Consider the following 1,153,433-nt stretch of genomic DNA (forward strand, 5'->3'; position numbering starts at 1 on the left):
CAGTTGACAAAATACTAACCTAGACACTTGGTTCTTGATCTTAAGCCAGAGCACTTATTATATACAAAGACACCATGATTAAGCAGTTTTACCTCAGTGCTAAAATTAATATCAGGAAAGCAGATACCAGGGAAATTAGTTACAAACACATTATCTCTAGCCGACACTTTTGCTGATTTAGGAGAATTCATACCTTTTGCCCTTTGAATGATGAGCAAATCTCAAGATATTTCCTTGAAATCTGCTTTTGTCACCTATAAAGAGAAAAAAGATAGTTCTGTCTGTAAAGTGTCTGCCCACGGACGTGAGGGCTTGGGTTCCATCCCCAGCACCCCAGTAAAATGCTATCAGTTTGTCATTATAATCCAAAAACTGAATGCAGATACAGCTGCAACCCTGAGGCTCACTGGCCAGTGAGACTAGCAGATTTAGTGAGCCTCTGGACCCAATGACAGACCCTGACTCAAGAAAATGAAAGATAGACAGTTCCTGAGGAATAATGCCAGCAGTTGACCTCTGGCTTCCACATGCCTATGCTCACATGCGTACATACAACCACACCTATGATCACCGTCCTGATTCCATCATTTGGCTTTCATCGAACAAGTCATGGAAAGACATCTCTGTCTTTCTGTCTTTGACTACGAGTTTCCATCTGTCTGAAACATCTCCACTATTACACTAAAGTGACTTCCATGGTTCATTTCCTCCAAAGAAATTCTCAAACGCAAGAACTCTACATGGTGTCTCACAGAACAGGTAGATAAACATTACTAGAAAACATACAGCTTTAATGTGTTTTCTTTGGCTTACACAAAGTTACCCAAGGAAGATAAAGAGAAACTAATCATTCATTGAAGAGAGTGAGAGCTATGTCGTTCAACAGAGAGAACGGGAGTTAAATCATTGATGAGGGTGGAAAGCTAGTTGTTGGATGAATAAAGAGGGAGGCTAACCATATAATGAAATGAGAGGGAGGATAATCATTCAGTGAAGCGAAGGGGAGGCTAACCATCAGTGAAGAGAGAAGGAAGCTAATCATTTGGGGAAGAATAACTGTTTAATGAAGATAGAAAGAGGATAATCACTCAATGAAGTAAATGAGAGGTTAGCCATTCATTAAAGAGAGTAGGGAGTTAACCACTCAATGGAGAGAAGGGAGACAACCATTAAATACAGAGAGAGTCTAACTATTCAATGATGAGAAGGGGAGGCCAACCAATCAATGAAGAGAAGGAGAATAACCATTGAGTGAAGAAAGAGGGATGTTAACCATTCAGTGAAGAAATGGGAGGCTAACTATTCAATGAAGACTAAGAGAAAGGCTAAGCATTCAATGAAAAGATGGGGAAGTAACCATTCAACTAACAGAGAGGATTTGTAACCAGTCAATAAAGAGAGAGGGAGAGAGCAACCAATCAATGAGAGAGAGGGGAGGCCAACCAATCAAAGTAAGGGGGTTGTTGTGGGGGGGAGCCAATCAATGAATCAAGAGGAAGGCCAAGAATCCAATGAAGAAAAGGGAAAGCTAACCATTAAATGAAAAGAGAGTAAAACTACCATTTGATGAAGAGAGGGAGACTACCTGTGATGATATAGACAGGCCTACTATTCGTTCAGTGAAGAAATTGGGAAGCTAACCATTCATTGAAAATAGGAAAATTAAGTGTTCTATTTTAATCGTTAGATTCTATCCATTAGATTTTAAGTTAGTTACAAGGCACTGGGGGTGTGGCTCAGTAGAAGAGTTCATGCTTAGTGCTTGAGACACATGGAGTTCAGTCACTAGCAATCCCTTCCCACCTTTAAAACCAGTTTTTTTTCATATGCTTATGGGAATTTACATAAACTCATACAAATACATCTTCTCTTGCTTCTAGTCTTCCTTTATTATTGTTCTGGCTTCTCTCTGGGTCTCAATGGTCTAGATAATTCCATAGGTACAACATTAAAGTTTCCATAGTTCTTTTATTCTTATCTTTATTCTGTCTTTCTCTGTTTCCATTTTAAAATATTTACATATACAAAACAGACATGTGACACCCACAGAACATAGAACTTCATGCCAGCAGCAACAGAATTCATGCCTGAGAGAACCTCATGCAGGGGGATGATCGTCACTTAACAGATACACATCATGTAGTCTTTATGTAAGGCATGCCATAATTTCCTTATTGTAGAACTCGATGGTATTAGGACCATCTGAAATCTCTAAACCAGTAGGAATACAGCAGTATGAAAGGCTCAGCCTTGCACTAGAAAGATTTTAGGAGTGATCAAAATCATCTGTAAGCAGTAGTATTTGAGAAAAAGAAATTATCCTGAAGTGAGTGAACCTCCCCAGTCTCTAAGATAAGGGTCCTCAGAGAACAAATTCTCCCTAAGACTATGGTGACAGTTATTGTCTGCATTCTGTCAGTTTACCCTAAAAATCAGAGACCTGCCTGTCTCCATGTCAACAAACAACAGTACACATATGTACACATATATGTGTCTTTACTGTTCATTTCCTCTGGCAGACACAGACTCTAGTGTCCCACTGTCCCCTATAGCAGTGGTGAAGGGAATGGAACAAACTCCAGGAATTCAGGAAATCTGGACTTTCCTGTCACCTGTGTCTACTTATTAGAGTTGCCATCAGCAATGTGTTTGGCCTGACCATTTCCCACAGATCATTCCTGCTTTAAGATTCTCAGGCCCAGAAAACCGATCCCAGGGCCTTCCCTTCCAGACCATTGTTCATGCCCTCTCATTAGAATCTAATAGCTGGAGTGAGCATCACAGATTATATTATCCAAGCTTATTGTTTATATTTTAAGTGCAAATAAAAACTCTCAGTTCATATTCCATTTCTTCTTCCTAAACCAGGCATGTACATCTGTGGGATTTGGTGAGTATGTCAGCAGACTCTCAGAGCCCTTGGAAAGCTCTGCCAAGAACAGCTTCAACAACACAAAACTGGGGTAGGGTGGGAGGGGCTGGGGAATTTGTCCAAAGCCTTGAAATGCTAGCAGAAAATTGATCAAAGCCAAGATGAGTTTCACCCAGCTCTTTTAACGAGCTGCTAATATCGTAGTGGCATTCTTGTCAGGATAATTTGTCACGCATGTCCCTGTGTGGGCTCAAGTCCTTTCATAGTCATCATCCCTAACTAGTGACACAGGCAACTTGTCTGAAACAAACCTCTGAGGATGGGGAAGGCAAGTGTGGGAGGTGAGAGTGAAGCTCAGCCAATGGCTGCTGACAGTCATCTGAGCCCCATCCACCCCCAGATCACACAAACACAACCTCCACCAGCTCTACCTTTGTTCAACACACTACAACATCACTTACATTTGTGTGATTGCCACAGCCACGCCCACTGCCTCAAAGACACTGCCTAGCAGAAAAAATGTCACCTCTTGAAAAATAATATGTTGTCAACACCAGCTCCAGACCAATAAAACACCATGAAAAGTAGGATTCCTCATTAAAAGAGCAGAATGGTGACCCCTCAACCAGGGCAGAGTGCACTTGGGCACAGTGACAGCTTGTGACCCAAGAGGGCCTAGAGCCCCAGCACTAGCCACAGGCTGTGTGGTTCTCATTAGGAGTTCATCCATCACACCAGGACTCATTCAAGTGGCATTCAGACTATGCCATCTCCTGTCACTAGTGTGCTACAAAGGCTCCTTTCTTTCCCTCTACTTTTAACATAAGGATACCAACAAAACATCGGTTGTGGGTAAAGAAGACAAAAGATGAGACAGAATTCTAGGTGCTGTGGGCATCAAAGATAGAGACAATGGCCATGCCCTGGACTAGACACTAGGTCTCTTCTGTGTGAGCTACCCAACCTGAGGAGAGCAAGCATAACCAACTTATATACTATATTATGACAATATACTATACATTATGAAGAAGTTTTACTGGGTTTTTAAGAAACACTCAGTTATTGGGGCTGGTGGTTGGCTCAGTTGCTAAAGTATTTCCTTCATAAGCATAAATGACTGAGTTCAATTCCCAGAACCCACAGAAAAACAAAAACATGTATGGCGTGTGCACTTTTAATCCCACTCTATTTCTCTGGGGCTCACTGGTCAGCCTGCCTGTCCTACTTTGGTGATCTCCAAGTCAAAAGGAGACCATGTCTCAACCCCTAAACAATAGCAGACAAGGCTAACCTCTGGCCTTCAAATCACCCACACACAGGAACAAGCACCCACAGATACATACATAAGCACACACATACAGCTTGAAATTTGGAATTATCTTAGGTACAGTGAATGTACTGCCCCAAGCAATACTCACTATGCTCATCTGGGAGATAGAGGCAGAAATAATACAAATCCAATGCCATTCTTGACTACACAGCTGGTTTTAGGCTAGTGTAGACTACCAGAGTCCCTGTCTTTAATGGTAAATGCTTTCACTTGAATATAAACACCTCCAATGGAGCCACAACAGTAGAGCCAATTATGAGTAGCAGGAGAGAAGCAAGAGCCCTTATCATGGCTGAGGTGCATTCTGGGGGTAGTGTCAGGCAGAGCATGTCTTCCCAGTGTTACTTTCCAGAGCAGCTCCATCTTAATTATTTAGACAATGTGCCTGATGGACTCCAGAGACAGAAAGCAGAGCATCCTGTGCTGTGGTCCTCCCATGTCCTCCATTAGGAATGTCTGCTTATCAACCTGCTGTCCCTTCTGCTACTCTTTTGCTTTCTCCTAGTTCAAGCAAGAAAGTTTGCTGTCTGAGAGTTTGCAGCGTCAAAGATCTGTGTATCCCCCACGGTGTACTGAGCAGCAGAGAAAGCAAGTTGAAATTAAGATTGCAAAAAACAAACTGGGAAGCAGAAACTGTCCTCATAGCCTCTCCTGGCTGTGATCCAGAGGTGCCCATTTTGCATATTTTCACAGTAAACTCCCTGAAGTGTACTCTAGCACCACTGGCTTTGTTAGGAAATGACCCCATTTTTCCTTTGAGTTCCGGAGAAGAGAGCCTGAAATGACCCAAGGGAGAATATAACGGTCCCAGGAAGAACATTCAGAGGAATGAGGTTGCTCTGAGCTTATTTAAATTTCATCTCTTTCATAAAAATTTCGCATTACCTATTACTACCTGAGAATGCCTTTCCAGTTCTCTGAATTCCTCAGACCCTTACCATATATTACCTGTTCTGATTTTGAACACATATCCCTTCACAGCTGCTGCATGTTTAAGCGTCTGCTTCCTCTGCTAAAGGTTCACCTTTATATAATGTGGTTAATGGCCTGCAGTTCTTATACTTTTGGGGACACTGCAGAGCACCCAGAATACTGGGTACAGAACAAGCCAGAAACCCATAGATACTGGTTTAATTATTCTAAGGGAACGAATGATCCAATTATTATCCTCAAGCCAACAATGTTTTACCTAAATAAAAGGGATGAACACTGGACATTAAACAAAGGGAATTTGGGATGAATTCAACCAGGAGAAATTGTTTTAGTCAGATCCAAAGAATTGCAAGAGATGTCTATAGATGTACAGCACACAAACAAGAAAGCATAGCTCAGCAGGGTGCTGCTGATGGTGGATGTTAAGTAGAAGACTCCTAGGTGAGTGGGAGGCTGTGTTGTGATATAGACCTACCTGAATCACTGAGGCATGACAGGAGGTAGGCATTTAAACGTTGAAAAATAAGCCCATGCAGGCAAGTGGTTTTATAAAGCAACTCAATCCACATTGATCAAAATGAAACTGACAAATGGTGAAATATAACTATGCCTGCAAGAGTCGTAGAGCTAGCTTAGTCAGTAAAGTACTTACCATCCAAGCATGAGGTTCTGAGTTCATCCCTGGAATCCATGTTACAAAAACCAGTCATGGTAATGGAGCTTGAGATAAGATCCCTGGGGCTCAACAGATAACCAGTCTAGCCTAGTCAGCAAGCTCCAGATCAGGGAGACTGACCTTGTTTCGAAGGACTTGAATGGTGTTCCTGAGAATGGTACCCAGGGCTGTCCTCTTGCCTCAGTATGCATATGCATACATGCACACACACATATGCTGACATAGTTTGAATATGCTTGGCCCAGAGAGTGGCACTATTTGGAGGTGTGGCCTTGTTGGAGTAGGTGTATCACTGTGGGCATGGGCTTTAAGACCCTAGTCCTAGTTGCATGGAAGCCAGTATTCTGCTAGCAGCCTTCAGATGAAGATGTAGAACTCTAAGCTCCTCCTGTGCCATGCCTGCCTGAATGCTGCTATCCTCCCACCTTGATGATAATGGACTGAACATCTGAACCTGTAAGTCAGCCTCAATTAAATGTTGTCCTTTATAAGAGTTGTCTTGGTCATGGTGTCTGTTCACAGCAGTTAGGGTTGTCTGTTCACAACCCTAACTAAGGCATATGCATACATTAATAACAATATTGTTCCATTAGTCATATATATATATATATATATATATATCAAATACCCCAGTGAAAACATAGATCTTTGCTGTTCTTGTGAAATTAGTCTCAGAATGCTTGGATCCACTTCTAGGCAATAACTGATGAGCTTTCTCTGTAGACTATTCCAGCTTTTCTAGTATACAGTGAGACTTGAATCATATGACATATGGAGTTGTATACATGCATGTATGTGTGGACGTCTGTTCAGCTTTGGCTTACTAGTGTTTCTGAAATTGATCCACATTGCCTGGGCATTATCAGTAGTTTGTTTCTTTGTGTAGGTGAATAGGACTTGCTGAAAGATGGCCCTTTCCCCCCAAGCACAGCATGATAATCCCACTGCTATTTTGAAATAGATTACCTTAGCTTGGAAATCATGGTGAGTGAACAAAACAGCACAGAAGGAGCCGGGGCAATGGTGATGGCAACAGAGTTATTATTGACATTATGTCCTTGAAGGAGGATCACAGGACCCCCAACTTGGAATTCCAGACATTGCCACCTCCTGTCTTCTTCCATCAGCAAGGGTTGTGGAAGATTCTAGAGTATACAGGAAAAGTAAGTTAACAGAAAGTTTCGACTCCACAATGCAGCTTTGGTGAGGTTGTAACCCATGATGGCTTGAAACTTTATGGTGATGCAGCTGGTTTGGGGTAACCTTTGCTCCAGTAATCTCTTACCTTCTCTGTAAGCAAGCCCAATAATCACATTGGTTTACTAGGTTGAACTTTGGTTTGTCCTTGGTGTTCCAACTGAGGTGAAGGCATGGTTGTTCACACCTTCCAGGAAAAGTTGACAGCCCCAATGTATGATTAGACCCTAAACAGAAGCAACCTAAGGAAGTAAAAGGTTATTTTTCTAATGGTCTCAGAGGGACTTCAGTGCCTTACCATTGGCAGGACATAGAAACCTTGCACCTTTGTGATGGGTGGCCTGTCAGGAAGCAGAGAAATCAGGCCAGAATTAAGACGGGTAGAAACTTTAAAGGCTACTTCAAAGCAATGGTGGATTTTCAGCAGCCAGCCCTCACCCCTTAAAAGCTCCAGAACCTTCACAAGCTAGAACAAAGCCTTCAAAGCACTGACCTGTGAGCAATATTCCAGGTGCAAACTGTCATACTCTCTATATGAATGGACTGGGTTTTGTTCATTCACAAATGATAAGCAGTTGAGTATTTTATTTTTGTTTGTTTTATTTGTTGAGTGTTTTATTTATTTTCTACATGCCTAGAAATACAGAGAGTTGGTGCCATACTTGTAACTTTTATGAGTAATTGTTGCTCCTACTCCAAAATCATTAACGCATTTTAGAAGCCAACTATCTAAGCATGACTCCTCCCATTGCTAGGTTTAACCAACACTAACAATCATTGACCTTTTTTACTTTAGCACTTTTAAGTGGGCACCTGGTAGTTTCTCCTTCTGTTTTTAGTTTTTGATTAGTAGAGCGGCTCTCAACCTTCTTAATGCCGTGACTCTTTAAACATTCCTCATGTGGTGATGACCTCCCCCTCAACTATAAAATTATTTTTGTTGATACTTCATAACATAATTTTGTTTGTTCATTTTTGTTTGGTTGTTTTTAGTTTTTCGTTTTTGTTCTGCTTTGTTCTCATTTACTGGTACCTTCTCTAACCATTATATTTTTATTTCTCCTATTTGTTATAGACTTAATAATTATTTGCATGCTCTACCATGTTATATGATATTATATATTTCTCACTTTGAAAGTGGATTTCTTATAGAGACTGTGACTTTGGGCCTTGCTGGTTTGTTTTTTTTTTTTATCCAGATCAATGATCTCTTCTGATTAATGTAAATAATTTATATAACTTGTATTTAGTATAAGCTTAACTCAACCCAGATTGGGATCTACTATATTGCTACTTCTTTCCTTTATATTGAAATTGTTTTTTCTTCTTTTTCCTCTTGCCTTTCTGATGTTCCATTTTATTTCCATCCTTTGCTTTTTCCTCCTTATAAGAGAATATCAATAGCAAAGTTCACTCCAGGAGCATCACCAGTAATAATAAGAAAAATGAGACACAGTGTAAGGCCCATCAATGTGAACATTAAAGAAAACCTGTGGTGAAGTCCCACTACTTGGCAATAAAGAGGAATGAACCCATGTGGCACCACAGTTCAGTCATAGCAACAGTCTGAGTGACAGAGCATAATACATACCCGAGAGCAGTGCTCAGTTAACTCTATTTATGTGAGGATCTAGAGAAATGAACTCATGGTGACAAAAAGCTGGCTGTTCTATGAAGGAACCCTAAGAAGGATGTAGAAGTTTTCTTGAATACTGAAGGTGTAGAATATATAGAGAAGAGAGCTGAATTTCTTGGGTGTATGTGTTTGTTAAAACCGATTTTTAGCATTTTGTCTAGGCTCCACCCCACAGTTACCGGGCAACAGCCAGGTGTGCCTGACTCACTATAAAAGGGGCTGCTTGCCCCCTCTGCTCTCTCTTGCCTTCTTGCTCTCCCTGCTCTGTCCTCTTACCCTTTACCACTCTCTCCCCATTCCCCTCCCCCCTCACGTGCTCATGGCTGGCCCCTACTCCTCTTCTCTCCCCCCCCCCCGCAACTCCCCTCCCTATGCCCTGAATAAACTCTATTCTATACTATACCTTCTGTGGTTGGTCCCTTGGGGGGTGGGGGGACTGTAGAGGCACCTCCTTCCCCCACACCTGACTACATGTCCACCAAACATATTCCTTCTCTCCTTATCTTTTTATTAAACACAACACTGATCAATTTAGTCACCTAAGATCCTTCTCAGCATTAGTTATGAGGAAACATTAGTTATGAGGAAATTCTGGCTTCTTGGCTGATGGAATAAATGCATCAATTAGACTCCAGAGATAGGGGTTCCTTTCCTCTCCTATGTCCCTAACATTTCCCTGTGTCTCTGCCTTACCTCAATTGTGGGTTGACTTTTCCCATGTTGATTTCTGGCCAAGGCCTGAACCACAGAGCATGCTCAGTATCAAGAGCAAAGCAAGCCCCTCCTTTTCCGGCCTGAATTTCTGAATTGTGGTTTTCATTGTAGTGGATAAGGGATTATGACAGGCTTCTGATCTCTCCTGGGATAGTTCTACTATTTGTAAGCTCCTCCCAATCCCAACGTCATCTCTAGTCTGGAAGCACATTAGTCTGGACCATTCTGGATGCTCACATCCTACCAAACACAGCTGTTTCAGGCTGAAGTCAGTGTTGATAATGAGCATACATGAGCTGGAAGTATTGCCTGGCTGATGGTCACAGCACACAGCTCAGCCATACCACTGAAGAGAGGCACTGGGAAATCTGAGAAGGCCACTTCACTCATGGCTTTCCCTGGATTTTATGTTCCTATTGTGAGACAAGTTTAGCTTATCCATTCACTAGACTATTTTTCTATTTCTGCTAGTTAGAAAATTGCTGAGCAGCATTGTTGAATCTAACTTCTTGAGTCTTCTGTGAGGCTGTAGTTTGGGTGTTATTTCTTCCCAGAGGATTATCCTCACCTCATACAGGCATACTTGATATTCTTTTCCATACTCTGATTATACTCATACTTAGTTTCTATTGGTATTTTAGCTTATAGTTATTTTAGAAAGTTAATCTAACAAAATGTGGGACATAAGGTGTGATGGGTTAGTGCTAATTGTCAGCTTGACTGCATCTAGAGTAACCTTGGAGATGGGTTTTTAGGCATGCCTCTGGAGGATTATCTTCATTGGGTTAATTAATGTGGAATACTCAACTACTGTGGGTGGCACCATTCCCTAGCCAGAATCTTTGACTGTATAAATGAGGAAATAAGCTGAGCAGCAGCAGGCATTAGCCTCTCTTTGCTTCTTAACTGTAGATTCCATATGACTAGCTGCTTCAAGCTCCTACCACCTCAATTTCCCTGAAATGATGGACTGTATACTTATATTGTAGACCTGAATAAACCCTTTCTTCCTTAAGTTGCTATTATTATAGCAATTTAAAAAAACAAAAAAACAAAAAACACATAACTAAGTCACATGGTGTACTAGAACCAGGTGGAGTTTATGCCAGGATTGCATAGTTGATCTACCACTCAAAAGGATAATTATCCAGTTAAAGCAAAAATAATAAAAAACATACAAAAAGGGAATTTATAACATGTGTAAGCAAAATGTACAAAATCAATAAAAATCTAATTCATTGTGGGCTTCATGATAAAGATAGAAATGAAATGCATGGTTACAAAAGCATGGGGCTGGGGCAGGAAATGGAACAGCAAGATTACTATAGACTATGTGAGTGGCGTGACGAATTACAAAAATAAGATAAAATATAGTATGCTTCTCTCTCCCCTAACCCTGCTGGTGTTTCCTACGTGGAAGTTGCCACATCCTGTCATCTTATAAAAGGACCCTGCTTTTTCTTGCTTCACCTTGAACTAGTCATTCACTTTAAAACATCCCAGATTGGAATTTTAAAACGGAATTGCCCAAAGGAAATTTAAAAGCAAATTAAAAACATTAAAAGCAAGGATTTGATAGAAGAAAAAGATCCTTTCCTGAGCCAACCTCAAGATTCTTACTCTGGTTTTCCCACTCTTCTTGCCCTATGAAAAGACACTATGAGTCTAGGCCCAGCACACTGTCTGATCTCTTGTCTTCCCCCTGTGTGTAGCTGCTGTATGTAGCAAAGCTGTTCAGGGCTCCTGACTTTATTCCTACTGTCTCAGCATCATTATCATTTCATGTGTCTATAATTTGGCCATGAAAACATGATGTTGACTATAAACATGCCTTCAGAAAACAGTGTTCCCTGGACATCCCCTCTCCCACCCCAGCATGGATCCACAGCCTTTTCTCCCTGCCTAAGCTTTTCAATTGCTCAATTAAGAAGATATTTATTAAAGAGGTCTGCAGTGTCTAGATTCACGGCTCCCACCCAAGCAGCTGTGCTTGCTTGGACCTGATTGCTCCACACATTTCCTATTCTATTCATTAAGGGGTAAATCATGTGTTTATTAGTTGGAGCACACCCCCTGATGAGCATTCATATTATCAGTTCCATCAGAGAGGAAAGGAAGCGGGTGGCACCAGTACAAAGATGTCACAAGGATGTCTCCTGTTTGCCCCATGCATTTACACTTAGGTCTTGGTCTCTTGGCTTTACCCAGAGACTCTTCTTGCTACCAGGGCACTTGCTGTTATCTCTTCTGCAGAAAAAAGGAGACAGGTCAGGACTTAGAGCTAAGCAAGACACCTATCCACAATACCACTAAAGACCAGCCAATAGACAGAAATCAAAATTCTGGCTTCCTATTCCCTGGCATGGTTTTCTCTCACCACTCCCCCAGCTTTTAAATACATTGTCAGTGATTTAAAAGATGGTAGCATGGGAACAGACTTTGGACAGAAGACAAGAAGGCATTGACATCAGCACAGTGGAAAGAAGCCAGGCTGAGAACACATCCTGGCTGCATAGAATAGGGTGAGTGAAGACAATAGGACCCTGCTCACCAAAGACTATTTCTTCTCAACCATGAGTCTCTCTGGCCTGGGAGCCCACTCTGACAGCCTAGAAGCTTCCCCTAGGTCAAGTTTCTCCCCTAGCTGCACCTGATCTCTCAATTCCCTGTGGAGTCCACCCAGTGAGCTCTTAGTGAGGACTCATTGAAGTGCAAAATGGCTTCCCTCCTTCCCTCATTAAAATGGCTTCTGTGAGTTAAAATGGCTTCTGCAACTTGCTCACTTTGGAAAAGGAGTTCTTTTTCTGACTTGGGTTTTCAGCCTGTGCCTAGTGCCCTCTGCTCAAGAAAAAAAAAGAAAAAGAAAAAAAAGAAGAAGAAGAAGAAGTACATAGCTGTCTTTTATCTCCCTGATGCATTTTTCAAGCACTTGGAACTCCTCTTCTAGAGGGAAAGGAGAGCTCATAAATGGGAAGAAAGAGGTAACAGGCACAAGTCCAGACATGTCCTCCAGGAGCCAGCCTCTTATTCCCTTATTTGTTCCATTGTAAAGAAAATGCCAAAGGTGATTGCAAGGTCAGTGTCTGCTGGTCTCTCCTCCTCTGCCTTGAATGAGATTCCTGCTGGTCTGTGTGGATTTTGGATCATAGCAAAAGGGAAATTGTCATTTAAAACCAACATGAAAGGAATCACTTTTTGGGAAAGGCCCAATTGATATTACAGTTTCAGGAACTGGTTTAAAAACAGTAAGGAGGATATTGTCCAAATAAAGTGACAGTGTAATAAGGGTCCTGTTCTTATTAATGTTAACAAGGGTAATCATTATTAAAGGAACTATTGCATACTAGGTACTCTGCCATGCAGCATATATGTCTGCCATACACATACACATTTTATACAACTTATAAAGGCATAGATTGCAAGCATAAAATTTCCCCCTTTACACTTTAAACAAACAACAAAAGCAACTCTTTAAGCTCAACATGGATTCTCCTGGCTTGCATCTTATGAGTAGAGGAAGTAGATCTAGGGATTAACTCTGACTCCTCAGATTATAGTGCTCAGAAAATGCCCATATTCTGATTTGCTAAGTGCTTATTACTCTGATATTAAAGTATTCAGGAAATGCTACTCTATTATTACAATATCTGGGGAATGGTGTCCTGGTCAGAGGCTCATACTGCCATCTTCAAATGGGGTCACCATAAATCACACAATAAGGGTCCAGAAACCTGGCTTCATCTGTCCCTCCAGGGTGACAAAGCTCTGGTGAGCTGACCTCCACGATCCCCTTTTCAAGAGCTGTTTGTATACCAGGATTCTGACCGCTTGCTTAGTTTTTGAAGGGTGACGCCCCTTCTGCTCACATTTAGATCAATTTCGTAGAAAGATGAATGTAGCAGCTGGAGGAAGGCAGGGCTGAAGCAAACACAAGGGAGATTAGAGAGAACAGTGTGGTTAGAAACCGTGAGGGTGGGACTTAAGATAGTTCAGTAGAAAAGAAGAAAGGGATTTTTATTCTGGGCAGACCCTGCAGATGGACGATCCACTTGACTCAGCAGCTACCTTGACCTCATGATGAGAGAGAAAGAAGAAACAAAGATTTGAGGTTTCAGGCTGGTGATAGAGAGACAGGTGGCTGCATTTTAGCAAAGTAACCAATTGCTAGATGGGGGTGAATTTGATTTGAATGTGGGGCTTTGGTTTTTCAAGTCCCAAAACAGATGCCAGTTTTGAACATAAAATATTTAGGGTTGCTTAGGATAAAATTGTCTTTTCTAGCTGTCAAGGAACATTGCAACTACGCAGGGTCCCAGGGCTGAAAATTTATTATGGGTTGATATTGCCAATTTTTATGTTATTATATCCCCCTGCTGAAACCCTACCCAGTATTTTCTAGTTCCTGCATCCCAAGTTCCCCTGTAATTTCATGTTTAGGGTCCTTAATACCTAAAGGCATCTTTATCCTCATATCTTTCTTCTGAGCACTTGAGGAATGTTACCACTTCAGGGATAGCACTTTTCCTCAGGCAAGGATCCTTCCCTGTATAATTTGCACATTGGGTTTAGCTACAAAGCCCCCCAATAGGTTTCCTTGAACCCTCGTATGACCAGAAAAAGAAACCTAAAAATGGTGATGAGGATGTAGTTTGTACCCCATAAATAGCCTTAAGGAGAAACCACTTTCTAAATTCTGTGGGCCACTTCCAAACTACAGTGCCCACACAACCCAGCAAGGTCCTGGGCCATGCATTGTGCTGTAAACAGCTTGCTTTAAGGAGTCCCAGGAACACAAAGCATGTGGGCCCTTCTCTTCTCTAAGTCCCAGCGAGCCCTAAAAGCAAAATCTAACCATAGAGGAAGAGAGGACTGACATATTAGTTATGTGTGTGTGTATGTGCGCGCACACACACACATTCCCGTGCATATGCAGGTGTTCATGCACGGGGAGGAAGAGATCATGTATCTTTCTCTGCTTTATTCTCTTGAGACAGTTCACCATTTCACCTAATCTGGCTGTCATGGAGCTCCCAGGATCCACTCATCCCTGTCCTTAAAGGCTGGGATAACAGGCACACCTGGTCTTTTATATGGGTAGAGAGGATTCAGATTTATGCTCTCCCACTCACACATTAAGTGCTCTTGCCCACTGAGCCATCTTCCAATCTCCCAATTAGGTATTTTGGGGTTTTGTTTTGTTGTTGTTGTTTGTTTGGTTTGGTTTGGTTCTAGACAGCTAGGAACTCACTATCTCACTATGCAGACCAGGCTGCCCTCTAATTCACAGAGGTCCACGTGTCTCTGTCTCCCAAGTGTTGGGATTACAGGTATGTGCCCCATGCTCAGCTCTAATCAGGTATTTTTAGATCCCCCATTTTGTTTACTGCTTCAGAATTTTATGTGCTCCGAAGGAAATGGAAGTTGTTTTAGTCTGTTTTTCTATTGTTGTGATAAACACCATGATCAAAAGCAACCTGGGGAGAAAAGGGTTTAGTTTGCTTTACAGGAAGTCAAGGGAGGAACCCAAGGCAAGAACTGAAGCAGTGGCCACTTAATGTCTTGTTCTCCAAAATTGTGGAGACTGAACTTGTTTTTGTTTTTTTGGTTTTTTGTTTTGTTTTGTTTTGTTTTGTTTTTATACACCTCTGGATCGCTTGCCAGGGGTTGCCCCACCCACAGTAGGTGGGACCCTTTAGCATCAGTCATTAATCAAGAAAATGTCCCACACAGTGCTAACAGGCCAATTTGATTGGAGTCACTTGCTCATTGGACTTCCTTCTTCTTAGATGACTCCAGCTTGTGTTGAGAGAAACTAACCAGCACAGAAGTCATCCATACTAGGCTCAGTCATGAAATTGGCTGTCCACAAAATGTAAGGACAGACCTGTCTGGTCTACACTTTCTCAAGCCTCTTCAATGTCCATCTATACATACCTGGCATGGGCGTATACATGTAAGTGCTGCTGTGCCCTACATGTGAAGGCAAGAAGACAGCCTCAATGTTCCTCAGGATGTGTCTACCTGCTTCTTGAGACAGGGTTTCTCACTAACTTGGGGCTTATCAACTGGACAGGCAGTGTAGCAAACCCCAGGGACAACCTGGATTCACTTCACCAGTGATACAAACCAACAACCAGTGTTGTGTGTGTGTTCTTAAGATTAAAGTCAGATCCCCATGCTTATGTAGCAAGCTTTTAAACAAATAAGCCACTTCCAAACCCCTGGGAGTCCTTTTGTCCATGCAGAAATGAGTACTTTTGGGTTTTGGCTCATGTCATACTCCTAGCTTTTTGAAGGTAGAGGCAGGAGGATTAGTAGTTCTAGGTCATCCTCAGCTCCTCAGTCTGAGGCCAGCTGGGGCTACAAGTGACCCTGTCTCAAAAACATCAGCAAGGATGAAACAAACACATGTATCCCATATCTATTTTGTAGAGAATCAAACCACTTTTTTATTCTGTAGCAACCCTATGTGGCTACACAGCACGAAGATGCATCATTTCTCTCTTACTTAGAAAATCACTGAGTTCTTAGACAGAGCACTTTCTATACATCTTATCCAAAGTGTGAGTACTAATGTAGCCATTCAACAGATGGGAGCACAGAAAACAATCCCCTGCATAGGTCTTCACATTTAGATTCAGAATCTCCCCCAGTATTAAAGTAGATCATTGGATAGCACAAGAACCGCAATACAGATTCACGTCACAAACATCAGTACAAGGCTGGAAACTTTAGCTTGAAAGTTTATGTTTGTCTTCGTCAGGGTTTGTATTCCTACACAAAACATGACCAAGAAGCAAGTTGGGGAAGAAAGGGTTTATTCACCTTACACTTCCACATTGCTGTTCCTCACCAAAGGAAGTCAGGATTGGAACTTACACAGAGCAGGAACTTGGAGGCAGGGGCTGATGCAGAGGCCATGGTGGGGTGTTGGTTACTGGATTGCTTCCCATGGCTTGCTCAGATTGTTTTCTTATAGAACCCAGGACTACCAGCCCAGGGATGGCACCACCCACAATGAGCTCTCCTCCCCACCTTGATCACTAATTGAGAAAATGCCTTACAGTTGGATTGCATGGAGGCATTTCCTCAAAGATGGCTTCTTTCTCTGTGATAACTCCAGTTTATGTCAAGTTTATACACAAAACCACTCAGTACAATGTGGCACAGGTAAACTCTATCCTCAACTGCCAGTGACTGTGTTGGTTACTTTTCCTATCTCTGTGATAAAACACTATCACCTAGGCAACTCATAGAAGAAAGAGTTAGTTTATTTGGGCTTTATGGTCCCAGATGGACAAGAGTCATCGATGTTAGAACAGAGGCATTGTGACTGGAGCTGAAAGCTGAGAGTTCTCATCTTGAACTGTGAACAAGAAGTAGAGAGCAAACTTAAATGACCCAGGTCTTTGAATTCTCAAAGCCCACCTCCAGAGACATACCCTCTCCAAAAAGGCCACAACTCTATATTTTCCCAGCTGGGACCAAGTATTCAAATTCCAATAACTGGTTGACATTCTCATTCAACCCACTCAGTGACCAACTGCTATGACCTCCTTCATCCACAGTGGATACCACTGTGAAAACATGAAAAAGAAGAAAGTGACATGGTGCATGGTAAGTGCTATGCGTTAGTTTCTACAGTTTCTATTTGTTGAAGGCTTAGTCAGTAGTTGGTGACACTGACTGGATAAGGTGGGTGTTAACCTCCTAAGTCTATGAATGAGGTTGCAGTTGAATGGACTATGAGGATTTGAGGCCTATTATAGGATATATGCCGCACGTTGGTTATTTTCCCTGTTGCTCTGGCAGCATACCTAATAAAAGCATCTTCAGAAAGAGCCAATTTTGGTTCGCAGTTGAGTACAGCCCTTTGTGATGGGGAAGGCAAGGTGCTGAGCGTGAGGCAACTGGTAGACTTTCCTCTGTAATCGGATGCAGAGGGAAGGCCCTCAGTTATCTCCCCCAAGCCGTGTAGAATAGTTCCTCTCATATTTAGAGTGGGTCTTCCCATTGCAACTCCGTCTACAAAGTTTTCCTCAGACATTCCAAGAGTTCTGTCTCCTAAACAACTCTAGATCCTGTCAAATTGATAATCAATATATTAAAGGGCCTTTCTTACCCAAGGAGATGAGGAGGTTTTCAGCCCCATAGGAGGAACAACAATATGAACTAACCAGTATCCCCAGAGCTCCCAGGGACTAAACCACCAACCAAAGAGTACATATGGAGGGACCCATGGCTCCAGCTGCATATGTAGCAGAGGATGGCCTATTCAGTCATCAATGGGAGGAGAGGCCCTTAGTCCTGTGAGGGCTCGATACCCCAGTGTAGGAGAATGCCAGGACCAGGAAGTGTGAGTGGGTGGTGGGTTGGTAAGCAGGGGAGGGGGCAGGGGAGGGGGATTTTCAGAGGGGAAACCAGGAAAGGGGATAACATTTGAAATGTAAATAAAGAAAATATCTAATAAAAAATCCTTTAAAAAATTAAAGAAAGGAAGGAAGGAAGGAAGCCTTTCTTGTGTCTTCCTCCACTACTACCTGACCACCACAAGACAGACAACCTAATCGGCTATACATACCCTGTATCCTATTGAACCTTAGACTTGAAGCAATGGAACCAGCCTACCATTAAGAGAACCCTCAGAAGCCCTGAGCTAAAATCAATCCTATATCCTGGTAACTTAATTTCCTCAGAGGTTTTCCCATAGCATTGGAAAAATGTCTTACAAGCTGACGCATGATTTTGTTCTTTTGTACTTCATAAACTGCAAGCTTACAGAAACAAAAGAGAGAGAGGGAGAGAGAGAGAGAGAGAGAGAGAGAGAGAGAGAGAGAGAGAGAGAGAGAGAGAGAGAAATATGCCTGTCTCTGCCTCTCAAGTGCTGGGATTAAAGGCACATGCTGCCACACCTAGCAGGGGAGTTTCCATTTCCTGAGAGCCAAAATCAGAGAATCTCCTAGGCATTCCTTTTGCCTCCCAAATCCCTTGCTACTGTCATCCCATTGAAAACCACTGTTCCATGCAGTATTAGGTCTTCTTTTTTCCAAGATTACTGGAATTTGTGGCAGAAATAGCTAATGGTTACTGTGACTAATTTTGTGATGGGCTCTGGTGTCTTTAATTGAAGAAATATGAAGTCCCATTACAGAGTCTCTGTCATATTCTCCACTCCAAAGCCAGGGAGGAGTGAACTCATGCAAGTCACAATTGATAACTTCTGTGTGCTGAAGTCCTGCAGAAAAAATGGCCACTCCCTAGGTCTAACCCTGCCTGCCCATCAGAGACCATGATGGGTAGGGGACACTGAAGTATTTACCTTCCTAAGAACACTATTCCTGTGTTGAGAGATCTCTCCCAGCTTAGATTATTTACATCTGAATAATTTTTTTTCAAGAACATCAAGCCACTTTTAAGGGAATTATTCAAATAGTTTTCAATCTATGGTGGTTTCTCTGTGTTTTTCATCTCCACTTTGCCCATTATTTTCCACTGCAGAACAAAAGCAGACTTGAAGGAAGACAGATGGGCAAACATGAGGAAGGTGGGGGCTGCTCTCAGTGACAGCTCTGATGAAGGACAAAAATGAACTCTCCTCATTATGTTCACGGAACACCAACTACAAAGAAATTAAGCTGTTTGAGGACCCAGACTCTTAGGGTAGTTTAAATTGTATTAGGAAAAAAATGTTAGCATTAATAGGTTACATGAGTGAAGTGTCCAAGATCAACATGTTCAAGACCATTGTAAACACTAGTGCATACGTTCAGATATGCAATTACCCCATCGGCGTGAACACACAGGAAGGGATTTGCAATTTGCATGGCTGTGAGGTTCCTGTTGGATGCCCGCTACCTCAAGAGTATATATGGAAATTTTCAAATTAACTAGGGACATTTCACTCAATTTTATCTCTCAGTGCTTTGTGTCACTTTCTCTTCAAGGTCTGTGCCTTTTCCTGATTGAAGTGCTCAGACATCAACTCATTTATTCATTTCAAAGGAGTGGATCACCACTATGACTTTTTCCTTCTTTTTTTAGAAAAAGTGATGTAAGAATTTTCTAATGTTCTTTTCTATGTCTTTTCTATACCTACCTTCCCTCTTCAAAACCCATCACCATTATCTCGGCACCCTTTGCTCTAGACATCTCCCAGTACTTCCTTCTATGCACTATGCTCTCAATGTCCAATCTTTTTTTTTAAAAAGCCCCTCTTTAATCCCAAGTGTCTATGGAGAATGAGCATGAAGTTCTCTACAAACATCTGGGGCTGAAATGGGTATAGGAAAAGAGGAGACAGGAGCATACAACAGAATCTTAAGATTCAAATGCTGTTCTGTAGTGCTGAACCATCTGAATGAGCTGCAAACGGTAAATAAACCCAGCTTGGAACTTAATGAACCTTGCGTTTGTGTGTCTGTGAATACATTAAGGGCTTTCAAAGAAAAAAAAATTGTGTCATCATAAATAAAAGATAGCAGTACATTCCAGGCATAGTCCTAGAAGCAAGGAGCAGTTCTCACATCCGTCAGGACCTGTATGTTTAGATCTGTACCCATTCTGATTTGTGTGGCAGCAGGAAACCAACCCTCATCTCCAACAGACTCAGAGAGGTCTAAGAAGCTTGTCTGCATTCCGTGTGCCCAGCAAAACTCATCTGCTTTACTTGAATCTGACTGTAAAACCAGACTCATGTGGTGCCTGCTATACCACAATAAACAAATAAATTAGCTGCTGTGATATGGAAATTTACATGATTCAGTGTACTTAAAAACTGTTAACTGTGAACTTATTAATTGAAAACCACAGGACAATAATCAGCATGTCCTTCAGTGGAAATACCAGTCTCCCGTTGATCTGAATTTGAAAAGCAATAGAGATGCATTCTCACACCAACACCTGCCTGCAACTGCAAGATGGATGTGGCACTTTTAACTTCATCTTTTGGTGGTGTCCATATTGATTTTAGTGTAACTCTATGCTGCCCCACATGGGTCTCTGCCTGCCTCTGTACGCAGGTTAGTCTCATCTCAGGCAATCTTGTTTTCTGCCTCCTGTTTAGAAAACTTTAATTAAAAGACTCTGTGAAAGCTCAAGTCTCTTAGACTTCAACATTTTTTCTCATAGAATACCAGGCACATATGATTTCCTCCTAAACATATGTCCCAAGGGGATTGTTTGTCTAGAATCTTCTAGGTTGTTGTGAGGGATGGAGCTTAACTGAGAGAAAACGAAAATGGGTTTTTACATGCCAGAAATGTAACTGGGGTAAGCAGGCACACTCCATAGCCTCTTGGAGCTTACTGTCTGTCCCTCTCACTTGCTATTGTTCGATGGTCAGGTAGGGTTCAGTCTCTCTTGGGAACAAGAGAGCAGCCATGTCATTCTTTCTATTGGTTGGATTGTTTATGTTCAAGATGGGATTTCTTTCTATAACCAAGTTGGGCTCAAATTCCAGGACCTCCTGCCTCAGCATCCCAAGTGCTGGGATTCCAGAATATGGTACCACATCAGACAGAAGTATGATGATAAAAATCTATATCAAAGACGAAGGTAACATTAAAGCAGTGTTTGTTTTTTTTTCCTGAGACAGAATATCTTCTATTCTAGGATGGCATCCATCTCCCTGTGTATCTAAGGATAATATTGAGCTCCTGAACTGGATTCTTGCATACAACAAGTCTATGCAATGCTAGGGTCCAAGCCATGGCCTTGTGAATGCTAGGCAAATGCTCTGCCAAGCTGAGCAGCAGCTCCAGTCCTCCAGCATGTCTGGTTTGTTGTTGTTGTTTGTTTGTTTGTTTTGTTTTGTTTGTTTTTTTTTGAGTTGCTGTATGCTACTCTTTCCTTAAAATATTATAAGGAAATAGCACCCCTCACCCTCCACATACCTTTTCCTACATTCTCCTCTCTGAGCATGTTCACTGCCTGCAGTCCTTGTTGTTTGACTTTCCACAAGCCAAACTAGAAAGCTGTGATGACTTAAGAGAGGCCCTGGAGGCACATACCTACCCTGTGTCCACCCCCTGGGGCCGCAGTACATCTCCTCTACCTGTTAGCAGGAGTTCTAGCAGGGACTGGGCATGGGGATGCACCAGTGGATGAGCTAAGTAGGGAATTCAGGGTTGAGAATGAAGCCACCGTTGAGGCACTAATGAGGCGTGGGAATTCTCTTCATGGTTCATTAGGGCTTTGAACATCATATGGCATTACCATATACCCAACCTATCAAGCATAGCCCTCCTTAAAATTTTCTACACGTCTTTAGATGTGCCTCCCAAACCAAGCTATTGAATGCAAAAAGAGAAAGACATGTACAGGTGGAACACTACAAATATACAACTCTTGTGTGTGTTTTCACCCTAGGAGAGAGACTTTAACAAAAATGTGTTTTTATATTTTAAGATTGAAGTCATTTGGAAACCTGCCAATCACACGTCAATCAGATGAGCCTTGCAGAAAACGTTCCCAAATTCTTGGACACTGTTTCCTTCAGGAAGGGAGTTTGGGGGGGGGGGGTAGGTTCCCCATTCATTGCTGAGCAAATTTGTATCTACCTTAATTTCTAGACAAGTCCAGGTCAGAAAAGGCTATGTGGCTTCTTTCTTGACTTTCTTGGAACATTCAGGATCTGTGTGAGCTCGTACCGTGCTGTGAGAAGCATGAGCTCCCCAGAGAAGCCACATGTCAGCAGCGCTCAGCCTGACAACCCCAGCTGAGCTCAGCCTGGGAGGGATCCCAGTCCAGGACCCCCAGATGATAACTGCTTGAGTTCCCCTTGGCTAGTCATGCCTTCCCAGCTGCGGCCCTAGACATCACAGAGCAGAGAGACAAGCCACCCTGCTGTGCTCTGTCCCAATTCCTGACCCATCACCAACAGAGCCCGAGTAAAATGGTTGTTGTTTTAGGTCAGGACGTTTATAGATCATTGCAATGTGAGAAATAATATCGAAGATGAAGGATGAGCTGTAAAAGTGAACATGGCTTTGAACATTCTGCCCAAATAATTGTGTGTGTACACACATACTTGCCCATATGTGTGTGTATATGTGTGTGAGTGTGGATGCATATATGTGTGTGGGATGTGTATATACATGCATGTGGAGACTTCATGTATATACTACATGTATATACACATCCCACACACATACATGCATGTGGAGACTTCATGCATGTGTAAAGATCAGATGTCAACCTCTGTGTCATTCCTCAGAATGTTTGTCCACCTTGATTTTTTGTGTGTAACAGTTCCATGGCCTTGGGTTCACAAGTTCTGCTCAGCTGGCTGGACAGTGAGCCTGAGGTCTCTATCTCCATAGTGCTAGTATTACAGGTATATGCCAACAGAGCCTTTTTTTTTTTTAATGTGAGTTCTGAAGACAAGATTAAGGTCTTCATTCTTAAAAGGCAAATCGTCACTGACAGACATCACTGACTCTAGTCCCTATCCAAGTGAATTGAAAGGAAAAAGAAAAATAAAAAGAAAGAAAGAAACTCAAAGTCCATCACTAAATCCTAGACCTTCTCAAGTCAGCAGTGTGGACTTCAGAGTTAAAGGCAGAGAAGTTTGCTTTACCTCTCACGCAAGGTTAGAAGATGAGATATAGGATGATGGGGCCATTTCAGTAAGTTCTTAACAGAATCACACAATGTGTAGGAACAAATGTAAAATCTCCCATCTGCATTAAAACAAAAGTCTGAACAGTGTGGGAGAGAGATAGATGTGTTCCTAGTACCGGTAAATGAGATGAAGGGTTTGTATGTTGACAATAAAGCTGCTTTCAACCCAAGAGGAAGAGGCTTACTGCAGCATGCATCATACTTGAAAGCCACTTTACAGAAGGCCTTGGAGGGACACTGTGCAGTTGCCTTTGGAATTACAAGACTGACCCTTATCATTCTAAACATTTCTCTTAGACACCAGCCAGAGCTTGCACCATGGTTTAATGAGGGCATTATGAACATAGGGCATAAGAGGAAGCTGGGAACTTTATCATAAGAAAAGATGCCTGGGTTTCATGGTAGTTATCTCTAATTGTATGGGGTTAGGGAAATGGCAGAGGAAAAGGATGGAGAGAAAGCGTATCACTGAGTGTGGGCTTTGATGTATCAGAAACCCAAGCCAGCTCGTTTTCTCTTCCTGCTGCCTGCCAGTTCAGATGTGGAACTCTCGGCTACCTCTCCAGCACCGTGTCTGCCTGCGTGCTCCCGTGCTTCCCTCCATGATGAGAATAATAATCTCCTGAGCTACCAGCCAGCTCCAGTTACTGTTTTCATGATGTCTCTTCGCAACAATTAAACACTAACAAAGACAATGAGAGTCCTGCACAGCCCTGAGGATAGGACTATGACCACAGTGCATGGACAGTCCAGAGCTCTAGATTAAGTGAGTGCAAGATAAAAATTGTCATACTAATATTATCCAAGGCTGGCAGCAAGTCTGCAGGGCGATAGTAGATTTCTCAAAACATAAAAGGTTCAGCAGAGATGGTGCAGAGGGGTGTTTGGGACCCTAACAACACTGATGCACTAGGAATACACATATAAATGCCTGAGCTGACCCCCACTGGTATGAGGCCATTAAAAAATAAAGCTTCTTGGGGCTGGAGAGATGTCTCAGTAGTTAAGATAAGAGCACTTGCTGCTCTTTCAAAAAGTCGGGCTTGGTGCCCTGCACCTATACGGCAGATCACAATAATTCTGTAATTCTAGCTTCAGAAACTCCAGTCCCCTTTCCTGGCTTCCATTGGCACTAGGCATGCACACAGAGCACATACATCCGTACATGCAGGTAAAACACTCATACTCATGAAACTAAATAGATTGCTAAAACTAAAAAAGTAAAAGTCCAGCTGACTAGCTTCAGCAGTCGTGAGCTATGGAGCATCTTGGAGGCTTTTGGAGAGGATCTGAAGTTCAATTGTTTGAAAGGACATTATTTATCAACCACTTGCTCGTTTGCTGAACAAACACCGAGTGCTTTGAGGAGCTTCCATGCAGCAAATGTGGTGGTGTACCCAAATACCGTTATTCAAATCATCTAGGCGATGGCGGCAGTGCTCCTCCCGACCCTCCCTAATGTTCTGGGGCCTCTTGAGCCATGTTCCCCAGCACCTACATACATGATGGCTATGTTCTCTGTCTCCTGCCTCTCAGGAGTGGCATCTATGCCTTTCCTGGCATGGCTATCTCCCTTTCCACAGCTTCCTCATTCCCTTGCCTGGGAATCCTAAAGTCTCACATCTGTCTCCCTGTCCAGCCATTGGACAACAGCAACATTATTTACCAATCAAAACCAACTGGGGGCAGGGTCCCTCAGTGTCTTATATGAGGAAATGGGGATTCCCATGCAGTTTTGGGGACCAAATCCACAACAGACATGGGGACTAAAAGCATAACTAAAAACCCAACTGACCTCTCCAGCGTCCAGTGGCTTACTAAGTAGCTTACAGGCAAACAGAAGGGTGGAGAGTAAGAGAGGAGAACTGAGAACTTTAAACACAGGGTAACCAGACTGAACTCTACACTCCTGAACACTAATGACCCTCTCAGATAGATGCGGATGGCCAAACTGATGTGAATGTCCCTTCATGAGCTCACTCATATCATCTTTAAGCCCAATGTTTGGGTTCCGTTTGAAAAATATATGAAATCTAGGCTGACATTTTACTTTAGAACTACTTGCCTGGTTTCCTAATTCCCATGTTATCTGATTTTAACACCTACAATAAGAGATCCTAGCAACCAGAGGCTGGAAGGAATTGCAATGGTTGTTTACTATACTTAAGGAAAAATGAATGGGGATAGTAAGGCAGCCCTCAGGGTGTGTAAATCAATCAAAAAAATGACAATATTTATAGCTACACACTAATAACGTGGCATTAATTGTGACAATCAACTTAATGATGATTACCCTGGCTTGCCCAAAAGAATTCTCAACCTCAGATAAATTTGAGGAACTTATTTAAGTGCGTGTTAATTTCGAACATATTGTCTGCCATCTTCCTGCTACAATGAAACTTCATTTCCCCTGCTGGAAAGTGCTGACTACTGGGTGTGTTGACAGTTGACATCAGGGCTGTCTCTTCCCAGGCCAGCTGTCAGCAGTGTCTCTCCCCTGGAGGTGCCATGCATTATGGAAGTGACACGTGCGTGCAGCTCTACCCAGAGAGGCAACCGAGGCAGGCAGAGCTGTGAGGTTGCGACGCGGCCCTGGCTTTCCCTGTCACCAGCTGCACACTTAGCACCTTGGTTCTTCACCAGAAAGGGAAACTGACAGAAGAATCTGGGAGCATCTTGAGATTTTTATAAGTTACTTAGTTCCTCTTCCTTTTGAAAAAAGAAAAAAAAACTTAATTGTAATAAATTCACAGAAAAAGAAATCATGCTGCTAGATTAAGGAAGCCACTCAAACACTTGTCCAGTCCCAAACTGTATATATCTTAGTGAACTTCTATACAGTTACAACTACTATTCTGAAGCCATGGAGCTTCTGTTAGGGCTTTACACTTTCACTATCAGTTACATTTTTATGTGCTAATCTACCACAAAAAAAGAAAGAAAGAAAGAAAGAGAGAGAGAGAGAGAGAGAGAGAGAGAGAGAGAGAGAGAAAGAAAGAAAGAAAGAAAGAAAGAAAGAAAGAAAGAAAGAAAGAAAGAAAGAGAGGAAAAGGAAAGAAAAGAAAAGAGAAAGAAAAGAAAAAGAGAAAGAAAAGAGAAAGAAACTATTAATGACAGTTAAAACTAGAAACACAATTAAGTTTATATCTTCTTTAGTGTCTGATGTGTCCTTTTACCTGCATTTCATCCTTCATCACCTAATATCCTTTCTTGGTCTCCATCCTAAATGCTAGAGAAGGATCTGGAGAGATGGTTATGTGGTTAAGGGCACAAATTTGGATCCAGAGGCCACATTTTGCAGTCCACAATGGCCTGTGACTCCAGCTTCTGGTGTTCCAATGCCTTCTTCTGGACAGTATAAACACCTACAATCACACCTACATACTCACATACAGACAGACAGACATAAACACAGAATTAAACAATAACAACAATAAATATGTAAATGTTATCTTGATACCCATACTTATAACTATTTACATATAAACTTGTAAACTTGGTCTCAATAGACTCCAGCTTCTGGTGTTCCAATGCCTTCTTCTGGACAGTATAAACACCTACAATCACACCTACATACTCACATACAGACAGACATACATAAACACAGAATTAAACAATAACAACAATAAATATGTAAATGTTATCTTGATACCCATACTTATAACTATTTACATATAAACTTGTAAACTTGGTCTCAATAGAACATAATTAGCCCCGCCCCACCCCATCCCCGCTAGTAACAGATGGGACCACATGAGGCTGAAAAGTTTTTACATAGCAAAAGAAACAGTCAGCAAAGCAAACAGGCAACCCACAGAACTATTCTTCAAATAGGGTCTAATATCTAGACTTTACAAAGAACTGCAGAAATTAAATGTCAAGGCAAAAAAAAAAAGGCTAAAAAGAAATGGATTCATGAAATGAACAGACTGTTTTTAAAAGAAGAAACACAAGTGGCCAAAATGATTTAAATCCATTTCTCTTCATATACATAGTTGAAAACAACTAGTAGACATAGATAGGTAACCATTCAATTTAGAAGGGTCATTTCTTTTAGGAGGTCTGGTTCTCTCAGTCTACATGCACTGTGCATACTGAAATGTTACTATACCCATAATGGCACATCTGGCACAGTCCTGCCCTCAAGAGCTTGTTCTGAACAGACAGCAGAGGGAAAGGACCATAATGTCCACCCTCAGACTCTTCCCTCCATTCTCCACCTTATCCATAGCTGTTATCTGTGTGGTACTTGGTGTTCATGGACAACTTGACTGGGTTTAGGATCACATAGATATAGCAATGACGGTATTTTTAGGGATGATTCAATGAGAGAAAGCTCACCCTGAATGTGGATAGCACCATCTCATGGACTAGGGTTCTGATTGAACAGGAAGGGTAACCAGAAGAAGCCAATTGAATCCCAGCATCTCTCTCTCTCTCTCTCTCTCTCTCTCTCTCTCTCTCTCTCTCCTTCCTAATTGAGATGCAAAGGGACTAACTAGACTTTTCACATTCTTGCAGCCATGCCTTCCCATTATGACAGACCACAATACCCTCAAACTGTGAGTCTACATAGGTCTTCCATTCTAGAGCATCCACTGATGTTAGCATAGCTGTGCTTCCTTAAGAACACAGCTCCCTGTAAAACCACTTTACAGTCCTCTACTGTGACATCATTTATGGTACTTCCTTGGATGGGTGATCTGTATTACAAGGATGGCAAATTACTTCTTTCTCTTACCTACATCTTGCTATTCTTTTCTGTGATTCCATCCTCGGGGTAGAGAAATAAAAATGCTTTTTATTTAAATGGAATATTGTGTGTATAATCTATTTATTTCAGATAAAGTGAAATCTTTCCTTCTTTGATACAACCATAAAACTCACATTATCAAATATAATATTTTACTTTGGAATAAAATCCGGAACCCTTGGCTAAAATTTTAAGCAGTTTTACTCTGACTTATAAACAATGCTTCAGCTTCAGGTCTGGAATATTCATGCAGAGCAAAGTGTTTGAAGTTAAATTGGCAGATTCCTCCCTTGGGGACCCTGTTAGAAGAGATTCAGAGGGCTGGATTGGGCTGGGTTGGGGCCAGAGTAGAATCCAGGTGGACCAAGGTAGAGGCCTGTGGGTGGTCCTGGGTGGGGATTTGATGGACTGTGGGTGGGGGCCTAGGGTGGGCTGGGGAGTCAGCAGAGAAGGGCCAGCAAGTTTGCATGACCAATAGGTTCTCAGTAATGGATGCTGAGGCCACCCATAAAGAGGCTCTAAAGTTTTAGAAAATGATTCTTTCTTGAACTAGTTGGTTGCATTTCATTTGACTCTTGCCTCACTGGAAGAGGAACCTAGAAAAAGAAAAGCAAGCTGTTTGACAAGGAAGAGAAATTAGCAGGCTCTTGAGAGCTTTGACCGGGGGGGGGGGGGGGGGACGCAGAAAAGGGAACTCAGTTCTCAAAAGATGCATGGAGACACCATCTCATGGCCTTTTTATGCAGCATATAAGGAGATGAGAAAGTAAAGGAAAAAAAATATCTTCTATTAGTGCTGCATTCCTGAAACCATCAAACTTAATGTGTGCCAGTGTTACTGTAAATCTTATTAAAACATGAATACTGGTTCTCTGGTGTGGGGCAGCCCAACTGTTTGCATATTCTTTCTCTCTCCTTTGTTTCATTTTCTTTTTAGGGCGTGCTCATTAAACAAAGTGATGTGTTTCATAACGATATTGTTTGTGTTCATTGTGCACTTTCACCAAGTTCGTTCCCACCACCCTCTCTAGGGCCTCTCCCTTCTCCTAGCCATCCCTTCCCAGATGTTGTTCCCAGGACCACACTCTGAGAAGCACTGCATTATGAGGGTGAGGAAGTTGCTGAGAGGTGACACCCTAAAGTTAGTCAATTCTACTTCAATCTGTAGAAGAGAGGGGCAGGGGAGACCCCAGAACAAAACAAAGACATTGAGACAAAAATAAAAGAAACAGTTAAAATCCTTCCCAGGTCTGAACAACTTGAACTGTAAACACTCAGACAATATCCATAGCAATCTCCGTATCATCAGTGATCATTCTGAAAAGGTTGTGAAGGATGAATGGCTTGTCCAAAGCAGAAATAGAACAGTTGGAGTTTGTTTTTGTTTTTTGTTTTTTTGGTTTTTTTGTTTTGTTTTGTTTTCTCAATGAAAAAAGGCATGGCCTTGAAAAATCCTGCACTCCTAAGTTTAACTTCATTACACAGGAAGTTAGAAAAGAAGAGCTCAGAAAACAACCTCGAGCTCTATTCCCAAGCACCTTAAAAAGAAGAGGACATCCAATCATCACAGAGTACTCCCCACCCCAAACAAAAATACCCTTGAGTACTCATTTAGACTGGGGAAGGATTTAAGAATCCCAAGAGATAAGAAAACCTGTGTGGAGCTTAGAAAAAGACTTAGTTAAGTGTTTGCTTTGCAAGCACCAGGACCTGAGTTCAAACCACAGAAGCTACATAAAGACAAATATCCTGAGCTTGCTGAGGGCACCTGTGAAATTAGCCCTGTGGGGCAGAGATGCTCAGAAGCAGACCCTGGAAGTCTCTGGCCAGTCAGTCTATCCTGAATGGAGAATTCCAGGCCACTGAGGAAAAGCTGTTTAAAATAAAACAACAGAAAACAAACAAAACAAGATGAATAGCACCTGAGGAAAAACCTGTAAAGATGTATACACACCCATGTACATGCACATAAAATAATACAAAAAGAAAACTGATACATAGAATTTTGTATACAAAATCAAACTGCTAGATGGTGTCCAACCAAGCAGAGGCTTCTGTCCATTGTGCCACCTTGTCCTCGATGCCCACAGGCAGCAGTGAGTTCTACTCCCTCAGCTCTTTGGCTCAGCTGCACCCAGATTCTGAGCAAAAGTAAGGAGGGAGAGGACTGGGAACCCTGCCTGCTTCAGGAGCAACTCCACTGAGGCACAGCATTGGGAGACTTCACCCTGATGTTCAAAGCATATGCCACTGAGCCTCTCAGATGCTTCTCATTAATGGGACAGGGGTGGCAAGAGAGGCAGCTGCTCTCTCAGACATGCCCTGCATTGATCTGGCCTGATGTTAACAAGACTGCTCATTCTGTCCATGTAATTAGCTCACCAGTGCTCCGTGGAAGCCTGTAAGAAGTGCCACTCACTCACCCAGCTAGAGTAAGCACCTGCTATGCACAGAGGTATGGTATGCCATTGGGGGAAGAAGGATTCCTTATCCCTAACCCTTTATGATGTACAGCTCACAGATCAATCACGTGTAGCTATGTCATCAAAGCATCCCTCTGGGCTTACAGGACAGAACACACAAAGCTTGTGCTTCCAGACTGCCGGTGAGATAACATATGCACACCACACGCGCACGCGCACACACACACACACACACACACACACACACACACATACACGCTCATGTGCTCTCAGGAAGCCCTCTGTAGCATCTACAATTTCTACACCTGAATGAGCATGAGATTGGCTTGTAGTGAATACCCAACACTGCAAATGTGTCAAGAATTCACCCCAAATGTGTATTCAATTAAACTGGGATATGTCTGAACATGAGGCTTTAGGAAATTCCAAGTGATTCTAATGTACAAGCAAAGTCAGAAGCATTCTGCTATGGAAACTATCCAGTTCTCCTTTAGGCTTAGTAGAGGCAGCCTTGACTGTCAGCAACAGAAGCAGAAAAGCAACACAGACCAGCAAAGCCACTAGCAGCCTGGAAAGCTTCCTACATACGTAGTGGCCTCTGCCCAGGTGAAGCTGCGTTCTCATCTATGCCCCAGAAAAGAATGAGGCAGAGTGGTGTAAAATTTTTTGAGTTTATTAAGTATGAAGACAGAAACTCATGTAGGAAAGAACACACAGTCTCAAGCATGGGACAAGCTTCTTGAGAGACATGTTTATTTGTCTTTATCATATTAGTGCATGGATCCTGAGGCTTTCTGAGTTACACCACTCAAAGGATGTAATTTATAGCAAGGTCTAGAACAGTGGTTCTCAACCTTCCTAATGCTACAACCCTTTAATACAGTTCCTTGTGTTGTGGTAACCTACAACCATAAAATTATTTTTGCTGCGGGGCTGGTGAGATGGCTCAGCGGTTAAGAGCACCGACTGCTCTTCCAAAGGTCCTGAGTTCAAATCCCAGCAACCACATGGTGGCTCACAACCATCCATAACGAAATCTGATGCTCTCTTCTGGGGTGTCTGAAGACAGCTACAGTGTACTTACATATAATAAATAAATAAATATTTTTAAAAATTTATTTTTGCTGCTGCTTCATACCTGGAATATTGCTACTGTTATGAATTGTTATGCTAATAATTGTGTTTTATAATGATCTTAGGTGACCCCTGTGAAAGGTCTGACCTTTCAAAGGGGTTGCAACCCATGTCTTAAGAACCAATAGTTTAAAGATTCAGCAAAGCTTAAAATTTAAGTAAAATTAAAAAAAAATAAGTGAAAATATGCAAACTGCTTTATCTCTTTTTATCTTAAAGAATTATATTTTTAGGTGAAATTCTAGGCTGTTTCTCTGAGGTGCACACAATGGATTCCAGGATGAGAAGAGGGCTGAAATGGTAAAACTCGTGGCTACCTGAGATTCTGGCCCTAAAAAAAACCATGACATTACCAAACAGTCTTGTTTGAGATACCGTCTGGAAAGCATGCATTATCTCCTAGGCAATTGTTTCTCTTTTCCGTTTCTTGACTCTTAGCAAGAAAGGTAAACTGGATCTCAGGGTGAGGGGCTTCGTTCCTCTCGCATGTCTTCTTAAAGTCCCCATCTCTGTCATTGTTTAATCTAGAGTTAAGCAATGGTTTCCTGTGAGGGTGACTCAGGTTCCATAGCAGAATGAAATCCAGATCTGTGGCTCCTCTTTTGACAAATTTCTAGGCAAGTGGAAAAAGTAAGCCAGTGAGGATCCTCTGTTCCCTCCCATGGATAAAGGCTGCCCAGTCTCCTGTTTCTGCTATGATCACTAAATGCTTAGACCCAATAGCAATGCTATTCCTTCTTGAAAGGCAATTAAGAGCTCTAGCTTTCAAACAGACTGAAAATACTACTGGAGAGCTAGTGGGTCTCAGCACAAATTGCTTCTGATATGTAAATGTTCTAGCTTCCAAAATACCATATCCCTTGCTCCCTGAGACTTACGGTCACCATTCCATCAATCCAAGAGCCCAGGAAAGAGCCCTTGTCATCAAACAAAACACAGCTTTTGCCTCCAAGGAGATGAGAGTTTATTATGGAGGCAAATATGCTTGACCATGGATTCAAGTTGCCCCAAATTTCGTATTTCAATGCAGAAATGGGTTTATGAAAAAAATTACAGTTACAGAACAATAGAAAGTCTTAATGGGAACATCAAGTAGACAAAGTCGGTGTGTCTCTGTTCCAGGTCTCAGATGCCATCTGATATGGGTCTTAAGTTTTGGGTTGGTGGAGAATGGGTGGTCTAGTTGTACATTACAAAAGAATTTCCTTAGTACTCACAAGGATGTTAGGTCACACACAGAAGTGGCTAATGACTGGCTATTTAGGGGTCTAAGATAACGCAAGATAATTTGGGTCTAGACCTGTAACATTTCAACTCTCTGCAATCAGTCAGTCAGCCTTATAGAATGTTTAACACAAGTACAGTTTTTTCAGTTCACAGTATCTTCTGGGGAGCTGTTGGGCCCAATGAGCTCTTTATCAGGCATCTTGTCATGATATAACTATCCCATCAGCCTGGCTGGAAAGGTATACTTCTCCCCAGTTACTCAGAATGCTGTAGCAGGAGCATTAAAAGTTCAAGGTCTGCCTAGAACTGGCGCTTTGTCTTAAAGTAAAATTTAAAAGGAGCTGGAAGTATAGCTTAGCTTGGTGGTAGAACATTTGTCTAGTAGGACTGGCGCCTGTGTTGAACATTTAGTTCTTAAAAAAGAAAGAAAGAAAGAAAGAAAGAAAGAAAGAAAGAAAGAAAGAAAGAAGAAAGAAAGAAAGAAAGAAAGAAAGAAAGAAAGAAAGAAAGAAAGAAAGGAAGGAAGGAAGGAGAGAAGAGAAGAGAAGAGAAGAGAAGAGAAGAGAAGAGAAGAGAAGAGAAGAGAAGAGAAGAGAAGAGAAGAGAAGAGAAAGGAAAATTAAACAAATTAAAATAAATTTTCCATAAATCATCATCAACCCCCTGTGGTTCTTAAGCACAGGAAACAAGGCTGGTACAATGGATGCCTTAATTTTTATTGTATTATTTCTTTTTAAGTAGTCATATGTAGGTAGTGAGCAATGTGCACTACAAAGCATGAGTCTATTTTCTAAGACATATTCAGTTTTACAGTACCTTGTATGTGTGTGCATGCATGTGTGTATGTGTGAGTGTGTGTATGTATGTGCATGTGTATGTGTGTATATGTGTGTATGTGTGTGCACATGTGTATATGTGTGCATGTGTGCATGTATGTGTGTATGCTGTGTATGTGTGTATGTATGTGCATGTATATATATGTATATGTATATATGTATATGTGTGTGCATGTGTATATGCGTGCACACGTGTTTGCATGTATGTATTTATGTGTGTGTGTTGTATACATGTTTATATGCATGCACACATGTGTGCATGTGTGTGTATGTATGTGTGTATGTTGTGTATGTGTGTATGCATGGGTATGTGTGTGTGTATGTGTATATATGTGTGTGTATGTGTGTGTGTATATATGTTTGTGCATGTGTGTGAGTATGTGTGGTACATGTGTGTGTGCATGTGTATGTGCATGTGCGTGTGTGTATGTCTGTGTGTGTCTGTGTATAGACTGGAGCTTGACACCCAAATATTTTTCTCATTCATTTCTCACCTTAATTTTTGAAACAGAGTTTCTCATTGAACCTGGACCTCACAAATTAAGCTATACAGTTAGCCAGCAAAGCTCCAGGAATCAGCCTGTCTCCATATGCCTTCCCAGAGCTAGGATTACAGCTGTGTACCACAGTACCCAAAGGAGTTTTTACATTGGTGTTGGGGGCTAAACTCAGTTAGGTCCTTGTGCTTGTGGGGCAAGCACTTTGCCCATCTGGCAATATACTGAAACCCTCAGGTCTGCAATATGGTATAGGAGAATTCAGGGGGAAATAAGTTCACAGCACACAGATACGAAAAGAGAATCCCCCCTTCTGAAACTGTGTCCAAAAGAAAAAGAAAGAAAGAAAGAAAGAAAGAAAGAAAGAAAGAAAGAAAGAAAGAAAGAAAGAAAGAAGTTAAGAAAGAAAGAAGTTAAGAAAGAAAGAAAGAAAGAAAGAAAGAAAGAAAGAAAGAAAGAAAGAAAGAAAGAAAGAAAGAAAGAAAGAAAGAAAGATTGATTCTGATGGTGTCATCCCAGCCAGAAACAGTGTGGCCTGGGCAAGAGTTAAGAGTTAATGCCTGTTTCTTCTGCAAACATTCCTCCTAGCCAGATCCCCTGTCTCGCAGTTGCCTGGGATTCCCAGTTTCTTTTGTATCGAATTACTCTGACCATCACATTCCTGTGATATTAGCACTCTCTGGTTCCATAAATACTGGAAACAGACTTTTGGGATCCACAAACCAAACAGAATAAAGCACAAGGTTACGTTTTTAGTAACTCGGCCTTTTGAACCTCATGGAAGGCTCATTCAAATGTCAGGGGTGGGGGGTGGAGGTGTGTGTGGGGGGGGGAGTTGGGAGTGAGGGTGGGGATGGGGCATAGATTTAAACTGGAAAATTATCTGAGTAGGATTGACTTTATGATCTAAAAGTAAAGGAGGGGGTAGATCTGAACCTATTCGGCCACCAGGAATTGCCTTGGACCACTGGGAATCTAGCAGGTTCCACTCTTCTTCTCTAAGCCTACCTGTGCTGTGTGTGACTACTAGATAGAGCAGCCTTCCCTTGCCTGAATCTGGACCCATGCCAGCTGGAGTCAGAAGCTCACTCCTCCAGTGGCTGTGTGACCTCCAGAAAATTAGTTAACATCTCTGACCACATATTCCTCACATACTAATGAGGTTATTCATAATCCCAAGATTGTTTAAGAAACAAATAAATAGATGCTTTTATAACATGTGTGGTGCTGACTCATTTATTAAACCACCTAAATTACTGTTACTAGTGACATTTGAGGTGAGTTAGAAGGACTGACCGCAGATCATCCTGTCTTCTCTGAACCACAGTTTATGTTTACAGCAAACTGAGAATGCAGTAGTCATCTTTTTAAAAAAGATTTATTTATTAATTTTATGTATACAAGTATACTGTAGCTACACCACCAGAAGGGGGCATCAGATCCCATTACAGATGGTTATAAGCCACCATGTTGTTGCTGGGAATTGAACTCAGGACCTCTGGAAGAGCAGCCAGTGCTCTTCACAGCTGAGCCATCTCTCCAGCCCAATGCAGTAATCATCTTTAAAGAGCATGGGGATGAAATGAAGTTTTTTGTAATATTGGGGAGAAAGTAGAAGAATGTTTTCTATGGAAAGAGGTGGCATCGGAGTTCTCAAAGACCTTCAGGGGCACCACAGCCTATAGCACTATCACTACATTGGCAGGAATAAAGCTACCTAAAGAGACATCTGTGCCCCCTACTTTTGGCTATTAGGAGATTAAGTCAGCAGACCTTAAAGAAATGAAAATTTCTAAGAATATCATGTTGAGGAAAGACTGAAGCCTTTTACAAGAGGAGAGCTTATCTCCTGGGAAGAGATTTCACATAGTTCTGACTGTTTGTCACATTGCCCTGTAGGAGAGACTGAGATGGTCAGGGATGGGTAGGGCCACATCTTAACTAGGTTCATATTTATCTATCTAACTTCATGCTTCCGCCCCAGAGTTGGAGGTAGGAAGTCATTAGGCCTCTTTGTTCTCTTCCCTCACATGCCTATGTCAAATATCATCTATTCTTTATCCTTTCACAGGAATACATATGGATGTACAATGGTTGGGGATGTGTCTCAGATGGGATGATTCTTGCCTACCATGCAGGAAGCCCAGCACTGCATAAAGCCGCTGTGGTGGTGTGTTCCTGCAATACCAGAAATTAAGAATGAAGTCAATTGCTTCCAGAATTAAAGGTTGCCCTCTGATCTACAGGGAATTGTAGGCTAGCCTGAGGTTTAAGCTCTTGTCTCAAATAAACAAACAACATTAGAAATAATAGCATTAAAGTAAGCATGGATCTGCACAGCCATCTCTGTGACAGGACTTAGAGAAGAAATTCATTAACTGGGTCCCTTTTGTCTAATCTGTTTCCACTCCTAAGATCTGGATGTCACTGCTTGGGGCCTTTTCCCCTTCGTACCTAGGGAAGGCTTACAGAGTTTATTCAATAGAAGGTTAAACAAAGCTGCAGCAGTAATCTGAGATTTAAGGTTGTAGCTAACCAAGGAACACTGCTACACCCTTGTTCACTGTGATGTTTTCTCTTTGAGCCTTTGAGCTCTTCCTGTGCTTTTCCCCACCTTTCTTCCTGCCTCACAGGTGGACAGTGTGAGATCTGCCCATGGATCCTCTAGGAAGAGACTTAGCAAAAGCTGGGAGAGCCAGAGTCTGTTCAGGGTATGTACTGCTGATGATTCCCTTCTGAGAGCCACTGTAAATAGTTGTGTTGTTGAGACATCAATGCTACACTCTGGATGGACTCCCCAGCATAATCCATGGGGGCTCTTCCTGCCAGATGCCACTTCCTGCCTCCTCAGCCCTGGCCTTGGAAACTCCTCCACCACTGTTAACTGGGGTCACATCCAGGTCCCCTTCGCTCTCTCATCTTTGTAGAGTCTTTGTAACCTTCCTGCAGGCTGGCAAGGTGGTTCAGCTGTTAAAGGCTCTTTCTGTATAAGCTTAGAAACCTGAGTTTGGTCCCCAGGACATAATACAGATGGAAAGAGAGAACTGATCCCACAAAATTGTCCTCTGACTTTCAGGTGCATGCTCTCTCTCTCTCTCTCTCTCTCTCACACACACACACACACACACACACACACACACACACACACACACACACTTATTAAAAGATTTAAAAGTTATCCTTGAAATTGCATACACATACAAATAATAATTTTTTAAAATTTAGTTATCCTTGAAATCACACCCCTACACACAGAGACACACACTGATAAATAATAATTAAAAATTTCAAGTTATACTTGAAAAATCCTAATATCAGACAGCCATCTACTCCTCAATTTCATGAACAATGCATTTTATTCTGGTTTTAATGTTTAATCTTTTCTCTGTAGATTTTAAGGCCTATCAGCTCAGGACAAAAAGACATCAAAGGCAGGGGAGGCAAGAACCAGATGACATCACCACCACCCAGAATCCAACAGAGCCTGGGATCTCCCAGCATGTACTGACAACAGAGGAGTGAAGAGACACAAACAGGTTCATTCCCATAGGCGGCACTCCCACTCTCTAGAAAGAACCAGCTGAGTCCACGAAGCAGTGGCAAATGTGCTGTTCACATCTACAATATTTTCACAAACACTTGGATCACTGTTTTATAGTTTCTGGGTTCCTTGAGTCCCCCACCTTACCCTGGCCTTTGTTTGGCTTTTTATTTTGTTTTTGTTTGTTTGTTTGTTCTGTTTTTTTTTTTTCACGACAGCATTTCTTTACATAACCCTGGCTGTCCTAGAACCTGTACAGAAGACAAGTGCTGCCCTGGAACTCAAGTTCTGCCTGACTCTGCTTTCCTAGTGCTGGGATTAAAGGCATGCACCACCACCACCCAGCTCCTCCTTACCTTCATTCAGAGTGTGAAAAGCAAGCATACGCTATGAATTTATTAGCCAAGGCATTCAGAGGGCTAAGCTGGACCAGCTCTCTGCCCAGCCAGTAGTTTCTGGAGAAGGGAAGTTTAAAGGAGCAAGACATCCTCCAGGGATTCAAAGACTTAAAACATGTTATTGTATTAATACAGATTCACTTCCCACTCTAATTTTCTTTATTATACATAAAAATGCATGGACATTAAATTATTAACTTGTATCTATTATATAGAAGCATATTTGTGTCATACACACACACACACACACACATATATATATATATATATATATATATATATATATATATATATATACTCTTTCCCTCATTGCTGTGACCAAATACCTGACAAAAGAAACCTAGGAAGGAAAGGTTTACTTCAACACACAGTTTGACAACACAGTTCTCATGGGGAAGGTGTGGGCAAACACTTGGGGTGGCCATTCACATTGCCCACAGTCAAGATGCAAAGAGAGCTGAGTTCTGGTACTCAGATACCTCCCTTCCTCCTTGTGATTCAGTCCCAGGACCCTAGGCCATAGTGTCAGGCCACCCACATTCAGAGTCTTTCTTATCTGGAAATGCCTTCCTAAACAAAACCCCAGAAGTACATCCTCTAGGTAACTGTAAATCTAAATCAAGAAGACATTGAAGATTGACCATGACCAATGTGTGTGTGTGTGTGTGTGTGTGTGTGTGTGTGTGTGTTGATATGTATGCAAGTGCACATAGAGCTCCTCATAAGCTTGATCTCACTGGTCCCCTCCTTTGCTCATCCCTGAGCACATGCCTCTCTTTCTGTCTGGTTTAGCAGTAACATTTCTGCCATGGTGATTGTCTTTCAAAGCATGGGAACAGAGCTAGATAGCGAAGAGAAAACAGTCCATTGAAGGACATTGTCTCTGGTGGTCATTAACTTACAAGAAACTAAGAAAAGCTATTTCTTACATTTGCTCTCTGAGGGAAGAACTCAAGACGATGCCAGCATGTTGAAGTTCAGGCAAAATAACGAAGTTGGAGTTCACTGAAGCTTTGACTTTTTATTATTCAAATCAATATGGAGTGATTTTTGTACCTTTGAAGTTTTCCTTCTTGTCACTTGAGAATGTAAAAAGCCAGCATTTTCAATATTGATATAACTTTTTTTACTTAGAGAGAATAAAGTTTAAAAGGACGGGTTTCTTTACAAAATAATTTGTATTTAAAAATCTGCAATCTTCCATGGGAGTGGGAGGGAAGCAAGAGACAGTAAAGAGGCTAGGGAGTGAATATGATAAAAATGCACTGTACACATGTTGGCCTAGAGAGTTAAAGGCACATACAGCTCTTGCAAAGAACATGAGTTACCAGTACCCATGCAGGGTGGCTCACAACTGCCTATAACTCCAATTCCAAGAGGACCCAACACTTCTGGCCTCCACAAGAAGCTGCATTCACATGGACCTACACACACAGACACACAATCACACTCATACATATAATTAAAATAATTTAAAAATATATATCTGTGTGATATGTAATCAATACATCCTAATAGAAATTATGTTTGTTTGTTTGTTTGTTTGTTTGTTTTTAGATCTATGATGGTAGATGAATCCTGTCATGTGACAACTCATTTCCAGGTTTGGGGGTAGGAAAGCCACTTTTTCCTCCCAGAGGTTGGGAGGCATAGCACTTCCTGAAAGGGTGAAGGCACTGACGAGTTTTGATTCAACTACAGAAAAAGTTGAATCTTGGAGAAAAAATATCGACAGAAATGAGAGAAACTTCGTGGACAGAGGCTGGAGGCTACTTAGTGGAGGGACTGGGGAAACTTATAGAATGGTGGAACCCAAAGTGTTCGAGGAGGCCCAAGAGGTGCCTGTCAGGAGAAGCAGTCTGAGAGCTGTAGTTGCAAGACAATCACATAGACCTGAGCTCAACACACAAAGCCTGTGTGAAAACTTGCTATGTGTCATGTGCTTGTAATCCCAGAACTGGAGAGGTAGAGACAGGGAGATTCCTGGGGTTCCAACCAGCCTAATCTATGAAACAGTCCAAGACCAGTGTGAAATTCTGTCTTGAAAAATCAGGTGGTCAGTGCATGAGGATCAATGCACAAGATGATTGTTAGGCTTCCACACTCATGTACACACGTGTATACACACACACACACACCAAGAAGGAAGCAGAGGGAGAGGAAGAGGGAGCTGGAGGGAGGCAGTTTGGGAAGCTGCCATCTACAGGATATCTTCCAATCAAAGTTGTTCAGAGCCACCCTTTGCCTGTGACCTTAGCTCTCCTTCAAGCTCTTAGGCAGCATATCCTAACAGCCAGACCAAGACACATGCTCAAAGCTTGGATTTCAGGGACAGAAAGAGGAAAGGGTCTACCACTTTCTTTTAGCTTCCTAGAGTGGGGAGAAAGTTTATATGCCTCAGCCCATGAAAGCTCATGCAATAGAGGACATCCTCATCTACACAGGGTGATTGCATACTGACCTAAAACCTAAAAACAAACCACACCAAGTACCGTCTCTACTTCCTATGTGTGGGTTCACTGCTCCCCCGTGGTTACAGAGCTCTGTGCTCATGGGTTGTTTTTAAACACAGGCGAGGCCTCTATGCAGAGTTAGAATTGAAATCTGAAGTAGATTCCCAACCTAGGTAGGAGTCGGTGCTGGAAGTAGGGGTGCAGAGGCAAAGAGGACATGGTCAGTGTGTGACTATACCAAATTCCATATTCTGAATCAGCTCACTTCTCTGTATCCAGGTTTCCTCCTCTGGGTTCACAACATCACTTCCTTGACTTGTTCGTTTAAAAAAAATACTGGGAGGATTAAAGACATGGCTCAGTGGTAAAATACTCACTTAATGTGCACAAGATCTGGGTTCAATGTCCAGAGTAATGAGATCCCATGTTTCACTCTATGTAATATATTTTGTCTGAATTGACTTGAAACTAACATTTAAAATGGCATCGAATTGTGTATGGTAGATGTTTGAACTGGTCCCTCAGTTCTACAAAGGTTCTCCCATTTGGACAGCATGTCCATATTGATCTATAGTCTGCAAGGACCATTGGAGATATTTTCATTGCTCTCTGCTATTGGCAAAGTGCTGGTTGTGTGCAGTGAGAAAAACTCAGCATCCAGCTGAATGAGATACAGCAGAACCAGGAGAGGGAGAAAAATCAAAAGGTTGCCCAGCAACAGGGGATGGCCAATGAACTCAGGAGGGATGGGCAGAGGCCACGGAAGCCAGACCATTCCTTTATTACAATTCCCTGTGCCTTACCAGCAATTCTAGGGTGGCTTCTAGCAGCTCTTCCTGTGATAAGTGCTGTCTTATTTGTGTAAGAAAAATAACCAGTGGAAGTGTATGATATATGCAGGCTGCAAACATCCTGATGAAATCCATGACTCTGTACCATTAGTGAGCTCATTGGGGATGATCATCCGAGCCATGGAGATGCAGTGCCAGAGTATAAGGACCGGGTTCATAGGGTGTTGAGTTGCCTCAGAGACACAGAGGGTTCTGCTTAACATAGCAGCTTTTCCTCATCTGGCCATGGGTTCTCGCTTGCATATCCGCTTAGAAAGCAATCAAAACAAAAACAACAAAAACCACAAAGAAAAGTACTAGCTTAAAATGTGTCCTGATGGGTAGAGTAACTTTAACTCAGCTTCATTGTGGCATATTGGGGTGTCCTCAGCTTGTCTTATAGAGTTCATTCTCACAGAATATTCCTGTGCCTTCTTTCATGGCCCAGGGAAGTCTTGACTTAAGCACGGTGGCCAAAAAGCTCTACTAAGACTTAGCAGCTCTGTTTTTGTCTCTGCATTTCTTTTAGACAGGAATAATCTGGAGTTGAAAACTTTGAAGGTGGGTTGGTGTCTCCATCTCTCCCCTGGAGGCCCTTTTTAAAAACTGGAGGTGGTCTCTTCAGCTTCTATATCCCCTCTGTTGGGCGTTTAGGCTAAAGTCATTCACACTGAGTCCTGGGAGCCTCCCTCATCCAAGGTCTCTGGGACTTTATAAAGGTTCTCCCCACCCTGTCACCTCTGGCAGCTGCATATTTCCATTCATTCTCCTGGCCCTCTGGGCTTCTCTCCTGTCTCCCCCCTACCTGATCCTGCCCCTCGTTCCTCTCCTCCTTCCCTCTCTCCCACCCCAGTTGCCTCCCTCCCTCTGCCTCCCATGATTACTTTGTTCCCCCTTCTAAATGGGATTCAAGCATTCTCCTTGGGCCTCACTTGTTTAGGGTCTGTGAGTTGTATCATAGGTATTCTGTACTTTTAGACTAATATCCACATATCTGAGCATGCATACCATGCCAATAACTGGTCCAACTTAGCATCTATCCAATGGGCAGGCATCAAACCCTGAGGCTATTACAGATGCTATGTTGTGCTTGCAGACAGGAACCTAGGATAGCTGTCCTCTGAGAGATGCAGATACTCACAGCCAAGCACTGGTCTAAGGTTGAGGACCCCTATGGAAGAGTTAGGGGAAGGGTTGAAGGGACTGAAGGGGATGGCCAGCCCATAGGGAGACCAACAGTGTCAACTAACCTGGATCTCTGAGAGCTCTCAGAGACTAAGCTACCAACCAAAGAGCATAAATGGGATGGTTTGAGGCCCCTTCTACCTCCCTCCCCTGACACATATTTATCAGAGAACTGCTTTGTCAGGCCTCAGTGGGAGTGGATGTACCTAATCCTATAGAGACTTGATGCCCCAAGGAAGGGGATCCTTAGAGGGTACCCTCTCAGAGGCAGAGGGGAGAAGGGATAGGGGAAGAACTCTGCAAGGGGGGACTTGGAGGGGGGGTCAACACAACAACAACAACAAAAGACTTAGTAGCATGATTTACAGTTTTACAGTTCTTCACCCAGGCTGTACATCTTTGTATTTGGAGCTTTATCAAATCCTGGAGGAATTAGTCACATTTTCCAGGAGCGTTAGAGCTCAGAGCCTGACACTCACATACAACCTTCTTTATGCATTCCTGTCCTAACACCACTGCCCGACCTTTATGTACTCCTTGTCAGTTGCACCCCAGTGTGGAATACTCAACAGGTTAGGCTTTGCTGGTCCTGTACCGTACTTGGCATGGTTTATTCAGGCACTGTGTTCTTTATTTGTTTGTTGTTGTTTGAGTTATGTTTGTTGTTTGTTTTAGATAGGGTCTCACATCATCCAGGCTGGCTTTAAGTTTGCCGTGTAGTTAAGGATAACCTGCACACGTGATTCTACCTCTGCCTCATAAGAACGTGCTCAACGCAGGCATCTATCTATTCTTGAAGGTTGACTACAGCCTACCGTCTTCCCTTTCTGTGTGAGTTTGTTACAGAGTTGCCATAGCTATTTACAGCACAGTCCAACAAAGCTCCATTGCTGAGAAAATACAGCTGTTTTCCCTCTGAAATCTTAGAGGAAGATAAGTACAAATAAGGATAAATCAAGTATAGATGAGCACCCCAGAGGGTATGACCTGGATATGCTGAGCCATGCCTGGGCACTTGTCCCTGCTCTAAGTTCTATGGTGTTGAGAGTTTCTAGTGGAGGGACTCTGGCCAGCCTGAGTGTGGCGAACATGGCAAACTTGGCAAACATGGCACTAACAGGCCTTGCCCTTCTTCTCTATTCCCTCTGTCCTACTAAAAGCCAACTGATTACATTCTTAAAGCTAGCCATGAAGGATTATACCTTTATTTGACCATTTCCTCCTGCTGAGGCTGACTACTCAGGTTCAGCTATCAAAGTATTGAAGTCCAACAATAAATGCCTCCATTGGCTGCCCTAATTAACATGCCTAATCAAAATTTAAAACCTTATTGTAACATGGGATTTCCTGTTGTACCTTTATAAGCCATCATTTGCTTACAGGCCAGGTCTGCCTCCTCTCTATCCAGAAGTCGTCCTTTGTTCTGACTCCAGGACAAATATCTCTGCCTCCTCTCCTTTGTCCCCTTTCCTTCTTCCCCATCCTTTACCTCCTGTCTTTGTCTCTTATTCCCTGCTTTTTGTCCTTCTGGGTCAAATAAATCCTCTTTGTGCTGAGAACTTGGTATGGGGGTTCCTGAGCCTATACCAAGCTTTACACCAAGAGACAAAACTGAACAGACAGAGCACATAGAGCACACCTCTCCTACAGACCAAGCAGGTTCTCATGATGTAAACAGAGCTTGAGACGTGGCTTTACAGGAGCTTAGCAAGCTAAAACCTAGCACTGGTCATCTTAAGGACTCAAGGATTAAGCACTCCACTCAGTTTCTAGGGACTCCTCAAATATTAACACCTCCTTCTCACTTCCCTTGAAGGATGAACCCCACTCTGGAAAGACCTGACACTAATCATTGAGGATTGTTCCAGGATCCAGTGTTTATTAATATACCTTCCTCTTCAGTTCAAAATGTTTTTAATCTTGTAAATCAGTAACTAACCAAAGTGATTGCTGCTGATTTTAAATACTTCGTGTTGTTTTTAATGGGTTTTCCAGAGCTGGGATCTGATGAGCATACATGTAATAAAAACACATCCTCCTATCATTTTTTTCCCTTAAATACATTTTCCGTGTACAATTTGGCAAAAAGACAGATACTCATAGAGTGAGTCCTTTTGCTGTTTATATCCCTCTTGGCAGAGCTCCAGTGAGCATTTAGTAATGTATTAATCTGTCCGAAGAGAGCTCTGCAGGCCACGGAGTTTCCCTGGTGCACCTGAAAACTCAACTGAATGCTTATAACCCTAGCTGAACCAGAAAGTGTATTTTCAGTGTAAAGTGCGTTCACGGATCTGTATGGTTCCCTTCCACTTACTTACCAGTAAAGCTGAGGGTTTTTGTTTGGTTTGTTTGTTTGTTTGTTTTGATGTTGTTTTGTTTTTTTTTTTTGGTTTTGTTTTGTTTTCAGGGATTTTGAATTTCTCAGGCCTGGATAGATGTTCAGGGAGCCACTTGTCCTCTACACACTACTGTAAATTCTCCTTTACTCACAATACATCTTAGCCACACCGGTCAGATTCACCCATGTATTTGTAAAATGAGCAAGGAAATGAAAATGGCCGGTGTGACAGTTATCTCTTCATGGGTGATGACTTCTAATAGAGGTGACAGGGACAATCTAGACTAAAATTTCATAAGCTGAATGGGTTAGGCAAAACAAAAGAAAGAAATGAAATGAAAAGATGATAGGTTCTGGATATTTTTTAACAAGCAAATAAAAAACAATCATTTTATCTCTCTCTATTAGATTTGATGCAAGTCTAGGAAATGCTGCATGCTGTGTCTTGAATGTGAAGTATCCTCTAAAGGCTCATACGTTTGAATGCTTGGTCCCCAGCTTGAAGCACTGTTTTAGAAGGTCCTAGAAGCTTTAGGAGATAGAGCCTGGTTGGAGGAAGTGAGTCATTTGGGGGAGGGCTTGAGATCTTATCACCGAGCCCCACTTCCTGTCTGCTCTTTGTCTCCAGACCACAAACACAATCCAACTCAGTGAATTCACATCTTAGTGAGTTCAAAGCCAAAATAAACACAACCAAGATAAAGATGCATGGAGAAAGATTTCTTACCTACAGAGGCAAGGAATACTGAGAGTTCTTTCCAAAGCAATATTATAAACTGAGTAAGCATGGCAATTTTCCTGGGGGTGTTGGTGTTGGTGGGCGTGGTGGGGGTGGTGGGGATGGTAGGGGTAGTGGGGGTGGTGGGAGTGGTGGGGATGGAAGTGTGGGAGTGGTTGTATAGACATATTCATATAGAGATAGGCCATTTCCTAAGCATGCCCAGTTTATAAGCTTGTGCCTGGGTATGCCCAGTTTTATCTATAAAGTTTTATCTAAAATAAAGGTACAAAGGAGGCTACCTATGAAAAGTACCTGCCCTGCTTAGTAACTGACATGAACACAAAATGACCAACTAACTCAAATGCCTGGCTCCATCCCTTCCTTACCATGAGGGAATGCATTATTACACCCAAGCCCAAAAAATTATCCTCTCCCTTGACAGCTATTGGGCCACAACAAGAAAAGTGCCTAAGACATTATATGTTTAAAGTAACCTAATGGCTTTTCTCAGCATATGTATGTGTCATCCTCAGGTCTTCCAAGGAGAAGGGTCCTTCCTGCCTTGCTTGTTCTTGTGTCATAAGCTAACTATGTGAGGTGCTAGGTGTCAGTTACACAAAGGAAAAGGTGCTGGTGTCAGGCCTAGAGTGGAGCAATTGCTTCAAGGAGTTTGAAGATAACACTGTTGCCTTCCATGTACTCTTGCAGAACAGCCTGAATGTGCTCTGCTCAAGCAGACATAATTCCAAAAGCAATATCTACCCTTTGATGGCCTTGACATAGCAGCAAAATTAAACCTATGAATGTAAGCATTTTAAATTAGATTTATGTGCATGTGAGCACATGCATGTTATGTGTGTGTGTATGCACATGTGTGGGCATGCTCGAGTATGTGTAAAGAATTTGCATACAAGCACAGTTATGTAATAAAGACCTGGTTTGGTTCACAAAAATATCTCCAAAGAAACCCCTGTGGATAGGATTTCCTTAAGGTGCACGTTGCCTGTAAGAAAGTCTGTGCATCTGTATTGGCTTCCTCCCCATTGGCTTTGTTTTATTCTTAGAAACCAAAGGTGTTTATCCTCAATGATCTGCAATGAAGCCTGAGGTTCAGCCCCTGTCTCCCCTCATTGCCTCTTCCTGAAGCACAGAAGCAATTTCTCAGAGCACACCAGGTGCCATTTTCATATTCTCAGACATACTTGAATGCATTAACACAAATGCTAAATCAAAACAAGGCAAATTCCTGATTGTTGCTGGGGATCCAGACCCAGACCTGACTCCTTCTGATTGCTCAGAAGTTATTCTCCCAGTCCCTGAGGAGGGACTGCCAATACGAGGGTGACTTATTCTCACTGTCCCTGAGGTGGGATAGCCAATGCTATTCTTGCCACCCCTGAGGCAGGAAAGCCAATGCTAAGGATACTTGTTCTTGCCACTCTTGAGGTAGGACAGCCAATGCAAGGGTTGCCTGCCATTTTAGCTATTGGTTGATGTTCATTACACCATCATTTCCTCTGGCTTGTTAGATAATGACATATCCAATCACCAAATTCATTCCAGTTCTACCAGATATCACTCCAGCCAGGCCAGAGCCCCTCGGATCCCTGTGGACAGTGGTATTCAGATCTATAGATAGATAGATAGATAGATAGATAGATAGATAGATAGATAGATAGATAGATAGATAGCACCTGAGGAATTACACCCAAAATTGACCTCTGGCCTCCATATACACATATTTATCCATATACATCCCCCCTCCCCACCCTACATGCCTGCTCCATAACACAGAATAAGAAAATGCACATGCTCACAACAAGTGCATGATCCAGCTCCTTCCACCACCCTCAGCATTTGGAGGGTAACATAGACAGTACCAGGGCTCTTTGCTATCACAGGGAAAACAAAAACTTACTATCCAGGTACTGGAAGATTAAGGCTCACATCAAGGTATGTTGGGGTTGTTTCTGGGTGTGACCTTCTCCTCACAGCTCAGCCTTCTCATTGTATCCTCCCAAGGGCTCTCCTCTATGTTCATGCATCCCTATTGCTGTCCCCTCTTTTTACAGAGATACCACTCTTAATAGGACTAAAACCCCACCTCATCAACTCCCTTAACCTTAATATCTCTCATGGAAGGTTAATCGTAATTGTCAACTCAATTGGATTTACAGACATCTCTCTGGGCATATCTATGAGGAGGTTCTCTTATTTGAAAAAGAAAGATGCACACTAAATTATGGCAGAACCATCTCACTGGATAGGTTTTGAAGTGGACAAAGTGTACTGAACACTGGTGTTCATCTTTTCCTGATTCGTGACTGTGGATGCCATGTGACCAGCTGCCTCATGCTTCTTCTGCCATGCCCTAGTCATCCATGGTGAACTGTACCCTCAAACACTGTCTTAGTCAGGGTTTTACTGCTGTGAACAGAAACCATGATCAAGGCAACTATTTTAAAGAAATTTAACTGGGACTGGTTTACAGCTTCAGAGGTTCAGTCCATTATTGTCAAGGCAAGAGCATGGCAGTATCCAGGCAGGCATGGTGTAAGCAGAGGTGAGAGTTCAGCATCTTCATCTGAAGGCTGCTAGCGGAAGACTGACTTCCAGGCAGCTAGGATGAGGGTCTTAAAGCCCATGCCCACAGTGACACACCTACTCCAACAAGACCACACCTCCTAATAGTGCCACTCTCTGGGACAAACATATACAAACCATAACAAATGCTAAGCCAAAATAGACCCTCCCTTCTGTAAGTGGCTTAGATTGGGGTATTTTGTGGCAGCAAGAAGGACTAACCACCTCCTTTTCAGATGATACTGAAACCCTCGGTGTGATCACTCCAGCAAATGAGTTTTAGAGGGTCACAGGCCTAACAAATACCCACAGGCAGCTATGAGCTTGCTGTGTCTCCTTCACACAGTCCAGGGACCCTGTCATGTAGGATCTGCTGTGGTTTGTAAGAGTCCTAGAATTCCCAGGCTAGAATTCTGTTGTTTCTGGAGCTGGGAGGCAGACAAGCAATTCAGCTATGTATTTACATAACTGAATATGCAGGAGGGAGCTGTACTTTTCCATGGAGAGAGGACTTTGCTGTTGTCATTGTCTTTTCCTTGTATGTATACAGAGCCATTTAAAAACTTTCTGGATGAATTTTGCCCCCAGATTCAAGTACATAGGGAAAGGCAGGAGCTAAGGCAGCCTCAGAGAACCCACTCCCAACCCCTACCCCAGTCCCTGAGACTAGCAGCATCAAGGAAATCAGAGTGCAAAGTGGGGAAGAAGATTTAGTGAGGTCAAGTTCCCCAGGGTAACCAGGAATTAACCTGCCTATCAGTAGAGAAGGATTTAACTGACTCCTGGTGTCATATATCCTGGGACAGGATGGCCTGGTACATCTACTCCAAGACAAGGGAACCAGATAACTCAAAACTGGAGGCCAGAAGAACTCCCCAGTGCTGTCCTCTCACCTTCTCAGCAAGAATATGGCCAGAATACTGCTCTAATGTTAGCCTTCTCATCTGACCACATATCTAAAGGAGAGCTGCTTGCCCAAGGCCCAGATAGAGCCCACAGTGAAAGGGCACCCTTGAACTTCGCTAATGCTTCGATGAGGGCAGCCGTTTCCTAGGAGCACCCACCTGTCCAGGTGAGTACCAGATGACTAAAGTTCACAGGCTCAAGACAGGGCGATTGTCAGGAGCAAGGTAGTCAAGATGCCAGAGACAGGCCTGAGGACCTTCACTTGTCAAGGTCACAGCTGTCTCCCTAGGAGAGGCACTGACAAACAAAGGACACAGCCTGAATATAAAGTAGTTTATTCTGAGTGTAACATGGTGGTCAGTGGGTAGGAAGGAAGCCTATTGGGAAGCTAACCTAAGGAAATGCCAGGCTGCATCAGCCTGCAGCCACCCTTGTTTGCTAGAGTATCCCCAGTAAGCAATGGGGAAATTAGGCCAGGAAGGATGCTCTATATCTCCTCAGAAAAGAGCCTTCCTTATGCTGTGGGCTTCCAGTCTCTGAATGAGTTCCGATTTCTTACAAGCACATGGTTTTTCCCCAGCCCTGAAATAAGTGTGAATTGAAGTGTGAAAAACAGACGTCGACCACATTGTTGTCACAGTGAATTCACAGCAACAGTCCTCAGCTTTGAATTAGCAGCCCTCTAGTTCTTACCCACTCTCATTCCCCCCCCCCCACACACTGCACTGAAAGATTGAGAGACGTTAAAAAAAAGTCTCGAGTCAAGATGATTCAAAAGATTTTCCTGTTTGAAGTCTCCATCCTTCCAGCCTATAGCTCTGGAGAGGGGGCCCCTCCCATGTTGCTCTCTGGGACACGCCTAATGACAGGGTGTCATCCCCTGGGTTTGTAGTGAGGGCTGTGCCACATGACTGTGCCCTCCATAATGAGAGAGAACCACCTGGAGAATTCTAGTCCTAAGAAAGCCCCAAGTACAAACCAAGCCTGTGCTTTTCCATCGGGTTCTGAGCCAGTGTGAATGCATTACGAACCGCAGAGCGGCAAATTGTATTTGATTATTTATAACCATAAAATAAATGGAATAATGTAGGTCTTGTGAGTTTTTTTTTTCAATGATGGATAAAGCAAAGAACAGAAAATTCCCTAGTGGGGCTAAATGATTAATGTATGATGAATTCATAACACTCTTGTACTTGACAACTTTCCCTGAAGGAGTTGCAGCCAGTTTCCAGGATGCAGTACCTTTAGTTTTCCCAAACTTTAAAGTTTTTTTTAGCCCTCAGCTCTTATATAAACCACTGGAGTTCAGAAAATTCAAAGAGTTTGAAGAATATATATTTCCTTTCTCTGGGCAAGTCATTTTCTCATAGCAAAGGCTACAAAATAGCTTTCGTTCACCTGCTTCTCATTTGGTCTAAAGGCATATAATCTGCCTAGGTATTTACTTCTACAATCGTGCTGTAAGACTACTTGGAGATGAAAGGGAGTCTGGTAGGGTGCTATCTGTCATTGGCTTTCCATGATTAAAGGTAGGCTACCTATGCAACCTGCAAGATCTACATCAAAGACTTCATTAGGCAAGCAGGTACAGCACCATGTCTGACCACATGATGCTCTGAAGTTAATACACTCTGGTCTGATTAAAGTCCACAATCCCAGCAGAGCAGGCACGTGGAGGGAGAGCATGATGCTGTCTGTGGTGCTTCCCTTTCCTTGACATTGCTTTCCTTCATGAGGCCACTTTCGTTCTGTGGTTGTGTTATAGGTGAGGATAAGAGTTCAGATGGTACGTGCTGACATTTCCAGGTTCTTGTGTCATAGAACAAAATAATGGGATGAATGATATGTCCTGGGGGAGGGGATAGAGAATACTTGTTATGGAAAAGAAAAGCATCCTCAAGAATAGATGTAGCCTGAAAGTTGGTGCAGGTCTGAGACTTAAGGGCCTTTGATTCTACATGGGTGATTTTCATGGCACCTGCCTTTTCCATCTTCAGAGGTATTGGGGTGCCTTTTGCCCATGCTATTGTGTTACATGTAGCTCAAGTCAAAGGGCTTCTAGTCTTCCTCTGCTATTGGGATGTTCATATGTCAATATCTATGCCTCTAGAACCTCCCTCTATGCCCCTTTTCCTATCTCAATAACAGTTGATATCAAAGGCCAGTCTTCTATCATTCTGTGTTCAGTATTTTTCAATACCTCTGCATATATTACCTCATTTATTGGTCACAGCATGACTACAGGTTACTATGGATGAGCTATCACAGTAAGGAAGTTGTCAATTGTCCCACAAAAGTCAGGCAGTGTTGGGACACACAGAAGGTAAAAGGCTCAGGCAGTCATGCAAAGCCTGTATTTCGGATCTAATTCCCAATAGAACACATGTCTCTGTGATTTCATTCAAATCACAGCCTCAAGGATGCTCTTAGGTGAGAAGACATATAAAAGGTATGTTGACCTGAGGAACAGTGGCTCCTAGTGAGGGAAAACCTAAGCAAGGATGGTTGCCTCTTTCTGATCCCAGACCTCAGAATTTTCCCCCAAAGCAATGGGAATGAGCTTCAGCCCTTACTCCCCACCCCAAAGAATTCAAAACCTTATGCTATTCCCCTAAGGAGAACCAGTCAATACAAAAGCATACAATCCCACAGCGTGGGACTTTAGCACCTGCATTTCCATGGGTGCACATGGGAGCTGTAAGCTGCTGTGTGACAGTTAGAGAGGCTGTGATCTCTGTTAGCATTTCTATTTCACATGGAAATGGGCTACAAATCAGTCATTAAAGAACATGAGGACCTGAGTTTGATTCCCCAGAACCCACATGAAATAACCTAGGTGTGGTGATGCTTGTTTGCATTCATAGTGATTCAAAAGGTGGACATAGGAAAACCCCAGGGCTTGCTGGCCAGCTGGTCCATTCTACTTGATGAACTACAGGTCTCAGAGAGATTCCCATAGCAAGAAAAAACAAGAGCAGCGCATATCACTCTGGGGGTGATATCCTAGGTTGTCCTCTGGCCTCCATGGGCACATGTTCTCACGTAAGCACACTCTCATGGACACACACACACACACACACACACACACACACACACACACACACTCTTCTATCCAGAAAAATCTGTCCTATCAGCCATCTCGGTACTTCCATGCAGGAAAATGGCAGCCAGTACCCTCATCTTGAAAAGAGAATGTGTTAGCAACCTGTGCCTTCTATTGTGCTCCATTGCATTAGGGATACGATACCCAGTGGGGCCACTCAAACAGCTATGGAATCAAAAGTCAGATAGTGTTCTGACCTGGAGCTACTGCTGCAGCAGAGCTATTTATCACTGAGCACCACAGTGCTCACCAAGCTCTCTCTGAGCCACAGCAGTACTCCAAGACATGAGACGATACTCCATTAGAGGCCATCTGCCCCATTGTATTTTTGTGGCTAACTGACACCAGGCCATATCTGGATTATTTTCCAGAGTTGAGACTGGACAAGTCACTTTTGCATAACAAGAAATCAAATGGTAAAGTTTGGAAACCCAGAGGCCTTTCCTCTTGGCCAGCATTCAGAACAGAAAGAAGGCAGAGGAGGTATGCACAGTACTACCAGGCAGCCAGTATGGTAGTGTCTCGGAAATCTGAACTTTTTCTTCTTTTTTATTGCTAACTTTCAGAAGTAATTAGGGCACTCATTTCTAAGCTAATGCCTTCTAATGGTCACTTAATTCTGGACAAACTGCAGAGTAGAATGCTTTCGAAACAAGAATTAATTGTTTAAAAGACATTATCGGGATTGGTCTGGTAAATGTAGAGAGAAGAAAGATCTTTTACTGGGACATTAAAAATAATGAAGTCCCCTCCACTTACAGACCTAATACATGCTGTGGACTTCTTTCTGTTTTCTTTCTTTTCTCTTTCTTTCTTTCTTTCTTTCTTTCTTTCTTTCTTTCTTTCTTTCTTTCTTTCTTTCTTTCTTTCTTTCTCTCTTTCTTTCTTTCTTTCTTTCTTTTTCTCTTTCTTTCTTTCTTTCTTTCTTTCTTTCTTTCTTTCTTTCTTTCTTTCTTTCTTTCTTTTTCTTTTTCTTTTGAAACTAATTGTTCCAGGAATGCAGCAAGAGCAGAGACCTTTCCGTCTATGTATGGGAGAGCAGGGGTGTTCCCTACCATGATCTACAGCTCAGACCAGTGGAGAAAGGTAAAGCAGAGGACTTGCATGTGTCTTTCTCCCCTGTGTCATACTTCAAGAGCTCCTCTTGAGAATCTCAGGAGAAGACATATTTTCTCTGTCTGGCATAGATTCAGCCATCTTGGCCAGGGCAAATCCAATCTCTCTTCTTTCTCATCTCTTACTTGTTACTAAGTGTCTGCCTTCTCCTCTCTTTAAAGTCATACAATGTTTAAGTATGAAGACAAAATCGAGTCACCAGGCTGGACTTCTGTCCTGAGACTTCTGTGGGGAGCCAAGAGTGGCTGTGTATGGAGAGGATAAGACCCTGATCAGAGCGTATGGTTGACTTGAGCACAGCCATATCACGAGCTACGTTCTCAGACCCATGCTGGCAAAGCTTTCCTCTGGTCCAAATATGAGTGTTTGTGAATTGTTGACCAGTGTGTGTAAAAACTAGCAACTATAGTTTCCTCCTCTGGGATGTTTGTCTCATGACACTGCTTGTCCAAAGGTACCTCCTACTAAGACTAGCTAATTCCTCCCCTCTGTGTGTACCTAATAAATGCACTGAGGTTTCCAGGCTTTTGTGTTAGTAGATGGGGCTCCATCACAGTGTCCACACACAGCCCTCCTGACCACAACTTTTCTGTGAGCATGCCTTTCTGTCTGTCTTATCCCTTGACAACCATAGTCATGTTTCTAGACCAAGCCACATAAGTCATGGAAGATTTCATCCCAATATTCTGCTGCTTGACATATGAAAATGCATGTGCTGCTAGCACAGCCTACACAGCCCTGTTGAGTTTCTTTTCCACTTGATACCTCCTTTACTTTGTAGTCATCATGTGACAGTCTCTCCACCTTCTACATCATCCACACTAGGACTGGAACTGCCAAAGCTGTGGTTCTCTCTAACCAATGACATACACTGTACCCCACAATATCCTGCTCTGTGTTCCTTCACCTTCACTTTGGCTCTTCTGGGTAGATTCATTCCAAGCCCATATGTGCTTCATTTGCCCCTGGACTATCAGAGCAATCTCCTAGTTGGCTTTCTTGAATGTACACAATGTAAGTCACATTCACTAATGTGATATCTAAGATCTCTCTCTGTCTCTCTCTGTCTCAGTCTGTATGTCTCTCTCTCTCTTTCTCGTGTGTGTGTGTGTGTGTGTGTGTGTGTGTGTGTGTAAAACAGTGCCTGCATGTGTATCCCCTCCCATGAGATTTGTTATGATGGCTTACAGAATCATGGACAACTTACCAATGGCTACAGCAGCAAAGAAGCTAGCTTTTCCTCTCCCATCAACTTTAACTCCTATAAATCCTCAGGGAGACGTGCAGCTCACTTTACTTTCATGAGGAGATATTGGCAGACCCAGTCTCCTTTGGGTTTTCTGTATGTAATCATGGCCACTGAGATTTCAACTGTTACAGCCACACCGTGCCTGCAAATTAGCCTTTCATGACTTCCCTGACTTCAGGATCTAACTTTCTTCTGGCTCCCCCTTTCCAGACAGGGCCTTTCATTTATCCTTTTTCAAAACAGCTCTTGCTCTTGCCAGTAACATATTTGTTTGCTTATTTATTTACTGCCTCTATAAATGTTATGAAAAGTCTCTCTTGGTCATTATTTTATGCTCTGCATTTAGACAGTGTTTGTCACATAGGAGTTGGTCAACAACTGATCAAGTATCTGTATCTGTTGAGTGAATTATTCACTGGTTATGATTCTGGGCTTTCCTCTAGGGACTTTGTCCTTATTTTAGGCACCAGAAACGATGTCTGCTCAATCTAAGGTCTTATGACCCATGGAATGCTGGGTGCTTCTTTTGCCTTACTATACACTCACTCTAAAAGTGGCATGCTTCTTCCAGGAAAGCTAGAAGAAAATTTTGTTGTCCCTGATTGTGATTTCATAGCACACATCCCGAGGATGCTCTCTCTCTCCCCTTCACTGAAGACCGAAGAACTGGCAGAGCTCTGAGAAAGAGGTGGGGACTCTCCATTTTACTCTTTCCATTCTATGCTCCCTTCAGGACTTCTGAAGGGGGCTTTCTGTCAAAAATGATTAGTTTTTTAATATAAAGTAAAGCCTCAACTCTCTCTCTCTCTCTCTCTCTCTCTCTCTCTCTGTGTGTGTGTGTGTGTGTGTGTGTGTGTGTGTGTGTGTGTGTGTGTGTGTATGTATGTGTGTGTTTGTCTGTAAATGTCTGTTTTTGTCCCCTCCATCTCCTCTTACCCAGTCTTAGGTTCCATCAACAATTCATTAGTGTCTCATATCCCTGCAAACAGCTCCTACAGGCTACCACATTCCCCTCCCCACTATGCAGTCTGCTCATCATTTCTCCATCTCTGCCATCTCAGTCTTCTCCTAGGTACACTGAAGTGAGAGGGTGTGAAGTCACTGACAAACTCACTGGAAACAGGGACTGGCCTGCTTTTCAAAGATGCTGATGCCCTATTGGCAATATGTTTCTCAAAAATCTTAATGAAGAAGGTCCATAGCCAACTTGCATTCTGTATGCATCATAAGGTAACTATACAGGCAGCTCAACACATTTGTAGATAAGAATATTGTATCTCATAATCAGAAGATTAGCTGATGACCTGCTGAGCAGGATGGGATAAGACCAATGACATGAATAAACTCCTTCCAGCATTGCTAGTGTTGAATTTGAGCTCCTTACATTGTGTGTGCTCTGTGTGTAGACATGTAAGGGAGGGTGCCAATTGTTTTGTTTCTTTTTTATTTATTTGTCAGGGTCCCTCACTGCCTGGGAACTTATTAATAGCCTACACTGGCTAGGCAGAGAACCCTGGGTGACAGCCTGTCTCTACTTTGACAGCACTGGGATTGCAAGTTCATACCACCATGATCAGCGTTTTTAAAAAAAAAAAATGGGAGGAAGGTAATGGGTTCTGGGGATCAAACTTAGGTCCTCAAGCACTTTGCCAACTTCTCCCATTTTACATTTTATCTTACCGAAGTTTATCCTATCTCTATATCACTTAAGGTGGCTGACTGTACAGTAGAGTTTCAATCATCTAATCAATAAAGTGGTTAAGCTCCTATCTCCCACTAATACTCATGAATAAAAGGATTGCTCACTCAAGTAGAAAGGGGACTCTCTTAGTTGAAACACCTAAAAAAATGCCTGATATGAATTATTCAGCTTTGGTGTTTTATGCTAATTAAGATGGGAGCTATTGGTATATTTTAAACAGGGATGGAGGAAGAAGCTACATGCTGTGAGGAAAGAAAGAATAAAAGCCAGAAGCCAGCCTGGGGGTAGATGCAGCCGCCACCACCAAGATGACAAAGGAGGGTGACCTGATCGGGGGTCATTACTGCTAAAATGGTACATACAGGTTGGGCCATAAATCACATGGGAGCTGGAACAGACTGGATTCTTCTTGAATAAGAAGGTAATAAGAGAGAGGCCATGGAAAAATGCCTAGGCATTTGAGTTGATGCTAGTCTCCAAGATGCAACACCTTTATATGTAATGGGACATGAGATTCAGACTCTGCCTCGACACTTTCAGTCAATTCTTGGCTCTTGGTAGATTTCTTATAAACTGTCAAAAGCTGGGCAATTTCGGGGCACTCTGGCTATGCACGAAGAGGTGTGGCTGGATCTGTTAGGAGGGCTTCACAGAGGTTAGGACTTAAGTTCAAGAGGCAAGAGAAGACTGGGGATGAGGCATGCCTAGCACTGAGGGGAGGGAATACATATCATGACTGAGAATATCTAGCTATGCACCACTCTGTTCTATGGAGAACTCTCCTGTTGTCTGTGCACAGGCTTGACTTGGATATGGGGAGATGCCAGGCACAGCTATTACTTTGGACAAGCCAGGGAAGCTTCAACAAGGTGAGGAAGATGAATGTTCCCAGGATGCAGCCATTGTGAGATTCATTTTTCAGGCATCTTGGAAAATCCTAGCTCCACAGGGTAAAATGTTCCCAGCTAACTAATCATTGAATATTAGCTCATTCGATCTCTGGTGTCAGAGGAGCCACAAGCTTTTTATGGGGCTTTCTTCTACTCGTTAAAATGAGGCAATCGAGTCCTAGAGTCCTTGTTCCAAGAAGCACTTCCACTGCTGAGACCAGACTCACTTTTATCAATAAATGAGCTGTTAAAATTGACTTTCCCTCATTGAAAGGCACTTCATTCACAAATATAGTCTGCCACATGGAGACAATTCAGTCCACAGGCTGGGCTGCTTCAGTGGAATATTCTCGTCACAAGCAAACCTCTATAACCCCTGTGGGTTCAGTCACTGTAAAACCTCAGCTTTCCACATATTCCCTGTCCTTGGGAGTCAGTCAGTGTCCTGGGCTCTTCCATACTTTGGAACAATCTTGTGTACATGAAAAGCACATTATTACTGTTACAGTCCCTAGCGAACTATTAGTGGGGGGGAGGGGGAGTTAAGAAAAAATTCCATTGTAAAATAATTATAGTTATGGATAGTGTTCTGAAACTCTCTCTGGCTAGGAATGGGTGCTTCACTACATCAAACATATACTATATCAGCAGGGCAGATGATAGATTTAGTGAACTCCCTACAACTCCACCCCATGATGGCTAATGTTCCCTGACAGTCAGAGGTAGATAGATGTGTCTGCCCTCTGCTGTGTTTACATGCCCAGCCATCTTTGTTTACAGCAAAATGGACCTTGTTTTTGCTATAGAATCTTCAGTGTTTCCACTTGAATTTTTTTTAATACTGTTTCGATTTCCAGTTTATATCTGTTCTTGTTGGAGACATCAGCCATTTTGTCATGCCCTGTCTTCAGAACTGACAGTATTATTTTATTAGTATGTGCAGACTATTTTCCCCTAATGTTTCTTAGAAGAACTGTTTGAAGATGTTCAAAAAAATATGCCAGCCACAGTGCCAGAATAGGGGTTACACACAATGCAATGATTTCCTTTCCACCTTTCCTTTTCCTTTCTTTTCTTTTCTCTTCTTTTCTGTTCCTTTCTTTTATCCTTTTCTTTCCCTCCTCCTTCCTCCCTATATCCTTCTTCTTCCTTCCTTCTTTCTGTTTTTATTTTCTCTTTACTGGGACTATGTGATCAAGATGACCCTGGATTTCTCATTCCTCTGCCTCCATTTCCAGGTTCTGGAATCACAGGCATTCACAGCCACTCCCAGTTTATGCCATGGCTTCATGCATGCTAGATAATCACTCCACTAACCCAGCTACATCCCCAGCCTTCACTGTTTACTTTTGTCTCAAAAGGAAAATAATACTTTGCAACAACTACATAAAAACAGGACATCTATACGAAAGACCTGAACTCTCTCATCAGCCCAGCTGCTCTACTTAAGAGGTTAACTGTGACACTGAAGCTGATCAGAGTGGCTTCTCTTCACAAAAGACAACTCCATTTAGAATGTTCTTATAACCAAAGTGAGTATCACTATTAGGGAGTTGGCTTTTCAATAGTCTTGAGGTCAGAAGACTCTGTTATCAATTAGAACCAAGTTTTCATATTAATCTTAGACATATATCTTCAGAATATGAGGTTTGAGACAACTAAAAAGAAGCAGGAGAGATGGTTTAGTTGATAAAGTGTTTGCAGTGCAAGCATGAAGGACTGAAGGCAATATCTTGAACCCATGTAAAAAGCCAAAAATGGTGGCACACATTTGTAACACCAGTGCTAGAGAGGTAGAAACCAAAGGATCCCCAGAGATTGCTGCCAGTCAATCATAATTGATAAGCCTCATGTTGATGAGATAATAATAATCTCAAATGATGAAGTAGACTGCTCCCAAGGACAATACCTGAAGGTGATCTGTGACTTCTGCATGTATGTGTGTACCTGTATGTGCACCAACACACACACAGATATGCACACACACACACACACACAGAGACATGCACACACACACACATTAGATGAAATCCAAAAGGAAAATATGTTTGTGTGCATTTGTGTATGTGCTCTACATGTGAAGTCTGTCTATCTATCTATCTATCTATCTATCTATCTATCTATCTATCTATCATATATATATATATATATATATATATATATATATATCTGATAGTTACAGAGACTGAATTTGCACTTGTGAGAACCTGCCCTCTTTAACACCGAAATGTCTTATATCCTTAAGCTCATGTGTACCTGTGTTTCTACATGTTTTGTGTATCTTATATGACCAAGGTCACATGTGTGTCCTTACTCTCCTATGTCTTATATGATTACCACATGTTTTTATTCATGTGTCTAAATTCTCAGGTCCCATATGATTGAGATCATGTGTATATGTATATGCCCATACCTTTTCCCGGTCCTATATGTTCAATTTCATGGGAGCATGTGTGTGTATATACGCCTCTCCATTTACTATTTTTATTTTTTCTTTCAGAATTAAAAAATAAACATTTCATTAAGTATATATTTGACATAGCATATTATATAATAAATATTTTATTAAGTAGATTTAAACACACACACACACACACACATAATTTGACCCAAATTCAAAGCATTTTGTTTTCTCATACATTGAGAGATTCATCCATCCATCCATTGAATAATTCTCACTGAGGCATTATTTTAGGTGATGGGCTATATTAGTCAAACATTTTGAAAAATGGAAATGCCTATGTTTGTAGACTTAACTTGGGATTTAACTAGAAAATAGAGGTCAGGGATAAATGATATGATAGAGAATTGTAACGATAAGGATAAGATGTTTTGTGCAGCAATTCAGTGCTTGCAGGACTTGACTACTCTGAACTGTTATTATGATAAATTCCATCCACCAACAGATGTGCATTAATGTATATGGATTTACATGATATTTGGAATTTTACATATAGATATGGCATATTCTTGTGAAGATAATCAATCCCCTGAGAACAGGTACCACATTTCTCCTTTTTAAATTTTTGAGTCAGGAGCACTGACCTCCATTCAAAACAGAGAGAAGGCATTATCCCTATTTCTATGTGTCTCAATAACTTTCAAATGCTTTTTATAGATGATCTCACCTTACTTTTTATAATAGCCAGTTTGTTGATCCTTTTCCATTTTATATGTAAATTTTTTGTTTGAATGCATGTATACATACCAAGACTGTGCTTGCTGCTGGCAGAGGCCAGGAGATGGCATTGGATACCCTAGAACTGGAGTTACAGGTGTTTGTCAACCACTGAATGGTCACTGATAAAGGTGAGTCTTCTGTAAGAGCAACAGGTGCTCTTAACTGCTGAGCTTTCTCATTCTGGCATATTAATTTTAAAAATGAGAAATGAAATGTTCAAAGATAATTATTTATTCATCGAAACCACATAACTCATAATTAACCAGATGCAGTAGTACATCCCCATAATCTCATCACTTTCAGAGGTTGGGGTAGGATGTTGAGTTCAAGGTCAGACTGGGATACATAGCAAGACTAGGTCTTAAATAAATAAATAAATAGTAGGGCAAAATAAGATACCCCTCTTCTCTTTTTCAAATCCCTTTTTCTTTGAACCATGCAGTTAATCTCAGATCTGTTCTATATGTACATAAGATATTTCAGGCATATGACATGCGAAATAGACATCAAATCTCTATATTTATATACTATGAGGAATGAGTCACTAAGGAGGAGTTAGGCATGAACGTAGATTACATTGCTTGATACATTGAACAAGCTACTTCTGGATGAATAGCCAACATAGTCTGAGAAGTATGTTTGTGATTCTGGAAATATAAGACTCCGTTGCTGCTGTTCAATGGCATCATATAGCAAGAACAACTCCTAGAACACACTGTAAGCACACCAAAACCACATGACCACAGAGTGCTTTAGGAGTTGCAGTGGGCACTAGGTTAGGGAAGGCATCAGCAAGTCAAAGTGAAGAAGTTAGTTCATCCTGCATACAATTCAGCCACACTCCTGCCTCTTCCTTTTTAAAAAATATATTGCCAATACTGTTTTAAGAAGTTCCTCTTAATTCACCTGGAAACCTTTCCCTCAAGGCTTGACATAAAGAACATCTACTTTATGTGTGCAGAATGTCCAGCCTGTGTCTCATTACCAAGGAGACGCCAAAACAGTTAAAGCTACTACCAGTCCTAGAAGGTACGCCAGAGGCCACAGCTCATACAGATGCTGTTTCTACTATTTTTGAACTACATAGAGTTCTGACTAGACTCAGCTTGATTTGCTGTCAAAGGCATATGAGAGAAGTTGTTCTGGGATTCATGTCTTGCTTTTTCTCAATTTGACAGCAAGAATCAAACAGCAGCCATGAGACAGAACTTTGATGACAGTCTCAGAAATGCCCTACAAAGCTTTTTTCCCCCCTCAAAACTGTAAGGTCACAAAGACCTTCTTCTTCAGTAGATGTACAAATTAAAATTCCATTTCCTGCATCTTCCATTCACAAGAAGCAATTAAAGTGAAGTGTCTAACATACTCTATGATGCTGGCAAGAACACTAGTCTTCCTTTGCCTCTGTAGGCTGTGCCAAAGCACCTCTTTCATTTATTAAAGCTCCGAGCTGAATGGCATCCCAAGGCCAACTTTGTTCACTCATTCACTGTTTAAAAAATAGGAGCCAGAAGTGGAGCCATCTATTGAACAACCTGTGGCAGTACCTTACATTAAGCATTTCTGTTTGAGTGTTGAAATGACCTGTTTGGAAGGCTCAGTAGAGTGTGTAAATAGTGCCAGCAGCCATAAGGCCATTACTCTGTGGCTTGAGTAGTCTGTTCTGGAAAGTAAAGTGGAACTGCCTGGGGTCATGCACCCTTAGGAATTGTTACTTTGCAGATGAAGAAATAAAGGCTCTGTAAAATACTTCCCCAACATGATGCTAATAATTCAGAAGCCAGGACTTAGAGCCAAGTCTAGAACATTCCGGTCCCTTTCTACTCTTAACACTTTTCTTACATACTTCTAAGGTATTCACATCATAGAAAAGAATCTCTGTTCACAGTACCAAGACATCATAACTCTCAAGTAAACCCCCTTGAGCAGAATATGGAAATGGGGGTAGAAGTGGAGAAATGCATGTGGGTTTTGAATGATGGCCAAGAGTGATGAATAGCATACTGTTGAGTATCATGTTGACAGAGGGAATATTTACACCAGTAAAGTCACTGTTGCAGAGATGTCATAGTATGACATTGTTTGGATGGTCTAGTCTCTCCTAGAGGTTACCCAGAGAGGACATACATCTCCTCTGTACTGTCAGATATCCTAACATTTTAGCCACAAGAGAGACAAGTGATTTTTTTGAAAGCTCTATTCGATGAAGCAAATACCCTGTACTAGCTAGGTTTGTGTGTCGTTTTGACACAAGCTAGAGTCATCACAGAGAAAGAAGCCTCATGAGGAGATGCCTCCATGAGGTCCAGCAGTAAGGAATTTTCTCATTTAGTGATCAATGGGGAAGGGCTGAGACCATTGTGGATAGTGCCACCCCTAGGCTGGTAGTCCTGGGTTCTCTAAGAAAGCAAGCTGAGCAAGCCAGGGAAAGTAAGCCAATAAGCAGCACTGCTCCATGCCCTCTGCATCAGATCCTGCCATCAGATTCCTTCCCTGCTTTAGTTCCTGTCCTGACTTCTTCCAGTGATGGATTAAACCAAATAAACCCTTTTCTTCCCAATTGGCTTTTTAGTAATGGTGTTTCAGTGCAGCAACAGAAATTCTAAGGAAGACATACCTTAAAGCACGAGTGAGATCTAGCCATACCACAAACTCATGATGCTTTGAGTATCTTCATAATGACCTCTCTCTACTTGGGAAATATCACCAAGGTTTAATCCTTTCTCATATTTCACTTCTCTGAGTTAAGATGGTACTTATCTTCAGGTTATTCCCCAGGTTAAGGTATGCATAAATAAAGTCAGTTTAATGAGACTGGGTCTTACCCTGTCAGCACAGATGGTTCCTTGACCTCTTAGGGTAATTCATGAATGAAAATTGAACTTCTGGGAAGACTAAAACTGACTCATATACCCCCTAGACAAAAAAAAAAAAAAAAAAAAAGGCATGTCTCTGAAATTCCTTGTATCCTACATTATAACTCCTGTGAGACTAGACAGTTGGTCAATAAAAGCTTAACTAGACCAATGAAAGCTTAACTAGATTCTTCTATATGAAAAATGAGACTTATCAATGAAGTTTCTCATGGTAGAGGAAGAGTCAATAGAGCGAAATAATATGAGCAATGAATGCTCTAAACAAGTTTGTATTGTCTTATTGCTAAAGTCACAGAAGCTGTATTTGTACTAGTCAGCTTTTAGTCATTATGACAAAATGCCAAGCTAATCAACGTACAAAGAAGAAAGGTTTATCTTGGTTCATTATTTTAGATGTTTCAGTCATGGTGAATAGGTGGACCTAGGGTATCCTTGAGCCTAGAGTGAGGCAGCCCACAATGATTGGGGAATACATGATGGAGCAAAGCTTCTTACCTCATTGTAGTTAGGAAGGAGAAGGGGGAGGGGAGAGGGGAGAGGGGAGAGGGGAGAGGGGAGAGGGGAGAGGGGAGAGGGGAGAGGGGAGAGGGGAGAGGGGAGAGGGGAGAGGGGAGAGGGGAGAGGGGAGAGGGGAGAGGGGAGAGGGGAGAGGGGAGAGGGGAGAGGGGAGAGGGGAGAGGGGAGAGGGGAGAGGGGAGAGGGGAGAGGGGAGAGGGGAGAGGGGAGAGGGGAGAGGGGAGAGGGGAGAGGGGAGAGGGGAGAGGGGAGAGGGGAGAGGGGAGAGAAGAGAAGAGAAGAGAAGAGAAGAGAAGAGAAGAGAAGAGAAGAGAAGAGAAGAGAAGAGAAGAGAAGAGAAGAGAAGAGAAGAGAAGACTAGTATCCCAATATGCCTTTAGGGACATTAACTTAAGTTCCTCCAACAGAACCCATCCCTTAAAAGAGTTATGTCTCCCGAGATGCTACAGGTTGGCAACCAAGCATTTAGTAAAGGGATCTTCAGAGGATATTTAAGATCCAAAGCATAGCACGTTCTGAAATTTTGTTTGTTCAGTCCTTTCTAGAATCCTGTGGTGCTGCTCACTATCCTGTGAATACATTCTGCTCTTGTGTAAGATGCACACAGAGAATTTCTATGCTGTGAAACCAAACAGAATACAGCCAGTTCAGAAGAACAGATGATGGCTGTGAAGTTTGGACCAGCTTATCCAGAACTGGAAAGACGTTTGGCAGGGGAAAATGACATTTTAAAAGTCCAGAAGAGTAGGACATGCTTTTCAAAGAGGAGGATTAGACCCTGCAGAATGTAGAACATTTGGGAGTCATTTGGGTGAAATGGGAGCCAGAGGCAACAGAGCTCCATACCAATGTTCAGGAGAAGGGAACAACAGTAGAGAAAGATTGTCAAGCACTTAGTTTGAGATAAGGCAGTAACTTTCAGGGACTTTGTCCTGGAGTTTGGAGTTTTACTTTTTAGGATCTAGGATTTCAAAAGCAGCACTCTAGTAACTCATCTCAGAACACTGATATCTTCATTTACAATAAAACTAGTTTGGGTTTTTTTTAAGATTTAATTTTTTAAAATTATGTATGTATGTGTATGTCTGTGTGTAGGTATGCGAACATGAATATTCCATACATGGAGGTCAGAATAAGACATAAGATCCCCTGGGAACAAGGCAATTGTGAGCCACCTAACATAGATCTGGGAACTGAACTCTGATATCCTACAAGGGAAATGTGTACTCATAAGTCCTCCAGACCCATGAAAGATTTAATGATGAGAAACTAGATATAATTTAAACTCAATATACTTTGAAGGATGAATGTTCCCTGCGGCAGTCACTGGGTGGTTAAATTCTACCTATAACATAAAGTACTGAGTCGTAACTTAGTACTTTAGACAAATCCTTCCCTGCTGTGGTTCCCAAGATTCAGTTTCTACCTGCCAGTAGAACAGAGTGAAGGCTACATGAGTCAGTCATGGCCAAACTCTATGGACAAACTTAAAACCAGCATGCAAGAAAAACAGTGAGAAATGGCCTAGTGTTCAGTTTCCTTGGGTCTAAAGACAGACCAAGCACTTTATTTGCCTTGATCATAATAGATGTTTCCAGTCCATCTTCATGTGAAGTAAACAGGGCATGCATGACTGGGGAGACCACAGTTCTCCAGTGTGTCACCAAGCCTCTGCTGCTGGTTTCAAGATCATCTCTTAGTGTTTTCAGTTGGAAAAGGAGTTTGGGAAATTATTAACTTTGCTGTTAAACCTAGGAGAAACACATGCTTAAAATTCACACCAGAAAAATCACTAGTTCTGAGGCCCTGTTTACATTCATGAACCATGTTATTACACATTACCAGCCCAACAAATTAAGAGTGGCTCTTTGACCATCTCTTTTCCATCATATTTTACTTAATAAAATCTTCCAGCATATCCTTCCCAGGGGTGCCCAGTCTTTTGACACTGTGTCATGACATTGAGGTCTACAATTATTTTGGATCACATTTGTAGGTGTCCTGGTATATATGTGCCCCATGGGTGCTTGTTAGACACTGAGATTCTTTCCAGTGACCCTTCTGACCCCAAAAATTTAGAGGCTGAAAGGTAACTTTGACTGTCATAGCTTGATGTAGCCAGTTACAGATTATATAATTAAAACATGAGGATGGACTAAATTTGCTGCAGAGAAAGCATCTAGAGACTGAAATTGTTTGTAAGACAATGACCAATAATTTCCATTTTGTTCTCTTTTTAAAGTGTCTAAGGATATGTTTTTATCAAATACTAGGATCTTATAACACAAATGTAAGTGCTAAGTAGAACATATACCCCCAAGTACTAGTCTATAGTCTGTTTGGAGCTAAAGGGATTTGGTTAACAACTCTCTCTCTCTCTCTCTCTCTCTCTCTCTCTCTCTCTCTCTCTCTCTCTGTGTGTGTGTGTGTGTGTGTGTGTGTGTGTGTGTGTGTGTGCATGTGTGTGTAAGTTTCTATGGATGCCATTGGTCATTGTTAAGCATCTTCCTTGATTGCTCTCTGTCTCATATTTTGAGATAGCCTGAACAAACCAACCCCCTGTTCCTGGTTAAGAGCTTGCACAACTCTTTATCTTATCTTTTTGGAACCAGAAGAATAATGGAGAAACAGCCTCTGAAGGTTTTGCTCTCTCTTGGTATTTGCAGCACAGCAGGAAGATATTTGCTGAAGGAGTCAGATAAGCTCCATGAGCTCCCAGTGGACTGTGAAATATGTATCCAAATCCATATCTTGTTTGTTTTTGTTGTTGTTGTTTGTGTGTATGTGTGTGAAAAGATTAATTTATTCATAGTCTCAAGTTTTACTCTGAACTTCTCTGCTCAACAAAGACAGGTAGCAATAGCTTTGGCTGAAGCCTTGGTGAGTATGGTAGATATCTACGCAGAATTACAAAAAGCAGGTCATCTGAAGAACATGGCCTTGGAACTAGTCATTTTCCTGGCGTGAAATACATGTGTTTGCATCTATTGAGTTTAATAGTCGTGGTAATAGACCCCTCCTATTCCTCTCCTAGCCCAAAGCACTAAGAGATAAACTAAGAATTGGCAGCATAGTGAGAAAAGACCTGAAGAGAGATCATGGTCTCCCTAGACATCCACACCTTCCTTCCTCCTGGAAGTTTGGATTCCCAGAGCCCATGGAGGTTCTGGATGTGCCAGCCCTGTCTGGAAACAGGTGGATTCCTCTAATCCATTGTCCAGACAGTCTATCTAAATTTGTGGGTTCCTGGTCAGAGAGACACTGTGTTTCATCAGTTTTCCAAAACCATTCCTATTAGGAGCCTGTACTTTAATAGTGTTGCTTTGGAAAGCCAAAATTTCTCTGGGTTGTCCCTGCAAGATTAATTAAGATGGACATAGTGTGAAGGCACCGACTAGAGTTTCTTTAATAAAAATGCCTGTCCTGACATTTTCTATAATGTCACTGTGACATCTTGCTTTATTTCCTTAAATATTAAACAAACAAGAAGGGAAGCCTGGTTTTAGTGAAGAAAAGACAAAGAACCAGCTCCATTTCTGTGCCTGAGACATTAAATGACCTCTCTATGATGCTATAAAAACATCACTGGATGGAAAAGTCAAATCCAGCATCAATAAACCTGGATTGTTAATGATAACCAGTACAGAAGAAAACAAACTTTTTAAAGACCAGTGGCTGCCAGACTGCCACAGGCAATGGCAAGCAAGTGCTTCGGATATGAAGAGCAGTCATCGTGAAATACGCAATGTACAATATACCATTTCAGAGGATAGGGTCACTGCTTCATGTCAGGAGAGTTGGAAGAGCAAAAAATGATCCTTTCACATTTTGGAAAGTCAGAGATGCCATTCAAGAGAGAGCTAGACCCAGTTATCAGAGAGCAGATATGAGACATCCATGCAACTATCAGGTCAGCATTTATACAAATACCAGTCTTTTCCCTAGTAGTAACCTCAGCAGACCTGTGCAGATCATTCTAAGTCTCAGCTAGCTCCCAGTCCAACAATGAAAACGGAGCCCACACAGGAAATGACTATACAAAACTGAAACAGAAGTCCAGTTAAGTATCAGGAGAGGTTAGAGGACGCTAAATCAGAAAGGTTATCTCAGTCAAAGGGATCCAGGCTACAGGTAGAGTTGGTTCATGAAGTCAAAATGATTGGGTGCTGAAGCTGGTTGCATTTCCTCCTCTCCTCTGTACGCAGGAAGGTGGAATCATTTTGACTTTCTAAGTACACCATACTGTGATCTGTTCCCTTACACAGATGCCCCTGGCAGAATATACTGGCTAGGTTGCCTGTCAACCATAACCAGAAGAAAAGGCCAGGCATGGTAATGTGCTGGAATCTCAGTGCTGAGGAGGTTGGATGGTAGATTCCTAGAGCTCAGTAGCCAACTAATCTAGCTGAATCAGTATCCCCAGGTTAAGTGAGAGAAGCTGTCTCAAAGAATAAGCAGATGAGTGTTTGAGGAAGACATATGATGTTGACCTCTGGCCTCCACATGCATGCACACAGATATACCTACCTATACACACACACACACACACACACACACACACACACACACACATAAAGAAAAAGTAAAGCAAATAAAATTAGTAGTATTCAAAAGGTCTCAAGAGATTTGGAAACACTTAGGTCTTCTTTTAGCCTGGATGTTCAACAGCATCCCCTCTTTACTTCCATTACTCTGGGGATGAGCGACTTTGGATATGTGCTGCTTTCTGAGATCACCTCTCTGTTGCCTTCCTATAATAACTGTTAAAAGATGGATTTTTGTGAAGAACACCTTGGGAGAGATGCTGTTGCACAAGTAGGCTTTCTATAATGGTCTTATACTGCATGAGTGAACAGTTGAAGGCACAGAGCCAGCTGTGTGGAGGGCTGCTCCATTGCATAGAAACCCTAGCAACTACAGACTTCTGACGTCGCAGCCCAGGTGCCTCAAAAGCCTACATAATGAGCTGCCTCATTCATAGGTGATGGTACACTACCGGGGAAGAATTGACCTGACACTCTGAAACCCCAGACTCCCAGCATCCCTGAGGTCTGATTAGGCAGTTTGTTGTAAGACTCACATCAAACTGTGGAACACAGAAAGATCCCATAAATAGTGCTTGAAATTGATTTTAAGGTCAGAGCAACCTGAACCTCTGACCCTGACTTTTAACCTCCTGAGTCTTAACTTTCCATCTCTGTTGTTGTTGCAATTGCTCACATTCTGGGCAGACAGGACAGCTCCACCTCCCATGTACTAAGGCACAGAATCCTACAGTGGGACCGTTGCTGGGCAACGGCAGCTAGACCAATTTGTTTGGGGAGAATTTAAGAATGATTAGGCTTGCAGGGTTGGCTTGGGTGGTTCCTTTCTTCCTTTCCTAGGGTACCTATTCCTGGATGTTGTAAATATTCATCTGAGTTTTGCATATATGAGGGGAAACATATTTAAATGAGTTTGGGAGGACAATTTGCTTGGGTACCTCACTACTATCTTTTATGTTTTGCAGACAGCACACTGCAGAAAGAGAAGTAGCGTTTCTGTGCCTGTTATTGACACAGATGATATGCTGGCAGCCAGCTTGCTTCTGTCACTTAGAACAATGGGAACCGAAGGTGCGGGGTAACCAGTGTGGTTAGTAATTGTCAGAAAATGGGGACGGTCCAAGTGCCAGGCCATGAGAGTTTCCTCATGCGTGTGACTGTAAATAGTCTCCTGGCCTCCCTGTCTTGTCAGTGTTATCAACACTAAAATACCCACTGGGATAACCCCAGGAGAGCTGCCTATGAAAGGTGAAAGGAAGAAATGCTTTCTTTCAAAAGGAATGTGACTGTTTTTAAGGATCTGCAGCTCACTGATGTCAGATGAGTCAAAGAGGGGTAGGGACCCCAACCTCTCCTGAAACCATGGGGGTCAACATTGCCTCCTCTCCAGGAATGTCAGTATGTGCACATACTCCCAGGCACATTTATTTCACAATTCCACAAGCAGTAAAGATGTTGATGTTTCTCCATAGGAACTTGAGGAGCTGTCTTGAAAACTGACTCTTTTGGCTTGCCCATAAGCCTGCAACATCCGTTGAAGTCAGTTTTTTTCTGTCTAAAGCATTCTCTTTGTCTCCATGATCACCTGACTGCTTCTGAAAGAGAGCTTCCTGGTGCTGCTGTGTCCCGCTTTAGCTACAACTTGGTCAGGAGCTCCTGGCACCATACAGAGGATTAAGTGCCCCCTCTCTGGCCAAGTATACCAGTTGTTTATAGGGCAGTATAAGCTGTGAGTTCCATCTCTTCACCCTCAGGGGGATGTCAATAGACTAAGAATGTGCCTCTGGGCCATCTGACAGTATGGGCTCCAAAGCTGTTGGGCTTTTAGACCAAATTGCATTCAAGTACATATCCCATCTACAAGATCCATATCCCCAGTCCCTAATCCTGGGTCCCCAGGCTAATTTTGTAGGCTCTCTTGCATATGAGGCAGCATCTGGCTTAGGATTCAGCTAAACTGTTTCTGGATCTGAGTTTTGCTTGGATGTAAGTTAGTTATGTTGCTTCATTTAAGGGAGACATTTTGGATATAAAATGGAGTACCAACCGCTCAGTTGGTAAAGTGTTTACCTTACAATCAGGAGAACCTGAATTCAATACCCAGAATCTATGTCAAAATGCAGGAGTGACAGCTTCACTTATAATCTCATCATGGGGTGGTGTGATGGTTTGTATACACTTGGCCCAGAGAGTGGTATTTTGTGGGCTCTAATACTTTGTCCTAGCTGCCTGGGAGTGAGTATTCTGCTAGCAGCCTTCAGATGAATATGTAGAACTCTCAGATCCTCCTACATCATGCCTGCTTGGATGCTGCCATGTTCCTACCTTGATGATACTAGACTGAACCTCTGAACCTGTAAGCTATCCCCAATTAATGTTGTCCTTTATAAGCGTTGCCTTGGTCACAGTGTCTGTTCACAGCAGTAAAACCCTAACTAAGACAGGAGGCAAAAATATCCAGACCCCTAGGTCTTTCTGGACAGCCACTCTAGCCTAGTTGTCAAATTACAAACTAATCAGAGACCTTGTCCCAAAACAATTGGATGGATCAGGGGAACCATCATCCATGGTTGCTCCCTGACTTTCATATGAGTATAGATACATAGATACACGCACCTGTACACATATGCACGCGCACGCGCGAGTGCACACACACACACACACACACACACACACACTGAGATGCCAGAGTAAACAAGGAGAATGAAGACACACAGAAGGAACACTGTGTCAGTCTTAGTGTTGGACTCTAATCTTGGAAATTTGGGCTGGACTGTAACAACTCAAAATACTCAGATTGCACTCACCCTTCAAGATAGGCTGGAAGGGTCATGCATCCCATACTTTTTACAAACAACCTTTTTTTTCTTTTTTCATTGAGAGCCAGTGTGGATAAGGCACTCTCTTTTAGGTCTTGCATAAATATAAAGTGATTAAAGGCAGAGTCCTCAAGATAAAGACACAAAGCCTTTCTTGAATGAAGGGAGAGGAAGCAGCCCCTGGCTATGCCGGAGTTCCATCAAATCCATGACAAGAAAAAGTGACTCTAATTCAGATAGAGGACCAGGCTCCATTGCCAATGCCTGCCTACACTTCCTTTCAGTTTTCTTTAAAAAGGCATCCTTCATCTTTTCATTCAGAGTTGACATCAGGAACACCTTCTTTCTTTTGCTATACCTCTAGGCAAGGAACATATGTCACCAATGCCATTGCCATATTTAGATGCTGTCTGTCGTTCAGCTTCACTGAGCCTGCCGCCAAGTTACCTTTTACGTGGCAATTATTCATGTAATCTGAACACTGCAGTGAATGAGGCTAGGTTGCTCTCGTTTTCCAATTAACTGCCCACCTGCTATTATGAGATTCAAGTTAGGCATAGTAAGTCCTTCCCCTACAGCCTTTAGGAAGAAACAAATAGGACTCAACTTCTTTATGCAAGGAGGAATAATTAATGAGTGAAATGGTCTACCAGAGGCAACAATGAAACTTGCAACTGTGAGTACATACAAGGAAGAGACAGACAGGGAAGAAAAAAAATCCATGATATAAACATGAGACAGGCAGGTGGATGGCTCGGACACACCATATGGCCTCCTTCTGTCTTGAAATGTACTGGGAGATTCTATTTTGCAAAAATCCCTTTAAGAATCAAATTGCTTTTTAAACAATAAATCACAGGCAAAGAAAATGCTTATAATGGTGTATTTATGTCCATTATTTCAATGGAAATCCAGTACTCCTGGGGAGGTATTTTCAAGACAGAGCCAACATACTTGTCACGCAGTGAAAAGAGATGACAGAGGGAAAAGCAGAAAGGCAGGAATGGAGAGTTTTGTCTTGTCTCATTTTCTTAATAGACAAACGTGGATATGTGCTTCCAAAATTCACAACAAGAGGGGAAGCAGGTATCCACAGCAGCCTGGGAACAGCCTAGAAGGGGAAACCCTATGGATTACACTGAAAGACAATTGTGAGATGTGCCAGATAATAAAAACAGCATAGGTCCTGAAAAACATGAAAGAACACCGCCCCCATCTCCCTCAGGGCATGGGGTGGGGAGTTGGAGAAGAACATGATCCCATTTTCACATTGCAATAGAGAAACTGCACTACTGTATGCAGAGAACTGTAGCTCAAGATTCCAAAAGGCCATAGATTGAGGGCATCTCCGAGCATGCTCCTTCAAGTCCGGTTACATTCACAGCTTGGTTGTCAAGAGGACACAGTTTTGATCGCAACTATGCATTAGAAGATTTCCTATTCAATTTTCAAATGGAGAGTTTTGCTTTTAGATGGGCAAAAAACAAACAAACAAACAAACAAAAAACCCCACTACATCCTGTTGGCATCATCTTGAAACAGGGGACTCCACACCCGTCTGGAAAACTGGTAAGATCTGTTCATTGGTACCTGACAATTTTCCCCCTTTCAGTCTGTTGTGCTCACCCATAAATGGACAGAACAGCCAGTTTCCTTAAGCCTCCATAGTCCTTGGGTGGGATGGGGAGGGTACCAGAAGTTATTTCCTTCATGATTGCTGTCTGAAATTTTCTGAGGGAGGGCACACAAATATCTATTTGCTTCAGAGAGGGCACCAATTGCATACCAAAAATATTATTCTACTCAAGTCTAGCTGGGTGATACACCAAATTTAATGTGGGGGAAGGACTCATGAGCCTCTCCCTCTTTCATGACAGAAAGCTAATGGTATAAGGGTCTTATGGGAAATTATGTTTGCTGATAGTTCAAGGGCCCTGTCATGTGTAAGACAGTGTCCCTTTAAGTTAATATGTGGGGCCTACACGGGACCTTTTTCCTGCCTCTTTTCTAGGATGACATTAATTATTACTGACAGAGTTACTTGTGATGTGGTAATCTCTTCCAGGGGGATTAATCCTTCCACCAATCCTTAGACCATCATTGCTATCATGAAGCCCTTGAGTTGGCACCAAAGACAATATTATAGACCACAGGAATGGATCTAAATGAAGCCACATATGTTATGGTCATTATGGTATAACAGAGCATGTTGTCTATAGATGCTTCACAGGTTAAGGGTAACTAGAAAGGAGGAATGTCCAGTATTCCCACTGGCATTGTGCTGCTTTCAAGGTGACAGGCTATATCTCTTGAGCATGTTTTAAAGATCTTAGAAACAGCTCTGCCCTCTGTACCTTTAGTGTTGTCTCTTCTTCCTGGGACTACTGTGTGAGCCCAGGGGCCTTGTGTATTGAGTAACAGATGATATATGGTACCTATGTTAGTTACCACTCCTACACGAGGAACAACTTGAGGAAGGAGTGAAGGTTTTTGAACCATGATTAGTTGGTTCCAGGCAGTTGAGCAGAACATCATGGTGGTAGAGTTTGTAGAAGAAAAAGTTCTTGACCTTGTGGCTTACAAGAAGCAGAGAGAGGGAAAGGGCCCAGGGACCAGGTACAACTTTCAAAGTCATACCTACAATGAGCCACTTTCTCCATCCAGATCCTGCTTCTTAAAACAAATGGCAACTCTCAAAACAGTACTACCTTACTGGGGACTACATGCCTTTGACAATGTCTCTTCATAATCCTCAATACACTTTATCTAGGTGGAGATCTTGGCTTTATGTACATGAAAATAGCCTCCAGGCATCTAGCAATGGCTCACCATAGAAGCTCCAAGAATGTGGTCCTGTGTGGAGTCACCCTGGATCAAGCTCACAACATGAGGGATTGAAAAGAACACTGCTTCCGTGTCTCCTTGACTTTCAGATTTGTGTTAATCAATATTAAATACCTAATGAAAAATATAGCAGATGTTGAGTTGCTCCTAGTGCAAGCAAAAGCATAGCTTAGGTATCTGTGAACTGGGATTTCACTTTTTCTCACCTCAGGTTGAAAAAGTCAGAGTGACACATTTCTCCTAAGCTTGGAAAAAAATACATTGTCGTCAAAAAGAGACAGAGTAAGAAGTGAAATCATATTAAAACCAGCAAACAAGCAGCATTTACAGAAACTTTCCATCCTCTGCTCTGCTTCCTAAACTAAACTTCACCACAGCTACAAGACATTATGAGAACCTGCTGGCCCGTGAGAAATTAGGTCGCTTAACCAATCATTTTATCTATATAAAGCTAAACAATTAGTTTGACCCACTTTTGCCCACTAAAATGCCTGACTCATAGATTTGCTTGACTGGTTGGCATTTTATAAACACTATGAGTCCAGAAGGCAATCAGAACTATCCTTATTTTTAAAATTATCCTTTCGTTTAAATGCATCAAATGTAAAAGTAAAAATAGTTTTGTAGTTACCATTATCTCTTTTCTCATCTTGTTTAACCATATCCTCCACATGGCTCAAGAAAGGTAAAGAAGGTGCTTAACCTTACATGAAAATATCATGTTCTTCTAAAAGGTTAATGATTTAAAAATCTGGGTGAAATACAATGCTTTTAAGCTATATCCAATTACAGATATACAGCCTAGAATACAGCTCTTGTTTTATTTTAGAGTTGATATTTTGATGTTACATTAAGATGACTACAACCAATGTGCATTAGAGCAGCATCTTGAGAAAGCTGTCTTTCAGATACTAAACTCTGAATATAGGTGTAATGCTACACCCTGTGATAAGTCACCAAAATACTGTAAACACTGGGCGTGGTTGAAACCTGCTGGTTTCAGAGAGACCAGTAACTCATTGAAGTGTTTTTAGACTTCCCAGCAATTCCTGTGTCAGTCTATGAGGGCAATATAACTGGTATACTTCCCAAGAAGAGTGTTGAATAGATTGCTTGATTTACTTCTTGTGAATCCCAGACCATGATAGATTATATTAAAACACATCTGTGAACAGAAGGACCAAGCAGACAGCTTAAGTCCACAGTGGCTATCTTCTCAGAAGGCTTAATTACTCTTGTTCAGGTCTGCACTAAATAAATAAAGTTGTCTACTTTTTGTGGAATGTGCTGTTTGGTGTGTGGATAGAGGCTCATGTGTTGAACAATGGCCAGCTTTACAGAGGGGCACTTCTTTCTACACCTCTTTAAAGACTGTGACTTACAAAGCTCACACACCTCCCACAACCTCAAGCTATGATGATTTGGTTTTGTTGACATTGTAGCTCACTAGTCTGAAATATAAGCTTTTGGAAGTCAGGGATAACTAAGGATCTCATGACCCTGTTTCTAGAGTGTGATGGGATTTAAAAGATTTGGAATCCTAGCACAATTCATTCATCCAAAAACAGTAGCTTTGTAGGAAAGACAGGCGACTTCTCAAATTTCTGTCATTGATTTACCCCAGAATACAGGCTAAAATGGACTAGGAAACATAGTTCATCTTTCTGGTGACTAATGACATGTGTGTGAGTTAACTTGGACAACTTAGCAGGCTCTGGAATTACCTGGGTTAAAAATCACTGGCAATATCTGTGAGGGAGTTTTAATACTGAGTTAATGGAAGGGGGCCCACAGCATCTCATGGGCATGTTTCAGGGACTAAGTAAAGGGAGAAAGCAAGTGTAGCATCAGGGATCATCTCCTCTATTTCCTGACAGTGGCTACAATGTGACCAGCTGATGGGAGGGTTGAAGGACTGAATAAAGGGAGAAAGTAAGTGTGGCATCAGGGATCATCTCCTCTGGTTTCCTGACTGTGGATACAATGTGACCTGACGCTTCACACCCTGCCCACCATCCCTTTCTGCCAGCGTTGACTGTACCCTCAAATTATGAACCCAAACAAACCCTTCCTTCTGTTAAATTGTTTTTGTCAGATATTCTTTCACATTGACAAGGAATGAGACTAACAACAGGCAAAGGATGAGGGGATGGAATTTGGCTAAAACTCTCTCTGTGTGTTTCCTCTTAGCACAGAGCTCGGAGGAGACACTGCCCAAAGACACGATCACTGAACCATTGTTGAACCATTGTGTTCATCCTCTTCCCTTTAACCATTCATAGTTCTCTCTCTCTCTCTCTCTCTCTCTCTCTCTCTCTCTCTCTCTCTCTCTCTCTCTCTCTCTCTCTCTCTGCAATAGCTAGAGACTTGAGCCAAGAAGCCCTTAAATGTGCATCACCACCACAGGCTGGCACACATCCATTATTGGTTGATTCTTTCATTTCTCAGCTACTCTGGGATGTCTGAGTGTGAAAAAGTCAGTATGCCTGAATTGAATTTAAGATTGCTTTATGTCAGTACGCATTTGTTTGTTTTTGAAATCAGTAACAAATGCAATATAAAATACTCTTGGCTGCTCAATTGTGTGCCTGTGCCTATCACTGTGTGCTGAGAGAAACCAAGCTCCCTTGTATTCAGGCAGCTTCCAGATTGAGGAGATGTAGTTTATTAAATGAATCAAATAATACAGGAGGCATGCCTCTAGGCACTTATGTTCCCTGCAAAAAGAAATTCTGGCATAGCTGGAGGGATAACAGTCTGAAAAGTGTTTAGCAAACAAGGACCTAAGTTCAGATCCCTGTCACCTGTCCAAAAGGCTGAGTGTGTGGATGCGTGTCTGTAATTTCATTTCTGGGGAACCAAACATGGGTAGATTCTTAGAGGTCACTAGACAGCTGCTCTGGCTTAATCGATGGGCTGCAAGTAAAATGAGAGACCCTGTCGAAGAAGAAGAAGAAGAAGAAGAAGAAGAAGAAGAAGAAGAAGAAGAAGAAGAAGAAGAAGAAGAAGAAGAAGAAGAAGAAGAAGAAGAAGAAGAAGAAGAAGAAGAAGAAGAAGAAGAAGAAGAAGAAGAAGAAGAAGAAGAAGAAGAAGAAGAAGAAGAAGAAAAGACACTTGAGGTAAGTGTGCATATGTAAGTCTGTATGCTTATGCACACAAACTTGTACTACAGACACATAGATGCAAATAATATTTCAGAAAAATAGAAGCACTACGGGCAGCAAGATGGCTCAGGGGGAAAAGATGCTTACTAACAAGCCTGCCATTTGGAGTTTAATCTTGGATCCACCTGGTGCTTGCTTGTGTGCCTGTGTGCGTGTGTGTGATGTGGATCTATGGATGGTTATTTCCACACAGCTCTGAAACAGGTAATGCCAGAGTCGTGAGGAAGGCTGGGTAGAAGGCAGTACACCAGTTATGTCACAGAAGTGGCCAGCTGGAATAGGAACTGAAATTTTAATTGTGATTTTGAAGTTGTAGTTGTGCTGTCCACAAACCAGAAAGTTCTAATCCCTCTGAAAAAAGCAATCATGCAGAGAAGGCTGACTGGATTAAATATCAGAAATTGTGTTTCCAATTAGTTCCACAAATCCCATGGATACAGACTAAAGTTGGGGGGGGGGACTAACTAGAAATATGCAAATTCAAATTTAAAAAGTCCACAACTTAATGAATGCAAAACTCATTATGATTTCAGAAAAGAATATCTTACTAATAAAACAAGTAAGTACTTGCTGTTCTCACTGTGTGAGGAAGAGTGGCTGGTCCCTGTAGGTCCCAGAGAGTACCAGCCCCAGGCTGCCTTCTCCCTTGATCCACTATCCTGGGTGGAAATTTGGAGATAAACCTCCACAAGGGGTAGGGGGCTATTGAAACTCTCAGTCCCACCCTACCCCCACTTGCCTCCTCACCTACTCCACTCTTTGTTTTGAAAAGGTACTACCCAGGTGAATTGGAACCGAAAGTGAGAGAAAATAAAGGGTAGAGGAAGGAAATGGTTCTCCTGCTGACCTGCTTGCTTTCCAAGCACGAGGCAGAATTTGATTACAAGAACCCATGTTAAAAATAAAATAAAATAAAGCAAAACAAAATCTGTAAGTAGTGACACAGACTTATAATCCTAGTTCTGGGGAGGGACACAGACATGATGGGTGAGCTCCATGCCAATGAAACATGCTGTCTCCTAAAACAAGGTTGTTCTCTGGCAAGCATACACACAACCGAACACACACACACACAGGTACACACACAAACACAAATACATACATACATACATACATACACACACATATACACACACACACATACCCACTACAGCCATACATACATACATACATACACACACACACATACCCACTACACACACATACACGAACATACATACACCCACATACATTCACATACACACATGCATACACACATATACATGCATACATATACACATACATACCCACTACAGACACACACACACACACATAAACACATACACACATACATACTCACATAAACGCACATATAGAAACACACACACACAGATAAAAACATAACCATGAAAATACTTCCTTGAATACAAGTTGAGGAAAGTTATTGCCCACAAACAGTTAAATAGTAGAAGAGAAAACCTAAAAACAATAATGGCTGCATTTCATTTTCCTCAAAATACATTGTGACCAGGAAGCCTGATTTTGCAAGCCTGAAGCCCAATGTGACCATGGCCTCTACTAAAGGTACATTGTGAGCTGTTCTGTCTGATGTGAACTTGCTGAGAATTCCACTCTTAGATAATCTGACATGAATTGGCCTTCTTCCAGTCACACCCTAACACTTTTCTTCAGGGCATTTGGCCTTATTATGCCCACAGTGGTGACTCCCCCTAGATTCAGTATTCACTTAGTCTAAACATTTAACCTTACTGGGAAAGCTTGCACATTTATTCTGAGAGATAATCCATTCTTTTTTTTTTTTTCCTTTTCTTTTTTTTTTTATTACATATTTTCCTCAATTACGTTAATCCATTCTTAACTGTTTCATTGTTACACTGATCTTCAGATGTCTCATAAACCTTTGATCTGACCACCTGAAATTCTTTGCCTAGGACACAGTGACCTCATGAGTTAGGGCCATGGTTTTGAGAAATTCTGCCTTTTTCTCCTAAATTTAAATACTCCATGGTCCTTGTGCTAGACCCTAAAGATAAACAAAGGTGGGCAGTACAGACCCAAGGTTGAAGCTACTTGGGAAGCTGAGGCAGGAGGAGCACACATTCATGCTAACCTGTTGCAAAGTTTTCTCAAGGTCTGCCTTGGCTAATTAGAAGGAACCTGCATTAAAAACTTTAAAACAACAATAAAAAAGAAGGCACTGGGGATATAACTCTGCAGTAGAGCATAGTGTTGACCCTGGTTTTTAATTCCCAGTAGGACCACATAAAAAGAAGATAGAAGAGAGAAGGAAAAGGGGAAGGGAGATAGTGAAGGAGGGAGAAATAAGAAGTAAGGGAGGGTGGAAGGAAAGGATGTGCAGAACTGAGGAGAAGAGAGGAAAAGAAGAAGGATTAGAACCAGTAAGCCACCATCTCCAGGAAGGGGCCAGGTGCAGAAAATTCAGTGAAGCATTTGCTATGGGGGGTGGGGTCAAGGAGGGACAGCAGAGGTGGGGAGAGGGTTTTCTATGGCTGGCCTAACAAATTATCCCAAACTAGGTAGGTTAAGCCAGTAGATCTTTTATGTCCTAAATTTTGGCATTTAGGAGTCCAAGCTTGACATCATGCCAGCAAGGCTCCTCCCTCCTTCCCTCCCTCCCTCCCTCCCTCCCTTACTTCCTTCTTTGAGGGACAATCTCCACACTTCTCTCCTCTATAGTGAGAACTTACAGAGTCATTACTCTAGTCTCCACAGTGGTAGGGCCTTTCCCCTTGAATAATGAAGGCCTCTAAGTACATTCTATTCTCACCAGAACATCAGTTATGCTGGACAAAGTCCTACCCTGCTCAAGGATAGCTCCATCTTAACTAGGAACATCTACAACAAGCCTATATTTAAATGAAGTCACATTCCCAGGTATTGGGTTAGAACTTAAACATATCTGTTTGGAGAACATCATTTAGCGCACAGTAGGTGACCAGGCAAACTGTCATAAAGGATTTTGTCACCCTAGAATCAGACATAATCTTAATGTAATTAATTCAGTATCAATACCAGGAGGCTGGGAGGATTATGAGTGAGACATGAGAAGAGGGCAGTCTTGGGGGAGGCTGCTATGGTTGGGGTAGGAAAAGTTCCCCACAAGTGCCTGTGTTTGAATCCTTGGTCTTCTGTTTTGGGAGACTGTAAAACCTCTGGGGCATAAGGCCTAATTGGAGGCATTGGGTCTTTGGGGGCCCACTTGAGGTTTACAACTAAGGCCCACTCTTTATCTCTATTCTTCTTGGTCTAAAAGCTGAGCAAGTAGCCACGGCACAATCCTGCCACCACAGGGCCACCCATGCTATGCCTTCCTCACTGTGGTGGAGTGTATTTCCTAAGTTACTTCCCGGCAGATAGTTAGTCACAGTGGCAAGCCCCTGAAATAGTCCACCTACCAGAGATATGGACGAAAACCATGGCCCTGGCATCACAAGTGAAAAAGATGCTAAGATGGCTACCTCCTCTGTGTTTTCCTGCTCTCCAGACAACACATCTGTCCACAAGCCCATGAGACAGTGCGTCCTTCATTATTCCTTTTACTTGGAGGGAAAAAAAAGATGTGTAAACTACAATCAATTACATATCTAGAATGTAATATGATAAAACTCTCAGAGATATAACACGAATTTGTTTGACTAGGGAGGGAGGAATCTGACCCAGGGAATCTCAAGTGTCATGGGCAGGAGAGGTCACCAGAGTTGAGAAGACTCTAACCTGGGAAGAGGTGTGTTTGTACCTCTCAAGGCTACTTTGGAATGTAGGAAGGATTAAGGAGGGGGGAAGCAACAGCCTTGAGGAAACCTTTCATCTGAACATGCTGAAGCAGTTACACCGGTTGTCAGAGATGAGCAAGGCAGAGCAGATGGTACCCAGCTAGAATGTGAGGGGAGAGGATGGAGTGGCACCCCAAGATGCCAGCACTCAAGGCATGTTCAGAGGGTGTGGCCTGGAAGGGAACCATTAACAAGCCTGGGCAGAAGGGCTAGGGGAATGAATGTCTCATTCCTGCGACTCCTGCCTCCTGGCTGGTTTCTGGGACCACGTTCTGTTTAGCACGTGCTTTTTTATCGTGTGTGGATGGAACCTCCCTAAGAAGAACATTTTTCAAAATTACCCAAGAAGAGAAAAAGCTCTCAGAACTGGACGCCAGATATCGTGTCCTCTTGATCCCTATCATGTCCTCTTGGTGGACACAGGACTGAGACTAACATCCCTTATTTGACATTAGGAACCAACAAAACCAAGTAGTGAAATAGAAAACTAGGTTAAATTTTTCCTGTATAAATAGCTTCCCACAGACCCATCCTTCTCTCCCTGCCCCCATCTGAGCTGGAATCTTCCGTGGCTGTTTTCCTTCATCGGAAGACTCATCAGTTCTTAAAGAATTATGTTGAATTTGACTCAGGTAATAGAATTCTGCAGGCTGCTGACTTGTGAGAAAACTAAGACAGCTGTTCTCATGTGTTAGAGTGAACTTGGCATGACAGTTAACACAATCTGCTGTGAGCTTGGTACCCCCTCTGTGGAGAAGTGAGGATGTCTGACTTTAGATGTTTTCTCTCTGAACTTTCAGATGCTCATTGGTACGCAATGACCTGGAAAGAACTAACAGCACAGAGCAGCTTTCTAGTTCAGTGTAGACATGCTCTCCCTGGGCCAGTCATTTTTAAAAGGAGAAAATAAATCTGAGTTTTCACTTTATTCATTGGGACCCCTCCCATCTTCTACTGATAGGATGAGAACAGGTCCTGTTCACGAGTGTTTGTTCTAACTAAGAGTTGCCTCTGAAGGCTCATCAGTGAGAACAGCCAGGACCCAGGAGCATCAAGAACTGGAGGCCTGGAACTTTCTCCCACCTGGGCAGTGCAGGAGAAACAGACAGTAAACAGGTCTGCTCCAAGGTTAGAATACATGAGAAATGCTGATATCTTTGAGTTTTCCAAGTGCAGAGTAGGAGAGAAAAGTCAGGAAAAAGTAAGGGCAAACGTGGGGAAAACAGAAGAGTTCAGCCTGACCAAGCAAAGACAGCCTGTAACCCAGGGTTTAACAAACATTGAATGGAAACCCTGCAGAGAAGAGCCGTTTATTAATCAGTTATCATGGTGGGGCGGATTGAGGACTGGAGTGTGCTCTGTTCCTAAAGAGCTTGGTTGCTACCTTTTAAAGCATATAATTAATAAGCAAGCAGATAAATACACAATAATAAACGATGATACTGGAGTAAGTAATTAGTGTGCCCCAGGGCTGAGTGTGGCTCAGAGGTGAAGCACTGTGCTCAGCATGCTGTGAGTGGGGTGGATAATAAATACAGATAATGATAAATATAATAACAGTAACAAAAATAATGGAACATATAACAAACAAATACTGCTTACCCAGACTTTAAGCATTTCAGATGGAGTAGACATTCTTCTAGGCTCTGCCTTCCCAGCATTCTTTATTTCCCAAAGGGTACATACAACATAAAGAAATTTGCCCTGTGCTTTTCCAAATTTCCTCTTCTTCTCTTCCTTCCTCTCGTCCTCCTTTGTAGTATGTTCTTCCCTGCCTCCCTTTGTTCATTCTCCTTCAGTTTTTGTTGTTGTTCTTTTAATTTGTTTGTTTGTTTGTTGTTTCCCAACAGAGTCCCACCCTATAGGCCAAGCTGGTCTGGAACACACTATGAACCCATATTCACCTTCAGTTCAAGAGCTGATTGCAAGTGTGCACCACTGAATTCAGTTCCTAGATCTGTTCCTTAACACACACACACACACACACACACACACACACACACACACACTCAGCACATATATCCAGTGGAAAGATTTTTCATGTGACAGATGCCACTTTACATACATATGGATCTATTCTTATCATTTGTCATTTCAAAAATAAACATCTTGCTGATCTTTCTGCATCTGTCTGTGTTGGTCTGCCATTTGCAAAATATCCCATAATGCATATCTAAATATACCATTCCCTGACTTAGAGATTGAGGCTGTTTTAATTTTTCCCTATTATAGATGATGCTGAAAGTGTCAATTGACACCTGTGATGTCACAGAGAAATTGGTTTCATCTGAACTACCTTTAAGAACAGTTGAAACAACCTTGTTGTCTATCCTGTGGTCTTTCATTTACTGTCCTGATTAGTTTTTTGTTTTCTTTCTTTATTTTTTTTCTTTTGCTTTTGCTTTTGTTTTTGTTTTTTGATTTTGTCAATTTAATAGGAGCTAGAGTCATTTGGGAAACAGGAACTTCAACTGAGAAAATGGCTCTATCCAGATTGCCTGTGGGCAAGACTGTAGAGCATTTTCTTGAATGATTGGCATGGGAGGTCCTGCCTCACTGTGTTGTCACTTCTGGGTAGGGGGTCTAGGATGTATAAGAAAGTGAACTGATCAAGACAGGAAGAGCTAGCCATAAACAGTCTTCTTCCATGGCTTGGGCTTCAGTTCCTGCCTCCAGATTCTTGCCTTGAGTTCCTGCTCTGACTTCATTCAAGATAGGTTGTGATGTGGAAGTGTAAGATGAAATAAATTCCCCTTTCCTCCCCAAGTCACATATTCTTGATGTTTTATCACAGCAATAGAAACTCTAATTAAGACATTCACTGAAAGACAAAGAAGAGGAAAGTTTTCTTCTCTGAGCACAGCATTCTTTGATTCAGCAAAGGTGGATGAGAACATTTTGTTTGATATTCTACCGGAAGATGAACTGGGTGGGAAGGTGTTGAGAACAGCATATATATCCATACATGACAGATAGAAAAATTTCAACTGAAGGAATCTAAGCCTGTATCAGCAACAGGATATTCCACATTAGTTGATAGAATCATCTCTTTCAGGGATTTCTTTTCTAATGTGGATTTAAGTGATATGGGAAATACTTACAAATTTTAGACCCTTACCCATGAATGAACAGTTACAGTACATATTGGACCAAGTACTGGATTCCAAGAGCAGAGAAGAGCCAATGTGGCAGCAACTATCCCTGCAGAGAGCCCATAGCCAGAATCTATTGCTTCCCAGTATATATCTCCTATATGGATATAAGCCATTCTTCCTCGTGTGGTCTGTCTTACTGAAGCAAAATAATGTCTTCCTTCACTCACTTCAGAATGTTAACATATACATTTTGGGCCATAGATGTAGACAACTGCTTCACTCCCAGACATAGACATAGCTCCTAGATGATGGTTTTGTGAACACAGGGTGCTGCCTCAGCTGCACAGCAGACCCAAGTTTCAGGAAGCTGAGAAAGAAGCAAGGGGTAGTACCCTGGTTCCCTCCATCCATGAGAATCAGTCAAAAGTGAACACAGGGAGGCTGAAAAAGCAGGTTTATCTGTAAAGTGACCAAACACTCTACTGCTCTCCTTTAAACTAGACCAGCCTCAAGAAAGACAGCCTACATCTATGCAAATCTTTCTCTCTCTCTCTCTCTCTCTCTCTCTCTCTCTCTCTCTCTCTCTCTCTCTCTCTCTGTGTGTGTGTGTGTGTGTGTGTGTCAGTGTTTCTTTCTATCATCTATGTATCTCTGTCACTCTATCTCTCTCCTCTCTCTCTTTCCTCTGTGTGTGTGTTTACCTTGAAAATCAGAGAAAAACCCAATTTCCTTCTGGGTAAGGCTACATTTTTGTAAATAAGCATATTAAGTAGATTGGAACTTAGGTACTAACTCAATTAAACGTTCAGGTGCTAAAACCTGATTGTGCTGTGGACAGCACAATTCATCATTACATGTTAGCCACATTTCGCTAAAAACAGAATGCGACAACTCTTCAGATGTTCTTTCTGTGTGAGCCTTTCTTTTTCTAGAGATTAATTGGCTAATCTAGTAAGTATTCATTATCCTCCAGCTTCCTCCCTATCCTTGTAAGAATGTGTGAGGGATGATGATTGGTTCTCTGGGATAGTCAGAGGCAGCTGGTAAACTCAACAAGAGGAGTACAGTTGTCTGCATGGAATCTGCCCACAAGCATCCCCATAGCTATCATTGTTCCCTCTGCCCACGGGAGCTCATTGTGGATGATGGGCCTTCCTCCAGGGTCCTTAACGAGTCTTGGGCAGGTGGAGGTAAAATAAGCCCAGGATGGAATTCATTGCAGCCAACCTCACCATCTTGTATCTGCCAGTTGGGATAGTACCATCAAAAACTGAAACTGCCCACTGTGACGGTCCACACGTGCCAAAGAAGGCTGGCTACACACCACCAGATCCTGGCACACAAGACTTTGAAAACCTGACCCAGGAGCCAAGAATGGATTGCAAAGATGCCTATGAATCTTGATCTTGTGTTTCTTCTATTAGATATTATTTTTAAAATGATCTATTCACCCACCTACTTTCATACAGATACATATAAACCCATGGGTAGCCAAACTTTGACCTTGTGATTCTTCTACGAGATTATTAATCCAAGAAAAAAATCTATATAAACACAAGCACATATAAACCTACAAGTAGATGAAGCCTTGGCCTTGTGATTCTTTTACTAGTCATTATTCCAAGAAAATGACCTAGTTGACTGTACACAGGCACAGACAAACCTAAAGGTTGGTTAATATAATAACATTGCTCATGAAAAGTCACTTGGACTAAAGTATTTGAAAAGTCCTGAGTGACATGCAATGAAGTGCTGATGGTATTAATCATATCTCTATCTATACTTAATATCATGAATGCAGTTTGGGGTGTTTGTTCTTTTGTTTTGTTTATTTGTTGTTTTGTTTGTTTTGAGGTAGCTTTCAGATTGCCCTTGGAACTTGCGTGTACCTGAGGATGATCTTAAACTTCTGGTCCTCTCCTGCCTCCATTTTCCAAATGCCGAGATAAGTATATGCTACTGCAAACAGCCTAGGACTGTTTCCTTAATGTTCTATGTCCAACTTCTGTAATAAATGTATCTTACTATTAGAAAGTAAATAACCATTTTTTTAAAACGTTTGCTTTTTAACTGAAGACTTGCTTTCATTTCCCAGCCTCCTCTAGCGAGACTGACTGCACTCACACTTCCAGTTTTAACTGATACAAACCCTAGTTGTTTAACCAGCCTTTTACAACTCCATTTTTAGAAGTTACTAAATCTATGGAATTTGAAGGTTTAGTTTACTTATCCCTTATCACTGTAATCCAACCATTTAGCAAGTTCACATATTTTGCTACCTAGAAAGCCAGCAAGTGAAAACATCCCATTTGCCCAAGTCCAGCAATGTCAGTAAAGGCCAGTTTTCAAATGTCCTGTAATGTCTACTGTTTGATTTTTCTCACTAAAGTATCTGCAAAGTCATCAACAGGAACATTTAGAACATGGAGAGTTAGAGGTGTTCTTAGACAGGAAAAGCCATGCTAAGACACATGTGGTTGTCAACTATCCAATCCCTCTAACAAACACAAACAAAATCCAGAAGGAAATTTGCCTAGAGATACCCATGCACACAAAGGAAAGACTGTCCCAAGGTCACCTTTGGTACATCACAAACCACTTCAGGGCTAATGGAAATGGACTGACTGCATTTCATGCATATAATTACAACAGAAAGGATCTTGGGATACCATAGACACAGTGTCTTAGTCGTTCTGTTGCTGCAAAGAGACACCATGACTAAGGCAATTCTTATAAAAGAAAACATTTCATTGTGGGGTTGCTTACAGTTTCAGAGGTTAGCTCATTCTTATGGTAGTGAGGAGCATGGTAGCATGCAGGCAGTTATGGCACCAGAGAAATAGCTGAGAGTTCTACATCAGAATCTGTAGGCAGCAGAAAGAACCACTGGGCCTTTGAAACCGCCAAGCCCACTGCCAGTCTCCAATAAGACCACATCTCCTAATCTTCCTCTAACTCTCCAAAGAGTTCCATCTGTTCCTTGGTGATTAAGCATTCAACTTTATTAGCTCATCGGAGCCATCCTTATTTAAATCACCTCATACAGTAAACGCAAGGTTATGGAATGTCAGAAATGTCAAACACCCATATTAAAACTCATTTCAGAAAACTCTCCTTTCCTTTGTATTAAAAGCCCCTAGTCTGGGGAACTGGGAGCTTGGAGCCACATGGTTATTGGGACTACTTTGTCCTGGGAAGTATGACTTTTGCTTATACTTTCACTTTAATACATCTAGACTTTTCATCTTCTGTGTCTCACACAATTCCCTGCAGAATTCTGCAGATATCAAGAACTTGGATTTATAGCCTCTATATAATGTTCACTTAATGTTCATATTCATGTACAATACTAATCTTTCTACAATGAATATGTAAATTCATGGCCAATACAATATGCAAAAAATACAAGCAAACAAAATCTTGTCATTTCTGAAGGAAAGAGCAAAGTTTCTAAATTGTTTCTTCCTTGTCCTTCCTCCACCTCACTTCTTCCTCTTTGTCCTCTCCCTTCTCCCCATTCTTCTCACCCTTCTTTTTCTCTTCTAACACTTCCTCCTCTCTTTTCTCCACTTCCTCCTTCCCTTCTTCCTCCTTCCTGTTTATAAACGCCAACTCTCTGTGCTAAGTTCAAAGTTGGGTCTAAGAGATAACATCTTCTTAGCCAGGAATGAGGCTGGCCTCAATAAAGTTGGGAGGGACAGGCTTTTTCTTTCTCTATCGAGGGCATCCCTACCCTGGTCATTTCAGCACTCTTCGCCATCATTTTCTGCCAAGCCCCATCCAAACTTCCAGAATAATAAAGAAGCAAACAGAGCTGAAGAGAGAACTTGTCATGTAAGCAAGAAAGCCCAATTTTAATCCCAGAGCCCAGCTAAATGAAGCAGGTCCAGGTGCATGTTTGCAATCCCAGCACTGGGGAGGCCAAGAAGGAGGATACCTAGTATTCACAGTCTAATCTGCACACTCCACTTAAGTTTCAAGCCAGTAAGAGTGCCTGTCTTAAAAGGTAAAGTGAGGTGCTAGAGAGATGGCTCAATCGTTAAGAGCATTTGTTACTCTTCCAGAGAACCTGAGTTTGAGTCCAAGAATCCACATGGTAGCTCACAGCAATCTATAACTCTATTTCCAGGGGACCCAATGCCCTCTTCTGGCTCTTGTGGGCATCAAGCACACCTGTGGTACACAGCCACACAGGCCAAGAAAACACTCATATGCATAGTATAAAAGTAAATTTTTTAAAAAATATAAAGATAAAGTCGATATTACCTGAGAAATGACACTTGAGGTTGCTCTCTGGGACATGCACACATGAACAAAACTGTGAAATTAATTTACTGAAAGGACAAACAGGAGTAAAGGTCATGAATGCAGATACAACCCCAAGTAAGAAATGGATTTGATAGAAGTACAGCCAGGGTAGGGACAAAAGGGCTGGAAGCAGCTAAGCAAATTATAAATGGGGACAGCTATTTGGTGACTCTAGCTTATGCTGTGCCCTACCTTGCGGTAAAATGGTGCAAGCCTGAGCATCAGGCAAGGAAGCCCTGATTCTCAGGACCTTAGATCTAGCTGTTCTTCATTCACTTTTTTGACAGAAGGAGACAGTCAGGCAGAATCCTGCCACTTGTCTGTAAGTTCAAAGTTACTCCTGTGGTGAGGATGCTGATTAGGGTTGTGTTTTCATTTCTGGTAGAAGTTTGTGTCTACAAATACCCTTTACTTGCTCATGAGAACTATTCCACTAATAAAAATGAAAAGTGTGCATAGCCATTACAAGAAAGGAGAAAGATACACACACTACTAGTGCTCCAAACTAAAATGTAAAATTCAAATAGGTCTGTGAAGGGGCTTTTGAACATGATAAGGCATGATAATGATAATGGTACTTTCCCCCTCATTATCCACATTCAGTGAACTGAACCAGGTTTCAGTCATCTGAGAGTCCTCAACAGAAACAAGTAAGAAGGAAGAGGAGAAGAGATGGAGGAAAAAACTAACAAACAAAACAGAAAATGAGGGGTGGCTGTCTGAGACCTAGTACTACTTGGCCAGTGACAAACTGCCAGACAAAATCCATTTCAGTGTTCTGATTGTTAGGGTCCTGATATGAAGTGAGGTGTAATGGTTTCAGTCCATCCACTGCTTCAGCCAGATTGCTGTGTAGGGAAAAATGGTCTCTTCCCCCAATTTTCCTACTCAGTGTGGAACAGCTGTGATCAGACCTGAGGTTTTGTTTCATTGTGGAGTCTCACAGTTCCATCAGTTACAATACCCTCTACCTTAAAATTGTTAGACTCATTGGTTAATACCTAACAACACAATATAAAACACACACCTGTTGCCAAACATGATGGCACACACCTTCCATCCCAGTTTGAGGGAGGCAGAGACAAGCGATCTCTGAGATCTCAAGACTCATCTGACCTACATAGTGAGTCAGGTCAGCTAAGACTACGTGGTGAAACTCCACCTCCAAATCAATGACAGACAGACAGCTCTCACTTCCAAGTGACCAGGAAATAGTATATTCTGGATCCAAATCAACTGCCCACAATACTAGATCATAGGCAGGTTGCTGCAAATTCCATGTGGTAACAATTGCATAAAATTTTCACAGTAGTAGAACAAAGAATTTCCAGCCCTATCAAAATATATTGGTGGAAATATCAGGTGTGTGGGGGTTAAAGCAGTAAATTTCTGCTATGGCGCTCAGATGCTGTCTGATGACATTCTTCGTAGGTAGAAGCTAGGACTCTGTTCATATAGTCCCAGAGGGTTTGCCTAATAGTCCTACCAGTAGGTGGCTAAAGGGCCAAAGATAGTCTAAGATGGTTTTGGCTTCCAACTTGTTTCATTCAGTTTTCCACAGTCAATTGGGTTTGCAGAATGTTTCCCTTTGGGGACTTCAGTTCACGATCCTCAGTCCCACAAGGCCATTTCTACTTCAGACAACCCAGGGGCTTTCACAGCCTCAGGGAATTGGCTCAGTACTTTGCTGGACCAGCTTGTTCACAAAACTCAGGGAAATGTTACTTACATCATCTGTGAGTCTGTTAGAGTTGGCCATAAAAAACACAGCTAAAACACTGGATGAAGAGGAAGGCAATATATGCCATAGAGATGGGGACTCCGTGCCTTCTCTGGACAGTCAGTCCCCAGCTCTTCCAGGCATTCAGCACTTCAAAAACTCTAGTGTTCACTCCATTTCCAGCACTACCTGGATTCTTCCCAGAGGGGGCTGAAAATTCCAACTAATGATATGACCTTTCTGGTGACCTGACCCACCTACCCACCTGGAACTGCTGAAGACATTCATTAGCATAAGCTGAGGTGCTGTGCAAAGGGCTCATTATCTTTGACAAAAGGTATGTGTACCACTGGCAAGCCTGAAGGGATCTAAGAATTCTAACAGGAATCAGGGACAAAGACCAGATATACTTCATACTATTCTACAATCAGAAAGCAAAAGAGTGTGCGTACTGAGAGGCTACATCTTGCTCTTGCCTTTTTTATTTTTAAGTTTGTTGTTGTTGTCGATGACAGTGCTTTTTGCGGTCTCCAGCTGCCATACAATTTACTGTGTAGGTACTAATGAAAGAGAACTCTCACGGAAAAGAAATGCCAAGACATGGTTTGTTCTAGAGTCAAATATGAGTGATCATGACCTGGGAGCACAGACTTAGTTTATCTCAACTATGATGTTCCAATGAGGCAGCAATTTCATGAGCAGAAAAAAATTCATTTGCAGAAAAAAAAGAAAGTCATAAGACAAACTTTTCAAATCGATCAATGAGTATGTCACTTAGGAGAGTTATAGCAATGCAGGGGACACTCTACTCTAAGATGCTAACTAGCAGCATTCTTAGCTCTTTGGTGGGTAGAAACTAAAGGTCTGTTCATTTACCTAGTGGTCACCATAGAAAGGGAAGGAGCAATAAATGTCTATCAAGGGGTTAAAAATGCTTCAAGGTCATTTGAATCTAGACTAGCAAAATTCCAACTTCTCCACATTACTGAAGTTTGAGTCAGTCAATCAACCTTTACAGACACAACCTCTTTGCAAGAGCTCTTGTGTCCATAAACAAGAGGGAACTTGAACTCCTGATCCTCTTATATCTACCTCTTGAATGCTGAGGGCACAAATGCCACACCCAGTTCATGTCCTACTGGGGTTGAACTCCAAGCTTCATGTATGCTAGACAAACACTCAACCAAGTCACATCCCCAGCCCAGCTTTAGTTTTTTTATTAACATTTATCAGCTGAATTTACTGTAGTTGTTTCATACAATTACAAGACTGATCAAATCTAATCACACTGTCTATACTTCTCTCAAAACACAATCATTTCTAGTCAATCACTATTTTACCTGTCATTCATCTATGTTCCTTCCTTCCTTCCTTCCTTCCTTCCTTCCTTCCTTCCTTCCTTCCTTCCTTCCTTCCTACCTTTCTTCCTTTCTTCTCACCTTCTTTCCCCTTCCACATATGGAGAGAATACATAATACTTGTTCTGTGTGTCCTGCTGGAATAGCTGCAGAATCTAAGGTGTCCCTAGTGAAATGTCCTGGTTGCAGTATTTTCCTAATAATAAAATGTACCTGGAACACATGGCTAGCAATAGAAATGAGGAAAATTTGTTTATAAATTTTTTTAAAAGCACCCCCCTAGGTAGAGGTAGACTAGTGAGCTGACAAGACAGCCATTCAAAAGCTCAGTGCTACTGATCTTTAAAGGTTTTACACAGTAACCATATCTCCTGCATTCTTTGTCCCAGGTTCTGTTTATTGCATTGTAGCCCAGGTCATATGGGGTTTCCAGTTTCCCTCTGCCAACTAGCTTCTCTCATACATTAATCCTGCTGTGCCTCCCCCACGTCTCTCCCTCCCTCTCCCTCTCCCACTCTGTCTCTCTCCTGCCACAGTGTTTATTCTGATCCTAGACCAGTTCCATGTATTTCATTACAGATGACAGGGTCTCTGTATTCTTTACATGCCACATTCTCTTTTGTTGTCTGTTGATGGATATATACTCTGGTTTCACATCTTGGCTCTTCTGAGTAGTGCCAGCAATAAACAGGAATGTGCAGCGTGACTTAGATTCTTTTCTGGAGTGCTATAGCTAGATCATATGGGAGTTTTATTTTTAGTCTTAGAGGAATCTCCATAATGATTTCACAGTGACTGTACCAATTTACATTCCTACCAGCAGTATAAGCCCATCAGCATTTGCTAGTTGACATTGTGTGTGTGTGTGTGTGTGTGTGTGTGTGTGTGTGTGTGTGTGTTAGTGCACATGCATATGCACTAAAGTATGCACAGGTGCTGTGGGACAACCCAGAGGCTGACAACAGGTATCATTCCTCAGTTCTTTATCTTGTTTATTGAGACAGGGTCTCTCACTGTCCTAGTGGACAGTCAGTAGGCTAAGCTGGCTAAATGACGAGCCTAGGGACCCATTACCTTCCCATCCCCTAAGCTCTGGGGTTACTCACATGCAACCATGCCTAAATTTTTTCCTTTTTAAAAAATATAAATTCTGGGTATGGAATTCAGGTCCGCACATTGACAAGGCAAGTGCTTTCCTGCCTGTGCTATCTCCCCACCATAGTCTTTGATTTTTTTTTTATAACAGAGACTCTTACTGGGATCAGATGGCACCAGCATACACCGGCTGGGAATGCCTCTCAGACACTGCTTCTCAGCTCCTGTGACTCTTGAGCCAGTGCTCACCATCAGCTTCCTCTGGTGCTGTGAGCACCGTGTTCACAGCCACTCAGCACAATCCACTGTGGTGGGAGCTTTGGTAAAAAGCATGTGATCATTCTTGTTATCTTGCTTAAGAAAATATTTGCACACCAGGTTTTACTTTATTAATACATAGGTTTTGTTGTAGCAGGAGAGAATTACTTGTGGGCACTAAAGTATGTCTTTTCATAACCTTGAAAAACACTGGGTTTAGGATTCACTTTCTCTATCAGGAAGCAGGACAGATAAAATTCCTCCATCGTGAGAAGTGATGATGACCAGGCCCTCTGGATCTCCCTGCTGGCATGGTCAGTCATGTTGATATCCTTGTCTGGTCAGGGCAAAGAAGGGCACTTTGGACATCTTGCTGTTCCTACTCGCCCATCACCACCATCTCCTTCTTAGAGAAGAAAGTAGCCAAAAGTTCTCTTAAGGTGATGTGGAAAGACAAAATCAAAAGGAACACAAAGCTACTCATATCACCCTAAATTAGACTTTTAAATATGCTATTGATATCAGAGAAATCTTATCTCAGTTTTCTCCTGGAATATGGCAAGGAAGTCATTAATCATTTGATGTTAAATTTATACAGATTGCTGAATAAATGACAAGGGCTAAGACCACAGGCAGTGAAGCAAAGGCAAAAGGAGAAGAGCAGGAAGAAAAGGGGCCATTTCCTCAGCAGGCTACTGGAAGCACGAAGCTAGTAGTCATGTTTATTTCAAGCCTTGCTCCCTGGATTTCTGCCTACCTAAATGGCAAGTAATTTTAAGAGCTTAGAAAATCTTGCCAGACACAAAGATAGAAACATACTGTAGTATCCAGCAGCTTCAAACAGTTGCAAGCTTGTGAGCTTGGGGCAGAAATGAAGTTGCATAACTTCAGGAGTATTACCACCAGCTCAGCTGTTATTGTACAGGCAGCCAGGTCAGCTGTCATCAGAACACCATAGAGTATAGACCCGATGGGGAAACAACATTGAAAGGATTGGTCCTCATTAGTGGGACCCATGGGTGTGAATTTACATGTGTCAGCTCCTGTGGTTGTGTGGTGTCATGGCTTTCCTCCTTTAACACATTGGTACTTACCCTGGTTTAAAAGAGCCAGGGCTCCCACTTTAGAGACCTGAGCCTGCACTTCCTCTTGCAGTTAGCATAGGAGAGGGAACCGGGACACAGCTGCATCCCAGATAGAATAAAACGTATCAAGCAGAAAAGAAATGGATAAACCTATCAGAGAAAAAAATTCCTTTAAACATGTTATTTTTTAGTCTTTGGATGTGTCTTAGCAGAGTGCTTGCCCAACCTGTGTGAAGTTCCAGGTTGTATGGCCAACACTGCCCTTACAGAATGTAGTGGCACATGCCTGTCATCTCAGCATTCTACAGACCAGAAGCCCAAGACCATCTTTAGCAACATGAGGAGTTTGAGGCTAGCCTCGGCTAAAGAGAAAGATCTTGTTTCAAGTGGAGGAAGAGAGTCATATTATTTTAAAACATCATTTAATTTTATTAGCCATTTTTATTTGTTGGCTTTTGGAGAAAGTGTCTTGCTATATAGTCCAGGCTGGCCTCAAACTCTCAACTCTCCTGCCTCTGTCTTCCAAGTGCACAGATAACAGATATTTCCCACTGTACCAGCTTTTGGACCTGTCTTTTAATCCTCTGCCACCTCATTTAGCTGTGATTGTTCAACATTAAAATCCCTGAGCAGCAATCTTGGGGCTGCTTGCCCCTATGATTCTGTTGAGTCCTAGGGTGTTAGTCAATTCTCCAGCAAATGTTCTACTGAGTGCCTATGTTCTAAGGTGAGAACTCTCTAACAGCACATTGAGAATACCAAAGTGGGTGAGATATGGTTCCTTTCCAAAGGCCACATTCTTACCAAGCTCCACATCTCTTTCCAGGTAAGAATTCTTAAATCACCTTCTTGCATCACTCAGGAGCCACTAGGATTGGTTTTTTGGACAACATGAAACTCTTACAGTCATTTTAGAATGAACATTGAACTTTCTCAGAATCCATCTCTGCATTTATGAACCCTCCCCATGAAACGCCTTCCCTTTCCAGACACAAGGGTATGTTTATTGCTTTGACAGCAAAGCCTCCATGACTGTCATCTGACCTGGGGATCCACAAACCAATCATTTCATACAACATCTACCATTATATTACCTTTGTGAAGAATTCACAGAAGTCGCCCACAACCTGGCAATGTCAAGCCTAGATTCCCCATGGGCACTCAGTTAGGATGCCCCCATGGAGGCACTATGCCAAATGTAATAAGTGAACTAGCTAAAGTAATTCAGTGTGTGGAGTTCCCAGGCAGGTCTGATGTGTTAAGGAGAGTCACATCTGAGCTGGTCTTACTTGCTATTTAGGGCAGCATTAATTTTTGTGAGTGGCAGCCCACCTTTGTGCATATAAATTGGGTAATTACACTAGTAAATTGGAATTTCTGCATTCAGAAACAGCACCTGTAAATAACAGGAGGACGGGGAAAGAGGCCAATTGAAACGTTGGCCCTTAGTATCTGAAAGCAGCACATACCAGAGAGCTGAAGACAGAGTTCAGAAGAGAGCATCAGCAATGGTATAGGAGAAGAGACCCAGCCATTGTGCTCAAGCATCGCCTTCTATTTAAAGATAATGATGTGGTCCATGAAAGTCGACACGTGAAAAGTGCAGTTTTTTCTCATCTCATCACAATCCCCAGCCCAATAACAGTTGTCAGGGAATTGCCGTACTTGGGCTGGTCATAATGTGTTAGACATTGCCAATCTATTGCCTCTGTATCCATGGGGAAGACATTGCAAATCGATTGCTTCTGTATCCCTGGAGTCAAAGGAGAAGTGCTGTGCAACAGCAAATCATCCCCGTCTGTTTTTCTGGGAAGTACAGGATGGCTACTGGACTTGGCTAGACATTAACTTTTCCCTGTCATCTGAAACTTGGAAAATGCAGCTACTACAATGTATCAGGAGTTAACCGCCCTCCCTCCCAAGGACTCAACTGTACACAAGGGAACTAAAATGATCATGTAAGAATGCCCACATGATCCAGGCCACTTACCCACATATCCCATCCCATCTTAGCAGCTCTGTGAAGTAAGTGCTTCCTATACAGTGGGTCTCTAATGTCCCACAGAGGCCAATGTGTGCAGCACTGGGCCCTCAGAGAGGTGCTATTGGGAAGTGATGAAATCTTTGGAGGTCAGGCTTAATGGGAAAAAATTAGCAGGTTGGAAAAATGTCCTTGAAGTGGACTGTGGGAACCAAGTTCTTCCTCTCCTTTGTGTTGTGGCCACAATATGATGTTCTCATCACCACAGGCCTAAGGTCATTAGGACCAAAATGATCACACATGGACTGAAACTGTTCCACTCTGAGTTAAAATCAACCTTTCTGTTTCATGTGGACATGGGGAGAATGTGTTCATGTGGGGGTTTAAACATGTGAATGTTCCTGTATGTTCATATGAAAGCCACATACTGACGTTGTTATCTTCCTGGATCACTCTCCACTTCTTTTTTGAAAATAGGCTCTCTCATTGAATCATCTAGAGCTGACAGATTCAGATAGGCTGGCTGGCCAGCAAGCCATAGGGATCCTTCTGCCTCTGTCTCCTCAGTGCTGGAGTTACTGATACATGCCATATTGCCTGGCTTTGTCTGTGGATGCTGAGCCTCTCACTTCCTTATGCTTGAGTTGTAGGCTCCTTACCACCTGAACCATCTCTCTAGTCCCCAACCTTTCCTCTTGATAGAGGTACTGTCTCAGGTATTCCTTAGAGTGATGGAAAGCTGCCTGATACAAATTGTTATCATTGTCACTGTATAGAGTAGAAAACTAAGAGTGGTTAAGGAACTTTTCATATCAGTTACTTTTCTCATTGCTGTAACAAAATACATAAAAAGAAGCAATTTGAAGAAGGACAGGTTTGTTTGGGCTTAGGGTTGAAGGGGATACATTCTATCATGGCCCAGAAATCAGGGCAGCAGGTGTATGAGGCTAGCTGCAGGCTACATTCCATAAGCAACCAGAATGTATAGAATGAAGAGAAGTTGAAGCCAGGCTATAAAACCTTAAGGTCCCAGTGACATACCCTCTATAGTGAGTTTCCACTTCCTAGAGGTTCCATAATTTAGGAGCCTGTGGGGAACATATTATATTTAAAGTGCAGAACCCATTCAAACTCTTCTAAAGGGTAAATGGCAGAAGACACCAACATTTTGGCAAAGTAGATGGATCAGATCTGAGTGGATGTTTATTTCAGTGGGAGGAGGTGGAAGGAGGCCTAGTGTGTAGCCTAAGTACTTCCCTTGTTTGAGGTGGGATGAGAGATGCTATATGGTACTGGGAAAATGTCACATTCTCAAATGGATTGGCACACAAGCTAAGGCTGCACTAGCTCTCCAGCTCTAAAGCTCCTCACAACATCTTGTAACCATCCGTATATTCTTTTCCAAGAAAACATCCCAAAACTTTTACTCAGTAGCCATGAAACTTGAGTCCGTGGAACACCTTTGGGCTTGTTGGATTCAATGGTACATGCTCAGTGTTTCCAAAGCTAGCATAGATAGTACTTACCCAGTCACTGAGGTGCCACAGGATTCAAATTCAGTGGAAATGGCTTCACTCACCAACTTTTGTTTTTTGTTTTTTGTTTTTTGTTTTTTTTTCAAATCTCAAACCATGACTCCAGCCTGCACTATTCTATTTTGTATCAAGGCTCTGTGGGCATTGCTAAAATATAAATTAAATCTGAGATCTTAATAGGCTTAACCATAGTATTCTCAAAGACCTCTGCATATTTACACTTACACACACACACACACACACACACACACAAACACACACACATAAAACGCAGTGTGGTCTACGACAACTAGATTTAGATTATCAGATTATTCCTAGGAGATAAACCACAGAAGAAAGTTGTTTTTGGCAAGAAAATGAGATCAGACCAGAAGGGTGGCCCGGAGCACTTTCTGAGGAACATCAGGTTTGGGGTTGCTGAGGAGAGGTGATGCAATACAGCTAAGACCTTGTAAAGAGAGCAAACCTCTCCTATGTCTCTGTCTCTACATAAGTTTGACAGATGTAGCTTCTACTTTATATGGCCATGTAATGACCCTCATATCTATATGTGGTCTCCAGCTCATTACACTGTTCTAGGAGTATTCATAGTCATTTTCTCCTTGCTGACAAAATATCTGAGAATTTAAGTGGTTGAAGAGTTGATTTGGGTTCACAGTTGGAGGAGAGATAATCCATCATCCTAAGCCTGACACTCAGAACCCACCCCTACAGTCAGGAAAGAAAAGTAAACAGGAAGTGAGGTGACAGACTCCGAAGTGTCCCACTTCCTCCAGTGAGGCTCCACCTTCTAGAGATTATAGAACCTTCTCCTAGGTCACCAATAGTTGTTAGACCAAGTATTCAAACATGTAAGGCTGAAGAAGACATTTCACATTCAAATCACAGAAGATAGGTTCAAGTAGAACTTTGAGGATGCAGAGCCTGGTTTGAAGCCCACTAGATTTGGCCCAAGATTTTCACTTCCTGATCTGTCAGGATGTTCAGAGCCACTGTCTCATGCTCCCACCAACAGGAACTCCACTGCACCTTCCCACAATGCACTGAGCTGGGAGACAAAAGTAAATCTTTCCTCCATTCCATTGCGTTTCACAGGTAAAAAAAAAAAGAGTGAATTTTGACCATCACAATGCATGGAAGAGAGACTATACCTTAACAATGAGACAAACACACTCTCAGTATCATCTGACCCAGCTCTTTAAGAGATTTTACTGGAGGTCCTTGCTGCTTATCAAGTAAGCTAAGCCAGTGAACCCCTAGGATCTACCTGTCTCTGCCTCTTCCGTGATGGAATTACAGGCACATACCACCATGGCTAGTTTTTCCACACAGTTTCTAAGACTTCAACTCAAGCACTTTCCCAACCAAGTTGTCTTCCTGTCCACAAACAATTTGGGTTGTAGAAGCTCTAATTTCCGTAGGTAGCCAGAATAAATAATAAAAAGGAACAAAAAGTATGACCCAAAACCTGGTGGAATTTAAGGCTTCTTTTGGGGAACAAAATTGGGGGGGGGTGTCTTTTTGCTCTCTGCATACTTTTCTAATGAGATTAAGACATACCAACTGTCTTGGGAGAAGAATATCTGTTTTCCTATAAAAGTGAATTCATTATTACCTTAAAGATTATTAGGTTCAATATCACTTAATGTTGATGCCCGGATTCTGAGACAGATCAGAGTGCTTCTTTATAGGGATCTAGGAAAGTAAATGAAAAAAATATCAAAGACACTTCTAAAGAACATCAGAAAATGAGTCTAAGATGATGGGAACACCATCCTTATTTGTGACCTCAGGCACTATTTCCCAAAAGGGTTTTGGGATATGATCTTATCTCAGAATACATGTATATTAAAGTTTATGCTTAGAATGATTGTAGTATTTACTTACTGTCTCCATGCAAAATCGAATCTTATTTGGACAACAGCCCACTGGTATAGTGGCCTCTCTATTAACCATTAACATGGCCCCAGGGTTCTCTACCCTAAACAGCATCTTTTGTTCTCCTGGGCACTGGCAGGTTGCCACTTCTTCTTACTCTGAAGCCTGTATTCCCATGGTTGTCTGGTGATGAGCTTGTGCCTCTCCTCAAAGCTTCACGCAATGTCCCGCGGCAAGCTTTTTAAAAAATTATACTGGCAGATGACCTTAAAGGTAGCAGATGATACGGAATCCTGGGGTGCTACATGTGACCTCCACTCCTTCTATATGGGATTTCAGACAACTTAAAGTAGAGAGCTATGTGTGCAGAGTGTGTGACTGTGTGGCAACACACATGAGCCCAAGTTCCTGCAGATCTCAGCATCACATGGAGGCCTTGTGCTCTGGAGTGGGTGGTGGTCAATGGCCTCTGGCAATGCTTTTCATTGGGGATTTATTTTCCTGTCAGGTGGAACTCTGGACCTTGACAGAGCTTCTGTTCTCACCTGATGCTTGTTAGTACGCCTCGAGATTGAGACTGTGCAGGTGGTCAGTTTCTTCACCCAGGTTTCTTTGTACATTATTCATATGGGGGAAAAAAAAACACAAATCTAAGGAAATCTAATTCTCAGAGTATGTAAAAGGAATCAGGTTGTCCTTTATATTCCACCTGTCTACTTAATTTGGATAATTTACTTAACCTTTGTTTCCCACCCACCCAGATAATAGAGGGCAGGCCTCCTACTCCTGTTCTAGCTTCATTTCCTGTTTCTGTGATAAAATCCTCTGACAAAAGCAATTTAGGGAAGGAGGATTTACTTGGCTCATAATTTCAGGTGACCACCTATCAAGGGGATGTCAAGGCAGCAGGACCTTGAAGCAGTTAGTCATATTGCATTCACAGTCAAGGGAAGAGAACAATTAATTAATGCACATATGCATGTACTCAGGTCACTTTCTCCACAGTACAGGATTCCCTGCCCAGGGAATGGTGCCACCCACGGTGGATGTGCCTTTCAACCTCAATTACCATAGTCAACATAATCAATGCCCACCAGCCAACATGATCTAGATAATTTCTCACTGAGATTCTCTCCCAAGGTGGTTCTAGAGTGTGCCAATTTGATAAAACTTACCATCCCACATTTCCTGCTACATGAGAGTCTTATGTAGATGATTAAATGATATTTTTGGAGTTAGTCCTATGAACTTGCCTTAGAAATGGAAGAATTACTGGTATTACCATAATTTGATGTTTGCCAATTTCCTGCAGAGCTGGGCATTCTTGGGCTGACATGTAAATACCAAGGGGCCCACTTCATTACAGTTATGCCAGTGTGGAGTCTGCCATAAATAGACACCCATATGTCACAGGCAGGCCAGCCTTATAAAAGCCACTACCCCCACACTAATTTTTATTTAATAGAACTTTCCTGAGATGCATGATAAAGCATAAACCTCTTATAAACTCTGTCACTCATAGCGTTTCGATCTTGCTCACACTTGATAGTAGAATGAGCGATGAAGGTCATATCGAGTCATTTTAAGCTATAAAAGAAAAAGCAGGTATTGTTCAGGATCCAGCAACCATACAAATCTCATACAGATCCTCAAGTGTCACCTCTAAACCCTCTGGGGCAATAATCTAACCAACTGTCCCTGCTCATCTCTCCAAGTGGTCCCTGCTACTCCAAGTAAGGGCGATGAAGAGAGATCACACTCTTCTCTCTCGACAGAGCACCCCATTTCCCTCACAGGCACACTCTGCTGGAGGCAATTATTGGAGAGCTTACTTTCTTCGGCAAATTGTCTCAATTTGGCTGTTTCATCTTTGCTGCCGAAGTCAAGCCCTAAGTATTGACTCTGATACGTCTTTCACAGAATCTCATTTTCATCCCTGTCACTGGAGCCCAAATGCCAACATACTGATTACTCTTGCTGTGACAAATACAGTATCTCTTCAGCAATCTCAGGTTCCAGTCTCCCAAGAAAGCAGCTCCCTCCTACTTCCAGCCTTTTCATAATATTGAATGTTCAGACTCCCACTATCCTCTTCCAAACTCTCATAACCTGCGCTACACATCGTCGCTGTCAGTTCCGAAAGGGCATCTCCCCCCAGGTCCAACTTCACCTGTCCCCAGCTTGTCTGTGTTTCTCACTGCAGCTTCAGGTCAGCAGGACAAATCCTTCAGGACCTATAATCTGCCGCCAAGCTTAATTTTAGCACTCTGAAATGGACACTAAGGCCTGCTAATCATATCAAAGCATTCATCTCAGCCCGCTGGCCAGACTTAAGATGAATCTTCAGGGTGTAGCAAGACGCCTCAAACATTTCTTACGAGTCAACTAAGAAGCATCTGAGCATGCAGCGCCACGAGAAGTGTTCACACATCTGACACAATGGCACAGGGAGGATCATTCCACATGGACAGGAGCCCATCCTCTGACTGCCACAGGTGGCAGTAGAAGGACAGACTTCTGTGGAGACATATTCTCAGGGCTGAGACATGGGTCAGTCAATAAACTGCTTCCCCCACAAATACTAAGTCTCATGTTCCATCCCCCCAGAACCTATGAGAACAAAAAGACCTGAGAGTAGTGGTACGTGTATGTAATTCTAGTGCTGGGGAGGAGGAAGGTAGGTCCCTGGTTGATGAGAAATCGTGACTCAAATAACAAGATGGATATCATCTGAGAAAAGACATCCAAAGTTGCCTTCTCTCTCTCTCTCTCTTTCTCTCTCTCTCTCTCTCTCTCTTTCTCTCTCTCTCTCTCTCTCTCACACACACACACACACACACATACACACACATACCCTCACTGTGTGTGTGTGTGTGTGTGTGTGTGTGTAATGTACTCCAAGACAGTCATGGTCTTAAAGGGTTGTTTGTGCACATGCAGAACTGTCCAAATTGCTTACAATGCCTCATGGGGGCAGGGGCATCCAAGGACACATTGTCACAAAGATGACCTTGATTATATTAACAGATTTGAATACTACTTGATGATAAGCTGAAAAAGCCCAGCATCTCCAAAGCCAAGAATCCCTGCTCAGTCCACGTGTCTGGGACTCAAGAATCTCTTTGGCTTGATAAGTTACTGAACAATCAGACAAATTTTCACCTCACTTCTTTCAGTTTCAAACATGCCCACTAAACTCTGTAGGGGGAAAATGGTTCCTATTGTAATCCCCTCTTTGCTGGCCTACTTCACCATGAAAAATTGCTGAGAAGCGTCCTTGCCAGCAGTGCAGAGAGGGATATATATACAGTCGGTTCTGTCTGTTCCTTGGCCTGTCTCCGGTATCCCAAAAATTTAAATGTTAGGTTTGTTGACAGGCAGGCTGTCACTCCCCATACGAAGTCTAGAAGGAACTCAGCCCTTCACAGCAGAAAGGCTGGTACTGAAATAAAGTTCACTGGAGTCTGATTAAGAGCTACTTTCAGTGGCCAGCATCTCAGGTGACAGTAGGTCTACTGGGGACATCAGAAGAGTTAGCTTTTGCCTCAAGCAAAAACCATCCAAATCTTTCTATTCCACTGGGCCCCTGCTACATATTATATTTACTATTCCCCCAAGATCAATTTAGTTTGGAAATATCTTATGTCTACATTAGTTAAAATCTGAACACAATAAGAATGATCTTAATTCAAAAGATCATAATGTTCAGAAAGACAAAGAAGTGTGAGTTCCCAGCTCTTCATAGTGCCAGCACATGGTAGGTACACATTACATATTTGTCAAATAGACAAAAGAACAAAGTAATTGAAGAAATCAGCTCCCTAAGCTGAATAAGAATTTAAAGCAGGCTTGGGAGGCAGAGGCAGGTGGATTTCTGAGTCTGAGGCCAGCCTGGTCTACAACATGAGTTCCAGGACAGCCAGGGCTATACAGAGAAACCCTGTCTCTCGGAAAAAAAAAAAAAAGATTTTAAAGCAGGGCCTGTTGGCACAGGTTTACAATCCCACCTACATGGAAAGCTGAGGCAAGAAAGTTGAAATTCAAGGCCTGTGTGACTATAGAATGAGTTCAAGGGCAACTTTATAAGATCCTGTCTCAAAATAAAAATAGGGCCTGGGGAAATGACTCCATAGATAAAAATACCTTCTATACAAGCATGAGGGCCTAAGTGCTATGTCTAGCACTGACATTGAAAAGAAAAAACAAAAAGAAAAATCAAAACATGATTCTATGAATTTGCAATCCCAGCTCTGGAAAGGCACAGAGGATCCCCTCCTGTATTTGTCTCCCCAGTTCTGGGTTTATAAGGATACTCAGCCACTTGGCATTTTTCAGGTAAGCAGCACAGGCTTTAAGGCTTGCTTTGCACAGACTAAGTCACCATGCTAGCCTCTCACTATGGTTTTAATTCCAAGTCATCATGGGCTAGCTGTGCCATCAATCCCAAAGATGTGAAAATGAACTTCAGCCCTCAACTAATTCTCAGTGGAAACTCTCTAATAACTTTGTAAAGGTATTCACTTATTTTTTCTAAATGGGGAAACAATACACATGTCTGAAAGGGCCCACTTCCTTCCTAAGGTGGGAAGCTTTTACCTGTCATCTGTTAATACAACCTAAGGAAGGAACCCATGGGAGAACAGATCTGTGTACTGAATACCTTAGGGCACATCTGTGAGTCAAACACCATTTCCTTGAAATGTAAAACTCAAGTGAGTTGTAAATAAACGTTTGATAGTTATTAAAGTATTGATGTGGGAGAAGAGAACTTTCTAACAAGTCATGGGAAGAGAGGTGCAAGATAAGATCTAGAGGGTCTTCCGTATCAGGTTTCTGAGCCCTTCCCAAAGTAGAACTGGTCAACCAAATCAAAGTTGGGATTTGAACTGGTCCCCTCAGGGGATTGTGTTAAATGCTTTGTCTGTAGCTTATGCATTGTTATGGAGGTTGGAACCTTCAGGAAATGGGCATTGCTGAAGGATGGGGGTCACACTCTTTTGGAAGGGTTATCCCACCCCTGGGTCTGGATATCTCTGTTTTCAAACCTACCACAGTGGTAACAAGGTGTACCACCAGCTCCAATTCCAGTTTCCCCTCCTTGATGGGTTGGACTCAATCAAGGTCAAGGTCAAAGTAGGTCTCTCCTCACTCAAGCTGTTCCTTTCACATTTCTTATTGTGGTTTATGTCCCCCCTCCTAGCCCACCTACATATTCGTCAACCAAGACATTTTACTGTGTTTCTGCATACAGAACTTTTATCAGGGGCTTGTTTATGTGGACATGAAATCTCAATACTACATTCATAACACATATAATCATAGTACAACAAAGGTCAGGTTGCTTCCCAGCCTCAATCCTCGAGTTCACCTTTTTGGTAACCAGCCTGGATCCATCGTTCTAGGGCAAACATAGGCAGACTTTAAGGGAATTAGAACAACAAAAACGCTCTCTGCCACCTTGAAAATCCCAGGGGCTTAGAAAATCTGATCAAGAGCCCTAGACAAAGCCTGGACAAGCTCTTTATCATTGCAGAGTACAGGTCATCTCTCTCTCTCTCTCTCTCTCTCTCTCTCTCTCACACACACACACACACACACACACACACACACACACACACACAAGTAAATGTAATTTCAGAGGATCTGGACACAGTCAGCTCACCTTGAGTAGGTTGATTTTAGAGTTACCTTCCAACAGGATTAAAGGACCTACTGATCTAACAAGCCTGCCTTCTGAGCCATCTATTCCCTCAGCTGTGTCTATAACTTGTATTATCTTATGAAGAACCCTTTACAACCTGTAGTGAGAAGAAGGTTGTTTCTCAACATAATATTCAAATAATCTTGACTCAGCATTACCAGTAGCAGGACAGTACGTAGCACGCGATGCCTTGCATGATGCGATGAACAGATACAATATCACTTCAGTGGTTTTGCTGAAAAAGTTGTAAATTGAATCTATCCATGAGTGACCATCAGACAGGCACACAATGACATATCATGTCATACAAAGCAACAATCCTAGCATTTTTGAAAGTAGTAAAATCACTAGAAAAATAAAAACAACAACAACAAAAAAAAAAAAACAAGTAAAAAAAAAAAAAAAAAAAATCAAAATCCGCAGAGGCAAACTGAGGGTTAGTCTTGGATGAAAGTAAAGTGGATACATTACAACTGGTGGGGTTCATCACCCAGGTTGCACCTTTCATCAGATATCTGAGAGAAAGACACTTAGAGGAAGGAATGCTTTATTTTGGGTCCTGTACTTAGAGCATTCACAGTGGGAGAGTAGAGTAGAGAACCTCATGTCCTAATAGCCAGGAAGCAGACAGAGTGCTAGTTGCTTTCACCATTTCCTCCATTCAGAATCCCAGCCTATGAGAAAGTCATGCCCATATCCAGGGTGGGTCTTCTGTGTGAGTGACCTCACAGATACACCAAGGAGTATGCTTTCCAAACTCCTAGGTGATTTTTAATCCGATCAACATGAACTCTCAGAATTTATCTTTTAAAAGCCTTCAAAAAGAAACAAAAACAATTGCATTAATTTTTATTTCATTATGGACTGGGAGTTGATACGAGCTCATGGGTTCTAAGATTACAGGAATGTGCCACAATACTCAGCTTAGAAAGTACACTCTTGTGTATTTAAGGATCAACATGATATGTCTGTGCTCCACTCCCCAAAGATCCTCTGGAAAGAGATAGAAGTGATTGGCAAGATGACCAAGTCAATTGGATAGGAGAAAATTGGGAAGTGACATTCAAAAGTTACCCAAGAACCAACAAGATGGATAGTGAATAGGAAGGACCCAGAGGGAGAGAAACAACTCCAGGAAGTTGTTCTCTGACACGCTGCATCAATACCCAGCTCCTGCTACACATACCATGCAATAAAAAAAACTAGCGTTTTAAAAATTCTTCAAATGTTTGCGATTTTTGACATGTTTTGAATTCTATCTATAAATAACAAAAGAGTAGCTAAAAAGCTATATGTATAAAATGTGTAACTGAGTGCTTAACCAGCATTCTCAAAGCACCAGACAGACAGACAGACAGACAGACACACACACACACACACACACACACACACATGTAATGCTACAAAATAGATGTTGTGATCATGACTGTCTGCCCCTTGTGAAATTTTTGTATGTCTTAATAAATACCATCACTTATGTCCCGAATTTTCTTGAAACTTTTTCAACTTGGGTTCTCCTCCCCCCCCCATTTGCTTGTTTTATACTTTTCTTCGAAACAGGGCTTCAAAGAGCCCACGCTGGCCTTTAATTGCTTATGTAGCAGAGGATAAACGAGGTAGGACTGCAGATTTGTGCCCAACCCACCTTGTTTATACAACTCTGGGAACTGAACTCTTGAAGCTTTGTGCATGCTAGGAAAGCACTCTGCCAACTGAGCCATATCCTCTGCCTGGTTCTGCCCTTGGGCAGTTGAGACCACCCTTGCCAATTAGTAGTGTGTGAAACACAATATTAAGTGAAGCAAATGAAGCCTGTTTCTTATGTTGGGAGCTTCTGGTTTCACACCACAAAGTCCTTCTTGGATTTTATTGTTACATGTGATATGAATGAAGATTTTTTTTTAAGTGGTAGGAAGTTGTGGAAGGAGGCACAGCTGTGGCCCTGTAGAGTTAGGAATGAGAGAAGTTACAAATCGCAAAAGGGAGAAGTCACCCCCAGGAGTCAGTTCTGTACCCACAGCAAGGCTACTCACCTAGGCTAAGACAACCTGACTCACCAACCTCTGCTACTCCCCAGGAAGCTGAAGCTGAGAGGCCTGCTCAGCATTCCTGCACAGCTGGGTGACAACAATCTGAGGTAAAAGGAGGAGTCATCATTCTCTCTTCTACCACAGCCCAGAAACCAGCTCCTGGTGCCCCAGTGAACTCATGTCTGGTCAGCATCCAGCAGCCAGGAGTTGAAACTTAGCTTTTGAACTCTGTTAAGCCTGGCAACAAACTGAGATTTCAGTTTAGCCAGAAGCTAAGCAAAGCAGGTAGAAAGCAAGGCTGGAATAGATCAGAATCAAATTTGCTTCATAACCTCTTGGTGGCATTGACAGTAAGTATATGGGGTGGAGAGATTGCTCAGTGGTTAGGACTGGAGTTCATGTGGCTCACAACCACTCGTCCCACTAGCTTCAGGATATCTGATATCCTCTTCTGGCCTCTACTAGCATTTGGACATATGTGTACATACACATTAACAAATCGTAAAATATGCTTAATAAAAAGGGATTGGCAGACTGTAATTCTTAGCCTTTATTGTATCTTAAGGTTTCTATTGCTGAGACAAAACAACAGGACCTAAAAGCAAGTAGGAAAGAATGAGTTTATTCAGCTTATACTTCCAGATCATAGTTGATCATTGGAGGAAGTCAGGACAAGAACTCAAGAAGAGCAGGAACCTGGAGACAGGAGCTACCATCCCCCATCGATCAGTAATTGAGATCTGGTTCTCATGGATGAATTTCCTCTACTGAGGCTCCTTTCTCTTCGATGACTCTAGCTTATGTCAAGTTGACACATAAAACCAGCCAGTACATCCTGGCTGGCCTAAAACGCATTATGTAGCCAAGGATGAAATTAAACTTTTGATCCCCTGCCTCCACCTTCTGAGTACTAATATTATGGGTGTGTACCACAACCAGTTTATTCAATGCTGAGAATTTATCATGGAGCTTTCTGCAGGCTAAGTTACAATCCCAGACCCAGTATAAAATGCTTAATGACAAAATAGTCACACACCAAAAGTGAACACCATGCTACTTGCCAACTTACCTGTGTGCTGAAACAGAGACACTAGAAATAAACCAATGAGTCAGAGATGAGCAGAGCCATTCTTGACAGGTAATTTTAACGCAATAAGCAGGCAGATGTTTCTCACACATATTAAGTTCAGATAGAAGACTCCAAATGACTTCCTATAAGTCCACCCTAATCTTGTTCTTACTTCTTCCAGAAACTGCAGAGATACAACAGATGTCTGTGATATGTCAAGGGAATTCTTATTCTCCCAGCACTAAGAACCTGATTGAACCAAGTTTTTTAACACTTGCCATGCCCATTTGAAATCATAGTACCCCATAGTTGATTTCTCACCACTATTTAGATAGCTCTGTCTGATGATATCCAAGAGGAAGAGGAATGTTCTTCAGAAACAAATCTTTCAGCATCTGAGATGGGAGTGACTCCTTCTTGGCTAACATTCTCTACTAGTAGATTGGCTGATCCAGAGGGCTGGAAAAAACACGAAAAGTGTTGGGTTTAATCTTACATATGTGAATCTATAGGGATACTTATATGTATGTGTATATATACTTCTATGCACACACATAAAGAAAGAGAAGTTTTGTACTTAACTCATGAACATCGGGCTTCATGTGAGCATTACATGCTTTAGATAAGCAAGAATAATAACCCCTAGCGTTCAGGCTCCTATTTAGTTGAGAGTTTTTGGAAATCATGAACTAACAACTACTACCAAACAAATTCTGAGGTTAATATGAGCCATCTGACTGTTTATATATAGTGAAGGTGACCAAGAAAATTACAATCAGATATTAATCACATTGCTCTCAAGGCAAGGCAATTGCAAAGGGGAATATTACCCCTGTGCTCTTTACTGGTCTGTGAATGCACTATTTCCTGTTCCAGCTCTGTACTTTTCCACCTGAAGCCAAAGTGAAAGGGGAGAGAGAGATGAAGGAGATTAAACACATAACCCCGTAAACAATACAGGGAAACAGGAAGTAAAAAAAAAACCTGCCCATGTGAAAAAAAGGGAGCTATCTGTAGATGCTTGCACTTGTGGTCTTCTGGTTTGCTCTTCCTCAACCCAGGGACAGCAAGCAACATCAGCTCCAGCCATCTACAGTCTTCAGCCTCAGATTCGGCCACCCTAACACCCTACCCAGTGCAAAGCCCCCTCTCCCCCCCCATCACACTCCCAGCTGGATGAGTCTTTCTTCATATTCTAAGTTTTTCCATCGATTTAATTTGGCTATCTTCCATCTCTGAATTAAGTGTTCTATCTCACCTTCTGTTTTTCTCGGGTCTCTGGTTCATCTTTCAAGACCGTATGCAGCAAGACTTATCACCTATAATACCCGATCCTGCCTCACCCACCTCCCTGTAACCTCAGATTTCTTTTCTTGCCTTTGGTAACTTAGATTCAGCTACTATCATTTATATGTCCATGTAATTCTCTGATAGATATTTTTCTTTCCCTTTTTCCTTTCTGCCATGACCTTTAATTCTGTAACTACACTGAATTACATGTAACGACATTAAGAATCATGACGCACTTGGTATACAAGTTGCATAAAACGTCAGGCAGGAAAGAAACCTGCTGTCTTGAGAGGCATCTTGTGTCTGCCATTCTATCCAAATTAATTAGCTCAGAGTCAGCCCAGCATCACAGTGCAGGTTAGACGCACAGCACACAGAAGAAAGCCATGCTATTAGAACTTTTCAAAACCATATTTTATGGTTTTCTTTGTTTCCCACACACAAAAAAGTAAACATGCCTGTGACACCTTAACCAGAATGCTGATAACAGCAACTTACCTCTCAGGATAGGAGGAGACTGCTCTTCTGTAAAGTGCTGCACACAAGGTGCTTAGTGCCATCCCTAGAGCCCATGTAGATAAACTGGTCATGGTGATGTATCTTTGTAACCTGGAGAGGTAGACAGGGGGTCCCCAAGGCTTGATGCCCAGACTTAAAGTCAAGGTGAACAGCTACTGAGGTGCGACACACACACACACACACACACACACACACATACACACCAGTTCGACTGGCAATGGCTCTACCTACTTCAAAGCCTCTTCAAGCTCCTCTTTTAATGGCATTAAATGGGACAGTGAAAGGAAGAAACTTTTCTTTCTCACTCAAGCTGAGGGTGTCAAGAAGAATTTTCTGTTATTGGAACTTGTCATATGTTGCCGCCAAAAGGAGAGATGGTTTAGAAGTTTGTCATGGTAAGTCAGTGTGTTTGTCATGGACTAAACAATGACAGAAGACACCCGAGAACCTGGTGCTGGTTGCTGGCTACAAACAACTCACAGATGTTAAAATATGTTTCCCAATTTAAAAAAATAAATAGAAACGAACCCCCCAGGCTGTGTGGCAAGAAGAGGCAATCACCAGCCTAACGACACTGGGAATCTACATAAGCAGTATCAGGCCTCATAGACTTCCCGAATGCTGATGCAGCCTCTTCTCTGTTCTCCAGGCAAACAAAGCACAGAGTCCAGGGCTGGGTGCATGGAGAGAGAGCATGCCCTTGCCATTTCTGTCTCAGTGCAGAGAGATGCACTTGGTTTTGCAACTTTGGTGACACTGTGATTTATAAGGGTCTGACTCTGATTCTCCCGTCTCTTCACTGATTGCAGAACACCCTCCAGAGCGGCTTCACCGGCCTCACAGCAGCTCTAAATGAGTAGCAGCTGTGGGCTCACTTTTCAAGTTCATCCTGGAGACAGGCAAATTATCATAACGTGACAAATGATATTGAATAGACCCACTGGTGCTCTTACCCCTTTGAGGTAGAGAACACCTTAAGCCTAATCATTTCTCTACAACATGCCAAGCAAAAGCCCAGGAGGCCTCCCACCATGATGGAGGTTGCAAGGGTCACACACTGGCCAAAGCAAACTGTTTCTCAGGAGGAGAGGTAAGCTCCAATTGCCTTGAGGATAACCATAATGTTTCCATATTTAGTCAGTCTAATGTATAGATTAGTCAAGGGATCCACAGGCTCTGTGCCCATGCAGGTGAGAACATGGGTTGTGTAAGCCGACAGGCATTAATCCAACATCCTGAGTTTCTTACCTGACTTAAGTTCACAAAAATATCATTGTGACAATGGTCCAAGATTCTTGCCATGTGACTATGTAATTTTCACTCAAAGACCCAAAGAAAGGATCCTTTTGTGAAAGCAGAGCTGTTCCCCTGGTCCCATACTCCCCAAATAACAACTCTGAGATTCAAAATATATATTTACAAATACCTTGGCCAATAAGCCTTGGCTGGTTCCCCAATAGCTCATAAGATAATAACCCGTATATCCTAATGTAAGTCTGCCAGTGGCTAGTCACCTGGCCCTTAGCTGTATCAACCATCCTGCTTTCTCTTCCAGTCTATTCCTCCCTTGCCTATCTCTCTACCAGAATCCTTACTCCACTTGGATGTTCCACCTCCTATTTCCTGTCTTGGCTATAGGCCAGTCAGTTTTAATTGACAGGTGTTGTATCCATACAGTACACAAGAGATTTTCTCTACATCCTCTCATGATGGTTAAACTTCATTGTGAACTTGATTCCATATAGAATTAATCACCATAGAATCAGTCCTCTGCTTGTGCCTTTGAGGGAGTTTTCTGACAGGTTCACCTAAGGAGTGAAGGACTCACCCTGCACAGCACCATCCCATGGGTTGGGGCCCTGCCTTGAAGAAACAGAAGAAAGGGAGCTGGGCACCAGCATTTGTCTCTCTCTGTTCCCTGACTGTGGATATAAGGTCACCAGCTGCCTTGAGCTCCTGCCCCCATCTCTTCCCTGCACCTTCAAGCTGTGAGTTGAAATAAACTCTTCCTTCTTTAAGTTGCCTGTGTTCAGTATTTTGTTATAGCAAAAGGTAGCTAATACCCTATTTTAAACCCCCTTAAAAGAAACTTGAGAAAAGGAAATTACAGTTAGGCATCGCTCTTACTATCATGTTCTTCCCCGCTGACTATTGACCGTGTGTTTCTCTATTCACGTGTGTGTGTGTGTGTGTGTGTGTGTGTGTGTGTGTGTTTGGAGAAGACTGAATTCACAGCACCAAATGGGTGAGAGAACTTTCAGAGTCGGGTTAATATTTATTCCTGAAATTTGCTCTGGTCAAATGTGAGTTAACTACATTTAAGCCCGTTTAAACTATGTAATTACAACAGTTAGGCCATTGAAGTCAAACATTTTTAGTCTATTGCTTTGGCAGCTTAATTTTACATTAAAAAGGGGAAAATCCACACACAATGAAGTCCATCTTAAACAAACACCTGCTCAAAAACTAGCCTGGAAAAAAAAAGATCATATCTGAAATCAAACAAAATGAGAGTTCAAAACCACACAATAAAAGGATTTCCATTATTCTTGGTCTGCCTATAATGAAATAATGAATATTTATACAACATAACCCCGAGACAGAATGTGGAGAACCACGTGGTCACTTCTAACTTCCAGTCTCAATTAATCACAGTGATTTTTTATTAACAAGTTGAGGGGGAAATAATAGATATAAAAACCATTAAAATGGAGCTACTCATATACATCCGCAAAGATACAAAGAAATTTATTCATATTTTTGCATGCCACACAATACATAATAAAAGTCTGAATGCATAAATTAAACTAGCATGGAAAATGTTTGCTTCTTCTCAAGTAGACTACATTTATAACATCTCTCAAGTGCAATTAAAAGATAAGCTATCTATTTTTATATATCATCCCCATGGAATGTTTTAAATGTCATTTAGAACTTCAAAAATTCAGAAGAGATACGATTTATCTCCGATGTTGATTAGGCATAGCTCTTTAAATCCCATTCCCTAATAGACTTCAAAACATTTTCACTTTAAGATTACCCTGTTTGGGTCTGGGGAGATAGTTCAGTTGGTAAAGTAATTGCTATGCAGACAGGATGATCCTGGTTGCACGCACATATAAAAGCCAGGTATGGTGGTGTGTGCTTGCAACCCCAGTACCTGAGGTTTGTGGGTCAGCCAGTCCAGATTATCTGACAAATTCCAGGTTCACTGAAAAAACATTGTTTTGAATAATAAGGTGGATAGTACAAACACACACACGCGCGCGCACACACACACACACACACACACACACACTATTCAGTCCTAAGATTTTTTGGGTTTGGGTTTTTTTTGCATAACAGAATGCTATGAGTCCATTTAATATATGAAATAAGACATAAGACATCATCTCTTCAAGTTTAATGATTAGGAAGTACTTGGAGAGAGAGCATCGGAACTCTTTGGGCAGGGCTCCATCCACGGGCATTGGCACGTATTTCACTGTAGAAATTCCTTTCTGATGTAAATCATGTAAGACAAATCTCTATTTTACCATACTTGACTCACCCATCTGTCCTTAATTATTAAAGGAAGACTCCTGGGTTCATACTGACAGGTAGATAATCCGTCCACATCCCCTAAAAAATATGGATGCACTGACAAACATTTTCAGATGTCTTATCAGCTTGATAGGTCTCTGATGATTGTCCTCCAAGCCTGTCACAGCCTTAAAGAGCCTTAAAGAGCTGATGTGACCTTCAGGTGGTTTGCAAAGTTCACCTGGCTTTCAATCTTACAGCACAGAAAAGTATAATAAGATATCTAAACTCAAGAAATGAAGAGCAAAACACAGTTCTGTGGTTAATATAACAGAAAGTCAGCAGTATGTGGTGTGTGTGTGTGTGTGTGTGTGTGTGTGTGTGTGTGTGTGCTTTTTAATATGAGTGTGCCCCTGTACTTACAGGTGTGCATGCACATATGTGAATTTATATTTAAAGGCCAGAGTTTAAGATCAGTTATCTTCTTCAACTGCTTCCTACCTATTTTGGGACAGGGTCTCTTATGTGTCTGGAGCCCACCAATCAAATTAAACTAGCTGATAGTCAATCGCCAGAGATTCTCCAGACTCTGTCTCCCTATCACTGAAACTATATGCATGCTACAGCATGCCCAAATTTTTATGTGGGTTCTGGTGGTAAAAACTTAGATCCTCAAGCTTATACAGAAGGTACTTTACTGATTGAGTCACTCCACCTAGACAGACAACTTTGATTCTATTTTCCCGTCGTTTTAACAATGACTCTATAATTCAATTCATCCAGGAAAACATGGAGTTAGGAAGAGTTTCAGTTAGATTTTAAATATGAAAACTGATGTGAGGTGTTGGGGCAAGAAGGACATGCAGAGGATTCTCGGCAACTAGAATATTCAGCTCAGAGGCTGATGTCAAAAGAGGAGAAATGATCTCCCAGGAATGTGAGTTTGGAAGACTTCAAGTGTAGCTTCTCATCTAGTTCCTATAATTCCTGATGCCCAAAAATAAGCAAAGTCAGCCAGGCAGTGGTGGCGCACGCCTTTAATCCCAGCACTTGGGAGGCAGAGGCAGGTGGATTTCTGAGTTTGAGGCCAGCCTGGTCTACAAAGTGAGTTCCAGGACAGCCAGGGCTATACAGAGAAACCCTGTCTCAAAAAAGCAAAAAAAAAAAAAAAAAAAAAAAAAAAAAAAAAAGAAAGAAAGAAAAAAAGAAAAAGAGAAAAAAGCAAGGTCACCTAGACATTGGCTGGCTCCTGCAAAGAGGAAGAAATCTAATTAGGGAGGCTTGGAATCCCCAATTAGAAATGCCTCCTCTGAGCTGGCTAGATGGCTCAGCTGCTAAACTAGTTGCTACACTAGTTGCTAGCAGGAGGACCTGAGTTTGTTAGCCAGCATTCAGGTAAAAAGCCATGTGTGTCACCATGTCTCTGTAATCCTAGAGCTAGGAAGCAGAGACAGTTAGCTCCTCAGAGATTGGCAGCAAGGTGAGTCTAATCTACCTGGTGAATTCCACTCCAGTGAGGGACTCTGGTTAAAAAAATAAGGTTCAGAGTGATCAAGAGAGGCCTTTGCTTGCACTAGCACACACAAATTAATGTGCATATTCATTTGTGTGTGTGTGTATATATATGAATGTGTGTGCGTGCACACACACACACACACACATACACACAGTACAAACGTGAAATATCTTGTCTGGCTATGGGTTAGAGTCTATACATGCATTTTCTTTCTGGCTGCTAAGGAGGAATCCTGGTTAAGGTAACATCTTAGCATTGACCTCTTTCAAACAGTTACACAGTGCCTATGCAATCCAAATTGTCATCTCAAGGAGTAAATTCCTGACAATAGCAATAAGGCTTGAATAGACTTTGCATAGTATCTCACCTACACTTCACAATACTAAATTTTCTATTTCAAAAAATATCTCAGAATATTTTCTACATTCCCTGAAAAAAAGAGGGGAAAAGGTATTCCCAAATGTTATGAATTAAAGTGGGCAGAGGTAAAGGATTTGTCGACAAATGAATAGCTGGCATGTTTGAGATTCCAGAACACTTGGCATCAGGTGTGTTGATGGCAGTGTTAGTTATGTTCTACATGGCTGAGACAGGATGCCAGACATAAACAGAAAGGGGGGAAGATGTATTTCACACATGGTTTCAATTCATCACGGTGGGCAGGGCAAGATGGAACAACTCACATCACAATGGACAGAAACCAGAGCAGGACAGCAACAGGAAGTATGCCGCCCTAGAACACACCCCGAATGACCTTGCACAGTTCCTCCCCTTAGCTTATTCACTTGTTTTACTCCAGCTACCTAGCAGCTAAGCCATCTCAAGGGAAAGTCTGGAAACACCCTCAGAGAAACTCTGTATCAATTACTTTCCTTGTTGTTGCGAGAAAATATCTGGGGAAAGCAACTTGGGGATGGGAAGACTTTTGTAGCTCACAGTGTGAGGGGAAATTCATCATGGCAGGGAAGGCACACAGGCACGAACACAAGGCTCCTAATTACAGTCTGCCCACAGGCAGGAAGCAGAGAATGACTGATAGTGGTGCCAAGTTTTCTCCCTTTTATTCAGGCTGGATCCCCAGTTTTTGGAATGATCCCACTCACATTTAAGATCAGTCTTCCTACCTCAATTAACATAATCTGGATAATTCTTTATAGACTTGCTTAGACGTTAACCTGGTCTAACCTAGAAACTAACCTGGTCTAGAAAATCCTGTACAGAGGCTTGTCTCCTAAGTGAGTCTAGACCATGTCAATATCCATTTCACAAGTCCAACCTTGTCAACTTCATATTCAAACATATCACTTCAGCCATAACCTTCCATTCTTTGTCTCCTGCCTTAGTCAGTGGTTTTTTGCTGTGAAGAGACACCATGACCATGTCAAGTCTCATAAAAGTAAGCATTTAATTGGGGCTTGCTTATAGTTTCAGAGGTTCAGTACATTATGGTGGGGAACATGGATGCACATAGAAGACGTGGGGCTGGAAAAGTAGCTGAAAGTTCAGCTGATCAGCAGAAGAGAAATTGGGGATTAGGTTTTGGAACCTCAAAACTCACCCAGTGACATACTTCCTCCAATAAGGCCACACCTACTCCAGTATGGCCACACCCACTCTAACAAGACCACACCCACTCCAACAAAGCCACACCTACTCCAACAAGGCCACACATACTCCAACAAGGGCACATCTACTCCAACATGGCCACACCTATTCTAATAAGACCACACCTTTTAATCCTTCTCAAGAATTGCCACCCAATGATTACTAAGCATTCAAATCTATGAGCAAGTCAGTTAGCAGCTTTCCCCCACGGTTCCCAATTCTATTCTTGCCCTGATTTCTCTCAACGTGATGTGCAAGTCTCCCAGAGCTACCTTTGGTCTTTGTTTTTATCATAGCAACAGCAAATAAAGTAGAGGAAATGACTAATTTACATGTTGCTGAGACAAAATGCCTGAGGACAATAACTTAAAGAAGGGGAGGGTTATTTCAGTGCGATGGGAGTCTGAGCTGGTGGGGAAGGCGTGGCAGCAGGAGCTGAGGCAAAGACTGGTGCTCAGCTCACTTTCTCCTTTTTATTCAGCACAGAATCCCAGCCCACGGATGATTCCTTGTGCAAGATAACCTAACTTGGATAATCCTTCACAAACATGCCAAAATCTAGACCATCTCTCACGGGCTTGTTTCCTAAATGGTTTTACATACTGGTAAGTTATTAGCCATCACACAGACCCAGAGATACACTTCACAAGCCCCCAAACATTTCACAATGCAATGGAGTTGACTGTAAAAATCGACTACCCCAGTGTCACATGCAGTGCTCACTCCACCTCACCACCATGCAAGGTGAACTTTAAGATAAAACGGTGAAATATGGAAAACATATTTTTGTAAAGTGGTCCTCTTAATCCCATCCCACAAAGAGAACAAATGCCTGTGGCAGAGCTTAGGGCTAAATGTTCACTTGTTTCCATACTGCTTTACTATAGCTGAGTACATTCCATCAAGACCTATGTAAGCCAGATCATACCCTTACTTATAGTGTACTTTGTTGATCACTGCTAGCTTAGTGGTAGGTGGTGTGGGCAGGCTGTGTTGTTTATGTGCCTCCTGCCTTGGGATCTGCTTCTCGCTTGGAATAAAGTCATATTGGGCATGGCTAGGAAAACTATTATGGCTTTCCCCATACACATAGTATAGAGGAGGTTTCTCAAGGGAGGCGAGTCCCGCCTTACTTCTCTGTTCCTTATGTTTAATTTGTCCTATGAACCTTTCTTACTATGACTATTGTTTCCACCCTATTATCACACTTTGATCTTTGTCATCTGAAGAGTTCTTGCAGGGTCTATAACACTTCCTGCAGTTTCATTTGTTCACTTAATGCATTCAATAAACATTTACTAAGTTTCTACTAAATACTAGCAACATTTTAGGGACAAAGAACAAAAGCCAGTGGTATGAAAGGAATGGGTTTTACTTGAAGACTTCCTACCTCTAATCTCCAGGCTCTGCTGAATGGCCCAGGTCCACTGTGAAGTGGGTTTATTCATGACCTAACACACAAGTGGTCTCAAATCATCACGGGCTTGATCGTGTCTGAAATGTTGTATACACTGATAAACAGCTGGCATTATTTCCAAAACTGCAAAATGTTAAGAAGCAATCGTTCCACGTTCCCTGACAGGAACAGCTTTTTCCAGCATCTGTGCTTACTCAGTTAAAGACCACTTCCAGTCTTGATTCACCGCCTCCATGGTCTTGAATATTCTTTTCAGGGATTTGATGACATCTTTTTCACCTGACAGAGAGGATCTCTGACCTGGAGGGCTTCTATTCACACACAATGGGTGCTTTTTTTTTTTTTTTTTGAGACAAACAAAACAACAACAACAAAAAACTGTCCTACTTGGTTTCCTTCCCTGATTCTGACTATAAATGACCATCTTGCATCCAACATCTCATGTGTGGGGGAGGTATTCCTAGTTTGTAAGTAGTTTCTTTCTTCCAAATCTCCCCTAGATAATGTTTTATCTTAGGGCTCCATCTCTGATTTGAAGTCCTTTTCTAATGAAGTGTATGCCCAGGCCTCTTAGACTGTATAATCCTCTTGGCATCTTCAACATTGAAATTAATTCTTGCACAAGAGCTCTGTTGTGACACTCTGCATTAATTTTAGTCATACCCCGAAGTCCTTGTATTGACCATACACTAATCTAATTACACTGGCTCTCAGTGCAGCTCAGTACAGAGGGGATGATGTAGTAGATACAGGGATTCGAGGAGTTTAGACCAGGTATTCGTTGCTTCCTTTTCTCATTTTTCCAGGTGTGACAGAACACCTAACAAGAAACAACTTACACAAGGTAGGGAAGAAGGTGGAAAGGAAGCGGGGTTGGGCTATAAACCTCAAGACCCACCCCAGTAACTCACTTCCTCCAGTAAGGCTCTACCTCCTAAAGGCTCATCACCTTCTAGGTAGCCCCACCAGCTGGGACCATGTGCTCAAACACTCGAGCCTGTGGGAGACACTCCACATTCAACCTACCTCCACAGTAATTGATTTGATTTGGAAATGTCATCCTCTTCTTTCTCAGCAGAATTCTTTCTACTAATAACCCTAGAAATCAGTATAGAAAACAGGAAACAGATGGGTTTTGCTGTGATGAAGGGAAGAATTTCTGTTTTTTGTTCTCTCTCTCTCTCTCTCTCTCTCTCTCTCTCTCTCGTGTGTGTGTGTGTGTGTGTGTGTGTGTGTGTGTGTGTATCTATTGCCTTGTGTGGCATGCCTAGCTGTCCACCTTTAGACACATTGAAGTAGCCCTTGAATGTCACAAAATTGGACTAGTTGCCTCTCGTATACCTTCTATTTGTAAAAATCAACATCATTTTTCCTGTGTTAGCTCAGCCTCCTGACAGTTACATCTTTCTAATTCCCATATCATGGGGTGTTTAGAGACTTGATTTTCGTTTGCAATTCATTTTTCCCTTCATGACATTAGCTGTTTCTTTATTATGTCAGGAAAGGTCTCCTGTAACTTTCACACAATTAAGCCTAGAATTAGAGACCATCCACATTCTTCAATGGATAGATCTCCAGCTCTCTGCATTTAGACTGCTTGTAAGGTCTTAAAAGATAGGGACCAGATCTGTCTTCCTGGCCTTTATAGTCCCAGTGGCATTCAAGAGATGCTGAGCGAATGTCATTGAATTAATAATATTAATTTGTGTTGTGTAAGGGTATTAACATTATCTGGTTGTTTTTCTAATTTGTGTCACTTTGTGTTTCAATATTTTCATCTGAAAAATGGCACCTGTCCTGCTGAAGCCATGGAGGGCTCACCATTAGGAACACCAGAGGTTCAGCATAAACCATGCGCTTAAGAAGTAGGTGTCAATAAGCTAATTTACCGAATTGATTATTTAGTTTATTATCCTAATGAATTGGGCTTGTTTTCTATTTTTTTCTAACCAAGAAACCAAAATAACCAGAATAGTGTAATAAATCTGTCTTTTACATATCTTTAAGTATGATGAGTTTCTGCTGCAGTAAGTTTTATTCACTGAGTTTGCAGAGATTATAAAATGAAGTATTTTACAATGGAAATAGCTGTTTTGATTTAATTCACCAGTAACTCAGAGGCAGCTGTAGGCAATCATTTTCTTGTGTTCCAAAGAAGAATAATATATGTATTTGGCTTCAAAGGAAGAAATTAAAAAAAAAATTTAACCCCAAAGGATAATGTTTTGGAAAGCTCCAGTAGTGTGAAACACGGCTCTAAAGAAGAATTTTCTTAGAATCCTGAAGAAGGTTTACACTAGGACCAACAGCATAAAGCACACTGTGGCTCTCAACTTATTTACTCTGTAATTGTACCAGGTGGCAAACATGCTGAAAACAAAGAGAGCATTGCTGCCTTTTGGAATGAAGAGCTGCTAAGAGCATATTGACAAAGGGCAGTTGTCAGCAAAAGCTGGAGGTTGGTCCTGTGCATCTAGTTCCATCTTCCTGTACAGGTTCATTTAAAGGGAGTTCGCTGTTCTTCCTGGCATGCATGCACTTGTCAGATGAGGCAATTATAGTGATTTTGCAGAGTCAATTTTCAATTCCATAATCACACGGATTTGTCCTAATGCATCAGAAAAGTGCCTGGGTGGGATAACTTTCAGGGTTGGTTTCAATCTAGAGGTCTGGTGTTTGAGTTCAATTCACGAAGCTTGATTCTTGTTCAAATCTCTCCCAAAAGTCTTAGTCCCAACACCCTTAGAGAGAAGCACCATGTGCCTCAGAAAAAGAGCTGTGGCAGAGCCCAGAGTCAGTATTATCTATTATTTGTGGGTGTGTCTTGTGCTGTCCACAAGAGGGTTGTTGTTGGGAACAAAATAAAGAGGGAGGGGTGGCTGGGGAAAAGTGGGGAGGAAAAATATGCCACGTCCAGCCAGAGTTCCTGTACTCTGGGCAGACAGACTCGGGGAGACTGCCAGGTGCTTTTCCACTCAGCCCAGGTGGGCATGCCTGACCCACTCGGCAGGGGGGTGGAGAAAGGGGCAGCCCCCGACCGGGGACCCTGCCCCCCAGCTACCTTGCTAAAACCCCAGGGTTGCAGGAGAGAGTTAAGGGAAGAGGTTCCCAACACTGGTGAGAGTGGCGCAGCGGATCTAGAAGGAGCATAGACTCTCTATGGTTCAAGAACTTTATAATATCAGGGTCCTTTCAGCAAACTCTTGCTAGTGTATGCATGAGGAGCTAGAGAAAGTATCCAAGGAGCTAAAGAGATCTGCAACCCTGTAGGTGCAACAACATTATGAACTAACCAGTACCCCAGAGCTCTTGACTCTAGCTGCATATGTATCAAAAGATGGCCTAGTCGGTCATCACTGGAAAGAGAGGCCCATTGGACATGCAAACTTTATATGCCCCAGTACAGGGGAACGCCAGGGCCAAAAAGTGGAAATGGGTGGGTAGGGGAGTGGGGGGGGGAGGGTATGGGGGACTTTTGGGATAGCATTGGAAATGTAATTTAGGAAAATACGTAATAAAAAACATATTTAAAAAAAGAACTTTATAATAGAAATTCAGGGGGAAAGAGGGGGCAAAAGGCTAGAAAGAAAGAGAGAGAAAGAAAGGAGAGAGGAGAATAGAACACAAAGAGAAAGGGAAAAGGAGAGAGCGTGGTGGGGGCTGAGCACCCCTTTTTATGGTTTTCACTGTTGCTAGGTAACTGGGGAGGAGTTTAGCCTGAAGGTCAGAAGCTTGGGCCATTGCTTACATGACTACTGACCATGCTTCTTTTGTGGGGACTGTGGGAGGTGGTACCTTAGGCAGGGGCCAGAGTTCCAGGAGCATGAGGGAATGCCTACCGTGTCATGTAGGTGAATTATGACCATCAGGGTTCAGACCTCAGCTCAACTGGATACCAGCCTGCAATTCCCCACAGGTTGCTTTGCCCCTGACAGGGACTCATGTGTATACTCTATGTAGCGGGAGAAGATGACCTTGGTCTTCTCATCTTCCTGCCTCCACCTCCCAAGTACTGGGTTTACAGGCCTGGTTTACAAGGTGCTGGAGATAAAACTTGGGGTTTTGAGTATGTTAGGTAAGCACTCTATCAACTGTGCTATATCTCCAGTCTCCGAACAGGATCTCTTGATGAGAACAAGGCAGTTTTGTGGCTTACCATGAGTAAATCCTGAGGAGAAGGGAAAGTTGTATCTTACTATGAGTGTCAAGTCTGACCTAAGGCAACTTTCAAAACTTAGGCTTGGCAAGCTTGCATAGGAATCACAATCCATTAACCCAAGGGTACAAATAATTTTAGTATATATTCTTTTGATAATTATTTTATTGATGAGCCAATGAATCTGTTGGTAAATTCTTGTAATGAGTCATCAGATCATGACCTAGCAAGAGACTTCCTAGGAAATGTAGCATGCTAATGAGAGATGAGAAAGTAAGAGGTGTTAGTGGAGGCTTGAGGTCCTGGTTCAAGCTATCCAGGCAGAAGCTGTGTGTGTATAAAAGTCTATATTGAACGTATCTCTTTACTTGCCAAATGTTCTTATAAAAACTACGCATCAGGGTGAATATAATATAGATGACTAGCCAGTGGTAATCATCATTATCATCATCGTTATTATTGTTTTAATAGTGTGTTGCCAAATAAAATGGAGATAAATTGAGGTAAAATTATGATAACATTATTTTTTTTTAAGTTAAGAAATTTAAATGGGTGTATTTGCCTATATGAGGGTGCACGCAGTTGCACATCCATACAACTGCTCTTGGAAGGCAGAAAAGAGCATAGAATTCCCTGGATCTGGAGTTATGGGTAGTTGTAAGGCACGTGACATAAGTGCTGTGAACCAAACTTGGGTATTCTGAAAGAACAGTTTATACTCTTAACAGCTGAGTCACCTCTCTAGCCTCTTGATGTATTTAAAATGGTGTCCTTCCATTGTTGGCGTGGCTTGAACCAATAGGGTACATGTACAACTGCAGCCTGCAGGTCTAAAAATAACAGTTTGTTGCTATGAGCTTAAAATTTCCTTGAAATCTCCTTGAAATAGAGGTAGAGGGGTATAGATAGGCATGGAAAGAGAAAGCAATCTTCCTAAGATGGCAGTTTCCTGTTCCCATAAGACCACAAGGAGAAACAGCAGGAAGGTACAGAATTGCATTTTTAAATAGAACCAATATGGGGAAGGGGAGGGACCTGGGGGCCTATAAAATATCCAAGCCAACATCTGTTTACCAGACTCCAAGCTTTAGGATACCCACCCCATCCTGAATATATAAAGCTTTTACTTTCCCTTTCTCTATGGCACAAACTATCGAATGAGTGGAAAAGACAGAAGACCAAGCCAGTGATTGTCTTCCTTGTTATACCCTGAGTGAAAAAAGAAAGAAAATATGTGACCCAGGATGGCACAACAATCATCTAAGTTTGCCTCAAACCCAAAACCATTTGCCATCTCCATCCATCCAACAAATACCTTCTTCCCTTTGACTTTCTATAATCCCTCTCTTAATTGATAGAGGAGACAGACTAGAATTTACCTTCATCCTTCTTGACAGTCAGTCCTCAGTAAAAGCTTTCTGCAAACCCCTGGTGCTGTGGTTAGATTCTGAGACCATCTGCTTGATGTTATTAGTTGGCAATCAGTAAGGTCATCAAGAATAGAACCCTTCCTCATAATCAGCCTCAGTAATTATATGCCCTCAGTAACACACTAGTTTCAAAGAAGGGAAAGTATTGCAATTACTCTCAGATTTTGAAATACTATGGGGAAGAATAGCTAAAGGTTAGACAAAGGTGAGGAAAGTGGTCATATTAGAGCTTTCTTGAACCCTACTAAGTGAAGGCTGCTGGGCTATGGATATAGGTTAGTCTAGGTTAAGTGTCTGACTGGCATTGAAGAGGTTCTATCCTGTCCAGTGTTCTATTTCTGTAAAACAGAACTCTTCACAGAACTCATGATCATAGAACTTATATGAAGGAAAACATTTAATTGGGGCTTACTTATAGTTTCAGAGGTTTAATCCATTATCAGAATGGTGGGTAGAATGGTAGCACTTCAGCAGGTATGGTGCTGGAGAGATAGCTGAGAATTCTACATCTGGAACAGCAGGCAGCAGGAGAGAGAGAGAGAGAGAGAGAGAGAGAGAGAGAGAGAGAGAGAGAGAGAGAGAGAGAGAGAGAGAGACTGGGCATGGCTTGAGCATTTGAAGCACCAAAGCCCAGCCCCAGTGACACACTTCCTCTAGCAAAGCAAAACCACACCCTTTCCAACAAGGCCTCACTTCCTGAACCACTCCTTAGTGACCAAGCATTCAAATCTATGAGCCTGAAGAAAAGGGGCATTCTTATTCAAACCAGCACACATCCCTAGCACCACATAAACTAGACATTGGGACACACTTCCCGGTGCTTGTAGAGGTAGGAGTAGAAGTAGGTTTGAGATCATCCTTGTGTATATAAAGAATCTGAGGTCATTTTGAGCTCATGAGACCCTATCTCAAAACAAAATTGGAGAGATGGGGGTTTACTTTCACCTGGTATAGCAAAGCTATTTTTATAGATTTTTGTCATTTTATTCCTTTAATTCTTTTCAATCTTTCCTGTTACATGACTTTTGGTCAAATGAATAGAATCTGAGGGGCTAGAGAGATGACTCAGAGTTTAAGAGGAGCTTGTTTGTTTGTTTGTTTGTTTGTTTGTTTGTTTCCAGAATACTGGATCTTGTTGCCCAGCACCCACAGTGGGTGTCTCATAACCATCTATGTTGGCTATTTTTATGTCAACTTGACATGAGATAGAGTCATCTGGAAGAGAAAACCTCAATTAAGAAATTAATTAATTAATTAATTAATTAATCTTAAGTCTAGAGCAAGCTAATGCATTGTGGGTAGCAGAACAAGAGAAGTGCCTCTGCCAAGGCCCTTTGGAGCCCAGAGTGCTATGAGTGGCCCCAGACATCAAGAACTGAATTTTCTATGCTGTTGAACTTGGTATTTCTTTAGATTTGATTGTGAGTGTGTCCTAATTATTCTCTTTTGAAATAAGAAAAGATTTAGCTTACTTTATTTTATTATTTTACAGAAGCCCACCGTTAAGGTACTTTGAACTTTTAAAGAAGCATAGGAATTTTATAGCAAATATGTATATTTTAAAGAGGCTATGAATATTTTAGAAATGTTCGATATTTTAGAGAAGCTTAAACTTTGAAAGAGACTTTGGATGTTTTAAAGAGACTGTACATTTGAGTTGTTTAAATTTTAAAAAATTGTGGGAATTTTAAAAGTTGGATATTTTATAATGTGGGGATGAACAAGAAAGGAAAGGTTATGGTTTAACAGTGATGCAATTTTGTATCAAGTTGACAAGGAGTCAAGCATGTTGGCTATTTTTATGTCAACTTGACACAAGATTGAGTCATTTTGGAAGAGAGAACTTTGATTGAGAAAATGTTTCCATCCAGATGGCCTGTGAGCAAGTCTGTGGGGGTATTTTCTTGGTTAATGATTGATGTGAGATGGACCATCTCATTGTGGACAGTGTCACCTCTGGAGAAGTTGGTTTGGGCTATATAAGAGAACAAGGTGAGCAAGCCATGAGGAACAAGCTAGTAAGCAGCAAGCTAGTAAGCAGCAAGTTAGTAAGTAGCACTTCTTCATGGTCTTTACCTTTAGCCCCTGCCACCAAGTGGCTTGAATACTTGTTCTGACTTCCTTAATGACAAACTGTGATATGGAACTATAAGCCAAATAAAACTTTTCCTCCCCAAGTTACTTTTAGCCATGGTGTTTTATGACAACAATATGAACCCTAAGTAAGATATATACCTACGTACATAAATAAACAAAATCTTAAAAGAACAAGCAAACAAATGAAAACCTACAATCAAATCTGTGTTGTCTCTATGACCCTGCATGGAAGCACGACTAACAGGAAGCTTCCTGCTCAATATCAAAGACAGATGGTTATCCTTCCCCTTAAGAGAAAATGTGAATGGGCTATCATTCATCTGTACAGGAAATCCTACTTCAAGAAAGATGTCTGTCCTAGCAACTTTGAAAACAGTGCAAAGACCACCTCAGCATGCAGTTGAGTACCAAGGTCTCCCTGGTCGTTGTGCACTCAAGTTGACATGGAGTATCCACTCAATGGTGTTTTCCTCTACAGTGACCTCTTAGTTCACTGCCAACCATCATGCTTGACCATTTGTCATGGTGTTCTGTAACACATTTTACCTATCTTCATCACTGTGCTCTGTGTTTCCTTTAAATTCATCTATGGAGCCCAGTGGTGTCAGAACAGGCCTTTAATCCCAGAACTCAGGAAGCAGAGACAGATGGATCTCTGAGTTGGAGAGAAGCATGGTCTACAGAAAGAGTTCCAGGAAAGCTAGGCCTAAACAGATCAACCCTGTCAAAAACCAATAGGTATAGGTAGAGGGTAGATAGATAGATGATAGAAAAAGAGATAGATAGATAGATAGATAGATAGATGATAGATAGATAGATAGATAGATAGATAGATAGATAGATAGATAGATGATAGATAGATGATAGATGATAGATAGATAGATAGATGATAGATAGATAGATAGATAGATAGATAGATAGATAGATAGATAGATAGATAGATAGATAATAGATTTTCTCTATTAGAAATTTTTTCTTTTTTTAAAATTAGGTATTTATTCATTTACATTTCCAATGCTATCCCCCACCCATTCGCCACCCACCCACTCCCACTTCTTAGCCCTGGTGTTCCCCTGTACTGAGGCATATAAAGTTTGCACAACCAATGGGCCTCTCTTTCCACTGATGGCCAACTAGGCCATCTTATGATACATATGCAGCTAGACACATGAGCTCCAGGAGGTACTGGTTAGTTCATACTATTGTTCCACCTATAGGGTTGCAGATCCACCCAGATCCTTGGGTACGATCTCTAGCTCCTCCATTGGGGGCCCTGTGATCCATCCAATAGATGACTGTGAGCATCCACTTCTGTGTTTGCTAGGCCTGGCATAGTCTCACAAGAGACAGCTATATCAGGGTCCTTTCTGCAAAATGTTGCTAGTGTATGCAATGGTGTCAGTGTTTGGAGGCTGATTATGGGATGGATCCCTGTATATGGCAGTCTCTAGATGGTCCATCCTTTTGTCTCAGCTCCAAACTTTGTCTCTGTAACTCCTTCCATGGATGATTTGTTCCCAATTCTAAGAAGAGGCAAAGTGTTCACACCTTGGTCTTTGTTCTTCTTGAGTTTCATGTGTTTCGCAAATTGTATCTTATATCTTGGGTATTCTAAGTTTCTCGGCTAATATCCACTTATCAGTGAGTACATATTGTATGAGTTCTTTTGTGATTGGGTTACCTCACTCAGGATGATGCCCTCCAGGTCCAACCATTTGCCTAGGAATTTCATAAATTCATTCTTTTTAATAGCTGAGTAGTACTCCATTGTGTAAATGTACCACATTTTCTGTATCCATTCCTCTGTTGAGGGGCATCTGGGTTCTTTCCAGCTTCTGGCTATTATAAATAAGGCTGCTATGATCATATTGGAGCATGTGTCTTTCTTACCAGTTGGAACATCTTCTGGATATATGCCCGGATAGGTATTGCGGGATCCTCTGTTAGTACTATGTCCAATTTTCTAAGGAACCTCCAGAGTGATTTCCAGAGTGATTGTACAAACTTGCAATCCTACCAACGATGGAGGAGTGTTCCTCTTTCTCCACATCCTTGCCAGCATCTACTGTCACCTGCATTTTTGATCTTAGCCATTCTGATTGGTATGAGGTGGAATCTCAGGGTTGTTTTGATTTGCATTTCCCTGATGATTAAGGATGTTGAACAGTTTTTCAGGTGCTTCTCAGCCATTCGGTATTCCTCAGGTGAGAATTCTTTGTTTAGCTCTGAGCCCCATATTTTAATGGGGTTATTTGATTTTCTGGAGTCCACATTCTTGAGTTCTTTATATATATTGGATATTAGTCCCCTATCTGATTTAGGGTAGGTAAAGATCCTTTCCCAATCTGTTGGTTGCCTTTTTGTCTTATTGACAGTGTCTTTGGCCTTGTATAAGCTTTGCAATTTTATGAGGTCCCATTTGTTGATTCTCGATCTTACAGCACAAGCCATTGCTATTCTATTCTGGAATTTTTCCTCTGTGCCCATATCTTTGAGGCTTTTCTCTACTTTCTCTCTATAAGTTTCAGTGTCTCTGGTTTTATGTGGATGGAGTTCCTTAATCCACTTAGATTTGACCTTAGTACAGGAAGATAGGAATGGATCAAATTGCATTCTTCTACGTGATAACCACCAGTTGTGCCAGTACCATTTGTTGAAAATGCTGTCTTTTTTCCACTGGATGGCTTTAGCTCCCTTGTCAAAGATCAAGTGACCATAGGTGTGTGGGTTCATCTCTGGGTCTTCAATTCTGTTCCATTGGTCTACTTGTCTGTCACTATACCAGTACCATGCAGTTTTTATCACAATTGCTCTGTAGTACAGCTTTAGGTCAGGCATGGTGATTCCACCAGAGGTTTTTTTTTATCCTTGAGAAGAGTTTTTGCTATCCTAGGTTTTTTGTTATTCCAGATGAATTTGCGAATTGCCCTTTCTAATTCATTGAAGAATTGAGTTGGAATTTTGATGGGGATTGCATGGAATCTGTAGATTGCTTTTGGCAAAATAGCCATTTTTACTATATTGATCCTGCCAATCCATGAGCATGGGAGATCTTTCCATCTTCTAAGATCTTCTTTAATTTCTTTCTTCAGAGACTTGAAGTTCTTATCATACAGATCTTTCACTTCCTTAGTTAGAGTCACACCAAGGTATTTTATATTATTTTTGACCATTGAGAAGGGTGTTGTTTCCCTAATTTCTTTCTCAACCTGTTTATCCTTTGTGTATAGAAAGGCCATTGACTTGTTTGAGTTAATTTATATCTAGTTACTTCATTGAAGCTGTTTATCAGGTTTAGGAGTTCTCTGGTGGAATTTTTAAGGTCACTTATATATACTATCATATCATCTGCTTTTGACTTCTTCATTTCCAATTTATATCCCTTTGATCTCCTTTTGTTGTCAAATTGCTCTGGCTAGGACTTCAAGTACAATGTTGAATAGGTAGGGAGAAAGTGGGCAGCCTTGTCTAGTCCCTGATTTTAGTGGGATTGCTTCCAGCTTCTCACCAATTACGTTGATGTTGGCTACTGGTTTGCTGTAGATTGCTTTTACCATGTTTAGGTATGGGTCTTGAATTCCTGATCTTTCCAAGACTTTTATCATGAACGTGTATTAGATTTTGTCAAATGCTTTTTCCGCATCTAATGAGATGATCATGTGGTTTTTGTCTTTGAGTTTGTTTATATAGTGGATAAAGTTGATGGATTTCCGTATATTAAACCATCCCTGCATTCCTGGAATAAAACCTACTTGATCAGGATGGATGATTGTCTTGATGTGTTCTTGGATTCGGTTAGCGAGAATTTTATTGAGTATTTTTGCATCAATATTCGTAAGGGAAATTGGTCTGAAGTTCTCTATCTTTGTTGGGTCTTGCTGTGGTTTAGGTATCAGAGTAATTGTGGCTTCATAGAATGAGTTGGGTAGAGTACCTTCTCCTTCTATTTTGTGGAATAGTTTGTGAAGAACTGGAATTATATTTTCTTTGAAGGTCTGAAATGAAATCTGCACTAAAACCATCTGGTCCTGGGCTTTTTTTGACTGGGAGACTATTAATGACTGCTTCTATTCCTTTAGGGGATATAGGACTGTTTAGATCATTAACCTGATCCTGATTTAACTTTGGTACCTGGTATTTGTCTAGAAACTTGTCCATTTCATCCAGGTGCTCCAGTTTTATTGAGTATAGCCTTTTGTAGAAGGATCTGATGGTGTTTTGTGTTTCTTCAGGATCTGTTGTTATGTCTCTCTTTTCATTTCTGATTTTGTTAATCAGGATGCTGTCCCTGTTGCTTCTAGTGAGTCTGGCTAAGGGTTTATCTATCTTGTTTGTTGATTTTCTCAAAGAACCAGCTCCTTGTTTGGTTGATTCTTTGAATAGTTCTTCTTGTTTCTACTTCGTTGATTTCGCCCCTGAGTTTGATTATTTCCTGCTGTCTACTCCTCTTGTGTGAATTTGCTTCCTTTTGTTCTAGAGGTTTTAGGTGTGTTGTCAAGCTGCTAATGTGTGCTCTCTCTAGTTTCTTTTTGAAGGCACTCAGAGCTATGAGTTTTCCTCTTAGAAATGCTTTCACTGTGTCCCATAAATTTGGGTATGTTGTGGCTTCATTTTCATTAAACTCTAAAAAGTCCTTAATTTTTTCTTTATTTCTTCCTTGATCAAGGTATCATTGAGAAGAGTGTTGTTCAGTTTCCACGTGAATGTTGGTTTTCTATTATTAATTTTGTTATTGAAGATCAGCCTTAGTTCATGGTGATCTGATAGGATGCATGGGACAATTTCAATATTTTTGTATCTGTTGAGGCTTGTTTTTGGACCAATTATATGGTCAATTTTGGAGAAGGTACCAAGAGGTGCTGAGAAGAAGGTATATCCTTTTGTTTTAGGATAAAATGTTCTGTAGATATCTGTTAGATCCATTTGTTTTATAACTTCTGTTAGTTTCACTGTGTCCCTGTTTAGTTTCTGTTTCTATGATCTGTCCATTGATGAAAGTGGTGTGTTAAACTCTCCCACTAGTATTGTGTGAAGTGCAATGTGTGCTTTGAGCTTTACTAAAGTTTCTTTAATGAACGTGGCTGCCCTTGTATTTGGAGCATAGATATTCAGAATTGAGAGTTCCTCTTGGAAGATTACCTTTGATGAATATGAAGTGCCCCTCCTTGTCTTTTTTGATGACTTTGGGTTGGAAGTTGACTTTATTAGATATTAGAATGGCTACTCCATCTTGTTTCTTCAGACCATTTGCTTGGAAAATTGTTTTCTAGCCTTTCATTCTGAGGTAGTGTCTGTCTTTTTCCCTGAGATGAGTTTCCTGTAAGCAGCAAAATGTTGGGTTCTGTTTGTGTAGCCAGTCTGTTAGTCTGTGTCTTTTTATTGGGGAGTTGAGTCCACTGATATTAAGAGATATTAAGGAAAGTAATTGTTGCTTCCTATTAGTTTTGTTGTTAAAGTTGGCATTCTGTTCTTACAGCTGTCTTCTTTTAGGTTTGTTGAAGGATTACTTTCTTGCTTTTTCTAGGACGTGGTTTCCGTCCTTGTATTGTTTTTTTTTTTTTTTTTTTCTGTTATTATCCTTTGAAGGGCTGGATTCATGGAAAGATAATGTGTGAATTTGGTTTTGTCGTGGAATACTTTGGTTTCTCCATCTATGGTAATTGAAAGTTTGGCTTGGTATAGTAGCCTGGGCTGGCATTTGTGTTCTCTTAGTGTCTGTATAACATCTGTCTAGGATCTTCTGGCTTTCATAGTCTCTGGTGAAAAATCTGGTGTAATTCTGATAGGCCTGCCTTTATATGTTACTTGACCTTTTTTCCCTTACTGCTTTTAATATTCTATCTTTATTTAGTGCATTTGTTGTTCTCATTATAATGTGTCGGGAGGAATTTCTTTTCTGGTCCAGTGTATTTGGAGTTCTGTAGGCTTCTTGTATGTTCATGGGCATCTCTTTCTTTAGGTTTGGGAAGTTTTTTTCTATAATTTTGTTGAAGATATTTGCTGGTCCTTTAAGTTGAAAATCTTCATTCTCATCTACTCCTATTATCTGTAGGTTTGGTTTTCTCATTGTGTCCTGGATTTCCTGAATGTTTTGAGTTAGGATCTTTTTGCTTTTTGCATTTTCTTTGATTGTTGTGCCGATGTTCTCTATGGAATCTTCTGCACCTGAGATTCTCTCTTCCATCTCTTGTATTCTGTTGCTGATGCTTGCATCTTTGTTTCCAGATTTCTTTCCTAGGGTTTCTATCTCCAGCGTTGCCTCACTTTGGGTTTTCTTTATTGTGTCTACTTCCCTTTTTAGGTCTAGTATGGTTTTGTTCATTTCAGTCACCTGTTTGGATGTGTTTTCCTGTTTTTCTTTAAGAACTTGCAACTCTTTAGCTGTGTTCTCCTGAATCTCTTTAAGTGAGTTATTAAAGTCCTTCTTGATGTCTTCTACCATCATCATGAGATATGCCTTTAAATCCGGGTCTAGGTTTTCGGGTGTGTTGGGTTGCCCAGGACTGGTTGGGGTGGGAGTTCTGCATTCTGATGATGGTGAGTGGTCTTGGTTTCTGTTAGTAAGATTCTTAAGTTTGCCTTTCACCATCTGGTAATCTCTGGAGTTAATTGTTATAGTTGTCTCTGGTTAGGGCTTGTTCCTCTAGTGATTCTGTTATTCTCTACCAGCAGACTTGGGAGACTAGCTATCTCCTGAGTTTCAGTGGTCAGAGCACTCTCTGCAGTCAGGCTCTCCTCTTTCAGGGAAGGTGCACAGATATCTGGCGTTCAGACTTACCTCCTGGCAGAAGATGAAGGCCCGAAACAGGACCTGTCCCAGAAGCTGTTAGCTTCTGTAGTCCACACTCTCACCTGTGCAGTCTAGTCTTGGTGGAGTCTGGGAACCAAGATGCCTCCCGCAGATGCTCCGGCAACTCCCTCCTGGGCCAGGGGGACAACTCTCCTCTGGTAGGGAAGGTGCCTGGATGTCTGGAACCCAAAAAGGTGTCTGCCTCAGAAGCTCTGTGGCTCCCGCCTGTCCCAGAAGCTGTTAGCTTCTGTAGCCCACACTCCCACCTGTGCAGACTAGTCTTGGTGGAATCCAGGAACCAAGATGTCTCCCTCAGATGCTCCGGCAACTCCCCTAGAAAATTTTGAGAGGGGGAAAGAATCGGAATTTTGAAAGAAATATGGCAAAGAATTACCCTTTTCAGGCAAAAAGTATTTAACAACACTGACTACACATAGTAGTCTGAGGTAGCATCTTAGGTCTGGCAGACTAAGAAAATCTCTACTATTAAGGTTACTAAGGGAGGAAGTGGTCCTTGGACCTCAAGAAAGCAGACTTAGTTAACAAGTGACCTGTGTTGCAAGGCAAATGTCACTTATACCATATGATGTAACAGTAACAGAGACACTGGATAGTTGGGTGTTTAACATATGACTGTAGTCAAAGCTGCCTTGACTCCCAGTGGCAGGATGGTTAAGTATTTTCCCATTCTGCCTGCACAGCCAGAAAAGAGAAGGTATGGCTTCTATGGGAACAGTGAGTGGCCCATATGTTCTTCACAACAGTACCCGGAGGAGCCACATCACGCAGAAGTATGTGACCTTTGAGATAGCAGCACGAGTGTGGTTAAGGGTTATCACTGCCTCTGCTCTGTCTCTGCTTCCTGGTTGCTGTGAAGCAAGCAGCTTTCCTCTGCCACCTACTTCTATCACAGTCTTCTGCTTCATCATGGATCAGAAGCAGCTGGCCAAGCACCCAGATGTCTGAAACCACGAACAAAAATAAAAACGCCTCCATCAGAGCTCCTTTGTATTGGCTATATTGTCACAGTGGCAAAAATATCAGTAGCATACCTGACAATAAAAACTTCAGTTTTGTCTTTTCAACAGCCAGTGTTAGAGACTTGATGGAGGAGATCCTCCAGAATTCAAGTCTCTGCTCCTCTTGTTTCAAAGTCTGATAAATACCATTTGGAAGTCCAGGGAAATACTGTAAGAATCAATTTGTTACTCCCAAGAACAGGGTTACAAATGCCCCCTCACAGCCTCGGCCATATGCTTTCGACACCCTGCCACACTTTCTGATTCACTCAAGTTCAAGACTGTTTTCCTCATGCAGATTGTCCTAAGTTTTGTTTCCTGGTTGCTCTTTCTTTCTTTCTTTCTTTCTTTCTTTCTTTCTTTCTTTCTTTCTTTCTTTCTCTCTCTCTCTCTCTCTCTCTCTCTCTCTCTCTCTCTCTCTCTCTCCCTTCCTTTCTTCCTTCCTTTCTTTCTTTCTTTCTTTCTTTCTTTCTTTCTTTCTTTCTTTCTTTCTTTCTTTCTTTCTTTCTTTCTTTTAGACTTTCCTGACTCTTATTAGGTTATTTTTTCCATTGTTCATTCATGGTGATGGTTAATATAGACTGTCAACTTTATATGATCTGGAATTACCTAAGAAACAAACTTCCAGGCATGTTTGTGAGGGAATTTCTAGATTAAGTTGGTTGAGGTGGGGAGTGCCACCCTAAAAACCTAAATGCAGACAGGGCTAACTTTACGCTGAGGTCCTGGGCTGAAGAAAGTAAAATAGAAGGAGAGCTGAACACCAGCACTCCTCTCTGGGATTTCTAACTATGGGTGCAATGTGGCCAGCTACCTCTTCAAACTGTGAGCTACAACAAACCCTCCTTTCCTACCTTGCTTCTGTCTGGTGTTGTCATAGCAATGAAGGAAATAATTAACGCTGTCATCAAATGTTTTAAAGTTCAGTCTGTGGGTGGGATAATTTATAGACAAACATGGTGTAATTCTTTTTCACCCAGCATTAGCATTTGAAGGAGAATTATTGCTTCTGCCCAGTGATATCACCGAAAGCAGGCACCAAACACATAGAACATTCTGTCATAGAGTCCAGTACCCACATGTGTTCTCTTAATCCCAGTTCACCCCTATTTTCATATGTAAGGTTCAGCTTAAAGGTGCTGGGTTTCCACAGATGCAGTAAGGGTGAATCTGATTGCCATTTAAACAATTAAGTCAAATTCAATAAAAACTCCAATCAGTCTGGTTGTATTTCAAGGGGACAGGATGCCTTGGCTTCTCCCAGTGTGACTGGGGTAAGCAGGGCTGCATGGTTTTCTTTCCTTTCTAGAGTCTTCTGGTATGGAGATGAGGGACAGTCCCCAAACCTTGGCTTGTCCTGCTCACAAGCAGGACCGACTCTGTCTCTTGGGAATCATGCCAGAGAGGAACTAGCTTCATTTACCAATAATTTGCTGTCGAGGCAAATTGCCATCTTCCCTGGAACTGTTTCTGACTTGCTGGGGGTGTGAAAGGATGAGGTTGTTCTACTCATCTCTCAAATGTCCCAAGATGAGAAAAGCATCCCTGAGTCTGGCTTACCTTTCTACTCTCTGGGCTGTGTTCCTTCCTTTCTGTGAACCTTTTGCTTTCGTCCTTTTGATCCACTGGGCGTTAACTCAGCTTTTAACTGCCTCCCTTGTGATGTTTTCCCAAGTAAGGGACGTTTTGTGCTGCCGTCAGACACTTGTGTTGAACTTTGCCATGTCATCTTTTATTACTTTGTGTTTTGGAACAGATACAAAGAGATTTTTAATTTTCATCTTTGTTTTTTTCCGTTTTTATTATCTGAAAACAACAATTAAGACACCAACCGGAACTCTTCTTGTGTTGTACTGGAAACAAACCCCATCATACTCGGTGTTCCCTATAATTGAATTATTGAAGCTTGATGTCATTTTGGTTTCCATGCAGAACAGCCTCCTAATAGCAATTTCAGCCCTTCCTCAGCCGGATAACCAGCCAGAGTGCCAACTCTCTAAGGTACCTGAGATCGAATCTGACAAGGCCATAATCTCATTTTCTTTATCTGTATTATATCATTTCTTGCCACTTAACTGTTCTTAACATTGTTTGTATTGCCTTTGTTATACTTGTGAATGAAGTTAATGAAAGCATCATCACATGAAACACCTGGATATTTTTGTAGAACAATTTTAGTGGAGTCAATGTGACTCTGTCAGATACTATTCTAACCACACCCTTTTCAAACACAGTATTAATTAGTCATCTTTTTTTTATTTCATTCATTTAGTCATTTTGATCAGTTTTGTTAACAGCTGTATATAGCCCTGCTGAACTTTTAAATAAGCATCAGGTTGAAATGGTGGTCTCTGGTTTTCTTCTGGATAATCAGTTTTCAATATAATGGCCAATTGATAATTATTTCATTTATATAATTTCTCTTTTGTTGTTGTTGTTGTTGTTTTGTTTTTAGAGACAGGGTTTCTCTGTGTAGCCTTGGTTGTCTTGGAACTCACTCTGTAGACCAGGCTGGTCTCGAACTCAGAAATCTGCCTGACTCTGCCTCCCAAGTGCTGGGATTAAAGGAGTGTGCCACCATGCCCGGCTATATAATTTCTCTTATGGAGGCACCAGTTCTTGACTTAGAAAAAAGGCTGGCCTTCTTAACTACATGTGGAAATTATACCCTTGTTATTACAGGGAAAGACTCGAGGCCACCATTTTAATACAGTCCAAAATGCATCAAGTGTCCAACAAATGATTGTCACAGGGTCGAAGGAGATCGAGAGGCTTCATTCCTAGTTTCCAGGAAACCCATATGTACTTGCCTTGCTAAAGCACACTTCAGCATTTGCTTCTTCCAAGCCTCTGTGAAGGACACAAGGGCAAATGCCCCCTCTTTATAACCAAGCCACCTTCACTATCTGCCATCTTGGTACAGGTGGAAGAAATGGTTGAGCATGGCAGATATGTAGTAAATTCTATGGATAAACATTTCCAGAACTTACTTCAGTCAATGTGCAGTTGGTTTGTGAAGGTGAGCTGCAGTCACTGTGCAGCTAACTGCTTAACAAACAGCATTGAGATCTGGGAGAATGTTCAGACATTGCACATCCAAGCATAGGATCCTGCTGTATCTGGGGCCAGTGGGGAAGTCTGCTCTTTCCACCAGTACTTCTGGGTTCTAGCAGTTGTCACCTATCACAAATTAACCTTCCTTATTTCTGAAAGAAATCTGCTTTGATAATTTTCAAGCATTATCCCTTGTCAACAAGGAGTTGCTCTGTTATTTGCAGTAGAATAGGCTCCAAATTGAACCTTTTGTTATAGAAAGGACATCTCTTGGTACTTTCTGAAGTCCAGAGTCAAAAAAAAAAAAAAAAAAAAAAAAAAAAAAAAAAAAACCAAAACCCTGACTCTCCAAATGTCACCCGCATTCATTTGGCCACATTGCATTGTTCCCGTGCCAAGGGAGCAGTGCCGCCAGAGACTCGCTTTGGAGTAGAGAGAATGAGTTTGGATTTCATTAAAATTTTGAATTTTCTTTGTCAGGAAAGAAAAATTCCTTCTATTCTCTTAAGTTTACTATCTAGAAAACCATGAGAAAAACTGACGGAAGACTTTGGTAAGAACAAATAAGGAAGGCTTGGGATTGGGGTCAGGGTAGAGTGTGCATTTAGCATGTAGAGAGCTCTGCTTTCTGTTGATCTTACCATCACACACAGAAAAGACAGGAAAAGAAGCAGAAAATATAAAAGAAAGGAAGGGAAGTAAAGAATATAACAGAGGAGAGGAGGGAAGCAAAAGGGGGGAGGAGAGTAAAGGAGAGGAAGGGAGAAAGAGGAGAGGAGAAGAGAGAAAGGGAAGAGAGGAGAGGGGGGAGGGGAGAAGAAGGAAGGGAAAGAGGAGGGGAGGGAGGAGGAGGGGAAGACAGGGGAGAGGAGAAAAGAGGAGGAGAGGGGAGAGGAGGAAGAGAGAGAAGAAAAAGAGGAGAGGAGAGGAGAGGAGAGGAGAGGAGAGGAGAGGAGAGGAGAGGAGAGGAGAGGAGAGGAGAGGAGAGGAGAGAGGAGTGGGGAGGGGAGGGAGGGATGGGAAGGGAGGGAAGGAAAGGGAAAGAGGAGAGGAGAGGGAAGGAAGAAAGGGGAGGGGAAGGAAAAGAAGGGAAACAAAGGAGAGGAGAGGAGGGGAGAGGAGAGGAGGGGAGGGGAGAGGGGGGAGAGGAGAGGGGGGAGAGGAGAGGAGAGGAGAGGGGGGAGAGGAGAGGGGAGGGGAGGGGAGGGGAGGGGAGGGGAGGGGAGGGGAGGCGAGGCGAGGCGAGGCGAGGCGATTAAGTCAATGTGATGATGGTTCAGAGGGTAAAAGTGGTTTCTGTGCAAAGCTGACAACCTAAGTTTCGTCCTCAGAACCCTTATAAAGGTAAAAGGAGAGAACAGACTCTAAAGTTGTCCTCTGATCTCCATAGGTGTGTGGTGGCATATGTACACATAAACACAGACACAGATCACCCCCACCCCCCACATGTACAAATAACAACAGTAATAATAATGTTTAATAGCTTAATCACATCAAAAGATAAAGAGAAGACAGATTTTTTTTTTAATTCATGCATTATGCTCGATTTCACAGAAAGTTACAACTCAAACCTGGACTAAATTTGAAGCTCTATACCATTTTAGTAGGGGAAAGAAAAGAAGTGGAAAAAGACATTTGTGGGAAAACAGACAACTTTTAGGAAAAGCATGATAGCTTCATGAGTGTCTGTCTGAGTGATTTTTATTCAGTGCCAACTTCTGGTCTCTGGTGACAGCATCAGTTTTCTCAGGGAGTGGACTGTGGGGGTTGAATTCTTTTAATCAGAGAAGGAGATGTCAGGAAAACATATCGCATGCTCTTGCAGCTGAGCTATTGGGGGTGTGTAAACACACACACACACAAAGGAGGGAAGGAGGGAAGGAGGGAAGGAGAGAGAGAGAGAGAGAGAGAGAGAGAGAGAGAGCAGCTGTGATGATGACGAGTCTGTGGATCTCAAAACAGCTAAAAGAGATGTCTTTGGGTAGGACTATGAAGGAATTCCCAGAAAGAATTAACTGAAGTGGAAAAAGACCCTCGACCACAATGGGCAGCACCTTTGAGCATTGTTCCACTTATGAAAAAAAAAATTCTGAGGGAAAGCTTGCACCTGCTGACTTTACTTCTTGCTGATGATTATGTCTGTCCTGTTGATGTTCTTCCAATCTTTTGCTAGCATCAAAACCCATATCCTTTGCCAGTGGAGGCTGGAGATCCATTCTCCAAGAATCTTTGGATCTTTAGCACCAGATGGAGACAGCTGAGGCATCTACATGGACCAGGTAGTTACAGGTTCTAAGGCTTGCTGGCACAAAGATGGACAATGGTGTTCTGGGTTCTTCCAGGCCCGTGGTTCATCCTCCAAGGAAGGTCAGTGAGTATAATGTTTGGTTATCAGAGGAAGTGTTGCCTGCTCTGATGAGTTACTGCCAGGCCATGTAAACTGTCCTTCCCATGGACTGTAGTCATAATACTATTGCCGTTGAATGTAGGGACAGGTAGGTGGTTTCTAGTCTCACCAGCAAGGGAGCCAGGCTTCTGCTATTTCTTTGGTTTATTTATCAGCTAGTCTATTCTTTTATTTGCCAGCTTGTAGCACAAACCTTTCGATCAGGATTAATGCTTCTGGTGATGTTGTCATCTAGACTTTGAAATGACTGACATTTCATCCCTTCCTTCTGATTCGGAAGTGTCCTGACATCCAGATCTTATTTAAACTACTTTTTTTTGCATCATCTATTATTTTATTGAAACTCAATGCATAAAATGTAAAAACATCTTAACATATAGGCTAAAGCCTATGACAAACACTCCAGACCACATGGAATAGGCAACAAGATAAAATAACTAGGATCAGGCACACATTTTCCCCACGACGCACCTGTACCTCTTGCAGGAATTTATCTCAGAAAATGCTGTGCCCCACTCTAGCCCTGTGGATTAGCTCTTTGCAGTCACAGTTTCCTGGGAACAGCAGGCACCCCCATGGGAGAATATCAAGCTGTCTTGCCATCTCTGAGAGCTTCAGAGAAGGTCAAGCCAAGGTCAGTCCTTCAGGCATACTGATTTCAGTGATAACCAGAACTGGCTGTCAGAAACTTGAATGTAACTTCCAAGAGCATTCAGTAGCCCCTCCTAAATATTAGGACTGTGACATTTTCAGTCACATGTCAAGGGCTGTCATACAGTACTGTCCGAGTAAGCTCTTAATTTCTGATTCCTATACTTCTAAATCCTGAGGTCTTTTTCTTTCTAGAGCATAAGAAGCCCAGGCTTCCCACATCAGTATTCCATCAAAGAAATCTAATGAGACAGAGTCTTGCAAAGATTAGCCAAGTACTAGCAGGACAAGGCTGGCTCATGGAGCCCAGGCCAAGTTCCCAGAGAAGGAAGTTGGACTCTGCCCTTCCTGTCTCTTTTCATTTCTTCAGTTCCCAGGGATCTTGGGCTGCCCATTGTTTATTCAATTGTCTGACATGGAGCCAGTATGTGATCTGTCCTCTGTCTTCAAAATCAAACTATCTCGTTTCCAACTTCCATAACTTGGGACTTGCACTAGGGTAAGTTATCACGAAGTTAATAGATCTCTTCATCAAGGTTACACTGTGCTAGTTAATTTCCATACTTCACTCAGTTGGATTAAGAAACACCTAGGGGGCTGTCAAGATCGCATAGCAGGCAAGGGAGCTTGTTTCTAAGTCTGGAAACCTGGGCATAAACGTAGAGATTCACAAGAGCTGGGAAAGTGGTAGAGCAAAGGAGCCCCACTCCCAGCCTCCCTCTGTTGTAAAGGAAATGAGACGCCCCATCTGTGTGTGCACTTGTTTAAGTGATTTGGTTTGAAGAGAAGCATCTGCCTGCATCCACTCTGAGGGAGGGGTCTCCAGTGCATGCCTGCTCTCCAGCTGCAGGGAAGAACAAGGACAATCCTGGGGCCTCTGGGAAACCTTCAAAATCCCTGGCAGGCAAGATAGCAGATTTCCCTGAAGGGCAATTGCCAAGGGTTCTGTAATAGAAGGCTTTTACCAGCACACCATCGTCCCTGTCCCTGCTTCTTCATTTCCTAAACCCAAGTAAAAGGAACAATATGAAGCCAGTACAGGATCCATGGAGAACACATCTCCAAACACCCACCCACATTCAAAGAGAGCCAAAAGCCTGTATATTTGGCAGTGTGTAGCTAAAACAACCATTTTTTAAATAGAACACTTTATATCTTTATTAGAATGTTGGACAGCATGTATTTATTTACTTATACATGCCCTGCCTACTTCCCAAAGACCTGGATATGGCAATATCAGAAGATCGCCTTGGGTTATAATTTTCTCCGGAAACCTAGTGCTGTGATTCATTACAAACACGGTGTTGGAAGAGAGAAGGAGCCGGCTTATGTAAACATAGCATAACGCTATTAACTGAAGCGTCAGATTAAAATAACAAACATTATATTAGGTATAAAATCAAATGTGCGGTTGTATCTTAAAAGTATGGATAGGAAAACATAATCATTTCAACTAGACGAGAGCACTTTATTATAACAGAGTTAATTTGCATTTATCTACATGTTTGACTTCAACACAATCTCAGACAGACACAAGCTTCCTAAAATGAAGCTATTACCACAGGATTTGGGTTAAATTTGCTCAGAACAAAAATTCAGTTGGCCTTTCAGAAGGAACATATTTTTATGTCACACCTATACTAAGATTTAATTTTTTAACATAATTCATGCAGCATAGCCACTAAAGGATACAACCAAATTATAAAAAGCATGGCAACACTAAAAGCTACTGGCTGGAGAAATTTCTGTACAATAGATACTTTATATACACAGGTGATGGCGGCATCACTTGAGGAATTATGGTACCAGACAGACCTTCATCACCATAATGGTGTCTCTTTAATAAAAAACTGAAAGTAAGTGGATAGGATTGTTTTCAAATTATATAAGCATTAGTTTTCAATCTGTGGAACTTAAGAATGTGTTTTCTTGGCTGAGAGATGTTAACCTGTTTATTCAGGATAAAATGTATTTATATATAAATATTCTGAGTGTATATTATTACACAACATCAAACCACTACATTTCTCTCCTTCATTTCATTTCTGTAAAAATGTATTATTATTTTTATTTTTTTAACATTAGATACAGTCTCATCTCTACTTGACTGGCCTCACACATGCTATATAGCCAGATCTTGAACTTTGAATCCTGTCTCAACCTTCCATGTACTGGGATTATAGCCATGCACTGCCTCATTTGAGTCCTGGATCTCTGAGAATGACATGGGGCATCATATATCCTAGACCAGTGTCTACTAACTGAGCCACACTCCCAGACTGGGTTGTAGTTCTATGGAGTCTGAAGACACTCAGATTTGTCTCTGCAAAATCTTTCTCACTGCATGTCAGGTACAAGACAACCTCCTTTGGTCTTCAAGTGAGGAAGCTTTAGTACTTTTTTTTAATCATAAAGGAGAGTAACTGAGGCTCCTTGCTCAGAACAGAAAGACAAGACCAAGAATTCTGACCCAAAGATCACACTTGCCATGATGGCCATTGCCCAGCTTTTCTTACCAGTTCACCTAATATTCGTTCTGAGTTAGTCGCCAATACTGAGAGTATGAAACATGTGGCTAAGGGCCAAAAGAATGGGAATGGGAGGGTAGGGAAGTGGGGGGCGGTATGGGGGACTTTTGGGATAGCATTGGAAATGTAATTGAGGAAAATATGTAAAAAAAAAAAAAAGAAACATGTGGCTAGGTTTTTATCTTTGTTACCATTTGTTTTATTAATAAAATGAAAGCATGGAAGGCATGAACCCCTTTCTCTAACTTCCTGAATTGTGAATATTCCTTACTGCTATCTGACTATACCCAAAATAAGATTATCTATTCAGGACCCAGAGAAGTTAGGAAAACATTGCAGGTCTACTACATAGAACATGAAACAAGATCAGGTCTCCCTTGGATCTCAGGAAAGTTCTTGCTTTACTTCCCAGAGATACTGTAAGTTAATCTAAGAACAAAAGCCATGTTTTCCATGCAGCTAGATGCTCAAGCCTTTGGTTAAGTCCTGTGCCTTAGTACATGCTATTATATAAACCACATTTACTGCTATATACAGGTGAACCATCTCTTCTTCAGTCCCATCAAATCAATGATAAGATAGTGGTTAAAATGATGCTCAATTCACGAAGCTCAAGAAGAAAGAAGACAAAAGTGTGGATGCTTCAGTCCTACTTAAAAGGGGGAACAAAATAGTCATGGGAGGTAGAGGATGTGGGGGTGGGACTTGGGAGGAAAAGAGGAGGGGGTGGGGAAAAAGGTATGGGAGGAGACAGGGATAACATACAGAGGGTCAGGAAATTGAACAGACCTGGGTAGCAATGGGGGATGGGGAACAGGGGGTAGCCATTAGAAAGTCTCAGATGCCAGGAAAGAAAGAGGCTCACAGGATCCAATGGGGATGAGATTAGCTGAAATATCCAACAAAGGGAAAAGAGAACCTATAGGGACCATATCCTGAGGGCAGGCATGGCTCTGGTTGAAGGGATGGGGCCACCCACCCATCTCCAAAATTTTAACCCAGAATTGCTCCTGTCTAAAGGAAATGCAGGGAAAAAGAGTGGAACAGAGACTGAAGGAAAGGCCATCTAGAGACTGCCCCACCTGGGGATCCATCCCATATGCAGACACCAAACCCAGACACTATTGCTGATACCAAGAAGTGCTTGCTGACAAGAGCCTGATATAGCTGTCTCCAGAATGGCTCTGCCGTAACCTGACCAATACAGATGGGGATGCTCAAAATCAACCATTAGACTGAGCACGGGAACTCTAGTGGAGGAGTTAGGGAAGGACTGAAGGAGCTGAAGGAGTTTGTAACCCCAAAGGAAGAACAACAATATCAACCAACCAGACCCCATGCTCCCAGAGCTCCCAGGAAATGGGAGGGGAGGCCCTTGGTCCTGTGAAGGCTTTATGCCCCAGTGTAAGGGAATGCTAGGGCAGTGAGGCGGGAGTGGGGAGGGGGGAGCACCCTCATAGAAGCAGGGGGAGGAGGGATGGGTTGGGGTTTGTGAAGGGGAAACAGGGAAAGGGGATAACATTTGAAATGTAAATAAATAAAATAACCAATAAAAAAGAAAAGAAAAGAGAAGAAAAGAAGATGCATTCAAATAGAAAAATATGATCAAAGATGATGTATCTTACATGCAGAAATCCTGAAGATTCCATAGGAAAAAAATAGACCAACTAAGTTCAAGAAAGCAGTAAGAAATAAAACATTAAAATTGAAAAAAAAAATGCTCAGTTGAAAAACCACTTGCCAAACAAACACAAAGACTAAATTTAATTCCAAAAACTCCTGTGTAAAAGCTGCATTTGGTGGTACACACACAATTCAATTGCTGAGCAGGTGGAGACAGTCCCAGATCACTGAGACTCTCAGGCTAGTCAGCCTAGCTGAGTCAGAGCATTCCTGTCTCAAGAAGCAAGCTCCTGAAGAATGATACCTAAGTTTGACCTCTGGCCTCCACATAAGCACATACAAGATGTTCTGTCAACTTCTCCAAGCCAAGCCTATTCAGTTCCTCAAAAGGTCTGGGCCGCCCCATGGTTCCTGTATTGAACCTCTGCTATACTACCGCAACCAATTTAATAATCACAGAGGCTAAGTAAGTGTTCAACTGTCTCTTTCTCTTCTTGCTGTTATTAAATCCTTCCATATTAATGGTCAATTTCCCAGCAAAAACTTTACAGTACTAGCAGCTTGGGGAGAAGATAAGAGATTGTAGAGATGGGAGAGCACAGTACTGCCTATGAATCACACCAGCAGGATAACTAGAAGAAAAGCATCAGTCTCAAGGGAACATTAGCTTGGGGGAAGTGAAGGGGACCAATGAGAAAATCAGTCGCTGTGCCCTCCTGCATCCATCAGCCCTGCCATATCCCTGCTACCTCACTGTCCTGTGTGCTATGAATGAATCCAAATGAGCTGGTATCTCTTGACACTTTTGTTTCTCCTTTTTCACTGGCACCTCACCCTTAGCACTTGACCCACAGCCCCAAAAGTTGGGGGGTATGGGTAGGGATGGGCCCCTTCATATTTTAGTAATGTAAAGATCTTGAAAATATTTATCAAGACATATTCTCTTCTTATGTCCCTTTTGGGGTTCCCCATTCTTCTAAGGCAATGGTTCTCAACCTTCTTAATGCTTAATTCGTTCTATTCCCTGCTCATAAAATTATTTCACTGCCACTTTATAGCTATAATTTTGCTACTGTTATGAATCATAATGTTAATATCTGATATGCAACCCCAAAGGTATCATGACCCTCAGGTTGAGAACCACTGTTCTAAGGCTTTATCAAAGCAGTGTCTCTTGCCTCTCTGAGTGTGGGTCACATTACAACCTTCCACCCTGGACACTCAAGACAAGAGTCAGTCCTTTAAGACCCTTGCTATCCTGGCTTCCCTGGAGTTGCCTTCAATATTAGGTTAAATTCATCTCTTTAGGAGGATTTCTTTTGAATTCTTCTGTTTTGGGTCTAACTGATTTAATTTTATCTCCAAAACAACATTAGTGTGAGTAATAGACATCAAAGCATGTGACTTCCTGCTTGCCTTATGTCAGGGACTTTGAGGTCAGCATCTAATATTTCACCATTTAGTTGACCAGCTCTGCTGATCCATTCAGCCTTTTTCCTCAGAGCTTCCCTTTCCCAAAAATAATACCCTCTAAATCCAAGCCACTTAAAAGTACTAGATACACCCAACTGCTTGGAGCCCCAGAGAATGCGGCTAGGATTTCTTCAGCTAAATTACACTGGGCCTAGCTTTTTCCTTCACTCTCAAGACCCCTATCACCAAATTCTGCTAATCTATTTGCTTACCTAATAACTACAGTTCACAAATACTTCCTAAGTACACACGGAGTACTCTTCAAGACAAGCCATATGGTGGGCCACTATGGGTGGAATGTGTCCCCAAAGGCCATGTATTGGACAGCCAGGTCCACATGCAATTAGACCATGAAATGAGATTGAGTTAGTACAAGAGTATATTCATCATAAAAGGAGGCATTTGCCACCCATCACATGTGCTCTGCCACTTCCTTGCTTGTCTGTTGCTATGGAATAAGCAAAAGGAAGGTCTTCCCCATATGCTAGCCCTGTGGGTTTGGACTCTTCAACTTTCTGAGCCTTTAGTCTAGTCATACATTTCCATTGCATATGAATCCTCCAGGAAGAGGGACTCTGTCCTAGCTACCCAAGAAACCAGGGTACAAAACCCAAGCATCTGGCCATGAAATGAGTGCATGATACCAGTTCACGAGATGAGAAATCAGTATCATGAAGGAAACAGGAGCTCTCACAAATCCGTAGACATTTAGCAACTCCTAAACACACAAAAGAGTAATGAGAACTTAAAGTTGAAATTTAAAAATGTATCAAGATAGAACAAGTATAGACATGCATTAGTTTTAATTCTTGTAATAATAATAATAATAATAAATCCTGACAAAAACAAATTAAGGAAGTGTTTACTGTGGCTCACAGTTGGAGGATACAGTCCACCCTGGTGGGAAAATCATGGAGGGAAGAGGCAGCTGCTCACATTGCTCTTGCTATAAGGAAGGATAGAGAGATGAAGGTTCAGCTTGCTCTCTCCAACCACGAAATGGGTCTTGCCACTTCAGTTGTCTCAGTTTAGAACATTCCTCATAGATGTGGCCAGAGTAAGCATCACATGACTTCTATGGGAGCCAACAAGTGCAGCTCACAACTACAGGAAAAGAGAAACAACTCCAGCAAACACTACAGTGCTCCTCAAGGAGCTGGGACTCAGCCCAAAGTTAGGAAGGAAATAACAAAGGCCAGGGCAGAAATAGATACTAGGAAAGATCAGCAAAACTAAAACAAATACCCTCCCCATCCCAAAATGAACAAAACTAAAAAATAGATCAGCTCAACTAAGAATATTTTTTAAGACAAATAAATCCTTGGGCTAAAAAAAGAGTTGGATCAGATAAATAGATTCAGAAATAAAAGCAAGGACACTGCAGCTGATAAAACAGCAAGCCAAAGAAATGACCACCACAATTAGATTGGGCAATCAGGCTGTAGAGAAAGAGTGGAAACTTGGTTGACACACACAAGCCTACGAAGATGGACTCTTAAAGAAGTAGAAAAATCTGAACAAAATTAGTAACAAGCAAGGATACTAGATTAGTAAAACAAATAAGATCCCCATGAAAAAAAATTCCAAGAGTTCCTCCTAACCAAATTCTATACATTATTCTAAAATGAATTTCACTGGTGCTATATCTCAGTTAACAGAGTACTTGGCTAGCTATCATGCACAATGCTCTGGACTTCATACCCAGCTACCACATAAACAGGACACAGTCGTACATACCTATAATACATTACAGCACTTGGGAGATGGAGGCAGGAAGATCAAAAGTTTAAGGTCATCTATAGCTTTATAGCAAGTTCAAAGCCAGCCTGGGATACATGAGAATCTATCACAAGAAAAATGAACTATCCTTTTTTTTTTTTTTTCCAAATTCTGTTAAAACTGATAGACAGGGTGAGGGGTCAGAGCTAGAAGAGTATGGAAGGTTGGGAAGAGTGTGGGTTATAGCATGTACAGTGTCAGTAGGACAGGATGAATGAAGTCTGTACACATCAATTGTGTCATATGGAAACTTTGGTTCATAATGATGTCTAGTGTGATGGTTCATCTTCATTATCAGGATGACATTTCTTAGTATCATCAGAAGATAAGCCTCTGGACCTGCCAGTGTTTCCAGTCAGGTTTATTTGAGTTGAGAAAGCCAACCTTGAATGTGGGCTGGGATCCAAGACTAAATAAGGACAAAGCGAACTGTGTACCAACATTCATTAACCCCTCTTCTTCCTTGTGTAGGTGCAACGTGACCACCTGTCCCCATTCCTACTGCAATGCCTTCTGCATCATGATGGGCCACACTTAAACTGTGAGCCAACATAAGCACTTCCTTCCCAAAGTTGCTTATGTTGAGTATTTTGTCAAAGTAATGAGAAAAGCAACTTGTGTGTGTATATATGCATGAAAATTACAATGTAACTCAGCGCACACACAGATAAACATGCAAGGTGTTGGATATATTAATTGTATCTCTTTAATCATTTTATGATGCATTCCTAAATCAAGACATCAGTGTACAGCATAAATACTTTCAATTTTTATTTGTTAATTATATATGAGTAAAGCTGAAAATAACCACCACTGCATACATAACTATTCTCTTCTAAATAAACCCAACCACCATTTAGGCTCCACTCCTTTGGAAGTCCACCCCTATCTCCTGTCTCACCAAGACTGGCTTCCCTGTTTCCTCCCCAACACAAACTTTGATTCACTAAAAACATCTTCACCGTGGTTTTATGGCTCATTAGGAAGGCTCCAAAGAAGCAGTGTGAATCTTTCCTATCCAAATTCCAGTGCCTTGTGTGGTGTCTGAAACACAACTCAGCCCTTTTAACAGATTCTGGTGATTTTCATTCCTGTTCAACATTGTGAGTTTATGAAAGAACTCCATTTACCAGATGTCCATTCCCCAGTTTTCCCTAGGTTTTGATAGCATCTCCATGGGCCACATGCTAACCTTTGCAGTGTCAATGACTGCAAAGATGTGCTCAGGTGAGGGGGACAAGTCAAAGATGAATAAGAGACATGCCTAAGTCCAAGAGGTCAATTTCAAAGCATCCTTAGCCTCATAAAGGTTCAAGACCAGTCATGGCTATATGACACCTTACCCAAAAAGAACAAAGAGAAAGTTCCACGGGAGCAGGATGTGAATGCTTGTCCTGCTGGAGAAGGGGAACTATACTGTCTGGCCATTATTCTCCATGAAGAGGAATCCCTGGTGTTTGCAGGAGACAATTCTGAAAACACAAAACAAAATTACGTTATGTAGAGCATGTGTGTATCTATTCTCAAGATATGTGTGAATATTTTCTCAAGATTCTTGAATTTGTTTTCAGACACTCCCTGCCTGGAAAACCCAAGGTCTCTAATGATAAGTGTGATTCCCTTCTGCTTTGCCCTACCCCAAAGGGAGTGGTTTTCTCTCTGCCACCAGAGTGTGTGACTGTGAGCCACAGGCTATGGAGCAATTAGGAGGTGCTGGACACCCACTCTGGGAGCCTGTGTTATTTTGCTTGGTAATACACATTTTCTGTGCATTCAGGAAATACAGACTTTGGAGTTTTGTTATTTTTTTTTAAGGCATTTGTCTTTTCCATGAATTTTTCTTTAAGAATCTCGAAAAGACAGTGCAAGCCTGCTGGGCTGTGGGAACGTGACAGATTGTCCTACACAAATGTGCATTTCCTTCCTCTCATTTTATTCCCTCCCTAAAGAACCACAATGTTTCCCAATTGTTGATTTTGAATGTAGCATAAAGGGTTGCCCTGAAGTTGCAGCTGCAAGCTTACAGAAACGGGTGTTCTTAGAGGCCATATCCTGCCATTGATTTTCACAGTGAACCTCCCCATCGATTTCAATAGGGACTTCTCCCATAGATCGATGGCAGGATATGGCTGGCGACATTAAGAACAGATAAAAGACCTTTGTGTTAACTCTTAACACAACTGAAATTTAGATGTAAACTCACTTAACAAAAATTGGTTTTCAGAAGTTCATCAAAAAAGAAATAATTTCAAGATGCCGCTATTGCCACTGTCAATGTAAATATGACTTCTTATGCTCAAGTCATTAATTCCTTTGTTTTTCCTTTTTCATGTTTATCAAAATCACATTCTCATAAGTATTCTTTTTTCTTTTTTTTTAATTGGATATTTTCTTTATTTACATTTCAAACGTTATCCCCTTTCCTATTTTCCCCTACGATAATCCCCTATCCTCTCCCCGCTTCCCTGCTCCCCAACCCACTCACTACCACTTCCTGGCCCTGGCATTCCCCTATACTGGAGCATAGAACCTTCACAGGACCAAGGGTCTCTCCTGCCATTGATGAACAACGAGGCTATCCTCTGCTACATATGCAGCTAGAGACATGAGTCCCACCATGTGTTTTCTTTGATTGGTGGTTTAGTCCCAGAGAGCTCTGGGGGTTCTGGTTAGTTCATATTGTTGTTCCTCCTATGGGGCTGCAGTCCCCTTCAGCTCCTTGGGTACTTTCTCTGGCTCTCATTGGGGACCCTGTTCTCCATCTAATGGATGACTGTATCAGTCAGGCACTGGCAGGGCCTCTCAGAAGACTGCTATATCAGGCTACTGTCAGCAAAATCTTGTTGGCATCTGCAATAGTGTCTGGGTTTGGTGGTTGTTTATGGGATGGATCCCCAGGTGGGGCAGTTTCTGGATGGTCATTCCTTCAGTCTCTGCTCTGAACTTTGTCTCTGTAACTCCTTCCATGGGTATTTTGTTCCCCCTCCTAAGAAGTATCAAAGTATCCACATTTTGGTCTTCCTCCTTCTTGAGTTTCATGTGTTTTGCAAATTGTATCTGGGGAATTCTGAGCTTCTGGGCTAATATCCACTTATCAGTGAGAGCATATCATGTGTGTACTTTTGTGACTGGGTTGCCTCACTTAGGATGATATCCTCCAGTACCATCCATTTGTCAAAGAATTTCATGAATTCATTATTTTTAATAGCTGAGTAGGACTCCATTGTGTAAATGTACCACATTTTCTTTGTTTTTTAGTTTTTTTGGTTTTTCGAGACAGGGTTTCTCTGTATAGCCCTGGCTGTCCTAGAACTCACTTTGTAGACCAGGCTGGCCTTGAACTCAGAAATCCACCTGCCTATGCCTCCCAAGTGCTGGGATGAAAGGCGTGCACCACCACTGCCAGGCACTACCACATTTTCTGTATCCATTCCTCTCTTAAGGGACATCTGGGTTCTTTCCAGCTTCTTGATATTATAAATAAGGCTGCTAAGAACATAGTGGAGCATGTGTCCTTATTACAAGGGAGACTACTCTAGAGATAGAAACCCTAGGAAAGAAGTCGGGAGCCATTGATCCTCTCATAAGTATTCTTAAAGATTAAAAAAAATGTAGTCTTTGCCCTCAAACAATGTAATTAATACCTAGTAAAGGAGAAAGAGGGACACACAGATTAATCCCATACAAAGTTGGAGAAAGGGTGAGTGTTTCAGACACTGGTGTATAAAGGAAGATGTCTCTTCATAGTTCATGTGCATAGAACTTTACATAATGAATTTTAAAAATTTAAATTTAAATATAAAAATTGTTTTGGGGCAGGATCTTGCAATAGTGTCCAGGCTGGGTTGAAGTCATCCTGTTGTATCTGCTTCTTGAGCAGCTGGAGTGGGCAAGAAATGCATCCACAGCTGACTCTAATCTTCAATATTATATAACCCTATATATTTGGCCCAATGAATTCATTGGTGTTATGCTTGCTTCAAGAATAAAGCAGGAAATTGCCTGCTAGCAGAATGAACTATTAGTAGCTTGGCCCTATTTTCTGGTCTTCCTAGAGTGTCATAATTTATGTCTACTGTCTATCTTTGTTTTATACAAACTTTCCCTGACATGTCTAAAACTGACCCATCACCTGTACAGCAATGAATTCTTTCCTTAAGATCTGCTCAGAGGTAGCTAGTAGATAGGAAGTAGAAGTGGAGACCGGGAGTACTTCAATGTTCTGGTCTGGGGCTCAGATCCTCTCTAGAGGTAGGCTGGAGGACAATTATCCTCAAAACCACCTGACACAAGAGACACGGACCTTCTACTATCCTCCAAGATTGTGGATTCTTCTATTCTCTCTCCCCTTTCTGGACTTGTTGAAATTCTATCTGTTTCCCTCTTCCATCTTAGAGTCATCAGTTGCTTGGTGGTCTTGTCCTTCCTCAACTGTTGTGCTGGTCTACCAAGAGATCTGCTTTCCTCATATTTCTTAGAGAGTCATCATTTACAAGTCAGTCAACAAACATTCGCTTAACGATGATGTGAGCCAAGGAAAATGCTGGTGCTAGGCATATAATGAAGACATCTCAGAAAGGAACTGTAGTGGTTTCTATCTTTGAGTTTCAGGTGGGTTCCATATACAGGATGAGTTTCATCAGTCTGATTCAAATGTGCTGACAAATGGGGAATGTGTAATAACTACAACAACAAAATCATCTCAGAAACTTCATTTTCCTCAACAACCTAGGATATCACCAGTAACTCGGAAACATTTTTCTAATTAGTAGGGGATCACTTAGGGCTGATTCATGTATATTTGAACGTGACATTAGTCACAGTCAGACATGTTTAATGAACCATCATTAAACTTTGATACAACTAGGCTTCAACTGATATGATCCACACAAAAGGAACTGTGTTGTAGAAGGAAACACAATGGATTAGCTTTGTTCTTGGCTCATAAAGGGTCTGATAAAGAGACTGAAGGGAGATTCTATCAGTCTGAAGTTTAGAAATTGATTGTCTAAAGCTTTATGTTGTTCCTTTATATTTCTCCTATCTTCAAAAGACCAAGTAACAAATCTCAGACCTTGTACTTGATAACCAGCTTATGTTGATATTCTGGATGGGAAACATGAAACTCAGAAAATGACTTTAAATACAGGCAAGCTCACAATTAAAAATACATTTCAGACCTTTGGTTTTCAGACCCTTGGTTGAGGAGATAGGAAGATGACTCAGTCAATTCAGTGCTTATGCTGCAAGTGTGAGGATTTGAGTTTGACTCCCCAAAACACATAAGAAGCTTATGTGAGGTAGATCATTGGAATCTCAACACAGAAGCAACACAGATTGGAGGTTCTCTGGGCACACAGGCCAGGTAGTCTTGGCCAGTTGGTGGGCTTCAGATTTACTGAGAAACTGTGTCTCACTAAATAAAGTGGAGAGTGAATGAGGGAAAGATCCTATGTTGACTTCTGGCCATTCCATAAAGGAGTACACACAAGCACCTGCACACATATACAGCAACAACAATGACACACACACACACACACACACAAACGTATGTACACATGCCTTCATAGATACTCTCTGGGTGAAAACTGAGGAAAATAGACTCATATCTCCCATTTTTCTCCAGCCAAATAATATCATCACGTAAGAATAGAAGTTCAAAGAGTCCAGATGACCTTCCTACCCGGAAAATCTTTGCAATTGTTTTCAAGCTTCCTGGCTTCCTGTTGTTGTTTCAGGGCTGGGAGAGGGTGGAGGGGAACATCTCCCTGACCATTTCTTCTCTTTTAAAAATTATTTTTCTATATTTTTGAAATTAAATATAATTACAACATTTTCCTTTTCTCCCTCCCAAACCCCCATATTCCTTCCATGCTCCCTTTCAAGTTTAGGGCCTCCTTTTTCATTAATTGTTGTTACCTGCATATATGAAGTCCCTAACTATAACCTCCTCACTCTGTATAAAGCTACTTGTGCAAATGTTTTTAAGTTTAACCATGTGATATTGGGTAACTAACTGGTGTGCTCTCAGATGAGGGAGACTATTTCTCCCATTCTCAGCTTTCCTTAGTTGTCTGTAGTTCTTTGTAAAGGGTTGGGGTCTCACAGGCTTTCCATTGTACACATTAGCATGCCTATGGTTTCTCCCGTTCAGTTCATGTCTGGGTATTCATGATGGTGAGACAGTTTGGTTGTAGCTTCCAACATTACTACCAGACACAATCTTACAGCAAACTCTCTGATCCTTCAGCTCTTACAATTTGTTTGTCCGCTCTTCTGCAGTGTTTCCTGAGTCTTAGGTGCTGGAGTGTTTTATGGATGTGTCCGTTAGGACTGGGCTCCACAACTCTGCATTTTGATTGGTTATGGTTTTCTGAAATGATCTTTGTCTGTTGCAAAAAGAAAATTCTTTGGTGAGGGGTGAGAACTACGCTTATCTATGGGTATAGTTAGAGTATAGTAAGGAATTTGCTGGTTTAGAAAAGTGGTGATTATAGAATCTTTTCTAAGACCCAGGACTTGTTAGTACTAAGTAGTTAGCTAAGTTTCCTTCCACACACAGTTTCCTTCTTGTTGTGGGGGGTCTTAAGTCCAATTAGAGAGCTATTGGTTTCTACCAAGGTATGTATTCCAGTACTGGATGTTAGGGTTATCATGTCATGCTGGTAGTAGTTATGGTTCATAGCTGGGTAGGACTGTTGGCTGCTTCTCTACTTTGGAAGATGCCATAGTATCTTTTTGTACCATAAAAACTAGTCCTCAGGGAGGAGGCTTTCAGATCCACTCTAGCTCTGGGTCCTCTGGACCTTCTATCTGAAGTGCATGGTGTCCTCAGCAATAAGACACCTTTTACCTCTAGAGAGAGGAACAACAAAGCCTGCTTCCTGAGCAAGAAATTCTATTCCTCCCTCCATTTCTTTTGGATTGGAAAAGTACCTTAGATCTATCCAGAGCCATCTATGGCCCTTTTGAGCCCAGCAGAGAGATCCTGAACAAACAACCTGGACAGCCCTACTTCCCTGCCTGCAAGACTCATGGGAAAAGTAAGTAGGGTAGGGAACTGTTGAGATTTGTTTTCTGTTCTTAGAGTTCTCTGTGTTCAAAGTTAGTCTTCTACTCTCATGTGCACATGTATTTACAGGACAAACAGACACATGCATAACAAAGCATAGCCTGTACACAAGGAATTAGAAAAGGCCATGCAGAATATTGCTGCTACCTTCCCTGGCTGTCCCTAGTCACCAGCATATATTCATTCTATATACCTTTGGTAGTCATTTATGTCACTGAGAATATCTCCTGGGATTTCTCATGAGCCCTGGGTAAAACCATGCCTCCTAGCTGTCCTAAAATTGTTGGATGTAGCCACAGAGTCAGCTCTGCCCAATAAAGACAAATGAAGCAGCTCACTCTTCAGACACATGCAGTAAGAGCCACTTGTCATTTGCTCCCCTTTTCCTACCAAAAAAGTCAGCAGTTGTGCTATCAGGTAGGTCCTTGAGACTAGATGAAGTTGAGACAGAAACAGATAAATACGTGGCCAAAAAATCAACCTTCCTCCTCCTCCTCCTCCTCTTGCTTTCTTCTTCTTCTTCTTCTTCTTCTTCTTCTTCTTCTTCTTCTTCTTCTTCTTCTTCTTCTTCTTCTTCTTCTTCTTCTTCTTTCTTCTTCCTCTTCTTCTTCTTTCTTCTTCTCCCTCTCCTCCTCCTGATCATTCTCTTTATCTTACTCCTCCATCCCCTCCTTTCCTTCCTCCTCCTTTTAAAAAAATTTTTGAAACTTAAGATGGGCACAATGATTAATGTCTATCATTTCAGCAGTTACTTAGGAGGCTGAGACCAGACCATTGTTGAGAGCCAGTGGTTCAAAATCAGCCAGGTGATATAACTCTACTGTCTTAAAAACAAAAATAAACAAAGCATACTGAGTATCCAGCGTTTTCTCTTTAATGCTAACATTTAACTTGGTGTCACAATCCTTAACTGGAGAAGCTGAGTTCAACTACTTGTCATTGATAGGGCAATTTGAAAAAGCCAAATTAGTAGTAAAAAGGAGATTTATTCAACCCACTGACCTTCTCAAGTCCATTTTCAGAGTCTTGAAATGGCTTGAAAAGTTTAAAAAGAGTGACAGGAATATGCACATCTAAGTAGGCTAAGCCAATGTGTGGTCCTCCCTACCATTGACCTATCATTGTGTGGGCTTTAGGCTCATCCTCTAAAGTGGCCTGAAAAGTTGTTAAAAACTCTATAATATCATTTTCTGGGGAGACAAGCCCTTTCTCTGACTAGAGCCTTTTCCTCCTCCCAGCATGAGATTTCTAGGGAAATTCCCATTTCCTTGGACCATTGTTTCAGCAGTCTGGCAGTTAGATTGAGACACAAATGTCTCTTTACAGTATCTTCATTTCTGCCAAGCCTGTTGCCCTTTGACTGAGGCTTTGTGGCTGCTATGAAAATGTAAAATATCTCAAGGACTTTGGAGAATTCTTTGTTTACACATCCTATCTTTGAGCAGATCCCACAAACCCACACTTTAATGATCTTCTCTTCTTTGAACGATACTGAGGAAGCTATGCGACAGGCAGGGCCAAGCTGGACCCACCTTGCTGTCTGTTCCTCTCACATGCTCTGTGACAGTCTCCTATGCCACTACCTCACATATTTATTGCACAGATCTGCAGCAGAACAAGGGTCTCTGTGGAAGACTACGTGCTTTGGGACACAGATCTTTCCATGCCTGCATGCTTCATGTGGTCGGACAAATCACCTTCCAGTACACTGTCAGTAGAGACCCAGGGCCATCGGTTCATTTGGAGAGGTACATGCTCAGTTGCCCATTTCTTCAGCTGACTACTATTCTGCCTCTTTTTTCCTGTAGTCTTCATATTCTTTCCCCTAGTCTTCCTGCACTATGCCAGCTCATGCTGTTGAGTAGGCAATTTGAAACACCAATGCATTTGAGGATAATTGGAATGTGATCCATTTGAGTTAAGTTTTGTTCCTCTTAGAGGGGCTTAGCTGCTTAGATTTTTTTCCCCTCTGATTCCTCTGCTGGGGCACTGGGACTAGCAGCTTCATCATCCATCATTAGCACACAGGCAATAAGAACTGAATCTTAGCATCTCTTCCTGCATCTTTCAGTTTATAACTTAACATTGAAAAAATTTAAAAGGCTCCAGTTTCACTCATTTGTACCAGAAATGACTTTGCCATGGTCCTGAAAAGAAGTAGCTTAAAGAAGAAAAAAAATCATTTTGCTGAGATATGCTAATTCCAGATTTATCAGATAATAGAGAACTAGGTGGCTTTCCAACTCTAGCTGACAAATTTGTAAGTCAGTAGAAGGCTTGCCCATGTAATGCATATGAAAACTCAAATGCTGGGAGATCTTCTGTTCATTTTCAAAACAAAGACATCAGAAGACTTGGGGATGCACTTCAGGTTGTTTTCCAACCCAAACTACCCTTTTTATTTTCCCCTCAGCAAAGCCTCTCTGGAGATGATCTGAGTTGGATTGAAACATGTCATCTGAAATCACTTCTATGTAGAACCAGGATTGCTTTGCTCTGGGCAACATTCTTTCTGTGCTTCTCACTCACTATGTACAACACACTGTGGCTCACACCATGTTGAGACTATGAGCTCCTCAGGGCAGGGCCACTACTGATTTCATTGTGTCATGAAATTCTGACATTGTGTCAATTCATTCTGTCTTGGCAGCAGAAATCTTAGCACATCATGTTTTTGCTCATATTAGACAGTCCTCCAGGACAGGGCAGATGCAAGGGAGGCCCAGAGTCTTCTCTTACTAGCAAGAAGTCTACTGGGGAGGGGACCTGCTGCTTAGGAGTCTCCAGTTATAGCAAGTGAGGAGACAGCAGCCTGCTAATCATCTTCTAGATCTGCAATTATGTTTGGGATCCTCACCTTTATCTCAAAGCTTGGAGTCTATAAGGAAAATATGCCAACAGTTGCTTCTGCCCTGGCAGATAGACTCAGATTCACACATTCACAAAACCCACTTGTTAAAGGCTTCCCATTAGAATTTTTAAATGTCAAATTCATTATAACTGGCAAGATCTCCATAATCTGAGTTTTGGGGTCCAAGTCTCTGAAACCTCCCCTTCCATTCCAGTGGCCAGCTTCTTTCTGACCATTGCTTATATCAAGTTCTTCCCAACCCAAGGGTTTTATTCAATATTCTCTTTGCCTGGTAGACTCTTCATAGAGCTTTGCATGGCTCACTTTTTGGTCTTTTGTTCTCAATTCCCATACTTACCTGACCCTGAGCTCTGTCTTCCCTGGCATCACTTAATCACCCACTTGTTTATTTGTTCATTCATGCATTCACTTTCTTTATGTCGATGCCCCATACTAGGCTGAAACAGTAAGAGCCAGCACTGAGTCATACTCCTCAGACATTGCTTGCACATATGTGTAAGTGTGTACATGTGTGTGTTCTTCCCTCTTATAACACCTGTCCCTGGACTTAAGATCACCCTAGCCCTACATTACACAATAATTTATAATATAGTTTATGACATCATCATAATTATGACCTCATTACAATCATGACCTCACCATAATTTATCACCATAATTCATGACCTCATTGTAATTCATGACCTCACCATAATTCATGACCTCATTGTGATCATAACCATATCATGAGTTCCAGACCACAGTGTAACTCATGATCTCATTGTGACTTTGTGACCTCATTGTGATTTTACACCATTGTAATAATGACTTCATCACAATATATGACCTTCATTGTGACCTTATGACCTCATTGTAACTTTATGATATCTTAAAAAAGGTCTTCATTTCCAAATGAGGCCATAGTATAAGGCACATGTCTAAAGATATCATTTATAGGAAGGCAGACCAAGCCCATAGCCATAATTGATTATTTTAGTCACCAGGAACCACTGAGAAGAGAAACCAGACCTGTTGATGTGGTTTAGGATTTAAGGCACATGGTGTCCTCATGGACACAACAAGCAAAGAGGTCTTTCCCTATGTTCTTTATCATTCATTGTATTAGTTACTTTCTCATCCCTATGACGAAATACCTTCTAACTTCACAAAATTCAGTTTCTCATGATGGAGAAGGCTTGATCCAGAAACAACGTGGCCACAGAGAGATGGGGTAGAGCTCCCAGATGGGGCAGAAAAAGAAGACAGACAGAGCTAGGCCAGAAGCTGGGGCTACCCCCAGTGACCTATTTCCTCTAGCCAAGTTCCCGTGTCCCAGAGCTCTCATAACCTTGCAAAACAGCTCCACCAGCAGGAGACCAAATTTTAAAACATAAGAGCCCATGGGAGACATTTTAGATCCAGTAACATAACACTTAGCAGCTTCAGCCCCTGGGATTCAGGAAGGACATGCAGTGAAGAGGTCTCTCAAGTAGTCAGTAAAGGTGCTGAGGAAGGGAAAGCAAGCGTTTATGTGGGGGAAAACTGCATGGGGGTGTTAAAAAAAAGTAGTGATTGCTTTGATTTGATGATTTTTAAATTTTATTTTTATCTTACATGTATAAGTGTTTTGTTTATAAACATTCATGCCTGCTGTCCATGGAGGCCAGAAGAGGGCATTGGACTTCTTGGAACAACAGTTACAGATGGTTGTGAGCCAAAATCACTCACTCTTTCTTTAAGTTACTTTTGTCAAGTTCTTTTTCATTGCAATGAGAAAAGAAGCACATACCCTCGGAGCTGGAGAGATGGCTCAGTGGTTAAGAGAACTGACTGCTCTTTTAGAGATCCTGAGTTCAATTCTCAGCAACCACATGGTGGCTCACAACCATCTGTAATGGAATCCGATGTCTTCTTCTGGTATGTCTGAGGAGATCGACAGTGTACTCTTTAAGTCTTTTTAAAAAGAAAGAAACAAACACACACCATACATAAAACTTCATCTCAGTGGTCCCAAACTATCCTGATACATGTGTTGTGTGATACCAAATGTCCAGTCATCATCCCAGTGTTATATGAGTGTAGCATGGGAGATGATTAGGGGTGCAGCTATAATACCTGTGATATCATGGTGACCAGACCTCTCTCCTTTGGTGCAGCCAGTCTTTGAATCTCTACTTTGGCACACTAAGGATAACAGAAACCTCATGATCCCCTTCCCTGTCTTGACTGTCATGGAATCAACAGTACATAGAAGTCTGCCAGCCACCTGAGCTGTGTCTGCTGAGGCACATCAAAAGAGGCCACTGATCAGTGATCTGTAACCACACTTGTACCCAACTTCATGAAATAACAACTCTGAGACTGGATTAGTATGAATAGTTGCCTAGGCCAAAAGCTTTGACTCTAGCTAGCTCATAACTTAATTATCTTATCACATTGGTTGTATTCTTAGTCCCACCATGTGGTTGATTACCTTGCCTTAGTTTCATGCAACCATCTTCCTCAGAGTTCAGGGTAAATATTCTTTGTCCTGTCTCTATCCCAGAATCCTCTCTCCCTACTGCATGTCCAGCTTTTAATCTTGGCTTAGCTCATTGGCCATAGGCTTTTTATTGACAGATTATGCCTCCAGACAGTGCACAAGAGATTCTCTCTACAGTGATCATGAAACACAGGTTCACTCCACTCCTGGACTAGGAAGACAAGGACTATCTCCAACACTCACAGAGCTAAGAGCCTAACAAGGGAGATATACTTTCCATTGGACTCAGTAGTGTACTCCAAAAAAAATAAAAGATTCCATGTCAGTAAAGATAACTTCATTTTTGAAAACACATAGGCAGAAATAAACTATAACATTATAAAGTGAATTCTTATAAAATTGTAGAAGGTCATCTCTCATAACCCATCCTTAAAAATATATCACTTTGACGATTTCATATACACAGATCTGGCCAGATGGCTGAAAGGCTGATTAGCAAAGAATAACATCATCAAGGAGAAGAAAGCAATTTAACACTTGTTTCACAAGAACCATCTCAGAGGGTACACCAGGCAGCCCCAAACAGCTATGAAAGTTGTGCTTCATTAAAGAGTTTACATCTAGGGTTGGGGGAAAGTTCAGTCTATAAAGTGTTTGCCGCACAGGATTGAGGATCTGAGTTCAATCCTCAGAAACCCACTTATGATATCGCTACTCTGTAATCTCAGCATGGGGAGGCAGATAGGCAAGCCTCCATGGTTCTCTGGCCAGCTAGTGTAACCAAGTGCCAGATCCAAGTGAGAGACTAAGAGATCCTATCTCACAAAACAAAGAAATAAGAAAAATAAGAAATGGCCTGTGCCTTCTACATCCATAAGCATACATGTATATCTACAAACACACACACACTCACACACACATACACACATACATATACACACACACTCACACACACATACATAAGCACACACACACATGAATACACATGGATGCATACACACATACACACACACTCACAAACATAGACACATAACCCCACACATTCACACACATACCTCCACACACTCACACACACACACACACACACATATACATATTCACACACACACATACACTCACACACATATACATATACCCCCCCACACTCACACACATACACACACATGCATTCAGATGCGTGCATACACACACACACACACACACACACTCAGGTGCACTTTTAAATTTTATAGCATTGATTCTAAAGTTGGGAAGACGGGTGCCTTGATGGGGTGAACACTGGCTCTCCTCATTCTCCAGGCTCCAGGTCTTAGGAATGGAGAAGTGTCAGGGCTTAGAGGGCAGCAGCCAGACATTGAAAAAGACTTCTCTCACATGACTCCAATCATCTTCATTTTACACAGAACAGAATAAAAAGCATTGTGTTCTCTCCCGTCTCTTATTGTTAGTGATGTTTTCCTCCCAGTTGGCCACTCCTTTCCAATGCCCTGACACTTCTTATGCATGTCAGATTGTTACCAAAAACATGATGAGCGACAATTTGCTAAGCGAGACTATCTCAGCCAAGTAAAAAGGCTCTTTTCCCTCAATTTCAAAAACCCTATTAATCTGTGCTGATAACAACCTTCCCATCTTGAAAGTCTGGAAAAAAAAAATCAAAACAATGCTATTGCCAAACCATGTGGTAAATTCCCTTTGGTGCTGCTACACAAGTATGAAGCTATTCCAACCAGACCTCCCATGCTTAGGGACTTTCCTCAGCCCCCTGATGTTCTGTAAGTCTCCACCACTCCTCTCCACAGAGCATGACCAGCATCAGCTCCTCATCTCTGCAAAGCAGATTTAAAGACTGCATGCTTTCTTTCTTAAGTGCAGCCAGCTTTGTTTTCTTCTCTTTCCTCCCTCTCTGCCTTCTTTTCTTCCTTTCTTTTCTTCCGCTCCTTTTTTCTTTTTCTCTCCCTCCTTCCTCTCTTCATTTCTCTTTCTTTCTCTCTCTCTGTCTGTGTGTGTATATGTGTAAACCAACACATACACAAAGAAGAGACAAAATAGGGAGACAGAAAAGCATCTCAGTATATACATATTATATATATATACACACACACATACATACACATACATACATACATACATACATACATTATACATATACATACACATACATATACATTAAACTTGTTGAAAAACTTGTCCGTGTATACAATACATTCAACCACCTCACCCCTTTTTTTAATCTCCCTTTCTACTCTGTCAACCCAACCCTCCTACAAATCCATTTCCTATATGCCCTCTTGTGTTATGGCAAACTGACTTACATCAAGGCCAAATGTGTTACTATGGGATTGCAACCTCACCCCCTAGGGAATCCATCAGTGGATACATAACTGATGCCAATGAGTTCCCTCTCCCAGACTCTGTCAGTATCCAATAACTAACAGGACAGGTGGGACTCTGTGAGTCCTGCTGCCATCATGACCGACTGTTTACAAGGCCAATGTTTGTATAGGCCTGGTCCAGGCAACAACGTTTGCTGTTAGTTCACGATCGCTATAGCTCCATCATACCCAAACATGGCACTTTGTTGCTCTACTCCCCATCTTCTGGTTCTTACATTCTTCACACCCCCTCTTCTACAATGTTCATTACACATCAGGGGAGCCGTATATATCATGTTTAGGGTTGAACACGTGACCATCACTTAGTTTCAGCACCTTGAATAGTCATGGAGTGCAAAGAGAAAATTCTCTGAATAAAGCCAAGAGTAGCATAGACATGGGCATTTAGAACGCAGTTTGTCTCTATGCCATTTTAGTTAAGCAACAGCAGCAAATCCCCACCCATGGTCTATGATTTCTGCAGCTGTATGTTGTTGACCAGGTTACAGTATCAAGCGTAAGTTCTGAGTAGTCCTCAGATTCAATCTGAGAGAGGTTGTAACACCCACAACAGTGCTGCTGCTGTCCCACAGGTAAGCACATTTTGCATAACAGGTTGGTATTGAAGTCAGTAGAATTCACAGCTGGGGATGAGCTGGCACCATCTCTGTCTTAGAAGGTATCTTCAACAGTAGGATCTTATCACCTAATTGTGCTAGGCAGCCAAGAGAACCATCAAGATCTTGTATTGTTTGGGGTTGGGGTGGAGCCCTTCTGACCAATTATGCATAAGGGGTAGCATGCCTACATGCAGAACTGATATTTCTGTTTAGTTGACTCCAACCCCCAGAAGCAGCATTATCCAACCACGCAGTGTTTGTCCCTCCAAACTTTTAAAAAGTTATTACACACTGTAATTGGGTTACAAGATAGTAGTTTTCCATATGCTTTTTCAATAACCCCTTTGTTTTGATTAGCCCTCCCCCACCTCACCCTCACATAATCTCCTCACTCTCCCCTCCCTGCTTAAACCCTCCCACCCCAGGATTCACACTCTCTACTTTCATTTCTCTGTGTTCTCAAGAGAGACATAATATTGTCTATATCTCAATAGAAAAGGGCGGTAAAATGAGAAGCAGAGAGTTTATAGCTATAACTCTCTTTTCAAAACAAAACAGAACAAAACACCAAGCTTAAGCAAGCATGGGTGACCACTATTCACATTTAAACAACACCAGAGACAATAATATTACCAGTCTCCTAGAATTTATTTTTTCTACTTTGGTTATTTTTATTGCATTTCATTTGTTTTAAAAACCCGCCTCTCTAAAAACAAACAAATAAAAAAATGAACTGAGAAGAGATCTGCTTGTGCGTTAGCAAGAATGAGAGTGGAGGAGAAGACAGAAAAATGCCCTCAGAGTTTTGCTTCCATTCAGGGAGCACTGAGCTGCGTGAGACTGGAGCAGAGGTCAAGCCAGGAAAGATTTCTGGGAAGCGATATTAGCACAGAGCATCTAAGCAAAGCCTCTCTGTTGTCTTTCCAGCAGATCTGTGGACCTTGCTCACTCTGGGACTGCTTGCTGCATCGCTGAATCACAGTCTGTATAAGAAAACTGTTTTCTCAAGCTTCTCAATTAACAGAAGCTTAAGAAAGAGTATACTGGAACCGGGCATGGTGGCACATGCCTTTAATCCCAGCACTCAGGAAGCAGAGGCAGGCGGATTTCTGAGTTCAAGGCCAGCCTGGTCTACAAAGTGAGTTCCAGGACAGCCAGGGATATACAGAGAAACCCTGTCTCAAAAAGAAAGAAAGAGAGAGAGAGAGAGAGAGAGAGAGAGAGAGAGAGAGAGAGAGAGAGAGAGAAAGGGAGGGAGGGAGGGAGGGAGGGAGGGAGGAAAGAAAAGAAGGAAGGAAGGAAGGAAGGAAGGAAGGAAGGAAGGAAGGAAGGAAGGAAGGAAGGAAAGAGAGAGAGAGAGAGAGAGAAAGAAAGAAAGAAAGGAAGGAAGGAAGGAAGGAAGAAAGAAAGAAAGAAAGAAAGAAAGAAAGAAAGAAAGAAAGAAAGAAAGAAAGAAAGAAAGAAAGAAAGAAAGAAAGAAAGAAAAAAGAATATACTGAAAATCTGCTAGGAACAGTGTGGGGACAGGTACCAGGATGGTGAACTGAGGAGCTGGGAGTAGAAAGTACCAACTCTACCAGGAAGGGTCTTAGCTGCAGTGTTGAAGAGTTCCACCACACCCCACTGTTGGGAAATGGGGCAGTATTGTAGAGGGGTATAGGGACCATGGCTGTGGGAACTAAGATTTAGGAACAGAAATTCGGAGATTCCCAGGGACTTAACAGCCAGGGACCACCTCTTACACTGTTTGCTAAACCTTTCCCATTATCCCCCCCCCCTTTATTAGGCTAGAGTGTCATGCAACCCTGCAATGAACTTGACTCTACCTCCTCAGTTTGGGGATTACATGCATGCCAGAACAACCTACTGGTTTATGTGGCCCTGGAGGAGGGACACAGGTCATTACCATGCTAGGCAAGCACTGTAACAGTTAAGCTAGGCTGGTTTGATGTTTCCCTTGGATGGGCATTTCTCACCTGAGAGGAGATGGGGGTCTCTGCACAACTGCATATCATCAGCTGGTCCACTCTGATCTTCTCCTTGAACCAACAGAAGTATAAACAGCTTTGGAAAAACTGGGTACAGCACTGGACCCTCCAACCATAACACTCCAGCTTCCCAGATAACCCCATGCTCTGTTCAAGAAGACGTTCAGTGGTTCTCACTTGAAAAGAAATGTTGAGGCTTGGCAGGCCTCTCTGAAGATGGATCTGGATCCAGATCCTTAAGGCACACTCTCCTCCATCCTATGCCCTCCTTTTCAGATGACAGAGCTCCCCTCTGGCCATCAGAGAATCACTATATCCCAGTACAGGACACCAAATGTCCTGGATGCCACAAGAAAGAAGATTTGCATAGTGGAAGGTTAGGAGGGGGAGTCAGCAGCTGGTGGCATTGGAAAGATTTAATATAAACACTTAGTGGTAGTGATAGGCCAACAGATAGATGGTGGCTCACATTTCTCCCCAGGCCTGTTTAAGTGAGTGTATCTGCACTAATAAGAAAGCTTTCTCTAAGGGGAAGAAATAGTGAGAGATAGCTAGGATGGTTATCTTTACCTGGTCCATGGATAAAATAAAGCATGCTGCAGAACAAATGAGCAGACTCTCTCTTTGGCCAACAGGACTGTTATAGAAATAATCTCACAGTCTGTGAGGCTTCCCAGAGCTTGGTTTCTGTTCTACAGATGAGGAGAGGAACCAAAGATCTGTGAGGCAAATTTGTTTTTTTCACATTGATCTTGTGTCAGCTTTCCATCATGTGACACAATGCCTCAGCTCAACAACCTAAAGGAAAGAGAAGTTTAGGTGAGCTCATAGTTTCATAGTTTCCAGTCCATAGTTGCCTAGTAGTTTTGGGGTCTGGAGTCACGCAGAACATGAAGGATGAGGGAGTAGTGGTAGAGGAGACCGGTCCCCTTACACAGACAGAGAAAGAAAGGGAGTAGGAGATTAATAGAGGTGGGGAGGGGAGAGGAAGAGAAAAGGAAATAGAAGAGGAGGAGGCTGAGGGAATGAGAAGAGTAGAGAAACACCAGAAATAAATAATCCCTTCAAACTCTCTTCTCCTTCCTCCAATGAGGTCCCACTTCCCTAAGTTTCCACCACCTCCCTGTGTACCTTCGAACTCATCAACAGACTGCTCTCTTAAGATGACATCAGAGCCTGGCAATCTGGTTTTCCACAGATCCTACCCCTAAGCACTGCTACTGTGATAGCCATCAGCATTTGAGTGTCAGGATGCTTCACTCTGAACCGTATCAAAACAAATTATTCGAACCTCAAATCTAAAGAGGGAAATTCTGGGAGCTCATCTACCCTTCTATCGGAATATAAATACTGTCAGGTAGAAATATCCAGCACATGCGATGATTCTATGTAGAAGTTACTGCTAGAGAAAGGATAGTTTAATACAACCTGGGATATTATGAAGTACAGAGAATTGTCTTTGGACCCCAAGTATTGGATTCCTTATGAAAGAAAAAAATCCATACATATGATTTGAGTTACCATCCTAATGGTGTGGTTTACAGGGTTTACATGAAACCAAAATCTTTACTATAGTTTGGATCTTAAACATCTGCTTAGTTCCTTGTGTAATGCACCCTGCCCCCAGAGGAGCTATTAGAAGTTGGTGGAACCTCTAAGAGTGAGAGCATAGAAGGAGGTCCTTCGATTAGTGTGTGTGTGTGTGTGTGTGTGTGTGTGTGTGTGTGTGTGTGTGTGTGTGTGTATACTGTGAAGATGGTAATGGGACCCTTGCTCTTATTGTCTGTGTGCTGTGCAGAGGGTAATGGGACCCTAGTCCCTGTTATGTGTGTGCTGTTTAGAATGTGATGGGACCCTAGCCCCGTGTGTGTGTGTGTGTGTGTGTGTGTGTGTGTGTGTGTGTGTGTGCTGTGCAGAGGCTAATAATGGTACCCTAGCCACTGGTGTGTGTGTGTGCGTGTGTGTGCTGTGCAGAGTGCAATAATGGGACCCTAGCCCCTGGTGTGTGTGTATGTGTGTGTGTGTTGTGCAAAGGATAATAATGGGACCCTAGCTCCTGCTGTGTGTGTGCTGTGCAGAGTGCAATAATGAGACCCTAGCCCCTGGTGTGTGTGTATGTGTGTGTGTGTGTTGTGCAAAGGATAATAATGGGACCCTAGCCCCTGGTGCGTGTGTGTGTGTGTTGTGTGTGTGTGTGCTATGCAGAGGTTAATAATGGGACTCTAGCCCTTATCTATTTCACTCTTTTGCTTTCTGATCATCAGATAAGGGGTGCTGTTCAGTAGCACAATCCCACCTTGATGAGTTTTTCACTACAACCCCAAAGGCAACAGGGTCAATTGTTCATGAGCTGGGCCAGATAAAACCTTGAGTCAAAATAAACCTTTTCTCTTTTTGAGTTCATTGTCTCGGGTATTTGTACCAATGCTAGGAAACTAACTAAGGCAATGCTGATCAAAACCGAAGCAACTTAAAATAGCTGGAAGCTCGTAGCTCAGCCATCTATACTAAGGAGAAAAGCCAAGGCAGTGAAAACATCTCGGGTTTGAGCTATTTTTCTCATAAGAGGGAGAGAAAAATGGAGCAATAAGCAGAAACAGGGACAAGCACAGAGATAAGAAAAAAATAATATTCTGTTCTCCATGGGCAAGCAGCTTCTCTGCGCCTCACCCTTCAAACGGAACCCAAATTCTGAATGTATGCACAGATAAAACAATAACTCTTCCCTCGAGTGTTTGATACATCCTAAAGTGTATGGATATGGCTACAGAAACATCTGTCTTCCACATCATCTGCCCATGGCTCCCCTTCGACTGAAATCTTGGATGGAACTGATGGCTGCAGTCATGCAAGCTCCTGCCTTCGGGGGGAAAGAGGTGAGAACACAGATATTAATACAGCGTCTGAGAAGCTGCTAGAAGCCAGCAGCTGACACTGCTTAATCTCATTGACTTACAAGGACCGGGTAGTTTTAAGTGAATTATGAAAGTGGTTAAGGGCTGGCTGGAGGAGAATGTTGGCAGGTATGGAAACCAGACTACTTGTGGCCACTTCTAATAAGGTTTCAGTTGACATGAGCCTGTGGTTAAGATGTCAGAAGGGCTCCCCCGGTACTAGGTTTTAGCCTTCTCCTTGCTGATGCCAAATCTGAGCCTGGCATGAGAACTGATTTTTATAGAGTAAAAGGCACCAACAGTCTATAAAGTTTTATAATCTGATTTCTACAATGTGACGCCAGCTGCTTAAATTTCCATCTTACGGAGAACACAGAAGGGAGGACCCCAAATGCAGAGACCGAGAATAGAACCGTTCCTCATCTTGCAGCAAGGCATGTTTATATGGTGTGTAGACTTTCAGCCTGTAACAATCGGCAGCAAAATAAGAACTGGTCCTAGAGAGATAACTGGAGCTTGCAACATCGAGGCAATATTATTCATTGTGTTTTTATTCCTAAAGTCAAAAGAAGTGAGAAAGAAAAAAAAAACGGCATTATTAAGAATCACCTGCAAAATAGGCACCATCTATGCAAACAAGTGAACAATTGCACACTACTTTTGAGTCTGCCTCTGTATACAGTTAGAATCAGTAGCACACTGTACTTCTATTCTGCCTCAATGTACAATTAGAATTAGTAATACAGTGTATATCCATTTTAATGTTAACTTACTCAAAATCATTCACAGAGACATGCAGTGACTTCTAAGGGGTGTACATGGTCCTGAAAGATGTTGCAAATTTTTCCTGCCTTCACTTAGGAGTTTAGATACCAGAATCACAGGGTGCTCATGGCTAGTACACTCTGTCTGACAGCCATTCCTTGTCTCCAAGGTGGTTCGTGGATGTACAATACCACCTCATTTTAGTCAAGGGGTGGCAAGGGGACTGCTGAACCTGGGGTAATTTGCACTGGTCTGCTCTGTTTTCTGTGCCTAGTTTCTCATCAGTTCAGGCCTTAAGTTTCTTAAACAATTTGATTGCATCTGCTAGGCCTTTGTCTTCATGCAACATTGATGTACCAAAGCATATAGCTCCAAGCTACCTTAACTCATACATAAATACGATGAAAGTCGATAACTGGAGTCATTAAGAGCAAAGCCTTTGGAATCAGCTTTGTGGGTCCATAGCCAGCCTTGAGCAAGCTCCTTAACATCTGCCTTCCATATTTCCCCAAGACTGCTGCCTCAGAGCTTTCAATGCAGAAAGCAAGGTAGCTTGCTTTATGCAATAATTATGTGGAAATTAAGAGCAATAATTCAGGTAAAGTTATTAAAAAGTGCCTAGTGCATAGCACAGTGCTATGTGGTCTTTTTTCATCAAATCAATATTTGTGCATAATTTAAAAAGCAAAATTATAATGGGTAGAAGGAAAGAGAGGTAAGATTCCAGCTACTTCACAAATAGTTCCCAGTGGTCTAAGGTAAGGCCCAGCTTCCTAAATGCTGGGGTGTGACCCCACAGGGAGCTGAGTGACTGAATATGGGTAAGGTGAGATATTTGGTACATTGCAAATGTGTTTAAAAAAATCAAAGACACAATGAACCCAAGGTGCTCTGGGCAGTGATCATCCATGCTGTCTTGAATAAGTCTCCTGCAGCCTTGGTCTGAACACAAGACAGATGTACTTTGAACTGTGCATGAGGCTACACCATGCAATCACACTGTCTGAAACACCTGGGCTCAGGTTCAAGCTTATTCTGTCTTATGAACTGCAGTGACTTTTTTTTTAATATGCACATCAAGTTTCCTCTTTTTTATAGAAACCTCATGGCTTGATTACAAAGCAAAACTCCTACTTCTTTCCTACCACCATCCCTCAGCATGGAAGAATGGAATTAATATCTCTTTCAATTTTACTGTGTGGGTTTGACTTTAAACTTTCTACTTGAGGTCAGGTGTGGCAGCAAATACCTCTAATTCCAGCACTCTGGAGACAGGTAGGTAGATCTCTGTGAGTTCCAGGATGGCCTGGTCTCATGGTGAGTTGCAGGCCAGCCAGAGCTACAAAGTAAGATCCTGAAAACGAAAAGAATTGCTGTTTAAACTGCTGATTTGAATTTCATTAAAAAAAAAACATTCCAAAGAAATTGGTTTGGGATTAGGACAGACCTCCATCCTGACTTTTGTGTTATATATTTATGTGAAACAGCTTTCTCTGTGTGGATGGTTATAAAATGTCAATCAAGTACACCCCTAGCAAATGATGTTCTGTCCTGCTGTATCAGATATTCAGCAAAATTTAATTCTTTTTAAAAGACTTATCTATTTTTGACTATGTGTGTCTCTGTGTATACATTCATGAGTGGGTGCTTTCAAAGACAAGAAGAGGGCATTGGATCTTGTGGAGTTAGAGTTATAGACACTTGTGAGCTGCCCAATGTGGCGGTAGGAACCAAACTCCAATCCTCTGAAAAATTGTTATGTGCTCTGAACCACAAAGGCATCTCTCTAGTACCCAGGAGTTAATTCTTTATGTAAAAGTAAACAAGATGTGTTCCTCATTACTATACAAATTTGTTTGCACGAATTGTAAAAAATACTGGCTTACCAAAATTGTTTTAAAATATAATTTAAAATTATATGTGGCTGATTGTGTTTTATACATAATTTAAAAATGGGAGGTGTGAGAAACAGATGTCTGATAGTGTGTGGAGGGTGTGCTGCAGCACACATATGTAGGTCAGAGGACAGTTGTGGGGTGGTTGGTTCTCTCCTTCCATCTTTACCTGGGTTTCAAGAACCAAACTTAGGCTGTCAGGAACACACAGCATTTTTATCTGCAGCTATCTCGACAGCCCAGTGCACCTGTCATATATCCAGAGTCATGTAAACATTTCTCAGGTAGGGTCTGGAAGGATAACTTAGCAGTTAATAGGACTTTGTCCTCATTTGGTTTCCAGTACCCATGCCGGGCTGCTTATAAATGCCTGCATCTCCAGCTTCAGAAGAGCTGACACCATCTTTGACTTTGTCATGCACCTTCACATACATATACGTGATTAAAAATGAAATAAAATCCTTGTCAAAGTTCTTGGGTAAGTACTGCACCTGGAAAGAGCTTAAGAAGTCCTGGCCTTAAGGTATCTCTGCTGCCAAGGTTCCAGTCTGCTTCAGGCCGAGAGTCCATGAAACAAACAACAGAAGACTTTCTGGTGGGTGGATTCAGACATGTGTCTTCCAGTCACTTCCACCCCAGCCTTGTCCCACTCACCACCTTTTCAGTTTTCAGTGACAATTCCAAGTTATCCTGTGCCTTCTGTCTCTTTGTTGTCTGTCCTTAAACCTTTGTAATTAATTACTGTCAGCTTTGAAGCATTTGGGAGTGGTGGAGGGAGGAACAAAAGGGGGAAGAAAACTCCTATGTGTTCAGTCGTCCTGTGTTAAGAATGTCAATTATTTCCTTATTTATTACGACATAATAATGGTGTTATCTATTCCTATGGTAGTAGCCACTGCACGTGCTCTGTGGTCACTATGAATGCAAAGAAGTTTGGGACTTGGGGAGATGCCTCAGTTAGTAAACTGTTTACTGTGTGAGCCAGAGGACCTGAGTTTGACTTACATTTACCACATAAAAGTTTCTGGCATGGTGGCTCACACCTACAGTCCTAGAACTGAGGGAGGCAGAGATATGTGGATCTTTGGGGATTGATGGCCAGGCCAGCAGCTTGGAGGCCATTGAGTGAATCCCAAATGCCAGTGAGAAGAGCTACCTCAAATATCAAAATAAACAGCTGCTAAACAGCAACACCTAAGGCTTTCCTTTCTCATCTCTACCTGTAAGCACACACATATGCATGTGTAACTCTGTACACACATGCATGCACACACATACACACAAACATATACATGAATACACACACACACACATATACATGAACACACACACATACACACACAAAGTTCAAGGAAAGCTGCATTGATAAAATATTCAGAACTTGGGCATTATCTTGCCTGCCTCTGAGTAGCTGAACAATGAAAAATTCTATTTTCTTTTACTCATCTTGAACCTTTCAGTGACTTTCCCCTAAGTCTCTGTTTGCCTCTCCTCTAGTAGCCCCCTGGCTGTGCCTTGACCTCTCCTTTCAGGACTCACTTTCACAGCATGACTCAGCATTGCCTGCAAGTCCCTATGGTAAGCTTTCTCTATTAGGTTTCTTTTTTTTTTTTTTTTTTTTTTTAATATTTTTTTTTTAATATTTTTATTACATAATTTCCTCAATTACATTTCCAATACTATCCCAAAAGTCCCCCATAGCGCCCCCCACTTCCCTACCCACCCATTCCCATTCTTTTGGCCCTGGCATTCCCCTATATTGGGGCATATAAAGTTTGCAAGTCCAATGGGCCTCTCTTTCCATTGATGGCCGACTAGGCCATCTTTCGATACATATGCAGCTAGAGACAAGAGCTCCAGGGTTCCGGTTAGTACATCATGTTGTTCCAACAATAGGGTTGCAGATCCCTTTAGCTCCTTGGGTACTTTCTCTAGCTTCTCCATTGGGAGCCCTGTGATACATCCAATAGCTGACTGTGAACATCCACTCCTGTGTTTGCTAGGCCCCGGCATCGTCTCACAAGAGACAGCTATATTTGGGTCCTTTCAGCAAGATCTTGCTAGTGTATGCAATGGTGTCAGCGTTTAGAAGCTGATTATGGGACGGATCCCTGGATACAGCAGTCTCTAAATGGTCCATCCTTTCATCACAGCTACGAACTTTGTCTCTGTAGCTCCTTCCCTGGGTGTTTTGTTCCCAATTCTAAGAAGGTGCACAGTGTCCACACTTTGGTCTTCATTCTTCTTGAGTTTCATGCGTTTAGCAAATTGTATCTTATATCTTGGGTATCCTAAGTTTTGGGCTAATATCCACTTATCAATGAATACATATTGTGTGAGTTCTTTTGTGATTGTGTTACTTCACTCAAGATGATGCCCTCCAGGTCCATCCATTTGGCTAGGAATTTCATAAATTCATTCTTTTTAATAGCTGAGTAGTACTCCATTGTGTAAATGTACCATAATTTCTGTATCCATTCCTCTGTTGAGGGACATCTGGGTTCTTTCCAGCTTCTGGCTATTATAAATAGGGCTGCTATGAACATAGTGGAGCATGTGTCCTTTTTACCGGTTGGGACATCTTCTGGATATATGCCCAGGAGAGGTATTGCTGGATCCTCCGGTAGTACTATGTCCAATTTTCTGAGGAACCGCCAGACTGATTTCCAGAGTGGTTGTACAAGCTTGCAATCCCACCAACAATGGAGGAGTGTTCCTCTTTCTCCACATCCTCGCCAGCATCTGCTGTCACCTGAATTTTTGATCTTAGCCATTCTGACTGGTGTGAGGTGGAATCTCAGGGTTGTTTTGATTTGCATTTCCCTGATGATTAAGGATGTTGAACATTTTTTCAGGTGCTTCTCTGCCATTCGGTATTCCTCAGGTGAGAATTCTTTGTTCAGTTCTGAGCCCCATTTTTTAATGGGGTTATTTGACTTTCTGGAGTCCACCTTCTTGAGTTCTTTATATATATTGGATATTAGTCCCTTATCTGATTTAGGATAGGTGAAGATCCTTTCCCAATCTGTTGGTGGTTTTTTTGTCTTATTGATGGTGTCTTTAGACTTGCAGAAGCTTTGTAGTTTCATGAGGTCCCACTTGTCAATTCTCGATCTTACAGCACAAGCCATTACTGTTCTATTCAGGAATTTTTCCCCTGTGCCCATATCATCAAGGCTTTTCCCCACTTTCTCCTCTATAAGTTTCAGTGTCTCTGGTTTTATGTGAAGTTCCTTGATCCACTTAGACTTGACCTTAGTACAAGGAGATAGGAATGGATCGATTCGCATTCTTCTACATGTTAACAACCAGTTGTGCCAGCACCATCTGTTGAAAATGCTGTCTTTCTTCCACTGGATGTTTTTAGCTCCCTTGTCGAAGATCAAGTGACCATAGGTGTGTGGGTTCATTTCTGGGTCTTCAATTCTATTCCATTGGTCTATTTGTCTGTCACTATACCAGTACCATGCAGTTTTTATCACAATTGCTCTGTAGTAGAGCTTTAGGTCCGGCATGGTGATTCCACCAGAGGTTCTTTTATCCTTGAGAAGAGTTTTTGCTATCCTAGGTTTTTTGTTATTCCAGATGAATTTGCAGATTGCACTTTCTAATTCGTTGAAGAATTGATTTGGAATTTTGATGGGGATTGCATTGAATCTGTAGATTGCTTTTGGCAAGATAGCCATTTTTACAATGTTGATCCTGCCAATCCATGAGCATGGGAGATCTTTCCATCTTCTGAGATCTTCTATAATTTCTTTCTTCAGAGACTTGAAGTTTTTATTATACAGATCTTTCACTTCCTTAGTTAGAGTCACGCCAAGATATTTTATATTATTTGTGACTATTGAGAAGGGTGTTGTTTCCCTAATTTCTTTCTCAGCCTGTTTATTCTTTGTGTAGAGAAAGGCCATTGATTTGTTTGAGTTAATTTTATATCCAGCTACTTCACCGAAGCTGTTTATCAGGCTTAGGAGTTCTCTGGTGGAATTTTTAGGGTCACTTATATATACTATCATATCATCTGCAAAAAGTGATATTTTGACTTCCTCTTTTCCAATTTGTATCCCTTTGATCTCCTTTTGTTGTCGAATTGCTCTGGCTAGGACTTCAAGTACAATGTTGAATAGGTATGGAGAAAGTGGACAGCCTTGTCTAGTCCCTGATTTTAGAGGGATTGCTTCAAGCTTCTCACCATTTACTTTGATGTTGGCTACTGGTTTGCTGTAGATTGCTTTTATCATGTTTAGGTATGGGCCTTGAATTCCTGATCTTTCCAAGACTTTTATCATGAATGGGTGTTGGATCTTGTCAAATGCTTTTTCCGCATCTAACGAGATGACCATGTGGTTTTTATCTTTGAGTTTGTTTATATACTGGATTACGTTGATGGATTTCCGTATATTGAACCATCCCTGCATCCCTGGGATGAAACCTACTTGGTCAGGATGGATGATTGTTTTGATGTGTTCTTGGATTCGGTTAGCAAGAACTTTATTGAGGATTTTTGCATCAATATTCATAAGGGATATTGGTCTGAAGTTTTCTATCTTTGTTGGGTCTTTTTGTGGTTTAGGTATCAGAGTAATTGTGGCTTCATAGAATGAGTTGGGTAGAGTACCTTCTGTTTCTATTTTGTGGAATAGTTTGTGAAGAACTGGGATTAGATCTTCTTTGAAGGTCTGATAGAACTCTGCACTAAACCCATCTGGTCCTGGGCTTTTTTTAGTTGGGAGACTATTAATGACTGCTTCTATTTCTTTGGGGGATATAGGGCTGTTTAGATCATTAACCTGATCTTGATTCAACTTTGGTACCTGGTATCTGTCTAGGAACTTGTCCATTTCATCCAGGTTCTCCAGTTTTGTTGAGTATAGCCTTTGGTAGAAGGATCTGATGGTGTTTTGGATGTCTTCAGGATCTGTTGTTATGTCTCCTTTTTCATTTCTGATTTTGTTAATTAGGATGCTTTCCCTGTGCCCTCTAGTGAGTCTGGCTAAGGGTTTATCTATCTTGTTGATTTTCTCAAAGAACCAGCTCCTTGATTGGTTGATTCTTTGAATAGTTTTTCTTGTTTCCACTTGGTTGATTTCACCCCTGAGTTTGATTATTTCCTGCCGTCTACTCCTCTTGGGTGAATTTGCTTCCTTTTGTTCTAGTGCTTTTAGGTGTGTTGTCAAGCTGCTAATGTGTGCTCTCTCTAGTTTCCTTTTGGAGGCACTCAGAGCTATGAGTTTTCCTCTTAAAAATGCTTTCATTGCGTCCCATAAGTTTGGGTATGTTGTGGCTTCATTTTCATTGAACTCTAAAAAGTCCTTAATTTCTTTCTTTATTCCTTCCTTGACCAAGGTATCATTGAGAAGAGTGTTGTTCAGTTTCCACGTGAAGGTGGGCTTTCTATTATTTATTTTGTTATTGAAGATCAGCCTTAGTCCATGGTGATCTGATAGGATGCATGGGACAATTTCAATATTTTTATATCTGTTGAGGCCTGTTTTGTGACCAATTATGTGGTCAATTTTGGAGAAGGTACCATGAGGTGCTGAGAAGAAGGTATATCCTTTTGTTTTAGGATAGAATGTTCTGTAGATATCTGCCAGATCCATTTGATTCATAATTTCTCTTAGTTTCACTGTGTCCCTGTTTAGTTTCTGTTTCCATGATCTGTCCATTGGTGAAAGTGGTGTGTTGAAGTCTCCCACTATTATTGTATGAGGTGCAATGTGTGCTTTGAGATTTACTAAAGTTTCTTTAATGAATGTGGCTGCCTTTGTATTTGGAGCATAGATATTCAGGATTGATAGTTCCTCTTGGAGGATTTTACCTTTGATGAGTATGAAGTGTCCCTCCCTGTCTTTTTTAATGACTTTGGGTTGGAAGTCAATCTTATCAGATATTAGAATGGCTACTCCAGCTTGTTTCTTCATGCCATTTGCTTGGAGAATTGTTTTCCAGCCTTTCATTCTGAGGTAGTGTCTATCCTTTTCTCTGAGATGAGTTTCCTGTAAGCAGCAAAATGTTGGGTCTTGTTTGTGTAGCCAGTTTGTTAGTCTATGTCTTTTTATCGGGGAGTTGAGTCCATTGATATTAAGAGATATTAAGGAAAAGATATTGGTGTTTCCTGTTATTTTTGATGTTAAAGTTGGCATTTTGTTCTTGTGGCTGTCTTCTTTTAGGTTTGTTGAGGGATTACCTTCTTGTTGTTTCTAGGGCGTGGTTCCTGTCCTTGTATTGGTTTTTTTCTGTTATTATCCTTTGAAGGGCTGGATTCGTGGAGAGATAATGTGTGAATTTGGTTTTGTCGTGGAATACTTTGGTTTCTCCATCTATGTTAATTGAGAGTTTGGCTGGGTATAGTAGCCTGGGCTGGAATTTGTGTTCTTTTAGTGTCTGTATAACATCTGTCCAGGATCTTCTGGCTTTCATAGTCTCTGGTGAAAAATCTGGTGTAATTCTGATAGGCTTGCCTTTATATGTTACTTGGCCTTTTTCTCTTACTGCTTTTAGTATTCTATCTTTATTTAGAGCATTTGTTGCTCTGATTATTATGTGTCGGGAGGTATTTCTTTTCTGATCCAGTCTATTTGGAGTTCTGTAGGCTTCTTGTATGTTCATGGGCATCTCTTTCTTTAGATTTGGGAAGTTTTCTTCTATAATTTTGTTGAAGATGTTTGCTGGTCCTTTGAGTTGAAAATCTTCATTCTCATCCACTCCTATTATCCGTAGGTTTGGTCTTCTCATTATGTCCTGTATTTCTTGGATGTTTTGAGTTAGGATCTTTTTGCATTTTCCATTTTCCTTGATTGTTGTGCCGATGTTCTCTATGGAATCTTCTGCACCTGAGATTCTCTCTTCCATCTCTTGTATTCTGTTGCTGATGCTTGCATCTATGGTTCCAGATTTCTTTCCTAGGGTTTCTATCTCCAGTGTTGCCTCATTTTGGGTTTTCTTTATTGTGTCTACTTCCCTTTTTAGGTCTAGTATGGTTTTGTTCATTTCCATCATCTGTTTGGATGTGTTTTCCTGTTTTTCTGTAAGGACTTCTACCTGTTTGATTATGTTATCATGTTTTTCTTTAAGGATTTGTAACTCTTTAGCAGTGTTCTCCTGCAATTCTTTAAGGGATTTTTGTGCTTCCTCTTTATTGTCTTCTTCCTTTTTAGCAGTGTTCTCCTGCATTTCTTTAAGTGTGTTATTAACGTCCTTCTTGAAGTCCTCTATCATCATCAGGAGATATGCTTTTAAATCCGTGTCTAGCTTTTCCGGTGTGTTGGGGTGCCCTGGACTGGGTGAAGTGGGGGTGCTGGGTTCTGATGATGGTGAGTGGTCTTGGTTTCTGTTAGTAAGATTATTACGTTTACCTTTCGCCATCTGGTAATCTCTGGGGTTAGTTGTTATCGTTGTCACTATTTAAAGATTGGAGCAGAAGCTGTGTTCCACTCACCAGCAGTCCCAAAATCCTGCGGCGGGGGTCGTGGGTAGCTGGCGGGTGTCAGGCAACCCTGCGCTCCCGCTACCCTGGCGCTGATTCGGCAGGGTGAGGCCTGTGGCCCTACTCAGGCTGGTTTCTGCTTCCCTAACTAATGCAGTCTCAGGTCCCGCGCAATTGGATTGGAGCAGAAGCTGTGCTCCCCTCACCAGAAGTCTTAAGATCCTGTGGCGGGTGTTGTGGGCAGTTGGCGAGTGTCAGCAGACCCTGCGCCCCAGCTGCTCAGGTGCTTTTCTGACCGGAAGAGGCTTGTGGCCCTGTGTGGGCCGGATTTCTCTCTCCCCAACCAGAGCAGTCTCAGGTCCCGCGTGATTGGACTGGAGCAGAAGCTGTGTTCCACTCACCAGCAGTCCCAAAATCCTGCGGCGGGGGTCGTGGGTAGCTGGCGGGTGTCAGGCAACCCTGCGCTCCCGCTACCCTGGCGCTGATCCGGCCGGGTGAGGCCTGTGGCCCTACTCAGGCCGGTTTCTGCTTCCCTAACTAATGCAGTCTCAGGTCCCGCGCAATTGGATTGGAGCAGAAGCTGTGTTCCACTCACCAGCAGTCCCAAAATCCTGCGGCGGGGGTCGTGGGTAGCTGGCGGGTGTCAGGCAACCCTGCGCTCCCGCTACCCCGGCGCTGATCCAGCCGGATGAGGCCTGTGGTCCTACTCAGGCCGGTTTCTGCTTCCCTAACTAATGCAGTCTCAGGTCCCGCGCAATTGGATTGGAGCAGAAGCTGTGCTCCCCTCACCAGAAGTCTTAAGATCCTGTGTCGGGTGTTGTGGGCGGTTGGCGAGTGTCAGCAGACCCTGCGCCCCAGCTGCTCAGGTGCTTTTCTGACCGGAAGAGGGTTGTGGCCCTGTGTGGGCCGGATTTCTCTCTCCCCAACCAGAGCAGTCTCAGGTCCCGCGTGATTGGACTGGAGCAGAAGCTGTGTTCCACTCACCAGCAGTCCCAAAATCCTGCGGCGGGGGTCGTGGGTAGCTGGCGGGTGTCAGGCAACCCTGCGCTCCCGCTACCCCGGCGCTGATCCAGCCGGATGAGGCCTGTGGTCCTACTCAGGCCGGTTTCTGCTTCCCTAACTAATGCAGTCTCAGGTCCCGCGCAATTGGATTGGAGCAGAAGCTGTGCTCCCCTCACCAGAAGTCTTAAGATCCTGTGTCGGGTGTTGTGGGCAGTTGGCGAGTGTCAGCAGACCCTGCGCCCCAGCTGCTCAGGTCTATTAGGTTTCTTGTAACTTGACTCACAACAACTTCCCAAGCCAGCCTCGCTGCATTTCAGATTAGGTCTCTTCCCTGTTGTATGTACCTTCATACTCCTAGAGAAAAGACTCTGCACAGGGTGAAACCAGAGGAGATAAGAACATACAACGGCTTCTTAGAAAATCGAATGTTTTTACAAAATGAGCACAGAAGGGAAGCTGGTGCCCAAACTAGAAAGTTCTATGACCCGAAGCTATAGAAAAAGTACAGTGGTGACCTTGAATGGATACCAGAATTGACCTGTGTGAGAGATAAAGAAGAGTAACAGAGACCTATCTGACCTTGATATCTGGAACTTGTTGGTGGGAGAAGCCAAGCTCCCATCTACCTGGACTAGCCTTCACAGGACATTTAACTCAGATTCTAACACAAGCTAGGTCTCTATCCTGTCTCTTTCCACCTCTGTAAGCAATAGGGGATAGTCACCATGCTGAGAGAGCTGGTCTTGCAGCTTCAGGTGAGACTTCAGTTCCTAAATTTCCCTGACTTTGGAATTCTCCAGTTTATTAAGGGACATAAATGATAGAGACACCATGGCCTGAAACAAACAATCCTCTGTGCTGTTGAAATCTCTGGGAGTGAGGGAGAGAGTCTGGCTCCACTGAGAAAACGTTACTAGAGTTGCTGGGGTCAGAGCCTGGGACCTGGCAAGCCAGACTCGGTCAGCAACTTGTCTCCAATAAACCAATTAAAGAGACAAATAATATCGGGAGGAAAAAAACCAACCAACCAAACAAACAAACAAACAAAAACCCCAGAGAGAAAGAAGATCTAGTCAATATGACTACACTGGGAAAAGGAGCAAAGAAAGAAACCTAGTGACCTCCCTTCCATCTCAGTGTACTGACATGAGGTTTGGGTTTAAAATAGGACAAGAGATATGAATTGCCAAAAAGTCTTGGTCAAGGTGTGGCCCTGCCCATTGACACAATGTCCAGGCTTCCCTCTACTCTTTGTGTGTGTGTGTGTGTGTGTGTCCCCTCTACTCTTAAAAGGCTGCCTAATAAATGGTCTGAAGTGTGTTAAACACCTTCCAGTGGATAGATAAGCTCTCCTTCTGGATGATGCTAGGCTTTTCTTTCTGATTTCCCAGGACAGGACTCCTGGAGAAATTCTTTTTAATTGGATATTTTATTTATTTACATTTCAAATATTATCCCCTTTCCCAGTGCCCCCACCCTGAAACCCCCTATCCCATTTTCCCTCCCCCATCCTACCCACCCACTACCAACTCCTCATCCTGGCATTCTCCTGCACTGGGTCATCGAGCTTTCCCAGGAACAAGGGCCTCTCCTCCCACTGATGTCCAACAAGGCCATCTTCTGCTACATATGCAGCTGGAGCCATAGGCCTCTCCATGTGTACTCTTTGGTTGGTGGTAGTTCCTGGGAGGTCTGGCGGTGCGGGGGGAGGTCTGATTGATTGATATTGTTTTTCTTCCTATGGCTTGCAAACCCCTTCGGCTCTTTCAGTCCTTTCTCTAACTCCTCCATTGGGGACCCATGCTCAGTCCAATGGTTGGCTTCAAGCATCTGCCTCTGTATTTGTCAGACTCTGGCAGAACCTCTCAGAAATTTTAATTCTTCAGTGTACACAGTTTTGATAGTCTAACAGCACCAATGTCTCTCCTATGAGAGTACAGAGCATGTAGAGAAATCACAACAGTACACATCTTCAACGACAGAAGTTAAGAATCTCAAGCCCAATGAGAAGGGCTGTGAGACTGAACTGGGAGGTAGGCACAGGAAACCATGTAGTATGTGTGTGAGGCTCAACAATGGAATAATGTAGAGAGTTGTGGTTGACTAAAATAAAAATAAAAGCCCTGAATTATGATCATTTGATACAAAAGAAACATTGGCAGAAGCTCAAGTCAGAACTCCCTGGTGGCCCCAACTCACAGTTCCCACCCTCCCAGCTCGAACCTCCCAGGAAGAGGCCAGGGAGGCTGCCATCAATATAGAGCACTTGAGCTTCATAGTGGACTGTTGATCTTGGCTACTAACAGTCCACATGTCAGCTCCTACCTTCCCTTGGGGTAAAAGATACTGAAGTCGCAGAAGAAATAAGAAAGCTTGCCCTTCAGAATACAGCAAAGAAAACAAATTCTGAGGTCATCAGATACAAGAGAGGCAGAGACAGTCTTTAATGCCCCAGCAATATGTAATGCATTCTCTGCTCCTTAGCACCCCCAAGCATACCATCCAGGGCACTGCCAGTTTTGATTTGATTTTGTCTATATGTCAGTGCTGGCAATCAAACCCAGAGCCTCAGACATGCCAAGCAAGTACTATTCCAATGAGCTACTCATTTAGCTTCCCCCTATTAAAAATGAAAAGCCTAGCCGGGCGTGATGGCGCACGCCTTTAATCCCAGCACTCGGGAGGCAGAGGCAGGCGGATTTCTGAGTTCGAGGCCAGCCTGGTCTACAAAGTGAGTTCCAGGATAGCCAGGACTATACAGAGAAACCCTGTCTCGAAAAAAAAAAAAAAAAAAAAAAAGAAAAGAAAAGCCTTTGTTTTTACTGAATTACCACGCTGAGCTGATTGCATTTCCTATCAGCAATACCCAGTTGTAAATAAGCTAACGGACACAGCAGAGTATCTTCTCATAGATGGGTCTATGTTTCTTTCAATGGCAAGTATAGAATTTTTGTCATTAGGAAAATCAAAGTAATTATGGACCACACCAAAAAAAAAAAAAAAGGAAGGAATGATGGCTTAAAGAAAAGGAAGACAACCTGCACTAGAGGGGCAGAGAGGGACTCAGCTCCCACTGTGGGAACACAGCAACAGGGCCCAAAGCCCTCTACCTCTCCTTAGCCTGGACTTGAGAGAGGGTTCTGAAGCTGTTTCACACCCACAAAGACCCAGCTGCCACACTGTTTTTCTTGGCAGTCACCAGGACCCTTGACAGTACTGAGTAAATCTGAGCTTCGAGGTCCAGCAACTCTAGAACCAGCCTACAGGATGGTTCTCCAGGGAGTTGGAAGTATTTGAGTGAGAAGACATGTATAAAACTTACTTCTTGCTTGGACACAAGGAAATATGGATACATAACCAGGTGTGAAAACATGGCTGGGCTTCTGTAAATGTGAGTCTGGGAATCGCTGTCCCCAGGAGAGAAAGGAAATGAACCTTCCAAAGCCACAGACTCTTGGCAGAAAAAGCCAGAGGCCCAGCTTGAGCTACAGGATGAGGGGGCTACTCCTGGTCTGCTGACCTCGTTTCCTTGGGGCTTTGGAAGTCGGTAGGTATGTACTCCTCTACACCCTGTTTTCAAGTACCAGAGCTGGTCAATAAGCCTGGAAGCCTTTTGGACAGCAAATAATAAGCTTAATCAGCCTCCCGATGAGCAAGAATGCTCCAGAGTCTTGAAGCACTTGAGCCGCTAGCATTTTTCTATCCAAGATAAGCCTTGATAATGTCTGGGATCAAATGTAGTTGATGAGATTTGAAGTGCCCCAAACCTTACTTTCTCTTTTTTTTTAAAAAGAAGGCTTAGCTTATTGTACTAAAGAAATTCCACAATAAGTATGTGGTTTCCTCACAAAAATCTCCCATCTCTTTAAAAAAAAAAAAAAAGTTTCCTTTAGACACAAAATTTCAAAGCCACAAGAAAGTTCAGTTGGAAACTTAACTACTCATCGAGGCTCCTCAGACTCTCTGGGTTGGATCTGAAAGTCCCAGGAATGCTTCCTCCCCTGTTTGCTTCTATGGGGAGGTCATTGGACCTTTAACAGGTGGGGCCTAGTGAGAGGTCCTTGGGTTGTTGGGGTGTAGCCCCTCAAGGATTCCCTTAAGATACCAGGTTCTTCCTCTCTGTGACTTCTGAGTACAGATGAGTGCCCCTCTATAGTGATATGCAGCCCCACCATAGACCCAAAACAAAAGGATTAACCCATCCTAAACTGAAGCTTCTAACACTGTGAGACAAAATAAAAAATACATAAAAAAACTTTCTCACTCAAACAATACTCACTGAAATTCCCACTCTCCGTACCCAAACTTTTCTCTAAATAAAGTGACTAACTCAGGGTGATTATGGTGCCAGAAAACTAATGTCAAGGAGACCAATAAAGAAGATGCTTCAAATGTGGCAGAGAGCTGAACAGCAGGATCTTCCATCTATAGGTGATAGTAAAGTTTATCCGATTGGAGGAAAGTTTATTCAAACTGAAACAATAACTTTATGGAGATGAGTGATTCTGAGGCAACTCAGGTGATGCTTTGAGAAACAGAACCTGTAACTTTCTTAGTAACTTAATTTCACGCATGTCAATATTCATACCCCAAAGAACACTGAAACATGTCTCTTCCTGTTGCTGATAAAATCGAACCTATATTTCTAGCTTTTTTTTTGTTTTTTGTTTTTTTGGTCAAAATTCACTTACCATAGGACTTTTCAGATGTGAGGTACAGTCAGGCTCTGGACACAGTGGCTACTGCTGGTTTGAGAAGCAATGTATCCTCACCAGGTCTCAGACAAATATCAGGAGAGCTGTCCAGGGAATCAATATTTTATCAAGGCCTAATACAGTTGCAACATATACATGCATAAATTTAGTTACATAAATATAAATATGTGATTTATATATCACAAACGAGATAATGAGTTATTTGCTCTTATGAGTGTCTTTATTTAATATAATTACCTCTAGTTACATCCTTTTTGAACATGAAATAATTTGGGTCTTTATAGCTGAATAAAATGAAGACCCCCCCACACACACACATGCACACACACACATATGCACATACACACACACACATACCGTTGTAGACTTTATTATAGTCTTTTGTCATGCAGCACAGGCTGGCCTTAAACCCACATCTGGTTCTTGAGTCCTAATCATTTTGAGATAGATTTTATATCTTAGTTAACTAGGAGGAGAAAATGTACACATCAAATATATTCTTGTTAAAGTCCCAAGAGTGGGACCCTCCCTTCAGTTTCTTTCTTTATTGTTGTGAAAAATTTTTATTATGTTTTGTTTTCTTTCCTGAAAGTAGCAACTTGTTGTAGGAGAACAGTTATGTACCTTGGCCATTTTTACAAGCACTTGTCTCTCCTCATATCTTGAGATTTAGGTGCTGTGGTAGGTAAATGGGAGACACTGTTACTGACTGAGAAGAAGTGGGTCACCATTATAATGCCACTGGGCTTATATTTATATAGCACCTGTGCTTGAAAGATCTTGGAAGAGTTTAAAAACAATTTCATTACTCCAGGGCACATGGAAAATATGATGGTATGCATGTTATTGATTTTTTTAGCTTGGTCAATAAAATGTGCTGTACTCAACCCATAAAGATATTATTAAGATGTCAGCTCTTCAACTGGACTCCTCTTCTCATGAATGGTCAATTTTTCTAAACCTCTGTTGTGAACAGATCATCTGAAATCATTCTCATGAATGTACCCTTAGGTGTAGAGTTAAGCAAGATTAATACACTGCAGACTCACAGCCTTTCATTCCCACCTGAATCATGGCAGACAAGAGTCTGACAGATGAGAGTGAGCCTTGCTCGTGGATAGGTGGGACTTCCTTTAGCAATCAAAAGCCATTCAAGCAAGGAAGTTGTTTTCTTTTTAGATAACTTTGGAAAGTCATGCTCCCCAATACTTTCCTGTCACTGACTGCTAAACTCAGTAGAAATTGGTGTGTGTGTGTGTGTGTGTGTGTGTGTGTGTAGGGAGTGGTGGTTGTATTTGTGGATGTGGAGTGGGGAGGGCTCTGTCTGTCTTTACATCTCCAGAGTTGAGATCACAAGCATGAGATGTCACACTCAGCTTTTCATACAGGATCTGGGAGTTGAACTCAGGTCTGCATGCGTGCAAGCAAGCGCTTTACTACTAAGCCATCTCTCTATACCCATCAAGGGGACATAAGTATCAGTGGCACTTGCCCTTACAGCTTTGTGGCTCTGAGCTGTTTCAAGCCTTATGGGCTAGCTAGTAGGGCTGTCATTATAGAGCAGAGATCCTTTTGAGGTATCTCTGGTTATATCAGCCAACACCAATGTTCAATATCTAAACCTTCAATGTGCAGTATAGGGATCAATAATGTCCAGTGGTCACTTAAGGTTAAATTAGTTGTGATGGGAAGTAGTTCAGAGACAGTGGCTCCCTTGCATACAAGGGCCTTGTTGGGACCCTTGAAAGGGCAACAATATAATAGTAATGACAAGAAGAAAAGCAATAAAGACATTTAAAATAATTTAAATCAAATAAAAAATGAAGTTGAATTCCATCAATCTAGCCATATTTGAAGGGCTCAGTCATTAATGTGGCTGAGAACCATACTGAATGGCAGAAGCTATACATCTGCATCTATGTAGAAAAGTTTGTTGAATAACTTAGCTGGGAACACAAATGCAAACTGGCTGAGAATCAGTTTCAGATGGTAAGTTCACACAGTGGCAAATGAACCGCTTGTGTTAAGGAATCAGCTGCAGTGAAAAAATTTAAGCTATAATTATGCAAAACAATTCATTTTTCTACACATAAAAGGACTGGGGACAACATTTCTCATTATATTCCAAAGAAAGAAGATAACAAAGACGTCTTGGAAACAGTGAAGATTGAACCTCGATGAGTTAGAAAAGGAATCAACTTATCTTTTCAACAGCTTTAGTCTTTGGAGATCATTGTAAGGAGGCATTTTATAATTACCCTAATTCTCATACAATACTCTAAAACTCATATAAATATTTTAATCTTTATGCTGCTCCTTCAATGTCTAATAAAAAAGACCCACCCTGGAAGTCTGTACTCTTAGAATGTGGTGTATCAAACAAAGCACAAGGCACTTGGTGGCCTTCTGGATGCTGAAAGCACTGCCTTGTCATTCCATAGCCCTACCTTATCTCCCATTATGCTCTGGTTGGTGATGTCATGCCTGTTTTCTTGGTTTTTCTTTTTCCGTTTGAGACAGGATCTTGCTACATGGCCCAAGCAGGTCTCTAACCTGTGATAACACTACCTCCACTTCTTAGGCTGCTCTCTTTGTTGATGTCCCAGAAGTACTGGCTTTCTAAACCAAAAGACTCTCATTATCAACTGCTCCTGCTGTGACTTTGTGGGTATCTTCAGTAGCATGTCAGTGGCATCATAATCTTGGGGAGATGACACATTGGGACAGGACTGGAAAGTGCAAGCCAATGAGATTTTTGAGAATTAGGCCAGTTCGGGGACAATGGAGATGCCCTTGTGAAATCATGAGGATGTGAGTTTGAATTCCCAGTACCCACATAAAAATCTTCATGTGTCTTTAACCCCAACATTGGAAGTAGAGAAGACATTCAACATCCTCCTCTGGCTTCTGTATATGTATGCATGAGTCTGCATATCTGTACACTGAGCTGCATGCAAAACACACACACACACACACAAGCCAAAATCCAACCAAACACAAAGGACTAGACAGCTAGGTGGCTAACTCTAGGGAAGAAACATATTTCTATATCTGGAGCCTTAATGCAAACATTATTATTTCCAACACATCACTTTACGAGATGACAAAAAAAAGGCACAAAGTCAAATATCAAAACTGGAATTCTGGAGGTCTTTCTGCCCTCTTTCCAGTTGTACATAGCCTGGGCTTCACCTGAGCAGGTGTTGAGTGTGAGCTAAAGCACACCCCAGCAACCTTGGTCTGTCCTGCCTGACTCCAACCACACCATTCACGTTCCTTCCAGCAGCTTTTGTGAATATCACCAGAATAAGAACAACATCTGAGGTTGATTTCTAGCCTCCACACACATATGCAACACATGTACACCAGCACATCCAAATTACTGTGACATAGAGAAACACACATGTGCAGGTATCTTGGACTGGGAGACACCAGAGCTATAAAAGACTATGGCTGCACTAGTATAAAGGTCTTGCAGGGTGGGGCTGTTGGAGCAGATAGAAAGCATCTTGATTGAAAGGTCGAGTAGACCAGGGATAGGGCAATGAAGGAGAAAAGGAACACAGAGGTTACTCTGAGCACAATCATGCTATAGGCCTTTGTCTCATCAATTTGACATCTCTGGGGGTTGTCCATCAAGAAGTGACTGACAAGAGAAAATGTGGTGTATGTATGTATACAATACTTTTATTTAGCCTCAAAGAATAAAATAATATTATTAAGGAAATGGGTGAAACTGGATATAACAATAATATAAAAAAATAAGGCAGACTTGGAAAGACAAGTATGGCACGCCTTTCTTCCTATCAGAGGCTAGGCTTTTAAGAAAGTAGAAATGAAGTTATTTGGCAAGAGGAAGTGTTCAGTGGAAAGGGGAGGGAGAAATGAGGATGATGGTGGGTATGATCAAAGTGCATAGCATACGCACATGAACGAGCCAAAATGAGACACATTATTTTATATAATGAACATATACTGATTGAAAAAAAATCAAAGGAAGCTATTTTGAGAAGAGAAAAAAAACGAGAGAGAAATAAAACCCAATTTGGCCGAGTGTAGTAGCACAGGCTTGTGATCCCTGCACTCATAAGAAATGGGGGAGGAAGAAGGAGAGGGGGAGGAGGCAGGGGAAGTGATGCATCTATCTTTAGAAGCATCCTTTCTTCCTTCACCTCTCTCAGTTTTGTTCGGTTTCCTCAGATGCTTAGGTATATTTTGAGAACAAGCATTAATTCTCTGAAACTTATATCCACAAACTGTCTTTCTCTTCATCATTCTCTGCTCCTTACAGTTTTAATATGAAGTATCCCCCCACAGACTCATTTCATTGAAGGTTTGGTCCTCAGTACCCTGTTGAGACCCTCAGCTTTCAGGCTGTGGCTACATCATGAGGATGCTAGTCTCAGCAGTGTCTTCATCTTCTGGTGGGTTCATAATTGAATGAACTCGTGAGAGGGGATAGAAGGCATAGGGGGTGGAGCAAGTTTCAGGAAGTAGGTCATTGGAGGTGTAACCTCAAAAGAATACATCACTGTCTCTTCTCTACAACTTGGCTTATGTGAGGTACCTTACCTTCTTCTCAGTACAAACCACCAGCATTATTCCAGCTCATGTGAGGTCAGGGCAAAACCCAGGTTGCTGAGTTTCCCTGTCCAAGTTTTGGAAAAGAGATAAACAGGGCTAAGCATGACTCCACAGATGCAGAAGAGCTGGTAGGCTCAACTACGAGCCACTGTACCAAGATGACAGCTCTAATTGTCAAGTGAACTAATCGTGGCCCTAGAAACTTCACACTGGGGCCTCAGTGAATGATGAATCCCACTCCCCTCCATCCCCCACCAAGAAGTACAGTTCACAGGTGACACCCTTATGTGCAAGTCAAGTCTTCATTCAGAGGATTGGAAAGACAGCTAAACCAAAACAGAGACCAAGATAAAGGGGAGGGCAAAAAAAAAAAAAAGAGTATCTGTGTGGGATTGTGAAGGTTGAGTGGTGAGCAGGAAGTGGAGTTCAAAAGAGGGACTAATGGCTCACAAAGGCAGCAAGAAGTGGGAAGGAGCAATTAATTGGATCAGTCTGTGAAGGTTCAAAACAGTCTTCTAGCATGACGACGTAATATCCTGATTCCCAAGTCAGGATCCCCAAGTCCTCCATATGACTAATAATTAAAGCCAGCTCCTGGGAAATAAATTCTTTAATTTGTATATTCTAAGTGGGGACAGCAGCTATCCCTTTGACCTTATTCAAAATTGTCTTTTGGAAGGTAAATGCCTAGGACTCTCAAAAAAAAAAAATGTTTAGAAGTACCTGTAGAACAATAAGGAGGATCTTGAGGAGGTTGGGACAAAAGGACAGGAAGCAGCCTGTAGCCCCAGAGACTGAGCATCATCCCCACAGCCCACCCTTCACTTCTGAAAACTCAGGTGCTCACCAGTGTACACCCCAGGGATTCCTGCTAAGGAAACTGCCAGATCTTCTATTTGCTTTCTGTATTTTGCTAATGAACTTTCCATCTGAAGACCCACGGGTACAGATACCCATTCCACCAGAAAACTTAGCAGGAGTAGAGTAGCCAGGAGCACGGCAGCAAGCAGAGGTGACAAGCATAGCAATCCTTCAGGATCTCAGAGCAGAAAAAGACTGTTCGGCAGTTGTCCCCATCCACCAAGACCTGGACACAAATCCCAGGCTACATAAGGAACCGTGATCCTATGTCTGTCAAAACGGTTACCATGACAACCATGTAAAATATTGAAGGTGATTTTTTTTAGATTAAATTTTTAAGATGATTTCTTCTTTTTTTGAGATTATAATATAATTACATAATTTCTCCCTTCCCTTTCCTCCCTCCAAACCCTACATACCCCTTCTTGCTCTTTGCCAAATTCATGGACTCTCTTTTTCATCAATTGTTGTTACATATGTATATGCACATAAATACATAAGTGTATCCTTTTCAGACTATATGCTACTTGTATGTAAGTTTTCAGGACTGACTGTTTGGTGTTAGATGCTCTAATGGGGAAGACTATTTCTCCTCTTCTCACTTAGTTGCTTGCAGTTCTCTGCGTAGACAAAGATCATTAGAGTGAACCGTAACCAATCAAGATGCAGAGTTGTAGATCCAAGCGGCAAGTGATACATCCACAAAACAACTCCCATGCCTAAGGCTCTGGGATTATTCTAGAAGAATGTGCCGAAAGACTGTAAGACCCAGAGGGGCAGAGAGTTTGCTGAGAGATTGCGTCTCCTAGAAGACTGCCTAAGCATAAGCTGAACAGAGATAACAACATGCATCCAAACATGAACAGTGGAATGCTCAGGAGTCTTCAACCTGCACATAGAAGCCCATTCAGTTCTTGAACTAGGTGGTAGACTTGCCCCATTTGAGAGGCATATGTTAGTTAAGAGTTTTTAAACTTGACTTAGTTGGTAACATAATGAGTTTCATAGAAGATTTTCATGGGCACATCATTAAACGTTCCCCGTTTTTAAGCCCTCACTGCCCTGCTCCTCTAAATCATTCAGGTTCTGTAGCTAATAATAAAATGAACTAGAAAAGACAGTGCCATGTTGACATTGGCAGTTGAGACATTAAAGGGACAGCTTGTAGTGGGGAGTGAGTCTAACTTTGTTTTCATTAGCATATACTCAGTGTACGTGTTACTTGGTTTCATGGGGGGCATTTCTATGCATGTTTAGGATATATATTTTTACCACTACAGCTTTACTTTCTTGTCATATTCATACATGATTTTATGCATCTACATAAAATTTAGTACCACAAGTGAGAGATAATAAAGTATGTGTCTGAGCATGATTTAGTGTGCTTACTATGATAATCTTCAGTTGTATCCATTTTTATACAAGTGACACCATTTTTTGTTTGTTTGAGGGGTGTTTGTTTTTGTTTTGTTCAAGACAGGATTTCTCTGTGTAATAGCTTTGGCTATCCTGGAACTTGTGTTGTAGACCAAGCTGGCCTAGAACTCACAGAGGTTCATTTGCCTCTGCTTCTCAAGTGAATCCTGGAATTAAAGGTGTATGCCATTACACCAGGCTCCACAATTTTGCTTTTTATAGCTGTATAAAATTATATTATGACTGTGCAACCATGAAAGGCAGCCTGGTTTCTGGTTAAGCTAGGTTTGAAACCCTGGTGACCCTGCAGATGATCCTGCAAGGGCTGGTAGGCATTTTGGCACTCTCCTGGGCACTAGGCCCCTGACACGAGGCCACAGCTCTCCATAGGTCTGTTGCCATCAGTCACAAAAGGGCGACACCTCAAACCCCTCCACAGGCAGAAGACATGACCACAGGTCACATGGGCTCAAGACAGGTCTCCATTTTAAGGTCTCCATTTAAAGGTCTGAAGGGCCTAGCCAATAAACTCCCCTCCCCAGACACTACTCCCTGCAAAAGATATTTAGCCTCAGGCCCACCCTGAGAAAGTGGGATATAGTTACTCATCGGCACTATCTGCCATGACAATAAATGCTTTAAAACCATGGACTGTCTCTTTTCATTGGGATCCACTGTGGGGAGCAATAGAACAGGCCTTTGTGTAAAGAGCTGCATCTAGTCTCCGCAGAAGGCCTGTCAGCACTCCCAGCCATGGCTTCCACCAAGCCAAGCCACCCACTGAACAAACCAAGGATGCTCATTCCCACAGGACCCAACCGGAGCTCTCTCCCCACCCTTCCCCCTTGAGCCTGTGCTAGATCCAGCCCCCAGGTCCCCACTCCATTCTCAGCTCTCCCCCGTGTCTGGGGTGCCCAAGAGTCTAAGAACCAAATGGTCCCGGCCTCTCTGCAGGCCCAGGGAATCCCCAGCAGGCTCCAGCAGTCCCTGGGGACCTCAGACTGAGCTTACCCACCCCAGAGTGGGATCCCCAGGCTTCCCATAGCCCTACTCCGGCCCAGTGTGGGGAATGTGCAGTCAAAGCTCCGGTGTCCCACCTCCACAAGCGGCCTGAGCCAAGAGCAGATGGAGGACACACCCTTAACTCACATTATGACTACTGAGATAATGGGTGAAAATCTTTGCTATGTACACATCTTACAGAGGGTTAATATCTGGAATGTATAAAGAGCTAAGGAAAACTTCATTTCAGGAAAAGATAAGTTGTCCATCTCCTCTCTCACTAGGAAGAAAAGAAGGCAAAAACAGTCCCAATGTCAGGAAGAACAATGAATGCCACCTTGTATCATAGATACTTGGAGGCCTTATACAGTTAGAAGGAAACAGCTGAATGGCATCTCTAAGGACATTTACGAGAGAAGGTTTCATGTAGAAGACAGTCAAGAGTAAGACATCCCACAGAAGCCAATAGCCAAAGCCTGAAGAGCCCACAATCAGCAAGAGGTTTCTGTCATGGTTAGTCTATGAGAGTCATCGGTCATGTGTGAAGCATGCCACTGCTCCAGGGCCTAGCTTTGCAGGTCTAAGTGCATTCAGGACTACAAAACCACAGGCAGTTCCCTGGGTGCTGGAGAGGGCTAGATTTGTAAAGACACTCTTGCTAGCTTGCACCTCCTTGAATGTATGGGGTGTCTTTTCTGCCCAGCAAGGCCCCTCTTTCCAAGATCCACAGAGAAGGCTTGTTGTTATGTTGGGTGAATTACTATAGAACCATCTCTGTCCAGGGTCCCACTGAGAAACATTAGGGAAGTGCTCTCTAAATTAAGAGAAAGTTTTGTTTTGTTATTATAAGCTGTTATGTTCTCGGGTATAAAGATTCCAATGAAGGTTAAAGAGATAATTCAATTGGGAAAGTCCCTGAATTCGGTCCCTAGAACCTACATAATGGTATGAGTTTGTAAGCCAGCACCGGGGAGTCAGAGACAAGAGGATCCCTGGGGATTGTTGGTCTATCATCATAGCCTGAGCTATGTCATCATGAGCTCTGAGTCCCAGTGAGAGACCCTGCTTAAAAAGTGCAAAGTGGGTGGCTCCTGAAGAATGACACCTGAGACTGAGCTTTGGCCTCCATGGACTGAACATACATGCACTAGCACATATATATGCACACACTTAAATAAATACTACACACACACACACACATACACTTAAATACTCTTACACACTTAAATAAGTACACACATAAACACAAACTTAAATACTCACACACATATACAAACAAATAAATACATAAATAAAAACACTTTTGAGTATGAACCAGAGACATCCTTGCATATTATACCAGGACCTCTATCCCCTTCTTCACATGCAAGTCTTTGCTGATAGGCCAATTAAAAGTCCTTGGAGAATTCTGAGCACTTTTAAGGGAACCAGTCCTGGAAGGGACTGGGCTCACACAACACACTTGTGATAGGGTACTGGGATCTCTCTCAAGGGGCTCCAGGGTCCATGTGAAATGCATGAGAGCCTCAGGCAGGTAGACTCTGTTCAGCCACCTCAAAATCCTGTCTGGGAGATCTGAGCAGCAGAGACACTTCACCTATTTGTTGAAAGGCCTCCTTTCTGCAGCAAAATCATTTCAACACTTGTTCATTAAATATAAAACATCAAAGGGGATTTGGGAATCTGGAAAACATTTAGGAAACATTTAAATGGGGTGTCACTTCAGCAGAGCAAGTGGCATGAACTGTTTGATTTTCAACTACTTACAGATGTCTGCAACCCTGGGATTAATGTATATATTTTCCAGGAGAAATTGTGTATGCAAAGTTCTGACCAAATTTTCCTGAGAGGGGAGAATTAGCGTACATCTGTGCATGGCAGGATGGTCCCCTGTGTGTGCCTATCCAAGTGGATGGGGAAAGACTACCTTTTTAGTGTATCAGAAATGTTGCATGAGAAGACTTAAGAACTCAGTGTTCTATTCTCATTTTTGTTTAGAATTCCTGAGTTCCAAAGTTGCCAAATCGCTTGTTTCCTGGTTCATCGTTGTGCTTGAGAACTTTCTTTAAATAACTCCCTGGAAGCTGGTCACACAGACAATGCCAAAAGACAATATGATCCGGGAACAAATCTGGCCCCCACAGGTCTAGAAGCTTCCCAAACATTGTTTTTCTGCCATAGATTCCCGTAATGAATGACTGCTGTGATTCAGGGCCTCCTCTGCCCTTGGGAACCAAGGAAGAGAAAGTCCAGGGCTTTGCCTAGAATATTTTGTAGGATTAAACATTTTCTGTAATTCACACTTTAGATATCATTTATGTCACATCTTACTCCTAAAATGATTTGATATGACTTATGAAATTAGATGTTATATTTTAAAGAAAGCCAAGAAAATGGGGAGTTGTGGTGGTGGTGGTGGGGGGAATAATTGCTGTCTCTCTAGAGGCTGGCTGTGCTCTGAAACCTGAGTTTTCAGCAGCTGACCTAGGATACGAAAGACTCCTTTTGAAACTAATAAGAAAGAATCATTCAAGTGAAGCATGCACAGTCCTGGTTCTGAGGGCAGAATGAAAATACAGGGTACGCCCAATACGTGATAGAGATGGATTTTAAAAAGACTGGATTGGGGATTAAACAATAGCTCAGTCAGGAAAGTGCTGGCTCTTCAAGCCCCAGGACCTGGGTTTAACTCTCAGAATCGAGAGAGAGAGAGAGAGAGAGAGAGAGAGAGAGAGAGAGAGAGAGAGAGAGAGAGAGAGAGAGAGAGAGAGAGATTCTGTCAGTCAGATGGATTAGTGAATAAACGTACCTGCTGCCAAGCCTGACAACCTGAATTCAATTTCCCAGGAAGCCCTCATGATAGAAGGAAGTAATTAACTACAAGTTGTCTTGTAGTGTCTACATAGGTACAATAGTATCATATTATATATACTTAGTTAGGGTTTCATTACTGTGAAGAGATACTATGACCAAAGCAACTCTTATAAAACCAAACATTCCATTGAAGCTGGTTTACAGTTTCAGAGGTTCAGTCCATTATCATCATGGTGGGAAGCATGGGCGTCATGCAGACAGACATGGTGCTGGAGAAGCCAAGAGTTCTACATCTTGATCTAAAGGCAGCCAGGAGGAGTGTCTCTCTTCTTTCCCAGGCAGAGCATGAGCATAGGACATCAATGTCCACCCCCACAGTGACACCCTTCCTCCAACAAGGCCACACCCATTCCAACAAGGCCACACCCCCTAATAGTGTCACTTCCTGTGAGCCAAGTGTATTCATAACACCATATATATATATATAATGTGTGTGTGTATATTCCAGCACTGGGAAGGTAGAGATAGGTAGACCTCTGGGTCCACTGGACAGTCAGTCCAGCCACTTGGAAATCTCCAAGACAGTGAAAGATGGATAGATGGCTCCTGAGGAACATTTGAGATTGTCCTCTGGCCTCAACATGCTGGTGTACATATACATGCACATGTGCATACACACATGCATACCCACACATATTCATGTGCATCTACATACATGAGAACACACACACACAAAGAAACTGAATTCTACATATGCCTTAACAAAGGCCAGTAGCTTACCTTAAGGAAACCACTAAAAAATAATTTTTTTAGGAAGAGGGGAAATGTAATAGTTTAGAAAAATCCCCTGAGCCAGAGGCTGATTATTGTGAGAAGTTTCTCCCTGCAGAGACAAACAATGCCTACCCACTCCTCATAAGTTCCCAATGACAAACCAATGTATGACTCCACCAAAATTCTCCAGGGGAACCAGTGAGTCCATTGGACTTACTTAGAGAGCCATGGGTGAAGGGTCGGTTATGTGCAGAAGCACGGATGATTCTAGAGCAGCCACACCAGAAAGTTTGTACCCCAGAAGGATGGTTGCTTCCCCATGACTCTGTAGCTATAGCCCCCTTCAGTTATCTGCCCCCCCCCCATTTCCTCTTACCCCTTCCTGACACCTAAGTCCATGAGCAGTTAGGGCAGAATTGGATACAAATGGATGGGAGGATCACATGCTCTGTGAGTGCATGTGAACAGGCCACAGACCTGAGTGATGGACTCCCTCAAGCAAGCACAGCTGATCTCATGAAGATAGAGCACTTTTGCTCAAAGGATAGCCTTGTACACTGTGGATAGTCTCTCCCGAGTATCATTCTTTTAATTAAGTCTTTGGCAAACATTGCAAGACACCCCTAATCTGCCTCTTATATGTCACCTAGAGAAGAGCTTTAATAGTGCAGCACTTAGGTAACCTCTTCCAGTCTAACACAAGACTATGTCTGAGTTAATATCCAGGTACCAATGCTAGACCAAGTTCCTCGGGTCTTTCTAGAGGGTGAAGACTGCTGAGGTTGCTTTGCTCCTGAGCATTTGGACATCACGTCTGCACCGTGTGCCTCTTCCAACACCTTCTCACTTGTTCCTTCCTTTCCCTTCTCTTCTCCCCTAAATACTTTTGAGCTGTTCATAACTTCCCTGTCTCACTCATATTGACACAGAGAGAAGCATTCACATATCTCAGAGAATTACTTTCTTTCAAAGTATCTTTCCCTAATGATAGCACATTTTTCAACTGCCTGCCAGGCATCTGTCTATGTATACCTTAGTAGTCTCTGTATCAGTCCTCAGATCTGTCCCCTCTGTGCTCTCTCTCTCTCTCTCTCTCTCTCTCTCTCTCTCTCTCTCTCTCACACACACACACACACACACACACACACACACACATACACACACACACATGTAAATGCACATGTGGAAGCCAAAGCACAACCTTGCGGGTCATTCAACAGGTGCCATTTATTTTTCCTTTTAAAATGACTGCCTAGCTGGCCAACGAGCACAGGGATCCTCCTGTCTCCAACTCCTTCCACAGTTCCATGGTGCTGGGCTTAGTTCCAATATGCCAAGCCTTTGTAAGGATGCTGGAGGTAAAGCTCGGATCCCATAAGTCACAGTCCCTTTACCAACTGAACCACCTCCCTAAGCCCCATCTCATGTTGACCATGCCCATCATTCCTAGAACCTTCTCAGTTATGTGGTGTTAGAACCTCAATGCCACTGATCTCTTGACTCTGCCACCATTTTAGTCAGACCTCCTCTTGAAGGTGCATGTGAAGCACCCATCTCAGGTCAGTTCTCACATCTCATCTCCCTGGCTGCCCCAGGGAGACCACCACAATGCTTGTCCAGAGATGCTCTATATCTTAAACACCATTTGGGAAGAATGGAAAGCATGAGGGTGAGATAAACACTTAGAATTCTACTCAGACTTCCAATGTTAAAAGTCCTGCTTTTATTTATCAGAATAAACCACAATACTCAGGTCTTAACCTGCCTTTCTGGGTAACCTTATTCCATTGTTCCCCCTTTCCATGTTCACATGACTACCATTTCCTTCACTATAAATGGACTCTGCTCACACCCCAAATCAAGTTTCAATCTTCTAAGCAAGTCATCAGAGCCAGTTCAATATCTACCCCATAGAGCTAATAAAATGATGCTTCTCCCAGAGCTAGCACTCGGTTCATACTGAGGGAGAGAATGAGAAAAAGATGATGTCTCTCTGTCTCTTTGTCTCAGTCTTTGTCTCTCTGTTTCCCTCTGTCTGACTCTGTCTCTCTGTCTCCCTCTGTCTGTCTGTCTGTCTGTCTGTCTGTCTGTCTGTCTGTGTATGTGTGTGTCTGTCTCTCTATCTGTCTGTCTCTCTGTCTCTGTCTCTCTGTCCCTGTCTCTCTGTCTCTCTTGTGATTTCTTACTTTAGTCAGACATTTTTGGAAGAAAATAGAACTATTTTGGCCTGCCTGGCACCCCGTAAGAGAAAAGACTCTCTTCTGTGACCCTCCTTTGGGGAGCAGGAGACCTTTCCACTGAGCTGCATGTCCTGAAGCCTATGATTCTCACTGCTAACCAGGACTCCTGCTAGAGGTGAGCACAGCACAAGCTGGGAAGCCTTTGGGATAAACTCTGCCCCAGACCTGAGCCTGGGCAGCTGTGCAAAAGGCAATAGCTTAGTTAGGAGAGAAGTATGGGGTCTTAGGAGCCCCGTGAGCTCTTTACCTGCAGCCATTATGGCCATAGGGACACCACAGGATACTGTGAATTGTCAGAGCAAAATAGCCCCGTAATCGTAGGCGAGCTAGACCTCATTATGATGAAACGGTACCGGCTATCCTTGAGTCAGACAAAGGAGACCATGAAATCGCTGCAGTCAGCAGTACTGACAAGCTGCATTTAAAAAGACTCAAAACGAACTGCCAGTTGACAGTACTTCAGGAGAAGATGCCTATAAATGCCACAGAGGCATGTTGGATATAAACCTCAATCTTTAAATGCTTTAAAATGTGCCTTTATGTTTCATTTCCTTCCAAGGAGCTAAATAAGGAACAAGGTATATACGTTTAAGGTGCTCGCTCTGAAGCCCTGAGGCACAGGGTGGTGTAGAAATCAGGTAATTACAGAGTACCATATCTTTCAGATTAAGTATGGGTGTGCTGCGGAGCTGGAAAACAAGTGATTCATTGAGCACAGATGACATTTGAGGAATACTATTGCACCTCTGCTCAGCTAGCAGAGGGGTTGAGAGTGTCCAGCATCGCTGTACTTTTTGGCACATCATCCGATCATAGGTAAGGTGGGGGCCTCTTAGGCAGGAAGCCACACAGCCTGTCAATACCATGTACTACTTTTTGTACGGATGAAAAGGCACCACTGAGCGGCTTTTAAAAAGAGCCAAATGCTTCTAGCAGCACCCAGTCTTCATTTTAGATTATAATTGTTCATTGCCTTTCTTTATTAGTAGAAGGGAATTTGGTGATCACCTTTTTCCCCTTAGAAAAAAATCTAAGGGCTGGAGAGATGTCCTCCGCAGTTAAGAATGTGTCCTACTCTTGCAAAAGACCTGAGTTCAGTTCCCAGCACCCTTTCAGGCAGCTTACAATCACTGTAACTTCAGCTCCAGAGAGATTTGATGTGTTTGACATCCCGGGTCATAGGCGCGTGCACACACACACACACACACACACACACACACACACATGCATATAATTTAAAATAAAATAAATCTTAATTTTTCATTATTCAAAGCCTAAAAACATCCAGTGAGACATGTGATGCCAAGTGCACCTGTGTCTCAGAGCCTTTGATCTTTCTCCCAGTCCTCATATATCCAAAGAAACTAGGAGCATGACAGGCTGAGGAAGTTGGTGGCTCCTTGAGATGGAATAGGGAGACCAACCAACAAATCCTGTAGTCCTTTCCCTGAGACTTTGGCATGTGTGCACATGCATATCCAGGCAGGAAGTGAATGCTGGTTGTTGCTCCCCTAGTACCATCCATCTTTATTTTTTTGAAACAAGGTCTCTCACTGGACCTGGAGCCTTCCAAGTAGCTAGCTGAGTTGACTAGCTAGCTACCCAAGGAATGCTCTTTTCTCCACATTACCAGTGTTGTGACTGTCAATGTGTTCCACGATGTCCAGCTTTTCTGTGGGTTCTGGGGATTTAACACAGGTCATTGTGCTTGTGAGGCAGTTAATTTATTGACTGCTATCTCCTGGCCCTGTGTTTAATGGGGGTTTGGTGGGGGGAGGTTGTTGTTGGTTTTGGCTTTGCTTTTATTTTGTTCTGATGGTCAAACTCATGCTAAGCCTCTACCATTAGCACTAAGCTACACCCGCAACATGAACTGGCTAATAATTTTTGGTACTTGTAATGACATGAGGCCATATTTTAAAATGATGCACCATCGAGTCTAGTTCTTGATTTTAAAAACTTCAAGTGAAATACTTCTATACATGGGAGTTACTCTTCAGCTTACAGATACATTTCTTATTGCTCAGTGGTTGCCCTTGGGAGAGTGTCTTCTTGTTGGACATGCACTTTCTTTTAGTCAACTGTGGCAGCAATGACAAAGGTGCAGCATTGTGCTGTGGGAAAAACAAAACAAAGAGACAGAAGAGTTAAAACTTTGCAGAGGCTTGTTTGAAACCTGACCAGTAATGACCACAATAAGCAGAGGTGCCCTCCACCCTCAGAAGGCCACTTTCTCTCTGAACACCAAGAAACAAGAACACGGGTGAGTTTAATCCTACCTTTTAAATAAACATTTTTTAAACTAGTCCAGGAGCAATGTGCCATGGACAGAACCAATTATTATGCAGTGGACTCAGATTTAGGCCATTATGGGAATTTTGTAACCCAGCTTTCCTCCCTCAGTTGGTAATGAGGTATGATTAAAATCACCCCACTACTTTAAGGAACTTTAAGGACTCACTCTCTAGCTTTGCTTATCCAAGCAAAGGTTTTCTTAGGAGAATCACAACAGATGACAGGTAGGATTAGAAAATAAAAGAAAGCATTTTTTTTTCTCCAGACCTGACACACTGGGCAGAGTAAAAGAAGACCTAAAAGCCCCAATCTACCCTGCTCCAGACCCTTCCACCAACACAGCCCTTACCAGAGTTTTACCACCACAGGAAGCTGACAATTTACCTCAAAAGCAATGCTGGGGTCAGGAAACAAGACTGGGAAAAAAAAAAGTCTTCCAACTGTGGAAGATAAACATTTTCTTTCTCTGTGTAGCATACTACAAAGAATTGTTTGCTAATGAATTGTGTGCTAATGAATTAAAAGGGGTATTTATATGCAAGGCAGAAAAAAAAAAAAGAATGGAAACCCCACAAACAGAAGAACCATCACCGCATTAATATAATTTCCTTCCCTAACATTTTTCACAATCATGTACTTTCGGTATATTTAATCTTTTACAGTGGTTCCCATAGCAACTCTTCTGGGAGGTGGCAGAGCTGAAGGCTATTACAGTCTTGAAACTCAGCCCTGCCCTGGTTAGGAATTTTCTCCCTTTTCTCTTTTCTCTCTCTGTCCTTATTTTTACTTATTTGTTTATATGATACTATTACATCTTGCATTGATCTCAGAATCCTGCCAGAGATGAGACTGTCTGAAGGACAAAAGACATGCTAAGTTGGTTTTGTTGTTATGAGTTTCAAACTTAAGGTCCTGGCTCACTGAAAACTGCATCTCCATCCTCCTTCATAACATCTTCCCCGGCATGTATGGACACGAAGAGGTGCTCCTTGAGGGATATTAATTGGAATCCATCCCTTACTTGTGAAACCTTCACCTCTGCGCTGGCCTCAGCCCTAGGGTGACCAGGAAAACAAGTGAATGTAAGTCCCACATGTAAAAAAAATTCATGGGCCACCACTGTGGAGGAAAGCTTTGGGATTGCGTAATGTCACAGAATTCAAATGGGATGCGCTTCTCATTTCCTTCCTGCAATTTGTTTCTCTGCCCCCAGATGAAGCCAGCTCTGAGGAGTGGGCTCCGGGACTCGAAAATCAAATATTGTTATTAATCAGTGTAATTACTTTTCTTGGCCCAACTGTGGAGCTGGGAAGCAACCCAAATTCTCCTGAGTGCAGTCTCAACTAATACATGTTGCCTGGCCACCATTACCTCATCCTTAGTCATCTTAAACTTAAAACAAAACAACAACAACAAAAAAAACCCAAAAAACAACTGTAATTATTTTACTAAAATATTATTGAGCTTGTTTATTTCCATATATCTGCCTCATAAAAGATAAGGTTTGAAGCACTAATGCTGAAAGACGGCAAGAAAAAGATCTTGCCTCTATCTTACAAATGTCCAGAAACTTCCAACATAAACAGAATGAGCATTGGTATGAACACACTCCGGCTCAGCAGCTGAGGAGTTTAATATTCCTAGCTTAGCAATAATTGAGTGGCTTTTTGGAAAGCATCATAGATGTTCGAATACATTAGAAGGTCATTCCACTATCTAAGAATGTCATTCATGAGGGCATCCATCCCCCACAACCCTCTGGAAGATGCTATTGTGGTAGGACTCTGGGCATATCATTGAAGGGTAATCTAGGTTAGATTATTTCAGGTGGGAAAACCCACTCTAACCATGGATGGTCCCTGACTGCAAAAGAGGGAAGAAATCAAGCCAGGCACCAGCATTCATTGCTCTCTACTTCCTGATTGTTGATGTGATTTGACCTCCCCCTCTTGTGACTTCCTTGATATGATAAACTGTACCTATAACTCTGCACTAAAATAAGCCTCTCCTTTTCCAACTAGCCTTTGTGGGCATTTTGTTATAGCACCAGGAAGTGGCTAATGTAGCTACTAGCACATTCATTGTTGTCTTTGTTTATCTAGATCATTCTCCATCGAATGGAATTAAGTGCTCTCATCTCAAATGAGCCTCGAACTTCAGCATAGTGTGGCCATTTTCAGTTAGCAGCCTATCCGCAGGAAACTGTGACATTCCTGCTTTATACGGAAGCAAATATTGAATGTGTGTCAAATGCATCTCACTGACAGCCATTCCTGAGTAAACACCTCAGAAGATTCTAATGAAGGTCTGCCGTCAGATGAAACTTCTTTTGCGCTGTACAAAAATATCAACCTGCAGCGTTATGTCAGTCAAGTCTGAGACTACATAAGGTCAACATGATTCATCATCTAATAAAGTGATTCTGAACTTAACTTTGTGGGAAACACATCCTTTCATATGCATGAGCTAGTTTATGCATGCTGTATTCTTCCTAATTTAGACATACGCCAACTTACCCCCATGTGGTCTAACTTCTTCACCTAAATATATCAATCACACAAACCCTAAGGTTTCTTGAGTATAGATTTTACATGTATAAGGTGATGTCTTTGGGACTATATGAGTGTCCATATCCTCAGAATTATTTTTATTTTGTGGGTTGAGTAAGAGAGCATAACCTTTCCTTTCTTTTCTCTGAAATCATATATTAAATTATAATTTACATGCATTAAGGCCTGGTGGTTATCAACCTTCCTAATGTTGAGACCATTGAATACAGTTCCTCATGTTGTAGAAACCCCCAAACATAAAATCATTTTTTTTATGTTGCTACTTCATAACTGTAATTTCACTTCTGTTCTGAATTATAATGCAAACACTTTTGGAGATAGATGTCTGCCTAAGGGGTCGCAACCCACAAGTTGAGAACCATTGCATTAATTGTTAATCATAATTAACCAGTGTGGTGGGAGAGTCGAGATGGGAAAAAGCAACAGCAAGATTAACATCTGAGAGAAACTGCTGACAGAAAAGACTGAAAACCCTTCTCTGTCTGGGTTACCCATAAAAAACAGCATGTGCATGGAAAACAAACTTAAAAGTTCAGACAGGAGAGGCAGTGCTGTGCTGTGCTTATTTATGCTGCTCATGTGTCAGGGGGCGCTAGGCTTGAGCCAAAGCTTTGCTGAGCATGCCTCTCCCTGCTCCTGTGACTACTTCCATATCTGGGTATGCCTTTCCTTAATAGCCTGTCTCTATTTCTCTTTCTTACTGTGTCCCTGGTACAACCCTTTTTGGAGGGACACAAGAACTTAGAAACTTCAGGGGGTGCTCTCCAGGCTCAGATACTCTCCTATCACAAAACCACATGTGAGTCAAGTGCTCAGTTTGACAAGTGTAGTTATAGCTGTGCTCGTCACCAGCAGATCCAAGATAAGGGACACATTCACCATCCGGAAAGATTCTCTTCTAAATCACATGTATTTATCATCCGTGGACTTGCACATGTGATGGTGTATGTGTGGAGATGAGGACACAACTTGTGGGAGTTGGTTCCCTCTACCATGTGGCTCCTTGGGATCAACTTGAGTCATTAGGCTTGGCAACAAGTGGTTTAACTCACTTGACTCATCTCACCCCCCACCCCAAATTCATCATATCCTCTCATCGTCCTGTCTTCTAGCCTCTCCCGTCCCTAGGAACTATTGAACCCTCCACTTCCTAGGGAACCACACACCTCATTTACTCTACCACAAACTACTTTATACTTTCTAAATGTTCATATATATTCTCATATACACATATTGGTCTGGCTTCCTTCAGTCAGCATGGTAAACCTGAGATTTATCTATGTGGATATAAATATTGACAGGTTGTTTTTTTAAATTTATGTTTCATGTTTTACCTTGTGTATATTTGTGTACCACATAACTATCTGGTACCTAAGGCTAAACTAAGTCATTGGATCCTTGGAAGTGAAGTTACTGATGGCTGTGAACTGCTATTGTAGGTCCTACAAGCCTAACGCAGGTCCTCTGCAAAAGAAGTTGATGTTCTTAACTATTGACCCATCTCTCCAGCTCTGAATTGCTTTTTCCCCTCCATGATTTCTGTCACGGGGAGTGTGTGTGTGTGGGGGGAAATGGTAGACTCTGTTTCTCCTCCATCTGACATTGGACCCTGGGGTTGTTACAAATAGGTGTAAATATGTGAAATGTTGATTTCTAGGAACAGAGAAGCTGGGTCACATAGCAGGAACACTTCCATCTTTGTCAAGTTGACAGGTTCTCAAAGAAGTGGGACCCCAGAAACTACCACTTGCTTATTTGGTATCTGGGAGCTTGGGGTGCTCTATATCCTTGCCAAGGTTGGTGTCATCAGCCTATTTAAATTTCAGACACCCCAATCAATGGTTAGTAACCTGTCACTATGTTTGCAATATACATTTCTCCTGCAATTAATAATGCATCTTTCCATGGAGTCACTTGACACAAATGCTTCTAACATCATTCAAACCCCATGCCCATGTTTGGGAGTTTTGGGCTGCTCTCTCTCTCTCTCTCTCTCTCTCTCTCTCTCTCTCTCTCTCTCTCTCTCTCTCTCTCTGTGTGTGTGTGTGTGTGTGTGTGTGTGTGTGTGTGGTATTGCTCTCTTATGACTATTTTAGAAGTATCCTCACATATTCCATGTACAAATTCCCTTGTTGATAAGCGATTCTTTGTTCATTTTTTTTTTCATTCTTTTTAATAATGATTTTTGAAGAGTGGGATTCTTCATTTTAATGAAGTCTAATTTATCAAACCTTTTACACTTGTGGTGTATGCTTCTGGTCTTATATATAAGATGCCTTGACTTTTTCAGAGATGGCAAAGGACTTACAATGTTTTCTTCCAGGAGTTTGATAGTTTTCTATATAGGCCTGTGGCCCATGTAGAATTAATTTCATATGTGACAAAGCCCATGCTCACTGTTTGTATATACAACTATACATTGTTTATTACAATTTGGAGTAATTCTCACCAATATGCCTTTCCAAGTCTGCTAAGAAATTCATGGAGCATATATGCAGGTGTCTGTTAATGTGTATTCTGTTCTGGACTTGTTTATCCTTGTGGTTCTTGTGGCTTTTGCTATTAGGTGTGTGAGTATTTGCAATGTTGTACTCTATAATGAATTGACCCTTTATCATTATAAAATGACCTTCTTTATCATGCTAATGTCCTTTGCTCTGAAAACTACTTCGTGTGATATTAATGGGGCCGTTGTAGCTTACCTGTAATTAGTGTTGGTGCAATGCATTTTTCTAGACTTTTAACCCAGTTGCATCTTTACAGTTCCACTGGATTTTGCAAATGGTGCATGGTCCCTCTCACTGTTATTTCTTCACCCGGCAGTTTCTGGCTTTTAATTTGGTTATTAGGTCTTTGTAGTCTGATACAGGTGCATTATGATTGAATTATTTTCCCATCTCACTGTTTCTTTGTACCTGTTCTGTATGTATCTTGTCCTTTTTTCCCATTTCTCTTTGTCTTCGTTTGAGCTATTCTTTTCTATTTACTGAAGAGGAGCGTATTGAGACAGGCTTCCTCATGTATCTCAGGTAGTCTCTGAACTGATGATCCTTCTGTTAGGTCTTGAGGACTCAAGAGGTACATACATGAAGACAAATCACCCCTCCAGGCAAACAAAATTAGTGCTGACCATGCAACAGGAGTCTGAAGAGTCTGAAGTAGAACTACAGGCCAGTGCTGAGACTGCAAAGTATATTTTTAAGGTTTGGACATGGTTGGTTGGGAGGTGTCTTAAACCTTAGTTTTAGTCGGACGGTGGTGGCACACGCCTTTAATCCCAGCACTTGGGAGGCAGAGACAGGCGGATTTCTGAGTTCAAGGCCAGCCTGTTCTACAGAGTGAGTTCCAGGACAGCCAGGGCAGAGAAACCTGTCTCAAAAAACCAAACCAAACCAAACCAAACCAAACCAAACCAAACCAAACCAAAACAAAACAAAACAAAACAAAACAAAACAAAACAAAACAAAACAAAACAAACAAAAACCTTAGTTTAGTTAACTAAATAGGCTTAGTTAATATGTGGTTTATTATTACCTGACTGAGGTGGGAGTGCAAAGATGAACAGGGTCATTCCTTCTCAAGATAGGAGAATGGGGAGTATTTGTCTCACACACACACACACACACATGTAAGTGTATATATATATATATATATATATATATATATATATATATGGATATATATATATAATGGTATATAATATAAAATGATATATGTATGTGTGTCTTCAGGGCTGGCCACTGGTATTGGATTTCCAATTGGTTTGTGCTAGCTGGAGATGCTTCCTCCTACTGTAGGAATTCCTTGGTTGCCTGTAGTTCTTTGTGTGAGTCGGGGCCCCTTTCCCCATCCACTCTGGTGTGTCTATTGTTTCTTTTATAGGTATCTTTCTACGAAAGCTTCCTGTTGTGGTTCTTTAGGGAGTATTCCATTGCTGACAAACTCTTTTAGGCTTGTTCATTTCTTTTCCTTCCTTCTGTTCTCCCTCTAAGAATGTCTCGGCCCCTTTTCACTCCTCCAAGACAGCTTTAGCTGCTGGGCTTATACCTGACAGCTCTTTGAAGCCATTTCTTCCAGATTCTGAATTCTTGCTCCTTCCAATGTAGCTTCCACAGGGCTTCTCTCTGGTGGCACTAGGACTTTTTGTCTTCATTTCAGAAGCTTGGTGGTGGTTTCGCATACACTCTGTGTCACTGAGATGCACACTATCCACGAAAACTAGAAGTTTCTTAGCTATTACTCCAAGGCTGGCTCGGCCCCACTCTTTCTCTTCCTTCTCTTGAGTGTAAGTGAACAAATGCCTGCTCTTTTGTTCTGCTCCTGGACTCTCCAAGGCTCTTTGTATGTTTATTCATACACTAGCTGCTCTGTTGTTCAGGCTGGACTGACTGTATTTTGAGTCTGTCCTCCACATTGCTAATTCTATCCTGTCATACCTGCTAACTGTTGGGCTCATTCAGCAAATTCATTGTTTCCTTTGTTGCATACTTTCGGTCCTATAATTTCCATTTGGTGTTTTAAAAGTCATTTCTATTTTAAAATTTTCTTTCAGACGAATTATCGAGGACATTCTTTATGGTGACAGCTTTAAAAGCCAGATTTCTGGTATGCAGGTGATCTGTATTATATTTGGAGATTCTGGCTTTTATAGTAGAAGATTCAACACTGTGTAGATATTTATGATAGCAGATAGCCATCTCATTTAGTTTGATTTGAGAGGTGCTGGTCTTATGTTCTGGACTGTGGTTCCTATTCAGATCCATATGAAACCATCCTATAGCCTTCCCTTTTCTGGTTCTGTTCACATGGCTCCTGGTCCTTGTCGAGGCTGCTATGATAGTGGATGTAGTATCCCTAAGACAGGATATCTAGTGTTTCTGAGAAAGAAAATGGGTTCTTTTGGGCAATGGACTATGCTAGCCAGTTTTGTTCACTGCTGTGGCAAAACAATTCATAAAGAGCATTTTATCTTGCCTCTTGGTTTTAGAACACCACAATTAATTCCCCCTGTAACCACATGGAGCATCGTGGCAGATGATGTGTGATACAGGAAGCTGTTCACTCCATGGAAATCAAGAGGCAAAGTAAGGTAGGGAGGAGCCAAGCTCCCAACATCCACTTCAAGCATGTGCCCCAGAAACCCAGCTTTCTTCCATCAGTTCACTGAGGCCTTTGTTTTCCACGCTGTTCCCTCTGTGCTTCATTCTGGACAGTTGCTATTGCTGTCTTCATGTTCATCAACCTAAGGCGTAGAACTACACAAACTACAGCAAACACTGTAGGCGTCATCTTTTACAGCTTGACTTCAATCTTTTACATTTTTTGGAATCTACCTTTAAACATTTATTCTTTCTTCCAGTTCTTTGAGCACAAATGGAGCTTTAATAATTATTTTTATGTCTGTGTCTATGAATTCTATCATATCCGTGAACTGAGTCAGTTTTAAAACAGTCATTTTTGATGTGGTCTACTTCCTTGATTTTTTTTTTCTTTACCTGCTAATTTCAGTTAGATCCCAACACTGTGGTCCTTATATTGTTGGCTGCTACATAGTTTTATATTACTACCAATTTTCTTAAGCTTTTTGTGTATTGTAATCTGATTACTTAGGCACTGTTTGATTCCCCTGGACCTTGCTTTTTAAGCAATGTCAAGCAGGATCAATCACACATTGCATCTAGGGACAATTTTCCTCCTTACTTAGGCAAACCCTCCCCCTGTACCCCTCTCCCTGCACTGCCCCTTAAAAAATGAAAGCTACAAAAGTTTTTCACTCTGACAACTGGGGAGGAGCTCTGTTGGCACCTGGGTGGAGCTGCATGTCCACTCGCACCCTTTGGACTGTCTCTTCTGCAAGAAAGGGTCATTCCTCAGTGGCAACGCACTGGCTTACATCCAACTGACTATCAAAGGAGGACAGACTCCCAAGATCTTTAGGGTTTTCTCTTGACAGCTCTCCCCTATCTGGTAACTTTTGCTGTGATGCCCAACCATTTTGATCTCATAATAGCCCAGCTCTCCCTGCTTCAGCTCACACTACTGACTCTGTATGGCGTCTTGTCACTGAGAACTGTCTCTACAAGTAAAGCTAAGTCTATTGTGGGACAGATTTCCTTTCCTTTCACCCCTTTATCTTTGTCCATCTTTACCTAGGAGCTTGATAGCTTGATATCTTGAGAGGTTTTATTTCATATATTACTTGTTGTATTTCAGGTATTAGGTGAGTCTCATAATTGTTCAGTTATTTTGGCCTGAGACAGAAATATGACCTTTTTTTGTTTGTAATGAAGAAGAGGACCCTGGGAGGAACAACAGCAAATGTAGAGAAGGTTGTTGGAGGCAGGGAAGCTTTCATCCAGATGAGTTTGGAAGATGCAGTTGTCGTGGGCAGAAGTGGTTAGACTCCAGAGATGCATAAGAAATAGAATCTCTAAGCTTTAGGGACTGATAGACTGATAGTAAGAGAGAACGTATTGATGGAGAGGCACCAAGGATGCCATGAATCCCATGGGGGTGGGGCAATGGGGGAGGAGCTGATTTGGGGTGAGATGAGTTCAATATGGAATGCACACAACTTGGTTTTAACGGGATAGATGATTACTAACTCAAAGTCAGTTACTAAAAGATAAGTTTGAGGGAAAAAATGGGAAGAAGGAAGTTGACCATAAAAAGTGGTAAGGAACAAAAAGAAAGAATTGTAGCTGTGCCTTGCCATGAAATGTCAAGGATCATTGCTGCTCTCCCTTGTAAGAGGTATTTATTTGATACCAAGAAGCACAAAAGTTTTACTGCCCAACGCTGACAGCTTTTCATATGCCAATAAAATTAAAACACCTTCAACTCTGGTTTTAGAATAAAGAATGTTAAAATTTTTTTACTAGTAGAACGTTTTTTATTTCTTTGAGATAGGGTCTGTTTTAGCCAACATTAACCTCAAACTCTGTTTGTAGTTAAGGATGACCTTGAACTTCTGATCTTTCTACCTTCACTTACCAAGTGCTGTGATTAGAGGCTTATACCACCACAGACAGGTTATGTAGTACTGTGGCTTGAACAGGGCTTCATGAAAGGTAGCAGCATCTCAACTGAATCCTCTGATCTCACCCCCGCTTCCCTGCCCTCGCCCCCACCTCCAACAGGTTTCTCTACACTTGCTGTTGTTCCTCTCAGGACCCACTACTTCATCAAACACAGAAGTCATATTTGTATCTCAGGCCAAAATAAAGGAACAACTATGAGGTAGGCAAGAACTCTACCAACTGAACTATAGTGTCCAGCACAAGAGTAAGCATTTTATAATGACTTGCCTGTAGATATTTTTTCCATTCTTGAATTTGCTGACCCATACTATGAGGCTCCTATGTCATAAACTGTCACACTCTAACCATTAATATAAATGGCATATACCTATATCCAGAGATATCAGGGTTGAGGCAAATGAAGACAGGGCAAGCTATAAGAATTCATTTCGCCACTTAGAGAAGACACTGGGAATGGAAGTAACAAAATGAAAAGGAGCAGGGGAAAGCTATGTGCTATAAAGAGAAGGGTGTGTATGTGTGTGCATGTGTGTGTAAATGCTTATAAGAAAGCCATTATAAAATACTGATTCCATGGAGATTCTAAAATTATCAGTTGAAGCCATTTCTATTTTGCACTGACATGTTAAAGCAGGCAGGGTCATTTGGGGCTGGGCCACAATTATCTGATTATGAACCAACATCAATAGAGCAGACATTTATGGGCAGCAATAGCAAACACCTACTAAATCCACCATCATGTTGAACATTGTCCTGTTTTTGAGATACAAAAATCACAGCTTAAATACTTATTTAACAAAACAGCATCCAGCTTACATTATTGACCTTTATTTGTCTGAAACAGAGTCTCTTGTGTGGATGTGAGCAGCTGTCGGAGGATCTGTGTACCGAATCATCAAGACTTCAGGGGAGGTGTGGCTATCAAGCATACAGTTAATCATCTGGGGAAGGAGTAGAGGCACATTACATCAACTAATTTTAATAGCAATTCTAATGTGCCTTTAATTATATTTGATGTCTGTGAGACTCACTTCATTCCTGATTGCAAGACATATTGGCAAATGCTGAGCCGACTTGCCTCTCTTTGTAGGCAGTGCACATCTGAAAAAGGAGGCTACGTCTTCAACATATCTGTGTGTTGGAAACATACACTAGGGAACCACTGTTGGAGGGCCACTGGGAAAAATACATCGGCCTTTAATTGTGCTTGGATTCTCTCTGCCCAGAATTTTGAGTCTAATACTTGGATCTACAGGTAATTCCCCAAATGTACACAAAGGTGTTGTCTGAGTTGGGTTTCTTTTGCTGTAATAAACACAATGACCAAACACAATGTGAAAAATAAAAGATTTATTTGGCTTGCAAGTTACCATCTACCATGGAGGGAAGCCAAGGCAGGAACTGAAGGTAGGAACTTGGAGGCAGGACATGAAGCAGAGACATGGAAGACTACTGTTTACTGGCTTGTTCCTCATGGCTTTGCTCAGCCTACTTTCCTATATACCACCTAGGACCACTGTCCCAGGGGTGGCACTGCCACAGTGAGCTGTTCCTTCCCACATCAACCATTAAGCAAGAACATGCCTTGCAGTCTTGCCCACAGGCAATCTGATGGAGGCATTTTCTCAGTTAAGATTCCCTCTACCCAACTATGTCTACGTTTGTGTCAGGTTGACAAAAGCCAACCAGCACAGCCTCGACTGCAGAACTGGGGTGGGGGGTGTCATATAAAAATGCTAAAATGATCTAAATATTCATTCATAGTGGGATATTAAAATAAATCACAATATTATCATACTGTGGGAAAGAGTACAGTTATAAGATTAATAAGACAGTATTTCCATACATACCAGCCAGGACCATCTTCTGCTACATATTGATGTGTGAACTAAATAAAATACAGAGTGTCACATCGTGTGAGGGGAAGGGGTGGGGAGATAGTTGAGCATGTAGCATGTACTGGTTTCCTCCAGGATGATTAAAAAAGAACTGGAAACTGGATGACAAGGGTCAGAAGATGCGAAGGTTTACTCTTCATATACATCCTTTAAATATTTTACTGTGTAATATATAATCTTTTCAAAAATTAAAAATTAAAAAATTTTCAAATATTAAAATCATATGAACTCTATTATACATTTTAACACAGATTCGAGAAACACTTGACTGGAAGATGGAGTAGAGGTACTTAAGAATGGACCAAATCTTGTTAAAAATGCATATTGAAAGGAAATTAGAGGCTCCTGGTAAAATGGAGGATCACTGAGGAAAAGTCTGAGATGCAGAAACAGAAGAGCTGGGTCGTTTTCTTTGCTTGACACATGAGCTTAAAATTCTAAGAGAAAAATAATGACAGCTTTCCTGAACAGAAGACAAGCCTGAAAAGTCCTTTGTCCCCTGTCCCTCCCCCGCCTCTGCAACTGCTCAGCCTGTGCGGCTCCCAGCATTTAACAAGCTTTTATAAATAAACAGGTGGGTCTGGACAAGGAGCAAAGCCCAAGAAAACAGGAAAAGAAGCAATATCAAATGAAATTATGGGCAAAAAAAAGGATGTTATTTCCTAGGATCTGAAGACTCTTCCCTTTACCATTCAGGAACAAGAATATATTTTACTTATCAGATTTCTATGTTATGAGCTTTAAATATCTATCAAAAGTCTCCTGCATGGGTTGGAGTGATAGCTCGGTTTACAAAATGAATGCCCTGCAAGCATGAGACTCCAAGTGTATAAAATGGAAGGCATGATGGCAGGCACTGTCCACACGCTGGAGAGGTAGAGATGCGAGGATTCATGGAGCTCCCTGGCCAGCCAGCTTAGCCTAATCACAGCAAGCTTTAGGTCAGCAAAAGACACTATTTCAAAAGACAAGATGGGTGCTAGATAGATAGATAACTCAGTGGTTAATAGTTCCAGAGTTCCCAGACTTGATTCTCAACACTCCTTAGTAGCTCACAACTGTCTGTAGCTCTAGTTCTAGGAGTTGTAAAGACGTCTTCTGGCCTCTGTGGCCAATAAGCACAGTACTAGTTTTCATGCCTATACGTAAGTAAACATTCATGTGCATAAGATTAAAAAAATCTAGCTGGGCAGTGGTGGCACATGCCTTTAATCCCAGCACTTGGGAGGTAGAAGCAGGAGGATTACTGAGTTTGAGGCCAGCCTAGTCTACAGAGTGAGTTCCAGGACAGCCAGGGCTATACAGAGAAACCCTATCTCAAAAAAAAGAAAAAAATTTAAAAATCCTAAATTTAAAAGAATAATGATGCATATATCCCCTGAAAAATAATAGCTGAGGTTATCCTCTGGCCTCCATACACACTTGAATGAAGGGGATATCTGAACCCAACTGGGATGGGCATTTATGTGATAGCAAAGAATACAAATCTACTAGACCACAAGTGTGTCCTACTCAAGCAGCCCAAAGAAAGGACATCTGATCCTCTACAAGACCCTCTGTAAATGTGTTTCAGTCTAACATATTGTTGCTGTTTTGTTCTGTAAGTATCAAGAACTTTGATCACACTTGGCTTTCTGGTCTTTTTGCTTTCTGGGAGTATGTGTTAGAATCAGACATAAACCACAATGCTGTGCTTTACTTCTGTGTGGGGCTCAAACTGGTTTTACTTTTTATTGGTCTTGTTGATGTTACTATTTTGGCAATTTTAAACTTTGTCAATTGCAAATTCTCATCCATATTGATTTGGATTTTCAAAGTGGGAATAGTGGGCAATCCGGGTATGGAACTTATCTAGACAATGGGGCACTAAGAAGATGTAGGGAGTCCCTTATCCCTATGTCTCAGAGAGCTTTTTTGAGCCTGGCCAGTTATCAGTATCTACATCTGGATTCCCCATGTCCTTGTGTCCAGATCTGGAGCTTGCTTCATGAAGCCACTCTCTACAAATGTTGTGAATGTTGATGATGCATTCTTGGTCATCAACATGTAGATGGCCCAAGGGCCCTTCTCACTATCCCTTTACCAAGGTCAGCCAGGAGCACAACATGAATATAACAAGAACACACTAGTTGGGGAAAGACTCTCCTGAATATTATAGTCCTCAGTTAAAGAAGTGATTTACCATGTCAGAAATGTACTCCAAGTATCAAATATACCTGGCTTTGAATTGTCCTAGAGCAAGGTCACTTCTCAGCCCAATGACTACCTTTGTCAACTGTGGTGATATTCTTCAAGTAGCTGGAGGTTCTTGGGCAGACTCCACTCTGTTAAAACTTTCCTGATTCTAGGCAGAACTTCTGAGAAGATTCAAAGCACATGTTCTCAACACGCACAGGTGGCCTCACTTTAAGGGTCTGGAAGAGCGGATGCCAAAGTCAGATGGCAAAGTTGTGGGGAGAGGAAAAGAAAAACCAAAAAATTAATGGAGATTTCGAAATTTTGTTTCCTGTCAGGGAGTAGGCGCCCACATTTCCTTCCTGCTCACCTCCCTCTGAGCTAGGACAGTTTTACCAAGCCCAAAGACCTCAAGCTAATTAAACTCACCCTTCTTTCTCTCTCCATTTGGATATTCCCCCACTGCTGCATCCTAGCCCCTGGTGTGTCTCCCATCCTTGTTGGTATTCACTGATGTCCCTATACACACTGGGGAGTGAAGTAGGAGATGGGCTAGGCATGAGTTATCACCAAGTTCACAACTTAATAAATATTTCCACCTTCAACTCCCCTGAAGCTCGAGTCCCACATAGCAGATCAGATTCCAATATAACCCATCTTCACACTGGTCCTACCTATCCCTCTAATGAGCGATGGGACAAACTACTGGGCTGAAGGATCCCTTCTGACTGTAGTTAATATTGTTTCTGTTTTCTCCACTGGGCATCAGATATTTGTATTGCTTCTTGTGATTCGAGTTGGAAACACTTTATGATGTGGGGAATTAGAAGCGGTCTCTCAAAAACCTTTCTGAGAATCAGGTATACAACTAGGACTTGCCTATGAGGTAATCAAATATGAGAAAGGAGCCTTGGTGACCACTGGGTCACCTACGGTATAGTTTTTACTCATGTCAGCCAGTTACAGGGGGGTACAGCAAAGGACACAGAGAAAATCCCAAATGAACAGTACCTAAGGCAGGTGTGTCAGCTTTCCATCACATGCGGCTGAGATGATCAGTTTGTAGAGAGGTTTGTCTTGGCTCTGTGGATTTGAGTGAGACTGTTCCTCATGATTGGAATATAGAGTGGAGTAAAAGCACCCACTTAATAGTGGGGAAGCAAAAGAGAGTGATGAAGAGACTGGGGTTCCATAATTCCCCATGAGAGCACTCTCCAGTGACCTAAGCTCTCCCCACAAAGTCCTAACTCTTAAAATATCCACCTCGCTGAAGACCAAAGCTTTAAGTCATGGGCCTTAGGAGACATATCACATATTTATTATCATAGCAAAGTATGAAGGAAGGGTGCCAGATGCACAGGCTCCCTACAAGCCATGTCCCTTCCAGCGCTCCATGGGTTCAACAACTAAGAAATTCCATAAGTCCCTTACTCTGCATCCCGAGGAGGCTCCATTGTGACTAAGTTGGCCATCGGTGGCCAACTCAACCTACTTTGTTGTTGGTAGATGATGGCTAGGGTTAGAAGGGAGGATACTAGATGTTCCAATCCTCTAGTTACAAGATAGCTCCATTAGGCATCTCTGATTATATACACAGATACTTACATTTCTGAGATTCCATAGGTTTCAGGAACTGTGTACAAGAACACAGAGATTAAGACCAAATGAATGTAGAAATCTGTTATAGTAGAAAAATAGGGCACTTCAGACCATTTTCATAGCCTACAAAGATGTCTCCCAGAGTGAGTTCACTATTCACAGACCTCTGCTCTATCTTCAAAAGTAGGGGAGGCCTCAGTAAGCATGTATCTTCACCTTGTCAGGAACCTGCCAGGGTCTGTGAAGCTGGGTTTAATCCCTAGTTCCCACATTTAAAAAAATCAGCATGTGTGGAAAGAGATAGATCCCTGGGGCTTAGTGGTCAGTTAGCCTAGACTACCTGGTGAGCTTCAGGCCAGTGAGAGACCCTGTCTCAGTAATAAGGTAGACTTTGCCTGAGGAACACCACCAGGGGTTGTCCTCTGACCTACATAAACACACACATGCGCGCGCGCGCGCAGACACACACACACATAGGATGGAGGAATAAACGTGCTATAAGGAGCTAAGATTACATCTTCCTCTGAGTATCTTCCTTTTCTTATTTTGCTTATGTATTTTATGTGCATATATGGAAGGGGGAAACTTGAGCATGACAGTGCACATGTAGAGATCATTGAACAACTTGTGGAGGTTACTTCTTTCCTTCCTCTATGTGGGTCCCAGGGATCAAGTTCAGGTTTCCAGGTAACACCAGGCACCATTACCTTCTGGGATATTTCTTCATTCTGAGCATCTTTGATATATTCATGCAGTCGATAGATCTTTGACAGGAAACAATGGAATCCTGGGGAAAAGGCAAAGAATTTTATTCTTTACAGCACAGACAGCAGCATTAGTATTGTTGTCTCTATCAGTTCCTGTGCTTACCATAAGTGCTGTGGCTTGAAGCAAGGTCAGCCCAGAAAATTTCTACCACATTGGATCTGCCTGCTGTTGAGGAGTGCTAAGGCTAGACAGTTCTTTGCCTGTGTGTGTGTGTGTGCATGCATGTGTGTTCACACACATGTGCACACGCACGCTCATATGCATGCAAGTACATGTAAAAGGAGGGATGACTGACTACCACCTACTCAGATGTAGCAAACAGGGTCAGTCAATGACACAGACATGGTTCAAACTATAGCCAAGGTCCCTAAAGGAAGGGCGGGACTGAAACAAAGGGTGCATAGCATAATATAGCTCCTTGGTGTGACCCAAACAAAGATAATGTGGGATTTCTATACATATTCAGGCAAGAAAGAACCTTTATGTGGTCCATAGTTAATATGGGATACCCATACCTGTTGAGACAAGAAGGCACCTTTATTTTGACTTACTATTACTAGTGGATCAGGGCTTAGGATTAATCATCAGTATGTTTATAGTTAACGTTATAAATAACATATAACAGTATATTATAATTAACAGCCAATAAACTCATTACACAGGTATCACATTTTCAACAGTCTCTTCTCATATACACACCGGTGAAGTTACTGTGACTCAGCAATAGTCCACAGGATAGTGCAAGAGCAAATTAGGAGTAGTAACACAGGCCCAGAAATTCACACCCAGAGACTGGTACCCAACAGGTATATATCTATCTCAAAGTCTTACTTTAAAATGGTTTAATTGTATTTCTGTCTGTGCATGTGTGCACATGTGCATGTGTGTGTACACGTGTTTGTATGTGCTTGCCATGGCACCCATGTGGAGCTAAAGGGACCACTTGTGAAATTTTGTTCTCTCCTTCCACCATGTGAGTTCCAGGGATTGAACCCTGGTTATGAGGCTTGGCAGCAAGTGTGTTTACCACTTGAGCCATCTTGTCAGCCCCAGACTTTAGTTTTTTAGAAATAAATGCCATGAATTATGAGGAAAAAACAGACCAGAAGATGCTAATGACTGCAGCTTCCAAGTCAAATCACTTAATTTGGTGTTGCATGCTATGCTAATTTCCATTTTCCTCCAGAAAAGGAAAAGTAATTGAAGGTTTATCTTTCACTTCTTCTCTCGTGCTGCAAATTCCTTCCCTTGCCATTTGGCACAGTGAACACACCTTTCTGTCTGCTCACTCATAGAAGCAGCTGCCTCAGGAGGATTTGCTGTTTGCTGGGTTCCACGGCCTTCTCCTATTGTCTACTGGAGAACAGCCTTAGCCTGGGACCCTAGGGAAAAAAAAGCATCCATCCGCAGATCCTCTGAAGATTAAAGGGGAAAATCTCTCTTGGGCTAGGGTCTTCTTGTCTAACTTAATGGAAGCCAAGCAAGATGATTTTAAGGGTGTCTTCCAGCCCTGATAAGAGAATCAGTGGTAATAGTAAAGAGATGTCACCAAAGTTGCTGCTGCCTGAGAGGAAATAAGTTTAAGTCAAGGATCTCATCTAGTGAAATCTGCATTTTCTTCTCCACAGCTGCCCCATCTCAGATCTTAGGATAGCAGCATCTCCATCTTCTTGGAACTCTCTCTCTCTCTCTCTCTCGATCTCTCTCTCTCTCTCTCTCTCTCTTTCTTTCTCTCTTTCTCTCTCTCTCTGTCTCTCTCTCTGTCTCTGTCTCTCTCTCTCTCTCTCTCTCTCTCTCTCTCTCTCTCTCTCTCTTATTGTATCTTCTAATAACTAGACATGCCCCAGGCTCAACATCTATCTACTCACAGTGAATACCATGGGAAGGGGGCACCCCTGTACCCCATTCCATCTTTATTATACAATTAATATTATCTATCAGTGAAAGGGCTGAGAAAAATAATGAAGAAAGTGTATATTAACAGTGAAGCATGCAGAGGAGCCTTTGAGCAAAGTTTAGCAAAACAGAGTCTAAGAAGCAGAGATATAGGAAGCTCTCAACTTCCTGCTGGCAAACTTCCTGTTTCCTGGGATCTTAGGAAACATCAAGGAGGAGGTCAAGGTGCCATAGCAGGAGGCTGACTCAGAAATTATTAGGGAGGATGGAATAGCTCAAGAAATAATTTTTATTTTTAAGAATCAAGATGAGAATGTTACCAATTACTAGGGGAAGAAACAAGTTGCTGGCATTATTCCAGTATAAACAAGCCAGGGCATCAAAAAGACATCCCAGAGGGAGTGTCCCCTGATATCTGAGGAACAGAAGGCAAGGCTGAAGGTTTAACAAGTCCTTCCTTGCTGTCTATTTTGGTGCCTGGATAAAATGCTCTGTGGTTCCCAAGGACTGCAAGATCCCAAATGGCATCCATGAAGTCATCAGTGCTGGCTTTGGCCAATGGGAATAGAGCGGTCAGCATCCAATTAGGGCAAGGGTGTCCTGGGACACTCTGGAAATTTTGCTTCTAGAACTCAAGTTTATCTTCACCACCACATTTTGTCATAACTTCTAGGTCCTCATGACATATTGAAGTTAGTGAGGGGCTTGTTTGGGGGAGGGCAACTTTTCCTGCTGTATGCATGTAGTAAGATTGCATGTGTAACAAAGTTCTTCTGACACCATTAGCATACAAATGTTCAGACAACGACCCCAGCTGCTTCCACAGTCTCTACCCAACTGGAGGTGTTGAGAGACCTTGGATGAGCAACTCAAAACCCTGCACTGCAATGGCTTTTTATGGTGAACGTTTAGAAAGGACACCTGCCACTTCTCTCCTGCTTAGCAGAGAACATCAATGCTGTGTGTGCTGGAACACATCCTAAAGCACTCATTTCCCAAAGCTCAGGGCACCATCATGGGCCAGCCTCTGCTCTAAGACCACAGGATCTCCCACCATGTGGACAAACAGCAAGCTTCCAAGCTAGGGAAACTCAGAAAACAGCCCCAAGGAAACAGGTTCTGCAGGTAGCAGCCAGAGCCCCCAGATGGCTGGCAACTGAATCTCTGCCTTATATTCCTAACTTGGCTTCCAAAGATGGGCTCTTCATACCAAAGATGGGCTTCTCATCCAAGAGATGGGCTCTCCATTCAGGAGATGGGGAACTTTATTCCAGAAACAAGAAGTTCATTCTTAGGGAACAAGAATCACAGAATTAGTTTGCTAAAGCTCCTGGGCCAGCTCCACATGTTAGAGTAGTTGAATTCTAACTGTTTTTTCTAGAAGAACGGATGTCTTTCAGGATGGAACTTGGCCTCATTCTTTAAAAGCTTTCCTCCCGATGAAAGGTTATATAGAGACCATAAAAGAGCTGAATTCCACCTTTAAAAACTCAAAATTGTTGCCTAGTACTAAAATGGAAAGATACCAGACAGGCTATTTTTAAGTTACTACTAGATTCTTCAGAGCTTCAGTGTCATCTACTGCTGAGCTGATGACAGGCAGGGACTTTACAGGAACCAGTGGATCCGATTAGCACCAGGGGTCCACAAGTCAGGCAGGCATTTCCTGGCTATGAATTATCAGTGGCATCTTTAAACACAAATCGACAGCCAAAACCAGCACAGCCTTCTCTGGACTCTCAGAACCTTAGCGGGGAGCTACCCTCCCCAAGTTTTATATTCTATTTTTTTTTTAATGGAAGAACATCTTGAGATTTTTGTTGTCACGCTGACATCTATGCTTGGGAGACTGCTACATGCCTGCTCCAGTGAACCAAACACAGCTTAGTTAGTGATGTTTACATTTTGCACTTCAAGGAACACACATATGTAGACGCCAGACTGTGTGAGGTTTGTTATTGTGATAAGAGTTATAGAGATGCTTGTTGCTAATTGAGTCATTTCTACACTCTCCTGTCCCTGTGAAATTTCAGACACCAGATATGTAACGATGAAGTCAAAATTCTCTTCAGCTATAAACTAGTCATTCACCAACTGTTTGCATAAAACAATGAACTTTTAAGCTGGGAAATGTATTCCATAAGTAAAACCAACCACATTAGACACAGTCATTCTTAGAAAAAGATCTAATTAATGACTAGCAAGTAGTTTGTTTTTCCACATATATTGTCCTTAAACCTCTGGTGTTTGCTCCCTACCTATCCATCAGACATGGCTGCCAAAGAAGAAATTAGATACCAAGTAGCAGACAGCAGATAATGGAGGACAATGTCTGCTGGCTGATCCTGCTGGTGTAATAGCTCCTTTCTTTCCATGTTTGTGTGTGCCTGCAGCCATCGTACTCATGGAACAAATGCCATGGAACTCTCTGTGTTCCAACATGAAGCAGTGTCCCTACACAATGCACAGCTCAGCTGCCTGTTTCAAAACAGATTTCTACATTAATAGAGACAGAAATAACACCTGTTCTCTAACATCTTTAACATGTTACCTACTACCTTTGTGTCTAAAGCAAAGGTCAGCCAAGAAAGGCAGGATTGAAGTTCATCCCTTCTCACTAATCAGAATGAGGGGGAAACTCTGTAAGGACCAGAAGATCTAGACGTAGGCCTTATGGAACATATGGTTTCTATCACAATGGTCTAATCTGCTGACACAGTCTAAAAACCTTTAGGTCACTTGAAAATAAATATAGTGAAATTTGATCAGATTTATGGAAACTAAGATTTGAATTTTGTATAATTTTAACATGTCACAATATACCCTCCCAGGCAATCAACAGCAAATATTAAAAACAGTAATAGATAATTTTCTGACTCCTATCCTATAGACTACACTCTTTAAATGCATCTATGGCCACTGGAGAACTCACCAGTATTTTCCATGTATTACATTTACGTCTTTGGTTTTGCCACTATACTGAGGAATTACATAGAGGGGGTCCAAGTGACATCAGATGAACTCACTGTGAAATTACCACCATAGCTTCATTCCGGTATTATGGCATTTACCAACTCTCTTGGGTCTTACTCAAACTCCTGGGCAGTGCTTTATCATGAAGAATCATGGCACTGATCACTTTGTTTGTTTGCTTAAATTGTTAGGAAGGTCACAAGCTTCAGTACAAATGGGGAGTCAAGAGATTAGTAAATAAAAGGTTTTTTAAAAATTAAAGAAGGAAGTTCATAGCATGGGTGATTTGTAAATCAGAAGACGATTGTTAATCTGTTCAAGTCTAGCAATATATATTGTATTGCACAGCAGATACTTGGTATAAATGCAACCCACCTCAATCTTGTGTATCTATATATATACTTTGGTTCTGGAGACCCAATCCAAAGTTCCATAGATGCTACTAAGCACATGCTTTCATTGAACTACATCTTTCTATCCTATCATGTTTTCTAGTCCAAGTTTTCCCTTTAAAAGTGGTTCCTCATTTTTAAAATATCATGTCCTGGCACATATTTTAGTAATTACCCTAATTAAGAAAGGTTCAAACAAAATGTTCAAGCATAATGCACTCATAAACTTCTTGCTTCTGTATTTAAAAGCATGGGTGATTTGTTAATCAGATGATGATTGTCAAGATGCTCTCCAAAAGAAACAGCACAACCTCCAGGTGTAGAGCTATTGAGTGGGTATGTTTTACTATCAAGGGTGAAGATTCATCATGAAGGGAGTCTCCAGCAGAAAAGCCCAGTAATGCCAGAAAACAAAGTGCAGTACTTCTCCAATAGAAGTGGGACCACCAAGGGCAAGAAGATCAGAGACGTCAAAAGCACAGTGACCAAGAGTCACTAGATCTCGGGACCCCTCTTAGAACATTTAAATCCTTTTCTCTCAGGTATTGAGAATGGAAATCTGTATCTCTCTTCATTTTTGAGACAGCATCTCATATATGCTATGCTGGCCTGGAACTATTGATGTAGCCAAAGATGAGGTGAACTTCTGGTCTTCCTGCCTCTACCTCCAGACTATAGGGATTATAAGGGTACTGCACTCAGTTTCTATGGTTCTGAGGATGAAATTTAGGTCTATTCCACATGCTGATCAAACATTCTAAGCTACTTCTCCAGCTCAAATCTGCATTTTAGATGTGATTTCTAAGGAGTTCTTAAAATATCAAAAATTAAGTGATATCACCCAAGGACCCACAAGAAGGATGACTTGAAAAACACTGATGCACGTGGTTAGCACTGGGAATTTCCATCAGATTGGCCCAGGGGAAGAGAGCTGTCAGGCAAAAATGAATGGTTTGGGTGTAAATGTAGAGCACAGATGATGGTGACCACAGCTGCCAGGGCCAACTTCCTTCTGTTCAGTTCCTGGATCCCTTTCTCACTGGCTGTCTGGCCTTGGGCCAGTCAAATTCAACTTCCTGGAGATGGATTCTTCATAATCACTACATTGTAAGGTGAGGATATCAGTCAGCTGAAGTTTATTGGGATTATTCTATGAGTCATAGAAGATCTTTAGAGCAATCTGTAACTTCAGAAACTTAGTTTTCCCCTTAGCTAAAACACAACTGCTCCTCCTCTTTTTTCTCCTTTTTTTCCTCCTCCTCCTCCTCCTCCTCCTTTCCCTTCTCCTCATCCTTCTTCTTTCTCTTCCTCTTCTTTTACTTGTGTGTGTGGGGGGGTGTATGCACATGTGAAGTACCATGAGTATGGAGGTCAGGAAGTCAATTTGTGGGAGTCAGTTCTCTCCTTCTTCCATGTAAGTCTCAGTGACTCGATTCAGATCATGTTTGTCGGCTTGGTAGGTTTACCCACTCTCATGGTTTCAATATGCTTAGCCCAGGGAGTAGCACTATTTGGAGGTGTGACATTGTTGGAGTAGGTGTGTCTCTGTGAGCTTGGGCTTTAAGACCCTCATCCTAGCTGCCTAGAAGTCAGTCTTCCACTAGTAGCCTTTGAATGAAGATGTAAAACTCTCAGCTCTGCCTGTGGCATGCCTGCCTGGATATTGCCATGCTCCTGCCATGATGATAATGGACTGAACCTCTGAACCTGTAAGCCAGCCCCAATTAAATGTTGTTTTTTATAAGACTTGCCTTGGTCATGGTGTCTATTCACAGCAGTAAAACCCTAAGACACCCACCTGTCTTGGCTCTTGAGTTTCATTATGACATCATTCTTCTGTTCTCAATGACCCTCTTCCTCTTCCCAACTTTCAACTTCAGCTTCCATGCCTTTGTGTGTGCATGATTCAGTAAGTTTAATTGGGGTTGCTTTGTAGTGTGTGTGAAGGTTTACTTACAAGCGCATAGGCAACATATGATGGCTGCATCATTGGAGAAACTGACTCATGGGCTCTTATCAGACATCACCACACCTCCAATTCTCTGGTCCTTTCTCTTCATTTGCATGCACCCTGTCTTATAGGCAAGCTCAACTACATAGAAATGAGGTCGAAGGTGTGCTACATGGAAGTCATGGGGCAAAGCTCACACAACAAAGTGTGGTGGGGATTTTTGTAGTGTGTGAGAGAAATCAAAATGTTGTGAGAAAGGGGAGTGATGAAGGGGAATGGCTCTTGCACAAAAGGTTGAGGAATAATGGAGAGGAACAGTTCTATCAGAGTAAGCTGATGAACTTCCACAGTGCAGCTCAGGCTCCTGGCTCACAAGGGGATTTTAAAGGGGGAAGGTATTAAAGTAATTCTGATGCCTGCTGAGCTTTGGGGCCTCAGAGCTGCCCAAGAAACACCCTAATTAACAGAAGTGTTAAGATTTCCTGTTGGGTGTGGTTAAATCAAACCAATGCATAATAAAAGAAACCTTTGTTTTCTGGGATCATGGCCTTATTCTAAAAGACCTCATCAGTGGATACCGAGAAGCCATCCCAAAGATGAGATCCGCTCTGTTCTTGAATTAAAAATTATGCCCCATGAATTCTAAAGTGTAACAATAGCTGCAATAAAATGACTGAGAAACCCAAATTCATCTAATCACGCATCCATCTGGCTCATTCAAGCACACACAGTGCACAAAAGACTATGGTTGCTGCCTGCCTTCCCTCTGCTTTCCCTGAATAAAGAGTGTCAGAAGATCACCATCAAACCCTGTGATAAACACTCACATTTCCACAAATGTAGATTGTGTTTTAGAGAGATCAGCTTTAAATTAGTTTATTAAAATAGGATAAAACCCAGAAGTCTAAAAGAGCAGCGTTAATATTCTGCTCAAATCATCTCTTGATTTCTGTTTCGAAGGGCACTCACTGTAAGACAGCCTGGTTTTTATTACAGTGAAGAAAAGGACTCCTTCCATTAATCAGACAGAGCCATAAAAACAGGTTTCTCTAAAAGCCGATGCCTGACAAGTCCAAGTGCAAAGTTTGATTTTGTGAGAAGGTAAAGAATCTCTTTAGAAATATTATAATCAATTCTGAAAACTTAATTTTTTTTAAAGCTCCGTGGCATTTTAGCTATTGTGATTTCAATACCAAATGTTCCTCCAAGTGATCTTATTCTGTCTCGTGGAAGAAAATGAACTATTTAGCTCCGTGCTTAATGGCTAACTCCATTCAGTGTATCCATTAGGGCCATCCCCCAGACAGCTCTGATCGATACATCTGGTTATGAACCAGAGGTCCTTGCAGCCAGCGATACTCAGTGGAGATAAAGAGCTGAGGGCCCTGGGTGATTGATGCTTTCACAGCAGTGTCCTGACAGGTGAAGCTCCACAAGGCAGAGTAGAAAACCATATGAAGGCAACCAATAGGTCTTAGGGGAAAAGCTGGCCAGCTTGGCCAGGAGTCCCAGCTGAGAGTCAACAGAACTGAGCCCTGGTGCTGCCCATGGGATTTCCTGTGGAATCTGGACTCTGTCTACATCTTCTGTGACAAAGAAGTTCCCTGATCCCCAGGGACTCTCTTGGAATCAGGCTATGGAGTGCTTCCAGTAGGGAGTCACAGGGGTGCTAATCAAGGAGGCTGTTCTCCCTGCACTCCTCATTCCTACCCTGCAGATTGCTCTGACTGGCAGCTGTGACCTGCATCCTTATGGCAAGCACAGCCTTCCAGGTATTTGGACATATTCTAAGAAGCTCTAGCTCAAATCCCAGAAGGGTAGCCAGCAATTAGCAATGGCAAGGCCTTATCACTAAGAGCCTTCCAGTGTGACAGTCTCACTCATGCATTTGAATAGACAGGTGTGCAGCCATGCGAACATACTCCCTTCATCTAAGTGGCAGAGTAGAAAGGGAATTCCAAATATTGTACAATTTAACTGGAGAACTTTGAAGCTCATTAAAAATTTGAAGAATTGAAGTCACAGTGTTCATAAGAAACATTGAAGCATAAGAAGGTCTGGAGAGATGGTTCAGTCAGTAAAGTGCCTGCTACACCAGCTTGAGAACCTGAAATTGATACCCAGAACCCAGACGAAAAAGCTATCCCTGGTGGCATGTGGTGGTAATTCTAGCACTGGGGAAGCAGAGACTGAAGAATCTCTGAGATGCAAAGGTCACCCAGCCTGAACTAGCTGGTGAGCTTCAGGCCAGTAAGAGACCCTTTCCCAAAACATGAGGTGGTCAGACCACTGACCACTAGCTTCCCATGTACACGGGCAGGCAAAACACACATAGACACACAAACAGCCACATATTCACATATATGATCACATACATGAACACAGACATAATCACACATGAAATGTTTACTCACATACACACTCAGACACATGAAGATGTACCTGAACACTCACTCACATACATTCACCGCCATACTTACACGTTTGAACACTCACATTCACACATCATTCTAGCTAATTTTATAACAACTTAACAAAAGCTAAAAGTCATCTTAAGAGGCGGGAGCTTCAATTAAGAAAATGCCTCCATAAGATTGGGTTGTAGGCAAACCTGCTTAGTGATTGATGTGGAAGGACTCAGCACATTTTGGGTGGTGCCATCCTTGAGTTAGTGTCCTGGGTCTATAATAAATCATGCTGAGCAAGCCCTGGGGAGCAAGCCAGTAAGCAGCACCCCTCTGTGGCCTCTGCTTGAACTCTAGCTCCATGCCCCTGCTCTGCTGGAGTTCCTGTCCTGACTTTCTTCAGTGATGGTCTATAATGCAGAAATACAAGGTAAACAAACCATTTTCTACCAAAGTTGCTTTGGTCATGATGTTCATCATAGAAATAGAAATTTTAACTAAGGCATTCATACACACCCTCACACATATACCTACACATATGCACACTCACACATGAACATTCAAGTGAATACACACAAAACAACAAGCCCAAGGGAAAATGCCAGTGATATATTAGCCACTCGGCAATTCTGTACCTTAAGCCTTTGTCATTTTCAGGAAAAACACAGAAAGCCCATGCAGAAAGTCCTTCCCACAGAAGGTCAGGAGAAGTGAAACACCTGCCTACTTGCTCACATTAATACTTGAAACAAGAATGTGAAAGCACTCCTGGAAAGAGTCACCAGGAGGAACTGAGTCATTGGGGTGGTCCTGTGCTTGAGCATGTGAGATGGGGTACTCACCCTCCTGAGCCTACCTGCCTGACAGCCCTTCAGACAGGGACAGAGCATCTCCACACTTTTTAGCAGCTTCATATGTTATGAATTTCTAGGCATGTGATTCTGTTTATAATGGAGATCCTGTGTCATCAGAAAATATATGATAACAGATGCTGGCAAGGATGTAGGAAAAGAGAATCTCCTTGCTCACTGTTGGTGGAAGCAGGGTAGCCACTATGGAAACCAGTGTGGAGGTTCCTCAGAAAATTAAAAATAGAACTACCATAAGCCCTAGCTCTTCCACTCCCGAGCATATTACCAAGAGACTCTATATCCTATCAGAGAGATACCTGTGCATTCATGTTTAGTGCTGTACTATTCATAGCACAGCAAGAAGTACAACCAGAGAGATGTCTGTCATCTGATGGCCGTGTGGCAAAAAGAAGACATACATACACAATGGAATTTTTGCTCAGATGGAAAGAAAAGTGAAATTTGCAAGAGAACATATGGATCCAGAAAATATTATATTGAACAGGTCTCTGGGACTAAAATTGTCAAATTACACAGATGCAAATCCTGATGTATCTAAGTGGAGGTGAGTGTGGGTAAAGGCTGCTACACTGGAAAAAACCAAAGAGGAGGAAAGGGGAGGTGAGAAAATGTAGGCAGGCAAGAGGACACATGACATAGAAGCAAAAGCAGGCTCCAGAAAGTGTGCACTGTACAAGGACATGAAGGGACAGGGAGAAGAAAGGGGAGGAAGGTCAGCAAAAATTATGTATGAGAAGGCCATAATGAATGCTTTGTATGCTAATTTAAAATAGATTTTAAATTAAAAAAAGAGAGAGAGAGATGTCAAGAGCATGTAGCCATGAAGACATATCTATGACATAATGCGTAGAGTTCACATTTGTAATTAAAACTTTAAGAAGAATTAATAGTAGGAACATGGAGGGGAGAGCCTGCACACAGCAGGCACGCGACAAAGCCGGTTTCCATCCTCGCATCTGACAGACACATCTCCCACAGGCACAAGAACAGCTGTGTAACACAGTCTCCTTGTCTCTTCCAGAATAAACCATGGGCACCCCAAATAGCAGCATGGACTTTGTCCCCAGCTCTGAGGCAGACTCTGACTGGGACTCCACTCTTCCTCCTTCCTCTATGCAATCCAGAAGATATTTGCAATTTTCCTTGTCCTTTTCTTCTTTCTCTTCGGTTTTGTTTTTAAATAACAACAGCTGTGCCCTGATTTCACTTCCTTTTATTCTTACAAAGCGGCTGGGATGTGGGGTGGGCTGGAAGATTCCTCTTCATCCCATTGATCAAAGATTCCTTTCTCAAAGCTGGTTCTCTCCCTCCTGTGGATTAACAAAATCCCCCCTTTCTTTCAAGTGCTGGAAGTATCTCTTCTCTTCCTCCAACTCTGTAAAGACAACTGAGGAAGTAGTTCTGTGTGGAGAGAGACCTACAGGAGGGCTTCACCCCGAAGGCCACAGGATACCACTTTAGCCAGCCAGCTCCTGTACAACCTAGAGTCTCAATTTTACCCCTCCTGCCTCCTCACTGGAGAGTTAGAACTTGCACCCCAAAACAGGCAGTGCCCCACCTTCTGTGTATGTGAAGGAATGGCATGGAAGGACAATCTCCTGTGGAGGTACAACTTCATACATCTCATCCTTTAACACAGGTGTGTCCTTGCACACCCATCATGACCTTTAACATAGGTCATGACCTTGCACATACATCAAGTTCTTTAGTCCAGGGTGGCCGTTTGCTTTTTTTTTTCCCCCCGTCAACCTCAAACTGGTTTGTCTTCAGTCAGACATTTTCATTGTGTTACAATACATTTTTGTTGGTCATCTATGACTCTCTATGATTAGAAGTTTTAATAAGGATTAATGTTGGAAAATGCAATGCACTTCTGTCCAAGTGCCAGTCGGTGGCCATCTTTTCAACGCTGCACATACTTGTTATGCACCCAAGTTTTGGCTTCCTAATCATGTTCTAATTGGCTACATTGTTCTCCCTCTGGCTTAGTAAGTCTCACTCTGAGAACAGTCATTCTAATTCACAAGGAATCCAGTAAATAAATAGTGAGTATTTGCAGAACCGAAGCATCACACCAGTCCTTCGGAAGGGAGAGCTCAGCTCAGAAATCTGTTGCCTAGCAACACAACTAACTTTCTCTCCATTTTCCAAACCAGTTCCCAGCCTCCTGTTGGTTTGTCAGGATTCCAAAGTAAAACTCCACTCTCCACCCCCCGCCCCGCCTTTTAAATTAGAAATGATATGTGTGTATATGTGTGTGTGTTTGTGTTTGTATGTATGTGTGTGTATGTGTGTGTGTGTGTGTGTGTGTGTATGTGTGTGTGTGTATATGTGTGTTGGGGGGGTTGGGGAGGGAGAAATTTTCAAGGAGTTGACTTTAACCACTGGTCCCTATTTCTCTGAATTTTATGCTAATATCCACTACCTGGCTCTCACTTAATTCCAAATAGTTTTCCTTCCCTGAAGAAAACTACTTTTATCTTCCAATTAAGCACTATATCTAAGAACAATTTTCATTTCTCTCCTGAAAGGATTCAAATCCCACATGGGAGTTTAATAGATTTTAATTACTAATGACAACACCAGACAGGAAAATGGAACCGGATACATTGCAGCAGGTTTCATGCCATTTAATTAAAATTTCCAGCACTTATACAAACATCTTTGTTTACAGACCCATGCTCAAAAAATTGTAAACCACAGTAGCAAAGGCTATGATGCTGGTTTTGAGTTGTTTTTCTCTGACTTGTATCCCAGAGCAGACTTCCCCAGGGAATGTCACTTTAGCTCTTCGTTCTGCAAAGAAATTGAAAGGAAAAATAAAACAAAATTTTCCATGGGTTCTTTCTCCTTTGACTCTTATTCAGTTCCATTATCAAGGTGATCAGCCTTAGCCCCCAGTTTCAAGGGCAGTAAAACCAAGCAAACTTCACTCCTCTCTCTTCCAGCAGGGCAGCCCCGTGGGTCTTTGCAGAACACTGCCATTAAGACACAAGGAGGTTCCAAACATGTCATGAGAAGGCCCCTCGTGCACTGTTATCTTGATGCCTTTTTCTTGCCATTCAAAGTCTTTGAAAACTTTTCCAGACCAAAGGCATCTTTTTGTATTTCATGACACCATTGTTTAAATGCCAGCATGACCCACATCATCCATGTAAATCAGTCCAAGGATCTTAGTTTGAGCCCTGTCTCCTATTGGTTAACTATCCCTTAGTATATGTTTCTGTGTACATTCCCAAATTGTGGGGCTGCATTAGGTGAAATAGACTTCTTAAACACAGAATATTCTTTGTATATCTATGTCACTGAGAAATTCCTAGGAGGTGAGTCCTCTTGGATCAGAGACAGTGCACATTTATTAAAGTCTTCCAGACCAGGAGCCTTGTCTCTAACTCCCACCTGGACTCTTCAGGGCCTTGAGCTTTGCTTTTAGATGTTGAAAATTGAGCTTCAGCATCTTATGTCATAAACACCATGAAGAAAGTCAATGTAAAGACATGAATAAATTAACTTCAACCAGCAAATGCTCACTTCAGAAGGACTGTGTTTAGACATCAACAAAATGTAAGAAAAACAAATGTGTCCCAAAATATCTCGGTTCTTTGGCAGCTGTATTATTTGGTTTGTGTGGAGGGATATGAGAATATGTATATTTTGAGAATCCAAATATGTAACACAAAGTAGAGGGAGAAGACACTTAGATTCATCCTGACTCCCTTGCGTACGTTCCCTGCCCAGTGAGACCTTCACGGATGGGATGGATTACACTCATCTCACTTTGACAGAATCTAGAATCACCTGAAAGGACAAAGTGAGCTGAGCACCTGCCTTCACCTCTCTGCTTCCTGAATATGGGTGCCATGTGACCAGCTGCTTCATGCTCCTGAAACTATGTTGACCTGTCCCCTCAGCCTATGAGCTGGAGTAAACCCTTCTTTCTGTAAGATGGTTTTGTCAGGTGTTTTCTCAGACCAAGAGGGAAGGAAGGAGTGTCGTAGAGATGTGTTTGATCCTGTGTTTCCTCCCTCACACTAGAAGTTGGGGTTTTCAGAGTCTACCCCTGTCTCTTTCACCTTCCACCCACAAGTAGCTAACCTGGCTGTGATTCATTCCTAATGCACCTCTCTGGTACATAGAGCCAAATACCACGTCTGCACGTGTGGAACGACTACATCACTCAAGGAGCACCCTTTAGCCTAGACCAATTACATAATTTGTGGGGTCCAAACCAAAATGGGGAAACAGAAGCTCATTCCAAAACTGACTGAGAATGCCATCATGGCAGCAGCAGAACATGAGACCAAATCATGGCTCTTCAGGTCACAGGACCTTGAGCATTTGCATGGGCCCATGCTACTCTGGCAGATGGATTTCCTATCAGAAGGAACTGAAGCTTCAAAAACCACACAGGCAAAGAAGCTAAGGAGGGGATTTTCAGCAAGAGTAAGAGAGACAATTACCAAAATGCTACTGCCCTCAGCTTCTATGTGACCTTGTAAGAAATGTCCATTTGGGGAAGGAAAGAAAGTAAATACTGATTGGTGTCAGGCATTATATTAGGTGTGATACCTGTGTGCTAGTTACTTTCTCAGTGCTATGACCAGACACTTGACCTGAAACCACTGAAGGAAGGAAGGGTTTGGCTCATGGTGTAAGGGTTGCAGTCTATCATGGAGGCTCAGGCACGGCAGTGGCAGCTCCACGGTGGCAGGGCTTTGCAGCAAGATCGATGAGGTGAGCTTTGCAGTTTTTTCTTCTGAAAAATTCTTTATGGAACTCTTCAAATTAAACCACCCATCACTTCAGGCTTCTTGTGACAACAGCATTTTTATCCATATAAAACAAAGTAAATGACTTAGTCACAATGATGAGATTTATAGGCCAGGTAACAAGAAGTAGGAAATAAACTCAGACACAAGATGAAGCTCCTTACCCCTGGTCTGTGGCATCCTGTATTATGTTAGTGAGAACCCTGCAGTGGGCAAATTGCTACTTCTGCAAAATATTATGGTGAGAAACTCTCTGGTATAAGGAAATGTCCAGTATGTGTGGAAATGAAATAGTCAGCAGTTTTGCTGTCTGACAACATGTGACAGCCCCTGGTCACCTCTCCCAGTGGTGACCACTCGTACTTCAACTTACATGGACACTCTCAGGGATCATAAAAGCACACATCAAGATATGATATACTCACCAATGGCTCCAGAACAGGGACTCAGGCAAGAGACTCAGGAGTTCGAGACCAGACACAGTCTCAAAGAACAAAACAAATAAAACCATGTCCTCATGACCCATTTATAGCTTCAGTGTAATCCTCACTGGATATACTATGACTTTATATCAGGGTAACTACATTGTCATACTCAAATGCTTAATATTTGGTAAGAAAAGTGCTTCATTATATACCATGCCCATGTAACATATACAAACTGCAGTTTGAAAATAAGAAACCATTTATGCTCTGCTATAGAGTGTGATCACCCTTGGATGTTGTGATGGTTTGTATATGCTTGGACTTGGGAGTGGCACCATTTGGAGGTGTGGCCTTGTTGGAATTGGTATGACCTGGTTGGAGTAGGTGTATCACTGTGGGTGTGGACTTAATACTCTCACCCTAGCTGCCTGGAAGTCAGTCTTCCACTAGCAGCCTTTGGATGAAGACGTAGAACTCTCAGCTCTGCCTGTGCCATGCCTGCCTGGATACTGCCATGCTCCCACCTTGATGAGGATAGACTGAACCTCTGAACCTGTAAGCCAGCCCCAATTAGATGTTGTTTTTTTATAAGACTTGCCTTGGTCATGGTGTCTGTTCATAGCAGTAAAACCCTAACTAAGACAGACATATACTTCATTACATCTGATGGCCTAGAGTCAACATCTGACAAGATAGTTAAGTCCTTCCATGAAGACCTGATCGAGAAGAATCTGAGTTTCTGGTTTATTCTCAGTAGCATTTACCCATTTGCCTTCTTTTGACTTCTGTCCTGCTAACCTGGGTTCCATCTTTTCTTGCCTCCACTCTCACTCCTTCCTTTTCCTCCATTATGGTCTGAAGACTGACCATTGTTTCCTCTTCATTCTCTCCCACCTCTGCACAGACTGCTTCTCAGTTTCTTGTCATACCACCAAGCTATCCATCACTTTAGCCCCAGATTTTTTTCCTTGTCTCTAATGATTGGGTCTTTGTCTTTCCAGGGTAGAAAGAAGTAAAAGAGATTTGAGTACCAGGCAAAGGTCCTGCTGCTTCCTGAACACTAGGTGAACATTCTACCAACTGAGCCACACCCCACCCCCTTTTGGTGACTTTGAGAATACCACCTTGGTTTTCAGAGAAATGGTTCTTGGTCCGTGTAAGTAGCACTCAATAAAATTCCCTTTCAGCTTGATACTAACACCTTGCATAGCATGCATGGCCATGAAACAATAGACTGGTAACTTCTCAGTTAACAACTATTTTCTGTTTATCCATATATGAAAGCAAAAGATGTCTAGAAAGCAATGAAATCTTATAGAAACTATGCCTAGAATTGATTGTGGTAGTCATATTAATTTTGCAGTGTGTGTGTGTCTATACATGTTCATATGAATGCATGACTTTGTATAGATGTGTATGTACATGTGTGTACATATGTGTGAAGGCCATAAGTCAGCTTTGAGTATCATTCCTCAGAAGTCATCCATCCTGTTTTTGTGAGACAGGGTCTCTCACTGGCCTGAAGCTTGCTGACTATGCTAGACTGACTGCCCAGTGAGTTCCAGATATCCATGTCAGTACAAGTATGTACCACTACATTCGACTTTTCCTGTGACTTCTGGAGATCAATCTCAGGTCCTTGTGTTTACAGGACAAGCACTTTACCAACTGAGCTGTCTCCTCAATTCCCACATTTATGCTTTTATGTGAATTATTTATCTTAGAATTCAAGGACATTTTAACTCAGTGGTCATACAATAACTTAGTTTTAGAATAAGCAACATATTCATGGACTCATCCTTATTAAAGAGAAATGGGCACATGATGATGTCTACACCTTGACTAGCCAAGGATGCCCCTCACTGACCAATGTCCCCTCCCACTCTGCATCCAGTCACCAAGGGACTCCATTCCAAAAATCTGACTGTTCCACAAGCAATGTTGTCATACATTATCTGTCTGTTGCATGTGTACATACATGCATGGGATTTTTGTTTCCTACAATTGCCAAATGAAGCTTTGAAAAAAAAAATTGAAGGCTTCTTGAGCACATTTACCAACAATGTCCAGTGTTTCTCTCTATGAACCCACTAGTCTATTAAAAGAACTCTGTTAAAGAGGATTGGATGGCCTAACCAAGCCCCACTAAGCAGCACTTTCTGGGATATAACAAGTTTGAACAGAGCACACATCACAGTTCTCTACTTGCTTGTCTCCGACTGCTCTGTCACAGGTCAGGATTCTGGAACATCAAAGATCAAGATACTACTTTTTGGCAAGGCATTCTTTTTTTTTTTTTTTTTTTTTTTGGTCTTTTCAAGACAGGGTTTCTCTGTGTAGCCCTGGCTGTCCTGGAACTCACTTTGTAGACCAGACTGGCCTCAAACTCAGAAATCTGCCTGCCTCTGCCTCCCAAGTGCTGGGATTAAAGGCGTGCACCACCACCACCCAAGGCATTCTTGCTGGGTCCTTTCATGGCAAAAGGCTGGGAGACAAAAGAAGGGAGCCTTTCAGATGAGCCCACTTGATGTCATTACTCATCTGTGAGTAAACCACTTCCACTGTCCTTAATGGTTATGAATCTCAGCACTGTGCCAATGGCAGTTATGTTTCAACAAGCATTTGAGAAAGGCAACATCCAAACCGGAGCACCACTCATTCCCACTGTCACTTATGACTTACTCTGAGGCCACACATGATATGTAACTCAGACAATCTGCAGTTCATGGATTCCTCTCCATCTCTGACTTCTTGCAGCTCCAGGATCCAACACATCCTGTCTGAATGCCCATTGTTGCCCTTCTGTGTTTGTTTAGCTCTGTTTTTTTTTTTATCAAGAGATAGAGATTGCTACACTGGGCAGAGAAATCTGAAGCTTATTTTCTATAGTGAGCAAGGCTAGATGTAAACACGTGCTGCTGGCCCCAATGATCATTGAATACCCATCAAATTCAAACTGGGATTCCCAGTGGTTTCTCACTTACATATATATCTTTTTCTTTTCTTTTTCTTTTTACGGAGTTATTTACTTTTATCTTGCGAAATACAAATCAGCTACAAGCTTTCAACCAATTTGCTGACCTGAGACAATCAGGGAGTAAGCTAAAAGAGAGCCTTGTATTCTTTTCAGGACACAGCTATTTATTCCAGTTGCCCATCAATCAGAGTGATCTTCCTTCGTCACTCCCTCAGCCCAGAGCCCACACCTCCTACACGATACTCATATTCTCTGGCTCCTGAGATGAGACTTAATGGAGAGGGCGTACTCTATTACAAAGCACTATTTGCCTAGAAAGGAGACTGCCATCTTGCTCATTAATTTTGCATTAGCATACTGTGCTTCTATTGATGTTATCTCCTTGCTTTCGAATGCTATTTACTGTGACTGCAAAAATACACAGATCGTTCTGTCATTAAAAAGAGCAAATGACTTTTTGAGTGGTGCAAGAAAAAAAAAACTTTCCTGATCATCTTCTGAACTGCTCTGCTATTTCAGTATGTGTTTATACGTTAATAGCCCTGTGTAGCCTGCATCCCTGTGAGAGCTCCCTTGAAGCCTTTCTGTGACAGAGTAGTTAAAGACATAGAGCTCCTGAAGAATGATGGTTTTGTGGCAGGCAAACATAAGGCTATTGAGATTCTTATGAAGACTTGACTCTCTCAGTTTTCTCTGATATCCCTAAGTCATGCAGAATAGATGAGGACTGTGAATAGTTGATCCACCAACACAACTGTCACACCAGGATTGGTTCCATAGGCCTATCTCAACATGCCTGGGAAACAGACCCACTACAGAAAACAAAAATGTTCACTATGGAAAGTAGGCAGCTCACCTTGGGCTAGGCAGTCTGGCTGGTGAGCCCACCAATCTGCCTATCTCTTCCTCCCCAGAGCCTGGATTACCAGCAAGCACCACCATGGTGGGCCTTTTACAGGCTTGCAGCAAGCACAGTACAGGTTGTAGACTGAGCTGTCTCTGCTGCTCCATTAAATAGTTTTGTAAGACATCATTTCTCTTGGGTGCATCGGTACATGGATAGGTCATAACTTCTTTATCAGTTCTGAAATTATCAGCCATTTACTTTATTCTTTATACTGAAATAAATATGAATCAATTGCCCAAATCTATGGCAATGAAGTTAAATTCATAAAAAACGAATTATTTAGTCAAAATGTATAAGCATGGTAGGGTTTTGAGAGTACACATTATGAAATAGTTCTATAGAAAGCAATTCAAATTCATCAGCAGATGAGAAAAACACTATTTTCCCAAGGATCTGACATTATTCTGTGAAAGTTTGCTTCCCCTTTAGAAAGAGAATGTAATCTATTTTGAGAATTCTGACAGATGAAAAATATCTTGCCTTAATTTGCATTTCTTTGAATCCTGGTAAACTGACATTTTCCCCCAATTTTCCTGGTTGTTTACAGTCTATACTTTGGAAGGGAGCTCTCATTTGTGTTTTGTCTTGGACTCCTCCCCTTCCTGAGTCTGGCTCTCCTTCCAATTTCCTTCTGAATATTTTTATATTAAGAATATTAGTCCTTTGCTCTCACACACTGCTCATAAACATTTTGTATGTTTTTTCTTCACTTATCCACTGAATTTTTTAATGATCAACCTATCTGATTCTTAAGAATCATTCGAATTTGACTTTCTGACATTTATTTATTTTCTTACATATTTAGTTCTTTTGTGTTTGTTTTTGGTTTTGCTCTTGTTTTGTGGGAGCGTGTGTGTGTGTGTGTGTTGTGTGTGGATGGGTGGATGGGTGGGTATGTACCCACTTGTGGAAGTTAAGAGGCATCAGGTCATTATAGAGCTAGCGTTACAGGCAGAAATGAGCCACCTAGGAACACAGGGAAGGTCATCAGGAAAAGAAGTATGAATGCTTAACCACTGGTCCATCTCTCTAGTCCTTATTTTCTCTTTTTAACAGAACTCCAATTTCTCTGTCCCCATTTAAGAATGGGGGGGGGCTGTAAGTAGAACCCTGCCCCTTCCTGATAGTCAAGTTAACATGCAATCAAACATAAACACACAAAACGTGCATGAATGGAAGCTTAATTAGCTAAGGAAGAAATTGAAAAATGGGAGAGTCCAAGCAACGTCAGTTGACATGTCTTGATCACTCCCTTTCTTGCTATAAAATCACTTATATAGTTATTATTATTATTATTATTATTACTATTATTAGACTCCAAAGAATGTATGGTGGAGACCATTCTCCAACCCTGCCAGCTTCAAAGTGTCTTCAGTCATTTCCATTTCAGCATCCATAAGCAAGGTAGGCAAGTTGATGCCACAGACACAAAAGAACACAGCAGACCTCACTACAGCCCATTTCTGAGCTATTGGAAGGTCTTTCATTTTTGGAGGCCACAGCATCAGGACTATAGCAGTCACAGACTGTCCTGATAACATGGAGGAAGAGCTGCTCAATTCTCTCTTAAGTATTCTGGGCCAAAGTGATGTCTGCTTACTTCCCTCTGGTCAAAGCAGATCCCATAACCAAACCAAATTGGACCCTTCACATAGGAGATTAAGCAAATGCTCAAACAGTCATTCCAGTCTGTTATACTTAGTCATTGAAAGAGCTTCCTTAGTATTTATAACGTTGGTAGAACTATTTCTCTTTGAGGAAAGAGCCTTCATTTCAAATTTTCTTTCCGAATTCTACCTCTGATATGTTTCAAAAGATCTCCAGGCAACAGAATTAGCCATTTCTTGGAATCACGCCATCTTTTGTTTAGAGTTTCTAATCCAAATTTCCAAAGTTGGTGTCACACTTTGAAAATAAAAATAGTCCCTCACATCTGCTCCAACTGCTGCATCTTATGACTTTGCAGCTTTTCCCTGGACATCTCAGTTGAGAAAGCAAGTTAGCTAATCTGAACTCTTCAGACATATCCAGAAAACTTAAGTCTTTTGTGTTAACCCTATTAATAGCCCGTAAGTCAAGTGGTCCTTGGACACAGTTAGTAAAACTATTTTCTTCTAATTGGCATTTACTTTGTTTTCCAGGACATGAAGTTCTCTTTTTTTTTTTCAACTAAAGCAGGCCCCATCGACCTGCTCTGTATAGTGAACACATTTTATTTCACTGAGTTATTTGGTGTGTTTTTATCAGGTGCCATTTTAAAAACTCTATACAAGAAACAGTCTCTAAGGTCTATTTATGCTTTGATTAGTCTCTCAGTTCCAGTACATGCAGTGGTTGTTTTAGCTACTGTGGCTGTCCTAGGTTCATTTACCTGTCACTGGAAGTCCTTTATCATTTTTTCTTATTTCCTTGAACAAAATTAGATACCTGATAATGCAAAGAAGTATGATAAGCACCTGACAGGCACAGATGAGACAAGCCTGTGCCCACAGGACTTAAATTCTAGCATCTATACTTCTTAATTACAAAACTAATTACACAAGTTAGTATTTATAACTTTTATAAACTCTGTGAAGTATGGATCCATAAAACTGAATCTGATGAAATGAACTTCAGACTTCCATTAAAAAAAATAGCTTAAGGAATTGGTATTTAAAGGACAAGGAAGAAATAACCAGGCAAAGAAAACAAATCAGGGAGAGGAATGGTAGATGCCTTGATTCTCAAACTATAAGCAGAGTCATGATCTATTTTCCAGGAGTGCCTGGGCAAGGAGCATTTCAGGAAGAGAGGCTGGGTGCAGGCACTCAGACTAGGGAGCCCTGTGGCCCACAAGGAAGATTCCAGTTTTATTTAAATATAAGAAGAATCTATAGAGGGTTTTCAGATAATGCTGTTAAAACCACAGGTATATCCATTCTGATTCTGAAGTGTGGCTACCATGAGCAAGAACTGGAAAAGGAACAACCTGAGCAATGACAGCTGTCTGGCTTGCCAAAGAGATCATGTAGTGTCTTGGAGAATTGGGATATTTTTAAAGGGAAAAGCAGTTACATGTGATGATCTGTACGATTTCCCCCATTACCTCAGAATCCCAAATCCATGATGATCTAGATTAGGAACTCGCCAGCTACAGGTAGATATGTGAACAATCTGCTTTGAGTAATCTGCGTTGCGCCCACCCGGGAAGCATCTCTTGTTGGCACTTTTTCTGCCCCTACTGAAGGCTGAGTGTTAAGGATCATGGCTTGTTGCTGCTATACATTACACTCTTTTACAGTTCATTTTTACCCAACTGCCAAGTTATCTGATATAAAAAGAAGCCTTTGGCCTTGTTAATTATAGTGTAATTGACACCCTCATAATCACACTCAGTACCTTAACTGTTTGCTAGGAAATTCTCTGTGTCTTTTTTCGTTTTCTTTTGTTTTTTGAGACAGGGTCTCTTGTCCCTCTGGCTTAGCTTGGAGTTGCTATGTGAATAAGGTCATCTGGAACTTTTGATCCTCTTGCCTCTGCTTCTCTAGTGTTGGTATTATAGGCAAGTGCTACCATGAGAGGTATAAGTGGTACTGGGGATCTAACCCAAGGCTTTATGTGTTCAAAGCGAGCACTCTACCAACTAAGCCCCAGCCTGATTCTCTGACTCTTGACAATTAATTGTCTGTAGTGACAATTTTGGAATTTTGGTTTCTAAACACACACACACACACACACACACACACACACACACACGAATATTATAAGAATGTTTTCATTTTAATCCCAGGTGTGGGATGCTGGGCTGCTTCAGACTGTCCACAGCAGCTGACTATGATTTGTTTTGTGCTCCAGCAGGGGCATGATTTTGCTAGCTGCAGATAGTTTCTGTGATTGTGTGCCACTGGAAATTCTTGGAAAATTTCAGAGGGTATATAAATGCTAGGGCCCCAAGAGACGTGGTGGGTTGTTGGTTGTTGCTGCTGATCATGATTTGTTAAGTAGCCATGCACAAAGAAGAAACAAGAAACTAGATATCATGAGGCAAAGATTAAACTTGCCCCAAAGAACCTGATGCCCCAATCATCAGGAAGTAGTCTAATAATAACATTGCCCCTTTCCAACCCCTGACTTAATTCAGGGATCTCTCCTTTCACCTCTGTTCTTTTTTCTCTCTTATCTAGTGTCGGGGGGGGGGGGGGGAAGGGGTTGAAAGGGTGGAAGAGAAAGGTTGGAGAAGAGTGGAAGAAAGTAGAACCCACAAAATAGCAAAACATTGGCTACAACCATCACCTGACTCATCAGGCGGATGTTAGTGGTTTTACTTCCCTCCACCCCCACCCCCACCCCTACCCCCAGTCACCTTCACCAGCATTGTCAAGAAATGCTACATGTGGTCACAAATGTCTTACAGTATTCCAGCTCTAAGCCACCCAAGGAATATTTTGTAGCACTCTGACTCAGGGTTGTATATAATAAGGGATCACCAGACAGCCAGATACACAGAGAAAAACACCAACGTGAAAAATTTGGAACAGGATTCTTTATTCGCTTGTTTGTTTGTTTGTGTGTATGTGTGGTTTGGTTTTTGTTGTTGTTGTTGTTAATTTTGTTGGTATGGTGTGTTTTTTTGTTTTGTTTTGTTTTGTTGTTGCTATTGTTGTTTTTTAATAGAATTTTAGTATATAAAGTAAGATCTCCTAGAATTCAAAATTCTCCAAACTCTGCCTCCTGAGTGCTCAGATTACAGACCTGTACATCCATACCTGGCTCAAACTAGACTTCTTTATTATATTTACTTTCTCTACATCTCCATGTACGCTTCTTGATACCCATATAAAGCCCAAAGAACAGCCTTTCCAATACTAGTATAGACCTCACTACCGTCTCTCTTCTCCATATCTAGTAGGCCTCAGAGTTGGGCAAATTTGGAAAACGACAAAACCCTGCTACTTTTACTTTCTTCTTAGGCTATAATGAAGATGATTTTAATGAGTCTTCCCTGCCTTACTTAACTCCAAATTGCTTAGTGAGCGCCCTTCTGGCCCTACTAGGATCAAAGATTCATTCTCGCCCAGGACTAAGTCATGTCTTTGTGCCTCTCTTGAGCTCTCCCCAATGGTGGGGAGGGGCAGTTCTTAGTGCTCTCAACTCTATAGAAAGTTCTGAGGCAAGTTCAAAAGACAAAAGAATTATGGGACTATGGAAGAGAAAGGGGTCCCTCACCAAGAGTCTTGTGGTGGTTTATGCTTGGCCCATGGGAAGTGACACTATTAGGAGGTGTGGCCTTGTTGGAGGAAGTGTGTCATTGTGTAGGTGGGCTTTGTGCTCAAGCTCCACCCAGTGCAGAGAAAAGCGTCTCCCGCTGCTGCCTTTGAACCAAGATGTAGAACTCTCCACTCTTCCATGTCTGCCTATGTGGCTGCCATGCTTCCTACCATAATGATAACGGACCGAAACTCTGAAACTGTAAGCCAGCCCCAATTAAGTGTTTGCCCTTATAAGAGTTACCTTGGTGATGGTGTCTCTTCACAGCAATAAAACCCTAGGCAGGTCTGGTTGAAGCCTGTCACCAGCTGAAAAGCAAGAATTTCAATGCAATTAAAACTTTCCAAAATGGTTGTTAACATAAAGATAATGTTCCCTTTATATGTAGACATATTATGTTAAAATAACAGTAAACCAGGTTTAAGGCCTGAGTGTATATGACTTAGGTAGGGTCTCATCATTTTTTGAGGATCTCAAACAAGACTCTTGACCTTGTGTGTTAGGCTCCCTTCAGGAGCTATCCTGTGACCTCATTTAGGTCATAGCAACCTCTGAAGATAACAGCTTCAAAATCCACTAGAAATCCTATACTTGACTACTGCAAAGACAACAGTGCAGTTCTCCCTCAGAGGAACCCATGTCCACTTTCTCAGGAGATCTTCTGAGTACCTTTCTCTTACCCTCACTTTGTCTATATTATGATATCTTTAATAAGCCCAGCTCTGCTTGATATGGCTCCTCCTGAAATCACCTTCTGTGTTCAAGCCAAAGACCCAGTTTTACCTGAGTTGGGGTCCCTCAAAGATTAGAGGAACTCCCCTTGCAGCTGCTCATGACAAGGTAGAGCTGGGTGATCCTATTGCTGCTGCTGCTGCTGCTGTCAATCCATCTCTTTCTTCCATGCAATCATGTATGTATGTATAAGTTATGACATTACTATCATGCATGTATGTGAATGTATGCTATTACTACTATGTATGTATTTATTATGTATGACATTACTACCATGCATGTATGCATAATGTATAACATTACTACCATGCATGTATGTGAATGTATGACATTACTACTATGTATGTATTTATTATGTATGACATTACTACCATGTATGTATTTATAATGTATAACATTATTACCCATGCATGTATTTATAATGTATGAAATTACTCCATTATGTATTTATAATGTATAACATTACTACTACATATGTATTTATTATGTACGACATTACTACCATGTATGGATGTGTAAGACATGACATTACTACCATGCATGTATGTGAATGTATGACATTACTCAGAAGACATCTAGAAGTCTCCAGCAGGTTGCCTGACTTAAACTATGGACAACAGGACTCACTGAGAACCAAGCCACTTGACCTCTGCTTTCCCTGGAAATCTGTATTCATGCCATCTTCATCTTCCTGGTGCAGGGATAGACCTAGTGAACACTTCACTGATAAATATATCCTTCCTAGTGATGGCATAATTCCAGTGAAGTCCTTGTGTATATTTGGTCATTTCCCCAAAATTCAGCCTTCTCTTTTATAATTAAATGAAACACAATTTTATTCTTTTCCTAACAGTTTTTCAGCTTTTTTCATTTTTTAAAAAAATTGAGAATAGACTTTTTTCATATAAATGTTCTGACTATGGTTTTCCCTACCTACCTAATAGTTTTTAAAGATCTCCTGTGAAAGCCAATGGTTCACAGTGCAAAGTATAGCCTAGGTTGAATGGCTGTGTTTAGGAGAAATACACACACATACACATACACACATACACACACACACATATATATATATATATATATATATATATATATCCACTCTACTACCTCCTGATGAGGAACCTCACAGGTGAGCAGTATGGCCCAGAACCACCGGGCCACAGAACTATAACCTGTGACCACAAAGGAGCTCAATTGGCAGGCATTAGCCTTCTGGAGTGACATTCTCAGGGTAACCCAGTCTTCCCCGACAACTTCCCCACGGTGCACATGCCTGTCATTTAGAACTCAAATTGCTTTACCCCCAGAAAGCCACAAAATACAAATCCATCTATCCATCTATATACTACACCAATAACCAAAGATGTTGCTTAGAAAATATTTTTTTATTTCACTCATTAAATTACAATATCTGAAATGCCTCAAACAAATGTGCTGGAACAGCTCCATGCCAAACGTTCCCACACAAGCACAAGCTATTCAGCCTGAAAGAAAAAAGCGCCAACAGCCATGGAGCTGTGATGCAAGCCACATGGTGCTTCAGAATGCCGTGTGCTGCCTATTCCACCAAAATTAGCTTGGAAGACTTCCTCCCATAAGCCCTCTCTCCCCTTGCCTTCCCTCCTGATTCTAAGCACATCACAAGACACTTGGCTATAGGACAATACAAAATGATGGTGATCAAAAGTTCATTTAACCCCTAGAGAGGACTGATAAACTTTTAAATGCACAAGCTATCAAAAAGACTACACTTAGCTGTTCAAATGAAGACCCATCTAATTCCCAGACAAGATCTGCTCCAAGTTAATTTGGGAGGATCACTTGCCCTTCCTGGAGCCTGAGGTGTGGGGTACGGCCTCAGAGTGAACACTTGGGTAGAGCCAAGTCTCTACATGGACCTTCAGATGTAGCCTTTTCTCTACTTTAGTGCATAAATAAAAAGACATTCACTAAGTGAAGTATTCTCATGACACTTCTATATTTGGGGAATGCAGGTCTTCAGAAAACTTTTATCTATCTAGAGATTGTGCAGGTTTCTGTAAAGTACCCAGTGGTGGAGAAGAATTAGTATGATCTTCTTTAAACCCATGATAATTAACCACGACACTCGACTCAAAGGAGCTTAGAACACCCCGGAAACAGATCTCTATGCTTGTCTGTGAGAGGGTTTCTAGGTCTATTTAACTGAGATGGGAAAACCTATCCTAACCGAAGGAAGCATCATCCCAGGGACTGGAGTCCTAGACAGAATATAAGAAAAAAATAGACGAAAGTCTTCACCTGAAAGACGGGTTGAGAACATATAGGCTGCAGCTTCTAGGGGAGGGGCAGAAGTGAACCAATGAAGGCAAAACTTATCTGTTCAAATTCTGTGAGGTAGAAGAGAGTACAACTGATATCTACCAGAAGCCAAAGCCCACAGAATCTGCCCTCTTGTTAAATATCAAGGATATATACAATATGTCATGTCAGTACACAAACAGCATACCTTAACCATAAAATATGTTAATAAAATGTCATACATTCAATATGTGTGTGTTCTTGTGTATGTGTTTCATATATCCCAGGCTAGACTCAAACTTATTATCTACATAGCTGTGCTGGCTAGTTTCCTGTCAACTTGACACAAGCTAGAATTATCTGAAAGATGGAATGAACCTCTTTCTCAATTAGTGGTTGATAGAGGAGGACTCAGAGCATGTTGTAAGTGGTGTCATCCTAGGGCTGGTGTTCCTGGGTTCTATAAGTAAGCAGACTGAGCAAGCCATGAGGAGCAAGCCAGTAAGCCTCTTCCATGACCTCTGCATCAACTCTTGCCTCCAAGTACCTGCCCTACTTGAGTTTCTGTCCTGATTTCCTTCAGTAATAAACAATGATATGTAAGCCAAATAAACTCTTTCCTTCCTAAATTGTTTTAGTCATTGTGTCTCATGATCTCGATAGTAACCCAAACTAAGATAGTAGCCAAGGATGACCTTGAACTTCTGGTCTTTCTGCCTCAAGCCCCAGAGTGTTGGGACTATAGGCGTGTACCATCACACCCAATTGTTTATGGGGTGCTATGGCTCATGTCCAGGACCTTGTGCATAATAAGCAAGCTAAACTTCATAACCAGTTCAAAGTCTTACTTTTGAAAGTTTTCCATTCATTTTTTTTTTTTTCTGTTGTTGTTCATTGTTGAGGCAGGATCTCACCATGTAGCCTACCCTGTTTTACATTTGAAAATAAAATACTTTCATCTGTTTGAATGGAACAGAGCTTCATTTTTGACTCACTGTCATAGTCCACAGGTTCCCTCATAAGAGCCCTGTGTGAAATCTCCACAGGTCACAGATGAATGCTCTGTAGGAGCACCACGAAGATACTTCCTTGATTGTTGTATGACTGGCAACAATGGTGGCACTTGGGCCTCCTGTAAGAATGGCACCCTGCCCTGGAAAATGTCTGAGGTTAAGAACCCTGCTGCAATCAGTGAGCACGGACTTCAGAACCTCTCCATGGAGCACGAGCACTTTTATGCTCAATTCAAACCTGGTTGTCCCCCATCCCTTGGCCTCTTGTAAGGACCTGGACCATGCCTGTGCTCTAAGACACACTGGAAGCTGCGCTGCTGTTGCAAAGGAACCTAAGATACCAAGTCTGAGCCAAGAAAACACATATGGTCTCATTTCCTGTAGGAAAGAAAGGAAGGAAAAGGGTTGAAGGGTGCTTGGTTTATTTTTAGAGAAAAGGTATCAGACAGAGTCGTGACTTTGCTAAATTATTTGTAAAGGTAATTTTAAAAGACAGGTGTGGCATGTTTCCTGTAACCAGATCCTATATATATAAAGAAGGAAATGTGTGCCAACCCCTCACCTCCCTAACATTGGAGGCAATAGCCATTTTCCTGTCCTCCACATTGCCCCAGCCAGGCAGGATTCAGGACAGGCTTGGCCATTTCCCCACTTCCCTCAAGTATTCCAGTCAAGTCAGGTTTAGGCTCAGGACAGGGCTCTACAGACAGACAGCCTTTTCCTCACTGTCTGTAATATTTTCTCTCTGATCTACTCAGGAATGTATCGGGCTGGCCAAAGGAACTTTCAAATCCCTTCACACAAAACAGCGGAAAAGACAGGAGCAGCAAGCAGACAGCTTTTCCTATGACCCTATGGGCTCTTCATCCACACATTGGAACCATTACAGCTAAACTACATTTTAAAAACTATCACCACTGAACTGGATAGGCTGGTCTCTTTCTTTTTTTCTTATCAGTGCTCCCTAAACATTTTTATATGACAGTCATTTACACACTGAAAATAATCTAGAGAAAATTTAATGCATACGTAATGGGCTATGGCCTAGATTTAGTGGCTAGATTACTTGCCTAGCACACAGGAAGCCTGCAGTTCAATTCCCAGTACTGCATAAACAAACAGGTGTGGTGACTCACACCTGTAATCCCAGCTCTGGGAGGGAGAGAGGGGCAGAGAGAAGAGTGGAAGGATCAGGTGTTCAAGGTAATTCTTGACTACTTAACTAGTTTGAGGCCAGTTTGGAATACTAGAGACCTTGGGTGAAGCTCGAGGAGGAGGAAGAGCAAAAGAAACAGGTGGGAGGTGGAGGAGGGGAGGGGGAGCAGGAGCAGGAGAAAGAGAAGGCAGTGGAGAAACACACACACACACAGAGTAATTGTTAAATATGTTTTAATCTTCCGTAATTAAAACAAAATTAAAAATAAAAAGTCCACAGAAAGTTGCCCATGGGTTATCCAAACATAGCATGTCATTTTAATATAAGAGCCTTGAGCATTCTTGAATTTTCCTATTTGTGAAGCCCTGACACCAAAACTGAGGGAAGACTGGATCTAGAAACTTGAGAGAAAGAGAGAAACCAACCAATGCCCCCATCTCTAAGGTGTCCTCATAGATGGCCTGGGAAGCAAAGCTTCCCTAATAAAATGTGACTCTCAGACCTGTTTCTGAATGGGAACTTAAAGCAGCAGCAAGGGCATGTAGCCTTCTCTGAGGTGGCTTTAAGCATCTTCCTCCAGGAAGCACACACTCCCAGGCTGGCGCTGGATTTTGCAAGGCTGATGTAAGAGCAAGCCTGTTGGGCCATAAACAGAAGCAATGTGGCCTGAAAGTTCAGTAGTTCATCAGACATAGGTTCTTGAGCATATTTTCATACTAATCATGTGTTTTATCCTCTGGAGTAGGCCTTAGAAGCTAATGGCTAACTCTGTCATATTCATGCCACTATTATACCAATGGTCAAATCTTGCCACACGAGTCATTATTCTGTTCCACAGCTGATTAAGGTTGTTGATGACTCCCCCAACCTCAGCAGAATACATACCATTTTTCCAGTTCTATCACCTTGTACCCAAGAGGCTCAACATTCTCATGGGTCCCAACCAAAGAGAAACCAGGATTATAATTTTTCCCGAAACCCGGGCTAACAGTGGTACCAACATTGAACACAGATCAGATCACCGCTGTATAAATGACATTTTAGCACCTCAGAAACTTCTTGGGATTTTCGTGCCACAGGTGAATGTGGCCTACCATTGTCATCTCTTTAATGAAGATGGCAACCTTATTTAATGGGTTCTATGGGCAATTAAATTTCTAAGACCCTACATAAAGAGACCAAGTAGCCAGCTCTACTGAGGAACAGCCTGCATGAGGAACTGCTCTGCCACTGAGGCAGATGAAAATGTTTGTTTTTGGAAATGAGAGTACATGGGCTGAGGAGTTGATTCAGTTAGTAAAATACTTGCCATATAAGTATAATGGGCTGAGTTTCACCCCAAGAATCTACATAAAGAATAAGTTATGATGATGCATATCAGAAATTCCAGAGACAGGGAAGTAGAGTCAGGAAGATGCTTGGGCTAGCTAGCCCACCTAGGCTAATTGAAGGAGAAGAAAGAAAGAAGGAAGAGAGAGAGAGAGAGAGAGAGAGAGAGAGAGAGAGAGAGAGAGAGAGAGAGAGAGGTAGCTCCTGAGGAATGCCAACAAATGTTGTCCTCTGGATACCACTTACCCCCCTACCCTCACCACACAAACAAGAGTATACTTTACTGAGCTCCTAACCAGTTGAAAGATTCTGACAGAATGTAAAAGGTCACAGAAGCCCTGAAATTGGCAAAATAGATTTCATTGTTAGTAGAACTAGCTTCACTGATTTAGAAAAATAGAGGTGCACAATGCTCTGGCCGCTCCTTGAACCTGTGTGTCTGCCAATGTTCTGACCAGGTGTGTGCCCATTGCTGCACCTCCCTGCCAGGTGTTTGTGATATTGGTTGCTGGGAAAGAGTCGGGAAATCTCCCCAGCAACCATAGTCAGGGCCAATCCGGAGTGCTGCACCTTCATTAGACTCTTTCCTTGTTTCCCTCCCATACCCATTTCTTGAGGAATCAATCATTTTAGAATAGACATTGTTTAGATCTGGAAATCCCCTACTCCCCTCCTTCTCCTTTCCCCCCTGAGGGCCTATAAAAACTGGGTCCTCTTTCCCCTCGAGGTCGACTCCTCTACCCCTGCGTGGGATATGAGTCGTCCCCAGAGCTCTGGCTTTCCCCGAATAAAGCCTCAAATGTGGTTTGCATCAAGCTTGGTCTATCGTGAGTTCTTGGATGTCTGCTATTGTCCTGAGGCCTGAGCGAGGGGCTCCTCATGGAGTGTTTCACAGTCTTGAAGATGTCCTTGGCTCTGGGTTGTCACATGGGCCACAGCCTTTTCCCATGAGCACCATCCCCAGAGAGCACCATTCTTCGACAAGAACCCTACTGAGGTTCTTGACTTGCTTATCAATAGCCATGCCTCCAAGTTTTAGAATCATGGTTGCTTGTATCTGACTAGCACTCTGTAAATATTTATGAAGTCATGCTGCTGTAACTGCTAGTCACAGTTGACCGTGCTGAACAAGTAGTCCAGGCATTTTAAGAATGTCTATCTTTGGGAAGAAATCATATTTCCAATTGATGCTGGTAAGCTTTTCTTAACTACAAGAGCAAAACCTACTGGTCACACAAATATGTTAAATTCAGAGTAGCATGAGTGACGGGAAGAACCATCCCATCCTTCTGAAGGGGACACCCCAAGTCTCTCTGTGCTGCTAGCTTCCTATCCATACAATTGGCATTACAGTGATGACTACTTTCAGTCTTTTTGATATAATGTACCATCTTTTCCACACTTGCCTGTGAGTATTCTCAAAGAACACGTTTCTAGTAGCCACAGTGTTGGGTTATATGAATGTTTCAGGATTTAGTAATTTAATTACTTTCTTTCAGGGGCATTTTGGTTGTTTTTGTGTTTTCCCATAAGGTTTCTGTGAATATCCCAAGGTATGAACATTCACAACTAACCCAGTTATGTCTACATGTGAGATCCTAGAAACAGAATGGCTCTCCAAAGCTGAAAATCAAGATGGCTTCAAAGATTTGAAGTCATTGCAGCACAGAGTAGGGCTTCACCTACTTTGTGAGAGAAGCAGGGATGGTCTCTCAGATTCAAAGCATAGTCTTGGAAACCTGATCTGGTTAACATGAAGAGCCCAGATGCCCACACATCTGAAACCGAAGGTGGGACAAGTAAGACTGAGAATTTTGCTGACTCAGCAAAAGTGTATTCATTCTCCTTTACTATCAATGCCTTAAAAATGTGTGTGCATGCATGAATATGTGTAGTGTGTATAGAGTGTGTGTGTGTGTGAGAGAGAGAGAGAGAGAGAGAGTCTGTGTGTGTGTGTGTGTGTATAGTATGTGTGTGTATTCTTTCAAGTGAGTGGAGGGCAAAGGTGGGCATCAGAAGTCTTTTGTCTGTCTCCACCTTATCTTTTGAGACTGAGTTGTTGTGTTGCTGCTGAGAGCCATGTCTGGGTCCATGGCTATGTAGCAGCAGGGGTCAGTGTCTATTACACCGGAGAACATGAGGATGTCCCTAGTCTGGGCAGCCGGCCAGGGACCATGTGGATGTCCAGAGGCTGTGCAGAGCTGGCCTCACCCCCCACTGACTGTGGCTCTCTGGAGAGCTGACCTCACATCTCATCAGCTGCAGTGGGCCCTGAGCCTCATCAGGGCAGCACAGTGGAGCTGGCTCTGGTGACGGGGGTGAGGGTAAGCTGGCCCTGCCACTCCTCAGCCATAAGGTGGCATGGGCACTGAGGTGATGCCTTCTTCCTTGTTACCTGGGGCAGTCAAGAGAGCTGACCACAGGGTTCTGAGAGTGGAAGAGCTATCCCTGACTCTCACTAGCTGTCACACTAGCCTGGGTGACATGGTGGAGCTGGCCTTAATGGCTGTGTGGGTGAGCCAGCCCTGAGTGGGTGAGAGCAGGAGAGCTGGCCTAAACCTGCACTTAGGAGAGTGGGCCCTGTGCCTTGCCTGGATTGCACAGTGGAGCTGGCTGTGGAGGTGTGGGGGTGGGTAAGTCCCGCCCCAAGAGCATGAGAGCCTGGAGAGCTAGCCCCACCTCCTGTCTATGGGAGCAGTGCTAGAGAGCTCACCCTGGTGGTGCAAGTAAGGGTGAGTTAGCAGGCTAACCAGCTGAGCTACCACCCAGGTCCAGATTCTGAGCTTTGAGATGGCTCACCCCAAAATCTACATCATTTGTGAACTCTTGGGGCACATGAAAGGGTCAGTTCTGCCAATCCAAAGCTGCAGGATCTCCATGACACAAGACAGCAACAGGATATCCAGGAGAAGTTCCTGTGAGGATCCCTGTGACCCTGTGATGGTGTCACAGAGACCTCGAGCCAGACCAATGAACTCACTGCCATGAACATTTGCAAATGAAGATGTGTGAACAGAGGGGTATACTGTCAGACACACTGTGACACACTACAGCTTCCACCATTGGAGGTTTTCTATGCCCTGTTTTATTTCATTTATTTTTGTTTGCTTGTGTGCTTTTATTTTCCGGGATTTGCAAGGGCAGAGGACAGATACAGGGGACAGGGAGATGAGTAGGACTGGGTTGCACGATGTGAAGCTCACAAAGAATCAATAAAATATTGAGGGTGGGAGTGGGTTTGCTTAAGAAATCCAGCCCTTCCTGACTGGCTAAAACTAACTGACCCACAAGTTCTATGGGTCTCCTTTCACAATACCCTCCTTCCACAGTGCTAGTCACAGAGACATGCAATCATGGGCAGCCTTTATGTGCCTCCTGGGCATCCAGATTCAGGGCTTCCTGATTGCACAGCATGCATTTTACTGAATTACCCATAACCCCAGACACTCAGAACTGTTTCTATTCACTTTAGGATGCATCCAGTCTCCCTTACAAATAGATGTGAACTAATATGTTAGAATTTAATCATGGTTGGGAGAGAAATGTTTATGGGACTACTAGAAAGGTTTCCTTTAAGCAGAGGAGGTCATAAGATATCTTTGTATCCCTGTCCCGTTCTAGTTTTCAGAAACTAAATATAATAGCTGGGACTCCAGCAGTCATTGCAGGGTCTAACAGTGAAGTCAAAGTCTAGATATGCCGAAGAAGCAAAGCAAGTGCCTAGAACCTTGTTGACACCAAGGAAAATTATATTGCCTTGAGACTAACATGCCCTTTGATATTGATACAATAAATACTAGGAGTTAAGTCAGCATTGGTTTGAGCTTTCTCTCATAGGCAGCCAAGTCAAGTCTTAATTGATGGAAATGTTCCTCCTGTATAGCCATTGTGAGGATAATGTGGCTTATTAACATACATGGCATATAGCATGCACTCAGAAGGTAGGTCCTAGCTTACAAATTGGCATTTTATGCCCACCGTGCGCTGACTTCTGAGAACCCTTCCTCTCTTGATTTTCCTCTAATGTGAATTCACAACAACCCTGTTCTCTGACTCCAGCTGTAAATATTCCTGCTGATCAGAGAGCAGTTTATCTGTGCACGTAAGTCCATCCTTCTCCTTCCACTCTTCTGCTTGCCGTCCAAAAGCCCAGGTTCCTGTTGATTGGCTGGGAGTTCCAGGCCCACATGTGTTCCTCAGAAATATCATAATCATTTCCACATCTCCCAATAATTACCTCGAATATTTGCTCATCATACTTATCCTTCAGATAATATGTTGCTCCTAGAAGCTATCACCCACCCAGAGCCTGAAGTTCTCATGCCCTCACTGGACACACCTGACAGATCCTAGCTCCCTACCAGGAAGCCTTCTTCTCAAGTTGGGAATCAGGACATAAACTGCCTCACATGGTATGGAGGAAGCATGTTGTTCTCTCCTGTTTTGTACCACCTCCTCTTTAAGGATAGACATTCCGGGATATAAGTAGGGTAAAGGACTCATTCTAGTGTATGAAATTAAACCAGTCCACTCAGTGTGATGGTTAATCCTTTCTGTCAATGAAGATTAGATTTAGATTTAGATTTAGATTTAGATTTAGATTTAGATTTAGATTTAGATTTAGATTTAGATTTAGATTTAGATTTAATCACCTTGGAGATGAATCTCTGGCTACCACCATGAGAATGTTTCTAGATCTCTCCTGAATGTGAGCATCATCACACCATGGGCTGTGGTCCTAGACAGAGTATAAAAGAGAATGAGCAGGACACCAGTATTCATTTCTTCCTACCTCCTGACTGGATGCAATGTGACCAGCTGCCTCACACTCTCCTGCTAAGCCTAGTATTTTGTGAAATTTCATCACAGCAGTGAGAAAAGTAATTAATAAAGCCAGTCACAGAGTGATTTGCATGATTTTGGTCAGTGGATAGAGTTTTTTTTTTTAAAGCAATTGTTTTATTTGCTTTTGTTTGCAAATATTCATGCAAATACAAATGGGAAATAATTATATTTAATAGTGAAAAAAACTGGAAACAATTTAAAAAGCGGCAGAGTGTGTCTAAATGCCATTCCAGCCATGGATAGGCCTAGCCATCACAAGAACTGTTCTCATAAACCGAGAAACAAGAATGTTCTCAATGAATGTACAGATGGCAAGAGCAATGTTGCTGCTCCGTCCTTTGTCTGCTGTCTGCTCTCTGCTGACTTTCCAGGTATGCTCATGCATTTGTGGGACATTTCTACACCCACTTCCTCCCCCCACCCTCTCCTCCCTGCCAGCAGCAGTGCCCTGGTCTGTGGACCTCTGACTTCTGTAACTCTGATGGTCCTCCATGCTTCTGTGTCTCCTGCCTTTCAAGTATTAAAATTGAATGTCCCTAAAGGGAAAAAGGAGAAAGGAAGGGGTTTAAGCAGGGAAGGAGTAGAGGGCTAAGGCAGAGGAGGGGTTTGTGGGAGAGATAACAAACACTAAGGATGAGAAATCAATATGGAAATCTATTATTTTATAAGCTTCCTATAACTACTTCTTCATATGAAAGAGATTAATTGGACTTTCACTACACAGGTTTATACTCTTTCATGAAGCCATAGCTTGCCAAACAAAAATCCCAGGGCCAGGTGTGGGAGACCTACTCTCCCCTCAAGTTATTGATCAGAAGTGTCCTAGAGACATCCAAACAGTACAGACTATTTCCTTTGCTTTTCATTTCTCAGTGAAGTTGATGGTGAGATCCTATTACCGAAGACTCCACACACTTGGGTCACAGAACATGTGGAAATCAAGTTGGTGCTGAACAAGAACCTCCCTCCATGCTGCCTAGCTCTCTTAGCACTAGAAGGTGCTACACATGCTGCTGGGGGTGGGGTGGGGGGAGTCACCAACAGTCTTCCCAAGATGTGAACCTCATGAACTACAATAATGACTGACATATAAAGATAATATCCGTGGATATAATAGTCACATCAATGTTATCTGTGGGGGTGGGGTACTCTTTTTGATTGGATTCAAGGTCTGCTCAACAGAAGGAAACACATGCCTGGATTGTAAATCTAGCCAATAACACATGGTTGGTGAACTGACAGGCCTCAGGGTGAACCTGCTGCCCTTATTCTGATAAATGGACATAGTACCAAACCACCCTCTGAATTGATACTTCTCAAACCTCATCAGAGACGTTTCTTTGTGTGGTGGGTGTGGTTAATACAGAGATGCACAGCTGGTTAACGTGCACAGGCTAAGCATTGGCAGAGTGCTCAGCCAAAAATGGGACATCTATAAGATGTCCCTCCCCAAAGCTGAGGGACCAACACAGGATAGAAGACAGAAAGCTGATAGGAGCTTGAGGTCAAATGTAACTGGACTACACTCATGAACTCATAGCAGCTGTGGTTAACTGCACAAGATCAAGCCAGTCACACTCTAGCATCAAATGGGAAGGGGTACATGAGCCCAACCCATAACTGGGAAGCTATAAACATTTCTTGATAGCTTTGGTGAGGGAAGTCATGTTTTTTGTAATGAGATAACTCCTGGTAGGCCAATCACTTTTTAGTTGATGGCCCTATATGGAAGATTATATGGGCGGCTCAAATTGTAATGGATAGATAATAGGAGGAAGAGGATATGGAAGAGGGAAGGAAGGAGGGAGGGAGGAAGAGATGAAAGAAAGGTAAGATAGGAAGGAAGGAAGGAAGGAAGGAAGGAAGGAAGGAAGGAAGGAAGGAAGGAAGGAAGGAAGGAAGGAGAATGCATGATGTTAAGAATTGGGGAAGGAAAGATGAGCAAATTTGAAAGGGGTTAGGGAAGAGATTGGGGTGAATATTATAAAAATATACTGTATGAGATTCTCAAAGAATTAATCAAAACCCTATTATCATCATTCTCCTACACTCTTTATTCCCATAACCTATTCTTTAAGCTTATCTCCACTGGCTGCTATAGCCTGCTCAGCTGTGCTGTCCTCTCACCGGATAGTGGGTCCCCCTCTTTCTCTGTCTTTTCAGCTTTCTGGTCCCTTTGAGCTCATTCCTCTTGGCCTTAGAGATGGTAACACTTGAACAGCCCAGATATCAAATCCTCTGATTGCCTGCTAGGTTGCTCAGCATTGCTGGAGACGATGGTGGCCTAGTCAGTTACAGACTGGAGCTGAGTCCAGGGTTCCTTCCTCATTCCAGGATCTTCCTATTCCTAATTTCTCAGCCTGAAGATTCACCTGTATTAACCCTTCCCTGTCATTGGAAACAGTCTTCTGTCTGCTGTAGATTCTTCCTTGTGAATCATCTTCTCTTACTCCCCGAGTTTCTCCTCCAGCACTTACTACCCCCATAGTCACAACTTCTGCTGCAACTTAAAAATACACTGATGGAGCTGAGTGTGGTTGGGTATGCCTGTCTTCTCAGTATTCAGAGGGGCAATCCAGGAGGACAAAGAGTTCCATACCAGCCAGGATGGTATAGTGGGCCTCGGTCTTTAAAAAAAAGAACAGCAACGAAACCAACTAATTTACAATTTCAAAAAATGATGGGTTTCCTCATACCTGTTCTAGCTGAGTACTTCATTCACACAGGTGCATAGATGTGCTGGTCTCTTCTCCTTCCTGAAGTCTATGATAAAGACATCTGGAAATGATAGTGTCGAAAAATTTGTATTTAAAGAAAATGAGCTGAAAGTTTAGACAAATAGACTGAAGAAAATAAGCATGTGCCTCTACACCCTTGCTAGGTGGCAAGAATGAACAGAACCTTTGCAGAAGAGAGCATTTCTGTATAACATAGGACACTGGGTATGGTGCAGCAATGTGTGCTCTGATGGTTATCTGAATGCCCCTAGGACACTACCCTGACACTTATGTTCTGGCACCTGTGTCCTGATACCTGTGTCCTGTCACCTGTGTCCTCATACCTGTGTCCTGGCATCTGGGCCCTGACACCTGTGTCCTCACACCTGTGTCCTCACACCTGTCACACTGTCCAGCACAGGTTACATCTGTGCTCATTTGGTAGCTCAGCCATCATGTCTGGAGAACTGTCCTGTGTAGTCACTGCAACTCAATGGAGAACAGTAGCAGTGATGGGGGTGGAGTGGGGGCAGGGAGGAGGTGGGGTTAAAGAGCTCTCCTGCCAGGCCTCACTTACTGCATGCTTGAAGCAAGAGTTTCCTGAGAAAAATTAACTCTACTCATGTTCTTGATTCATGAACTTTTTGGAAATTTAATTATAACAAATATATTCTATTTCACATTTCAAACTATTTTTTTAAATTTTCTAAAGTTTCTTATAGGTACACATTATATGTAGAGCATATTGCCCAATCTACTCTGGGTTTACCTCTCCTCCCCAGTTAGTTCCTTCTGCTTTCCTGACATACAAATAATTAATATATACCATACATATAATTACTATATGTATATCATATATAAATATATACATATAATTACTATATAAATACACATACATATAATTACTATATGTGTGTTATGTATATATATGATTTTATATGACTATTCAAGGTCTATGAAGCACAAATGAGAAAAATCATATGATGTTTGTCTTCCTGAAAACTGGCTTAATTCACTAAATTAAATTAAAGGATTGCCTTTAATTGAACCCATTTATGGAATTCCCTCAAATTCTATAAATACATTCTTTATGGTTGAAAGAAATCCTCTGTGCACATATATCACATTTTCTTCTGTATCAATTCTAAGCAATTAAAAGAAAAAAACTGAAGAAAGCCAACAATGGTGGTACTTTCTTATAATCCTAGCACTCAAAAGGCAAGCACTCAGAATTGCTGGTTTAAGACCTACCTAGGCTACATGGAATGTTCGAAGCAAGCCCCTGCTATGCAGCATGACCCTCGTTCAAAAATAAAAGGGAAGAGAGAAAGAAAAGAAAGCTGAAGGGAAGTGACGAGGCCAGGGAAACTTCGTTGATTATATCAAGTTGGTGCCAGATGAAACGCCATTTCAAAACCCAAGAAATACTGATGAACAAGGTCAGGCCCCTGCCCTGTGAGAGCAGGAGAGGTCAGGCAAGGCCTACCTCTGTGAGGGCATCGGCACCAGCGGGAAGAGGAGTAGACACGCTACTATATGAAGACAACTCTAATCTATGGCAGGCAGGAGGAAATGCTGAGGGGAGGTGCCAACGAAACTCAGGGCTTGGCAAATTATAACAGAGTGTCTTATTCCCCTGAGATATTTGCTCATACCTGTCTCTCTGGGAACGGAGCAAGTTTGCATGCCTGTGCACCCTCATGGTACTCCACTTCCACTGACCCTCCCGTGAGGATGGGTCCTTCAAGCAGAGATCAGGGAAGGCTCTAGGTCAGAGCTGGGTTGGGTAGGTTTCCATCTCTCAGATGGCATTGGTCATTGGTAACTTTTGAATCTCGACAGTTCACTGAAAGGTCAGCCCCAGCTGGTGACATTATCGAGGTTCTGGAAACTATAGGAAATAGCACCTAGCTGTAGGAAGTAAGTCACAGGGCATGACTTGGTTACTTTTCTCATTATTGTGACAAGATACCCGAGAACAGTGAATACCTCCTGAGGGTGGATTTATTGTGGTCCACAGGTTGAGGGCGTGGTCTCTCGTGATGGGAAAGGCATGGTGTCAGGAATGTGAAACATCGGAGTCAGGAAGAGAGAGAGAGCGAGAGAGAGCGAGAGAGAGCGAGCGAGCGAGCGAGAGAGAGAGAGAGAGAGAGAGAGAGAGAGAGAGAGAGAGAGTAGCTTTCTCCGTTCTTCAGTTCAGGACCTGTGTTTTATGTGATGGCACCACCCACTTTCAGGATGGGTCTTCCCCTCCCATTAAACCTGTCTGCAAATGCTCTCAAAGATGCACCACAGAAGTGTTTCCACAGTGATTCTGAATCCCATCAGGTTGATGATGAAGATGAGCCGATACAGGGAGCATGACTTTAAGGGGCATCGAGGCTCTAGCTCTTGCCTGACTCTCTCTCTCTCTCTCTCTCTCTCTCTCTCTCTCTCTCTCTCTCTCTCTCTCTCTCTCTCTCTCTCTCTTTTTTTCCTGGGTGCCCTGAAGTAAGCAGATTGGCTACCGAACATGGATTCACAGTGATGCTCTTCTTCAGCGCAGGCCCTGAAGCAGCAGAGGTAAATGCTATGGGTTGAAGTTTTTTCAGTGCACAGTTCTCAGGACAAAATAAGTACCCTGTAGACTTGTACCCCACCCTTCTGCTCTATAGGTCCCTGTTGACATATTTAGCCTTTCCACTCTAGGGCCTGAGTACATGCTCAAGAACCTGCGCCCTTGAACTTCCCACCCTCTAGCAAGATTTCTGGAGTTCTCCGCACTTACAGGAAGAGTAGGAGGAATGAACGTTCCATTAAATGTAACTTGAACAATCTGTTTTATTAAAGCAAGCCGACCATAAATCAGAAAAATAGGTGGAATCTAAATTACATAAATGAGACAGGAAGTTGGCCATAGCCCCATCTTGGCAGGCCATCATACCAGGGCTCCACAAGGTCACTATGGTAATTCATTTTCTAAAATTACTTAATGCTGCTGTCTGTAGCCAAATAGTTATTTATCTTCAAGTACAACTGTGTGTCACTTCAAGGTAAAATTGATACTTAGAAATCCAAGTTTACACTCAAGCAAATTGTTATGGACCATAGAACTAGATTTTTTTTTTAACAAAGAGATGTTCATTAAGTACTTTAAAACAAGATTCCACTGACATTTGTTGTTGTTGGTTTTTTTTTTTTTAATCTCTTTTTATATTGACTGGGGAGTTTGCTCAATCGGTAAAGTACTTGCTTTATAAGCAGGTGTACCAGAGTCTGATCTCCAGCAACTGTACAAAAAAAAAAAAAACAAAACAAAACAAAACAAAACAAAACAAAAAAAAAAAACAGGCATGGGTACTAGGGAGCTAGCTCAGTAGGTAAAATGCTTGCTGTGCAAGTACAAGGACTTGACTTCAACTATCCCAAAGCCAAAGAACAAAAAAACACAAATGTATTGGTACACCTTTGTAAGTCTAGTACTGATACACAGAGACTGAAGGAGGGTACCAGGGGTTTCACTGGCCTCACAATCTAGTTGAAACAGTGGGTTCCAGATCCAATGAGAGATCCTGTATTTGGAATAATGATGGAGGTGGTGGTTGTGGTGAGGAGGAGGAGGAGGATGGTAATGATGATGATTATAATGATGGTGATGTGGAGAGGCATCTGAGGATGACCTCTCCACATCAACTTCTAGACTCCACGTACACCACACAGGTAAGCCCACCCATACGCATGTGGACACACTCCCTTGCACTGCCTCTCCTGAAACACAGCTCTTAACATGTCTAAATAGTTTTCTACAGAGGACTATTACAATCAGCATCTATAATTTGTGCTAAGGTAAGTTCCAAATATTTGAGTGCCTTCATGCTGCTGTCAGGCCATTCAATGGAGTCAATTCTAACTTCCGTTCAAAGTAGGATAATTAATAAGAGATCATTGTGTGGTTATTGACTTAGCTCAATGCAGTCTTGAAAAATAGCCAAAAAAAATATCTACACAAGCCCTAGGAAGAGTTTATCTCCAAGACATCCACACAAGGCTTTTTCCATATTTCTAGAGAAGATTTTTCTACTTGCCTGTCTCCAGCAAGGCAAGCCTACACATACTAACAAATAAATGCAGTAAATATCCCACAGTCAGCTGGTGTAAGTGCTCCCTACATTAATGCCACTCCCTCCCTCCGCAGGTGTCTGGTCATATCTCTGTTGAAGTTCATTTGCATTACCTAATGATGATGGACAACCTTGGACAACAAAGGAAGCCAAGCATTCATTAGACTTTTGCAAGAAGCAATTAGACCATTCTAGAGACCTTAAGTTCCCACATATTAAAACAAAACAATGTAGCATACACATTATTCAAAGATGCTGTGGAAACAGTGTTACATAGTTATAAAAGTGCAGCCTTTGCTCCAAAACTCTCAACCAATCTTAAGAAAACAAGGCAAGAACTTCATGGTTTCTTAGTGAAAGGTAAATTTGACACACAATTGAGGGATGGGAAAACTCAAAGAGAAATAGCTGGGTTCTAAGGTAAGAAATTGATGCTATCTGGACTAGAGGACACGTCCTAGTTTGGTATCTATTGCTGACCAAAGCCAACTAGGAGAGGAAAGGGTTTATTTCATGGTACAGCTATGTATCACAGTTCATTACTGAAAGTAGTCAGGACAGGAACTTAAACAGGAACCTGGAGGCAGGAGCTGAAGCACAGACTATGGAGGAGTGCTGCTCACAAGCTTGCTTCTTATGCTTGCTCACCCTGTTTTCTTATACACTCCAGGACCACCTGCATGCACGTGGCACCACCCACAGTTGAGTTGACCCTTCCACATCGGTCACTAATCAAGAAAATGCCTGCTGACAAGCCCACAGGCCAATCTGATGGAATTGTTTCCTCAGTGGCTAGTCCCTCTTCCTAGCATCTTTACTTTGCATCTGGTCTTTGGTTGGTTGCCAAAACACAGGATGGACAGGTCTATTGAACACAGAATGCTGGGGGAGACTCTAACCAGGGTCCTCTAAGAACTGTATCTTCTTTCTTCCTCAAGTACGAGGGCTTTCATGGCAGCTTTTAAACACAGTTTTAGTTGAGATACAAAGAGGTTTGCTTGTTTCCCGAAATTAAAAGTGTAAAGCCAAGATCACAAGTTATACCAAAACTTCTTTACTCACAAAAGAGATCTTAATTTGTACAGATGGGATTCCATCAGCCTGACTTTTTCCTTCTGCATGAACTTCCACATTCTCTGCAGCAGGGGCATTACTAGAACTTTGTGTGCTTTCTCTTCTTCCCACGTTCTATGCGGCAGGAAGCTGCTGGTCCCTTCTGCCTCTTTAATGTGAGGGTATAGAGAACAGCTCTACCTAGCAGAGGACATTGCCATCTGTATGCATTTGCCCAGCCAATGTCATTGTGAGGACAAAAAGAAGTTTCCAGGTCTTCAAAGATGATGGCAAAATGAAGAATAGCCATCTCAGCCTGGCTGCACACTGGGAGTGATCTTTCTCTCTGGTGTAACTACTGAAGTAATGAAAGCTGTAGGCATCAGTGTTCTGATTCCATAAGCTCTTGTTTCACAACTTCATTAGAATATACATTTTTACAAAGAAGTTCTGAGAGGTGGGGAGTAGGGATATGTCCACATGAAGAGGAGCCTTTACTTGCAGACATGATCCCGGTGAAGTGTATGTGGGGGCCAGCAGACAGCAGGTAAGACAGAGGAAGAAGTTGGAGGATTGCACTTGGTATGAACTGTGGAGGGCCTTCTGTTTCCTATGAAAAACCACAAGCTGGATCAATCCGGTTAGGTTTTAATTAGAGTGGGAATCAACCGGGAAACCAAATTCCAAGGCTAATTCTAGCTCTGTCCAAAAACAAAAACAACAATAAAAAGGGAAGCTCAATTAGACATTGTCTTATACTTCTCAGTGAAAATGGAAGCATCTGCATAATTAGAAAAAGACATCATTCATCCAACACAAATTAGGAGGCTCCTGCACGGAGGGCGCGCGCACAATTATGTGAGGGTGGGTAAGAATTTCTATAACTCGGAGAACATGTTTACCGAATTACACAGCCTTTGATGAAATCCTCATTGCATCCTGTTCTCAGGGCTGCATGAAGGGAGTTATCCTTATCTTTAAATGAACAAATGCCAAGAATATCCCATCCCAATCATCTCTCTCAGCAGAGAATGAAAAAATGTGTAACTTTTTAAAAATAAAAAAAAATTAAAAAACTGAATGCACACTTAACAGCTCCTTTTTTATGCTGGTTATATTTTCCAAACTCATTTTTATTGAATTGGTCTATAGCTGAAAATTTAATTGGCTTCCTATAAGACAAAAATAGGCTTTTTTTTAATGACAGTTGTACTGAATTTTAAAAATGCAAAATAGAAAAATAAAATTATGCAAACACAGTTCCTCAGAGCATTAACTCCATCTCGCTTTCCCTTGGAAATCCAGACTGCATACCTGTCATCTCTAGGAGTCCAGAAAATTATCACACAGGTGACCATGGAAAGCCATGTCTCACTTGGTTTAGAAATAGAAGCTACCCACTCAGATGGGAATTCAACATTCCATGTGTGTGGGTAAGAGGAGGTATGCATGTGAAGACCAGGCCAAATCCAATCTTATGATCTACCTTGTTTCTTAAGATAAAACTTTTCATTGTCCTGGAGCTCATCAATTTGGCTAGACCAGAAGGGCACCAAACACTAGGGATCTATTTGTCTCCATCTTCATGTTACCTGGACTTGGCTTTTTTTTCCCCGATGTTGTTTCTGGGAACTGAAGTCAGGTTTTTATGATTGCATGATACACACTTTGCTGGCTGAGGGTCTCCCAACTCACGACACTGTGGTTTCATTTAGGGGAAGAGCATCATCTAACATCCCCTCCCTCACCCAGTTCCTCACCAAAGAGCAGCTCTTGAGGATCTGCTTCATATATGTCTCTATAGAGAGCTCAGGAAAGCTTGCCTGCTCCTAAACAAGTGGAAGAGTCAGATTCTGCAAGCAACATGGTGCCAAAACTGTTTTGTTCAATGGAAAATTTGGTTTCTGTACACAGAATAAACACAGTTTTAATGAATATTTTTCTTTCCTCTACCAAAATTCTTAAGAGACAAAAAGTGTGTATTATTCAGATTTGAAGTGTTTTCTCTTTCCCCTCTCTATCTCTCTGTGTCTCTGTGTCTCTCTGTCTCTGTCTCTGTCTCTCTCTCTCTCTCTTAATTCAGGCTGTACTCTTGTATAAAGACTGAAGGTTTATATTAGTGAAGTCCCTGTATTTAGCATGATGGGCTGGGGAGACTGTTGCTCTTTATAATGACAGAACTTTTTGTCAAGTCTAGATAGTCAGTGGAAGGCCAGCCACACTCTAGAGAATAGCCAACAGATACCAGACCCTAGGATTGTCTACTTCCTAGGGAAGTGGTCAACCAGGAGGAACACCTCCTGAGTTCCATCCCAACTCCCATAGAGAATGCAGCACAATTCCTCGGGGTACGGAGGAGAAAACATCCTGCTAGCAGCATCACAGGGAAGACTATTACTAAGAAGACACACTCTTAGGAACTCAGGGAAAAGGATTTACTGTGGATGAAATAATCCATGTATTTCAGGAAAAGAGTGGGTTAGGCTGGGCATGGTGGCATATGCTTGTAATTCCAGTATTCAAGAGGGAGAGATAGAAAGATGAGGAATTCAAGGTCATCCTTGGCTACATAGTGAGTTCAAGAACAACCTGGGCTATATGAGACCTTGACAGAAATGGGATTGAGACAGAGACACAGAGAAAGAGAGACAGACAGACAGACAGACAGATTGGGGGACTCTTTCTTCTAAATGAGTTTCTTTTTCTATGCCTAGAATTTATTTTAAACAACCCCATACTTAGCATGATCTAAAAATCCCCCTTCCCTGATCTAGAATGCCACTCAGCTATTTATTCCAACTATCTTTTTTTTTCTTTCTTTTTTCGTTTTGTTTTTGTTTTGATTTTTTTTCCCAAGACAGGGTTTCTCTGTTGGAGGAAGTGTATCACTGTGGGTGGGCTTTGAGCTTTAGAAAGCCCACACCAAGCAGGGGCGTGGTGGCACATGTCTTTAATCCCAGCACTCGGGAGGCAAAGGCAGGTGGATTTCTGAGTTCAAGGCCAGCCTGGTCTACAAAGTGAGTTCCGAGACAGCCAGGGCTATGCAGAGAAACCCTGTCTCGAAAAACAAAAAACAAGCAAAAAAAAAAAACAAAAACAAAAACAAAAACAAAAAAGAAAGAAAGAAAGCCCACACCATTCCCAATCACTCCCAGTCTCTCCAAATAGCTCAACCAACTGGGGTCTAAGCACTCAAAGATGTGAGCTCATGAGGCCTATGGCAACCATTCTCATTCAAACCATCACAAAGTCCAAGAGCCAATGGTAAATAACCAGTCAAAGTTGCTCTCTGAGATCTGGGATGGGCATTCAGATGACTGTCAGTTCAGGTTCATAGTAGGGTGGGACAGAAAGAAAGCAAAGGGGAAGGAAGGAAGGGAGGAAGGAAGGAAGGAAGGAAGGAAGGAAGGAAGGAAGGAAGGAAGGAAAGAGTGATAGATAGAGGGAAAAGTGAGGGAGGGAGGGAAAGAGGGAAGATGGGAGGGAGGAGAGAGCAGGGAGGAGGGAAGGAGGGAAGAGATATGTGATTAGGAAGCCATAAAGTTCTTACAGGGCCAAAAACAGTCTCTCATCTGCTCCATGGGCATGGCTTCAGTTCCAGCCACATCTATCCCGAGAGATTCTGAAACTGAAAATGCCTAATTAAGCCAGGTGTGCTGGTCCAAACCAATAGTCGCAGAACTTGAGAAATAGAGGCAGGAAAATCAGAGGTTCGAGGCCATCCTCTGCCATAAATTAGTTCAAGGCCAGCCCAGATTTCACATGACCCTGTTTCAAAAAGAAAAGAAGAAAGGAAGGGAGGGAGAGACAGAGAGAGGAAGGGAGGAAGGCAGCCTAATTATATATACTAAGTTACCCATTTTATCTTCAAAGTCACCTTCTCCTCATTATCTCCAGTACTGAGCTGCTTTCTGGTGCTCTAGAACCTCCTCCAGACCCCTCAACCCATTTCTTCCATAAATGTGCACCATTCCCCAACCATAAAGACTGTCAGAGTCTACTAATACAGAAGTTCTACTCCATCTGTGGAGCACGGAAGAAATGTTAAGAGGCATTGGCTAATATATGAGGGCAGCTGGGGTGGGGGGATGTAAGAACAACAGAGAACAGGCAGTTTTTGGGAAGTGTGTCCAAGAATGGAGCAGACACCAGAACCAGTACCATGTGTTAGCTTATGGAGCCTCAGAAGGCAATTTGACAATAAGAAAAATTGGAGTAGGAACCCAACCTTTAAAATGAGACTCAGAGTAAACAGTGCAGTCTGTGGAAGACAAAGAAGAATCCAAAAAAAAAAAAAAAAAAAAAAAAGGCTGTGGACAGCTTAGTGAGAAAACACCTTTTCGGATCCTTCTCTTGATCAGCAGAGAGCCTTCCTAGTCTGTCATAGAAATCCTCATATTTTCCCATTCACACTACACTCAGATCTGAGGAGATGGCTGTCAATGGCTATAGTGCAGGTATGAAGACCAGACTTTACCCCCCAGAACACAAATGGGAAACACTGGGCACGACAGAGTGCACCTGTAATTTCAATGCTGAAGAGGCAGGCTCATCTGTGCCTTCCTGGCCAGCCACCTGGCCTAATTACCCAGCTCCAGGTTCAGTGAGAACAACATCTCAGAAAATAAAGGGGACATTCCCTGAGGAAGGACAACTGAAGGTGGCCTCTGGCATCTGTGTGCATGGACATAGGCACAGGCACAAGCATACACACACACACACACACACACACACACACACACACAGAGAGAGAGAGAGAGAAAGAGAGAGAGAGACAGAGACAGAGACAGAGAGAAACAGAGAGAGAGAGAGACAGAGAGGCACAGAGATGGAGGCACAGAGACAGAGAGAGACTGAGAGACAGAGAATAGAGACAGACAGAGACAGAGAGCAACAGGCAGAGAGGTTTTATGGAAATATGATCTATAACTGAAGATGCCTTTAAATGACAAATTTCACCTCAGGGGTTTATTCCACAGATCCCTCCCTCTGCTTCCTACAGAAAACTTTGTATTCATGTTTATTCCTGGTTCCTGATAACTGAATTAGAACAGTGAAATCAAACAGTCTTAAACAGTGGTAAGCAGTGTTTTTGTATTATGGGAATCTGAAATGTATTACTTGGGCCATCTTTATCCTATCAGCACGGAAGCAAAACCTGCTTCACTGAAACACTGCAGCTTGATTCATTTTTACCAAGGGTGGAACCTGTAATTGACTCAAAAGAAAAAAAAGGGAAGAAATTCATGTGTTTTATGGTAAAATGGATGTCTGTTTTAATCTTTGTAAGCCAGAGGGACTCTGTCCAAGAGGCTGTTTAATTTGATTCAACCCTGAGAACATCATCTCTTTTCCTTCCCAGTGGAAGATGGAACAGCTCAGAAGCTAATACAGGCACTTTTTACTCAAACATGTATGTACATCCTGGGTCCAACAGAGAGCTTGCTTTCTGTGGTAAGGAGACATCTTTCTCTGTATCCTGGCCACAAGACACTCAGCTGACAATCACTTCCAAGCAGATCATTGTCAACAAAATTCCTAGGCACTCAGAAGATCGCACAAATCACAATTTCATCCTCAACTAAATGTAGGGGTGAGTTTATGGGACCCAGGCAACAAGAGACAAACTCCCAATGCTTACTTTGTTGCAGCAAATGTTCCTCAAAACCCAATTAAACAAGGCTGAGGATGTAGCTGGGTGTTAGAACATTTGCCCAGAATCACAAGTACCTGGAGTCAATTACCAGCACTGGTTTAAAAAGAAAACAAAACAGTAGGGTATTAAAGGAAGGTATCATCAGCCCCAATCCAATATTCTAGCTAACTCACACAACATGCATCTGTGCACATGTGTGTGAATGAGTGTCTATGTGCCTGTGTATGCATGTGTGGGTGTGTGTGTCTGTGTATCTCTCTGTGTGTGTATTTGTATCTATAGGTTTCACAAAGCACTTGAGCACATGTGTAAAAGAAACGGAGTGACCATGCTTGCCCTGTCATTTTTAAGAGAGTACATCTTCATCAACACAGTATTCAGTTCTTTTCTTCTTTCAGATCTCCTGCAACCATCTCACTCTGAGCAGAGTGCAGAGTCTTCTCAGAATTATGAAATAGAGCAATATCACATGATCATTCTGGTACCCAGAGAAGACTGCCTTAGGGGAACCAGGCTAGAGAAGTCTTGTCAAGTTGGGATGTCAGGTCACAGCAGGTGGGATGGCCACTGGACAATCTCCCAAAAATAGACCTGTCACAGACAGTGACAGATGAGTTCCTGCTGCCGAGGACCAAGAAAGGGAAAGAAAGGAATAGTTCCTAACCTATGGTTCCCAAGGAAAGATACGGTTCCTAACAAAGTCCTGAGGGGCAAAAGTGTGGAGCCTCCATTTGTTCTTTGTTCTCAAGTCACCCTCAATCTGTTTCCCTTCCATAGAATAATTGTGCACATGACTACATCCCACAAACCCTCTTAAAGCTGAAGCCAGACAGACCCTCTCTGCTCGTGACAGTTGAAATCACTAATTGCTCTAAGAAACCTTTGTCATTCCATAGGACTGCTCACTGTTCCATGTGGTGGCTTTTATAATACATGTCTCTTCTGGGCTCCACTCACCCTGACATAAAAGCAAGGTTAATAAGAGCTTGTAAGCCTTCTCCCTGAGTACCTTAGATTTCTTGAGGAAGCTGTATTATCTGACATGATGATGATTCACAAGAAGGTATGACATCTAGGCAGAAGTGGGCTTTACCTACTATCAGCTAAGAACAGTATCTCTGCCAGTTGGTACCCTTCTCCATCTGGTTGTCTAGGCCTGAGCTGAAGACACGTTTAGACAATTCTCATCACCATGTTAACACCCTGCCTCTAACACAGGAGATCTCTTTTACCTCCATGACTCTAAGGCAACATCAACCTATGGGTCATGACCCCTTTGGCAAACCTCTTTCTCCAAAAATATTTACATTACAGCTCACCATAGTATCAAAATTACAGTTATAAAGTATCAAGGAAAATACTTTAATAATCTATAACTTTATGTGTTGGGGAGTCACCACAACATGAGGAACTGTATTGAAGGGTCTCAGCATTAGGATGGTTAAGAACTACTGCTCAAAGGCAACTGACTCCATTCTGTATTTGACTGAAACACCCTAATGAAGAACTTTCTATTTAGATGTTATGATAGTAAAAAACAGGTCTTTGTCTTTTCCCATGGCTGCTTTGCTTTGTAGACGAATAAGAAGTCCCTGAATCCTAGCATTATGGATAATTCTTCTATTTTGTGCAACTTGGGAAGGGTCTTAATGACAGAAAAATTGTGGGTGTTGTTTAGCAGAGTGTGTGTGTGTGTGTGTGTGTGTGTGTGTGTGTGTGTGAGACAATAATACTTCACTAATCTCTCTTGGCCTTGGTTTCTGTCCAGTTTTACTAGGTACAGCAGCTTCACTTGAATAAAAAGACACAGCAGCTGACCAGTTACCCTCTCTTGGGTGCATAGACTTCAAGATAGTAAAGTGTTTTGTGATTTTTAAAGTCTTGCATCTTTTGGTAAATGAATCACTGAACAACTTTATCCATGCTGTTTCATAAGTTTTCCATAGCCAAGGGAACAAAATAACATTATCTTTTCTCCTTAATTTTAAAAGATATACATTTAAAAAAAATAATAACTGAAGGATTTATTACGTAGTGAGGTTTGAAGAATGCAATGATCAGATTCATTACAGTTTGTATTCATTATAGTTTGTAAATATTAAAGTCCTTCTTATGAATCATCATCATGTCAGATAATACAGCCTCCTCAAAAAATCTAAGATGCTCAGGGAGAAGGCTTACAAGTTCTTATTAACCTTGCTTTTATGTTAGGGTGAGTGGAGCCCAGAAGAGACATGTATTATAAAAGCCACCACATGGAACAGTGAGCAGTCCTAAGGAATGAGACAATTAAAGAGTGAGAGGCAGAGGATTGAAGAGTACAGGCCAACAAATAATGAAGACCCTAAATGAATAGTGAACAACAACAACAACACACACACAAAGGCACACACACACACACATGCATATACATACAAGCACAGACATACATGCATGCACACACACATATACACATGCACACACAATGCACACACATACACACACATGCTCATACACATGCACACATGCATGCGCATACACACACATATGCATGCACATGCATGTTCGTGCACACACACATACACTAATAATAGAAAGATAAAGTGAAGATGGTAAAGAAAAGAGATGAGGACAAAGTTAAGGAGCTGCCACTTAACTCACTACTGGAGGATAGGGAATTAAAAATGAGACAGTCTGGTCCTCAGTTGGAGTGTCTGTACTCCAAAGTACCCCAAACCTGTTGTCCCATTCTTTGCCAATGTCAGCTTAACCATGGCTAGGATTCTGCTGACAAAGAAACACTAGGAAGTGGGTTGGCAGCACAAGTGACCCTGGTCATGTGACTGCACTAAACCTTGAAAGTAAAGTGGGAGAAAGAACTATTTCTGAATGAAGCAAACCGTGTGTAGTACATCAGAGAGTTCCTATGCATGTGCTTTCACTCACCACAGCGCCCTTTCAAAGATAAAGCATATTTTCATACTTAGGGTCTTTTAAGCTGATCCTAAAAAGCATGGCTAGAAGGGCAGGCTGGACAGAGGAGAAGACAGTAGGCATTTTCCAGGGGCCTGCCTCGTCATCATTTCCGTGGTGAACTCCGAGTGCTTGTCTGCATTTTCCCTGCTGCAAACATTCGCATATTCTTTTTAGGAACATAAAATAATAATGATTTACAAGAGCATCCTCTCCCAGTCTGGAGTCTATTGGCTGGAATCACATCATTAATGGAGTTTCTGTTATTCTCTCTTACTACTCAGGTTCTGCTACAGGCAAAACTGTGAAGTAGGCAAAACCTAACTTAGGTGTCTCCCTGTGCAGCAGAAACTACCCCCAAGTGGAGAAAACTGTATCTACAGTCATTCAGGTGCTTATAGCTCAAGAAGAAAAATGTTCTATGTCACCCCCCCCAAGATAGTTGAGCCTTAATAAGGATTTCTAAGCATTTCTCAGTGTGAGGCAGGACATGATTCTAATTTTGAGAGTCCAGGTCCCAATGTCCAGGCAGAGCAGAAGCCAACTGTGGTGAGGTCACCTCACCCTGCAGGATACAAGCTGATCAAAACCTGAGTTTAAGAGAATATACTTGGCATGCAAGAGGCCCTAGGTGCAATCTCTAGATTCAAAAAATAACAATTAATAAAAATAAAATTTAAACTATAAAGCTATAAATTTTAAACATAAATAAAGCCATGAATTTTATACATATATATATACACATACATATGTCTATATACATACATACATACATATATAAGTACGTATGTATGTATTTCAATGTCACACTGGATAGCACTTTACAGCCTGTGAGCTTCCTTTTCCTCCAGCACTTTCAAAATTCATGGTACACAGTATAGTTTATTCTCGGTGGAACAACAATATGAACTAACCAGTACCCCCAGAGCTTGTGTCTCTAGCTGCATATGTAGCAGAAGATGGCCTAGTCGGCCATCATTGGGAAGAGAGGCCCCTTGGTCTTGCAAACTTTATATGCCTCAGTCCAAGGGAACACCAGGGCCAAGAAGTGGGAGTGGGTGGGTAGGGGAGTGGGGGGAGGGTATGGGGGGACTTTTGAGATAGCATTTGAAATGTAAAATAAGAAAATACCTAATTAAAAAAAAGTTTATTCTCTGTTTACCTAAAAGAAATACCTATGGACTATACAGAGAGGAACCCTGCAGACTGCCTGTGAGTTGAGAGGTCCCCTTGACTGTTGTTTTATTGATGAACCCAACTGTCAAGTTAAAGCTCTGTCTTCAGAACCATTCCTGGAGAAAAAAAAGGGAAGGGTGAAGTGGGTGTTGGAGTAAGAACCAATATTCCCAGTTCAATTCATAGTTTAGCCTCTGTGTGGCTGGAAACAATCTGTAATCTTGCAAGCCTACGTTTCATCTAGAATCTAGATTTCAGATGGAGAACCAGTTGTCACAGTCCTTAAAATTGAAGTGATAGGTAAGTAATACTCACATTGGAAGCACAAGGGCCTGAGTTTGATTATCTAAACACACAGATGGGATTTGCGGGTACAAGCTTGTTTTCTAGCACTAGGGAAGCATAGACAAATACATCCTTGGGCTCAGTTGATGTTAGAGACCATGTGTTAAAGAACAACTCTGACTCCTGAACTAAGGTTTCCTTTGACCTTTATATAAAAACATGTGCACACACGCATACACACACTCCTGCACACACACACTCATGCACACAAATGTACCTACACAAATGTACACATACACAAAAACACAAACACACATTGAAACACACACATATAAACACACTAATGCACATAAATGTACCTAAATACATGTGCTCCCATTACCCACAAATACACACACATACACAAATTCAAACACAAGCACACTCATGCCCACAAATGCACTTACACACATGTGCACACACATAAAAAACACAAATATACACACATACAAACACACACTCATGCACACAAATGCACCAGTCACATGTGCCCCTACAAAACCCACAAATACACACACACACATACAAATTCAAACACAGACACACTCATGCACACAAATGCACTTACACACATGTGCACACACATAAAAAACACAAATATACACACATACAAACACACACTCATGCACATAAATGCACCAAACACATGTGCCCCTACAAACCCCACAAATACACACACATACACAAATTCGAACACAGGTACACTCATGCACACAAATGCACCTACAGACATGTTTACACACACCAAAAACACAAACACATACACATTCATACACAAAAACCACAAATACACAAAAACATACAAACACATACATACAAACACACACATTCATGTACACAAATGCACCTACACACATGTGCACACACATAAAAACACAAATACACACATATAAACACATACATTCATGCATACACACTCATGCCCACAAATGCACCTATGTACAGGTTCACATACACACACGCTTGCATGCGCACACGTAGACACACACACGCCACAACAGCACAATAACACACAAACAGGACTAACGATGCAAACCCCGACCTGCAGTGCTAAGGTAGGACTTGAAGTGATGAATGGGATCCCATTTCCTCCCGACGTCCACACTCTCACTTGCACCTGTCACAGTCTTCTAATCACGGTTCATTAAGAAATGAAAAATCTTTCTTCCTGATTTAGCAAAAGGTCTGGTTTTTCATGTAATTCAGGTCAGAGCTGCCTTTTCCTTGTGGGCTAAGATTATATGACAAACTCTTGAAATAGGATTATTTGACTGGCAAGATAATAGTGTTTCCAGTAGTTAATACATCTGTTTGTCCTGGTCTCCAAGGGTGAGACCTGCACAAATGTTCATTCTGTGCTTAAACAGGGACCCCAAAGAGACAGATGGATACCATTTTGGTTTGTGCAATTATCAAGGGGGGAAGCCCTGTAAACTGCACTCCTTAGCCCAGTTTCCATGAATTGCTTAATAATAGCTAAGTAGATTTTGTGAAATTGGATTTTCCCTACTTCTCCTTGAGCAGGAACCCAAAACAGGAAAAGCTCTAAACATGTTTAACAGAGCTCTTTCCTGCAGATCATCTCATGAAACCGAATACAGATCATGAATTAGGTGGGTTCCTTATTTTCATTTAACATCTTAGGATGCACACTATTTTAATAACAGACTGTTCTGCCGGTCTCTGATTTAAGTAGTGACTATTGATTGACTAGTTAGAACTTCCGTGCCTTATGAATTGCTCTCCAGAGGTACACAAATGGGAAATCGATGTTCTTAGTTCTGTTTTATACTCAGACTTTGTACTGAATTGGCTTTCCAAACACCGGGCACAAAGGGTATTTTAGAATGCCATTAGTTAAGGAATAAAATTTGAACAGGGCTAATCATATTAAGGCCAGTATTGCTCAAAATAATCCTAAGCATGATGAACTCAGTGGTTGACAAAAGTCAGCCTTCAAACACTAACTATGAACTATGGTGTATGTGTGTGTGTGTGTAGAGTTTAGAAGTCAACTTTGGATATTGTTCTGCAGGTACCAGTGACCTTGCTTTGTAAGATTGTATTGTTCAGTGGCAAGAGGCTTACTAGTTAGTCTAAAGTGGCTGGCCAGTGAGCCCTGGGATGTGCCAGTCTCTACCCTTACCTCCTAGCACTGATATTGTAAGCAAGCACCACCACCACTACACCAGCCTTTACTACATGGATGCTCATGCTTGCACCCACGTCATCATGTTGGCACTTTAGCAACTGAGTTCTCTCTCAGGGACTTCCTTTGAAGTATAAATTGGCAACTTAATCACTGTCTTCTTGCTACCAAACGCATACAGAGTAGCACTGAACTGTATTTTTCCTTCCTATGTGGCCATGAGCAGGTGATGTGGTTCATCTGAATGTTAGACCATTTATATAAAATAGGGCTAAGTGTTCATGCCTAGTACTCAAGCCAACTTAGACATGATAATGTAACACAGCATGTAGCTCATAGGAATCAGTTGTGCATACTAAGTGGATCTCTAACAAAGGTTGATGGTATCAACTTTGGAAGCAGATTTTCAGAGCTGCACCTCTACTGGTTACCCCGCAATGACCCACCCAAGTCTCATCCCCATCCATAACCCGTGGCCTCAGCCATCTAGACCTCCTCAGACCAAATCATGACTTTGTTCCATGCTAACTGAACAAGCTCCTGGATGAATGAAATCATTCCTCTCAGAGCTCCTCCACCTTCACATCACTGGGGCTCACAACATGCCAGAGTATGGACTGGGCACACTGGGCTTGTAAAGTGTCCACTGTGCACGCCAAGCTGGAGAAGTGTACACTGAGTACACTGATCTGGGAAAGCAGTCTCGGAAGTGAAGTCTCTCTGACCTTTCGAGTCCCTATCTCAGATCCTTTGGTCTTTTTCTTCTCAAGCTCTGGCTGGGATGTTTCTTCAAGTTCATCATTCCCTAAAGACCAAAGAGGGTCACAGATGTCTTCAGTCCTGAGATTTCATTAACCAGAAGATTGAAAGCTCCATGAGAGAGAAAGACAGAGAGACAGAGAGGGACAAAGAGAAAGAGAGACTTAGTCTCGCACACTATACCTGGTGCCCACACCTCTTTCTTTTACATCAGTGTGTGTTCCTTCTCCATGTTCTCTCCTTTTCTCCACACACACCCATTTCCTTCATCCAGCAGAGGAGGGTATTTAAATTCTATGCAATTATCCATTTCTTTGAGTTCACGTGAGTTCTGTGGTTCAAGTGTACACACGTATGAGAATGAATTTGCTATTCTGGCTTCATGGTAGCTAAAAGCCCTCCTGAGCTTCCCAGGGGAACCCAGAGAGGCTTGTCCGTGTGAGGGAAGAAAGAAAGAAAGAAAGAAAGAAAGAAAGAAAGAAAGAAAGAAAGAAAGAAAGAAAGAAAGAAAGAAAGAAAGAAAGAAAGAAAGAGGGAAGGAGGGAGAAAGGAAGGAAGGAAGGAAGGAAGGAAGGAAGGAAGGAAGGAAGGAAGGAGAGGGAGGAGGGAGGGAGGGAGGGGGGGAGGGAGGGAGGGAGGGGGATGGAGGAAGGAAGGAAGGAAGGAAGGAAGGAAGGAAGGAAGGAAGGAAGGAAGGAAAGAAAGAAAGAAAGAAAGAAAGAAAGAAAGAAAGAAAGAAAGAAAGAAAGAAAGAAAGAAAGAAAGAAAAAGGGAGGGAAGGAAGGGAAGGGAAGGGAAGGGAAGGGAAGGGAAGGGAAGGGAAGGGAAGGGAAGGGAAGGGAAGGGAAGGGAAGGGAAGGGAAGGGAAGGGAAGGGAAGGGAAGGGAAGGGAAGGGAAGGGAAGGGAGGGGAGGGGAGGGGAGGGGAGGGGAGGGGAGGGGAGGGGAGGGGAGGGGAGGGGAGGGGAGGGGAGGGGAGGGGAGGGGAGGGGAGGGGAAGGGGAAGGGGAAGGGGAAGGGGAAGGGGAAGGGGAAGGGGAAGGGAAGGGAAGGGAAGGGAAGGGAAGGGAAGAAAGAAAGAGGGAGGGAGGAAGGAGAGAGAGAGGGAGGGAGGGAGGAAAGAAGGAAGGAAGGAAAGAGAGAGAGGGAGGGAGGGGGATGGAGGAAGGAAGGAAAGAAGAGAGAAAGAAAGAAAGAAAGAAAGAAAGAAAGAAAGAAAGAAAGAAAGAAAGAAAGAAAGAAGAAAGAAAGAAAGAGGGAGAGAGGGAGGGAGGAAGGAAGGAAGGAAGGAAGGAAGGAAGGAAGGAAGGAAGGAAGGAAGGAAGGAAGGAAGGAAGGAAGAAAATTTTCATACCTGTCTGATAGGTGTTCTCTCCCAAATTTTCTCTTGCTCCTTCAATTCATAGGTTGCATGTCCCTAATGGGCAAGTCAGCAGAAGCTATGTGGGAGAACTCAGGATACATAGAAGACAGAAGATTATCTTTAAAGATTATCTTACTTGACTGCCATAACAATAAAAGATAGAAGACTCTTTAAGCAAGGTATCAGGGTACAAAGTCAACATACAGAAATCAGTAGCTTTCCTTATATAACAAACATGCTGAAAAAGGAAACAAGAAGTGATCCCATTCTCAGCTTCTGAAACAATGAACACAGCCATACACCTAACCAAGGGACACGAAAAACCTTGACAGTGAGAACTTCAAAACACAGAGGAAAGAACGTGAGGACTCTAAAAGATGGAAAAACTCACCACAGCCATGGACTGGCAGAATTAATTCTGTGAAAATTGCTACGCTATGGTAATTGGGCCACAAATTCAGTGTAATCCCAATCAAAATCCCAATGACATTCTTCACAAAAAATACATTTTTTAAGCATAAATTTCATACAAGCCACAGAAAACTTCACATAGCCAAAGCATCCTGAGCAAAAAGAACAATGATAGACTTGCTATAATTCTTGATTTTTGAATTCTACTACAGAGCCATTGTAACAAAAGGGGCATGGTACTGGCAAAAGACAAAAAAAAAAAAAAAAACAAAGCAAAACAACAACAAAAACCAGATATGCAGACCATTAGAATAAAATGGAACACCCTGAAAACAAACCTACCGAGCCACAAATGCAGTTGTCTGATTTTGCTGTTGTTTTGTTGGTTTTATTCTGTTTTGTTGGGGTTTGAGACTGAATTTCACCCTTATGTTCCAGGATGGTCCATAATGTGCTTTGTATCCCACACTGGTCTTGATCTCACAGCAATCCTCCTATCTTAGCCTCCCAAACACTGGGAGAACAGGTATGAGGCATGTCAGGAGAACCACATTGTCTTTTAACAATGATGTCAAAAGCATACAGTGGAGAAAAGACAGCATCTTCAGTATATAGTGTCAGGTGAGCAGGATCTTCATGTTAGAGGAATAAAACTGGATCCCTATCATTCACCCTCACAAAGACTATGTCCTTTGAAGAAAACAGAACCAGATAAACAAATTAACAGACTCAGAAATACAATGTTGCACATGTTCTCTCACCCACAGAATCTAGATTTTATATTTTTATGGCATTGAAGTGTTACTGACAGTCAGTATCCAGGCTGAGTATTTCCAGGTTCTTGGCCTCTTATTCAAGAATGATACAAAATCCTGCACAGCTGTAAAATACTGAGTGTTGGGAACAAAAAAAAAAAAAAAAAAAAAAAACTAAAAGGGAGCCCTGGGGAAGGCCCTGGGGGAGAAATAGCCCACGTCTGGCCAGAGTTCCTGTGCTCTGGGCAGGAGGACTTGGGAAGAGCTGCCGGATAAGCCTCTGACCCCACTCAGCGGGGCGTGGACAAGGGGCAGCCCCCAAGCAGGGACCCCGAGGCGACACACTGTCGCCCCAGGTTATAAGAGAGAGATAAGGGAAGAGGTTCCCAACACTGACCAGAGTGTGCAGCGGATCTTGATGGAGCAGAGACTCTCTATGGTTTAAGAGCTGTATTATAGAAATGCAGGGGGAAAGAGAGAAGGTAGGAGAGAGAGAGAGAAAGAGAGAGAGAGAGAGAGAGAGAGAGAGAGAGAGAGGGAGGGAGGGAGGAAAGGCTAGAGAGAAAAAGAGAGAAAGAGGGAGAGAGGAGAGGAAAAAAGAAGACAAAGAGAAAGGGAAGGGAGAGAGAAGTGAGAGAAGTGAGAGGAGAAGAGTGTAAGAGTAAGAGAGTGAGGTGGGGCTGAACAGCCCTTTTTATGGTCTTCACTGTTGCTAGGTAACTGGGGAGGAGTTTAGCCTGAAGGTCAGAAGCTTGGACCATTGCTTACAAGACTACAGACCATGTTTCTCCTGTGGGTGCTATGGGGGGCAGTAACTTAGGCAGGGACAAGAGTTCCAGGAGCATGAGGGAACTCCTACCGTGTCATGAAGGTGAATTATGACCATCGAGGTTCAGGCCTCAGCTCAACTGTAGGCCAGCCTGCAATTTCCCACAACTGAGATAATTTTATATAAAGCAAAGCAATAAAAAAATCAAAACACACTACAAGATAATAATGGTTAACAGAGTGAAGATGCCTCAGGGCCCCAATTATTGTTAGGACTTCTTTTTATGGGGTTCAGGGGAAGGAGGAATTTAGTTACTAAGGTATAGTTTGGGTGGGTCTCTATCCTGATTAACAGCTTAAGTTATATAACCATTTCTCTATGTGCATTTTCCTTCCCATATTGTATGTGATTTTAAGCATGCATGTCCAATTGCACATAAGCATAAAATAGTAAATCAGGAATTCTCCCTAATTATTTACTTGGGGGCACAATATTGCCTTCTTGTGTCAACATACAAAATCAGGTTAGGCAAAATCATCTCACTTTCCCTTGTTGCTTGGATCAGAAATGTATTATGTTGGAGAGAGAGAGAGAGAGAGAGAGAGAGAGAGAGAGAGAGAGAGAGCGAGAGCATAGTATCTACATAGAGAAAGGTCTCAGAATAGCAACTACATTGTTAGAAGAGGGGTGTGTACATGGCCTCAAGCAAGTGGAGCCTCGGATTGTTAAACTATTCCCTATTTTTGCCTGCCACAAAAGTAGAAGAAGACTATTTGGAGATGAGGGAAAGGACCAAAGGAGGAAACAAAACAAAACAAAACACAAAACAAAAACCTAAAGAAGGGTTATGCGGAAAGAACATGGGCAAAGTATACAGTATGAATTATAGTAGTTTGATTGAGAATGGTCCCATAGGCTCATATGTTTGAATACTTGGTCTACAGTAGTAGAACTATTTGGGAAGCATTAGGAGGTGTGGCCTTGTTGTAGGAGGTGTGTCACCAGAATGGGCTTTGAGACTTCAAAATACACTATTCCCAGCTTGCTCTTGGCTTCCTGATTGTGGATCAGGGTGTGGGCATCCATCTGCTGTTCCACTGACATGGCTGCTTGCCTACCTGCTGCCATACTCTTCACCGTGACGGTGATGGAACCCTATACCTCTGTGAGTTCCCAATAAGCCCTCCCTTCTACCATGAATTGTGATAGCTTATCAAATCAATAGAAAAGTAAGTAATGCAACAATTTTAAAAAATGTTACAAAGAAAGCCACTCTTTTGTACACTTTTGGAGTGGAAAGGTCTAGGGACCCATTGTCCCACCTCCCCACTCCACTGACATAAGCAATGCGCTTTTTTTTTTTCTTATTTCCATACTCAAATGATTGGACTTAGTATCTGAGGTGCATAGTCTTCCATCCTATCTGCCTATAAAAAAAAATATCTGAATGGAAGGACAAACATTCCTTAAAAAGCAGATGAATGACCGTATTTGATGGAACATACCTATTTTCCCCACATTTTATTACAAGCCATTATAAGTCATTTTAAAGTGACTTTTCCCCATAGCTGAAACCACTGTACACTATATGTAAATAGGGGTTTCTTGGAGTACGGGGGTCCAACATGGGATCTCTGACCTGCTATACCACTGAGCTATTCACTGATCTATTTGTCTGTTTAAGATTTATTTATTTTTATTTATATGAGTACACTGTAGCTGTCTTCAGACACATCAGGAGAGGGCACCCGATCCCATTACAGATGGTTGTGAGCCAACATGTAGTTGGCTGAGAATTGAACTCAGGACCTCTGGAAGAGCACTCAGTGTTGTTAACTGCTGAGCCATTTCTCTAGCCCTGTTTAATGTTTGTTTAAGATAGGGTCTTACTATGTAGTCCAGGGTAGCCTGGAACTCACTATCCTCTTGCCCCAGCTGACTGCAGAATGAATAAGGCATGTGTACTGCCATGCCCATCTGCAATACCTTAGCCTGAGAACTAGCTGTATTCCATGTTCACAATAAATAGACAAAGCAAAATGTAGATAAGCTGATGCTCACAAGCATTTAAATGAATGTGGGTTTCCAGGACAGATCCCATGGAACTCTGGCATGGAAATGTATTTTTTATCCTTTGTTTCATAAGAAGTACAAGCCAGCACTCTGTTCACGGTCTCTATTAGCTTTCTCAGCATTGCAAGAGTTAGTCTTAGTGCCTGGAGAAGTCCCAGGGAGGAAGAGAGAGAGTTGAAGTTTTGTGCTGTTACTTGTTGAAACGGTTTTCAAGGCTAGCAAAATATATACTCAATGTTTTGATTTCAATCAGAAATGCAGCTTCCTCTCCTTACTGCATGTCAGTCTTTCTTCCCGCAGACAGCTTTGTGGGATTTCGTTCCATTTAAAACAATCTTATCTTACAAGGAAATGTGACAGCTCTGAGTGAAATAAAGATGATTTCTTGAGTTGGTGTAGCAATTATTTCCATTTTTCATGAAAATCGCCCCTTCTGCACTAAGGATCAGAGAAAGTTAAATTATGAGGCAAAATTGCCAGTAAAGTGTAAGTGAAGTGATAGGAAGAAAATATGTAAACAAGATAAATAGGAGTCTCATTAAGAATTAAAAAAACAAAAATAATAAACACTAATAATGACTATCTAGCTGGCCTAAGACACCACACACCTAGACACTCTGAAAATCAAAGGGAAACTCATAAATAATTGCCATGAACAGGAAGAAAGGGGAAAAATCCTCTCAATAACTTCACAAAAAGAAGTAGAAGGAAAATAAAAATTCAGGGAAATATTTTCCTGCTTCTCTCTTCTCTCTTGACCACTCTTCTGAGAACTGGGTTTTCTTTGAAGATGTTTTATCTCAGTGGGTCTTCTACCTGTAAACTCCCTTGGAACCCAGAGTGAGACAAGGTAGGTACTCTGGGGTCAAATTGTGTGTGTGTGTGTGTGTCTGTCTGTCTGTCTGTCTGTCTGTCTGTGTGTGTGTGTGTGTGTGTGTGTGCGTGCGTGTCTGTGTGTTTGCATGTGTGCATGCACCAAGCTTCATTTTCCCCAGGATTCTGTATTTCTGAGCAGGAAGTGGAACAGGACAGTGGGGAGGCACTGTGGAGCTCCCCCCTACCCCCATCCATGCCCTCACCTGTGTAAACTCCTCTGCAGGGGACAAGATTGGGAAACACAGCCTGCTCATCCCAGTGTGGTGCATAGGAACTCAGTCTGCATGTGGTGTGTGTTCTGCATAAGCCAAGACTCACCTTTTGTGACTGTACCTTTTCCAACAAAGCTTCAGTAAAAATCTGCATTTCTTTAAACCTCAAAACTCAGTGGCCCGCTGTGGCATGATGGTGGCTGGCACTGGAGTCCAGGTGATCCAGCTGCTGCTCAGAGGCCTGGGTTAGACTCAGGAGTCAGGTTTCCCCTTTCCAGGCATAAAAAAGTTCTTCTAATTTTGGTAGACCTCAATTTTCTCTTCTGAAAACTAGGGATTCACTTAGATAATGTGGCCAGGAACACAGTACTCAAAAACAGTTCTACGTGAATGGTTATTTCTATAATCACTGAAAAGACATGGAGTAGCATGGAGACCATGAACCACGAGAGGCACCAATCATCTAAGGATGTTCCCCACAAGATTTCACGGTTCGAAAGTGTTGTCTCTCAGCTCAGAAGGGAACTGAGTAGGGAAATGAGCAAGAGAGCTGGATTATACAACACATTCCTGATCTTAACTAGGATTTAGCCTGGACTTTTCTACTACCTGTGGGTGATTCTCCTCCAGGTTGCTCCAGTGGTTACAGAAGGGCCTCATTAGAAGCAACATCCTTGGGCTGGGGAAGTGGCTCTCACTGGGAAGAGTACTTGGCATGTAAACATGAAGATCTGAGTTTTCACCCTGAGTACCCACATACAAATGGTGCTGTAATCCAAGCCCTGTAAACACAAAGACAGAAGGAGCACTGGGTGATGTGTTTTATAAAACCAAGGATATGCTGTGTGATAGCCACACAGAACGCAGTATGGGGTATGATGTGTTGGGAGGGGTTGCTTCAGCAGGACCCATGATGAGGCTTCCCTACTACCGCTCCCCACTGTTGGACAGTGAAAGGCAGTCTGGTTGAGCAAGGCTTACTCTGGAGACCCAGTAGAAAATTCTACAAGGGACAGAACCATGAGCTATGCTCCTAGACATTAGGCTCCTGACACCATAATCCTGTGGCTATCACATGTAGGCAATGCCCCAAACTCCTGGTATTCTGACTGGACTCTACCCCCATAGTTACCTGGCATCAGCAAGGTAGCCCAGCCCACTGTAAAAGGGGCTACTTGGCCCTTCCACTCTCTCTTAAGCTCTTGCCTCTCTTACTCTCACCTCTCACCTTCCTACTCCCCCTTCCTTCTCCTCTCTCTCCACATGGCCATGGCTGCCCTCTGTTTCTTTACTCTTCTCTCTCTCTCTCTCTCTCTCTTTCTCTCTCTCTCTCTCTCTCTCTCTTTCTCTCTCTCTCTCTCTCTTTCTCTCTCTTCTCTCTTCTTTTCTACAATAAAGCTCTAAAACCATGGACTGTCTCTGTTCATCAGAATCTGCCGTGCTGGAGCAATGGAAAGCAGGTCTCTGTCTACAGAGCCACATGAGTCTAACTTCCCTCTGGGAGGCCTCCCTGTGCTTTGCCTCCAGCCTAGCCATCCCCACATGAGCTAGCCAGACTCTCTTGTCCCCATGGTAACCTGCCAGAGGCACCCTTTGGCCCCCAGGCCAGAGTCTGCCCGAGGGGATGTTCTCAGCTCTTCTTCAACATACAGTGGCATCTGGGATGAGTGAGAACCTGTCGTCCCTGGCCTCCGTACAGCCCAGGAACCCCAAAACAAGCTCTTCCACAGTACCCAACGGTCTGTCATGCCTGAGAGTCAGAGCCTGACTCCAGCAGTACCAAGGGGACCCGAGACTTCACTTTCCCCACCCCCATCCCCAGAGCAGAGTCCAGTGGCCTCACATGGCCCAATGCTGGTCCCTTGGAGGTTCCGTGGGGTCCCATAGCAGTTTCCTGCATCTGGCAGGAAACAACCCCACCCCAAGGTACCAGTCATAGGACTCATGTAGTATGGAATAGAGTTTATTTGGGGGCATGGGAAGGGAAGTCGAGAAGGGATAGAGGCAGAGAAATAGAGGAGAGAGAGAGAAAGAGAAAGAGGAGAAGAGGCCAGCCAGGAACATGGGAAAAGGGAAAAAGGAGAAGGGGAGAGGAAGAAAGGGGTCAGAGAGAGAAAAGATGCAGCCAAACAGAGAGGCCAAACAATCCCTTTTATAGCAGCCAGGCCCACCTAGCTGTTGCTAGGTAACTGTTGGGCAGCACCTAGAAGGAATGCTAACACTGGGAACCACTAGCCTACCAGTCCAGCCAATTCATGAGTTTCAGGCTCAGTGAGAGAGAGAGGCTGTCTCAAAAAGTAAGTCAGGAGCTGGAAAGATAGATAGCTCAGCAGTTACAAACACTTTGTTCTTGCAGAGGACCAAGGTTTGGTCCCCAGCACCGACATGGACCCAGCTCACCACTGTCCATAACCTCAGTTCCAGGGGATCCAATGTCCTCTTCTAGCTCCACAGTTACCAGGCATCATGTGGTACACATACATGCACTCAGGAGAAACACACATACAACATAAGTATTTCTAAACACTAAAGCATTTGAATGAAGAACACAGCAGTGTTGTGACCTAAGATATCTCAGCCTCCAGAATGGTGAGAAATAAATGCTTGTTATTTATGAACCACCTGATGCCTGGTTCTTTGTTGGACGTGTTCAAGAAGCCTTACTGAATTAGAGAAATCACTGTGACAAAGACATCAAGATCCTACATTCTTGGTTCCCACCTCTGTCACATCTTGTGACCTTGAAGACTGTAGATCACCTTGCATCTCAGGAGGATCCATGTCACTGGCACATAGTGAACTGCCCATAAATATTACATGTGATATATTAATATTACTGTTTTTCTCTCTTAAATTCCAAAACTTAAGCATTAAGCACATAGATGATGTTTCCATAATGAGGTCAGCTCAAGAATTCTGCCTTGGCCCCAGGCCCACCTATAAGAGGAGCACTGCAGCCAAGCCAAATTCCAGTGTGTGTGTGTGTGTGTGTGTGTGTGTGTGTGAGAGAGAGAGAGAGAGAGAGAGAGAGAGAGAGAGAGAGAGAGAGAGAGAGAGAGAGAGACTAATTGCCTGCTGTGAAATAGAGCAAGAAGTGAGCTCCCAGAGTTTGGTTATAAAAACAGCCCTCTCCCTACTCACTTTAGTCCCAGTCTCCGCCTCCTCCTAATCTCCTTTCCCTTTCTCATTTGCATAATGCTCAAAAACGCCCAGTAACTAGCGATCCCTGGACCTGCCGCACTTCTCCGAAAGCTGCATTATCTTTAGCAGCTGACTGGAGTCCAGAGGCAATAACCATTTCAGACTAGCCAGAAGGACAGGAAAGAAGAAAAATCATGTTAGTCAGGTAGCTCTTCCTACCTTATCGGTACCAGCAAGCACTACACCAGAGGGCAGGATAAAGAGGAGTTAGGAAATAACTACCTTCAGGAGATACCTGGGCTTCCAAATTAGATATGCAGTTGTTAAATAGATTGGGTGCAAAGGCACAGCTTTTAGCTCAAACATGACCTTCAAAGGGCTTTTTCCCTTAGATTCAAAAATGAAAAGCCCCACATATTTCAAAGAGCAGATCCAAGCACTAAGCTTGTTGTCTCAGCCCCCACCCCTGCGGGTAGGGCACACTACAGACCTTTCTCAATAATAGCCCCATTGGTTTTTATTACACATTATCATGTATCCTGACGCTCTTTATCACACTGGGAGGACGGACTGCCTTTATCATGGTTTATCTCATTCTGAAGTTATCCTATCAATATCCACCCGGCAAGGCTGTCTTTCTAGATGGCAGTACAGAACAGCCGATAAACAGGAACACTGCTGCCTGGATGATCAGTGGTGAGATAAAGAGAATGTGGCCGTCTGGAAAAAAATCAACTGTGCTTGGCAGAATGTCTGGATAATCTGTAATGTGGCCAGGAGTGATTCATCACCGGACAGAGTCATCCTCACAACCACTGACAGAACCAAAAGTTCCTTTAGAAAGTGCCTCCCAAATACAGCCCAGAGGATGCTGTTATCCCTTGTCCTCGGGAATCTAGGGAGGCTTTGTTTAGACTGATCTCTCTTAAAGTTACATTTCATACATACTAGGCCCAGAGCACAGTAATTGAGCTCGTACCCACAATGAGATCGAGACACAGACTATCTTTGTTGCTCCACGGTTTGTAAATCACCTAAGAGACCCCCAAAAGGACAAAGGCTGCTGCAGGTTCCTTGATGTCTCAATCCCTCCCTTCTTCTGCCTGGCACATTCTAAGAATGTGGACCATTTGGGTCTTCCATAGAAAGCTTTCAGCAGGCTAAGATGAGTAAACACACACAGCTTGTTTTCTCAAACAAGCATTCTGACATCCAACAGCTTTCTTCAACTTCAACAGTCCTGTCAAATGTAGTGTTCAAAATGAAATTATATGAATGGTCTAGTTTAAAAGTCTGTTGTAATAAGGCATTACATTCTACCAAATATAGTAAGACACAAGTGCTCTCACACTTCTTTAAGAAAAGACCAAACACATTCTTGAATTAATAAAAATAAAGCATCTTAAAAACAACAACAACAACAACAACAAAACCCTTGATCTGTATAAGGCAATAGAACTCATTCCTGTGATGAATCCACTAAGAGCATACAAGATGATCAGCATGCTTCTTGGTTCTCCCTCTCCCTCTCCCTCTCCCTCTCCCTCTCCCTCTCCCTCTCCCTCTCCCTCTCCCTCTCCCTCTCCCTCTCCCTCTCCCTCTTCCTCTCCCTCTCCCTCCTCCCTCTCCCTCCTCCCTCTCCTCTCCTTCCTCCCTCCTCCCTCTCCCTCCTCCCTTCTTCCTTCTCCCTCCTCCCTCTCCCTCTGCCTCCTCTCTCTCCCTCCTCCCTTCTCCCTCCTCCCTCTCCCTCCTCCCTCCTCCCTTCTCCCTCTCCCTTCCCCCTCCCCCTCTATCTGTATCCCTGGCTGTACAGATTAGGCCAGACTCTAACTCACAATGTTGGCCAGCATGGTAACACACACCTTTAATCCCAGTACTAAGGAAGTTTACTGATCTTATCAGCCTTGTATCTCTGGCTGCATTATAGATTAGGCTGGTCTCTAACTCAAATGTTGGCCAGGCATGGGAGCACACACCTTTAATCCCAGTACTCAGGAAGCTTTCTAATCTTATCAGCTGTGTCTGTGAACCAGGGGCAAAATCATCCCCCAAATTATAACTTCACAGAGGAACTAAGAGATCAGTGACCAGGACAGATTCTGTGATCTCCTCGCTAATCAGAGGGGCTGCAATTCACAGGCAATTGAGCAGAAGTTATTTCCTTTCTATAGCAATTGAACCATTATAACAAAGTCCTGAATGCTGTGGCTGGGTTGACTTAGTTAAACTCTATATAAACTCATTGTCTTTCGAGAGAAATGGCTGGCTTCAAAAGCAAAGTCCTTAGTGTAATAGGAGCCATCAGTAAGACTCCCTCAAACCTATTAGCAATTTTGGAAAACCCATCTGAAGGATAACTGCTCTCTACCCGATTATGCCTAGTGTGACCCAACACAGCAGACAGAGAACAAAGTATCCTCAACTCAGAATCCAAAAGGAAAACAAATGTTTTAGATTTCCCTGTATTGCCAAAGAGATTAGAGAAGGATATAGTTGGAAGCTTTGTACCAGGAGAGGAGCTGCTTTAAGAAAAGGTCTGTCAAAATGAAATCTAGTCCTGGGATGTGCTTCAGATGGTAGAGTATTTGTCCAGAATGCTTGATGTCCCTGGTTCAATCCCCAGCACCACAGAAGCCAGGAGTGGTGGTGCACATCAATAATTCTAGCACTGGGGACATAAAGGCAGTAGGATCAGAAGTTCAAGGTCATCCATTATCAGCTGTGTAATTAATTTAAGGAAAGTCTGGGTTACATGAGACCTGTCTAAATAAAATAAATAGAATTGTAAGACACCAAACTGGAAAGAAGGAGAACTCTGTAAAAGGCCACTAGTATGGGAGCAGTTCCACAGATGGCAGGGTTTCTTAGCTCCCTCAGCTCCAGAGTTGTCCAGGGTAAGGAGTTTTATGATATGTGGGTGGTCTCACCCTTTGACCCTGTGTTCTTACAGAAGTACAACTGTGTAACACACAACTGGTCACATAAAAAACACTTAAGTTCCAAAGCTAGTTGTTTAACAAGTGTTTTTTTACATTTGTGTTTTCTCATTCTGCTAAAGACTCACTACCACTTCTAATATCGAATTTGTTGCATTGGCACCTGGTGCCGAATGATTGTGATACCAGCTGAATAAAAAGATCCAATAGATAAGAAATCCTTCATGTTGGAATTTCAATGGTTTCTGTAAATACACTTAGACACTGTATTTCTGCCAGGCTATGGTAAATGGCAGGCACCGCCCTTCACTCTGCTGGAGGGGAGGATGAGTGATCTGAGCCATGATCACTAGAATGATAGGCACCTAAGCCAGCAGTCCAACCCAAAATGGTCAGCAGAGAGTCATGCCTAAAACCATAATCTATGATTGTGATGAATCTGGAGATATATAGATGTAAAGCCTCAGTATCCCTGAAGGTTTCGCAACATGTAAACAACAAGTTTGGAAAACAAATACAGAAATGTAGCTTCTCCGTTTTGGGACATTAAATGACACTCCACTCAGATGCCAAGTGGGGAATATACCTCCTAAATCGAACAGATTTATAGAATGTCATCCCAGGAACCAACAGGACATCCAGACGTGTGTGTAACCCTCATTAATTCAAAGTGTAGCTTGGTGAAGGTATTAGCACTGGCTTCCTCAAGTGCATATTTCTAGATCTAAGTGATATGGACAAAGTGGGAAACAAAAGTTAGGCAGTGGAAAAGCTTCTGATGCAGTAATTTGGGTTATTGAAGAACCCAAATGACCAACTAAGCAAAAATAAATAAATAAAAATAAAAATAAAAATAAAAATAAAAAGACCTGGGCTTAATAAGCAGAGTGAATAATGTTCTAAATAGGATTTACTCATTAGCATCTGTCTTAGTTAGGATTTTACTGCTGTGAACAGAAACTATGACCAAGGCAACTCTTATAAGGACAACATTTAATTGGGGCTGGCTTACAGGTTCAGAGGTTCAGTCCATCATCATCAAGGCAGAAACATGGCAGTATCTAGGCAGGCATGGTGCAGGAGGAGCTGAGAGTTCTACAACTTTATCTGAAGGCTGCTAGCAGAAGACTGGCTTCCAGGCAGCTAGGATGAGGGTCTTAAAGCCCACACTCACAGTTACACACCTACTTCAACAAGGCTATACCTCCAAATAGTGCCACTCCCTGGGCCAAGCATATACAAACCATCACAGTGTCTTTTAAATTTTATTTTATTTGTGTGTGCATGCATGTGAAAGCCAGAAGTATATATCTAATATCTTCCTCTAGCTCTTTCTAGCTCAGTTTTTGAGGGGGGAAGATGTACCTGCTTGCTTGATGTTAAAGGGAAAGAAATCAGGAGAGGGTTGTCCATGAGGCAGTAACTTATACAAAAATGTCATCAGTATCTTCAAATCTCTTCCTGCCTCCTCAGCTCAGCTACCTTCCATTCCTGGTCTCCATCACTCACCTCTAACTTCACTTAGTACTTCTTTACCTGACAGGGTCAATGGTGTCTGTCTGTGTCAACTTCCTGTATTCTGAGAGTTGGTGGAGTCAGTACAGGGGCCAGCAGAGTAGACTATAGAAGTGATCCATGTCACATGCCTAGAACCCTAATACTTCATAGCAGAGCAGCTCAGACAGTAATCAGAGGATGTTTGCTGATGGCATAGGTGTTGGATCTGTGAGAAGGACAGGGGCTTTCATTAGTCAAACAACTCCTGAAACAATGGTTGGTCATAATAGACTCTGGAGGAGTTTGTGACCCCATGGAATAAAACTATCTGATGACAATTGGTACATTAGTATAAATCTTTTCTCTTTATTGATTCTGCTAATGTTTTCAGTGCTTGAAAATGGTAAAAACTATATTTGGATAAAATATAATATATGGTTCTCTGCCTTCATTTTCTGTAATTACTTTTGCCTAACTGTCCAATGACAGAGTCAGGGTTCATTCATTGATTTTTTTTTCTCTCCAAGATTCACAACTCTAAAAAATATATCACGCTATGATGAGTAAGATGCTCATCTTCCTTCACACATCGTCTACTCACTGTTTGCCAAACTTGACTCATTTGTAGAAAATTCAGTACTTAGCTAAGAGGTTGTTAAATTTCAGTCAGCGGACTACAGAGTAGCTCTTTAAACTCCAAACCTAGATTATAGTTCAGAAAGCAACTGTGACTCAGCGGTCACATGCTAAAGGAAAAGAAAATGTTCTCCCACATTCAGAGAGAGATTCCCAAAGGAAAAGCTGAGGGACTTCAGCAGCTTTTAAGCAATAGGTGACTGTTTGAGGTCGGGCTGCAGTTCAGCAATAAGGGCAAACAAACAAACAAAACAACAAAACTCAGAAAAACAACAAAAAACAAAACAAAACAAAACAAAAAAAACAGCCCTGGATTTCACCACCAACTCCTTAAGAAACATGTGGTAGTTTTGTCAAGTATCTCTTCCAGGAAGAAGAAGGAGGTTGGTCATAAGAAAGTGGGGAGACAAGAGATAATTGTGGGAAAAACATCTTTAGGCCGACCTAGATAATATAAAGTATGAACTAAGAGAAAGAAAGATAGAAGAAAGAGAAGTTAGTGAGGGAGGGAAGAAGGGAGGGAGAGAGAACAGAGAAGCAGATATCAGGAAAGAGAGAGACATAGTGAGAGGGGTAATGTCAAAATCATATGACCACATTGGGTGTGGCAATCACCATCTCTGGGTGATGAGGCAACCTCCCAACGTCTCCTAAGACATTTAGATAAGGGGAAGATGATCAAGATTTAACATGGAGACAGTTGTTGACTAGCCAGTGATTGTGAAGCAGGGCAGGGCAGTTAGTGGGTAGTTCAGGTTCCAGCCTCTTCCAGCTAAGAGGCATTAGCAGAAATCATGAACTGGCTGGCATGAGTGTGAGCAGTTAAGGTTCATGACTTCCTGAGACTGCGTTGGATCCATGAGTACCTTAAAGTGTCCGCTGAGCCTATAAGCACCTCCCATTGTTCACTGGGTTTATGAACCACTAGTGTGTTCATAGAGCCATTAATAACTAATCATTTTCACGATGATTCAGTGTTCCAGGGGCAGAAGGAATAAGGGAGCAGCTGAAGTCAGTTGCATTGAGCTAGATGTACTTTAGATGTCTATAAGACTATGACTCTATGACTTCACAGTCTATCACACAAAGATCAGCTTTGGGCATCTGCTCTGGGCATCATTAACAAGCACAAGGTGACTAAGTCATAGGAAGATAAGAGCAGTCATTCAAGAGACAAAAAGGAAATTTTAGCAGTTTCATCTAACCGTGGCTGTGGCTGACAGACAAGCTGGAAAGAGAGATGAGCAAGAACTTCTGGTGGAATGGGATGAAATCTGAGTGTGTGGCCTTCCCCAGAGCAAAGGAACAGAATGTTAAATGAAGAAAGAAAAAAAAAAAAACAGATGGGTGGTGTCAGTGCTAATGAGAGTTAATCATTGATAAATAGCCATTATATTTAAATTAATTCAATCCTCAGCCATTATAGTTTTTTATTCCTGTTGCTACATTAAACACCATGACCGAAGGAACTTGGTAAGGAAAGGGGTAACTTCATTTCACACTTTAGATTCCATCTTTGAGGGAAGCCAAGGCAGAAGCTTGAAGCAGAAACCACAGAGGAATGGTTTTACTGGCTCATTCACAGATTCAGGTCAAGATATCTTTTTACTACCCAGACCCACTTGCCTAGGTGTAATATCACCCACAGTGGACTGGGCTTTCCTTCATCACATAGCCATCAAGACAATATCCCATAAATCTGACGACAGGTGAATCAAATGGAAATAGTTCTTCAGTTTGAGGTTCCCTTTTTCCCAGGTGTGTCAAGGCAACACCCAAGATTACCCATAACACCTATACCATATAACACCAAACGTGGTGGCACATGCCTGTATTCCAAGCATTTAGGAAATGAAGGTAGGAGGATTAGAAGTTCACAGTTAGACTGATACCACTTTGATACATACTACATAGCAAGTTAGAGGTACTTAGCCCCTACCTGTAATACATAATTATAGCCACTAGAGTTCTGGACAAATAAGTGGTTGAAAGCCTAGTTGGGAATAACCACCAACAAATAATATCTTAAATTCAAGATCATTCAAACAGACTCTTTACCAATCTGTCCCTGTCTCTATTTCCACATCTGTTTTTAAATCTTTTGGTTGTGCATCCAGTGTATTTAGAAACAACATTTTTCTCCCCAGTCTTCCTTATGCCTTCCTCTGCCTTCAATTCCTTCTTTTCCCCCACTGAAACCTCCTCCCACCACAACCTCCCCACACAGTCACCTATGCCCCCAACAATTCATCCTGGTCACCAACACAGCTACTCCTGCCCCCAAAGCAGCCACCCTCATTCCCAGCACATCCTCATGGCTTCTCCCTGTGCAACTATATAGCCACTTGTGTCCTGGAGCTATCATCTTTCCTGTCATCCCTATAGGCCATATGCATGTCTCACCTGGGTTTTGATAGGCTGTCACCATGGGCTGGGACAAATTAGTGATCTTTCATGAGACAGATGTGGATTTTGTTATCTTTTCTGGAGGCATCTTGAACAAAGGTCCCACATTGACAGCTGGAGGTAGAATCTGGCCCACAGATGTCTTTTGTTGAATCCACAGATATTTCTTTAATTGAGTCAACATTTGAAAATGGAATGTTTTACACAAAATGCCAGATTTTCAGCCTCTCTATTAAAAGTGACTATTTTGGCAACTCAAACCCAAACTCATTTCCAGCAGAGACTGTCTGAGGCTGAGGGAACTTCTGGGCCCCCTTAGTATGAGCAGGAACATCTCAGGTCAGCCTAAGACATAGTTCTCTGCATAGCTCACTGGAGTTCCTAAAGGTACCTGGAGCATTCTAGCTGACTACACTCCTACCCTAGGTAGCTCTTTAAAAAACTCAGTAAAATAAGTGACTTTGGCCCCACACTGTCTCTTCGCCCAGTGGCAGAACATGCTTCACCATCACATCCCTGTAACATAAGCCTCCAACTGAAAGACCCCCTTCACCTAATCAAAATGTTTCTGCCTCCTAACACAAGTTGCATGAATAATGTGTACTAAAACATGACTAATTAATAAGGAAAGCATCTTCTATAGAGTATAGCTATGATAGTCATGTATTGATGATGTCATACACACTACATTTGAGGCACAGTACACCCTCGGACATCCACTCAAGCACTTAAGGAAACCTTTTGTGGTTGCTTGAGGCCAGCCTTCTGCATACCATAGACAGCCTGGAATTGTTTTCCTGAGCCAAGGTGGCAAAACAGGAAGAGACAATGGCTTCAAAGCCAGCACTCCAGAAAAAGACCAATAGCTTCCATTAGTTTTAACTCAAAAGGTGAGGATCTGAAACATCAAGAGATGGTATAGTGTCCCTGTTCTCTGTGCACAGTCAACACCAAGAACCTGCTACTTATTTCTTGGCAAAAGAAATGCACAAGTATGAATGGGAGGGTAGAAGGTGAGGAAGAGAAGAAAATCAAAGGTACTAAGAAGAACAAATGATAAAAAGAAATGCTGGTCACATACAAGACATCTGCAAGCAGACTGAAGGGAAGATGAGCATTTCCCAGACGTCTGAGCTCTTTGCGATGCTGCCATCATAAACATCCTAGAATGTTTCATAGGGACTTCACCCATAAACCTCTAGAATTCCTCTCTTCTTGAACGTTCTCTGCTTCCCTCTATAAACCACTTAGTACTGAAACCAAATTGCTGTACAGCGTTCTCCTTGGCTTCACAGGCCCTCTCAGAACATACATATTCATTTTAGCAGAGAACCAAATACCTTAAGGCATAGGAGTGTTGTTTGTGGCATGTGTAGTTCCAGGTCATCCCTAGTCCTCACACCTCAACTCACAGAGTTCTGGTTCATCCCTGATCCTGCACTGACAGTGGCTGGGGGTGGGGGGTGGGGAGCCTGGGATATTTGTTTCCTGGAAATCTGATCAGATTTGGGACAACTCTAGTTGATAATCAGAATAAGCAGCTCCTCGTGGGCTCTTCTTTGTTGAGCTTTGTGTCCTTGACTAACATACCTGTAGGCGCCCTGGTCTGTTGTCCTGGCTCCTGGATTTGAGTGAGTGGATGCCAGGGATGGAGGAGACTGTGGAAGGGGTGGGTACGAATCTGAAAATGCATATTGACCACAGAACACAAAGCCTGGGACTGTGAAGAAAGCCACAGCCTTTTGTCCAGCAGACAGGCATGTCTTGAGAAAATCTGAGGTAGGCAGCAAGAAGAGGAAAGGTCAGCAGACAGGTTGCCAAGAGGTTGGACCCTTGCAGTTTGCCTGAACAGTGTCACCAGAGGAAACTTCAGTGAGGCTTGTCTGTGGAATTGGGGCTACAGAGCTCCCTGACTTCTGATTGGTTCAGGTGCCTAAACCACAGCAACTCTGACCCATAGTTGAAAGGTGGGAGCAGTTGTAGGACACACCAACATAGAGGACAGGACTGATCAAGGACTGTGAGAACCAACCCTTTACCATGGAAGCTATTTCCAAGGCCTCATGGTCTTCTGTGGTTTTCTTGTCACACAGTCTGTTCTCTGAGTTCTCCAGAGCTAAATTAGGACAGTGGAAAACCATTATTTTCTTTTTCCAGAGAAGTAAGCACTCCATCACATCTAGTGTACATGCATGGGCTACAATGGATAGCTATATGGATCATTGGCATATAGCAGCATACAGACATATGCACACACACACACACACACACACACACTCAAATATTCATCCCTCTGTGAATATACATACAGATATGCGCACAAATCCATATCATACAGATAGGCACACAGCAGCACACACACAGGGACACAGATATCTACATGTAAGCAATAGAGAAATCAACATGCCATACAGGAAAACCATGCATATGCCTATATGCACACAGAAATGTACACACATCTCCATGTGCTTGCAGATGTATAGGCACCCATACCTAAATATCTTCACTTTTTTGGGCAATGTATGCCAAAATATGACTCAAGTACTTGTATATTTTGACAGGTGAACCAAGGTGAAGGTGGGAGATTAGAACAGAGCATTATTGCCCATTACTATCTGAATATTACTATTACTATTATATATATATATATATATATATATATATATATGCTCTCTCCATATTACTATCTGACTATTAACATTACTATTCTGAGGGAGTGCATCTTATCTCCAGCCAGCATTTCAAAAGTGGTAAAATAATGCTACATTTCCAGAGAACAAATACTGCTGTGTGGCCATGCTGTAGAAAGTGATGTATGCATGGGGGGTGGGGTGGGCAGAGGGGGTTGATGTTTTTGCATAATCCTGCTGTGACAGCAGAAGGCGCCCCATGGAGGCTAAAACACAAGTTTATCTGTCTGTCTGAAATGGAAGTCGACTCTGTGAGAACAAGAGGTTAAATCCTCTACTATCTACTTTCACTTCAATAATTAACCAAACAATTTTGTCCAAAGAAAACATGCTTGTAAAAAAATTTTAAATAGTGATTATTGTTTACATTCATCCTTTCATAAAGTTACATTGATAGCTTTCAGAGACCTTTACCAGCGTTGATTCTGAAAGAGATCATCACCAGAAGTGGGCTTGGAGATATTGCCTGTGGTTTCTTAGGACTGTGTAGTAAGCTTCACAGGTCATAGCCCAGAGCTGAGTAAGGAGAACACCTCTATGCTATTGAAGCCCAGCACCCTGGAAAACAGGGCCTCTTCTGTGAACAGAAAGTGCCACATTTAAGGACAGGATCAATGCCTATTTCCAGGAGTCAGGCTTGGGTGATAACTCAATACTAAGTGCTTGACTGACTTGGAGAATCTGCAATCAGCTGTAAGATGCAATCTGAGCCTTGTTGCTAAGGTCTCAGAGCCAGAAAGAAAGAGAGGGGCCATACCCTGTCCATGAAAAGTATGGAAAGCCTGTCTTAATAAACTGGGCTAGATAAGCTTGCTGAGACTTCAGGTCCTGAAGTTCCAAGGAAGCTGGCAATACTTAGATGGACTATTAGGATACGGAAGGGCACTGAAGTCATGAAAGCCGGGGAGTCTTGATTCTCATTCTAAGTGCCTTTTAAAGTAATGGGGATTTTGGTAGACCACAATTCAATTGCTAAGTAATTGTATTGAATAAAATGTTCAAATGAGATTAATTGGCCCACTTAACAGCCCAAAGACTGCTACATAAAATAAGGTACAATTTTAAAGGAAGAATTAAAAAGAAAATGTGAAGTCTGCTCCTCACCTCTCCAATCTGTGGCTTCTGTGGCATCCGTGACGGGACCTATGGTGGACAGTGTCCCCACCCAATGGTCATGTTCTTGGTTTCAGGATCCTGGGTCATAACCTAAAGCTGGGATTCACAAGAATAGGAACAGACCCTTACATGGGACATTGAAGAAAGCATGGTATTTGCTGAACAGTAACAGCTACAATAAAAAATCATGGATTTGGATAACATCAGCCATCATCTTGCTATCGATCGGCAAATTCAAGCCTCCCTTGACAGGTATCTAATCTCTGTGATGGATGGAGAGTCCGTATGTCCACGTGACTTGGCCATAGGGTACTCAGACATTTGGTCAATGCTATTCTGGGTATGTCTGTCAGAGATTTCTCTATGAGATTAGCATTTGAATCAGCAGAATGATGGAAAACAGGTTGCCCCTCTGAATGTGAGGGGGCCTTGACTAATCCCCTGAAGGTCTAACTAGAAAGAAGAACAAAAAACTGACCATGGAGGAATTGCTTTTTTCTACCTGATGGCCTTTAAGCTGGAATTTTGGGCCTTTATCCTTCAGACTCATACTTGAGCCTTGAATTTGGAGCCCTTGATTGACTGCATCTTAAGTCTAACACAATGGGGCTTCTCAATGTCCATGGTGTGTGAGTCACTTCATTGTGACCCATGTAATCTTTATTGTCTATATATCTTATCTACCCATTCATTACCTGTCCACCATCCACCAGTCTATCCATCTGTACATGTAAACATACACGCGTCGTTTCACTTATCTGTGTATTCATCCACTTAGCATTTATTCAGTCACCCACCTATTACCCATCTACCATTTAGGTGTCTCTTTCTTTGCCTCTTCGTCTGTAGGCCTGAACATGGTGGTCACAGTAAAATATTTCCTAACAAACAACAACTAAAATCAATCCAAACTCTAATCGGAGGTGTTGCTGCCAGCGGTTTTGTTTGCGGAACACACAACCTACATCATGTTTGTCATGCTACCTTGAAACAGCAGCAAATGCCCCAAAATGAGTCCGATCAGATTTTCAGACTATTATGGGTTATAGATTGCAGCATTTTTAATGTATAAATACAGTTTTCACCTCTTAGAGAAACATAATTGTATAATTATAAAACCAAAAGCTTTAAATATTTTCCTATAATTCCTCAGCAATTAGATATAAAATTAGAGCAACTTTGGTTGATATTAATTAGAATGTTTGGCTTTAGAAATTGTTGTTTAGGGCTAGGAATTGTAGCTAAGTGTGTAAAGCACGGATCTGCCATTCACAAAGCTCTGGGTTCCATCCCCAGCACTTTGTGAAGCTGAACATAATGGAGCATGCCTGTTGTATCTGCACTCAGGAGGTACAGGCAGAAGAGTCAGAAGTTCAAGATTACCCTTGAATTCACAGTAAGTTGAAGCCCAGCTGGAGCTACAAAAGCAAACTAACAAAGTAAATAGGTAGATGTATCAGGAAAAGCGGGCCGCTTCTATGTAAACGCCAGGGGCTGTGCAGCCACAAAAGCATCTCCTAGAGGAGAACCTGATTGAGGACTGCCCTAGAGACCAAGGATTGCTGGGGCAGACATGTCAGCCAATCGGGAACTGCTGTTTAGAAGAGGTGCTTTCTTGGGACCAATGGGGGTATGGGTGGAGGGTATTAAAGGAACTTGCAGCACAGTTCAGGTGAACTTGCTACGGGCATTTCTCACCTGCTCTTGGGGTCTGAATCATTGACTCTGCATTACTTCACCTCCAACCCCCAAGGGCAGGAGTAGTCTGCGGTGCAGACAACAGGTAGATAAAATTGCTGTTTAAGATTAATTTAAGCTCTTCCGGTCAGAAAAGCACCTGAGCAGCTGGGGCGCAGGGTCTGCTGACACTCGCCAACTGCCCACAACACCCGCCACAGGATCTTAAGACTTCTGGTGAGGGGAGCACAGCTTCTGCTCCAATCCAATTGCAAGGGACCTGAGACTGCATTAGTTAGGGAAGCAGAAACCAGCCTGAGTAGGGCCGCAGGCCTCACCCGGCCGGATCAGCGCCAGGGTAGCGGGAGCGCAGGGTTGCCTGACACCCGCCAGCTTCCCACGACCCCCGCCGCAGGATTTTGGGACTGCTGGTGAGTGGAACACAGCTTCTGCTCCAGTCCAATCACGCGGGACCTGAGACTGCTCTGGTTGGGGAGAGAGAAATCCGGCCCACACAGGGCCACAACCCTCTTCCGGTCAGAAAAGCACCTGAGCAGCTGGGGCGCAGGGTCTGCTGACACTCGCCAACTGCCCACAACACCCGCCACAGGATCTTAAGACTTCTGGTGAGGGGAGCACAGCTTCTGCTCCAATCCAATTGCAAGGGACCTGAGACTGCATTAGTTAGGGAAGCAGAAACCGGCCTGAGTAGGACCACAGGCCTCATCCGGCTGGATCAGCGCCGGGGTAGCGGGAGCGCAGGGTTGCCTGACACCCACCAGCTACCCACGACCCCCTCCGCAGGATTTTGGACTGCTGGTGAGTGGAACACAGCTTCTGCTCCAATCCAATTGCGCGGGACCTGAGACTGCATTAGTTAGGGAAGCAGAAACCGGCCTGAGTAGGGCCACAGGCCTCACCCGGCCGGATCAGCGCCAGGGTAGCGGGAGCGCAGGGTTGCCTGACACCCGCCAGCTACCCACGACCCCCGCCGCAGGATTTTGGGACTGCTGGTGAGTGGAACACAGCTTCTGCTCCAGTCCAATCACGCGGGACCTGAGACTGCTCTGGTTGGGGAGAGAGAAATCCGGCCCACACAGGGCCACAAGCCTCTTCCGGTCAGAAAAGCACCTGACCAGCTGGGGCGCAGGGTCTGCTGACACTCGCCAACTGCCCACAACACCCGCCACAGGATCTTAAGACTTCTGGTGAGGGGAGCACAGCTTCTGCTCCAATCCAATTGCGCGGGACCTGAGACTGCATTAGTTAGGGAAGCAGAAACCAGCCTGAGTAGGGCCACAGGCCTCACCCGGCCGGATCAGCGCCAGGGTAGCGGGAGCGCAGGGTTGCCTGACACCCGCCAGCTACCCACGACCCCCGCCGCAGGTTTTTGGGACTGCTGGTGAGTGGAACACAGCTTCTGCTCCAATCTTTAAATAGTGACAACGATAACAACTAACCCCAGAGATTACCAGATGGCGAAAGGTAAACGTAATAATCTTACTAACAGAAACCAAGACCACTCACCATCATCAGAACCCAGCACCCCCACTTCACCCAGTCCAGGGCACCCCAACACACCGGAAAAGCTAGACACGGATTTAAAAGCATATCTCCTGATGATGATAGAGGACTTCAAGAAGGACGTTAATAACACACTTAAAGAAATGCAGGAGAACACTGCTAAAAAGGAAGAAGACAATAAAGAGGAAGCACAAAAATCCCTTAAAGAATTGCAGGAGAACACTGCTAAAGAGTTACAAATCCTTAAAGAAAAACATGATAACATAATCAAACAGGTAGAAGTCCTTACAGAAAAACAGGAAAACACATCCAAACAGATGATGGAAATGAACAAAACCATACTAGATCTAAAAAGGGAAGTAGACACAATAAAGAAAACCCAAAATGAGGCAACACTGGAGATAGAAACCCTAGGAAAGAAATCTGGAACCATAGATGCAAGCATCAGCAACAGAATACAAGAGATGGAAGAGAGAATCTCAGGTGCAGAAGATTCCATAGAGAACATCGGCACAACAATCAAGGAAAATGGAAAATGCAAAAAGATCCTAACTCAAAACATCCAAGAAATACAGGACATAATGAGAAGACCAAACCTACGGATAATAGGAGTGGATGAGAATGAAGATTTTCAACTCAAAGGACCAGCAAACATCTTCAACAAAATTATAGAAGAAAACTTCCCAAATCTAAAGAAAGAGATGCCCATGAACATACAAGAAGCCTACAGAACTCCAAATAGACTGGATCAGAAAAGAAATACCTCCCGACACATAATAATCAGAGCAACAAATGCTCTAAATAAAGATAGAATACTAAAAGCAGTAAGAGAAAAAGGCCAAGTAACATATAAAGGCAAGCCTATCAGAATTACACCAGATTTTTCACCAGAGACTATGAAAGCCAGAAGATCCTGGACAGATGTTATACAGACACTAAAAGAACACAAATTCCAGCCCAGGCTACTATACCCAGCCAAACTCTCAATTAACATAGATGGAGAAACCAAAGTATTCCACGACAAAACCAAATTCACACATTATCTCTCCACGAATCCAGCCCTTCAAAGGATAATAACAGAAAAAAACCAATACAAGGACAGGAACCACGCCCTAGAAACAACAAGAAGGTAATCCCTCAACAAACCTAAAAGAAGACAGCCACAAGAACAAAATGCCAACTTTAACATCAAAAATAACAGGAAACACCAATTTCTTTTCCTTAATATCTCTTAATATCAATGGACTCAACTCCCCGATAAAAAGACATAGACTAACAAACTGGCTACACAAACAAGACCCAACATTTTGCTGCTTACAGGAAACTCATCTCAGAGAAAAGGATAGACACTACCTCAGAATGAAAGGCTGGAAAACAATTCTCCAAGCAAATGGCATGAAGAAACAAGCTGGAGTAGCCATTCTGATATCTGATAAGATTGACTTCCAACCCAAAGTCATTAAAAAAGACAGGGAGGGACACTTCATACTCATCAAAGGTAAAATCCTCCAAGAGGAACTATCAATCCTGAATATCTATGCTCCAAATACAAAGGCAGCCACATTCATTAAAGAAACTTTAGTAAATCTCAAAGCACACATTGCACCTCATACAATAATAGTGGGAGACTTCAACACACCACTTTCACCAATGGACAGATCATGGAAACAGAAACTAAACAGGGACACAGTGAAACTAAGAGAAATTATGAATCAAATGGATCTGGCAGATATCTACAGAACATTCTATCCTAAAACAAAAGGATATACCTTCTTCTCAGCACCTCATGGTACCTTCTCCAAAATTGACCACATAATTGGTCACAAAACAGGCCTCAACAGATATAAAAATATTGAAATTGTCCCATGCATCCTATCAGATCACCATGGACTAAGGCTGATCTTCAATAACAAAATAAATAATAGAAAGCCAACCTTCACGTGGAAACTGAACAACACTCTTCTCAATGATACCTTGGTCAAGGAAGGAATAAAGAAAGAAATTAAGGACTTTTTAGAGTTCAATGAAAATGAAGCCACAACATACCCAAACTTATGGGACGCAATGAAAGCATTTTTAAGAGGAAAACTCATAGCTCTGAGTGCCTCCAAAAGGAAACTAGAGAGAGCACACATTAGCAGCTTGACAACACACCTAAAAGCACTAGAACAAAAGGAAGCAAATTCACCCAAGAGGAGTAGACGGCAGGAAATAATCAAACTCAGGGGTGAAATCAACCAAGTAGAAACAAGAAAAACTATTCAAAGAATCAACCAATCAAGGAGCTGGTTCTTTGAGAAAATCAACAAGATAGATAAACCCTTAGCCAGACTCACTAGAGGGCACAGGGAAAGCATCCTAATTAACAAAATCAGAAATGAAAAAGGAGACATAACAACAGATCCTGAAGACATCCAAAACACCATCAGATCCTTCTACCAAAGGCTATACTCAACAAAACTGGAGAACCTGGATGAAATGGAGAAGTTCCTAGACAGATACCAGGTACCAAAGTTGAATCAAGATCAGGTTAATGATCTAAACAGCCCTATATCCCCCAAAGAAATAGAAGCAGTCATTAATAGTCTCCCAACTAAAAAAAGCCCAGGACCAGATGGGTTTAGTGCAGAGTTCTATCAGACCTTCAAAGAAGATCTAATCCCAGTTCTTCACAAACTATTCCACAAAATAGAAACAGAAGGTACTCTACCCAACTCATTCTATGAAGCCACAATTACTCTGATACCTAAACCACAAAAAGACCCAACAAAGATAGAAAACTTCAGACCAATATCCCTTATGAATATTGATGCAAAAATCCTCAATAAAGTTCTTGCTAACCGAATCCAAGAACACATCAAAACAATCATCCATCCTGACCAAGTAGGTTTCATCCCAGGGATGCAGGGATGGTTCAATATACGGAAATCCATCAACGTAATCCAGTATATAAACAAACTCAAAGATAAAAACCACATGGTCATCTCCTTAGATGCGGAAAAAGCATTTGACAAGATCCAACACCCATTCATGATAAAAGTCTTGGAAAGATCAGGAATTCAAGGCCCATACCTAAACATGATAAAAGCAATCTACAGCAAACCAGTAGCCAACATCAAAGTAAATGGTGAGAAGCTTGAAGCAATCCCTCTAAAATCAGGGACTAGACAAGGCTGTCCACTTTCTCCATACCTATTCAACATTGTACTTGAAGTCCTAGCCAGAGCAATTCGACAACAAAAGGAGATCAAAGGGATACAAATTGGAAAAGATGAAGTCAAAATATCACTTTTTGCAGACGATATGATAGTATATATAAGTGACCCTAAAAATTCCACCAGAGAACTCCTAAGCCTGATAAACAGCTTCGGTGAAGTAGCTGGATATAAAATTAACTCAAACAAATCAATGGCCTTTCTCTACACAAAGAATAAACAGGCTGAGAAAGAAATTAGGGAAACAACACCCTTCTCAATAGTCACAAATAATATAAAATATCTTGGCGTGACTCTAACTAAGGAAGTGAAAGATCTGTATAATAAAAACTTCAAGTCTCTGAAGAAAGAAATTATAGAAGATCTCAGAAGATGGAAAGATCTCCCATGCTCATGGATTGGCAGGATCAACATTGTAAAAATGGCTATCTTGCCAAAAGCAATCTACAGATTCAATGCAATCCCCATCAAAATTCCAAATCAATTCTTCAACGAATTAGAAAGTGCAATCTGCAAATTCATCTGGAATAACAAAAAACCTAGGATAGCAAAAACTCTTCTCAAGGATAAAAGAACCTCTGGTGGAATCACCATGCCGGACCTAAAGCTCTACTACAGAGCAATTGTGATAAAAACTGCATGGTACTGGTATAGTGACAGACAAATAGACCAATGGAATAGAATTGAAGACCCAGAAATGAACCCACACACCTATGGTCACTTGATCTTCGACAAGGGAGCTAAAAACATCCAGTGGAAGAAAGACAGCATTTTCAACAAATGGTGCTGGCACAACTGGTTGTTAACATGTAGAAGAATGCGAATCGATCCATTCCTATCTCCTTGTACTAAGGTCAAGTCTAAGTGGATCAAGGAACTTCACATAAAACCAGAGACACTGAAACTTATAGAGGAGAAAGTGGGGAAAAGCCTTGAAGATATGGGCACAGGGGAAAAATTCCTGAATAGAACAGTAATGGCTTGTGCTGTAAGATCGAGAATTGACAAGTGGGACCTCATGAAACTACAAAGCTTCTGCAAGGCTAAAGACACCATCAATAAGACAAAAAAACCACCAACAGATTGGGAAAGGATCTTCACCTATCCTAAATCAGATAAGGGACTAATATCCAATATATATAAAGAACTCAAGAAGGTGGACTCCAGAAAGTCAAATAACCCCATTAAAAAATGGGGCTCAGAACTGAACAAAGAATTCTCACCTGAGGAATACCGAATGGCAGAGAAGCACCTGAAAAAATGTTCAACATCCTTAATCATCAGGGAAATGCAAATCAAAACAACCCTGAGATTCCACCTCACACCAGTCAGAATGGCTAAGATCAAAAATTCAGGTGACAGCAGATGCTGGCGAGGATGTGGAGAAAGAGGAACACTCCTCCATTGTTGGTGGGATTGCAAGCTTGTACAACCACTCTGGAAATCAGTCTGGCGGTTCCTCAGAAAATTGGACATAGTACTACCGGAGGATCCAGCAATACCTCTCCTGGGCATATATCCAGAAGATGTCCCAACCGGTAAGAAGGACACATGCTCCACTATGTTCATAGCAGCCCTATTTATAATAGCCAGAAGCTGGAAAGAACCCAGATGTCCCTCAACAGAGGAATGGATACAGAAATTATGGTACATTTACACAATGGAGTACTACTCAGCTATTAAAAAGAATGAATTTATGAAATTCCTAGCCAAATGGATGGACCTGGAGGGCATCATCTTGAGTGAAGTAACACAATCACAAAAGAACTCACACAATATGTATTCATTGATAAGTGGATATTAGCCCAAAACTTAGGATACCCAAGATATAAGATACAATTTGCTAAACGCATGAAACTCAAGAAGAATGAAGACCAAAGTGTGGACACTGTGCACCTTCTTAGAATTGGGAACAAAACACCCAGGGAAGGAGCTACAGAGACAAAGTTCGTAGCTGTGATGAAAGGATGGTCCATTTAGAGACTGCTGTATCCAGGGATCCGTCCCATAATCAGCTTCTAAACGCTGACACCATTGCATACACTAGCAAGATCTTGCTGAAAGGACCCAAATATAGCTGTCTCTTGTGAGACGATGCCGGGGCCTAGCAAACACAGGAGTGGATGTTCACAGTCAGCTATTGGATGTATCACAGGGCTCCCAATGGAGAAGCTAGAGAAAGTACCCAAGGAGCTAAAGGGATCTGCAACCCTATTGTTGGAACAACATGATGTACTAACCGGAACCCTGGAGCTCTTGTCTCTAGCTGCATATGTATCGAAAGATGGCCTAGTCGGCCATCAATGGAAAGAGAGGCCCATTGGACTTGCAAACTTTATATGCCCCAATATAGGGGAATGCCAGGGCCAAAAGAATGGGAATGGGTGGGTAGGGAAGTGGGGGGCGCTATGGGGGACTTTTGGGATAGTATTGGAAATGTAATTGAGGAAATTATTTAATAAAAATATTAAAAAAAAAAAAAAGATTAATTTAAAAAGCTGGTCAGTGGTGGCACACGCCTTTAATCCCCAGCATTTGGGAGCTAAAGGCAGGCGGATTTCTGAGTTCGAGGCCAGCCTGGTCTACAGAGTGAGTTCCAGGACAGCCAGAGCTACACAGAGAAACCCTGTCTCGAAAAACCAAAAACCAATCAACCAACCAAACAAAAACAAACAAAAAAAAAACTTTATTTATTGATTTTTGTCTTAGAATTAGGACAGAATCTCCAACATCTTCAGAACTGGACCTAGACACTCTTCTGCCACGTTTTACTAAATATTTATGTGAAGCGGTGTCCTCAGCATCGATAACTGTAAAATCAAACTACAGATCGACTCCGGAAGACATCGAAGATGTTCTAAGTTTTGCAGTGTGAAGGATCCAGCAAAGATTTCATTCTTTATGTAAGCAAGTATATCCATCTCATTGGTTCGCAAAGGCCTTTCATTTTTACTAAATGGTATAAATTAAATGTAAACCAAAGGATCGTTCTAAAATGAAATTTTTTATGATTTATTAGCAGAAATTTGATTTTATATATGCATCTTATATTACCAGGAATCTCATTTTTTAAAAATCTATCTACCTCTTCTGTAGGTCCAATTTCATCAACTGGTGGTCACGGAATTCTTTACAAGAGTAAACTGTTTCTGAGTATGGTCCACGCAGGAGAACTTTGAGCAATGAATCCTTGATGGTTATGCAGAGTCATTTGCACCTCCCTCTCCACACATGAGACGTCGTCGCTATTCACCCAGGTCAAGCTCTGGCTGCTGCAGGTTTAGGTAATGTGCCTGTTCCCAGGGCAGGTGACTGCTAAGCTGGGCTTCAGACTCAGGCGAGCCTACTCTTCTCTAAAGCTCCACAGCACGTTCACTATGTCGATCCTGCTCCTCCTCTGCCTACCAATAAGAGAAAGGTACAGGGGGCACAGACTCAGACAGCGTGAGCAAACGCCAGGTACAAAGTAAAAAACAAAAACAAAAACAAAAATCTGTAAAAGTGAAGGCTGTAAGGGATTGCAGTAGCAGATCATGGGCTGGGGGAGGGGCGCGGGGCGGCGGGGAGAGGCGGGCATCTCTAGAACTGAGATCAAGGAAGGCTGACTAGAAGTTGAACAGGAGCCCAAAGGAGTGATACACTCCAACGAGCCAGCAGCGGATTGCCTAGTTACCAGATGCTTCCATTCTCTTCTCCGCGCTTATGCCAGGCCTTGGTGAGTCTGGCTCAAAGCCCCTCAAGTGAGAAAAACTGGAAGCAGCTGACGGCCGGTGCCTGTGGGCGCTCAGAGCAGCCCCTCTGTTCTGGCAAAGCTATTCCCCTGACAGGTGGCAGGAGGAGAGCCTGTTCCCAATCCAGCCACACTGGAGGGTAGACAAGCTAAAAGGAAAAACAAGCCCCACGCCTCAGAACCTCCACATGCTGTGGGAAGCAGCTGCTGACTCGGAGTGTGGGAAGGACAAGAGATGTCTGCAGCCAGGTTCCCAAGGTGGCAGAGTCTCCATCTAGGCAGAGCTCTAGTTTCTAGGAATGGTCCGGATGGTGACCTAAACAGTGTGGTTGGAAATCTCTGTGATCAATCGCTCAGCACACATTTCCTTGTCTGGACATTGTATCGATCCTGGGGATGCCCACAGCCCACATGAGGTGGTTGAGCAACTGGGCTATGGTGAAGCTCGGAAGGGGACAGGAGACAGGGGCCAGTGTAAATGCAACATGGAGTGCTTTCTTACTTATTTGTATTCAGTGTGAGAGTGTTGTATTTGAGTATGTGCCTATGTTGTGATTTCAATGCATTGTGTGTACTTATGAAGAAAAAGCTACTGCCTTTTTTAAACGTTATTTTTTAAAAAAAAAATCTATGATTTAAGATTAGCACTGAAATCAGCAAGTCAGATGTTCCATGTTGTGTATAAGGTATGTTATCTACCACACTGACTGTCTGGATTAAGGAAAGCTGCAAGCACTGAAATCAGAGTTTGCACATACGTACTCACGTGTTATATAATACCAACATGTGCACATAGAGAAGCCAGAGGTTGAGACCGGCTTTGCTTTTCAGTCATTCTCCAGCTTATTTCTTGAGACAGTCTCTCACTGATTCAGATAAACTAGCTGGCTGCAGAATTCCAAGGATCCTTCAGTCTCCATCTCCCCAGCACTGAGACTATTGGCATGTGCCACTGTATTTGTCTTCTTAAATTTGTATGTGTTTATTTGTTTTGTTCTGGCATGGTGCTAGGGAACAAACTAAAGTCCTCATGCCTGTAATGGCAAGCACTTTATCAACTGAGCTATCTCCCTAGATACTCCCAAGCTGGTGACTGGTTTCCTATCACCTATGGCGATGGCCTCTAACCAGAAATTTAAGATCTGAAAAAATGGAGAGCAAAGGGCCAGGTGTAGTGGGTCATCTTCACACCAGGAAATGTTTCTTTACAGGCTTTGATGTCATTCACATTTCTTTTTGTTTTAAAATATGACCCCCCCACATACCTTTTTCTCCCACAGGGAATCTTAATGTTAGGTCTCAAACTGGGGGCAAATGGCTGAGGCACCTGTTCAACATAGTGGAGTAGACCTGGCTATAATCCAGCCATGTTGGGTAACTGGCCTCTTGGTTGGCAGCTCTTTCCCCCCCTCCCCTCCCCATATCCTCACATGGCCCAGCTCAGGGTCATGTCCACTCTGGACTCTCAGTTACCCTTGCTTCTGACTATGCTGTCCTTGATAATCTACAATAAACCTTCTCCTCCACCATACCTAGGAATTATCATGCTATTTTAAAATTTCTTTTTCTTTCTTCTTCTTTTTTTATTCACTCACCACACATATTTAGCAGGCACACAGTTGTCAACAGGAATATCAAACCATTTTTCCAGGACCACTTAACAGCATCTTTCCTGACCATGAGCCCATAATTCAGGACTTTTCTAAAATAGAACCATATTGTTTAATTTTTGTCTCATCTTAAATTTTTTGCACAATATGATTTAAGTTTCATAACTATGAAATCCAAGCTTGACTCAATATCCATTAATGACTTTCACTGAATTCTGAAATAGCTGAAGGGCATGGGTGGATTTTATAGAAACTGTCCCAGCTGCTGTACTTAATGCCCTGATCGTAGGCCAGGGGTTCTGGGACCTTCTAGTCAAAATTCAAGTTATTACTACCCAGGAAGATTTGTAAGAGACGTTTGCCTCATATTATTGATTGGAATTCAACCACGCAGCATATCTAATCCCTTGGTAGGACAAGGGTTAGAGAGTTCTCAAGAGACAGGCTTTCTTCACTAGGTCACCGTCAGTGCCATCTTTAGTAAATCACTTTAATGGAAGTTGGTTCGAGGGCACACACCCATTAGCAGTGGCTCGATCTGATATGCATTTTTACTACTAACACTACAAGAGCCTCCAAAGAAACATTTAGAGCCTGGTGTACCTAAAGGAAGGTTGTTTACCCAATTGCAGGGACATGTTCTCAAATGAGCTCTTCTAACAAGCACAGAAGCTCCACATAACACCAGGAAAGTACCCTGAAAATTCTTTCCCATCATTCTAATGGGTTACAGATGGACTGGGAAGCTTCCTGGCATTTTTTATTGTTAGCTAGCTTCCTTTCTTCTGTCTGGAGTTTTATGGCTTGCTTTCCTTATTAGCCTCCAGGATGCCTGAGTCAACCCATTGAATTGCTCCAAGCTGTTGGATGGAGTTGTCCCCTCAGCGGTAAAGATATCCAGTTGGCTGAAAGGGTCCTGGAGCACTGGACTATATATCTTTGTGAGCCATGCCCAGCAAGGAGGCTGCAAAAGTCTACTTCTGTAAAGATATTAAATATATTTGAATGGTTGTCTTCATCGAACTCTTGGGAGACAGAAGCAGGAGGCTCTCAAGCTCCAGGCTAGCCTGAGGAATAGCAAAACCTTCTTTCAGAAAAACAAAAGAAAAAAAAATTCACTATCCCTGTGAACTTGCCAGGGCCTCAGGTTTCCACTCAGCAGGGAGCAGGAAATTTCCAAGGACACCACAGTGTACCCAGAGTAAGTGACTGGAACCATTTCTTTACCCAGGTATCTGTAATTCTTACTGACAGGAACTGGTATGTGCATCCCTTGTCTGGATGGAAGCCTGTTGACTGAAGCTACTTTGGGTGGGAACAGGAAAGATGACTTATTTAGTGTGCAGAAGAGCCTCCCACAGAGATGACAGAGATCCAAGACAATGGGTTGGGTGTAATGACCCAGTAGGGCATCAGAGAATTTCCCTTTGAAAGAGTCAGGCTTGGTCTGTAAAGGAAGAAGGATGCTTGTGAATATGAGTACATGATTCAGGATTGCATGTTAGTGGACCCTCACAGGATAAATACCAGAGATGATTCACTTATGTATGGAAATGGCTGATGATCTTGGATCACAGTTTAGAATTTCAGACCTTGATTCCTGACCTTTGGGCCTGGAAGTTGTACAATATGGTGGGAGCCCATAATAAAACATGGTCTCAGGATCAGAAAGCAAAGAAGTCTTTACTCACTGCAAGGGCATATTCCCCATGACCTGAGGCCTCTTGCCAGTCTTATATCTCTTATAAGTTCATCAACTTCTCAACAGGGTAACTCTGTGGTGTAAGACAAATGTGTGGACCTTGGGAAATACTCGATATCCAACCTATAGCAAGACCACTCACTTCTACCAATCCAAAGCTAAACAGGCCATCAGACAACATCTGAGGCATAAAGCAGAGATTCCCTTGCTTTGCAGTAACCCACATATCAGACAATCCCACCAAATCATTTTAAAATGTCTTGCTTTATAACTTTCTTTAGTCTGTAACTATGCAAACCGTATCAAGTGGTAGCACATTGGGACATGGGAATCGGAGCGGTTTAGACCATGTGCCCAGCCTTTACTCACTCACATTTGGCTCCAGAATAAAGTCTCTTATTCCCACTGAGATAAGAACTGCAGCTTTGAATGGACAAAGGTCAGCAGTGAGTCATCCAGCAAGGCTCACTATGGCCTGATTTGGGGCTCAATCTAAACTCCATCCCTAACCCTTGATTTATTGCATGGGTGCATGATGAAGCTTTTGAATCAGCCTTGCTAATGAGTTTGAGAGCCCAGTTCCCATCCATCCTCATGATCAAGGCATTGGGATGTTTCCATAGCCAGGGTTCCCTTGGCCCACCTGCTCACTCCAAAGGCCCATCTCCAAGGTCTATTGACACCTGCCATATTTGTTGAAATCCTCTCCTCGGAAGCAGCTGAGTCCTGCCATGAGGAAAGAGCATCCTCAGGACCATGTGCCTGTCTACCATCCACAGTGAATACTGGGAATATCTTGAGTACACTGAGCACTGAAAGTCCCATTTATTGAGTGACTACAACCTGTAGTTTAAGCCATAGACTCAGAAGACCTGCATTCAAATCCTGCCTCCATCATTTAGAATATAAATATTGCCTCAAGGAAATGGACTTTCTGACTTTTAGTGGCCCCACCTTCAAAGAAGACAGTTCCCATCATATAGAGCTGTTGTGAGAAATTCCATGGCACACACTGAATGTTCACAAGGTTTCAGATGACTATTATCTCTAGGATGCCATCTACCAGGCCATCCCTCAACAATCTCTCTATGCCCACAGTGCTGGTCCCCCACCAATATCTGGTCCTGGATTCCATCCTGGAACTACCTGACAGTGTCACCCATGTAAGTGTGTTTGTCCCTGACAAAGTATGATGGTTTCATTTACAGTAGGCCCTGTGATAATTTATTGATTAACAACTTGACAGAATCTACAATGAACTCTAGTGTAAGCCTCTTGGCACATCTGTAAGAAATTATCTGTTTCCATGATGGACTGTACTCACAGAGTGGGAGCCAAAATAAACCCTTCTTAAGTTGCCTTTGTGGTGAGGAAGGTAAACTGCAATCCTTCAGTGTGCATTGGGCAGGCATGTAAAGAGGCTTGTTTACCATGGCATACACACTGTCTATTCTAGGCTCCACCTGTCTCAAATGCTGAAGCATACAGAGCTCCATCCAATCCTCTTCATTCTGTATCTCAATGCTTCTGTCAGAGTGTAGATCATGGTATGACATCACTGTCATATGGTCACCCTCTCTTCTAATGACATCTTAGACATTTATGAGAATTCTCATGAAAGAAGCTTGTGTTTCTGAGGCTCTGTGGCATAACCATCACCCCTGCAGCAGACAAGACAAGACAACAAGGTAAGGCATCTATGCCAACTTGCTCCCAGTGGGTTGATATGCCATTCCCAGGACCCATGAGCTCTTCAATGCTGAGCAGCTAACAGCAGGAAAAGAAGGGACAAGGATTTGAAAGATACCAGGAGTCTCTGGTAAAAAGGATTTCCACACCCTGGCTCCATGGCTGGTCCTTCTCTGGGAATAGCACTGGACTCTAAATGCAGATAAAACAAAGAAGAAAAACGAAAACCCTTCTTTCTATTAAACTTATTAATATGATATCTATTCTTTTGAGCTGGGACAAATTACCATGTCCCATTAGAACCTTGCTCCCAGCACTGCCCAAGAATTTAAAACAAAAGTGTCTACGTGATTTTGCCCCAGTGATCATCCCAATCTTCCTCTGGGAGCTATAAGAATAAATAAAACCTACCCCTCCCATTCACTGTTCTCTGCCCTCAGGTGTAAGTATCAAGTCTCCAAAAATGTCTCCATCAGGGCTGTTTTTGTTACTCAGTTGAGTGTTTGTCTAACATTCACGAAGCCCTGAGTCCCATCCCCAGAACCATATAATCCAGGAACATGCTTGTACTTACAGGGCAAGGGACATGATCAGAAGTGCAGGGTCATCTTCAACTATGTAGCTACAGCGACCATCAGCCTGGGTTACATAGATCCTGCCCACATGTAATGATGTTGGAAGGACTGGAGCAGCAAAGGAGAAATGACCAGGCTGATAAAGCAATCTGGAGACCAAGGCAGATGGAAAAGGAAGAGTTAGTTCAAAAGGCAGCAGAGGTAGTTTTCCATGAGCAGATGCATCCCAGGAGAGCTTATATGTATAAGATGCATCATCCACCTGGAGTTCCTCTTGCAGAGTGGGCAGAAGTTCATCATGGGAGGGTGAGCATTGTCATCCAAATATCCACAATGGTATCCTTCCTACCGTCTTCTCTCTGTACACCACACAAAGTTTCAGACCCACTGAGCATGTGGCCACCAAGCTGCAAACCATCTCAAAGATGCTAGCTCTCTTCTCCTATTCACATTCTCTGTCCACTAGCCAGTTCCCAACAGAGGACATGTTTCCTTATAACTATCTTAGCAACAGGCTCTGAAAGTCCAGCCTGGAGGTCAGGAATGACTGAAGGACACACAGAGGACTTATTTTTATTGTGTTTGTGATGTGTGTATATGTTCTTGTGGGTGTACTTGTACATGTGTGTATGTGGATATAGAGGTCATAGGCTGACACTGGGTCCACCTTCTGTTTTGAGACAGATCTTTCACAGAACCTGAATTCATAGATTCAGACTAGCTGGCCATCAAGCTCCAGTGGTTCCCCAGTACTGAGATCACAGGCACACATCAACATGCTTGGCTTTCTCACAGGGTTTCTCAGAATCCAGAACTCTGGTCACCATGCTTGTGTGACAAAATTAAGCCCTGTCCCTAGCCCTAGGTGTATATTTGTTGAGACTGTTTCACCTTTCCCCAATAACCTCTATCTATAGATATTCAATTCCATCTGTGGTAAAGGATGTAAACAGCTGCCAGGATTTTTTATGCTGCAGGGCTTCTCTCTGGCCAACTATGACTCAATCGGTCTTGAGCAAAAGACCTGGAACATCCTTCACTTCTGGAAGCCAAGCACAGGATGGTGGTGAGGCACTCGCTTCCCACTCTCACTGCCTGTGTTCCAACACCACAAAAGAAGTAATGACCTTCTCTTCAGATGCACAAAGGCAGTAGCTCAGAAGGACTCTGGCATGCCAAAAGTCACAGATTTCTGCACCACAGTGTCTGTTCTCTGTCCCTGGAGACAATCCCAAATTGCCTCTCACCTTGGCATCTTTGGGGGGTTCTGGAGATAGGACAGGAATGATGAGAAATTGATGTAGCCAGGCATCTTGAATGTCCTTCAGCACTTGACCTGATCTTCTGTTGAATGGTAAAAACAGTCTAGCAGCTTGTGGGCAGTGTCTAGTACCCAAGTACTCCCTCTTCTGCTTCCTGTTATGGTAACAACACCTATGAGTTAGTCATTTATTACAGAAAAGACATCTGTTTTAACGAGTGGTTCTAGTGTATGCTGCTCCATATACTGAGGAAGGTGGAGGATGCAGAAGAGAAGGAAAGAAGACTAAACTCTCAGAATAGGTGAAGAAAACATAAAGAAGGGTCATTCTGTCCCTAAATGCCTGTCCTACCACTTGCAACATGAGTACATTGAGGACCAGGATTGAGCCTGATGGAGAAAAACCATATCCAAGGAGTGAGTCATTGAATACTGGTGAGAGACACAGAACGTTTTCTAAAATATCTTCTGGAATCTTGTTTCAAAGATCCTCTTATAGGGGTAGAGATGGCTCATTGAGTAAAGTGCTTGTCTTGCAATGCTGGGCACCTACATTTAATCCTCAGAAGCCATGAAAAAAAAAAGCCATGCATGGTGGCATGCACCAGTAATCCTAAAGCTGCAGATGTAAATCAAGAGGATCCCTGGGCATCACTGGGGATCCAGCCTACTCTATTTAGTGAACTCTAGACCAAAGTGATCCTGTCATTAAAATCAAAATGCCTGGGGCTGAGGGACAACACCTCCACACCAGTGCATGTGTAAATACTCTCACACATGCACATGCCTACTTGCAAAAATGATTCCCTTATGAGATAAATAAGGATATGCATCAACCTCTGGGCCAGCCAGGCAACAGACTATTGGAGGACCTATAGTACCTTTTATCCCTAAAGGCCTTCCACTAAGCAAAGGTTGCCATAGTAGATCTTATTGCAATGTGGACACTACTTTGTCCATCACTTTGATAAAGTGTTTGACAAGATTAGCTTAAGGAAGGGTTTATTTTGGTTTGAGTTTTGAAAGTGCAATGCATTGTGATAGAGAAGGCATGACAGCAGGAGAGTGAGGCAGCTAGTCACATTAAACCTACACTCAGGAGGACTACAACAATCTGTGATGGCAGGAGATATAAGTAGTTAGTTCACCTTGCTATGCCCACCGTGCCTCACTGTGATCCACTGTACTTCACCATGCCTGCTGTGCTTCACCAGTGCCCACTGCAGCTTACTCTGCCCAGGACACACGTGTCTTCAAGATCTGTGTCCTTGCCTATGCTTTTCCTTCATCCAGAAAGCCTGGCCTTTCCTTCCTCTGTACACATATACCATATGAAACACTTAAGTCAATAGTTCTCCTCTACCCCCAACTCTAGGAAGAACTGTGCTAGTGGCTATAATACCTCTTGGATCTGTTAAAACCATCAGACAAGACCATTCTCTGTTACTATAGCAAAATACCCATGGATGGGGTCTTTATATAGAAAGGTGAATTATTTAATTCATAGTTGTAGAGATTCAAGGGAATGGACTCAGCAGCTCTGGTGAAGATGTTATTCATAACAGATGGCTTCACAAAGACAGGTGTGATGGGGCGAGGAAGTTGTCACAGGTGAGACAGGAAACCTAGAATTGCTGTCCTATATAAAGAAAGGAGGTTTGTTCTGTTCATGGTTAGAAATGTTGAAGGGCGTGACCCCAGCATCTGTGACGAAGATGTCATTCATGACAGATGACATCACAATGGCAGTGTACATATGGGAAGAAGTCATCACACTGTGAGACAGGAAACAAGAGTGAGCCTGTAATGACTCCTCATTAGGAAACACCTCATAAAGGGCCTACTACCTCTCAACATCATCACACTGAAGTCAGATCTTCCAGCCCATGAGGCTTTGGGGCCCTGTGATAATGTACAAAGAACAGGATTGAAAGGGTGCTTCATGTGGTACTTAGAGAGTGTGCCCAGGGGGCAGGCAGGAGCCTTGAGATTTCTACCTAGGAAATGGTGCAGTCACCCCCCAGTCTAGAAAAGCAAGCCTTGGCTGCAGTTTTACTTTGCTAGGTAATAAGCTACAAGACACAGAGTTTTGCACACTCACTTCTAACACCTGTGTATCTACATAAACCCGGCCTATAGCATGGGGAACTCAGATGCTTGTGTCAAAGGCTAAACCACAAAATTGTCCTGGCATATGTCCTGTCAGCTGTTATGAGGCCAGTGTAGTGGCTATTCCTGGTTGTCAACTTGACTGTATCTGGAATTGAACAACAATCCAGAATTGGAAAGCTCACCTGTGTTCCAGATCTTAAGGCTGGGAGAGATACAAGTTTCTAACCTGAATTTTAGCATGGAAATCTTGTGGCATAGTGACTATGAATGCCAGGAGACTAAGGCAAGAAGATCTCTGAGTTCAAGGTCATCTGGGACAAAGCAAATCCAAGATCTAGGCATGGTGGTACACACCTTTAATCTAGGCCATACCTTCTGCTGGAGACCTACAAAAGGACATCGGAAGAAAGATTTGCTCTTTTTTGCCTGCATGCCTTGTGGGACTGAGCAACTACTAGATCCTTGGACTTCCATTTACAGCTGACCATTGTTGGGGAGTTGTACTACAGACTGTAAATCATCATAACAAATTTCCTTACTATACAGAGACTACCCATAAGTTCTGTGACTCTAGAGAACCCTGACTAATACAGCCAGCAAGTACATTGTAGAAGTTGTGGGGAAGGGGAAGCCTTGTCCTTACCAGTGAGGTTCTCTGAGCTTACTGCATGCTTGCTTTCTTCATGAACTCCTCCCCCAACCCCACCCCAACAATCTGGACACCTGCACCCTTTCCTCTGCTTTTATAAGATATGTCCTCTTCAGGAATCTCCAACTGCATTAATGAGCAAACGAGTAAAGTGGGAGGAAGGAGAACAGGGTTGAGGCTTGGTGGCTAGAGAAACTGAGCACCCAGGGATCTGGGTTCAGCTTCAGCACTACACACACCAGGTGTGATGGTGCACATTTGTAACCCCAGCACTCAGGGATGAAGGTAAGAGGGCCAGAAATTCAAAGTCATCCTCAGCTACAGAGAGTTCAAGGCCAGCTTGTGACATAGCAGAGTCTTTCTCAAAAGGGGAAAAAGAAAACTTTTATCACACTCCAAATTAGTATGCTACAGAGGGGAAAAATGTTTGAAAGTCTCTGGGCTTTAGTGCTGCCTACTTATTACACACACGGCATGAAAAAAATTGGTGAAGTTCATCAAATACTTTCTTATGACTTTTTAACTTATCCAACTCAGCAGAACACAGACATTCACAGACCCACAGACATCAATAAATCTGCCTGAGCCTTAATTAATACAGCTGCATCGCCACACAGACAGAACTTTAAAGAGTCCATTACTGTCGTTCTGCCTGCTAGCTGCTTTCCCCACAGTGGCGCCAGCACTCTGAGAAGTTTAGAATGTCAAGTATTTTGTAAATGGGTTTTTTTTCTCCTTTCTCTAAAAATATCCAAACCAAAACTGAAGATGCAGAGATAAGTCCACCGTCCAGCAGCTTCTACTTTAAGCTCAGCACATATTATGTGCCTGTGTCCTCTTTTTTTTTTTTTTTTTTTTTTTTTTTGGTTTTTCGAGACAGGGTTTCTCTGTATAGCCCTGGCTGTCCTGGAACTCACTTTGTAGACCAGGCTGGCCTCAAACTCAGAAATCTGCCTGCCTCTGCCTCCCGAGTGCTGGGATTAAAGGCGTGCGCCACCATGCCCGGCACCCATGTCCTCTTAAATGGCCTCTGTAGGCATGCATACTTTCTAATCTCTTGGGTGGTGCAGTACCTGGGCCTCTGAATTCTGCCCTGGTCCTACCAACTTTGTAGATGCAGCCATTTGGAAATAATGGATAGGATACTGCTGTATCCCCAAGGCCCCCCTCTAAGGAAAGCCTCTGGTTGGTACTATAACACTTTATCTCATATTTATCTCCCTGACAAAGAGCTGAAGGTTTTTAATTTTCCCTGCTGGTCAGTGTCAACCAGAATAATGGGACAGATTGTCTATAGAATATGCTTGTAGTGTGGCCAGGGCTCAGCTTAGTAGTAGATAGACCTGTCTTAGATCCATGAGAAGTCAGCTAAGAACTCCTCCAGGGGTAGAATTGAAAACATGGAAGCATGCTATTGCCAATTCTCACCTGAGTTTATTTTGTGTGCTATGTGCATATGTGCGCATGTTTGTGTGTGTATGTGTACTTGTGTGCACATGTATGTGAGCATCAGAAGTCAACTTTGGGCACCACACCCTTTTAATTTACTTAAGGTCTCTCTCTGGCCTAGAGCTAGCCAGTTGTGCTAATCTGATGATGAGCAAGGCTCAGGGATCTGCTTGTCTTCATCTTCCCAGGACTGGGATGGCAGGCAAACACTGCTGTGCCTGGCTTTTGTCAGGTGGATTCTGGGAATAAGACTCTGGTCCTCATGTTTGCAAGGCAAGTGCTCCACTGACTGAGCCTCTCTTCAGCCTCATATTTCTTTCAGATCTATTACACATAGTTTTGAAAATTCACCATTCTGTCTCTCTCCAATGCTGGCATTTTTCCTCTGATGATCACAAGAGGGGAGTCTGGAAAACCAGATTAGTCATGTGGCCTGTAAACCCACAGAACAGCATTTGACACACCAGCATTACAAATGAACAAGTGAGTGGAGGCCTCTGGGTATGTGTGTATATGTTGGGTGTGCATGCTCCAAAAGTGCATATGAAGAGCAAATGTCAGCCTTAGGTGTTCCTTCCTCTACTGATCCCTTCCTTAGTTATTGAGACAAGTTTCTCACTGAACCTGGAGCTCACTCCATTGGCTACCAGGGAGTCTCTAGGATCTCTGTCTGACTTCTCGGCACTGTAATTACAGGCTCCTGCTATCTTATCTAGCTTCTTCCCTTGCTATCATAATTAGCTTCTTACTTGGGCACTGGGGCTCTGCACTCAGGTCCTCATGCCTATACAGACTCCTGATACCTTATCTAGCTTCTTATCTGGGCACTGGGGCTCTGCAATTGGGTCCTCATTCCTGAAGGTTGAGCATTTTCCCACTAATCCTCCCCAGTTTCCTGGCCCTGTGAGTACATTTTAAAAAGGTCGTTATGATCATTCACTTCAAGTTAAAATTATGTATATTTTGTCAGACCAGTAACTGTTATCCTAGCACTCAGGAGGCTAATGCCAGAAGATCTTGAGTTAAGAGTTAGCCTGGTCTATACTGGAAGTCTCAATCAGAAAATAAACAAAAACAGTAAAGAATAAAATCTTCTCTCTCTCTCTCTGTGTGTGTGTGTGTGTGTGTGTGTGTGTGTGTGTGTGTGTGTGTGTGTATTTGAGACAGCATCTCATATACTCCAAGCTGGTCTTGAACTCACTATGTAATGAAGGGTGTTGGACCTCTGATTCTCTTGCCTTCACCTCCAAAGGCTGGAATTACAGGTGTAAGACATCATGCCTTCTTTGTTTTTCTTGTTTTGGAGAGATTCATTTTTAAACTGTAGCTTGGATGGTCCTGGCTGCTAAAGTCATCCTTCCTCTGTCAGAATTCTCTTTACAATTGTATCTTTCTGTCTCGGAGTCAGAGTGTGTATATGAATGTGTGTGTGTGTGTGTGTGTGTGTGTGTGTGTGTGTGTGTGTGTGTATGCGCACGTGCATGTACACAAGCACGCGCAAGAGTGCCTCTGGTGATGAGTCTTAGGAACACTAAAATTTGGACATAATACTACTGGAAGATCCAGCAATACCTCTCCTGGGCATATACCCAGAAGATGTTCCAACTGGTAATAAGAACACATGCTCCACTATGTTCATAGCAGCCTTATTTATAATAGCCAGAAACTGGAAAGAACCCAGATGTCCCTCAACAGAAGAATGGATACAGAAAATGTGGTACATTTACACAATGGAATACTACTCAGCTACTAAAAACAATGGATTTATGAAATTCTTGGACAAATGGATGTATCTGGAAAATATCATCCTTAGTGAGCTAACCCAATCACAAAAGAAGTCATTAGATATCCACTCACTGATAAGTGGATATTATCCCAGAAACTTAGAATACGCAAGATACAATTTGTAAAACACAAGAAAATCAAGAAGAGGGAAGACCAATGGGTAGATACTTCATTCCTCCTTAGAATAGGGAACAAAATACCCATGAAAGGAGTTACAGAGAGAAATTTTGGAACTAAGATGAAAGGATGGACTATCCAGAGAATACCCCACCGGGGAATCCATCCCATAATCAGCCACCAAACCCAGACACTATTGCACATGCCAGCAAGATTTTGCTGAAGGGACCCTGTTATAGCTGTCTTGTATGAAGCTATGCCAGTGCCTGGCAAATACAGAAGTGGATGCTCACAGTTATCTATAAGATGGAACACAGGGCCCCCAATGGAGAAGCTAGAGAAAGCACCCAAGGAGCTGAAGGGGTCTGCAACCCTACAGGTGGAACAACAATATGAACTAACCAGTACCCCCAGAGCTCTTATCTCTAGCTGTATATGTAGCAGAAGATGGCCTAGTTGGCCATCACTGGGAAGAGATGCCCCTTGGTATTGCAAACTTTATATGGCCCAGTACAGGGGAATGCCATGGCCAAGAAGTGGGATTGGTTGGTAGGGGAGCAGGGTGGAGGGAGGGTATAGGGAACTTTCAGGATAGCATTTGAAATGTATATAAAGAAAATATCTAATAAAATATATCAGGGAAATAAACATATCCAAGGAGGTAAAAAAAAAAACCACTAAAATTTAAAGTCTAGCACCTGTAATCTTCATACATGTACTCATGTGTACATGCCCTCATGGATTCATGAACACACACACAGGCACACACACATGCACATACATGTACACACATGCACACAGACACACCACAAAGTTCCTTGAGATTAGTCTCTGGGTAGAATGGCACTCAGAACAGCATAAATGCCACCATAATCCATGAATATATTTTTTAGAGGAATTACCACAATAGAGCATACCCTGCCTCTTACAGAATATTTTACACCAAGAAGATTCTAGCTATCCCCAGGCATTGCCCCTGCTCCTACAATTTTCCCATTCTCACAGAAAAAATTGTAAACGGTTAAACATCTTTCCCTCTTATGTATTCGAAAATAACAGCTACAAAGAAATCTTTGGCTGGTTGAAGAGATTGGATGTGTCCTGTGATGCTATCATTCAGATATAAGAATGAAAACCACATATGTGTGTGTGTGAAAGAGAGAGACAGAGCGCAATCATGGCCACGTGATAATAACGGGTAAACAGAAAGTATTTAGCATAATTATCTCCCAACTGTTCAGTAGATTTAAATTAAAAGCTTGGAAAAAGCAGTTCTCTTTCTGTTTCTCTCTCTCTCTCTCTCTCTCTCTCTCTCTCTCTCTCTCTCTCTCTCTCTCTCTCTCTCTCTCTCTCTCCCTCTCTCTTCCTCCCTCCCTCCCTCTCTACCCTCTCTATCCATGTCCCTCATTCATCCTCATGTCCCCACCTCCCAGATGGCAGTGACCAGTACTCACCAACCATTCCAGACCACCTGTCACCACCAAAGGACCAGAGGGTGTCACATTCCTCATGGTTTCCTCACAAGCAATAGAACCAGGTGAGGAGTCTCAGACCCAGCTCCTCCCAAGATGACACTTTCCTGTTCTCATTCTTTGTCTGTCCAGATTTCTTTATCTAGACCTCCAGTTTCTTCAAAGACTTCTTTTGTAGCTGTTATTTTCCAATACACAAGAGGAAAAAATTTTTAACAGTATTCATTTTTTTTCTGTAAGAATAGGAAAATTGTAGGCACAAGAGCAATGCCTGGAAAGAGCTAGAATCTTCTTGGTGCACCAGATAAGATTTTTCTACCTTGCAAACTGACAATTAATTCATTTCTTTTTGTTTGTTTGTTTATTTTTCATTTATTTATTTTTATTAGATATTTTCTTTTTTTGGCATTTTGGTTTTAGAGTATTTTTATATGTTTTTTATTAGGTATTTTCTTCATTTACATTTCAAATGCTATCCCAAAAGTCCTCCATACCCCACCCCACTCACCTACCCACCCACTCCCACTTCTTGGCCCTGGCATTCCCCTGTACTGAGGCATATAAAGTTTGCAAGACCAAGGGGCCTCTCTTCCCAATGATAGCCGACTAGGCCATCTTCTGCTACATATGCAGCTAGAGATATGAGCTCCGGGGTTACTGGTTAGTTCATATTGTTGTTCCAACTATAGGGTTGCAGATCCCTTTAGCTCCTTGGGTACTTTCTCTAGCTCCTCCATTGGGGGCCCTGTGTTCCATCCTATAGCTGACTGTGAGCATCCACTTCTGTGTTTGCCAGGCACCGGCATAGCCTCACAAGAGACAGGTATATCAGGGTCCTTTCAGCAAAATCTTGCTGGCATATGCAATGGTGTCAGCGTTTGGAGGCTGATTATGGGATGGATCCCCGGTGTGGCAGTCTCTAGATGGTCCATCCTTTCGTCTCAGCTCCAAACATGGACTCTGTAACTCCTTCCCTGGTGTTTTGTTCCCAATTCTAAGAAGGGGCAAAGTGTCCACACTTTGGTCTTCGTTCTTTTTGAGTTTCATTAGTTTTGCAAATTGTATCTTGTATCTTGGGTATTCTAAGTTTCTGGGCTAATATCCACTTATAAATGAGTATATATCATGTGAGTTTTTTGTGATTGGGTTACCTCACTCAGGATGATACCCTTCAGGTCCATCCATTTGCCTAGGAATTTCATAAATCCATTGTTTTTAATAGCTGAGTAGTACTCCACTGTGTAAATATACCACATTTTCTGTATCCATTCCTCTGTTGAGGGACATCTGGTTTCTTTCTAGCTTCTGGCTATTATAAATAAGACTGCTATGAACATAGTGGAGCATGTGTCCTTCTTACCAGTTGGAACATCTTCTGGATATATGCCCAGGAGAGGCATTGCGGGATCCTCCAGTAGTATTATGTCCAATTTTCTGAGGAGCCGCCAGAGTGATTTCCAGAGTGGTTGTACAAGCTTGCAATCCCACCAACAGTGGAGGAGTGTTCCTCTTTCTCCACATCCTCATCAGCATCTGCTGTCACCTGAATTTTTGATCTTAGCCATTCTGACTGGAGTGAAGTGGAATCTCAGGGTTGTTTTGATTTGCATTTCCCTGATGATTAAGGATGCTGAACATTTTTTCAGGTGCTTCTCTGCCATTCGGTATTCCTCAGGTGAGAATTCTTTGTTTAGCTCTGAGCCCCATTTTTTAATGGGGTTATTTGATTTTCTGGAGTCCACCTTCTTGAGTTCTTTATATATATTGGATATTAGTCCCCTATCTGATTTAGGATTGGTAAATATCCTTTCCCAATCTGTTGGTGGCCTTTTTGTCTTATTGATGGTGTCTTTTGCCTTGCAGAAGCTTTGCAATTTTATGAGGTCCCACTTGTCGATTCTCGATCTTACAGCACAAGCCATTGCTGTTCTATTCAGAATTTTTCCCCCTGTGCCCTATCTTCCCCACTTTCTCCTCTATAAGTTTCAGTGTCTCTGGTTTTATGTGGAGTTCCTTGATCCACTTAGATTTGACCTTAGTACAAGGAGATAGAATAGATCAATTCGCATTCTTCTACATGATAACCTCCAATTGTGCCTGCACCATTTGTTGAAAATGATGTCTTTTTTCCACTGGATGTTTTTAGCTCCCTTGTCAAAGATCAAGTGACCATAGGTGTGTGGGTTCATTTCTGGGTCTTCAATTCTATTCCATTGGTCTACTTGTCTGTCGCTATACCAGTACCATGCAGTTTTTATCACAATTGCTCTGTAGTATAGCTTTAGGTTAGGCATGGTGATTCCACCAGAGGTTGTTTTATCCTTGAGAAGAGTTTTTGCTATCCTAGGTTTTTTGTTATTCCAGATGAATTTGCAAATTGCCCTTTCTAATTCGTTGAAGAATTGAGTTGGAATTTTGATGGGGATTGCATTGAATCTGTAGATTGCTTTTGGCAAGATAGCCATTTTTACTATATTGATCCTGCCAATCCATGAGCATGGGAGATCTTTCCATCTTTTGAGATCTTCTTTGATTTCTTTCTTCAGAGACTTGAAGTTCTTATCATACAGATCTTTCACTTCCTTAGTTAGAGTCACACCAAGGTATTTTATATTATTTGTGACTATTGTGAAGCATGTTGTTTTCCTAATTTCTTTCTCAGCCTGTTTATCCCTTTTGTAGAGAAAGGCCATTGACTTGTTTGAATTAATTTTATATCCAGCTACTTCACTGAAGCTGTTTATCAGGTTTAGGAGTTCTCTGGTGGAATTTTAGGGTCACTTATATATACTACCATATCACCTGCAAATAGTGATATTTTGACTTCTTTAATTAATTCATTTCTAAGGAGCAGTTCTGTAAAAAATCACAGAGCAGCCTACAGGAACTGGGGGAACTGGGGAAGTAAATCCTGCAGATGGTTCCAGATGGCCCAGGCAAACTCATAGATCTTATTTGCCACTCCACCTATTCATTACTAGAAGTTCTGTTCTTCCTCTGTTGTGTAGTGATTTCTTCCAAGTAAAACTTTCTGCACTGGAGGGAGAAAGGAGGAGGAGGAAGACAGCACCCAGGAAGTTAAGGAACCTCACAAGGCTCATAAAACTCAAAAGGCTGAACATTCACATTTCTCCCTAAGGCTAACTGCAGAGGAAGAGATTCTGGTGGAACTGGCTGCTATGTAGAGATGTTCTAGGGGTACAGCTTTCAAGAGCTGTCACTCACCTTTGCTGTAGTTGGCTTTCTACCCTGTGCTCCTGTCAATAGCCCCCCCAAATATCATTGGTTCCCCAAGTTGGACTCTAATGGTTCCCTTGGTCTGTTGTTGGCACTCTATCATGAATATGTTTGTGTTCTAATGATACAGCATAAAGTTTTTATCTTTAGAACAGCTCATAAAACCTTGGTAGAAAACAGCTCAGTGTAAACCTTCTCTAAAGTGTTTTTAACTGACACATATACATTCAAAAACTACACATGTTAATGGAGCCCAGGTGATAGTTTAACACGAGTTATTGCTACTATCTCCTCAAACACTCGTTACCTCTTTATGGTAGAAGCATTCAGAAGCCTTCTTTGGGCTTTTTGAGAAGTGCACATCACATCTAGAGGCCCTAGATGTGCAGAACACACAAGAAGTCCTTACTCCTTCCCAACTCTGCCTTAATGCCTGTGCTAGCTCATTTTCATGTAACTTGAAACAAGCTAGAATCATCTGAGAGAAAGGGACTTCAATCAAGAGATTTCCTCCATAAGATCAGGCTGTAGACAAGCATATAGAGCATTTTCTTAATGAGTGATTGATGGGAAAAGGCCCAAGTCATTGTGGGCAGTGCCATTCCTGAGTATGTGGTCCTGAATGCTATAAAAAGCAGGCTGAGCAAGCCAGATGGAGCAATCCAGTAAGCAGCACTCCTATATGCCCTGTGGGTCAGCTCCTGCCTCCCGGCTCCTACCTTGTTTGAGTTCCTGTCCTGACAATGATGAACAGTGATGTAGAAGAGTAAGCCAAATAAATTCTAAGTTGCTTTGGCTATGGTGTTTCATCACAGCAATAGTGGCCCTGACTAGGACAATGCCCTTGGCCAACCTCTTCCTACCTCTTCATCACTAGCCTCTGGAAACCACCACTCTATACTCTACCCCACAAGAATAACTGCCTCAGATCCATGTATGATCTCATGGCATCATGAGATATCTATCTTGTACCTAGCTTTCTGTCGGCTTATTTCATTTCATGTAATTATTTTCCATTCAAGTTGCTGCAGATGGTAGGACATGAGGCTTTTTCATGGCTGGATAGCATTTTTTATGTATAAGTAACATGTTTCCTTTAGCCATTAATATGTTGGTGGACATGCAGGTTGAATAGACTATTCCTCATTATCCAGAGGGGGGAAAAAGTTGTATGTTTGTGGTTGTGTATGCACAAATACCACAGTGTGTTTATGGAGCTCAGAGGTCAACTTACAGGAATGGTTTCTCTCCTTCCATTGTTTCCATTCCAGGAATTGAACTCAGGTTACCAGGCCTCACAAAGGGTGCTTAAGCCACTGAGCCTTCTCTCTCTCAAAGGAGAAACTTAAGTATATTCTAGGAAGTTCCTTGGCTTTGGCATCTGCCTATGAGGTCCCCAACCCCCTTGAAGTGTAGTACTATAAAGAGATAAGGAAGCCCAAAGTAGTCCAATTCAAGAAGAAAGGAGAAATACTGGGGCCCACAGCCAAACTGCCTATGAATAAAGCAAACAGTAGAACTTTGTAGTTTATTGGTAGGAAACAAATCCTTGTTGGTATGATAAGTGTTGTTGTGTTTACTTGTACTTGAACGAAGTGTGCATCAAAACCTCAGTGTAAAACCACATGGAAAGAAGATTCAAAGAGATAGTGTGGGGCGGGGCTGGGCCAAGAATAAGATATGACAGAAAAAGCTAGAAGAGATGGGGGATCTGGGCAAGACTGATACCCATCTCTTAGCTGGGCTTGGCAGGTAGCACTGTTTTATTTCTTAGTGGAGATGAATTAGAAGTATCAGAAACTACCAATGGCAGGCTGAATAGGTGTCACTCAGAGGTGTACAAGTCTTAATAGGTGAAAATTGATTTTCACAGCCAAGACACTATGAAGATGTGATTGAAGACCTTAAGATCACCCATTGCTGGCTTATTTCAGTGAGCTGTAGATGCCGACAAGAATTCATAGGAGATCCAAGCAAGACTATCATTAGAGAATCACACAATGAGGAAAAGACCAAAGTGGTGTGGGCACAGCCAGGGCAGTAGCAGGTCTCCTAGAGAAGGAACCATACTGGTGACACTTCAATTTGAAATTTCTAACATTCAGAATGTTAACAAACAAGAGGAGTCTTGCTTATGGGCTTTCTTCTATGGTTTACTCAGATACCTTTCTTCTATAGTAAACCCACCTGCCTAGGGATACCGCCCATAGTGGTAGACCCTCCTACATCAACTGTCAACTAAAAGATTACTCAGCAGATGGCCACAAGCCAATCTGATCTAGGCAACTCTTCAATTGGCTTTCCTTCTTCCCAGATTACTTTTATTTGTGTCAAGTTGACAAAACTAACCAGTACAGCCCCCCGCCAATCACTGAATCAGATGTGCACTGGACACCAGCTTTATAATGTGTGATGGGTTATTCAAGCTAAGATGGAGGAGGAGGCACTTGAGTGCGTAATGCAATCCCCCTTCTTCATGGAAAGTTTATTTCAATGTGTCTAGTCAAGAACAGAGTTGACATTTATGGAGCAAAATCAAGAGGCAAATTAAAGGGTCACAACCAGTTCAAGGAGAGATGAATGGTTTCATGTGACTCCCCAAGAACCATGATCAAAGTGTGTCCTGAAGAGAGCAGGACTGTGACAGATGATCTAGAGATAAAGAATGTGCCACAGGTGAAGGGAGGAAAGACATCTGGAGCGAGCTCAGAAAAGGGCAAGTAGTGCTGAGGTGGAGTGTAGGGACTCAAAGGACATCTACTCCACAATCACACACAATTTCTCTTCAGGATGATTCAAATTTTGTCTTCATGGTCCAAACTGGAAGCCAAGAAGGGAAAGTTGCCCAGGATATCTCTTCCAGGGCACAATCAAAACACAGCTACAGGTTTGACCCCAACTCTTATGAAAGAATAAGATTGCCTCACTTTTTTCATAAACAGTAAAATCCAGATAGTTCTGAGCATCAGGAGAAGAATCTGGAAGCTTCCTGACCTCACTCTCTTCCATGTTAAGAATCAAACGCAAGACCCTGAGCTTGCTAGGCAAGTACTCTACCACTAAGCTAAATTCCCAGCCCTGGAAGAATTTAGAAGTGATACTCTCTGGCTGGATGAAGGCTTCCTACACCCCACAGAGAAAGATCTACAGTTGCAGAGTACCAGCTTTCTAGAGCTCTCGTGAAGAAACCCAGGGAAGCATGGGCCTGCTCTAAGAGCTCTTGACCATGATGATCTGAGTCATACAGACACAGTCATACACCAAGGAAAGATTCATGAGGTAGCCAGTCAGTCCTGGTGACCAGAGATCAGCCAAGGGGCCTGTGAGGACAAATGTCAGCAAAGGACAGCCCTAAGGTTAGCACAGGGTCCTCAGACCAGCAGAGCATGAGAGAATTACAGAATAAGTCCCTCGATATGTATCTATGAACCAGAAGAAAGGGGCAGGGCTGGGGAGATAGTCAGTCTATAAAGTGTTTGCTGCACAAGAATAAGGACCCCAGGTCATATCTCCAGCACTCATAAAAAACTGGGCATGGCATGTCTGCCATCTCAGTGCTGTGGAGGTAAAGGCCGGAAGACATGGGGGTTTGCTGGCTATTTAGTCTATCCAAATTGTCAAGTTCCAAATACCCTGACTCAAACAATAAGGTAGAAAGATATTGAGAAAGATACCTGATGTTAGACTCTGATCTTCGAATATACACATGCATGTACACACACATGCACACATATGTACGAACAAACACACACACATGTATATGTACACAAGAACACATACACAAAAGTGCTTTAAAATTAAGAAAGAGGCAGGAAACTCAGTGTTCATCAAATAGAAGATACTATCATTGCATACATACTCCAGAAAGCCAGGCTGGTTTTACTCCTCCACCCCATAGAGAAACAGTCTCTACCAGACAGTACAGGGCAACTCTTCCAGGTGACAGTGACCTCCTTGTGATCATAGATATAATGCCGAGAGACTGATTGGCTCTCCTTCTGCCTCTGCATTCAATTAAAAGGACAGCTGAGCTCTTAAGACTACTCAAGTCACCAAGTGATTTGTGTGCTTAGGGAGATGATGGTGCATCTATAACTTTTGTAGAGAGCCAAAAGGTCATGCACATTTTGACTGTTTGATAGTTTAGTGTACCCTCATTAATGCACATACCAAAATGCTGTCATTATCCTCACACTCTTAGGGGAACCCTGATTGTCACCATCATCACTTGGTTGCACTCAAATGATAACAACCACCTGATTCTGGAATGTCCACCAAAGGACACTGGTGAAGTCTTTCCTACCACAAAATCTGTGTAGACTCTATCGTATACATACACTGCTCTAAGTATACTGTAGTGTATGTATATACTGTAGAGGGTATTACATTCTCAAGAGAAACCTTGGCCATGCATTTCACATTCAGTTCTCAGTAAAAGTCCCTCTCCTACATAGCTTCTTGTCACATACCATTTTTCAATCAGGTCCTTTAACATGACAGTACTATATATTAGAAGAAGTGTAAGGGAGATTTGGTCTCCTGAAGTTAAAAATGTGACACAGGACCCTGTGTCTGGCTATATTCTTGGGAGTATCAAATTCAATTCACTGAGATCAATGGGCATACTTCCTTTCCAGACCTCTTCAGCTCCAACCTGTCTTCGCAACAGTACAACTTAATGTGATCAAAGAGTAAGTGGGGTAAGGCTGGGGGCTGAGATGTGGCTTTGAGGGAGAAAGCTTTCATTACATGTGCAAGGCTCTGGGTTTACCAGTACTAGAAACACAGCCATGAATGTTGGCTTCTTAGGGGGCACAGGGGTATCTGAGACTAGAATCTGGTGATCTGTCTACCTCAGTGGACATCAGATAGGGTGGCACAACAACACCCCAGGTGCCTGACCTCAGGAGGTTGTGTCTCCCACTTTGTCAGGAAGACAGGCAGGCAGCTGCTCAGGGCATATTTGTGTTATGTAAATACCATATACATACCCTGCACTCTGAGAGCAGTCTGGCCATCTGCCACACATACAGCGTGGGCCTGAGCTGTTCAGTCAGCGTCACAGATGGAGACGGGGCCAGCACCATGTGCTCTGCCCCCTTCGCACACTCAGGCATGCAGAGATCTCAGAATATGATCCTTTCCTGTCTTCTGGTATCTTATCACAACAACAACAACGTCACCTTTTAAATTTATGTTGTCTAAATGTCTCCTCCTTTATCTTGTTCAAAGCTTTCCCACAAACTCAGCCAATAAGTCTCCATCTCAGATCATCAATGAAAGAGTTCCCTCTCCAGACTATGGAGACAAAGGCGGACGGCCCCATGTATGTGCCTGGATGTTCAGTTTCTCCCTCCTCCAGACTCAAAGTTTCATTGCCTTAGATCCCCTATTCCTTGGGATCTCACCAGGGCTGCCTTGTTTCCAGAGTCACAGCCATCATAGCTAAAATGAAAACTTTGTGTGTTGTTTCCCTTCACACAGACCCCTGAAGGCAAAATGTCACCCAACTCCTATCTCAGATCCACAGAGGCTTTTCTGTGGAAGATGAGCCATGTGTGATACCTGTAGGAATACCCCCACCCAAGGGAGCTTTCTTTACTCTGCCTGGCTCTCATATCCTGATGGAAATTAGAGACCAAAAGTTTAAACACATTTGTTATTTTAATTTTTATTCATTTTGTAAAGTGGGAATGAGAAGACAACTTGGAGTTGGTTCTTTCCTTCACCATGTGGGACACAGGGATTGAACTCAGCTGACCAGGTTTGGCTGCAAGCACCTTTACTTACAGAGCCATCAAGCCTGCCCAAGTCTGTGAATGTTTCTTTGCACCTGGTGGATCTCTCTCACCATGAATGCAGTTTCCTTCTCCAGCCAAGGAGAACCCAGAGAGGAGGACTGGGCCGAGGATAGGGAGGCAGGCCAACTCCATGGGAGATGACCTGGGATGAGGACTCAAGTTGTAACGTTCCAATCATGGTGAACAACCAGAAAATCTGATGGTTGAAAGATGACAATAATTCAGAGGCCCTCTAAGGGAAAGCAGGCTCCTAGGGTCTGTTTGGAGGTCTCCCAAGGAAGGCTGGCCTCTTGGCATCTCTTCAGAGGTACTCTGAGCAAAGCCTGGTCCCCTGGCATCTCTTCATGCTACTTTTTCCAAGCCAAAATGTGCCTACCTCTGAGTCCTCTTCTTGGTGTCTACATTAACAGGTAATGTGACCAAATATCCCAGAAGATGCTGTTATCAAAGTGTCAAGGGTTTGGTTGCTTGGTATAGGTTGGATACTTTTCTAAGTATCTTAGCATTCTAAGACTTATCCAAAGACAGAAGTGTGGGTCTGTGAACTAGCCAAGAGAAGGACTGCTTATGAGACCAGATGACCATCAACCACTCTTTTTTTCCTTTCCTTCCTACCTTCCCCTTTCTCCCTTCCTTTATTTAGTATGTGTTTGTGTTAGTGTGTGTACAGGTACTTATGTTTATGTGTGGAGTGCTAGAGTGGAATCACTCTTCAGGATTTGAGTTTTTCCATTAGCCTGGGATGATTACACTGGACTGCCTGGACTCTAAGTATCCCTACCTCAGCAACACTAAGATTACAAGTGTACACCATTATAGTTGGCCTTTTCATATGGGTTCTGCTCCTGTGTTTGCAAGGCAAGCACTTCACAAACTGAGCTGTTTCCATGGCCGCTACTCTTATTCAGTCTTGAACCAACCGTGGAACTGGTGTCTCCAAATTGCTTTGTCTTAAGATCATATCAGTTTCCATTAAACCTGGGAATGATCAGACTTAAAGAAGAGACTCTAAGAAAGCAGACAACAAGTACAAGACCATATCCCTTGACCTTCCCAGCCATCAGCATAGACAAGACCACATCCCTCAACCCTCCCAGCCACCATCATGTGGGTATGCCACTTGTCCAAGACTGAATCCTTCTTGCTGAGCCAGCCTTCCCTGGCCATTGACAGGAAAATGTTTATAGATGGAGCACAGACCTGTTGTGCACTGTCATACCAGGCCAATGTATCAGAGCTGCTAAGAACCGTAACCACTATATAGATAACTGCTCCGAGAATTTTTTCACGAGCTTCTCTGGACACTGGTGACTGAGATGACTTTAACTAACACTTTTCTTTTTGTTTTTTGGGTTTTTTTTAGAATTAATTTTTTTATTAGGTATTTTCCTCATTTACATTTCCAATGCTATCCAAAAAGTCCCCAATACACTCTCCCCCCCCCCACTCCCCTACCCCCCCTCCCACTTTTTGGCCCTGGCATTCCCCTGTACTGGGGCATATAAAGTTTGCAAGTCCAATGGGCCTCTCTTTCCAGTGATGGCTGACTAGGCCATCTTTTGATACATATGCAGCTAGAGTCAAGGGTACTGGGGTACTGATTAGTTCATAATAACTAACACTTTTCTACACACAAGTTCCATCAGTTTTGCTCCTTGAAAGTTATGAAACTAAGGGCCAGCTTCCCTGAAAAACTGGCACTGGCTGATAACCTCTGTTTCCACACTGAAGGGAAGACATACAACCCTTAAAGTCACTATGGAGCTAAAGCTAACTTTGAACTCACATTCCTTCTGCCTCCCTCTCCAAGGTACTGGTACAGTTGCGTGTCCTAGAGAGGCAGACTTAATTCTTCATGGCCAGGGAGCTTAGTGTATCAGCAAGCCCAGACCATTAATAGACCCTGGAGAATAAGATTGACAACACTTGATGAGCAACACATAAGGTTAGCTTCTGGTCTATACACACACACACACACACACACACACACACACACACACACACACACATTTTTCTTTATCCTTTAGTGAACGTGGTCTATGCACTTAGGATGTACAGTACTTATTGCAAAAACTAACACATCTATCTTGTTAAACTTCTGGTTCTCTCTTTATGGTGAGTCCATCCAAAAATCCTCTCTTTTGGCCATTTTGAGAGGCCTAATGCCGTGTTTCGAACATCTTCTTTGTTACCTCCGGAGGTCATTCTAGCTAATGTCTATTGAGCTGATTCTCTGATTCACTGAGAATTGGCAGGGTGGGAATTATGGGCCCGAGAAGGAAATAGATTTTTCCACCCCTTTATTTTGCTGAAACTGTTTCCTCTCACAGTGTGAGTGGAATTTTAAGATGACATCTGAAACCCAGCTGGAAAATGGTGTAAATTCAGTAGCTGGAAGTTCTTTCTTCAGGGTACCATGCCAAAGGCTGAGGGAAGGTGCAGAGGCTGGGCAGGGGACAGGCTTTTACTGGACTTGGGTGTGGAGATGGAGGAGAAGGAAAATGGAGACCTTAGTGTAGCTGTGAGTCAGCTTTGGGTGTCTGTGGAATGAGAGCCCTCCTGCTTGTCAGGGTAATGTCTGGGGCAGTTTAGGTCGATTTTTGTTTGATACTTTCAGAGTGTTTTGTATAAAGGGGGCGGGACAAAGATGCCAAGGTCAACAATGAAGAGGATTTTGAATTTACAAAGTTATCATTCCTCCCACCTCAAGGGGCATCCCCTAAACTACACCGACCTACATTACCTGTAGGTTGGTCATATTCCTGAGAGAAGTGGAATAAAAACAACTGTTCAGGGATGCCACTGTTCTTAGAAAATTTGACCAAATACTTTGTTTGATTTCACAGATTAGAGCACCAGGTACCCTGTTCTGAAATGGGTGGTCATGTGAGCCAGGAGAGGCTGGTTGCCCATTGACCCCAAAACTCCACCCCATACGATAAAGAGATACCACTAATGGGTCTTTCCTCCTCAAATAGACTTCTCTAGAGACTCCCTCACTAACACACACAGAGGTGTGTTTCCATGGAGATTCTAACAGTCAAAATGAGCCAGCACAAAACTAGTAACAAATGCATGAGTGTCTATGGACTCAAGGTTTTAACTGCTGTGAGGTGGAGAGAAGCTAGAGCCAGGACAAACTCCAGAACATTGGATTGGAGCAGCAGGTAGAGGTGGGGTGGGGAAGAGTGTTGCTGTGACCACTCTAGACCTTCAAAACAGAGCCATGCTTAAACAATACCTAAATGAGTACAGTAGCAAATGCATGTATGCTTGTAGCTAATACTTCTCTTTCTACATCCACACATATTCTATCTCTGACTACTGAGGAGGCAACATGTCAACAGGGACACCCGGGACCGTGTCCAGACTTAAAAAAAAAGAAAGAAAGAAAGAAAGAAAGAAAGAAAGAAAGAAAGAAAGAAAGAAAGAAAGAAAGAGAAGTGAGGACAAGAACAAACATCTCAAATCCCTCTCACACAAGCCCCTCCCACACAAGCCCCTCCAGCCTGCTGTGCCATCCCTGCCTTGATGGAATGGCTCCTGCCTCCCTTCAGTCAGGTATTCTTTTGTTGCAATAAGACAAAGAGCTAATGTATCAAGAGGAGCCAGCAAATGTCCCATGAAACATTCTTTAGGGACAGATGCCAGTGAGCACCGGCCTGCTCCATGGCTCAGCTTCCACACTTCTCTGCTGGAACCCTCTCAACAAACAGAGGCCACAGCTGTATGTGGGCTGTATATGTGTGTTTGCAAAAATCCCTAGAAGATTCTGTAAAGCTTTTGGCTTAGAATCACTCTCTAGAAAGCCACACCGTGTATTAATTTACAACATCCTTGTAGAATTTACCTTCCTTACAGATTCTTTGTAATGAAAAATTGAAACAATCTCAAAATTACAGGAAAGTTCTGGAGCTATAGTGCTTATCTTTATGAGAATTCCTTGAGACCAAGTCAGCCACAAATCACATTTTCCATGATTTCTGATGTATTAGCTTGTTTCCTACAAAGAAGACTCATGGGTAGTATTTTAATTTGTGTTCCCCCTATCTCCTACATTGACAACATGCTTACCAAAACTATGATTTTAAAATTATATGCTTCTAATTGTGTGTGGTGGTATATGGAGTCACAGGCTTAGGGGGCCAAGGCAGAGGGATTGGGGTTTGAGGCTACCCAGGGCTTCAAAATAAGAACCTGTGTCCAAAAGAAAGGAAAGGAAGGAAGGAAGAAGAGAGGGGGAGTGAGGGAGGAAGGAATGGAGGAGGGGAGGAAGGAAGGAAGAAAGGAAAGAAGGAAGAAAAGAAGAGCTGACATGAAAAGAGACAGAAGAGAAAAGCACCTGGGTAGCGAGGGCACAGGGTCGGCTGACACTCGCCAGCTACCCACAACACCCGCCACAGGATCTTAAGACTTCTGGTGAGTGGAACACAGCTTCTGCTCCAATCCAATTGCGCGCGGGACCTGAGACTGCATTAGTTAGGGAAGCAGAAACCGGCCTGAGTAGGGCCACAGGCCTCATCCGGCCGGATCAGCACCAGGGTAGCTAGAGCACAGGGTCGGCTGAAACCCGCCAGCTACCCACGACCCCCGCCACAGGATTTTGAGACTGCTGGTGAGTGGAACACAGCTTCTGCTCCAGTCCAATCACGCGGGACCTGAGACTGCTTTGGTTGGGGAGAGAGAAATCCGGCCTACATAGGGCCACAAGCCTCTTCCGGTCAGAAAAGCACCGGGGTAGCGAGGGCGCAGGGTCGGCTGACACTCGCCAGCTACCCACAACACCCGCCACAGGATCTTAAGACTTCTGGAGAGAGGAACATACCTTCTGCTCCAATCCAATTGCGCGCGGGACCTGAGGCTACATTAGTTAGGGAAGCAGAAAACCGGCCTGAGTAGGACTACAGGCCTCTTCCGGCTAGACCAGCACCGGGGTACTGCCAGCTACCCACGACCCCCGCCACAGGATTTTGAAACTGCTGGTGAGTGGAACACAGCTTCTGCTCCAATCTTTAAACAGTGACAACGACAACAACTAACCCCAGAGATTACCAGATGGTGAAAGGTAAACGTAATAATCTTACTAACAGAAACCAAGACCACTCACCATCATCAGAACCCAGCACTCCCACTTTGCCCAGTCCAGGGCACCCCAACACACCGGAAAAGCTAGACACGGATATAAAAGCATATCTCCTGATGATGGTAGAGGACTTCAAGAAGGACTTTAATAACACACTTAAAGAAATACAAAGGAACACTGGTAAACAGGTAGAAGACAATAAAGAGGAAGCACAAAAATCCCTTAAAGAATTGCAGGAGAACACTGCTAAAGAGTTACAAATCCTTAAAGAAAAACAGGATAACCTAATCAAACAGGTAGAAGTCCTTAATGAAAAACAGGAAAACACATCCAAACAGATGATGCAAATGAACAAAACCATACTAGACCTAAAAAGGGAAGTAGACACAATAAAGAAAACCCAAAATGAGGCAACACTGGAGATAGAAACCCTAGGAAAGAAATCTGGAACCATAGATACCAGCATCAACAACAGAATACAAGAGATGGAAGAGAGAATCTCAGGTGCAGAAGATTCCATAGAGAACATCGGCACAACAATCAAGGAAAATGTACAATGCAAAAAGATCCTAACTCAAAACATCCAAGAAATACAGGACACAATGAGAAGACCAAACCTACGGATAATAGGAGTGGATGAGAATGAAGATTTTCAACTCAAAGGACCAGCAAACATCTTCAACAAAATTATAGAAGAAAACTTCCCAAATCTAAAGAAAGAGATGCCCATGAACATACAAGAAGCCTACAGAACTCCAAATAGACTGGACCAGAAAAGAAATACCTCCCGACACATAATAATCAGAACAACAAATGCTCTAAATAAAGATAGAATACTAAAAGCAGTAAGAGAAAAAGGCCAAGTAACATATAAAGGCAAGCCTATCAGAATTACACCAGATTTCTCACCAGAGACTATGAAAGCCAGAAGATCCTGGACGGATGTTATACAGACACTAAAAGAACACAAATTCCAGCCCAGGCTACTATACCCAGCCAAACTCTCAATTAACATAGATGGAGAAACCAAAGTATTCCACGACACAACCAAATTCACACATTATCTCTCCACGAATCCAGCCCTTCAAAGGATAATAACAGAAAAAAACCAATACAAGGACAGGAACCACGCCCTAGAAACAACAAGAAGGTAATCCCTCAACAAACCTAAAAGAAGACAGCCACAAGAACAGAATGCCAACTTTAACAACAAAAATAACAGGAAACAACAATTACTTTTCCTTAATATCTCTTAATATCAATGGACTCAACTCCCCGATAAAAAGACATAGACTAACAAACTGGCTACACAAACAAGACCCAACATTTTGCTGCTTACAGGAAACTCATCTCAGAGAAAAAGATAGACACTACCTCAGAATGAAAGGCTGGAAAACAATTTTCCAAGCAAATGGTATGAAGAAACAAGCTGGAGTAGCCATTCTAATATCTGATAAGATTGACTTCCAACCCAAAGTCATTAAAAAAGACAGGGAGGGACACTTCATACTCATCAAAGGTAAAATCCTCCAAGAGGAACTATCAATCCTGAATATCTATGCTCCAAATACAAAGGCAGCCACATTCATTAAAGAAACTTTAGTAAATCTCAAAGCACACATTGCACCTCATACAATAATAGTGGGAGACTTCAACACACCACTTTCACCAATGGACAGATCGTGGAAACAGAAACTAAACAGGGACACAGTGAAACTAACAGAAGTTATGAATCAAATGGATCTGGCAGATATCTACAGAACATTCTATCCTAAAACAAAAGGATATACCTTCTTCTCAGCACCTCATGGTACTTTCTCCAAAATTGACCACATAATTGGTCACAAAACAGGCCTCAACAGATACAAAAATATTGAAATTGTCCCATGCATCCTATCAGATCACCATGGACTAAGGCTGATCTTCAATAACAAAATAAATAATAGAAAGCCAACATTCACGTGGAAACTGAACAACACTCTTCTCAATGATACCTTGGTCAAGGAAGGAATAAAGAAAGAAATTAAGGACTTTTTAGAGTTCAATGAAAATGAAGCCACAACATACCCAAACTTATGGGACGCAATGAAAGCATTTCTAAGAGGAAAACTCATAGCTCTGAGTGCCTCCAAAAGGAAACTAGAGAGAGCACACATTAGCAGCTTGACAACATACCTAAAAGCACTAGAACAAAAGGAAGCAAATTCACCCAAGAGGAGTAGACTGCAGGAAATAATCAAACTCAGGGGCGAAATCAACCAAGTGGAAACAAGAAGAACTATTCAAAGAATCAACCAATCAAGGAGCTGGTTCTTTGAGAAAATCAACAAGATAGATAAACCCTTAGCCAGACTCACTAGAGGGCACAGGGAAAGCATCCTAATTAACAAAATCAGAAATGAGAAAGGAGACATAACAACAGATCCTGAAGACATCCAAAACAACATCAGATCCTTCTACCAAAGGCTATACTCAACAAAACTGGAGAACCTGGATGAAATGGAGAAGTTCCTAGACAGATACCAGGTACCAAAGTTGAATCAAGATCAGGTTAATGATCTAAACAGCCCTATATCCCCCAAAGAAATAGAAGCAGTCATTAATAGTCTCCCAACTAAAAAAAGCCCAGGACCAGATGGGTTTAGTGCAGAGTTCTATCAGACCTTCAAAGAAGATCTAATCCCAGTTCTTCACAAACTATTCCACAAAATAGAAACAGAAGGTACTCTACCCAACTCATTCTATGAAGCCACAATTACTCTGATACCTAAACCACAAAAAGACCCAACAAAGATAGAAAACTTCAGACCAATATCCCTTATGAATATTGATGCAAAAATCCTCAATAAAGTTCTTGCTAACCGAATCCAAGAACACATCAAAACAATCATCCATCCTGACCAAGTAGGTTTCATCCCAGGGATGCAGGGATGGTTCAATATACGGAAATCCATCAACGTAATCCAGTATATAAACAAACTCAAAGACAAAAACCACATGGTCATCTCGTTAGATGCGGAAAAAGCATTTGACAAGATCCAACACCCATTCATGATAAAAGTCTTGGAAAGATCAGGAATTCAAGGCCCATACCTAAACATGATAAAAGCAATCTACAGCAAACCAGTAGCCAACATCAAAGTAAATGGTGAGAAGCTTGAAGCAATCCCTCTAAAATCAGGGACTAGACAAGGCTGTCCACTTTCTCCATACCTATTCAACATTGTACTTGAAGTCCTAGCCAGAGCAATTCGACAACAAAAGGAGATCAAAGGAATACAAATTGGAAAAGATGAAGTCAAAATATCACTCTTTGCAGATGATATGATAGTATATATAAGTGACCCTAAAAATTCCACCAGAGAACTCCTAAGCCTGATAAACAGCTTCGGTGAAGTAGCTGGATATAAAATTAACTCAAACAAATCAATGGCCTTTCTCTACACAAAGAATAAACAGGCTGAGAAAGAAATTAGGGAAACAACACCCTTCTCAATAGTCACAAATAATATAAAATATCTTGGCGTGACTCTAACTAAGGAAGTGAAAGATCTGTATAATAAAAACTTCAAGTCTCTGAAGAAAGAAATTATAGAAGATCTCAGAAGATGGAAAGATCTCCCATGCTCATGGATTGGCAGGATCAACATTGTAAAAATGGCTATCTTGCCAAAAGCAATCTACAGATTCAATGCAATCCCCATCAAAATTCCAAATCAATTCTTCAACGAATTAGAAAGTGCAATCTGCAAATTCATCTGGAATAACAAAAAACCTAGGATAGCAAAAACTCTTCTCAAGGATAAAAGAACCTCTGGTGGAATCACCATGCCGGACCTAAAGCTATACTACAGAGCAATTGTGATAAAAACTGCATGGTACTGGTATAGTGACAGACAAATAGACCAATGGAATAGAATTGAAGACCCAGAAATGAACCCACACACCTACGGTCACTTGATCTTCGACAAGGGAGCTAAAAACATCCAGTGGCAGAAAGACAGCATTTTCAACAAATGGTGCTGGCACAACTGGTTGTTAACATGTAGAAGAATGCGAATCGATCCATTCCTATCTCCTTGTACTAAGGTCAAGTCTAAGTGGATCAAGGAACTTCACATAAAACCAGAGACACTGAAACTTATAGAGGAGAAAGTGGGGAAAAGCCTTGAAGATATGGGCACAGGGGAAAAATTCTTGAATAGAACAGTAATGGCTTGTGCTGTAAGATCGAGAATTGACAAGTGGGACCTCATGAAACTGCAAAGCTTCTGCAAGGCTAAAGACACCATCAATAAGACAAAAAAACCACCAACAGATTGGGAAAGGATCTTTACCTATCCTAAATCAGATAAGGGACTAATATCCAATATATATAAAGAACTCAAGAAGGTGGACTCCAGAAAGTCATATAACCCCATTAAAAAATGGGGCTCAGAACTGAACAAAGAATTCTCACCTGAGGAATACCGAATGGCAGAGAAGCACCTGAAAAAATGTTCAACATCCTTAATCATCAGGGAAATGCAAATCAAAACAACCCTGAGATTCCACCTCACACCAGTCAGAATGGCTAAGATCAAAAATTCAGGTGACAGCAGATGCTGGCGAAGATGTGGAGAAAGAGGAACACTCCTCCATTGTTGGTGGGATTGCAAGCTTGTACAACCACTCTGGAAATCAGTCTGGCGGTTCCTCAGAAAATTGGACATAGTACTACCGGAGGATCCAGCAATACCTCTCCTGGGCATATATCCAGAAGATGTCCCAACCGGTAAAAAGGACACATGCTCCACTATGTTCATAGCAGCCCTATTTATAATAGCCAGAAGCTGGAAAGAACCCAGATGTCCCTCAACAGAGGAATGGATACAGAAATTATGGTACATTTACACAATGGAGTACTACTCAGCTATTAAAAAGAATGAATTTATGAAATTCCTAGCCAAATGGATGGACCTGGAGGGTATCATCTTGAGTGAAGTAACACAATCACAAAAGAACTCACACAATATGTATTCACTGATAAGTGGATATTAGCCCAAAACTTAGGATACCCAAGATATAAGATACAATTTGCTAAACGCATGAAACTCAAGAAGAATGAAGACCAAAGTGTGGACACTGTGCACCTTCTTAGAATTGGGAACAAAACACCCAGGGAAGGAGTTACAGAGACAAAGTTCGTAGCTGTGATGAAAGGATGGACCATTTAGAGACTGCCATATCCAGGGATCCATCCCATAATCAGCTTCTAAACGCTGACACCATTGCATACACTAGCAAGATTTTGCTGAAAGGACCCAAATATAGCTGTCTCTTGTGAGACGATGCCGGGGCCTAGCAAACACAGGAGTGGATGTTCACAGTCAGCTATTGGATGTATCACAGGGCTCCCAATGGAGAAGCTAGAGAAAGTACCCAAGGAGCTAAAGGGATCTGCAACCCTATTGTTGGAACAACATGATGTACTAACCAGAACCCCAGAGCTCTTGTCTCTAGCTGCATATGTATCGAAAGATGACCTAGTCAGCCATCAATGGAAAGAGAGGCCCATTGGACTTGCAAACTTTATATGCCCCAATATAGGGGAATGCCAGGGCCAAAAGAATGGGAATGGGTGGGTAGGGAAGTGGGGGGCGCTATGGGGGACTTTTGGGATAGCATTGGAAATGTAATTGAGGAAAATATGTAATAAAAATATTAAAAATTAAAAAAAAAAAAGAAAAGAGACAGAAAATACACAGCTTTGCTTCTCCAATCCTGTCTTTGACCTCATTCCCATCCCAGCCTGGCCTGGGACAAGGCTGTAACACAAACACAACTACATTTACACGTCGCTATCATGCTACCTTAGCCTCTTGCCTAGATGTGTTCCTCCATTGCTGCTTGACTTCCAGGACCTTAATCCTCTGGACTATGGTGATCATGTTTTTGGCAGGACATGACAGAAGTTGCTCTGGATTGTAGAACATCCTACCAAGAGTTATGCACTCCTGTGGTCCTATTAATGGAGAGGCTCACCGCTGTCTTGATGGCAGTATCTGCCAGTGTCTCTGACATTTCTCTGATTCTCTTACCTTTAGTAGTCAATTAACATTTTGAGCAGAATAATTAGAAGTTGTATAAATATCTTCTCACTCTATAAACATCTGTGCTAGTTACCTTTCTTGCTGTGACAAGATACCAGGCAAAAGTAGTTTAAGGAAGAAAGAAGGAAAGAAGGAAGGAAGGAAGGAAGGAAGGAAGGAAGGAAGGAAGGAAGGAAGGAAGGAAGGAAGGGAGGGAGGGAGGGAGGGAGGGAGGGAGGGAGGGAGGGAGGGAGGGAGGGAAAAAGGAAGAAGGGAGGGAGGAAGGGAAGGGAGGAAGGGAAGAAGGAAGGGAGAAGGAAGAAGGGTAAGAAGGAAAAAAGGAAGGGAGAAGGAGAAAAGGGAGGAAGGAAAGGATGGAAGGGAGGAAGTGAAGAAGGAAGGAAGAGAGGAAGGAAGACAGAATAGAAGGAAGGGGAAGGGTAGGAAGAAAGGATGGAAGGAAGAAAGGAAATGAGGAAGGCATCCAGGCAGAATGAAAGGAAAGAAGGGAGAAGGAGGGAAGGAAGAGAGGAAGGATGAAAGGAAGGAAGGAAGAATGAAGGAAGGGAAGAAAGGAGGGAAGAAAGAAAAGAAAGAAAGCAGGCAGGCAGGTTTTGTTTGACTCACAATTTGAGGGTGCAGTGCATTGGGGCAGATAAGTCTTGGCAGTGGGAGTGTGAGTAGCTAGTCACTGTGCATTCACAGTCAGAAAGCAGAAAGAGAGGGATGCTTTCTCCTTTGTATCCTCTCCAGGGTCCTAGCCCAAGGAATGGAACATGGGTTTGGAGCACATCAATTAATCCAGTCTAGATAATCCTTCCTAGGCATGACCAGAAGATTGTCTTGTCAGTGATTCTAGATCCTGTGGAGCTATCAATATTAGCCACCATGCCTGGTCAGCACATCAGGATGACGACTTTAATTTTAAGCATTACATCTGCAGGTGCAGTACATACCAGCAATTGTCATTACCGTATGTCAGAGGCTGGCATCTATGCTGCAAGTTGCTGTTTGAGAGCTTCAGAGTGGCCCAATGCTTTGGTATAACCATGGGAGTCAGAAATATTCTCTGAGGGGCAGTGTCCTGCCCACCTGCAGATGGAGGTGTTTGAGCATGCTCACTCAGCTGGAATGTATGTTTTCTCCCTGCTCCAGGTGTAGGTAAGCCTCCAGAGGGTCCTCAGACTCAGTCTCCCAGCATCCTCCTTCTGAGGTTACTAACATATACTACTATGTCCCGTACACATGCAAAATGTTCAGATTTATTTTTTAAAAATGACTTTAGGTCAGAAAAGTGTTTACCTTACAAACATGAGGACCTGAGGCAGAACTAACATACAAAAAACAAAAACAAAAACAAAAAACCCAAAACAAACAAAAAAGTGTGCAGTGGGGAGCACATGCAATCTAAGCACTGGGGAAGACAAAGACAGGTGGATTCCAGTTTGGGATGTTTGCAGAGCTATAGGTTCAGTAAAAGACTCTGTCTGAACAATGAGGTGGATGGGGCCTAAGGAATAACATTAAAAATTGTCTTCTGACCTCCACATGTACACACACACACACACACACACACACACACACCCATCACATCACATACACACACACATGGTCATACACAAAATAGACTTATTTTCAACAGTTAGATTGCTGAATAGCACAGTCTGCCATCTTGACAGGAAGTCACTCAGGAAAGTCTGCCAACCCCTTTGGCAAGAAAGGTCTCTTGGAAGAGTCTGGATGGATAGTCAGCATCTTCAAGATCAGAAGGAAGAACCCTATCCTGCACAGAGCACCTTCGAATGGAACAGTCACTGCAGTGTTTGGACAGGACATCACTGTCTTGCTCTGGGAAGGAAACAGGGGTGAAGCCCTGCCCTGCACTTGGACCTCTAGGTTATCTGCCAAGACTTACATGGTGGAAAGAGCAGACAATGACAACCATTCCAGGATAATATGACCCCGGTCCGCCTGCTCCACAAACCGTGAGCTCGGAAGAAACATGCAACACCTGTCCGTACCTGCCTAGGTGACATTGCCTTCCACCTCCTCCCTAACTGTAGCCACTGACTCCCCATCCTAGCTAATATTATTAAACAAAATCTGAGGACCTCACCCTTCTTTGCTTCCTGTATGAGTGCACTGAACATCTGGACACAGGATGTGTGTGGCCCCTGAGCAGTTAAAACTCAGTCAAAATGCTTGCAGTGCCTTGAGATGGCCTGTACTTACTTAGCGCTAGCTGTTAGCAGATTCCAAGTGGCAATCCCTGTGCCTGCTTTGATGGTTGATCTTCATTTTCAACTTGCTGGGCTTTAGAATCACCATGGAAACAGACTTCTAGGTGTGTTTATAGATGAGGGAGTTCTTCTCAGCAAGGAAGACTCTCTTTGAATATGGACAACAGCACCCTGTGGCTAGAGTCCCAGGCTGAATAAAAAGGACCCCAGTGACCAGAACCCAGCATCTTTTGGCTCCTGACTACTGATCCAATGTGTCCAGCTGCCTGATGCCCTGCCCCCATGACATCTGCTCATGACAGAACACCCTCAAACTGGGAGCCAGAGTGAAGCCCCTCTTGCTGAAGTTGCTTTTGTTTTCCATTTCTCCACACCGATGAGAAGTAGCTAATGCTGTTTATATAACATAGGTAACCTGGGTTCAGCTGCATCTCAGCCTCTGTGTTCTGACTTGATAAATAAGCAGTTACTATTAGCACAAGCAACAGTGCTCTGATCAGCACAGGTACTGGAGGGCCCTCCTAAGGGACTGTGGCACAGGGACTTTGCAGACAGTGTAAGATTGGCAGAGAAGTGGGTGATTACATCATTCAAAGTGGAATTGCTTCCATTTGTTACCCCAAAAGCTGAATAATCCAAGCCATGTGTCAATCATCAAATATTTAGCAAAACCCACCATGTGTCAGGTACGTGTCTAGCTTCTGAATCTGCAGAGGTGAACATGACAAGCAGGAAAGGCAGACGTTTGTCTCCTCAAAAGAAGGCCAGCAAGGATGGGAGTCAGGCAAGTGTCAAGTGAGGATAGATCTACACCCACTCAGGGCATGCTGGTTGCTCACAGACAGTGATCACAGTCAAAGCTCACAGCTGAGTTGGAGACTCACTTCTATCTTTCCTAGCCTAGCTCAGTCTAGCTTTGTACCATGTTAGACTGAAGAACCACCTCAACTACATCCCCTGGTATCAACAGAGGAGACTTGGATAATATATCCTATCCATGATACAGAGGTAAGAGTACTGACCATTGTATAAACAAAAGCGTGAAGACACCAGGCACAGTTGGATATAGAACTAGGGTCGGTCCAGGCCTGACTGAATGCTATGCAGTCTCTCTTTCCACTAGACTAGAATGAACACTAGAATCAGCTCGGTGTAAAGCTTTGAAGACCCAGAATGCAAAGCGAAGACAGACTGGGTAAAACAGACTGGGTAAAGCCAACGCACCCCAAGCTGGTCCCAGAGCCAATTAGCCGACCAGCCTGTCTGAGTGGGACGAGGCAGCTCTCAATGAATTCCACTATTTTTATAGCAAGGCAAACTCCAAGAGTTGTCTGGGATTTATTTCAGGCCCTCTTTAGGATGGGAAAGTAAAGCCTCCCCTGTTTGTACAAGCTACTACGTGTTTACAGAGAGATCCAGAGCAGACTGCCAACTGAAGAACATGGGCTGGCCTAGTTTTGAAGAGAATCTTAATTAGTAACACCAGCAAAAAAAAAAAAAAAAAAAAAAAATCCCATTTGGACCAAGATTCCATGTCCCAGAAGTTGTCATCTCGACTCTCCTAAGGCTTATGGATAACTCTTTATTTCTGGAACTATCTTGTGAAGATGGAGTGGAAGAATCCCAATGATATATTTATCTCATTACATCAAAGGGGAAAATTCCAGCAAGTCCCAGCTCACACATAGAGGCACAGGCACTTCGTAGCAGTGTCCACCCTGAAACTCTAGCTTCCTTTGCTAGCCCTTCTGTCTCAGGAAAGAAGAGTTCCCTTGCTGCCACCCAGGTCTGTATTCTGGATGTCTAGGTGGGCCCCCGGTGATGCTGACATTTTTACTTTGCAGACCATAGTTAGAGCATCGAGGGTTTAGGTCATAACTGCACATCTGATAAGTCCTCACTCAGAAGTGACACCCATGGCTTGGGGAACTGGCTCTGTAAAGTACAGGATCCCTGGGACTCACAGTCAGCCTAGCTTTATTGGTGAGCTCTGGGACAATGATAAAACATATCTCAAAAACCAAAGTGAATAGTTCTGTAGTAATGTCAGTTAAAGTTGACCTCTGACCTCCAGATACATTAGCACACGTGCATGTGACAAAAGAAAGGTGAGGAAGGAAAGGAGGATGTGGAGGTGAGAGGGACTCCTATACAGGGTTGGGAGTCAGCGATACTCGAGAATGGAGTGCCTGGAGGAGGGGAGGCACTCACTCTGTCCCTAGAGTACCTGGCCATTGTATGGCCTTTTCCAGGCCTCAGGAGAGATGCTCCAGGAAGATGTCACCCAATGCACAGCATCTCCTTCTCCAGAGTCTCTCCATCGCCAGCAAACACTTTCCTGCTTTCCATTGCAGGGACAGAGAGTTTGTGGGTGGTTTGGAGTTTTGCTTTTGGAGCCTCAGCTTTGGCCATTCATCACCAGCTGATCTTCTTTAAGGAGGGACCCTGTTGAGGGCTGGGTTTACCCAAGGCTTCCCCTGAGGCCCTAATGAATGGAGAAAGAACCAGGGTGGTATAGAGTCAGGAATGGCCTGGGTCCAAAGCTTTGGCAGAGCTGTAGCTTCAGATCCTGTAATCCCAACTCTTCCTACCCTAAAAGACTATGATTATCAGTCCCAAGATATCCTGTGTTCCCTTTGTGTAACACTGTCTGATTAGCTTCCCGCTGACTTCATCCCATTGTATGATAGCTTTCTGCTGGCTCTGTCCCATTTCTCCCCTGGAACATATAAAATGCCGTACTTCTTAATTAGCTTGTTTAGCATAAGGCAGCTTGTGCAAGACCTCCCAGTCCGAGCCTTTCTGTCCTCTTCCTTGTCTTATCTCCTGGCCATCCCACTTAGGACCCTTGGATGACCTATTTATCCAGACCTAGGAATGAATCAGAACCCCCCCTTAGCCACCTCCAGAAGGGACTATTACAGAGTCCTTAGCCATTGCATTGAGACTGCCCGTAACTGGCTCTGAGACCTCACCTCAGTTTCTCTTCTGCCAGTGACTTGACCTGTGCTACTCTGGCACCTCAGACATGTCTAACTTTGCTGCTTCCTCATTTCACCCTCCCCACGATATCTTAATCCGTGATAGATGTTTTCAAAATAAGTATGTTTTCTTAGCAGAAGCAAGGGTTAAGATGGAAGAAGTGAAAAAATAAACTATTAGTTAAGCACAGTCAGCCGTCTATATCTGTGAGCCCAGCTCCTGGGAAGTGGAGGCAGGAGGATCAGGAGTTCACGGTTATTTTTGGCTACATAGTGAGTTTGAATCCATCCTGGGCTTCGTTGAAACAAAGAGGGTTGGGGAGGTGTCACAGTTTATAAAGTCCCTGCCATGCAAGCATGAGAAACAGAGTTTGATCCTCAGAGTCCTTGCATGTTTGTAATCCCAGCATTGAGGTGGAAATGGAGGGATGTGATGCATGCTGCCCAGTCAGTCAACCTGAGTCAGTGAACTCCAGCTTCAATAAGAGAGCCTGTCTTAAAATATAAGGTGCAGAATGAAAGAATGAAGGAGACACTTGTTAACCTCTGGCCTCTGCATACACTCAAACACGTATGTACATAGGCACACAGATGAAAATGAATGAACAAGAAAAATAAAACACAAGTATTAACTACAAAAAAATGACAAGATTAAAAAAAAAACCACTAAGATGGCATTCCCTCATGTGTTTGATGAACGAATAACAGAATCCTGTTCAGGGTTCACCTTCTATAAGAGACTGTGAAAAACTCTGCTTCCCCACATTTTCTGGATGATAATCTGGCTGCTGGGGTGGGCTTGGAATAGAGCCGGAGTCAAGAATCATAGAAGCAAAGATTAATATCATCCAGTGGTCCCACAACTGTGTCTTCCCTCAGGTTCCATGGATCTGTAGTGTGCGGAGCAGACATGGTTGTATAGATGCTCATATAATATAACATTTTGGTAATTTGTCATTTGAGCAGATTTGTTTACTCACAGAACTCTCCAGAAGCCTCAATAAACTAGGCACATGCCTGGCTAGTTTGAGGACTAAGGCATGGGGGACTCAGGTGTCCCTTTCATATAGATTGTTAGACGGAGGGGAGGGGGAGAGGGGAAGGCTTTGTGTGTGAAAGTTCTTGGTTGTTTTTCAAAATATTTCCTAGGTCAAAAAATATCCACGAATGCTTCCATGTGGCCTCACTAACAGGCTGTTTTCTCTCACCTTGTCTTATACGTGGTGTATCCCAAGATTCAGAGCATTGTTCTAGGTCATGCTATAACAACAAGGCATCTACAACACAATGGTCTCTCCCAACTCTTACACCAGTTGTCTTTGCCTCTTCCCACAGACCCTGAGTAAAATGTCTCTAAGATAGGCCATTTGCCTTCCCTAAACCATGAATGTCAGAAAGTAGAAGGGAGGGTTAGTCAAGAGTTCCTGACATTTTAGTCAAGAACAGACCACATATATGGTGATGGATCTTCAGGATTATGTTGGGACTGCCAAAGTCCCATAGTCTAGTGACATCACAGCTGTTACTCACTACTCAACAGGATGCTCACACATATGTGGTCACGCTTTGAAACAACCTCATTGCACTGCCGGCTGTAAAAAGGCATTGTGCACAGGGATGGAGAAGACAGACAGCTCAGTCCATAAAGTGCTGGCCTTGCAAACTTAAAGACATGAGTTGAGTCCCCAAAACCCATATTTAAAAAGTCAGGTGTGGTGGTAGCCTCTTGTATTCCCAACACTTGGAAGGTATGGACAGGAGGATTCCTGGGGCTCACTGGAAAGCTAGCCTAATCTAGTGGCGTTTTCCACGTCAGTGAGAGACCTCATCTCAAAGAATAAGATGAAGCCAATGAGTTGATTACTCACTTGGTAAGGCATGTGCTCTGTGAGCCTGACCACATGAGTCAATCACTAGAATTCACATGAAGGTGGGGGAGAGTGACCTGGCTCCACTCATTTATCCTTTGACCTCCACATGTGCTGTGGTACTGAAATTCCCATAATTCCCATGCCCATACTCTGTACACACACACAAACACACACACACACATATAAATTTAAAATAAATAAGATGTATAGTACCTGAGAAATGACATTGCAGAGTGATCTCTAACCTCCACACTCAGTCACATGAACACACGCACACACGCTTACATACACTCTCACAAATACATACACACAGAGAACATAGTGATAATACTATATACAGTGCCCAGCACTTGATAATGACAATAGCTGACTGCTGACTTGAGTGGGTCCTATACTAGATTTTTAATCATTATTTCAGAATGACTTCTTTCCCATATGAAAGTTTCCTGGAAAGCATTGTGCTGTGTTACACCAGCCACAGACTTACACATCTTTAATTTACTGTCCCTCTTCTTTGTACTGCTTTCTCTGGTGTGTGATTTAGTCATCTTGTAAAGTGTTTTGTTTTGTTTTGTTTTTCCTTCATAGCCTGGGGCAATAGGCCATTATATAATGGCCTCTGGGCCACCAGGCCAACACATCTACTCATACACACTCCCTAACTCATACACCCACTAGCAAACAATCTGTCTCTATCTCTGTCTCTGTCTCTCCTTCTCTCTCTCTCTCTCTCTCTCTCACACACACACACACACACACACACACACACACACACACACACAGGAGGAGACTGTGATATTAGGGTTATCAGATAATTGTGAATATAATGCTAGGATTCTTATAATGCTAAGATTCTGAGGACATATTTAAAATGTATCATGGATTAATTGTAAAACAGAAACTAAGAGTTTAAAACAGACTGAATTATCTACAATACATTTTATTTGCTGCCCAAAAGAGAAAGTAGGGAAAGAAAGAAAGAAAGAAAGAAAGAAAGAAAGAAAGAAAGAAAGAAAGAAAGAAAGAAAGAAAGAAAGAAAGAAAGAAAGGTTGGAGTAATAGGCCCAACGTTTTTTTAGAATTACAGGTATGAGAAGGATGGTAAGCCCAAGCAGAGTGAATGAAAAGACTCTCGCCTTCCCTTCACACACAAGCTATAGAAAAAACAAAATCAAAGAGAAAAATCTCGAGAACAATAAGAAAGGACCAGTTAGAACCAGCGGCTGAATTCTCAAAAGTGTCCCAAAGCTGCAAACCAGCGAAAAGTACTTTTCAGAAATGGAAGAAAATGGCAACCAAAATGGACATTTATAGGCAGTATTCCCATGTTCCAAATTACCCAAGGTTAAGATTCTCCCTGATACTGAGCATGGGGACCCCAAGGGAGGAGTTAGGGGAAGGACTGAAGGAGCTGAAGGGGTTTGCAACCCCATAGGAAGAACAATATCAACTATCCAGAACACCCCTACCCCCACAAGCTTCCAGGGACTAAACTACCAACCAAAGAATAGGAATGGAGGGACCCCATGGCTCCAGCCACAAATGTAGCAGTGGATGGCCTTATCTGGCATCAATGGGAGGGGAGGCCCTTGGTCCTGTGGAGGCTCTATGCCTCAGCATAGGAGGATGCTAGGGCAGTGAGGTGGGAGTGGATGGGTAGGTGGGGGAGCACCCTCATAAAAGCAGGGGGAAGGGGTGAGATAAGGGGCTTGCAGAGGGGAAACTGGGAAGGGGACAACATTTGAAATGTAAACTGGCAGTCTCCATGGACTAGACTTAACAGTGAGCTATCAAAGGATTCACTTCAGACAAGAGAAAAGCGATCCCCAAGAGGAGAAGGCTATGATACAAGACTGAATAGATGCCCAGAAAATGGTTGGCCTTGTTGCAAACATACTGGCTGGGAATCTGGTTATTGACTTTTACACTGGAACAATTCCTTGACTCCCTTTAAGGAAAGCAAAACTGAGTTAGAGGGGCTGCTCATTAAATCAGATTTGTAACCCACCTTTTCCTGTGTGGCAGGAACAGTGACTCTCACTTGGGGGGGAGGAGGAAGGAATATTTTATTTAAGATAAAATGCAGTGTGCGGTGATGCACACAGTCTTGATGGTTACTTTTCCATGAATGCAGAGAATTATGAAAAAACACTTGAGAAGTTGTCTCTGAAAAAGAAAAAAACCTACCAGAAACAAATTTAAGGATCAACTGTATTTTCTCTTCAGCATCATTAAGAAAACACAGCAAAAATAAGCAAAGCTGACAGAAGCCCTGGATCAGGCAGGGATCCAGCAGGGTGTGAGGCTACAGGACCAATGCCTTCTTGTAAATAACCTTGTCTCAGGATAAAGGGATAGGTGATGGGAGCTTCAAAGCAGTGAGAGCTTAAGAAGCCAATTCTTGCAAGAAAATCAGAAACAGGCTAATTACTGAGAGAATCCAAACTAAATGTCTGCCCTCACCTTCCCTTCTCCATCTCCCATTACTAAAGTGTTTATTCTCTTTTATATGCAAACAATGTTTGGGTTCCTCCTCTCCACAGACAGCCTTTCAAGGTGTAAATTCCTGTATAAGCACAGGTCACACAAACATGCTGTGTTGTGAATTTCACAAACCGGGTGATTTGTGATTCAGGGAAGTGGGTTGACTTTTGACTTAAATCCGCCCATTCTCCTGTGGTCCACACCACACAGGCCAACATGCTAGCTGATCTAAAACTGCAGTGTCACTCAGCCCTGGTGACAGGGACCATAAGTGGTTACCTCCTCCTTTCGGGCGAAGATGCTGCTCAGTATGCTCTGTGAACTCTGAACCCAGCCCTTCTGTACTGCTCAGACACACAGGTGACTCTCCAGGCACCACCTACTGTTAGGACCTGCTTGCTGAGACCCAGGTTAGAGTTTTGAGAAGCAGACTACACAACTACACTTTTCAGGTGGCATCCCTGCTGGAGTTCTTCAACTGTTCTGTCTGGCTCTTGGGTTTCACCCCCTCATCCTGGCTCTCTTCCATACCTCTTCCCTAGCCCCTAACATGCCCACCCTCCTTTCCCCCATCTCCTATGTAGGCTTGTCGCTAGAATCAGGCACTCACCCTCTGGGTCAGTCTCTCCCTTTCCACCTTTGCTTGATTTTCTCTTACTGTTAATAGTGCGGAGGTGTGTTAGCATTTCTTCTAGGCTCCACCCCACAGTTACCTGGCAATAGCCAGGTATGCCTGACTCACTATAGAAGAGGCTGCTTGCTCCCTCCTCTCCCTCTTGCTCTCTTGCTCTCTTATCCTCTTCCCCTTTTTGTCCCTTCTCTCCCCATTTCCCCCTCCCTTTACATATTCATGGCCAGCCTCTATTCCTCTTCTCTTCTCTTCTCTTCTCTTCTCTTCTCTTCTCTTCTCTTCTCTCTCTCTCTCTGCCTTTCTCTGTCTCTACTACCCCCCTCAACTCCCCTCCCCATGCCCTAAGTAAACTCTATTCTATACTATACCACAGGCCTCAGCATGGACCTACAGAGCACTCCCCCTCCCTGCACCATACCACTTCCCACCAAACATATCCCTTTGTTCTGGACACTTTATCCTGTCTTTCCACAACATCTGAAGGAACTTCTTGAATTCTTCAAGCAAGAATAGAAACTCCTGGTAAGAAAGAAAGTAATTCACAGGGAAAGTGGTACAGGCAAAGTATCCCCAACACAGGAAATCCAAATCAACATGGCTATGGTGGTGGGAGGGGGTGTGCGCTCCCCCACCCATGTGTATGTCCATGAGTGAATAGATGCAAGTATACACATATGTATGCACGTGTAAGCCAGAGGTCAATCTCAAGTGCCACTCCTCAGATGCTATCCACCTCTCTCTCTATTTCTATCTATCTGCCTTTCTTTCTTCCTTCCTTCTTCCCTTCTTTTTTTGGAGGTGAAGCAGGGTATTTCTTTGGGCTAGAGCTCAACAAGTGGATCAGACTGGTTGAACAGTAAGCCTTAGGGCTCTTCCTGTCTCTGTCTTCCCAGCAGTACTGGGATTCTAAGCAGAACCATCATGCCAGCTAAGGATGTGGCTGGGTAAGCAGAGTACTTTCCTAGCACACAGGAAGGCCTGGGTTCCATCCCCAGTATGGCATAAACAAACAGTACATGCCTGTAATCCCAAAACTGGAGCGGAGACAAGGAGGTAGTAGGAGGAGACAGTAGGATTAGAAGTTCCAGGCCAGCTGTTGAGGTGACTCAGTGGTTAAGAGCACCGATTATTCTTCCAGAGGATCCAGGTTCAATTCCCAGCACCCACATGGCAACTCACAATGGTCTGTAACTCCAAGACCTGACATTCTCACACAGACATTCAAGCAGGCAAAACACCAATGCACATAAAATAAAATAAAACAAAAATAAGAAGTTCTAAGCCATCCTTGGCTATAGAGTGAGCTTGGCCTACATAAGATCCTGTCCAGAAAACAAACAAACAGCATAAGAAGTTACCACAGACCACCACAGTCTCCTCTGCTTCCCTGGGTAGAGGGCACCAGCCCTGTTCAGTGTTCATTGGGAGGACCTATGCCTTCCCACAATCTCACTGCTAAGCCTGGACAAGTGAGATCTGAGTAGAAATAACCAAGATGGGCCTGTGTGGAAGTCCTTGCTACTCCTTTCTTTCTGGGGAGAATATGAAGGTGTTACTGCCTGTTCCTTGCCAGGCATCAGACTAGGGCTGAGGATCCCTTTCAGGGAAGTGAAGCAGAAAGACAGAAGGCTATCTGGCAGCCAGAACAACTTAACTCCAGGCTGTTTTTACATAAACAATGGAACATGTCTTGAGGTATGTTTGCACTATAATTATTCATACTAGAGAGAAAATTGAATATTTGGACAAGAGAAATAAAAAGGACCCAACAGGAAGCAGTTTAGAAACTCTAGGAGAGCAGGTCAATGTGGACAAGGCTCCAGCCACACACTCATGTAATCTTCATGCTTCCAGAACATTGTCCTACCAGCCATAGTGGCCAGAGGGACTCTGTCCAGGGAAGTGGACAACATCCAAAACCATAAGGAGTTCCGGGAACAAATAAAAAGCCATTTATCAGGACCAGATGTGGCCCAAGGTCAGAGATGTTGTGTAATGAAAGTGATGGAATGCCAAGTCCTGAAGCCCTCCTGTCTGGAGTCAGGACTGGCTCGGAGGCCAGGGTGGAGACCAGCATGTGGGCAGACAGCTAGTGGCTGCAGCCAGGGTGAGGGCTGTAGGGGAACTCTGAGGCTGAGAGCTAAGGCTAGGAAACAGGCTTGCGTCCCCTGTGTGTGATGGTAGGAAGCTGAGCTCTGAAAGAGATAGTTTCACAGCCTCATCTGTGAGAAGACCCTTAACCTCCATCCTTGACTCACGGCTTACCCAGAAGAGGAATAAGTCAAAAGAAGGGGGACACCAGAACCTGCCAGCTGCTTAGTGGGCTGAAGGGAAGGGAAGCTGCTGCTTCTTAGAGCCTCATGGGGGATTCTCCCATGTTCCTACTTCTGACCTAACTCTCTAAGAATGGATTCACTTGCAGAAGATGGTGACTAGACACTGTCTCAACTTATGAAGTATCTACCCAGTCATTGTCTTCACCTGTGAGATATCTCCCACAACTTTATAAAAACAATTCTGTAAATTGTTGGTTTTCCATTCTTCAAACTCATATGTTAGCCTAAAACCCCAATGTGGTTATATTAGGGGAAGAACTTTGGGAGATGACAAGATCAGACATGGGGTTCTCATGAATTTATTGGTTACCTTAGAGAACAAGGCACCCTTCAGCATGTGAGAACACAGTAGGGACCATGAGGCAGGAGGCAGGCCCTCAGGAGACACACGTGCCTTGATTTGGGGTTTCTTAGCCTCCAGACCTTCAAGAAACAATTCCCAATGTGTTGTACAAGCCACTTAGTCAACAATTCAAATTTAGACAAAACTAAGACAACTGGATTAGATGTGGGGGAATTTATTCCTTCCCACAGCATAAGTCCTACATATGACTTATTTTAGGTTTGTCGACTTAGCGGGTCAGTGAGTAACCAGAGGCTTAAAGCTTGCCACAGTGATTGCTGGTTTTCCACCTCAATCTTGTCTCTGACCTCCCCAAATAGCTGTAGACAGGTAATAGTGGATGCTGAGCAGACAGCCCACAGTGTCTTCCCTAAGACCCCCATACTTGATGAGAAGTTACCCACAGAATTAGAGGACAGACAGAATCTGTAGCCCTTTACCCCATCCTGAAGGAGCTGTCAATTAAGGTGTCCTGAGCCAATGGGTGGCATGCAGTCTCAGCACTAGGGAGCAACTTCAGTCACTCAGAAGATTTACAGATGGCTTGAAATGTCTCTGGGAATCCTTTGTTTTCTCCCCCCCATAAAATCACAGCAACCCCCATGTCTGCTTGAATGCATGGGCCCTCCCCACACCCAAGACCTCACCCCCCTGCGCCACCCATGCCCTGAGAATCTCTCTTCTACAGACACTTCAGAGTCACCCTGCAGAGCTAGAAAATGGAGTATTCTCTACCTGTAATGGTTTCATCTTGATTGTTAACTTGTAAGGATTTAGAAACACCATAAAGACATTTCTCTGGGCTTGTCTGTAAGGGAGTTTCCAGAGATTAAAGTTGAAAATTCCACTCTGAAGATGGGAAGCACCATCTATTTGCTGAGAAGTCAGATTCATGGGCTGGGGTCCCAGAGTGCATAAAAAGGCAAAAGCAAACAGCACCAGCAACCATCTTTCTACCTCCTGGCTCTTGGTGCAATGTGACCAGCTGCCTCATGCTTCTGCTGTATTGTCCACCCCACCACAATGGGCTGTACCCTCAATTGTGAGCAGGAATACACCTTTCCTTCCTTAAGTTGCTTTTGTCTGGTACTTTGCCACAACAGTGAAAAAAGTACGTAATACATACAGTATATTTCTATTTCGGGAGATGGATCAAGTGCTAGCATCCAGACCCACAGCCAGGTTGCTATAGCTTGCCACCAAAAAGCTTTGGTTCTCACCTATGGGATGCCACCGGTGCATCTTGTTCAGAGAAGAGCAGAGAAAGGTACAAGTCCTACTTTACACAAACAGGACTCCATCTATACTCAGTAAAAGATACTATGCTTTGACAAGTTCTCGTGTAGTCTGGGCTAGTCTCAGACTCTGTATAGAGAATGACTTTAAGCCTCTGCCTCTCCTGTAAGGTACGAAATGTAGCATCGCACTCAGTGCTGCTTGGCCAGGAATTCAGGGTTTCAATCATGCTAGCCTATCACTCTATGTCCCCTGATACCACAAAAATGCTAATTTTGAACAATCTTGTGATATTCAGAACATGTTTTAAACTCTGAAATCAGCACCACAAGGTGAAAAATAAAACACCCAGCTGAGGTCAGTGCCCTAGGGTCCACATGTGAGTCTGACTTCTCAAAAATTACATGTAAAAATCCAGTCTTCTAATCCAGCCCATAAATACTGACTGGCATACCATGCATGTGGCTTTTTTGATCTCTAAAATACAGACATATACCAATTCTATTGGCATAACTAGTGCTGGAACTCTCCGCCCGCTTCATTTACCCCAGTTGTAGACAATGTTCTATTGGTGTGAAGAGATGCCATGATCACAGCAATTCTTATAAAAGAAAGCATTTTATTGGGGCTTGCTTACATTCAGAGGTGTAGTCCATTACTGTCACAGAGGGAAGCATGGTGGCAGATGAGGTGCTGGAGGGGCAACAGAGAGCTCTACATCTCAGCAGGCAGCAGGAAAAAAGAGAGATTGAGCCTGGCTTGAGCATTTGAAATCTTAAATCCCATCCCTAGAGACACACTTCCTCCAACAGGGTCATACCTAGTCCAACAAGGCCCCGTCTCCTAATGCCACATTCTAAGTATTCAAATACATTAGCGTGGGAGTTTCTTTATTATTCAAGCCACCACAACCTCCTGCTAGAGATTTAGCCAAGCTCTATCTCTGAATTGTTTATATATATATATATATATATATATATATATATATATGTATGTATATATATATATATATATTAAACTTACAGCAACATGTATATATATAAAATAGGCATGTGTGTACACTTTCATTAGTGTGTATAATAGTAGAGGCCAAAAGTTAATGATGGGCGTCTTTCTCTATTACTGTCTAGTTTGTTTTAGGAGAAAGGCTCTTTCACTGGCCTGGAGTTCATCCACCTGGCTTGGCTAGCTTACTGGCAAGCCATGGGGGTTCTCCTGTCTCTGCTTCCCCAGTGTTAGGATTATAGGCACGCACTGCAGTGCCCAGCACTAAGTTGGGCATACCGGAACTTTCTATTCAAGTTCTGGAATCTGAACTCATGTGCTCATGTGCTATGCAGAGATGATGCAAGGTATATAAAGATAGCCAGTCAACCAGAGTAATAGCATCTCATTATTATGAAGCAAACTGATGCACCAGTATAACTAATTTATCTCAGAGTGGTTCTTTCAGGCTAACAACCCACAAGTATCTAGCCTATACTACAGAGATAAGCTGGCATGCTTCAGAGATGATCACAGACATGGGAATGGATCATGATACGCAATCATAAATCAAGACTCTGGCACCCTGGAATGAAAATCTGTAGAGATGTTGGGTGTCTCTGGCATACCTATTGGGAGCCATGCCTACACTGACTTGGCCAATGGACTACATTTTCTTGACATCTGTGCAGTATTTTATAGTATATTATAGTTCTATAGCTGTTTGACTCAGTGTTAAATTGAAAGAGTTTCTTGGCAACCCAGACAATGTTCTCTTACATCTGGAGAAAAATATATCAGATTAACATAAAACCCAGAGTCCAAGTTCTAAGTTGGGACTTTCAGCCAAATTCATGCTTTACCCTGGACTCAAGTTGATTCAACCAGGGAATTTCCTTGCTGGCTGAGTATCACAGGTATCCTGAGCTGCAATGGCTGTGACCGCCTTGGAGACAAGCTCAGCTGGAATTCACCGGGTGTGATGGGGTCCCACAACTAGGACAGTCTCAGCTGCATAGGCTCAGCCAGCCTCAGGATGCAGGTGTACAAGGTTGTACAAAGAAGCCTCTTTTTGCTTTCTTCTTGAAGGCACCTCCTCAAGTGCTTAGCCACAGAACATTGAATAGTGGGTGTAAAATGATGTATGTGCCGACTGCTCTTTGGAGAGCCTGAGCCTTTCTCCCTGTTCCCAGGAGCAGAATTTGGGTAGGTTATCATAGAAGAGGGACCAGAACACTATTCCAAGATACTTTAGGAACAATCTGTGTGTCTACATTCCCTTGCTCCTGTTCTCTCTTCATTCATTCCTTCCCTTTCTCCTCTACCCCTCCATTTTTTGTCTCTCCCTCCTCCTTATTTCCCACCCCTTTTTCTCTCCATAGCATTCAAACGTTTGTATGCGTTCTGAAGTTAGGAACAGCTTCAGCTCATTTGGTAGTGTTTGCTTTGAATGCAGGAGGCCTATGGTTTGATCTGCAGGATCATATAACTTGGGCATGGAGATGCATGGGGGGTCTCAGCAAACAGGAAGTGGAGGCCGGACAATCAGAAGTTCAAGTTTCATTGGCAACAGGGTGAGTCTGAGTCCAGATGGCAAAGCCAGTGTGCTCTTCTCTTCTCTCAGAGGAGCCCTGCAAGAGCCAACTGCTTGGGATTTCACTTTCAGTGGGTCACGTCTCTCTCATCAGGATCTCTGAGAACCCCAGCTCCAGGTTTGTTGTTCTACACAGGAAAGAAAAAACAGCTCAGGGACTTCAGGTTCTGGACCTTTGCTCTACTTGACCCTCTCTTCCATTATGTTGTGTGAAACTCATCCTTGGGCTGTTGTGTGGTGGCTGCAGCAGCTTCAACCATCACATCAGACAAGATGTCAAGGGCAGAGTTATACTCTTAGTTAGGTTTTGTATTCCTGCACAAAACATCATGACCAAGAAGCAAGTTGGAGAGGAAAGGGTTTATTCAGCTTACACTTCCACATTGCTGTTCATCATCAAAGGGAGTCAGAACAGGAACTCCCACAGGGCAGGAACTTGAGACAGGAGCTGATGCAGAGGCCGTGGAAGGTGCTGCTTACTGGATTGCTTCCCCTAGCTTGCTCAGCTTGCTTTCTTGTAGAACCCAGGAGCACCAGCCCAGGGATGGCACCACCCACAATGGACCCTCCTACTCTTGATCACTAATTGAGAAAATGCCTTACAGCTGGATCTCATGGAGGCATTTCATCAAGGAAGATTCCTTTCTTTGTGATAACTCTAGCTATATTAAGTTGACACACAAAACCAGTCAGTACAATTATGTTTCCTGTCTCTCAGAATATGTGACTGTAAGACCTGTAGAGATTTTTAAAAAGGTACTCGAGCATTGAGAACATTTTTAGTTCTTGCAGAGGACCTAGGTTCGTTCAGTTCCCAGCATCCACACAATGGCTAGCAGCTACTCAGAGAACTCCAGTTCTGAGTTATCTGATATCCTCTTTTAAAGTCCTCAGGCACCAGGCACACACATGGTGCATGTATATGTACTTGCAGACAAGACTCACAGACATAAAATGAAAAAGAAATAAATCTCCTTTAAAATTTTAGAAGAATATGAGTATATTTAGGAGTCACCTTTGTTTTCTTGTTTGTTCTTTGTTTTGAGATAGGGTCCCATTAATAACTCATACTGGCCTCCAACTCACAATCAAACCTTGCCTCTGGATAGAATTATACACATATTTTACCGTGCCTGTTAAGAAGATGTCACTTTTAATTTGACAAGTAAAACAAACTGTGGTCATTAGAATTTGTCCTCATCCAGCCAGTCTCCTTAATAAAAGAGAGGATCAGGAGGATTCAGACTCAGAGATAAAAGGCCACATGAATACATGGAGAAAAGGAAGCCACAAACATACCAAGAAGGCCTCATAACCAGCTCCCATGATACCTTGGATCCAAACTTTTATCCTCCAGAATAGAAAAACTTAACTTTAATTCTTCAAGCTCTAGACTGCCGTGATATACCAGCAGACTGACTTTATGTGCTGTGATGGTTGATCTTGCCAAAGTTTGGGATCACCCAGAAAACACACTTCAGGAATATCTGTGAGATTTTTCCAGAGGGGTTTAACTGAGATGGGAAGACCCACCCTGAATGTCCTTGGCACAATCCCATGGGCTGGGGTCCTAACATGACTTTTGGGGTTGTTATTTTATGAAAAAAATGGGAATAGGAAGAAATTACAAGAGAGATACATGATGTTTGTGGTTTATTAGTAAGTGTCTTCAGAGAAAGTGAAGCAGAAGACTATGGGTGGATGAATATAACTAAAGAAAAGGAAGAAAGCGAGCTAAGCACCATTCATCTCTGCTTCCTGACTGTGATTGCAAGCAGCCGCTGCCCTGTGTTCCTATTACCCTGTCTTCCCACTATGGTGGAGCGCACTCTCAAACTGTGAACCAAGATGGTCCCTTCCTTCCTTGAGTTGCTTCCATCAGGTATATTTTTAAAGGATCAAGAAAGCTAACACATGGGTGGTGGCTCTTTCTGCCTAGGGATGCCACCATCCACAAACTTCGCCTCAATTTTGTTAGTCAGCCCAGATCTCAGAGCCTCCCAGACACCCTGGTGAGATATGTAGCTTCTTGTTCGGACTAAACTCATCCTCTGAGGTATTACAAATGTGGGATGAGGTAAGAAGACCATGGTCACTGCACAGCTCAGAAAGAACAACCACTTCTCAGCCTTTCTGCCCTTCACCAGTCACAATGAGATATCCTGAATGTAGGACCTGAGCATGGTCTTATTTATTTAGCATGGTCTTATTTATGAGCTATTTAATCTTAGCATCAACCAGTCATCAGTTACCATTCCAAAACAAATCTTACTTGCCCACTTCTGTAAAAGAGAATCACCCAATATTTTCATTTGGGATCATAAAGCCAAACCTTCCTTGTCATCTGTGAGGGATTGTCTGCACATGCCCAATGCCTTCGGAATAGTCAACATTAGAATTGAATAAAACTGAACCATGAATTTCTGGGACATTGTTTTATGAAAAAAGGGAGGATTACAAAAGAGATACATGATGCTTGTGGTTTTTTAGTAAGTTTCTTCAGAGAAAGTAAAGCAGCAGACTATGGGTGGATGAATATATAAAGATACTAGATAGATCCTACACATACACTCATGAGAGAGAGAGAGACAATATATAAAGATACTAGATAGATCCTACACACATGAGAGAGACAAACAAAGAGAGAGAGAGAGAGAGACAGAGAGAGAGAGACAGAGAGAGAATATATAAAGATACTAGATAGATCCTACACACATGAGAGAGACACACAAAGAGAGAGAGAGACAGAGACAGAGACAAAGACAGAGAGACAGAGAGAGAGAGGATAGATGATTGATAGGTGGTAATAGAGAATGAGAGAGAGAGAGATAGAGGATAGATGATTGATAGGTGGTAATAGAGAGAGAATGAGAGAGGGAGAGAGAGAGAGGATAGATGATTGATAGGTGGTAATAGAGAGAAAATGAGAGAGAGAGATGACAGAGAGATAGGTGAGAGATCAGAGGGAGAGAATGACATAAAAAGGGGTTTATTGTAGAGGTTCATATAAAACTGGAAAGACCCATGATGGCTAGACATAAGCTGGAGACCCAAAAAACTGGTGTTATGGTTCAGTCTGAGTCAGAAAACCTGGATACTGGGAATATAGCTCAGTTGGTAGAGTTCTTACCTAGCATGCAGGAGTTCTTCTCCATAACTGCATTAACCAGATACAGTGGCACATGCCTTTATTCCCAGTTCTCAGGAGGTAGAAGCAGAACTAGAAGTTCACGGTCATCCACAGCTATGTATCTAGTTTAATACCAGATCAAAACCAGGATATATAAAACTGTCTCAAAACAGAAAAGGCTAAACAAACAAGATATCTGAAAGCTCTAGGGGAGATAGTGGGCTAAATCATGGCCTTAAGCCAAAAGAGAGGGACAGCATGGAGAGTGAAGAACAAATATAAGTCCCAGAGAGTGATCATTCTAGAACTGGACACGCCAAAGTTTCAGGACAAGCAAATAAAGAGGGAGGGACTTCCCAGCTATGGAAGAAACAACAAATCCACTCTTCCAGCCCTTTATTCTCCCCCAACTTTTGGTGGAGTGCATGATATACACCCACACTGATGGGAGTTATTGTTGCTCAATCCAATGATCGCAATTGTAATCTCTTCCAACAGCATCCTTACAGACATCTAGAATAAGTGTTGTACAAGTTAAGACAAAACATGAAGATTCTCAGCAGACTGGGGTTCAACAAGTCTGACAGATGGTAACACTAGACCATATTCCTCAGTGATGACTATATCCAGTCTCTGACTGATCCCTCTGCTCAGATGGGACAACACAATTCTTTTTCAGACAGGAAGGCAAAGACAAGCAGGTCTTTGGACTGGCTCATCACCTACCCTAATCTATGTGATTCTATGCCAATGAAAACTCTCTCAAAAACCAAAAGCAGTGTCCTAGGAAGTACACCAAGGTCTTCCTCTGTCCCTATTAGGTTTCTGTTGCTGTGAGAAAGACCATGACCAGAAGCAACTTGAGGAGAAAAGATCTATTTGGCTTATACTTCCACATCACAGTCTATCATTAAGGAAAGTCAAAGCAGGAACTAAGGCAGGAACCTGGAGACAGGAACTGAAGCAGAGACCATTCTATGGCTTGCTTAGTTTGCTATTGTATACAACCCAGGACCATCTGCTCAGTGACAGCATAGCCCACAGTGAATTGACATCTCCCACCTCAATCATCAATTAAGAAAATGTCATGGTTTGAATATGCTTGGCCCAAGGAGTGGCACTTTTTGGAGGTGTGGCCTTGTTGGAGTAGGTGTGTCACTGTGGGCATGGGCTATAAGACCCTCATCCTAGCTGCCCAGAAGTCAATATTCTGCTAGCAGCCTTCAGATGAAGATGTAGAACTCTCAGCTCTGTCTGAACCATGCCCGCTTGGATGCTGCTGTGCTTCCTGCCTTGATGACTATGGCTTCAATTCCTGAACCTATAAGCCAGTCCCAATTAAATGTTGTTTTTATAAGATCTGCCTTAGCCATGGTGTCTGCTCACAGCAGTAAAACCCTAACTAAGAAAATGTCCCACAGAGCCGGGCATGGTGGCACATGCCTTTAATCCCAGCACTTGGGAGGCAGAGGAAGGCGGATTTCTGAGTTTGAGACCAGCCTGGTCTACAAATTGAGTTCCAGGGCAGCCAGGGCTATACAGAGAAACCCTGTCTTGGAAAAAAAAACAAAAACAAAAAACAAAAAAAAAGTCCCACAGACTTACCTACAGGCCAATCTACTGTAGGAATTTCTCAATTGAGACGCCCTCTTCTCAAATGGCCCTAGCTTGTGTCACGCTGGCAAAGGGCTAACTAGCATGACCTCTGACCTTCATGACACACCCCCACACACAGACACACACACACATATGTGCCTGCATACTTGTATATATTCACACATGGATAGTATCTGGGCAAAAAGAAATGTAGAGAATTTCCATGGACATGGAAACTTTCTAAGGCAGATCTGGGAAACTCAAACAAACAAAAAACAAAAACAAAACTAAAACAAACAAACAACAACAACAAAACATGCATGGCAAGATCCACAGGGCTGCTTTACCCCTCAGCTTCTGGTGTTGAGTCTAGCTCTTGAGTCCTACACCTCATTTTCTTACTGCTGAAGGACAGCTGAGTTCCTTGCTAGCCATGTCCAGCATAGTCTGTGGGAGCTGCATAACAAATCTCACAGAGCTACCTCACCATGGGAATGTGTGACTGCTGACATCAGTTTTCAATTTTCTAATTTCCTGTTAGCCTGTTTCCCATAGAGCCATTCCCTGAACAACACATGGTACAAACACAGAAACCCAAAAAGAACCAAAGTTCTGCAGATGAAGCAAGAAAGCTATGGAGAAAAAAAAAAAAAAAAAAAAAAAGAAAGCTATGGAGAGATTGAGGAGAACAACCAGAGCTGCTGGAGGAGGAGGGTAAGAAGAGAGTACACTCTCCCCAGATCAACGCTTGGAAACCAGGCGGCTGTAAATTGGCATATCAGATCACAATGTTTTCTGGATTGACCCACCCCGTGTCTCTGCTCAGGGAATTCCACCATTTGGGGTGAGGAGATCTACCTGTTTGCATTTATACATGTATTGGTACATGTGTGCACATATGAGTACAGGTAGAGGCTAGAGGTAGACAGAGGCATCTTCTTCCATCCTTCTCCACCTTGATTTTTGAGTTAGGATCTCACACTGGGACTGAGAGCTCCCCAGTCAGGCTTGGCTGGCTGTCCAACAAGTCCCAGAGATCCTTCATCTCTATCTCCCCAGCACTGAGATTCCAGGTTTGCATCACTGTGCCTGTTATGGAGATGGAAGTTAAGGCCTCATATTCACAAGGCAGGCAGTTTACCAACTAAGCCATCTCCCCAGCCCTACTCCAGCAGTTACATAATCTTCTTTCATGTTTGCTATCCCACTATTGAGGGCCAAGTCTGGGGATGAGGGATAGATATAATAAACTCTCCTGTCAGAAAAAAAAAAACAGATTATAAAGGTTTATTTTGTTTTGTTCCATTTTGTGACAACATTCTAGAATGCAGCCCAGCTTGCCTTCAGACTGGCAATCCTTCTGCCTCACTCCCATGAGTGACCATGTGCCAGGCTGCAGACTTCGTGGTTTTAAAGATTCTGAAGTAGAGACTGGTTGAGAGAGAATCTCGGGAATACTTTACTGCTTATCTGATCCCAGTGCTCAAAAGAGAGAAAGGAAATCCACTTCTTTTTTAAGGCTTATCCACGAATGCCTCAGCTACAGTAGTATTTATAAGATTCCAAACCTGAGGTCATAAAGGGCTAAACAAACAAATTGCTATATATCCATATAACAGCATCGTGAATTCAAGGTGAGAGCTGTATGCATCGCCCCTTCTGCTGACCTTACACCTGTGTACAGACATCAGAACCTCTGGGTTTGTGCAGCTATTACATGTCAACTGTATCTTACAGATACTGTGTTGGAGTCAGCTGTTCATCCTTTGAGACTTAGTCTCCCTTACTCTCCCCAGGAGGGCTTCTCAGCCTCCACTCCTTTTCCCTCCCACAGGAACACAGAGCGCCCTTCACACTCACCCTTCTTTCCTGGACAACAGAGGGGCCTAAGGAAAACCAATGGTTTGAGTAGGACTGGATGACAGGTGTTCTAGAGTCATGTCTGGTTTTCTGTTTTCACAGCACAGTGATGAACAGTGTGGGGAATCCCCCTTTCCTTTAAAAAGTGTTTTCAAGCAGTGGTAGTCACAAGTCTGGTCTTCTGACCTTCCTGGAGGTGACATCAAGAAGCACAGGCTGGGGATTAAGTCCAAGTCTGCTCCCTATACCACTGGTGGCCTGGAGAAACTCAGGTCATGTTTTCTATCCTTCTGCCCAGCCTGCTATGATTGGATCCTACAACTTCAGCTTCAGGTTCCATTCATTTAAGTCACTCATACAACTCTCAGAAACACATTTATCTATCATGAGATGTATTACAAAGGACATATGTGAGAGATGCAGGGAGATGGGGTTTCCATGCCTCTTGCACGCATCCAACTCAACCAGCAAGAACAACGCTGCAACAGGATCCTTCTGCACGCGTTTATTGGGAGAGCTTGATTGCAGAGGCGAAAAGACCCTCAGCCCAGCCCTGGTGCTGTTTTATATAGGCCTAGGAGAGGCGTGTCTCACACCCGGATTGTGTTGTGTTTGGTTGATGCTTACTACCTCATTTGCATTCCTACATCTGATTGGTTACTTTCTCTCTTATCTGATTGGTTAGTTTCTCTCTCTTCTGATTGGTCAATTCTCAAAACCTCATCTTGGCAAAATCTTTCCTGCCTATGTATTATGCATGGTGGCCAGCAGAAGCCTGTGCCACTCTGCAACGGCACATGTGGCTTCCCACACATGCCCTCCAGAATACTAGCCTCCAAAACTTCCAGGAGTGTGGCTCTCAAAGCTCCCAGTTCTGTCTTTTACAGTCTCGTGTTTTGCTTAGTTGAGATAGTAGTTTGCTATGTGGTCCAGCTGGGTCCCAAGGTCCTGGGCTCAAACAATTCTCTTGCTTTATTTTTTCCAGCAGCAGGGGCTTCAGGTGAGACCCACCAGGCCATTTGGGGCTCACAGAAATGAACCTCCAGAGACACAGACACTCACAAACAGCTTCTTCACTTTCCTCTGCTCCCCTAACAGAGTTCCTTCCTCTAGAATATGAGTGGGTAGGGGAGGACTTTATGGAAAGGGGATGGCCTACACATCAGCCTAGGACAAGGTAACTTTATATACAGCTTAAAACAAGAAAGTGAAGGGAAGTTAGAGATCCTATAACACACTATGGGGAAGAGATAAACTTTACAGAGAGGAATATATGTGTGTGTGTGTGTGTGTGTGTGTGTGTACGCGTGCACACATGTGCACACACATGCTCATGTGTATATATGGTTTATGTATATAAATATAATATATAGTTATATATGAATATGTAAGATATAGTATATCTATATATAAACAGAATAAATATGATCTATAAATATATAACTACATAGAGATTATATATAAACAGAATAAATATGATCTATATTTGGTATAAATATGAATGTATGATATATGTGGCTTATATGATATATTTTATGCAAAACTATGTGATCTATACTTTAATATAAATATAGGTTATATATAGTTTATATGTATGAATATTGTATTAGTTGCTTTTTTTGTTTCTGTAACAAAAATAGCCGACAAAATCAACTTAAGGAAGGAAGGAAGGGTTATTCTGGATCACACCCCATCACAACAGGGAAGACATGGCAGCAGGAATATGAGAGACCTGGTCCCAGAGAATCTATAGTCAGGAGTCTGAGAGTGATGAATGTTGGCTCTCAGCTCACTGTTTACCCTCTCTTTAGTTCAGGACCCCAACCCATGAGATGGTGATGCCCAGGGTGAGTCTTCCTACCTCAGTTAAGCCAATCTCCCTGATCCCTCACAGATATGCTCAGAAATTTGTTTTCATGGTGATTCTGAACACTGTCAAGTTGACAATTAAACTCAACCATCAGAACATTTATAGCACAACCATACGAATGAGGCTCAGGGTGCATCTGAGAAGCAGGGGCAGAATCTCTGTTAGAGCCAGAGAACCAGGACACCTAACAAGAAGCAGTACCTGACATCTAAACAATAGAGCTGCCTCAGCAAAAGGATGACAACACCAGTTGGCATGCCAGAGTAGATAGAGGGAGTCTCCCAAAACCCCACCCTAGATGAAGAGCTTCAAGCAATTAATATCTGTGGAGAGAGGTAGAGTCAGTCTTCTCTGGGGATGAGCCCTCTAGTTGGTTATCCAATCCCAAGTGGTCAGCCCTAAAACCAAATACACAAAATCAGCACTAGATGAACTCAGTAGGTTATATGTGTGCATTTACAGGTTACATCACGATAAATAGATAAAAAGAGGCCACTAAGTTGACAGGGATAAGTAGACATAGGAGTTGGGGGGGCAGAGAAAATGATACAAATACAGTACCCAAATATGAATTTTTCAAAAAAAAATTAAAAGAGATTAATCAGCAGAATCACATACGTGATTTATGTACGTAAATGTATCAGAAATAGGGCTCATCTTATGAACATCCAAAAGGGCTTGGCACACTTTTCTCTTGAAAGGAGGCATTAACTGCTGAAGGTGTACCAAGGCCTTTTGCATGCCCCAGGCTAGCCCCCCTAACACTTCTCCCTTACACTCTGTAAGCCCAAGTCCTGACACCCCAGGGCCTGGCTCAATCTCTATTGATGTGAAATCTTTCCTCAAACTGGCCTAGATGAACACTTCACCTGGAACATTCTTTGTCACAGAGCTGAATGAGAAATGAATAAGATATTCCAGACCAGTGCCTCCTTTGCTCTCTAATAAACTCCAATTTCCCAAACTATAGTCAAAAAGGAAATATCTGAGCCCAACGATGCTACACCAGTCCCTTGATGTATTTGATGGACTCTCCCCGCTAAATCCACACCAGTAGACACTTGACAATAGGCGAAACCTCACTGGGAGTTCAGCAGATGGAATGAGCAAAGCCCATAGCTGCAGACTGAAGCCTTCCTTCCCTTGCCTGTGTAATTGCAGCCACCCGTGTGTAAAGGCCCCCATCCGATTACAGGATTTGTTGGATGTAAATTGCAGACTAAATGGTTGGTAGCACCTTTCAGCTCTGCAATGCTGGAAATTAGTTTTTTAATAGGAAATTAGATTAGTAATATTTTAGTCAACAAAAAAATGTAGAAAAACCCTGCATAAAGATGAGAAAATTATTCACGCAAAAAAGACATTTAGAATCAAGGGTGAACGACTGTCAAAATCTGTGAATGGTTATCCACCGAAGAATTTCTTTATACATTTCCTAACTGAAGTTCAGGGCAGGAAAAATGATTTTCTTCATAGTTTTTTCACAAGATTCCACCACAGTGAGCAACCATTCCAGATGAGAGCTATTCTACCCCTCTTTACAATAGAGCCTGTGGTCACCAGGGAAACTTAACCAGGCTGCAGGACAGCTGCTTTGCAACCTATGTCCCAAGGCTGGGCAGGCAGAGATGCTCCTAATATCTTCATCAGACTGATCCTGGAAGGCTGCATCTAGGAGTTGGCAGGGGAAAGGCAGAATCCTGGTACTTGGGCTCTGAGAGCCAGGCAATGGGCCTCAGAAGGTTCTAGAAAGTAGAACTAGCTGCTATAAAAGTAAAAAGAAATACTCAGCTCTCTGTCTCTCTCTATCTCTCTTCTTCTTCTTCTTCTTCTTCTTCTTCTTCTTCTTCTTCTTCTTCTTCTTCTTCTTCTTCTTCTTCTTCTTCTTCTTCCTTCTTCCTTCCTTCTTCTCTCTCTCTCTCTCTCTCTCTCTCTCTCTCTCTCTCTTTCTCTCTCTCTCTCTCTCTCTCTCTCTCCTGAAAAGCAAGTTTGTATCTATATCCATTTTGTGCCTCTATAATACAATAACCCAGACCAGGAAATCCTTAAACAGCGGTGATTTATGTCTCATAGTGGTTAAGGAGTTCAAGATTAAGGTTCTGCCATCTGGTGAGGGCATTCCACATCCTCCCTGTCAATGAGTGGAAGAGAGTACAAAATACAAGAAAAGAACAAGGTGGGTCTGAGCTCACCCCTTTTGTTCTCCTTTTTTAGATGGAGTTACACGCAGCTGCAACCCAGGCTAGCTTGTAACTCTCCATTTATCTGAGGACAACCTTGAACTCTTGGTCCTCTGCCTCCATTTCCCTTCCAAGTGCTCTAACTTAAGGAGGTGCACCACCAAGCCTGTTTTATGCAGATCAAGGATGGAACAAGAACTCTTTGTGCATGCCACCAGAAACTTTATAACTTGAGAGAAATCTCCCACACCAGAAGTTCACTCTTACAACAAGTAGATAACTATCTATCAATCCAACTCTTGAGATGACCATATTAATCTATTTGAGAGGACACAGTCCTTTTTACCTAATCACTTCTTAAAGCTACAGCTTTTGACAGAGTTGTGTTGGGAATAAGCATTTTATACTATTTGTACTATGAAGCCTTGGATTTTGTGTCCAGGACCACAAAGGCAGGCAGGCAGGCAGGCATGCAGGCAGGCAGACAGACAGACAAAAGGAAGGAAGGAAAGAAAGAACATGTAAGAATGAAGGAGAGGGAGGGGAAGAAAAAGAAAAGGAAGGAAAGAAGAAAAAGGAGAAGGGAAGAAAGGAGAGAGCATCTAATACATGAATGAGGGGTGGTCACTCAAACCATAGCAGCATGAGGACCTGGTTGAGTCGGGAGTGGAACCTGCAGAGAGTGCTATAGGAGAGAAATGGAATGCAGAAAGGCATCAAGTCTAACGTATGTAAGGTATAAGTTGGCAGAAGAACTAGGGGCCTCCCCTCGTCAGGCAGGGCTACATGCAAGAGACAGCAAATATGGGGGGAAGTCTGAACTCTCCAAATGCAGGTAATACGGATATGACTCATAGGTGACCAATATAAAAATGGAAATATTCCCAACATGCATCTTTCTGACTCTTAGGTTCTCTCCTGCTTTGGCCCATTTCCAAGCTCAGAACTGTGTCTCCCTTTATAAAATGTCCCTTTTCCTCTCCTTGGTCACCTGTCCCTGCTCAAATCACCATTCAAAGGCACAGTGCTGGGTGCTCTGAACTCTGATGCATACCTAGAACAACAGGGGTGAGTCCATAGCCCCCAGTGCTATGCTAAGGACAAGCTGTTTAGGCAGGACAATTCAGATTTAGGCATGATGTCCAGGCACAACTTTAGCAAAACTAAATCTGAGTCTTATGCTGCAGTTTATATGACTACAGAGCTCTCAGTGAAGAAAACAGAAAATGTTGACTACAGCATAAGGTCCAAGATCCTGGAAGGAACACTGTAAGACAAGACCCTGGAGCATTAGCTATCAGGCAGAAAACCAGCCACAAGAGAGGGAAATCCCAGCCTGCAGCTCACCCACAGGAAGGTGCTGGCACCAAGGAATGTTGTAGTCTTCAGTGAGGTTGGGTGCTGTTGGGGGTGGAGGTAGAACATTGGTCTTGGAAGCTGTTCTCCCTCTGTGGATCAGGCACCAGCAGCAGTGTCCTGTGAACTGTCTTTGTTGTCAGCAGACAACAGTTAGGCTACAGAAAGAATGCTCACCTAGCATACATGAAGCCCTGGGTTCAATCCCTATCATAGCATAACATAAATTCGGGCATGATGGATCACACCTATAATTCTAGCAATTGGAATGGAGAGGGACAGGTGTGTCAGAAGCTTAAGGTCATTCAGGACAGCATAGGGAATGGGAGGCCATCTTGAGCTAGAAAGCCTGTCTAAACAAAGTTGAGCTGCACTCTCCTAAAATGTCATTCACAGAGCTGGAGAATGTAGACTGGGTAGCATCTTCTGCCCCAAAGACATAAGAAAGAGGCTATTTTTCTCTTCCTCCTTTCTGTGAGAGATTTTGGTACCATGTGTCTAATACCAAATGACTGAAAGTGAGGATGAAAGGACTCATGTGGGACACATGGGTGGGAGGAAAAGTTGGTGGTGTGCCTTTGACTGGACCAGCTGCCGAATGCAGCCAGTTTTCAGTGTGTTCTACATTAGGACCTATTCATGTCACTGTGAGACCAAATCTTACATTATTGGATGTGTACATTAGTGAGTGTGGATAGCTATGTATCAAGGCACACATGTGCGAGTCAAAGGACAGCTTTCAGGAGTCAGTTTTCACCTTCCATATTGTCAAAGGCAGGGTCTCTCTTGTTTCTACTGTTGTGCTGTGTGCCTCAAGCTGGTCAAGAAGTTTTAGGGTGAGTCTCTGGCCTTTTCTTCTGGCCATAGAAGTGCTGGGACTACAGATGAAGGCCAGCATAACAGGCTTTTTAAATTATGTATATTTTAAGGATTTTACATGTGACAGCTATATTTATTATAATCACACTCCATTTTCTCCCCCATCCAATTCCTCTCATACTCCCTACCCAACTCCCTCTCAAATTTATGTCTTCTTCTTTAATTATTTTTATCTATATAGGTTTGCAAACTACCATGTAGCATGTAGCTTTTGCTACCCCACCTAAGCTTGGGGAATAGACCTCGATATCAGCCCCCGCCCAGAGAACATTGGATCCTCAGATGAAAAGCACAGACACACACATATTGCTCAATTTCAACCTGCCTTTTTGGCTAACTGCTGGGTGCCTCCAATCTACTGCGGCTAGTGTGCCCTTCCCAATACTCCCAGCTCAGCACCCTAAATCTGCCCTCAGCTTCAGTTGCTCAGCATCCACCTTCAGTTCCAGCTCAACACCCCAGCCTCCCACCTGGAGAAGCAGCCCTTGACCTTAGCCATCTTTCCCCATAGTCCCTCCCTTGTTTCTTTTCCTCCTTCCCCTCCCCCTCCCCCCACTTGATCCTGCAATTCCAGTCACTGCCCCCTGCACCCATTCATCCATACCCACCTATTCTATTTCCCTTCCCTAAGATCTATCAGTTCCACCCAGTACCTTAACCTATACCTAATGTCTGTAGTTCTACAGACTATAGTTCAGTCATTATTTATTTAGCAGCTAATAGTCACATGTAATCAATTATATACCATAACTTCCTGGACCTGGGTCTTTGCTTGGTCCATCCATTTCCCTGTGAATTTGATGATTTCATACTTTAATCTGAGTCATATTCCATTGTGCAAATGTACCACATTTTCTTTATACATTCAACTGTTGATAGGCATCTAGGTTGTTTTCCGGTTTTTTGCTATTGTGAATAGAGAAACAATAAGCATCTCTGTGGTAGGATGAAGCATCCTTTGGGTATATGCTCAAGAATGAAACAGCTGGATCTTGAGGTAGCTCTATTCCCAGCTTCCTGAGGAACCAGCACACTGATTCCCATAGTGGCTGCATGTGTTTGCAGTCACACTAGCAATGGACGAGTCTAACCCTGGCTCCACACTCTCTCCAATATGTGTTGTCATTGTTTATTGATCGTAGCCATTCTGACAGGTATAAGGTGAGATCCATCTTTCTGCAAGTAAATTCTTTTTGTTCTAGAGGTTTCATGTGGGCTGCTAAGTTACTAATGTGAGATCTCTCCCATTTTATTTCTGTAAGCATGTAGTGCTCTCTGAGAACCACCTTTATTGGATCCCATAAGTTTGTGTATGCTGTGTATTCATTTTCATTCAACCCTGGAAAGTCTTTCATTTGTTTCTGGAATCAGTAGTGAGTTGCTCAGTTTTCATGAGTTTGCAAGCTTTCTGCTGTTTCTGTTGTTTATATACAACTTTAATCTGAGGTGGTCAGGTGGGATCAGGAAGTTATTTCGATTTTCCTGTATCTGTCAAGACTTGCTTTGTATCCCAGTCTGTGGTCGGTTTTGGAGAAAGTTCCATGAGCCGCCCAGAAAAATATTCTTGCTGTTGTTTGTATTGACTGGTTTTGTGTGTCAACTTGACACAACCTGGAGTTATCACAGAGAAAAGAGCCTCCTTTGAGGAAATGCCTCTATGAAATCCATCTGTAAGGCATTTTCTCAATTAGTGATCAAAGGGAAAGGGCCCAACCCATTGTGGGTGGTACCATCCCTCCTGGGCTTGTAATCTTGGGTTCTATAAGAAAGCAAGATGAGCAAGCCAGGGGAAGCAAGCTAGTAAGCAGCACCTTCCATGGCCTCTGCATCGGCTCCTGCCTCCATGTTCCTGTCCTGTGTGAGTTCCTGTCCTACCTTCCTTTGGTGATGAAGAGCAATGTGGAAGTGTAAGCTGAATAAACCCTTTCCTCCCCAACTTGCTTCTTGGTTATGATATTTTGTGCAGGAATACAAACCTGACTAAGACAAATTGGTACCAGCATAGTGGGGTATTCCTGTGATCATGTTTTGGGGAGGACTGTGGAAGGACTTTGGAACTTTGGGTTAGAAGAGCCATTGAATGTTAAGAGTTCTGTGGGATATTCTGTAGGAGCTTGGAAGATAATGTTGAGAACAGTGCAAATGATGGAGGCCTGACTTGTGAAATTTCAGAGGAATGATTAAAGATTCTTATTAGGGCCACTGCTATTCTGATTGTGAAGATTCTGTGGTTCTGGTTACCTGGGTCTAAAGAATCAGGTGTGATTAACAAGATACCAGAACTACTAAAGTAAAACCTTTGCATTACTGGGACAATTGATGCTGGTTAGCTGGAGCTATGAAATTAGCAGTGAATAATAAGAAATCAGCACCACTAAGGGGAAATCTGAGAAGTGTTTCCTGAGAGCACAGAGAAGCTATGTTCCAGAAGCAGCCACAGCTGTACCTCGTGTTGCAGCTATACTTGATAATGTGTAAGAGTCACCCAGGTGATACTGGCTTTGAAACATGAAAGTGTAGCACCTGATACTTGGCACTGTGTGAGGCCGGGAGAGGCCATTTGTGAAGGTGTAGCCCTCAGTGGCAGTTGAAGGCCCAGGACTAAAGGGGTCAATCAGAGAAGTTGAGGCGTATCACCATAAAAAGAGCCTATGAGAGGCTACTTGTGAAAGTGCAGTCCAGTTGCAGCAGAAGATAGCAGTGTTTTGGAGATGCCAGTACCATGAAATGACCACCAAGAATAGCAGCAGCAATGGAGTACAGGCAGCTGAAGCCTAGAAGACACACTGTGTGCTACAAAGGACAGAGCTGGAGAAATGACCCAAGTGCTTGGAGGAGCACAGAATATTGTGAGTAGATCCCAGTAGTTTCCTACCCTGTATGAGTTCCTGTCCTGACTTCCTTTGGTGGTGAACAACAATATGGAAGTGTAAGGTAACTAAACCCTTTTCTTCTCAAGTTTCTTCTTCGTCATAATGTTTTGTGCAAGAATGCAAACGCTGACTACGACATTGTTGTTTTCTTTTGTTGTTTTGTTTTGTTTTTCCTTTGGGTGAAATGTTTTGAAACTATCTGTTATGTTTGCTTTATGATACCATTTAGTTTTTTGTCTGGATGACTAAGAGTCGGGTAGTAAAGTCTCCCATTATCCTGTGTGAGGGTCAATGTGTGACTTAAGCTGTACTAGTGTTTCTTTTATGAACTTGAGTGCCTTTATGTTTGGTACAGATATTTCTAAGTGCAGTTTCCTCTTCCTATATATTTCCTTTGATAATTGTGCATTTTTCCTTTAAGTATATAGTATCCTTCCCTACCTCTCCTGATTAGCTTGGTTTGAACTCTATTTTGTCAGATATTAAAATAGCTACACTTGCTTCTTAGGGCATTAGCTTGAAATACCTTTTTCCATCCATTTACCCTGAGGTGATGTCTATGCTTGACTTTAAAGTGTTTTTCTTGGACTCAGCAGAAGGATGAATCTTATTTTCACATCCGTGATTTTAGTTTGTGTCTCCTTATGGGAGAACTGAGACCACTGATGTTACAGAGTTATCAATGAGCAGTGTTTGTTGATTCCTGCTACTTTGTTGTGGTGGTTTATGTGTTCCCCTCTTCTGGTTCGATGGTCTGGGACTATTTATTCCTGTGTTATCTTGGGTGTAGTTAACATCTTTAGGTTGATGGGCTAGTCAGCAGATGTTGCTTAAATCTTATTTTATCATGGAATGTTTTATTTACTCTATTTATTGTGATTGAAAGTTTTGCTGGGTATAGTATTCTGGGTTGGCATCTGTGGTTTTTGTAGAGTCTCTAAAATATCTGTCCAGTCCCTTCTGGCTTTTAGAGTCTCTGTTGAGAAGTCAAGTATTATTCTAATAGGTATGTCTTTATATGTTGCTTGGTCTTTTTCCCTTGCAGCTTTTTTTTTTTTTTAAGAATTCTCTGTAACTCTTTTTTTTTTTAAGATTTATTTATTTATTATATGTAAGTACACTGTAGCTGTCTTCAGACACTCCAGAAGAGGGCGTCAGATCTCTTTACAGATGGTTTTGAGCCACCATGTGTTTGCTGGGATTTGAACTCAGGACCTTTGGAAGAGCAGTCAGTGTTCTTACCCAATGAGCCATCTCACCAGCCCCCTTGCAGCTTTTAATATCCCTTCTTTACTCTGTACATGCAGTGTTTTGATTATTATGTGCCAAGGGGTATGCCTTTTCTGCTGTTATTTGGAGTTATGAATGCTTCTTGTACCTTGATAAGCACCTCCTTTTTAAGTGTCTTTATTTCTTCCTTGACCAAGTTATCATTCAGTAGAGTGTTGTACTGCTTCCATGTGTATGTGTGTTTTCCATTGTTTTTGTTGGTATTTAAGACCAGCCTTAGTTCGTGGTGATCTGATAGGGTTCATGGAATTATTTCAGTCTTCTTGTATCTGTTGAGGCCTGTTTTGTGACCAGTTATATGGTTAATTTTGGAGAAGGTACCATGAGGTACGGAGAAGAAGGTATATTCCTTTGTTTTAGGATGAAATGTTCTATAAATATCTGTTAAATCCATTTGGTTCATAACTTCTCTTAGTTTCACTGCCTCTCGGTTTAGTTTCTGTTTCCATAATCTGTCCATTGCTAAGAATGGGGCGTTGAAGTCTCTTACTATTATTGCATGGGATGCGATGTGTATTTTGAGTTTAGTAAAGTTTCTTTTATGAGTGTGGGTGTCCTTGTATTTGGAGTAAAGTTGTCCAGAATTGAGAGTTCATCTTGGTAGACATTCCCTTTTACCAGCATGAAGTGTCATTCTTATCTTTTTTTTTTGGTAATTTTTGGTTGAAAGTTGATTTTATTCGACATTAAAATGGCTACTCCAGCTTGTTTCTTGGGACCACTTGCTTGAAAATTGTTTTCTAACCCTTTACTCTGGGTAGTATCTGTCTTTGTCACTGAAATGCATTTCTTGTATGCAGCAAAATGCTGAGTCCTGTTTAAGTATCCAATCTGTTAGTGTATGTCTTTTTATTGGGGAATTGAGTCCATTGATGTTAAGAGATATTAAGGAAAAGTGATTGTTACTTCCAGTTTTTGTTGTTAGAGGTGAAATTATGTTTGTGTGGCTATTTTCTTTTGGGTTTGTTGAAAGATTACTTTCTTGCTTTTTCTAGGGTGTAGTTTTTCTTTTGTTATCCTTTGTAGGGCTGGATTTATAGAAAGATGTTGTATAAATTTGGTTTTGTCATAAAATATCTTGTTTTCTCCGTCTACGGTAATTGAGAGTTTTGCTGGGTATAGTAGTCTGGGTTGGCATTTGTGTTCTCTTAGGGTCTATATGACATCTGCCCAGAATCTTCCAGTTTTCATAGTCTCTGGTGAGAAGTCTGATGTAATTCTGATAGGTCTGCCTTTATATGTTACTTGACCTTTTTCCCTTACTGCTTTTAATATTTTTTCTTTGTTTAGCGCATTTGATGTTTTGATTATTTTGTGACAGGAGGAATTTCTTTTCTGGTCCATCTATTTGGAATTCTGTAGGCTTCTTGTATGTTCATGGACATCTCTTTTAGGTTAGGGAAGTTTTCTTCTATAATTTTGTTGAAGATATTTACTGGCTGTTTTAGTTGGGAGTCTTCGCTCTCTTCTATACCTATTATCCTAAAGCTTTGTCTTCTCATTGTGTCCTGGATTTTGTAGGTGTTTTGGGTTAGAGGCTTTATGCTTTTGCATTTTGACTGTTGTGTTGGTGTTTTCTATGGTATCTACTGCACCTGAGATTCTCTTTTCTATCTCTTGTATTCTGTTGGAGATGCTTGCATCTATGACTCATGATTTCTTTCCTAGGTTTTCTAACTCCAGGGTTGTCTCCTTTTGTGATTTCTTTATTTTTTCTATTTCCACTTTTAGATCTTGAATGGTTTTGTTCATTTCCTTCACCTGTTTGATTGTGTTTTCCTGTAATTCTTTAAGGAATTTTTGTGTTTCCTCTTTAAGGACTTCTAGCTGTTTACCTGTGTTCTCCTTAAGAGACCCCATACTTTCTTTAAGGGAGTTACTTATGTCCTTCTTAATGTCCTCTATCACCATCATGAGAAGAGATTTTAGATCAGAATCTTGTTTTTCCCGTGTGTTGGGGTATCTAGGACTTGCTATGGTGGGAGAATTGGATTCTGATGATGCCAAGTAACCTTGGTTTCTGTTGCTTATGTTGTTACACTTGCCCCCTGCCATCCGCTTATCTCTAGTGCTAGCTGCCCTCACTATCTCTGACTGAATTCTGTCCTTCCTCTGATCCTAGTTGTGGCAGAACTCCTCAGAGTTCAGCTATCTCTGTGATTCTGGGATCCTGTGATCCTAAGATCCTGGGTGTGTCAGAGCTCCTGGGAGTCAAGCTGCCTCTGGGCCCCTGAGATCCTGGTATGACCAAGATTCTGGGATCCTGGGATCCTGTGGTCCTGGGCATATTAGAGCACCTGGAGTGGAGCTTCTTCTAGATGTTGTGGAACTGACTTGAGATTTAATGCCCAAGATTTGCTCAGGGCACTGGCCCAGACTGGAAGGGAGCCCATTTTTTTAGGTTAGGGAAAAATGTCTTCTATGCTTTTGTTGAAAATATCTTCTGTGCTTTTGGTCTGGGTTTCCTGGCCTTTCTCTATTCCTATTATTCTTAGATTTGATCTTTTCATGGTGTCCCAGATTTTTGTTTCAGGAGTTTTTGGTTTTGTTTTGTTTTTTCTTTTTTAGATTTAACTTTTTTTTTTTTTTTTTGACTGGGGATATACTTCTTCTATTGTGTCTTCAGTGACTGAGATTCTCTCTTCCACCTCTTGTATTCTTTTGGTGAAGCTTGCCTCTGAGGTTCCTGTTTGAGTTCCTAAATTTCTCACTTCCAGATTTCTCTCAGTTTTGGGTTTTTCTTTATTGATTTTATTTCCACTTTCAAGTCTTGAACTACTTTATTAATTTCCTTCTCCTGTTTGTATTTTCATAGATTTCTTTAAGAGATTTATTCATTTCCTCTTTAAGGATCTCTATCATATTGATAAAGATTATTTCAATGTCATTCATTGTCTTGTGCTTCAGCTATTTTGAAGTTCTCAGGGCCCTGCTATAGTAGGATTTCTAAGATTTACTGGAGACATATTGTCCTGGCTGTTATAATTTGTTGTTTTATGCTGAAATCTAGGCATATGGGTTCTGGATGATTGTAACTATATGTGCTGATATCTGGTCTTGTCTTTGTTGGGTGTGTAATTTGTTCCTTGAATTTTGTTGCCTTCTCTGGTTCTTAGGAGGGTGTGGTGGCTGTGTGTTGCCTGGTAGGAAAATTTTCTGGGATTCTGCTAGGTGTGGCCCCTGGGGTTTCCAAAGGGGGGGGGGATGTGTTTCTATATTCAAAGTTGACACTTAATAATAGGGATGATCTTGGGAGAGTAGCCTGCTTTCACGGAAGGGAAGAAAGCAAAATAGGTTCCACCAATATAAGTTTAGTCCCCTGGGAACTGGGGCAGAGGGTGGGGAGAAATCATGACAGCTAGTCTGTTACAGGATGTGAATGGCAGGTGTGGATTTGGAGAGGAGGGATAGTGTAGACCTGCTTCTCCAGCCTCCTTGCTTCTCTGGCAGGCTTGGAGGGTGGGTTCCCAGGGAATGCCTGCTAGAGTTGGGGGTTGGGATAACAGGATAAAGGGGGGGCAGAAGGTTGGAGGAGAAGATCTGTGTGATGAGCGGGAGATGGGGGCAGAGAGTAAGGGAAGGTTGTAGCAAGTGGCCTGCTACAAAGTTGGGAGTAAGACTGGGGATTAGATTTGGAAGAGGGGAGGGAGGGGTGAAGATCCACAGCTGGCTACCTGCATCCTTGACTGGAGTAGCCTGCAGCTTCTCAGGGAATGCCTGCTGGAGTTGGGGGCTACAGAGTTGGGGATGAGACTGGGGGATTGTACCTGAGGAAAATGGGGGAGGTGGGAAGATTAGCAGTTAGCCTATCTGCTTCTTTAAGCAATATTAACACTTCATTTTTTAAAAAAAAATGTAATTACTCCAGGCTGTATACTCAGATCTAAAGATTCTGAACTAGAATCCACAAATAAGAGAGCACACGTGACATTTATCTTTCTGAGCCAGTGTTATCTCATTTGATGTAACATTTCTGGTTCCATCGATTTACTTGAAAGTTTCATGATTTCATCTCTCTGTGCAGTTGAGCAGAATTCCATTGTGTATGTGTGCCAAGCTTTCACTATCCGTTCATCAGCTGAAGGTCATTTAGGTTGTTTCCATTTTCTAGCTGTTGTGAATAGAGTTACAATGATCATGTCTTCTCGAGCATCTGTGGTGGAGTAGGATCTGAGCCCTTTGGGTAATATGCCAGTGAACTGTTGAGCTGGGTAATATGGTAGATCTATTTTCAGCTCTTTGAGAGTTCTCCATACTGTTTTCCATAGTCAGTCATATGAATGGAGCCCTTGTCAGGCATCCAAAGGTAGTGCTATAACCCACCAAGTGGTCTCTTTGGCCCCAAGTGAGACTTTATTATATGTGACATGGCTATATAGGAAATAGAAAATTGAGTGTGTGTGTGTGTGTGTGTGTGTGTGTGTGTGTTTTCACTCACACATTGTTCAGCAATAGCAGTGGTTTGGGATGGGGTCTCCAGACAAACCCCATAAGGATAAGGGTGGCTCCTATAACTCCAGACCAAAAGGATAGTGTGGCCTCATGGGAAGTGCTTCATTCTCTGACCTCTTTCCAGAACTGCTGACAGTGGAGAATAGCAGAGAATTCCTAGCACAGGAGACAAAGATGATATGGAACCGTCTAGAATTGGTCCAGAAAGAGGCCCTTTCCTTAACTGGTCACTTATCTTTAAAGCCACATTCCAGAAGAAGGGAAGATGGAGCTGTCCCAAACTCCTGGTGGGGATCCACCTTCAGCTCAGCTGGCTGGGTCATCAGGACACACATAGAGTCAGAATGAGCTGGGAGTATTAATGTACATGTGCATAAAAAACACCTAATTTTATAAAACTGGGTTTGCTTCAACAGTCTAAGAATAAAGTCCTCTGAGCAGGAGCCAGGACTGGTAAGCTAGCAGCCACACGTTGCCCAGTCTGTGACAGTACTTGCCTATACAATACCCAATTGGTGGTCAGCATTCACCACCTTCATGGCCATCACCCTGTTTTGAGGCTTTTGTTACTTTCCCCAGAAAACCATTGCCTGTTGCATCTCATCCTCTGCATGGATATCAAGTTTCTCTACTCCTCAGAGTTCTGAAGGACTTTATGCTGGACAGCCTTATGTCAACTTGAAACAAACTAAAGTCATGTGAGAGAAAGGAACCTCAAATAAGAAAATTCCTTCATAATTGGGTTATAGGGTGTTTTCTTAATTAGTGATTGATGGGGGAGGGCCCTGATCGTGGTAGGTAGTGCCACATCTAGGCTGGTGACTCTGGGCTCTAGAAGAAAGCACATTGAGCAAGCCATGGGAAGCAAGCCAATAAGCAGCATTCCTCAATGGCCTTCATCAGCTACTCCCTCCAGGTTCCTGCCCTGTTTGAGTTTTTGTTCTTACTTTCTTTGATGATGAGCAGTGATATAGAAGTGTAAGCCATTCGGTGAGATTCCACCTCACACCAGTCAGAATGGCTAAGATCAAAAATTCAGGTGACAGCAGATGCTGGCGAGGATGTGGAGAAAGAGGAACACTCCTCCATTGTTGGTGGGATTGCAAGCTTGTACAACCACTCTGGAAATCAGTCTGGCGGTTCCTCAGAAAATTGGACATAGTACTACCGGAGGATCCAGCAATACCTCTCCTGGGCATATATCCAGAAGATGTCCCAACCGGTAAAAAGGACACATGCTCCACTATGTTCATAGCAGCCCTATTTATAATAGCCAGAAGCTGGAAAGAACCCAGATGTCCCTCAACAGAGGAATGGATACAGAAATTATGGTACATTTACACAATGGAGTATTACTCAGCTATTAAAAAGAATGAATTTATGAAATTCATAGCCAAATGGATGGACCTGGAGGGCATCATCTTGAGTGAAGTAACACAATCACAAAAGAACTCACACAATATGTATTCACTGATAAGTGGATATTAGCCCAAAACTTAGGATACCCAAGATATAAGATACAATGTGCTAAACGCATGAAACTCAAGAAGAATGAAGACCAAAGTGTGGACACTGTGCCCCTTCTTAGAATTGGGAACAAAACACCCAGGGAAGGAGTTACAGAGACAAAGTTCGTAGCTGTGATGAAAGGATGGACCATTTAGAGACTGCCGTATCCAGGGATCCATCCCATAATCAGCTTCTAAACGCTGACACCATTGCATACACTAGCAAGATTTTGCTGAAAGGACCCAAATATAGCTGTCTCTTGTGAGACGATGCCGGGGCCTAGCAAACAGGAGTGGATGTTCACAGTCAGCTATTGGATGTATCACAGGGCTCCCAATGGAGAAGCTAGAGAAAGTTCCCAAGGAGCTAAAGGGATCTGCAACCCTATTGTTGGAACAACATGATGTACTAACCAGAACCCTGGAGCTCTTGTCTCTAGCTGCATATGTATCGAAAGATGGCCTAGTCGGCCATCAATGGAAAGAGAGGCCCATTGGACTTGCAAACTTTATATGCCCCAATATAGGGGAATGCCAGGGCCAAAAGAATGGGAATGGGTGGGTAGGGAAGTGGGGGGCGCTATGGGGGACTTTTGGGATAGCATTGGAAATGTAATTTAGGAAAATATGTAATAAAAATATTAAAAATTAAAAAAAATAAAATAAAATAAATAAAAATCTTGAAATTAAAAAAAAAAAAAAAAGAAGTGTAAGCCAAATAAACTTGTTTATTGATCATGGTGCTTCATTGCAACAACAGAAACCCTAACTAAGACACATGGCTTTTTAATTTTTGTAAGTTCTGGGGCTCAAACTCAAGTTCTCCAGTTTATAAGGCAAACACTTTACTAACCAAAATATCTCCCAGACTCCAACCCCTGCTCATCACATCCACATTTGAACATACTTTAGACATAAGTTTTATCCTCAAAAAGCCAGTGATTATAAGGGAACTTAATTTCCAACATGGAAAACAAAAGGAAACAGCTGTTGAATTGGTTGAGCTCAAGAGTCAAGATAAGCAGACAAGGGAGTACATGGTATCAGCTCCAAGGTGAGAGAAAGAAGCTGCCTTAGTTAGGGCATAGTTACCTGTAATCCCAGAAAAAGGGAGGCAGAAACAGAAGCTTGCTAGCCAGACAGCCTAACCTACTTGGGATACAACCAGGCTGCCAGGCCAGTGAGAGACCATGTCTCACAAAGGAAAACAAGTGGAAGATTCATAAGGAACATACTCAGTATGGTCCTCTAGCATGCACGCACACACGCACACACATACATACACACAAGCAAACATACACACACAAGTGGACACACACACATACACATGCAAATACACACACACACACATACACATGCAAACACACACACACACACACACACACACGAGCTCACACATTCAAAACATTCTATGCATGCCTCTGGTACCAGATTAATACATGGGAACTAAGTCTCAGCCATCAATCTCAGTGAACTAGTTCTATCAAGTTGCCTCTCAGCTGCTGAGGTTGGGGAATTACAGAGTGATGAGCTGACAACCTCCTAAGGAGTCTGGACTAGCTTTAAATTAATTAACAAGTGAGGAATATCTCAGGGAAGTCTCTGTACACAAAACTCAGTGGGGGAGATAAGGAACCCCAAACATCACCTTGTCTTTGCCCCAGGAGCTCTGTCTTATCTCTGTGCCAGGGAACTAACAAACCTGTGAGAGCAATGGAAAAATATAACTGGATCTTTAACTGCATGCTTCACAAACCTCAGCTACAAACAGGTCAACAACCTCAACATAACACTTGGTAATCTAAACCTGAGAGAAAAGAAAGAAAGTAGGGAATATACTTGAACTCTCTGGCACAAGAAAAGGCTTTCCACATAGGACCTTGTAATACCATAGGGATTAAGACCAGCAGTTAATAAAAGTATCTCACAAAACTAAAAGCTTCTTTACATCAAAGAACACCATCATTCAAATAAAAAGACATGCTACAAAATGGGGGGAGGGAGCTGAAGCAGCAAGCACAGGGCCTACACAGGTCCTCTGTGTATATATTATAGCTTTCACTAAGCGTTTTTATAGACTCCTGAGTATCTGAATGAGTGAGTCTCTGGTTCTTGTGCCTGCTCTTGGAGCTCTTTTCCTTTGTTGGATCACCCTGTCCACTTCCATGAGATGGTTTTTGCTTTATCTTATTACATTTTATTTTGTCCTATTTGGTTGTTGTCTCTTAAATCCCTGTTCTTTACTAGTGAGAGACAGAAAGGGAGTAGATCTGGAGGGGAGGGGAGGTGGGGAAGGAACTGGTAGGCATAGAGGTAGCAAAAACTGTAACCAGGAATAATATATGAGAAAAGAATCTATTGTCAATAAAAGAGATAAAATGGGAAGAAAAGAAATGGGTAAACCACTTAAAAGAAACAAAAGAAAGAGATGCATAGAGAGGGAGAGGAAGGGAGAGAGAGAGAGAGAGAGAGAGAGAGAGAGAGAGAGAGAGAGAGAGGTCAAAGCTGAGTGGTTAAGAACATACACACTGTGGGATATTTGTCTCTAGTTCACTGTAGGCATGGAACCTCTTGCAACCAGGCTGGAATTCCACATCCCAAAGTTTCCAGAATTATGGACTTGTCTCCTATTGAAGAAACAGGGCTGGGTCTGGGAGGTATTGAGGACAGGGCTAGGTATTGAGGAAATGGTAAATATGATTTACAACATTGTACAAAATTCTCAAAGAGCTAATTACAAAAGCATTTTTTTAAAAATCAATGGATCACAGTCAATAACACCACCAGCTAGAGATTAAACCTTCAACATATGAGCCTTTGAGGGACATTCCATGCCAAACCACAGCACAGTTGACATTGGCAGATGGACCACTGTAGAATGAAAGGCTAACCGTGAGTCATAACAGTGGGGAAGTCTGTGGTTAGATTTCAATAGGAGAAAAGGATAAAACTAACTGTGTGGGTCATTGAAAGCCTGACATCATCAGAGCTAAAGATGTTGGGCATCTTCACACAGACCATGAGAATCTGTGTAACTCTTGAGCTATAGAGCCTTTGACTGCAGCTCTGAGAAAGGTTGGTCTGGCCTCAGAAAATAACCCACATAGGGAAATCCAAGGGCATCCGACAGCACTGGCACTGGATGTCTGGCATGTTATCCCTTGGTCGTAAGATAATCTGGTCCTGATCAACAAGATCTGGACCTACTCAGGGTCAGAACAACTGCGTCCTTTACTCCCACTTCTCGCAGACATTTCTCATGAACAGCTGATCATTGCTGTGCATACTTTTCTGTGTTCGGCTTCCATGGCGGCAGCCTGCTCGCTGCAAAAGCAAAACAAAAACAAATGCGAAAGAGTCATAGGAGAGTTCTTGCAACATCTGTGCAAGCTGAGCAGTGGGTAAATATTCTCCTACCTGGGACCATATTCTCAGTGAGCTGCAGGATCAGGAAAATTAAAGAATGAATAGACTTAATAGGTTTTTTTTATTGTGTCTCCCTAGACACTAGCCAACTGTTCCCAACAGCATGAAATTAAATTACTCTAAAACACAATGACGTCCCAAGGAACCCAGAAATCTTAATAATTTAAAGAACTTAAAGATAATAATGAGCTTAAAAAACAAATTGTGATTTTCAAGTTATTTATGCAACTGCTGTTGAAATGCATGAAGAAATTCCCTCAGAAGCTTAACAGATCCAGAAAGAAATTAAAGTAAATACCTTGGTGATGTCCTCATAATCCTTGGGATAAAGTGGAGCTATTGGTCACTTCTGGGCCTGGCTATCTGAGCAGTTTCTTGAGGACAAAAGAGATGGCCTTTGTTAATGCAGTAGGAGTAAGTCCACAACTCTGAAAACTGGGATGTGGGATTCCAGCCTGGGTGCAGAAGGTGCTGTGCCTGGGACGAATGAGAAACAAACATTCTATGATGTGTCTGTACTAAGGGAAGGGACCAGGAAAGGAGGCCATTGGACAAGAAAGCAAATAACAGTGATTCTTTCTGTAGTACACAGCTTTTTTTAACAACCTGAAAGTTCCTTCTGAACACCTATAGACAAATTGAAGACCCAAGACAGGTTCTTATCAGGGAAATAGAGTGTGAACAGGGACAACTACCATACCACTTAGAGGACAATTCTTATGGTCTAATCCAGACATGTCTAATCTACAACTCATGGGCCTGTATGTGTCCCAGGATAGCCATGAATGCAACCCAACACTGTTGTAGATAATGACATATCAAAGTGCCAAAGACTGGAAAACCCTGACAGCAGTGTCCTTATCAGGCAATCCTCTTAACACTAAGAGATAGATCTTGTTATTATATCCAACTACAAATGGAGGTATTGACTCTCAGAAGGGCTAAAACCACTTAGCCAGGAAGTGGAAAAGCTAGACGACTGAAAGCCCAGGTCAGATGACCCCATATCTTGTGCCCTTAGAATCCACATTAAATTATATTATAAGCAAGGCTGGGGGGCAGGGGTGTACAAGTGATACTGGGAGAGAATCTGAATCCTCTTGTGGTCATGAAGGCTTCAGCAAAACAAGACCTTGGATGCAGGTTGTACTGGTTTGTTTTTTGTCAACTTCCAAGATGCAAACTAGAGGTACCTGGAAAGAGAGAACTTAACTGAGCAATCACCTCCATCAGACTGGACTATTGGATGTTGGTAGATCATTTTCTTGATTAATGGCTGATGTGATTGGGCCCAGCTCACTGTAGGCAGTGCCATTCCTAGCCAAGTGGCTCTGGACTGTATAAGAAAGCAAGCTGAGCAAGCTAAGAAAAGTAACCAGTAAGCAGTGTCCCTCCATGACCTCTCATTCAGGTCCTGACTCCAGGTTCCTGCTTGAGTTCCTGCCCTGAGTCCCTCAGTGATAGACTGATGAATAGAAATGTAAGATAATAAACCTCTAGGCAGTGGTGGTGCACAGCTTTAATCCCAACACTTGGGAGGCAAAGGCAGGTGAATCTCTTGTGAGTTCAAGACTAGCCTAGTCTACAGAGCAAGTTATAGGACAGTCAGGGTTCCACAGAGAAGCCTCATCTGGACAAACCAAAATTAAAATAACCCCTTTCCTTCTTGAGTTTCCTTTTATCAAAGTGCTTATAGCCATAGACAGCAAACTAGGTCACAAATTTGTATCAGACAGGAGGATGTTGCTGTGATAGAGCTGGCCATGTTTGAGGGAGGATTGTTGTTGGGAGGATTTTGGAGCCAAGGACTTTGAGTGCCTAAATCTTAACAAGCTGTTAGGGAAACTTGGAAGACAAGAATGGAGAAAGATGGATACCTGGCTTGAGAAATTTCAAAAGGAAGTGAAAACTATCAGAACCATTCTTGAGATACCTTGAATTAAGGATCTATGGGTATGAAACCTTGACCTTGCTGGGAAAATTGATCCTGGTTATCTGGGGGCTGAAGGATCAGCTATGATTGATTAACAAGAGACCAGCTTGACTGGGGTGAAATCATCTGGGGTGTATTCCTCAGGGTGAGCACACAGAAGCTGTGCTACAGAGGGAGCCAAGGCTGCATCTCAAACTGGCATCCAAGTTGGTAATGTGTAAGAGTCTGATTCTTATGCCTTCTCCTAGGTGCTTTTCCATCTATTGGCTTGTTTGATCTAATTCCAAAGTGTTAGGGGTTTTTAATCTTATAGGAAAAAAAAAAGAATGAATGAATGAAATGAATGAAACCCTAACCACTAGGGTATATCTGCTGGGAGAAGTAAAATAAGTTTTCTCCAAATGAGTGACTCTGGGTGTTATTAACCTCTCCATGATAGGCCTTGTGGTGGTCTGTATAGGAATGGCTCCCATGGGTTCGTTTATTTGAATACTTGATCATTAGGGAATGGTGCTACTTGACAAGGATTAGGAGGTGTGGCCTTGTTGGAGTAGGTGTGGCTTTATGGGAGGAAGCATGTCCCTGGAGGTGAGCTTTGGAGTTAAGTGTTAAAACCAGGTCTAGTGTCTCTCTCTGCCTGTTGCCTGTGGATCTAGTTGTAAGACTCTTAGTTCTCTAGTCTCCAGCACCATGTTTATCAGCACACTGCCATGCTTCCCACCATGATGACAATGGACTAAACTTCTGAACTATAAGCCAGCCCCAATTAAATGATTGCTTTTATAAGAGCTGCTATGGTCATGGCCTCTCTTCATTAGCAATAGAACATTGACTAACAATAGGCCTCATGTTCAAGAGTAGCTGACCAATAAAGGACTCCACAGGGAGGTTTTGTGCTTTTATTTGGCTACAGTTTGGTAGATTTCGGGGAGAGGGGTTATTTTATTGTCTTGGTTTTGAGTTTTGTTGCTGTTTTGGACTTTTGTTTGTTTTTTTTAAAGAAGAACTTAAAAGTTGGGTAAGTAGGGAGGGGGAAAGGGTCTAGAAGGACTTGTGGGAGAGGAAGAATATGATCAAAGTATATTTAAATTTTAAAAATACAATATCTTAAATATTTAATTTTTTACACACACACACACGTGGAACCTGAGAACATGACTTGATTAGAAGAAAATTCTGGGTTCCACCCCCAGCAGCACATAGTCTAGGGATAACGGAGCACATATGTAATCTCAGCATTGTGGAGGTAGAGACAGAAGAATAAGAAATTCAAGGTTATTCCCTGCTACATGGTCAGTATACTGACACCAGCCAAGAAGGAGAAGGAAAGGGGAAAAGGGAGAAAGAAGGAAGAAGGAAGAAAGAAGAAAGGGGAGGAGGAGGAGGAAGGAAGGATGAAGAAAGGAAAGGGAGATAGAGGCAAGGAGGAAGGGACAGAGGGCAGATGGATGAAAGGGGACTCTGAAAAGCATATGGTGATTAACTCAGAGTAAGGAGTCAATCTCTGAAGGGGATGGTGGGGTATGGCGAGGCTGTACCCTGCTACAGTGAATCAGAGAGCACTCTCAGTGGAAACTCCTTAACCAAGCTCTTAAGCAGTCCAGTCACCTTAGGCCTTTGTTCTCTCCTTTCTATAAGAAACTTTTCATTAGAGTGTTCAGATTCCTCAGTCTCCAAGGGTGATCAATACCCATATTCATGCCAAGGGCCTGTCTGTCAAGCCAAAAATCAAATGAAAGCTAACAGGTGTGAGCATAAGAGAATCTTCCACAGTCTTTGAAAGACTGATGCTGTTAGGAAGTAGCCAGGATACTTAAGACTCTGCTCATCTTGGGATTTAAAGGCAGCACTGAGTCGCAGGCTCCCAATTCCTATCCTACTGTTCTTATAATTCCAAGATGTGCTGAAAAGCTTGTATCTTGAAATTCCTGAGGCATCATATCTCTGTGTCCTTGAATCACCCCCATTTGAACTCTAGTGGAAAAACTGTGACCTTAGGGACACATTCTGGACTGGGTCAGAGGAGAGAGATTCAGTGTTTTCTACTTAGAGAGCACATCTGAATTCTGCAGGAAGCTCTGCTTACCCTCCATGAAATCTCACTCTTTTCCCTAGACACTGGCCAGCAGCTGCAAAAGACTCTGTTCTGGCTTTGTAACAGTTAATCTGTGTGTGTGGTGGAAGCTCACCCATTGGTGCAAATGCAAAGGTCAGAAATCCACATTAAGTGTCTTCTTTTATTGCTCTCCATCTTGTTTCCTGAGACAGTTTCTCCCTGACATGGAGCTAGCCAGTTCATCGAGAATGGCTGTTCACCAAACCCTCAGATCTACCTGGCTTTGCCTTTCCCCACCTCAGCACAGAGAACACAGACATACTCTACCATGCTCAGCTTTTATGTGTCTGCTGGGGATGGAAACTCAGTTGACATGCTTGTACAGCAAGTACCTTGTTTTTTGAGACAGGGTCTCTCATTGGTCTGGAGCCTACACTGACCATCCATCCCCAAGACTTCTATCTCTGTCTGCCCAGAATTGGGATTATAAACCCGTATACAACACCAGATCCTTTGACTTGGGTTCTGGGGATCAAACTCAAGTCCTTGTGCTTGAAGGTGGGCACTTTACCAACAGAAATATCGCCCCAGACCCAGCAGATGAACTTTTAAAACAATTCCTTTCCACAGAGGTCAGTCAAAAAAAAAAAAAAAATCAGACCAAGAGTCTGTCATTGTCATTGTCATTGTCAGAGAGCTTTTACTCCCTTACGCCTCTAACTCAATCAAAGCAAAAGGCATGCGTGGAAAGCGGGCCTTCATCTCTGAAGGAAAGAAGAGCAGAAAAGTCTCAGCCCTTGTCTTTCATGCACCTATGGTTTGATTTCGGTGTTGTTAGAGATGGGATCTCATGTAGCCTAGGTTGGTCTTAACTCACAGTATAGTCAAGCATGACCTTGAACTTCATATCCTCTACCTTCACCTCCTATGTGCTGAAATTATGGGCATGCATTTCTTTACCTAGCTCAAGACTGAATCTCAGAAGAAAAATAACTTTTTTCTTTCTCTCATTTTTTTCTTTTATTGAGACAGGATTTTGTATAGCCCAGTCTAGCCTCAACTTTGCCTGTGTGGCCAATGAACTCATCATCTTTCTAATTCATCTTCTGAGTGTTGGGATTAAAGGCCTGTGTGCTGCCATACCTAATTTATGTGCACCTGAGAATCCTCAGTATTCAACTGAAGGCTTTGTGCATGCTGAGCAAGCACTCTTATCAACTAAGCTACATCCCCAGACCTTAAAAATATTTTTCTTTGTTTCAGTGTGTGTGCATGTGTGGAGAGAGAGAGAGAGAGAGAGAGAGAGAGAGAGAGAGAGAGAGAGAGAGAGAACGAACGAACAAGCTATGGCATCCAATTGGTAGTCAGAGAATAACTTCCAGTACTTGACTCTCTCCTCTCACCTTATGGGAACCGCAGATTGAACTCAGGTTGCTGGGCTCAACAAGGGCTTTTACCCAATGTGTTATCTTGCCTGTCCCTGAGTTTCTTTTAAAATAAGAATAAAATAAAATAAAAATTAGAGCTCTCTCAAACCTCAGACCTCTTACTGTACCTTTGTGCTCTCAGGATGAGCTGACTGGCTGAGTTCTCTTTCCAGTGAAACCTGAAACTCTCTTCATATGGCCTCATATGTGACCAGAAAACAGACAGGCTGGTTACCACAGCAGAGCCACGCATATCTGCCAATGCCTGGGGAAAGTCTGCAGATCTCAGACCAACTGTGGGTCTTCACACAGCCTTTTAGACCATCTGTAGCTTCACTCAGGGCCAACTTGCCTTCCCAGAGAAGGTAAACCTACCCAAGACCTCAGAGATAGTTCTGTAGACCTCAGCTGTAGACCTCAAAGAAGACCCATGGGTCAGTCTCAGCCTCACAGCCGTGGTCCAAGATCAGTGTGCCCATTCAGGAATCACCCTCATAGCCCAACAAAAGGAACCTTTTAAAGAACCCAAGAGAAACAAAACCTATTTGCACACCAAACAATGAGTTAATATCAGCCAACACCAAAGCAGGCCCTCATTCCTCATTAGCCTACTTGACCAAGGACCTGAACATAGTTTAGATTGTTCTAAGACTAGACAACATACTGATTTAAAAAACAGGTAGAAATTGGTCGAACAGAGCAGGGACCCAATAGCAGCAGTTCAGGGGTTAGGCATGAGGTTGCAACTTAACTGATATTGCAGTCCCTGGACTCCTCATGGCTGGGCCAGTCACATGACCAGATCATTCCCCTTTCCATAGTTCTCATTGGTTTCTGTCTTAAGTCCTTTAAAAGGTCATTATGCTACCAGTTTGATGGTACCCTAGCTCCTAGGACCTGTGCCTGCTATACAAGAGCTCTGCTTTCTTTCTGTTTCTTGTGGTCCCTGTAAGAAAACAATTCTTTACAAAACTTACCCTTTATAATTTATAAATTTTATTCTTTAAGTTTGCAAAAGTGAGAACCTAGTCACTAGATCAGTGGAAGTTTTCTATGACTGTGAGCATCCAGCACCCTAACTCCTGAGCTGGGATCATAAAGGTCCTAAAAACATTGCAAAATTCCAGTATCAGTACCTGTGTATGGAACCTCAAGTCCATCAGCCAGAGTCCCCACTGAATGCACACCATCAAGTCAGCATAACCCTGATATCAAAACTTACTAAGAGCAACCAACACACACACACACACACACACACACACACACACATCTGAAAACTTGTTTCCTAATTGAATACAAATGCAAAATTCTCTGTAGAGTTCTTGAAATTTTTATTCAATTACACATTAAGACCATACACTATGACCAACTTAGTTTTATCCCAGGGATTTATGGATATATAAGTGTGTTAGAATGGTTCAACACACAAAACGTAACAAATGTAGTATTATATAAATATACTTAAGGACAAAAAAAATCATATGATCTTATCAATAGATACAGAAAAAACATCCTCAGTATCCCTTCCTGATTTAAAAAAAAAATTAAAGAAATAAATGAATGTATATGAACATACAAAGGTTACATGTGACAAACTCATAGCCACTGCAACAATTAATAGGGAAAACCAAGAGCATTTACTTTAAAATCAGGACCAAGACAGAATGCCCACTCTCACCACTCATATCCAACCTATTTCCACATCTTGGCTACAGCAAGAATACAAGAAAGAAATTAAAGGCATATAAGTAAGAAAGAAAGAAATTACATCTTTTTATAGACCATGTTCTATAATTCAGAGACCCTTCCCCAGGAAACTCTTGGATCTGAATAATGCCTTCACCAAAGTGGCAGGATGTGTAAACATGCAAAAGGCAATATAGGAGAGAGAGGGGGGTAGGAGGGGGAGGGAGAGCGGGAGAGTGCAAACAGGAATGGGAACAGGAGGGATCAGGCAGACAGAGATGGTGGTTTGTGGGGGGGAGAGTACTGGGAGAGACAACAGGAATTGGGGGGGGGCATTTGGGGCTCAAAGTGGAAATCTAGTAAAGTTGAAGTTCCCTGGTATCTATGAGGGTGACCCTAGTGAAGACTAGTAATGGGGGAGTAAGGAACCTGAACAGGCCATCTTCTATAACCAGGTAAGAATTTCAGTGGTGTGACTGGAACACCAACCCAGCCTCAAAATCTGCCTACATTTTGTCCTGTCTGCAAGATGTGCTGGGGTAATAGTGGCTCAGAGCTTGTGGGAGTGGCCAACCAATGGACTGGTCTAACTTGAGGCCCATGCCACAGAGGGAACCCATATCAGACACTCCCTGGATGATCATAAACCAGAGGTTAGATAAGAGTCCTAGAATAAAACAAAACACAACTGGCTATCGAAAAAGGGGGGCAATGATATATACTGATACCCAGCCCAATCATCACCAGAGAGGCTTCATCCAGTAGCTGATGGGAGCAGATACAGAGAGTCACAACCAAACATTGGGTGGAGCTCAGTGAACCCTGAAGAAAAGGAAGAAAGATTGTACAAGTTAGAAGGATTGAGGATGCCACCAGAACATGGCCCCGCAGAATTAACTAAGCAGAGCTCGTGGGGCCTCACAGAGGCTGAAGTGATAATCACAGGTGCTGTCTGGGTCTGAGCTAGGTTCTCTGCATATCTGTTATGATTGTGTATCTTGGTGTTCTTGTGGGACTCCTAATAATGGGAATGGGGACTGTCCTTGACTCTTTTGCCTGTTCTTGGGACCCTTTTCCTCCTGCTGTGTTGCCTTATCCAGTCTTAATATGAAGGTTTGTGCCTAGTTTTATTGTAAGTTGTTACATCATGTTCAGTTGATATCCCTGGGAGGCCTACTCTTTTCTGAAAGTAAACAGAGGAGGAGTGGATCTGGGTTGGAGAGGGCTGAGAGGAGTGGAGGAAAGGAAGCCTGCAGTCAGGATGTAATGTATGAGAGACGAATAAACTAAGACATATATAACATGTCATTCATATATATATATATATATATATATGTGTGTGTGTGTGTGTGTGTATGTATGTATATGTGTATATATATGTATATGTGTGTATATGTATATATATATATACATAACCAAAGAGATATGGGAGAACCTCTATAAGTAAAACATTAATACACCAAAAGAAAGATATCAAAGGAGACATCAGAAGATGCAAAGACAACTTGTGCCCATGGACGGGCAAAACCAACATTGCCATGACTATGTCAACCAAAGTAATCTACATTTACCACATTCCTTGACAAAAAGTGCCCATTATATTCTTCACAAAACTAAAACACACAAACTCATTAGGAAGTACAAAAGACCCCAAATAAAAGGGGTCACAATACCTTATCTCAAACTATAATATAGAGATATCGTAACAAAACCAGCAAGGTACTAGCACCAAAACAGACATAGAAACCAATAGAATAAAACAGAGGACTCAGAAATAGACGTGTGCAGCTGTAAACACCTAATTGTCAACATAGGTAGAAACATTTTTTTTTTTGGAAAAAAAAACACAGGCTCTTTAATAAATTCTCAAGTTCTGGGAAACCTGGATAATATCTGCTGGTAGAAGAATAAAACTAGATCAATATATTCCACCCCACACAAAAATCAATCAAAGAACATAATGTATGACTTGGAACTCTAAAACCACTGAAGTAAAACATAGCTAAATCATCTCAAGGTAAGGGCACAGGCGAGGACTTTCTGAGCAGGATTCCAGTAGTGCATAATACAGCCTCAAGAACTAACAGGTGAGATTGCATAAAATTAAAAAGCTTTTTGCTCAGTAAGAAAATAATCACCAGGGTGAAGAGACAGCCTACAGAATGGGGGAGAATATCTGTCAGCTCTATTTGACAGGGGATTAATATCTAAAATATGTAAAGAACTGCAAAAAATAAATACCAACAAATCATTCAATTAATAAATGAACTAACGAACTGAAAAGATAGTTCTCAAAAGAAATAAAAATGACCAAGTACTTGAAAAGGTGTTCAAAATTCTTGGTCAAGTAAGTGCAAATTAACCTTGCTTTTGAGATCCCATCTCATCCCAGTCAGAATGGCTATGACCAAGGAAACAAACAGTGGCAAATGCTGCTGAGGATGTAGGGAAAGATGAACCCTAGTTCACAGCTAGTGTAGTCACTATGGAAACACATATGGCAGTTACTCAGAAAACTGTAAATGTAGTTACCATACGACCCAGCTCTGCCACCCCTGGTATATACTCCAAGAACTCCAAGTCAACATACCACAGGCAAACTTGCACATCCAGGTTAATTCACAACTGAGAGGTGGAATCAGCCTATATGCACATCAACAGATGAATATATAAGAAAATGTGATGCCTATCCAGAGTGGGATTTTATTCAGCTCATGGTGAAGATAAATGTAACCATGGCATTTGCAGGAAGATGCATGCACTGGAAACCAAATGAGCCAGATTCAGAAAAACAATGCTGATATCTTTCTCTCATATGCATGTTAAATAGATTGATTTAAATTGAAATTAGGGGTGTGAATGTGAGTGTGTGTATGTGTGTGTGCATGCCTGTGTGTATGGTGTATAAATGTGTGTGTATATGTGTGTGTGTGTGCATGTGTGTGTTGAAATTAGAAAGGGGAAGAATGTGGGAGGAGATAAACCATAGAGGAGAACAAAAAGAAGAGAGTATATGGAATCCACAAGACATGAAAGCAGAAGCGGGACTGTTTGGTGTGAAAGGACCAAAAAGAGGTGGGGAGCACATGGGCAGAGCGAATGAAGATGAAATATGAGTGGGACAAATAAGAAAAATGTATGACTTATATGTTTGAAATACTATAATGAGGCCCATTGCTTTATATGCTAACTTGAAGAAAGGAAGAGAAAGAAAAGAAACCGCCAGTCAGAAATATTGTACCCAGAAAAAAAAAAAAGTCCTCAGAACAAAATAGAGATGGAAGAATTCTCAAGCCCAAAAGAGCCATGGGAAAGCACATCAAAGCATCACGTGTGCTGAAGAAGACAGGCCATCCAGAAGCTTTGAATTCAGAAGTTTTAGTGTGCAGTTGTGGCATTTATTATGTAATGCGTGGCATATGGCGCTTTTAACTCAAGTATAAAGTTAATAGATTAATGTATTAAAAATAATCACAGCTCCACTAATTTGTTAAAGATACAAAACGTCAAAAGGGGGAAGTGCAACATTAATAGCATAAAATGTGTGAGAGGAGTAAATGTGTGGAATTTTCAAACACAAATTAAGTTGTTCCTGGCCTAAATTAGGAAATTATGTTTTTTATAAGACCCATGGTAACCATAAAGGAAAACTTTCCAGAAGTCAGAGAAATAAATGCTCGGCTGGTAAAGTGTGTGCTGCATGACCGTGAGGACCTGAGTCTGTATCCCTAGCACCCATGTAAATGGGTGAGATTACAGCACAGAGGAAGTAGAAACAGGCAGGGATCGCTGGCCAGGCCGTCTAGCCAGTTAGTGTGCTTCAGGAAGAGAGCAATTGAGAAATGGTACCCGACACTGACTTCTGACCTCCCCAGGCAGCCCTCCCCAGCACATGCTCACAGAAAAGTAAAACAAATGACAAAGAGGACAAACGTCCTATCACAAACTCACTGAGAGAAGGAAATGAGGAAGCAGTGCTGAGGAGGTCTTAGTCGCAAACACTCATGTCAGCAAAACCCAGGCTCCTCAAACAAGCAACCTGACTCCACACCTCAAGAAACTAGAAAGAACTGAAGTCAGAGTTGTCAGAACAGAAGTGCACTAAAGAGAGACCAGAAAAAAAGTGTGTATATGTATGAGTATATGTGTATGTGTGCATGTGTGTGTGCCTGTGTATGTGTGTACATGTGTACAAGTATGTGTATGTAAGTGCTTGAGTGCACATGTGTGTGCCTGCATGCATGTGTGTGGGAGGGTGGAGTTATACTTGTCATGCAAAGATCTGAACACGTAATCTGCACAGACAAACTTAAAGGACATTGTGTAAAGTTGAATAACCCAAATACTATGTGGTCATATTCACACATTGTCCTGTTGTTAGGGTTTCTATCGTTGTGATTAAACACCATGACCAAAAACAACTTGGGGAGGAAAGGAATTATTCAACTTCCAACTCTTAGGTTGCCACCCAGCACTGAGAGAAGTCAACTTAGGAACTCTTGGCAGGAACTAAAGAAGAGGCAATGGAGGAAATGCTGTGTAATGTGTTGCTCCCTGTGGCTGTGTTACTGTCTCAGCATGAGTTACAGAACCCAAGACCACCTGCTCAGGAGTGGCACTGCCCACAGTGGGCTGGACCCTTCCACATAAATCATTAATCAAGGGAATGCCCCCACAGCCTTGCTTCTAGGCCAGTTGTGTGGAGACATCTTAACTGAGGTTCTTTCTTCCCAAATGACTTTAGCTTGTGACAAGTTTAAAAAAAAAAAAACTAACCAGGGCACAAGTGTTATCTAAAACACAGAAAATGGTGATTGCCAGGGTCAAAGGGTTGGTATAAAGAGGACAAAGAGACACAAATACTCAGTCATATCATGAACTAGCTACAAATGTCTGATAGTTCATCACAGGTTGGAGTAGATGCATTCATAATTTGGGCATATAGCCAGTATGCATGGTATATGTACATCAGTTTAAAATAAGTAAACAAATCTCTGGCCAATCCTAACAAATTTCCACTGAGAAAATAGATCTGTTAGACAATCAAATACTTTTTTGATTTTTTTAAGTGTGTGTGTGTGTGCACATAGTCATGCCCATGTATGAATCTGTATGCGTGATTGTATGTGTGTAGATGAAATTATATATGTGTGTGTGTATATATGTGTGTGTATATATATGTATGTATATATGTGTATACATATGTATACGTGTGTGTGTATATATATATGTGTGTGTGTGTGTGTATGTGTGTGTGTGTGTGTATGTATATGTATACATTGGTGAGCATTGGCTAAAGCTGTTGGAGATTGGGTCAGAGTTTATTGGGTCAGAGTTTCTCCCTGGTCTGAAACTCAAAAAGTAGGCTTAGCTGGCTGACTAGCATGCTCTAGAATCTGTCTGTCTCTACCATCCCCAAGTGGAGATCATAAGTAAGTTCCACCACACCTATATACTTTTTAGATCATGGGTCCTGGAGATCAAACTAAGGTCCTCATGCTTGCGTGGTAAATACTTTCTTTCCTGAATGAGATAACTACCCAACTGGCAAAATAATTTTGACCCAATACTTTGTGCCCATTAAACCACACACACTGAGCACAGAATGGTTGCTAGTTACAAAGCCACAGCATATCCCCAAGTATGTCAAGAATATTTGAATCAGGCAGAAGTCTTCTGAGCTAAGAGGAAATGACCAGCTGTTTTAGTTATGGTTTTATTGCTGTGAAGAGACACCATGACCATGAGAACTCCTGTCTAGAAAAACATTTAAATGGGGCTGGCTTACAGTTTAGAGGTTTAATCCACTATTATCATGGCAGGTAGCAAGGCAACATGTAGGCAGACATAGTGTTGGAGAGGTTCTACATCTGGATCTTCATGCAGCAGGAAAAGAGAAAGCCACTGAACCTGGCTTGAGCTTCTAGAACCTCAAAGGTAACCCGCCCCCCCCCCCGCCCCTCGTGACACACTTCCTCCAGTAAGGCTCTACTTACTCCAATAAAGCCACACATCTAAATCATTTCAAATAATTTTACTCCCTATAAGCCTTAGAGGGGGCCTTTTCATTCAAAACACCACACAGTTTGTGGACAACAAATGGCCACAGATGGCTTTGGGAATCATTATAATAAGTCACCTCATTGTCTGTCGGTCATGGAGACCTCAGGATTCTCTCCAAAGATGTAGTTGACACAGGATTCCTTTGGTACTCTTTGAACTCCTCCTTGCCTTTATGCTGTGGTTGTAATGTCCTTGAGCGTCTCTCATCCAATGACTAGGGCCCCAGGATCACCAAGGTAGGTCCATGCTTGAGTGCCTCCTTGAGGTGGCTTTCTATTGACCCTATCAAGGTTTCTCCAGTCTTCATCACAGCCCATAGTCTTCCTTCCATCTCCTTTCCACAGTGGTCATGACTGATACATGCTCGGAAGATTCCTCTAGGTTCTTGTGGCTTCTCCCTGAGCATCCTCACCAAATATGCTTTATGATGAATGAGATTTTCTGATTGAATGAAATACTCTGTTATTGAATGAGAATGTCCCCCACAGGCTCAGGCAATTGACCACCTGTTTTCCAGTTGGTAACACAGTTTGGGAATATTTAGGAGGAGTGGCTCTACTTCCAACCCCACCTCTCTCCTCCATGCTTGTGGCTAAAGAAAAGATATTTCAGTTCTTTGCTCCTGCCACTATTCTTGCTGCTATGCCATTAAGACGTGATGGATTCTTATCTGTCTGGAAATGAAAGTCAAAATAAATGGTCTCTTTCTTAAGTTGCCTTTGGTCATGGTGTTTTATCATAGCAATAGAAAAGTAATACACAGCTCTGAATAAGTCTTTTGGTTATTCAATCTCATCCTCACGCCTACTTCTCAGAAAACTTGGGTCAGTGCATGTCATATTATCAAGAGAAGATTCTGCTGCTATCACAGCCACCAATGTATCACATAAGTAATTCAGTAAACTTCAACCTATACTCTGAGAGGTTCAGGTTCATCTCTTAGAATTTCTGATGTTAATAATGCTGCCACTCCAGTCATTCCTTTTACCTAACCCTCTGTCCATTTTATCTGTATGTGTTATTCAGTCCACAGTGTAACAAAGAATATTAAAAGCTGCAAGAGAAAAAGAACGAATAACACATAAAGGCAGACATATTAGAATAACACTTGACTTTCCAATGGAGACTTAAAAAGCCAGAAAGGCGTTCTATGCATTCTAAGAGACTGCAGATGTCAACCTAGACTACTGTAACCAACAGGACTTGCAGTCGTGATAGATGGAGAAAGACAATGCAGAATGAAACCAAACTTAAGCAATATTTATCTACACACCTAGCTCTACAGAAGGTGCTAGAAGAAAAGCTCCAACCTGAAGAGGTTAACCACAGCCAAGAATAAAAACCAGGAATAAAGATCGCAGACCAGCAAATCAAAATGGGGATGGGATAAAATGGGGTTGGGGTGGGGTAAGCCCCAAAACAAAGGAAATCAACAAACACTGCTCACTGATGTTTTTAAACATCTGTGGTCTCAGCTCCCCAATAAAAATCACATCCTGGCAGATTGTATATAAATACAGAATCCATCCTTCTGCTACAGACAAGAAACACCTTAGAATTAAGGATAGACATTACCTCAGGGTAAAAACATAGAAAACAATACTCCAAAAACATGGACCCAAGACATAAGCTAGTGTAGCCATTTTAATATCTGGCAGAATATAGTTCAAACCACAACAGAAACAATAGAAAGCTTACAAACTAATGGACACTGAACAACTCACTACTGAATGAAAAAATGAGTTAATACAGAAATTAAGAAGGAAATGGAAAGCCTTTAAGAATTGAATAAAAATGAAAACACCCCAAACTTAAGGGACACAATGAAGGTGGTTCTAAAAGACAACACACCTGAAAGCTCTAGTATAAGAGGATCTATTATGCAAAAGGAGTAGAGGGCAAGAAATAATCAAACTCAGGGCTGACATCAATAAAATAGAAACAAACAACCAAAAAACAATACAAAGAATTAATGAAACAGAGAGTTGGTTCTTTGAGAAAATCAATAATAGTGACAACCCCTTATCCAAGTTAACTAAAAAGTAGAAAGAGAATATCCAAATTAAGAAAATTAAAGATGAAAATTGTGGCATAGCAACAGCCATCAAGAAGAAACAGAATTACAAAGACATACTTTAAAAACCTATATTCTACCAAATGGGAAAATCTAAAAGACGTGGATAATTTGCTTAGTATATACAACCCACCAAATAAAAATTTAAACAGACCTATAGCCCCCAGTGAAATAGAAGCAGTCAGTCATGAAAAGTCTCGAGAGAGACAGAGAGAGAGACAGAGAGAGACAGAGAGAGAGAGATAGAGAGACAGAGAGACAGAGACAGAGACAGGAGAACATGATAGTTTTAGCACAGAATTCTGCCAGATTTTCAAAGAAGAATTGATGCCAGTACTCTGGAAATTGCCCCACAAAATAGAAACAGAAGAGATATTGCCCAACTCCTTTCAAGAGGCCACAGATACCAAAATTACACAAAGATCTAAAGATGCAACAAGGAAAGAGAATTACAGATGAATTTACTTTACGAACAGAAATGCAAAAATTCTGAATAAAGTACTTGCCAACTGAATCTAAGAGAAGTAGCCTGGAACACATTGCCACAGGAGAAAACTTCTTGAACAGAACATAAATAGCACAGGACTAAGATCAACAATTAACATGGCCTCGGGAAGCTGAGAAGCTTCTACGTGGCAGAGGACACTGTCATTCAGACAAAGTACCAGGTTATAGAGTGGAAAAACATTTCTATAGACTGAACAGTCAAAAAGAGGGCTAATATCTAAAATATATAAAGAACTCAAAAAAAAACTAGACATCATGTAAATAAACTAGTTTTAAAACTGGGTACAGTTATAAACAGAATTCTCTAAAGATGAATATTTTCTTCATAATAACAAATGGCTGAGAAACACTTAAATGCTTAGTTTTCTTAGTTATCAGGAAAATGAGAATCAAAACTACTTTGATATTTCATTATACCCGTTAGAATGAACAAGATCATTTTTTTAAAAATGACAACTATTGCTGGAGAGGATGTGGAATGGGGGAACACTCATCTGTTGCTGGTAGGAGTGAAAACTTGTGCAGCCACTGTGGAAATCAGTGTGCTGGTTCCTTAGGAAGCTGAGAATATATCTACCTCAAGGTCCAGCTGTTTCTCTCTTGAGAATATACCCAAAAGATACTTCATCTTACCACAGAGAAACTCAGTCAACCATACTTGTTGCTTCTCTATTCACAATAGCCAGACATTGGAACCAACTGGATGCCTATCAACAGATGATTGGGTAAAGAAAATGTGTTACACAATGGAATATTATTCAACTGTTTTAAAAAAATGAAATCATCAAAATTACTCATAAATGGGTGGACCTAGGAAAAAATACCCTGAATAAGGTAATCCTTTTCCAGGAATACAAATACAGTATGTATGAATGTTAGCTGTTAAACCTTTGGTAAGCAGACTAGATTCCATATAAACACAGACCTGGGTGTAGTACAGTACTAGGTGGTGGTGAATCACCCTAGCAAGGTGGAATGGAAAAGATAGATATAGATGGATTGTGTGTGTGGTGGGGTGCAATTGGAATGGAAAGATCCATTGGTAAGGGAGACAGAACAGGAGGTGACAGAGAGAATATGGGGAAAGGTAGCTAAACCTAAAGGCCATTTGAGGGATTGTATGGAAACCTTATACGGTAGAAGAGTCCTTAAATATATAAATATATGAAGATGATATGGGGGAGACAAAGCCCTAACTGGCCATCTCTCGTCACCAAATGAATCCTCAAGTTCAAGAACTGGATTACATCTAATCAAGTTTTTGGCTAAAGGGACCCTATGGGAACTCTCAGATAACCCAAGCTATTTCCAAGGCTATTGGTTACTCCCCACAAACTGATGTTTAGGCCCTGTTACGAAGACAACACCTACACAACTCACTGAACATGGAGAAGCAGAGTTGGTGCCTACAGAGAGCCTTTTCTTCTGCAGACTACTGTTCATGGTACTAGAAAGTATTCCTCACACTACCAAAGTAGATAGGTAAGCACCAACCAGCTACAAATGCATTTTGATTGACAATTGTGACCTGCCTTCAAGGTGTGTAAGAGTGGCACAAAACTTGTGTGAATAACTAATATTTGATTTAGGGCCCACTCCACGAGAGGGAACCTAACATTGACATTGCTTGGGTGATCAGGAACCTGAGACTAAATAGCTCAGAGACCTAGGGAAAACCAAATATTGTTCTGCTAAAGGAATGTAGCAATAAAATGAATTCTAATGACATTCAGCAACACTCAGAGACCAGTGTCTTGCTCAGCCATTATCAGAGATGGTTATTCCTGTAGTAGATGGAAACTGCTGAGTCCTACAGTTAGACAATGTGTAGAAGGCAAGAAACCTTGGAACACTCAGACCTAAATTGAATGTCTCCATCAATTCCCTCTCCTCAGGGCTCAGTGAACCGTGCAGAGTGATTGTAAGAGCCTGAGGGGATTGAAGTCACCAAAAAGTCAAGGTCTTCCAAACATAGCAGGACCTGTGCACATATGAACAGAGACTGTGGTAGCATACACAGAACCTGCATGGATCTGTGCCAGATGGAGTCCCAGCACTGAGAGTAGAAGTGGACACAAGCCCCTATCCCTAACTCAAAAGCTATCTCAATTGATAACCACTCACAAATAAAAAAAATGACTTTTTCCAGGTAGTCATCAAACATGGTATAACAAATTACAGTAAGACTAGGCACATACCCTCATATAAAGGCTAGGAGGCCCGATCTTCTCTGATAGGAAACAGGGGAGGGGGATGGGAGGAGGGGTTGGAAAGACAGGAGGGAGGGGAACTGTAGTCAGGATATAATATATGAGAGAAGAATAAATAAAGTTAGGATAGGAAGGGAGGAAGGGAGGGAGGGAGGGAGGGAGGGAGGGAGGGAGGGAGGGAGGGAGGGAGGGAGGGAGGAAAGAAGAAAAGATTTGTTTTTTCCAACATAGTCTGGACTGGGTATGGTATAGTATACCCATAGTATAGACTGGGTATGGTATAATATACACTGAGTATGGTATATTATACCCATATTATAGACTGAGTATACAAACTACTCTTAAGGCCAGGCCATCTTTTGGGCTTTGTTGATTTATTTCTACAAAAAGGAAACCCCAGTGTCATAAGGTATAAAGTTTCTGGGCTTCTGATACATTTCTAAAGTCTTTTTGGGTTCTCAGGATTCTGAAAGACTCAGCATAAGACTCAACTCCTCACACACCTTCACTGTCCCACTCTGAGTTCACTTTCTTCCCATTACTCTCTCGCAGTGTGTTTAAGGCCTTGGTCTGCTGGTGTATATGTGTCAGGATGATGCTCTGTGTCTGACTCAATGGTTCTCAACCTTCCTAATGCTTCAAACCTTTAATACAGTTCTTCATATTGTGGTGAACCCAAACATAAAATTACTTTTGTTTCTACTCCATAACTGTAATTTTGCTACTGTTATGAGTTGTAATGTAAATATTTTTGGAGATAGAGGTTTGTCAAAGGAGTCATGACCCACAGATTGAGAACCAATGTTTTAGACTGTTGTTTTTATAGAAATAGCTAGGTCCCACAAGCTCATCACTGAATACCAGTAACAAAGTAAACATAACACCTGTACAGAAGGTCCTGGTTGGATGGATGATGGATGGATGGATGGATGGATGGATGCTTGGGCAGATGGATGCATGGATGAATGCATGAATAGATATATGGATGGATACATGCATGCATGGATGCATGAATGGACATATGAACATATGTATGGATGCATGGATGGATGGATGGATGGATAGATAGATGCATGGATGGATGGATGGATGGATGGATGGATGGATGGATGGATGGATGAATGTATAGATTCATGGATAGGTGGATGCATGGATTGATGGATGGATGGATAGATGAATGCATAAATGGATGGATAAATACATGGATAGATGCACGGATGGATGGAAGGAAGGATGTGTGTCAGGAAGCAGGTTTTGGAACTGGGGCTACAGCTTCCTGCCCTTTTGTAAAGACCCAGGAAGCTCTGAGAGAACAGGCAATGGATGTTGAGTGCTGACTTCCATCTCTCCCTGAGACTACAGAACTTCCCCTTTCTCACAACCCTGTTTTCTTTTAGAAACCTGAGTCCTCCAGACCGTTCTTATTGGGAGATCTTATTTCTCCGGAGATTTCAAATATTGATCACCCCTTTCTCACTAAGCAATACCCATAGCACCCCAGAGAGGCTTGCTTTCACTCACACAATGCATATTTTGGGCTTGGAAAACAGATATGTGTCATTCTTGGGTATTATTTCTCTTGGAATGTCCCCACACTCCATCTCTGTGGCTTGCTAATCAGACTGCATCTCTCTACTTCCTGCAAAATCCTTGCTAGTTCTTCTGTGAAGATCAGAACACCAGAGTCACCATATTGAAGCCACGCTTGTCTTGATGTTGACTTCAACACTTAACAATCCTTCAAACACGCTAGCCTGTCTTTCTGAACTGCCTGGCTCCAGGAAGCTTGCCTGTAAGAGCATTCCTACCCAGATTTTCTCCATTCTGTACCTAATATGCAGCCGCTATGTCCACTTCCAGCATCCTTTTCCCAACCTTGTTTCGAGTCCTTTTCCCCTTCAATTCTTTTTTTTTCTTTTAATAATTATCATAATAAACTCTCTCTCTCCCTCAGACAAACTTACCTGGCAAAATAATCGTAAGGCAGGCCTCCTCATTTTGTGGGGTGAGGGGTGGGGATGGTTTATGTTTCTCTGTTTGTATGTGTACAGGTGAGTGGGGGGCACATACATGTGGAAGTAAGAGTACAACCTCAGATGTGGTTGTTATCTTTGCAGACAGGCTCTCTCGCTGGCCCGCAGTTCACCAATTAGGCTATCTTGGCTGTCTCCACTCTCCCAAGCCCCCAGCACTTGGATACAAATGCATGCCTGCCACCAGGACAGGTTCTGGTGACTGAGCTCAGGTCCTCACGTTCTCTTGCTTGCTCGAAGGAGCTTTACCGACTATACCATCTCCCCATCCCTCTTCTCCATCTTTAAAGGAAGCAGCCATGCTGATACAGTGGCACAGTACGATGTGGCATTGTACATGCCTGGTAGTGTGTTCACTTCCTCCAGTCCTCCTCTCAACCCTCTGCCAACTCCAGGAGAAATAGTACTTTCTTCATCTCCCTGTCTGTTCCTGACTCCTGCTGTTTTCAACATGCTAAGTACCACTCTGGATGTGTGTCTTTCTAACTCATTCCCAGCCTCTGCAGCAATACAGTCAGAGATGTGAATGAATGAATGAATGAATGAATGAACGAACGAACAATGAATGAGTGATTAAATATGAGATAATTAATTTTTAGAAAACGATTCCGCATTTGTACTGTCAGAATCATTCCTTTCCAGGTTTCCTCCACTCAGGCAGCAGCCACCTCCAATCCCAGCATCCTTTGACCAACCTTGTTTAGGGTCCTTTTCAGGCCATATAAAATGGCTTCTTCTTTAGAAAATCAATACTGGCTTCTTCATGGCCTTCCTGTTACCTTGAACAAATCACACAAACAGGATGTCCGTGATTTTTCAATTAATCCATAGGGAATGCCTAAAAGGACTTAAGATCCACAGCTGAAGACACTAACACAGCGTCTGCAGCAACCATGCCGGATTCCAGGTCCCTGATGAGCATCCCCTAATGAAAGGGGAGCACATTTCCTGGCTTACAGGAAGGAGAGCCAGAACCAAAGGAAGCGATTAGATACTGGAAACTCGGTCCTTGGCCAGTCATCCTCCCAGATGCAGAAAGCCTGTGGCTGTCTAGTGTCTTCTCTAAGGGCGTGAGGTTGCAGATCAGCTGCAGCATCTACCCTGGCTTCTGCTTCCTGGCCCTGTGGCCCATTTTCAGGAGAAAGCCTGCATTGCAGGCAATGAATGTCCCCCACACAGGAGCCCTGAAGAACTCCTCAGGGGAGGGTGGGCCCCAGTCTGTTGCTCTATCTGTCCTCATGCTCCGGAAGTCAGGCCAGTCTTGACACCCCCTCAGCCTCTTTGAGATATCACAAGTATGTTTGATTAAGATCTTAAATGAAATAAGCCATTGGCTTCATTTGGAATGTATCAGAGTTAAAAGTTTCTTTCTGTGCATAATTAATAGTCTACCTCTTTGAAGATAAATTCTATCTATCCAACTATTAATGGGTCATTTCCCTTTGCCTGTTGCTATGTCATTTCTTTGCCCAAAGTAAAATACGATACAAAGAGAAATGGATTGGTAAAGAATAAATTTTCCTAAAAGTAATTTACATTTTTCTCCCCGATGAGAAAAGCTGGAGAATGTTTTAAATGTGTGTCCAGCTGACAACCAGCTGCAAATGTCTTACATCTTAGTGGGCTTCGCCTCTTTGTGCTGAAAGTGCCAGTGATAGAGCACAAGTCACATTGCTTTGCAATCTGCCAGCACCTCTTTTATTCTAGATGGGTTACAGGCCTCTCCTGCATCTGTTAGGACTGACTTTTGTTATGCCAGCCCTGGGCTTGGTTGGCCATATTCGGCTTCCCTGGGGCTGTGGCCCACTTGCTTTCCAAAAACATGTTTGTTGTTTCCAGTTTCCTGCAAGTCTTTATTTTCTCATCATTAAATAGCCTGACTTGGAAGTTCCCTGAAGTTCCCCAAAACAAAACAAAACAAAACAAAATCAACCAACCAACTAACCAACAAACAAAAAAGCCATACCTACACTAAACATTCTACAATGGCCAATGATGTATCAGAACTTCAGTGACCATGGAGAAGTTGGTATCTTGCAGGTCCAGGGTCAGGTTGTCTTGGGTTATCTTAGCCGTAAATAGCTATTTGTTGCCCACCTGTGTGAGATCCAACATCCTCAGAAGGATTTTATATATATATATATATATATATATATATATATATATACACACACACACACATATGTATATATACATAAACACACACACACACACACATAGGTGCTTTGCTCCCATCAACTTCAAAGCTAAGAATGATGGCAGCTAACATCTGTGGCCTGTGGCTGAGATGTCCACCATTTTGCTATAGCCTGCCTAGCTGATGTTTCTACTAAGCTAATTTTTTTTTTGATTTATGATTGTTTTTGTTTCCTCATTGGAACAAATGGTATTTGAGGTAATCTAATCTGTTTCCTGGCTATGGACATTCATATTTGCCTCTAGAATAAGCTGTCTCTTATTCTTTTTGTGATGAGAGCTATTCCTTTTAAGAAGAAGTAATTCTTTCTGGTCTACTAGTCATGAACACTGGCGTGCTGGAGGCATATAGTGAACCTCTAGTCACTAATAAGGGACTGAAGCAGAGCCTGACTGGAGGTCAACATGTCTCAGTAGCAGTAAAGACCCATTAAAGTAAAACTATTTCCTTTAGATCCAGAGGATCTGGCTTGGTAGTTGGTCAGCTGATTCATCTATCTAAAGGATCACCCTTCCGGAAGGCAGTACCACTTGAAGCCATGCTAAGTGGATAGGACGGGAAATTATCCCTTTAATGTTTTTCTTCCCAGAATCTCCATCGTCAGTGAACATTGTACATTGTTCAGGAGGGGTTGCTGACAAGACCTTAGACAACTTTGTAAGTCTGCGTACTTCTGAATTGCTCAGAAAAGTGTTACTTTTCCAGTTTTCCTTTCTGTCTCTCAGCATGATTTCTCTGGTCCTTTTGGCCTCATTCCTCTTTCTCTGAAGTTCCCCTCCCTCCCTTTTTTTGCCAAGCGGGCGTCTCTTTATCATGTGGCTCACCTTCATACTGACCTGACTCAAATGGCATGGGTTTCTCTCTTCCTCTACTTTAGGCAGCTGCTGAGGTTCACAGTTCACTGCTTTGGGGTTTGTCTTTTAAACTCAAATAAAACTGTCAAGACTAAAAACCACAAGTGAGAAGCCCGATTTCTCCTTAACATGTTGTGACTCCATAGTGACGTCTCAAAATTTCCAGTAAGAAGCAAGTGTTTTAAATATGAGATGTTGTGAAAAGGCCATTATATGTGCATACATGTCAGTGTGTGTGTGTTTGTACACATTATACACATATATAATTTTTAAGTATACATGGATAGTATTAGGATCAACCAAATTAATTTTCTTGAATGTTGTTGTTCTGGGCAGTTGAACTTAGGGAGGACTTTGCACAGCTAGGTGGGTACTGTATCTATCAGAGAGCTGTATTCCCTGCCCACTAAAATGACATTACTAACTTTATATTTCTTCATACTCTCTGTTGTGTTTAGTTTAAATGAAAAGCACAGTTACCATTAAATAAGGACATAAAAATTATTACAGACATAATCTTTCCCTACCTCTGTGTGCTGGCGAGGGAACCCAGAAATTCACAAGCATTGCCTGGCATTCCTAACTCTTTGTCATCTTTATCTGGAGACAAGGTCCTAGTAGTGTAGGCAGGCCTTCAAACTGTGATCCTCCAGTCTTAGGAGTAGCTGGAATTACCCCCCAAGACTATGTTGGGATCTTTTGTTTTTGATGAAACCATTGTGCCACAATGGTGAACCAAAGTTAAGGTTTGCACTGAACAATTAAGAGACGTGTGCTGCTGCTGCTGCCACCGCCGCCGCTACCGCTGCCACTGGATGCCAAATGAAAGCAAGCCCCATATGAGCTGAATCCTAAAAGCAGGCCATTAGGCAAGATCAGGCTGGTTCTGATATTCATGTTGCAAACTACAATATACAGTCCTTCTCCACTTGTGATCCACTGGGCCCTGAGCCATGCTAGACTGTTCAAACAATAAATGCTTCAACGTTCTTAAAGTATTTCCCTCATAAAAGTCTTCATAGAGGCCTCATAGCAAGCCTCTGCACTGCTCCAGGCAGTCAGTGATGGCTGTGGAAGGGGGCTAGTGAGGAGACACCCACAGCTCCACTGGGACCAAACTGTAAAAGGCTTTCGGAAGCCAGCAATGGTGTGAGATGAATCATCAGCCATTCAGAGAAAGGGTGTTTCCCACACATTTAATTGATTGTAGGAGCAGAAGAGGAGATGGAAGAACAGGAATTCTTCAGAGTCCCCTGTGGGGGCAGTGGGCTTTGTTCCTGCAATGTCCTCCTCATTCAGTTGCCCCTGCCCAAGAGCTAAGGGTAGAGCTTGCTATAAAACATAAATCAGAAAAGAAAAATGGATCATTTGTAGCTGAATGTAGTTTGTGCATGTGGTGCATGTATGTGTGAGTATACACATGGTTGGTATGTGCTGTGTATGTGTGTATAGTATGTGTGTGGTGTGTGTATGTGTGTGTAATATGTGTGTGGTATGTATGTGTGTGGAGTATCTGTTCAACATGTGTGTGTGTGTGTGTGTGTGGTGTGTGGTTTGTATGTGGGTGCATGTGCTGTGTGTGAGAGTGTACATGTGGTATGTGCTGTGTATGTGTGTGTAGTATGTGTATGGTGTGTGTTGGGTGTGCGTGTGTGCTACATGTATGTATATACATGTGTGTGGTTTGTGTGTGTGTGTATGTAAAAGAGAGAGAGACAGAGAGAGACAGGAAACCATCTAACGGGGAAAATGGTGTCTTCTATATGGTGGGTAATGCCAGCCTTACTTTTAACCAAGAACTTTTAGGGTGACCATTAGCCCCTTGCTTTTAAAAAGAGAAAGAAAGCTTATGTTCAGAATTATACCCTCACCCTCACATGGATTTTTAAAGTCACTTTAATCCAGCGTGCTTTTGATCTAGTCATTACTCAGAGCTGAAGGTGATTCTCCATTAAAGCTGCCCCTCCTACATTCCCACTCTCTGACCTGTGAATGCTCTTGTTAGCTGCCTTATTAAGATGATATCCTGTCTCTGAAGTACGAAAAGAAGATTATCTCTTTACTTCATGTGTCATCACTGGAGAAACCTTTTTTTTTTTTTCAAAAAAGAAGTGGAGAAAAATAAAAGAAAATAAAAAGACTGCATTCTACAGATATTTAATTATTTTTCTGGTGCACTATGCTTTCCAAAAGAGGGGACTTCTGTCACCTCCAGGTGGTCCTCAAAGCTTTAGTAACATGCTTTCCTGTGACTGTAAACAAAAGTGGGAATCATGCCATACCTGCTTGGTTACAGGTGGCCTTTGACTTGTGTGTGTGTGTGTGTGTGCGCCTGCTGAGTTCTGAGGACTCACAGGATGATACAGAAACACGCCAAATGCACAGACACTGAATCATAGGTGGTCTGTACTATGTGATTGTGCCCACTACAGTACAGACTGCAGGTGTACTTTCAAGTGAAACTCCAGGCATGGGGGAGCTGGTTGGAGGGACACAGTTAGGACTGTGATGTCACTTGGCTGTCACCTTGCTGGAGGGCCACAGGTAAAGGCTATGATGTCACCTGGCTACAGAGCCACAGTTAGGGCTGTGATGTCACCTCCTTCATCAGACACCCAAAACTCTCTTGTTCAGATGACTGGGGCTGGGGGAGTAGGGGGCCACAAAAAGAACTTTGTCCATAAAGGGGTTCACAACCCACAAGAGGAGGTTTTGTCCAAGGGGTGGTGGTTAGTCACCTTTCATTGTCTATCTTGTTTCAGTGAGAATCTTTGGCCAAGATCACCAAAGGTAGCACTAGACATATGTGGGACTCTGTATGATCTCTTCCCTTTATTTAAGTCCTTTAGCCCATACTTCCTAGGGGTTCCTTTGGGCTCTCCAGGTCTTCCACAATCCTTATTAATAAATGGCTCCATTTACATATGTGTGTGTGTGTGTGTATATATATATATATATATATATATATATATATATATATATATACACATACATAAGTATATATGTAACCATAATAAAAAGCCCATGAATTTCAAATGCATTAGGGGCATGGGAGGGACTGGAGGAAGGAGGGGAGAAATTATGTAATTAATATTAATAGAATAAAAATATATAAAAATTTAAAAGAAAAATATAGGGTTCCAGTCCTTCCTATCCCCCACTCCTCTTCTTGGGTGGTCAAACACTCCCTCACTTAATCCTATGTTTGCATAGATAGGAAGGAACTTTCCACTTTCACTAAATATGAAAAAAAAAAAAGACATCTGTTAATATACTTTTTACAAAAACAGCTAGGAGGGGTTTGCCAGGAAAACTAGAGACACCGCAAAGAACAGGAAGAAATATGTCTTTTATTAGAAGTCTTATATGTACAGGGACAGCTGTCCCTCACAGCTTAGGGGAGGCTGCGAGGAAGCCACCGCTGTCCAAGGTCACCACGCTTACTTACACTGGAAACACCACTTAAACACCACTGAAAGTCATTAACAGATAAAGCCATTACACACAGATGCAGAGAGACACGGCGCCTGTGGACACTGTGCATTATTTTCTAAAAACAAGTCTACACAAAAAATACAATGTGCCAGTAAAAAAAAAAAAATAGGCATATCAATACATGTCTTTTTTTTTTTTCTTTCTTTTTTGTTAATACATGGTACTCTGAGCTTTTTGCTCAAGGTTTTTTGTTTTTTTGTTTTTTCTTTTATTTCATATCAAGATTCGCAGGCACTTTAGCAACCCAGCCTTGGCTTAAAATACAGGATGTTCAGACCTACAGATGAACAGCGGGAACATGAGGAGGGCCTCGTGACACAGGCATGCACGAAAATGTGACTCCTGTTGCTCAGAGGGCCATCAAAATGTTCTCAAGTGGAATGGCTCTTCTTTGATTTGTCTTTATGATAAACGGCAGAATAACTTAGTAATGTGGCCTTGTCAGGAAGGGACACAATAGAGGGAATAGGAGACAAATACTGACTCCAACCTCAAAAGCTGTATTGAGATTGATTCTCAGAATCCAAAGTGACTGACTTTTTTCCTTGTCCCACTCTGTGCCTTCCTTGCCAACCTACTGCGACACAAATGAAGTAAAACAAGGATGGGATAGACTGGCCTAAACTCCTCCAGAGAATCTTCCCTCAGTTCCTATCTCCTTCCTCGTGGTGCAATGCACATGGGCCACTCCCATGTTCCTTGTTCCCAGGTGTCATGAATGGGACTGAACACGTGTATTTATAAACGCAGACTAGAATCATTGTGATATGGGTAGTGGAGTTATAAGGCAGTTGGAAAGTACCCCCCACCCCCTCACAACCAAACGGCACTGGCGTATGGCTTAGCTTCTTCACTACCACCCTAGAGCCTTCATGCTCCGAGGATCTGAGGAAATAAAGGGAACCCCAGATCGAGTGGGAGAACAGGGGTAACCCTGCTGCAAAGTTCTGGTGCACGCCGCAGTCACTTCCATCTACCAGAGACTGAGACATCACTTCCGGGGGGAGTGGGCGTCAGCAACATCTGCAGCCTCGGGTGGGGGTGGGGGGTCACTCTCTAAGATGAAGCTGTGAAGTCCGTAGGCATCTTAGGCATGGAGCTGAAGTTTCCGGTACTGCAGAGAAGCAGGTAGTTGATGCCTTGAACTTGATATTGGGGTCAGGGGGGGTTGGGGTCCTTCCACGAGATAGACGCAGTGGCAAAGACATTAAGGCCTTCCATTTCTTTGCTCATGCTGCTTAAAGGCACTGATACCAGCAACAGAAGTGTTCTGGAGTACCACCGAAGGTTTTCTTTTTTTAAAACTCCAAGAGCGCAAGTCTTCATGGGGAAATGTCCTTTATTGCATGACACAAAATGCTGCCATCCTCCTTTGAGCTCAGGAGTAGAAGGGCCGCCCTTTCTCCGGTGTCTGCAGTCTGTTCAGCCTAGCCACCTGAGATGGAGAAGGGGGCACATCTTGCCGGAAGGGCCCTCTGACTCCATCAGCTGGAGGCTGCTTCTTCAGCTGCTGCTCTTTCCGCCTCTGTTCCTGTCGGAGAAGCTCCTGGGTCTCCAGCATGACCCTGGCATTGAAGCCGTGCCCGCCTAGATAGCCGTTCCTTGAGCCCTGGTAACTGGAATACCTGGGGTTCTCCTTGGCACTCTGGAAGCCTTCGCCAGGGGCATAGTTCTGTTCCCAGGAATCCTGTGATATGGAGCTGGCATTCTTCCTGCTTTGTCTAGCAATAAAGCAAAGAAGTCAGTCAGGGATGAGAGAGAGATGAATCTCTAGGCTTTAGCAAATATCATCATGACCTGAGCACCCACCAGGTATCATGGTGAGGGGCTAGAGATCTCAAAATTGACTATCAGAGCTTGGGAAGATACCAATACCTGGGCTGCTAAAACATGTTGTTGCTCAAGCATAATGATCTAAATTCAATCCACAGTACCCATGCAAATAGCTGAATGAGATAGCACACATTCCAGCACTAGGGAGGAGAGACAAGAAGATCCACAGGGCTTGCTGAATGGCTTGTCTAGCCTACTTGGTGAACTCCAGACCATCAAGAAACCCTACCTAAAAAACAAACAAACAAAAACCCAAGGTAGATAGATAGTTCTTGAGGAATGACACTTGAGGGTGCCCTCTGGTTTCACATGTACACCCATGCATGGGTAGTCACACAGATGCACCTGCACTGAACATGCAGTCACACCACAAAAAAAAAAAAACAAATAAAACAAAACAAAAAAACCTTAATTGTCCTCAGCCAGTCCCAGGTTTCAGCTAAGTGACCAATGCTCACTGAACAAAAGACAGAAGCAGATTCAGTAGGTATTTAGGAACAGGTGCTTCTCCTAGCTTGAGGTGCCCTCTGATTGGCTCAAGGCAACCAGGTCCCCTGCAGTGTGGGCACAGACACATGTGTATAAGCAGCATCTAGCTTTGCACTAACCGCTGCTCACTTGAGCGTTACTGTTCAGGTCTAAGCTACCCACACGAGCAGTGTATCTAGCTGCTGCCAGGATGCTAGAAAATGGTGCGTGTTGCTCACTTTCATCTTCCAAAGACTGGGACATCGCTCTGTCACAAGGCAGCTCATGTGATAGACTACAGTACAAGCTCAGACAAAAATGAAAGGACAGCAGGCAGAGAGCTGGGCCAGCTCAGCTGCAGAAGCACTGGCCTAGCATACAGGAGGCCTGGGCTCCATCCCCAGAACCACATAAACCAGGGGTTGTACTGCATGCTTATAACTCCAGAATCTGTGAAGCAGAGGCAGGTGGTTCAGAAGTTCAAGGTCATCCTCGACTATATAGTAAAGTTCAAGACCAGCCTGGGTGACAAGAGACTGTCTCAAAACAACAACAACAACAACAAAAATCATTAAAAAACAAAGTGATGCAACAGGAGGTCCCTACAATCTTCAGCTTGGCTCTCTGGAGTCCTGTATATTAGTAACTGACACAGGTCAGGGTTGCCCAAGTTCCTGTCTAGAAACACTAATTTTTTCCACATCTCAGCTTATATAACTCACTTCCTATCACCCCAAGATAGAGAGGCAAACGCAAGCCACACAGAAACTTTACCTTCTACTACTTCTGCAAGGGGCTGGCTGCGGTTTTCAGGAAACACGATTCTGAAACATCTTTAATTTACTATCAAGGCTCTAGATACTTCTATGAATTTGCAATAAGATTGCCTTTGATAAAGCCTAACAATTTTGTGCCAGGAAGGAAGACATGCCCTATTTTTCCTCCTTGAAAACAGAAGGGGGAGGAGAGATGACAGTCATAAAGAACATGTATTATTGCTCCATTTATCAACAAGAAAATCATCTGGCGGCAGTAGGTGGAGCCTGCTGGCATCAGCCTCTTGCATTAGCATCAGCCTCCTGCATCAGCACACACAACACTGCACATTCATGAGGAGATCATGGGAGGCCACTAAGTCTCCCACAGGAACAGAGAGAGCAGCATTCGAATGTTCTGGAATGCTGGCAAAATGGTCCAGGGTAGAACCCACCCACTTTCTACATGGCTGAAATTATAGATGGGGAGACATTGCAGATGGAACTAAACTAAACTCTCACTGTCACTACCGGCTCTGTGATCCACTGAGAAGAACAGAGGCTCCCATCTGGCTCTACTCTTGGGAGCCACAGCAGAATCCTCAGGTGGGACGGAGTAAGTTCCTTTGCCTAAAGCACTGATTGTCTTCACTTAAAAAATCGTAGACTAATCCTACCAGAGATGTGACAGATGGATAATGTCGGTGTGAAGCTTGGGATGTGACAAATGTCATCTGTTCACCCATGACTTCCTGATACTAAAGCTCGCTACCTTCCTCCCTGACCCTGCATGATCTCTGCATAGAAAGATAAGCTTCGGGCACCCCAGGAATGCAGGTTCTTTCTGCATTGAAATTTGTGAAAATTCACTGTGGTTTGTTGGGGATGGAGGAGAAGATGCTGTAGGAGGAGAAACTTGTTTTGTAGCTCAAGTTTGCTTCAGATTAATGAGTACATGAGCACAAAATAAAGCAAGAAATTCCTGAGGTTTGAAATAGGGTATGGGGAATATGAACACATACACACATGTTCTCATACGCTCTCATATACACACTCACACTCACTCTCACACAGATACTCTCATATATACACAATGCACACAAATACACATGCTCTCATACAAACTCTCACATACAGACACATATACTCACATGCTCTCATACACACACTCACTCTTATACACATACATACTCTCATACACTCTCACATACAGACACATATACTCACTCACATGCACACACACACATTCACATACAGTCACTCTCATACACTCTCACATACACGCACATACACTCACTCTCATATACATACACACATGCACACAAACATACATACATTCTCATATACACACATACTCATATACACATTCATTCACACACACACACACCCCTCTCTTTCTTTGGTGAGGAAGCTATTGGTGTCCATACGTTCTTTATTAAGAAAGAATTAGCAATGAGCCAATGCAAGAAAGGAAGAAAAGGAGGCAGACAGTGTTTCCTGTCTAGAAGGCTGAGGAAATGGCTCAGTGGCAAAGTGTTCACTCTGCAAGCATGAAGACCTGAGTTAAATCTCCCAGAACCTATGTATAAAGCCACATGTGACTGTTCATATTTGCAATCCCAGTGCTTAGAGACAGGAGGATCTTTGAGGCTCACTGGCCAGCCATACTAGCTTAACCAATGATCTCTAGGTCCAGTGAGAGACATTTGTCTCAGGAAGTAAAACTGATGCCTGACCAATATTAGCTAAGATTGTCCTTTGGCCTCCATAGACATGGACACACATGTGCCTGTGCACCAGTGCACCAGTGCACACACATAAACATGTGCCTACTTGTACACATGGCAGGGGGTAAAGGGTGAGAGAGGAAAAAGAAAGGAGGAGAGAAAAGGAAAGAGAGGGGAAGAGGGAGGGAGGAAAAGAAGGAAGAGAGAATGGATTAGCATTTGAATGTACTGAATAGTTAATGATATAACACACAGATACACTCACAGACACACAGATACACACACACACTTAGATACACACACACACAGGAACACAAACAAACATACACATCCTCTCCCTTTCCCACATTAGAAGTTAAATATCCAAGTACCTGGCATAGGGAAGAATAGCTTAGGATTAGAGAGATTCAGATTCTGAGCTCTCACTTGGTCACAGTGTAGCCTGGAGGAGTTGTATTCTCCAGGCCCAACTACCTCATCTGTCAGATGGGCTGTAGCTGCTGACTGTATAAGGTACTGGGAAGAAATCAGTGAACCACCACATGTAAATTGCTCAGAAAAGAGACTGGCTCTCTTCAAATGACTTATGGGAGTTGGAGAGCAAGTCAGTGTCTAATACTAGCTTCTGGATTTAGGGTAGAGAGGGATGATGGCCACTTTTGGAACCAAGGATAAGAAGTAGGAGGTGCACTGTTAATTTTCCCTCCCTTGCAGAGACAAGTAGGTTAGGATCCAAGAGCTGGTGCCCAATGACGGTCACTCCACAGTTGTACATCCTGCCCATGATCATTCAAAAGGACCACAGCAATGGCAGCCACCTATGTGTCCTCAATGGATTTGTTCACAGTCATACCTAGGTCAGCTTGGTGTGGCCCCCTGGGCATCTTACTGTACACCCAGCTAGGTACTAACTGCCTCCTCCTGGTTAGAACAGCTTACATCACCATGTAAGGAACTTAAGCTAAAGTCACAAGGCAAGGGCTTTGCCACCAGGATGAGGGAGGCAGAGCGATGAGGAGAGACAAAGAGAGAGGCTTTGAAACAGACAGATCTGGACACAATAACCCTGGTCGGAGAGGACATGAGGGTGCCGTGGCTGGTGAGAGGCAGAGATAAGTGGTAAAGCAGTCATACAACAGAAACAGTCACCACAGGGGAGGAGGAAGAGAAAGAGAGGAGAGCTATGTTATGGGTGCTACATGGCTCTAGTGCACAGGTTCAGATGGAGAACTTTCTTCGGATATCAGATAATTTTGATAGGGTTTCTACTGCTGTGATAAAACACCTTGACCACAAGGGACTGGGGGAAAGGATTCTTTCAGTTTACAGCTCTTAGGTTCCATTTTCACTGCTGAGGGAAGTCAAGGCAGGGCCCTGGAGGCAGGAGCTGATGGAGAGACTGTGGAGGGGCACTACTTACTAGCTTGCTTTCATGGCTTGCTCAGTTTGCTCTCTTACATCACCCAGACCCACCAGGCAAGGGGTGGCACTTTCCAGTGGGCTGGGTCCTCCTACATCAATCACCAATTGAGAAAAATATACCACAGGATTGCCCACAGGACAATCTCATAGGGACTTTTTTCCCCCACAATTGAAACTTCCTCTTCAAAAATGAATGGTGTCAAGTTAACATAAAACTAGTCGGTACACCAAAGAAAGGAGCTCATTTAGGAATTAAAGGAAACATGCTAGTCTGGTTGAGAGCCAAGTGAGGGGCTTGCTGGGGTCTCCATTCCCCCAAACTGGCACTTCAGTCTGGCTATTATTTTGCCAGTGTGACTCCCACTTTGCCCATGCATGCCACAGAGTTTACACATTAGGCTGGTTCATGTACATTCCTAATTCAAGCCACCTTCTCTGCTCCAGCTGATGCAGTCTTGGTCACTTGTTTTAGTTAATGCTTCACTCCATAATTGAGCTTATGTGCCAAACTACACTGATGTCCAATGCACACGACTTGTTTGCGTGGATCATCAGAGGTCAAGTGCCTCTGACAAGGATAAAACATGTCCCAAAGGAGAAAACATGTCCCAAACTTGGAGTTGACTATTGCTTATGAAGGTGGCCTGTTTAACCCTCTTTCCTCCTGCTATAATCACCTTTCCCCCAAAACATTGCTTGCAGCAACTAGCTGTGAGTGGTAGAGCTGGCAGGCTCTCCTGACTAAACTTTCCCCTACATGCCAAGGCTCGCATGGAAGCCATTCTCCAAGAGAAGAGAGTATGAGGCTGAGGGTGCCTGGTCGCTCTTGCTGAAACTTATGTTAACTCTGGGATGTCTGATTTTTCTCTTATCTGAAGTGAATGAAATGACTTAAACTAGGAAGATACAATCAGCCAGAAGGGAAAGTTTATTTTTCTATAGTGGGAACAACACTCAAGCAGCTGTAGTGCTTCTAAGAGCAGAAGTCTTGAGCTTTGGTCTAGCAGGTGCTTCCTGGGAGATGGAGAGAGGGAGAAGGAGAGGGAGAGGGAGAGGGAGAGGGAGAGGGAGAGGGAGAGGGAGAGGGAGAGGGAGAGGGAGAGGAGAGGGGGAGAGAGAGAGAATGAGAATATGAGAATGACTGGGATCTACAGGAGAGGGAGGTAGAAGAAAAGGAAGGATGAAGAATGAAATGGTCACACTATAGATAACTGTGACAACCACAGTCAATTGAACATTCAAAGTAGCGAAGAGAGTATTGTGACTGTTCCCATTACAGAGATGACATACTACAGTTCACCAAGTACAATTCATATGTGCCAATTAACATGGCCAGGAGAGCCCAGGGGACATTCCTAAGTGCCAGGGACCCTCCTTTCAACGTTGTCTTCACCCCTGCACCTTCTGCCTGTCTTATTTAGATGCACTCCCCCTCATGACCTGAACTTTGTTAAATTTCTTCATTTTGAAAGACTACTCTTGAACCCACTTGAAATAAATGAACCAACAACCTGCCAATATAAACAAGAACATAGTTCCTAGAGCTGTGCCATAGCCCACCAATGTGGCCATGGAGGTAGGACCACAGCCAGTGTATAAGCCTATCCCATCCTCATGCTTGCCTTTGAGATAGAATGCCAGCAACATGGCCTATGGGAGGTAGTCTGACAGAGACAGCTCTCAAGGTGCCTCTGCCTTGGGCAAATTCACACAGGGGCCCAAGTCCCAAGCCACAGAGGCCACAGGCGCCTCACACCTGATGACATTCTGAATTCCAGAAGGAAATCCCTGGGTGGCTGTGGGCTCCAGTTATGAATAGTGGAGGATGTCAGCGTGTCTGGAATTCAAGTATGTTGGAAGGACTTACTGACTTTGACTCTGAGAAAGCCATTCATTTCCTTCATTTTTTCTGAATTGTTTATTGGCAAGATGGGAAATCTCCAAAGAACCTTGTGTAGACTTACACCTCAATGCCTCTTACCCAGTGTAGGCTAAATGGCCTCAACGGCTAATCCCTATACAACCGCAAGATGAGGTGAGTGTTCCAAAGATATATAGCCTCACAAATGTAAAAAGACAGCCGAATGAACTGTTAGCACATCAATACCCCGTGCATTGGTGGGCGCTTGTCTTAAGTCCCTCTAGGCTAACCACTGTGAATGTCCAGTTCCTTAAGGATGTCACGAAGGAGATTACTTAACTTTAGGGGAACTTGCCTTTTCCATCTGGAATGGCCAATGCACAGATAAGCACCCACCTTCTTCAAATTGTTTGGATTCAAATTCATGAGTTTTCTTTGAGATGGAAAAACAGATATCTAATGGCCGTTACATAGAGGTGAATGGTTTGGAGGAGTTTGAAAAATCTGCGAGGTTTTCAGTGTTTACTCTGCACTATGTAGTTCCTGGGAGGAAGACTTAGATGGAAACATAGTAGGGATTTCAGTGTGTGTATGCATATGGCCAGTTCTAGCCCTTTCAAGGAGAACTCCTGGAGCAGAGGTTCCCCCCTCCCCGCCCCCCATAAGCTTCTCTTGCTCCGTTGTCAGTTAATGAGCCAAATACTCCTGGGACTAGCTATACTTCTATACAGAGTGACAACAGAGACAGAGGGTAATTTGAATGAGGTTTGTGGCCACCCATCCACAGATGTACATGCACAGAGTGTTTGTTCCTACTGTAGCAGAGCCTAGGTGCACACAGCAGCATTCACCCCAGAGCCCTAGAGCCAGACAAGAAAAAGTATCATATTCGCTTTTTGCCAACAGGGGGCGGAACTTCACTTTTGGTATGCACATGTTGGCCTTCTCCTTAGAGGTGCTGCCAACAGATGAGAAGTGCCCCTCCCAAGCCAAGCATGCCCGTAGGGCCCTCTCCTTGGCAGCCCTAGTCCAAGCTGGGAAGAATGTTTCTACAGCACTGAGGGCTGCTGCTCACCTTGGCAGTGAGCTGTACTGGCGCTGGGCCTGCTGGAAGCTCTCTCGCTCCTCCTGGCGCTGCCGCTGTACTTGAACCTCCACGGACACCGAGTGCCGACCACTCTGCGATGCTGGCCGAGAGCTGGACTGTGGGAGAGAGACACAGCTTGTCAGTAAGAGCCTGACACCTGCCTTGTCATGCCAAGAGTGATGTCACTTCAGTTCTGGTTCTTAAGTGTTGGGGATGGGACCCAATGCCTGCCCATGCTCTGTGCTCTGCCTGAATGACAGTGCCAAGCCTCCAAAGCTGACTCTTACTAAACGACTTTGAAATGTTTTACAGACTCTTATGATTTTATTTACCCACATCAAGTTATTTGCTATTTTATTCTATTATTTTGAGACAGTATGTCATGTAACCCAGACAGGGCTTGGATTCACTGTGTGACTTTGAACTCCTGATCCCCCTGTCTCCACTTCCTAAACACTGGGATAAGGATGCCTGGTTTATGTGGCACTGGGTATGGAACTCAGGGCTCTGTGTATGTGGGTAACCACTTTACCAACTGAGACACCTCTCAGCTAACTTCTCACTCAAGTTTCTTTGAGAAAGGAACCGTATCATATCTTGGCTGAGTTTTTACAAACTCCACTCTAACCTGTGACTTTGGTTTGGGCACATCATTTAAAAAAGAGCAGCCGACTTGCAAGTGTTTCTTACTGAGGCTTGGTAAATACTAACATAGATGGTAGTTGACATCCTTTACATAGCTAACACAAAGCTCAGATGAAAAGTTAAAACCAGGCTGGGTGGTGGCGGTGCATACTTTTAATCCCAACACTCTCGAAGCGCAGGCAGATCTTTGTGAGCTGGAGGCCAGCCTGGTCTCCAGAGCAAGTTATAGGACAGCCAGAGCTATTACGAGAAGCCCCTTTTTGAAGAAAAAAAAAAAAAGAAGGAGAGAAGAAATTAAGACCAAAATCAGAGGTCTGGTAATGTAGCTTTATTAGTACAATGGTCATCAAGCATGTAGGAAGTCCTAGCTTTATTTCCTGTATTGAATAAACTGGACACTAGAACACATCTGTAATCCCAGCACTTGGGAGGTTGAGGCAAAAGGATCAGAGAGTGAAAGTCAACCTAAATAGTGAGATTGAGGATAGCCTGGGCTGCATGAGGCCTTGTGTCAAACCAACCAGTGAACCAACCAATCAACCAACCAACCACTGCAACAGAATAAAAATGTGTTACCATAACTGATAACTGGAAGAATTCAGGGGCCTGTGACTTAAGGCTTGCTGAGCTGGTGAACACTTAGTAGTTGTCTCTTTTGTGCTAGCAGTGGTCAACAATATGGATGGTCTACTTCTATTATGAAGCTCAATTTTGAAACCAAAGACCAGCTTAAAGGAGGCACTGTTACCAAATATAGGCCTTTGTCTCCAAGGATGTCAGCCAAAGAGGACCAGGGACCCTTAGACCCTTACCTTAGCATGGACCTGTAAGCTAATGAATGCTGAATGTACCAGTTTAAGTAACATATCTCTCTTGGTCAAGGGGAAGTGGTTAATTGGCCAACGTGAACCTAGCCTAAGAGAGGCATCTTTACTCCACCTGGCCATACACTCTGGCCAACAGGTCATGTGTGCAGTGTTTTTTTCCTTTACAGTGGATTATCAAGTTTATATATTATGCTGTGTAGATCAAAATAACCAGCAGCTTCACAGAATACCCAGGGAGGGCCTCCTGCTACCCTGCTCTTGGCACCCCATGACACCCATCTTGTTACCCATCCATCTTGTGCCCCTCTGTGACACTGCACAGTATACAGATTCCATGTGAAGAATATCAGGTAAAAAGCTCTAACTGGTTTTTCTTTTAGCACTGAAAACCCGCGGCAGGCTATGACACAATAATGGCTTTGTAAAGTAATGGTCTTAACATTCATAGGAGAGTGTTAAGGTAACAGGAATCCTACCTCCTGAAGAATAGCTCCGCCCACCCACACCATTGGCTTTTGTCTAAAGAAAAACCCAGCAGCATCAGTTGCTCCCTTTCTACCAGGATGAAGCACCTTATGAACTGGTAAACAATAATAAGGCAATGTCTAGGACATACATCTAAAGCAGATATTCTCAGCAGGCATATGTTTTTTTTAAAAAAAAATTCCAATACAAAGATAATATTGCAAGCAATTAGACTTTATGGTACCCAGTCTGTGTTGATAGAAATTCACAACCATACTAGCCGGGGCAGATGTATGACAGATGCTATATCCAACACAGTTCAAACCATGTATCTTCAGCATGAAGAGCACTGAGGGGCAGGAAATGTTTCAGTGGGTACAGTATATGCTGTATAAGCATAAGGATCCAATGTTGGATCCCCAAAACCCTGCCTAAAAGCTGGGTATGGTGTAATCCCAGACCTGGAGAAGCAGAGGCAGAGGCAGAAGGAGCCCTGGGGCTTACTGTCCAGCCAGCCTAGACTATTGTCAAACTCTACTTTCAGTAAGAAACCTTATCTGGAGGGAGGGATGACAGATAGATAGAAGGCTCCTAAGATAGATAGAAGGAAGATAGATAGAAGGCTCCTGAGGTGTACACACACACTCACACACACACACACACACACAGAGAGAGAGAGAGAGAGAGAGAGAGAGAGAGAGAGAGAGAGAGAGAGAGAGAGAAAGAGAGATGATAGGTAGGTAGGTAGATAGACAGACAGACAGAATGATTGATTGATTTTACCCAGTAAGTTCCTGCTTTTATGCACACAGTATCCTCTACGTTAATGAAGACAGACATCTTCTCTCCCTTCCATGAGGCAGGATGCCACTAAACTACTGGGTGGTAGTGCATCCGCCGGAGCTTTGGGAACATCACCAGTCAGGGAAAATATACAGTGAAAACTGCATGGTTCACACCGTACCCCCAAAGTGCCCCATCTCCTTCCTCCTCACCATCATGAGCTACCCACACATGTCAGGAAGGCGCTGGCATTCTGTGATGGGATTTAGTAAGCAGCAATTTAAGCTCACGCTGTTTTCTGACACACTGCTTGCAGGGACGTGAAAAGAAAATGGAAGATCTTACAGAAACGCAGGTATATTTTTAAGTTGTTTCTCCCAACGGCCTGAAAATTTGATTCTGACAGAGGGGGAAAAAGTTGAAGGGCTTTTGTTTCTTCAACTGTGCACTTTCTGACACCATTCAAACCTTGTCAGTTGTAAGTATATACTGAAGCTCTGGCAGGCTCCAGGAATGATCAACACGGGGGCTGCAGCACGCACAAGCGAATGACTGAGGTGCTGACAGACTGATGCCTCATCTAATCAGACAGAAGCTTCAGCCTCATCCTTATTTCACACCCCCTTCTTCCAAACCTGCAAAATGGCATGCCAGTCACGACAGTCGCCTTCGTCTTTGAGAGGCAACTCTAATAGGCCACGTGTCTTAGAGAAGGAAGTATACATGACTAGTGCATAGCAACAAGTCAACAAAATCACTCTGGCAACCTTTACACTTGTTCGGAAATTTAAAGTAACCTGAAGCTTGGGAGATAACTCAGTTGATGACTTCCAAACCCAGAACCAGTGATGAGAAGGAGGAGAGAGAAAAGAATAAGGAGGAAGAGGGGAGGAAGAAGGAAAAAGAAGGAAGAAGAGGATCTTGAACTGCCAGGTTTGCACACATGAACCAAAGCAGTGAGCTCCAGGTTCAGCCAGAAACCATGTCTCAACTAAAAGAGCATGGGTGGTGCTCAAGAATAACCGAGGTTGTTTGGCCTCCAGATGCACACAGATGCACCTGCACATACATGATAACACACACACATACACACACACAGGCGCACATACAGAGTAACCTCTCAAAGGTTCAATGCAGATCTCATAAGTATAACGAGAACAGTCGATGAGGAGCAATACTACCTTCAAAGGCTGCACCTCAGTCCCCATCACAGAAGCACAGCCATGTATCTGTCAAAAATTACAAAAACAATGACAGGAGGAGGAGAGAACCTGTAACCCCCACAGAGGAGTCCACGCTTTCAAACATGGCCACCAGAAACAACAAAGTGTGTGTTTGGTGGTGTGAGTAGAGTATTTGTTGAACAAGTATGACGGCCTGAGTTCAGATCTCCAGGGCCTGCAGGACACCAGGCCAGCCCATTTGCAGCTCCTGGTTCAGTGAAAGATTCTGTCTCAAAATGTGGTGGAGAGTAATGAAGGCATTGTCTACAGCGACCTCTGGCACACACTAGCATACACCAGACACAGACACACAGACATGCACACACTCAAACATAGGAAGACACACACACACACACACAGTTGTACAGAAAAGCCACTGTGCCAGCAAAGTGTCCCAACCCTGAAATTCAGGCAAAGAAGCAAAGCTGCTTTAGCTGCAAATTATAAAATCATCTAAATCTTGTTTGTAATGAAACTGGTTAAAAGAAATGACCTTTTACATAAAAAAAAAAAAAAAGAGCCCCAAGTGCCTGGTCTAAATAAGAAAAGATGCTGTAAGACAGAGGAGAGTAGTTGGTTGTTAGAGAGCACAATGGAATCTCTTCCTTAAAAACACAACATACACCTTTTCCTTTTCTTTTTTTTTTTAATTTTTAACATTTTTTATTACATATCTTCCTCAACTACACTTCCAATGCTATCCCAAAAGTCCCCCACACCGCCCCCCACTTCCCTACCCACCCACTCCCACTCTCCTGGCCCTGGCATTCCCCTATATTGGGGCACACAAAGTCTGCAAGTCCAATGGGCCTCTCTTCCCAGTGATGGCTGACCAGGCCATCCTTCGAAACATATGCAGCTAGAGACAAGAGCTCCGGGGTACTGGTTAGTTCATCATGTTGTTCCAACTATAGGGTTGCAGATCCCTTTAGCTCCTTGGGTACTTTCTCTAGCTTCTCCATTGGGAGCCCTGTGATACATCCAATAGCTGACTGTGAGCATCCACTCCCGTGTTTGCTAGGCCCCTGCATAGTCTCACAAGAGACAGCTATCTTTGGGTCCTTTCAGCAAAATCTTGCTAGTGTATGCCATGGTGTCAGCGTTTGGAAGCTGATTATGGGATGGATCCCTGGATATGGCAGTCTCTAGATGGTCCATCCTTTCATCACAGCTCGAAACTTTAACTCTGTAACTCCTTCCATGGGTGTTTTGTTCCCAATTCTAAGAAGGGGCACAGTGTCCACACTTTGGTCTTCATTCTTCTTGAGTTTCATGCGTTTAGCAAATTGTATCTTATATCTTGGGTATCCTAAGTTTTGGGCTAATATCCATTTATCAGTGAATACCTATTGTGTGAGTTCCTTTGTGATTGTGTTACCTCACTCAAGATGATGCCCTCCAGGTCCAGCCATTTGGCTAGGAATTTCATAAATTCATTCTTTTTAATAGCTGAGTAGTACTCCATTGTGTAAATGTACCATAATTTCTGTATCCATTCCTCTGTTGAGGGGCATCTGGGTTCTTTCCAGCTTCTGGCTATTATAAATAGGGCTGCTATGAACATAGTGGAGCATGTGTCCTTCTTACCGGTTGGGACATCTTCTGGATATATGCCCAGGAGAGGTATTGCTGGATCCTCCGGTAGTACTATGTCCAGTTTTCTGAGGAACCGCCAGACTGATTTCCAGAGTGGTTGTACAAGCTTGCAATCCCACCAACAATGGAGGAGTGTTCCTCTTTCTCCACATCCTCGCCAGCATCTGCTGTCACCTGAATTTTTGATCTTAGCCATTCTGACTGGTGTGAGGTGGAATCTCAGGGTTGTTTTGATTTGCATTTCCCTGATGATTAAGGATGTTGAACATTTTTTCAGGTGCTTCTCTGCCATTCGGTATTCCTCAGGTGAGAATTCTTTGTTCAGTTCTGAGCCCCATTTTTTAATGGGGTTATTTGACTTTTTGGAGTCCACCTTCTTGAGTTCTTTATATATATTGGATATTAGTCCCTTATCTGATTTAGGATAGGTAAAGATCCTTTCCCAATCTGTTGGTGGTTTTTTTGTCTTATTGATGGTGTCTTTTGCCTTGCAGAAGCTTTGCAGTTTCATGAGGTCCCACTTGTCAATTCTCGATCTTACAGCACAAGCCATTGCTGTTCTATTCAAGAATTTTTCCCCTGTGCCCATATCTTCAAGGCTTTTCCCCACTTTCTCCTCTATAAGTTTCAGTGTCTCTGGTTTTATGTGAAGTTCCTTGATCCACTTAGACTTGACCTTAGTATAAGGAGATAGGAATGGATCGATTCGCATTCTTCTACATGTTAACAACCAGTTGTGCCAGCACCATTTGTTGAAAATGCTGTCTTTCTTCCACTGGATGTTTTTAGCTCCCTTGTCGAAGATCAAGTGACCGTAGGTGTGTGGGTTCATTTCTGGGTCTTCAATTCTATTCCATTGGTCTATTTGTCTGTCACTATACCAGTACCATGCAGTTTTTATCACAATTGCTCTGTAGTAAAGCTTTAGGTCCGGCATGGTGATTCCACCAGAGGTTCTTTTATCCTTGAGAAGAGTTTTTGCTATCCTAGGTTTTTTGTTATTCCAGATGAATTTGCAGATTGCCCTTTCTAATTTGTTGAAGAATTGAGCTGGAATTTTGATGGGGATTGCATTGAATCTGTAGATTGCTTTTGGCAAGATAGCCATTTTTACAATGTTGATCCTGCCAATCCATGAGCATGGGAGATCTTTCCATCTTCTGAGATCTTCTAGAATTTCTTTCTTCAGAGACTTGAAGTTTTTATTATACAGATCTTTCACTTCCTTAGTTAGAGTCACGCCAAGATATTTTATATTATTTGTGACTATTGAGAAGGGTGTTGTTTCCCTAATTTCTTTCTCAGCCTGTTTATTCTTTGTGTAGAGAAAGGCCATTGATTTGTTTGAGTTAATTTTATATCCAGCTACTTCACCGAAGCTGTTTATCAGGTTTAGGAGTTCTCTGGTGGAATTTTTAGGGTCACTTATATATACTATCATATCATCTGCAAAAAGTGATATTTTGACTTCATCTTTTCCAATTTGTATCCCTTTGATCTCCTTTTGTTGTCGAATTGCTCTGGCTAGGACTTCAAGTACAAACACCTTTTCCTTTTCTAAGTGAGCTGCAAACACTGGTCTTTATCATGATCAGAAAAGATGCTACTTCAGGTCTGAGAAAGCTGAAAAATGCTGGTTTCACTCTGGGAAAGAAAAATCTTTGAAAGACCTCCACAGAGTGCCACTGAATTTGCATCAAGTAAGCATTCCTTGCAGCTAATTAAAATTATTCTTTGGTTATTTACAAAAGTAAAACACAAAGAAAACTAGCTAAAATAATTATCAGACAAATGAGGAAGACTAGGTAGATACAATGGAAAGTTTCAGTAGTAATAAGAACTAGGCAATATGTAACTTTTTACAGATTATTATAAAGGTAGCAATAAATAATTGTTAGTTTATGATAGTTACATACAAACTTCATAATTTAGAACATACTTGGTCATTTAATTTCAGATAGGAAGATAGTGTGAAGTATGCATATATACATACAGACCATGTATAATTCTTATAAATGACCATTTGGAGGTTTTCTATTTTCTACCTGAATATGCACAATAAAACTTTCCAAATTTCACATGTGCTCAAGGCATATATAGAAAAAAATAAAAGTGTGTGTGTTCTAGATAAAACTAATGACAAAAAAAAAATCACTTTAAGACAGTGGGTCCTTATTTAGCAAGCTAAACATGCATAACTATCATATGTATTCCATACTGCTTAAAATGACAATTTAAGGGTCTGATAGTGGGTAGAAAGAAGTCTTATCCAATTAAGTCACACAAATTATTCACTCTGATTAACTTCAGCTACTGCTAATGATGGTCATTATCTTCTATAGTTCCCTTATTTACAACTTTAACCACAGTGAAGCTATCTTATGTCTATCTCCCATCCAATACAAACTACACTTGGCCCGGTTTAACCTCCCAGATCAGATGGGATTGGGGGGCTTTCAGGGTGGTACAACTAAGACAACTGTTTGTCTGTTTTGGGGTCTTGGTCCTCTGCCAAACTCTTGTTCTGTCAAACTCTTGTGGGTTCTGAATTCTAGGAAGCTTCAGTGCTACCAACAACTTTTTTAAAAGCTGAGGAGTCCTCAGAACACCGTTTCCCCTGAATGCTCTATAAAGGTGTGCTTTGGCAATTCCATGCAGTCCCCCCATCAGTGCTCCCGTCTGTGATATTTTCCTACCTGAAGGACCTTGAGAACTAGGTATAGATCTACAGAGCAAGCCATTAGCATCATCAGCTCATAGCACCGAGCATGCCTCCTCTGAAGGGGGCACAGCCCATGGACACATATACATTTGCCTACAGAGGTGGTTATGGAGCCTAAAGCAAGGGGTCTACTTTGCTGTATTGCAAGGGGCTTTCTCCATAAGGAATTGATAGCCCTCTGCTGCTAAAATAGCTTTCCAAGGAAAGGACTCTCCGTGCAGTATGAACTGCAGTCATGGGGAGAGGCTGATGCTTCTAGGAAGCAGAAGCAGCAGATGTCTTGCAAGTCATTAATGCAATGACAACAAAATCAAACCTGCAGTTCTCAAATCCCCTGACCTGTGGGAAGCAACCAGGGAGGCAGATCAACCCTGCCTTGTACTGGGCTCCTGATTAGACCTGACAAAGCACTGGTAAGATAGAAAGAAGCACTTTAAGCCCACACCTTTCAGTAAGATGGAAGAAAAGGCAGATTTTCGGTTCGTTTAAAGAGTGCAAGGAACAAAGCCAGCTCAGGAAGGATGAGGACATTCACACTGCACAGGAACAGTTTTTTCCTTGAAGGATTAATGTACTTCTGGTCACTACAGACTGGCAATGGAAAGGAATTAGCAATATTGTTAAAGTCACTGTTATCCTACTTCTCAATTTCTTCCAGCCAGCACATCGCCTGTGAGTTTCCTGGGGCCCTTGACATTCTGTACTCTTGTGTGTGTACAGTCTGCGATTTAACTCTTTGAGCAACTGTAGGTTCCATCTAAACCAGGGACACCATAATAACGAACACCCCAGCGCCCCAGCTACTCAGTAACTTGCATTAAGTTACCTTAGGGAAGAGTTAAGGCTTTGTTTAGGTGGCACCTGCATGGGTGGGGAAGAACCCGCTTTCCTCTTCCTCAGCCTGAGAGGGAATACTTTCCAATGACAGAGCTCAGAAATTTTCTGGGCCTGTGCTCTTCTAAAGGCCTTTTGTGCCACAAACCAGCTCTCTCCAACTCAGATACTGCCTTGAACAAAGGCCCACGAGCAGGTGCGTTCCACACTGCTGGAGTCTACACTGAACATTTCCAAAATAGATGAGGTTTTGGGGCTACTTGCAGTAATTTTTGCTGCAGGAAGCTCTGTAGATGGAGTCATTGGCTAGGAAACTCCCTATGCGATACATTTGTAGATGAAATTGTTGACTAGGAAACTATGAGATACATCTGTAGATGGAGTTGTTGACTACAAAACTATTCGATACATCTGGCTACACTGTGACTTCAGCTTGTATGTGCTATGTTTTCCATGCACGTGAAAGATGAACTTGATGTTCTTTAACAATAAAATGAGTGTGGACTGTTACATTGAGACCACCCTCTCACACCTTCCCAGTATGGGGGGAGCGGGTGGGGGTGGGTAATTCTACCAGGTCAGCAAACACATGGGAGAGACCTCTGATATAAAATAAAAAATAAAAAGATCAACCTCTGATATACAAGTTACAATGGCTCCTGGCACACTGTAATCTGACCTATGACCCTCCGTAGTTGAATTTCCAAAGTGCAAGGTCTTCTCCGATCTTTTCTCTAGAGTGATTGCTCCCATTAAAGAGACAGGAAACACCTGAATCACAGATACTTCCTCATTCAGACCTCTATAAAAATCCTTCCAAATTCTCTCAATGAAAATACCCTACACTGAGAGAAAGTCACTTGAACTCAAACTTGAAGTTCCATCCTGCAGGTACAATGTGACCATTTTTTGGTTGGAAGCCAGGAGTGGTATCCACACCTGTAATCCGGGTACTCGAGAGGTTGAGGCAGGAGGATTGAGAATGGCTTTCTTTGCATCAGCTCCACTGCACAGTTTTAAGAATACACAGTTTTCTATCAGGGCTTTGTTCTTTCATACTGCATGATGGCGGGACACTGTGAGCATTCAGGGAGTTTACAAATCAAGTCATTAACTGAAAAAATGAATGCAGGGAAGATACTGGACTAAAAGCCACATTCCTGGATAACTAACAGTGTGCCTCATAGCAAACTGTGGGACTGTCAAGCTGTGCAGAGGCTTACAGGTTAGAGCGGAGTGTGTGACAACTGCTTCCATCTGTGGTGGCTGTGCTCCCCTTTGGCTTCACACTGTGCCTGGTACTCTCTTCAGATGTAGTTAACTATCTATTTACTACACATCACATGAGAACCCTTCTTTAGGGAACCTCTTAGGGAGAGATGGAGTCAATCACACCAAACAACGCCAGTCCATTATCACTGTTTCATCCTGTTGCTACAGGGATGACTCAATTTACCAGAGAATAAATCAGATCCCTTATAAAGAAAATACCTCTAAGAGCAGAACAGCTCCAGAAGAAAACTGGATAGTTGTTTAGATGTTGGATTGGTTTATAACACCCAAGGTCAGGCAAGGATGGACTTGGGACATTTTCACACCTGAACACAGGTCTCACACCACCACTGGCCATTCTAAGGCTGGTCTTCCTCACTTGATCCAAGGTGAGGGCTATTTCCCTAATGCAGGACTTTCCTTCCAAATCAATCTTCCATACGATCATTAAGCTCCTTGATCAGAAACCTTTGAAGGTCTCTTGCTTTGCCCAGTACACTTGATGACTTGGGTATTAGGAGCAAGAAGGGCTGGAAGTTCACTCTGAGAGTCCAGAAGGAAGGTGGGCATGGCTGCACTCTTTCTAGATCTCTATCTTGGTCCACTCTTCCCTCAAACCAGCCACCTGTCAGATTCACCTCAGCTGGGAGGTCCAGCCTTCCTCTGGTCAAGGAGGACCATGTGCCTAACTCAAGTCTTTTCTAACACCATCCTTCCTCCAACCTATCCAGAAATCTGGTACAATGCATTTTATTCCAAGAACTGTTTTGAAGGGACTCATTAACCTCTGGGCATGGCTCCTCAGCTTCTGTGCCTCAAGTACAAGGACAGCACAGCTGCCCCACTATAGTTCTTAGGCATCTGGCCATTCTTACATACTCTTGAGCTACTGGGGTGACCCATCTTCTAGCTGCACAGGTCCCCCTACTCAGACTAAATAGCTCTGACCCCAGAATTTTCATCAGGACTGAAGCACATCCTGGCCTTTTACCTGTTGGTCTCTCCCATCTCAATCAGAGTTTCTCTACAAATTTGTTTCCTTCTCTCTTAGTCCTCCAGACAGTCAATGGGGGCGGACCTACCACCAGGGCTTGAAGTTTTAAAGCCCAGAGGGGTGTTTGCCTCTGTGAGCAGCTCTTACTGACTCATTCCCACCCTCTCCAGAAAGCCTTCCAAACAAACCTTTCCTGTCTCCAACCCCAACTCTGTTACCATCTCTCTACCCAGATGTGCCACCAATGCAGATGCAGGACGCAGGAGTAGCAGCCACAGTTTTGTTCTGTGGAGATCACTGAAATGGCCGCACACGGGATGGATGAGAAGAGAGGTGAAAACAGACAAACAGGAATTCGACAAATACTTGACAGGACTGGGGATGTGGCTCAGCTGGTAGAGAGTGCTTGCCCGGGATGCGTGAAGTCCTGGGTTTGATGACCAGCAACCACAGCTAACAGACATGATGATGCATGTGTATACCATCCATGGGAGACAGAGGCAGGAGGATCAGGAGTTCAAGGTTATTCTTGACTATATAGATGGGGGATGGGAATAGGGGTAGCCTGGGCTATATGAGGCCCTGTCTCAATAAAACAGAACAGAACAAAACAAAAAGTATCAAGGGAGGTTAGAGAACCAAGAATTACCAATTTCTGTTTCAAAGACACAAAGGATCATGAGCTGAACTTACATTGGCTCTGCTCTACGAAAAGGCATTGAGTAAACCTAAGAGCAAACGCAGTGGATAGAGAGCAGACAGTCTGTGGTGGTGTCTCATCATATGGCTATTTTGAACCTATTACACAGCAGACAGATGGTAGAACAAGATACAAAATGAGATTAGCAATGATGGAACCCAGATGGAAATGAGGGAAAGGTCAGAATGCTAAAGGTCAGAGGGATTTGGCTCCATCTTGTCTTATTTCATAAAGGACTGAGGTCATAGCTCAGGGGCCTCTCTTTCAGGGCAGCTATTAGCCTATTTGCTGGGCAGAGGGACCAAACACTCACCCAAGATTGCTCAAAGCTGTAGGTACGGCGCCGGTCTTCCACATCCTCATCCTGTTTGGCTTGCTGGAACTCTTGCCGTAGACGCTGTATCCGGTCATGGTTGCTAGGAGTGGATCGATTGCTAAAAGAGAAGGGGCAACCATGAACACCCTCAAGAAAAAGCAACCATAAATCACAGTTGGGGGGGTGGGAAGGGCAGCTAGCTGTGGAATGTTGCTCAAACAGGAAGTGGATTTTTACAACAGAATCTGGGCATCTGAAATGGCCATTTGTTCTCAGGACTTAGGCTCTGCGGCTATACTGGCAGAGCTCTGAGCGAGTGAACTGTGTTTGGAGAGAGAGACCTCTTTTGTAGTGATCTTTCAAGGTCTCACTTCCTTTCTATAATCTGGTTAGGTGCTGGTGGCAAAGGTTTGGAAGGATGTGGCTTTGGTCATCAGAACAATTAGGGTCCAGACCAGTTCCTCCAGCTCCCTAGCCCAGAGCACATCATTCTTCCTTGACTTTTACATATGAGACAGAGATAATCTTCTATATATACCATCCTAATCAAGTGGCATGACACTAACCTCCCCCCAACAAACAGCAACAACACTCAGCCTCACAAGCCAAATGTAGCATATACTGATGGTTCTGATGTCTGTGTGGGAAGCCGAGGCAGGAGGATCGAAAGTTCTCTTCATGCCTGAGCAGTTTAGTGAGATTCTGTCTCAAATTAAAAATCATACCAAAAATTAAACAAAGCTGGAGATGTGGCTCGGGGGTACAAAGCCAACCTAGCATGTTTTCTCTGCATATATGTGTCTATGAATGTACAGATGTTCATGTGTGTAGTATGTGCATGTGAATACATGTATGAATATGTGCATGTCCTTGCTGATATGCAAGACTGTATCATATCACTATTTCATCAGCTTCCTGTTCACATGTCATCAAGGCCACACACAAGATAGGATTTTCACAGTATAATGAGAAAAGTAGAAAAATCAAGTTAAGGTAGTGCTTGAGCAAACCACTTGCTTAAACAATGATGCTTTCATCATTTTGTACAACACTGAGCTTCCCTTTGTAGTAAGAACAGCTGTAAAGATTGGTAGAGAAGGCAGTTTCCCCTCACCTCACCAAATGTGAAAACTGACATTTTAAGGGGGTGACTGGCAAATGTTTTGGTTGGATTGGTCCAAGAACATGAAAGTTAACAGGTCTGTAAATGTACTGTTTCAAATCAGGTAGCTGTTGGTGCAGTCTCGAAAGTTCCCTCCTGCTTCTGAAGCATGCAGGCCACTATTCCTACTGGCTTTTTAAAATAGAGATATAGCTGACTCTTGTTCCAGGACATTAGCACTAGCTACCAGCCTACAGCTCCTTCTTTTCCATACCACCACTGACTGTCTAGGCATGCTATGTATATATTCACACATGTATGTGCATGCACATACTACACACACACAACACATATGAACATCCATACATTCACAGATACATACATGCATAAACACCGCTAGATGCCAGCATAGTGACAGAAAAGTGAGCATTTTCCAACATTACTGTCCCCCTTAACATTACTATCCCTTTACTGACTGTGGATTTTTGCTCCCAACATGTATCAATGGGAGGATGATCAGAGGCAAGACTAACTATGAAAGTGCTCCCACCTCACCAGGACCACTGCTCAACTGTTTCCACGCAGTAACTGTACATTTATGGGTGTCATGAAATCCAAGCAAGTGATGAAAACCAATCTTCCACTGCCCGTGATGAGGTGAAAGTCATTCCCCAACAAGGTGGCTGACAAGGTCCTTAATTTCAGTTTTGGTAACTTCAGTGGCCTTCTGGGATCCGCTCCAGATCTCCCCTGGGCCTTGGTTTCCAAATCTGCCCAGTTCCTATTCTTTCCTCTGGTTTTTTTCAGCCAGTGTTCTACAGAATTAGATCGGCTTGCCCCAAACCAGCAACACCACTTTTCTGGCTTTAGCTGAAGGTGGGCTGCGATACTTTCATGATTGATGATGATGATTTCCGAGGATGGGAAAGCCATCAAGCGCCCTTTGGGAAAACCCATTGGCAGTGTGGAGGTGAGACCTGGCTTCAAGAGAGGGAACTATTGTACCAGCTTACTTGTTTCTCAGGCCAGGCTGTGATGGGCCAATCATTCAAATCTGGGCTTTGAAAACTCTGATGAGCTCTTTTGCCAAGAAAGCCAAAGGAGATTTAAATATTCATTAGCAACAGTGACTAATCCCTACACATCCCAATCAACCTAGATTAAGGCTTGTGCCAATTTAAAACTGGTCTTTTTCTTTTCTTCCTATTTTCCCCACCCCAGTGAGGAATAAAATAAAAACACCACCAAAGTAGATTCAAAGGATGACTGAGACAAAAGAAGTCTTAATGAGGAGTCTAGAAATTGCATTTCCAGAGGCCCCATATCATGAGGATCTGTACAGAGATGATGGGAGTTTAGCATGCTCTCTACTAACATACAAAAGACACCTTTGGTCCAAATGCTAACACTTAGTCTTCTCTTGCAATACTGGCTTCTGTAGCTTGACTGCTTGTGTGTGTGCATGTGTGTGTGTGCATATGTGTGTGTGTGTGTGTGTGTGTGTGTGTGTGTGTAGTATTTGAAGATTTGCTTTAGTTCAATAATGATGTAGATTTTATTCTGCTGTATTCTGGGCCCTGTCCTACAGATTTCTGGCCCATCATAGATGCATGGTATAGTGGGACTTGGAGGTCCATAGAAACAGGACACCTGGCTTGGACCTTCGTGGTGGGCCTTGTGTGTTTCTCCCTTATGGTAGCTGATACATTTATTTGTGCTAAGTGTAAGTGGAGCTTCTGCAGGCCTGCTAACTTGATACTCTTGGTATACAGGGTGAGGACACAGGTTGCACAACCATCCCTGTCCCCACTCACTGGTCTGAGAATGACCATCTAGGAGAATATGGTAAGTGTGCTGTTTATGAAGACTGAGCCAGTCAGGGTAGGGCCCAGGAAGACATTCAACAAGTAGGCTCTAAGATGGTAGGGGAGGGGTTCTAGGTTCCAACAGGCCAGAGAATGCTCTCCAATTTACCTTCAGTGTGTGTGTGAGTATGTATGTGTATTCTCATGTTTCTATGGGTACATGTACAGATGCACGTGGAAGGCAGAAGTCAACTTGGATGTTGTCCCTCAGGTGCCACTTAACTTATGACCGAACCTAAGTAGGACCTGGGGCTCACTGACTAGACTAGACTGGCTGGCCAGCAAGCCCCAGAATTTGCCTGTCTCTATTTCTTTATATTGGGATTATCATTGCCAGTGTTTTGTTTTGTTTTAACATGGGTGCTGGAGATCAAACTTAGTTCCCTATGTGTGTGCACAGTAAGAACTTTACCAACTGAATTATCCATTCCTAGCTCACTCTTTCTTTCCTTCCTTCCTTTCTTTTGTTTAGTTTGGTTGGTTTTGGTTTTCCAGACAGCGTTTCTCTGTGTAACCCCAACTGTCCTGGAACTCACTCTGTAGACCAGGCTGACCTTGAACTCTGAAATCACCTACCTCTGCCTCCTGAGTGCTGAAATTAAAGGTGTGGACACCTCTAGATGGAGCAGTGCTGGAGCGCTCCCCCTGGTGGTGAAGATGAGGTAGAGCCAGCAGGCTGACCAGCTCAACTACCACCCAGGCCCAGATCCAGGACTCTGAATCAGCCCATCTCAAAACCTGTATTATCTGTGGAAGGCTGAGACCCATGAAAAGGCCAGCCCTGCTGTTCTAAATCTACAGGATCTCCAGCACACAGGGAAACAACAGGATATTGGGGAGGAATCCTGATGAGGGTCCAATATTGATAGTATCACAGAAACCGGATATCTCAAGCAATGAACATTCTCAAGTGAAGATGTGCAGGCAGAAAGGTACACTGTGGGGAACACTGTGACACACTACAGCTTTCACGATGAGACGTTTTCTATGCTTTGTTTTGTTGTTGATGTTGTTGTTGTTGTTGGTGGTGGTGGTGGTGGTGTGTGTGTGTGTGTGTGTGTGTGTGTGTAAAGGGACAGGGAGAAGAGTAGGACTGCACTGCATGATGGGAAAGTCACAACAAATCTATAAAGGTTTAAAAGAAAAAAAAGAAAAAAACAAACAAACAAACAAACACCAGAAAGGTGTGTGCCACCACAGTCCAGAAAAACAGAAATTATAAATATTATTTTACCTTAAATTTAACCATTGACTTAATGTATTGTTTTGATCCAAGACAAGCCAAACACAAGAGGGCAGCTGGCAGTCAGTAGCTACCACTACTTTATATTCTGCACTGCTGTTTTCTGTTTGCTTTCCTAAGTCATTTATTTCTACCACGTCAACTACAGCCCCGTGATCTCTGAATGGCAGTCCTGAGGGACAGATGCAGTGGGTTTGGAGATAGGGTTATTCCTGGGGCTCAGCAGGCCATGGGTAGAAAATATTGGGGGTGGGAAGGAAGCTGTTAAGATCACGACTTAATTTTTTTTTTGTTTATTTTTACTATGTGTTTTTATATGTATGGGTGTTTGACAGGCAGGCATACCACTGCATCATGTATATGCAGTGCCCACAGAGGCCACAGGAGGGCATCAGATCTCCTGGGACTGGAGCTAACAGAAGGTTGAGACAACAGGTGGGTCCTGGGAATTGAACCCAGGTTCTCAGGAAGAAAAGTCGGTGTGCTTAACCCCTTTGCAATCTCTCTGCCACCTTAACTTTTTAGAAGTTTGGGGCTTTATCAAATGACTCATTAAAATTGTGAGAATGCAACCTCTTGGTGCTAGAGAGACCAACCTTTTCCTTCCACTGCTCAGGTACTTGGCAACAAGTACCTTTACCAACTGAGCCATTTCACCAACTCATTACTAACTTTTAAACTGTTGTTATTCTGAGTCTGTACATAATTAAGCATACTGATAAGTTACATGGGGATCATATGGTGTTAGGTGTTACAAACCTAGACAGGATTTAAAGTATACGGGCATATGTTCATAGATTTTTATATGCAAATATTCTTTAACATTATATAAGGAACTTGGGCATCCACAGATTCTGGTATCCAAAAGGAATGCCTGGTGGCTACTAAAGTGTACCAAATATCTGAAATGGGTCTCATCCTTACAGCCTACTAGTCCACCTTCTCCTTCCAATACAAATTGAACCTAGACATACACTCTTGTGAGCTTGAATTCTGGACCCATCTTCTTATAGGTACAAAGAGAGTTTGCAGAGGGAAAGGAATGCCTAATGCAACTGATGAATTCTTTACAGACTAAAATTACCACGGCATTTGCATTTTTAATTATGGAACAGAACTCTGAAAACCGAGAAGCAAGGGTAGAACACGGAGACCCCAAATCCAAACAGACAGCAAGCCAGCCATGCATTTGTTAAGTAGGCATTACTACCTTGGCGACTGTGGCCATGCCCACGGAAGAAAGATGTGGACACCATTATGAAGGTGGATAATAGGTTTAACTGGATTGTGGCCAGCCTCCCCTGGTCCCCAAAGGAGACAGTGATGGTTATATCTGATACTGAAGAAGAAAGTAGCTAAATATGGTACGGGATACATTTGTTCCGATAGTTCTTTCTCCCCCACTCTCTCTTTTCAGCTTTCAAATTTCTACCAGGAAATCAAATTCCACTCCCTGAAGTGTTTCCTAACTTCCCAGGCCAGCTTTGTGCTTAGTTCTCCCCAAGGTGTCCTCCAACGAAAACACCGTTGCAGTGCCTCTCAGAACAAGCATACATACATCTTTTCCTCAGTCCTATTCACAGTCATCACCAGAGGCTTGTGGCAGAGACCATTATCCAGCAAACATTTGTGAAGCTTACCCTTTAAAGCGGCTCCCAGAGCCCTCACCTCCTTGTGTGCTCTGCCTTTCTAAAACTCACCCTCAAGTGTGGACAGAGCCCACATTTGTTTCTAGACATCACTGTTGGGTGTGTGAGATTACACTCACAGGACCACCTAAGAATAGGGCATCCATGCTGCTCACCTCTGGAATGGAGCTGCCTGCCCCGAGTTCCAGAGTTGCAAAGAAAGAGCAAGGAGGTCTGGACTTCCCCAGCAGAACCTCCCTGGAATAACCAGCTTCACTAACCTCGTCTCTGTCCACTGTGAGACCCTGAGCAGAGGCTCTAGCTGAGCCATGTCTGGACTCCAGACTCACAGAAATGGGATACAGATGTGTGCCGTCTGAAATGACTGAACTTGTGTTAATTTGTCAGGCAGGGAAAACATAGCTCACTGATAATGGTCACGGCCAGATGGCTTACTCTGTCCAACAGAACATCTATGGAAATGATAAGAGGAGGGATATGCAATGTGACTGTCATGGGTATGCTCTCTCATGCTCTTGACAAGAACATTTCCACAGTATAAGAATATAAACAAGACCAGGGAGATAGCTCAGTTATTTCCATGTAAGCATGGGCCATCAGACTTGATTCCCAGAAGCCATGTAGAAAAAGCCAGATATGGTGGCACACACCTATAATCTGTGTATTATTCAGAGTTCCTACTGCTGAGATAAAACATCATGACTACAAACAACTTGGGAAGGAAAGGTTTCTTTTAGTTTACAACTCTTAGGTCACATTTCCATGGCTGAAGGAAGCCAGGGCAGGAATTCAAACAAGGCAGGGATTGGAGGAATTCTGTTTACTGGCTTATATTCACAGCTTGCTCTATCTGCTTTCCTATAGCACCCAGGACCACCAGGCAAGGGGTGGCCCACAGTGAGTTGGGCCCTCCCACATCAATCGCTAATTAAAATACATCACAGGCCTGTCCATAGAGCAATCTGTTTTCTCAATTGAGGGTGGCTCTTCCCAAAGGACTCTGGTCCAGGTCAAGCTGACATAAAAACTAACCAGCAAAATATGTGAGGTGGATACAAGCAGATGCCTGTTGGCTTGTCAGTCAACCTAGTCTGAGTGGCAAACATCCCTGTCTCAAAAGACAAGGTGAACAGAGACTAAGGAAGACACCTGAAGTTGACTAGTCATATATTCAGGCTCATGCACACATATATGCTGTAGACACACACACACACACAGAGCAAGAGCAAGGCAGGGGTGGGGGTGAACACAGAACTAAACTAAGTCTGTATCTAAGCATCAAGGCTGAGGGAACTCAGCCTAGAACAGAGCAGAACCCGACCAGTCCTTACTAGGTCTTTTGCTATGAACCACCCACACAGCCGTGTGCTCTCTAGATCTTCCTCCCTCAATCCCTCAGGCACTTATGCTCCACTCCCTGCTCACTCATGTTAGAGAGTGGCATGGGATGGCTCTCACTTGCTAATGTGAACTAAAAATACATACAACTCTGTCCAGATACTGGAACCAAATAAACACGGACTGTTGCAAAAACAGACTCATCAAAAGAGCAGAGAAAATGGATGGTTGGGGAGGGGGGGATTCTGACACTATCATTTCTAAAGATGGTCCCTGCAAAGTCCTGCCCTGAAAGAAAGTCCACCAAGTAAACACTGGTATAGAAGATACAAGTGGAAAATCGATGTCCACTATGTACCCTAACAGATAAAGCCATGGAACACCGCAGATATAGAGACTGCTCCATAGCTATCGTTCCCAATGCTCAGGGTGACTTGTTTCTTTTGGGGGGGTGGGAGGATCTCTACTAAAACCACCTACCACACTCTGTTCTGAAAAATCAGTACTCAAGAAAATTTGGATGTCTCCCGACAACCTGGTGAGCCTTATGTTCCTAGTGTCTATGTCTGAAGGAGACTGTGGTGGGGGTTGTATATGCTCAGCCCAGGGAGTGGCACTATTAGAAGGTGTGGTCCTGTAGGAGTAGGTGTGTCATTGTGTGGGGGGGCTTTAAAACCCTCATCCTAGCTGCCTGGAAGCCAGTATTTTGCTAGCAGCTTTCCAATAAAGATATAGAGCTCTCAGCTTCTCCTGCACCATGCCTGCCTGGATATTGCTATGCTCCTGACTTAATGATAATGAACTGAACCTCTGAATGTATAAGCCAGCCCCAATTAAATGTTGCCCTGGTCATAAGAGATCCAGGAGCTGACGGAGCTTTCTCACAAGTCACCTATAAGGAGATATTCATTTAGGGTCCTGGGCTTATCAGGGAGACTTCAAACTGTCAGTTTCAAGAGGATAGCTGCCCAGCAAATGTTCATTAGGCACGCCAGCCTCCACTCCCAGCCACTTCACTTTTGCCTGATCCTCAGCCCTACCAATTTACTTTCTGGCCTAAGCTCAAAATTCTATTCCAAATGCTAGTGAATTTCACACCTGTGTTTGGCACCCAATTACTAGAGATGCAAAGGGGCCATTATTCTAGTCCTAATTAAAACACAAGTTAATTTTCAAATATTTCAGATCCTGGAAATAATGCAATCTATACTCAATCAAAGTTTTTTTCCTACTGAGAAGTTTCCATCACTTTGACAGGTATCCTATTCATCTATGTGTGTGTACATGCATACACATGTGTACCAAAAGATGATGCTAGGGTTTTTTTCCTTGATCACTCTCCACTTTGTTTACAGAGATAGAAGGTCCTTTGCTGAACCCAGGTTCATACTCATCTGTTTTGCTGAGTTGGACAGGTCAGCAAGCCCTAGGTTCCTCGAGACTCTGACTCCCTGGGATAAGGGTTACAGTGTGGACAACCCACACATCATTTTATACATGGGTTCTGGGGATCAAACACAGGTTCTTGTGCTTACGCAGCTGAGCCACCTCTGCACTCCTCAAAACTGTTCATTTTCAAAGCATATTGACTGGGACAAACTAAGTTAATCCCTCTCCTGTAGAACTGCCTGCTCCTGGTGTCCAACTGTGAATCCCTATTTTGTCCCAACACTGAATCTAAAGTACAGATATCTCATACATGTCACTTAAAGCAACAGGGAGACCGGAAACAGAAAGAGACTGACAACGGGAGCAACCGATGTGGGGCATACTCGTCAAGCAGTCTTGGAAACAGGCAGCCACAACCAGCAACACCTCACATCACTGAGCAATGTCTCACTGTGAGGTCGACTATGGATGTGAGGGGTTGTAAGCCTTTCGGGACAGTCAGCATGATAGAGCCGAGGCAGATAAGCTCTTAAACAGAGACGGCGAATCATGGAGGGGGTATCACTGCACCCCAGTGGCACCTGCTAAAAGCTGAGGAAACCACCTCCTGACACTGGGCTTGTTCTGTGCTAGTTAGTAATCCCATAAAATAATCCTGATCTTCTGTTGACAGGAAGATAGTTTTTATTTGCATCATACATCAAAGTTCTTAGTTGCTGTAAATTAGTAAGCAAAAGCAGACTCCTCGTTGAATTCATTACACCCATCTGTTAGAAGGGAACACCCTCTTTTGTTTTTCCTCCTGGCATTCAAGTCTGGAGGAGCATTCTGTGCAACCTGAGATACAAGCATCAAGGCAGAGGCGGGTGTAGTGGAAGATCTGTCCTCTGAAACAAGGTGGTTATTCTTAGGGAGATGATTATGATAACGTTAAGGGCCCTACTCAGTGTGTGTGCATGTGTGTGTATGTGTGTGAGTGTGCATGTGTGTGCATAGATGTGTATATATGTGCACTGCATGTGTATGTGTGTGCATGTGTGTATGTGTGTATACATGTGTGTGTTTGCATGTGTATGAGTGTGTGTGTGTGCATGTGTATGTGTGTGAGTGCATGTGTGTGTGTGTGTACATGTATGTGTGATCTGTATTATACACCCGAGGGTGCAGACCAGAGTTTGACACCTGGTGTTTTCCTCAATTCAGGGTCTCACTGAACCTGGAGCTCACTAATTATGCTATAATTTGCAAGGTTCCTTTTGTCCCTACCTCCCCAGCACTGAAGTCACCATGCCTAGATTTCTGTGTGAGAGCTGAGGGTGTACTCCAGCACTCATGTTGGCACAGCAATAAGCACTTAGGACTAAGTCGTCTCTCCTGCCCAGCATCTTTGCTTACTTCAGAAAAGGTCAATGGTTGTCATCCTTTGAAAGTGTTTGCTTCTTTTTAGTGGGAAGGAGTGCTTCTAGGCATTGATCTGGTTCTGGTCCACTGTCCAACTGACAAGGCTGAAAATGCTGAGTTAAAATTTGGACACACCAAAATGGTGTGGGGCAAACTAATTCTCAAGCTGCTAAAGCTAAAGCAGGATTCCTGGTCAGGGATACGGGATTTCCGCCATCTTGTAGGCTCTGAGATGGATGAGGAATGGGAGAAGGAGTAGGGAGGCCAAACCAAGAGATGTACTGGCTATCAAATTACAAACAAAAATAGCTCCTCCATAACAAGCTTCATTAAGTTTTAGCAGCAAATATCTTGGGGTTTTACACTCAGGCCACAGGTCATAAATTCACAGTACACCCCCATATGTTTCACAAACACCTGAATTCAATTTCTCTTTGGGCTGCAAAGCAAGAATGTGATGTTCCAATTAATTATACATGTGAAGTTAGCTTTGAAAAGGGGCAGATTTTGTGTGTGTGTGTGTGTGTGTGTGTGTGTGTGTGTGTGTGTGTGAGGCAGGAGGATATTTATAGTGTTCGGTATTTTGGAATAGCTCTTCCTCCCAAATTAGCACTCCTATGTTGGTGGGTTGATGTAAATTCAGTCAAATATAAACATGAAAAAAAATTATAACTGGTAAATACCTTGCCATGTTTTCATTTTCCATAGATAACCCAGATGCATAAGATACGGAGCCCTGGTCTTATTGGGTTAATGGATTTCAGGCAAAAACATCTCTGCCTGTGTACAAATCACCCTAAATAGATCTCTGCCTGTGTATAAATCAATCACTTTAAATTGTACAGTGGCATCTAAACAGAGACCAAGTAGCTCTATTTATATGTGTCTATGTACACATGTGAAATTAGCCACTTAGGGAATACCACGTCACCTCCAGTTTCTTTTTACAGTTTTCCTCATCATCTGTAATATGAAAAGAATTATGAGAAGCTTGTGCAAATCCCACGGGCGCTCCCTCTGCTCAGCTGATAAAATTCATCTCCAGATTGTGACACCCGTGATTTGTTGGCCATTTCACACCAATTCCAGTATAATAAATCATAACAAATTAAAACCATAGAGCTATACTCTCTGGGTTAAAAAGCTGGTCTTCAAGACTGTTAATCCCAAGTCTGCTCTGATAAAGGCAGTTCTGGGTCCCGGGATGCTCTGCGGATCACAGGGAGGTCACCTCGCTGGTGGGAAGCTCACCCGTCCTCTGTGGCCCCTGGTAACAACCTCATCGTTTTATAAGCAGTTCTCTTGATCACCATCATCGGTCTTCCTTATTAGCCTGTCAGTGGTCTCACACAGGAGTGAGGGGAATTTAGCTTTACTTCTTGAGGGAAACACCTCCAGCTACAGAACTCATATGGACTTGGGAACACACAGCTTCAGGACCCAACAGTAAGAAAACAGAGAAAAGCCCTTTGGAGCCCTCACTGGCTTTCCCTGATGGGAGTCAAACATAATTCAGGCTAGCTTCTGCGCAGAAGGACTACTACTTGTGGGGTAGTAACACCTCAAAAGAAACACTTGCCTAAGTCACAAAAGTATTATTACAATTTTATCATTATCATCATCATCATTATTACTATTATTAATTAAGGAGTACTATCATAATTACTACTATTAATTAATTAATTACTATGTTGACCTGCTAAGCTTAAGCCATCGTCATGCCTCAGCCTCCCAGATAGCTGGGGGTATGTGCCCCATACCTGGATATTTTTTTCAAGTTACCAGTGTAGTGGTAAGATGGTTCAGTGGGTAGAGGCACTTCGACACCTAGGTTCTATCTCTGGGACCCATGCGGTGGAAACAGAGTACTTACAAGTCATCCCCTGATTTCCACGTGCACACAGTGGTGCAACATACATATATATACTCACATGGGAAAAATAAGTAAATAAAATCATCAAAAGCAACAAACAAAATTTTAAAACCATATCAATGTAAAACTCACTATCAAAGTTTTTATGGGAAAAAAATATGTATTTAAATAGAATTTTTTCAACAGATGGTGTTTGATGAGAGAACCATATAGGGCTGAAAACCCCAGAAACAGTAGAGAGGGGGAGTCTGAGTGACCTTGTGGCACCCCCCCACACACACACCTTACTGAAGGAAATGGGCAAAGGGCAGGCAACAGTCAGACACTGGGTCTGATCCCTAGTCAGCTTCCCAGCAAGCCATAAAAGCAGGTGATGGGGGGAAATGAGCTCCGGTGCACCTGCAAGTCTAAAAGCAGTGTGGAAAGCACCTGTAAGGTGTTACACCTATAAGAAACCACAGGTGATATATTTTCCCCCTCCATACAACTCACAAAGTCATTATAACCTGGTTAATAACGCTCAGAGTATACTCTTCCTACAGGTTGTCTCTCTCCAACTTTCCAATAACGAGTAAGAGCATATGAGGCATTTCATTCGGGGAGACAGGTGGTGCAAGTTTAAGGTTGTATTATTCATTCAATAAAGCCATCAGGGATGCAAAGGTTAGCCAGCTGTGACCCCGAGTTAAGGTCTGAGTCTCAAGAGTAAAATGTAGATAGAACTCAATGCCCACACTTTAAAGAAAAAAAAAAAAAAAGAGTAGATTAAGAAGAGGAAGAAATCGGAGTTATGAACTTTGAAACAAAAAAGGCAATGGAAATTAGATTACAAAAGCTGATAGATTTCAGTGACAAAATAAAATGAGTATCATGTTCTTTTTCATATTAGAGGATTTTTTTTTAATCACACAAGCATAGAAACTAATTATCGAACCATTATTTTAATTCTTTAATCATGACATGATTACACAGAATCCAGGACTAACATTTTCTTTGTTTTTTGCGTTCTCCTGTCTTTAATGATAGCATAATTGCAAAATGCTATAGAAAAGAAAGATATCTGTTTAAAGATGAAATCTCAGCGCGATTCAGGGTTTAATTCTATATTGTATTTTAATTCAAAATAATAGTAAATTTATATATGGGTTCCTGAAATAACTCAAAATGGGAAACAATATAGTAACACACACACTGCCTACACAGTTCGTAATAGACGTCACTTTGAGAACGAAAGCGTGAGGAAATACTGCTTTGCTTAGGAGAGAGAGGGAAAGAGGGGGGAGGGGGGAGGGGAAGAGGAGACAGAAGGAGGGGCATCAAAAAAATGAAAGAAGGTTGGATATACTAGAACACAAAAGAAAACTTTTTGTATGTCTCTATTGACTACTTTCTGTTGTGATAAAATCCCGTGTGAAAAAGCAGCTCGAAGCTGGGCCATATTATGTTTGCTTACAGTTACAGAGGAAGGATCCACAGGGCAGGGAAGCTATGGAAGCAAGAGGCTGGAGCAGGGAGCTGAGAGATCGCAGCAGCAGCCACAAACACAAGGCAGAGGAAAAAGTAGAGAGGAGGCAAGACTATCTACCTTCAAGGCCCGCCCCCAGTGACGCACTTCCTCCATCAAGACTCCTCCTTCTGAAGGTTCCGACTTCCCAAATAGCAGCACCAACCAGGAACCAAGTGCTCAGATACACGAGCCAAAGCAGAGCCGTAGGGGGGATTTCTTATTCATACCTCCACGGTGGCACCATTCCTCAATATTTCTAAGAGCTTTGCAATGTTTTCCTTGCTTTTACTTTTACTTATTGTACGCCTTTTTATTAATTTCATAACTAATAGTTTATAGCTTCTATTTATGACCTGTTCGTGTTATAACTGAAGTCTCTTCAGCTGTAAACCCTGTGAGCTGAAGTAATGGCAGGTCTGATGAGATAAGCCTCACCAGTGTAATAGCGAGAGTAACCAGCCACTTCCTGGTTAGATTTAGAGCTTGCTGTGCAAGATGGAACTCATGCCTGGTCCTATTGCATGGGCTGAAATAAATGGCTATGGGAATCAGTGTAGAAAAGGTTACAACGGCATTTCATACAGCTGCTGTGATTGCTGGGACACAACTTTGATAAGATCAGGTAATCCAAAATCCCAGCGTGGCTGGGGAAGAGGCTCATAAAGCCCCTCCCTATCTGACATGGTATTGGCAGTTGCCCGGTGCTAGGAAGGGAGAATCTATTTACTTAAGGGATTTAGTATCTCTGAAGCTACCTTTATTCTAGGAGATGGTCCTGCATTCACACTCATACAAAGAGAGTTAAAAATAAATTAAAAAGAGCATATGGAGTTGGGAACAAGAAGTGGGAATAGAGGGAGATCCAGAGGGGAGTGAGAGGGGGTGGATTTGCATAAAATGCATAATATGCATCATGAGATTCTCCATAATAAAAAAAAAATCCTAAGGAAAAAAATTCCAATTCAGTATAACAATAAAGAAGGACCCAGATACATGGGTACTTACAGTAAAGTTAAATCTATAGAATAGGTGGCTACAAGCTAAAGATAATGGTGGTCTGTGACAGTAACTGTACTACATGGGCCATGACATAATCATTTCTGTATTCCTTTAAAAAGAAATATATGGCCGGGCGTGGTGGCGCACGCCTTTAATCCCAGCACTCGGGAGGCAGAGTCAGGCAGATTTCTGAGTTCGAGGCCAGCCTGGTCTACAAAATGAGTTCCAGGACAACCAGGGCTACACAGAGAAACCCTGTCTCAAAAAAACAAAATAAATAAATAAATAAATAAATAAAATAAAATAAAAATGTAATTTACTTAAAGGCCAGATTCTTTGAGACAGGGCCTGGCTACATACCACTGGTTGGTTTTGAACTTGAGATGGTCGTCCTCTCCGTCTTCTGAGTGCTGAGATTACACATATCACCCTGACAGCTTTAAAAATAAACACACACACACACACACACACAAAGTAAAGACATAACAGTAACTGTGTTACCTGCAGAGCACTGTGCTTAAAGTAACTGTCCTTTCTTTGACATCTCTTTAGCTGTGACACACAATTATGCCCATTGGTCACCATGGTGATTACTATACTCACATCATCCAGTTTCAAGGCATGCTGCCTTTACTCTTTCTCCTACCAAAGACTGCAGCTCCTCCTTCAAACCTCTTCAAGTTGTTGGTGTAAGAAGTGAGTGGTGCTTTTCCACAGAGCTTGCCCCGCCCACAATGATAGAGCCCCAAGGACATAGTTCTAGGCCCTGGCATATCCTGCAGTTTCAGAAAGTACTGGGCTTTTATGGCTGATCACATGGGAATGGATATGAGCCAACTCAATTTGGTGCAGGATCTTAAATAATGAGAGTCATAGAAAAAGCAATGGATAATCTGATTATCTGGAAGTCTGCCAAATGCTCTCTGAATGTGTCAATCCTTCTGCTTAGATAGTCTTCTAGAAACAATGTCTCTTGCACTCTGCAAAGAGATCACCAGTATTATTTCTCTAACTCTTGAGAAACACTTCGAGGTTCTTTGGGACCACCAGTTTTCATGGCTGGACGGTGTGGGCAGAAGAGACAGCCAAAAACTAAGCTGGGTTTTACCCACGGCACACTCCCCAAGGTCTCTGCATCCTAACAGCAGTGATTTTATAGTCAGGGAACTCTGTAAAAGCTAGTTTGCAGACATTGGTCAATTCTGCTTTTGCTTCATTTCTAGTTAAATGATACTTTTATTCGATTGCTGCTTAGTGCATATTTTCTGTTTGTTTGAGGCAAGACCTCATTTAACTCAGACAGGCCTTGAACTCACTAGTAGCCAAAGATGACCATGTACTTGTGATTCTCCTGCCTCTGCCCTGGAAGGGTTAGGGTTGAGATGTGTGCTTCCATGCCTGCTGCATGCCATGCCAGGGCTGGGGCCCCGGATTTTGGTGTGCCACCCAGCACCACCTACTGAGTGTATCCCCAGCACCAGATTCCAAAACTACAAAACTATAGCTGATTAAAATGGAATAATAATGAATCATTTTATCTTTTATAAGTTGTCTTACGGAGTAAAAGCCTTTACTTCTCTGTCTAAAATGTTCAAAGATTTTGTATCAGTGGCTTTTAACTGTTAGCTTGACACAGTCTAGAGTCATCTGATAAGGGGTCTCAATTAGAGATTGCTCAGAGACAACTGACATATGGGCTTGTTGAGGGTGGTCTGTCTCTTAACTGTTAGTTGATGTAGGAGGGGCAGCATCATTCCCTGGCAGCTGGTCCTCGGCTATATAAGAAATCAAGGTAAGCACAGAAATAGAAGAAAGCCAGCATGTAGCAGTTGTGATGGTCTGTATATGCTCGGCCTAGGGAGTGGCACTATTAGAGGAGGTGTGGCCTTGTTGGAATAGGTATGTCACTGTGGGTGTGGGCTTTGACCTAGCTTCCTAGAAGCCAGTATTCTGCTAGCAGCCTTCAGATGAAGATGTAGAACTCTCAGCCCTGCCTGCACCATGCCTGCCATGCTCCCGCCTTGATGATACTGAACTGAGCCTCTGAACCTGTAAGCCAGCCCCAATTAAATGTTGTCCTTATAAGACTTGCCTTGGTCATGGTGTCTGTTCACAGCAGTAAAACCCTAACTAAGACAGAAGTCATCCATAGTTTCTGCTACAAGTTCCTACCTGACTTCCCTCAGCGCTGAGCAGTGAATGGTAAGTCAAAATAAGCCCTTTCCTCCTCTAAGTTGCCTTTGGACAGCATTTTGTCACAGCAACAGAAAGAAAACTAGAGAAACACTGATATGTAGGTATGTTTCAAAGTTTCTTGGCATCATCACAGAGTTTAGTAAAAAATTATATATATATTTTTTGTGTATCTTTGTTCTACTAATAAGAAAGGGCTCAGAAAACAGGTAGATGACTACCTAGCCAAGGGACTACCAGATGATGCAGCATAGGGCAAAGACACGTATTTCAAAGCCAGCCTGTACGGAAGGTCAGGGAGGCAGAGCAGTGGCAAGATCTACTTGACAAGGAGGAGAATAATGGAGGCAAGCATCTGTCAGAGTCTGTGAGAGCCTTCACCAGCAGAGAGTCACCTGCCTTTCCGTATTTCACACCATCTGCTGATGCCCAAGGACCAGTATGCAGGAGGCTACACCAGGGCCCACGAGGGTGAAATATGTGGTTAGCAGCACTGAAAGCCAGGGTGATTATGAGTCACGTGACACAGTCGATGGCACACAGATACAGCAATAGCCCCAGGTAGAACACCAGCAAAATATGAAGCCAGGCATTAGTCAACAGAATGGTTCTGGATGTATCCTGAGTAGCAAAAGGATGAGTTGGGAAAACACAAAATAGAACTATTCTTTTCCCTCATAAGACAGCCAACAAGCAGAAGCCATATGGAGCTGTGAAGTCGCAGCCTCTGTAGACACCATCTTGTTTCCTCTTCTCTCATAGTCTCCTGTCTCTAAGGCTGGCGAAGATATTACCTCATCTTCACATCCTAATGGTGCCTCCTTGGATTTTGGCTGGCATTTTGTTCTGATATTACATTACAACAGACCTCCTCTGACATTTCATTTTGTCAGTGCAACAGGGTTTCTATATTATTTTGTATTGACATTAAAAACCATCTCCATGGTCTTGGCTCGTATTGTCTAGAGAATGCTGAGATAAGGTGCATGGCCCATGGAACAGACGGCTGAAGTGTGGTAGTGCGGAATGTTTAATAAACTCTGCGGCCCTTCTGGTAAGTATGAATGTACATGATATGTGCCCAATGGAAGGTTCACAAAATTGTTTCCATGGAGCCCCCAGGCTTGTGACAGGGTGGGTACAGTTATGATGTTAATTCTCTACAGTCACGATTAATAGAATCACAACAAGCCCTTTTACATGTCATGGATCTTAGAGAATTAATCCTCTGTCTTGCAGCTAGAATTAAGTTATTTTTAACCACTGACCCATCCCTCCAGTCCCTTGACAAATGAATCAAGTTATTTTAAAAATGAACATGGTTTCAGTTTTGTGTTGCAAAATTTAAAAAATAAAGAAATTTATAAAGCAAACTATAGTAGCTTTCTATTAATGTTGAATTTAAGAAGCCATTGGCTATGGAATATTCTAAGTATCTCTTGGCAAAAAAGAAAATGATAGCACTTTAACATTGGCTATAAGACGTATCTCAAAATCAGAGATGTCAAATTATTTGAAAAAATGTGAATTTTATGACTGAGAAAAATGGTGTCAAGCCTGGTATTTGATAACATCAGCATTACTAGAAAAGCATTAATAAATAATTGCTGATAGTTTAAGCATTATAAAACAAACCATTTTATGAATATAATTTTAAGCTCAGTGTCCTCAGAGGATTAAAAAAACAGTTCTCCCTCTTCTATCCCTCTAGTGTCTACTAATTTGTCTTTGAACATGTTATGATTTGCAACAAGACTAGAGATCCTGACCTCAACACTGTATATTCCTAAACTAGATTTCTTCACATGCACAGAGACATATTTTTACAATATAAGGTGCTTTTCCAATTCTGACCAAAAGCCAATGGACCTCCAATATGAACATCACTATGTTTCTTCTAACATTGTATTTTAAAATGTATGTATGTATGTATGTATGTATGTATGTATGTAATCTAATCTATCTACCTACCTACCTAACCTATCTATCTACCTAACCTATCTATCTACCATCTATGTATCACACTTTTCAGTGATGAAAGTTGATCCCAGAGCCTCATACCCACTAGGCATTAGTCTATCAGTGATATCTATTGGCTGGCTGTTTAGTGCCATTAAAACTGTTACCCATCTCATGCCTAAGTTTCCAAGATTCACTATGGCAGATAAAGACCTTCTGTTAGACACACTCATCATATGTTCTGTGTGCTGGCTCTTTTCCCACAGGAAATAACAGTGTGGGCTGGCTTCACTCTGGGCCTCAGGCTATGGGTCATCCTGACTTCAGTGTCCACCTACCAATGAACATTCAAATCTTGTATTTCCTAAGGACAATGAATATTATTCTGAGTTTCTCTTGTTGAGGCAAGGTCTTATATATACTAGGATGCCCTTGAATCTACTATATAATATAAGATAGTAACCTTGAAGTCTTCATCCTCCTCCCTCCACATCCAGAGTACTGGGAAGTATAGACATATACCACCACATCCAATTTATATGCTGCTGGGCATTGAACCTATTACTTTAAGTGTGCTAGGCAAGTACTTTACCAAATGAGATATGTTTTGTTTGTTTTTTTTTTAAGAGAAAAACGTATGGTTTTTATCAACTTTAGTCCATATTTCAAAGAACAAACTCTTTGGCATGATTTAAAGTGGAGACAGAAACTTTAAAATTGTACACATTAAAAAAAAATAACTCTTAACACTTAAGTTTATGGCATCATTTCTTCATCTACATTGTATACCTGAGACCACACTCAAATTATGTACTAAATGACCTTCAACATCAAACACACTGTTCCCACCCTGCCAAGTCATAACCAAGGTTATAAGGGCTGTGAGCTTAAATTTAGAAAATACAGCATTCTCAACTTTTCACCACAATGTGTTTCTAGAAACCACAGTTTAAAGTGAAGATTGGATTTTCCCATAGAGTAAGGTTAAAATGGGAGGCTGGGGGGATGGGGGGAGGTGGGAAGCTTGGGGGCTGGAGGGCTGGGAAGCTGGGGGGCTGTTTCTCAACAAGGAGTTGGTTCCATGGCACAGCAATAGTGGATTGTATAAGTAGTAACACAGTAGTATCAACTCTTCATGGTAACTTCAATAGCAAGAGATTTCACATACTGTAGAAGGGCTTTATATACTCTACTATGTAAATGAGAGAATTCATAGTTTTAGATTACATAGAAACTACACCCCAGTATATAAGTAAGAAATTCTTAGAAATTTGCCAGAAAATAAGCATGCTAATAATTCAGTATATAAAAGGTTTGCTTTTCTCACCTCTAACGAACCTTTCCACTGTACCAAGTCCACATCTCTCAGAGAGATGCTTTCTCATTAAACCCTGATAAATTCCTCTCAGAGACCTAGTGTATTTTCATGTGATTTTTTTCACAGGATCCTCCTTTTAATTTGGAAATTTTTCCCCAGTAGCTAGTAAGACTTTATAAAAATCATTCCATCTGCATAAGAACTGTTCCAAGATGCCAGAGGCAAGAGCTCACAGATTGTTCAATGAAGTGGGGAGGGGGTATGCTGATCAACTCACCATCATTAAAACGCCATTTTAAAAAGCCTGGCTTTTAAACAAGGAGTCAGGGAGTCACTGGGCCACACTAGTGCTGTGTGCTCTCCCATGTTCTCAGACCATGGCTGTGGACTGCGCAGAGCAGCCAGTTATACACGGAGAAAATGTAATGCGATGTGAATTATGTGGCATGGAAGGCAAGGCCAGGGACTCTAGCAAAATACTAGAACGGAGCTTATGCTTCAGAGTCACAAGTGCCTTACAATCAGAGACCATGACTTTGCTGTGATCACTGGAAAGCTGAGGCCCAGAGACAAGTGACAGTTCAGGCTTATATACTGTGAAGTCAGAGGCTGGGTCATGCAGATGTGTAGGTTCCCTCTTGACTCATGCTGGTATTCTCTGCTGACGTGCTCCCTCGTGTACAGACACTGGGGAGAAATTTTCTAGTCTGTGCCAGACATGCATGAGGGGGGATCAGAAGAGTTCTCTCTCTCTCTCTCTCTCATAGATAGAGATATATATCATATACATGATATATATGTATGTATCATATATATGATATATAATATATATGATAAAATTAAAAACCCATGTCATATATATAATATTTATTTTGTATATGTGAATGGAAAATAAATCAAATAATACTTTATTCTACACTGGCTCCTCATGCTGGAGGTATTCAGTATAACATTCCCTAAATGAGTCCCATAACTGTTTGAGCTAGGAGATAGATAAAAATGCAGGCCTCCCAAGTAATAAGAACTTGAGTTCAGTCCCAGAATCCCCATGGAAAACAAAGTATGGTGGCACATACTTTTCATCTCAGTGCAGAGGAGACAGAGACAGGAGGTTCTCTGGGGCTCACTAGCCAGCCTTCCTAGCCTCCTTATTGAACTCCAGTACGCCATAAGAGATTCTGTCTCGATAAACAAGATGTACAGCCCTGAGAAATGGTACCAAAAACTGTGATTTGGTTTTCAGATGCATGCGTGTGTGTGTGTGTGTGTGTGTGTGTGAGAGAGAGAGAGAGACCTGAATGAATCCATTTGAATATCCACCTCCACACAAAAAGAATAAAATCCAGACTTTGGCCATTGCTAGGGCCTGAGTATAAAGTGTATTCCACAGGATCAGGATTTGAGTGTTCGGACCCCAGTGCTCTTTTAGGAGGTATAGAACCTTTGGCACGTGGAATCTGGCTGGAGGAAGTGGGTCACTGCTGGTAGATCTGATCTTCGGGTTTTGCTTCCTGGCTTGCCAAGATGTAACAACCTGTGGCTTTATTCCTGGCAGCCCTTCCTTCTTGAACCTGATAAGCTGTATGCCCTGTGGAGCCATGAGCCCAGATAAATTCTTCCTTCATTAAGTCACTTCTATCAAGTATCTTGTCGGCCATGGCCAAGCAACAATACAGATACGTTAATTCAGATTCTCTAAAGTTTATGTAATCTCATTGTCCAATAAGAGAGGTGGATTGAATATAGTATGTATTTGTCTGAAGACCTTTAAGCCTCTATTCCATTATCTAGTGCACAGCTAGATTTTTTTTTGGTAGCTGCTCCAGAGTCCAGAGTGTGCAGGTCCTATTTCAATTATAACCATCTCTAAATGATGCTCTCAAGAAACAATTAATAGGGGAAGCCATTTTTCCTGCTCTGGCCTTTGTAGGACTGGGTGGTGGATGCCCTTTCTCAGCACTAGTGGTACTGAAGTAATTATTTAGTGTTCAGGTTCACTTCCTCGTGTGTAAATTTTGGTTTTAGTTGACACGAAAGAGAAACATCAATTTATTAGAAGATAAAACTTGTTCTCTGGTAATGGAGCAGCTGTATTCATAAATTTATTGCAGTTTAATGTGCTCACACATAAAGCAATTAGAGTTTTCTGACAAACAGACTTGCCCTGAAAGGATGGTAGGGCTGTGGCGGGGATGGTCCAGAAGGAAAGCTTTGGGTTCTGTAGTTATTGAGAAACCTCTCAGTGCCATGTGACTTGCCTGGCCTTGCCTGAGCTGTGTCTGGAGTTGAGTGTGCTTGGGCTCACAGCAAGGATGATGTAGATAGGAAAGCCATAGAGAAGCACTGACTGTCACAGACAGAGGTGCCTGCAGCTGCCCAAAACCAGGGTTACTCTTCCATGTGGGAAACAAAAGCCACCCAAGTTCTTTCCACCCCAGACAGTGCCCCTCTCCTGTAACAACAGCAAGAATGGACTTTCATTTTTGTGCATCCTATCTCCTGCCTATGTGTGACATGATTTTTGTAGTAACTACCCCAGGACTTGGGCTATGAATTTTTTTTTTCTCTAGTTAATTCAGGAAGGCTGAGACTTAAAACTGCTCTAACATATTTCTGTCATTTGCAGCAACAGTTACCCAATTATTTATTATGCTATTAAATGCCAGGCACTTATATAAAACTTGTATGCACTATGCAAATCTACATAGGTGAGAAATGGTTCCTGTGTTCTGTCGATAGTTAGCATACAACCAGATGCTGCAATTGCTGCAGAGGCAGGAAGGGTGGCCACTGCTTGAGGGAAGGGTGGACCCTGGGCCAGTTTTATTGCCTCAGATTCCTGAGTCCAACACAGGGGGAGAGAGGGGGGAGAGGAGTCGGAGGCACACAGATCAGTGAGTGTGAAGACAAGACTAGAATAAGGAGAAAGTGGTCTGGAGAGGTGCTTCAGCTTATAAAATGCTTGCCACATATCCATGAAGAACCGAGTTTGACCCCCAGAGCCCATTTAAAATCTGGGTATGGTGGTTTGTTATCCCAGCACTGAAGAGGGGGCAGAGCCAGGAGGATCCTTGGAATTTCTAGTCTGGCCCATGTTGCAAATTCCATGCTAGTTAATGATCCTGCCTCAAATAACAACGTAGATGGATGGTACTTGAAGGGTGACCCCCAAGCTAGGTGTCTGGTTTCCACTTGCAGGAACACATATGCACCTGTACATGAATGTACACACACACACACACACACACACTGATGGGAATAGCAATAGAACCAGTGAGAACAGTTGTCAGGAAAGGCAACCAACAGTTAACAGGCAGAGACTCTGACCCGAGTGTCCAATGCTAGGACAGCATACTCAGAGATGCAGGTACCACATGCCTCCCCTTCATAACACTTAAAGCAATGAGAGCATCACAGCAGTGGAGCCCAGTTCCAGGTTCAGAGCAGGATGGAAGCTGCTCCTCCCTCTGGTAACCTCAGGTGATTCTTTCGGCTGACTAGCACCAGACTTGGGCTGGTATATGATGGAGAGGCCATTAAGTACACATGCATGAATAAAGCAGCACAAATCCCTGGACTTGGAAAACAACAGACAACATCGCATAGCCTCTGCTCTGGTACAGATGGTTCCCAGTCAGACCAGATGAGTCACTTCAAGTTTGAAGTTGGAACTGCAGCATCTACACTGAGCAAGGAGAGTTAAGTGTTGCAGGTGCTCCCGTGAGCAAACTCAGAGGTGATGGATGAGCTCAGACCAAGCTTTGTCTGGAGAGTCCCCACTCCAGGCACTAGCTCATTCTTGGCACAGAAGATGGCTGAACATGGCTAATAGTCCTAGAGACTTTGCAGGGAGCAGCAGCCTCCCAGGGCAGTAGTCTCACTCAACTAGACCCTGGCTACTTGCATGCCCTACTCATTAGACCACACCACCATCCCAGAGTTTATTAAACCTCTGAATCTGCTTCAAATCAATAGGAAGAATGGCTTCTACATAATTAATCTTTTTACTATAAATACCTAAGTTAAAGCAAAGAGGTGATAACAGAAGAGTGTCCCATTCCATTTATTTCTGCTGGCAGTCTTTCCGTGGAAACAGGGGAGAACAAAGCATCAGCCCTTGAGTGTGAACACAACATTGGAAAAGCCTGCGCTGAATCCCAAATGCAACTGTGCTATGAAAAGGCTTATGTGAACACAACATGGAAAGGCCTGCACTGGATCCTGAATGTTCCTCTTCTATGAAAAGGTTTAAACTGAATTCCCAAATTGTATGTCACGTTGTAGAATCAATTTCAGGCAGAGTCATGTGTAGCCTTGGGAAACTCACAGAACATGCCGAGAGCTTCACAGCTGGAAGAAGGTCACAGTCATGGGGCAGAGATCCTAGTTTGAATGAGGAGCTGAACCTGAGACCCTCTGGAAACAAGAAGTGAGCTTGCTGAAGGAAGGTGGCTGGCTGCAGATAGGTCTGTGATGCCCGGTAACACGCTTCTCCTGTTTGCTCCCACCTTCTTTTACTGGCTGTTTATTTTTCTTGCCGCTGTGGTTTAATATTTGATATAAGGAAGAAAGTGCATTTTAGATCACCCTTCAGAGGAATACAGCCTGTTGTGGAGGGATGAGAGCAGCCTGGTTTGCTCAGTCATGTCAACCCGGGCAATGGTGTGGTCCACATTCAAAGCAGGTCTTTTGTGCCACCTCTTTGAAAATGCCTTCAAAGATATGCCCATAAGTGTGTCTCTTGGGTGATTCTAAATCCAGTCAAGTTGGCAATCAAAATTAACCATGACATGAGTATTTATGCTTTGGATCTGCACTTTCCAACATAGAATAACAAGTTTGTGCATACTACTGTTCCTAAATCTGAAAATTTTATAATATAAAACCATTTTTTAGTCGTCTACGAAAGCTCTGGTGCATGCTTAACGTCTGAGGGCATCACCTGCTCCACACAGAGAGTCTCCCATTCCTACCTCTCATGTTCAGAGGAATAACTTCCTGGTCATCAAAGGACTAACATTTACTAGTAACATGCTATAAAAGCATGACATACCCTATGACAAAGCAAGTCAGTGCCATGGAAACACACTTCGAGACCAGAGGAAAACTTCCACCTGTTATGTTGGCTGAAATGCTGAGTATTTTTCATGTTTTAACCACAACCCGCAATAAAAAGAATGTTTTATGTATTTATCAGCACACATGTGCGTAAGTATAAAACTGAAACAGATTATGAAAGAGAAGCACTCCCAATGCAATCTGATATTTTCTGCTCTATGTCTGATATTTTTAGGCTATAACATTTCTCCCTCCAATCCCCGCCCTCCGGTCCGATCATGAAGCAGGAGGGCTAGGGTCAAACCAAGACCTTGAACATGTTGAGCATGTCATGACCACCAAGCTACCTCCCAACTTCCAAATTCTCTTCTTAAAAAAATGCTTTTCCCCTAGCTTAGCAAGAGGGCAACGATGCTGGAAATCTAGCCAACTACTCAGGGATAAGGAGGTCCAGGACCTTGGAGGAGAACTTACAACCACCACTTTTATTAAACTAGCACAAACTCTAACTGCTCTAAATATTTATCCTTATATCTACCTATGAGTATAGTCCTTACCGTAACCCATCAGGCAAACTTCTCTTTAAAACAGACAGAGACCATTCCATTACAGAAAACCACAACCCATCAGAATGCAGAATTGGAGAGCACAGTCCCAGTGGATTTGCCTCCAAGCACTTTCATGCCTAAGGCTCAGGGAAAATTGTAAAAGAGGAGATGGAAGATCATAGGAGTCAGAGGATGGGGGAATTTTCTGTAAGATTCTGCCTCCTAGTAGTGTGAGAAGTGACACCTATAAAGTCTCAACAATATAAGATGACTGAATAAATATGAGCTGAAAAAAGGTTAACACCAATAGGCATGCCAAAGTAGGTGGGAGGGACCCACAAGGCCTAAGCTGATAGAAAAATCTACAACCTACTAAGGAATGCTGAGAGTGGGAGAAATGGGCTTCTCCAGGGAAGGGCACACTATTGGTTACAAAATACCCAAATGGCTAGCGCTGAAACATAGGTTTGAGTAACACTATATTGAGTGACTGAACATTATATTTAGAAACATATGTGTGTGTGCATATAAATGCATATAATAGCAATTACTGAAAAAAAAAAGATGTCATGAACTTGAAAACGAGTAAGGAGGGTATATGGGAGAACTTGGAGAGAGGAAAGGGAAGGGAGAAAATAATGGTTATTATATTCTAATCTCAAAAATAAAAGAAAATAAATTGTTGATGCCAACCTGAGAATATTTTATAACCCAACCCCTGTGGGGAAACATCAAGATTTTAAAACTGCAGTCACCTAGAAGATACCTATATCCTACTTATTTTCAGGAAAAAAAAAAGTGTTGGTATCATTTAAGTGCAAAATAGTCATTAAGATGAAGTTCGAACCAACTTCTATGGAAGTCAGAATCTTCTGAAATATTCTCTCTCTCTCTCTCTCTCTGAATCTCTACTCCATGGTTTATTGGGATGCCCTTTGTGTTTGGTTGCCTCTTCTACTTCTTGTTGCCCATGTGGTTTAAGACAGGGTGAAAGCCAAACAAGAAGCAGGGTGAACATCAGAACAGGAAGACTGAGCTTGGCCTTCACCTTGAAAGGCAGAAACTCAAGACCATGCACTCTGTACCACACATCAACTAAGAAACTGGCTTCTGGCCTTGGCTAGTAATAAAGACCACGTGCCAAATACGAGGTAGAGCACTGTCCCACAACTTGTGAACAGAACTTTGGAGCATGAATCACTCTGTTCACTGCAAGTGTTCCCTGAAGCTACCTTTCACCTGTGGCAATTTCAGGGAAGGACTGGGTCTTTCATTTAATTTTAAAGAACTGAAAGCTAAAGAGGCTAATGTGGTTGCTGGCTTCCATGCTAAGCAACACAAGCCTGAGAACTTATCAAGCCTACATGAGAAGGAGATGAGATGTTCTGGGGCAGATGGAAGCATGAAGACCCTCATCTCAACTGTCATTTGATCCTAGGCTTTCATGGACAGGGACTGAAATTCTCAAATCCCGAAAATGAAACAAGAATTTATGGAACAAATTAATCCCAGAATTTCAACTGAGAAAATGTTTTTGTAGCCAAGAAGCAATCTTTTATAACTAGACCTTTGGGCAAAGGTTTTATACAAAAACCTACACATTCTTTTAGGACTAGAAGAGATAGTCATTGGCATCAAGCAGGAGATGTGTACCTGGAGGCAGGTGTGCAGATAACTCTCTCATTGTAGTTCAGAATAACTACAATTAAATCACAAAGGTAGGCAGAAGGCTGACTTTATTCACTTTACACCTGCATAATTTGAAGGAACAGACAGAAGAATCACAAAAACTGTCGGTGATAGAAAAGCAAATTCCTCAATGTCTCAAACTCTGGCAACTAGTAAATGCCCAACCTAGAATACAACCTACAAAATCCTCACTCGGCTGTAAACCCACAATGAAAACAGCCCACACAGCTTTTCCACTCTTCCTGTGACACCAGGCTCATTCTGTGCACCCACAGCTCACAACCACAAAAGCTGAGTCCTTCGTGACATCTTCCAAGATGGGAGTGTAAGAAAGGAAGCCCTAAGTGGCTTGTCCAAGATCAACAGCGAGCTTTAAGCACTACACAATACTGCCTTTGTACGAGAAGTAGATTCTGCATGGGATAGTTATCTTAGCATTTCCAACCAGGGACTTGTTTTTAAAATTTGATATTTCATAGCACCAAGTGTCACAGAAAAGCATATGACTACCAAGGAAGTATATAGAGACCTTATAAAAACAGACCTCAATATTTTAATGCTTTTGAGTTAACACAGCAATCAGCTCTTAATACATATGAGTGGCCAAAGACTCCAAAATGTGGTTGAACCATTGTTTGAACGCACTACTAAAGTGGGCACGGGTCATTAACGCTAACTTAAAAATAGAGAGCAGCTTGGTTCATAATAGCAGTAGGCTTTGATTATCTGGGTAATTCACCATAGTGAATGCTTCACATAGTTACACAGAACTAAAGAGACTTTCATGAAACAAATGAGGAGGTCGATCATGGTGTCTTCTAAGCACAGAGCTTGGTAGCAACAGTAAGCAGCAACATACTGCAGCTTCAGCATTGCTGTTGGGTACATGTTTTTTAAAAGAAAGTGTTAAAATAATAGGCAATTGCAGTGTTCTGAAATTAGATCTAACAAGGTGAGTAACTGCTGAGCAAGTCACACTCCTTACAGACTTTTCTCAATGCTGCACAAGATGCAGAGATTGCCTGTAAGAGGTATAATCTTCTGTAATCTTTTCTTTTTTGGCATTCAAAGCAATTGCCCTCCAAGGGAGAAGCAAGCAAGAGAACAATGCCACCCACACCCAGACTACTTGAGATTTCATGAACTTTGACCTTTCACAAAAGCAGCTCTTGACAGCTGGCCCAAAGTGTTTGACAGCCATCAACTTCTGGTGACAGGTATCTGTGAAGGAGAAGAGTGTGCCTGCCTTTGTGTCCCCCCACCCCTTTTCATCCAAACTCAAGTATGGGGACAACTAAGAGAGATGATTTCACAAGAAAGGTTTTTTAGGCCGTTACAAGTAGGAGATGTGTGGCTGAAATTGAATGCTGAGAGGGTAAGGGATGGATTTGTTACATGTATCCACATGTGGAGTGAGAGCAAGGATGCCTATTATGTCTAAGGAGAGTAAAAAGATAAAGGAAACATTGCCCCTAGAGTGGGGGGCACAAGGGTTCATGTGCATGCGTTATTGTATGCACACTGCCAGTGCTAGGCATAAAGTGGTGACTTGGGAGCAAAGGCACCATTAACAATAATAACATAGAACTGTGCTATTTGGAAGAAGAGTACAATTTAATCAACTTCAGCTGAAGCACTCACTCCCCAACTCCAAATCTGACCCATTTCAACAAGGTACAGAGACTAAATAGGGAAGAACTTTGGAAGTTGGCCCAATGGGCCAGAAGTACATTTTCTTGGATGGGGTATTATGGAACCTGGCTAGGCCTTACAGGTTGACAGGACCTGTTCCTCCAGGTCCAAGACATGTGGACACTGCCACACTGGAACTTAAACTTCTCAGTTCAGAGCTAGTGACACTTCTCCTAATCAAAGGTCGGTTCTGAGAGAAGGTTCACGCACATAGATAAGAAGCAGTTGTGCATGCACTGGTACAGCAGCAGGTCTGCTTCTCCTGATACAGATAAGAGGCATGCTATGCATCCTCTGGATTAACTTAAATGCTTTAGTATTTACCAGATGATTAGCCTCAGAAATAAATGAGTTGTCACCTGTTAGATGATAGGGATCTGGGTTTGTTAAACAGGAATTACGGGCCTTCATCATTCAGTATGGCCATCTTGGCGGTTACTCCCCGTGTGGATTTTTTACATACATAAGAAACCAGCATTATGGAACACACTGAACTGGTCACTGTAGAGGTGGCCAGCCATGGTCAGCCTTCAAACAGACCCCAGTCCTTCTTTCAGTCTACAGGGATTAACTGAGAATGGGTAGCTTCAAGACACTGAATGCCTCAAAAGTACATTTGCCATAAATCTATGATCTCTAAACAGCCCAGAAAGGGAGCGTGTAAAACCTCGAACAAAGAGCAACCCTTCAGTTATTCTCAGCCGAACATAAGAACCCAAGACATCAGAATCAGCCACAAGCACAAGTTACAGCCAATCACTCTGTAGGCATTATCCCTGCCGGTGACAGAAGAAAGTAGCCTGCAGCCTTACTGTGAAATTAAAAATCCAGACGAGAATCATATGCAAACTTGTTCTGTTCGCAACTGTTTTCTCCAAGTGTGGCTTTCCCTTTCTCCCCTAATTGTGGAAAATTTAAAAGCTAAGCCCACTCACGGATCACGAGTTTCCCAAAGGCAGAGCACAGGCACAGCACTGTGGGTGACTTGCACCGCTGCAGTAGTCTATGTTCGGACTATGTTCCCTCAAGCGGCAGCCAAAGTCAACCTCTTCTTAAGTTGCTTTGTGTCAAGTACATTAAATGAATACATTTCTCCTATAAAAACCACGTCTCTGGCTGTAGAGGTGGCTCAGTGGTTAAACAGGCTTGATGTTCTTCCAGAAGACACGAGTTTGACTCCCAGCATCTGTGTCAGGTGGCTTACACCTACTCCTAACTCTAAGTCTATAACAACGGGGGATGTGACACTTTCATGAGTACCTGAACTAACGTGACATGTACACAGAGACACAGAGATAAAAATAAAATCCTCGGAGCAAGACAAAACAGAACACTGTCTCAACCCTGGCACACACCAGCGAAACACATAGAAATGAAGCGTCTTGCTCTCCAGGCCTCCCACAGCTTCCGTTATCTCTGCAACAGCTGATGCTACCATGGCTTTATCTTTACAAGCGGGCCCTTCTTAATTTCTTCCTCCAATCCCCCACTCAAATTCAATGAGCTGCACTCAGCGATATGAAGTAGGAATAAGGGATTTCGCTTTATGGCGGATAGCATATGAAGCTATCAAAAAGTTGTCCATTGGAGAAAATTCACTGGAAAACAAAATGAAATTCAGCACTAGTGCTTGTTGAGTGCCAGAGCTTGGGCTGTTACTATAGATGCCTGTTGTTTTGTTTTGTTTTGTTTTTTTCCCTGACTCTCCAGACAAAACTCCCACTTTCCACCGATGGGTGGGAACTTCAGAAATCTCACTAGTATTAGAAAGAACGGAGGGACTCTAAGCCAGGATGAAACAGCCCTGTGCTCCTTTAGGAAGAAGTCCTGTCAGAAACTTCTAGAAGGCACCTCAAAAATGTTCAAAATCCCATAGGACTTCCTTAACTATTTCTTTTTCTGGAAAACAAACTGAGAGTCACCTTTAAATTTTTTTAATGTGTGTGTGATGTATATTTTGCTTTGATTTTTTTTAAAAAAATACTTATATATGTGAGTTTACTGTAACTGTCTTCGGACACACCAGAAGAGGGTATCAGATCCCATTACAAATCAAGAGCCAACTTACAGCCTGGGCTGTAGCTTCATGGCTGTGTGCTTGTCTAGCATGCTCAAAGCTTGGGTTTAACCTTCAGCATCACATAGATTAGATCTGGTGGTTTAAGCAATTCCCGTGCTTAAACATTCAAGGATGTTCTTATTTGATGCTAGTCTGGGATACATGAGATCATATCTCAGGAAAAAGAAGTCGACCTTAAAGTTCTTTGAAAGCTATGCTCCTTCACGTCCATTATTGATAAAAGACAGGTGATTAATGATTTCTATATCAGCATTCTCTCTTTCCTCTTGAAACCATGCTCTATAAATACAAAACTACTGTGCTAATGAAGGGAGTGATTATTGAAAACAAACATTGTGGCTGACCTGCCCCGTGGACCTCCAAGGGCTCACACCCAGGCTCCTTTTAACTCTACTGCTTAGGGGCCTGGGTCTGTATGCTACTTGGATCTCATCAACAGTATTCTGGCTATTCACAATGAGCGGTCAGCCATGCTGACCACAAAGGCGATTCATCTAGAAATGAACCACCTCAAAGTCTGACTTTACAAAACTATCTTTATGCCCAAAGTCAACACCTCAGATCACTGTGAACATCAAGTGTCATGGGTTGGGTCTGCTAAACGAGCTCATGTGTGCACATTAAATGACAGAGCTGGACATGTGCTACACCAGGCACAACTGGGCCTAGGAACACCCTTCATCACAAGTTAATATGAGGGACAGTGGCTTCCAGTTTGTAAAGCACTGGAGGTACAAACACGAGGACCTGAGTTTGAGCCCCAAAAGCCATGTAAACAAAGCAGGGTGTGAGGCTGGGAAGAAGGCACAGCAGTTAAACACGTGTACTACTCTTCCAGAGACCTGAGTCCAGTTCCCAGACCCTGCATCAGGTGATTGACAACTGACTGTAACTCCTGCTGCAGGAATTGTGTGTCGTTTATGGGTACCTACACTCACATCGACAAAGATAAAAACGTATATACATGATTTGTATATTTTTGAAAGATGGGCTTGGGGCACACATTTGTAAGCCTGGTGTCTGGGAAGCCGAGACAATGCTTGGAGTTTCATGGACAGCCAGTCTAAACATTTGGTGAGTTCCTGGCCAGTGAGAGACCCTGCCACATAAAACATCAATGCCTAGCCTCCATACACATGCAGGATGTTAGCATTTTGACTAAGCTCTGCCCCACAGTTACCTGGCAATAATCAGGTGTGCCTGACTCACAATAAAAGAGGTGCGCTCTCTTGCTCTCTTGCCTTCTTGCTCTTGCTCTGTCCTCTCGTCCCTTCCCCCCCTTTCCCCATTCCCCCTTCCCCCTCTCTTCACATGCTTATGGCCAGCCTCTACACCTCTCTCTCTCTCTCTCTCTCTCTCTCTCTCTGCCTTTTTGTCTCCACTACCCTCTCAACTCCCCTCCCCATGCCCTGAATAAACTCTATTCTATACTATATTGTCGTGTGACTGGTCCCTCATGGGGGAAGGGATGCTTCAGCATGGGCCCACAGAGGTACTCCTTCCCCCCACACCTAACTACACATCCACCAAACATATTCCCTCTCTCTTTATCTTTTTATAAAACAACAGAGGTGTAAACACATGTGCATCCACATGCACATACACAATAGAAATATAAAACATTAAAAAAAATTCAGGACAAGGAATGACTCCTTCACTCAGCAGGAAAAGTGGCAAAAACAATAATATTCAATAACCTAAATTGGGGGGGGGGTCGGAAACATGGAGGATGGCAGATAGCAGCTCCCTTCAGAACAATTCTTCCTGTATACACCCTAAGCTTGCTTTGCCTCCTTCATGTAGAACATCCCATTTACGTTTGAACATGTTTCCACCCTGGTTATGGAAGGATGTTTTATAAGACATTCATTTCTATTTTAATTATTTTTGTAGCTACTTAATCATGTCCTCTAGTGCAATGATGGACTCCTGGTACTGACCCTGCATCACCAATCATGTACCCCTGTTACCAGAAAGGACTGCTCTTTGACCCTGACAATTCCTGGGGGTGCAGAGGATTACCAGGAAGCACAGATGGCTCTAAACAAAGGTCAGGCCATCACAATGGCTTGAGTGGCTTTTCTTCTCTCTCTCTCTCTCTCTCTCTCTCTCTCTCTCTCTTCTTAATGAAATGGTTGTGTGTTTGATGGAGTTATAACATATGAGCTATCTTTGTTTGCAATTTTGGGGGTCAATAGGTGAAGAGAGAGTTATAAGATACATAGTTAAATATTTTATGAAAAGATGTCTCCTCTAACATAAATGTTAATAATTTAAAATATGATGAACTCAACGCTAGGCTTCAAAGTTATTCAGTGACAGTTCTGTATTTGATGTGAAGCTTAAAGTTGTTTCCTTGCTGCGTACTTTGACTTAAAATGGTGTTTCATCCCCTGAAAATTATATTAACATAAAACATGCCACAGTAAACACTAATTTTGAAGTGACTGTCTGATTTATCTTTTTCCTTTAATGCACCGAACACGTGCTCATGAGAATGCCAAAACATGTTGCCAGAGCTTGGCTTTGATGTTAAATATATTCAAGTCCACACATCGCTGTGTGGTTCCAGTTAGCCGCACTCTTCCTGAGATGCTGTGGGGAGCCTCCAGGACAGACACGCTGCTGGTAAATCATCGTGAGGGGGACGTGTTTCACTCTGATCTGCTCTGACAGGCTCTCCCTACACAGAGCCCAACGGCCTGAGGAAGTTACTGAAGAGCGTTTCTATAATCAACAGCTGTGTCCTGATGCTTTGCTGATTTGTGCTCACAAAACACGTGCCTGGTAACAAACTTTAGAAAGAGTTTGCTTTCATCTGTACACTACCCCAGTTCTTTCTTTTATCCAAGAATTTCTGAATAGTTTGAGGGGATTAGTTAATACAATATAGAAGCCTAAGTATCTTTACTACCAACATATCTACTTTCTGTGTTGACTGTACCATAGTGGAATACCCAAAGCAACCAGGATCAGTTCTGTCTTCTGGACTTGTAGAAGCTCTACTTGTTCTGAGACGGGATCTCACTCTGTAGCTTAGACTGACCCAGAACTCACTTTGTTGTCTGGGCTAATCTGGAATATGTGGTGATCTACCTGCCCCAGGCTCCCAAACACTGGGACTGCAGGTGTGAGACACTACATCCAGCAAAAACTACTAAGTGTAAGGCTCAGAAGTTTCCTCTGTCCTGGGTTGGGCTCTTGGAGTTAAATTTTTGTGTGGCTTCATTTCTTCTACCAATTTTCTTTGGTGCACACACGGAGCTTCCCTTGGAATGGGAATGAACGATTAAATAGGCTTACTGACAACATTTCTCAATCAATGCAGACTGGAATGAGGCATGTGAACAAGAAGCAAAGCCTCTAGGAAAATCCATTCTAGGTGCTATACACTGCAGGGAACACAAAGAAGAGCCTGGTGAGCCAGAAACGTTTAGCTGCAGAGAACCACCACAGGCATGACAGGAAAATGTGGTTTAGTTTCCTGGGGTGGTGACAAGTGGAACCGGAGAATGGGGGTTACTGGGGAAGGAGAGGGGTTTAGGGAGGAGGAGGAAGGCAGGCTTTGCAAAGGAAGCTGAGATTTTGGTGATAAAACTTGAGGTAAAAGTTCAACCACAAGCTCCTGGCCCACAGGGTAAAGGGAGAAGCTACCTTGGAGGTGGCCAGCTTAGGCCCCTCTGCACTGGGGACCTAGTGGAGAAAACTGAGCTAGGGAATTCAGATAAAGAGAAGGGATACATTTGACAGTGAGATGCAGTAAACCACAGTGGGTTAGGTTTTGTAAAAAAGGGAGCCGTGGAACTGTTATCTGTGAGAACAGATGCATTAAAAATGAGAGGTTATTAGCAACTTAAAGAATGGACTGAGGGGTGGAACAAGCCGATCCCAAGAAACCATGCAACTCTAGGCTGTGTTAACTGCCAGGGGTCTCTGCACACTGTTGCTTAAACTCTTTCTCCAATCTCAAAAGCCATGGTGATCTAAGCCAGTCTTTCACACAGTCTTCCCTGGCCTATATAGTATGTCTGGGGAGGCACCTGGTAAAGAGGAGCCCAGACAGTGGCTGAGAATCATGCACATAAAGATTAGAGGTTAATTTATAAAATCCTCAGTCTCATCCACAATACATTTGGTGTCTTGAGATACAGTTTGCTTTTCAAAGCTTGTCATGAGTTTCACTCATTCAACAACTTTACTTGGTGGAGAATGTAGCTCAGTTGAGGGAGTGCAGGCCTACATATAGGTCAGTCCTCAGAACTGTATGTACCTGAGGCCAGGGGTGTTATATACCTATAATCCCAGCATGGGAGAGAGATGGAGGCAGGAGAATCAGATGTTCCAGATCGTCTTTGTTACACAGAGAGTTTAAAAGTCAGTCTGGGCTATATTGAGACCATATCACAAAACAAATACAACCAACTTTCCCAATGAGCTGGTTCAGCTGGTTCAGCTGGTCACAGGTATTTACTCACTCAGGAATTTAATTGAAGACCTAAACAGACCTTGGCAGTAGGGTCAAAGTTCTGTAAAATGAACAGGTATAGTTCTTGGGGAAACGGTCATGAAGAGCTGACTGCCTGAGAGTAACATGTTAGGATGGGGGTGAGCTTGAAAATGCTGAGGCATGGATAGTGCACACCGACGGTGGACAGGAGGCACATGGACAGATCAAGGGGGACGATACATACGTGCAGCACGTATGCATAGGATGGCTTGTTCTCCATACCACACCTAGCAGACCCTGGAAGGTTAGAGGGAACAGATAAGGGAGAAAAGCTGTTTTCTCGGACAAGCATGGCAGGCACTGCGTATCATGACCTAGAGGATCAAGGGAAAGCCAATGAGGGGATGCTGTACCCACCTTCTCGTGCTCACATGGGTTTGCAAAATATTTAAGTCGTACCCGGAGCTTTGGGAGTTTGTCCTCGCTGCTCCCTGGAATGGCTTTTTGGACACAGAATTCAAATGCACTTTCATTTGCCAGAGGCTCCTGAGAGCTTTGTCTAGCCTAAGAATCTTAAAGAAACCAACTGTAGAGAAAAGTCTTGAATAGAATTCAGGACTTGACCACTGTTTTCTCCCACACTAAACACTATTGGTGATATATAATCTCATATTTATGATACAACTTAAAAAGTATTTCACTGAATATGATTGGACAAACAAGAACCCAAACCTTACCAAAAATCAAAAAATTAACTTAATTTTGGGTTAGGGAGATGGCTGGGTGGGAGTGGTTCTCACTGGAGATGCCTAAGGACCAAAGTTAAGATCCGTAGAACTGGATGTAAAGGATGATGGTGTGTAACTGTAATCCCAGTGTTGGGGAGGTGGTGACAAGTAGATCCTGTGATTAGCCATGACAACCAAATCAGTTCAAACTTCAGATTCAGTGAGAGACTGTCTCAAAAAATAAGGTGGAAAGCCACTAAGGGAGATGCTCAAGTTTGATCTCTTATCTTTCCTTCACTTTTCGTTTGTTTTGAGACAGGATCTTACTATGTAGCCCTGGGTAGCCTGAAAGTTACTATGTAGCACAGGTTGGGTTTGAACTTAAAATAGATCTGCCTGCCACTGTGTCCCAAGCGCTGGGATGAAAGGTGCAGTGTTTTGATTTTCAACACAAGACATTTTCTGATCATCGTCGATCTCTCTCACCAAAGCTGTGTTAGAGAAAGAAGCAGGACACACAGAGCCTGCACAGGAATTGTGACCCAGCAGACAAGGAATTGTGACCCAACTGTGCTCCCCAAGGTCTTCCCAGCATCTCTGCCCTTATAGAAGGATTTACTAAAAGAATGAGATTTTTTTGGACAGGCAATTACTGTTGGGAACACAACCTTCTCAAGGGTTAAGTGTAAATGAATCAGAAACATGTGGCTTAAATTTCCCCCCAAATTGAATTCATATGGGCTTTGCTACAAAGTGGAAAACTGTGTTTTCCCAACATGGCTTGAGTTTTTGAAAAAATCCAAGTGCTAGGACAATGGCTTAGGTATTCAGTTAACCTTTAACTATGACCACAATCACTCATGTATAATAACGTGGCAAAAACGTCATCCAGTGAAATCCTGTGCCATGAGCAGAGGAAACTGCCTGTATAGAGATCAGACACCCACCTTCACCATTTTGCAGAGTCCAACAGAACTGTGCGAGAAGATAACACTTACTACTCCCAACATGATCGAGACAGCCTACTGCTACCACGGAGTGTACTTGTGTATTATTAGGACTTCTATCCCGCAGGGCTGGATTGGGGCTGACTTGATCATGTATGAACCACACTATGAGTAGCAAAGATTCAGGTGACCCTGTGCTGGATGCCACAATTTGCTACTCAGGGTCATTTTGTTCTATGCTACACACTCTGTGCTTTCTAAAATTCATATTTGTTTGTTGGACTTCCTGCAAAAAAACCCCCCCAAAAAAAAAAAACCAAAAAAAACCTAAATGGCATGACTGAGAATCAAAATTTCCTGCTAAAAAGGTATAGATAATTGCTGTGGAATTTACATAACAATATGCAGTAATTGGAAGTAATGAGTAATGTATTCATTATTACATAGGGAACAACCAGAAAACAAATAAAGAACAGTAAATATCCAGCGCTGCTGGCTCTGCCACCTCTTTATGTTTCACTCCAACTGGGAATCCTTTCAGGAAATCGTACAAATCACTTCAGACATCGGGTTATTGCCTGTTTTGAATTCAATTTCTTCTTTGTTTACCACATGACTAATTAGTCAGGAACTGGCTAATCCTATTGCATGCATTAAATCTGCACACGCTCGGCTTTTTACGAGCAGATCTCAATTTCTGTGAAGAACAGACCGAGCGCTCTTGTTCCGGAATACTCCGGAGTCGTTCAGCACGCGATGAGTTACAATGCACACCTTGTGGAACCCTATGGGGTATATCCCTGCTTTTAACTATATAGAGGCCATGGAAAGAGGAAAAAGCCAGTTCACAGGTGCCTGCATGTCAGTGGAGGCAGCAGATTTGAATATGAGGTGGGAAGAAAATATCCAGTGTTCTAAAGAAATACTCTAAATTTATTAGCGATGTTCCCATTTTGATGCCTGTAACTTAATGAGACCTTGGTACTAGGGTGACCACTATTATTGTCCTCCTGAATAAGCAGGCACAGAATCAACTTCCTTCTGTGTTCACCACATGTGCATTCGAGGGCTGTGAAATACGGAGATGATTACTAAGCCTCCAACTCACAAATCATCATCCGCATTTTTCTGACACATCTGATTGTTTCTCCAGGACGCGGCAGTCCCGGCTTTGGGCTTATCAATATGCAGTCTTCCGCTGAAAGGGTCCCGTATCATTGCCCTTTATGTGCGAGTACCTCAGCAAGCTGAGCATAGAGACCCTTCTCACAGGGCCAAAACAGAAGGTTCATAGGAATTGTGTCTGGGTTGACAGTTTTAAACAGTTCAAGTGAATCCCACCTGTCACCTAGGGGCTGTCTCTGGACTCTGCTGCACCCCTCAGGCAAGGATGAGAACCACTTCCTCCAACAGCAGGCTCAGAGCCTTAAGGACATCCGATGCCTCAAGGGCTGGGTGGGGCTTCACCCTATCTGTAGCCACGGAGACCAACAGTGCTCTGACAGAACTGTGCCCAGCTGGAGACGCCCCCCATGTGGACCCCCTGTTTTGTAGGGCTGCATAAAACAGTCTTCACTTGCCTAATTCAGTGGGTAAGAATCAGCAATTATATGCATTAGTTCCAGGCTGGGCTGTTTAAGTGGGCTGCAATTTTCCCCTGTTTTCCTTTTACCAAAGAAATTTACAGTCTAGATGGGAAGAAGTTCTGTATAAGGGCAGTTAATAGTTTGCAGATCCAAGTATATTAATGCAAGATATGTTGTAAAGTGGCATTAAAAGCAAGAGAGGAATGTTTGAGTCACATGCTAAAGGTCACCCCCCCCAAAAAAAAAAAAGTATAAAGGAAAAGGAGGGTAACAACTTTCTGATCCAGAGTGTGGGCCCACAAAGCCCTGGTGTTTAGGCTATAGTGAGCCAACCTGTCTGGCTGGTATCAAGGAAACTTGAGGTAAACATTTGGGTTATAGGGACTTGAGGCAACCAGCAAATCGAGTTTGAGCGAGTACTGCCCAGTAAACAGATGTGTAAATGGTGCTGCTCAGGAGTTCAAGTTCCACAGAACTGTCTGTCTCCCAAAGGTTGATACCGAACAAATCTGACAAAGCAGGCAAGGTGGAACCCTCCTATGATCCCAGCTCTAGATGGGAAAGGTACAAAGGTCAAGGTTTTTGTTTTTTGTTTTTTGTTTTTTTTTGCGACACTCCGTCTTGGAGGCCAATTTGGGATACATGAGGCTTCGTCTGATCTAAAAATAAATCTACACTGGTCAAATAAAACTCTATCATCAGTTTTGTATATTAAATTTCACTTGATTTTTACCCAAAAGGATGAAGAGTTAAATATGGTTATGTTTCTATATATGATGCCTAGGAACTGCTTTTTCAGTTGCACAGGAAATCATTTTAAAGTATTTTTTATATTAAAAACTCAGTTCATAACCAACAGCTCATTGCATTTTTAAAACAATACAAATGTTTTATTTGACACTAGGAGTCCCTTGTCTGTGTCATGGGAGATTATCACTGCCATCACTGTAATTAACTAGATCAATCTGGCTGCATCTACTTATATGATGAGACCTAATTAAATTGGAGCACACAGCATAATGGGATTTAACTGCGCATGGTAAGGAAGAGCCGCTTAGCTCCTCCCACTCCCAATTGAGCCTACACGTACACACACATACACACACACACACAACACACACACACACACACACACACACACACACAATCCAAGTAACAACAACAACTTTATCAGCTTTCTAGAAAGCTGGGCAGAGCAGAAGAGGCTTCAGAGAGCTCCATCCCATTCATAAAATGGCTTCGATAACTTGGGAAAGTCCAACTTATACTTTCTGCTAGTATGTGCATGTGTGCACCTATGCTCATGGGTATACTGGAAAAAAAAAGCCTGCCAGCTTCAAAAGGAATTAAAAATAAACTTAAATAAGCTTTCACACACCAATGCAGGGGCCCAGAGACTTGATTGCAAATGTGCACATTTAAATTGTCTACATGAACGCTTGATTCAAAAGGTGTATTAAGCAATTTTATTACCACAATCACATAAAACATATTTTCACCTGGGGAAAAATACTCCTTGGGCAAGCAAAAGGATATTGTTTTACACATTCAGGGATCCATTTAGAACAAATGAGTGCTCTAATTTCTAAGAAGCCTGATAAAAAGGACAATTTGCTCTTCTATCAGAAGGCACTACTATATAGTGGAGAATCCATGAGCTATAGAAGAAGAAGCATAAAATAATTTTATGGCATGATGGAGAATTTTAAAGTAAGATTATATCTACAATTTCGCTATTAAATGCCCGCATGTCAATTTATTCCTAGCCTGGGACTCGCAGGCCTCGGCATGCCACATGCTGGGCTCCTACTTCCTCCTAGCACATTAAGACAGTTTCACGTGGTGCCTTTGGTTACCCAGGATTCTTTGCACACTGGAACGAATGGAGATGGTACACAAATATATCAAGTTACAGGAGTTGAGATGTTTACGGGAAGTGTTCCTCTAAATCATCATTTCAAAATTTTTTGAGCTAACAGTCATTATTCTCTGTCGATAGAATCTTAAAATGCAGTGTCATTTTAAAGGAAGCCACTCATATGCCACTGAAATCGAGAGGCCCTGAGAAGTGCGCACAAGCTACGGTCTCCGCCACCTCGCTTCCTTCATTGATAAAAGCCCACAACATAAATAGTTGAATCGATTCAATTTTGATTCTAATTAAAAACAAACAAACAAACAAGCAAAAACTGTTCTGTAAACAAATAACAGGCATGGACTTCTAAGTTAAGTGGATGTAAAACTAGGGGCCTGTGGCCCTGTCATAACAGACAGTATTGGGGCGTTGATAACTAAGATGGGTGGGGGCCAGGGAGCTTGGGAGTTAGATCAGTTCAGGGCCTTGTTAGGAGGAAGGAAACAACGTGTTTATTGAGAAACAGCCACAATTAGTTATTGGTGGACATGGATAATTTGTTTATTGTTCCCGGTTTGGGGAAAGGTTTCCTTACGTATTTCTAACCAAAATAGTGGCCCCAGTGGTGCTGCAGTGTCTCTGGGGCTCCTGCAGACTATTCTAGCTGCCACCTCCTCCCAAGCCCAGTGCCAGTTGCTCCCGCAGAGCTGCAACTTGGGAAGTGGCCTCCACTTCTAGAGAAGGGACTCCGGGAGTGGCAGCAGCGGCTGCTGCAATCAGACCAGAAAATGACTTCAGTTACAGGAAGAGAAGAGGCTGTGGGAGGGAAGTGCCACAGAGGAGAAGGGTCAGCCAATCATAAACCCTCAAAACAAAGCAACTGAATCCACAGGGCTTTCCCTGGCAATGGGGCTGGGGTATCCACGGGAAGCTGGGGACACAATGACGGTTGTTTTCCATGTCGAAATCCTTCCTTAGGAAGAGTGTGCGTATCTGCGTGTGTGCACGTGTACCCGTGTGCACATGTGCATGTATGTAATGTGTTTTGGGTTCGACCCGATGAATGCCACACCTTCTTGCTGATGGCCTGCATGCCAGTTTTTTTTGTTTTGTTATGAATATTAAATTTATGGGTTACAACTCACAAGGTAATGTAGCACTTGCTTGGCTTGGGTGAGGCCCTGGCTTCTATCTGTAAAATCTTACATATGTATCCAAACTGGCTAGTGGATGTAGTCATACCAAAGGTAAGGAAGGAGTACCGTGTGTAGTATTTTAAATACACAGCAGCTAGTTCAGACGGTGCTGCAGACTGATAGCCACTGAAGATAGCAGGGAGTAACAGCAGGGCGGTCCTGCCGAGGTTCCTGGATCATTAGTCTTTGTGTCAGAGAACACTTTTGTCTTTCAGAGCTGGCATTTTCATTCATAACCCAATGGAATGAGATGAGAGACTGTAGACACACCCCAGAGCCACTCTGACACTTCATCAGTGAGATATAAAATGTTTAAGAAAGACGCTCTGCCTTAGTCACATTATTTTTAAAAGGCAACAGTTGCCCTCCACCCCTCCCTACCTAATTTTCCCACCTAGTCACTTCCTTTCACACCTGACCTCTCTTTGATATCCATGTATTGTCCCTAGACCTCCACCCACTGGGCAATTAGAGCAAGAGATCCACTTTCCGATGTAAGATCAAGGCATACCCTTGAAAGGGCAGGAAGCCTGGGCTCAGGAAACATCACAGGGGCTTTGAAGAGTGGTGTCTATTTGAGGTATCCACACCCACCATTGCCATTGCAACCCCAGAACGTGGGGGTCCTTGCTTTCTTGGGCTCTGCACAGAATCGTCCATGAACACTTTCATGCCGGGGCTCAGACCCTCAACCACCCCAATTCCTGTGAGCTATTTAGCCCAGTCCTGAGACTCACTTGGAAGATGGAAGAACCTAAAGTCAGCAAATCAGCCACAGAGATTCTCACCAGTCAGCTACAAGATGCTCAGTTATGTCTTTGACAGAAGAAGGTGGGACAGTACAAAGGCTACACAGCTCTGAAAGTTCTACATTTATTGAGACAAGTGGATAAAATGCTGGAGGAAAATAAAATCAGTAAAATTCTCGCTGTGCAGAGTTAGAACCCCTGTACTCATTAAAAAGCCAGGAGTGGGGCCAGGAACCTGTAGTCTCAGTCACTCATGGGAGGGAAAGACAGGATGACCTCTGGGGTGCAGTGACCAGCTAGCCTGGCCTTCTTGATAATCTCCAAGTTCAGTGACTGTCACAAAAAAAAAGGTCAACTTTTTCTAAAGATGATATGAGGTTAAACTCGGTCATCTACATGCGTGTGAACTCATGTATACATGTACACACAGGTAATACTAAAAAACAGTAATAAAATAAAAATATTCCTGATTTATACCAGTATCTTTTGAGTGTTTTTTTGTTTGTCTGTTTGTTTGTTTTGTTTTTTTTAATTCAGGTCTTAACTTGAAATTCTTGAAGCTCAAGTGCTCAGACCAATATCAACAAGAAACCACCCATAAGCAGGGCAGGGTAGAAGCTCTGACACTATCAATGCACTGGGAATTTTGATCCAATTAGCAAAGTGTGATTGTATGTTGTATTCAAAACTGCTTATCAGTACTATGTTCATTTTGCAAGTTCAACATCCCAGTTCACTACGGTTTGGGAAGGGTCTTCCCAGAACAAAGAGAAGGTAACAGGACATAATAGGCATCTCTGTGTGCATATGTATGTGCATGTGTGTGTGTGTACATGTGTGTGTGCATGTGTGGCTCTGCCTTGACCCTATGGCACAGAACACCCAGTCATTGTATGTTACCAATATATGCCACACTCAGGGCTCAAACTTTGGATGAGAATCTGCTAAGCCAACACTATTTCCTGGCATGCTTCAGTGCCCCAACACTCTCTATGAGAATTGCGCTAACCTTGGGTAGAACTGTATCTTTGGCCTGTAGTCAGTCGGTACGATGTCTGGGTTGGTACGCGTTTGCTCATATCCTCCCAGGAACAGGTAGACACATGGCTAGACCACTGGCCCTCCGAGAGTAGTTACCAGTAACTCCCTAGGTTCATAAGAAGCTCCAGAGTCCTAGTATGTCCAGGAGACAAGGGAACTATGAGGGTGCAGATTGCTAGCACCCTTCATCTTGAAATGGGTCAAGCTGCCCAGGATGCTTATTCACTTAGTTTTTTTTTTTTTTTACACTAGGTCTACATCTTGGAGAGACAACTGATTTACCATGCCTGGTTACCCATAACTACACACATCGGTATTTCAGGCCTTCGGATCCTGCCTCCCCAAAGAGTTGTGTTCTGGTTGTCAAGCTCAACTTGGACAAATGAGATCAAGACCTACTTACATTCAGGAAGCTTTGCATCTCGCTTTTCTATATTTTGGAAGAGATGGGACAAAAAAACTCAACTTTCTCTCATGTGGCTTGGTGAGACCTGAAGGCCCAACCAAATCTCACTTTGAGTACTACACTCTGCTCACTTTGAGGTCTCCAGCTGCTTCGGGTGCTTGGGGGTTCTATGGTCTTCCCAGTTCTGCTTAGACAGATGTTATGCTTCATACTTGGAAATAGTGGCTGGACTATGGACACCAGCATCTCGTTGGAACCTAGACCCCTGGCCTGTTCTGTACATGACCTGGCTAAGCTTGTAGTAGGCTGTGTTCACAGGTCATTTTGGCCTTGATATGTTCATACACTTTAAGCCTGGGGAAACAGCTGGGAAGTCACATAAATATCAGCCTGGGCCCTGACAGGCACATAGCGTCCTGATGTCTGACTTTGGAGAACATCAGGTTTCTGTGTTAAAGAGCAAGCTGCCTTCCATAGCACACTGCTGCTCTGCCCCTAGTTGTCTCACTGCCTGTGTAGATTTCTCAAATTAGTCTTCATCTAGGTTAAAATACAAAAAAAAAAAAAAAAAAAAAAAAGCCAAGAGATGGCTCAGATGGTAAAGTGCTTGCCTGGAAAACATGAAGCCCTGATAAACATAAAAGGGCAGAGGTGGTGACCCTCAACTCTAAATCCCATGACAGCAAGATGGGAGAGAGGGGGGGGAAAAAGATCCTTGGAACTTAGAGTCAGCTAGCCTGGCTTACATGGCAAAGTTCTATGCCAATGGAACACTCTGTCTCAAACAGAATGTGGGTAGAACCTGAGGACTAACTAACTGGCATCTCAGATTGTCCTCTGACTTCCAAGGACATGCACCTGCGCTCACACTTACACATGCCCATGCCCACACACCCCTCAGGCAGCTCCCAAAATAACAGGCCTCCACAAAATAAAACCAACTCAAATAAAACAAAAACCACAGAAGAAAAAGATGGGGAGGGAAAGAAGTCATTTTGTAAGGTATCTTTTACTTAGTAGATGTTTATTGAATCATACATGTTAGTGTTTCAGATCGTTTACTTCTTACATTCATGCTCGAAGAACAGAAAAAGGAGGCAGGGTGGGCTGCAGTTAAAATTTTCACCCAGGGCTGCAGTCTCAACTAGAAGAGTTGGGGCCCCAGAGTCAGCAGCCAGGAGGAATCATAAAAAATGAGAGACAATATTCTTTGGATCAGATTATATACATATGTGCATATCCATGTTACACACGTGTAGATCCATGTTACACACATATATAGATCCATGTTACACATAATGTAGCTTAGAAAGTGCAGAGCAGTCGAGCATATACAGCTGTAACTGCAGAGGCTCCATCTGGGCCTGTGACCTTCCAGGGACACCCAGGTCCAAGCATCCACCAGACTGCCCCCACTTCCTCCCAATGAGGCTTCTCTCCTGGGTTCTTAGGGACTGAGCCTTGTCTTCCCAGCCCAACTCTTTAGTATGCTCCATTGTCACTGTGGGACCAGTTCCAAGCTATATCTAGCTTGGATATATAGATATTCTAGAAATACTTTCTAGTTCATTCTCTCCCACCCACTGTCTGCCTGACAGTGTACTGACAACACTGATTTGGAGACCTAACTCTGCACCAGCTGTAAACCCTAAAGTAGAGAGAATTGCAGTATGATATTCTTCAATGTTGTAGGACTAAGCCTTCAGTGACTGAGGAGAAGATGTGTGGGAAATACAAAAGAAACATACTATCTTTTCTATCAAAGTATTCAATAAGGCGAAACTTTGTGTGTGTGTGTGTGTGTGCGCGCGCGGGTGCACGCGTGATCTTAAATTATGAAAGAGTCACTCAGGAGAAATTCAGATTCCTCCAGAATCAGTACTTCTTGAAATAAAAATATGTGCTCGGGATTATACAAGGTGCTTATCAACTCTGTCACTTTAAATGAGCCAGTCATAAAAGAATGTTTGATGCTGACCACCCAGAGTTAAGACTTAAAAATCCGGAGAGACTCCAGAAAACGTTTTGCCCTGCTGAAATACTTTAGATGGTGTGTTCATTCTCCCCAGACCCCAGACCCATTTCCAACAGCCCCAGCAATCAGCCAGACAGATCATTGAACTCCTTAGTAGCCAACATTCAGCTTCACTGCAAGGGCAGCAAGAAGAATAGTGTGGGAAGCCATGTACCACATTGTGCCGGCAGAGAGGTGAGGTTGTGTGTGTGTGTGTGTGTGTGTGTGTATGGTGTGCCGGGGGTGGGGGGATAGGGTGGGGGAGTGGCTTCCACGGGGACAGTTCAGGAGGAGATCATTGATGCAAGTTCCCATCTGCTAGTCTCATGTCTCATGTCTTAGGCCAAAGCCCACACATTCCTGTGCCGCAGCACAAGAACAACTAAACCAGATGCTTGGCGCGCCACTAACAAAGGCAGGCTTACTTCTAGCAGGGATTATTTTTCTCTGCATCTCTTCTTTCAGAGGGAGAAAAACAAGTCCAAACCAGAGCATTCATCAAGATATTGCCTAAGAGGGCAAATAACAGTCCCCGGACTGGAAAGCCTAGGCATACAGAAGATGCAAGGCATCTTCCAAACATGTGGCATTTGGGGAGAACCACACACAGCTTGTAACCTGCTTCTCCTCTCAATCTCCTTTCCCTGAGTCGGGTTGGTCTGCCCATTCAGGATGAACCTATGAACCTTTTCTGCCTGCAATAGCTAGCTGTTCCCCACAGAGCTGAAATCAGTACCATGTCCCTTCTTCCAGCACAGGGTTAATTATATTCTCCAAAGGAAGCCCACGATGCTTTCTTTGGCAGGGATGTAGCTAAATCGCTTTAGACCAACTCAGTCAATCCAAGGTGCACAATGTGTTTGGTCTCTACCATGGGAATGAAATACTTCCTGTCGCCCTTGCCAGAATGGGAAAAAGTTGCCCGGATAAACACGGTAGAGAAAGGAATCAGAGCTGCATGCAATTCAAGTGCTTTAGAGTGCTTGATAATTGATTTCAGTAGCTCAACTGAAACGCTCAGAATAATCATGTGTGAGCATTATCTTCTGAAGTAAGGGCTGAGAGCATATTGATTAATAATTATTTGCACTAACAGACTCAACTAAGGCAATATCATCAATTACTTTAAAAATTGGCACGGATCAATCACAATGGGATCAGCTGGATCTTTTGCTTGGTATGTCCAACAAAGAGACAGACTCCTGATGGAGTCCCAGGTGTGTTCCATTGCCCTAGAAAGAAGGCTCTGCAATGACTTCAGAACACTGCATTGACCTAGACCCCTGAACAGAGTAATGAGTCTTCCATGCTTCTGTGGGGTGGCTCACTACAGTAAACAAATGTGCTGCAGCACACAATAGCATGTGCTGTCTAAGAAGTGCATTACAAATGAGGAACCACAAGGAGGGCCAGGAAGGTCTTCAGGTCCAGAGCCAGAGGCACATGTATATTCACATTCCAAGTGTGTGTATCTGTGTGATTGTATGTCCTGAACTCAAATCACAGGATAGAAGTAAGCACACCCATGAAACACTGCTGCTCAGTTTATTTTGCAATTGAATGTGATTTTGAATAAAATCACCACCTCCCCAAAGTTCTTAGGAATTTGGGATTTAATTATACCCGTGTATCTAGTGGCAACAGTAAAACATAATATGAATGTTTTTGAGACAAGTTTTCATACAACAAAGGCTGATGATGAACCTGAAACAACTTCCTTCTCCTCTTCCTCTTCCTCCTCCTCCTCCCCTTATGAGAAAGGTTCTTACTATGTATCTCTGGCTGTCCTGGAACTTGCTATGTAGATCAAATTTCCCTCAGACTTGCAGAGATCACCTGCCACTGCCTTTGGAGGGCTAGTATTAAAGGTTTGTGTCACCATGCCCAGTCATGACCCTAAACTTCTGATCTTCCTAACTCCCACCTCCCAAGTGGTCAGATAACAGATATAGGCCATCATGCCTGGTTCATCTATTGCTGGGAATGGATACCAGGGTTTACTTATATTTTCAGCAGCACTATCCAATTCGCACTTTCCGATGTCCCAGATCCAGTTCACACTTTCCGACTCCCCCAATCCAGTTCAAGTTTTCTGACTCCCCCCCCCCCCCCCCCCGATCTGGTTCACACTTTCTGATGCCCCAGAAGACACTCTGCTCTCTTGTCACTTTACTCACTATGCCTGACTCCACCCCTCATTCTGCACCTCATTCCTGGGCCAACCTCTGCAAGCTAGCCTAAAAGGCCTTTACAGAACTGTGGTGGCTTGAATGCTTGGCCCAAGGGGAGTGGCACTATTAGGAGGTGTGGCATTACTGGAGGAGGTGTGGCCTTGTTGGAGGAAGTGTGTCAATGGGTGGGCATGCTTTGAGGTCTCTATGCTCAGGCTCCACCCAGTGTGCAATCAGACCCTCCTCCTGGCTGCCTGCAGAAGCCAGTTTCCTTCTGCCTGCCTTCAGATCAAGATGTTAAACTCCTCAGCTCCTTCATGGAGAATAACATGCTTGCATGCTGCCATGTTTTCCCACCATGTTGATAACAGAATGAACCTCTGAAACTGTAAGCCAGCCCCAATTAAATGTTGTCCTTATAAGAGTTGCCTTGGTCATGGTATCTGTACAGCAATGAAACCCTAATGATGCTCCATCAGCCCTAAGATGCTCAAACTAGGACTTGTGCATACCTGGGGTTTCTGGGGATGCCTTGTGAGGTCCAAAACATTTTTATAATGTTATGACAACCTGCTCCACAGACTAAAGGTCCCTCGAGTAGGCCAATGACACAGTGGACATCTGTCGTATATCAGTGCAGTGTGTGGTATAGTCAGCAGTGGCAACTGTTACATTTCCTCTTGCAAGCAAGTTTCTCTCAGATAGCATCAGATCAAACAGCACTAATTTCTGTGCATCTTGACCCCAAGTAAACATTTCTTTAATTCTGTCCTAGAAACAAAAGCATGTTTCTGTCACACAGAATGCAATGCTGGCCTCCAGGGAAAGCATGCCATCATTGAGCTGCAAGGTCAATAAGCCACTTTCCCCTGGGTTATCGTTTTTTTATAGCAAAAACAACAACTGATTTAAAACAAATAAAGCCCAGCTTTTAGACATATTAGAACTATTTAAAAATGGTTATATCAGTATCGGTGACAACATTTGGATGTCTGAGTGAAAATTAGAAAACTTGTATCTACCATTGTGAGATGACAGGTTAAAGATCTCTGCTTTGTTTTCTTTTTTTTTTTTTTTAAGATTTTATTTTATTTATTATATGTAAGTACACTGTAGCTGTCTTCAGACACTCCAGAAGAGGGCGCCAGATCTCGTTGTGGATGGTTGTGAGCCACCATGTGGTTGCTGGGATTTGAACTCTGGACCTTTGGAAGAGCAGTCGGGTGCTCTTACCCTCTGAGCCATCTCACCAGCCCATCTGCTTTGTTTTCTTACAGAAGAGAACACATTGCCTGGACAATTTGTGTAACCCGATGGCCCGTCTCTTCCCAGTGACTGATACATAAATTGGCCACAGAGCACCTAAGCTTAGTGTGGTCTCACTGACTGCACTGCTGTGGTTGGGACCAAGGCTTCTTCAACAGTGGTTTCCAGTCCTATATGGGGATCCCAGTTGGATGTGGGGTCACCCATGTTGTATCACATTGCTTTAATTCAGCCTCCGTCTGGAAGACACACGTGCACGCTGTACATTGTACCTGCTGCCCCATCAGGAGCACTGGCAAACACTGCCTGAAGTCACTAGCTACAGCATTTTTGCTGTCTATGCAAAGCTTTTTGCTCTTGTGGAAACACAGTCATTTCACTGTGTGAAACACAGGCACTTACTACTGCCCTCCTACCACTCTTCAGCGCGAAGGGAAGGGACTAGCGCACGTCTTTTCTTAGAAAGTCTGATTTTAAGTGCAGCTGCATGCATTCCTGCCACAAATGAATTTCATAAACAATTAAGTTCTGGCTTGGGATTTCTGAAGTAAATATATTTCTGCCATTCTGTACTATGTACTGATGTGGAATGGCATTCCTGGCACTGATAATTATAAATATTGACTCTGAAAGATGTTAAAGGGGTTCCACATGTTGCATTTGCAAATAATCAGTTATGATTTAATTCTTTATGTAAAACCAACAAGCAAGCACATCCCTGTCCTTAGTGCACAAATTGTTTTCATCTTTAGTAAGTGGTAAAGTTAAATGTATACCAAAGAGACATTAAAAAAAAAAAACAAAAAAAACAACCAACTCTTCATGACTACTACCCACATATTTGATTTGTGTATTATCATATATAAGTCTATACTCAGAAGGAAGAGGTCATATGTATAAAACATTCCCAGCCTTGGCTCAGGTAAGTAGCTCCTAAGGTTTTTTTTTTTTTTTTTTCATTGTACCCTGTGGTTTTACTTTTTTTTTTTTGATTTTTATTACATATTTTCCTCAATTACATTTCCAATGCTATCCCAAAAGTCCCCCATAGCGCCCCCCACTTCCCTACCCACCCATTCCCATTCTTTTGGCCCTGGCATTCCCCTATATTGGGGCATATAAAGTTTGCAAGTCCAATGGGCCTCTCTTTCCATTGATGGCCGACTAGGCCATCTTTCGATACATATGCAGCTAGAGACAAGAGCTCCGGGGTTCTGGTTAGTACATCATGTTGTTCCAACAATAGGGTTGCAGATCCCTTTAGCTCCTTGGGTACTTTCTCTAGCTTCTCCATTGGGAGCCCTGTGATACATCCAATAGCTGACTGTGAACATCCACTCCTGTGTTTGCTAGGCCCCGGCATCGTCTCGCTCCTAAGGTTTTATACACTAAAGGTTTGTTTTCTGTGTGGAACTTTCATGAATGATAGAGCCTGTGGTACTTTGAATATGCTTTGGCCCAGGGAGTGGCACTATATGGAGATGTGGTCTTACGTAGGAGGAAGTGTGTCACTATGGGTGTGGGCTTTCAGACCCTAGTCCTAGCTGCCTGGAAGCCAGTCTTCTCCTAGCGGCCTTCAGATGAAGATGTAGAATTCTCAGCTCCTCCAGCCCCAAGTCTGCCCGGATGTGGCCATGTTTCTGCCCTGATGATAATGGACTGAACTTCTGCACCTCTAAGCCAGCCCCAATTAAATGTTCTCCTTAAAAGAGTTGCCTTGGTCATGGTGTCTGCAGCAATAAAATCCAAACTAAGACAGAGCCTTTAGATGTGACCTAGTTGGGAGCAATGTGGTAACCAGGATTTTGTTCCCCAAGAAAGATTCTATGTGTCTACTCCTTGTCTTCTGACCCTGGCTAGTGAGGTAGATAGTTGTTTTGTTTGTTTGTTTCTGCCATGAATTCCATGGTGACTGTGGTAACTGTTACTTCACCATAGTCCAAAGTCAGCAGAACACAGAATGGAACCTAGACAACAATGAAGCAACAGAGGCTCCTCTTTATGTAAGTGAACTGTGTTTTGGGATAGTAAAGAAGGCTGACCAGCAGGCGTGTGCAATGTTCAACCCTAAGGTTACAGAGCTCGCATTACACTAGAATGTCAGAATCTATCATGGGTCAGGCTTTAGTGCAACAAATGAAAAACCCACCACCAGAGGTTAAACTGAACACTGCAATCAGCTGAGCTGAACATCACAGATTTAACGAAGTAGTTGAAATCTTCTCAGCACAGAAAATGTGTTTAATAAGGTTCCAGTTGCCTCTCTGCTGTGTGTTTTAATTTCATTCCTTTGCTACAACAAACACCATGACCAAAAACATTTTATGTAATAAAAGGCTTTGGTCAGCTTATAGGTCTGTCACTGAGGGAAGTCAGGGCAGGAACTTGCTCATGGAGGAATGATGCTTGGGGGGCTCATTCTAAGATCTATGTGTAGCTTGGTGTATTACACAGCCCAGAGCCACCTGTTCTGGGAATGGTGCTGCCCACAGTGGGCTGGACCCTCTTGCATCAATTAACAATCAAGGCAATTCTCCACAGGTGTGCTATCAGCCAGTTTGATCTTGGTAATCTATCAGTTGAGACTTGTTTCTTGGGTAGACTACAGGCTATGTCAAATTGACATTTAAAGCCAACTAAGACATTACACAAAAAGTTCTTTCATGTTTTTTGAGTATTTGTGTACTAAGCCAGTATGTGCATGCAGGAATATTTGCACATCACACATGTGAATATGCCTGTGGAGGTCAGAGGTCATTTCTAAGGTGCTGTTTGTTGGCATTTCTTCTAGGCTCTGCCCCACAATTACCTGGCAACAGCCAAGTATACCCGACTCACTATAAAAGGGGCTGCTTGCCCCCTCCTCATTCTCTTCTCCTATTCTCTTGCTCTTATTCTTTCTCTCATACCCTCTTGCCTCTCTGTCCCTTCTCTCTCCATTCCCCTCCCCTTCTCACTCTCCACATGTTCATGGCCAACCTCTACTCCTTTACACTAAACATCTCTCTCTCTCTCTCTCTCTCTCTCTCTCTCTCTCTCTCTCTCTCTCTCTCTCTCCTACCCCCTCAAATCCCCTCCCCATGCCCTAAATAAATTCTATTTCTATCCTATACTGTTGTGTGGCTGGTAGCTTAGGGGGAAGGGATGCCTCAGCATGGGCCCCCACAGAGGCATCCCCTTCCCCCATACCATACCATACCTCCACCAAACATATTCCTGGCTGCTGCTGCTGCTGCTGCTGCTGCTGCTGCTCCTCCTCCTCCTCCCCCCCCCTCCTCCTCCTCCTCCTCCTCTTCTTCTTCTTCTTCTTCTTCTTCTTCTTCTAAAACACAGCACTGTTCACTTTGAATTTTGAGACAGGGATTCTCATTGGGATATGGAATCCCCCTTTATGCTAAGCCCGATGGCCACTGAGTCAAAAAAATCTACTTGTTTCTACCTCCCCAGAGCTGGGATTGCATGTGCACACACTGTCATGCCTGGCTTTTGAACATGGGTTCTGGGGACTGAAGTCAGGTCCTTACACTCTCAAGGCAAGTACTCTACTGGTTGTGCCATCTCCCAGCCACTTCAGTCTCTTTGAAGTAAAAGCTTCAGGAAGAGGTCAGATTCCTCTCTTCTGTCCCTGACTGACCTGTTAGATGAGGACATGCTTGCTCCTCAGTGAGGTAAACTCAAGCTGGACAATGAGAGCACAGACAGGCAGTCTTTCTAATTCAGCTGAGGTCACCCATCTTTCCAGTCTGCTTTGGGGATGTGGGTGTTCAAATAAAAGAGCTTGTTGTAGACCCTGGGTTTTGTTATCATTGCTCTTGATTTTTCTTGTTGTTGAAGATAGAGCCTCAGGTGGTCTAACTCTTAATCCTGCTTTACTCTCCTGAGTGCCTGGATTATAGACATGCATGACGTCATCCCTCCTGAATGGGTTTTTAAAAATTTTTAAACATTCTGCTTATTTATGCTTTAAGTTTTGGACATGTATATATTGTGTGCTAAGTATCTCCCTATACTCCCCTCTTGTGCTCCCTTATCTAGTCCTCCTTCTCCTCCAGACTGCATGAGATTTTATATATATATATATATATATATATATACACACACACACACACATATATATACATACATGTATATATACATATATATATAATTTTATGTTTCAATATCAAATCCAAGAAACACAAATAAGAGAAAATGTATGCTATTTGTCTGTCTTGAGATTGACTGAAGTCTAGGTAGGGTTAAACCCAGCTTTGACATCTAAGTTAGTTGAATTCAGTACCTAGTGTGGAGTTCTGAGTGGTGGGGCAAGCCTTCCCTAGATCACACAAAACATCTTTTTGAGTTAAACAAGTAATTCTTCCCACTGAAGCATCTAATTTGAATTTAAACATTTCTTTACATGCTACCTTAATTAGATGCAAGTTCCTCTCAGCATCTTAATTTTATGCATTTTACACTTCTAAGCAGCACTAGTGAGGACTGCTTATTTGCATTCATTTACATACAATTTGCAAGAAATGTTGAAAAACCTAGAAAGAAGGAGATTGTAAATTTATGGATTTTTTTTTCTTCAAATAAAAATGTCAGTTCTATGAGGAAACAAACAGTAGTTTTTCTCCCCCTCCTTGCCCACTTTGGTATTTTCAAGGCGATTTTTAATACATATATACATAAAGAGATCTATTTAAGGAATGCCAGGATAGGAAGATTCCCCTGCCAGTTAACAGCCAGGAAAAGGCTCCAAACTTCCAACTGCTGTAAGAAGGAACGAACTCAAGCAGATGATACCTCCCAAAATACATTATCTGAAAAGTGCATCTCCCTCCACAATGAGGGCGCCTTTGATCAGTTCTGCTCTGAGGATGCATTCCCTGCCAGACTCATTTCTTTAGTGATGGGCAGTTCATTCCTGAGACTTTCAGTTGTGTTAATTGGATTTTCTCCATGTCCACCTATCCTCTTGAGCTTGGATTTATATTCACAGACCTCCTGGCCATCCTTTCAGGAGCTTCCTGGAGCGGTGCTGCAGTCTGGCTTCTCACTGCAGATGCAGGCAGATACTTCCCAGGTTTTCAATGCCTCGCATTTGAATTGACATCGCTATTATTATACTTGGGCTCAGAGACTGCCCTGGAGATAGCTGTGTGTGTGTGTGTACCACGGAGGGAATGGGATGCCAGAATATACGTAAAATATAAGTGCCTTCAACATTAAAATTTTATCTTTCTCATTTCACCAAACATGGTGCAAGGCTTCCCCTGCCCCCACCGAGCTTCATAAATAACCTCCCTGGTTCCAGAATGCTCCCTCCTTTACATATTGAAAGCAATTTTCAATTCCGGCTCTGAAGCAAGCTGCTTGTCCAAAATAAGACACACTCAGCAAAATGTGAGTTTTGACATGCTTTGAGCTGAACAGTCATGTTTTCTGGCAGATGGAGTTTGTTCTTGAAAAGGAGATGAGGAGCCAGACTTGGCAGCTGCCCCTGCAGAGCAGCCAAGGGGAACAGAGGCTGGGACACCTCTGCTACAGCAGTCCCTGCACTGCAGGTCCCAGGGGCTGCTTTGTGGGGTCCATACCAGTCATGTGGCTTCCTGGGCCCTCCATCTCCCTGATGGAAAAATGAGGTACACACACACACACACACACACACACACACACACATCACCATTTCTATCTACCTGCTTAAAAATGGGTGTGGTACTCTGACAGACACAGCACTTGCCTGGCACAGACAACACACTGAAAACAAATCAATGCATGAGAATACTCACAACTGATCACTTCTAACTTACTTACTACCCTTGCATATTGCTTCTGAACACTTCTGCTTATGGTTACTGGAAAATAGACTCTATACAGCAAATGTGATTCCCTGCCTCAGAGGAAGTCAAATCCAATGAACCAATACTGGTTAGAATGTCACCCTGTGTTACTGACACTTAATTCAGTGAATGCCCTCACTCCTGGCGTTGCACTATCAGAACGGTCTTTAACTGTCTTAACATAAACCAACACAGTTTCTCAGTGTGAAATCACCATGAGCAACGGACTGCCTCATTTCACAAATAAATATGCTAAACAATGTTTTCTGAAAGAAAGCACAATTTATAATTAATGAATAATCATCTGTCAAAAGGGCTCCATACAATTAATCCAATGTTTATGCTACTGTTTGAACTCTGATGCTATCTAGTTCTAAACTCCATGTGTATCTGAATGTGTGAATGTGTGTGGATGCCTGAGGCCAGACTCAGCTTTCCTGCTGGCCTGGAACTTACTAAGTAGGCAAGCCTGGAACTAGAAGGATGTGCCACTGTGCCTGACTTTTTGATGTGGTTGTGGAATGATCTCTGGCTTTCACATGGACTTAAACACTCTCTCTCTCTCTCTCTCTCACACACACACACACACCATCCCCCATAACATACTTGACCTGTACATAACATGATCAACCATTGTTATTTCCTGATGTGCCAACTGGACTAACAGGGGAATCTATAGAATGCTCCTAAGGTGCAGTGTGAAATGTAGTGGAGTCCTCCACAGAAAGCTGCCTACGGTGTGGGATGTTCATTCCAGAAATATTAGCTCTAACAGATGTGGTGAGACCTCAGTCATATTTAGTCAGCTAATTAGTTCTAATAAAAACTCTTCAGAGTTATACAGCATACCAGGAGTTCATCCCAGATCTGTGACATGGCACTTTTAAGCAGAGCACTTCAAATCAGGATGCTTAAATATTGTATAAAATTGGTTAAAGAGTATCATCATTGAGAATCACTTCAACAACAACAACAACAACAAAACAATTTTTTAAAGTCTTTCCTATTCTTGGAGTGAGAAAGGGGCTTTCAACTCTTTATGTAGCTCAGGCTGATCTTGAACCCAGGGTCCTCTTGCCTCAGGCTCCCAAATGCTAGGTTTACAGGTGGAACTATTGTGCTTTTATTCTTGTTTAGTGGCAATTTCTGATATAACACAGTGCTGGCACGACCTCCCATCTTAAGCAGAAAATAACTGACATAATCATATTCCCCTTGGCCTTAGAATCCCTTCTTGACATAGATTTTTAAAAATGATACCTGCATTTCTTATCAATTACTTTTGACCTGCACTGTACCTGTGTATTACAGATACTTTGTATCCTTTCTGCTCTGATGACTAATGGACTTAATAGGAAGGCCAGACCCGAAATCTTCATCTCTCATATCTTTGACATATCATGGGGAGCCACTGATGCTAAGCCTCTGGGTATTGGTGATACTAAACAGTATGAACTTCATCCATTCACTTTAAGGAAGAGCTGGGTGAACCTGGATGCAGGTGGGCACCCGACTTTCCCATTTCACTTGGTAGAGGAGCTGCTATCTAACCTAAGATGAAGAGATAGGAACAGGAAGGATATTTTCAACCCCGGCCTGGTCTTAGTGTAAAGCATGTACGAGGTCAGAAATGGAAACGGTCTGTGTTCATCTACTGACAAGAGAATAAAGGAAATATGGCACATAGGTACTGTGGAATACCATTCGGTTAACAAAGAAGATCTTATCAATTGAAAAGGCATGGATAGATCTAGACTGCCACTAATTAAAACAAGCCAGGGACGTCTGGGAAGGCTCACATATGGAGCACTCAAAGTCTAATTTCATAGAAGTTGAAAATGGGGGGCTATGAGAGCCCAGGGAAAATGGAGAAATGGTGGGGAGGAGAAAGGTTGGTCGGTGGTACTAAGCCGAGGTTCAGTATGAACAAGAGGTTTCAGTCCTGCAGTATACAGTAGGCAACAGCAATGCATTCTGCATCCCAAAAGGCCGGACGACTTTCAAAGTTTTAAGCATAAAAATTATTTTTGACCTGCTTCTGGACACACATATTTTTAACCCAGTTTAAAAGCAATACAATAAAAATCCATCCAAGCATCCTACAGTTTCCCATTAAAATGAATGGTGTTTCATAAAGTATCACTTAAAAAAAAAAAACTTTCAATGTGTAGGAACGCATGCTTAACATTCTTCATGCTTTTTCTCGGCATATGTATGTGTGTCATGTGTATGAGGGCTCTATGTGAATACAGGTTCATGTGGCATGTGTGTGCACATAGAAATGAAAGCACAGTCTTCGGTATTATTGTTCCTCAGGATCTACCTTGTTTTGGGTCACATCACTCATCGACCTGGGACTCATCCATTAAGCTACTCTAACTGTCTAGCCAGTGAGCCCCAGGGATCTCCGTGGGTCTGCCTTCCCAGCTCTGGAATTACAAGTGTGTGCCATCCACTCAGGTGCCTGTACTCTGGCAAGCTTTCTAGACTCATCCCTCTCCCCAGGCAACAGCTCTCAAAGAAGAACAAATGTCATCCACTCTTAGGAAACATCCTACTTGGTTTTCGACACTCAGTTGGCTCCTGAGTCCTCCAGATGGTCTTAATGCTTTAATGATTTGTTCTGATGGACTGATTGGACCAGACATGGAATTAAACCTCCAGCCTCCTGGTTTCTGTCTCATTAGATCTCATTTCTGATCAGGACTAGATAGTAGTTCCCTCTTAGATCCCAAACAGACTACCTGCCCACTCCAACCAACCAAACCTCCTCACGCAAGCGCCAGCATCTGAGTATGAATTCCCCATACATCAAACCTCCCACAGTATAAGGTCCATAGGTTTGTACTTAATTACTTCTAGACACAGCCATGGCTTTTGCCCCTCTTTCTTGCTCAAACCAGATGTACACTTAATGTGATGGCTAATCTTGATGTTTTCATTGTGAGCCCAGCCTTTCACAGGCCTTGACAGCTAATCTTAGTTGTCGGCTTGACTGAATCTGGAATCAACTAAAACAGGAGCTTCTGGGAATGCTTGTGTGGGATTTTCCTCATCAGATTATGTGAAGTACAAAGGCCCGCCCTAAATGTGAATGGCATATTTCTTTGTCACCTTTTGGTAGAAGCCCAGATGAAAGGACAGGAAAAAAAACAAGCAGCTTTTTGCCTCCTGCTTGCCCTCACTCTGGCTGACAAGTTCATCCATTTTGTTATCTTGTTACTGTGGCATCCCTTCACTGACTGATACTAGAATCAACTTCTTTGGGATTCCAGTGTAGACTGAAGATCAGCAGCTTTCTAGTGCTAGAATGGAACTGGTCAGATATTCAGCCAAGCGACCTGAACGACAACTACTGGATTCTCAGCCTCTCCAGTGTGAGACAACCATTGTTGAACAAGTTGGGCCACATCCTGTAAGCCAATCTAATGAATCCATGTGTGTGTGTGTGTGTGTGTGTATCTGTGTGTGTCTGTGTGTCTGCCTGTGTGTCTGTTTGTGCATCTGTATATGTGTCTCTCTGTGTGTTCATTCTATCAGTTTCTATCAGTTCTTTTCCTTTAGAGAAGCCTAACTAATACACTCAGTAAATTAGCAAATTCAGGTTCTAGGAAAACTTCAATTATTTTGTAAACATATATTGACTTGAATCCTCTGTTATTTCTGGGAAAAACCTTCATTCCTAACTATAGGATGGCAGTTGGGTGTATATTAATGAAAAACATAAACTGAGCTATAGAACTGGGTGAGCTAGCATAATGACTGGGACAGTCTTCTAGAAGCTGGTATCTAGACTAAAGATTGTGAGATAAGTCTGCATGCCAATCAAAGGCATGAATTTTAGTCAAATTCAACAGCACTTTCCTTCCCAAGTATTAAGGAACTACATTATATATACTCAGATAAAACCTTAAAAGGCTAAGAGCAGGGATGTGGCTTGGTTGGCAGAGAGCCTGACTTGCACATGTGAAGCCCTGGGTTGCATCCCCAACACTGAATAAACTGGATTTTAGTAGTGTGCCATCTGTAATCCCAGCACTTGGGAGGTGGAGAAGGACAGGAGGATCAGAAGTTCTGGGTCATCCACAGCCACGCAGCAAGTTCAAGGCCAGCTTTGGTGACATAAGATAAAACAAAACCAAAAAGGGAAGAAGAAAACAAATATCACAAGTGTGTTGATGAGGACATTTACGCTTCTGCCTATTTGGTAATTTGTCGACATACAATTTGTAGCTCTGTAGATGATAGATTTTCAGTATTCCAACAGCTCCATTCGGGTACCAACCTCAGCACAAACTAATTAAAGTCCAGAAGAGCATGCCTGGAATGGCTAATGGGTGTGATACAGGAAAAAACGCACCTGAAAGCCAGGCCCCAGCTACCAGTAGAACATGGCACAATTTTTCTGTTTCTCTATACACTTTTCTGTATTTAAAAATTTTTTCCATAATGAATACTGTTCCTATCATGTCAAAGTTAAAATTCTTCCATTTTTGGCTAAATATTTTCACTGGCTGTTATTTTATTTTGAAGGAACCATCAGAACCATAAGTACCCCTTGCTCCCTCTTCGTGGGATTACAAATTTGTCAAAGATAGTAATTCCTTCTGAAAGTAAATACTGAGGGGCAGCCTGGCAGTTGGATTTGCTGGCAGACTTGAGTGAATGTTAAGGAGCAGGTGCTTGTTTCCCTGTAGATGGAAGGCTTAAAGTCAGGATGTCCTGAGCTAGGAAAAGCCATAGACACATAGGTGCATAGCATCTGAAAGGGCCCTGCCCAGAGATAGCAGGGCAAAGGTAATAATCCTGGTTCTGAGCCAACTCCCACTGGCTGTAGGGAGATCTGAGCTGAAACTCCAGTCACTGAGTATGGTATCAGTAACAACCCAAGCTCTGAGCTGAGAATCCTCCTGGCCAGTTAGATCAGCCATCCCAGAACCAACATGGTAAAACCTGGTTTCAGGCAGGTATGCTCTACCCTGTGGTCTCCCCACTCCTAATTTCATCTACCTGTCTGAAGGACAGGTGCTGTACTGAGGACCATCCTGCCACATCAAGGTGGAACATATAAAGAGATCAGAATACTAGGCAGACACATCCTACTGACTACTCACTCACAGCCTCTCCCTGCTGTCAGGTGTTGCCTTCTGCAAATCAAAGTAGGACAGAAGGAACTCAACCACAAAGCCTCTAATTAGAAAAATTCCCTTCCATCTTTCTTTCTCTCTCCAACACTCCTCTATCTTTCTTTATTTCTGCTCTTAGAGACGAGTTTAGATCAGGGTAATTCCCCTGCATCCATTCTCCTATGGAGCAGGAGGTGGAACCTCGGCCTTGTCTTCTGCCACAATACTTCACCTCTAGGTTTAGGAATACCCATTTCTGTCTAGTTTTCTTCTAAGTCTGGACAACAAAGACTCCTGTTCAAATGTGAGTAGCAACAGCCCTGCCTAACAAAAGGCAGAACACTAAGCTCATGGAAAACAGTGTCATGATTTCAGGATCTTGAGCTGTATCTTAAATGTGACAGAGCCAAAGAAAGCATCTATGCAACCAAAAGTGAGCTGGTTAAGCGAACATGATGAGCAAAGTAGATAGGATTTCACGAGTGGACTCAGAGAGCTGTGGTACCATGAATCTCAGTTACAAACCATGACCACAATGAGAATTGTTCGTAGACATTCAGTTAATTCTGAGAATTGCATCACGAGACGAAGGAGTCAGAGGTTAGATCTCTGAGTGAATGTAATGCTGTCCAGCATGGTCAGAGGCAGAATGAGCATCCCAGCACCCAAGGTTGACTTCTGCCGACCACATATATACACATGCACAACACCTATACTCACAAGCATATGCACCACATACAAACACACCTATAAATACACACACACCTCATACACACACCACACACATACACTCACAGCACACACACACTTCTACACCACACACATACACACCAAGACCTACACCTACAAACCACACACACATACACACCATAAACACACACACCTACACACACACACCTATACACACACACTCCCTACACACACCCCCACATACATACACATACATCTATACACCCACACACACTCCTACATACCCCACATGCATACACTATACATACATCTACATACACACACCATGCACATAGACATACACATGCCCCTACCTACCACACACATACATACATCATACACACACACATACCTACATACCACACATACACACCACACACACACACCTACACACATACACCTACACACATACACCTATACACACAACCAACACACACACACACATATACCTATACACACACACACCACCCCCACAAAATGAGACTGGAAATAGAAAAAGTTGTCACCTCCTGAACTCCAAGCTACTAGTGTAGTGTTCCTATACTAGAGCTACCACTAATTCTGAAAATGAAGGCTTGGGTGTAGATGCTAGGGCTGTGAACAACGGATAGCAGAGAGGTCACCTTGCTGGAGCAGTCAGTGAGACATGTCTATGGACGCACTATTCCTACCATGGCCTCTGCCATTTCAGGAGCAGGGAAGAATCAGAACAAGCCCACAGAGAGCTTCTTGGTAAAGCCTTTTGTGGTCTCTTTTCTCCCATTGAGGTGTGTGAGCCATGCTTGCCAGATTAGCTTCATAACTCTGACACTCATACTGGGTCCAGGGAGGCTGAGCAGAATTGGGAAGATGTAGGATTTACAACAGAGCTGGATTCTGATCCCTGTCCCCAGACCCTGGGTGGTGACACAGGGTCTTTCTGCTGAAGGAAACACAGTCACCTGTGTGAGGCTTCTGGGGAGGCAAGCGCAGGAGGCAGGATGTGGAGCTAGAGCCACTCACTGCAGACCACAAGTGACATGTACCAGTGCTCCTGGGGACAGCAAGTCCTCAGGACACACATGCCATTTTGATCATGAGACAGGCAATGTGATGTACTCTCCTGTAATCTAAACTTTAAAGAGGTAGAGGCTAGATCAGGAGTTCAAGGACTGCCTCCACTACACACTGAATTCAAAACCAGGGGGCTACATGTGGTGCTGTCTCAGGGAAAAAAAAAAACACTTCACCAACAGTATTGGATAACAACGACAGCAAAGCCTATTTAAATAAGGTACAAGGTACATGCAAAAACACAAGGAGAAATAACACATAAATCGGAAACAAATGAAAACCTGTCCCTGAACAGGCCAAGGATTCTTCACAGCAAGAGTGTTATCTTCAGGGACTAGCGACAACACCTTTATACAGAGGCAAGATTTGGGTTTTAACTGAACACATAACGAAATTGACTTTTGAGGCATAGTTTTGCATGATAAACCTATAAAGCCATTGACCAAAAAAAGGCAACTGTACTATATGCCAGGAAATACAGTGAGATTGGAGCGCTAGTTCATTAAGGAGCCATAGAAACATAAGGATCTCAGAACACAAATAAACTCAAAGCTCAGAACTAGGGAGGCAGGATAGGTGGATCTGAAGCACACTGGTCAGCTATCTTATTTACTTGTTGAGTCCCAGAGAAGTGAGAACGTCTGTTTAAAAAACAAACAAATGGTAGTGGCTGGAGAGATGGCTCAGCAGTTAAGAGCACACACTCCTTTTGCAAAGTACTTAAGTTCAGTTGCTAACACCCACACTGAGTGGCTAAAAACCACCTGTAGGTACAGCTCCTGGGGATCCATCTCACTTCCTGAGCCTGGGGAACCTGTACCCACATGAGTTCAAACTAACACGAGGATATATAAGTATTGTGCAATTTAAAAGGACAAAAATAAATTAAATGCCGCTCACGGAAAGATGGAAATATTACTTCTCGTCCACATATCTCATGGTTTACACAGGGCCAAGAGTCCCGGAGCTGAGACTCACTTTATTGTACAAGGTGAGTTACCTAAAGTATCTGAAAGCACTTCATTAAATACATACCAGCCTCAGCACAAACAAGTTACACTGTGGAATCCGTTCTTCGTGAGTTATCACTAGCTTAGTAATGGGAGACAGGAGCCTAAGTATGTTCTGTGTGCTACTTTCCAGGCAGCCTTTGAGGCATAATCCCCAGACCTGTATAGCCTCCTACGGCATGTGTGCAACATAAAGGGCCAGAAAACTAAACACCCGTGGGTAGAGTGTCACCCTGAGCTGGGCGTGTCTGGGATGAAAACACCAGTTCTGCAGGGCCCAGGGTGTGAATCCACTGAGGTCTGTGCTTCAGTATGGCCAAGGGAACCCTCACCTGCTCAGTACTGCCACTCAAATCCAGAACAGCTAAGGTGTGGTGTGTTTTCTTCCCTTTCTCTTTCTCTTCTGCCTATGTCAAGGAAACATGGTGGTTAAAGTCTGAAGGTGAGTAGCCTGCCTACAGGAATGCAGGAACACCAGCAGAGAGAACTATGTCCAGTTGCCTTTCCACAAACACATGAAGGAAAAAAAAAACTATATTTATGGGCTGGAAAACTGAAAAATAAAGGAAAAATGGACCAGTCACCATCAGCTGAGACAAACTGAATGATTGCCCTGGGCTTGGGAAGCTCCCTACACAACTCTTCATGCTCTGTAGTGCACAAAGGTTTCTACAAACCCAGTCAGACAAAAGGACAGCCAGGAACCCACACACGGAGGTTCTGGTGAGGAGCCTGCTATGGTGGAAATTACACCCAAGTTAGGAAACAGATGGTGCGAGAAAACCTTTTGCACAGGCAAGCAAAGCTGGGAAGATATCTGAACTCTTTCTTTCAAGGGAGAGTCGAACTGCGTGGAAGATGCATCTGGTGATTAAAAGCCAAAAGCGGTTAAGTTGTACTTAGAAAATTCCCACCACCCAGAACCCTAACACATGATTAGATAGGGTTCTAAAGAGTAAACTTGGGGACTAAGTCAATATCAAGTGTAGAAAATGGAAGGCTGGAGCCTGTGAGATGGCTGAGGCAGAAAAGGCACATGCTACCGATGCTAAGCCTGATCACCATTCTCGGGACCTTCACTGTAGAAGAACTGACTTTTCTCAGTTGTCTCAGATTGTCATCCAAGCTCAACATGCATTCTGTGACATTCCACACACTCCCGCACAAATACATAAACCGAACAAAATGTTTTAAATAAAATGAAAAGCTAAATATATTTATTGATTGGTTTTTAACAATGATCAAAATCACTTTTAAAAGAAAGTTTTAAGATCATAACTTGTCTCCAAATAGTCATTTGTTGTTTTGGTTTGGTTTGGTTTTTTGGACACGATTTCTCTATGTATCCCTCCCTGACTGACCTGGAACTTGCTCCATAGACCAGGCTGGCCTTGAGTACAGAGATCTAAGCACCTCAGCCTCCAAGTGCTGGGATTAAAGTCACCACTGCCCAATTTAAGTCTTTCTTGTTGCAGACACCAGTCAGGACCAGATCCCGGGCTCCTGCAGTTTATCTTACAGCCTCCCACGTAGATGTGCACAACTTCAGAACTAGAACAAATGTTAATTTGGCAAACTTTGTATTTGTTGCTCTTATACCTAATTACAAGCTCATTAATTTTTATAATCACACTAAAGAACTCCAATAAAATTTCTAATGACTCAAGGGAAGGTGGTTTTAGACAGCCACAATCAAGCAAACTGATTATGCATGCACCATCACAGCCACGGGAAGGTGTGACTTGATTCTGCAGATGATCATCTTCAAAACAACTGCAAGACCACGCGACGCGGCCAACTTTTGTATCACAAGCACATTTCGGGAAGGGTGGCCTGGGGATCTGGGAAATCAGCTGTGTGGGTGATATGCTCACGGTGCAAGGAAGACTTGATTTTTTTTTTTTTTCTCAACTAACACATCTGGTACTGAAGTCATCAGAACTGTCAGGTGTGAATTCGCAGAGCCTGAGCTCTTTCACGCTTGCGTGATGAACCTATCTGATGATCTCTTTATATTTAGTATCTTATATTGATAATCTGGATACCGGAAAAACTATTCCTGCAGTGACCTAGATTGCCCTAGTGTGGCTACCTGGAGTGGGAGGAAATATTTTAATCCAGTTGAAAACAAATCTGTAAAGTACTCATATGTCTCTGTGGAAGTTTAAAAGATAATATTTAAGAGCTAGAATGTAGCTCAGGTAGTAGAGAATTTATGCATCATGTGCAAAAGCCCCAACCCTGCATAAGGCTTACACTGTGCTTATACTAGGCTTACACTTCAAGCACTTGAGACATGGAAACAGAAGGATGGAAGATTACAAGGCCACCTTTAGCTATATAACGGACTTAAGGCCAGGTTAGACCACATTAGACCCTCTCTCAAAAACCCAAACCTAAACCGAAGGATATTTATAAAGGAAACACTTCCCAAGCCTCTTCACGTGCTTTGTGAAGACTCTTCCAGCTGCACTGTGCAGGAAGGGTCAGATGCAGAGGCTCCCCTGGCCAAATTCTGAAGGGTGCCAAACTCCAGAAAGGTGATGGAGGTCAAGAACAGCAAGGGGTGAGGCAGGTGGGAGTCAAGAACTTAGGTGCTAAGAAAAGCGTGAGAGCAGCCCGGCCTCTAGAAAGTGGAACACCCTGTCCCCTGGGACCCATGTGGGGCTAGGAGGGCAGGCAGCCACTTTGTACCAGGACACTAAGAGGGAGATATCTTTCATAGACCCATTCAATGTATATAACGCAGTAGTCAGTCATACATCATCTCATGGAACAAGCACGCAGGTACCGGAGCAGAGGAAAGGTGACTCTGGGAGAGGAAGAGTGAGACCTTTGCCAGTCCATGCCAAGACTGTAAGTGAAGCTATAGTGTACTGACCACTGTCAGTACCTGGTAACCCACAGCTCTGCAGTTGGGGTTTGAAACCAGACTGGAGGTATGGGGTGTCACTGCTTATGGAGGCTGGACCTAGCCAACAGGAGTTAGATGACACCTTGCCTGCCTGTCTGGTTCTGCTTAGGATCTTTCATACCCCTTAACCTTTCTTCCCACCATCAGTAACAAGGATCAACACTCCAGTATTGAAGCATCAGTAGTGGACTCAACTGTGACTCTATCTGAAGACCAGCACCCAGCACTCAGGCACCCTGTGCCTGACGGGATTGAACCTTGCCTGCTGAAGTAGGTGACTTCAGGGATCTACCTGAGCTTGAATAGGCAGGCCAGACTGAGGTCTGTTCTTTTCCCTTTTCCTCTCCTTCCTTCCTTCCTCCTTCCCTCCACTCCTTCTCCTCCTCTTCCTCCTCCTCCTTAAGGGACAACCTCTCACATAGCATAGGGTGACCTCAAACTCACTATGGTAGCTGAGGATTTATTTGAGCCTCTTCATCCTCTAGCCTGTTTCCCGATCCCGAGGTTACTAGCATGTACCACCACTAGTGGTTCATGTGCTGCTGGGGCTCCAACCTTCTTTATGCTAGGCAAGTGATCCATCAACCGACCACATCCCCAGTCCCTTCCCTCTGGGAACTTCACTAGGGAGAAGCGTTACTAACTCTCATCAGCAACTCATCGTCCATCAGATACGTTCCCTTCCTTTCTCCTCCAGGGGCTCACTATTAGGTGGAAGTTGGGCTTCTAATCTCCCCACACTCATATCATTTGCCTTATACCCATGGCCAAGGATAGGAACAGAATGTTAAAGACCAGCACAGTATCACACTCTTTTTCTTTATTTTCTGAGCAGGACTTAACGCTATAGTTCAGATTTGTCTCATACTGGTGATCCCCCTGCCTCAGCCTTCAGATTATTGGCACTGTGCGTATGCTCCCGAGTGCCCTAATTTCTTTTCTACAAACAGCATTGATGTTGATTCCCAAAGTTATGTATGTTACACATGGACACACACCCTGTCACACACTAACAGTAATAATGAATAAAGATAGTTCTGCTATGATTTCATTGAATACTTGATGTTTAAATTCTTTACAAAGACGCATATTAGAACTTCCTCAATAATTTAAATATCTCAAGACCTTTAAACTTTTAAAAATATACTTGTATGTTTTACACACACACACAAATGGACACACACACATACAAGGTAGCTAAAGGGGAAAGGAATATTTGAGAATGGTTTTTGAACACAAACTGAATTTTTATTTTAACCAAGGGGAAAAAAACCGAAAACAACATACAATCTAATCTTGCTGTTTTTACATTAGTCAAACCGGGGGAAATGACTTCAGATTTTCTACTTTCATAACTCAAAAATCTCTTATTCCTTAAAAATCCATTTCTTCGGTTTAGAGATGAGGCATTTATGAGAACACTAGTTGTTCTGATGAGAAATAAACCTCATTTCACAGGAAACATTTTCCCATCAAAAGCCTAACGGGATGTGCAGTGGAAGGATCATCTGATTATGAGGCGCCCAAAGGATTCCATATCATTTAGCATCTTTTAATATCATGCTATTTAAATCTTCTAAGAGGAAAGGGTGGGGTTGGCACGGAGACATCGCTAGGGATGGAACCCAGGGAGTGCTTAGAAAAGCTTCATGTCACCGACTCTGCCATCTGGTTAGGTAGTTGGTAATATTTACGGTAACTACAAATGTGTTGTGGGGAGAGTAGAAACCCAGCTTCACTCATGCCATGGGGAAGTGTTCTGGTTTGGCTTGTCTAGTTCTGATACATCCTAGCTGTGGGGTCCTGGCTGATAGACTTCTTTGTGTATTCTGAAGCTGAAATCCCTATCAGAAGGAGGACCCACCTCCAGGCATCCTGTGAGAACTAAACGAGAAAATGCATGCAAATTCTTGCAAGAGAAAGCATTTAATAAATGTTAGCTATTATTAGTCATAATTAACACTATTATTTTTATCACAACGTTGTGGTGGTTTTAAAACTGTGACAGAATAAGATATTTACGGGTAGAAACCCAGAATAGGTTTCTGAATATCATTCACATGGAAACCCCATCTTCAGTTTCTAAAAAAAAAAAAAAAATCCCTCTGGAGATTAGATTCCTCAACTTTCCAACAGTTCTTTCGGTAAAGTTATCCATAAATATGTTTCAAGTGTAGGGAGATTTTCCAGAACTCACATCAAGTGTGCATTTGCGTACTATGGTGTTTCTGTAGTGGTTCTGCAGTGCAAGGCCAGGACTAAAGGTCTCAATGCACATACACAAAAGTATATGCTATGGCTCCTCTGCCACCGCCATCATAAACAGACAAGGGATCCCCATCGGACGTGGACAGCAGGGAACTGGGGAGCATGGAGAGTATGTGAGCTCTGGTCAGTAAGGTCCTCGTGTCCTTCCTTGGTGACGCATTAGCAGAAGTCATAATGGCTGTCCTGCACAGACGACCCCACAAAGCTTGCATGTGGACGACATAACAGGGTGCACTGATGGGAACAGTATCCTGGAGGACACATTACCTCATGGCAGCCAGGCTCCTACAGATCAAGAACATTCCAGTTTTTATAACTTTTCTGCAGTCAAGGAGGGAAGGGACACCCACCAGGGCAGGACTCTCCTGCGTGACACCACAGACATTGATGCAGCTCACGACCTGTGAAGATGTTCAAAGGGTGAGACAGTAGAGAGCCAGCTGTGCTCACCTGAGGACTCTCACCACATGGTCACTGCCAGTGTGGCCTAGGCTGAGATGGACACATCACCTCCACAGATGATCCTTCCCAACCACATACCCTGCACGGACATCCATCCTTAACAGGCATACCTCATCCATAGACAGACAACCCTCCTCAGCTACACAACCATCCACAGACACACACCTCTGCAGACAGTATCCACCTTTCTGCACTCCAAAATATAGAGGTTTTTTTTTTTGTTGTTGTTGTTGTTGTTTTGTTCTTTTAAATTTCTATTCCACCCATCCCCAGGTCTACTAATTGAAATGTGCAGAAACTGCTATTACTCTAACTTAATTTATGGAGATATTGAAAAGCTGCTTTGGCAAAATCAAACATAATTATGATGATTCTTCTCCCTCCTAGTATTTCATTTTCTTACATTTCATAACCTACATTATCTGTAGTGTGTGTGTGTGTGTGTGTGTGTGTGAGAGAGAGAGAGAGAGAGAGAGAGAGAGAGAGAGAGAGTGTGCATACGTGTTTAGCCGTGGTTATTATTCTTCATGCACCAACTGTCTTGTTTTTTGAGGCATTGTCTCTCACTGGCCTGGATCTCACTAATTAGACTAGCTAGCTGCCAGAGAGCCCCAGAAATTGAGCCTGTGTCCCCTGACAGAATTATAGGCAGATATCACCATACTTGGGTCTTTTTATGCAGGTTCTAAGAACTGAACTCAGGTCAGGCTAAGCAATCATTTTACTCCCTGAGCCACCTCAAATTTTTTAAAAATGTATTTCATTATCTGTGTGTGTGTGTGTGTGTGTTTACATGTCTAAATAAAATGTGTACATGGGGATCAGAGGACAACTTGGGGTAGTAAAATCTTTCCTTCCAACATATGAGCTCCAGAGACTAAACTCAGATTCTAAGGTTGGATGGCAAGTGCTTTTACCCACCGATCCATCTTACCAGCCCCGTGGTTTACACACACACACACACACACACATATGTGTATAGTTATGTGTGTGTGTATATATATATATATATATATATATATATAATAAAATCCAATCTGAACGTAAGATAGGTAGGTCCTGTCATCCAATGCAACTGTAGACCCCATGACTGTCCCTAGACAGGATTCTCTCATGCTGTTCCCAGACTTTTCTAGCCCAATCCAGCATTCCCTTCTCTTTACCTCTCCCTAGGACCCCCACAGTCTTTGCTCCTCCCCTCCTCCCAACCCTCAGCTGTTTCTGGCACGCAAGAGGCAGGAGGCTGCTGGACTTTATGGGTCACAGAGAAAACCAGAAAAGGATTAGGGACATCACTCCTAAACCTATGCTCCTATGCTACTACTGTGACTGCACAGTCCTCAGCACAGTGGAGCAGGCACACAGGAAGAGGGAGAGAAGTCAGGGAGGGTAGTGTGCAGGGACAATGAAGCCAGAACTGTGACTGTAGGATGCATTTTCCTACTGAGGCCTGAGAAGAAACCTGTGACTACAGGTTAGGTAGGGGACAGAGATATGTCTGGGCTGGTGGAATACCTGTCTACCATGTACAAAGCCTGCGGTTTCAGCACCAGTGCAGACCTCAGGAGGTTGGACAGGAGGACCAGAAGTTTGAGACCATCCTCAGTAGAGAACTGGAGAGGATCTGAGCTACAGGAGACCCTGGCTTAAATTTAAAAGAAGGTAATCTAAAGCGAGTAGCCTTCATATGTTGGACCACCAGGAAGTAGGCTGCCCGGCTGTCTGAGAGGTGTCTGCCACTAACTGCTCATTCTGTTTATCAGGTCCCCTCATATATCCACATTCTAGGCACTTGCATGAATCCTGCAGTAAACCAATTAAAATTCTCATTAAAAGATAAAACCTAAAACTATGCCAATAAATGCTAAACAGGCTTTAAAAGGTGTTCACTTCGCAAGGCATTCTAAAGGTATAAAAAGGAAAGAATGTTTCCAATGTTGTGGAGTCTCCTGGGGGGGAGGGGCTCCGCCCTCTGGAGGCTGGCTTGGAAAATGCAGCTAAGTCACTAACATCCCAGGCTCAAGTTTGTAGCCCTGCTGCCCTACAGAACTGCACTTCAGGGGTTCCCTCAATTTCTACTGCAACAGTAAGGAAAGTGCTTCTGAGATAAATGTGAATTGAAGACACATTCAGTGCTGAAATGTCAGTCAGAAGTCTTCACTGACTTGTAACCTCTACGTTTCAGAAGGAGTCCACGAGTTTGCTCAGGGACTCTACTTAGGAATTTGAGGCTGCCTCTTCAGCAGGAAGTTCACAGGTACCCACTTGTAAAGTGCTGACCCATCATGACTTCAGCTTGCAGGGCATAATGCTTGCCCATAATCCCAGCACTAGAGAAGCCCAAGCTAGAGCATTACTACCAGTTTCGGATCAGCCCAGGGCACACATAAAGCAAGGTGTCCAAAACAAAAAACAATAACTGCTAACAACAGTAACTGTGGAACTCTGTGGATTATAAAAAGATTCCTCCATGTGGTTGCTGGGATTTGAACTCAGGACCTTCAGAAAAGCAGTCAGTGCTCTTATCCACTGAGCCATCTGACGCCCTCTTCTGGTGTGTCTGAAGTCAGGTATAGTGTACTTATGCATAATAATAAATAAATATTTGGACTGGAGTGAGCAGGGGTCCTAAAATTCAATTCCCAACAACCACATGAAGGCTCACAACCATCTGTACAGCTACAGTATACTTACATACATAAAAAAAAATAAATAAATCTAAAAAAAAAATTTCCTCTTTGACACCTGTTCAGGAGTACATGAACACACCCAACCTCTGTCCTTTCCGAAGTGCTTGAAGGAAAAGGAAAGATGGCTCTAAGGAAAGCTACATTTCCAGAAAGCTAACCAAAATCGTGAACACGAGTCCTCATTATTTATCAAGGGAGTTTGTAATAAAGAAGTATGTGAGTAGATGCAGAGGGGCTGTATCTAAAAGCATCATCTAGCTGGGTGTGGTGCGTGCCTTTAATCCCAGCACTCAGGAAGCAAAGGCACTGGATCTCTGGGGGTTCTAGGCCAGCCTAGTCTACATATACTTTTGGGCTAGGCAAAGCTACAAAGTGAGACCCTGTCTCAAAAAACAAACAAACAAACAAAAAACAACAAAACCCAAAAAACAAAAAACAAACAAAAACCCCAAAACAAAAGCAAAAACAAATAAAAAATAACAAAGTACTCACATCTAACTGGTAAGGCACCCATGCTTTTAAAATAACCCTCCACCTGTACTCCAGTAAGCAATTCAACCACAAATCAAACCAAAGTAGAAGGGGGAGCAGCTAAGAGGTAAAAGGGGGCAAGAGAGGGTTCCTGGGGCTGAATATGATTAAAATATATGGGGCTGGAGCGATGGATCAGCGGCTAGTGCTCTTCCCATACACACATGGTGCCTTACAACTGTCTGTAACTCCAGTTCCAGAGGATCTGAGGCCTTGTCCTGACCTCCACAAGCACCAGGCAGGCATATGGTACACATTCACATAGGCAGACAAACACTCATAAGCATAGAATAAAATAAATAAATAAAAAAATAAATGAAAAGCATATTATATGCCTGTAGAAAAAAGTCTTAATGAAATCCGTTATTATATATCGCTAAATGTGCTAATAAAAACCTTAGATGCAAAATCTGTATTAAATTATTGATGCCTTAAAATATACATAAAATAAGTCACCACCTTCCTCTATCGTTAAAAAAGCCCTAAACCATATTTGTATCAAAAGCCACAAAACAATTATAATTTCTATTTATATTTCTGCATTCGGCATACTTTTTAAAGTATAACATTTTATAATCGTATGACCAACACCAGTAAATGGATGTTAAAGGCACAACCCACGGGCTCATTATCTACCTGGTGGTCTCAGAGAAGAAAAGATTACAAAGTATCTAAGTTAAGAGTCTTGAGCCCTGTTTTTTACTCAACACTGGCATCAGGAAGGTTCCTCATTCTTAGGTCCAGCATCCCATTTCACACTTGTAAGTATCTAAAAAGCACAAAGTAATCTGAGAAGGCGGGCTTCCCCACCCTAACAACAAACCTACCTGCAGGGCAACACTGGAAACTCTATGGGTAGAACACTATGAAATTTACAGGGAACTTTTCAGATGTAAGCATGCAGCTGGGACATCAGTGCTCCTAAACACTGCAAGCAGCTTACCCTTATCTCCCAGTAACACTGCCTTCCCAGAGTGACTGATGCTTGGAGTCACTAGCCTCCCATAAACTAGGTCTCTGCATTATTGTCCACAGCCATCTCCACGGCTGGTAGAGACAGGAAACTGTGTGGAGCCCAGATCAATAGACATGTCAACAGTAAGCTGCCTAATCTAATTCAGCCTATCTCATCTTGGGGCCCAGAGTCTGCAGTCTGCTCTTAGTGCCTTCTGGCAGGAAATGGTTTGGTAGGTTTAGCCTTCAGAAGTTTATCCTCTAGGCTCTTGGATGTTTACTCAGAGAACTGAGATCTCAAATGTCTTTTAAATGGCAGTGATATAAACTAGGCATGTTTGACTTCCCCTGTGTGTAAAACTAAACCTGTGACTCCCCTACCCATATAAATAAATGAATGAATAAATAAATAAATAGATAAATGTGTGTATATATATACACAGTTTTTCTGATTCTTTGAGAATTTCACATAATGTATTTTGAACTTAATCACCTCCAACTTAATCACCTCCCTTGCCTCCTTCCTGACCTTTGACACTTCATGGGAAATTGCTTGGGTACATTCCAAGGTTCAGAATTAACTGAGTTTTTAAACTCTTTCCCTTCCCATCCCATGACATCTTTCTGAAAAGGAAGGGCTCTTCATTTAAAATGAGTTTTTCTCTCTTTTTTCACTGCACTGGACAAAGGCCTTTCCAGGTCATGAAGTCTCAGATCATGAAGTATGAAGTTCAGTCATGCTTCTTCAGACTTGTAGGGAGCTAGAAACACTGGGCTGGCTCAGAAGATTATGACTGACATCCATCAAGTCTGGCTTTCCCCAAGACACTATCAATCATGGGTTAGAGCAAGCCTGTTCTGTCAGTGTCTTTCCTCTGTCCTGAACTACTTATTAGCACATGTAGGATGGTACGCGTTGTCTCTGTCACCTGGGCACTAATGTTAGCAGCACCAGGACAAACTATGCTTCTATTATTGGCAAATGAAGGGTTCCTGTCCTCACTTCCCACACTTGTGAACACACACACTTGTGCAAGCCTCAGAACTTCCCCAAGTCTGTGAAAATGCTGACTCCCCAGCACTGCAGCCTTCATGGGATTCTAGCAGGTATTCCTGACTGTGTGACCTCACTGTGTGCAAAGCACTGTGGGAAGGGGAACACTGAGGCCATGCCCTAAGCCTGTGTTAAGGCTAGGGAAGACTGGCATGAAGGTGACGAGCTGGTGGATGCAATTTAAAATGACACAAAAGAAAAGTTTACACTAGGGAGTCCCAAAGACCACAAGCCTTGAGGGGGAGGGGCGGGTTTGTGGTTAGTCCCACATTAGTGTGGTCACAGGGGCAGACATGTTTGGGTTCGGATATGAGACATTCACTGAATTTCTGAGGTCAGGCTTTATTCCAAGCACCAGATCAACTGCTGTGTTGAAGATAAACCCTATACTCTCATGGCATCCACAGCTGCAAAAGGTCAGGTGGAGAGCCATCAAGAAATTAACAATATGGCTTCAGAGCTTGCTGAGAGCTTTAAGGGTAGAGTGTAGTACTGAGAGGGTTAGGTGGGGATTGAAGAAGTGACCTCAGGGCCAGGTTTGAAGCAACTTCATATGTCAAACCTGGACTTTTCTTCCCCCATGATGTTGCCCTGAAGGTTCACCTAGAGAACCAAGAGCAGGAAAGACACCACATAGAATCAACCTCGCACGCACTATACTATTCTGGAAAGCTCTACAGAACAGATATGACTTACTTGAGTTGCTATTCTTTATAGGAGGGTTGGCACATAGTGCTGTGTTCTTGTTGTTAGATGGATAAAGGGAGGAACAGAAGGGAAAACAATAAACCTCACGAGGAACCCATATTAACCAACCCTCAGGAAGAGGGAGGACTAGAGGACCACATTGCTGATGGTGAAGGCTGATGGCCACCTCACCTGGCCCCTTCTGTATCATCCGTTATGGTAAATGATGGGCTCCTCATGGAGCCCTGAAACTCTCCATTCACGAGTGAACATGCAGAGCACAAACACGCCCTGGTTAACAGGGAGGTGAGGAGCACAGGTCACTGCAGGAGGCACTTGGACCTGATTCACCTGGTGCCAGGTAAGCAATAAGCTCACGGTGTTCACAGGCTGCTGGACTGGGTAGAGAGTAACATAACTGGAATTTCATTCTGGTTCCTTTAAGAATCTCTTCATGCAGCTGTCCAGGCTGAACACTGTCTAGATCACAGTATCAGTCTGTAATTGAGGTAACAATTCTGTAGCAAACAATAACTCTGGGTTTAAAAAGATGCCCACGAATGGTAAACGATGTTTGTGAAAACAGGTGCCTTCTCAAATTGGTACATAAAGAATGCCCTGTTGCCTATTAATGGAGCTGATGACAGGTGTGTAGAATTCAAAAGAGGTGGGAGCAAAACTGTGCATGCCGGGGCACAGCTCATATCCATTGTCCAAGTGTCACTGTGCCTTGGATCTGCCGAGTCTACCAGTCAACACTGAGTATGCTTCAAGTTACCAGAGGATTTGGGGAATGGGTTAAAGGTGCCATAGCATTCCCAAGAGCCCACACGATCACCGTTATTAGGTTTGTTGGGAGACAGTGTCTCCTTTCTCTTTATAATGCCCAGGTTACTTCTAAGTCTCAAGCCTCCCAAGTGCTAGGCTTACAGTGTGAGCCACCCAACCTAGCTGAAAGTCTATCTTAAATGCTTCTGTTAAAAATAAAAACCTAGTGTCTGGGGCACTGGTTTGGTGGGTAGAGTGGTCACCCAGTATACACAAAGCCCTAAGTTTTATCCCCAGCACCACAGGTATCATGCTAAGCTATATTGGGAATTTAGGGATAGCCTGAGCTACATGAGATCCTGTCTCAAAAATCCATTACAGGTTTATACATTTTTAGTTTCCTTTTTTTTAGGTCTATCCATGTGAAACAAAAACCATAATAGTACAGTTAGTTCCTTTCTCTCTGGATTTCCAGGTAAGTTCATCTTCTCTTGTTCTCTAAAGTTAATTATAGAAGGTGAGAGGGCCCACACACAGCCCATCTGTGGCAAAGGTTTAGCAGAAAAGTCCTACTATGGATGTCTAGAGCAGTGGTTCTCAATCTGTGGGTCACAATACCTTTGGGGGTCATATATCAGGTATCTTGCATAACAGATATTTATATTACTATTTGTAATATTAGCAAAATTTGTTATGAAGTAGCAATGAAATTATTTTATGGTTGGGAGTCACCACAACATGAGGAACTGTATTAAAGGGTCACAGCATTAAGAAGGAAGAAGGTTGAGAACCACTGTTCTAGAGGAACAGAATGGGAGCTAACTCCATTAGCAGAAATAAAGTGGAAATTCTAGGGGCAGTGGTTGCATGCACGTATTATGTTACATATTTTAAATGATGACTAAAACTCGGTAGAAACCTATCATTGCTGCTCTCTCCTACACTGAAGGACTAAGCTGCCACACCCCTCATTACAAAACAAAGGCCCTTTTGCAGGTACAAAGCTCAACAGGGACTCTCTTAATTGGGCTGGTAATGGGAACTAGCTGAAGACAGCCCCTGTTCATAGCAGGTCTCTGGAGAGGTTAGCACTCACTCCATAGACTGCAGTCTGAAATTTCTCACTGAGCCTGTCTCCAGCTGTCCCCTAGCTTTGACATTAGCCTTATAGATCACCTCTAAGTCAATCATTTTGTTTCCATCAAAGGTCACGTTGAATTGCTTCCTGCCTCTGTGAGCCTCTTGCTTTGCTCTACAGTAGTAATAATGTGCTTAAATTAAGACTTTGGCACTGTAATGAGTTATACAACACTCCCATTTCTACCCTAAGATCTTCTCAACCAGAGGCAAGGGGACCTCCTGTGGCCACAAGGGAACAGAGTGGCTGCTGGAAGCCTCCATGGCTGGAAGCACAGTCAGATAAATGACTTGCAAATTAAAAGAAACATTTTCATGGCTCAGTGTGGCAGCCTGCTTTTGGGGATATAAGGTTAAAAGTGAACAATAAACCTTTTAAGGTTATTGAGAGTAAATTATTAACACACTTCACCTTCCGTTTGTCCTTTCTGGCATCCCAGAGATTACTGATGGCCGCCCCACTCCTACAACTTGTAAATCAAAGGAGATCTTTACAGCACAAGGCCAGCTGATTAAAATGTTCTGCCACAGGGGACCAACAGAGACAATGGGAGTGGCAGCCTGCTATGTGTGTGTGTTTGTATATGTTTGTGTGTGGAGGTGGGTGGGTGTGGTTTTAATTTTCTTTCTTTCTTTCTTTTTTTTAACTTTTAAAATATGGAGCTTGTGAAAGCTTTTGAAAAAATATGTTGTTAAAATTGTGAGCTTTCATCTCTGGAAGTAGCCCAGAGGATCAATTCCATCTATGAAATCTCCTTGCAATATTCAAAATAATGAGCATGGCTCTCCACTCAGGCACAGGTGGCATCCCGCAACCTCAAATGCATCTTACTGGGAAGGCTTTGTGCAAACCTGAACAGTTTCAGGGGGCTGGCAACTGACTTAGCAGGGAGCAGAATTTTCTTTTAGCCCACAAAGCTGTATATACCTGAAGAGGGGAACCCACCATGAAACCTTCCCCAACCTTCCCCAAGGAGAACTCCTCAGGTAACCAGAGGTGCAAATAGGACTTGGGCTTTGTTCGCAGGCTCCTGTGTTTTGTGCCTTTTATAAGAAGGTGGCTCTCTGGCTGAGTGAGATGATTATGCCTGCCCCCACCCAGGCTCCTGGACCACCCCTTTAAATGAGAACACCTGGGAGGAAGCCAACAAAGGCCAGGGGTGGGGGGTGGGGCAGGAATGGGAATAGACCACCTCTGGGAGCCACACAGGACCAGCCCCAGTTAGCTTGTCCTCTTTTGTGCCGAGGCCAGACATGTTGGTATCTTCCTCACCTATTTGTAACTTTGACTTTTTATTTTATGTGTAGAAGTGTCTTTTCTGCACACATGTATGTATACAGTGTGCATGCCTGGTGTTCACAGAAGTTGGGAGAGGACATCAGACCCCATGGAACTGGAGTTATGGGTGGATACGAGACTCTATGTTGGTGCTGTAAACCAAACCTGGGTTCTGTCAGTGCTCTCTCATCTACTAAATCTCTCTACCCCTGCCCCTTGCTTTTTGAGACAGGGTCTCTCACTGAACTTGAGGCTCACAGAGTGAGCTAGAATGGCTGAGCTGCAAGACTCAGGGATCCTTCTGTCTCTGTACCCCTACCCTCCAACCCCAGAGTGCTGGGAATACAGGTGTGTGTCACTACAGCTAGCTCTTTACACTGGCTCTGAGGATGAAGTTCAGGTCCCTGTGCCTTCAGGTCAGGTGCTTTCCCAACTGAGCCATCTGCCCAGCCCTTACTGTTGCTGGCACTGGCATGGATTCTTCTAAGCATACTTAAAGCTACTGAATGATTTGTGTATGGATGTTCATGATCATAAATTTTGTCATGTGGCTTTTACCACACAAACACAAAAACCTCATAAGCAAATGAACTTGGCAAGGCAACACAGACACACAATGGTAAAAATTCAATCTGATAATTTAAAAATCTCATGCTTTCTTTATATAGCACAGGATTCAACATAATTAAAAATACTATTATTTCAAGTTAGCAACGAGACTACAGAAGAGAGGAGTGAGCTCCCTCCTTTCATGCACTGCTGCTCCCCTTTCTGGGCTCTGAGCAAAGGCTTTCTTTTGGAATGAAGGCTCTCACTGTGTGTGTACCAGTTGTCCGAGTGACAGAGGGACACCGAGGCTTCCCCAGAATGGATCAAGACTCCTGTCTCTATATTGTACAGTTCTAGGAATAAAGACTGACAGCATTAGCCCCAAATGGAAGATTCCTTCAAGATCCAGGGACCTTGTATGGATGAACTGTTGTTCCTACAACAACAGATGAACAAAGGGTCCCAGCAGTCATCCACTGGTCTTATAGGGCTCATGAGGCAGAAAGGGGGCCCAGGGATCCATTTTGTGGTGGGTAGAGGGCAGTGCTGCTCTCAGATACCTGAAGGCTATCTAGGAAAGATACCAAGGGCTAGCCCAATACTTAGTCTTACTTCTGGCTTTCCAGGGAGTGCCTCAACCTTGGTAACCTGTCTCTAGTCTTTATACATTGATAGACTCTAAATCCTGGCATGATAAGCCCAAGACAGGAAGAAGAGCCAACATAGTCCTGGGCAACCTGGCCACCTTTTGTGCATCCTTCCTGGGGTCTCACTCCCTCTCTACTCTCAACTTTCCACCCAGGGCACCTGGGTTTCTCGTGCCTTGAGTTTGCTGGGATCTGTGTGTGTTCGTCTAACAGGAGATGGTACAGTACTCAAGATGTGTGCTACATGCTGTGTAGGAGAAGTGGATTATGGGAACTGGAGGAAGTAGACTGTGGGTCACACTCACCCATTCTTAGACAATGCTTCTTTCTGGAAAGCAATAACCAAGGGGCCTTGAATTTAGGGATTCTTGGGATGATGGCCTGGGCGGTACCAAACAAATGGAACTATCAGGCCACAAGAGGAGATGGTGGTGTGATGGTTGATCTAGATTGTCAGCTTGATAGGATTTGCAGTCACCATGGAAAGAAATCTCTGGGCATGTCTGTCAGGAGGTTTCTAGACCGTGTTAATAGAGGTGGGAAGATCTACTCTGAATGTGGGAGGCACTGTCCCAGGAGTTGGGGGTCTCCGATGGAAGAAAAAAGGTTAAAGTAGGCTGATTATCAGTGTTCATCTGTCTCTGCCTTCCTGATGGCAGATGCAACCCTGTCTGCTGCCTATCTGTCTGCACCCCTAATGCCAAGATGAACTGGACCCTCAAATTTTGAGCCAAAACCAGTCCTAGCTTCTTTAAGTTGTTTTTGTCAGACGTCTCACAGCAGAAGCAGGAAAAGTAACTAATACACATGGAGAAAGAACATTCCAGATCGGGGTGGGGAACCTAGACTGGCAAATCAACCCAATACAGTGTGGGAATTTGGTTAGATCCTGAATCAAACCAAACTTCATCCATTTGGAGTCGAGCGCTGTTGGGTTCATGTTTATCTGCTGTTGGGAGAGATTTTTAAGTGACTTATAGGACACAAGCCAGCCTTACACGTACGCAGACCTCTTTAAGGAAGATAGCAAATGGAACGGGAAGTGAAATCAGCAAGTCCCAGTGTGTTTTCTTTAACAAGAAAGCTGAAGTGGCAAAACAACCTAAGACGGGAACACTACGTGAAGTGTGGATGTTATGCAGACATTATATGGTCTAAGCAATTATATTCATATATGCACAGAAATAGCAATAAAGAAATACAGACGAATCAATAGCAGTCAGGCAAGACGCTCACTTAGAACTGTGAGCCGAAGATGTGGCTCAGACACTACGGGGCTTCCCTACCATGCATGAAGCCCTGGGTCCTATCCCCAGTACCACATAAACTGAGCGGGGAGGTACAAGCCCGTAATCTCGACAAGTAGGAGGTTTTGCATTTAAGAGGATCAGAAGGTTAAGACCACCCTCAGGCTATACAGTAATAAGTTCAGGTCTAGCCTCAGCTAAATGAGACTTTCTCTCAAACAAAAGTAAGTTCTTTGCCTTTTCTTTGCTACATAGAGATTTATTAACATGTATGTATGTATGTATATGTATGTATTATGTATGAATAAATTTTTTATGCTGGGGATTAAACACTGGGTCTCATACATGGTAAGCAAATACACATTTACTTAGGTATATACCAGTGTTTAGTTTCCTTTATAACCTGTGAGACAGTTGTGGAAGATCACTTTCATTAAATGGAAGGTGTTCAGAGATATCATGTAATGTACATGGAGACACATTCCCAGTAAGTGGTGGCCCCTGGGGTCCAACCCAGGTTTCTGTGGCTCTAAACACCAGCAGAACTGTTTCCATAAAGTGTGTGTTTTAAACTCAGTGGACGAGATGGGGAAGGTGACCAGCTGCAGTTTGCTCTTAAGCCTGCAGTTTGGAGTTGACTGCCTCAATCAGATGTGGTTCATATATCCAAGCAGATCAGCCCCGGGAGGACAAGTTTTGTTCCTAGAGACCAAACCAAATCCTGTGTTTGCCATGACTCTCACACTTTTAACACTGGGCATGAGAAGATCTGGACTCCAGAGCTTTCCATAAAATCAGTTTCATAAGATTAGCATCCAGATGAGCTACTTATCAAATCCTGACTAAGTTGATGGAAGATTATCTTTGCGCTGAATTTGGGGAACTCTCACAAGAACCGGCAGACATACATGAGGGAGTTGGGCAATATTTCTTCTTCTTTCATCAATGTTTGAAACATATGGAAATTCCCCCCGGGAATAAGGGCAGGTAGGGACAGAGGGAGTGAAAATGTGCTCCATAAGATGCAGGGAACTGAGGTGTGTCAGGTGACCCACTGGAAGTGCACAGGAAGGGAGAGAGAAAGCCAGGGATGATAAGTTCTTGGATTGCTAGTACTCAAGGAGAGATGAAACTGTCCTGTGTCAGAGGGGCTCTATATGTCAGATAGCCTTGTGCAACCTTGAATTTCTGATCCCTCTGTGTCTGCCACATGAGCGGTGGGGTTTGCAGGCATGCACCACCACACCATGTCTATGTGGTGTGGAGGGCAGAACACTGGGCTCCACACATGCTGGGTGCCTATGTGCTCCTTAGACTTCCTATGCATGCTACTGCATTGGCCCTGGAGCAGTTGTCCGAGTCCCTATTCAATCTAATGCCAAACACTTCAGGTCCTAATCTAGTCACAGAAAATTCCAAAGAGAATGATCACATTTTGCTGATGATGAGGGTCTCAGTTCAATCCCTACAATGCAAATGAAACTCCCTCAAGAGTGATCCAGCATATTTGGAATCCTGGTGCAGGGGGAGTAGAGACAGGAAGGCCTCCAGGGTTCACTGGCCAGCTAGCCTAGCCCACTTGGAGAGTTCCAGGCCAGTGAGAAACTGCAGTGGATGAAATGACAATGTTCTCTATAGGCCCTGATGACGATTGACTATTTGGTTCTGGGTTGGCTGCACTGTTTCAGAGGGTGTGGCCTTGCTGGAGGAAGTACATGAATGCGGGCAGGCTTTGAGGTTTTAAAGCTATTGACCACATGCAGTTTTCCCTGTCTGCTTCATGCTTGCTGTTCAAAATGTGTATGCCCAGGATCCAACTGTGTTTTCTCCACTCCTCCCTTGTGGATTCTTATCTCTCTGAAACAATAAGCTCAAACTGTATCTAAAAGCAGGCTCAGGCTATAGAGATGGGTCAGTGGTTAAGAGCACTGACTACTCTTCCAGAGGTCCTAAGTTCAATTTCCAGCAACCACATGATGGCACACAACCATCTGTAATGGGATCTGATGCCCTCTTCTGGTGTGGCTGAAGACAGCTACAGTGTACTCACATATATAAAATAAATAAATAAGTCTTTTAAAAAATGCAGAGGCTCATCCTAGCGATGACTATCTGCCCAAGCTTTTCACAGTGGATTTAGACACCGGCATGTACACATGCCCAGATGCAGTCCTTGAACTAAACTCTATACCTGACGCTTTCGGAAAAGATATGTATGTGTATAAATACATGATTTTCTTCTTTTACTTAGTAAGTGGCAGCTGTGACACAAAGAGGATCACCTCTGGGGTTGTATCTGATTTACAGGCTCTGCATGGCTGAGATTCACACAAGTCTGGCTCAAGGCAATGTCTTCTGATGAAAGTCTGCCCTTGTCCTGAGCAGCTGCCCTTGGCTACCGTATGGATAGACTTTAAGTCTCTGTTTTGTTCCCTTTCTTTCCAAAGCTCTCTTGTTTCCATACTCTGATCTTGGCATCTGGGACCAGATGACAGGTGATGTGAAATGGGGAGTTTTCCATTAATACCTCCATTTGAGTTCCCCAAAGAGAACTTTTTTTTTTTTGAGAAATATAAACAAGCTGTGTGAGTTACTGAACTTATTATGAACATATCTGACATTCCAGTCAAGAGAACACATTTTAAACACAACCTTAGTGAATAGTTCTGTAGTCTGTTGATAAGTGGAGTAAAACAATACATCTTGGTCCCACCAGGAAATGGCACTTTGGCCAAGAAATAGGTTTTCTGTTCTTATCTCTCCACTAGTGGCTACAAAGTGACCCCAAAGATAACACATATGCTAAAACATAATAGTGCAAATTCTCAGTGAATATCAGGCATTGTGGAGAACTCTATGAAAGTTCAAATAGTAAACTATCTCTTAGTAACTAGGTCCTTTCCCTTCCTGGCCAGACATTGAGATTAGGGTTTGCTGAGGCTGAGCTGACACTACAGGAAAGATGCCATCTGGGAACTCAGTGGAGACATCTTTACTGTCTTCCTCAGATCATGAAGTATGAAGTTCCAGGACCAAGATAGCTCCCAGAATTTCCAACCGCTGGGTAGTTTATTGTCCTGCTTGTTCAGCCCAAGGTGGCTGACCTAGGCATGTTAGGTGAACAGGAAAGATAGAAAATGATCCAAAGTCTCTTCAGGTCCATTTGTATCACCAAGCAGAGACACAGAGATTAGGAAACCTGCTAAGATAACACCACGTGAGCCCCACTTTAGCACCTACATTAGTGAAAGACAATTGGGGCTGGAGAGAGAGAGAGAGAGAGAGGGAGAGAGAGAGAGCGAGCGCTTCTAACCTGAGAGTTGCAGACAATAATACTCTTAGATATATAGACTGATTCTCTTCATTTGTTGAGAAACATCACTGGCCAAAGAAGAACATGACCACCACCAAGTGCTAGATACCGTGTGACCTAAATGACCACTGGGTAGGGAAGGTGATTTGAGAGGGTGAATAGAGCTTTTGCCTTAGGGTAGTGTATAAAACAGTTTTCCATTACCGTGACAAAGTATGCAATATACTCAAAGGAGAAATGGTTTCTTTCATTTATTATTTATTTGTGTGTGAGTATGTGTGTGTGTGCATGTATGTGCACATGCACAAGAGGACAGAGGTCAAACTTGGGTGTCCCTTAGACATTATTATTTATCTTTTTGTTTTGTTTTGGTTTTCAAACTAAGTGTCTCACTACATAGTCCCAGAGATCCCCCAGTCTGTGCCTCCTCAATGCTGGAATTACAAGTATATAGCTCCACACACAGCTTTTTAGATGGCTTCTGGGGATTGACCCTAGAGTCTCAGGTGTACAACCAAGTGTTCTGCCAGGGAGCCAACTCTGGTCCTCAGGTTAATGGATGGTTTTTACACACCATAGATCATTTGGAAAAAACACCATGCATCTTTTTATTTGCTGTAATGAAAGATATTATAGACAAATTGGTATTATAACCAGCCTCCAGAGAGAAAGCTACTTCAAAATACCAGTCTGTGACAGCCCTTCTGAAAACACTGTTTTTCTCAACAACTTTTGTGCTATTTGTAAATTTTCCTTTTCAATTAGACTAGCTAATTTCTCCAAGGACTTGAGAAGTCTGAGAGTGATTAAATTACTGTTATTCTTTTGAAGACTCTACAACTCGGAACACTAACCCGGTGGGTGTTTCTCCCACTTACTGTGGATTCCTGAGCTTTTGCTATCTTTTTGCTCTCTTTTAAAAGACACGATGGCTAGGCTGCACAACTGTAAACATTCTTTTAATCAGTTCCAAGGTTGGGATGCAAAGCAGGGTTCCCTGGAAGTTCAGGCCAAGGAAGGGAAAAGGAGGGAGAAGGGGAGACTTGAGGCCAGCCCAGCATTGCTGCTGCACAGAGCAACTTGGTGCCATGAGCTTTCCATGGGCTGTGGGTAGGTTGCTGAGAGCTGTAGGGCAGGGACTGAGGCTGGCCATTGTTCAAAATCTTTTAGAACAACCTTATTCAAAGTGTTTGCCCCCGTAAGGTCTGCCCTTATTAGTAGGTATTTTGGGAGTGCTGGTAATATATAAAATTGATCACTATTCATGGGTAACTTGCTTTTCTTTGTTTCCCAACTGACTGTGCATTTATAAAGAGCCACGTTAACTATTGCTGCTGTTTACTTATTGAGATTTAATGACTAACATAAACAAGCATGTGTCTGTGTGATGTGACTGGCATGAAATCAGGTCTCCGGGAGCTCTGACTAATGGCCTCATAGGTCTGAACAGAGTCAGCAGTGGGTGTTCATGGGAGTGAAGATTCTAATATAATTGGCTCTGCACATTGTTTATACTTTACATAGGAGCAAGTGATCTCGAGTTGTCCTGGAAAAAAAAAAAAGAAGAATCTGACTATATAGTAGTAAAAAAATATTTTTGTGGGGGTACCTAAAACACTTCTGTACACACTATACCCTCTCTATATATCCTATGTACCTATAGGGTTGAGGGCATGTAGTACAGTAGTTGAATACATTCTTAGGATGTGAGGCCTTGGATTTGATCCTAGTAACCCTCCAGAGAGAGAGAAAAATGCACAAGACAGAACAGACAAGGCTGACAGACAGACACACAGACAGAGAGAGAGAGAGAGAGAGAGAGAGAGAGAGAGAGAGAGAGGACAGACACACAGAGACAGATACAGAAAGAAGACAGACAGATAGAAACACACATATATAGACAGACAGACAATGAGCATAAGAGCATTCATACACTCTTACTGGTATCAACGGAGACAATCTATGAAGAAGACTGCCTCGTGGAAAGGCACTGGCTACATCTGTGAACAGCGGCACTGGAAGAAGAGATAGCCAGTTCCTGGAGAGCATACAGGATCTATCATCTCTTAAACTGAAGCCAGTTTTGGGGTCTGTGGTGGCTCTAATATGAATAATCTATGATGCAGAGACCAAGAGATCAGGGACAGTGCTTACTAGAAGGCTAATGCCTAACCTCTGCAATCCAGACTTCCATCATTCAGCAACACAACAGCAACCAACTAAAGCTGGAAGCTCCTCTCATCTAGGCTGGAAAGTGTGAAAGGCTTACATGTTAAAATCTTACCCCAAGTTCAATGCGGGTGGAAGCCTGTTCACTTGAAGGTGGTGGCAGAGGAATCCTAGATCACTGGGCATAACGCTGTAAAGGCAAATAAGGCTCTGCAGCAAATAACTCTTGCCTTTACCATGTGTGGAGCAGTTCTGCTCTGCCACACACTTCCCACTGGGCTGTGCATTTTGCCATGATAAGCCATCCTGCCACAGACCTGAAAGCAATGGAAGTAAACCCATCTTCTCACTTTATAAGTTGATTTTTCCTTGGTAACTAACAGTAATGGAAAACTATCTTGGAAAACTACCTCACACACTGTTTTAGCTCCCCCACGCTGAGATTTACATTTACTGCACACCTGCATCTCCCTACCTGTTCCACAGCTGCCTGATCATTGATATTATTGTCAGTACAGGGTGCTGACAGTGATTATGAAGAACAGGTAATACCCTACGGGAATATAGGCAATGAGAACATACTGGGTAGCCAGAAACATTTAATTTCATTATCAAAAACATTCCCTTCCTTTGAGAACACCGGAAACACTTTGTGGTTGGGTTGATTTCCTGTTTGGTGTTGTACAAAGACTGATATCAAGTGTCTCACAGCACTTGTTCACAGGAGTGATAACCCAGGATGTAGGGCACTGAACTAGCAGATGCTCAAGTTGCTCAAGCCATTGCCAACACTCTAGTGTTAGGTGGCCCAAGAAATGACCTGGGGCTGAAATAGTTCACCACTTCTTCATGTCATCAGACCCTTTCTCCAGTTGGTCCCATTGGCTTCTAGGATGACAGATGTTACTGTGTGTTGCTCTCCTGCTTTACAATAGGAGGTGTCAGTGGGCAGAGAGAGAGTTCAGTTACAAGGAGTCCCACACCCGGAAGTCACTTCAGAAGACTTCTGTCTCAGCAACCTTCCCAACTCAGGACTGCTTCCTCAATCTGCTTATAAAACACACATGCATCTTCATACCACGCACACACACACATACACACACATGTGAATGCACACAAGCATATACACATACACACAAACATGCAAATATGCACATGCATGTGCACAAGCGAGTGCACACACATACATGCAGTCACATTCAGGCATAAACACACATACGCACACACATGCATGCATGCACACACATACAGATGCACACACATGCATGCTCACATATATGTGAATGCACACAAGCACATGCACACATACGCACATAAGCGAGTGCAGACACACTCAGGCATGAACACACATACTCAGGCACATCCACAATCATAATCAAAACCCAAACCTACCAAACAAATAGAACAAAAATCACCATTAAGGCAGACAGCTGTGCATGTAACTATCCTGGCAGAAATGAGGATATTCTAAAGAGACACTTGTGTCTTTCAATCTGACTATCAGACTGTTGAAACAATAGATCCCAAAGAAATGGGCATATCTCCAGGAATCGCTTGCTGGGAGAAGGAAAAGGCAGTGGCCAGAGGGGAACTTTTCTTCTGAAAGCAATTTCACAGGCTTCTAGCAACTTGTCAACCTTACAGATGAAGCCCAGACAGTATGGGTGAGACCACCTTGACTGGGGCTGGCTGCTTAGACATTCATATCCTTGTGCCTCTTTTTAAACTTTAATCTTGACTCAAGACCCCAAAAGACTTAGGGGATTCACTGGATGCTGCTAACCTTCTTCCCAAAATGACCATGTTGAATACATGCCCCTTTCCTGCTTTCCACTTTAACTTGGCTCTTTTAATTCGTTTATTGAGGATAGTGGATAGGCATGACTTGAGACACAGGCTGTGACCCCTAAATTTGATAACATCCAGATGAACAAGAGTTGAGGCTGTCCTCTGGCCTCTACATGCAGATCCACGCACATTTACACACACACACACGCACACTAGTGTAAGGACAGGAAGAATTATGGTTCATAGGAACATTTGAAAACTAAGAATAATTTTGCTGTTGGAAAATAGTATTCCCAATAGTTATTAAGCTTGATGTTTAAATAGCAATAAATTTAATCCTCTTCAGCCAGAATTTAAAAATTCCTAGTGAGAACCCAACAGCTCTAACCGACAGATGCCGAGGTCAAGCCACACAGCCCCTCCCAGACAACACAAACCCATTATGGTGCTCAGGCACATCGCTGGGCTGTGGGAAAGAGCCTGTGCCTTGAAACTTAACCACAGACTGCGGGTTTGCTTCCTGAGGGCTTTTACTTTCTTTTCAGACAGATGGCCCAAAGTGGAGATGAAAGAAGCTGTTCTGATCTATTGTGTAGGTACAGAATGTTATCTTTGTTTTGTTTAAGCATCACCCTGCTTACAGTTAAATAACTGGGAGGAAATTCTCAGATTCAGCTTGGAAGCCAGAGCCCACGGAGACAGTGTTTGAGGATTTTCTTAGTACATTAGCGTAAATGTAAGACTATAAATACAGACGATACTATGAATGCTCTGAGTGAGAGCGGGGTATTTTGTAAAAATACTGCGTACTAACAAACTCAGCTAAAGTTAGGAAGATGTGGCCACGTGTAAATTGCCACGCCATACCTCATGGTTTCCCCAAGGCACGGAGCATATCTTCTTGACACAGTTTAACGCTAAAAACTCAGAACACAGGAAGCGCACTTAGCGTCGAGATTCGGAGGTACTCAAGCACGGAGCACGCTGCTCTGGTGTACGTTATAATCCCACGTCACATTGTTAAAATAATAAGGCTTAAAGTAGTGCTTCTCCCTACATACAGGACTGAAATAAAGGCCGATACTTTTTAGAGGTAGCATTTGAATGCATTATTTCACAGGCCTCTCCTGGGCTGGCTTCATACCAGTAAATGATGTCTCATCAGCCCAAATAATTTGAAGGATGGTTCATGAATTTGGTTTATGAATACTGACATATTTCAAGCCACAAATCAGGATGTAACACTGCATCAAAATGGACCTAAATGAGGAGGAAAAGGGGGCTGCTGCCAACAGGAGGATCCAGACGAACGAACAAAGACACTTAATTTAATAACGAAGCACTGCACTCCACCTCGACCACGGTTATTACAATAAATGCATATTCAGCTGCTTCCCGAGATGCCGCCCTTCCCTTTCAGTCCAAAACAATGCCTCTCTAATCCAATACAATTCTCTCCGCTCTGCCTTTCAGCAACCGGCTTTCCCAATTTCTAATCAAAGCTGTTGATAACTGACTGGCTCTGGCAACAGAGTGTAAAATCCCAAATGAGTCATTAAAGCTCTAAGTGAGCTCCCTCTCAGAACTCGAGGTGTGCCTCATGGCCCAACACATTCAGACTCAACAAGGCTCTCCTGGGTTTTCATTTGTTTGGGATCTTCCCTAGGTAATGAAGGATGGCCTGGCTTTTCTGTTGTCTTTTTAAACAGCCGGCTCCAGGCAGACAATGCAAAGGTCAGGAGGGCTGAATAACTCCCATACCCCAGTCCGCAACCCTTGACGGAGCTCAAGACAAAGAAGCTGGAACCTAGTGATGTTTTCTGACTACAGCAGACAGAAGAAAGTAGCTTTGAAAAAAGCAGTGCTGACAGCTTTCGGTGTTTTTTTTCCTCTGAGAAACAGTGATGAGGGAAGAAATGGTCTCTTTAAATGTACTTTTGTTTACTTATTTTATGTATTTTGTTTGTTTCTTACACACAAGCAGGCACACATGTCAGTGGTCATGGGTGTCTTCTTTAATCAGTCTCCACGGGGTCTCTCACTGAACCCTGGGCTTTAAGATTAGGCTCAGTTGACTAGCCAGTAAGACACAGGAATCTACCTGCCTCATCTTCCCCAGTATAGGACTACAGGCAAACACCTGTATCACCAAGAATACAATATTGTTATTGTTTTGGGGTTGGGTGATATACTCCTTTTCTATTTTTTTCAGGAAAAAAAAGGATTAATTCACTACTAAGACCATTTTTAACATTTAGTCAAAAATTATATTAATACATGCTGGAGCTGCAGAGATAGCAGAGTGAACAAATGCTTGCTGCACACACATGAGAGCTTCAATTTAATCCATAGCGCCCATGTCAGTCAGTAGCTGGGCATAGTGGCACGTCTGTAGTTTCAGCACGGGGTGGAGGAGACAGGAGATTCTCTGAGGCTCACTGGCCAGAATAGCCCAAATGGCAAGCTCTAGGTGGAGAGAGAGATCCTGTCTCAAAAGACAAGACAGTTTCTGAGGAACTGTCATTCCTGAGGCTGACCTCTGGTTTCCACACGCACGTGTACACACACACACACACACACACACACACACACACACGGTAATTCAGTAGTCATGGTTTCCAGAAACTTGACACATATAATCAAAAGAGAAGGTTCTAGAAGGCACTCAAAAAGAATCTGTAGCAAATTTCATACTGACAGGTTTTGGATATTTTTATTATTGCACACACACACAAATATTGTGTGTGTGTGTGTGTGTGTGTGTGTACACATGTATGTTTATGAAGGTTAGATGGCACTTGAGGGTGTCCGTTTGCTCCTTCTGCCACATGGATCCTGGGAACAAACTCAAGTTTTCAGGCTTGGTGGCAAGTACCCTTACACACTGATCCATCTTGCTGGCCACAGTGCTTCTTAACCCACTAGACCCTCGCCCTGGCCCCATGCAGCTTTTAAACAGTGCTGCCTATAAAGAAAGGGATTTACAGGAAGAGGTGCTTCAAAAACAAAAAGCGGAATACTCTCCACGAGAGGCCTATTTTGTTTTAAGGTGAGAATATCTACTTCAGTGGCAAACTAGGAGTATGTGCTGCCTCCAGCCCCACAGCAGGATTCTCTGAGAGTCAGTAAATATATCATGCTACAATACAGAGGGCAGGGGCAGAGGGCAGGGGCAGGAGCCAGACACACAGGACAGGCAGAGGAGCTGATAGCTCACTTCTATATACCTATACCTACTGTGCATCACAGGGATGCGACACAGATACAGTCTGGGGCATCAGCAGGCCAGGGCAGCAAGATGAGGAGGATGGAGGTTCAGGTGGGAAGAGGACGTTGTCTTGGCACAAGAAGAAGTTGCTTCACACCTAGATGTCACAGCTAGAGTGTCTTCACTGGGTTCTCATTAGAAGCAATGGTGGGTATGGCCATACAAAGAAATGTGGTACCCAGGAGAGCCAGCCTTAATAGATACACAATATACTCTTTATCCAGCTGACTCCAAGCACTAACGCTATATGTGTTGCTCAAATCATGCCCGGTTTTTCATAAGTTTATGGTTTTTCAATAATTACTTATTGCTTTAAGAAAAAAAAACAAAAGTAACAGTTAACATTCAAATCATACAAGCTCATCACACAGAGACAGTCACGTCTTTGGAACTTCTGTTCAGATATATCTAAGTGTGGTGCCCTTAAGTATCTTTGAAACATTATTCTTAAAGTCCAAGAAAGACCCATAGCTGGGTATAATTTGTAACCAAAACATAAACCTATTGCTGGAGACAAAGTTCTGTTGGTAGAGAGCTTACCTAGCCCACATGGAGCCTTCTTTGACTCCCAGTGTAGAATAAGCCTGACCTATGTGGGTACACCTGTAATCCCAGCATTGGGTTGGAGAAGTGCAAGGTCCTCAGCTACATATCAAGTTTGAGGACAGTTTGGAATAGATGAAACCTTATCTCAGAAAACAAAACAAGACATTACCTAAATCCAGGGCACAGGCACAAAACTGGTATGTCACAAGCACTAAGGTGAATTCATATCATGCATGCCAGAGGTCCTGGAAAAAGACAGTGTAACCATCTACCCTGGGTGACCATTGGAGGGACCTCATCTGGCAGAGGGGGGTGGGGTGGGGAGGGGAGTCGAAGCATCCTTTTGACATGTAAGTTGATCAGTATATCTTCCTTTTCTAACTATCTTTATATCTCTCTTTAGGAATTTGTAAAGAAGGCTATTGAGGATCACTGGGGACTTTATTCAAGACTGAAGGCAGAGGGATACTAGCTTTCATGTCCCAAACACAGATGGTGGCAACAATAATTGCCACCTGTATATCTCCCAGCCCTGTCCTGCCCCTGTGACTTTAGGAGCTGTAAGGTGCACACTTCCTAATTCATGGCAGAAATCTATGAATCCGGATATTTTAGGAAAATCAAATTTAACAAAACCCAATAATTCATCAATGCAAAAGCAATGGAATACCCATCAAAATCCTAAGGTGGCATTCTGAAAAAGCACACACATTCAAAGGAATCTGCAGAAACAATTCTCCCTCTGCAGCCACACTGAAAGAAACAGAATACATCTGCATTTCTATCTTGTTAATTCCCGTTACATTGGTGTTACTAATAACATCAAATATTTAAAATTTGTGCTACACACACAGAGCCAATTATAATTTTCTAGTGAGAAAACAATTTTATATTAGGAATCTAAAAATAATGTATTTTATTACTGCAACAGATCGCGAACATTATGAAATAAATTCTTTCACCAATTAATATTAACAGTAGCTCCTGGACTGGCTGCCCACACTTGAAATGTTTTCAGTAGCTGACATCCACATAAGACTCAGAGAGTGTCAATCACCACCAGACACGTGCAACATGTGCCGATTGCACTGTCTATGGGCCAGGGTTGGAGATTACTTCATTTTCTTGTCTACCTCAGCCAGCAGTATATTTAGATTAAATTTCACTCCAAATAATCTCCAAGAGCTTGTCTAAAATTTCTTACTGTTAAAAAAAAAAAAAAACAGAATGTTTATCTAAGTAACTATCCTACACACACTGAATTCTGATCTCTTTATTGTAAGAATTTGATGTTAATCATAATGTCTCTACCCCTAACAAGGCTCTTTCAGGAGTCCCACAGAAGCACACACATTCCAAAGATTCCAAAAACTATGCTGAAGCAGATTCTGTCTAGAGGGCTTGCCCTGCTCCACAATTAGAGGCAATTATGCCTCCCTAAGCAGTTGCCACTCTACATTTTACTTACAATATCCCTTTTATCCTACAAAACCTCTATCCTGTCCATTTGAATATGGTATCTTGTTTTACAGAGGGAAGACACACTTGGTGCCTATGATAGTTAAATCTTTATTGGCAACTTGACAGGATTAAGAATTACCATAGAAACAAATCTCTGGGCATGTATGTCTGTGAGGGATTATCTAAATTGGGTTAACTGAAGTGAGATGATCCAGTACAAACGTGGGTGGCTGCATCATCCTTACAGGCTCGATCCAGACTGAAGAAGCAGGAAAGAGTGAGCCATGTACTGCAGTCATGGCTCTCTGCTTCCTGGCTGCAGAAACAGCATCCCCAGCTGCCTGGAGGATGGTTACGCCAGGGTGTTCCCATGGTGGCAAGCCACACCCTCAAGCTATGAGTCAATGAAAACTCTTCCTAAGTTGCTCTTGTCAGGTCTTTTTTCAGACCAACAGGAAGAGTCTCTAACACACTGTCCCAAGTTCACATCATGATGAAGTTTGAGTAACATGGAACTCCTGGTTCACGGTATGTGCATAACTAACCAATTAAGACAATCAATTGAAAACCACATTAATAAACCTTAACATTTGTTTCTTCTGCACCTGAACTTGATATTAGAGCCCTGTGACAGGGTACTCCTTCACACAATGTTTAATTACCCATGCTTCTGCTTAGAATCTGAAACTAATTGGAATGAGACTTTGTTTAGTATAAACAGATAGCTCAAAAGAAGCTGATTAAGGGATAATGTGCTTCTTACTTAGGAAACATTTCAAGGAAATCAGCAAACCGTTGTGTCTGGTTAAACACAGTGCCTGGCAGAGCCTGATCATCAGCACAGGAAGAGAGACAAGAAGGTCATGAACCTTTCAGGGTCTTCAAATACCTGCACCGTTTCCTTTTGATATCTGGGCATGAAACCAATAGTGTCAAGAGGAAGATATGTCAGACCCCTCCTCTAACACATTCATGCCTGTCTTAGTTAGGATTTTACTGCTGTGAACAGACACCATGACCAAGGCAACTCTTATAAGGACAACAGTCAGTGGGGCTGGCTTATAGGTTCAGAGGTTCAGTCCATTGTCAGGAGCATGGCAGTGTCTAGGCAGCCATGGTGCAGGAGGAGTTGAGAGTTTTACAACTTCATTCTCCACTACAAGTTGGCTTCCAGGCAGCTTAAAACCCACACCCACAGTGACACACTTCCTCCAACAAGGCCACACTTCCAAATAGTGCCACTCCCTGGGCCAAGCATATTTAAACCGCCGCAATGCCCATCATTAGAATGTATTTTTTGCTTGTTTGTTTGATACAAGGTCTGATAGACCAGGATGGCATAGTACGTTGCTTCTCCTACCTCCATGTCCTACCTGCTAGGATTACATATGTGTGCTGTCATGTTGGTTTATGTGGTCCTAGGGACTGAAGCCCAGACTACCTGCATGCTAAGTAAGCATTCAACCGCCTGAGCTACATCCTCAGCCCCAATCGCTTCCATACTTGGCTACTTTTTAAAGAAAAGTCACAGAAAACATCCTAGTCTAGCAATGGTTCATCAAAGGATCTATTCTGATTCATGCCATACATCACAGTCTTGGAAGGAAATCATCTCTATTGACCGAGGTCACATTTCATTAAAAAAGGATCTTTACAAAGCAACCTGCCATTAAAGAGTTATTTTTCCTGTTCATCTTTTTATACCCACCTTTGAACTATTCAAAATACTCAAAAGGCTCTGAGGGAGCCTGTATCCTCATCTCCTTCAGATGAGCTATCCTTTCCTTGAAGGAAACTTACCATTTACACTGTTCCTTAGGCCCAAGACTGCATTCTAGAAGTAAAACCAGACCCTAGGAAATGTCTGAGGATTCTCCAACACTACTGAAGAAAAATCAGGGAAAATGTAAGTCATATAAGCAAGGGGATAAGGACTATTAAATCATTCAGTGCACATACTAAGGACATTCAGAAGAAAGACCAACTGCTCTGGATTTATAGATGATAAAGTGGATTCTCGATGTGTAGACACAAGCAATGGAGGATGAAATTTAAGTAAGAGGGAAGACAGGTCTACAGCAGAGCACTGTGCATCAGAAAGGGGCAGGCAAACTCTCAACACAGCCTGAGGTAGGAAACATCAAGGACTAAGGAAACTGGATGAGACCTAAGACCGTGAGGTAAGAATACCAAACAGGAGAAAATGGATTTGCTTCTGCAACCTTTCTGTTGAATATCCACCTAGCTAGACTCAGGAAGGTAGTGCTGATTGGCCTGTTTGAGCAGGCTCATAGGTGGCCAATAGTGGCACTAACATACTATATTACACCAGATAAGGAAAAGGTAATGGCGGCAAAACTCAGGGAGAAATATCAGAGACATATTCTATGAAACGTCATCACTAGGCAGGGGGTGAAAGAAGGAGGAGGAGGAAGAAAAAAGAGATGAGGGATGCTGGTAAGAACCCAGGGAGAGGGGACACAGGAGCCACCATAGTCACAACAATAAAGAAATAACTTCCTTCTGAATTTAGGATGTGTTTGGAGAGAGCTACACTGGAAGTCAGGTCTGCAGCTTGCAATGAATGGATCAACTACTACATGCAATTTCTGCCATGTCGAAGTGACAGGAAGAAGAGACAAGAAGAATCAGTACTTCAGAGCAGTGGGTATGAAGGAGGGAAATAAAACTCCAAAGGGCGAGACAGCAACGATGGCCAGGGAAACACAATACAGCAAAAGAGAAGGGGGTACCGAAGGGTGAGTGTTGAGGAAGAAAGATGCAGATTTGACAAATGTCGTAAAAGTTAGGGCTTGGAACCATTTGCTAGGAGGAAACGTGGATAAGAATGAAGTAAACAGATGAAAGAAGTCTTTGGCAGAAGAACCACTCAAAACATTTGAAGGCATTACCATGTCTGGCAACGAGAAGATGAAATGGTCCAGAATTAACTTGCCAGTGTAGAAAGCTAGAAAACAAAAGAAAACACAGGAACCAACCGTTTTCCAAAGTTTAGACATCCATGGGATTATTTCCCCTAAAGAAAGGAGCCATGAGGCACACCTGGCCATTACTGAAAGTTCCAATCCTGTGGTCTCTTCCACTCTACAGTGTAGAGAGAAAAAATAAGACCACAGTGAGGGGAGTATACTATAAACCTGGAATACATGGGTGGTCATGTGACTGCAAATGAACCAATCCGAGGCAATGTATGAAGATAGCCCTGCAGAAATCCTCATGAGCCTGCTTTAGTCCTTAACAATTAACCTGGGAATAAGTAAGAGAACATTGCAAGTTCAGGCATGAGCAAATTTGGGGAAACAGTAGGCAAACTCCAACCACTGCACATGGGGCTTGTGTATAGTTCGCCTATGCAACAAATTCTCCATGACTGATGGAAGACAAGCTGCACTTTATCCCTTAAGATGGGGCTTCTATTACCAAGATCTTGGAAAATGGATCCATTCAAGATAAAACATTTTGCTAACAACTTCCATGGCTCACTGGCAGGGAAGAGAAGGCTTATTAGCTTGGCACTTCAGATACGGCTTTGTCCATATGGCAAAACACATACCAGATTTTTAAAAAGTCAATCAAACCATTCTGGCCCAGCTATTAAAATAAACAGCATGGTCAATAAAACCGGTTGTGTTATTTAAGTCCGTCTGTTGTTCTCCCAGAAGACTGGAAGACTGCTACCATCAGAATGACTGCCTGTACTTCTTTCAGTCTGCTAGCTTCCCGTGTGGTCACAATGCATGCTTAGAAAGACCAGATTTTCTAAATATAAAAAGCAGGACACAGCTGACATATGCTCCAACAATGGGATGGGAGAGGAGAAAGAGAGATGATTATAACAGGGCCCACAGAGGTCAAGAACTTGCCAAACAACCAAAAGAAAGGGGGGCAGAGCTGGATCCGAATCTAAAGCCACTTTTGGTAGAGCTCACTCCTTGCTGTTCTGGAAGTGGGAAAGGCAGGCAGAGGGGGTCCTAAGGATAAAGGCCAGGCCCAATAAAGGGCACTTTGTAAACTGCCTTACAGCTTCTTCCAGGAATCCCAAACAGTATCAGAAGACTAAAATGATTACAACATACCTAGTCATACAAAGCAAGTCATACGACTCTAATACAATAAGAACAAAGAACTTTCTGTTTTACAGAGAGTACAGCCAGTAAGAGAACCATCCTCCTCAGTCTAAGCAGCGAGTGTACGTGTGCTGGTCCTCAGTCTAAGCAGCTAGTGTACATGTGCTGGTCCTCAGACTAAGCAGCGAGTGTACGTGTGCTGGTCCTCAGTCTAAGCAGCTAGTGTACCTGTGCTGGTCCTCAGTCTAAGCAGCGAGTGTACGTGTGCTGGTCCTCAGACTAAGCAGCGAGTGTATGTCTACTGGTGGTCCTGTGTATGTCTGCTGGTGGTCCTCAGTCTAAGCAGCGAGTGTATGTGTGCTGGTCCTCCTTGACTTTGTGTTGTATGCATATGTGTATGCAGGTGCACATGTTCTTGTGGGCATTCCTGGGGAGGCCAGAGGTCAACCTGAGACACTCTTCACCTTTTTTTTTAGATTGGGTCTCTCACTGGTCTGGCACTGATGGAGGCTAGGTTGACCAGCCAGGGAGTCACTGAGATCCTCTGTCTTCATCTCCCCAGTGATGGGATTACAAAGGCATACACAATACACCTGGCTTCTGTGTGGGTGCTAGAGATGAAACTTAAATCCTTATTTGCAAGGCAAGCAAATTCACTAGCGATCTCATCTCAGCCAGGTTCCTTTTTTATTTTAGACACTATGTAGACCTGGCTGACCTTGAACTCATGGAGATCTATCCACTTCTGCCTCCTGAGTGCTAGATTTAAAGTTAAGACACACTTTTAGAATAGAATTTTTTTTTTTTAATTTTGGTTTTTCAAGACAGTGTTTCTCTGTATAGCCCTGGCTGTCCTGGAACTCACTAAGTAGACCAGGCTGGCCTCGAACTCAGAAATCCGCTTGCCTCTGCCTCCAAGTGTTGGGATTAAAGGCATGTGTCACTACTGCTGGAACAGAATTCTTAATACAGGTAGACCAATATTCAATTATCTGGGAATTAAATAAATTTTTTAAAAAGGGTAACAGATTAGTAAATATATTTGCTTTTGAATGCATTTATCAAAAATTAAAAGATACAAATCTTTATTTCTGGACAGTTTGCAATTCTTACTTAGTAGCATTGTCTGGTACAGTGGGCAATTAATAATCTTCACACAAACTGGTCAGCATAGCTGTAAAAACACGGTGTATTTCACAGTCAGTCTGGAGGAAATGGAAAGTGTCCATGTATTTATTTTCTTGCCTATTTATTTTCTTGTTCTTACTGTCAGTGTTAGACAGAACCTCAGTCTACACTGTGATTCTACATTTTAGGTTAGTTGCTCTCAGCAAACATGAGACATTACTATCCATGAGCTTTGTGAAAAGTACTTGAAATCTGGGGCTTTAAGCAATCTCTGCTAGATTTCCCCTAGCCCAGATGTCCTGTCCCTGTTTCTGAGTGCACTGTTCACAGGATCACCTGACTCTAGAAGAAAGTTCCGCTCTGTACAGACATCTGTACTCTGAGACCCATCGCTCAGCTTCCCTGTGTCACCACAGTTCTCTGAAGATGCCAGCACAGCTGCTCCAACCAGAGTAGACATGGCAAGCTAGCTGCTCATGAGGCCAGGCACATGTGCTGGGTGAGGTGTCACCCAAAGTGTCACACACGAGATGCTTTGTTCTTTTCCCATGATGGTGGGGTTCAAACACGAGTCCCTCCTGACACTTATGACAAAGGACTTGGCCTTGACTCTCATGACATGTGAAATGAAAAATGTAAACATTATTAGCCATTCAAATGATGAGAAGAAACTCCCGAAGCACGTGTGTGTGTGTGTGTGTGTATGCACACACACACACACACACGATAGTGAAGAGAGTGCGAGCCTAGAATTTTTAACTTTAGTACAATTTTTTTTAAAGTATGCTCAATTAGTGACGAATGTTGGAAACATCTTGACAGTGTCTTGGAGATGAAAGTATATGGTACAGAATGAGGAAAGGGAGAGCACATGCTATCTGCAGTCACAATGAATCAAAGCCCAGAAGGAAGCCAGCAAGCCAGCAGGTTCTAATGAAATATTAAGGCAAATGATTATTGATGAAAAATGAATAAGCCTTTTTGATTTCAGCAACCTTTAAATCACACCTAGCTAATTAAAACAACCCAAATCTATTAATTTAGCCCTTGACGGGTGTTTAGCTTGTTCTGGGGCTAATTTAAAGGCAGGAAAGGCAGCTGAACCCACCCACATGAGCAGACCCAGTGTGGCAGTAAAGACATAGTTATGAGAATAAAGTGTGGTCTTCTCATATGTCATGTGTTGTGTCCAAACCGGAACCCTTCCTGTTTTTTTAGGAAAAAAAAAAGGACCTATAATAGGTTATTACCTAGTTATTAACACTCAATATTATTTGCAGTAATTGTCATATATGAGCACAAGGCATTTACAACACTGATACTATTTAGCTAGACTGTAGAGCTAACACTCACTCCACACTGCCAAGAGGGATCTGATGAAGAGGCTCAAGCAAGTCTTGCATGCAGGAAGCGTTGCAAGGTTCAGGAGAAACTGCTCAGCCCATCTTGCAGCCTTTGCTGGCGTCCTCTAACACCAAATCCTGTGCACCTGAGCCTCCTGTTTCGGATATTAATTGTAGGCTATTCAACTTCAAGACTATACCTAATTACTGCAGATTATGTTGCTTCCTAATCACAGAGATCAATCAACTGTCCACAGCAACGAGTATTTCAACGCTGGTACAGAGCAGCAGACATCAATTGTCTCAGCAAAACTCAAAGCAGAGAAATCTAAAGCAAGCATTTACACAGGAAAGATGCTAAAAATATGCACAGAGCTACCATATATAACAGACAAAAGCAATCAACTCAGCCACCGATTTTGCTTCCAAATGTCCTTAGAACTCAAGAATGAAGACGCTGTGCTGCTGGTCAGAGCAGAGGAGGCTAGACCAGCTCATGGAATCCTGGGAGAAGAGAGAGGAAGAGTATGCCCCAGATCTAATGTCCCCCAGTTCCCAATGTCACCACAGGCCAATGAACACACCCTGTCACACATGGCCTGTGGGAGTCAGTACCAACAGCATACCACATCATATCACATGGTTGAGCATCACATCCAGTCTCCTGCCAATGAGATGAGCTCCCCACAGCCAACAAGGGCTACGAATTTAACTCTTGACAAGCAAAAGGGTTTTGCTATGTTTTCCAGACTGATTTCCAACTTGTGAGCTTTAGAGACCCTCCTGTCTCAGTCTTATGAGTAGCTAAGATTGTAGGCAGGCACATAATAAAAAGTGACTTTAACAACTAAAATGTTTATGTTTCTAAAAAAGACCCTTTGTGGTTATATGCAGACAGACTCCAGAAGCTGTCATAAGAAGAGATCTGCCTCAGTGTGTGTGTGTGTGTGTGTGTGTGTGTGTGTGTGTGTGTGTACCATGGTGGACATGCTGAGGTCAGGGTCAATGCACAGAAGTCAGTTCTTTCCTTCTATCTGTAGGTCCTGGAGATTGAACTCAGGTCATCAGTCTTGTCAGCTTTTAGTCTTCAAAGCCAGCTCACTGACCCACATTTCTTAATTTATATAAACATACATGAATGCCATATAAATATTGGAATATAACAATGAACAAAGCAGACATTTAAACCCCCCTGCTTGATTTGCAACTTAACTCAGATTGGACATGATAAACCATGGAACAAAGTCACGCGCATGGTGTGATGTCAAAATATTAGCAGGAAACGCAATGTAGGGAAGGTGGACAAGGAGTGGGCAAGCACACAGTTGGAAATCATTTGCATTTCCTGAGACAATGCCTTCTGGCTCTGCCTGTCTCCCCCTCCACCCCCCGCCACCCCCTCCCAAGCTGCTGTGGCCACAGAGATGGCCCCTCTCAGACAGACAATCATGTTCCAGGTGAGCGCTCTAGAGAAAGTTGCATTTTCTGTCACAACGCTTGGGCTTGGGCTTTCTCAAGGGATGAATTCTTGTGACCCCCAGAATTTGAAGGCCCACCAGCTTGTCACCTGCCTTGTCTCCCTGGCAACTTCACCTGCTGCCCTTCTGCCCACTGTGGGTCACGGAGGCTTTCCAGCAGAAATCCAAACAGAAAACTTGAGACTTAAATGGTCAAAATGGGCAAGCATGGGAAGGATCCGGAAAGAGCCAAGAGGGAAATTTGTGCCTGAGAAGCATTCTGCAGAGCTGGACATGCGGATCTCTACAGTGCTGAGGAGAAGGAGGGACGGATGGCTTCCATGTGTGTCAGCCCTGCATCCTCCCATGGCAGTGTCTGCAGAAAGTGGCAACATTAATTTAATCATAATTTCTGCACTTTGGGAGCACAACTTCTTGCAACCCACGGGCATATGTATGTGTAGCACTGGTCGTCCCTTGGCTGTTAAAGGTTTTTCAAGAATCGACAAGACATGAAAGTCAGGAAGGGATACTAGCCGTAAAGGAAATCTCAGTAAATAACCAGAGAGCCATTGATCGTTTTAAAAAATTAGCTCACATCCTGATCAGTTACAATCAGGGCAGGGTGTTGGATATCAAACCTGTCCATCAACAAGGCTAACACTATTGTGCGATTCAAACCGCTGTTCTATAAAATAAAAGCTGGAAAAAGAAGAAGAGGAGGAGGAGGAATTAGTGGTAGTTGTGACGGTGGAGGAAGAATGGGTTGAGGAGGAGAAATGAGAAAAAAGAAGAGGAGGAGGAGGAGGGGGAGGAGGAGGAGGAAAGGGACAGTAACTCAGCAGGTAATGTGCTTGTCAGGCCTGAGTTCAGATCCCCAGCACCCATATAAAATGTGGGTGTGGTGGAGGGAACTGCATGCCTGGACCGGGAAGGTGGATACAGGAGGATCCCTGGGCCTCACTAGCCAGTCAGCCTAGCTGATCAGTTTGGGAGCAGTTTAGGTGAGTGTCACCCAAGGGACATCTTAAAAGGCTTGGTCTTCAGCCTATGGTGTTGCTGGGAAGTACTGGAATCTCTGAGTGGGATCTGCTCTCTGGGAGTTTGTCTTAGAAGGTGACACCAAGACAACCTTTAGCCCCTTCCTATTGCTCCACACCCAGCTATGAGTAGTGTGGTTATCCTTGCCCTCCTGACAGGAGGTGAGGGTCTCTCACAAAGACCTAAAAGCACTAGGTCTCCCCAGTTATTGCCTGAAGCTTCAAAAACTGAGAGTCAAATCAACCTCTTCTAGTTTTAACCTGACGATCTGTTTATCTGTCACAGACATGGAAACCTGACACACACCAGGAAGGTCTGAATTTTCCACTTTAATTAAATACCTTCCATTCAAAACTCAGCCCCATTCCCATATACACAACAGCTCTCCTCCACTGAGGACACAGCCCAGGCATCACAACCTCTTAGAAAGGCAGGCTTCTGCCACTGGGTCAACTTGTTTAGTATCACATCTCATATCATCACAATGAACCCTGTGGTCCAACTTGACAGTGAGAGAGAACTTAGAAGGCAGTCTGGATACACTAAGGAATTAGGGGGGAAGGCTGATGGGGAGGGTAGCAAAACCAAATACTGAAGGTTCAGTTGAAAGACACTTATTCAAAGTATGCATTTCTGTGCAAGGATACAAATCTACTCATCCTTACACTCAAGTTTCTCTCATGCCATTTCAAATGCATCCTCAAAAAAATCCTCTATTATCTTCAACATACATGAATCATGTAGTTATTTTCGGTTCTTATTCATTGCTATCCACATCACTATCCGTAATTATTGGCACGAGGCCATGACAGAATAGCATTTTAGGAGCTGCCTGGATCTCCAGGAATTCTCAGCTAAGCCCTAGAGTTCGGGCTTGTTCAAAGCACTGAAGCCTTTAAATCATCCCAGAGCTTAAATGTACAGGATAAAGGAGAGAAGGAGACAAAAGGATCATTAGAAACCAGTCTGTTTGTCCTTGGTCAGCTTCAGTTTCTGCTACAAAGGCAATGTTTAAACTTATGCGACCTCTCAACTTCAGCAGTCAGGGACTTGAGCCTAGAGTCACAATGGCCCAGGTAAACTTACCCTGTCAGAAACCTAGTACTTTTATATCATTTGTACTGTTTACAGTTTTGCTTTGAGTCACACGTGGTTGTCTTTTCCTTTGGGTTTGCTCCAAACTCAGAGAGGATCCATGTCCTAGTGAGGTTACCTGCCCCTGAACTGCACAAGACTAGCAGGTTTCTCTGGTGAGATCATCATGAATGCCAGCAAAAGTAAATAGTGAAATGAGAATTTGTGTGTAAACTCTATACACATATGGTTTGTATGCGTACTTAAATCTAAAAAGCCACCCCTCTCTCCAAAAGGAATTCCTCTGGAGACAATCCCATGATCCTCAGGTATTTTATTTAGGTATTAGTTATTTTAGTGTATTTTGCTATGAGTAAAAAAAAAAAAAGAAAAGAAAAGCAGCTTAAAGAAGGAGGGGTTCATTTAGGCTCACTGTTGAAGAGGGCAGTCTACCATGTGTGGATCTAATGGCTGCTGGAGCCTTAGACATAGTTACACTGTACTACAATCAGGAAGCAAAGAAAGATCTGTTTGATTTTCCTTTTAACATATCTGCTACTGAAGCCGAGGCTATGGCATCAACGACATTTACATCGGGTCTTCCCTGCCCATTTAACCTAATCTAGATAATCTCTCACAGACATGCCCAGAGATTCGTCTGGGGAGTGATTCTAGATCCTGTTGAGTTGACAACCAATAAACCATCACAGTAGGGGAACACTGCTATGTCCCTAAGGACTCAGTAACACAGCTCATTTAAAGACTGAGGGATAAAAATGATTATGAAAGGCAAAGCCATATACAAAATCCTGTTTTAAAATGTTGACTGTTTGAACATATATTTCTGGGGTTGGAGGTGTAACCCAGTTAGTAAAGGGCCTTCAGCTAGCATGTACAAAGGCCTGGGTTTGATTCCCCCCACCCCCCCACCTCATAAATTAGACAAAGTAGTGAATGTGTTCCTAGGAATTGGGAGGTAGGGGCAGGAGGTACAGGAGTTCAAGGTCATCCTTGGCTATATAGCTAGTTTAAGGTCACCTGGAACTACATAAGTCGATGTCTCAAAAAAGAATAGGAACATTTCTGTACACTAACATACATTTATTCTTTTAACATTTGAATCTGCTTTATATAATGTATCAAAATGTATCTTTAGGTCCTGTAATAATCTAGGAAATCCATTCTATCTGTCCTGTAACAATGTAGGAAGTTTTTTTCTTTCCATATCTTCATGTATACAGCTGGGTGAAAGGAGCTATGGATAATCCAGATAATTCTTTGATTAGAAAAGAAAAACCTCTTTTTAGACCAATTAGTGCTATTATTGCAGATACACAGAATTGAGCAGTGAAGAGAACATGGAAAATGAAAGAATGAAGACGGAAACATTGGGTAATCAGACATCTATGGGAGGACTTCAGAGCCCAAGGAAGGGCCCTGGAACATCTGGGGAGTTAATTTAAAAATGGATTGTGGATTCAGGGCTCGATAAAGTCTCCCAAGAAGCTGAAAATGCGTCTCACCACAGGGCTCCACATAAATCCTCATGAATTTATATTAATAAGAGACTGATATTCCATCCTTATGCAGGAGCAAAAGAGGAAATGACAGCAGCCCAAGATCACTAAATACCAGTAAGATTGGCACTTAAAGCCTTGAGTTTGGATTGTAGAAGGGATGGGGAAATGGGGTAGGGAGAAAGAGAAAGATGGCTTATTGTACCACAGTGAATGGAAAGTGGGGTACTAAGATGTGCAAGGCACTAAAATAAAACACCGTGCCACACAAATGAAGTAGATTTCGGCCACAGCAGCAAAGATAGCTCATCAAAGGCCCACAAGTTCAGGGCCCTGTGACAAGAAAGACATTAAGACTGAATGAGTACAGTCTGCTGGGGGCAATTTACTGATGATTACCAAAGTCTAAAATAGTTTTTTTCATTTAGCCTCACATTTCTGTAGAATATGTAAGTGTTCCCTAAGGCAGAAATAAATATATAAATAAACAACCCCCACCCCCACCCCAGATTACTTCTACAAACAAATTGTGGTTTCAGGCAACGTTAATCAACAAAAAGAATTAAACAAAATGTCTTTAAGATTAGCCATGACCTTATTTATGGCTTCATTACTTTCACAGTTTCATTTGTTGAGCTGGTTGTGTCACCTCAGCCTTTATTTTAATTGCAGGATCTCTAGCTGTAATCGACAGCTTGGTTGAATGGGAGCTGCTCACTTTGTGCGCTGGCTAGTTTCAGGTCAGCTTGACACAGGTGAGAGTCATTTTAAAGAGGGAACCAAAATTGAGATGATTTCCCCACCAGACTAGCCAATGGCAAGCTGGTGGTCATGTCTTGAATGGTGACTATGGGAGGGCCCAGCTCACTGTGGGCAGTGCCACCCCTGGGATGATGGCGCTGAGTTCTATAAGAAAGCAGGCTGAGTAAGCCATGAGGAGCAAGCCAGGAAGCTGCACTCCTCCATGGCCTCTGCATCAGCTCCTGCCTCCAGGTTCCTGGCTTAACTTCCCTCAGCAATGATGGACTGTTACTTGGAACTATAAGCCAAATAATCCCTTTTCTCCTAAGTTTCCTTCAGTCACGGTATTATCATACCAACAGAAACCCTAACTAGGACACTCTTCTTCACCAAAATATAGCCACTGCAGAACTTGCACCACTAAAAAGCCACATAGCTGGCCTATGTACCTGGTGTTATTAAGTTTATACGCTTACACTTTCAGTTGTAGAGAGAATTTCTTACGTTTTGTGTGGAAGCATCACCTTTCAATAAAAAGTTGAAGGCCTATTAGCAGAGGCAGGAAATAAAAGGTGGGATATCCAGCAGAGGGGGTGGGGAGGGAGGGGATTCTGAGAAAGAGTCAAGAGTGGGAGATTTGCCCTGAACTCTGAGGAAGTGGGACTCATGAAGTTGAGGAGAGGTAACCAACCATGTGGCAGACATAGACTAGAATAAATGGGTTATATAAGTTATGAGCTATGAGCTTGTGGGTGGAACAAGCCCAAGCTTATGGCCTATGCATTTATCCATAAACAATTAAGTCTCAGAGTCATTATTCTGGGACCAAAGAGGTCAGGTAGAGATAATAAGTTAGCAAAGAGACATGAACCAATGTGATGTAACAGAAGAGGGGCCTGAACCCAGAAGCCGAGGAAGCCAATTCCCCATGCTAAGGGCAGCAGGTTATATCTTGGGCACAAGCTATAAAAAAATAACCTCAAATAAAGACAAGGCACAGTCAGATTTTATTTTAGGTTCAAAACCCCAGGTAGTGGCTGAAGTATGGACTTGTCAAGAATAAGACTGCAGATACAGAGGGCAAGGAGAGTGCTGAGAGACTCCTAATGGCCACTGAAGCAGTGCTATAGAAGGGAAAGAGACTCTGAATTCCTTAGCTTGGCAAACTCGCAGGCACCTGCCTGCCATGTGCTACAGATGAAAGGTTCCGTTCCCAGAAGACTACGATGCTGGTAACAGTCTAAGACATTAGTTTCCCAGAGCTGACTGGGAACGAGAGCTGCTAACCTTCAGCAACCAAGTAGCAGGAACAAGTCAGGTGCAGGCATGGGTAGGTTCTGTCCCCAGAGCTGAGGAGGAGCCTGAGAGAGTGGTACAATGGAGAGCATGGGCACAGGTCAGAACTAAATGAGCAGCCAGAGTCAAAAAGAAGCAGGTGGCCATAGGCACAGACCCTCTGTAGGCACAGGCCCAGGTCTGATGGCACACAGGACAGTGAAGGCCCCTATAGACTCACTGGTAGTTTTCAAGCCCTTCCAAGATTACCATCTCACATTTCAGGAAAAGCAGAGATAAATAACAGTGAGCGAAGGTGAAGCAGTATTTGACTTTTTGAATAGCAAATGCGATTGTGTTAAATGACCCAACATTTTCCAAAGGGCGCACGTTTAATAACTGCCTGTATCTCAGAAAATTAGTTTTGTTCTGTGTCTACCAGACTTCTTTTTGACTCAACAGGATTCCAGTCTTAGTGGGGAGGGAGAAATAAGTTCACAAAGGTCTTTCCTTTTAAAACTGGCATTTTTCCCTTCATGGTAAAATGCATGCAAAAAGCACATGATTATGGTATTTATGCTTCCATTAAGACGTCCTAGGCAAGCTCAGGGAGTCTAGCCTACTATTTTCCTGCATTTAGGTTTGTAACAGCATAGTTCCTGCTTTATTTCAATTATATTTGAGGACAATGCATTTTTGGTGGCAAATGACTTCACGATGACAGTAAGCAAATGTCCGCTGGAGCTGCCTCGGAGTTCAGTATCTGAATGCAAATGCAGATTGCATGGTGTCCCCAAGTAAATAAAGAACATTACTGACCATAGCTTACCAAACAGCAGGACTCTGTTACTAGTCAGAGCCCTCCCAAACGTCCTACACGGGACTGTGTAACTTGTACGAAAAGAAACCTTGTGCTGTCAAAAACGATGCAGGAAGTACAGGGATAGTATCACAAAAAAACAAAACAAAACAAACAAACAAAAAAACCAAGACTGTGGCTTAATAAAACGATTTAATCAAGGTGAACTCCAAATGGGATGAGCTGTGTCTGGTGATGATAGTCGCTCCCTCACAGCTTAAGATGAACAGATGTTAGTGACTAGCTCATGCTAGAGGCCCACGATTTTCTTTTCGATAGCCCAAGTACTTTGTGTTCCCAATTTGGATAAGTCAGTTACACAGAAATCAACTAGCGAGTGTTCTGATGTGGGAGGGCCCTCCTCACTGTGGGCAGTGCTAAACCTCTGGTGGTCCTGGATACTATAAGAAAGCAGGCTGAGCAAGCTATGGGGAGTAAGCGAGTAAGTAAGTGACACTCTTCCATGGCCTTTGTATCAGCTCCTGCCTCCAGGTTCCTACCTTGACTTCCCTCGGTGATGGACCTAAAAGTATAAGCCAAACAACCCCTTTCCTTCCCAAGTTTCCTTCAGTCATGGTGTTTTATCATACCAGTAGAAACCCTAACTAGGACACACTTCATCAACAAGATATAACAGTTGCAGAACTTGTGACACCAAAAAGCCACAAGGTTCACCTGTATACCTGGTACAACCAGGGTAAACGGTGATTAGGCAGTCCTTTAAGATCAAAATTCCTATGAGATCGGCATACCTGGGAGAGGTCGTTGTAGTGGCTTATAGCCCTTCTTCCCAGTCAGTTCTGGGAACAGTCCCCACTTTGAAAAATAAACCTTTAATACTATTCATGGTGAGATGGAAAGAGTACTTTGGGTTCTCTGTGCACACCCTAAAATTTGACAACTGTTCTACAACCCAGCCTATGTGGCAGCTTGGCAGTAGTGAAACAAATTCCTCAGATATCAGCTTGTAAAGAGGTTTTCTCTGTACAAAGGCGATGCTGTACAGAGAGAGCTGCAGGCGTAGCTCATTTGGTAGAGTTCTTGCCAAGCATGTGAAAACCCTGGGTTCTGTTCCCAGCACTTACATAAGTTGGACCTGGCAACACATGCCCGACATGTGGAAGGTAAAGGCAGGTGGCTGACATGTTCAAAATCATCACTGGCTACCCACTTAGTTTGAGATCAGCCTGGGATACATGAGACCTTGTCTCAACCTCTCACCATGCCCTACTTTAAGAAAAGCCTACATTGTGTAGGTGAACAGCAATTCACTACCTGGAGGACAGGAAGCAAGCATAGTTAACACCATGGTTCCCACAATCCTCTCAGGGATTCACTCCCGGCTGCTCCTTGGGCTGAATTCCATGGACTGAGAATCAAGCCTTTACTACTCTCTCCAATGGAAGTTGTTTCAGCCCTAGACTACAGTCTATCTTTGTCAGTTACAATTATGGGTCCTACTGCTAGCTCCCTGGGGGGTGGGGTGGGGAGGGGGCAGTTACCTAATGTAGATAGAAACGTCAAGAGTCTAAGTGGAGCCTGAACAGTCAAGAAGAGACAGGGAATGAGGAGGAGGTGAGGAGGCGGGCAGGGCTTCTCTCTGAGCTCTTCTGTACACAATTCCTTATATCCAACCAACCTAGTGTCCAGCTGCTTGAAAAAGAAATCTCAAAGTAGCAACTTAAACAACAGACTGACTTTTTCCAACTCAACAAGGAGCCAAGCTGGGCAAGTTATGACTGGAAATATTTCCACGTAGCTTTCCCTTCAGGGTTTACAAGTAAAGCCCAACCTAGAGCACCTAGCCAAGATCTGGTGGGGGTGGGGGATGGGGGAACCACTAAAGAGCAAACCCAAGTAGCCTTATAATTCAGATGTGCTAGAGAGCGCCTCCATCACAGGATTCTCTCTCCTCCCAACTCCCAAATCAGGGGGGAAAAAAACCGAAAAACTAACTCTACAGGAAGTCCCACCTGCCCAGATGCTTACAATGTTTAGTAGTTATAACTGTCACATGAGTCACACTTAATCTAAGAAACCGAAATGTTGAGTCTGTCACTTACCTATCTGAGTAAAACGAGGATTTACTCCATAATGGAAAGAAGAAAGTGGGTACTGGGTAGGTAGGCAACTGGTAATGTCTTCCAGAGCACAGAGAAGGATGGAAATATGTCATATATGCTTCATCAGGCACAGGGGTCTTGGCCAACCAAAACACACCAGCCAACAAAAGAAATTCCCATCTCAATCAGGGAAATACAGGATTAATGAACCACTGGCCATGCCTAAACCTTCAAAGTCCCTAGACTAAGTAAGATGCATCTTAACATTATGGTAAATCTAAGCCTAATTATTCCTATAGAAGAGAGATTAGGGTCTACCTACTTAGCATGCATCTAATGTAAAAAGTAAAAATGTTACCAAGGACATAAAAAAGACTAAAAGGCAGTCTACCATGACTTTAATATGTACCTGGGAACCAGCACATGTGCAGATACAGTCAGGCATGCAGGGAAACACTGGCAGAATTAACATGCACAAAACTGAACAGCAATAAAGGGAAGGTGACTAAGGCATGCACATAGGCACGAATTCACCCATGGACGCACTTAAAAAAGCGGCATGAGTGCATTTTGAGACATAACTGTACATACAATATCTAGAGCTGGGAAAGTGTTCCCAACTGTGACACTTTTAATATACTTCCCATGTTGCTTCTACACCTCTGGCTATGAGATCCATCAAATTGTTTTGAGCAATGAATTCTCTGGATGGCCTTTTTCAACTGAACAAAGAAAATCTAAGAAGTACATTTCAGATTATTAGCAATGCCTCCATTCCCCCGGAATACAGAGATTTGCATAGCAAAGTTCAACATATAACCATTGCAAACTTTGGTGACATTTAGTCAGTCGACAAGCACCTGTACATTATCCACTGGAGGAAATGTCTGTTTAGGTAGTTTTAAGGTTCATATTTCCATCAGAATGATTGCTTCTTTAAGTTCACGTAGGCATATTCTAGATCACCTTGCAGGCACGTTAAAAACAACTTGCTGTCTGCATTTAGCTTTACAAACAGAAAGATACCAGGAAATGCCTCAACTTAATGATAGTGAAAACCAGGTGATGTCATAAATGATTTATCAATATGAAATTTCAGCCAAAGATTGTGGGCCACAAATTCACAAGAGCACTGAAGGAATCAGGAGAAAGGGATGGATGAAAGGCATCGGCACTTCCTCCACTCAACAGTAGCAGGTGTGCACCCAGTGTATCAATTTTTGGGGGTCACAATGCACTAATAAAGTATATTATATTGTTGGCCATGTTAACACAGTTCACTGGAATGCAGTGGACTTGTCATTTTGTTTGTGTCTAACTTCATAAAGACTGAGGTTTTATTTAATGAATGGTGGTCCTACACAGGACTTCAGTCCCATTTTATCTTTATATGTATTTAAGTAATATAACCACAACGATTTACAGCAGTGTAGCAGTATCAAGAGATTGCCTTCCCTCAGAAAATGGTTTCTATACTACCCAAGAGTGAATAGCTTTTCTATGTAGCTTTCTCTCCAACAAGAAAGACAATGGGGAGATGCCATGCTCCCAAGCAAGTCCATATTCACTAACAGGTGGGCGAGAAAAAGCTTGACAGGCACAAAGGAAGGCCATTTCTAAAAGTAGCAACACCATTAGTCATTAATGGATATCTTATTCTCTGCAAATGTAGCATTAAAGGATTAGCGAGTGTCTGTGATCTCTTGTTTTGCCTGCAAAAATAAATCATGGCCCTCCTGGTAAAGCCAAGGGGCTTGAAAGAAAGAAGTGTCAAAGGTGTGATTCAGAAATACACACTGCTTGGCATGACTCCTCCTTGTAAAGTGAACTGTGGGTGGGCATGAGCCAGGGGCCTGTTAGAGACTGGGATTAGCAGAATTGGGGCATGGAGACTATAGGTCTAGATGCTGTAAACAAGAGTGGGGTGCACTCTGAATATGATAATCCCATTTAAGGTCTGGCAGAAGGCCAGGGATTGGAGCCCTGAGGTTTAAGGCAGGTGTTTGTGGCAATGAGGAGCAGGAGGGTCCTCCCTGACTGTAGCTACTATAGGCCCCTTCCCTGTTTTTCCCTGATACTCAAGTTGGTGTGAGCTATGTGCAGATAATTAATTTATCAGCCATCAGTAATTCCTTGGCCATCTTTTTCTAGATCCACCCCAGGAGTCACTAGCAAGCAGTGCTAGTGTTTTGGTGGCCTTTCTTTCAAGAAAGCAGCTTCAGAGGGATGTCCGTGAGATGGCACTTAACCTTCTGCAGGCAGCTTCCACAATCATGGCAGCGATGAGACAAAAAGCTTTTAAAGAAAATGTCACTGCCACTGATGACAACTTCATTCTTGGGTTCTGACATTCCTGAGTGTATCTGTTAAAACACACACGAGCCTTCTGGGGGACACAGGGAAGAGGCAGGAGTGACCCCAAGTGTTTGTGTTAGAGAAATCACTCCTTATAGTCAATGTTAAATAGATTTTCCGAGATAATCAAGAAAAATGTAAACTACTGCAGAGGTGCATGGTCAGAACCATCTCCCTGGGATGCGCTCACTCAGGAGCTACTGTTCCTGTCTGCTACTTTTAAAAACAATGTTTCTTTCTGTAATTGCCAGAAGTTACTTTCTGCATTTGCAAGACTGTTACTGGCTATGTCAGTTAGTAAAGCAAGGACTGTTGAGAATACTGTGGCAAGAAATCACCACCAGAGTTCCCAACTGTGTCCTTCAGAGGACTGGGAAGCCATGACCTGCAAGACCAGCATCAACCAGGGGTTTCTTGAAACTGAAGTTGGACTCCACCCTTAATCTACGGCATCAAAATACTCAGTGTTTCAGAAGCCTCTCAGGCGAGCCTAATGCACATAAATGTCTCAGAAACACTGCTTTTAAGTAAAACCATTTATAATTTACAGAGCCCAGCTGCCATAGACAGCGATAAGCGACTTTCATAACACGATTGGCGTATTGTTTATGACAATAGTGTGCACATGTTTGATATGAAAGGAAATGAGAATTATTCTCTTCAAAGCTAAACTCCATATGGTGTTTGAGTATATAAAGGGAGGGGTGGGAAAAGATCCATCTAAGATTGTTTCAGCTAAAATCTGAAATATGTATATAGCCATTTGAAATAACTACACCAGCAGTACATAGAGCCTTAATAAGTGTATGCCAGTGCTTACAGACTCACAGATCCAGTTAAATGTTTAAATAACTAGAGAACCATTACAATACAATCAGCATTCTGTCTGCTGTTTTGATGGCTTAACAAGCCTCTTATAGAAGAGATGCACTATATTTCATATCTACTAATTCTTTCATAGTATAAAATTAGGCCACCTCAAAAGTGGACCTTATAAGTCATGATCCAAATGAATGTCCCTGCATTTAATTATCTCATCCAGATGCCCTTCTAGCAAGAAGAAAACACACAGCTTATATTTGTGCTTGACTCTGATCTGAGCTGTAAACGACAGACAGGTCCTCAAGTCAAAAGGACACGAAGAGCAGAGTGAGCTAGCCTGGAACTGTTAGGGAAACACTCAAAACTTCTTGAACTGTGTCAAGTCAATAGCTTTGGATATAACGGCTTTTTAAAGGCTGTAAATATAACCAGCATTTCACAGCAGGCACTTACAATCTTCTCCCTTGTCCAGAACCAGCAGAGAGCTGACACAGATGCAATGCCACAGCTGCCAACACCTACCTGTCTCCAGGTTTGGAGCTCCGAGGTTTCTTTACTTGTGCATACAAAGTGTCCATCAGATGCCCTTCTCTTGGGCTCTGGGGTCTGGCGTTGAGAGCCAAGCAGCCTTCATAGGATGACATGCCCCCATACAGCAACTCGTCATCACAGCCAAACGTCCGATGGAAATCTTGGATCTCTGCATAGTCGCGCTCTCGGGCTTGCCGCTCCCTAAACTCTCGAGTTTTGGCTTGAATCCTGCAAAAAGAGAACAGTGCTGGAGCTGAAGCAGGAGAAACAATTTCTTTTCTATGAACCAGATACAGGAAACTTCAAGCTCTGCTGTGAGATGCACTTTGTTTCCTGCAGTTATGGGGAAGGCGTATTATGAGTGATAATTTATACACATTTTAGATTCCCATGTAATGCCATAAACACTAGGAAGCAGAATCATTTTGTTCATGTCCATATGACTCAGTGATAAAGTGAACTCACACTGATGAGCTGACATAAAAAAATGAAGACACAGTACCTCAGAGAGAGCTTAGCAAATAGCTTGCTGGTAAGGACTTGAGTCTGATCCCTTGTACAGTCCAACATGGTGGCAGGCACCTGTGATCCCATCTCAGGAGAGACAGAATAATGTTTAGCTCACTGGTTTGCTAAACTGGGTGGCCAGTGAGCTGCAGTTTCAGTGGAAGACCATGTATCAAAAAATAAGCTGGAGAGTGATGGAGGAAGGCATTGACTTCTGGCATTTGTATGTATGTGCACATATGTGCATAGACACAAGAACATAGATACAGCCAACTGCTTTTTTTTTAATTCAATTTGAGGTCTGCTCCATGGGTAAAAATCATTGCCTGATATTATAAACCTTGTCAAAAGCCGATGGCTAGGAAAGTCCTAGGTGTTACAAGGGAATCTCCTTCTGTTGTTTTATGAATATAACATGGTCTCAAACTGCTTTTTAGATACTTAACATACTCATACCCTATTTGGGCATTACTTGTGATTTTTTTTTTAAAGACAAATAGTGATTTTTAAAAGTTACATATAAATTATTTATCTTCTATCATCTGTATATGTATAATGAATACATATTATTCAAAGAAAAGACACCCAAATATGAAGTTCTGTAAAACTTCGGAATGAGCGCATGTATCCTTTTGTGTCAATGGCAGGGAGATCTGAGATCAGGCATACTGGTTTTCATGTAAGGTTTTTCCATACAGAATGGAATCCTGGGATCAAGGACAGAAAAGTCATCCATAAAATTAAATTCTGAAATAAAAAACTCGCCTGCATAAAAGCAAAAAAAAAAAAAAAAAGACCTTAAACAATCATTTTACTGATTTAAGGATTTTATTAAATGACTTGGTACACAGATTCCCTTCAAATTATATTGATATAATTTATATTGTCTAATTCAAAATAATTCTCAGTTCAATTTTGATCATTTTTGTTGATGAAATATTTTCATTACAGATTTATGAGTTGAATTGTTTATCTAAGAGCAATGGATGCCTGGCAAGGATGTGGGGGACAATGCCCTTACTGTGGGATGTATGTATGTGAGACTTTGAGGAAAACACTGCAGCAGAGGCTCTTGAAACATTCAGAATCACCATGCATGCACCCAGCAGGCCAGCACAGGCACAGCTCCAAAGGAAACCAGGCTTGGACATGAACCTGATGGCTTATTATCATTTTTATATTCCACTTCTGTGCCTCTTTGCTGATATTTACATGTGTGTGTGGGGGGGTGCCCACAGAAGCCAGAGAGCCCTTAGAATCCTGCACTCTTAGCCACCCAATGTGAATGTTGGAGTTGAACTTGTGTCCTCTGCAAGAGCAATAATAATATTCTCTTGGTCACTGAGTCACCTCTCAACATTGTCTTTTGATTTTTTTTTTTTTAAGAGACTAAGTGATTTGCTCAAGAGTCATTCACCAAAAATTTCCACGAGAACCCATTTGTTTACTGTAGCACTTTTTAACAATAGTTTTGATGTAGAATCAGCCTAGGTGCTCAAAAATGGATATATTTATAAGGAAAATGTGGCGTATAGATATAAATGAGTAGTACTATTCAGCTGTGTAAAGAATGGGATTCTATCTGTTAGGGTAGTGTGGATGGGGTGGACGGACATCATACCCAGTGACAGAAACCAGATGCCCAGTCAGACATCTCGTAGTAGTGAGAGCCAAACAGTAGGTACCAGAGGCTGGGGCAGGGCTGTGTGGGGGGTGGGGAGAGGTTACAGAGAGGTCAAAGTCATGACCAGGAAGGAAGGCTGGAACCTCACTTTTGCAGCACAGGGCAGTGACCTCATCTAGCAGCAATGTGTACCGTGAAGCAGAGGCAGGATTTGAATGCAGAGTTTGTGTAGATGGCAACAGTCACCTCCCTGATCTGATCATTACGCCATGTTACAGGAGCACCAAACTATGCCCCCACCTTAAGTACAATCATGCCAAAACAAAATCGTAAAAAAATAAGCAAAGACTTATTTCTGTAAAGTACTATTTTAGATTCATTTTAATGTCTTATTGAATTTACCTTTCTTCATATTTGAACTAGACTTCTGTTTGCATAAATGACATCTGAATACATATTGAAAAGAATCCAGAAAGGGCACCCATATCATATGGAGACAATGCCACAGCTGTGCATGTGCACATACCCCCCCCACACACATACATAGACACACACACATACACAAACAGACACATAATACACATATACATACCCACACACAGACACACACAAAGAGACACACCCACAGACACACACACACACAGAGGGGTTGGAGGGGAAGGAGAGAGGGACTAAGAAGAAGAGAAAGAGATAAGAAAGCTAGAAGCCAATATTTGTCATGAAAAGCCAAATCCTCGACAGAGTATTAATATACAAAATTCAGCAATCATACTAGTGTATGATGATTGAGTGGGCTCATCACAAGAATGTGGCCCAGACTAAAGAAAGTCACATGATTCTATCAAATAATGAAAAACATTTGGCAAATACATCCCCACCACATATAAACTACATGTCCTATAATATATAGGTAGTTTGTGTGTGTACATGCCAAAGTGTATGTGCGCAGGTCAGAGGACAACTTGCAGGAGCCAGACCTCTCTTTCTTGGTGGCAAATATCTTCACCCATCTTGCTGACCCCACTGAACTTTATAGTATCAGAAGGACGTGTAAGCCCTGAAACTAAAACTGTAATACCACTTAGAATCATTTTCTTTAAGTACATAGATACAAACAAACCAAACATTGTCTTATCGATAAAAAAAATGGAACAAAGCATGGACAGGGCTGGTGTGGTAGGAAGGGTGTGCTGGAGCTGAAGGCGACGAAACACCATCGGAGAAGCAGAGAGGTCTCCTGTGCTCACAGTGGAGACATTTTCTGGGAGAAATGGCCAACTCTCACGACATGATTCACGGGCTCAAGGCAAGTCTTATAAAAACTCATGAAGATTGATTTCTATAGCTACTGATGAGATTATTTTACAGTTTATTTCGGGCTGGGGGTGGAGCTCAGTGCTGGTCTGCATCTGTGAGCCCAGACTTTGATCCTTAACAGCATTTGCATAAAAGAAAGTGCCACATGCAATATCCTTGAGGAAAAAGCAGATGTCAGAATAAACCATGGTGAAAAGAACCTTTAGATGGGGATGAACCTTGACTGCCGGTTTGACAGAATGCAGAATCACCACTCAGATCTCTGGGTATGCCTGCTGTGAAGTTTGCAGATTAGATTAGAAGAGGAGATGGCAGAAAAAAGGGAGAAGGTGAGCTGAGCACCTGAATTCATCACCAGCTTCCTGGATGCAGAAAGGATATGACCAGCTGCCTCACACTCCAGCCTTCCCACCACAATGTTTCCCTCCTTCAGGGGCTTTTCTCTGGTATTTTATGGCAGCAACCAAACAAGCAACTAATACAAGAAGAATCACACTTCAGAACGCGTTTTCCCAATACAATAACGTGGGAGGTCTACGGTCTGTCCTTCCGACAAACCCACACTAAATTATTGCTACTGGAAGTTCAAAAAGCACATGAAATGCCCCTGTGTGTCAACAGATGGGGCTATGTGAAACTAAAAGTTTCTGCACAGCAAAGGAAACTACTGGCAGAATGCACAGACAGCCCACAGGATTGGGGGAAATCTTCATAGCTACACTCCGACAGACGGTTTACTTTGTAAACCTAGAGTTTACAAAGAATTACAGAAAGTAAACATCAAATAAATAAAGCTCCCGGTCCACAAATGGGTTAACAAATTGAATAGATGATTGAGAGGGAGAGAGAGACAGACAGACAGACAAGAGAAGAGAAGAGAAGAGAAGAGAAGAGAAGAGAAGAGAAGAGAAGAGAAGAGAAGAGAAACCCACATAGCCAGTAACTATGTTAGAAAGTCTTCAACATTCCTAGCCACCAAGGAAATGCAAACTAAAATTCCTCTGAGATGCTACCTCACAGTCAGAATGGCTGTCACCACAAACCTGACAACAAATGTTTGAGAGGACATGGAGAAAGAGGAACCCTTAGTCACTGTTGGTGGGGTGTTAATTAAAATAGACTGTGAAACTCAGTGTGGAGAGTCCATCTAAAAAATAAATATGAAACTACCCGTTTGACCCAGCGACTCCTCTCCTAGGCACATGCCCAGAGTTCTCTGCACCCTAGTATAAACATATTTGCACTCCCATATTTATTGCTGCTTTACCACAGCAAAGGTAGAAAATCAACCCAGTTGTTTAAGAGTAAATGAATTGATAATGACCATCTAGTACAGATATAAGTTGGGATACTATTCAGCTCTAAAGAAAAACAAAATAACACAACTCGTAGGACAATGGATACAATGTGTAAAATAAGGTCACCCAATCTGAGAAAAACAAAAAAACAAAGATAAAAACAAACAAAAAACCACCAGAACCGCATGGTCTTCCCCATATGGTGACCCTTGCCTATAATTTGTGCTCATGTGTGCCTGTGTGTGTGTGTTCACGTGCATGCATGCACACATGTACATGTAGCGATTAGAGGACAATGTGCAGTTGGTTCTTTCTGTCTATTATGGGATCTGGGGATCTAGTTCCTGTGCTCAGATTTGTGCAACAAGTGTTTCCAGGCTGAGCCTTCTTACTGGTTTTTCTTATCTGCAGCTAGGAGATAGAAATATTTAATGTGCCTCGCTCAGCATTTTTTTTTTCCGAAGATCCTCCAAAAAGGGCAGTACTTGACATTTGGCAGGACATTAGCTCAACCTTTCCAAGATGCTTTCAGTCCCCAAACTCCCTAGAAAAACCTTAATCTCCAAGTCAGAACAGGACCTTCTTGGAGATCGAATATGCTGGAAAGTTAGACATCCTCCTGGGAAAGTCCTAGATTCTAATAACTTCGTTCCCATAGAATATTCACGCGAGAAACAGTGATATGAATTCTAATGTCAATTTAGTAAAGCAAAGAGCAGATTTTTATTACATTCCCTTGTACTTAAGAGCAATTATGATAGTCAAGGACATTATTGTAAAAATTGGTTATTACTGGGTCTCAAAAATGAAAATGCTTCATAGTTGAGAGATAATTTTATTGTTTGCATCATTACCATTTTTTTTCCCTCAACTCAGGTTCAACCTGAGAAAAAGAAAACAAAACAAAAAAGAATAAAAGCTAAACAACTATCAGGAAGAAATGAGACATTTCTTTAACTCAACAGAATATTAATCAGAATCTCAATTAGTACACATCTAACAGCCACTTTGCTATTAAGTAACATCTGGTCACTGTAAGATAATCATTTCATCAAAGGCCATAGCCAGGGGTCCTGGGCATTTGCATAAGTCAGCCTGTTTTTCATGGTGCTGGGATAGAATCCAGAGTCCCATACATGCTAGGCAAGTGCTTTACAATGAAACCATTTCCCAGACCATCCCTTACTCTGTCACACATTTGAGGTAGGAACTTGCTAAGAAGTTAGGCAGCCCCTGCACTGGCAATGTTCCTGGCTTGGTCTCCCAAGCAGGGGAGGCTGTGATCCAGCTCTGCCATGCCAAGCCTCATGTAAGTTTGGGAATCTGATGAAATTTTGGTGGGGATAAAAAAAAAAGAAAGAAAAAAAGAAAGAAAAGAAGAAAGGCAAATATAAACAGAGTTGAAAGCTCTGCACTTAGAGCCTTCAGAGTTTAAGAAGAATGGCTTAAGTTGGCTGATAGGTGAATTATACAACTGGAAAAAGTGGGAAGACCCAGCCTTAAAGAAGCTCTCATCAGGAAGAGAGCATAGCATGACTCCACCAGAGTCCAGCATCCGAATACCACCACAGTCTTTTTGCACACTGCTGATGTGCCTGGGCTGGAATGTTCTTTCCAAACTACATAGAAATTAATATTCATTGGGAGTTGTTTTTCTTTGTATGTGAGTGGGTGGGTGGTGTGTTCCTGTGTGTGTGTGTGTACAAGGTCAGAGATGAACCAGTCACGTGCTGCTCTCTACCTTATTTTTTGAGATGGACTCTGTTACTGAACCTGAAGCTCACCAATTCAGCTAGACTAGCTATCCAGTGAGTGCCCGAGATCCTCTTGGCTCTAGCTGTCTATCATTGAGATTTCAGGCATACAGAACTGTCCCCAGCATTTTGCACAGGTACTGGGGACCAAATTCAGGTCTTCATATTTGCATGGCAAGAAGTTTACCCATCTCCCCAGCCTCAGGCAATACTTCTAAAGAGGTCAGCTTCTCAGAGGGTGTTTTTTGTTTTTTATTTTAATCAGCATTCGATACTACTTGTGAAACTACTTGTCTGAATTACTTTTGTCCTTTATTCAACTTTGTATCCTAAAACTGAACACCACTAGTCATTCCATTCTGTGGATAACTAACTCTACAGTTCCATGGAAACATAGTGAATTGCTGGTCTATGAGCCAACATGGAAAGTTGCTCATTTTGATCAGTTTGTTGTCACCTGTGCATTTTAGCCCCAAAGTTCCTTTTCCACTCTTGCAGGTCATGCTGATTATGAAACCCCAGTGCTGAGGGTGCCAGCACACATACATGTGTACGACAGTGACAGAAGCTAAAGGATCTGGTCTGAGACTCTGATATTTATCTCTAAGCCTGTTCTGTGAATTAACAACAAGGAGGCTTCTTGTACAAATGGCACTGGGAAGGTGAATTTTAAAACATCAGTAACATACTGTGGGGGCGGGGGGGATGACAGACAGACAGATTTGGAGGCAATTTACAAGCAAAATAAAATTTAAAATGCGTAAGTGGAATGGAGATGGAACTGAATCGGTAGAGTGCTTGCTTGCCCTGAGTTCAAAACGCACTAGGTTCTATTCCTAGAACCTCATAAGGAGTGTGTGATGCTAGACAACTCTAACTATAACATTCAGAAATAGAGGAGTAAGGATCACAAGTTCAAGGTCATCTTCAGCCACCCAGAGAAATCTAGTCCAGCCAGCCTGAGCTGTGTAAAAGCCTGTCAAGTAATGAACAAAAGACAAACGCCAAAAAACCCAAATCAAGTGACTCCCCTAATTAACTTGTAAAATTCACCCTTGAAGTCTTCTTTACCACCAAACTTATTCATGGAGAGGGGCTTTTCAACATTCCTACGTTATGTCTGCATGTGATATATATTCACTCTTGGTGGAGAAAAAAAAATATTTAGCTCCAGGGAAAAATATTTTCTATGTCCAAATAAGAATATCATGGTTTCTTTAGGAAACTCAAAAAAAAAAAAAAAATGCCATGATCTTGCAGCTGAGCCCCTAATGGTTCCAGATGGTCACTGCTATAAAGAATACCCCTCTATTCTTTTATTGGGACCCTGAGGTCACAAATTAGCTCTGAGATGTAGGGGTTATTCATGTGTCTGAACAGTTAGGTTTTGTTCAGCCTTATCCATCCCATTTGTCTCAGGCTAGCCTTCAGCAACAACGACAGCAACTGGTGCCTCTAAATGCGGAGGGACAGCAAGCCTCTCTTGTTTCCTGCATCTCTGTCTACCCTTCCCGCTTGCAATTGCTCGAGCTCTAAATGGACTTGTGCAGCTATTGCTATATCAGCCGAAACCCATGAAAAACATCCCAAACTGTTTCCTATCATTTAAGTGTAGGGGGAAAAAAATATAAAAACCAGTTAAAACTTTTTTTATCAGATTTTGAAGGAAAAGAACTTACTTTGATTTATTCTCTTCAAATACATATTTACACCTTTCTTTTTGAAGGGAAAAAAAAAAGACAGATTCTTTTCCATTACAATAAAATTGCATTGAACCTGCATAGCAAAAATACACAAAAAATGTAATACGCTAAATAAAGTGCTAAGGTAAATGCTGTGCCTGCTGTCACTGGATTCCTGCTAACTGTCTCTCTTTTGTGGACGTCAATTAATGATTTCAGTTCTAGAATCTGTCACAGTGCCCACCACCCCTTTCTCTAATTAAAATGGATGATGTGTGGTGGGAACAAAGCACATGAGGTTTCTGTTCTTGTAATGTTTCTATTCAATAGTATTTGTGATTTTCACAATAAACGGCTTTTAGCACTAATTGCAGTAGAGAAGCATGAAGAGAACCTGCTTGTGACTGGGCACGGTCTTTATTTATCCAGAGTAGGTACAAGGAATAAAGCCAGCATGGATAAAGTCTACCGTGTTGAAATCTCTCTGCTGCATGCAAAATGGCCCTACTTCCCAAACAGAGGAATTCGATATAGGGAATCAGCCACGGAGAAGGTGGGGTTTGAACCTTGGGCCTAACACATGCTAGGGAAGTGCTCTACCACAGAGCTATACACCTGGCCAAGTTTTTATGTGTTCCTTTGGAATATTAAGTTGTCCAGGCTGTCCTTGAACTCACTCCAAGCAAGCCTTGAACTTATGCTTCTCTTGCCTTGCTCTTCAGAATAACTGGAATCAAATACCTCAACTATGAAGCCTGCCTGTATGATGATACAATTAAAAAAAAATTAAGAAGACTTTAAGAAACATAAGTTAGCCATTAGCCTTAGATCAATTAGATAATCAGCCAATTCTTTTGGTGCTGGGAATTCAAAGATTTCATCCATGCTAAGCACATACCCTACCACTAAGCTATACTCTTAATCTCTAGAGATGGCCCTCCTAGGATTTTATTTATTTGAGACAAGATCTGATGTAGCCCCAGCTAGCCTTGAACTAGCTATGTAGCAGAAGATGAAGGATAAACTTGAACTTCTGCTTTTCTTGGCTTTACCTCCAGAGTGCTGGGATTACAGATATGTGCCACTACTCATGATTTCTGCAGCTCTGAGGATCTAAGTCAGGGTTTTGTGTACCAGGTAGGCACTGTCAACTGAGCACATACCCAACCCCCATTTCTAGGAGGGTAGGACAGAGGACCTTGAGCTATTCATGCCTTAGGCTCCCACTGGAATTATGAGTATGAGCCACCTGGTCCAACAACCTTTAATGGTTTATTTATTGATTTATTTACTTACTTATTTATTACTGGGATTGTAGTTCAGTGGCAGAGAACCTCAAGGTTTATCCATAGTACCACACACACAAGCATGCACATAAATGTCTGGTTAATATTTACAGCAGTAGAATATATTAAGGTTAGTGCAATAGAAAAGAACTTGAAAACATTTCAACTGCTTCATATTGTGCAGTTGTTGGCTTTCTTGAAGATGTCATAGAAGATCTTAGGATCAAATGCGTGACTTGTCTCATTTGCTCCAACAGACTATTCCAGAAGTCTCACTCTGCATTTTCTCTCTCTAAAATCATCAGTTTTGCTGAAATTCATCAAATAAAACCTACACTGATGGGAAAATTAAACTCAAGCTACAGGACAGTGTTTCAGTTGCTGTGTGGGTAGAAGACCAGAGATGAGCAGGAATGAAGTCCCATTAAACAAAGGAAGGCCCAGGCCAGAAGAACAGAGTTCATGTCCACCATCAGAACAGACCAGCCTTTTAGGGATAGCTTTTAAACATCACAGACATTTTTCTCTCCATTTTCCAATATTCACTTCTCCAGTAATGGGCTTCATGGATGCATGCAGGCAAGAAAATATTTTGGTTTGGGGGATGTGTCATGACTCATTGATGAAGGAATCTTAGATTTTATATTTTATGTAGAATCAACAGAAAGTTCTGGAACTCAAATAGCCCCCATGTAAAATAATGTTATGGAAGAAGTGCTTTGCTCCTAAGTCCACAGAGACAGTGGTTGAGGCTATGTGAGGATGCTCTGGGCTGTAAGATTTTAGCTACTCTTCCAATCACATTTTCCCAAGGAAGTTACAGTATCCCTTCTCAAAGCAGAGTTGTTGTCAATGTCAAAAACAGCACAGAAGGAAAAATGAACAAGAGAAGACTTAGCTCACATCACAAGCACAAAGCATACAGTGGGACTTAACACACATCACAAGCACCAAGCAAGAAGTGTGACTTAGCTCCATCAAAGCACCAAGGATACAATATGACTTAGCTCCATCATAAGTATCAAATATCCAGTGTATGGCCATAACCGTAGCTTACTACTCATTTTATTATACAATACAATATTCATATAAAACATACTTTTAAAAAGTACTAAACTACAAAGAGCCATTGACTGCTCAAATTCTGAGTGTAATTGAATTTTTTTTTAAATAAGTCAGTCTCTTTTTCCTTCAACCCAAAGGTTTTTTGTTCTAAACCCATGCACACTGTAAATTTACTATAATCAACTGAGTTCCCACATTAGAGGGACAGAGACAAATTAAAAGCCAAAAAAAAAAAAAAAAAAAAAACCTGTGCTTTGGGCAAATTATTAATATAAATGAAGCTGTAATGTGAAGCTTAATGTTCAGTTGGACACATTCAACTACGTGTTATGAAAGAATCTCTGGAAATGTTGGTACAGTTCTGCCAGTAAGTACAGAAGCATAACTGGGAAGCAATCATGTCTAGAATATAAGGAGTTGGCAGTGTTGGTCAGTTTTCATACATGGAAGCAGAATATTCTTTCTATCACTCTCTAGGTGACTTAAGTCTGCTCTTTAACCTGCTTTGTTCTGTGTTTAGGAGAAAGAAACTCTTTTAGTGGGTAAGTGATGCAGATCATTAGAGAAGAGGGAGTGAGCAGAGCAAGGAGTTTCCAAAGACTGTTGAGATGACCCTAGTACATCACAGGTGTACCCATTATAACAAAACAAGAATGCCTCCTATCTGTACAATTAACACTACTAATAAAAAGTTAAATAAAAAGAAAACAAAAACAGAAGCCCTGCTAAGACAGATGTGTGAAAGTTGGAAAAAAAAAAAAAGTCCCAACACAGCACTAAGAATTCAAAGGAAAATCTGGGGCTAAAGCTCCATGGAAGAACGCCTTACATGTGTGAGCCCCTGGGCTCCACTTGTAGAATTAACTGACATAAATAATTAAATTGGCAAAAATTAAATAAAAATAAATATTGTTAGAAATGCAAACTTCTACACACAGGGAAATACAGGGACAAAGAGTGGAACAGAGACTGAAGGAAAGGCCATTCAGAGACTGCCCCACCTGGGGATCCATCCCACATGCAGACACCAAACCCAGACACTATTGCTGATGCCAAGTGCTTGCTGACAGGAGCTGATAGAGCTGTCTCCTGAGAGGCTCTGCCAGATCCTGACCAATAACTTGCAGACAACCATCAGACTGAGGAAAGGACTAAAGGATCTGAAGGGACCTTACCTGGCATCGATGGGAGAGGAGACCCTTGGTCCTGTAAAGCCTTGATGCCCCAGTGCAAGAATGCTAGGATTGCAAACACACACCTGTGCTCAAAGGTGCTATGGATAAAATGAAACCCACAGGGCGTGTGGACCATGCCACCAGAAGAATGGGCATGAGATGGGTGTGTGGACAGTGCTGGGAGAGAAATAGGCATGGGACTGGTAAGGTGAAGCATGTTCAAACCCTGGAAATCTCAGAGTTTGAGGTGGTAGGAGGAGAGTTAACAGCCTCCCAGTCTCCACACCTGCCTTGGGACATATAACCACGACCTCCAGCTAGATGACCTGGGACAGTCATACAACACGGCACCTGGAACACTTCCTTCATGCAAATGGAGAGTTATCACCATCTTAACTTCAGTCACCAAAATGTATTTAACACCCCTCTTCCAAATCCTACCCTACTCCTCAAAGATACACCCCTGTCCATGTGGGATAAATCACACAGTTACTTCACCAAGGATCACCTGAGCTTAGCTGTTTTTGTTGACCTCTAACACTTGATGGAAGGCTCTCTCCCTGAAGCAATCACTGTTGGACCTTGGACTCGCCTACCTGACCAGGCTCACATCAGAACCCTGGCTTCTGACAAGGCTGTTGCCTCCATCACGATTCTTGCCACCTACCTTTACTGGCCACCTGAACCTCTTTTTTTTTTTCTAAGAGCTGTAATGCTCCCAGCATTCCCAGCCAGACCTAAGTCCTGTGGACTTGACTTTTCTCAGACTCTGCTTCACCCTCCTCAGTCTGGCTTTCAGGGACATCTGATGCCCCAGAGGAAAGGGGCAGATTGTGGACCCTGACCATTATGGACTTTGCCCTGTCCTCTCAGAGATGGTGTACTGGAAGCACCTGGGCAACCCACCAGGAGAGGCAGAAATCGGAACCACAGAAACTTCTGTAAGCATTGGGCATCCAGCTGTGGGCACTCAGGAAGAGAAGTATAAGGTAGAAGAAGAGAAGTATATGCCTATAATCCCAATACTGGAGCTGTGGAGACAGGACTTCCCTGGGACTTGCTTGTCAGCTCTAGATGCAGTGAGATATCCTTTCTCAAAACGACAAAAACAAAGCCTACAGAACAATGAAGAGCAACAGAGGAAGACATCGAATTTCTACAGGGATGCACATCTCCATGCACAGGTATAGATGCACATACTGTGCACGCACACACATATGTGCACATATATACTCACATGCATACATGTGCATGAGTGCACACACACAAACTCAATAAATAAATGTATGATTAAATAAATAAATAAACGTTCAGTATTAATGTACCCCTAGTCACTATGTAAAAAGTCTTAACTGAAATCATTAAAATGCACTTAGGTTCAAATGAATATAAAAGTTTCTGCTCTTTCATTTTAAACATCTTCCTTTGTATTACATTCATTCACAGTCAACACACAGATATTTCAGCTGAGGGCAAACTATTTCTATTTATGATAAAACCAGTAGACAAGCAGACATGGGTGAGGGAGGCACCTTGACAGGGAGCAGGGACTAGTGGTACGTTTGAGACCTACCTCTCCTGTTCTTCCTTCATCCGCACCCTGTCCTCTTCTGAGGTGAAAGAATCCTGGATTTTTATTCGACCCATTTTTTCCATCTTGTCATCTTTTCGATGTTTGCCAAACCTGTTGGTAATGAAAAATTCTACCTTGTCAATATATACACAGTGAGTTGTCCTCCTCAAACAGAGGAGGAGGGGAAAGGGGGAGAGGGAGAGAGAGATACTAGCTTCTTCACAATTCCATCCAGATGTCTCCTGAGCATCTCAGCTTCAATTAGAGAACCCTATTAAACTTTAATTAGAATATTCCAGGCAAAACCTTTTGGAAGGCCACTTCCCTCTCCTTCAGTCTTCTACATTGTTGTTTGGAAAAACAAAATAAAATGAGCAAGGCAAAGCAGTTTATTCTTCTGGGGAGCTGAGGAGAAGTGACCCCGTTGGTACAGTGCTTACCCAGCATGCTCGAAACCCTGGGATTTATCCCCAGTACCCTCCACCCAAACAGACAAGAGGATAAGAGATGACTCAGCGGTTAAAAGCACTGACTGCACTTCCAAAGGTCCTGAGTACAAATCCCAGCAACCACATGGTGCCTCACAACCATCTGTAAGAGATCTGATGCCCTCTTCATTAAGATGTAATAATAATTTAATAATAAATAAATCTTTAAAAAAGAAGAAGAAGAAGAAGTTCAAGATCATTCTTATCTCTATAGAAAGAGTTCAAGGTCAGCCAGGACAATAAGAGATTCCGTCTCAAAGCAACAGAAGACAGGATTGCAGTTGATCCCAAGAAACAAGCAAATAAGAAATGTGCAGAATGCCAAGCTGAACACTTCAGACACCAGAACGGGGGAAAACAAAATCTTCACAGAGGGAGCTCCTCATTGGACTAAAGACTGAAAATCCAAAATCATCCAGTTAACACTATCTCTGTAAGCAACGAGTCCTCTCTATTTTCCCCGAGTAGGCTTATTAGGAACATTCATCATGTTTAAAACCTGACAAACGTTTGCAAGGTTTAAAGCTCAGAGGATAATTCATGCTGCTAGACTGGAGATGATTAAACTGAAAGCTTTGGGGGAATCTTCACCAAAATGTTCTCCTCAGTCCAGCGAGCAGTGGCCGGATAGGAGGATGCCTTTGGCTTAGAAGTCCACACCTGATCCAAACCAAACACAAGGAGTGTGCAATGCAATCTGGCCTTGGTTTATGTACTGCTGAAGAAAGATGCCAACCCCAGGGCTCTTTAAGAAAATGCCACTCTAGTCTAAGCTGGCATCCAACATATCCCAGACGGTTCAGCTTCATACAGACTCCTCTTCCTGCTGCTATTCTCCTCTATCAAAAGCCCACGTGCCCCGTGATGCTTGCCTTCCGAGGTCGCCAATCAGATACACGCATGAGGATTGTCAAGTCACCAGCTGTTTCAGAGATGAAAGTGCAGGCACATAGCTGCACAAAGAATTTCTCATTAATAAAAGAGGGGTGTGAGTGACTGAGTCCTTCTATCTGGAGAGTTGATCCAGGGCAAAAAGAGGGAAACTGACCGACATGGGAAGGAAAACCCCTCATCCTGGCGTGGTTGAAGCCTCTAGCCAGAGGAGAATCGAGAATTGAGCATCGGTAACATTTCCTGAAGGTCTTTCTTCCTTTCTGCTACAAACCTGTCATTTTTCAGGATTCTCACCACAAACCCCATGACAGTGATAGGGCCTATCCTATACCCCCTTACAACCTTAACAGATTGCAGTTACATCCCTGCTACCTCTGGAGCCATCCTGCAGTCTCAGTTATAAAATAAGAAACAGAGTTAGAGGAAGAGAGGGTTCCTAAGAAATCTCCTGAGCAACAAAATTCCCAAAGTCTCCAACAATCCTGTATACAGTGACCACGGGGACACTTGAAGGGGAACTGTCCCTGGAGAACCCCCTATAACTAGACTTGGGTATGTCTTAGTCTTTCCCTGAGCAACTCTCTTTCTCTTAGTCCCTGTGACTCAAGATGCTTAAGATACCTGTTTAAAGTATCTTTAATGAACCGTGGTTCTTGAGAAGTCTATACACATGCTTTTAGGTGCACCATATTCTTTCTCTGAACACCTTCCTGCTTACTGATAAATGACTGCTTCATGCCAGCTGGTCCTGAAATTCTCTTCTGCATCAAAGCCAAGGACCTGGTTTTACCTAGATCAGGGGAGTTTCTCAGGTATGGTCTGAGAGGGTATATGATTCCCTCTGTAATGCTGCCAGCTCAGAGAGGAGCCAGGAATGCAGTCTACAGTCAAACTCACGTCAGAAAGAAAAGAGCAAAGGCTTATTTGCACAGTTGACAGATAAGAGAAAAAGGTTTCAAGTCACGGGTTGGTTACTGGCACGGGTCATTTCTTATTAGGATAAATCTCATTTTAAACACTAGGCTGAACATGAAGTATCTAGTACAGACCTCAGACAGTAATTAAGATACCCCGTGTTTGCCAAAGGGTTTTATAAACTAGGAAATTATCATCACAATATTATGCTAGGAAAACCTCACACGTTGTCATCCCCATTCACTTAAAAATTATATATTCTAATGTGACGAAATAAGGAAGGCTAGTTACAAGTTAATTCTATACATCAAATGTGTCCTTGACATTTGATCTTATTTAGAAACTAGATAGTAAATTCAACTGAAAAAGGGAGGAAGGGAAGAAAATGTCTTCATGAAATTGATTAAATCTAGGATCTGCTCACTTTTCAGAGGAGATAAAATACGCACTGGGACTTTAAAACTAATATATATAAAATACATAGCTATGTCTATGTAAAATCATGCTCGTGTGTACACACACACAGAGCCTGGGAGTTAGACATTATAAAGTTATGATTTATAGAATGAATGAACCAAACAGCAAACATAAAAATACTCAAGGGAACATCATCTCAAGCATAATATTCACTCATTCACCAGCATTATTGAGTATCTCCTTGCATGAGAGCTGACTTATCTACACACAGAACAGAAAACACTCCATGCCACTATTAGCACCACGGAGATTCTTTTCTAGCCTGTATTTAGGTAGCAGCAGGATGAAGTAGGCATGGGAGCACACAAAGAATCGTGACAGAGTGAGCTGGAGTTTTACTTTAGAGAGTTAAAGATGGCTTCCTGAGAAGGTGGCATTGAGAACAGATCAGTATGCCATGCTGGGAAGCATCAGCAATACAGGCTGAGGCTGGGACTCAAGTTGGTCAAATGCTTTAACTATTGTGCCTGGGGCTCCATCCCTAGCAGCCCACAAACTAAGCATGGTGGCACACACCTGCAATTCCAGAAGGTATTGCCAGAAGGGTCAGGAGTTCAAGGTCATCCTTAGCTTCATAATGAGTAAGATGCTATCCTGTTACACATAAAATCTTGTCTCAATATAAAACAGAACACAAGGGGAAAACTGCCACAAGGGCCCTGAGGCAAGGTACGATGATTGTCATTGAGGAATCACAAGGGCCACAAATCCAAGAGTGGCACCGGGTGGCATTTGCTAATAACAGTTACACTGTTAGAAGCTGAGTCCTAAAGGGGATGACTGTCAGACAGATGCTGTGGCCTAAGTCAGGCATGTTTTGGGGCAGAGAAGGCAATACACAGAAATACTAGGATATGTAGATGGGGAAGCTAGGGGCATGACAGAAAATCATTGTCGCTCCAAAGTTCAGTCTATCACCTGGAAAATGGGGCTATCTATCCAGTGACACACACAGGGCAGGGAGAGGGACCGCCTGCAGCTGAGGAGTGAGAGGGACGCATAGCCAAGACCCAGCAGACGGAATGAGGCTAGACATGCTGAGTGTCTCCAGTCATCCTGAATGAAAATTGTGTATCTCAGCGGCAGCTGCGTGTATAAAAGGGATTTCCGGAAAAGTCTATGCTCGGAGGCTGTGAAGGAGATGGCTTAGTTAGTAAAGTACTTGTCTAGCAAGAATGAAGAACTGAGTTCAATTCCAAATACTATGTATAAAGGTTGTATGTAGAGATATGCACTATGATCCCAGTACTGGATTACTGGGGCTTGCTGGTTGGGAAGCCTAGTCTAATCGTTGAGCCTCAAGCCCCAATAAGAGACCAACTTTAAAAAAAAAAAAAAGAAGTGAAGAGACTCCTTTTGGGAATGCTACCAAAGGTTGTTCTTTGACCATCACCCACAAGCACACACACATACACACACTCACTTCAAGTTCAAATAAATATTAACATGCTGCGTTTACTTATAATTAGAAAGCTATAAAGGTAAAGGATGACAGCCATTTCATTTTCAGTTAGTAAATGTCCTCAAATGACACACGGTTGTCATGGTGATTCAGGTCACTCCCACTGAGGAGATCATGTAGGTCGGTGCATTGAGTAAATCCTATTGGAGAAAAGTGAGATTTATTGATCTGTGTGTGTTTTCACACCTAGGCCTGGTGCATGCTATAGAAACACTCTACCATTAAACCGACAACTTAGTTGCGTTTATATTCTTCTTTATAAGCCAAGGATGGATGACTGACAGATATCCACTTTCCAGTGTCACACCCATCTCAGGGCAACTCTACAGTGGATCTGAGATCCACAAGACAAGCCAGGCCACCTGAGAGTGGCTAGGGGAAACAGGTGGGAGGAGGCGTGCCTTTGGTCATGAGCAGAACATCTCAAAGGAAGTAAAAAGACCCCAAATGGATGTACTAACTGCCATGTCTATACGTAAAGAACCACCACTAACAGTTAACACCTGCTCCGTTCTCCCTGCGATCAAATGATCGGGAAAGCGGTATAAATACAGCTGAAATAGCTTGCCATTTAAACCATGATAGTTCTACTGCTACTAAATTTAGAAGTCTTTAGAAAAAGCATGCTGAATGATTAAAAAAAAAAAAAAAAAGCATGTTCTGCTCTCGATAAAATAAAAACACTCATTGGTGGTGATGAATGGGCCTCCCCTCCCCCCAAACAGTGTTTTAAAACATAAAACAATTAAAAGGAACTCGTAAAAAAAAAAAAAAAGAAAAAAAAAAAACATGCTGCCAAATATAAAAACAGGATCTTGAGAACCAATTATCTCCTAGCCTTTGAAGAATGAGTTTTAAAATTATATTTTCTTCAAATAAGCCAAGTGAAATGTCACTGAAGTGTGGTATTTCTCACTGCTAATTACTAGGGCCCTGTTGACTCAGGAGGACTTTTTGCCATGATATATGTCTGACTATTTACCTCAGGAAATATGTAGGTTTGGAATAAATTATGCTGTACGGCTGTGAAAGAGGTCTTAACTGTGTCTTTTACTTATTTGGCCTCCGCACTCAGGACCGGCACATTCAACCTGGCCCCATTAGAAAGTTTTGATCCTGTATCCTGCTCACCATGTCCAGATCTTTGGTCTAGTATGAGTCATTTTTATCATTTCCTTTGTCTGAGGATTCATTTCTTCTTTTTAGAGCCTTCCTTTGTCTTGGATGGCTTCAAGCCAGCAATGTGTGCCGCCTTTGGCCACTGTTGACAGTGACAATGCTGCCAATTGCCCAAAGACCCTTCAGCTATATCAGCTGCCTAGTAATCCAGGAGAAGACTGCAGACATCAAAATGCAGCCCCAGCCTAGTCCCGAGGGATACAGAGCACAGGTTTACCCAGTCAAATCAAAATATTGGCTCCCATTATCATTGCTCTAGAGCGGCTGAGGCCCTCAGTTGCTCTAGCAAACCATTTTCCGTTGATTCTGGTGCTATCAGTGTATGTTTCTACGTTCTAGATGCATCGGCTTCCTTTAATTTACTACTTTGATGGGGTTTGAGTGTGAAATGCTTGGCAAGCCGCCTCTCAGACCTGCCACCATGAACTGTGAACCACAATCCTTCCTTCCATAACCTGCCTTTGCCAGGGGTTTTATCACAGTGTCTTAGTTAAGGTTTTACTGCTGTGAACAGATACCATGACCAAGGCAAGTCTTAAGAAGGACATTTTATTGGGGCTGGCTTGCAGATTCAGAGGTTCGGTCCAGTATCATTGAGGTGGGAACATGGCAGCATCCAGGCAGGTATGGTACAGGAGGTGCTGAGGGTTCTACAGCTTCATCTGAAGGCTGCTAGGAGAAGACTGGCTTCCAGGCAGCTAAGATCCTCACCTTAGCTGCCTGGAAGCCAGTGTTCTTCTAGCCCACACCCACAGTGACACACCTACTCCAACAAGGCCACGCCTCCTAATAGTGCCACTCCTTGGTCCAAGCACATAAACCATCACACACAGGAATGATAAAAGTGACTGATACACCCTTGTAGTCTTGAACAGAACTGTGAACTCACTTTTGTTTAAAAAGCCCTACCACTCTAGATTTTATTTTAAACCACAAAAGCAAACAAAACTCTAGTCATATCTTTGTAGATTATCTTTTGCATTCTTATTCACTGCAGACAGATGCTCACTAGTCTCCGGAAATTGAAAGATTCATCTCCCAGTCCAGACATCACTTGACAGAATAAGAAACTGAGGCTCAAGATCCTCGGGAGCTGCTCAAAGTCCCACTGGAGGCTGGCACTAGAGATAGATGTCCTAATGCCTAGTTTAAGATATCTCCGTGAGTCTGAACCTGAACACTCCCAAGAGAAAATAAAATTCTAGCTTCTGTTCACAGCCCACTGTGTGTGCACTTCCTAAGTAGACACACAATTAGCTCCTGATGATGCTCATTTGATTATGTAATTATATCTAACTGGAATTTACTGAGTTCTTATGTTGCATTTATCTGAATGGTTCCCACATCAACTTGTGGAAGTGCTATTTATTGTTCCCACAGGAGAGACCCTGAGCAGGGAGCCCAGGGGAATCTATGGACAGCAGGAGAGTTGTATCACCCAATGCTCTCTCACCCCAGTCCCAGCCTCTGATGCGTGAGGAACCCAAGACAGCCTCCAGGATGGTACTACAGAGCAGACAACCGATTTGTCCCTTGTTTAAGTGCATGAGAAAAGGCTGGGAAGATAGCTTCATAGATAAATGGCATCCTATGCAAGCATGATGACCTGAGTTCAAGCCCTAGCATACCCACATCCTGGCCTGCAACTCTAATCCCAAGACTGAGGAGACAGGGATGGGACCAGTTCTGTGGATTGCTAGCAATATTGGTAAGCCTTAATCCCAGTGAGAGACCTTGTCTCATAAACCAGAAAGTGACCACAGTAGACACCTGCTTACACACACATGCACACACTAACACGCATAAAACACTTATACTCACTAGTATTGTACATGCTACACATGCCACAATCCTGTACTGTTGATAGTGTTATGACCTTGGGACAGGGGTCCCTAATAGGACTTGTCTAGGAGTCTGTAGGCCAGGTCAAGAACTGGCCCTACTCACTAAAGAGGATTATAAAAATTGCATGCAGCCACTCAAAGGGCGTTGCCAACATTTCTATTTTCAATGGCGGGCCAAATGTTAAAAGTTCAGTCTGGTATATGCAAATACTGTCAAAGGCTTGTCAAAGATCAGCCCTGGGGTTAGAGGGAACAACTTCAAGGATTGAGAAGCACAAATTCATTGGGAGACACAATGTTCACGTTCTCCACCTATACTCCCTGTAGCTCAGTCTGCTTTACAAGAGAGAAATGGGGGTGGGGGGGTCATTTGTAATCTGTCCCTCTTGTCATGATTTTGCGGTTTTGTGACATTTTGAGAAATCGAGCTACTATGAAAGCGGCTGATTTGCTCAGCGGTGGATTGTGGAATTAGAGGGGGGGAAATCAGGGAAGAGGGGGCTGATTATGGAAAGCAGAAAGCTCCCATTGGAAAGTGAAAAGGCACCAGCAATCAACAGCGATGAGGAGCAAGGCTGAGAGAAAAGGCAGGAGAGACAACTTGACAGAGCCTTTGTAAGATGGGTGTGGCTCCCCAGTGATGGAGTGTCGCAGGGGTGCTCTTTACAGGCACATTCACAAACTCCGGAGCCATTATTTTTGATTGTGTACAATTCTCATCAGCACCAGTCTGATTGGTTTAATAAACTAAATGTGTGCTGCTTGGCATGCAGAGAAAAATAAGTGACTTTCTTTAAAAGGAAAAAAAAAAACAAAAAAACAAAACAAAACCCAGTTTCTATATAACCAAGCTGTCATAGCCTTAGATGTGCAATATGCCCTTCATGCAAGTCATTTCCTTTTCCAGAGTCCTACTAAATGTTCCTATGAGGGCATGCCATCCTGCTACAGCCTCTGTACTGGGATATATCCCTGTACATGTACTCAATGCTTCAGAAACCATAGATGGGCATGGAGCGAGGAAATAGTAAAGCTACTCTAGAAAGTCTGAAAATATCAGGGGTAGAGAGTTGGAAAGTCATCACAGGATCAATTCTGACCTGAGCATAAAATATCTTGAGGAAACACACACATGCACATGTGTACACACACACACACACACACACACACACACATACACACCTCATAAACGCACATATATATGCTACATAAAAGTGGGGGTAAAGACATAAAGATGTAAGTGGAGACAAGGCACAGAAGGCAAACCTTCCAGACATGAGACAAATGCATCAATAACTCAAACATCATAGGCGACTTTACACAGGTTCTGATGAGGTTGACGTTGGTCATAAGGCTGAAGCCCAGCCCTCAGCTCACAAAAAACAAGACATGGTCTCTAGGACTCCTTGTAAAAGGAGGTCAAGTAGTAATTGCTGCTCCATACCAGGTGTTTATAAGGCTTGTTACACCTTAGTTTTTTTTTTTTTTATATCATTCCATACCAGTAATTAAGCCACGCTAACCCTATAACCTCTACCATCTAAATGCAAATGATATGCAAATTACACTTTGTTTCTCCTCTAAGTACACCAAACTTTATGATAATGTGGACATAGGAACACATACACACACTTTCCCATATACTTAAACACAGGAAAACAAAGCAGGATACTGATGTTGCTAAATGCTCCCTTTGGTGACAACACTTGTCACGTCCACTTGGTGTGATTCGGAGGTTGCCTCTCTCTCCCGGCTCCTTCCCTGGGTTCCTTCGGCACTGCCATGCTCCTAATTCTTGGTCTGTTCATTTTAATGCATTATTGTTTCATAATACAATACCACAAATTGCAAATTACATTTGGCTCAAGGAGTGATTATGAAAAACTATGATCGCGGCTGCCTTTGCTCGCACCACGCTGATAATAATGAGGCCCTGATTGAGTTCGAGGCAGCCGAGTGATGAGAAGGGTCAATTTGAGTGTTTCTATTAAGCTTCTTTTGTCAAACCCAACACTTTGCCAGGTCAGAGGCAAATAATCACACCCTGCATCTGGTTTCCATGGTTACCCTTCAGCCTTAGACTGTACAGCCCATTCTACTGCCCCGAGGCAGCCCCACCCCCACCCCCAAGAGAAATATAACATTGTTTGGGGAGCCTCTTGGTCTCCCTTGACCAACAATTCAAAGAGAGGCTTTGCATGCCTGGAACTGGGGAGTTTTGTTAGTCTATGTCTCTTTGTGGTTGCATTATTACCCTACATGGCATAACTCCATTTAAGCTATATGTATACACACACACACACACACACACACACGCACACACGTGTTGTACACTTTTAAGCAAGATTATAAAATAGTTGCCCTATGGATTAGTGTCAGTTATTTCTTCTTCTTACATCTCTCCTCCTATATTTCCATTTCCCCCTTCATAGCACCTGTTGACATTTCTCTTGATTGCCCCCTGAATCTCAAGATAAAACTCTGTTGTTGAAGATATCACACACTTTGGACACAAGGGTAAAAGGATGGAGCTGGATCTTACCCTCCTCCCTCCTCTCCAGGGACTAGTGCTCATAACATATGCGTGCAAGCACGCGCACACACACACACACACACACACACTCAAAAACACACACAAATTGAAGAATGTACCTCATTCTATTGGAACAGAATGTGCCTAGGAATAGTCAAATGAATAGGTACTGTGGTTGAATACACCAAAAGTCTCAAAAGCTCATGATATGGAGACATTTGCTGTCGAAATGAAATATCCTCAACTAAATTCACATTTTGAGGCAGACTATATGCCTTTTCTACTGACACACAGGGACCCATCAGCTACAGCTGCTGGGATTCCCTCCACTAACACTTTCCTACCTTGCATGTTTACAAATGCCACAAAGAAACATAATAGGGGCTCTTGAAGGGTTTTTTTGGTTTTTTTTTTTTTTTTTTTTTTTTTTTTTTGGTTTTTTTAAATCTTGGACTTCTGGGTTTATCTTTGGGAACTTAGAAAACAGAAACTTCCCTAAAGATCTCATTATCTGTAAAGTTCCACGTCAGTCAGCACTTTTTTCTGTTGATTCACACTTCTTCCAGGATGCTCCTTACACAGTAAATTAGAAGGTGTGGTGCAGGTGATCACAGTTTTATCTTTAGATTGATTTGCATAGTCAAACCAGACTTGAAAGGGCTGAGGCTTTGAAGGCTGATAGACTGCTCAGAGAACAAGGTGAGAGGCCATACTTTATTCTGAGAACCCAGAGAGGTCAGCAGCGACTGTCTCCCCAACACCCACTGTCTCCCCAACACACTATCCTCTCAAGGAACAGAGGATCTCACACTTTGCATTTTTGTGTAAGCTATCCTTTTAGCTCTAGGATGCTGGGTATTTAGCATGATCAGAAACTGAAGGGCGATACCAAATGACAACCGTGGATTTTTTTTTCCAGCCAAGGTTGCCCACTGCTTCATGATGTGGCTTCATCTCCCACGGTGCACAGCACAGGGTGTCATGATTCGGCTGGTTAAGTATCCAGCTGTTGGTGAAGCTCCCAGTCCTGGCAGGCTTCAGGGTTGGAGTTACAAGGGGTCAGATCAAGGAGAGTTGTTTACTAGCCCTCCTCCAACCCACATGCCCTGCTTATACTTAGAATGTCAAACTCATAGTTCAGTCAGTGCTTAAACAGAGAATGTGTGTATCTGAACAGTGAAAGAACTCCTTTCACCTAAACCCTATGTGTGCTCTCAGATACCAGGGTACCTCACTAGCACTCATAAGCAATAAGGATGCTCTGTGACCAGGCACTGTGACCTGTCCACATCATCAAGAGGCCCGGCCACCATTACTACTGCCTCGGCATTGAGTCATCGCTTGGTTGTCCCTGTCTGAAGCTGGAGACACAGCTAGGACTTAATGAGTATATGATAACCACAGGGTGTGAGCAAGCCTGTATTTACTGAGAACAGCTTTACTGAGGAACCTCATAGGAAGACAGTACCCAGATAGCTTCCGTAGTGGAAACGCCCAGAAAGTCTACATGAGAGACAACGATGTTCAGGAACAAATAAGCCAGAAGGATAAGAAGACTCCAACAATTCGCCTCACTGACCAACAGGCAGCTCAGTAACTTCTTCCCAAGCTTCCATGCATGCTTTCCATCTGGCTCTTGACATGAAGCATGAACAAAGAAATGAGAAGGAAGAAATGAAATGAAGATAAGTCTTGCCAAGTGCTGGTCTGTGTGCCTGACAATGGCGCACTCCAAGTATGGGGACTCTAACCTCTGACCAATGAGGTTTACATGTGGTCTCAAGCATGAGAGTTCAAAAGTAGATCTTTCACCATCACGCTAACATTATATTAAAACATTGTGTGTGGGGACGTATGGGGGGTATGGTGTATGGTGTGGTGTGTGTATGTGTGTGGTCAGGTGGATGTGTGTAGAGTTCAGAAATCAACCTTGAAGTCTGGTGATATACATCTTGATTTTGACAGGGTCTCTCACTAGCTTGGAACTTGATTAAGCTACAATGGTTGGCCAGTCAGCCCTGGCTCTGTGAGTCCCTGCCTCTGCAGTAATGAGATTACAAACTCAAATGTGAGTAACCATAGTGCTTTTCAAAAACAAAACAAAACAAAACAAAACAAAACAAAATACCCTAGCTGAGCAGTGGTGGCATAAAACAGTCCCAGCACTCAGGAGGCCAAGGCAGGCAGATCTAAGAGTACAGCCTAGTCTACAGAGTGAATTCCACAACAGCAAAGACTACACAGAAACAAACAAACAAATTAACAAACAAACAAAAGGGGTCAGACTGCCAGGCAGTGGTGACACACACCTTTAATCCCAGCACTTGGGAGGCAGAGGCAGGCGAATTTCTGTGTTCGAGACCAGCCTGTTCTACAGAGTGAGTTCCAGGACAGCCAGGGCTATACAGAAAAACCCTGTCTCAAACAAACAAACAAACAAACAAACAAAAAAGAGGGTCAGACTTAGATCCCCTTGTGCTTCATTCAGCTAGGCTATCTTCTGCGTCTCGAAAAATAAACTATGTCAGTGTTAAATTTACTATACTGCAAAATACTTACATAAATAAAATTATGATCCTTGGGTAACCACCAAAAAATGCACAACCTGGGATTCCTTAACACACAGTATCCCTGGAATCTGCTGCTAGAGATGGCCTTGGAAGTCACCTCACATAACACAAAAGTGGATGGCAAACATCTGAATAGCAGTGTAGCAATTACAAGTCTCTGAACAAGTAGGACATCTAAATGACCTTTGCACTTCAGAGTCTCTTTTGCAACCTAGAGAGTTTGGTGGCCTGTTCAGCATTAATTACTAGATTTTAGTAGCTCTGCTTCTCTGTGCCAACTACCAAACACCAAGACAGTGACACCTACCACGGACAGGGCAATGCCAGGGTCTGAGAACCACTTGCTGTGTAAGATAAACAGGGCCAAGACTGTACCATTATTTACAAAGTATAAGAAGGTAAGATTCAAAGGACGGTAAATCTTTGATCTTCATCCATTCCCCCTCCCACCCACCCACCCAAAGGTCTCTCTGTTTCTGGACTGCTTTTAAGACTTAAACAGGAAGTCACTTCCTGGAAAGATAGTCTGCTTGAGTGCTGATGGCCACCCATCCTAGAAGAAGAAATCTAGTATGGTGGAGTGTTAGCAACACTCAGCATGACCCAACCTGCTAGAACAAGAATTTGGTGCCTCTTCAGGGTGACACCAGAGTTAGCACAGAAAACACTAGAACACTATGATTAAGAGCTTGTGCATCATTCGGGAGAATCACAGGTTACTTCTGTGATATATACACTATTCAATAGTGGCAGCTACAGCAGGGGAGGTGGTTCAGTGGGCAGAGGGCTTACCTACCATGCAGGAAACCCTGTGTTCAATACCAACACTGTTTAAACTGGACGTGGCAGCTCACATTTGCAACCTCGGCACTTGGAAGCACTTGGAAGGTGGAGTTTGAGGTTATCCCTGGCTACATAGCAAGTTACAGCTAGACTAAGCTACATGATATCTTCTCTCAAAAAGGGGAGGGGAGGTATAGCAAATACTAAAAGCAATGTAAAGGATGTAGCACACCACTAACCGAAATAATCACTCTTACAAATACACATTGTTTCTCTTAAGACTAGTCACATCTGCTTCCTTCTGCAGGAGCTCCTTTCTTCCTGGAAGACACAGCACCTCCTTAGTAGTGGACATAAAGCTCTCTGCCACTTGTGACTGCTGCAGGCCAGCCACAGCATCCAGGTACTGAGGCAGGCAGTGAAGAGTGGTGTTGGTGATTACAGGGGCAATAGCAGCAATTGCTGGGGCTAAAACAGCTTACTTTGAATACATTTTCTCTATTTTCAACACTCTGCTATTCTAAGACCAAAAGCCTCTGGCTTCTGGTAACTAACTCCAGCTGATAGCAGCAGCAAGGGATTAAGAAAAAAAGGTTTAACTCTTTTCTCTTTGGCTCAAGGGCCCCTGGCTGGTCAGGCAAAAGGCTTGGAGCTCAGTACTTCTCCATGAACTGGAGAGAAAAGAGAAGGAAAGAAAGAAAATCATTTACACAAATAACTTGCACACACACACTCACACCCACACCGTGGTCAGGCCTGACTACCTGTCTCATCAACTGCACATGCATACTTATAGACATACAAAGGTACCTACATACAAATACAAATCGACAGACAGATACATAATGCATTTGTTGAATGAAGCTGAGCCCCAGATGCCACACTTTATTCCTTCTCTCTGGCCTTCTTATACCTTCTTGGACAAAAGTTCTTTATAAAATTACCTCAGAGATAAAATGTTATGCAAAGGGGGAATTACAGAAAGATGTCCATAGAAAGTTCAAAGCAGTGTTTCACTCTATAAGCTCACTATAAGTTCAAAGCAAAAGTTTCACATGGCCTTGCTTTATCACAGCACACACCTATGGCCTCATCCTTGGACCTGACGTAGAATGAATGCTTTCCTTGATCACAAACTTGTCCCAAGCCTATATCTGTTCTTGGTGTAATTTATGAAAGCTCATTGTATTCCTTATTATGCAGCCTTTCTATTCTTCATTCTAACTTTATTATATCTTTTTGGCAAAACAACTAAAACCATGTCCTTAAATTGTCTTCCTAAAATTATCTGGATCAAATCAGGAATGTTTTAATGTAATTAATTCACCTAGACAGCATTAATTCATTAAAGTTCATCTTCATATTGATTTGCAGAAATTTGCTCAACAGAATGGGTTGATCCCCAGGAATCATTACACTATGTAATAGTGACAGGAAAAGGCATATCAGCAGCAAGAAGCAATCCTGGGATTAAGTCTCTAAGGACCCTACATCTCAAAGCTCACCCACTGCAGTCCATGCAAAACAATGGACTAGCTCCACAAAGTTCACTGGCATGTCTTATCCTTTTCTAGATGGCTTCTAACAGGTGGCATGGCTTTTGGTCTTTGTGCCACCGTGGAGTGGGTGGTGGTGGGTGGCAGCCCAGCAACATAGCGCATGCAATTTTAAGTCCTCGTGGCCATCTGACTTTAAAAATGGGGCTTATAGAGGGAGTGTCCACAGCAAGGGCCAAAATAGGTCTGCCAACTGCTGGTCCAATATATTCACTATCCTCTTCCTTCTATTAGTCAGGATCTGGTTGGGCAAGGAAATTTGTTCCATCCAGACAGGGCTAGATTTCTGTAGCACAGGAGTGTCACCAAGCCAAATAGCCATCATTCTCAGAAGTTTAATGAGGTCTGATCACCAAAGATCATCCCAGCTACTCACATAGAAAGGGGTGGGGAGGGTTATTGGAATCCTCAGTTATCCAGTATCTCTCCTAGTCAGCTGCATGCAATTCTGCCCCAATTTTATATGCCCTCAGGGCCTAGGGGACTTAGAGGAGAGAGTAGCAAAAGCCACCATCCCTGCTGAGTGAAGACTGGTCCTTCTGAGGAGCAGAGATCACTGGTAGTCCTGTGAATAACCTTCATTTATGCTCTCGCCCGATAAACTCACTGGTGCTCCACAGTGAACGTCAATGGGGAGGATGTCTATGCCTCCTCCATGTAAGGAATTTCAGCAATAATTTTCCAGCATTCTATGAGATAGATATCGGTCAGCAGAAGCACAGACTCTGAGGCTGGAGAGATGGTTCAGTGGATATTTTCTTGCTATAGAGGCATGAAGACCTGAGTTTGGATTCCCAAGGCATATATATACACACCTTCACTGCACACCTGTAAACCCAGAACTGGAGAAGTGGGGACATTAGAATCCCTGGATCTTGCTGGCCAGACATTTTAGTTAAATCTGTGTACTCAAACCCAAAAGATATTCTATTCCATAAAACGAAACTGGAGAGCAACTGAAGAGAACACCTGACGTGAGCTGCTGGGCTCAACAACATGCACACCTGCACACAAACACATACAGAGGTGCACCACGTACGTGCATAAAATGCAAAAGAAACAAAACATTATTAGCTCTGGAGCCAGCATCCTGGGTTCTCCTGCCTAGCTTGCTCTATTATAAGGAGCAGATGTGACTAAAGGGAACTAGTTTGATTGGTTTGAGCCTCAACTACTTCTCTGGTAAGATGCAGGCTTCCTCTCAGGTTTATTGTCAGGGCTACAAGAAAGGAACACTGGTAAGCACTCGACGAATATTAGCTATGTACATCATTGCTGTGATTTCCACTTCAGAGATCAGTGATTGAGACAGACAAGAGCCTTAGAAGAGGCTGACATAGCTTCTTCCTTCACTCTTGTTACCGCTAACAACACTAAGGAGATGGCTGGAGTTGTAACAGTATGATAGCGTTGAGAACAGAAATGTATGGACAGACATTCATTTACAGCAGCAGCAGCCAGAGCTGCAGAGTGTAGAGAGACAGATGAACAGTTAACAAAAGAGTGTGTTCATGCTATGGAATGCTACTCAGACTTGAAAAGAGGGAAATTCTGACACACGGTAAATACAGATTAAAAAAAAAAAAATCCTGGGAACATCATATCACGTGACATCAATTGGGGTGGGGCTACTATTGCTGGATGATGCCCTTCCTGTGAGGGACTTAGAGAGGTCGGATAAGCAGAGAGGGTGGGAGAAGAGAGGACCCTTGCTTAATAGGCTCAGAATGGCAGTTGTGTAAGATGACAGAGCTCTGGGGATGGAAGGTGCATGATGTAATGTCCCTGAACTCTACCCCAAAATGGTCAAGCTAGTAAACATTATACTCTGCATATTTTACTGCAATTTGAAAATAACAGAATATGGGCTGGGAATATAGCTCAGTTGGTAGAGTGCTTGCCTAGCATGCACAGCACCCTGAGTTCGATCCCCAGCACCGCACGTAACCAGGTGAAATGGTGCAGACCCATAATTCTAGCACTTGAGAAGTGGAAGCAGGAGGGTTGAAAGTCAACATCCGATACAACATCAGCTGTGCTTCCTCCGTAGTTATTTGCTGTCCATTGCCCATGTGGCTAGAAGGACAGAGATGCTTCTCAGGGAAGAAAGCCCTTTTCCTGGTTACTTGTGCTCTATGGAAACAAAGCAGAATGCCGCTTACAGAAGCATTACTTCTTACAGAACTCACACCTGCAGAACATGGGAACGGAGATGGCTTGCTGGCTAAGAGTACACACTGCTCTTTCAGAGGACTTGAATTCAGCTCTCATGAGATCACAACTACCTTCAACCCAGCTCCAGAAGATCAGACACACTTTCTCCACTTGCCATACACCACCACTCCCCAAGCCATATGAATAAAAATAAAAGCAAAATCTTAAAAATCAGATCTAAAATAAAGAATTACACGTTTCCTCAATAAAAATTATGGCTACTTTTTGTTTTTTTATTTTATTTCCTCTTGAGTCTGAATGGCAGGGACTCTGGAAATAAAAGATATTGAGATCACAGGTGTAGTCATGGTAGATGGTAGTACATTATAAAAAACAATTTCAAGTGAATAAACTCCTAAAAATCAACTGGAATGTAGGTCTGTTGATAAAGTGCCTGCCTGGCATGTACAAAGCCTGATGTTTGATCCCAACCACTGCAAAAGTAGAAGGGAAAGAGAAGAAAAGGGATGGGTAGAAAGGAGGAGGGAGAAGGGAGGAGGTAGGAAGAGGGATGAGGGAGGGGGAAAGGGAGGAGGAAGGGAGGGAGGGAAAGAGAGAATAAACAAAGCTGGTGCTTTGATGATGCCCACTATTTTTGACTTAGGACCTTCTCAGTGAGGGAAATATGAAGAAAGTTTAGAGGCAGGTACTGATTTTGACTCTCACCCAACCAGACCTCTGGGAAGGCTATGTATGGAAGACACTAGCTCGAAGCACATGATAAAAAGAAACTCAGTAAACTCACCATAACTCCTCTCTCTGCTCAGGTAAGACACAAACCACAGTCAGCAAGATTTACCCCTAATTTGCTGTTCCAGCAAGTTGTACCTTGGGAATACTCTACTTAAAAATGAGCCCTTCACATCCTGAACCCTATAATTGGGCTACTGTCGCCATTCCTGGGATAATCAGTATGAGATACCGTCTCAAAACCAAACAAACAACAAAACGAAATGAGTTAGGAATAATAGCAACAGCAGCAGTGGCCGGTGTCCACCTAACCTCTGATTAGAAACAGTAAGTGGCTTGTGATTCTGGACCATGTGTGTGGTAGAAAAGTAATACCCAGGGATTGGTATGCAGAGCTAAACACTGAGGGCGGATTCCACCATGCACTCTACTTCCCACTACTAATGCATCTCTAGCATGACCGGGGGGTCGCAAAGGAGCCTTTGAGAAATTTATTTGGGGTATCATGTGTGGGTTATAAACGATGGTCAGCAAACCTGAGCATACTCAGTACTAAAGAGGATGCTTAAAGCAAAGCACTGTATTCAGTTCCTGAGTCATTTTCTGAAGGTAGACAAACTTGCTAGTAGCCTAGGCTAGACACTTCAGTATGAAGTTCCCAGGACAAAATCCAGACCACACTTTCATGAAGTCCACTGGGGTGGAACCCACTCATCATGAGGCCAGCACCAGCCATCAAACAGTGGTGGCCCTGCTCTAACTGCTGATGAAAGCGTATCTCACAGTTATTAAAGTCATCATGGATGCTAGGCCTAGGTTTGGGAAAAGACCCACATTCGCCAGCTCTGCATCAGAATCCATTATCGACAGATGAGGGCGAAACAGTTTCTTTTTCTGCCTGGAGGCTTTTTGTCGGAGGGTTGGATTTTACGCACTCGTGTGACTGTGTTAATGTACAAGTAGTCAAGCTGTACAAGAGTACAGCTGACAGGGTAGAATAAAAGTAGAGCTTAGATGTGTCGAGGGATAGAAGGCACTCCCTTCAGTGGCTGTCTCCTGCATGAGGCAGGAGATTCAGCAACAAGAACTTGGGGACAGTACTGGGTTGGGCCACACTTGGGGACAGTGCCCAGTTGGGTCATACCAACTTCCTTCACTGTGGGTAAGCTTCAGCAGGGACTGCCCAGAGAAGCAGTCAAAGTTAATTTTTAACTGTAAGTGCTGACAGGCAGCTGCTCAGTGGTTTGGCTGCTCATTTGCAAGTCCACACCCCCTGGGGAGGGCATGCCAAACCAAGCCTGGCCAGAGTGATCAACCTTCCTTCATTACAGCCAGGGCGGCTCAGTGGCAGGATTGCAGACATGACAACTTCTACTTTGCCACCACACTCCAATCAATGTCCAGGAGCTGCTGTGATGCCCAGGGAACGCTTCACAGGTGAACAGGTGGGGATGTGTCTCTGCTGGGAGGGGCTTTCCTAGCAGGGCCAAGCCCAGGGGCTGATCGTCAGCCCTGAAGAGAACCTGGTGTGTTGGTTGGGACATGCCTGTCTCTTAGTACTCCGAGATGGAAGCAGCAGGCTCTGAAGGTCAAAGTCCTAGGTTACATAGTGGTTACATAGTAAGTTTCAAGACAGCTGGGCTATAGAAGCCCTGCCTTAGACTAACAAACAACAACAAAAAGAGGACAATTTCAGTCCACTCGCACCCATGACTGTTTTCTTATAAGTAACTATGCCAGAATCAACCCTTCGAAAGAGAAAGATGACATCATCTGTAATTGCAAAACAGGAAAAAGGCTTTGGAGCATGTAGTCCAGTGGTGGAGAATGTGCCTGCCAGACGCAGGGCTATTCCAGAACTAAGCATAAAAATACTCCCCGCCCCCCTTCGGAATTTAAAAAAAAAAAAAAAGGGAAATTCTTGAGGTTTAAAAGTTCACCTTAAGATGTGGTTTCCACCAGTTATGAGGATAGGGAATGGCTAAGAGTTGCCGAATAAACAGACAGTGGCTAGACACAGAACCAAGACCTCATACATGGTAGAAAAAAATGCTCCAGCACTGAGCCACAGCCCTGGACCCTAAAGGTGAGGCTTGAAGATTCCAGAGAGAACCACAGCAGGAGACATGCTGAGCACAGCATCTTGTCATGGGCGGAGCCTGAGAGGAGCAACATGCTCTTCTGCACAGTCAGCATCAGGTGGGCAGACAGAGACAGCCAAGGTAGAATTATCCCTGGGGGAAGGAGTGCAGACAGGTTCTGAGCAGCAGGCAAGGATGACTGTATACTTGTTTCGAGAGCGAAGAACAGAAGAGGTGGAGAGCGGTCTGAGGTGCAAGAAAAGTGCACGTAAGGAATGGGGTAAATGGCTGGTAGCATTGTGACTGGCACCAGAGCTCTGTGGGACTGTCCTGAACAGTAGGAAGAGAATGAGCAGGCTGTGCTTACCATCAGTGTTGGTGAAGGGATTCTGTCATCACATGAAGGACAGTCACTTAGGAGAGGAGGTTCGTTTGATTCAGTAACAAGAGCCTTATGCTCAGTTTTGGAGGATGGGCTGGGGAAGTGTAAGCAAACAGCAGAGTGCTTGCCTAGCGAGCAGGAAGCCTTGGGTTCTATCCCAAAAAAGGGGCTGGGTGGGGGAGGAAAGAAAAGAATAACTTGGGGATAACAAAAGAGCTCGGAGGCATAGAGAGAAAACAGTGCGGAAATCAGGCAGAAACGAAACTGGTCAGGACCAAAGGGCACAAACTCCTGTAGCTCAGAGCTAGAATGGGAACGCTTGCTTTGGCAGCACACACAATAGCATTGGGGTGGATTTCACCGCAGCTGTGGCCCATGCACAGGTCAGGCAGCATGGTCCCCAAAAGAGACAAAATGGCTGGCCAGCTTGGCACCTGGCTCCAGGATTTGGCCCCAAGGTAGAATGCTGGATTTCAGTGTGCACCACCCCCACTTCACGGAGTGATTTGGCAAGTTAAGTCACTTATTGAGCCCCGGTGTTGTTAGTCTCTCTACCCATAAAATGCAGCTAAAAATAGCACCTTCTAGGATTATGGCGAGGATTAAATGGGTTAGGGAAAATAATGTTCTCAGCAGATGTACACCAGTTTCAGCACGCAATGGCTGCTAAATGCCAGCTGCAGCAGGCTGCCCAAGGAAAGCTCTTCCTGTAAAGAAGTCATGGCCTGCATGTGCCCTACAAAGCCAGAAACAGGGCCCAGGAGCAGTGCTGTCACCAAACAGAAACGAGCAATGAGTAGAAGAAATGACAGGAGGACAGGTGTTCACAGTCCACTCAGCCCAGCCCATCTGTTACTATGGAAACCAAGAATATGATGTCATCTTTCTCTTCCTGAGATAAGGGGGGTTCCTGTAGTGTAGGGTGACTTTGACCTTCCTATCCTTCTGCCTTCATCCCCCCCCCCCCCCGCCCTCCACTCCCAGTAATAGGTCTACATGTATGCTCAATCGATACAGTGTGGGCCCACAGAGTCACACCCCTGGATCCCCTTAGTTTTCTTTTGCAAAGACAGAAAATAGTTACATGAGGAGAGAAAGAGAGCCTGGGGGTGGGGAGCAGTTAATTACAATATAAGTATTATAAATATTATGGAAAGAGAGGGTAAAGAGGTGTGGCTGTCATCTCCCTGTCAAACCACACCTCATTTAGGAGTGCCTGAAGATTCTGAGCTGCAGGAGTGGGTTAGGTCCCAGCTGAGTTCACACAGCGGCAGCATGTGCAGTACAGGTTGCCCTGCAGGAGACTGTAACAGCTCCAGAGCACCCCCTGTTGTCGAGGCACATGTGTGCCTGCATGTGTGAATTGCCATCCAGGGAGAAAAATACCTGATGCTGACATATGCCTCAGTGGCTGCTCACACCCTTTGAGGGTGCTTGGTTTCCTTGAGGGAAGGATCCTACCCCATTTTCTGAATCTGATGCTTTGAATCTTAGCATCACCCTCATGTGGCAACAGTAGCATTACATCATGCTTCAATCAATCACCACTGGAGCATACAGCCTAAGACCTGGGGAGCTATGAATAGCCCAACATGTGGGAATGCACATGGCTTAAGGATACCTTCTGTGCAAGGCTGGACACAGAAGAACACATCTATCATAACATGTAATAGACATGCAACACGCTACATAAAGTGGAAATACCCTGTACGATGTCTGCTTAGTGCCAGGACACACATGTGCAAGGCAGATGTGAACAATGGGATCCTCTTCCAAAGGCAGCACTGGCGTTGCCACAAATGCATGGTTCCTTCAGACAAGAATGTCTCGCTTACCTGTCTACTGCTTACTACACAGGTCTGGATTGCTCAATACTTGCTGCCACTGTCTAGGTTTAAAAGAAGTTGACCCGTATGAGGAAGGACAAGGGTGTAGGTTTCTAGGAAGTAGCTAGGAACACTGGCCAGAGAACAAGATACATGAAAAAGGGAATTCTGGAAAGCCAGCCAAAGGAAGGTGCTCCCAAGGCCACCATCCTGAGGTTAAGGAGTGCCTGGTGATACAGATCAGCTCAGGAATGCAGTAGGGAGTGCCATCTTGCTTAGTGTGATTCTGATGCTAGTGACTGAATTCTGCCAGCACCTGGCTCTGTAATGTCCTGCTTAGAAGGCTACCCTTTATGGCTTAGGGTGTAAAGCTCCACTTACAGTTAATGATCCAGGAACCAGGGGTATGTTTATACTGGCTTCTGGGCCAATGTTTGATGGCTGCTCTGAGGAGATATTATGGCCAGGCACTCTGAACAGTCCCAGAGAACTGGGTAGAGCTGCCCCAAAGGCTGTAGAAGAAACCGTAGGCACAGAGCTGGAAATCGAGGAAGGAGTTATGCTCAGTTAACTTCTGTTAGAATTCCTGGGTGCTGTGTACCAGTCTGCCAAGGCTACAGCAGGTGAAGAATCTAACATTCTCTGCCACTGTCAACTTTAACCCAAGGAAGCAGTTACTCATAGACAACAGCCAGTGGAAAGGAGAAAAGAGACACTGTAACAAGAAGTGTGGCAGGAAGTGTCAATGTAGCTGAGTGCTGTTTGCAGTTTTAGATCCACCACCCTGTAAAGCAAAAATACCACAGATTTAACAGTGAAGCCATCTGTGTGTGTGTGTGTGTGTGTGTGTGTGTGTGTGTGTGTGTGTGTGTGTGTAGGTGGGAAGGATATTCAGGTAGAGGGTTAGAAAGATAGAAGAGGTTCTGGTGCTAGGTGATGTCAGAGAGGAAGAGGCCAGTAATAGATGACCTTCAGGGATGCAGAAGAGGAAAGATCAGCATCACAGATCAGGTGATGCTCTGGGGGTGGGGGGTGGGGAACAGGGTGATATGGAAAGCCATGGAGTTTGCTGATGGACTTACTACAGTTTCTAGCTTCCATCTGAAATGGGCATTGTTCAAACCAGCAAGGGTACATGCTGCAGGCATGGGCCAAAAGATCAAAACTACTCAGGCCTTCTACTTTCACTCCCCAGACAACTCCAAAAGTTGCCCCATAGATACCTTCTTGCAGCCTCCATTTTTGACTCTAGTCATTGACAAGCTGCCTTCTGTGGCCACAGTGGGACCCACACAAGATGTGAATCCTAGGGGTAATAGACTGGGGCTGGAACAAGGTTCTACATATTCACAAGCCTACTGTTTGATATAAGGACTGCTATTAAGAGTTGACCCAACGCTTTGGAGCTAATCAAGAGAAGAAGAGAGCCATGCAAAGGGAAGAGGCAGATATACAGTTCTGGGGGCAAACAGAGACCAGAGTCTTGCAGCCACAAGCCCATACCCAAGCATAAATGTCAAAGAGAGTACTGCCCATCCAGAGCTCAAAGCAGGTACCTCAATTAGAGGTATAAACTTGGGAGTCCTCTCCTTAGCCTGAGACCTGAAGGCTCTGTTCCAGATAACATCTACTCTCTATGCTACTGAAAATGAGGAAGAAAACAGAATAGAGAAGGGAAGAAAGGGGCTGGAGAGATGGCTCAGCCCTTAAAGGCGAGGCTCGCAACTAAAAATGTAAGAGAAGGGGAGAGAGGACAGGTCCTGCAGAACCCCAGCACTAGAGGACTAGAAGGCACAGGATTAGGCAGTAAAGCGAGCAGAGCAGACAGCAAGCCCATGGGCCCAGCATAGGCTTGGAAAAGTGAGAGCATCAGAATGGAGACTGCTGGAGAGCTTTACAGAGCAGGATCAGAGGGAGACTTAGTGAAGGGTTCAAGGGAAAAGGGGAATGGTTCAAAATATGGTTCATTCAGAAGGATGCCTGATATGCACAAGGCTCTGGCTCCGCTCCCAGCACACATAAATGGGGTGTAGTGGTACACACCCGTCATCCCAGCACTCAGGAGGTGCTGCAGGAAGATCAGATATTCAAGGTCACTCTTGTTGACTACACAGGAAGGAAGTTAAGAGTCTAGCCTGATCTACATAAGACTGGCAGGGGCGTGTATGAAAATGGAGACAGCAAAGAGTTTGCTGTGAAGAGAAGGAAAAAGAAGGAGTTGGAGGGGAGGTAGAACTGAGGGATTCTTCTCCATGGTGGAGGATGGTCGTAGGCTGCAGGACAGTGTGAGTAATCAGCCAGGGAAGATGCAGGGTGAAGAAGGAAACAGTGCCAGGGCCTGGAGGAGGCCATCAAGGGCCTGAGTGACTCCAAAACCCTCCACACCACTGAAAGCATGTGCAGGACCCCACAACACCAGAAAACTCAAGTGTGAAGGCCAAGAGCAGGTCTCACAGCTGTTCAACTACGAGGGGAAACTCAACCTTCTGTTTCTCAATAAGCAATTATTAAACATACACCAGAAGAAAGCCATAAGCTACCCAGTTATGTAGGACATCGGGGCTTCCAGACACTTCCTTAAAAGTCCCTCGAGAAGACTAAACAATTACTTTATATATTAATCTGTGGCTTGATAGATAAAAACACATTTTGGAATAAGGTCTGCTTGATCTATCACATTAAATGTAAAAGATACAGAGCCTCCAATGGCACAGATAAAAGCGCCACACTGATGGGGAAGCTGCAGAGCCCGTCTCCAGTACATCTTTCAGCGGTGCGATAGCATTTATTTACCCTGCATTATTAGAAAGTGAATAGTCACTAGCCTTCAATTTTCACGTCAATTGCAGGGAAAAGATTCCATTTTCTACAGAGTCTAGGATAGAAATTGACTTAGCAGCTCGGAACTGTCAAAAAAAAAATCCTTTTAAAAACTGGTTTGCTTTATAGAGAGGACAAAGCAGGTGTCATCCTCCTCACATGGACATTTATATTCACCCCACACTGTAGGTCTACATAGGACAGCGGCTGCCAGCTCCGGATCACCTCACCTCTACATGCAGGCAGCTGTGGAGCCATCTGCCCCATGGGTGTTAGAGGACTCCATTTCAATGTTCTAATGAGAAGGACACTTGGAAAATACAGATCAGTCACCATTGCTAACAGGTCAATCTGATACTGAGTTTCCAGGGTTACGAAAGAGAAAACCCTACTCTGGTTTGAATTAAAAGCAGCACATACATACTACATTGCCCTTGGGATTTACAGATTCAGAACTTAGTTTGAGAAAACCTATCAGGTTTGGGCAATTATGAAAGAAGGTTATTCTCTGTCACAGGGACAATAAAAACAAATGAGCAATAAAAACAACAAGAATGAAAACTGTTTCTATTCTCGTTCTTTCTTTCCATGTTAATGTGTCACTGTGTTTTGTTTACAGGGGCAGTTCTGTAAATGCATTTTCTGTTTTGTTTTTATTTTATCTGTTTGAGACAGGCTCTCATGTATCTCGGGCTAGTTTTGAGCTCACTACTACGTAGGCAAGGTTGACCTGCTCTTCCTGCCCATAACTCCTGAATCCTGGAATTACAAACACACACCACCATACACAGTGTATGAAGTGCTATGGATCACACCCAGGGTCTTGTGCATACCGGGTAGACAATCTATCAACTTAGCCACACCCTAGCTCTGTATGTTAGTGTTTTAACTTAATTAAAATTTAGTCCTTAAATCTCAAGAAGAATACACAAGCCACCATCTAATTTCATCAGTGTGAAACTGGCCCCTTTAATATACCTGGCAATTAGACCTGTGCCCTAAAACTCCAGGCATTACTAGTTTTTCAAATGCAAAAGACCTGCACTAGCTGCCTCTTTAAGGTCAGGTGAGGGTCTTCCAGGGTGAGTTGGGGGAGGTACATCCCCATAGAAGCATTGAGGAATCAGGGCCTTTCCCATCCAGACTGACTCCAGGTAAGATTTTTCTGAAGGATTTCCATCTTCATGCCCATGTCTTATCAGGACATACAGCTCTAACATCTCAGTAGACAGAAGCAAGTGTATCTGAGACTTCCAGGAGCATGAATGATGGAGAGATGGAGAGTTACAGCTTCTTACAGGGCAGCCAGCTTCCCCCTAAGCAGAGGACAGTTGTGCTTCACCACATGGACACAGAACACTGGGCCATGCGTCTCTTCCTACAAACACTCTGTACTGGCTGGTTTTGTGTGTCAACTTGACACAAGCTGGAGTTATCACAGAGAAAGGAGCCTCCCTGGAGGAAAGGCCTCCATGAGATCCAGATGTAAGGCATTTTCTCAAATGGTGATCAAAGAGGGGGTGGGGGGCTACTCATTGTGGGTGGTGCCATTCCTGGGCTGGTGGTCCTGGGTTCTATAAGAAGGCAAGCTGAGCAAGTCACGGGAAGCAAGCCAGTAAGCAGCATTCCTCCATAGCCTCTGCATCAGCTCCTGCCTCCAAGTTCCTGCCCTGTGTGAGTTCCTACCCTGACTTCCTTTGGTGATGAGCAGCAGTGTGGAAGTATAAGCTGAATAAACCCTTTCCTCCCCTACTTGTGCAGGAATACAAACCCTGACTAAGACACACTCCTCTGAGTATGCCCTTCTCCACCCCCTATTCTCTGCAATCCTATGGACAGGTGGGTCCGCATCGAAGCTCTAGGAGCACCTCAGAAACTCTTCTTGACTGCTTTTTCAGTCTGGAACCTGAAACCCACTGAGGGACTGACACTTGCCCAGAGGTCCCTTCAGACCCAACCATTTGGTTTCTGATCTTTGCATCTTGCGTTTCATCCCAGGTGGGGCGATGACTGTCCTTCACATTCCTCAATTCAGTCCTGATCCCTAACCCAGTCTGAGGTTCTCTCTTGTTGCCAAGGTATGTGGGAGACAAAACTGGAATCTTTACTGCTGCATTTCATCTTGGACGCAGTGATTCAAACATCGAATTGTTATCTGCTCATGGCTATGCTCATCCAGTAAGAAAAAAATTTAATAAATAAGAAGCACAAAACAAAACAAAAAAACCTGAGAGAGGGGGAAAAGAAAACCCGTATCCCTGTCTTCTGAAACAATTCAAACCCCGAAGCGTGAAATCAATATGGAAAGTTCCAAATCGACTGTATTAGAAATCCCTAAGTCATCCAAACTGATGGCATAAACAAAACTCATCAACAGCCACTAAGAATTCATTAAAAGTAAATTTATTGTTTGGATTTTTAAAAACCTTTCTTTGAGACATGTTTCATGTATCCCAGGCTGGCCTCGAACTCACTATGTAGTGGAGGATGGCCTTGAACTTCTGATCCTCCTGCCTCCACATCCCAAATGCTGGGATTACAGGCGTGTGTCACCACACCTGGTCTATAGGGTGCTGGTGATTGAGCCCACAGCTTTGTGCACACAAGGCAGGCACTCTAGACTGAGTCATAGCCCAGCCACCAGGTTTTTAAAAACAATTGTGCAATTTGTGCTGCTCAAGACAGTTTGAGTCTGGTATGCTGTTCATCTCTTCTCCGGCTTCAGTTTGGCCAGGCTGGATGAGAAACACGTACAGACAAGGTTAGTAAGCACAGGGAGAGAGCCGCCACATGCACTCACCCTTCACTGACAAGCCCAAGATGGGTCATCCACACCATTCCAGTGAGGTTTGAGATCTGACCTTGTGAACAGAAGTGATGGTTTTCTAAAGAGCAAGCTCTAGCATTGCATCTGATGTCACCCAAACCTGGTTACCCATGTCCTTTCCCAGACCCAAATCAAGATGTGTCACCAGTTCTGAGTGACTGTTTTTAACTAGAATAGCAGGATACAATTTTAGTAAGATTGTAGCAGTAGTGAGATGACCCAGTGAGTAAAGGTGCCTGCTACCAATCCTAGTGACCTAAATGACACCCCAGGACTCACACGGAGAGAACTGATTCTCACAAGTTTTCCTCACTTGCATATTTAAGCCATTGCATGCATGCCCACACACATGTGCACATACAAAATAAATACATTCTAAAGAAAGACTGAAGTGTTACTTTTGTTGTTCTTCCTTTCCCATGGTTATAGCTTATAAATCTCAGCTGGGCACTGTGCTCCACACCTACCATCCCAGCATTGGAAAAGCAGAAGCAGGAGGCAGAGGAGAGTTGCAAGTTCAAGGGCAACCTGGGAGAGATCCTGTCTTACAGTACAAAAAAAGGGTCCAGGGACATGGCACACCGTGGGTAGAATTCCTTCCATGCAAGCTCAGCACTCGTGTAAAAGGCTGGGCTCAGCTATACAAGCCAGTAATCCCAGTGCAAGGAAGGAGAGAAGTGAGGATCTTAGGGTTTCAATGGCCAGCCAGTCTGGCTGAAACAGCAAGCTCCTGGTCCCAGTGAAAGACCCTGTCTCAATATGGATATTGAGACTGATGTAGAGAAGCACTTGAAGAAGACACTCCGTGCTGGTCTTTTGATTCTGTATGCAAACACACAGGGAAACTCTCCCCTCCCAACTTCACACACACACACACACACACACACACACACACACACAAACACCATACATGCATACACCCACCAGAACCTACCTACATGCCCATACAAAACAAACAAAAAAAGAACACAAAACAAGCATAGTCAGGTCATTTCTAAGAATCCTCAGCTGAGGAGAGCTATGATTCTCAACAGTCAAATGAAGCAATATCAAACTGATTAAAAAAAAAGAAAAAAGGGCAGCATGTCCTTTTAAATTATTATCTGTAAGGCAGGGTTTTACCGTCTTGTTGGTAATAACATTGACAAGATTGAGACCAAGGTTGAAACACTGTTCAAAAGGCTGCTGCTGCCCCTAAAGCTGCACATAACTCATTTGACATTTGACCTCCCTCCTTGTTCTGTCTACAGTGAAGCCACAGGAAGTAGCAGAGTTCTCAGAAATGTTCCATACTCCATACTCTGAGAATCTTAAACTTTCCCTGGGTTTGGCACTCTGTACTCAGGCACCCCCCGCCCCCTTTCCATCGTCAGTCTCTTACATAGGAATCTATCTGAATGACGGATGGCAGCAGAGCCCTTTTAAGCCTAAGAAGATGCCACATGTATAAGACATCCACACAAACACAAGGCACTTTGCATTTGGTAATGGAGTCTTTACCGATTTAAATTAGTCACTTACACCTAGCACAAGGCAGCTAGCGTTCATAACTGACACACTCCCAAACTGACAAACTGAAGAGGGATTCATATGACTCAAACAGTTGTCCTTGGAGCTGTTTGCCAACAATTAAAGCATATTTGTGATCCTTCAATGTAAGAAATAGGAAACTATATGTTCAGGATGTGCAGTGTATGTGTGGGTTTTCTGTTTGTTTGTTTGTCTGTTTGTTTGCTGTTTTTGAGACAGGTCTCTCTACATAACCCTGGCTGTCCTGGAACTCAATATGCAGATGAGACTAGCCTAGTACTCACAGAAATCTGTCTGCCTTTGCCTCTCAAGGGCTGAGAATAAAGGCATGTGCCTGGCTCACAGTCCCTATGTTTGACCCATATTATATTTAATCAAAACTGGGACTTGAGAGATGGCTCAGTACTTAAAGAGCACTGGCTGCTCCTCTAGAGGAGCCATGTTCAATTCCCAGTACCCACATCACAGCTCTAAACTGTCTGTAACTCCAGTGCCAAGGGGTCATTTACATTAGGGATGCATGTGGTGGACATATTTGTGCATGCAGGGAAAACACCCATACACATAAAATAAATTAAGTCTTCTTACAAAACCTCTTAGTTAGCTCAAAGGGTAGGAAGAATGTACGTGGTGGTGGTGTGCAGAAAAGAGCTATGAGCCTCCTCAGTGTGAAGGGAACCTTACCATTTCATTAATTAAACAGAACAAAGAACTTCTATGTGGCTGCATCAAGTGAATTAGACTCCAGGGCTGGGGATATGACTCAGAGTCTGCAGTATTTGCTATATGAATACAAGGACCAGAGTTCAGATCCCCAGACTCCATGGAAAGCCAGAGGTAGCATCCACAATCCTCGTACACATATGGCAAGATGAAAGGCAGAGACAGGAGAGTCCCCAGAAGCTCACATGCCAGATGGGTGGGCATATGCAGTGGTCCGTGACAGGAGACCCTGCCTCAAGCAAGAAAGTTGGCCACTGACACTTGAGATTGACCTCTGACCTCCATGTGAACCTAGCCTCCCTCATGACCTCTAACATCCCTGTCTTCTTTGTCTATTCCTTTCGTTATCTGAACCACAAGACAGCAAGAAAGAGCAATACACAGAGACACACAGCTGCACTGTGACTCCCACACAGGCTGCCCTATTTGAATCTCTCCAAACTTCAGATACTTACCTGCTGACCTGTTTTTTTAGAAGGGCCGCCTATAGCTAAGGGTATTGCATGTTAAGCTTACTCAAAGCACACAGAGAAAGGAAGAAACTCATTTCAAGAATGTACTACATTCAATATGGAGTTTAAGGAGTCCAGGGGGCAAGGGAATACCAAAGAACAAGCCGTTCTTAATTAAACACTGGGAGAATGTGAACTTGATTGTACCAGAACAAAATAAAAACCTTTAGTGCCACCATGTATAATTTGATTTTTTCATCGTTTTTTAGGCTTTTGGATTTCCAAAATGGGCCAACTTCTTTGTCTCAAAGCTGGCTCTCACTTCAAATCCTCACTCCATCAGGTACAGAAGGCCATTGAACAGGCTTGAAAACTTGAGAGTTGGACAGATGTCTCAGTGGTTAGCACCATGTGCTGCATTGCAGGGGACCTGGAGTTATATTCTCAGTACCACATGAGGGCTTAAAACTTTCCCATCTCCAGATAGGGATCCAGGAACCCTCTTCTGACCTCCATGGTGCACATACAACAGATGTATGCAAAACATAACACATGAAATCAATCTTTTTAAAAGAAAATCAATAAAATGTTTGAAAATCCTAATGAAGCTCCACAAATTCTAATAACAGTGGGAAGGAAAAATAAGAGTGCTCTCTCTCTCTCTCTCTCTCTCTCTCTCTCTCTCTCTCTCACACACACACACACACACACACATATCTACACACCCTGTTTCATGTTTAAAAACTATGCTTAACTCATTTGTAAGGAACAGTGTAAGGCAGGCTTCAACAGGAAAGGGCTGGAACAGCAGTATAGACAGACCTCATCCACATCCCAGGCAGAAAAGATGCTGCAATCCTACCCAGAAACACATTTGTACTCTGCCACATATAGTGAGACCAACCCTGCCTTGAGAGATTCCTTGGCCTCCCTAGTGTATACTCCTATGATTGTTGATTTAGAGGGGTGAGATATGACTGTCCACAAGCCAGGCAGGGCAGTACAATATAATCTGAGGCACACAGTATGCAGACATGCCCACTGTTAGTCATCTCAGAAGCAGAGATCATATACAATAAGATAACTAGAGAGTGATGAACTGTGAGCCTTTGTTACTTTTGACTGTAAAAATAAAATTGGTTTTTGTTAATAACGTTTATTCTTAACAACTGTTTTGCTCAGTCCCCCAAAAGATGAGCAATGTGAGCTAACTTCACCTGATTCCAGGTGCCCATGAAAGTTTAAGTGCCTGGGATTGTCTTCCTAGCCATTCTTAGACACTGGGAGAATGTGAACTCAACTGTACAAAACAAAATAAAAACCTTTAGTGCCACCATGCATATTTTGATTTTTATAATTTTGCAGGCTTTTGAATTTCCAAATGGGCCAACTTCTTTGTCTCAATTCTGGCTCTCACCTCAAGCAAATCTATGGGTTCAGAATGAGACACTTTACAGAGTTTGCCATGGTGCTCAGAAGAGACTCCCTCTCTCCTCAGGGCTAATATCCCCTCCACTAACCCTTAGTAGACGAAGCCTTACTGCTGGAGCTGTAAGCTGCAGACAAAGAACACACATAATTAAGGTAGTCCTTTGAAGCTGGAACTTCATCTGTTATTTCCCATAAAGGACAGAGCCCTGAACCTATCATGTGAGTTCTGGTGATGAAAGAACATGAATATACTGTCATTAGTAAGACCTTCAGAGGAGAGATGTAGGCAGAAGTGCGTCACAGGCCTGGGGCCGGTGTCCTCCATCTTTTCTTGTCTAACCCAGAAAGACGGCAGTGCAGATTCTCAAGATGTAACTGATAGGTGGCAGCCTCATTACTGTGTATTGTGTGGGTGCCAGCTCATGAGCTGCCACTTGGCAAAAGTGGAACGAACCCCCTGCTTCCTGAGGAATCACAGGAGTTGGAATCCAGTAGCAGTTACAACGATTCCATCCTATAAATATGTATGGGCATGCAATATGCAATATAATGAAGAAAGATCATCAGGGAGAAAAACACAGTCAGAAAGAGCAGCATATTAACAGGAAAAACTTGCATGAAAAGCTGTGAGGGCGCCAAGGTTCTGGCGGGGGTGGAAGGCAAATTCATATTTCCTATATATTAAAGCTGAGCTGCCAACAGGCCAGAACAGGTCAATGTGAGTCTCTATTTTCATACTTCCCCAGCCTTGACCCATCAGACAGACACCCACAGGACACACTGCTGTGAAGACTGTAGAATATACCCTGCAGCCTTCAGGTTGAGGTCACCCTGAGGACTGCAACTCAAGAAATTCTAGGAAAACAAAAACTCAAATTCACATTTTAAAACTGAAAGCAAATGGAAGGGAAGGGACTCATGATGCAGGACAACTCTATTTTGGAAAAAAAAAAAAACAAAAAACAAAAAACAAAAAACAAAAATCAGAGGTTGTGTGTGTAGTATGTTTTCAACTTTAAACATATCCTTATTGTGTTTAGGGCTTACTTTGTGGGACATTCATCATCTCTGTATTTAATATTAGATATCTAAATCTTGTAAAAAAAAAAATCAGCTAAGATGAACATTGACAGGGATTTTTTGGTGCAATTTCCCAAGAGTCTGGTCTTTTTATTGTATGGCAGCTATTTGTAAGAAATGATATGCTAAGTAATCCTGGAGTATAATTTAGGGACAAAACCAACTGTCAAGAAACAGCCAGAAACTACATCTAATGAAATCTGTACAGACTGAAGTAATAAGTATTAAATTAATCAACATAGCTTAATTGAAGCTCTATCTGTAACATTTTTTTTTCATTAGACTTGTTATTAATGAGCCTTTAAATGCTACAACTAACTTGAGCTCTGTGTTAGACTTAAATAATGAACCATTGTTCCCACACAAGAAAGAACAAACATCATTTTAATAGGCCTGTTTCTCCGTGGGCCTTTTGCAGGCAGTGGGAGGAAGATACAGTCCATGGTTCCTCACCACTGTTGTGTGTTTGGCAAGATACCACAATGAAGGCTGCTAAAACAGCTCAAAAATAACCACACTGAAATCCCCAAGGAAGTAAAAATGCAGCAGCTAAGAGCAGGAAGGAGACAAAAATCTAGGACTCGCCTCAAAGATATGCTTATTGCTAACCCCAGTCACCAACAGTCACGTGCCACCTAGGTGGACCTATACACCAAAGATGGAGTTTCAGCACTGGGCCACTGTTGCTGCACCCTGTGATATTTGTACATTGTGTTGAGAAGGCATTTCATACATCCCACTGCTGGGAAACTGGAGACTCTGTTCAGGACTGCCCCTGCTTTGTATCTGAATACTTACCTGAACATGTCCCCCAAGCCTTTCAGCATCCCCTTTTTGGCTTTCAGTTTATCCTTCTCCTTCTCTCGGTCTTTCTTCTTATCCTTTCCAGCTTTGTCCTTTTTCCTCTCTGTCTTGTCCCTTTTCTCTGGGTCTCCATTCATTTGTCTCTCCAGAGAATAGGAAGGCTGATCGCTGGACGTGGACACGGACTCCCTCCCTGACCTTGAGCTTTCCTCTGTGTCTTCTTCCACTTGAAAGAAGGGAGAAATGGAGATAAGGAAGACGGTGAGCCTTGGTAACAAAGTGAGAGCACTAAGCCGCACATGGCCTCACTTTCCCACAGATTCTACAGCGAAGGGGACCTTCCATTGACTGGGACTGTGTGTGGAATCAGAAGGGACATGCTCATCTTGGTATGGTGAGCTGGGTACACAGGCAAGTCCAGCATGGAGATGGGAGAGGAAAAGTTCTCTGGCTGGGTGTGCAAACATGGTGATGCTTTCATCGCTCAGAGTCTGCCCTGAGAAGGAGAGCTAGGAAAACTTCAGACCACACAGACTCAGCAGTATCCTGTGCTCTACATTTGCAAAGTGAAAACCAGCTAAGCAAACTGTACCTCCTCTGTGCCTCTTTCCCCTTGGTTAAAGATCCTGCAGAGACCCTTAATCTGCTGAACACCACGACTCACTAGCAACCACCATGTCAGCATGAACTTCTAGCACCAAGCTTTCTGATGCACTCACATGTGGTGTCTGAGCGCAGGAGAATTGGCTTTTTTAGTTTCTGAAGACAACAGGTTTCTTCAGGTTCTCCTTTTGTTATTACTATGCGAGGCTAACACCACATGTAATAGCTACAGTGAGAACCATGCTTCTGTGGCAAGCGCTTTAGCAACTTGGCCAGCTGCTCAGTACTACTGCATAGTACTCCATAGCTGCAGAGGTAGAGGTTGAGGTACCTCACTTGGGAAGGTAGGTCAGATCACAGTGGACTGCAAACCCATATAAAATGACTTTACAAACGTCTTTAACCTTTCCTGACATTGGTGTTATCTGGCTTTAATCCATCATCTTCCTCCAGAAGAAACGGTAGCCTAGGAAACACTTTCCTTAGAGCTTGGGATATAACTCAGTTGATGAAGTGCTTGCCTGGCACTCACAAGGACACTGGGTTCTATGCCCCATATCACATAGGCCCGGGGTGGTTACATATAGAACCCATGTAATTCCAGCACTCAGGAGGTGGAGTTCAAGCTCATACTCAGCTACATAGTAACTGAGGCTAGACTTGGCAACATTAAACCCTGTCTCAAAATGAGGCAGACAAAACAAAAAGAGATCTCAGAAATTGTGTTTCTTTTCCTCTCTGTGAACACACAGATATTAACTGAGGGGGTTTGTTAGAAGAGGCTAGTCCACATTTTCAGGTAGACACAGAAACTGTAGCCTTATACACAATGCTTGAACTAGGGCTGTGATTTTTCTGATGTGGGCACAACAAGAAATGATGATCCTGGCCAGTGGCCCTTGGGCTTGCTATAAATGTCACTGCATGTAAGCTATAAGAGACTGCAATTACACCTTTAGCAGAATTCAGGATCCTGCCTCACACCTCCAAACATGGCTATGTTCTGCCCACTTATAGGCCATTGCTTCAATCCTTTGGGAAATGGGTGTAGTCCCAAATTTGTGATAACTGATCAAATTACCAGGAAAAAGTTCTCAGAAGTTCTAAAACCTATGTATTCTGGAATACTGTAATGTGCTGATTGGAAGCTGGTGGGTATTCTATGAGTCCTGCTTGGGGACAAGCTGTTATTAAACCTTCCATCCAATGCACACAATCTTTTGTCTCCTCACACTTCTCAAGTAATACCCATACATGTCTGTCTCCCATCTGCATCACTCCTGAAGTGAAGATGGCTGGCAGACAGCAGCTACAAAGCGATTCCTATGGAAACAAAGGCACTGACTTCCCAACCACGCATGGATCCAGCATGTGAGCAGGATTCCTCTGCCTCCAGGAGATGCCTGCTCTCCTCTAACACAGCCTCATAGCACCAGCCATAATCAAGCTATGGCTTACATGCACACTGTACGCGAACTAGCTCTAACTGGCTTCAGGTATAGTCTAGCTAGCATCACCACCATTTGAACATTTGTTAAAATGTATCACCATTTGATAAAAATGTATCATCTAATACATTTTACGACCCTCTACCGTGTCTGAAACAAAAGAGAACTCAATAAATGTAAATGATTTAGTGTTCCACAGCAACCATTATCATAAATCATGAATGGAGCAGGAGCAGCAATACGGTCGGTTCTCTGCCTAATAGTTTTGGCAGGACTTCAGGGGGCATATGTCTTCTCTTGGCTCCGTAACAGAATAAACATGGTGCCTTCACAACTCGCTATATGCTGAAGCAGTGTTTGTGCCAATTCTTCCCATATTCAGAATAATTTTCTCATGTATGTAATGCAACTTATTCCCTAAATTGGACGAAACAGAGTAAGTATTAAATGATTTATTAACTTTGCTTTTGTAATCTCATTTTATGAGATGAAAACTCCTATCTCACTTTCCTGCCCCCAGCAAGAGCACTGTTTAAATGGCACTGAGACATCAGAGGATTCTTTATTCTTGCACTAAACATTCAGATTTAGGTAATACCTCATCACAGAAAAGCTGCTGGGGGCATGCTGATCTAACCAATGCCTTTGAATGCCAACTAATTAAAAATATTTAGCAATATGGAATTTCATATGTACAAACATAAGATGTTCTTTTACGGAGTCACATTATATATACTTCGACTCAGAACAAAAAGAATTTCCCTGCTATACCCTTCTCCTCTGTGTAAACACTTTAAAAAAAAAAGTTCAAATGAATTGGTTACATGTGTTTAATTCGTGAAAAAACATGTATATGATTTAAGGACACTGGTATAGTAGATGATAAGATTAAAACCTATCTGTATATTTAGGAATAGCTCTATTGTAACAATTACGAAATAGTTTACAACCTTAGCCTAGGAATATGCAAAACACTCGTGTGAACAGTAACTTTACTAAGAAAACACTAGCAATGTGTCTTGTCAGCAGCAAGTGACTTTTCTGTTCTGTTCCTACTATAAACTCCAGCACAGAACTAATCATGAGTTTATATTTAGATAATGTACTATTCTAAATGCAGCATAAACATTACTGTTTTCCACTTTAATCCTGCTCATCTTTACAGACAACCTGTGTAAGAGAAGATGCTAACTCCCTCCTTCTGAACACACAGAAGCCCCTGTCGTTTTTACTGGGGTAACCTGCCCCTGGCACAGAACTCTCAGCCCCTTCCTGAGTGATTGCTGTGAAGATGGCACTTGCTCTTTCCTCTTTTAAAGGTAAGATTGAGCAGCCGCTTCTTCCCTTTGATGTGCCAGTCATTCTGCAATTAAGACGTACCTAATCACTATGTTTTCAACAGATGCAAATGTGACTCAATTAAAATTCTAGACCACGTGACAAACTGAGCTTCTCGATTCTGAAAGGTACCATGTTAGGACTGGGTCACTGTGAAGTCTAGAAAAGTCTGGGCACTTTCTCGCATTAATGGTTATGGAGAAAATGGCCTCAGCTTGAGAGAGGGAACTCAAAGTGGGTGAATGAAACATTGCTCTTTGGTTACCACAGACTCTCACAGGCTGACTCCCATCCTGCCGTTAACAGCCATTGTTTTCTTTCATTGATAACCAGTGTTGCTGCTGCTGCTTGCTGTAATGAGCTCTTGCTGCTTGCTTACTCCAAATTCATTTCTCCCTTTCTGCTTCCCTGTAAACTCTGATTGTGCCCAGAAATGACCAAGCTCCAAGGGGTCGATTCATTAAGTGTAAAGCAACCTACGGAGGCCATACCCCTGTAGACACGGGAGTCCAAGGTCAATGCACCAGGCACGACCCTGTCACCCGGAATCCTTCCCTTCTCCTGGGTACAAAAAGGAAATTGTGAAGCTGCCCTGTGAACAGAGGAGCGGACAGGGAGGAAAGAACTGGTGTCTGCTGATACCCATGGGATATGGGCTAATAAGCTTACAGTTGCCTGGCTGTATAAAACACTGCATCTCACAACTCAAGTCATGGAGTTGGATTTCTATTAAATGCAGCTGAAAGCATCACTGAGTGGACATGATGTAAGTCGGACATTAAGATAGCTGTAAAATATCAGAAATGTAGGATCTGGTAGTTAACATCCTTTAAATGAATTGGTGAAGATACATGAACAGAAAAATATAAAATAGAAATTATAACTATATTCTTTCTTTTATTCCTTTCCTTTTTTTTTTTTTTTTTTTTTTTTGGTGTTTGGAGATAGGGTTTTCCTACATAGTCCTAGCTGTCTGGAATCCACTTTGTAGATCAGGCTGGCCTCGAACTCAGAAATACAGCCTCTGCCTCCCAAGTGCTGGGATGAAAGATGTATACACCGCCCCCCAAAATATAACAGAACTTTACATTCACTCAATAGACACTCCCCTCTAAGGGCACGGGGTAAAGAACACTGACTGAATGAATGAGCCTGAATCAGACCTGCTTCCTATTCTCATTTATGAAGATCTACATAGGGATTAGGAAAGCTTCACAATGAAGATGTGGGTTCTTAAGCCACTTAATTCACAGGGGAGAAAACAGAAGATCAAATCTCACCAGCATCATAACCTTGACTGAGTTAACAATGAGGTAGTGGAAAGGCAGACTTGGTCCTCTAGGAACGTCTCAGTTGGTGAAGTGATTGCTGTGCAGGCATGAAGATATGAGTTCAATCCCCAGAGTCTATGTTTTAAAAGAGGCTATGTATTGATGCATGCTTCTAACCTTAGCTCTGAAGACTGGGAGACAAGATGTCCTTAGAGCTTACTGACAGTCAACTTTGGTGAGCTGAAGGTTGAGTGAGAGACTCTGCCTCAAATAATAAGATGGAGGGAACTGAAGAAAATGCCCGAGGCTACCCTCCATCCCAGGCACAAATATTGTTTATGTGTATTCTCATTCTCTCCCCCTCCCTCCTCCTCCCCTCTTGTCTCCCTCTCTTAGGAATTCTGCTAAACTTGGCAAATCAACTGTGCACCAACTTTCTATGGTTGAGTGTGAGATCAATACTGCTGCAACAGGACACCAAGGACCAGACTCCAGGGCCCGGCAAAGCCTTTGCAGAACAAAATACTTTGAGAACATAAATATTATCACTGGTTCTTATTTTAGCTGACTATTTTGACTTCAGGGAAGGAAGAAAGATGTAGGAAATGAGCAGCCAGTGCTGCAGATGGCATCAAGTAACTGGATCTGCCATTCTGGACCCTGACTTTTAACACTGGAACGAGGCGCTCCTGGCAAGGGAAATTGTTGGCTTTAATTGAACATGGGGGTGGGCATGGAGCACACATGTTCAAGGCAGGAAGGAAATCTTAAGACACAGTTCTTTTGAGATGTGTAGTGGGAAAAATAACCATTAGAGGCTTAATGTAGTAGCACATGCATGTGGTCCCAGCACTTGAAGTCGGCTCGGGCTACATGAGATCCTTAACAAACAAAAAAACAATAACTGACGAATGAAGAGCCAAGATCATGGCTGAGAGGGGACAAGACAGGAAGGAAACAGGTACCAATACTAAGTGCCAGCAAAGGAGAAGAGTTCAAATGAAGGCCCACAAGGTGCTCTATACTAAAAATAGCTTATTCATTAAAAAAAAAAAAAAAAAAAAACCTTAAAGCATACTTGGGTAGAGGAACAGGAACAACTGGTCGTACCTACAAGCTCATCAAAGTTGGCTGTCAGTGAGCTTTAAGGACATTTTGACTCCTCATCCTCAGAGTTAAGATTACAAGCATGCATCAGTGCACAGCCTCTTTTAAAATATAGAGTCCGGGGACTCACATCTTCAGCAATCACTTTAACAACTTATTGCAAACCATCTAGGTTCATGTATACTTTAGCTTCTAAATTTCTTTCATTCATCCATCTTCCAGAAGCTGTGGGTTCCCAAAATCAAAGGCAGGCTGTCACCTACACAGCTGGTCACACTCCTCCAAAGTACCCTGCTGAACAAGTAGCACGAGGTCCCTCCACTCAACCAGATCAACCCTTGCAGATGCATGTTTGCTGTCCAGTTTGTTGTCACGTGGAAGTGACACTAGTCGGGCATCTCCTCTGCCCGTAGGAACAATGATATCATGACAGTGAAGGTTTTACTGTCACCAATTCCTACCAAGTGGAATAACCCCAAACTTAGAATGTTAGCACCACTGGACTCCACTGTGGGACTTGTCGTTTAAAACCATTTGAAGTTAGAGCATACAGGACAGTTGGAAGTGGATTGCTACAGTGTTCACCTCAGTGCCACATAATCTTGACCCTGTGGCACACAACTGTAATCTCAGCATTTGGGAGATAAGAGGATCAGAAATCCAAGGTCATCCTTAGCTATAACGTAAGTTCAAGATCAGCTTTGGATATATGAGATTCTGTCTCGATTTTTTAAAAAAGAAAAATTTAAATAATGAGGAGGTTCGATATCAATATATGTTCTAATAACCCCCAAGTAACTATTATTGTGCCAAGGAAGAGATTTCGGCCATCATTCAGGCTATAAGTGAAAACCGAACAGCTTGAACGTGTGAAGACAGGGTTCGTCAATGAAGGCTGCTGATGCTCTGAATATTTGTTTCTTCCTTCCTGAGACATCAGATTGCCTATCTCCCAGAAGCTGGTTGTTTTGAGCATCTAGGAAATATAGCACATTTCAGAGAATGCCTAGAAAGCCTTAATGCTAAAACAAAACAAAAAACTTCAACTCTGTGGTGGAGCATTTGCTTACATGTCTGAGGCGCTAGGTCATATTCTCAGCACTGCAAAGCAGAAACAAACAAAAAGCTAAAAAGCTAAAAAGCTAAAAGTGGTACACTCTACCTGATGTCAGAGCTTCAGAAACACAAGTAGAAAATGAACTGCTTAGGGTCAAGGTTCATGAAGAAGGAAGAAAGGGGACAGGAGCTGTATTGGCTGGTTTTGTGTCAACTCAACACAATTTAGAGTCATCAGAGAGGAGAGAGCCTCCGTAGAGGAAGTGCCTCTATGAGATCCAGCTGTAGGACTTTTCTCAATTAGTGATCAATGGAGGAGGGCCCAGCCCATGGTGGATGGTGTGTGGGAAGCAAGCCATTGAACAGTACCCCTTCATGGCCTCTGCATCAGCTCCTGCCTCCTGATTCCAGCCCTGCTTGATTTCTTGTCCTGACTTTCTTCAAAAATGAAGAGCAACATGGAAGTGTAAGCAAAATAAAACGCTTTTCTTTCCAGCTTGCTTTTGGTCATGGTGTTTCATTGCAGCAATGGAAACCCTAAGTAAAATGGTATAATGTTTACATGGAAGGCTGGAGGGAAACACACACCATCATAAGAAGACACTTGTTACACAACGCAGATCATGTAGAAGTCCGGGCTGCTTAGAGTTACGGAGAGATGAGCATGGTGGTGCATGTCTGTGATCCCAGAGGGGTGAGGGGGACCATGCATGCTGCTAGAGCTTACTAGGTCAATCTATAGTGGGACCTCCAACAACAATTTCTGGAGTCAAATAAAGAGGGCTCAAGCCTGGCTGGACAGGAATGATATTGGATTGCACGAGGAGAAATTAAGCCAGCATGGCAGTGGAGTGGCTATGCAGGGAGAAGATGATCACAAACACTAACCAGCCATCTCAGATTAAGACACACGCCCAGCCCATTTACCGTAGAATTGTTAAGTTACATTTACTGTATGTATGCATGTGTTTTGCATGAGTGTGTCTGTGCTTGTATGTGGGTGAGCTGGGGGGGGGGGGGGAACGACCATATAGCATATGGAGGTCAGAGAGCAATTTGTGGAAATCAGTTCTTTACTTCTACCTTATGGTCCCAAGGAAGGATCTTAGGTCATCAGATTGGGTAGTAAAGACCTTTACCTCCTGAACCACATCTCCGGGCTCCTGTGAGTCATTTAAAGAGGAATGGCTTGTATGGAGTAAAACCAGATGTCCACATTGGTGGAGATTGCTAGAAGCTGAGCTGGAAATAAACTTGGGTGGATTCAGATGGGATGCGTGCATGCATCCTTTATCAAAGGCTTTCTTTCTTAGTGTCATTACTGGAAGAAAGGCAGGGAAACCTTTGACCAACCTTTGGTGGTGATCCTTAGCTCTTTGGGAAGGTACCTTGATGGAGTACTCTGTAACCCTGTCTATCAGGTTTAATGTCTCCTGGCCTTTGACACATTTATTCTACCAATGTGTCCAGGTCATTGCCTTCTGCTGTTCACAGCAGAGTTTAAAGCAATGGCATAGCCCCACTCTAGACAGGAACTCTTGTACTGTGGACTAACAAACCACTTTTCTTCAGAAAGTCAACTGCTACAAGTATTTATCAATAATGCAAACTAACTAACCCAGGGGACACCTCACGTTCACATGTAGTCCATTTCCTGTTACATTTAAACAAGCATCACAACATGTGAGAACACTAAAGTTCATAAAAAAGGATTAAAATAACAGATTAACCAGAACAAGAAAACAGTTAAGAAGCTGGGCATGGTGGCACATGCCTTTAATCCCAGCACTTGGGAGGCAGAGGCAGGCGGATTTCTGAGTTTGAGGCCAGCCTGGTCTACAGAGTGAGTTCCAGGACAGCCAGGACCGCACAGAGAAACCCTGTCTCAAAAAAACAAAACAAAACAAAACAAAAACAAACAAACAAACCAGTTAAGAAGCTTCTCATGACACTGGGTGTTGATGGGACTGAAGTGCTCCACCTATTCTTAAGGACAAAACTATCATTATCTGAATTTATAGGTAACAGCCAATGTCATTTGGCAGGACAAGGAACTCTCCTTATAGTGGAGAAGACTCTGCAGGGGTGACAGTGCTGTGATACAGGGAACGTAGGCCCAGGCCTGGCAGCTAAACTAGGAAACATGTTCTTCCTCTGGCAGGAAAAGGGTGCATCTACTTGAAATCACAGGCTGGTGATATTGTAAAAAGGATCTGGATTTAGACAAAGGACAGAGATGTGTGCAGCCAACCTCAGTTTTACTCTCTATACTACACCAGTCAGAAATATATCCTGTCCTGAACACACTACACGTTATAAGCAAAAATTATGTAGTTCTCTTTGAAATCTCTTCAAGATGCTTGCTTACTTAAAACTCTCCTTGCCCATCGGTATCATCTGCCCTAGGACTGTGTGTGTGCAGGGAGCAGTCTATCAAGGTGGAAATGAAAGTCATTTACATTCCACAGAAATGTTCTCTGGTCTTGGATCTAACTTCAGTTAAATAAATAAATAAATAAATAAATAAATAAATAAATAAAACTTCAATATAGCCCACAGCTTTTCTTACTGATAAGTCATATGGGTAGTCACATTTGACATTAAACTCTAACATGCAATCTCATTTCCTCCTCTAGATTCCACACGGCATGGTCAGGGTGTATAAATGCTATCAGAACAGTGTAATCAGCTGCTCAAGAGTGGTATTGCTTGAACATGGAAGTCAGAAATGCCAGGCACATAAAGCCACAAGAAAAGGAAGACAATCAGAGCTGGGGCTGTAGCTCCATGGTAGAGCACTTGCCTTGAATGTTTGAGGCTCCAGATTCAACCCCAGGACCAAAAATAAACAAACAAACAAAAAAAGTTAAAAGGTCAATGAGGAGATGAATATGATGAGAGCATGCTGTGTGCATGCATGCAAACACCACAGTGAAACCTATTATTTTGTACAATTTATAAACCAACAAAATAAGTATAATTAAAAAGAACAAACTATAAATAAACAAATATGGAATAAGCCAATCCATAACATTTACCTTTACAGTTCCTAAGTTCTTTCTCTTCCAAGTAAGTCCTTAGTTTTTTTGTTTTTTGTTTTTTTTTAAACACTTTTTAAATAAATGTTTAGACATATTCCCCACCAACTACATACTTATAAAGGTTAATTTCTCTTTAATGATCCACGGAAAAAAATACTGCTCATTCATACTAAACTATGACTCTCAGTCAGTTTGGCTTACAATATTTAGTAATTTGGGAAATGTACAAATTTATAGACTGCTGTTTTAGTCCAAAAATATGTTTTTAAAATAATAAGCTATTAAATGTATTTATTGGCTATGTCATCTGGCAGACAACACACACCAGTGGTTTTCAAACATTTTAGTGCAAAGATAACTCTTTATGCATGAGTTATTGAGAAATCTAAATCATATGATAAATAAATCCACATTTTATATGTGTGTATGTATTGGGTTTTGAAGATAGTTTCTCTGTATAATATAAACCTGGCTGTCTTGGAACTCACTCTGGAGACTACGCTGGCCTCAAAATCAGAAATCCACCTGATTCTTACTCCCAAGTGCTAAGATTAAAGGCATATACCACCAAACTCCAGTCAAATGATATTTTTTAATGTGAATTTTATCTATTAATATATACCAATTTAAAACTTGGTTTTTAACAGAAAATTACATTATTAAAAAGGACTAAACCAATTTTATGGTGAGTCAGATTATATTTTCAAAATACCAAACTAATCAAAATTAGTTTTCCAAAATACATGGGTGAAAAAGATTTTTATTTTTTAGCTGTTTGTTTGCTTGTTTATTTTCCTCCAAAGTTATTTTAACTTTGGCAAAAAAAAAACAAAAAAACAAAACAAAAAACCCTACTTCCTGAACATATGGCACAGGCCAGCACTCTAGCACTAGAGGGGTTGAGAAAGACTTTCAAGCTCAACCAACCAGACCTATTATATAGCAGGGTCCGGACTAGAAAGATGGCTTCTCCTAACTGCTTTTGCATGGAGTCTAGTATCTCATGATGTGAATATGCCAAATATGGACTCTTTTTAAAGAGAAAATGACTGCAAGGATAACTGATCCCTTATTCTGAAAACACGGTAGACCTCAGAGATGCACGAAAGGGCCTGGGCCCCTGCAGGGTCCTGGTCACATGTCTGAGAACCACTGCTTGGGCAAGCTATCTGCAATTTCTTGCTCTGGCCAGGACACTCACAGGTCTCCATGCCTTCGTCGTCGTCATCAACCATGGGCTTGTCGTAGGACTTGTCAATGGCGGCTCTGAAGCTTTCGTTGCAGCCCCTTCCCCGGATGATTCTTGGCCGAGGGCGGTGGAAAGGAATGTTCCCGTTCAGCGTCACCTCAGCGACAGCGGTCTGCAGACTTTCTAAGGAGCTAGATTTCTTCAGACCTAAGGAGGGTCCCACATCTCTACTGGGAGAGCCTTGGAGGGTCAAAATAATACAAGATTAGACAAGATGGAAGCTACAAGTTCAGATCCAAACATCTATGCCCTGTGGAAACCTGCAGGGATAAAGTTATCCTCTCAGTGAGAAGTACTAAAATGTAGACTGAAAATAATGAGAGTTAATTTTGTTTTTTTGTCACAAATGTATTAGGTTTTTATATCTGTTTCCATTTGGGAAAGGTTCTAAATCATTAATTTTTATCTTAACAGATGAAATCTTTATCAAATTATTGTCCAATGTGACACATATATAAACTAAAACAACTAGAATAATCGGCAGCTATATTTAAAATGCAGAGGCGGTGAAGAGGCTCCGGAAGAGTTATGGTTACAATGTAACTGCAGCACCTTTCTGTGATACAAAGTTATTAAAAGCAGAAGGTGAACACCGCTGTCATAGGCTTCACCCACTCTTTGCCATCATAACACAAAGAAAAAAAAGCAGTTCCAGGGACTGAGCTACCAACATGCATAGCTGGCACCAGGTAGAATTCTGGAGAGCAGTATGGTTTACACGAAGGATGGTACAGATCTGAACAGACAAATCACACAAGGGCTTCTCCCCCAGAAGAGGTAGAGGTGTTCACACTCCTCGGAGTTAAAAACTTCGCTTTTATTTCTCGAAGATCCAGGGCAGTAAGGCTTGAGATACCAACTGCACCTGACTTAGCAGGCAATCAGAACTGCTTTCCTTAAGCAAGGGAGACAGTTGCATCCATCACTGTCTGACCCAGCACACTAGGGTGCAAGTCAGCAGTCTCTAATGGCTGACATCTCCACCTGGGTGGGCCAGGTGACAGGGCTGGTTCCTCACTTATTTTCCTAAAAGAATGAAAAAGAAAACCCCAAACAAACAAATAAAGGAGGGTTGGAGAAACTAAACAGCTTATCTCCACATGAGGTCACCCCACCATATGTTTATCAATAATTAGGAAGTAGCTTCCTCATGTGACTACCTGGAAGACAAATGGCTGAGGGGTGAGCTCACCACAGCTCAGGGGTGAGACACAAGGAATACTAACTGAAAGTGTCAAAAGAAGAATTAGCCTCTAATGCTTCATTTATATTACATATCTTACCTATTTTCACCACAGGGTAGCAGTGCCCAAGGAGGGCAGGGATGTTGAAAATGCAAACAGACAGAGAAGCAGGCACTACTTTTTAACAGTAGAGAAGTATTCTAGAATGTATGGGCCTCAGGAGCAAGGATGATATGTTTGAGTTCTCAGTGCAGGTGTGTATGTATCCCATCAGTTGTCTTGTAACTGAAGCACACACTGAAAATTTCTTTCAGGTGGCAACAGGTCACGCTCACTCATCACAGCACACGATTGACAAGTCTTAAGTAACTCACAAAGGCTACGTCACAGGATGGAAAGTGAACCGTGTTCCAAAACAGAAGGGATGATGTCATGGAACCAAACACGACAACAGACACACATTCCACCTTCACAATCTTGGTAAAAGTTCATTTCTGAATCAATTATGCCTGGGGGATTTCAAAACTCCCTGTCAGTATTTGGCTCATGTAAAACACGTATTAGGTAAATCTTTCCCAAGGCTATGAGTATCTATAGAGGTATATCTGTACAGGTGTACCCCTAGCAGTGATTTCGCACCTCATGTAGGGACTGCCATCACAATGCTATTATATATACATACATATATATATATATATATATATATATATATATATATATATATATATGTAAGTATACAGTAACCTTTTCTTCAAGAGAAGTTCGCTGAGACTTTTGTGTACTTTGTAACAAAAACTGACAGTGAATTTAAGAAATGGTCCCAATGCCCTTGAGGATAAAGCAGTTCTGCAAAGACAAATACACATATAGAGTAATTACATCCGCAAGAAAACTCTACAAGTGCACCAGGCCCTGTATCCCTCAACACATAAAATTAGCAGTGTAAATAATCCAGAGCCTTCTTTCTCTACAATATAACACTTTAGCATAATGTTGATAATCATGGATAGTGTGTGTTCTCGCATGGTTGAAATTTGCAAAATAAAGAGTTTTGCAAAAAAAAGTCAATCTGTAGAGGGTTGAGCAAAGGCACCTTGACTCAGTTACTGAAAAACACCCTCACCCACTTAATTACATGTAGTCAACCACATCCCATCACTATAAAATCAAACAGTTGTCAGGGACCCCATAGCTTTTTAGCCTAAATTTGCTTATTATCTGTTTTCTAACTAGAGGAGCTCACTGCTTTTGTAACATAGATCTCATACCTTAAAGAAGAAACTTTAAGAGTTCTGGGTTGGAGGCCCAGCTCAGGGCCAGAGTGCTAAGTAGCAGGCACAGGGCTTGGACCTCAAGCCCCACTAGCATGGTGTTATAAACTCAGCATTCACTATGATAAAAACTGTGAAGGGGTCTTCTATATAAACCATAGTCAAAGACTATTCACGAATATAGGATTTTTGCAACAATATTTTAATATAACTTTCCTGTCGTTAGATCCTTACTACATAAGAATTTTTACATCTAAAAAAAAAGTCTTAATGATCCCATGTTCTCCTTATTCTTTTTACAGAAAGTCTATTCATTGCAAAAATAAAATACAAGATCTCTAAATCTTGTATTTAGATCAAGGAAATCACGTGCAGAATATTTTCCTAGTGCAGATTTATTTGTGTGATGCCTTCCATGTCTGAGGCGAGCATTTTACTACTGAGCTCACCCCAGCTCTAGATCTGCTGTTCTATTTTTTTTTGGGGGGGGGGGACGACGAACATAGTCTCATTATGCATGCCTGGAACTCTGAAGGTAGACTAAGGAGATCCAGGGGTGCTGGGATTAAAGATGAGCAGCACATCTGGCTTCTCATTCCTGCTTGCTAATAAATATCCCTCTTGAGGGGAAAAAAAAGCCTCAGTGAAGGTGTCTTCTGCAAGGAACAGAAAGGAGAAGAAATTCTGTTTTCATTACAAGTGGCTTACAACTAAACAGATATTTATGCCAAAATGTCAGCAGGCCTTGCCCAACACCTCGGGGCTAACCTGCCAAAGGCCCTAGGCAGCTCTGAAATGAGGAAAAGAGAACAACTCAGCTGAGGACTCTGTTCACTGGCTAACACTGAACATCTACAGAACTTCCCAATGGAGATTAAATCCCCCAAGCCGAAAAGCATGCTGGTGTCTATATAAAGTTTGTCTTAAAAATCTTCCAGTTTAATTCCACGCACAGGACAGACATGTACACTCAAAACCAGAAAATGCTCTTCTCCTCTAAGACCTAACATTCGAAACACAAAAACACATGCATAGCTTTACTAGATGATTAAATCTGAATCCATGACAGGACAATTATATAATGTCTTCAGTTAAAAGTCTTTATGCTATTTTTTTTCATTTTTTTACTCACAATAAATTTTATTCTCCTCATGTGGGTTTGGATTGTTTCAATAAAATATCCCTGATTTTCACATAACCGGACAGTATGCACTGTCACATTGTGAGGGTAAGCAGCTCAGCCTGGCACAGGGCTTCTTTAACCAAACACTAGCTGCTACAGTACACATGAAAACTACTAAGACTTGGTCTACAGTTCCAACTCAGAATTTCAATGAATTTTATGTTATATCAGAAAAATAGCTACTTAGTAAGATCTGAGGCTATAGGTAATTGCCCTGAATACAGCCAATCTTATAATTTATTGAATGCGATTTTATAATCTATCATTTACTTCATAGAATATGGCAATGCCAAGAACAACCACAATAATCTTTATGCATGTATGTAGAACACACAGGCTGAAACTAATTACTACAGCAGGTTAAAAAGGCAAATTAAAGCTAATACGTGCTAAGTGATATAATTACATTATCCTGGATCTAGAATAATTAAAGCAAGATTCCAAAATACACTAATAAATCATGCATGCTCAACTGCACACAGCACACTGCTTAATTACACTGACAGACTCTGCTGATTATTTTCATGTCGTAATATAAAAAGATATAGTGTACTGCTAAACCTAGTCCATGTAGCCCATTATTTCTATGAAATGATTAAGCAGTAAATTTAGAACAGATTCCAAAAGCTAACGAAGCCATATGTGTCATATAGTTCAAACTAATGTCAGGGTTAACAATGAGCTATTTCCACCATCTGAAAAAGATACAGGAAGCAGCAGAGGCAACACAGGAGCGTGGATGGCAAACCCAGACACTATCACTTAGTCAAAGTGCTCCTATAGAACAGCGGTTCTCAACCCTGCTAATACAGTTCCTCATGATACGGTGACCTCCAACCATAAAATTATTTCTTTGCTACCCCATAATTGTAATTTTGCTACTGTTATGAATCATACTGTAAATATCTGGTATGCAGGATATCTGACATGAGACCCTAAAGGGGTTGTGACCTACGAATTGAGAGCTGCTGATACAGGTAATGCTATTTTCAAATAAAAAATCACTATCTGGAGCACAGACCGTCACTAAGACATTGCACAATACTAACGAACTGAAGAGATGTTATCTTAGGATTTTGATTTATAAAAATAAATCACCATGAAACATTCCTATACAAGTAAGATTAAAAAAAAAAATCTAAGGTTGTTTTTAACCCGGTAATGGTAGTCCGTTCCATCTGTCACACGTATTGCTGATAAATTTCTCATAACAGGAAAAAAAATGTATTTTTCTCCTGCAATTCGATTTCCCATAACGAAAGCATCTGAGTGAGCCTGGAATAGTGGTGCTTACACTCGACATGACGGGCAGCTCTATAATCATGATAAGCTCCTTGAACCACGGTTTCTATGGCAACAGACTAACTGTCCGTTCTTACCTGCTCTCTGGTCATCCACTGTATTGAGTTTAGTCTCGTCAGCTACTGTTAAAAGGTAAATGTATAATGGTTAGCCCAGTTAGTCCCCCAAGCCCAACATGCTTTAACCCTCCCCCAATCTTGACAGTTAGAGCGCAGCTCTTAGGCAATATTCCATGCAAGTCAAGTGAAACACCAAGCAAACATTCGTAATCAAAAAATAAAGGGAGAAGAATAAACAGCACCTTCATGCAGTATGCCAGTCATTTTGTCTCACAGACGTGTGTTATTTGTACTGTTAGTGTTATCATCATTAGCCAAGGCAATGCGCTGTCCAATTTTATATAAATAGATGTCTGACAAATTAATGCTTTTAGTCTTGAGGTTCAAACAGCCACCAGAAAACAGCATAAGTTATGCTTGATTAACAAAAGTTTTTTTAAAGAGTAATTTAGTTTGTACCTGAATTAATTGAATTACTTTGGGGGGTAGGTTTTAATCGAAGGGAGGCACTACCTGGTTGGTGTCTAACTGAACAACTATGGTTATTTTCTTCCACCATTTGCTCTCAGATTCCTTCTGGAATGTATTCTCTCAGGTAGGTTACTAATCTGATTCAAGGCTATAATGGTTACAACAGAAGAAGGCCTATCAATTAGCACTTCAAGAAGAGCAATCAGAGAGGGCATTGACAACTAAAGCCCCAGACATGGATTGAGATAATGGTTTCTCTCCAAAAAACGCATTCTAGTTAAAAATCCCACCAAGTATCATCTTAAGAGAAGCAGCTTCTCAGATGGACAAAGTATCGAAATGACTCATTTCGAAATGAGGCTACAAGGATACAGGATGTTTTTTGCTTTCCTTCTCATCCAAAAGCACACGTTAACCACTTATCATGTCAACGAGCTATGGTGAGCAGTTATGGGCATCTCAAATGCAAGGAAAACTAATTTTTTTTGCCAAATTGACACTTTTTAAATTTATTTTCTCTATTGCTAAAAATAAAATAGACATGTGTTTGGGACCCTGAGTCTTATCCCGAAGCATCCGAACCTTACTCAAAGAATCATGGAGATTGTACTCACTACCTAAATCCATGCTTTTTGATTTTCGTGTTTTAACGAAATCCAATTGACTGGCATCTGAAAATTGCTTTGTGCGTTTTTCTGACATACTCTGGCGTCCAAATCCTTCCCGTTGAAAAGCGAGAACCGGATCAACATCTGGACTCAATGAGCTGGGGTGAAGAGAAAGAAAAAAAAGTCATAAAATTAATTACTAAGAAGTAGAGACATTCAACTTTAGTTAAAGCCATATCTTTTAGTGCATGAATAGGTGCACATTTTTTGAAGATTTAAACTAAATACAATATACCTCATTTTTTAAAAGGGGGATTGAATGGAAAGTAAGAGAAAAATTACAATTTGATTTAACGTTAAAGCTAACTCTATGGGTGAAAATTCTCTTCTCTACTTTCCTCTGCACTTTCCCTCATTGTATTTGATAATAGATCACTATTTCTGTTATTGTTTAAAATGAGTCAGACGTTGGAAAGGCTGAATATTTGACAAGACTCACCTTGTACTGTAACATGTAACCATATAAATTGCAATTTCACAACTTTAAAAAGAGATGTGTTCTGAAAGAAACTAACAAGGAAACCCAAACTAGATAATGTGCAGACACCGGAAAACTTTGGAACATTGTATCCGAAATTAAATGTCTTTATAAACCTCTCCTCTGGGCTCATGGAGTTTTACAGAAGACGAGGAAGAAAGGTTGTCAGAGCCTGAGGGGATGGAAGGAGCTAACTAAACAGCATCTTTTGGACACAACAGGGCTGATGCACGTGTAAACTCAGAAATGGCGTCAGTATGCACATGGTCTGCAAAAGTTCAAGCCAGAAGGGGTCGCAGCCCCAAGAGGGGGAGGTGGACACAGGCTCCCATCCCTAACCGAGAAGCTATCTATAAGTGACACTCCCCTTGCAAAGGAAAATTTAGTTTTCTCCAATAGAATCTCATTGGGTATACTAATCACATTTAAGGGTAGGCCCCATGTCTATCAGTAGATGGCCAACACCAAACAGTCCCAGAGGTCTTTTTGTAGACTTCTTGTCTCAAGTTGTTTTACGTAGGCTTTTTAAATTTCAACTTACTGATCTTTTGATTGTGTAGTACTGTTTCCAATTTTGTGTCTTTATGGTGTGACTGTTATGTTATTGCCGTTTTTGCTGTTTGTTTGTCTGTTTGCTTTTTAAGGAGAGAGAAGGAAAAGGCATGGAGTTGGGTGGGAAGGGAGGTGGAAAGGAACAGGGAGCATTGTGGGAGAGAAAACCGAGATCACAAAATATTGCATGAGAAAGGGATGTGGTCTGATTTATGTGTAGTGTGTGTGTATGTGTGTGTGTGTGTGTGTGTGTGTGTGTGTGTATGTGTGTGTGTTAGATGAAAAGGGGGGAGTAGGGACAAAGAACACGTCAGGAAACTAAACCCCAGAGACCAGCCAAGGACAAAGCTATTGTTTCTATTTTTATTTTGTTATTAAAGATCTATTTTTAATTTTAGGTGTGCATGTATGTGGAGGCCTCACACCTGTGAGTTGGGGTAAAAGAAGGTACCAGACCCTCTGAAGAAGCTGAGTTCAGGAGGCTGTGAACCATAATTATTCATTTGAGGTGGGTGCTGTGAACTGATCTCGGATCCTGGGGAAGAGCAGCAACTGCAGCCAACGGCTGAGCATCTCTCCAGGCCGCAGTTTCTTTCTATAAAATTAGGCTAGATCTCAGTGCACGCTGTTTCGCTAGTGCTATAGACTCAGTCTTCTCATTGTAAGTATAGGATCACAGCTCTACAAAACTTTGGACAGTTTGAATTTCCTGTAAGTAGTGCCATATCTGCCGATGAGTCTGATGTGTCAGACTTAAATACTAGAATCAGCATTTGACAACGATATCCAGTAATTTCCAGAGCAAAAATTCCCTAGGATCAACCAGTTTTAATGGTGATTCTTTTAACCCCAGCCCTTAGGAGGGAACAGCAGGTGGATCTCTATGCATTTAATGTTAGCCTGGTCTCCATAATGAGTCATTTGAGGTTATACAGTAAGATCTTTGTCTCAAGAAATGAACCAAACAACAAACAAACCAACAACAAACATCCAGAAAATAACAATGACTCAGTTCTGTAGAAGCAAACATGAAGCAATGCGCTTTCAGTAACAGTAATTCTTCTCTGTATTAAAGTGGAATCCTTAGTTGTTTAGCAAAAAACCAACCAAGCAAACAAACAAAAAACCCCAAGTTTGTGAGTACATGGAATGCTTTAAGAACTCAATGAGACATTAAATTTGTATACATGACAAATGTGTAGTATAGTTAGTTATTTACATATGCGTGCGTGCGTGCGTGCGTGTGTGTGTGTGTGTGTGTGTGTGTGTGTGTGTGTGTGTGTGGTGTGGTGTGCTTGGATCTGCTCGTCTGTATGTGCACACATCTATGTGTATGCAGGCCAAAGGTCAGCATAGGTCTTCCTCAGTGCTCTCGATTTTACTTACTGACACACTGTCTCGGACTGAACCCAGAGTCTAAGCTAGCTAGTTTGTTCCAGGGATCCTTGCATTCTATCTCCAAGGTGCTAGGTCTGCCCAGCAATTGTGTGGGTGCTGGAGATCCAAACTCAGGCTCTCCTACTTTCAGGGCAAGCACTATCCACTGAGCCATCTCATCAGCCCCATTAGTTGATTTATGTCTGAGAGAGTCCTGCTATTACCCATGCCGGTTTTAAACTTCAATCTTCCTTCCTCCACCTCAGGTGTGCTGGGATTACAGATATATACTACCATACCCTACTAAAATACAGTTGTAACAGAAAATTCTAGCAAAGAATTCCCAAAGTAATTTAAATTCTTCCTGACGATTTAGCTTAAAATCTCTATTTAGCATACTTTGAAACTCATTTTATATCCCCCCAAATAATGCTGTTATCAAAATTAGAATTTGCTGCTATATTTTCCCCCTCACTTAATAAAACATGGTTAATAGCCCTTACATCAATTACTAGGTTGAGAAAAAAAGATATTCTATTAGTTAACAAATTAGAAGTACAGCCATTTGACACATTTAGCCTTCCATAACTGTGCAGTCAACTATAAATGTACACATTCTAAAATGTCAAATGAGCTTGCAAATTAATAAGAGACTTAAAATAACCGAATATTCTTAAAATGTGACATGATTAATTTTTGGCTGATTAACATATTCATTAAACTTATTTCAGACACAATAAACAATATACTAGACTATTATTCAGATAGAGTGTAAGGCTGGCAGATGACTCTCTGAAAAAGCCGTATCCATTCCCCTATCCCTGAAATTCCAGCGATTACTCTTGCCTCACTGACCTGCTGAGCTTTGTTTGTTTGTATTTTTGTTTGTTTATTTGTTTGTTTTTAACATTTTCATCAAAGTTTAGGGAAAGATAGACAGGAAAAGCTCTGAGGCTGAAAAGATGACATGCTCGTTTAGATAACTCTTACGTTCTTTCCCTTGCCCCATATTTCCCAAGGAAAAATCATAAAAGTCCTTGTGTGTTTTTCAAATTTATCTTAGGGAAATTAATGCCTCAGGCTATCCCTGCAAGCTCATCATGTCTTTTTACCAATGCAGATCCATCCCTAGGATCCCCTCCACAGTGGCTTTTCATGGTGGAGACTTGCCTCCTTGAAGAACACTGTAGACACGGATAAACTACCTTTCTCCGCTGACTTCCAGTGAGATAAGAGCTGAGGTCAGCTTAAGAGCACCTGTGTATTGCCGTTCCCCTTCAACCCCACCCCCAACCAGAAGACTTACTGGCGGCTAAGCTATCCTCATCATATGGTCTCTGACTTAGCTCTATTTTTATATCCTTTATTTTCCAAAGGAGAATTAAAAAGCCAGAAACAAAAGCTAGAGATGAACTTTTCAAGGGCCCAAGAGCAGGTCAAGTTCTTTCAAGAGAACATCTGCAGAGTTAGCAAATATATTAATAATGTTTTCCTGAGCTCATAAGGAAGAAGAGGAGGGAGGGGACGAATGGGGAAAGAGGACAGCAGGGGTGTTTTACTTTTTTAATGTTACCATGGAAATGTTAACACAAAAATGCTTGTCCTCAGCACCTCCAACCTTATAGCTAATGTGACACAGGTGGGCATGGGTAGGAGGGTCACTCAGCAAAACCAGCTTTGTTTGATAGCATGCTTTTCTATCAAGCCTGGAGACCAAAGGACAAGGTGATGTTTGAAGACCACACATGGCGAACAGCATCAATTGCTTTCTTCTACCATCACAAAAGCAAAAATATGGGGCAAAAATAAAAATCAGGAGAGTATCCACAAAGTCTCTGTGTCTGTTAGGAGCAGTTCAAAGCCTGGTAAACATTAATGCTATAATACTAGAGAGAAAAGCTGGGGATGGGGAGATGGCTTTGTGGATAGAGTGTTTGCTAGCTACACAGGTATGAAGAACCAGTTTCAGGTTCACAGCCAGCCTAGCCAGTTGGCATGTTCCAGGATCAGTGAGTGACTACCTCAAAGAAACAAACATGAAAAAAACAAAACGTAGATGAACAGCATTTAGGGTATCTGGCGCCAACTGTGTTGGGTAGCTGTTTCAACCTGGCATAAACCAGTCTTCTGAGAGTAGGGAACCTTACCTGGGAAAATGCCTCCTTAAGATCTGGCTGTAGACCAGCCTGTAGGGCATTTTCTTAATGAATGATTGATGAGGCAGGACATAGCCCATTGTGGGTGGGGCCATCCCTCAGCTGGTAGTTCTAGTTCAGTAAGAAAGCAGGCTGAGCCAGCCACTAGGAGCAAGCCAGTAAGCAGCAGCCCCTTCATGGCCTCTACACCAGCTCCTACCCCAGGTTCTTGCCCTGTTCCTGTCCTGACTTCCTTTGATGATGAACAGTGATGTGGAAGTGTCCCTTTCCTCTCCAAGTTGCTTTTGATCTTAGTGTTTCATCAAAGCAATAAAAACCCTGACTGCGGCACAAACCTATGGTCTCTCTGTGCACACTCACAGGGGAGCACACCCCAACACACATGACATGCATGCATATACTCCACAAACAGGAAAAACAACCCACAAAACCCTCCAGTAAATCTCTAGTTCCCAGGCATATTAACTACTAATCTTTAACCCAATTGTTGGATCAATTTGGGAATGACTTAGATATTATTTATGCTATAGTAAGCTCCAGACCTGGGCTCCTCACTCACCAGTCGGCTGAGTCACTGATGGTAGCTTTGGCCCACGTGCCTGCTTCTGTCATTATGAACCCAACGTCATCATGGGAGCTGGAAGAGGACTGGTCAGAGAGGTGAGGAGGGAGCACAGGCAGCCTGTCATCTTCAATCATGACAGTGTCATCGTGAGGCATGTTCACCGTGGGGGACAGCTGGCATTTACCTGACCGGTGAAAAAGAAATTCTAGATGTCAATGTAGGTGCCACACCTGTTCATTTTAAAATTTTACTACATCAAGAAAACCCCTAAGTCTTTGACACACCTACTCTACCTGATGGAATGAGAGAATTCAGTGCATCTGTTTCTCCCAAGGCATTGTCAAACACAAACCTCAGGTCGGTTAATGACCGCTTCCACAGCATGGCTGGCTACATAGCATGCAGCAGAACATGTGATAGATATCTCTGGTTTTAAGATTTCCAGGGTATGATTGATAAGCATGTCAATCAAAGTGATCAGAGCTAGGGTTTGAATACTGGCTATGACTTCTCTACTAGAAGAAATGATGGCAATTATCCCAGAAAGTGGCCACAAAAATCAGCACATTATGAATTCAGGTGACACTTGACAAGGCCTGGCATGCAAGCCAGGGAGAATACTTTGACATGGTAACAACCTAGAAGGGGAAAGCTTAGCTTGGATCAGATGCGTTTCTTGAGGCCCTAAGGCCTCTCCTGGGAGGAAGGAATGGAACCAGATGTGCTTCTTGAGGCCTTGAAAAGAGGGGACCTCAAGTATGACTAGTTAGTTACAAAATGCTCAAGGTCTCTCTGTCCTCTCTCCAGGCCCTTGAAGTCAAACTTGTTGATGGCATTCACACACCAAAACCTTTCTTGGGACAATACTATGTCTCAAGTCTCCAGGTCCCTAAACGTAATGCTGGAGCACAAATTGTGTCCTTATTCCAAATCACCTACAGTTCTTACAACTTCTTTCCAAAGTCTTTCCATTTGTCTTCCAAGGAAAACTGATAAAATTTTTATCCAGGTGCACATCTTGTAAGAGACTGAATTCACGAAACAAAGACCGTATGACATGACACATTAAAGTGTGTACCCAGGCAAGCAAGGAACCATGACAATCTCCCTGCCCACCTCACAGAAAAAAGGAAAACAATCCCTCTATATCAAATGTCCATATCTGCTCAACCAACTGTACTGATTGTTATCCAAAATAGCAAGACTGCGGAGCTCCTCAAGACTCACCACCATTTTGAACAAGTTGCTCTTTTCCTTCACAATAAATTGACATTTCAAAAATAGTTCAACAACCTTTTATTAGCATTTTCATATCGGTCTTAGATCTAGCTTTAAAACTGAGCATTTATTAGCACGTTGCATAAGTATGGATAAACTGATAAGTTTAAAGCACAATATATCTTTCTGTGGCTGATTCAGTAAAGAAACAGAAAACTATTAAGTTGCTGTATATCTTTCAGGCCTTACCAAAAAAACTTGCCAGAAATTAAAAACACATCATTAAGAGGCATTAAGTGTACTGCTATAGAAACCATGTATGTTCATTAAAACCTCTGCTCAACATACTAGCTAGGAAAATGTCCTACTTTGATTCAAATGTGCCATTTTGACAAACCACGGAACTGGCAGGTTCTTATGAATGTTCATGACATAAAAGTAAATCAAGTGCAATCATTTCTCAGTCTTGATTTCAAATCGCCTCTTTCCACTCAAGCTGTAGGATATTAGAGTAGTAATCTGTTCAACAAAACGTCACTAGTACATCCATGGTAGTAAACTCCACTATCACTGGCCAAAGAAATGCTTTCCTTTAAGATGTATTTTTGTCTCCTGAATGAACATGTTAAATTCATGAAGCCAGGGCTCCTTCCCCTGACTGGAGAGGCAAATGTCACATTACTAAATACCAAGTCCTCACTCAGGAATAGTTTAACCAAGGAACCATCACAGAGTAATCATACTGCGTACCTTTCAAAGTAAAACATGCAACCCCTTGCACTGACACAATTATTTTAAGAGAAAGCCTAGTAAGAAATATAGAACCCTCTAATTGGATCATACAATCTTCTCTCTCTCCTCTGTGTGTGTGTGTGTGTGGGGGGTCTTACACCATTTTATGTAGAAACATTGAACTGTACATGGCACAGAATCTCAATAGCTATCTGCCTTTCTGGTTCTCAAACAACATTCTCTTATTCTCTCATATTCGCCTTCCCTCACCACCACCTCCTTCTTTCTGCCCCAAAATGGCAAGAAGTCTCTCTTGCATTACTCTCCAGTGTAATATTTTATAAGATTTCAGGATCTGATCATCATGTTCTCCTCCAATTAGCTTGCTTTCGAGGAACTACTCCAAGATCTTGTTCTAGAAACCGTCAGGGGTACCAAACGTGTACAGTTCAAAGCTACATGTCCCGCTGAGACACACCAGGACCTCTGACTGACATCTGTTGGCCCTTTGACACATCAGAGTCGAGAAACACAAATCACGTTCAAGGTGGCTTCAGTTTTTATCAGCTAAATTCTTTCCCGCCCCAACTATTTCATCAATATCTCCAGATTACACAATGAACGTGCAGGGTCTTAGAGAGAGAAACAATAACATACAAAGTGATTGTTTACTAAACATTTATTCATTGATGAATTTACATGGAAGGCAACACAATGCATGGTATCAGGAACAAACCAGATGAAAACTGTCAGCAACAGAACTCATTATAAAACCAGCATCAGCATCTCCATTCTCTATGTCAAGTTTTTAACAAAATGAAAATATTCTGAACATATCTATTTAAACCACCATAAAAGTACGAATATAGAAACCACTGAGATAAACAGCAAACTGAAACAAAAATTTAGCTCAGAATAAACTTGCTTTAAACAAAGTTATGCAGACAAATACTTAAAAAAATAATGTTCTATGCTGACAAAAAGGAGATTGCGGTATATTTATAAAGTAAACATGTTGGCAAACTATGTCTGCTATTCACTGTTGTTATTAAGGTGGCTGAATAGTTGAAAAGGTCTCTCAAGGCTTTTCAAAGGAGAAATACTAAGAAGACTAATGAAGGGATACTTCTGGCCACATCTGCTACTATCTACCTACCTATCTGTTCATTTATTTACTTTTTTTTTTTTTTAACTTATTTAACCTAATTTTGTGGATCTGGGAGCAGGGCACTGTAAATGCTAGGCAAGTACTCTTAGCTATATTCCTAGCCCTTATGAGTTGCTTCCTAATACAAAATAGGACTCATGTTCTAATATTAATGGCAGTGGGAATCCAGCCAAAAAGAGAGGAGTATGGTTAGGTTTGGCCTTTGGTCACATTTCTGAGTGATCCATTCAAAGTGATAGAGATAAACTGGCTGTTACTAAAGAGGGACCCACTGCCCAGAGAACCACACATTCAAACTGTGGTTCAGGAACAATATGCCATTTCAGGCAAGCTACTGTCCAGGGTTCTGTAACTCTGACACCAGAGCAGAACGAAGCCTGTGATGTGAGTGTCAAGGAAATGTCTGAAGGATCTTATCACATGGGGACCAGGGGACCAGGCTATGGAGATACCTCAGAGTCTTCCAGTCAATGTGGTGTCATTAAAACTTACCGTGAGAGCTTGGCATTCCCCAAGAGGGAACAGTCAAAACCAAAACAAAGCAAAATCATCACGGGGTTTTGGGACACATCGCTCTTATCCGCTAAGTGAGAAAGTGTGACTGAAGACATCTGACATCCTTCCAATGAGGAAAGATGTTTCCTTTTGGTTGTACATTTTTTGAAGTCTCTCTTCTGGGATATATACCCTTTCAAAAATTATCACAAGCCTTTAAAATTCCTTTGGTGCATTCACAAAGTACTCTTTGTGAAAAATTGCCTTGCTCACACAAAATTAATCACTTCTTTGTGTCATCATAAGGAATTTCAGCATTTCTTTTTCTATCATATGAAACATTGGTCTATAGGGAGTGAGCTTAAAGACTCAGGAGACAATCAATGAACTAGCCAGGTAGGACCTCGCTGAGAAATGTCTATGCACCTGACACAGTATAAATCAGCAGGCTGATGGAGAAAAGACATTCTGATATTAAGTATTGTTTTCCTCCTAGTGGCAGGATTTCTAATCTCAGTGCTATCTAACTTCACCAGTAGCATGCATTTTTTATAGCCAACCATATTAGGATAAGGATGGAAAAAGTATAATAACTTTGAAGTTTGTAAACAGCAAGATAAATTAAGTCTATATATTTCCCTAGGTAAAGCCACATGGGCCTTACCTAGTTTCCAGTACAGCATATAAAACATGTCTTAAGGACATGGACAAATGAAGTCATAGAGAAACCCTGGATTCAATCCCTTTCCCTAAAGATAAACCACTATAAAAACTTGGCCTACTGAGTATGATGTCATCCCCAGTCCATAATTCCCAGGAGCAAAACCAAGCATAGCAGGAGGGACCAGCCTGCAAGGGGAGTCACCATGAGTAGAAGGGTCCATTACATACTTAGCAGAGGGAAAGAAAACACTGCCTCCCAGATTACCTGCTGAAAAAGACTAACAAGTCAGGACTAACAAAACCGGGTGACAAAATATGGAAAAAAAAAATGACGTACTCCTCAACCCATGTTACACATTTCAACAAGTCACTAGGTGAAAGATCTGGGTGGGGGCTGGTATGTGTTTGAGTGTTAGGTTTTCGCCTTCCTCTGAAGAACCAGGGGTTGGAGGCAGGATGCTGGTTACAGGAGCTGGTGTACCAATGGGCTGATCAGTATGGCAAATCCTATGTTCCTATAATAAAGTGGAAATTACAGCGTATCACTTTGTATGCACACAGATCCAGGGACACATGCACACATCCTTTCCCAGGGGTCTGAGAGTTTTTTCAACAGGTAAGAATTTGACAAAGATGTTTTACAGCTTGACAAGGAAGCGTAAATAACCCATCAGCAGCGGTAACCAACACGCACATAGCGAGCTAGAAACTAGAAACAAGGCCCTTTACACTAAATGGGGGGTCAAACCAAAAGCAGGGACTGCCTCCCTGGTTCTCTTGTGTCACACGTAAAATGGGAAAAACATGCTTGGACCATATCAAAGGTAACAAACTGAGAATTTAGCAGTTTCTCCAAGGGGGAAAGCTAGATGAAGAGGAAGAAAAATGACAGGGAACTTCACTACTTATGCTGATATACAAATATGATTTTTCTGCTGTGCTCAGTAGAAATCTCTTTGATGATACTGTTCCTTAAAGCACTCGTGTCTACTGCTAACACACCACCTTGCCAACAAGACAAGCTTTCCATGAACACCCCACCAAATCAACCGAACTCCGTTTCAATGATGCACCACAATGGGAACTTGTATTTGTATTAGATCTGTATTAAGTATTCTCAAAATGCAATTAAATTTGGGATTTTACTTTAGAGAACTGCAAAACTCATCATAAAGTCTGAGTTTTTTATGTCAGAAGTATTTCTTATATCTTAAACTCTCTCAAGTTAACCCCCAGATGAGCAGTTCTGCAAACCCAGCCACTCCAGGGTCTGTTAGGAGAAGGCCTGGCCTATCTAGTAGGACAAATGCCTATGACCACTTCACCCACTGGAGCCAAGATGGCAGCAAGAGGCAGATCAAAGTCGCAGGAGATGAACTGAGGATTTAAAGAATAAAGCTGGGTTTCTACTGTGGTTGTTTTTAAAGACATGTCTTACTATGTACCTCATGCATTCTTTATCTGTAACTAAGCAGTTCTACCAAGAGTGACAACTTCTAGCTTCACTTTAAAGTTGTTATGCATATGTGCTGCACATATGTGTGCACAAGCATGCACCACTGTGTGCATGGGTATATGTGTGCACCCATGTGGCCCAGCCTTGGACACTGCTTCCCAGGAGCTGTCTGCTCTGTTTTTGAGAGTCTCTCATTGGGACCGAGGGCCTGCCTTAGGCTAAGCTGGCTGGCCATGAGCTCTAGGGATCAGTCTGTCCTCCAACCCAGTGCTGGGACTACAAAAGGACCAACACATCTGGCTTTCTATATTGGGATCTGGGAATCAGAAATGGATTCTTAAGGTTACACAGCAAGGGTTTCACCAACTGAGCTGTTTCCACAGCCCTTGTCATTTGTTAAAACGTAGCTTCCCTTACTGTTCTCAAGAAGCCCAGGATACTGTGACTATTAAAAACACTTCTTTCACATCCTTTTCCTTTCTGTCTTCATCAGACATCTGGGAACTGCAGCGTATTTAACCACTCAGTGCATGGATGCACTTTCCTTACATTTTTGTTTCCTGCATGACCATAATAAACCTGTTCTCTTTTTCTCTCAGAGACAGAGGCCTCCTTTACATTAATATTGCATTAAGCCCCTCTCCATGAACGAGCAGGGTAAGCGTAAACATGAGATGAGATGAAGAGAGCTTTACCTGACTCACCCATTATCCTGCTCAGTGCTGCGTTCCTGGTGGGCGACTCATCCAGCCCCTCGATCCCACTGTAGAGGGAGTGTGAGATCCTACGTTCTCGGTCATCCAGTTCTGTTTCGATGGGCAGCTCAGGTGCAGCAGGGCTCCCAGGAGACCGCAGCTATAGAGAAAGGGACAGGGAAGTGAATCTTGGAGGCTGGTTAGCAGCGTGGGGCCATGATAACAACTTTCTAAGGCTTGCATCCAGCCAGGCCTCAAATGAGCTAGAACCTTTCAACCTATACCACAATAATTTGTACTGTCAGCTTGGCCTAATGACCAACTTTCTGTGGCACTTTATTCAGCACCCCCTATGAAGCTCTGTCAACATTTGAAAATGTGTATATTGAAAGGGTTTTTTTTTGTTTTTTTTTTAAGTTTCACCTTATTGCTTATTTTTCTAAATTTGACTAGAGGCATGTACTGAGGTCAAGACAAACTATTGTTTAATTTGGGATTCCTGCTACCTGTCACGTTGTGGAAGGCAGGCCTTGTCAGCAGATCCTGGACTTCACTTAGCTTTGTACCTATGTGGCAGAAACACATTTTCTTCCTCCATGTATCAGTTTAGGAGCAAGAAAGCATTTACAGAAGTATAGGAAAGTAAGTCAGATTGTTTTGCATGTGTATGTATAGCGTGTGTGCGTGTTTGTGTGTGTGTGCACCATGTGTATGGTTTTTTGCATGTATATGCATAGTGTGTGTGGATCATATGTACAAGTTTGGATGTGTATGGGCTCATGCATTATAGTGATCAGGGATGAGGAGGCCTGAGGTTGACCCTGAGTAACTTCCTTGATAGCTCTTTATTGAGGCAGCGTCCTTCCCTCAACCTGGAGCTTGTGCACTGTCATTAGTCTAGCTACCTCTGCCTCAAGAGTTCTAACATAATGGGCAGTTAACCATGCCCACTTGGCTTTAACGGAGGGTCCACTGGTCCAAATCATTGTGTTAACACTTAAGTGTGTTATTCACAGAATCCTCTCCCAAGCTTTGGACTAAATATTTTGATGAGGCACACAATGACATGAGTTTTAAAGTCACACAGTCTCCTAAATGAATAACAAGAAGCAGGTCAAGGGCTTGGGGCAGGGGCAGGGGTGGGGGCGGGGGGATGGGGTGGCCCAGTTTACACTGTGCTTGTTTAGCCTGGTAAGGCCCTGGGCTCAATCTCCTCAGGTACTGAATAAACTGAGCACAGTAGCTCACACTTGTAATCCCAGCACTCAATGCAGGTAGACCAGAAGCTCTGCTACAGAGTGAGTTTGAGGCCAGCCTGGGATACAAGAGTCCAAGTTATAAAAGTTAATTTTTTTAAAGTTTGTCTTTTTTTTTTTTTTTAAAGATCAATCTCTATGGCTTTGGGTTAAAGTTGTACGGCGCCCTCCTCATCACAGCTGCCATCCTCTCCAGAGAAATAGCCAGAGGAAGACATCTGCATTAGGAAGGACTTAGCCATTTTACTTGGCCAAGGGTCCGGCATCACAGTAAGTATAAGGACCCAAGTGGACCAGCTCTCTGAATGGTGCTACTGACATACAGTCAGACAGAGCCTGAGACGAGCAGATTCTTGTCAGGCAGAGTGGCTACCCCATTCAAACAGGGAACCTTGCTGGTATGCTGTCTTCCACTGAACCGAGTATTGCTTCTGTTGAAAACTCTCCTGTGTTTATGTAATGAGATACTTAATGACGCTCCAAGCTGTAGGCTGAGCTTGAGAGGTACCAGAGAGGTGGAACCCATTGAAGGGTCAACGCAATTACAACCAGGGACCCTCAAGCTACAGGAGAATAATAAACTTGCAGTGTGGCGAATTAGACTAATGAGGTTTAAACTGTGAAATCGGGGTTCGTTTTATTAGTTTTTCCCTTGAAACTGCAGATTACAGCTGACAGCTTTACTGGCAGGTAAACCACCTAAGGTCGCTGATATAAAGACATACAAGGATGCTGTTTAAAGCACCGTGGGTACCTCGGTTCTAAGATTCCTCGAGGAAGCAAAAGCAAGAACAAACCTCATACCCTTAAAGACAAGGGCACTTTTGCAACGCTGGCCATTTAGAGCCATTGTATAGCTCTATAGCCAACTGCTTACCTAGTATGCCTAGGCTGGAAGTCCCCTAGCCACACAAAGGAACATTCAAAACAAAACCAAAAACCTGATATTTTAAATGATGATATACATGAAAGACACTTGCCCTACTAGTCTCTAGGAAAAAGTACTGCTTGCTATAGGATATTTTATCAGGAGACCCAAAACAAAAAAAGTCTTTGCATTTGCTTTCAAAAATAAATTTAGATAGCTGGGTAGTTATGGCGCACACCTTTAGTCCCAGCACTTGGGAGGCAGAGGCAGGCAGATTTCTAAGTTTGAGGCCAGCCTGGTCTACAGAGTGAGTTCCAGGACAGCCAGAGATATTCAGAGAAACACTGTCTTGAAAAACCAAAAATAAATAAAATAAAGAAAGAAATTAAAAAAAAAAAATTGGCTCCACTATACAATTCTGCAATTTTCTGAGGGGAAAAACAAAACCTTTATAAACATTCTTTACTTTAAAAAATTAAGTATGCTGAGGGAATATTTAAAGCTATATTAAGTGAAATAAAATTAATTAAAAAGAATGGGCAGGTTTTGTAGAGAAAAATCACTCAAGATGCATGTTCTTGAAGGGTGCCCATGTAAACATGTAGCTCTGCAACCTTGTCTAATTTACATATGAAAGACAGATTTAAATGAAGCCATCAATAGTCTACAATATAAATATTTAACAGGATTTAGAACACCTTTTAATTCCTCCAGTTTTAGCTTGGTTTTGTTTTGTTTTGGCGACAGGGCTTCACTATGCAGATGCAGTCCTAGCTAGCTTGGAGTTCACTATATAGAGATCAAGGTGGCCTCAAACTCACAGAAATGCCCCTGTCTCTGCACATCAGGATGCTGGGGCCACACCCTGCAACTTCTCCAGGATTTTGTTTTGTTTTCTTTGTGGGGGTTAGTACTGTTTGTATTTTCAAAATAGGGCTTCTCTCCATAGCCCTGTCAGTCTTGGAACTTAAGAGATCTCTAAGTGCTGGGACCAAAGTAGTGCAAAAGCAGGGTGTGTCAGGTGGTCCCCCGGCTGGCAGGATAAAGGCAGCCTGAAGAGCACTACTACCCACTCGTCCACATCTCGCCAGCTTTTAAACGTTAGCTTAATGCCTAATAAACATTACTAAAATTAATAAAAATTCAATAAAAAGATACAATTTTTAAAAACAATAAAATTAGAAAAACCAGTGTGTCAGCACAGCTGCACTTCTCAGGCTGCAAAGACCCTTGCCCTGGTCTCTAGAACAACTTTCTATCTACTGAGAAAAAATAGTTGGTGTTTCCAGTACAGCACCCATTCTGCAGGATATAAAATATCCCATCTCTTGACTCATTAACTGGAAATTTATTTTTCTTTGTGGTCACCGTGCAAAGCAATTAACAAGCAAGGTCAGTGATAAAGGCTCCTATGAATCACTCTTATGATTTTATTTACATAAATGGTAGAAACCATAAGAAAATTGCAAAGCAGTATAAATATGTTTTCAAAAACATATTCAGATGATATATTGCTTTTATAAATGGCATTGGCATGCTCTTTAATAAATCACTTGGATATTATCCAAAGATTGTACTTTTCTTAATTACTTACAATATTTTCTTCTTATAAAATGCTTAAAACTCTATGGAAAATAATAATACAATTTCTGGATTCTAAATTAATTTTTTTTTTTTGGAGGAGCTAGAGAGATCTAAAAACCATCGTCTCTGCCTGAAAGGTAGGAAAAGTTAGTATCAGTATAGCCTGAACCTCCTGCTCAGTTACCTTCAGCCTGATCCTGGCGAGCAATTGGGAGAACTTATTATTGAACTTATTATTTGAAATTCTAGTTTCCATTTACATTTTATCCCCATGTTTGTCATAAAGCAGGCACGGACTGACTGTACAATTAGCTGAATAAAAAAAGAATGAGTCAGAGTCTACAGAAAATAGCCCAGCAGGTTGTAGGGGAGTGCTCTTTTACGCTGGGTCCATCAGGGTATGGCATCCGGACTACCTTATAGGTCTGTATGGACAATATTTATGTTGAAAGAGTCATAAGCCTGAAGTAAATAATAAACAGATATGTTTCAGATCTAAGAGAGAGGTTATTGGCTTCTAAAAGAAATTTTTTAAGGGGCTGGAGAGATGGCTCAGAGGTTAAGAGCACTTGAATGCTTCTCTAAAGGTCCTGAGTTCAATTCCCAGTAACCACATGTTGGCTCACAACTATCTGTAATGGGATTTGATTCCCTCTCCCGGCATGTTTGAAAACAGAGCACTCATATGCATAAAATACACAATAAGTAAATCTAAAATTTTCTAATTAAAATATAATTATATAATTTTCCCCTTTCTTCCCTCAACTCTCAGAAATCCATGGTCTTTAAAAAAACTGTCATTATTCAGAAATATATAGATACAACCTGCTCAGTCCACATAATGTTACTTCTATGTATATGAGTTCAGGGCTGGCCACTTAGGGTTGGATAACCAATTGGGGGAGAGTTTTAGGGCTCAGTGTTATATTCAAATTCTGTTTTTATTTAGTTTCCTTCATGCCCTTAGGTAGTGATAGCAAGAATCTTAATGGGATGGGCCTCCAGGTTACTGAGCCCTTTGACAGAAGAACCAGAAACTCACACAAGAATCCCATGTTCCTCTCCATATCACTGGGAAATGACACAGTCAGTCAGATCAAATGTGTGATGGTGAGGATCCTCTAAATGACTGTCACCATGCTGGCCATAGCATGTCCCCTACTCCCCCTCTTCACTGACCTATCCAAATTCATCTCATAAAACACACAGGTCAAGAATCAGGACTTATTCCTCAGGGCCGCTTCTATTCTGTGTAGCTTTCTAATTCCAAAAGGATAAAATCTAAAGAAAGAATTAATTTTGAAGCAGTCCTTGATATCTAAATCCCCTCACATGAGATTTAAGATACGGCTCACCTGGCAGAGCTTTATTCTTAGGCTAAAACAAGGTTTTATATAGAATTGCTTCTCTAACAGACATACTGAAATAACTATTCTATGACAAATTACAGCAATTCCCACAAATATCCATTCCCTTCAGATATTTAAAATCAGCCTAATTCTCATACATAGCTTATTCTGAGGACCACACAGAGGTACTAGTCCCCTCCAGCCTCCTTTGGAAGGCAACAGATTTCTCAATTTGTCTTCCTGTTTCATGTATTCCAAACAGGAAGGAAGGAAGGAAGGAAGGAAGGAAGGAAGGAAGGAAGGAAGGAAGGAAGGAAGGAAGGAAGGAAGAAAGGAAGGAAGGAAGGAAGGAAGGAAGGAAGGAAAAAGAAAAAAAATCATGATATTAAAAACCAAACTAACAAAAACAACCAACCAACCAAATCTGTCTTTAATAACATCATCCTTTAGGAGTGAATAGGGATAGGGCACAATTTCTAAAAATCTCCCATCATCCTTCAGAAGTAAAGGGGCTATGAAAACATAGTGAAGAGAGTATTCTAAAGTTGAAAGGATGCCTGAGGGACTCAGCGAGGAGGAAAAGGTGGTAGAAGCAGCAGCCAGATTCAAGGTAAAGAGAGACCAGGTGAGTTACCAGGCACCTACGTGTCTGTGAAACAGAGCATGATCAGGTGGAGCAATGCAGACAATTCCACAATGGCCTGACCCTGGGGCCAGGCGACATGACCAGGCATCTACCCTGGAGAACTAAAGAGATCAATTTGCTTGGCAGACTGTGGAAGAAGGTCCATCTAGCTAGTGAGAGTCAGTCTCTAACAGAACACAGGGAAGGGCAGTATCTACATTAGGACAGCTCAGATGCACAAGAACGGGCTGGGAAGAGACACTCCCAGACAAAGCCATAGATAGAGAGGCCATGTCTGAGAGCTTATGGGAACCTCATATCTCTGAAGACATATTTCCAGTGCTTAGGAGATATGCATGGAGAACATCTCTAATCTCTGCATAGGAGGAGGTTGTTGGCAGAACACAAGCTCATGAGATTCAGCATTACATCATTATCCTTCAGTATCCTTGGGCATCTGTTCCAGGAACACCCACAAACCCTCAACCACAGGGATGCTCAAGCCTTTATCTGGAAGAGCACCATGTCTACACAGAACCTACACAGGTCCCTCTACACACAAAGTCTCTGATCTATAAGGACAAAGAAATGTAAATGTAGTAAAGGGCGATCAGACAGTGCTGTTTGCAGTAGATGACACCACATGTCTATGTATGCTAACACAAGGTGACTAGTTCCCTTATATTTTCCTCATGAAAAATGTTGGGATTTTGTGGAACACAAACATACTGTGCAGGTGAGGAACAAGCTTGGAAGCAAGCATCAGCTTGGGAAGATATGCAGAGAGGATCAACCTGGGAAGAGTCTGAGGCTCACATACACAGGAAGGACAGGAAGTGGAGCCAGAGACTCACAGCAGAGGAAAGAGAGCAGAGATTAGAACTCCGACATCAAGCAAAGTAGACCAGAAGCACTGCTCAGGAGACCATTGCATGCTGCAGAACTACAAGAAACACAGGTTTTAAACAGCAACTAGTGTGGAGATCAGATATAAGGCTATGCCGATGTTAGGCAGACAGTCTACACAGAGAGGCTATGGAGCTAGGTAAATGCTTTCCCAGGGACTTTTGGGTGTGAGGCAAGCACTTTGGGTAGGGGTGAGAAGGAAAGAGCTCAGAGGATAATGTCTTTGTGCAGTAAACACAAGGACTTGAGTTCAGAGCGTCAGTGCTTGTGTAAAACCAAGTCACGGCAGTACTTTCTGTAAAGTGTAGTGCTGTAGAGTGGTAGACAAGTGGAGAGAGATCTCAGGCAGATCACAGGGACTTACAGTCCAGCCAGTCTAGCCAAACTGGAGAACTGTGATGTCAGAGAGACCCTGCCTCAGAGAATGTCATAGATAAGCAAATGCATGTGTGCCATATGCATACATCAACTGCCTCCCCCCCCCCCCACATACACACAATATAGCACCCCAACCACGAGGAACAGAACCATGTGGCCAATACAGAAGCTTCTTTTCATGAATTCCTGCCTTTTCTAAGAGAACATCAAGAATACAAGCCTTTAACTTCAAGAGACTTGGGTGAGATACTATGCTACAGACTCAGACTAGACTCATACCTACAAGGAGCTCAAGAACATTACTGTAGACTGGGACTCACTCATGACAGCAGGATGGCCTATGGGGACACCTATATTTACTGTAGCATAATTTACACAATCCTTCCACGATGACTCGGACAGAAAATGTTTTGGGAAGTGATATAAATCTCACACCAGCAAAAGCACACGTGAGGCCTACTGGGAACCCAAACTGCGCTCCTTTGGCTGCATAATTCTTTAGTCAAATCCTCTCAGTACAAATAGCTTCTCCATACTTACTCAGCAACACACACACACACACACACACACACACACACACACAAACTATAAGCTACTGTGTCCTAAGAAACAGTAAGAACCAGCCATATAGGAAATGATAACAGAGAAACACAGTCAGCTATGTGGATCATGGCTGCTCCCACACTTAAATCGTCTTCATTCATGTAAATTCAAACGTAGAAGTAAAAGTGACAGGGATATTTCAGTAGGGAATCTAGATTCACATCTTTCATAGGGCAAAATGGAATAAATCAGTGCCTTTATCAAAACATTTTCAAGCTGGTGCACGTTTGCCTTACTCTTGGGGAATCAGAATCCTACAGAAACAGAATGATCTTTGTTACTCTTTATTGCAAAAGTCTCCCACACCATTCCACATTCAGGGTGTGTGCGTGTTTATGAGATTGTGTGTGAGTATATGTGAATGTGTGTGTGGTAGTGGGTGGGTATGCATGCATCCATGCATGTATGTATGTGTGTGCACATGCCAGCAGTTGATACCCTCTATGGCTCTGTGCTTTATTTTTTCTGAGTCAGAATCTCTTATTGAACCTGGGGCTCGGAGACTCAGCCAGATGGATGGCCAGTGAGCTCCAGAATCCACGGATTCTTTTGTCTCTATGTATCTGGGATGGAAACTCAGGTCCTCATGTTTGTGCAGCAGCATCTTCCCTCTCTGCTGTCTTCTTAGCTTCCGGATCTTGCTTTTAAAAAGATCAAGGTGATGATACTTTTGTGAATAGACACTGCTGTGTTTTCAGAACCTATCAAAATTTCTAACATACAGAAGATGTTTAATACATACCTGTCCGCTAACCACTGTCCTCAGGAATTGGAAACAACTCATTTCTCTAAAGAACTACCTAATATAGATACATGTGTTGCACACCATTCTGAGAACTATTCACAAGCATCTGCACAACTTGGACTAAAAATACCAAACAATGATTTCACAAAAAATAACCACTGTTCAAGACATCACTGAAAGGCTGAGATACAAGTCAGTAAGAACACATGACCAGCCAGTGTAATATCTGGAATCCACCCCTTAGCACCACTAGTAGAATAAAGAGGGGCAGTCCTGTGGGTAACAGGGACTCTCAGGATCAAATTTGAATTCTTCCCATTCAAAAGAATGACTGAGGTTTTCAGTTAATGTTATATTGATCTTTGTTGTAAAAATTAGCTTAATAATTATGCCTATTTCATTCTACACTTGGCAAATAAAAACAATACAAGTATGTGTTGGTTTGAATAGGAAAGGCCTCCATAATCTCATATATTTGAACCTCAGTTAATAGGAAGTGGCATTATTTGAAAGGATTAGAAGGATTAGGAGATCTGGCCTTGCTATAGCAAGTATGTCATAAGGCTGGGGCTATAGCTCAGTTCATAGAGCATTTGTCTAGAATAAGCCCTAGGTTTGGTCCCCTCTATTGTATAACCAAAAATGATGGTGCATACTTGTAACTCCAGCACTGGAGAAGTGGAGCTAGAGGATCTGAAGTTTAAAGTCATCCTCCACAGAAAGTTCACACTATGCTGGGTCACATGAGACAATGTTTGAAAACAAGATGTTCTCCTGACAAACCCGCACAACCTCATATAGCCAAAGAGATAAGTGATGGCTCTCCCAGGCATCATCCTCTCTTTACCTCGTTACATCTGCTGATCCGCCTCGCCACAATGAGCTGGATCATGCCTCGCTTGTTGCCCTCGGTGGACATGGACCTCCGTAGAGTCTCCATGGCTTCCTGGTTGGCTTTGCCCAGCAGAGATTCTCCATTCACAGCTATCAGCTGGTCATTTACCCTCAGCCTTCCATCCTGTGAAGAAGGCAAGTGAGGATTGCTGAGCAGTCTGCAAGAGACTGCTTTTCTGTAAGTTTAAATAATTAAAACAAAAAAGGAAAGAAAAAGGGATCTGGGGGCTTTCATCTCATTGTAAGCAGCTGCTGTAGCCTCTGTCTATTTCAGCCTTTTAGACATTCCCAAGCCATTATTATAATCTGTTAACTAAATGGAATACTAATTCAAAGGACACAAAGTGATCATCATGGGCTTGCTTGCTTTCAGAAACAGCCATCAAGGTGGTTTAGAAATGAGATCCATGAACATCAAGACAACTGTAGAAAACTGTTTTCTATAAACAGCTAGGAAACTCACTCTAGGTCTAGAAGGAGCAAATGTCCTCCCAAGAGGGGGAGGAAAAGGATACCTTCTCCCCAGCCCAGGACTCATGCTTTGCCTTCCCACATTATTATCACTGAACGAATAAGACTACAGATGAGATAGAATGAAGAGTTAAAGTAATGAGCTCCAATCCCCAAATGTTCACCTAAATAGAGGATCTATAAAGAAAATGTTACTAAAAGAACGTATCAGTCGGGGGTGGGGGTAGGGGTGGGTGAGAAACCTCGCCAGCAGTGGGATGAACGAGAATGACCAGCTCTTACTTTAGATGCAGCTCCACCATTGATAATGGACTTAACGAAGATCCCCAAATCTGCGTGGTTCTCTTTGGAACGGTTCCCCTTGACACTGACACCAAGCCCTGCAGATCCTGAGTCATTCAGTGGAACTTCAAAAGTCAGAAACTCCCTGGTACCATCGGGTGTGAGAACAACGTCCTCATCTTCAGCTTTCTAAAAGGGAAAAGAATTGCACAGGGTATTAAAATATCGATGCCTCTTTCTCCAACTACTACAAGAAAGATCTCTAATAACAAGTTCTCTAATGAGAATAGGCAGGTTTCTTTCCTTGACAGGATCCATGAGGATGGTACAACTGTCTTTCAAGATGAACCCTGAGCCTGGTCTGGTAGTGAGGAGCTTCAGGCCATGCTTACATCAGTGTTGTACCAAACCTGCAAGTGACTCTAAGAAACACAGGGATAACACAAAAGAGATATATAGACTCCTAAAGTCTGGGGCTAGTCTGCAAAGTCTTTGTACTATTCTGTCTTTGCTATGTAAAACAACTTTTAAAAAGCCAAGATAAGCAAATCATTTGTCTTTGCATGGAGGATTTACAGTCATTAGCAGTTAGTTCAATATTCACTGACACTGTGTCCATTTTATGCATAGGCAATATCAAAAACCCAATGATACAAAGCTAGCCAGGAAAGGTGCTCAGATTTAGGGCCAGTGCTGAGCTATAACCAGCAACATCTGGGAGACAAGATAGAACCGAATAACATCTGGGAAGAGATTTCCATAATCTCACAATCACACATCATATCACTGACGAATATCGCATAAGCACCATTGTTTAATTAATTAGCTATGTACAACTCTTTGGTTTCCTAACTGAAGATGCTCAAAGAAAGTCTTTCAAGATCCCACACAGTTAGGATATATAAACTCTTGTTCAACCCCCCCACCTAAAGTAGAGGAAGAAATGAAAAATGAATCTATAACTAAATGGAGTATGGTGTGAGTCCACATTCTATTACTAAATGCAAGTTCAGTACCCAAGAAGAAAGGGCAGGTTGCTGTCCAGGTCCTCAGCAACCCCACCAAAGGTGAAACAAACCATCTCAAGTGGAAAAAACAGACTTCTCCTGCAGCATCAGTCTTAGAATGCTTAGGCCTCAGAGAAGCCTGAAAAGTAGTCCTCCCGTTTCCCAAATTGGAAACACTGCTGTAGCGTCCTTTTTAGTCATTTAAAGTGGACCATCAGTTACAGTGGTGAACTGTCACCCTAGATGGACGGCTTTCAAACAACTCTCAGTTCCTCATAAAACTTGGTTATTATAGAGGATAGGAACAGGATTTTTTTTTTTTGTATCCTATCCAATTTTTGAAAAATTCTAAGTGCCTAAATCAAGTAACAATAAAATGATTTAAAAGTGAATTTGAGGCTTTTCAAATATATATATATATATATATATACACACACACAAACATACATACATATGTGTGTGTGTGCATACATGTTTGTGTCACTGGTGATAAAGCAGGGGCCTCATGAAAGGCGGTCTAGAAGCTCCTGGCCTACATGGCCAGCCATGCAGGAGTGCATTCTTGGAAACATTTCAAAGAATAGCTGGACAGTGAGTAAGGAGTCAGTTTTCAATGATATAAAACTGCAACCTTTTTAGAACATGGTTAGTATGCAGTAATAACGAAAAATAAATGTTTAAAGGATAGTGTCAATATAAAGTAAATATTTACCATCTGACTGAGCTTCTCTGCTCTTTGTAACCACTTCATCTTTACAATATTCCCAGAGAATAATTGTGGTTCAAATCAATAAAACTAGTGAACTGGAGACAAACCAAGGTCAAGTAACTGTATCAAAATATTGATATATCACACATTTATTATACAGAAATATCTTTATACTCATGCAATGCTCTATAAATGCTAATGTTCACTTCATTTTTCATTTCTCTAAAACAAAACACTAGGTAATTAATTATTCTATAAATGACTACTGTTGCAGTCTTACTGTAAATGCAAAAATATACCATCTGGAGGCTGGGAGCATTTCAGTGTGAGAGCACTGGCCTAGCAAACATGTAAAAGAAACCGTGTTCATATCAGCATTACAAACAACTGAAGTAATAATACTTAAAAGAACACCCCATGTGGGAGATTTCAATAATCAAAAGAAAAAAAAAAACAGCATCAATAACTCCAAGCCACATCACTGTCTGCTTGTATTTGGAATTCAGAAACAATTAGGAGACAAATAGATTTTACTGAGAATGCTGCGTTTGAGAAGTCATGGATACTGTAGGTTCTTGGGCTTTGCTAAATTCAAGGAATCACAGCTGTGTTTTATGCACACAGGGACTCAACCGTTACCAATTCTTTTTTCCAATTCAGAGGACCTTAACTGTCATTGGCAGATTTAGATCTTCAGTTTGGCTTTCTCATGTTTACTGATTCCAACATTTCCATAATGATTTTACAAAAGCTTAAAATTCTCAGTTTTGTTGTTTTTTTTTTCCCCCTACTTGAAAAATCAAGACAAGGAGCTGAGTGAATTCATGAAGAAAAAGGCTAATCAAGGTGGGAGCGCTCCCCCACTGCCTTGCTTGGCAGTTTCACTTACTGTGAAAACCTGCAAGAGGCCTTGGGGGTGGGGTGGGAGGGTCTTCTCTTATGGTTCTTGTATCAAACCTTGAGACTTTATTGCCATTAAGAACATTGAAGGGAGGCACTGTCAGCCTCATTAGCATTTCATTATTAATCCTCTTGGCTCTTGAAGGAGACTGAAATTAACACCAGCTTTTAGAAATTTAGGGTTTGGGGGAAGCAGTAACTTTTAAAAGCTTGCTTTTCAAAAACCATTTTGAGATGCATCATGATAAACGCTGACCTAGTGCAGGGACCTCCGTGCTCCGGCAGAGTAGAAACCACTTTCTACCTCCTTGTTGTGCCACCTGAAGCTGTGTCCCTTCAACTAAAGGGTTCTAGTTTGCACTTCAGCACAAAGGTTAACACGTTCTCCAACATGCTTCAGCTGGTTTGGCTGCTCTCTCACACACATGGGTAGTGGGTATCTACTGTGTGCATGTCTGTAAAGCATGAACAAGTTCCCATCAAACTTGACTGCAGTTCTCCCCTGCATGCTTCTCCATCAGCAAATTTGCCTTTAATGTCCAGAAAACAAAGGTGTTTTGTTTTGTTTTGGCCAAGCCTATTAGAAATGGGGGTTCTGCCTAGCATGCCCTGTGAAAGCTATCGAGTTTCCCATAATCCTCAGAGAAGAATGTCCACTGAGGAAGAAAAATGACCAACAGCCTTCTTCATTCCCTACCTAGTGTTTTCTCTTCTGTTAACACTAGTCCCAGTAGCTGAGATTCTGACTGCCCAGGAGGGACTGTGAAAGTACAGTGAACTTAATCACATCAATCATTCCTAAAGAAGGGGGAGTGACTATCAAATCTCTGGGTCGAAGAAATGCATAAAATAGAGAGAAGAAAACAAAGGGGGAAAAAGTCGTCGATACAGAGCACAGTAAGATGGGAGGAGCACATGGAGACAGCAGTGATATGTTCACAAAGCTCTTACACAGGAGTCCTGCTCTACTGAGTCTTTAGCCTGTAGATTCCTGGAGGATCCATAATGAGGGAGAGATACTTCAAATTCAAAAGAGAGGGGAGGAAGCCATTCAATAAGAAAGAATGGGTCAATAATAGGCAGTCCCCTTTTGCAAACTCTAATTAAAAGCTATAAACTGACTGGGAACAATCATCCAATTGCTAAAGGCATTCTTTAGAGCTATGCCTTACTCTTACGTATGTGCTTATTCATACTTTTTAGATCACAATCACATATCTGGACTTTCTACGTTATTTCCTGATTCAACGAAGGACAAATATTTTTAAAGACTATTTTTTGTTTGTTTATAACAATAATAGCTATTAACTTCCAGTATCTGACCTGAAAAGTATTCAAAGGAAAAAAACAATCAGAAAAACCCAAGTGAAGGGATATTCTCAAAGAGATGTGCTCTTTAAAGAATTAAAAAGGTTCTCACTTTAGTATTTTCAAAAAATGTAAAACAAAGATACACTAAAGAACCACTCCAGACGAAGATTCCAGACACATGACTCAATGCCATGCCATGACCTGGCTTGGGCTGGAGCCTAGAGGGCCATTCTGACTTCTTACTCGTTTATTTTATAAACTACTGTGGGCAGTTGGAGCACTGTAAAACCAAGGTCACTTTATTGGTTCTAACAACTAGAGTATGGCTACATAAGAAAATGTCCTTGCATTGAGACATTCAGGAGAAACAGAGAATTACTTAGATAATTTACTGTCAGTTCAGGGGAATAAATGTTATACAGTGAGAACAGTGTGAAGCCCGCATGGAAGGAAAAGGGTGAAACCGGTGTTCAAATGTTCCAGAGTGCTAACAATGGAAGATGAAATAGAAACTTCAGGGTTCCTTGGAAAGTCAGTTGCATGGTGTTTTGCTGTGGCAACACATGAAGGAACATTTCGCTGAAGCAGACACAGGTGAAAGTATATTCTGTTCAAACAAGCATGTGAAAGGACACGTGATGAAGGATTCTTCACTGATGACATGCATGTATTGGTCTGCCTTACACTGAGTAGTTAAGCTGCATTTGTCGGGACTCCATAAAGAGAAACACAGAGACTTCTGCTGGTGTGCTGCAGTTTCTTGCTGCTTCAGTGGACTTGGGTTGATTGGCAGAGTGATGTCAACTGAGGCAAGACTCATGGAGGACATGGGATGTTTGTAGAGTATAAATAGGACTCAATGGACAGTGACAGCAGTTGAACTAGGTTGCTCACAGAGCTAGTTGTGCCTCTCTTGTGGGTCTCGAGACTTCACTGATCTTTGCTTTGCTTAGAGAGGCATAGCAAAGAACTTTTTCTGGTATTCCTCCTGGTCCTTTCTGCTGACTCGTGCTGAGGCTGAGGCCTGGCTGTCTCTGTTAGGTAGTGCCACTGTTGTGGATTCTTGTTTGATATCTCTACTCTACCAAGCTGGACTGCTAATGTATTCATGAAGTGTTTGCAAGTGGATCGAGCTGCCACTGGTAACTGAACAGAACTGTCAATTCCCAGACACCACAGACAGGAGTTGCTCCCAAGAATGTTCCTAAACAGGTCCACTTCCCCCATCTCTTTTCTTTCCCACTACCTCTGGTGGAATGAAAGGGAGGTTAAAGTGTTTTAAGAACCATTACTAAAATTAGGTTTTGAAAAAAAATTAAAGTTACAGAAGAGGTGGATGAAGAGAACTTTTTGAGATTTTCACAAGAAAAAAAATTACCTAAAGGTAATTAATCCAGAATAGCCTTGAAGATAATAAAGTTTTTAAGTAAAAAAAAAAGTGTACAAAGTTTATCGCTATGCTACAAAGACAGCTGAGAACAAATGATGAAAAAATTGAGGTAAATATGTCAGAAACATTAAGCAGTTGTTATCCTGGTAAAGGTACCATAAGGAATTCCAACTCAATTCCTTAGCGAGTCGGCTCTGTTTGTCTTTCCAATACCCCTACATCCCTCAGACTTGATAAGAATCGGTGTGGGCAGATGAAGGATTCTAATCACATTATGCTTTGCAGAAACCACAGAAGTCAGGAAGATTCAGAGCTGCAGAGGAGCGCCATTCATCCCACAGCCGTTCTGCAAATCCCTCTTCCTGTGTTTATACAGCAAATGCTTTGGGATACGGCTATAGCAATGTATAATACTAATCATAAGATAAAAATAAATATGTACACATAAAGATGTAGGAGAACAGAAATGTCCCTTGACTCACAGTGAAATTATACCTAGATAAACCCATTCTAAGCTGAAGACACTGCAAACCCAAAATGCATTTAGCATATCCAACGTTATCCAGCACCGCAGCGAACACTCTGTTAGCTTACGTGTGGATAAAATATCTACTGCAGAGATTTTCATCTGATAAGGCATTCCAGTGCTCCGATCACCTACTGATTTCTCATGGAAACTGAGATAAAAGGATGTTATACATATGTTTTGCCCTCCTGTGAAACTGGTATTTTGACCCTTTGTAAGCTGGGGGCTGCCTGTGTGTCAGGTTTTGAAGTCACAGGTATTTTTTCTTCCAGAGTAAATCAAAAGTTTCACATTTTCTTTTTGCTCATAATTTTCCAGGACTTTTGATGTTTAAGTTCGGGACCAGCTAGGATTTACCATGGTGGCTGGTAAAGAAAGTGTCAAATTTGTAAAGGTGAATGGTTGGCTGTGAGTTCAGCTCTGTAATAGGATGTTCAGTATGTATCTGGGGACGAGCCCAGCACTAAGTAAATAAACCACTTTTTATAACTGTTGTTGTACAGGCTGACTAAGCCACAGTTTACTACTAAATTGAAATGCCATCTTTAGACACAAACATACATACGTATAAATACACATACAAGTTCATACATGTGTGAAAAATTTGTGTGCGGAATTGCTCGTTGGAGTTAGAGGGCCTATTTGCCTGTGCTTTGACAACCTCTGCTGGTCCACACTACACAGCTCTCCATTGTCTTTGCCACAGTGACTATCTTTTCAGATAGAGCACTCTCCTTAGCTCTCCTCAGGGTTTTCATGGCTGTGACTGGCTGAGTCATTATACATCCAAAACCTCAATCTTGTGGCTCTTTCTAACCTGTACTCATTGATGCTACTTTCTGACCTGACTCTGCTCTGGGGTCTTATTTGCCATCCAGTTTTAAAATTATGAGATGTTTGAAAATATCATTCTATTTATTTACATTGATAGTTTATGTATCATCTGTATTTTAAAAATCAAGTCTGATTAAAGCCTTATAGTCTGATGATTTTGGTTTACCTATTTGGTTATAACTTTTGGAGGGTGGGATAGGGGAGGGAGTAGGGCTCCTACATATCCCTGGTTGTCCTGTAACTAACTATGTAGACCAAGCTGGCCTCAAGCACACAGAGATCCACCTACCTCTGCTTCCCAAGTGCTGGGGTTAAAGGCATGTACCACCATATTTGGCTGAGTTTGGGAATATTTTTATTTGCTATTTAAGATATAAAGATCATTTAATATACAAAGATCCTGACTTTTATCTGGCTAATTACTGTCAGCACTAAATTCTCTCTCTTCTACCATGGAATATATTGTCACAGAGACCAACATATTGCTTATAACAGACAGAATACGGCATACCCTTAGTTCCCAGTGTGGATTAGGGCTAGTTTTCTAAAAGGAACATAGTTGAGCTACATCTGTATTTGAACTTGAACGCCTGACTTATCCCCTTCCTTTTTTTACTGTAGCAACTATGATTACCTTCATCACTGACACATCACCATATCTTTCCTGATTATACTTTATCCTACACTCTCTTAACCTCACCATATTGTACAAAGGAACAGAAAATAATCCCTCTTTATGCCTATTGGACAAGGCCTTTCCCCCAATATAGAACAAAATAAAAATTATTTTAAAATTAGATCACTTTGGTAAAGAGACAGGAAAAACAGTATCATAGTGAATTAGCAAGTATTGAAACACTCTAAAGACAAGCTTCTTACCGTTTCTTTTGGAGTCTGCATCTGGCTTGGTTCAGCATTCTAGAAGAATGAAAGAGAAATATCAGTACAGACTGGTTTTCATCATCAAGGCCAGGGACACAATGCTTTGTTAAAAAAGATTAGATTGTTTTAAAATTAGATTGTTTACATTGAAAAGTAAACATTGTAAGGTCATTATAAGTGGGCTGACATATGGCTGTCTTCTGGACTGTCAGGGTTTAGGTTCAGATTTCAGCAGTTCTTCTAGACAGAAGTCTCCCCATTCATTTACATTACCTCCTAAGCTATGTGCAGGAAAAGAAACCTCATCAAACTCTGTATCTAAATATGCTGCTATTTCTAAATGTGTTTTCCAATGTCCCCAACCAAACCTCAGGGCTATTTGACAGCTATACGGATAAAAACCAGTCTGTACAACAGTGGGAAGCACTAGAATGTATTCTATGGGAAACACATGTAATTCTTCCTATATAATACAGAACATGAAAGGTTGATAATTTGGCTTATTTAATTTTTAACAAAAGGCAAAACACCGATTAAAAAGTACTTAGATTAAGACCCTAGAACTGAGACAGAGAGAAGAGTTACATTAATTGGAGTTAAGAATTATTTTTAAACACTCACTTTGACTTTTCAGAAATGTTATTATTTTAAGTCTCAAAAAGCAGCTGCAGCAAGCATAACAGACTGACAGCCTACTGGCCCTGTCCTTAATGAAAAGCTCACAAGCAATAAATTAAATGAGGGAGGGGAGGGGGAGGGGGAGCAGCAGAAGGGAGAAACAGAAGCCTGGAAGATCCAAATTGGCCCAGAAGAACCTGCATAACCTCAGGCTGGCACTCGCTCTCCTGTGAGACTACTGAAGAACAGGGCTGCAGTTTGGCAGGCTCAGTAAGGCCAACATGCAGCCTCAGAGTGCCAGGCAGAGCTGGGGCTGCCTGCCCACCCAGGGGAGGCTGGTGCTTTGGAGGGGGCTCATTTGCAATCGAATAGAGACATCCCAGATTTAGGATCAGGTGGCATCTTAAACGCAAAATTGGATAAGAGTGGAGTAAAAGGAAAAAACGGCATTTAAATGGAGAGAGGATGCATTAAACATTTGTTAACTATGACGAAGTTTTCATAATTTATTCAAAATAAACACAACACACAAGTGTTCACTTACTACCCTCTATCAGAGTCTGATATCCCCACAAGGCCAAGTCAGATTTTCAGGTCTGTGTGTAACAAGGGATTGGACACCCATGACTGAAATTTAGCTTCAACAGATATTTAAATAAACAACTAATTTCTATGGTGAATATATCAGCCATGATGCAGCACAATGCATAATTTAAGAGAATCGGGCCTATGTGACAGATTTGGGAACTGTAGCCCTAAATCCTGTCACTTGTCAGGGCTACACAAAGCTAGCAGCTAGCTGAAAGGAGATATCAAACATCTGAGATGGCTCGGGTCAAATCTGCTTCGGGATATTTAAGATGCTGCTTGTGCCTGAGCCAAGACAACCTTCTAACCACATCAAAAGATAAGGCCGACTCTTCTAAACAAGCCACTTTTATACCTAAGTATAGAAAATTCACATATAAATAATAAAAACAACAGTTTTTTTTCAAAAGCATATTCAGAACTACATTTACGCTCTGTTATCTTATTCCCACACCAAAACCATTTCGACACCTCTGCTTAATGGTTAACATCAGTGTGGAGGGCAAAGGCGAGCTATAAACAGTGACTATTGTTTATGTTTTTCCAACCAAGGTCACCTGTGCTTGCAACATGTCTTTATTTTCCTGACACTAATTTTGTTAAGTTTCCCTATCCATCAAACAGGAAGCGCCATTAACTTTGCTTAGGTTGTGTTTACTACAAAAATCTAAAACCCAAAAACCTGTCATACGAGAAGAGGGTTTGGCAGTGTTTTGAGTATACTCTTTGGGGTGATCTTGGGTTTCAACAGGGTTAGCAGGAGAAACAGTGATAAACACAGGATTTCCCTGAAACCTTCCCTGTAAGCTGTTTATTAAGCACCTATCCACGCATAGTTGAGGCGTCTATTGCTAAGACTGGTGTGGTTGAGAATGCTTTGCATTGAGATATGCATGAAGAAAATAAAAACTAGAGACCCCTGATGGCAGGTGGACACAAACATTCACCACTGAGTAGGCAGCCTAGGTCACTGGTTCACATGCATGAGGAGTCTTCCATCTGCCTTACAGTTACACACCATTTCCCTTGGGTGGAAAGCCTCTTCCTGACGAAAGACCAGAAGGCTCACAGTCCCCTCCATCTTGGTGCTTCTCAACAGGGAAACAACTTCCTCCTGGGATTTGCCTGCTAAATCTACTCCATTGACCTAAAACAAAGAGAAAACGTTTAGTTACAACCCTGTCCAGAACTGCAGAGGAAGAAAAGCCAGAGATCCAGAACTGACAGTGTTGGTTAGTAAGTGAGAGTCTTTCTGTGCAAATTTTGGTCATGACCAGGTAACCATAGAAGCTTTGGTGGCTCATAAAAGAAGTCGATCAGGTAGCCAGATGTCAGTGAGGAAGTAATAAATGCTTTATTGCTCACTCATAAACCAGAGCTGCAACTGCCACAAACATGCCATAAACAGAGCAACCAGGAGGTCAAGTCAACATAAAGCCACTACAAGAACTAAGCTCTTGAACAGCCTGTGTGCAACAGGTTTTCCAACAGTCAAACAGGAGAATACAGCAGGAGTCTTTAGTACAAATGTGTTGTTTCAGTGAAAATGAAGAATACTCTATCATTAAAAGGTAAACACTAAACACCAAAAAGAATCACTAAAAAAAAGATAAATACATACATACACATACACATATATATATATACATACATACATATATACATACATACATACCAGTTTGGTAGGGAAAATAATGACCCAGTGTTGAACTCTTGCTTAAAATCCCTAGTGAGGGCACTTGGGTATGGCTCAGTTGTAGGCGTGTAGCTTGATGCTGTGAGGCACAGCTCAGTACAGAAACACTAGCATGAGTGTGGAATCTAGCTTCATTTAGAAAAATAGATCTTAAGTTCTGAGTTGGTGCCTCTTTCTTTTGCACAGCTTCCAACATCAGAAATTATGTCTATGCGTATGTTTGCAGTGACCTTAAATGCCAGTGAAGTTAAACTATAAGCATCAAAAGGAGATTGCTAAAATCTGTTTTCCTTGCTGATGACGTTGGATGCTGTGTCTCAGTTCGTGGTCCAGGTTGCCATGCCAACCTTTTGGCCTTCCTGCAAGACCATGTTCACTTTATCTGTCTTGGTTCTGTTGTCTAAGTAGCTGACTTGCCTATGCTGACACATATTCTGTAGAAAGCTGTCTAAAAATCAAAATCACAGAGGTATGGTACATGCATAATGACAAGATACGCTCTGGGCTCATAGACCAAATATCTATATAGTTAATATTTATGAATAATCTAGACATAAAGATAATCCCTTCAGATAACAGGAGAAACATACAGTAAAACAAATTGTTTTCTGGTGCAACACTCCTGCTAAAATACACAATTTTCTATTTCATGAAAATATTTCCAAGCTAGTTCCCAAAGAAAGGAATTTTTCGGGGAAGCCAGAAGTGCTGGCCTAGAAGCCACTCACCTCTATTAGCCGGTCTCCTGCCTTGAGTCTGCCATCCTGAATGGCAGCCCCTCGAGGAAGGATATTCTTGACATAAATGGGAGCTGAGCCACCTATGGTGACGTCCCTGGAGGTGATGCTGAATCCCAGTCCTTCTGTACCTAAGACAGAGACAGAGACATCTGTAGGTGCTGCTGTATACTGTGCATGTGCGCCACACACCAAGGACTGGATGCTACCCTGCATTGTAAGCTGGCCCCATACTCTGTATTGGTTTTACATTTGATAACATCCAATGGCCTATGCTTCTTTTTTTAATGCTTTAAAACGTTTAATGAAGTTTTCAAACTGGACTGTTTGGAAGATTTAAACTGTTTAGCATTAGAAGCCATTAATCTTCTTTGGTGGTCTTACCAAGGGCAAATTCAAGTTAATAAACTCATATGTGAACTTTAAGTCTTTGGATACCAAATGGGCCTGACAGCTCTACTTGAAGAGACTGCCCCACCTAGGGATCCATCCCATATACAGATACCAAAACCAGACACTATTGCGGATGCCAAGAAGTGTTGACAGGAGCCTGATATGGCTGACTCCTGAGAGGCTCTGACAGAACCTAACAAATACTGAGGTGGGTGCTCACAGCTAAGCACGGGGTACCCATTGGAGGAGTTAGAGAAAGGACTGAAGGAGCTGAAGGGGTTTGCAACCCCATAGGAAGAACAATATCAACCAACCTGACCCCCCCAGAGCTCCCAAGGTCTAAACCACCAACCAAAAAATATACATGGAGGGACCCATGGCTCCAGCCGCATATGTAGCAGAGGATGGCCTTGTCGGACATCAGTGGGAGGAGACGCCCTTGGTCCTGTGAAGGCTCGATGCCCCAGTGTAGAAGAATATCAGGACAGGGAAGCTGGAGTGGGTGGGTGGGGGTAGCACCCTCATAGAAGCAGGGGGAGGGAGAAGAGGATAGGGGGTTTCCAGAGGGGAAACCGGGAAAGGGGATAACATTTGAAATGTAAATAAATAAAATATCCAATTTTTTTTTAAAAAAGAAGAAATCAGGAATAAAAATTTCTGTTAAAATATATAAAAATATATAAAATCTTTGGGGTCTGGCAAGATGGCTCCGAGGTTCAGAGCACTGTGTTGTTTTAGAAGACTTGGGTTTGATTCCCAGCACCATATGGTGGCTCACCACAGCTCTAGTGCCTCTTTGGCCTCCACAAGCACGGCATGTGGTGTACAGACATACGTGTACTATGTCTATACACACTGAATAAAAATAAACTGGAAAAACTCTATGAAACCTCAAAAATCAAGTATTGGGGATAATGGTATTCAGATCGAGAGCATGAAGCAGGAGAAAGGGGGAAAAAAGTGCTCAGGGATGGTACACAGAACAGTAATATTTTTAGTAAGTACCCTTCCTCATGCCCCGAGTACAGCCACCAACTTAGATACATGAACTCTGCTGCTTACCTTTGTCAAGTTCCCTTTCCAAGTAACTGAAATGCTCCCATGCGTGGTCCCATTCCCCACACTGGGCAGATCACTCAGGAAAGAATCCACCCGGGATGAGGGATACTAAACCCTAAGGTCACCCTCTCATGTTTAAAGGCACCAAGGTTAATGGGATATCAGTAACTATTTTCTTGCTTTAATGACTCCACGTTGTCTTTGGTAGACTCCTTCGCAAACAATCTTAGACCAGTAATGTTGGGGAAAGAAGTGACATCCCATTAGAACCCAGAAGTAAAGAACAGAACCACACTAAGGTGCAGCGTGTTTGGAACCTGACAAATTTCTACGGAGTCACAGAATTCTCTAACACTTCTAAAGAGAAATTTCTATTTGAGAGCATTTATTTCTTGGGCTACATTTCAGTTAATAGGATGTCAAAGGGATGGCCGTGGTGAGAAGGATGAAGAGATATGCAGGGTCAAGAGTGGAGAAGAGTAGCCAAGCGTGACACGGGGTTCACATAAAAATGAATCAAAACGTGTAACACACAAGAAAACTGACCAAACATTATGAGTTGAAGAGAGAAAAGAACAGAAATGAATCTCAGTAGTTCCTGAAACGAAACACGCCAGAAACACTCTCAGGCTCAGAACAAACCCTCTATGCCCAACCGGAAACCACGTTCAGATTGACCGTTAGGTTTCTGCTATTGTCTGTCCTGAAGCCTTGAATGGCAAGCTGTCTATATGAATTTTACTAATTATTCTTCTGAGGCTGTCCCATATGTCTCTGTGCCTTCACAAGACTCTAATGGCTGGCAATAACATCTATTAAGAAAGGATTTTAAATTATTCTCTTTGGCAATATTAATTCATACAAACAACAAAGATGGACTATTATATGAACCACAATTCTATTAAAATAACAGCAGTAACCCCTAAATCTATGAGTCAGAAGTTCAGGCAATGACCTTTAAGGGAAAGATAAATAGATGTCAATTTTCATCTGGTGAAGCCAACAAGACATTCTGCTCTGATGGAAACAGATTACTAACCTTCTCCTCTCGCTTTATTAAAAAGCTAATTTCTACAAAAGAGCAGGGGATTTGAGAATGCCAGAGCGGTAATAAATATTAAGAAATCATAATTATTGAAGCAAGTGAGTTGGGGCTTCTCTGTAATGCAGCCTCATGTGACACAGTACCAAAATTATTTCAGTGAGTGATTATCCCAGAGACTTCTCTTTTTAGCACAAAGCATTGACTCCAGCTTGCAAACTAATATCACTTAGAGCACAAAGGTTTACTTTGAGTTGAACATATATTTTACATGATCACACTATTTTTAATGGGCTTCATGGAAGTCCCTCAATGTTACAAGAACTGGTAAAAAAAAAAAAAGCCATAATTTTCCAGCTACAAGGAAATGTTTAATTCTAAAGCAATCATTATGGCCATATCTGTATTCAGTCCTAATCAAAGACAATCAATGTTCTCTTCCTTCTTAAGTATAGTCAACACAATCTGTTTATGTAAAACATCTGTAGGCACTGCTGTAAAGGCAGCAGCCACTTCTGTTGCATATTTTCTCTGCTGGTTAACAAAAATTAATACAAACCTATGGGACGCTGCATCATTCAGATTAGCAAAAATCTGAGAAAGATTTAAATAAAACCCACCACTTTCAATTTTCTTTTATAAATGAAGATTAGACTTCCTGAATTAGTCTAATAAATGGCTTCCATCTTTCTAAATGATACAAAGCAAAGCTAATATTATTAAAATACTAAAAAAATATTGACTCCTTTAATAGTAAGTAAGATAACCCTCAATGAATGAGCCCACCTTACATCATAATTTGTCATATTTATTATTTGTGCAAAAGTTCAATTGATTGAATGAATGCTCCTCCTTCAGTAAAGAGACGTATGATGTTATAAATAGTGTTATTTATGAAGTAGCCAGACACTGGCTAAGTGAATACCGTCTTTGTCTAGGGAATAGGAGCGGGAGCTTTATTTTTCATACACCACTGTTGTGGCACTTGACATATTTTTGGTTAAAACCCAAAGCCTGTCACTTGAGTGGAGAGAGGAGAATGTGAATTGGACCATCCCCTTCCTGACAATAGACAGAAAACAGCGCGCTTCCCATACAGCTTGCAAAGCGTAGAAGCACAGTGTCAAGTCCTGTCTGTGCCAATCAAGTATTGGTGGCTCAAAAAGCCAATCATCAGAAGCTGTGGCTCAAAGTTCAGTGAAAGAATTGTTCTAGGAAGGAGACAGCAGGTGCACAGCATCTCCAGTGCTACCCTATGGAAAGGAGAATGAACTGAATGCCACAGTATGAAAGACATGCGGGCAAGGGTTTGCCATCCACAGCGGCCAAGCACAGGTTAGTCATTCTGGATGACTCTCCAGCCCCTACTGGAGCCGGCTGAGCTCAGAAAGGCATTTTCTTCTTAAATAAAGCTATAATTTGAAAGGCACGGTTTTGAAATGCTCAGCTAAAAGAATACACAGTAAGCAAAGTGTGTCTTGTCCTTGACAGAATGTCACTGGCCATCTGAAGGTCAAGTGTGGCTGTCACTCTGCATAATAGAGAAGACTAACTGTAAGCGTGTCCCCATGTACATGGATCTGCCATGTTCCCGTGTGCACTTATTTGTCACCTACAGGAGGAGCTACATAAGTAAATCACTAAAAGTGGGGAAGACTTAGCAGCACCCATCAAGGAAATGAAGTCATATTTTAGAAAACAGAGAGCAAACAGATAACTCAAACATAGGTGCCCTTTCCTATGACATGCTGAAGACTACACAGAGACCTCTCACATCCTACTTAACGCAATGTCTTGGCATGGTAGCCAATCAAGACAGTCAGACCTCCATTATTATTCTAGACATTGAAGGAAAACCTGTAATTTTTAGTATAAAAAAATGCTACCCTAGGAAAAATAGCTGATCCTTGTAAACATATGTTGTAACTTCTTCTGAACCTTTACATTTTAATTAGATTTCTTCTCCATTTATGTGTACACATATGTAGGCAATTGCATATGTATCTGTGTGTGTGTGTGTGTGTGTGTATACCAGAGGCGAGAGTGCAGAGTCTTACTCAAACATTCTCTGACTTATGTTTCGAGACAGTCTCTTCCTGAACCTGGAGCTTGGCAGTTTGTCTAGACTGGCTAGTCACGTAGAAAGCCACCTGCCCTCCTCCCAAACCCCCCATCAATGCCTGGCTCTTATGTAAATGTTGGGAATCTGAACTCAGGTCCTCATGCATATACAACAGGCACTTTACCATCAAATCCATCTCCATAGCCCTTTGTGTGTTTTAAGTTTGAGTAGGAATAAAGACCAGGGCAGAATACCCTGCAAGCAAACAGGGAGCCTTGGGCTTTATTCTAGGCACTACACACTTCACAGAGGAAGATAACAACAAAGAAACACAACTACCCCCACCTCCGTACCCAAGGTACTCTCTTTAAGTAGTTGCTCATCTTCTTAAAGAAACCCCATCTGCAACTAAATGCATCCTACCTTTCTTAAGCTGGATGTTGAGCCTCTTGCCTACTTTCTTCGTGTTGTACACACTGCCTACACTGGTACTAAGCACACTGGGTGGAGCCAAGGCCGGGGCTGCGGGTGGTTTGGTTGAGGCGTGAGCACTATGAGGTAGTCGGGGGTGAGCATCCAGCTGCTCGGGTGGCTGACTCAGTCTGGGTGCTCTGGGCAATGCTTGAGGGGCATTGTTGGCCACACTCCTATTGGCCACACAGTGGCTGTCAGGGCTGAAGCGGCCTGGGGAGTAGTTGTTCTTCTCGTGTTGGGAGAGTTGTTCATACTGCTCCTTGTTTGCTGCAGGGACCACGTGGAACCAAATGACACGCGCACGCATGGCTTGGCGGAACATATGTTGTGCTCTGGATTTGACAAAGAGTGGAAGATTAGCAAATGAAGACCAGCAGAGCAGAAGATAACATGAGCTTGATTAAGTATACTAATTAAGCAGTAAGAACCAACAGGCTGTTGGAACCATTCAGGAACCACGTTGCAAGCTCCGATAAAAGCAGGGCAGTTTCTCCAAATATAAATTTCTCATTCTGTAAATAAAAATGATAAACCTATCTAGGACTGTAGATAAAATACAGTGCCCACACAGTAAAGCATCAATAATGATAAGTGCTAACACATGTATTCTAGTTTAATACTGATGGAAATTAAACATAGCTTTCTTTCTCACAGGTGGATACAAGCTGCAGTCCATGGGCCACATACAGGAAAGCTATGAATACAGTCCAACACATTTATTGATGGTAATGACACATCGCAATGTCAAAGGCTGGATATCCCTGTACAGAATTATCCTGTAATAACAAAGGCATGAAGTATGTTCTTACTAAGGGGTCATAGAAATTTTAAAGAAATACTTTATAGTATACTTATGGAGATAGCGGAGGCAACCAGCCAGTCATCACTTATCAGTAAAATTGGTTCAAGTTTGTTGCAGAAATCTGACAAATACTAAGTCCTGCAAACAGATTCTAATGATGCACCAACTCCCCCCGCCCCCCGCCTGCCTGTTATGGAGCCCTAAGACCCATTGTAAGGCAGCTCCCACTGATGCTGGCCCAGGTCTCTCAACCAAGTGAGAGTGCTATCCACACCTACCAATTCTAAAAGGTTTAGTTGTTCTTATTTTTAACTCAATAAGAGCTTCAATTGGGATAAAGAACACCCTAGAAAGGCACAGTATTGTGACTCAGAGAAGCCTTTCTCCTTATTTACACTGCAAAGGACAAGGCTGGACTTCCTGAAAGCAGTGTGATATTAAACTCAGGTCCATAACTCAGCTCACTTGGTTACAGGGTGTTCTAGATATAGATCAGTGGGTGTAGTTACATCAAGTTTTATTAAATTCTGGATAGAATACTAGGTAACGGCATTACACCATCTCCTCTGGTACAGGACTCGGTAATGTGTCCGAGTAGCTCAGCTGAAGGAACCCCATCACCGCCAGGGGAGAGGACCAGAAGTACACTTACTGCTCAAATCTTCTGTTTCGAAGGTCTCCATCGTTAATCCTCACAATGCAGTCATTCTCATGGAAAAGGTTTTCTTGCTCAGCCTTACCACCTTTCTCCAACCGCTTCACTAACAACCCCAGTGTTCTGGAACATCAAGAACGTGAACAGTTATAGGGGTAACATTCCCTCCACGTGCTTTCGCTATCGTGTACATGGTTACAGACTCCCTTAAAAGGGGATGGGCTACAGTGCTATTAATATGTGTTCCAGTAACACACTGGGAGAGACCACAACAGTCTCAATGATCTGTACAAATTGACCCTTTAATGATTACCGGAAATCTTTTTCTGACTTGTCAGTATCAGCTGTCTGAGACTAAGTGCATACTAACTCTGCTCCCAGCTGCTTAGGGTATCGAGGGCATCACAGTCTGAAGAGGGATGAATGGCTTTGGTGGGATGCTGCTTCAGTTCAGATGACTGCAAGCAACTCCCTTATTTCACAGCACAGTGGGTCAGGAGGAACACAGCACAAACCCTCACTGTTCAGGGTTTGGAGGATAACAGCAAAGTCTTTTAGAGAGCTAGAGAGAGACTTTCCCTTCACAATTCTACAGTAGGTCCAATAATTGGAATTTCAAAACTTGGTGAGTCTCTCCCTTAACTAAGTGATCTGCTTCCACACTCCTAGTCAAAAGGGGGAAGGAAACGAAGCAGGAAAGTGGTTCAAGGGACATCACTTAGCATTTCTCTGATCTGCGTCGGGACTCATGCTTTAAGAGAGAACAAGAAATGAACTTCATAGAGAAGGAGACAAAGTAAAAAGACAAAATTATTAATATTCGTGTGGTGGTTTGGATGAAAATGCCCCCACTAGCTCAGGTAGCTGAAGTGTGTTCCCCAGTTGTTGGCGAGTTTGTGGAGTGTTATAGAGCCTATGCAAGGTGCAATCTCATTGGGGGAAAAGCACTGAGGGGCAGGCTTTAAGGGTTTATAGCTTTGCTGCCCGCTTCCAGTTCATCACTCTGGCTTGTGTTTGTAGCTGAAAATGTGATCGCTCGGCCTCTTGCTCCAGCTGTCTTTAGCCATGTCTCCCACCATGATGGATCCTTGGTCCTTTAATAAACTCTTAGAATAACAAAGTCAAACTTCTGACCATGAGTCACTTCTGGCCCCATTTATCAGAGCAACAGAAAAGTAACTCAAGAGTTGGTACCAGAGAGTGGGCAGTGGCCACGAAGAACCTGGTCATGTGGTTGTTAGAAGAAATGGGGAAGGCTTTGGAACTCTGCAGTAGAGAAGGAGCTAAATTCTATAAGCAGAGCTTGAAGGACCATTCCAGACCCCACCCGGCTAAGCATCCAATTTGTAAAAGAAGGCTCAAGAGCTTTTCTAGATGGTCATCCCAAGATAATGATCTGAAAACTGTGCAGAGTTACCTGTTTTACTTCTGGTCTTTCCGTGGTATTGTTTTCAGTGCTGGGCAAGCACTGTACCGCTGAGATAATTATGAAACATCAGTGAAGATTGTCTTTCTAAATTGCCCTTCTGTGTAGTCAAATGTACTAGCAATGCTAATGTATGATAAAAATATTGCAAATCACTGGGCATGATGGCACATGCCTCTAATCCCAGCACTTAAAAGTTCTACACTAGCCTGAATCTATAAAGCAAGTTCAAGGACCTGTTACATAGACAAACCCTGCTGAAGACAGTGGAGGGTGTTATGACTTGCAGAAATGAAAGGCGGGACAGGAAGTATAGCAATCTGAGCTTCAGCAGCCACTCCAGGTAACAGTAATGACAGATAATGGGGCAGGAGGCTACACCCTGGGTAACATAGTGACACGTGGTGCCAGGTAATCAGGAACTGCCTGATTGATGATGTACTAAGATGATGTAATTGGCTTCTCCACAATGCTAGGATCATTATCTCCAGGGAATGAATGGATGGAAAGGTCAAGTGCTATAATCTGCAAACATCTCTCATTGGCTCCACAGAATGAAAGTGAACACAAAAGGAATGTGGTGAAAGATCAAAGAACACCTTCAGAGAAAACAAGTACAGTCTCGGGAAAATACAAAGGTGTTCTGACCAATCCACAGGAAGCTGAAGGGTCAGGCATGTTCAATGACCCGGAAGTAGCTGGGTGACTGACAAGACCCATTTGCATGCTACTGGCCACCACCACCACCCTCAGCTGTCTCAGGGCCCCAGTAAGAAAAGAAGCACATCCTAGGCCGGTCAGTCAGTTGGTCTGTCTGTTTGTCCATCTATGTCCATGTTTCTGTTTGTCTGTCTCTCTCTGAATTTTTTTGTTTGTATTTTTGTGACAGAGTTTTAGCCTAGGCTGGCCTCAAGAGATCCATCTGCCTCTGCCTCCCGAGCACTGGCATTAAAGGTGTGTGTCATCCCCCACCTGGCTAAGTATATATCTCATAAACTAAACTCAACAGCTTCAGCATAGTTTGTTCCAAAGTAACTTGGAGATAGATAGATAGATAACAGACAGACATCTATGTTATTTTATTGGAGCATTGTGGGAATGAAGAAGGTCTCAGGGTCTATGAGCTGTCAGGGTACAGCGTATGCTTCCCTTCTTGGGAGCAACTGCTAGTTCCTAAGGGGCAACAGTGACCCATCAGGAGCTATGGGAGAAAAGAAGACCAGCTCTTGGAGGTGGTTCAAGAATCCGAGCCACCCATGTTGGATGCACTGAGCCACGGGGTTGAGAAGAGACCCAGTGCTTTATGAATGAGGCTGGAGAGGTTTTTGAAGAAATGACTTCAGTGCTAGGTCATGTGGAAACATGCCTGTTCTACCCGCCATGTGAACTTCAGGCAGATCTTAAATCAGTCACAGACTTCCGAAAGAATGCAATTTTCTTTTCTTGTTAGACTAAAAATTTCTCAAATCTACGCTTCTCCTACTGTTTACTAAAATGCTTTTTTTTTCCCTTCTTAGAAGGGAAGAGAAGAACAGGAGGAGGAAAGGGATGAGGTGGAAGGGGAAGGGAAGAAGGAAGGAAGGGAGAGAGAGGAGGAGGGGTGGACAGTAAAAAAATATTATCTCCACTGGGTACAAATCTCAATTTCATATCTGTCTTTCTTTAAACCCTTCTCACACAGTTGCTGAACAGTCTCTCTCAGGAGCAGGAGGAGGGAAAGCAAGCTGCCGGATGCTGCATCTCTGTGTGTGATTTTTGGTTGCATAATTAGAAATTTAACTGCTCAGATTATATTAAGGATTCACCACTACATTTTTACAAGGTTCATTAGCCTAATTATACACTTAATTCAAACAAACTCAGTTGCACATGTTAACATTTTAATTCTAAGTATAAATTATAACCAATGATAAAACTGAAAATAAGTAACAAATGTTTTATTGACATTTAAATTGGCTGAGGTAGTTTAAGTTCTGCTTTGACAATCTCCACTCCCAGAACACCCGGCTCTATGGGAATGAAGACGGCTTATCTTAATAAATCCTGATGCAATACAAACATGACAGTAAGGACAGGATATGAATGGGGGTCCTGGCAAAAAGACCTTGTCAGCTACCCAAGGGTTACATGTGGGAATTAACAGTTACACATGACTCAGAATCACAGCCCTGGCCACAGCTACAGAAGGAAAGTTTGAACTTTATAGGCATTTTAGTTAAAATAACAATCCTCACAGAGAGGAGATCTTGTTAAACATACTAATATAATTTTTTTTTGTATGTAATACAATATCATGTGCAAAGACATTTCTAAAAGGAAGTTTTAATTTAAAAAGGGTTCTTATAAAGAACCTGGTAGAGGGCTCGCCAGCAAGTGCGATGCCCTAGGCAGGATATCCAGCACAACCACAAACAAAATAAATACGCAGATGCTGGGTAAAGTGGACAAAAACCTAAATTGAGATGGAGAGTTTCTTCAAATTAAAGTGGAAATTAAACATTATTCTGCTTCTTTAAAACACACACACACACAATTTTCCTAAAACTATAAAAAGGACAGAGTCAAATTCAACCCAGATACTTGGGCAAGCTCCTAATAAGCCCTCAGGCCAATAACAGACAGACAGACAGCATGTGGACAAGCCAATCACTAATAGACTGGAAGATTGAATTTAAAAAAAAAGGGAAATAGATATTGAGGACATAAAATGAATGTCTTGCTTTGGATGCTCTATAAAGAAAAAGGTTATTAACTGGGAAAATACACAGTGATAGAGGTATAGATGATATAAATATAGCTAAGTATTAGCCTTAGCGGAAAGAAGAGCCAAGCTCAGATTCTGCTGGGATATTTAAATGGGTTAGTATCTAACTTTCTAAAGCTACATGCCAATTATTCAAATATATACATATATGAATAGAGAAACTTTCTTTCTCTATGTGTCTTAGTTAGAGTTTTACTATTGTGAACAGACACCATGTCCATGGCAAGTCTTATAAAGGACAACATTTAATTAGGGGTAGCTTACAGGTTCAGAGGTTCATTATCATCAAGGGGGAGCATGGCACATCTAGGCAGGCATGGTTCGGGAGGAGCCGAGTGTTCTACACCTTCATCTGAAGGCTGCTAGTAGAAGACTGACTTTCAGGCAGCTAGGGTGAAGGTCTTAAGCTCATGCCCACAGTGACACACCTACTCCAACAAGACCACACCTGCTAATAATGCCACTTCCTGAGCTAAGCTTATACAAACCAGCACACCATGGCCAAGGCAACTTACAGAAGACAGAGTTTATTTAGGGCTTACAGTTTCAGAAGGTGAGTCTGTGACCATAATATCCTAGTAGGCATGTAGGTATGATGCTATATTACTAGTAACTAGGAGCTTAAGCCTTAAGACACAAACACAAGGCAGAGAGAGAGAGAGACAGACAGAGAGACAGAGAGAGCGCCAGGAATAGTGTGTTTTGAAGCAACACATGTCCTCAAATAAGGACACATTTCCTGATTCTTACCAAGCAGTTTCGACAGCTGGGGATCAAGTATTCAAAAATATGAGCCTCTGGGGTCATTCTCAGTCAAACCACCACAGATATGTATATAAAAAGCACGAAGTGATTAATAAATAGGGTACCTTCCAACAGAAGCCAGCAGCAGGAAGCTAGAACACTCCAAGACCCACAGACTATGCCCTTCATGCTAAAACCCCATCTTACCAGAACCGCAATCAAACCTACATAGACTTGGATCTTCCCTAAGTGTTCTGATAAAATATCAGACATGAAGGAGAATTTTGGAAGTACCTTTTGCCAATCAGAAGATAATAAATGTGTTTGGTTTACGTTCCCCTTTCCCAAGAATTTCTAAGAACGAGGAGCGTGCATTTGTTAGGAATAATTAATAGTTAGATTAAAAAAAAAAGAGCCTTTCCTATTATGCAGCGAGTAAATAAGAAAGCATAGATTTATGAATGAAACAGGAAGCAGCAACAGAGGCAATTCATGTATGACAAATGGTCAACTGTAGGCTCATGCAGGCCATGAACCACACTCTGCCAGCATGAGGATGTGGAGAAAGAGGAACACTCCTCCATTGTTGGTGGGATTGCAAGCTTGTACAACCACTCTGGAAATCAGTCTGGCGGTTCCTCAGAAAATTGGACATAGTACTACCGGAGAATCCAGCAATACCTCTCCTGGGCATATATCCAGAAGATGTCCCAACCGGTAAAAAGGACACATGCTCCACTATGTTCATAGCAGCCCTATTTATAATAGCCAGAAGCTGGAAAGAACCCAGATGTCCCTCAACAGAGGAATGGATACAGAAATTATGGTACATTTACACAATGGAGTACTACTCAGCTATTAAAAAGAATGAATTTATGAAATTCCTAGCCAAATGGATGGACCTGGAGGGCATCATCTTGAGTGAAGTAACACAATCACAAAAGAACTCACACAATATGTATTCACTGATAAGTGGATATTAGCCCAAAACTTAGGATACCCAAGATATAAGATACAATTTGCTAAACGCATGAAACTCAAGAAGAATGAAGACCAAAGTGTGGACACTGTGCCCCTTCTTAGAATTGGGAACAAAACACCAAGGGAAGGAGTTACAGAGACAAAGTTCGTAGCTGTGATGAAAGGATGGACCATTTAGAGACTGCTGTATCCAGGGATCCATCCCATAAGCAGCTTCTAAACGCTGACACCATTGCATACACTAGCAAGATTTTGCTGAAAGGACCCAAATATAGCTGTCTCTTGTGAGACGATGCCGGGGCCTAGCAAACACAGGAGTGGATGTTCACAGACAGCTATTGGATGTATCACAGGGCTCCCAATGGAGAAGCTAGAGAAAGTACCCAAGGAGCTAAAGGGATCTGCAACCCTATTGTTGGAACAACATGATGTACTAACCAGAACCCCGGAGCTCTTGTCTCTAGCTGCATATGTATCGAAAGATGGCCTAGTCGGCCATCAATGGAAAGAGAGGCCCATTGGACTTGCAAACTTTATATGCCCCAATATAGGGGAATGCCAGGGCCAAAAGAATGAGAATGGGTGGGTAGGGAAGTGGGGGGCGCTATGGGGGACTTTTGGGATAGCATTGGAAATGTAATTGAGGAAAATATGTAATAAAAATATTAAAAATTAAAAAAAAACTGAGTAGACTCAGTTTCCAAAGCCAGACACTTTTCTACCAGCTCCCAGATCACCTGCCACCTGACTATAGCAAATCCCTGGAGAAAAATGGCGTCTATTCATCTCGTTTTAGATGACTGGCTATCCTCATCATAGGGTGATAAATGTCTCACGGGTTTCTGATGGAGAAATGCGGCATTCTACAGATCTTTTGTTTCCTGGTACCCACAAGGTGAGAGCCTCTCGGGATTTCTGACAGAACAGAAAGGACCAGTTTCAAGCATTTCTGGAATCTCTACACTCCTGGAGATGGGACCCTTGAGTCTGAGCTACCACATCCATCACTCACATTATCCAACCAACCCCAGAGAGCTAGAACCATCAAGTTCATGTAGGATTGTAGAGCCTGCACACAAGTGGAGTGAAAACCAAGCACGTCTATCCAGTTGCCATGGGGAAACTGGTGGTAACCAGCGGGGATTTATGAAGTGTCTGCTTTTCCTAGATCCAAGTCTTTTGTTCTTTATGTAGGGAAGCTGCACACAATTTTCCTCATTAAGAGTCAAACTGGAAGGAATTAAAAATGACTCAGCTCCAGAGTTGCTAGTTCTGCCGAAGAATTTGTTTGTTTCCTTGATTGGGTTCTGTGCATCCAAACTCAACACCATGGCAACCACCAACTGTGGTGGGCTTTGCAATATTTTTCTGAATCCATCCTACTGGCAGGTTTATTTCTGTTTTCTCCTTTCGCTTTAGGCTTGTCATCTGTTTATTTTATCCTAATGTCTTTTCACAGTGAGGTGGGAAATGTGTAATGCAAGACAGAAAGTAACACGTTTGCAATACAAATACTGGTTCAATGTTGGCACATACACAATAATCTTATTTGTGATGAATTACAGCTCATGAGCAGTTTCAGACACATCGGCCCTGAGAAGCTGGGATCCATGGTTTTTAACTCTTTCTCAAGTTTCTCTTGAGATAATTCCACATAATATCTTTAAAAGGAAATAAAGCCAAGGTACCTTTGAAAAATTATTTAGCTGAAAGTCCTTTGAAGATTTTTTTTTCCAGAGTTTAAGGTGAAAATAAAAGAGGAAAAAAACGGAAAAGGGGAATGAATAAAAATCCCACTCCAAAATTCAAGGTGAATTTTATACTGAGCTACAAGATAGTGCATTCAGGGTACTTCAAAAGAATGTTAATAAACTCAACTTTCAGTTTCAAGTCCACCCACAATCTATATTTTTTACCAAAGGAAAACATAAATCTGGACTTGCCGTTGTTGTGATTAATGGGAAAGCACTGCAATTGCTCAAAGTCTTAGAAACACAGCATATATCTGGATGTATGCTAATTCATGCTCTGCCTTCTAGAACACAGGACAACAGTGTTAGCACATGTGGCTGGTTCTCTGCCACTGGTCTGGGACCTCGCTGTTCTACATTCAGATCTTCAGTCTCCAGCCTCAATTCCAAATGACCATCCTGGACTTCTATAACTGATGTATGTTCACAGCTATAGCCCTCAGCTCTCAGTCACACATCTCCCCTGCCAAGCGTGGTTTCCTAGTGTGTGCTCCAGGTTCTCAGCCACTGGTCTGTGCTTTGTTCACCAGTTACAGTTCTTCTTGCCTGTTCCTATTGCTTGTTGTTGCCCTGGGTTCCTAGTCACTGGGTAGGCTTCCAGTTCTTAGCTTTCTGATACTGGCATAAGGCTACTTGACAATTTTTTTCTACCTAAACGGGGAAGGGGGGGCGGAGGGGGGAGAGGTGAAATGCTTTTAAAAGAATAGAGTGAAAACAATAAAAGTTGATTAGGGGGTTCAAAAACAAGGCATGAACATGTTTCACCAGGTCATCACAAACTGAACAAAAGGAGGGAGGTGTCACACATGAATAGGAAGGACCCCACCTGGCCAAGGCACCCACCCATCAAGCATTAATACACAAAACTAACCATAATACTTATACACTTTTATTTATAATAATTTATATATAAATCTATAATATCTATAATAATCTATAACATATGAGTATAATTTATAATAATTAAACAACAAATTATTTATAATAATTTATCATATATAATTAGTTATATAAGAAAAACAACACTATTTGAATATATTAAAGCCCCCAAACTAATGTTTACTTCACAGTTGGGGGCAGCTGGGAGAATCAAGACAACTCATGTAGTATTTGTAGACTTTACAGAATCATATTCTTTGTAGTACTGAGGATGAAAATAACAGCACCACATTTGGTGTAGTGAGTGAGCATTTGGAAATTAAAGTCAGCTTGCCCAGCTTTCTAAGGAAATTTTTTTTTAAAAAACTCAGTGTCTTACCTAATTGCAGAAATGAGCTAAGAAAGACAAATTTCAAACAAATTCCCACCTAAGATACCCAGGTAATTTTTACTGTATGATTTTTTTTTAACATAATTACTGTAGCTCTCTGGGGATAAATCGAAGCATGGTGGTTAGCTTGCAACAGAGTATGTAAGTACCAGGATGTGCTAAATGGTGAGTTAGTTAATATAATCTGAACCTACAGATCTTCCCTGTGCATAGAAACTTCCTCAATCAGGCTGTGTATATTCTGTAGACATATTTACAACGAAAGCAAGCAGCTGTCCCCAGTGAAAACCTTTCCGTTATGCATGTGCGAAGTCAACACAGAAAACAGTGGACATTACGATCAATTAAAAAACCTGCAAGATACGTTACCTGCCGCCTCGAGCACTGAAAGGCACTACATGGATTCCCAGGGGCCCTCCATCGTTGGGGACTTGTACGAGCTTTACCATATCACTGTGAGACAATGATGAATGAGGGAGCATGAACATGGACTGTCAACAAACCCAAACAGAAACACAACAAAACAAAAACAGACACACAACAAAAAAACAAAAAAAAAAGAAAAAAAGAAAAAAAGAGAGAGAGAGAGAACAAAACAAAATCCCGGACTGACAGGCGACGGGCGCATACATACACACTCGAGAACACAAGCGTGGTGATGGAGGCAGCACCCAAGACCACCTACCTGGATGCTAGTCTGATGGCATGGGGGGAGCAATCGTCAGAGACAGCTGTATTAATAGGGACACAGAAGGTCCTCTTGGACCATTCTGTTCTGAGCAATAAGACTTCATGCTTTGGACATTAGTATCTTGATGTTACTGAACACTCCAATAGCTAACTTGGGAACTCTAAGGTTAGCTAAACACAGGCATTGTGCACACATGGCACATGACAATTTACAACATGATCCAATGCATGTCACTTCATCCTTCCAAAAACCCAGTATGGTCACACAGCTTTTGCTCCCACAGGTTGACTGTCTAGAAGAGACCGCTAATGACCTCACAGCTCACTATGAGGATCCAGCCTCCACTTCCTTAGCTGCAGAGACTATGAGGGTGGTTTTTGAAGCTGGGACCCACTGAAACCAAATGCTTCTCCTGTGTGTAGCTGATCTTTAAAACTATGAAACACATTCCATGAACTAGCATGGAGTTGCTTCTGAGCAACTGCACTTAGCTTGGTGGCCAGGAACTGACATTATTAAAGCCACTTCTGTGGATCTTGACTGGTAGCATTGCCTTGAGATTAATGAAGATGGTAATATAGAGAAGGTAGATTTCTAGACTACGTGAGATGTTTTGCTTCCTTTTCCGATTTTTTTAAAAAACATATACACACATTTTCAGAGAGCTGCATGTATACCGATCCATATTTGGAAATAGAATGCCAATTAAATATCTACTATAAACAATTTGGAAAACTGTAAGTTACTACCATTGGATTCAACAGGGATCCCAATGTAGTTTTTAATATAAAACAAAATGCCAAGTTTTGAACTATATTTCTTACATAGGCAGCTGATAACATAGGTACTAAAAATGTCTCACTTATATAAAGAATAAGTCCAGCTAACAATAAAGATAGCCAACAAAGCAGACTCATGTATATAGATTTAATTACACATATTAATTAAATTAAAAGTCTGGTATGGTGCTTTATGCCTATGATCTCAGAATCCAGCAAGCTGAGGCAGGAGTAGGACAGACTGCTATATGTTTGAGACTAGCCTAAGCTATAAAGGGAGGCCTTTCTCTAAACAAACGAACAATATCTGTCCACACAGCTAAAATGTTTACTAAGGTAACATTATGTATAAGTCATTTTCACACAACTATATAAAACTCATGTTTTTAAACCGCTAATACAAATTTGAACATTTGCATCTCAATGAAGAAAAGCATTAATTTTAATGGTTTTGTTTTAGTCTACATTCTCTCTGTAAAAAAAGGTGGTACCCCAAACATCTCTTAAATGCTGGTGGTTGCATCTGTAAATCCATGGTATCTAAGTCTGCTCAATCCCACTGTGATGTTCCTAGCATGCGCGCGCGCACACACACACACACACACACACCTGCCCTGGAAGATGTTTATTAATAGTGTTGTCTTCACCCCACACTTAGACCAGAAAGTCAAAGAAAAGATCAGCATGACTGTTCTTCCTGCTCCAGTCTACCAGGGGAGGAGCTGAGAGCAGTCTCCACTATAAACATGGTAATGTACCAGCTCTAAAGCTGTGAAGTAGCAAAAGGCTAAAATCACAGTCGGTCTGGACTCCTACACTATGGCATTCATCATCCTATCAAGAATCTTCACAGACCCTGTTTCTTCAGCTAAATTGTGTGCATGCATGTGCTTGTGTGTATGTGACCGAGGCATACTCTATCCAACTAATTTTTGGTATTAAAATAATATTCTCTTATTAATTTTAATTATCAATATGAATAAGATGAATATGTTTACTCACTTCGCAACCTTGAACAAATGATCAACAAACAGACAGGTAAAGCAATCCGAAAACAGTTACAATGTTTACAGAGCTGTTAACGTGACAGACATCTTCAATCAAATACTATGCTATTGTAATTTAGCAGTTTTTGCCAAGACGTGAAACCCTGGGTGGGCACATATGAACTTCCACGCCTCGCTGCTTACAGGACATCACACATGAAGTTTGTTCTTGGTGAACATGAAGCAGTGCAGGCATAGCTTTTACCTAAGCACAAACATTCTGCACGCCATATGCTTTAGAACACCTGCTGCCATAACGATGCCGCACATACACAGGAAAAAAAAAACGAGGCCAAGCCATAGGGACTTACTCGAGGGAAAAGTTGGGCATGTTCTCCAATCCAGTATCAGCATGTCCAACTGGCTCCACTCGGCTGCTGTCTTCTTCTGTGCCTTCCTCATCCTAGAGGCAGAACGACAAAGAAAAGCATACTGGGTTATGAAGGAAGCTTAGAATCACTAGGATCCTGTTAAGAGGTCTTTTGTCCAGGAACCCTTAGGTGGTAAGACAGAGATGCTTTCCTGAACAAGCAAGGAAGAGTCTCAAGAGACAGTGTGTCCCAGGCAGTCAACAGAGAGTCCCAGGATACAGAAAGAAAACTGAACTGTAATTAATGCAAGTTTCTTTATCTTGTTATTTATGTCACTTATTTTTAATGTATGTTTTAGGCAGTAATTTTATTGCTGCAAAGTTGTGATATATTTCTAAGTGAGTACATTTACATTTACAGCCTAAAGCACTTCAAAAACCAAAACAGTTGGGGTGCTAAGACACCATGACCACGACCAATGACATTAATAGCGAAGTCTTTCCCCCATCACTTACTAACTCAGCTTGTCATGATGAAAATTTAGTAGGAAAAATTCAAAGCCTAAAATCGAAGGCTTCTCAGAAAGCATCCCTAAGCAGCTGAGTATCTTGTGCCTCTCACAGGACAGAAGCCTTGGTTATAGACTCTTACCCGTTTAGAGGCACACAGCAAGACCTAAGGCAAGGGGAACACAAACACATCTGTGTATACAGTCCCTGTACTTGTACACCACCTTTGAAAATGCCCTATTGTGTCACAGATATTGTTGAGTATGTTTGTATTCCAAAAGAAGGAAGTGGGATAAATACTGTTGCTTGTATGAATAAGTGAAATACAACCTACCCAAGAGCCCTCTTTTCCTTATCATCTTGTTGATGTTTTCCCATTAAGGAGTTCACCAATCAACCCTTCCTTGACTCTTTGAGGCCACTTGAATAGTAAGGAGCATGCCTGATTGTTATCAGTGTTCTAAATCAACAAATTTACAAAAGATTCATTTTCCAAATACAATGGTTCAGAGGGCCAGGCGTATTTCAACTTGAATGAACTGTTTGGCAAAAACAACGAACTCTGTAAAAATCTTGTTAATCAAAGCAAAACTACCCCTAGCAATCTCTGGTGTTGTCTAAAGGGAGCTATTAAGTATAGCTTAGTTGATCTACTCCCATGCTTATAAAAATAATTTAGGTACACACATAATTTAATTTTTTCCTTCTACTCTTTATTTCTGTTTGTTTTACTATGAATTCATTAAACCAACTGCATTAGGAAAAGGGTCAATGAAGATGAAGAACATTTTTTTTTTTTTAATTTGAGATAGGGTCTCATACTCCAGGCTGGCCTAAAGTTCCTCTGTAACTACATTCTCGATCCCCTTGCCTGTGGTGGGATTACAGGCACATGTGACCATGCCTGGCCAATTTCCTCTTTCTCGCACATACTTAACTTGTGAGATATGTATTATATAAATGATACACACACACACACATAACATATATACATAATGTATATAATTTATTATATATAATTACATATGCATGCATGCCATCAACAGATACATCAGTCAACAAAAGAATAAACAGGGCAGACAGTACAGAGCATTGCTAAGGGAGCTTAGAGAAAAGCGGATCACTCCATCACATCTTTCTGTCACCTCCTGCTCTGCTGTGGCATGCATCCCGGGAGTGGCAGACATACCCATGCATCCTGCACACCCCACTCCGAGGAGCTGGGTGCTTGAAGATGGATGCTCCTGTGCTTTGAGAGGCTCTAATATGTACTTCTTAACCATCTATCTCTCTTAAGCACTAGAATATAATACATCTCAAAGGTTAACAGCTTCTTGAACCTTCCTTAGGACAGCACTTTGAATGTAAACACGAACTCCCTAAATGATGCTTCTCCGCTGGGAGTTGGAAGGTGGAGAGGTGGCAGGATTGTTTATAAGTCAGATGTAAGGGGGGAAAAATGATCTTACAGGTTAAAGACATTTTGTTCTAAGATCTATTAATAGTTTAAGCCCCACTGAAATGTCACCAAGATGTATCCCCCACTGAAACACCTATGTGGCACCAGGAAAACAGCCACATTAAAAAATAACCCACCTACAGAGACACACCAGGCAGAGGCAATTTACAGAGTATTTCCCTACAGGTAAGCCCCCAAGCATGGAAGAGACTATGGGGATCTGTGTATGGAATTTAGCTAGGGTGCATGAGACTGTGCTCAGTGGCTGAAGCAACTACAGCTTAGCATCTTTTATGTGGGTCAGCATCAGGTACATTATATATAAATTATATACACATACGAAATCCTATATTTTGTCTCGTATGTTGTAAAAGCCATGTACACACAAGTACTGTCAGCAAAACTAAATACTGCATCCCACTGTAACCATTAAAAAAAAAATGAAGTCCAGCTAACATACAATCAATATTTAAGGACTATCACACTAAGTAAAGCTAGATACTAGTAAGGAACATCCAGGTGCAGTTTCTCACCCCCTCTGTTATAGTTAGGAATGCAGAGGTTGAAATTTCAGGTTGAGGCATTAAAACACTGGAAAGTGATGCTGAGGAAGGAAGGTGATACCTTCTTTGTCTCTGTGTCTTCTGAAAATTGGAAACAAAAGAGACATATTTCTCTCTGGAATAGATGATCCATAACTTTGATGACCTAAGCCCCAATTTAGCACGGTGCTTGAACACTATACCTGCCAAACATGGCAATTTACATATGTCATTAAAACCAAGTACCAGGGGCATTTCCATTTACCATAGAGATGGTAAGGTGCATTTCTTGCTTGTTCAGGGGACCTGTGTTTGGTTCCCAGCATTCACATCTAATTAAATAACCATCTGTAATTCTAGCAACAGGAGATAGGAAGCCTCTGGCTACACTGGGTGCCTGTACTCATTCATGCACATTCCCACACAGAAATACTCACACAGGCAAATTCATGCTCATTCCTACACAGAAATACTTACACAAGCAAATAACTAAAATAATAAAAAATAAATCTTAAAAAAAAAACAAGTACTTGATATAAGGAATATACCTTGACAGATATTTTAGAGTGATTAGATATCAATATGACATATTAAAATTTTTACCTTATCTACTTTATGTGTATGGGTATGAGGTTGTATGAGTTTATGTTACCATGTGTGTAGGAGTCCACGAAGGCCAGAAGAAAGCAATAGATATCTTGGAATTAAAGTTACAGGAGGTGATGAGCATATGTGTGGACGCTGGGAACTGAACCCTGGTCCCCTGCATGAGCAGGTAGTGCTCTTAACCACTGAGCCATCTCCCTGATCCCTGATACATCTTATAAAATAATGGTAGGCTTGCCTGCTGTTCCCCGTTCATTCTTTCATACTCTGCATGCCTTGCAAAATAGTTTAATATAAACAAACTGCCCATTCAATCACATGAAAATCCACAGTGGGGAAACTTGCATAACACCTGATGTTTATTGCGCTTTGCTGAACACACAGATTTTCACTGTGAATTGCCTCTGGGGATGAGAAAAAGCCAACACACACACACACACACACACACACACACACACACACACCATCAGGTGGAAGAAGAAAACACTGTGGATTACTAGTAAAGGAAATATTCAAAGAGATGGTAAATGCCAGCAACTGTGATTACATCACAAACATATATAGTTACGACATGCTGTGGGCTAGCAGTCAAAGGAACTGTGGCAGCTGCGACCCGAGCTCCTCCAGAGCTTGCAGGTGTGCCTACAGTACTATGACAGACCCTGCTAGAATATGCAGGGCTAGTGGAAGACAGAAAACAAAAAACAAACAAACAAAAAAATCCCACGATCATAGTGTCAAAGCCAGTCTGCTCCTTACCCATAGCATCTCCCCTGTTGGAGCTTCTGTAAGGCAGCAAGAAGTGGGGGATGCTGGACAGAAGAAAACTGAGAACAATAGGCCAGGTTTACTGTGGCTACAGAGGGAGATCCTGTGCCTATGTTACTGTGCATACTGTGCAAATGTCCTCAAAACAAGGCTGTCCTGAAATGAAGGGATGACCATGGGGACCCATCAGATCCCGTGTCCTCGTGTCATGTGCTACCGTTACAGCTAACGTACGAACGGAAGCCTGAAAGTCAAGTGTGCGTGTGTACATTTTTATCCTCCGTGGACCTTTCTTTACACACTTGTTTAGCACCGTGCTGTGACAAAACCCTGGAAACTGAAATAAAGCAAAGTATAGTACCAAGGAATCTCAGATGGAGGTGAGGGAAGGAGAAACCAGTTCACACTGGACACGATATCTGGAAGACAATTTCCCCACAAGGAAAGGAAATAGAAATTGTTTCAATTTAAAAAAAATAGCTTGGACAAAACCAGACACTTCAACAATTTCAATGGGGCAATGGTTCTCAACATGGGGTCTCGACCACTTTGGGGGTGTCAACCGAGCCATTCATGGGGGTCACTTAAGGCCATCTGCACATCTGATATTTAAATTAAAATTCTTAACAGTAGCAAAACTATAGTTAGAAAGTAGCAACAGAAATGACGTTATGGTTGGGGTCACCACAACATGAGGAACCGTTAAAGGGTCGCAGCATCAGGAAGACTGAGAACCACTGCAAGGGAGAACAGGAGTTGGAAGAAAGATTCATTCATATTGGCAAAACTAACATTTCTTAAGTAAAAGAAGTTAACCTCTAGAAAGCATGAAAGAAAATAAATTTATCAAGGTATCAGTTCTTACCTGGCTGTGTACTGCTGTAGTGCTGACTGAACCTGTGGGTGAGAGAGGGGACTAAGGTTGCCAGGGACAGGGATAAGCACACACTCTGGCATGGGTCTACCACAGCTCTGAAGTACAGTCCTGAGATGATAGAGGCAGGAAAGAAAAACAGCCCAAGAGTAGCATAGTTTCCAATTTTCCACTCCAGGGAATCCACAGATTCCGGGAAGAGGAGGGCATTAAGACATGTGAGACAAGGGGAAGGCATCTGGGGAGAGAGTCTGCACTGCTGAGAGGGTTGGCAGAGATTGCTTCTCATCCTGAGAACATCGCATTACTTCCTTTAATTCTGAGTGCAACCTGTGAAATGACTGCCTGTGATGAAGGCATTTTAGCATCGGCTAAACACTGAGTCTTTCCAGGCTCCAAGAGGGACCTGACATTAGACTTATTTTGAAGATATAAGGCAAGGAGTCCATACCTGGTCCCTGAAGGGTGTCTAGCTTCTAGCAAGCACTCTTCAGGGTTCCATTTCTTGGGTGGTGGGTTGACAGACGTCAGATGGGTAATGTAAAGGACTCCCAGATGGCAGTTTGCAGAGCTTCAGAAAAAGCCAGTATCTTAGGGACTACAGTGTAGACACATCCGCTCAGATTCTTCATGTAAGTTCAGATGTAATTTACTTATCAGAGGTGACGCATAAGACAAAAAACTCTACTGTGTTATTACTTTTTTCAAGTTTACAGAACAAAGGGTGCCCCAAAATCCAGTTTAAACTCTCACACGGAAAGGGAACCAATTTTATGAACTCCTTGCCCACTCTATAAAACAAAATAAAAGGGGGAAGAATAAAGAAAGCATGGAAGTATCAGAACAGTCACAGGAGGGGAAAGAATGAGATGCCCAATTAATGTGACTGAGGGAAGAAAATAAAATTTTCTCCAAAGCGGCCACCATGTAATGTGAGCTTCCACCCAGCTTAACGTATGTTACAACCCAACTCTAGCATACAATGGTGTAACTAACCAACTGAGCCTCCTCCAGTCTCAAACCGAAGGCTACCAGGTTCTGCCCGTGTAAGCAAAAGCCCACTGTATTTCTTTTCCTCTTATTGATGAAAAACAACCCATGCAGCCTTCCACATACTTCCTTTGGAGTTTTGCCAAGGTCTACAGCCTTTGTTGTCTGTCTCTATGTAATCAGTCTTAGTCTTTCAACAGAGAAAACAATCAACTTGCCACTCAAGGGACAAAAGGAGACAGTTTGGGGGTCAGGTCATCCATAAGAGGTGAGAGTACTATGTGACGATACCTGTGCCCAGCTGCGTGAAACGTCAATGCTCAAGACTCTCCTCCATTATGGTAATAACCCAACGATTAACAACCTTGGAGCAAAAACCTCAAAGCCCCACTCCACAATTCATCTCTGAGCGGTAAGTACTCACGCAAGCCATTCAGTATGGAGAACTACACCTGTCTAAGCTAAATATCACCTTAATTTGCAGAAATTTTTAATGGTTTCAGCTACCCTTTATTTGAGCGCTAAATATTTTGTGGTCTTCATAGAACAAAATTTCTGAAGCTCAGAAAGTTAGGTGGATGCCACGTTAAGATAAATGAGAGTAATTAGAAAAGTTAAAGGCTTCAATCCTGCCTTCATCTGTTCCTGTGTTTAGAAAAAAGTAGCAACTGTTACATGATAAGAAACACCACCACACTACCAATTTCACAAAGCTCTGCAAACTCAAGTAGAAGCCATCATCCACCTGTGTTGGAACATAGAGTATTCCAAGGAACTAGAGAGTTTCAAAATAAAATATCACAGTTGTAGAAAGAAGTTTGTCAGTTAAGGAATCACGTTATTAAATAATAAAATTCTATTTCTCTTTGTACATTTCCTACCTGCCTATCGCTGACTTTATGCTTAAAACATAAAAATGGATGACCCTGTAGTAACCTCTCAAGTTTATTGTACATTCTCTCAAAATCTCTTCTTATTCTTAGCAGAATACAGAATACAACATTTTAAATAATTCTACTACACTAATTATCTATTAAATGTTCTCTCTCATACTTTTGACAGTCATTGCAGAACCTACCTGACTCAGTGAAAGACTTATGACTTCATAAACTACAGTATCTTAGGGAAAACATTTGTTTGGAGGTAGACAGAGCGAGCGAGGCTACTTTTTAAATTACACTTGATAGATTATTCTACAGGGACATGGCTTCCAAGTCCTTCTGAGAATTGTGAAGAGGATTCCAGAAGGTATTTGTGTTGGGGATGCAGCTACTTGATTAATTCGCCAGCTCCCCAGGGGAGAGTAGTTCCCACCACACTTGAAAAAACATCTGTGGACATAGGAACTTCCTTACTGAATGATAAGATCGCATCAGCCTTCCAAAGAGATAAAATAAGATAGTAGGTAATACAGGTTCACCCCATGGTCAGGTCACTGCATTCTATGAGAGTAACAGGATGAGGGGAAAAAAACCATACAACAACAACAACAAGTCAGCCAGGTGCTGGAGGTGGCACACACCAACATTCACACATAGAGGGAGTTTAAAGCTAGCTTGAACTACAGGAAAAAAAAAAAGCATCAGCAGAAGAAATTATTTAATTTTCATTTAATTTTGGTAGGCCATATGTACCTAAAAAAAACTATTTATTCACTTCTCTTAAGTTTTTCAATTTAGTGAAATACATTTTTAAGGTATACCACTATAAGCTTCTAAATTTCATCAGTATCTACCATAATGGCTTCCTTTTTCATCTCTAATTTTATTATCTGGGGGTGAGGGTAGCTAAAGGGTTTTCAATCTATGAAACAAAAATCTACCAACAACAACAACAAACAAAGCCTAATTCAAACACTCTCCAAAGACAGGACAAAGTCATAGGATCCTGTGAAACAAAAACTTCTACAGGAACTGAGTTAACAGTGGCCAATGGTTACCTTTCGATAGCTGACCAGAATAACACCACCTGGCTTTGTAATGAGCACCAACAAGAAGTACTATGATTCAGGGACAGTTGGACACTATGCATTTTGAGACATGAACAAATCTGTCTTCTATCAATATCATCTAATTACTCAAAATCATTGGGTAATGCTTTAAAGGGTTTGGCTGCTAGGCATGGTGGCATGCACCTGTATCCCAGCATTCCAAATTCCGGGTCTACATAGTGAGAATCTTTCTGTTAACAACAACAACAAAAACAAAGATGAAAACTTTAAAAGCACACATATATAAAAAAGAAATTAAAGATAAAAACCAATACATGTTACAAATGTGTTTTTTGGAGGGAGCCAGATACACATATCAACCACCTCAGAGTGCGAGTTTTTGTTTCAAAATGTCAAATTTTCCTTGCTTTGAGACCTTTTTATCTCCACGATATAGTAAATTTGAGGCTGGCCCAGAATATATGATACCATGTCTCAAATAAATAAATAACCTTTAAAAGTTGAAAATTTATATACTGAGGTTAAAGCAACAAGGAAACATGAAATAAAATAGAGGGCTGGTAAGATGGCTCCGCAGGTAAAGCCTTGATGACAAGCCTGGCAGCCTGGGTTTGACGCCTGTTACCCATGGTGGATGGACAGAGACTCCTCCATCTTCTCTGATGTTCACATGTGTGCTCCCACATACATGCACACACTAAATAATAATCATAAAAAATTTAATGAAGACATTTAAATCAGTAACAAAATTCTTAAGGAATTATTGGTGCTGTTAGAGCAACTCCTTAAAACAATCTTCAAAATTTAAAAATACATGTTCAATCACAGTGCCAAAATTTTACACACACACACACACACACACACACAGAGAGAGAGAGAGAGAGAGAGAGAGAGAGAGAGATGTATAAAAAATGAAAAATGTAAAATGCTAATTGCTAGCCTGCCCTGATGATTTGGCAGCCCTGGTTAATGCTGTTGATGTCCATATAACCCTTAGTACAGCCCTTCACAATAACTAGAAGAACAGACAATATCTTTACACAGCAAGGCAGACCTGCACACCCACCTGGCAAGCTCCTGATTGCCTGTAGAGTTGAGCTATTACTGACATGCAAAAGTTTTATTAGTGTTTTCTGAGTATACAATATGAAATTGGGTCCTTCTGTGCAGTGGTATACAGGAACAAGCCTGGAGGCAGAAATCCTGCCTCTGCCTTGGCCTATTTAATTCACTAAGCCCAAAAGGTGATGTGTCCTAAGCCCTAAACCTGCTTTCTTCACTTGAATACAGGACATGACAGCTCTAACCATTTCACCATGATCAGGCAGTGATGAAATCATGGAAAACACTATGTGGAAAATAAAATAGTTGGGGAAAGATAGAGAACCTGTTCTCTCAACCTCCAAGGAAGAACTCCAAAAACCACAAGCATGTCTACAGCTCATTGGCCCTCACATCGAGGAGCAAGCAGTTCTTATGAGGGAAAATCTGGTCTAGCCAGAATTCCTCCCACTTGCAGAGGAAGAGCTGTGGTCTAAAAACTTCATTTATGTTCTGTCATTTCCCCATGCTTGTACGTCATTTTCTACTTGTGGGATGTGACCCAGAGTTGTCAAGAAGTGAACACGACCCAGGGACACTGGCCAGTGTGGATGGAGGCTCTGTGAGAAAATAAAATTCATGACAAAAAAAAAAAGTTCTGAATATATAATAAATTTGCTTTCATATAAAGTGAGGGTTTTCTCTATTAAGTTGTCCATGAAGAGTTTTGCTTTAAGGAAAGTACATAAATAATGGTCATTAGAGGATGTTCAGGAATGATCCTGTAGGGGTTGGTAAGATTGCAATGGATCGTACTGTATCTTATAGCACACGTGTTCTCACAGTGAACATAAATCTCCTAGAAACTGGGAGATTTTATTTATTTAAAGCCCATGACAGCTTTGCAAATCTCTTTTCATACTCAGATATTGTTGCACAGCACTTTCTCTGGAAGGCAACTTTGTTACAAACCAAAGACTCAGAAAGTGTGTAAGTAGGGCACAGGAGGACTGCTCCTGGCACTTCTGTCTTAGTTAACAGGAGACACAGGTTGATTGGGATGGACCATTGGTGGACTGAATGAGATTATTAGATAGATTAGTACACAGGAAAGAGCCACAGTGCTGACAGACCTCGCCATAGTTCCTCCTCTAACTCTTTGTCCTTGCCCTTCTCCTCTCCCCTCCCCCATTTGCCCCCATTTATGTTTTCTTTTTAAAAATAAAGAAGACTCAGGGAATTTAGATGAGAAAAGTGGTTGAATACCAAAAGTGGAATTTAATAGGCCATTCTTATCAGAGCTCTGAAGACAGAGGTGCTAAGAGCCAGGTGGAAGCTGGCCCCCGGTTATGAGATTTTTTAGGAGGAGAAAAATCCATGACTGGTGAGGGACCATTCACGTGCTATCATAGCAAAGAATGTGGCTGCTTTCTGCTCTTGTCCTAAGACTTGCCCAAGGCTGAATTAAAAAGTAATGGACTAATTTCTTTAGTGTAGGAGATTTCAAGATAGTCTAATATTGGCTCTGCCACATACTTATTAATCACTTTTGTGCCAGTCAACAATGCAAAAGAGCAAATGAGACAGAAAGAAATACGGAAGTTAAAGTCTGAAGAGAAAAAGAGCACCAGGAAACTTAATGTCGTAGCAGAGGCTGGTGCTGAAAGACATAAGGGGACTGAGGCCTGCTCTGAAATGGAGCAAAGGGAAGGATGCCCTTGTGTCTTTCCCAGCAAGACGTTCTACATCCCATTATCTTGTTAGTCAACCAACACAGAACCAGACATGGGTCCTGTGTTAAAATCCTCCTGCTAATACACACTGGAAGAATGTGTACTGACTTACTGCTTCCAGTGCAATGTTGTAATTTCACAAGTGAAGGGGACCCACAAACTTACACCGAAACTCATAAAGGGAGATGAAGGAAGAGAGGGAAATGAAATTAAGCCAAGCCACATCTCTCAATATTCTAGCTCTATTCAACAAAACAAAAGTTAGCAGGAAGATTTGTGGGGAGTCCGAGAACCCTATCATCTCTAATAAAATAAAGCTATGTTCACCATAAGTTTACAGCAGTGACCGGTCTGAAGACTTAATTCTAAAGTGTGATTTCAAAAGTTTAATATTAATAAAGCTTCCATGCTCGCGTAGTTCATAATTGCCAGAATATGACTCAAGTGTCCACTCAATAGAATGAGATATTAACTGTGTGGCATTTGTTGTCGTGGTGGATAAGCATGGGCAGTGTATGAACAGTCTGTGCCTCTCTTTACTCCCTTATACACAGAATAACAGGATTGCCTCATTGAGCTCTCCTGAGGGATAAAGGAAGTAATTAACACGAGAGTGAGAGAACATTTGCCTTCTAGCCATTAGATGCTAAGTAAGCTAAAACTGCCTCAAGACATACAAGAGTAAAAAATTAACTTGTAACTAACGAATGGCCTCTAACTTATGTGGAACAAAGTTTAGTTACAGCAATTAACATATATCTGGCTGACCAAGAAGGTGATGTACTGATAAAATGTGACTTTTTAAAAATAATTACTATGAAAAGACATAGCTCCCTTTCCCATCTAGAGTTTGAAATCATATACATATTTTTGTTTATAGATTAATAGTAAAATGTTATCTCTGATAAAAATTTTTATTAAAACCACTATGAAAGCTCAAGATAATTTGACGACTTTGATAATTTCAAGTTTACTATGATAGGCAATCATCAATCAATCATCCATTTATCAACAGACATATCTCCCTTGTTGTATAGTGCTGAGGAGTGAGCCTGGGGCCTTGTATATACTTGGGAAGCACCCTATCGAGCTAACCTCCAGGCTAGTCACAGGACATATAACACTTAGAGTAATTAAAGGATCCATAAAATAAAACATTTCAGCACTTAAGACTAATTTCCTCAAAGAACAACTATAAAAGACTGTTTTAAATAAAGGAGAATTTGTATCAAGGAGATTTCCTTCATGGTCACAAGATACCTGACACAGTCAACCTAACATGACAGAGGAAGGCTCGAGATGGGGAAGAATTCATCAGGAGGCTTGCTGTGGATTTAGAGACATCATGGCCTAGAACAGGACAGGAAGGAAAGACGGTCACCGCATGGTAGCCATGAGGTAAAGGAAGACAGAGGGTAGGCCTGGGCCCCATTACACACTTCATAGGAATTCACTCAGATAGGTCCTTCATTTACCTAGCCTCCTTACTCCCACACAACAGCACCTACGGGTACGACAAAGCCAGTAAAATACGGACCTTTGGGAATAGTCCAGATACAAATTACAGCATCCCTCCTAGTTACTTAGAGACAATTCACATCCCGGAAGGGTCAAGGCCACTGATATCTAACAGCTTCATGGTGAACAGCAGTACTCCACATTCATATTCTGGCCTCCTGCACGTTTTATACCCCGAGAACAAAGATTTTGATTGTCCAGTTTCAGCTGGCCAAATTGTTATTCTAGATGACTGTAAAGATGTTTCTGGGTAAGACATCAACACTTAAAATGATTACACAGGAAAAGAAGACCGCCCTCCATAGCATGTTTGGAACCAAAATAGAATCAAAAGCTGAGTAAGAGGGACCTGCTTTGCTGATTCTGGGAAACGAAGACGCTGGTCTCTCCTGGTCTTTGAACTGAACTGTTTAGTTTCCTGAGCTTGCAGGCACAGAGGGCAATTTACACAAATAGCTGAGGGTCAGGGGTACACTCCAGTTCCATGGAGGTCTCAGGAATTTGCGAACTACATAACCATGCCAGGCAATCGCTTAAAAGAAGCTTTTCTCTTGGGCTGGGGGGTAAAACTCATCTGTACAATGTGTGCTTAGCATGAGAAATCCCAGTTCATTCCCCAGCAGGCAGGGAGGAAAGGGCCTTGAGAGGCACTGGACATCCCCCAAGACGACACAACCACACTTACAAACAGATCAGCATAAATGCCCTTTACGGAGTCATCCGTTTGTGTCATTTATATTGAATTTATACTTTTTTCTTAGTAAATTTGTGATATTACCTCTCTAGGTGTGATAAAAATTGCACCAATTTGTGATGTTTTAAATTTCACATGAAGTGAATGGAATCGATATTAAAGCGTCATTCTTCTTGGAGCAGTCGAACTGAGGCGGATGCTGTATTTCAGTGGTTAAGGTACCCGTCTAAGTATGTGGTTAGCCTTGAGCTTTATCCCTAGCAACGAAATAACATAAAATAAAAACAAAAACAATTTTATGCCTTGAATCCTCTCCTCTGCCTTTGGCTGGGACCCACAGCTCATCTCAGGACACCTTTGCTCAACTGAAGCCCCCATGGTGTCTATGCTTCAGAGCACAGACTTTCAAGCCAAGAGCAGGAGTCTGGGTTTACAACACTGCTCAAGAGGGGGCCATCCGGAAGGGACAAGGTGCCATACTCATGTATCCCTAAAATTTCTTACATCAGAGAAGTCTTGAGGAGGGAAAAGCACTTTATCATTCCATAGCCACATCATTTGCTTTTGATTACACAATTGGTCTAATTATGTGATTGCTTTCAGTTTCCTCAGGCTATCTATCCCTAGAGGTATAATTAAGTCCGAATTTATGATTTTACCTGCACCAAACATCTTTAGCTCATGTATATAATTTTTTTTTTCTTATTGGTATGTCCCAGAAGAGAGGTCTTCAGAAAAGAAAACTCATTGCATTTTTTTTTGATAGGGAATGATTAAATAAAATATATGAGACAACTAAGAAACATAAAACATACCAGATATCACTTAAAAGCTTTGAAAAATATATTTAGGTCACAAACATGGGCCAGAACTATTTCACTCCGGAAATATTTATCTGTAAATGTTCAGCTAGAAGAGGGAGTAGATTTCTGATCATTTGCCAGATTATCAGACTAGTTAAGCTGGGCAATGAGCAACAGGGAAAAGATTATCTTGTTATGCCTCTGTCAGATCAAAAAGTAGACTTTACAAGTGAAAACCGCTTTGAATATAAAACAGTGGGATTATTTTAAAAGGTGGTGGCAGGTGGAGGGGGAAGAATATAGATGCCCCGCCTAGCTTGGACACATATAACCCTGTCCTGGAAATAAAGAGGAAGCCCAGGTTACTAATTACATCTCAAAAGATAGTAGGAAATTTCCTCCCCAGCTTCACAGATTCCCTATGGAGACAGTCCTGCTTTGTTATGCAACTGAGCTATGCAAGGGTCTGACCTGCCTTTTCTTGTAAATTGAGAAATCATTACAATGTCAAATACCCCTTTTTCTTCAAAGCCTATAATCTTAACCTCCCTTTCAGGTAGTCCCTGGAAGCAGATACACTGGCTGCTCCCATCACGTTGGGTATCCTTGGGAATCAATGACTTGGGCTCTATTCACTATTATTTGGAAAACTGTTTCTCTACTAAAAGAAATCTGGGAGGTGGATAGAGGTTTTAAGACTACAAAACTAAAAAAGTAACTAACTTGGTCATTTCCTTGTTAATACTTGTTTAGGCAGACATATCTGTACGCAACCTCCCTTGACTTAAAATTGTAAATTCAGAGACAGAGGTCAAACCCCCTTTTAGAAAATCTTCAATTCATTTAGCAGAATAATAATCCATCTCACCTAGCTATGAACCTTGTAACCTACAATGGGAATCTGCTTATAAGATTTACTGGTACAGTCGTGTCTCAGAGTAACTATTTTTTGCTTGGCCTTAAGACCAACTCTGAGGTAGATAGAATCCATATCCAACATTGTTAATTAAGTCAACAACCTGAGAGGAAAAGCTATTAGTATTATTCTGGTAAGGGAACGTAGTAATAAAATAATTCCTAATGACATATTGCTAACCCATCCATCAGTGCATTGCTCCACTCTCCATAGAGAAGCTTTTATTTTGAGTGTGTGTGGTAGATGGAAATTAGCACCAAAACCCACAGCTGGACAATGTACAGTATCTTAGAGTTTTACTGCTGTGATCAGACACCATGACCAAGGCAAAATTATAAGGACAATATTTCATTGGGGTTGGCTTATAGGTTCAGAGGTTCAGTCCATTATCATCAAGGCAGGACATGACAGCATCCAGGCAGACATGGTACAGGAGGAGCTGACAATTCCACATCTTCATCTGAAGGCTGCTAGCCAAATACTGACTTCTAAGGACTAGAGCATTATAGCTCACACCAACAGTGACACACCTACTCCAACAAGGCCACACCTCTTAATAGTGCCAGTCCCTGGCCCAAGCATATATAAACCATCACATGCAGTCAGTGAAAGACCTTGGAACATTCAACTCTAAGTAGAGGGTCTTCATCAAAACCTACCCTTCAAGGCTCAGAGATCTGTTCAGATAAGGAGGTAGAAAGATTATAAAATCCAAAAGCGATGGACTAGCAAGCCCACTGCTGGATGTCCACCCAATAAAAGAGGATCAGTATGTGAGAGAGAGAGCTGATCCCCACCATACACGACTATCCAGCCAGAGATGAATAACAGAAGAACATTTAGTACATAGAGAATGTATGTGGTAGCCTTTAGTAGACTCTGTCACTGGCATCAACAAGGGTGACATTAAATGACATGACAAAATAAAGCCACACACAGACAGACATGTCATATCATCTCAGCTATTGTACAATCTAAGAACACTGAACTCAGAGAAATTAGGAAAGTATACAGAGATGGGATGTCACAGGAGTCAAAAGAACAGATCAGGAGATACAATGTATCATATGTACAATACAGCTACAGTCAATGATGGATTAGATTCTTACAAACTGCAAAAACAACAAACGTAAAGGTTTTCAGGACAAAGGGGGAAAAAACAATACACACATCAGCAATGCATGTGGAAATTAGCTCAACTCAGCTAAATGTATATTCTCAAGCAGCATGTTGTACATGATGAACCTATAAAATATTTATCAGTTAATTTTAACAAACTAAATAGACACCGTAATTGTTATAATTGCAATTAACTGAAAATGATCCTAAATATCTGTAACAAGATCCAAACAGACACAAAGACAGCAGAGGGGAACTCTTGGGGGAGGCAATGATACACGCCATGCTTTTACCGTCATCAGAATGGGCTTCATAAGGACTTGACTTCTAAGATGGTAACTTAAATTATGTATCAGTTACCCCAGTTCTCCAGACTACCTTAAAATCACAGTGGTGTTTATAAATCTACAAACCTTAATTAAAGTTCTATTATTAACAACCTGTTAGATTTTTACTCGCAGGGGAACTGAACCAGAAAGCTCTGGTCCAGTTTTTAACCTTCCTACTTACTGCAAGTCCCCTAGTGGTATTACTCCAAAAACACAGCAGACTGCAGAGTGACAGCTAACCCTTGGGTTCCCCGACTATATGTCTGTGTTTGCAAATGTTTCCTAGAGTAAGGTATGGCTCACAGATTAACATTTTACCTGACCACAGATAGAACAGTAACTCGAGATACAGACTCAGGAGCATCTCTTCCATGTTATCACACAGGGCAATGAACTCATGCCGTTACCATTCATACCACACTTTGTGACAAACAAATATCAAAAAGTTTCTTGGCTTGAACAGATTCTGGTGTTAGATTCCCCCAGGATAAAAATCAAGACTGTGGCAATTTCCTATAGGCGCAATAATCTGTTAGAAGAAACAGACAAGATGGATTCTAGAAACTCGAAACCATTTAGGTCAGGAGAAAACAGAAGGGGCTTTGAAAGAGTCCAGGAGGAACTAATCAAATATAAAACATGATGAAATTTGACCTGTTATTGGAGTAATCAGTGCTCTAAATTTAAAGCTTGAGCAAACAGCCTTACCAAGTGAGTTGGGCTTCTCTGCCACTAAGAAAAAAACAAATCCACGTCCTCTATTTCCCAGTAGTCTTTGCTTTCTCCCCAACACCCTCCAGAACCCCAGACGTCACATTTGGATTCACCAGAATTTCCTTGAGCCATTTCCAATGTCTCCTTGAAAAGGTACAACCGCGTATGACAAGGATCTTCAAATCTACCCTCCAGGACCGACTTTCTTCTTCATACGCTTGCGCCAGCCTGGGCTTTGGTGTGAATTTTAATCCACCCTGTCTGTGGTTCCCCCTGTTGACTCTTCTCTTCTCAAATTCTCTTTCAACAAACTTAGTGGTGAAAGAAAATACTCACTTAACACCACAAGCAGATTCCAGTCCTTTCTTTCAGCAACTTGTGCCCTAATGTCAAGTATACACTTTCAGTGTCTGGAGCTATTCTACGCTCTATTCCTGCAATCACCACACCACTAACTCCCCTCAGCATGCCGGATGACTCACAGACAAAATTTCTTCATATTCTACTGTTTTCTGTGCCTTGATTCTGTCTCTTCTAGATCACCTCCCTTCAGGGTATCCAGGTGAACGTGTGTGTTACTTGCTTATCTCAGGGGCTTGGCAACTTTGCTACTCTTCATCTAAAGGAATATCCGATCCAGCCCTCTACTGCCTGTCAGGAGTTTGAGCGCAAATAGAAGTTTTCTCAGTATTCATCACCAATATCAGTGGGAAATGAGTACTTCATTGAGTAAAAATAAAATGGCAAACTGAGTATATCCACCTAGAATATGTTCAGCTGATCTGGGAACCAAATGCAGTAGGTTTACAGCTTAGGCTGTCTCTTATTTATTTTTATTTGTGTAACTTCTATTTGTAGGTGTCCTGCTTATCATCCAGGCTGATCCTTTTTCTTTTAAGTTCTTACCCTAGCTTGAGTCTGGCAGCCACAGCAGAGGACTAACACCTGGGTCTCCCGGCTCCAGTCATGGGTTCTACACGTAAACAACACCGGATTTCAAAATACAAAAGAAGTTAACTTTCTGTTTAAAATTCCTAGTGACTTTACTCAGGTTCTAGAGCCTGAGACTGTAACTTTGCACTAGCACTTGCTTGCATGACCATCCTTCAGTTTGTAAAGACTCCTTTGCTCCCCTCTCCTCCTCAACAGCTTCCAGCCAGGCTCTTCCTCACTGTGCCGTGTCCTGCTTTACACCTCTGTCAAGTTTCTCCTACCTTCCCATCCGTGCTTTGAGTTTGTATCTGAGAAACCCCAACTGCACAAAACCATTCAGTCTTAATGTTTCTGCATGTTTTCCTTAATTTATGACATAGAGACATTTTTTGCCCCACTTCACCACAAGAATTGTGTGAATTTAAAAAATATAGGGGCTGGAGAGATGGCTTGGTGGTTAAGAGCACTGACTGCTCTTCCAAAGGTCCTGAGTTCAAATCCCAGCAACCACATGGTAGCTCACAACCATCTGTAACAAGATCTGATGCTCTCTTCTGGAGTGTCTGAAGACAGCTATACTGTACTTAGATATAATAATAAATCAATCTAAGCCAGGCAGTGGTGGCACACGCCTTTAATCTCAGTACTTGGGAGGCAGAGGCAGGCAGATTTCTGAGTTCGAGGCCAGCCTGGTCTGCAGAGTGAGTTCCAGGATAGCCAGGGCTACACAGAGAAACCCTGTCTTGAAAAACCAAATGTGTGTGTGTGTGTGTGTGTGTAATTACAGGCTTTATAATCATTTCCTGGTTCTCTGTCCCATTTGCAGGGTACTGAAGAACATTCTAGTAGCCACAGACATCCTCCTGAACGGTGAAGGGACTGCCATTTTCACTGGAATTTTGAGTAATTAATTTAAACTCTGATGTAAATGAGTTTTCTGTGTTTTCACTTATAAATGAAAGTGGAATTAAAGGAGTTTGTAGGCTAAAGTCTCTATGTTTCTGTCTTTTGTATTAAAGTAGAAGCTCACACACAGCCCAGGACAGCCTGGAAAGTACAAGCGCAAAGCTTGAGTTCAATTCCCAGCACCGCATGAACCAGGCACGCCGACACTCCCTTGCTGTCTGAGCATCGTGGAGGTGGAAGCTCAGAAGTTCAACGTCATCCATGGGCCACACCTGGTTTCTGAGATAGAAAGCTGGCATTTCTGTCTAAAGTGCTACAAACAATGAAGAAAACAACTCTCGGTGCGGCTGGCTGCTGTGTTGTCCCACTTGTGCCAACTGTTGGTGTCAGATGTTTTCCATGACCTGGCTTCCCTCGGGGCTGCTCAGTACACACCAGCCTTTGTATGGTACTTCCTTAACCAAAAGTTCGGAATAGACACGTCCTGGTGTTGCCTGCCCAGCATGGAATTCTGATGGTCTATGATTCTTTTATTTCTTTTCACTTTGCCATGTGTCTCCCTGGTTCTGATTTTCTTTCTTTCTTCTGTGTGTTTGGTTTGTCACCAGGCACTAAAGCTGCAGTTTTGTCCCTACAATCTTTCCACCTGCACGGCACCTGTTCTTATTTTAGCCGCATCTCTTCCGACTACACTGATGTCATTGTCTCCCCCGGCCATCTGTTCCTTTAAAAGCCATTTCCACATATTCTTAGTTGATTAATCTTCAAAACCGACTGCCACTTGTGTTGCCTCGCCAGAGTTTAAGAGTATGAAGAAACTGTTGCTCTACTTTGAGATTAAACTCCATTTGCATGGTACCCAGATCTCATCGGGTCTTGGGAACCAACACTGTGCCTCTTACTACACAAACTAGTTATCAGTCACAGGAACTAGATCTTTCTCTAAAACAGCCCTTAACGTAGAGGAATGGGGCTTAGATTGTGGAACCCCAGAATCCTCCTTTACTGATGAGAATCTTTAGGAAGCCACCTGGCCTCCTAAAGTCTCTAAGAATATGTGGTGAAAAAAAAAATCACTTCATGAAAATTAATATCCTGAAACATTCTGGGGGAAAAATATTTCAGTAATGGTCTTTTTGTCACACACATACACACACACACATACACATATACACACATACACACATACATATACACATACATACACACTCATACACACACTCATACACACACACATATATACACACACACACAATAGCATTTTCCCCTATGGTAGCAGATACCCCATTTACAAGCAGCACCCTAGTCACCACCAGTCAGTTGCTTACATTCCTCTCTGCTGGCCTGAGTTCTCCCAGCTGTCATGATTGGACCTGGATCTTCGGGGAGGTCGCCTCCTTTTTGCTAATACCCTTACTCAGAACCCTAATGAGAGGGCTCCAAGCTGATCCAAGCTGATCACCTCATATGCTTGACCTGGAAAAAGTTAGATCTATGCCCCTTAGCTGTATGATATCAGCAGTTCTGACTGACCTCTTATTTCAGTTTTATTTATGATTTTCCTTATTTAGGGACTTTGATAAAACTCTTTAATAAATGCTAGACATTTTAATTATTGTGCTGTGCTCATTGAAATTTAGTACTATGTATTGCTATCCGCTTCCAATTCCCCACTCCTAGTGGCTGTCCAGAGTTTTTCATTGGATCTTTGACTTTGAGCTCTTGTTAGATGGAACAAAAAGAAAATTATATACATCAGTCTCTTCTCAGGTCAAAGCTTCTGCTACAAGCTTTTCTACCTAAACTTTGTAGCGCATGATCGGGATTGCTTTGTATTCTGCACGTGGGAGTGGTTAGTCCTTTGATATGATGTGAAATATAGAAGAGAACTCACACTCTCGACTGTAGTGTGGCTATCAGAAGCACAGAGCCTTAAAGAAGGCACTCCACTCCCCAGGTAAGGGAGCAACTGCACAGAGTCTGGTGTGTGTTAAGCTGCTCTGTAGAAAGCCAGGACATGGAACACAGCCTTTGGCAAGCATCACTCTTCTGGCTGAAGACTACCACCCAAACACCAGCTTGGGAGGATCATGTTGAATTCATTCCTGTTGAATCTAAGTGGCTGCCTAGTAGTTATGAGTCCTCACAATGCTGAAGGAGCAGAAGAAGAAAGGCAAGTAGCAGAGAAGCTACCCAAAGAACTCGTCCCGAGGCCGTCCTGAACTCCTGGAGGCAAAGCAGAAGGGAGCTTCTGCCAGATATTCAAAAGCCCAGAAATGAATCACCAGAAGGACAAAGAGAATGAGAGAGTCAACTTGCTGGTTGGAGGCAGCCGGTTACTGAGGAGCCCTTCACCCACTTCTCAGCTACCTGCAAGGAGCTACACAGACCCCTAAACAACAACAACAACAAAACTATCACTCTACCCAAACAGCTCCTTATAGCTCCCTAGCAACCTTCTCCTAACTATCCTTTTGTGGCCAAACACATCACAGAACTTATCCTGGAACTAGAAGCATTGTGCTGTTCCAATCTGGACTGCTTTGATATGCATAACCAGTAAGGCGAACTGTGTCCACTCAAGTTGTAGGGAAAATCCTCTCCTTACTATCTTAAGCCTGCGTCTGACTAGACACACCTATGATTAAAGTTGGATGTATCATGGGAAAGGACAGGCACAGTTACAAAAGCTTATACAATCCAAGACTGTCAATTAAAATAAGAATCGACTCATACCATGGCTAGCAAACAGCTCTCCCTGGCCTTTGAAAAGAAGCCCAAGAAGAAGTAAAACAGGGTCTCTTGAATGCATCCCATTCCTGAGCCTCTTTCCCCCTCCCCTTCCTGTTCAGGTACTTTGCTCTTGAATAAAAGCCCTTGGTAATACACCAATTCTATTCATTTCTTCAATTCTTTGAACAAGGTCTTGTGCAGACAGAGACTTCAGTTAAGTTTCAAGCACAACAGAACAAAACACGTTCATCTTAATGCAAACACTATACATTTTACCATCTAAACATGTAACAGAAGAAATTAAGATTAATAGTAAAGTATCATCTAACATCATTCCCAAGTTAAAAAGAAAGGGCCTTTTATACTTCAAAAAGTAATTGTATTAAGACAGAAAAAAATATATTGTCGGTTGTCCAATATTAGACAACTAAATTAGCAAAAAAAAAAAAAAAAAAAGAGTATAACACATTGCCCAGTGGGGTGGACCTCTTCAAAATAATAAATACAATATTTTTATTTGAATAGAGACCTGTTATTTTTGGCCAAGCCACAAAAATATGTTTCTCTTTCTCAAAGTTTAAGACATTAATACCAAAGTCCCAGCCAAAAGGTTTTAAGTATTACTAAACTGGGCCTGTTTATGATTAACATCCAAAGTTCTCAGGAAAATTAGTCCCTTTAGGGACTTATAATATGAGTAAGTCCAAAAATCTAGGTTCTTACTGATAGAATCAAACTAACATTCCTCTCTCCCCTCAAATTGTCTATAATTTAAGATAGCAGAGATTCTTATAAAGTTACATATTTAAAGTAAGAAAATACATACTATCTTTGTAATAAGATGTTTTTTTATCAAAATGCCTGCTACAAAATGTTTAAAGGGAAGAATACTTTCAAAAATACAAATTATAAGCAGACATTCCTCAACAATAACAAATGTATTCAATAAAAGCATGGTTGGGCTGACATGTCAGGGAACTGGAAAGAGACCCAGTGCTTCTCTCAAAAGCCAAACAAACAAAGGAAAACACTGAGTGGAATGCATGGGAACCTGCCTTCACCAGAGTCACCTAAGGGCTGTGACAGAAAAGGAGCAGGCCACTTCCAGGTGCTGAGCTTGGGAAGGGGAGGGTGGGGACAAGTGGTATGGACAGTGTCACCAATCAGAAAGGAAAGTTAAAAAAAAACAGCCAATATTTATAACTGCCAGAGGAACCCAAGCACAAGGCAATGTGGAGCCAGAGCTGGCTTAGTGAAGCTGACCAAGTGGAGAAGCCAAATCCAGAGAATCGTGCCCACACCCAACAGAACAGAATACCAGGACCAAAACCAGAGTAAAGTGCCAGCACCAAGCCGACACCACGTAGAGGCAGATAACTGTTTGTTTGTATGAGAAAGAATCTCCCTTTGTAGCTAAGGCTAGCCCCAAAGTCCTGATCCTTTTGCCTCAGACGTTAGGGTGTGGGATGCTGGGTCACCTTCCAGACAGAGGATTGTCACTGCCCAGTACTTCTCCAGTGCGTGATGAAAATCTAAGAGTAGGCAGCGTATGTCTGGAATCACAAAGGAGGTAACAAAGGGAATACATTGCCAACTCTACCATCCCTGCATCAAAATTCTCAAGGTCCCAAGAGCATCCCACCTTCTTCCTTGAGAGAAGTCCTTTTTAAAGAATCTATGTATCAAGACAGCATAGAGTGCAAGACTGGCATGACAACGGTGCCAGTCCTTAATGTTTAATTCCTCCAAACATGCACTTTCCCTGCAACTGTATAACGCATGGTCTGAGGTCTCCAGATAAAAAAGCTGTTAACACAGAAATAGATTAAAATAGCACCTTACCCCAGCATTGATATAACAGGAGGATCGAAGGTGTTCTAATTTGTTCACATAGGATATATGTACCTAAAATAATACTGAGGACCTAATTAAAAACACCTCTATGGGGTGTAGCTAACCTGCAGGCTGTGTTCTCAGCATGTATAAAACCCTGGGTTACAGTCACAGATGCCCTCTGTATCTTTTTCAAAAAGTATAATTTGAAGAGCTGTTGGACTTTAAATCGCACCCAAAACAAATGACCCCTAATAACAAGCAGAGGTGTGTGTGGGGGGGCAGAACAATTCTAGTAAAAAGAAGAATAAAAATGTCAAGCCTATGTGATTTAAACATGGAAACAGACAGCAAGGGGGGAGAAAAGGTTTAAGGACAGTTAGCACAACTCTAAATTCAAAGAGAGAGAAGAAAGTTCAATGACTGAGATTTAAGCACAAGAAGGATCAAAAGTCAAAGTTGAAAAAGTTCTTCCATAAAAAGTCTGATTTGATGCATGCAAATTCTCAATATTTAACAATTCTCAAATGGTACTGAGTTTCAAAGGCCAACCTTTGTGAGTTCAAGACCAGCCAGAGCTACCTACTAGGTACTGTTTCAAAAAACAACACCACAAGCCACCCTCTACTTGCTCCTGAAAGGCATAGTACCATTTGAAAGAACACACACAGCCTCCAACTGTGGCTTTGGGAAGGAGGGAGACGGGACTTTGGGAGAGATGTTTGCATTTTCACACCCACGAGTAATGTCCAACTTTCTAACTATGAGTTGATCATATGTGAAAAAAAAATTCCACCTACATCTTTAAAACACCTTTGAGAGGTGATGGTGGACCAGAAGATGCCACAGCCACTTCGAGGTCACCCAGAGATACAGGAGATTATTAAAAAGTGAAAAAGTATCAGAGTGGAACCGGGGAGATGATTCAGTGGGCAAAGTGCATGAAGACTCTGGCTGTATTCTCTGGACCCACATGAAAGTCAAACTGTCCTGGTGGCCTGCTTGCAATTCCAGCACTCAGGAGGCTGACAGAGGATCCATGCATTGGACAGATTGGCCAACTAGACTAGCCAGATCCAACAGTTCTTGGTTAAGTCAGAGTATGCATCTGCCTGGGTAAAATAAAGTGTGTGTGTGTGTGTGTGTGTGTGTGTGTGTGTGTGTGTGTGTAGGAGTGTGCAAAGAAGGAAGACACATCATCAATCTCTGACTTCCATATACACGTGCACACATACCTACACAAATGCATTCATACTGCATGGTTTTAGACCCTGGACAAGGGACTCAGGTGCATATTTTATCAAAGCAAACCTGGCCTCCAAGGTTCTCCTAGGGTCCCTCAGTCCCTACGTGGCACGCCCTGGGAGTAGCTTCCCAGTACACCTGCCTTTAATACGATCTAATCTGGCTTGAATTGGCTCATTTCACTGGCAGCAGAGAAATAAACCTATCACTTACAGACATACATATATCCATGCAACACACACACACACACACCAAAAGGGGAACAAATAACAAAATGTTATGGGTACTGGTATTTTAGCAGACGTTCAAGGTCATCGTCAACTATACCGTGAGTTTGAAGTCAACCTGTGATACATGAAATCTCACCACAAACAGCGGCAATACCAAGAGTGTGTCCGTATTAGCCCTACTCTGTCCATAAGTTGTACTGTATTCCACAGGGAAGAGGAAGGGCTTGCAAATAGCTTACATGTGTAATGGACACTTACACTTAGGACAATAGGAAACAAAAACAACAACAACTGGTGTGGGATCATTTTTACATCGGAATCAATTCAATTAACTAAGACAATTTTGTGGAATATCATAATGAACAGTATTTCCTTTCTATGAGAAAATAACTCCAAGGGAAGAAAGCTGGCTCAGCAGTGAAAAGCTCTGAATGCCCTCCTGGATGACCTGGTTTCAATTCCCAGATCCACATGACAGCTAAGGAGGGACTCCAGTTCCAGGGACTCTGCTGCCCTCTTCTGGCCTAGTTGGGCACTGCATGCAAATGGCACATAAACTTTGTGCAGGGAAAACATCCAAACACATTAAATAAAATTAAATAACTTTTTTTTTAATTAGAAAATAATTTAAGGGTCTGGAGAAATGGCTCAGTGATTAACAGTGCTCACTCACAAACACCTGGAACTCCATTCCCAGTGATATAATCCCCTTTTCTGACCCCTGCATGCACCTACCTACACACATGTGGCAGATGCATAGGCAGACAGAAAAGAATTTCACAATCACAACGTGGTTTTCATATCAAATATCTATATGAATTAGAAGTGTTTCTTGGGGAGGGGTGGGTGTTGACTAAATAAAGTGATCACAAGAGTCTAAATCTTATGCAAAGCATATTGATGATGTGCTAAAATTTAGAGTATATGCAATTTCTGTAAACGGACACAAAATCATACTGTCCCTCTAGTGAGAAAAAAAGCAAACAAATGCCGATATAGGCGAAACTTTCCCAGCGCGCAGTCACAGATGACAGAACAATACATTTACAGTCTAGCGAGAATGAAGAAACCCCTGGATCTAAAGGAAAAAAGCTCTCAGAAAAATCACAATGTTTTCACTACAGAGTGCTAACTGTTAGACCCAACTCTAATGTCCACAAATTATCCAACACAATCAAATATTTTGTTCAAATACAATTTGCAAAGGAAGCAGGGAATTTACTGTAGTTGTAGACAAGAAGAATAATTTAATGTTTCCTTGAAAACAGAATTTACAGGTGTCTTGGACTTGATGTACATCAATATTTTTGGATTTTCCTCCCCCCCCCCACCATGTCCTTTTAAGAACCTCACTTAACTGGGTCACAGCAGCTCAGCAAAGCTCAGACAGACTCCTGGGCTCTCCCAGGATTAAACAGGACCAGCTCTCAATCAGCAGAGCTCATTAGGACACACAGAGACCGGCAGGGGCAGCTGATGGTGCAAGCTGCTTAGCGCTCACATCCGAGTTCAATTAGGAGGCTGTCCCCAAGGAAGCGCACAGGCCAACACTTAGATAAGAAAGGCAGTGTCCTCCATCACTTTCAAAGCAGGACCACGGCTTCGCACAGACAGACTTTCCGTCTCTCTTCAGCCCTCAGGCCTTTCCTCTGTAACATGTCTTCAGTCTTCCCTGTCACAGGCAGGTGCTATATAACAAGCAGTGTTGTCAAGAAGTATCAATTGTATAACCGCACAAATCTCGAATAAAATTTATATGTATGTGATGGTTCTTCTTAGTTGTCGGCTTCACTACCTCTGGGTGCTATGGATAGGGAAAGCATGGTGACTGTCTAGGCTGGGTCTACATGGACACTGGGAGAAGCCACAGCAAGCTCACTTTGGTAACGTGGCCAAGAGAAGGGTGGTGAGCAGAAACAGAGATGCCATCCTGACGGGAAGGATCTGTCAAGGGACCACGGAGGAACCAAGCCTCTGTACTCTAAGGGGCAGAGCCTGCATGAGGAAGGCTTGCAGGGGTGGGGGGGTCCAGTTGAACAAACATCCACTGAAGGAGTGACTGGAGCAAAGAGATTTGCAAGGGAGAAACCACATGACTGACAAGGCAGGCAGGAGGGAAGTGAAGACCTTGGCACACCAAAGGCCATTGTTTCTTTAGAGGAACAGGGGCAGAGTGAGTACCGACAAGCAAATCAAGACATCTAAGGGGGGATGAGAGTGCCATCACATCACACTTCTAGGTAAAAGTTAAAGCACAAAGGGCCAGTTCATGAATTTCTCCTTTGAACTGAGAGCGTTGGACAGGACAAGAAACATGTTTACCAGAGGGCTCAACTAATGCCAATGAATATCAACATTACAGTTTCATTTCTCAACTTGGAAATTGTAACTCTTGAAGAAAACAAGCGCATGTGTGTGTGTGTGTGTGTGTGTGCACACGCGCTGGGGCTGCTCCATCTCCCAGCTTTGTAAAGACTAAATCATCAAAATTAGGAACTAGTTAGTATGTGCTTAGCTTAGAGAAGATAAAAAATACTGCCCCGTATGAAAAGAAATTCAAATGTCCTGGCCCACCAATCTCTTCAGCTGGATGTGGTAAAAATAACCACACTTCTCTCCAGTAGTTTAATCTCTACATAGTTTCTCAGCTACTTAAAAAGTCTGACTTAGCTTGTGCTGGAGAGACTACTGGGTTGGTAGAGTACCTTGGAAACACTCACAAGGGATTCACCTGAGACCTGAACATCAGAAAAAGCAAAGGGGAAAAAGGCCCCTCATCAATACAGAACCATCAGAGAAATATCACAGGCCACACAGGTGGCCAAAACCAAAACCAGTGAATGAATCGCTCGAACACTTAAAAGCAACATTTTCAGGACTGCTCCAAGACCAAGTTGATCGTGGTAGGAAAAGCCTACAAAGGAACTGATTAAACAAAAACAACCACCACCAAAAAACTGTCTCTATCCAAACTAAACTAAATAAATAAATGTCTTTTAAATGGTTCCTATTCTCCAGGCAGAGTATCAGAAATAGGTTTTAAGAAGAATATACTATAAGATAGAAATGCTGATGTAATTTTCTGACTAGTATTCCTAAAGTGGATAGTAGTTCTACCTCTCCTAAGACACAAAAATAAACAGCAAATGTTAAGAAGAGTGAGAAGCAGAGGTGTGAACAGTGCACTGCACATCAGAGACAGACACATCTTTCCCCATCATCCGAGCACAATGCGCCAACAAAGGCCGACCGCCATGAGCACAGGAAAAGGCACCTGAAGGTCAAGGATTTAGAAAATAATGTGTCTTTATCCAGCCAGGCTGACTGTAACAGTGTATTCACGGGCAAGAGAAGCGGCAGACACTAAGATTCCACAAATGTCACTCCATACACCACCTGACTGGTTTTTTTGCTCAGAATTTCTGACTCACCTCCTGTCTCCCTGCAGGCTTTCAGCTCCATCAATCAAAGAAGCTGCAGAAGGCAGTAATCACAGCCAGTAAAAAGGACAAAACAGGCCGAGGGATGTGGCTTAGTAGGTATAGTGCTTACCTGGTAAGCACAAAGTTCTGAGTGCTGTCCTCTAGACTGCATTAAGTTGGGCTTGGTGGCACATACATGTAATCTCACAGAGCAATGAAGGCAGAAGGGATAGATAGATAGATAGATAATAGAAAAATAGATAAATGATATATAGATGATAGATAATAGACAGTCAGGGGATAGATTATAGATAGATGCTAGATATAGACAGACAGATGATGGATAGATGAGATAGGTAGATGGACAGATGGATGTTAGGTAGGTAGATAGCTAGCTAGCTAGCTAGATAACAGATAAATAGGTAGATGATAGATTATAGATTGATGATAGATGATAGATAATAGATGATAGCTAGATAGATAGATGTATAATAGATGACAGATAAATAGATAGATGTATAAGAGATGATAGGTAGGTAAGTAGGTAGAGAGATAGATAGATAGTCAGATAGACAGATGATAGATAATAGATAAATAGATAGATGTATAAGAGATGATAGGTAGGTAAGTAGGTAGAGAGATAGACAGATAGTCAGATAGACAGATGATAGATAATAGATAAATGATATATAGAGATGATTGATGATAGATTATAGATAGATGATAGAGATAGATAGATGATAGATAATGGATGAATGGATAGATGATAGATAGATAGATAGACAGACAGACAGACAGATAGAAAGATAAAACAATCCTGACAAGCAGCCTTTGAAGGGCTCCAGAAGTAAATGAGTGACAACTGCCCCCCAGCTCCATCAGATCACAGAGGCTCATATGCTTAGGTAGTACCAAGCAGAGGTGATCAGAAGGCGTGCGTGTGTGTACACGTGCACACACACACACCTCTCCAAGTCCCAAGCAAAAGGAGATATAAAGGTGGGCATAAGGACTAAGACTAAATTAATTCTCATGTCAGATTATATTCTTCAGAAGAAGACTAAAAATGATTTAAGAAGATTAAACTGTATTCTAATTCTGACGAGATGCCACTGGAACAAGAATCCAGCTCTGAAAGGATGAACACTGGGGATGGCAGTGAGAAAGCTCAGCATTCCAAATGGTGCTTCCAGTGTGAGAGAAGAAAAGTCGATTCAAGACAATAACAGCAGGGCTGGGCTGTAGCTCAACAGCAGAGCACTTGCCTGCCATGTGCAAGGCCGTGGGTTCTAGCCCCAGCCTACCATGTAACAGCCCTTCCTAAAAGGTTACTCAGGATTTCATGAATGAACCTTTTCTTGCCTAAAATGAAGTGGAAAGAGAAGCAGCCTCCCAGAAGTATCACAGCATTGACCTGAATCTGCACTAAATGCAGGTGACATCATTCAACCTTCATGGAGGACGCCCAAAGCTACAGAGCAGCATCAGTCCCCACATGCAGAGGTACAGGGGAAACCTACAGAACTCCTGCACAGCAAGCAAGCTGAGAGCCGCAGGCATGTATGCTTGTCTGAAGGGCAGGTTTCCAATGCTGACTGACACACACATCACAAATTCACTATGGCCTTGTGTTTCTAAGCATGAGGAAGGGTTCTCTCTCAGGAGAAACCAAGAGCTCTGCCAGTGACCAGGAAGGCTTCCCCAGGAAGGTAGGGTGTTCTGAGGGGAGCACGCATCCAGATCCTTCTCCAGCCCTGCTCTCCACAGGACACTGGGGATAGACGCAGAAAATATGTAGGAATCATGGAGAATAATGCATGATCCCTATACGTGGAGCCTACCAATCACCGCATTCTAAAACAAATAATTTTAAATTGCCTTGTAAGCAGAGTCATTTATTATCATTTGCAATACGGCAACAGCAGGGGTGAGAAGAAAGCACTCTTAAAATGTTGGTTTTGGTTTTATTTTCGGTGTTATTGTGAATAGGATCGATTTCTGCTATAATAAAGTGTCTAGCATTCTATCATAATGACTAAATTTAATCCTCAAACGGTCTCGACGGTTTTAACTTTCTGCATTCAGGACTGCTGCAGGAAAGCAATTATGTTTTCCTTCTGCACAAATTTTGCAAATCATTGCCAAATGAGAAATAGTATTAATAAATCTCTTTCTTTTTAATAGAAAACAGTACGTATTTTTGGACTTAGTGGCAAGGAACTTGCATTTTTTCAATCAACATTTGGCAGTACCAGAACTGAGCCTCAGTTCCTAGGAATGGTGGTCATGGCAGAACTGTGGCTGTTCCTCTCTGAGCTTCCACAGGGCTTCCATGGTTTCATGTTATGACCCATGAGTCAGCTCGATAGTCAGTCCACAGCTGCTATAATCAGATTTCTGAGTGAACCATTTCCTAATTTTGTAATTACAAAATAAAGATCATGTCATACGTTGGAAACTTTGTGTTATCTGGGTAGTTCTAGGTCTTTGTAAAAATCAGGTTTTATTCTGTCTCTTTCTTTCCTTTAATTTGGAGAAGATGTAAATTTCATAAGAACGTGGGAAGAAGAGGAGACTACAAACCTTAAAGGTGATCTGTTGACAAAGCTACTGTGGTTAGCTTTGTATAAACAGGAGCCTCACCTGTCTACCCGTGACACCTGCCAGTTCACTACAAGTTAAAACACACATGTGCATGTGCCCACACATGCATACAACCTGGCTTTGTCAATTCTAAAACTCCTGGCATTGAGATTTTAGGTGTTCCATTGAGTAATGGGTTTCTTGAGGGCTGGGAAGGGACTAAGCCAGTAGGATTCTATCCTCACCAAACATTCAAGTAAGTTTTTACTCTTTAATACATTCTGCCAATTAAGTGAAGTTTTCCTTGATGCAAAGAACCCTAAAACATAGGTTTTTCTCCAAAGGTCAGGGCAGTCACTCCCGGCACAGTGTGGCAGCTGGAAGTACCGTGTAGCTCGGCTCTCTGCCTCAGCTAATTGGGTTCAGGCCTGTTCCAGACAAGGAATGAAAATGGCAGGCTCCCAATTAGCTTACATTCCCTTCAGGTCTCTCTTCCTTCTGTCCCTAACGTCTTGCAGTCAAGAGCTTATAAGGTTTGTGCCGACTCGTATGTAGATTTTTATCAGTTGCAATAAAGCACATAGAAACAGGAACAAAGTCAGCTTATGATCCATTATCTACCAATATTTAAAAAAATATTCTATGCACAGTCAGGAGAATGATATGGCTGGAAAGATTTCCAACTTCTTAAAACACTTCCTGACATCGAAACTAGGAGTTTCTTGCTCTTTTGGTTTCCTGGTTTCTCAGAGGAAACTTCAAAGCACAACAAGCTTTGCCACTTTTAAGTCTCTCCTGCTTCCTCTGAGAAGGCTCAGAAGAAAGAGATCCTAAGATTAACATTAAAAAGGATGCTTTCTGAAAGATGTACATCCTTCAGCATCCTGAGTGTCTCATTTAGGGCCGAGACAGACTATCCAGAGCAAGGTGAGTTTATTACCTTAAAGCCAGACCATGTGTCTAGAGATCTAGTCCAGCCCACCCCCAGTGCAGGGCTCTGAAGTCCATCCCCTCTGCTAAGTTGTAGAAGTAAAATGTACCTATAACTCCACAGAGTGAAAGACTTCTCCATGTTCCATTATGCAGATCAGTCCCTCACAAAGAACAGGACATTTGCCTTCAACAAAGCACTTATTTGTGCTACCCATGCCTGCTGTGGTCACAACAGAGAGAGAGAGAGAGAGAGAGAGAGAGAGAGAGAGAGAGAGAGAGAGAGAGAGAGAGAGAGAAGCTCTCCAGTAGGGAATGAACAAAGACAAAACCTCCCAGAGACAGGAAATCTAAAACTTTGCTGACGTCCTCAGTACAAATGGCCTTTCCACAGGAAGACAGACATCAGTTCAACCCTGGTGACCCCAAGCTGTCAAATCAGAGGACCCTACATTTTTATACCCACAGGATGCAATCCATTGTGTTTTTATACCCACAGGATGTAACTCATTGTGTTTTCAATAGCAAAACCTAAGAGAAGGGTCAGCTTCAGAAGGGGCATCAAGCATTGAACCCAGAGGACTTGTGGAGAACATTTAACCAAGCAAATCACAATTAAAGGGGAGCAGCTGGAAGAGGGGTCCAGCATGGAAAATAGAATCTGTTCTCTTTCTCCTGCTGGAACAACAGTGCTTGCTTCCAGCAAACAAACAAGCAACAAAAAACAAACCAAAAACCCCAACCCCACCATAATCTGACTTTTGTTGTGTTTTCTTTTTGTGGTGGTTGGCCCAGTGGGTGGAGTCAGGTGTAACTGGTTATACTGTTGATGAGAAAGCTCTGGTGCCTTCCTCCAGGTGTAGTGAGAATCATCATTTGTCAAACCTCTATGGAGGAAGAGATTCTAAGCTCACAGCGGAAGGGTTCCATTTTCTTCATATGCTACCTATCAAGTATTTCAAATGGCCTCCAGAGAGGCAAATAGAGGAGAAATGAGAAGGTATGTGGCCTCTCAGTTCAACGCCTTTGGACAAAGACAAACTTTTTATGTCAAAATTACAAAGAAAAACGATGTCACTTATGAGGCCAAAGATGTATTTCTGTGATTAAATCATCACCTTTTGGAGACCTGGGTTGCCATTTTTTTCTATACATATTGCAATTAAAAAAAAATGTCATGTACCACATGTTCCCAACTGCTGGCTGTCAGCCAATGATGCACAGCAAGGACACAGGCTACTTTACCTGTTCTTGCTTCTCCAGCCACCGGTCTACCATTGGGTGGCTGGCACTCAGAGATGAGCGGGCGTTGTCTCGCTGGAACTGGTTGGACCAGCTACTGGGATCCCGTGGAAGGCTTCTGTAGTTTTCATCTTTCTATTAAAAAATGAAACAAAAAGGTATCTTTGTAAAAAACATGGACCTCACACAATAATGACCTACTTGGGTTTTCTGAAGTCAAGAAAAATTAGTCTGCATATTTGAAATATTTTTCCAAGTCTATACAGAATAGTAGTAGAATGAAGAAATTTTATGGGGATAGCATGAGGAAGCTGCACAAAGTGCACACAGTAGGGGGATAGCATGAGGAAGCTGCACAAAGTGCACACAGTAGGGGGATAGCATGAGGAAGCTGCACAAAGTGCACACAGTAGGGATAGCATGAGGAAGCTGCACACAGTGCACACAGTAGGGGGATAGCAAGAGGAAGCTGCACAGAGTGCACACAGTAGGGGATAGCAAGAGGAAGCTACACGGAGTACACACAGTAGAGGATAGCATGAGGAAGCTTCATGGAGTGCACACAGTAGGCCAAGGACTTGCATTTTTCGTGCTCTCATTCAACCTAGAAATTTTTTCTTTTATTCTTTTCCAATATTATGACTATTGTCAATGAATTATCAAAATGGTGAAAACAAGAAAAAACTACATTTTCTTCTCTTTTAGATTCTTGAAGGTTTGGGCAAAAGATTGAAGATTCTTTGGTCTTTTCCGTTACTTACTTCCCAAGCTTGTCAAGATTAACTTAAATATCAAGGAAATGCCAGCCTATCGTAATACTGGGTACATGATAGACAAATATTGATCATTCTGACATGGTTATGACAGGCAATGTCTTTACATGAGGATCTGTTCGCTAGGTTTTCAATTCACCGTAGCAGTGCCAAATGCAATGTGGTAGTGAATGCTTCTTTCAAACACTACATTGTAACAACAGGTTTTAACTTTTGAGTTGCAAAAATTGATTTCAATTTTCTGAGAAGAAAGGGAAAGCCTAAGGTGAAATAAAGAAGAAGTTTTTTTTTTTAGATCAATAACTAAATATAAAGTATTTCCAACAAGAACACTTTAAAACTGATACCCTCAGCTCTACTCAGATTGTGTGAGAAGGTAAAAGGATTATAATAGTCTCTATAATAACTGTAAATACACTATGCAATATTTAAATATTTATTATTATTTATTCAATGTGTGTGTGTGTGTGTGTGTGTGTGTGTGTGTGTGTGTATACAAGGGACAAACCCATGTATTTGCAAGTAAACGTGTCTGTGGGTATGTGTGTAGAGGCCAGAGTTCAACTTTAGTTGTCTTCTTCATATCTTTTGAGACAATCTCTCTCTCTCTGTGTCTCTCTGTGTGTCTCTGTCTCTCTCTCTCTCTCTCTCTCTCTCTCTCTCTGTCTCTCTCTGTGTCTCTGTCTCTGTCTCTGTCTCTCTCTCTCTCTCTCTCTTTCTCTCTCCCTCCCTCCCTCCCTCTCCCTCCTTTCCCCCCTAACCCATGGCCCTCTAAATTTCTGGCTCACCTTTGCCAGTGAGCCCTTGAGAGTTAGCCATTTTGCCTTCTTCCTCAGTGTTTGCTGGGGTTACAAGCACGACTGTTGTCACAACCATCTCTTTGTTTACATGGGTTCTGGGGATGCAAATTCTGGCCCTCACTCATGTACAGCAAGCACTGTGCTCATTGCTCTTTTTTCCCTACCCTTAATTTTATAAACACATCAGCCACAAATATCACAAGACTGAAACAAAGCAATAGGGCAGGAGACCTGTATACCATAGACCTTGCAACTGTGGGCCAGGACATAGTTCTCTTCTTCTCTTGTGGAATTCTACCATAACCTACAGCAAGCATAAGATAGTCCTGGACTTAACTCACCGCATGACTCACGAAAATAAACCTACATTCATCAACATAAATTTTGATGTGCATGTCCAGAAAACTTTTATTAGATTTAACTCATAAAAATGAAATCATCTCTTAAAACTTGGTGGCTAATGGGCTAGACTCAGTGGTGAGCAGCATTTTCTCCTCTTGCACACGCTCTGGGTTCAGTTCTCTGTACCCACATGACTGCTAACAACTGCCTGTAATGCCAGTCCCAGGGGACCCACAGGCTCTCTAATCTCCACAGGCACCAGGCATATACTTTGTGCATGCATATATATATATATATATATATATATATAACATATACATACATAATACACTCAGACACATAAAATTAAAATAAATAACATGCTTTTCAAAAAAGAAAAAAAAAACCTTGGTGGCTAAAATAAATATTAGAAGAAAGTACCTTTTACTAGAAAAAGCCTATACATTTTCAAAGACAAACAAACAAACAAACCTTGGTGGATATATAAATATTAGGAGAAGTACCTTTTATAAGGAAAAGCCTATACATCTCTGGTGAATGAACTCAGGGAAGTGGTAAGAAAAAAATCACCACAGACATGCTAACAGAAAACTCAAGTCAGTCAGAAAGGGTGAGCATACCAGGGACTAAACACCAGAGGCCTAAAAAGAGAAGAGTGATTAGGTTTGACATCCGTATCAAGAATGGTAGAGCTGTGGCCAGCTACAGGCCAGCTCTGTTCTCTCCCTCACATCTGATCACTGAGGTAATTATTAATACCTCCTTACTTAGAACACAAACCACTGAACAAAGAGTTCAGTTGGAACGGCATTGCAGAGAAACCAACGGAGACCACCATAGACAGCATGTTTGCTACTTTAGAAAGCTGCGAAGCCATGGTGGCAGAATGAATGAGGTACTAGAGCAATACAAAGCCTATGCGATGGCCAAGAGTGGGCATGGACGGGGAAGAAAGCATCAGGAAGAAATGTCTTAAACTAAACACCCCTTACACTGGCGTGGCCCTGAAAGGTTCTGATCTGACTTTTCTCTCTTCTTCCTCTACAGTCCTCACAGCTGGTAACTCTTCTTGACCCACCCTTCTCTGTCAAGACTCCACTCTGACTGTAAGTCACACCTTGTATGCACACAATTACTGCACTGGTTTCCAGACAGACACTGGCTCCAGCCTCATCCTCTCCAACATATCCTATGCTATGCCTAGGCAGATCTTTCTACAGTATGTGCTGGATCATGCCACGCCCATGTTGGCCAGGAGAACATCCACGCTGGCTGCATATCACACCTCTTTCTACTTCCACTGGCTTTTCCAGAGTCCAATTTCCAAGTCATATCTACTGAAAAAAACCTTGCCATTTGTGGGGAATCAAAGCCACTCAACTGCCACTCTCTCTCTAGGGAAGCCCCCAGGTCCCAGTATGCCATGCTTTCTGTTACTGTGGTATTCTAGCTTTTAACTCAAACTTTAGTTCTCAGAGTTGTTATCTCTACCATGGCACTGAAGCCTAGATATGGTCACCATTCACCTTTAACCCCCAGCAATCAGCACAGTGGCCCACCCCAATGTGGGCACCTTCCTTGAGTATGTTTTGTCCCTTGTTTCAAAAGGTTTGGGAATCTTGGAACGTGAAGAGAACCCTCTTGTAAGTTTTAAAGTTGCTAAAGGGGTGGTGCAAAGGGTCTTAAGACAAACCTGAGCACAGACGTCAGGACTGTGTTTTCAGATTTTACTAAAAGACATACATACTCACTCATGTCATACCTACAGCTTACAATGCCTATGGCAAATGTGATTTCTTGTAATTACATCTAAAAATGGTGGATCAATTCTCCACTTAACGCGATTAGGGCATAATTCATACAACAGAGCACTACTGACAGATGATCCTGTTATGGGAGATTATGTCTAAAGAGCCAAAAATCTGCCCTTTTCTATTGTGTCTGAAAAATTCTGCAATATGCATGTATACAGTGAACTTTGTGGAGCTAATAGGTAAGGAAAGTAAGACAGACATTCACTTCCCACAGTAAAAGTGTCCCTAATTCACCAAGTCAACGGTGGATCCATGCATTAATGTGTGTATAAAGACCTGCAAATTATCACCAGGTGTGTAAGGAAGGCTTAAAATGTAGTTTAATCCCTGTGAAACATATTCTTCATTGTATTAATAACATCACGCAGGCTCTAACATCTTAGCCATGTTCTACATAACTTTACCTAAAGTTGGGGTTGAGTACACACAGGAGAATGGTCCTGGAAGTGTATTCTGGGTTTATGGGGAGAGCATATGGAGAAATATCAAATATGAAATGCTTTGCTCTACCACAACACAGTGTGGTTGGTCATGATTGCCCATTGAAGTATGTATAGTACACTCTATTTTCATTTGCAACACATTTGGGGATGGTATTTTAAAATACGGCTGTCTTAAACCTTATCTATGCCAGATCACATATACTCATTTGTAGATTCTAACTACCAACGTGAAAGCTTCCAATCATTTTCAGGGCTGGAGTGGGCTCAGTGGTTAAGAGGTCCTGAGTTCAATTCTCAGGAACCACATGGTGGCTCAAGACTACTATAAGGGCACCTGTTGCTCTCTTTCTGACATGCGAGTATACACAGCAAAGCTCAATCAATAAATCAATAAATGGAAAGATAAAGCAGTACTTTCAATCCTATATGACCCAACTTAAAAAGAGAGGAAAACTAAGCTATCAAATCTTCTTGCTCCGTATTTTTGTGGAACCCCCACATAACGTTAATAATAAATTAGAAAATATCACTTCAAATTTTTTCACTCCCTGATCAAAGCAATACAAAAATTCTATACACTAGTAAATACTCAAACAAGAGAAAATTTTTTTATTTAGAGAATTTTTGTCATTATATAAAATGATGCTGAGTGTGGGAGCACACACCTGTTATCCCGGTACAAGGAAGACCCAGGCAGAGGGATCACAGTAGGTCTGAGGCCATCCTGAGTACCTAGATAGCGTGTTCTCAGCCAGTTTAGGCTGCAGAGTGAGATGAATGAATGAATGAATGAATGAATCTGTGGACGGTGCAGATATCACAGTGATTTATTAAACCATAAAACAGTAATGACCACTGAGTTTGCTAATGACAAGCAATGATTTATTACAGTTAAGTTAGGACTTCATCTAAAAGATTAGATATGAAAAATAATATGAGGACCCACTATCCCTTTCTTAACATTATAATATAAAATTTCCACAGAAGAGGTGGCTCCAAACTGTCGCTAGTCTTCAGGAGGAAGGACAGCACCTCTTGTCAGAGAAGCAGGTGTGGCTGCTGTGATCAGGGACTCTCCTGTCATGAATGCTTTATGGGCATTAGCAGGTGTGAAAAGTCCCTGGCCTGGGAAATGCATATTAACTTTCAGCTCCCTGGCAAGCTGCTTGTGGGATATACCTCTTCCAGGGAAGGCAGGCAGGGGTATTTTGCTATACTTCCCCTGAAGCCAACCACAATTCAACAAGAAGAAATTCCACAGCACCATCCACTCCTGACAGCAGCTTTGTCTCAGAAACCCAACAGCCCACCTTCCCCACAATGCTATGAACACGCAGGTTGTTCACCATGACCATGGAGGTGAGGGACGCTCCTCTTATCAGCACAGGAAGGCCAGTTACAATCTGGGCCGTATCTGTGCAGAAACTCCTGACATATTTGAAAAATCACAAAGTCTCACAATATTGTAAAATACAAAACACTCAACACATAAAATCTTCACATTCCCCTTCTGTGTATCACATGATCCCAAGGGCTTCCATGTGACATTAAGACTTTGAAAATCACACAGTTTTCAACCCAGAACTTGTGACTTAAAAATAATTCAATTTTGTACTTCAACTACTACTACTACTTCTTTTTCCTCCTCTTCTTCTTCCTCCTCCCCTTCTTCCTTCTCTCCTCTCCTCTTCCTCTCTTCTCCTCCTCCTCTTCTTCTTCCCCTCTCTTCTCCCTCCTCCTCCTTTTTCTCTTCCTCTTCTATTCTTCTTCCTCTTCTCTTCCTCCTCCTTCTCCTCCTCCTCCTCCAATACATTTATTCATTCAGGCAAGGGCATATGCATATGGAAGACAAGGGACAACTTGAAGGAATCAGTTTCCTCTTTCTGTCTTCTGTGTCCAAGGGACAGCCATATTCACTGTGTCAGCTTTTACATGCTGAGCCATCCCAGCAACCTCAGTTTATCATTTCTTCCATAAATGATTCCCAAGAGCAACGAAAGCTATTTTTAGGATATTTAACCAGAAACTATAATCCTGATTTACCCATCATAAGAAGGTTAAACAGCTACCTTGTAAATAAGGGCAGAGAGCTTATAGTAGTTGTTATCAGTGTAGACAAATTGATCCTCACTAAAACAGTTAGAAATAAGGAAAATAATGGACCCTGTGGCAAATACAATATGGGTTTAATATTCCTTTTGCAAAATGTTTGGAGCTAGTGTTTTAGATACCACCATCGCTACCGCCACTCAGATTTGAGGGTATCTGTGGGGAACTGCATACATTGAGGCAACTTGGGGGTGGAAATCAAATACAAATTTCACTTAGTTTTCACAGGTTCCCTGAGAGCTGAAGTGTAGCCTTCTTACCTCTAACTTAGTTTTCTGGTCAGTGGTTGGTGACTGTGTTCCTCTTAGACAAGCAAACCATCTTCAGGAACACTTATCAACATCGGCTAGAAACATGGATGGATCCTGTACAAAGAGGGCCCAGCAGAACTAGACTCAGGAAGACAACTAAAGGTACCAGATCCCTAGATGTCTCAGGAACCAGCAGACCAAATCAGAGAGCAGACCTGAACATCCAGTGACAAACACCCAAACTCTTAGGCTCTTCTGTTTGGAGCACCTTCCCCAATCATTCCTTATTTTCTTCAGTAGCCCAAAATGCCCAGAAATTTTCTTATGCACTTTTTGTTTTTCAATGCCAGGGATCAACTCTGGACTTTAACATGCTAGGCAGCGTTCTACCCCTCAGCCATACATGATTTGGACACTGGAGGGGAGACTGGAGAGCAAACACCCAATTTATTCTCTGTCTATCTTAAGGAAGAAACCAACCAGACAAGTTCTAGGACATGCTCAACAAGATGTGGGCCAACAGGCAGTCCCTCAGGGGATCTGCCACTGCACCCTTAGCTTACATGGTATCCAACAATTCCTATAGCCCAACCCCTAAGTTTTCTTTTTAAAGAATTATTTATTTATTTTATGTATAGGAGTACGCTGTAGCTGTCTTCAGACACACCAGAAGAGGGCATTGGATCCCATTACAGATGGTTGTGAGCCAACATGTGGTTGCTGGGAATTGAGCCCAGACCTCTGGAAGAGCAGTCAATGCTCTTGACCGCTGAGCCATCTCTCCAGCCCCCTTCCTAAGTTTTTATACATAGTTGCAAAGCAACTATGCAGGCCCTACTGAGAAATTACATTTATGTAGAGATGGCTGGACACCTGGACATACTATCTAGTCTTCAGCAATCCACAGTAAAGTTTCTTCTGGAAAACTGTGTCTATGACAAGAACCTCTTTCCACACAGCAGTGGGAAGCTCTTCTTTCTCTCCGAAAACAAGCCAAGGGCAGTGAGAAGCACAGCCCAAAAGGGGAATTTACATTTTTCTGCTGAGTTACAAAAGTGCTTTCTCCTGACGTCTGATATAACTACAAAACAGAGATGTAGGACAGCCAGTGATAACAAAAGCTTTCATAGTCTCATTTTTGAGGTCCTTCAAAGAAAGCCACATGGGCACTTAACTTCCCTGAATTGGCCGCACTAGACAAGAAGCATATGTCATACCAGAGAAAGCTGGACTACTGTTTAACCACACACTCGTCTTCATTAGGTTCCTAAGGCTGTGATTAAAACACCAGAACCAAAAGCAACATGGGGAGGAAAGGGTTTATTTCAGCTTACACGTCCAAATAACAGCCCATCACTGAGGGAAGTGAGGGCAGGAAGCTAGAGGCAGGAACTGAAGCAGAAACCACTGAGGAGAGCTGCTGACTAGCTGGTTCCTTGTGCCTTCCTCAGCCTGTTTTCTTAAGCCATCCAGGACCACCTCCCTAGGGGTGGCCTAGCCAACAGAACCATACCTACATCAATCATTAATCTCACACACACACACACACACACACACACACACACACACACACACACACACCTACAAACTTTCCTACAGGCTTATTGGCAGCCATTTCTCAATTAAGATTCATTCATTCTCATTCTCTCTCTCTCTCTCTCTCTCTCTCTCTCTCTCTCTCTCTCTCTCTCTCTCTCTCTCTCTCTTTTTCCTTCAGGCAATTCTAACCTGTGCCAAGCTGACAATAAACTGCCCAGGTCAACTCTTTCAACTAACTGTAAAAGGAGAAATCACAACAAAGTACTTCATATCAGATTAAATGTAGAACACTCCAAGGAAAGTCTGGGAGTGTGTGTGTGTGTGTGTGTGTGTGTGTGTGTGTGTGGGCAAGTTCTCAGGGGTGGGGATGGGGGTTGGGAGAGAAGCTGTCTTGCTGCACATAGAACCTATGATAGACAAGTGCTCTTTCACTGGGCCACACGCCGACTCCCTAGCTCATCTTCTTGAGCCACAATAAGGCAGAGAGCATTATTTGATTACTACCACTTAACTCTGAAAACAATGAAAGTCTAAAGCAACCGGGAAACACTCTACAGTGTTGTGTACTTCTGACTCTAAAGACAAGAAGCATCTGCCCACATTTAAGTCTCTTTCATAAACACACAACTCTAGATGTTTTTATCTCCAATCAAATAGTGGAAATAAAATTGCATGCTGCTGCCTCAAAAACCTTTCACATAATGCCAAGGGAAGGAAGCAGTATGCTAGGAAGCAGACAGAGGAAGTGAACAGCAGGTGCCAGATCCACCTTACTTCATCCGCACAGTCATCCAAACATACACCGGTAAGTCTGCGGGTGAATTTACCGACACATTTTTCATCTGACGTAGATTTAAAGAAATCATTCCAAAAGCAAGGTAGTTGCGCCATATGCCTGCAATCTGCCAAAGCAAAGTATTAACACTTCTCTCCTAAAAAATTTCAGGTTAAAAGGTCTAGATGGAATGACAGAACAGGTGGGGGAATTGTAGTGTACGCCCCCATACTGTCAACCCCTCGGTATTTTCTAAAGCTTTCAGCCTCCAAAGGTAAGCCAGACCCATGGACACATTTCCAAAAATGCTTCTTCGTGTCATAATCTTACTCTGCATACCACTGCTCATAAAATGAGAGGACTGTTTCTGGAGATGCGCATTTGAGAATTACACCTCTCTACAGGAAGCAGGTGTGAAGAAATGAAGGCAGAGCCTCTAAAGGCCAAAGACGCTCTATCCCCCAATTCTAGCAGACAAGGTGGGTTCTCTGAGCAGGGAACAGATAGGCAAAGAAACCACTCTCCCCAAGTTACAATAAGAAATTATGACTCTGAAGTAATGGTTGCAGAAAATCTTGAGGAGTCCCTCTGTTGAAATCCTGCCACTATCACAATTTTTACCTTGACTGAATTGGAAACAGGCCAAAGATGTCATCTGAATATCTCAGGAAATATTAAAGATAAAAGTGTGGGCTTGCATCCATACAGTTCAGCCCATCTGAGACCAGTGAGCATGTCTCAAAGGTAGGCTTAGAACAGAATAGCTCTAACCATATATCAGTTGTCAACAAAATCAGATGAAGAATTTTAAAAGTATGTCATTTTAAGAGATAATTGGGCATAAGGGTATGGCTTAGATGTGGGCAGGCTCAAGTGACACCAGGTGCCTTCTGGGATATGCAGACTGTTCTCCTGGCTGCTAACCTCACCCCTGAGTCAGATACGTGGGTGATACTTATAGTACTAAGATCTAGTGCAACTTTTTTAAAAATTATTTTTATTAGTTATTTTATTTATTTATACTTCAAATGTTATCACCCTTCCCAGTTTCCCCTATACAACCCCCCTATCTCATCCCCCTCCCTCCTGTTTCTATAAGGCTGCTCCCCCATCCATCTACTCCCACCTTACCACCCTAGTATTCCCCTATCTTGGGGCATCGAGCCTACACAGGACCACTGATGCCAGATAAGGCCATCCTCTCCAACATATGCAACTGGAGCCATGAGTCCCTCCATGTACTCTTTGGTTGATGGTTTAGTTCCTGGGAGCTCTGGGTGGTCTGGTTGGTTGATACTGTTGTTTTTCTTTTGGGGTTGCAAACCTCTTCAGCTCCTTCAGTCCTTCCCCTAACTCCCCCATTAGGGTCCCTGGGCTCAGTCCAATGGCTGTCTGTGAGCAATTGCATCTGTATTGGTCAGGCTCTGGCAGAGCCTCTCAGGGGACAGCTATATCAGGTTCCTGTCAGCAAGCACTTCATGGCATCAGCAATAGTATCTGGCTTTGGTGTCTGCAGAAGAGATGGATCCCTAGGTGGGGCAGTCTCTGGATGGTCTTTCCTTCAGTCTCTGCTCCACTCTTTGTCCCTGCATATAACTTTTTTGAAGTTTTTTTAAAAGTTTATGTAATATTAAGCAATACAAATAATATTAAGAACAGAGAAAAGAGACACAACATGCTACTTTTGTTTTGGAAACCTGGGGTCTTCTGCTATCTCTCCAGCACAAAGTTAGAGCGTTGTGATCCAAGACTAGAAATATTAGGCCATGGCAAACATGCTGAGGTTTAAGACTTGTTCTAGTTTTAGTAAATAAAGTTGTTTATAAAAATTATGAAATAATTTATAGTTGGAAATATTTAACTTAAAAGGTATTTGGACATTTATCAAAGCTCAGAGTGTATTGGAAGGTGGTACACCATTAACAGGCCAGAATTTTTATTTGTTTATATGCTGGGGTTCAAATTCATGGCCTCAGAAAGCTAGGCATACATTCTATCTCTGAGATAAACTCATAATCTCAGAAGAATAGAATTTATTTTTCAACATTTATTTATCTATTTATTTATCTCTTTTATTCGTCAATTCACTTACAGATTCATGAGACACATCTCTAGCCCAGACTGGTTTTGAACTTGCTGTGTAGGGCAAGGATGGCCTTGAATTCCTGATTTACCTGCTTTCATCTCCCAGGAGTTACAGATGTGGGCTCAACGTGTCAGTTGTATGTGTTGCTTAGGGTGGAACCTGGCCCTTTATGATGCCAGACAAGCAGTCTATCAAATAAAATCTATCTTAGGCCTGAGAACATAATTAAAAGTGGACAATCTGAACTCATGTTACAACTTCATCATCTTCAACCATTAGGCCGGTTATTTCAACTCACCAAATCTCTGTCTTCTCATCAATAAAGTAGAAAAAGCAATAGTACCAATAATTGAGAGGCAATCTTATGAGCTGTAGCTCGTAACATGGAACACCACACAGTGCTCTGAAATAAAGCTAATGTGGGCTAAGTCCCACCCAAGACACATGTCCATTAGAATGCTCAATCTGAAGGAGGCACTGTGAGAAGTACTTGGATGTTTAGAAAGAGGGTCTTATGTGAAGCTTTGAGGTCACTGCCGTGTGAGGGGACCAAACATCAGTCCCACTCACATCTCTCTGCCTCCTCACTGATGGAGTCAGTGGTGTGACCGACTACAGGATTCTGCCATGGGACACAGCCCTTCCCACATGCTCAGACCTACCCCACCCAGAAGTATGAGCCCAAATAAACCTTTGTGGTTTTATTTTCTTTAGAAACTGACTCCTTCATCTACCTTGTTATAGTAAAGTGAATCTGACTAGTATACATGAAGAACATTTTTCTTCCCACGTTGCTAAAACCTAGGGAAGAAAGAGTGCACTTCTCCAAAGGCAGCCAACATAATAGCATCAAGGATGCTCCAAGATGAGCCACATCGAGGGTGCTCGTTGGCGGGGCTATTAATGCCTGGATCTAACTCTGTGACATAAAACTGTAAAATTTACAAGTTAAATCAGCAAATTTAACACAAAAGCCGGTTCTAAAAGATGAAATAAGACCAAGATACTTTGAAATGGATAAAGACTGAGAATTTTAAAGTTGGTATTGTCTACCTGGTATTATTTCATGGTCTAAGCTTCTAAGAAAGCTGGTGTAGCTAACTCACTTTCCTTTGAACCTTATGTTGCTCTGGAGGTATTCGTGAAAGACTCAGCTTCAATCTGAATTTTTACTGGACATGTGATAAAGTATCATATTCCAGATCACCTTTAAACTTCATAGTTTTAAGTACAAATTGTATGGTTTAAAGTGCAGGGGAGCCGGTTCTATCCTAAATGTAGCAGGGAGACGAATGAAATACGACTGATGGTAGGACCAGGTGAGCTCAGTACTTGCAGTCAGGCTACTGTCCTGATGATTATAACCATCACTAACCAAAAGCTCCTAATGGAACGGAGTTGAATTTAAAGTCTTTTAATAGATAAAACAGAGGGGAACTCATAGGTATAGAATGTTTCAGCAGGAAAAAAAAAAAAAAAAAAAAAAACCAAACAAACAAAAACGTTACAAATGTTGCACCAGCAGACTAAGATCTGGAGGGGACTTCTGTATAGAACTCTTCAACAGGAAAAAAATGCTACAAATGTTGCAAAGAGCAGACTAAGATCTGGGTCTGTTGTCTTGAGCGTGGGTGGAGGTGGTTTGGGGATTACTACAGCACCTGCCGCTAAACTGCGCTCACTTGTCAGATTCTTCTTCATAGCCAGCTGCTCAAGGGTACTAAGATATTATGCTCTATATACGTGTGTACAAGTGCATGTGTGTTCATGCTTGTGTATAGGAATGGATTTGAATATATGTAGGTTCACATGGGTGGAGGCCAGAGGTCAACCTTGTTTGCCTTGTCCTGTCCTCAGACACTGTCCACAGGATCTCTCATTGGAAAGAGGCTGAACTAATAAAATAAGTTAATTTTAATTGATTTGAATTTGAAAATGATTAAGTGTATTATCCAAGTATGAAAAGAAGCTAAATGTCACAAAAGCAAATATATGTTCCAGATTCTGTTCTGCTATGATTCTTGTTCTCTCGTGTTCTCTCCCCCACCCCTCTCTCTCCGCCCCCATTTCTCAAAGAAAAAGAAGTAGCAGAGGCCTAAGTTAGAAATCTCCTTTCCAAGTGGCTAAATGTGTCAGGTAGTCTTCCAGAGACTACCTGGGGATCCATCCCATATACAGGCACCCAACCCAGACACTATTGTGAATGCCAACAAGTACTTGCTGACAGAAGCCTAATATAACTGTCTCCTGACTCTAACAGTGCCTGACGAATACAGAGGTGGATGTTCTCAGCAAGCCATTGGACTGAGCACAGAGTCCCCAATGGAGGAGCTAGAAAAAAGACCCAAAGAGCTGAAGGGATTTGCAGTCCCATAGGAGGAACAACAGTTTGAACCAACCAGTACCCCCAGAGCTCCCATTGACTAAACCACCAACCAAAGAGTACAGATGGTGGGACTCATGGCTCCAGCTGCATATGTAGCAGAGGATGGCCTAGTCAGTCATCAGTGGGAGGAGAGGCCCTTGGTCCTGTGAAGGCTCTATGCCCCAGTGTAGGGGAATGCCAGGGCCAGGAAGCGGGAGCGGATGGGTTGGTGAGCAGGGGGAGGGAGGAGGGGATAGGGGGTCTTAGAGGGGAAAACAGGAAAGGGGATAACATTTGAAATATAAATAAAGAAAATATATAATAATAATAATAATAATAATAATAATAATAATAATAATAAAGAATACCCAGCATAGTCACTAAGCAGAAATAAGAAAGCTAAAGGGTAAGAAGCATTCAAAACTTACTCTCTCTCTGTCTCTCTCCCTCTCTCTCTCCCTCCTTCAAAGATCAATAGATTCTTTAAAAGCTATAGAGAGCAGAGTGAGGTGTTTTTATTACCTCTCTCTTCCCCCTCCACTAATTGGATAAGGGTTTTTCTTGGAAATTTGCCAGCTCGTAGTTTCATGCTAAATCTACTGCTGTTTAATTTCTGAGGGAGGAGGTAAATGACTCATGGATGTGTCAATATACCATGGGAGACCTCTGCTTTCTCGCCACACTGTGACAGTGTAGTCTTACCCACTCAACTGCCTGCTAGTAGGCTCTGCTAAGTGCCTCCTCCTCCTACTTAGGTAGGTAGGTAGGTAGGTAGGTAGGTAGGTAGATGATTGATTGAGATATGAAAATGTTTTTATAGTACTAATGACATACAATTTAAATTATTTTTATTTTATGTGCATTGGTGTTTAGCCTGCATACATTTCTGTGTACCACCCATATATCTGTGCCCATGGAGCCAGAAAAAGGCATTAAATCTACTGCAACTATAATTTAACAGACTCTAGTTGAGAGCCACCATGTGGGTGACGGAAGTCAAACCTGGATCCTCTGTAAGAGCAGTTAGTGCTCTTAACCACTGAGTCATCTCGCCAGTCCCCAGTATATAATTTAGACAAGATTAGTAAATTAATAATTGAGAAGTTAAACAAGAGAAACACAATGTTACCCACTATCTCTCTGTATCCCCTGTGAGGACACAATGTCATCTAGGGGTTAGTATGGATCCAGATCTTTGCTTTGGGGAGTGTGGCCGTGTGTAACACTGAGCATTCTTCTGTGTGGTAGAGAAAAGGCTTGTTGGACATGTCACCATTTCTAAGAGAGACAATATTATATTCAAGGTTGTGTACCAATATGGATATTTACAATGTGAGAAGAGATAGATAAATAAATGTCCGAGAAGGGATCGTAAATCAGAGCACACTGTACAGTGGAATATTTCATTGTTTAAAAATGTTCCCTAATAAAATTCAAAAAGAAAAATCTTCGTAGTAGAAGAAAAATGTGGAAATACTGAATATGCAGGTATGCAGAGCTGACATCGGAGGACATGTACGTATGTGTGCATGTGGCACTTGTATGCATGTGTGTATGTGCATGTGTGTGTATGCATGTATGTGTGTGCACACATGGGTGTATGCATTTGTATGCACACGTGTGTGTGTGTGTGTTTACACGTGTGAGTGTGTTTGTTCATTCACTGGTACCCCCAACCAAATTCTAATCAAGTCTAATGCCTCTTGGCTATGAGATCTGATAAAAGGTTGTCATGGGGTGGGTGGCTACCCACCGTTGACATCTCCATGCTGGAGACTTTATATTATTATCCTATTCTTCTGGTTTCCCAGGTGTTTCACCATGACAGATACATATTATTTACTACAAAGGCAGAAGTGCATTTGGTTAATTATTCTAAGCGTCTCAATATGCCCCTTGCATGCCGTGCTCTGCCGCAGAAGTGGGAAGGAGGATGATGGCTCCCTGGAGTCTCAGCAAGTAAGAGTCTGCATACAAATTATTCTGCCGGTCTGAATCTAGTGGTGGGAAATTTCCCAATAATTCTAAGTATTAAGGCCTTTCATGTTTCAAATATGAGAAAAGCAGATCTGTCTGCTGCCACTACACCTAACTCAAGTGCCAAAGATACTGATTTACCAACAGAAACCCTGTGACACTCACACAACTAGCCTGCCAACCGTGACTGGATGAAACTTAAATATTTTTTTTTAACTATAAACTTCATTAGCTTATAAATTTGTAAATACTTATAGAAGTGAATTCTGACAAATATTAAATGATGGGAGGCCTATTCAGGGATGTGTTTTGCTTCTTTGGACAGTTTACTTCAAGTCCTTGCAGGCTCAAGCTGCCCTAAACAATAAGACAAGCTCATGTGGTTCCTTAGAGAGTCTTTGAAAGTAAGGCTAACAGCTAAATCCACAAGTACCAACAACCCAAAGCAACATTTCCTTCTATATTTGCCCTTTAAGACTCATGTCGGTTTTTATTATTACATTGTCATTGTGCTGGGGACTGAAGCCATGCAACAGCCCTCCCTCAGAACTATACCACTTGCCTAATTCTTCTTATTTCATTCATATATATATATATATATATATATATATATATATACATATATATATATATATATATATATATACCCATCCCCCAAGGTTTTTATTTCCACTTGAACTAATACTAATAAAGACAGAGTTCGTTGGAATGTAAAACACGATTAAAAGAAACTTCACTAGGAACTTTTATAGAAATGCAAAGAGTAAGTCAAAGCAATACAATAATCTCAAGCTACGCCCACTTTGGTATTACCGTGACTGGTGCTGTGTGCTAACACCTTCACGTTCCTCATGCCACGCTGTGTGAAATTACTGGCTACAGTGAAACACATTCACAGACTCTTGTTCTGGAGATATACCCATGAAAAAATGAAAACATGGCTTAAAGTTCATTATGAGATTAGAGACATGGCAGAACGGAAGCGGGTTCTATAGGACTGGGTGATAAAGGGCACTGAAAACAAGGTTAATAGACTAAAATGTATTTACTGGGCTAAGTAACTGAGGTAAAAAAAGCAAGTTACACAATGACCAGACAGCACAATTCCACTCTGAACAAAGGAAAACATGGGTTAAATGATGAAAGAAACAGATTAAAACACACAAATTGTATTTTTATGCTTCTGGGCCTATGATGTTCTCAGTTTTTAGATACATTTTCTCAACCAATGTAGGGTTCTGCTCATTTGTGCATAAAATATCTCCAGAAGGTCATACAGAAAGCAGGAAGAAGAAATACCTAGGAAGAGAGAAGAGGAAAAACCCAGAAACAAAAAGAAAGGAAAGGTACTTTATAGGGAATGCTTTGTGTTTGAGTTTTTCTTCAGTAACTGTTTTTATAGATCAATGTTAAAGGACTTCCCTATAGTGTTAAGGCCTTGGCTCCCATCCCTGGAACTGAGGAAGACGAAAGGGGAGGGGCATAGGCATGAGAAAGGGGTGGGGCTACCTTTTTAATCCTAGATATATTATCATTTCAAAACACGGATCCATCAGACAATCATACTCAATGCACAGCACTTAATTTCATCAAAAAAATGTAAACAAGCTATACATTAGTGTCTCTACACACGGATGAGAAAATCAGTAACACTCACACAGGGCCACAGCATATGCCCAAGGAGCCCATGGCCACACTTGACTGGCACCAAGGACATAAGAAGCCAAGGGTTACAGAAATGAGTGGAGGTGTTTACCTTCCTGTCGCAGGTTTTGGGACTTCCAGCGGTGTTCTGCTTGAGAAAGCCAGCTGTTGTGGACCAGCGGGTGGGGTTTTTCCTGGAGGGCTCCTCTGAGGAAAAGTTGTTATCACTGACAGAAGTGGAAAGGCCAGTTAAAGCTGGGTCGCTGCTCCGGCGGACATGAAGAGGCATATCTACACACGCAAAGAGAAGATTGGACTTAGCAGAAATGAACAACCACGTTGGGATAGATGCATTTGATCCGAAGACTAATGTTTTTTTAATTTTGTAATTTAAAGTTTAATCACATTTATTTATTGCGTGTCTGCATATATATGTGGGTGTGTCTGTGCCACAGCATACGTGTGGAGGTTGGAAAACAGCTTGCACTAATTGAGTGTCTCCTACCATGTGGGATCCTAGGATTGAGTTCAGATCTTTAGACTTGGAGGCAAGAGCCTTTATCTGCTGAGAGGTCTTGCTATCCCAAGTAATACTTTTAAAAAGATACAAGGGATGGGCACTCTGAGACAGATTCTACTGGGGCTTCAAAAGTTCTGATGGTGAGGGAGATGAAGTAGGGGTCTAGCTCTGAATAAAGCTGCCTGGTCTGGTATTTGGGCCTTGCCACTGGTGACTTAGTCAAGAAGGCCAGCTGTCCTCTACCTCTAGTCCTCTGCTCCTGGAATGATGATGAAATAACATCCTGCTTGATAAGGAGACTACAGGGTCTAAATAAGAGCCAGTGCCTTATATATATATAATATATATAATGATATATATATATATGATATATATATATATATATATATATATATATATATAAAATGATAAATACCAAACTGAGAGCAACACCTATACTGTTCTTATTTACCAGTATGCCTAGATAAAATATCCTGAACGCTATGTAGGACAATTAACAAAAAAAGAAAACAAAATTATTTCATCTAACTTTTAACTGCAACTGCAGCTACAGAATTAGTAAGGTAGAATTTAGAAAAATGCTTAGTCTACTAAGGAATTATGCTGAAGAGAACCCTTTTCTTTAATAAAGTAGTTCAGGAAAATGAAAAGCATACAATTACTGCTTCTTTTTAAGATGATTTACAACCATCTTAAATCTTACACACACCTGAAGAGATGATCCGTCTAGGAGATATCTCTGTGTGTGCCTATGACGATGTATCCAGAAAGGTTTAAATGAAAAGGGAAAACCCACACCAACAGTGGGTGGCAGTGTAGCTGGAGTCTTGGAGAAAGTGGGCGGGGCACCAGCACTGCTTCCTGACTGTGAAGCCCAAGTGACCAGCTGCCTCTCACTGCGGCTGCCCAACTTCTCAACATAGTAAACTGTACCCTCACATTTGTGAGTCAAAATAATCACTTCCTTAGTTTGCTTCCATTAGGCTATTGTAACAACAAAGAGAGTAACTGAGTATAGTGAGTGATCTTGAGAGTGCACATGAGCACATAGGAGCTTCCTCTATATGTTCATACAACCCACTCCATGGAAGACTATCCTAATAGCATATTCATGCAGATTAGAATCTATCTATAGTTAACTGTGGTAATAGAATCTGCAACAGATTCAGGCATTATCATTGGACCATGTCAAACCACAGCGGAGGAGAAACCTATGATACAAGTTTCTAATCATTACCTTAAGTAACTCCAACAAACGCCTGCAAATATCTTTAATCCCAGCACTTGGGAGAGAGAAGCAGGTGGATTTCTGAGTTTGAGGCCAGCATAGTCTACATACTGAGTTTCAGGATAGCCAGGGCAACCTGGTGAGACCTTTTCTCGAGAGACCAACCAACACCAACAGCAACAACAACAACAAAACAAAACCGATAGTATGTCTAATAAAACAGTTACAGGAAGCAGTAAGCTCACGTTCAACCCAATCAAAGCCCACAAACAAGTCAACCATGGAAATGACAAACAACATTTGCATCTACACCATGAAAACTTGATAATAGTACCACAAGCTGGGCAACCCTACCCAAGCAAAAAAGAATCACTTGTTAGTTTAACACTGGTTGTAGCCACAACCAATTTAATAGGAGGAACACATACATGAAAGTTGGGGAGGTAATTCAGATTTTTAAGTGTATAAATTACCTGTGACAGCTGCTATTACTTAAATTTTGAAATAAAAAATTAAATAGAGGCTAGGAAATTAGCTCCATTGATAGAGTAATAGCACATGCCTGTAATCCTAGCACTTGTGGAGCAGAGGCAGGAGAATCAGTTCAAGATCACCTTTGGCCACAAGGAGTTGGGGGCTGGCCTGGGCTCTACAAGACCCCATAAGTATATAAATAAAAGCAATGATTAGGAACTATACAGTCACTTTGGTGACAGGTGCATAACATCATGAAGATCAATGTATACTAATATTATAAGGAAAGTCCCTTACCAGAAGGAAACAAAATTATTCCCCAAATTAATGGACTAGACTAGCCCCAAGGGTTATAATGATGTCTGATAATGTAGTTGCTGGGATTTCTGGGTTTTCCATTTCTTAATCAGGTCTTAGTACCAATATCCCTCCCCAGCTTCCAGTGTGTGAGTATAAATACCACACTGGCTCACAAAAGGTCTTTACCAGGGGACACAGCCATAAAGGCTAAAACCTGTACCCATTACCTGCCACAAAATGACCATAGAAAGTAATATTCCATCTCACAGCAGACTCAGACTTCATAATTTCACTGAACTTGTTTGTCCGCATCAACACAGTGGGAGGAACACATTACACACATGATTCCATTACCCCATTACCTGGAACTGTCATTTCTGCCTAAGCATGAGTGTTATGTTGACCTATTAACCTGAAACGAAGGAAATTCACATCTTTGTGGCAATGCATTATTATGAAATTATACCTTAGAGTCTAAGGAATTAGAACTTTTATTGGGCCTCACAGCCAAAGTTAAAAATACACAGTGAGGTCACTTAAGGCTCAAGACTGTCCCCCTATTGTGCACTCCACCTGTTTGTCTAACCTGACTGTAAAAGCACAACCAACTTTATAGGCCTTTGCTTTTCCATGTATTCAACTTTTACACCCTAAGCTTATGCTGTAATCTTACATTATATACTCTTCCATTCCCCTGACCCACAAGTAGTACATGTGTGTATGTATGTTATGGCCAAAAAACAAACCAAAAAACCCAAAACCCAGCTTGTAAAGGCTTTAAGGGGCCGTAGAGCTGGGTCATCACAACACCAAAGTGGCATCCACTGTCCTAAAATGGAAAGTGACTCCAACATCATGGTGACTGAAGTGATCCAGACACAGAGGAGAGAAGCAAACCATCTCATCCCCAGGGAGAAGCTGAATAAGCAGCTCCTCTCGAAGGCCAGAAAGGGGAGGAGGAAGAGGAAACAGGAATGAAGACAACCAGAAAAGGCAATGTGCTCTGGTAGCTGCAGCCACGAATCATTTATTGTTTATTTCAAAATAGCCAAAGTAAGGGATCCCAGACATCCCCAGCACTGATAAGTGAAGGATGCTGGAAAAGATGCAGATGTTATTTACACTGCATGTGTACACACACATCAGTGCACATCACACATGTGGATGCTATTTACACTGCATGTGTACACATACATCAGTGCACATCACACATGCAGAACACTAGCATATTGCACTCCACAAACATACACAATAACCATGAAAAAACAAGACTCCAGTGCGGCTCTGCATTCACACTCACATTGTCAGATCCAGCAGAAACTGATTGTCTCTCCCTATAGCCATGTGCACTTGGAAGTTTACTGGTTTTCTGTCTTTCTTTCTTTCTTTCTTTCTTTCTTTCTTTCTTTCTTTCTTTCTTTCTTTCTTTCTTGGTTTTGTAGCTGCATGAAAATTATAAGGCATTTTTTATGCATCTTACCCAAACACAAAGGTTTAGGAATAGTGTATTAGAAGCAATGACTTCCCTTGGAGGGTCTGAATAATTTTATTTTTTTTTTAATGTGAGTTCTGTACTACTCACAACAGAGAAGCATGTGACTTATTTCACAGATAAGCTGGACTCAATAAGACAACGGGAACAGCCAGCTGTGGTCACAGATCGGTGTTCCAGAAGACAGCCCAGTCTGCTAAGCCAGGGCTCAGTGATCACAGAAATCAGTAAGTTGTTATTCAGCAATGTATCAGAAAAAGCATTGAATTTCTACCTAGGACTATAAATGTTGCTATCAATTATTAAGGAGAGGAATGTTGTTGTCTTCAAGTCAGAACCATACAATCTTAAAGCTACATACTCAACTGATGGCCTCTTCACTTCAGGGAAAGACAAAGAGTACATCTAATTATAAATGCAGATTGTAACAGCACACATTTACATCCCAAAAATGTGATAACAGAGAAGAAAAGGGCCCTATTGGGTACACACAAGGGTGGTTTGGTGATAAAGGACAGTACAGATGAACAGGCTGAGTCTGGTGTGGTTCTTAAAACATTTACCTCAGGATCTGACCTCATCCAAAAAGTAAGGGCCAGGTGTGATGTATGCAATTAATCCTAATGCAGAGGCATAGAAGCAGAGAGGCAGAGGAGAGGCAGAGGAGAGGCAGAGGAGAGGCAGAGGAGAGGCAGAGAGGCAGAGGAGAGGCAGAGAGGCAGAGAGGCAGAGGAGAGGCAGAGAGGCAGAGGAGAGGCAGAGAGGCAGAAGAGAGGCAGAGAGGCAGAGAGGCAGAAGAGAGGCAGAGAGGCAGAGAGGCAGAGAGGCAGAGAGGCAGAGAGGCAGAGAGGCAGAGAGGCAGAGAGGCAGAGAGGCAGAGGCAGGAGGCCGGATGATCTGTGAGTTTGAGGCCACAGTGAGCTCAAGGCCCTACCAGGACTATACAATGTAACAAAACAGTAGCAACAAAAAAGTGAGTAAGCCCTCAAACAGCTGTAGTTAGGGCAGCTCATGGTCCAGGGTGGTTACTATTTAATATGTGAAATGAAAAAAATGCTGAATATTTACTGATTTTTTTCAATTTAAGTGACAATAATAAACCCACTACATGCTCCATAACAATTTAAGTTTATGACAATGATTTTACAAAAAGCAATGCACATGATAACAGAGAAGACAGCCACTGCTTTGTGTTTTATACAATAGAAGACACCTGGATATCCCATATCTGCTTCTGCAGGCACTACTGCTGCAAAATGGAAATGAAGAAAAGCAGCATTATAACTGTGGAGCTGGAGGACAGATCATATTTTAATTGCCTTCTGAGATAATTGTGGAGATTCCTCTCCATACTTGAGGAATAGCTGTTTCTCAAAGGTCAGGCGCAACATGGGTGTGAACTTTTCTCTTACGTTAAAATCTGCTTGTCTATCTCACACTTTTAATGGACTATCTACTTACAAAAAATTCTGTAGCTTTAGTCATCTGGAAAATATTAGCTATTGAGCTAGGCCAATCTTCCCAATGTTGACACATTTTCTTTCCTATCAGAAAAATCACATATGTTAACGTCTCTACTGATCTCATTGGGAATGAGTTATGGGGTGGGAAGCTGTCAACGGGAGCACATTACAGGTTGGGAAGCTGTCAGTCACGCTCACAGTGGGTGTGAGTTTCCCAAACTTGCTTTTCACCGTTAGGTTGAATTTTATATTTGGCAACAAACACTGTCAATTGCTGTGCTTGTTTGATGGGCTTCTGTCATCAGATACCGAATTCTGAACATCCAAGAACCTTCTGCCCTTCTTAAAAGTAAAAATAATGTTACAGGGCCTGTGAGAATAGTGGGTGAGTCAAACATTTGCTGTGTAAGCAAGAGTCCCCCAGTGCTGAGAAAGCCGAGAGAATGGATCCCTTGGGCACTCTGACCAGCCAACCTAGCCAGAAATGGTGAGCTCAGGTTCAGCCAGAGAATCTGTCTAACAATAAGCACGATGACACCCAACATCAACCTCTGACCTGTGTGCGCACACACACATGTACACATGCCCGCACACACACCCCTACCCACACACTAAATGAAATCTAAAAGGTTCCTGATCAAGCCATCACCTAGCAGGGTTTTTTTTTTTTTTTTTACCAGCTGAGATGTTTTATGCTTCTCATTCTACCACTTACCATCTGTGTACTTGGAGTCAGATTGAAGTAATGGCTTTCCCTGGTTCACCGAGTAACAAGCAGGGCTCTTTTTCAATGAGTCTAAGTGGCAAACAAAGCACATACTGCCACGTGAGTCGTGGCCAGCGTGTTACCTTCGGACTGCCCCAACCCGCTTGTGAGGCAAGTAAACAATTCAATGAGGGTTCCTTATGACCTCGGGATGGGGACTGAGACCACAGTCTCACTCATGGTAGCTGATGCTCCACTCAGCCCAGGGGATAGATCTTAATAATATTGGAAGTGTGCTACCCTCTGGCCCCCATGAAATGGTGTCAGTGACTTATAAGGACCCATGAGCCAGAGCCTAAGAATCACTAGCCTGGAATGAGTTTCCTTTCTAAGGCTTAATTCCTAACTGGTAAAACCAGAGACCACCCTGACAGCTGAACTGGTACCCTGAGGAGCAAACATGTCACCTCATACATGTCTACTGCCCTCCCCAGGATCCTCCATCAAACCTCTTCCTAACAGGAGCTGATAACCATCTAGCAATATGTCAAAGCATAAACACATTCATAGGAACCTACAAATACGTTGCAACATTGCAAGGACTACAGCTTGCAAATACCAAAAGCTTTAAGCACAGGTTCAAAGTTAGCTACAAGGTGAATGAGGTTAGGGGTGGGGGTGGTCTCTGAGCAAGCAGACAAGGTCTCAATGAAAGTGATTATGATAAATATCTAGACTTGTGGTTAAGTCCTATGCTTGAGAGGTTCGCTGTCTCTCCTCATGGCAACAGAACTTAGTGTCACTCACAGAGTACCATATTACCCTAGCCATGGGGGATGAAGTAAAATATGATGCAGTAATCTTTCATTTCCTATTGCTGTGACAGAATACCCTGACAGAAGCAACTTCAGAGAGAAGGTATTTGGCTCACAACTCTAGTTCACAGTTCCCCACTGTGGGGGAGTCAGGGTGGTAGAATCAAGAGTCAGAGGATCACACCATACCCAGTCTGGAGCAGGGAACAAGCGCTCAGCTCGCGATCTCCACTCAGAAGACTGCATTTCCTGCCTGATGGATGCTTCTACCCACACCGAGGACTGGGTCCTCCTACTGAACTCTCTTAATCCAGAAAATTTCCTCCCCCACAGACATCCCCACAGCCCAACCCAATCTAGGTAACAACTCATTGGAACTATCTGTCAAAGTGATTCTAAACTCTAACCGTCATATGACTTGTACAACTTACAGAGTGACCCTGGACCAGCAGCCTGCTACAATATCACTAATAATCTCCTGTACACTATGCCCGTTACAATTACTATCAATAATATAGGTAGGTGGTTCTTATCTATTGAAATTCCTCAGCCCTAATTTTAGGAAAACAGAAGTGTTTAAAAAAAATACGATAATGAAACTTTCCAACCGAGCAGCACTTCTGATTTATTTAATATATAGATGTTCAAAGTCTAGCCTCTAGGACATTAAAAAGAAAATTCAAAGATGGGAATCTTTAATAATTAAGCTCCTGGCTGCAGCTCAGAGGGATGTGCAGTGGTACTGGCCCGGGACAGCTGTGCAGGCCGTTTGATGTCACCACTGCTTTGAAGAAGGGCTAAAGGAGCAATCCACCAACATCCCAAGATTCCAGAGTCTCTGTGGTGCTAGTGAGCTATAAATATTGATTTGTTTTCCTAGGTAACGTGCTTTTTAAATAAAGCGAAGAAAGGGTAGATCTAATAAAGTGCCGGAGCAAATGCTAAATGGGAGACACGAGCATTAAGTTAAACTTCGACTTCCTCCTCCTTACTGCATCAAATGCAGCTTCTCTCAGTCCTTCCATCGACTCATGTATTATTTAACCACTTGAGGCGATGAATAAACTTGTTCCAAAAAGCCCTGCCTAAGCTGGCAAGGTATTTAATCAAATCTAAGAATAGCATAGAGCCACAAGGTTTCTAACAGAATTTGCTATACAAACGGCACAATTACTCTACATGAAACCAATTCTCCCTCCCATCTCCAGGGCCACCACACAGTTCCCAGGGACACAGCCCACTGCAGGAAGAGTCAAGTTGTTAACATATGCCATGCTACAAAACCTACCCTCCAATGGGCGTGCACCAAACCGAGCCAGGGAAGAATTTTCCGTACACTCGTCATGGCCCAGGGCGTAGCCCTACCCAGACTGGCAGTTCCACCACCAGGCCCTGCACGGAGATCCTCCCAAAGCTCAAAAAGATATGAATGAGGAAAGCCTGATGCTTTCTGCTTAATTTACAATAACCCTCTGAGAGGTTGGTTTTTTTTATCCATTGGTAAGCATACCTGATTTCTAAACCACCAATCAAACGCCGAGGCCCAGCATTCTTGGTCTGGTCAATCCACAGCAACATTAAAACAAATCCTCGTCTATGCATTCTAGGATGTATTATCTGAAGTTCCCAGAAAAAAAAAAAAAAAAATTCCTTCCCATGTTGACCCTTCTATACAAAGGCTGACTGGCTGATCAGAACATCGATGGCTGTGGAGAGCTAGATTATTGCAAGTCCAGAGCTAAATTACCCTGGGCTATCCTAGCTATCCTACCATCTCTGTGTGTGACCTAACATCCTTGTGACTGTTAAGTAAGTCCTGTGAAATGTGTTAACAGACCACTCGCTTCACCAATGCAAAGACTAAGAATGTCCTCTAGCAGCATCTAAGGCCCCCTGCTGAGATCTCTCGCTTTGCTGTAACCTGCCCACCTGGATTTCCAGCACTGTGTTTGAAAAGTGCCTTGATTTATAACTTTCTTTGTTCTGTTACTATAGAACATCATGAAAGCGTTACCATGTTGGAACACAGAATTTGGAGTGACCTGAATATGTATTCTTGGGCGGCAGTCATTCATTCACATTTGGCTTCCTAATGAACCATCTCTTCAATCCTTTTGAGGCGAGCGTTGTGGTTTTTTTCTAGGACACATCTGAACACTGCTCTATACCTCATGCCCAAATGTACCTGAACACTTCCAGGGAAGGCACCGATGTCACAGGTATTCCCAGGTCCACCTTCTCTAAGAGGTTCCCACGGCCGAACAGAAGTTGTCCTCATATGAAATAGTCCACTTAGAATTCTTCCTCTGGCACAGAAAATGGTACTTGGAAATGTTTGCAAAGCTGCTGGCTTATAAATTAAATGTGTGAATAAATGTGGCTTCCAGCTATCTCCTTTTATACCCACTGTCTAGATTATAAGGTCAATCTCTTTATCAAAGAAGAAAATGACCCCTATTGGTAGCCCAAGGTGGATAGGTTTTATTTTCCTCTCTCTCTCCCTGATGATAAAAAAGGAATGACTTGCTAGTGCAAACACTACAATAATAGATGGAATCCCAGAAACAGAGTCTTTTCATCTTATTGTCTTTCCTATTAAGTTTTCATTGCTGTCCCTTCATGCACAGCCGAGTCCCCTACAGCAGTGCCTGCGCACCACATACCTCAGGTTAAAGCCGACACTCCACTAAGAATTTTACACTCTCTGAATCAAATCCCCCATATCCCCACAAGTTTACCATTTCAGGTCAACGATTATGTAATCAAAGTTGAAAACATTCAATTATATCTGACAAGGAATTTGTCTCTCAAAACTTGCCATTGACTATTGACTAACAGAGAGGCCCACGCTCTCCACTTGGCCATTTGTCTTCTGTTATCTTATTAAGGACTTGCGGACATCACTAACTGTCAGGCTAACTTTTGAGAGGCATTACTTTCCTATCCTTTATGATTCTGACCTCTGGCCTTCAGTGCTCTAGGAACAAGTAACAACTCCCCTCGCCTCGGGACTAATGATCCACAACATTCACTAGTGGATTTTCTATCAAAAGGTGGAGCGGGTGCCACCATTGACGTCTGGTTCTAGAATGACTCCACTCACATGCTTATCAGTTGCTTCATGGAGGCAGACTTGACTTAAATCTCCGGTGTGTGGCATCCACAGTCTCTTTCTGTTGTTGTTGTGACTGGGTTAATTTATTTTTGTGGCGCTGGGATGGACTCTAGGCTTCAAACCTGTTTAGGCAAATGCAGTGCAATACACTCCAGCCCAAATCTCTACCCTTTATTTCGGTCACAGATGGAGTTTTTGTCTTAAAAATGAATCTCCGCTAAGGAAGCCTGAGGACACACTATACACTAGTCACTCGACTAGCTACTGGGGGCAAACAGATTTCAGTGAGAAGAAAGGAATTACAAAATAACACTGCACTGTATGTCACCAAGGGATCGGCGTAAATGGCGTAAGGGACGACAGGAAAGGAAGCACCAGTTTACAAAGGGGAGAACAGGACACACGCTGTCCGTGATCCTGGCGTGCATGCTCCACTTTTGGATCAGTTCCTCACGGTGGCACTGTGTACATGCTGTTTGGTAATAAGCTTGTTTGGCACCAGGCAGCTGCTCCATGCCGTGAGCAAAGCTTCATGGTCCTGAAACATATGGCCGCATGTCTACGTGTATTACCTTCAATGGGTAGAAAGGGCTCACTGGTAATCTAATGTGGTCATTTTTCTCCTTAAGGGAGGAGTAATGGACGTGTTAATACATCCTTTGCATCTATAGCAGGCAGTCAGGGGTAGGGACACTGACACTGGCTAGATACTATGGTTAAGAATGTGAGCGAACTTTCACACGCTAATAGGAATTCCTCAGAGCCAGACTAAGAAAATAGCTAAAGTTATTCTTCTCATTTTAGAGGTAGGGAAGTTTGGCGTTAGACAAATAAGAACTCCTGACTAGAGTTAATGTCCAAGTGACTGTGGAGGTGAATTCATGTCTCAGTCATCAGAACAAAGATGGGCTCCCACCCAACAAGGGTGGGATCAGAATCTCCTGAGTCTAGGGCCTGAACCCATACCTTGTTCACAAATTCCTAGCACAATGAGTCCTCATCACCAAAGGGCAGCCATATAGCAAATGCATTTCAGCAGATCCCATAATAACAGAATAGGAAAGACGGATCAGGCCTGGAAATCCAGCTAAGAACACAGATTCCAATGCCAAAGGTTTACAGTGGATCTAATATTCTGTGTTTTCACAAGAATTTTCTAACACCTATTGGAATTTCTGTGACATATTTTATGTTTATATTCATACTTTGGGAAATCACAGCTCAGCAAGTCATCAGATTCTGCCCCATGCAGAAGCCACTGTTAGGGTTTATTTCACTCAAGTCCCTTTGGCCTTAGTTCAAAGCTCAGAGGCTGTGAGAGGATAGTGATGGCTACACTGTTCAGAGACACGTCTCTCTGAATTTAAGACTCTGGTCATTCTGTAGACCAGCGAACTTAGCACTATGAAAGCATAATGTATAGTTTGATACTCCCGATTGTATTAACCTCTTATCACGCCACACAGGACACGATCAAAGGGGGCTCCGTTTCTTTCAACTTCACTTTGAAACTTTAAAGAAGAAGAAATCCTTAAGGAATTCAGGGAGAGGGCGGGCAGAGATGGCTCAGTGGTTAAGAGCACTTGTTGCTCTTGCAGAGGACCCAAGTTCAACTCGCAGCACCCACGTGGCAGTTCATAGTCATCTGCAGCTTGAACACCAGGGTGTCTGATGCCTTCTTCTGACTTCTGTGGGTGCTAAGTGTGTCCACAGTGTCCATACATGCAAGCAAAAATACTCACACATAAAATAAAAGGAATATATATATATATATATATATAATTTTAAAGAAGGAAAAGAATACAGGGAACAGAGGAGAATCTAAATTTTCTAAACATCTAATGGAATTTTTGTGACATATTTTATGTTTATATTCACACTTTGGGAAATCACAGCTCATATCTAGACTCCCCAAAGAAATAAACAAACATTTACATATGATTTTATCAAGGTGCTATATTTAGCAGTAACCCACTGTGCTAATACAAATGTTATCATAAATCTGCTTCAAAATAAAGTTCCAATCACAATCCTAGCAGTTAACAGTCCTCTGCTTAATATGCTGAGTACATCAGAGTCGGCCGCTCTCTAATTGGAGAGATAAAGCGCTTTAATATTGATGAAATATTTCTAATATTTAAGTAGCAGTTTTACACCATTAAATCTAAACAACTTTACCTATCACTCTGGCAGTCTGACAACCAAGCAAAAAGAATTCAACCCAATAGTGGTTTCCTAGGCAACAAGCAGAAAGAACCACCGGGGGAAAAATATCGAAAACAAGAAAAAGCATTGTGGCATTTCCAGTAGGCTTAAGAAATGCATTCTAATTGTTCAAATGTCACAAAGACAACAATATTGAAAATCATTTCATTGGAAATGACTCAAAAAGATAATGCCATTTTCATAGCATAGCAAACGGGGTGTGGAGAAATAGAAAAATTAGATTCCCTTCCTTTATTCTGAATTAAGTAGGGTCAGTCATCAATCTTGTCTGATTTTATGAAATTTATCTACATTAGTACAGATTTCTAATATGCCTCCTTATTTCCCTATAGCAAGGATGAGCTGACAATCACCACATGTAGAATCACATAGAGTGAGGAGACTGTAGTTTAGATGGAGCCTCTGGGCATCTCCGGGCACACAGAGGACCCTATGCAGGCTTTGGTCTTCATTCAAAAGGAAAGCCCTTTGTAATGGTTAAATTCATTATCTACTTGACAAGCTCTCTAATCAGCTTGGAGACGAACCTCTGGGCATGTCTGCAAGCAAGCTTCTAGATTAAGTTAACTGAAGCAGAAAGACCTACCTTAAGTGTGAGTGGGACCTTCCTCTAAGCTAGCATCGTGGACTGAATGAAAAGAAGACAGTGGATACCAGGATGCATCTCTCTGCTTCCTGACTGCAGAGACAAGCTCCTGTGAACACACACCCTACTGTGATAGACTGGACTGGCCAAGCTAATCAGAACGAACCACTCCTTCCTTAAGTTGCTTTTGTGAGGTGGCTCCACACAGTTGCAGCGAAAAAAGTAACAGTACAGTTCTCCTTAAAAAAGTAACAGTACAGTTCTCCTTAAAAACAGATGGCTATCCTCCCTTGCCTCCTGGTCTTTTTCTCTGTAACACAGAGGGCACCTGGATTCAACCTCACAAACCTCTTAGCTTGTGACTTTTAGAGCAGAATCACAGAAGGCTGGTCTGTAATTCTGCTGATGAAATCAGTACTATGTTCTAGGCAACTTGACACTTTCTTTATAGTCCTTGAACTTTGACTGGTAATCTTGAGAAAAGAATATTGGAAGCACTATATACTGCATAGGTAATTTAAGGTCTTATCTCTATGATAGGAGAGCCTTTTCTAGAATAAGAAATGTGGAAGGGAAGCTCTCAACCCACACTGAATGGTACTGCAGTCCTATGAGACGCTCACTATTGTAACCCAACCAACTTTCTCAGAGACACACTTCAATAATTTAGAAACTTGGGTGAAACTTATCCAATAATTTAGTCAAAGCCATCAATTTAGTAGCTGCGGTCAAATATGACAAAAGTGTTTTTCCGATAATTCACCTCTTGATGGTTGGTAAATTAAGGAAACAAACAGTAGAATGTAAATAATAATAATAATAATAATAAATAATAATAACAATAAATGATAAAATAAGAAAAATTTTGTTTCTATCATATATTCCAAACAAAGCAAGGGAAAAATGTTGCAATTCTTTCCCAGTGGCAGTCCACCAGCATTGTGAGAATGGTGCTAACAGCTCAAGAGTGGTGGGCAACCCTGACCTGGGTGTTCCAGTGATGAGTGTACAACCTTTTTACCTAGGTGAACCCGTGAACAGTGTGCAGTTCTGACCTGGGTGTCCCAATGATCCATGGGTGTCCCAATGATCCATCCGTGTGCAACCCTGTAGTCTGAGTGTCCTAGTGATCAGTGTGCAACCCTGTAGTTTGGGTGTCCTAGTGATCAGTGTGCAACCTTGTTACCTAGGTGATCCACTGATCAGTGTGCAACCCTGACCTGGGTGCCCCATTGATCAGTGTGCAACCCTGACCTGGGTGTCCTAGTGATCATTATGCAACCCTGTAGTCGGGGTTTCCCTGTGATTGGTATGCAATCCTGACCTGGGCGTCTGTTTTCATATGTATGTGTTCCCTTTTTCATATATGCTTGCTCACATATAAAAGCCAAAATAACAGAAGGCTGAGAGCTGCCACGGATCAAGCTGATAACTTGTGAGAAAAGTGAGTTCTTAGAAACAGAGCACATTAACTTCGGTTCATTTGGACACGCTGTCTCTGTTGGATTGTTTTGTATCCAGCTCTCTAAACTCTCTTACTGGTTACAAAACACAGACGAGGAGGGTCACCATACTTTATCTGTACGCCACACAAAGCCATCTTAAAGAAAATTTAAACAACACTGTAATTAATTAAAACTCTGAGCTGGGTTTGGTGGCATAGACTTTTAATGGAAACCCAATAGAAACAGAGGCAGAAGGATTCTAAATTTTAGGCCAGTCCAAGCTATAGATACAAAACCAGTGGTAACCTGGCCTGCATACTGAGACTGTAGCTTTAAAAGGGAAACAAGTGTACCCTAAGAGTCCAGAGGACTGTTATGGGGGCTAGAATCCATGCAGGTCCACAGGGGCCTGACAAAGCACGCAAATAATGAAATGTGGACTGGATTTTCTCCCATCCCTATGAGCAGGTGTGGCTGATGTCAAGATCCACATCTGATCTGATACGGGTAAAATTGGCCCCTTTTTCATAGTTTTTAACTTAACTTACGTTTTCCTTTCTCGCAGTTTTTCTTTTTTAATTTTACAAAAGACTTGTTATTTCAGATATCAGTATATAATGTGGTTTGATTGAGCAATGTCCTCCGTAGTTGGGGGTATTTGAACCCTTGATCTTCAGGTGTTTGGGGAGATGGTCCAGGACTGCTGAAAAAAGCATGTCACCTAGGGCTCATTTTGAGGGTTTATCACATTGCACCATTTCAGATTGTATTCTTTCTCTTTCTCTCCCTCTCGCTTGCATGCGCATGTATGTGCGCTGTGTGTTTCTGTCTGTCTTTGTATATCTGTCTGTCTGTCTCTGTGTATATATATGTAAGTTTGTCTGCCTCTCTCTGTTTCTCTCTCTTTCTCTCGGAGTATGTGTGACTGTCTATCCTTCTGTTTGTGTATATGTGTGTCTCTCTCTCTGTCTCTCTCTCTCTCTCTCTCTCTCCTTCCATCCTCTCTCTCCCCTCATGTGTGTATCTGTCTCTCTTTGTGTATATATGTGTGTGAATGTGTCTGTCTCTCTTATCTCTGTTTCTCTGAATATGAGTGAGTGTGTGTGTGTGTGTCTGTGTATGTATATGTTTGTCTCTCTATCTCTGTGTGTCTGTAAGTATGAATGTGAGTGTGTCGGTCTGTCTCTCTGTCTTTCTCTCTTCCTCTCTACGTATATGTGTGTGTGTGTCTGTGTGTATGTCTTATGTGTGTCTCTCCGCCTCTCTCTCTCTTTCTCTCTCTCTGCCTGCTACATGTGAATGGATATATGCTCTCTAGCTTCCTGCTATTGCTGAGTGCTACTATGCCTTGCCCTAACTATAGAGTCATAGTATTTTATCATAAACAAACAAACAAATGAAAAATACGACTAATGCAACTAACTGTCCATCAGCTAACAGCATTTCTGGGTTTGTAGCACATCAGCTGCACATACAGAAGACTGTAAACTATGACGCATCACAGTTAGCAGAAGATAGGGCTGGGCAAGAGCCACAGTTGGTAGAGCACTCTCCTCACATGCCCAAGTCCTTGGTTTGATCCCAAGCACCACTTAAACTGAGTGGGTGGTACAGGCCTGTTACCTCAGAATTGAAGAGAGGGAGGGAGTTCAAGGCCATCTGTGGCTACACAGCAAGTTTAAGGCCAACCAGGGATGTATAAGACCTATTTGAAATAATAATAATGACAGTTATATAATAATATGTGCACTGACTCTAACATGCCAGGAAAGTAGTAGATTTAAAAGTGCATGCTGAAAAGTTAATTAGAATTAATGTATTCCAAGCAATTGCCTTTCAATTACCAATCCCACAATGCACAGGAGGCAGGGCACCCAGAGAACACTACTCTTCTTTGATGGAAAAATGTCCCCAAACTCAAAACCCTTTGAAACCTCAGATTTCACAACTTCTCTAAAGCAAAGTGTGGTTATGAATTATCATGCCCCAAATGGAATAGATCTGCAAAGATTAGACAATGTTTTGACAAACCACGTTCCTTTCATGTTTGCGTTCCTAAAAGAGCAAAGAGAGAGTCAATTGAAAAGCGACAGTGCTCAGCTCCTTAAAACTTAATCATGAGAATCGTGCAGAACACACCAGCAAAGGAACCCATTTCGGACCAACACATAGCCACTCAATTAAATGAGGGGGGAAAAAACCAAGTTAAATGTTTTATTGACATATCAGTGAAATCACAAAATATGAGCAACCAAAGGAAAAGAGGCCCCTCCACCTTCTCATCAGGAAAAAGTCTGCAGCTGAGGAAGCAAATGCTCCTATTGCTATTCTGTAGCATCAATCGCCCAGAAAGATCAATCATCAGAAAACTCTGACACTTTCCCAGAATGCAGTCCGTATCTCTGTAGTCCCAGTTCACATTTACCTTACAATTTAAGGAGTATGTAGGCTTAGCATGTTAGGAGCAATGCTCAAAGCAGAACAGACATGACAAAGGCAAGGGGTGCCGATGCTGAAGTTGTGCTTGTTGGGACACTGTGTTCCTTACCCACTTTACCCAATGAATATCTCATGACCAGCCATTTATTCATCCATTCATCCATTCATCCATTTGCCATTAACAAGCCCCTCCTCTGTCCTCTCTCACTGATACTTGCTAAACTTAATCCAGGTACCTCAAAAATGGAATGGTCTGTAGAAACCAACTGTACCAACTTTACACTCAAAATCTGGGTACAATGAATGGGGGCACAGAGAGTTAAGATACACGTTAGCACTAAGTTTTACCAAAACAGGACACACAAAGGGCCTGGGTTTAATCCCCAGTACTGAAATAAATCAGGTGTGTATGGCACACCTGAAATCCCAGCACTGAGGTAAGAGGAAGGAGTCGGAATTCAACATCAACCTTTACTACAGAGTTGGAGGCTAGAATAGAATACAATAAAATCTGTCTTAAAACAAACAAACAGCAAAAGTGTAACACAGGTTAAGCAGTACACACATAAAATTTGAGCTTTGGGTTGAAGAGATGGCTCAGCAGTTAAGAGCACTGACTGCTCTTCCGAAGGACCTGAGTTCAAATCCCAGCAACCACATGGCGGCTCAAAACCATCCATAATGAGATCTGGCGTCCTCTTCTGGTGTGTCTAAAGACAGCTACAGTGTACTTACATAAAATAATCAATAAATCTTCGGGCTGGAGCAAGCAGAGGTCCTCAGTTCAATTCCCAGCAACCACTTGATAGCTCACAGCCATCTGTAAAGCTACAGTGTATTCATATACATAAAATAAATAAATCTTTTTTTAAAAAATTAAAAATAAAATAAAACTTAAACTTTTGGAAGCTGAAGGGTATAGAACTCCAATCCCAGACAAACCTGGGAGAACAACTAAAAACAAACACAGCATTTTTTTCCCCCTGTCTTTATGAGAGGCAAAGAGGCCTGGTAGAAACCCTGCGACTTATGCAGGGGAAGAACCCTGCAAGCCCCCCTTACAGGAAATGCTTGAAAATGCCTTCATTTCTGACATACTCCATTTGTTTTGATCACTTATTTGTATTGTTTCTTTTTCACAGCTGGTAAGGAACAGCAGCCACAACCATAAGCCCACAGGCAAATCAAACTTCTTGGAAGCATGAATTTGGATTCAAATTTGGCAATGTATATGCCTTGCTGATGCACAGAGTGACCGGAGTCAGAAGACAGGACAGAGTACCACTGAGACAGGCTTTCAGTGAGGGTACTTCCTAATTTAAAGTCTCAATTGTCCACATTAACAGAGCTGTTGCAGGAGCACTAGTTAACTCAAGACACAGATGCAGGAAAATGCATGTGCAGCTTAGCTGGTAAGGTACCTAGCATGCTCAAAGCCCCGATTTTAATACCCAGCTTCCATGTGGTTATAAGCACTAGGGAGACAGATGCTGTGGGAATCAGAAGTTCAAGGTCATCTGCTACTATGGGTGTCACAGGCCAGGTTATACCTCAAAAAGCGACTTACGAAGTTTTCATACAAAGTCTTAGACAATAAACAAAAAATTAAATATTTAACAATGGCATCCAGTAAAAGGTCTTATTATGAAAATATTCCATGTTCAATAATAAATCCACACTAAAGGAACTTGGTCAGTTTTACTGACCGATTGAGTATAGCCTGGGACCCTGGCGATGTCTCCAGAGACATGAACAGTGGTTGATCTTACTGCCCTGGAGAACTTTCACAATCCCTGTTCAAGGACACCAATCTGCTAGTCTCGTGAGCTAAGAGGAAGAATCCGTACTTCAGCACTGTGGAGCTGTCGGCACACAAACAAGAAAGGTAGTGTTCTTTCTGCTCCTCTTGAGTCATGATCTCCTTATGTTGCTGAGACTAATCTTGAACTCCGGTCCTCAAGGGTTTATGCCTCCTCTTCTTGGGGGTGGGGGGTGGGGGGGGGCACTGTGCTTACACACACACACACACAAAACACCTACAAAACAAAACAAAACAAAACCTGCATGCTCTAGAGATAGGCATAAAATTAGCTGCAAAAGACAGGCATGGAAGTCAAGAAACTTATCCATTCTTTAAAAGCTAGTAAATGCCCATGTATCCAACTCCTCTCTATCCCAAGAAATCAAAAGTAGAAAAGGCTAAACTACATAAAGAATGGCCCCTGAGGCAAAGGCCAGCAGTGGAGAGGATTCCCAGCTACTGAACTATCAGGACCTACAAGGAAGTAAAAGCCAAGAAGCGCAGACCAACCAGGATGGTGAACTGGCCCCACCGTTCAGTGTTCAGTATTCGCAGCCTGTACATGATTTTCCTAATTGAAATTTCACACAGTACAAAAGTGAGTAATTATCATGGAATTTTTCTAATGATGCAAACAAGATAAAAATGGAAGAAACTTTTATTTAAACCAGAGTCTTTTTTACCAATCAAACAGAATTATATAACAATGGTCAGAATTCTGTTTTTCATAAAACAGGGCTCCATGGAGCTCATCTAAACCAAGCAAAGCGTGAGTGAAACACTCCGTGGTTAGCCCTCACTGCCTCTGTTTGCCTTCTTGACATATTTAAAATGACCAAACCAACAGCAGCTGTGTACCCTGTCCAAGTCTTCACTGGTGTACAGGCAGGCACCGATCGGGGGAACAATGGCTTCGTCCATGTAGCAGGGGTAGGGTAATCATACTGGAACATTTATTGAGCATGCATGAGAACCTGGGGATTATATCCAGCACCATTTATGATTGGGTACATGAATGGATAGCAGCAGAAGTGCTGTGTTAAACTGTGAATATAGTAACACCCACTCAATCTGTGGGTGTTTGGACTGTTGTGGTTTGAATATGATACATATACACACACACACACACACACACACACACCCAGGATCATATATTTGGACACTGAATCCCCAGTAGTAGCTCAATATCTTTAGGAAATGAAGCCTTCCAGGGGTAAATATGCATCAGGCTGGGAGGAATAATGGTGTCTGAGAGTTTGAGAACCAGACTCACTTATGATCATTTGCACTCTGCTTGCGGGCTGCGGCTATAATGGGACCAGTTGCCCCACACTAAGGCATTCATGCTTTGCCTACCCTGATAGGCTGCATCCTTTGTCCTGTGAGCCAAAAATTAACCCTTCCTTACTTAAGTTGTCTTTTGTCAACTCTCCCCCCCCCCAGAACAAGAAGAAAAATAACCAATGTAGAAGATTAGAAGAGAACAACAAGGTATATGGACAAGGATACAGGTCACATATATATTGTTACATTGTGTCTTAGGGTTTTACTGCCAGGAACAGACACTATGACCAAGGCAAGTCTTACAAGGACAGCATTTAAGTGGGGCATGTTCAGAGGTTCGGTCCATTATCAAGGCAAGAACATGGCAGCATCCAGGCCGGCATGGCACAGGAGCTGAGAGTTTTACATCTTCATCTGAAGGCTGCTAGCAGAATACTAGCTTCCAGGCAGCTAGGATAAGGGTCTTATAACCCATACCCATAAGGCCACGCCTACTCTAACAAGGTCACACCTACTCTAATAAGCCACACCTACTCCAACAAGGCCACACCTACTCCAACAAGGCCACACCTCTTAATAGTGACTAATATGGGCCGAGCATATACAAACCATCACACATCACATTATTGCAATTGTTGTTACTAATTACTGTTAATGTCTTCCGTGAGTTGAATGAGAATGGCCACAATAGGCTCTTATTTTTGAATGTTTAGTCACCAGAGAGTGGAACTGTTTAAGAAGGATTAGGAGCTATGGCCTTGTGGAAGAAGTTGTGTCACTGGGGGTGGGTTTGAGGTTTCAAAAGTCCACACCAGGCGCAGTCTGTCTCTCTGTCTGTTTGCACCCTCTCTCCTATCTGCCTGCCTGCCTACCCAGATGCCTGTGGATAAAGAAAGATGTAAAATTCTCAGCTAAGGCCAGTCAGCTTCCCACCATAATGAACACAGACTAACCCTCTAAAACTGTAATCAAGGCAGGACCCAAATAAATGTTTTCTTTTATGACAGTTGCCTTGGTCATGGGGACTCTTTACAGCAACAGAACAGTAACTGAGACAACGTCTTACTATGTCTAATTAAACTTTATTAGAAGTACGCATCTATAGACAAAAACATACAGAAAGGCATGGTAGCCTGTACCTATAATCCTAGCATTTGGGAGGTGGAGGCAGAAGGATATTCAATTCAAAATCAGCCTCAGGCCAGCATGAGCAACATTGATACCCTGTCTCACACATAAAAGAAAGAAGCTTATACATAGGGCTATGAGCTTAAAAGAGAGAAGGACAAAACAAAAACAAAACAAAACAAAACAAAACCTCCCTTTAAAGAGGAGCAAAGAGGAGAACACTTCTCTGACCAAAACAACCTCCTGGCTCCTTACCACCTAGCTCCTCCTTAGCCTTGCCCACAGATCAGAAGTCAGAATGGTGTTTTTCTCCTGAGTTTTGATCCAGCGGGGACTTTGTTTCTGTCTCCCTTTCACAACCCACTTGTTCCAGTTAAAACAGAACCATAACCATTTGGCTAATAAGAATCCTTACTAGATATCCATGCACTATTAATCTACCTAATCACCAGCTGCTCTTCCTTGTTCTAAGTCATAAATCTTCAGGCTGAAACATCACTGCCAAGCAACATAATATCCTTTTCCAATTCATTATCGCAAACTCTATATTTAAAATAAATACTGTTCCAGCTGATTTAAATAACAAATCAGCCAATGGATCAACCATGGCCCACAATGACATTTTAATTAAGTGTGATAATAGGGCTGCATAACCTAGCAGAGCTCTGAGACACCCTTCGGTCACGGCGTTTCCCAGATTACTGTTGGTCCAAGCTGCCCTGACTGATCCAGTTGTAATTTTCCATCTTTAAACATGAGAATTAACTTTTAAAAAAATCATTATCCTCGATACTTGTTAAATCTTTCCATACATATCTTCATCATCAGCTTTGTGTATATACTTAGACATAAGCACGTTTATGGATGTATATTCACAGTGTATATATCTAAATACTATGATATTGATATACATGTATATATCAAATTATTAATAGGCAACCACTACAAAGGCAAAAAAAGACACCAAGTGGACAGCAGTACAACTGCAAGGTGGAAACTTTTGTGACTGCTGTGCTTGCCACGTCATACTTAAACCAGGTGTAGTGGCTTATACCTTTAATCCCAGCACTCTGCAGGGAGGGGCAGTCAAATCTCTGCATTTGAAGCCAGCCTATTCTACAGAGTGAGTTCAAGGATGGCCAGGGCTACACGTCTTGAAAAGCGAAAGAAAAGGTTGAGGAAATAAAGGAAAGCAGCTGTGGATTCCTAGAACACACAGGTGTGTAGGATGCAGATACATGCAGCTGTGGAGCCCTACAACACACAGGTGTGTAGGGTGCAGATACATGCAGCTGTGGAGCCCTACAACACACAGGTGTGTAGAATGCAGATACACGCAGCTGTGGAGCCCTAGAACAGATTGTGTGTAGGATGCAAATACATGCAGCTGTGGAGCCCTAGAATAAATGGTATGCAGGGTGCAGATACATGCAGCTGTGGAGCCCTAGAATAGATGTTGTGTACGGTGCAGATACATGCATCTGTGGAGCCCTAGAACAGATGGTATGTAGGATGCAGATACATCCCAAACCTTTCAGAGAGAATGGGAGGAAGGAGGCTGGTGAAGGAACTCACAGTATGATGGGATTTAAGAACAAATGAGGCTGACAGTTTACACTTATAACAAGAGGCAGAAACAGCAGGGAGGGTAGCAAAGGCAATTGTAGATTTAGTTCACCTTTCAAATATAAGATGAAGATGTTAAAAGAACACATCAAATGCAGAATGCTGAAAGACCTCTATTATAAAAACACCTACTTCCTAAAGAGGTTTTCTGCAACACATCTGAGCAACCTACTATGCACCCACACTTCTGTGCTCACCAGTCACCATGTAATCATACATAATTAAGACTCTTAATGGAGCATAAAGATGATGATCTGTCGGTGGGAACTGCAGTCTGGATGAGAATATCCCCTAGAAACCATGAGATGCAATTGAGGCTCAACCAGCACTGCTAGAAAGAGTTAGAACCTTCTACAAGCAGAGACTGTAGGAAGGAAGCCAGTTCATTAGGGAGTGGGCCCTTGAAAGGTAGTATCAGAGCCTAACCCCTTATTCTCTTCTAGTTTACTTCCTGGCAGTTATAAAACATTCACCAAACTCCTGCCATGATTCACAGTGAGACCCACAGGACTGAGCAGCAAGATGAAATAGCTGTGAACTGAATCCATGAGCTAGAATAAATAATTTGATCAGTTATAGACAGTGGTTATCTTCAGTGCTTGTCAGTGATAGAAATCTCACTCTCTTGGTAGGCAATAAACTGATAAATAATTGAAAATCAATAGAAAAAAAATTTAAAAACAAAATGACTTTGACTTTCAGGGATGTTTACATCCTTTAAAATGTCATCCCACAGAGGCCATTAGTTACATCTAGAAGTGGAGGAGGTTACAACATCAAAGGCTTTTGCTCACCCAGTGATTGGGACTGACTCAATGGTTCTGAGACAGAAGAGGTGTCTCCAGCTGCCAGAAGAGCCTAACAGAATCAAATAAAGCAGGATACGAAACTACTCCTGAGGTTCAAAAATATTGTTCAAAGAACTATAAATAAGCAAACATATCGTCAAGAAAAAAAACAAACAAGAGGTCTATGTCAAGTGCAGCAGAGAAAGGATTTTATCTGCAGGATTTCAAAGGGACAGAGTGATCCACAGTATGTGTACGATAGGAATTAAGGAATAAAGGATTGAGCATCAGATGCAACAGAAGACAAAAAGATACTTTGTATGTTCTCTATTATACAGTGTATACTGAAACACTTTCATGTAGCTGTATGTGTGTGCAGCAACACACGTCATAAAGGATTGAGAACTAGATGCAACAAAAGATGGAAACAAAAATTGTACATTGTGTACTCGGATACGTCACGTAGCTCTGTGTGTGTGTGTGTGTGTGTGTGTGTGTGTGTGTGTGTAACAACACACTTCTTACTGTCTTTGAAAAAGGCTTTCTTATCTCTGGTTTAAATAATACCTCTTTAACATAGCCATGACAACACTAACATCACAAATCTTCAGGTATAAACAACCATTTCTCAGTTTCACAGACAGCATAGTCAGGCATATCGAATAGAGTCCCATAAAAAAGGAGATCAAGCCAGGCCCTCAAGGTCAAGAACACTTTAATCATTACACAGAAGGAGTGATGGAAAAGTGGTTGTGCAGTGGAGAAATCTTTGAGGCATAAATGGTAATCTGTGAATGTACAGCAGACGTGGAAGGCGGGAGAACTTTCTGTAGAAGGGCCCAGTTCCACATGATCTGCCTCTAATTTCAAAAGCAACTTCTGAAGAAACCTACGGTTCATCTGAGGAATACATGTCAAGGCATGGAGACACCACGTGTGACCTGAATCCCACCAAGTCAGTCTGTCCTAAGGGGGACCAGAATGGTCTACAATGTTTCTTGGGCTATTGGACTGTTGATTACACACAGTGCAAACATCTTTATATATACTACTCACACTCAGTGCAAAGCATCTTTACATTATATATGTTAAGATGTTCGTGTGTGTGTGTGTGTGTGTGTGTGTGTGTGTGTGTGACTAGACTGTAGCTGTGTGTGTGTGTGTGTGTGTGTGTGTGTGTGTGTGTGTGTGACTAGACTGTAGCTTCATGAAAGAGGACATACTAAGCGTATACAAGACCACTAAAGCAACAAGCAAAGGTACTTCACACAGACATAAATAAAAGCAAAACCCTAATATTCATTTTACCTATAAATGACTTGGAAAAAACTGATGCCAGCCAGGAAGTGCAAAATTACATTCAAATCAAGTTTTCTGGAAATGTGGCAATTAACCAATAAAGATGTTTTTGCCATGTATGTGCTGCCAGCCTCTGTACGTTTCCAAAAATGATTCTTTTCTTAGATTTAAAGACCTAAGCTACAGTTGTGCCTTAAACACATATTTGCTAGTGTTTTAACTCATTGAGCCTGTTGTCAAGCAATAAACATAGGAAAAGCGACATGGGGATTTTCCTATGGGACTGCATGTTTTAAAAGCCTGCGATCTTCAAATGTCCTTCAAACAACACAATGTCCATAGCCTCAGTGGGGAGGTGGCAACACCATGTAGACATCTCTCAGTACTTCCTGGGTACCAACAGCACAGTACCCTGATAAGACTGCAATATAACTTAGAAGACTTTCAACGGGCTGATCACAGATGACAGGCTGCCATTCGGTGAAGCACTGGCCACCTCCGCCTTACCTGTATGCTTTGAAGCCTAGTATGTCGTGGTTGTGAAATGTGTTAAATGTATTTTATTCATTTTTTTTATAGATGAGACACATGACCAGGCAAATATGAAAATGTTCTACAATCTAAATCACCATATGTTGATTGCTGGTTGTGAAACAGAAACCTCAAAAATGAAGCACACTTCTTTGTGATACCAAACTATCACTAGGAAAAGATATTTTTTTTTTTCCTCCTTGTGGTATTTAAACGCCATCCTTTGGAAGGAACAATGTGATGCAGGCAGCTAGCTGCCATCGCCTGACAGCCTGTCTCATCTGCCAAATCGCTCATTAGGTTTGGCAATTTTCACCTGCTCCCCCAGTTTGTATTTCATCAGGAAACGGGCATCAACCTGCTCTTGCGATCTCTATAGCAAGCTCCCAGCAGCCTTTTGTTAACACAGCGCCCCTCTCCTCCACACCTCGACAATGCAATCACTCTATGTACAATCCACTATTTTTAAAATGTCAGTTTGGTTCCCACCATGGGAGGCCAGACTAGCTTCAGTAAAGTATTAGTATTGGAGCAAGTGTATTACATAAGCCCATAATACAGCAGTAAGCACACTCGACAATAATTACCCCATAAACCATAGGTGTTTACTTTTCTAAAATGCTCATCTCAGGGAGTATCTTAAGCAGGTACGGGTTAAGATATGAGGCACTGGAATCCTCTTCCCATTGGGTCAGCCCACCAACCTTTGCTATAGGCCTGGAAGGAGAACACTGGATTTATAAACAAAGAATGTCAGAGGCACAGCAACCAGAGTGGAGGGAGGCTAAGAACTGCTCACCCTGAGCCTGTGAACGTGGTGGCATTTGGGATGGATCGATACGTGTTGGGCAAAAATCACCAAAGATATAAAACAAAATGCCTGATACCCTATAAAACAACTTCTGATGGAACACTGGTTTTCATTATGCAGAAGTAAAATATTCACTACCAACCCTGCAATTAGCTAGAAAATTACAATAATTACAGCAATTTTGTATCCCATCTCCAGTCCAATTAATAGATATATGACCTTGTCAACATGTAATAATCAGACTGCATCCACAACAGGGCTGTGGATGCTGAATGGAGCTTACTCAGTGAGAAGGCAATTATTTGAAATTCCGGGAATAGCATTTGTATGCCTTGCTCTGTTTTAACAGCTCAAAGCAAATACAATAGGATAGAATCTGTAGTTTCAATATATATTTAAATCAGATCCCAAAAAAAAAAAACACCATGTTAGTGTCAGCTAACTGTTCAAAGGCTAGATCGCTAAGCCAAAGAGTCTTAGTATTCTCTATCTTTGAACAAATCTTTGAGTAGATCTCTATATTCTTAGATAAGGAAAAATCCGAGATCAAAAGGGAAAGGCAGAACAGCTAGACAGCTAAGCCTTGAAGGTACTTACTGCATGAGCCTGGAGATATGAACTCAATCCCAAAACTCACATAAAGGTGACAGAAAAAATAAGCTTCAGCATATGGTCTTCTGACCTCTGTATATGTGCTATGACACATGTACCCACATGCACCCAGCATTCACATGAAAACACAGTAAGAGTTAAAAAATAAAATAAAACTTAGGAAAAGGGCAAAGGTCGGAATTTACTTTATGGCTTTTTTTTTTTTTTTTTTTTTTTGAGACAGGGTTTTTCTGTGTAGCCCTGGCTATCCTGGAACTCACTCTTAGACCAGGCTGGCCTCAAACTCAGAAATCCGCCTGTCTCTGCCTCCTAAGTGCTGGGATTAAAGGCGTGCGCCACCACTGCACGGCTTGGCATAATCTTTTAATAAATTTTACTTTTCCTTTAAATTCTAAAAATTATCAAGTTAGTAATGCCTTAAAAGTTAAAAAAAAATTCAGAAAAAAAAATAATTTTAAGACTTAATAAAGTTTTAAAATAGTTAACAATGTAAAGATTTAAAAGTTACTAAGATACAATGTAACCAATCCGATACTTTGCCAAACATTTTACAACAGCACCGTTTCCAAAAGCTGAGATATCAACAGGGCACACAGCATTTCCTGGAATCTCTCTTTGACTTCTAGCACAGATATGAAAAACTCAATTCTGTAAAAAAAAAAAAAAAAAGTTATGGTGCCAGGACTCCAGCTGTCTGGAAATTTAAGACATCCTTGAGCATTAAGAAAACTAAACCAGCATGGAAAAACAAACAAACAAATACCCCTGAGATATCTGAACCTCTTCTATCCTCGAACATTTCCTGGAGGAGAGAGTTCAGCTCTGCAAGTATGTATCTCTTACTTCCTCCTGGCCAGCAGGATGACAGAGACCAATGTGACCAGCAGTACTGTCAGGACAGCACAGGGGATCTTGACTTTCCTGCTATGGGTTTCAGTCTGAACTCTTGCTATATTTAGTTTCACAGTCTATTTGGGCCATGGGCTAGACTCCTATTCATGATTCAGTGTGATTCGTTCATTACACTCATTAAGATCTAGGAATTCTTTTAAAATGCTGTGAACAGGAACCTGTGTGTGTGTCATCACACAAGGGTGCACATGACACAGGACCTGAGTGGAGGTCTGAGTACAACTCGCAGGAGTCAGTATGTTCTTTCCACTGTCTCGGGGATGGGATTCGGGTGGTCAGGCTCGGTGGCATGCTTCTTTACCCACTGAGCCATTTCAGGTACTCTCAGTTTCTAGAAACTGGCATTTGAGGGTAAGACAGTATCCTTGAGGCTCCGGGCTTCTCGGTCTTGGCTCTTTTGATCTCTGTGCACATGTGTGTATGTGGTATCTTCTCTATTTTTATATTAGGATTTTCACTTGTTTTCCTTATATGCACATTTTGTTCATGCTGGTGACAGAGTCTGGGGCCTGAAGTATACTAGGAACATGACATACCATGATATTCCCAGCCATGATCTAGAGATCAGGGTAGTAAACATAACATGGGAATTTAAGGGCTGGGAGATGGACAGGAGTACTGTGCCCTGTTTCTTCTGGACATGACATGGTCATCGCACTCTTGAATCCCTGCAGCTATGACTACTTGCACAAGATCAAGTCCACAAGACTAGTCAACATTCCAGCAGCCAGCATGAATTGGATTCAGTGAGTTAGAGAAGGAGAGGGGAAGAGGAAGAAGTGGGAAGGAAGGGAAGGGAGAGGAGAGGGAAAGGGAGTGGAAAGCCCAAGCAACATGACTATAGGAGGTTGCTGAGGCTGAAGGGTGAGTAGGAGTGGAGAATAGAGAGAACCTAGGATGCATATTACTGGATGCACTGTAAACAACATCCGAGTGAAAAAGAACACCTGAGATGGTCTTAAAAAATTAAATAAAAGAAAGAAGCAAGATCTGGTGGGGAACCAAGGATGTCAGTGAACAGTAAAGAGTTTGACATTGGTCTTATTTCATTTCATTTTCTGTAGAGGTCTCCTTTACTTCATGCAGGGCCTCTGAGAGAATTATAAGGACTTTTATCCTTTCACTCTCTGAATCTTGGGTGCTTAGTACTGGGCTCAGATTCAAGTTGCCTGCGTATTTTAAACTTCTAGCTGACTACATGGATAAGATAAAAAGCAAGGAGCAAACAAGGGAAGAGGTGCATGCGGCTTACAAACAAGTAGAACCAAGTTATTGAAATGTGACAGACCTCTCCGGTGAGGGGGAAGAAAGGAATCAGAGTACACTCGAGAAAAATAAAATACACATTCTAAATAATCACTCAGGTTATATTTTAGATATAATCAACAATAGAAAAGAATTTGCCACCAGAAATGCCTAAACATAAGTAAATGAGCTTTAAACTTATTTCTTTGTAGAAGGAATGTGGTGTGACAGGATCCCTTATGGATACAACTCATAGTGTTCCTGCCTCAGTCCCTGGACAGCGGGATTACAGGTGTAAGTCACCACCATGCTTTACCTAAGTTATAAATAACCTGAACAACACCTTGTTACCGTTAACTGCAGCTCAGCTCTGAAATCTTACAAACAAGTATTATTTATAGCAAAAATATTTCACTTTTCTAAGTAAACCGTCCAGAATTGGTTATGGAATTCTTCAAACAAATATCCTGAGACTGACAGTCCCTGGGGCATATGATACATCATAGACTGTGTCCCTAACATTCCTTGAGGTTTGAATTCCCTCTCTCCCAAAACCCCTGCAGACAACTTTGGTGCCAAGTCTCTTCTTTGCTAGTGTTCTTGTGAAATACATGCACTGTGTGTCTTGGCTACAATGGGGTGGACTGTGAGAAGCTTTTGGTTATTTCTATTTATAAAGAAAGTGCAGAGTAGCATACCTGCAATCTATCTTTATTAATCCTCAGTGAGCAATCAAAAGCCTCTACTATAGACAACACTAAACCCATCTATGAACAGGTTCATAACTGCTGGGTTCTTGTGTAAAAGATACTGGCCCGGGTTCAAACTGTAACCAATGTCCGATAAACACAAAGAATTCCATTTGTAGGCGCAAAGACAGATAAAAAAGCTAGGGTACCTGGGAATTAGGATGAAGTGTGCAGAATACAGAAAACTCTCACTTACTTGCCCGAAGAACTGAAGGCGTGACCTCAATTTCACTTGTGGCTTGATAAGGCTGAAAAGCAGAAACATTGTTGGTGCCCAGCTCACTGCCGAATATCTCTGGACTCTGGGTTCCCGTGGAGCTGGCGCTGGTACCATCTCCTCCATGGTGGGGATCCTGTTCATCAAACACTGCTACCAGCTGGAAATAACAGAAAAAAAAAAATGGCACTTGTGAATGAAGGCATCAAAATCACTACCAAATACTCCACCATGCTGAGACAAACCTAGGAGAAAATACTGACAGCGATGTATCCAAGTTTGCTAGCTTTTTAGGAAGCGCAACCATAGTGAAACGTTGTTTCCCTGAGGCCTGACACTCCAGTCACACATTTCTAGGAAGTGAGTTTCATATCTAAAATTTCACAGGTAAAAATACAGTAAGACACAGTGACATCCCAGAATGCTAGGGTAGGAGTTAGTTTAAATCATTTTTTTACACAGATAATCTAAGTATAAGGACGGTCCATAGGAGATCCATGTACATGCATGTAGACCATACATGTTTTCTTCGCCTTCTTTTGTTGTCCCGCCCCTAAGGGTCTCAAATCACCCAGGCTAGCCTATAACTTGTTGAGCCCAGGGATGTCTTTCACTTCCCGTTCCTCAGTCCTGGTTTACAAGACTAATCTACCACATCCTGTGATGCTGAGGACTGAACCAGGTCCCCTTCCTAGATGCTAAGTAGATGCTCTACCAACTGAGCTATATCCCCCTGCCTCAGAAGTGTGTGTGTATGTGTGTGTGTATGTGTGTGTGTGTCCATATTTGAATGCACACATTTATGCTGCTCTTCACATATGAGGAAGACGGTATTTTAAAATATACTCCTATCTCATCGTTACTGTATAAAACTTAAAGAAAGGCCAATGAAATGAGCCACTTACGGGCATGAGTTTGATAAAGAGGGGAGGGAGGATGGGAGCAGACAAGGTAATAGGAGGGAAAGGACACACTTTTGAATAGCTTTGCAGGTCAGAGGCATAGCTGTGATTCATTAGCTAAAACACAAACAACTAACTGAAATTAGTTATCCGTCAGGACAGCAACACAAGGCAGCGACTTTGAGGACTTAGCAATGACGCAAGTAATCCCAACCATTCTGCAAACAAATACATGACCACACTGATTTGGGATAAAGCAGAAACCATCTAGGTTCACTGTGAAAAGACACGGTTTCTACTGTTTAAAATAAAGCTAAATACAAAGAATGGTCATACATGCACTGTTCCAGGGAGTCGGTTTGTTTTGTGTGTGCGTATAATCTAGCAACCCCTACTCTGCTCACAGATACACAGATCAGGAATGAACAAAAATGTGAAAATATTTTGGATAGCGAAAGCCAATATTTTTACTGTCAGAAACAGTTGCCGAAAGGGAGAAGCTGGAACAAGCTCTGTGGTGTTAGACTGGAACTGGGGCTCAGCAGAAACTCATGGCTCCCGTGAGTTAAGTCAACCCCAGCAACACTACTTCATTACTGAGAACACCACCATAGGTTCCTAGAGAATATCTACAGTACCCTGGATGAATAGGCCAACCACTAGATGTGGGCCATTAATCAATAACACAGCAAGTACTAGATGTATTAGGCCATTGTTGGCATAGCAAGGCATACTGTTAAACATTAAACTTTTCTATAGAACATAATATACTCTACAATAATGACAAAATGTGCCATACATAATTTATTGCTGTGCTTGTACATGACAGGCAATGAAGTAGGTTCTTTCACACCAACAAATGACAAAACCATCATGCTACAATCTCACTGAGATCATGAAAATTCCTACATTTACTGTGGTCTGATGGGAAGCCAGTTAGAAAGATCATACGGTGGTACGCAGCTACAGGTGGCTGGACATACAGAGAGATGGTGGTTTACAGATAAATCTCCTTGCTCTAGTCAAAGAGGTCCCAGCATTGAGAAGCAATAACATCTCAGAATCAATGAGCACACTTCATGTCCAGATCTAGAATTCCAATGTCATTCTCTAATAAGGCAAGGCATCTTGAAAAATAGCTGATTGAAAGTAGAACAGTGAAACACACATTGAGTATGCCTAGCAATGGGGGCCAAAATGGAGGAGTTAAAGAAAGGACTGAAGGAGCTGAAGAGGTTTGCAACCCGACGGGAAGAACAATATCACTAACCAGATCCCCCACCCCCACCCCAAGCTCCCAGGGACTAAACCACCAACCAAAGAGTACACATGGAGGGACCCATGGTCCAGCCACATATGTAGCAGAAGATGGCATTGTCTGGCATCAACTGGAGAAGAGGCCCTTTGTCCTATGAAGACTCAATGCCCCAGCATAGGGGAATGCCAGGGCTAGGAGGCAGGAGTGGATTGTGGGTGGTAAAGCACCCTCAGAGAAGCAAGGAATTGGGAAGATGAAATAGGAGGTTTGTAGAGGGGAAACAAAGAAAGGGTTGAAAACACATAAAATATCCAATAAAAAATAAATGACTATATACATATATACATGCATGCATACATACATACATACATACATACATACATACATACAAAAAGAATGCCTAGCAGTGCTGAGGGTGAGGAAATATTCGAAAGACAAAAAAAAAAAAATGTACATCAAAGGGAAGCAGATACAACCTAAATTCCCACTGTCCCCTACAACCAAAACTGGGGTAACTTATGACCAAACAAATAATTCTACCAGGGGATCATATTGCAAAGCAAATTACACATCTGTGGATCTGTGATGGTATAAACAATGGTGGGAAGCTGAGAGGTGTCTTCTACTGTAATATCCAAATAATGAAGTCAAGACTGGGGCTGGGGCATGGCTCATTTGTAGGTGGCTTCCCTAGGATGCTCAGTGCCCCTCCTTTCATTCCCAGACATAGTGGCAAAATCCTGTCATCCCAGTACTTTGCAGGTAAAGGCAGGAAAATCAGAAGTTCTAGGTCACCCTTGACTATACAGCAAGCTGGAGACTGGTCTGGGCTATATGAGTCTCTATCTCACAAATAAATAAATAGATAAATGAATGGATAAATATAAACAAGAAACAGTATCGATATAAGTTATCGTTAAGGACATTCATAGAAATAATTGTCACAGGAAATCTACCAATACATGCCAATGTTACAGGATGGAAAGATAAAGAGAAGCAGAATAATTGCCTGTCTCAAAAGGCCTCTCTCCCTATGCTTCATCCCTGGCTAAAGAGCAAGTTGAGGGCCAGCCTGGGCTATATGAGACCCAGTCTAAAAAAATAAATAGATAAATAACAATGAATGAATAAGTGATACTGGAAATATAGTTATCAAGAAATCCATAGAAATAATTCTTACAAACAAAATCTAACAATGGATGCCTAAATTAATGGTGAGAATAAAAAGAGACACCATATGTTTGCCTGTCTCAAAAGGCTTCCCATATTATATGTCTCAACCAAAAGAAGACGGGTAAGTTACCTTTGCTGTGGAGAGGGTTGACAGGCACAGCTCTCCATACATAAAATCAGCAGTGATGAGAACACCACCCCTGAGAAGGACAGAAGGCCATTTGTGTGGCTGTTGTTCCTGCCTATCATGTCACTTTAACCGAATCATGGAATATCAGGTAAATCTAAATTGAAGGACATTTGTTTGGTGAAACAAAGATTACTCTGATTCAGAGTATGATAGTCAAGAAAATCAGGAAAGAATGACAAAAATCATATAAATAGGAAATCACAGAAAAACAAGAAGTGCATGTGATGGGAAGCTCTGCTGGATATAGGGCCCAAAAAGTCTAAAGGCAAAATTTAAAAGAACTTTGAAAACCAGCTGAAATGCAAGATTAAGGTGGGTTTATATTGACAATAATTGCCTCTGATTATAGATGATGCTGAAGTTAAGGCACTGACAAAGGGATCTGGAAACATTGGGTAGCTATTTCCCAATTTTTATGAAATTTATAATTATCTCAAATGAAAGTTTTCAACTGTCAGTTATAGTCACAAAATACTACAAAAGATATCACTGGTTCTTCTCAGAACCAGCACAGTTCTTTGAGAACTACCAAGGTGTCCAGCAACTCAGTAGCTTTCCAGGTGTGGAAGAACCAGGGCTGTGGCTAAAAGGAACCACCGTGTCCTACTGAGGTATTGCAAGGTCCACACTCTGCTATTAAAAGACAGAGGGGTACCTTCACAAAAATATGAGCAGCATTTCCTCATTTCCTAGGCAGCTCTACCATCGCCTAGGCAGGTTTACCATCATAAACAAATGCCTGCTTCTATCCTCTTGTCACAGAGACACACAGAGAAACAGGAAGCAGGGAACTCTGCTGTGAAGCAATGAGCTGATTAATCCAGTGGGATGTCATGTACAAAGGAGGATGAGACCTTGGGCCTCTCAACGTGGCAATAAACAATGGGAAAAGCATCCTTGAGAGCTAAATAAAAATACAAAGAAAGTGTTTGAAGGTGTACTCCCAAGTTTTCACATTGTAATTAAGTCTTGTCTTCCTGGCGTGACTGGTAGCTCCCTCTTCACCTGAAGCACGGAAGTCTCCTGACAACAAAGATCAGGGTACTCTTTCTGAAACTAGATTCTTCCAGAGCTATACTCCTGATCACACACCTGCCGTGACTCTGCTCTGATAGCAAGAGAACAGCATAAAGAACACATAAAGAGATGAGTATGGCTCTGTTTAAGCAAAACTTTATTTATAAAAATAGGCAGCAGACACAGTTTGGTACATGGTGATGCCTTTATGACTTTCCATGCAAGGGATTCCTGTCTTTCTGCTGCCATTCATCTGTAAAGTTTCAATTTCCAGTATAAGGACAGTCAAAGCTACAATTGTAGCCCTGATAAGCTAGCAACACCCACTTTGAGTTGTTCACCAGAACATAGGATTTCCTACATTGATTTAAATATCATATCCTACACAAGCTGTATGGCTTAATATGCATTTTAAAGCTATCAGTTTTTGACATTTTGATGTTTAATTGGAGATAATTAAAATTCAAGTTTGTTATTAACCATGAGATATTTTCTCAAGAATCCAGTCCTTTCTGCAGAGTGAAAATGGAGATGGAAAATTACAAACAAGTCTCCAAATGCCAAATATGGAAGTGCCTATATATGTATATTAGTTTCAATAATTATCTCCAGCATTTTGAGAAAACACAAGATTAAGAAATCTGGACTATGTCGTGAATAAATGCTATGTGAATCACAGTGGCGGAATCACAGTTGGTGATTTGCAATGTGCCAATAACACACAATTTTACAGCTTTCTTTTAAACCAAAATTTAAGTGCCAGGTGCAGAAATGAAGTAATTTTGTGTTAAATTGGGAAGGATTTATAATTTTAGAAAAGCTACTCCACAAGAATACATATAGAAACACAGCAAAAGAAAACGAGACCTCCACAAAAACATCACAGATTCAAAATCCCTGCACGCCCTTCAAAAAGTAAAAGAAATGTAGTTTTAAGTTTCTAAGACATGACTCAACTATGTGTTTTAGCAGATGGAATCTTCACTATCCATGAACTAGATCATTCTTTAAGATTCACTTTGAAGTTTGTTTGTTTTTTTTTTTTTTTTTAAATTATGCTTGTCTGGAGTGGGGGTGAGGACAAGCATAGAGACATCAGAAGAAGGTGTTAGATCTCCGGGATGTGCAGTGGCCATGAATATCCTGGTATGGATATTAGGAGCTAAACTGGGGTCCTCTGCAAGAGCAATACCTGTTCGTAACTACTGCATCATCTCTCCAACCCTGCAGTGGCTGTTCCTAACTAACTAGTGAGCCATCTCTCCAGTTACTAGCTAATCTCTCTTCTGTTCCTTGCATCTGATAAGTATGATGGGGAAAAGAATCTGGTTAATTATGGGATAAGCTACATGCAAATACACCTTACTCAATGCAACACATTCCCTACCAGAACCTAGTAAATATACATCACACATGGCTGCAAACTACTCTGATGAGTAAAATTATAGAGTGGGCCAAAGTGGAGTGGCTGAATCCAGAACTGCATTTAAGAGGAGCTTGGGCTTCTTTAAAGGGTGGCTGGTGCATTATGGGCCTCCGCTTATCTCCAACTGCTTCTTATTGGAAGTGGGAAACAGGATGATAGTTACAATAAGCAGAACAATGGACTCACACCAAAACTATCATGTCCACATCTCTCATAGTAGTGGGTGTTACTTGCCATGACCAATAAAACTCTATGAACAGGATTCAGGTTAGTGACCAGAAAACACAAGAGCTAACCCAGGTGATGTTAAAATCCTCATCTAATCAATGGAGATTGAAATTATAAAAGATCTTCCAACTGTAGTTGGAGCTCTGTGATAATGGATAGAGATGCTGACCACTTGCTCTTAAGATGAAGAATGAGAGCCTTGAGCCAATGAATGCTAACAGCATGAAGGGGCAAGAAGGAAGTGACCCACGAGCACCTGTGAAGGCTATGGCTCTGCTGACCCTGTGAAGACTAAGGTCACCTCTCTCCATCTATAACTGCATGTGAGTAAGCATAAGCACACATAAGCGCGCGCACACACACACACACACAAGAAGCCTCTAGCTTATAGTGATCTTCCACAGTAGGAAGATGAAACTAATGGTGACCCACCAAGCACATAACTAGTAGTCATCACTTGGTTATATCATGGTAGTGTATATATCCATTGTAAATACAAAAGTAATGAAAAACCCAGCTGGTGTGGTTTGAGTCCTCAAACAAATACAAAAGGTTTTGTTTTAAAGGATCACAAGAAAAGAAAGGCCACAGTCCTGCCAGCATCTTCTCCTGTGTCTGGGATCTGACTTACAAGCCCATGACACAACAGGATGCTCTATCCAGAAACCCAGAAGTGCAGTGATGTGAGGCAGTCTACACTCCCATCTCTTACACCATACTCTAGAAACCAGCATGATGATGAATGACCCCATGCAGAACCACACCCCCATTTCTTACACCACTGGGTCCAGTTGTAAACACCAGACACATGAAGGAAAGAAAGGAGTCTCTTACCAGATGTCCAAGGTATAATGGAAACAATTGCTGGCAGAAATAATCCTGCCACTAAGAAAAACCTCAAATAAGAGTATCAGAACAACCAGGGAACCACACAAAAGGCTAAACTTGTGACTTTTAATTCAATCTTCACAACATATATTTCTCTACGAACAAGACTATGGACCATGCTTCCAGTCAAAACATTTCTTCTCTCCTTATTACCTAAGTGTAGGAAGAAGTTCTGTGACTTACCTATACCTCTGTATCTTTAGCCTACATTCTTTACTCATTTGCAACATGTGTAATACAATGTACCCTTTACCTTCATAATCTGATTCCCTAAAGGAAATTCTCTACACTTCAGTGTCTAGCAAAACATTGTTATTTAACCTTTCTAATACTTTGAACAATGTAACTTCAAAGGTGGACAAAATCATATACAAAGCTATCCTTAAAATACAGCCGTCAAGACCAGATGTATGTACAGTGCTTATTGACCTTCCCCTGAGTCTGTCTGAGTCTGCTCTCGTTACTCCAGTTTCAATCTGGATGAAAGCATTTTCTTAAAGATTTCAGAAACATTACATCATTTTCCTAACAAACTCCACTCTGCTTCACACTAGCTCAGCCTGAAATTTTCTTCTTGATAAAAGTGGTTACTCCAGCTTTCCCTCAGTAGAGGTCTCTGAAAGAACTCCCCGAGCTGTCTCCCTCTGCCTGTAAGTGACTATCCCTCTTTCAAGAGATTATAAAGACTAAAGCCATGATCCTTAGGAAGACTTGCTTTATTCCTTTACTTCTTAAGCTACTGAAGATCCCTGAGCCAGAAGCCCGCCTGTTTCACTGTCCAGGGGCACTTCCCTTCTTGCTAGAGGCTACACTTGGCAGGCTGTGCTGGATCAGAGGTCTTTGAGAGTATAAGTGACTTCCATCTATGTCTGGAAACTCAGAGTGTATACAGTCTATCCAGGAACATATATAAAGGAGATAAGTCACAAAAATTTCCTGCCAGTTTAGTCTTAGTCACTCTAAAACTTTGGTGTTTTTTATTTTGGGGGGTAGGGGGGGGGGCAATGCTCAAACACTGTCTGCCCCAAATTAGAAATGTGAAAAATCACTTAGTTCCACATTTTGGAGACTGGTTAACCAAGTTGTTTTTTAAATTTAAAAAAAAAAAAAATGGTGAACAAAGCTGTCGTTAAGTCAGTCACAAGAACAAAGTCACAGAAAACCTCAACTCTGTGTCAGGCCTGGGACGAAGCAATAGAGGTCAGCAGAGCATCATTCTGCACTTAATACAAGACAGCACTTTCAGTGCAGAAACCAGCCTGTTTCCAAGGCAACCTGCCATGTCTATGGGGAACTCACTTGGGAGTCGGTAAATCCTGGGAGTGCAGAGTTCACTGTTTGAACAAGACACCCACTGGCAACTTAGCTCCCTCTAAAAGCATGACCGGAAAATAAAGAGAAGTTTAACTGCTTCAAAGGATAAAGGAGATTCACACGACTCTATTAAGATGTAGAGATGGGCAGATAAAACGAAAACGGGCGACCTAAGATGAAAAGGAAAAATTGGATTATTTTCAAGTTCAAAGGCACCAATCGTGGGGAGTGGGTGGCAAGCCTGTCCTACTAGTGTTCAGGAGGCTGAAGCAGGAGTATAGTCAAGTACAGATAAGCCATTACATATAGATCTAGTCTCAAACACCCCCCTCCCCATGGCGCCAGAACATTCTATTCAAAGTCCTCACTGAAAGTTGGAGATGACACATACTGAACGGTCAGTGCGGTCAGTGCGCACACTGACAACCATGAGCCAATATTAGCAAAAGACCCAAGGTCAATCAATTTGTTTTATAAAAATCTAAGCCCCATGTTACATTACAAAACGACTATCAGATTAATTTGCATACAAAAGGAAAGAGAAGGGGGTGGGCGGGTTTTAAATATCCACTGGGGCACAGCCAAGAAGCTTCAAACATTTTCTGAAGTGTTTGTTGCTCTTCATTGTTTTAGCATCTTCTGCAGGATAGATGAAGATGTCCTTGACATTAGCTTAAATTATCTCTGGTGTACAGTACCATGCTGATTAAATTAGGCTCATTTTAATCATCTGGCAGGTGTATTCTAAAAGCAACCAAATAATAAAAAATGTTAATCAACTCTTCATTAGCACAGCCCGTTTAGCAGTGCTTTAAAAGGTAAACACACTGTAAATACTAATTGTGTGCCAATCCTCCCTCCCACACATATATGAAAACAATAGCATCCCAGCATCCCATGTATGTGGCGGGTAAAAACAGAAGAACAATAGCACACAGCATCACATACATGTAATGGGTAAGAAAGTAAAGATAATAACATCCCATGTATGTGGTAAAAACAAAAACCAATAGCTTACAAGGACTCCATCTAGCCCACGAGTCACTTACAGCCTTTTGTCACAATGCAAATCTCCTTAGGAGTAAATATCACAGAACTTGGTGAGTTTACCTAAGGGGGGAAAAATATTCAGAAGCTACATTTTAAAGGAAACTGATTCTGAGAATAACAGACCTCAACCTTGCCTAATGTCTAGAAGAAAAAATCCCAGAAGTTATCCTGGGACAGGTAAGGTACAGTTTCTTTCCCTGAAGTGAGTGAGGGGCAAAAAGGTGACCCACCAGCTGTGTGGGCCTGAACATTTTCTCTACCAATCTGAGCTCAGTACTGGGGTCTGGTATTAGTGATGAGAAATTGCTTGGGTCGCTTCCTGCAAGCAACAAGTGCACAGGTCACTAGTAAGCTACTCTTCATTCAAGAGGAAGTTTTAGGCCTGAGAGTCTGGTCAGAGCATGGCAACAGCCCTGGAGATGGGAGCTAAGCCATAGACTCTATATCCCGAAGACCAATGCTTCCTTAAAGACACACCATCTTGTAGGCATTTTTTCTATGGAGGGTTTCAAGGGGTGCAGACAAAGGACCAGAAGAGGAAAATCGTTTACAGCCCGCTACTCCAATAATGAAGAAGTCACCAGAGCCCAGATTAATAGGAAAGCAGTGGAGTGAAAAGACAATTAAAATGTATAATTATGGAAATACAGAGCCCGGACTTATTTAACGGATTTGGCATGTGTGGTGTGGGTAGTGACACAGAGGTGGGAATTGCACACGGGGTTTGGTCTCCCAGTAGAAGGGATAGGCAGGGGGGACGTCCAAGGACACACCAGTGACTAAGCAATCAGCTTATAGAAACATTAAGAGGAAGAATAGAGGGCTGGGGGAAATTTTCATAATTCTCACAGGTATAAGAAGAAAAAGGAGCCTCTTAAGCATGGAGTCTGACTGAAGACTCTGCCAGCTAAAATTCAGTGATTCCAGCACAATTAACCCTGGCCGTGAAGACTGTCAACATGGAGACTGTGGGTCTTTATACAAAACTATTTTCAAAGAAATGTTTACATATTAGCCAAGTAAGTTGCAGGCCTAAATGTATAGAACCCTCTAGATAGGGCCTTTATTTGCCCTTAAATGTTTTCAAGGTATCTCCCAAATAAAACCGTGAATTTTGTTTACATAAGGTGAACTAAAGCTCCGTGAAACGCTCTACACGCTTGAGGTTGGAATGTCACAACTAGGGAGATGGCTCAGTGTGGGTAAGAGTGTTTGCTGAGCAAGCACGAAGACATGAGTTCAAGTCCCCTGGAACCATGTAAAAACCTAGGAGTGACTGTATGTATCTGTAATCCCAAAACCAAAACAGCAAGCTTCTATTCACCTGTCTTAAATAAGTAAGGCAGCACATAACAGAAGAAAATACACAAAGACTTCCTATGGTCACCACAAACACACAAATAGGGTCTGACATACATGTATATGAATGCTATGTGCATAAATATACACACCAAAAATTACTTTCAAGTGAAATAAAACATTATCCTGGACTGTCCTTAGCACCCTTAAAAAACCTTTATTGCCCACCTCTGGGTATATGACCTAACATTTTTGTGATCAGGGAAATCCTTTGCAATACACAGATTCTCTAGCTCCAACCAACCTAAAGAGAAGAAAGACAGTGTCTGGGGCCTATTGTAGAGATTGCCAAATCTTGCTGTGTCTTGTCTAGCTAATGTTCTCACCATGTATTTTTTTTTTAAAAAATGACAATTTATATGTTCATCTACTACTATAAAAACTCCCTGAAGTGGTTGCTACATTGGAACATGGCATTTAGGGTAATGTGTATCTGTCTCCCCAGGCCATGGTCAATAATAAATACTTGGTTCCTCTGGGGTGATGGATGTGTTTTTCCTATGTTGTCCCTTGAGAGATCCCAACTTCGTGCCTGCAGGTGAAAGCCTGCATTCTGTACTACCACAAAAATTACTGGGATTTCAAAGCCCAGTTGTTACATAGCAAGAATCTTTAGAAGCAAAACAAAAACCAACCAACAAGTATTGACCTTAAAAGGAAAAGAAATAGCAGCTTAAAATGTTATAAAGTGTTCACTGAACATCACAACCCTGATCTCAAAATTAGCATTGAGCTTACCTTAAAAAAAAAAAAAAAAAAAAAAAAAAAGAGCAAGTCTGATATAAACAAGCCATTAAACCCGGAACCTTCTTCCCTCAGGAAACGGCACTGTTGGTAAATTGCTGCTGCTTCAGAACTGACCTCACTCAAATGTGTCAGACAGTAAAATACATTTAAGAAAGTGTCAAATCACAAAAGGAAAAGTCACACCAGAAATGGAAATCTAATCCTTTGTAGGACAGAGGGACAAACAGCGTACCACATAGCAGAGCTGTGGCATCTTACTTGTAGTGTTCCTCACCAAGCAGGCTCTGAAGTGACCCAGGGACTTAGTAACACACAGCCAAGGCTGTATCACCTTTTACAGAGCTGTTCACAAGGTTAGGGCTGAAGAGGTGGCACAACCAGGAAAGAGCTTGCCATGCAAACCTGAAGCCCTGAGTTACGTTTCTAGTACCTAAGTATGACAAGCCAGGCGTGCTGGAGCACATTTGGAATGTCAGAACTAAGGAGACAAAGACAAGCAAATCCCTGGTGGCCAATGGCTACTCAGCCTACACTACTGGGGAGCCCCCAACTGAGAGAACCTAGGTTTAAGGGGGGAAAGTACAGTTGTCAGTACCTAGGACAGCACTCAAAGGTGCACTCTGGCATCCATTATACTATGATACAGTAGGACTGTATGTGACTAAGTCCCTGGCTCAGTTCAAACCCTATTTGGTGGTAACGTTGCCAGGTTGTTGGGAAACTCAACTTCAATGCCAGGTTAGCTGTTCAGAGGTAGCTTGGCATTTTCTTCCATGCTCTGAGGAGTTGGACCTGTAATGTCACTGGCCTGGTGTCTACTACAGGTGGCAGTGTACATCAAACACAAGTAAAAAGCAACGTGAAGTAATGTGAGAGCAAACTGTGTTGAGAATGGAGAGTCACGTGGACTTGTGCGGAGCATAAGGAAGCTATAGGCAGAGTGACAGGAAGAGCTAAACAGGAGTGTCAAGAAGGTAATGGGAGTCACAAGAGTCAGGTTTCAGGCAGGCCCACACAAAGGCAAGATAAGCATTTCCCCAGCAGGGCATGGAGGAGCCAAGGGAGAAAGCAGGCTGAATGTCTACTCCCTTTACACTGAGAAAATGGATACAATGGCTCTCCTAATCTGGAAATATCGCCGTGACTTTTAAGTCATGGCACAGGCATAGAAGGCCTTATCCACAGCAACAAAACCAAATGGCTCCGAAAGAATAAAGATTTCTTGATAAACATGCTTGTAAGCACATGAAGAGCAGCTCCGTAAGAGGCATCTTCAGTACAAAACCAAATCTGGACACGTGGTTATTTATGGTCACTTGTAGTGTAAGGGTTCAAAATATCTTCCTGTACCAGTGTTTTCCCTGCACCTGGGGCTCTCCCTCGGATGTCACAGGAAGTGCTGCATTTTATGATGAACAGGACAAAACACACCCCAAGGAAACACAAGGAAAAGAGCCCATGAACAGGCACAAGAAAGAGAGCCACTTGTTCCTACAGATGGAAATCCCATGAAAACACTCAGTGGGAAGCTATAATATATATGTGGAAGACCTGTAGGGTAAAGGAAGAGAACACACACACACACACATACACATATGAAATAAAAAGTAACAAGATAAAATGTAAAGGAGGGAGGGGCTGCCTGACACAATCTTTATGAGACAGACAAGAAACTTCCAAGAATGTTGCTGAGTTCATTTTCTGTTGGACAGCTACTGCTAGGCACACAGTCTGCCCTTATGAATAGCTGGCTTTCCCAGGAGACTTCCTTAGAGGGAACTAAATTTTTCATTTTCAACCTATAAAAAACCATGTATAGTCACTACCGAGAACTGTGAAGCTTTAGAGAATGAAGCAGGACTAGTTTGGGTGGCTCAGCAGGATCTGCTACTTACCCTGACAACCTGATCTCCCTTGGAGCCATATAGTACCAGAAGAGAAGCAAGGTGACCTCTGACCTCCGTGAGCATTTGCATAGTGCACATGTGTACATGCACGAGAGTGAGAGACCGAGAAAGTGTGTGTAGATAAATGTTAAAAATGAAGCATGTGTTCATGTAGTTTTAAGAAGGGAGATGGCAATCTCCTGCCAGAGAATGACACACTCTTGTGATACATTGTGAATAGGCTGGGTTGTTTGTTTGGTTTGTTGGTTTTTTCCACAGTTTTTGTTTAGAATTCACCATTTTCACACAGCACTGATGATAAAACAAGTGCTCCATCTATCATCTGGAATTAACTAGAAACATCCTAACATTTGTACCTAACAAAATGTTGCTTAGTCAGAAAAGCTCATTTTACATGCATGAGATCATGAGTTCAGTGCCCAGAACCCACAGACAGACAGACAGACCCATACACACACACACACACACACACACCACAGAGATAGACAGATAGCCAGCCAGCCAAACACACAGACACACAGACTCAGGCATACGTGCATGTGGGGAGAGAGAGAGAGAGAGAGAGAGAGAGAGAGAGAGAGAGAGAGAGTCAGAAAAAGAGACAGAAAGTCAGCCAGCCACACACATACACACACACAAACACACACAGAGACAGACAGACAAACACGCAGACAGACAGGTGTGGTAGTACATGCTGAGGAGGAGGCAACATGGTACTTGCAGGGCAGTCAGCCTCACCTACTGAATGAGCTCCAGACAAGTCTCAAAAATTGTCTCAAAAATAAAAAGGTGGACAGTGCTTGCATAGCCCCACCCTACATGAGGTTGACATCTGTCCTCTATACATGTGTACCTGCCCTACCCACCTCTCAACATGTAAGCTGACTAATGAGACAGCTAGGAAGAAAACATAAAAAGGGGGGGGGGCACCAAACCAGGAGAAAATAGAAGTCTCCCAGCTATTTGCTATGCCTGCTGATTTAGACCTCAAGGTAACCCAGGTTGTCCTGAGAAAGCTGATCTTCCATGAGCAGCTTATCAGCAGCCAGAGCACTGTCAGAGCAAGACCAAGGCTGTGGGAGAGTGGACACTATAAACCAGCTGTTCTTTGTCTTCCAAAGTCTGGAGAACAAACGTCTGCCTGCAGCAGACAAACAAGCTGCAAAGTCTCGAGTTAGAGACCTTTTCAAAAATATAGTTTTTAATCACAGCCTCATGACTCTTCATCATTATATTTAATAGAACTCTAATTACATTTAGGGAAAGAGAAGTGGATATACACATCGGCACTAATGGGATCTCAGGACACGGATGGTTTCAAAGCAGCAGCTAGCAACCTAAGATGCATCTTGAAATCATTTGCATTAAGCGCAAGTTTTATCAGAAGGCCAATTAATAGTCAATTTAACAGCTCTGTGGAAAGAGTACTAAATTAAGTGTGTCAACACCATATATTTGATATCAGGGCCCATCTCACATGAGTCAAGGAAATTACATGAGTGTAGGAAATTCTCGGAGATGAGAGCCATCACTGTTGACTCACGGCCGTGGCTGACAAGTCCAGTTGTTTGAAACATCTGGTAGAGACGATGCCATTAAGAGGAGGCCAGTCTCTGTAGATCTTTCACAGAAAGCAAGGAATAAATTAACTCAAGCTCCCAAGGAATAGTTTTTTAATTATGGAAAATAGTAATCCCAGGATAACTGACATGGATACATTAGAAATCAATGTGTAGTGTTAGTGTCCTATAAAAATAACTTAATCATTTCCATTAAAATTAAGCCAATATTCTTTGTATGCTATTGAAAACCTCCAAAGCCTACATCATCCTAGCTTTACATTAGTCAGGTCATTCTTACCCTCATTCTTGTAGCAATCCAGATAATTCATGCTTGACTGCTTTGGGGGGTGACTTACATATGTGTGTGTGTGTGTGTGTGTGTGTGTGTGTGTGTGTGTGTGTGTATTTATATTCCTGGCTCAAAATATCACCTGACCTTATAACCCCATACCCCAAAAGCTCCCCAGATGTGGCTGCTGTACTACTTGGAATTTGCTAGAAACACAAATATTCGTACCCACTGAATCAGAAATGTTGGGGCTACAGCTTTAGGCACCTGCTATGCAAACTTCAGACAAAGAACAAATATCACTGGAGCCCGTTTAAGGCCTGTTGTTTAAAGTGGCAGCCACAATGCAGCTCCTTAATTCAGGCTATCACACTTTTTGAGAACCTTTAGTCTCACACTGGTGTCAACTCCAAGTCACCCAAACCAAGCAAAGTGCCAAGACACAAGGAAAGGTGTAGGTGGGGTTTGCTATGAACCATGGCATCCTCCTCTTAACACACTGGAATTCATGTGCTCAGTATGCTGCTCAGGGCATGAGGGGGCAAAGATGTTCTAGACTGTAACTCTGATGTCAGACTGTTGGTGCCAATGTGATCTAAGGGCAAAGATAGTTCTAGAATTTCGGCTGGTAACCTAGGATGCAGTTTGACGCCATTTGCATTAAGCACAAGTTTGATCAGAATAGAAACTCGCATGCACTGTCTTAGATTATTTTTCTATGGCTGTGATGAAATATCATGAACAAAAGCAACTTGGGGAAGAATGGGTTCATTTTAAATTACAACTCTCACCTCACATTCCATCAAGGGGAAAATGGGAGGGCTCAGGGCAGAAACTCAAAGCAGGAACCTAAAGGCAGGAACTGAAGCAGAAGCCATGAAGGAGTGCTGTATACTGGCTTGTTCCTCATAGCTTGCTAACTCTGCTTTATAACCCAGGACCACCTACCCGGTGTGGGCACAGCCTACAATGGACTGGGACCTCCCATATTAATCATTAATCAAGAAAATGTCCCACAGGACAATCTGGTGAGAGCATTTTCTTCCCTGGGGTTTCCCCTAACCCAAATGACTTTATCTGTTTATAAGTTCACAAACAAAAAAACCAGGATGTGCAATGACTATATGCCCATCTCAAAATATGAGCAGGTAAAACATACCAATGGATTCCTCTTCTTCTGCTTTTGATTTAACTTGAATCAAAGTGAGGATAACTTGAATACACCCCACCCCAATGCCTTTGTAGCCTGCTAACTTGTTCCAGAATCAAGGTGAAGATCGGATCTCAAATCCAACACCCCTATCTGAAAACCTGAGCCAACCAGAATGAAGACACTCTACGAGAAGACTTTTCTAGTGCTGTCCCAATTCCAACTTAGGGAAAAACACATAAAGGCCGAACACCGTTACTGCCCAAAGCCTCATCTACAGAGGTTGGCACACAGTGAGGAGGACAACATAACCAAGGGATATGTACAGTATATAGCTCAATGGCAGAGTTCAGGGTTCATCCAACCATCCCTGTAAGAAATCTACCAGCATAGATGCTAAAGGGAAGTCACGTGTGTTGCTTTAATTTTAAAATCTCAATAGCCTCAAATACACACCAGGAGACTAATTATAAGACCAATAAGTAACCACAGCATGTGGAAGGTGGAGGCAGGAAGGTCAGCAGTTCAAGTCCCACCTGGGCTTTATGAGACCCTGTCTGGATGCCACCCGTTCTGTGTATGTGTGCCCGTAAGCATGCACACGTAAAATAAGACTGATGAAACAGTGCTATATCCATATTACTCACATCATACCTGATCATACATACCTGATGTATATAAAATATACATATACATTCATACACACACACACCTCTGAGAGTGTGAAGAGGGGGCAAAAATTCACCAAAGAGCAACATACCTATGAGATAATCAATACTAGAGAATTGTACTAGGGGCATACTTCTACTGTGCACTCCTTTCCTTCTTAGTTCTTATTATTCATAGAAATGTGCTTTTAATATGAAAGTAAATTTCACCATCAAGTGAAATCAAGAATATAATAAATATATGTTCTCTAAGAACCTAACAAAATATCAGCATAATAGATGATATCATTAAAAGTAATGAAAGATTTTGATGTTCAAAATTGATATTTTATATTAAAATTTAAATGTGACTTGCTCTAAGTATACTTTTATGCAAAGACATTAGAGCTGTGTGGATCACAGCAATAACCCGAACCTATCTCACCAGCACACTTCAGAACCCTCTGGGAATAGAGATAGCTCTTATTTTCAATGGAATTTACCAAGCTGGGTTTTTTTTTTCATCTTTCCCACTGTTTTTGATATTTAATGTATTCTTCAGGCTCAACACAATGAACAAGCACATTAGAATTTAGGACCACTCTAGACCCATGACAGCCAGATAAAACGTGGTTAGCACTCTCTAAATACGGCTAAAACCAGCTGAAACAGCAAAGATTTGCTCACCCATTGTATGGTGTTGGAAACAGGAGAAATCAAGAAAAGCTCTTAAATGTTCAGCTTACTCTCCTAGCACATTATCTTATAAAATTTAGTTATTCAACATGTGATGGTAAGAACACAAAAACATTCCTCATGGGACTTTCAGACTATACACAAATACATAGAGTAGAAGGGTCAAGACTGGATGGTTCATCAGAGCTTAAGGGTGGGCTGTCATCATCAGCCTACTCCTATTAACAGGTCAAAAAAAGGGACAGCAGCAATTAACAGCAAGTGACAGGGGACACAACAGATTATACGCTCTGCCTGAACTCTTTATCTTTACACTTGCTTTTAAAAATAGAACAGCAGGAGTTTCAAGATCCAACATTATTATTTTTTTTATCTTTACACTTGCTTTTAAAAATAGAACAGCAGGAGTTTCAAGATCCAACATTATTATTTTTTTTTTACATTTTAAATGTAACACAAGTAATCAGCCAGAATCATGCCACATCGTTCCTCCCTTTGGGAAGATTACGAATATTACATGTACCACGTGTATTAAATAATTATGACTGGAAATCATCACAGCACGACGAAACACAGGTGTCACTGCCAAGAACTCATCCAGGGATATATTACACTGAGACATATGCTTTTAAGCACAGTACGAAGACCATTCTGAGTTCTTAACATTGCACAGAATAATAACCACAGCTGGGGGAGGGACAATAAGCACCTGGAAAAGATTCCCAAAGGGACAAATAATTACTGGGCACTTTCCTGTCCTTCAGACAGCATGAGGAGATTCCAAGTTAGATACTGCTGCTCTGTGATCACAGAAGAAATGCCTCATTCAGCCTAGAAAGACAGACTTGGGGCAATGACTATGTTTAAACTCTAATTAACCAGAACATTTGACCATTGATTGTAGTAGCTGCCGAAACCTTAGCCTGCATCTTCAAGTCTTCACATAAAATACCTCTATGATTTCCTGTAATTGTGCTTCCTTGTGTGTGCTGTAGCCAGATGAAGGCAGGTAAGCTACACAATGGAGCTAGCCTCTTCAGGCAACTCAATTTATTCCCAGCAAGCACACAACCTCCCTATTTAGTTCTTTAGTTTATATCAGTGAGCTCAACTAACAATTTAAAGACCTTGTTTATAGCCAACAGCATCTACCAATCACTTGAACTTAGTTTTCTATATGTCATAGTCAGTCCCTTTGTTCTACACTTCCTACACAAATCTCCATTAATAAGAATGACAAATTCACTATCCAAAAGCAATGACACTTTACAGGACAGAGTGGTCCCCAAACCCCAATCTTCCCCGGGAAGTATGGTTCTTACCAATTCCAAGAGCAGGAGCAGAATGAAGGTCACCCGTGAGGCGCCTGGAAATGGCTTCACTTTGGCAAATACTTTGAACAAAAAAACCTTGTACAAGTCTTTGACACTGTCTCCATCATACCTCAAACCCAATGACAGCTCTCACAAGTAGCCTGCTTTTGAAGACCAGTACTCCAAGTCCAGTTGTCCTCAGACCTTACTTCAGCTAGGCACAGTCTGTTTGTTGATCTTTGGAAAGATGGCTGAATGTCTTGTGTGTTGGGTAGGCATGTAACGTGTATTGGGTGGGCATGTAATGTGTGTTAGGTGAGCATGGAATGTGTGTTGGGTGAGCATGGAATGTGTGTTAGGTGAGCATGGAATGTGTGTTAGGTGAGCATGGAATGTATTTGGGGTGAGCATGGAATGTGTGTTGGGTGGGCATGGAATGTGTGTTAGATGAGCATGGAATGTGTGTTGGGTGAGCATGGAATGTGTGTGGGGTGAGCATGGAATGTGTGTTGGGTGAGCATGGAATGTGTGTTGGGTGAGCATGGAATGTGTGTTGGGTGAGCATGGTAAGAGAAGAAACCCTGCTCACAGTGGTGCTGATAAATGACATCACTGGGAGATATGTTCCACCTTCAATGTACTTGAACCACACCCCACAGAGAAACTCAAGCCTTGTATTTGGTAGAGGGGAGTGTGTTGGCTGGAACCTTAAAGTACAACATAAACCTCAAGGAAATTATGTTCACAGAAGTGCAAGGACAAAGCAGTCATAGGGCTAGCGTGGTACCACACACCCTCTCATCTCAGCACTCAGGAGGAAGAGGTAGGGTTCTTTAAGCTCTAGGCCTGGAGACTCTACATTCTAAGCTGTAGGCCAGCCAGGACTACACAGTGATACTCTGTTTTGAAAAAGTTGAAAAGGAAAAAAGAAAACTAATGTCTCCCCTTGGGTCCTGTGTGATTTTTACAGTCACTCCATATTTGGAGATAATTAGGATTTTCTTCCAACTCGGGAGAAAAAAAAATACTTTGTTATGCTCTTTTAACTATTAGTTTAAAATAAAACAGCAGGAGTATGATATTAAAGGTTTCACTTCAAAAACAGAATGTTTTTCATTATTTAAATGATCTACTCATTTTTCACTTATTATTCTTTAGGAAAGCATATCTTGATAGCCCACACCTTCAGCATCAAAGACAAGGACTCACATGCCCTGCACTCTAGAACAGAGTTCCACCTCTGTGTACCAATTTAATGCCATAATATGAAGGAAGTCATCTCATGTTCACCCAGGTCTCCTGAGCTCCAGCTATATAAATGTGTTAAAATTGATTATCTACTACAAAGTACAAGTAAAAGGCAGTGACCCTGGATCAGATGGAACTGTGAATGAAAACTCTGTATAAACGATGTAACTCAAGGCTCGAGTACCAAGACTCAGAAGTAAAATTTCAAGGTCATAAAAACTGCACAAATGCACATCAAGGAAAGTGGGAAATGTATGTGCTTTGAGTCCATGGCTTGGTACTTCCAGGAAAGGCATGAAGTCAGAAGATACAGTCATCAGAAGTACCAACAATGCACACACACACACACACACACACACACACGCACGCACACACGCGCGCACACGCACACACCCGCACGCACACACACACACACACACACACACACACACACACACACACACGCGCGCGCGCACACGCACACACACATACACAGGGAGATTTGGGGGGTGGGAGGGAGGCTCAGAAAGTGACAATGTCTTTTGGCAGACTGAGTATTTTGACCTGAGGGTAGCCTCAGACACAACTCTATGGACCTCATTCCCCACCCCTCTCCGCTCTACTGCCTCCCCAGTGGTGGGTCACAGAAACCAGACTTCTTCTTTTACAAGGCAGGCAAAGATACTCAACTCCTTACCCCAGAGCCAGCTGTGGCCCTAGAAAGAGTTTTCAAACCTTCCTTCTACTTTTCTCTGTAAGAGCTGGTCACAAAACCATCACCCCACAATAGCCTGTAGTAGGCCTTGAGGTTCCTGGTTCCGCAGAGACTTTGCCTCACAACCTGGGAATAGGAAGAGCAATAGGAAGAGCTACTACTGCCTTAGCCCCGCCTCTCTTCCTTCCTCCAATCACCTTTGCACATGGTGGCCATGAAGTCATCCATTACATTGCCCCTTCTTAACCTGTTTCTGGGTACATCAGTGTCAGCAAGATGTTAAGGGAGGAAAGATATAATAGCATCCTACTACCCTGACACAGACCACAAAGTTTAGCCAGCTGGGCTAGCACACAAACCATCAATGTGCCATTACAGGGATGTTCTCTCACATAGCTCTCTTGGCATGCACAGCCTCTTAAACCAGTGGTTCTTGCCCTTCCTGATGCTGTGACCGACCCTTTAATACAGTTCACACTTTGGTGAACCCCGACGACATCAGCCCCAATCAGCACTGTCAGATGGGAGACCTCTGTGAAACTGTCATTTGGTGCATTCCCAAGGGGTTGTGACCCATATACTGAGAGCCCCTGTTTTAAATGACTAGGGATAGCAAGATTAACAGGTTCTGTGGGTATCAAAGAGCCTGAGATCATGGCCACTCCTTCCTTTTGGCTGATTCCCCTCCCCTAAAAGACTTGAGGCAGACCAAGAGAAATTGGCCAGGTTACATTTGGACAAATGGTTTAAAGGAAAACATCAAAGAACAGGGGTGGGGTACAAGGAGGCAGGCTTTAAGAAATGTGCCGCTTCCTCCACAAACAGCTTCACTCCTCTGAACCACCACACCTGAGAATACAGGAGGGACAGTAGCAGCTTAAAGTTACAGAAGCCCTCTACCCCACCCTGCCCCAGCAGCCAACTGAAGGACACAGGGTGAGCCTCAGAGAATCGCGAAGAATTGCCCACTCTGTAAGCAGAAGTAAGCAGGAGTTAGCCCTACAGAGAGTGGGCACTGTTGCATGCATAGTTTACACCACACATCGTTTACATATAACTGGTTGATCAGGATTAAATATTCATGGACCATCACTGTATAAGCAGACTGGAGGGGGAACCAGGGTGGGAACCTTCTCCAGGGAGGCCAGCTTCCCTGCCTTTGAGGTGGTAGCCTACTTGGTGGGTTGGTCAACTGGATTCACAGACTACCTTGTTTCCTTACTTCCCCAGTTAAAGCCTCCCTTTACCTTAAATCCTTCTCTAGTCAACTTCACAGTCAGACATGGGAGGCCCAGGATAGACAATGGGTGCAGCCACACTAAGGGCATGAGCCAACCCTGTCTTTTCCTCAGAGATTGCCATGCTGAGCCAGACTCTACCAGACCCCACGGGCAGAAGGAATCATGACCTAACAAAAGACAACATGGGGGTTAGCCAACATATTATGTAGGAAAGGTTTAAAAAAACTGTTAGGAAAATGAGTGTCAATTCAGTCTTATGGTCAGCTTCAAAGTCTGTACCCACTGACAGCCGAAAAGAAGAGGGCAAGGCTAGAGAGATAAGACACTGTATAACCATGGATGTTCAAAACCATGCTTTTGGTAGCCATGTTATAAAGAAACACCGACAGTGACATCTCAGACTCATACTGCCACAAAAGCCAATGAAATGCTGAACAAAAGACAAAACGATAATTTAAGTCTCCGTAGAAGCTTCAAGAATCAGATAGCTTAATTACCGCTTATAGCAGGATTTTGGTTTTAAAGGACTATAACAAACAGAGGATGAAGCATCTAAGACATGAAAATAGCTAGCATTATGTTTACCCGTATCCACGCTGACCTGGACTCTAAGCCACTTCAAACACTCAAATAACACAAAAAAGAATGTGGCGCCCCATTCAAATGAAGAACTCTGAGGCCAGACTTTGAAGGAGATGTGAACACAGCCCATGTCTGGGGAGTCTGAAGTGGCCAGCGGCACTCAGTCCATGTTGCCTCCGGAGCTGTGGCACATACCACAGCGAGTGTAACCCAGGCAGGAAACAGCATGCTTGAGTCAGAACCATGAAGAGGCTCTTTCAGATCCTCCAGATCTCAGTGCTGAGCCACAAATAAACTGTCCTGGGAACAGTTGTGCATTCAGAGAAAATAGGCCTTGAAAGGCCTCCTAGTAGCAATATACCGAATGCTCTGCCACTCAAAGGTGTACGTGGAGAAAATGTTAGATCAATGGCAAATTCTCGGGGAGCCCAAATGTATTTGCAGGAGAATAAACTGGTGTGCACAAGGGGTGGTTGGTCTGATCAGCATGTTCAGGGCTCTGGCATGTACAGATCTGATGCTAGGAACAGCAAGATACATCATAAGAAAACTTAGAGACAAGTGTTGACACTGAGGGCAAATGGAAGATCAGCTGTGTGCATTCAGCAACTGCCAGGCAGGGGCTTCGGTAGAAAGGTATGCTCTGTTCACTCAAACGGCTCAAAGTAATCACAGCAGGCGAAGAAACATGGTCTTGGACCTTCATCATAACCAAAGAAGCTTGACCAAACTCTGCTGACATCATATAACCATGCAAACTCTGCTGCAGGTTGATGTGTCACATCCTGGGGCTCTGGAGAGGTAAGTCCGAAAGTTACCAACCGCTGTTTTATGTATTTCACTATTAGACTAGTAGACACTTAACACACAAATGCCAGCAATGCCAGAAAAGGATACAAAAATTTATAGTGGATGTGCTTTTAAGTTAATGTCAGTTTACTATCCATCAGCTATTCTAGTGCCAATTAGCACCTTAAAAAATGTGTGTAAATATTTGAAAAACATGTTTGCAATTAAAAGGAGGAAATATTACACATTAAAATCAGGAAGAGACTTTAGGTTAAATGCTGGAAGGTAGACTGATTCTCAAGATATCACGTTTTCACAGCTTAGCAGAAACCGGTAGATCCACCCTGAAATGAAACACAACACGCAGCTCCTACTTAAAATTCAGCAAATGTCAATTATTGTTTACTACTTCCAAAGCTAATAGGTTCTCTAATTGAATGTAAGAGGTTTAAACTCGGGGCATCATTAACTTGCATGCCATGTCAGTAATGAAGTGTTGACAAGCACTTTCAGTACCAACGTGGGAAAGTTCCAGAATTCTTTGTATTAATTTTAGCGGCTGCCCCCCCCCCTTTTTTTTAACAGTGGGAAAAGTCACTGTCCACTACTAGACTTAGAAGCAAGCTTTTTTTTTCTTAGGAAAACGAAAAGGAGCAGAAAATTGCCATAACATAGAGGGTAGAATTTCTAAAGGAAATTGTCACAGAAAGAAGTGGATTAATCCAAAATAAACAATATAAGAAGTTACAATTGAGCCCGAACAACAGCCAATCACCTTGAGCCAGTTTCATATTACTGGGACAAGGTGTTTAAGTAGTTGGGCTTTGAAACTAGGTTAAAACTACTAATAGATGAAACAGTTACTCTTTATTGAAACCACAACAATCTCTCATGTCAGAAAGGAAGCCAACAGTGTTCATTCATGAAGAAAGGTCTAAAAAGCAGGCGGATATTTAAATTATGATACCAGTAGGATCTGGGTGAAATTAAGTAGACAAATTTAGACTGAGTCTTTTCAGCTATGCCTGACTCCCACAATTCCTTCTCTGACCTCTACACACATGCGTGTGTACATACACACACACACACACACACACACACACACACACACAGATTTTTTTTTCTTTAATTTAATGGTAATTCAAGAAGGGTAGGGTGGTGGTAGATGGGATTTTGTAGGTAGTGAAACTATAGTTTCCAGTTTATAATGGTGTCATTTTAATTTGTGCAACATCAAATGTACTGGGCTGTAAGTGACAGGACCTACAGTCCCATCTACTCGGGCAAATGCAGTATGGTGAACATGTTCGTCGTAGGGGTGCTGAGCAAGAGCAGCCATGGGGACAAAAATCTCTGCACCAGATACTGTGTTTTGGATTAACAGTAGATGGAAGTGATAGATTATGATCTGAAGTTAGAAGAAGGCAGACTGTGACTTTCCTGTATGCACATTAATCTTACATTATTACTCTACGCGATTTTTGCATGTCCTTAATATTTTTATATTTTATTATTTCAAACCCGAAAGGCTATCTCATTCCACTACAGTGCTACTTGCTATTTTCTGAAAGATACTTCTAACTATCCATACACTCCCTAGTGACGATACCCTAAGGAGTAGAGTTGGCCTGGTAGACGCAATACGAGTGACTTCACCCTATCACCTATGAAGCTGATCTCACTGAGAATTTGCCGTTGATCCAACGTAAGATTTTTCTGGTTACGACTTTGTGTGGATGCGCATTCAGTATGTGGCTAGTGGGAGACCTTTCAAGGACGATTTTCTCTGAACGGACAAAGTCCTAGAAGCAATGAGGACCCTTCTAGGCACCACGCATGAGAACCAGGTCAGGCACGTGATCTGAGATGGACCAATAAATTACCCTGCACGGGGCGTTGGTGAGAAAGACAGGCACGTCTCTGTGCGGACAGAACCCTTACTAGGAAAATCCTGCAGTAGCAGTATGAAACAGATGGTGTCATGGACAAACAAGGGCAGAGACAGCGCCCCCTAGGGAAAAAAAGATGCATTACAAGATGGGAGAGCTGAACATCATAGAGACTTCCAGAGTTCTGTGCTGGTGCTTATCAGCTTCCTGGGTCGTTTAAAGGCAGGAAGAGCCCAGTGGGGCACCGTAGCAGCTTTATTGCTTCCTTTGTAGGAAGCTACGTTGATTGCTTCTGTGATACGCACTATAACGTGAATGCCTGGATACTTCTAAAATCTTACAAGCAATGAGGACTTAATATACGTAACGGTGCTGCGTTTCCTCAATCTCTTCCAGCAAATACCAATGAACGAAACCGGAACATTTAGGTTTTTTATTCGTGTTTGCTTTGACTGTGAACCCTGAGTATTAACCAGCCTCCTACGCTAACCCTTTCTCTGCTCAACATGGCCTTAAAGTTCAACATCCTACGTATCTATGAAAGAACACAGTTTGCAAACTGTGGTGACTTTTAAACTAAACCTTTCTGGACCCAGTGATTTATTAACCATTCCCTCTTCACAAAACCTGGTACAATTTCCTTCCATAAATGCCCAGGAGGTAAGGGATCTTTCTACCCATCATTTCAAGGCCTCATGATGTACTTCTCTTAGAGCACTCAGGCTACTGCTACTATTAAACTGTGTTTACCTCAGTTATACAAGGATATGTGTCTATCTTCCATTTCTTGGTGGAAAAAGTGAGATTTAAGTCTGCTAAACAAACAAGGGTTGCACTTTATTCACCTCGCAGCCTCACTGAACAGCAGAGCAGCACAGTATTCAAGACATAGTTTATACCCAGAAAACAACGAGAATAACCCGCCCTGAAGCCATGGTGTATTGGCAGGTGGCATTATAATAATTAATTATTATTACAGCCTTCAAGACTACTTTTCAGTTAGAGATAACGGCAACTTGGGCGTTTCTGGCTGTGAATGCAGACACACACGCTCCTCTTCAGAAAGTGACAACTGCAACTGTTGCTTAGCTTCTTTATCCCTTGCACAGGTGGAGGGTGAGTCGCTTTGATATAAGATGACAAGCCCCCACACCTCGTTATACCAGTAAGAATCCTAGTAGTGCTTTGCAGGGGCTTATGTGCGACTTGTCTTATTCCAAAACCAATCTGAGTTCTCAGTGGAACTTTTGTCCCACTGTATGGGCCTCCTGGCATGGCAGGCCAGAACCACAGAGTAAATTGTTATCATTGCTCTGCTTTTTAGAGTAACGGATGAGATCCTTGTCGTCCCTACTGACTGACTGATGTCACCCAGTGTTGCGTCATATGCAACAGGAGAACGAGGTCTTTGTCTTTTCCGGCAGCCTCTGTGAAGGAGGGCAAAGGTGAACTGTTCCAGAGAGAGCAAAGAGTCCTTGAGTTCTAATCCTAACTTCCTTCCCTTCCTCCAACCCAGACACACTAAAACCATCCTAACTGGAGGCAATGACTAATTCTGTTAATACATGGTATGCATTTCTACCTAACAACGCTGTTGCGTGCATCATTCTGGGAGCAGACTCAGGGGGCCCCCGTGCTGAGCCACTCACCGTTCCTCCGCAGGCTGTACATCCCCTCTCTTTTCCGCCTAGGGTACATTCGCTCAGTGATGAAAGCCACCTTACCTCTAAATCAATCTCCTTTTAACTGTTTTTGAACCCTTTGCTAAAGCACGCCACCTTCCTAACCCCTGTGTATTTCTGTGTGTCTTTTTAACACAGGTGGCTGCTATACTCTGCCTTGTATTTTAATTAATTGTGCTCAAGTCTTACAGGAGCTCATTCTGACTGAATTGGTCTTATTGGCAAAGTAGTATTTTTCATTGATCTGGGATTTAAACGGCTTTGTTGGTTCATCGATGCAAAGTTGTTATGATTTTCTAAACCCCAAGCACTTGGTGGACTATCCTGGCCTCTTACAATCATTAAATACATTCCTTTGCGTTTACCACCAGACGCTATAAATAAGCATAGGGGAAGTAGCCAGATATATAGTATTATTAAAAGCCCAATTTATTTTAAACAGCAAGCCTCTAGGCCATTCACAAGATCACTTCAAAGAAAACTGAACACTGAAACAAGAATTCTCCCTGAGATACACACAAGTCACAATTGGGGGAGAAAGACACGGGGTGGGTGATGGGGGTGGGGAGGAGCGTGCATGAGATATTAGAACCCAAAGGTTCCAGGGTTTTAATAAGCTAACAAAACAAGAGTTCTCGTGTGAACACAAGGCTGTCGGTACCACACCTTCTTCACCTGTAGATCAAGAATCTACGGTTCAATAAACCCCTCCAACAGAGTGCACAGGCACAGCAGGCAACAAAAAGGAGGCTCCCTGGAAAGAACTGGAAACTGCCCTCACTCAGTCTATGAAGAGTGACTTCACCAATGAATAACACACTTCAGAAGCTCATCCTACAGCCAAAAATCAAACAAGGAAGATGTTGTCCTAGGTGATAATGGCCTCGCCTCGGAGTAAACCCTGATGGTAAGAGTGTGCGCCTGGCAGAAATCACCCTGGGGTCAGTCCTAATACCACAAATCCCAAAGTTATTCCCCAGAGCTGAGCTGCGATTGTACGAGTTACATAAAGCAGGCATATAACATGTTTTGCTAGAAAGATAGATTGTTTTATTCCTTGCGCACATGCCACTGGCCATGTGTTTTCATTATCACCAGTAATGAACACTATGCTTCCTGCACATAGGATTTCAGAGTTGTTCAAAACAGTGGTAATTGTTAGCCATCCAAGGAAGAAGAAACAACTGAATTTTAAGACTTGGGTATAAAAACATCATAGGTTACTCTGACTCCAGACAAGGAATTAAGAGGCCAGAAGAGTATTTTATGAAACATTCCCTAGATTTTCTGAAAGGCACACCTGTGCACATCAGTAGTACATCTCAGACCTCAGTTATGATTCAAAATTTAGTCCATGTAGACAATGCCACAGATATTTCTCATGAGCAAGTATCTGCATACATCAAATTAACATCCAGTGTGTGTGTGTGTAAAGGTTTTATGAGTAATTTGTTCAACACCGAGGACATAATTATGAAAAAAGGACTGGACCATGCCGCCGGAGGCACTTTCAGTATTTCCAACTATCCATTTTCAGAATTCAATTTAGTTGGTTATGCAATTAACAATAATTCCTATACTTGGGAGTTGCCATCCACAAACGAAGAATCTCATTTTTACAAGAACCAGGGCTGGCTCCAGATAACATGGGTGATATTAAAGCAGCAAGAAGACAGAAAGCAGAAACTGCCCTCTATGTAACTTAAGTCCTCTGTGGACACAGTGATGTTAGACAGACTCTGAGGCTATTTCATGAGACGGCCAGTGGAAGTCCATACTAGAACCTCACACAGATCTGTCACAGTCGAGGCGTTTGGCACTAGCACAGCTGAATCAAGAAAGGATAACGATTCACACTTCAAATCTCTATCCTTCCCCAGAGCATGTACTTGGTGAGGATTTGCTGTAAACACCCATCGGTAAAGTTTGGTTTCTTTCTCATGCGTGTTGCTGTGTGCTGGGAATGAACCCAGGACACACAGGACACACATAGACTCTGCCACCAAACTGTGCCTGCAGCAATGGATTCAAAGCAAAGTTTTCCTGGCAGTAAAATAGGTGCCTCTGGCACTGAAAGTAAGAACATAAGAGCTGAGTTTCAAACCAGAAAAGTCAGGAGGGGTGGGAAACATTGTTTTGCTTGGTGAGAGTATCTGATGTAAACTGCATCCTAACTCCCGTCTCGTGGGGGTGCAGTCTGTGGAATGACGGAACTGAGGAATCAGAAGTTCACTGCAATCCCTTTGTCATCACTCTCAATGCTTTTCTGTTCTCCAGAAATTAAATTGCTCCTAACTGACCTTACCGTAGCCACCATGACAATTACTGAGGAGAAAGGATGAGAATCTTATCTCACTAAAGCTGCAATAAAGTTTCCTTCCAATCCGTTCCAATTCCCACTCATTAGTACTCCAAACTGCACTTAGTAAAGCCAGGTGTGGACTGTGCTGTACACTGAGTCTGAAAGGTCCCAGAAGATCCTCAGTAGGCTGCTACTGGAAGACAGAAAACCTTCCCAAAGGACACATTCTGGGGGTCTCTGGAAGATGGCTATGGGGTTCGAGTCTCTTGCCCTTCAGTCTCTGTCCCACTATAGGCACAAAGAAGAGAAGGCCACCAGTCAGGAACTGGAAAATAAACTAAAAATACACCTCTTTATGAGTTATCATCTGCTACAGAAACTGACAGCTTACAAAGCAAAGTTAAAACAGTTATGACACTAGGCATCTTTTTTGCAAGGTACATTTAGACCTATTTACTCAACTCCTTATGGAAACCCATTCATGCAGACTGATGCAGGACCTCATTGCTCTTCTCTGCATCAGTGGCATGGAATGCACACAGATATCCCATAGTTCTGAACTACTTACTATCCAATTCTCAAGGTAGAAATTTTATAAGATTTTGTTTTTATTTTTTACGTCTAGCAACATTAAAACCATGTTCTTAAGTCAACTAAAGAATAATTATCTTCAGAAAAACAGAATATGGTCTTCTGGAAGAAGCACAAAAGCACCAGGAGATATTATCTTCCTAAACTATTGAAACTTTTAATTAATGTGGGAAAAAATGTTGTCCTACATCCACACACCCACACCAGTCTCACAGGGCTATACCAACCATGGCACAACATACACACATACACACACACACACACACACACACCAGTCACACAGAACTACACCAACCATGGCACAACATAAATACATACATACATACATACACACACACACAAGTCACACAGGGCTACACCAACCATGGCACAACATACATACATACATACATACACACACACACGAGTCACACACACAAGTCACACAGGGCTACACCAACCATGTCACAACATACATACATACACACACACACACACACACACACACGAGTCACACACACACACAAGTCACACAGGGCTACACCAACCATGGCACAGCATCCATCAACTGGGTTCACACACAACCCAATTTGAGGGTCATCCTTTGGTATACACTGATTATAAAAGTAATGCTATCACTAATGTAGGAAAAAATAATCCTGTTTTGGTTTTATTTAACATCGTGGCAACTGGCATTTAAAGTGTATGCTTTTTGAATGAGTTGATGAAGTTATAAGGGTATACTGAAATGACTAAAGGTTGCACATGCCGTTTATATTTAATAAGGAAATAGATTCATCAGGAAATGTTGATCATGTGAGGAAAGGAACCATTGTATCTTGGAAATAATCTCTTCTCCATTCATAAAATCCATAACTTCAAAATTAACGAAGGTGTATCAGTGATGTAACAATATCCTGATATTGAAGGAGTAAGGGGGGAGATGGATAACATTAGAGCAGTAGTTCTCAACCTGTGGGTCCTGACCTTTACACGGGTCAAATGACCCTTTCAAAGGGGTAGCATACCAGATATCCTGCATATCTGATATTTACAACTCATAACAGTAGCAAAATTACAGTTATGAAGTAGCAATGAAAATAATTTTATGGTAGGGTGGTCACCACAATAGGAAGAACTTTATTAAAGGGTTATAGCAGTGGGGAGGTTGACAACCATAGTACTAGAGTGTCATATTCCACCAACAGTTCCTTATACAGACTAGTATCCAGGAAATAAACTAATAAACTCTCTCTCTCTCTCTCTCTCTCTCTCTCTCTCTCTCTCTCTCTCTCTCACACACACACACACACACACACACACACACACACTCACAGGAGAGAGAGAGAGAGAGAGAGGGAGGGAGGGAGAGAGAGAATGAATGTGTGTATAGCCCAATATTTGCCCTTTTAATTTCTATACAAACAAATCCCACTAATTCTTTAAACATAGAACAATACAGCACACATTGTTACTGAAGTCAAAATCCCTGCCTCCTCCTTCCTCACTAAGGGATACAAGCTATTTTCATGTATCTATCTGCTGTGTTTGGCTACTTGAGTCACTTCATTCCACTTTCAGAATTTACTATGGAAAAGCAGAGAGGGTCCAAGCTCCATATCCTCAGAAAAGACTAAGAGCCTGGGTGCAGGCTTCCAGCCTGTGTGGGTGATGTTCCTGCTCCCTCTGTGCCTGAGCAAAAGCCGGGCCCTTCAGAGAATCATCAAGTTATCTGAGATTGATAGTTAGGTAAAGCAGGCCCCAGACATCTGAATCCCTTTTGTGTGAATGTTCTAGCGCTTGCATGTATCTGCAGTAAATGGTTGAGTTGTTCTTATTTTGTGAGAATGCGTAAACATTTTACTATCTCAGTCTATGTCTACAAGTCATGAATACGACCATCTAGTATTCAATCTAATGTAAGACACCAAACACTAATTCACTGTAACTCATTTCTGACAACAAATTTATAAGGTACGTGTACCTTCTATCTTTATTTTAGAGAAGGGTAAACTGAGGCCCAAGAGAGGCAAATAGCTTGCCTGAATTACTGACCTATGAAGATTAAGCTCAGACATACCCTTCATGATGATAACATCTCCTCTAACAAGTAAACAACAGTCTGAAAAGTTGGAACATTGTGGGTATTAATCGCTGTGCAAACCTAGGGTAATTTATTGTGCAATTATATCCCATTAGGAGAATAAGTTTAATTCTATCAAGACAGTTCATCTGGTCACTTCTGAAGAGCATCTGGCCAAGTCAAATGCATGGCGAGAAAAGAAGCAAGCATACAGAACCAGAGGAGCAAGTGCTCTTCATGCTGAAGTTTCGGGTGATCTGTATTTTCAAGAGGGGATTCTGATGCACAGTGCACCTGGGAACGAACCCAACTTGCAGGTCAGATCTAATCCTCATTTAGTAACAGGCTGCTTCATCTTTATCCACCTGGATGACACCATCCTTGCCTTTTTTTTTTTTTAATATTTCATTTTTATTCTTTTATTTTGTTTCAGATATTGCTGTGTTGTGAATGATGAAAGAAACATCCAGAGTGTGGTTAAATATGATACAAATCACAGCTCTGCCACTGTCTTACTCAGGGTTTCTATTCCTGCACAAACATCATGACCAAGAAGCAGTCTGGGGATGAAGGGTTTGTTCAGCTTACATTTCCATACTGCTGTTCATCACCAAAGGAAGTCAGGACTGGAACTCAAGCAGATCAGGAAGCAGGAGCTGATGCAGAGGCCATGGAGGGATGTTCCTTACTGGCTTGCTTCCCCTGGCTTGCTCAGCCTGCTCTCTTAGAACCCAAGACTACCAGCCCAGAGATGGTCCCACCCACAAGGGGCCTTTCCCCCTTAATTACGAATTGAGAAAATGCCTTACAGCTGGATTTCGTGGAGGTATCTCCCCAACTGAAGCTCCTTTCTCTGTGATAACTCCAGCCTGTGTCAAGTTGACACCTAAAACCAGCCAGTACAGCCACCAATCATGCGGCCTCCTAGAAGCTGAGCTTCTTAAGTCCTTCATTTATTCAGTTATCATAATGGTTCCTACTATTCCCTGCTAGGGTGAAGATCATCAGTGAACCTAGAAAAATCAGATAAGGCATGTTGGCAATTGGCATATTAAAATTCTCTTTTTTTTTTCAAATTTTTTTCATCCCTATTCTTTTTTTTTTTATTACATATTTTCCTCAATTACATTTCCAATGCTATCACAAAAGTCCCCCATACCGCCCCCCCCTTCCCTACCCTCCCATTCCCATTCTTTTGGCCCTGGCATTCCCCTATATTGGGGCATATAAAGTTTGCAAGTCCAATGGGCCTCTCTTTCCAGTGATGGCCGACTAGGCCATCTTTCGATACATATGCAGCTAGAGACAAGAGCTCCAGGGTACTGGTTAGTTCATCATGTTGTTCCAACTATAGGGTTGCAGATCCCTTTAGCTCCTTGGGTACTTTCTCTAGCTTCTCCATTGGGAGCCCTGTGATATATCCAATAGCTGACTGTGAGCATCCACTCCTGTGTTTGCTAGGCCCCTGCATAGTCTCACAAGAGACAGCTATCTTTGGGTCCTTTCAGCAAAATCTTGCTAGTGTATGCAATGGTGTCAGCGTTTAGAAGCTGATTATGGGATGGATCCCTGGATACTGCAGTCTCTAGATGGTCCATCCTTTCATCACAGCTCCAAACTTTGTCTCTGTAACTCCTTCCATGGGTGTTTTGTTCCCAATTCTAAGAAGGGGCACAGTGTCCACATTTTGGTCTTCATTCTTCTTGAGTTTCATGCGTTTAGCAAATTGTATCTTATATCTTGGGTATCCTAAGTTTTGGGCTAATATCCACTTATCAGTGAATACATTTTGTGTGAGTTCCTTTGTGATTGTGTTACCTCACTCAAGATGATGCCCTCCAGGTCCATCCATTTGGCTAGGAATTTCATCAATTCATTCTTTTTAATAGCTGAGTAGTACTCCATTGTGTAAATGTACCATAATTTCTGTATCCATTCCTCTGTTGAGGGACATCTGGGTTCTTTCCAGCTTCTGGCTATTATAAATAGGGCTGCTATGAACATAGTGGAGCATGTGTCCTTCTTACCGGTTGGGACATCTTCTAGATATATGCCCAGAAGAGGTATTGCTGGATCCTCCGGTAGTACTATGTCCAATTTTCTGAGGAACCGCCAGACTGATTTCCAGAGTGGTTGTACAAGCTTGCAATCCCACCAACAATGGAGGAGTGTTCCTCTTTCTCCACATCCCCGCCAGCATCTGCTGTCACCTGAATTTTTGATCTTAGCCATTCTGACTGGTGTGAGGTGGAATCTCAGGGTTGTTTTGATTTGCATTTCCCTGATGATTAAGGATGTTGAACATCCTTGCCTTTAAGACCCCGTGAAAGCACAGAGGTCCAGTGGAACTCTGGAAACCATAGCTAGAGAAGAGAGGTTTCCAGGCCAGCCCCAGCAACAGCAAGACTCTCACTCAAAAACTGAAATAAAATAATATGAAAAACAATGAAAGATCCAGGAGCGGGTGCTGGCAGTTGGCAGAGTTCATGCCTAGCATGCACAAAGCACTGGGTTTTGATCAACAACAAATAAAACCAGGCATGGTGGGACATCCACTACAAGGCTGCCCTGACTGAGCTACAAGAAACCCTGCCTCCCCACCCCGCAAAAACAAACAAACAAACAAACAAACAAATAAATAGAAAAGACGGAGAGAATTTGCAATACTAAAGGGATGGATTTTTCCCCTTTAAGTTTTAACAATTTTATGCTTGAGCACTGTATTTTCATCAATTCAACTCCTCCTCCAACTAACCTCTGGTGGTTCCACAAATTCATGACCTCATTGAAGACGTGTGTGTGTGTGTGTGTGTGTGTGTGTGTGTGTGTGTAGCCATTTCATGAGCTTGTTTGTGAATGTGTTTAGAGCTGACCTCTTGGGGTTGGGTAACCATGGGGTTAAGGGGGACATGTCTCTAGAGAAGACTAATTCTCCCACTCTCAGAAGCCATTAATTGCCTATGGCTCTTATAGTTCCTTTCTTTAAACATTACTTGTATTTATTATTTGACAATGTCATGTGTGTGTGTGTGTGTGTGTGTATGTATGTGAGTGTGCGCACGTGCCTATGTGTCTCTCTGTCATATACATATGTATGTACACACATATATGGAATTTTTATATTTGTACCATTATCCTCTTTTCCTTCTTGATGTAAACTTCTTCCCAAACTCCCTCTCTTCTTTCATATCTTCTTGTGTGTGAAACCCCCTGAGCTTAATTGAGGTTGCCTGCAGGAGCGTGGGTGGTTGGGGGAATGAAGTTTTTTACTGTGGGCAAGGGGATCCAAATCATAAATGTAAGCGATAAATGTAAAATTATGGCGATACAGGGCTTTTCCTAATTTGCCCCATTTATTAAATTCGAGAACAGAAGGATAATGTCTCGAACTGCCGGTGACTAAATGGAGTCTGATGAGCTGACAACGAATAATCTGACATCATCTATCACTTCTCCTGGTCCTGGGGTGTCTGTAAATGACAGTTCAAGGAATGGGTCCTCGTGACTCACAGGGTGACAGCCGAGTCACGCTTTCTTATGATCGGAGCAAGGAATGCTGTGAACGAAGCACTACTGCCAGGCAGTGCAGGATGTCATCTACTTCTCAAAGTCTTGAACTATTTTTTTAATCTGCAAACATGAAGAACACACATGTATCTCTGAAAGGGATGGGAAGCCAGGTCCCTAGAGACATATCTAGGTAGGTCACCAAACGAATCTGACTAAAGGAAAGTCCTGCATCCTTAGAGTATAGTTGAATCTACCGCAAAAAGTACACAATAGTAATGCCCAAGACATTCTACAAGAAGGACTCGGTCTTCTCTGACACACAAAGCAAACAGATGCTCACAGGCGTAAAGGTGATGTGCAGGGAGAACACGAGTCCACAGAATGCAGGACACACAACCAGAAATGTGAAGAGAGCAAAGGTGTAGCAAAACCTTGACTTGCCCATTGCCAAGCAAAGCAGCGGATTTTACCCACAAGTTGTAAGTTACGTCATTCCATGATTCACACAAAAGCTCATGCCCTTTTGCTTTTACAACAGGAACTATTACATAAAAGCCCCACAGTAGCACCTTATGGAATACTATATATTAACTGAAGCAGACTGTCTGACTCTGTTTTTATAGTTGGTAGCATCCTTTTTTTTTTTTTTTTTTTTTTTTAGTAGGCCGAATAAAACGGGTAACTGATCTGATGCTACTAAGGTCAATAGACTCCTGCCCCAAAACCCACGTCAAGCTGGGACACCCACAGAACCCAGCTGACACAGGACCTAGCCCCTCTGCTTGGAGCCCCAGGTCAATAGATTTTTATAATGAGAAAAGATCTTTAAAGGGTTGGGAAGTTACCTTAATCAGTAAAGTACTTCTACAATGACCTGAACTCAGTCTCCAGAATTTATGTACAAAAGCCACAAATGAGGCTAGTGTGACAGAGGGCTCAATGGATAGAGGCATGAGCTGCTGAGACTGACAAATTAGCTCAATCGGGACCCAAGTGGTGGAAGGGAAAAACCAACTCCCTCCGGTTGTCCTCTGAACTCACAGACAGACAGACACACACACACACACACACACACACAGAGAGATAGATAAAAACAAATATAGTAAAGATGATGTCTCCTTAAAGTCATGATAGTGCATGCCAGAACCCAGCACTGGAAAGATGGAGACAAGCCAAACAGATCCCTGGAGCTCCTTGAACAGCACCATCAGCTTCACAACTATTTTCTGGCCAAACTGGATACACTGTCTCAGAAAAATGAGATGGATGGAGCCCACAGATTGACAGCACCTCGGGTTAACTTTGGGCTTCCACATGCATGCACACACAGGTAGTGTATATGTACCCACTCATATATATGCATACATGCACACACATAAAGATAAAAATACATCTTTAAAAGCTCATACGGAATCACTTCAAGATGTTCTATTTTGAGAACTGTAAACAAACATGTCTAAAACTGTCCAGATCCTTCCAGCATTTCTTTTAAATGTATGTTAAACACAATTTAACCTCTCTATTTATAGCCACTTCCTCCATAAAGATGTGGGCATAAAGAGCAGCAGTATTGACGATTCAAGAATGATTGCCACAGAGGAAATAACAGGAAATGCAATTTGTAGCTGCTTGTAGAGTGAAGCCTTGCAGAAACCATGAGGTTAATGGGTCTGCCTAAGAACCAGTCTTGCAGATGGGATTCCATGAAAAGGTGCACACACACACATGAACATATACATGCACGCAGTATACATGCATATATGCACACATAAATATATGCATGTGCACATACATAAATATATACATTCACATACATAAGTATACACATGAACACACATATACACATGCACACACATCAATATACACGCACACACATTAAAAATACATATGCACACATATATATACATCCGCACACATAAATATACATCCACACACATAAATATACATCCACACACATAAGAATACACATGCACACACACACATATATACATCCACATACATAACATATACATGCACACACATAAATATACATATGTACACACATACACACATAAATATATACATGCACACATAAATAGACGCATGCACACACATAAATATAAACATAATATATACATTTACACAAATATCCACATGTACACACATAAACATACACATGTCTGCACAAATAGACATACCTACACAATATACTCACAATCACACTCTTGTTCACCAAGTCATTTGTGAAATAAGAACCTTGAGAGAAACTGTGCCCTCAGGGCAGAGTCTTGCACTGGTTTAACTTAACTGCAAACAGGTGGACCACTCAGACCTGCCACCCTCCCATGCCACCTTCATCTGAAGAGCACTCCTTAAAGCCCATTAGTCCACACAAGGGCAGAGATGTGAACAGCAGTGGTGTACAGTTCTGGCTGGCTTCGAAATAGCTACGTAGATTAGTCTGGCCTAGAGATCACAGACATTTGCCTCCCAAGAACTGGCAGTAAAGGCATTTGCCACCACACCTGGCTCTCAGGTAATGATGTGGTTATCGAAATAAGCAGATAAAGATGTAAGAACAGACACCAATAGTCAGCGTTGGATATCTGCCTGTCGACCACTGTGTTACCAGGATGGCTAGAAAACAGACCTGATACTAACTTATTCAAATTTATGCCTAGAGTTCTTCCTGTGAAGTACTTCTTCTCTGTGATTTTGGTGAGACCTAGCTAGGACTGTTTCTGTTCCCTGGAGAACCAGAGAGGTAGGTTCCATACACGGAACAGCAATGTCTTCTGTGACTGTGTACCTTGTATCCAAGGGGCCAATCTGCAGGCACCACCTACCACCCTGAGCACACTCAAAACTGTTGTCTATGGGTGTAGGGCAAAGTCAGAAGGAAAAGAACCAATCATATTTACTTAAGAAAAAGAGACACCATTTTCATTGTTAAAAACAACAAGGCACCGGTTCTAAGAACAGTGATTTAAACAGACCTTTGCAACCAGCGTCCACCCAGGTAACCCGACTCTCCTCCCAAGCAGCATTTTGCAAGTATTGAGAAGAGACACTGGACTCATTATTACAGACTATTTTCTTCCTAAGATTAAAAATAGGAATAGGTAATTCCAAAAATAACAAGGAATGTTTCTCTCACTTCCTTCAAGCAAAGATAAAAATAATCAGTCTCAGAGGAAATTTTTGCAAAAAACAGAAAAACTGAGGAAAAAGTATGCATGTAATCTTGTTAAAAACTCTCAGCTTAAATTCCTAGAAACCTGTCTACTCCCCTGGTCAGTGCTCAAATACTCTAAAGCACATACGTTCTGAATCCATGGTTTAAGTTATTCTGACTTGTGTGTTGCTTTTAGAGTGGTCTGTTTTTATTTTAGACAAGTGCTTTGCCTACGTGTATATATGCACACCAACAGGATGAGGTGCCCATGGGGGTCAGAAGAAGAACTCAGATGCCCTGGAACTGGAGCTATGGGTGGTTGTGAGCTACCACGTGGGTCCTCTGTGCGAAGAGCAAGTGCTCATAATAACTGAGACATGTGTTTAGAACCACGTCATTTCCTTGGTACTAAAGGTAGGGTGTGAATAAAGGGGTGGGGGGATAAAACCAGGAACTTAAATTCTAAAATGTTTATCCTTTAGTTCCATGAAAGGTAGCAAAAAATAAGGTTTAGTTTGGTTTTGTTTGAAATGGGTTTTATGATGTAGGCCAGACTAGTCTGGGTTTCTCCATCTCCTTCCCTCCTTCTCAAGACCTGGGTTAACACAGGTTTTCACCACCACCCCCAACTAGATCTTCCATTTTTTATCCAGCAAACAAGAGTTGAAAAGCTCCACATACCCCACAGTAGCAAGTATAAAGGACTCGCTTCTCTCTGGCTCTGGACCAGCTTTACAGAGTTTAGGAATTTCAAGCCCAAGGAATCCCAATACCACCGGAGAAACTGAAGCAGAAAGCTTGGCAGCACAGGACATACAGGCATGTATTGTATACATGCTCTCAGTCAGCCGACAGCAACTCTAGAAAAGTTCACTGCACTCTCTAGATGGGAGAGGAGAGGAGAGAAAGGACCAATAGCAAGTATGCAAATGTAATCACCAAGACATGCATGCATATATACATATATAGGGGCATGTGGGGGTGGGGGCTAGAGGAAGGAAGGGGAAATGAAGAAACACTATAATTAAATTATAATTTCAAAAATTGAAAAATAGCTGTGTCTGTGTGCGTCTGTGTGTATGGTGTGTGTATGTATATATATGTATGGTGTGTATGTGGTATGTGTATATATGTGAATATGTGTATGTATGTGCATGTATGTGACATGAATATGTGTGTGTATGTGGGGTGTGTGTGTGTATATATGTATGTGATGTATATATGTGTATGTGTGGTGTGTGTATGTGGTGTGTGTGTAGGTGTGTGTGTGTGGTATGTGTGTATGTGTGTCTATGTGTGTGTGTGTGTGTGTGTGTGTGATGCCATTAGTGATACAATACTAGTAACAATGAAGATAACATCATGTTTAACTTTTGAGCTCAGTAGAGGGAAAGCACTGTTCTAAATCATTTTCATATGTAATTTATTTGGATTTTTACAACCCAGTGAATCAGGATTAAACTTTGTATATCATCTACCATAAAACATGAGCAGTCGCAGGCTTCTCCTTCAGCATGTGATTGCAAAACTAGCAGTAATTCCAAGTCACAAAAGAAAAATCTTACATATCTGGCAAATAAAGAAAATGACACACCAAAGAATAATAAACCCAAGGAGCAGATGGAATGTAAACTTTGGAAGAAAGCAGGGACTGATCCAATTAAGAGCACAACCGGTCATACTGTGATTAAACTAACAATTCAGGTTTTAGTATGCTGGTTTGTGAAATTACTTCCCCGTTTAAATGTAGGGTCTTGTATTTGATGTCATGTGATGTGTTTCACTTAGACAAGGTTAGCGATTTGGAAATTAAGAATATTTGTCTTCTAAGTTATTAGGAAAAATGAGGTAGGAGTCGGTCGAGGTTAGCAAAAGAAAGCAAGCAAATCCAAATCCAGGGTTCCAGCTGCTCCGTTATGTGCTCTCAGGTCATCCAAGCAACAGAATGTCTACAAAGGAAAAACTCCCACCAAATTATGATAAATATGAGTATTTGGAGCAATGAATTCCTAAACAACCACTAACTATAAATGCTTGCCACATTTTTTCTCCTATCCTGAAAATACCACTGAAGGTTCCATGTAAAAGAGGGAATGGTTTTACTCACAGAACTGAGAGATTCTTTGGCTTGAAAACAGCACTGCAGGTTTGGATCAATTAGCAGAGGAAGCGGAGTTACTCTCAGATGCACAAGTATCTTGCTTACTACTTTTGGTTGGCCTCAGCTTTTACATGTTACCATAAATGGTGATTTTTTTCCCCTTTACAAAAAAGTAGACTACTCAAATGGAACTACTAGTTATGTTATTAAAAGTAAATGATGGGGGAGTGGGATGGCTCAGCAGGTAAAGGGGCCTGCCTTCGGGTATGATGACATGAATTCAATCTCTAGAACCCACATGGTGGAACTGACTTCTGCAAGTTGTCCTCTGACTTCCACACATACACTGTGGCACATATATATGTATACATACATACATACATACACATAATTAAATGTAGAACACACATGTATATACATACATGTAACTGTGGGACACACATGTGCACATGCATGTATACATATAATTAACTATGGAACATGCATGTACACATACATATATACATACACACATAACTGTGTAACACACATGTGCATGTATACATACATGCATACACATGATTAACTATGGAACACATGTCCACATACCTGCATGCATGCAATTAACTGTGAAACATACATGTGCACATGCATATATACATATAATTAACTGTGGAACACACATGTATATATACATATATACATACACACACGTAGCTGTGGAACACATACGTGCATAAGTACACACATACATACATACATACATACATGATTAACTGTGGAACATACATGTACACATATGCACATGCATGCAATTAACTGTGGAGCACACCTGTGCACATGCATACATACACATAATTAACTTTTTAATATCACTGATAATGAGGACTAGGGAAATAGCTCAGAGGGAAGAGCCAGTTTTGTACTTTAAAGGATCCAAGTTCACACCCTAGTACTCATGTCAGACAGCCAACAATTGCCTGTACTCCAGCTCGGGGGGAAGTGAGGGAATCTGATGCCTTCAGCCTCTGCAAGCACCTGCACTATTACACACCACACACCACACATATGCACCCCCACATAAACACACACATACACAATTGAAAATAAAATAGCCCTTTTAAATGAACGATAGTAAATTTGTCAGGTAAAATGAGGCAGAAGACCACAAATGACCTCATGAATTACTTCTGAAAGAGCTCACTTAGTATCTCCCTTTCCTAACAGTTGGGGAGGGCATTGCAGAACTTGCTGGTATTCCAATATATCAGAGATTTAAGATGGCTCTGTACATCATGTCAAGAATTTCAGAATACATTACAGTCATGGCCTAGGAGGAACTCGCAGTGTCAACCCCAACACTGTTTCTAACTCAAGTGACCAACACTGCAGTGTTCCAACAATGTGCAGGGAATTGGATTAATACAGAGAAGGTTTCTGTGAGTGAGTTATTGTGACCTTTGCATTTGTCGTCTACTAACTAATTTGCTTACCCTATAATGTATCCACACAGGCTATCACAATAAATGCTAATAGAATAAAGGGCCTTTTGAATTCTGCTCATGGACTGTATTTGGGGATTGGTGGCTTGTTCAAAGAGTTGTAGTTCCAGACACTAAAAAGAAAGGATTCTGCAGGACTCCTAACCTGGGTAGACGTTCAAAGCAGAAACAGTTTAGTCAATGTGTATTGAACCAGGTTAAGTGTCACTCAGCACTTAGAACATAGCGGCAGAATCACAAGTTCAAGACCATCTGGATTACAATGTGAGATCCCACCTTTAAAAGGGGCTTGGGGGGCTGAAGAGATGGCTCAGCAGCTACAGCATTTACTGCTCTTGCTAAGGACCCAGGCCAAGTTTCCAGCACCCACTTAGTAGCTCACAATCTGTAGCTCTAGTCCCAGAGGCCAAAGATCACTGTATATACATGGTACACATATATCCATAAAGACATTCATACTCATAAAATAAAAACACAATAAATGTAAAAAAACTGCAATAATAAACTTGTCGAAATAAATTGAAACAAAATTCTGATAACTCACATGTGTCTCAGAGCAGAGTGAGTGCACACTGTATTTTATGAGACGATGATATATAACATAACACAAAATTGAGAAAAATAAGCATAAATTTTTAAATGACCTTATTTCAAGCTAACCGGGATTTCAACATCAAGTCCCCAGTGGATGTTAAAACCTTACAGTATCAATCATCATTAGGGAAGATTTTGCTGGGTTTTTTTTTTTTTTTTCAACCTGGATAGAGACAGCAACAACTCTGGATGGAGCCAGTTATCTAGTCCTGTACACAGGAGCACTCCACGAACTGGAATTAGCTTTTGTGGAGTGGGTGATCCTTGTTCATTTTTGTCTTTAAAGACTGTTGATGGCCCAATCAAAGAACCTTTAAAAATTAACTTTAAGTACACATAATTCACCCATGGATACACATTGCATTCATTGTATTAGAATTTGGGACCAAAAAAAAAAAAAGTATTTTAAAAGAACTACTTAATAAGAACAGCAAGGAAAAACAGAACCTGACGGGGCAAGTGTAAAGCCCCAGCTCTTTGAGGCTGAAGCAGGAAGACCCTCACTCAAAATAAAGCATGAGGTGCTGGAGAGATGGCCCAGAGGTTAAGAGCACTGACTGCTCTTCCAGAGGTCGTGAGTTCAATTCCCAGCGACCACATGGTGGCTCACAACCATCTGTATGGGATCCAATGCCCTCTTCTGGTATATGTGAAGACAGCTACAGTGTACTCACATACATAAAATTAAATAAATCTTTTTTAAAAGAATAAATAAAGCATGAGGCAAAGAAGAAAGGTTTCTGGACCATACAAGTGATAAACCAATAGCCAGACAGCTGTAGGTTTTCATTTTCTTCCTGCATCAGTCGATAATCAAGCGTGTCACCCACTGATGGCAATAGCCAGAACCCCACTGGCTATGGGAATTTGTGGGAACCAAATAAATCACGGCAAAAAAAAAAAAAAAAAAAAAAAAAAGTCTGGAGAAACCAGAGATAGTCCCGTGAGCTGACCGGCGTCAAGCTCGGCATACCAAAGCACAACATCAGACCTGGTTGCTGCCATGAGACGATCAGTCCCTGTGGAAAGTGTCTCCGTATAGCTTCTCTACATCTAATGCATAAATATGAAAGGAAATATACTTTCAACCTTGCCTTTCCACTTAAACAACCTGCAATCAATTAACTGTTGTCAGCAGCCAAAGCCAATTTTCTCTGTGCGTGTGGAGGGAAATGTGCAGAAGAGGTTGATAATTCCCTGCGAGCGTGTGGCCAAGGGTTTCTAAGCAACCTGTTCCATCATCTCCCCCAACGAAAACAAGGGAAAGAGTTTGAACTGCAGATGACGGAGCTCGGAATACTAATGATGAAGCAAGAAGGAGCGGTTCGCCACAGATCTTATGGGGAAACTGGGAATGGCCTTCAGCTGAAAATAAACTTTGGTTAAACATTAGTACGCAGGTCATAGAGTCAGTCCAACAGAAGCAGATTTTGTGGCTGTCCATCTAAGTTAGTGTGCCCATTAACACACCTGTATAGAGGTTTTAGCAGATGATTTGTGTGTGGATGCTGGAAATCACAGTGGTATAGGGCACCTTCCAAATATATGTAATTACTTGCTGTGGAGTTCTCTTCATCCTCTGGAGAACATTTAAACTGACAACATTCTTACGTTGGTATCTCTGTCCAAGGGACCTTGCATATGAGCCTGCATCAGCGGGGCCAGATACTGCGCGGGGGGGGGGGGGGGGGGGGGGCAGCACAGAGCAGCAAGCTAGCAAGGCAAGGAGAATCACTGGCGCCTGCTCTGAGGGAAAAGTGCTGCTCTCTCCACAGCTGTACCCAGATGGACACCATGTCCCTCTCCTCCTGTCTGGAAAATTAAATGAAAACAACCTCCCAAAAAGTTCCCATGTGGCTCAAGGGAAAATGTATGTTCTGTCCGTAAGTATTAAATCAGAGCTTCATGCTATCTGTGGATGGGGAGGTTGTACTAATAAAAGTTTTAGAAACAGATTACGTGAGCTGGAGAGTGGACTCAGACAGACAGTACCCACTACTCAGCATGAGGGCGTGAGTTTGGAAATCTAGCACCCAGTTAAAAACATGTGCAAAGATGTGTGTGGGACCCACATCCTGGAAGGAAGGATTCCAGAGGGCCTCGAGTTCACTGGCCAGTCAGTCAACAAGAATCATTAAACTCTGGGTTCGATGAGAAACCTAGTCTCAAAAGGATAAGTTTGAGGACGATAGTGGAAGACTCACAAAGACAACCTTTGGCCTCCAGGCATGCAAGTTGTAGCCACATAGTCACATACACCACAGAGGCACACATATCTGAGGGCAGGGTTGGGGGTAGGGTGGGGAGGACAAAACCTCTTGTTTGAAAAACAAGAACTATTGTTCTATTACTGGAGATAATTATATTCCTAGATTTTGTATGTGTTTGATGTCATATATATATATACTATGTAGATATGTAATATAGTATATAATACACACACACACACACACACACACACACACACACACGGCATGAATGTAGCAGCAATGCTGCCCTAAAGGGACAAAATAGAGCAGTGGGGGAGAGCAGGAGGATATGAGGAGAAATATGCTCAACAAACAATGTATCCATGTGAGAAAGCTTCAATTGTTTTAATCTCAAGAAGAATAAAAGGATTTCAGCTGTATCCAAAGCACAGCGGTTCCATGTAAACACTTCTGTATTATGGGCAATTCCATAGATTTTTTTTTTATTTAAACAAAGAAGCCATAATAATATGCCCAATACTAAGTAGATTTTCATTTCTTTACAGAATTCTTAAATTATGCCACTTTTCTTGAGCCAAATGACCTTGGCTCAGCTATGCAGCACACATACAGAAGTTACACATGATGGCTGGTGCCTGTGACCTCAGCACTGGGGAAGCAGAGGCTGGAGGATTCCATGGTAGTCCTGGCCAGCTAGAATAGCTGAAATAATTAAGTTTCAGGTTCAGTGAGAAATCCTAACAGTAGACAGTTTAAGTTCTATCAGGTCGTTTACCATATAAGGGTACTGTGGGCTGGATATGGTCAGTCACAACAGAAGCTTGTGGAGGCAGGCTTTCTGTCTAAACAGTATGCCCTTTCCAGCTCACATGAGGCATCTGAACCCCACCCCGCCCGCTCCTCACTATGAGCCAGTGCCTGAAGAAGCACCTATTCCCTATAGTTCTAAAGATGGCCTTCAAATAACATACCAGCCAGATGTTTCTATAAATGATTGTTTTTCTTTTAGGCAGAGCCTCTCGCATCTCTTAAGCTTAGGCTCAAACTCACTATGTAGAAATGGATACCTTGAAGTTGTGGTCTTTCTGACTCCACCTCTCCAATGCTGGGATTATAGGTGTGCACTGCCACATCTAGTACACACTGCTAGAGATTCAACCCCTTGTACCTTCTTGGCAAGCACTTTGTCAAGGGAGCTACAGCCTCCACCCTTAATTTGATGGGTTTTGACTTGCAAACCATTTCAGACTGAATTAATATGACTTGTGGGGAAAGGTGCTAGTAGAGGAGGAAGCATATCAATGTAAGATTAAGAGATCTACTCATACAAGAGAAAGTTATAGATTATGATATAACTCAGTGTACAGCACTTGCCCAGTATGTGCATGTTCCTCTATGAGACCCATAGCATCAAACACACATGGACATGCATAAACACATAAACACACACACACACACACACACACACCACATTCCACTTACACACCCATACACACAGATTCACACAGAAACAGATACACACACACACACACACACACACACCCCCCAAGAGAATACCAACCACTTTGGGAAACCTGGAATTGCTACATGGTTGAGCAGAGAGTCGGGTGCAGACAGAAGATCTGACTGGCTGGTTCTGAGTAAGAAGCATGATGTCACAGTAACAATGTTGCAAGTCACCCTTCCTCTGCCCAGAACTGCTATTTAGAATGTCTGCCAAGCCAGACATGCACGAGCTGGCTCACTGGCTAACAAACCAAATTCTTTATATCACAGCAAGCTATTTTCACATTAAGTCTGAAATCGAAGGAACAAAAAGAATAGAAATCTGCTATCAAGTGTTTAAAAATTTACACCAAGAACCAAGGAATTCCCCAGTAGAGTATAAAGACTTGCTGGAATTTTCATTATGTGAATTTATTGCCACTTCAGTCATCTTAAAAGTTGTGTTATTAAACATATTGTCCTTTGCTGTTCCAAATAACATTTGGGGAAAAAAATGAGTTTTCAATGCCATCACTAGAATGTTCTTCCATTCTCTGAAACCACTAGACACTTAACAGAATAGAGAGCTGGAATTTTGCCCATTGTTTTCCAGACAACTATTAGGTGGACTGAAGACTGAGGAAGAGGACAGTCACAAACTACTCCCAGGAAGCTGCTTGCATTTCTTCTTGAAGACTCTGAAGAGAATATAGAGCTGAGCTTAGAAGCACAACAGAACCTAACCTTAGGTTTACTAACTCAAAAAAATTTGTAAAAATAAATATGTTCTGTCCTATGTTATATCCGTGTGTGTGTGTGTGTGTGTGTGTGTGTGTGTGTGTGTGTGTAACATGGATTGACTGTAAAGACTACATCTTCATACTGGTCCACTCTGAAAAGACCAATGGATGCACACCACTAGGCTCCCTGTCCTGCCTCAGGACATTGGGCACCACTTTTCACCAGGTGTTCCCATGGCAGTTCTAAGTATAAACAATGTAACGGCTGAAATGCTTTCACCAGGTGTTTCCACATCAGCTCTAAGTAGAAACAAGGTAACAGCTAAATTGTTATGTGGCACTTCCAGTCTTCCCCTCTGCTTTCAGGCTCATAAACATTATGGCTGAACCTGAGGAGCCACCTTGGACCTTGAGGTGGACACTAAAGAGAGACAACAGTAGGGCAGGCATTGGCACTGGGCTGTGACAAATGCACGCCCCCAACTGCAAAGCACTGGACTTATCAGACGAGAGAAAAAGAAACTGTAGTATATTTATGCTGTTCTTGCTAATATTTGGAAGTCTTAGGATCATATATCACCATATGTATTTAACCCCAAGTATTAGAGTTAATGCTGCACCAAAATCCCCATACAACTAACTAACTATGACAAGAAAGTTGCTGACAGCCTGCCAGGGCACGGAGTTCAAATCGTTAGTTATAAACCAGTAAAGCACTCCACCACTAAGCTGCTCTGTCTCCAAACAACACCAAAGCTGTTATCAGAAGTAACAGAGATGCCCAGCTTCCTTTGTCTTTGGGCCCTGATTTTCCATCTTCGAGAAAACAGGTGAGACTGCCACTTAGACAATAACCGTAAATCTTGCTACTCTACGCCTCTGAATACTCTTTATCCTAGTTGTCTGAAATGATCTAGCCAACAGTAGTTAATCAGGTTGGCCTTCAAAATTGATAAAATTGAACCCAATCCATCAACTTTGACACAGAGTTAAGAAACAGACATTAAAAGAACATAATTAGAAAATATTTTCTCCGAGAGATCTTCACACAAATGAAATACAAAAGTACACAAAAATCTACTTTGTAAACACATACAATACAAATGATTTCAGTATTGATTTCAACTTAAAATAATAACGATGGGAAAATGGGCTGTTTTCCCTCCCATGAGCAAAATCATTTTACTTCTCCCAATATTTTCTTTACAAATTGACATTTTCTTTTTAAAGTAAAATCAACACAATATAGGGTCTAATTTTAATTCTTTCATTTCTAACAATTTAACTTACATCAATAATGCAATAACTTCTAGATATTTTGCTTACTAGCACCTGGGTATGTATAATCCAGTGTAGCAAATTCTTGTATCATTCATACTGCAAAACTTACATGGAGTACAAGAACATGAAGCTATGGAGAGAGGCAACATACCTTATTGAGTTCATAAACTACTCTACCTCAAAGGGTGTCCTGCCATGATAGCTTTCATAACTGAAATACCCTTCTTATAAAGGTATGCACATCCTTCACATGAAGGATGCATGCTGAAGCTATTGTCCAGACTCTAGAGGCCAAAGACCTTCCCAAGCACCTGGGGTCAGTCCACAGAAGATAGGGCAACCAGAGTGTCAGAATGACTTATCTACAATGTGCCTTTTTCTTCCATGTTTTCTTTCGAGACACATTTTCACTGAAAGGTCCACAGCTGAGGAAGTTCATGTTTTGTTCAATCTTAATACCGCCTCATTATGGCTGATAAGTGAACAATATTGGACAGACAAAATATATGATTTACCAAAACAACTGCTTAATGTTTTTTTCATTATAGAGACTAGAGAACAAGCTTATTGGGTGCATCGTCTATACACAAAAAATAATCAACTGTCGTTAGATCTTCATTTCTGGAAACATCTCCTGATTATCAGCTATTTCCTTCACTGATCTTAGCATCATCTTACTTTTCCCCAGACAATGTCAATCTGTTAGCATAAAATAACCCTTTTCACTTTTCTGTTGTATACACTTGCATGCCTGATCCCATTGCTCGGTTATCAAAACAAAGGAGAGCACTCCATTCATACTTTGTCTGTAGATTTCATTAACACACTGCCTCAGTAATCTTTCAAGGCTACTAAAGAAAATAAACGTGTTACCCTGGGATTCCCCTCAGTTTGGCCTGCTTTCAGTAATAATATATACAGGACAATTTATCACACGCTTACCTCTGCTTTATACAATTCAGTTAATTTCGAGTATTAGATTTCAAGATTTTGGATCTCAAAATTATTATATCTACCCGTGATAGTCTTTTTTTTTTAATCAAGTAATTCTATAAAGCCATCAAGGAGAGCAATCAGGTTTTCGAGTGACGATTGCCACTCTCCGGCATTGCGTCTTTTTCAATTATCTTACAGATGCTTACACATTCTTGCTAATGTTTGTTTCATTTGTCTATTAGGAACTGAAATTAAACTGGCTAGATGATAATTTTTTCTTTTTAAAAACAATATGCTAAATTTGTCTCATGATTTCTTTTTTCTATTTCTAACACTATTTTCCCCCAGAGCTCTGGGAAGCCTCACACAGCACTATCTACATGGGAAGAACAAGGCAACTGTGGCATGTAAGTGTGACTTCCAATGTGCTGGGCACATACACTTCCTCTCATTCAAATGCATGTAGGTGTGACTTCCCAGGTTGCTGGGCACACACATTCACTTCCTATCATTCAAATGCTTCTGTTCAGTCTTGCAGGTTTTGTAACTCACATGGCACTAAGGTATTCTTGAGGGAAGGTGGTCATAGGTGTTTACCATGGGGCAGATCATGTAAAGACCCAGGGAGGATGTAGCCATCTACAAGTTAAACAGACAGACTGCAGAAGAGTCAAACACTGCCAGAACCTTGACCTTAGGTATCTGGACTCTCAGAGAAAATTAATTTGCTGTGTATATTTGTTATGGCAAGCTTAACAGCCATCTGACCTATAAAACAAAAAGAAACAAAACAAAACAAAAGGGCGTTAAGTTTCTTTTCCGAGATGTTCTCAGAACATGCCCACTACTGATGATGGGGGAAAGAGAAAAAAATCAAGATTAACTTTAAAAATTCTCCCACTGGAGAAATGACTGAATGGGTAGAGTGCTGAGTTCATATCCCCAGCACCATGAAAAAGTCAAGTGTGGCAGTGCACAGTGGTGGTCACAAAGCTCGAAGGGGACAGGAGAACCCCTGAGCTCTGCTGGTCAGTCAGGGAGCCTTAGGTTCAGTGAGAAGCCCTGTCTCAGAAAAGAAGGTTGAACAATTGAGGAAGATGCTTCAAAATCACTGTGTTCATTCATAATTCCTATACACAATAGAATTTTCAAGATTAAGGAGATTGGAGGGAAACACACATGATCATCTGAAGATGGCACAGGAGCCGTCTTACAGGAGGTACACATTTAAGATCTTAATCACTTAGAAGGCAAAAACTGACATTCCTAGTGCAATCGAGACTGAAAGGGGGAGGGAAGGAAAAGGGAGAGAGGGGAAGGGATAAGCAGGGGAGGGGAGGAAAAAGAAGAGGCAGGGGAGGGGAGGGAGAAGGAGGGGAGGGAGAAGGAGGAAAGGGGAGAGGGAGAAAGACAGAGGAACAGAAGGGAGAAGGAGGGGAAGGAGAGGAGGAGAGAAGAGGGGAGAGAGAGACAGAGGAAGAAGAGGAAGATGAGAGGAGAAGGGGAGAGAGAAGCAAGGGAGGGGGAGGGAAGAGGAAGAAGAGGGGAAGGAGAGGGGATGGGGAGAGACAGGGAGGGAGGGAGAGGGAGGGAGAGGGGAAGAGAGAAAGAAGGAAAGGGAGAAAGAGGACAGGAAGGGAAACAGTGGGGGAAAGAGAGGAGAAAGAAAGGAGAGGGGGAGGGGAAGGGAGAGACCAAGGAAGAAGAGGAGAGGAAGGGGGAGAGAAAGAGGTCTACTGGCTGCCCTATTTCTGTTTCTCTGGAGATGGTATCCACCACCTGCCAGAACTATTTCATAAATGCCATTCTCATGAGTGTACATGAACATGAGTTCAATTAGACCTTGCATGAAAGGTGACTTCAGTCCATTCTCAAGTCCATCAGCCAGTACAAAGAGAGTACGGGTCTTGCTAGCCTGGGGTACTTCTACTCTGACAACTGAGAGCTACTCACTAATCACTCTGCAAATCTAATTGAAAACTGAAGCAAAGGAAGAGCAGGAGTCCGGCTATCACTCAATAAAAACTAAGAGTCGCAACGAGCACAGTGCAGCTTCTCTTCTACTTGCTTTATGGAATGGATGTGGTGTTTGCTCTCTGGCTTTTTGTTTTCCTCATTTCCAGTTTTCCCGGTTAAGAAAAAAAGGGGGGGTTAGGGCAGAGAAATACACTGACACTTATCTGAAAGGGGTGATAGAGGTGATCCATATATGATTGCATTTTCAGTGATTCACAGTGTGATTCTGCCCATTAGTTTTAAATCGGAGGTGAGAAGAGGAGGAGGGGCCGGGAACTGAGCTCAACAGCTACAGTGTATCACTTCTGTGTCTGCGAGAGGAGAAGCTGCACTCAGGAGTGCCACTCTCCTTCAGTCAGCTCATGATCTGATCGCTAAGTCAAGGAAGACACCCTCCCTTGCTTGCCAAAGGGAATTGCATCCAAAATAAAATGGTTCCTAAAAGGCAGATGTGGTAGATGGACATGTCCAAAGACTGTAGTTGTATAGGTTTGGTTAACTTCTTACAGAACATCTGCTTCTTTTAAAAGTATGAGAGCAAACATCATCCAACTCTGTTCTCCCAGGAAAGGCTGCTGCCTTGGAAGCAGCCATGCTCTAAGCTAGCTACATGGACCTTTCATATAAAATCTCAGTCAATCGCAATGATACATACTAATGCACAGAAAAGAGAGAACTGAGCTCGTTCCTGGGTAAGCCTGGAATGTGGAGCACAGCAGAGACAGAGAGACCCTAGGGCAGAAAACAAGAACTGACTTCAGGAAGCTGTCCTCTGACATCCAAAAGCAATGCACTGCATATATGTACCAACTCTCTTTTGCAGGTGGGTCTCTCTCTCTCTCTCTCTCTCTCTCTCTCTCTCTCTCTCTCTCTCTCTCTCTCTCTCTCTCTGTCTCATGCACACACACAGAGAGAGCAGGAATAAGTAAAAGAAAGCAAGAAAGAGACCACACAAGGTAACATAAAGAGATAGAGTCAGCAGTAATTAGCGTCCCCCGGCATCCTGGGACACTGTGTTTGCTTCCCCTCCATGCAGTATCACCCAGGACATAGCCACTGTGAGTGGCACCCAGAGCCAGACTATGTTCAGACCCTTAAGATGCAAACATGAACAGAATGGGAGGAAGTGACAAGCTTTTTAGACGGATGGGCTGAGAGGAAGACTCCAGGTATTATCATCAGTGTCAGCTGGAGGCAAAAGCAGTCTGGGATAGGGGGAAAGTCAGGGTGACAAAAGACAGACCACCAGAGGGGATTGGTGAACAGGGGAACTTGAGTCACATGACAGAAGTTCATATCATAAGCTGCGATCACTGAATAATAGACCTAAACATGCCAAATAATAGACCTAAACCAGAGTCTATATCTACATGTGCGCACAAACATAAACAAATGCATGTTTATTTAAAGGGTTTGTTTGTTTTATGGGGGTGTTGGAATTGAACTAGGGCCTTGAACATATTAAACACAAACATTCCGTGGAGCTTATGCTCAACGTTCCCTTTGAAGGCCAACTTAAACCCAGCCAACATTTCTTGAGGACTCTGTTATACTAGCTATATAAAACAGTGAGTGAATCACAGTAACAGAACAGAGAGCACGCTACTTCAAAGTATTAGCTCAGAACCACTGAGGGACTGCCTGGCCATCGCTTGTCTGGGTATTGTTTAAATGTAGTGGTGAAATCCCATTTACGTACAAACTCATTTCTGCTATTCCTGACTCCATTCTGTCCCCTCTCTCCCCCCAGCTAGATATCATGAGGCCAGAGACTCGTGGAAGGTGTAGAAATCTCCCTGTTAAAAAGACTGGGTAATTCTTACCCATCATGAGCTCCAGAGAGGAAGACAGCTGTGTGGTTTTACAAGCCTAGGCTCCTTGGCAATTTAAAGACAAACATTTTTCATGGATTTACATTTATTAGAGCTCACAATTATGACTTATGCCTCTCCCCAGAACTCAAATAATGGCTTCCTTTGAACCTCAGATAGAGCGAAGGAAAGGTTTATTACTCTGTCACTTGTAAGCCCTCGGGGCAGTCAGAGCACAAAATGCACATGCTGTTAGTGGAAAGTTTCTGTTCAGTCGGAGCACACTACTCGGAGGACGCAGAATAGGTATATCCATTTGTCTTTGAAATGCCCTACAATCCACACTCAATTTAATGGCAATTAGTTTTTAACTCCTATTTGCTACTACGAGACAGTCTCGATAAAAGTGCACACAGTCACTTCGGTATGAAATGAACTCTTCAGCCTGTGTCTTAAGTCAACCATCCAGCTACATGCACGTCTACAGTATCTGCTCTTCCCTGCTCCCTTCCTGGGACTCTGTAAGAAGCCAAGAAATCTCCAGAATGGGGAGGGAGTGACCCCAGAGGAGTTGTACAGGCAGGATCACTCTACCCAAAAGTCCTTTGGAAGGCTTACTAAGAAAATGGGAAAAAGGGGGGGGGGATAAAGTTTTATTTTATTATAGGTTCTATAAAGTCACTTTTTATTCAGTATAGAGTGTATACTAATCACGCTCCCCCCATCCTTACTCTTCTATCTTCTCCCCAAGTCCCATTAGTCTCCTTTGTTTCACTACAGTTTTGCTGGTTTCCATGGCAGCTGTACATACACAGTTATGTGTATCAATATAAAATCTGGGGGCCTCAAGTGACGGAATCTATGTGCTATTTGTCCACAGAAAAAAAATATGGACTCTGTGTGCATGTGGTTCATACACAGTGGTTAGACCTGTGGAAGCCAGAGAAGAAAGCCGGGTGCTTTGCTCAGTTATCGCTTTCTCCCTTAGTCCTTCTTAGATGGTGCCCATTACTGATCCTGGAGTCAGGCTGGCAGCCAGCAAGCCAACTGTACTGTCTCGGGCCTGGCACTACAGGGTTTACAGGAATGCCCACACCTGGACTGATATTTTTAAATGTGAGTACTGAAATCGAGACTCAGTCTTCAAACTTGCACAAGAAGCACCCTTCCCACTGAGCTGCCTCACCAGCCTGGCCTTTGTCTGACAATCACTTCTTAGGCTTAATACTGTTACCTCCAGCAGCTTACATATTTCTGCAAAACTTTGCTCTTCTTTATGGATGAGAAGTATCTGTTGTATGCCCACATTTTCCTTAGCCTCTCCTTTGTTGTTGGGCACGTAGATTTGCTATTGTAAAAAATGTTATAATACACGGGAGATAGAGAAATGGCTCCAGAATTAAGAAAACTTGCTGCTCTCACAGAGGACCTGAATTCAATTCCCATCACCCACACCAGCTGACTCACAACTGTCTGTAACGCCAGTTCCAACCTTTTCTGGGCTCCACAGACACCTGCAGCAAACATGGTACCCACACATACACTCAGGCACACACACAAATCCATAAAATAATAAACAAATAAATCTTACAACAGAAACCAAGAAACATTAAGCGTGGGTGTTTAACACGTGAGCCCTACACTTCTCCTGTTTTGACATTTCCATGAGATATCTTTGTGAGAAGTCTTTCCTGTCTTGTAAGGTCTCTGGAAGAGACCTCCAAATTACTCCCTCCAAATTAAGGAGAAGATGTATAAAAACGCAGGAACAATTCAAGTGAACAGACAGGCGGTAAAGGACTTCAGAACAGTAACAGATAGTTCATGGATACTGTCAACCGGCATAGACTGAGAAGCACCATAGAAAGATCTACAAGGCTGTGTGTACACATAGTGTGTCTACAGAGATGTTTCCAAAAAGGTTCACCTGAGGTGAAAAAGGCCCATCCTAAATGAGGTTGCATCACCCAGTGAGCTGGGCTTATGGATCAAATAAGGAGGAAGTAAACTGGGGTGCAACATGGAGCCCCTCTGCTTCCTGGCTGCAGACTTAGCATGCCCAGCTGCTACGGACGTCTTCTTCATGTTGCTCTTGTCCGGGCATTTTGTCGCAGTAATGAGAAAAGTGGCTAATATTATAACTAATCTGCTTGTCAAACATACCTAACCTGAGCCTGGGACCCTGCTATTCAGAAAGAAAAACTTTCATTTAGTTTTAGAAATCAAAACAACAGGCTCAGGACATAGCTCAGGGGTACAGATCATGACCAGCATGTAGAAAGAAGGCCGAGAGTCTCATCCTCAGCACTGAAAATGAAAAACAAAGATTCCAAGAACAGCAAACGTAGTGTTAGGATGAGAGATTCAGGGTCAGGCTATAATTTGTAAAAATTCTATCTGCGTTTTTGTATTGCAACTTAGGGGAAATAAGATGAATCCAAGCATAAATCATTTTAATAGGAAAAGGAGACAAGAAAGAGGGGTAGAGACCTTTAAATAGCACAGTAAAGAATTAAATGTATTAAAAATATTAAACTTTTATCAGGTCAGAAATCACCATTTCAAAATGTTGACTAATGGGCTATGTACTGAGTATCCAGATTATAAAACAAATCTTTTGAAGACTTAAGAACAAAGGATGTCTTAATAATAAGCAGATCTTCTTAAGTCTTTAGACTACGCCCTCTTTCTTACAGCACTTTTCAAGGCACAGTTCTAACAATGTAGCTGGACTCCAGGCCTTCAAATCTACTCACCATGCCTTCAAATCTACCCTGGTTCTCTTTGCCAACCGTGGACACTCCTTCCTAGCTTTCCTCTATATAAACAACAGAATCACTTTCTTTTAAAAAGAGAATAAAGTTCATATATCCCGCAGTAGAAGAAGTTAAGATTTTCCATTTAACAAGACATAACATCTCGACACTTAGCTATTCAAATATAAGTAGTTCATTATGTAGGGTTTAAAACCTCTGTAACGGTTTATACATTAGAATTTCCAATCTCTTTTCTGTTCTTACCTCCAGTGCCAAGGAACTGATAGAGATAAAAACTCAATTTAAAGCCAGGCATGGCAGTTCGTGACTATGACTCCTGCCCTTGGAAAACTGAGGTTAGTGGATTGCAATGAGCTAAAGGCCAGGCTGAACAGCTCCATAGGTAAGCTCTAGAATATCCTAAGAAACATGAGTGTACTGGCTGATTTTGTGTGTCAACTTGACACAAGCTGGAGTTGTCACAAAGAAAGGAGCCTCACTTGAGGAAATGCCTCCATGAGATCCAGCTGTAATGCATTTTCTCAATTAGTGATCAAGGGTGGGAGGGCCCATTGTGGGTGGTGCCATCCCTGGGCTGGTAGTCCTGGGTTCTATAAGAAAGCAAGCTGAGGCCGAGCGGGCATGGTGGCCTTTAATCCCAGCACTTGGGAGGCAGAGGCTGGCGAATTTCTAAGTTCGAGGCCAGCCTGGTCTACAAAGTGAGTTCCAGGACAGCCAGGGCTGCACAGAGGAAACCCTGTCTCCAAAAAAAAAAAAAGAAAGAAAGAAAGAAAGCAAGTTGAGCAAGCCAAGGGAAGAAAGCCAGTAAGTAACATCCCTCCATGGCCTCTGAATCAGCTCCTGCTTCCTGACCTGCATGAGTTTCAGTCCTGACTTCCTTTGTTGATGAACAGCAATGTGGAAGAGTAAGCTGAATAAACCCTTTCCTCCCCAACTTGCTTCTTGGTTATGATGCTTTGTGCAGGAGTAGAAACCCTGAGTAAAACCCTGTTTCAACAACCCACTTCCACCAATGAGTAAATACACACACACACACACACACACACACACACACACACACACAGCTTTGCCCTCATGCTGCATATCCATTATTCCCTATGGAAGTAATTAAATCATCAGAGAATGGCTCAGTGGGTAAAGGTGCTTCCCTCCAAGCCTGAGAGGACCCCAGTTCAAATTCCAGAACCCACATAATGGAAGGAAAGAACTGATTCCTACAAGTTGTCCCCCAGTCTCTACACACACACACACACATGCATATAATTTTAAAAACTAATTTAAAAAGGCAATTTACAAGAAGAAAACCTAGTACTCCTTTAGGCCCAAAATTTCTACATTACTTTCTCAACTTTAAGGCAAGTTAAATATAATGATAGCATTGCCACAGATTGGGTAAGACATTTCTACAAACAACCTTGGGGATGTCCCAAGTTTGACAGCAACTTGTACAACCCAAATGCTTGCTCCTGTACAAGACAGCATACCTGCATGGTTACACATACCTGCATAGCTACATAGCTCTATCTGGACTCCCTTCTGCTACAAACACACAGAGTGCTCAAGCCCTACAGAAATCACCAACCAGTGTGCACCGCAGGTGTCTGAGGCAATTCTGAGACTTGGGATGGTGATGAAGGAAAGGAAGGGAAGGGCTTGTGTTCCTTAATGCCGCAATCTCACCGAGCAGTTGGGGGTTGCACTACCAATTTTTAATGTATTATCTAAATCTTGAATAAAGAGAGAGAGAGAGAGAGAGAGAGAGAGAGAGAGAGAGAGAGAGAGAGACTGCTAAACGGAGCGGGGATTTAATGAGCTTCGGGCATATAAATAAGAAATTGCTCCCAGCTGTAGTTTCAACAGAGGGTGGGTAAATTTTACAACCCCAGAGGCAAAGGCATTTCAAGGGTCTGCTTTATCAAAGCAACAATAAAACCCTCAGTCTTGAAAAGCCTAACAGTGATCAAGAGTGGGGCTCTGAGCTGAGAGAGCTGTCAGGTGATCAGTGTTGGAGCAAGCCTGGGTGAGCACAGGAAAAGCCAGGGTATTTGGGGAGAGGTGGGTCTGCAGGGACAAGGGTGGCCATGGGAGCCTGAAAAAGCCAGAATCCTAAGAGATGTTCCTCCCTACCTGTATCTGCTTCCTCTACTACAACAAACTTGCAGAATGTGTGTGTGTGTGTGTGTGTGTGTGTGACAGGATTTCATGAAGTCCAGGCTTAAGTCCAACTCATGATGTAGCTGAGGATGATGACCTTAAACTTCTGGTCCTCCTTTCTCTACCTCCCAACTGCTAGGATTAGAGGCGTGCACCACCAGGCCATCTTTATGTTAAGAAACAAACCCAGGATTGGGTGCATGGTAGGCAAATGTCCAATCAATGAGCTATATGCACCAGAGGTTTTTGTTCATATCTGTATTAGATATAATAAGTTGCTACAGCATGCCGATGTTAGTATATGCTGTGTGTTACTTGTAATTTATACTGTTTTATTGGCACAAATATCTGTTCTTGAAATGCAAATGTCACATTGCCATCATTTAAAACACAGTCTCTGGATGAAATGATTCTAATTTTCTGTAAGACGATATGGTGTTGAACTGGGATACCTACACGGAGAGAATAAAGGGGAAAATACACTCCCAGGAGTGTCGGGAGGAGGCAGTGGTGACTCTCTTCTGCCTCTAGCTGGTTTTCCCAGAAGCTTGGCCAGGTACAGCCATCTACAGAACTGTGGAAGCACATTGTTCTGGAAGGTGAGGCAGGAAAACACAGGGGATAGCTTAGCCAGTGGGATTCCATTCTGCTTAGCTGCGTATGAAACTCACTCTAATAACACACTTGGCAGCCCAAGTCCTTTAATAACAAAGCACCTAGGAACTTGTTAGCAACCTAGGACCCCCTCTCAATAACGGCATAAGCATCCCCTCCTATTAACAGCCAGCAAACTTAGATCCTGTTCAGTCCCACTCTCCCTATGTCTAGTACCAGAGCAGGAAGCTGATCCAGCTGCACAGTAAGGCAAGGCTGCATCCTCAAGTGAATTTTTAAAGCAAATCCCCTATGAACCATTTTATGCCAGTGCATAATTGGGCAAGCATATGATTAAAACCAGATGCATTGTGGGATTGGAACATGCAGAGTGGGCTATGGCTTACATAATCCAAATCTATCAATCAAAACAGAGAACTGCTCATGCTACACCCCTTAGCAACCAAGCTCTCTCCAGAGCCTCATAAAAGGAAACCCCAATAATAATTGCAGTGGGCCTTGAGTACCTCGCTCTTTTGTGCTGTAATCTGATTTTTCTTCTATTGTTTTGCTTCAAATAAAGTTCTCTATGAAATCTTGTGGGCTTTGATTTCCCCTTCTCGAATAAAAGGCCAAGAACTTGGAAACACCCAGTTCAGACAGAGTCCCCGTTACACAACTGAAGCTTGGAAATTTGCTCTTGCAGAGGCAGAGGGAGAGAAAAGGGGCGGGGGAGTAAGGCTGATTGTAATTTTTCCCGCTGGATCTCAATAACTATCTGTTCAGCACAGTTCATAAGCAGTGCTCTCCTTTCAACCCCTCCACCCTCCTCCATTAAGACCATAGCAGACCACAACCCAAGAACTCAGAAACCATTGTTCCTTGAAACTTCACATTCTCCAAGTACACAGGGCTGTTAAGTCAGTAAAATGGCTTCAGACCAAGAACGGGGGAGGGGGCCTAGGGATGATGCCTGGAACCCACAATATAAACTTGATGTGGTTCACTGGCCAGTCAGCTGACCTTATCAGTGAGCTCCAAGCCAGTAAGAGGCCTTGCCTCTAAAGCTAAGACAAACAGCACCGGGGGAACAATACACCTGATGTTGACTCCTGGTTTTCAGATACACACACACACACACACACACACACACACACACATGAGCATGAGTAAAGTCTACTACTCATGACTATCTTCTCAGGAACTAAGGAGAAATCCTTAGCTAAGGTGCATGAAACATACCAAAACACACATTCATATCCTCTCAAGTCACTGAAGAAGAGGAGAAAATCCAATAGGTTCAAATAAACAAAAAGAATTACTAAAGTTTCCCGATAAAGGTAGGTGAGATTTGACAATTCTCAGGAAAGAAGAATACTATGATATATTTATGAAAACTACATATTACAAATAATAGGGAAACCCAGTGCTGGGTAGAGTACCTGCCATTCCTGGGTCATTGGTTAAACTCCCAACAGCAACGAAGAAAACACATTTTGCCATGTACAAATAGTGGAATTTTAAATACCTAAAATACCAAACCATAGCCCTGGCACCAGTTATAAGATGAAAGTTAAACTTGAGGCATATCAAGAAACTGTCCACCCTAGAATAGCATACCCTGGTTCTCAGAACTGAAAGTAAATAGAACATTCAATTCACGGTACATTCTCAGATTACCTCCTGAGCATGGAGATTATGCCGTGTGCTACAATGCTCAGTTTCTGTGGTACTGAGGATTCTGTGTGCCTGGCAGACACTCTACCCATTAAACCACACCACCAGCACACCTTCATCTCTGACCTCAGCAATGTTCCAGCCTTGGCAGAGAAGACAGGCAGATTCCACAAACCCCTGGGGTTAATGCTAAGTTGGCTTGTGGCCATCTTATAGCTGAAAGGAGAGAAGAATCCAGGGACCTAACATGATCATCACAGGACACGACATGGAAACACCTGAGAAACCAGGCTTCCCTGTGGGATAGCTCACTTTAACTGAACAGAGGCCAACAGAACACTGGACATAGAAGGCTGACCATTGGACACCTTGTCTGAGGACCATGCAAAACTGACAGTAATGACCACTCAGCGTAAGGTGGGCATATGCTATCAAAGCAGTGGCTCGCTCGAGAATGGCAGAGTGGCTCCAATCCCCTAGTCCTGCCTCTATCTCTGGGTTTCCTGGGCTCCCATTCCCTGAATAGCTCAAGACTCAGTATAAGCCCACCCTTTGTCCTCAGGAATCTGGGAGACTTTTTAATCAAGAAACCCCATGGACTCTTCATTTGAACAATTCAATAAAGTTGATTCCAACCCACTTGAGAGTTTGTACTGACCTATGTGGACATTAAGAAGCCTGAAGCTATGGAACCTGGTGCACACAGAACTTTCTAACTTTAGGCCAGCTGCTATATAACCAAAGCCTGGAGGAGGCCCACAATGATTGCAGAGGCTTTGAGAAACAAGAAATTCAAAACACTAGAGTTTCTTCTATGTTTTCTCTTAGCAAATGGCTTGGTTTCCTCATTCTATTCACAGGGGACATATTTCTGTGAGAACGAGGTGGCAAAAAAGTACAGACCTCACAGAATCAGCCATAGCCATGAGTATATAAAGGAATGCACTAGAGGCAGGGAAGGTGTCACAGTGCCCTCACAAGAAATTCACAACAGGACGCAGGCAGGACATCCTCATCTGGCCTGGCTCACATCTCCCAGCATGCCCTGCCTACAGTGTGGTTCAGGGTTCCTTCTGCCTGATTTGTTCTTCTCAGAGACTGCTAGGTTACAGGTCCACAAAAGTTAGAGTGAGCCCTTGCCCAGCAGGCCCTAACCTAGCTTTGCCCAGATTTAGAGGTAGATGTATTGTCTTCACGATGAGAAGCAAAGCTGAAAACTCCATTTCAGCATCATTCATTCTTAGCCTTTGGGGCCCCATCTAGGCTCCTAGAAAGTTAGTACCAGGTCTCCTCATTTCATACATTTACAACACATGTGAGCACTTTTGCAAACAGCCCTCTAGGGTACAAATATGCTAAGAACTGCCATGTTTTTTAGACATATCAGAGATGAAAAGATGACAAAGATCCCAAGATGAGTCCCAAGCAATGGGTGCTGTGCAAACAGCAGGCATTCTTAATGTGTGCCAGCTATGAGAGTTGAATAATTGAGTAACTTCTTGTCTGGTGGGAGGGGAAGTGACAGAAATACAAAGTGGATGGATAAGGGAAGGCATATTCTGTGACTTATGCAAATTCTGACTGGGGGCCGCCTTTCACCACTTGTGACTCCAAGAGAGAATTTTGGAGTCTGTGGAAGGGCCAGAGGTTGGCCAGCCAGGAAAACGGATTCCAGGAATCTAGGACAGTTAGCATTGAATGTACTCCTTCACTCTGCTCCACGCTCCCAGCATCAGAATTAAGAGCAAGAAACACGTGGTCCACCTATACACACTTGTCACTTCAGCTTGGTGGTCAATATTTTGAATGCTTATTAAGTTTAGAACAAAATATACTATCCATCATTCCCTATTGGGCCTGAAAAAAATTGAGCATCAGGTCCTGAGAAAATACCCCTCACAGTCTTGGGTGTTTGCACATCTTGAGGTGGCTACTGAAGCTCTACATGCTAACAGATATGGGGTATAACTCACCTGACACTAACTGCAGCAGCCACCAGAGCCCACTTCTGGCTCCTTTTAACTCCACACAAATAAAACATGGTAAAATCTGAAATGTACACATAGACACTGGTCTGACGTCTCAGCAGGTAAGGATGCTTGCTACCAAGCTCAGTTACCTACGTTTGATTCCCCAGGACCTGGATGGTAGAAAAAACCAATTCCCACAAGTAAGAGATAATATAAAAACTAGGAATAAATGAAAATCATTCCTTTTTCCATCATTAAAAAAGTGGTGGCCTCATCGGGTAGCAGCCTTGATTCTTGAGAATCCTGGCCTGTGTGTTCCCCATGAAGAACAATGACTAGAATCTTTGTCTCAGTCAGTTAGACAATCATACAATGGCCACATCATGAGACCTATAACATTTCAAATATCTACAATATGATGCAATCCATACACACCTTACAAATAAGCTAAGCATTGAGAGATTAATTTTGGTTCAAGCTGGCATTTCTTCTAAGATGACAGACACTTTTTCTTTCTAACATGATAGACAATTTTTTTCTAAACACTAACCATTCGAGAAAGATTTTGAATTCTAGGCATGTTTCCAACTCCATAATTATTTCTGGTCAAGTAATCTTAATAATCTATTATTAATTAAGATTCAGATATTAAAACAAGATTCTCCCATCACTTAGCCAGCTAAATGCCCAGTGAATAAGGGTGAGTTCTAAGAGCTCTGTATGGTTAATCTGAAGGTCCTAAAAACAGGAACATGACACAGTTTGAGGATGGGTTTTAACAAGCAGAAAACTCAGGCCACATGAGACAGATGACACCTGTCTGGACACTGGCCAGACTCTGAACGGTAAAACCTGCTCTGAGACCAAGCCAGGTTCCTGGATGCTGAAGTGTTAGTGAGGGAACAGGAAAAAACAGCAAAGTTCTGAACCTTGTACGGAGTTTTCAAAATGTACCATGAATTACAAAAGTGATCGGCAATAAGAGGGAGAAACTTAAGTGACATGAAATTACTCTGGGAAAGCCGACCTTCTGCAGAGATATAACTTTTATTAGGAGTAATGGAGTTTCTACATAATGGAAATTCACCTACGTGATGAATCCTATAACTGCAGAGGCATTCGGATCATTGTTCTAAGTGCAGGATTTTATACGAAACATCCTTCACCGAAACCCTATTTAGGACAGATTTTCCAATATCGAGTCCAGTGTCTGGCCATTTTACCCCTGCGTTTACTTACATTCTGTTGGCTACAATGGGAAATACTATTATATAATTCCATGGGAGCTGCCACAGGAAAGCCATATGCCACTGACAAACTCCAGGTCTTTAGCTTACCATCCAGGACTGTGAGAACAATTAGGTGCTCTTAGAAGCCACATTTGTGACTATGGTCATCCTTGCCTTGAAATACTCCACTGATAGAGAACTGGCTACTATACTATAGCTGCTCAATAACAATGAGAAACAGGAGAAGGTCCCAAGAGGGCTCACAAAGCATCAAGCTTTCTCTCATCTAAGTATCTAGATCTGAATTCAGATATGTGCATGCACAAGACGTGAAAGCAAAGGGAGACTATTGAGCGGCAATAGAGTCAGGGTGGAAAGGATAAGGGAAATTAAGAAGGATGAATACAAACAATCTACCATATGTATAATATGATCATAATGAAACCCACTGTTTTATATACCAACTAAAAGATAATGATAAGAACCAAACAAACAAGAGCTGGTGAGATGGCTCTTCCGAAGGTCCTGAGTTCAAATCCCAGCAACCACATGAAGGCTCACAACCATCTGTACAGCTAAAGTGTACTCATATACATATAAATAAATCTTTAAAACAAACAAACACTAGAACAATACTCATTGAAAACCAGTCAGGCATCAGGGAACAGCAATCTCACCAAAAAGCTGACTCAATGTGCAGAATGTATGAACAGACATCTAGGCCTCAAGGATGGCTGGCAGGATAGTCTATCTACCTGAATGTGACAGGAAGGCTGTGCTGGCCACTGAAGTAACAGAGGTGTGGGTACAGAGGATGTCACAAAGAATACTCCGGTGACCCGGCAGGATTACTGAGAGCTGTACTCACTAAAGAACTTTCATAGTTTTCCTAGGGTAAACCAGGCAAGCCACAAGGGTTCATTTGTTGTTTTGTTTTGTTTTTCTTTAATAATGTTACTGACATTTTATTTGAGTTCCATTTTTATTAGTTTTAAACAAAATGAAGCTGTTGGATGCTGCATATGAGGGTTCATTCCAAGATCAGCAAAGTATAGTACCCGTTCTCGTTGAAAATACCCAGAGCTTTCACTGTTGAAGACGCACTAAGCCTGTTTATATTGAGAAATCTAACTGCCTTGGAAACAATGTGTCTGTGTGCACATTTATGTTGAGAAAGGAAACCCTCAACTTTTAATAACTTTTTAGAAACTAAACTAGCTCCACACAATGACAAGGTGGTTAGCTTTCTTTCATTTTGTTAAGACAAAAGGTCTTTTGTAGAAGACCTTGTTAAAGCATGCTAGCCCCCAAACAACTTAAGAGAAGCTGCAGTGGGCCCTTTCCTCTCGAAACTTGCCAAGCTCAGTCACAAGCACAGAGGAGAATCAGACACCTAAAATCGGACAGAGTGGTGGCAGGTTTATTATCTTCACTCGTTAATGCTCTGATGCCTGCGTTAAGTGAGAATCTGCGGTGGCTGGTAACATTAATTACAGCTTCCAGAGGCTCTCTGTGTCCACTGGTTATTTATAAAACATAAACACACGCAGATAAATGGTTCCATCATTACTCTGCACTGGGAAGGGAGACACTGCACAACCTTGGTTAACAAATGGATTAATTCTGTTAAGCAACTGTAGGCTTTGAAATAAAAAGCACGAAGCAAACCAGGATGCAAGACCTCTGGAAATGCAAACTATTTTACAAGAAAGCAGAGCCTCCACAGGGATGTTACCCTAATGCAAGTGGAGGGCGGACATGGGATCCTAAATCCACACAAGTGTGCTCAGCATCTGCACTAAGGTGGGCAAGGAAGGAGAAGGGGGCTCAGAGCAGCAACTAGAGGAGGTGCTGCGGGGCTCCCTAGTTCTGGAGTTCAATCACAGATGCCAACAGAAAAGTTAATACAGCCAACTGTTAATAGAATCATTTCCTGCTGCTAAGACTCATTAGAATAAAACTATAGAAAAACTCCTCTGGGTCGGGGTAGATCTACAACTTGGACCAACCTCATACATTCTAACACACGTGCACATGATTTTATTATATATATAAATATATATATTGTAATATTTTAAAGATAAAATATAAATATATGTGTGTAAACCTGATATATTGAAAATGAAATAACTCAAATGTACCATACATAGACACAACCATGCATAAACCTAGCTATGGTTTTCTAAACTTGTACCCAAGCCTTCTTAAACTATTTAAAATGCAAACGAAATTGAAAATGATAATAAAAAATTTTTCAACAAATCATTCTCCCAAGTATATTCCCTGAATCTTTAAATATATACACCTTTTCCTAGTTAAAAAGTAATTATCCATTAAGATGAGGACAACCATTTAAAAAAAAAAAACCACAACACACTAATGGTTAAGCAGAATTGGCTTCTAATCCCTGGCTCACTGTTTCATTACAAATCTATAAAGGATGGTTATAAATCTGTTACAATGACAGTTTTGTGAAGACAATGGTGAATGCCTACACTGTCACCAGCCTCAACAGTCCTGAGCAATTCTGGGGACGTCTGAGAAATGGATAATTAATTACCTCATCTGGAAACACAGCAGGAAGGTACAAGGGTCTAGAGGCAGAGGGAAGTTAGCTGAGGCAGAGAAGGAGGCAATTCTTCACATGGGCCTGTGTGAGCACTGGCCCTGGCTGGGAGAGTTGTTCTGCTAACCTTCCCAACACTGAACCCTGAGTATCAGGAGAAAGGCAGGTAAGACCGTAGGTGATCTGAGTCTGCAGTAAGTGAGCAATTGTCTCTGGCCAACATCTGAAAGAGAGGTGATAAAGCACTCCAATAGCCCATCAAGTAAGCAGTAATAGTTAATCCCCATTAAAATTAATCTTTTGAGTTAATAGATATGACTCTCCGAGCCACTACACAAAGCTTATACCCACACAGGTTTCAATCAGCCGAGGCTCCTCGCAGCACAAATATTAATAAATGTTTCTACTTGATATATAACACACAAATAACACCCTCTCCCTCATTTAAAGCAAGCTATGGCTGCTTGAGCATTGCAAGGTATTTCAAAGCGTTAATATAAACGTAATTTTGCTGGTCTTTAAAAAGGACAGTAACATGAGGAATGAACCAAGAAAGCACACACTTGTCTCCTGACTAACACGTACACCTACGTACCAGTGACATGTACACCTACACACTAGTGACATGACACACACAAACACCTATGCTCTAGTGATACATACATCTACATACTAGTGACATGTACACCTAGTACCAGTGACACATTCACCTACATACTAGTGGCATGTACACCTACATACCAGTGACATATACATCTACATACCAGTAACATGTACACCTACATACTAGTGAATTGTACACCTACATACCAGTGACATGCATACCTACATATGAGTGACATGTAGATATACATGCTAGTGACATGTACACCTACAGACAAGTAATATGCACATCTACAGACCAGTAGCACAATGTCAAGACGTTAAGTTTTACTTGACTGCCATCCATTCTGACATGTACAATACACTGTAATGATTTGGTTTTATATGTAGCAGCACATGGCACTGGGAGGCTTAGGAAATACGTGGCTTTCTATTCCTTCTGCTTCTTATAAAAAGAAAAAGAAAATTCAAAGGTAAGCAGAGCCAAGGGAGCAAACACTCATGTCCTGTAGAATAAGAAAAGGTTTCGAGACAGGGTTTCCCTGTGTAGCCCTGGCTGTGTTAGAACTCACTTTGTAGACCAGGCTGGCCTCGAACTCAGAAATCCGCCTGCCTCTGCCTCCCGAGTGCTGGGATTAAAGGCGTGCGCCACCACGCCCGGCAAGAAAAGGTTTTAAACCAAATTTCTGTGTAGTATTCTCTCAGGATCAGTTTCTATGTGTCTGGGCCTCCAGAAGGAAACAGGGCAAATGTACACAACCCATTTGCATCTTTTTCTGAAAGCTTAATTACTTTAAATGTGCTTTTTTTTTTAAATTATTGCACCATAAGCTGGGGAATAGTAATGTCAAGAGTACTGGTCCCCAGACTGCCCCATGAGTGGACTGTTCACGTTATAAAACTACCCAGCAGGCTTTCAGAGCACATTGCTATGCTGGACATGTATGGAACACACATTCACACATGATTGTGTGCACACACCAGGTGCGCTTCCAATCACACAGCCAAGCTCGGGAAAGAAACTCGAAAAACATTCCTGCACCATAATCGTGTTCTTTTCAGCCAACAGAGAGAAGCCATTTGCCTCCTAGCCCTGGAAAGGAAGATCCACTCTCTCCGAAGGCCCAGGGACCTCGGAAATTACCTATGTTTGAAGGAGAATCCATAGGAGTGGAAGCTCTGGAAATCACAGATTTGGGAGCTGCAGTAAGTTCCCTAACAATAAGCAGTTAGAGGAAGTGAAAAGGGGGTATAAAAACTTAAGAAGAAATCAGGGTAAGATTGGTGGGGGTGAGAGGAGTATGTATTCTGAAGTAAAACCTGATTAGGAGTAGTAAAAAGAGCTAATTAACAAGTTACACTTAATTACCCCCCCCCCAGCACTTATGCCTTCAGATCACATTCTAGGCTGCCAGCTTATATTTAAAGCATTATTAATGCTGGTTGATAAATTTTGGTTGGCTTCCAAAGCACAGGGTTTTGTTGTTTTGTTTTGTTTTGTTTTAAGTGTATTTCGTGTGTCTGTAAATATCTTAGTAATTTGCCAAATAAAAGCAGAGCAGAGAAGGTTGGCAGGTCAGAGAGTCCCTCGGCAGTTCCCACTGGTCAAGACTACAGTCTACTTTCAAATAAAGGACTGAACTCCAGGGACACAGACAGCCTGGAAAGGTCAAGACTGTATGCTTCTAATTGTTATTCAAAACCATTCTCATTTCTTAACAGAGCAAGTCTTCAAGCTGAGACTTGCTTTTTTTTTTTTTTTTTTTTTTTTTTTTTTTTGGTATGAAGATGTTTTCAGGTGGAAAGGGGGAAGAGACCAGAGCTCAGTGCTGGGCACCTCCCTCACTCTACACTTTAGTTTTAGCGATATTAAAGATATCAGTCAGCTGACATCTTTCTGTCTCTGGTATGGACCACTGTACCTGGCTTTTCTAGGGTGCTGGGATTCTGATCAGAGGTTGTCATGCTTGTATGGCAAATATTTTAGACTAAGGCACCACCTACCTTCTGCTTTGATATTTTAAAAGGAAAACATTTAAAATTACTAACCATCACTTTTGTAGAAATACTGATTCTCAACCACATTCATGTGCAAAATTTACACAATGACAAGCCAGGAACCATCAAAATTGTCTTGTCCTATGCTGCAGTCCCAGAGCTAAATAAGCAAATGAATGGATAAAAACAAAACTCAAGCTTCCTAATCTTTTTTAAATATTCTTTTTCTTATTTTTTATTATTTTTGGATGTATGGGTGTTTGCCTACACGCATGTTTGTGTAACACATGCACACCCAGTGAGTTTGGAAGCAAGAAGAAGGTATCTGATCTTAGAACTGGAATCAAAGATGATTGTTATCTGCTGGTAATAGAACCCCTGTCCTCTGGAAAAGCATCCAGTGCTCTTAACTGTTGGACCACCTCACCAGTTCCTACCTTAAAAAATGTTTATTTTGAAACACTTAAGAACTTTACACCCTGTATTTAAGTATAAAAAGGAGGAGGAGGAGGAGGAGCAGGAGGAGTAGGTGGCGGCGGCGGCCGCAGTATAATAGTCTTCAACAGAATGACCCTTGAGACATTAGACAACTTCCAGAATGCTTTTACTCTTGGTTGAAAATCAGTGACTTCTATAAAAATTAAAATATATTCCTTTGCCAATGCACTTAAGATAGCTCTTCTCCACTCTCAAGACTGCAACAATGAAGCCAGCAGATAAGATTTCGTCCTTTAACAGTGACACACTCACAGTCAAAAAAAGTAGAAAGTGGCTAGGGTGTTGCTATACACTGGGGCAAACACCTATAAACCCATTTCAGAAGAAAATGGATGTAAACAAAGGACAAACCTGAATGAACAAAACATCCAAATTCAGCAAACAGACAAGTGACATGCAAAACTTCAACCTTCCTTTGGGCTATGCCATCTCTCTGAATAGAACGTTTCAAGATGTTTCAAAGATGTTTCAAAAATGTTTCTAACCAGTCATATTGAACACTGCTATATGGCGGAGGAGGCATTTGCTAATAACATGGAACACTCCTCCATCCACAGTTGGCTGCATAGTCTACTCCACAATGCTCAGGAACAATGTTACTCCTCACAAAGTAGCTCCAGTCTCCTTTCCAGTTGCCCCTGCTAGTAATTCCCTGGGATCCTTCATGATACTCCAGGCCCATGTCAACTCTCCCATAACTCATCAGCCAGGGTACTCAAGAATGTTCTAGTTTACCAAGCACTCTTAAACATCGTTTATAATCTAGTTCAACTCTATCCTCTTCCAGAAGTTCCTGCAGCTCTTACCAACTGCAAGCATGACCCTGGCACCTGTGGTGTTTACCGGCACTGGAGTTTACTGAGCTGAATGAAGGGCCTAAATGTGTTGGGTTCCTTTTCAACCTTTATCTTTAAATTTTCATTTTACCATTGCCAGGAGCTTTAGAAGTCCCAAAGTGTGAGCAAGATCGGAGGATCCTACGTTGTAGGGCTCTGCCTTGTGAGTAACATACTGTTGAAGAAACAGGAGACGGCCAGGACATAAACAGCACCAGAGGATGCAATTTAACTCCCCACTAAAGAGTTCTGAAAACCTTCCCTGATATTTCCGCTATTTACTCCTACTTTAACCCCTTCCTTCCAAGCAGCTATTAGAATTCCTTGGACCTAGGCCCAGGCACTGTATAAAAAACTTACCTGTGTTGGCATGAAAGGAATGTATATGCTATATTGTTGTCATGTTCTCATAACAGACTACGCTAGTGAACATGAATGTAGGCATATTATAAACAAAGAGTTGACAACCTGCTAAATAAGCATCAGATTATTCCTTACGTCCTTAAGTCCACAGAACAGCATCAACATCAACATTGTGTAGCTGATTTATTTTCATTCATAATGCATGTTGGGAAAGTAAGTATTTAAACCATGACGTCCAAGTTATATAACATTTCATTCAAGTTGAAGGTTTCTCAACCACTGCATGAACAACAGCTATGTAAATCACTCGAATTCTTGCAAATTTCTTAAATTCCACTGCAAAAAGCAGGTACTCCTAAAGGCGGCCAGTGTATTTTTTCATTCCTAAGCAGACGACGTTTGGCTCAAATCTGTAAATCTCAGCACTTGGGAGGTTCACGTAGGAGGAGTGTTCCTAGTTTGAGGAGACAGCCCTTACTACAGAGTGAGTATTTCCCCATGGACTTAGAACACACAAAAAGAAATGTATTTATAGGACTTCATTTGGAAAACATTCCCAGAAAAGATCATCATTCATCTAAGAAATGAACTGTTTTCTGACACAACTCTCATATTTTCATATAAATACTGATTTGAGATTTGCAGGTTGGTACCGGTCTAAATTAAAACTCCAAGCCTCCGGATTTCATGAATTAGTGGAGAAGAGACTGTGAGGTATGTAAATCTAGCATTTGCAAGGACATTATGTGCTCCCATCTCTGAAGTTCATGAAAGAAATTCTGCAACAGAACTGAGCTCTCAAACCCGACATGGGGGGTTGTGAGGACTCACTTGCCCTAAGGTTTTTTTCTTTCCTCTTCTATGGCTGAAGGGAAAGTCAATTCAGGGACCAAAAAGAATTTTATTTCTAATCAAAATACCAAATACAACCATGCCTATTGGGTGACATAAAAAAAAAATCTGAATAAATTAGGCTGAATGAACATGTAGACTGAGTGGCAGCTGGTAGATTTTAGTTTCTTTCATAAAAACAAGAAGCTTAAGGGAGAACAAGAGGACTTTTGTGCAAAATCTACGAAAAACACTAGAAAAGGGGCCTCGTTGACAGGTGTGTCTGGTTGGTTGGTATGTGGTTGTTGGTTTGGGGGCAGGAGGTATTTAAGATTTATTTTTTTACTTTATGTATATGAGTACACTCTCGCTGTCTTCAGACACACCAGAAGAGGGCATCGGATCCCATTACAGATGGTTGTGAGCCACCATGTGCTTACTGAGAATTGAACTCAGGACCTCTGGAAGAGCAGCCAATGCTCTTAACAGCTGAGCCATCTCTCCAGCCCCCACCGAGGGGTGGGGGAGTGGGGAAACAGTTGAGACATCGTTTCTCTGTGTAGCCCTGGCTGACCTGGAATTTGCTTTGTAGAGCAGGCTGGCCTCAAACTCACAGAGATTCACTTGCCTCTGCCTCCAGAGCACTGCCCAGCAACAGGTGTCTGTAACAAGCATGGGCAAGTGGGTTTTATTTCTTGGTATGCAGTGGGTTCCTTCCTGACATTTCCTTTGCTCCTTGGGAGGATGGTTGTGTATTGCTGGGTACATGTGAGTGTTTGTGCTGGTTATGCGTGGACCCTGTTCTCATCGGGGACCAATACATACCTATCTGCTGCCCTGATGGCATGGAGTTCAGTTTGCAGGCTGGACTCTTCACACACTATTATTTACACACAGCTTACACTGGTTTGTCAGCAATATTGTGGTGACCTGGAATTCTCTTACTGGCTTTTGATAGCCTAGTTCTTATAAGCGTATCCTGAAGCAATATCCCAAACTTAACCCAGCTATACTACTGGGGGCAGCAGCTATGAGGAGCTCAAGAGGGGGTGTGACCAGATGCTAACACAGATGGTGCCAGCTCTAAGCCTCAGCCCCAGTAACAACCTAGAGTGCTATGAAAGGTGACCTTCCATAAGGTACTCAGCCCGGCTATGCTCAGCCACTGAGATACTATGAGCACCACTGCCTATTACTTAGGAGTCAGTGAGAATGCTGATTCTAGTCCCTAGTGGTTCTTACTATCTGGTGTAAGAACCTAAACTAAGTAGGTCTCATAAACCTAAGACCACCACCTATTTGTGGTTCATACTCTCAGTAGAGAACAGAAGCTTTGAAAGGCACACCATTGGCAAGGGGCACTTTGCACTTCTTTCCTTAATTGCCAAGACAAGCTCCTGAGCTTCAGAAAGGAGCTTTCCTGTTTTGTCTTAGCCTCTATTGCTACTGTAAGGCTCCATGACCAAGGCAACTTATAAAGGAAAGGGGCTTACAGCTTTAGAGGGTGAGCCCACATGACTATCATGGTAGGGGAGCAGGGCTGTAGGCAGGCATGGCACTAGAGCAGTAGCTGTGAGCTCTCATCTCAGTAATCCACAAGGAGGCAGGGAGAGCTACCTGGGAATAGTGTGGGCTTTATATCCCTATTCACACACCTCCTCCAACAAGGCCACACCTCCTAATCCTTTCTCAAACATTTCCATTAGCTGGAGACTAAGTATCCAAATAGGGAAGCCCGTGGGGCCATTCTCATCAAACCACCACAGCCTCTCTTCTAAGCATGGAGGAGAGATTTGGAGCCCTGGAATTGTATTCTGTGAAGCAAGCTGACAATGCTGACAGCAGAAAGGAACAGGCACCAAGGGTAAACTGTGCCTCTCTCCAACAGTCACTCAGATGTGCCCACTACATGGCACAGAAGGAGCAATGACTGTCCTTCTGAAACCCCTTCCGTCTTGTCTATGTGGAGAACCCTGCAGGGGACTTTATAAACTTCAATCCTTTTAATTTCCCTATCTTTGTGGAGAGGGAAAAGAAAATGAACTATGTAATTGTGACCCACGCCTCCACACTTTGGCCAGGTACACCATGACACATTAAAAACATGCACAGGCATGTGTCCATCGGCTGTGAATAGCATGTGCATTTAATGGATGAAATGCTGAATGTTTGACATGTGGTGTGAGTAGAACATGACCTTCAAGCTAATACACTCTGTGCATAGTAATTTCAGGACAAATTTGCCAAACCAGTGCCCCAAATGTGAAACTGCAAACACCCAAAAGGACAAGAGAAGTTCAGGGCATTGTGAGCCACACCAAGCCCATTCCAAGACCCCATCAACCATGCTGTGGATGCTCTACGCTCTGAAGCAAGCACTGGTCTAAATTATACTAATATGAAATGCGTGTATTGGGTTTAATCATACCACAGAAAAGGCATGAAGTCTTCAGCCATAGCATATCCAAATGTTGAGCTTATGTGGATATGGGATCTTCAAATGTTACTAAGCTCCAGTGAGGCATTTAGAGCACACCTAATGTAGCATGTCCGACTTTATATGAAAAGGAATGTGGCAGAGACGGAAGGTGTGAAAATTAATGCACTGTAGTTATGATGTAGATAGAAACACTTGCAAACCATGAATACCTGGGCTACCTGTGAACATAAGGAACATCTTTCCCTGTGGCCTTTTGTACACACTGGGTATACGGGCTAGCTTTGTGTCACAAGCTAGAGACATTAGAGAGGAAGAAGTCACGCTTCTATGAGATCCAGATATAAGGCATTTTCGCAGTCAATGATCAATGTGAAGAAGGGCAGCCCACTGTGGGCAATGCCATCCCTGGGCTGGCGGCCCTAGGTTCTATAAGAAAGCAGGCTGAGCAAGCCATGAGAAGCAAGCGAGTAAGCAGCACCTTTTTATGGCCTCTACATCAGCTCCTTTCCCCCAGGTTCCTGCCTTGTTTGAGTTTCTGTCCTGAGTTCTTCTGGTGATGAATAAGCTGGTGGAAGTGTAAACTGAATAAACCTTTTCTCCTGAACTTGCTTTTTGGCTGTGGCGTTTCCTTGCAGCAAGACAAACCCTAAAGATGACACTGGGTTTGCATTACCTTCATCTTGGACTTCCAGCCATCAAAACCAAAAGAATACAGAAGGTGGTTCTGATGCTAAGGTCCTGTTCCCCAGTTGGTTCATGATCCATCAATAAAGATGCCAGGGACCAATTGTTGGGCCAAAGGAAACATATGGGACTTCTGGATCCCCAGAGGCAGGCTATGAGGTGCAGGGGAGGAAGGGAGATTTTCGCCATGCTTCGGAGGGAAGAAAGGTGACCAGCCATGTGAGGTCTCAGATAGAGTGGCCATAGACTGCTTCTCCAGGCAGGTGGTTAGAACATAACTAAGCTGAGGGCAGACTTAAGGTGTTGAGCTGGGACTAAAGGTGACTGAGCAACCGAAGCTGAGGGCAGATTGAGGGGTGCTAAGCTAAGAGTACTGGGAAATGCACTCTAGCCATGGGAGATTAGAAGTGCCCAGCAATTGAGTCAATAAGACAGGTTGAAAATAAGTTAATGTGTATGTGTTTCATCTGTAGATTGGAGGGAACCTGGGTGGAGGTAGGATCACGGTCTGCCTGGAGATTAAAGCGGGGTAGCAAAAGCTACACACCACCGAATGTAGGCGTCTTTTGCTGACGCTACCCAGTTCCCAAAGGCTTGCTGTGATAGATCTGCAAACTAACAGATCATACCCAAGCCCTGTCTGCAAAGAAGTCACAAACTCTAGGAGGATGTGAGGGACCTGAGTAGATATGGGTATGAGATTCCTTCTCTGTCTTAGTAAACCATGAGAAGCTTTGGCACCATGCTGGCCAGCCCAGCCAGGTCAAGAGGTCAGCCTTCTGAGTTAAAGCACAGCCCATCATCAGTTCACTTGCTGTGCCACAACTATGCTCTATAGCCTCTGAAACTTCCTCAGCTATCCTGGGAAGCAGCATGATGACGCGCAGGACTCTGACTGAATGGTGACCCGTGAAGAGGCTGGAGTACATTGAAGCACACACTCACCTGCACCCTAAACACAGGGTGCACAAGCCCAGGCACCAGACATTGACAAGGGGATTTATTTATGCAGCAATAGGAAAATCTCCAATATGCTTATTCATGTGTCAGTCACAAAATAGCTGGCATAAAGTAGATCAAGAGTTCGTAAGCTCTCCCTAAAAGCCAGATAGTGCTCAAAAAGAAAACAAGGCAGGGTATTAGGGAGATCTCTCAAGTGGTAAAATGTTTGCTGCACAAGTTCAAATCCCTACAACCTACATAAAATGGGGATCAGCAGTGTACCCTGGTAACTACAGCACTGAGAAAGGATAATCTATGATCTTGATAGCCAGACTGCCTCAAAAAACATAAGGTAGGGGAATAATGGGAAACATTTGACAACACTGTCTGGCCCCCACATGTATGTGAAGTGCACACACACGCATACACACACACACACACACACACACACACACACACAGGGGGGGGGGGTGTCAGGAGTGGGGATCTATAGTGGAAAGAATGGTCACAGACAGATCAAGGTCAAAAAGCAAATGCCTTTGATAGACAGTGCTGATGTCCCCAGTGCTGTTAACCCCAGTGACAGAGCTGGGGCTGTCCCTTCATTCTAAGGCCATACAATTTCAATAAGTAAGATTTAAAAATTAGAAAACAGAGGCCCTTTCCCCCACCCCACAAAAGAGAGAAGGAAAAGAATAAAAACTATATTGCAGACACAAGTCACAAGACATCTGTTAATGTTCTGGGACTTGAAAATTCGCTGCCTATGTCCTTCAAATATAATTTTTTTTAAATCACCATGAAAAACCAAACGGCCCACAAATTTACTAAAAGAACAGGTTTTTAAACCCTCCCCCAAAGGGGGCAGTGGTGTTAAATCCCTCCTTCACCACCCGCTCTCCCAACCGTCTATTACTGTGGAGTTACGAGGTGAGGATGAAGGGCCTGACTGGGGAGGGACGCCAAGTCTCTGTGCAGACACTGGCTCCATCCACCATGTGTCTTGGACATCTGTTTCGACGGGCATTTGTGATTTATTGCCTCTGACTCTCATATTAAACATTTTCAATATCTCTTAACAGTTTGACACAACCTGTTAAAATAAATTTCAACCACAAGTCACTCATCCTCACCTGAGGAGGCAAAGGCGACACTAAAACAATCTCTTTACAGCCCCGGCCAGAAAAAAACAGAGAGTAAGTCTTTCATGCACATAGGTAGAAGTGGCAATCCAAAATCACCATGGGGGATTTCCCCCTAACTTACATAGCTATGCACATAAGGCACACACAGGCAAAGGTCACTAGGCACAGAACTGCACATGCCTCTGCTGCTCGGTGAACACAAAGTCCTAGAAAGATCTATGTGCCTCAGAGATGACATCAGCTACAGGGGAGTGCACATGGACCAGCTGAAACTAATGTTTCATGAGTACATTGCAGGGGAGCACTAGAGAGAGAGAGAGAGAGAGAGAGAGAGAGCGAGCTCACCAGTTGAACTGCTAGAGATAAAACATTCAACTAGTTGTCTAAATTCTCTTTTTATGACCTGTTTGAAACCAGAGGAGAGGGTGTGGGGTGGCTTGTTGTTAGAACACTTACCTATTGAGCACATGATCTTGGGTTCAATCCCCAGGAATACACACACACACACACACACACATACACACACACACACACACACACACACACACGCCACATGCACAACCAAGACCCTCGGCTTGTAATAAGAGAGTTTACCATTATTGGGGGTGGGGGGTGATCTGCTATTGTCTTGAGGTCAGCAGCACATATATTCACTCACAAAACCATATGGGCAGAGTATGTTTCAACATAGAATGTCTCAGCATCTGCACATGTTTAGTTGAATACTCAGTGTGTAATACAATAGCATCCAGGAGGAATGCTGGGGACTAAGTGCCAATGGCAGAATGCTCAGCTAGCACGCAAAGGTCCTAGGGACCATCATGAATATCGCATAAACTGGATGTGGTAGGGCACATCTGAAGACCCAGCACTGCACTCAGGAGAGGATGCTCCAGATCACCCTCAGCTACGCAGCAAAGTTCAAGGCCAGTCTGGTCAATTCAAAATCCCGTCTCAGCAGCAGCAGTAAAAACAAAACCAAAATAAATAAATAAATAAACACAAAACCAAACAAAAAAACCCAGAATGCATTGGCCTGTCCTTTACTGTGCTCAGCTGAACTTGAGATGAAAAGGAGACCTGGGATTCCAGATATGCAATGTGACCCCAAGAGCTTAGAGATTAAAAACATGGAGTACTCTGAAGATCTGAGCTTCCTCTGTATGGAACTGCCCTGCTCATCCTAAGAAACCAGGTTCCTTCTCCCTCTACTACTGCACCATGTCCCAAAGACATGGAACTATAAGCCACCATCAAGATGCCCCGAAAACACCCTGCTGGTGGCCTGGCAGGCATTCACATGCTGGTTCCCAACCTCAAATGGCTGAGCCAACAGCTATGTCCACTCTGGACACCCCGGACTGAACTCATCTCTTTTAAGGCTGTCCAGTGCAAAGCAGGAACATGGTGCAGTTGCAAGAGTGGAGAGTTTAGACTTCCGGTCACAGATACACAACTCACCACTGCTATGGCAAATGCTGTGATCAGCTCTCTGAATTCACCACACTCTGATGTCCTTGAACGGTGACCCAGCACTCTACTCTCCCTCTACACTGTGCACAAAAACACCATCACGCAGGGCAAGAACAGTAAGTGACAGATGATCAGGGTAGGAAGCAAGATAACTCAGTGGGCATCCAGCAACACCAAGCTCAAGCCCACCTTGCCCTTGGAAAGAACAATGGCTGCTGCCACATAGCTATGGACAGCAAAGGGACAGGCCCCACTCTCTGTTCCACTGCCTGCCTCAGACCCGGCACAGCAGACCAACTGCAAGAGCACAGACAATGAATGTTCTTGCTCTGAATTCACAGAGCGGGAGCTGGGATTTGGTATGAAACAATCAGGCAATTACATTTAAGCATCAGCACGGGAGACTTAAAAATTCACGATGCTGTCAGTCAAGAAAAGAAACTCATCAGCTAGGCTCTCGGCTGACGCTCACTGGTCTGTCTCCTGGCAACACACCCTCCAAAGACTCCCTGCATCCCAATCCCTAGGCTAAACGGGCAGCACATCCCTTCAGCAAAGCACACACCACAGAACAAACAGAGGTGGAGGAGAACTCAGGAACAGCGTGACACTGAACCGGAGGCAACATTCCCAGCTTTGCCTTTTCTGTCTTTCACAAGCAGACAAGACCCAGAACTTCTGCTGCCTTTGGAGACAAATCAGAGATGGTCCGTTTAAAAAAAAAAAATAATAATAATAATAATTTGAAAAGTGGATTTTTGAAAATACCCATCAAAAGATGGCTTAGCAGTTAAGAGCACTTCCTGATCTTACAGAGGACTTGGGCTTGCATGGCTACTCACAATCACCCTAACCCCAGAGTTCCAGAGGACCTGATACCCTCCTCTGGCCTCCAAGAACATCAGGCATGCACACAGGTACACATGCATACATGCAGATAAACACTCATACACATAAAACATAAACCTTAAAAATAAATAAAAAGTTCCAACCATAGAAATTGTCCCTTGCTTAGAGTTCTGCAAAATAAAACTAGCAGCTATAATTTAATTAAAGGACTACCAACTCCCCCCCACTAATTTAAATGTAAATAGGTTATAATTTTCATTATGATTTTGCTCCTCCTTTGTTGAGACAGTAGCTCATGTAGAGCAGGCTGCCCTATAAATCCCTATGAATAGAGAGGAAGACCTGATCCTCCTTTCCGTACCTGCTGAGTGCTGAGGTTGCAGGTAGATGCTACCCTGCTCAGTTACATGGTGCTGGGGATGGAACCTGGGGCCACCAACTGGGTCCCACCCCCAGCCCACTCTCTGGGATTTTACAATGCACTGGTTTTGTTTACATTGAGTCAGTGTCACAAACAGGGTTCCAGAAGCCAAGGAAGAAAAGGGGAAGGAACTATACAATGAATGTATCAAATTTTGTCATGTCACCAGCTCAAAACAGCCAAACAACACACAAACACATACACACACACACACATGAACACACACATACACACACATGAACAAACACATACACACACACACACATGAACACACACATACACACACATGAACAAACACATACACACACATGAACAAACACATGTACACACACATACATACATCAAACACACATATACACACATACACACACATATAACACACATACATACACACAAATATACACATACACACACATACACACACGTGTACACACAAATATGCACAAACACACATATACACACAGCCTAAATGACAAAGAAGATGAGGTATCGAACTTAAAGTTCAGGATTTAAAAATCTCGAATAGCAAGCAGTCCCTCCCTGTCTCGGGTCTCAATTAGTAGCCAAAGCCTGGGGCCTCTGTTTATCAACAAGGGACTGGTAAGGGACAACAGTGGCTCCAAATCATGGGATGACATGGAAAAGACCTGGGAACAACCTGAAAGCAGCAACAGAAACAGGAGAGCAGGGGTTTTAAGAAATGACCCACAAATTACCAAGTAATGAGGTCTGTACTTATTCACTAATTACTAAGACTGTTAAGAAGAATTGGTCTATATTCACTGATACAGAAACACATCTGAGACACACCAGAGAATAGCACTATATAGCAAGAAGCTATCTGCAGGTCGGTGTGCTTAAAACGCTCATGTGGGTGCAGAAGATTGTAGATGGATGGAGAAGCAAAAGCCAAACAAATGCAAAACAAAACAAAGCAAAGTAAAAAACAAACAAACAAACAAAACATGGTCTCTTCCCTCCATGGGTGTGGCTCAGGGCATTCTACTTACTTAACACTTTACATATTTTTTTCTAGTTTCTCTCCATCACCATGAACTCCTGTAATAATAAATTAAGACTGTGCAGGTCCCACAGGAGTGGAAACTCCTGAGGGTAGTCGCAAGGTCCACAAATGACTGTTTAGTGATAAGCACGGGCTCGTTCTAGGCAAACGTGTTCTTTCCTGAGCAGGGCATGGCTGTAGACAGAAACAACTCATCACCTGGAGACCTGTCTGCATCCCCACAGACACTCAGCGCCTCACAGACTAAAAGAAGCCGCAACACGCCTTCACGAGAATCAAGAGCCTTTTTAATCGGTTAGGATGAGCTCTAGTAAAGAGTAAGCCTATAGTGAACAAAAGGATTCTCTTATTCCTCTCCCCCACACACCTCTACTTCATTCATCTTCTCCTTTCCACCCTGTGCAAGCCTCTCACAAACACCACCTCCCAGCGTCACGCTAACTCCCAGCAGAGCACTCCACCACAACAGTGTCTTCCAAATATCATCACCCAGTCTGTCAGGGTCAATGGTGAGAGTCCATGAGTATAAGTTAACCGGGGCAGCCACTGGACATGGAGGAGCCTGAAAACTGAAGGTCAAACAGGCCCGCATCGCCTCTCAGTCAGTCAGTCAGCACAGCTGAAGTTAAAGTGCCAGGTCCCATTAAAATGAATATTGCCAACCAATTAGTAGAATAAATGGTTTGCCTCATAATGGGCTTTGTCTGTGTTAACTCGCCTGCATGCTGGAGGATCTACAAGTAGAAGCAGGACCAGGTGCGATCCCAGTGCTGTGGCGGAGAACCCAGGACACAGGTGCAAGACAGGAGCCCACAGCAGTCGGGGGAAAGTCGGTCATATGTGAAAATCAGGAAGGACAAAGTAATTCTATTGTCATCCAACATAGAAACCAACATAGAGACAACTGCTTACTAAGCTAAGCATTCAAAACCCTAAATGTAGCAATAGTGGAAGTAAGGAGGGAATAATGGTACTGAAAACCAAGGGTGTGGGCAAAGCAGGGTCCATACCACTGATACAAAATAACCTTAAAAGTGTGCCCATGTGCTTTTGCAGAGAGCTACAATGGCTTACATAGTAAGTGGCCTCATTTTGTGACTGCTTTGTCTCCAGAGAACGGTAAGTAAAACAACCCTGCTGGACAGGGCTCCGTGAACACGGCTTCTCACGAGACCGATAAATTAATCGACACGTCTTTTATTTGAATTCCTTTCTCATTCTTTTCTAAGGCAAAGATGAAGCCAGCTATGCACAGGCTTTTTTCTTGGCTAACTCTTCCTATCTTGACATCTTGAAACAAGTCAAAGGGTGGATTTTAAAATGAAGAAAAAAAAAACCATCACTATCAAAGGCCTGACACGCATTTTGAAGTTGTACAATGACAGTACCCACTAGCATTACAGCTCGCTCCACCCACACGTGTCATTCTTGATTGCAAGTGGCCCTGTGTGTGAAGCCTTACCCCAGAGCCCTGCCACAGGAATGCTGGGAATTTTCCATATCGTATGTTTGAATTCACTGTGCTGCTTTGCCACTGGGTTTTAGGTGTTCAGTAATAATGTGCTTTGTTCTCAAAAGTGTCCCTCACACCTGCCAACTGAGAAACAAGGAGGCTCTCGCAGAATGATGTGTTGTTGTGCTGCCCTCTAGTGGTAACTCAAAGCAGAGCGGAAAGGGGGGAGGACCAGGAGAAAAGGATAAACAGAATGGGGGGAAATGATGAAGAGATCACCTCTAAAGACTCAGTAGTACCCTGTTATCCGATTGGTATAAAACAAATCTGCTGGCATGTCACTACAGACCTGTCTACTCACTTTCAAAACCTCTACGTAAGAAAAAACCAGAGTAAAATCAGCAAGCGCACGCGTGTAAAAACATATACACAAATTAATTGCAGCTTTAAGAAAAGAGAACACTAGCAAGGCAGGTCTACAGAACGTAACATTTGTTAAGGTGATGAGGACAGAGTGATGCTTCTAAGACACAGTGCGGGTGGGCAGGGAGAGAGTGGACCCTCTAGCTAGGATGTGTGCTCTAAAATGCAGCCATATTCACACAACAGTGGCACAAACTTCCAGTAGCAACGCTTGAGAGGCTGAGTGGGAAGATCACGAGTTCAAGGTCAGCCTGGGCTCCAACACAGCACATCTCAGGCCAAGGTGGGAAAAACAGTGAGAGCCTGTCTGCAAAAAGAGGAGGTGGTACAGCAGCCATTTCTCCAGGATTCAGAGCATGTAAAGAAATGCCTAAATTTTCTGAAATAAATAAAACTTAACAAGCCTGAGTTGCTTTTGGAGGTTACGCATCAAAAATCAAAAGTAACCCATACGTTCACACTGGCAAGATTTCCTTCGTAAAAGTCAAATCAAGTCTGTAGGAGAGGAACCAAGTAGGGTAGGTATCAAGGGGCTTTAGAAGCAGTCTCTTTTAGTCAGAACAGGCAGGCAGCGGGAACCTGGGTTCTCCAGAGACGCCTCACAATGCTGTTTGAACACTTACAGAAACCTCTATAACAACATCTTAAAATAAAATCTATCTTCACAAAACAGACCAGCTTCGTCCCGAAAGTATGCAGACGTGGGTCACTTATCATCCAGCAATAGCCTTCAACTACAGGCATACAGCGACCTCTTCTGGATCATGAAGGAAATGCCCCAACAGCAAGACAAAGGACTTCCATCTCCAGGTAAACCACAAAACTGCCCAGCCACTTCCCTCCAGGCAACAGCCACAAAATCGTGTGCGAAGCTAAGCTCTGAGCATGTTTTTCTTTGATTCAGAAATCAGTTATGAACCATCCAAAGGCATCCCTTCCCTTGTTACCACGTACATGCTTTATAAAGGTTTCTTTCACAGTTCTGAGCAGCAGGAAAGATGCAGTATGACTTGAGTCATTTTGAAGACTGTTTATAACCACACCTAGGATCGGAACACCATTAGCATAATATCTCAGATTCTCTCTGCTCTGGAATTCTTTTCTCTGGAACTAAAAATGGCCAGGCCTGAAGATAGATGAAGATTCTGCCAGAAGCATGCCTCCGGAATGGGTGTGTTTTATGAGTGCCACTCCTTTAACAAAACACAGGAAAACACACACACTAGAAACCTTGTTCCTAACAGAGTAGAAAAGGGACATCCATGCAGGACCACACCTGAGGCAGTGAAAACCAGATTCAAGCTTCCCTCACCCTGACCACTCAAAAAGGAGCGGCTCCTATGGGGGATTTTAAGGACATAGATAATAATGCATCAGGCACATGGTTTGCCTCCAATGGGCATCACATACCACATATATAAACAAAAGACAACAGGCTGTGATATTCCCTCCACAAACACTCTCACAATTCTCTTTAAGGAGCAGACGTACATTCTAACAATCCTCTTGTATAGAAATCACACACAAGCAAGCAGGTGCCAGCAGGTGTTGAGGATCCCAGGGAACTGAGCAAACCTGTTCATTTCAAGATGCAGAGACTACAGGCAAAGTGCTACACAGGCTGAGCACAAGGATCCTCAAAGATCTTCTGCAAGGCCTCTGTGCTCTGGGAAGATAGAACTTAACATAATACGGACCTTTAAAGGGGTATCTGAGGCCAGACATGGTGGTCCACGCCTGTAAATCTACCATTCGGGTGACTGAGGCAGTGGGATGGCTAGTATAGACAAACCATGCCTCAAAGAAAAAAAGATCAAGAAAATGGCATTCGTATAAAGGACAATTTGACAAACATCTGTCACTCTATATAACGCACCATTTCCTTTGCTAGTTAGGGAATTGTGAGATACGTTTAATACAGCACTGGTTTTAATTAAAAGAAAAAGAAGGGAATGTGATATATTTAATAAACATAAAACAGTTTCCTGACTATAAGGAGAAGCTGAGTGCATCTTGTGCTCAAGCAAGGCACCCCAAATTATATGCGAAAATCGTAAAGACACTTTCGCTAAGACTACCCCTTCATTCCGTGCAGTTTTCCTATACACTCACCATCTCTGCATCATGCACACACTTATGGTTAATTCTGTCTGATGGAGATAGACGGGTGCTTTCGGTTCCTTGTGTTCTTCTATGAGGTGGCCTCCTCATCAGGAATATGCTCTATCCTTAAAGGAACTCCAATACTTTGCTTATGTTGGTACTCATGCGGGAAAGCTAATGATGAGTCAAAATTAACCAAGCCCTTCCTACAGCTGTCTATCCATCTGAGACCCAGATGAAACTTTAGAGAACAAAGTTTAAAGGCAGCATCTTAGAGGAGAAATCTTGGAGATGATTGACAGTGGGTGAGGGAGGGCAGAGAGCAGAGGCATCTGCACTTGGCTGAATCTTTAAGCTTTTACTTTAAGCCAGATCAAGGAGTCATGTGTTATGTGTGTCAGGATCCTGGGATCTCCCAAGGTTGCATTGCATCTAGGAAGGAGAACCCCTGAGACATCAGCTAGCTCTCCTACACCTCACCCACCTCCAACATTACCAACAAGCCTGCCATGGTAGCCATGTCTACCCCAACACTTGAGCTTGCTGTAGTGGCCAAGTCCTGAGTGCTGTTACCCCTGGGGTCTTTGTGTCTGCTCTTCCCCCTCTCTATAGCTAACACAGTCATCCTCCTCTCCTTCCTGCCTTCTTCACTGGCATTTTAGATGCTCAGTGGTCTGCAGTGAGCCAAATTCTGCTATCAAAACACAGACCTTATTACTCTAAGATACAAACACCTGCCCCTTGGCTTCAAAATGCCCCTATCAGAAACCTGCATGGACCCTGAATGGACTTGGCTAGGATGCTACCTAATCAAAGGACAAACTCCATTAGCCTCTTCCAAAGCAGACCCTATACCTCGAGCTACTCAGTCCTGACATCCCTCGGGAGCCACATGTATCCCTGCCTGCCATTATTTGAGATGCACTATGTCTACAGTCCACCACAATCATCAAAGGCACAGAAAGCCTCACTAAGCCTTGAACTATGCTAAGTCCCAAGCCACCAAGCATTCACTGGATACTGGATGCTAGCTGGCCCACTACCCCGAACACCTTCCTTAAGCTCTTTCTTCATGCCTTATCTAAAGGAAGACTAATGTTCCTTTCCATTCAAACCATCTCTTCCCATCCTACAACTGCAAACGCCTTCCATTCCTTTGGTAGAATGTTGCACTTGCAATGGCAAGTGGCATGGTCCTAGCCTTCCTCTATATGCCCTAACAGTGTGCCACCATTATTAACCTGTGTGGTATTCATGGTGAACATCATCAGGGTATCAGCCTGATATCTCCTCACACACGGCAACAAAGAGAGCTCACAAAAAACATGTACAGGGGGACATTCTCATCCCTCACATGCTAGGAAGCAATGGGTCGAGTGAGAGGCAGGTCGATGCAGGAGGCTACATTCTGGAGCTGAGCTTACTGGGCCGTGGGGCATTCCCCTACTAAGGTGACAGCAGGGTGATACCCTAAGCCTCTGGGCTATCAGTTGTGAAAGTATAAAATAAATGGAGAATAGGCACCGAGGCTTTCTCTAACTCTGCCAGGTTGTACTTTGACATTTAATGACAGTGTCTTTAAGTTTTTTTTTTTTTTGGTGTCAAAGGATGCAGAGTAACACAAATCTAAGATAAAATTCTTCATATACACCAGCAAGAAGTGTAATGTGTACCATGGTGAAAGACTACAGGGAACACACAAACACATTTCTTGAGATCTTCATTTTATGTATGTATATGCGTGCGCGCGCGCACGCACGCGCACGCACACACACACACACACACACACACACACGACCAGCTACTGGATTCTGAAGCCAAAGTGAAGAGACAATACCTAAACTTTACACTCATTTCTCCTCCCCTTTGGCTTTGGAGTTGCATCTGCTAGCTACACATCCTAGTTCCTGTGACTGTAGCCCGGGAAACACCTCTACCTGCAACTAGAAAACCTACATTGCCCCAGAGGACACATACAATCTTTACTCAGCTCCGTAGGACTGTTCCAGCTTTAATATCTTCAAGCTGCTTCATTCAAGAAACAGCTAATTCCCAGGGGCCATCTCTGCACTCTGTCAGCTCTCTGGCCACAGTGACATGTGTAGGCTTAATCTTTGATGCCACAGTATAGCCAGTGTAAGGCAACATGATGTGACAGAGCTTTTAAAGCGGGGGAGGGAGAGGGTGTCACTGTCATGGATCCAGGCATGCTAAAGAGCCTGAGACCACCACCAGAACACACAGAACCCCAGCATTCTTGAAATCAGCTTATTCCAGGGGTCTACAAAACAGCAAGAGAGCTACCCTGGCTTCTGTGTTGTCTTTAAGAAGTAGGACAATAGCTATGCTAACTAAGTCTTTACATTCCCTTAGTTGTCTCTGACAGGGGAGAGGGATCCTTTTGGTGCAGCCAATGGAAACACAGAATTCGTGAGAAATTAACAGGCCAAGTGAAGTGAGGGTGGGCCATGCATTTGACGTGGCAGAATGAAGCTTGTCAATCATGTTTCCTTGTGGTGCTGAGGCACTGAGCTAAACACCAAAGGGGAAGCACTTGCCATGACCTGAGAAACAGAGAGCAGGGTTTAAAGAAAAAGCAAGGACAAGCCTTGACTTGATGGCACAGCCTTCTCATCCCAGGCCGAAGATCATATGATCTAGGCCAGCCCGGGATTCATGGTAAGATCAGGAAGGGAAAGGAAAGGAAAAGAGAGGAGGCGAGGCAGGGCGAGGCGAGGCAAGGCTAGGCGAGGCAAGGAAAGAGCCACTGGAGAGACAGAGGCAGGAGGATCTCTGAGTCATCCAGAGCTACACAGTAAGACCCTGTCTCAAAACCAACACAGAACTCAAGGCACCTAGCTTCTATATCAATGCTATTGCCAAAGCTAGAGCACAGAAACAAAGTTTCAAGAGAGTAACAAAGTTGCAGGCTTGTGTTCAGATTCCTCCCCTGCTTTGCATTTTGCAACATTCTCTTGGGGGAGGGGGCGCAGAACAACATTAAACCAAAAAAGTTAAGAAAACCCCTTTAGTCCTGAGAACTCAGAGCCACCAGAAGCACCAGTCACTGGTGTAAGCAGGACATGTCCCTACAGCAGAAAGAATGACAACCCTCCCTGTGAATGAGGCTGCTGAGAAATGGAAACTGTCTGTGAACACTTAGAAGACCTAAAACCACAAAAAGCAAGTAACGCTTGTTCCCTAGGTAACACTCATCAATACCTTTTCATCTTTGCTCATGGACTGTTACTGAGGAGGGAGCACAATTAGCTAAACATTTTTGATGGCTGTAATGAAGTCCGGGTACACGAGAAATGGACTGCTCTCCCGTGAAAGACTTAACAAGGCACTGTGTTTCATTAATGACATCTTACCCTTAAGCTCTAAATAATTCCCCGACTGCACCTGAAATATAAATCCTAAATTTTCCTCTGGCCCCCTAGGCACTCACTCACTGTTCTGCCCTGCAGCGTACTTTAACATTCCTAACGACAGCAACACCACAGAGTACCCTAACTCACCCCAGCAGTCCCTGGTACCACTCCACACTTCAAAGAACACAGTGGCAGTCCAGCAGGGAGACAGCACACCACCACCACGTGCCATTATCATCATGGAAGTCAGCCATGTGAGGACTCTGTTCGGTCCAACAATTTTTTTCACCTGTGAGCACTTGCTTGATGTCTAAACATAGGAGTGCTCACTGGCTTCTTAACTACCGCTTCTGGTATAGATCTGGTCCCTCTTCAGTTCTCACACCCCTCTCGGTCCTCTCAGACCATTGATCCACACCACCTGCCCCTGGGTACTTAACATATACTTTTGTTTTAGAAAAAAAAAAAACTTTATAAATAACACTTTTGTCCTTTCTCTTCTGCCAGTAGAACTAAAGTTGATCTCTTTCTATGAGTACAAACTTCTCTCTCTCGCTTTCTCTTTCTCTCTCTCTCTCTCTCTCTCTCTCTCTCTCTCTCTCTGCTGAGCTACACCACCGATGCCAACTACCACTACTACTTCTTCGCCTTCACCAGCAATAACAATTTCACAAGAAGAACTTAAACTTTTTTTTCTTCTGCGTGTAAGAATCACACTGAAGAACGATCCATTATTCATCCCTTCCTAGAATAAACCTGCATGGCCTAGGACTCCCGACATAATAAGTAGCAAGCTGGAAGCTGCATCCCTTTAGAGTGACGGCTTGTCTTTTATCAAGGCTACACCTCACATCCAGACGATGCACTGTAGGTATCAGTGGGGCATCTACTGACAGGAAATATGTAAAGCACATAAGGAAAGCGACGGTGAGAGTCTGGCAGGCAAAGCTTTAGCAAACTCAGCAATCTTACAAATATTCCCCAGACTTGGAGTAATTCTGCAGTCTGCCACATAAAACAGGAAAGGCCATGAAAATGGAAACTTTGAAAGATGTTTTTTTCCTTTGAGTGCGCAGGAGCAGATCTTTACCTGACACAAAATCAAACCGCTGCCAGAGCTCATAGTCTCAAAAGCTCCTTGTAGCCCTAATTACTTTGTGATTTCCAGCTGCCGTGAAAGAAGTGAGGGCTTTGCTTGCTGCCTTCTAGTGACTATTAATGGTTGACAAGAACTACTGGAGAGAAATCCTGGGATGAGTGAGTTGTGGCAAGCACTCCACAAAGGAAAGAAAGAACAACACACTTGGAAATCCAACTTTGTCCTGTGTACACAGCAGATACTGTGGTGGAATATAGCTGCTGCCTCGGTAGCCTAAATTAAAATTACAAAGAATGATGTCAAGGAGCAGAGTCGAGGGGGTTCCTCCAGGGTCAGGATGTATGCAGATCTGCATCAATTCCGGAGAGAAACACAATATGCAATTCTCACATAAGATACTCAAAAATACATGTTTATCAACAGAAAAACTCTCCTTATCCCAGGGTCACCACGAGTCTGTGCACAGGTATGAGGACTACGCCTGACTTAAACAGACTGAAGGTTCATGCTTTATTATCTTCAAGCACACACGCAGTCATCATAACAGATGTGGCAATTTTAAGTCAGCTTCAAAGACATTCTTGAGAGAAAATCCAACAACCTTCATGAATGTCTGATAGCTTATTTTTTAATATTGATGTAATCCGTGTTACTCCCAGTGCCAAGAGCTATAGTGTATGTTGGGGATGCTGCTAGGTGTCTTTGATAAAAGTCCTGTGACATTACACAATCCAAATAATATACAAAAATATGAAAATAGTGTATCTCCCCAGGTGACACTTTAACAGACACCCAGCTGTTTCAGATGGCCTATCATTTAATACTTCCTAGCTAGGTCAGAATTCCTGCTGCTCCTTGGACAGTAGCCAGGGTAAACTTACAGCCACTGACAAGTCCTCCAAAAACAGGAAAGCAACATCATCAGCTTTAAATATGGCCACAGAGCTACAAAGGCTGAGACAGAGGGTCCAAGTTCAGCAGATTTCAGGACTTCAAAGGACTTACAGCTGCCAACAGACAGCTATGCAGGCAGCCAGGGCAGGCTTGGCTTTGTACAAATATTTACCCAGATTTGCAACTCAACCACAAAGCTAATAGTCCCAAGCATATCGATCACCAGAGGTCCGGGGCAGGGCACTGCAGCACTCCACAGCACACAGGGGGAGAACCAGAAAGGTCACTGTTTTTGTACTTGTCTTGATGATTAGAGAAGGCCTAGCAAACTCTGAGACTTAAGAGTTTAGTTTTGGAAACTCTCTTGCTAGCCAGCTCGGTATACTACCATCACTTAGGTCAGAAGGAGGAAAAGTGTGTGTGTGTGTAGACAGACAGACAGATGGACACAGAGAGAGACGGACAAACAGACGGACACACACACACAAAGGGAGGAGGCAAAAGCCAAGCATATCCTGACCACACTTTGGCAGTGGGTGCACTGGAGTGGCTAAGCAGCTGCCATCACCATCCAGTGGGTGTGGGAAAAGTTCTATGTCCACGCATGTACAGGGAAACATGGTATCCAGAGACTGCAAGGAGACCTGCTCATCTCCCTTCCACAGAATTAGGCAAGTGGCAAAAATCAATGCAATAACACTTCCCACATATTCTTTCTTTTGGTCTGAGGAAAGAAGGAACCTTATTCCCAGCATCTTTCCCTTAATACTGAGCACCCATTGTCCCTTGAGTCTCCTTCCTAAAAGGGAATCAAGCCAGCTGTTTCTCTGCCATCCAAGGCATTACCTACTGAGCCAAAAGTGGCTACACACAGGGAGGACATAAAGAGAATCTGGGCATGGTGGTATAAGGTTGTAACCGTAGCACTTGGGAAAATGAGGCAGGAGGTCCAACCGTTACCCAAAATAAATACAGACAGAGCAGGAGCTGAAGATGTCCAGAGAGCCACCACAGTGATGCTCCCCATCCTCAGTAACCACTGGGACTACCAGCCTAGTCCTCAAGGGACCTGGAAGTTCTCCTCAGCCAACCCAATGTGACAACAGTCTTCAAGATGCCAGTCAAGCCCCCTAGCACAGACGACTCCCAAGTCCTTCTCAGCACACGGCGGCTCTGCAAAACCAAAGTGCCGTTTCGTTCTCCTGAAGTAGAACTGGGACACCTGTGCAGTTCCAAGGCTAACACAAAGCTCTCACCTAGGACCTGAGACACCATGAAGCAACCACTGTGCTGTGCAGAGCCACCCCATTCCCAGGAGAGTGGATCTCAGCATTAAGTCACACTGAGCAAGTACTGGGGGCCTCACCCAAGGCTGGCTGTGCATAGGTCTAACAGTGCGTACTGAGGAGAGGCCCAGCTTTTGGTGAAGATGTACCATGTTCATTTCCTTAGGTCCTTCACATTCTGTATGGAGAAGCACAGGGCAAAGCCACTAACTGGCCGCCTCCCTCATGCAGGCATCTCGGGTTTTCCTCAGAAAACCCATTATCCCTGATGTTCTTCCCAACCTTCCCTTGCCGGTTTCCCACCTCTCAGTGCAGTTGTGCAATTGAAACAGATTTAGGCCTGGTCAGTATCCTTGAAGGAACAGGCAAAACCAAGGCAGAGAAATTTCCAGCAGACACCCCCACGATAACCTACACTTCCCACACTGCTCACAGAAGCTGTGCGATGGCCTCACTCAAACGGAGCAAGGAGAAGATGCACCTGTGTGTGCTCACAGGCTCCCAAACAGCATCAAATGAACAGACATATTCTGAGGAAGGGGAATCAGTCAGTCCAGGCCTAAGTACAGCCGTGTACAGTGATTAGTCAAACTCCTCAATCAAACAGAGGAGCTTCTACAAATTCGCAAGCAGACTTGTCAGGAAACTGTTTAAAAGTTGTCAGCTAAAGAAAATGGTGCTGGTGAGGTGCAGATGTGACGGCTAAAGACTTGCCAGAGTGGCAGAACTCAGAGTTCTGAGAGAGGATAATGAGGGAAAAATGTTCCAAGTGTGGGGGCAGACCTGCTGAAAAAGAAAGACTGCATTTCATAAGATCCAACAACAGATGAGTCCCAGTAGCTTCCACCCCAATACCCAATAATGACTTCCTCAATTCCCCCAGAGATTAGTAATCACCAGAACGGACTGAACTCCTTCCTTTGTTTAGACAAAACCCCTCCTTAGGAACTAGCAGTTTCTACAATGAACTCTGGAAACAGCATAGCATCAATGGCCTAGCCATGATCAAGAGCTGACATTCTTTAAAGAAAGAGGAAGGTACTGAGAGTGGGCTATGGAAATGCACAGAGGCTAGGCTGACCCACAGGACCCGGAGAAAGCCACAGTGTGTCCACAACATTTGGTCAAAAAGCAGATTTTGCCACCTCTGACCCTGATGACTATCAGATGAAACTTCAGGGCAAAAATAAGATTCCAGGAAGAGACAGTGCAGTGCATGGTGCGCAGGCATGAACACTAGTCATGGAGGGATGCTCATACGCTGAGCCCCAGTAACAGAAGGCATGAGCCCACAAGACAATCTGTAGGCATATATTTTTTTCAACCAACTTTAATAAGGGTTCAACCTCCACTCTAGCCCACCACCCATCAGAGGTAGTAGAAGAGAAAGGTTATTAGGATACAGGGAAGCAGACCTGTTTAGAAATAGTTCTTTGGGAGAGATTTCAGTCTTTGCTGTTCTTAGCCCAGGCCACTAGCAAACACCAAACATGAATCAGCAGCTGCAGACCAGTCCACTTGGCAGACACCACACACGAACCAGCAAGGGCAGTTCAATCCAGAAGAAACCACAAGGTTTGACAACTGGCCCAAGTCCATGGAAATATCAAGAAGCCACAGGAACCTCACAAGAAGTTCTTTGGTGAGTGTTTTACTCTGTGAAGTTACCATAGGCAGAGCTCAGCAATGCAATGCGAGATAAACCAATACATGCATGTCAGCAATGCTGGTAAGCCAGACAGAGCAAAGCAAACCAATGTTTGAGCTCCCACTGACTGTGGGGTCATATTTATATTCTTTTTAAACATCACACATTCTTTTTTTGTTTTTGTTTTTTTGTTTTTTGTTTTGTTTTTCGAGACAGGGTTTCTCTGTGTAGCCCTGGCTGTCCTGGAACTCACTTTGTAGACCAGGCTGGTCGCGAACTCAGAAATCCACCTGCCTCTGCCTCCTGAGTGCTGGGATTAAAGGCGTGCGCCACCACACCCGGCTAACATCGCACATCGCACATTCTTTCACGTGTCTGCTATAGCAAAACATCCTTTCACCTGTGTGCCCCAGCAAAACATCATTTGGCATAACTGACTTTCCAAAGAAACAAGACGTTTCCACTTCACAGTCCGCATCTTGTCTTTATTAAGTGGCTTAATGTGAAACTGACAGCCTTATAGGAAATACAGGTATGACGGCATGGTTTTAATGAGATGAGGTGAAGAAAAACACACCTGGGGCCGGAAAAATTGTGAAGGAAAAAAAAAAAAAGAACAGTTCAAAGAACTATCAGAGAACGCTACTGTTCACTTCCTGAAAAGGATCTTCAAACGAAAGAGAATTAAAGACAATTAATATAAGTAAAGTAACAGAGTCTCCCCTCGAAGCAACACCGAGTGATAGGAATGATTGGCGTTCACATGTGTCCTGAGAGGTGGACACACAGCTAAGCTAAATGACCCAAACTTTGCCATTCAGGATGCAAGAAGCTCCCTACCTTTCCATGGGAAAGCACCCAGGAATCTACAGCAACGCATAGCTGTTTAAATGATTGACAAGATAGCTTCACGGATCAGCAGAATGCCTATGGTGCTAATATTAGTGAAGTTCAGGCCAGACCCAACCACATCTGTCTACTTCCTATTCGACTACTTCCTTGATACCACTGAATCTATTCACTTATCAGACTCAAAACTTTGGACTCGACCACCAAGCTGCTAGTTAACATGAAGGCACTGAGCTGCCACACAGGCACACAGCACACATTTCCACACCCTGCCTACTTTAGAAACCAAATTTCCCCTCAGGTCTGAGATGGCCATACAATTCCCCTTAGGGACAGAGACAGCCCCAGGTCAGATCCTCAGAACATTCTGACCCTTAGCTTTTCCTTCCAAAATTATAATCTGACCCTGACTATTCATATCTGCTTACAGTTTCCCCTTATGTACCCCTGCTGGGGAAAAAAAAGTGAATTAAGCATTTAATGCCTTTGCTTCTTTCCTGTTACGTGACAAACACTTCTTCTGAACCCAAAACTCCACTGACCCTCTGTTGAGCATAGTAAAAACTTTATCAATGCAGTCAGTCTTCAGCATCTATGGGGGAGTAATCCCAGGATCCCACAGGTACCACCACCTAGGTAGCTGCTCAAATTGCTGGTGTCAAGATGGTGCAAACTTTCACAGAATTTATCCACACAAACCTTGCCATGCACTGTATTGGTGGTGCTGGGAGTCATGCCAGGCAAGCATCGACTCCTCCTGCATCCATTATATCCTGTCTACATTACATAATACCTAACAGAACCATTGAAATGTGATGGGTACAGCTGCCATGTTACATTGTTTAAGGAAGAACAAAGAGACAGGAAGATCTGTATACTTTTAAAAAATGCAATTTTTAGGGTTTGTTTTCATTTTTTTATTTACTTTTCCAGAATATTTCTGACTTGGGGTTGAATTCACAGATGCAAAATTTATACATTACAGGGTTGGCTGTATTGGCTACTCAAACATGTAATATATATTTTAAAAAAACCACTTTTAATTAAAAAAACTCACTTCCCTTATGACCAGATTTCATGTGCTTTAAAATATTCATTCAACCTTAACCATTTTATGGTGACAATTTAAAAATGGGTCCATTCAGAGGAAAAATAACTTAGCTCCATGTATACAACCACCATTCTTATTTTTTTTTTTAAATGGAGCCTTAACTGTATACAACACAAATACAGTATTACAATGTATCTTTTAGGGCTGCCTGCCTGGCTCTTTCAAAGTATATGTTTTTATGTATCTTTGTATCTTTTAAGTTCCCATTGATCTCTTTGTATGGTTTATTTATAAAATGCAAACTGGTAGTATCCTAGCTTGTGTTTCTCCCAGGCAAACAGAAAGTGGGACCTGACATGGGACAGAGAAAGTGGAATATGGACAAAACAGGAGTGCTGGTCTCAAAAAAAAAAAAAAAAAAAAAAAATCAGAACCCATTTTGAGGGTGCATAGGGAACAGCAGCCCTAAAAACAAAGACACTCTCCCTGTCTGCACTGTGCTCTAAGGATGCTGCATTTTCATGCAAGGGCAAGAACAAAATCTCAGTAGATATATGTGCTCTGTAATCCAAATCCTTGTGAGTAGGGCACAGAGAAAACACTAGGGGGCAGTATGGCCATCTATAATCTAAGAAGAAATTTGGTTTCTAAGAACTGAAGCATAACCACAAGCCTCAGACAGGGTGAACCAGGCAAGCATCACAGCCCACACCTCTAATTGCAGCCCTGGGACCGTGAAGCAGGAGGACTGCCACCTGTACCGAGACAGTCTAAGCTACATAGTGCAATCTTGTTTTTAAAACAAAGCGAAAATGACCAGGACGAAGAAAATTAAGGTCCAGGAGAGGTGTGGCTTTACAACCACAGAGATGCCCTGTGCTCATTATATATGGGTTTCCTATTTATAATCTCTGATGGTAAATCAATCAAATATTTGAGAGGAATAGCCTAGAAACAGACTTCTCATGCAGGCAAAATGTAATTTTTTTTCAATCTCTAATTTGTATGCCACAAAGCATTGTGTTTGGTTTTTGTACGTTTGATGCATATCTGTTCCTGGTCTGAGCTTGCTAACAAGACATGGACAGATAGCTGTGAGGACCCCTCCAGTGACCCTGAGTTGATCATAACAAAGTCCTCTTTGTCCCCCTGTATCCCAGGCTAGCCTTGCAGTTGATATGTAGCCAAGGATAATTTTAGACTTCTAATGAGTCATAAAGAAACCCAATGTTAACAGACTGAATATAAAACACATTTCCTGCTCTCTATATGGGGCTCTTGGATGCTTTCCTACTTAATATCTAATTTATACCTTTATGGTAAAGTATACCTCCATCTGCAACACAATCCATTCAATATTTTCTTGAGATGACTAACCTAAATTCCAGGAAGTATTACATGATAATACATGATAGATATACTGTCTGCAGAGAATTTAAGTGTTGTTTCTGAAGATCTAATTATCAATGTTCAAGTTTTCATACTAATTAAATGGTGGCTCAATGACACAGGACAAATGTAATGGAAGCAACCATGGGCTTCAAAGGGTGGCAGTTGAAGTGTAATATCTTCTCCTTCCACAAATCTGGTGCAAGGAAGACTCTAGCTCTGTCTACTGACTCTTAAATCCTTGTATATGAAAGGACCAATCTGTCAAGACCCAACAGGGTTGGCTTTCCCTTCCAGCTCTGCTTCCAGAGCTAGCCAGGTACTTCAAATACTCCCTGACAACAATAATTAAACATCTGGTAATAGGGACCTACATGTGCCTGCAGAACTCAATGTCCTTTTCATTAATTATGTGCATGCTGTGAGCTAAGAGGACTCCGTTATAATCAAGTCAGGACCACAGGACAGGAACCTTGAAGATGCCTTGTTAGCAAGCCCAGGCCAGGGGACAGATGCTGAATCAAGCTTCCACAAACGCCAAGCAAAAGCATGTGTGTGTCAGCTCAAGGGGGACAAGCCGTGAGCAGCAACCTTTACAAAACATTCGAAACTGCACCTGGCGTGTGGGAAGGGCAAGCTGTCCCCTTTCTTATATTAGAGTGACTATATTACATGACTCCACATGGAATCATGTCCGGGTGCATGCTTTGACTCACAGTGCCCAGGTCCGGCAGAGCCTTGGCACGAACACAAATAAATGCAACATTAAAAAATAATAAAAATAAAAATAAACATTTTCAAAGATGCGTTTCATACTTCCCTAAGTTTCAGGGTGAAAAGAGAGAGAGAGAGAGAGAGAAGCGGGAACTCAAAGATGCTTGTGGGAGTCTGAAATTCATTTGGTGATAAAAGATTCTTTGTTGAAATAAAAAACAAACTTTCTGTCCTTAAATTAACTGATAACTTTTTATACTAGCTGCTCCCAAACCACGAGATTTTGCTAATTAGCACATCACTGCTACTCATTTTTTTTTCAACCTTCATTTAACTTTCCTGGAGATCAAAACAACAACAAACAAAAAAAAAACCCTACCCAAATCCACTTTTTTGAGAAGACTTTTTAGATTTTTATATCCTTTGGTACAAAAGACATGAAAACACATGCAGGTGTCCATTAAAGCCCAGCAGATGAGTCATATGACAATATGACTCAGAGAATGTTTCTCAAAGTCACCTTCTGGTCTAATTTGCTCAATGCTGAATATCACCTAAATATACACTAGTACAGTAAAGATCCACCAGAGAAAATGTAATTCCCCACACAGAAAGCCTAAGGCGAGTGGACTATGGATGGGCCATCCTGGAGTAAAAGGCGAGTCAAAGGATGGAAGCTGAGCCATCCAAATCCAAAGTCAGATGGAAGAGGGTCCTGGCAGGTGGGACTCAGCCCCCAAGGATGGGATACAGGTCAGTCTACATCTGGTTTGCTTAGCAAAAGGACTTGGAGGGAGAGGCTAGGAGAGAAACAGAATAGTGTCCGATCTTCCAATAGTGGTGTTGATTCTCCAAAGGCTAAGGGAAGCTGCCAGGAAGCATAAAAAGAAAACGGATAAGAATTGGAAAGAAAGGGTACTTCCATTGCTAGATGATGCTGGCCAGTAGCCATCAGAGCAGAAAAGTCAACGCTCAGTCCCATCCTGCCACCAGGCTCCACCTAGCATCCTCTAATCGGGGAGCACCTGGCAAATCAAAGACTACAAAATGTTGAGCCACAAAGTGATCTTTATGGGGGCTTCATGATTGCTGAGCCTACAACCTCTGAAAAATGAAGACAATATCAGAAGCTATTCTGTCAGAGGTGAGCCCCCGGTGAGTCAAAACTGATGACTGGGTCAATCACTACTTCGGTTAAATTTAAAATAAATATGGATGTCTCTAAGTATTTTTTTTCATTTCTGCAGTTAGGCCAGTTAGAATTTAGCCACAAATCCCACCTGTTCATAAAAGTAATACGGTATAAGAACACACACGCAGCACTGGCTTGGCGGATACTGAGACTCTGATCCCCCGAAACAGAAGACATCACCCAGCAAGGAACAAGAGACTTGTACCAAAGGAGCTTCAGTGCTGGCACAGCTGGGATGCAGAGCAAGCCCATTTGGCCTGGAGCCCCTTCCACTGGGAGGGGAAAAGAAAGGCATCTGACATAGGGTTTAAAACTATCACTGTGACCGTGAAACTTTTTAGCTTTTATGATGTTATTCTGGAGGGCTGCATAAAAGTAGAGTCTTTGAATCCCTAGGTAGCTCCCTCCCAGCTGCAATGTTTACTAATATTTTGGCAATATTGACCGGTTCCCTTCCAGGGGGTTATCTAGGGAAGAGCCACTGACCATACAACTGGGCTGAACAGCCGTGTCAAGAACTGCATGTTATTGGCTTGAGGTGAGATGATAAGGAGTTAGCACTGAGATCAAGGCACCACGTATCCCACACTGGCCTCAAACTCACTCTCTAGTAGCAGATATCGGAGGACCTTGCTGGTGACCTTCAATTGCTGATCCTGTGTCCACCCCCTCAAGCCCACTAATTACAGGCCTACACCATCACTCCCAGATTATGTGACGCTAAGGACTAAATCCAGGGTTTTGTGAATGCTAAGCCAGGAAATCAGAGTTCAAACAAATGAAGTTACACTACTGGTTCTTTTCCTTCAAGTCTGTATGATGTTTTATACCCCAATTCAGTCATTCACTGCTTTATATGACCCCAACTCCTACCTAGAACTAGGTCACCCCCATGATGATTAAACACTGGAAATCTCTCAACAAGTAGTTTAGTTATTAAAGCAAAGAGTTCCTGCCATAAAGTAATCAGAAGGAAGCAAATATTTCAGATTTGTTTGGAGTTTGTGGCTTAAACTATTCTGGGTACTGTTGATAAATGTATATTTTTACCTAATTGCTTATGGGGAAGCTAAAATTAAATATTTAAAAAATTAGATGTCACCCTTGAATAAGTTACATACAAATGTAGAAACCACAGTAACTGAGGTTGCTAAGGAAGCAAAAACCTCCAAGTACAACACATGACTAAGGAGAAATTAAGATTCATATCATCTTAATATTTATACAAAAAAAGGGGGGTACAGAAAGACTCATTGGGAATACATTTCTCCTGCAGGCCAGAGACACACCATCTGCCAGTGCCACTTGTTCTTCCAGGACCAGGAAGTAATTCTGTCAGTGAAGAAAAGCCGCACTTAGATGGTCTATTTTGTTGTTGTTGTTGTTGTTGTTGTGAGTTCTAAGTCATTATTTCTTTCACAAATGAAAAAGGTAGATAGAATTACCACCTTAGAAAACAAGGACGCACACTTGCGTACATTCCTAGCAAGTAGCTTCCTGACAGTACATTTAGTGAGAATATACACAAGTTCTAGTGTTCCGTGACAAACAGTACAGTACTTGGCACATCTATTTATCTGTGTGTTTCATCAACTACAAGTGGCAGCATCCACAGTGGAGAAAAAGACTCATTTAAAAATACATCTGTAGGAGTTGGAGAGATGGCTCAGCTCCTAAGCACTGGCTGCTCTTTTAAAGGAACAGGCTGCAGTTCCCAGCACCCACACAGCAGTTAATAATCATCTGTAACTCCGGTTCCAATTTCTGATACCCTCCTTCTTGCTTCTGAGGGGACTGCACATGCAGGGTGCACAGACTATATATATATATATATATATATATATATATATATATATATATATATAGAGAGAGAGAGAGAGAGAGAGAGAGAGACTAACACAAGAAAGAAAGAAATCTATTTTAAAAATACAACAATGGGATACAAAGCTAAATCCAACTGACTGTAATTCTATTGCATAGCACTTTTATTGACAAGGACAATCATAACTGCACACTTGGGTGTGCTGCCTTCTTGTATTCTGTGAACACTTATGGAGAATAGCAATTGTTTAGGTACAAGACCCAAGACTCCTTTGTGTTGGGACAAAAGAGTATGAAAGTATGGATTCAGTTCCCAGTTCCCAGTTCCCACATGGTGGCTCACAACCATCCTAAACTCTAGTTCCAGAGGATCAAGTGTCCTCTTCTGATCTCCAAAGGCACCAAAAATAAATAAAATGCATATGTACAAGCAAGCCAAACACTCATACACATAAAATAAATGCCCACGAGAAAAAATAATTTTCAGATTTTGCTGAGACTGTTGATCATACATCCTACAAGATAAACCTGTTCACCCAGCAAACTACCCCCGTTGACTTTTAGTCTCTCATCGGGTTTTCAAGTTGGCAAGGTCTCCTTCTGCTGGGTGGATACAAGGGTCTCATTCTGCAGCTGACTTGGGCACTTAGCAAAAAGCTGGGGTTACAGCCTGACTCCACCAGAAGCTCTTTCACATTTAATACATGATCTCAACTTCCTTGACAAATCTGAGGAAATTTGCAGTCTTCTAACTATACCTCCTTTCCCTAGCAATGTGTACCATTATATACAATGTATACAAATATATACAAAACAGTTCCATTTCTATAAGCCATGTGCTGGCTTGGAGGAGAAAAACCATTCTCTACGCAGAGGGTACGTCATGCTTAAGAGAAAAGGAACCTGCCTGTCTTTTCTGTCAATGCAACTTACTATCACATCTTCACATAGGTGAGTGTCTCCCAGGTACCAGTGTCCTCATGCAACCTCCCAAGAGTCACATCTCATATTTAAGATGAACATTAACACCATCTTGCTAACAGCTCAGAAAACTTAATCATTTACGAGAGTATTTTATAAGAGCAAGACAATGTCACCATTACCATGGGATGAGGAAGGGCAGGGCGTTAAGCGTGCACAGCACAGTTCAATTAGCAAACTGGATTCTGACAGGATGGGAGGTTGACACCCTGCCACAAAGCAACTAAGGACTCCTTTCTGTGCATTCATCTACTGAGACCGAAACTCCCAGGTGTCAAATGCCAGCCCCACAGGCCTGCACACTCGGAGTTCAGCAGTTTCACCTCCTGCTTCTCCAGAGGGAAAGCCTCATCCAGTAGAATTATCAGTGATACTTCAAGGCTGGGCCTTGATCTCCTTATTTCCTGTTACATTCCATGTACTCTAGGTAGAAGGTTTAATTCTTTAAATAAATAAACCACAGGGTTTAGGGGTCATCAAATTACATGGATCGAAACAAAATATTATCAGGAGAAATAAATCAGAGCTGCTAAAAATACTTAACTAAAAAAATGTGTGTTCTTGTGATTTCTGCTGAAATTTATACAATTATTTGTTTATAAGATATTTATAAACATTTTATATAAATAATTCGCTTATCAAATAATTAGAAGGCTGAGGTTGTAGCTCAGTTCGTAGAGTGCCTGTCTGGCATGCAAGAAGCTATATAAACCACACCCATAGTCTCGGAACTTGGGAGGTATAGGCAGGAGGATTAGAAGTTGAAGGTCATCCTCACAGATAGTCTGAGGTCAGTCTGAGTTACATGAGATTGTTTCTGACTTGCTTCCAGCATACCGGTGGCCTCTGTGGCAGTAAGGGAAAAAGGCGGGAAGGAGAAACTGAAAATCCTCAAGACTGAGCAGAACACACACAACACTGGCTTGGCAGCTGCTGAGACGCTGATCCCCAAAACAGAAGGCACCACCCAGCAAGGAATCAGGGGCTGTGCCAGAGAAACTTCACCACCAGATGCAGAGCAAGCCCATACTACTTGAACAGCCTAAGTCCATATATTCAGCATACAAATAGTAAAATAAACTGTCAAGAAAGCATAGCCACACCTACTTGCTATCATTTTCGATCGGCACTTTAAAAGCAGAAAGAGTAAACTGTAACGCTATGATACTGTGCTTCTGTGAAACTACTCTCTATGAAAGTGAGCGCACTGACAGACTTTATTCCAGTGTTGCATTGCATGTAAAGGTTACCTAATCCTTGTAGAGAATGTTTTGGTAACATAAATGTAACCACTGAAGTCCCGCCAAGGGGATTACACATGAGAGTCTGGAGTCTTCTGGCAACAAGGTTACTTGTGAGATACAACCTCGACACTTGTATAAGAAATAATTAGACACACAAATAGCACACATCCACACAGAACCTAGGAGCACAGCAAACATCAGGAAGACTTTGAAGGGAGGTGTTCAAATTAATTAGGAAGCTTTTCCCCAAAGAATATTAAGAAATAAACACAGAGAAGAGGAAGGTTTTTCAGTTCTCAGGGAAGTTTTAAAGGAGACAGAAAGCTCTGTACCAACCTGCCTTTTGCTGACTCTTGAAGTAGCTCTTTTGAGGTTCAAAGACCTTGACAGCCGCAGGGCCTTCACTGAATCCTTCCTGGAGGCACCAGAAAAGGAGAAATACCTCTCTGTATATTTCTGCCTGGCTTGGTCTGCCATTTCTAGCCATCAGAAAGGAGGGGAAAAAAAGGGCCAAGATATCCCAGACTGCAAACCTATCTATGGAACAAAATGGTTCCTCGATGTTCTCAAAACCCAAACATCCAGTCTACAATCTCCTGGGTTCTGGGAAAGGAACAACAGCCTGAAACCCAGGGAAAGCTCCGGCTCATCCACACAGAATCAGTCCTCCCTGTAAGCTGACCGAGACTCCACAGGGCAATGTGGATCTCAGATCACCCAGGGACAGGCCCCAAAGCACCAAATTAAAACACCCTTCACCAGTTAAACAGGCTTGGTAGTTGGTCAAGACTAAAACTGGGTGTAGTAACACACCCTGTCAGTGGCTACGCATGAGTAAACCCATCAGAGTCAAGGAAGTCTCTAGATCATTCTTCAGCAAGGCAGTAGCAGGGTTCCAGCTCAGCTGCCACCTCACTGAAGAGCCTCTTCAGGGACTGCTGGATTTACGCTCTGAGACCATTCTCCTCCTCCAGTGAGTGAGAAGTGGACACTCAGATGCTCAAGTGTATACATAGCACAAAAGGAAATACAGAATTAAGAATGCATAGTTATCAGGCACTCTGGCTCTAGGACATCCTTCCTCAGACCTGGAAAGGGAAGAGGAGCTCTCTTTACATACGTACTCTCCAAAGTGGTCATACAAGGGAGATAGGACGGCTTGAGGAGATGCTCTGTAGGAGAGCTCTTGCCTAGTCATGCCAGATCTGAGGTCCATTCTAAGGGTATCCAGGAGGAGAAGAAGAAGGGGGTAAATAAGGAGAAAATGGAGACATAAGTTTTTATAAAGTAACAAATTCTCTAAAGATTTACAATATAACCAAAATGCTCATTATACCGTGTGTGTGTGTGTGTGTGTGTGTGTGTAAAACTTGAGAGCTGGAGAGATGGTTCAGTAGTTAAGAGCTCTTGTTGCTGTTACAGAAGAACTGAGTTTAGTTCCTAAAGCCCATGTGATGACTCACTGCAGTTTCAAGGAATCTGACACCCTCTTCTGCCCTCCTTGAACACCAGACATGCACATAGCGCACTTACATACTGTACTGGCTATTTTTGTGTCAACTTGACACAGCTGGAGTTATCACAGAGAAAGGAGCTTCAGTTGAGGAAGTGCCTCCATGAGATCCAACTGTAAGGCATTTTCTCAATTAGTGATCAAGGGAGAAAGGCCCCTTGTGGGTGGTGTCATCTCTGGGCTGGTAGTCTTGGGTTCTATAAGAGAGTAGGCTGAGCAAGCCAGAGGAGGCAAGCCAGTAAAGAACATCCCTCCATGGCCTCTGCATCAGCTCCTGCTTTGTGACCTGCTTGAGTTCCAGTCCTGACTTCCTTTGGTGATGAACAGCAGTATGGAAGTGTGGAAGTGTAAGCCGAATAAACCCTTTCCTCCCCAACTTGCTTCTTGGTCATGATGTTTGTACAGGAATAGAAACCCTGACTAAAACAACCTGACCATGTTTTGGGGAGGACTGTGGAAGGACTTTGGAACTTTGGGCTTGAAGATCCATTCGTTGTTAAGAGCTCTGTCAGATGTTGTGTAGGAGCTTGGAAGATAATGCTGAGAACAGTGCAGAAGAAGGAGGCCTAGTTTGTGAAATTTCAGAGGGAAAATTAAAGACTCTCTTCAGGGCCATTGCTGTTTTTATTGTGAAGATTTTGTAGTTCTGGTTAGCTGGGGCTGAAGAATCAGCTGTGATTAACAAGATACCAGAACTACTAAAGCAAAAACTTTGCATTACTGGGACTATTGATGCTGGTTAGCTGGAGCTAAGAAATTAGCAGTGATTAAGAAGAGACCAGCATCGTTGAGGTGACATCTTCTGGGAAGTGTTTTCTGAAAGCACAAAGAGGCTGTGTTCCAGAGATAGGCAAGGTTGTACTCCTTCTGCAGCGGGACTTGGTAATGTGTAAGGGTCACCCAGGTGGTTCTGGTTTTGAAGGCATGAAGGGGTCACGCAGAGCAGCTGAGGCTCGGCACTGTGAGAGGCCATGGAAGGCCATTGGTGAAGGTGCAGCCTCAGTTGCAATTGAAGGCCCAGGACTGAAGGGGTCATGCAGTGTTTTGGAGATGCCAGTACCATGAGATGACCACCAAGAGCAGCAGTAGCAGTGGAGTACAGGTATCTGGAGCCTAGAGGATGACGCGTGTGCTACAAAGGGCATGGCTGGAGAAGTGACCCAAGCCCTTGGAGGAGCCCAGAAGATCGTGAGTTGGATCCCAGACATTGGACGGTTGGAGATTGACTTTTGCTTTTGATTGTGACTGTGCCCTGATATTTTCCCTCTTGAAGGAAGACACTGTTTTAGTGGAGCCCACAGTTAAGAGACTTTTAATTGTGAAGAGACTTTGGATTTTAAGAGATGGATATTTTAAAGAGATTGAAAATTTAAGAATATGTAAAGACTGTGGGACTTTTAAAGTTATTTAGATCTTGGGGATGAATAAGAATGTAAGAGTTGAGGCTTACTAGTGATGTGTTTGTGTGTCAAGTTGACAAGGGGTCAATTGTACTGGCTATTTTTGTGTCAACTTGACACAGCTGGAGTTATCACAGAGAAAGGAGCTTCAGTTGAGGAAGTGCCTCCATGAGATCCAACTGTAAGGCATTTTCTCAATTAGTGATCAAGGGAGAAAGGCCCCTTGTGGGTGGTGTCATCTCTGGGCTGGTAGTCTTGGGTTCTATAAGAGAGTAGGCTGAGCAAGCCAGAGGAGGCAAGCCAGTAAAGAACATCCCTCCATGGCCTCTGTATCAGCTCCTGCTCCCTGACCTGTCTGAGTTCCAGTCCTGACTTCCTTTGGTGATGAACAGCAGCATGGAAGTGTAAGCCAAATAAACCCTTTCCTCTCCAACTTGCTTCTTGGTCATGATGTTTGTGCAGGAATAGAAACCCTGACTAAGACACATACACAAGAGGAAAAACTGTCACATAAAATAAGTCTAAAAGTTAAAAGAAAGAAAGAAAGAAAGAGAGAGAGAGAAAGCAAGCGAACAAAAAGAGAGAGAGAGAGAGAGAAGGAAAGGAAAGGAAAGGAAAGGAAAGGAAAGGAAAGGAAAGGAAAGGAAAGGAAAGGAAGAACTACAGAGGCTGGAGAAATGGCTCAGTGATTAAAGAGCACTGGCTGATCTTCCAGAGGACCCAGGTTCAATTCCCAGCACCTACTTAGCAGCTTGTAACTTCAGTTCCAGGGGATCTGACACCTTCACATAGACATACACATACAGGCAAAACACCAATGCACATAAAATAAAATTAAATAAATCATTTTTTTAAAAAGAAAAAAAAAACTATAAAACTCAAGGCTTTAGGGGAGATGGCTCAGTGGACAAAATGCTTGCTATGCAAGTGTGAGGATCTAAGTTCAAATCTCTAGAAAACACATAAAGGCGGGTTGGCAAGTGAGATGGGAGCCAGAATTGGAATCTCCCCTGAAGCTTACAAACCAGCTGGAGTGGTGTGTGCCAAGGTGAGTACTGTCTCAAACAGGGCAGAAGGTGAGCACTGACCAGAGGTTGTCCCCTGACCTCTGCAGATGTACCAAGTTGTGCACTCACCTGCTCCCATTTGGTTAGAAGTGACAAAGCATACAAATATGCTTATTATTAATTAATTTTAAGACCAAGGCTTTAGGATATATTCAAGACTAGGACGATGATTGAAGGACAGTGCATTTGAAGTGCAAAAGATGGCTTGGCAGGTAAAGGCATTTGCCATTGAGCTGAGTTCAATCCCTGGGATCCACATGGTAGAGAGAACCAACACCTGCAAGCCATCCTCTGACCTCGACACATGGGCTAATAGCAGGATCTGCTTTAGTGTTTCAATCTGTTTCCAGAAAACGTGCATGAAGAAGAAACTAACAACTACATCCCTGTCTGTCTGTCTGTCTGTCTGTCTGGGGAAAGCAGGAAAAGTTAACAGCATTTAACAGCACGATTTGGGGGTTTCAAATAATAAAAATATCAACTTGAACTCTCAGCTCCCTTTCTCTTTCAAAAGAATACATACATTGACATTATATTGGGAACGGATACAATCTAAAGATGCAGACGCCTATACATTTTGTCCAGCAATTACAGATGAGTTCCATTGCCCAGCCCAGTCCTCGTGTAACTGATAGAAAAGTAAAATTAAGCAAACTAGCCACCTACATAAAACAAATGGCCAGAACACACTGGTTAATGTTTGCTGCTAAGCCTTTGGGATGGGGTGTTAAAGCAGTAACCATACCGGTAGTGGTGTTGGTGACCAATTGCCAAGGGTGCTTGCAATTAACCTTTCCCAGGACTAACCACAATCTAAAACCAGTTGTTAGGCTTAATCATTATCCCCACTTACAGGTAGGAAAATGAGGTTCATATTGCAAAGCCATGGGGGAGGGGAATAAACACTGCGTACTTAAAGGCAGACCATGTGGCTCCAGGCACCACTAATACCGAGATACCCCCAGGAACACAACAGGAGCACAGTCGTAAGTTTGCAATGACTAATAAGGCTGCAAGAGTAGCTGTCTCCCTTCTTCTTGCCTAACTAGGTAGCACTTGACAGCGCTTCCACAATTATCCCTGAGAAAGCTTTTTAATCATCCTTTCACCCCATACTAAGTCATACAAAAGCTGAAAACACAAAAGATGTTGCTATCCTAGGCTCTCTTTAGATATGCCTAATGCTTTCTGGAATGAAGAAAAAGTAGAATTAACAAGGAAAAAATATATTAAGGTTGATAGTTCAAAGACCACCCCACCCCCCACCCCACCCCACCCCACCCCAGTCTATCTTACATCCAGCTCTCAGGAAAACATTGTGCGAAACATTCTAACTTTTTCCAGTAACTATTATTAGTTCTGCTAATATTAAAGCATACTGAGAATAGAGAGAAATGGTTCAGAAATTAAGAGCACTGTAGAGGACCTGGGTTTGGTTACCAGCACCCACACGAGACTCACAGCCTTCTTTACACACTCCAGGGCATCCGATGCCCTCCTCTTGCTTCTCCAGGCACCAGAAACATGTGTGGTGAACACACATACATGCAGGCAACACACTCAAAGGCATAAAATCAATTGAAATAAATTAAATTTCAAAATAAATTTTTAAGGCATCGGAAAAATATAAGACTTGTTTTATAGTTGATTTCAATGGGTTTGCCTCTGTGTCACAGACAGACCTGTACTTGGGTTCTCATCATCTAACACCTCACCACGTTAGAAGGCTTAGGCTGTGGTACTTCCTGCCGCACACTGGCATCTGGCTACTTGGAGTCACTCCAATCTTGAGAACATCCCCACCCGCCATCTTCATTCTCCAGCCTCTATCAGCCTCTTGTCTCCTGGGAAAACATGCTGCCAACCAGTTCAGACTTTGCCACTCATTCTTGACACCCACAGATGGATCTAGTTCTCAAATGCAAATATGATCACCTCTAATCCCCTCCATTCTCAGTTATAACTCTAAAGCCGATCAAATAAAGGCTATGCCAGATAGCATAGCTCATCAACCAGTTTCCAAACTTGTGCCAGTTAACAGACCCAGAACCCCTTTAACGAAGGAAAGGCAGAGCCCCTTAAGGAAAGACCTTGTTAAGAAATCAAAGGGTTTTGACGTTAGCCTCTGCCCTTCCTTCTTTGTTTCTTTGAAGGAATGTATGGCCTTTCATTAGTGTAACTGTACCTTGTGGGAAAAGAGATAATCAGACTCCCTGGAACTATTGGACATTAATTCTAAAACTGGCACAGATTCTAGGAAATATCGAAAGGCTTACTGAAAGTAGAGGTTTGTGGAGATCAGGTGATCAGTGGAGCTCTGACTGAGGTAAAATTTCCAGTAGGTTCAGTGGGTCCCAAACTCACCCTGTGGTTATTCCCCAGTTCTAGGGTAAAAAACTGGGATAGTCACACTTAGAAGTTTACAGAATTCTCACACTGGTGGCCTGACCTGTGGGAAGGTCAAATGGAAGCCACTGGAGTTGCCTCTACCAGAGAAAATAGTGAAGCAAAACAATATCACAACCTTGGAACTGCAGAAATTAATGACAATATCAAGTTGAATGATACAGGGGTAGAGGACCCCATTGTGTCTCCCATAAACTCTATCTGGCCTGTGCAGAAGACAGATAGATATAGAAAGAATATTTTCTGTATTGTACGAATGCATCACCTGTCAATTAAAAAGCCTATGGCCTACAGCTTAAGCAGGAAGTAGAGGTGGGACACCGGGAAAGAGAAAGAATTCTGGGAGAGAGAAGGCAGGGAACTTGCTGAAAAGATGTGAAAAGAGCAAAGGTATGGTACCTGAGCACAGGTAACCAGCCACATGGCAGAATGTAGGCTAAAATAAATGGGATATTTTAAGTTGTGAGCTAGTCAGAGAAGAGCTTAGCTATATGGTCAAGATATTTGTAAATATATTTTGAGTTTGAGTTTTATTTCTGGGAGCATGGGGCCAGGAGCAAGAACCAGGGTTTACCTTCTACAAATGGATCATAGGGAATGACAACTGACTGTCAAAAATTTAACCAAGTGGTGACTTCAACTGCAGCAGCAGAGCCAGGTATGGTGAACTTACCTGAGCATATCTCCTGGAACTCGGGCTCTGTTAAAAGGCATCACCAGAAGCAATTTACCTTGCCAGCAGGATACCTTTAACAATTTTACCTTGAGGGTTTATTAACTCTCCTGCCCTAAGTCTTCATTTAGTTTAAAGGGCTTTGTCATTGTTGTTGTTGAATTTTATTTTTTACTTTATGTGTATGAGTGTTTTCTTGAATGTATGTGTGAGCACAAAAAGAGGGCACTGGATTCACCCCAACCCCTGGAACTGGAGTTACAGATGATTGTGAGTTGCTATGTGGGTGCTGATAATTGACTCCAGATCCTCTAGAAGGAAAGCCAGGGCTCTTAACCACTGAGCCATCTGTTCAGTTCCAGTTTGAAGGAATCTTGATCTTCTGTTTCTTCCACAAAATATCATACTGGTCCACTATATTAATGACATTATGCTGAGCAGATTCAGTGAGCAGAAGGCAGTAACCGCTTTGGACTTGTTGGTAGTGCAATTGTGTATCAGAGGGGAAGAAATAAGTCTAACCAAAATCCAAGGGCTTGTAACCTTAGTGAAAATTCTAGGAGTACAGGCATGTAGGGCATACAGAGATATTCCTAATGTGAAGGATAAGTACCTGGATTCTCCCACCACCAAGAAAGTCGAGCTAGTTCAGTGGGCCTGTTTGGATTCTAAAAGTAGCAAATTCCTCATTTGGGTGTATTCCTCCAGCCCATATACCAGGTGACTCAGAAACCACTGGCTTTGAGTACCTGAGTACCAACAAGTCCAGGCCACTGTACAGGATGCTCCACCATTTGGGCCTTATGATCCTGTAGATCCAATGGTACTTGAGGTGACCGTAGCAGATAGGGATGCTGTTTGAAATCAGTGGCAAGACCTTCTGGGTGAATCACAGTAGAAAACCCTTGGGATTTTATAACAAGGTTCTACCACAATCTGTATGTAGTCAAGTATTCTCCCTTTGAGAGGCAACTCTTGGCCTGCTATTGGTCCTCAATGGAAACTGAATGTTTGACAGTGAGCCACCAAGTTACAACGCAACCTGAACTGCCATCATGAGTTAGGTGTGATTTGATCTGCCAAGTCATCAAGATAAATCTGCAAAGCAGCAATTCATCAAATTAATTGGTATGTGGGTGTGACCATGCCCAAAAATGGTTCTAAGGGTACAAAGAAAGAAAAGTTGTCCATATGCCTGTAGTTTCTATTTCTGCTACAATGTTCCAAGCATGTACCTATACCCTCATGGAGTATGGTATGCCCAATGATTGGTTGGCTGAAGAAAAGAAAAATAGGGTCCCTCCATCCCATAATCAGCTTCCAAACGCTGACACCATTGCATACACTAGCAAGATTTTGCTGAAAGGACCCAGATATAGCTGTCTCTTGTGAGACAATGCCGGGGCCTAGCAATCACAGAAGTGGATGCTCACAGTCAGCTATTGGATGGATCACAGGGCCCCCAATGGAGGAGCTAGAGAAAGTACCCAAGGAGCTAAAGGGAACTGCAACCCCATAGGTGGAACATTATTATGAACTAACCAGTACCCCAGAGCTCTTGACTCTAGCTGCATTTGTATCAAAAGATGGCCTAGTCGGCCATCACTGGAAAGAGAGGCCCATTGGACTTGCCAACTTTATATGCCCCAGTACAGGGGAATGCCAGGGCCAAAAAGTGGGAGTGGGTGGGTAGGGGACTGGGGGGGGGGGGGGGGTGTATTGGAGACTTTTTGGATAGCATTGGAAATGTAATTGAGGAAAATACCTAATAAAAAAAATTAAAAAAAAAAACAACAAAGAAAAATAGGGTCTGGCTTACCAACAGTTGCTAATATTATGCAGACACAATGAAGATGTAGACAGCAGCAGGGAACTACAGCCTCTTTCTGGGATGACCCTGAAATGACTCTTGTGAAGAGAATCTTCACAGTGAGCAGAATGCCAGGGAGTGGATATGGTCACACATTTTGCAAGATATGTAATTAAATGCTGACTCATGGCCTGTAGCTGATTGCCTGGCAGACGGTCAGGCAATGTGAAAAGAACCTGGCTGGTGAAAAGGACATTTGGGGAAGAGGACCAAAGGTGCAAAAATACATCTCCCATGTGAATGAGTGCCCTGTGTGAATGAGTGTTCATCAGAAGGTGACTTCAGTAGAGAAATTCAATAAACAGATAGGATCAACTATTCCGTAGGCACTCAACCTGTTTCCACAATCATTCCTGCTGTTGCCCAATGGAACCACAAACAAAGCAGCCACGAGGGCAGAGACGGAGAGAATGCATAAGCTCAGCAGCATGAACTTCTACCCAACAAGTCTGACCTGGCTAGAACTCCTGCTGAGTGCCAGAGCTGCCAGCAGCAGAGACCAAAACTGAGTTCCCCATTCGGCACCATTCACGAGGGGTGATCAGCTAGCCACTTGGTGTGAGGTTGACTACACTGAGACCACTTCCATCACTGAAGGGACAGATACGTGTTCTGGTTATGGATTTGCCTTGCCCACACATAGTGCTTCTGCCAAAACTACCATGTGTGGCGTTACATAAGGCGCATTGTCTACTGTAATGGTATTCCATGCAGTATTGCTTCTGGCCAAGAAACTCGTGTCATAGCCAAAGAGTGTGGCAGTGTCGCATGGTAATGAAACTCATTGGTCTTGCTATCCTGAAGCAGACGACATGACAGAAGGTGGAATGGATGTTTAAAGTCACAGTTACAGCACCAATTAGACGTCAATAGCCTGGAGGGCTGGAACAGAGTTTTCCAAAAGATGCTATATGCTTTGAATCAGTGGCCAATATATGGCACTGCTTGTCCTACAACAGGGACTCACAGTCCAGGAATCAGAAATAGGAATGGTCTACTTGCTACCACCCATCCTGAGCCACTTTAAAGACTGCTTGTTCCAGTGACTTTTTGTGCTCTGATGTCTAAAACTTTTGTTTTAGTGTATGGGGATGGGGGTGGAGGGGGGTGTCTTTCTTCCAGGAGACACAATAAACATACCATTGAACTAGAAGTTCAGACTTCTTCCTTGTCACTTTGGGCTTCTGATACCCTTAAACCAAGAAGCTAAGAAAGAAATAACAGTGTAAGGAGGGGTGGTTAATCCAGATTACTAGGAGGAAATTGGATTGTTTCTCTACAATGGAGATTTGTGTGTGTGTGTGTGTGTGTGTGTGTGTGCGTCTGTCTGTCTGTATGTATGTCTGGAGTATAGGAGATCCTTTAGGTCATCTCTTGGTGCAAACCATGTCCTGTGATTAAAGTCAATAGGAAACTACAACAATCTAATTTAGACAGGTTGACCAAGGGCACAGACCATTCAGAAATGAAAATATGAGTCAACTTCCCAAGAAAAGAACCGGGACCTGCTGAGGTGCAGGCTGACAGTGGAGGAAATACATGATGGATAATAAAGCAAAGCAGTCGTAAATACCAGCCAAGTCCATATGACCAGTGGCGGAACTGAGGAACGCAACCAACGTGTTTCTCACCTATGCACTTTGTTTTAAAAATTCAAAAAGTGTGTGTGCATAAATACACATGAACTGAGTAGATTTTTTTTTTCCTGTCCTCTTGTTTCTTTACCATGCAATGTAACATCAATTGAAATAATATCAGTGGTTAAGGGTTGTGAATCTGTGTTACCAAATTTAAGTTACGGGACGCTAAAAACTCAACATTTCTCAGGGGCTTTGCCAACTACTTAAAATATAAATATTAAATATATTTTAAGTATAGCTATATGCATCCATCAAACAAGGAATAGACTTTTGATGCCTCATCTAGATTTCCAACCTGACTGGATCAACTAAAATGAAAGCCACTTGAAACAGGAAGACTCCGTTTAAATGTGGGCAGCACCTTTTAGTGACAGCTTACATAAAAGGGCATGGAAAAAGGAAGCTGTGCTCTGGGTGTCATGTCCTCACCTCACTCTTGCTGGCAAGCTCACCTGCCCTTTTGCTACAGCATTAAAGTCAACCTCTTCAGGTTCCTAATGCAGACTTAAGACAAGCAACTCTCCAGGAATCCTCCAGACCTTCAGTGCCAAACTGGAAGTGCTGAGACATCTCACACAGTGAACTGAGCAACTACTGGATTCTCGGCCTCTCCAGTGTCAGAAAGACACTGTTCAGCTCTCTGAACTGTATTGTGTAAGGCATGCTAATATCCCCCTTCACACCACACCACCCCTCGCCACACACACACACACACACACACACACACAATTTAGAGAACCCTGACAAATACAGATTGTGTTACCAGAAGTAGTTCTAGAGAAACAGAATTGTGAGGTTGAATTTGTCTAGCAGGCTTGGTGGTATCTGAAGCCGGCTCCCCAACCCTATAAAACCTACAAACTGAGAGCAGCTTCACTACTCTCAGGAAACCACTTGAGAGTGACCACTGCTACATGAGAACCCCAAATGAGGGAAATGGCCCCCAAGGAAACCATCATCAAGTCACAAACAGGCCTAAAAGATTTGCATTTTTTGACACAGTATGCTCCTGACTCATGGTAGCCACAAAAGACAAACCCCACAGTAACAGGTACTGGCAAGTCAGTCCCCTTGAAGTCCTCAACATTTGTGCCTGAGATTCTTGCTTTTCTTTAGATTTCAAGAAAATACGCACGGTTTCTGTCCAATTCTGAGCAGGCATGATATCAACTATATCCCAAGCATGGGTTTGAGCAAGAGTCAGCAGCTATGCTCACCAGCTCAGCCCAGAAACAGCAAGGAGAAGAGTGAGCAGGGCAGCGCTCATGGTGAATGTCCTAACAACCTCATTGTCCTCTAGCCTCTTTGAGTGGCCTGGCTGGTTTAATGCCCTGTGTGAACCCTGGAGTGTGATGAGGACACAGGGCCATCTTCAGCTGCCTCCACACACCTGTGGTAATACAACTGAGTCTGAGGCTGTAAGTCCTTGTGCAATTCCAGTTCAACTCAAACACAGCACAAAGTGTGGGCACAGAGCTCTTTACGCCCAGCCCCTCTCATTGCCTCACTGCAATAAACAATCTGCTGGCGTCTATATGTGGGGGCCAACCACCCAGCCACACTCTTTATCATGCTAGGAGACACTCTCCTCCCATTCCTCCCAAGCAGGTGGGAGAGCATGCATAAACTGGCTTGGGCTGCTACGGTTGTGACATGAATGTACTAGGTTGACTTTAAGGTGGTAGTGAGAAGCCACAGACCAAAGGTAGCAGGAGAGGCAGCTTCTCGAGAACGCACATACATCACAGACAGAAGTGCCCGGGGCATGCACACTCATCTTGGAGCAAGTCAGTGGCTCAGCACGACCCAGTCATTACACCAGACCATCTCTGAGCCAGCAATGGAACCATAGCTAAAAGATCCCATGTATCCAACAAGATCGGAAACGGGAACTTCATAAGGATGGACTGGAAATGCTGTCGAGGGAAAGGGTTGTTTGGCAAAGACTCCTTGGTGGTGTTTACACTGTAAATGTTTCCGTTTAGAAATTCGAAAGCTGAAGTATGAAACCCCAGTATCAGGAAAAGCATCACAGCCTGACATCAGGGCAACGGGGAGAGAGCGGTCACCCGGGTGAGTTGTCATCTGTGATTCTAGCACAGAAGGGAAGGGCTTCGTGCCACCCTCCCCCCTCATCCAGGGAAACTGCCACTGGAGAGGACTGCCCCAGCCATGAACTCACTCTGTCTTTGTCATCAGCAACGTCACAGAGGATGTCATCCAGGTCTAGAATCCCTCCATCTCCATGCTCCAAGCGATGCACCTGTATCCAGTAGTTTGGATCCTGAGCAAAAGACAAACACAAACATCAGATACATCAGTGTCACTGAAAGGGAATTCAGTGATTTAAACCTAATAACTTCCTGACCCATGAAAGGGAACGTCAATAATATTACAGCTAATTAAAACACCACACAAAGTTCAACTCATGGCAGAGTCAGTCTTCCTCTTCCTCTATGAATAGGTCATTCATATATACTTCCCCTTGGCTCCATACCATCCATTATGGTGACAGGAAAACTCCTGCCCTCAAAAGACACTGATTCCTCTCAAGTAGATCAGACTTTTCCTTATCTGATATACAAGCCATGCAAGAATCCCCGCAGAACAACCTATAGAAAACAAATACATAAGCAGCACACATTCTGCATCTGAAATCTCACATGTGCTAATCTGCAGACAGCATGCTGCACACCCTGGAGAGTTACGTGCTCCTCTCAAACAGGCCTGGACAGAAGGAGATGTTGACAAGTTGGCACATGAACCAAAAAGGCTGAGGTGTGAGCCTTTGTTTAAAAAAGTCAAACCCGCCGGGCAGTGATGGCGCATACCTTTACTCCCAGCACTTGGGAGGCAGAGGCAGGCGGATTTCTAAGTTCAAGGCCAACCTGGTCTACAGAGTGAGTTCCAGGACAGCTAGGGTTACACAGAGAAACCCTGTCTTGAAAACAAAACAACAACAACAACAACAACAAAAAAGTCAAACCCAGCAGACATACATATGTGTGTAATACACTACTTAAAGCAATCCATCAAAAAATGTGTGATGCAGACCCTTTTGCTCCAAGGTGGAATTGGGGGAGAAAAGAGAGGATAACACTTAAAACTTTTAAATATTCCTTATTGGCGTATTTAAACACACTCACACATCTTGTTTTCAAGTAATTTGAGAAGGGCACAGCTGCTCTTGAACTCAATAAAACTCTGATATGTGTACTCATATAGAAATAAAAAAAAAAGTTGATCAAAGATTTCCCAAAAACACAGAATTGCTACACCAAAGTTACACTGATTTCCTAAAACACAGAATTCCTACCCCAAAAGTCGTATTGATGCTCTGTTCTTTCCTAAGAAAGGATGTTTGATACAATCTTTTCTTGAAGACAAAGGATGAGTGTGTTAGCAAAAGCAGATTCCACCAGATCTATGAGGCAAGATGTTGCAAGGTGGCTGTTAGCATTCCTTCTAGGCTCTGTCCCACAGTTACCTGGCAACAGCCAGGGATGCCTAACTCAATATAAAAGAGGCTGTTTGCCCCCTCTTCACTCTCTTACTCTCTTATCCTCTTCCCTCTTTGTCCCTTCTCTCCCTATCTCACCCCCCATGTGTACATGGCTGGCCTCTACTCCCGCTACCCTCCCCCACTCTCTCTGCCTTTCTCTGTCTCTACCCCTTCAACTCCACTCCCCACACCCTAAATAAGATCTATTCCATACTATATACGTCATATGCCTGGTACCTCAGGGGAAGGAATGCCTCAGCATGGGCCCGCAGAGGCATCCCCTCCCCTGCACCATACCTCACCTCTACCAAACATATTCCCGGTTCTCTCTTTCTTTTTATAAAACATTAACAGTGGCAAAGGTCAACATTCTCTGGATACTGCCCAAACTCATCTCTAACACAGGCATGCCGCAGATCCCCTAATGCACAACATGTGTTACAGAGATGGAGAATCACTATTCTTGACACTGTCTAGCCAGAAGGACAAGCAGCTCAGACCTTACTAATATTATAATATTATATAATGATATAAGCAGGGCCATGAAAAGCACCTCAGCTACTGGGACCTCTGTAAAGGGAACCATTCATCTAGGTTGAAAACATATCACACACAGAGATACAAACTACACACAAAAACATGCCACATATACCAGATATATACAAGCATATACACAGACATATACACACATAGCACACACAAACAACACACAGACATCACACACATACACACACACACACACACACACTATATGCTATTTTAGTTAGGGTTTCTAGTAATACAACCAACTATCATGACCAAAAAAAAAAACAACTTGAAGAGAAAGGACTTATTTCATTTATGTGTTTTAGGGCACAGGAGCCCAGAGGCCAGAACTAAATTGAAAGATGTGAGGGAGAGTGCTATTTATTGGCTACTGGCTTGCTTTTCATGGCTTGTTCAGCCTACTTTCTTACACCATTTAGGACCAGTCCAGAGGTGGACTCCCCCCAGTGAGCTAGGCCTACTCATATGAATCACTGGTCAAGAAAATGCTTTATAGACTTTGCCCACAGGCAAATCATAGGAAAGCATTTTCTCAGCCTTTTCCCAAATTACTATAGCTTATGTCAAGTTGACATAAAACTAGCCAACATGTATACCAAAATAAATACACACACACCATAACAGACAGACAATAGACATGTACACGACACTACATATACATACACACATACATACTTACATACAGACAGACAGACACATACACAAACAGACACAGAGATTCAAACAGACACATATCTACAAGCACACTCTTCAACTATGTAGCTTAACTGATCCACACAATCTCCTAATCTCAATGTCACCGGCATGGTGCTTTTAAGACCGCCACTTTGAGTGTTTCAGAATTTGTTGTTTCAACCTCTGTTTGGCAGCCAAAGTCCCAAAACAAACCACCTTCCAAGATCCTGGTCTTTAAATCAAATGGTATATTAACTGTGTTAAGGAAATTTAGCATCTAATGTCCTGTGGTGGATAAGGAAAAGGAGACCCTCAGCCATCACCTCCTGGCCAGTCAGGACAAGTGCATTCTGCCCTCCGCCACTCACCCACACCCTGCAAGCACTAACATGAACTAACCAGCTTAAATGACAACTTCCACTTCTATATCCTGTCTACATGCACAAGCAGATGGCCCTTCAAAACAGCTCACTGAACTCACTCTTCACACACCTACCTCCTCCTACATCAGCTCCAAAATCATCCATCCAAAACTTAAGAATATCTTAAAAATACCTAAGACATCATAGAGTTGTCAGAATAGTTTACATAGTTATGGGGTAAATGCAACAGTGCGGTACATATAGAATGTGTTTAAAAAGCCAAACATGGACAAGCAAACAACAACAACATAACACACCATGTGCGGTGGTACACGCTTATAATCCCAGCACAGACAACCAGAAGACCAAAGGATCCCTGGGGTTCCAAAGGCAATCAGCCAATCTATCCTAGATAGTGAACTCCATGCCAATGAAAGACCCAATCTCAAATCATCCGATAGCATTCCTCAGGATAATCTCTGGGGCTGTCCAAATCATGCATGGTTCATGCACAGGCACAAGAACACGCACACACCTATGTGTACGCACAGAAACGTTGTTTTAAATTATTCCACATGCTTGTTGCCTTGGGCTCATCTCCTATAGTCCTGCTGCAGCCAGGTTTCCTCCCATGACTGCTCTCCGGTCACCAAAAGTTTCTGCATCGCTACATGCAATCGGTCCTCTTTTCAATCCTTCTTATCTGCCGGCAAAATCTCACACTGCCAATCACTGTCTCTTCTCTGAAATATCCCATAATTTTTTTCCCATCTTCTCATGAGCTGACCAAGGCTTTCTGAACATGAGACTTGTTGACTCTACCTCGGGAAGGGCCCTGATTCAACAGTCAGATTCTTATATGTATCAGGCTTTTATGAGCTCCGTGAAGGGACTTTCAGGAGAGAGAATGAACACATGAATGACTCTCTCCTCATTTTAAAAAAAAAAAAAAAAAAAAAAAAAAAAGAGGTCAGAAGGGCGTCTGGAATGACCTCCCCGCACAGCATTAAGACCAGGAAGGGCACTGGTGATTGTTTTATTTTGTTAATCAGGGTACCACTCTGTGTATCCCTGGCTTGTCTGGAACTATGTAGACAAGGCTGGATTTGAAATAACTATGTCAACAAGGCTGGATTTGAACTTGCAGTCTTCCTACATACATTTCCTGAACCCTGGGAATTCAAACTCTCCCCCACTCCTAATACTTAATCTCCTATTTTACTTTCTACCTACCCTACTTTCTCCAGTTTTAAATATTCTAACTTTTCACTTACTTACCATTCTCTACTTTCTTCCTCCCTAAGTTTTCTCTTTTGTTAAAATTATCTTTTTAAACTCTCTGATATATCTACTGTTGTGACAGTCATGGCTGTCAAAGCTGAGACCCGGGGTTTTACTGTATCTCACACATCACTCTCGCTGCTGTTACTGTGGCTTGCTTCCCTTCTATGCAGCACCGGCAGTGAGTAAGATACTCTACATTGCCTCTGAGGTACACTCCAAGGCCAGCATACAGCTCTACATACAACAAACACATCCTTGCTCTAACTTCGAGTAATACTTTAACTGAAAAAAATGGGGTAATAAAATATCAAGATGGGAATTAAAGACCAAACAGGCATGACCGGGGCCTGAAACTCCCACTAATGAGCATCCACCCCTACTATAGAGAGAGGCCAGCAATGGAGGCCAGAGCCACAACAGACCGTGGCACAGGAATCCTTTCAGACTACACATTAGACTTGAAGAGTAACTAACAAGAGTACACCCCATATACTGTGCTGTCTACGACATACTTGCCTGGTCTACTATAAATGCCACCTGCTCCTGTCAGACCTGCAGAGAAAGCAGGAGCCTCGGGCCACACCATAACATGCAATGTGTCAAAATACAGGAATCCCCACCAAAATATTAGGTAACGATATGACAAAATACAGTTGGAATACATCCAACATCTCACAACAACCCACTGTTAGTAGACTGGGTATAGCCTGAGGCTCAGTTGGAAGACTACCTGCTAGTAAACATGAGGCCCTAGGTTCCATTTCCAGCAGCACATAAAAACTGGCAATGGTGGTACATGCCTGTAATCCCAGCACTCCTGAGGTAGAGGTAGAAAGATGAGAAAAGGGGGAGCCTGTGTATGGTGGCATGCTTGATATTCTTGTAAGTCTAGAGCTGTGTGTGTGTGTGTGTGTGTGTGTATGTGTGTGTGTATTCATGTGCACACACGTGAGCACATGTGTGATGTGCGGCTGTTACAGGGTAACCTGTAGAATACTTTGTTCCTTTCCCACCATGTGGGTTCCAGCAACTGAACTTAAGATAGTCAAGCTTGGTGGCAGGTGTTTCAATCCAAAGAAACACATCACTAGCCCAAAATGCACCAACTTTTAAAAATTAAAAAGGAAACACAAAAAAGCATCAGCAGGAAGCAAACTAGCCTATTCCAGTGGCTTCAAGATGCCTAAAAAACACTCTATCGTAGAAGCCGCGCCTTGTCTACTTGTAAAACTGAAAGACAGAAAATGATTTTTGTAGTTGTTTTGGTTTTGTTTTTGTTTTTTTTAAAGAAATGTAACCTTCACTGTCCCTTTCTCTGGAAAAGTCTTGGAAGATGTGTTCCGACAAAACAAGGACTAGTCTGTGAGCAAGAGTATCATGGCTTATGAAGCAGACATCCAGTGTGAAGGAAAAGAATCCTCTGACCCACAGAGATCACTAGAAGCTGACGCTGAATGGTGGCAAGGCCCCAGAAAGCTGTTGGAGAACAGACTTACAGCATGACCCACATAGAATGAAGATGCCAGGATCTCGAAGCGATTTGTCTCAGGATGATGTGGAAATAGCATGCAAATTCACTGAGACACTGCCTTCCAGCAGCAGTGGGGCAGAGTTAGGTGTCAGAGCACAGAAGTCCTCGGGGATGGCACAAACGAGCAGAGAGGGCCATAAGACTCAGCTCAAGCAGCATTGCACTGTGAAGAACACTGGGCTTTTAACCTAACCAAAACCATAACTAAGTTTGGTGGAAGACAGTCTATTAATAAGTACATGTATATGAGAGGGACACACACAAACCATGACAGAGATCCAAGACTGGTTTTCTGGGATGGAGAGAAAGGAAGTACACACTGAGCAATGGACAGGATCAGTCAACTAAATAGTGAGAAACTATAATTAAAAAAAAAAAAAACTCATCAAGAAATAATAAATGCAATTTATATAGAAATATGGTGGTGGGTTCCAAAAGAATGGGTTGTTAGAGAAGGCAGCTTGCACTCACTGCCATTCCTGGAAGGGTGGGTGGGTGGATGGATGGATGGATGGATGGATGGATGGATGGATGGATAGATGATAGATAGATGAATTTTCCTTAAGTGATAAGACAATCACTTAATACTAAGCATGCATTGAACCAATCAGCCACAAGGTAATTACATCCCTAAGATAAGGAAGCCACTGTTGCTAATAACTATACTAAGAGAAAACATATCAGTTTTGAAAGCTGGTAGGACCAGTCGAAGGAAGTATTCTTCATTTTTGGTAGTACTGTAACTGTCTCTCCAATGTTTGTAAGCCAAAACAGACATTTTAAACTCGTGATCTAAACTGTGGCAGCTGTCTAATGAAACAGTGGTCTTCCAAGGCAGCAGCCACAACCTCCGTGGCTTTGCCTTAATCACATTTCCACTTCAGAAATACACACCTTTACCTTGAACTTACGGAGCTAGCTGTCAGTTTGCTGTGGGAACTGAAGAGTAAACACATTTCTGTTGCCTTCTCAACAGGAGTGGGGGATGTGGATGTTCAGAGGTCACAGCTGACATCCAACAATGAAATGACCTGCATCCCTTTTTGGGAGTGACTAATGCCCTTCTCAACCCCAAGCCACACCCACACCAATGTCTCAACACCGCCCAGCAACCCACAAATCTGTTGCCCCACAAATCTGTTGCCCCACAGGAGAGTGGATGCCATTACTCATCTCGCTGATCAAAAAGGAAAGAGGCATTGTGGGAAAGGTAAAGTTCAAGTTCACGAATAACCCTGCATGTCTTGTTCCTTTAGAACCAGGCAGTGTCTCCCAGGGCACTGGGCTGCCATTGCCCTCTTCTTCTCTCGTCATTTCCATTAGAACAGGTGTGGAAGTCTTTGGTTCCTCTGTCATTCCACACCAAGAAGGAGCTCTTGACACAGCTTTCTTCTCCATTCTTCTGGTGGCAGCAGGAACGTTCCAACCCAATCAGTTCACAACCTTCCCAACAGGCAGCTTTGATGGATGGAGAACCCAGTGAGCAACCAGACAAAGACAAAATGTATGAGGCTTTATAGAAACACAACTGAAGCGATCTTCAAAAAGAGAAAAGGCCAAGGACTAAGGGAGAGGTGGTTCAGGTAAAAACACAAACTGTTCTCTGTTATTCCAGAGAACCCAACTTCAGTTCCTAGCACCCACAAGGAGGCTTACAAGTGTCTGTAACTCCAGTCCCACGGGATCCAACGCCCTCTTCTGGCCCCTGGATATACTGGACATGATTAAAATTCACACACTCAGGCAAAACACCCATACTCATAAAATAAAAGTGAATGAAATCTAGAGAGAGAGAGAGAGACAGAAACAGAGACAGAGACAGAGATGGTGATGGAGTCAGAGAAACAGAGAGAACCCACTTTGCCTAACCTAAGCATAACATAGGACGCTAAAGACAAAGTCCCGTGAAAAGGACAGTTAAAGAAACTTGTCATATCAAATAGTCGTGACCTGAGCAATGTTAAGTAAGAGCACATTCATGTTTGAAGGGAATGCCTGCTGACATGTACATGAGAAGCAGCGTACGTGAGAAATGTCATACTGAAGAAGCATCTAATGGCACTCCGTTCAAAACATATGGTTTGTGCTTGTCACATAGGAGGAAGGCAACTGCCATTCCCTGTCAATAGCTAAGAAGCTAGGCAATGGATGAATTAGTGGCTCGAATTTTTATAAGGAAAAATGTTGTCTGTCATTTTAAAATAACAGGGTTCAAGATCAAAAGGAATAAAAACTATGATGATATTCTTAGCTGGATCCTTGTTAGAGTTTTTAAAAAGAAAAAGAAAGTCAGGCTAGGAATATGGCTCAATACCAGAGCTCCTACCTATCTGCATAAGGCTCCAATTGCCATTCACATTACCACTGGTTTTTTTTTGTTTTGTTTTGTTTTTTTAAGGGTATAGTACTGGGGAATGAACCCAGGCCCTTCCACATGCTATGCAAGTACTCTACCACTGACTGAGACACATCCCCAGCTTTTAATACTGAGGCACTGAGGCACTGTCTCACTCAGCTTCAAAACTGGCCATCAATCTGCTCTCTATAGTCCAAGCAGGCCTTCCTTGAACAGATGGCTGGGATTACAGGCCTGCTCCATCATACCTAATACATGCAAAAATGTTTAAAGTCATCATAAAAGACATTTGGGGAACTACTTGAAAAATGTTACTGTAAATTATGTACCAAATAACTGTTAGAAGTTGTTAATTTTCCTAATTGTAATAACAGTCTTGTGAATATTGAAGGAAATGGTCTTCTTAGGGAATAAATCATGAAATATTCATAAATGAAGTGTCATGACATTGGCAATTATTTTAAAATAGCCTGTTCAAGCTGGAGGACAGCTCAGTTGGTAAAGTGCTTGCCTTGCAAGCAAGAGAACCTGAGTCCAATCCTCAGAACAATGGAAACCTGCCAGGTGAAGTGCTTGTACTTGTAATACCAGTGCCTGAGAAGCAGGAAGAGGAGGATCCCTCATGCTCACTGACCAGATGGCCAAACAATCAAATCTAATTGGTGAGCTCCAGGTCATGAGTCTCTGCCTCAACAGAAGTGGACAGTGCCCTGATATGCCACCTAAAGTTGTACTTTATCCTACACACACACACATATGTGTGCACACACAAACGCTCACACATACATACACACACATTCACATATACTTACACTCACACATACATACACACACACTCACATATACACACATACTCGCACACATGCACTCACATGCACATACACACACATATACACTCACACATAGATACAAATACACACATGCACACACACATACTCACACATACACATACATACTCATACACACACATGCACACACACACTCAGAGACTTACACATGCACTCACACACACATACATACTCACATGCACACACACACACTCAGAGACTTACACATGCACTCACACACACATACATACTCACATGCACACACACACACTCAGAGACTTATACACACATGTACATACACACATATATACTCACACAAATATATACTTACATACACACACCCCTAGCTATACGAACACCCATGCACAAGCATACATACACACATTCACACATACATACTCACACACATACACAAACATGTGCACACATACCCCTAGCTACATGAATACTCATGCACATGCATATATATATATATATATATATATATACCCCCTATATATCCCCATACTAAGGAAACACCAACTGCACAACATACATCTAGGAAAATATAAATTGTCCCAAGTCTTTAAACCAAGAAAGTTAACACAGAGAATTGTTTATAAGACAAGGAAGAGCTGAGGTTCCTGAGCAAAGAAGTCTAAGAAAGTCATGGTCCTCCATGCTGACTGACTAAAAGAGGGGGCAGCATAGCCTGGGGCACAGGTGGCCACAGGCCAGAGGAGGGTGGAGGTGCTGGAGCTGGAATCTCAGGAAAGACTTCTCTGCAGAGACAGAGCCCAGAGTGTGAGCTGGGATGTGCCCTATGGACATCATCATCACATGGTACATCCCACCACACCTCCCACTGCTCAGCCTGGACAGCTGTCAGCAGATATGGCTAATCCCCAACTATTCTTGGACTGTCCCATAACACACTGGAAACCAGAGTAACTTCACACAAACGCAGTGACCGAGTTCATGAGAACACAGGAAGCCAGCCTAATCAGTATTCCAGGGTGTAAAACTGTCAGGCACGTGAGAGGGGAGCCGGGATGGAAATTTTTAATCGATGCTTAGGATGAAATAGAAGGCATTACACGTGCACAGCAATTAATCTACCCACGGAGCTCAACCTTCAACCTGCTATGCAACTGGAGGCGGAGAGGGATTTGGTATCATTTAAATAAATCTTTTTAAAGGCTTAAAATTAAAACTTTCTACAGATCTGATAGCTAAGAATATGGGGAGATGCCGGGTGTGGTGGCGCACGCCTTTAATCCCAGCACTCAGGAGGCAGAGGCAGGCAGATTTCTGAGTTCGAGGCCAGCCTGGTCTACAAAGTGAGTTCCAGGACAGCCAGCGATATACAGAGAAACCCTGTCTCGAAAAACCAAAAAAGAATATGGGGAGATATATGCGGCTGAAACCAAACTCCACCTAAACATGCAGTTATCTGAAACGAGCTGAGCCCATCCAATCCATGGAACACTGACCAGCAACTCAAGCTTTTTTTCCCAGGACTGGAGATCGTGGCTTGGTTGGTAGATGGCTTGCCTAGCATGCATGAAGACTGCATTCCACTCGCGGCACACATAAACCAGGTGTGGTGGACTGTGCCGATAACCCCAGAACTCAGAAAGGGAAGGCAAGAAGAGCAGATTCAAGGTCATCCTTGCCTTCTTGGGGGTTCCAGGCCAGCTTGATCTACAAGAGATTCTTTTTTATTAAAAAAAAGGGGGGGGGTTGCCCAGAATACTATCTGTTCAGGGGAAGTAACCCCTAGACTCCCTATGAGCTGGAAGTGCTCCCCATCATGTAGGGAATGAGTCCCCCTACATTAAACCACCAGTGAATGCATCTCTTCCTTTCCCGTTGCTTCTCAGTCTTGCTCAGTACTGAGCACTCGACTACTGAGTACTCAGTACTGTCATCACTGAATACCTGACACCTCATCTCACTTGGCTCCCATAACAGTCACAGGCATAGAGCACATAACACCCTGCCCCTAACCTGCCTTCCACCTCCTAGAGCATACATGTTCCTTGCCAGAATGCCTCCATATCCGAATTCTAAACTACCCTACTTGTATCTACATTCTCATTTCTGGTTTAAAACGTCTTCTGTGACACGGGTTTCAGCCCTCGGGTTCTTATCTAGACACTGACTTGTACTGAATAGCTGGTTTCCTTGTACTCCTGCAGTAGTCTGCTTTTCTCATCGGTAAGGTACCCAAAGGGACTTTTTATGAGCTTTCTAAAAATGCAGAACAAAGAACAAACACTGTGATATAGATAGATAGATAGATAGATAGATAGATAGGCAAGTAGATAGATAGATATGAATGAATGTTTGATATATGTTATATATATATATAAATGTTATATTATATGAATGATATATGATATATATACATACACGTATATACATACATGTGTGTATATATATGTTCTGTATGTATATGTATATAATCTATATATGTATCTATATATAGGTATATAGATATATAGATATATATATTTATATATAGAGAGAGGGATATAGATGATATAGATATAGATATAGATATAGATATAGATATAGATATAGATATAGATAGACAGACAGACAGACAGACAGATAGATAGATATATATAGATAAAGGAAAGACTTCAAACAAGTGCTTCTTGGAAAACTTAACAAACAGCCCCCAGGAAACTACATAAACAAGGTTGCTATTCATCCTTCATCCTCCAGCTTTCCAGCCTGGCTAAAGAATCCCCACGGATTACTCTGTCTTATAGTCCAGATGATAAAACATAAGGATGAAAGAATCCAGACCGACAGTTCCCCTGTGGTGAGAAGACCCGACTACAGTTTGGACACTTTTGCTCACACCCACAGATTAGTTTATCGGGGAGCCAGGATTCCCTGGCACCATGCCTGCAGTCCCAGGGATTGTTAGGAAGTGGGAAAAGCCAGTACTGCCACCTGAAGTGAGACAAAGGAAGGAACATGTGAGACACTAGATGTGTAACACATCCCAGCCAAGGCAGACTGCAAGACAGCCAGCTTCCAGCCTCAAAGGCTCCAGCCTCAAAGGCTCCATCCACAGCTCTGCCACCAACAGCTCCCAGAAGGCTGGCAGCAGGTGGTACACCCCATCTCTCTCAAGCTCTGAGTTCATCTGGTGAAGGACCACAGGTGGGTAAGCCTAGAGTTGAGCATACCTCTGCGCTACTCTTGCAGACTTACAAGGTAGGTCTTCATCTTCATTTTGTATCCGAGATGAAACACCAAACATAACCAAAGAAATGGCAGAGCCAGAGAATGCTACCGATCTGGAAATGTAAGTTATTCCCTCCGGGACACATTGCCACCTTTTCCTGAAGAACTAAGAAAGTGGCCAAAGTAGCAAACATGAAAAGGAGAAACTGAACCAAGAGCAAACCCTTACCCAAGAGAAGGGTCTTTTTAAAATTGGAGAAGGATAATGAAGACAGCGTCTTGTCTAGGGAAGAGCTTGTTTGGCGCTAGCTTAAAGACCTGACTTTGCTCTCCTAAAGCCATGGCTTCTGAAAGAGTCTAGGCATGGTGTCATGTAATTCCAGGGTCAGCAGACACTGGAGATACCTAGGACTCACTGACCAGTCAGCTTAGCACACTTGATGATTCCAGGTTCAATGAGAAAGTGTCTAAGAAGAGATGGACAGAGTCCAAGAAACAACATGTGAGGTTGATCTCTGACCTACATACAGACATGCAGGTATACACACACACACACACACACACATACACACACACATATATTCACACATACAAAGACACACTCACACATACTAACACACATATACACAGACACACACATACAAATATACACCCATACACACATATGCACACACACACACATACCACCACCACCACTATCACCTATCAGATAATATCTTTCACTTCCTGGAGTGTACGGAAAGAATACTTTGCACCAAGTTATAGGCTATGATTCCAACAGGATTGGAGCCAAACTGCAGAAAGAAAAAAAAAAAAATCCATCGACTCAAAATCAGGTCAGGGACCTCAAATAACTATTTCTCTCATACACAGCAAAAAGAGAATCCAAATAACCACCCTGGGAGAGCCTTAAAGATAGTCATCAGCTGAGAAAAGAAAATCTACACTGTGTGTTCACCCCGCAGGCAGCCAAGAGGAGAACCAACTCGGTCTAAAGGAGACTCTGACCTGAAAGAGCATGCCCACTGAAATACAACCCACTCTCACGGGCCCCCGCGAGCTCCGGATCAAACAGAGCAACCTGGAAACAGCTTCCTTCTCCCACTTAATCCCAACCCACCTCTTGGCTTGTTCCTAAATAACAGAAAATATTTTAAAAACAACAACAGCAATAAAATCCTTTCTCAGATTACCCAGTCACAAACACACGTGGTAATCCCGTACACCTGGATATCCTAAACAGAACTGAATCCAAAGAAATACTTCTCAACTGAGGGGAGTAACCTGTACAGACACCAAGTATGCGGAAGGTCCGATACCTACCTCTGCTTTCCTCCTTGTAAGCCTGGGCAAGCACTGAGTCAGCTGTAGCTTATGGCTCTTCCACTCAAACTCAGCCCAGCCCACCCTGGGAGGGCTCTGGGTCGAGGTCCGACAGCACCACATGGTCACAATACCAGTGGGGACCAAGGCAGGGCCCTAGACACTGGTGTTCTGCGTCTAACTCCAAACAGCCATGAGAGGGTGGCCAGCCCAGGCTAGGAGTTACCTAGGGCCGCTGTTGCCAGAAATGGAGTTCCCTCTCCTCCCAGAGGACTCTAATCCTCAGTCAAGGGAGAGATCTGTGATGGTATCTTCAAAGGAATGCCAAGACAGGGGTGTCCCTTCCTGTGGCTCTGCCATCTACTGACAAGGAACACAACAGTCAGGGCAGAGTAGTAGAGGCTCACAGGCAAGACCTCCACATGCCTGTCTCAGTCTGTCCCTGCAGACCAAGGTGCTGGGCTCTCCTGTCTCCCACTATGTTTGTGCTTGTTTGCACCTCCTGGAAAGGCAGGCTCACTCCTCCCACTGTGCTGTTCTTTCCCACACTCCACTTCCTGGCATAGATCTGTTTCTCCCTGGCACTGGTCAGCAATCCACGTTTATCTATCCCAGTCAGTCCACCACAGATGAGATGGCAGAAACCTCCTGCTGGAAACACATTTATTACCATTTATTTGTCATTTATTACCCTGACAAATATTTAGATAGCACTCTTTAACTCAGTGGGGATGCTGGACACCAGATAAGCCCCCCACCTTCCCAGAGACAGCCCTGCCTTTATTCTCAGCCAGAAATAATGGACTTTTGGATATATTTTATTAATTCTTGAATAACGTCACATCATGTCTTTCGCTCATGTTTATCACCCTCTCAACTCCTCCCAGATCCACCCATGCCTTCCCACCATGCCCCCCAATTTCCTGTCCTCCTTTTACTTTTAATTTTTTTTAACTACCCAATCTTACTCATTTTATGCTGTCCATATATATACTCCTGGGCATGGAGCCTCCCACAAGTTGACCTACCAGGAGTCATATCCCTAAGGAAAGTGTCCATGACTCCTCTGTTAGTGGTATAGGCTAAGGAAACCCCTGCCCACTCCGTGCTGGAAAACTGGCTGGCTTGATTCTGTTTGGGTCCTTTGCAGGCAACCACAGCTGCTGTGCCGTGATAAGCACATTGGCCCTGTCCCATCCAGAAGATGCTGATGACCCAATATCTAGCTCTTTTTTTTTCTTTTTTTTTCTTTTTTTTTTTAATTACGTATTTTCCTCAATTACATTTCCAATGCTATCCCAAAAGTCTCCCATACCCCCCCCCACTTCCCTACCCACCCATTCCCATTCTTTTGGCCCTGGCATTCCCCTGTATTGGGGCATATAAAGTTTGCAAGTCCAATGGGCCTCTCTTTCCAGTGATGGCCGACTAGGCCATCTTTCGATACATATGCAGCTAGAGACAAGAGCTCCGGGGTACTGGTTAGTTCATCATGTTGTTCCAACTATAGGGTTGCAGATCCCTTTAGCTCCTTGGGTACTTTCTCTAGCTTCTCCATTGGGAGCCCTGTGATCCATCCAATAGCTGACTGTGAGCATCCACTTCTGTGTTTGCTAGGCCCCGGCATAGTCTCACAAGAGACAGCTATATCTGGGTCCTTTCAGCAAAATCTTGCTAGTGTATGCAATGGTGTCAGCGTTTGGAAGCTGATTATGGGATGGATCCCTGGATATGGCAGTCGCTAGCTCTTATCCTTCCTCTCTCTCTCTCTCTCTCTCTCTCTCTCTCTCTCTCCCTCCCTCCCTCCCTCCCTGTCTCCCTCCCTCTTCCTCTCCTTTCCTCCTTCCCTCCCTTTGTCTCTGTCTCTCTCTCTTCCTCCTTCCTTCTCTCTCTGCCTCCTTCCCTCCCTTTCTCTGTCTCTTTCTCTCTATCTGTCTCTCCCTCCCTCCCTCCTTCCCTCCCCCATACACACACACACACACAAAACACTGGTCCTTAAAATCATTCTGTGCCCTCTTCAATGATGGTGCCTAAGTCCAGGGAAAGTGCAAGGGAAATGCCCTTTCAGTGGCTGGTTTTGACCTATTATTAACACTTATTCTGAAATAAGGGAATTCTTTAATAAGGGCTAACCCCATATACCTTTTCTGAACAGCTTACAGTGACATATTTAGGAATATCTTTGTTACAAAATTAAAGAAAATGGAACCTACGAATTGGAGAGTGAGCAAAGGGGAATATGGGGAGGATTACAGAAAGGAAACAGAAGGGGGAATGGATTCTGAAATTATATTTTAATTACGATTTTTAAAAAAAAAAAGTTTTTAAAAACATACTTACAGAGCAGAATGACAGACCCAAATACTGGGTTATCACCTACCCCACCAGCTTTAGAAACCAGACCAGCCTCCCCAAGTCACATTCCCGAGCACACTTAAAGTTCCTTATAAAACCCTGCTTGGAAACAAAGAAACAAATTAGCTGTGTAGGAACTCCAAAGGATGTAATTACACAGCTGATAATTAGGAAACAGACTTCCTCAAATGACAACACTGGAAACTACAACATTATCAGATGAGGGAGGGACACTGGAGCAAAACAGGTTTGGGAGGTTCAGCCACAGAAGTAAACAGTGGTGAGAGCCAGCATTGCAGGGGCAGAGATGAGAGTGGGGGCTTCGTGGGGACAGAATCCGAGCTGGAGCTTATAGGGACAGTCAGAGTGGGGGTGGGCAGTCTGCAAACGCGGAGATACAACAGTGGCTCCGTGACATATCCAGAAAGTGACAATGATGTCTGGATGAGCACACAGACTCTCTACAGGTCAAGCAGATGGAGGCAATTCTTCTATTACTGTTCCCTCCTCTCAGGAGACTCTAATTGTATCAAGTTCACAAAAAGTAACCACACACTATTGTGTCTACAACATCCTCTGTCTGACATACACATTGTGTCTACAACATCCTCTGTCTGACATACACATAAACATAAATAGTTACAACAGGGTTCTGAGCTCTGTGGAGCTACCACCTAGGAAGCTTTCCAAAAACCAAGATTCTAGCTCTTCCAGCCCCCCCCCCCCAGACTCTTAAGGTGAAAACCATCAGAGGTATTGAGGAATCCCTGCATGACAGCTCCTGCTGACCCACCCACTTCCTGAGGACTCACTGAACCTCAGCCACAGGCAGAGATAACACAGCATTTTGTGGGCACACACCACTAGCCAATTAGGAACAGACCTGGTGTAGTTCCATGGTTGAGTGTGTACACAGCATGAATCAGTCAGGCCCTGAGTTCTGTCCCCAGCACCAACGAAGAATAAAAACGAAACCCTGTCACCCAGTCTGAAGGAAACACTTTAGAATACACGGGTACAACCAGTTCCAGTTGTCTGGGACTTAAAAGCAACAAGTGAATAAAGATTTCAAAAACGACACCCCGTTACAGAAACCAAACACCACCACACAGATAAGAGGACCCCCCCCCAGAACCCCAAGATGCTGAAGACAAAGCAAGAATGCTTTCTAAGGAACCATTATTTCATTCCAACAGGGGGATCTTAGGAAATGTGAGGGCTCAGAACACTCCCAGTGTGTAAACAGGACCTCCACATGGCCTGGACCTGAGCACCAACACTTCCAAACTCACGGCATCCTCTCTTCCAGAGAGATGATGGCAAACCCCATCAGACAAGAATAAAGCGGAGAGCCCACTGCTCAGGATCCAACCTGTGAACACTGCCAGAGCTGCTTTGTGTTAAACAACTGTAATAAGGAGGTGCCCACCTGGTATGCAGCAAGAACCACAACATACCCAAAACTTACAGGTATAGGGGGGAGAGCATAGGAGAAATCCCAAACCACAATTTTTTAAGTTCAAAAACTATAAGGAGTGTTTGAATATTTTAATGGATTCCTCCTAAAGGAGTTCTTTCCAGTTAAAACCCCCACCCCTCAGCGTGTTTAAAAGCTCCTTGAGTTTAATAGCTCCTTAAACACTCCCTGAGTAGTCTGTAGTAGCTCTTCCTGTTTATCAGAAGACTAAAATAACCAGCCGGTCAACAAGACGAGACAAGGAAACAAAACTTGATTGACGACTGAGGAGGCCACAAATATGTGCCAGTGAGTTCCAGAGGAAACCACCAGCCAGAAGCCACCCTCGAGAACATTCATGTGACAGCAAACAGGCCATCCCCTGCCACCTCCAACTACCCTTCAACCTCCGCCCCTCAGCCAAGATCTCTTAAGCAGTCTGATTAAGACTTGCACCCTGAACTCATGAACGTCAAGATTCAGCTCTCGAGTCCCAGCGGTGTAACAGGTGTGCACCAGTGACTCAATTAACATAAAAATCAGCACACGACACTTGTGAACGAAGCATCAGAGCTCGTGCACTGGTAACCCAGAATGGAAAACCACTCGTGGGTGAGCCTGAAGGATATAGTGTATGTTTGCTTCTATGAGAAGCCTGAGGTTTCTTCTCGTACAGGCCTGACCATAGTCACCTAGCATTCCTGCAAAAACTTGTCTTTCCTTCGTTTGAACATTCAAAGAATAGAGTTGGCACCAAATATTCATCTTGGGGCACAAAGCACATTAGAAATAAACTGTCCTGGGCTAGAGAGATGGCTCAGAGGTTAAGAGCACCAACTGTTCCAGAGGTCCTGAGTTCAATTCCCAGCAACCACATAGTGACTCATAACCATCTGTAATGGGATCCGATGCCCTCTTCTGGTGTGTCTGAAGACAGTGGCAGTGTACTTATATACATAAAATAAATAAATAAACCTGAAACAAACAAAACAAACAAACAAACTCCTTCATAAGTCCAGTGTGCATTATGGACCTTCTTATTTAGTGCTGATTTTTTTGGAAGGATGGGTGGATAGATGGATGGATGGGTGGGTGGGTGGGTGGATGGGGAAAAGAAAACCTCTGGAGGCTGAAAAGATGGCCCAGTAGTTAAGAGTACTTTCTCCAGTATCTAAGACGACTAGAGTTAAGACCCCAGCACCCATTAACAAGCTAGGCATCTCTGCAACCTGTGACCTCAGCTTGTGGAGGAGGCACAGAGAGGTGTGGACAGTGATAGAAGGATCATGACCCCTGAGGCTTGCTAGCTTGCAATTGAGCTGAGAAAACAGGATCAGGGAGAGACCCTGGAGTGAGGGAGAGACTGGGATGAGGGAGAGACCCTGGGATGAGGGAGAAACCCTGGGATGAGGGAGAGACCCTGGGACGAGGGAGAGACCCTGCCTCAAAGGGAAAAGGCAAAGAATGACAGAAAACACATGACACTACTTCTTGCCTCCAAGAATACATAGCCACATGCACAGGCATGCACACATACATGCACACAGGCATGCACACACACACATGCACATAGGTACACACACACAGGCACACACCCAGACACATACGAAAGTAAGTCTTTCTTAAAATTCCTTGAAATAATGCTACCTTGTACTAGACAAAGAATTCTTAAGACAGGCATAGTGAGCTGGAGAGATGGCTCAGTAGTTAAGAGCACCGACAGCCCTTCCAAAGGTCCTGAGTTCAAATCCCAGCAACCACATGGTGGCTCGCAACCATATGTAACGAGATCTGACTCCCTCTTCTGGAGTGTCTGAAGAGAGCAACAGTGTACTTACATATAATAAGTATATCTTTAAAAAAAAAAAAAAAACAAGAAAGAAAGAAAGACAAGCATAGTGGTATACAAATGTAATACCAGCACTTGGGAGGCTGAGGCAGGAAAATCATGAGTTTCAGGTCAACCTGGCATGTGTAAGGAGACTATATGACACAAGGTCGGAAGAAGAGAGGGAGGAAGGGGTGAGAAAAACGAAAAGAGAAGAAAGAAGGAATGCGAAATACTCTAAAGCAAGTTACAATCCCACTGACATCATGAAAATGGTTCAGAATTATCTAGCAAGGCTAAACCCATTGCAATTTCAAGAAAAGCTTATCTTTAAGAACCACCCCTCCCAAAAGTCACATGTTATGATAAAACAGAACACTATTCAGGTAAGGAGAAGACCTTGAGTACAAACGTGCAATGCTTTACACCAGAAAGGAAATCAAGTCTGAGGCAGTAGTCTGGTGGTAATATCCTGGCTGCACAAGCATGAGGACCTACCACAAGTGCTGCAGGGTGTATCTATGACCCAGCACTGAAGCTTCTATCCCTGAAGCTCAACCAGCCAGCTCTGGGTTCAGCAAGAGATCATGTCTCAATCATGTCTCAAAGAGTGGAAATAGACAAGGAGGGAGAGGGAGATTTTGTTGGCTTGGTAATAAAGGTTAGGTATCTTGAAAATGACTCATTTATTCTAAATCAACACCCCCACCCCCACCCCCAAAAAAAACCTACATAGAGCAGCATGACCTCAGGGCAAAAATTAAATTAACTTGGCTCTAGTTTTAGGCAGCATAACATGATTTACAAAGACCTGTGGCCACAGAAGAAACTAAGTCAAGAGTTGAGGTCTGCCAGGCAGTGGTAACGCACGCCTTTAATCCCAGCACTTGGGAGGCAGAGGCAGGCAGATCTCTGAGTTCCAGGCCTACCTGGTCTACAGAGTGAGTTCCAGGACAGCCAGGGCTACACAGAGAAACCCTGTCTCAAAAAGAGTTGAGGACTGCAAACTTATTCTAAAGGGAGGAAAAGAACCATAATCACAAATATTGCTACTTCTTTAGTTATGCCCCATTCTTCCCTGGAAAAGAGTCTAACAACTGTGGAAAGAGAGGAGCAAGAAGTGAACCACGTGAAGCGAAGGCAGAAGGAAGCTGGCTCCACATGAATACAGAGTCCTGGCAGGTGACTGACTCTCTTGCCCCAGCCACACAGCACCAGGTGCAGGTCTAAGGTAAACACTCTGAGCTGGGTGGGAAAAGGAGCCAGGGAGGCAGCTGAGAGCACTTCCCAGAGGCGCCTGAGGTCTGCCACCCAGGAGGTCACATTTCACATCTTATGAAGCAGCCAGGAGATCGCTGTTCACAGACAGAAGTGCTAAGCAAACCTGTCTGGAAGGCACTGGTGCCAAGCTGATTTCACCAGTTATGATTAACTAGCAAATGGAGCCGCTAGTATAGGGAAAAATCAGACATATGGTAGGCGATACAATCAGTATGACCCTGTATGACAGAGATCAGACAATTGTCCAATATCTGCAATCAAGCATATGTGTGTATAATATTATTATAAATATACATTAACTCAACATATTGTAAATATACATTAAAACTCAACAGAAGAGTGAGCATCTCGCCCTTCTACATTGCAGTTTTCCAAGTCTGTCACCAACACAGAAAAGACATCACAATTTACACCTAGTGCTCTGCAAGGGACCGGCACAGAGAAATGAAATAAATTTGCCACAATCAAGACGAAATTACTGTGTTAAACCTAACCAAAAAGTTACATAAAGGCCTAGGAGTTTATAAAGACAACACATGTGATACAGTGTGATACATCCTCACAGAAGTCTCACCTAGAGCACAAAAAGTACCTCAAGAAGGACAGCTGGACACAGGCACAGTGACACACACTCATAGCCTTTAGCACACAGGAGACTGAGACAGATCTGCTGTAGGTCTGAGGCTGGCGTGGCTGCAGAGAGAGTGTCAGAGTAATCAGGACTACATAACAAGACCCTTACCTCAAAAAACCAAATGGATAAAAAGAAGAACGTTGGGCCCAGAATCTGATGTCTAAGCCATGACTTAAGTCACTCATTATGAATCATGGCAGCCAAAGATTAATGCTTCAAAGTGTCTGATATTGTTACTAGGTAAAGTGCTTCACACACACACACACAGGAAGACCTAACTTAGACATATCCTAGGAAAACAGAGAAAGCATGGTGACACATGGTGGACAATGCCTACAAACCCATTGCTAGGAAACAAACAGGAGCAGCTTCAGAACTCACTGGCCTAGAAAATCAGCAATTCCCTGGCTAAATAAGATACGCTGTCTCAAAAGACAGGGATTATTGGCACCAGAGGAACAGCTCATGTACATGTGTGCACACCCAGACACAAACTCATACAGAGAGAGAGACAGACAAACAGACACAGAGAGACAGAGACAGACAGAGACAGACAGACAGACAGCGCCTGGTATAACAATACATGCTTAAAAACTTCATATCATTCTTGCTACCTGTACCTTATAGGCACATAACCCCTCTGGTTTCTGTTACGAGCTCTCCAGATTTTCCAGGCAGTGCCTGTCTTAACTTCACAAGCATCTTTCAATTTGGTTTGCTTGTGATTTCAAGTTATGTCCTAAAAAAAAAAAATCAAAATGTTATTAGATATTAATCAGAACACAGTAATTAATCTCAGCTTCCTTTCATCAGAAAATGTTTAGATTTCCATTTTCACAGCTAGTTCCCAGGTAGAAAAAAATGAAAATCCAACCACTTCGTAAATCTTGTATCACCCTGATACGCTATGCTTTAAAATAAACTGGAGTATTGACTATAGAGAGACAGACAAGCCTGGGGCTGCAGGTTTGGTTACCGCCTTCCGGCTGCAGCGACAGCTCCCCAGCCCTAAGCAGCTACTTCCTTTCTAGGTGAGGCAGGAGAAAGCCTGGGGCTGTGCTCAGGCTGCAGCAACCCCTTGGCTAAGTAAGTTCCTGCTCCAACTTTACTTTGGAGACAGTTCTCTCACTAGTGTCCAAACCCAAGCCACCAGCAGATGGCGCTCTCTGAGCATAAGCAGATGCGTCCCACTCTGCAGAAAAAAAGAAAGCCAAAACGTCATGACTGCATTCAAAGACTTTAACCTGAAGTGTGAATGACTGAAGTATTCAGGAGAAAATAATTAAACAATGTTAAGCTTTTATAAAGCTAGTAATACTATTTAAGTTTTCCTAGGTAAATATTTTAAGGTTAAAAAAAATTAATGCGTTGTAGTGGGAAATTACATCATGAGCTATGGTTTTTCTCTCTGCAATCACCATGGTTTTGGTTTTTTTTTGGGGGGGGGCACTCAGACAATACCTCCATGTGTAAAGTGTTTGCAATGCAAGCGTAAGGAACTGAGTTCGGATCCCTGGAGCCTACATAAGCACTGGGCATATGTAAACAGGCACTAGAAAGCAGAAACAGGAAATCATTGGGGGGGGGGGGATGGGTATCTGGACACCAGCTGAGATGACCAGGCTCAGTGAGAAACCCTGACTCAGAATCTGAAGGCTGGTGAGAGGGTGCAGGGTGACAGGAAAGAGCTGACTCCTGCTGCCAACTCCCCTGGTTGCCACACACTCATGTTGAGCATACATGTGTTCAAGCACACAACTAGCAGTGACAAAGGTAAAGTGGACAGCGATAAAGGTCAACCTTACACACACACACACACACACACACACATGACTTTCCAACTCACGTTAACTTTGAGCAGCTTGCCCATCCCCCATTCTCCTGTCTGTTTCCTTCCACTCCTCTGACACCTCACCTTACTGGAGAAGTCTGTTTTCTTTGCAGTACTGAAGTGGAGCCCAGACTCCAGCAGCCTGACAAGAATTGCTACCACTCAGCTCCATCCTGATTTTGTTGACTGTTGCTCCTTTTAAATGCTCATTCATTTCTAAATTTGTCAGGAAAAAAGAATTCTAAGTCTTCCAATGGCTTTCTAAACTTCCCAGTAAAGTATTAAATTATATGTAATTGGGTATCCTGTCCCTGATCCCCATCAAATATTCAAACAATCTGATCATCACTACAGTAAACAGAGTGCACACACCCAAAAAGAAAAAAAAAAAAAAAAAAAAAAAAACAAATCACAGAAACGTTAGCAAAATGTTTACTAATCAACTGGGTCCGTTTTCATAAAGCAGGAATCTGAATCTTAGGCACACCACATGAATTTGCACATTTATTATGTGTAATTTCAAGACAAAAGATAGAAAGGAGTACTGTTAATGGTCTGCTTCCGATGAGCAATCCCACACATGCTGCTTGGAGAGTTCTGTGTCAACTTGACACAAGCTGGAGTCATCTCAGAGGACAAGCCTCAGTGGAGAAGATGCCTCTGTAAGGCTGTAGCTAAACTTGCAGGATGCTTTCTTAATTAATGATTGATAGGGGGAGCCTTTGTGGGTGGGGTCACCCCTGGGCTGTTGGTCCTGGGTTCTAAAAGAAAGCAGGCTGAACAAGCCATGAGGAGCAAGCCAATAAGTAGAACTCCAGCATGGCCTCTCTATCAGCTCTTGCTTGCAGGTTCCTGCTCTGTTTGAGTTCCTGTCCTGATTTCCTTCAGGGATCAACAGTTGATACTGAAACATAAACCATATAAACCCCTTCCTCCCCAAGTTGCTTTCTTAGCTGAGGAATCCCCAGAACTATCAGCTTAACCAGTAGTGACCAGTTAGTTAACCAGTAGTTACCTGCTAGGCCAACAGAGACACACTAAGGGAAGTATCCAGATAGGGTCAACGGGATGACAGATCTCCCATGAGTAAGAAACAAAAGTTACTGTGCGAGCAAGCAGTGTCTCCACAGCTCCTTAAATAGCATTTACCTGACTCCTGATGTGACTAATTCTGCTGTCTTGGGTCAACACGTGGGGGGTTGGGTGGGGAGCTCACACTCCCACATAACAGGGAAAGGCAGTATTTAAGAATCAATTTCTGAAGATAATAATAAGTTTGAGTCCTTCCAGCTCTAAAGTTCTCTGTGGATAATCAATGTGTGGATCATGATTTCTGCCTAAAATATGTTTCAGCCATCCACAGAAGCCATGCCATTTCCTAAAGCTCTCAGCTGTGGCTATTTTTTGACCCAAGTTAGAGCAAGCATAGGTAATGACATTGAAAACTCAGGCTTGCATCTCACAGTTCACTGCACTGGCATCACGGCCTTACATTTCCCTCTCTGAGAACAAACTTCCAAGGCTTCTGTAGCTGTAGGGTCTCAGGGGCCTCAAGGTCTGTGGACCTCCCTGTTTAGCATCTGCTCTGTCAGTAACAAACTGAGTGGGTTTGGGCAATAAAATAACCCTCAGCCATGGCTCTACCTGGCTAGTAAAGGGTTGGTGCAAAATCACTAACATGCTTGCCCTTTGGCCCACAAAACTCTGGCCAACTTGAGCCAGGGAGGTAGCTCAGTCAATAAGGTGCTCTGCCTTGCAAGTTTGGGAGTCTGACTTCAATCCCCAGGACTTATATAAGGCCAAGGATAGCAGCACCCACTTGCCATCCTGCCTTGGGAGAGCTGGGGACAGGTGGATCCTTAGAGCTTGCCAGCAGCCACCCTAACCTACTTGGTTATTTCCATATGAAATCCCATCTCAAAAAACCAAAATGGACAACCTGAGAAAGAGCATCCAAGAGTAGACCTTCACATTGCTCACAAACATGTAATTAATTGTGTGTGTGCATGCGTGAGTATATATATACACACACACACACACACACACACACACACACTTCCCCACACTGCTTTATGTATGTAGTGTAGTCTGTCACAAGAAGAAGCGCCTTGGCCCAAGAGCACGCATGCCTACAGGCACCTCAGGAAACACTGGAGCAGGCAAGAGAGGAGCTGTGTGACAAAGCCATGTGAAAGCCATGCCTTTCTAACACCCTCTCTGTAGGCAGGTCATACCTGGCCAGACCCAAGTGGGTCATTCCTTTTATACTAAGCACATGTGCAAGCACAGAGAGACCTCCTTGGACTTTGGAAATGGCTGAAATTCACTGAACTAATGCAAGTCTGAACATAAGTCCACAGGCTGATGGGCTCGTTTGGAAAAAAAAAAAAATTGATCCAAGTTTATATGCAGAAGACTTATGAGCACTTTGAAGTCCTTAAGGTTTTTCTTTCTGTCCTTGCCTCACCTCTCTCTACTCCAAGTCCTATAGCTGATGCCAGAAGAAAGTCCTGCCAGCGCTGTTCACATATCCTCTAGTTTGAGAATCAAATGTGGGATGCTCTCAGATTCTCCCCCTGGGCTGGCATGTGGTCTGACTCCATCCTCAGCAGAGAGCAGAGGAGAGGGAGGGAGGGAAAGAACTTACAGTTGATAAAATAGCCTTTTAGAAAACACTTCAAGCTAGTTGTGGTAGCACATGCCTATAGGATTTGCTGAAGGAAGTAGAGGCAGGAGGATCAGGAGTTTGGGGTCAGCCTGGGTTATACATTTAGAAAACACTTTGAAACATGGCAGTCAACCAAACATAGTGAGTGCGTCAAGGCAGACCAGGTGATTCACTGAATAAGGACAGTTGTTGCATAAGCATGATGACAACTTCTGAACTCCATCCATGTGCCATGACATGCACACACACACACACACACACACACACACACACACACACACAAAAACACATAAACTCACAGTGAGATGCACAATTCTGACGTATAGTATCATTTTTAAACTTCATCAAAATAGAAAGATGAACTCACTAGCGGCCAGCTATCCTACACAGGGAACATCCGGGTTGCAGAAACACAGCAAACTCTGTGGTGCTATATCCAGTCCTAACTGATGAGGCATGAAAGCAAACGGCATCCACTATGCAGTGCTTGCACTAAGGGCCTCGAGTGTCTGCCTCCTTTAACTCAATATTAGATGCTGCCACCACATTCCTGAACTTTCCCTGCTCGTCCCCTAGAAGCAGAAATAAAAAGATCCATATGCTCACTAAGGATATAAACTATTTAAATAATAGGTTGTGTTTTTAGCACATCATGAGTTTTATGCCAGGAAACTATCCTTACAGAGAAATCCTTAAAGTTCTCCAATCAGTCGACTTCTCTGAAGACATGAAACCCCAAGAAAGACAAAGGCTGTGAAGATCTGAAGTATTTTACATGGAAGTTGGAAGCTAAGCCTTCCAACATAATCTGAGTTGTAAGACAGAAGGGCCTAATACAATAACAAATCTGAATTCTTTCCCCCAGAGGCCTGCACTGAACTAAAAACTCATTAAAGAAGTTACACACAGCAAATTGATTTAATCATTTGAGATGAGAAGACCCACCCTAAGTCTGGGCTACCTTCTGCTGGCAACCCACTTACAAAGACAGGAAAGGATGGAAGCATTTTGCCCTCACTCTTGCTGGTAAGTTCATCTATCCTGCTGGTGAGGCGTTCCTTTGCTTATATTAGAGCCAACTTCTTCACTCAGACTGAAGACCAGCTGAGACATCCATCCTCATGGGTAGACCAACTACCAGATTCTTGGCCTTTCTGTTTGGAGGCAGCCATTGTTGGACCAGTCAGACCACAGCCCAAGAAGCCACTCTAGTAAAACCCCTTTTGACACAAATATAATATATACTATAGACTCATTCTGTCAGTTCTGTTCCTCTAAAGAACCCAGACTAAAACAATTCCCATGAGAAAACGTGAGAATAAAATGGTATTTTGTGACACCAATGAAGCTGCCACCCAGAATCTACGTGCACACACACAGACTAGACTTCTGGCAAGTTAAACCAGGCTTCCATCATTTTTTTTGAGCAGCCCAAACCTTATGAGTGAATTTACAACTTGAGGAAGAAACCAGGTAAGTTTCCTCCTTCCACCGGCTATAAACGCCTCTCTGTTGACTTGCTTTATGGCTTTTCAGAGTTGGCCAGGCTGGGGAGGAAGTTCCAGACAGCTCTGCGTCCGTTCCCTCCCCATCACTCCAGCCCCCACCCCAAGCACCTAAAACACAGACTCCTAAAACAGCAAGCCTCCTTGGCTCCTGGCCAGAGACTGGGTTCTGTGCCTAGTCCAGTGCCTTTTCTGACTAGAATCAGAGGCAAAAGGGGGCTCCAAGTGCATCCAAAACGTTCTCTCCACAGAATAAAGCTATGAGTCAATAATGCAAACCTCAGGAAAATCTCCCGAGGTGTTTCCTATCGGAAAATTTGGAAATTAGTCCTCAGTACCTGGCGGGTAAAAGAACTCAAGAGAGATTAGAACTATTCTGAACTTGAACTACATGATAATAAAATTGTAACCTGCTGCAATTTATGGATTGCAGCTAAAACCTGACGAGGAACCCACAGCTCTAAATGCTGACAGCGGGACCTGGAAGACGTGGAAAAACAATTACCCTAAGTGTGCCTGAGGCACTTAAAGAAAAATGATGTAGGAAAGAAAAGGGAGAAAATAATAAAGTCTGATTGATGTGTTCATAAAAGGATAAAGAGAGATAAGGGGATATGTTCTATGGGAATATAGAAAGATATGGGGGAAGGGGATGTCTCAGTGGGTCCATGCCAAGGCATCCCTTACCCATGAGGGAACAGCCACATGACGTTATAATATAGAATAGAGTTTATTCAGGGCATGGGGTGGGGAGTTAAGAGGGTAGTAGAGGCAGAGAAAGGCAGAGTGAGAGAAGTAGAGAAGAATAGAGGTCGGCCATGAGCATTGGGGCAGGGAGGGGTGGGGGTGGGAATGGGAAGGGGAGGGGGAGAGCAAGAGTGAGAGAGAAGAGGCAAGAGAGAAAGGAGGGGGCAAGCAACCCCTTTTATAGTGGGTCAGGCCTACCTGGCTATTGCCAGGTAACTGTGAGGTGGAGCTTAGAAAGAATGCTAACAAAGTCAAACTGCAAAGTAACTACATAGAAAATAGACAATCATGCAATGTCAAGCAGACCCAGCACGTGTGGAAAACCAGCAGAACCAATCAAGGAAAAGGAAACACTTAGCATAACAAGCTGAGAAGTCACCTAAGTCAGAAAGTGCTTGCCCTGCATGTGGGAAGCCATGAGTTTTCATCACTAGACTCATGTAAAAAGCCAGGCTTGATGGTAGCACAGGCGTGTGGTGTAATCCCAGCTCTGGATTAAAGCAGAGACAGGAGAAGAATGTACATGGCTCAACAACCAGCCAGCTTGGCATTCTGGTAAATTCCAGGTCAGTGAGAGATCTTCTCTCAAAAATGTTTTTTCTAATTTTTAAGAGAAGGTAGACAATGTTGTGTTTTACAAAGAAAAGAAAAGAAAAGAAAAGAAAAGAAAAGAAAAGAAAAGAAAAGAAAAGGGATATATTTGGTGGAGGCACAGTATGGTGTGGTGTAAGGAGGTGTGTCTGCAGGGCTATGCTAAGGCATCCCTTATCCCTGAGGTTCAGGCCACAGGAGGGTATAATATAGAATAGAGTTTATTTAGGGCATGGGGAGGGGAGTTAAGGGAGTAATGGAGACAGAGAAAGGCAGAGAGGGGGGAGGGGAAGGGAGAAGGAGAGGGGTAGAGACCAGCCATGAACACATGAAGAGAGAGTGGGGAGGGGGAATAAAGGAGGGGAGCAAGAAAAAGAAGAGAAGAGAGAAGCAGAGGGGAGGGGAGGGGAGGGGAGGGGAGGGGAGGGGAGGGGAGGGGAGGGGAGGGGAGGGGAGGGGAGGGGAGGGGAGGGGAGGGGAGGGGAGGGGAGGGGAGGGGAGGGGAGGGGAGGTAGCAAGGAACTCCTTTTATAGTGAGTCAGGCACACCTGGCTCTTGCCAGGTAGCTGTGGGGCAGAGCCCAGAAAGAATACAAGAGACAGTGCCCAATGAATGACTGTCTGACCATACACAAGCTGACCTTCTGACTGCCATACACACATGCACACATTCATGTACCCAAGCGCGCGCACACACACACACACAAATATGATTCTAATAATAAAATAATAGCATTAGCACCCATCATGTGGTTGCTAAAGGCTAAGAATGAAATACCACAAGCAGATATATTCAGATAAACTTGACAACTTAGATTAGGTGGAGCAATTCCTATGAAAATACAAATTACCATAATTAAGATAATATGCAAAATCAGGATCATCCCAGACGTTTTTAAGTGTACATTCATAATCTGAAACTTTCCCACACTCAAAGCTCCAAGCTCAGATGGCTTGACTTCTAAGTTCGCTTCAGAAAAAAAATCTACTACTATTTAACATCAGCTCTCCAAGTAGCAGAGGACATGTCTTGACTCATTGCATAAGTTCAGAACAGGCCTGATAGGTATCTTAATTTTTATCAAATCAACTCCAGCAAGAGGTAAAAGGAACAAATCACCAGTAAGGGTAAGGTGCAAAGACACAAAGACAGGCTGTACATAGACAAAATTCCTTTCCCTAAAAATAACAACTTGCTTGTGGAAGGTAAGACACTGAGTTTGTAGACTGACAAGAAGTGTTAACTGTACACTATATATCACACAGCTGCAAATCTGCAGAACACGGGACCATTTCTTCAGTGGTTTCCAGGTCAGGACAGAGAACCTGAATTTTGAAGAAAGGCAAAGCCTGACCGTGCAGAAAACCCCTGGTCTTTCAGATGCGGACTGACGAACTACCGTGAAGGTTCACCAGTCTTGATGAACACAGACACAAAGCCACAACTATTTCCATTACCACCAAGAAATCTCTTTTGTTCATTTGCTACAAGAATGATAGCTGAGGCCTAATCAACTTTGTCCTCAAAGCCACTTTTTAATAAATTTGGCTTTGAGTTTTAACGACATGTTTATTTTAATAAGTCTCAATTAAAGAGAAGTTGCCAAAAGCAAAACAAGAGGACAGGGAAGTGGATCTGCTTAAACACCTCTATTAGCATAAGTTCCCCAAACTCAAGGATTCTGTGACTATAAATTCCCATAGGCTCTCCCCCAAATGTGTGCAGGACACTGGATCACGGCTACAATCAGCTGGAGAACACTATGCTCTGGGATCTTTTTAAAAAATAATGTACTGAATTTTATTATCATCATGTATGTCTATATGAATGGGTGTGTGTGTGTGTGTGTGTGTGTATGTGTGTGTGACATGCTGTTTCTGTGGAGGCAAAGACACAAGCTCTGTGGGAGCAGTCCTCTCCCTCCACCTTAACCTGGGCGACAGGAACAAATTCATATAGTCACACAACAACGGTCTCTACCTGCTGAACTAGCTCACTATCCTCTGAGACATTCCTTTGCTCTAATTTTGGCAGGGTCATTTTAATTCAGATGAAATTCAAATTGCAAAATCATTCCCCATCATCTCTTATAAACTCTCCTACTAAGCGGGTTTGAATTTCAATTAAAAACAAAAATCAAAAAGTACAGTATATGTTGGTGCGAGATCCTCGGGTTTCCCCATAAACTTCAACCAAGCCTCATGTAGAGCTGTTCTTGTGCAAAAGTTTGATCACAGACCTTAATGCCCATCTTTGACCCTAGGTCCAGACCCAGACAGCAGCCACAGATAAGCTTCTTGCTCTAGCAGTGACTCAGGCAAGGTGAAGCAGATACACAGCACTTAGATATTTATAGTTCTTTGTTCCATGACCTCTGGGAAGCAGCATGACACTCTACAGCTAGCTACCTCTGCTACACACATTTGGGACCTGTCTTAGGGTTTCTTCTACTGAGATAAAACACCATTGCCAAAGGCAACTGGAAAGGACTTATTCCATCTTTATAGGTCCATCATCCAGTAAGTCATGACAGGAACTCAAGAAGTCATGAGAGAATGCTACTTACTGCCCTGCTCCTTACTGACTTGCTCAGACTGCTTTCTTGTACACCCCACGACCACCTACCACCATGGGCTGGGTCCTCCCACATCAATTACTAATTAAGAAAATGTGTTTCGGGCTTGCCCACAGGCCAACCTCATAGGGGTATTTTCTCTACTGCTGTTCCCTCTTTGCAGATACTGTAGCTTGTGTCAGAATGACATAAAACTAGCCAGCACAGGCCTACGAAAGGATATAAAACATTAATCTGCCATTAAAATCACTGAGCTGAAAGAGACTGCAAAGCCTCTGGGTGGGATCTCACACCACACCAGCTGAAGCTCGAAGACAAATGAACCGTTTGGGTGACAAGACCTACAGCCTCCTCCCAGGATTCTCAGCACACCACATACTTCTGCCCAAATCTTTATTTTTAACTGAAACCAGAGGGAAAGCAAAATTGGGCAGTGAAGTGGCAAATATTTGCAAGAGAGAAAGACAGATAAGTTTACTGGCTCCAAAGAGACCACAAATGGGACCCTGAGGTCCACAGTCTCAGAATTCATAAGTGACAACCACGAGAAGAGAAAGAACGTTGTGTGGCCGACGCTATTTGTGAAGTGAAACTCAGCAACGAACCTTTCCTTGGAAAACTAAGGCAGAGGATGTTTCACATCTTGAAGTCTGAACATGAGAGAAGACACTTCCCATGACTGTTGCCGAAACATGCAAGTGTCTTAGTCAGGGTTTCTATTCCCACACAAACATCATGACCAAGAAGCAAGTTGGGAAGGAAAGGGTTTATTCAGCTTACACTTCCACATGGCTGATTATCACCAAAGGAAATTAGCACTGGAACTCAAGCAGGTCAGCAAGCAGGAGCTGATGCAGAGGCCATGGAGGGATGTTCCTTACTGGCTTTCTTCCCCTGGCTTGCTCAGCCTGCTCTCTTATAGAACCCAAGACTACCAGTCCAGGGATGGTCCCACCCACAATGGGCTCTCCAACCTTTGATCACTAATTGAGAAAATGCCTTACAGCTGGATCTCATGGAGGCATTTCCTCAAGGGAGGCTCCTTTCTCTATGATAACTCCAGCTTGTGTCAAGTTGACACACAAAACCAGCCAGTACACCAAGAAAAGGACATACCGCAAGGCAACCACCAAGAGCCTTAGCAGTAGTGCGGTGACGCCTGCAGTATCTGTCTCAACCTTCTCACTTGCACTCGGAAGGAGCATGCACAGTGGAGGGCTTAAGACAGAGCTGGCCTGTATGTCTCTCTTACTTTTTGAAAGCTCTCTTGGCCACCTGGGTTCTGTCTTTTTTAAAACGCACATAAAATCCACATCCTCCTCTAAGACTCTGATAAATGGATAACCAGCTCTGACAGGCCCGCAGCTGCTGCCAGTGCCCACACTGAGAGCTGAAGAGCTGAAGGCCACAAGACAGAGGCAGCGGGCCAGGAGAGAACTTGGTGCCACCCCCTGAACTGTCAGCACCAGGCACAGCGGGGACTTCAGTTCATACAGGACCAGCCTCCCACACACTTCTTGGATCTCTCCCTTTTGCTTACCCAATACAAGAAACAGAAGAGACTGAAGTGAGGGGCTCTGAACCAAAGGTGGACAAGGGAACAGCAAGTGTCTACAGAACACAAAAGGTCCTGGCCACACCTCTACCAGCTGACAGCCAAGAAGCTCCAAGATGAAACCAAAACTCTAGCCCCTCTGCCCTAGGCTTTAAACCAAAGTCCAAAAACACCAGTCCGGATCAAGTGCAGGATAACTGCCCACCGGTTCCCTGAATCCACGCTGCAACTGAACCTGCCCAGGATCCCAGGATCACCATGGCGACCATCAGCTCTAAAAGTTCAACGCTGTCACTTTTCAAAAGATTCTTCCATTTTAAGATTGAATTGCGAGCGGGAGAGGAGTATGAATAACATTTCCTTTTCTACCAATTGTCTAGGATTTTAATGCAACTAGATTTCTATCTGTAAGAGAAAAGGTCTATGAAAACTTTTCTAAATCTCTATTTCTAAGAGAAAAATAATACAGTTACAAGAAAAAGAGGAAGGGTACCGGACATGGTGTCGGATGTCTTTAATCACAGCACTTGGGAGACACATAATAAGATAAAAATGAAGTAAAATATTTTTTTAAGAAAAGAGGGATAAACAGATAAATGGAAAATTCCATAAAAATGAATATAAACATAAAAAAAATGGTGAAAGTCCTGCTAAGGCTGAGAAACACAAACCAGTTTTATTTCTGTTTACCTGATAAAGCTAATGGGAGACAAGTCGGTGCACACAAATGTGGAATAACTCTCCTTTTTCAGGACAGTTGGCTAACATCTAATAAAACATGACTCACACACCTCCTGTGACAAGCTGCTTGTGTGTCCTATAGGAAAACCACAGCACAGTGTGGCTGTGGAGGTGCCATGGGATTTTCAACAAAACGATAGAGAAATATTAACATTATTATTAAAAGAATGATTACAGAATTGCCCTCCACGTCATGAGATAGGGCCCATTCCCCGCCCCCCCCCCCCGCCCCCAGGTTTCTTCTCTGCTTTATATACAGAGTTTGGTATCTTTACAGCATCTGTCTTTCAAAACATTAAAAGTCTACATTCATAAAGCTACACTGCTATAATAATTCACCTTGTTTTTACTTATGGCTGTTAATCTCATCCTGTGACTAAATTATAAATCAACTCTTTTTGTAGGTAGGCCGGATGGTAAAGCCATCCTTCAGTATTCCCAAGAATAGAGAGTGAGGTTCCAGGCTCCTAGATAACAAAATCTGCAGGTGTTCTAAGTTCTTCCACAAAATAATAATGTCTGCCCAGAACCTATGCAGGGCCCCCATATGCCTTAAATCACCTCTAGGTTACTTACTGTCCCTTACACAAACCAATGCTAAGTAAACACTGTGTGGTTTGGGAAATGTTGATGTATAATATAAAGCAATGTTTTTCAATTGTTTTTTACCTGAGACTAGCTGAACGTGTGGTATAGAGCAGACTGACGGTCACAATGGGCCTACTGTGCTCATGGTGCTGGGGACTGTCTGGTCTTAGGCATCCACTGGGGGCTTAGAGTAGTTGTGTATGTAGGCTTTCTCCACCTTCTCTTTCAAAGAAAATTTTTTTTTTCTTTTTCTCCTTTGAAAAAAATATGAACAGGATGAAGAAATAGCTCAGTGGTTAAGAGTACTTACTGGCTGCTCTGGCAGAGGACCTGGGTTCAGTTCCCAGCATGTACCTGATGGCTCACAACTATAACTCCAGAGCCAGAGGATATGAACCCCTTTTCTGGCTTCCATAGGTTCTGCACTATGGTACACAAGCATGCATTCATGAAAAACACCTATACGCATACAATAAAAATAAATGATAAAATACAGAAATATAAATACCAGTCAGAGAAAATAGAACACAGACATTTAAATGTTTTCACCATCCATGAAATATTTGCCTTTCTTTTGCTTATGATTGGAAACAAGAGGGGAAAAAAAAAAAACTTTTGCTGAAGGTATGACCTATCCCATATGCTAAAATCTGCCAACTCAAACACATAAATATAAACTCACTGCAAAGTAGGTTAAAGGTCATGCCCTTAATGTGACTTTTTCTTCTTTTAATTTGTTTTTTGTTGGTTTATTTTAGACAACCAGGGGGGCAGAAGGCCCCATCATCTCTCCAGGGCCCCTGACACTACTGACCTATCGCTCACAAGAAAAACAAACATAAAGCTAATGTTTTCAAACTACAAAACAGGACATTTTCCACACCAAAAACCTGCATTCCACACAAAGACAAAGAACATCGACTTTGCTTCAACAGTCCTGTCACAGGCTGTGCCCGAATGCTATCAATTTACTCACTAGTGAGAAGTATTCTGGACACTGAAAAGCCTTCTGGTATCAGAAAACAAATCTCAGCACAAAGAAAGAGAGTCAAAGCACTCTACGGGAAACATGCAGCCACCTAATGTTTATTTACGCCCTATTCTCTGAACTCTGGTATAATTGCTGCATTACAAATTTATCCATCAAACCGTCTTTCCACCCATTAATCCAACTAACAAAGAAAAATTCCAGGAGATTTGCATTTTTCCCCCCGCCCGACCGTCAGTGTGCACAGCATTACCTGGAGGTCAATACGTAAACATTCTGGGATTTGTTCAGGCATTTTATTTTAATCATAACCAGACTTAGGATCTCATGGTTTTAACTTCTCAGTTAAACTTTTGAGCGATCCTCGGGTGGAAGGATGTATCCTCCATGGGGAAAACAGAGGATTCAACAGGGAGCTGCCTCCAAATGCCACCCCACCCCCAACCTCCCATCAGCCCACTGGGATGGTAGCCAACCAGCAACCTCTGACCCACCCACCCACCCCCTACCCTGGGGCGAGGCATTTCCAAAGCCCAGATGGACTCTGCTTGGCTCATGATTAGTCAGACATCACCATCACGCCTACATAATTTGAAATTGCAAATATCTGCAGATATATTATCATCTCAAGCAGTACCCTCTAACCTTCTAAAAGATAAGGTGTTAAATGGACTCAGCATTGTTTTAATTCAAATGCGTGGTATAAGGCCTGAAGGCAAGGCTCGGTTTAGTAAGTACTTGAGGAAATAAGAGCATCTCAAGGTCTTAACCTCTCAGCACTAGATCCCTGCTGTTAAGGCCCCAGAACAAGGCAATAGCCTGCCCGATCACAGTGAAAGACAAGAGCTACCCTTAAGTAAGCACCACTTGAAGTTAACCAGTCCTCTGCTGTCCGGTAAAAGTGTTCAAGCAGGCCAGTCACACCCTTAGGGAAACCAGAGGCCTCCCCAACCTCTAAGTTCTACCAAGGCTGCCTCCCACTCCTGCTTGTTCACTATGGCCTCAAGAGCCCTGCACAGCATGGTTCCTGCCCCTCCAGGCTGTGCACAGGGGGAGCTGATAGACTGAGTCAGGTCCAAGAATGCTCCCTCACCCACAGGTGAAGAAATGATCAAAGTAAAATGTCTGTTTCTAATTAGTACATACATAGTGACCACGGGACATGGAATGACAAACGGCACTACAATTGCGAAACAGAAACAAAAAAATTAATCTGCAAGACAGACAAGCTGTGATCTAGTGTGCCAGGTGAGCAAACAGGGCCTTCTACCTGCTGAACTAAGAACTCATGCTCTAGAAATGTTTCAGGGGTAGGTAGATGAATGGATGGAGAAATGGGGGTCTCTGAAGGGTAGAGCCTCCTTTCCCAAGCCCCATTCACTTGTACAGTGGGTTTGGTTCAACTCAACTTAGAAGGGACTCCACTCTTCACTAACAGAGCAAGCCTCGATACAAACAAGACACAGACTGCCTTGGGAATTGCTTCTTCAAGTCAAGGCTTTTTTTTTTTTTTTTTTTTTTTTTAATATGGCAGGAATTTGAAGAGTTATTTTAAATTTTTGGAAATGAGTTACTTCAGTCATTTGAAAAGTTTGACAGCAGCCGATCTCATGTTTCCCTGATGCTGGTGTATATGTTCCAAATCCCAGCTAGAACATCAAGATCTAATCACAGAAGCATGAAGGCTGGGGCTTAGAGAAACACAATGAGAGCCGAGAAAGGGCAAGACGCATAGGACACGGTGCCAAGAATTCCTTCCACGGAGTGTTTGTTTGTGTGGTTGAGCTATAAGTCCACAAAGTCAAAGACTCCTCAAACATGAATTGTCTTTTGCTTTTCAACAGACGCCAACGTTGATTATGTGGTCAGGCAAGCAGACTTGCCTAGGTCTAAGCTAACAACAGCCCAAAGCTAAAAGCTTTCCCAGGCACTTAGGGGAGTCTACCTTCAAGGTTTGCCCTTCCATGGGCTGGGAGCGATGTCGTTTCACACAGGGCCACAAAGCAAAGTCACACCACTCCCGCAGCAAGCACAACCACAAGGCTGTGGTTTGAACATCTGTGCGCTGTCTAAGAGTCTGGCTGAAATGTAATCCCCAAAGCAACAACATTAAAAGAGAGAGAGCGTTTCCCACCGCCACCCTTTTTTTATTATTTGTTTTTTATTAGCATATATTAAGTATTCATAATAATGGGTTTGGAGCTGGTACGAATAAGAGGCCCCTTAAGTCTCAGGCGTGTAAATACTTGGCCCCCATTTGGGGATACAGTATGGGAAAGATGAAGAAATGTGGCTCGCCTGAGGAAGTATGTCATTGGGGGTAGGCTTTGAGTTGACTTAAGCCAATCTAGTCAGTTCTCTCTACTTCTTGTTTGTGGTTGAAGATATGACCTTACAGCTGCTGATCCAGCCACCTGCCACCTACCTGCCACCTGCTACTTCTTCTCTGCCAGCATAGACTCTAACCCTGGAAGTATAAGCCCAAAATAAACCCTTCCTCCTGTAAGTTGTTTTGGTCATGCTCACTAAGACAAGCTTCGTAATGACATTTTCACACTTGTATACAATGCACTTGGGTCACATCCCACCCTCTTTTGGCCTCTCATGCTGTTATACTGCTCCATTGATGCCATTCCCCTTCCTAGCTAGCTCCCGTCGACTTTAATGTCTCTTCTTGGATGTGCAATTCATTAGTGTTGCTTAGAAAAGCACGAATACCTTACTGGTGGTTACATCGCTGAAATAAATGGCTCTCAAAGGAGGGTCTTTTAAGAGTAGGTGAGTGTCTTGTAAAGAGGCCAAAGGGAACTAGCTAAACTTGCTGGTCCTCTTTCAGTCAGCCTGCGGATACAACAAGTGTCTTGGAGACAGAGACACAACACACCCTTCCCCAAACTAGAGCCTGGGGGCTTTACTCTTCCAGCCTTCGGAAGAGAGAAAAGCAAAAGCCTGATGTTTATAAATAATATCTATTCTCAGTATTTCTGTCACAGACATCAAATCGTCTAAGACAGACAGCCAAGCAGCACAAGACACATTTAGGAATTGGGAACACAAGGGTCACACAACAGAGGAGGTTCACAGAGCCTCAAGGAGTCGGGTGGGGCCAGCCACAGTTCCTGACACTCTGAGCAGAATCAGGAAGAGGAGGAGGCAGGCAAGACAAAGCTCTGAGACAAACCTGAAGGCTGTGGGCCTCACTACACTGGAATGAACACAAATATTTTCTCTTCTGTGTTTTTGTTAATCCTTAACCAACTCGTAAAATTGTATAACAAGTAGCTCCTGGCTTAAAGAAAGTAGATGTGCCTACTCTGAGCCAATCGGAGTGACCCCGGCCAGGAACATGGGTTCATGCTGCCCCACATATCACCGCGGAAGCAAGTTTTATTAGTTACCCCCAAAGATCACAATAATTTTTTTTTGATTTATTTATTTATTATATGTAGCTGTCTTCAGACACTCCAGAAGAGGGCGCCAGATCTCGTTACGGATGGTTGTTAGCCACCATGTGGTTGCTGAGATTTGAACTCTGGACCTTTGGAAGAGCAGTCGGGCGCTCTCACCCACTGAGCCATCTCACCAGCCCCAATAATTTTTTTTTTTTTAACCAACCGTGTTGTTGGGATAACAGCAAGGTGAAGGAATTGCTATCAGTCTCAGATAGGACTGGGGGCATCTGTAGCTTTGGAGTTGATAGGAACTAGAATACTAAGAATACATTTCACAGGTTTTATCTGATAGTTAAAAGGATGTTAGGTCAGATATAGGCATGCTCAAGGAATGGCTGTTAAAGAGACTAAAGGCAGCTAAAGATAATTTGGCTCTTAGACAAGCAACACCTTAAAACTCTCCCGACCAGAAGGTTCTAATCATTCAGCCTTCTTGACACAAATAAGCAAGTTCTTCCTCCTCTTCCTCCTCTTCCTCCTCTCCCTCCTCCCTCTCCTCCTCTTCCTCCTCCTCGAGGAGTTTGCATATGTTGTATTTCAATACACTGCTTTACTTTAGCTACATTTTTTTTAATTCTTTAATCTTTTTTTAACAGTCCAGTCTTTATCCCTCTTTATCCCTCTACCGGTCCACCCTCTGACTGTTCCTCATCCCATACCTCCCCTGTTCCCTGTCTCCAAGAAGATGTCTCCATCCCCCACCCCCACCCCCACCCCATCAGACCCCCCACTCCCTGGGGCCTCAAGTCTCTTGAGGGTTAGGTGCATCATCTCTCACTGAGGCCAGACGAGGCAGACCTCTGCTGTATATGTGTCAGGAGTCTCATATAACTGGTGTATGCTACCTGGTTAGTGGCTCAGAGTCTGAAAGATCTCTGGGGTCCAGGTTAGTTGAGACTGCTGGTCTTTCTATGGGATCACCCTCCTCCTCAGCTTCTTTCAGCTTTTCCCTAATTCAACCACAGGGTTCCTTCCCCAGGTTCTGTCCATTGGTTGGGTATAAGTATCTGCATCTGACACTTTCAGCTTTTGTTGGGTCTTTCTGAAGGCACTCATGATATGTCCCTTTTTTGTGAGCACTCCATAGCCTCAGTAATAGTGTCAGGCCTTGGGGCCTCCCCTAGAGCTGGATCCTAATTTAGGCCTTGTCACTGGACCTCCTTTCCTGCAGGCTCTTCTCTGAGTTGTTGTCCCTGCAGTTCTTTCAGACAGGAACAATTCTGGGTTAGAGTTTTTGACTGTGGAATGGCAACCCCATCCCTCCACTTGATGTTCTGTCTTTCTACTGGAGATGGAATCTACCAGTTCCCTCTCTCCACTGTAGGACATTTCATCTAAGATCCTTCCCCTTTGAGTCATAAGATAGCAGCCTCCATCCAATAGCGACTTATGGCAAAAATGACGTGACCTGTGATCAGTCACGGACATCACTGTGAGAAGGTGCTCAAGTCAAGTTATCCACTGCCCCGGCCTCCTGCATGATCCTGTCACTCTGTTCAGGTTGTTCCTCTGACCAGCCTTCGTGTATCTTAGGAATAACAAATGATGTTCCTCCCCGGTAGTAAAATAGTTCAGCAAGTGAAATTGTATTTGGTACAGGAATAAGGCTGGCATGTGCCTTTTTCCTTTGGAGACCTATACTTCAAAAAATAATAAAATCCACTAAGCCTACTAATTAATCAACCACACTGAGTAAAAAGGGGTCTAAAAATATGTAAGTGTGAAACACGTCATACACAAATATCACTACATCACCATGCCATGAGCAGACAAATTATGCCAATAGCTTTAATCAGCAGTAAAAAATGCAAAACATTTATTCACAGGAGCAAAAAGGGTCTCATGTTGCCCTGGCTGGAGTTGACCTCTAATCGGTAGAAAGTGACCATGTGCTTCTGGTCCTCCTGCCTGCAGCCTCTCTAATGCTGTGGTCATGGCTGTTCATCACCGGTTTCTGCATTGCTAGAAATGTGACCTCATGCCTGCTCAAAGTATGCTTCCTTCCACTCAGCTACATCCACCACCGCAAGGGGAGGAAAAAAATGTTTACAGCACATGAAAAGATTATGTCTCAATGGAACTAGTCTATTTGCAGATAATCAGACCAATAAACTAGGGAATTAATACCACACTTCACAAATGAAATAAAATGTCAGACTTAGAATTAACTTCCTGCTCCTGGAAAAAGCCCATGGCTGTAGTTACACTGGACTGGCAATTTGATTTTAAAAGAACATCATCTTTAGTGAGTAAGAAAGAGAACAGCTATTCCTGTTTCACTGGGTTTTACGTACTCCAAACACTCTAAGAGTTCTGGGTAGTTCTCAGCACAACCCCAGATCCATGCAGAAGTGACTTCCCTGTGCAGTTGAACAGAACCATCTGTGAGAAACAGAACAGAACCATCTCTAACAGAACACCCAGCCTGCACAGGACTTTTCTGGTGACAGCCAATGTGACCTGTGGAATTCTTTCCCCAGGGCAGGAGAACCTGGCTACTTCACAGCACACCATGCATGCATACATTCGCAAGAGTTCAGAGCTCTGTTCCACTTTGCATTGTGCTTATATTCAACAGGTATCACACTCCAGGATGAAATCCCATATGCTATCAGATATCATGACAGCCCAAAGAAATTACCTAAAGATGGCTAAAACACATCAATACATATGTTCTGGCTTTTACAATCTCACAAGACAATTATAGTCCATAAAAGCACAATAAGGTAACAAAAACAAACAGAAAAACTAATCTTAAAGCATACAGCCCAACAACATAACAACACAAAGCCAACTTCCTAACTTGTGGACTTTGTGTTGGTGTTTTACACCACAACACATCCCCATCATGCCACCTAGCACAAGAATTGTCTTTTTAGATTTCAAAATATTTTGACCTCTGCTGTCTCCACAGTTCCATCCAAAAACCTGGGTGCTGCAGGCACAGTACACAGGGATGCTACAAGAACAGGGATGCTGCCTAGAGAGATGGCTCAGCAGTTAAGAGCACTGACTGGTCTTCCAAAAGTCCTGAGTTCAATTCCCAGAAACCATATAGTGGCTCACAACCATCTGTAACAGGATCTGATGCCCTCTTCTGGTATGTTTAAAAAAACAGGTACAGTGTACTCATATAAATATAATAAATCTTTAAAAAGAAGAGAAAAGGGAAGGGAAGGGAAGGGAAGGGAAGGGAAGGGAAGGGAAGGGAAGGGAAGGGAAGGGAAGGGAAGGGAAGGGAAGGGAAGGGAAGGGAAGGGAAGGGAAGGGAAGGGAAGGGAAGGGAAGGGAAGGGAAGGGAAGGGAAGGGAAGGAAAGGAAAGGAAAGGAAAGGAAAGGAAAGGAAAGGAAAGGAAAGGAAAGGAAAGGAAAGGAAAGGAAGAACAGGGATACTGCAGGCACAGAGCACAGGGATGCTGCAGGCACAGAGCACAGGGATGCTGCAGGCATAGGGCACAGGGATGCTGCAGCCACAGGGCACAGGGATGCAGCAGGATTTTCTATTCCACTCACCACTAGGAAGGGAAGCAGCAAGCACATCACTTGCCACTTCAAAAATAATTTACTATCTGAAAACCTTTTCCAAACAAAGGAAAGAAAGACAATGAGCAGGCCCCTCTGTCTACAGTGATCTATACTGATCAGAAGGACACAGTAACCAGGAGCAACAGAAGCTGTGGGTCACACATTCCTGCTGCAGGCTCCTCACTGAAGCACTGGAGTGACACAGTCCTGGGCACCATGCCTCAGCTCCCTTGTGAACTTAAGGAACGAAGCCATGCCCACATTGATTTTTTTCTTCTTTTTATTACAAGGACAGTTTGTAAGCAACAAAGAAAATATGTTAACTGGTTGAGTTACTAGGTTGTGTGCTGCATCTGGGGAGATGGCTCAGTGGGTAATGTCCCTGTTTCACAAGTGTGAAGACCTGAGTTTGGATGCCCCAACACCCCTGTAAAGAACTGGGCATGGTGGCATATGCCTGTGACCCTGGAACTGGGGATATAGAGACAGGAGGACTCTTAGATGTACTGGCTGGTCAGCCTTGCCGGTCAGTAAATGCCAGATTCGGCGAGATCCTGCTTCAAAAGGTTAGGAGAAAAAGATGGAGGAAGATACTTGGTGTTGACTTTAACCTACATACACACACACACACACACACACACAAACACACACATTTGCGTGTGTACACACACACAAACACATGTGCTCACAAATGCATGCATGGGCTCTGTGTGCTGAAGGATGAGGATTATTCTAGAACCAGCAGATATTTAATAAAAAACTCTATCACCTCATCGTTAAAATTCCATTATATTTTTGTACCAACCAGAAAGTGTCTGGGGATATCTAGCTTGCAATGACCCCACATATACAGAAAGGGGCAGATCTACACCATCAGATTTGCCTGTCTTCTCACCAGAAGGTGAGCCATGTCCTAAAGAACCTACCATAGAGCATGCCCAGTGTTAGTTCCCCTTGCACTAACTTTGCAAGACCTATTTTGGTTTCAGTACCTTAGCTGGTTCTACAACGAGGCTTGATACAGCACAGAACCATCCTCGGGGGTCTCAACCTTAGCATCCATCCATTCTCAGCAGAGCACACCCCACATGTGTCTTCAGAATGGGCTGAACTCTTTTATGTGAAATTTCAGGTTCTGCAAAGCTCTGCCAGTTCATCCAGAGCCCAGAACCACAAACTCAAACAGCCAGACTCTCCAGAATCTGAAATCTACTTTCTCAGAGCCACAAAGGCACCCTAACAAGCTTCAACAGATTTTTACGCTCTGCGCCAACTGGCAATGGGCATCAGAAGCTAAAGTGACGGTTCTCGTTAACGTGAGGAGTCAACTTGTATACCAGCTACCTCGAATGGATGCCAAGGCTGGAGGAAGAAAAAGGGAAGCGCAGAAGCTATATAAGCCTCGGGCATGCCCCTAGTTGCTATGAGCTGCTCTGCCCAGTTAGGAGTATGCTATGTTCTCTCACTGCACCCTTTCCTACCATATGTTAGCTGCACTACCCCTGACAGACTTCCTAGGCACTCAAAGCTGCCTGCAAAATTGCTCAGAGTAACAGCATGTTTCTGCTTGTCGAAGAGATCCCTAGACACTGCCCTCATGAGACCAGCGGCAAACAGCCGGGCCTGGCCAACCCAGATGACAGACAGGATGCAGCAACTGTGGCTGCTAAAAGTAGCCAGTGAGGACTTCACAACCTGCACCTCTCAGGGAAGGGGACTGGGGGCCCTTAGAAATAGTAGTAACATAGCAAGGCTATATTTTATAGTTAAGACATCAAGCAAGCTTTGTTCTCTAATGGCGCCTATGTTAGGGCAAGACTTGCAGGGTCCACGTAAGCTGAAATGTTCACCATCCACACATCCTCCAGAAGACATTAGCATGATAGTTTCTGGAAGCTACAGCAGCGCATGAGGAAGGTAGGAATGCAGAGGTGGGTGCTGTTTAAAGAGTATACTTTCATAGATGGGTTGAAATACCTGAAAATCTCTAAGGTTCGGCAAAGTGACTGTGAAAATACTTCATTCTTGAACGTATAGTGCAGATATCATACACTAACTATTGCCACAAAAATAACAACAACCAAATGGCACCACCCACACAAAACTTCCTAACAGGGCACAATCGTACAATGATATCAGTTAATTTCTTAAATGGCATACAAACAGAGCCCAGTCAACATTAAGAGGAACAAAAAGACAACACATTTCCTGTCTCAAAGAAATACAAAAAAAATTAAAGTTAATTCAATCCATGATTATTTATTTTCCATGTGGGATTAAATGAGTATTTGTTTACCCTAAAGACACTTTTTCTGCCCAGTCTGGTGTGTGTACACCATGGGACAGGAGTGGAGAACATAGGACAACTGGTCCTTGCTTCCTCCTTGATGGTCAGCACTGTACAGGCCATGCAAGCCAGCCCTTGAGCTTCTAGAAATTCTCCTGCCTCCCATCTCATCTCACAGGAGCAATAAGGTGCAGTCAAGCTACCATGTCTCTATCTAAATAGAGATCTGAATGTTTGTAGGACACATGCTCTTACCCTCTGAGCCCTGAGTCTGAATCATTTATTTGCTTATTATAGGCATGGTCTCTACATTGCTCTGGCTAGCCTGATCTCTCTGTGTAGACCAGGCTGGCCTAGAACTGATGGAGATCCACTTGCCTCTGTCTCCCAAGTGCTAGGATCAAAGATGTGTGCACCACCACACCCACCCCTGAGGCTGTTTGTATGCTAGGTTTTTACGGCTACAAGCTTCAGCGTGATCAGCATGATCGAGCATTGTGTCTAGCTTATCAGTGATGCCCTTCTTTAAACCCTCAAGATTCTTGGCTTGGATGTTGTATTTTGCAATAAGCACCACAAAGAATTTTAAGGTTCATAAGACAGTAGTAACTGGAGCAGGACCCATTTTAACAAAACGATGGGGGAGGGGAGCAACATGTGAAATGCAACATAAATAAAAGTAAGATAATTTGGGTACCCTATCTGGTAAGGCGGACACTGACAAAACTTCTTCCTGACATGTCCAGCCTTTTTTTTTTTTTTTTTTTTTTTGGTTTTTCGAGACAGGGTTTCTCTGTGTAGCCCTGGCTGTCCTGGCACTCACTTTGTAGACCAGGCTGGCCTCGAACTCAGAAATCCGCCTGCCTCTGCCTCCCGAGTGCTGGGATTAAAGACGTGCGCCACCACGCCCGGCTTATGTCCAGCCTATTGTTGGGACATGTGAATATCAACAAGTGTCAGTCTAGCAATAAAAATAGAACACAAAGTATCTCATTATGCTCTAACTAAGTTTTATAATTTTGTTATCGGGCTACATTCATAGCTATCCTTGGCCGCACGTCTGTGTGGCATGCAATTTGGACAGGTATACAGCACTGATCATCAGCTCAGGGTACCTTGGTTCCCTAAAGTCAGAGGAGCATCGGTGGGCTTGAGGATGGAGCACATGCAGACTCTCAGGAGTCTCGGGTTAGAGAGCCAGCTCTACACTGGCCTCTTTACTTCCATCTTCGACAGCATCTATCACTCAACCTGGAGCACAGTGCTGACCAACAGATGCCACAAGCTGGAATAAGAGGAGGAATTCGGACCTTCCCAGACACCTGGTTTCTACACTGAATGCTGAAAATTAACACTGACAACATAGCAGCCAACCTTACCATCTTACAGATGAGAAAACAGAGGCTGGGAACGTAGATCAGTAATATAGTAGGCTTGTTTGCCTAGAGTGAGTGAGGTCCTGGGTTCAAAAGCTAGCACCACCTCAAAATAAAAAGAATGGACAAAAGAGAAAATCTGACTGGAAAAGCTACACGTAAGGAATGAACACACACTATGGACCTACAGACTGTTAGTGCCACGGTCAGCCAACAAGGCTGATGTGGCTAGCCATCCTCAGAGGAACAACCACACAAGGGGATTCAGTAAATGGACAAACTCCCTATGTATACAGCTTAAGGCTTATCAAATGTGAATGAGTGACATTTTCTAACCTGCAAATTTTCCTACGTAAAATCCCCTTCATCTATCCTGTCTGCATTCTCATTCTTTATATGTGAAAACTGGAGTACCAAAAATAATAGTCTCCCATACAACTTCTAAGAGACTCTTTGCCCTGATCTAGAAGAAACAGCCTTGAGAGTGCATGTATGAGGGAAAGGGGGGGTGGGGGGAGGTGGTGGCAGCGAATACTACAGGATCTATTCCAGGCTGGCCTGAACTTCTGCCCCCAACTTCAAGTGCTGGATTACAGTATATACCACCACACCCAAGTAATGTGGCACTGGGACTCAAATCAAGGATTTACTGAGTGTGTGGGCAAGCACTGAACCAAGTAAGCCACAGCTCTAGTCTTGCATTTTTAGAATTTTTTTTTCCAAACACGCAGACTGAATTTTAGCACACCTATAGCCATGTTTACACACTGTCAGAATATGTGCTCAGACCCTGGACAACTCATTCTGGGAGCAGAAACCGCCAGAAAAGAGCTTCCAAGGCACAGGCCAGGACCTGAGGTCCATGGAGGGAGAAAGGAATGAGGAAAGGAGGGAGGGAGAAAGGAAGGAGGAAAGGAGGGAGGGAGGGAGGGAGGGAGGGAGGGAGGGAGGGAGGGAGGGAGGGAGGGAGGGAGGGAGGGAAATAAAAGGCCTCAAACTTTTCTTCAGTTTAAAAAGCAGGTTATAGCCCTGAAACATACTATCACATACACCTAAAAAATAGAATCTTATAGTATTTTATCAAGCCACAGAGCTGTTCCTTTGATGTGCCAATAAGGTGACTAAATTTGCTTTTCAAGTCTCAAGTCTATTCATTTTTATTTCCCACTATATACGAAATATCTGGTTTTTAAAAAAAAAAAGTGTTTGTCAGTTTGTCATAATTAATTTGGTGTTAGTAAATGTTATTCCCATTTCATAAAGCTCTGCAATTTTCAACCCAAAAGTGATTGCCTGTGGCTTATAACACCTCTAGTAACTTGCTGTAGACTAGGACAGCATCTCCAGGGGATGGGGCAGACAGGGGATTCTCAGAACAGGGCAAAACTCCAGGTTCTCCCTCCCACTGTCCCCAGCCAGAGGATGGGCTCACAGATGGTTCCTTCTCCCTGCTCCAGACAGCAACGGCAGTCTTGACACCCAAACCTGCATCTTCCACATACAGGCTCTGAGAGATTGTGCAAGACACCAGGCTTCTATCAAATTGTGGTTCATACCACCCACATCATAGAAACAAAAAGAACTAAAGTTATATATACAAAATCCTACCTCAGAGTACAGCTGGGCAATAAACACCATCTATCCTCTAACGATCTGCCAAAGTGTGTTTATTAAAGGTACTTTTCTAAGCAATTCTGTGTTAAAATTTCACTCACTCACTCACTCACACACACACACACATATTATAGGGAGGGGGGAGGGAGGGAGGGAGGACAAACCCAGTGCATAAACTCAACGTTAAGGATTTTTAAACACTCTGAACGTACATTCATAAACCTCCCAGTAAAACACACCACTGCTTTCTGAGGTCAGCCTTCATTTTCTGAAGGCTGAGCAATAGTTTTACACTAGCTGCTAGGGTCAACCTATCACTCTTAAGAGAACAACTGGAAAACATCAGCACACCCAAGACAACTGCATTCTGCATTGCCATGGTACTGTGACAGATGCCTGACAAAGGCAGCTCAAGGAAGGAATGGTTTATTTTGGCTCACAGTTGGAGAGTGCAGTCCAACTGGGCAGGGAAGGGAAGGTAAAATGGCAGCAGCGTGAGGCAGCTGGTCACACTGCATCTGCAGTGAGGAAGGAAAGAGCAATAGATGCTGGTGATCTGCTCACTGACATTTTATTCAGTACTGGACTCCCAGGTCATCATGTGGTGCTGCTTCATGTGGTAACCTCAGCTAACCCCCTCTAGAAAGTCCCTCACAAGCATGTCCAAAGGTAGTCTGCTAATTGGTTTCAGATCCTCTTGGGAGCCCAGCCAACATGCACCATCACAAGTGCTATCTGAGGGGCTGGAGAGAGCTTTGTTGGTGAGGGCTTGTCATGCAAGCGTGAGAACCTGAGTTCAGAACCCCAGCACCCATGTGAAAAGTGGGGTGGAATGAGACACTCCTGTAATTCCTGCACTGTGCGAGCTGAGACAGGAGGATTCCTAGGGTTTGTTGGCCAGTCTAACCAATTGGTGAGCTCTGGGTTCGTTGAAGAGACCTTCCAACAACACCCTCTGACACATGCATATAGTGCGTGTAAACACAGAGAAGGGAAAAGGGAGAGAGGGACAGAAGGAGGGAGGAGGGAGAGATGTAAAATCAATCTTTAGAGTAATAATTCCTACCTTAGGCACACCTCAACCAAAAAATAAATAAATCATACTCTAGTTGTTCTTTGTCATTCATGATGGGTAGAACTTTGTGGTAATGTAGCTGCTCTGGGGTACCCTACACACCTATAGGTAACGCTTCACCCACCCACGCACTGTAATAAGGCCAATAAACTTATCAGGTCACCAGTTTGAACTTGAACATAAGCCTTTTTCTGTCCCTGGTGTCTTATCAGGAAACTCTTGGCCCCTGAGTGTCCCAGGCTAGTGCATCCAGAAGTGCAATTATCACTTGCTCGCCATAAAGGCTTACTCATGAAAATCTGCTTAATCAAAGGCTTCATGAACCAACGTGACTGGAGAACCACTTGAGAAGATGTTACAACCAGTTCACAACCCGGTGACTAAGTAAGCAGAAGCTACAAGAACAAGACAGCTCTGTGGCGAATGCTGTAAGCGGCTGACTTAGCATCCTGTCCTAACCACTCTAGTCATGGCTGTCTTATTAAGGAGAGAAAAACCTGGGACTCACTCTCCCATGCAGCGGGGCATGGCCACGGGACAGTTTGCTAAATGAAATCTATTACCAGTCATCCATGGAGCACAAAGCACTGGACTAGACTGAGGGTTGTGGCTTTAACCATTCTTTTACCCTGTCTGGATCATGAAAAATGTAGAAAATGTAGGATTAGGTAGATAGGTGAGCTCAGCTCTTAATGCCCACAGCCTACACCACCCCAGCCCTCCATATCTTACAAGTCCTTCCTAGGTTTCTTCTGTGCCCTTGCCTGCCTTCTCACTCCTCAGCGAGCAGCCACGCCTGACCATAGCACAACAATTCCCCTGCATCAAGGTCTCTTGCTCCTCCCTCTCCCTCTACTGACAAAACCAGGCTCATGAGCTTCATCATTTCAGCCAAGAACCACAGTGAGTGGTGGCTTCTTTCAGTCACTAATGCAGACTTGGGCTCTGTCTGGTGTTGCATCCGGTTCTAGATCCAGGGACTATAGCAGTAAAGGCGATGGTGTGACCTTCTAGTAAAATCCTACGGCATTTGGTGACTTGTGACATTACCACACTCAGGCCTCTGCTGAGCTAAACACCAGGATGAATCGTTCCTTATCTATCCACACGGAGGACCCCCTTTGCTATTTTTGAGGCAGGGTCTCGAGTATCTTAGGCTAGGTTCGAATTGGCAATGTAGCTGAAGTCAAACTCCAAGACACAAGAACAGACATGTGGGTATGGCAAATGGAAAAACACAACACTAGCTGGGAAACCCTTGGAAAAGCTGGCAAACTGTAGGAGCCTCAGGAACAAGCAAATTGGTGCCAACTGTGACCTCACAAGGTGCCACATCTGACTATCTAAAAGCCAGTGACTTTATAGTTTTCCTGAGGAGACATGAACAAATGTCTACGTAACCCCCAGATAAGCAATCAATGACAAAATAAGGCTCGAGTCCAAATCACTGAACTAAGAAGCTTATCAGCTTTATTACAGAGTATGCATAAAGGGTTGCTTACAGGTGTACAGAGAACCCCAAAACAGCTACATCACCACAAAGTTACACCCTATCATGAATGATAGACAACCTCATGGAAACTAGAGTGCTGCCCCCTCCCCCACCCAAGTTAATCCTGCATCTCCCAAGACCTTTAGAAGCAGGAGGAAAGAGAAATGGCTGCCATCCCAGGTTGGTGCTATGACCCTTCCCTCCTTCCATCAACCAGAGGATGTCAATAAACAGCACCATTGCCACTGCCACAGATCTGTCATGGTACTGCTTTGCTCATTGGGCTACCAGACTCCAAGACGTTAATGACATGACTGTATTATGTCTGTACCATGCTCAGAGAAAAATGCCATGCTTCAACGCTTTTCTTTGAAATCTTCCTCTGTGACACAGGATCCCAAATGTAACCATGGAATGTAGACACCTCAAATGTCAAAGGCAGACAAGTCCCTCCTGAGCCCTAACTGCAGGGCTGGCACACAAAAAGTAACCGTACTATAATGAATAAAGCAATCTGTATTTTCTTTTGCTGCCTAGGAACCACCAGTGTCCAATTTAATATTTTCAGAAGTGACTTTGGTGTCTCAGCAAAGGGAGAAAAGACTGCCTAGAAGCTGTGACCTTCCATGGTTCTTTTGAGGTTTGTACCTGACAATCACAGATTCCAATTTACAGCAAGTGAAGAAGGCAAAGAGACAGGTCAAGTAAGTGATGCCTGTCTATATTCCTGGTTCTTCGGAGCCCAAAGAAGAGTGGGAGGGGGTAGGGGAGTGGGGTGGGGGGGCTGATCCCAGCAGCAGGCCAGCCTGTTCTGCACAGCCTGTTTCTTGAGATATTGGGTAATGAAGAACATTAGTTAGAGCTGCCAATTCCATAGCCCATCTAAGATGAAGGCAAAAGTATTCCGAGCAAAAAAAAAAAAAAAAATCAAATTAAACACAAAGACTTCAGCCAGCATAATGTGCTGAGACAAAAACTAATATTAAAGGTTACTGAATAAAGGCACCCAGGAGAGCAATTCAGGAGTTAATGCATTTCATATATGAAATAAAACAGAAAATAGTCTCAGGCCTGATTTTTAATATAATAAAAAGCTGTGTGTATACTGCTGAGATTTCTGCCTTCTCTCCACTGTAAATAATCCGCTTATAACTCATGAATAAAAATAAATTTTATTTCCCTTGGAACGAGACTCATTCATTCTCACCCCGCACGCGCACTCTAGGGATGGAACCCGAGGTAAAGCTCACTCCTGCTCTCTTTATTCATTTCTGCGAATATAATTTAACTAAGCAAAATCTCACACCGTCATCCGATATACACATTGCTACAAGCCTGATGTAACTCTGGGTTTCTACAGACCATGCTATAGAAGTAAAGTTAATATAAATAGGCCCTCATATCATCCTGTCTCCTGGTGTCCACACGGCTAAACAACCCCCTTCCTGGCTCACTCCTAATGAGCAGACTACCACAGAAGTGATGCACTGTTACCTCCAAACTGGCTCCTAAGAGCTACCAACTGGCTCTCCTTCAAGTCCCCAGCAACACATGAAGAAGGGCAGAGAGCTGCCACCCAGCCCATGAGGGAACCTCACATGGACCCTTAGCCCTCCCTACTGAAGCCATAAGAGGGCCACAGCCTCCCAAGACCTGGCTACCCATAAAGATCCAATAGTACATCCAGTGACCTGACCATAAAAACTGAGTCAAGGAAGTTTGGGTTTCTTTATAAGCTACTAAGTTTGGGGAGAATATTCCATCAAGCAATAACAACAAACGACATGAACGAGAGAAACAGTTAAATTATTGGATCTGTTGAAGAAGATCTGTCATTGTTTTTTGTATAATGTTCATCAGGAAAGACGAGGGTCACAAGGAATCCCTCCTTGTAGATTAAAGAAACAAAACAAGACAAAACAAAAAACAAAAAGAACCCTAACTCAAATGTAGTATTTTCCGAACTAGAGAACTACACATTCAGGGACTGGAGAGGGGCCAAGGAGTCAAGAGCACAAACTGCTTTTGCACAGAACCTGAGTTTGCGTCCCAGCCCGCATACTGGTTGGCTCACAACTGTCTGTAACTCCAACTACCAGAGGTCTGACATCCTCTCCTGGTCCCCAAGGTCACTGTACATACAATTCTTATATCATTGTTTATGTCTAATTATGGGTATGTATATATTCATATGAGCAGAGTGCTCTCAGACGCCAGAACAGGACACTTGTATCCATTGAAACTGGAGTTACAGGGGGGTCATGACATGTGATGCGGATACTGGGAACTGAACTTCAGTCCTCTGGAAGAGCAATGCAGGCTCTTACATGCTCAGTCATCCCTCCAGCCCAGCATATACACGTAATTTTAAAAGTAAAAAGAAAAAATGTTAGATTTCCTATTTCACATGTATCCTTGATTTAAATAAAATTTATACAGAAGGGGAATTTTTAAACATTCATCGGTGTTTATGCTATCTTTCAATTTTTATCTATTTTTCTACTCTAAGAATGATCACTGTGGCATTTTAGAAACACTCCCAAGTTAAAAAAACTCCTTAGAGTGTTCCAGTGGCAGAGTGGCATGCTCTGACTTGTGGAATGGTGGGTGACACTCCCCTGCTACTTAAAGGGCTAGCTGGTGTGAGCCAAGACCGACAGCTTCCTCCTATTGTCTGTGGCTTTGTAGATCATTCTACACTTCTCTCCAAGGAAATGACTGTGGCTTCTTACTTAAGAAATATATCTCTGATGGGTGTGCCGTGTGAGCGTGAGAAGACAAAGGTGTAGAGAGACAGGCAGATCTCTAGAGTTTGAGAGAGCCTGGTAGTTAAGTCCCAGGTCAGTCAAGGCTGGACAGTTAGACCCTGTTACAAAAACAAAATAAGAGGCAGACACAGAGAGACAGAGAGACAGAGACAGAGACAGACAGAGAGACAGATAGCACCAGAGCCCTTTGACAACTCTGGAGAAGAACTCGCCCACCTCCAGAAGAAACATCATAAGCAACCTGAGAAGACAAGAATCTTCTGGCAGAGGTATGAAGAAAGTGCTTGCACATGTGAACACATAAGCATGGAGTTCATTCGTGTAGCGCGCACGTGGTGTGGTCTCACCGTGACAGAAGCACCAGGCTCGCTCACCAAGGCTTACAGGCTGTTGCAGCTTACAGTTACGATTTTACTGATGGTGAGAAGTTGTGTCCAAAAATAAAATCAAAAAGGTAGGAACACGTCTGTAGCTCAAGAACTTAGAGGCAGAGGGAAGGAGAGTCTGGAATTCAAGAATCTACTCAACTACATATGGGTTTTAGAACAGACTGGGAGGCACACCCTTCCCTAGATAGATAGATAGATAGATAGATAGATAGATAGATAGATAGGAGGATAAATCTCAGGAGAGTTTCACTGTCCCTTACAGGTCCATAAGTAGGAACTAGATTCCAGTTCTCAACCCATTCCAGAGTATGGGACATAGAGAATATGGAATTTGCACAGCAACCCTAACGCTACCCATACGTGGTCTTTCTAAAAGCAAAGGATTGCCATCTGCATGAGGTTGGGAAGGTGTGAGCTATTCGAGGCATTAGTCAACTAACACCAAACATCTCAGGTTTTGAATTCTCTAGAAACCCATCAAGATCTTCTTTGTCCACAGGTGTCTGTCTGCATGACCTTCAGGACATAAATAACCTGTGGTTTCTTGGAAATGTCTAAAGGCACACCATCTGTCGAAATCATGTAGCTCACTAAATACAATATATCCTGTAAAGTAGCCAGGTATAGTGGCACACACCTGTAATTCTAGCACTTGGGAAGCCGAGGAAGGAACCTGAGGCCAGGCTGGACTACAACAGTGAGACCCTCTCTCAACAACAAAATCTTAAATTATTAAAACTTTGCAACATGCTCATTAGTATCACGTGACGTATACACAGTAATTGATTTTTTTTGGGGGGGGGGAGAATTGACCATGGGAAATGGGACAGATAAGGAAGAAGTTACAGATCCAACTAAATGGCCACATGAGGGTGCTGATAGGAGCGGAGTGACAGGTACCCAAGAGCTTTCCTTCTGCCCTGTAATCATTTGTGTGTAAACATTTCCATAGTGCAAAGCTACCCTCAAAATAGCTTGGTGTGTGTGATGCATGTTGAGAGGTAAATGAACTATGGGAAAAAGTGAGGCAAGCAGATCCTCAGTGGGTGTTTGCCAAGGGGAACACTGCCAGGTACAAGAACAGATTCTAAAGGCTGGGATTCCACCCTGACATCTGTTCTACCATATGTGACCATCTGCTTCATATCACAGACAGCAAAGCATTTCAATAGGAAGTGTCAGAGGCGACTCCTAATCAGAAACCAATTACCTACAAGTGCTTTCAGCCCAAAGCAGATTAGAAACTCCTGGGCAGAAGTTAATGGAAAAACCACAAAACCGCAAGACAGGTACACATTCTAATGAGGGCGGTTCCCTGCTGAGACTCTTACCAGCTCCGATATCTTAAATATTTTAATTAAAAGAAAAAAAACTGAGGCTTTAAGACAAGAGATGTTAAGAAAATGTTCAGAGGTAAGAGTGAAGAGTTTGGGAAAGAGACGCTTGGTTGGAAGACTCGGTGGTGTTCAGATCGCCCAAGAATAAAGCACCTACCCAGAGACTCTGTTGAGTAAAACCTGCTTTACACCCAAAGAGCTCATGGCCAAAAAGACAACGCACACAGGTTACAACGCACAAGCACCACAAGACTTTTTACAATTAAGATAAACTTCAGATACTCATAAGATCAAGCCCTGCAGCTATCTAGGACATCGGGAAAGACTGTGGCTGGAGCCCACTAGTGTGCTATGAGGTCCAAGTCTTGCAGTTAAAGGTGCCCTAGCAGGCTAGCAGGTAAAGGAGCTAGCCAGCAGCCCAAGCTTAAGCAGGAAGCTGAAAGACAGGAGCAGCCAGTGTGACTCACAAAAGATACAAGAAGCAGGTCTGGTGCAAGCTGCACACCCCAGGAAAGGGAGGTTTGCTGTGTGCACAGGCCATAGAACCTTCAAGGGGCTTCTTGAAAGGAACACGGTCAGTGCCTCTTATGCGAAGATTTTGGGGGGCTGGGCATGAGCTCTAAAATTAATACAAGGTATGATATAAAGACAAAACCTGACTGAAGCCTCTGACCAGAGAGTCAAGTGTTACAGCAGAGACTGGAGAGATGGCTCAGCAGACTTGGGAGTAGGACGGACGACTGGGTGCTTGTCCACAGAACTCCAGCTGGATTCCCAGCACCAACACAGCAGCTCACAACCACGGCTAATTTTGTTTCTGAGAGATCTGATTCCTTCTTCTGGCCTCTTTATCTGCCAGTTACGCATATGGAGCACATACATGTGTGCAGGCAAAATGCTCCTACACATTAAATAAATGTAAACAAATTGTCTGGCACAATTAACACTCACTGTGAAGGATGCATAGAGAAATAACATTCCTTTTATAGAGATGCTTTATGTTAAAATTACACTCAGGGCTGGCCAAATGGCTCAGCGGGTAAGAGCACTGACTACTCTTCCAAAGGTCCTGAGTTCAAATCCCAGAAACCACACACATGGTGGCTCACAACCACCCATAATGAAATCTGATTCCCTCTTCTGGTGTGTCTAAAGACAGCAACAGTGTACTTATTTATAATAATAAGTAAATATTTTTGTTAATCATACTCATCCATGTTCAAGGCCTTAACCTATACCACCTTAAAAATCTCAGATATAAGACTAAATCTTTGTTTACAGTAAAAATATTAACTTCTCCTTCTAATTCCTTTTAACGTAGAGTCTTACCTTATCAGCTGTGATCCTGTACAATGCAAAGCAACCACCCTAGGATCTTGTTTAGGGTCCTTAGCTGTTCTTTGAGGTGTAGTGTCAGAAGTCCACCAAAATGGTATATACGTTTTCAAAAATGTCCTTTAATAAACTCCAACTCCACTTCACCCTGGCTTGCCTAAAATCTTTTTTCTGAGGCCAAACAAGAATCTGACTTAAGTTTAGGAACCTAAAAGCTTGAAGAAACTCTTCAGTCCGATGCAGGGGATAGCAGGCAACTGGGCATTCCCCACTGACAGTGTTCTTTTTACAGAGCATGGGTTCTAGGGTGCAAAGAGTGTGGGATAAAAGTAAAAAGAAGGAAGGTAGGTAGACAGGGACACTTCTTAGTGAGCCCTGCAGGTGGCTCATGTTGCAGCTTAGAACCAGTCTGCTCCCAGGGAAGGCGTGCTCTCGAAGGAGGCCTAGGTTATCAGACCAGCTCTCAGAGGGCTCTGGAACCCTCCAGCAGCTCAGGAAGACTCTCTGACTCCACATCTCTTTAAATTCAACCTTGTAATTGAGCTAATGAAAGGCTGCTTGCAAAATTACTTGTCATTAATATACAGAGCACAGGGTTCTTGATGGTGCACGGAGCTCTCCTCGGGGTTCAGCTAACAGGCACCTCCGAGCCCCTCCTGCTGCAGGGAAGGCAACAATGTATCTCTCACTATACAACTCCGGGAGGTGAAGCACCACAAGGACTTCTAGAAATTGCAACATTATAACAAAATAGTTATATTATTAGCAAATAAAATCTGAGGGGGCGTGAGACTTCACCAGTGCTCCTATACAGGTGAGGAGACTGCCACACAGCATGCCATGGCAGTGTGGATTGTTCCCAGTCAGTAATTCCACTCTTAGAATCAATAGATAAAATTGGATATTAACATAAATGTCATATCAATAACTACTGTGTGTTAACTATCCAGAAAAACAAAATAAATATTAAAAAAGGAATAACTATATAAAATATTCAAAAAAGAATAATTATATAAACATCATGTCATGATACCCATGGAAAGAACATAATAGCCACTCAGAATGTTTGATACATTAAGGAAACATTTTTTGACTTTAAACTACTAAAAGCCAGGCAATGGTGGTGCACACCTTTAATCCCAGCACTTGGGAGGCAGCAGCAGGCAGATCTCTATGTTTGCGGCCAGTAAGGCCTGCAGAGTGAGTTCCAGGACAGTCAGGGCTAACCAAACAAAAACAGTAAATAACTGTATTTAGTGTGACCCTCAAATTCATAAGAGATTTTAGGAGATTTCAAGATTCAGGTCATTGGTAATAGAGTTTGAAAGGACTAGATTCTATTCGAGGCACCGAGGGGGGGAAAGAAAATACAAAATGTTATGCAATGAGACTTCAATCTCTGTATTAAAGGTATGAATTTGTTTTTTTAAACATACATACAAAGTTTTCTTCTTTGCAAAACAACACATTTAATCTCTAACGTGGTTTGCTTACTGAACCAATGTTTAAAGTTCTCAGGCTACCTCAAGTTTCCTAGGTTTTCATCAGTCCAGCAAGTCAGGGGCAGAGAAGGAAAGGGGAGCCTGACTTTGTTTAGACTGCTTTTATTCTCTAAAGACTAGATGGTAGAGCCACACACATGGCTGGGTCCCTTGATCCTGGCCCTGGCTGCAGTCCTGCACATCCACAGAGCACTATCAGGTGTGACTCCACCCCAGGGCAAAGTGACAGGACAAGAGGCTGGGCTTCACCTCCCTTGGGTATAAACAGGTAAACAGCCAGCTCCCAGGACAAGCCTCCTCTAGCAAGCTCCTGAACATGCGTCTTGATCCCAACTTCAGGCTTCTACCAAACTGCAGGGATTCACTGGCCCACCCTGCCTCCACCTCACACGGATATCTGGTCCACAAATGCTCACCCTCTACAGTTGTGGGCATGGGTTGAAGGCACGGCTGAGCCCAGCACCTCTACAACACTCAGTGTTTGTAGAGTTCTAAGGATACAGAGGACCATTCCTAGAGCTGCCACCCTGCTCATGTCTACCCGCCATAATGGCTGCACTCCCTGACCAAATCTGTCACACAGAGGCACACACATAGCTTTACTTTTATTTAAAAATAAATTTTGAGGCTGGGCAGTGGTGGCAAACACCTTTAATCCCAGCACTTGGGAGGCAGAGGCAGGTGGATTTCTGAATTCGAGGCCAGCCTGGTCTACAGAGTGAATTCCAGGACAGCCAGAGCTATACAGAGAAACCCTGTCTCTAAAAACGAAAATAATAATAATAAATAGATAGGTAAATTTTGAGGTTGGAGAGATAGCATAGCAATTAATAGCACAGATTGCTTCTGCAGAGCAGTTGAGTGTGTGGGTCCCAGAACCCACATTAGGCAGCTCACAACTGCTTTTAACTCCAGTCCCAGAGGACCCCATGCCTCTGGCCTCCAAGAGCACTTGCTCTCACATGCACACATGTACATATTTACACACACACACATGCACACACACACACAAACTTACACATGCCATGCAAACACACACATACATGTGCACACACACATATGCACACACATATAATTTTAAAAATAAGTCTTTTAAAAATACTTTTTGACATTCTGGCATTGCGTGGGTTCAGTTCCCAGCACCCACACAGTGGTCCACAACCATATATATCTCTAGATCCAGGAAATCCACCATCCTCTTCTGAGCTCCACAAACACCAAGCATGCACATCTATACATGCAGGAAAAACAATCATATGCATAAAAATAAAATAAATCTTAAAAAAAACAAAACCTGTTCAGAAACAGAACACACAAAAATGAAGGAAAACCACAGGGGTCCGTCCAACCCACACATTTCTTGAGGCCACTTGCTGGCTTTTCTTCAGCGTGAGGCTCTGAGGTCAGGAAGGGAACATTTTCCACACTGACTCTTTCTTGTTAATTCCCCAGCATTCCTTATGAAGCAATAGGTGCTTAGTCAAAGACACACAAGTCCGGGCTGGTACACGAGAAAATCTGATAGCAATGAACATCCTGTCCTTTTAGGTGGAAACAATGGAGTTTTTCAACATTGTGTGCTCAGCCCCAGCTTCCTGGAGCTGTATAAGAACACACCAAAATATACTGATGAGCTGATAAAAGATGGTGACCGCTGGAATATCATCTCACGCTGGGGGTAAAGCAACAGCAGAGGTGCTTTACAGAGCAGAGTACCAAGGAGTTCAATCTGGAAGGCAAGACTGTCCAACTTCATCCCCTGCGAGCCAGCAGAACACATAGACTGTTTCATCAATATCAATGGCTTCTGTAACAACTCCACAGTACAAATACACATAACAGCTCCTTCAATAAGGGACTCTTAACATGTAGCATAAAGGAGACTCTATATAGACCCACAGAAGTGAAGTGTGTCAACAAATTGGATATAAATACAAAAAGACCCTCAAGTGTGTGTGTCATTGAGTCTGAGCCTACTCTATCCAGACGGCGGCCTGCTCTGAATCTCTATATGCTGCAAAGACTCAGTGTTGTGCTGGCTTTTAGTCAACCTGACACAAACTAGAGACACTAGCGAAGAAGGAACCTCAACTGAGAAACTATCTCCATCACACTATCTTCTTGGGATGTCTGCAAGGCATTGGTTGGTTAGGAGAGGTGGGTGTAGGAGCATTCATTGATTAGTGATTGGTTAGGAGAGATGGATCTAGTCACTATGGGCAGTGCCAGTCTTGGGCACAGTGAATAACAGCAAGCTGAGAAAGCCAGTAAGTACTAGTCCTGCATGGTCCCAGTTTCAGTTCCTGCCTCACCTTCCTGTCCTGACTCCATCACTCAATGATGTCGAGAGACCTGGAAATCAGAAAATAAAATAAATCTTTTCCTTCCCCAACTTGTTTTTGATCAGTATTTTATCAGAGCCACAGAAAAGCAAACCAGGACAGAAATTGGTACCAGAAACATGGAGTGTTCCTGTGAGAGACCCAAGCACATGGGGCATTTCTGTGAGAGACCCAAGTACATGGAGTGTTCCTGTGAGAGACTCAAGTACATGGGGCGTTCCTGTGGGGGACTGGACCACGTGGTCTGTTTATGTCTTGAACTGTTTTGAAAGAGGAGTTTGGTACTCTGGGCTAGGAAAGGCCTTTGAATCCTCAGACCTGAATGGGCTGTCATGGGAACTTGGAAGGCAGCAATGTTGAAAAAGATGCAGATGATGGAGGCCCAGCTTGTTTCAAAAAGAAGCAAAGACTATCAGAGTCAGTTATGTGATATTTTTGGATTAAGAATCTGTGGAAGTGAGGCTGGGCAGTGGTGACTCATGCCCTTTAATCCCAGCACTTGGGAGGCAGAGGCAAGGCAGATTTCTGAGTTTGAAGCCAGCCTGGTCTACAGAGTGAGTTCCAGGACAGTCAGGGCTCTACAGAGAAACCCTGTCTCAAAAAACCAAAATAGGAAAAGAAAAAAATCTGCGGAAGTGAAACCTTTGCTTTACTGGAACAACAGGTGCTGGTCAGCTGGAGCTGAAGAATCAGCTGTGATGAATAAGAGACCAGCATCACCAAGATGAAATCTTCTGTGGAGTGTTTCCTCAGGGTCAGCTCAGATACGCTGTGGTCCAGAAGGAGCCAAGGCTGCAGTACAAGCTAGGGGCTGAACTTGGCAATTTGTTAGGTTCTTCCACGTGGTTCTAATTCCAGAGGCATGGAAGATGCAGGATTGATGGTTATGGAAGAAAGCTGAGTTCCTGAAGAGAAGCCATTGATGAAGGTGCAGCCACAGCTGCAGTGGAGACCCCAGAATATTGGTCATACCAGGACCCTGGAGGAACCACCAAGGACAGTGGCAAGTGAAGAGTGGAGCCAGCCTTAGCCTTCAAGACAAATGGTGTGTTGTAGATGGATGTCAGAGCCGAAGAAATGATCTGTCTGAGCTCGTTGGAGCCCAGTGGTCATGATTAAACACGAGACATCAAAATTTTGCGTATTAATGATTGATATAGGGCCTAGACCACCGTGGTTGGTACCATACCGAAGAAGGTGGTCCTGGGAAAGCAGGCTGAGAAACAAAGAAACAAAGCCAGTAGTAAGCAGCCTTCCTCCGTGGTCTCTGCTTTTCTTGGTGACGAACAACCTATAAGCCAAATCAACCCTTTCCTCTCCAAGTTGCTTTTTGGTCAGTGTTTTATCATAGCAACAGAAACAAACTTAGGACAGGCACCCACACCCAGAGGTGAGGAGTTTCTCAAAGGAGTTGGTGGAAACATCTATGTGTATCTCCACGAGCATCTGCACTTAAGTGCTATCAGAACTACACTAGAGGGAATATTTACATATTATAAAGACCTTTCTCATGTGTAAATGCACACTGTAAGTATATACTTGGAGGTGTGGGTTTCTTGCTGCTGTTAGGGGTAGATGACAAACAATTAAGGGCTGGCAACACTGTAAACTAGCTGCAACAAATGTAACAAATTTGAGCAAAAAAAATCACATCATAACACTTGGAAAAAATAAATGTTCTAAAACTCCATTACATTAAAATATGAGTAGAAAATGAGCTACACAGTCTAGTGCACATACTTAAGAACTCTAATATAATTTTAAAAGTATATATTGATTAATTTAGTAAGGTCATCCATTTTTCGTTTGTTTTTTTGTTTTTTGTTTTTTTTTTCGAGACAGGGTTTCTCTGTATAGCCCTGGCTGTCCTGGAACTCACTCTGTAGACCAGGCTGGCCTCAAACTCAGAAATCCACCTGCCTCTGCCTCCCAAGTGCTGGGATTAAAAGCGTGAGCCACCACCACCCGCTTTTCAATCATCTTAAAATGCTGACATAAAGCAATTGACTGGACAGAAAGTCTCTAAAAGCATAGGCAGCAAGTGTGAAAGGATGTGGGGAATATGGGAATCACATGAGAAAGATTGCAGGGATCATGGGCATCATGTGAGAAAAGATACTAAAATCAGACTAACTTAATCCTCATCTGGCCTGTTCTCTTTATTAATAATTTTCCTATGCCCCCCCCCTTATTTAAAATGCCTATTTTTAGATATTTCTCTAGAAGAGAGATAATCAGGATTGAGGTTTTTCCCAAAGGACAATTTCGTTCCTTGCCTAAGATTACTCTTATAGGCATACGGAGTCACATGGCATCAAAATGTTACATGCTTTGCAGCGTAAGTTACCAGCTAGGCGTGCACAACCATGGCAGAACAGCAGAGGCAGAAGCAAAGAGCTCTCCTTGAGTTCAAGGCCAGCCTGATCCACACAGCAAGCTCCAGGCTAAGAAAAACTAAATGGTTCAATACTATCTCAAAACAAAACAAAACAAACAAAAACACTAACTCACTTTCCATATCATTCACAAAATACTTGTTGCTGTTGTTGTTTGGAGGAGGTTGTTTGTTTTTATCTTTGTTGTTGTTGTGTTGTTAGTGGTGGTGGCGGTATAGTGTAACTATCAAAACAAAACAAACTCTGCTTATTTTTCAGGGTCTACTCAAACTGGCAACTTGCCAAGTCCTTTGGAAATGCTGTCAACACTTGTGAATCTGTAACACTGGGCAGAATGGAGAGTATTTTGTTTTTAGAACTTTGGTAAACATAGAAAATAACATCTGCTCTCACTGCAATATTCAAAAGACACTAAAATGTAGTCATACAGAATTTATTCCTACCATCAAGGTATACAATCTATTCCCACTGCAGAACCTGCTACCCCCAGCCAAACAGGTTCCTCACCTTAAAACTTAGCAGAGAGAGGTGTGTTCTCAGGCCCCACCCCAAGTCTGTGGAATAGGATCTCCACCTTCACAAAGGTGGGAGGAGAGAAGACTCCTGTAGGCTTTGCTCTGACCTCCACAGGTTTATGCACACACATATGCGCGCGCGCGTGTGCACACACACACACACACACAGAGACAGACAGAGAGAAGAAACAACTGTTTAAAAAAAAGGATCTGTTTTTTTTTTTTTTTAAATGAGGCCAAATTCCCACTAAATGACAGGTCTGTCTCCAGTGTGAGTTGTGCTCTGTGGTTTCTCAAAAGCTTACCCATCTGTGAATTTGGAGGACTTAAAAGCCTTAAGTTGAACTAAGGCTGCAGATTATTTGTTTGTTCGATCTCCACCACTGTAAGAATAACCAAACCTTTATTTTAGGATTTCTGTCCCTTTTCCAGACCATCTTCCAAAGACTAAGAACGCCATCTCTTCAAACATCCCTAGGTCCATCTCCTCCTGCCCCACTCCAAGAACGGAAGGAAGTCTTCCATAGCTCCCAAACTCACTCTGCATTACACCATCAAGGCCATTCAAATTTGTCCTGACATAGAACCTATTTCTCAAATGCTGCCCAATACTCAAGACCAAGTCCCAAATCCTCTGCGAAGCCTTCTTTGACCAGGCAGAAACCAAGTTAGTTACTCTGTGTCCTATAACCCTTGGGTAAATTCATGCTCTTGGGACACCCAGCTAGCCTTCTCTTGTTATGCTAAGTCTCGGCAGGGAAGGGACTATAGTTTGAAGCCTATTAGTGACCATCACAACATGGGATTAATAAAGATACTAGGAAAAAAGCATGACTATTTAACCCTCCAAGACAGCTGAGTTGATCCCTGAAGAAGGAGACCTGGCATTCAGGAATCCTGCCTGAAATAACTGAATCAGTGCTAGTGCCCCACACTGGCACCTCACAAGGTGTCTGGAGCTCAGTAATGCCTGGCATGTTTGCTGACTGAGAGGCTGAAGGAAAAGTACCGGGACCACTCACACACCAGCCTCATTACAAGAGGGAAGGACCCAGAATTTCCAAATGTACCAAAATATATTCTTTTTTTTTCTTTCCAATTTTTTATTAGGTATTTTCTTCATTTACATTTCAAATGCTATCCCGAAATTTCCTTATACCCTCCCCCTGCCCTGCTCCCCTACCCACCCACTCCCACTTCTTGGCTCTGGTGTTCCCCTGTACTGGGGCATATAAAGTTTACAGGACCAAGGGGCCTCTCTTCCCAATGATGGCCAACTAGGCCATCTTCTGCTACATATGCAGCTAGAGAGACACAAGCTCTGGGGGTACTGGTTAGTTCATATTGTTGTTCCACCTATAGGGTTGCAGACCCCTTCAGCTCCTTGGGTACTTTCTCTAGCTCCTCCATTGGAAGCCCTGTGTTCCATCCAATAGCTGACTGTGAGCATCCACTTCTGTGTTTGCCAGGCACTGGCATAGCCTCACAAGCAACAGCTATATCAGAGACTGCCCCACCCGGGGACCCATCCCATAATCAGCCACCAAATGCAGACACTATTGTATACACCAGCAATATATTCTTTATAAAGTAAATCTCAGTTTCTTCTACTCCAATAAAGAAAATGCACAAAGAATACATGTAACTGGAAGGCCAGTAGCACAGGGAGTACATGGAGCCTTTTCATAGCTAAGATCCACCACGAACACATGAGTAAGCATTTGTGCAAATTTCAGCATTCATCTAAAAACATGTGATCTCAATTAGTGGGAACTGTATGTATCTGGCACACCCAGACTACAGAAAAAAGACTTAAAGTGTTGTACATTTCCTAAAAGCATGACTCAATAGGTTGTTTGTAAAACGGTCTTTAAATGCTGATCTCAACTGACAATACCAGATAATAATACTACTGCCAATATCTATACAGATCTATACAGTATCTATACAAATAATACAATGTATATATAGTGTTGCAAAATATATACAAAGTATGTAAAATGTATAATGCTTTTTGAAATTAAGTGTAAACAATCAAAAGAATTAGATGACTTAAAGATTCTCTCTAAAATGCTTAAGGAAAAAAAGATTATTTCCACATGCCTCCATAGCTTGTTTTCTCAATGGTAGGTAAGGCTGCAGAAAATGCCTCTGCAAACAAAGGGCACCAACTGGGCAGGCTTTATATGTCACTTCACCAAAATTACTTATTGTTCAATCCCAGGCATGGAGGGCAGCTAGATCCACAGACAGAGCACATGAACCCAGCAGTGTACCAGACACTCCAACATCTCTTTCCATCCAACCATAGGTTTCTCACTCTTAACTGCTCCCTTCACATTGATAAAGAGCCTAATCACAAACAGAGTAAGAAGAAAACAAACCTAGAAGCTCTCGGCCCCTCGCAAAGATGGTCTGAGTGTTCACCCACTCAATGAACATCCCATACTGTTCTGCACACAGAGCTCTTGAGACTTTGGTCTTTTTCTTGCTTGCCCCAGCATAACCTTTTTCGACTTGCTAAACAATTCTTGTGCCCATTTAATGGTTGCACATTATTTTTTTCTGATGGGCAAACTAAAACTGACTTGATCATTCCGTTGGCCTTTTGAAGTTATTCTGATTTTTCTTTAATTAAATAATGCTAGGTTGAATATCCTTACCTATTGTGCTGATTAGATTTTTGCCAAGGTCATCTGGGAAGAAGGATTCTCAGCTGAGGGATTGTGTTTATCAGACTGACCTGTAGGAAAGTCTGGGGGGCGACTGGTTTGGGTGCTGCTACTCCTGGGCAAGTGGCCCTTATAGGTGATATATATGGGTGTGTATAAAAGCCATAAAGAAAAAACCAGTATGCAGTGATCCTTCAATGCCTCTTTTCCCTTCCTGCTTCCATAATTCTACCCTGTGTTCCTACCCTGATTTCCATTTACGAAAGACTACAATTATTAAAATAAAATAAATCCTTCCACTCTCGTGTTGGTACCAAGCTAAGAGACACGCGATTGCAGTTTCCTTGGGATGCAGAATATTCCAAAGGACTGAAAGAAAATGTATACTCATATCTTTACCCGTTTTGTAATACTGTTAAGTTACATTTCAATAGATATGTGCAACCACCAAGAATATGGCCAGTAGTGTGGAAGGGGGAAAAAAACAGCTTGCTGAAACTTTGAAAATATGAACAGCTTATGTTCTGCTTCTATCAATTTAAAAGGATAATATTGTCATTTCTGAGTCTTTGAATACTAGGTTTAGGTCACTGTGGCTGTGATGAAACACCATGACCAAATACAACTTGGAGAGGAAAGGGTTTATTGGGCTTTCACTTCCACAACACTGTTCGTCATTGAAGAAGTCAGGACAGGAACACACATGTGGCAGGAACCCAAGCAAGGCAGGAACCTGGAGGCAGGAGCTGATGCAGAGGCCATGGAGGAATGCTGCTTACTGGCTTGTTCCCCATAGCTTGCTCAGCCTGCTTTCTTACAGCATCCAAGATCACCAGCCCAAGGTGGCACCATCACCAATGGGCCGTGCACTCCCCACAGGTGTCATTAATTAAGAAAGTGTCCTACAGGCTTGCCTGCAGCCCCAGCTTATGGAGGCATTTTGTTGACTGAGCTTCCCTCTTCTTGGAAGATTCTTGCTGTGTCAAGCTGACGTAAAACCTGCCAGTACAGTCAACATTTTGTGGGGAGCCTTTAGTGGTTAATTCATTCCTCTGCTAACTGCTTATTTGAGTCCTTTGGGCAAACACTCGTGAGCTCTTAATGTTCTCATCAATTTGATGGAGGCCAAGTGCCCCATAAGTGCTCCGCGCTTTCAATTAGGAGCTTTCATATTAGAATAATGTAGAGTTAATTCTATTCCTGATCGGTTGGCTAAATGTTCAGAAGTAAAGACATCAGAACTCCCACATCTGTGAAATAAAATGTGCGCTTTACTTTAAGCCAGCTACTCTCCATGAGACTGAACACAACCAGCCCTTCTCATCACTACTTTCCGACAGAGCAAACTCGATCGTAAAAAAAAAAAAAAAAAAATTCAGGGGTCACCACCTATAACTAACCGGAATGAGGAAATGACATGGATACAGAAAGTTGGTCAACAATTCCTGTTTGACTGGGGGAAAGAACTAGGCTTCAATTTTTCTTATTAGAGAAGCATAACCTAAGCACTATGACGGCTGATAAAATGTATCATTTCACCACAGAACTTACAACTGCCTAGAGTCACATTGTACACAGGTGTGGCTAACACGAAGCAAATGTTAATACAAAACTAAATTTAAATGGAAACCATTTAAACAGGACATGGTATAGGCACTTGTGGCTTTTTTTGAGCAGTGCATATCTCACAGAGTACAGTGAAAGACATTGCTGTTTCCATCGAAAACCCACTGAGACAAAAAAGAAACGGCTCCGGCCTGCACTTAAAGGAATGTTGTATGAAAACCAGTCGGGATTATGTCTCAGCATACACTGGTAGTTGGGTTAATGAGAAATAAATGCATATGACACAATGCAAAAGAACTGGAAATATAAAGGCAACCAGAAACAGCAGTCAAAAACACAGCCAACTACACACACACACACACACACACACACACACACACACACACGGTCCACACAATGACAAGGCATCTCTCTTGAGGATTGGATTAAAAGTAGCTGCATGTGCATATCGGTCACTACTAAGCAATTCTGCCAAGTACTAGTGCCAGACCTCAGAGTACTGACTTTGCATGAAGTAATGTGACGGTACACATCTTTTGCTTTCAGATTCCACGTTTCAGAAACACCTGGAAGCCGCCTCTTTTCGATGAAGATGGCAGACAGGCAGAAGCTGCTTCTCGGTAACTGTGCTTCAACGGCAAGTGCAAATGATAGAGGAATCCTTAGACTGTTGGGTGATAGTGGCATTTTTTTTTCATTTATAACAAATTTATAGATGTTATGATTAGACATGCTGATACACACACACATATATATATATATGAATGAAATATTTATAAATCAATTTCTTTTTAAAAATGCATTTTATAAGCAATCCTGCAGAGCGTACCCTCCAGGTCGGGGACATCACCTTCTAAGTAATTCTAAATTATATATATATATATATATATATATATATATATATATATTTCATTATATGAAATGAGAAACACCAGGGTATGAAGCACAGGTTAGAAGAGTAGTTTTGTGGTTTCTTCATTTTGACTGTATTGTTCTCCTGTCCTCAGGAAGGGCCTGACTTCAAAAGTGACAAAATGTTTCAGAAGAGAATCGACAGCTCCCTGTCAGAAGTGCTTTCCTGTACTGTTTCCTCTGCAGTCTGCTTCTGGGGAAAGCTTAAGGTTGCAGAGAAGCATCGGTGCCTGTACAGAAGGAAATCCTGCCTTTGAGAATACCATAACTAATACTGTACGGTGATGTCTGCTGGCAATCTGAAACCCTTTGGGTTCTCCCATGGTTCAGCATCTTTTACCAGCAGGAAAGACGGGATCTTTGGAATCAAGATGTAAAGGTTCTAGGAGAGACTGCAGCTTGTTGTCTGTCCTAGTAATCCCGCCCTTACTACAGGCTCCGTGTGGAACGATGCTTTGGTGCTATGATGGCTTCCTGTTGGAATCTTATTCTTCCCCGGAGTTCAAGTTTTGAGTGTGCAGGTCACCTGAGCCCCCATCTCTACATATCCGCCCTTGGGCTCGCCAGCAATCCCTCTGACTTAAGAGATCTGCTCCAGGAAGGAGCAACGTAGAGTTTGTCAAGGGCATGTTACAACTCTAAATTATGTGGCTTTAAACCAACGGGACCATCAAAAACAAATCTCTTCACAGGACCCAGGCTAGGTTGCCAAGTACAGAACTGTTATAAGAGCTTATAAGAAGACATGGTGCAGGGGAGAGAAAGAAACTGGAAAGCAGGGTCTGAGGAGATCACTCAGTCATTGAAGTGCTCATCACACAAGCACAGAGCACCTGAGCTCAGAAACCCAGTGCCTATGTAAAAAGTAAGGCATGATAGCATGTCTGTAATTCCACTCCTGGGGGAAGGGAGAGCTAGGACTGTGGGGTTCCTGGGGCTCACTGGCCAGCTAACCAAATCAATGAGCTTCAGATTCAGTGAAACTCTAGAAAACTGTAAGGAGCCGTCCTCACATTCGCCATTATAAGATGGCACTGACACCTGTGTTCTAAGTAGTAAACAAACCATCTGCACATGCGCTGGGGTAGTTTCCCACCCCATGTGCTCTGCCTTTCCTGTGACGACAACTCTGGCTGATGGGCTGCAGCCAATCAGGGAGTGACACGTCCGAGGCGGAGGACAGTCCTCCATAAAAGGGAGGGGGCTCCGCCATCTCTCTCTCTCTCTGGCTCTCTTCTCCACTGGCTCCTGATGGGGTAAGCAATAAAGCTTGTGCCGCAGAAGATTCCGGTTGCCCTGAGTGTGTTCTTACCAGGGGGAACAAAAGCGGCGCGCAATAAATGGTGCTGAAACCCGCGAGCTACTACATCACGGGGAAGGAGCGGTTAATGAAGTGTTCCCGGAAAACAGACTGTTGAGAAGGATCCGGTGTGGATTCAGAACTCTTCAGCTGGGGAACTGTGGTAATGAAGTGTTCCCACAAAACAGACTGTTGAGAAGGATCCGGCGTGGGTTCAGAACTCTTCAGCTGGGGAACGTATGCGCGTCCGTTACAGCTTTACAAGGTATGTCTGGTCTTGAACTTTCTCTAGTGTTAAAAGCCCTTTTATTTCTTTTCACATGTCAACAAGTGGTTAAGGCAGGGTGGAGAATTCTGGACAAAATTCAAGACAGTCTATCAGAAGTAAAGCGGGGAGAGAGAGCAGGAAAAAAGAGAAAGCATGGCGCGCCAAATAAGTATACAGGCCTTTCCACGGGTCTTGAACCCGAGGAAAAGTTAATGTCAGGGAAGAATACCTGGGGAGAGATTAGAAGGAAAGAGGAGAAAAAACAAAGGAAAAAAGAAAAGTTAATGTCAGGGAAAAATACCTGGGGAGAGATTAGAAGGAAAGAGGAGAAAAGAGATGAGTTTAAAGAGCCAGTTCTTAGTAGCTGTGAATCAGATAAAAAAATTAGCTCTTCTGAGAAAACAGACTTGGAGGAGGGAGCAGCTCGTTATGAGAGAGAAATGCGAGCTTATAGGTCAAGAAAAAAGCCAAAAGCGGCTGGCAAAGGCCAGCTTGCTGCTCGGCCTCAGGGCAGTCAACTTCAAGGTCATAGTGCACCTCCACCCTATGCGGAGCCCCCGCCCTGCGTAGTGCGTCAGCCCTTCGCAGAGAGGCAGTGCGCAGACTCGTTCATTTCAAGAGAGAAACAAAGGAAGATGCAACAGGCATTTCCGGTCTTTGAAGGAGTCGAGGGTAGGCGTGTTCATGCTCCAGTAGAGTACAGGCTTGCCGGCATGGCACTAACTCCTGCCGACTGGCAAGTGATTGCAAAAGCCGCTCTCCCCAATATGGGCAAATATATGGAATGGAGAGCTCTATGGCAAGAGGCTGCACAAACGCAGGCCCGAGCAAATGCTGCCGCTTTGACTCCAGAGCAGAGAGATTGGACCTTTGACCTGTTAACGGGTCAGGGAGCTTATACCGCTGATCAAACAAATTATCACTGGGGAGCTTATGCCCAAATTTCCTCCACGGCTATTAAGGCCTGGAAGGCGCTCTCCCGAACAGGTGAAGCCACTGGACAATTAACAAAGATACAGCGGCTGAACGTCATTGTTCAGAGCCAGATAGGCCCAAAGAGATGGTTAAATGGAAAGATGTTTTAAATAACAAATGGAAAGGCCCGGATCCTATTTTGATAAGATCCAGGGGAGCTGTTTGTGTTTTTCCACAGAATGAAGACAACCCATTTTGGATACCAGAAAGACTCACCCGAAAAATCCAGACTGACCAAGGGAATACTGATGTCCCTCGTCTTGGTGATGTCCAGTGCGATAACAACAAAGGGAGAGCAGCGTTGGGAGATACAGAATTGGACGGCTAAATTTGAACAGACCCTTTGAAAATTGAGACTTGCCCCACGCACTTGGACCTGTCCCTGACCTAAGGACTATCTTTTCAACATTTTCCTTCTTTAAAGAATGGGTGGGGGTGGAATTATTTGGAGCTGTTCTTTGCTGTGGATTAGTGTTGCTTCTCTGATTGGTCTGTAAGCTTAAGGCCCAAATTAGGAGAGACATGGTGGTTATTTCCCAGGCGCTTGCAGCACTAGAACATGGTGCTTCCCCTGATATATGGTTATCTATGCTTAAGCAATAGGTCGCTGGCCACTCAGCTCTTGCACCCCACGAGGCTAGTCTCATTGCACGGGATAGAGTGAGTGTGCTTCAGCAGCCCGAGAGAGTTGCACGGCTAAGCACTGCAGTAGAAGGGCTCTGTGGCATATATGAGCCTATTCTAGGGAGACATGTCATCTTTCAAGAAGGTTGAGTGTCCAAGTGTCCTTCCCCCAGGAAAAACGACACGGGAGCAGACCAAGACCCCTTCGGGTGATGAGCCTGGGAGGAGGTTTTGTGTAAAGCCCCTATTTTACACACTGGGGATTTGACCTCTATCTCCACTCTCATTATTATGGGTGGCCTATTGCTCTTAAATAAAAGAAAAGGGGGAGATGTAAGGAGCCGTCCTCACATTCGCCATTATAAGATGGCACTGACACCTGTGTTCTAAGTAGTAAACAAACCATCTGCACATGCGCTGGGGTAGTTTCCCACCCCATGTGCTCTGCCTTTCCCGTGACGACAACTCTGGCTGATGGGCTGCAGCCAATCAGGGAGTGACACGTCCGAGGCGGAGGACAGTCCTCCATAAAAGGGAGGGGGCTCCGCCATCTCTCTCTCTCTCTGGCTCTCTTCTCCACTGGCTCCTGATGGGGTAAGCAATAAAGCTTGTGCCGCAGAAGATTCCGGTTGCCCTGAGTGTGTTCTTACCAGGGGGAACAAAAGCGGCGCGCAATAGAAAACAAACAAACAAACAAACAAAAAACAAAAACAAAAAACTAAGTTTAAAGCCAGGGGTGGTAAATATATTTAATCCCAGCATTTGTCAGGCAGAAGCAAGAAGATCTCTGTGAGTTCAAGGCTAACCTGGTCTACATAGTGAGTTTCAGGACAGCCAGGGCTAACTAATAAGACAATCTGAAAAGAAAAGAAAACAAAAGAAAGGAGAGGAAGGGAGGGGAGAGAAGAGGATGGGAGAAAAGAGCAATTGAGAAAGACATGACATCAGCTCTGGCCTCCACAAGTACATGCACACACATACACACACTACAAAAACAGGAAGGAAAACCTAAAAGAAAGAAAAGGACAAGAAAGGGAGACCGTACCAGCCTTAGAGTCTGCTGCTCACTGACCAGAGAAGCCCAAGCTGCAGTGACAAGAACTGAGGACAATGAGCACAGTGCCCCCCACCCCCTGCAGGGCTTAGAGAAGTTCCAGACGCAGGTATAGTGCCCGCAAGAGTGTACGGCAGGGGAGAAGCAAGAATCCAAGAAGTCTAGGGATGCAAAGCAACAGCATCCACAGCCATGAATCTGGTTGGCTGGGATTTAAACAATAGATCTGAGAACCCCAAGAGTGGGCACACAGCCAAGGAGGCTCTACAGAACACCCTGTCAGAAAGATAAATCCCAGAATTCCCTGGTGCTCAGGAGCAAGTCGTTTCTTTAGCAGGCAGAGGGAGAAAATGCGTTTTAAGAAACACTGCCGTGTGGAGAATTCCACTACCGTGAACCTATGGCTTTTCTTTTGTCTCTTGCAAGCTAAGACTCTTCAAGCTCGAGAAGCATCTGTGTGAAAAGAAAATTAGAAACCGCTTACACCCTCACCCAAACACCACACCCACACAATTAAGGGGAAAGCTTACAGGCATCTCCGCTGTTTGTGTCATTTCCAGCGTTAGGGCAATCCACTGTACCCAGGAAACACAAGCTGTACTCAGGACTGGAAGCCTTTCACACAGACTCCTCCAAATCTGCCTCAAGGACCCTCTGACATCTGCCATCAGCCTAAAGCATTAAGAAAGCCTTACTAGGGCTGGAGACATGAATGGTCTTAGAGGACCCAGGTTCAGTTCCCAGCACCAACAGGGTGGCTCACCATCATCTGTTGCTATGTCCATGGTGCGTATGCACACGAGTGGGCACAACACTCATACACATAAAATAAATCTAAAATGATTTTTTATTACTAAGAAAAAAAAGTCTTTGTGTGTCTCTATGTGGAACCATGCATGTATCTCCTGCCCCACTGGCTACCTCTGTGGACATGTGTGTGGGCAACTCACCCTGGACTGGGAGTTCTAAGGACATTCTTCTAGAACATCCTCTTTTGCCAGACCCAGGAACACAGCAGGAGACATTCATTAAACATTGGTTAATTAACCGGTGCTTTGGAGGATGAAGACAGAAGAAACAGATCCACACTGTCACCCATAATGCTCCGGGGAGTTCCTCTAGTTTTAGAGATGGCAACTCTTAAAACCAGGATTTGTGGCTTTGATAATGAAAAGAATTTCAGGACAAGGCCCTACAACACACAACTGGGTTTTCATAAATATATTCTAACAGAGACTTAAGCAGCAGGATTAAGAGAAAGAAAGATACTCAGAAGATGGTAAGACAAACCACCCAAGAGCATGGCTTTTCTCCCCAACAGAAAATCCAGGCTATCTTTGCAATAGACACATGTGGAATTGTGGTGGGATTTGAAGCTACCACCTTCAAAGAGTTGCTAGGAACCTCAGTAAGATCAGTGGGTGGTTGCTAAGGGACCTCCGACTGCAACTGATAAGGTAAAAGCCCAACACTGGGAAGTAGCAAGATAGGATTATCTTCACTATCAACAAAGCTAACTGTCTGGTCTGAGGTCCCAGAAGTCTGCTGAAAGGAATGAGGTCGAACCAAAGGTCATATATACACAGTGCTTAAGCCTGGCTCACTTTTGTTTTGTTTTGTTTTGTTTTGAACATATAAAGGAATATTACTTTTATGTCAGGAACCTTCACAGCAAACGTTTCAGCATAGCAAACTGCCAAAATTCTTGATTCTCAGTTCAGGAGAATCTTCTACCAGACTGGGGTTAGGGACTCCTCTGCTTCCTATGCCCGAATAACAATGTCCCCTGTCCTTCTAACCTTCCTCAAACCACAGATAGGTCCTCCTTAGGGTAGGAAAATCAAGACGAGCACTGTACCACCCCCTATCATGTGAGCAGAGAAAGGAGCTCAGCTCAAACAAACAGGGTGCACAGCTGGGTTAAAGCTTTATTCTCTAGTATTCCCTTACAAATGGAGAGCCCACAGCTTGCAACTGTGTGGCCTAGGGAGGCTCACTCATGGTTGTGCAGCCATATCCACAAGCCTGAGTGTTTCTCTGCCTTAGGAGCAGTAGATGCTGGTAAAACCTGAGGCTCTGAGAAGAACAAAGGGAGAACCAACACTGTTGCCCATGACCCATGACCCCATCTTGGCCGGAACACGAAAACTTGCCTGTTCAGAATATGGCTGTAAAATGCCATACACACACAATATTCAACAAGAAGAATTACATGAGGTAGTCAAATAATGAATTGGTCCCACTTTCTGGGACCACACTAGCAACTGTTTTCTTAAGACATTGAAGTCTTTCATTATTGAACCCACAGTTGAACTTCTTTAAATTTCACCACTGTGTGCAGCTTCACCTACCATATTCAAGTTCTGTGCTGTCTCAAATGGGGAGAGAGAAGGGACTTGGAAGAATATTGGTTCCTTGTGGGCAGACCAAGCAGGTCAGCTGAACTCTAAACCTTGGGACCTAGCAAATTCTAAGTCAGAGTTAGATTTGTTGGATTTTAAACACTGGGCTTGGCACAGGCAGAAAGCAATCGCTGTTTCAATGAACTCATGTGGTACAGGGTCACAGTATTGCTATGGTGCCTTACTTTCAGCCTGGGTATTCCCCTTCAGAGTTGTACATCACGGATGCAGGGAACATATGAGGTCTGTGCTGCTGAGTGGTAAATAGCAAAAATCAGTGATAGTGAAAATCTACAGACGTTGCAAACTTGCAAGCTCGCATCCTAATTGAAGATGTCACACCCCTTAGAAGCAGGCCTGCAGCACACGGCATCAGAGCACCTCAGCAAAGCTGTGGGGAGATTACTCCACTGCACCCAAAACATCTACACATCTAGAAGAAACCCCCAGTTTTCAACTCTAAAGTACACTGTGTGAATTTATGAACTAAGAGACTATCACTCCATTGACATAAATGATAATATAGATCATGTCTCCTTGTGTGCAGGTACATACCTAGAATCCCAGAACTAATAAACAGAGGGCCAGCCTGGACTACAAAGTTTCAAGGAAACCCTGGGAGAGTGAGGACTTGCCTTAGAAAACAAAGAACAACAAACAAACAAACAAACAAACGGACAACCAATAGTATTAAGACTTCTGGATACCAGGCTGGAGCAATGGTTCGGTGATTAGAGAACTGGCCACTCTTTCAGAAAACTCAGGTTCGATTCCCAGCAGCCACATGGTGGCTCATAACTATCTGTAATTCTAGTTCCAGGGATCCAATGTCCTCTTCTGGCCTCCAAGGGCACCAAGCACACATCCAGTACACAAGCAAAAACACTCATAAAGAAAAAAATAAAATAAAGTAAATAAATAAATAAATAAATAAATAAAGACTTCTGGGTAGGACCTGAAATCAACAATGACGCCCTGTCTTTCCGAGGACACCCTGTTTCTTCCCCTTCTATCCCCAGATGCCACTGTACACCCATGGGTAAGCCCCACCACCCATGACACTACTCACTATACTGAGTATGACAGCAACTGCATCGTTTCTACCAATGATTTCAAAGTTACTGAAACTTGCTGACCAAATAAATAAATACATAAAAAATTATAATCCTGAAATATTAATTTCCAAGAACCATTGTGCTTTTCTATATTCTGTCCCAGAATATGAATGCTCTCCAAAACTAGAGTCACCGAAACTATTTGCAAAATGCTTTAAGAGTGCTCCTAGGTAAGCCCAAGTTCTAGTTTATGCCAGGCCGCTATGGTATTCCGAGCAAACACTCTCAAAATAGCTTCAGAACGATGGAGAATACAAAGTAACAATTGACTTAATAGGGGCCTTAAGCACTTCCCTTACCCTAGTAATAAAATTTTGTTGGCAGTATTTTCAGGGATAAACGTCTCATTATTAAAAGCCTCTAATCAGAAAGGTGTCACATGCACCCTGCACTACAGAGTTATTTCTCCGAGGTCACCAGGACACACAATGGGAGGAAATCCGGTTCTGCCGTGAAAAGTCTGCTGGGAGTCATTAATAAAATCATTGGGAAGGAGAAACTTAGGCTTTGGTCTTGGGCCTGCCTTATCCAACGGGCAGACAACATACTCCTAGTCTCTTAAAAGGGCTTTTAGAGAAGCTGTACTTCTTAAATAAAAGAGAGATGAAATTCCAAATCGCTGTTTGTTTCTCTGTTCAGTTTCTGTGTGTGAAACAAGACTTCCCTACCAACACAAAACAATAATCAGTCCAGAAGGAAGACACAATGCAACTGTAATATGGAAATGCTAGAAACACCACTCACAACAGCAAGCACGAGAAGAAGCCGAAATTCAGCGTTTAGGCTAAATCACAAGATGGTATGTTTTGTTTTGTTTTTTATATACAATGGTAGACACAAAACAACTCAGGGTGTCGTATAGATGAAGAATGTGTTTGCACTGATTTTGTACTTGCTGTGAACTTGGGACAGGTGCTCGGGTTCACATTCCATACTTCTCAGTTCAAGTTAGGTATCCAATAAAGTTTAAGGACTGGAGCCTGGCTCCACCTGGCCCACCAGAGCACCACAGGCATGCACAAATCAAGGACAGATGTCACAGTGGGGCTTCTGGGTCTCACAGTTGGTGTTCCCTCCCTGGTGACTGAGCATCCTTGCAGGAGGGAGCGATTGGATTTCCCTCCCGCCCCCACCCCCTGCGACCTGAGCCCATGCTCCTTATAAGAGCAGAAAGGCTTGGTAGGGGGTATGGCATTTCCTGTCGGCTCTTTGGTCATTCCCTGTTCCCTCTTTATTGATTTCTTCTGGTGGTTTCCACATTTGGAGAAATGGAACAGAATAAACAGATTCATCAGCCCCTCAGCGTGGTTTGCTCATTTGCTTGCTTGTTTTTAACAGTTAATGCTTGGACTGAGAGTGTTACTCAGCTGGTAAAGTGTTTGCTTAGCACGCATGGTATCCAGTGAAACAGAGCCAGGAACTCCTGTGAATGCACACATAATATACAATAAAACATTTCCTGTGGATTCATGATGTACTGTGAGACAAAACCAGGGTCTCCTGTGAACACATGCATGATACACAGTGGAACAGAGCCTAGGAAGTCCGTGAATGCATGAATGATAAACTGTGACACAATAATACCAGGATCTCCTGTGGAAGCATTATACACTATAAAACATAGATAGCTAGGGTTTCCTGTGAATGTAAGTATAACATACAGTGAAACAGCCAGGTTCTCCTGTCCTCGGGAAAGGATTCCACAGGGCACACTAGCTGTCATGAGGAAGGTCCTGTGCCAACTGGGATAGATGGTTATAGATGGTTCTGTTTCTTATAGATGGTTCTGTGCAACTGTGAAGGGAAGTCACTCCTGAATGGTCTGGGAGTGTACCAAGAACTATCTTAGAATGTTTCAAGAAAAAAAAAAAAAAAAAAGAACCACCAGTGAAACAGAAATAGCTGTTAGCTTTCTTGCTCACTAAAGATATTCTTCTAAAGTCAAAATGTCAATCCTAAGCAAACACAGCCCTGGGCTTTTCCAGAGGCAATAAATTAACTCTTAAGTTTGACATTTTATTTCATTTGTGAAGTGTAGTATTGAGTAATTCTCTGTCAGTTCATGTGCAAATAGACTAGTTCCATTAAGACACATTCTTTGGATCTGGAGAGATTGCTCAGTGGTTAAGAGCACTTACTGCTCTCACAGAAGACCCACACTGGGTTCTCAGCACCCTTGATGGATGGCTTACAACTGCCTATAATTTCAGCTCCAGGGGATCTGATGCCCTCTGGTTCTCTGGTGCAAAGCTTATCTTAGTCTCTTTATCTGAGTAATATTCATAGCAGGTACCCCTGCTCTTATGTCTCCATGTGCTCTTTGAGATGTTTAAGTGCCATTGTCTGGGAAGGAGCTCCAGGTTCAGTTCCAAGGAGGAAGGGGGAGAGTGAAAGTCAGAAAACTTGAGCTACATCTGAGGATCTAGCCCAGTGAGCAGAGTGCTGCCACGAGAGGAGAACCTACAGCAGAACATGGAAGCAGCAGCTATCTCTGCAACTCTACGAACACTCCTGTGTGAGATGGAGGTAAAGACGAGAGAAATCTGGGGGCTGCCTGTGGTGATTAACACACTCTGAAACAAGGTGCAAGGGGAAAACTGACTGTCCTCTGATCTACACACACACTCACACACATACACACACTCACATACACACACTCACACACTTAGACACTCGTTCACACACATACTCACACACATACACTCACACATATATGTGCTCACACACACTCATATACTCATACACATAATCATACACACATACACACATATACTCACACATACACCCACACATACACACACTCACACACTTAGTCACACACCTACACACTTACACTCACACTTATTCATTCTCACACATACATACACATACACTACACACACTCACATTCACACACATACACATTTATACTCACACACTTGCATAATCGTTCACACACTTACACATACACACTCACACATACACACATTCATGCACAATCATGCACACATACACACACTCACACACACAGGGGGATTTGAAAAGAAAAAGAAAATGAGTGACTGAGTGCCAGAAGTCTAATCACCATCTAAATGTCCCCTTGACTTGTGACTGCTGGAAGCAAAGTGGATATTGAAGTTTGTTCCAATTAATTTATGAAAACAATTACAGAATCAAGTAGCTGCAGAGGAGTGCACACACCACACATTAGATGGAGCTGGAAGGCTTCTCAAGGGGGACAGTAGCTGCAGCTTCACTTAGGAATGCTGTCAATCCTTCGGTGCACGTGGCAAGGCTATCTTTAACAAAACACACAAGCTGAATGATCTGATTATATTGAAAATGGGCAGTTTTCCAAATCCCCAAAACCTGCATGTTCCACAAAGCTGGGCCTCTGTAACCCCAGAAACATAAAACCATTGTTTTCCAAATTCTCCCTTACTTATGCATTGTGAGGCCAATACTCTTCAGGTAATTGTCAAGAGAATGCATTTACAAGCCATGTCATAGAGTGCACCATTTTTAGAAAGAAAAACAAAAAACCTTTTTTTAAAAGAAGCGTTTTTCATAATTTTATTATTTTGTATGTATGAGTGTGTTGCCTGTATGTACATATGTGCACCACATGTATGCCTGGTGCCCCAGGAAGCAGTAAGCTTCCATGTGGGTACTGAAAATCAAACCTGGGTCCTTTGCAAGAACAAGTGTTCTCAACCACTGAGCCAATTCTCCAGCCTCTAGAAAGGAAATTGTATTCCGGGCATTTCTCCCCACTGTGCATATCACATCCTCTCTACCAGCACGTGTGGTTACACTATCGATTAGTGAAATGCTGTCAATAGGCAGAGGTAGATCAATGAAATTACATATCAGATACATACCCTAACAGTTTACCTTTCTCTCCAGCTTGCCCTGGGACCATGTGGGAGTGGGAGAATTCAATAGTTCAGAGCAACAGACACAATGCTAATGCAGGGTCCCGAGGCAAGCTTCTAGGTCACCTGATGCAAAGAGGGCTGCCACTAATGTGTCTTCGTAGATCTTGGACCCACCACCCTTCTGTAGGTTGCCACAATGCTTCTAGAACAGCACAAAGAAAGAAAAATCCCACAGTGCATTAAAACATTGACAGCAGAAGGGCCCTTAATGTGAAGTCACACGTGGGTTACTAAGGGTTTAACTGCCAAGTCCTCTCACACTTTGCATGGTTTCATGGCTACTACTACTACCATCAAGGTGGACAGGCAAAGGACTTTATAAATAACAGATGAAAATAACTATATCCAGAGAGACCTTACCACATGTGGGGATGAGGAAGAAATGAAGAATGACTTCCAGCCCAAGGAGAGTGATCTCCACAAGGTCCATGCCCCATTCCCAACACTTGCTATATAATACTGCAGGTCTTGAAAAAACCGTGAAATCCCAGAAAGTTAGATTTAAGATACTTTCTGATATAAACATTCTTCCATACATATGTATATGTATACATGTGTATGTATATATACGTATATATGTACATATATACATATATGTGTGTATATATATGTGTATATATATATACATATATATAAACATACAAATAAAGGCAACATAGCAGTATCACTATCCTAGACAGATCGAACATCCATACAGTTGCACTGCATCATTCGTTTGAAACAAGAAAAAGGGAGGCTCTAAATTTATCTAAATACTCCCATCAGACCACAGCACGGTAGCATCCGCCTTTCAGCCCAGCACTTGGGGAAGGGATACAGAAGGATTTCATCATGCTTCCTCAAACAATATGCTACTCAGAACTTAAAGAGTTGTTTATTTATGAGGGTAGCAATCAAAGGTTGTTGATTTTGGGCTTTGGTTTTGCTGCGACAGGCACTCATACACCCAAGGCTGATCTCAAACTCTCCTATGTAACCGAGGAGGAGGACCTTAAACTTCTGATTCTTCAGCCTCCACATCCCTCGTGCTAGGAACACAGGAGTGTACAACCACACCAGGTATGTGATGTGGGGGAGGAAGCCAGGACCTCATGCATGCCAAGGAAGCACTCTATAGACTGAGCCACATTCTCAGCCCTGAACTTTCCCACTTAATATTTTCAGATGATGACCACAGGAAGCTGACAGGAAGTACAGAAGCAAACGTTGGATGAGTAAGGGCTCATGCTACCTCTCATTCAACCTTCAGGGAGTCAGCATCAATGATGCCTAGGGTATCACGTGGGACTTTGCATCCTGGCAGTGGTAGAACTATCCCTGCCCACCCAGTAGGGCCCCCAGCAGAGACAGAATGCAGTCACCCTTGCAGGCTAGTGTGCACCAATATAGCTAGGCTAATATCCACCCATAAAGACAGACAGGGACCCTGAAAGTTCCTACTTTGTAATCCTACCTCAGAGACTTTAAATAACCTGTACTAGGGGAACATTTTTGGTTTTGTTTAAGCTTGGTTTTGCTTCCTGAGACAAGTTCTCTATATGTGATTCAAGGTAGCCTGAAACTTGCTATGTCACCCAGGCTGGCCTCAAACCCACAATCCCTCTACCTCAGCATTCCAACCACTCCTATTACAGGCTTGTACCACCATGCCCAGCTCTGAGGACAAAATGTGAAAACATCCTTACCCATGAGATGGATCAGCAGGTTGCAGCACTTGTCACACAAGCCTGAAAATGTTACTACGTTCCATCCCTAGGGACGTGTGGTCAGAGGGCAGAAACAACTGAAAATAGTCCTCTGACCCACAGACACAAATTAAACAAAGACACACATGCACACATATACACATGTACCAGGCAAGTATACATGCATATCATGTGTATTGTAAAAAATAGGAAATAAACTAAATTTCCAATAACAGGTAATTTTTTTTTGTATCTACACAGTGAAACGTTACACAGTCTTTTAAATTTTTTCATGAAAAATATTAAAGGACATGGGCAAAATGCTAATATGTTAAGGAGAGTAAGCTGAAAGACTTACACAGGCGCTGTGCCATCAATTATTTTAATAATCATGTGTGGGGCTGGGAGTATAAATGGACAGGGGAGTGTTCAGCGAGCACAGAGCTGGGGGTTCTAACCCTAGCATCCTGCACATAGCCACAAACACACCAACTTCAGGTATCTACACACAAGCACACAGAAGAGACAGAAAAGATACAGTTTCTGAAACTTTTAATTACCTGAGTGGTAGGGGTATTCATGCTTTATTGTCCTCTAAAGTTATCTGGATGTCCTCATTTCATGCAATATATATTAGCTTTATTATAAGAAATACATGGGTTGAAGAGGTGACTCAGTGGTTCGGAGCACTGGCTGGTTTTTACCGAGGACCCAGGTTTGATTCCTAGCATCCACATGGTGGCTTTACAACCACCTATAACTACAGTCCTGGAGTATGCAATGCTTTCTCCTGACTCCTTCAGGCTACTGCACACACATGGTGCATACACATGGTACACACACATGCAAACACAAAATAATTAATAATAATATTTTCTTCAAAAGTATCAAGTATGGTTGCTCACATCAGTGCCTTTGGCACAATCCTGGGCTCTAGAGTGCTAAATTGATAACGCTGAAGATGGAATGTGCAGCTATGGGCTGTAACCAAGCTTGTCCAATCCCACATAGCTACCAAGGAATCTGGAAATTACTTTATTATAAATGCATGTGTTCTCAAAGGCAGCATCAATGAGCTCCGAGGCCTGAAATCCAGTGTGGGCACCCACCCACTTCCACACCATAACAGAATAGAATTCTCATTCAAATAACAAAATCCAATAAAACAAATTGTAGAGTGCATTTGTTTAAAGGAAACACCACTTCTGTGTTGTCTTCCACTTCTGTGCCAGCACTAATTTACCAATCAGTCAGGTCCCTGAGGAAGTTTGCATAGTAATGATTCTCCATAAACAAGGGAGAAGATGCTGGCATCTTTCCACTGCCAACGGCACAGAGCACCAACTCAAAACCAGAGGATGAAAATCTGGACAATGCTGCCTCCAACCTCAGTTATGGATCCTGTCCTCATCCTGATTCCAATACCCTACTCACTGCTATCTATCACAGTCAGCCAGAAATCCTACATCACAGTGGCCAAAGCAAAAAACACAGGCATCCGAGAAGGGATGAAGCAGGTGAAGAGTTATAACAGAGTTAACAAAAAACAATGAAAAGTTGGAAAGTTCTGTTGCAAACCTCACACACACACACACACACACACACACACACACACACACTCTCACATATGCACACTCATGCACACACTCAAACATGCACACACTTATGCACATACATGAAGACACACAGACACACATGCACACACTCACACATGCACACAGATACACATGAAGACACACATACACACACTTGTGCACTCATGCACACACTTGTGCACACATGTACACACTTATGTACACACATGAAGACACACATATACACATGCACGCACACATATACACACATGCACATACATATGCTCACACTCACACATGTACACACTCATGCACACACATGCACATGCACACAAACATTCCAGGAAATTCTAAATATCTCAATTTGATTTTTTTTTTAACATTTATGAGTCAAACAAAAACTGAGTACAATTCTGTAACCCACAGAGTTACACAACAGAGTCAATGATTACCTCAGAGACACTTGAAAGCCTGTGACTATCAAACAAGTCCGTCAGCAGTGGGAAATGGATTGGTAATAACATGGTGTCTCACAACCATCAGAGCCCCTACAACATACACATACACACATGCACACCCACAGGCACACATGGAGGTCAGCTGGTGCAGATCTCTGCTTAAAGGTGAATACACAGAAGCAATGCTGTGATCTCCTTGGAAAGAAATGAGACAGGCTACCTATGGAGGTAGGTCAGGACAGTCACACATACCATGGTTCATTCTTAGAGTTCCAGTGGCCACATGATACCTCCTCTAACTCAAGAGCTCACAGGCACCAAAAATGCTATGGCTGATACGTAAGGACTCCTTACTGCTCTTCCTGCTCATACAGTTTCCATTGTATGACTTTTCTGGAGAGGTATGAACAAACATTTATTCACCACAGACAGAGCACTGGCAACAGACCAAAGAAATGATTACAACCAAATCTAGGTTGGTGAACCACTGAGTTTATGGGGGTAACTTAAAGAACACGGGGCGGCGGAAAAGCAGCTGCATCGCCAAATGACCCATTGAAGCCTAGGTGACAGATCAGGAGAGCAACCACCCTGGAGCTCCTTGCATAGCTTGTAGGCAAACTCTACTCAAGTGTCTCTTCAACTCCACCAACTGTTTACTGTTTCTGTAGGAGAGACTGATAAGGGTTTGTGGGTCTTCCAACTTTCTGACTCTTCTAGTTTGCTGTTTCCTTAGCTTCCTGAGTCCCCTTCCTCCCTCCAGGAGGCTGTGTTTCAATATGGAGTGGGGCTGGAGGTTACAGACTACAGTCCACAGGCTTTTAGCAATTATTGAAAAGAAGAGGGGGAAGGGAAGGAGGGAGATAGGGAGGAAAGAGGGAGGGAGGGAGGGAGGGAGGGAGGGAGGGAGGGAGGGAGGGAGGGAGGGAGGGAAGGAGAAGACCTAGCTTGCTTATAGTACAATAGTATATGTAGTCTGCATAAAAGCCCTAGGTTCAATTCCTAGCATCAAAAAATAAATAAATAAATAAATAAAAAGATGATGAATTAATGATTCAAGCAACAAGTTCAACTCAAACATTCCTTTCAGGAATACAACAGCGTATACACGTATACACGTAGCATACCACCAACTCCATGCTGTGTGTGAAGCATACCCCCTTGCTAGCCTTTCAGGCTTAATTACTCCTCCTCAAACATGGAGGTCTACTCCTTAATTACCACCTGCATTAATGAGCCCTGCAGTTCAGAGCCTGATGATATATGAAATGTCTTCCTATGCCGCCAATACAGCACACCATCCCATACTGTCAGCAGAAAGAGCTGCAGAACTCTACAGTTGCTTCATGAGGGTGGCTGTAAGGGTGAGGCCCCCACACCAGAGGGGTGGCCAGAAGGGAAGGAACAGGACAAGCCAAACAAAAGGGAACTCAGAGGAGGATATGCCAGGCTGGGAGACAAATGTAAAGGAGACTCTGGCCGATGCTATGCAGCAGACATCTCTCCAACATCCCAGTCAGTGCCCGCCATTCACACAAGCACATCAAGATAGGGGAGGTCGGTGGCGGAATCCTCAGCAGTCCACAGCGTTCCAAGTGATCCTCTGCCCACTGCTCGCTAGTGAACGATGAATTCACCACTTCCCTGGGCTGTGCAAGAACTTTAAGGGTACTGTAGATAGATCACTTACCTCACAGCGACCGTTCAGAGAAAGATGCCACATAAAGCTAAGCTATTATTATCATTATCTTTCCCTAGCAGGTAGCCTGGGAAAACTGTCAGGTTGTTGGCTCATGAAATATGTAAACAGGCTACTTATATTGGTCAGCTTCAAACACCCAGGACATAGACTTTATAACTCTTGCCTAGATCAAAACAGGGGCAAGTTCAAAACATGCCACATCTCAATTAAAACAATGTTCAGTTCTGTATCCAGTATATAACATACACATATGAGTATGAGTGTGTGCGTGCCCATGCACACAAACACACATACACAAGGCATACTGAATAAGTAAATATACTTAAAATCAGAGTATTTAATACATATGCTATTGACTGTTTCCACATATAAAAAACCAGCAAAATATCAGGCAGAAAAATGTAGTGACTTGGAAAGTCAGATAGGACAATGCACGGTGGGCCACTTGCCACTGAGAAACCAGCCCTTGAGCCACCTGGCTAACACTTCCCATTGGTGCACTGGACAATCTAACACCCAGCAAAAGGCAGCTTGGACCCCACATCCAAAGATCCAATTACATGAGAGATCTGCAGCCTGTCAACCCGGTTACACAGGAACTCACACCAGCCTTGCAGAACTGTTGGCTCCCAGTCCTGACTCAGACAGCACAGGCAGTGGCCTTCAAAACCCTTTCAGGTCTTCCTGCAGTGCAGTGGTTGAGTCTAAGTGTCCTGGCACCACTTGCCAGTCTACGTAAAATGCGGACTCCGAACAGAGGGTCAAGACGCTGCGTTGCTAAGCAATGAGACGTTGGCTCTCCCAAATTACATAGCTAAGTAGCCAGGGGCTTTGACAGCCAACTGATCCTTAGCAGAAAAAAGGCATTCATTCCCTGAACCTGTAAGCCATTCGAGCAAGCTTAAGAACATACTCTTCCGGGGTAGTTCTGAAGAACTGCAGCAACCTATAGTGTGTGTCCTATGCAGGGAGAGACTCAGACAGTGAAGGCTCCACAACCTGAGAACTGTTCTTCAGAGAGCCAAACATTCATCAGTTTGCAGTCTTTCAAACTCTGCTTGTCCATAAGTCCAAGACTCCTCACGAGGGATGTCAGGATTTCATCACCAAGAACCCACTGAGGGATGAGCAAACACACAGGAAAGCCCTACAACCATAATATGTAACACAATTACCACCACTCCTGACAATGAGAGCAATCATTGCTGTTTCCTGGTCTCTCTACAGGGTCTGATCCACTTCTCTGAAACACCCTTGAAACGAACTGGTCCTGAGAAATGGGATGATGAGTGTGTCTATGAAACGCCCTCTCTCAACAACTCCCCAGGCTGACAAGCAAGTTAATCACGCCCCAGTACAGCACTCGGGTGATAACTTTCCATCTGACCTAAGGAGCTTTGTTCCATCAAGAGCAAAGATTATATCAACACCCTGAATCCATGAAAGCAGTTTCCCGTTAGTGGGGGAAAGGAACCAAAACCATTCTTAAGAACACGGGCTACAATCTGTACAATCTGTCTAAAACTCCTCCAGTTATTTCCCTACAGGTTGTCTTTCAAAAATGTCATTCTCTTGAGACAAGGTCTCATTTACAGCCTCATCAGACCTGGAACTCACTTTATAGATTAGGCTGCCCTTACACATGTAGTCATCCTCCTGCCTCTACCTCCCAAATGCTTGGGACAGGAATGTCCCACACCACTGTTTTGTGTCTATCAAATAGTGTGAGGGTCCTAGGATATGTTTGAAAGCACTGTTCATCATTGTGTGCACACACACACACACACAAAGATTGGGAATACATAAGATCCATCTGGAGGACTCTCTTTAAAATAAAATAAAATAAAGCTACAGCTTTAAACTTCAATATACTTTCTATGCAACAATGTTTACAAACAAAAGCTAAAAGGGAGAGCGTATACAGTGACTGGCTGAGTGGCTTTATTATCTGATCGCTGCTTAGCAACTTCCTAAATACATTTGAAGACAGAAAGAAGCACTATTTTAATTAATACGGCCTATAAGGTCCTCAGAGGCAGGAGCTAGCACCGCTCTCCAGAGTGGATAGATGAGAAGAGATGATTCTGTTGAACATAAAGCCATGGGCCCATGATTTTGTAAGTCTAACCAAACACCTCCTGCTCTGCCCAAAACCCACCACACCCTCAAGATACCACTCCCTACTTCTCATAAGATAAATAGGTCCATTCCTGGGTGAAGTCAAGAGGTGATTGACAACGGGTGCCGTCAGCTGGACTAAGTATTAAAAGCTGCATCAATCTCTCAGCCCTTGAAACTACTACTACACAAGCAAAAGATGTCCTATGTTCCTGTACGCTGATTGAGCTGTTCAAAAGTCACCCCCTTGAGGTTCACAGAAGAGTAAAAAGGGCTTATAGGCAATAGAGTTATATAATAAAGGCTTATCAGAAGAGTCACAAAATGTCTCCCATTTCCTTCACAGCACGGGTGACGTCTATTCCCCAGAGTCGTCTCAGAACTGATTAGTTAAGGAATGCAGTAGATCTTCAGAAGCCTTGTGCATATTGCAAATAAATGACACTCAGTTACGACTTCTATCATTTTTAAAGTGAAGATACAGACTTGATGCCTTTCAAAATGTTCCAAGAGACTTGGAATGGAGCTCAGTTGGTAGGATGCCTGCACAGCACTCTCGGGGAGCAAGGCTCCAATCCCAGCACCCGTGTCAGCCCAATGTGGTAGCAATTCAAGCATTGAGGACATTCTGGCAGGGAGACCAGAAATCCAAGGACACCCTCAACTACACAGGCACTCTGAGGCCAGTCTGAACTTTATTAGACTCTATCTTTAAAGTATCAAATAAAGAGAACCAGCCAGCCAGCCACTCTTGCCTCTACCCTGATGCAGAGGGCTTCCTATAGTCCAAGTCAGTTCCCCAAAGGTCCTGCCTCTAAACACTGAGGTCTTTACTCTCCACAGTGGTTATTGAACCCCTGCATAAGCTCAGTAAAAGACAAACTTTTTTTGTCACAGGCTGTATAGTTAGAATGTTCTGGGTGCCCAGAAAGGAGAAGGTCTCCCAAAGCAGGCCACCATACTGCTGCCAATGCACTCAGGAAAACAGAGGCTGAGCAGTCAGAACTGGGGACAGAACAGGTTCCAGGGAGAGCCTATGTTGTGGGCAGAAGCAGCAAGATGTTCTCCAATATGACATCACATAAGAGTCCATACCTAAAGAAGCTGAAGAGGGAGACTGGACTAGCGAAGTTTCTGCTTGCTCCACAAAGCGCTGCAACCCATTGGGAAAATAACTAAATAATTCAAATATAACAAATCAATGTATATGACTAGTTTTTATCAAGTTGACATAAACTACAGTCACCTGGGACTAGGAGCTGCTTGCATCAGATTGGTTTGTTGGCATGTCTGTGGGACACTTTCTTGATTAATGATTAATGTGGGAGGGCCCAGCCCTGTGTGGGCGGTGCCTGCCCCGGGCAGGTGGTCCTGTATTATGTAAGAAAAACAAGTTGAGCAAGCCATGAAGGAGCCTAAGCTATACTCCTCTGGGGTTTCTGCTTCAGTTCCAGCCTCTTGAATGAGCCACAGAGCCAGAGATACCTTCAGTCTGATAGACCCCTACTGCTGATCCTGCCCGTCCCACTGACGTCAGGCACAAGGGCGTGGAGCTGCCCAGGGCGGGCCTGAGTGGACCCTGACCTTGTCCTGTCCATGTTCCTGACTTCTCTGGTGTCTTGAAGATTGAGCATGTAAAGAAAGTTTTGTATACCTTTTATAGGTGAACTCCTCCTAATGTGCTTCCAGGGATGAGGGGCTGTGTTGGGACTGGACATGTGTGCTTTGTATAGAGATGCTGAGTTCTGTGCTCCAAGATCAGGCTGCAGCCTGGACATTGTACTGACCTGTGTGCTGTAAAGAATGCTCCCCAATAATCTCTGACTGAATAATAAAAGGCTGGAGCCTGTGACTGCACAGGAGAATGAGGAAGGCAGAACTTGAGATTGAGGTAGAGGAAGAAGGAGGTCCCCATGAGGCAGGATGGATTGTAAGGATGGAGTATGAGCACGTGGCCAAGAGAAAATCACCCTGAGGACTCACACGGAGCAGAGCAAACAGAGCAAAACTCAGCTGGCAAGTAACACGGGGGGGGGGGGGGGGAGGCCTATGGCTGGGATATAGGTTAGAATATCTCAGAACCTGCCCACTGCAGAGCCAAGAGCTTATTATTTAAAAAATACCAGGTCTGTATGTCCTTTATTTGGTAGCTGTATCGGCTAGAGTGGGACAGAACGCCCCCTGCCCATAAAATTAGTACTATAGGGCTGCAACCTATAAACTGAATATAAACCCTTTCCCCCCAAGTTGTTTCTGGTTGGTCAGTGTTTTACCACAGAAAGCTACCTTGCACAAAATATTAATCAACTTCCTTTAATATCGCAGCATGGCAGCTTCCACTGCTGTAGAAAATAGCAAGGATTCATGGAGAATCCAGCACAGGGCAATAAGTAAAACTTTGTAGCAGTGTTCAGCCACAGCACATAAGCACGGCACACAAGTGTATAAACCATTGTGCCCTATACAGAGCTGCTTCATAGAAAAAACAAAAACAAGCGCCAGGAAAGATCAGCGATCAGGAAAATCACCCCTGTCTGTTGTAGCTATGGGAAATCTGTACACTGTTGGGTCTAGAACGGTTTTTCTCCTTTTCCAATGATTCATATACCAAAACTTGAATTTCCATAAAACTTCTAGAAGAAAAAGTGATTCTTTAGCAGACCATCTTGAAAAACAATACTTGATTATAATAAATCAAGTAAAAATGAGTTGATTTATGAACTAGCCACTAGAAATGGGTCCAGTCAATAATCAAAACTTGAGGAGGAAGGAGATACAATAGGACTAAGCATCAAGGAGATGATACAAAATCACTTCTTCACGAAAGCCCAAGAAAGACAGCATTCCTGTCAAAGATCGGAAAACAGGCTCACTGCTGATAGGAGGGGGCCATACAGAGCCAAAACTGGAAACTGATAAATGTACATTCTTGATGAACACCTCTGGAACCTCCGATTGACTGCTGAGACATGAATGTGTCTTGGAATAGTTTTATAAGCGAGGCTGTTTATCACACACACCCAATTGTCCACACCTAGTACAGTTCTAATCAAGGGGAGAAGAAACAGAAGCTCACGCAAGTGGTCCTGGCTCACCAGTGACCATCTTAGCAAGACCGAGCAACAGCTATTGGTAACATCAACTGTTTGGGATGTGGCTCACTAATCGCCCACCTAGTGTGGTACTGGGTTCGATGCCCAACACACAATCACCCCATCATTAGCAACAAAATATAAATGACGAAATCAATCATCCTCTTTGCTCCCTGGCAACAACCCAATAAGATAGGGACCATTAAATACACAACGCCATTCCCAGTCACTTGTCACCCCGATGTGCTTAACAAGGGAAGCACCTCCCACTAGACTTGCCAGTTCCAGCTACCTGTGTTTTTGCAGACATCTCGGTTGTCATCAGTAAATCATAAAACATGAACAATAAAACTAACATCACAGAATGCTCAGCGGTTAATTAGCATTCCATGTTTCCTTGGGAAAAAAAAAAAAAGTAAAACCTTTTAGGATATGCCATGATAATTAAGTGTGTTCTTCAGAGACTTGAGTGCTGGAGAGGCCCATCTTCAGGTCCAACTGTTACTATGGCGAGCATACCACATGCTAACGCTCTCACTGAATTTTTCTGGAACTTTAACCAAGTGGTGAAGATTTCAAATTCTACATCTATCTTTGGTGGACTTAGTGGTTAGTCACATCCTGCATGACACTCTGCCAGGAAACCATAATCTGTACTCTCGGCTTTCCTCTCTGCAGTGAAGACCGCTCTTTGCTGAAGGATAACCTGCCAAGCAGGAATCTGCTAGCCATCGCTCACAATGACGCTGCACGCTGGGTTTCAGAATTATAAATTATACATCTGAAATGCCTTTGTGCTGCAAGAAAATGTTTCCTGGAAAAGAACTTACATTAAAAAAATAGGCTTGATATCGGACTTGGAAATGAAAATTAAAAGGCACGCATGCAGGGGTTGCCAATTTCCATTTATTTTAAACATAAAAAGGTAAAACACAAAGCCTATTCTTATATCAGCCACCTACACAAAACGAACACTTTCTGTTTTGTGGTTTTCATATGTTAAAGCCTCCACGTTTTGGCAAGCTGGCAAATTTTGTTTTGCAGGATGAACAGTGAGCTATTTTGTTACTTATACACTAATTTTTAGTACAGGCAATCTTAAAAGGGCCTTTTATGAACCACAGTGCCTGTAATAAACTCTAGTTTTCTATTCTAAAGATGTAAAACAACTACAAGCAGAGAAAAATATACAAACCCAAAACTTAGCTCATCCCAATATCAGACTGTAGAACAAAGAGTGGGGATCAGTACCATTATGACATTGCTAAAACCACTTATAGTTACATATACCAAGAAAATGTTGTATCCGTATATGGATACATGCAGCGCCCATGAGCACCAGGTAGGAGCAAATATTAAATTAAAACTCACTAAGCAAGCAGTCTGAGGAAGTCACCTCTGCACACAAGACTCACCTTTGAAAACACACGTCGTAAAACAGTGAGTTCTGAGGACACCTTAAACCACATTTACCCTGACTCCCACTAGCATGTGTCCCAAGGGAGGCAACAGACTCTTACAGCACTGGTTAGTGGAATGAGATCCAGTGTCCTGTCTGCTCCCTGGCAAAGTCCATGCGTGTCACACTTCCCTAGTAACCCAGGAGCAGCCCTGCAGACTAGAAAGGCTGCTGGAGCTTAGGGGTTGTAACTGAAGCTGCCCAGCCTTCACACATAGTGAGATGAGCAGGGAAGGGGGAGCTACTGAGAGCCCAAAGCAAACTCACATAATGCTCTTCCAATAGGCACCTTTGGGACATCTCAGTCAAATGCCATCTGCCATTCGGTAAAGGGGGTTGGGGAGCTGGGAAAGAGCTGATGCAATGCATTAACCACTGGCCTGGGAAGCCTTCGGAGGGGGTGTGGCAGCAAAGTGCATGGGATGCAGAGCTTCCTGGACAGACAGCAGGATACACTACACAGACTTGAAGAAACAGAATTAACTTATCACATTGTATTTAAAAAAATCTCTAAAAATCATTTTCAATAGGGGTATTTGGTTATCTCTGACACACAAAGACATGCTTCAGAACTATAAATAGCTAAAAATGCAATCTTATTCATACTGGCTTATGTAATCTATTTTTAACATCTTTATTGAGATATTATCGTAAACCATAAAATTCACCCATTTAAAGTACACAATTGGGGTTAGAAAGATAGCGCAGACAGTTAAGTGCTTGCCACAGAAGCGTGAGGCACTCAGTCCATGTCTAACACCCATGTGAAAGCAGGGCTTGCTAACACAGCTGTAATCCTGAGGATCCTGAGAGCAGCCTGGTATAGCCAATTCAGTGGCCTTCAGGTTCATCAAGGGACCCTGATAGAGTACAACTGAGGGCACTCTATACTAATGTCTATACCAACCTCTGCACACACACACACACACACACTCTCTCTCTCTCTCTCTCTCTCTCTCTCTCACCAAGTAAAAAGGAATAATTCTTAGTGTATTTGTAATTGAACAACCATTATAACCACCTACAATTAGACTATTTAATCACTCATAAAAGGAATGACGGGGTAGAGAGATGGCTCAGTGGTTAAGATCATTGGCTGCTCTTTTAGAGGACCCAAGAATCCATATACGGCATTTCACAATTACCTGTAACTCCAGCTCCAAGCAACCCAACCCCCTTTTCTGGCCACCCATTAGTACCTGCACACATACAGACTCATACATACATAGACAGATAGATAGAGATAGAGATAGATATAGATGATATAGATACAGATTAGATATAGATATAGATATATCTTTGTGCAGAAACAGCTCAGTAGTTAAGAGTACTCGCTGCTCTTGAAGAGGACCTGGGTCCATTTCTCAGAACTCGTTTTGCAGTTCACAACCTTCTGTAACTCCATTCTGAGGAATCCAATACCAGGCACACATGTGGTGTATGCATATATGTACAGGCAAAATACTCATACACATAAACTATATTAACCTTTTGAAAAGTAACAAAAATAAGCTGGGCAGTGGTGGCACACTTTTAATCCCAGCGATCAGGAGGCAGAAACAGGAGAATCTCTGTGTTTGAGGCCAGCCTGGTCTACACAGCTAGTTTCAGGACAGCCAGGGCTACACAAAGAAACCCTGTCTTGAAAAACAAATAATAATGATAACAATAGCAGCAACAAAAATAATTTAAAATCTATATAAAGAAATGAACCAATTCTCAGTTACTCTGTATCCTCTTTGCCCTAAGCCCATGAATTTGTCAGCTGGTCAACACAGGAACTATTTGGTGTCATTATGAATAATGCATCTATGAATATTTATGCCCACATTTGTATATAAATGTTTCACTTCTCTTATTTACATATAAAAGAACTTGAGAGAAGAACTTAACACTATTTTAGGGCGTGTGGACGTGAAGCTTAAAGTTCTAACCATATGTGCCTATATGGACAGAGAATGGAGAAAAGGCAAGAGTGTTAGCTTTTGTTTGCTTTGACATGGCCCCATTTGGCTGAGAGAGGCCCCAAGCTTACTATATGGAACTTGCACTGTTTCAGAGGATGACCCTGAACGTCTGACTCGCCTGCCCCCAGCTCAAGAGCGAAAGGATTTCAGGTGTGCCTCCCCAAACCTGGTTCTCTGCAGTAATGGAGACTGAACTCAGGGATGTTCTTGTGTGGGATGGGTGAGCAAACGAACTAGCTGCATCCTGAGCGTCACCTAATGGCATAAATCACCAAAAGATGGAAGGTCAGACATAAGGAAGCAGAGCCCCAAGGAAGAAACCCATCTCCACAAAATCTTTCTAAAACAAAGTTTGAAAGGAAATATAAGAAGAGAGGATAGAAAAAAATCAGACACTTTCCTCCTTTAGTAACTAAACATTACATTTATTTTCACTAGAATTTGATTATCTAAGGACAGGCCTGCTGACACAAGCCTTTAAATCCCACCACTTAGAAGACAGCAATTAGAAGGCAGAGGTAGGGCACCTCTCTGTGTTTCAAGGCAGCCAGAGCCATACAGTAAAACAGGGACAATAAATAAACAAACAAACAAACAAAATGAATTGATTTTCTATGTTCTGTGTTAAACAGAAAAGACACCAAAACGATTTAGCATACAGACCACACGTTCTACTGCTATTGACCTATTCCAGATAGGAATGTAGAATTAATGGCTACTCAGGAGGGAGGATACTGTGTGTGCCTAAAATGCCAACTCCACCCAGTGGAAAATAACCTATGGAAAGAACCTACTGCCCTAATTTCCCCCCATTTCCTCTCATTTCCAACCCTGAGAGAGAGAGAGAGAGAGAGAGAGAGAGAGAGAGAGAGAGAGAGTATAACGTGTGTGTCATCTGTTGAATATTTGCCATCACCAACTCCACAGGAAAGTAAGAGCCTCCCAGGACAGGTGGAGGATCTGTCTTCAGGTTAATGGTCCATATGGGACTTTAAACATTACCTCTAACAAGTAACTCATCCATGAGGAATTAGAATCACCATAAGCCAAGCAGTGATCCTCCTCAGCCAGATTCATTCTGTGAATCTCAATTCCTCAGCACTTGCACTCACTTCTGGCCCAGCACCAAGGATTCACACTGAAAGAAATGGAGGCACTAGACCGAGCCTAAGTATAGTCAGGGCCAGATTCCCACACTGTTTTGGCCACATGCCTTGAATCTGACCCAGTGCAAACCCCAGGACTAAGCTCTGCTCAGTCTCACAGACAAACTGAACTCCTTGAAAATAGCTAACATGAAAGAGAATCTTCCAGGCACTCTAAGCTCTCTAAGCCTTAATTCTGATTATACACTATTTGTGCTACACGACAAACACACAAGCTGGTAGGCCCTTCTAACTAGCAAGTGGGAATCAGTATCTTCTCAGAAGGGTCCTTCCTGCGTGGCACTTGTGTGATGTTTTTATTCTCAACGGCACTCTCTTCCCCCTTTATGGTGGCTGTATGATAGACGTCTGCTGAACAAGTGAGACTGTGGCAAGCAGTGCACTAGCATCAGCCATCTCACCTGGGAGAGAACCACAGCCCCACTCTGCCTATCTTTGAGTTCTACAAAGTACAAGAGCTGCAGGAAGTCCTCAGGAGAAGCACAAAGGAAAGAGAGCCTCAAACAGCCAGGTACATACAGCACACTACCAGACAGGGCTGGCCTGAGCTGAGGGTCAATGGAAGCCTGCAAAGAGAGAGGGATCATTCTAGGCAGAGGAGGCAGGAAAGATGGGAGAGGAGGCTGGAAAAGTACAGGAAAGTCAGAGGAGTATAGAGGACTCAGGAGAGCAAGAGATCACTACACAGACACTGCCCCTTACCTCTGAGAGAGGAGCGCATCTGGAGCTGAATTTTGAAACCAGCCTTTTAACTAAGTTTCTTTTTCCTCTTTGAAAGAAAGTGTTGCAAGTAAAAGCCTTATACTTCACTAGTTTTTTGGGTTTATAAAAAATTCTTGCCTGTATCTTTTCTCAATCACTGCCACAATGTAACTTCCATCAAGTGTCTAAAAAGTTTGCAACTGTGTGGCAAGATGTCGCCATGCATTTATCCCCACCCCACCCCCCTCCCCTTCCCCCTCCCTCTCCACCTCACACACACACACACACACACACACACACACACACACTCCATACCAACCACCAAGTATTCATAAAAACCCTGATTCGTAAATTTAGTAATTAGTAATATTCCAAAGAAAGCAGGTTTTGGGTTTTTTTGTTTTGTCTTTGTTTTTTTTTACAAGTTCCTGTCCATAAGTTGTTTTATTTATTTATTTTTGTTTCTTTGAGACACTCACTGACTAACCTGGAATTCACTATGCAGATCAACCTGGTCTGAAACTTGTGATCTATCCTCCTGTCCCTCCCTCCCTCCCTCCCTCCCTCCCTCCCAGTGCTTAGGTAACAGAATTATAGGTATGTCCTTCCACATCCCCTCCTCTTTAAACTGTATTTTAAACAACAAATTGCTACTAAGTTACTCTTAAGAGACTGGTTTGAGAAGCAGAGGCCGGGCCAGCCCATCTGAAACACTTAGAACAGCTTTGGAATTCTCTGCCCACTACACTCAATGAATCAATCTGCCCTTCTGACTGCGCCATTGCATAAGCAGGTTTTAAGTCAACCTATTCTTCAATTAAATTACAGTCTAAGCAAAAGAAGAAAAAGCCAAGCAGGAACTAGGGGGTGGAGAAAAGTCAAGAGTGTTCCCTGGATAAAGTGCACCAGTGATACAACCTTCACTGAGCAGCTTCTACAGTGCAGATCTAATTCAGAAGAACTCATATTCACCACTGCTCAATGCTCCTTTTAATCCTGCAGGGAAAATGAGGAAGCTGAGGCTCTGTAAGGTTAGTTTGCCTGATGTTAAACAGCTAGGTTCCCAACACTTTCCCCCAGGACAGATCTATAAGGAGAAGAGAGGTGAACCAAGGGCTTGCAGCCCACACTCTCTCATCTTGTCTTCAACCCCTTCTCCTGACTACAGGAGCTTTTCTTTCCAAATAAGCCATACTCATCCAATCAGCAATTTGGACTGTCTCTTCTGTTACCAAACCATATGACATCCCAGAATCTCTCCCAGGCATTTCCTGTCTTCCACAGCTTGATCCAAACATAGGCCTTCCAAAACCCCAATGTTTCTGTTCCCACAATGCCTTCCTCCATACTTTTAGGATGGGAATACACTCTCCAGGTTCACACACTCTTTTTACTTCACCACAGAATTGAGGATCCAGAACTCTCCCACAGCAAGGCAGGTGCTTTCTGCGGTCACTCAGCTACTCAGTTAGAAAGCAGGGTCCTAAACACAGCTAGCCACCCCTTCCACCAAGCCCAGTGCAAAACCTAATGACAACATGATACACACCACTGCATAATGGTGACTCCTGCTGTGAAGTTCCAGAGCTTGACATTTAGTACGGAGCTTCCCTTCAATAAACCCCGCGCTTAAAACTAAGGTCCTGATTGCACCAGAAATGACAAGGCTCAGAGCACCCACACAGAGACACAAATGGTCCTCCAATCAGACACACTCAGTAGAAGCATCCATGTAACCTGGTCCTCAATGTCTAGCACAGCATCTACTAAACCACTACTAAACCACCTACTAAATCTTGATGATAGTGGGTTAAAAAGGAGGGCAGATAGCCATTTCATCCCATGACTACAAAAATGTTTTCACACTAGTGAAAAAATATATACATTATATATGACTAAGGGTAAGCCATCAAACATTGGCTCCTTACAGATATTTCTAGTGCTAAGGCATGGCATTTTGCTGGCCAGAAATTGATTCGTTCAACCTACAGAGAAAACAGCTCAAATAACGTAAACAGAATACCAGAAAATTAGCCCCACCATACCACAAAGTGCTTAGTGCACAGAAAGCTTGGCTGGGTGTTTTCTGTTTGTTTGGTTTGTTTTGATTTTTAAAGCCCAGCTCTTCTCCTTCTTTGTTTCTTCTGCTTCATGGGGTTTTTCATAGATTAAACATGGTTTGCCTGCCCACATTTTCCCCATAAGGTGGGAGCTCATCATGTCTCGTGTCACCTAGCAACCTAAGCAAGATATTACTATTACCTGGCTACCCAGTTCTTTATACAGGATCTACCCTGTTTTATTAAGCAGAAGAAATAGGAGAAAAGAAGTTGCAACACTAACAATGTTAATGTGTTTGCTCCCTAGTCATCTTATATAGGACAGGATAAGTGTAAAAAATTAATGTCAGTCATTATCTAACCGGTTATCCAAGAGGAAAAACAACAGATACATGAAGTAGCCCCCTTAAGCCTTTAAACACTTTTAAGTTCAACTGTTTATTTTATGTGTGTGGATGTTTTGTGTGCATATATGTGCACTACATGCGTACAGTGCTTGCTGAGACCAGAAGGGCATTAGATTCCACTGAGACTGGAGTTTCAGATGGTTGTAAGCAATGATGTAGGGGCTGGGAATCCAACCCAGGTCTTCTGAAAGAGCAGCCAATGCTCTTAGTGGCTGAGTCAGCCCTCGTTTTTTTTGGTTTGGGGTTTTGGCTTATTTGTGATTTGTTTGTTTGTTTGTTTGTTTTTTAGACAGGTTCTCACTATGTAGCTTTGTGTTACCTGGAGCTCACTCTGCAGATGAGGTTGGCCTTGAACTCACAGAGATCCACTTGCCTCTGCCTCCAAGTTCAGGGAGTAAAGCTATGTGTCATGAGTCCAGACCTTTGTACACTTATGAGTCAAAAGTCTTGTGATCCAACAGTTAAACTCCAAATACTGCAAAATCTATGTTTTTCAGAGAGAGGTTTATGTAGCCCTGACTGGCCTTGAATTCCAGATTTTGTAATATTTCATCTCAAATCTTTCTTTTGAAAGCACAGAAAAACTGAGAAAGACACCTAGCAACGACCTCTGGCCTCTGAACACACACACATAGAAAAACACACACTATACACACACACACACACACACCATCTCCTAAACTGAGTTTTTTGGAACTAGTAAATCATTTCTGACTGTCTTATCTACTACTCCAATGTCACAATCTCTCTTCCATCCTTCCCCACCTGGTCTTCTCACAGCTATAAGTCACTCAGACCTCCTACTCTTTCTGGGACCCTTTCACCACCCCTCCCCCTTTACTGTGGCCAGCCACTGCTGATAGTGAAGAATAGTCCACACCTATCAGCAAGGGCCCTCAACTCTATCCTTCCAACATCCCGGGGACAACATCTCCCCACAGAAACACCACAGCTGTCCCCACCTGAGGGATCACAAGAATCTTGTCTCAGATTCTCACAACCTATTATGAACAAAGAATCCTACATATCCCTTGGATGCCCAACACCCACAACACAATAAATACTTAATATGACTTGAAATAGTAAATGTTTCATTCCTATGGAAAAATTAATAATTCAGCCAGTCAAACAGTTACCTGTCTATTTCCCAACAGGCAACTTGACCATTGCCCAGGGTGTGCAAGATGAAAGAAACATGGCTAGTTTTACAAACAAAATCGGGAAAGCAAGAGGTCAACATGGTCGTGCTCTCTGCTCTGGAAGTAGGCACACTTCTATATTCTACATATGTTACTGCCATTTTTCTTTTCTTTCACAACTAATGGTGTTTGTCTGCAGAGTACAAAGACAACCTGGTTTTCCCTTACAATATTAAATCACCAACTGTCACTCAGAAATGATGCTTAAAACACTTAAGTGTGAAGTTACAGAGGATTTCCCCTCTTGTCAGCTTTACAAGATAAACAGGTGCCCAATTTCCACTAACATTGTTTGATTTTTCAATGAGTTCGACCAACTGGAAGAACACTTACAGCTGTTGAAATCAGCATCTCCTATCCCTGTACCAGATTGCCAACCATCCCCCAAAGTCTCCTTAAAGGGGCAATCTTGTGTTATATTTTCCAACACAGACTAAAAACAAAACAAAACAACGGTGTAACCACTTTGCCCTTTCTTAATTTCAGCGAAAAATGGAGGGTGACCCACGAGCATTCAGCGACATAGGCAGACAAAGCCACCTTCTCCTCTCGCTTGTTCTGAAGTCACAGAAGGCAGGCCACCGAACAGACAACAGACGGGGAAATACCAAAGGGAACACATTCCACTCTCATACAAAGGAAATATCCTCAGGTGCTAGAACGAAACTTCAGCGTGGGCTGTTGTCAAACACAGAGGGTAAAACAACCTACAAAACGCCCTTCCACTTCTGACCTATTATGGAGGAATGCGGTTTAATGGAGACAATGTTCTCCATGAGGAAAACAGAGAAATAGAGGCTACTTCGACCCCAGGCCCATGAAGCCCGGGCTCCTCGGGCTCCTCACTGGCGCACATCCAGCTAGGTAGGGGTAGAGAGCCAGAGGGAGTTCTAACTCCAGGAGCGAGTCTAGGCTGAGGTGTTTTAAGGAGCCGAGCACCGGAGCCACTCTATCGCCCCCACCTTAGCCCATGAGCCTGGCCGACCCAACCACGGCTGCCCGCGCGACTCGGAGATCCCGCAAGAACATAGAAGGTCCACGGCCCGGCTGCGGCTCCCGCGTGTACCAGATCGCTCAACTCTTCCCACACTCCCCAAAGTTCCGTGGGCAGCCCTCCGGGACAGGCCTGCTCCGGGAGAGGCCTGGAGCTGGATTGCCAGGGCCCGCGGACGGTCGGGCAAAGGCGCCCCGCCAGGCAGCGCCGCGCCTCCCGCGTGCCGCACTCTGCCTCGCCCCGTGCGGGCTCTGGGCACCCGGCCGTCCACTCCTAAGCCCGGAGGACCCAGACAGTGTCCAGGGACCGTGCGGGTGGCGATCGCGGCCCAGCCGGAGCGCGCCGAGAACTTTACGGCCGCGGGTCCGGGCCGGGGGCGCCGGCGAGGCCGTCGGCTGCCGCACTTTCCCTTTCCCCGCCTCCCGGTCTCCCTCCTCCGTCTCCAGGAAGCGCCATATTGATCCCCGCGCCTTTCCCCCGTCCGCTCCCCGCCGCGCGCCCCAGGCCACTCACCTTGGCCACGGCCTTCCGGTAGCGGGTCACCGCCTGCTGGATGAGGCTGAAAACTTTCATGCGGCCATCTCCGCACGGCACGACCACCCGGGTCCTCCCGAAGCACACGGTCACTTTCATGCCGCCGTCCCTCGCTGTCCGTGGCCGGAGCGGCGCTGGGCCGGGAGACTGTACGCAGGGCGCGGTGGGGCCGCTGCGCCGGCGCGCCGGCGGCTAGGGACGCGAGCAGGCGGCCGCACAGAGCTGCCCGGCTACCATGTCCAGCCTGGCCTCGCCTATCCCCGCCCGGGCGCCTGCAGCCTCCGGCCACCTGTTCGGCGTCTCGGCGTCTTGGCGCGCTCGGCGGCGGCCCGGGGCCGTGTGGCGCTCGCGCTCAGTCGGGACTCTGAGAAGGGGACGGCGAGGCAGGGAGGAGGAGCAGCGACGGGCTGGGCGCACAGCACCGCGCGCAGGCGGCAGGAGGAGGCGCAGGGCGGGGCGCCCCGAGGCCTCCGCCGCTGCCCGGCCGCTCGGTTCACCGCACGGCAAAGCGCGTCGCAGCCCGCGGCGCTGTGCTCGGGCCAGCGCGGGGTAGGGCGCGTCCTCTTCCAGCCCACTTGCCGTAGGCTGCAATGGGAGGCCCACTCCGGGACGCCCCACCCACGCCCCCAGAGGGCTCCAGCGAGGTCCTCTTCCTTTCTTTGTGACTTTTAATCCCCTTCCTGGGAGAAAGCAGTTTAAGCTCGGAGACGCCTTTAGAGCCACCGAGTCGCGCTAGCGAAGATAGGAAGCTCCAGGTCAGGTCTCTTTCTGCCCGTGGCAAAGCAGGGTTTCTATCCTAAGTGCCTGGCTCCGGTGCAAGGCCGGGCGGCGCTGTTCTGTAGCAGAGATTAATTGACTGCTCCCGAGAGAGGTTGGAGACGCGTGGACGCCCTGGTACTTCCTCTTGAGGCCACTATTTACCTTAAAGTTTCTTGGTGACCCACTTGTTTAAATAAGCAGGACTTAACACCGCAGTTCAAATACATCTGTTTCTTGAAAATTCCTCAATCTAAGAAGCCTCTGAAAAAAACACAGTACGAACGATCAGAGGGAAGGCTGTTCTAGATAGGCTATTCTCTCGCTGCTAAGGCTGCCTCAAAAACTCAGGCACTGACACACCCCCAACTCCACAGGGAGTGGGTGATAAGCAAACTCTAAGGTGTTTAATAACAAAGTGGACAAAGTCTAGAGAAGTGACTGATGCTGCTTTCTGACTTACTTAGAAAATGTGATCCTTAAATAAATGTTACCACCGTTGTGGTAACCATTTCAAAGAATGGCAAACTTCAAGAGAGTCGCTGTTGACCTGAGTTTGTCCCACACAATACAGTAAGTTCAGTTTGACAGTTAATTTGCATGATATTTTAAGCCTATTAAAACTCCTGTGGTCCCCAGAATTTTAGCATCTACAGCTGGTGCTGAGGGTTCTCCATCCCTCCCTCCTCTCTTTTAAAAATAATAAGCAAAACAAAGAAGTCCCTTGGCTTTTTAGACTCCTGCACAGTCTCCTTGGCCTTGCGGCTCTAAGTCAGAGGAAACATCACATTTTCTCCCTTCTGACTGCTCTCAGTCCATCCGATGATCACTGGTCCCAGCAAATGTATCCTCCTTTCAGGGGTCCCTCAAGAATTCACCCTCCCAAAGTCCACAAGAGAACTCTTGCGTGCACATAGCCATGGGAAACACTCTTATTATCTCTACATGGCTATATCATTCAACTTGTCTACCAGTGACCGTCCTGGTCGCACTATGTCAGTGAGTCCTGCTGAGGTTTTCTTGTTTGGGATCTTAGCAATACTTGTGTCCATGGGCCACCAAGATGGCTCAGCCTGCCAGGTGCCGACCACCAAGACTACCTGAATTCTAACCCCAGATCCTACATGGTGAGAAAAGAGAACAGCCCCCAACAGTTTTCCACTGACCTTCACACACACAGAGAGAGAGAGAGAGAGAGAGAGAGAGAGAGAGAGAGATTAAATAAAATATAAATAAAAACAACACTTGCACCCACAATAATTATGGGTAATTAAAGGTAGTGTTTCTGTTTTTGACACATGGGAGGAGTATAAAGTTGCTAGTGGGCTTTGTCAAAAAAAAAAAAAAAAAAGGCACTGATTTAGGTTAAGTTCTAAGTTTGAACAATAGTACTTTCAACTATGATGTTACCTCTCTCCCCAGCCTTGTCTTTGCCAGCTGAGGAAAGAAATTGGTGAGATGCATCTCATAAATTGTAAGGATCAAACAAAATTGTATATTAAAAAATCTTAATGCTATATTATATATGCTATGTTATATGACACATTATATATGACATATTATATATATATATATATATATATATATATGCTAGTATGTGAGAGCCTGTAACATAGCAGAGTCTAGTGGCCATGGTATATAGTATGCCAACAAAGCCTGGGCAGGACATCAAATGATTGGAGAGCAGTAAGCAAAGATATCTCAAAGAAGCCGAAGACATAACTAGACAAGGACTGGAATATAGTAAGTAGAATGCTTGTCTAATATGTTCAACCCCCTGAGTTTGATCTCTAGCACTCCATAAAAACTTCACATCTGTAACCCCAACACATAGCAAGTAATTTGCAGAAACATAGCAAGTTAAAGAACAGCCTGGACTACATGAGACCCTGTACTGTTAGTAATAATAATAATAAAGATTAAGACTTTATCTGGCTAGCTGAATAGAAATATGATCATTAATCTTGTGCATCATAGTTGAAGATGCCCCAAGCTTTGATAAGCAACTAAAAAGATGTCAATCAAATGTCTTCTCTCTTAGAAGCATGCCTCCTCCCTCCCTAGTACAGCCATACACCATCAACTTGAGGTCCTGAAACATGGTAACATCTTTTTTGTTTGTTGTTTTGTCTTGTCTTGTCTTTTCCAGACAGGGTTTCTCTGTATAGCCCTGGCTGTCCTGAAACTCACTTTGTAGACCAGACTGGCCTTGAACTCAGAAATCTGCCTGCCTCTGCCTCCCAAGTACTGGGATTAAAGGCATGTGCCATCACTGCCCGGCACATGGTAACATCTTAAAGTGGAATATTAATCATATACTAGCTTTCCCATAGCTCACCTGTGTAGTTCTGTGACATCCTCATAGCTTTGCTGGTGAGCAGCCTCAGTACCTACAGATGGAACTGAATTCTCATGAATTAGGTACAGCCTTGGAGTCTTGAGATAGCTTACCATTCAGATCCTAAAACAGCCATATTGAGTATTATTTTTTCTTTTAGATATAGTTTCTCAGGTCCCAGACTGGCCTTTAACTCATTATGTACTTAAAGATGATCCTGAACTTATGAATCTCTTCCTCTACCTCCAGAGTGCTGGATTACAAGCATGGGCCACCGTCCCTGGTTTAGGAAATGCTGGTGGTATAATCTGGGGCTTTATGCATTCTGACCAAGCATTCTACCAACTCAGATATATCATTAGTCCCTACTCTTTACATACATATATATGCAATGAATCTCTATATTAAAATTCATTAAAAATTAATGCTTCATAATTATTTAGATGCCAGACCCTTTGCTGTCTTGAAAAACTTCACAAAATTCTATGACAAATAATTAATTTATTTCTGCCACTATATTCCTCAAATAACATCTAGCTATAAAGATGGATCATAGCCAGACCTCCTTCAGGTCAATAAAATATTCAGCTTAGCAAATAGCTTCTCGTCTGAGGTAAGCATTAAAGCAAACCTGATCTCTTTGAGAAGCAAAATTATGAAAGTCAGGGGTCAAATGTTGTTGTGTAAATATCTTATAATTTGTTTACTTTCTTAAAGTCTACAGTTTCTAGTTAAAAAAATAATCACGGCCTTTGTCTGTATTTCTGTTTCACAGCTAATTGATTCAATTGGTTATAAATACCCCAGAGAGTTCTGAGAATTAATTAGGGTTTATCTGGGCTTTGTGCCTATGCTTGGGTGGGTACATGTGACCGCACAGAATATAACTTCAATTTTATCCAGCTACACTCACACACTCCATATGTGTCAGAAAATCATTGTACCAAACAGCTCACCCTGAGAAAGTTAATAATTGAAAATGAAGGAGTTAGGATCTGAGAAGATGGCTCCATTCAATCCCCAGAAACCTAGGGTGGGGTTGAGAGGGACAAAAACAAAAGCCAGATTTGGTGGTATCACTTGTAAACATAGTGCCTAACCTCAGTGTGGAGAAGAAGAGACAGGTGGACCCCTGGGGCTCACTGATCTACTTGGAGAGTGCATATATAATATACATACACACATATACATATATGACCATCAACTGAGGACACTGAGGGCTGTCCTCTGGCCTTCACATGCATACACACATGCATGAATACACACAAAGAATAACAACAACATGTGAAAAGCATATACATACATGAATAAAAGAATAAAAACTTGTGAAAGGTTTTTGAAATGTAGCCATCCTGTGAAGATTATTATCGCCAGCATTTCACACATATGCACTGCTTACTCTTTGATTACACATCCAAGAAATGTTTACACCACCATATGTCTTCCCTCATGAATTAGGACATTCAGATCTGTCACACTCATTCAAGAGGAGTCCAATCTAGTAAAGATTTCAGAAATGAATGGATGGAAGCTGAAATATGCTCACATGCTACAGAATAGCAACCATGCAGATACCAAAGAAACTACTCAGTCCCTCTGACACAGAAGAAAACAGGCCTTCTAATTGCATCCCAGTGAAACACACTGTACATTTTTATGTATACAAGTAACAATAGTTAACATTTTATGTATCATAAGTAACTAATGGCCACAAATGAAATTAATGATAACAATGTAATGTATTTAACCAACGATACTACATTGTGACATTCCAATGTATAGCAATGAGAAAGGGTCTTGCTTAATAGTCCAGGCTGGCCAAAAACTTACTAAAGTGCCCCCCCCCCCCAGTTCTGCTTCAAACTTGTAATCCTCTTGACTCATCCTCACAAGTGCTGCATTGTACTTACAATTTAATACGTCTTCATGTTCATATTTCTTGGCTAGGTAATTTTGATCCTGTGTGTGACTGATATTCAAAGCACAGCTCAGTTTGAATCAGCCAAATCCCCAGAGCTCAGTCGCTACTTGTGGTCAGTGGAGGCCACATTGGACAGCATAGTTCTGGAGTACAGGTCCACTAGAAGCCAAGATCACAGTGTGCTGTCAAAGAAGAGAGTCACCAATGAATTGAACTCTTTGAGGCAGAAACTGCTTTCACAAGGTGGACTCAGCTCATGCCTCATGACTGGATGAGGGGTATATGAGTGATGGAATATGGAGGAATGGATAGCAGATATCATCCTGACATGTTTCAACTTTCACAATAATACAAAGGATAACGAGCAAAGATGGGACTGGGCCTAGGGCTCAGCTGTCAGAGTGCTTGCCTAGAATGTACAAAGCCCTGCCTAGATTTGATCCACAGCTCTATATAAACCAGGCATAGTGACACATACTTATAATCCCCAGGACTCAAGAATTGGAGACAAGGGAAACATTCAAAACTGTCAGGGGGGCTGGAAAGATGGTTCATCAATTAAGAGCACTGGCTGTTCTTCCAGGGGATCTAGGTTCAATTTCCAACACCCACACAGCTGATCACTGCTGTCTATAACTCCAGTTCCAGAATATCTGGCACCCTCACACAGAAAAATGCAGGCAAAATACCAACACATATAAAAATAAACATGCAGGCAAAGATTGTTCTCAGCTACATATTGAGTTTGAGATCAACCCAATCTACATGAGACCGTGTTTCAAAAGGAATGACGAGAAGACTCAGTAAGTACTTACTGTGCAAGCACCCCATAAAAGACACTGTAGCACTGGAGGGCAGAGACAGACGCATCTCAGGAACTCACTAGCCACCTAATCTGGCTAAATGGACCATTTAAAATGTAAGGTGGCTCCAGTGGACTAAAGGCAATTGCTGCAGAATCTGGAAACATGAGTTCAATTCCAGTTATCCACATGGTAGGAGGAAAGAACCAATTTCCACGAGTTGTTCTCTGGCCTCCACCTACATCACACATGCACCCATAAACTCATACACAAAATTATAAATAACAAGAAATAAATGTTAAAAAAAAAAAGTCATGGAATGGAGCCCTGGGTTCAGTTCCCAGCAACATAAAAACCTGGGCATGGTGGTAAACACGTGTAATCTCAAAACTCTAGAGGTGGAGTCAGAAGCATCAAAAGTTCAAGGTTGTGCTAGGTTTAACTCATTAGGTAAAGTGCCCACTTAGAAGTACATATTGAGTTCAAGGCAAGATGGGGCTTCATAGGGCTCTATCTATAAGCAAAACAGACAGGCAGAAAATGACCACAACTCCATTAAGAGACATTTTGCTGGAGTTGAGGAAGACACCCAAAATTGACTTCTAGCTCCCTGCACACATTTATGAACACACACACACGTGCACACGGCACATAATACTGTCCAAAGGCTCAGTACAGCCCCCTATTATTAAGGAACATTAAATTCAATTGTAAAAGCATGGTTTTTCCGCTGAGCACAGGAGTTCATGTGACTTCCATAATTAATGATACGCAAAGGCAAGCAAAACCAACAAGAAGGGGGGAAAAAAGAGTATTAACATAATGATCTTCAAAGTGTCAAACAAAATCATCAGACACAGGCATGAGGAAAGACAGAAGTGCATAGGACGAGAAAGACCCTGTCAGTGTTCCTTGGTCCAAATCATCTCAGATCCAGAACTTTGATCTCCTCTTTCATTAGTGTCCTCAAATGACAGCCGACTCATCAGCCTGAGCTGACAGCACATGTCCTATATACACTGACTGTAGTCGATCCAAGTTCTCCCCTGCCCAAACTCAGCTCCCTTTGAGAGGCTCCTGGGTCAGCCTCTCTAGGCACGTGCCACTATGCCTGCTTTTTATTCGGTTCTGGAGAACCCAAAATCAGATACATAGGATCTTGTCTATAAGCAAACAGACAAGCACACAAAAGACCCAGCAATTCAACTCCATTTAAAGCCATTTTGCTGGAGCATCCAGAACATAAGTCAAATCCATTTACCTCCTGGTGGTTAGCCTGAATGGAGGCAGAATTCCCAGAACTCAATGGCATGGAGAAATGGCTCTGTGTGAAGCTTTATTCTTTGCAGATAGCAAAGGCAGGCCAAGCTGTTGACCAGGATGGAAGGACAACACTTGACTACAAATTGCCCTGTGACCTCTACACATGTTCACAAATACACACAATAAATGTAAAACAAAATGTACTAAGATGGGTGCACTCCTGTCAGCTACCCTGTTAAGTTCAAAACTTGCTACCACGGATCTCGAGCTTCGGGACGTCAGTGCCCAATCAGAGACCCCATGCTTACTTCCATGAAGGTATACACGGGAGGAACACCATAAGCGCAGATCCAGGACCCACAGCAGGAAATCTTTGAAGCCAAAAATAATAACAGATTTCGGGCTGGTGAGATGGCTCAGTGGGTAAGAGCACCCGACTGCTCTTCCGAAGGTCCAGAGTTCAAATCCCAGCAACCACATGGTGGCTCACAACCATCTGTAAAGAGATCTGACTCCCTCTTCTGGAGTGTCTGAGGACAGCTACAGTGTACTTACGTATAATCAATAAATAAATCTTTAAAAAAAAAAAAAGAATACATTATTTAAAAAAAAATAATAACAGATTTCCCTGTTGTAGTCCAGTCCTCCTTTCCCATTGGCTAATTTTCACCCCATGTGTGTTGGTTTGGATAAGAATGGTCCCCATAGACTCATATGCTTAGCTACTTGGTCCTCAGTTGGTAGAATTGTTTGGGAAGGATTGGGAGGTGTGATCTTGTTGGCGGAAGTGTGTCACTGGTGGCAAACTTGGAGGTTTCAAACGACCTGTTTTCTGCCTCCTTTTATGGGTTTCAAATGTCTTAACCATCCCTTCCAGCACGCTTTGGCTCTGCTGTCTGTCATAGACTAGATATAGATCTTGGGAACTAACAACTCAATTGAAAGCTTTCTTTTGTAAGTTGCCTTTTGTCATGGAGTTGTATCAAAGCCATAGGAAAATAATGAAGACACCAGGCAATGCCAATTTTCTTCTCAGATACCTGCAATTCAGAAACAGAACCCCTATATTCATATGCTCTACAAGGGCCCAGGTGATCCAGACTTAATTTCCAACTCCCTTCGCCTCAGCTCCCCTGTTCATTCCGCTCAGTATGCTTAATCTTTCTGCTGATCCCTAGCCAGACTGAGTAGACTCGTGCTTCAAGGCCTTTGCAACTTGCTGTTTCCAAATTCCAAAATGTTCTTCATAGCCTCTACCTGGCTTCTGATCCCATATCCTTCAGGCATCTACTCCTGCCAATAGTAAATTCTCTCTGTTCCTCTCAAAGCCTGTAGTTTTATTCTTTTCCTTAAAACTTAGCAACATTTAATACCTGGGCAACTATTGATTAGCTACATGTCTCTCCAAAAATCTGATGTGATGGTTTGTATATGCTTGGCCCAGAGAGTGGCACTATTAGGAGGTGTGGCTTTGTTGGAGTAGGTGTGTCACTATGGGCATGGACCCTCATCCTAGCTGCCTAGAAGCTAGTCTTCTCCTGTTTGCCTTTGGAACAAAATGTAGAACTCTCAGCTCCTTCTTCAGCATCATGTCTGCCTTGATGCTGCCATACTTTCCTCCATGATGATAATGGACTGAACCTCTTAACCTGCAAGCCAGCCCCAATTAAATGTTTCCCCCTATAAGAATTCTATAGTGTGTCTTCGAAACAGTAAAACCCTAACTAAAAGACACCTGAGAAAAGAGACCACACCAAGTCTGTTTTGTTGACCACTGTAGTGTCAGGGCTGTTTACTTCACAGCAGAGGCCTCGATCACAAACCAACCTCAATCACAAAGGATGTTATAGCACTGAGATTCCAGTAGGTAAAGTGTTTGCTGTGCAAGCATGAAGACCTGGTAGAAGTTGCATCTGGTAACTCATTTTCAAAGGTGCCTCCAGCCAGTTTAGGTCCAGTTACAGCTGAATATAAAACATTGGGTTCCTGTTAATGCATTCAAGCCAAGCAATCAATCTCTGTCATCTCTGTCTCTGTCTGTCTGTCTGTCTCTGTCTCTCTGTCTCTGTTATGATCACCACTGCATTCGTTACTTGGAAATCTTTTTGCCTAGTGAATCTATGACGTCACCGTCACTTCAGAGAGCAGCTTTGTAAAGATGTCATTGTGACTCCTAAGTTGAGGTCTTATTTAACTTTTTTTTTTCATTTTATTCCTATGTGTTTGGGTGTCGTGCAAGTATGTATGTCTGTACACCACGTGCATGCAGTATCTGCAGAGGGCAGAAGAGGGTATCAGATGGCCTGGGACTGGAATTACATATGGTTGTGAGCTATCCTGTGAGGGCTCGCAATTGAGCCTGGCGCCTCTGGAAGAACAGCCAGTGTTCTTAATGGGTAAGCCATTTCTCCAGGCCCAGTTGTTATTGTTTTAAAAATAGTAAATGCCAGCTGTGTGTGCAGCAGCTGTCCACTGCGAGTGTGGCTGGTCAGCTGTGGCCTGAAGTCTTAATCGGGCCCACCATCTGTCTTTGTGTGCCCTGTGTACTAAGAATTTTGGCTCTGTTTTCAGTTTTGCCCCCTTTAAGTGGTTATGAAAAAGTCACAGCAACAAAAATTTGAGATGTGAAATTTACATGCAATTCCAATGTCAGTGTTTATAGATAAATGTTAGCTAAGACATAGATGTGCTCGCATGTGTGTGTGTGTGTGTGTGTGTGTGTGTGTGTGTGTGTGTGTGTCAGGGCGTTGATTGAGTGCTATATTGCCAGATAAGCAATTTCAAGAAAGAGCAGATGGTCTATGAAACATAAATTTTCACAGTCATTTGCGACAGATGTTTACAGGTCTCTGGCTTAGATCAAGGAACAGTGGGTAAATGTGCTTGCCACCAAGCCTGACAATCTGAGTTCTATCCATGGGACCCAAAGATTAGAGACAGAGAGAACTGTTCCCTAACCCCACCTCCCCTACACACACATACACACACACACACACACACATACACACACTCACTCACACATACACACACAAAGTTTTTTTTAAGGTGAGAAGCTGTGTAGAGTTAAAAGAATATATTATATTAAAAAGAATGAATTTATGAAATTCCTAGGCAAATGGTTGGACCTGGAGGGCATTATCCTGAGTGAGGTAACCCAATCACAAAAGAACTCAAATGATATGTACTCACTGACAAGTGGATATTAGCCCAGAAACTTAGAATACCCAAGATATAAGTTACAATTTGCAAAACACATGAAACTCAAGAAGAATGAAGATCAAAGTGTGGACACTTTGCCCCTTCTTAGAATTGGGAACAAATCACCCATGGAAGGAGTTACAGAGACAAAGTTTGGAGCTGAGACAAAAGGATGGACCATCTAGAGACTGCCATATCCAGGGATCCATCCCATAATCAGCCTCCAAACGCTGACACCATTGCATACACTAGCAAGATTTTGCTAATAGGACCCTGATATAGTTGTCTCTTGTGAGACTATTCCGGGGCCTAGCAAACACATAAGTGGATACTCACAGTCAGCTATTGGATGGATCACAGGGCCCCCAATGGAGGAGCTAGAGAAAATACCCAAGGAGCTAAAGGGATCTGCAACTCTATAGGTGGAACAACATTATGAACTAACCAGTACCCCGGAGCTCTTGACTCTAACTGCATATGTATCAAAAGATGGCCTAGTCAGCCATCACTGGAAAGAGAGGCCCATTGGACTTGCAAACTTTATATGCCCCAGTACAGGGGAACGCCAGGGTCAAAAAGTGGGAGTGGGTGGGTAGGGGGATGGGGGGGAGGGTATGGGGGACTTTTGGGATAGCATTGGAAATGTAAATGAGGAAAATACCTAATAAAAAAAATAATATATTATCCAATCCTTGGAAGCAACAAATATGTGCTCCTTGTATTTCTTCCCCTCGTCCTCTTTGGATTTTCATTTTTAGAAAATTACTCTAAGCCCTCGTGTCTTTATCAGGTGTGGTACAGCTATTCCAATGACAGACCTGTGTAATTTACAGGAGGTTGGTCTGGTGCTATTTGTATTCAAATGCTAAATTCTGTACTGTCTTAGTCAGGGTTTCTATTCCTGCACAAACATCATGACCAAGAAGCAAGTTGGGGAGGAAAGGGTTTATTCTGCTTATGCTTCCACACTGCTGTTCACCACCCAGGGAAGTCAGGTTGGAACTCAAACAGGTCAGGAAATAGGGGCTGATGCAGCGGCCATGGAGGGATGCTGCTGACTGGCATGCTTTCCCTGGCTTGCTCAGCTTGCTTTCTTATAGAACCCAGAACCATCAGCCCAAGGATGGTACCACCCACAATGGACCCTTGATCACTAATTGAGAAAAATACCTTACAGCTGGATCTCATGAAGGCATTTCCTCAAGGGAGGCTCCTTTCTCTATGATAGATCCAGCGTGTGTCAAGTTGACACACAAAAATAGCCAGTACACATACCCCAAGTTCTGGTTGCTCCAAGAGGAGAAAATTTTCACATATTCAAGCTTTTGTTGTGTAAACCTTGCTCCCCAAGTTATCCATGATTGGTTAATAAAGATACCTACAGCCTATAGCTGGGCAGAAGACAGGTAGAAGGGGTGGAAGGTTCCTGGGCTCAAGGTCTCAGACAGGGACCACGTAGAGAGAAGAAAGGGACATGGGGGAAGAAGGAAGCCACCACGGCTGACTTATTGGAGTAGGAGTGGCACAGGTGGAACATGGCAAGTAATATCTCAGGGTTATCGACAGGGAAGTAAAAAAATAGCATAGAGGGTTAGTATATGCCTTATATTAAGGTGGGATAGGAACTTCCAAATAATATTTCCTCTCACCCAGTACAGAGAGAACCTATGGCTTAACTCCAATTGATAGAAGACAGCTAATTTTGATTGTCAACTTGACCACATCTGAAATCAACTAAAACCCAAGCTGCTGGGAACTTGTCAGAGATTTTTACATATTTATATATAGTTATTTGTTTTTATTTTATTTACATTGGAGATCTTCCTGCATGCATGTCTGTGTAAGGGTGTAAGATCCTCTGGAACTGGAATTACAGACAGTTGTAAGCTGCCATGTGGGTGCTAGGAATTGAACCTGGGTCCTTTGGAAGAACAGCCAGTGCTCTTAACCACTGAGCTGTCTCTCCATTCATAAATCTGGGCCACAGCTTCAGGTGGCCTCTCATACAAACATTGAAGAAGGAAATACTGTTTGCTGCTTTCCTCATTCTCCCTCAAAAGGTCATTTATCATGTTGCTAGCAGTATTAAATCCTATTTCTTTAGGATTTCAACCTGAATTGAAGACCAGCAGCTCTCCAGGAATACATTGCCAGATATCCAGCCTCCTGAGTTGAATAACTATGGGATTCTCGGCCTATCCTCATAACAGAGTCTTTGTTCAACTACCCAGATCTTATTCTGTAAACCAGTTTTGTAAACTCCCTTTTAATACATACATTCATTCTATCAGTTCTGTTCCTTTAGAGAACCCTGATGAATACAGAATGTAACCCCCCAAAATGTGACAGGGTCTCACCGTTGTGACTGTGTTCCACGATGTAAGGCTCAAAATAGCAGACTGCAGAAGCACCATGTTCTTAGCTGACTATGGGAGGGGATCATGGTGCAGGAACTGTGGGTGACCTCTGAAAAGCTAGGACAGCTTCAGCTCACAGCAGGTGAGAAGCCAGTGCCCACCATGTCACTGTGAGTAGATAAATATTTGTGGGGCATGGAGTCATGACCCACAGAAATTGTGACAAGAAATCTGTATTGTCGAAAGCCACAGTGTGTTTGGTCATTTCTCCACACAACACTAGAAAACTAACACAACCATATAATACAGTGCTTGCATTGTAATTTAAATACTCTGCACTTCTCCGGCTCCTCCTCAAGCTGTGTGCCCTGATGCTGTCACCAGGGATGCTGATGAAAAAGCACAGACCTCCACAGCCATCTCCTACTACTGTGGTTCCGCAGATGTAAGGGAGGGCTGAAATCTGAGGAGCAGCAATCCTGTGCAAAGTTAGAAAGTAACAATGTTGGGGGGTGGATAAAAGGAAGTAGTAAAGAAACCATGGGAGGAAGTGGTTGGAGACAAAGTGACCACAGAATGGGTGTTAAGTGGAGATATTTGTGTGAAGAGCACACATAAATGTTCTTGCTGTGCCCCAATTTGTGTTTGCTGGCTAGACTATTCTTTAATTTAAAATTCCTAGATAGGGTGGCCCCAGCCAACCTAAAGACACCTGAACGCTGCCCTGGGGTGGGGGAGAGCCAGTACAACGAACAAATAAACAAATACGTGATGGAGAGGTAGGAAAGATAGAAAAATGGAGCAGGGTCTGTGCAGGGAGATGCAGAACTGAAAATGTGAAGGTGGTGACAGGTGAGAGAGGGGGCCGCTGTCATTGCCCAGAACAGTCAACGGGATGATTTGCCACAGTCGGGAGCTTATGCAGTTGCAGACTCGGTCTCAAAACCTGCCGCGTGGCCGGGATCTCTCTGGCTCTAGGCAATGAATGAGGCCCAAGATGAGGAATGGTCGACTTTCTGAACCTCCTCAAAGAACCACCGTGCTCCGAAATACCACCGGAGACTATGTTGGCGTCAGTGGTCTGTGCTGCTGCCTCAGACCACTGTGAAGTCTGAGATCCGTGTGTACGTTTGCAGTTTGTGCAGTTTTCCAAGGCCTCGGTGTTGTCCTCAGGCTTTGCTGCCTTAGGAAACCATGCTGATGTGGATAGCCTGTGTACCCATCTGAGACTATGCTGAGGTTCGTGGTCTGTGCAGCTTCTGAGGATCATGAATAGGTCGGTGGTCCTAATATGGCCCGAGGCCATGTTGGTGTCTGTAGAGGTGTTTCACTGATGCCCATGAAGATGCCCATGGTAGAGGAGCCACCTGAAGCCAGGTTAATATCTGTAGGAGGAGGAGAACCAGCCCCACCAGTCAGCGGCAGTCGCACAGTGGCACCAACAGTGTGGTAGGAGAATGAGAGCCGGCCCTGTCTCTTGTTCTGCTTCTCAGCTGATTGCTTCTGGAGCAGAGGCAGGCAGAGAAAGACTGGTTCTCCTTTGAGAGGCTGGCCACTTGGAATTTGATCATGCTCCAGTGAATATATGGACCAGACAAAATAGGTTTGGATATTTTGGGGGAAGGGGATTGCTAGGGGGCAAACATGGGAAGACTGGAAAGTGAGCGTGAACAGGGCAAATATGATTCTCAATTAACAACAACAACAACAAATTTTTCTAGGCCTGTCGAGCATAAACCTAACTCCACCAACAAAGAGGCTGAAGTAGGAGGGCTGTTTCTTTTGTTTAGTTGGTTTGTTTGTTTGTTTGTTTGTTTGTTTGTTCATTTGGGCTTATTTATTTTTTATTGTTTTCTGAAACAGGGTTTCACTGTGTAACAGCCCTAACTGTTCTGGAAATCACTATGTAGACCAGTTTTAGCTGGCTTTCAAACTCAGAGATCTACCTGTCTCTACCTCCCGAGTGCTGGGATTAAAGGCATGTGGCACCAAAATTGGTTGTCTCAAAAATGTTTAACTGGTTAGTTAAGCACAACAAATTTAAAGAATTTTTAAGCTGTTTACGTTTCCAGTTTTATCTTTCCAGGTGAATTCCAGATGACATCCTTTCAAAACACACACACAAACACACACATGCAAGAACACATACACATTGATGCACACATACATGCACACACATACAAATAGACACATGCACGCATGTGCACGCACAGACATACATACATCTGCATGATTTTTAAATCAAGTTCTGCTTCCTATTTCTTCTCTGTGCTTACAGTTTGTCCGTGTCCTGATAGTTCATTACCTGATTATCAGGGGTCATGAACATCCAGTACAAATAAGCACCGAGCAAACTCCAGCTTCATGAGTTTTCATGAGGCTCATCTATCTCTGATAAGATCTGTTCTTGTCAAAACCTGAGCCACAGACACGTCAGGACCCATGGCTGTTTACAATGGAAGCACCCTGAGCTGGAGTGCAGTAGAGCCACTTGCTGAGAGGCTCCTGCTTCCGTGTCTGTGACAAGATGGGAGGCAGAAGAGAAAAGGATTTTTACAAGAGAAGTGTGAGAGGTACTTCCAAACCATGTGAGCTGGTTGTGGTGGTGGCACACACTCAGTCCTGGCACTGGTTGTGGTGGTGGCACACACCCTCGTCCCGGCACTGAGGGGGCAGAGGCAGATGGAGCTTTGTGAGTTTAAGGCCAGACCGTTTACACACTGAGTTCTAGGACAGCTAGGGCCACACAGTGAGATCCTATCTCAGGAGTGGGGGAGAATGGTTTGACAATTAATGGGTCAGAATAAGCCCTTGAGAAAACTGATCAAGCTAGATGATATTGTGTAGACACATGTAGGGATAATCTCTTCTGCCCTGTGTAAAAGCAAACACCTGTTAATAAAAAAAAGTTTATGGCCAATGAGCTGAAGCAAGAAATAGAAGGCGGGACATTCAGCAGAGAGGAGTCCTGGGATTGAGTGAGGCGTGCCGAGATTCACCTGGACACAGAGGAAGACTGTCTCATGAATTTGAGGACCAGGTAACCAGCCACTTGACAGGACTTAGACTAGAATAAAGGGGATAATTAAGTTATAAGCTAGTTGACCCAAGCTTATAGCCTAAGCATTTATTCATAAATTTAACTAAGTCTCGGAGTCCTTATTTTGGAGAAATTATGCCTAGGTGGGAAAGTCCACAGTTACAGACACATTTCTTTTTAGAATAACATTGTCAAAGAAGTCATGAAGTTAAACTGTTTTGTATAATTGTGGTAATATCTTCTTACTACACTCTTCTTAATTACAAATGGAACAGACTGTGAATGGTATCTCAGCTACACAGTAAGTTCAAAGCTAGTCTGGTTTATATAAGACCCAATTTTAAAAAACGCAAGCTAAAAGAATAATTATGGACTTAGAGGATTGGCCCAGTGGTTAGGAGAACTTGTTGCTCTTGCAGAGAGCTAGGTTCCGATCCCAGCACCTTCTTGGAGCACAGTGCCCTCTGAAACTCAGATCCTTCTTGTCCTCTGTGGGCACCACGCACACACAGTATGCAGACATACCAGCCTGGCACTCAGACATTTATGACAAAGTAAATAAACCATCAAAAGAAAAAAATTTAAAGAATAATTAATAGGAAAAGTCCAAGAGTTTTAATTTTCACATTTTCTGCTTCAAATTACCAGATGAGGTCAAATAAAATATTTTAAAGATGAATATAACATCTTCCCATCGGAAGTGATGTCTGGAAAGCACCTTTATACCTTCACATTATGAGGGTCTCTCACATGGCAAGATCTGAAAGGGTTAACAAATTGTTCCAGTTCGGCAATTGATTCTCCTCCAATGACGTTAAAAATGGAAGGAAGGCTTTTCCTGTCAACTTTCTGTGACAACAAAGCCCTTACTCTCAAGAGGACCTCATGACCCAGATAGAAGTGAATGCAGCTTTCTACAGCAATTTCCCTGAACAGACAGATGTTCCTCTATGGGGGCAACATTTTTGTGTACCAAGGTCTTGGAAAACTAAAAAGGATTCGTAACAGTACAAATCCACGAATGTCACGTTCCCAAGCAGATTGCAGCGTGAACATACGTACAGTTATTTGTGACCTCCAGATGAATAAAAATAGAGAAAATATAAATAACCTTAAACACAGCTTGTTAGGATTTGTCCTGAATAGTTCAGATTTATTCCCAAAGGACTTTCTGTTTCCAGGCAGTGGTTGCTGTGTGAAAATAGCACTTTTCTCAACAATGGTAATGATTTTAAATATGGGAGAAAATGTAGTGATCCCAAGTGGGAAGTAATGAAGTAAGTCCTCCCATTTCCTGCCAGCCAGAGTGAGGAGGAGCCCGGCATGAAGAAATCTCTGCAGGAAGGTTGCTAAGAGGAAGTCTGTGCAAAGCTGCATAATCTGAGTACTTTGACATCTGGAAGGCTCAATTTGAATCAGAACTAGCACCTACTGGGTTAACTAAACTCATAAAGTTTCAATTTCCTCATTTGTAGAAATTGTAAACACACACACACATCTAGGTGTTGACTCAATAATAAAATAAACTACAGAGTACCTGATTACAGAATGTGCTTAGTAAAAATGTCCAATTCAGCATAGCCATTATTATTATTAACACTTATTTCGTAGAATGACATTGATGGTTTCAAAAATGAAGTTTTAGCCACACTCTGTTGTCAACAGCCCAAACTATGTTTCTTATCTGCTTTTATCTCAAATACTTAGGTACCAAATTTTTTATCAGTACTTTTTCTTCCTGTTCAGTCATTTCCTGTTAGAACACTAAGTGCTAAATCTCTTTATCTTGAGGAGGAAAACCAAACATCTCCCATCCAGAAAGCATCCTCACCTCACATCTTATTGGAGCAGAGGCTGGCAATTCCCCTCTTACTCACTCATGTTCCATTAGGTTAGATTTCTGTCTTCACAATTCCACTGAAATCCTCCTGGTCAAGTCACATAACTTCCCATTTCAAGCACTCTTCATACAGAATTTTTAGATTAACCATTCCTTTTTGGTTTTTGTTTTTTTTAAGACAGGATTTTAGGTAGCCCAGGCTAGCTTTGAACTCTAACTAGATGATAATGACCTTAAAACCTGATGCTCCTGCCTCTGCCTCTTAGTGCAGGGATTATAGGCTCCACTACACCAACTAGAATCTTCATTCTTCTATCTTCTTCCTATAAATCTGGGGGTGAGTTTGTCAATATCTAAATAGGGAAGGACAAAGGGAGACCCTTTGAGACTTTGATTTAAACCCACTGACCAATTTAGAAACCATTAATATATCAAGTTTTCCATCCATGGGTTTGATTCTTTTCCCCCATCTATAGAGTTTTAAAATGCTTTTGTGAAGAGCTTGATAATTTTTGGAGTATTCCTTTCTTGTTATTCTATACTTCTGCAGCTACTATAAATGTCTTCTTTTTCTAAAGAAGGAGGAGGAGAAGTGAGAGGAGGAGGGGGGAGAGGAAGGAGGAAGAGAAGGAGGGGAAGAAGGAGGAGGAAAAGAAGAAGGGAGAGAAGAAAGAAAAGGAAAGGGAAGGGAAGGGAAGGGAAGGGAAGGGAAGGGAAGGGAAGGGAAGGGAAGGGAAGGGAAGGGAAGGGAAGGGAAGGGAAGGGAAGGGAAGGGAAGGGAAGGGAAGGGAAGGGAAGGGAAGGACGGGAAGAAATTTTACCCCTGCCTCCACATATTTTGCAGCTGAGTTTCCCACATTTGGGGAACTTCCCTGGGTGCTCACACAAGAAGCACAATGGACATACTTTTTTCTGAGAAAACCCCTTTTATGGTCATAGAGTCTCCCCTACTAAGTTTGTTGTTGTTGTCAGGTTTTTGTCACGGTTGTTGTTTGTTCTGGGGCATAGTTTTACTAAATATTTCAAGGTCCTCTGGAACTTACTACATAACCCAAATTTGCCTGGAAGTCACAGCAATTTTCCTGCTTCAGTCTTTCAAGTCTGGGACTATAGACAAGTGTCACTACACCTCGGTATCATTTTCACACACACACACACACACACACACACACATACACACATCACATTACACACACATACCACAGATACCACAAACCACACACACACCACACATCACACACACTACACACACCACACACACCATACACACATACCACACACACCACACACACATACCACACACCACACACACACACATGGAGAGAGTGTATTTCTTGATATATGGCCCTGGGTGGATTGAAACTCAATAGATAGACACGGGAAACTCACAGAGATCCACCTGCATCTGCCTCCAAAGTGCTGGGATTGAAGTTGTGTGCTACCATACCTGGCCTTCAAAATTACAGCTTTTAAATTAGGTTTTTCTTGCATTTAAGTAATGGCTGAAGCTTGTGCACTGATTTTGTGCATACCAGCTTATCCAAACCTGACTTTCATAATTTTCCTGTAGATTTTTCTGAATTCTGTAGGTGTGCAGTCATAACATCAGAAAGCACTATGTTTCTTTCTTCTCTTCACGTCTATTCCTCCCTCTGTAGGAACTTTTGGAGAATTTTAATAGAATTGATAATGGAGTCATGTGGTTTAATTCTTACCTTAAAGACAAAGTTTGAAAACTGTCAATATTAGGAATTTATTTCTCGCTTGAAGGAAGTTCTCTGCTCATCTTGGTTTACTAAGCCTGGCTGAACTTCATCCTGTGTATCTACTCATTTGCCATTCTCTGGATCCTTTGACATACCTTCCCAAAAACCAATAATGATAAGTGTTTTCCTGAGTTAACCATGAGGGAAGGGCATAGCACCCCCTGCTTTGCAGCCAGTCAGTTAGAACACACTGATGAAGACTGGGGTCTGACTCAGGGGTAATCTTGTGGGGGTGAATCCTTAGCCTGTAGGGTCCGTGCTTACTCCAGGGAGAAAGAGTGATGATGCAATGGAAATTAATTCTGAGACATGCGTTTATGCCCGGGGAATTGAAGAACTGGCTGTTATAGTGGAAATTCTTCCACGTTGCTTCAGAAGTACTGAGGACACACAGACATGTTTTCCTTTGAGGAGAGAAAGGGCAGAAAGGGCCTCTCCTCTCAGATTCTGTGTCTGGTGGCAGACAGTGTTCTCACCTGGGACTATTAAAGGAAAACAGCTTATATTATATAAAGTAATATACCCAGGGTGGTAAATTAAATTTGTTTTGACCTATATAGAACATGAGCCTGTATAGAGTAGAATTCAACATTTCTTGTCTTTCACAATCATGACCTTTGTGAGTGGTATTAAGTGCTCTCAATCTGTACTCTCTCTTCAAAGTATAATGTCTCTTAAATATAGATTCACTTCCATAAGCGCTTTTGAAAAATGAAACGTGCCATTATCATGGTACTGCTTCGGGGAGGGGAGGAGGGGGAGTCTCCTTTTAGAACTTTGCTGGTTGACTTCAGCCAGCTTGGAGTTTGTGGATTGTGACTTATTATTGAGGTTGTATATAGCTGTGTAACACTAATACTTGGAAGTGTGAACAAACATCCACTCACCCAAATGTGGACCAAGAGTTCCATTTAGGGTCACTTGCAGCAATGTGATTGAGGGGTTACTTACAGGAGCAGAAGTGACTCGGAGACAGCTGTATCACCAAAACCCACCCCAGCATGGGTGACAGTTCATGAATGCTAAAAATGACTGTGTGGAATAGCACTCCACACAGTCTACAGGCAGCTAAACAGGGAAGAGAGTGTCCTTTCCAGGTAGCTCAGTTGGTCTGAGACTCTTTCTAGTCTGCGAGTCACCCAGGCAGCTCAGCTGGTCTTTGTCCCTTTCAGGTGGCTGGGCTGGCTTGAGACTCTTTTAGGCAGCTCAGCTTGTCTAAACAGTCCTCACTGCTGATATAAGCTTCGGGGTGGAGAGCTGAGTAAATCTTATCACTTTCAGAGACTCCCTGACTGAAGCTTTTGGCAAAACTTCCCTGTTCCACCTTTCTTTAGAGAACCCTGTGTCTTAAGGATCTTACTTCTAGGGTGCATGGTTTTATTTTGGAGAAAATTGTTACACATAATATATATTTGGAGGTGTTTCCTGTTGTATATACATATGCATATATGGTACGTACTCATATGCGTATATATATAATACATTTGCACATATTTGAATAGAGGGCGTGTGTGTGTGTGTGTGTGTTTGCCATTGCACATGGACATCAAAGGACAACTTGTGGGCACTCATTGTCCACTACGTGTGTCAAGAGATCAAATACAAATTGTTAGACATGATGGCAATCACCTTTCCTTCCTGGGCCATCTTGCTGGCAAGTAAGGTATTTAATTTGTTTAAATTAAAAGTATATTAATTCTTTGAGAATTTCACTCAATGTATTTTGATCATATTCCCCCTCTTCCTTAACTCTTCCTAGATACCCCCACCACAACACCCCCAGCTTCCTCTTAATTTTTTTTTTATTTAATATCCTATAGACTCCAATTTGTGCAATTTCTAATGTTAAAAAAAAAATCAGATCCAGGCCAGATGTGATAGTCCACGCCCTTTAATTCCAACACTCAGGTGGCAGAGGCAGGAAGATCTCTTAAGTTTGAGGCCAGCTTGGTTTACAGAGAGAATTCTAGGACACCCAGGGTTATATAGAGAAATCCTGTCTCAAAAAATAACATAAGAGAGAGATGGAAATAAATAGATACATAGATAGATACATAGATACTACATACATACATATATACATACATACATATGTAGATAGATACATAGACACTACATACATACATATGTAGATAGATACATAGATACTCATACATACATACATAGGTAGATACACAGATAGGTAGAAAGAGAAGCTGGAAAATCAGTGGGTGTCACAGGAGGAGACTGGTCACAATCAGATATGTTCTCTTGTGGGTTGGAGACTACCGACTACCTTTGGAAAGCCCTGTTACTCTGCCATTCTGTGCAGACATTGGGAAATAGTCCCTAAAAACTGATATGGGATAGGTCTTAAGTTTGGCCAGTTATTGGTTGGCCATTCCCTCAGTCTCTGCTCCACTTTTGCCCCTGCATTTCTTGTAGGCAGGAGGACAAATTTTGAGTCAAAAGTTTTGTGGGTGGATTGCTTAGTGGGTATTTTAAAGGGAGCATGGTGGGGCTGGAAAGATGACGCAGCAGTTAAGAGCACTGGCTGCCCTTGAAGAGAACCCAGCTTCAGGTCCAAGCACCCACATGGTGGCTCACAACTGCCTATAACTCCAATTCCAGAAAATTTGACACCTTCTTCTGGTTTATGCAGGTACCAGGCACACATGGGAATGCACAGATTCACATGCAGGCAAAACACTAAACATAAAATAAATAAATCTAAATTTAAAAACTTATGATGTTTAGGTGGGTGGTGGTGGTGCACACCTTTAGTCTCAGCACTCTGGGGATTTGAGGCCAGCCTGGTCTACAGAGTGAGCTTCAGGACAGCCAGAATACAGCCAGGGACATAATAAGACCCTGTTATGAAAATCAACAACAACAACAAAAAAAAGCAAGAAAAAAATTATGTTTAAAACTAAATGAATAGGAGCTAGAGAAAGTACCCAAGGAGCTAAAGGGAACTGCAACCCCATAGGTGGAACATTATTATGAACTAACCAGTACCCCAGAGCTCTTGACTCTAGCTGCATTTGTATCAAAAGATGGCCTAGTAGGCCATCACTGGAAAGAGAGGCCCATTGGACTTGCCAACTTTATATGCCCCAGTACAGGGGAACGCCAGGGCCAAAAAGTGGGAGTGGGTGGGTAGGGGACTGGGGGGGGGGAGTGTATTGGGGACTTTTTGGATAGCATTGGAAATGTAATTGAGGAAAATACCTAATAAAAAAAATTAAAAAAAAAGGTATGTGACCCCATGCCTACCATGTATTTACAATAATATAAAAGGATTAAAATGATTTATTAAAAAAAAAACTAAATGAATAAAGAGAGAAAAAATAAAATGAGGCAAGATTGTTTGCTCCTGAAGTCCTAGCATTCAGGAGTCTGAGGCAGGAGGATCAATAGGCTCAGGCTACCCTGGTTTACTTAGAACCCTGTGCAGAAATAAATGACAAAATAAAATAAAACCGTGGCTTTCTTTTGCATTTAGGCTTCTGCAGAAAATACTTTGACCTATTAGAAAATTGCTATAAGAAATTAAAGGCAAGGGGGCTGGAGAGATGGCTCAGTGGTTAAGAGCACTGACTGCTCTTCCAGAGGTCCTGAGTTCAAATCCCATCAACCACATGGTAGCTCACAACCATCTGTAATGAGATCTGATGCCCTCTTCTGGTGTGTCTGAAGACAGATTAGGTGTACTCATAATAAATAAATAAATACATAAATACATAAATACATAAATAAATAAATACATAAATAAATAAATCTCTTTTTAAAAAAAAGAAAGAAAAAGAAATTAAAGGCAAGATGACTAAGAAAAAACCTGCAAAGGCATATACGATGTTGAAGGCTAATTATTATAAAGAACTGAATTAGAAGTGGACTTGGGAGCCAGATTGCTTGGGTTTGTGAGCTCCGCCATATACACCAATTCATACACCCTTGACCAATGAATTCACTTTGTTGGCACACCGGTTTGCTCAAGTGTAAGACAGACACAGTGATAAACGCCTTCCTCATGGGATTGTGATGAGGAGTAAACGAATCTGCAAGCCCACAGAACCTGTGGCAAAGCTCAAGCGTGCACATGTTTGTTTATCTGTTCACACACCAGACGTTTAATGAGCATCTGATGGGTGCTGTGTGTACCTCAGTGGGTAGAACAGATTTATGTAACCCCGATCTGTGAGGAGCATAACTCCAATGGGAAGACCAGAGACCTCCGGAAGGAAGAAGCTCAGTTAGCACCAGTTGTTTCTATACAAGCAATGAGAAAAAGATCATAAGGACTGAAGATGCAGCTCCATTGGTAGAGGACTTGCCTGGCATCACAAAGCTCTGGGTTCAATCCCTGGTACCACACAAAGCAGGAATGGTGGACACTTGAAATTCTAGCACTAGCCGGGCATGGTGGCACACACCTTTAATCCCAGCACTTGGGAGGCAGAGGCAGCAGATTTCTGAGTTCGAGGCCAGCCTGGTCTACAGAGTGAGTTCCAGGACAGTCAGGATGATACAGAGAAACCCTGTCTCGGAAAAAAAAAAAAAAAGAAAGAAAGAAAGAAAAAAAAAAGAAAGAAAGAAATTCTAGCACTATAGATGTGTTGGCAGGAAAATCATGAGTTGAAGGTCACATTTGCCTACTCGGTGAGTTCAAGGCCATCCCGGGCCTTATGAAACCTTGTCTAAATTTTTTTTATAAAAGAAAAGTAAGGGGTCATGAAATGCATGAGAGGAACCACAGGGACTTAAACTCCTCCTCCTCCTCCTACTAGGATTGTGTTACTAAAAAAAATTAGCCTTTGTGTAGTCTTCAAAGAGTTTTTGGTGCCTGCTTCTTCGGTCCTTTATTAACTAATTTTCTGTTGCTGTAATAAACAGCCCTGAGCAAAGTAGATTATGGAAGAAATAGTTTTGTTGCTGCTGTTGTCTTCACTTGTGGTTCCAGAGAAAGGAGAGTCCGTCCTGGCAGAGAGCCATGGCAGCATGTGGCCAGAGAAAGAAGTTGAGAGCTCATATCCTTAACCCTTAAAACAGAATGAAGAGGACGTGGGGTGTCTTGGTCAGTGTTCTGTGACTGTGAAGAGACACTATGACCATGGCATCTCTTATAAAAGGAAGCATTTCATTGGGGCTGGCTTACAGTTTCAGGGTTTTGGTCCATTATCATCATGGCAGGAAACGTAATGGGCAGACAGTGGAGCAACAGCTGACAAGTACACCCTGATCCAAAGGAAGACACTCTGGTCTTGGAATGGGCTTTTTGAAGTCTCAAAGCCCAGCCCCTGCCCATGCCACCCCACCCCCATCCCAGTGACACACTTCCTCCAACAAGGCCACATCTCCCAATCCTTTCAAATAGTGCCCCTCCCTGATGACCAAATATCCAAATCTATGGGCCTCTGGGGGTCCTTCTCATTCAAACTATCACATGGGACAAGACAGCAAACGCTTAATACCTGACACCAGTGAAATACTTCTTCCAGCAAAACCACACCCTCTAAAAGTCTCACAACCAACCTGGGCAACATCACTCCGTTGGACAGTTTTTATATCAATATGACACAAGCAAGAGTTGTTGGGGAGCCAGGCGTGGTGGCACACGCCTTTAATCCCAGCACTTTGGAGGCAGAGGCAGGCGGATTTCTGAGTTCGAGGCCAGCCTGGTCTATAAAGTGAGTTCCAGGACAGCCAGGGCTACAGAGAAACCCTGTCTCAAATAACCAAAAAAAAAAAAAAAAAAAAAAAAAAAAAGAGTTGTTGGGGAGTAGTCATTGCTGCCGCCGCTGCCTCTGCCTTGGTTGTTGTGGTCGCGTCTCTGAAACCCGTGGCTCAAAGAGCCGGCTCCCTCCGCCATGAAGTGAATGTTTAAGAAGGACTGCTAGCTGGAACACAGATGCGTGGAATCCTGCGAAGATCAGAATGAAGTACCTCGACCGGGTTCCGGTAATCGTGGAAAAAGTCTTTGGCTCTCAGATTGTTGGCATTGGCAAAAGGAAGTACTTGGTCCCATCCGACATCACCGTGGCTCAGTTCATGTGGATCATCAGGGAAAGAATCCAGCTTCCCTCCGAGAAGGTCTTCTTCCTGTTTGTGGACAAGACAGTCCCACAGTCCAGCCTAACTAGAGGACAGCTTTACGAGAAGGAAAAAGATGAAGATGGATTCTTGTATGTGGCAGAGAGATCACTTTTGGCTTTGGAGGCTCTTGCTGGGCTAGGGGCGCCCTTCCTGCTTGTGTCTTTTGTAAATAGCTGGCTGTTCTCAGTTACACTGCCAGAGCCTCCACACAGAGCCTCCAGTTTGTAACTGTATTTATTTCCTAATATATTGGAAGGGTTTGTTTCCTTAGATTAGTTAATTATCATACAGAGTTTTATTTTCAGTTTTCTTTTTGTGCACTGCCTCATGGTTATATGCTCCAGGGAACCTGTCCTCTGGGAATCATATTTAATGAAGATATTTCTGTATTGAAGGGAGGTAGGTGTGGTATTAAAGCGAAAAGGAGGGGATGATGCATTATTCTGGATTGTGTTAGAAGTGTTAGATGGCTAAGTATTAAAAGCACCCAAATTAAATCCTTAGCAATCAGAACACTTGCTTCACTAGATTTTGCCAACTGCAAATCATGTTAGACTGAGCTAATATGTTCTTCTTTCTGAGACTGTTAAGATAAATAATTAACAATAAAGCCTCCTCTTTTAAAGGCCAAAAAAAAAAAGAGTTGTGTTGTACAGGAAGGAACTCTGAGGAAATGCCTCCTTATGATCAGGGTTTACACATGTCTGTAGGACATCTTCTTAATTAATGATTGATGTAAGAGGACCCAGCTCATTTTGGGTGGTACCATGCCTGCGCAGATGGTCCTGGGGTGTAAAAGAAAGCAGGCTGAGCACACCATGGTGAGCAAGCCAGTGAGCAGCACCCCTCCACAGCCGGTGCATGCATCAGCTCCTGCCTCCAGGTTCCTGCTTTGAGTCCCCACCCTGCCTTTCTTTGGTGATGGACTGTGATGTGAAACTATAAGCTGAAATAAACCCTTTCCTCCCCCAAGATGCTTACTTTTTTTTTCCATGATGATTCATCAACACAATAGAAATCCTGAGACAGATATCAGCTGGGGACTAAATGTTCAAGTACCTAAGCCAATGGAGAATGTTTCTCAATTCAAACTGCCACAAGGTGCATCCTGAATCCTCTCAGAGTCTCAGAGTCACTTGTCATCCAAGGTTACTTGATTCATCAAAGCAGTTCCACCTCTGGGTTCTGTTCCTTGGCATCATACACTCCATCTTATCCGCTCTGTTGAGTTTCAGTCACTTTGGGCTACATCAAGGCCCTTGGCTCTGGTATCGTGTTTTGGTTGTTTTTCTGCTATTTCCTGGATCTGTCAGCCATCCAGCCTTACAAATTGCTTGGCTGAGAGCTGCATCTGTCATTTTCCTTTGAAACTGTGATTCACAGTGTACATGCTTTAAACAGAGTCCTCCCAGCCTGGGTGAGCAAGAGGCTTGTTTTAAAAACAAGCTGCAGAGCAGGCTGTCTTCTCAGGGTTTCCTCAAAGCACGCTGAGATGGTCAGATTCACAGAAGGGGCATGTGAAAAGAATCTCAGGTTTTCTTTCAGTGTTAATTGGGATGCCTTAGATGAGGAACAGCTTGTCACTTTCTGTCACCAGGGTGCCCGTGACAATCCCAGTCAGCTGAAAAAGCAAACTTCTAAATGAGAATGCTGGCCATCATCAAAGTATGATTCATGTGAAATGTGCTCAATCTAGTAAGAAAAAGCCACAGTCGCTGTATGCCTATATCTTTATTTTTAGGTAGCATTTAGGATGTTCTCTTCCTGTTTAAGTCTCTTATGTGTAAGAAGACAGTAGCATAATTATTTGGTACTGTTGACTGTTGACTTTGTCCTTATTTTACATCATGCTTCTCTGACATATTTTTGTCAATTTAACAAAAGCTGGAGTTATCCAGGAAGGGGAACTCTGAGAAAATGCCTTCATCCAGCGACAAATTTATAGGTGGTTTATTATTATTATTAATGATTGATGCCAAATCCACTGTGGGTGGTTGCCACTCCTGGGTAGGTGGTCCTTAATTGAGTGATAAAATATACTATAAGAAGTTTCAAGTTTTATCCCAAATAATATTGATGTTGACTGTGTGGTTACTCATTTTGGAAGGGCACCTGAGAAAATGCCCTCACCAGATTGGCCTGTGTGAAAGCCTGTGATGTGCTTTCCTGATCAGTGATTGATGTGGGTAGATCCATGCCACAGAGGATGGTGCCACCCCTAGCCAGTTGTCCTGAATGGTGTAAGAGAACAGACTGAGCAAGCCATGAGGAGCAAGCCAGGAAGCAGCATTCCTCCATGGCCTCTGCATCAGCTCCTGCCTCCAGGTTCCTCCCCTGCTCAAGATCCTGTCCCAACTTCCTTCAATGATGGTCTGTGATATATAAGAATAAGTGAAGAAAATCCTTTCCTCCCCAAGAGGCTTTTGGTCATGATGTTTTATCCCAGCAATAGAAACTCTAAGACACTGAAGCATGATTGTTAAATATATCTAATCCTCACTATGAGACAAACATAGTGCCAAGTATTCATATGTGTGTGTATGTATGTTCGTATATACACATATTTATATGAACTTACTTAAGCCCCGTGGTGATGTCAGTTACATTGATGTCAGTAAGTCCGGAAGCACTAGAATCCAAATCTTTAATGGACTTTAAAATATCCATGCCTGGGAAAGATGGCTTAGTTGTTAAAGTCCTTGCCATTTGAGACAGGGATATGAATTTGATCCCCAGCACCCACATCATAGCTGAGCATGACGTCGTGAATCTGCAGTTCTGGTTCTGCAGAGGTAGATGCAGGAGGATCACTGGACTCACTGGTCAGGTTTAATGAGAGAACTTGTTTCAGAAAATAAGGTGGAGAGCAATTGAAAAGGATTCCAGACATGAGTCCCAGGCTCCATATGAATGCACGTGTAGTGCACCCACAACCACACCCACACTCCAAATACTGTTAGGGCTTAGACCTGCAGTATAGGAAGCTCAGATTCTGACTTCAGAGGCTAACTAACTCCTCACAAAGCTCTTGGGGAGACAGACAGCAATGAAAGTGGGCATAAACAGTCCCAAGAGCTCAGCGATTCTTTCTCTAACAAGAACAATGCAGGTTTGCTTGTCAGTCTCGTGGGGTTGGAGCAAAGGCCTAGCCAGCACTTCTGGCTCTGTCTGAGGGAAGACTGGATTGATGTGTCGATGAATACTTCCCTGATCCCAGATTTCACATCACTGCATGTGATATACTCTTTATATCTAGTTTCCTTGCCCTGGTTCAAGTTTAGTAGATCTAGTTTGTACTTGATCCCAGAGTCTCAGGAATCCTCATAAGGGACTAAGCTAGGATGAAGACATAAGACCTCAGAGGTTTCTACAGTAGAGAGGTGGTAACATTCTAGTAACAACAGCCAGAACTCAGCTTTAGCTCTGGTTAATTACCTATGGCCCATATCTATTATGACCTGAAGTTATCTCTATCATGTCCCCCAAAATATCCCTCTCCCCTTTTCACCAGTGGAATCCAGGCTTCCTCACCATTGCTAAGGGAGTGCTCTGCCTCTGAGCCACATCCCTCGTCCTGTGTCCTGTATTTTCACAGCAGAAAGCACCCATGAGGCTTATTTGGAGAGCTACAAAGGGCCTTCTCCAGGGTGTGGCAGGCCCTGCCTTAAGAGCTTTTACAAGTCCCAAGACGCATCTGACTATTTGTTGGACTCCAGAGCCTCTCGCTGTTGACATAGCACTCCCGTGCAAATATTTGCTGCAGAGAAAATATCTTTGATGCCCATGGAACCAATAAGACGAACTGGAGAATTAATAAAAGCATTAAAATAATTTCTCCTAAGAGCTCAGGCAACTCCTGGGTTGGCCTAATCCACAAAATAACTTTAATGACCCTCGCCCTCGATTCCTCTTCCCCACCCTGCTCCTCTAATAAAAAAAGATTCTGTATCTTTAGCTCTGAATTAATTTGCTATTTGTCATCTGGTGTTGTCTGACTTAATATATTTCCAAACAACTCGTAAATCTCCCCTCAGAACTTGGAGTTTAAATATGAGAAGGAAGACAGACTGACAGAACAGAGTAGGCAATAAGGAAGACATTTGGACATTTCCTAGCAGTTCCTTTTATTTTTCTGATTTGAGATAGGGTCTTAAGTAGCCCAGGCTAGCCTCAAACTCTCTTTGGAGCCTGAGAAGGACCTTGAACTTTTGGTGTTCCTGACTCAATCTTCCAAGTGCATGCCGTATGCACTATCACACACAGTTTTGTGTGGTGTTAGGGGTGGAACACAAGGCTTTCTGCATGCTAGGCAAATGTTTCACCAACTGAGCTGAGCCTTACTTAGCCCAGCAGTTCCTTTAACCACTGAGTCATCTCTCCAGCCCTCAGCAGTTACTCCAAACAGGCTGTCTGTAATCGGTTGGCTCCCCCCTGTCTCATCTCCATCCTCTGAAAGCTATTCTTTCTCTCCTTTCATCCTTCAGAATTTAATAAAAGAAGAAGAAACACGTTCCTTTATACTCAGGCTCAAAATCAAGTAATCTCAAAATCTTAATGGAATGTGTTACCAGGAGCACTGGCATTCATCTCACAATCCTGCTTCCGAGTGTTAGTGTCCCGTGCCTCCTTCTAATTTACGGGCTCAGCAAAGCTTTCTCGAGAGTTGGGTTTGACTGGTACTCGACTGTATTCTTTTAGTGCTGTTACTCATTTTTGTTTTGTTTCGTGTCTTTGAGACAGGGTCTCTTGCGCCCCAAGATAGACTGAACTTGCTGTGCAGTTGAGGATGGCCTTGGACTCATCGTCTTGCCACACTGGGATCACAGGCAAATCTTGACTACTTCTTTCTTAGCTTAATAATGAATGGCAAGGAGAAAGTGAAATTATTATCTTTTTTAGCTTAATTATGAATGGCAAGGAGAAAGTGAAATTATTATCTTTTTTTTAGCTTAATTATGAATGGCAAGGAGAAAGGGAAATAATAAAATCTATTAACCTGCTTGGTTGAAAAAAAAATCCAGTCCATTCTTTTCAAATGTAAAGCTGGTCTGATAAAGTGAAGGGTTATAATTAGCAAGACATTTTGTATGACTGTCAAAGGGCAAGTACGTTGCTCCTGTTAAGATGAGTTATTTTAAAGAGCAGAGATAAGCCATCCTCACCTTCTACTGTAAATGATGTTACTGCTTTAAACGGGAGCTGAAGGCACTTTGAAAGCCATTTTTCAATTGTTATATGCAGATTGCTGAAGCCTTAAGGAACAAGGGGAGAAATCCATCCGACAAATTTATAACAATTGCAAAATCTAGTTCAGGATCCTTTGGAAAACTTGTACTCTGAAAAGGAAGAGAATAGGACCCACAGAAGGAAGTGAACTAAGTGAACAATGGGGCTGTGCTGTGACTGGAATGACATAGCCTTGGACATCTGAGAGGTGAAGTTTTGATTCTCAAGAAAAATTATGAGCTCATAGTGAGAAAGAACCTTCATCAAGTTTAAATTCATTCTCCTTGGATGCCAGTTGTCCAGTGCTTAGTTAGGGTTTCCATTGCTGTGAACAGACACAATGACCAAGGCAACTCTTATAAGGACAACATTTAATTGGGGCTGGCTTACAGAGTCAGAAGTTCAGTCCATTATCATCAAGGCAGGAGCATGGCAGTGTGCAGGCAGACATGGTGCGGGAAGAGCTGAAAGTTCTACATCTTATTCCAAAGGCAAACTGGAGAAGTCTGGCCCCCATGTGGCTAGAAGTGGGGTCTCAAAGCTCACCCCCACAGTGACACAGTTCCTCTAACAAGGCCACACTTCCCAACAGTACCACTCCTTATGGGCCAAACATAATTAGAACCACCATATCCAGAATCCTGACTATTGTGTTCAGCTCAGAGTCACAAGGTCTGTGATTCTGTGATAGTCAGGAACTAAATGAAAACAGATGAGGTGTAAGCCCTGTCCTAACAGGATCTAAAGTGTCTGCCTAACAAAAAACAACAACAACAACAACAACAAAAAAAAAAAAAACATAGGGAAAAGTTTCCTGAGCTCTGGAGAAAAGGAGAGAAGTTTGTATGTTGATAAAGCGCTTCTTGGTGGGCTGGAGAGATGGCTCAGAGGTTAAGAGCACTGGCTGCTCTTCCAGAGGTCCTGCGTTCAATTCCCAGCACAACCATCTGTAATGAGATCTGATGCCCTCTTCTGGTGTGTCTGAAGACATTACAGTGTACCCATATACTTAAATAAAATCTTTGAGAAAGAGAGAAAGAAAGAAAGAAAGAAAGAAAGAAAGAAAGAAAGAAAGAAAGAAAGAAAGAAAGGAAGGAAGGAAGGAAGGAAGGAAGGAAGGAAGGAAGGAAGGAAGGAAGGAAGGAAGGAAGGAAGGAAGAAAGAAAGAAAGAAAGAAAGAAAGAAAGAAAGAAAGAAAGAAAGAAAGAAAGAAAGACCGAGCTTCCTGGCGTGGGTGGGGCATTTGAGACTGCAAGGGGATACAAGGAAATGTTAAAAACAATAGTTGTAAAGAAAAAATGAAATGAATGACCTTTGAAAATAAGGGGTGGAATTGCAAACCATTTTGAGTGATATAACTCAGACCTGGAGAGGCAAATACTTCATGTTCTCTCTCTCTCTCTCTCTCTCTCTCTCTCTCTCTCTCTCTCTCTCTCTCTCTTACAACAATGATAGCTTTGAATCTTTAGCAGGTGTCTTTAAGTTGGAGTACCCAAAGAAGACAGGAAACCGGAAATGGGCTGTGGAAGTGGATTTCAGAGGTTGGAATGTGGGTGATTAGAAGAAGAGGAAAACAGGGTTAATGGAACAGAAAGGGTTAAAGATCGCTAACATCAAAAACCTTTGAAAATGTCATATAGAGGCTTCCTACTATATATATTAATATAAAAGGAGTGTTAGTGGAGTTACTGTATAATAAAGGGATACTACCTCTTTCCCAAACACCATCGGCTATCAAATAAAAAGCCCAGTGCCAGGAATAGGTGACTTCTTTTTGAATTGTTGGTCAATGGGACCCCAGGTACCCGCTTCCAAACACTACAGGACTTTGTGATTGCTCTTAGCTACCCTCCAGATTATAAGACTCTATTTCTGCCAGGTGTGGTGGTATACACATTTATCCCTAGCACTGAGGAAGCAAAGGTAGGCAGATCTCTGAGTTCAAAGCCAACTAGGGTTACATAGTGAGACCCTGTTTCCAAAAAAAAAAAAAAAAAAAAAAAATCAGTTAATAACTACTAACAACAAAAGGCCCTGTTGTTGAAAATATCACATATCTGAGTTACAGGACGTGGAGAAATTAGTACTGGTTTAGATATTGATCTGGAGGCTTCAATCCCGTGGATTAGCTTCCATGGGCCTTGAAGGTTCCATGCACAGGGCTAGGAGAGAAAACCACTAGTGTTACCCAGACGTGAATCATTGAGCTACAATAACCACTTGCCTAGGAAGATATAGCTATGAGAAAAATAATGGCATATTTATTATGGGAGTAACCAACCACTCTCTGAGTGCACTTAAAGCCTGCTTTATATGATTGGCCCCATACCCAGTGCTAATACTTAGAAAGCTGAAGCAGAGGGATCCACAGTTGGAAACCAATCTGTACTGGATAGCAAGAATCTCAGAACAAACAAAGGCAGCACTTGGCAGGGGCGAAGCAGGAAGATGAGGAGTTCAAGGCCATCCTCAGCTACATATGAGCTTGGGGTTTATGAAACCCTGCTGTTCAAAAGAAAAGAAAAAAACAAAAGCACTTTTAATCCCAGCACTCAGGACAGAGGCAGATGGATTTCAGCAAGTCAGTGTGGTCTACATAGCAAGTTCCAGACTAGCCAGGAGTTAAGTACATAGTGAAAACCTGTCTAAAAAATTAGCAATCAGGACTGTTGAGATGGCTCAGTGGTTAAGAGCACGGACTGCTCTTTCGGAGGTCACGAGTTCAAATCCCAGCAACCACATGGTGGCTCACAAACACCTGAGCGAGCAGGGGCCAGAGCAAGACAGAAAAGGGAAAGGGAAAAAAAAATTAACAATCAAATAAAAGTTACCAAGTGATAGACTGGCGGTAGAGGAGGTACCTGGTGACCTTGTCCCCACAGTGACTCAACAGAAGTCACGTGGGCATTGTGAATAGTTGACTTTCTATGTTTTTGTTACCCTTAGGATGCATGTTTACCATAAACAGCAACAATACTTCAACAATAAAGTGTGCCAGACTGCAGAGCACACTGAGAAAAACCAAAGGCATGCTGCTGAGTTTGCATTTTTCCCGGTTTCTGGTTCTTAAGGACCATACTTGCTTCAGGTCAGTGTGGTTGTAGCTCTTATATTTCTTGGGGAAACATTAGAAAAATGAGTGGGGCTTGGTTTGGGTCAGAGCATGTCATTCAGTGTGGAAATTTAGAATTTCCTGTTTCTCTTTCAGTAAGGTGGTGAGGGTAGAAAGAACAATCGGTCGCATGCGATCAGTCTTGGGATTTGTGCAACTGTTGTTATTTACACCATGATCTCGGGGTAGTTGGGACAGCCCAGTGTATGCTGTCTCTGACTTTCTCATCTAAAAACAAACAATTTCCTCATCCAAAAAGAACCAACCAAACAAAGGAACAATAACAAAGTCTTAGGGGGAAAAAAATCACAATATACAATATGCAATACCCAGGAAACAGACTTGACAGAGGTTGTGCGCTGGTTGACGGAGAACAGACGCGTCTCTTGCTGAGAGAGATAAAAGGAAGCATTGAGTGGTACTCCCATAGGAGACACCTTAGATCGCTCTGAAAAGATCTCCGATGCTCAATCAAGTGCCACCTGGTGCCCAGGCCTCGGGGACAGCCACTTGGACTTGACACAAACCCCACTGAATGAATGCAGCAGATGGCCTAATTAATTTAGCTATTTAGGTAAATCACTCCCCCACACGAGATGATAATAATTTACTCTTATAAAATGGGTTAATATAATAAGATGTGCTTTTATTTCTTGTTTTTCCTCTAAATATAGGTAAATATTTTTCTAAGTATGTATCTACTTTGCCAATGTATTACTTGGTTTTTTTTCCCCCTGCATTGGAAGGCATACATTATCAAACTCATAACCCTCAAATTAATGTTGCTCCTTTTTTTGTTTGTTTGTTTTTAAACGACACTCTTTGTTCATACATAAGTCAGAGTTTCTGAAGTAGCCCCGAGGCTCTAAGTGTGTCACTTAACCCTGATGTCTGACCTTTGACCCTCACTCTACGCCTTCTTTTTTCCTTATTATACTTGCGCTCTAGGGCCTCTGCACATGCTCTCTAGGGCCTCTGCGCATGCTCTCTAGGGCCTCTGCACATGCTCTCTAGGGCCTTTGCGCATGCTCTCTAGGGCCTCTGCGCATGCTCTTTCCATTCCCTAGTGTGCTCTTCCACAAGATATTAGACCCGTTCTACAACTCCTCGTGAGGATGTCCCTCGGAAGTGTTGGACCCAAATAGTTAAAGCTGCCATCCCTTTCCACTGCTTGAGTCTCATCCAAGTTCTTCCTAAAACGTTGGCTTGCTGAATCATCCTGCCGCAATAGCACTCAGCCCATCTTGAATCCTCAACACATGTTCACTAGACAAAGGAATTACTGAAAGAGTCTGCGGGTAATGAGTCTAGGAAACAGACTTCCCAAGTTGATGTCACGGCCATTCTGCAAAGACTAAAGGGTGAGGTGACAGGAACATGGGTCAAAGAGACAGACACAGATAAACAGAATAAGTCAGCTGTGGTGACATTTGCCTGAAATCTCAGAGCTGGGGAAGCTAAGGCAGAAGGACATGGATTCCTGGCCAGTCTGGGACACATACTGAGACTTTGTCACAAAGAGCAAACCAAATAAACAAAAACACCTAGAAACAACACCAAACCAAGCCCCAGATAACCTAAAGATAGGAATAAAGAGGTCATTTCGGGGGCTGGTGAGATGGCTAAGCAGGTAAGAGCACCCGACTGCTCTTCCGAAGGTCCAGAGTTCAAATCCCAGCAACCACATGGTGGCCCAGCAACCACATGGTGGCTCACAACCATCCATAACAAGATCTGACTCCCTCTTCTGGTGTGTCTGAAGACAGCTACAGTGTACTTACATATAATAAATAAATAAATCTTTTTTTAAAAAAAAGAGAGAGGTCATTTCAACAAAGATCAATGTAAGGCTCAATGTAAGGCTTAGGTTAGAAAAATCTAGAATTTTCCAAAAGGTGTACGTGATTGTTATTGTTGGTTGTCAACTTGGCTACATCTGGAACTAAAACCCACGTGGCTGGGTACACCTATAAGGGATTTTTTTTTAAGATTTATTTATTTTATGTATATAAGTACACTGCAAGCCGGGCGTGGTGGCGCACGCCTTTAATCCCAGCACTTGGGAGGCAGAGGCAGGTGGATTTCTGAGTTCGAGGCCAGCCTGGTCTATAGAGTGAGTTCCAGGACAGCCAGGGCTATACAGAGAAACCCTGTCTCAAAAACAAACAAACAAACAAACAAACAAAAACCAAATAAGTACACTTCAGCTGTACAGATGGTTGTGAGCCATACGTGGCTGCTGGGAATTGAACTCGGGACCTTAGGAAGAGCAGTCAGTGCTCTTAACCCCTGAGACATTTCTCCAGGCCGGGTTTTTCCTTAATTAAATCACTTGAAGTGGAAAGACCAACTTTTGATCTGGAACCTTGTGGTTCAAGGATACGCCTTTAATCTGGGCCACACCTTCTGCTGCCAGCCTACATAAAGGACATAGAGGAAGAAACATGCTCTCTCTGCCTGCTTGCTCTTGCTGGCAAGTTCATTCCTTCACTGGCATTAAAATCTTTGAGATTCCTGTGTACTAAAGACTAGCTGAGACAACTATCTCATGGGCAGAACTACTAGACTCTTGGACCTTCTACTGATTGACAGCTATTTTTACACTAATTGGACCACAGCCTAAAAGCCATTCTAATAAACCTCCTTTATAAATAGAGAAAAATTCATTCTATCCGTTCTGTTCCTGTAGAGACCCCTCAGTAACAGAGTATATAATAGCCCCCAAAGGAATGATAATTGGTAAGAGTACATTTGATCTACTATGCACCATATAAAATACACAGAGAGTCAGGTGTGATAGAATGTGCCATTAATCCTAGCATTTTGGGAGACAGAGGCAGGGAGGTGTCTGTGACTTCCAGGCCAGCCAAGGATACATAATTAGACATTGTCTCGATCTAAAAAAAAAGACAAACAAACTGGGATACATCTCTTATCTCAGTGTCTAGTGCTTGCTAGCATGCAAGAAGCTGTAGACTCCATTTCTAGCACTACAAAATAAACAAACAAACTGATATGGAAATAATACAAAATTAACTTTCAGGGAACTGGATTCCTCAGCAGATGTTTATACGTGCCTAGCCCTGAGGACACTGCCTTTGGAGCATAGGGACCAGGCCTGTATTTATGTAGACAACCTGGGCAAAGTTGAGAAATCATAGTCAAAATATTTAAGAAGATTTCCAGTCAGGCATGATGGTACATGCCTTTAGGCCTGACACTCTGGAGGCAGAGGCCAGCCTCATCTACAAAGCAGGTTTCAGGACAGCCAAGGCTGTTACACAGAGACCCTGTCTTGCTAAACAAAAAGAAAAAAAAAATTTTTTTTCATGGTGTAGGAAGAAGTCAGTATGCACTGTTTCTGTTTTGATCCACAGAAAGATCTTATTGTAAAGAACAAGGTTTTCAGAGAAGCAGTTGCCCTGGACGATCACCCAGTATCTTCCTCAAACAGCGCCCGCCCCTCTGCACCTTCCTGCAAAGGATTGCCTTCCCCATAACCCTGAGCTGGCTTTGCCCAACACCTGCCTGATGCCTGCCTCTACAGTAATGCTGATGATTCTCCCTGGGTGTTTCTCCCACATAGAGCTACTTAGCTAAGCTATTTAAACAGGATTCCACAGAACACCTCCAGATATTTCTCACAGCCTGTGAGGACTAGTCCCACTCTCCAAGAGGCAAGGACACTGAGTCTCACTCAGCTGGCAAGAGACAAAGAGAAGGGTTTAAGAGACGCTCAGGGACTGGCTGCATCTGGGCAACACCAGACCTCTCTCCTCCAGACAGCCTGTTTCCTTCACTATGTTTACAAATACTTACTGAGTGGCTTCCATTGTTCTAGGAAGGACTGACACTGCACAGAAGAAAATAGACAAGGCCAAGCCCCTCAAGGGGCTCGGTTCTAACAGGGAGTAAATAAACAGGTCCGGGCTGGAGAGATGGCTCAGTGGTTAAGAGCACTGGCTCTTCTTCCTGAGGTCGTGAGTTCAATTCCCAGCAACCACATGGTGGCTCATAACCATCTGTAATGGGATCCGATGCCCTCTTCTGGTGCATCTGAAGACAACTACAGTGTATTCATATACATACAATAAATAAAATCTTTTAAAAATAAATAAATAAATATAAAGAAATAAACAAACAAGTTCTCTCTGTGTGTATTGGCATCTACATACTATATACGTGAAACATGTATGCCAAGGAGAGACAGGATAGGAGCATGGTGGCTGTTGGGTGCTTGTTTATGTATTCAATTATATTTATTTTTAAGACAGGTTCTCAGTGTCACTGTGTTGTCCTAGCTGACTCCCAAGCTTCTGAGTTGAAATGATTCCCATGCCTCTGTCTTTTGAGCAGTTGAGGCTCTGAGTCTGTACCTCCATATTTGAATGAAGTAATCCTTTTCCTTTTGCATCTTATCTTTTTGAACCTTTTATTCTTCCCTTCCTTTCGCACTACACACAGCCTTATCCTGTTTAGGTAGGGAGGCCAGGAAAGGGAACCATCATGATGATATTTAAGCATAATCAATCAGTATTCCCGAATGGAGGGGACAGAATTGGGGAGCTCAAGGTCACCTAGATATCAAGGCCAGGAACATTCTGGGCACAATGCAATGACTGTATGGCTGGGGTCACCACAGTGTGAGGAACTGTATTAAAGAGTCACAGTATTAGGAGGGGTGAGAGCCACTGATCTAAATGATGCTTTAGCTGATGTAGCACAACGACTAATTCAACACAGAGTACAAACTAATTCAGGTTCAAGTGTAAATCATGGAGAGTTCACACATCCACAACCCAGTCTGGGTGAGGCTAAAGCAGAAAGATCAAGTGGAAGCCCTGCCTAGGCTACCTTTGGAGACACAATTTCAAAGTATATGAACAGAAATAAAAAGGAAAAAAAATAAACATACAAGGAAGGAACACAGTGAACTTTCACACATCAAAAGCAGAAAAACGAGGCAGGCCTCAGTGGGCCAGAGTGGGGAAGTGGGTACGCTTTGGAAATGAAGAGAAGAATTCAGGCTCTTTCTCTTCCACCTTTTACCACTCTAACCCCCGGGTCTGTTTCTCTTATGCCTTTCCGATTTTCTATGTGTACCCGCTCGGCTTTTTCATGCATCATCCTATCTACAGGGTTCTTCTACATGCACACCGTGATGGCCACGCTCCAAAATGTCTGAAGCTTAAAATTAATATGATCTGTCAGTTTTACTCATCACAGCCACTCAGCTCAAGCCCTCGGCTTTCAGTCCTGAGAGGAGCCTGGCTCTTTAGTCAGGCAGGTGGTAATCCTGGTAACTTGAGGGGCGTTGACAAGATCAGGTGTGTGATTGATTACTCTAGAACCATGCATATCTGTATGATGTCCTGATAGCTACCCTCGGAGGGAAGGAAGTTGAGGGAGTGGCTCATAGATAGCTCCCATCACCCCATTTCCATTTTATCCTTAAATTTTATGGTGAGTTCCCGGATGTCTTTATATCACTCTCTTATACTATTTTGATGTCTGAGGTTTCTTCGAGCCTTCAAAATGAAGAGAAGGGGCTCTTTCCTAAACTGAAGAAAGATGTCCGTCCATCTGGATGCCTGGATACAGGCACGTACACCATCATCAGTGGTGAGATCTTCATAGAATTAGTAAATCAGTATGTGTTAACCTCCTTGAACTCTTGTACACTGATATCCCCCTAGATTAGCACATGGGAGTTGGTAAGCCCATCCATCCATCCAGTGAATATTTATTAAGCATTCTCATATCCTAGTCAAACTGGAAAGCCCTGGATTTATAGAGGCTCAAATCAGGTAGGGAGATTGTAGCTGCTAAATTCTACATAGAAGGAAATGATCCCTTTCCTCCTCTTCTTCCTCCTCCTCCTCCTCTTTCTTCTTCTTCTTCTTCTTCTTCTTCTTCTTCTTCTTCTTCTTCTTCTTCTTCTTCTTCTTCTTCTTCTTCTTCATCTAAAATGTTTTCTACGTGTCTAAATGTTTCCTTTAACTAATTTTTAAAAGATTTTATTTATCATTATTTTAATTTTATCTGTATGTATGAGTGTCTGCTTGGTGTCTAAAGAGGCCAGGAGAGGTTGTTGGGTGCCCTAGAACTGGAGCTATAGGCAGTTGTAACCCTTCTTGTAAGTGTTGAAAGCTAAATCTGAGTCCTCTATAAAAGCAGCTGTGCTCTTAACCACTGAGCCATCTCCTCTGCACCGTTCTTGTAGTTTACAGAAATGAAAGGCCTCAGTTATTTGGGACACATGTCATTCCCCCCCCCCCCCCCGATTAAAAAGAAGTTGTGCCTGGCTTGGCACACTCCTTTACACCCAACACTCTGCAGTCAAAGGCAGGTGGAGCTCTGAGTTCAAGGCCAGCCTGATGCAGAGTGAGTTCCAGGGCAGCCAGGGCTACACAGAGAAAGCCTGTCTTGAAAAACCAAAATTAAATAAGGAAAAGAAAGCACTCCTAAACCAAACACATACGAATATATGAACGTGTCTTTATTTCCTTGCTGACCAGGTTGTCGTTCCAGGGAAGAAGCACTGAAGGCTTCAACCTGGCCTCTGGAACAACCCAAGGCAGGATTGGGCAGGGCGGGGCGGGGCGGGGCGGGGCGGGGCGGGGCGGGGCGGGGCAAGGCTGGGCGGGAAACCGGGACCCATCGGTAGCGTTCAGTGCCTATTCAACACCACAGGACACGGGAGCAGATCCGACTTGGCCTGTGTTTGTTCTCACTCTTGTCAGAAATATCAGGGTGATGAGATGCTGTCATTGGCTATGTAGAGTTGGGGGCCAGCCTGGGCTATATGTAGCCCTATCTCAAACAAAACAAAACAGAAACAACAGGAGGAGGAGGACCGGCTTCTTCCAGCTCAGTTAATGCTGCCAAGCACTTCGGCTCTTTGATAGGAGGAGGAGAGGCCAAGACAAGAAAGGGGGCCCCTAGAAATCTGGCAAGTGGAAACTGGAGCCAGTTCCGACTTGAAGGGTAAAGGCGTTCTGAATCAATCTTCGCTCCACACTGGTGAAGCAGGTCGTACCAGTTATACACAGAAATCAAGGTAGTTTCAAATTGCATAAATGCTACGGCTGTAAATCTCATGTTTCACCGAGAGAATAATAGAGAGATTTATGTGGATTTGGGAGCGGGGGTGGGGGGGGAACGGAAAGGGAAGGGAGCACATGTCATTTTTTAAAAACTAAATGGCACAAACCTGTCTGTCAGGCTAGGGTAAGGTTTAGAGCTGTGGGTAGCAGCAGTTTTAGGGAGAGAGTTAGGATTCTGGCTTGGAGAGTGTTGTAAATGCATGGGTTGGGGTAGGGGTAGTGCTAGGGTTAGGGTTAGAGTTGCAGTTTGATTTAGGGTTGGTTCTGGGGCTAGGATTAGGAACAGAGCTAAGATTAAGGTTAAGTTTATGGGTGGGGCTGGAGTTCCATGTCTGTCTATGGTTAAAGTTTGGGTCAGTGCTGTGGTTAGGTCTGGGACTACAGATAGGTTTAGACTTGCAACCAGCCTAGTGCTGTGACTCTTTAATACAGTTCCTCATGCTGTGGTGAGCCCCAACCATAAAGTTCTTTCCGTTACTACTTCATAACTGCAATTTTGCTACTGTTATAAATGGTAATTAAGTATCTGTATGTTTCTGATGGTCTTGGGTGGATCCTGTGAAAGGCTGAGAGCCGGTGGTTTAGAGTCAGGTCAAGGGTTAATTTTAAGTTTCAGGCTAGGGGTAGAGCTTGGGCTAGGGTTAAGTTGAAGTTCAAGGCCTGTGTCAGTGTTGTGGCATAGGCTAGACTTGAGGGCAGGGTTTGAATTAGGTTTAGGGTTTAAGTCAAGTTAGTTAGGTTAGTGTTTAGGTTAAGGTTAGGAATGATGTTAGGTTTAGGGTCAGGGTTAGTTTTAGAGCTAGGTTAGGTTAGGGTTTTAGTTGGGGTTAGGATCGGTCCAGGGTTAGGATTATGGGATGGTCTAGGTTTAGTTTTAGGGCTAAATTTTGTTTAGTGTTACTTTTAAGTATAGGGTTAGGATTGTCCATAGATTAATCTTCAGGGCAAGAATTATTTTTAGGAGTAGAAGTAAAGATGTGGTTACTTTAGGGCTTGTGATATAGTTAGGGTTTAGGCTACCATAAGAACCATGTTAAGGGACAGGGGCTGAATTAGGTTTAAAATTAGGGTTAGGGCTAGCTTAAGGCTAGTGTTGGGTTAGTGTTACCCTAGGCCTTTTGCTAGATTAGGGGCTTAGCCGGGCAGTGGTGGCACACGCCTTTAATCCCAGCACTTGGGAGGCAGAGGCAGGTGGATTTCTGAGTTCAAGGCCAGCCTAGTCTACAAAGTGAGTTCCAGGACAGCCAGGGCTACACAGAGAAACCCTGTCTCCAAAAAAAAAAAAAAAAAGATTAGGGGCTTAAGTTAATGTTAAGGGTATATCTAGGGTTAAGGGTATATCTAGGATTAGAGGCAGAAGTTAGGCTATGAGTAGGTTTAGGGCTAAGATTATACGTTGTAGTTAGCCCTAAAGTTGGGCTTAGGGTTAGAGTTAGCAGTAAAGTCAGAGTTAGATTGAGATAGAGATCATTCTAAGACTATATCAGAGTTAGAGCTAGCTTTAGGAATAGGATTCACATTAGCACTAGTATTAGAATTAGGTCTGGGTTGAGTTTAAGGTCTGTCCTCTGGATGGGTTTGGGGTTAGTGGTAGGGTTAGTAGCTTACAGTTACTGCTGAGGCTCAGCTTAGACATAGTGCTAGAACATTTGTTCTTCTATATTAGTACTAGGTTTAGGGATGGGATTAAGGTTAGTACTAGGTTTTCATTTCGGGTAGGTTTATGATATGGTTTAGAGTTACGGTTAAGTCTTGAGCTTGAGATAGCATTAAGGCTAGTGCTAGTTACAGGTAGTTTTAGTGTTAAGGACAAGGTTAGTGTACTAGCTGGTTTTGTGTGTCAACTTGACCAAGTCAGAGTAACCAAGAGGAAGGAATCTCCGTTGAGAAAATGCCTCCATAAGATCCAGCTGTAAGGCATTTTCTCAATTAATGATCAGTGGGAGAGGGCCCAGGTCACGGTGGGTGGTGGCCCTAGGCTGGTGGTCCTGCACTCTAGGCTGAGCAAGCCAGGGGAAGCAAGCCAGTAAGCAGCATCCCTCCATGGCCTCTGCATCAGCTCTTGCCCCCAAGTTCCTGCCCTGCTTGAGTTCCTGTCCTGATTTCCTTTGGTGTTGAACAGTGATATGAAAGTATAAGCCAAATAAACCCTTTCCTCCCTAAATTGCTTTTAGTCATGGTGTTCCATCAGAGCAATAGTGACCTTAACTAGAAGAGCCAGAGTTAATATTAGGGTGGTGCCAAGGTGTATGTAATGGCTAGGATTAGGTTTAATATTGGGGTTAGGGCCAGTGTTGGATTTAATGCTAGCTTTGGGGTTAGGTCTGGAGCAATGTTAGATTAGAAGGTAAGACTTAGACTTGGACAGGATTAGAGTTAGGCTTTTGTCTACGACAGAGGCTCTTAATCTAGGAGGTTGAACACCCCTTTCACAGAGGTTGCATATCATAATCTGCATTATCAGATATCTATATTATGATTCATAACAGCAAAATTATAGTTATGAAGTAGCAGTGAAAATAATTTTGTCGTTGGGGTCATCACAGCATGAGGAACTGTATTAAAGGGTCACATTAGATCATTAGAGGGGTTGGATTAGAGCTAAAGTTTAAAGCTCTGACTAGGTGGTGAGTTATGGCATAGACTGTGACTAGTTATGGAAAGGGTTTATAGCTAGTGCTAGGTTACAGCTAAGGATGATCCAGCTCGTAGAGTTATGATTCGTATTAGGGATAGGTTTGGGGAGTAGGGTTGTGTGGATCAGTGTCTCGCCTTTCCGCTGGGGTGTGGGAACACCTCTGGGGTGGTTGGAACATGAAGTACCAGACTGCATTTACCCCACACTGTGGTCAGGTGCTGGGATCAAGCAAAGCACTGAGACACACAGCTCAATGGATGGGAAGATGCAGCATAAGATATGGGAGGCCGAAATTGGATTTCCCTTACTCCCAGGCATAAGGAAGCCACCTCTGGAAACCACACAGAGAAGTTGGAGTCCATAGGCCTGTGTCAAGTCCAGGGACCAGGGTTCTCAGACTCCTGGACATCCAGACACTGCCCGGAGTTGCGAAGAAGTCGAGAACTAAGGAGGCCCCCAAGCTGAGGGCAAGCTCAGAGCCCAGGGAATGGGGAACTCTGGCTTAGCTTAGTGGTGGTGAGTTCAGGAGACCAGAGGGGACTTCTTTGTGAGGCTTGAGCATCAAGGCTCTGTAGATGAAGGCTTTCTCCAGGATGAAAGAGACAGTCCATGTTTATCATGGAAAATGGATGAATACCACCTCCTTCAGGTGGACCAGAGATTGAGTACCTTTTGCAGGAAGGAATGTCTGGGAAGGGACATTTATTGGCTAAACCCTCAGGGCACCTAGATACATCATTAGCATGGAGAACTCTGTTCTGATCTTTGTGACCATAGGTCAAGTTCCTATGTAAGGAGTGTTGTCATGTGACAGGGGCCTGGTCCAGAGCAGGTGAAGTTCCTACCATCCTCTCAGAGGTTCCCAGGGCTTCCAAACTGCTCAATCTTACCAAGTTTCCTGGCATAGTCCACTGTCCCTCAGGGTTGGAGTTGTGTCTAGAATTAGGTTTAAGGCTAGATTTAATGGTAGGGCTAAGGCTATGATTAGGGTTATTTATAAGGGCAAGGGGTATGGTAGGTTTAGGATTAGAGGTAGGGGAAGGGTTAATTTAGTACTGGGCCTGTATTAGGGTTAAAGCTAGAGTATAAGTAAAGTTATGACTAGGATTTTTGGTTGTAGCTAGGAGTAAGTTTAGAACCAGGGCTAGGATTAGAGTTAGGGATATGGTCAATGTTAATGTTTGGGTCAGACCTTGGATAGGATTAAGACTTGTTCCAGGGTTAGAGCTATGGGGTTGGTTGCTTGTCTCTTGCCGCTTTGTGGGTTCTTCTTTATTGTACTCTTCTCCCCCTGAACTAAATAGGAGAGAATAAAAGGTGTCTTAGTTAGGGTTTTACTGCTGTGAACAGACCAAGGCAACTCTTATAAGGATAATATTTCACTGGGGCTGACTTATAGGTTCAGAGGTTCAATCCACTGTTATCAAAGTGGGAGCATGGCAGCATCCAGGCAGGCATAGTGCAGGAGGAGCTGAGAGTCCTACATCTTCATCTGAAGGCTGCTAGCAGACTGGCTTCCAGGCAGCTAGGATGAGGGTCTTAAAGCCCATGCCCACAGTGACACAACTACTCCAAGAAGGCCACACCTATTCCAAGAGGGCCACACTTTCTAATAGTGCCACTCCCTAGGTTAAGCATATACAAGCCATCACAAAAGGTCAGAGGGGAAAGGAGTGTTGTCAGACTACATCCGGCAGATTAGGCATGTTGACCTCCAAACTTGAGGAAAGTTTGATCTTTGCCATCAGGGTATTAAATTTCTTCCTGTTTCTTCTTCATGACTACTTCACAAACTGCAACCAATCAACAATAGCACCGTGCTCTCAGGGCCCTGGTATTTATATAGCTTCTGAAAAGTCCCCAGAATTCCAAACATCACATACCTGTAGAAACTCTGTGCAGCTGGCAAAACCTCTAACAGAGGCTAGAGCACGAGACAAATCACAGTCACTTGCTGGGGACAGTCTGAAGCAACCCCACATCCCACACCTGAGATGAAGACAGAAACACGTTCTTATAATAGTTCTGTGTTTTTCAAAGAGGCCAAAATTCTCACTACAGTGGATTTAATGAAAAGGCTCCCATAGGCTCATAGGGAGTGGCTAGTAGGTGTGGCTTTTGGGGGGGGCAGGTGTGTCCTTAATGGAGCAAGCTTGTCTCAGTTCTCTCTTAAACATTGTCCTTTGTAAGAGTTACTATGGTCATGATGTCTCTTCACAGTAATACAAACCCTAACTAAGACAAGTTAGTTTTAGGATTATACTTAGAGTTAGGGTTAAGAATGGAGTTGGGGTTAGAACTTCTGTTAGAGTTAAGTTATGGCATGTGGTCAGTAATAATGTTATGTTTAGAGTTAGGTTTAGGATTAAGGCTAGTATTAATGTTAGTGTTGGTGTTAGAATTGAGTAGGGTTAGGGTTTTATCTTCTGTAAGAGTCAGTATTAGTCTTTGAATTCGTTTTATGGATATGAGAAAAGTTGGTGTCAGATTATAGTTAATGTGGGTGTCTTAGGGTTTTATTGCTGCGAAGCAGCACCATGACCATGGCAAGTCTTATCAAGGAAAGCATTATTGGGGCTGGCTTACAATATCAGAGGTTTAGTCCATTAATATCGGGGCCAGAGGCATGGCAGTGTACAAGCAGGCATGGTGCTGGAGTAGCCCAGAGTTCTACATCTTGATCTGCAAGCATCAGTAACCTTTGTGTCACACTGGATGTAGATTGAGCTTAGGAGACCTCAAAGCCCACCCCTATAGTGACATACTTCCACCAACAAGGTCATACCTATTCCAACAAGGCCTCCCAACAGTGTCACCACCTATAGGCCAAGCACTCAAACACACAAGTCTATGGAAGCCATTCCTATTCAGACCACCACATTCCACTCCCTGGTCCCCATAGGCTTGTAGCCGTACTACACAATACAGAAATGCATTCAGTCCAACTTCAAAAGTCCCCATAGTCTCTCAGAGTCTCAAACTCACTTAAATATTCAAATTCTCTTATGAGAATCATGAACTCTTTTAACTATAATCCCCTGTAAAACCAAAGTGGAAAAACCAGATCACGTGCTTCCAACATTACAGTGTCAGGGGATATACGATGCCATCCCAAAAGGGAGAAGAATGAGGAAATACTGGACCAAAGCAAGACTGAAAACCAGCTGGGCAAACTCCAAATCCTGCATCTCCCAAGTCTGATGTCAAAATGATGTTCAGATCTCCAACTCCTTTCAACTTTGTTGACCTCAACACGTTTCTTTGTCATGGGCAGGTATCTCGAAGGTCTGGCATCTCCAACATTTTGAAGTCTCCAAGGCAAGCCAGTCTTCACCTTCACAGCCTCACACTATGGCCTCTCTGGACCTACAAGCAGGGACATCCCTGCCTCAGCAGCTTTCTCTGGTCAGAGAAGGAGATTCCAAAACTCTATCTTCTATTTTTGCCTCTAAAGCCAGAACCCTGTGGCTGAGGCTGCCAAGCTCTGCTGCTTGCTGGGGCTGGAACATGGCTCTCTTGTTTGATTACATCTTCACCAGCTTTCTGTTATTAATGGTTTCCTTCGTTGCCTAAGCTTGGATGTCCTCAAACTTGTTCTCTTTGAGTCCAGACTGGCCTCAAACTCAAAGATCTGCCAGCACCTGCCTTTCAAGTGCTGGGATTAAAGGTGTGCACTACCACACCTGGCCCTAAACTTTTCCTTAATTCCTTTTCACTTTTCTTTAATTCCTTTTCACAAGTTGGACGCTTAGCTGGGTGGAGTCCTGCCCTGAGGTCACCACTCCCTTTTTTTCACTTAACATCAGGCTTTTCTTTAGTCAGTTTATTTCCTTGAACATGGGGCTTAGCTCCATCCACTTACGGGTGCCATTTTCTCTTCAAATTGTTCATTTTGTAATCTTTCTTGCTCACCCTGCTCCTTTTCTTTTCTTGTAAACAACTAGCTGTTTTGGCCTTCAAAAAAAAAAGATTTATCTATTTTTATTTATATGAGTACACTGTAACTGTTTTCAGATACACACCAAAAGAATGCATTGGACCCCATTACAGATGTTTGTGAGCCATGTTTGTGGTTGCTGGGGATTGAACTCAGGACCTCTGGAAGGGCAGTCAGTGCTTTTAACCGTCGAACCATCTCTCCAGCCATGACGCTTTAATTGTAGATCTTTGTAAGAGTGAACACTAATAACCACATGACAGAGTCAATACTAGGCTGTTTGGAGATTTCCCCTGCCAATGGAATTAATCCAAAACTCTTCAGTTTAGCCTCAGGAAGACTTGTTGGATAAAGGCAAAAAGCAAAACAAAAACAAAACATATTCTTTGCCAAATATCACAAAGACAGTCTCTAGGCCACATACTAACATCCTTCTCATCTGAAAGCTCTTGAGCCAGACCCCTATAGTTCATAGTTCAAATCACCCTCAGCATAACAGTCTTCCATGTTCCTACTAGGAGGACCCATTAAGACCACTTATAGTGTTCAACTGATTTTCTAATCCAGTGTCCCAAAGTCTACATTCCTCCAAACAAAAGCTTGGTTAGGACTATCACAGCAATACTCCTCTCCCTAGAACCAACTTTTCTGTCTTACTTAGGGTTTTATGGTTGTAAAGAGACACCATGACCGTGACAACTCTTACAAAGGACAACATTCAATTGAGGCTGGTTTACAGTTCAGAGGTTAGTTCAATAGTGAACTAAATGTTCATTATTGTCATGGTGGGAGCATAGCAGCATGTAGGCAGGCAAGGAGCTGGAAAAGGAACTGAGAATTTTGCATCTTGATCCACAGGCAGCAGGAAGGAGAACTGAGACACACTGGGTGTAGCTTGAGCATATAAGACCTCAAAGCCCATCCCCACTGTGACACAATTCCTCTAACAAGGCCACACCTCCTTATAGTACAATTCCCTACTGGCTAAGTATTCAAACACGTGAGTCAACGGGGGCCATTCCTATTGAAACCACCATAGTGAAGGTTTGATTTAGGTTTATAGATAAGGATTGCCTTTGGTCAGGATTAGGTTAGGACTGGGGTTAGGGTTTGTCTAAGATTTGGTTTTAGTGTTAGGATTAGGGTTAGCATTATGGCCGGGTTTAAAATTTTAGTTTAGGAGTAGGTATAGGTTTAATTTGGGGTTGTGATTAGAATTAGGACATGGATTAGGGTTAGAGTTAGGATTAATTTCAGGGCTACGTTTAAAACCTGAGTAAGGATTAGAGTTGGCAAAGGGGTAGATAGATGAGTTTAGGGTAAGATTAGTGAGTTAGTTTGAAAGCATTCATGATGAAGATCAGTGTCATTGATAATGCCGAGGTGTAGCATTGACGACAACAGAAAACAAAGCACTTCCCCTGGATGTTTATTTAACCTGGAGAGAGTCCAAACTTGAGTTCTCCTCTCTCTGTGTCTTCTGTTATCCCTGTCTGTCTGTTGTATGAATCTGAATCTATGCCTGCCTGCGGGCTGTCTGGCGAATCTCTTCCCATCTGTCCCTGTGTGTGTCTGCCTCTCTCTCTCTCTCTCTCTCTCTCTCTCTCTCTCTCTCATTAAACATCACAGAAAGCCTCAAATGGGAAGGAATGAGAGAAACTAGGGGTTACACCACCGACTGAGTTATAGTAACAGGAATCCAGGCATGGGCTGGTTATCTCAGAGTTAGCTCCAAACAACCGCCCCAAATAACCCAGTAACAGTAATACTAACATGGTTTACCAAGAGATATCCACATATTGCCTTTAACACTTATATGTGTTTTATAGATACTGCTTTCAGCCTATTTTCTGTTACAGAAAATGGTTATCATCAGAGGTATTGAAAAGTATATAACTTAAGATTACAGCTATGCAATGGCTTAAATTATAAAAGTTGATTATGCAGGAAATCCAATGCAAGCAAGGTTGATGGTTACATTTTTCTCTTCTGAGGAGGTTAAACAAGCAGACTGCATACACAACAGGATTGTAGTGCAGTTAAGTGATACCAAGATGTGTTAACTCTAGCCTTGAGGTCCAACAAAACTTCATCCCCTAACATAAAAGATCTTTTTATCATAATGGTTTGCCACAGTTCCTCCTTTTTTGCCTTGTAGAAGAAGAATCAATAGATGTGATCACAGACAAAGAAATGGTGGGTATGCCTTAGGGGTAGCCAGAGCTTGCACCACTATATTCTAGGTGGTTCTTTTGAAACCACATACAAAGAGATGGATGTGGTGATGCACACCTTTAATCCCCTCACTTGGCAGGCAGAAGCAGGTGGCTCTCTAAGCTCAGGGCCAGCCTGGCACCATAGGACCACAGGGAAGCAGTGGACAGGTAGAGTGGCTATTCCTATAAACAACTGCATATTCAGGTTTAATCCTAAAAACCAATCAGAAAGGTGGAGCCAGCTAATTATCAAACAGCATTTTAAAGTGCTAATTTTGAAAAGTAGGAATGTACAGTTGCTGTAGTGTGGGAGGCACAGAGAAAGGTCCTGGCGCTCACAGAGAAGCCCTAGAGAACCTGGAATATTAACCCACAGGGTTGTTCCTTCAAAGGAAGGGAGGCGTAACCTGTTATCCACCCAGAAGGCTGGAAGCAGATGTGATTAATATGCTGGTGAACTTTGCACCATATGTGGTAGGAGACTACACTGGATCCTCCCCCAGACCCTTCTTGTAAGCTTGGTTTGCTAGGTCAATCTATAGAGCCCTTCTTTATGGAAGGTGCCATGTGCACTTTACAATGAGTTTCAATGTAGTCACATCTGAGTTCAATCTAGGACAAGGTTTGTAATCCCACACAAAACATGACCACGGAGGTTCGGGAGGAAAGGATTTATTCAGCTTACACTTTCCACATTGCTGCATCACCATAGAAAGTCAGGACAGGAACTCACACAGGGCAGGAACCTGGAGGTAGAAACTGATGCAGAGGCCATGGAGGGGTGCTGCTTACTGGCTTGCTTCCCCTGGCTTGCTCAGCTTGCTTTCTTTTCCTGGACTACCAGACCAGGGATGGCTCCACCCACAATGGGCTGAGCCCTCCCTGCTTTGTGAAAAAGCCTTATAGCTGGATCTCATGGAGGCATTTCCTCAAGGGAGGCTCCTTTCTCTGTGATAACTCCAGCTTGTGTCAAGTTGACACACAGAACCAGCCAGTACACCTTCTTTATGGGAAGGTGCAACATGTACTTTACAACGAGTTTCGATGTAGTCAGGTCTGATCTCCATTAAGCTTACTTTGTGTTTTATTGTGCACATGGGATTGAGTTGATTGTCACCAGGAAAGTTTTAATCAAAATTTTTGTGCCTTAAAAATGCCCAAAATAAACTATCCAGGGTCAGACTCCCAAAGTTTGAACCAACATCAGCTCCTTAGAGGATCATTACTCTCCTGGCCATGGTGGTCACAGAAACCCTACACACAGTAGTTTGGATGCACTGAGTTAAGGCTATTGTTGTCCTGGCAGTAATGACTGTGACAGCCTAATACTACAGAAATGGTTCCAGTGAATTTGTGCACACATATTTAAGAGCACTGTTAAGTTGTTTTTCAAGCATATCCTTCATGCCTCTGCTAAGTCATATTAACAGGAATCCAGGCATGGACTTGTCTAAGAACTGTACTGGGAGACAGGATGATAATGTACTAAGAGGACATTTGGAGAGAGAATAAAAGAGAGATGCAGCTGAAATTCAGAAGGAAAACAAAAGTAACTCTTCTGTTACCATGTTGCTTCTATAATGCTAATGCGAGACATTGTAGCACCACTTTTTCAGCTCTATTGGACTCTGGAGAAAGCCCAGTTAGACTGAGTTATGAGGGACCTGGACCCAGACCTTGGCTAAGTCCTCAAGGAAGTTTAGAGAAAGCCATGAGATTTGCTAAAACCTTTTTCTTTCTTGTGACTTTTCTTTTTATAGGTTGCTGTGAAGGTTTGAATATCCTTGGAGTGGCATTATTAGTAAGTGTGACCCTGTTAGAGTAGGTGTGTCAATGTGGGTGTGGGCTTTAAGACCTTCATCCTAGCTTCCTGGAAGCAGTCTTCTGTTTGCCTTCCGATCAAGAAGTGGAACTCTCAGCAACTCCAACCTGGGTGCTGCCATATTCACAACTTGATGATAGTGGACTGAAACTCTGAATCCGTAAGCCAGCCCCAAATAAATGGTGTTTCTTCACAGCAATAAAACCCTAGCTAAGACAGTTTCAAAGAAGAGAAACTTAGAGAAACAATGTTTATATTTTAAAGTAAAAGTTGCCTTGGCTCCTAAAGAGTTAGTACCTTGTTCTCCCCTTTCTGTGTGTTTAGTTCTTCAGTAATAAATGATCTTGTTCAATTATGACTTGTTCTTGGGGGTTATTGGGAATTCTATGATAGACGTGAATTTGGGGGAAAAAAGATAAGTTTTAGATACAATAGTGGGACAATTGTCTGTTCTAGGGAAAGTTATCAACATAACATGAACAAAATTTAAACAACCAAAGGAGATTCAATTTTTTGAGCCTATGTCTATGATAGTTTTAAGTTGTTTTTGTAAAGCTCTAGTAGCCATTACTTATAACTGCTACCAAGAGTTGATTAATAACTTAATATAAATCCACTGATTTGTCACTGTATGGGGTTGTAGCTGGGTTCTCTCTTCCAGTTAAAGAATTAAAAGGCAGGAAAAATGTTGAGTCAGACAGAGAAAAAGGCAGGAGACAGAATCAGTCCTACAGCAGACAGAATCAATCGGTAAAATGAAAATGGTAAATGGGTAAAATGGGGCTTTTATTAGGGGTGAGGCACAGAGAGAAAGACCTCTGCAAAACAGTGGGGGAACCGGAGAAGCTGAAACCCAGTCTCTCCTTGAGAACTGGGAGTTCTCAGAGCCTTTGAGGTAGGGTCTTCCTCAACCAGTTTAGCATTGGCCAGTTTGAACAAAGACAGGGAAACTGATAGGGCCATAAGTTTGGAATAAACACATCCCGGGTGTGACCTTGACCTTGTCAGACAGGACCACAGGCAGGGAGCCCTACTGGCTGGAGAAAACGCCCACTGGGCCTCTGTTTTAAGCTGCAAAGCTTTTGTTTCAGGCCAGGAGAGTGAGAAGCAGCCATCTTGGAAGTTCACTTTATTGTCTAGCAGTGGCCCCTCTCCTTATGTGTCTGCCCATCAGGGGATCTCTCTAACTCCTAGCTTCTCATTGCCTCCTCTAAGAGGTCATCCTAACCAATGTTAGAGGTTTGGGGATATAGATCCTGCTAATTTCTTCCAGGCTAACCAAAGAGACGATGTTGAAAGGAGAGAGTTGATGCAATAGTCTACAATAAAACTTAATAGTCCTTGGAACACGCTGTGCAAATGAGGTAGCATCTGTAACATAAAACGGAAGCAAAGCCTTTAACTTATCCTCACATACAGAGACTGGTAAAAGAAAGACTAGAGGAGACAGAGGTTCCCCTTAAAGCCCAAGTGGCCACTGAGAACTGGATCCTCAACTGGCCTTAACAGTTCAAAAACAAAAATTAATTTTGGCTCTTTACATGGTCTTCAGCACCCACTAGGGAAGTGTAACCAGGATTAAAATGGTCGGTTTCTTAGTTTGGGTTTTATTGCTGTGAAGAGGCACCATGACCAAGGCAACTCTTATAAAGGAAAACATTTCATTGGGGCTGGCTTACAGTTTCAGAGTTTTAGTGCATTATCATCACGGAGGGAAGCATGGTAGCATGCTGGCAGACATGGTGCTGGAAGAGGAGCTGAGAGTTCTACATCCTGATCAGCAGGCAGAAAAGGGAAATTGAGCTGTAGATAACCCTGGAAGGCATTTTCTTAACTATCGATTGACGGGGAGGCCCAGCCCACTGCAGGTAGGACCATGCCTTGGTTAGTGGTACTGGGTTCTAGAAGAAAACATTTGGATCTAGCCATGGGAGCTAGTCAGTAAACAGCACCCCTCCATGGCCTCTATATAAGATCCAGCTCCAGGTCCCTGGTCTGTCTGAGTTCCTGTCCTGACTTCCTTTGATAACAACAATATGAAAGTACAAGCCTGTTTCAGAAAATATTTAAAAAAAAAAAAAATTGAACCAGCATGTTCCTGCGCTTGTGCCTCTGCTTCGGCAGTCTAGCCTGCCATTCACTGGTGAGTGATAGCCGACCTGTTTTTATCTCATGGAGACTCTCTGGTCCGGATCTCCTGAAACAGCTCCACCCAGCGTGCAAAGTTCCAACTGGTGGGTCACTACCACACCAGTCCTATGCTTCAAAACCTCCAGGACCTTTGTGGTGCACCTCAGGCAAACACGCCTTTAATCTCCCCAGCACTTGGGAGGCAGAGGCAGGCAGATCTCCGAGTTCGAGGCCAGCCTGGTCTACAAAGTGAGTTCCATGACAGTCAGGGCTACACAGAGAAACCCTGTCTCGAAAAACCAAAAAAAAAAAAAAAAAAAAAAAAACCCTTTATCTCTTGAACCCAGATGAGCCACCGCATGAAGAAAAACACAACACAAACTTAGTTCGGAAACAACGATAACTCAATCAGTGGACGAAACAACTAAAATCCTAATTCGTAAGCCTTTTTTAAATCTAAATCTTTCGGTGGCAAATCCTGATGGATTCACCACTGAAACCGGATTGAAACATCTTGTCTTCATGTTATCCCTATCCAAAAGGACCTCTCTCCGGCTTCCTCTCTTCTCCTCTCCAACCCGGAAGTCCCGCTTACTCTCCCAGTGATTGGTTCCTTTATTCATTAGGGGCTTGCTTCACAAGAACAGCGCCAGGTCCATCCACAATACAAGCCCTTCCTTCCCCAACTTGCTTTTGGGTCCTGCTGTTTCATCAAAGCAACAGAAACCCTGACTAAGACAAAAGGTGTTATCTATCACACTGATCACTTGGGCAATATTGGGAATCTGGATTCATTTTAATCTGGTTTTGCTTCCAAGATTCAGAAGAAACAGCAAGCAAATATGCTGAACCTCTGCTACCCTGGTTCATTAACATGAAGATCTTAAACTAGGCTCTTAGCTCTGGTCTTTAATCTCAGCACTCCAAAGGTTCAAGCAGGAGGATTGCCACACATCTAGGACTAGCCTTACCCACCCAATGCGATTCCAGAAAACGCTACGGAGCCAGACCCCATCTAAGAAATAAACAAAACAACAAACAAGAAGAACAAATAAAAACCCTCAAGTTGTCTGTCAACACAAAACTGAAAACTCTCACCCCAAGTGGATACAGAGAGTTTATTCTGAAGCCAAACAAGAGTGACTGTGGCCTGGGAACACAGACATAGACTACCCCAAATTCTGTGTGCAAATGAAATTTGGTGAACTTTATACACTAATAGAACAAAGAGAGTCATAAATCAAGGCATCTCTCAGGTAACGATGAAAATGTTCGGTAGGTGGTAGGTTGAAAGCAAAAATGGAAACGTGTAATAGATCTGTGATGCTGATACCAGTTAGCTTTTCTGTTGGTTGCAAAACCAGTGCTCTGCACATTCCACATTCCATTACACAATGGTCCCAAAACTGTAAGGGCGGGAACAGAGGAAGGCAAGAAATCACTATTAAAAAGTCTAAAGACGCCCGGGATAATCCATCATTAGGTTCTGGACCTGCAACAGTCTAACCTCTCCACGTTCATTGGAATTCTAACCAGTTATTCAGCCTTGAGACAGGATCCTAAGATGTTGCAAGTCCTTCCTGAGAACTTTTGTTCCCAAGTGACACTTAGAGGTTGGAAATGGTGATGTTACCATTTTCCACTGTAACCTATTATCTTAGTCAGGGTTTCTATTTCTGCCCAAACATCATGACCAAGAAGCAAGTTGAGGAGGAAAGGGTTTATTCGGCTTATACTTCCATACTGCTGTTCATCACCAAGGAAGTCAGGACTGGAACTCAAACAGGTCAGAAAGCAGGAGCTGATGCAGAGGCCATGGAGGGATGTTCTTTACTGGCTTGCTTTCCCTGGCTTGCTCAGCCTGCTCTCTTATAGAACCAAGACTACCAGCCGAGAGATGGTCCCACCCACAAGGGGCCTTTCCCCCTTGATCACTAATTGAGAAATGCCTTACAGTTGGATCTCATGGAGGCATTTCCTCAACTGAAGCTCCTTTCTCTGTGATAACTCCAGCTGTGTCAATTTGACACAAAACTAGCCAGTACACCTATCTAGAATACCTAAAAGTAATTTCAGTTCTAACTCTGGGGCTTGTTGGATTTGTTTTTTGTTTTTTTTTTAATTAAGTATTTTCCTCATTTACATTTCACCAAAAGTCCCCCATACCCTCCCTCCACTCCCCTACCTACCCACTCCCACTTCTTGGCCCTGGCGTTCCCCTGTACTGAGGCATATTTTGCAAGACCAATGGGCCTCTCTTTGCAATGATGGCCGACTAGGCCATCTTCTGATACATATGCAGCTAGAGACATGAGCTCTGGGGAATACTGCTTAGTTTATATTTTTGTTCCACCTATAGGGTTGCAGACCCCTTTAGCTCCTTGGGTACTTTCTCTAGCTCCTCCATTGGGGGCCCTGTGATCCATCCAATAGCTGACTGTGAGCATCCACTTCTGTGTTTGCTAGGCCCGACATAGCCTCACATAGCCTGACAGCTATATCAGGGTCCTTTCAGCAAAATCTTGCTAATGTATGCAATGGTGTCAGTGTTTGGAGGCTGATTATGGGATGGATCCCTAGGTATGACAGTCTCTAGATGGTCCATCCTTTCGTCTCAGCTCCAAACTTTGTCTCTGTAACTCCTTCCATGGGTGTTTTGTTCCCAATTCTAAGAAGGGGCAAAGTATCCACACTTTGATCTTTGTTCTTCTTGAGTTTCATGTGTTTTGCAAATTGTATCTTATATCTTGGGTATTCTAAGTTTCTGGGCTAATATCCACTTATCAGTGAGTACATATCATGTGAGTTCTTTTGTGATTGGGTCACCTCACTCAGGATGATGCCCTCCAGGTCCATCCATTTGCCTAGGAATTTCATAAATTCATTCTTTTTTTTTTTTTTTTTTTTTTGGTTTTTCAAGACAGGGTTTCTCTGTATAGCTCTGGCTGTCCTGGAACTCACTTTGTAGACCAGGCTGGCCTCGAACTCAGAAATCCGCCTGCCTCTGCCTCCCGAGTGCTGGGATTAAAGGCGTGCGCCACCACGCCCGGCTAAATTCATTCTTTTTAATAGCTGAGTAGTACTCCATTGTGTAAATGTACCACATTTTCTGTATCCATTCCTCTGTTGATGGACACCTGGATTCTTTCCAGCATCTGGCTATTATAAGTAAGGCTGCTATGAACATAGTGGAGCATGTGTCCTTCTTACCAGTTGGAACATCTTCTGGGTATATGCCCAGGAGAGGTATTGCTGGATCCTCTGGTAGTGCTATGTCCAATTTTCTGAGGAACCGCCAGACTGATTTCCAGAGTGGTTGTACAAGCTTGCAATCCCACCAATAATGGAGGAGTGTTCCTCTTTCTTCACATCCTCCCCAGCAACTGCTGTCACCTGAATTTTTGATCTTAGCCATTCTGACTGGTGTGAGATGGAATCTCAGGGTTGTTTTGATTTGCATTTCCCTGATGATTAAGGATGCTGAACTATTCTTAATTAAAAGCCTTTTCTTTGCCTCGTGTGACAACACCTGGCAACTCTTGCCAATTCATTGGCTCCTCAGTGAGATGGTCTTGCTGACTAATTGGTTCTCTAGAGTGGAAGTCTGCTCACTGATTGGTACTCTATTGAGGTGGGCGGTTCCCGGAGATGCCCATTGTTGGACTCAAGGTTGTCGGAAGCCGGACTGCCTGCCTGGGTAGTTCTGTAGGAGTTCAAGAGTCTATGGCATCGTGCTTAGTTCAGAGCTCTGGCTTCTGAAAATGCATCAAGCGAGGAGAGGTCTGCTACCAAGACGACCAGGCAGGCCATTTGGAATAGCAAGGAAAGGTGATCTATCAGAGATCGCTGGGAGACCAAGGGGGCTGGAGGAGCTGTGGCTCAGCAATTTCAGCCCAGCTCTGTTCTACTTTGGGGACATGCGAATCAAGGACACAGCCTTTGATTCTACTAAACCCAAATGCTGAGGTGCTATGGGTTGAGCTGTCACTGTTGCGCCAGCCACGGATCAGGGCTTCAACGAATCTCAGAGCCATTAAAAGTTGCAGGAGGGTGCGAGGGGCGAGTCTGTGCCGCTGGCCTCCTGAGGATGCAGAGGATGGGACTGGGAAAAAAAACAAGACACCCCAACATCATGACTGTGGGAAGGCCTTGGCACAAGGTCACTGTAATCCTTGGCGGGGGAAGGGGGGGGCAGTTTTGTTGTTAATTCTTGAAATGTATTCGTCTCTTTGACCAAATCTTATCATCAGCTTACCGAATGACAGACAAACCTGTAGCATTTAGCTGTTTGAAATAAAAGCTGATTTTGCAACTGAATTAATTTTCATTTCACATGAGTTTATTCTGTCCAAGATGTCCTCAACATTTTACATTTTTGACCCAAATATTTTATACACTCTTGAACTGTGTCACTTCTTTAAAAGTATTTTTAAAGCCAGGCAGTGGTTGGCGCATGCCTTTAATCCCAGCATTTGTGAGGCAGAGACAGGAGGTCCAGGCCAGCCTGGTCTACAGAACCAGTTTCAGGACAGCCAGAATAGAGAGAAACCCTGTCTCAAAAAATATTTTTATTTATCATCATTTCTAGTAGTATTATTTTAGGTGAATTCCCTGCAACTCTAAGTACTTAACGGAGGCCCTGACAATAATGAGAGATGGCCTGATCACATAATCCCTCTGTCTCAAGTTTAGATCTGTAGGTTGCAACCTCTTCGGGGGTTGAAGGACCCTTTCACAGGGGTCACCCAAAAACTTCAGAAAAACATATATTTACATTACAATTCACAACCATAGCAAAACTTCAGTTATGAAGTGGCAATAAAATAATTCTATGGCTGGGGGTCACTACACATAAGGAACTGTATTTAAGGGTTGCAGCGTTAGGAAGGTTGAGAACCACTGCTCTGGGTTATTCTATTCTCCTCAGTTGGTATCGTTCAGTACCTGGCCTATCCTGATCCTTGGTGTTTCTTCTAATCTACTGACTGCCTTTTCCGTGTTTTAGAATAACAGTTTGATCGTTTCCATGGCTTTTACACCCTGTGGCAGCTTCCGTGCAGACAGCGCCCGCTGACAGTTATTGACTGATAACTGGCCTGTGTAGCTAGCTAACCTTTATGTGGGACCCACCTTTGCATGATGGCATGACCCACAGGAACATAAAAGGTGGTCAGGAATACATTACACTGTTCCTTTTCACCAGGGGAATAATTCATATTCCAGCTTCTAACATTGGTTGAGTAAAGGTATGGATAACAAGGTGATTAAAGGCACAATCTATCACGCCTTGTCGAATCCTTTCTGGTACCTGTAGACTGACAATCGTCTTGTGTACCTCAGCTAGCTCAGCTCGGAAGTGGTGCATCTGTTCAGTTATTCTTAGGAGGCTTAAGTGATCATTGATGAAGTATTAGATATAAACCAGTTATTAGAGAGTAATTTTCAGAAGTATACAAATAGAAGAGGGAAGGGTGCTGGCTTCTCACATTCCCAAGACACCAGGCTCCTTCTGAACCTCTCATGCAGCTCCACCTCTCATTGTAGCTGCACCTCTCATGCAGCAGTGCCTCATTACAACTGTGCCTCTCATGCAGCTGTGCTTCTCATGCAATGCACCTCTCATGCAGCTGTGCCTCTCAGTGCAACTGCACCTCTCATGAAGCTGTGCCTCTCATGCAGCTGCACCTCTCACGCAGCTGTGCTTCTCATGCAGCTGTTTCTCTAATGCAGCTGCACCTCTCACACAGCTGTGCCTCTCATGCAGCTGCACCTCTCACGCAGCTGTGCTTCTCATGCAGCTGTTCCTCTAATGCAGCTGCACCTCTCACAGCTGTGCCTCTCATGCAGCTGCACCTCTCACACAGCTGTGCCTCTCATGCAGCTGTGCCTCTCAGGTAGCTGTGCTTCTCATGCAGCTGTGCTTCTCAGGCAGCTGCACCTCCCCATACTAGTTCTCACCATGCAGACTGTGTGCCCTCTTTCTCTGGAGCCGTGCCTTAATGCTACTTGTTCTCTGCCATGAAGGAAGAAGCATTTTTTTCCTCCATTTTTTTATTAGATATTTACTTCATTTACATTTAAAATGCTATCCCGAAAGTCCCCTATACCCCCCCCCAAAGAGGTATACTCTTACTCCTATATACCTACCCTTTCCAGCCCAGGGATGGTTTCTGTAATTTCATATTGATCCCCCAGACAGCCTTTATTATTTGCTATTTTCTACCTTCAGGTAACTTTACAGGCTCCTGCTTTTCTATCTCCTTCATAATAGCTTTTACTGTGTATAGCCTCAGTCAGAATTCTGAAATTGGAGTCTGTAGGGAGTGTTCTAATAGGGATCTGCCCCCAAAATGTTCTCTCACAGGGCAAGATGCACATTATATTCCTGAGGAGAAAATTATCTACCCCACTGAATGAGTTTAGGCCACATCAACCTATATGGTTTTCTCCCCATACCTGTCCACCACTACCCATTGACTTGATGCTTTGGGGGTAAGGAGGTTACCATGACTCAATGTTCAGTCCACTTAGTATCCAGTATAGCCCAAGTATGCTGATTACCCGTACTCCTTAGTAAGTCCTCGTCTATACTCTGTAAGAAAGCCCAATAAAGTCATTGGTTCCCCATACTGAACTTTGGTGGACTAGTGCTCCCATTTGTCACTGAGCCCTTAGGAAAGGGGGTACACGCTGCTTCCATATCACCCTGAGAAGGGATTTTAGCAACCCAGGTAAGAGACTGCACTGTGATTGTTAAAGTTTGAATTCCACCTCGTGAAAGACTAAGCCAAAGCCACCCACCTAAACTCCTAGACTAAGCAGCCTTAGAACTGAGGTGAAATGCTTCAAGTGTTTTAAGCCATTAGGTTTGGTATGATCTGTTAGCTGGATAACTAAGTGTTACACATATTATCTGTGGTCGGAGGAATTATCTTGCAAAAATGCACTCATGACCATAAAAATCTACTGTTCTTCTAATGAGTAAGAAGCAGCCATGATAAAATAATAGCCCACTAAGGGCTGTAATGAAGATAAAGCTGACAGTTTGCAAGTTTGAGGTTCTATAGCATAATTAGCACTTTAGAGCGGTAGTTCTCAACCTTCCTAATGCTTTGCAGTCCTTTAACACAGTTCCCCATGCTGTGGTGACCCTCAACCATAAAATTATTTTCATTGCTTCTTCATAACTATAATTTCGCTGCTGTTATGAATTATACTGTAAATGCCTGATATGCAAGTTGTCTGACATATACCCCTGTGAAAGAGTCATGGGGTTGCGACCAGAGGTTGACAATCTCTGCCTTAGAGCAAGCGTTTCTCCCCAAATCAGAAAGGATAGTTGCAAGAATGAGTGAGCAGAACAGAGATAAAGTTGCCCAGTTAGGGTGTTATGTAAGGTTTCTTACTTCAGAAATGAAATTTGATATACTTTAGATGCCTCCAAAATCAGCAAGACTGCTTCAAACACAATAGTCCCCCTCCCCGGATACTTGAATTTATACAAAACACTTTAAAAATTAAAATCTAGTAGTTGATGCATCTTATGCATATTTTACATAAAATGTAATTCATTAGAATTAAAAGTTTTAAATATGTCCCCAGGATGCTTGACTTTTCCATTGCTTTCCATTGGTTTCCACATTCACTTTTTTTTTTTTTTTTAATTAGAGCCATGCAGAACACTGAGTTCCTGAACTCTGAAAATATAATTTTTGAAGAAAAAAAAACTACATATGGATTGTTTTTATATAATCTTTTTTTGTTTTTGTTTTTGTTTTTTGAGACAGGGTTTCTCTGTAGAGCCCTGGCTGTCCTGGAACTCACTCTGTAGACCAGGCTGGCTTTGAACTCAGAAATCCACCTGCCTCTGCCTCCCGAGTGCTGGGATTAGGGATTAAAGGTATGTGTCATCACTGCCCAGCTAGTATCTTGAGTGCCCTCTTTTCCACAAACATACAGAATAACCCTGAGAGCCTCTGCGAGATGAACTGAAAATGAGAAAAAGCGATCCCCAAAACAGCACAAAAAACGCGACCTCAAACACACGTGTGCAGACAGGCAACTTTTCAGAAAAAGGGGGGAAAAAAATCAGGAACAGGTTTCCAAAAAGGAGGACATGTGTGGAGATTAGCTGCCTCCTGCTACTCCAGCCTGCCTTGCTGTGAAATGGCTTTCAACGTGTAAGTATTGGGGAGAACATGGGTTCTAAATAAAAACAACTGGCTTCACTGTCTGGCAACTTCCCTCAACAGCGAAAATGCGCTATCACCAAACTGATTCATCCTTCCTGCTTAACAAAGCCCCAGGACATACAACATTAAAAAAAAAAAATCACAAACAGGCAGATTATCTAACAAAATAAAATAAAATCAATAATTCACAATAATAGAGAGTTCTAAAAACTACATGTGAGTTAAAATAAATACTCTAAAGTTTGTTTTAGAGCATATCAAAAGATACATTATAAAATCTGTCACGGGCTGGCGAGATGGCTCAGTGGGTAAGAGCACCCAATTGCTCTTCCAAAGGTCCAGAGTTCAAATCCCAGCAACCACATGGTGGCTCACAACCATCCGTAATGAGATCTGACGCCCTCTTCTGGTGCATCTGAAGACAGCTACAGTGTACTTACATATAATAATAAATAAATAAATCTTTAAAAAAAAAAAATCTGTCACTACCTCATCTTTCCCTGTCCTTGCTTATTCCTGTGTATCTTACAGTTTTTCTTAAGGAGTTTTCTTTCAGCCGGGCGTGGTGGTGCACGCCTTTAATCCCAGCACTCGGGAGGCAGAGGCAGGTGGATTTCTGAGTTCGAGGCCAGCCTGGTCTACAAAGTGAGTTCCAGGACAGCCAGGGCTATACAGAGAAACCCTGTCTCGAAAAACCAAAAAAAAAAAAAGGAGTTTTCTTTCCCCCTTCACTACTGTGCTTACATGAAAGCACCTTTCTTTCTTTTTAAAAACTTTTTAAAAGAACATTTACTTATTTTATGCATATGAGTACACTGTGGCTGTCTTAAGACACATAAGTAAAGGGCATTGAATCCCATTACAGATGGTTGTGAGCCATCATGTGGTTGCTAGGAATTGAACCCAGAACCTCTGGAAGAGCAGTCAGTGCTCTTAATCACTGAGCCATCTCTCCAGCCCCATAACTTTATTTCTTTACTAAAAAAACTAATACTGAAATCTCTTGGCCTAAAGCCCAAAATCTCAGTTTGGTCTGAGTCAGGACCCCTAATGCTCCGGGAAAGTCCTCAGGCTGTCAAAGATGACCATATGAAGCTATGTCTGTGCTCCTAGGAATTTACTCATCTTGTTCGTGAGTCTCCCTGTCGTCATTTGGCTGGTCCACCTTGTTAAACATGGCGTCTGTGTTCCTTTGCTTCTTCTTTTCTGAACAGAGACCCACTAATGTCTGAGTGCCATCAACACCAGAAATAGATATTTTCTAGACTCATCTATATTCTGCTCCTGGGTCATAATGTCACAGCACATGGCTTACCTAGGAAACAGCATCATAAAGCCTGATTTCCCATACCTCCTAAGCCAGTCTCTTACCTCCTAGAAAGCCACCTGAGACACAATGGGAAAAACAAACAAACAAACTACTTCCCCTCAGCTGTATAGCCAGAGAGAGAGACAAAGACAGAGACAGACAGAGGAGATGGTGTCTATGAGACAAATTGCATCTTTTGATCTTTAACCTTACTCTAAGCCTTCTCACATTTCAGAGATGGAGGGATATACTTTTTACCTTTTCTTTTTCTAAACTGGGTATACTTAATGTCATATAATTGTGTCATGGGTGTCTATGATAATTGTTTTTATATGGTTTTGGTTGTTTTCATCTGTTGCTATGTCAAAAATTTCTTTTTTCTGTCTATGAAGCTAATTTTTTTTATTAGGCATTTTCTCCATTAGCATTTCCAATGCTATCCCAAAAGTCCCCCATACCCCCACTACACACCCCCTCCCACTTCGTGGCCCTGGTGTTCCCCTGTACTGAGGCATATAAAGTTTGCAAGACCAATGGGCCTCTCTTTTGCCTGATGGCCGACTAGACCATCTTCTGATTCATATGCAGCTAGAGACACGAGCTCCGGGGGATTGGTTAGTTCATATTGTTGTTCCACCTATAGGGTTGCAGATCCCTTTACTTCCTTGGGTACTTTCTCTAGCTCCTCCATTGGGGGCCCTGTGATCCATCCAATAGCTGACTGTGAGCATCCACTTATGTGTTTGCTAGGCCTCAGCATAGCCTCACAAGAGACAGCTATATCAGGGTCCTTTCAGCAAAATCTTGCTAATGTATGCAATGGTGTCAGCGTTTGGAGGCTGATTATGGGATGGATCCCTGGGTATGGCAGTCTCTAGATGGTCTATCCTTTCGTCTCAGCTCCAAACTTTGTCTCTGTAACTCCTTCCATGGGTGTTTTGTTCCCAATTCTAAGAAAGGGCAAAGTGTCCACACTTTGATCTTCGTTCTTTTTGAGTTTCATGTGTTTTCAAATTGTATTTTTTTTTGTTTTGTTTTGTTTTGTTTTTGTTTTTTCGAGACAGGGTTTCTCTGTATAGCCCTGGCTGTCCTGGAGCTCACTTTGTAGACCAGGCTGGCCTCAAACTCAGAAATCTGCCTGCCTCTGCCTCCCAAGTGCTGGGATTAAAGGCGTGTGCCACCACGCCTGGCTCCAAATTGTATCTTATGTCTTGGGTATTCTAAGTTTCTGGGCTAATATCCACTTATCAGTGAGTACATATCATGTGAGTTCTTTTGTGATTGGGTCACCTCACTCAGAATGATGCCCTCCAGGTTCATCCATTTGCCTAGGAATTTCATAAATTCATTCTTTTTAATAGCTGAGTAGTACTCCATTGTGTAAATGTACCACATTTTCTGTATCCATTCCTCTGTTGAGGGGCATCTGGGTTCTTTCCAGCTTCTGGCTATTATAAATAAGGCTGCTATGAACATAGTGGAGCATGTGTCCTTCTTACCGGTTGGAACACCTTCTGGATTTATGCCAAGGACAAAACTTTTTTTAAACAAGTTGTGCCCATACTAGTTCTCTCATCTTAAAAATTCATTATTGTGCTGGGCGGTGGTGGCACACGCCTTTAATCCCAGCACTGGGAGGCAGAGGCAGGCAGATTTCTGAGTTCAAGGCCAGCCTGGTCTACAGAGTGAGTTCCAGGATAGCCAGGGCTATACAGAGAAACCCTGTCTCAAAAAACTCAAACAAACAAAAAAGAGTCAGAAAAACAGGAAAGTTTGCAGTGAGATTGTTTGTGTCTCCTAGCGATGTCAGAACCTACGACTATAAAGTCTCACCAACATGATTGCTGTCATCCCTGGAAACATACATACAAATAACATTATACAACAGAGGGGGTGATATTTATGTATATATATGTATATATATATATACATATATACTACATAACGGTAATTAATTTAAAAAGAGCATGAATTTGAAAAAGAGCATGAGTCTTCAAGGGAAAAATGGAAAGGTATAAATAATGCAATTATAATCTCCAAAATAAGAGGGAAAACAACTTAAAACAACAAAAACTTTGTTTTATCCTTTCACTAAATGGACATTTTTATTGGTTATTTTATTTATTTACATTTCAAATGTTATCCCCCTTCCCAGTTCCCCTCCACAAACTCCCTATCCCCTCCCACCTACTAAATGGACTTTTAAAACCTGCGGTTACATTTTAATTTTATAAGATTTTCTTACTAGTCATAGTGTTTTGGATATCTGGTCAATGCTTTAGTCATTTAAAATAATCTGCTTAAGGAATTATGCCTATTTAGATTATTCCTACTAAATTATTTAGTAATTATAAAACTCATTTACATAATAATTATAAAGCTCATTTTGATGGACAAATATTTAAATCTGTTCATAAAGTTTGATCTATTTAAATAAAAAAAAACAATATATAGCATTGTAAAGAACTTTTAACTAACTACAACTAAAATTCAAAATTAGCCACAGAGTCTTTTTCAAAGTATCAAGGAATTAAGTAAATGATTTTATTAACTAAAAGAAAGAGGAGCTGCGTGGTGGTGGCACATGCCTTTAATCCCAGCACTCGGGAGGCAGAGGCAGGTGAATTTGTGAGTTCAAGGCCAGCCTGGTCTACAAAGTGAGTTCCAGGACAGCCAGTGCTATAGAGAGAAACACTGTCTCAAAAAAAAAAAAAAAAAAAAAAAAGGAAGAAAAACACATCACAAAGTCTCAGGGCAGCATCCAGGTGCTTTCGGCTCACTCCTAGGAGGACGTGGACGGGCTCGTCATCTAAGATTATGTTCATGAAGACTTTGACAGTGCTGGATGATGCTCATCTCCAGTGCCTCTGACAATCAGCAGGCATGCAACTGAAGAGTTCTCTCACATTATATTTCTTAAATATGTTTGTAATTAGATCCACTTAGTATGTTTCTAAGTGATACAATAATATTAATCTTGGTTTTAATGCGGTTACAAATGAAGGTATTGGTGTGTATACCAAGTGAAGGCATGTGTATACCACATACATACATATATATGGTCTTTATATGTTATGTGTATATAAAACATATATTACATGCATATATGTATACTCTGCTTATGTAAATTATTACAAAAGATATCAATCTTTAGTAACAACATTCATGATGTTCTAGGCCTTAAGTACTGAAGTTTCTTTCTTTCATTAATGAGTTTACTTTGAATCTCCATTACAGCTTCCCCTCCCTCCTCTTTTCCCAGTCCCTCTCTCTTACCTTCCTCCTTCCCTTTCTCCTCAGAAAAGGGGAGGCCTCCCATGGATATCAACTCCCCTTAGCATATCAATTTGCAGTAGGACTAGATGCATCTTCTTCTATTGAGACTAGACAGGGCAGCCCAGTTAAGAAAAAGTGATCCAAAGCCAGACAGCAGAGTCAGAGACAGCCCTGGTTCCTGCTGCAAAGAGTCTAACATGAAGACGAAGCTGTACATCTGTTACATATGTGTAAGGGGCCTAGGTCTGTCTCATGTGTGCTCTCTAGTTGGTAGTTCCATCACAGTGAACCCCTCTGGGCCCAGGTTAGTTGATTCTGTAAGTTTTCTTGTAGTGTCCTTGACCTCTCTGGCTCCTTCGATCCTTCCCCCGACTCTTCCACAAGATTCCCCAAGTTCTGCCTAATATTTGGCTGAGGGTCTCTGCATCTGTTTCCATCAACTGCTGGGTGAAGCCTCTCTCAGATGGTAGTTATTCTAGCCACCTGTGTGCAAGTATAGCAGAATATTACGAATAGCGTCAGTGGTGGGCTCTCTTGTATGGCGTGGGTCTCAAAGTCATTGATTGGCCATTCCCCTCACTTTCTGTTTCAACTTTATCTTTGCACATCTTGTAGGCAGGAAAAGTTGTAGGTCAATGGTTATGTGTCTGGGTTGGTGTCCCCCTTCCTCCATTGGAAGCCTTGCCTGGTTCCAGGAGGTGACCATTTCAGGTTCCATATCCCCCCATTGCTAGGAGTCTTAGCTAGGGCCACCCTCCTAGATAGTACTGATGCTTCTTAATTTAATTAGTATGCAATCTGTCCTGTAGCATAATTAGTTGAGATATAAAATTAACAATATGCTTCTTGGTATTTAAAAAAAGACAAAACTACAGTGAGTGACTCCTGCAAACCATTTCTAACTATTTCTAACTATTTAAATACAAGCAAAGCAATTGGGGCTATTTCAATTTATTTGTCTAAGACTTTTTTTTTTAAATCCTTGTTAACGCTAGGTGACCTTGCAACCAATTTCCATGTAGAACGAGGAGAGCACCTCACCCGGTTTCCCAGCAACAGATTAGTGCAGAGGGGGCAACGCCATGATAAGAACAAACAGACATTGACACTCATGGAGAGCTACTGCGGGTATTCCAGCTTCTCTATGCCAGTATCAGCACCAGGTCAGAATGCCCCCCATTAGTGCAAACAAAGGCATTAACACATTTGAGAGGTTTGCTGTTTTTGTTACAGCTTCTCTCTGGCTATAACCGTTTGATGGTCAGCTTTCTAGGTGTGCCTACTGAGGTAGACTTTTCTAAGCTGCTCTGTTGGTGGTGCAGACTTAATAAGAGGCTTGCCTTGGGTTATCTTTTCTTTTTTTTTTTTTTTTTTTTTAAAGATTTATTTATTTATTATATGTAAGTACACTGTAGCTGTCTTCAGACACTCCAGAAGAGGGCGCCAGATCTCGTTACGGATGGTTGTGAGCCACCATGTGGTTGCTGGGATTTGAACTCTGGACCTTCGGAAGAGCAGTCGGTTGCTCTTACCCACTGAGCCATCTCACCAGCTCCGGGTTATCTTTTCTTTCCTCGGTTAACTTGTAACAAAGCAGTGGTAGAGACAGGAGGTAAGAGTGAGTACAGAGGCACCAGAGTCAGAATGCCATCAGAAGTCATGCCAGCGTGGAAGCCATGGAGTGGCCACATCCATGATTGATGGTGAGTGCCCTTCTGGGCATTGCACAGGCCAGGATGCAAAGACAGCAAGGCAGCTAGTTTCATGGACACCTCCAAGATGCTGGCTACAAGCTCAAGCAGCCAACAGCAACAGTAACAATAAATAACTCATTCTTGAAAGCTAACAGATGTGTTGCTGTCATAACAACCAGGGGTGCCTTAGGGTTTCTATTGCTGCAACAAAACACCATGACCAAAAAGCAAGTTGGGGAGAAGGGGGTTTATTCGGCTTACACTTCCACATGACTGTTCATCACCAAAGGAAGTCAGAATAGGAACTCAAGCAGGGCAAGAATCTGGAAGCAGGAGCTGGTGCAGAGGCCATGGAGGGATGCTGCTTACTGGCTTGCTTCCCATGGCCTGTTCAGCCTGCTTTCTTATAGAACCTAGGACCACCAGGCCAGGGATGGTACCACCCACCATGAGCCCTCCTCCATTGATCACTAATTAAGAAAATGCCTTACAGCTGGATCTCTTCTTCTCTGATGACTCCATCTTGTGTCAAGTTGACACATAAAACCGTCCAGTACAACAGCCTATAAAAGCAGCAGGAAAAGGAGAAGTATTTAACATGGCCACACCGATAAGAACAAAGAGGTTCAGTGGCTGGTAAGTCTCTTAGCTAGGTCTCGAGATGAGAGTTCAGGGTAAATAGAGGGTAACAGGTGTGTTCAGCTAAGGAGTCCCAGCCATGGTGTTATCTCATTCATCACCCACTGGCCCATCATTTATGGCTCCAGTCTCTCTTACAAAGCAGTCTGACAAGTTGTGAGAACTGTGTGATACCATTCAAGAGACACGGTCCCCTCAGCCTGGCACCAGGCTCTAGCCTTTTCCTTCAGCTAGCATGCAATGCCTGAGGAAATTCCAATTCACCAGGGTTCGCTGGCTCCGTGGTCAACCGAGAATATGTCTTTACAGTTTCTTCATTTCTACAAACTTAGTTAGAACAATGTTAGAAGTGCTGAGACAGTGGTCTTGGGTGTTTCCTGGGATCAAAGGGACACGCAGAAAGAGTAATAGAAGGGCTGGAGAGATGACTCAGTAGTTAAGACCACTGGCTTCTCTTCCAGAGGTCCTGAGTTCAATTCCCAGCAACCACGTGGTGGCTCACAACCATCTGTAATGGGATCTGATGCCCTCTTCTGGTGTGTTTGAAGAGAGTGACAGTGTACTCACATATATAAAAGTAAGTAATTGAATTGAAGAAGAAGAAGGAGGAGGAGGAGGAGGAGGGGGAGGAGAAGGAGAAGAAGAAGAAGGAGGAGGAGGAGGAGGAGAAGAAGAAGAAGAAGGAGGAGGAGAGGAGGAGGAAGAAGAAGAAGAAGGAGGAGGAGGAGGAGGAGGAGGAGGAGGAGGAGGAGAGGAGGAGGAGGAGGAGGAGAGAAGAAAAAAAAGAATAATAGAAAATGAATGCTCTCTGAGTGAGATAGGCTTAGCAGGTGCGGGAGCAGCTACATCAAGTGAGAGACCCTGAGGTCTATAAGTGCATCTCTCTTTAAGGGGATCATTTTTCCTGCCATCCTCCTATTACACGTCCAGGTATATCATGTTGCCTTTAACTCTCTGGCTCCCAGCTGTTCTCTGCAGGTCATTGCACTGGATTTTTTTCCTTATCACAGGAGGTCTTTGACCTTCTCTGGGCAAGTGAACCTCCTGCTGTCTTCATCTAAGGCACCATCAACCACTGGCCAGGCTGTTTCTAAAGAGAGTCAGAGGATGTCCCTATATTTTTATTTCTGCATTAGTGGGTCTTCAGATTGGGGATGCTCCCACAATCTGTATCAGAAAGGAACTCACCAGCCGCAGACCATGCTCTCTGTACCAAAGGATGCTGACACGGATGCTCATTACATCCCGCTGGTGTCTTGGCGGCAGACTACAAATCTACCTTTTTATTTCCTCCTCATTTAGCATCATGCATTTTTGCCTTATAAAATTACAAGATGTCATTAAAAGTATCAGAACGGGTGACAGAAGGGACAGGGTGAATTATTCAGATGGCCCAATACTTACATCCCTCCCCCCAGTAATCCTGTAACTTGGGTGCTCAAAACATATTTCATGTTCTCACCCCTTTGCTACTTCCAGTGCTTGAGCTAGGTCTCTCTATTTCTTTGTGGCCAGTTTTCATGCCCCCCCCCATCCTGTGCTCCTAGACAAGTCATCCATGAGCTGTCACGTGTGAGCATTTCTGGATCTAGCCAATAAGAGAATCAAAAGACAGGGAATAACAGTGTGACATTTACCAAGGGGAAAATACCGAACAGGGCAAACAGGATTAGATGGTGAAGAGAGGGTTTAACTGGGGCTAAGAACACACACACACACACACACACACACACACACACAAAGCAGGCACAAAAACAGAAAGACCCTCTGCAAAAGGGAGGACGGCTCAGGAGCACCAAGCTCCTATCTCTTCTCCAGGACTGTATCTTTGTTGGTGGTGGTTTGGGTTGTTGTTGTTGTTTTGAAGTCTTTCAAAGATCTTCTCTTAAATCGGGGCAAGTGAGTTTGAACAAAGGAGGGCTGATTGGCCCACAGCGTGGTGTAAAACAACTCCCGATTCTGCCTTGGACACCTCTGGTTGGTCCATGAGCAGGTGGGCCCTACTGGTGGGAGAAAAACCTGCCAGACCTTTGTTTTAAGCTGCCAGACACCAGTCTGGGGGGAGGTGGGGGGGGGGGAGGCAGCCATCTTGGAAGCTTGCCATCTTTATTACCTAGTCATGACCCCTCTCTCTATCTGTCTGCCTACAGGGAATCTCTAACTCCGCTTCCCTCTCCACTCCCCATCTGGAGAGCAGCCACAGTCGCTGGGACTAATGCTTTTAGCTTAGTTAGAGACTGGAGTGCCCTTGGTGACTTGTGCCTCCTCAGGACTTGAGTATAGTTTTGTTAACAGTAGGACTGTCTTAGTTAGGTTCGCTGATGCTGTGATGAAACACATGACCAAAAGCTACTTGGGGAGAAAAGGGTTTATTTCACTTACAGTTCCATATAACAGTTCTTCATCAAAAGGAATGGGGTCAGGAACTCAAGCAGGGCAGGAATCTGGGGGCAGGAGCTGATACAGAGACCATGGAGAGAGGCTGCTTACTGGCTTACATTGCTCCACGTGGCTTACTTTCTTGTAGAACCCAGGACCAGTAGCCCAGGGGTGACCCCACAAACAATGGGCTGGCCCCTCCCACATATGTCACTAGTTAAGGAAATTCCCCACAGATTTGCCTACAGCCTGATCTTATGGAGGCATTTTCTCAATTGAGGCTCCCTTCTTTCTGATGGTGTCAAATTGACACAAAACCAGACAGCACAAGGACAGTGCTCAGTAAACAATGTCCTAAGGTTAGGCCTAACATAGAGTGAAGAAATTGAATCCATGCACCTTGCTCACCTTGCTTCTCTCCTGACCCTCATTGCTCCTCTTTATTTATTTTTTAAAGATTTATTTATTATTATATCTAAGTACACTGTAGCTGTCTTCAGATGCACCAGAAGAGGGCATCAGATCTCATTACAGATGGTTGTGAGCCACCATGTGGTTGCGGGGATTTGAACTCAGGACCTTCGGAAGAGCAGTTGGGGCTCTTAACTACTGAGCCATCTCTCCAGCCCCTCATTGCTCCTCTTTAAAAGACATTAACAGTCATGTGATGGATAACACCATATGTCCTGCCAGGCAGGGTTGAAGAGTGGAAACGCCAAGGCAGAGAGAGCAGGGAAGGAAGCAAACGTAATGCCTAGAGCTGTGGTCCCTGCTGTCACTGAACTCACTAGGACACTGAATTTCCCGCTGTTCCACACAACAAACCTCAGTCTCTGTATCCATCTTCCTTCTGTTATTGTACACGTGTCTGTCTTTTCCAAAGAATTTTTTTCCTGGAAGTATCTCAGGTTTTTTTATTTCTTCTCACAGTTTCTAAAAATAATATATTCTAATAGCCTGTTAGAAAATAAAATATATAGGAATAAAGGTAAGCAAGCAGGAACTTTATGGTAGGAAGAGAACTTTATGGTAGGAAGAGATGAGAAGACACTAGAAAATTAAAAGACAACTGTTGTGTTTATAAAAAGATAAAGAGGGGGGATATGTTCTATGGAGGTGTAGTGAGGTATGGGGAAAGGAGGTGCCTCTGCTGGCTAAGGCATCCCTTCCCCCTGAGGGACCAGCCACACGATGGTATAGTATAGAATAGTTTATTCAGGACATGGGGAGGGGAGTCAACAGGGTAATAGGGAGAGAGGGAGAGGGAGAGGGAGAGGGAGAGGGAGAGGGAGAGGGAGAGGGAGAGGGAGAGGGAGAGGGAGAGGGAACAGAAGTAGAGGAGTAGAGGCTGGCCATGATCATGTGGAGAGAGAGGGGAAAGGGAAGCAGGGAGAGAGCAAAAGAGGAGCAAGAAAGGAGGAGGGGGCAAGTGGCCCCTTTTATAGTGGGTCAGGCCTACCTGGCTATTACCAGGTAACTGTGGGGTGGAGCTTAGACAGAATGCTAACAACAACCCAAGTCCATGAGTTGGTAGAACTAATATTATGAAGTTGACCAGTCCACCAAAAGCTATTTGCAAATCCAATGCAACCGCAATCAAAATCCCCATCACTGGCTTGTTTTGTGTCAACTTGACACAGCTGGAGTTATCACAGAGAAAGGAGCTTCAGTTGAGGAAATGCCTCCATGAGATCCAACTGTAAGGCATTTTCTCAATTAGTGATCAAGGGGAAAGGCCCCTGTGGGTGGGACCATCTCTGGGCTGGTAGTCTTGGGTTCTATAAGAGAGCAGGCTGAGCAAGCCAGGGGGAGCAAGCCAGTAAAGAACATACATGGCCTCTGCGTCAGCTCCTGCACCTGACCTGTTTGAGTGCCAGTCCTGACCTCCTTGGTGATGAACAGCAATGTGGAAGTGTAAGCCGAATAAACCCTTTCCTCCCCAACTTGCTTCTTGGTCATGATGTTTGTGCAGGAATAGAAATCCTGACTAAGACACACACACACACACAAGAAGCCCCAACAATCTTGAGTGGAAAGAGCAATGTTAGAAGAATTGCTGTTCCATCCTCAAAGCATATTACAAAGCCATAGTAATCAAAACAATATGGCAGCCGGGTGGTGGAGCATGCCTTTAATCCCAGCACTTGGGAAGCAGAGGCTGGCAGATTTCTGAGTTTGAGACCAGCCTGGTCTACAGAGTGAGTTCCAGGACAGCCAGGACTATACAGAGAAACCCTGTCTCAAAAAACAAAACGAAACAAAACAAACAAACAAAAAAACAAACCAATATGACACTGGCACAAAAATAGACACATAGACCAATTAAACAAAACTGAAGACCAAACATGAGTACATGTGATTATATTACAGCCAAGTGATATTTGATAAGGGCATCAAAAACATAACACTGGATGAAAGACAGCAGTAACTTTAATTTTTCTAAAGCCTACTTTTAATGATGGTTCTTAAACACTTTAACCTCCCTTCTAGCCCACCCCTCACCAGAGGTAGTAGAAAAAAAAGGATATGGGGGGAGTGGACCTGTTCATAGAAATGGTTCTTTGGAGCAAATCCCATCTGCGCTGTCAGGAAATCAGCAGTTCAGTTCACAGGTCAGCAGCGGCAGCTCGATCCACTCCACAAATATACCAGCAGTCCAGTTTGGTAGAGTTTGGACAGCAAGCATGAATCAACAGTAGTGGCAGAGACAGCCAGGCCTCAGCTGACTTGGCGGGAGTCATCAGGAGGGATGCAGACCAGCAGAGACACCGGAAGAAGTTCTTCGCCGTGCCTCTCTCAATGAAGCAAAGATCAGCAAAGACTCGAGACCAAGAAATATTGCACTGCTAGCTCTACAAGCAAGTACCTCTCACAGCCTGTGGAGTCCTAATTATACTTTCTCCAAGCATCATGTGTCCTCCTCCCTGGGTCTTGCCTCAGCATGTGAATCTGTCTCAGCTGACAACACTCTGCCAATCAGTTGAATCCACAAAAGAGGCAAGAAATTGCAGCATATCACCAGAAGTTTTTTAGTGCATTTCTTTCTATGGAGTCCTGATAAATGGAGCTCAAATATGCAATGTAAGGCAGACCAATACATGCATGTTGTTAGCAAAGATTCCTCCATCATGCACCCTTTTACATGCTTGCTTTAGCAGAACATCCTTTCACCTGTGTCTGCTTCAGCAAAACATTCCTTCACATGTCTGCTTTACCAAAACATCCTTTCGCTGTGTCCACTTCAGGAAAACATGCCTTCATGTGTTTGCTCCAATGAAACACCATCCAACACAACTGACTTTCCAAAGAACCCTTAAGTTAACACTTCAGACAGCATCTTTAACAAACGGTACTAGGGGAACCGGATGTCCACACATGGAAGAATAAAATTAGACCTGTATCAATTACCTTGCACAAAACCTAACTCCAAATGGACCAAAGACTCCAATGTCAAACCTAAAACTGTGTAGAAGAAAGAAAGTGTAGATAGTATCCTATAGGATATAGATATAGGAAATGACTTTTTGAATAGGACACCATTTGCCCAGGAATTGGGGCCAGCAATTGGTTGTTGGAAATTCATAAAACTAAAAAGCGACTGCACAGCTTAACAATTTGCCAGATAAGGAAGCCCACGGAATGTGGGAGAATGTTAGAACATCTAATGAATTAAAAAAAAAAAAAAAAGACAACAAAAGTTATACAAACAAAAAATGACCCATTAAAAAAAATGGGCTTGGGGCCAAGTGTGGTGGCGCATGCCTTTAATCCCAGCACTCGAGGCAGAGGCAGGCGGATTTCTGAGTTGGAGGCCAGCCTGGTCTACAAAGTGAATGCCAGGACAGCCAGGGCTATACAAAGAAACCCTGTCTCGAAAAACCAAAAAGAGAGAGAGAGGGAGAGAGAGAGAGAAGAAGAAGAAGAAGAAGAAGAAGAAGAAGAAGAAGAAGAAGAAGAAGAAGAAGAAGAAGAAGGAGGAGGAGGGGGAGGGGGAGGGGGAGGAGGAGGGGGAGGGGGAGGGGGAGGGGGAGGGGGAGGGGGGAGGGGGAGGTTGGAGGACGAGGAGGAGGGGGAGAAGGAGAAGGAAGAGGAGGAAGAGTGGCTAAGAAACAGCTTTAAATGTTCGTTGCTACTAACAACTAGGTGCTGACAGAAGTAACTCTGAAGGTTCATCTCCCTCCAGTCAAAATGGCAGATATCAATAAAACCGTGGCATCAACCGTGGCTGTAGAGTTTACCTGGAAAGCCAAAGCCTCATGCACGGCGGGATTGCGAAACCGTCCAGCTGTTCTGGAAATCGGTGTGGAGAACCCTCAAAAGGTTTAAAATAAGTGTTCCATATGACCCAGCTATACCATCTCTCAGCCTATGCCCAAAGCACTCCACATCCTGCTCCACAGACACTTGCTAAGCCGTTGCCCCTCGCTACTAAGGTTCTAGTCTACCATGTCCGGACAGCTTTCCTGAACTCAGTGCAAAATGAAGGACTCCCTTTGCTTAACGGGGTTTCCTCTTCTCTGCCTGATCTGGCAGCCTGACCCCCAACCCTCTACCTAAGGAACACCACGAAATCTTTGGCAAAATTACAGGTTCAACTTCCTCCTCTCCATGCAAATGAGCTATCCTCATAAACCTCAGCCAATGAAATTTAACACTAAGAAGAACCCCTTCCCAGTCTCCAAAGTTCATATATAAAGTTCCCTTAATTCACCGGGAACAAAGTTTGTGTGCCGCTGTTTTGAATACTATCTAAGAAAGCTTTATCAGTAAATGTCCTCTAAAAGAGCTGCAACACTGAAATCTTCGGAGGAGACCTCCCCTGGGCATTCACTGGTGGACCGGGATCCTGCTGACCCATCTTTTCCCGCCCAGTGTGCATCGGACCTGGACATCCCAAGGGAAGAAGCAGAAAATAGAGCCACACTCAGCTATGCTCTTTCCTGATCTAGTCACCAGGACAAGGAACTGAGAGATGCATACTTTACATATCAAAACAGACCTGGCCCACAGGTTCTCTCAGCACCCCTTGGTCCCTATCTGGCACACCCTGCCCCAACCTTGAACTTTAGCTGTCCTTCCCAATATAATCCAGATACCTCGGTCTGTTGGTCTGTCGCTCTCACTCTCTTCTCTTCTGCCTGAGCCCTTTTCTCCCCCCCCCCCACCCCCACCTCATCCCCGCCCCTTCTCCTCATGGCTACTTCCCTGGCCTCCTTCCTTGGGGACAGTGAACCTGCCCAAGAGTGGCTTCCCAATAAACCTGCCTTTAATATAATCTAATCTGGTTTGAATTGGCTCATTTCACTGGCAGATTATCAGTCACAATAGCTAAGAAATGGAAACAACTTCAAAGTCCTTCAGTTGACAATACACTGAAAAGGTGGTGTGTGCTTTGCAAAATACCACCGACTGAGCTGTAAAGACAAATGCAGTCATGAACTTTGCAAGTAAATGGATGGAACTAGAAAAACAAAACAAACAAACATATCGAGTGAGGAAACCCTGATTCAGAAAACCAAGTATTGACCTGGCGGTGGTGGCTCACGCCTTTAATCCCAGCACTCGGGAGGCAGAGGCAGGTGGATTTCTGAGTTGGAGGCCAGCCTGGTCTACAGAGTGGGTTCCAGGACAGCCAGGGCTACACAGAGAAACCCTGTCTCGAAAAACAAAAACAAAAAAAAAACAAATATATACCCTGGAGTACCTACAGAAACAAGAAAATGAAGGGAATCATGGTGGAGAGCAGTTAGAGGGGACTAAGAAGGGTACACGTGATTTAAAGAGGGGGATGGGAAGCATAGATGTCCAATTAAGGAGGGATGAGGGAGACAAATTACAGAAGAGGGGAGGGTTCAATAACGTAAGGGAAAGTTATAAGGAATCATACTCTCAGCTCTCTACCTAAAACAAACAAAACCCTACAATGCACATAAGTCCCTATATGGATATGGGTGGTTGTTGTTGTTGTTGTTTGCATTTTTGAGACAGGGTTTCTCTGTGTAGCCCTGGCTGTCCCAGAACTCACTCTGTAGACCAGGTTGGCCTCAAACTCAGAAATCCACCTGCTTCTGCCTCCCAAGTGCTGGGATTAAAGGCGTGCGCCACCACTGCCTGGCCATGTATGTAGTTTAAATGAAATTTCCTCATTTGTGCTAACAACACCCTTTCTGAGAGCCAAAGACTATCTAACAAAAACCCCACCCCAGGTGTGGGAAAGCCTCTTTGGAGTTGTCCAAGAGACTCCCCCAAACAGTAAAGCCTTTTTTCTATTGTCCTTGGTTGCTCCCCAGCTGTAGACACCAGGCACTTCAGAGGCAAGGGACTAACTTCCATGGTATCAGAAGTTTCCAAGAGGGGCTGGCTCAGCAGTTAAGAGCACTTACTGCTCTTTCAGAGGTCCTGAGTTCAGTTCCCAGCAACCACATGGTGGCTCACAACCACCTGTAATGGGATCTGATGCCTTCTGGTGTGTCTGAAGACAGTGATAGTGTACTCATAAAAAAAAAAATAAATAAATCGTAAAAAATGTGTAACCTGCAAAAATCTTGGCAAAGCCACTGTGGAGGCAGAACAAACTTCATCCAAGCATTGGCTACACACACGTATCTCCAATCTGGGAGAGTGATTTTTGTGCCACATCTTATTTACAGCCAGCAGCTACTGGAACAAGAGCAACAGACCAGGAGGATAGGCAGAGAGATCAAGCTGAGTGTGGGTAGCCCAGTCCTGGCTGACTGGCAGGTGTTGCGAGACACAGCTGAGCAGACTACACAGCTGTGCAGGAAGACCTAGGCTTCCTGTGGTTCTGGGTCCTCTTTCTCTCAGCATGCTGTCTGACCCATTCCTCAGCATGCTTTATCCGGGTCCGCAGAGTGAGTAGTCCACAGGTACAGGAACGTCAACCCTGGACATCCTGGTCAGGAGCAGTAGAGGGACCCCCAGTGGTACTGCTATTCCCTTCCTCTGCTGGGTCCTAGCTGTGATTTCTCAAGAAGCGGCCACAGCACAGACTAGTTGGCACTCCTGGCTGCCTGCCCACTCTTCTTGCCCTGTCAGTCAGCATCATGGAAACATCTTTTAGTAGATTTTCCTGTGCAAAAACCTTTTGCAGAGACAAACGGAGTGCTTTCAGTGAGGTGTGGCCGGGGGGGGGGGGGGGGATGAATACAGGAGACAGGGGTAAATTAATATTTAATAAACTTTGTCTATTAACAAAATAACATTTTAAGAAACCTGACAGATAAAGACACTGTGATAGATATGGCTCTAACGCCGCTCTCTATCAGTGGTGCCTGGTACAGGCTCAACTCGGAACTGCTGTCTACAGCCGCCCTTATGGAGCCAGACTGGTGATTTTGATACAGATGATTTCAGTATAGACGGTATGAAGCAGAGTTGGAGGTCGCTGAGAAACTCGCTGGGGAGCATGGCTGAGGGTCTCAAAGAGACTCAGCACCTTAGCATTAGCCACACAGACCACTTTTGTAATTCTCAACTTATATCTCTAAGGCTTGACTAAAATTTTCTCAAAAAGGAGCGTGTAGTTGACGAGTCGGGCCACTTCTCGGGCTGCTGGAGACAGGCCACTGCTGGCTTACCTGGTTCGGTTGCCTGCGAAGCCAGTACCACTACAGGACCAAAGCATAGTGGAGCCTCTGCTGCTGCCCCTACTCTTGTTGCTGGCCCTGTGCCGGGAGGAGAGCGGCCACAGCGCTGCGCCCTCTGACTGCAAGCCTATGCCTGGGTTGACAGTGCCGAGGGCGGAGTGGTGTACAGCAAGCAGCCTAGAGCTCTCTCTCGGAGGTCCTGCCCCTGACACTCTGCCCAACTGCGCGATCACCCTGACTCTGAACAATGAGATAATCAAGATGAAGCATGTTCATTTTCTGTACTAAGTCTCTTTGAAAGACTTTCGTGGTCAGTGCTGCTGCCAAAGGCAAGGCGGATGTCTGAGATCCACACTGACGCCTCAGGCTATGTTGATGTCCATGGTCTGTACCTCAGACTCTTGATGTTCATGATCCAGCCTGCTATCAGAAACCATGTTGAAGTTTGTGATTCCAGCTGCTGCCAGCTGCTATAACACTGTTAATTTTATTTACTTATTTTTTAAGATTTATTTATTCATTTATTTATTTATGTAAGTACACTGTAGCTGTCTTCAGTCACCCCAGAAGAGGGCATCAGATCTCATTACAGTTGGTTGTGAGCCACCATGTGATTGCTGGGACTTGAACTCAGGTCCTTTGGAAGAGCAGTCAGTGCTCTACTTATTTTTTTTTTAATGTATATGAGTACACTGTGGCTGTACAGATGATTGTGAGCCTTCATGTGGTTATGGGGAATTGAATTTAGAACCTCTGCTCACTCCGGTCAACTGCGCTCGCTCAGTCTCTGCTCACTTATTTATTGCTATATTAAATATAATTATATATATATTACTATAAATAAGTACACTGTAGCTGTCTTCAGAGCACCAGAAAAGGGCATCAGACCCCATTGAGATGGTTGTGAGCCACCATGTGGTTGCTGGAATTTGAACTCAGGACCTTTGGAAGAGCAGTCAGTGCTCTTACCCGTTGAGCCATCTTGCCAGCCCAACACTGTTAACTTAAAACAACTTCTCCACATGAAAGTCAAATGGCCCAGTGCGCACCTCATGTTAGAGCCATGCCTAGGAAGGACAGAGTCCTGTGTATGGGTATGCTTTAAGTACGGGACCACATGGCACTTGTGTATACACACACACACACACACACAGAATTAAAATAAAGTTGAAAATAAAAAAATACATAGTCGTTTGTTCAATATTCATTAAAATATGTTTTTGCTTTTAAAAATTGTTTATTCATATATACTAATTATTGGTCAATCCACTTGCAACTTTTTCTTAATGTTAATAGTAGCTTTTTCACTGTTTTGATGGTCTTGTGTTTTGCAGAAGTGTTATCATACAGTCTGCAGATAAAAATGATATACCTTATCTATTCTTAATGCTATTTCTTCAGGGAGAATTAGCTAAAACCTTTAATATAACACTGATAGAATAGGGTCACATGCCAACTTCTAATTCACGAATAGTGAATTAAAATGATCACCTTCCTCCATCCTGACCACAGCTCTGTGCTGTGTAGATAAAGACAGTCCCCCTCAACAGGTGGAGAAAAACGGGTAGTGTTTCTGCGACCTCTCCTGGTGAAAGGTCTTTGTGCATTTGTCCCGAGGGAATGAAAATGTGCATAGTAGGCGTGGTACGCCACCTTGTGGAAGGAAGAATACAGTGGCGCTCACCTGCGTCTCCTGCCTTAATTACCTTGGTCATGTCAGCCAGGGTGGAAGAGTATCCGGGAAACAGGAGCCCAGCGTTGTTCGTTGGAGAACTTTCTAGCGTTTTCTGTCTGTCTTCTTTAGGGTTACCATTGCCACGACAAAACATCATGACCAAAAGCAAGTTGGAGAATAAAGGGTTTGTTGGGCTTATTCTTCATGGTCGCTGTTCAGCTTTAAAGTCAGGACAGGAACTTAAAACAGAACAGGGACCTGGAAGCGGGAGCTGATACAGAGGCCGTGAGTATTACTGCTTACTGGCTTGCTCCCCACGGCTTGTTCAGCCTGGTTTTGAAAGATCTTGACAGAATGTAAAAGGTCACAGAAGCCCTGAAATTGGCAAAATAGATTTCATTGTTAGTAGAACTAGCTTCACTGATTTAGAAAAATAGAGGTGCACAATGCTCTGGCTGCTCCTCGAACCTGTGTGTCTGCCAATGTTCTGACCAGGTGTGTGCCCATTGCTACACCTCACTGCCAGGTGTTTGTGATATTGGTTGCTGGGAAAGAGTCGGGAAATCTCCCCAGCAACCATAGTCGGGGCCAATCCGGAGTGCTACACCTTCATTAGACTCTTTCCTTGTTTCCCTCCCATACCCATTTCTTGAGGAATCAATCATTTTAGAATAGACATTGTTTAGATCTGGAAATCCCCTACTCCCCCCCCCCACCACCTTGTCCTTTCCCCCCTGAGGGCCTATAAAAGCTGGGTCCTCTTTCCCCTCAAGGTCGACTCCTCTACCCCTGTGTGGGATATGAGTCCTCCCCAGAGCTCTGGCTTTCCCCGAATAAAGCCTCATGTGGTTTGCATCAAGCTTGGTCTATCGTGAGTTCTTGGGTGTCCGCTATTGTCCTGAGACCTGAGCAAGTTATTTTCTCAGGTGGGCTGTTGGTGAGTTTGATGAGTTGATTAGTTTTGTTTTGGTGTGTGTGTGTGTGTGTGTGTGTGTGTGAGTCATTGCTTGTGTATCTGTCTGTCCATGACCTTCTTTATCTATAAACCCTAGGGAGATATCCCTGAGATTTGTTTTCTATCTCATGCCCTGGAACTCCTTGAATTGTATTATGACTCCCTTTAACCCACGCTGGCTCATTAACTACATTAATACAAATACATAAATAAATGATTTGCATGACATGTAATTCTAGTGTCTCAGACTTGGATGAAAAAAAAAAGGGGGAAGTGAAATGCAGAAGCAGATTGAGATGGGCCATTAATTCAAGTCATTGTCTATTCAAGGTCATTGTCTATCCATAGCGCCTTGACCTCCTGTCAGAGCAGGAGAAGTAATGGTGGGTGGGTGGGTCCATAAGTCAACAGTTATAATTTATCTGGTATCCAGCAAGCCCTTGCAATTGTCATGTCTCCTTTACCCTCCTGGCTTGAGTTACAGAGTATCCCTGCCTGGCTCAGGACTTCTTCCAAACTTCTCTGACAAGAAGTTGTAAAACACTCAAAAAATTTTTTTAAAGATTTATTCATTTATTTTATGTATATAAGTACACTGTAACTGTCTTCAGACACACCAGAAGAGGGCATCAGATCTCATTACAGATGGTTGTGAGCTAGGAACTCAGGACCTCCGGAAGAGCCGGCAGTCAGTGCTCTTAACCACTGAGCCATCACTCCAGCCCTTAAAATTATTTTTAAAGTATTATTTATTACTGATAATCAAATATCTTCATCTCTTTCACCAGTGCCTTCTTATTAGTAAGTGGGGCATAGAGGAAAAGGAGAAGGTGAGAGGCCTGAGAGATTCTCTGTGGTTCCCTTTGTAGCCATGTAGAATAAATCTTTGTTCTGCTTTTTACCATCCCTACAGTCCCTTTCCTACTTTTTAAAAAATATTGGATCAATGTTCATTTTGTTTTTTACTTATTTATTTATTATGCATTCATTTCTTTGAGGGGTTGTCTATGTAGCCTTGTTAGGTTTTGAGCCAGTAATCTAAAACCTAATTTGTCATTGATACATACAATGAGCACTCCTGTCACATGTTCACCTTAACATGGGAAGGAGGTTTTAATCAAATGTCTTTCAAGAATGTAATTAGCTGGGTGGTGGCAGCAACAACACACACCTTTAATCCCAGCACTGGAGAGGTAGAGGCAGGTGGATCTCTGAGTTCAAGAACAGCCTGGTCTACAGAGCACCAGGATAACCAGGGCTTTACAGAGAAACCCCGTCTCAAAAATCCAAGCAAGCAAGCAAACAAACACACCAAAAATACAATTAATATGCAGCTTCAATATCTGCAAATTAAGAATGTCCTAACTGAGTCGGGCGTGGTGGCACATACCTTTAATCCCAGCACTCGGGAGGCAAAGGCAGGCAGATTTCTGAGTTCAAGGCCAGCCTGGTCTACAAAGAGAGAAAGAGAGAGAGAGAGAGAGAGAGAGAGAGAGAGAGAGAGAGAGAGAGAGAAAGAGAGAGAGAGAGAGATTGAGAGAGAGAGAGAGAGAGAATGTCCTAACTGACTGCCATGGCTTCATGGCTTCATGGCTTCATGGCATCATGGCTTCATGGCTTCATGGCTTCATGGCTTCATGGCTTCATGGCTTCATGGCTTCATGGCTTCATGGCTTCATGGCTTCATGGCTTCATGGCTTCCTGGTCTCATATTCTTGCTTATTGCACTTTTAGGATCCGAGTTGGTGTCAATCAGGAAATTCCTAGCTCGAGGAGCCTAAAGGGATTCCAGCAAGTAGTGGGTTGAACAGTGTTGCATAATAAATCATGATTTAAAGACCTGATGAATTAAGTTAATTCAATTTTGTTTTTATTTTTGAGACAGGGTCTCACTGTGCAGACCAGGCTGGCCTTGAACTCACAAGATACACCTGCCTCTGCTTCTCAAGTGCTGGGAGTAAAGATGTGCATTTAATTTTAAATGAAAGAGAATCCTACAGTCAAAATAATTAAACCACGCACACAAAATCAGTCTTATACACACATACATTTTAAGTTATGGGGAGTAAAGTCTACTTTGTAAGGTAGTTTTAAACAAAATTAAGTTTCATACACCATACACATATACACCAAATTCACATATACATGTGCATACACAAAAACAATGACAAACAAGAAAAAGGAAATTTTTTCTTTATTGTTGTTTCGCTGAAATAGTTCCAAGGGGGGGAAAAAATAAAAAACTTTGGAACTGTTTGGTCAAACTGTTTTAAAAGCAAGTGCTTGGGCCCTTGAGTTGGCTTAGTAGGTAAGGGCAATGCAGTGGATCAACATGGTGGCCAGAGAGCACTGACTCCCATAAGTTGTCCTCTGATACACACACACATACATACACACACACACACACAGAGGGAGAGAGAGAGAGGAGGGGAGAGAGGGAGAGAGAGAGAGAGGGAGAGAGGGAGAGGGAGAGAGAGAGAGAGAGAAATGGCTCAGAGGTTAAGAGCACTGGCTGCTCTTCCAAAGTTTCTGCGTTCAATTCCCAGCAAGCACATGGTGGCTCATAACCATCTATAGTGAAATGTGGTGCCCTCTTCTGGCTTGCAGGCCTATATGCAGTCAGAAAGCTATATACTCAATAAATAGATAACTAAATTTAAAAAGAGAGAATAAAAATAGCAAATAACAGAAAGCACTCTCTTTAAGTGTGTCTTTTTAATAAGATACACTGGGAGAGTAAGTGTATCCAAATGAGCGGCAGTGATACTTTAAAGATCCCCCCCCCCTTTTTTTAAATGACTCCACAGTTGGTTCTTTCCTAGTCTTCCTACTTGGGCTCTCTCCTTATTCCTCTCACTGTATCCCAGGCAGATTCTTTGTTGTTGTTGTTGTTTTGTTTTGTTTGTTTTTTCAAAACAGGGTTTCTCTGTACAGTCTTTTTTTGTTTTGTTTTGTTTTTTGTTTTTCCAGACAGGGTTTCTCTGTGTAGCCCTGGCTGTTCTGGAACTCATTGTGTAGATCAGGCTGGCCTTGAACTCAGAAATCCGCCTGTCTCTGCCTCCCAAGTGCTGGGATTAAAGGTGTGCGACACCACTGCCTGGCCTTTTTCTTTTTCTTTTTTTTTTTAAGGATTGTTTATTTATTTTATGTATGAGTACACTGTAGCTGTCTTCAGACACACCAGAAGGGGGCATCAGATCCTATTACAAACGGTTGTGAGCCACCACGCGGTTGGCGGGAATTGATCTTAGGACCTCTGGAAGAACAGTCCTTGCTCTTAAACACTGAGCCATCTCTCCAGTCCCCAGGCAGATTCTTGAAGCTGGGTGTGGACCACTTCCAAATTCATGTCCTCACAACTCCAGAATTCTAAGTGTGGTAAATGTTAGGAAGTAAAGTACCTTTGAAAGAAGGGAAGGTCAGCAGGACCTAGGGCACTGCTTGAGACAGCAGGGGAAGGAAATAGATGCCAATCAAGTCATTTTAGGAACCCGGGTGTATTATTTCCATAACACGAGTTTCTTTCATGATCAAATGGTCCATGGAAAACATGTTTTTCTAGTCAGGTACAAACTCTGTATGTTTCCTTTCAGAAGACTTTGAGCCAAAAAAAAGAAAAAAAAAAAAATCACCCCAAAGATGAAGCCAAATTATCTGTGAACACTTACAGACTAAAAATGCTATGTAATTACGTATTTACTGTAATAAAGTTTAGACAGTGGGAGAGAAGCAAAAGTGAACATAAATAAATTTTGCCATGTTCTGTCGTCTGAAGATAGCTATTGCTCCATTTTGTTTGTAGCACTGGAGAATTCCCTGTGCGTACGAAGTAAGAGTCTGACTCACGCTCAACTTGGACTTGAGAAGTTGAACTTGGATTGCAGAAGCAAGTACTTTCTATTACAGTGCACATGAACTCTGTGACGATAAATGTTAGCCTTGCCATTTTTATTATTGCTGCCATTATCTGATCATATCAGATAAAATCTCAAATGCTCTATAATAAATATTATAGTTATTTTATGACTTTTGGGAGGGCCTCAAGTTGTATGGAGAGTCTAAAAATACTCAGATTGTATCTTTCTGTCCTTGGCAGAACATCTCAGAAAGCCAGAGCTGTGCCAGAAGTCTCCTAAGAGCGAACAGAACGCCAGCAGTTGTGATGGTCTCTTGGGTTTTCAGTCCCACGTGGCAGGGGGAGAACTGTATGAGCGAGTCTCCCATGTTCAAATTGCAGTCGTGGTTCGGTTGTCGATGTCAGACTGCATTTCAGTGAGTGCAGAATGGCTGAAACCAGCAGGTACATATATCACTAAGAATGATCGTCGTTGACATCAAGGTGTGTTAGTTACCGCTTTTGGGGTAACTCCTGGCAGCCAGGAAAGTGTAGCAGATCACAGAGCTCTGAGGTCAGACAGGGGTTTGAAGCTAAGCGCTGCCGCTTACTCGATGATTCTTCAGGCGATTAGCTTTGTCTTTGGAACTTTTGTTTGTTCCTCTGTAAAATTGCAGACCCACATTAACTGTTTAATAATTATGATGTTTATAATAACTTGTTAGAGAGGGAGAGAATGTTGTGAGAGGAGAGGGAGACAGAGAAAACATCTGTTCAGAGTCCCAAGTTCCTGTGTTTTTTGCATGACAAAGTGACACCTCTTTGATTAAACTTCTGAAAAAAACTATTGCTAAGCTGCCAGACATGAGCTGTTCAAGAGTTTATTTCCTAATTAGAATCAATTTACCAGGTTGAAAGAATTGAAAGTTCTCCATGAAATTAGCTTCTGTTTGGTTTGGTCAGGGCATGAATCTGTATCTCAGGCTGGCCTTGAATTTGAGCTCACAATCCTGTCAACCTCCTAAAGGTACATTTGTGATCTTCCTACCTTACCGTAACCTGAATGCAGGGCTTATAGGCATATGCCAGTATAAAACTAGCTGTTTAAAAAAATAGAGATGGGCTGAAGAGATGGCTCTGAGGCTGCCTGTTAGCTCCAGTTCCAGGTGATCCAGAGCCTCCTCTGGCTTCCACAGTCACCTGTATCCGTGTACACACATACACACAATTAAAATAAACCTTGGAACTGGAGAGATGCTTCAGAAGTTAACAGCACTGGCTGCTCTTGCAGAAGACCTGTGCTCAGTTCTCAGTAAAAAGCTTACAGCTTACAACTATCTGTAACTCCAGTTCCAGAGAACTGGTACCATCTTCGGGCCTCAGAAGGTACCAGGTACACAGGCACTGTTTTTAGGTCCTCGCAAACAAAACACTCATATACATAAGATAAAAATAAAAATGTAAAAATTCTTAAAAAGTAAAAAAGCAACAAAGGGGACTAGAGAGCAGTCATTGCTCTTTTAGAAGACCCAGGGCCAGTTCTCAGGATCCAGGTTTAGTTCCCACATGGTAATTTACAGCCATCCACTTAACTCCAATTCCACAGACTCTGGCACCTTCTGATCTTCTTAGATATCTGGAATGTACCTGGTTACCTGGTTTGCATGCATGCATACAGGCAAAACACTCATATACATAAATACATATTTAAAAAATACTGTAGAAACATTAGAGATCTTGAAACAATCTCCTAATAGATGCCGAGTCTCTAAAGATGATATTCAGCTGGTCTTGATGGTACAAACACCTGTAATCCCAGCACCTCTTGGGTCTTGGGCTGCTGTCTGCATGCCCCTGAGGTGGAAGCTGTGCTAATCTGCCCCGATGGGGCTCCATTCATTATCCAAGACGAGGCATGAGCTTACTCATTTCTAAAATTTATTTATACTTTCTTACTGTACATAAGTTTTGTCCTCATTCTTGTGAAAGGATAAGAGGGATTTATTAGAGTTCCCTTGTTTTGAATCAGAAAGTCAGAGTTCTTATAACAGTGAAGACACGTTTAGCCCCATTGTATAAACAAACTATTTTGTGCTTTGTAATGCCACTGCCTGTTACTGAACAAAGCTCTATAGTATCGGGCTAATACAGCGTTTAATCAGAGGATCATTCTAATTAGCTAAGTGAAAAGGAAATGGCAGAAACACAGGAGCGATTATGCCCCTTTGTTCTGCAGAGAGGCTTCATGTATGTGTTGTTAGGTCTCAAAGAAACTCAGGACAAGTGGCTGACTGAGGTACCTATTTAACACAGAGCATTGCAAATCCCTGTTACAGGGCCATCCTGCTGGCATTCCCAGTCCCTGTCCCACACTTCTCCAGCCCCTGAGCTTTGTTGCCCTTCCCCCAGCTTCTCTTGCCTATATAACAGCCATGTGGCTATGACTCCTCAGCTTCTCTTCTGCCCTGTTTCTCTTCTTTTTCTCCTTCACTCTCCTTCCCTTCTTCCTCTCATTACCCAGTTCAGTCTGCTGGCCATGCCCAGTCTGTGCTGCTGCATTCACAGTGATATGTAAGCTATGTGGACAAGGAGCTAGTGCTTTTTTTTTTTAAGTCCATCTTTTAGTAGGGTAGAACAATACACAAATAGTGTGTGTGTGCGCGCATGTGGTCTCCCTATGCAACCCAGGCCACCTTTGAACTTGCAGTGATCCTCCTGAGCACTGGGATTACAGGCATGTACCAGCATGTCTGGGATGGCATATAATGCTATTTTTAAAATATGTGTGGATTGGAAGTGGAAAGATGGCTCAGTGGTTAAGAGTACTGGCTAATCTTCCAAAAGACAGGGGTTCAAGTCCTAGTACCCACATGACAGCTCACAACTGTCAGTAACAAGATCTGACACCCTCAGACATGCATGTAGCTAAAACACCAATGAACATGAGAATAAAAATAAATTAAAAAGAAAATATACGTGGACTGAGTCATTTTATGAAAGGGGAATCCTTTTCTTTATTGTATAGCTTGCTTTTTCATATATTACCACTAGGTGGCAGTCACGCCTTCCTAAATCAATATGAGGCTTGGGAGCCATTTGGGAAAACCATTAGCTCAAAGAACTTGAGGTCAAAATGATTAAGATTTCTGGTTGAGAATAATGAGTGTGAATTATCAAGCCAGCTGAATGAAAAAGATAAATTAAAAGGAGGACATGAGTTTTTTGCATGCCTGGGCAGTGGTGGTGCATGGCTTTAATCCCAGCACTTGGGAGGCAGAGGCAGGCAGATTTCTGAGCTCCAGGCCAGCCTAACCTAGTCTACAGAGTGAGTTCCAGGGCTACACGGAGAAACCCTGTCTCAAAAAACAAAAACAAACAAACAAACAAACAAACAAGACAGCTGCAGTGTACTCATATAAATAATAAATAAATCTTTTCTAAAAAGAAAAATCACACTGGAGGTGTGAAGATGGCTCAGTGGTTAAGGGTACTGGCTGCCCTTTCAGAGGGCCTGGGTTCAATTCCCAGCACCCACAGGGCAGCTCAGCCATTGTCTGTAACTCCAGCTCCGAAAGTTCTGACACATTGCCTTCACATAGATACACATGCAGGCAAAACACCAATGCACATAAAAGAAGCACACACACACACACACACACACGGTTTTAAAAGAAAGTGGCAAGTGGCTTTACCTGCTGAGCCATCTTGCCAGCGTCATGTAGTCATTCTTTAATGGCACTCAGTTAATGGCTAACGGCAAGTATGAGCTGCATAATTCAGGTTATTTAACTTTTCATTTATTTGTCTCTTTTGATTGGACTGTGAAGGTCATTGAAAGCTAGCTCACAAATATTCACTGAAGGAAGAACACTACAGTCTACTTAACGTTAGCATCTCCTTGAATACATTCACCAGAATGCTCTTCTTGTGGAAAAAGTCTTTATGAAAAATATAGATAAAATAATGTTGAGAAATATTGCTCTCAGGAGGCAGAGGCTGGTGGATCTTTGAGTTCAGTGTTAGTCTGCTACATTTTGAGTTCCAAACTAGCTACAGATACAAGTTCCACCCTTTCCCACAAACCAACAAATACAAACAAAAACAACAAAACCAAGACAAACAACACAAGAATGAATGAAAGACAGAAGCTGTCATGCCCAAGTTGCAGGGACCCCAAAGACCCCCAAGGAGCCAATTCCAATGCAAACATACAAAGGTCTTTATTATGAGCTCAAGAGCAAGGACTCTCCTCTCCCAGTTGCAGGGGGTCAGAGGTAAGAGCCTCAAGTCTAGGGGTGCGGGTTATGTATTGTGGTTACAGCAAGCTTGGGGAATTTCCATACGGGTCAGCAAGTTAATATTTTCAAAACTGCATTTCTGGTGTAATCTGTAGGAACTGAACACAGGGGCAAAACCACCTGACAAACAGGATGGCTAGGTTATCTATTCTCTTCAGGATGTCTTAGGTTATCTATGTGTACCTTGACCCTGCTGTTGTAGTCTGACTGGCTGTAGATGGGGTTGGGGGAATTGCCATAGGATGCTTGCTCAAGTGGACTTTGTGGTTTTCTTCCTGGAACTGGAGTTTAGCCCCTGGTCAGGAGGTTCTTCTCAAAAATGGAGTTGGTTGGGCTTTACAAAACCACACACACACACAGATGCACACACACACACACACAGATGCACACACACACACACACACACACACACACACACAGATGCACACATACACTCACAGGAGAAAACTGTTCTTGTGCTCTTCGACATATCCCCTCCCTCCCTTTCTTCTCTTTTTCCTCCTTCCATCCTCACTCCTTCCCCCCTTTCTTTTCTCCTCCTTTAGTCAACCAAAACCCATCTCCATTCCAGAAACAGTGCTTCCCATCCCCCACTCTACCTTCAGTAGTCATCATTAAAGACCCAGGTGACACATTTCACTAAAGCCAACGTTACACGCTAAAACCAGTGTGACTCTGAAGTCAACATTAAAGCCAATGCAATACCTGCCACTAAGGGCCGAGGTGACACGTGCCACTAAAGCAACATGGTTCCACCACTACGCGCATGCGTGCATGTTCTGTACCTCGCTATAAAGCCCACACTATTGTGGCCTGATTCATTCATCCTCTCTCTCTCTCTCTCTCTCTCTCTCTCTCTCTCTCTCTCTCTCTCTCTCTAACATCCCAGCTCAGAGGCAACTTTTTTGCCCCCACCCCACCAGAGAGGTCTGTTGTGTGTGTGCTGTGATTGTGGCATTCCCTCCCATCCCTTTGTTGTAAAAACTCTTACACCTTTCCCTCTTCTTTCTCCTCTCCTTTTGCCTTTTCCTTCCCTTCCTTCCCTTCCCTTCCCCTCTCCTTCCCTTTAAAAAAAAAAAAAAAAAAAAAAAAAACCAAAAAAACAACTGTTGTGGTCCTTGTCAACTTTCCAGGAAACTCGATTTTCCCAAGACCAGCCTGGTCTACAGAGTGAGTCCCAGGACAGCCAGGGCTACACAGAGAAACCCTGTCTCGAAACCCCCCTCCCCCCCAAAAAAAAGTTTCTGGGCATGTCAGCTGATTCAGACTCCTGTAGAGTTTTGCTAAGACAGACTCACAAGGTTTTTTGCTGAGGCAAGACCAATGGAGTGTGGATGCCCACTCGCCAGCAAGCAAGACGCCACAACAGGATCTTTTTGTAACACGTTTATTGGGAGAGCATGGACTGCGTAGGTGAAAGACCCCGAGCCACAGAAATGGCGCTGCTTATATAGGCCTAGGAGTGACATGTCCATACCTGATTGGTTATGCTACCATTACCTCATTAATATGCCTCGGGCCAGGCAGTGACTTGGCAAAAAACTCTACTGCACATGCGCACATTGGTTGTTTACCCACAATCATGGGCGTCAGCTTACTAAAACCAGCGCCATCTTGTAATGGCGTTTGTGGCTTCCCACATGGGAGGACACATAATGTTTACAGGGATTATGATGAGGGTGGTGGTTTGCATAGCTTTGCAAAGCTTCTTTGGTCTCAAGTCTTAGCTAATCTTCACTTCGTTGAAGTGCCTATTTCCATCTCTGCAACCATACTGTAGGGGTTACCTACTGATGCAGGCTACAGGCTGCCCCAGAGAATGATTGGAGGGCTTGTACCTGGAGACTCACTCCATGCCTTTATGGTCTGGTTGTAAATACGACTGAGGATTTTTATGTCTTCAACCAGCTAGCACCTCCAAGCAATCAAGTTAAAAATGTGGCCATTTTTGCTGTGTTACTAGGTTCTCTCCTTGACATAGGGCTGGCTGGAGCTGCTAGTGCAGGGACCTCGGAAACCTCTCAGGGGTTAGAGATGGCCCATTATTGAAAGGGAGGAATGAGAAGCCTAGGCTGACTCCATGACAGAGTTCAAATAGGGAGTTTAGGAGATCAGGCCTAAAAACTGGGCAAGTCCAGACAAGTCAATTACTAACAGAAAAAAGCCCAGGCTCCAGCCTTCACACCCAGGTAATGGGATGTCCCAGCCACCTGGCCTGAAGCAAGCACAATGGGTCAGCAGCAGTTTCCAGACTTCCTCAGTAACAGTTCCCAGACCTCCCTAGCAAGTTTCCAGCCCCCACATCCCAGTAATGGGATGTCAGTATCCCTAGAGATAGACCCAACATATTAACATAGAGGTCACCTACCCCAGCATTCCCTAATGTGCTTTAAATCTGGCCTGCAAGCTCACTTGGGTGTCCTCTATCTTGGTAACTGGGGAGACCCCAACATGCTAGACTTCCCGCAGGCAAAAGAGGCTACGACCGCATATCCCAGAATAGCCTCAAAATCATGGCCAAGCTCTACCTAGGCCCTAGAGAACAGGGATTACAAATATGAGCCACTATTTTTTTTTTTTTTAAATCTAAGTATGAATTTACTTAAAGAATGACGGGAGGTGGGGAGGGGGCTGGTGAGATGGCTCAGTGGATAAGAGCACTGACTATTCTTCAGTTCTTGAGTTCAAATCCCAGCAACCACATGGTGGCTCACAACCATCCATAATGAGATCTGACGCCCTCTTCTGGTATGTCTGAAGACAGCTACAGTGTACTTATGTATAATAATAAATAAATATTAAAAAAAAAAAAAAACAGGGCGGCTTTGAAGACGGAATAGTACAAGGATGGGACCAGTTAAAGTTGTGGTCCCAAATACTTGTTTTCTGTCGACTTTGAAACGTCAAACTTCGGGAAAGTTGTACAGACCCTTCCCAGACTGCTAAGACACATCCCCGTAGCCCCATTTCTTGGAAACCGCCTTCCTTAATGAGCTGCGGCCGTCAGCCTTCCCTAAGCCTGGGGGGGGGGGGGGTTGTTTTGTTTGAGACAAGGCAGCTATGCTGGAGCCCTGTGGGTTTAGCCTGTCCTGGAAATCGAGGTAATCCGGCTACTTCGAGCCCCAAATTCTGGGATTAAAGGCCTGAGCCACCATGTCAGGTTTTAGCTGACCCTCGTTAACGTTAGGCCTCAGCTACTCGTCATACTTGCTGCACGCCCTCAGCGTAGGTTTCCCTGAGACTCCTGGGGACTGCAAATCCCTTAGTATTAAGCCTAGCACGGCTCCTGCGCAGCCGCGGACTGAATGGGGAGAGGAGGCGTGGTCCTGAGCGGAAGAGCTCAGCCTTAGAACGGAAGTAGTCGGAACCGGGAGGCTGCCGGAACCCGGAACCAGCGGGAACGCATGACTAGTCGGATCTCAGAAGCGCGGACCCAGGACTTCCGTCCCGGAAGCTCAGTTTTCAGCATGGCTCTGGGAGGGGAGGAACGCAAGAGAAGGAAGGGCTCGAAGCGGAGGTGAGTGGCGGCGGGCGTTGGTGTGGATGGGTTGGTGGTGAGTGGCGCGGCGTGGCTGAAGAGTGTGCTTGTGTTTGCAGACAGAGCCCTGGAGACGGCGTGAGCAGTGCGTCCAGCGACTACCTGGTGGGACAAGTCGCCGACAGCCTGCGGGGCAGCCCGCGGCCTCCTGGAGGCGGGACGGGGCGGCTGGCCGCTCTCTTCAGCACCGCGGAGCCATCGGCTCCCCCTGTATTTGTGCCTGTGCCCCAGGTGAGTCGCCGGGCTGCACCCTGAGTATCCCGGTAGAGAGAGATGTAGAGGGTCACTCTCCTGACAGCAGTGTCTGTCTGGTCCCTTGAGCGGGGCTAGCGCTTCACCCTCAGCCGATTTGATTGGCAGGGTCACCTGTAGACCGTGTAAGCCTCAAATTTCTGCTATGTATCCGAGGATGAACTAAACTCCTGATCCTTCTCCAGCCTTGAGTGCTGAGATTACAGAGTCCGACTTGACTTTTTATTTTGAGACAGGGTCTCACTAGTTGCCCACGCTTAGCATACACGGTAACCCAGATTCTATATTCCTGCCTCACCTTTCCACTGAATAGCTGGTGCTGCAAGAATATTCTGCTTCTCTCCGTAACCCGTGAAGAAGTATCCATGTAGAAAGGCATCGGAGTACTGCTCAGGGACTTGGAGACGGAGGGACTTTGCTATGTAGCTCTGGCTGGCCTGGCACAGTTCCTCCTGCCTCTATATCCTGAATGCTGGAATTACAGATATAAGCCACAACACACAGCTTTAGGGTCAGGATTTTTTTTTTAAGTTTGAGGTTTTAAATATGACTTCAAACTTTTGAAAGGAAACATCTAAAAAAAGAAAACTTGATGATGATGATGAAGAAGAAGAGAGTGTGTCCCATACCAAAAATCCAGTTTTGCGAGAGCCTGCGAGAAAAGTGAAAGTGAAGAAACTCTCCGATGCAGACAAGAGACTGGCAAACAGGTTGGTACAAATCTCCTTTTTGCTATATTAAATACCTCAGGCAGTTTTTTTTTTTAATGTTCATCTTAATTTTTTTCACTGCATATTCTGAAATTTAAAAAAATACATTATACAAAGTCTCATACAGGGTTAAAAAATACAAGAAAGCCATTTATCCTAAGCGAACAGATACTGGTAGATCAGCTTTTTAGGTCTTTGCGTCCATCACTGCGTCTTGATTCTGAGCCAGCCTTGTTAGGACTTTAACCTCTGTTTTCTGAGTTGGAATTTCTGAGTTAGTGTGTCTTTAAAATGTGAATTTGGTTTTCATAGGAACCAAATTTCCCTCACTAACTTAAAATTCCTTTTACAGAATATATGAGTTAGTATCCAAACAGATACACTACTTTTCTATTGAGTGTTCCTCATTCTTTCTTGGAGACTCCTTGCATCCCAGGTGGGCCTTAAACTCACTCTGCAACCTAAGCTGTACTTCAGCTTCCACAAACCCTTCGGCTCTCAATTCCTTCTCGCTGCTTCAAGCCTATTTTCTTTTCCCATTTTTACACTCTCCTCTTTCAGAAAAACCTTCAGTAGTTATTATATTTGTTGCCTGCATGTGTGTCAGTGCATTCCCGTCAAGGCGGCCTGTGGAAGGACCAGCTCCTAGGAGTCCATTCGCTGTCTGGCTGCAGGACAGGTGCCTTTGCCTGCTGAGCCACTGCACTAGTTCCCCACCACCCTCACACCCTCTGAGGACTGCGCTCTGCTTCCACTCGGTGACTGCTTTCTCGAAGCTTTACATTCCAAGCTTTCTGTTCCCTTACTTCTCTGTTTTGTCTCTGAATTAAGATGAACACCTTTCCTGAGCTTGCTCTTAGGAAACGGCTTCTTCTCAGAGTTCTTGTCAATCATCTCGCAGCTGTTCTTCATGGGCACTGCTGTGTGTCGGCCCTGAGCATTAGACCTGTTCCGTCTTTTTGATTGGCTGTATCTGCACCTATACATTCCTTGTTTACCTTAAGATAGTGCTCCACGAGGCTAGAGATGTGCCTCACTTGGTGGAGTGTTCCTTGTTAAACTGTGCATGGTAACACATACCTGCAGTCCCAGCACTTGGAAGGTGGCGGTTCTTGGATCGGACACTCAGAGTTATCCTACACTATATATAGTGAGTTTGAAGCCAGCCTAGGTTGCATGACACCTTCCTTAAATCAAAACCCAAAAAGCAAAATAAAATGCTTCAAACTGCGTTATGGTACTTCACGTCCAGATAACTGCCTAAGCCCGTGCTGGAGGAGTTACCCTGTGCTCTCACCTCTTCACACACAGCTACTCAGCTGCTCAGTCCTGAAGCTGTCATCTTTTTTTTCTTTCTTTTTTAATGAAAAGACAGTCTAACTGTATTTCTCTATTGCCGTGACCCTCTGGGTCCCTTTGTCTGCGTGGACGGGTCTCTGGGTGCAGATGGGCAAATGTGCAGGAGTTGGCAAATGACAGATGCACACAGGAGGTTGTGTAGAATCTGAATGTATTTTGTCAGGTCGAGCATCAAACTTTTTATACAGCAGAATAGCAAGAAACCAGATGAGATACAATCCACCAAGTTACAGTGATAATACAAAAGGAATGTATACATCAAAAGAAGGCAGGGACCAGGCCGCTGCCACTAAGAAGGGAGCCTGGTGTAAAACTAGTCTATTGTTAAGCTCACCACCAGGGGTTCTACTTTAGCAGACATTCTCATGAATGCTGCAATACCACAACCCCCCTATTTCCTGGGCCCTGATGATTTCTAGTAACTTTTAAGTATCCGTGGAGAATCTCCATTTGTCAGAAGAATTCACCAGCTTGCTTCTAATATGCAATGTAGCCTGTACTGAAGATTTCTATCTCAGTGGGATTCCCTGGCTCTTTCATGGTAAACACTCTGTAGACCAGCCCTGAGCTGCTGGCTCTGTCTTTTGTAATGTTTAATTAGTTACTGAAAGGTAACTTCCTTACTGCATTTCTACCAGATTCCAAGCTGGTTGACTTCTGGAACCTTGAACACTGGTGGGAGACTTAACTATATCAGAATTCAATCTTAAAAGGCACATATAATAAAATAATACTAAAAGAGAGCACGTGGATCCATACACCAGACTAACTCGGGAATAGGGTATGAGTATACAGGTTAATGAGAACGCCAAAACTCCGGGAGGTGAGTTTCTGTGAAACTCTTTGCCTTGTGAGTGCTTCCAGGCCTCTCGGCCTGCCAAGCAAACTTCACTGGAGTGTGCGTAGCACTCTATGCCAGTCTGAACTTAAGATCCTCCTGCCTTACCTTCTCAAGTCCAGTCACTATTCTTTAATTCTGTTAGTCTGCCTTCTTTTCCATCTCCATCCTTGTTCTGGCCTGCTTTTTTTGTGTGTTGTCATGACTATCTTTCCTGTTCATATTTATACATCTTGTTCATTTCCTATCTTCTCCATTGCATGATTGACTTGGGTCTGTGTGTGTACCTGCCTGCCCTCCTTCCTCTCCGCCCTTTTTTCTCCCTCCTTCCTCCCTTGCCTTCCCTCTTCTTTCCTCCCTCTCTCCCTCCCTCCCCCCTTTCTTCCCTTCCTTCTATGGTGCTGGACATTGAACAAAGAAAGATACATGCTAGGCTGAGTGCCTTGCTGAGCTATGTCTCTGGATTCAAATTAATTTTTGAAGTACAGCCTGTCCGTGTGGTCCAGGTTGGCTTCCAGTGCCCAAGTGATTTTTGTAGGTAGTCAGTCTTGTGGTTTCCTGTCTCCCAAAGGAAATGCTTTTGTGTAACTGGTCGCTCTCAGCTGGGCTCCACCATTCCCTTTTTCCTTGCCAGCTACGTTAGATGTTGAAATGAACAGATCATTGTACTTGGGCTCTTGGTGGAGGAGCAATAGTGGTATTTATTTAAGACTGCGACACACACTGCTACCTTCTTTAAGAAGCCTTTCTTGGCCGGGCGGTGGTGGCGCATGCCTTTAATCCCAACACTTGGGAGGCAGAGGCAGACAGATTTCTGAGTTCAAGACCAGCCTGGTTTACAAAGTGAGTTCCAGGACACCCAGGGCTACCCAGAGAAACCCTGTCTCGAAAAACCAAAAAAACCAAAAAAAAAAAAAAAAAAAAAGGAAGCCTTTCTTGGTCTTCATGGTTCTTTTCAGGTATCCTAGCCATTGCCACGCTAGCTGTTGTCACGTGATCACTGCCTGCCTCTGTAGTGCACTGCTGAAAGGCTTTAAGAAGCACAGTGGGAACCCAGTGAGTCATTGCATGGCTCCTGCAGCCCCCTTTTCTCTCACCTTAAGACCCCTGTCTAGTTCTCTTGTCAGTGTGGCGTCAGACTTGAGTGTCCCCGTGCACCAGAACCATCTGTTTGTATTCACCATCTCAGAGCTTCTGAAGGGACAGTGTCAACACAAGACACCTCAAGACCCAATTCCTAGTACAAAGGATATGGGGGGGGGGTGAGATAAGAGACAAAGATAGGAAATAGAGGATGAGGGAGAAGGGGAAGGCAACAAGGCAGAGGGGGAGAGAGAGGGATGTTTGGCTCTAGGGGGTAGGGAATAGGGAATGGCAGTGACCACAAAGGACTGCCTCTAGATAAAGAGGAGACACAAGTGGCTCATAGGCAAGTGGCAGTTTATAAAGGTAAAAGGGGAAGAAACCCTGTGTTAGGGTTAGGTGTTTAATTTTTATTGGGCTTGTTAATTAGGGCAACCAAAGGGGGCTTTTGATTGCTGGACCTTATTAGAAGGAAGTGGCCAAATAAGGGAATAACGCTAACCTTAGTGGTTAGCTTTAGGAATGTAATCTAATGTTTTTTAGCAAGGGGTGGGGCAAGGCCAGTCATAGCCATATTTGCCATGCTCGGTGGACCCTTCATTTACTTTAGTTAGCAGTCCTTCAACTAGATAGAACTCTCCTAAGTAAGGACCCATGTTTTCTCAATCGACAGATTCTGTTTTCAGACTGTTTGGTGGGCATAGAAACCTCTGTAGGTCTTAGAGAGTGTTGAGTGTCCAGGGCCTAGGGCAGAGAATGACAATAATGGGCACCCACAGAGTGTAAAGTAGACATGAAGAGCTTATGTGGCTTTCCTTTAGAACTCCTGTGCCCTCTGCTGCTGCCGCCACCGCCGCCTGGCTTTAGTATGTCAGAAAATATTCCTTAAACTCTTTGATATAGACTTTGTTTTCTAAAGGTAGCGCACAGCAGAAGCCAGCAGAAGGTGTCTGCAGTGAGGAGGCAGGACTGACTTTGTCACATGCTGGTTTGTTTGTTTGTTTTGTTTTTGACTCCTCCTTTCTTTGGTTGTTCCTTAAAAACTAGGGAAAGTGCTCTAGCAAGTGCTGATCTAGAAGAAGAGCTTCATCAGGACCAAGGGCAGGGAAGACGAAGAAAGTCTCAGTCTCGGGGTAAAGTGGCAGATGGAGAAGCACTGGACGTTGACCTCAGCCTTGCTAAGGATGGGGGCCAAAGAACAAAAATCTCAGTCAACCCCGAAGAGGAGCGGTTAAAAAACGAGAGGACTGTGTTTGTTGGCAATTTGCCTGTCACGTGTAATAAGAAGGTGAGTGGAAGGGGGTAGAATAAACCTAGAGAAGCTGTTGACTAAGGTTACGTTTAATGAGCTCATAGTTGATAACTAACTCATTGCTGTAGCATCTTTGTGCTTCCTAGTCAGCACACCATAGATGGGTTCTGGTGTGTGCGTGTGTGTGTGTGTGTGTGTGTGTGTTTGTGTGTGTGTGTGTGTGTATTGCTTGGCTCTTAGCCCAAATTTAGGCTTGTGAAAGTCATGTTTAAAATAGTAGTGGCCTATGTCTGTTTTTTTTTTTTCCCCCTCTTCAGCTTTCTTCCTGTTAATGCCACTAGAATGTTAACCAATATAACTCTCTCTCCTTCTCTTTATGTCCATCCCTCCCTCCCTACCTCCCTCTCTCCCTCCTTCCCTCCTTCCTTTACTGTTCTGTCTTGCACACATGAGAGGATGCCTAACACAGCAAAGGTTCAAAGAATATATTTGCTGTGTGGAAGAATGAGTTTTGCCTTCTATGTGGGTGTAGTTGGTAGTCTATGCAAACCTCAGGCTCAAATCCTGTTCATCTTTGGAAGAATGGGTTTATATTTTTATTCTTAGAAAACACAGTGAGTTTTATTCCCTAGTCTTTCATTTGTAAAGATATCATGTACTACCCTTTAATTAAATAAACCTACTTTTTAGAATTGTTTTATGTGGGTGAATATTTTCTCCACATGTATGTGCACTGCATAAATACCTGATGCCTGTGGAGGTCAGAAGGCATCAGATCCTCTGGAAGTGAAGTAATGGATGGATGATTGTGAGCCATCATTTGGGTGCCGATGGTGGATACCATGCAAGAAGACCGGCAATGGGCAAGTGAGCTCCCTGGAGACAGCCATCCACTTGCTTGGCTGTAGTGAGTGAGCTCTGGTGAGGCAGGGCCCCAGAGACTTAGTCCCAGGGTTGCTTCTTTCGACTGATGTCCTTTCTCATGCTTTTCATTGCCACACTTCTCATTTATCTCACTTGGTGTGAATGGACGCCAGGAGACCTGCACTGCTTATAGCCTCGTGTGACTACTTCCTGAGTGGTAGCCACCCTACTGGGCACATTTTCTGCAGATCAACATGAAAATGAACTTTCATGAATTAATGCTGTTTAGATGAACTAATGACTATGGAATTCCTGATCTGATTCAAATAATTTTAGGAAGAAAGTTTAAGGGGAGAGAGTTTTAGTTGTTTTACCAAAAAGATATAATAAAGTTAGAATCAAGAATAGAGTGTGTTGTCCGGGCAGTGGTGGCGCACGCCTGTAATCCTAGCACTTGGGAGGCAGAGGCAGGTGGATTTCTGAGTTCAAGACCAGCCTGGTCTACAGAGTGAGTTCCAGGACAGCCAGGACTGCGCAGAGAACCCCTGTCTCAAATACACAAACAAACAAACAAAAGAATAGAATGTGTCCCCTCCTCATAGAATAGCAAGTAAAGGCTGCATAATAAGGAGTACAATGAGCTTTCATAAATTACACTTAGAAGAGAAATAGGCTCTTTTTTTAGAAAAAAACTATGATCAAGGAAAAACATTCCAGGTCAGGTCCAAAAGATGAAGCCCCAAGTGTACACTATGATAAAGTAAGGCCACGTGAAACTGTTGCTTTGAACTTACAGTGAGCTTATAGAATGAACCACTGCTTTGAATTTACTTACTATTGACATCCTTCTGTAACTCTGCTTTTGTGTGGCATTTTATAAGGAACTTTTGTCTAAGAAGGTATAAAAAGACTGAGAGAAAAAAATAAAGTGTGACTGTTTGGGCTCTGTTCCATCCACCAGTATAAATGTATATATGTCTGTTTGTATGAACATACGTATGTAGGTATATGTGTATGTGTATAAGTATGCATATACACTTGTGAAATTGATGAAGCAGGTGGTCAGGCCTGGCCTGAGTGGTGTGTGTGTGTGTGTGTGTGTGTGTGCGCGCGCATGCACACATGCATGCACACAACTAACTTTCTTTCTTTCTTTCTTTCTTTCTTTCTTTCTTTCTTTCTTTCTTTCTTTCTTTCTTACTTACTTACTTTTTTCCCTTTCTCTGTGAAATTGCCAAAAATCATTAGCTTTTGGCCCCAGAATAGCAAGAGAGAGTTAAATTGCCAGAAGCCATCAGCTTCTGGCCCTCAAAACAGTAAGAGAGGGTTAAAGGCCAAAAGTCATCAGCCTCTGTCCTTGTCCTACTCACCACTCTTCTACCCCTATTCTGAGAACCAAACTCAGGTCCTATTGAAAAGTGAAAAGTGCTCTTAGCTGCTGAGTGTTTACTCTGGTCTTTAACTCATGGTAATTCTTCTTCCTCTACCTCCTAAGAGCTAGGATTAGAAACTATGCCCAGGTGTTTTTGGTCAGTTTTGTGTCATCTCCCTATGAATCTCATGTACCCCAGGCTAGCTAAGTAATAAGAGCTCAGAGGAGAGAAGTGTGATGTTATGTTGTTCTGTAAAAAATATTCTTACAGTAAATGGCTTTTAAATTAGAATTAGTTGTACAAATTACTGTTGTACCTATAAATACATGTATGTTCTTCACATCTTGAGATAGTCCAAGAATTTGTCCCAAAATGACTAACAAGGATTCCCCACACAAGGGTAGTCAGAGTCAAAGAGCTGGAGATTTTCTCTGTGGAACAGTATCCTTAAAAGGCACTGTGATTTAAGCCAGTGTGAAAAGATCAGAGATTATGTGCAAAATACAAGTCTAACTAACCTTCATTTAAGTGTCAAATAAGTTATAAACATTGAAACATACAGCTATCATACAGGCCATGCATGGATGATAATGTGAACCTGAATAGTATTTTTCTTCTAACCAAGTTTCTGTAAAATCTTTTCGTCTGTCCAACTGAAGTCATGTGTTTTTCTGACATGTTCTTTGGTTTTTAGACACTGGATGTGAACACCTCATCTTCTTGACTCCACTTTGTGTTTCTAGTGCTGGGATACTACTCACACTTGATTCTGGAATGGTCTTAAAATAAATTCACATCATTTCCTTTTTTTGTTTGTTTTTGTTTGTTTGTTTTGTTTTTTGAGACAGGGTTTCATTGCGTAGCCCTGGCTGTCCTGGAAGTCACTTTGTAGACCAGGCTGGCCTCGAACTCAGAAATCCGCCTGCCTCTGCCTCCCAAGTGCTGGGATTAAAGGCGTGCGCCACCACGCCCAGCACATCATTTCTTTTGTGACACAGATGTTCAGGGTATTGGCTAACATGCACGTGTATATTGTTTATTTTAGAAGCTGAAGTCATTTTTTAAAGAGTATGGACAAGTAGAATCCGTACGATTTCGTTCTGTGGTAAGTGTCTTCTCCCACTGAAAACTGCATAATGTCATGGCATAGATAACTGCATGAGTTCACACAGTACAGTGACATCTATCACCAAGGCTGGCCATGGGATTTGATGGGCAGGTGGGTGACTGTCTCTGCTGTCAGAGTAGGCAGGGGACTGTTTCTCACCATGCCGCAGGCAGCCTGACTAGTGCTGTGGGCAGAGAGGAGTGGGACTGCAGCAGTGTGTGCTTGGGCACTGCAGGAGTGCTTAGGATCTGATTCCACTCTCAAGCAGTTATGCTAATTTAAATGTTCAGAGAATGAAATACCAGGAACGTGTATGTTTCTGTTCTTGTTTGTTTTGAGACAGAATCTCACTATGTAGCCCCAGCTGTCCTGGAACTCACTTAATAGACCAGGTTGGTCTAGAATTCACAGAAATCCATTGCTTCTGCTTCTGCTTCTGCTTCTGCTTCTGCTTCTGCTTCTGCTTCCTGGGTGCTAGAACCAAAGGTGTGCGCCATCACGCCCAGCAGTGTGTTTTTCAAAATTCTTTTCAGTGTAATGTGCAGTATTTCAGCATGCACAGGAAGGGCTTACCTTGTTTGATTGCTCTTGCTTTCATGATTCTCTTAGGGCTTCTCAGGGCTGAGAGCATAGATCAGCAGTTGGATGCTTGCCTAGGGTTTGTAGTTTCTCAGTCTCCACACTGTAGAGGCGTGGGCTGGATGGCTCTGTTGTTGCTGCTGCCTTGTGCCTCCCTGGAATTACCCACTAACTCCTGCAGGCTCTCCCTGAACAAAATTGTCCCATGGAAAAACAGACTGATTATTTAAAAGTAGACATTTTCTGAGATCTTGACAGTTCTAATTATTTCTGTCAGCATGCTTGTTCCCCACCATTACCACCAACTTACCTGCTCCTCTGAGCTCCACTTCCCAATGTGAAGCTCTTACCTGAACTAACTGGGGCGTCTTGGCACACACCCTAGGTGCAGGATGCCTGTAGGATGTGGCATTCCGCTGTTAACTCCTTGGTGCACCTGGCCTGTTACTTGCTCTGCTCGCTTTTCACATAGAGGCCTTACCCAATTAAGTCACTTCTTTCCTTTCTCCTTAGCCTATATTTATTCATGGCTTCTTTTAAAAAGTTTTGTTTTTATTGCGAATCTCTTTAAGATTTAATTTTTATGTGTATGGTTGGATGGTTTGCCTGGATGTGCGTAGAGTGCTCCTGGAGGTCAGAAGAGGGCATCAGATCCCCTGGAATCGATTGGAGTTAACAGTCAGCTGTGGGAAAGAAGCCTGGGTGGGTCTTCTAGAAAAGCAGTTGTCTTTACTGCTGAGTCATCTCTCCAGCCATTTTATTATCTCTTGTTAGAAGAGCTGACCATACCATGGTTCCAGGTGTGTGTGGCCCTCTGTGTGCTTAAGCCTCATCGTGCAGCACAGCACTTACTACCCTGAACTGAAGCCATGTGTTTTGTTGGCTGTGTGGCTCTTCCCACAGCTGCTGCTTTGTCACTTTAGCTTTTCTTTGCTGGTAGTACAGCGTGCCCTTGGTTCTCCTGGGGTGTGTTCCATAGGTCCGAGGTCAAGATTGTCCTCAGCTATATGCTGAGGCCATGTCTAGCCTGGGCTGCAAAGGTCCTGTCTAAAACAAACAAAGACACCACTAATTTTAGGACCCACTGGGATATAATCTCTTAGATGCAAAGGAAATGTTTCCTTATTACCAGTTTAGACATTTTAGGTTTATAAATGATGCTCCCCCACACACATTTACTTTATAAAACTGTTCTCAGGCTGGTGAGATGGCTCAGTGGGTAAGAGCACCCGACTGCTCTTCTGAAGGTCCAGAGTTCAAATCCCAGCAACCACATGGTGGCTCACAACCATCCGCAACAAGATCTGACTCCCTCTTCTGGAGTGTCTAAAGACAGCTACAGTGTACTTACATATATTAATAAAATAAATCTTTAAAAAAAAAACCAAAAACTGTTCTCATGACTCTTCATTGTCATGAATCATCCTGTAGCCTGAGCCTCTTGTCTGTACTTGTGCCTTTGTTGTTAGAGAGGCTGTTGAGTGTGATGTTGTCTGTGGAATTCCTTGTATCTTAATTCTCATGCCCCCCTCCCCATTTCTGTTTTGTGGTAGGGCTTCCTGTAGCCTTGAACTCAAGCTCACTTACAGCTGAGGGTGACTTTCCATTTCCTCATCCTCCTGTTTCAAGTGCGGGGATTCTAGGATTATAGGTGGCTCAGAGTCCTCTTCACAGGCACGGTGATAGCGGCTTCTGATTTGATTGCCCTACAGTGTTTTGAGTTACATGACTTACATGTGCTTAGAATGTTCTGGCTCCTAAAATGTAACGTGTGTGTCTGGGAGTGTGGCAGAGATAGACCACGTTGGCATTCTTGGAGCCCTGCGGTCAGTCTCCAGTACTGAAAAAGGGGAAGAATGAAAATGCTAACCAACTTGGAAAAATATCTCAAATTCAAAGTTTTAATGTTTCTTTTTCTTCTTAAAAGATGCCAGCAGAGGGGACACTAACCAAGAAGTTGGCTGCAATAAAGTAAGCTCATAATAAGATTCCTTTCTCTTTATTTTAGACCATCCTAGAGTTCTGTAAGGTCTGCCCCATTTATTTAACTATACCTGCAGGTGTCTTATGGTCATGAAGAGCACTGGGAAGTACTTTGCACTTACAATGGCTGCTGTCTCACAGGACTGTTCACCTGGTTATAGTGCAGGCTTCATTTTATAAAAGTTGTTATTTATAAACAAGAGCAGCCTGGCAGGTGACAGTGGTCTTTGTGGCTCAAGTTGAATGAGCATCCACCCCTGCAGCAGGCCTGTTACTTTGCTCTAGATTGTTTTTGGCTATTGAGTTGCTTGGTTTTTATTTGCTTGACAGGGAAGAAGTTAGATATTTGTGATGGAAGATAGAAATGTTTGTTTCCCTATTAATCTTTTCCTCTTGTGTGTGTGTGTGTGTGTTTGCATGTGGAATCTCGCCATGGAAACTTTAGGTGTTTTATTGTGTAATTACCTTAAGTAATTAAAAGTGCTTAAAAGTGTAATTTACCTTAAGTAAAATTGCACAATTGAGATGTGCAACTTTAGTTGTCTCTTCTCTTTTGCTATTTTGGGGATTGAACTCAGGACTTTTGTATATACCAGGTGACTACACCCAGTCCCATCCCCCACTCTTTTTTTTTTTTTTTTTTTTCTTTTTGAGACATGGTCTTATGTAGCCCTACTAGCTGGCTGGTCTGGAATACACAGAGATCTGCCTATCTGTACCTTGCAAGTGCTGAGATTGAAGGTGTACACTACCCTGCCCAGCCAACCTTTAGATTTTTTTAGACAGTCTTGTTATGTAGCAAGTTCTGTGGAACTCCACCTGATTTTCTGCTTTGTTTCCTGAGTGCTGGGTGTATACAGGACACCACTGCCTCTGGCCACCTTTAGGATGGGCTGTGTGTGCCCTGGTGCAGACATTACCATAGTCTGCATCCTGAGTGTCCCCTTTAGCCCAGTCTCCTGCTGTGCCCTTGCAGTTGCCCCTCCTCCTCTGTCCTTAGGGAGCCATTCACCTGCTTTGTTCCTCTGAGGAACATGTGCTGCTGTGTCCCCACCCTTCCCGTGTCTTGCATTCTTGATTCTGGGATGGGATATGAGGCCTGCTTCATGCTAAGCACACACTGCCTCTGACTTTGCTCAGCATGATTCTGAGACCTATCCTGTGTGCACCAGTATCCTGATCTTTGTCGACACTGTTGCTTTGTATGGAGTTAGCAAAGCTTAGTTGTTCACTAGCTCTTGATATTCAGGGGGTTTCAGTTTTTACCTTTCATGCATAAACATCTGCACCTAGTTTATGTCTGGAAAAGTCCCTGAGGTAGAATTGCTGCACCTTATAGTAGGTATGTTTCCTAAAAAATAGCCACCCAGCACCCCTTCCTTTAGTAGGTGAGAACAGCACATGTTCACGTTCTCACCAGCACTGGATGCTGCCAGTCTTTTTTTTTTTTTCCTTTTTTTTTTTTTAAGATTTATTTATTTATATGTAAGTACACTGTAGCTGTCTTCAGACACTCCAGAAGAGGGAGTCAGATCTTGTTACGGATGGTTGTGAGCCACCATGTGGTTGCTGGGATTTGAACTCCAGACCTTTGGAAGAGCAGTCGGGTGCTCTTACCCACTGAGCCATCTCTCCAGCCCCGCTGCCAGTCATTTTATGCTAGCCTTCTAAAGGCTTTTCCACAAGCTCTGTGTGGTTCTCATACTTTAAAATGGCCGACATTGATTATGTGCTTACTGGGTATTTGCATGTTTGGATGTTTGGTCAAGTATTTGTAAAAGCTTCACCTGTTCTATCTTTTTCTTGTTTCTGAGGGGGGTGTGAAGGGAGGAGAGAGACAGACAGACAGCAGGTTAGGGAAAACTACATATTCTGCATACAAAAGCTTTGGATGCCTTTTTTTTTTTTTGGATTTATTTATTTTTATTTTATGTTCTTTAGCGTTTTGCCCACATGCATGTCTGTGACAGTGCCAGACATCATGAAATTGGATTCACAGCTGTGAGCTACTGTAGGAGTGTTGGGAATTGAATCCAAGTCCTCTAAAAGATCAGCCAATGCTCTTAAACACTGAGCCATGTGGCCAGTCCCTGCTTTGGTGTCAGAATCAAAAACATGGAATCCCACAATTTATTGGGGATCCAATGTCAAGTTCTCCAGCTGTTGGTGAGCCTGTAGTATAGTAGGAATACAAGCACAAGGCACTTTGTTGTCCTGGCCTAGACTCAGAGCCGGCAGGCTCAGGATCTGTCAAGATCTATGGTCAGCTCTTCCTCGATGTGGCAGCTAGGCCTCCCACCCCCACCCTGCTTTAATGTTTGTATGCATGAGTGTGGGCCTGCGTGTGCTACAGTGTGCTTGTGGGAGTTGTTTCTCTACCACCTTGTGAGTATTAAAGGATCAGACTCAGGTTGTCATTCATGTTTGCAGGCATTTTCACTCATCGAGCCATCTTGTAGACTAGGCTCGGCCTTTTTGTCTTTAATGGGTCTTAAAGTTCCATACCAGCTTGCTGACAAGAGGTTCCCCTTTCCTTTTCTTCTAGCCCTGGAGTCTTGTCTCTGCCCTAAGTGACAGGCTGACTGTCCTCCACAGCATCTTCACTTTCCTCTTCATCTGGAGGAGAATCCAGGTGGGGCTTGGGCACTCTACTCCAGTCTGTTGTTACCATAGTTGTGCTCTGGGGCTCCTGCCCACTCTCCATCTTCCCATGGGTGATAGCTCAGATCAGAGAATACCCTGTGCATGCTCCCTCCTCCAGCATCAGTACCTCTAGGGTTCTGGCTGAGATTCACCCATGCTGTTATCGTCTCTCTCTGGAGTTCTTGGAGCCTGGCCTTAGTGTCCAGGCTGCTTTCCTCCAAGACTCCTGCTCTGATGGCTTCTGCCAAAGTTTTGATGCTGTAGATTAGCTGAGAGACAGGAGAGATGCTCTTTCTGGCTTCTGTGTTGTAGGGGAAGGAGAGCACTGTCATTAGTGGTTCATGATGACGCATTGAGGCTGATGCAAGGCCAGCTCTGCAGTGAGGCAGACCCACCTGCTTGCCACTGGTGTTCACGTGACAAAGATCTTTGCAGACAGAGAAACAGAGCCACATTCTGTTCCCATGTTCTTGGGATGTTGACAGCTGTGGGTTTGTCAACAGCTGCACGTTGTGGAGAGAGAATTAGGTGCTGGAGTCTGCCAGACTGAGTTTCTATCCTTGGCTAGCTTGTTACCTTTTGATCACTATCACACATGTCTTCAAACCTCAGTTTTTTCATTCATAAATCAGAATCCATGTTAGGTGTGAGGTTAATGTCTGGCTCAGTGCTTGGCAGCATTCCTCATCTAGTAAATCACAGCTTTCTTCTCAATAGAAAACAGCCAGATTGTACAGAGTAAGTCACAGAGACTGTGGCAGCATGTGCAGGTCCAAGCTATACAGACTCAGTGCTGATTGTGGAAGTGAACATGAGCCCCATCCCTAACCCAGAAGCTGTCTACAAGTGTCAGCTGCTCACACAGGAAAAATTAGTTTTCTCCGATGGAGTCTCACTGGGTATAAAAGGCCCTCTGCCCAGGAGTAGATGGCCAACACAAAACACACACTTTGTAATTTTGAAGGCTTTTTTTTTTTTCCTCTTTGTCTCATATTGTTGTTTGGGCATTTTTTTTACCATGTTGGTCTTTTGTTTATATGTTATAGTTCCTGATTTTGTGTTTTTATGGGTATGTGTGTATGTGTGCAATTTCTCAAGCTTTTTTTCTCTTGTGATTGTTTTCTTATTTGCCTGTTTTCTAAAGAGAGAGAAGGATGTGGGAGAAGATAAGGGAGGGAAAACGAATCAGAATATATTGTATGAAAACAGTGTTTTTTCAGTCTTTTGTGACAGGGTTTTCTCTGTGTAGCCCTGGCTATCCTGAAACTTACTTTATACCCAGGCTGGCCTCCAGCTCACAGAGATCCACCTGCCTCTGCTTCCCAGTGCTGGGATTAAAGGTGTTCACCACCACACCTGGCTTGAAAAGTTTTGTTTTGATTTGTTTTTCAACATAAAAGGAAAGGATGTTAGTGTAGTGTGCTGCAGCATGCCGCATGCCACGCCTGGCACTCTTTACTTGTTCACTTTGTAGTGGTGCTCATTTGTGTGTTGGCCTTTTTATTACTTCAGCAGCAGGTTAACATCTTTAGCCAAGGACCAGTGAACACTACTAAGTCCATTCTGCTGTCTTCTTTATGATTTATTTTTATTTTTCATGTATATGGTTTTATCTGCATGTATATGTTCACCATGTGTGTGTTTGGTGTTTGAGGAGGCCAGAAAAGGATGTCACATCCCTGGAACTGGAATTAACAGATGGTTGTGAACTGCTCTGAGGGTGCTGGGAAGTGACCCAGGCCTTCTTCGAGGGGAACAACTGCCCTTAACCAGTGAGCCATCTCTCCAGTCCCTAGTCTATTTATCTTTAATATTACTATTTTCTGCTGAATCACATCCATATTGCATTGCCCTTGGGCAGCAGCATTGTCCATAATCACTAGAGGTGAAAAGCTAGCCTGTGGAGGAGAGGGCTCAGTCAGTTAAGTGGTTGTCTTGAGGACCTAAGCTTGATTCCCTGGAAGCCTTGTTTTTTTTAAAAAAAAGCTGGCGCTGGACAGTGGCAGCCCACGCCTTTACTCCCAGCACTTTGGAGGCAGAGTCAGGCAGATTTCTGAGTTCCAGGCCAGCATGGTCTGCAGAGTGAGTTTCAGGACAGCCAGGACTATACAGAGAAACCCTGTCTCAAAAACCAACCAAACAAACAAAAAGCTGACATAGTGCTTGCCATAATTGTAGTACCTAGAGCCCTGGTACCTAGTAGCCAGCCAGTCTAGCCTATGGTGAGACCCAGGCCAATAAGAAACCCCCATCTCAAAAATGTAGGTAGTACCTGCAGGATGGCCCTGCAAAGAAAATTGTCTGCTGCCAAGCAAGATTACCTTGGATCAATCCCTGGAACCCCAGTCGTGGAAGGACAGGATTAATTCCCACGAGTTGTCCTCTCCCTACACATGCGTGTGCATGCCACCCGTACCTACAATCACACAAGTGTCTTAAAAATATACACAGAAATAGTAGACAGCACTTGAGGGATGAGAGATGAGATTGGTCCCTGGCCTGTACACACACCTGTATTTATGTGTAAACACACTCATACACAAGTGTGCCTTGCTGAGAAGGAACATAACTGTGGTTCTGACAAAGGGGCCATGTCTGAATCAGATCAAACTTTTGGATCCAGTAGTCAGTTTACAAGGCACAGAAGACAAAGGTGCATGCCAAACTGCTTTTTCACAGCCAGCAACTCTTAAAAATATACACAAAATGGTAGACCAGCAAAGTCCAGGCTGTGAGAAGTAATGGAGGTCAAATGATTTGACAGAGATAGGAGGAAAATGGACAAATAAGAGTGTAATTTGTAAGAGTAGGTGAGGCTGCATTGTGAGAAGGCTGTCCACAAGGAAGTAGAGGTGGAGCTGGCCATCAGAAGGAAGGATGGGCTCCTGGGTGGGTAATGGCTGCCAGAGCCTAGGCTCCTGTGTGCTGAGCTGTTTGTGGATGCACTTTTTATATATGGATCTTGCAGTGAAAGGATTCTGCTGGGTGCAGAGCTGGAGCCAGGATGACGTTTCGAATCCTTCTATTGTTCTGGGTTGGCATATGTGGGAGTCTGCTCTTACCACGCCCTCACAGTGATGATGCCAGAGAGTGTGTGGGCTTCCTATTCTTTTTGCTGTCTTTATATGTCTGTGTTCTTTTTCAAATTACTGGATCTTTATGCAACTGTGGAACTTCCACTCTGCAAGTCCTGTCTTACATTGATTGTAGAAAACAGTACAAGTGTTTTTTTTCCCTTGAGTTTGAGGTTAGCAACTTTTTAAAAAAGATATTTCCTTGTTTTAAAATTTATTTTTATTTTATGTACATTGGTGTTTTTTTTTCTTTTTAAAGATTTATTTATTGATTTTATGTATATAAGTGCTCTATCTGCATGTACTCCTGTGTGTCAGAAGAGGGTATCAGATCCCATTATAGATGGTTTTAGCCATCATGGAATTGTTGGGAGTTGAACTCAGGACCTCTGGGAGAATGGCCTATGCTCTTAACATCTGAGTCATCTCTCCAGCCCCCGACATTGGTGTTTTGACTACAGATATACCTAACTGTGTAAGGATGTTGGATCTCCTGGAACAAGAGTTACAGACAGATGTGAGCTACTATGTGGGTATAATACGGGAATTGAACTCAGTACTCTGGAAGAGCAGTCAGTGCTCTTAACCACTGAGAGCTTTTACATGATCCTTTTTTTTTTTCTTATTTTTTTCTTTTTTTTAAATAATTTTTTTAATATTTATTTATTTATTTATTTATTTATTTATTATTTATATGTAAGTACACTGTAGCTGTGTTCAGACACTCTAGAAAAGGGCATCAGATTTCATTACGGATGGTTGTGAGCCACCGTATGGTTGCTGGGATTTGAACTCAGGACCTTTGGAAGAGCAGTCGGAGCTCTTAACCGCTGAGCCATCTCACCAGCCCCCTTATGTTTTTTCTGTAGACGTAAATTTCATCCTGACCAGAAAAGCATCAATGCATATGTAGTGTTCAAGGATGAGAGCGCTGCTGCAAAAGCTCTGCAAAGGTAATCGTGTTTGGGGTGGAGCACGTCGCTGGCCTCTGACCTGTAGAGATGGGTTCATTATTTGGCTTCATTACAGCAAATGTTTCCATGGCTAAGTGCCCATTTTCAATAGCTATGTCCTCTTGTCTTTATAACTAGAAATGGGGCCCAGATTGCAGAAGGATTTCGTATTCGAGTTGATCTGGCATCTGAAACGGCCTCTGTAAGTAGAATGTTATTTGTTTAAAGATGTTAATAAGACAGCCAGATATGGTAGGTCATGCCTGTAATCCATGCATCAGGAGGGTGAGACAGAAGAAGCAGCTGGAATTACAGGCCCACCTGGATGACTTGTGAGACAATTTCCCAAAGAAAACAGGCCAACAACAAAAAGATCTTAGCAAGAGCCTGTGGAAAGGAACCAAGGATATGAGAGAGAGAGAGAAAGAGAGAGAGAGAGAGAGAGAGAGAGAGAGGGCGAGAGCGAGCAAGTGTGCGCGAGCCTTTGTTCTAAGGCCGCAGTGTTGGCTCCATCATAAACAGGTCGCTTTCTAGTTGATGATTCCCTTCCCCATGATGTTGCAGAAAGTAAGAAATTGTCAGGTCTAGCGCCTCTTATGCTTACAGGCCAGAAGATTATTATATATGTTACTACAGATCTCATTATAGATGGTTATGAGCCACCATATTGAACTAAGAACCTCTGGAAAAATAGTCAGTACTCAACCTCTGAGCCATCTCTCCAGCCTCTAGCACTTTCTTTTCATAGACTGAAGTCAGGAAAGTTGTTACTCAAGTTTTGGTGGTAGTGTATACCCGTGTCAGTGCTGGGGAAACAGAGATAGGAGAATCACACGTTTTGGGACAGTGGGCTATACAATGAGAGCCTGTTTAGTAACGAAAAGTTGTCATTTGTTAGAGGTAAGGAGCACAGTACTGAAGACCCTCTGTACTTGGGAGGGGATGTGCAAACGTTCAGCCTGTGGCTCTGTTTTATGGTCAATGCTGTCATAGCAAATGCAGGTCAATGCTGTCGTGAGCACGGGATGCTTCACCCATTCAGGAATGGGGCACCTGGGGACAGGCCAACAAGAAAGAACAAGGATGGTTTCCAGGAGAACAAATTTTCTGAGTCTTGAAAGGTTTATCTGGACAGGAAGATATTTTCCCAGGTAGTATCTGTGAGGTCTATGCACTGAGGACAGAAACCTGACTTCCTTGGGGAATATCAAGAGCTTGGTACGGTAATGGTGTACGAGGGCACAGCATGCTGTTGCTAGGTTAGCAGGCAAACGTAAAGCCAGCTTTGCCTCACTTTATGCAGTCTGGACTTTGTCCAGGAGCAGATCATAGTTTCAGTGCTGCAGCAGTGTGACCAGATTGCACATGACAGCTGTGTCTTCAGACAACAAAGGATTGTGGGCTCAGTCTGCAGATGTGTGCTTCTCTAAGTGTCAGAGTTACTCAGTTGAAAGAGAACAGCAGTCGGAGCAGACCCTACCACAGAGGGTCAGTAGGCTACCTGCCACCTGTCTGTCAATAAAGTTAGCTGCACACAACCACATGTTTCTTAAGCAGTTCTTACAGCAGGATAAGAAGTTGCTATGGAGACCACGTGGCCCTTAGACCAAGTCTCAGTGACTCTCGGACTTCCTAATACTGCGACCCTTTAATACAGTTCATCATGTTGTGGTGACCCCCAGCGTTAGTTATTTTCCTTGCTACTTCATAACTGTAATTTTTCTACTGTTATGAATGGTAAATATCTGTTTTCCAATGTTCTCTGGCAAACCCTGTGACATGGTCATTTGATTCCCCCCACTACCAACAGGTTGAGAACCCCTGCCTTAGAGCCTCAAGTGTTTGCTGATTAGCTCCTCACAGGCAAAACTTTCCAGTAGCAGGCCTTCCCTAAGAACCGCCCTGAGTGCCACCATGAATAAGTCTCCTCTGCTCTCTTACTGTGCAGAGGGAAGACAAGAAACAGACTTGGGCAGGTGTATGATCAAGTCTGGAGGTGGATGGCTACTGGCAGGGGAGGAATGCAGAGGGCAGGGTAGCGTTGTAGGAGAGTTTCTGTTTTTAATATACTGACTGGTTTTTATTCTTATTTCAGAGGGACAAGAGATCAGTATTTGTGGGGAATCTTCCTTACAGTAAGTTGGTTTAAACAAATCAAAATATAACTATTGTTACAACTTTAGCTGCCTCAGAGAAAAATGTAGAAAGAGCTGGGGGTTGTTGCTTAGTAGCAGAGCTCCTCTCTGGTATTTGTGAGGTTTTAAGTTCCGTGCCCTTAGCACCAGAACCCACACAAACAAAACAAATAGTCTAATGATTAGCTTATGACTAGTTTTAAGAGGCATGTTGTAAGATGGAGGGTGGTGCCGCATGCCTTTAATCTCAGCACTTGGGAGGCAGAGGCAGGCAAATCTGAGTTGGAGGCCAGCCTGGTCTACAGAGTGAGTTCTAGTATAGCCAGGGCTACACATAAACCCTGATTGGGGGATGTAAAGGAAAAAAAAAAAAAAGCAGCCTATTGTACTATTGTGTGCATGGGGCTTTGCTTATCTCAGCATTATCAAACTGCTCCAGCTGAAGGTGAGTCCTCATGTTCACCTCGGTTGTACTTGGATTTGTTTGTAGAAATTGAAGAGTCTGCTTTGGAGGAACACTTTCTGGACTGTGGAAGCATTGTGGCAGTGAGGATCGTGAGAAACCCACTTACAGGAGTTGGCAGAGGATTTGGCTATGTGCTCTTTGAGGTATGGGAGACTTGTGCGGGGACGCTCTTTGAAATGCTGGGGCGAGGTTGTCACTGCTGTGCCATCTTTGTGGTGATGCTGTCATTTAAATCCCCGATTTCTGACTTAGGGAAGCTAAATCCATAGCCACACATTGCTGTGGCTATAGCTCCTTGTTTGTACATGCTGACAGTACTAAGTCATAGCTTAGGTGTTGGGTATGAGAGGAACTAAAACTTTGGAATTTTACCTTCTGAGAGATGGAGCAGACACCTGAGTGTTCACTCAGTGTTCCCTAACAGACTTAAGCAGTAAAGAACATAGCATACTACTTAATGGCACTTAGATTCATTTTTATTATTTTTAACATGGATGCATATGGTCTGTGTGGATACATGCATGTGAATGTCCATGCACCTGCCAGAGTTGTGGGATTCCTCCCTGAGCTGGAGGTAGGTGCCTGGAACTCCAATTCTCCATAAGAACCGAATGTACTCTTAACTACTGAGTGAGACATCGTCCAGCACCCAGGGTCTTTGACTCTTGATAAGTATTGCCAGGGAGCTTTTAACACTCTTACATGTGTGAGGTTTGTGTTGCTCTGTTACACTGATCTTATTTGTTACTGTGTCTAGATGTTACTTGCCTCTTTGAGACCCTTGTAGAGTTCTTTCAATATCTCCTTATTGAAAATAGTATTAATGGTTCTGTGTTGGAATAGAATAGGATTTTGGACTCAAGTAGAACCCTCTAGTCTCTAGTCCCACATCTCAGTGACTGTAGAAGACTTTCCTGCCTTCTGCTTACAACAGGAATTTTACAGAAAGTTGTGTTTTGAGCTGATTACTGTTTTAAAGAGACATCATATGATGAACAGTGAACCTGTGGTCGTGATTGTGAGCATTTAGTGAAGCAGCTTGAGCGTCACCTGTAGCCGTGAGTGGAACATGAGCAACAAGGGGTTCAAGCAAGGCTGACCAAACCTGGGGATCTGACCTCTAGGGCATAGACTAGAAGGACTTGTGTGTATAAGCTTGAAGACTGACATAGACCACTGAATTCTGACCTTACTAGTTTCATTGCATATCAGTTTCTGGTGGAAATTAATGTTTCTCCTTATTGCAGAACACAGATGCTGTTCATCTTGCTTTGAAGTTAAATAATTCTGAGCTAATGGGAAGAAAACTGAGAGTCATGCGTTCTGTTAATAAAGAGAAACTAAAACAACAGAATTCAAATCCAAGCTTGAAGAAGGATGTCATTAAACCTAAGCAAAGACTTAATTTTACTTCCAAAGAAGGAAAATTCCATTCCAAGAATGCATTTATTGGAGAAAAGGCAGTTCTCATGAAAAAGAAAAAGAAAGGACAAAAGAAAAAAGTACAAATGAAGAAACCAAGAAAACAGCAGTAATAACTGACGTTGCCTCCTTTCTGTGGTGAAACCTTGCAATGAGTGTCTGGGGTTTTTTATGGATTATGTAGAAAATGTGGAGGCATCCACGGTGTCTGTTTTTTGTTTTAGTTTTTAAATTCATGCTACATGTAAGGCGTCTTTGAAGCCTTGTTCTTAGAAATGTATTTAAAGAGAAATAATAAACATTAATACTCAGTTTAGGACAAGTGTTCAGATGGCCACTGTGAGAACACTGATTCCAGGTACAGTCACGGCCCTAAGAAAGACTTGTGAGCTGTGTAAAACACACACATTCTTCACTTCTCATTTTTCTTTCTCTTGCAATTGTAGTGTAGATCTACTTTTTTTTTTTTTTTTTTTTTGGTTTTTCGAGACAGGGTTTCTCTGTGTAGCCCTGGCTGATCCTGGAACTCACTTTGTAGACCAGGCTGGCCTCGAACTCAGAAATCCACCTGTCTCTGCCTCCCGAGTGCTGGGATTAAAGGCGTGTACCACCACACCCGGCAGATCTACATTTCTTATCCCTTGTATCTAATAATTGCTAACCAATAAGACTGATACGATAAGAGTGACTATCTTCTAATTCGTTGCCAGTGACTACAGTGGTCAGTGATGTCCTTGGCTATAAGGTGGGGAGGGGGGGCACTCATAAGAAAAATACTCTCCCAGGAAAATGTGATGCTTAAATTAGTATCACTCAGAATGAAACAGCTGTCCCAGAAAGTTTAAAGACAGCATCTAATAAATGATGTTAATTAAATTGCAATCTTTAAAGTTGAATGACATGACAACATGGTGCTGCATTCTCTAAGTTCCAGACACATCTTACCAAACTGAGGCTGGATCCAGGATGAAGTGGGGGAAGCAGGAAGCCAAGGCTGATTCAGGCAGGCACAGTCCAGTAGGCAAGAGGGTAGGATAAGTTTTCACTCATTTAGTTGTAAAAGTTCTGTCTTTGGGAAATGCCATGTAGAAAACCTAATGAGGTCTTTAAAACATAGCTCTAGGGGCTGGAAAGATGGCTCAAAAGTTAAGAATACTGACTGTTCTTCCAAAGGTCCTGAGTTCAAATCCCAGCAACCACATGGTAGCTCGCAACCATCCATAATGAGATCTGATGCCCTCTTCTGGTTTTTTGTTGTTGTTGTTGTTGTTTGTTTGTTTGAGACAGGGTTTCTCTGTATAGCCTTGGCTGGCCTTGAACTCAGAAATCCACCTGCCTCTGCCTCCCAAGTGCTGGGATTAAAGGCGTGTACCACCATGCCTGGCTGATGCTCTCTTCTGGAATGTCTGGATACAGCTACAGTGTACTTATACATACATAAATAAATCTTAAAACAAAAAACAAACAAAAAAAACCCCCTAGCTCTAGAGGCTGGAGAGTTGTTTTCTTGGTTAAGAGCACGCACTGCTCTTCAGAGTACCTAAGTTCAATTCCTAGCACCCACGTCAAGCAGTTCACAACTGTAACTTGAGCTCCTAGGTCCAACTCCTCTAGTCTCCACAGACTTCGTGCACTTTTTCACGAACATAACCTACACACACATATATACAAGTAAAAAATAAAAGTGTGGGGCTGGAGAGATGACTCAGTGGTTAAGATCACTGACTGTTCTTCCAGAGGTCCTGAGTTCAATTCCCAGCAACCACATGGTGCCTCACAACCATCTGTAATGGGGTCCGATCCACTCTTATGCTGTGTGTCTGAAGACAGCTACAGTGTACTCACATTAAATAAATATTAAATAAAAATAAAAGTGTGTAGCTTTTACAGCAGAGAAAGCTCTATTTCCTGTATCCAAGACTGGATAATTTATGGTTGGTTTCCCTTATAGTATTTAGAACCATTTCAGTTAAATTTCAGCAATTTTACCTGATCACTCTGGGAGCATTTTTGCATAAACTATATAAAGACGTAACATTAGATTGTGTGTGCATATATAATCTATGTACAATTTACGGCTCCTGTGAGTGAGCAGGTTATATACATGCATAGATGTAACTATTTAATATGTATATGATGTGAATGTGGAGGTCAGAAAACTCTGGAGTTTTTTCCTTCCAAAGCATGGACTTACTGAGCCATCTCACTGGCCCTAGATACTTTGGAATTCGTTACTGTGTAACTGTTGAAATTCCTACTTTAGAATGTGTGTGCTACTATGATTGTGTAAATCATTAAAAAAATGTATTTTGTAGGAAATTTTCTAAAGATGCTTAGTGTAATTTCTTGGTACATGAAAAATTAACTTTCGTTATATCCGATTAAATACTTAATAGCCACAAGACTATGTATATAAGTGGTCAAGAGTGGATAGAAGTTGACTTTGTTATAAAAGTACTGGCTAAGTACTGATTAGTCATGAGTATGAAACATTTTTTTTCTTGTAAACTTTTTTCTCCCTTAACATAGCTTCAAAAAATCCTTAAAGGGGCTAGAGAGATGGCTCAGAAGTTAAGAGCACTGGCTATTCTTCCAGAGGTCCTGAGTTCAATTCCCAGCCACCACACGGTGGCTCACGACCATCTGTAATGCTATCTAATGCTCTTTTCTGGTACGAAGGTGTACATGCAGATAGAGCACTCATATGCATAAAGAAAAAAAAAAAGCATTCTTACAATGAGAGGTGCAGGGAAGCCTTGCATCGGGTACCTCTTATCACTGTATCCAGTTCTCAGAGACTGCAGCATAGCTTGTCACTGCTCCAGGTTTCGATGTTTCCTCAGTGAAGGGAGCAGTTGCTGTACCAGACTGCCTTTCCTTCAAAAGCCAGCTTCAAGAGCGTGGTGGGTGGGTTCGAGCATTAGTAATGAGCTGGTTGAGAATCTTTTTTTTTTTTTAATTAGGTATTTTCCTCATTTACATTTCCAATGCTATCCCAAAAGTCCCCCATACCCTCCCACCCACCCACCCCCACTTTTTGGCCATGGCGTTCCCCTGTACTGGGGCATATAAAGTTTGCAAGACCAATGGGCCTCTCTTTCCAGTGATGGCCTACTAGGCCATCTTTTGATACATATGCAACTAGAGTTAAGAATTCCGGGGTACTGGTTAGTTCATAGTGTTGTTCCACCTATAGGGTTGCAGTTTCCTTTAGCTCCTGGGGTACTTTCTCTAGCTCCTCAATTGGGGGCCCTGTGATCCATCCAATAGCTGACTGTGAGCATCCACTTCTGTGTTTGCTAGGCCCTGGTTGGGAATCTTGATGGGAGTTGTGGGGGAGGGAGAGAACGACAAGATTGCAGTTTAACGACGGCACAAATCAGGGCCACCCACAGACTTTTTTTTTCTTTTTCCTTTTTTTTTTTTTTTTTTTTGCCCTTCTGCATTCCTTTCAGGTTAAAATTTTTTGAACGAACTACCCCATTTTTCTTCTCTGCACCAGGGCTACATCATAAAATTATTTGAAGTCAATCACTGTGTCTAATCTCAGTCACAACACAATTTACAAAGCAAATACTGCCAGATCAGGCGGCTCAGGTCTTCCTTTAATACCACTGCTCAGAGGATGAGGCAAAAGGATTGCAGGTTCCAGGCCAGGGCAGACTACACAGCAAGTTCCAGACCCTACTATGCTACAAGGGGAGAGCCCATCTCAAAAACCTAAAAAGCAAACGCATGCACTTCAAGTCACAGGCTTCCTGAAGGACACAGTGAGATGAGAGGCTGTTCTCATCCGGCTCCCACCTTCGTCTTTCATTAGCAAGGACAGTGGATTAGAGGCTTCTGACTCAGCATGCCACAAACCCGTGCTGCCCGGGACCCACTGGTCACGGATGACGCACAAACCCCTCCGCAGTGCACGCCCCGCCCCCAGCTTGGCGCCTCCGCCGCGCAGACTGGATCCATCTACGCGTGCGCACCAGGCGCTCCCGCGCAGGCACGGCCGCGGACAACCCGCCGCGGACGTTCCCCCGGGGTCCTCGCGCGCCGGAAGTCCTTGCGCTCGGCCTTTTCCGTCTGGACTGGAGGCAGGCGGCTGCGAGCGGCCGGCGTGCTCCGATCGGTCGGAGCTAACCGCTGCCAGGCGGGCTGCCGCGGCCCGGCGTACGCCCCAGTCGAGCGAAGATGGTGGGCCGGAACAGCGCCATCGCCGCGGGCGTGTGCGGTGCCCTCTTCATCGGGTACTGCATCTACTTCGACCGCAAAAGGCGGAGTGACCCCAACTTCAAGAACAGGCTTCGAGAACGTGAGTGGGCCCCGCGCGCCCCCGAGTGCTCCCCGGTGTCGCGCTCTTGCGGCCAGGGTCCCGCCTGTGCCCGCGGGCCTCCATCTTGGAGGCGACCTGGCTCCATCTTGCTGGCGGTGGAATGCATGCTGATTCGGGGGAGGGGTAGCACTTTTTTGCCTTTCCCCCGCTCTGTAATTCTGGGGGGTGGGGGGTGGGGGGTGGGAGACGGGTCTTTAGCTCAGGTTAAGGTGGTAATCCTCCAGTCTCAGGGTTCCACCTCGCCCAGCTCCGTTCCCTCCACTCAACTTGTGTTGAATACAGGGTCCTCCTGTGTAACTCAGGCTGTAACCCACGCTAGCCTCGACCTCGTGGCAGCCAGCACCACCACCACCTCCCCAGCCCCCCGCTTCAACCTAGTGCTGTGATAACAGGCACGAGCCTTTCCCTACAACAGTCACCGTTGAAAACAATCATTCTTTATGTGTGTTTACGACAGGGGACTGCTGCAATTGGTAGGTCGGCTTCGAACTCTTGGTGCCTCCTCTCATTGCTAGCTTTTCAGACGGGTGCCTACCCCGAAGGCGGTGGTGCTCTATTCAGCAAACCCGTCGACGGTGCTGCCCCAGCACTAGCACAGTGGGGTATCGTCCTTGCATTCTTAAACCCTCTTGGCGGCTTTGCTCTGGTGCTTCCAAGATATGAGTGAATGCTAGACAAAGTGCGGGGGAGTCCAAAGGGCTGCGCTCCTCACGTGGCTCAGTCTTATTTCATACCTGCGACATCTTCAGAGAGTTTTACCGGTGGGAAATTTTGGCACGCCTTGGGAAGTCATGGACATGTGATCCGCCCATGAATTTACAGAGACTCTTCATTTTTCAGTATATAGTCTGAAAGCACATTTGTTGGAATAATCTGGCCTTTTTTTTTTTGTTTCGCTTTCTTGGGGGGGGGGCGGTCAGCCAGTAACTCCACTCTCTCGTATTTGTAAATGAGATTTTGAATTTTTCGTAGTTATATATGGTCGGAGACTAATGAATTAGACGTACATCCATTACTACTCATTATAGGACTTCGAGGACTTTTTGAGCCCGTGGGCCCCAAGTAGCCTCATCGTTTTCTTCACGTGGGGAAATTTGGAGAGTGTGTTTTTGTCCGATGGCTAGGTAAAGTAATGTGAAGAATGCAGCTTGGATTTATAGACTGCGTTTTGGGGACCAGATTGCGTACTGACCAGCAGCATTCACTAAAAATCTCCTTAACTGTAAAGTACGGTGGTACAAGCTGCTGCTTGTTGGTTAGGTGGGATAAGTACTTGACCTAAGGAAGGCTCCATAAATGCGGGCTGTGAAGCGTGACTTTTGGGTCCACTAGTCTACTCAGTGTCTTGGGGCTGTGGGCCTACACATTGGGAGACAGCTAAGCAGGCTGATTGATTCCTTTGGAAAGCCTTGGTGGAAATCTTGAGAAAGTGGTTTTGGTTGAAGAAATCATAAGTTGTTTCAGGAAAATTATGGTGGTTTAAAACTTTTGAAGCCGGGCGTGTTGGAGCACGCCTTTAATCTCAGAGGCAGGTGGATTTCTGAGTTCGAGGCCAGTCTGGTCTACAAAGTGAGTTCCAGGACAGCCAGGGCTACGCAGAGAAACCCTGTTTCCAAAACAAACTTTTTAGGCAGGCTCACTCTGCAGACCTGTCTAGCCTGGAACCCAGAGATAAACCTGCTTCTGCCTCCCAAATGGTAGGATTAAAGGCGTGGCAATAATGCCTTGCAAGGGTGTTCTTTTCAAAATCATCTTTCCAGTATTAACTTTTGCCCTTCCTGTGATTGAAACCATGGCCTTCTGCAGCCTAGGTCTTCCACCTCTGCTCCTCCTTATGGCTTTCTGTGCTAGACTGCTTGTTTTCTCCTCTTGCCTTTAGTCAGAACCAGTTGATTTCAGTGACTTACTAACTGCAGCAGTGATAAGAAGGCAGAGGGAAGCCACACTTCAGAAGTCCTTGTTTTGGCAAATTTTTGCTACCAAGTAGCAGTAAATTCACAAGTCTCTAAACTATGTAGTTGGGTGATTCTTAAGAATTTGAATAATATGAATTTATTTGATGTACATGTACATCTGCAATGAAAGGATGGTGTTCTAAGCCGTTTTGTTTTTAATGAAAAGGGACTTAAATTTAGGATTTGAAATTAGGTTAGATGTCTTAATTCAGACTGACTTCATTACCCCCACCCCACCTCCATTGGTGTTCAGGCTTGATCTGAGGTTTCTAAATACTGTGCCCACCTTAGGTGGGCCTCATTTATATTGCACATTGTGAAGGATACTTCACTTAGGGATTACTAAATATGTGATTTGTTTTAAATAATGGCTTGCTTGGATTTGGAGTGGTTCTGAACTTAGGCTTTGCATGCTTTTGTTTTGAGACACGATCTCTAATCCTGGCTGTTCTTGAACTCAGAGATTCCCCTTGCCTCTCTCTCGTGTGCTGAGATTAAAGGCATTCACCTGGCGTACAGTTTGGTTTTGTTTTTTGTTTAATGGGTATAGCTGTTTAATCTTGGTAGATTTACAAGTGTCTCAGGCTTATATCAACACATAGCTAACTTTGCTAATTGGATGTGTGACTCTTTCAGCCTGTTTACCATTTGTGACTTTATTACAGAGGTAGTCTTATGAAACTGAAGGCAGAACGCTAGTCATCCTGCTAAAAATGAAACACATCGAGGATCTTATCTTTTTTTTTTTTTTTTTTTTTTTTTGGTTTTTCAAGACAGGGTTTCTCTGTGTAGCCCTGGCTGTCCTGAAACTCACTCTGTAGACCAGGCTGGCCTCGAACTCAGAAATTCACCTGCCTCTGCCTACCAAGTGCTGGGATTAAAGGCGTGTGCCACCACGCCCGGCTAAGGATCTTATCTTTATCTTCTACGCCCATGCCCTGCATTGGGTAGATGGTTGTGGAAATTAAGTTCATTGCCTTTTATAATTTTCTCGAAATTCTGGTAAGTGTAAGGCTCTGGATATAAACCTGGCAGTGATCCCGATAAGCTAACAACTCTTTCTTAGGGCACACTGTTACAGAGCACCGAAGCCATTCTTATAAACTAACCAGCCCATAGTTAACAATTTCGGGAAGCATTCTGGGGCTCAGCCTCTTGCCCTTCTCTTTTGGTCAAATGTGTAAATACTGCTGGGACTAGTAGCCTGCCTGTAATCCCTGCACTTGGGAGCTGAAGCTGTAGGAACCTCAGTGCTGTTGTAAGCCAGCCTGAGTGTGTCACAGAGCTTGTCAATCAAATGTCTTACCTTTACAGAACCATTTGGCTTTAAGAAGGGATAGTTTTTGTTTTTTGTTTTTTTTAATAGTAATGCTGGAATCTGTATATTTCGGTAATAGTGGCTTAATTATTTTATTTAGAAAGGGGGCTTTGTTCTGCTGCTGCACAGCTGTTGGGACAGTCTCTGTCTTCTGAATTGTTGGACCTGGGGATGCAGAAGAAAAGAGAAAGATCCTACCTAGAAACACCAGTTCAGTCACCAGAGAGGCAGGGATTCTGGAGGCAGGAATGTTTTGTAGAATTAATGACGGTTGCAGCAATTAGATGTCTTGATCCTTATGATGATAGCCACGTTTTTAATTTATTTTTCTTGTAGGAAGAAAGAAACAGAAGCTTGCTAAGGAGAGAGCTGGGCTTTCCAAGGTAATGAAAATAGTCTTGTGTTTTTGCGTGTAGATTGCATGCTCTCCAGGCCTCCTGTGTTTTCCTTTGGTGGTGGTAAGAGCAAATATGTTAACTGGATAAGCAGCAAGATGAGTCTCCAGAGATGGACAGAAGAGTTAAAGTTCTCAGCTACTTAAAAATGGTTTTAAAAAATACAGCATTTGATTGGATTTTCCTTTCTTCCTTCCGACAGTAACCTTTAATCCTAGTTTGAGAAGCTCTGCCAGAGGCAGCCTGGGCAGCACAGTAGCAAAAGAACCACGTGTGTTAGTCCCACAGATCTTTAAGGTTTTTACACCTATGGACCAGAATTATATCAGGTTCTGACATTTAAAAAAAAAACAAATTTGTAGAATATAAATTTTCATTTTTTCTTTTCATAGGTCCCGAGTTTACAATTTTTAATGACTGTAGGTTTTTATCTACTTGATTAAAAATATTCAACTTTCCCTCTTGCTGACACTCTGGGTTTATAGATGAAGTATTGGATCACTAATAGTTCTTTTAGAAGCACACTCAGGCAGGCAAATGCTATTGATAAATGCTACACTTTTTTGATATTTTGAGCCAGCTGAGTGATAAGCATAGCTGGCGGGATACGTGTGGTTCTAGTGAACTGAAGCTGGGATCACTTGGTTTTTCCAGTGTGTCCAGACTGCCTTTCCACCATGTGGGATGTGATGAGGAGACAACTTAGGATTTCTGTACTTGTGAGTCTGACAGGAAGTGTATTATTTAGAATTTTAGAGGTAGAAAGGGGGTTTGTGTGTGCTGGGCAAACTTTGTACCTCTAAGCCATACCCAGGCCAGCCTATAAGATCCCGGCAAGAAGAGGACTGGTGATCTAGCTTAGTGGTAGAGTGCTTTTCTAGTATGCAAGGGGTCAGCCCCAAGCACCACCAATAAGTTTTGCATCTGTGTGAAATATTGTTAAAAGAGTGAATGGATGATAGTTTAATAGTTTATAATGGCAACAAAATAGCATTGTATAGATGATAGAGATGTATAGGTAATATAAAGGCTTGTATAGATGTATAAACTGCAGATATTTGTCCGCTTTAGCTTTCTTTAGGTTTTCTTGATTTAGGAGTTTTGCTCCTAGAACGAACTCATTTTTAGTGGTTTTCTGTAGGTTGCTGTATCCTCCTCAGCTTAGTTTCTGTATGTTTCATTTCCAGTTACCTGATTTAAAAGATGCTGAAGCAGTTCAGAAGTTCTTCCTTGAGGAGATCCAGCTTGGTGAAGAGTTACTAGCACAAGGTAATGGTCATTTCAGGACAACAAACACTCAGGTGGCTCTGGGTACTTCACACTGAGGCTGGCTCCAGAAAGACAGACTGGGTTGCTGTTGCCAGGCTCTGTGATTGAAGTGACTTTTAGAGTCACTTGTTCTGACATAGGATGTGGAGGATAGGTAACATTTGAGTGAACTCGGAAGAGAACTTCATTTTTGCAGAGATGACTCTCAAGTCATTCAGGGTGTTTGGGTGTCTCCATAGTGCAGAATAAATAGTAACAGCGAATATGGCTGAACCTGCCAACACTCACCTAGTCCAGGTTATTCCAAGGTTGTAGGAAGGAGTGGCTAATAAGCCTAAAAACAAAGTTGATTTGCCTAATCAGAGTCACAGTATATTAGCAAGATTCATAGAATGAATTCATAGAACGTTTGTGTATCTGAAGGATTTATTACAGTAGCTTATTGGTGTCTGACTAGTCCCAACAGTGGCTATCTCCTAACTGCTCCTAGAGAGCTTTGACACTTTCCGTTTTCCGTCAGCACTGAAAGTATGTTTTAACACCATCAAAGGGGTGGCTTGGGATAGATGAGCTTGTCAGTGAGAGTGAGGGCATGCAAGCAGAAAAGCACAACTCTCTTTTTTGTTCTGGGTGGCCTCCAGAAGGTAAGGCCTGAACTTGGGGGGCTCTGACCTAAACAAGTCCAAACAAGAAAAATACCTCATTGATGACTCAGCTGCTCGGGTGTTCAGTTACTTTCAAATGTAACCAAGGTGACAACCAGTATTCACCACCACACCAGGTACCGCTAGCTCTTCAGATTTTTTTTTTTGTTTTTTGGGTTGTTTGTTTGTTTGTTTGTTTGTTTTTTTCAAGACAAGGTTTCTCTGTGTAGCCCTGGCTGGCCTGGAACTTACTCTGTAGACCAGGCTGGCCTCAAACTCAGAAATCCGCCTGCCTCTGCCTCCCAAGTGCTGGGATTCAAGGCGTGCGCCACCACGCCCGGCTGGCTCTTCAGATCAGATCAGTTATGTGATCCAGATTTTAGATAAGTACTTTGGCCTCATTTACTTGTATTGAAAGGTGATTTTGTTTGGTTTTACTTTTCTAGAATTGGGCAGCATTTTGTTTCATACAATAGTTTTGAAGTTGTTGCTATCATTAATAAAATTGGAATTGTGTCTATGGACAGTGGTAGCACATACCTTTAAGCCCAGCACTTGAGGGAGAAGCAGGTGGCTTTCTGAGTTCGAGGCCAGCTAGGGCTACATAGAGAAACCCTGTTTGGAGAAACAAAACAAAAATTGGCATTGTGTTGTTCTTGGGTTTTTTTCCCTCAGATTCAGATGGAGTTGAACTTCATGTATAATGTGTATTTATTTGTGTTCTGTTTGTTTTATGAGGAAAGTTTATGGTCAACTTTACCCTTTTAAAAATAAATTTTGGGGGCTGGAGAGATGGCTCAGTGGGTAAGAGCACCCGACTGCTCTTCCGAAGGTCCAGAGTTCAAATCCCAGCAACCACATGGTGGCTCACAACCATCTGTAATGAGATCTGGCGCCCTCTTCTGGAGTGTCTGAAGACAGCTTATAATCAATAAATAAATCTTTAAAAAAAAAATAAATAAATTTTGTGGGCTGGAAAGGTGGTACAATGGTTAGAGCACTGGCTGCTCTTGGGAGAAGGACACAGGGTCAATTCCCAGCAGCCACCTGGTGGCTCTCAGCTGTCTGTAACTTTAGTTATAGGGCATTCAGCATCCTTACACAGACATGAACACAGGCAAAACATCAAAGCACATAAACTTTAAAAATTGTACGTGTGAATTGCTAAGTGGAGGTTAGAGGGAAGTCTTGCAAATGTTTCTCTTCCACCTTTATGTGAGTCTGGGGATTGAAGTAAGGTATCCATCCACCTTGACTTGCTGAGCCACCTCACTGACGCACCCCCCCACCCCCACCCTCCCACCTCCTTATTTATTTTTATGCTTCTTTCCGAAGAGAAAGTTTCTCATTGAGTTTGTTCAGTTGATTTCATCAAGAGTTGGAGGTAGTTCTTATATTCAAACAACTAGCAAAACTTTTAATTCCCATGCTTTTCCTAGATTAAGAACAATTGAGAAGAACTAATCAGAAAGTGTTAAGTGCTGGAAATAGATGCCATCAGGAAGCTTTTCCAAGCATTCCATTTTCAGGAATGCCAAGGGCCAGCCAGGCATTGTGTGTTCTCAGAACCAGTTCATCAGCACTGTTGGTTCAGCAGAAAAGATGACTGTTGCCAGTGCAGGTTCAGCAGAGACCTGGTGTCTTCTGCATCAGTTCCTGGCCCTCAGCGGGTTGGTTCTTCTGTGGCCATCCTATCTCCTTGGTACCCCAGAAAAGGAGCTAGGCATGTATGTCACAGTAAGGGCTGCCCAAAACCAGATGACAGTCAGGTGGTGTCTGATTTGTATAATGGGATTAGACGTAATTCCCACAGTGACAGCAGAGATTTGGCTATTTCTGACCAAGCTTTCCAGGCTGTGAAAGCTGTGGATGCTGGTGCCTGTCTTTGCACAGCTGTCAGTTGAAGTGTGCTCATTGCCATGGGTGCAAGGAAATTCTGTACCAAGTTTTTACTTTCTAGTGATTTGGACTAGGACCAATTATTTGGTGACAAAATCTTGATGGCTTCAGATAACATGCAGTTGTGTGTGTCTGGCAGGTGACTACGAGAAGGGTGTGGACCACCTGACAAATGCCATTGCTGTGTGTGGACAGCCTCAGCAGCTGCTGCAGGTGTTACAGCAGACTCTTCCACCACCAGTGTTCCAGATGCTCCTGACCAAGCTTCCAACCATTAGTCAGGTAAGGAGGCGAAGTGCTTCAGAGTGACACACGAGTTTATTAAGAACTCCATGCTTAGGGGCAGGTTTGCCGAGCATGGAATGTTGGATATGCCAGTCCTGTACTAGCCTAAGGTTAGTGCTTGTCAGATGTGAGTCAGAAGTGTAGGTGCTCTTGTCAACTAGAAGACCTTTACGTTTGAGTCCCCAAATTTGGCCTGCTCAGCTGCTTAGGTGGCCTGGCAGGGGATACAGAAGTCAAGACTGCATAGCCTGGACTATCCTCTGTCAGGCTTGGTGTTGTCTGCCACTTTTTCCTGCTGTGGGCTTTGAATTTTGTGCTGTTTGACTGTATCACCATATTTCTACTTGAAAGTTCAAGGTGCATGTTTCAAATGATGAATGTAGTTGAGTATATAGCCCATGCCTGTAATCCCATCACTGCAGGGGCAGAGAGAGGAGGGTGGGTCACTAAGCCAGGACTGCTTAATGAGTTCTTGTCTCAAAACATAAGGTACAAATTGACTAGACATTCACTACAGTGAATTCTTTCTGAGGAGTCCAAATGAATCTCAGAAGGGCTACTGCATGATATATAGTTAAGAATTAGCAAGTAAGTTCTCATAAAACTTAAGTAATTTGTTAGTTTTTTCACTCATGGTATTCTGTCTTCCTTGTGTTAGGCAAAGGCTTTACCACTGAGCCACGTTCCTAGCTCCGTTATACTCAGCTAGAATGTAAGAGGCCTGGGGAAAAATTAAATTCCCCCCAGAGATTTGAGGAAGACTTAGAAAAACAAGAACTTGAACTTGAACTAAATCTTTTTTTTTTTCTTAGATTTATTTATTATATACAGGGTGTTTTGCCTGCATATATGCTTGCATGCCAGAAGAGGGCACCAGATCTTCTTACAGATGGTTGTGAGCCACCATGTGGTTGCTGGGAGTTGAACTCAGAACCTCTGGAAGAACAATCAGTACTTTAACCTCTGAGCCATCTCCAGCCCGAGCTAAATCTTTCAAAGTTAGATTAAAATGGTTCAGTTCTGTTCATGCCTCAATTGATGCTATGTGCTGTTAAAGGGATAGCTGACTCTGCCTGTACTGTGTTGCTATAATCAAAATCCCAGGAATGAATAAGAACAGATTATTTGCCTGCTGTGTCTATATGTGACTAGGAGTCACCTGGCTGTGTGACAGAATCAGAAAGAGAACCAGCCATGTGCAATCAAGAGCTGGGAGTTGTTCAGAAACTGATCCAGTTGGAGAGTGGTACTGTCTTAGGGTTTCACTGCTGTGAACAGACACCATGGCCAAGGCAACCCTTAATATTTAATTTGGCCTAGCTTATAGGTTCAGTTATTAGTATCAAGATGGGAGCATGGAAGGATCCAGGCAGCCATGGGCTGGCTTCCAGGCAGCTAGCATGAGGGTCTTAAAGCCCACACAGTCAGTGACACCCTTACTCCACAAGGCCACACCTCCTAATAGTGCCACTCCCTGGGCCAAGCATATACAAACCACCACTGGTACCTGAGCTTCCAGTACAGGGAAGCTTTGTTAAGAACAAAGCATGTAAATTACACACAGATTTTGCTGGATGTTAATTTTGGCATGCAGTATTCCCTTTGTGATGGTTGCCGGCTGGAAAGGGAAATTATGAAGCATAGACCACTTTGTAAGGGCTCTCATAGATGAGCAGCATTGTGTCATGTGTTTGAATTTTCATATGGAACTAAACTTTGTATGGTCATACCCCTCCCTCACCACCACCACTACCAATCTGACCCCGTCTCCTATGCTCAGCGTCTCTAGTGCTGAGGTTTGAGGTATGTGTCACCATGCCCAGCTGATCTCACCACCACCACTACCAATCTGACCCCCTCTCCTATGCTAGCGTCTCTAGTGCTGAGGTTTGAGGTATGTGTCACCACGCCCAGCTGATCTTTGTCTTCTGAGATAGTAATATGAAGTATGGGATCTATGTCAAAATGGGGGAATTTTATTTAGCAAGAATTGTTTCCTTGAATATGAAGAACAATTTAAGTTAAAATTAAGACACTTCTCAAAATTTATTTTCTTTTTCTTTCAGAGAATTGTAAGTGCTCAGAGCTTGGCTGAAGATGATGTGGAATGAGCCAGATACCAACAAGATAAAATCTCAGTAAAATAATTTAACAGTTAGCTTGGAAGCTGGTCAGCTCTGGGGGAATAAGGGCAAATTGTGCTGTCGTGAACTGTCCCACACTGACATCTGCCAAAGCGAATATGAACTTTGGTAGATCCATTGTCTGTTCTATTTATTTTTCCAGTGAAAAGTATTTTGATAGAGCTTTTCATTTTATAAATACACTGAGTTAACCAAAATATCATGGATTTCCGTTTGTTCTTAAGACATGCAATTCAAATGTAAATACAGTAGAGTATTACTTAGTAGAAACTCGTGGTGATTTTAAGATTGGAAAAGAATCCGAGGAAGAGTTGAATAACGCACACTCTAAAGACCAGAACATTTTATTGTATGTTGTAAAATTGGGTAGAAATTTGTGTTTGTGAAAACTGAGCATTAAAACCTTACAGAGACCGTTTCTCATTTACTTAAGAAAATGTGTGGTGTGTTGTCTGTTGTTAATTCCATTCCCTCCATGTGTTTCCTTAAAAGCTTCTGTCTCCATTAGTGGCTTCCTGTGCTCTGGGCACTTAACTCCTAATCTTTCAAACACGGGGATGCAAACAGCACAGGGATTAGACCTGTGTGCACCCTGACCTGGAGGGTGAGCTTTGCCTGCTGTCTGCTCGGTTGGCTCTTTATACAGACTGAGGCTCGGTCTGCCCGTCTCTGCGGTGTTCCATCTCAGCATTAGGTCAGTTGGTTCTGTTGAGTGTCTTCAGGTCTGTCTCCAGCTGGTGATTATTTCAGAATAACCAGACCTTGTACTTGTTTATATTCTGAATTTGCATGTTTGCCTGACTTAGTATTTCTCAATTAAAACCTCTTAAGTGGAGTAATTTCTTTGTCAGTTGCTACTGATGTGATTCTGTTACTGTTGTGTAAATTAACCAGAAACTCATCCTTAAGGAAGCTGGGGTGGTCTTCTTGTGCAAGTGTTTTTGCTTTTAACAGAATTATCTCTTCAGTTCTACTATGGATTGATTAATTTATCTTACAGTGACAGTGGCGTGCCACCTTGACTGGAGATCTTGTGGTCTGCTACTATCTGTTCACCAAGCAGCATTCTCACAGGACAGCTCACTTACATCAGTGCTGTAGACTTGTTCTTGGCTGTCCTCACCTGTGCTGGGTCAGTGTAGTGGGAAGAATCTGGAAATGGAGGTTTTAGTTAGCTTCTGCCTGTTTGGTGTTTGGATAACAGCTTTGGACAACTCCATTCACTCAAGAGCCTTTCTCTAATGTTTGCTGGTGGGATGCCAGACATGGAGAGGCACACATTTGAGACCTCTTCCATGAGTCCTAGGCCTTTTGATCCCGAGTCCTTAAACATTACGTTCTTGGTAGGTAATACATGTTTTGGGGAATGATGCTACAAACATGCCGGTTGCATTTTGCTGGTAGAATCTTTAGTCCCAAGCTTCATAATGGTGACTTGTCGGAGATTGACATCACTGTAGAGTCCTATGTCAGCCCAGATGTGGAGAAGACCACATGGCACTGCTTACAGAGGTAATCTGCAGTGCACTGGATGCCCTGGGCCCTGAAGTTGCAGAGGTGGAGATGCTGTTTTACTTTGAGGCTGATTAAGCCAAGTCTGTTTACATGCAGGACAGATGTGGGGCTTTGGCACTGTCACTTGTGAACACTAGATGCTTGTTTTGGTTACAACTATTTTCCTTCACAAAACAAATGTTGCACCCCAGCTCACCTGAAGTTAAATAGAAGGAAGCAGAAAGCGTTGGTGCTAGTCAGTAAGGCCAGAAGGCAAGATTAACACCCAACAAAGATAAAAGCAGTTTTAAGTGTTGCCGTGGGAAGTCTGGAGAGGGAATACATGTTAGGGCATGTTGGCATGCTGCCTTGGGTGCCACTGTCTTAACTGAAAACATTTTAGCCAGCTGCCTGAAAAGATGTAAACAGCCCCAGTAGTGTAATGTGCACACTTTGAGGCAAAGTCCAGGTGCTGTGTTCCTGCATCTCCGTCCAGCAGGTTAGGTGTGCATACCACCGTGCACCCGCATCTGTGACCTTGAACCAGCCTGCAAACCAGAGTGCTGATGCACTGTCGTGGAAGTGGTGTGGCTGGTGCGTGACAAATCCATTCTTCTCACGTCAGAAAATGAAGTGTTCATTGCCTGTGCCTCAGCTGTATTAAAGGGATTGGAGAACATCTGGCTTGGTGTGTGTTTGCAGAACTGAATGCTGTTGATTTTGGTGACTACCTTAGGACACCGCATTTTAGGTTAGCGCCCAAAGGCCCTCTCCCATCTCACCCCTTTAGTAAACAAAAGCCTGTTTACTACCCGATTTCCAGTATGGAAAGTATTTTAGGTTCCAAGTTAGGCCCTTCTTCCTTGATCCCAGGAGGTGAGAGACTAGCAGTGTCTGCGGTGGATTTGGTGTCTGGGATGTGACTTCTAAGTGGGTGATGTGGCGACCAATAGGAAAGGGAGAGACTTGATAACAGTGACTCAGCACTTTTGAAATGTTCAAGATTTTAAATTTGTTACAATCCACAGTTACACTAAGCAGTTTCCACATTTTGGGAATAAGGTAATTTTACCCTTACCCAATCAATACAAGACAGGTTACCCTCTCCCCTGTGTGTGTAAGAGACAACTAAAAAGCTACAATTGAAGGCTTTGGAGAATTAACCATTTAAAGTGCTTTTACTACCTTAGCCTACCCACAGGGAGGCTACATGCAAAAGCTGCCCAAGTCAAATAGTTTTGCCAAGTAGTAAGGGGCTGGAAGGTGAAAAGTTGACCCTAGAGAATGCTCCAGCTACCCTTTGGGGCAGGTGGCCCTGGCCCCTGTGTGCAGGTGTGCCTGCAGTAGGCATTGTGGAGACAGGGGTGTGTGTGTGGGCGGGTGACTGCTGTACTTGACTGAAGTGTAAGAAGCTTTGGTAAGGATTTGACCTCTAGCAGTCTAGAGGTTTCTGCACTTACCACAGTGACACAGAGAGTCCCTACAGGACTGACTAGGATCAGCACATCCTGTGCTGTTGAAGCTGCCCACATCCCATTCCTCAAGTTCCTCTCTCTCGCTGTCAATCAGGGCTCTACTGACAGCAGACCATTCCCTCACCCCCTTTCAGTTTCCTTGATGTGACTTACCTCTTTTTGTTTATTTCTTTTGAGACAGGGTTTTTCTGTGTATTTCTAGCTGTCCTGGAATTGTTCTGTAGACTAGGCTGGCCTGAAAGTTGCCTCCTGCCTCCACCCCCCTCCCGACCCCCCAAACCCTGGGTTTAAAGGTATGCACCACGACTAACTGTTGAGGCTCAGTCTCCTAAGAGCTGTGATTTCTGGAATGTATCAGTATGCCCATTTTAGGACCCACCTTTTGGATTAAGGAATATCGCACGAATTAGTGCATAGTCTTAGTAGAACAGCTCCCTTCTGACTCTGCTTATCACTGATAAGGAAGACGTTAAGGCTGGATTTTGAGTTTGAGACCAGTGTTGGGCACACAGTTCTAAGGACGCCGTGGAGACTGGAAAGTTCAGGATTTGAATTAGGACGGGTAAACTGACAAGATTAAAATCATGGGGGGTGGGGGCTGGGAAGTTTTTTGTTTTATACTTTTCATATATCTTAGGCTGGCCTTGAACTCTTGATCTTCATGTCTTAATCCATGGAGAACTGGATTTACAGGTCTGCTATGCCTAGCTACTTAGTTATTTAGGACAGGGTCTCACTATGTAGCTTTAGCTGGCCCAGAACTCAGAGATCCAGCTGCCTTCGTTTTCCAGCCCTCACAATAACAAACAGGGACTCAGTTGTTCCCACCTTCATTCCTCAGTAGTGTTAGTATCAGGATTAGATCCTATCAGAGTGATGATGGATGCTCTAATTCCCAAGTGCTGGGACCACAGGCATTTGCCTCCGTGTTTGCTTTTCAAGAGTTTTTATTTACGTTTCTGACTTGAATTTCATAGGAAACTGTTGGAAAGTTTTAGCTTGGTGTTAAGGCAGAGTTTCCAGCACTTTCTGAAATGACCCTAAACACTGCTTCCATGTTATACTGTGTTTATGTAAAGCAGTGTTTTCTGCATCAACTATGAAGTTGAAATAGCCAGCTCTAAATAATGCTGACGGCACTCTGCAGCTTACAGGATCTAATGCTCACCCAAAATTGTTATGTAAAAAGCACACCCATTTCTTCTTCCATATGCACCTTGGCATTTCAAATAAACACCTTTATGATTTATTACTGATAATTTGTCTTTCTATTTCATAGACTCTCAGTACATGGTCATGTAAAAATTTCTTGGGTGAAGGGGTTGGCCAGTGGGAAAAGTTGAAGTCCTGGTTTAAACAGCCATATAAAAGCAACTCACACTGGCAGATTTGCTCAGCTCTTTCCTGTCTGCCACTTGTTCCGCTGCAGTCCTGAATCCACAGCCTGGCTGGAATGCAGTCTTCTGACACCCACTTCCTCACCTCCAGTTAAACTTACTGACATTCACAGACCTTGAGCTGTATTTAAAACATTGAAAGTCTGCAGAGTGCAAAATCTTCACAGGCCAGATAGCAGCACCCTTGGTCATTCTGCTTAGCGGGTATGGTGGTATGCAGCTGTAATCCCTTGACTAAGACTGAGGCTGGAGGATTGCCCCAAGTTTGAGGCCAGCCAGGGCTATACAGTAAAGCTGCTTGTCCCAGTAACGTAAGAAAGGTTCACATTAGACCACTGGAATCCCCACTGGAGAAAAGAGACTGGCAACCCAGGCTGTTGTGAGGATTAGGCAGGTGCTGTCACTAAGGCTTCCCACTGCTGACCTCATGCTACTGGGAGAGAACGGCAGAAGACATGGGTCTCCATGCTCTTAGCTCTGGTGCAGGTGTGAAGCTCAGTTGCGTCACCTCCCAGTGTGTCCCTGCATGAGATTCTCACTAAGTAGGCCAATGCTAAGTGAAGCCGATTGCTCCATATTGTGGGTTGTTGACATCTAACCCAGTCAAGGCCTGCATAGAGAAAAAAGGTCGGGCTCCCTGAACAAGGCTGTGATGTCTGGAAGGGCTTGCCTTTCCTCTTGTTGGACACTGCAGATGTGCACAAGCATGGATTCATATTTCACCGGGCCTGTCTCTGGAAAACCCAGTGATTACAGTGTGCCCTGCTGACAGCTAAAAGACCTTGTAGATGGACGAGGGCAAGTTAACCTCTTCCTCAATCTCAAACCCTTCCTGTCTGCAGCAAGTTCTTTGTGTGCCATCTAGTGTCAAGTTTAGGTACTGCAGGGTGTTGGCCTTCCCGCTTATCTCTAGGGACTTCCCTAGTAGACTTCCATATTTAGGTGGGTCATTTGCTTTTTTTTATTCATTGAGCCAATACTTGAGATTTCTACGCACAGGACATTTCAGCAGATACCCACTTTGTCCCCTGCATGCAGGTGGAGGCAGAATACAAGCTAATTCCAGTTGAACAAGAGCAGGGCCAGGACAGAAATGTGACAAGGAACTAGGGGGCCAAGATGGAGGTCTGAAGGGTGGGCTACTGTTGCTGCATGGTGTTGCTGTGTTTCAGGCTGTGTATGAACTCTGGCGCCTTCCATCTGTGAAGCGTCTGTCTCACTGGGCACGCTTTCATGCTGGAGGGCAGGCAGGGTGGTGAGGAAGGTGACTAGACCCTGCTGCTTCGGGCAGGAGGACTGCCCCTCCACCCCTCTCTGAGACTGGCCAGGAGGAGGAGGAGGGGAGCTTTGGGACTGCTGGTGTGTGAGTGAGAGAGTTGGGGTGGGTAGGGAGGGCAGGTCTCAGGGTTTCTTTCCTGTGCTCTCAGCTCCCCAGTTACCCAGGCAGGCTGGGTGGGACCGGCCTGGGAAGTATTCGGTGGTGGTTGAGGTAGCAGCCTCACACACTCACACACACACACACACACACACACACACACCATGGGTAAAGCTGTCCAGCAGTTTTGGGTCCTTAGAAGGGCTGAGCTGGGATAGAAGTGTGGGAGGGAACACAGAGAGTGAGTGGGGGTAGCTCGTGAGCCGGGATCCATGCCACACCATGTCACGGAAGTCAGAGAAGAGCAGCTGAGGCAGGGGATGCAGGACAGGCTTGCAGTCCTCTGGTCCTCTGTGCTGGTGAGCTACTTTTACACCCATCCCCCATTGCATGGGCTTCCCCCACAGTAAGCCAAAGTCATTGAAAGAGCTTGGTACCTTCCTCATCTACAAAATGGAGCCTCCTGTATCTCCTTATTCATTTTTGGCATGGTCTTCTGTAGCCCAGGCTGGTCTTGAGCTTGCTTTATGGAAGAGAATGGCCCTCTTTTGACCCTCTTGTCTTTCCTTCCCGACTGCTGGGATTTTGGGTGTGCATAACCACTTGCGCAACCCAGGCAAATACTGTACTACTGAGCTGCATCTCCAACCTGGATGCTGTTTTCTTTCCACCCAAGATGGGTGGAACCATATCTGGCCCCTGGTCCATTGCAGATGAAACATCAGAGTTTGGGGCCACGCCATCCTTCCTGAATCCAACATAGAATGTAAGCAACAAGAGTACATAATAGCACCTCAGAGGGAGGAAGGGAGGAAGGGAGGAAGGGGACAGGGTTCATCCTCAGGGATTCCTCTCCTGAAGCAGTTCTAACTAGCTCAGCTGGGCTGAGCAGGTGACATCCTCCAGTTGCTGATAGATAGGGAGCTCCTTTCCTGCTGAGTCTGCACGTTCCTAACCACTCCTCGGCTTCTGACGGCTCTTGATGTTTGTCTGCTTGGAAGTTTATTAGAGGACAGTGGAGCCCTAGATGGCTGCCCTCAGTCCAGTTCTGCCCCTTGCCTTTTCCCTCATCTTTCCATGTTCTTCCCTGGGATATTAAAAGTTTCCCAACATGCTCTGAATTGCTACAAACACTGTGATTGTAGGGCTCCGGAGTGCCAAGAGTCCCAGGATCCTGGCAATGTGGGTCATGGCCTTTGAGGGTAGTTGGTAGCTGACCGGGGCCAACTGGTTGGCAAGACCAGAAGGTGCTGACTGTGTATGGCTGTAAGTGTGCATGTGTGCACAGTTTTACACTATAACCCAGGCTAGTTGAACTCACTGTAATCTAGCCCAGCTTCAAAACACAAGGCAAGTCTCACGTGAGTGCGAGGACTGCAGGTGTGTGTGCACCACTACACCTGGCCTCCTTACATTCTTCCACCAGGCCCTCCCTTCTTTTCTCCCAGAATCATTTCACACTATTTATTTAGAAGCATCTCGTGGTCACGCTGTAATGTCGTCACCTTCTATTTGGCTCTTGTCTGTGAGAGGCAGGAGTCATCTCTCAGGTGATGTCAGAGAAGACAAAGCTTGGTGTATTTGATTAGCAGCCACAAGGTGCTTTCTCCCTGTTCATATGCTGAAATGCTAGGTCCATTTCCCCGAGATCTCATGTCCAACTTGTTTGTTGTGTTAAGTTTTCCAAGCACATGTTGAGTCCACAGAGATCTGCTGGTGGGAAGTTCTGAGAGCAGCTGGGGGCACAATACAGACAGTTTAGGACTTGAACCTCTCCAAATTGCCCTGCTGCCTTCTGCAAACTTCCTTTAAACAATATTTAGTGTGTTATGTGTGCTTATGGGCACCGTGTGCACTTAGAGGCCAGAAGAGGGCGACAGATTCCCCTGCAACTGGAGTTACAAGTCATTTTGAGTTTCCTGTTGTGGGTGCTCAGGACCCTCTGTGGGAACAGTAGGTACACCTAGCTATTGGGCCACCTCTAGTTCCCCCCCCCCATATTTGGGATTTGGGGTATCTTATGTAGTTTAGGTTGCCCTCAAGCTTCCTATATAGCTTAGGACAACTTTGAACATTTGATTCTACTGTCTCTTCTATCCCAATCCTGGGAACACAAGTGTATGTTGCTACAAACAGTTTTCTTTCCTCTTTTCCTCCCTCCATCCTCCCCTTCTTTCTGGATCTTACATATTTGCTCAGCCTGGCCTCAAAACTCTTACCCTTCTAACTCAGCCTCACAAGTGCTGAGATTAAAGCACAGATACCATGCTTGGCTGCATCTTAAATCTTAGTTTGGGACATTATGTTCCCCTCAGCTCTAGGAGGAACTAGATTTGACAAGATAGTGCTGTCTTTTGCTTGTACTGGGTGTTCCCTCCATGTGTGCAATAGAAGGAAAAAAAACAGTTGAAGTATAGTTACCAATTTTTTTTATTTTTTTTTTGGTTTTTCGAGACAGGGTTTATCTGTGTAGCCTTGGCTGTCCTGGAACTCACTCTGTAGACCAGGCTGTCCTTGAACTCAGAAACCTGCCTGCCTCTGCCTCCCAAGCACTGGGATTAAAGGCGTGCGCCACCACCGCCCAGCTAGTTACCAAATTTTATTTAGCCTCACAAAGACATGAAATGAAACATGGAATCACCATCACTCTCACTACCTAACCAAATTATACCACATGTACACACACACACACACACACACACACACCTGTATATATATATATATGAACACACGCACATACACATGCATGCATGCATGCACATATGCACACATAAATATATACACACATGCACACATATATACACATGCGAACACATGCATTCAAGCACATATGCATACATACACACATGTATGCACACAAGTATACATGTATACACACATGCATGCATATATGCACACACACACATATATATATGAATACATACACACACACACACACCACCCCATGGTACTGGGAATTGAATCCAGAGCCCCATGTATCCTAGGAAAACACTCTAGCACTGAACAGCATCCCTAAGATTAAAGGCATTTGCCACCATGCCTGGCTACTTTTATTTACTTACTTGAGATAGGATCTTGCTATGTAGACTAGGCTAGCCTTGAGCTTATGATGAAGCCCACAAAAGCCTCACTCTCAAGCATCCCAATTCTGCTTCCTGTTGAGCTAAGGTTGAAGGCATGTACCATAAAGTCTGGCACGAAATGTTTTTTTTTTTTATTAGGTATTTTCCTCAATTACATTTCCAATGCTATCCAAAAAGTCCCCAATACACTCCCCCCCTCCAGTCCCCCCCCACACCCCCCCACCCCTTAGCCCTGGCATTCCCCTGTACTGGGGCATATAAAGTTGGCAAGTCCAATGGGCCTCTCTTTCCAGTGATGGCCGACTAGGCCATCTTTTGATACAAATGCAGCTAGAGTCAAGAGCTCTGGGGTACTGGTTAGTTCATAATAATGTTCCACCTATGGGGTTGCAGTTCCCTTTAGCTCCTTGGGTACTTTCTCTAGCTCCTCCATTGGGAGCCCTGTGATACATCCAATAGCTGACTGTGAGCATCCACTTCTGTATTTGCTAGGCCCCGGCATTGTCTCACAAGAGACAGCTATATCTGGGTCTTTTCAGCAAAATCTTGCTAGTGTATGCAATGGTGTCAGCGTTTGGAAGCTGATTATAGGATGGATCCCTGGATATGGCAGTCTTTAGATGGTCCATCCTTTCTTCACAGCTCCAAACTTTATCTCTGTAACTCTTTCCATGGGTGTTTTGTTCCCAATTCCAAGAAGGGGCACAGTGTCCACACTTTGGTCTTCGTTCTTCTTGAGTTTCATGCGTTTAACAAATTGTATCTTATATCTTGGGTATCCTAAGTTTTTGGGCTAATATCCACTTATCAGTGAGTATATATTGTGTGAGTTCCTTTGTGAATATGTTACCTCACTCAGGATGATGCCCTCCAGATCCATCCATTTGCCTAGGAGTTTCATAAATTCATTCCTTTTAATAGCTGAGTAGTACTCCATTGTGTAAATGTACCACATGTTCTGTATCCATTCCTCTGTTGAGGGGCATCTGGGTTCTTTCCAGCTTCTGGCTATTATAAATAAGACTGCTATGAACATAGTGGAGCATGTGTCCTTCTTACCAGTTGGAACATCTTCTGGATATATGCCCAGGAGAGGTATTGCTGGATCCTCTGGTAGTATTATGTCCAATTTTCTGAGGAACCGCCAAACTGATTTCCAGAGTGGTTGTACCAGCTTGCAATCCCACCAACAATGAAGGAGTGTTCCTCTTTCTCCACATCCTTGCCAGCATCTGCTGTCACCCGAATTTTTGATCTTAGCCATTCTGACTGGTGTGAGGTGGAATCTCAGGGTTGTTTTGAGTTGCATTTCCCTGATGATTAAGGATGTTGAACATTTTTTCAGGTGCTTCTCTGCCATTCGGTATTCCTCAGGTGAGAATTCTTTGTTCAGTTCTGAGCCCCATTTTTTAACGGGGTTATTTGATTTTCTGGAGTCCACCTTCTTGAGTTCTTTATATATATTGGATATTAGTCCCCTATCTGATTTAGGATAGGTAAAGATCCTTTCCCAATCTGTTGGTGGTCTTTTTGTCTTATTGACGGTGTCTTTTGCCTTGCAGAAGCTTTGCAACTTTATGAGGTCCCATTTATCGATTCTCTATCTTACAGCACAAGCCTTTGCTGTTCTATTCAGGAATTTTTCCCCTGTACCCATATCTTCAAGGCTTTTCCCTACTTTCTCCTCTATAAGTTTCAGTGTCTCTGGTTTTATGTGGAGTTCCTTAATCCACTTAGATTTGACCTTAGTACAAGGAGATAGGAATGGATCAATTCGCATTCTTCTACATGATAACCGCCAGTTGTCTGGCACAAAATGTTAATGGCAAAAAAAAATGGTGGGAGGAGAAACTAGCAAAAGATAATTCTGGTAAGGATAGATCTTCCAAAGTTTCACCATGGATGTCTGGAGTTGCCGCTCAGCCCAGTACCATGAGTGATGTGACTGGATGGTCCAGGCTGTAGCATCTCAGGCCTGTATGTAGCAGTCATCTAGGGCTCTTGGTCTTGGCAGATTCTCTTATTTCCAGAAAGAACCTTTCAGCAGACTGGGTGAGCCAAGTGCTGCTGCTGACTATTACAGAAGCCCCTTTCCACACCATGCCAGAGACAGTCCTGAGGCTGGGGAGAGGGATTGGTTGGAAAAGTACGGCCAGCCAGCCTAGACTATTTCACAGGTCCCAGGCCACTGAGAAGTCTCAAGGGGAAGACAGCACCCAAGGAATGACACCTGAGGTGGCTCTCCAGCTTCCTTGTGCATCTGCATATATGTGCACGTACAGACATACATATACATACCACACACATGCACAGAAGTTAGGCATAATAAGGTGGACATGGTAGCACATGACTTTAATCCCAGCAGAGGCAGGAGATCTCTGTGAGTTCAAGGACAGTTTGATCTACTGTTCCAGGTCAGCCAGGGCTACATAGTGAGACCTTGTCTCGAAACAATAAAAATAAAGTAAAAAGCTAAATAAGATAGTTATTTTGAGTCTAATTAAAAAAAACACACACACTTTTCAAATAAATTCTCTGCTGTTGCATAGATATGCCTTTTGCTAATGGAGACCACTACTGTTGTGTCAGAAACTACCTGAGACAATGCCTGGTGATCCACTGTGACCCCTGAGCTAGTAGGAGCAGTGGCTTCTGGCTAGTTCCCTTTCTCAGGCTCCCCAAAAGCACCAGCAAGACCAGGCAGGACCATCCATTTCTTTGTTAAATCTTGAGCATCTGAGGAGAGAGATTGAAGCCAGGCTTAATCACTCATGTCTAGTCTTGGGCCAGCTCTGGGTATAGAGCAAAATACACTCACCCACATACACTCGCACACACATACACACACATACATATATGCACACAAACACTAAATGCATGAGTAAACACAGAGATGAGGGAAAATGAGATAAATGGACAGACTAATGAGCCATTTACAGTTAAAAACTTTTATATTATCGGTTTGTACATGATGGGGAGGGGCACATGCCATAGCACAAGTGTGGAGGTCAAAGGGCAGCTTTCTGGAGTCAGTTCTCTCCTACTCTGGGTTCCGGACATAAAACTTAGGCCATCAGTTTTAGCAGCCGCTGCCTTTACCCACTGAGCCATTTCACGGCCCCTCATTTACAGACCTCTAAGTCCCTGGGTGGAAAGTTTAGGACAGACACATGTTTAATGTTTTATTAGCACATATTAATTGTTCATAATGACAGGTTATATTATGACATTTTACTACACATACATAGTACATCAAATTCATGCCCCATCAGCCTGTCTTGTCCCCCTATGACTCCTGGTCCCATCCCTCTCCTCAGCTAGTCCCTTCTTCTACCATGGTCTCTGTGTGTCCCAGTATGTCATCGGGGGCAATTTACAGGAGCATAAAAACCTCACTAGTGGCTATAGCACCACCCCAGCAACTGTTAGCATCCTAGAATCCCCACTTCTGTGATAGGGTTTTGTCCAGCCTCGTTCACCTTGTGCAAACAGATGAATTCAATGAAAACCATTGGTGTAGTCAGCAGGGGTGGTACGGGTAGATACAAACTATAAAATGCTTTTCAGATTAAATCTGACATCCCAGAGAACAATGAATGGTTTGTAAAGAATGTTTGAAAAGGTAGAGTGTCAATATTGGCTGAGTCTTTTCATGCTGCTGTGTGTTGAGCATTGTAATTCATAAGCTTGCAGTCTCTTTAGAAAGTACCCTATGTTTTCAGAAATAGGCTGTGGCCTCAGGAAATGAGGTGTGCTGCACTGGGCCAGATAGATGTTATGCCTTAGAACTGGGAAAATCTTTAGGGTAATCTATCTAATGTATTGTTTGTTAGTTTGAGACAAGGTCCCATTTTGTATTTCTCTGACTGGTCTGGAACTCAACAGTGTAGACCAGGCTGACCTTGAACACAGGGAGATCTGCCAGCCTCTCCCTGTCAAGCTTAGATTAAAGGCATACATACCACTACACCTGGCTTGCCTAGTGTTTTGAAGTTTTTAACAGAGGTACTCATTCTTGGAAGCTGGGTGTGGTGGTTCAGGCCAGTATCTCAGCTGCTTCAGAGGCTGAGGCAGAAGGAAGTTCAAAGGCCAACGTGGGAAACCTGGTGAGACCTCATCTCAAGGGCTGAGACTGGCTGTGGAGATAGCTCAGTTGCTAAAATGTTTGTCTTTCAAGCATGAGGATCTGAGTTCAACCCCTTCACCCTCCCCAAAGCTGGAAAGGTAAGTCTCAGGGGCTGGCTGGCTACACTATGTAGTACCCTGTAGCTCCAGGGCAGCGGGAGACTTTGTCAAATGAACAAAGTGTTTGCAGGACAAACTGAGGTGGTCTACTGGCCTGCACATGCAAGCACACAACCACACATATACACCTGTGCACATGAATGCACATACAAACAAACACACATAAGCACAACATACACACATGCACACCACAGACACACGCCAATGCATACCACACACACATGCACACCACAGACACACACACACCACACATGCATGCACAAGCACACACACATGCACACACACACTCCAAGTTCGTGCTAGAGATGTAGCTCAGTAGTAGAGCACTTGCTAAACATGCACAAGACCCTGACTGATCTCCACTGTGAAAAAAAAATCAAACTATAACAAGAGAAGAAGCTCTTGTGAACAAGTCACAGGGAAGAGGTGCCAGGGGTGAGTGCTGGGAGACTGAATGTGTGTGAACAGCAGCAGCTGGCTGCCTCTCTGCTTCCTCAGTCCTTGGCTAACATGTACAGCTTTAGACCCTAGCAGAGACTGACTGTCTCCAAATTTGACACAGTTCTGTTTTGTAGGAGAGAGATTTGAATGGCCTTCTTTCTATAGGACATGCATCCACTTTCTGTCCAGCCAACAGTCTTGAGTTACATGACTTGATGACAGTGACTCTGCAGGCCTGGCAGGAGTGTGTCTAAAGCATGGGACCGTAGGAACCCACTCCAAACGTAGTTATGCTACCCATTGTTCAAAAAAGGCAAATGTGAGGTGAACAGAAGTGTGTGGGAAAGAAAGTATCCTGGTGCCATTTCTGTTGCAGTGGGGAGAAAGGGGTTATTTAGTCTTCAGACCCCCAAGTAAGAGCCCATCATTGGTAAGAAATCAAGGCCAGAACTTCAAACAGCCAGTCATATATCACCCACAGTCAAGAATGGAGAGAAATAAATGTTTATATTCTTGCTTTCTTGTTTGTTCCTGCTAGGTCTCTCTATTAGTACACAGTTTAGGAACCTCTGCCTAGGAATGGTGCCGCCCACAGTGGGCTGGGTCTTCCTGCATAGATTAAGACAATGTCCCACAAACAGGACAACCTGACTCACACAGTCCCCCACTGAGACTCCTTTCAGATGATTCTAGGTTGTGTCAAGTTGACAATCAAAGCTGGCCACCATAGGGAATGAGGCTTGACGTCCTGCCCTAGCAGGTCGAATATTTAGGCCTCAGAGCTGACTTTGGATCTCCTAGATCTTGCCCTGCTTCCTGTTTCCTCAGGCGAGGCCACCTTCTCAGAGATACAAGAGCGTCAGGACTTGAACCGTTAGGCATCCCCTCCTTCCTCATTCCTCTCCCAGTTACCTAAACCTAGGACTGCTGAGTTCTAAGTTTTCTGTGGTGTGTGTGTGTATTGTGTGCAGGTGTGCTTGTGTACATGCAAGTGTGTCCTTGTGTATATGAAGGCCAGAGATCCATGTTGAGTGTCTTCTGTTCCTCTTCACCTTATTTTTCTAGAATATCACCAAGCCTGGAGCTCACTGTTCAGCTACACTGGCATCCCAGGAGCCCCTCTTGTCCTCTGCCTCCTCAGCACCAGGATGTTCACATAACACCATGCCGTGCTCCCCCATCCCCACTTTCTTAAAATGGGTTCTGGAGACCTGAACTTGTGCTTGCGCAGCAAGGAATTCACCCACTGAGATATCATCTCATCCCATTCCTTTCAGTTTGAGACAGAGTTACCTGGTTCAGGCTGGCCTTGAACTTGTGACCAACATCTTCCTGCCTATGGGACCAGAGAGATGGCTCAGCACTTGAAAGGGCTGGCTGCCTTTCCAGAGGACCTGAAACCATTTCCAGCACCTATACGACAGCTCACAATTGTCTGTTACTCCAGTTTCAGGGGATCTGATGCCTTCTCTACTGCTATCATCATGAGCAGTAGGAGTGCACCGTCATGGTGCACAGATATACATACTCAAAAAATACTCATGACATAAAAGTAAAGGAAGAGATCCCTCTTTGTACTCGGATCATAGGTGTGTTGTCTCATGCCCTGCTGAGACCGTGGCTTTTGTACTGATTCTTCCAGAGATGTCTCCTTGTGTGCTGATGTGCCCAGCAAGCACTTGTGAGTTTGCTTGCCTGAATGCATGGAATTGATTAGACACTGTGCACATGCCCGGAGAGGCTTTGTACCCATCTCTGATAATATTGCCAGGGATTGGCATTTATCGAACAGTTCAGAGCTCTAGGCTGGCCCTTGGTTCTGAGGGGTGCTTCTGAGTCCCTAGGTAAAGTCTCAACCCTTTTTTCTCTCAGGCTGGCACAGACATCCTGCACTGGCTCACTGGGCCACTTGATGGCAGTGTGAGAATTGAGAAAAGAGGTTCTTGTCTTGCAGATCTTAGCAGCTCTCTCCCAGTGGCCACTTCTACCTCTGCAGCCACCCAAGCCAAACAGAAAGCTGCTCTGCTCAGTCTACCACTGTGCCCTGCCCCTTGGCCAGATCCAGGCCTCCACTCACTAGCTCTCTGCTCTCTCCCCTTTCCTGCCCCAAGCTGACAGCAGTCCCTCCTGGTTTTACTTCAGATTTTTGTGTTTTAGTTTTTTTTTTTTTTTTGGTTTTTCGAGACAGGGTTTCTCTGTGTAGCCCTGGCTGTCCTGGAACTCACTTTGTAGACCAGGCTGGCCTCGAACTCAGAAATCCGCCTGCCTCTGCCTCCCGAGTGCTGGGATTAAAGGCGTGCGCCACCACCGCCCAAGTGCTGGGGTGATACACATGTGCCACCGCCTTCGGCTCTTTGTTTTTAAAGTGTTGTTATCTGTGTGTTTCAGAGTCCCTGGGAAGAGGAGCAGAAAATATTATAAGAGCTGGTGGCTTTAGAACAAAAGCAGAAGTGCCTGAAATCCTTCTGGAGGATTTCAGGGAGGTTGTTTTCTGGAAGAAGGAAATGGCAGAGGGAGAGGGCAGAGGAAAGGCAGAGGTTGGCAGGGGCGGGGGCAGATCATGTGGGGGTCAGTACAGGAGAGTGCGGGAGGGCAGGGTGTGGGGACCTGCTGCTCCATTGTTGGGGAATCTGACACTGGGTTGCATCTTAAAGGCTGTCTGGTTCTTGTCTCCCAGCTCTGGTGACAAAACCCCGTTGGAAGGGTCAAGGGCATCATCACAAGGGCTGGCCTCTGGTTTGTAAACTGGCCTACCAGCCTGCCTGCCTCTCTCCTTCATCTCTTCCTCTCTCCTTCCCTCCTTCCCTCCTTCCCTCCTTCCCTCCTTCCCTCCTTCCCTCCTTCCCTCCTTCCCTCCTTCCCTCCCTCCCTCCCTTCCTCCTTCCCTTCCTACCTGCCAGCTTGCCTGCCTTTTGTTTCTTTTCTGACACAGGGTTGGTTTCATGTAGCCCAGGCTATCACTAAACTCCTGATCTCTCTTCTTCCACCTCTGAATGCAGGGATGATAGGTATCTACCATCACACTTGACTAGTTTCTTCCTCCCATAGGCAGATGGGATGGCCAGGCATGCTAGGAGGCTGAGGCAAATGAATTGTAAAGGGTTAGCTTAGGCTACACAGTGAGTTCAAGGGCCAGCCTGGTTTTAAGAGTGAGGACCGGTCTCAGCTATCACCTCCACCCTCACAAGAGAGATGCATGTGAGAAGGCTGAGGGAATCCACAAGTTGCCCACATCTTTCTCCCAAGACTTAGGCTGACAGCACTGCCCTCCCAGCTAAGGAGATCACAAGGGGACAGGCTGTGGCTCCTGAGGAATTTGCTGTGGGAAAAAAATATTTCTCCAAACAATGACCAGGAAATATTGTCCTGACCAAGGTTGCTGCATGGGCTGTCTTGGAAGCATGAGCTGAGGACTGAGCGCTATGTGATCTTCAACAGGGCCCAGTTCTCAGGCTCAGAACAGCCCACCCGACACAGGCCACTAAGACCTCACTATCTCCCTTGGTTTACATTGCCATGCTCTCCTGTAGGACAGCCTTGACCTTGAGCAGGACCTAGGCTGGCTGGCTCAGCCTGTATGGAGGTGGGAGGCCACTCTCTGCTGACTCAGACCTGGCCTAGGGCAAGTTCATGCCTCCAGCCTGTGAGTAACACACTGGTGTTTCAGCTTCAAAGGCCTTCCCAGGATTAACCAATTAGTCACCCAGGAGAACCACAGTGCAGGTTACTGTTGTCCTCATTAGGCTGGAGCTGAGGGAGGGAGGGAGTAGGACCTCACTGCAGAGCAGCAGCAGCAATGAGGTGTAGGGTGTCCCACAGTGTGGGAGGGACAGGATGAGACAAGATGGAGCTGGAGCTGATCACTGAGTGAGAGTGAGAGACCTGGGGGAAGTCTCCGGGTCGGGGAGTGGGGATTCTGGAGAGTCGTGGCTCCATGCAAGGAACATCCTTCTTGGGACTGGGGAGATGGCTCAGTAGGTAAAGTGTTTGCTATGTTAGCTTAAGGACCCGAGTTCAGATCTTCCACAGATCTTCCACACCCATATAGAAAGCTGGGCTTGGTGGGTCACATGCTTGTGACCTCAGAGCTAGGGCTGAGACATGGAAGGCAAGAAGAGCTTTAGAGCTCTCTGTCCAGCTAGTTTAGCCAAAGCAGTGATGTCTAGGTTCAGTGAGAAAGTGTTGCACAGTAGAGAAAGGCCCTAAAGTCAGTGTCTGGCTTCCATCCACACACGCACACAGATGAACTCATTTGTACACACACACATGCACAGATGAACTCATTTGTACACACACATGCGCACACACACTCATACAGATGAACTCACACACATGTGCACACACAGATGAGCTCACACACTCTGACACATAGATGAACTCACACACACACATATACACAGATGAACACACTTACACATGCACAGATGAACTCAGTTAAGTTATACTCATAAGCATACACGGACACAGATGAACTCACACACACATGCATGCACTCTCTCACACACAAACACACAGATGAACTTACACATATACACACCCACACACATGCACACACACTCATACAAGCATGCACACACACACATGCGCACAGACACACATGCCCGGACACACATGCATGCATGCACACACATGTGCACACACAGATGAACTCACTTCCACACACGCTCACATGCAAAGGAGGGAGGAAGATGGGGTGTTGGTAGGGGAACTGGTCCATGAGGGCCACCATGTGTTCTCACCATTGCAGTCCAAACTTATCCTGCCCTTCTGAGCCTTCCTGGCATGTGTAGCAGGAATCTTGGAACAGTTACTGGTGTGTGTGTGTGTGTGTGTGTGTCTGGGAGAGAGAGAGAGAGAGAGAGAGAGAGAGAGAGAGAGAGAGAGAGAGAGAGAGAGAGAGAGAGAGAGAGAGAGAGAGAGATTCTTTTGGTGCAGGGAGAAACTTTTGAACCTTTGAGAGTATTTCACATATACTAGGCTGACTTTGAACTTGCTCTGTAGATGGCCATAGTCTTGAATTCTTGATCCTTCTGCCTTCACCTCCTGAGTGCTGGGATTACAGGCGTGCGCCATCACGTTCAGTTGAGTGTGAGGATTTGGGGACTGAGGGATCATAAAGACCTGCTACTCAAGTATCTTGCACACAACTATTGCCACACATGTGTCCCCCTCAGGTACGTAGTGAAGAAGGTGGGGGTCTTAGAGGAAAGTTAGTGTCTTGGAAGCTGATAGGACAAGCCCTTCTGTGAAGTCTCTCCACAGCTGCTTTTTATAACCTTGGCATCAGCATGCGCTTGGCAATGCCAGCACAGTGTAGCTGGAAAATATTTTCTGCCATTTGAAAACACACACACATACACACACACACACACACACACACACACACACACACACACACTTGGAAAGGGGAAGAAGGGGGGAAAAGAACCCAGCCAACAACAAACAGAAGTTGTGAATAGTACAGAATGTCTTTGTGGAGTGCTTCCCACCCCCCATTACTGCTCCAGTTCATTTTCTCTGCTGCCGATTTTAGAAGGTCAGAAGTCATTGTTGTTGTTAGGCTTTGCCAGTAGAAATGTAACTCTAAGAGAAGAGTCATGTCATAGGCTGCGGCCAGAAAGCCTTTGGAAAGCTGCTCTGGTGGGAGGTACACCTTTATCTGTGAACTGAACCCAGGTATTTTCTGGTAGGTGCTCTAGGGTGGGCCTGCCTCTCAGGAACTCAGGCTAAGGGAATCTCCAAAGCGCCCCCTAACAGGAAAAAGGGTTGATGCACCAAGCTGTCATCTGTTCCATGTGACTCAGAAACAGAGTCCCTGTTGTTGAAGGCAACCTGTCGAGAGGTCCAGATAAGGCTAAACTTGCCCGCTCACAAACTCCCTGACTTTGAAGAAGTGAAAGCTAGGAAGGACAGTAGCCAGGTCAGAGGTCTGAGCTTTGAGACTCTAGCAGGTTGAACATTTGGTTGACCTGGAAGACTGGAGGAGGCAGGTAGGGTCCTGTGATCTCCTCTGGCAGTTTCAATGACAATCAAAGTGAAGAACACAGCTGATTGGCATTTCTAATGCCTGAGCTTAGGACCAGCCATAAAAACCCAAAGCCCAGCAAGGTGCCTGCAGCATAGTCAACCATTGGTATGGAAGATGGCCCCACCATCTCTCTCTCCTCTCTCCTGTTATTCTCCATGGCTGACCGTTCCCAGAGGGAGGGGGACACTGTGGACTGGAGTTATCTCTGTCCGCAGAGCTTGAACTGGGATGGCTGCTCCAAATGCTGTGTGTGTTTGTAGATAGTTGTGTGAGACCCAGGATTAAAGGCAGCTCTAGTAAGTCCAGTCCCAGACTCAGCCCCCGAGATGCTGAGCTGCCTGTACCTAAGGCCACTGTGATGGTTTGTATATGTTTGTCTCAGGGAGTGGCACTATTAGGACTGTGCGGATTTGTGATCCCAGCATGGAGACTGAGGAGGAAGCAGGGGAAGGAAGATGCCTGGGGTGGATGCTGTTCTAGTTGAGCTGATGAGCTTTGTTACAGAACCAAAACTGTACAGAGTGATAGAGGAAGACACTGGCTCCTCATGCATGTATATGAATATGTCCACATGCCCACATGAATATGCCACATACATACACATATATATGCCACATACATACACATATATATATATATGCCACATACATACACATATGAAGCAACAACAAAAAATACCAAGTATATGCTCTATCATCTATGCATCTCCATCATATATGTATGCTCCATCATGTATGTGTATGCTCCATCATTTATGTTCCATCATATGTATGCTTCATCATATATGTATGCTCCATCATATATGCCCCATCATATATGTATGCTCCATCATATATGTTTGCTCCATCATATATATGCTCCATCATATATGCTCCATCATATGTTTGCTTCATCATCTATGCATGCTCCATCATATATGTATGCTCCATCACCTATACTCCATCATCATATGTATGCTCCACCATATATGTATGCCCCATCATATGTATGCTCCATCATCTATGTATGCTCCATTGTATATGTTTGCTCCATTATATGTATATGTATATACATATAGTATGTATATGTATAATATACATATTATATGTATACATACATATAATATGTATATATATGCTCCATCATATGTATGCTCCATCATATATGCATGCTCCATCATATATGTATGTTCCATCATATATGTTTGCTCCATCATATATATATGCTCCATCATATATGCTCCATCATATGTTTGCTCCATCATCTGTGCATGCTCCATCATATATGTATGCTCCATCATCTATGCATGCTCCATCATATATGTATATTCCATATGTTCTATCATATATGTATGCTCCATCATGCATGCTCCATCATATAGACTTTTGGAGACAATTCTTTCTGAGTAGCAGGTAGTAGTGGGTAGTAGGGTTCCTGAGTTCAACTCCCAGCAACTACATGGTGGCTCACAACCATTTATAATGGGATCTGATGCTCTCTTCTGGTATGTATGAAGACAGGGACAGTGTACTCACACAAATAAACAAACAAGTACGTCTTAAAAAATATTTCTTCATGCTGTGTGTGATGGTTCACATCTAGAATCCAGCACTCTAGAGGCTGAGGCAGCAGGCTAGAGCAGACACATGAGGCCACCCTGGACCACAGTGGGAGTTAAAGACTTGCCTGGGTTATATACAGCAAGGCCCCGTCTCAAAAAACAACAATAACATTTTTTTTAAAGGATGGGGTGGGGTTGGGTGAGAAGGGACAGACACTGCTGTCTGAGTCCCTCAGCGCTGTCAGATTGCTAAGTCAGCTTTTCCAGCAGATGGCTCAAACAGAGGGGGCATTGGGGGACAGGCACTTATTTCCATTCGGCACGCATGGTCTGCCTGAGACCTCTCTGTCCTCTGGGCACAGCTTCTGACAATTTGGAAAGACTCAGGAAATGAGCTAGAATTTTTAAAATTCCCTCCTCTTCCTTTTCCAAGTCAGAGATGCCTTCCTGAAAGAGACAAAACAAAAGACCTGTGACTGCCTTCAGATGGAGAAGCTCATTCTGGCTGGTGGGCTCAGGATGCCCCTCCTGGTGGATGTGTAGGAGAGGCATAGGCCATAGGAAGAGGCAGTGGGGGCCCTGAGACAGCTGTGCCCACCAAACACTCAGACAGTGACAGATAAGGATCCTCACGTGTGTGAGAGCCCAGTCCACCTGGAAGGAGACAGACACATTTGTCAGCATGTGGATGGCTATTTGGGGCTTCTAGGTGTTTGTGTGCGACTTGTGACATTTTGAGGGATTGTTATTAACAACATGTCTGGCAGGACAGGGGCCGAGAACATTTCCTTTGATGACAGCAGATGCTGGCCACCGCCCCCGTGCTGGACACAGTACTCAACTCTGAGGCCAGTCTGTTCTCTCCGTTGGGGGAGGGGGACACTTTCTATTGATGTGTCTCAGGCACCAATTTGCAGGGACAAGGGGCCAGCGTTTGCTAGTGTCTGTCTGCACCTCTGCCAGGTAGTGATAGTGCCAGAGACTCCCCCAGGAGACATTCCTTTACTGTTATCATAATGAAGGATGTTTTCCTGAACCATCTTCAGAAGGCCCCCTCCCCTTTTCATTTGACAGTAAATATAATTAGTAAGAGGCTGACTGATTACCAGCGATTCCTATCCTGAAGTTCAGATGAAATACACGCTGATCTGTTTTTTGCTGTTTGCTGACCGTGTGTCCACACCACCTTCAGGAGTGACTTTTATTTTGAAGCAGTCCCAAGAACCAAGGGACAGATGTGCCTTTCAGCCCTCACAGCTGCCTGAGACTCAGTTCTCCCATGTTCTTGACTTTGGCAGTGCCAAATAGCCCTGGGAAATGTGTGGTTCAGGCTGAGACCAGCTTCCCTTAGGGCCAGGGCATGGTTGATGTAATAAAGAAGCGACCACTGCCATTACTGCTGGCTATGAGCCATGACACTGTGAGGGGCTCCTATGTACCTGCAGGTCAGATCTGTCTGTCCCAGGCTGGCAGCCAAGACCAACTGCCTTCGTTGCCAGATCCCTGCTGGGGAGCCTGGCATGCAACAGTAGGTCCTCATGCATGTGAGGGGCACCGGTGGGTCACTCAGCCTGCAGCTCCTCTCCCTGATTCAAAGCAAGGTTGGTTATTTGGAGATCACTGTCCAGCTGTGGAGAACATGCTTTCTGTGGAGAGCATGAATGCATGCACAGCCCATGGCCAGATTCTGGGATGAGAGCCCAGCCAGTGGGCTTGGCTATACAGGAGAAGCTGTTGCACCTCCCTGGGGGCAGGCAGTGGTAACTGTAGGGCTGGTTGGCCTGGCCTTCTCTGGCCCGGATCAAATGCAGCAGGCGTCATCCGAGCCTTGAGCACCTTTCCCCAAGTTGCTCAAAGTGTTTTCCAAGTAAGCAGTTGTTTCCTCACACCGTGAGAAGTAGGTGGGGAGACAAGACAGTCTTTGTCCCTGTCTTTCAGATGGGGAAATTGGAAAGCTTGCCTGGCCTGGTGGGGAGGCCAAGGGAGGGAGAAGGCACTGTCCCGCCCTAGGCTCTGGACTGCAGAGGGCTGGGGCCAACTGTGCCCAGTCACCAGTTCCTGTAGGGAGAACAGGGTGAATGGGAACCACTTATCAGTTCCTGAAGCATGGACAGGGTGTATGGGGAAGGAGGCTAGGGGGGGAGAGAGGCACAGAGTCTCTCTCTGCACCAGGAGGCCTCAGAAGATCTTTCTGGGCCCTTTAGCCCTCAGTGTTATCATAGGCTATTGGTGACGTCAGGGTACCCTGTCCTCCTTGGTTTGTTTGAAGCTCCTGGGGGTTAACAGAGATGTTTTGAGGGCCTCCTCCTGTCTCAGGAATGATTCCAGGCACAGGGAACATAGTGGTGAGTGGGCCATGTATGGCCTTGCCACTACAGTGCTCACTGGAGACACAGCGGAGAGTAGTACACGCCGTAAGGATGATAAAAATGGAAAAGACTGGCCTGGAGAGAGGGTTCAGTGGATGAGAAAGCTACCAAGTATGAGGGCCAGAGTTCAAGTCCCAATACCCACATAAAAAGCCAAGGTTGATTGTGTGTGGCTATAACCTTGTTGTTGTGGAGGGCTGAGGCAGAAGTATTTCTTGAGTTTGTAGGCAGGCTGCCTGTCTCGGGAGAGGAAGATGAAGAGCAACAGAACAGGACACCAGGTGTCCTCCTGTGGTTTCTGCACAAATGAATGATCACAGGCACCCCAACACATGTGCACACCATACATACACACCCTACTCACACACCCTAAGCTTGCATACAGTCTGTGCTCACACACGTAGGCATGGCTCTGTCACACAGGGAGCAGAGGGAAGGGAGAAAGGAATAACTTCAGTCAGAGGCTCAGAGAAGGATGAGGTGAGCCAGACCTGGGAAAGAACAACAACAGGTGCAGAAATTCTGAGAAGGAAAGGAAGTAGCCTGCCCAAAGGCCAGGGAGGAGATCGCTGCTCTTAGATGGCGGTGAGAGATGGTCTGAGGGCTGTGAGAAGAGCCCTGGTAAAGCAGGGAGAATCTGGTGTCACAGATATGTAGGATTGTGACTGCAAGGACCAGGGAGGGTGGAGGATGGACAGGGAGGATAAAGGAAGGATCGGGGAGGATGGAGGAAGGACAGGGAAGATGGAGAAAAGACTGGGAAAGATGGAGGGTGGACTGGGGAGGATGAAGGATGGACAGGGAGGATGGAGGAAGGATTGGGGAGGATGGAGGAAGGACTGGGGAGGATGGAGGAAGGACAGGGAAGATGGAGGAAGGACTGGGGAAGATGGAGGAAGGACAGGGAGGATAGAGGAAGGACTGGGGAAGATGGAGGAAGGACTGGGGAGGATGGAGGATGGACTGGGGAGGATGGAGGATGGACTGGGGAGGATGGAGGATGGACAGGGAGGATGGAAGAAGGACTGGGGAGGATGGAGGAAGGACAGGGAAGATGGAGGAAGGACTGGGGAGGATGGAGGATGGACTGGGGAGGATGGAGGAAGGACTGGGGAAGATGGAGGAAGGACAGGGAGTATGGAGGAAGGGCAGGGAAGATGAAGGAAGGACTGGGGAGGATGAAGGATGGACTGGGGAGGATGGAGGAAGGACAGGGAAGATGGAGGAAGGTCAGGGAAGATGGAGGAAGGACTGGGGAGGATGGAGGAAGGACTGGGGAGGATGGAGGATGGACTGGGGAGGATGGAGGAAGGACGGGGAGGATGGAGGATGGACAGGGAAGATGGAGGAAGGACTGGGGAAGATAGAGGAAGGACAGGGAAGATGGAGGAAGGTCAGGGAAGATGGAGGAAGGACTGGGGAGGATGGAGGATGGACTGGGGAGGATGGAGGTGATGTGAGCATCAGGCTTTGCTGAGAGAGAGCACTGGTAGGCTTTGCTCATGGTCATGGCCATGAGGAAGAGGAGAAGGAATGAGTTTGGAGCATTTACTTGGGCTGGAAGGTTGGCCTGTAAATGGAGATTGAAAAGATTTGGGGAGGGGTGAGAACGTTAGAGGAGAAAGAAGCTCATTTGGAGCTGGAGCTAAGGCTCGGTCAGTACAGTGCTTACCTTGCAAGTAAAATGGACTGGGTTTGATTCCCCAGAACCCATGCAATAAAAGCTGGGTGTGGTGATGTACATACTTACAATCCCATTGCTGGGGTGGGCAGGGGCAGGTGGACTTCCTGGAGCTCGCTGACTAGCCAGCCTCTTTTCCTTGGTTACTTCCAGGCCAGTGAGAGGTCCTGTCTCAAAAAAAAAAAAAAAAAACCAAAAAAAAACCAAAAAAAAAACCCAGCAAGCAAACAAACAAAAATGTAGATAGTGCTTGAGGATTGACCCTCAAAACTGTCTCTTAGCTTTCATATATGCACATGTACACACACATCCATGACACTGTATGCACGTGCACGCCCCCCTCCCCATAGAGGCATGTGCACACCCCTCCTTCCCACACACACCCAGAGGCATGCGCACCCTACCACACACACGCAATTTCTTCTGAATGCGCGCCTGAGAGTAAACAGCAGCTGGCTGACCCAAGAGGCTCTCTTTTGACCACACAAGTGGCATCCAGTATTGTGTAGTGTTTCAGAAGCCGCAGGGTGACATACAACACACCTGTAATCATAGCAATTAAGAGGCTGAGGCAGGAGGCTCACAGATTTTGAGGCCAGCCTAGGCTACATGGGAGAGTGTCTAAAGAAGAAGTGCATCAGAAAAGGCCCACCTCAAGGCTAACCTGCACCATCAAGGCTAACCTGCACCATCTCCTTGAAGGGCCAGCTCAGAGCTAATTCACAGCATGCATTTCAGCTCTGCTCCTCTAGGCCATGATGTGGGGGCAGGAGATGAACTCATGTGTCGTGTGTGTGCACACATGCAGTGATTTCCCAGTGACTCAGTGGAAAGCTGTAGTGTTGGATGGAGAGGTTTGCTTACTGACAGACTGACAATGCTGTTAGCAGGTGACCATTGTGGATAAAGGCTCAGAGGTTCCTTTCTTATGACCAGTCTTTCCACAGAGTGGATCTATTCCCGTGAATAGGGATGGCTTCTGTGACCATATTCCATTTCCTTCACTCTGCACCTCATAAGGCTTGGGGTGCTGCTCAGTGGTGTCATGCTTGCCAAGAATGTGCAGGGATCTGGGATCCATCCCCAGCACGTGCACATGCGTGTGCGTGAGAGAGAGAGAGAGAGACAGAGAGAGAGAGAGACAGAGAGAGAGAGACAGAGAGAGAGAGAGAGAGAGAGAGAGAGAGAGAGAGAGAGAGAGAGAGAGAGAGAGAGAAAGACAGAGATAGAGACAAAGAGAGACAGGGAGCGATATGGAGAGAGAGATATGGAGAGAGACAGAAACAGAGACAGACACACAGAGAAACAGACAGACAGACACGCAGAGAGAGAGAGAGAGAGAGAGAGAGAGACAGAGACAGAGACAGAGACAGAGACAGAGAGACAGACACACAAAGAGAAACAGGCAGAGAGACAGACAGAGAGGCAGAGAGAAATACAGAGAGACAGAGACAGAGACAGAGACAGAGAGACAGACACACAAAGAGAAACAGGCAGAGAGACAGACAGAGAGGCAGAGAGAAATACAGAGAGAGAGAGAGAGAGAGAGAGAGAGAGAGAGAGAGAGAGAGAGAGAGAGAAGCAGAGTGTCCTAGTACCTCCTGCTAGAGAAAGAGACACACACAGAGAGGGACAGGCAGACAGACAGACAGATAGATAGACAGAGACAGACATACAGACATATAGACACAGAGAGACAGACAGACACACAGAGACAGAGAGAGACACAGAGATAGACAGACAGACAGGCAGGCAGAGTCTCCTCGCACCTTCTGCTATTATTGGCAACGACTCCACTCGATGCAGGAGTGAACAGAGGGTAAGTCAGAGTCACACAGTGTGGGGACAGCTCTTAGCTTCTGCCTGCAGGCTTTCCCAGGCCTCAGCTGTCAGGCCTTCGGTGGCAGCGGGCCAGAGTGGTTCCAGGCACCTGGACAGGAGTTTGGTAAGCTGGAGGTGCTGCAACCCTCTGGGCTCCTGGGAACCAGCCCTGTGCTCGCAGAACCACGTTACGACGTGACTAATGGGTGAGAGGGTTGAGACTGAAAGCCATTACTTCACCAGTGGGAATCAAGGTCATTTGTCATCTTAGGAAGCACAGGGAACAGTGACACTTGAGAGGGAAGGGAGGTACCTACTTCTGAGTCCAAAACTCAATGTGGTCTGGCGCTTGTCCCATGCAGCAGGGAGCAGGGACACTTCTAGGAAGAAGAATGTGCAAGGTGCAAGGTGGCCAGGTCAGGAACCAGAGTGAAGGAACCTGACTGTGCTGCTGTAAGCCTTCCTCAGGGAAGAGACCCAGTCCACAGGAGCTGCCTGGAGACCATCACTGGCTGAGGGCTTCTGGACACTCTGAAGGTTACTTGAGGGGAACAGGTTAACGCCAAGCTTCTAGATAGTCGGCAGGCATGGCTTCTCTTTCTAGCCTGGCAGGCTTGCTGTTACAGTTTGGATGTGAACTGTCCCCAGGTTCATGAATTTACACACTTGGTCTCGAACTGGTAGTGCTGTTTTTATGAGACCTTTGGGACATAGGGACTAGCACATGTAGGTTGCTGCTAATTGGACCGAAGAGGCTGGACTGAAGGTTGCAGGCTGGCCATGCCTTCTATCCAGTTCTCTACTTCCTGATTTCCCAAGATGTGAGCAAGCTGTCTCATGCTTTTGTCACCACATACAGGAGCCACGTGCTAGGGCTCAGAGGGAGAACCCTCATGGGCCACTCCTAGAGGCTAACTGTTGCCCACACTTGGGCAAGTGTGTACTGTGTTCAATGGGCTAAGACAGCACTTCCCACCAACAATCCAGGCCTTCTATCATGACTGCCCCTTGGGCTCTCAGCATTAACCCTGAGCTGTTCCTGGGATCTGCACATCATTCATGTCCGTCAGCTTCCCCTGACCCCGTTCTTGCTGTGTGTCCTCAATGGTGCTCTAATGTGATTGGATGTGTAGATTCTATTGCTTGCTTCTAATGTTTCTTCTCGCAGAGAGGCAAGTTCTGCGAGGGACAAAATCTTGCCTGATTTAGGTCGTAGGTTCACATCCTGGGGACAGAGATCATCTTTATCTTATCTATCTATCCTTTGGATGAATGGATCTATGTGTGGGTGCCAGGAAACTGCTGGGGTAGACCAGGAGGCCCAGACCACACGTGAGTGGATGCCATCCTTCTGGGCTTGAGCAGGAGGTGCCTCTTGAGGGCTACAGTGTTGTCTGGTAAAGGAGTGGGATTGGTGGATGAGTAAACAGGACCGGCCAAAAGGTCGGGAGTAGCTCAGCCTTAGAAACTGCACGTGTCGTAGAAATGGAGGAGCCAGGAATGTGTTTTGCACTGATGTCAACCTGCCGCACCGCGCCACACCTGCTTCCCGACCCAGGAGCGTGGGAATGAGAAAAGCATGGCTTGTTTTGGTAGAGGTGGAGCATGCTCACTCCCTGACTCAGAGCCGGGAGGTACTCTGGGCCCTGCCACAGCCTGGGGACTGTGGTAAGTCATCCTGGGCTCCTGGCCCTTCCCTGTCAGATGCTCCAGTGAGCAGCTTGTTGGGGCAAGTGTGCTTTCTGCATGGGACAGCTTCCCTTTTGTCCAGGTGTTTTCCTCGACTTTTGGGTGCAGGGGTTGCCTTCTGCATTACAATAGAATCAGGACCAAGAGGCTGGACAAAGAACTCCCGGCTTTGGCTCCCAGGACACCTCCTGCCCTTTTGGCTTCTGGTCCGCACAACTTCATCCTCCAAGGGTGTCAGGGTTGTGTTCTCCACACTTTCTTCTTCCTTCCCTTCCCACAGCCTTGGGCTACTCTGCTAAGAGGCTGTGATTTCTGAGACCCCTATCAGCAGAATCTGAGGCTGCATAGAGATGCTGTCTCCTCTGAAGCTCTCCAAGCAGCTTTGTTCTTCAGTCCACAGAAGCACGGCCTCCGTATTCACGCATTTTAATGGAAACCCAAAGGCTTGAAGGGCTAGTCTTGGCTCTCAGTGACCAGTTTATCACTGGTGCCAAGTAACATGCAGGTCCCTCTTTGGAGTTCCTAGAAGAGACTATGAGGTTGGCAAGGCAACCCAGTGGGTAAAGGTACTTATTTCCAAGCCTGGTGGCCTGAGTCCAACCTCTGAGGCCCAAGTGGTAAAAGGAGAGAACCAATTCCGGAAAGCCGTCTTCTAATCGCCACATGTGGGCTCACATTATGTATGCACACACATAAGGAAAATTTGAAAATATGATAAAAATTGTAAAATAAAAGGATTTGAAGATGTACTCAGAATAAATCTATTAAAGTTAGAGAGAGAGGGAGGGAGAGAGAGAGAGAGAGGGAGAGAGAGAGAGAGAAGAGGAGAAGCCTACTTGAAAACCCCAGCTTGGCCAGTGAGGAGGGGAGACGGAGAACAAGTCAGGCCTTTGCATTTAGGCATGGCAATCAGAGGAGCAGCAGGGAGGTACAGAGTGTGGAGGGAAGCATATGAGTGCTGAGCCACGGACCTGAGCTCAGAGGGACCCAGTGTGTCCCAGGCTTGTGTGTCCAAGAGCAAAGGATTGCACCAGGGGCACACGATTAGAGACGGAAACAGAGAAAGCTTATGAGAAAAAGAAAAACAGGGCAGGAGAGAGGAGGGCTCAGTGGTTAAGAGCACTGGCTGCTCATTGGAGGACCAGGGTTTGAGTCCCAGCACGCACATGGCAGCACCCAACCATCTGTAACTTTAGGCTAACTGATGCCCCTTTCTGGCCTCTGTGGGCACTGCATGCCTGTGCATGCAGGCAAAGCACATAAAACAAATAAATCTTAAGATTATTATTTTTTTTTTAAAGAAAGAAAGGTAAAAACAGGTAGTGAGTTCAAGACCAGCCTGCTCTACATAATGAGTTCCAGGCTAGCTGAGGTTGGTTACACAGAGAGACCTTGCTTACTAAAATAAATGAGAAGAAAGGAAGGGAGGGAGGAGGAAGGAAAGAAGGGAGAGAGGGAGGATGAAGAGAGGGAGGAAGGGAGGAAGGAAGGAAGGGAGGAAGGAAGGAAAGAATGGGTGTGAGATGGTGAGCTGAGGGAAGAACCCAGAATATGTGGGGCCATATTACCCCTGACCCTTTTCAGGTGGTTTACGTAACACCTGACTCTCCCAAGTTTGCATGCAGCAGGCTTTCTTTGTGAATGCTGTGTATGTTGGAAGGACTTCCAGAACTCCTCTGCAGGCTGGAGTCTGTCATGTGTAATCTTGGGGCTTTTGCTGATCTCTCCCAAGATTACCTAAATACATTGCCTGTATACCTGGTACCACCTTCTCCTCCTTCTCCTTCTCCTTCTCCTTCTCCTCCTCCTCCTCCTCCTTCTTCTTCTTCTCCTTTTTAAGATTTATTTATTATTATATGTAAGTACATTGTAGGTGTCTTTAGACATACCAGAAGAGGGCGTCAGATCCCATTACAGATGGTTGTGAGCCACCATGTGGTTTCTGGGATTTGAACTCAGGATCTCCAGAAGAGCAGTCAGTGCTCTCAACTGCTGAGCCATCTCTCCAGCCTCTATTTTTTAGTTTTACACGTTACATTTGTCTACATGTATGTGCACTCTGTGTATGCATTACTCACGGTGGCCAGGAGAGGGTATTGTATCCCTGGGAACTGGAGTTGCAGATAGTTGTGAACAGTAAGGAACTTGAGTCCTTTGTGAGCGCAGCAAGTGCATCTGACAGCTAAGCCATCTGTCCAGCCCCACCTTGTGTCTCCTTAAGAATCTTGTTCCTGTGGAGTAATGGACTAAAAGCACATCCATCACCTTGGATTTAACCTGCCAACTGACATTTCTGTAACTCTCCAGTTGGTCAGGTGAGCACTTTGATTCCTGAGCCTTTTTTGTTTGTTTTGTTTTATTTTTGTTTTTTGTTTTTTTCTTTTTTGTAGACAGGGTTTCTCTCTGTGTCTGTCCTAGGACTCACTCTGAAGGTCAGGCTGGCCACTTGCCTCTGTCTTCTGAGTGCTGGGATTAAAGGCATGCACCACCACTGCCTAGCCAATACCCGAGTCTTTAAAATCCTGAATGTGTTTATGTCTTTTTGCCTTTTGATCTTCTAGGCTTGAAATTTCTAAGCATTATCAAAGTCCTCAAAATGACCTCAAAAGTCTGTCTCTAAAAGGATTTTTGCTTGGTTGCACGTGGTGGGGGCTGCTTCTCTGTGGAGAAGCTGTGCTGGCTCCTGTGTTTGGTGGTGTTTGTAATGGGGCAGAAAGACAGAGCCACAATTCGCCTGCTATGTTTTCCTGATTTTTGATTGTACTGAACGTTATCTATACCACACACACACCTCATACATACGTGCCTATGACAGACTCTAATTTTTTTCCTGAATATTTAAGTGTTTCAATATCAAGACCGTCTATGTGATTGCAGAACTGGGTGCTGGATGATGGGCGGGTAGCAAACCCAGCATGTCCCGAACAAGGGGATAATTCACAACCTAAATGTGGTGTCCTGGAGAGTAGGGACATCACCTCATGGGCCTTAGTTGTTTACTTCTGGGGCTTTCCCATGAGGTATCTTCACACTATGGGTGGGAGTGAGTGTTGGTAAATGAGAGCACTCTGGGGCTAGAGGCTGCTATGTATGATCCTCTCATACTGTGCATGTCAAACATCCGAAGGCAAGACCTACCTTGGTACAGTTTCTGGTGCACTCCATCACACGTGGTGGATAAGCGTGCTGAAGTTAGCCTTGGAATAGCTCAGGTACATCCAAAGGAACTTGGTCTTCTGGAACTTCTTATAGTTAACAGCCAAAGAGGTGCACCAGGCAGGATTCTGGGAACTCTTATATTTCCCTGTTTGTGGCTGGAAGACTCTGATAATTGGCCATGTCATATACTCACACTGATCCCTTGAGTTTCATTTTGCTGAAGGAGATGTGATCTGCTGAGCTTGTGTAGCCAACCCAGCCGACCGTTGGGACCCTGGGGCTCTCCTCGACCTTACCGGCATGCTTGCTTTCAGCCATGTGCAGCTGTGTGATGTGTGTATGTGCAAACAGTAGAGCCCTGTGTGTACACACACTGTTTAGAAAAGCAAACCAAGGTCTGTGGAGGTAGTCCAGTCACGGGCGGCTGAGTGTTTGTCACAAAAGCATGAGAATCAGCTATTTGTCTTCCAAGGCTGATCACTAGCCTCGATGGGCATACACCTAGGTGTACACACACATACACACACACACACGAACACAGACACACAAGCCACACTGTCTAAAACACTGTGTCCATTGGTCATGGTCAAAAGCAATTGATCTGTGTTCCTTCCTACTGGACTGTTGTTTCGGTGATGTCTCAGGTAGCACATGCTCCTACCTGGGGCTTTGGAGTGAGTTCTAGTTTGGCCCAGTACACTGGTCGGCAGCTGCTGGGTGGTTGTGGGAGAGGCTTTGGGATGTAGAGTATCAGGATCCCCCAGGAAGCTGTTAGTCACAGCACAGATGGTGGCATGACAGTTCCTTGAGTTCTTGTGGTCACTAGCTATGCTGCGAATGGAATTAGTGTAGCACTAGGCACTCAGCAAAAAAAAAAAAAAAAAAAAAAAAGGATCCCACACAGCTGCCAGCCTCCACGGAACTTGTTCTGGGTGCTGGTCTGACTTTGCCCCAAAGCCAGAAGGGGGGTTAACTTTTCCTCTCTTCAGCTGACAAGGTTAGTCATTGTTGACACCCGAGTCTTTCTCATTTTCCAGAACAATCCCTATAAACAGGTCATGAGATATGCCACATGTTTGGTGCCAAATTCCTTTGCAGATACGTGTTTGTATTTTGCATATTCAGGTGGTTCAAAGGCTGGCCTCCCTCCTGTGAATGCGCACCCCTAGGTGCTTCCTCTGTTGGTTGTAACCTTTGCTCCCGAGCCTTTCTTTATCCAGGGTGAACTTTACTCTTTTACCTATCTGTCTACCTCCCACCTCAATTATCACCAAACCCTTTCCAAAGCAGGTGTTCTGCTAAGTCCAGGGGCGTAAAGCAAATGGAGGTTTATAAGAAGCACGCATAGGGCAGTGCTGAGAACTAAGTAGCCTGGACCATCACTGTACTGACAGCTTTCTAAGCAATGTGAGCACCCGGAGCTGCTCAGTCTCCTTCCAAAAGGAAGTGTGTCTTCATGCAGCTGGCCACCAATCAATCAATAGGAAGTACTTAGTACACAAGTATGAAGCACCAAGGGGCTTCGGTCAGACAGGTTATGCCTAGGTGCAAGGCTCGGGGCTGGGCCTGATGCTTACACCTGCAATCTCCGCAACTCATACAGACGTGTAACAGTTGTGTTCTGTCTGGCTGACTCGGTGAGACCCTGTGTCGAAATTCGAATTTTAGAAAATCTAGAAAGATGTAGCTCAGTAATAGAATGCTTGCCTGTCCTATGCAAGACCCATGTGTTCAATCTCCAGTACTGAAAAATCAAAACTAAATAAGCAAATAAAAAAATAATGCAAGTATGCTTCTTACATACTAATGCTAGCATCATAATAGTTTGCATTAAAATGACTTAGTGAAAGGTTTATTTTAAAAAATTATCTTTATTAAAGTATGTGTGTGTGTGTGTGTGTGTGTGTGTGTGTGTGTGCATGTGAGTGCAGGTGCCTTGGAGAAATGTTGGATTCTTTGGAGCCGGAGTCACAGGTGTCTGTGAGCGTCCTGATGTGATTGCTAGGAATCTAATGCTGGTTGGTTCTCTTCAAGTCGCTCAGCCACATCTCCAGTCTTGAGAGCAGTGGTTCTCGACCTGTGGGTTGTGACTCCCTGAGGGGTGTCAAATGACCTTTTAAACAGGGGTCACATATAAGATATCAGATATTTACATTACGGTTCATAACAGCAGCAGAATTACAGTTATGAAGTAGCAATGAAATAATTTCATGGTTGGGGGCCACCACAACATGAGGAACTGCATTAAAGGGTCGCAGCTTTAGGAAGAGTAAGGACCACTACCTCAGAGGAAGATTTCGTCTGGCCAGTTGTAGCAAGCCCAGGACTTTTTTCTTTTTACTCTGTTGTGTGTATTTATTCTATTGTGTGAGCCAGACAGACACTGTACTCAGAGCTACTTCATTCTCTGTCTCTCTTCCTCTTACCCTCACATCTCCTCTTCCCTTCTTCCAACTAATTCTGTGTATGTTCATTGTACTGTGGTTAGACCCAGAGGTTCCCTTTAAAGCCCAGAGAAGAAGTAGAACATTGGCATAAAGTGACCTTAAGTGTAGGACTCGCCAGAGCCTGTCTCACAAGGTGCCCCACCTGGATAAACACCATTTGCATATCATTGTGTGGACTACAGCCCTTTCTTTATGGGAACAAGACAGGGCTCTGTTACTCAAACAGGTGGACAAACATCTAGGGAACTCTCAAACCTTGGGCAGCCTGGGAACAGAGGCCATGACCTGAGACCTGAGGCCAGGGCTGTGTAGCCTCACCTGTCTGTCTCTGCTGTTGCTCTGCACTCTTTGCAGCCCCAATTCCCTTCCCTTCACAGATGACCCCACTTCCAGAAGGCAACCAGATTGGAACTCAGGCTCCTTTTCTTGTCTCACAGATAAAGAAATTTAAAATGGATTAAAAAAAACTTGAAAAAAAATTGTTAGAATTATAGATAGAGGGGCTGGAGAGATGGCTCAACAGTTAAGAGCACTGACTGCTCTTCCAGAGGTCCTGAGTTCAAATCCCAGCAACCACATGGTGGCTCACAACCATCCATAATGAGATCTGCTGCCCTCTTCTGGTGTGTCTGAAGACAGCTACAGTGTACTTATATATAATAATAATAATAAATACATCTTAAAAAAAGAATTATAGATAGAAAGCCAGCGGGGTCAGTCAGCTGCCACAAGAAGAGGAAAAAGAGGAAATTGTGCTTTCTTTGAGTTTGAGGTCAGGAAAGTGGGCAGGTTAAGCAATGGAAATCTTCAAGCAGCTGCTGTGGGGCATCCGTAGTGGGGAGTGTGGGGAGGGAGGGGAGAGAGGGAGGGGAGAGGGAAGGAGGGAGGGAAGGAGGGAGGGAGGGAGGGAAGGAGAGATTGGAAGAGATTGAGATGCCAGGCATGGCCATGTTAAGAAAGAAAAGAAAGAAAAAGTCACTTTCTAAATTAGAACTCAGAAATTGAGCAGGCTTGTCAGTGAATCTCCACAGCACCTGTGAGAAAGAAAGGCAGGGCCTCTGAGAGCTGGCAGGCCTCCCTCAGGTGTGTTGTGTTTCACTGCACTTCCTGGTTATAGAGCCTCTTGAAGTTATAAAACAATCTTGTCCTTGCTTCAAGATGGCTTTGCCTTGCCTGGGCAAGGGAGGTTCCTGTGGTTCTCATCATAGGATATTGTTGGCCACCGATCAGGCCATTTGTGGAGGGGGCTACTGGCCATCAGAGGACAACTTTTGGGAGTTGGTCTCCTCCTTCTACTAGGTGGGTCTTGAGGATGGGCCTCAGGTTGCCAGCCCTGCAGCAAGTGTCTTGATGGGCTAAGCCATCTCCTCATGTCCTATCTCCTCCCCTCCAGAGATCTTTCCATCTTAACCAGAGGAAGATGACATGACTACATACTCTGCTCCAAAAGGCACTCACGGAGCACTTGGCTGCAGTGTTGCGTGTGGGTTTTGTGTTTTGTTTTGCATTGATAAAAGGTGGCTTTAATAGTGGTTAGAGGGTTCTTCAGACACGAATGCCAGGCCTCAGTCGGGGCTCCACACTGCAGCCATTGCTGCTACTGCTGGGGTTCCCATGAGGGGAAGGTGGGAGGCTCTCACAGTATCAGATGAGTGCAGTGTAGGTGAACAGGGTCATCAGATTGTCCCAGATGCCTCTAGGCAGCTGAGTCACTGTGGGTAATGGATTACCCAGGGGAGCAGGAGTATCAGAGGGGGGTAGGGGAGGCAGTCTGTAACTCAGAGTCCTTCATCGGGAAGCAGTGGGACCAGGAGATGCCACCAGATTGGTTCCTGCAAGAAGGACAGGCAGGTACTCATGGCTGATACAGATCAATGTGATTTCCTCTGAAGCAGTTAATTAACCCCAGGCACCTTGCAGGAGCTTGCAGTATCAGAATGATAATGCTGGCCACGTGGAGGGAGGTTAGTGTTTTTTTGTTTTTTGTTTTTTTTTTCTCGATCGCTGATGTAATTGGCTCACTTTTCAGAGCATGTTCAGTTCCAACTAATACCATAAAAAAAAAAAAAAGTCATAAACTCAGTCATCGGTAAGAGAATTGTAACTGCAGGCACAGGTGGTCAGAGGGCATGCAATGCTGTTACAGGCATTGTTAAGATTGAGGCCTGGGTCCTGGTAGTTCCCCAAATCACTACAACAGTTAGAAAGACAATCATAGTAAAAAGCTGCGAAAAGAGATTTATCCAGTGAGGATAAATGTTTGAGAAGAGGAGCAAAGAGATCCAGCGAACCTGGGTCCATCTTCAGGGTCCAGATGAGGTTCAGGTTTACATAGAGGGCAAGAGTTATTCACAGGTAAGTAGGCCTGGTCAAGATGTGGTCCTGCCTGTCACAGACCCATCACAGACTGACCTGTCCTGTGAGGTGGTCTTATGAGGACTGGATAAAATCTGTTTCTGGAACATAAGTTCCCCTTGTGCCTGGAACTGGGATCCAGCTTTTTCCTTTTTCCATCATGAGATTCTTGGAGAATTTTCAACTCCTTGAGGAGCCATTTTAAAGAGTCTAATAGCCAAAAGAAGGGGTATGCGTGACTCTTTAGAATGGATTTCCTCCTGCCCAGGTGGCTATAATGACAGCCTGTTTGAGCAGAGAGTTAGCTGAAAGCCCATGGATTCCCTTTCAGACCTACTTAGTGAGTCTTGTCCTCTCTCTTCCCTAGGATCCATCTAGCCTAGTGATCTGCCATTTCTTTTTCTGTTCTCTGGGTGATTCACAGTGGCCTTTCTGGAAGGGAACATTAGGGTCCCACCCTGAGCTGCAGCCATGGAATGACATATCTTCTTGCTTCTCAGACTTAGAAGGGGCTGGGAAGGTGGCTCAGTTGGTAAAAGGTCAGCCAATGCAAGCCTAAGGACCACAGACCAGATCCTCCGCACTCGAGTACAAAGTTGGGTGCAATGGTGTGTGTACTTACAATCCCAGAGCTGGAGGTGAAGGCAAGAGGATAGCTGGGTTTCACTGACTGCCAACCTGGCTGAATTGATGAGCTTTGAGCAAGTGACAGACATGGTCTCAAAACATTAGATGGAAAGAAAGGCATTGAGGTTGACCTTTTGGCTTCTGCATGTGTGAGAACACCTGAGCAGAGAAGATCATGTTGATGGGCATCAGCAGCCACAGACTGCCATTAGTGCCTGTTTGTAGTTCCTACAGGAACAGACAGGTCTGGTGGTTAAGCCTGCTGGCCCCACCGCTTCCAAATGTAGGACCCCGAATTGTAGGCATCCTCCACGCCCCATCAACGATGCCTGCTTCCTAGGATTATCAATACACAGAGTGACTCAGCTGCCTTGGGGCATTTGGGTCAAACCCCTGTCCATTCAGGAGCTCAGAGACACAAAGCACAACCTGGAAGGGGCTGAGTCGGTTGTAGAATGGCTCCATCCTTAGACATCAAGGACAGTGTTGATCAGTCTCTGAGGAAATTACAGGAATGCATTCAGGTAGGTCGATATGATATGATGTGTATGTGCATGTACATGTACATGCTATGTGCATGTGTGTGGAGGCTGGAGGAAAACGTAGGATGTTAATCCTTGCCGTCCACTTTGATTGAGACAGAATTTCTTGTTTGCCACTGCATATCTAGGCTAGCTAGCTCATGAACCTCTGGAAAGTCTCCCATTTCCAGTTCCCATCTTGCTATAAACGTTCTGGGATTACTGGACGCACACCGGGGCACCCGGCTTTTGTGGGGGCAATGGGGGACCTGAATTCAAGTCTTCACCCTTGCATGGGAAGAGCTTTATTTAACCTGAGATGTCTGCCCAACCTGCTTGGGTTGTTCTTGAATTTAGCTTTGTAGATGAAAACATCACGTTGTAATGTCAAAAGGTTGAACATGCCTGGTGGGTGTTTGGAGATGTGAGCTGCCTTCTTTATTCCTTTGTCAGGGAATAAGCCTGTGTTGCTGATGCCTTCAGAGGAGCCTGGTGGCGGGGCTATAGAGAAACAACGGATCCAAGCAATAAAAAGCAAGATGAAACTGTGAGATGTCTAAGAGCTGGATTCCCTCAGTGAAGAAAGTGCTGCTGTGCAAGTCTGGTGACTGGAGATGGATCTCTGGAACCCACATAATGGTGAATGGAGAGACTCAACACCACAAACTTGTCTTCCTGTCTCCACATGTGTGCTACAGCATGCACCCTCCCCAGTAACAGTAATAATACTAAAAATGCAAGGTGCTTAGGTAAATTTGAATTTCACACAAAACTAAACAATTTTTTTGGGGGGTTAGGTGTAAGGGTAAAATCAATGTGTGATCATGAGAATACATTTACTTAATAAATAAAATTATGTAATACATTTATACTGAGAAAGTACTTATTGGCTGAAGTTCAAATCTTGGCTGAACACTCTATTTGACTGGCAGCCATATTTGCAGGAGAAGCTGAAACAGACCAAATACCGTAGGCGGCTTCATCAGCAGAGTAGGACCCTGGAGTGGGCTTTGCCCAGCAGCTCAGAAACCTTTCCTGAAATTGGCAGCTCTGTCAACACTAGATAGAATTTGGCCAGCTATGTTTTTTTTTTTTTTTTTTTTTTTTTTTTTGTTGTTGTTGTTTTTGACTGGCACAATTTTAATTATAAAGTCTACAGCCAATCAAAACGCAGATCAGGGGAACCTACCAGACCCAGTAGATACATCTACAAAGCAACTCCTGCACCTAAGGCTCAGGGGACATTGCAGAAGACGGGTCACAAAGTCTGTAAGAGCCAGAGGATCAGGGAGTTGGCGGTGGGACTGTGTCTCCAGGAATGTCAGCATCTACACCCATAGAGTCTCATCAACATGACTGCACAGACATGAGCTGAACGAGGAGGACACTAGTGAATGTGACAGACTGGTTGGGGAAAAGCTCTTGGGGTCTCAACCCTACACAAAGAACTAAAGTCAACCAAGGAAAGCTGGAATGGAGAGGTCTTCACAGGGAAGAAGACATAGATTGGTTGTCCAGTGTCAAACAGTCAGCCCTGAAAAACATACCTACAGGCAACAGGATACAGACTAGACAGTTCATGTTTAGAAATATGTATGTGTATACAGATAATACACATAGCTGCATGTAATGACAGTTAATAAAAAAGGGAGCATGAATTCAAAGGAGAGTGGGGGAGGGTGTATGGGAAGGATTGGAGGGAAGAAAGGGAAGGGAGAGAGATAATTATATCCTAATCTCAAAATGTTTTAAAAGGTTTTATCTAGCAAAAACAAATCAGGAGCCTTCACACATAACTTTATAATTTCTAGTTTCAGCCTCATTTTGTGTATTTTGTGCATGAATGTGGTGACCCCAAAAGCTCATGTGTTAGGTATTGGTCCCCAGCTGGTGGTGATAGTCTGAGTTATTGTGAAACCTTTGGTGTTGTGATTTAACTAGTACAAGTGTTATCATTGGAGGCAGGCCTCCAAGGTGATTTCCACCTCTGGTTCCAGGTGGGTCTGTCTGCTTCTTGATCCTCTAAGATGTGAACAAACCATGGCGCAAGCTGCCACCGCCACAGATGGAGCTTCCCCCACCACATGCCTTCCTGACAACCATAGACCGTACGCTCTGAACCTGTGAGCCAAAGTAAAATCTTCCCTTAAGTTGCCTCTTCCAAGTGTGGCACATCTTCCAAGTGTTGCCTCTTACCACATCAAAATAATGAATGTATATGCTCTTGCCATGTAGGCAGGCTGATCTTCAAATGGAGATCCTCTTGGTCCAGCATGTCAAATGTTGAGTGTTGTGATTACAGGCAACATGTGTCTGGATTAGTTCCTGACATTCTTTTTAAAAGATTTATCTTTGTGTGTGTGCATGCACGTGTGTGTGTGTGAAACGTGTGTGTGAAACATATGCGTGCCATGTGTTTGAATGTGTGTATGCCATGGACATATGCCACGTGTGTGAATGTATGTGTATTCCATATGTATGAATGTGAGTATGTATATATGCCGTATGTGTGTGTATGCCATGTATGTGTGTGAGTGTTTTTGTGTACATGTGTATATGCCGTGTGTGTCTATCTGTATGTGTGTATGTGTGCACCATGTGTGGGTGAGTGTGTGTTTGTGTGTGTAGTTTTCACATATATGTCATGTTTGTGAATTTCCCGCAGAGCCCAGAAGAGGTCTTTGGAACTTATGGAGGTGGCATAACAGGTGGCTGTGAGCCTCCCAGTGCATAGTAATCAAACTTTGTCCTTGGAAAAGCAGAAAGCCCTCTTAGCCACTGATCCATCTCTCTCTGGTCCATCTGGCATTTTCAAGAACAACCAGCTAAGCCCTTGAGACTTGATGATATCGGTTCTATCAGCCATGCCAGGGTCCTCAGCCGCATGCACTGCTACTTCGTCTGGTGGAATCAGCCAGTGGCAACAGCCAGCCCACTGACTCAGAGCTCCAGGTTCAGCCCCCACCAACTCTGACCTTTTACCTCTTTTGATCTCACCGCAGGCCGGATTATCCCTTTCTTGTAACAATAGCAAAAATACCAAAAGTCTTCACACAACTGTCCCCTCCATTTCTGTTTCAGGGTCTCCCTTCCTGTCCCATCTCACCCACTTCCTATCGCCATGTGGGTTACCCCTCCTCTACAGCTAGGCTGACTCGAGGCTCGTCCTCACGTCCACAGCTTCCTTCCAGAGATCTCCGAGAATTCCTGGCTCAGATGCTTGCAGGTGCACACACAGATGCTGCCACTTAGCAGAATTTCCTCATCGCTCAGATTGGCAAATGGAAAATGTGACTCTCAAGGATTACACACAGCTGAGACTGGGACCCAGGCAGCAGGGAAGAGGGGGGTTTCTCACCCACCCACATGCTCTTGGTGAGGAGCCATCTCCCATGTGCTCTAGGGTAGCATCACCATGTGCTTACGGAGACATCTCTCTGACTGGCTGATTGATTGCTAAAATACTTGGCTCTCGAGCAAGGGAGTTTTCACTCTGCTTGGCAAATTCTCTATATTCTTCTTAGTCCTCTGGAGCTCAGATGAAGGGAAGCTCTGATTTACCAGAGAGCTTTCAATGTCGGAGAACCTTGGGGTGAGAAGGGATGTGTCTGTGTGCAGAAGAAGAAGGTGCTAAAAGCAGGAATAGGGGAGGGCAGATTTTCTTTTTATCTGAAACAGAGATAGGTATACTCTTACCCACCTGCCATAGCTGGCCTGAAGCCAGCTGTCTTTATATATAAAGTTTTTCTAGAGCTTGTTTGTGTGTTGTCAATGGCTGCTGTTGTGTTGTACTGAGAGTTGAGTAGGAACTACAGAAACAGTGTGGCCTGTCAAATCTAAAATCTTTACTATCTTTTCAGAAAATGTTTTCTGGGAGCTGCAGAGATGGCTTAGCAATGAAGAGCAATTGCTGCTCTCCCAGAGGACCCGAGTTTGATGCTAAGTACCCACATGGCAGCTCACAACTGTCTTTAACTCAAGTTCTAGGGGACTAAATGCTCCTCTGGCTTCCAAGGGCATCAGACATACACATAATTGTGTGTGTATGTGTGTGTATGTGTAGGCAAATAACCCATATACATGAACACACACACACTCCTTTAGAAAAAGGAAAAAGTTGTCTGTCCTAGGCTCTTTAGTGGTCCCCAGAGTAGACCTTATTATCATCATTGACCATGGGGAGCTGGCACTTTAAGGAGGGAAGACAGCAGGGCTTGTCCAGGTTCACTACCCTAAGTGTTTGGGGTGAAACTTAAGTATTGAATGAGAAAATACATCAGCACCTGACCAAATGCCATCAGGATAAACTCACTCACACACACACACTCGTCATGGAGCAAATCCATGTGTCCAGCTCCACCTTTCCAGGGTCCCACAACCCAGCAACTTGGAGGCCATGTTGGCAAGCTACACAGCTCTGTGTGCCTATATCTTTCTAACTGCTGTTTCCTTCCCATGGGATTCTGCAGCTTCCTTCTTAGTAAGTCCTTTGAGATTAACCTTATTGTCTTTTTCTACTCCTGTGTGCTTGTGTTCAACCCCGAACACACTGTCCATCTGCTTACAGACTTACAGGTACCTTGAGAGCTGCAACTTATATTCATGCTTATAGTCTCTGAGGTGTCTACTGGGACATTACAGTACTGTTGCTTGAGTGGCACCTCATTTTAGGATCCCCAAGGAAAGAAAAGAATACTGCCAAGAGTGATCATTGTTCTCTTAACACTTGGGTCTTAAAGGCACGTTCTTATTTACATATCATCTATTTCTACTTTTTAAAAGGAAATTTTAAATATCACTACCACGCACACAACTATAACTAAAAGTCATTACAGAATTATAATTACTTCACCTTGAGCCTAACTATCACCTCCTCAATTGGCCTTCTGTGACTTGGATTAAGAGTGGGAAGGTTGGGGCTGGTGAGATGGCTCAGTGGGTAAGAGCACCCGACTGCTCTTCCGAAGGTCCAGAGTTCAAATCCCAGCAACCACATGGTGGCTCACAACCATCCGTAAAGAGATCTGGCGCCCTCTTCTGGAGTGTCTGAAGACAGCTACAGTGTACTTACATATAATAAGTAAATAAATCTTTAAAAAAAAAAAAAAGAGTGGGAAGGTTATGGTGCTGGGTAGACGGTCCAGAGGGCAAAGTGCTTGCTGCAAAAGTGTGAGAACACAGATTTAGATTCCCTCAGAGAACATGCAGAAAGACAGCATGGTAGTGCATGCCTGTAACACCAGCACTGAGTGGCGGTGCATGCCTATAATACCACGGCTAGGGAGGAAGAGACAGGAAGATCTCTGAGGCTTGCTGGACAGCCAGCTTCGTGAGCTCCAGGGTCAGTGCCAGATGCTGTCTCAAAACAAAGGATGGAGAATGATTGACTGAGGAAGACATCTGATCCAGTCTCTGGCTTCCACACTGGTACCCTTACAAAAACAATGAACACACACACACACACACACACACACACACACACACACACACACTTACTTTCCATCTTCCCCAAAGAACAAGGCTGAGTGTGGTGGGTTTTTCCTAAAACTGTAATACACCGAGGCAGGAGGTTTGCTGTGAGTTCAAGGCCAGTTAAATGAGTTTGAGGCTATGCTGGGCTATAGGGTGGGACTCTGTCACATATACACATACACACACCTTGTACACACATCCCAATGTATTACTTCCTTTCTGTAATGGCCTAGGTTGGCCACTTTGCCATATGTGATATTGAGCTTTTCTGCCTCCTAGAGCTATGAGGAAACTTCGGAGATGACGCTCAGCTGGAGGAAGTAGGATGCAGACAGATGCTCTCTGAGGGTTCTGTTTATTGCCTGGCTCGGCTTCGGGCTCCAGGCTCTCCCATGGCTTCCTGGTTGTTGGAGATGTATTGAGCTTTTGGGGAGCTCCTGCCACCATGGGTGGCAGCCTCCCCCTCCGTGACGGACTATAGCCCCTTAAACCAGGAAACCCAAATAAATCCTTTAAGTGTCTTCTGTCAGAATTCTGGCAAAAATATGAAAGAAGTAACTAATGTGGGACTGAGGTGTGGCTGGCTCAGTGGGAGAGTGTGTGCCTCGCACGTGTGAAGCCCCGGTTCTCACCCTACGCACTACATAAAACAGTGTGGAGGCACATGCTTGCAATCCCAGTACTCAGGAGTAAAGGCAAGAGGTCAGAAGTTCAAGGCCATCCTTAGCTGCATAGCAATTTTGATACTGGTCTGGGCTACAAGAAACTCAAGGTATGGGTGTGTGTGTGTGGGGGGGGGCAGGATGTAGTAGGTATAGATAGTGATTTCGAGGGGAGCCACATCTAGCAAGGTTTGGACTCAGGACTGTGATAATCAACAGATGGTGGAGGATGCATTGGTAACACCAAGCTCTGCAGCAGGAAGAATTTTGTGCACAGCTCCTCTGCAGGCCTGGTCCTATGTTCTTGCTCAGTCTGGTGTGATGGTGTCTGTCCTGTGGAGGCTGGAAACTCCCAGGGTATAGCCAGCATATCCCACTAAAAATGGTAGCTTGGCTGATGGAATTGACTAAGGGAAAAACATTTGCAGAGAATGATGCCACCACGGGCTTTGCCTTGTCACCCTCAACATGGAAGAGTGTGTATGTAGCCTGCTGATGGTTGGGGGCAGGATTTCCTCAGAGTCCACCACAGGTTTGCCTCTGGGGTTCAGCATGTGTGTTTATACACCAGGGGCTGTGTATGCTGTCTATGAGCCCATTCTTAGCTCAGGGTGCACATTTCTCTTTGGTCACTTGGTATGCATTTATTGTCATTAAAATTTTCAAACAAACAAACAAACAAACAAACAACATGCCAGGTAGTGATGCTTCACGCCTTTAATCTCAGAACTTGGGAGGCAGAGATAGGTGGATCTCTGAGTTCGAGGCCAGCCTGGTTTATAGAATGAGTTTCAGGACAGCCAGGGCTACACAGAGAAACCTTGACTCGAGAAACAAAACAAAACAAAACAAACAAACCATAAGTTTTTTTTATGGTTTATCCATAATTAAGCCAAACTATATAGCTGTGAATAAAGAGTAGATTAAAAATAACCACAGAAGGGCTGGGGGTGGGGTGGGGGGGTTCAGTGGTTAGGGTATTTGCTATTCTCAAATCCTTAGCACCTATATAAAAAGTAGGGCAAGGCCATGCAAGCCTGTAAACCCAGCTGTTGCTGGTGGACCCTAGAGGATCTCTGGGCCTGGCTGGACACTAACAGAGCTCAAAGTTCAGTGAGATTCCCTGTATCATGGGAATGTGGAGAGCATTAAATAGGACATCCTGCTTTCACCTCTGTGCACGGGTATACCTGCACATGTGTATGCACATAAAACACACACTCATACACACATGCACACACACACACACACATGCAGACATGCACAGCAGAACAGCTCTTTTTCCATGGTCTGTCTTCCCCGAGGAAAGTCCCTACTCTGAGGACACAGCTTACAGTTTGAGTCCTCACAACCTGATGGATTTCCTCAGACCCCAGAAAGGGAAGTGGGCTGAAGAGCACTGCCCCCGATAAACGCTGACACAGCTGAAAAAGCAAGAATATGGGAGTCGCCTTACCCTCTGGGGAACAAGACTCAGTGGATGTCTCAAACTGCATAGTACAACCCTCTTTAGCTGTCTGCCCCTACGTGGACATCCATGATAAAGTTAAATTTATAAATTGGGGAACTGGAGAGATGGCTCAGCGGTTAAGAGCACTGAGTGCTCTTCCAAAGGTCCTGAGTTCAAATCCCAGCAACCACATGGTGGCTCACAACCATCCGTAATGAGATCTGGCGCCCTCTTCTGGAGTGTCTGAAGACAGCTACAGTGTACTTACATACAATAAATAAATCTTTAAAAAATTTTATAAATTGGACACTGTAGGGATTAATAACTGTAATTTACCATATATCTTCACAGCCTTGGTATATGAGGTTTTACTTTTTCTTTTTTTTTCATTAAAAAAAAAGTTTTAGCTCTAAACTTTGTCTCTGTAACTCCTTCCATGGGTATTTTGTTCCCTATTCTAGGAAGGAATGAAGTATCCATGCGTTGGTCTTCCTTCTTTTTGATTTTCTTGCGTTTTGCAAATTGTATCTTGGGTGTTCTAGGTTTCTGGGCTAATATCCTCTTATCAGTGAGTGCATATCAAGTGACTTCTTTTGTGATTGGGTTACCTCACTCAGGATGATATCCTCCAGATACATCTGTTTGCCTAAGAATTTCATAAATTCATTGTTTTTAATAGCTGAGTAGTACTCCACTGTGTAAATGTACCACATTTTCTGTATCCATTCCTCTGTTGAGGGACATCTGAGTTCTTTCTAGCTTTTGGCTATTATAAATAAGGCTGCTATGAACATAGTGGAGCATGTGTCCTTCTTACCAATTGGAACATCTTCTGGGTATATGCTCAGGAGAGGTATTGCTGGATCTTCCGGTAGTACTATGTCCAGTTTTCTGAGGGACTGCCAGACTGATTTCCAGAGTGGTTGTACAAGCTTGCAATCCTACCAGCAATGGAGGAATTGTTCCTCTTTCTCCACTTCCTCTCCAGCATCTACTGTCACCTGAATTTTTGAACCTAGCCATTCTGACTGGTGTGAGGTGGAATCGCAGGGTTGTTTTGATTTGCATTTCCCTGATGATTAAGGATGTTGAACATTTTTCAAGTGCTTCTTAGCCGGGGGTCCATCCCATAATTAGCCACCAAACACAGACACTATTGCATATGCCAGCAAGATTTTGCTGACAGGACCCTGATATAGCTGTCTCTTGTGAGGCTATGCCGGTGCCTAGCAAACACAGAAGTGGATGCTCACAGTCAGCTATTGGATGGATCACAGGGCCCCCAATGGAGGAGCTAGAGAAAGTACCCAAGGAGCTGAAGGGTTCTGCAACCCTATAGGTGGAACAACAATATGAACTAACCAGTAGCCCCCAGAGCTCATGTCTCTAGCTGCATATGTAGCAGAAGATGGCCTAGTCAGCCATCACTGGGAAGAGAGGCCCCTTGGTCTTGCAAACTTTATATGCCCCAGTACAGGGCCAAGAAGTAGGAGTGGGTGGGTAGCGGAGCAGGGCTGGGGGAGGGTATAGGAGACTTTTGGGATAGCATTTGAAATGTAAATGAAGAAAATATTTAATAAAAATTAAAAAAAACAAGTTTTTTAAGGTCCTGGCTCTCCTGGAACTCACTAGGTGGACCAGGCTGGGCTCCTAATCCACAGAGATCCTCTTGCCACTGCCTTCCAAGTGTTGGGATTAAAGGTGTGCACAACCTTTCTGTTCTTACATTGTTGTTGTTGTTTTAATTTTTAAAACCCTCAATCTTTGTATACCTTTAATCCTAGCACTCCAGCCTGGGCTACACAGTAAGTTCTAGGGCAGCCTGGGCGAGACCTTATCTTTAAAAACCACAATAAATAAATATAATAAAGTCAATTTTCATTTTACATGTTTGATTATTTTGCCTCGGTGTACATACGTGCCTGGTGCCCCTGAAGGCCAGAAGATGGCATCTGGTCCAGTGGAACTGGAGGCACAGACAACTGAGAGCTGGCCTATTGGTGATGGAAACTGAACCTGGGTTCTCTATGAAATCAACGTGTGTTTTGTTTGTTTTTGTTTTTGCTTTTTATTTACTAGCTGGGCTTTAACTACCAGGGCCTCTCGGGGAGCCCCCGAAGGGATACGGAGAGTGAGTGAGTTCGAGCACCTGCGTTAGCATCCCTAGCCCCCTGTATAAAGCCAGGTACGCTGGTAACCCCAGTGCTTGGGGGCAGAAATGAGTAGATTCTGCAAGTTCACTGGCTAGCCAGTCTAGCTGAAATGTTGAACTCCAGCTCAGTGAGAGACCTTGTCTTAAAATAACAGTGTGGGAAAGTTATAGAGGCCACCCATGTCAGCCTCTGGGCTTACATGTTTACCCCCCTAAACATGCACATGCACACACACACACACACACTCATACATACTCATACACACATGCACACTTACACATGTGCACACACATGCACACACTCATACACACACTTGCACACACACATACACTCATACACACTCATACATATGCACACTCACGCACATGTGCACACACATGCACACACGCACATATGCACACTCATATACACATACTCATGCACACACATACACACTTCCTCACATACATGTACACACAAGCACGCACACACAAACACACATACACACATATACATACATACACACACGGACACACTCACGCAGTCACACACATACACACACTTATGTACACACTCCCTCATATTCTCTCACACACGTGCACATACACATATACACACACTCACATAGTCTCTCTCTCTCTCTCTCTCTCTCTCTCTCTCTCTCTCTCTCTCTCTCACACACACACACACACACACACACACTCCAAATTCAAAGCAGATGGACGGGCTCTATTGTCTGGTGACCCAGAGGCAGGCCACCATCTGCTCCGTCTGTCCCTTCTTGTTGACACTTTCCTGGGAGTCCAGAGGCTAGGGGTTCCCCTGGGTTAGGCTGCCCACACCTGGTGGTCCTCATGTGTTCCAGGAAGACAGGGAACTTGCATTTCAGATGGGTTTCCAAGACCCCCTGAACATACCTCAACACACCCTCTCACATTACCTTCAGGAGAGCAGGCAAGGATAGAGTGTCCAGGTCTGGCCATGATCTCCATCTCTGAGGCCTCCCCAGGGTCTCTGTGATTCTGGGGTATAACTCAGCTCTGTGACGTGAGGCAATACCCAGCGCCCCTTACTTCTATTTTTAGTCTGTGAGTTTGGGCTCTATGAGTTGCCTAAGCTGGCTGCTAGCTCATTCTGCACATGGTCCAGCCTGGCCTTGAACTTATGATCTTCTTGCCTCAGCTTCCCAAGTAATTGGATGACAGGCCTGTGCTACCTGGCCTGCCTCCCTTTGGTTTTGATGTGGGGTGGTACTTTTAAATATATATATATATATTTTCTGCTCAGCATTCCTGGCCCCAGTGATAACAGGGCTTGTGAATTATGACCCAGGCAGCAAATGTTTTTAATCTTCCATGAAACAAAGCCAATGTGTTTCCTGTCCCTGGGGTCTCTGCCAGGCAGCAGCTACAGCTGTCTTGATATGGTGAACTCGGCTGACGTCAATGCAAGCCATGCCAGGCCAAGGGCTCCACTCAGGAAGCTTGTAAGCGATACTGAAAACAAATTTGCATTTTTTTCCCCCTTCACAAGAACTCAGCTACTCTCTGCTCCACCAAGAAGTTGAGCTGTTTCCATTGGGCTCTGTGCAGCCAGCAGGCTTGAACAACCCCAGTTCCAAGCTCTTGGAAGGCTAACTCTGCTTTTCTTCTTTATTTTCCTTTAAGATCCAGTCGCCAAATTCACGTTCCCTTGCTCGAGGCTGGAAAACCTGGCAGGCTCACACTTTTCTGCAGCTCTTAGGAAACAGCCTGGCCAATGGTCACTTTAAATGGAAAACAGTCCCAACTCAGAATTTCAGTGTTTGGGCCAAGATGTTAGTCAAAACTCTAAATTTTAACATCTCATTCCCTTCCCCACTCCAGCTGAGCCTGCTTAGGCCTGCATTGGAAAGGGGCAAGGCTGGTTGTCCTCCAGCCCCTTCTTGTCTGGCTCTGTTTCCCACTTCCCTGCTTAAAAGATTGGAGGAAGGCAAGGGGCCAAAGGGCCAGGGCAGTTCTATGGGGTCGGGAAGTGGTAGTGGAGAGGGTTTGAAGGGGGTGGCATTTTTGAGTATGGCTGAAGTAGATACCTGCCCCTGGCCCTTCTCTAACCCCCTTCTGTGTGGCCACTCGAGACCTTTTCTACCTTCAGCTTCTTCCTGTGCTGGGAACGGAGCCCAGGTCTTTGGCTAGGCAAGAGCTCTGCCATTGTCTGGTATTGCCAGCCTTTCTTACTGAAACAAGGTCTCATTGGGCTGTCCTTGAATGTACTCTGTAGCCCAAGTATGCTTTGTGTTCATTTTCTTCCCGCCTCAGCCTCCCGAGTAGCTAGGATGGTAGGTCTGGTCCATACTAGCGTTCTTTCTTGACCCAGACCCCGACTAGACTGGCCCTGACAAGCACTAAGGCAGAAATTGGCCCAACCCAACACTTGCTTCTGGTTCTGACACTCAAGCAGGTAGTCGTCAGCTTCTGTATAATGTCCCCTTGGCTGCTGTCACAAAGAGACATAAGCTCGATGCCTTCAGACAGCAGTTCGTTCTCTCGCGGTTCTGGAGGGCAGAAGTCTGACGGCGCTTTGGTTTGGCTGTGTCCACGGAACTGCATTCCCTCCAAGGATCCAGGGAAGGATCCACTTTTGATCCCTTCCAGCTGGGGGGTGGGGGTGGGGTGGGGTGTTGTTTGCCATTGCTTAGTTTGTGGCCTCAGCTCCTCAATCACCACTTCCCTTAGGCTCATGTGTTTGAACGCTTGGTTGCCTATAGATGGCGCTGTTCGGGAGGTGTGGAAACTTCAGAAGGTAGAGCAGCTTAGCTGGAGGGAGTGGCTTGGTGGGAGTGGGACTGGTGATGGACTTTGAGTCTTATGAGCTACCCCCTTCTGGTTTATGTATGAGGTGTCTTCGTCTGCCCATGCTCCCATGCTTGGTCAGCAGAGACCTGCTTGCTCAAAGCTCTGGAGGCTGGAAGGCCGAGGTCAACGTTTCTGCGAGGTTCCTTTCTCCAGAGGCCTTTCGCTGTGGTGCTTTCTGACTACTCGTAGGATGTGACGGGCCACCTCACGATTGTGCCGCCACAGTGGCAAGCCACCTCTGCCTCCTGCTCTCCTTCCCCTCTGTGGTGGGTTGTATCCTTTCGACTGTGAGCCAGAATAAACCTTTCCTCGCCAAAGCTGCTTTCAGCAGGTATTCTGTCACAGCAACTAAGGAAGTAATTGATATGCTTGGCCTGTCTTTTAAGTACACAAGTCATTGTATACGGGGGCTTTTGCCCTTCTCAGTTGTGAGGCACCTGGGATAACTGCTCCATCTCACAGTCCTTATTCATATTTGCAAAGACCCATTTCCTTAGAAAATAAAACCAACCAACCAACCAACCAAACAAAAACCCCACCAGATTCCTCACATTTACAGGCCTCAGGGGATAATCTTTAGGGACCTTTAGCAGCCTACTGCAACCCTATTTAGACTCTGAGGTCCTAGCTGGCAAAGGGCCTAGTCTTCTCTGCTCTCATTAAAGGGCATCCTGGGGTAAGCTCTGCCACAGTCTGATGTGCAGGGATCACATGGTCTAGGGAGCATGGATTTCTCCACAGACGCATTCCTCAGAAGAGCCTCCCTTCAAATTCTGATGCCCAAGTGGCTGGCACCTTCCATTCTACAAGGGAAGGGGAGGGTGCATAGCAGCTCCAGACTCTAGACCATTTCTTACCCTGCTGCAAGTAATGTGGCATGCTTTGTCCAGTCTGTCACCTTTACTATGGGGATATTGGTGGTGATGATGCCCAGATTTGTAACCTGGACTGTGCAAACACCAGGGAACACAGAGAGGGACCACCGGGAGGCTGTGATCAGCCACAACTCACCCCCTCACAAGCCTGCCCCCCCCCAAGTTTCCAGGCTTGCGTTTGTGCTCCTTGAGCTATACCGTTTGTTCTCCCTCGTGGCTGACCTCATTCTGTTTTCTTTGCCAGTGGTTGAATGACGCAGGCACTGCCATGTGACCATGAGATGCTAATGACAAGCAAGGCAGACACAGACATCCTTCTCGGGGCTTGCAGCTCATGAGGTGTGCTGAACCAGAACCCTCCTGCTCTGTGACTTAGCAGACTGTGATAAGGAGGCCCTGCGTGTATGAGTGCCGCCAAGACGGACAAGCTGGCTTGGGAACAAAACACACTTATGTTTTAAAATTCAGTCCAGCTTTTTGGGGAGTGGGGGGTGGTTAGAGGGAGGAACAGATTTGTTTGGGAGGCCCTGGAATGTTCAGATAATAAATCCCTTTATCTCTTCCTCCACCTTAGCAATGGAAATGAGCAGCCTGTCTCTGGGAGGCTAAAGGAAGGATTTTTTTTTTAAAGCACCAGCCTTGGGCTAAATCCCTAAACCAGTGTACAGGGCTGGATATGGTAACCTTCATTCCCAGAGTTCCACGGGGGAAACTGCATCTTCTAGAAGAGGAGCTAAGAAGCGTCAAGGATATGCAAAATGGCAGTCATCAAAGGCTGAGCTCGCTCAAGGGTCTTACAGAGTGCCTGGGTTACGACTTTCTTTCTTGAGGTGTTTCTATCACTCCAAGCCTTCCATCAATGACTGAACACAAATTTCAAGTCTTCTCCTAGTCTGTTACCTTTTGTATGTGTGGGTGCACATGCAGTGTGCAGGTAAGATGCATGCGTGCAGAGAGGATGACCTCAGGTGTTATATCACAGGCGCCAGTCGTCTTTTTGTTCTGAGGCAGGGTCTCTCACTGGCCTGGAAATCATCCAGCAGTTTAGGCAGTTGGCTAGTGAGCTTCTCTGGGTTAGGCTGATCTCTACCTCCCTAGCACAGTAGTCATCACCGCACTCAGCTTTTTTTTTTTTTTTTTTAATATGAGTTCTGGGAATTGAACTCAGATCCTCATCCTTGAGTGACAGGCACTTGACCAATTAAGCTAGCTCCTTGGTCCTCATTGGATTCTTGGTTCTCTGAACCAATTTACCATTGCTTTAAATGAGGATCTTGTCTGGTGCCTTTTATTTGGGTAACTGAGGAAGATTTGGGGGATAATCTGAGAGGCAGATTCCCTTCAGCATGATCAGACTGGATTAGGTACTAAGGCTCCCATAGCAAGACTGCATAGACCAGGTAACTTAAAAAGCAAACATTGATGTCTCAGATCTTTAAAATGCACACACCACTCATGCAGTTGATTCTTGGTACTTGGGCCAGGTGTCTCACAGTTGCCTATAATTCCAGCTCCAGAGGATATGACACTTTCTAGGACTTCCATGGGCATGGCACTGATGTACACAAATCCACAGACAGACAGGCAGACAGACAGACATACAGACACATATATCCTATCATACTTCTGGGCATTGAGAAAAGTGTTGGCAGAGCTGATTGGTTCTCTTGAGGCCTCTACCCTTGGCTTGATACTAGCTGTGGTGTCCTTGTGTCTCCATCTGGCCTCTATGTACACCTGTGTGATGCTTTGAATATGCTTGGCTCAGGGCAAGGCACTTGTGGCCTTGTTGGAGTAGGTGTGTCACTGTGGGCATGGGCTTTAAGACCCTCATCCTAGCTGTCTAGAAGTCAGAATTCTGCTAGCAGCCTTCAGGTGAAGATATAGGACTCTCAGCTCCTCCTGTTCCATGCTTCCCTGGACTCTATCATGCTCCCACCTTGATGATAATGGACTGAACCTCTGAAAGGTATAAGCCAGGCCCAATTAAATGTTGTCCTTTATAAGACTTGCATGGTCATGGTGTCTGTTCACAGCAGTAAAACCCCTAATTAAGACAACTCATATCTTCCTTCCCTTTTCTTATGAGGAATGCAGTCAGAATGCTGAGGGCCTCATTCCAATCACTGCATTGAAACCTTTGATTTTTTTTTTCTTTTCTCATTTTGAAATAGTCTTGCTATGTAGCCTACATGATGATGATCCTTTTGCCTCTGCCTCCTGAATGCTGGGGTGTGCTACCACACCCATACCCAATCTCAATTACTCCTTTAAAGGTACTGTCTAAGACATCAACATAGGAATTTAATGGGGACATGATTCTGCTCCCAATACCAGGCAAGACATTTAACACATGTGATTCCAAGTTTTCCTTCCAGTGACCCTGAGATTGACCACATTGTCTATTACCACACATACATACACACACACACACACACACACACACACACACACACACACACACGGTAAAACCGAGACCCACAAAGATTAGGCAAGGCCACACAGTAGCAAACAGCAGAGATGTGAGTCACAGCAGGGCCAGTCCCTCAGTCTGCACTTTTTCCATTGAACCCACTGTCTGGTGAGGCCAGATGACTGTACCATGTGTGGTGTACAGAGAGGGTGGGAGGCAGTGAAAGGTGGTATGTCACAAGCTAGCTAAAAATAAAGCCCTAAGGTCACATGGGCGCCCCTGCAATGGCCCAGTGTGCTGTTGTGGCTCCTTTTCCTCTGAATTGGCCCAGACACTCAGCGGAGAGTGACTTCCTTGGAAGGTAAGGAGATGTGACTCTAGATGGATCAGGGTCAACAGAAGCTCAAGGGAACGGGCAGTGCTGTTCCTGCCCCCACTTGGCACACAAATCACCTGGATAGTGCTGGAAGGATGGAGGTCATGGAAAAACAAGATTCCCTTGAGAGGAAAGGACCCTGTACCATCTCCTCCCCCAGGGTTTAGCCAGGGCTGGTTCTGCAGAGAGGTTCACATCTAGGGCTCACAAGCTCTATGGTTTAACTAGATCCCACTTCCACCCCTGATATTCATAAGCTCTGCTATGATCTGAATGTAAAATGTCCACATATGTTCATACATACATTTGAATACTTGTACCCAGTGGGCAGGATTGTTTTGGGAGGTGAGCTCTACCTGGAGGAAGTGGGCCTCTGGGCATTCCTAGCGTGACTCTGCTTCCCTACCATTCTGTGCTTCCTGGTCTGCTGAGATGCGAAGAGCTTCTCTGTCTTATGTTCCTCCCTGCCAGACTTGGCCTGTGGTGATGGACTGTGAGCCTTCCCACAAAGCATGAGCCAAAATCCAAAACAACAACAACAATAAAACCCGCTTCCTCCCTTGAGTTGCTTTGTGATGTGTTTGGCTACAGCAGCGAGAAGGATAAGGGAGTCTAAATTCACGACTGCTGTCTCAGCATGTGACCACACTGAGACAGGGTTTTAAAGAAGCGGTCACGTTGAACTGTACTTAGGGGTGTTCATCCTAACCCAGTCTGACTGCTGTCCTCATGAGAGTTGAGTTTAGGGGTTGAGAGACGCTTTAGGTCCCCAAGTGCCTGTTGTTTAAGTGTGAGGACCTGAGTTTAGATTCCCAAACCCTGGGGATGGCAACATGTGTTTGTAACCTCAGAACTGGGCATAGGTGTGGGCAGAGACAGGCGGGTCCCTGGAGTTCCTTACCCAGTTAGAGCTCATTGTCTGGTTGGACTTTTGAGTTCCAGGTTCAGTGAGAGACCTTATCTCAAAAACTAAGATGGGCTGCATTCACACATGTGAGAGCACACACACACACACACACACACACACACACAGCACAAATATTATCTTTAAAATTTGAGGTGGCAAGCAGTTGAGGAACACATATTTGTCCTCTGGCTTCCATATACATGTGATCACATGTACACAGATACCTGCATGCATGCATTCACACACCCACACCAACATAAGCCTCCCTCCAAACACACACATGAGATTAGGCAAAGACATATACAGGGATGATCATGTAAAGACGTGAGGAAAAGACCGCCGCCTGTAAGCAAGAGCAAGAGGCTTCTGGAGAAAGGAACCTTGCAGAAACATTGACCCCAGCCTTCCAGTCCCCAGAGCTTCGAGCAAGTACATCTCTGCTGGCTAAGTATGGGAGCATGGGCAGACGGACACCTCATACATAACCCAACTCCTTCTTTTCCTGATGGTGGGAGTCTTCGTCTGGTCCCAGAGTCTGTTTCACACAGAGGTGACATTTGGAAAAAGGGCAAGCCTTCAGGAAACCATACAGGACCAAGATAATAGAAAGACACTGTAACGAAAACACAGGAGCCTGTAGATAAAAGCACCGAAGAAATCACCTAAAACTAGATGCCTTCAGAGAAAATGAGAGGAGTCATGTTCATTTCCTTGGGTTTTTCTAAGAGTCCCCAACCAACTTCTTCACCCATGTCTCCTTAGCCCTAACACACCTCAGTACTTCCTGGCTGTTCCAAACTCCTGCTCAAGACCTGCAGGTTTATTTGGAGATAATCCAAAGTTCTGCAACGTTGAATCTTCTAATGCAGGCTCCTGACATCGCTCTTTACAATTTGATCTTTTAGAGTCCTTCAACAGGATACCCCTTACCCCTGATGTATTGGGCGTTGAGCCAACTTGACCTCAAACATCCCAGACAACTGTAGGAGGCACAGAGGTTCTCATGCTCACAGATAAGCCTTAGGGAACCTGGAATATTAACCCATAGAGTTGTTCCTTCAAAGGGAGGATGCATAACCTGTTATCTGCCCAGAAGTCTGGGACAGACATGGCCAACAGCTTGGTGACCTTTCGACTATTATCTGTGTGGTGGGGACCACATTAGATCCTCCCCTAGACATTTCCCGTAAGCTTGTTTTTCTCAGTCAATCTATAGAACCCATCATTTTGGAAGGTGAGAAAGAGTCTTACTAAATTGCCAGGCTGGTCTTGAACTCATTCTGTAGCCCAGACAGGCCTTAAACTTTTAAGCCTCCAGTTTCCTGGGTAATGGGGATGACAAACCCTATTCTTCCAGGCCAGGCTCAAAACAGGATATTTCTAAAACAGTTACCTTCAAGGATTCCTTGTTTCTGGGTCCCTGTCTTCAGAATGAATGGAGTCACTGTATAGCAGACAAAGTGTCACCCTACCCAGAGGCTCTGACCTCTGCCCTTCCCTGCTGCTATTGACCAACTAATCCTTCTGGTGGCATTTTGGTCCTTTAGCATCTCTCACTCTCTCTCTCTGAATATGGGTATGTGTATGCATGTATGTACATGTGTGCATGTGTATACGTGTGTGCATGTGTGTATATATGTGTGAATATATGTATGTGTACATGTGTGTATGTGTGGTGTGTGTGTGTGTGTGTGCGCACACACACACAGTATTAGGTAATATAAGGATGACACTATATTGAAGCCTCCACATTCACCACCAAACAGTTGGGTTCCTTTCAATGAGTCTCAAGTTCTTGAAGTCGGGGTTGGCCCTAGAGCCACAGGAGATTCTGCTGTTGCTGCTGTTGTTCATTCCTCACAGGCTTCCCTCTTCCCTCAGTGAGCATGTCTATATTTGTCTTCCAGGATTGCCATGACACCCCATGTCTTAAGTCCTGGAAGCTGAAGTCTGGGGTAGAGAGGTCACAGGTATATTCATTACTTTTTCTCATTGTTGTGTCCAAATATCTGGTAGAAGAAAGTGACAGAGGGCCAGGGGAATGTCTCTTGTCTCACAACTTAAGGGAATATGTAGTTTGTCATAGCGGGAAAGGATTTGGCTCCGTTCACTGGTGGCAGGAGCTCAGTGAGGTTGCTTGTTCTGTCTTGGTGGATCAGGAATCAGAAAGAGGCTGGAAGCAAATGCACCCTTTAGTCATCTTGTCTTCTATCTCTGGCCCTTCACCTGTCAGCTAGACCACACATCCTAAAGGGTCTCCTACACAGTGCCACCAGCTGGGACCAAGTATTCAAACTCATGAGCCCTGTGCGGATGCATCCATATCCAAACTATAAGAGAAGGCTTGTTTTTTTTTTTTCTGAGAATTTTTAATTGAATTTATTATTATTATTATTATTAATTATTATTATTACTATTATTATTACTGGATGATTGTCACGTGTTCAAGTGTGGGCATGTGTGCTGCTGCACACGGGTAGAGGTCAGGGGACAACTTGGGGGGTGGCTGATTACATCATAGGCTCCATCAGTTGCTTTTGCCTGTTGGGACATCTTGGAGTTCTAGTAGGTTTGATTTTTTTCTGAGACCTATCTCCTTGGCTCCTGTGACTGTAGATGGTTGTCCCTCTTTGTGAATGTCTAATTCTCTACCTCCACTTTCTCTCTGTACTGGGGATGGAACCAAGAACCTAAACCACATCCCTGTCTCGAATTTCTTCAAATAAGGGTCCCTACCACATTTATATAGACAGGAGACCTACCCTAATGACCTAATTTTAATCTAGTCATTGAGTTGAAGACCCCCCTCCTCCTGTAAACATAGACCCTCTCTGAGGTGCTGGGCGATGATCTCAGCACTGGGAATTCTGTAGAGCCACATTTCAGGATTTTGAAATGCTGAATGGGCCAAAGTCTAAAATGCTTGCACACAGCTCTTTCCCCAGAAACCATCGCTCCGGAGTTTCTAGTGGTGGTCCCTGGGGACTTTTCCGGATTGGTGCCCACATCCACTGTAGAGATTCCACGGAGATCGAGAGAACATTCCATGCTCATCGTACCACCCGGCTTTCAGCACTGAGCAACTGAGGGACAGGGAGTCTGGTGTGAAGGATACTAGACACCCAGAGGCTGACAGTGACAGAGAGCCCACAGGTGGGAGTAGAGTGTGAGGAGGAGGAGGAGGAAGGTATGTAAGAGGAGTTGGCAGGGTGTCTGGGGTCAGAGGCTGTTGTAAAAATAACCTGCATCTGGGACCAGGGTCAGCCTTCCAGATTTGATAGTGGCCTCCTGCCCTGGCCTCCGTCCCCGGGGCCATTTCATACTGTAAGGAGCTGCAACCGGAGCCCTGGGTGTTGGCAGCAGACATGAAGAGGTTGAGCTGGAAGATGGGACGCACAGACTAGGGACAAGGGCTCTTTCAGACCTGTGTTTACACATGTGCCTCCTAGTCTCAGGGAAGTGAAAACAAACTCTCTCAGCCGTCCCTGAGCTACCTTGCGTGACTAAGATGCTGACTTAGAGTGTCCATGTAACCATTCTGGTGGCTTCCAGTGATTTCAGAGGACCAAGAAAAGACTTGTTTCCCAGGTTCTCATTATGTCAGGAGGGCTGTTACGCAAACCCCAGCACCTGTGGGGTCATAGGCCACAGGAATCTCCTGGAGGAAGGGGTGCTGACTCAGGAGCCTTTAGGACTTGGGTAGCAGCCAAGATGACCAATGATCCTGCTGTTCAGGGGAGGTAATTAGCCATTACCTAGGGTCTCAGTTGCTCTTGTCAGTCAGAGGCATTACAGGACACAACTTGGAGTTATTCCTGATCCTGCAGCCCGAGTGCAGAGTCTGCTCTCATGTGGAGTGTGATATCGGCTACCTTTTTACCTTTCTCCACTTTATGCCTCCAGACAGGGCTTCTCGGGGAACCTGGGTGCTTGCTGATTTAGTCAGGTTGCATAGGTAGTGAACCCCGGGGATCCTCCTGTCTCTATCGCAAGTACTTGGATTATAGATATAAACTGCCACATCTGGCTTCTGTGTGGGTGCTAGAGATCTCAACTTGGGTCCTTGTTCTTGTGTAAGCAAGCACTTTACATACCGAGTGTCTCCCCAGCCCATAGATGCTTCTGATATTCAGCTCACACTGGCTCCTTTCAGTTTCTACCTGCTTCTACCACTGCACTGATATTTTCTGGCGCAGAAGAGGGCCCATCTTCCTGTGGCCTCTGCTCACTCACAGACATGGAATCACTGGACTGTACCCCCATGTCAGGTAGTGTGATCCCTGAAGGCTGCCTCCCTCCTTTTTCTAGCTTACAAATCTCCTTCCTGTCTTCATCATTGCTTTTCTCAGAAGAACCATTTACCAGTTTTCTAGGTAGAGGGACAGGGAAACTGCTGTACCAGAGCTTATGTCCCAGGAGAGAGGTCTGCTATCTGATGGCTGCTGTTTCCCTCAGCCCTGGAAGTGTGCTTGCTGTGACCTTAACCTCTGAGTCCTGTTCATCCCCAAACCATTTCCCTGAGTTAGACAGCGTATGTCAAGGCTTTGCTCTGCTGTCTTGCCCACATTGTATGGCTTGGTGTATGGATGGAAGACTTGCTCGGAAATCGTCCCTCTGTAGACGTTGTTTATGTTTATAATGTGAGTTGATTTCCGGATGGAAAAGGAAATGCGTGCTTTCATCCTGTTTATTATTATTATTATTAATTTTTTGTCTTGTATGCCTATGTGCACGTGTGTGCATGCCATGTAGGGGCCAAGAGGACAATGTTGATGTTATTCTTCAAGTGCTATCCATCTCAATTATTTATTTATTTATTTATTTATTTATTTATTTAGTTTTTCGAGACAGGGTTTCTCTGTGTAGCCCTGGCTGTCCTGGAATTCACTCTGTAGGCCAGGCTGGCCACCTTGATCTTTTAAAATTTCAATCTTAAAAAAACAAAAACAACAAAAACAAAAACAAAAACCTTGTTTGTTTGTTTGTTTATTTAATTTTATTTTGCCTGTCTGCATTTCTGCGTACTATACTTGTGCCTGACAGAGGCCAGAAGAGGGCACCAGATGCCCTGGAAATGGATCTATAAATGGTTTTGAGCTGTTCTGTAGGTGCTGGGAATAGAAATTGTCCTCTGGAAGAACAGTGTTCTTCATTTAGTTGAACCTTCTCTCCAGGCCCTAGTTTTTAACTTACCAGAACTTTAAATTCTATTCTTTGATAATTCATATGTGTATACAATGTATCTTTATCAATGTACATCTAACCCAAAGTCTCTCCCCACCCCCTGGATCCTACGGATACTTCCTCATTTCCTCTCCTACCTTTTTGGGTGTGGGATTTTTTTTTAAAGGTGGTATTTATCCTTAGAGCTTGGGAATGATCAGGCTAGGTTGTGCAGACAGCTGTACAGACTCTTCTGCCCCCACCTCCCCAGCACTGGTATAACTAGGATATGCTACCACCCAAGGCTTTTGTTTATGTGTGTTTTGGGGTGTCTAACTCAGGTCCCCATGCTTGCAAGGACAGCACTTTGGATGCCCACCCACCTCCCCAGCCCCTTCTCTGTGAGTTTAAGCAACTTTGACTGCACAGCTGTCTTGCATGTCCTACCCTCCCCCCACCCACATTTTGGAGGTGCATCCAGCTGGCTCCTCTGAACCTGTTCTTTTCATTCTTATCCTTTGCTTCTTTTCCCTGGGCATTCTGGGCTCACTGTCTAGACTGGGGATTCGCCGTGGCTTTTCACTGTGTGCACCACCCCCCACCCCCACCCCACTCTGCTGGATTCTCACAGCTCCTCCTCGACCAACACTCCGGCTCTGCAGCAGTGGCTTTGTCCCCCCTCAGTGTCTGAGGAAACTGATTCATCGCCTGAGGTTCTGTCTGAGAACTGCTTTCAGACAGCCAGAATCACATTTGAGCCTGTGGGTGGGATCTGCGTTTGGGTCTGGACTTTCTTTTGCTTTGATTAGCTTGGTTTGGCCTCCCTCTGGGATGTGGGTTTGCCTCTATGTTTCTTTTTCTTTCTCTTCTCTTCTCTTCTCTTCTCTTCTCTTCTCTTCTCTTCTCTTCTCTTCTCTTCTCTTCTCTTCTCTTCTCTTCTCTTCTCTTCTCTTCTCTCTCTCTCTCTCTCTCTCTCTCTCTCTCTCTCTCTCTCTCTCTCTCTCTCATATAATTTCATGTCCAGTCTCAGGGTTGATCCAAGAGAAATTCTTGTTGTCAGTGACCCGTGGAGCCTCTAGAGTTGGACTATCAGTCCTTAGGAGCTTGTCACCCTCTGTGTCTAGCCAGCTCAGGCCAAAGGTGTGAGTCTATAGATTAAAGTCATATGATTCCTGTCCCAAGTGGGTATTAGTTAACGGTCTTAGTGGCATTTTTAGGGGCTTTGATGGTGGGAGGAGAAGAATTTCTTTCCATGTAGGAAAACAACTACTCAGTTTGGTCTGGAATTCATTTTCTTTGCCCAATTATTTTCAATCAAGCAGCATTGTGAGGAGGAAGCTACTGTGAACTTGTTTAATAACTCAACATTTGTGCCTTTGTGTTTTTCAATATTCAGAAATACACATTTGTTCCTTTTAAGAGTCCTGACAAGAGCTATGGGGATTTAACAGGAACCAGGCTGCAAGACAGGGGTGGGCCATCCATCATGGTAGAAGGGTCGCTGACAGGTTTAGAAACTGTCTTGGCTACTTTTCCCGTTGCTGTGGCAAAACACCTGACAAGACCAACTGGCAAGGCTATTTTGAAGGTGCAGCTCTTCGTGGTGGGCAGGACACGGTGTGACGAAGGGAGCTCTTTACTCTGCACCCACAGTCAGGAGTCAGAGAGAGAATACTGTGGCTCAGCTTTCCATCTCCTTCCTGTTTTTATTCATCTGGGGTCCTGTCCCATGGGATGGTGACCACCCTTCATTCAGGGTGGGTCTTCCCTTCTGAGTGAAGTCTTTCTGGAAATGCCCTCAAAGGCACACTCAGAAGCAATTCAAAACTCCCATCAATTTGACAATAGAAAGTAGCCATTATCATACCCACTAAAGACTCCATGTCTACCCCAGCAACTGAGAACCCAGAGACCCCTACAGGGAAGCGGGAGGCTGTGAGTGCATGACATTCACAGACCAGCAGTGTGCCATGAAGGAGGTAAGCAATACTGTATCAGGCAGGACATGCAAGAATACCATAATCCTGGGAATATGTCCCTGGTGACTTACAGGACATACCCTCAAAGCTCCTTGCTTCTTCTCTCACTAATAGATGAGGTCTCTGTCCCTCCTTCTCATGCATGGGAGATGACTTTGATCAGTAAGTAAGGGGACGTTGACATTATGTGGTATCTGAAACAGGGGGCCTCACGAGGCTATATAGCTTCTGTTTTGAGTTTTGTGTCCTGTGCTTCTGGTCTCTGTCACTAGGGAAGTTTGACCACTGTGTGGTGGCCGTGCTGGGAGGAAGCTGAGCCACATGGAGAAGACACGTGAGGCCTCTGGTCAGCAGGCTGGGTCTCTGAGTCAGCTGAGTCCTGGCTCCAGATGCCTGAGAGGTCAGGCATCCAGTTGACTCCAAACCTCAGCTATGGAGTTACCTCAGCTTTTGAGACTTCCCGGCTGAGGCCCAGATATGTGAGACAGATATCAGCCCTCCTTACTATGTCCCGTCTGAATTCTTCATGTGTGTGTGTGTATATGCATGTACATGTACACATATTTGGGGGCCTATGTGGAGGTTAGAGGTCAACCTCAGGTGTCAGTTTTCAGCCATCCACCTTGTGTTTTGAGATAGGGTCTCTCACTGTCCCAGAACCCATCAAGTAGGCCAGTCTGGGCTGGCCCGTCTCCCAGGGATCCACCTGTTTCTGCCTCCCCAGATCTTTTCTAATTATAAATTTCTAGCCCAGATCTGTCCTACAAACATCCCTGCATATGCAGGCGGCTTCGTACTTTCCTCTGAAATCTAAAAATTTTACAAGAAACCATTCCGGCGTGTTTATTTTTACTTTCTGCCTGCACTTTCTTACATTTGTGACATTTCTCCAGAAATTTTTTCCTGAGTGGCTTGATTTTAACTTTGTTCTGCTCTTCGCTTCGGTTTTCAGTCCAGGGGTTGGGGGGGAACTCTTGGCTCCCCTCTGCCCATCGTTTGTATTTGGCCCTTTCTCCCCGATCTCCCTCAGTTCTCTTACTTCCTGTGTTGAGTTCCCATTTATCCTCGCTGCTGATCTTAAGTCTGGATCTTCTGGATTTGCTCTGTTTTTAAAACCCAGTCCTTATTTCTGGATGGCTTTATCCTTTTACTCTTAACACTGTCTTGAATTCTCTACATTGGCTTCTGAGTTTTCCTAGCGATCATTTATGATCTCTCCCTTGCCCCTCATCGGAGTCTCACTCAGGAAAACCAAACTTGCCACCACTGAACTACACCCGGAGCTCCCTAGCCCACCCTTAGAGTTTTTTTTGTTTTTGTTTGTTTTAAGACAGGGTTATACTATATAGCCCTGGCTGTCCTGGAACTAGTTCTGCAGACCAGGCTGGCCTTGAGATCTCATAGATCCACCTGCCTCTGCCTCCCAAGCGCTGACCAGCCCTTGGAGTTGTGAAGTAGTGTCTTGTTAGGTAGTCCAGGCTGTGTTTAGACTTGCCATTCTTCTGCTTCTGACTGGCAAGTGCTGAGACTACAGGTGTGCACTACCTTGCCTGACTCCATGTTTAAAGGTTTTAAATGTGAGAGACCTTTCTTTTAATTATTTACATTTATTCCTTTGTTTGTTTGGATACGCAAGTGTGCCTGCTGTGTTGTATGTGGAGGTCAGAGGATTACTTGAGGGAGTTGGTTCTCTCCTTTCACCATGTGGTTGCTGGGGATTGAACTCAGGTCATAAGGGTTTGATGCCAAGCGCCTCTACAGCTCTCTCATCTGCCCCTGCCTGCTATTTATGGAGTGGGTATCTATGAAGTTTTGTTTTTGCTATTCCCCATGACATATATTCTTTATTTCCTTATTGGATATTGGAGATTATATATATATATATATATATTGCTATAGGTGCCATCCCAGAATATTCTCCAATCTATATTCAACATGTTAGCTAACATGGTACTTTAAAAGACTTGCATCAGACCCTGTGATGCTGCTCTTGAATCTCGATGGCTCTATAGTCCTAGGCAACACACATTTCCTCACATAGTTTTATAAAGGGCTCCGTGTTTCCGCCACATTTTTCCCTATCCTCGATGTCCCTCATAGCTCATTTTAATCTACATGCCCCCCTTGCTTATCATGTCTCAGCCTATGGGCCTCTACATGCTCATGGGGTACTCCAGGAGAGGCTGTACCACCTATGCACTCACAGCTGCTGTCCCCAGGACCTTCTTGGATCACCTCATCCCCTGTGGTCTTTCACATCCCGACTTTTCCTGTTTCTTTTTTCTCTCTTGGCTTTTATGTCTTATATTCTAATTCCTTACTTTGCGAATGCGAGTCAGAGAGTAAACTTCAGGAAGTATCTGAAAACAAATCCTTCCAGCTCTGTCAAGGGGAAAGGCAGTGGGTTAGAGAAAGAGCAGAGAAGATGGTTAGAGAGAGACACTGTGGAGAGTGTGCTGCAGTCCTGGTAAAGGGCAGGATTTGTGATGACTACAAAGGCAGAACAGGGAGAGGATAGGGAGCAGTCCAGGCTGGGACACACTGCTTCTTTCATTGATGGACTGCTGCTCTCCCAGCTTGCCCCAGCCATTCTCATTCAAGGTTAGTTTTAAATAGCTGAACTGCTAGGTGTGTGCGGCTAGTGGGAAGCTCAATTGCTTAAAGGGAGTGAATATCTCACTATCTCTCCATCTCTATCTATCTATCTATCTATCTATCTATCTATCTATCTATCATCGATCTACCTACCTATCAATCTATCATCTATCTGTCTATCTGCCAGTCAATAAATCAATCTTCTATCTATCTATCTATCTATCTATCTATCTATCTATCTATCTATCTATCTATCTATCATCTTTCTATTTTCTATCATCTATCCATCCATCCATCTATCATCTATCTGTTTGTCTCTCTATCTGTCTCTCTGTCTCACTCTATCTCTCTATCTCTGTCTCTCTGTCTCACTATCTATCTATCAGTATCATCTATATTTCTATCTCTCTGTCTCTCTCCTCTCTCTCTCTCTTTCTCTGTCTCTCTATCTATTATCTATCTCTCTACCTCTCTAAATCTCTGTCTATCTATCTATCTATCTATCTATCTATCTATCTATCTATCTATCTATCTGCATTGCTAGGGAGGACTGAGCAGCACCCTAGCATGGAAGAGGCTTTTTCCTGTGGGTCTCAGGCTCAGACTCTAGCTACCATCTTGTTCTCTCTGTGTTCACTCGGGGCTGTGTTGAGGTGGAGATTTGGGGTGACAGATCTATTTTGTGTTGGAAAGTGGTGTTGGCAGGAAGGTTGAGGGCACCCACTTCTCCACAGTCCGACCAGTTTCCTGTCCAGCTTCCTTCTAGTGGCCCCGGGCAGCATTCCAGGAGGGCACAAGCAGAAGATGTCAGGCTCAAAATCACATGCTATTAACTAACATGTGACTCCTTATGTATTCTTTTCCAGGGTCTCACTGTGTAACCTACACTGGTCTCATTTATGCAATCCCCCTGTCTGAGTAAATGTTGAGATTGCAGGTTGGTGCTGGAGATGTTACTTCTATTAAATTTTATCTGTTTTAGCCACTCGCAGGCTGGCTCCAATCCAGAGAGGTCCAGAAAGGAGCCTTCAACTCCTTCACCAAAAAGGAGTGGTTTGTTGTTGCTTCTACAGAAGGGAACTAGCTCTTGTGTTTTCTGCATGGTGGGTTCCACTTGACCCTTAATGTGGTCTTAGAAGGAGATCTTTGAAGCAGAGTGGCCAGGGTCAATATTCAGCCTGTCTAAGGATCTGAAACCAGAGGGCAGAGGCTATGATGAAGCACCATGACCAAAAGCAAGTTGGGGAGGAAATGGTTTAGTTGGCTTGTTTCCACATCCCATCCATCACTGAAGGAAGTCAGAATAGGAAGTTAAACAGGGAAGGAACCTGGAGACAGGAGCTGATGCAGAGGCCATGGGGGCGTGCAACTTATTGGCTTGTTCCCCATGGCTGGCTTAGCCTGCTGCTTTCTTATAGAACCTAGGAGCGCCAGCTCAGGACAATCAGCTGGGCCCTCCAACATCATTCACTAAGAAAATGTTCTATTTTGCCTACTGACCAGTCTTATAGAGGCATTTCTCAATTGGGGTTCCTTCTTCTCAGATGAATGACTCTAGCCTTTGTCAACTTTACATAAAATTACTCAACACAGCAGCCCATCCTGAGCTGCTCTGTGTGTGTGTGTGTGTGTGTGTGTGTGTGAGTGAGAGAGAGAGAGAGAGAATGTGTATGTGTGTTTGAATTTAAGTGTGTATGTGCATGTATGAGTATGTGTGTGAGTAATTGTGTATGTATGTGTGTGTAGGTGTGTGTGCCCATGCATGTGTGTGTATGTGTGTATGTGTGAGTATATGAGTATGTGTGTGTGTGAGTATAAGTGTGTATGTGTATGTATGCATGTATTTATGTTGTGTATTTGTGTATATGCGTATGTATGTGTGTGTATATGTGTGTGAGTATGTGTATGTGTGAGTATATGAGTACGTGTGTGTGAGTATAAGTGTGTATGTGTATGTATATGTGTATTTGTGTGTGTGTATGTGTATGTAAGTGTGAGTGTGTGTATTTTTGTGAGTGTGTTTGTGCGAGTGTGTATGAGTGTATATGTGTGTGAGTATGCATGTGTGTCTATGTGTGTGTATACACATGTTCAAATGGGCATCTTGTGTGTTCTCATGTACATGCATGTGTGTGCATGTGTGTTTGGAGGCCAGAGGCCATCCTTGAACATGGTTCCTTAGGAACCCTTCACTTGTTTTTTGAGGCATGGTTTCTCAAATGCTTGGGTTTGCCTATTAGGCTAAGCTGATAAACCCCAGGGATCTTCCTGCCTCTACTTCCACCTGTCTCTGCTTTTCCAGAGCTGGGATGACAAGCACATGCCACCACAGCAAGCTTTTTTTTTTTTTTTTTTTTTTTTAGCTAGGTCCTGGGGATCAAAGTCAGATCCTCATGCTTGCATAGCAACCACTTTACTGATGAAGCCATCTCTCAACCCCTGGGCTGCCTCTCCATAGCCAGGAGGAGATGTGGTCACTAGGTAGAGTCTGGGTCAGGGAGGAACAGGTCCCTTTATCTCTTTCCACCATCTGAGACTCACTACCTGGAAGCCAGTAGGATGATGTAATCATAGACCTAGCAGGATGATGGCCGCTTCCTTGTGTGGGTGGGACCACCACATCACCAAGCCGGGGAATCCCATTGGTGACAACATAACATCTTTTGAGCTGACATGGCACCCAGTGGCCCCACACTGGCTCCGAGTGACAGAATCTCAGGGAGGTGTGTGCAGAGCTGGTGACAGGGCAGTCATCTGCAGTCACCTCCAGGGGACTTTGTGGTTGATTCTCTGATGATTCATTTCTGACCTGGTTTTAACACTGTGACTCAAAATGTACCACTTTCATTAAAAATAACATTCACTGGGGGCTAACGGCTTTCTGTTTTCTATGCTTCACTGTACAGTGTGACCTCTGTCTGGGAAGCTGGCAGGTGCAGGCGAAGGCTTCAGAGGGACCCAAACAGAATTTTGAGTGATGGCACTGGGCCACAGACTCTAAGAGGGCTTGATGCTGGTGTGAGTGTGTATATATGTGTTTGTGTGTGTGTATGTGTGCCCTGAAGCCTTCACTCTGAACCTCTAATAGGGGGCTCACATCGACTCCTCAGGAGCTCTTTCTAGACTTGTGATGCAGAGAAATGGAGGCTTCCTTCAGACTGCAAAACAGAGAGGCCTCCCATTCTGCCCAACTCACTGAAAGAGGGACATGGAGGGGGTGAGAGAGAGAGAGGAAGAAGCAGAGGGTAGGGGTGGGGGAATCCCAGCTGCCCGTGGGACTGCATCAAAACCTGCTGCTTTCTGTGAGACGCCCAGCCTTTCTGGTTTGGAAAGACAAAGTTTTGGGCATCCTCTACCTCTTAACTTGAGTGGGGGAAAAAGCATAGAAAAATGCTCCCGTGAGCATCCTTCAGGGTGGAAGCCCCCTGGTGAGGCAGTCTTTTAGATTGTGTTCCTTCTCGCTTTCGTGTGTGTGCATTCGTATGGACGTTCATGTATGTGCATGCACATGTGTGTGCATGTATGTGGGGTCAGAGGCCAATCAGTCCCTCAGGTGCTGTCACCTTATTTTGAGATAGGATCTTTCACTAGGTTGGAACTTACTGAGTGGGCCAGGCTGGATGGCCACTAAACCCCAGGGTGGGGGTGGGGCCCAGCTGTTGGTTCCTCCCCAGTTGGAAGCTTACAAGCTGAGCCCCCATGCCCTGCTTTTAAATTTAGGCTGTGGGTCCTCCTTCTTACACAGCAAGCACTTTATAAACTGAGCTGTCTCCTTAGTGCCTTCATTTGGAGTTTAATTTAATTTGATACTTTTTGAAACAAAGTTTCACTATGTAGCCCAGGCTGGCCTCAAACTTGCCCCAATCTTCTTGCCTCTCAAAATTGAGATTACAGGTTTGACCTACCTTGCCTGATTAAATCTTGGGTAGTTGTTGTTGTTGTTGTTGTTGTTCTTCTTCTTCTTCTCCTCCTCTTCTTCTTCTTCTTCTTCTTCTTCTTCTTCTTCTTCTTCTTCTTCTTCTTCTTCTTCTTCTTCTTCATGATATTAGAAACATCAGAGTAGGGGAGAAGTACAACCGAGAGGGTGGGTGGGAAATGATTGTTTCACGATGACAGCAGCTAATTAAGAGACTGGTTGTTGTGTGGGGACAGTGCTGTAGCAATGTGAATAGTATTTTCCAGAATGTTATGCCAAGATGGTATGTTTCTATTTTCTCCTTTGTGTGTTTTGTTGCAGTAAAAAACCAGTGGGAAACATGGTCTTGGAAGATGCTCAGAGAAGTGTTTACCCCACAAGCTTAAGGACCTGAGTTCAGATCCCCTGTGCCCACATAAAAAGCTGTGTGTGGTGACACACACCTGTCTGCAATCCCGTGTTGGGGAGGCTGAGGCAGGAGAGTATCTGGGGCTTGTTGGCCAGTGAGTCTGAGTCTAGCCAGCTGGTAAGATCTATGATCAGTGAGAGACCGTCTTGACTAGCAAGGTGGGGAGCAGCCTAGGAAGACATCAGATGTCAACCTTGGCCTCTACACATGCAAGGACCTATGCTCCTTCTCATGTATGCTCACACACGTGAATGTGCACACACTTATAAAAAGGTGGTCTTGGTTGCATGGTCAGGTCTGGCCCTCATGGAAGAGCTCCAAGATTCAGCCTCTGCAGCCCATGTTGGCTCTGCATCTAGAGTCTTCCTGGGCTACCAGCATGGGGGTGGGGGTGGGGGCAGAATATCACCCTCTTTGGGGGCAGTGGTACTTTTTGGCATGGTTCTTTTTGGTTCCCACCTCCCATATTTCCCAGAGCCCTGGCCAGGATTCAAATCTGCTCTGGGATCCCTGCTCACTTCCTTTCTCTCTTCTGGTTCACTGGCTTCAGGCTGGTTCTCCCCAGATGAGCCTCCTCCATCCTTCCCTGGCAATAGCCCATAGGCACTGCTAGGTGATTTGTCCCTGTGGAAATCGAGAATCAGACTATTGGAGAGACAGCTTAGTGGTTCTGGATAGGTGTGGCATTATCCAAAGTGCTCTGTCCTTTGCCCTTGTCTTATCACAGACCAGGGGCACTGTGGGACCAACATCACAGTTTGGGGGAGCTTCATGCCCGGAGCTCTGGGTCTCAGGGGGTTTGGCTGCATTGCTTGGCCCATTTCCTACTACCCCACATGATAAGGAACTTACCCAGCAAGTTAGGTTTTAGGCCTTTGCTTTCAGTTTTGGAGTTGGATTTTTTTGTTTGTTTGTTTTAAACAATGGAAGGCAACATGAATATTGACCAGTGGGAGCCAGGGTTTTTGGGTTCAAATCCAGGATCTGCTTCTGTATGGCTTTACAACCTCCAGAAAGGGGCACGGTGTGTCTGGGCTTTGTGCTGTTTCTCCTATAAAATGGGGCTGGGGAAATAATTAGAAGTCGCTAGCTCAGGGCTAGAAACATAGCTCAGCCAGTAAAGGCACTTGCTGCTGAGCCTGACTACCTGACTCTCTTCAACATGTGTGCCCTGCATACACACACACACACACACACACACACACACACACACACACACACACACACAGAGCACACACCGCACAGACACACATACCACACACACATGCTAAATACAAATTAATATAATTTCCCAGCTCAGAGTTTTCTGGGAATTTTTGTTTTTTTGTTTTTTGTTTTTTGTTTTTTGTTTTTGTTTTTTTTTTTTTGAGACAGGGTCTCACATGTAGTCCTGGCTGGCCTTGAACTTGGAGTGATCCACCTGCCTTTGCCTCCTGAGTGCCTCTACAGCCAAGATTTCATCTTGTTTTTAAAGATTCCTGGCAGGTATGGCAACGAATCCTTGATCTGCTGTTTTATTGGTTGCTTTTCCTTTTTAGATCAGTAAACAGACCCACAGAGGAAGAGTGGGAGGTGGCAGGTGGCTACCCTCCCTGTCTCCAGCATCTCCTTTCTGTGAGGGCCATAGAGAGGGCTGCTTTGGAGCACAGCCCAGTCTCCTGCCCACTTGGATCTGAAACCTCTGTGTGGGATGTGGATATCAGGGTCTGCTTGTTAGGTTTTAGGGTAGAATGGGGTTCAAGAGAGAGTGGCAGGGTCAGAAGTAAAAACCTTTTGCTTATCTAGGGGAGGTAGCGTGTGTTCTTTGAAGGTCCCTCTGTGTGTGTGTGTGTGTGTGTGTGTGTGTGTGTGTGTAGGCTGCAAATGCTACCTTACATGAGAAAGTTTTTCTAGCTATTGTTAAGTAAAGAATTAAGAAGTTTAAAGACGGCTCAGCAGTTAAAGGTGCTCTTTGCATAAGCCTGGTGAGTGAATCTGGTCTCCCTGAACCTCAGTACAGCTGGAGGTGGTCTTAAGCTTGTGTCCCTCCTACCTCTGCCTCTTAGGTGCTGGGGTTACAGGCACAGGCCACCATACCTTGGCTCACTCAGTTTTCTGTAGCTATTTTATCAGCTCACATTCCACCTATGGTGCACAGGGATTTAAACCTTGAAGCAAGATGCCTGAGTTACTGTCATCGATGTGACAGAATCCCTGCAGAAACACTTAGAGAAGGATTTACTTTGGCTCATGGTTTCAGGGGAATCTCAGTTGACTGTGTCTTTCACTGACCTAAGAACTCACTGATCATACTAGGCTGATCATGCTTCTACCTCCTTAGTGCTAGGATTAGAATGGGGAACAAAATACCCCTGGAAGGAGTTACAGAGACAAAGTTTGGAGCTGAGACTGTAGGAAGGACCGTCCAGAGACTGCCCCACCTGGGGATCCTTCCCATATACAACCACCAAACCCACACACTATTGCATATGCCAGAAAGATTTTGCTGACAGGACCCTGATATAGCTCTCTCTTGTGAGGCTGTGCCAGTGCCTGGCAAATACAGAAGTGGATGCTCACAGTCATCTATTGGATGGAACACAGGGCCCCTAATGAAGGAGCTAGAGAAAGTACCCAAGGAACTAAAGAGGTCTGTAACTCTATAGGAGGAACAACAATATGAACTAACCAGTACCCCCCAGAGCTGTGTCTCTGGTTGCATATGTAGCAGAGGAGTTGGCCATCAGTAGAAGGAGAGGCCGTTGGTCTTGCGAAGATCATATGCCCCAGTACAGGGGAATGCCAGGGCCAGGAAGCAGGAGTGAGTTGGGGAGCAGGGAAGGGGGAGGTTATAAGGAACTTTGGGGATAGCATTTGAAATGTAAATGAAGAAAATACCTAATATAAAAAATAAACAAAACAAAACAAATATATGCTACCGCCCCTGCCTTTTAGATGTGGGCCAGGAGATCAAACACAGGACATTAAACTTGCACAACAATAAATTTACTAAGGGAGCTTCCTCCCCAGACCCCTGTTTACTCTCAGTAAGCTCCAGCTGAAAGTGGCCAGTGAAGCTGTGAGACAGACACAGTCGTGTTTCTGAAACAAAGAAACACAAGTGGACAAAACAAGGTTTCTTTTTTCTTTTGCCCCCTTCTGTTCTTTATAGTTCTGTCCCTCCTTCCGTTTTTTTTTTTTTTTTGGTTGTTGTTGTTGTTTTGTTTCCCTCTCTCTAAATACTTGGCAAAACCGAATAATTTGCCACAGACTGATCAGGACCCTCTCTTCATCTTCCCAAGAAAACCTGTGCCCTCCGAGAACCAACACTGTATTTAATTTAGGGTGGGAGCCACAGAAGAGATGAGGCCTCCCTCAGGTAATGGATGGCAGTGTGTGCTAGTGATTAGAACAGTTTCCGGCACTGACAAGGCAGGGAAGTCTGAGTCCCTCCCCTGTCATCTTCAGGCACCTTGGAGGATGAGCCTTCTCTTTAATTCTGGCTCACTGTATATAAGCTGAGGAAGCCTAACAGGAGGACGTGCCTGGCTCACACCCTCACGTTGGCTTATCCTGTTATGGCTGCTGTGCTGCCTTTGGAGGGGAGGGGGGTAGAGATGATAGTGTAGGAGGGTGGTGATAGCCACCCTTGTGAATACTGAACTTTGCCAGTCCAACCTGAACGTACAGCGCCCTGCAGCCTGCAGAGCCTTGGGCTGAAATCAGAGAAGAGCATCACACAGAGGTGACCAGAGCCAACCAGGGTGCTAGCTACCTTTTCTGTTGAAGAGACAGGCTGGAGGAAGGGTTAGTTTTGGCTCCTGGTTTGAGGGTCACTTGATCATGTCAGACAAAAGCACAAAGGCAGGAGTATCTGATGGCTTGCTTACCTCTCAGTAGACCAAAAGGTGGGCCAAGAGCAGGGAAGCAGACCTCGCCTTGGCTACAAACCTCAAGGCCCATCCCTAGAGATATACTTTCTCTGCTAGGCCTCAGCTTTCATATTCTCCAGAAGCTCAAGAAGTATCAATGTCAGCAGCAGACTAGGTGTTCAAACACGTGAACCTGGGGGAACATTTGACACTCACTTTGGTGTGCAGTCACCCAGCCAGCTCCATTAGCCGACAGGAGGAAGAGTGGGCCTCGTTGGGTGCACACACAAGTCCACTCTATGCCCTCTGACTACTGCAGGCAGTGGTGTTCACAGCCGTGTAGACCCATATGGTGGAAGGATGA

The 1,153,433-nt window shown here is 43.0% G+C and overlaps 3 protein-coding genes, 3 long non-coding RNA genes, 1 other non-coding gene and 1 pseudogene across 15 annotated transcripts in view; 7 read left to right on the forward strand and 1 right to left on the reverse strand.

The window, feature by feature from the left end:
• Window positions 1-198,479: 198,479 nt before the first annotated feature.
• LOC115031735 (uncharacterized) lies at window positions 198,480-200,854 on the forward strand. Its single transcript, XR_003837389.1, has 3 exons — window positions 198,480-198,633; window positions 199,496-199,747; window positions 200,768-200,854. It is a non-coding gene; the product is annotated as an uncharacterized LOC115031735 (long non-coding RNA).
• A 206,042-nt stretch (window positions 200,855-406,896) lies between these two features.
• Window positions 406,897-951,550, reverse strand: Pard3 (par-3 family cell polarity regulator). Of its 9 annotated transcripts, none has more exons than XM_021170616.3 (25): window positions 950,997-951,550; window positions 850,941-851,042; window positions 736,059-736,239; window positions 706,380-706,558; window positions 689,353-689,484; window positions 656,727-656,818; window positions 654,269-654,352; window positions 644,961-645,086; window positions 643,456-643,838; window positions 638,468-638,607; window positions 637,062-637,190; window positions 634,835-634,873; window positions 627,279-627,467; window positions 626,479-626,649; window positions 617,318-617,477; window positions 610,885-611,074; window positions 605,709-605,860; window positions 604,642-604,686; window positions 599,577-599,804; window positions 588,506-588,737; window positions 554,951-555,061; window positions 541,661-541,897; window positions 428,589-428,709; window positions 416,203-416,330; window positions 406,897-408,782 (listed from the first exon to the last, which is right to left on the reverse strand). In XM_021170616.3, the coding sequence occupies exons 1-25, from the start codon at window positions 951,114-951,116 to the stop codon at window positions 408,440-408,442; spliced, it is 4,014 nt and encodes a 1,337-aa protein (XP_021026275.1). In that variant the 5' UTR covers window positions 951,117-951,550; the 3' UTR covers window positions 406,897-408,439. The 9 variants fall into 9 exon arrangements, with proteins under 9 accessions (XP_021026275.1, XP_021026277.1, XP_021026276.1 ...); XM_021170618.3 differs by having other exon boundaries at window positions 605,799-605,860; window positions 617,327-617,477; window positions 950,997-951,549; XM_021170617.3 differs by having other exon boundaries at window positions 617,327-617,477; window positions 950,997-951,549.
• LOC110300436 (uncharacterized) lies at window positions 573,783-580,225 on the forward strand. Its single transcript, XR_002378569.3, has 2 exons — window positions 573,783-573,992; window positions 579,854-580,225. It is a non-coding gene; the product is annotated as an uncharacterized LOC110300436 (long non-coding RNA).
• Window positions 951,551-976,148: 24,598 nt separating the features above from the next.
• LOC110300926 (gamma-aminobutyric acid receptor-associated protein-like 2 pseudogene) lies at window positions 976,149-976,547 on the forward strand (annotated as a pseudogene).
• Window positions 976,548-1,043,837: 67,290 nt separating this feature from the next.
• Rbm34 (RNA binding motif protein 34) lies at window positions 1,043,838-1,066,810 on the forward strand. Its single transcript, XM_021170547.3, has 11 exons — window positions 1,043,838-1,043,937; window positions 1,044,018-1,044,189; window positions 1,044,778-1,044,920; window positions 1,049,248-1,049,488; window positions 1,052,735-1,052,794; window positions 1,055,304-1,055,347; window positions 1,061,946-1,062,029; window positions 1,062,168-1,062,231; window positions 1,064,125-1,064,164; window positions 1,064,655-1,064,773; window positions 1,065,878-1,066,810. The coding sequence occupies exons 1-11, from the start codon at window positions 1,043,888-1,043,890 to the stop codon at window positions 1,066,163-1,066,165; spliced, it is 1,305 nt and encodes a 434-aa protein (XP_021026206.1). The 5' UTR covers window positions 1,043,838-1,043,887; the 3' UTR covers window positions 1,066,166-1,066,810.
• Window positions 1,066,811-1,070,032: 3,222 nt separating this feature from the next.
• Tomm20 (translocase of outer mitochondrial membrane 20) lies at window positions 1,070,033-1,080,725 on the forward strand. The gene is made up of 5 exons (XM_021170680.3): window positions 1,070,033-1,070,358; window positions 1,073,989-1,074,035; window positions 1,075,235-1,075,316; window positions 1,077,999-1,078,141; window positions 1,080,211-1,080,725. Exons 1-5 carry the CDS (start codon window positions 1,070,238-1,070,240, stop codon window positions 1,080,253-1,080,255), a joined length of 438 nt encoding a protein of 145 aa, XP_021026339.1. The 5' UTR covers window positions 1,070,033-1,070,237; the 3' UTR covers window positions 1,080,256-1,080,725.
• On the forward strand, window positions 1,070,991-1,071,124 carry LOC115031791 (small nucleolar RNA SNORA14). The gene has a single exon (XR_003837453.1). It is a non-coding gene; the product is annotated as a small nucleolar RNA SNORA14 (small nucleolar RNA).
• Window positions 1,080,726-1,138,090: 57,365 nt separating the features above from the next.
• The window catches only part of LOC110300474 (uncharacterized), a 64,161-nt gene continuing 48,818 nt past the window's right edge, over window positions 1,138,091-1,153,433 (forward strand). Inside the window, exon 1 of the long non-coding RNA XR_003837431.2 lies at window positions 1,138,091-1,138,343. This is a non-coding gene — a long non-coding RNA (uncharacterized LOC110300474). The remainder of the gene's footprint in view (window positions 1,138,344-1,153,433) is intronic.

The sequence above is a fragment of the Mus caroli genome, unplaced genomic scaffold, assembly GCF_978045245.1.
Source record: "Mus caroli unplaced genomic scaffold, Mus_caroli_1 scaffold_10, whole genome shotgun sequence".
NCBI lineage: Eukaryota > Metazoa > Chordata > Mammalia > Rodentia > Muridae > Mus > Mus caroli.

Coding starts and splice junctions, on each gene's coding strand:
- Tomm20 (XM_021170680.3), top strand. CDS start 1,070,238: ATGGTGGGCCGGAACAGCGCCATCGCCGCGGGCGTGTGCGGTGCCCTC. Junction 1,070,359..1,073,988: donor CAAGAACAGGCTTCGAGAAC/GTGAGTGGGCCC, acceptor TTTTTCTTGTAG/GAAGAAAGAAACAGAAGCTT. Junction 1,074,036..1,075,234: donor AGAGAGCTGGGCTTTCCAAG/GTAATGAAAATA, acceptor TTTCATTTCCAG/TTACCTGATTTAAAAGATGC.
- Pard3 (XM_021170616.3), bottom strand. CDS start 951,116: ATGAAAGTGACCGTGTGCTTCGGGAGGACCCGGGTGGTCGTGCCGTGC. Junction 541,898..554,950: donor ATGAAGGAAGAACAGGAGAG/GTAGGTCTCAAA, acceptor CTCTTTTTGCAG/GATTCAAGCCAAAACTCGAG. Junction 428,710..541,660: donor AGCTCCAAACCTGGAGACAG/GTAGGTGTTGGC, acceptor CTTCTCTTTTAG/CAATCGATCCACTCCTAGCA.
- Rbm34 (XM_021170547.3), top strand. CDS start 1,043,888: ATGGCTCTGGGAGGGGAGGAACGCAAGAGAAGGAAGGGCTCGAAGCGG. Junction 1,044,190..1,044,777: donor TATTTGTGCCTGTGCCCCAG/GTGAGTCGCCGG, acceptor AACTTTTGAAAG/GAAACATCTAAAAAAAGAAA. Junction 1,064,774..1,065,877: donor TTGGCTATGTGCTCTTTGAG/GTATGGGAGACT, acceptor TCCTTATTGCAG/AACACAGATGCTGTTCATCT.